This window comes from Copidosoma floridanum, unplaced genomic scaffold (assembly GCF_036245765.1).
Source record: "Copidosoma floridanum isolate Cflo_tuat_1 unplaced genomic scaffold, Cflo_Japanese_pri ptg000030l, whole genome shotgun sequence".
Taxonomy (NCBI): Eukaryota; Metazoa; Arthropoda; class Insecta; order Hymenoptera; family Encyrtidae; genus Copidosoma; species Copidosoma floridanum.
In genome coordinates this window covers 20,353,941-21,484,046 of record NW_028321907.1, presented here as the reverse complement: position 1 = coordinate 21,484,046, position 1,130,106 = coordinate 20,353,941, and the positions used below count along the sequence as shown (strand labels likewise).

The following is a 1,130,106-nucleotide window of genomic DNA, read 5'->3' as shown; positions in this document are numbered from 1 at the left end:
CATGTATTTGCTTATACACCTATGTAAGGTGGCGCCATCGAGTGAGACAAATTTCCCCTTGCTAAGATCGCCAGAGTGCACGAAGCCTTATCAAAAAATTTTCTAATAAATTAAAAAAAGGTTATTAAGCGTGAATTGACCAAATAAATCAGTGATTTAAGTGTGTATTATGTTAGTGCACAGTAATAAATTTTGTTTGGTGTTTTCATGTGTACTACAAGATTGAAAACAATAAAAGTATGGATTACGACTGTGATAACACAGCATACATGAGTGTATATACATGCTTACAATTGTGTAAAGCTTAAAGTACACAAGTAATCCCCGGAAACGTAATATAAATGCGAAAAAGTTAACCTAACCTGTCATTAGTATTCACGTTTATGAAACACTGTACTGTAAGAAATAGATAAATGTAAACAGTACTTGTGTTTCTCAAGCTCCACACAAGGGCAAGCATATATATGTATTAATATATGTTGTGCTATCACAGCCGTAATCCATGTTTTTACTTCTCCCAATCTTGTAGTACAAATGTGTTGGACTTAAGCCTTATTGCAGGTGGTGGAAGGGTGAGGGACAGGTCGCAGACAAAAATGCCCTTCTTGTAGTAAGTGAACTGAAAAACTTTATTTAATAAGAGTTGCCACGGGCGGTATGTGTTGCCGGAAGGACGATGCTCGCTGTACAAGTGCTCGGGCAGAAGTGAGTAGGCTTGAACAGCTGTGACGAGCTGTATAGTGTGTTACACACGAGAGGCGTCAGGTGGCAGCACAAAGCACCTTTTCTTAACACTCCCTCCCTTTGGGTTGATCGCTCTGAAGAATCGTCTCTGAAGTTTCACACGTCTGAAGATTACTCCGACTCTGATTTGGAGCTAGTGATCTCCATATCACTGTCTCCTTGGTTTGACGTATCTGAAATCACATTAAAATAAAATATTTTCATCTCTGAGTTCTCTGATCAAAAGTTACTGTTTAGTAATTTTCTTCTGAAGTAGATGTGTTTTTCCGAGGGCAAAGGTTTTGTCATGATATCTGCCTCATTCTCTGAAGTGGAAATCCATCTAACATTTACTTTATTCTCCAGCACACATGCTTTCACATAGTTACCATGTGTACTTGCCATGTGACACTTTTTGCCAGTAATCTCTCTCTGTTTCAATTGTTTCTGGATCGTCTGAAGGTCATCATCAAAGTTTTTGAGTCTATGACATCCATCCATCTGAATGCTCTTAACAGCTGCCAAATTATCACACCAGATAGTCACAGGATACATAGACGTTCCCGTTATACTTCTAATCGCCTTATCCAGAGATACCAGCTCTTGACAGGCATCACTCATGGCTAGATACTCTGCATGACATGTCGAGAGAGTCACATATGACTGTTTGTGACTCCTCCACATAACAGGATCACCAAACAATTTTATGACGTACCCGCCAGTCGTAGCAGAATCATCTAGATCTCTGAAGCTCGTGTCAGTCATTGCAAAAAGGTCTCCTTTTTGTCCTCTATAGGTTAAACCCAAGGCAGTTGTTCCTCTGAGATATCTGAAAATCCTTTTTACTTCTTTCCAGTCATGCATTGTTGGTTGTAGTTGTTTCCTCGACAAATAGTTGACCGAGTACGCAATATCTGGTCTTGTCGCACTAGCCAGGTAGAGAAGGCTTCCAATTGCCTCTCTGTAGGGTACATTTGTCAACTGCGCTATTTCTGCTTCATCTTCATCTTTTGAGTGCTTCTGATTTCGGCTTTTGACTTGCCTGGTCTCCATGGGAGTCTTTTAAGGTTTACTTTCTTTCATATTGAATTTTTTCAAGATTCTTTCAGTATACTCTGATTGTGAAAGAGTAAGTGTCGTCTATTCTCTGTCTCTGAATATTTCCATGCCAAGAAATTTCTGCGGTTCACCCAGATCTTTCATCTGAAACACTGAGCTAAGTTTTGTTTTGATTTCTAAGATTCTTCCAGCGTTGTTCCCTGCGAGCAGAATATCGTCCACGTACAGAACCAAGACAACCATCTGATTTTCTTTTCACCAGGTGAACAAACATGGCTCATTTATGTCCTTCTCTAGACCTAGTTTTAAAACTTTCTCAGTGAAACGTTTGTTCCATCTTTTTGGACTTACTCTGAGTTCATAAAGGGCCTTTTCTAACTTGCAAACTCTTCTTTTTCTTTTATCTGAAGTACATTGCAAACCATCTGGAATTTCTATGTAAATGTCATCCTCTAAAGTGTCATTTAAAAAGGCTGTTTTGACATCCATTTGATATACATCTAAATTGTATTTGGTTATAATAGCAAATGCAGTTCTGACAATTGACAGTCTGGAAACTGGAGCATAAGTTTCTCTGAGTTCATACTCCTTTCTATCCTTGAAACCTCTAATGACCATTCTAGCCTTGTAGACTGTTTTTCTATCTGAATTTACTTTCCTCTTAAAAAACCCATTTTGAGTCAATGGTGTGGACTTTTGCTCCACTCTCATCGTAAGCGGGCCTATCCACTATAGTCCACACTTGATTTGACTCCATTGATTTTAATTCATCTCTAATTCCTTGTAGCCATTTGTCTTTTTCATGTGAGTTCATGGCTTCTCTGAAACTTGATGGATCCTTGTTTGTCATAGCTAAGAGCGCATGACTAATCTCATTATTCTCAATTGTTGTATTCTCAGCACTGGCTTGACTCTGATTTATTTTTGGTTCTTCTGATGTTGGAACACACTCAGCCAGTCGCAAGTGCGACCACGTTGGTCTATTTACTCTTGCCTTTCTATCTGGCAATTTTCTAATTTTCGGTTCTTTGCAGTCAATCGTCTGAGTTTCTTTTCTTTTCTTTCGTCTGCCTCTGTGAGGTTTCACAGTTTCTTCTGAAATATTCTGTGTCTCTAAGTCTTTTTTTTCTGATTCAAACTCTAAATGGCTTTCAAAGTTCTTGCTGTGATTACTTTCCTGTGAAAACTTCCTAATATTCTTTATGTCTCTGTACACAATCTTTTCATTGAATTTCGCGTGCCTGGAGATAACAAACTTGCCTGTCTCATATTTCCAGAGTATGTAACCCGACTTGGTATAACCTACCAGTACAGTCTTGACTGCTCTCTCTGAAAATTTTGACTCTGGGATTGGCACTCTTGTATATGCCAAGCAACCAAAACGTCTGATTTTGTCAAAATGGGATTTAAGCCTTTGATCCATTCTCTGAAGAGGTGTCTCGAAGTTTATTCCCGAGTGTGGTGTCCTATTGTAGACATTTGTGGCAACGTCTGATGCCAACGACCACATACTTTTGGGAAGTCCCGAGTCTATCATGAGTGCTCTGATTAGCCACTGCAGAGTCTTATTAAATCTCTCTGCAGTTCCGTTTAACTCTGGAGTATGCGGGGGTGAAAACTCATTCTCTGCATTTTCACTTTTTACAACTTCTGAAAAATGTCCCCCGGTAAACTCCGTTCCATTGTCCGACCTGACGTAGCAGACCTTCTCGTTTTTGCCTAAAATGTTCCTCGTATGTTTGAGGAACTCCTCTAAGCATTCTCCAGCCTGATCCTTGGTCTTGGCGGAGTACGCCTTTGAATACTTGGTGTAATCGTCGACTATGACCACTATGAATTTGTTGACTCCTGGATACGACTCTGGCTTTATTGGTCCCATCGTATCGACGTGCAACCTCTCTAATGGTTTCGTTGCTCTAACTCTGATTTCGGGAGATGGTAATCTTTCCATCTTTGCCAGTTTGCACACCTCACAATCCAGTATATTGTCTTTAAAATGTACATCTGATAGTATTGCCTCTGATTTCTCAAGTTGTTTTAAGTACTTTAAGGATTTGTGACCCAGCTTTATATGCCACAATAGACCCTTGTCTATTTTTGCACCAACGTTTAGTTCATAACTCATAATTTCATCTAATAACCTCTGATTATCGTCTGAATTTGCATCGGTCGTTTCCTTTTCCGGATTAAGTTCATACTCTTTCTCCCTTCCAATCTCTGACTTCGTTATTTCAGAATCTCTTATCTCAATCGCGACGTCTGAATGTAATTCTTCTTGAATCTCTGAAATGTCAGTCTGAGATTGTTGTGTGAACTCTTCTAGATTGACCATGTGTGCTGTACATGAGTAAATATTTCTCTGATTTGTACAACCAGTTGTGTTTGATTGCACCTCTAAATCTGTGAGCCAGTTTGGCTTTTTATACTCGCCAATCAAAAGTTCCTCTTTTGTTTCTCTATCAAAAATCTTCAGTCTAGTGTCATCTAAATATATACCTAATCCTGCATCCGCAAAGCGTCTAAGGGATAACAGGTTGTGCGAGATATCCTTCGCAGCGATCACACCAGTCAGTTTAACTCTATCATCTGAGTTTGTTTTTAAAATCAAATCACCTTTTCCATCTATGATGATATTTGCTGATTTATTTTTATTTGCATATCTGATTTCTTCTCTGTTACTCCTTTTTAAATCTTTTAAAGTAAAACCTTTTCTGACTATGTGTTCGGTTGCTCCGAAATCTGCGATAAATGATATTTTATTATTCTCTACATTTTTACGATCATTCTTACCTTCACTTGTTAGCATAGCTTTTATCTTTTGGGCCTTCTTGCCCTTACTACCAGAGGCTTTCGACTTAGCCTGGTTTTTGCTAACTTTACTATTATCTCTGAATTTACTCTGAGATTCTTCCTTCTTAACATCCCTACATACCCGTCTTTCGAATTGTCCTTATTTGGACACTGGTCGCCCTTGTGGTTTCTAACTGCTTGGCAGTAGAAACAGTACCACAGGTTGTATTCTCTCAAGGGACAACCTGCAGCCCTGTGACCCTCCCGGTTGCATCTGAAGCACTTTTCAGCCTTGGGCTCAGTGCTCTTGGTGACCACATTTGCTCTGACCTCTGAAGTGGTTTTTCTCTGAAACTGATTAATACTCTGATTATTCTCCGCTTGCAGATTAATTAAATACGCTTTTATATCATCTAAAGACATTTCCGCTTTTGTTGTCACGCGCATGACGGAATTCGCGGTTCTTATTTCTTTGTATCTCTCTGAGACGGCGTGGTAAAAGGCAGATCGCTTTTCCTCCTCTGAGAGAGGTACCATGTCTCCGTAATTTTCATATTCCGTCACGACTGTATCGAAACGGTCTATGAACTCTGAAGCAGATTCATTGGTCTTAATTTTGAGGTTATATAACCGCGCTCTGACTGACGAGGCTGTGACGTTTGTCTCTGCTAATCGGAACTCTTTGATTTTAGATATAATATCTTTTGGCTCTGAAATGTTTATCACTTTCTTGTGATAGTGCTCATCTAAATGGCTAATTATAAGTTCTCTGACAAGCATTTTCCTTTTATTCGACTCTGAAAAACCGTAAGTTTCTTCTAAATCACGACTATTTTCTAAAACATCTATATAGTCAATCGTTCTCAATTCACTTGTCAGAGAGTCAAGCCAGAGGGTAAACAAACCTTTTTGCGTTAATTTATATTTTCTTTCGAACGAGGGCTTTACTCTGCTTCTATTTCCCGAATCTACTGAACGCGCGAGGTTCGTCACCGTGTTATTCAATCGATTTAAAATGTCGTCTGAATTATTTGAATTCTGAGGTTTTTGAAAAGTAAAGTCGGATATTATTTTTGGATCTGATTGACGTCCCTTATCCATATTTACCGCGTTAAGTGAAGGGATATTAGAAAAATTGAAATTTTTACTAAAGCCCCCAATACCATCTCTGCGTCTGAATGTCGAATGCAAGAAGGAATCACTTACATCTAAACTCTGAAGATTTCCCTTATTCTGAGGCGGGCCTTCTTGCTTCTTGCGCATCTCCTCCAACATAGTTTTGTTTGCCTTACAAACATCTTCTATGGCGTTCACCATTTTTTCGCAGACATCCACCAGAGCCTGAACATGTCTAGTGGACCTCTCGAAGTTTACTGATGCTAGCGCCAAGTTCCGTGCTATTTCTTTAATGGTATTAAGTTGTTGTTGCCTTTCCTCTTTCTCTTCTCTCTCCAGATCTAAATCCGTGTCCCTAACGGGTTCCGGATTCTCTGAATTCTCTGAAAAACAACAAAAAATACAGCCATCTAGACATCTTATTTTTGGTTTTATTTTCTTGGAGGTTATAAGCCTTGCGGTCATATAACTCCTTTTTGGCCACTCTAAGATTTGCTGTATTTATTCTACAATAAACATTGAACATCTATAAGTTACCTCTTTCTGAGGTCGCAAGCGACCGCTCAGGAGACCCGTCGTCTGTTCGAGTCTCCTCCGGATCACCACTCGACTCATCGACTGGCCTCTCTGGAGTGCGGCTCCTGCTTTCATTGTCCATCTCACCTGCATGACCAAAAAGTATTTAGAAAAATACCCTTGCAAGATTTAATTATTGTTGAAGGCACCCAAGATTCATGACGGCATGGCCTGTCAAGAACGGGTAGCCCTCTAGCTGTCAAGCCCTACCGGCCGCAGGCCTACTCCCCGCGTCCCGCCCAGCCGCTGTCACCGCACAGCTAGTGACAGCTACGCGAGCGAGAGTGCACCCGCGGTGCTGACCCACAGACCAAGCGGTATCACGACAACTTCTCCTTAGGAGATATATATACGACGTCTGCACTGCATGACTGTCGACTGCATTAAGAATGCAGATTTTAGCGCGATTTATTTGTGTGTGTGTAAAAGTACTGCACGGCTAGCACTTTCACACACTCGCGCAACGGAGAGAGAAAAATAAGCGAGGAAGCAATTTAGTTATGCCCATCTGAGTAATTTTATATACATACATACATATAGGTATATATATATATACTATACGTCTCAACAAGAAAAAACTCTGAAAAACAAAACTCTTCTACTAGCAACAGTATTTTTATGTCGCGTCAGGCTCTACTCGCGCCGCGTGTTTACTCTTTCGAGCGTCCTCCCGGAATTCGCGAATGCCGTAGCGGCAGTCCGTCCCGATCTCTCCTCTCTCCGCCCCCTCCCCCCGCATATACTGCCGTTCCTCATTCGCTTTATATAAAAAACGACTCTGAATGTAGCTGTCTCTTTTTTTCTCACTCTGAAATGTTTCTCTACTTATTCATTGCTCTTTCTCTAAAGCAATCATGGGAAAAAAAACGCTACATGGAGGAGTCGGCCTAGCTGATCAGCCAGCCGAGAGCGAGAGAGAGAGAGACAAAACACGCGGACACAGAGCACTACGCACTCGCGACGAAAAACCCGCGAAAAAGACGAGAGAGAAAGAAAACACAAGCGACCTGTCTGTTTGACACCCTGCTTCAAACGACACTTGAAGCTTCATTGGGTGTATCTCTGAAATTACCTTACTCTGAACTAAACTCCTCTTGTGCTCGCTTCCGCTCTCCTTGCCGCTTCCCACCTTCTTCACGTCGCCTGGGCCGATAACCTGTTAGACTTAAGCCTTATTGCAGGTGGTGGAAGGGTGAGGGACAGGTCGCAGACAAAAATGCCCTTCTTGTAGTAAGTGAACTGAAAAACTTTATTTAATAAGAGTTGCCACGGGCGGTATGTGTTGCCAGAAGGACGATGCTCGCTGTACAAGTGCTCGGGCAGAAGTGAGTAGGCTTGAACAGCTGTGACGAGCTGTATAGTGTGTTACACACGAGAGGCGTCAGGCGGCAGCACAAAGCACCTTTTCTTAACAAAATGACAACACCAAGAAAAGTTTATTACTGTACATTAACATAATACACACTAAAATCATTGATTCATTTGGTCAATTTACTCCTAATAATTTTTTTTTTTAATTTATTAAAAAACTTTCCTATAAGGCTCCGTGCTTTCTGGCGATCTTAGCAAGGGACAATTTCTCTCACTCACGCCACCTGACATAGGTGCATAGCGAATAGAGTAATAGGTTTTGGGTTCTCAGGCGGAAAAATAGTATACGAAACTCGTTCGAAAAGGCTTCTTTACGAAACTCGTTACGGCCCTCGCCTTCGGCTCGTGCCGTAAACCTCTTGGTTCGTAAATCGAAGCCTTTGCAAGCTCGTACATAATATACTGTATCAGTTTAGCTAAAAAATGAGAGACGATTCACCAAAGAAAATGTTGTCATGTATACATCATACTTTATTCATCTAATTACTTAAGATTTATCTTCACTACACTAGAATCTATAACATACCTTTTCGAATTACTTGGTCTACCATGGTTTACATATGCATCCATGATCTAGTCCCCTTATACTCTTGTAAAACTACATCAACTTAACAGTATAGTTTTCCTACCTCAGGCGATTTTGAGAGGCTGGTATGCCCTTGGTAGAAAAAATAGGATTCGCCACACAAGCACCATTGCCTCGCGGCTACCCTAAGTTCCTTGAGCCGGAAAATAGCCTCAGAGACGATGGCACTTTTCCGACGAAAACTACCATTATAAAGCTCTTTGACTAGCATCTTGTAAAACAGATTTACCTATGCATTACTCATACCATAATTATGATAAACTTTAAAAAAAAAAAACTTTATGCATTGTTTGGAACTGTCATTTTCGTCCCTCAGGCGTGGTGTTTTGCGCCCACTGGTAGGAATAAACATTTCAGCCTTGTCAGACCCAAATTTTAATCCCAACCCCTGGTGGAAAGTAATGAGCAGCTGGAAAGTGTGCCCATGGACTCAAAGTTGCACTTTACGCCGTTAATACAAAAAAAGTCATTCTCACTTCAGGCGTAAGCATACAACAACCACGCCTAACAAGAGAGCAAGTTGTACTTTCTACCCTTGGCCGTTTTTGATGGTTGAGTGTACCCTCGGAAGGAAAAATAAGGTTCACATCTGATGCGTATCCAACCAGGGCAAGCCCAAGAAGCTTGCTGCTAGTCCTGGCAACACGCGCCACCAGGTAAGAAAACTACCATTTTATTTTTTTCCAGAACCCTTAATTACAGTTTGAGAAATCCTCGCACACTGATAGAACAGACTTATATTACAAATGATTTATATAATTCACCTACACCTCGTTTAAGACATCTATGAAATTTAATTATTCGAAACCTACCTATACACTCCAGTATTGATTTTTTAAAGCAAATCTTCGTACACTCACACATTTGAACTAGTTCCTGTTATGCTAATCCTTATGTACACGTATAAATCTTGTTGATTAATTATAATGATAAAATATTTAGTTTATTCTATGCAATTGTTATAATTGATACTAAAGTCTATATTTTGACGACTATTTTTATCGGTAATGTGAGTGTGCGTGGTACCATATGATATTCTTACATTTTTTTTTTTTTTTAGTATGTAATTGGATCATTGGCCAGTTAATAAATGAGTAAAGAAATAAATAAATGAATTTCCGTAGTTGATATTGAAAAAAATATTTCAGTTAAAATTAACATCTAAACATGTTAAACAAAGTGTTGTAAAGCAAAAATATATGTAAAACTATCACAAGCAATAAAAATAATTTTAAAATTTTGTCAATGTCTATAAAAAAATTTTTTTTATTGAGATGCATAATAAAAGAAAACAATCTTTTTTGTTTACTCTTAACTATTTTCTATTGATAGTTTTTAGTTCCAATATATATCAGCTCTTACACAGCAGATCAATTTTTTTTTAAAAATGATTATGAACGGTAGATGAGTTAAAATTGTTGAAAATGGTGATCGTTTGTTAGTATACACATATATTGTTTAGTAAGTTGCTTGGACTGATTTTTTTGAAGATGAAAATATTGCCAAACTTATTTACTAGATCACAAGCTACTCCACATAAATACAAGAAAATAAATAAAAAATCCTAACGGTAACGTTTAGATAAGGCAGGTATATACTCAGCCTTTATTGTATGATTATAAATTATAACAATATTATTTGATATAATTATGTTAGTAAATTTTTGATTTTTTTCCTAAATTTGGGCAGTGGGGTGTTCTGTCTTCTTGCAGTTCTAGAGCTACTGGTAATGACTATCATGGTTTCAATTATTTTTTGACTTCTTGAGTTTTAATAAATATGCATGATCATATTATACGTCAAACGATTACACAGTTAACTATATACAGTTATTCATACTTCTCACGAGGTCAGAACCTTAAAAAAAAAAATGAAACTGTTTAGCTAAGGACATCAATAAATTTAAATATATAGCAGAGGGTGGGACAAGAAAAAATGCAGAAATATTTCGTTGGGTTAAAAATAACACTGAATTGTGGCACAAGGGTCTTATACCACCCTAATGACTGCGTCCAAGCGACAAAGCCATCTCATTTATTACTAAGATATTAAGTAGGGAAACCGTAAAGCAAATACAAAATACAAAATACAAAACGCGAGAAAGGTTAACACTATGATGCGGGAGCACAGAACAAACTTCTAAATGTAAGGGCAATAATTAAACAGCTAAAATACGAAACTACTTTACGGAAAATGAAAATAAACTAATTGTGAAAGCATTTACGTTAATTTACAAAGGATAGGATGGGTTGGGTTGAACTAAATTAGAAAAACATTATGTATGAGCCACTGATGAAGATATAATTTGTGGCTCAAAGGAGGAAGCTCTTGCGAGAAAACCCCCTACGAGGAAAAAAACACCCATACAAAATTGAATAGAACAACGCGGGTACGGATTTTCGCCATGGGTGCTCACAGCACGTGGTGAATGTTGACGTGGCACGCGGCTGTATTCTAGATTTAGATGAACAAAAACGAATTGATGCAAAAAAATCCGTTGATGCGTCGTGGCGTAATAGAAAAGTTCTCAAAAACTCAAACGAGCAAAAATCACCCAAGACAAGCTACGTACACGATTTCTCAGAAAAATAACTGGAGACGACTCTGTACAAAGGCAAGTATCAGACTGAACGAAGACTACCGAATTTTTCAAGTGGTGTTACCTTTTCTCTCTTCCTCAACCCCCCTTTCTTCCTGAGGATACGCGCCAATTAGCGAAGGTGTTATTCATCTCAGCAAAATGATTGACATCGTCACGGAATCGACCGGAGTTGAACATATTATACATCTATACATCTCTTATGTTTGATTATTGACTCCGACGAAGTTCGTGCCATTGTCCGAAAACACGTGACTTAAAATGTCTCGTCAGCCACAAAACCGTTTAAAAGTACCCAAAAAACCGTCAGTCGTCGAGTCGCTTACGATTTTGAGATGAACGGCCTTGGACGTCATGAACACAAACACATATCTGTAAACTTTTGCTCGATTGCAATTTCGTAATTTTTTCTCTTTAATGTATAACGATCCCAAAAAATCTACCCCTACATGAGAAAACGCAGCTACTTCGGTTATACGAGCTGACGGTAAGTCTCCCATCTTGCTGTGAATGGGTATCACTACTGGACCCAATAAACCTGGTGAATAAAAAATTTTCGCAATTTCTGAAAGTATGTGGCGTTTTGTGATCGTACTGGGAATTTTGATCTCCTTAACTGTGTACATAAATGTATCCAAGCGCGAATCCCATACTACCCCGAGTGTTTTCGAAACTGATTCCGTTTTTACCGCACAATCACTCTCAAAAATTTTCTGATCTAGAATATCAAACGCGTGTTGATGATTAGATGCCCACTGTCGAATGTTCAATTTACCATGCCCCAAGATACCGGTAATTTCATCACGTACCCTTGACAGCTCTTCGATTGAATCTGCACCCGCTAAAAGATCATCAACATATAGATCACGTTTCAAGATTTTAGCTGCTCGCGGAAAATTGGCTCCTTCGTCGTCAGTTAGTTGGTGAAGGGTGCGTTTCGCGAGGTATGGAGCGGACGCAACTCCAAACGTAACTGTGTTGAGCTCGTACACCGCGATTTCCTTCCCGTCGTACCAAAAAATTCGCTGATATTGCCGGTCATCGGGATGGACGAAGTTGCCCCGAGCATTTTGAGCTCTAATTACTGCGCTTTTCATCAATTGTGGCTGTGACGCTAGGGTACTATTCACTAGCACGCTCGCTCCTAGTCAAACGGTGGACTTCTCGACCTTATTTTTGCGATTTAGAGAAGTGTGATGTTGGTCACCGCATTTCCTATACGTCCCTAATTTACAAGTGCCGCTGTGCTTACCCAAAAAATTTTTACAGAACCCCTGAGACTGCACACATTTCCAACGATCTTCTACTCCTAACCCGCTGTACTCCAAGCACGAATAAATATGATAGGCCTCGCCACACCTTGCACATGTTAATGCCGCTGTATTAGTGACCAACATACGTGCAGACAAATTAACCCTTCTTGCGGTCTCCAATTTTCACTCTCCATGACGCTTTTTACCACCTTTCTCTACCTTTACACGCGAAATCTCCGTTTCCATAGTTGAAAGTCGGAACGTCGTCGCATTGATAAATTTACAAAATTGTGCGAGTTTCGGTAGCACGTCCAAATCCAAGGACTTTTCCCATTTCTGACGAATATTAATCGGTAAATCCTGCTCCAGCAATCGCACTACTATTGTATCATTCAACACTACGCCCAAGGAAAACAAAACATTTAGATGCTGTCACATGTCGTCCACCAATTTCGACAGTCCTTGTTACTTTGCAGTCTCTAACGGCTTAATATCTATAAGCGCGTCTAAATGCTTTGCCACCATGATTCTTTTTCGATCGTACGCATCGATGAGCAACTGCCAAGCGCTTTTACAATTAGCTGCAGTCGCGTTGAAAATAGAGATTTTATTAAGCGCTTCCTCCTGTAATGCATTCTTCAAGTGAAAAAATTTAACGAGATCATCTATGTCTGTGCGCGCATTAACCATCGTTCCGTATGCGTTTTTAAATGTTATTCACCTATCGAATTGCCCATTGAATTTGAGAAGCTCGGCGACTGGTAGCTTCAGAAGCTTTTGCTTCTCGATAAACGATGACGATGCTAAGAGATTTCCGCAGGATGTCGAGTCTGACTAAGCATCAGCTGCCACAAATATCGGCTTAAGTTTCGCTGCTATCGTGTAATATCGCTCGCTAATACTCCTCATCTCGTTTGTATGCGCATCATTGGGGTCGATCACTTCGAGCTCATGATTCAGCTTTTCGTACGCGCTAAGCAATTCTCTCGCGCGATCGAATCTCAGCCGAGCCTTCACCGTGTCGAACGATTCAGTTGCAATCAACACCTCGAGCACCGCGAGCTGCCCCTATAGCGTGGAGCATTTCTGCATAATGACCTTGGCTCGCGACATTTTCGTTTAGTCGGTGATCAATAATGTAATAATAAATCCAGGTGCTTTGATATAAGGAAAAATGAGTGAAAACTCGCAATAATTTGCACAGGAAAACCCGTAAAATAATTTAAAAAATCCAAATTACGTGACGATATTAAAAAAAGAACAAAAGGCCTCACTAAAAATAATAAAAATCCACTAGATACACATTAAACTTAAAGCTAGTGAGAAAAATGTCACTCTGATGTCGCAAAATCTAATTTACTAATACACGATAAAGAAAAAAAACGAATTTAATAATTTCCGTATTATTTGAATTCAATTAAAGACCCGGCAGTCTCGACATGGAGAATCAAAATGAGAATAAAAACTAAGTAATAAATACGTTAGCTGGCTAGCTAGCTGGTTTGAATTGGTGTGCAGATGTGGAGGTGTAAATATGTAAGAGCGTGAGTGTAAGTGCGCGTCCGCACTGTTCTCCTTCTCGTCTTCGTACCACGGTTCCGCGAGTGCGGATGCTCGCCGTGAGTGCGACATAGTTCCTCTTCTGGCACACTTCCCATTCTTTCCACCAGACGTAAACTATCGGAAGGTGGTTGGGTCTTCATCTCGCACCCCTCGCCAATTCGTTTCTCAATGCCTCTCGTATGTGTTGGAACCTGGGGCAATTAGCGATCGTCACACCCACCGTCCCACAGGAGATACAAGAACGACCAGTAGAGTTCTGTCTACTGGGGCATTCCCGTGCTATATGTGTCCTTTGACCGCAGGCAAAGCATAGTGTATCAGGACACTCGGACATCTGATGCCCTACGGTTTGGCACTTGAAGCAGGCACCTAGAAAGGTGTCCTTGGTAACTCCTCCTCCACACTTCCCTAGCTGAGTCTGGGTGTTCTCTTGGGTAGTAGAAGCTAGATTGCTTTGTCCCGGTCACTGCCTCCATGCTGGGTTACCCGTCCACTCCTTCCCCTTACCTCCTGATATCCCATTTGTCCCACCTATCCTTTGCGTAGCAACCGCAGAAGTCAGGGTTACCCCGGTCGCTTCTGTAGCCGTTTCAGAATTAGGTACCTGAGTATCTCTTCGCACCTCTCCGCTCGACTTTGTCGTATTCTGTTTCTTCTTCTTCCCTGGAGTCGCCTCCGCGTTGCCAGTGACCGTTCCCTTTACCTCATGTATCTCCGATACCCTGGTCTGCGTTCGCTCTGCTACGTACGCTGCCCCGGTTACATGCATTGCGCTGGCGGCAGGAGGGGGTATATATCTGTCGTTTAAGTTCTTCTGCCTCTCCCATCGTTGTCCATACTCTAGAATATCGTCGAGCGTGCTGATCACCTTATCTTGCATTGCTAGTCGGTATTCAGGGAGTAGATTTCGGTAGGCTCGATCTGCTTGTTCCTGAATTGACGGAGGGCGTTTGAACTTAGAGACAATGTATTGCAAGTTGGCCAAAAACACCGATACTGTCTCCCCTTTTCCTTGGGTCCGAGCATACAGGTCTTGTCTTAAATCCTCCTCCTCAAACTCTCCCCCAAACTGCAGGGCAAACGCCCTCTCGAACTCTTTCCAGGTCGTCAGGGACTCTCTCTTGACCTGAAACCAGCGCGTGGCATGGTCGGAGAAAATGCTAAGTAGTGCTCCTGAGATGTGTTCATCCATTAGATCCGAGCTACCTCTAAAGTCATTGAGGTTATCAAAAAATGTCGCAGGGTCACTACCCTTGGCTCCCGAAAATTTGAATCCCCAGTCTCTCAGATCTTTTACGGCCGAAGTCACATTAGAGCGGGGTTCAGTTCTCAGAGGTCCTGTTCTCCGAGGCGGATGTCTCGGGATACTTCGGGACCTACCCCTCGGTGTCAGATGTCTACCTACTGGTTCCCCCTCTCCCCTTCCCGCTCTGAAATCCGCGTGAATCTCATCTTCCCTTCTTCCTCTGCTTCTCTTCCTTTCTGTCACAACTCTTGGGATCCCACTTACTCGTTCGGGGTCGCTCTCACTTTCAGTAAGCAGGTATTTCCGTCACCATTCGGCTGCGCACCGGATGTCCCGTTGGTCTCCACCTTTCCCTTGGGTCTTGGGGAGAAGGCGTTTTCCATACCCCAGGGTCTCTGACGCCCGTTGTTCCCTTCGATCGGTTGCTCTATTCCGTAGGTATGAGGTTCTGGGGGGAGGCGTTTTTGGGGTCCGAAACACCGTACCCCTTTTCTCCTCTTTCACTGTCCTCAGGTCCCGCTTATACTCCTCTCTTCTTGATACCGCCGAGATCCTATCCATCCAGGGCATACCCATGTGTTGTGTCTTATCACTTGGTTGGGCTTCGCCCTCCCAGCTGTGTCCTTCAGAGCCGCGATTGAACTCGTCCCTCTGAGGTGGCCCTTCTTTGCCTTCCTGTCTTCTCATGAATCTTGCGTCATCCCTTTCACTCGTTACAGGGGGCCACTGGCCTTCCGAGAACCGATTAGCCGCGCTCAATCCCTGTCTCCCATTATCTCTGTCCCGCGTCTCTACGAACCTCTGCTTATAATCTTCCCAGCTGTTCGCAGTTTTATATTTGGTCCCACCGGTTCGGTCTCCTTCGTTATACCTTTCGTCTGATCCTTCTGTCTCACTCCGGTAGGTCTTGCCTGACTTCCAACCCGGCTCCTCGGGGCCACTAGCATCAGACTGACCACGCATATCCGCCTCTGGGCCCTCGCTATCGTCTGTCATGGGCCTTGACGGTGTCTGAGATTCCAATTCACGCCAGTATTTTTAGGATTGGTCCTTTATCCACGGAGGGGCCAGCACATTACTCAATACCTTAGGGGTGGCTGCCAGCGTGGAGTGATCTCCCTTCGCCATGATACCTTGGTACGTGAATGGCGTTGGTAACCCTGCGCGTGGTTTTGACAGATGCAGGCCCATGTTTGTCGTGGCCGTGACGGTCGTCGTCGTGGAGGCCGTAGCAACGGAGACGGGCACCGCAGCTACGTTGAGTCCACTGGCTCCCACCTGCGTCGAGGCCCTCGTGTGTCTTACCCGGGGCTTGGGGGCGGAAACATTCCAAGTCCCGATGTCCTCGTTAGTTGGGGAATATAACGTTCCCCTCCACCCACACGAAGGTTCGCCTGTGGTGCGGGCCAATCTCTCTGGTGCCCCACCCTCTTAAGTCCCTTCTCTTCCATGTCTCGTAGGGGTAGTCCCCCTAAAATCTCTCTCCATTCGTCCCTTATCACTTTCTCTATCCGAATACTGGCTCCCCTTACTTCTTCGCTCTATTAGTCGATCCTCCTCCTCGTTCAACAACTCTTCATCTGAAAGAGCAAGGCTCTCCCGTAACGCTGCTTGCAGTGTTGATTCGGCTTGGTCGTCTGCATAAACCGGAATTTCGGTGTTTTCGGGTTGCATTTCTTTCAAGCAGAAACGCAACAACCGATCCCGAATCACTTCTTCCTCCCCTCTAGTACTCAGACTTCTCGCCTGAAGTTCTTCTTCCACTTCTCTTGCCGATAATTTATTTACCGACCTCTTTACGGCTCGGTACTCTCGTTTTAATTTCCCTAAGCGCATGGCCTCCTCACTCACTTGTGGCCTCATGTTCCAAGCTGTTGTCCCAAATTGTCCCCACTCGTCTGTTACCGCCACTTAGGCACTGACGCGGTGTATTGCACTCGTCTTCACGATGTTCTAACCCACTAGACTCACACTATACAGCCGATGTCCTCACTTACGGGAATTTGTCCCACAGTATCTGACGAAGATAATTTAGCCCCCCCCCCCAAAAAAAAGATAAGTTGTAGAAAGTCCCAAAATACTTTGTAGTAAGTAAGTTCACCTTTCAAGTAAAATTACAGTGAAGCTAGTAAACGTCCCAAAATACTACAAAGCTTAAAAAAAGGTACTTCAGTTCGTCAGAAAATAATTTCTAATGTGTCGACGTACGTCTTGTTTACCAGCTACCAGACACGGGGCTGCTAGTATATATATACAGCGCCACGTCGTGTCGAGCTATAAACCGCCGTTGACCTTAGTTTGTTTGATTAACACTACTGGGGCCCCCTGGACACTTAATAACAAAGATCTTACTACCCTGCTATTCTTATCCACAGGTTCCAATAGTTGTAGCTTTTCACAAATTTCTATTAACCTCAAAACGGCTGACAACAGGGACGCAATTTGCCTATACTCGTACTCTATTTGCGCTACACTAGTTTTCACTTGCCAGACGCGCTTTCCCCACCAGGGATGCCATTTATAACGTAGATTTTACATTCCCCAAGGTGACTTACCGTTGGAGAAAAAATATCGTTATTATTCTCTCTCGTACGTCTCTGCTCGACAACTCTCTCCCTCTTCGCCCCTTCACTGGACCTGTCTCAAAAGGGGATTCGCGTTTGGGAAAATGAACACAAAGGCGATGTTGACTTAATTTTACAGCTTTATTTAAAGTAACCACAACCGCTATCTACAATCACTTCACGTACCTCCTCTTGGTCTCGATGCTATGGCGCAGGCCCTTGATCGCCACCACAACGCCAGTGGTAAGCTCGGAGAGCCACGCTAGTCCGCTTACACGCACCCACACTCACGCGCCTTTACACCCACTTCCCCTCTCACACTACTCTCGGTCTGGGATCAGGTCCCCTCGGCGTGATTGCCTGTCCGTACCTACACACCCCCACACTCACACTCGGCGTAACCTATAGGTCCCGGGCGTGGATTGCCGTCGCGACCGGAGACGGTCACAAACACGCCTTACAACTCACAGCGTCCCGACGCCGGCTCTCGATCCGTCCCGCCCTTACACCACGACTACGCAACTACTGACTCGCTCTGAGTCTCACGTGCCCTTTTCTTCCTCTCTCTCTCTCTGTCTCGTCTATCGCTATAGCCGACGATTTCACCCGCGTCCCCGCGTAACTCACACACTGTACCTTGGCGAATCCCATGCTTCCTTACAGTAAGACCAGTCCACCATGAGCGTCGAGGGTCGCAGTCCAGGAAGTCGACGCTGTGTGATACCTGGGCCTCTCTCGCCTGCTGTCCGGTACACTTCTCACCTCGGGCTTGGCTCGGGTCGTCACGGGAGGACGCTTCGTCTCAAGATGGCCGCCGTTCAGGGTCGGATGGGTCGGGATCAGGCTTATTTTTCCGGGTCCTTCTTCTCGCTCACTCTCTCACTCGCTCTCTCTCTCTCGCCTTAATACTCGCTGTACACTCGGCTCTCTTGTTCCACGTACTCTCTCCTACCTTCGCGCTCGGTGGTCTTACACCCACTGAACTCATCAGTCGCGTCCGTCCCCAACTCGTCGCTCGGTAGGTCAACTAACTATCTTTTGAATTACCTACCCAGTCCCTACCTTATCCACCGATCTCTCTCATTCGTGTCGCCGCCGCGGCACTTACAAAAATCTCCATACGCACTCTTCATACTACCTTGACCCATTGGCCCTTCGCGCCTCGTCCTTTCTTCTCCTTATGGAAAATTCGCTACAACAGAGCACACGGAAAAGGCTGTATACATCAGCATGGTTATCTAGCTTCAGAGCAGGGGCGTCAACTGTGGCGTAGCAAACAAAATTGCGAAGCAAACTTTGCCACTTTACAGACTGTTTCTTTGTCTCTTTGACATCGTGAGCGAGAGGTGTGCCAAACTTCTGCCCCGTTCTCTAAGTCTGCAGCTTGGACACCAGGTCAGAAATGAGGCAGATACACTGGGCTGGTCCGGATCCAATTTTTTCTACGGGAGATTTCCCGGGGTTTTCCTGATCCACATGACAAACGTCATGGGCAAATGTGGAGCAGTTGTTAGGGCTCTCCCTCCTTTCAATCCCATCCCAATTCCTTCCCAATCTATAGTGCTAAGTGCCCTTAGTAGTGCCTTTCTACAAGATAGCTGGACGTAAAGTACTATAATAAAAAATAAACAAACTATATACATCTACATACATGAAGTTTCTCTCTACCTCTACGTCTCTACTCTCTATCATAGACATTATACATATCTGTTCTCTCAATAGTACGTATACTCTATACCTAGTGGTGCATGGTGAAAATCAATCGTGATTTAGCTGAAATATGGGCCTCTGTTACAGCTAAGGTAGTGCCAGGTAAATAATGTCTGACAAAAAACGTCGCTTGATTTCTTCGAAGTCTTCAAAATAACATAGTAAAAATCGTTCTCCTTTTCCATTTATCCGTTTATATGCATATATCTGTATAAAAGTGTATGTGGAAAAACGTGCATAAAATAACAAATATGTATAATACGACACCTATTATTTGAAAACAAGAAAAAACACTGTTTCTCGAAAGGGAAACAAAATTGGCTAAAAATAACAATTTTTACGGGTATCTTAATAGGGAACTACATGATCAAGGCAAACAAATATAAAGGAGTTAGACTATGCACTAACATAACCTCAATTATTTCTTTTTTCTACTATATTTTAAAAAGAACGAGTCAACAAAATTTTTCTTGTGTATGCCATGTTAAAAAAAAACTAATACAGACATTTACAAAATCTTTGAAAAATTTTTATTACAATATAACCTCTTAAGATTCTAAAAGCAGTCATATCTCGAGATAGAAGCTAGATGTAGCCAAAATAACTGTTTTTACATGTTTCCTAAAAGAGGACTACATGATTGACACTCATTAATAGAGAGGGATTGGACTATGGACAAACATAACATCAATTTTTTCGTTTTTGAACTATATGTTTACAAGAACTAGTCAAATAAAACTTTTTATTTAGTATAGCATGTTTAAAAAATAATAACAGTTATTGACAAATTCTTCGAAAAGTTTTTGTTACAACACAACCTTTCAAAGTTAGAAAAATAGTCGTATCTTAAAAAGGAAGCCATATTGACCAAAAATAATCCCACGTATAAGAAATAAATATTGAGGTACGAAAATTTATGTCACACGGATTCATAGAAACAATCGTGATAATTCTAAAAATAACAAAAAATACATCTCAAAGGCATAGCTACACCATATATCCTCCCTATAAATTGATTTATCTTCTATTTTTATCATGTATTGTAAGAATAGTTGCACAGGTAAATTTTAATACTAAATTAAAAGTAATCATAGAAAATAAACTGAATGAAAAATACAACCTTACGATAGAAAATAGCTATATGTCTATTCTTTTCCTTAATCTCAATCAGATCGAGTTTATTATTTTACTTTTATGGTAACCAAAATTTAAAAAAAATCTTATTCATCAGATACAAAGATTCTCACAAGAATTAATTGCTCATATATAGCGTAATATTAAATACAAGAATATCAATTTTTAATAAAAGTACGCGTAACGAGACAAACATGCTTTTTTTTGGCAAAGTATAGTGAAAATTTTTGTTTCGTTCTGTATTACATGACAAACAGTTCGTACACGTATTATTAAATATATATTATAACAAACATAAAAGTATACTTACGCTGCGCGAATCATATAAAACATGAGTAGTATGTTAAAGTACATGTATTCTGTGCACGCGTATGCTCGAATACATAATAATATTAAAATTGTTAGTATAATGAAAAACTTATTCCATGGATCGGTAAAATGAGCAAACACATTTTGTAATAGTTAATATAATTTTATGAAGAAAGAACATAATTATGACAACAATACACAATACAGCTAACGACAAATGGCTGCTTGCATGCATGATCGCATGCTTTGACGGTCATACGAGATCTCTCTTGCACTTGCATTCGAGCGCCAAGCGTCCGCAAATATCATACAACTGCAATTTGTCAGAGATGGCACCACTAGTCCATATATCATTTATATATCTTCCTATATTATATAGTTGTATTAACGACAGTAAGCGTCAGCTCTCCCCCGCTCTCCCTCAGCTCCCTCAGCAACTTTTACATTTCAAATCTCCTTCTGGTCCATGTGTACTTTACCCAAATATAAAATTCTTGATTACCTGAGGACTTTAATTATAAAAAGACAAAATTCAGGAAAAAGTAAAATTAAATAGACAAATACAATTATGCTTTTGAAACAATAATTTATTCTGTTAGCTTAATGTTGTGACATTTCATATGTCGTTTTAACCAATCTGTTCTTTTAAAACCCTTTCCACATCTTTCACAAATTTTTTTTAAATGTTTTTTATGAATTAACATACGTCTGTTTGAATGTGACAATCTTCAAAGTTACATGTTTTTTAACTACTGAAAAATTTCTTGCTAAACAATATTTTTAATTTCTGATTTATTCTCGGATTCCATTGGAATAAAAAATTTTTTTTGATTCTTACATCTTAATAACGCAATGTATAATTGTCCGTAAGAGAAGAAAGGTTTTTTAATATACAATCCTAGAAAATCAAAATTCTGTCCTTGTGATTTGTTGATACACATAGAACATACTAATACAAAGGGAAACTGTTTTCTATAGAAGACAAAGGGTAATGATAATGCGGTGCCAGTATTCAATGTTATTCCAGGAATATAAATTTTGCTTTTTTTTTCTCCCGTTATTATTTCTGTTTCTATATAATAATTAAATAATTTTGTTATGTTTAATCTTGTGCCTCTACAGAGACCGTCAGATATACTTCAAGTTCTTATTAACACTACTATAGCATTTTTTTTAATTTTAATTCGTGTGGTGGAACACCTTCTCTGACATTATTTAAAAATTTTATTGGAAAGTTGATATTTATGTTATCATATGTTTTATTAACTTATTTTTGAGTCACGTTTTCTGCTGTTGAGAACCAATTATCAGCCTGCATTAATAAAAACACGAGTAATGTCGTTATTTTGTCTACTCGATCTGGTAGTGGGGGGTTGAAGCGCGAAGCGCGCATGGGGGCAAAGCCCCACTACACTCAGAGAGCTATTCACAACGGAGACGAGTGATGCGCAGTACGCATACAGCAGAGTACTCGAAACCACGTAAGATGGCGTGACGCCAGCTTTTGTATCGTTGCTGCCCCTCTCGTGTGCTGTGATATAGTCTCCCAACGCATAGAGTAGCTGTCCTACCGTAGAGCAGTGGAGGCATGTTTTTTCAACGGTTCTGTCACTGCTATACGCCGTGACAAGTTATTACTGTGCAGCAAGGTGCTTTGTACTAAGTACTTGAAGTATAATATTTTAACCATCTGCTCTCTCAACGTTGGCGGTCCTCTAAAATAACGTGTTCTCAAAGAAAGAAAGCATTGTTGTATTATAATTATACTTAATAGTATAAATTTAGTTATTATTAAGTAACTTTCGTCACTATTAAATCACTTTTATGGCTTACCAGACTATTTACATACATGAATATAGCAAATACAGTATTTACCTATGAGAAAATATGGCACAGTTTTTAGAAGTAAAGTAAATAAAATAAAAAATTACATTTTACTGTATTATGTAACATATTTGATTAATTTAACTGATTAATCAATAGGTAACTTCATTATTATTTGTATTTTATATAATCTTTTTCGTGTATTACTATTATGCACTGTCGCATAGAATGCTAAGTTAAAAAAAAATTGATTTTTGAATGCTGAAGAAAATACGTTTTATTGGGCTTATTTTGACAATACAATATTAAGTAGATTTTGTAGGTTAAAAAAAATTTTTCGCAGCAATAAATTGTACATTGTTTTTTATAAATGATGCGCATAACATTTTAGATGCAAGATTACCGTAACTTATAAATTTTTGCTCGTTATCCACGGATACACTGTGCGCAAAATAATGAGTATTAAATCCGATTACAGATAAAGGAATATATTTAAAAAAAATAGTTGTATCTATAACATTTATATTTGTAACTTCTCCGTACTTTGGAAAATCTGAATTTATTTCAGGAACAATAATAGAATCTTTTATGTATTGTATATCATTTATAGTAATACTGTTTAAAGACAATTTTTTCTTGTTAAATGGGAAATAATTATTAATAGAATTGTCTTGTAATTGCAATGCATACTTTATATATATTTCAGAATAGGCTGCAAAATATAAATACATTTTACTCAATTGATATCTAATACCCATAGTTTTCATAATATTAATTTTGTTATTTGACGATCCCAAACATTTTTTTATTATTTGATGGTGTGATTCAAATCTTATAGTCGATAATTTTATTAAAGGGCCATTTCTTTTCATTAATCTGGGATAATGCACTAAAATGTGAAATCTTGGTTTTAAATGACCGAAAAACTTAATGAACAATTTATGATGATCATTAATCAAAATTTCCGATTTTAATATTAAACTTTGCGTTATCATTGAAGCTGTTGATATGTAAACTATTTCACGCAATTTTTGGTAAACTTCATAAACTGGATTGCCTTCAGGTATCATATCACCAACCAAAGTACTAAAATGTCGGGTAAAAAAGATAATTTCTGAAGCTGTCATTTTTAATTTTCGATTTTTTTGTAAGTACTCCATGCTTATAGGTGGAGGACGATTTGAAGTTTCAGAGTCTAGATTCATTGTTCGTAATTGACTATTAACGTAATTGATGGAAAAATATTTATCCTCGATTACAAACTTTAACAGAAGCTCAGACATAACACAACTGCACAATCCTTCCATAAGATCATGTAAGGGATCAACATACATATTTTTAATGACGTGAAAGTCAGATAATTTATTAAAGGTGCAAATTTCTTTAATGCCATTTTCTTTAATTCTATTTGCCAAAATATTTTTGACGTCTATTTCGTATTGGTCTACGGTTCTTAATAAAGACTTGTCTTCTTTCGTTAAAGTTTTAGATTCTTTATCCCCTGCATGACACATTCTACAGAATTTAGTTAAAGAAAATGATGACGTAAATCCGAAGATGCTATTTAATCCAAGGTTGTCTCCTGCAATTAATGCAGATATGAAAAATACTTTTAATTTTCGCTTTCCTGTATCAATTTCTATACCTTGATCTCTTAAGTAATTTAACTCTTCTATCAAAGGTTTAAAGATTATCTCATTTCCATATGTTTTCCTATCCTTTGTACAAAAACCACCATATAAGATAATACTCTCCAATTTTGATGAAAAATTAGGTGGAAAACAAGGAATTGTTGCATACTCTGGTCCAACCTGATTTATACCGCTGTGGGATCCAAGAGCATTGCCTGTTTCTACATCATCATAAAAAATTACTAAGGGAAAAACTATATCTTGTGGCCTAGCATGTTTAAAATTTTTCAAAAGATCCTCCCATAATTTACCTTGTACAAAATTTAAAATTACATCTTTCTGTACTTTTAAAAAATTTAAATAGTTTACTGTCGCTTCCATTAGGCCCTTCATCTCCAATAGATTTTTTAAAGAGTTACGCAGAGGGATATTTAAAACGGACACAGCCTTTTCTTTAAGGGAAACCTTATTACCTTTTCGTTGTGGATATGGTATGTTATCAATATTTAAAATTTGTGGCTCAACGTATAATTTTAGCTTGCTATACATGCTTAGTCGTTTGTTCTCCGTTGAAAAATCATGAAATGGATCAGAAACTTGGGCGAAAACTTTTTTAATATCTGAAAGTGCTTCTGTACTGATTCCCTCATTCAAAGTATTACATAGATTTTTTAATATTACTGGGTTATGAATATTTGTAATAAAATCACTAAAAGTATTAATAATAAACTGTACATCGCTTCGTGAAAAATTTAAATTTTGGTACAACGTGCATGTTAATTTCAGGATTTCTTTTTGAATATCCATATTGTAGATATGTAAAAATAATATATGTATTAACGAAAACAATGTATGACTTTTTATCGCTTTCGGGCACTTAAATAGTCGTTAACAAAATAATAGAAATTTTTTTATGAGATAATTTCTATGTACATTATATTTATATATATGATCTTTTCTTATATTAGATATACGATTTTTCTAAGTGATACTAATATTTAAACCTCAAATTTTTTTAGTTCACTGCGCAATTTAATGATTTGTTGCTGGCCAACGAGTTTTCTACTACTTTCCATGTCGTACACATATTTTTGAATGAATGACCAAATGTGTTGGCATAATAGAGGATAATCTAACTTTAAAACGTAAAATGATTAATACATAAAATCAAGCGCCTCCATAGGTTTTTTAAAATCATACGCCTTGTCTAGGATCACGTGACAACATAATAAATTATCCAGTTTACCACAAAAAACAATAAACCCAGATGTTGACTTGAAAGTTTCACAGAATTTTTTATGTTCGTTGATTAGAGGACTCAAATCTTTATGATCCTGTGAAGATTATAAGAAAACTTATTTTATGTGCATATTATGCAAGAATAATGGAAATTTTTTTTTTGTACTAAAACTAAAAATTTTTGTATTACCGAAAAATGCCGCACAAATGAATTCAAGACATTGAGTTTCGTGGACTTCACTAGCTTTGATCTAACGGTATATTTAATAAGACTTGGTAGTAGCTGTAATGCTAAAGCTTGTTTGTGCTCTGCAATAATTGAATGAAATTGTTAGACCGTGTAAAACTACTAAAATTTTGAAATAAATTATTTCTTTATCTCATAATAAGTATAAGTGATGCGAATACTGACCATTTGTACTTATTTTTGCGTTTTGGTTTATTACATCATTGTGGTTAAAATAATCTGGAATAACATTTAACTGCCCATTACTGACAGAAGTAGTTGATAATTTTTTTTGCGATTCTGCAACTTTCGTTTCAACAAGTTTAATTAAGTTAGCACAAATGTTGTTAAACTTTTTTTCGACCTCAGAAGTATAAGTACATTCGTCTTTATCAGCAAGTATTTCAAAAATTTTGTTAAAATCAGACGATATCTAATATAATATTAACATAAAAACGATTTTTTAGGAGTTATAACTTGCTTAATAAATTACTGATGTTCAACGCATATTTAAACAATATTTGTACTTTAATTGGGAAGGGAAAAATCAGCGTATATTTTGTTGTTAAGATACAAAATTAATTTTTGATGAATATAAACGAACGCATCTTACCAGCTTTGGAGCTAGATCACTTCTCAAGATTTTAAAATGTTGAATGTATTGAACTCCGTGAACATCCTGCATAATTAAGCCTCTGTGAATAACAGATGTGTCCCATAGTGCCAAAATATTTCCTTCGCTACATGTATATTTTTCATCACATAGCAAATCCAAATTTATTTCAGATGGTATTATCGAACTAGAAGTCGCTGTATTTTTGGAATTGCGTGGCGCTCTACTCAGTTGAACGTTTTCAGCTATACATAATAATTCTCGAAATTTAATGTATTCGTTGTAAAAAAGACCGTGAGCATTCACTTTTATTTTCTGTTTATCATCTACAGGACTAGCAAATGTGACGTATGGGGTATAATATAGATGAGCTTCTTCCACTTCAAATAATTCGGTAACTGATTCCGCTAAGATTTTGAATCCAGCTGCCGTTATGCTATGAAAGATATGTGTAATTTAATTAAAAAATAATTGGAATAGAGAATGAGATTACCGTGCACAGTACTAATATATAAAGCAAAGCTTAATAAGCAACAGTGTTCAACATAACATTTAATTAAATTTAAAAAAAGTATCCGCATAAATATTTATAATATTACATGATTACGCACAAAAACAAAAATCTAGCATTTAATAGCATTAACAAGTTAATTTTAGATAGAAAGAAAAATTTGGTCTGATGTAACAATTACAATAAAAAAAAATCTTACTTAAACTGGTTATTTGATTTTTTACATTTTAGCATTTCGTTGTTAATAACTACGTAGCATAAATGCTTCCGGAAAGGTCCGATGTCTTTATTTTTTCCGTAGCTAATGAGCATCAAATTTCCTATCATGTTCTCACTGTCACTAAGTAATTGATACAGTTTTTTTTTTTTTTGTACTAAAAATATATATTATTTATCATAGAATCTAGTTATTTCAGTTACATTTTATCATAATTCTTATAACTTCTGCTAAATCAGAACTATTACAAATATTAAGTTTATGTTTGATAAAATTATTACTTGGTGTATAATATTCATCAAAATTTGTCAACTCACCCAATACAAAGCTGTCACTTTTCTCAACTGGGGTTGCAGAAGTTAACGTTTTATTAATTTTGTCAGAAATAACGCTATTTGAACAATCATCTAATGCTTGTCTTTTTCTATTTACACTAGCGATCAAAGGATTTTGAATATCTATCTCACTGGCTGCAGAATTTTCTTTATCATTCACAATGCAAAGTGAATTGTCTAAAGACCTTGTTACTACCGATTGACAGTTGGATTTAAGTCCAATTGTATCGAAGCAGGTACCATCAGAGTTATTAGGAACGCAAATAGGTACTTCTGGTGATGCTGAAAAGTATTCAGCATTATTCTGGAAGGAAGTGGTAGTAGTACCCAAAGATTTTTTAAATCAAGAGTAACAGCTCTTAAAAGTAAATTTTTCTTTGCATAAAAAAACAAACAGTTTATCAATATCTTTTTCTGGTAGCATGCAAAATTTGTCCCCATCTATATGTTTAGCTAAAATTTAAATACATTTTTTGAGATACGTCTAGCGAAAGTGAATTATTATATAAATACGTAATGAGTACTATGATTACATATTTTATTTACGTAATAGCGTTAAGTCAATTTTATGGAACTAGTCATTATTATCTAAAAACTGTGCTTTAGCAATTTCACTATGGTATTGGAAAACGTTAACGAACTGTAATAATGACGTAAAAGATACTAAGCTGTCAGTTATTCGACAACGAAATCAAGTAATAATAAATAACCTCCAAGTAACATGCAACTATGTTAACTTAAATTGTACTTACTACTTAAGTAATCAATCAGTTCTGATAAATTCCAGCTTATCAGAATGTTTTTTACAAAATCGTCCATGGCTCAGTTTTCGTTTTCTTCTTTCTTAATCTAACCTCTTAATGGGGTTCTTGTAATCATTAGCTTACGTATATATTGAAAAGCTGACTCTCAAAAACGCATCCAAAAAAACTTTTAACATCCTTACACAATAAATATCGGTTGAGAATTTTTACCACTTTAATAACACGAGAAAAGACTTACAGTGTGTCAACGTAATGTTCAGTTATATAAAAGTATATTACAATGCAACGAATACAAAAGAAATACGTGCAATATACTTTGTACAAAGCACCTTGCTGCACAGTGATAACTTGTCACGGCGTATAGCAGTGACAGAACCGTTGAAAAAACATGCCTCCACTGCTATACGGTAGGACAACTACTCTATGCGTTGGGAGACTATATCACATCACACGAGAGGGGCAGCAACGATACAAAAGCTGGCGTCACGCCATCTTACGTGGTTTCGAGTACTCTGCTGTATGCGTACTGCGCATCACTCGTCTCCGTTGTGAATAGCTCTCTGAGTGTAGTTTATACACTAGTGTATATATACTCATGGGGTTTTGCCCCCTGCGCGCTTCGCGCGCCAACCCCCCACTAACAGATTGAGTAGACAAAATAACGACATCACTCGTGTATTTATCAATTCAGGCTGATATTATAATTAGTTCACAAAAGCAGAATACGTGACTTACAAAGTAATTCATAAAACGTATAATAACATAATTATTAATTTTAAAATAGAATTCTTAAATAATATCAGAGGAGGTCTTTCACCACACTAATTAAAATTAAAACTAAATGCTATAGTAGCGTTAATAAGAACTCTAAGTGTATCAGACGGTCTCTGTAGAGGCACAAAATTAAACACAACAAAATTATTTAAGTATAATATAGAAGCAGAAATAATAACGAAATAAAAAAAAGAAAGCAAAGTTTATATTCTTAGAATAACATTGAATACTGGCACCTCATTATCGTTACCTTTTGTTTTCTAAAGCAAACAATTTCCCTTTGTATTAGCATGTTCTATGTTTATCAACAAATCACAAGAACAGAGTTTTGATTCCTTAGGGTTGTATATTAAGAAACCCTTATTCTTTTACGGACAATTATACGTTGCTTCATTAAGATGTAAGAATCTAAAAAGAATTTTCATTCAAATTGAATCCAAGAATAAATCAGAAATTAAAAATATTGTTTAGCAAGAAATTTTTCAGTAATTCAAAAATTTATAACTTTGAAGATCTTCACATTTTAACAGACGTATGTTAATTCATAAAAATCATGAAAAACAAATATGTTAAAGATGTGGAAAGGCTTTTAAAAGAACAGATGGGTTAAAACGACACATGAAATGTCACAACATTAAGCTAACAGAATAAATTGTTGTTTCAAAAGCTTAATTGTGTTTGTCTATTTAATTATACCTCCTTATGAATTCTGTCTTTTTGTTAATAAAGTCCTCAGGTAATTAAGAATTTTATATTTGGGTAAAGTAAACATGGAACAGAAAGAGATTTGAAATGTAAAAGTTTAATCAAGTTAAACAAATAATGGTACTTAAGAGACATATAGTGAGTAAGGGAAAGTGAATAGACAGAGGGAGACCTATGATCAGTGACTTAAAAAAACTTTAAAAACGAGGTATGACTTGGGTACTAAATTTCGTATATTTTTAACACTTATGATGGTAAAACATTGTATAAATAAGAATTTTTTTCCGGGGGGGGAGGCGGAAAGAATGGAAAACCTTCTACACAAAAGGAGACAACAAAGGGATAAAAGGCCCCAAACGATCCCAGAAGAGAGGTCATCTTTCGACTAGGACCCGGTCAATGGTGTCACCTAGTAAAGGGAGATACCAACTAGGACAAGCACAACTACGTCGTACCTCACCTCTTGCGTAGGACCCAGTCAACGGTAATACCTGGACAAGGGCGACTGAGCGTTAAGCAGACGAGTCACGTTATCTACTACTAGGTGGAAGCTGTAGGTATAAGGGTAAATTATCTTTACAGTTTTTACTGGGAGATAAATACTTCTGTGCATATCCCAGTAGTCGAGTTTTTGTTGTAATTTGACGACGCTTATACATAGGGTGAAAACAATCTGGGAGAGTCTTCATAAGCTGTACTTATGAACCTACAGAGACCCAAATAAGTGACAGTTACTAAGAGTTTACTCAAGTTGATCTCACCTTATGCTGCCTATCTGTTTGACCATACAAGCATTTCATTGGATAAAGAGGAAAAATTAAAATTAAAATCATAGTATGGACAATGATCATTTCGAATCAGTGCAGGAAAATTTAAATTAAAATTAAAATTTAAGTTTATGCCTGAGCGCAAAGTTTAAATCATTTATTATATTTTCCTTGATCATCAATCAAATTATTTTGAAGCTAACAGTTAGAAAAGAATCTGAATAAATGTAAATAATTAATGTTAAAATTAAAAATACGATTTCCTAATAAAAAAACCATTGAATAAATTTATAAAAGAAAAGAAATAGGTGTACTTATTTAAATAAACCTACCCCTCCACAGATGATTTCGAGTCTTCTTCTTATGATATAATAATAAAATATTAGAATTTTAGTCAATAAGACATTTTTATAGTGGTCATATATTTCAAGTTAGTACATTAAATTTATTTAAGATTTAGGTAAACAATTAATTTATATAAAGAAATTAACCTCATGTACTTTCAAAGAAATAAAGGTCAATAAAGCAATATACGAAAATAATCGCTGTATAAATTGCAGGGATTAATAGATTGTTCAACACGTAAATTGGAATTTTGATAATAGTTATTTTAAAAATATTTTTTGATACATAATTGGTAACCCGAGTGGCTTCGCTCTTTTGCATTGTGCAACGAACCCAGCCTTCAACATATAGTCAAAGGCATTGGCTGTGTGTTGGCTCCTAATCTTCGAGTTTCCCCGACACAAGTACATTAACCACTTTTGATTACCGCCAACTTAACGGGGTTATACTAAAAGAAAGAAAGGTTACAAGATAAAGAAGAAATTGACTACTTACATCTAAAAGGTAACGGCGGGAACGCCCATTGCATGCCCCTAGTACAAAATCTTAACACGGAATCGAAAAGTGATTCACACAACGAAAAGCACATAAGACACCTACCTGAACCACCACCCCCACCAGACCCTTAAAACGACTGTAATCCATTGACTGAAGAGAGTACAACAACGATAGTTATAACAATATTAATGAAGTTAATAATAATGATAGTAATATTAATAAAAATAAAAATAAAATGAAATCAAAATAAGAGAATGAAATTAGAAGACATTAAAATATAAAATGAAGGAAAAAAAAAGGAAAAGAAAATGGAATAAAAATACAGGAAATAAAATTATGAAAAATGATTTTTAAAAAATGCATTAAAAAAAATTAAAGACAAAAGAGTAATGAAATGAAATATAAAGAAAAAAATTAAATGAAATCAAAAAAGACATTAAGAAATACAATGAAATAAGAAAATAAAATAAAATAAAATGAAAAATGAATAAATAAATAAAGATTTAATAGAAAAAAAATAAAATAGAATAGAATAAAGAAAATTAAAAAAAAAAATTTTAGGAAAAAGAGTAATGAAATGAAATAAAACAAAAAAAATCAAATCAAATCATAAAAGACATGAATAAATAAAATAAAATGAAAAAAAAAATAAAATAAAAAAAGGAATAAAAAAAAAGATTAAATAGAAAAATAAAAAATTAAAAAAAAATAAAATAAAGGAAATTAAAAAAAAAAGAAACGAACCAGGGGGTATAAATAGGTCGTGGGACTCACAGTAAGAACGAAATTCTTTAAACGTGAGATGAGTATAGAGACACACAATTTCTCAAGTAAAAGGGGGTCGCAAGACCCAGAGGAAGAACAAAGCTCTATAAAAATAAGTACTGCATTCATGTCGTTCACTAAAACAAAAACTTTAAAAATAAATAAAAAAATTAGAAAATTTAGTACTATAGAAAATAGTAAATTTAGTACTGTATTTATGCATGATGTACTCACGAAGTTCAACTATCGTGAGTACTGAACTAAATTTTCTTATTTTTTTTTATTCGTTCTTAAAGTTTTGTTTTAGTGAACTACATAAATTCAGTACTTATTTTTTTAGAGCTTTGTTTAATTTCGTTTTTTTTAATTCCTTTTTTGATTTTTTTTTTTTTTTTATTTAATCTATTTTATTTTTGCATGTCTTTTATGATTTGATTTCATTTTTTCCGTCACATTTCATTTCATTACTCTTTTTTCTTTTATTTTTTTTTTTTATTGTCTTTACTTTATTCCATTTAATTTTTTTTCTATTTAATCTTTATTGATTTATTCCTTTTTTATTTTATTTTACATCTTTCTGTTCCATAGTATTTTTTTATGTCTTTTTTAATTTCATTTAATTTTTTTTTTATATTTCATTTCATTACATTTTTGTCTTTTATTTTTTTTAAATGCATTTTGTTTTTTTCATTTTTTAAAATTTTATTTTCTGTATTTTAATTTCATTTCCTTTTTTATTTTTTTTTTATTTCATGTTTTAATGTCTTTTCTAATTTAATTCCCTTTTTTTGATTTTATTTTTCAATTATTTTTCATACTATTTTCCATTTCATTTTTCTTATCATTTTATATTTATTTATTGTATTTTTTTCAATTGAATTTTTTTATTTTGATCTTATACGTTCCTTTTTATTTTTATTTTTAATTGTTTATTATTGCATTTTGTTGAATTTTTTTTTAAATTTAATTTCTGTACAAAAATTTTTTTCAAATTGTTTTTTTTCTTACTTATTTTTTTACAATTGTATAGCCAATTAATATAATTGTTCCACTACAATCATCTGTAGTAGGCCCCATAAAAAAGGGGGCGCTCGTACGTGTAGCTATGATTTCGTACGTGACACGTCCGAGGCCACGATGGAAGAATCGTCCTCGATGGCGATTTCCTTTTTAATTTGGATGTTTGTGTTAGAGTAATGTTCGTGTAATGTTGTTTGTGTTTTATGTGAGATTTCTAACATAGGAGTAAAAAGGTGGAGAGAAAAAAAATCCTGTCTTTGTTCCTTCTTTACACAAATTCGCTCAATTGTTCTTCTTTTGTGTGAACATTTATTGTTTTTGTTCACGCTCTTCTCCCTTTATAATATAGTGCATTATTGCAAAATTTTTACTTCTTAATCATTATTCGGAATGCAACACACAGCCGTAATCAATTATTTGTTTTATTTTTTCAAGCTCGTTCACTATATTGTCGTAGGTAACAAAATCTTCCAAATTTAAGAGTTAAGGGTTTTAGTGCTTATTGCAACTACTTAATTCTACTTTAAGTTATTAGTATTCCATTTTATTAAATATGGTATTACAGTATTTTATGATGTTTTGTATAATATTACTTATACTCCTACTGTTGGTTTGATTATTATTTAAATGTTTTTATTAGTGTCATTGTAACAATTGGTTGCGCTACGAGCCTATTAAATATTTTTACATAATGTATTTTTTTGGTTCGTAAATATGGTAACTAAATTGAAATAATTAAACGTTACTTAGATTTACGTATGTATACATATATTAATTAAAGTTATTTTTTCATATATATCTCCTTCTTTTATGCGCGAGGACGTTGCATATTGTTAGCTACCAGAGGTGCACCTCTGACCGCTATTCATACTTGGTTTTGCGATGCGACTGGTCTTTTTATGGTCTGTAGCATTATTGGTTGCGCTGTCACTGCACCCACTGCTGTGCCTTCACTTCCAGAACTACTTCTTCCACCTGTAAGCATTCTGGCTATATTTAATATTTAGGGGCCCCCCATTTTCCAAAATCTAAGCTATCCTGCAGCTGCTCCTAATATTTTCACCGCCATCCACGCGTAATCCTTCCAGTCTGACCGCTCTCCCTTTTATTTTCACTACCTCGTATTCGCATACTTTGTGATACACGACACCGTATTTTTTTTTGATTTCGTATACCCTTCTCTATTCCCGTGGGTATATTTTTGTTTTTTCAATCTTTCAAGAACCACAGTAGAGAGAGAGAGAGAGAGAGTGGGGCGAGAAAAGAGAGCGGTTATTTTTAGTTGCGAGTGTGGCACTCTCTTTATAGATATCTATTTTCTTACATGCTATATATACTACATACATGCTATATACACTATATATATACACTATACATACATTTATTTCTCGCTATTCTACTGCAACTATGCTTCCTTGTTGTCACATGCTTAATGTTTTCTTACTTTGTCGTTATTATATCGTCAATTTTTTTTTTTCTTAATTTTTTTTTTTCTTTCATATTTCTTATTCTCCTCGGTAATTTAATAAGTACACTTTATCAATATATTTAATTATTATTATACTCCAACAGATGTGAGTCCAGAAAGATTGTCAATCTTGTGCCAGAGGCTCAATTGGCTAATAATAGTCCGTCCGATTTTCTGTTCGTAAAATTTTCCCGCTCCCTTCTTTCCGTTCTTGTGTGTCATGCATAGAAAAAGAATGATAATGTAACCTTATTAGTTTCGATAATCCAACGGCACTAGTACCCATTCACTGCAATTATTGTTTTCCACTTTCTTTTCTCCCTTTTCGCTAGCTTGTATTGTGGCTTTTCGTAGATTCGTAAGCCTTATTTTGTGTGCAGTAGCTACTATGTTTGCGCAGGTGAGAGACTACTTCTCCACCTTTCCCATCTTTATTTTTATTTTTGCTTATTTGTTTGTTTGGGTTTTTGTTTTATTTTTTGCTGCATTATCCAGGTGGCTTGCCGCTACTGTAATATCTCTGGATCTTTGCTGTGTCCCACGCCCTGAGGTGCTGGGCGGGTTTATTTCAGCAAAAATTGTTGGTGTTGTTTTCAGCAGCATTGATGATTATTTCTGTAACGCCACCCTAGCGTCAGGGTAATCCATTACTTTGATTTTTTTTTGTGGATTTCAATGCATTGCTTTTTTCGTATTCTTCTGGATACTAGCGTCAACTGAGGAAGTTCACTGCGCAGTCTGTGGGCCTCCATCGGGTTACGAGAATTTCTTTCGATTGCTCCAGGTCCATGCTCATACTGGGGGGGGGGAAGGGTTGGAATTTTAAAACCGACAGATTGTATAAAACGGAAGTGGCTTACCGGAAGTCTCTTCCTCCTAAGTTTCCCCCTTACCCCGTCGCCCTCACCATCAGTTCCCTACATATCTCCCCTCACCTCACCATGTATCTTCCAACCGTGCCATGCTACTCTCCTACACACCTTTGCCCACCATTTTCCTTCACACTCCCAAGCAATTAATATCTAAACAAATTTAAATTTTATTTTCCCACGATGATTTTTATTTAACTTTGAGTTTTTTACTTTTACAACTCTAAAAAAAAAAAAAAACACACTTTCCAATAAAGAGATTTGAACCCTCGACCTTCCACATATGAGTCGAGCACCGTACCTACTCCGCTACGAGCTCTGCCTACTGAAGCAACTCAGTTTCTTGTACTTATCGTGTGGTTCGTAACTATAATATTTCATTTTGATATGCATTCACTGATAAAACATTCAATTAATGATACAGTATTTATTTGATTATTTATTAATAACGAGGTACATCATGTCGCGTGATTAAATGGTTGGAATTTTAAAATCGACAAATTTCCATAAAACGGAAGTCGCTTACAAGAAGTCTCTTCCTCCAAAAAAAAATTTTTTTTTGTTTAATAATAAATTTAAAAAAACAAAACATTTAATTAGAATTAATAAGGTTCTGTAGATTAAATCAAATGAGGCGCATTGTTACGCCTTGAATATAAGTATAGTATAACTGCATCAAATTGTGACGTGGCAAAATTTGCTTCGCAATTTTGTTTGCCACGCCACAGTTGACGCCCCTGCTCTGAAGCTAGATAACCATGCTGATGTATACAGCCTTTTCCGTGTGCTCTGTTGTAGCGAATTTTCCATATGGAGAAGAAAGGACGAGGCGCGAAGGGCCAATGGGTCAAGGTAGTATGAGGAGTGCGTATGGAGATTTTTGTAAGTGCCGCGGCGGTGACACAAATGAGAGAGATCGGTGGATAAGGTAGGGACTGGGTAGGTAATTCAAAAGATAGTTAGTTTACCTACCGAGCGACGAGTTGGGGACGGACGCGACTGATGAGTTCAGTGGGTGTGAGACCACCGAGCGCGAAGGTAGGAGAGAGTACGTGGAACAAGAGAGCCGAGTGTACAGCGAGTATTAAGGCGAGAGAGAGAGAGAGTGAGCGAGAAGAAGGACCCGGAAAAATAAGCCTGATCCCGACCCATCCGACCCTGAACGGCGGCCATCTTGAGACGAAGCGTCCTCCCGTGACGACCCAAGCCGAGCCCGAGGTGAGAGGTGTACCGGACAGCAGGCAAGAGAGGCCCAGATGTCACACAGCGTCGACTTCCTGGACTGCGATCCTCGACGCTCATGGTGGACTGGTCTTACTGTAAGGAAGCACGGGATTCGCCAAGGTACAGTGTGTGGGTTACGCGGGGACGCGGGTGAGATCGTCGGCCATAGCGATAGAAGAAAGAGATTTGATTTGATTTGAAAGCTAAGTTATTCATGCCAAGGGCATTACACCCGAATGGCAATTTTTGAAGTACAAAGATTTTTTGATAATGTTATTATCGACAGTATTAAACAAAAGTTACAGAATTTTTACAGATTTTGATTTAGTTTGAACGGCGACAATTTAACATAGCAATCTATACATATATATATATTCGTTAATTTACATTTGGTCGCACTTAATTTTAGTTTCATTTACAGTATACCCTAGATTTGAAAAAGACAAGTAATAATTAATCGTAACAAAATATTTCCAGTCTTGCCATAATGACTTAGTAGAGCTTACAATCTTAAACATAAGCGTGCTTAGTAGTCAGTCCCCCTGTTTTTCTAAATAAAAACGGTAAAGAGTCGTCTTGAAGACGTTCAGCGAATCAACCTGCCTAATACTTAGTGGGATAGTATGCCACAACCGCATAAGTCTCTGCGAAAAGGCTGATGCGTATGACGATAGCGATGCAGTGGGAATCATAAATGTCGGCCGATCACGACGCGCTGAACAACGGAGCCCATCCGCAAATCGAGGGAGTAAGTCGAACAAGTACGAAGGCTCACCAGAGGCCAAGAGTTTATAGGCAAACACAGCAAGAAAGTACTCCCTTCTAAAGCTTGGCCGTAACCAACCCAGCCTTTTATAGTACTGAGAGAGTGATGCATCCCTCCTCAACCGAAAGATGTACCTAACAACAGTATTAGACAGACGATCGAGCTTGGTGGCCAGGTACCCTGAAAGACCCATGTAGACTAAGCAGGCATAATCAAAGTGGGGAACAACAAGACTCACAGCAAGAGCAGCTCTAAGTCGGGATGACAGAGTGCCACCCCGATACCGGAGACGATACAACACACCATGTACCCTTGAGCATATTGCTGCAACGTGGGCATTCCATGAAAGGTCACTCGACAACGTCACCCCTAAGTCCTTAACCGAACTAACAAGTGGAATCACCTTCCCATCAGCCAGCAAAGGAGGTATGGCGTCAACGTCAATTCGCATTAAATTCTGACAAGTAGTCAGAAGCATAGCACGCAACTTTCCAAAGTGGAGCTGAAGACCAAACTCAGATGCCCAGGCTACAACCCTCCCGATATCCTCATTGAACCTGCCCACAGCTCCAGCAATCTCTGAAGGCCTGCATTGCATATACGCCTGCAAATCATCAGCAAAAAGTATGCCCGTACTATGAGACAGCACCGCCAAAATAGAATCTATAACAATTAAAAATAAAATTGGTCCCAAAGAAGAGCCCTGAGGCACACCCGACGTACATGGCAGAAAATCAGTCTGCACCCCATCCAGCCCAACAACGGCCTGCGATCGGTCAGACAAGTACGAGTGGAACCACCTAATAGCGTCCGGAGAGAAGTTCATCCTGCTCATAGCCTTTAGCAGGACCACATGGCTGATGGAATCGAATGCACGCCTGAAATCAAACAGCACCAAAATCGTGACCTTTCCGGCCTCCATCCCAACGCGAACATCCTCCGTCAACTTAAGTAGAGCTGACTGTGTGCTATGGCCCCTCCGGAAACCCGATTGCATGGGCGAAAGGAGTCTCTGACCCTCCAAGTAAGCCACCACCTGTCGCGACACAAGAACGTCCAGAACCTTCGCAAAATGCGCCATATTCGCAACAGGACGCACATCAGAAGGGCCAATGGGTTGCGCAATCTTAGAAAGCGGCACAATCACAGACCGACGCCAAGGTGCAGGATACCTGCAAGATTCAAACGAGCGATTGATAAGGCCGGTGAGGAACGGCACAATTGCGGCAAGAGAGCCACGTAAATATGAGAGGGACAGCCCATCCAAGCTTCTACCCCGTGAACGAACCATGCAATGTGCCATCGCCTGAGACACGCCCACAAACGACACCGGAGCCAATGAGAAGCCGTCAGGCCGGGCACCGGCATCACCCAAGATACCCTCCAGCTCCCACACGGTGCACGGCGAGTGAGTACAAGACATCGCCGAGAAGTGCCGGGACAGCACCACGGGTGAAATAAAATGCGAAGGCGATCGCTGCGAGCCTCCAACTATTCCAAATCTACGGAGAATACTCCATCGCTGGGATGGCTCCCGTGCACCCTCCAAGGCACGACGCAGATACTCCTCTCGCGCCTCTCTTATGTCTCGCTTCAGGGCCGATCTCAGACCCCGATACCGCAACAGACAGCCAGGATCACCTGTGCGGCGAGCAATCCTATACACACGATCACGCGCCCTACAACGCTCACGCAATTCCGCATTAAACCAGGGCGCCGGCCTACGACGCTGCCTCCTCTCCACCAACGGTGCATGAATATCCAGAGACGACCTCAATACCTCCTGGAAGTGCCAAAGTAATGTGTCCACGTCCACACCATCATCCACATCGACCCCTGCCAACCCCGACGATACCGCAGCCGAGAAATCCTCAGCCGAGAAGTGTCGAAACTCACGAATCCGTGGCAAAACCCTCACCGATGGCTCACTCAAAGCGTAATCTATGTACAAATAATCGTGACCGTTGATGTATGGAGCATCAGACGACACCACAGACCGCACCACTTCACTTGAATTTGTTACTATCACATCGATCCAAGTATCGGCCGACGGACAATGGTGCGTTGCTCCTGTAGGCGCGAGGTACATCGAATTCTCAAGAATCAACCGCCGCAGGTGGCGCGCGTAGTAATCGTCTCCCAGCATATCGGAGTTCAAGTCACCCGCTATTACAATATCTGAGAAGCGACCCGAGCTAGCCTGGATTGTGCCAAAAAGATCAGTGAGAACATCACCCTTCGGACGCCTGTACACAGACGCAAAGAGCATACGTCGCCCTCTTCCTGGCCGTAAATCCAATAACATGTACTCAGTTTCATTCAGACGCGTTATTTGCGGTGTCGCTATAATTCGAAAGGACAAATCATGTCGTATTTAACAAGCTACACCTCCACCCTGCATAAACTCACGCCTCCCATTGTTCGTTCTGAGGCTCCTGTCATTCCGCACAAGAGTGTAACCAGGCAACTCGAAAAGCGATGAACAGTGGCGCGGTGTCAGCCAGGATTCTGAGATCGACAGCACGTCTATATTTTTCTGCTCGAGAAGAAGGCGCACTTCAAGAAGATGCTCTCGCAAAGAACTGGCATTTAGTTGAGCGATACGAATAAAACCACGGACCCCCACACCATCCTGACAAACATTAGATCTTGACCGTCATTTGAGAGATCTTAAATCATCTTCCGAGGCAACACAGTGGCGCTCCGACCGATCATCTCGCTTAACATAAACATATCTTACTTTAGCCCAAACGTACTTGTAATTAAGGTTTTTTGCTGCGGCTTTAGTTTTTAATAATAACGAATAAGTAGCGAAAGACAACATTGGATAAAGCTTTATTAAATTGTTGCCAGTGAATTCCGGATAGAGGTCTGTAAACTTCAAGTCACCGAACGCTTTTTTTTTCCGCAGAATGAAGTCACGTGCCGAAGATGACTTAAGCCAAATAGCAAATGAGCCAAACCCACCCTCACCACCAAGCCCCAACCCCTCCACACGCTTACTAACCAATGGCCGAACCTCAATAATATCGGACATAAAGGCCTGCAAACTCAAAACCATCATTATTCTGTTTGCAACCTCAGACAGGTCATACCCCCTATTAAGAGGCAACCCCGTTACTCTCAACTCATCGGCGGAATTGTCAGGATATTCCCTCACACTATCAGGGCAATCAAGTCTGGTTCTCAATGCAGCATTTGACGCTTCCAACTCGTCAATTCGGCGTTCATGGTCATCTAAACGACGCTCAACACACTTGATGGACTCTTGAACCGACCGACTGGAGCTTCTAATTTCCTTAAAAAGGACAGCAAACTGTTCCGAGGGTGAGAAAGATTCCCAACCAACGGGCAGGTCATCACCAGATGCACTCAAGGCAACACCTTCATTCGCCCCCTCAGGAATATTATCCACATTCAAATCCATATCGGAGTCAAAGTTTGATATATCTGAATGATGAACAGACGGTACAACCACTCCCCTAGCAACGTCAAATTGGCGAGAGCATCGGTCAACCTGAGGCTGAGACAAGGCACGAGAGGACACAGGTCTGGTACGACGCACGGACTCCGATAGCGCACGGGCACAACAATTGTCGGTTCCCGTGTTTAGAGGTATTCTAACAAAACACGATTTATGATAAGATCGATTACACGAATCACAAGTCCTACCACTACTCGAAACCTTGCGCGAACATCCGGAACACAAGACAACCCCACCCGGCATCTATGCACAAAGTTGTCAAACTTAACAAAAACAATCTAATCACATTAAAGCGGTACGCTAGTATGGCGCTAAAAATGTATACAAATTAAACAGATAGATAAATACACAAACGATGATATAAAATATGCTACATAAAAATACCCACTTACACTAGCACACTAAGTTACTTATAGTTCTGAAGATCGTGTTAAAATAATTTTAATTTCAGAGGGTAGACTAACAGTACAGAACCGACATACCAAGCACGCAATCACTATACAACGGTAAAACAATAAAACAAATCGGTAAAACAATAGAACAAATTAACAATAAGACGGTCAAATGCCGTACAAAATATAAAGTAGTCAGCACAACTTAATAAACTAGCTTTAGAATTCACATTAGATGTGCTCATTTATTACAGATGCTTTCTCAGCCAATCTATATCGTTCGAGGCCGCTAATAGAGTCTAACTGTTCAATCCCTTATTACCATTACCCGTCGTCAATTTGCAGCACATGTAATAATGGGTTACCATTTGAGCAGCTATCAGCAACAGCAACCCAGCATCAGCCAACAGATGTCACCACTGAGCGAGCCGAGACAACCAACACTTCCTGGCCTCGGAGATGATGCACCAGCTGGACACGGCAGCAACACAAATGGCACCAACAGACAGTCCCAGGCCTCAACCGCAATACCCTGGACGTTACTCAGCCTCCGCAACAACACTACAATGTAGGGATGCAAGCGATGCCTCCCCCAACGGAGCAGCAAAAGTCAGTCGGGAAAGTCTCCTAACCTCCAAAGGCCTCCGTTGTAGATTAAAGCTCGCCGTGGCTCAGATTACTTGAAGGAGCCCGTAGCTAGTTGCTCAAAAGTTGCGCGAGCCTACCAGCGAGCGAATCTACAACAAATTGAATAAAATTCACGGCAGTAAACAAGAAAAGGCACAAATTTGGAGGAGCACGCAAGAGGCACATCCAGTCACACTCACCAGCGGCGCACAGAGAGAGAGAGAGAGAGAGAGAGAGGAAGAAAAGGGCGCGTGAGACCGAGAGCCAGTGAGTAGTCGCATAGTCGTGGTGTAAGGGCGGGACGGATCGAGAGCCGGCGTCGGGACGCTGTGAGTTGTAAGGCGTGTTTGTGACCGTCTCCGGTCGCGACGGCAATCCACGCCCGGGACCTATAGGTTACGCCGAGGGTGAGTGTGGGGGTGTGTAGGTACGGACAGGCTACCACGCCGAGGGGACCTGATTCCATATCGAGAGTAGTGTGAGAGGGGAAGTGGGTGTAAAGGCGCGTGAGTGTGTGTGCGTGTGAGCGGACTAGCGTGGCTCTCCGAGCGCACCTCTGGCGTTGTGGTGGCGATCGAGGGCCTGCGCTATAGCATCGGGACCGAGAGGAGGTACGTGAAGTGATTGTAGATAGCGGTTGTGGTTATTTTCAATAAATCTGTGAAATAAAGTCTACCTCGCCTTTGTGTTCATTTGCCCAGACGCGAATCCCCTTTTGAGACAGGTCCAGTGAAAGGGCGAAGAGGGAGAGTGTTTTCGAGCAGAGACGTACGAGAGAGAATAATAACGGTGTTTTTTCTCCAACGGTAAGTCACCTTGGGGAAGGTAAAATTCCTCGTTATAAAATGCACAAAATACCAACCAACTTTTTTGAAACCTGATGTTTTTTTGGCATTAAAATAATGCTAATAATTACTGTTATAAGTGAATTATTCGATAAATAATTGAATTATTAATATAAAAATTTACAATAGAGTTGCAGAACGTATCGTTGGTTTTGAAGGTTGCTCATTTCAAATTCGACAAACGAATGATGTTACAATGTCACATAATTATATAAATATAGTAACTTATTAAATCAATAATAAATAAATTATGTGGGATCATTATATATGTATATTTAGAGTTAGATATGATATTAATGGTTTTAAAGGGCGCTTATGTTAAATTTGATAAGCAAACAGTGGCAAATTGTTATTAAATAATTATATAAAAGTAAAACAAATAAGTTAGATTGCAAAAAAATAAGTTAGAAAAAAATAACTTGAAAAAAATGTATATACACAAATTAAATAAAAAAACTTTAAACAAAAAGCAACGATAAACAATTAAAAATAAAAATTAAAATAATAGTATAAAATCAACATACGAATATTTAATAAAAAAAATAATAATAAATGATTATGAAATGATAAGAAAAATAAAATGGAAAATAATATGAAAAATAATTAAATGATTCGAATCATAAAAAAGGAATGAAATCAAATAAAATCATGTAACAGTGAAAAATTTAATCAAACAATAAAGTGTCATTTAAAAAAGACATTAAAAAAGGAAATCAAACAAAAAAAATGGTAGAGAAAATAAAATAAAACTACAGGAAAAAAAGTTTTCAATAATGAAAAAAACGAAACGCATTAGAAAAAAAATTAAAGAAGAAAAAGTAATAAAATCAAATCAAAAAAGACATAAGAAAATACAATGGAATGAGAAACAAAAAATAAAATAAAAAAAGGAATACAAAAAAAAATACTTAATGGAAAAATAAAAATGTAATATAATAAAGGAAATTTAAAGAATGATACAATTTAAAAGAAACAAACTAGGGGGTATAGAAATGGGTCCTGGGATCCTCGGTGAGATGAGTGTAAAGAAACAAAATTTTTTAGGTAACAAGGGGGTCACCAGACCCATAAGAAGAACGAAGCTCTATAAAAATAAGTACTGCATTTATGTAGTTCACTAAAACAAAAACTTGAAAAAAGAACAATAAAAAAATAAGAAAATTCAGTTTAACCATCGTGAGTACTGAAATAATTTCTCTTATTTTTTTATCATTCGTTTTTTAAGTTTTTGTTTTAGTGAACTATATATGTATGCAGTACTTATTTTTATAGAGCCATGTTTTTTCTACGGGTCTGTTGACCCCCTTGTTACCTAAGAAATTTTGTGTCCTTATACTTATTTCATGTTTCAAGAACTTCGTTGTTACCGTCGGTTCCATGACCCATGTATATCCCCTGGTTTTTTTTTTTTTCTTATCTTATATTGCAGTAAGTCCTACTCTGGGCACTCGGCACTTTAGGACTGGGGAGAGATGTGGATGGGAAGGGTGTAAGGGAATTTCATTCCACATTCGCCTGGGGGGCTATTGAAGCACGAGGGCACGAACAAACGAATGAACGAACGTACAAACGATGCAATAATGTGCATGCGCACTGAGTTGGAACTTCGAGAGCTCTTAAAAGTGAATTCGCGGGCACTTTAAATTGACTGTATGGTGCAAGACGCAAAAATTCAGAGTACTTAACATAATTTCGTACATAATGAATTTATACATAAACCCCAAACTTTTTAACCCGATAACCTCAACTTACCGACTGACTGCTGGTCGCTTTGTAAGTAAATGACTTAAATCAAATAATAACACAAATACTCATCACCACACAATCGGGGGCACGTACTAGTGACTTTCTTTATTGATAAAATAAATATAATAACGCAAGCGCCAATCACCACACAACCCGGAGCGCTTACAGGTCGCTCTATTTATTGATGAAATAAATAAAATAAATAAATTAACGCAAGTGCCAATTACCACACAACCCGGGGTGCTTACTGGTCCCTTACTTGATTGATTAAATAAGTTAGATAATAACATCAGTAAAAATCACCACACAACTCAAAGTTCATTTATTTATGTTATTTATTTCATCAATAAATAAAGCAACCAGTAAGTGCCCCGGGTTGTGTGATGATTGGCGCTTGCATCGTTATATTTATTTTATTTATAAATAAAGTGGCCAGTAAGCGCTCTGGGTTGTACGGTAATTTGCACTACTGTTATTGTTTGATTCAAATGATTTATTTACGAAGCGACCAGCAGTCAGTCAGTCAGTTTAGATTATTGGGTTGGATAGTTTGGGGTTTGTGTCGTATTTAACGAAAAAATATACAGAGAGGTTGGTATCGATATCAAATTAGCCGATAACATTCGAAAAAGGGTGAGGAGCAGTGGATTTTTAATTATTAGTTAAACGGAAGACCGTCACCTTGACAACAAAAAAAGTTACTTTCAGTTGCGCCGTCTTCTTTATCGGTTTGCAATTTTTCTTGCTCGTTGCCGTGTAACGTTTCATTTTCAGCCCCGAATTGACGTTTTCACGTCGACGCGAAGCCGTCCCGATACAACGCACTAAAATCCCTTCGATCACGTAAAATACCTAAAACAACAAAGCTCTGCGACCCAATACTATCTCAAACGCCTTGGCTTGGCTCAGCTCTGTTTTCCCGATATAGACTTCTTATCTAGAGGAGGCCCCACCGCAGATTGTCCGTCGGGAGGCGGACAGTTCCCGAGGGAAATGATCAGGATGTGAATATCTCACTCTCGTAAAAATAAAAACACTAACATGAATTTCACCTTTAGACTACTTTTTATTTCATTTACAATAGATTAACACTTCTAAAGAATCGACGCTACCGCCGTCGCTAACTTGCAATTCGCAGTACACATACATTTTTGCTTTTATAACCCACACTCGATCACCTACCTACACCTCAACGCACACGCACACATCCAAAGTTTCCGCACCCGGAGCTTCGCACTCTTAGAGTCCAACGGAAGACCAGCGCTAAAACGACGAACATCCAGCTCGCCCGCGAGAATTCCCGATCGTACTGTAGCACCTCTACCTGCGAGTCACCCCGAGGTTATCCTGGCATCGAGAGCATCCTACACCTGTTGAATTGCGCCCTGGGGCCAGACAGGCGGCCGCACGCCAGCTGTCAAGGCCCAGGTAACGCTTCAAAAGTATGCACACGCCGCTTTACGAATTCCGCTTCTTGCACACACACGATTGGCCCACTTTACGAATTCCACTTCTTGCACACACGATTGGCCCCTCACTTCGAAGGCTGCTCTCGACTGGTCTGGGTCTCCCGGGACGACAGCGGGCGCGGCGATCATGCACGTTGAGCTCCCATTCTGGAACCAGGGTCGTCACTTCGGGTGGTCCAAATCACTGGTCTCATTCCCTCTCTCTCTCTCTCTCTCTTTCCCTCTAACGCACTCGTATCCATTCCAATGTCTTTCTCTTGAACAACTAATTTTCGTTCTCTCACTCTTTTAGCAATCTTGACCCCTCGTTTACACTTCTAACTCTTCTTCACAACCCCAGTGAAATCCCCAGTACCTTCAACCACACACACTTATCCACACGCCCGCCTTTTACCCTTATCCTCGAAACATCCTACACTCACACAACCTCACCTCAGCACCACATATTATGTCCCTCTCTCTCTTTTCCACTAGTTGCTAACCTTACCACGCACTACGCGAAATACCTCCAGGCCCCGATCTCCAGGAAGTTGTCCGCGTCGTGTCCCCGCGAGGTCGCCCACTGCCATCCTGCTTCTCGTGATTGCGTAGTCTTTAGCCAGGCTGCAGATGATGTCTCCCGTAGACCACCAAGAGTGGGAGACGGACGTAGGTTGGACGACGCCTCGGTGGTGCACACGCTCTACATCCTTCCCTCTTGAAGGCCCGTCAAGGAGTCCTCTCAGTCTCGCTGCTCGCGTCCTACTGCCTTGACTCTCTCCTATCTCTTTCTCTCCCCTACTTCTCTCATACGACCTAGCTCGCACACGTCCCATTTTCCCCTTAACTACACATATATACACAAACTCTCTATATTCCTGGCACATTACAATTTTACAAAAGACACATAAAAAAAATACCATCAATAATTATAATAATCGCTAAAATTCGTCAATCCATCTATTGTTCCACCAACCTACGGATTCACACTAAAATGTACAGTATTAACGTTAACATCACTTATAGTCCTTCAATTACACATTTCTTCTTATTATTCTCGTTTTTCCCACTCATGCTTCTCTTTGCTCGTTTCACTAGTTATTTTTCTCCGTCGTCCTCTCCTCTTTCCTCGCATGAAACATAACGAAACACAAACACATGTACACAAGGCATTAAAACGAGCCTAAAACCTCAAATTTTACATCGAGTCGAGTTTTGGTGTTTTTCGGGCTAATATGAAAAATGACCCCGTCATAGCCGTAACCTTTAATTTATTTATAACACACTTCTCTTCGACCTGCCACCAAGAAGGGTGCAGTATCATCAGCTCTCTTTCTTTGGCTTTTGAGGTTGACGTTCGCTGTTGATGCCTTTCTACTTCTGTTCTTCACGTCTTTACTAGCCTCTTCGTGGCTGTTATCTTTTTTTTACGTGCAAGCTCTTGAAGGCAAAGAGAAGATGAGACACGATAGACACGTCTATTGGCGCAGTAAAAGGGTGAGACGTGAATATTTTTTAAAATTTGATTTCACGAGTTTGAACTTTTTTGGAACATCAGTTCCCACGAGAATTTGTGCTTGCGCACTTCGTAAGGGCGACGGCCTGATTCAGAGCTTTTTGCTCAGCCGAACATCCAGGTTTGATCCACTTGGATTAGACGTCTCATTTTTTTTCTTAATCAAGCAAGAATAAGACTTTTATTTGATTTTAAAATCCACGAGTTTTATTTCGAAATCCATGAGTTTTTTACTCAAGCCTTTTACTATTAATACTCTCTCTTCTTTATAATCCTATTTCCATTTTTTCCTATTCATACGCACACGTATGCAAAAAATTTTGAGATTTTTCTTCTTTATTTGTTGTAGTGGTCTGGAATATTTTTCATTATAATATATTGTAAAACCAAATTTTCTAATTTGTCATTTAACTAAATACATTATTTTGCTAAAAAAGTAGAGACTTAAATCCTATTTCAATGCTTTAGAATTAAATAAAAATTAATTTAAAAAATTGATACTAGGAATTATACCAGGTACTCTAAGAAGACGAGAAGTTGTGACTCAATAATTACAGGGTTAATTTATCAATTTATTACACATGAAATTCTGTTAAATTATCTGGATTTTTGCGTCTTGCACCATAGAGTCAATTTAAAGTTCCCGCAAGCTTGGCTGTCACTTTTAAGAACAGTTGGTGTATTACCTAAGTTCCGAACAAACGTCTATATTATCTATGGACATTAAGCCTGAAATTCTGCACACCTCCCACTCACGTTGTCGTTACGATAAAGAGGCAGTCAATCGATCTGAAAAATCACCAGCGCAAGCAAATGGAATATTAGTTGAGTGGTCACCCATCCGACTATCAACTATGGCCAACTTTGTTTAATCTTCCAGATTGACGAGACTGCATCTCTACCGCTGCGCCACCGTCTTGGTATGACAATATAGTAATTAGTACCGTATGTTTGTATACATAGACATACAAGTTCGACCGCATACATGTGTATATATATATATATATATATATATATATATATATATATATATATATATATAGAGAGAGAGAGAGAGAGGGAGAGAGAGAGAGAGAGAGAGAGAGAGAGAGAAAACGAGACACCAGCAGTAAGGTGAACAGCAACGGAGGAGCGTACCAGACTTTTCATTGCATATTTCCCCTCACGCGGTTGTTCACAGTCCGCGATAAGATGTTTCACATTAAGAATGGAGTATATGATAGATATGAAAGGCTTCAAAAAGCCTGGTAAAGATTATGTGATGAAAAAAGCTATTTTTTGTCTAAATGCTAATGACAGTGAAGCACAAACATTTCTTTTTAAATCACCTTTTGCCTGGCGTAAGTTACCACACAAGTATAAATATGTGAATTAACATCTTGAACTTTACCTAGAATTTAGGTAATATTAAGTAAACAGGAATAGGAAACATTCTGCGTGAATACCCTAAAGACGCTACTAAGATTTTTGTAATAGGGGAGTTAAAACAAAAGTGGCTTGAACTTCCAAGTTAGGTGACCATTTGTAAACATCATAATAGATCTCACAAATCTATGTGTGCTTTTTATAATGTTGGACGCATGAAAAATTTTTACTACAACATTTATTTGGAAGATGTCACTAGCTCTGATGAAGAGAAGTTATAAATACTGTTTGTATCTTATTATCTTCTCAGTTTCATCAATGTAGCATAAGTAGTAGAAGCAACGTTACTTGTGCAATAGAGAAGACACGGAGAAAAATAATGTTGCGTCGTAAACGAGCGCAACTGGGGCATGTATGTGTGTATGGGTGAGGAGGCATGTTGACGTGCGCTAGTGTAAATGGTAGGAGAAAGAGAGCGAACAGCGAAGGGGAGAGGTGGGCGAAGTGATGGAGTTCAGGTTCGAGCGGGAAGGTGGGCAGAAAGATATACAAGGCCTGGTCAGTGACACGTTTTTTTGGAGAAATAAAAAGGTGCAGTGCAACAAGATCAGAGACAAGACCTAGCTGTGATTTTTTTCTTGCTTCTGAGTGCCGTATACTCGTTTACGCGATTGTATCAACGTTGAAGTCACAGTCAAGGTGGATAGTTGAATTGTGGTAAGGTTTTCTTTATAGTGAGATGTTGCGCTGCGTCTTGTGCAACTGTGTTCTAAAGCACAAGATTATGTAGGTTTGTACCCTGTTTTTTATTATTTATGTAGTACGAGAGTGGCTGTTTTTAACACAGTCTGTCTTTCAGCATTGAGTGATAGCGGCACACAACTGCGCAAATTTTAAAAGTCGCAAAAACACCACCAAGTGGTTCGTCGAATGTAGTAAGCGGACGAGGTTCCCTTGTCACCACGAGCGGTGAAACCGTAACACGCTTCCAAGAACCACAGTCGAACTGAGTTGACGATACCACCGAGAAGCGTCGGAGTTCAACTTTGGAGATCATCTTTGACGGGTGATGTACGTAATCGCATGCTAGTCAAAGTAGGGTGCGAGGTACGAAGCACCACATTTTATACCCTTAATACGCGTTGCCACACATATATTTGATGTTACAGGCTTGATGAGTGGCTCAATGAGGCAGTGATTTTATGCGTGCTACATGATACGCTGAAATATTGTTTTTTTTTTTTGGTAATTGATGTAAAGACGAATATAAGTAAGTGTCAACCTGTGACAATATTACATGCTAATAAACAATACATGGTTAACATCAAATTAGTATTACAAACACTAACTATATAGAATTTATATATTCGCGCGCTAGCAATTAACTTTAATATTTTGTAACCAATAGCGTGCGTACGATGGTCCTGCATGACCACCAATCATAGCACTCCACGTTTAAGTTACTTTGGCTGCTCACGACTGCTCGCCTGTGAGCATTTAGTCAGTCCGCACCGATCGCTCGTCCAGTGAACCACAGTGTAGTCACTGTGTACACCAACCAAGTAGACATTTTCTCGAGAAAATCATTTTAAATTGAAAAAGAAAATGTCTTGTTTAATTTACTCGCGTGACTCAAACAACATCATTTTTAGTTATTTATATTAGTAAAATAACTGTTCTTTAACTTCGTTCAATATCCTTAAACTAGCGCACATATAACGTAATTTTGTTATTTACCACAGTTTTTCACTTTTTTCTCATCTAGTGTTGTAATTTCTGCTGTTAATATACTTTCTTATTTTGTTATATATAAAAAGGTGTGAGTATTAATCTTTCAATAAACCCAAGCAATTGGCTCCCACTCTTTTCCCTCGCAACCGGTAAATCAAGTCATACAGTCCACAATCATTGGGTTTTCAATCCCAAATATTTGTCCTTCGAGCCGGATAAAAAGGGTGAGTGGAGAGCTTCGGCTTATTATTAGCCACGTGCGAGTTACGAAGTCAGCCATCTTAACCAACTTCTTCTTCACGAGCGACGTGCGGACGCGGTCAGCGTACCGGCGCGTTGGGTGTATCTTTCTCTCTCTCACACACACTCGCATATAACAACACTTGGTACCTGTGGTAAGTTCAGTGCTTTTTTTTCATCGTACACAAACTCAAGTACATACTCGTTGGCTTCGTTGCGTAGCTTATTGCTACACTTTTTTCGTGCGATTTGTTGCCATTTTTTTGTGCACAGGCTCTAGTACATACTCGCTGGCCATCTTGTTCTTCCTGCGTTGCGCAGACAGACTTATTTTTTTTTGTTTCATGCACTGGCTTGAGTACTATTACTTGTTTGTCACCTTTGGTAAATAGCTTTTAGCTTCATATAAAAGCTCACCTTATTTTTAACAGTACTAGCTCGAGTACTATTACTCGTTTGCTACTTTGGTAAATAGTTTTTAGCTTCATATAAAAGCTCAGCTTATTTTTAGCTGTACTAGCTCGAGTACTATTACTCGTTTGCTATTTTGGTAAATAGTTTTTAGCTTCATATAAGAGCTCAGCTTATTTTTAGCTGTACTAGCTCGAGTACTATTACTCGTTTGCTACTTTGGTAAATAGTTTTTAGCTTCATATAAAAGCTCAGCTTATTTTTAGCTGTACTAGCTCGAGTACTATTACTCGTTTGCTATTTTGGTAAATAGTTTTTAGCTTCATATAAGAGCTCAGCTTATTTTTAGCTGTACTAGCTCGAGTACTATTACTCGTTTGCTACTTTGGTAAATAGTTTTTAGCTTCATATAAAAGCTCAGCTTATTTTTATCTGTACTAGCTCAAGTACTATTACTTGTTTGCTACTTTGGTGAATAGCTTTTAGCTTCATATAAAAGCTCAGCTTATTTTTAGCTGTACTAGCTCGAGTACTATTACTCGTTTGCTATTTTGGTAAATAGTTCTTAGCTTCATATAAAAGCTTAGCTTATTTTTAGCTGTACTAGCTCGAGTACTATTACTCGTTTGCTATTTTGGTAAATAGCTCTTAGCTTCATATAAAAGCTCAGCTTATTTTTAGCTGTACTAGCTCGAGTACTATTACTCGTTTGCTACTTTGGTAAATAGCTTTTAGCTTCATATAAAAGCTCAGCTTATTTTTAGCTGTACTAGCTCGAATATTATTACTCGTTTGCTACTTTGGTAAATAGCTTTTAGCTTCATATAAAAGCTCAGCTTATTTTTAGCTGTACTAGCTCGAGTACTATTACTCGTTTGCTACTTTGGTAAATAGATTTTAGCTACATAGAAAACAATTGGCTTATATTTAGCCTTGGCCTTCATAGCCATATATACATAGTGCTCTCTTGCACTCATAAGCACATGGCTCACACATATTCGGCCATTGGTACCCTCGCTCTTTTAATTTCCTTTGTGTGCCGCACTTATAAACCTTCTTGCTCCACAGAACAACAAGGGTTGTATCGGCAGCGGGCTAACACTTACGGTGTGCTCGCCTGTCACTGCAGGGCATCATAGCACTTGAAAGTGCTTCTCATCATAGCTGCAGGCCGCCATTGCCTGCCGGTTCAACGTAAACCGTCGTTGTTATTGAGCCATTTCAATGTCTGGATACCCATTGCGTGGGCCTGAATACCTGTGCACATAATCGTCGTCTTCAAGGTCCTGCATACATTCTTTGCACTTAATTAAGCACTAGATGATCGCCTGCGTCGTCTACGGCTGCTCCTTCAACAGGTTTTAAATTGCGATTTCTAGCAAATTTAAATAACCATTAATTACACGATTCAATTTAGCAACAAAAATTAGAAAATTTTAGTTTATTTAAGCACTAGTGCAAGTATTGATTTGCGTTAATTATATAACTATTCAATTTAGAGATTTTCTACTATTTTATTATGATATTTATCTAAACAATTTGTACGGTTAAGAGAGCTAGCTGGATTGTCACTGCCAGGTGAGGTTAACCCCTTGCAATGGAGTCGTATTATTTAACTCAGCTTAGCCTTTTTACCAAGATTAAAAACGCTATTATTAATTTTAGAAAGCTTGGTACCACTAAAATGGCAAGGGGTCAAGCTGTGTCGCGACTGCAGCAAGTTAAAGATGCGTTCGAGCAGTTTAAGTTGATTAATGCTGCTATTTTGCAGTTACAACCTCTTGATAGGGACCATGATTATTTTACAAATGGGTTATATGAGACTGCTGAAGATCAATATTATTCGGTTGTTAGGGATTTTGAGGACCACCTACATTTACTTTCTGTCAACAATCCTGGTACAGCTCCACCCATTCAAAACCCCGCTCCAAATCAAAATAACTTCCAAAGTTATTCTTCTTTGCCATCAATTGATCTCCTGATCTTTGATGGTAAACTAGAGTGTTGGGAAAACTTCCGGGACATATTCAGAGCCCTGGTCCATAGGAAGCAGGATCTCCCTGGAGTAATTAAAGACCAGCATCTACGTACTCACGTTAGTGGTGATGCATCAGATCTTTTAAAGAATATTTCTCTCACAGAGGAAAATTATACACAGGCCTAGGAGACCCTCCTTGCCTTTTACGACAACCAGCGTCGATTAGTGTCCTCATATACCAGCAATATTATCAGTGCCCAAACCATGAAAAATTCTTCTAGCACTGAAATAAAGCGCATTTCTAAGGAGATGTTAGGTCCCTTTGATTCTTTGTCAGCCGTGGGAAGACACATGGGCGACAATGAAATTTTCATTGCTCTCGTGACTAGCAAATTTGATTTCCACACATATAAAGATTGGCAAAAGCATTTAGGGAGCAGTGGCAATGCGCCTACCCTTACAGAGTTAAGGGAGTTTATAACTGTTCAAATTATAACTTTAGAGGCTTCTGTTAGGAAAAATTTGAATAATCATGATCAGAAGATTAAAACTAATAAATCTGCTGCTGTGCATCAGACTGCAGCTCAACCCACTCCTGATAGTAATTCACCAAAATGCTTGTTTTGTAATCAGGCTCATAGACTGTATCAATGTGACAATTTTAAATCAAAAACTTGGAAAGAAAAAAAGAGCTTTATTGATACTAAAAAGATTTGTCTTAATTGTTTTGGGAAGCATAGCTCAAATAAGTGTCCTTCAAAATTTAATTGCACTAAATGTCAACAAAAACACCACACATTGATGCATAGAGATGACTCTGATGCTAACAAGGACACACCTTATAATAGTTAGGTCAGTGGAAAGCCTGATCCTAAAGGTAGTTCTTGCTTTAACGTAGGTATTTCTCATGGTGTGAATTTGCCTAAAGCACCCAGGGAGCTTCTTGCTACTGCAGTGGTGTATGTAGTTGATTCTAGCGGTTCGAGTATTAAGGTAAGAGCACTAATTGACCAGTGTTCACAATCTTCTCTAATCTCTAAGTCTCTTTGTACTTTATTAAATTGTAAAAGCCGCAGTACGAACATCTCGTTGTCAGGTATAGGGGATCGAGTTGTAAACGTAAAAAGGTCGGTTCAATTTAAGATTCAACTCCATTTTGGATTCAGTTTTAGTTTGGAAGTTGAAGCCTTGGTAGTGCTTTGCATTACTTCTTATAAGCCTCCTGTTTGTCAAGAGGTAGAAAATTTTGAACATATAAAGGGTCTAAAGTTGGCTGATCCGAATTTTTACGGCTTAGAAAAAATATATTTACTACTTGATGCTTCGGTTCATGCCGCTATAATTAATAATTCTGTTAAACGAGGCAGAGTGAATCAACCCGTAGCTTCATCTTCTAAACTAGGCCGGTTGCTGTCCGGCCCAGTGACTACATCTTCTTTGAATCTAAAGAACTCAGTGTCTTTGCATATCACAAATTGAATCTGGTCTTTTTGATTTTGTTCAAAAGTTTTGGTCGATTGAAGAGCCGATTTCAAAACCCGTGTTAAGTCCTGAAGATGCTGAATGTGAGCGTCATTTCGTTAATACCCACCTTAGACAACCTGATGGTCGCTATGTAGTCCGTTTACCCTTTAAAACCTCGGTAGACGATCTAGCAGCTGCGCATAAAGTTTGGTATCAAGCAGCTTTGACTATGTTCAAGCAGCTGGAACAACGTTTCCAAAAGAACCCTGAATTTTACGGTGCTTATAACAAATTCATGTCAGAATACCTAGCCTTAGGACACATGAGGGAAAGCTCTGAGTCTGATCGTGCCGTCTATTTTTTACCACATCATGGTGTTTATAAAATGAACGAAGGAACTTCAAAGTTGAGAGTAGTCTTTAATGGCTCATTTAAAAATCGTGAAGGCCTTTCATTGAACTCTGTTTTGTACTCAGGTCCAAATTTACTGAATAATTTGTATGAAATCATTTTGAAATAGCGATTTTATGAGTTTGCGTTCATCACTGATGTGGAGAAATTGTTCAGGCAAATACTTGTTCATCCTAATGATCAGTTTTTTCAGGCTATTCTTTGGCGTTCGAAGCAGTCTGACCCTTCAAAGATCTTTTTACTCACCACAGTTACTTACGACCTAGCAAGCTCGCCATTTCAAGCTACTCGTGTTCTTTGCCAGCTGGCTACTGATTATGCTGAATCCCATGCTAGAGTCGCCAAGGTTATTTTGGAGAATTTTTACGTTGACGATTGCCTTTCAGGCGCTCATTCGTTAGTTGAAGCACAACAAAAGAGTACAGAACTTTTAGAATTAGCTCATTTTGGTGGTTTCCCTCTCAGAAAGTGGTCAGCTTATGTTTCTGAAGTGCTCTCTGGCATACCTGACGAATTCAAGGTCGACAAGCCAAAGGAACTCAAGGAGTTTGAGACTACAATTTCTGTTCTGGGCTTGTCTTAGAATCTCCAAAGTGACGACTTTCACTTCCAATTAATTGTTAGCCCTAGCCCTCAAGCTTGAATGAGACGATATTTTTTAGCACAATTAGCTAAGTTTTTTGATCCGTTAGGATGGTTTTCGCCTGTTATTATTTTTGGCAAAATTCTATTTCAGTCCTTATGGCTATTAAAAATATTGTGGCGTGATCCTCTGCCACCGACAGTTGTTGCTAAATGGGTCAAGTGGTTGGATGAAGTGCCCCAATTAAACAAAATTACTATACCTCGCTGGAATTTCTTCTCATCAGGCTTTGAAAGGTTAGAAATACACGGCTTTGCTGACGCATCTAAGTTGGCTTACGCTGCTGTAATTTATATTCGTGTAGTTAAAGATGAAAAGGTCTACGTCACTCTTCAGTTGGCTAAGACCAAGGGAAGCCCTATTAAGACCTTGAGTATACCATAGCTGGAACTCTGTGCTGCTCAGCTGCTTGCTAGAATTGTCAGTCATTTTTTTCATTGTTGCCTTGTCAAAGATGCACCCGTCCACCTATGGACTGACTCATTAAACACATTGCATTGGCTTAATTCGCTGCCATCCAGATGGCCTTGTTTCGTTTCCAACAGGTGCTCAAACATATTCAAGCTGATGCCTAAGGCTGAGTAGCACCATATAAGATCTAGTCAGAACCCAGCTGACGTAGCTTCTCGAGGAATACATCCAGGTCAAATGAGAGAACAGCGTTTGTGGTTTTCTGGACCAGATATTCTCCACGAGCTCGAGCCCGAGTACCCCAAACTTAAGATTGAAATTTTAGAGGATCCACTCTATAGTGTAAACGTCTTGATTGAAACTAAAGGGTTAGATACGTTTGTCACTAAATTGTATGGTCGATATTCCAAATGGGAAAGGCTTCTTAGAGTAACTGCTTATTGTCTTAGATTTGTTTATAGGCTTTTCATTAAGGTAGTTCAAAAAAGAGTAAACATCGACCAAACTGACTCCTACCAGCCTAAGCTGGCTTTTGTTTCTGTAAATACCTATTACAATGTAGCCTTAGGCAACCTGTTGACTAAGAAAATCGATAATACTGCCTCTTTAATAGCTTATACACATCAGTAGAGATGGTTTTCTGCCGATTTAGCTGTTCTTCGTAGAAACCAAGGGCTAAGATCTGATGAATTAGAACAGCTTCCATCAAGTAGTCGTTTGCACAAACTAACGCCTGTTATCATCGATGATCTTCTTCGAATCGGTGGAAGGCTTAGTAACTCTCTATTAGATGCAAATGCTAAACATCCCTTGATTCTCTATGGCTCCGACTGTTTCACTTAATTGTTGATTGACTATTATCATCGCAAGGCATTACATGTAGGTGTTAAGATGAATCTTGTGTCTCTTAGGCAAAAATATTGGATTTTGCGAGGTCGTGAAGTAGTGCGTGCCGAACTTAGTCACTGTTTCACCTGTAAAAGGTACAAGGACCGGACTCAGACTCAATTGATGAGTGATCTTCCAAATTGTCGAGTAACTCCTAGTCCGCCCTTTCAGAAGACTGGAGTTGATTATGCCGGACCTTTTCCAATTCGGTTGTCTAAGAGTCGAGAAAAGGGTACTCTCAAGGGATACGTGGCGGTGTTTATATGTATGGCCACCAAAGTGGTACATCTGGAAGTGGCTGAGTACTACTTGACTGAGGCACTCATTGCAGCATTTCATCGCCTTGTGTCTCGTCGAGGGCAGTGTACTGATCTTTATAGTGATCAGGACATGAACTTTGTAGGTGCTGACCACGAATTAAAAAGAATGTGGACAGCTCGGTGTCATTCATCTGATTTTGCTGATAGTCTGTCGTCTTCTGGCACTGAGTGGCATTTTAAACCTCCAGCTGCCCCTCACTTCGGTGGTATTTGGGAATCTGACGTTAAATCAGTGAAGTTCCATTTGAAGCGAGTCGTTGGTGATCAGATTTTGACGTTTGTCGAGTTCTCGACCCTTCTGTGTCGTATAGAATCGTGCCTTAATTCGTGGCCACTATGCCCTCTGACCGATAATCCTGAGGACCTTTATGCTCTCACTCCTGCACACTTATTAATCCTTAAACCGTCCTATATTTTGCCCCAACCAGATTTTACCTCCGAAAAAATATCTCCATTACCCAGGTGGAAGCTTGTTACACAGACTGTCCAGGATTTTTGGAGGCGGTGGTCCTCAGAGTACCTCAGCACTCTTCAGGCACGATCTAAGTGGCTTACGACCCAAAGATCCATGCAGATAGGGGATTTAGTTCTTATTAGGAATGAGTTGACTCCCCCTGGCAAGTGGCCTCTGGGTCGTATAATTGAAATTTTTAAAGATCAGAGGTCCCTAGTCAGAGTCGTAAAGGTCAAAACGTCCAGTACTGTTCTGACTCGACCGATCCATAAAGTAATATTGTTAAGGACAAACTCTGAAATTGAAGCTATCTATTCAGATTAAACGTTTTAATGTCTTATTAGTTGCACTTGGATGATCTAGTTATAAAATTAAGAACAGTTACCATACTTTTACTTAGTTTGCTATTGTAAGTAGACAAGCGGTCTACATAAATATTTTCAAATTTCGATTTATACGTTATACTTTGTTTATTTTATTTATTGTTCTCTTTTTTTGATGTACATTCGTACTGACTGCTGTCCATCAACCTGGGTAGTATGTTCAATATCAAATTAGTATTACAAACATAAACTATATAGAATTTATGTATTCGCGCGCTAGCAATTAACTTTAATATTTTGTAACCAATAGTGTGCGTACGATGGTCCTGCGTGACCACCAATCATAGCGCTCCACGTTTAAGTTACTTTCGCTGCTCACGACTGCTCGCCTGTGAGCATTTAGTCAGTCCGCACCGATCGCTCGTCCAGTGAACCACAGTGTAGTCACTGTGTACACCAACCAAGTAGACATTTTCTCGAGAAAATCATTTTAAATTGAAAAAGAAAATGTCTTGTTTAATTAACTCGCGTGACTCAAACAACATCATTTTTAGTTATTTATATTAGTAAAATAGCTGTTCTTTAACTTCGTTCAATATCCTTAAACTAGCGCACATAAAACGTAATTTTGTTATTTACCACAGTTTTTCAATTTTTTCTCATCTAGTGTTGTAATTTCTGCTGTTAATATACTTTCTTATTTTGTTATATATAAAAAGGTGTGAGTATTAATCTTTCAATAAACCCAAGCAATTGGCTCCCACTCTTTTCCCTCGCAACCGGTAAATCAAGTCATACAGTCCACAATCATTGGGTTTTCAATCCCAAACAATACAATATAACATTTTATTCATTGCCCTATACTTTACAAGGAGAGTCAGTTAGGCAAATATGTTTTTGTGCATGCTAATTTCAATTATTATTGAGGCCCTTAACAGACGTCTGAAACCACAAAAACAATAATTTTTAACCTTAATTTTCACAATTTATAGATATTTGTCAAAATTCATCATTGATTTTATCATCAGTATCCTTAACTTTTACAATGCTGATGGATTTTTTTATTTTTTATTCATCATCACCCTTAGACTCAGACATGGCATTCTTTTACGCAAGAATAGTGTTAATTAGCCATCAGTGCAAACCTGAGTTATGACCAGATTTTTATACGCATAGACTAGTATAAACACCAGGACAAACTTAATTACACCTATAATCACATTGATAAAACATAAGAGAAACAATTAATAGATACACAAAGATCAACAGCACAGGCGAAACGGCGAGACTTGAGCGGTCACCCATCCAAATTAATAACCGCCTCAAATGCTGTTTAACCTCGGAGATTGACAGATCTGCAACTTTACCGTTACGCCACCGCAACCACTAATGCTGATAGATACTTTATACCAAAAGAATTTTTCCTGACACCTCCACCGAAAGTTCGTTCCATCTGACCCGATTTTGAGCTAGAAAAGGCCTCATATCAGTCCTGCATTATATGCGCAGAACGAAGTGCACAGATATATATAGTTATATATTCAGCACCGAGAAGCAGCAGTAGTTATACAATACATGTATATATATACGGCTAACGGAGTTATAACCTTTATAGTTTATACAACACAGAAAATCATTGGAAATTTATTTACATAAATTATTGGACGTAAACATATTTTTTTTTTTTTTGCACAATTTACATGTACATATAAATTTATTAATTTCACATGAACAAAGTACACAACACAAAATTAAAACTACCAAATTAATGTTTTTTGATCAGTTACTTTCACTTTAATGATTTATTTAGTATATAAATGTAGTATATACATGTCATATTACAAAAATAAACTATGAAATCTTTTATTTAATCGAATTATGCTTATCACAATTATAATAGTTATTGATAATAACCTGATTTATTTTGCACTTACGGATATAAACATTAGAATTTTTTAAAATGATCTTTATAGGATCCATGATTCGAATTTAAACGGATTTCTCTTCCTCTCGTTTTGCCAGCACGACCAACCTGCACAAATCCTCGGCCCAATCTGATTCTATATAATATACTACAGTCTCGGCGAGCGTATATATATAGATATACCTATACACATGTACACTCATCTACGTGCATTTAAGTGGTATTGTTCGAGCGACCGATCGATCAATAATAATGCATAATGCACTAAATCTTTGACTGGATCTTTAAACCATCATTTTTAACAAAACTAAAACCGTGGTGACGAACTTTCGGCGGAGGTGTAAGGAAAAAAAGTATACGTACCACGGCCAAAAAGTGGGGCTACATCTGACCGCGCATTACCGATAATATAGCGCGGTCAGTAATAGCCCCACTTTCTGGCCTAGGTGCGTAATATACTATTCAGTGGTTTTATTGTAAGGGAACGTTGTTAAACGTTAGATAAATAAGTCACCTTGCAGTTTCAATCATTTATTGCTGAATATGAAAAAGTATAAAAATTATCAGACACTAGAAGTATTCGGAATTAAATAATTTTAGGGTCATATTATATTAAATGACTTAAAGTAACATCTCATAACTATTGCTATGAACTTCAAAAGAATCTATACGCAAGGACTGTAGAATATGTGCATCATAAAGATGGTGTGTTGTATTCACTGCTTTCTATCTACTGCGCAGCGCTATCCTCGTTACTTTCTTATGTCAGTCGTCAGCTAATCGTATATGTATATATATATATATATATATATATGTAAGTTTGTTGTATTTAACACTTACAAACTTAGCCGCTGGTGCGACTCATGATTATCATGAGTCATTATGAAAGCACACAGCTCAACCGTCATCACCACCCTCGCCTCTCGTTGTCCACGTACTCTAGTCAGTTAGCTACAAGCGCTCAATGTGTTCGCACCAAATATAAAACTGTATTGTATAATTGTTGTGTAATGTAAAGTTGTTAATGTAAGCTTGTAACACCTAAAGCGACATAATTGTTGATTCAGGTAATCAACATTGTAACATTGTTTTAATTTTAATATTGTGTATTGTTATTTACAATTATTATTGTTATTAAAATTTCAGTTATATTTCTTTTTGCATCAACTTGTGTCTGATTTTGTGCCATTCAACACCACTCCTAACCGTCCGAAGTTTCACGTTTAAAGCAACTTGAAACTTACAAATCAACAATTATGGAAGGCAAAATCAAGGCAACATTTCTCCTATCTGCGGAAGCTCAGGATAGTAAAACCACGATTGTAAAAGTAAAGACTATCCAAATCCTGGGACAAGAAGAGAAATTTTTTTTCCCGCCCGAATTTGAGCCCATCTCTTAACATACAGAATTGATAAAATTGTCAACGATCCAGGGAGCTGTAAAGAGTCTGAATGCGAGAGGAAAATTCAGGAAATTTGGCATCACGTTGACAGAAAAATTAAAAGAAGCTTACACGGATGGGGAAGGTAATGTGGTGTTTGGCGGTTACTATTTACAGGTAGTTGATAATTTTCCCCCACCCACGGACAGCACATTGCCCACTTCTGTTAATGATAATCCGATGAAATTTGTCGCAAGCAACATGATTCTGCAAAAATTTTCGAGTAAGGATCAAAACGCAAAGTCGTGGTTAGATTTATTTATTCTTGAGTGCAAAAGATTGAATATCGCCGAATCCCAGTTTCCAGAGGTTTTAAAAACTTGTTTGGAGGGACGTGCTTTAGATTGGTTTTCGGTTCTATTAAAGTCTGGTGCTTTGATAAAGCCTTGGAATTATTGGGCACAGTCTTTTCTGGATACATTCGGGGAGATTTCTTGGTGTGAGATTGAAAAAGCTTATTCTTTCCGTTGGTTGGGTGGACCTTTCTTGGATTTTGCATTAAAAAAGAGAAATCTTTTAATAAACGTTGATCCTGATCTTAGTATAAATTCTCAAATCAATTTTATTGTGCTGGCTTTACCAAAATCCGTTAGAACACATTTAAATAAGAAAAACATAATAACAATTGAAAACTTAATGTCGGTACTGCGCACACTTGAGCAAACTGTAAACACACACACAAATACGAGGAGATCCGAGGTGGATACATATAAACAGAAACAAAAATACTTACCTTGTCGTATTTGCGAGAAAATTGGATACCCGAACAGATTCCACCCAGAAAATTTATGTAGAAACAAAACAAATTCGATTATAAAATCAGCAGAAACAAAAAACTAAATTCGATCCCGCTTATAAAATTAAGGATATTTGTTAATGATACTGAGGCCAGTGGGCTATATGATACTGGAGCCAATGTGTCACTGATGAACTACAATTTTTATAAGACACTACCATTAACTAGCGGAATAAGCGGGATCACATCGATAAAAACATTAAATGGTTCAATACAAGCTTATAGAACAGTAACGGTAGATTTAAAGATTTTTAATTTAACAAGAAAATTTTCTTTTACAATTGTTAAAAATGATTTATTCGAGGATCACTTATTGATAGGTTTGGATTGTATCAAGGAGTTTTCTCTGTGTCAGAATGAAAATTTAAAAATTTTTCAAAGTTCGAATTCTATTTCTAAAAATATAAATGCCAAAGAATGCCAAAATTTGATGCTTGAAGATAAAAATGATAATAATGATTTAAATAATCTCTTGAAAAAACATAAGGCAATATTTGCTAAGGGTAAATTCGATATTGGTACAGTAAAAAATTTCGAGGCAACGGTCAAGTTAACTGAATGTAAGTATATTTCAAAAAAACCATATAAATGCTCAATTCCGGATAAAACAGAAATAGAAACGCAAATAAACAATTTGTTAAAAGTGGGACTCGTGGAAGAGTCGTACAGTCCATATGCCGCGCCAGTCACTTTGACTTATAAAAAAGATGAAGGGAAAAAATCGCGATTGTGTATTGACTATCGTGAATTAAATAAATTAATTATTCCTGAAGGCCAGCCGTTTCCTAGAATTGATGATCTAGTGGTACGTGTAGGAAAGTGTATTTACTTTTTAAAACTAGATATCAATTCGGCCTTCTGGTCTATTCCCTTGCGAGCTAAGGATAAATACAAAACGGCCTTCGTGACTCATCATGGTCATTGGCAATGGAGATGCTTACCTTTTGGGTTGAAGTCAGCTCCGGCTATATTTCAGCGGATTCTTTCTAGTATACTAAGAAATAACTATTTGGATTCCTTTGCTATAAATTATATAGATGACATTCTGATTTTTTCTAAAAACTATTCTGATCATCTTAAACATATTCAAAGAACGTTGCAAGTTTTAGAAGAACACGGTTTTAAATTACATGAAAATAAATGCAGTTTTGCACAGAAAGAAGTAACATACTTAGGAAACATAATATCAAACAATAACATAAGGCCAATTAACGATAATGTAATAGCGATAAAAAATTTTCCCACTCCGAAAACCAGAAAACATATCAGACAATTTCTGGGCAAAGTAAATTTTTATTTAAAATATATCCCCAAATCAGCAATTGTACTAAAGCCTTTACACAATCTTCTGAGGAAAAATGTAAAGTTTGTGTGGTCAAACAAATGTGAGGAAAATTTTACAAAAATAAAAAATTATCTGTGTACTTCACCGATATTAGCAATATTTGATCCTAATAAACCTATATACATTCACACAGATGCTAGTTTAGAAGGAGTTAGCGCAATTTTGAAACAACCCCAGGAAGACGGATCTATTAAACCAGAATTTTATTTTTCACGAAAGCTCAACTCATCTTAAAAGACGAAAAGGGCAATTTATATCGAATGTTTAGCGATAAAAGAAGCCATTTTATATTGGCAGTATTATTTAATAGGCCTACATTTTAAAGTATTCACTGATCACAAGCCTTTACAAAATTTTAATATAAAAAATTGTAAAGATACAGAACTCTTACATATTTTAAATTATATATCGCAATTCGAATTTGATATTCAGTACAATCCAGGAAAAGACAATTTGGAGGCTGATTGTCTTTTAAGAAATCCCGTTTTGTCTGATGACAACAATGTTGAGGAATCAAAAATAAAGATAGTAAATTTTTTAACATTGGAAAATATCTTGAATGATCAAAAAGAGTTAGTTCGTGATAAATATTGTAAAATAAAAGATAATATTATATATAAAAACCTAAATAGGACAGAAAAAATATATTTAACAGAAAAATTTGGTTTAACGGTTCTTAAGAAACTGCACGATTCACAAGGGCATATTGGTGTCAAACAAATGTTATTAACAATTACACCAGTCATATATTTTAAGAATATGCATAAATATATTAAACTTGTTTGCAGAAGTTGTGAAATATGTATAAAAAATAAAACGAGATTTGGCAATTTTAAAGCTCCGTTGTCGCAATTAGGTCCAGCGTCAAAACCGTTAGAAATACTATCATTAAATACAATTGGAGGTTTCAGTGGAAACAGATCCCCAAAAAAATACTTACACTTGATGGTGGACCAATTAACTCGATACGCATTTATTTTGACATCAAAAACACAAATAGCACGGGATTTCATTCATTTAGTAAAAACGGTTGAAAACAAAGGAAATATTGGGATGATTTTAACAGATCAATATCCGGGGATAAATTCCACAGAATTTAAAAATTACTTAAATCAGAAAAATATTCAATTAATTTTCACAGCAGTAGATTGTGCATTTTCAAACGGACAGAATGAGAGGACTAATCAAACTTTGATAAACAGAATCCGTTGTAGAATATACGAAAATAAACATAAACCATGGTCTGTTATTGCAGAACAATGTATTCGCGAATATAATAATACGATACATAGCTCGACGGGGTTTTCACCCAATTATTTATTAACAGAAGAGGATAACTCAATAATTCCAAGAGAACTGAACACAAATATAAATAATAATTTAGACTTTAACAGATCTCTAGCACAAAAAAATGCCAACAGATCACATTTTGTAAACAAACAGTATTATGATAAACATACTAAAAATATAGAATATCAAAAAAATGATTTAGTTTATATTCAGAGTGGTAATAAGATGATTAAGAAGAAGTTAGATCCAGTCCGGATAGGTCCATTTAGAATAACAAAAAAATTATCCGAATCCATTTACGAAATAGATACCAGTAAGAAAAAAAAAAAAGCTTAAATATTTTTCATAAGAGTAAAATGATCCCTTACGATCCTGTTCCTGCCGAATCCTCTCGGGGACGGGGGATGTAAGTTTGTTGTATTTAACACTTACAAACTTAGCCGCTGGTGCGACTCATGATTCTCATGAGTCATTATGAAAGCACACAGCTCAACCGTCATCACCACCCTCGCCTCTCGTTGTCCACGTACTCTAGTCAGTTAGCTACAAGCGCTCAATGTGTTCGCACCAAATATAAAACTGTATTGTATAATTGTTGTGTAATGTAAAGTTGTTAATGTAAGCTTGTAACACCTAAAGCGACATAATTGTTGATTCAGGTAATCAACATTGTAACATTGTTTTAATTTTAATATTGTGTATTGTTATTTACAATAATTATTGTTATGAAAATTTCAGTTATATTTCTTTCTGCATCAACTTGTGTCTGATTTTGTGCCATTCAACACCACTCCTTACCGTCCGAAGTTTCACGTTTAAAGCAACTTGAAACTTACATATATATAGCTGTAGTCGACAATGTACTACACTCAGCTGACGAAAATCGAAATACTCGGATCATAACTTCCATACTTATGCCGTGCAAATATGCAGATTTCAGAGTGTAAAATTAAAGATTTTAGCTTGGGAGTAGTGTTATACTCATTAATTAAAAATAATTAAGTACCCAGTCTCTATACGTCTGAGAACTGAAAGCGATTGACATAAGCATAACATACTAATATAATTCATATAGTGCCAGTATAAAAGATATTAATATAAATTTTGTGTGTTATTGAATTGTATATGTAATTGAACGACTTCTACGAGCGTAGCTGCTGCGTACAGTACTGCAGTCACTATATATATTGTTTTCTATCTCACTCGCTTTTTGTTTCTCTAGGGTCCCTAGATCAATAAACGCATAAGCGTTCACAATGAAAGACGGAACTATTGCGTGTTGATTTAATATAAAATTGGGCTATAAATAACTTTTTTTAGGTCGCGAACTTCCGGCTGGGTACGAGGAAAAATCGTATACGTCACTCGACAGGAGAATAGCACATCACCGTCTGAGTATTTGCCACCCTCGGCTTCCCCACGAGTGGCAATGTACACGTGGACTGGAATGTACTGCTTTCCTGCCTCGTGAAGTAATATACTATTCTGAAAAAAATAATCTGGACTTGCATACGAAACAAAGTATGTGCTATCCATTCGTCAACGCAAACAGTGCGCACAGAGAGAGAGAGAGAGAGAGAAAAAGAAAGAGAAAGAAATGTTTCCATACTTTCTTTAATTTTTCTGGAAAAAAAAATTCACGTACCCGGTTTGCACACCACGTGCTTTCCCTCTCTACATTTGAGCCAGAACCAGCCTAACCTACCTACTGCCGCCGATTGCCGCCATACAAAATTTTTGACACTATTTATACGGATGAAAATTTACAGTTTACGGAGATCACGAGCCTTTGACATTGTAAAAGACCCCATGAGTAACCTAGTTTGATGGAGAGCAAAGAGCTCCTCAGGTATAACTATACCTATAAGTACAAACCTGGACGTTTGAAGTCAAATGCGGACGAATTATAGCGTAACCCCGCAGATTCTCATGAAATAACTACAGTCAAGAATTACATAGATTTTGAGGGTGAGAGGGGGGCGTAAAATGGTTTAGCGAGTCTAATAATTATAAAACATTGCATTTTTTTATGCTTACCTTAAAGCCTATTTTACAATTACAAACAAATTGCAATTCACTGCTGGCAGATCAATGCATAAACATGCTTTAAAAGGCAATTCTGATGAAAATAATGATAGAAAATATTCTTTAACTAATAGTTTGCAAAATAGAAATCTTGCTTACCCCTCCTTATATTGGAATTATTACATGCCACCAAAACTAATAAATAGAATGGGAACAACGGAAAATTGAGAACCAGAGTCAAACAAAGCAAATTTTCAGAATTTCAAAACTTTATAATATTTTAATAGACTATTTCAAAGCCTCTAAAAATTCTACAGAAGAAAAAAAAATACGATCAAAATCACTAATAAAATGCTCCAGGGCTGCATCTACGGTAATAGAAGACAATATCGATACTGTATGGAAAAAGCTTAATGTTTCTATAATTGAACAAGAAGATAGTGAAGAAGCCAGAGAGGAAGAAAAAACATATAGTAGTGTACCCAATACACCTTTTCGTTTAAGTGCTAATCAGCAAAACACATATTTAAAACAACATTACGTTCTGAACCTGAGTTACTTGACACCATAGACTCAACCCACAGCCGCATTCGAAATGTTGGAACAGCAATGGAATGTTGAACACGGTGATCTAATCATTCGGAAAGAAGGTACTATGATAAGACCTTTGATGAGAACAGAAATAGATTACCTCGAAATATTTAGAACACAAGAATGCTTTACGTACACAAATGACAACATTGTAACGTTAATTTCGGCTTACTTAACACTATATTCTACTTACAATAAATTATTATTAGATTTAAATTGTATTTAAAAATAGGAATTAAACAAATCACGATAACAAGTTAATTAGTATTCTGTTTGGTTATCAAAGTAAAAGACAGAGATGAAATATTGCTTCAAGATCTTCAGTCGTGTTTAGCAGGTACAGCCAAGGCAATAGAAAATAAGAATTTCGAAACATTAAGAATATCCAGGAAAAGAAAAATAATTGAAAATTTTTTCAGAGGAACAATGCCAAAAACAATTCGTGAAGAACTGAATCACGTAAACATGAACATGAATGTATGTTCGGGCGAATGTGATAATTTATTAAACGAAGTAAGACAACTAAGATTAATAGAATGACACAATAGCCTCTATGGTAGAAATTGAGGCATAAACAGAACTTATAGAAAAATACGAGAATTGTTCTACTGGGAAGGTATGAGAAAAGATATTAAAAACTTTGTACGGAAGTGCAAAATTTGCCAAAAACAAAACTTAACAATGGATCAAAACAAAAGAACCTATGATAATAACTTATACTTGAGCTGAAGTTTTCTTGAAAATGGCCATCGATTCTGTAGAATCAATAGCAATAACAACATCAGAAATAAACGTGTATTAACTGTATCTAATTGAAAATTAAATGCAATCTTATCACAAGTATCTTATTGATTTGATCCCTTGTTTAAGAGACAAGCATGAAAAAGCTCATAATGAGTAATGTAAACATAACAGTAAATAAAATTATGATATACACAGTACACCTTACAATAAAGAAGTCAGTATGAAAGTTTACGCAATAAAAGAACCTCGTAAAAAAGAATTGGACAAAAACTAGAGGCTCCTCTGTCTCGGCTTTACTCGAGACCCATTAAATAGAACACCTTAGTGTGTTGCAGTTTATTTGGTCAAAGAATAAGCTATAAAAAGTAAAAATCAGTGAACAGTGGGTGCTTGGGTACCCAAGTATCAAGCTATACTTCTACAGAATTATATGGCAAATAGTATAACTTTTAGTGTAAAAATATATTCTACAAAACAATATTGTGTACGAAGGTGGTGCAATTACCGTGGGGAATGAGTATAACTAATTTGATTGAGTATTATTTTAATGAATATTTAATGAGTCAACGATTATAAACAAGATATTATGATACAATACAATAAAAATATTATACAGGCTGTCCAGTCCAAGATTGTGCGCTTTCATCGAATCTTCTGGTGATTTCAGAACAATTTTTTACTGCCTACGCTGATTACATCTGTATGTCATGCTCACATCTATCACATACGATTCCATACTTACTCCTCGTCCATATTTAATACCCAAAATACAATTGTGTACAGAAAATTAAGAAAAACCATCTTGTAGTATAGCTTTCTTTAATAGGGCAGTATTACATACCAGTGAATGTTCTTCAGAACGTTCATCATACATAAGCTTTTCTGACAGATATTATTCAAACGTCAAACGTATATTGAAATAGCGTAAAAATACCAACGAACATTGCAGCTCGTTTGATTCTACCATTATTTTATACACGATACAAATAACAACATATACAAATGAATCGATATTTAACATGTTACCTTATGAAAAAAATTACGTTAAATGGTATTTATATGATTTGTAGAAATTTAGAAAGAGGGGATGAAGTGTGCGTTAAAGCATGTATATGAGTATATCTACATAAGAAAAACAATTGCTAGCTTTACTGTACACGTTAGCGTTCCTCACATTTCTCTGAACTTTTCCCCCACAAACTATGTGAAGAACGTCCTTAAGTCAAAAAATCACTTTTATCACGAATGAAAAAATTGTAAAAGAATAAAACGCAATAAAAATTAACTATTGTATTTGTACAAAACAAAAATTTTTTTTCTAATTTTTGAAAATTTTGAGAAAGTATCAAGGAATTGTATGAAAAATTATTTATTCATTGTAAAAGTAACAAAGAAAATATATAGAAATAAATATTTTGCAATACATTGGAAAGGGGCTTTTCTAAAATCTTACAATTTTTAAGTTTATTAAAAAATTATTTTAAAAAAAGCTGTTTTATTAAGTACATTCTTTATTAATTTAATTAATAATTGAACCAAATGAATTATTACACTTCAAATAAAAATTTTTTATAATAAAATACGAACTGTAAGACAAGATAAAGTAATTGATCTCCCACTGTTGGGCCAGCTCATAGCAGAGTGGGTAAAGCCCAAGGCCTGTATGTAAGAGGTCAGGGGTTCAGTACACTTTGGAAACAGGTTTTTTTTTTTTTTTTTTAGAATTGGTTGAAAGAAATAAAATTTATAAAATACAAAAAGTGTAATGTACTGGCGTGGTGATGTGATGTGATGTTATGTGGTGTAGAGGAAACCGGAAGTACGTTATGGGTCAAAATCAACTTTGGTCACACTTTTTCTCAAGGTCAGAATCTGAAATCGTTGATTTACCCTTGCGCATAACGCGCCTATAGAAGTATAACTTCAAAAAAATATAATGATGCTGGAAAGATCATGCCTTCGTTACGGCATAAAATTATTTTTAGCCCTAAAAATGCCTGTTGAAATGCACTTTTTCACTTTAGAACATGTGAAAAACACTATTTGTTAAAGTTGTAAGGATTAAAAACTGATAAAAAATAAACAGTTGGAAATTTTTTATTTCAATAACAAAATTTTACTAACAAAGCAACTAAGTCTTGGAGCTTAATCTCTCTATTTTTTATCGACACAATAAATATAAATGCATTTTATCATACCTATTTAAAAATCTGAAATATTTAAGTGATTGTTGTCATCAGGGTTATAATGAAAAGCTGATCTCTTATTTGATGGATTAATTATTTGTTGATTTTTACGCTGCTGTTTTAATCTTCATAAACGTTCTGCGTTAGTTTCATGATGCCTAAGACTGTATAAATTCAAAGCATTAGAAATTCTTCTTGTAATTCGCTCTCTTGCGACAGTTGGCACGGTTCAAACTTTCGCTTTTGGTTCAAACTTTTTCTGGCAAAGTAGGTCAACGTTCGATGACCTTGAAAAGGACCAATAATCCAAAGTCTTTCTTGATTGAAGTTTCCAGCAAATGTGACTGCCTGGATACCCCAGGGTGATTTTTTCTGGCTTCTTGTTGTAGCACCAGACTGGTCGAGAGGAAAATTATGATATCTAAAGCGTTATAGCTAGTTGTAGAGCTCTTTTTTAACGTCTCCTGGTATTATACCAACGACGTTGGTGTCTAAAGCAAGTTTTTTTTGTAGAGCTCAGTCGATTTGTTGGTCTAAGGTGGAAATATTGGTTCATGATGATTGCCTATTGGAGACTGTCCCGTTTGCTTAAGTTTATTTTTCCTTTATAGATTCAATGTTAGGTTTATCCACCACAGACTTCGGAGAGGATCGGTGATTTCTAGTCAAATGCTTAAAGGGGAAAGAGTAATTCAGAGTCGTCAGTAATCGGAGTATTCAGCCTCGCAGCGAAACACTCCGCTCGCGAATGACTGACTTGGGTTAATAGTAACCGCAAATGATCGTAAAAATATATTTGTTGGCAAGATCATTGAACGTTACATGGCCACAAAAAGAACCAACGAGATTGATGGTTAATAAGGGAACGCAAATATTGATGACTGCCTTGAAAAGGACAAATGGTAATACTTTCAGTCATTCCTTACTATTTTCGATGATGGAGAGTCGGCTGCAAGTAGCTTGAGTCTTATCCTTGGAGTCTCTGCGTAAATGATCGTGCTGAAGAGAATACCTCCTCTGTGGGTATACAGTTGGGACGAACCACTGAGGAGGATTATAATTTTCCAGCCAATGTGGCTGCTCCAACTCCTCATGGTTGTTTTCCTGGCTTAGTGTTGTCGCAAAATCTGCTCTAGTAGCACCAGGTTAGTTGGAAGAATGGCCACGAAATCCAAAAATTTAGAGTTGATTGTTCTCTAGCTAGACGTCTCCTGGTATTACGGTGGAGACGTTAGCGTTCAGGACGCTTTTTATTTGTGGCACTTGTTAATATTGGTGGATCACGATGGAACTCAACGTAAGTCGCTTGTCCATTGAAGTAGTGTCGTTGATAGCCTAGATACCCAGCTGCATGACTCACAACCCTATACTTGATACACTACCGGTAAACGGCTGCGGTATTCAGCAATTTGCTCTGGGATATTATAACTAGGCCCTCTTACTACTATTACAGGTAGCTTCGATTTTACTTCTACGCAATCTAGCGGATCATACTGAACTTATGTGAAAAGCTAGCGTATTTTAGCAAAACTTTGAGCTTATTGATTGCTATTTTTTTTTTAAATCTTTTTTTAAGAGAAAAACCATACGACAACCATCTAGGAAGTGTAAGGAATCTGTATGTAAAATTTTAACACTAGTGGTTCAGTAGTTTTCGTGGTTAGTGATTACAATGATTTTTTGGACTTTGCTTTATACATTAGTAAAATACAAAGGAATGATGCAGTGACTTCACATTACAAATAATCAACACAACCAGCGACCAATTCGTCACCAATTCGCTTAAGATAACAGATATATATTAACCATATCATTTACTCCAAGGCGCAACCGCCGTACTATTAAATGCCTTGAGATAGAAGAGAAAAAAAAAGACGACCAACATTTTCAAGTCATCTTACTACATGAATCACGATACAGTAAAGTGCGAACATTATTCATACCGAATGAAGCAAAAATCGTAACTTGCAACTTCCAAGCCATTCTTCACTTACTACTGTAGGACAACATCAGTTACAGGGAATTCAGCGTGGAAGATTTGTAACAGCAAAACCTCAAGAAATGGGACTCTATAATATTTAAATTGTATTGACTCATATGTGAATATCATTTTTGTGTCATATTTCTTAATATAATGCATTTCGTTACTATTACTATGAAAAAAAAATTAGTAAAAAAAATGAAATAAAAAAAATCAAGTACTTGACATGGGTTTAACTGTTTTTACTCTTATGATTGCCAAGGATGGAAGTCAGCTGAGGAGGGAAGGGGCGTGTGACATTTCATGTCATATACTTAATATTTATCTCTTCGAAACATAGAGTTCCGTTTTAAAATTATAAAGAGTGAATGCTTAGCGATCTTTAAACATAGAACTGTATACCTGCTTCTGCAATCACGTAACATATAATTTACTTCTTTTGAAACAAGTTACTGTCGCAAAACTTTAACTACGCGTGTAATCTCCAATAAATCTTACAAAGCGCTTATATTAGAACATAAATTTTTTCTACTACATCCAAGTGTAAAAACATTTAACAATCTTAACATTCTTTACTGCGTATATCTATAAGAAATATCGTACACAATTTCGACAGCAACTTATACTTAATGTATAATCTGACAGATCATAGTAGTTTTAATTATCTATTACGAGCATCAAGAGTATAAAAATTTCTTGTACATACCAATATCCGCCTTTTTTTTCATCAAGTCCTCTCAAGTAAGTATAAAAGTTGGAGAGTGAGTTCTGTTGCATCTTTTAAGCGAATGCAAGACTTAATTCGGTGATGAAGCTGCGTGTTCGAAGTGTGCATTTCAAGCAAATGTAAGACTTAATTCGCTGACTAAGCTGTGTGAGAAAAGCTTGAGCAAACCAAGCCACTGTAGACTCATCTAAAAAGAGAATCAAAGGGGAACAAAACAGAAAGGACCGTCGAAATGGGCTCTCACGTTGAGAGCAGTAGCCTAATTATCGTCATTGCCACGAGTATTCTCATGTAGGATTAGAATAATCGTTGCGACCAACCTTATAAGATCTTGCGACTGCGTGCTCGCAAGCAGCAGCTAACCAACGGTCATAAATGTTAGTTAAGTTAAAGAAAACTATAAATTAGATAAAACATTTCTTGGTTCTTGATAGAATTTATTTTTTTCATTCAAATATTTCAAGATCTTAATATTCTAAGTAATAGAAACATAATTTTAGCTTTGATGAATATATTAAATAGCAAGCAAAAATAAGCAGATAAAATACAGGAAAGATCCTTAAAAAGACGCGAGATAACTAGACTATTAAAATATGCTATTACTTCATTATATAAGATAGAAATTCAGCAGTAGGTATATATCAAATGATTTCTTTGGGCCGATGGCTGGTGTTTGACGAACTAAAATTTAATTTGTTTGCTTATAGAACGAACCTATGAGTTCCACCCTTCACTAAGAAGTTCGGACGTAACATGTCATCGCCTACATTATTGCGCTCATCTGTCTTAAAGGGGTATCAAGAAGTTGAAGAATTATTTTATTCATTAATCGGCAAGATTTGTTTCCAAGCTTGATATTAAACAAGAGTGTTTTAAACATTTTATAACCACTACAGAACGTTGGTTCGATAAACGTTTGATATCATGATCATCTGGGTTGACCCAAGAAGAGTGGGCTGGAGAAGGGCGTTGATGTGGCAAACGAAAATTCAAAATGCATATTATTTGAAAAAAAGTAATGAATTCAAACCAAAAAAGACGGAATGTCACTCGTCCATTAAATTTCTGTAAGCTTGCAAGACCACCAGGATGTGTGGATTCACACTGGGTAGGACAGTGCAGTCGACACCTTAATGCCTCGTGCGCATTTGCCTCGTAAGATGGCGTGTACTACACGGTATTTTTTCGTGTGGATACGTCTACCTTCTGTGTATACTACACAGTCTGTAGAGCTGCACTCACACGCTCTATTGACCTGCATGCACAGCATTTTCGGGTGTAAAGAGAAGTAGTCGTCCTTGCGTTGAGCATATATACGTATAATAAATACGATGACCTTGAAATCAGTGTATGGTAATTAAGTAATTTAGTATTGTTATTGATAATTTTTTATTAAATACAACTGAAAAGTAAAAAATATTATTGATAATAAATATACAATCAGTAAGAAAATCAAAATACGTGTCTACTTATAACATATAAACCATCATCTTAAAGACTGTTAGGATTCGAATGCAACTTAGTTTAAAGTTGCAGCCCTTTGAAAAGTATAATAAAATGCGAGTATTCGAAGGCTCAGTTGTAGCTGGTTCTAAAGTAAATATTTTGTTTCTTTTAGCGAGTAACATGACTAAATTAAGTAAAATTACTACTCATAAATTTGATCATAAGAAAATACGTTCATAGTTGTAAAAATTGTCAAAAATGATGGTATACAATACAATAAAATAATAAGTATATTTGTGGTGGACAAGAAAATTATTGTTAGGTACATTCCAATAAAATAAATTCGATTTGATTAACATTTTTCAGTAGATTCTGTTTATGTCGAAAAAAAAAGTGTGAATACATACATTACGATTCTTTAATTACTGTAACTCCATCCCTTATTTTTTCAAAAAATGATGGTTCATATATTACAAGTAGACACGTATTGTAATTTTTTTACTGATTGGATATTTATTTTCAATAATGTTTTTTACTTTTTATTTGTATTTAATAAAACAATTATTAATGACAGTACTGAATTGATTTATTATCATAGACTGATTAAAAAGTTACCATATTTATTACACGTATATATGCTTAACGTAAGGACGACTACTTTTCTTTACACCCAAAAATGCCGTGCACGCAGGTCAAAAGATCGTGTGAGTACAGCTCTACAGACTGTGTATTATACACAGAAGGTAGACGTGCCTACACGTAAAAATACCGTTGCCATCTTATGAGGCAAATGCGTGTGGACAGTAGCAGGAGGAGGTGGCTCGCCTTCTAAGCTCTCTCAAGAACAGGAAAGGGCGCGACGAATAAGGGGCACTAAGAGATGGATTTGTTCGTAATTGTCATTATATATTAACTAATAACTTACTTATAATATGTATCCGGAAATCATACGTATATTTGAATAGTTAAGATATCAATATTTCATTCCAAAATTTTGCCCTGATAAAAATGATATTTTAACTGAAAAATTGTGAATTTTGCTTACTTTTTTGTTATTAGAGGACTGCACATAACCTTTTAGACTGTCATTGCATAATATATTGCTTTTATGATGTTTAGGTAGTAAAAGTAATGAGGGATTAAACACCAAAAAAAATAAAAATCAATATTTCATGTTTAGCAGTGCATATTTTATACTTATTAAATATTTCTGTCTAAAATTATAAATTTCTGTCTTTGTAGTTATCACCAGAAAACAAATAAGTTTTTTTCTTATGCCTTCGCCAAAAAATACGACTTTATTTCCTGTTTTCAGGGAGCAATGCACAACATTTCTCCCTGGTGAAAAATTTCATGTAATGCTCATGGGAAAAGTATATTTTATTTTTTGCATGGATTCCTGTCTTTCCTTCGACTCAGATAAAAATTTTCAGGCAGAGGATGTCAAAATACTTTTTCTAATAAGCAGTAAAAGCTATACTTATCTGAGAGGTTATGTTGCATTTTTCTCTCTGAAATCACCCAAAAATGTCATTTTCTTCGTGGCAATATCGAAAAAAATTTCTTTATTATAAATCTACATTTATAATGCATCGTAATAGATTCCTAAAATATAAAACATTTATTTTCCCACCTCAGGTATTTTTGAGAGGCTAGTGTGCCCTCAGTAGGAAAAATAGGATTTGCCATATAATATGCCTTGGTTCGCAGGTCCGTCGGGTCGCACAATAGCCGCAGAGACGATGGCACTTATGCGACGAAAATACCATTTCTTACTATGGACACAAAGTTCAACTGCCGCTTTGCGCCCTTGAGCTACTCTATGCATCCTTGTAATCACTTTGGGCCCACGGGCAGTAAAGTTTTTTGCGCCCTGAAGGCCCAAAGTTGTCTTCTGCCTTAGGGGCCAAAGTGATTTACTTGGCAAAACGTGTGCCCACGGGCCCAAAATTGCACTTTGCGCCCTCAGTAAGAAAGACATTATACGTGACTCGGGCACCAACATACAACAACCGCGTTCTTCGGACACTCACGTTTGTAAAAATCAGGTTATGAAAATCACGTAATAATACGTGCACGTATGTATGTTACTAAGTAAACATTTGGATTTTGAGTGAGCCGCATCTACAATAAATTTTATGGCACGATGTTTACAAGAAAAAATTTACCATGCATAACATGAGCAACAGGGTTAGTTGGAAATCAGGAGTTGGATCCAAAACTTCAACAAGTTTTGATAATTTTTTTTAGGGTGAAATTGAAGTAATTCATAATCTGATCATTATTTAAAAAAAGTAAATTTGACTGTACATTCGCAAAAACTTCACAAATTAAAGATTAATCTTTACGATATTTGGCAAAAAATTAATTTCAAGATTAAAAATTTCTCATGTATTGTGTATTATAATACATAACTGCATGAGGGGTATTGGGACCCCTAACAGAAGCGAAGCTGCTGTATATTCGTGTCAACGAAACATTACCCGATATCAATGCTTCCAGTAATGTGAGCAGACACTCACAGGTGTTCTCCGCAATCGTCACCAGCAAGTAATTTTAGGTTACCCTCTACGTTACCGTCAGGTCGGTAAGTCAACTGCCTTGAATCAAACTGATACTCTGTTCCGTAATCTGGCCAGTTAAAACAGCAGACGATGGTCAACAGCAATAAAATCTTCACTTTTTTCTTGACTTTCATGTCGTCGGCTTTTTAACTGGCTAGATTACGGAATAGAGCACCAGTTTAATTCAAGGTAGTTGACTTACTGACCTGACAGTAACGTAGTGCGTAACCTAAAATTACTTGCTGGTGACAATAGCGGAAAACATCCCGTATACATGCCAAAGGACGTGCGGTCGTCACCTCTTGACCCTCCACTAGTAATCGCCTCGGGCACCCGTCTTTCTCCCGCTCTTCACTGACATGCCTCCTTCGAGCTGGGAGAGCCTCAGTCGGTGCATGTACGAGAGCTCGATACCCTCAGCGGCAGTTAGAGATTAGTAGGAAGATTGATGACTGCAACGCTATGGAGTGCGCCCACTTTTTTCCACTGGTTCAAGCGCCGCGTCGGTTGTGGCCAAGTGCTGAGCCAGGTGCAAATTTTTTTTTTTTTTTTATTTGAGAAGCACGCGTGGTAGGGGTATGAGCCTACGAGGAAAGGAGTAGATTTGCGTGGAAATGTCCATATAGGCGCATATTTTGGAGAAGCGTGGAAGGAGTATAGCGAATGTGCGCCTACGAGGAGAGAGAGGAGTAGAAATGTCGGCTAAATAGCTGTATACGCTAGTAAAGTACTGCTGACAGCGCCACTTTTGGTGGTTCAGTTGCGATCTTTTTTGATAAATATTAAAAAATTAAAAAAATGTTTGTAAATAATAATAATAGACGCAAGTTTGTTATGATGAAATAAAGCGAATTTAATTTTTATCTAGTTGTTATAGTGCATGTGATAGTTTCTGCACCACCACTTTTTCAAATTTTGGCCGCACAATTTTGGGCTACTTTACTAGCGTGTAGCTGAGTGCACAGCCCAAGCAAGTAACGACACGAGTTTTTCTCTTTGGACTGCAACCGAGTGTACGCTATATATATTTAACTGACTTGCTCTCGCTTTTGCTTCCATGATATCTATCAATCTTATTTAATTGAATCATGGAACTCAATGCTCATGATTATATGCACAGACTTTGATTTCAATCCACTATTGTTTAATTCTCCTGTACCTTTAAAATTCTGAAATCCATTAATATTTTTAAAAAATATATTTTTTTTTTGTAGTTATATAAGCGTAAGTAGGCGTATCATCGGTATCTTCAACTACGTGACACAGGTTGCTTTTATTAAAAAGCTCACGTAACTCTTACCACGAGTAGCTTAACTTTGAAATCTTTAAAATTTTTTTTTGGATACAATTATTAGTTTTTGAGAATCATAGCTTAGTTAATTTATTATCAAGAAGTAGGCACATAAATACAGAAAACTAGTTTGAATACTTCACAATTTTAAGAAAATCATGGAAAACTAGACTAAATAATTGGTCGATTTTTTCAGAAAACTGTAGATTTTTTTAAAGATTTTGCACTCAAAATATTGATACTATTTTTACTCTTGATGGAAGCTCTTGCGAGCAAAAATAGACCCAGGCTTGTTTATTACTAATACATGAATGTGTAGTTAAAAACTTTTCATAGTTCTCACAATTCCTGACTTTTAATAATTCGTCAGATTAGCATAATAAAGAGTCTTTTCAGTGTAATTGGCATAAAAGAGCCTTTTCAAACTGGATTTAAGAAAGAGCCTTTAATTCTTATTCCTCCAATTTTAAGTTGATATTACATTTATATATACATACATATCAATAAACGAAGCATTGAATCATAACATTATCATAAATCACTAGGTATGATGGGGCGTTTACTGAGCATGTTAATGATTAATAAAGCATAAGTTGATAACAGAAGCGCGTATGACCAAATAACATGGGGTACTTACTGGCCACCTTATTAATGTAATTATTAGTCAGTAAGCGGTCCACGGTAATTGGTAATTGGCGCTTGTGTTATTAATTATTGCTTGATTAATTCAATCAATGGGCAGTTGGTACCCCGTGATATCTAGTGATTGACGATAATGTTATAAACTATTTCTTCAGTAATTTATTTAAATGGTAGTTTTCCTATGAGTTTGAAAAGTCTCTGTTTGCGAACCGAGAGGTTTGCGGCCCGAGCCGAAGGCGAGGGACGTAACGAAGTTCGTAAAGGAGACTTTTCGAACGAGTTCCGGAAAACTGTTTTTTCGCCCGAGGAAGTACCAGCCTCCCAAAACCACCCGAGGGTGGAAAAGTATACATAATCACCTCAAAATAGATGTTAAAAAATTGGTTAAAAAGGCTTTTATATCTTCTTACGGAACTTCTCATTTCGATCTTCAGTACGGAATAAACGTGTAGATTTGTACAGAGGTACATGACCAACCGAGAGATGGGTGAGGAGCAAATAAAAACTTCAAAATGTCGGTGAATAATCTTGAGCAACAATTCGTTGGGCTTAACACCAACCTCGTCAGGCTCGGTCTTTCTTGTTGTACCAATTGACGCCCGTGGCATACCTCCCTGCAGCACGGCCTACGTACGCAGAAACTCCGAGGGAAAGAGGCAAGCTATCCACGGCCGTCTCTCCATCATCGAGAATAATAATGATAATAATAATAAGAAATGACTAGAAGTACCACTACTAACCATTTTCAGGGCCTTTGTAAGTATTAACGTTTCCTAATTCACCATCTATCTCATCGATTCTCTTGAGGGCCACCTAATATTAAACTACCTTACCAAAAAATACATTTTTGCCACTATTGTCGGCAACAATTCGTCCACTAAAAGACTATGTAAAGCCGGCCACTGTTAAAGCAAGTCAGTCGTTCTCTGGCAGACGTCACGAGCGGAGTTGTTTGTCACGAGGCTAGGAACCCTGGCGACTGACGACCATACATTATATCACTCTCCCGACTCTAAGCATTCAACCAGAAATCACTGATTCTCTTCAAGGTCTGCATTAGGTGAACCTAACACTAAAGCTATGGAACAAAATTAAACTTAAGTAAACGGGACAGTCTCCAGCAGGCAAGTATCACAAATTAATCTCCTTACCTTAGATTACCAAAACGATTAAGCTCTGCAAAAAAAAGGTGCTTTAGACACTAACGTCTCCAACATAACATCAGACGGCGTTAGGAAAGAGCTTTACAACTAGCTCTGACGTTTCAGATGTTGTAGTTTTTCTCTCTGTCAGTCTGGTGCTACAGCAAAAAATCAGAGAAGATCATCCTGAAATATCCAGGTAGTCACGTTTGCTGGAAACTTCAGCCAAGAAAGAGTTTAGCTCATCGGTCCGTTTTGGGGCCATCAGGGGTTGAACTACCTTCCTAACGAATATATTACAATTTAACCAAGTTAATAAAAAACAGCTTTTAGGGCTCATAAAAGTTTTAACTATGCCTACAGTCGCAATAAAGTGATTTAGAAGGAAATTTCCAAATGTTCACAAATGTAGGCATCAAGAAACTGACGCAAAAAATTCATCGAGATTAAAACGGCAGCATCAAAATCGACAAATAAATCGTGTAACGTAAAGTAACAGGCATGCGGGAAAGGATATTAAATAAAAGTTACACAACCTTGTTTAACTAAGCAAATATATTGCTTATAAGTACATGTGAGTTGGGCGAGAGATGGCAGAGTACTGAACCATTCAATTACATAAGACTAGAAGTCAATATACAGTTATTAGATTTGTATACATGCATATTGTATGCCCCACAATCTGTATGCCTTTTGGGTTGGAGTGTATCCTAGCATCAGACAGTCCATAGCTTTTGCATCAATCTTTCGTCGCTGGTGAGCTGAAACGTAGGCTAGAGCTTTTGAGCCAAAGACTTTTAGGTGTGACAAATTTGGTTTGTGACCAGTCCAAAGCTCTTCAGGTATTTGACCTCCTAAGGCTTTTTTAGGTGATAGATTTGTTAGGTAGGCCGCTGTTGATATAGCTTCTTCCCAAAACTTTTGTTCCATATTTGAATCAACTAGCATTGAACGTGCTTTTTCAAGCAACACATGGTTTTGACGTTCTGCCCGACCTTTTATCTGAGGGTTATAAGGGACTGTTGACTGATGTTGTATGCCCGCAGCATCAAGAATGTTTTTCATTTCCGAGTTGACATACTTGCGACCATTGTAACTTCATAGAATATTGACTCTAGTGCCACACTGGATTTCTGCATACTTTAAGAAATGCAAGAAAAATTTTGGTACTTCGTCCTTACTTGATAAAAAATATACAAAAACTTTTCGGCTAAAATCGTTTAGAAACATTAAGAAATACTTAGCCTTGCCTAAGGATGGCATATACATCTGGCACACATCTGAGTGTATGAGTTCTAACTTTTGAGACGCTCTAATACTAGTTGCCTTGAAAGGAATTTTGGTTAACTTACCCTTGATACAACTTTCAAATGGTCCAACGTTTAACATGCCTGTAATTTTTTAAGCCACTAGCAGCATGATCCCACAGTTGACGCATGTACTCTGGGTTTAGGTAAGCTAAACGACAATGCCAAATGACTGCACTGCTCAGTCAAAAATTTATAGCTATTAATATGCCTATAATTTATAGCTATAATTATAGATATAACTACCTATAAAACAGCTATAATAATGTATAAAATTCAGCTATAAATATAGCTATAAACTACAGCTGTAAACTTTTCACAAAGAATGAATAAAAATTAGTTTAAAATCAGATTTTTTCAACATATATCCATCAGTTTAGACGGTATCATCCGTCGGATAACAGTAAAACTGAGGGCCTAAAGTATTTTTAAACATTTTAAAAAAAACTTGAAATTGTATATGATTTCTTGTTTTTTTTCTACTTATTTTTATTCAAAATTTGTGACAAGATTACAGCTGTAATTTATAGCTATATTTATAGCTGAATTTCATGCATTATTATAGCTGTTTTATAGGTAGTTATAGCTATAATTATAGCTATAATTTAAATTTTTTACTGAGTGACTTCTGCTGCAAGGCTTGCATTCTCAGAAACAGAGAAAACTTTTTGTGGTTGTGCCACGCTTGCATTTTCAATCTTGTAGCTTCCATTTTCCATTAACGGTGCAGTTAAAATCAGTTGGCGATTTGGGTTGAACACTTTACATGAAATATTGTCAAAAAATACTGTGCAGCCAGATTCAGTAACGCAATTCACAGAAACCAGGTTTGCTGTCAAATCGGGAATGTATTACACATTTTTTAGGACAGCATTTGTAGTACGTTTTGTATCCAAGATTTTTAGGGATACTTTCCTTTCTCCTTGAATTATCATTTTTCCTTTGTTGGCTACTGTGATGGTTTTTGTGTTACTAGTATAGGTCTAAAGTTGCTTAAGCCATCCTTACTGTGGAACATGTGTGTAGATGCACCTGAATCGATTATGCACATATCTACATGTGGTGCTTCCGTTGCTATTAAGCTATAAAAAGCGCATACCATATCTTCGGGGTCTGATGAGTCTTCATCCTCTGAAGTTGTGATCTGTATCTGTGCATTCCAAGTTTTGCTGTTTTTTCTTTTGAGGTTAGGGAAATACTGCGCCACGTGGCCACGTCGATTGTAAAAAAAACGTCTAATTTTACTTTTTTTTTGTCTAGGAGATTTTTCTTGCCGTTTTTTTAAAACGATTATTGCGATTGCTTACAAATAATGCGTTCCATTCCTCACATAAAGTTTCTTTCTCTTACCTTAAGTCCTGCAAGATTTTTGACTTGACCAAATCGGACGAAATTTTTTGTCCAGAGCTATCTAAAGCCATTACCATTGGCTCGCATCGTGCTGGGAGTCCCGCTAACAAGATAGCCCCCAACAGTTCATCTGGTATCGTCAAGCCGATACTATGCAATTTATGTGAAGTGGTAATAATTTACTCACATACTCAGCAACTGACGCACAGTTTTCAAGTTTAGTATTAGTAATCGTACATATAAGACTTACGCTCTACGACAATCCTCTGTCGTTGAAAGCATTTTGCAAACTTTCCCATGCATCTTTTTCAGAAGTCTTCTTACTAATGTACCAGTGCATTACTGGGTCGACTACAAGTATAATCCTTACACGTGCCTTCTGAATCTTTTTGGGATCCGTCGACGGTGCTCCTCCTGCCGAAGCCTCGATGGTGTCCCACAAATCTTCACATTGCAGATAGACCTCCATCATTATTGACCATGAATGATAAAATTATCTCTGACCGATAGCCATTCTATAGACAAAAGAGGGCTGCTACAGCTCGCCATTGTATTGACTTTACTTGTAATACGTGTACTCAATTTTTAAACTGATCTTTTTGGCACTGCACTTTACGCATGTATGACGGGGTCATTTCTCTTTTTTGAGCCAAAGCACACCAAAACTTGACTCGATACAATTTTTGTACTAGAAGCCCGTCTTATTGCCCATACACGTGGGTTTTCTTTTTTTTGCGATGTTTCATGTGAGAGAGATGGAGAGGGAATAGAGGAATACCGCCGGTGAGTTGAGCCCCAAGACGAGCAATAAATACGACGAGGGGTAGAAAGAAGAAACGTGTAATAAGGACGATAAGTGACAATCATGTGTGTACCCTAATGCCCTAATGTGGATCAGCGCCTTCGACAATGTGTCAAGAATGAGTATGAGTGTATGTGTTCGGGTAGTGAGAAACGATAAGACGCAGGAGGGCTTGAGAGACGAGAGCCAATTAAAAGTGATTTCGGGCTCTTAAAAGAGTGTGTGTAAGATGGATGAAAGGTGGAAGGCGAGCGGTGAGAGCCAAGGGCCCCGCGGCGCCACTTCTTCTCTATCCTTCGAAGCCGAAGATACAGTTCGCGCGAGCATTTTTCTTGTGACCAAGAATAGTATTTTTCCAAGATCCAGAAGCCAACTGATTGACCTCCAGCAGGAATTTTCTCCATTGATTGGGTAGTGCGGACTAGTGCGCGAGGGGGTATGGGAAGGAAGACAATGGGCGGCACATAGGCGACCACGACGGTGTGAGGGCAAAGGAGTGCGGGCGGGTGTGGGAAGCGTGACTAGGAAGCTTGAAGGGATGATGCGCGGGTACAAGTATGTTAGAGAGAAAGAGAGAGAGAGAGAGAGATAATGATACCAGTGATCTGGACCTTCCGAGGCGACGACGCCGAGACGACGCCGGTTCAAGAATGGGAGCCAGACGTGCCTCATCGCCGCGCCCATGGGCGTCTCGGGGGACCCGGAACAGTTGAGAGTAGCCTTCGAGGTTAGGGGCCAATCGTACGTTTATGTGTGAAGCGGGATTCGTAAAGAGGCGTCTGAGCAACGGCCGTCGGCGAGGGGCCGACGGTCCGTTACAAGAGGACAAAGTGTGTGTGCGTTAATTTTGAAGCGTCAGCTTCATAGGCCATTTCGGAATTTCATAATAATAAAATAATTTCTTAGGATATGAGTATAATTCTTACATTTAAAACTCCCAAGAAATTATTAACACAACTTATAATATAAATTATTAACACTTATACATAATTTTCATTAATTTTTAGTTTTTTTTTTCTAAGAAATGATTAAGCTGTTCTGATTGATATTTCGATCCATCTATACAATAATCATAATCTTTAAAGGCACAAAAAAACTTACATAAAACTCCCTAAACATTTACTTTGCGTTTTTTGTTGTAAAAAAATTTTAGGTATAGCAGCTGTACTTATTATGTTGATTAAATATGTATTTCAATGTCAATTACATAATGTTGGTTCCAGACCAAACTTTTAATTAGTGTATGTAAATATCAAAACTTAATACCTTTGAAAATTATGCAACAAAAATCAGAATAGTAATGAAAAACAAATCTTATATATCAAGTTAACTATAACGTTACTTAAAATTTTTACCTGGTAGTTACAACCACTTGTCACTTACGTCATGAATTTCAAAAAAGTAAAGTTAAAAGCTTGAACATAATTTTCGATAATTTATAAGATCTGTTTTTAAATTGTTAAAATTTATAAGTGTTAATAAATTATATTATAAGTTGTGTTAATAATTTCTTGGGAGTTTTAAATACAAGAATTATACTCATATCCTAAGAAATTATTTTATTATTATTAAATTCCGAAATGGCCATGCTAACGATAAGTATCAGCTTATGAAATTATTTAATATACTTAGTATTAAAAAAATGTATTTCGATGTATAGGGAGAAATAGTAGTTTTCCTACGAGTTTGAAAAGTCTCTGTTTGCGAACTGAGAGGTTTTCAGCCCGAGCCGAAGGCGAGAGACGTAACGATGTTCGTGAAGGAGACTTTTCGAACGAGTTCCGGAAAACTGCTTTTTTGCCCGAGGAAGTACTAGCCTCCCAAAACCACCCGAGGGCGGAAAAGGGTTTTTTAATATTATTTATGAATTTCAATAAAACATAAATAAAAAGAAAATAAACTAGAATGATGAATCACGTTAAAAAAAAAATTTGCCAACAGTTGGAATCGATCCTCAGATAGCAAAACAAGAATATTAGTAGCAGAAGCCCTTACTACCTTAGCTATCGAAACTTCATATGCAGGTGATCTTAAAGTCACATTTGTTCATCGATAACCTCTGGGGCTTGTCCTACAGTTCATAACAATTATGATGAGGAAAAATAATTAACCAGTGGTTATATAGCTGAACTGCCATCCTTAAAAAAATTAGCTGAACATTTTTTCAAAATAACACTAGATTTCAAATTAAGTATTAACGTACGGAAAAAAAAAATGTTTTGATATCAAATTCTGTGCATATAATTATGAGCATTTAGTTTCACGATTTAATCGAATGTAAGGTTTATAGATAATTTCCAAGCCAGAGCGAGAGAGCAAGAGTAAGTTAAATATATACAGCATATACTCGGTTGCAGTCAAAAGAGAAAAACTCATGTCGTCGCTTGCTTTGGCTGTGCGCTCAGATATAATATAGCTATAGTCAACATTTCCACTCCTCTCCTCATAGGCACACATTCGGTATACCCCTTCTACGTGTCGCCAAAATGTGCGCCTATATGCTCATTTCCACGCGAATCCACTTCTCTTCTTGTAGGCGCACGCTCTCCGATACGAGTCTCGCACTCTCAAAAAATGTGCGCCTTGGTTCGACGGCTGGCCGCGGCGGGTCGCCCCGATCAGTGGAAAAAAGTTGTCTCACGCCGTAGCATTGGCGTTAGCAATCTCTCTACTCATCTCTGTCTGGTTGCGAGATGAAGATGTGTACATGTGGGTGGGCGTGTGCATGTGCAGGCCTGAGAATGTGGGTATGTGAATCGCTGGTTGGAAAAATGTGCGGACGAATACGTGTGCAAGCATAACTGTGAGAGGTGGCTTAGCAACTAACGTACCGACGGATCTCATTAGTTTCATCTTCTGTAAATGAAATAAATAAATCTTAAAGGTGAAATTTGTGTTGGGTAGACTCATTTGTGTAGTAACGTAATGTGTTTCCTGGTCATTTCCCTTGGGAACTGTCCGCCTCCCGACGGACAGTCCGTGGCGGGGCCCCCTCTAGGTGAAGAGTCTACATTGGGAGAGCAGAGCTGAGTCAAGCCAAGGCGTTTGAGAGAGTATTGGGTCGCAGAGTTTTGTTGTTTTAGGAGCTGTATGTGATCGGAGGTGTTTTAGTGCGTTGCATCAGGACGGCTTCGCGTCGACGTGAAAACGTCGATTCGGGGCTGAAAATGCAACGTTACACATGAGGAAGGCCCATAACCTTTGTTATCAAGTACACAGCGTGTAACGTGAAGTAACAAGTATGCGGGAAAGGATATTAAATAAAAGTACACAACAATATTTAACTGGGCATTTATATTTCTTATAAGTACATGTGAGTTGGGCGAGAGATGGCAGAGTACTGAACCATTCGACTACATGAGACTAGAAGACACTGTACAGTAACTAGATTTGTATACATGCATATTGTATTACAATTTTCTATGCCAACAGCAATGGTAATGGCAAATAAACTGCATGAATTCCGAACAAAAATATTTTTTATAAAACGTTTTTGTTCTTTAGAAGAAAATCATAGCCACTAGTCTATCATAAAAATCATACTCTTTCTTTAGTTTATACGTGTCTACCAACTACGAAGACTGTGGGAACGATATGAGTAATAACTTAAGGACGATCTCCATGTGTAGTAGTTTTCGTAAGAATTTGCTGAAATTGAAATATGTGTGAAATAGAAAAGTTATTTACACGTGTGCAAAATTTCAACAGGTGTTTCGTTACTAAATTGCGAACTATTCAGTTTTAAAGATTGTTGATTCAACAGTGCAGTATATCTGTAGACAAAAAATTTTATGTAATGAACAAATTCCTAAGGAAAAAAATGAGGACAAGTCTTATAGGCCTCTCCATATTAACTATTGAGTAACAATAATTTTAATAACACCTCATCTGGCCTCCACCGAGAGAGAAGCAGACGCCCCAAGCAACTTGGCAACACTGCATCATCCTGTTACTTACTGAGTACAGAACAGTCAGACGACGGTCACGAAAAAAAGCCCAACTCAAATTTGCCGAAGTAAACTTGCATTTATGAGTAAATAAATGAAATAATAAATACATGCTAATAAATAAATAATTATATGGCAAAAAAATCGTGTTGGTATTTTGTTTGTAAGGGTCATCAACTTCTATGATAAATCAATATGCGTGTACGATAATTTTTGCTCTATTTTTGAAAATTAAATAATTTAATAGAACAGGATGCATATGATAAAATTATCAAAATAGTTTCGGTGAAATTCTTTAACTTTTAAATATTCGAGGTAGACTACAAGTATTTTCAAATAATAAAATTAAAAACAAAAATGATAGAAAAACATTATTTTATATAATTTGTTTAAGTATTTCATTTACGCATAAATATCTAAACATTTAAAATAACTGAAATTGAATATGACATTATAAACATTTTCACAAATACAAAAAAATTTACTAGTCAACATTAATTACATATATTTTTTTTTAAATTCACAGACTGCCTTTATAATTTTTTTATCTTTAGTTATTTTAAATTTTTTATGGTCATTCATTTCAGAAAAAGTATGAATTATACCTTTATCTTATTTATCTCTATAAATTTGTAATAGAGATTGATAACTAATTTTCTGTAGCGCAAGTCTTTTGAGCATTACTGTGGAAATGACATCATTTAATTCAGATACGTACTGCAAATTGTCATTAATTGTATTCGATTCCAATAATTCGTTCTGGCACATTCCTATCGTTTTAAAATTATCAAACAACTGGTTTTTAATGTCAAGTACAATCATGAGATTTTGCAATATTGTAACATCACAAGTAACGTCGTGAAAATTGGCTACATTTTTGACTTGTAAAAAATCCTTGGCTAACTTTTCCAAAGTGAATTCGCCAGTTCCTTTCTTTCAGGAAATTTTTTTTTTAGTAACTTTAGTGTGTCAGAAAATCCTTGAATCATTTTGAAATCAGCAATCATGTTGTTGTTGTAAATAGCTCTTAGCAATCGAGGAGAATCAAAGCTCGCATTGTGGACTACTAATAAGACATTTCCATTGGGAGATTGCGAAAATAAAAAATCTCTTAATGAACTCAATGCTTCGGTTATTGTCAGAGTTTCAAGACGTTGATTTCGTAAATATAAATCATTGTTTCTGTGAATAAGGCCAGTAACTTTGGAAGCACCAACAGAAATTATTTTTTTCGATTGAACGTAGACGTTAAATAAATTATTTTTGCTTTTTGCAGCAATTTGCAAGATAAAAGCATTGCCTTGTAATCCAGTCGTTTCAAGATCGAAGTAGATAAGGTAAAACGCCCAATACTTGGACAGATTTTTCGAAACTAATTTTAACGCTCATATTCCGAAGTTAATGTGCAATACTTCCATATTTTTTAAATAATTACTTGTAATTAGGATGCCTTAGGATTATATAACACACAAAAAATGTTTTAAAATAGCTCTTAAATAATAGTTATCGTACATTTTAAAACATGTCAACTTATCGGAGTAGTTGGACAATCATTCTCGACTGTCGTAGTAGTTGGACAACCTTGAAAACCAAAAGTTGGACAATGCTGCAGTACTTGGACAAGTTGGAAAGCAGTACTTGGACAATACTAACTTAAACGATTTTACAGTTGTATAAATTACGATAAGGCACAAGTACTTATTAAAACTAAAGTATGTATTTAGATAAATACCTTATAACGAAAAAATGTTAACGAAGGGGATAAATAATAACAAATTTATTACGTAAAATTCGTAAGTAAAATTATTAATCTTTTTTCCAAAAATAATTTATTAAATGCAAGATAAATCCCTCAGGGTGCATTTTGATTTTCAACATTTTCAATTGTGAGGAATCGCACTTCTCCTTCTTGATTTGAATTTTCTTTAGAAGGAACTGCATCTCTTCAATAGCAAACGAATTATCCAACTCAATTAAGCTCTCACCTCGGTACTCAGTTTTTTCAATTATTCTATCAGTGAGATAGTGTAAAACCAATTTTACTGTTTTTTTTTTAATTTTGTTATTTAAGATTTATTTTTAATAAGACTATAATTTTTCTTACTTTTCTTTTTTGTTTTTGTTGTATGACCTCCACTTTTGTTCTTTTTCATTATTTTATATTTTTTTAAAAACATTTTTCCTCTTTTCAGAACCCATACTTCATCTGTATTTACAGTGAATTGGAGGTTAACTTTTAAAAATGTTGAAAAAACAATTTTCTTAAAGCGGTGCACCCCTTAACAACAAAACTGATTAGTAAAGTGTTTTTTTTCTACAAAGTACTTCACTTTTTATACACTTTTGTTTAAAAAATTCGCATAAAAGATTAACTACGTTAAAAGGTAAACAACTTTGATTGTATGTCCATGTACTGGCTACGACGTTTTTGTGCCTATGACCTGAAGTTGGACAAGAGCTCCACGTCTGTCCAACTACTACGAAATCGTGAGGTGTACTTGGACAGCTAATTTTACATTATAAAAATTTTTTTTGTCCACGATTACATTAGAAATATTGTTAATTAATGTAAAAGTTGTAAAATAATACCATACAGCATTTATACAAATGCATTGGATTAATTTTAACGAGCATTACCTATTATCAAAATCATAGAAAACGGAGAAAAATTATCGCAGTCTTATGGCGCCTACGGTGAAATTTAGAATCATTCGCATGTATTAAATGTTGCTGAAATTTTTTTAAAAATTCAAGTATATCATCAATAATAATCATAGCAATATTAATCTATTACGTTTTTTAAAATATCTCTTTTTTATTTGCTACAATGACTGATTTTCCACTGTCCAAGTATCGGTCTGAATTTCAGTTTTGTCCAAGTATTGGGCGTTTTACCTTAATATCACAACCGTTTCGAATTGATTTTTTGACTTTTCCGCTGACACAGATTGTTTCGATAGGAGTAGCAAAACCACATCCACTTTTGTACATAATACCCTCTGATTCCTCTTTATTTTTCCTTAAGTTTTCTCGTTTTTTTTGCAATTCTATCCTTCTCAATTTAGAATATATTTGTTTGATTTTCTGTGCGCGTTTGAATTTTCTTGAATGATCTCTTTTCACGTAATTAAGTGTTTTATCACCAATTGGCAAGCCTAACGATTTTTTATACTTAATAATACAACTTTCACCATCGCTTTTTGAGCACACGCTATCAGCAACTCTAAAGTCACAAGCTGCGCTTCTACTCAAGCATATATTTTTGTGGGCTTTGTGTGAAACTATATTGTTAAAGCTTTCATTCGCTTGTCTCGAGGCAGACACTGAGAATTTATGCAAATTGGCCGAGTATTTTGCAAAAAAATCAACTAGTGCTTTATATAAAGCTTCATCTGAAAACTGTACGGTATGCTTTTTGATTGATTTGCACCACATTCTACAATTTTCGTGTCTCGCAAATAAATGATCTGGCAATGTTTTTATCGTTTCAGCCAAGTTCTCACTTTTACCTTTGTTCTGGGATACGGCGTATTTAAAACATTTTTAATATGCGCAATTGCTCCATTTCTCTTCAATTGAATAAATGAATTGCACATTTTGTATAACTCGTTACTGAAATTTCTTGACAAATGATTTTTGTTTGCTAGTTTATAGAATATTGTGTTTGGATCATCTTTTTTTACAGCTGCGATCATCGAGCTGTTTTCATTGCCAATGATGACTCGAACTTGCAGACCAGCATCGTGTAAAATCTTACTATGGTTTATTAGTTGCACTCCAGCATCCACTTTCATGGCTTTGGCACTACCTTAAAAATTGAGGCGACAATCGTGCTTACTTTTTTGGTGGCCTTTTTCACATTTGATGCATTTCCTAGTCCTTGTAGCATAGTCAAGTATTTTTCCAGAAAGAAATCCAATTATAACGCTGTAGCCATTTAAGCTATCGTAGCTGCGGCCAGTCCCACGCTTACTCCACCTCATGTCATAAGAAACGATGATAATAATTATGCTTGATAAAGCTGAATCAAAAGGAGAACTATTCGGGCTTAGTTCACTCTTTAAAGATAAGGAGGAATCGAGAATGTTCATGTTTGGATAGATGTCAGCAGAAATTTCAGGAGGTCTGGAAAATTTGAGAAGGATTTGTTTTAGATATTGTAATAATAAGCAACATTTTTTGTATTGAAACTAGAAATATTTCAAGTATATTGTATCAGTTTCATTTTTAACTTGTAGGATTAAAATACGAATAACATGATCGTACGTATAAAATAAATTATTTTACATAATTGAATTGGAAATAAGAATCATAATTGCAGCACATCTAATATTTAATATCAATGTGACGATAAAATTCATTAGTCAATCTCACTTCTCAATGAAATACTATAAAATTAATACTGAAAAAGTCAGCACTAAAAAAAATGTATACAAAAAAAATCTTGCAATTCTTCACACAACTCCTTGATCCCAGATATGACCAATTTACGTTCTTGCATTGATGCTCTTTTACAACTATTTTGAGCTTCTTCTTCTATAGCTTTTCCAACGATACTTTCATAATGTTTTCATAACATCATTGGTCACATTTGGACATTATAAACAAGCCAAAATTTTATTCAGAGCTGTCTGATCAACGCCTGAATGAACAGCTTCTAAAACCAATATTTTGAAAATCATGAAATACGTTAATAACTGTTAACTACCAATTTGATTTTTACATTGATTTAGAACAATAATTAATTTTAAAAATTACCAAGGGCCAATGACGTATTTACGTTTGAGATACTATTATCTAATTTTGCAGTGTGCACTGTTGTGCTGTTTTCACATTTTTTACACTCGATTGATAAAACAGATTGGGCTCCGATGAAGTTTTCTCCAATGATGTTTTCTAAACCCAAAATACCTTGACACTTAAAACATTTTAGATAATTTGCTAACACGTCATACTCTATTATGCGTATGCCCTTACAAGCGAATTCAATCAACTCTAGGACTTTCTTTTTCTTCGCTTCTGTCATAGTTTGATAAGCTTTAGCGGTTTTAATTCACACTTTTTTCTTCACAAATGTACGATTTTTTAAATTTCTTACTGTATTCGGCATTCCTGTTGTCGTATACATAACCTGATTGTAAATGTTATCACAAGCAGAAAGTCTCTATACTCGCCTCGTGGTGACTTACCCTAACGGCCAGAGTACATATATATAGTAAGATCGGTGGCGATATGTTGCAGTGTCGCCAAGTTTCTTATGTGTCTGCGCATCGTCTGCTCATGCAACAAAAAAGAGATTCTCAACTAACATCAATTTTGATTGAGAACCACTGGTCCCGGAGATCGTCCTTAACACTGTTATTGTTTTGTTTAAGGACGTTCGGTAGATATGGGTACGTTAGGTAAAGAAACCACTTGCGGGGCAAGGGGAAAGTAGCGATGAGTGAAGACTTGGCACTTGGCATCGCCGCACGGGTCTCCAATGTGTGAGTGTTCATGTACACACATATGTACACACATCAGGTGGTGTGCACTCTGCAGTGTCTGCACCAGTGCTCTCGACAGTGGCACCCAAAGAAGCGCGAAGTTCAAATTAGCTATATGGAGCAAGACGTGAAAACCCAGATATCACGACAGTATTTCATACACAAAAGATTAATAAATAAACCCTAAGCTATTTAACCCAATTACCCAGTGAGCCTACTGGTCACTTTGTCATTAAATAAATTTAATAACACAAGCGCCAATCCCCACACGACCCAGGGCGCTTACTAGTCGCTTTGTTAATAAATGAATTTAATAACACAATCGCCAATCACCACACAACCCGGGGCGCTTACTGGTCGCTTTGTTATCAGAAAAATTAATTTAATAACACAAGCGCAAATCCCTAAACAAGCCGGGGCGCTTACTGGTCGCTTTGTTATCAAATAAATTAATTTAATAACACAAGCGCAAATCCCTAATCAAGCCGGGGCGGTTACTGGTCGCTTTATTAATAAATAAATTAATTTAATAACACAAGCGCCAATCCCCACACAACCCAGGGCTCGTACTGGTCGCTTTATTAATAAATAAATTAATTTAATAACACAAGCGCAAATCACCACACAACCCGGGGCGCTTACAGGTCGCTTTGTTATCAAATAAATTAATTTAATAACACAAGCGCAAATCCCTAATCAAGCCGGGGCGGTTACTGGTCGCTTTATTAATAAATAAATTAATTTAATAACACAAGCGCCAATCACCACACAACCCGGGGCGCTTACTGGTCGCTTTGTTATCAGAAAAATTAATTTAATAACACAAGCGCAAATCCCTAATCAAGCCGGGGCGGTTACTGGTCGCTTTATTAATAAATAAATTAATTTAATAACACAAGCGCAAATCCCTAAACAAGCCGGGGCGGTTACTGGTCGCTTTATTAGTAAATAAATTAATTTAATAACACAAGCGCCAATCACCACACAACCCGGGGCGCTTACTGGTCACTTTGTTATCAGAAAAATTAATTTAATAACACAAGCGCAAATCCCTAAACAAGCCGGGGCGATAACTGGTCGCTTTATTAATAAATAAATTAATTTAATAACACAAGCGCCAATTACCACACAACCCAGGGCGCTTACAGGTCGCTTTGTTATCAAATAAATTAATTTAATATTACAAGCGCAAATAACTAAACAAGCCGGGGTGCTTACTGGTCGCTTTATTAGTAAAGAAATAAATTTAATGTCAAGAGTGCCAGTCAATGATGCAAGTTCTATTACCATGTAAACATTACTGCTTTCACTGTTATTAATAGCTTTAATAATTACGATAGTGACCAGTCATCACCCTGGCCTGTTTGGGGATTTGCGCTTGTGGTATTAAATTAATTTACTTATAAATAAAGCGACCAGTCAGCTCCCCGGGACGTGTGGGAATTAGCGTTTATGTTATTAAATGAATTTATTTATTAATAAGTCAACTAGTAAGCGCCCAGAACGTGTGGGGATTGGCGCTTGTGTTATTAAATTAATTTATTTATTAATAAAGCGACCAGTACGAGCCCTGGGTTGTTTGGGGATTGGCGCTTGTGTTATTAAATTAATTTATTTATTAATAAGTCAACTAGTAAGCGCCAAGAACGTGTGGGGATTGGCGCTTGTGTTATTAAATTAATTCATTTATTAACAAAGCGACTAGTAAGCGCCCTGGGTCGTGTGGGGATTGGCGCTTGTGTTATTAAATTAATTTATTTGATAACAAAGCGACCAGTAAGCGCCCCGGGTTGTGTGGTGATTGGCGATTGTGTTATTAAATTAATTTATTTGATAACAAAGCGACCAGTAAGCGCCCCGGGTTGTGTGGTGATTGGCGCTTGTGTTATTAAATTCATTTATTAACAAAGCGACTAGTAAGCGCCCTGGGTCGTGTGGGGATTGGCGCTTGTGTTATTAAATTTATTTATGAACAAAGTGACCAGTAGGCTCACTGGGTAATTGGGTTAAATAGCTTAGGGTTTATTTATTAATTTTTTGTGTATGAAATGCTGTCGTGATATCTGGATTTTCACGTCTTGCTCCATATAGCTAATTTGAACTTCGCGCTTCTTTGGGTGCCACTGTCGAGAGCACTGGTCTGCACTGTATGCTGCGTCGGTTACGGCAGCGTATGTGTATATTTGTAATGGATTTGTGCTAAAGATGTAAGTATTTGATTTTCATACGTTATAACAATGTAATAAAAATGAGTAAATAATTAAAAAGACTTGTGACAGATATATGTACATACAATTATATTCGTAGCTAATGTAAATTCTTGAACATTTATGTGACTTGAAAAGTCTTATTAAAAGTGATATGTTAAATAATTAGGACAGACTCTAGTCTCTGCGATTACTACAAGCATGTGATTTTGTTATCTTGTGTAAAAAAATTGTATTATAAAAAAAATTACAAATTGATAATTTTATTAAGAAAAATAAATATGTGTTATTAAAATACATTGTTTTGTTATGGGTACGGGTAGAATCTATGTACATACACTTACACATACATATAAGCTTATGTTTTATACAAAAATACATAATTATCTACCATAATATTCAAATATTTACTGATTTACGTCCTGAAACATTTTGAATTTCCCGCTTCTTGCGACGTTGCTGTTGCATTTTGGTCGAACTATTATTTAATTTTTTTATTTATAAGCTAATTAGAGGATTGTCGTAAAACTTCGTGTACATATAGTTTATAACATTATCTGTGACATATAAAAAAATTGGAGACATTCATCACGCCAATTTTTTTAAAACTGAGTTTTTATAAGTTTCTCCTTAAGTGACCGTGTTAAAATGACTGAACTTTGAAATTCAGTATCTTGGGAACGAAACAGATGAACCTTTTGAAATTTTTATAGTTTCATTGTAACAACAATAAAAAGCGTCTGGTTAAAATTTCAAAAAGATTCATCACAGGGTTCTATCTTTACCGAACGTCCTTAAACTCCTAGTCAACCAAAGCGGTTTACCTGTAAATAGTTCTCATGAAATAAATACTTACTTTACATAGCTTTCCCATCTACTCTATTATTCTGTTTATAATTCAAGTAAAATATAAGCTTTGTAAACGTTGATTTTCTGAAACAAGACTAAAAGTTTTAATAAATAGTAGGTCATATAATAGCTATCAACAAACAAATACAACGTACTTAAAAGAAAAACATGTGAAAAATGGTTTATAATTGTTTGACAAATTAAAAATTCAAAGAAAAGTAAATGATGGGTACGATGCATTATTTTTAACAAAAACTATATGTAAAAATGGAGAAACAATTAACGATATATGCAAGTAAAACATGTGAACGTAATTATAATGCACTGAATTGAACAGCTGAACAATAAGTACTATAGATTTAACCTATACACGCAAAGGCCTGTATTCAGTCGCGTAGACTGGTGTCTCACTAACGACCACAAAAATGTCCCTGATAGGCTTGTTTTGAATTAAAGTGACTAATGTATCTTTGCTAAATATGTAGGCTAAATGCCTCCATTTACGATCCTGACGGGCATGATATGCAGTAAGAAAACTGCAGTCCTTTCACTAGTTATGTAGAGTGAATGCCTCAATTATGTTTAATTACAAAAAAATATATTAGTTTTATGAATAACAGCCCCCCGTCTCGGCTTCACCCGAGACTTACTGTATAAAACACCGTAGTGTGTTAACATGTAATGTGAAACGTTTTCTGTAAGAAATTTTACACATCTCAGAACAAAAATCTTATTAAAAACATATTTTTTCCGAATCCATACAGTTTATTTGGTCAAATAATAAGCTGTAAGAATTAAAAAAAATATAATTATGCTGAAAAGTACCTGCGTTCTTTATGCCATGAAATAATCGGTGGCCATAAGGAGCCGTTTATTTGCAGTTTCTCCCGTGTAATTCACAAAAAGGGCTATTTTTTACAGCTGTTAAGATTTTTAGCTCCCAAAAAATTTATATTAAAAAAAAATTTTTTTTCTCTCATCTCACAACTCTATTACCAGAGCAACAAAGTCCTGGACCTTAAGGGGGCTCCAGTGGCCTCAATGTTAAAATTATAAATAACCCAACCGAGGTTAATAAAATTGAATTATATTCTTTGAATTCCCATCTTTCTATTCGTATAAAAAAAAATTAAGGTTGACGATAAAAATTGTAAGAAATCATGCTTACAAAATCGTAGTTTTGAGACGGCTTGGATAGGAAATGCAAGCTTACGTGATATACAACCTACTGCTGCACTTATATAAATAACCCGTAAGGTGTAAAAAACATACTATCTTGTATATATTATTACGCAGTTTTCGATGACATGAGAAAAGTGTCTTGTTATCGAACAAAATCTTTAAATAATCGGAGACTAAGTATACAGTTGCAAGTGCAAGTCAGCTCTCAGCTGTCTGCATTCTGCAGAGTACATATATATAGGTATAACTACTCTTGAACTTAGGAGCGTACCGTAACAGTTCATCAATTAGGGCACCATAAGACTTTTTTGTTTTTTTATATTAACTCACTAGAGTAACAAGTAAAATGTAGAATATGGCTTACAACAGTATCTACGATAATTATATACCATATTTTAAAGAAAATAATGATTAATTTTTAGTCTCCTCATTTTGATACGGCACTAGGCGCTGGAGCCACCTTAAACCTTACATTTTTTATTGACACAAAAACACAAATACATTTTTTACTTATTTAAAAATCTGAAGTAGACTCTTTAAAGATTTCAGAGATTGCTGTGAGGGTACAATAAAAAGCTGATCTCTTTCGTAATGGATTCTTTATTTGTCAATTTTGACGCTGCTATTCCAATCTCGATAAATTTTCTACGTCAGTTTCTTAACGCCTAAGTAAAATTATATTTATTCGATACATTTAAAGTTTTTCTTCCAATTCACCCTCTTGCGACTTTTAGCATGCTTAAAATTTTTATGATCCCTAAAGGCTGTTTTCTGTCAACTTTGTTAAGTTCTAATATATTTTTTGGCAAAGTAGTTTGACGTCCAATGGCCCTAAAAAAGACCTGTGAGCTTCTTAAGTTAACTCTTTCTTGACTTCAGTTAACAGCAATTGTGACTGCCTGAATACCTCAGGGTGATCTTCTCTGGCTTGCTGTTAAAGACCCAGACTGATCGGGAGAAAAATTACAAAGTCCGAAGCTTTGGAGCTAGTTGTAGGAATCTATCTCAATGCCTCCTGGTACAACGTTGAAGACGTTGGTGTCTAAAGCACTTTTTCATTTGCAGACTTAGTTGTTTTGGTAATCTAAGATGGGAAGATTGGTTCATAATGCTTGCCCGTTGGAGACTGTCCCGTTGGATCAAGTTTTTTTCCCTTTATAGCTGTTAGGCTCGCCTAGCTCAAACCTTGAAGAGAATCGGTGATTCCTGGTTGAGTGCTTAGAGTTGAGAGGGTTATATAGGATCTTTGATCGCTGGAGTTCCCAGCCTTGCGAAAGATAACTCCGCTCTTGACGATTGCCAGTGAATGACTGACTTGGCTTAATAGTGGCCGTCTTTCGTCATAATCTTTAAATCAAAAAATCGCTTCGGAAAATTGTAGTAAAAATGTATTTGTTGACAAGGTAGTCGAAACTTAGATAGCTCTTAAAAAACCAATGAGATTGATGGTTAAGTAGGGATTGCAAATACTTATAACGGCCCTGAAAAGAGCCAGTAGCGAAACTTTCAGCTATTTATTATTATTATTCTTGACTTCAGTTAACAGCAATTGTGACTGCCTGGATACCTCAGGGTGATCTTCTCTGGCTTGCTGTTGAAGACCCAGACTAATCGGGAGAAAAATTACTAAGTCCGAAGCTTTGGGGCTAGTTGTAGTGCTCTTTCCCAACGTCTCCCGGTATAATGTCCAAGACGTTGGTGTCTAAAGCACCTTTTTTATTTGCAGATTCAGTTGTTTTGGTGATCTTAGATGGGGAGTTTGGTGAGTGATACTTGTCTAGAGGAGGCTGTCCCGTTGATTCAATTTTTTTTTTCTTCATAGCTGTTATAGGTTTGCCCAGCGCAGACCTTGGAGAGGATCAGTGATTCCTGGTTGAATGCTTAGAGTCAAGAGGGTAATATAGGGTCGTCGGTCACTGGGTTTTCCAGCCTTGCGAAAAACAACTCCACAGGTGACGTCTGTCAGTGAATGGCTGATCTGGTTTAATAGCGCCCATCTTTAGTTACTATAGTCTTTTATTCGACGAATCGCTTCCGGAAATGGTAGTAAAAATATATTTGTTGGCAAGGTAGTTTACACTTAGGTGTCCCCTAAAAAGAACCGACGAAATTAATGGTGAAGTAGGGAACGTAAATACTTATAATGGCTCTGAAAAGCGCCAGTAGTGAAACTTCCAAGCTATTCTTTATTATTATTCCTGATAATGAAGAGCTGGCTACGGATAGCTTCATTCTTACCCTGGGAGTTTCTATGTACGGAGACTGTGATGGAGGGAGATACGCCGCTGACCAAAGAATATCTCGTCTCGGGTCGTTCCCCGGATAACCAACTGCTCAATTGCTCATCTTTAGACGGGAACATGTGGGTAAGCGCGCGTTGGAGACGCGACGTCGCGACTACCAAGAATGTAGCCGTTGTGGCTGCCCGTGCCCATCAGAGCTGTTTTTCCTTGCTTACATTTGTAGCCACAAATTCTTTAACTACACCAGGTGGGATGGTGGGACTGCCACACAACTCTGAAGAGTTGGTGCAGATTGTGCTCTGGCTAGATATGTCTCCTGGTATTCTGGCAGAGACGGCATCGGTTGAAATTAATTTATTTTCCTTTGATCGCACTCGTCGAGATTCTGGGTGAAGGGACACTTGGGTTCCTTCCCCCTTAGAGAAGAGTGTCGTCCGTAACTGAGATACCCAGCTGCAGGACTATCACCAGCATTGTCTGAACAGCTTGATGAGCTGCCGAAGCTCGACTATACAGCTATCGATACGCTCCGGCCTATTATAACTACACTTATTTAATTATGTTGCAGGTAGCTTCGATTTTATGTCGACGCCACCTAGCGGATTTTACTGAACTAAAGTGAAAAGCTGGCGTATTTTTGCAAAACTTTGAGCTCATTTATTGCTATTGTTATTAAATTTTTTAAGATAAAAACTATACTAAAACCATCTAGGAAGTATCATGAATCAGTGTGCAAAATTTCAGCAAAATCGGTTCAGTAGTTTTCGCGGTTAGCGATTACAACGGTTTTAGCGACTTTGCTTTATATATTAGTAAGAAGATTGAATACTGAGCACATGTATCAATTCATGCCCAGATAAATTATCTCGTGTGTGTGTAACGAGAGTCAACGGTGGACGTCGCATGAAAACGCAAGCCGATGCACGTGCACTTGTTTCAATAAAAGCGTTCGCGGAACTGTTTGTGCTTCTGTGTCAGATAAACAAAAAGGACTCGTATGCCCTGGTCTGTTTCTGTATATATGATGTTGTTGTAACACAGAGCACGTTGCCAAGTAAAACGCGCTTCCACGAATCCAACTAGGCTCACATTATTTATTTATTAAGTGCGTCTTGATTGCGAGCTTCAAAGAAACACTGACAATCTCGTGATTAAATGCCTGCGCTTGTTTGTCTGAACGTGTCAAATCTATTTTGAAAAGCAACGCATTAGTATTCGGATACAAATGTATAACGCTCATAAAGCGAGTACTTACATAAAATTAACGAACAGATCAAAACATAAGCTGGTGAATTACTTGACAGGTAAACGAAATGTTCTCGGCACACAAAAAAAACGGAAATTGACAAAGGATCAGCTTGCTCACCAGAATGAAAAAACGCGATGTCCTGCAGCTCTTTCTCTCTTTCTCTCTCTCTCTATACAGTACCCCACCTATATGTGTGGTTGCACATGCACCGACCTGTAGAGTTGACTTTCAGTGGTTAAAACTAACAGTTAAAAAAAATTGTTTAATTTATTGCAAATAGTTTATTTATTATCAATTTTACTTAAGATACTAAATAGTATATTACGCTACGTGGGGGAGAAGTAAGCTTTCTCTTCTGAGTATGGATTGCCACCCAAGGCGAAGCCAAGGGTAGCATATACGTGGAAGAGAAAGCTTACTACTCTCCCGAGTTGAGTATAAGATTTTCTCTCATATCCAAAGGAAAAGACGCAAAACATACGTTTGAATGATATTTTTTAATTGAGAAAGTTATTCAAACAAAAAAAAATTCTGTCACTCTTTCCCTCCGTCTTCTGCTAAGAGTGTGCATGCACGTCTATCACGTATAAGTATTGGTAATAGGTACAAGGGCTATATTATCTAATATACGGTACATTCAGGGGGCATATCAATCAATTATTTTAACTTAATAATTGAACATAATTAAACTTTGTGAGTACGTCATGCGTAAATACAGCACTCACGAAGTTCAACTATCGTGAGTACTGAACTAAATTTTCTTATTTTTTTTTTTAGTTTTTCAAGTTTTTATAGAACTTCGTTCTTCCTATGGGTCTCGCAACCCCCTTGTTACCTGAGAAATTGTGTCTTAATACTCATCTCATGTGTAAAAAACTTTGTTCTTACCGTGGGTCCCATGACCCATTTATACCCCCTGGTTTTTTTTTTTTTTCTTAATTTCCTTTATTTCGTTTTTTTTTAAAATTTTTTTTTATTTTTTTTTTTTCATTCCTCTCTTAATTTTTGTTCTTTCATTCTATTGTATTTTTCAAGTCTTTTTTTATTTCATTTCATTTTTTTTTTAATCCAATTCGTTTTTTTCATTTTTTAAAATTTTATTTCCTATATTTCTATTTCATTTCTTTTTCCATTTTTTTTTTCATTTCATTTCATGTTTAATGTCTTTTCTGATTTTATTTCCTTTTTCTGATTTCATTTTTCTTATCATTTCATACTTATTTATTTCATTTTTTTTCGTTGAATTTTTTGATTTTGATTTTATACCTTTCATTTTATTTTTATTTTCAATTGTTTATCATTGCATTTTGTTAAAACTTTTTTTGTTTAATTCCTGTATATAAATTTATTTCAAATTATTTTTCTTCTTACTTATTTTTTTGCAATTGTATAGCCAATTAATATAATTTATATTTTATTTTAATACCATTATTCCATGACATTTTGCCATTATTTGTTTATCAAATTCAAAATAAGTGCTTTAAAAACCATTAGAATCGTATGTAACTCGAAATATACATACATAATGATTTTACATAATTTATTTATTATTGATTTAATAAATTACGATATTTATATAATTATGTGACATTGTAACATAATTTGTTTGTCGAATTCGAAATAAACACCCTTAAAAACCATTGATACGTTCTGCAACTCTATTGTATATTTTTATTTTAATAATTCATTTATTTATTAAATAGTTTATTTATAACAGTGATTATTAGCATTGTTTTAATGCCAAAAAAACACGTTTCAAAAAAATCGGTTGGTATTTTATGCATTGCATATAATACTAATATTTAATGCGTAATAACGCACCTTATGCGATTTAATCTACATAACCATATTAATGCTAATTAAATTTTTTGTTTTTTTAAATTTATTATTTCAAAAAAAAATTTTTTTAGGAGGAGGAGACTTCTAGTAAGCGACTTCCGTTTTATGGAAATCTGTCGTTTTTAAAATTACAGCCCCCCTAGCATGCGACATAAAGAACTTAGTTTTTATAAATAATCAAATAAATAATTTATCATTGATTGAATGTATTATCAGTGAATGCATACGAAAATAAAAAATAAGTTACGAGCCACACGATAAGTACAAGAAACCGAAATCATAAAGTCGGCAGCGCTTGTAGCAGAGTGGGTAAGGTACTTGACTCATATGCAGAAAGATCGAGGGATTAAATCTCTTTATTGAAAAGTGTTTTTTTTTTTTTTTTTTTTTTTAGAATCGTATAAGAAAAAAATTCATAGTTAAATAAAAATTATTGAGGGAAAACAAAACTAAAATTTGTTTAAAAATTAATTGCCTGGGAGTGAGCAAGGGAATGGTGGGCTGAGGTGTGCAGGAGACTAGCGCAGCACGGTTGGAAGATATAGGGGTAAACGCACCATCTACCGTACACCCGTAAATTCACTTTATTTTGTTACCATGATTGTAAGACAATTTGATACTAAATATTGACTCAGTAAATTTTCAACTGTTATTTAGGATCTCAAGAGAGCACTGAAATTTTTTTGAGGTGTAAGAGCTTGTTAAAATGATTTTATAATAAAAATATGAAATAAAAGTCGTGTTCCTATTTCCGTACTGCCGTTCTCATTACCGGACCCCATCTACCGTACGCGTTCCTATTACCGGACCCCATTCACCGTTTGACGACAGATTTGATTATAACCTCACATTTTTGTTTACAACTGCATATCGATCTCAGTGCCTGCTACATAAATCACGATGAAAATGTCAAAAGCAAAGAAAGATGGAAAATTAAAAATTAAGGAAAAAACGCCAAGTCAATTATGCAATTTAAAAAGATAGCAGACAGAAAAAGCAAAAAAGAAAAACAATTACAGAGAGAGAAACAAAGATTAGAAAAAAAAAAAAAAAAAATTACGAAAGCAAGAAGAGAAGTTAAAAGCCATTGTAAAGAGAAAAAAAGTCTGTTGAGGAAGATGGACGAGACAGAAGTTATTAATTTACAAAAGCAGATTGGAGAACTTCAAGAGAAACAATTAAAACTAAACCAAAAAAGAAACAAAGATCCATCATGAGTAATTTTTGTAGTGCAAGTTATTCTTGAATATTCATAACATCGTAAGTTGATTACTATTATAGTCTTAAGCTTCTTACTGATTTTTGTCAGTCTAATTAAAATATTTAAAAGCAATAATATCTCATGATATGAAACAGAAATCTTTTTAATAAATAAATTTTTTTTCAATAAATGCAAATAAGTTATTTCATATAAACAAGCAGTAATTAAACTTAGATTAGTTTCAGCTTAACGACAATTAAATCTATTAATACTAAATAAAACATCACTTGGCAAAAATTATTCAAGAATAACTTGCATTACAAAAATTACTCATGATGGATCTTTGTTTCTTTTTTGGTTTAGTTTTAATTGTTTCTCTTGAAGTTCTCCAATCTGCTTTTGTAAATTAATAACTTCTGTCTCGTCCATTAAATCTTCCTCAACAGACTTTTTTTCTCTTTACAATGGCTTTTAACTTCTCTTCTTGCTTTCGTAATTTTTTATTTTTTTTTTCTAATCTTAGTTTCTCTCTCTGTAATTGTTTTTCTTTTTTGATTTTTCTGTCTGCTATCTTTTTAAATTGCATAATTGACTTGGCGTTTTTTCCTTAATTTTCAATTTTCCATCTTTCTTTGCTTTTGACATTTTCATCGTGATTTATGTAGCAGGCACTGAGATCGATATGCAGTTGTAAACAAAAATGTGAGGTTATAATCAAATCTGTCGTCAAACGGTGAATGGGGTCCGGTAATAGGAACGCGTACGGTAGATGGGGTCCGGTAATGAGAACGGCAGTACGGAAATAGGAACACGACTTTTATTTCATATTTTTATTATAAAATCATTTTAACAAGCTCTTACACCTCAAAAAAATTTCAGTGCTCTCTTGAGATCCTAAATAACAGTTGAAAATTTACTGAGTCAATATTTAGTATCAAATTGTCTTACAATCATGGTAACAAAATAAAGTGAATTTACGGGTGTACGGTAGATGGTGCGTTTACCCCTAGGGTGGGGTGAGGGGAAGTGTGTAGGGGACTGATGATGAGGATGATGGGGTAAGGGGGGAAATACAATGAATTAGGAGGGAGAACGTCCGGAAATATATACCGCTGGATGAATTTTAAAAAAATAAAATGATAAACCTGGAAAGTCTTATTGGTATTTGATAACGTATAATCCAATAATCCAATTTAATGAGTACTCTGACACATTATGAAAAGCATATGTGACGCGTTTAGAGGCGGGCATACACTGAGTAGTATACGTCGTGTGTGTCCTGTCCGTTGGATGTGTCAGCTGCTTCATGCAGTGGTTGAAGCTAACCTCAAACTTAATTGGTAATAGGGTGTACGTGAGAGAGTACGACTTCGACTGTGTTATGACCTGAGAACTAGTATCAAGGAGCATCAGGATTTAATATCTCGTCTCTCAGCTTCAAGAACATGCCACACAGATGCTGGCTCGACGAGCAGCTTCGTAATGTTTGAACGTTTTGCCGATGTCAATAGTAACCATAGTTACGAGGATAGTTATCGTATTCGCTATTCACTATGCGCCTATGTCAGGTGGCGCCGTCGAGTGAGAGAAATTGTCCCGTGCTAAGTTTGCCAAAATGCATGGAGCCTTATAGAAAATTTTTTAATAAATTAAAAAAAAGGTTATTAAAAGTGAATTGACCAAATGAACCAGTGATTTGAGCGTGTATTGTCATAGTATACAGTAATAAATTTTGTTTGTGTAAAGCTCAAAGGATACAAGTAATCCATGGAAACGTTTTATTATTGTGTAAAAGTTAACCTAACCTGTCATTAGTATTTACGTTTATTGACACAGTGTTGTGAGAAACAGATAAATGTAAGCAGTACTTTTGTTTCGCAAGCTCCACACAAGTGCAAGCATGTACATGCATTCATAAATGCTGTTTTATTACGGTTGCTATCCATGTTTTTATTTTTTCTAATCTTGTAGATCACATGACCACACCAAACAAAATTTATTACTGTACACTAACATAATACACGCTAAAATCACTGATTCAGTTAGTCAATCCACTCTTACAAACCTTTCTGTAAATTTATTTAAACAATTCCTTATAAGGCTCCATGCATTCTGGCGATCTTAGCGAGAAACAATTTCTTTCACTCAACGGCGCCACCTGACATAGGCGCATAGCGAATAGCGAATACCAGGAAAGTTGGAAGAACCTTGGTTTCAGAGACAGGCAGCATAGACAAGTTTCTTCTAGTGGCTCCCTTTTTTAAATGAGCTGTCTATCCTGTATGTGTCAATAGATATTTTTAAGCTTTTATAACTATATATGCCCCCTGCGCGCTCTGCGCACCAACCCCCGTAGTTGCAAATTAGATTTACAAAGTATAGAAAAAAACCCGAATTATATTAATTGTTACTTAAAATTTATATATGTAACAAATGTATATTGATCTAAATTAATTGCATGAACTTTTAACAATCACATTTTATTTTCCCTGACTAATAACAGCTATTTCTATGGGATTAGTAGAACACGATTTTCAAAACGATATAATTTTTGAAAAAGCATGTAACGTTATGCTGCCTTTTCAACTACGAAAAATTTTTCGCATGGTTTATTATGTCTGAAAATTTTTTTGGTAATATTATTTGGAACAAATACAAAAAATTTTTCATAGAAGATTGTAAAGATAATCAAAATAAAGCTCTTTTACATTTAAACGAAATTTTTAATTCTGAAAATATGTCTGGTAAAGATTTCAGTTTACCAGAACCAACAGAAAAGATGAAAAAAAATATTGATACTGACAATGATGAAAGAATATTTTGTAAACATAAATTTTATGAAATGTTTTCACAACTCAGTCATGATCAACGTCGAATTTTTCAAGAAATAATAAAATTAAAAAAAAAAATTGTTTTCATCGATGGTCCTGGTGGATTTGGAGAAACTTTTCTATACAAAAGATTAATTTATTATTTCATATCAATTGAAAAAAAATTCTTACAATGGCTTGGACAAGTATTGCTTTTATTCTGCTTCCAAAGGGAATGACCACTTACAGGACTTTCAGACTTCCTTTGGAATTAAACACTATAGAAAGTGCATTCTTCCAGATTGAGCCAGATAAACAAAAATTACGTAATGTAAAAGTAATTATTTTGGATAAAGCTTCTATGGTACCAAAAAAAGCGTTAGAAATTGCTGATAGGACTTAAACAGATTTATCTAGTGGTAATAAACCTTTTGGAAATAAAATAATAATTTTAGGTGAAGACTTTCGTCAAGTTCTCCCAGTAGTAAAAAACGGAAGCAAAATTACTATTGTTCAAGAAACCATAAAATTTTCCAATTTTCGGCCTTTATTTAATATTTTCCATTTAAAAAGTAATATACGTTCAATTAATAAAAAATTATCTTCATTGCTACTGGATATAGGAGAAGGCAAAATTAAAACTTTTGTAATTCCTCAGACAAGAAAGACAAATGACATATGTTCTTAAATTTTTAATAATGATGATGATTCTTTTATAAGTAAAGCTATATTAACATCTCACAACGAATGCACTCACTTTTTGAACAAAAAAATTTTTAATAATATGGTAGGAACATTAGTTACGTACTATAGTATTGATAAAGCAACTCACAAGGGAGTAGATAAATTAGACGATAATATTTATACTAATTTCTCTACAGAATATTTAAATAGTAGTAAAGAAGGTCTTTTTTCACACGAATTAGATTTAAACATCAACGCTATTGTTATGTTAATACGAAACTTAAACATATCTGAAGGACTTTGCAATGGTACAAGATTACGAATTATAAAATTATTTAAATACAACATCGAAGCTTGAATAATCTCAGGTAAAAAAAAAGGAAATAAAGTCTTTAGTCTAAGAATAACACTCAATACAAAAAATTCTTCTTCACTACCATTTATATTGTACAGAAAACGATTTCCATTTATCTTAACCCTTCCTATGGCTATAAATAAATCTTAAGGTCAAAGTTTTGATGCCTTAGGGTTATACTTTGAAAAACCATTATTTTCTAATGGGCAATGATATGTTGCACTGTCTAGATGTTAAAACCAAAAAAAAATTTGTATCCCAATTGAATCAGAAAACAAATTTGAAATTAAAAATACTGTTTGGAATGATATTTTAGAGTAACAAAAAAACTATTCTATAGTTCATTACTATTTTTATACTTTCTTGCAAATTTTATCTTTCATCAAAAAAGCAAATTTCAGTACCGTCTAGTACCCAGATTTCTATGATCATAAACAATCCGTTTTTTGTAATATGTTTTCAGATACACCATCATGGATGCAAAATTTTATCAGTGGGACAAATGTAAATCAAAATTTTCAAATCAAGAGTGTCTATCATAGCACGAAGAAATTCACAAAAAAATTTTTTTGTTTGTGATCTGTGTAGCACTATAATATAAGACAAGAAAAACTATTTGCGTCACATAGAGGAATTCCAAAACGTTGAAAAAAATTTTAAGTGGATTCAATGCGATAAAAGTTTAAAAAGAAGTTATCACTTACAAAGACATTTGAAAAGTCATGAAAAAAACGTTCAAAAAAATATTTGTCAAAATTTTGGAAAAGGTTATGTAAGAGCAGAGCACCTACAAAGACATTTTAGAGTATGTAATCAAAATAAACATCGTAAGTAAGATAATTGTAACAAAATTTTATGTTATGGTCAAATAAAATTATGTGTGAAAATTAGACCACTTTTAACAGTTAATATATAAGGCTTCACGACTATATTTACATTATATATAGGGAAGCTGGGGGGGAGCTGGGGGGAGTCGGGAGGGGAGCTGGGGGGCGGGGGAAGCTAGCAAAAAAGTAGGATTACTCAAAAATGCAAGAAAATGAAAGAATAACTACCTCATTTGGGGGGGAGGTGGGGGGTGTGGGGGGAGAAAAACCTCGCTCTAACTCTTACGACTATATAATATAGGAATATATATATATATATATATATATCAGCACCTTTCACTGAGTATGCGACATCTACATATACTTAATTATAGCTTAGCTATCATTTGACCATTTTTCTAGTTTAATTCAATGCATGCTTTACCATTGCAAGATGATCAGAAGATGAGCATATTTGGTAAATTGACCAGACTTCACCATAAAATTTCTACTAGGGAAAAAGCTCGTTCAATACTGAAGGCCAAGACCATTTGTTATTTTGCACGAAACGAGTCAACCAGATACCAAAGGCTCGCTTGGTACTGAAGGCCAAGACTATTCGTCACTTTGCACGAATGCATATAAAAAAATGACAGTTGTAACATTTATGCTTAAGGTGGCTCCTCACTATAAATCCCACCAGAAGAGTAAGCATACCGCAACACAGCTTTTCAGTAGCTGTGGAGGTTCTTGACTTAAAATGGATAAGTACCTATAGTCCCTTCAAAAAAAGGTTAGTCACATCTACACCGTTGACCTATATCGTACAATACAGTGACCCGAGCAGACGTATGTATACAAAAAGTACATAAGTCAGCCCCGCATTAAATTATTTTCTTAGTTCAGCGTCTCATTTATTTTTATTATAATTACGATTCCCCACAACTCCTATTCATTTTACGTACAACTTTCTGACCAATTCAAACTACGTGGGCTACCGCTCTTCGGTGTAGCAGACGCCTCACACTTTTCATCTGTTCCGTGACTTGCACAGTTATCTACTATTTTCACAAAATATCCTATAAAACCCATGGTGATGTCCAAGTACCTGAATGTCGTTGGAGAGATTCTGATTTCTTCTATCTGCTACATAGTTTTCTATTAAGAACTACAGTATCTTTGCTGAGATATCATACAACCTGCGCCAGCAATTTGACGACCCTCCATAAGAGGCTATGTTACAGAGTCTATTTTCCAGTTAGTTTTTTTCAACAATTTTTGTGGTGACGAGGTCTAAAATTTTGGGGAAAGACTCCTTGCACCTTCAAGAATCATCCTTTGAAATATCATTCAATACTCCAGTGTTTTGATTTAGTGAGGAGCCACCTTAATGTTTTAAATAACTATATTAGCTAAGTCAATATTCATCTTTGACTAAGAATATTGTATTATACCACTACGTTAAATAATATGTATAACATGTAATAGAGTATTTTTGGAAAATTCAAACTAATCAAGAAGTCTAAATTATTGAATCTGGAAATACGCACTCGCACCGATACAAAAGTTAATAGGTTATGGCTGTATTCTATAACATTAACAACGTTTGTGGAATATATCCTGTATACAAGAGTACTTATTGCATACCTACATCAGAATGCGCAATTGTTTAGTGCGTATCCTTCAGGGGGAGAAATAGGTTTCTTTTCTCCCGAAAATAGGAAGAAAAGGCGTCTTTCACTCTAGGGTATAAGAAAAAAAACTTTACTTTGTTTACATTTTGATTTTAGAACTTTCAAGGATATATAGTTATTAGAAAGAAGACTATTTATTGCCAGTGTATAAAAGCTTAAACATTTTCTCACAAAATGTTAAATTACTAAATTAAATATACCTAACATTTTAGTTTTTTTAGAAAGTTCTCTTATAAGGATATTGTAACTTTCACAGGAAAGTATCATTTTTCAAATGTTTATTTCAAAACACTTTAATACATTAGATATCGCTCATACTAGAAAGTACTGGATAGATACGAAGTTTGCATAACGTCGATACGGTGATCTACAATGGTCTCACTTAATTTCTACTTAAAGTTTCTCATATAAAGATGTTAAGAATAAGATGAATGTGTGCACGGGATAATTTTTATAAATCTTATCAATATACCAATATATAAAGCAAAGTCACTTAAACCGTCGTAATCGCTAACCACGAAAACTACTGAACCGATTTTGCTGAAATTTTTCATGATTCTTGACACTTCCAAGATGGTTTTCGCATGGTTTTTAGCTTGAAAAATATTTAAAAATAGCAATAAATAAGCTTAAAGATTTGCAAAAATACGCCAGCTTTTCACTTTTGTTCAGTAGTATCCACTACGTGGCGTCGACATAAAATCGAGGCTCCCTCAACAGAATTAAATAAAAGTGGTTATAATAGGCCGGAGCGTCACGGAAATCATTGCATTCGTCTACTAGCAAATCATCGAGCTGCATCGAAAATGCAGACGATAGTCATGCAGCTGGGTACACACGTTACCGATGTCACTCTTCTCCAATGGGCACGTGATCTAGGTCAACTTTCACCCTGAACCTCCAGAATTAACGAGTGCCACCCATGAAAAATATATTCTAACCGATGACGTCTCCGGCAAAATACCAAGAGACGTGTCCAGCCAGGGTACATCCCTTTCCACCACTTCAGAGTTATGTGGCCGTACCAAAATCTGGCCTGGTGCCATCAGAGAACTTATTTACTGCAAATGAAAGCCAGGAGAGACAGCCCTGAAGAGAACGGGCAGCCTTAACTGCCAACTTCTTAGTGGTCGCTCCAACGGCATACCTACAGAGAAGGTATTCTGCAGGCCCACTATCCCGACTAACGATGAGCAGTTGGTTATCCGGGGAACGACCTAAAGACGAGATATATTTTTGTCAGCGGCGTATCTCCCTCATGTACGGTCTTCGTAAACAAACTTCAAGGGTAACAGTCAAGCTACCAACAGCTGGCTCTCCATCATCAAGAATAATAATAAGGAATAACTAGAAATTTCACTACTGGCCTTTTTCAGGGCCAATAAAAGTATTTACGCTCATGACTTAACCTTCAATCTCATCGGTTCTTTATATGGCCACCTAAGTTTAAACTACCTTGCCAACAAATACATTTTAACTACCATTTCCGGAGATGATTCGTGGACGAAAAGACTATGTAAAGCCGGCCATTATTAAGCCAAGTCAGTCATTTACTGGCAGATGTCACGAGCAGAGTTGTTTGTCGCAAGGTTGGGAACCTCGGTGACTGACGACCCTATATTATCCTCTCGACTCTAAGCATTCAACCAGGAATCACCGATCCTCTCCAACGTCTGCGCTGGGCAAACCTAACAGCTATGAAGGAAAAAAAAACTTGAGCCAATGGGCAAGCATCACGAACGAATCTCTACTAATCTCTCTACCTTAGATCATCAAAACAACTGAATCTGCAAAAAAAAGGTGCTTTAGACACCAGCATCTTTGACGTTATACCAGGATACGTTGGGAAAGAGCACTACAACTAGCCCCAAAGCTTCGGACCTTGTACTTTTTCTCCCACTCAGTCTGGGTCTTCAACAGCAGGCCAGAGAAGATTACCCTGAGGTATCCAGGCAGTCATAATCGCTGTAAACTTTAGTCAAGAAAGAGTTTACTTAAGAAACTCACCGGTCTTTTTTAGGGCAATCAGACGTCGAACTACCTAGCCAACGAATATATTAGAACATAACAAAATTAACAGATTACAGCCTTTAGGGGTCACAAAAGTTGTAAGAGAGTGAATTAGAAGGAAAAGTTTAAATGTATTTTATAAATACAATTTTAGGCGTCAAGAAACTGACAAAGAAAATTTATTGAGATTGGAACAGCAGTGTTAAAATCAACAAATAAAGAATCTATTACGTGAGCTATTAGCTTTTGATTGTACCCTTATAGTTATTTCCTCAATCTTTCAGATTTTCAAAGAAGTAGATAATGTGTTTGTATTTTTGTGGCAATAAAAAATGTAGAGATAATGCTCCAGGACTTTGTTGCTCTGGTAATATAGTTGTGAGATAAAAGAAAAACTTTTTTTTTAATATAAATTTTTTTGGTGTTTAAAATCTCATCAGCTTTAAAAAATAGCCCTTTTCGTAAATTATATGGAAGAAACTGCAAATCAACCGCTCCTTACGGCCAACGATTATTTTATGGCATAAGGAACGCATGGTACTTTTCAGCATAATTATATTTTTTTTTCATTTTTACAGCTTATTATTTGACCAAATAAACTGTATGGATTGCGAAAAAATATGTTACCAGTAAGAAGATTTTTGTTTTGAGAAGTGTCAGGAATACATGTAAAATTTCGAACTAAAAAACCTTTCACATTACATGTCAACACACTGCGGTGTTCCATTTAGTAAGTCTCAGATAAAGCCGAGACTGGGGGCCGCTGGTAGTTTATAAATCTATTGATTAAAATAAATTTTCCTAAAAAATACAGTTTCAGGATTTTTATCTGTAAAGCTTTTTTTCTTTCTTTTTTTTATTAAACTACTTTATTGTATAACTAGCGGCCTCCTGTCCCGGCTTCGCCCGAGACTTACTAAATGAAACACCCTTAGTTTTTGACATGTAATGTGAAACATTTTCAGTTAGAAATTTGACACCTATTCCTGACACTTCTCAGAACAAAAATCTTCCTCAAAACATATGCGTTAACAATTCATACAGTTTATTTGGTCAAGTAAAAAGCTGTAAGAATTATAAAAAATTTAATTATGCTAAAAAGTACCGTACATTCCTTATGACATAAAATACTCGTTGGCCCTTAAAAGCCGTTGATTTGCAGTTTCTCCCGTATAATTTACGGAAAGGGCTATTTTGGAATGCTGTTAAAATTTTAAGCTCCCAGTAAATATATGTTGAAAAAAACTCTTTTTTCTCTTATCCTACAACTTTATAACCAGAGAAAAAAAGTCCTAGAGTTTTATTGACACAAAAACACAAATATATTTTCTTCATACCCCGGCCGAAAGTACGTGCTTCCCTGCTCGATTTCACTCAAGGAAGTGTAGCTTTTGTGGCTGGCCAGAAAAGAGGGCGCCTCTGATTGGCTGCGTGCCTTTTGCTGCTGCTATCAGCAGCGCACGCGCAGTGGAAGCAAGAACAGCAAGAACCGAGCCAACGAGCCCGACTCGTGCACGCAATATATATAGTGTATAGACTGCTCTTGCCTCGATGCTGTGATCATCAACAGTGACCTGAGACTACGGGTAAAGCTGAGTATGTATCGTACAAAGATTGTAATTTTCATAATTGTACTTTTAATGTAAATGAGAAGAAATAGCTTCAAAAATTTTGTTTGCCTGTGAAAATATTGCTACAAATAAGAATTTCCACTGCAAAATTTTGTACTTGAAAATATTATTTTTACAAAAAAAAAAAAAATTTCAACTTACTATTTGTTACAAAATATCTATAAATATCTACTATAAAATACTATGTATAATTTGGTTTTTTATAAAAAAAATTTCATTATCTAATAAAGATCATTCGGATAGAAATAATAATTACTTCATACTCATGAAGCTTTCCTACTGCACTTATTCAATGAATCGTATTTAATTTCTGATTTCTTACAAAATGTTAGTAAAAAAAGTCGTCGATGCCCGCCCCCCCGACCAGCACAGCCTCGGCTTTGCCTCGGCCTGCAAAAATCGGGGCGGGCATTGACTACACATGAGCAACATGTGCTACAAGAGATCCCCGGTGGATGGCGCTGATGCAGACAGCAAAAAAGTAACGTATACGTATATACTCGAGCGTCAGAGCGTCAACTATCAATCAACCAGACATGCTATTTGTTAGTTATTATTAATGTATCAAACGTACTTTCGGCCGGGGTATGAAGAAAAATCGTATACGACCCACGGCCAGTAAACTAAAGACCCCGGCCTGCGTGTATGAGGGCCTCGGCTTCGCCTCGGCCATCATAACCACGCAGGCCGGGATCTTCAGTTTTCTGGCCTTGGGTCGTAATATACTATTTCTACTTACTTTAAAATCTGAATGTACATCTTTAAAGATTTAAAAGATTACTGTGAGGGTACAATGAAAAGCTGTTCTCTCACGTAATGGATTTTTTAATTGACGATTTTGACGATGCTGTTCCAATCTTGATAAATTTTCTGCGTCCGTTTCTTGACGACTGAAATTGTATTTATTAAATTCAATTTAAGTTTACCTTCTAATTCATCCTCTTGTGACTTTTGGCATACTTAAGACTTTTGTGACCCGTAAAGACTGTTTTGTCAACTTTGTTAAGTTCTAATATATTTTTTGGCAAAGTAGTTTGACGTCCAATGGCCCTAAAAAAGACCTGTGAGCTTTTTAAGTAAACTCTTTCTTGACTGAAGTTAACAGCACTTCTGACTGCCTGGATACCTCAGAGTGATCTTCTCTGGCCTGCTGTTAAAGCTCCAGACTGATGAAGAGAAAAATTACGAAGTTCGAAGCTTTGGAGCTAGTTGTAGAAATTTTTTCCAACATCTCCTGGTGTAACGTTAAAGACGTTGGTGTCCAGAGCACCTTTTTTTTGCAGACTCAGTTGTTTTGGTGATCCAAAATGGGGAGATTGGTTCGTGATGCTTGCCCGTTAGAAACTATTCCGTTGGCTCAAGTTTTTTTTTCCTTTATAGCTGTTAGGCTCGCCCAGCACAGACCTTGGAGGGGATCAGTGATTCCTGGTTGAATGTTTAGAGTCAAGAGGGTAATATAGGGTCGTCGGTCATCGGAGTTCTCAGCCTTGTGACGAATAACTCCACTCGTGACGTCCGCCAGTGAATAACTGACTTTCTTTAATAGTGGGCGTCTTTAGTAAACATAGTTTGGTAGTCGACAAATTGCTTCCGGAAATAGTAATGAAAATTTATTTGTTGGCAAGGTTATTTAAACTTAGGTGAAACCTTTAAAAGAACCGATGAGATTGATGGTTGAGTAAGAAATGTACATACTTATAATGGCCCTAAAAAGGGCCAGTGGTGAAACTTCCAGCTGTTTCTTATTATTATCCCTGATAATAAAGAGCTGGCTGTGGGTAGCTTGACTCTTACCCTCAAAGTCTCTATGTATGGAGACTGTGATGGAGGGAGGTACGCCGCTGACCAAAGAATATCTCGTCTTCGGGTCCTTCACCAGATAACTAACCGCTCATCGTTAGTTAGAAAAATGTGGGTATTCCGTTGGGAGCACGACCACTGAGAAGGTAGCGCAGTAGTGGCTGCCCGTGCTACTCAGGGCTGTCTTCCCCCGCTTACATTTGTAGCCAAGAATTATTGAATGGCACCAGGCGGGATGGTGGAATGGCCACACAACTCTGAAGTGTTGGAGCAGGTTGTGCTCTGGCTAATTTGGGAATAATTTTTATTGGTGGCACTCGTCAATCCTGGAGGTTCAGGGTGGAAGTAGACCTAGGTCACTGGCCCATTAGAGAAGAGTGTTGTTTGGAACCAGGATACCCACCTGCACGACTATCATCTACATTTATGATGCAGCTTGATGAACTACCGGTAGACAACTGCAGAAATTTATTGAGATGCTCCGGCGTATTATAACCACACTTATTTCATTTTGTTACAGGTAGCCTCGATTTTATGTCGACGATACCTAGTGGATCCTACTGAACTACTGTGAAAAGCTGGCTTATTTTTGAGAAACTTTTAGCTTATTTATTGTTATTGTTATTAATTTTTTCAAGATAAAATCTTTACTAAAACCAGGGAATATAGAATATACTTTTTTTGCATAGAAGGCCAGATCGGCCGATTTCGCATCCACAGTAATTTCTCTTTATATTTTAGTTATGCCCCCCATAAGGCAGGTGGCATTAGTGTTGGGGGGAAATTGGGTAACTTACCCATAGATGCCAATAACTATTACCTTCCGAGCAGCACGATAGAATGCCTATATATCAGTATCATATATTATAAATTACTGATTTTCGATGCGAAACTACTGGAAACACGTTTAAATTACAATAAATTAATAAAATATCGATAATGGAACCATAACAAAAAGTTTTACATTTATTTTTCTTAATATGCATATCAAAAGCTTATGCAGGGGCCCCTAAGTAAATTTTACAATATCTCCCAGCTAATCCGTATAGTCGATGGCTTTGCGTCAAAACTTTTTCTTTCGAACCCAAAGTTCTTGGGTTTAATGGACTTCTTTCAGCTTTTCTTTTTTTTAATTAACCACTTCATTTCTTATTCAAGCGTAAAAATTTTTTTTCATTATTTTTGTGCCTAACATTTCTTAAATAATCTTATTCTTGTTTTTGTTAAAAAATTTTGAAATAGTTATTACTGCATTTCTTGAAATTTCTATAATTACTAAGCTATTACGTAAATATAATAAACATAAATCTGTACAAAAAAATTTAAAGCCCACTTTATGTTACTGATTCTTTACTAAAACAATCTCTAATTTATTTCACCGTAGAATATTTATGTAGATTTCATTTATTGAACGGTTATTCCTTGATAGAGCTTTGGAGTGTTGTAATATTACTTTATTTAGTACAATTTTTATGAAAACTAATGCAGTCATCGAAGTTGGTCTTGATAATTCTTATTTGCTCAAACACATAATTAAATTCAAATTCTCGGTATAGACTTGCAACCGTGGAAATCTTTTGTGTATATATGTAAATATTTAGTGTATGTATGTAAAAACGTTCTATGCATGAGTTGCTTAACTTTTTTTGATTGTACTGTATAAATTCTGTTACTTTTAACTTATTTATAATTAGAATTTTGTAATAAATATGTAAGCTTTCTTGTATTTTTCTATGTATGTAGTGTCTTTTGTTTGAATTTTATAATATTTAAATATCGTTTTTGATTTACTTAATATACGGATTGTTTTGCTTTAATTAGTTAAGTTATTTGCATTTTGCATGGCATTTATTTCAAATGTTATCAATAGACAACTAACTGTTTTTCCATAAACACTGTACCTTCCTTCATCCCATCCCAATGGAAGAGATTGCCACCTTCTCGTTAGTTTCCACCGAACAATGTCAATACGAGGGAAAAATAATGTATTTAATAGTTTTGTCTCAAATTCTAAATGGTTGTACTGATGTATCATCTTCAGACTTATATTGACATTAACGGAGAGCAGACAGTTTTTTCACGCTTCAATAAAAAATAAAGTAGTTAATAAAAAAAAAAAAAAAAGCTGAAAGAAGTGCATTGAACGCAAGAACTTTAGGTTCAAAAGCAAAAGTTTTACCGCAGAGCCATCGACTGTACGGATTACCTGGGAGATATTGTGAAAGTTACTTAGGGGCCCCTGCATACGCTTTTGATATGCATGTTGAGAAAAATGAATGTACAACTTTTTGTTATGGTTTCACTATCAACATTTTATTAATTTATTGTAGTTTAAACGTATTTCCAGTAGTTTCGCATCAAAAATCAGTAATATATATGTTCGGGTTAGAGAAGGAAGAGCAGGCAACAAAGCGAATAGGTAGGAGGGGCTAGGTAGGACTGAAAAGAGAGAGAGAGGGAGGAGAGAGATAAGGTAGAATGCGCGGGGGACTGGTAGTAGTGAACAAAAGTTCGAGCAAGCAGGAGCTGTAGCCGTGTAACGGAGCACACCGAAGTCGACGCAAGCGAAACGTATCACGCGCGATCGAACTTTCCTGCCATTTGCGCCCTCGGAAATAAAGAGCTGAACTCTTTGCCGTTAATCGGGAGCTGTCCTCCCAAAGAGCTGCTTCCGGAGGCTGTCCCTCCTCGCAGGCCACGGGAGCTGTCCTCCCGAGTGACACTACATGTGCTGCATAGGCGACGCCTGAGACGCAGTTCTTCTTGTGCCTAAAGTTTCCAGGCCACGCGGTGGCCATCCGCCATATTACCACACTCTCGAGTCCAAGTGAATTAACGAGCAACGTCCATCTGTCTCTTGGCCAAGCAGAGCTCTCAAGCCAACGCAAGCAGCGGTCATCATCATCATCCGCTCACAAGACTTTCGTATACAAGGTACAGGCCGACGCCATATTTCCCGCTGCCTCGCCACAGTGCGTGCCCAGGTATGCGTTCCCTTGTCTCGCGCGATTCGCCGCCATTTTGCCAACGTACAAGATACGCGCAACGATAGCTACGTCCCAAGCGTTCGCGTGGTACAGACTATATATATATATAGAGATCGAAGAGGTCGTCTATAAGAGAGAAAAAGGTGTTTCGTCCCGAGAGCACGCCAGCACTCATCAGTAAAGCTGATGACGTGCTCTCTGCCTTAGACACAGAAGGGGTGTGGGCTTAGACTATCTCGATCGCGCTTATATAGTAATCATGCGGGAATTTCGCCACTTGACGGGAGCGAACTATGAGGGGCTTGGCCACCTGGCGAGTGGAGCCTGAAGTGCGAGAGATGTGAGACGCCACATATATGCATATATTGCACCTTTTAATTTATTATTGTATTTTCGCCTTGCGCTTCGTGGGTGTGCTTTGTGACTGGTGATTGAGCGTTTATTATTTTAATGTTTGATTAATTTTGTTTGTGTGCCGCTGGTATGTTGAGTTCGAATGCGCTGCGTTACTTTTTCAATTTAATTGTGCCTAATTTTGTTTGCCCGCTATATAGTTGTTAACGTCGGGGCTATTAATAACTGTTGTCACTATAAACCCGATAAGCGCGCGATCATCTCACTTTACGATAAAATATCAGTAAAATAAATGTTATGGATTTGATGTAAATTTAACTATGCTTAACTCATTCAACCTGTACGCTCTGACCAGTCCTTTCCTTCTTCCTTTCAAACGTACATTACAAACAATACATGATACTGATAAATAGGCATTTTATCGTGCTGCTCGGAAGGTAATCGTTATCGGCATCTATGGGGAAGTTAACCGGTTGCCCCCCGACACTCACGCTGCCTGCCTTATGGGGGGCATAACTAAAATATAAAGAGAAAATACTGCGGACGCAAAAACGGCTGATCTGGCTTTCTATGCAAGAAGAGTATAATCTATATTCTCTGCTAAAACCATCTAGGAAGTTTCAAGAATCAGTGTGCGAAATTTCAGCAAAATCGGTTCAGTAATTTTCGCGGTTAGCGATTACAACGGTCTTAGCGACTTTGCTTGATATATTAGTAAAATTTTCAGCAATTTTTTCGTTAAGCTAATTACATCAATTAAATTACCCTTTTCAACAAAATTTTTAGATAAAATACTAATTGTAAGTAATTATACGCATACAAAATACCAAATGTGTGTCATTTGTTCAACTAGCTTTTATCCTTATATCTTTTTTATGTATGATTGAATGAAAACATTTTAAGTTACAGTTCTCCAATACCTAAGTGATTTTCACAATACATTATTATTACTAAAATACATACGAAAAACATTAAAGCAATGTTTTAGTTACTTGAAAAGTTGTTTTTACTAAATGATTTCTCAATTAATTACTACTTAAAACATTGATTAATAATGTATGATAACTAACTTACCAAATCGCTGAGTTAAATGAGGCTTAGATTTAAAGCTTGGTGTTCAGGGCACTCCAGAAAATAATTTGAGTTTTCTGTCTTATCGATCAGATTATATTGATACTATGAGAGTTATTCCACCGTCAGATGGCGATAGTATGGCCATACAAAATTTTCTCAGAACAATATCTATTTATTTAATGCATTTATAATTACAGTTCTGAAGAAATTCTACATGGACACAGTATCGCCATCTGACGATGGAATAATCCTTATTTTAGCTGTATTACACGATTTATTGTAAGCAGCTATTTTATTAAACAATACATAAATCAGTCAATTTCTTGATTGCGTCTTTGGTTCGTGGCACACGGTCAAAAAGGATGAAAAATTTGGTTTTGTTTTAATCGTCTGTCATTTTTTTTCTTTTTTTTTCCTTAAGCTCTTAAGTATCACACCAATCGTGGACTTAATTAATTATAAGAAACGATAAAGTTAAGTGGCTTATACTTTTTTTCCAATAAAAGAGTTATGTTTATTTTTATTAAATTTGGTGAGTTAACTAGAAATTTAAAACGATCTAGTTGTTAAGGCCAAAAATTTCAATTTTCTTTTGGTTTTCTGTAATTTATTATGTATAATTTATATCTACCTTCAAAATCAACCTCTTTTATAGTTAATGCGTGTTTACCAACTACGAATACCGTAGGAAGGGTATGAATAGTAACTTGAGTTTGTTGCCAAAAAAATTATTCAATTTATTGCTAATATTTTATTTTTATTATAAATTTTACTTACGATACAGAAATATGGTGTTTACGTTTGAGGTGCACGAAATTCAGGGTCAAAATAATAGGACATTGATGTATTTAAGATATTAAAATTTTCATACATCATCTAAAATTATCCGCAAAGTAAGTATCCTACCATAGCGATGCAACAATTTGTCTACCTACAAAAAATTGATCATTCCTCTTACAAGGTATATGTCATACACAAGTTTGATTCACCACGTATATTTTATTATTAGTATTATTGACCATTTATGGGACGATTTTACGATGAGAGAATCATCCACCCGCCCCCCTCTTCTGAAACATCTTTGTTCTTTACTATTAGGGTAAGATAACATGGAGTCTGGCAGTCTCCAGACCGACAGACTTTCTTCCTACTAGAGTCAAAGAGAGGTCTGATCACGTGACCAGATACAACTCTCTGGGTAATGGAAGCAAGTCTACCGTCTGTATAGACTGCCAGACTCCATGTAATTTAACTGTTATCTGCAAATCACAGGCCACGGTAGAAAACATTATATCTGTTGGCTACTAATATAATATTCTAGTGATTATAGATCATATAAAAATACCACAGAGTTACCTGGGAGGGAATGACGGAGTGGAGTCTTGCATGTATCGTCGAGACCTTGTCAATTTGTCAAAGCCTCGTGGTTAAATATTTAAGGGTTATGCTGGATAAATAAAACGCGTGATTGTGGTAAAAAACCTTGTGGCAAAAAAAACCCAATTTATTAAAAAACAAACTACGAATACTTAACACAAGTGAATTAAATAAAAATTAGAATTGACGTTAATTAATTAAGTACAAATAATGAGAACAAAAAAGGTATGAGCCAGACAACGTGTAAATGTGTATTTGTATTGGTGGTACGACTCTGAGCCGTTGATCGACGGTGCACGGTCGACCTGGCGATGGCACCGGGTCGGTTGGTGATAGAATGGATGTAGATGACTCAGAGCCAGTGATCGTCGGCGTGGCGCCAGAACCTTGAATGTTGTCGATTGTCTACGAAGACGACGCTGTCCACAAGGACGCCGCGAGACGCGATCGCGAACGCATGATTCTAAAATAAACCCCTTGGGCGAGATTAAGCGAGAACGAGAAAATCAAGCCAGGAAAATAAGAGCAAATTAAGTATGCGTTTCAACTGGTGAAGCACTGAAATTAGCGAAATATATACTACCAATTCTCAAGAGAGTCAGAAGTATAATGACGCTACATATTAATAATTTGTGTAGCATCGGCAATACTCGGCTCACCCCCACCGTCTTCCTTGACTCGTGCTTGGTCGTTGGCTACCGAATAATGCCGAGCTTATTGATGCACATTGTCTCCTTCTCCCTATCCTTCAAGCTGCGCGCGGGTGAGACAAATGAGTTACATGACTCTACTTATGTATCTGTGTCTGTTTGCGGGTGTGACTATCTGGATGAACGCGGCTGTCTTATGTATACCTATATCGGGTGTAACTGAACATTCTCCCCGCGTTGCGAGAGAAAGCGAGCAAAGGTGTAAGTGTAATAAATGTGTGTTTGGTTTTACGAAAAATGTTTAATTATATTATTTGAAAGTAAATGTCTTGATTTAATTGACTGGCAAAGGACACAAACGAGTCACGCTGCGTTGAAAGGTGCCTTGAGCCGTTTTTACTGTAGCTACTCGAATGATTCCGTCATCTCCTGGATGCACCTCCACCACAACTCCCAGCCTCCACTGCATGCAGGGAACGTTTTTGTCGATGATGAGTACAATCGTATTTAATTTGAGGTTTTCATCCCCCTCGAGCCACTTCTGTCGTTTTTGTAACTCCGTTAGATATTCAACGTGCCATCTCTTCCAAAAATGTTGTCGAGCCTTTGAGATGAATCGCCAAATAGACAGGCGGTTATCTGGAACGGAAAGAAAATTACATTCCGGCATCATCGTCAAAGAGCGACCGACTAAAAAATGAGCAGGTGTTAATGCGTCGGGATCGTTCGGATCGGTTGAGAGCGAGCATATGGGTCGCGAATTCAAAAGTGCTACGATCTCTATTGCAAATGTGTTCAATTCTTCAAACGTAAGTAGTTGATTGCCAATGACACGCTTAAAATGGTGTTTAAAAGATTTCACCGCCGCTTCCCATATGCCGCCGAAATGAGGTGCGAGGGGTGAATTGAAGTGCCATTTAATACCCTTCGTTGACGCAAAGTGTTCTACGCCGTCTCAAAAACGCTCAGACTCTAAGAGCACGTACAGTTCTCGAAGTTCATTGTTCGCGCCGACAAAATTTGACCCGTTGTCAGAGTAAATATTCGAGGGTCTTGATCGGCGACCGATGAATCGTCGCAGAGCGCCTAAAAATCCGTCCGTTGTTAGATCGCTAACGATCTCGATATGCACAGCCTTCGTTGCCATGCATATAAAAACACAGCCGTAAGATTTAATTCGCACGCGGTTCCTATATTTCTTTTCCTTAATGTATAGGGGGCCAAAGAAATCAACTCCTACATGCTCAAATGGAAAGGCTTTACCAACGCGCGCTTTGGGAAAATTTCCCATTTTGCTCTGAACCGGGTTTGGCTTGTGCCTTATACACGTAACGCACCGACGCACGATTTTTCGCACTTGATTTTTTCCATCGATTAGCCAGTAGCGTTGTCGGATTGTACACAACGTGCTCTGAATGCCAGCGTGATAAGAATTTAAGAGCATTTCACGAATTATTAAGGCAGTAACGGGGTGGTGAGAGGGCAAGAGAATAGGAAATTTTTGGTCTGAATCTATTTCAGCATTAACTAATCGGCCTCCAACCAGAGATTAGTAGGGAGATTGCTGACTGCCATGCTACGGAGTGTGCCCACTTTTTTCCAGTGGTTCGAGCGCCCCGCCGCGGCCAAGCGGCCGAACCTGGCGCACATTTTTTTTTCATTTGAGAAGCACGGTAGGGGTATGAGAAGAGTGGATTCGCGTGGAAATGTCCATATAGGCGCACATTTTGGAGACGCGTGGAAGGGGTATACCGAATGTGCGCCTACGAGGAGAGGAGTGGAAATGTCGGCTATATAGCTGTATATATCTGAGCACACAGCCAAATTAAGCGACGACACGAGTTTTTCTCTTTTGAGAGTCTTTTGACTCTGCACTCGAGTACATGCTATGTATATATTTAACTGACTTGCTCTCGCTCTGGCTTCAATGTTATCTATAAATCTTATTCAATTAAATCGTGGAACTAAATGCTCATTAATTATATATACACAGACTTTTGATTTAAATACATTATTTTTTAACTCTCCCGTACTCTTAACATTCCTAAATCCATTTATGTTTTGAAAAAATATGTAGCTTCAACTATTTTTTTAAGGTTTTCAATACAGCTTTAACCACTAATTTATTAATTTTACACATCCTAACTGCTGTAAACTGTAGGACAAGCTCCGGAGGATATCCATGAACATATGTGACTTCGAAAGTGACATTTCTCGTTCTTCGGATAGCTAAGATGGATAAGGCTTATGCCCCTTCGTAGATTGTTTTGCACTTAAGGGTTCAAATCCACTTCATGGTAGATATTTTTTTTTCTCTTTTTATTCAATTTATTATTTTGTCTTCATTTCTTTTATTTATGTTTCGTTAAAAAAAAAATGTATATATATATATATATATATATGACGACAACATTTTTTTTCGGATACATCAAAATAAATTAATATTGTTATTTTGATACTTCTTGTTAGCAAGGCAATTACATAATTTTATAATAATAAAATAACTTTTAAGGATTTTAACATAATTTGTGTATGTATGTATATAAAAAAAGCCGAAAGTAGAAGAAAACTCATACTTTTACTACGACTATATCAAATATGATCATTACCAGTAAAGTACAACTTACATCTAATTATACGTGAATATTTATCTACGTACATATATTATATTTTTGAGCTTGTATTTACATTCCTTATCAATACCTTGTGGTTATTGCATTGACAAAATTCGTACTACATATATGTACAAACATGAAAGTAGAATCTTTAGTCTTTATAAATAGTGCGTATTTTAGATTAAAGAGTCTAACAGAAACTGAACAAAGCTTTTTTCATTCAAGACATATAAGTTACAACCACTTGTAACTCGGAGTATGGATTTTAAAAAAAAAGTTGTATTTTGTATAAACAATTAACCTTTTTAAATATTAACAAAAATTAACAAAAATTTTTTTCCTCTGTTTTAAAGGTGGCACTATATATATTTTTATAGATAAATAACTATACAAAATATTAAAATTTCACAATTTAAATTGCTCTTTTAATTATCGCAATCGATCAATTAATTTTACATTGTATGCAACACACAATGATTTGCATAAATTTATTCGATTGTTTGTAGTTGATAAGATAGATCATCAAAAAACATCTCTAGCCACACAACGCAAGGCAGCTAATTTTTTTTTTTTTTTGTAGTAACAGTCGTATTATCGGTATCTTCAACCACGCGACATAGGTTGCTTTTATTAAAAAGCTCGCTAAACTCTCACGACGAGTAGCTTAACTTTAAAATCTTTAAAATGCCTTTTTCATAGCTCCACATATTAATTTTTGAGAATCATAGCTGAATTAATTCATCATAAAGTATGCACTTAAATACAGTAAACAATAATAGTTTGAATACTTCACGATTTTATGAATAAAATGAAGAACTAGAATAAATAATTGGTCGATTTTTTCAGAAAACTGTAGATTTTTTAAAGATTTTGCACTACAAATGTGTATGTTGATACTATTTTGAGGGGGTTGTCGTGGTACAGTCAATTTCAAAATTGAATTTTCGTGTTAGAAATGTCTTTGTTATGATTATTCTTAACAAAACAAGTAAATAATTTAAAAATTAGGTGTATGAAACAGAAAAATGCCCAGGAAAGTAAACACAAACGTTAAAACAACAAATTAACCTAACTTTCGCCTCGGACTGTACCACTACATAGGTATTTTAGTAACGTTGTAACTGGACTTGAAACTGTTATATTTTGAAAACGGTGAAGCTAGGATTCTCTAATTTTATTTCAACTATAATAAACCCTAACATATTAATTTTTTAAAAGATTCTTAAAAAAATTTCAAGAGTTATGAGTAAAAACGTGCATTTTCCGACAAGTCCTTCTTAAAAGCATGTGTATAAGTGGCCAACTTCGCGATTTTATTTCTCAAAAACGGTGAATCTATGCTCTTTGAAATTTTAATATGTTATTTATGATACTGAAACATACCTATACAAATTTTTTCAGAAATTTCTTAAAACAATGAAATATCACAACATCCCCCTTAACTCTCAATCGAAGTTTTTGCTAGCAGAAATAGACCCAGACTCAGTTTTTATTAATATATAAATTTGTAGTTAAAAAATTTTTTTAGTTCTCACAATTCCTGATTCTAATTAATTTGTCACGTTAGCATAATAAAGAGTATTTCCAGAGTAATAGGCGTAAAAAAGCCTTTTCAAATTGAATTTAAGAAAGAGCCTTTAATTTTTATTTCTCCGATTTTAAGTTGGTACTACATTTATGTGTGTATATATATAATAGATCTATAAAAATATATACAATACTACCTTAAAATAGAAGTAAACAAATTGGTTAAAAAGGCATCGATGTCTTTTTGTTAAACTCCTTGTCTTGCTTTCCAGTATAGAATAAATATGTGGATTCGTACAGGGGTACGACACTTAATTTAGGGGTTTATTTACTGATTAAAATTTCAACATTAAGTAAATAGCAGCAGACGGGCGGCTTTTTTTTGTCGTGAAAAGGATGTTCATAATTTCTTAGGAGTTTTAAAATACACAAATTATGTTAAAATCCTTAAAAGTTATTTTGTTATTATAAAATTATGTAATTGCCTTGCTAACAAGAAGTATCAAAATAACAATATTAATTTATTTTGATGTATCCGAAAAAAAATGTTGTCGTCATATATATATATATATATATACATTTTTTTTTTAACGAAACATAAATAAAAGAAATGAAGACAAAATAATAAATTGAATAAAAAGAGAAAAAAAAAATATCTACCATGAAGTGGATTTGAACCCTTAAGTGCAAAACAATCTACGAAGGGGCATAAGCCTTATCCATCTTAGCTATCCGAAGAACGAGAAATGTCACTTTCGAAGTCACATATGTTCATGGATATCCTCCGGAGCTTGTCCTACAGTTTACAGCAGTTAGGATGTGTAAAATTAATAAATTAGTGGTTAAAGCTGTATTGAAAACCTTAAAAAAATAGTTGAAGCTACATATTTTTTCAAAACATAAATGGATTTAGGAATGTTAAGAGTACGGGAGAGTTAAAAAATAATGTATTTAAATCAAAAGTCTGTGTATATATAATTAATGAGCATTTAGTTCCACGATTTAATTGAATAAGATTTATAGATAACATTGAAGCCAGAGCGAGAGCAAGTCAGTTAAATATATACATAGCATGTACTCGAGTGCAGAGTCAAAAGACTCTCAAAAGAGAAAAACTCGTGTCGTCGCTTAATTTGGCTGTGTGCTCAGATATATACAGCTATATAGCCGACATTTCCACTCCTCTCCTCGTAGGCGCACATTCGGTATACCCCTTCCACGCGTCTCCAAAATGTGCGCCTATATGGACATTTCCACGCGAATCCACTCTTCTCATACCCCCACCGTGCTTCTCAAATAAAAAAAAAAATGTGCGCCTGGTTCGGCCGCTTGGCCGCGGCGGGGCGCTCGAACCACTGGAAAAAAGTGGGCACACTCCGTAGCATGGCAGTCAGCAATCTCCCTACTAATCTCTGCGTCAACGCGAAGCAACCCATCCTCATCAACAAAGGGATTAAGCGCGGCAAGTCTAGTATGCCTTATGTCTTTCTTGTCAACGATGCGTTTTATTTCGTTTTCAAATTGTTCAGACTGAATAATTCGCAAAACCCTCTTTTCCGTCGCGATCCTTTTGGCTGGACTAATGTTTATACCGTCGTGTTTGTATGAGTTAGATTTAAGTAGCCGCAAACAATACGATATTGAATTTTGCAAAGTAAGATAAGACGAGAATCGAGAAAAAATGTCCGAATTAACGCTATATGATGCGAGACACGTATTCTTTTTTACCCCTGGCAAATCCGAGACGGCAGGAACTATGCTCGCTGGCCACGAATCATCTGATAATTGAAGCCAAGGGGGCCCTTCAAACCACAGCTTGTTCCGTACAAAATCTGAAGGAAGTTGGCCACGTGACAACGCATCGGCGGGGTTGTCGGCTGTACGAACGTGTCGCCATTCTACGTTGTCTTTTAGAGCTTGTATTTCGGCTACGCGGTTAGCCTCGAATGTTTTAAGGGATTGCGGAGACCTTTGAAGCCAGTGTAGTACAATGGTAGAGTCTGACCAGAATACTACCCTGTCAACGGATCTATTCAATGAAAGACTCATTTCATTATACAGACGTGAAAGAACTTGCGCCCCGCACAACTCAAGTCTTGGTATCGTGATTTGCTTTAAGGGAGCAATTTGGGACTTCGTGCAGGCGAGGCGAACAACCACGTGACCGTTAGAATCGCTTGATTTGATGTAGATACATGCGCCGTATCCAATCATACTCGCGTCGCAGAAACCATGAATTTCTACGCGTTTTAGGTCGTTGATAAAAAGTGGGCGATCAATCTCTAGACCTGACATAATCGGAAACTGATTTGAGAATGCGGCCCACCTTGTATTTAATTCCTGTGATATTGACTCATCCCAATTTGTCTTGAGTTTCCAACACTCTTGCAATATTGCCTTGGCAAACAAAATTACCGGCCCCAAAAGACCCAGGGGATCGAAAATCGCGGCGATTTTAGAGAGAATTAGGCGTTTCGTGATTTTTTTGGCTGAGTTAATGCGGCTTACGTTATATAAAAGTTTATCGTCCTGAGAGTTCCATCCGATGCCCAATGTTTTCAAAACCGGATTTTCCTCTACGATACAATCCAAATCAACGATTTTTTCTTCGATGTTATTTAACGCGCTGTAATGAATTGAGGCCCACCGCCGAATGTCAAACCCTCCGCGTTTTAAAATTGAAATAACTTCATTTCGAATTTGGAGCACTTCTTTAATTGAGTCCGCACCCGTTAAAAGATCATCCACATATAAATCATTATTTAAAACCGTGGCGGCTCGTGGAAAATTCGCGCCTTCGTCGTCTGCGAGTTGCTGAATGGTGCGGATAGCGAGAAAGGGGGCCGAAGACACGCCGAAAGTAACTGTGTTAAGCTGAAACACTTTGACTTCGCCTTGATGATACCACAGAATTCGTTGAAATCGTCTATCTTCGGGATGAATAAGTATCTGACGATACATTTGAGCAATGTCGGCTGTAATAACGAATTTGTAGGTGCGAAAACGAAGTAAATGCGCGAAAAGTTTGGGCTGAATAGTAGGGCCAACCATTAAAGCGTCGTTGAGATACAGGCCCTTGCTGGTCCTTGCAGACGCATCAAACACTACGCGCACCTTGGTCGTGGAGCTTGACGCCTTAGTTACTGCATGATGGGGCATATAGTAACCGCTTGCAGTCTCGTCGTGCGCAAGAGACATATGGCCGCAATGAATGTACTCCTGCATCACCCTTTCATATTCACATTTGAGCTCATGATTTTGATTTAGCCTTTTTTGTAAGGAGTTGAGACGACGCAGAGCTTGGGACCGCGAGTCACCGAAAATTCTACTGTCTTGTCGGAAAGGCAGACGCACTATATAACGGCCACTTGAATTTCTAGTTGTATGAGCAACGTAATGGGCCTCGCATTGTGTCTCTTTGGCCGTTTTCAATGATTTCGAATCAATATCCTCAATCTCTCAAAACCTTTCAAGTTGCTGTGTAAGATTAATCAAGTTACAAGTTACCGACGTGGTTTCGTCCTCGCTTATGCTTCCCCCGATTATCCAACCAAGCTGTGTCTTTTGTAGAATTAGATCGTCATCACCGCATGCTAAGTTCAATTGCCCCACACTAAACAGAGACAGAGTTACGCCGGCACCGATCAAAATATCTACAGGCCTCGGTAAATGAAAAAACGGATCGGCCAATTGACAGTTAGGTGGAATTTTAATTCGATCGCGAGGGAACACTTCGTCTGGCACCAAATCGGCAATTTTGGATACCGTCAAAAAAATTAAAGTTTTGCAGAAAGCTCCGTCTGTTGAGCGAAGTTGAATGCTAATCTTGCCCTTTGACACGGTACGCATCCCGTCAATTGCCCCTACAGGTATTTGGCACGATCGCATTGGAAGTCAAAGTTGATTTGCAAAGCTTGTTGTTATGAAGTTCGCGGTCGCGCAGGTATCCAGAAGAGCACGCGCTTGCACGAATTTCCCGTCGATATTTCTCACGTGAACCATTGCGCTCATCATTAATTGAGCCCGCGAGGCTTGCGACGTTAAACTTAAATTCTCCGCGCCTAGTCATGCCGATTTTCCCTGGGATGCATTATGAGTTGATTCGGGCTTGACCCCATGTGTACCCGGATTGTTCTTGGCGTTACGCACCGTGTTTGAATGTAAAAGCGTGTTATGGAAACGCTCGCAAAGCTTGCAATGAGAAAGAGAGCAGGTCCCGCTATGGGTGCGAAGGCAGTTTCTGCATAATTTTTTAGCCTTGACTGCGTCCCACCACTGTGGCACCGATAATTTTCCGAAGGCTTCGCATTTAAAAATGGGATGATTCTCACTACAATATCCGCAACCGCCTTGCATAGCCGTGACAAGCGACCGCGCGCCTGACTTGTTTTTTCGGGCCTTTGACGCGGCTGGGTTTCGTTCTGCACGGCGCTTGCTGGGAGCATTGCCTGAATTATTGCTGGTTGTCGCGGTGTTACTCAGCGTGCCAAGCCTAAACGCAGTGTCACTCACAAACTTGCAAAACTCGTTAAAAGTTGAATAAACGTTAAAGTTAAGAGTTTCCTCCCATTTCGTCCGGATATCGTTCGGTAACTTCCTCTCCAACAATCGCACGACTAGACCGCTCTCAAGCTTCACCTTCAAAGACTGCAGCATGCTCAGGTGTTGACGAGCATCGTCTGCGATCCTTGTAAGCCCTTCGGGGGTCGCATAAGTAAGAGCCGGAATATCGATAATCCCATCGAAGTGTTTGCCCATAAGAATACGCGGCTTTTCATATTCACTTACAAGCACCTTCCACGCCGTTTGGTAATTTTCTGCGCTGGCATTATAAAGCGAAAGCTTATTAAGCGCCGGACCATCTAAGCAGTCTCTCAAGTAAAGAAACTTGTTGAGATCATCGATATCAGTACGCGTATTTATCATTGAGGTAAACGTATTTTTAAAAGAGAGCCACTTGTCACGATTACCATTAAAACGCGGGAGCTGAGCAACTGGAAGTTTTAAGAGACGCTGTTTCTCTAAAAAGGTCGAATTTCCGAGTGGGTTACCGAGATTCGTGCTATTAGCGCCGGCTGAGCTGCCCGGTGCTGGCATGCTCCTCACCCGGAGTGCGATCTCTACGTAGCTATCCTCTAAACCCGGCATATGCGTCAATTCGGCATTTTCTGAGTCGATCGCGGCGAGTTCGTCGTTGAGCGTCTCGTACTCATTAAATGCGGTAGTAAGGCGCTCAAGACGTATCATTGCATTCGCTCGTTCGAGTTTTCCATCATTTAAGGCCGTTTTCAAGTTGGTGATCTTTCCCTTCAGTATAGGACGCTTCCGCTGCAAGAGAGCAACGTGGTCGGTCATGCTGATTGAATATACACGAGCCCGCGCAAACTCAGACTATACGTGCTGACGAGCCAACCGTCGTACGAGGTCTTATCTCTCTCTCTCTTCCACTCGGGTTCGAGCGTGCTCAACCACTGTCGCACGAGCGTCTCCTAATTCCCGGAATCGCGCACAACTGGGACAAAAGTTCCGAATTCTTGTGTTTTATATAAATAAAACGGCAAGGATGAGATAGAGAAAATACTATAGTTACGCGGATGGCAGGGAATTGCGCAAATGTCTTTACTATAATTTATGCAAAATCAAATGGGATGTAAGCACTGCAATTTTGGATAACTCTTAAGTAACAAGGTACTTATCTTAGTGCGATGATAATCGATCCTGGAGGCGTGTGTGGCGGCTGGAAGTGGGTGGTATCCACGTTGATGATGACAGGTGATGTCCTTGAGAGACAACTAATGGCCTAGATCGCCCGTGCGGCGTACCAGCAAAATTGTCGGTTCTCACTTCACTTGTTAGGGTTTGTGTTGTTAAATTAATTTGAATGAATGGCTCATACCTCACAGGAGGCACCAAAATGTATCGTCGAGACCTTGTCAATTTGTCAAAGCCTCGTGGTTAAATATTTAAGGGTTATGCTGGATAAATAAAACACGTGATTGTGGGAAAAAACCTTGTGGCAAAAAAAACCCAATTTATTAAAAAACAAACTACGGATACTTAATACAAATGAATTAAATAAAAATTAGAATTGACGTTAATTAATTAAGTACAAATAATGAGAACAAAAAAGGTATGAGCCAGACAACGTGTGAATGTGTATTTGTATTGGTGGTACGACTCTGAGCCGTTGATCGACGGTGCACGGTCGACCTGGCGATGGCACCGGGTCGGTTGGTGATAGAATGGATGTAGATGACTCAGAGCCAGTGATCGTCGGCGTGGCGCCGGAACCTTGAATGTTGTCGATTGTCTACGAAGACGACGCTGTCCACGAGGACGCCGCGAGACGCGATCGCAAACGCGTGATTCTAAAATAAACCCCTTGGGCGAGATTGAGCGAGAACGAGAAAATCAAGCCAGGAAAATAAGAGCAAATTAAGTATGCGTTTTAACTGGTGAAGCACTGAAATTAGCAAAATATATACTACCAATTCTCAAGAGAGTCAGAAGTATAATGACGCTACATATTAATAATTTGTGTAGCATCTGCAAAACTCGGCTCACCCCCACCATCTCCCTTGACTCGTGCTTGGTCGTTGGCTACCGAATAATGCCGAGCTTATTGATGCACATTGTCTCCTTCTCCCTATCCTTCAAGCTGCGCGCGGGTGAGACAAATGAGTTACATGACTTTACTTATGTATCTGTGTCTGTTTGCGGGTGTGACTATCTGGATGAACGCGGCTGTCTTATGTATACCTATATCGGGTATAACTGAACATTGCATCTGAGACCTCCTGCAGGTGAGGAGCAAGCGCTTTACCACAGTTTATATATACAGTCGCGACACTCGGCCTGAAAAAGCGTACCAAGTTTTTGACTCTGTATATCTATATAGTTACATCCCACAAATAACATGGCTGCCACGCGCGCAATACAAACTTTAAAATTTTTTTAATGTTTACATTGTGGTATTGAAAAGAAAATGAGCGTTTCTTGCAAATTCTTTAAATTTTTAGTTACAAGAATAGGAAATGACTAATGAACTGTATGTAGATTTTCCGTAATAAGTATTTTAAAGCGACTCAAAAGTCTATTGTATTTTAAATGTACGCTACTTACTTTTGCATTCAGTGTTGCAACTGTATAATTTGTGGCTTTACCATATTAGCCACTGAGAACTCTCAATGTTGCGTGACATCTACTGTGACATCATAGTAAATATCTGTAGCCAATATCATATTGTTGGTAACTCTACTTAATTTTAGGAACATGCATACTCCAATTATATACAGAAAAAATTTGGCTTGTAGCTAAGTTAAGGGTAAGACCATTTTTCGTAAAGGCTGAGCCAGGAAAAATTTGTGAATTGAACTTGAGCATTTTGAGATACACATGCCTCGTTTTTGTTGTTATAATGACTTTCTGACCTATATTTTTTGATAAACCTGTGGAGTAAGATTAAGAACATTGCCCTGATTATGTAAATAATTTACGAAATTGAAACTTGGAAGTATGGTTAATTCAAGTAACCTGAACTCACAGGCGTTTTTTGGGCACGTATTATAACACTTAAAAAAGAGAAATACGAGACGAAAGAAAAGCAGTTTAACACTAGTTACATGAGACAATGATAAAAAAATTCAATGAAAAATGTTAGAAATTACACATATGGATAATTTTTTGATGGTGAACAAAAAAGTAATAATTTAGTAAACCCTTAAAGTTTGAACCAGTGTTAAAATACTTTTTAGTAAGATATAATGAAAAAAATAACAAAGTAATACTTTTGAGATTAGCTTAGCAGTGTTTAATTTAAGATTAAACAAATAAAATGGAGCGAAAAAAACGATAGCACTCATAAATTAACTTTAATGCAATGGCACTGTATGCATTTACTTTTTAAAATGCATTTAAGGGTGTTTTCCGCAATCGTCACCAGCAAGTAATTTTAGGTTGCGCTCTACGTTATCGTCAGGTTGGTAAGTCAACTACCTTAAATTCACTGGCGCTCTGTTCCGTAATCTGGCCAGTACAAACAGCAGACGACAGTCAACAGCAATAAAATCCTCATTTTTTTCTCGACTTTCACGTCGTCTGCTGTTTTTACTGGCCAGATTACGGAACAGAGCGCCAATTAATTCAAGGTAGTTGACTTACCAACCTGACGATAACGTAGAACGCAACCTAAAATTACTTGCTGGTGACGATTGCGGAAAACACCCAAAGATAAGAACAAGCTTTAGATAAACGTCGATAATGAAGGTAACTGACTCAGAGATAAAGATCCATGGCAACGTTCTTAAGGCTACCCGATTAGAAATGAATCCACGCGGCGTGTACGGTCCAACTAGCGGGCCATGCACGGCCTGTTTACCGCGTGTGATCAGGTACGTGTACGGACAGTACACGGCTGCCGTATGTTACGGCTCCCCTGGACTGCCCGTGTACTACCCGTGAGGCTGTGTACTGAAAATAACTAGCAGACAGAGTAAATTGCATGCATTATTTTTTTTCTCTTAATTTTTTAAAGTAATCTTCCAAAATAAGCTATCTTTGAATTGTCACTAGCATCACTTGGATCAAATTTTTCAACTTTATATTTTTTAATCAGATTTTCTTTGAATAATGTTTTGTGTGATAATGGTAAAGTATTGTCAATTACGTATACGTATATACGCTGCAAAAATTTACGCGATGGAACTCTGGTGTCGGTACATCAGAGCAAATCCCTTACCAACAACTATTTTTCCGCTCTGCAAGAAATTTTATGGTAACCTTCCCAGATAGCATCACCTGGAGAGCAGGTCGTGCAATAGCTGTGACCGCACCTTGTGCTGTCAGTCTACAGTCATGGTGCCGTCACAGTATACTATAGCATGCTGTGCAGCCAATCTGTAGCTGAAGCGAAGCACGTCATGTAGTAGAATGTGTACGCATGCTGGAGGTATGTTGTGCTCCAGATAAGCTGCACGCACCATGCATAAGCAAGGAAAAATTTATATATGCCAAATAAATACATATATATAGCCATCATCTAAAGTCTACTTATGTTTTTTGCTTCTGACAGTAAAGATCATATGCAGAAATTTTGTCTAAAATTTACAGTATATAGTCATTAAAATTTTTGTTAGGGTAAAATAAGTGCAACTTTCAACTTTTCAAGTCATCTGTAAGCACATACATACATACAAATAGAAGGTAAATTTTTTTTATCATTATCGCTGCTTGTCAATTTATCCTACACTTTTAGAGGTTAGGATCTCTTATAAATGTAAAATATGATTAATTTTTAACCGATGGTATATTTTATGGGTTACAAAACGTTAATAATTTTTTAGATTTACGCTATTAATGTGAACTGCGGTGTTTTTATATTATTAAGAGAGTATGTAGGAGTTAGTAATTCATCATAAAACTCATAGAGTATATGGTGTATTTTATATAATCTTATAATTAATTACAGCAGTTAAATATTGTAAGTGACAAAGAGGCTCATCAAGACCAAAGAACTTGAAGAATGGTCAGCTGCTGGCAGTGTGGAGGACTTTTTAGGCAAGCCTGAATTAAATCAAGTAAATTTCTTATAAAAAAACAAAACAACAAAAAAGAGTATGAATGATCTCTCTTGTAGTATCATTCTCACATAACACTTGTCTTCATTAATCTCACGTTTAAACCTGCACATTTAATTATTTACATAATTTACTGACACCTTATATTCATTACAGGGACAAAGTATATGGGTGTTGGATCAAGGACCAAGTCTTGCAGCTTTGCATATAGAAAAATAATCATCTAAGATAGTAATATTTTACGTACTTTATGAAAAAAAATTTATTAATACTATGTAGAATTACATTATAAATTTGAATAAAATAATTTGTTTATGATAACACTTTCTTATTATTATAAATTAAGATAATAATAAAAATATATAAAAGAGGTTAAGGGCAATGGGTACTGCACGCATACCACCTCGAGTGAGCGCATGCTGCAGCCATGGTACATGCACAGTGCATGCAGTCTGACAGCATGACGTGCTCTTTCCACACCATGCTTGCAGTGTGCGCTCAGAAATTACGACAGCTGGACGTCACGGTGCTGCCACGCGTGCTACATGCCGTGCTCCACGCTGCGGTCACAGTGCCGTCACGATGCTTTTGGGATTATGCCTCTACCACGTGACCTCAGTATATATATGACTAATATAGATGCGAAATACCACAGGTCTTATGGGAGGAATCTTGTTTTTATTTTTTTTTTCGCACTTAAAAAGATATTGAGCTTTAAAAGGTTGTTAATTCCATGTTACTGACATTATGAGAGTTACGTAGTTATTTTTTTCCTTTGGTGAATTCGTTCATGAAGGTTGAAAAAGCGTTTAGAACATATACGGAGTGCCGTTAACCCTACTTTGAGCTGTTTGTTTACCTCTGAGCATCAGCAGCAGTGGCGCAGCAGCAGCAACAGCTGAAACAAACAGCTCAAAGTAGGGTTAAACGGCACTCCGTATACGTTCAAAACGCTGTTTCAACCTTCATGAACGAATTCACCAAAGGAAAAAAATAACTACGTAACTCTCATTATGTCAGTAACATGGAATTAACAATCTTTTTAAGCTCAATATCTTTTTAAGTGCGAAAAAAAATAAAAACAAGATTCCTCCCATAAGACCTGTGTTATTTCGCATCTATATTAGTCATATATATACTGAGGTCACGTGGTAGAGGCATAATCCCAATCTGGGTTGAGGTAACTTCTGTTACGAAATTCATCACTTACTTAACCTTTTAATACTGAACTAGTGTGTTGTTAATATTTAATTTTTTATAACTATCACACAACCAGTGACTCGACTCTTTTCAATAAAGTTTCTCAGATTCTATGCATCAAAGAGTCTGTGAAAAAGTGTGAGTGCATTGGTCTCTTGTACATTTCGATTTGTTTTAGTATGCACATGTAACATCGGTGTATCCACATTAATTTTTTTTCCTCTTGCTTCAAATCTTTCCGTGCCGATTTTAAAATACAAAACGCAGGGGCCAATGTGCATCTGCAAAGAGGTGAATCACCTACAAGAATGCTCGTAGCTAAGGTACTACGACCATGCATGACTCACTTACATGCACGCTGGCCCACGCTGACCGGAAATGCAAAATAAAATATTTTTCTACAACCATCGATACAAAAGTTTAACTGGGAACAGTTAAACTGAAATATTAAGTTCAGATATATTGTTAGATAAACATAAGGTTGAACATTAGTATAGCTTAGAATTAATGCATAGAAATAAGCGAAAATATTATTACAAGCCAGAATCATCACAAACAACCAGTACGTACTACACCACTAGCAAACAACTACATTACATATTAACTATAACAAATTTGGTACACAACTTTAGTAACCTTCAAAGAACTATCCGATTTTTACCATTCAAGTTAGCAAACTCATAATTTACAGAGTAACCGTTTTTTCATTGAATTAATAATTTCATAAACATACTGCAATAGTCTAATTTGTAATCTAGTTGATTGCTAACACCTTTTCCCGAATGTAAAGGAAAAACGGAAAATAACCCTTCCCTTTTTCTTGACTTGGAGAGAGAGTCCGTATGCCTGCCTCCAATAGGGGTAACAGAGTCCTGATTCCCCAGGGTACCACGAGACGACTCCCTCTCCAACTACTAGCAGCAGAAAAACATGTTTACCAAAATTATACCAAAATTCCGCATTATTTTCGTAACATTATAAACATTCAAACTACCGGTAAAACAAATTATGTTAACTCACAACAAGCAAAGCACTAGTATTCTAACAACTGCTATTCTTATTATCATTATTATGATTATTATTATTGTTATTATTATTATTATTATTATTATTATTTTTATTGTTACTACTATTATTATAAATACTACCGCTAATTATAAGTTAGTACGGCCGCAGCCACCGTTTTGGCGCTTAAGTAGTAGTATTAACTAACAACTCACCAATCGTTTGTTCACCCTAGCATCAACCGAATTGTTAAGCGATTTTCACCGCTCTTTTTGCAATGAACTTAGCTGAACGAACAACCAATGTGTAGCATTAGTAAATATTAACAATACCTGGTCGTAATGTTAAGATTAAAATATATTGAAATTCTGTCAACTTTTGATGTAAAAGAGAAAGGAAGGGCATGAGTAAGTGAATCACCTTCCCTTCTCTTGACGCACAGAGGAGAACAAGCCGGATGTGGGATGTGCCAATTTCTGAGTGGCTAAACTAGAGCAGTTCTAGCCAATTAGATTTTCGGCTATTGTCTTTTCTTCAAAATTTTACCCCGGCAAGTTTTCCTGCGTTTTTGAGCCAGCGCGTGACCGAGGTCCGCTTCTCGCAATAAAAAGGCCCGTAGGCCCAGAGGAAAATCAGTTTGCAGTTCGTAGTTCAGAGTTTGACTCGACTCGACTCGGCTCGAAGATAGCCCTTCAAAGTGGACTGAGTAGTAAGAGTCCGCCTCTGCTACAACCCAGTCTACTGCGAAGCGAGGTAAACCAATTCAGTTCAGCACGCGAAATTCGACGATACCCTTCGAAGTAGACTGAGTAGTGAGAGCCCGACTCTGCTACAACCCAGTCTTCTGCGAAGCGAGGACACAGTCGAATTTCGCTACCACCCTCGAACGATCAACTGGTTGCCAGAGTCCGTCTCTACTGCCACTTGATCTTCTTCGAGAGCGACTTACATCCACGCTGGTTCAACGTCTGTATAGCAACTTTCACGTTTAAATAAAAGTAAGTGACCACATATCATATTCTTTCTTTTGACCAAGTGTTTCCTTTTGCGCGAATACCATTACTCGCCCTAGTATTGGTACCCGTGGATCACCGGGAAGTGTAAAGTGTTTTCGTTTGCGCAAACGCCGTATTAATAACCGCGGATCACTGGGAAGTATAAAGTGTTTTTGTTTGCGCGAACGCCATTACTCGCCATAGTATTGGCACCCGTGGATCACCGGGAAGTATAGAGTGTTTGTTTGCACGAATGCCATATTAATACCCGCGGATCACCGGGAAGTATCAAGTGTTTGTTTGCGCGAATGCCATATTAACACCCGTGGATCACCGGGAAGTATAAAGTGTTTTCCGCGAACGCCACTACTCGCCACAGTATTGGCACCCTTCGGTCACCGGTAATAACAAATTAATCTCCAGTATAAAGTGTTCTTCGCGAACGCCATTACTCGCCACAGTATTGGCATCCTTCAGTCACCGGAAATAGATAATTAGCCACGGACAATCCGTTGCCCTCCGTGGTAATAATACTATTAGAATAACAACGAACAATCGAGTTAAGGCAAATGCCTACCGTGATATTAGTGTGTCAAGGTCAAATTACATACGATATCCTTACTCGTGACGGTGTTAACTGTTTTTAGATCGTGAACGAGGTATACACCGCTCTTGACAAAAGAAAACCGCGAGCAAGTGCATCGGAATATTGCACAGCAGTCAGTCTTAGTCGCGTGAAAGCAATTGTACCCCTTTTTGAGTAACGCGTCTTTAAGCTGAATTACCCTTTTAACCCCGCGTCCCACCTACGCGCCCAGTATGAATCCCGAGCTATTGAGCGAAAGCTTAGGCTTAAATAATACGTTGCGCTGACGTAACACACAATTGCAATACCGTATTTTAGTTCATTCTAGCTTTTTCAGTTGCACAGTTGCGCGATACAGATATATAAAATATATGCAGACAATGATATTTCTGCACAAAATTCCGAAGTCAAGGGACCCCTCGTTTACATGGAGCGGAAAATTCTGCGACGGAAACTTCATCATCCAATCAGCGTGGAGCTTTAGAAGAATCCATAGAAAAAGCTGTACTCTGATGGGTGTTTGAAGTTTACGTCGCAGAATTTTCCACTCCATGTAAACAAGGGGTCCTTCACCGTGCGGAACAGAAATAATCGTTGGTAAGAGATTTTATCTGATGTACCAACGCCAGAGTTCCGTCACGTAAATTTTCGCAGCGTGTATACGCAGTCTAAGGAGACTATATTCAACTAAAATACATCAAGCAAACCGGCAAAAAGACTTATTTTTCGATGTTTGAATATTTGAGTACGCAAATCTAAAGTAAATAATAGTGTTTTATCGTGACGTTGCCTTAGGCGACACAGCCACATTTTTAACTTATAAACTTTACCACAAGATTATTTACTAGTTTTAAATTAACCAGAAAAAAAAGAACGATGCAACTTTACCCCACCATACGTTAGGTATTATTACACTAAAACAAGATATGAGATAGGCACAATTAAAACACTGATATCCAGGGAAAAAGCCATTGCGGCATAACAAACCCTTTTTATTAAAACAAGTCACAATCAAGAAATTTCACTGCAGTGAAGAAGAGTCCAATTTCAATTTGCATGTGTGAGTGTGAGTGAATTGAGGGAAAAAAACTGAACGCACAGGTTGATCCTAGTCGATGAAAAAATGGCGAAACTCGCGAGTAGCAAAATACAGTTAATGAACTGTTGGTGCTGTCAGCACGCTATTTCGAACGCAGCTCCTGACTGCTGGTGCAAGTAGCACGCTGTACAAAGGACTCGGTGCACCGGTCACCAGATCATGTAAGAAAAAAAAACTAGGCTAAGGCGAAGTAATAAAACGTATGAACGTCTCGAAATAACTTTGTCTAAGCACTGACTGACTCGTGAGCTCGCACACGCTCGCGCGCCCGTCAGTATAGGCCGAGCAGAGCTCTCGACCACCGCTCCGGCAGCCAATCAGCCGGCGCCGCAGCCAAGAGCTCCGCGATAGTGTGGCCGGGCATTCAACGCGCAAAACAAAAGATGACGGGAAAGGACCCAAAGGGGGGGAAGCCCGAGAAAAGCGTGTTCCTACGAAACAAATAGCGATTTCTACGAGGCTTCGTTTGCTTTTTTAAACATACCTCGTCGCACTCCCACGCGAATTGACGGTATGTTTCACGTTTTGTATAATGTCTATACGCATAAAAGCAAGGAAAACAAGGTTGCCAGTCTTTGCCAACGGCGTTAAGTATTGAATGCTATCCACCTTACAATTCAGGTCATAGCGTAAAATTCTTCGGAGAAAATATTTGGATTTAATTTTTTTGCATTATTTTATACAAAATTATTACCTAACTTGTGGCCTCTCGTCTCGGCTTTGCCCGAAACTTACTAAATGAAACCCCGTAATGTATTGACATGTAACGTAAAATATTTTCAGTTAGAAATTTTACATTTATTCCTGACACCCCTCAGAACAAAAATCTTTTTATTAAAAACATATTCGTTCAGAATCCATACAGATTATTTGGTCCAATAATAAATAGTAAAAATTAAAAAAAAACAACTATGCTGAAAAGAATCATGCGCTGCTCATGCCATAAAATAATCGTTGGCCATAAGGGGCCATTGATTCGTAGTTTCTTCCGTATGATTAACAAAAAGGGCTATTTCTTAAAGCTGTTGAAATTTAAAAAACCTAAAAAATATATACTAAAAAAAATTTTTTTTTCTTATCTTACAACTTCATTATCAGAGCTAAAGTGTAATCTCTACATTTTTTATCGCCACAAAAATACGAATAAATTTTCTACTTATTTAAAAACTGAAAGATTCAGGAGATCACTAAGAGATTACAATGAAAAGCTGATCTCTCACGTAAAGGATTCTTTATTTGTCGATTTTGACGCTGTTGTTCCAATCTCGATAAATTTTCTGTGTCAGTTTCTTGACGCCTGAAATTGTATTTATTAGATAAATTTGAAGGTTTCCTTCCAATTCACTCTCTTGTGACATTCAGCATGCTTAAGAAGCATGCTTAAGACTTTTGTAACCCCTAAAGACTGTTTTCTATCAACTTTGTTAAGTTCTAATATATTTTTTAGCAAGGTACGATGATACGACGTACGATGGCCCTGAATAAAATCGGTGAGCTTCTTAAGTAAACTCTTTCTTGATTGAAGTTTGCAGCAATTGTGACTGCCTGAATACCTCAGGGTGATCTTCTCTGGCTTGCTGTTAAAGACCCAGACTGATCGGGAGAAAAATTACAAAGTCCGAAGCTTTGGGGCTAGTTGTAGTGCTCTTTCCCAACGTCTCCCGGTATAACGTCCAAGACGTTGGTGTCTAAAGCACCTTTTTTATTTGCAGATTCAGTTGTTTTGGTGATCTTAGATGGGAAGATTGGTTACTGATACTTGTCCAGTGGAGGCTGTCCCATTGGCTCAAGTTTTTTTTTTCTTCATAGCTGTTAGGCTCGCCTAGCTTAAACCTTGGAGAGAATCGGTGATTTTTGGTTAAGTGCTTAGACTTGAGAGGGTTATATAGGGTTTTTGATCGCTGGAGTTTCCAGCTTTGCGAAGGATAACTCCGCTCTTGACGATTGCCAGTGAATGACTGACTTGGCTTTATAGTGGCCGTCTTTAGTCATAATCTTTTAATTAACGAATTGCTTCAGAAAATTGTAGTAAAAATGTATTTGTTGACAAGGTAGTCGAAACTTAGATGGCTCTTAAAAAAACCAATGAGATTGATGGTTAAGTAGGGATTGCAAATACTTATAACGGCCCTGAAAAGAGCCAGTAGCGAAACTTCCAGCTATTTATTATTATCATTCTTGACTTCAGTTAACAGCAATTGTGACTGCCTGGATACCTCAGGGTGATCTTCTCTGGCTTGCTGTTGAAGACCCAGACTGATCGGAAGAAAAATTACAAAGTCCGAAGCTTTGGGGCTAGTTGTAGTGCTCTTTCCCAACGTCTCCCGGTATAACGTCCAAGACGTTGGTGTCTAAAGCACCTTTTTTATTTGCAGATTCAGTTGTTTTGGTGATCTTAGATGGGAAGATTGGTTACTGATACTTGTCCAGTGGAGGCTGTCCCATTGGCTCAAGTTTTTTTTTTCTTCATAGCTGTTAGGCTCGCCTAGCTTAAACCTTGGAGAGAATCGGTGATTTTTGGTTAAGTGCTTAGACTTGAGAGGGTTATATAGGGTTTTTGATCGCTGGAGTTTCCAGCTTTGCGAAGGATAACTCCGCTCTTGACGATTGCCAGTGAATGACTGACTTGGCTTTATAGTGGCCGTCTTTAGTCATAATCTTTTAATTAACGAATTGCTTCAGAAAATTGTAGTAAAAATGTATTTGTTGACAAGGTAGTCGAAACTTAGATGGCTCTTAAAAAAACCAATGAGATTGATGGTTAAGTAGGGATTGCAAATACTTATAACGGCCCTGAAAAGAGCCAGTAGCGAAACTTCCAGCTATTTACTATTATTATTCTTGATGATGAAGAGCTGACTGTGGGTAGCTTGACTCCTACCCTCGAAGTCTCTATGTATGGAAACTATAGTGATGGAGGGAGGTACGCCACTGACCAAAGAATATCTCCTCTTCGAGTTGTTCCCCAGATAACCAACCGCTCATCGTTAGTCAGGAAAATGTGGGTATGTCGTTGGGGACATGACTACTGAGAAGGAAGCCGTTGTGGCTACCCGTACTCCTCAGGGCTGTCTTTCTTGGCTTACATTATTAGCAAAAAATTCTTTGACGGCGCCAGATGAGATGGTGGAACATCCACTTAATTGTGAAGTGTTGGAGCAGGTTGTGCTCTAGCTTGATATGTCTCCTGGTATTCTGCCGGAGTCGTTATCGGTTAGAATAATTTTTTATCGGCGGCACTGGTTTATCCTGGAGATTCAGAGTAAATGTAGACCTAAGTCACTTGCCCATGAGAGAAGAGTGTCGTTGGTAACCGGGATACCCAGCTGCACGACTATCATCTTCATTCTCGATGCAGCTTGATGAACTGCCGGTAGACGACTGCAGAAATTTATCGAGACGCTCCAACGTGTTATAATAACACTTATTTTATTCTGTTGCAGGTGGCCTCCATTTTTTGTCGACGCCACTTAGCGGATCCTATTGAACTAAAGTGAAAAGGTGGCGTATTTTTGCAAACCTTTGAGCTTATTTATTGCTATTGTTAATAAATTTTTCAAGATGAAAACTATACTTAAACCATCTAGGAAGTGTCAAGAATCGGTATGCAAAATTTCATCAAAATCGGTTTAGTAGTTTTCATGGTTAGCAATTACAACGGTTTTAGCGACTTTGTTTTATATATTAGTAAGAAAACAAATTTTCATTTTGCCTGGTCCAAAAGTTTGTCCAAAAATTGTTTATTCTTAATGTAAAAGTTTTTTTACTATTTTTGGAACTATAAACAAAACGAGTCTCTGGCAACTTTTTCATGAAGTTAACACTTTTTGAAATATTGATTATTGAATTTCAGAAAAATTTGAAAATGGCTGTTTTATCCATGAAAATTAGTATGAATAACCAGCAATTTCCATGTTGCCAAAGTTTTTTAATATTTTATAAATATTCTTGAAAATTATTTAATAATTTAAAAAAAAGTTGGTCTACTTTGCCTCCCATTTTTTGACTCAAAAGAGTAACGGCAAAAGTGGCGTGCGGTCCGTTTTAGATGCCTCGGACTTCCCAAGCAGAGAAAGTGGAAGTGCTGTTATTAATTGTTTATGTTCTTGTTATTGTTATTTTTTTTATCGGTAACTAACATAAATAACACATTAAATTTTTCGCGCACTTCAATAATTGCATCTACATTTACTGCTCATATGATTTATAAGAGACTAGAAACTTTGATACGCTTGTGCAGTAACACGTAAATATATCAGCCTCAAAGTGTATTTTTTCAATTATTGATTTGTTTCGTTTTTAAGTATTATTTACCTTGAATAGCTTTAAAAAATAGCTTAAATGAAAGGCCGACCGTTAGAAGCTGCTAAGCCGAAAGTCAACGCAGCATGTAAAATCTTGATCTTGATTACAATGAGTGCAGGAACGATAGTGTTCGGGTTTTCTTACCAACCGAGCAGGGACCCGCGCCCTGCCATGCAACGTCGGTCGCTGCGCTCTCTCCCGGCTTCCTATCTCGTGCGTCACCGTGCTCGGCTGGTGGCACTCACTCGTGTACGAGGGCTCAGCGAGAAGAGTCGCACGCCACGCGAGAGAAGGAGAGAAGAAGGGGACGACGACTACACGCCGAAGCGACTATCCCTTGTGCCTTATCCTTTATTTGAAGTGTTGAAAAGCTTTTGTAATCCCCTGCGACTAAATAAAGCAGTCAAAACTAACATTTGGTCCTTCGAGCCAGATTTCAAGGAGAAGAGCAGCCAACGCCGCAGCTAGGGTGGTCACAGTCTGCGATTCGACTTACACATTGTAATATAAGTACAGTTTAAAGAAATGTTGTGTAATGGAGGTCGTCGTGGTCGACACAGTGCCACCATTAACGCTTGCCTTGCTGGCACTCGCGTTATCAACAGCGTGCACACGGTGGCTGCCGCGGTCGCCACAGAGCCCGCGGTCCAGCAGCTGTGCTCGGCCACGGCAGAGATAAGGCCGTACGGCTGTCGATGCGACGCTTTGTTCGACGCCATTCGAACGTCCGAAAGCGAGGCTTTCGCGGCCGCCATTGTTAGCCGCGATCAAGCGCTCGCGGTGTCCTCATCGGCCGCGGCCACCATGTTGGCCTCGTGTTGCGCGCGTCCGCCTCGCGCGGCGGAGCTGTTGCGCTTCGCTGGCGCGGGGGGTCAACGCCGAGGGACAGGCTTCGAAGCTTGTGTAGCTTGCGTGTGCGTTGGCACGCGCGTGGTCTACGCACGTCCCTTCTGGCATCCTCGCCTTTTCGTGTTCTCTCTCACACTCTTTCTCTTTCACTCTCCTTCTATCTGTTTTGTCTGCCGTCGATGCGCCGCGCGTCGACAGCTGTGTCGCGTCTGGCGATGACATGGCCCCGCCGCTCGTGGCCCGGAGGCAAGACATGCTTCGTGCAAACGTCAAGCTAGTGATTGTTTTTTCAGGTCGAACGACGACTGGACGAGCCTGCTCGGCTCCCAGAGCGCCCTCGCCGGCGTCATTAGCCGGTTCGCACGGGACGTCGAGAAGATCGACCCCCCGAACTGGAGCCTAGGTCTCGTGGAAGTAAGGCTCGAGCTGCTGGACGGTTACTGGAACACGTTCCAGGCCAATCACGTGAGTCTCCTGGAGTCACCGCCGCCCGAGAAGCTGGAGTTTCTTGACCAGATGTACTCGACGGCAGAGTCGGACTATATCGCCTCTCGATCACGCCTCTACAACCCAAAAAACACCCTCACGCCTCTCCCTGGCCCGGGCGGCGCCGACCTGGACCGTCATAACTCGAGACACGGAGCCCGCTTGCCCAAGATCAGCATCCCTTCCTTCTCGGGGAAGCGAGAGGTTTGGGAAAGTTTCCGGGACCTCTTCCGCGCGCTCGTCCACGATGATAAACAGCTCACCGACGTGGAGAGGCTGTTTTATTTGAAATCCTTGGTGGACGGAGACGCCAAGGCCACTTTCGACACCGTTCAGACCATCGGTGCCAATTACCCAACGGCTTGGGCCTTACTCGAAGCGCGTTTCGAGCACCGCCGTCTTCTTATCCATGATCATATCACGGCGCTCCGTAACATCAAGTCTCTGAAGGAAGAGTCAGCTCGAGGGCTTCAGGGTCTCCTCGACACCCTGGGAAAACATCGAGATCAGCTGGAAGCTCTGGGTCGCCCTGTGTCTCAGTGGGACGACTGGATTGTCTCCTGAGGGATGACTGGCATGGATCCGACTACCCGACGCGCGTGGGAGGACGAGATCGAGCGACTGGAGAGCGCTGGCACGGACACCACGGCGAAAGTTGCCACTTTTGCTGCCTTGACGACTTTCCTTCGCCGACAGTGCCGCGCGCTCAGCTCCGTCGAGGCCTCTCGCCCTGCTCGTTCAGCCAACACGGCCAGCATGCGCTCTCCGGCCCCCCCGTTTCCTGGACGAAACTTTAGAGCCCTTGCCACCAGTGGCTCGCTGCCGCCATGCCCGTCGTGCAGAGAGTCGCACTACCTGGGTCACTGCGCGCAATTTCAAGGCCTTGACGCGCAGGCCCGGCGACGCATGGTCTATCAAGGGCAGTTATGTTTTAACTGCCTGAGATCAGGTCACGCAGGAAAGTTCTGCCCTTCACGGTCCGTCTGCCAGCAGTGCAGGGAGTTCCACCACAGTCTGCTGCACGAGAGCAACCATCGGCGCAAGCCTGAATCGGACCAGCGTCCCTCTTCGCCCAAGAAGCCAAAAGTCGACCCCGCGGGCCCGTCCGCCACCGACTCACAGCATCAGGGGCCTCCATCGTCCTGACTAGCCGTACTTCCGACCGCTCTTGTCCAGATAACCGGTCCCACCGGCCGACGAGTCGCTGGTCGAGCTCTCCTTGATGCGTGCTCTGAGGTTACACTCATCTCCATCCGGTTGGCCCAGCAGCTCGGCGCAGAGCTAGAAGTCAACGAGGCGAGCATTCATGGGGTTGGGGGAGGGTTGACCATCCCTTCGAGAACCTGAGCGCATCTACGCCTTGAAACTGGAGAGCATGCACCGCCAATCCACCTGACAGCGCTCTGCTTGCCGCGGCTCGGGCTCACCTCTCCGTCTGACCCCTTGCACCCAGCCGTGAAGAGACAGTGGCTCGATCTTGAGCCTCTGGCCGATCCAGCGTTTGGCACACCTCGCCGTGTAGACATTCTGCTCGGAGTCGACGTTTACCACCGCCTCATCGAACCAGGTTACGTCCAGCGTGACGAGCTCGTCGGACAGCGCACGGCTCTTGGCTGGACTCTCGTCGGCCGTGCCCCTAGCCTGGGTTCCAACGCCCTCATCGCAGGCACAACTCTGCACACGAACACTCAGTCGCCCTGGGATCAAGAGCTGGCTGCGCAGCTCCAGTGATTCTGGGAGATCGAGGAGGTGCCACATGTCAGCCGCCGAGTGCCTGAGGATGTGGAATGCGAGCGAATCTTCGCCGATTATCATCGCGCTGACGACGGGCGTTGCATTGTGCGACTTTCGCTGAAACATGACGCTGTGCGCCTCCTTGGTGACAGTCTGCAGGGCGCCACCGCGGGCTTGCGCTCATTGCATCGTCGGCTGCAGCGGACTCCTGAGATGGCTTCTGAGTACGCCCGGTTCATGGCAGAGTACATTGCCCTCGGTCATATGAAGCCCCTTACTGATGACCAACTCGCTGCATCGCACCGACCAGTGCACTATATCCAACATCACGGCATTTGGCAGCACGGTAACCAAAGTCGCAAACTGCGCGTTGTTTTCAACGCGTCGAGCCCGACTTCCAGTGGCTATAGCCTAAACGACGTGCTCCATGCTGGTCCTCGGCTCTAGACGGCTCTCCCCAGTGTGCTCCTGCGTTGGCGTCGTCACCAGATTGCGTTCTGTACTGACGTTCGCATGATGTTCCGCCAGATCCTGATTGACGAACGCGATGTCGACCTGCAGCGCATTCTGTGGAGCTCCGACCCAAAGCAGCCACCTACGCACTACCAACTGCTCACCGTTACCTACGGTGCCTCGTGCTCCCCGTACCTGTCACTACGGGTCGTACAGCAGCTGTGCGAGGATGACGGCCGCCGCTGGCCCGAGGCCGTCCCAGTGGTGATGAACGATCGCTACGTTGACGACATCCTCTCCGGCGCTGATGACATCGGCTCGGCCAAGCGTCTGCGCGACCAGCTGATCGGACTTCTTCAAGCGGGCGGTTTCCCTCTGCGAAAGTGGGTTGCCAGCACGCCCGAGCTTCTCGAAGACCTTCCCGAAGACGTCCGCCTCCGTCCTACTTGGGATCAGCTCAGTGTTGAAGGCCTCGTCAGCGAACTGGGCGTAGGCTGGGACCCGCCCTCGGATTTCTTCAATTTGACGCCGCCCGTTGTCGAATCTCAAACCACAAAGAGATCCATGCTCGCCGCGCTCGCAGGCTTGTTCGATCCGTGCGGTTGTCTTGCCCCGATCGTGTTGAACGCCAAGCTTTTACTGCAAGACCTGTGGTGCGCGCGCTTGGACTGGGACGAGAACGTACCGTCCTCCATGACTCGCCGCTGGACCGCTTTCACCGCCGAGCTGCAGGCCATTTCCGGGTTTTCTCTGCCTCGTTGGATTGGTATGTCTCCGTCGTCAAATGTCCAGCTGCACGTGTTTTCTGACGCCAGTCGCCGTGCTATGGCCGCTGTTGTATATTCGCGGCTGCGGTCTTCAGATGGGCCCGCTCTCTGCCACATACTTCTCGCTCGTACTAAGCTTGCGCCCATCCGCGCGCTCAAGCCGATAACCGAGCCCGCCGCTCGCATGACCATCCCACGTCTAGAATTGCGAGCAGCCCTTATCGCCGCCAAGTTTCTTCGCTCAGCAGCCAGCGAGTTGGGAGTCGCGATCGAGCACTGCCACGCTTGGTGCGACTCTCAAATTGTGCTCCACTGGATACGCTCCGATCAGCCGGCCAACAACGTGCTCGTCGACAACTACGTCGCTCAGATCCAGGAGGTCCTGCCACCCAGTGCCTGGCGATACGTGCCGTCGCAATCGAATCCGGCCGACTTAGCCACCAGAAGTGCCGACATGAGTGGCCTCCGACAGCAGCCCCTGTGGTGGAGAGGCCCCACGTGGCTGGCCCAGGACGACAAGTCTTGGCCCCAGGAGACACTGCCTCCGCCCACGCCCACGCTCTCACTCTGCTGCGCCTTCCGCGCGCCTGAATCGGACCTGCTGCAGCTCTTCTCGAGCTTGCGCGCTGTACTGGGCCTCCTCGTGCGCGTTCGTCGATGGGTGTGACACCGCTTGCAGCGCATGCCCACCCGTTTTGTGCTTTCGCCGTTGACGCCGTCTGAGATTCAGGACGCTTTTCTGGCCTGCGTTCGGTTGAGTCAATTGATGACGTTTGGGGATGAGTTGGCACTCCTGCGGAAGCGTGAACGTCTTCCGAAACGGAGCCTTTTGACCTCTCTTGCCACCTTCCTCGATGTCGACGGTGTTCTGCGTGTTGGCAGGCGGCTCGATCACTCATCGCTGTCTTACAAAGAGAAGCACCCTCCCCTCCTCAGCGGAACATCGCCGCTCGCTCGACTCGTGGTCTCTTGGGCCCACGCACGCGCCCTCCACGGTGGATATCGCGTTACCAGCGCATACGTCTCCAGGCGTGCCTGGATTCTCGACGGGCCACGCAGAATCAAAGCTCACATTAGAGGGTGCGTCATCTGTGCCCGGTAACAGGCGCACTCTTCAAGCCAGTTGATGGCTCCACTGCCCGCGTCTCGCGTCACGCCGTTTCGCGCTTTTGATCGCACCGGAGTCGATTACGCCGGGCCCTTCTCCGTGCTTACATCGAAGGGACGGGGGATCCGGACCACAAAGGGCTACATCGCTGTCTTCGTGTGCATGACCACCAAAGCCGTGCATCTGGAGCTTGTCGGCGACCTTTCCGTGGCCACCTTCTTGGGTGCTCTCACCCGTTTCACCAGTCGTCGAGGCCGACCATCCGAGCTTTGGAGTGACAACGCCACCTGCTTCCGTCAAGCTGATTTGGAGCTCCACGAGGCGTTGCAGGACGCAGAATTTAACTGGGACCTAGTCACTGGGACTCTTTCCTCCCAGGGGGTTTCCTGGCAGTTCATTCCTCCCGGTGCGCCACATTTTGGAGGACTCTGGGAGGCCGCGGTCAAGTCGACCAAGAGCCATCTACGCCGTGTGCTCGGCTCTCGTCATCTAACGTATGAAGAGTTCTCTACGGTTCTCGTTGGAATTGAGGCCGTGTTGAATAGCCGCCCGTTGACGCCCTTGTCTGGCGATCCCTCTGACCTCGAAGTGCTCACGCCTGGACATTTCCTCATCGGGGCTCCCGTCGATTCCATCATCGAAGCTACCCCCGCTGCAGAGAATTGGGACCCACTCACGCACTGGGAGCTCGTCAAGGCCGTTCGCGCCCAATTCTGGACGCGCTGGAGCCGTGAGTATCTAAATACTCTCCAACAGAGGCCGAAATGGAGCGCTGTCCGTCGGAACTTCGCGGTGGGGGACCTGGTGGTTCTTCTTGACCCTACGCTGCTACAGTCCAGCGGACGCTGGCCTCTGGGCCGTATCACCCGCATACACCCTGGATCCGATGGACTAGTCCGTGCTGCTGCCGTCAAGACGGCCACCGGCGAATACGTGCGGCCCATTGTAAAGCTTGCGCGTCTCCCTGTGGCACCTGCGGACTCTAGCCTCCCTGCGACCGACGATCGAGGGACTCCCCTCGCTTCGGCGGGCGGTGACTAGGGTTTCGCTCTTGGATCGAGGCGGGCGGGATGTTCGGGTTTTCTTACCAACCGAGCGGGGACCCGCGCTCTGCCATGCAACGTCGGTCGCTGCGCTCTCTCCCGGCTTCCTACCTCGTGCGTCACCGCGCTCGGCCGGTAGCACTCACTCGTGAACGAGGGCTCAGCGAGAAGAGTCGCACGCCACGCGAGAGAAGGAGAGAAGAAGGGGACGACGACTACACGCCGAAGCGACTATCCCTTGTGCCTTATCCTTTATTTAAAGTGTTGCAAAGCTTTTGTAATCCCCTGCGACTAAATAAAGCAGTCAAAACTAACAGATAGACTTATCAGTATTTCCCGTCACTGTTCTGACTTTCTTGCCTTTATCGATTTTATTAACAGTCTCCAAACTTATCGATTCATTAACAGTAAAAATCTTATATGGATAAGAATCCAAGTTATTCTTCAATTTATGTAACGTGCAATTCATATACAGGAAGTATACATTCTATGATGAAAAATTTTTTTAGTTGTTTAATCAAGTGGCTTATACATGTCTACACTGTTACAGTTAGTTCTTCACCAATGCCAATATTAAGAAAAAAGAAAAAGGATAAGTATAGTGTCGACGTTCCTGTTGTAGATGACGTACTTAGTATATTAGAAGATGAAGAGACAGAAAAAAATTAAAAACAACGAACATTTTTTATTAAAAAAAAAAAAAAATTAATCAATAAATCAAAATTCATGATAAAGAAGATTGTATTGTAAAAAATTCTCAGGTGCAAAAAACGTTTAATTAAGAATGTTCAGAAGTCATTATAAAATGCAAAGATTACAATGATATTGAGTTTTCTAGATAATCTAGATTACGTAGAACTTGTATGAATTTTTTTAACATTTGTTATAATAGGTCATTTTTGAGAAATTATACAAATGAAAATTATGTACTAAACATAGGCTCTTGATGGATGTAACGGTAATTTTGACATTTACAAGGAAGAACATTTTTTTAAAAATGCGAAGGTATTGAAAAAACCTACCTACGAATAAATTAGTGTTAAATAATTCAGTCAACAAAATTTTGAGGCATGTTACAGTGAATTTTAAATAATTTAAGCAAGAGGCGGTGTGTGATAAAGAAGGACTAGCTACGCAGGCAGGGTGGACCTCCCTTTCTCTCCCTTTTGTTAAAAAGTTCCTTAAGGGCATTCAGTATATCGGCCAGAGTTTCTACTTTACCAGCTTTTTTACTGTGAAAAATCATGGTTAGTATCTAATTATCTAGCTGTTTAAATCCAAAATAAGGAGCAGAGCCCCCAAGCTGGCATTTTGAGGAATCAATCAAGCCCGAATTCAATGCAATCCGTTGCAAATTGAGAGAGAAAAGTTACATTTCCTGAGCATGAAAGACTGTCAGTGTGCAAAACCGGAAATAATTTTTTCAATAAACAATGTATTGAATTACAATTGCAAATGTTACGAATCGCATAACAGAACGGTAACGATTTAATATTATTTAAAAAATCTATATATATATGTATATATAAGTCCACTATTAGTTCTTCCGATGCTATCTTTAAATTACACTTTTATTTATATTTTGAACAGTATATCAAAGTTATTGTTGACATATTTTATAAATAAATAAGTCAGCCTCTCCTTAAAACTTTTCTTTACTTATTAATACAACAATTCCGTTAAAAAATATGTAGTTTAAGGTAGCTCCCTTGTCATATAACCTCGGGCAAACATGACCGACTGCAGCAGACGACCGACGAGGCTGTAATATATCCCACAACGCTACGAAGTATACTTGGTACATAACTGTCAAACTAATTTTTACTCTTTTTCTTCGCAAATATCTCGAGAAACCGTCGGATTACCCTCATTTTTCGCAAGGGCATTGGAAAGAAGATGGATTTTTCTACAAGTATGTTATAGTGTTATTTCGGTGCAATTTTCATTCTTTGAGATAAATGCACGCGTAACTCATTGTCTAATGCTCTTCTATAAGACCCCATGTTCATTATAGAAACTTTAAGTTACAATTTCTCGAGATTTTAGCCGATTGTAAGTATAAACAAAGATATCATTGGATTCGGTGGATTAAAATCTATTTAATGGTATACGTCTTGTTTTGGTGCTTTTCGCAAGGGAGTTACCTTAAGAAACTTTTTCCATTCATCTTTTACTTACTGAAAGTAACATTCAGTTTTGACTTGATATTTTCTTGTCTGTTAAACTCAATCTAGTAATGTAACTCCTTTTTTTTTTTTTTTTTTTTTTTTGAAGAAATAAAACGAACATTCTGAAAAACATTTTTTCAATGTTTCTTTATTTATGTATAGTTATTATTCTTAAAATTTTTATATGCTCTTTTTACACAGTATAAAAAATTTTGTTTACATATTTGCAGTTATTGCCGAAAAGGTTAAAGATGTGCTCCATATATGCTTTTTTTTCAATACTACTTTATGGGTGAGTATACATCAACATATGTCTGTAATATATACACAAATTTAAAAAAAAAAAAACAACATTTTTTCGAGCGTTATTATTTCATACATACTCAAAGGTTTTACTAAATACGCATATTTTTAACTGTGTGTATACATAACATTTGACCTTATATTCGCTCTGTGCACAATCGACAAAAATTGGAACTTCAACACCCAATTCGCATTTAAAATACATGTATTAGTTAACACTAGCGCCAAACTTATGGATTTTGGTTTATGCACAGAGCGAACAACGATTGCAGTGTATACCTATTCATTATAAAATGTGAGTTGGACTCCACTAATCAGTTGTTTTTCCGCTATTCTTTCATAAATTTCATAGTAGATACGAGGAGTGAATTTATGCTCTAGGTACGTACACTCAAGGCATTGTATATCAGTTAGAACAGTTTGTCTACACACGGACAATGATGTCCTGTAACCTCTAATATTACAAAGACTTACTGTCACTTACGAGGTAATACTTTTCATCGTTCCAACAGATATAAAGTGCCTTGATTGTACCACCAACAGAGCCATCAGTTAGCAAAAGGTTTCAATAATAGTACTTACAACAGAATACCTGGATGTTCTGAATGACAAAAGCGAGAAAGGTATGTTGTAACCTTATAAAACGGACTGGTACAAGCGCCAGTGAGGTTTCCATAGCCTTTTGAAATCTATAGCTCTACCAAAGATTTTTTAATAGAGTTTTATCCTTTGAGTTCGAATTTAGATGGTGGAACCTCGAAAGACCACGCAAAAAATTACTAACAATTTTTATAAACAAATTTAAAAATTACGCTTATGATTGAAATGGTAGTTTTCGTACCTTAGGGTGAGATTACATGGAGTCTGGCAGTCTGCAGACTGGCAGAATTGCGCTAAGTTTAAATTATGTTTAAATTATAACATCCCAGAATAATTTATTAAAATAAAGAAAAAATTGTAATTATTGCCATAACGGAATAAAGGCTTCGTTAAAATCAATTTCATTTACAATAAAACGTGTCAAATATTATTTTATAACTTTTTTTATAGATTTATGTTAAAATCGCATAGTTGGTCAGTATAGGGTCACTGATGTAACCTGGTATGTATAACAATATGTAACTGTGACAAAACGTTTTTCGTCGCCTTTTTTTTCATAAATATTAGTTAATACAGAAATGCAAATGTATTACGATAATTATTTCTTTGCTTACGTAACAGGTTTTAAATATAAACATTGAAACATATTTTAAACTTAGCGCGATTCTGCCAGTCTGCAGACTGCCAGACTCTATGTAATCTCACCCTTATGGTGCATACTGCCAGGGCAAGCACCAAGCTCAAAGGACCTGCAAAGCAGGGCCCGAGGGACTCCTTGTGCTTGCCATGGTTGGATGCGCACCAAGTGCGAACTCTATTTATCCTACTTAGGACACACTAAACGTCCATGTATTAAAAGAACGCCTATAGTAGGTAAAAATTTTTTTCTTATTCTTTAGCACATTTTAAAGAAAAAATCAATTAGATTGTATATATATCTAAACCGCATAGGACTCGAGCAAGAAATTTTTAAGGTTTTAAAAAACACGTTTACTTCACATTTCAGTAGCGTGTTAAACAATTTCTATTTGTATTTTGACCCTCTTCGAGTGCTCAATATGATGGGCCTGCTCGTAGCAGAGTAGGTAAGAACTGCAGACAGAAAGTAAGTGGTCGGGTTAAATTGGTGAATTTTCAGTAGCGATTTGCGAAAAAATTAAGTCGTTGACTCCAGTATTTTCTTGTTGCAATTGAATTTGGCATACTTTATTAACGTAATTCTAGAATATCAGAGGATTTGATTAAGCCGATAAAAATCGCCAAAGCCACTTTAGTAGTTTCGATTGGAAATGTTTTATGTATTATTTAAGTACGATGTTTGACGAATATTTTGAGCTTTTGTAGAATGTCAAAAAAATAATAGTAAATGTGTGACACGCTGTTGAAATTTTAAAAAAGCGTTTTTAAAAATTTAGTGAATTTTTTACTTTAAATCTATGAGGTTTAGGTGTGTACATATTAATTGGTTTTTTGCTGAAAATGTGCCAATAAATGAGAAAAAAAATTTTTTAATTACAAAAACGTAATTTAAAAACTTTTTAATAAAAATTGTTAGTAATTTTTTTTGCGTGGTTTCTTAAGGTTCCACCTTCAAAATTTAATTCAGGCGATAAAACTCCATAAAAAAATCCTTGATAAGGATATAAACCTCAAAAGACTACGAATACCCCTCTAGTGCCTGGACTGTTATAAACGTTACACACATATAAGACATTTTGAAGCAAAAAATGTTTGGAATAGTAAAATTATGTATTTAGAAAGCAAAAACAACAGCATTTTGAAAAGAAAGTTTACTTAAGAAGCTTGAATTACACCTGTTGAAAAAAAACACATAAGAAAACTACATAAAAAATCACATGAATAAATGTGGTTTTTGTATAGTTTACGTTGTGATTTGACTCAGTTTTCATATGGATTTTTGTCTCAAATTACACCATGGTTTTAATTCCATGTGGTTACTTACAAACAATAAGTAGTTTTCTTCTTATATAGAATAGACTAGTTCAAACAGAATTAATCTGAGCCTGTGAGAGCGAAAAAAAGTCAGTTCTACTCGTCCCTCTTTCGTGTCCTCACATACTCGATCATATTATGCAATTTTAGTTTATTACGTATCATTTGAGCTTTATAGTGAAGTTTTATTCTAAATATTATCTTGTTTGAACTTCTAAAACATATATTTTCACCGTTACAAAAAGTGTTAGGTAATTTCTACAAAAGCTTTATAGTTAAGTAAAATTTGGAAGCAAAACAACATGTCATACCTTTTTCGCTTCTACCATTCAGCTATTAAAATTCTCGACCACAATACAGTATAAGCGTTCCATGTCAGAGATACTGAGTTTATGAGATTATTGACATAAGAAGTAGTACACTAATTCAAGGAAAAAAAGTAAACGGACAGTAAAAAATTTATGTATCTTTTCACACTGTTTAAACTCAGTGTTTGTAGTAAATTCTTTTTTGTCTGTTTCGTAATACGAAACAATTAACTTTGTACAACGTTAATAAACTATTTATTTGAGTTTTTGTTTCTTATAAAAGAAAATTTTTCCCTCTTCCCGTTAAAATCTTGTAAAAGCGATTTGCACACACAATTGCTTTTTTTACTACTTATGTTTTTTTTTCTTCGGCACAGAAAATCATTTACAAAGTAAAAAGTGGCCCAAGCAAGGATACATCTTTTTTTCTTTAAATTGCTTAACAAAAATATAGTTGCAATAACAAAAAATGTACATGTAGCTCAGTGATGAAAAAAGTTATTATCGTCATTGAAGCACAAAATGAGTTGTAACAATCTGAAATGTAATAATTTTATTATGAAATAATAATAACAAGAATGACAATAATAAAAGTAATAATAAAAGTATTTATAATAATAATAATAAAAATAATAGTAATAATAATAATTATTATCATAATAATTATAATAACAATGATAATAATAGTAATAATAGTAATAATAATAATAATTATTATAATAACTATAATAACAATGATAATAATAATAATAGTATTAAAATAAAAATAATGATGGAGTTGTACGAATAAATAGAGTATATTACATTAAAACTCTACTATTTGACGTCTTACTTCATTTTTTAAAACACACCTACATGATTATAACCGCAATGTAAGCTAACAAAAACGAAAAATGCTTATTTATCCTTTGTCATAGCAATTATTATGCGCATCAATAACATACAACTTACAAAAAAAAATTTACAAGTACATGATAGCATGAGTACTATAGCGCTACTATCGGTCAGAAGCGTAAACATAGGTGCCACATAAAACGTAAACGAGTATGAGGTAGGCATAGCAAAATAATGTTTTTTATAGACTCTAATAATGTAATACAATTAGTCGGAACATATGTCTGACCGTATGAAGAAGGAGTGTGCGTGTAAAAAGCAAAGCACCCACTTATGTATGGTATCATGAAGCAGAGTTTAAATATATATATAATCTAATTTTTTGCTCTGAGCTTGCAGTCCTCAGCCTTAACCAGTGTGTCACACTAAGTACGAGGAGTTATTATGAGAAATAAAAAGTTGTGTGACATAAAGTGTCACTGCTCCTGCGTTGCATTAGATACTCTTGAAATGCTAGCATTGCGTTACGGTATTATTGTACGGTAAGATGATACATTTGCAACTATTTTTGTTCTAAATATTTAAATGTTATCAACTCACGCGTTCCTGTTGTTTATTTTTAGAACCCCATCAATTGACATAGAAAAAGCATCTTGCACTGATGTCAAACAGTAGTAAATAAAATGACATTAAATAAAATGTATGAATTTTGGCCTATTTCTCAATTTTGTTAGTTTCAAAAGAAAGTTGATGATGCAGAGTACTAAAATTTTGACCAAAAAAGTAATTATTAACTGTATTAACATATGATACATACGTTTATTAAAAGTAACGTAGTGTCCATTTTTTACTTTTGACCGCTCAACATGACTGTTTTTATCCATACCTAAAAATAACAGTCTGGTTATTATTTGTATCATGATACTTATTAAATAAATGTGCCATTTATTAATAAACTTAAAAATCTAGTTCTTGGTCAAGATTTAAGTACTCCACATTATTAACTTTCTTTCGAAAGTAACAAAATTGAGAAATAGGCCAAAATTCATACATTTTATTAAATGTCATTTTATTTACTACTGTTTGAGATCAGTGCAAGATGCTTGTTCAATATCAATTAATAGGGTTCTAAAAATAAGTAACAGGAACGCGTGAGTTAATAACATTTGAATATTTATAACAAAAATAATTGCAAATGTTGTTTGATCTCAACCTTGTTATATAAAATAATACCTCAACGCACTGCTGGCACTTTCCAAGAGTATCAGATCTGATGCAACGCAGTAGCAGCGGTACTTTATGTCACACAACTTTTTATTCCTCATAATGACTACTCCCACTTAGTGTGTCATTCTGCTTCACGATACCAGACATAAGTGTGTGCTTTGCTTTTTGCACATGCTCTCCTTTTTCATAAGGTTGGACATGTTTTCCAATTAATTCTATTTTTGATTTTTGTTGATGCACAGAAAGAAAGATATAATAAAAATGACTGTACTAGAATGGCAATCTGGTAGTGTTTGGTTATTTAGAGACTTTACTATTGAAACAATAATTTTTAGTATTTAGAACAGTAATTTTTGTTGTAAGTATAGTGATTTTTACTGTTTGTACAATAAAAATTACTGTCCAGAATAGTAAAAATTAGGTTGGCCAAAGTAAAAAGTCTCTAGATGGGGGAATGACACCAGATTACCATTCCAGCACAGTAATTTTTATTATATTTTTCTCTTAGTGTGATATAAATTTACAATTATTATTTTAATTTTTAAATATGGTTCTTCATTGTTAAAATACTTTGTTTAATAAAAAGACTACATTACCAAAATGTACATAATTATGAACGTTGTACCTATTGTGTTACATTAATGACCCTATTTATAAAACTTTTTTTAAAACGTAAATTTAGTATAATATTTTAAGATAATTAAAGTTTTTTTACTTGCATAACACTATTATTTTTAACGGAAATAATTATGACATGTATTTGTTCACTAGAGTTATATAAATTACTCGTTGAAGTTAGATACCATAATATGTACAGTTCAAAAGATAGGTTATGTTTGTCTGTGTCCTTTTTTTATGGAATTATCTTTGAAATTAGTCATTTATTGTATGTAAAATGAAATTCGTTTGTGAATTCATAAGGATGAATAAAATGTGCAACAACCACAATTTTTTTTATCAAGTAAGTTGCATAATAAATACATAAATTTTTACATTCTATGAATAGGGATACATTTCTCGAATAGGGACATTTACCTTACTTTATTAAAATTTATAAAAAACATTATTTTGCTATGCCTATATCTCATACTTGTTTACGTTTTATCCTGGTACCTATGTTTACGCTTCTGACCGATAGTGGTGCTGGCGCTGATAATAGTAAGGCGAATTTACTTGCATTATTTTACATTCAATATTAAAAATATATATATATATATATATATATATATTTATTCTATTCGCTACGGGCACGATCTGAAAAAACGATCGCAGCTAATACCTGTGCTAATACGTGAAACTAAACGATATGTTTGTCTTCTGCTAGCAGACTGCTAGACATTACTAACATAAGAAAGCTGTGTTTTTATACATCTACAATATTTCTAAGGATTAAATTTTTACTAAAATTATGAGTAGGAAGTACACATTTTACTCATGTATGTTTATAGATACATCTTGATTAAAATGCAATGAAATATATCTTATACTGTGTATCTTTTAGAGCTATTAGCTGGCGTAACCTGCAAAGATGCAGAAGCTCTGACTTCGAAAACGAAACCAAAAGTTGTATATATAGCACGTATCGCGAGTGTTGCCTTCTGCTATGCGAGGTCAATAGTTCTCGTTTTACCCTGATTGGCGCTGCTTCAAAATTGTGCACGTAGCGAATACGGATTCACGAAAAGAATACAACTTTAAAAGAATATGACGTTTACTTGGCTAATCAAGTTTTAATGTAAGCAATATTCTCTTTTACACTTTTCAGTCAAAATAAATATTACATGTTTTTCATTTGCCTATTAAGGAAGACACTCATTAACTGTACCTGGATACTATGTTGTTTTTTTGTCTCTTCTTCTCCTGAGTCTTTATTAATTAACGAATCTATTCTTCCAACCTGTATCTTACAAGGGTGGTCTACCACAAAATCAGTCTTTGCTATAACCTTCCTTTGTAGATTATCGTAATATTTATATTTACACATTTACGGGATACTTTTTTGTAAGGTTTTCTTATTTTGAGTACTTGTATACATGTTTGCTTACGTACAGCATAAACCTTTTGAAAAAAAAATCGATCACAGAAATCAGAAATACTTTTCACAATATTGGGCTAGACGTATTACGTACTTGGCCATTTAAAGTTTGCAGGCGTATACGGGATTGGCTCTATACACTCTTATGGAATAAAACTGTACAGCCTTTTAATTTCCCATCTGTTACTCACGCAGTCAAAACAATGTACTAGCGGATTGCTCTTCTTTCACTTTTTCGTGCCTTAATTTTTCCATGGAAATGCATAGAGATCTTGTTTTCGATTTTGGATTGTTAGAGACTGGTTCCTGTATTCCTGGCATTTCTTATCATTTTGCTATTAGTTTTGAGACAGAAGAGATTTTTCGAAATTCTGTTAGTGCGTCAAGATTTGTGTGAAAATTCTTGATTTTTTTGTAACACAAGAAAAAAATTTAAATTATGTGGATCGAGCGATTTAAAAAAAATCAAGCTTAGTTTCGATTACGTACAAATTGTACGATTGGTAAATAGTATACTATAGCATAATAAAGTGCGATCAATGGATTATGCACATGAATAGTTGTATTTGTCGTGATACATTTTCTTGAGACAAATAACACTCTAACTCTACGTTTTATTTTATTTTTATATTTTTAAGTAAGAAAGAGCATAAATTTAATAACTGTCTAAAATATCACTTTTATGTACATTTTATATCCACAGCAAACTTGTTTTAAACTTTAAAATTAGATTTCGATAACTAGGTATCTGTTCCACTGAACAAAATATTCCATACTTTTGACTGCAACGAAACAGATAAAAATGACATTGTACTTCAGTAATCGTAGAACAGCGTATCACTTCTGGTCCTATGTTACTAATATAAGCCAGTTTATAGATATAAGATATAATAATATCATGAGAATAGTGAAAAGACGGTGTCACCACCACTGAATGGTAGTTTTAGTAAAATATTCAGAATTTAATGAAAATCGAATATTTTATAGACATCGTTAGTATGTTTTTTATTGTACGCCATGTCAGATTGTAAGATTAAAAAATGGCGGCCTATTGTAAAACTGTTAATTAAAATTTTTGATTGTGTGTAAAATATATCATGGGCATAGAATCAACAGCTAACTTTTAATTTTAATTTTTATTTAACAGTTTTACAATAGGCCACCATTATTAAATTTCACGATGAGACTTAGATTGCAAAATTTCAAATTATCGGCATATTCTAGAACTATAATTTAAAATTTTCAATTGTGTACAAAATGTGTCACGGGTATAGAATCGACAACTAACTTTTAATTTTAATTTTTAATTAACAGTTTTATAATAGACCGCCATTTTTAAATTTTACAATAAGACTCAGTGTACAATGAAAAACCTATTGTGTATGAAATGTTTGATTTTCAATTAATTTTGAATTTTTTAACATGTATTTTTTTGCATTTAAAATTTTTTTGTTTTTCGGCTTGCTCGCTTCTGTAAACAATATACATAATTTTATAATTTTTTTTTAGTACTTGATCCTCGTGTAATAGTATTAGATAAATAACTTTTGTATAAAATATTTTGTTGCGAAACCGAAACTTTCTGAGATTTTCTCCAATTCTTAAGCTGAATATCATATTGTTATGAAAAACCACCAATTTTCCTGCTTTTTTTGTCTGATGCCCTGACTTGGAGGCCACCTTAAAAATGATCTCGCTAATGTGCTGAATATTATTTTTTTGTAAGTACCTGCGGCCGTAAATTAGTGAACCACGCAAATGTAATGAACCGTTTTACGGCCACAGAAGTACGAAAAATAGTATAAGCACCACGTTCGGAGGTTAAGAAATGACCTAGATTTCACGTTAACCACCCTTGGCCTCGCCTCGGGCGTTTACTTACGTGAAATCTGCGACATTCTTAACCTCGCTCATTAGGTGCGTAATATACTAATATGTAAATGTGTTATGGGTTATTAGATGTTTGGCTGAGTTGACATTATGATTATCAGAATGCAGGTAAATAATATCATGTATGTTTTTCAGCTTTAGTACTTTAAGGTCACGTTAACATTTTTAAAGCAAGTACAACCTCAAAACATAGCCAGGCAAGGCAAGAAATCTAGTCTAAAAGCATCTGTAATCTCAATCACACTTTTCACACGAATTGAAGATGTGCTGAGAAAAAAAAACAACCGTGAGAAACAGCACAATATTTAAATGACTTCCGGGTTTTATCAATACACAAATCTCAGAGAAGCTCTCGGTTTCACCGTTAGGCTGCCTTCACATGGAGCACAATTGGGATCGGCCCTTCAGAGACTTCTCTCAAAACTTAGGAACCCCGCCACAATGTGTCAGCGTTGGCCGCGATGGTGAAAAGTTTAAGCCCAGTCACTTACTTAAAAGCACATCTCTGCCAGCCTCTGATTTCAGCGCCACCACCGACCAATCAATAAACTAAGGCCGTTGTACATAGTAACACTGCAGACGACTGATTAGTAATTATATACTCTCTTAACCATATCTGCATTAGGATTATGCCTCTACCACGTGACCTCAGTATATATATGACTAATATAGAGGAGAAATAACACAGGTCTTATGGGAGGAATCTTGTTTTTATTTTTTTTTCGCACTTAAAAAGATATTGAGCTTAAAAAGGTTGTTAATTCCATGTTACTGACATAATGAGAATTACGTAGTTATTTTTTTCGTTTGGTGAATTTGTTTATGAAGGTTGAAACAGTGTTTTGAACGTATACGGAGTGCCGTTTAACCCTACTTTGAGCTGTTTGTTTATCTCTGAGCATCAGCAGCAGTAGCGCAGCAGCAGCAACAGCTGAAATAAACAGCTCAAAGTAGGGTTAAACGGCTCTCCGTATACGTTCAAAACGCTGTTTTAACCTTCATAAACGAATTCACCAAACGAAAAAAATAACTACGTAATTCTCTTATGTCAGTAACATGGAATTAACAACCTTTTTAAGCTCAATATCTTTTTAAGTGCGAAAAAAAAAATAAAAACAAGATTCCTCCCATAAGACCTGTGTTATTTCTCCTCTATATTAGTCATATATATACTGAGGTCACGTGGTAGAGGCATAATCCCAATAGGTAGTAAGCAAAGCAACGTAACTTTGGATACTGCATATTGCTTACTGTCTGCCTTAATTAATAAAATAAAATAATAACACAAGCGTCAATCCCTACACAACCTAGGGCTTTCACTGGCTGCTTTAATTATTGATAAAATAAAATAATAATGCAAGCACCAATCCCCACACAACCCGGGGCTTTTGCTGGCTGCCATAATTAATGACAAAATAAAATAACAACACAAGCGCCGATATCTACACAACCTGGGGCTTTCACTGGCTGCTTTAATTATTGATAAAATAAAATAATAACACAAGCGCCAATCTTCACATAACCCGGGGCGCTTACTGGTCGGTTACTTAACTTACTATGAATAAAATAATAATGCAAGCGCCAATCCCCACACAACCCGGGGCGCTTTCTGGCTGCTTTAATTATTGATAAAATAAAATAATAACACAAGCACCAATCCCCACACAACCCTGGGCGCTTACTGGTTGTTTTAATTACTTATGATTAATAAAATAATAATGCAAGCACCAATCCTAACACAACCCGGGCACTTACTGGTAGTTTTAATTACTTAAGCAGCGAATGAGCTCCCCCGATTGTGTGGGAATTGGCACTTGTGTTATTATTTTATTCACAGTAAATTAAGTAAGCGAATAGTAAGCGCCCCGGGTTGTGTGGGGATTGGCGCTTGTGTTATTATTTTATTTTATCAATAATTAAAGCAGCCAGTAAAAGCACCAGGTTGTGTGGGGATTGGCACTTGTGTTGTTATTTTATTTTATAAATAATTAAAGCAGCCAGTAAAATCCCTAGGTTGTGTGGGGATTGGCGCTTGTTTTATTATTTTATTCTATCAATAATTAAAGCAGCTATAAAGTGCCCCGGGTTGTGTGGGGATTGGCGCTTGCATTATTATTTTATTCATAGTAAGTTAAGTAACCGACCAGTAAGCGCCCTGGGTTGTGTGGGGATTGTCGCTTGTGTTGTTATTTTATTTTATCATCAATTAAAGCAGCCAGTAAAAGCCACGGGTTGTGTGGGGATTGGCGCTTGCATTATTATTTTATGTTATCAATAATTAAAGCAGCCAGTGAAAGCTCTAGGTTCTGTGGGAATTGGCGCTTGTGTTATTATTTTATTTTATCATTAATTAAGGCAGACAGTAAGCAATATGCAGTATCCAAAGTTACGTTGCTTTGTTTACTACCTATACAGATATAGTTAAAAGAGTATACAATTACTAATCAGTCGTCTGCAGCGTTTACTATGTACACTCGAGGCACTTTATATCTGTCGGAACGATTGGTCTACATACGGTCAATGATAACCTGTAACCTATAATAAAACAAAGACGTATTGTCACTTAACAGGTAATTTTTCATTGTTCCGACAAATATAAAGTGCCTCGAGTGTACAACGGCCTTAGTTTATTGATTGGTCGGTGGTGGCGCTGAAATCAGAGGCTGGCAGAGATGTGCTTTGAAGTAAGCGGCTGGGCTCAAACTTTTCACCATCGCGGCCAACGCTGCAATGTGTAATGTGTTTATGTGTAAGAATAGAAAAGCTAATGGCGCTGATAGTCACGAGCCTTCTCTCTCTATTTTTGAAACTCGCCACTTTATGGAGATTAACCCAGGACAGTGGTGCTAGTGCCATGGAGTCAATCCCAATAGAGAGTGCTGGATAGAACCGTGCATAGCATGCAGCGTCTCTAGTACAGCGTCGAAAAAATAAATCTCGGGTGCCAAAATGTGCAGACGACAGACTACAGCTGAGAGGGCAAACTTTCTGGTAAGGACAGTTTAGAAATTACCTAACAAATTTATATGTATGGCGTCGTCTGCAGGCTTCGGCACTCAAGCTCCACTAAATGCTCTCAGTATGCTCTCAGTGAGCACTTAGATCGTTTCGCTTACCCCCTCCAACTGCCTGCATCCAGCGAATAGGTCTATTCAGCAGCAGGATAGACTTAACACATTAGCGCATGGATACGATTCTACCCTGCACGCTCTTTTGCGCGCCATGGGACTGCACCCTTATCATATACAAATATAAAAGATACAACTGCATGAATAAAATAGTGTGTGTTAATTCAGTAATTCGATACTGAAATCATTCAACACGATAAAACAAAAATAACTAAGTAATAAACTATCGAAATAATGATGAAAACAACACATAATTTTTACCGCTTGGCCCGGTAAGATTTAGTGTTGGCTCGGTAATAGGATTAGATGTAGTAAGCTGTCCTACGATTACTAAACTGTACGGTAATTTTTCCGTACTATGACGGTAAAAATTATAAAATTTTTCGCTCAGACAAAATTAAAAGAAATTTGTTTGTAGCGTGTAGCTTTTTTTTGTTGGTGGTATAAAAAAAGCCGTATCGACCGTTTCGTTTTTTTCTAGGCATGCGTTATTACTACTGCACATAAATCAATTTATGTATCAAACAGTAATAGTAAGAAAAAAATGATTTGGTATAAAAAAATGTAGTCTTTCATATTTTTTACAAAGTTATTAAAAAATAATAATAAATAAATAAATAAAAAATACACCATTCGGTAAAACTTTAAAAATTACTATATTACTTTTTGCTGAATTTTTTTCTGTTCCTGCGGCTGAAAAGGATACGTTGATTTCCTAGCCACTGGAACGAAAAACTTATTACTGATATATAAATCTTTCTTGCCATGCGTATTTGTCGATGAATCGACATTTTTGTCGTTATTATTTATTATTTAATGAACAGAAAAAATGAGTGGGTAGTCTACGTTTTTTTTCTCCAAAGTATTTTGAAAAAGATAGCTAATGTAACGAATCATCACGAAGAAAAAATGAAATTCAAATACATAATAGGTTATATGAAATTCAAAGTTTCTATAAAATCTAAGAATACACATATTATCGCGTAAAAATTAACGAATAATGGTATGCTATATTTTCAAAAGAACCTTACCGTTCTTTCAGTAAATTGTTATTTTTATCTACTAAACAAAACCTTCTATGATAGCAAAAAAATACGGTAACAACATATTTTCTTAAATTCTTGAAAGATGTTATTTATATATCGCAGGCACTGCCCATTGATCAGCTTTTCTAATTGTGCAGAAATAGATCATATTTTATAATCATTAAAAAACAATCTCTCAATAAAACGTTCAATTGGTATTTGAAAGTAATTTAAGATACACTTAGTAGCTTAATAATGGATATTAGTTCATTTCTATTACAAAACAAAATATAACAAAAATTATTTAAATAATGTACACAAAAACGCAGACATAATAAACACGCTTTTCATTACAGTATGGTATATTATCGAAAAAAATATCACTCACAGTCAAAACATAGAGACAATTGAAAAAATAAAATGGGCATGTACGTAGCGTATGTATTAATGTGTGTGTGTTATCTTTCTCTATGTACAGATATGATCTATTTTAACATATTTGTATAATCGTACTCTATGCGACCCATAATACTATATATGTTTACCTCGTGAAACCAGGGCCTAGAACATTAGCATTTATATTTATAAGTTAGTTATCCCTAAGTCTCTTACATACGCTTATCAGTGTTAAATTGTTAGAGGCCTTATGATCAAGTTCGTATAAAACACCATCAATAAGCCCGTATCACAACACTGTACGATGATGTGGTTTGTCTTGCAAAAACGATTATGCAACAGCAACTCGTCTTGATCGTGACGTAGCCGATTTAGCGGTTCGTTGTCTGATCCATTGTGCTTCTTTGGATGCATGTCGTCGTGGAAGCCCTGCCGACGTAGAAGAGCTGTGGAATCATCTTCAGTTCCTCACCCTGTCATTGTCGTCTTCTTATTGTTCCTTTTTAGCTTATATGGCGCCTGATATCACTACCCTCGAAGGCACTAGAGGTTCCGTAACGTTGTGGTCGTAGCAGCAGCAGCAGAACATCGCAAGCAGCGTCAGAAGCAGCTTGTTCATATTGCGGTAGCCAATCAGTCGCTTCAGCAAAAATGTTGGTTAGCATTGCTGCGCGCCGATGGCTCGTGACAATCATACCTGAAACGTGGCAGTAATAAGATTGGTATTCGATTGGATGCACAGTAATTTAGATTCAAAAAAAGTATTTTTTCTCAATCCCTACATGTTTTTATAGTAAACGTAGTTAAATATATATAGAAACGAAATGCGAGCGCGAGACATACAAAGCATTCAGTAGAGACTAAATCCGCTAAATGAAACATGCAAATTGTAAACTAGTCAAAAGACCTTCATGATAATAAAATGTGGTGTTCAGCTTGACAACTTCTTCGTAAACTTCGAGATGTATGGAAAATTTTTGCATGCAGTCTAATTTTTTTTAGATCAGATTTAAGCAAGTTAACTAATCGTGTTTAAGAAAACAGATTTTTTTTCTTGGACTTTTTAACTAAGGCTTTTTAAATACCGTTTTGTGGGGTCAGCAGTAATTTGAAATATCCACGCACATAGGAAATAGTTGAAGTATTATGATGTTAAAATCCAGTACAGATCTGTAATGCTACTCTGTTTCGTAGGATAATAATTACTGATATTGCGGCAAAGTGGTCCGCATGATTTCGTCCGTTTGCCGCAGTGGATTCAATATAATTATCTACAGTAATAACAATTGTTTATAGAATAAAAGATACTTCAGTGAGACAAAAAAGTGTTATAAGTTTGATTTTATTAAAGTAAGTACAGTAGAAAATTAAAAATAATGTCGAAAGAATAAGTAGTTCTAAAACTATTGTGAAAATACTGGAAATAAGGTTGTGCATACGAATAACGTTTCTAAAGCAGATAATAGGCTATGATATGGTTCATTTTTCTTGTTGGACCAAAAACACCAAAATTTGACTCGATACAAATTTCGATGCCTGAGACTCGTTATTGATGCCCGCGTACGTGTGTTTGTCTTTTCGTTATATTTAATGTGAGAGAGAAGAAGAGAACGGCACTGGTACAAGCAAAGAGAAGAGCGAGTGTGAAAGCGAGAATAATGAGATTACTATACAAAGCCAATACCCGGTATATTACAATTTGTAAATGACACTACAACAACACATTTAACGAATCCAATAATAACTGTTGATCGACAATATATATAATGTATATTGTCGATCAAAAGCTATTATTGGATTCGTTAAATGTGTTGTTATAGTGTCGTTTACAAATTGTAATTTACCGGGTATTGGCTATTTGTAGTCATCTAAAATAGTGCCACCTGCATGGGAAGAACGAGGCGATGCTGGATAATATGATTACATTGCTTGTTATGGGCTGCAAACTTTGTTAATTGTTTTTTGTAGTTTAAATGCATATTTGATACTTAAAGTATCGATTTTAAGTGTCAAGAATTTGTTTTAAACAGATAACAACTATTATTTTATAGTAAAAAAAAAAAGTAAATAAATAAAGTAACAAAAATTGCTTTCTGTTTAAGGTAGCTCCCTTGCAAAAACCAACGGAATGAAATATGTTTCATTCAATAGATTTTGATCCACTGAATCCAACGGTTCCCTTGTACATACCCCAAGGGTCGAACAAAATCTCGAAATATTTCAGCTCAAAGTTGAATTGTTTAACACAAGCTCAAATGGCAGAGCATCAAAATATCAGCTTTACAGGCATTTCTCAACTCACAATAAAAAACCTGAGCAGACAAATTATGATGTCCTTGTAGAAAAATCTCTGTTCTTCTCAATACTGTCATGTAAAATTCTGGTAATGAGGCATTTTCCAAAGACATTTGCCAAGAAAGACGTGAAAATCAGCTTCATGATTATAAATAACTGACGGTAGCAGAATACCAACACTGATGTAAGTATATACGTATAAATACACAAGTGAAACTCTCCTACTTGACTAGAGCAGTAAACAAGGGAGCTACCTTAATACAAATTCTTAACACTGAAAATCTACACATTAAGTACCATAATGCTTCAAAACTACGAAAAATAATTAACAAAGTTTGCAGCCCATAACAGGCTATATAATCAGAGATGAGTAGAGAGATTGCTAACGCCAATGCTACGATGCGAGACGACTTTTTTCAGATCGGAGCGCCCCGCCGCGGCCAGCCGTTCAACTGGGCGCACATCTTACTTCTCGTATCGAACAGCGTGCAACTACGAGAAGAGGAGTGGATTCGCGTGGAAATGATCATATAGGCGCACATTTTGGAGAGACGTGGAAGGGGTATACCGAATGTGTGTCTACGAGGAGAGGAGTGGAGCACAAGAAAACACCGCTCTTAACGCTTTAGTTTAAAAAATAAAATCTTTATTATTCTGCTTCACCGTGATAAGTTATAGTTTATTTTTTTATCAACAAATTAATAATATATTTTGAAAAATTCGTTATGCCTTAGAAACATGCCAAATTTTTTTTTTTTTAATATCAATTATTAACTCTTACATTAGATGTTTATAATTTTTTGTGAGTTTTAAAATGTATGAATTATACTTACATTTTCACAAATTTATTTTGTTATTATGAAATTGCAAAATGGCCTTGCCAACGAGAAGTATCAACTTACTAAATTATTGAACAGATTTAGTATAAAAAATATATTTATTTTAACGTAACAAAAAAAAAAAAAAGTTGGCAACATTATTAATAAATTTAAATAAAACATAAATAAAAGAAAGTAAACCAGTACGATGATCTGCATTAAAAAAAAATAGAAATCTGCAGAAAGTTGGAATCGATCCCGTGAAAGCAAAATATTTCGAGCGACGGCATAAGCATCGACCAACTTAGCTATCGAAACTTCGACCCTTAGAAATCTGAAAGCCACTTATATTTATTGATAACCTTCGGAGCTTGTCCTACAGTTCATAACAATTATGAGGAAAAATAATAAACTAGGGATTATAACTGTACTGCCATCCTTAAAAAAATAGCTGAAATTTTTTTTCAAAATAAAAAAAGAGAAAAATAAAGAAAAAAGAGCGGAAGCAAAAATCAGTTAAATATATATAGCATATACTCGGTTGCAGTCAAAAGAGAAAAACTCGTGTTATGGCTTGCTTCGGCTGTGCGCTGTGATATATAGCTATAGTCAACATTTCCACTCCTCTCCGCGTACACACATTCGGTATACCCCTTCTAGCCAAACGGTCTGGCTGCTTGCACCCCACATCCACACCACATCACACATTTTTAATTTTATTGAATTTCATTTATTTTTCTTTAATTAATTCTGAAAAAAAAACTCTCCAGTTTGTTTTGAACCCTTGACCTCCAGCACCCAAACCAAGTCTCTCATCTACTCTCTTATGAGCGGTCCCGGTAATGAGAAATCGATTACTTCTTGTTATGGTACGGTTTATAACTAATTTTCAATGTATTTATTCATTTACTGTTTGTTAATTAAATTTGTTTAATTATAAATTGCATTAATAAACGTATTATTCATTTAACAAACTAATTTTCTTAGTGAAATGATTTTTCTTTCAACTTAGAAATTAGTATATTATGGCAGAGCAGCTTTCCTATGTATGAATAAATATTTATTCATCATTTACTTTTTAGTTTAACAATAAATAAATATTGTTCAAACAATTTTTACAAAATTTTTAAAAATCATCAAACGTTTTTTTGTGTTCTCTATGAATGATTAAATTGACTTTTTTGCATTTCATTGTTTCACAATTTTTGCTAATAAACGTTACCAATGACTATAATTATAGGTTAACAATCTAAAAATTAATACTGGGTTTGTGCATTTGTCAGTATTGACCAAGTAACAAGACCCGATATTCGAACGACACTGTAGTCTGTATATTGGCCCGATCTTATCATTCCAGCATTGGTCTAACGTTAGAACTATGCTGGCGAGCACTACTGTCAGTAACGGCTGTGAACGTTACACCAGTGTTGGGCCAGACGAGCATTCTTTCATGGGACATACGGTCAATAATGTCCTGTAACCTGTAACATAACCAAGACTTACTGTCACTAAACAGATAATATTTTTCATCGTTCCGAAAGATATTTGAAAGAGATATTTAAAAATTTGATAAGTTGATCTAAAATTATCTTTGATACTAAAAAAAAACAGGAGATTCCTACAGATCATATAAATGAAATGTTTACGTAATTTTTTTGAAATTTTGCATGTAAAATTGAGATTTTTTTTTAATGAAACATAAAAAAAGTATATAGTTAAACGATCTGCAATTTAAAAAAAATATTTTTTATGCTATTTCGAATATACGTTTGATGTTTGAATAATATCTGTCAAAAAAACCTATGTGTGATGAACGTCCTAAAGAGATATTCATTGGCTTGTAATATTACCTTATTGAAGAAAGCGGTACTACACGATAGTTTTTTTAACCTCTTGTACACAATTAGATTTTGGGTATTAAATAATCACTAGAAATAAGTGTGTGAGCGTATGTGGCAGATGTTAGCGTAACGTTAGAGATGTAATCAGTGTAGGTAGAATGAAATTTTTTGGAATTATCAGATGATTCGATGAAAGTGCGTAGTCTTGTACTAGCCAGCTGACATATTGTTTAGGTTATACTGCGCCATAATATATTGTTTTTAGTCGTTCATTTATGAAACATTACAATAATAATAGAAACTGCACTCAATTAACATAGGTATACTCATTCCAACAATACCCATGAAAGAATTGCCAAGACTGACAATACGGCCAAATTACGGTGAAGTACTGACAAACTGATAATTGTATGCCAGGCATTGGTCAATACTCCCGCCAATGTCAAAATGATCATATTGGACCGAATTCTCCAAAACTGTATTGGTCCAGGACTGTTAGCCGGGTCTGTCAAATAATAGTAGCTACCAATTATTGGCCATATACGTTGCCGATATTCAGTCAATACTTAGAGAAAAAATAACGATTTCAACCTCAAAAGGTCCTATATGTCATTTATTTTCAACTAAGTATCTGTAGTCTAAACACACGCTCTGTGCAGGACATAAAAATTCAGTATATAGCATATATTTTTAAAGATATTTCAGTGATTTAAATAAATAATTCGATTGAATTCATTACAGTAGGTCTTCAATACGATTGTGAATTGCAATCTTCGTCTTACAACGAAAAGAAAGAAAAGTGAAAAAAATAACCTAACTTTGTTTAAGTAAAACTGGAAAAATGCATTCGTATTCAACACTTATTTACAAAAACGTCAGCACAAAAGCGATAAAAAAAATATGACAAAAATTAGAGGAAATAGTGCTATCTCTGTTATGAATACCATTTGTGGTGAAAACTTAATCCAGTAATTAATTATTTAGTTACATCGGCTGGCAATACTTAACCAGTACTGCATGAATGCATGGTAAGTTTTGGACCAATATGATCATTTCAACAACCATACAACTACGGATCAGTATTGGCGAGCAGTAATGTCATGGGTGCCAATGTTGGGTCACTGTTGGGTCGTATTGGCTTACTTTCATGCACCACTTTCGTATACAATATCGTTTTACAGAAGGTATATTAATACTCATAACTATATTTGTCTACCATATGATTTCATAGAAGTATAACGTCATACTTGGGCACCTAAGTACCCACTTTCCACAGTTTTTTTTTTCAATTTTTTTTTATTTCCATTTTTTTATCAGCACAATTTTAATAAGATAATTTATGATTATCTTGATAACTCTTAAAGACATTAACGGCCATTAAGTGAAAAATGGGCAAAATCAGGCTGCGGCGAAAATTATTCCATTTCAAGAATTCGCAGACTATAGGGAATAATATGACGATTTGCTGCGCTCCAGCAAACAGTACTTTAAGGAGGTTTGGGAGTATCATTCAGAGAGGCGAAGAACGGGAAGTTCCTCCAGCCCACGCAGATTTACCCCCTCTACCGTGCATCTTATCTCGCACTCGACAAACTTCAAACTGTACGACAGTACTTAGTCTTACTAATATATAAAGCAAAGTCGCTAAAACCGTTGTGATCGCTTACCGCAAAAACTACTGAAGCATTTTGCTGAAATTTTACATACTAATTCTCGATAATTCTAAGATGGTTTTTGCATAGTTTTTTTCTTGGAAAAGTTAATAACAATAGTGATAAATAAGTTCAAAGTTTTGCTAAAATAAGCTAGCTTTGCGCTTTAGTTCAGTAGGATCCGCTATGTCAAATCGAGGTAAAATTAAAGCCACCCACAATCAAAGATAGTGAAGAGTGAATATAAGATGCCCCATTGAGTTGTCGACTATTGTAATTGTTTATCGGCAGTATACCACGAACAGAGCTGTTAGTTGTGCAGCTGGGCATCCCGGATACCGATGACACTGCTCTTTCATACTTCTCGTACCTCCCTCATGTACGGTCTCTGTACACAGAGACTCCAAGGATAAGAGTCAAGCTACCCGTAGCTGGCTCTCAATCATCGAAAATAAAAATAAGAAGTAACTGAAAATTTGACCACTGGCCCTTTTTAGGGCCGTTATAATTATTTAAGTTCCCTACTTAACTATCAATCTCTTTGGTTGTTTTAAGGGCCATACCTAAGTTTAAACTACCTTGCCAACAAATACATTTTTACTACCATTTTCGGCAACGATTTGTCGACTAAAAGACTATGTAAAGCCGGCCACTATTAAACCAAGTCAGTCATTCAATGGCAGATGTCACAAGCGGAGTTGATCGTCGCAAGGCTGGGAATCCCAGTGACTGACGACCCTATTTTACCCTCTCGACTCTAAGCATTCAACCAGGAACCACCTATCCTCTTTAAGGTCTGCCTGGGAGAACCTAAAAGCTATGAAGGAAAAATAAACTGGAGCCAACGGGCAAGTGTAACGAACCAATCTCTTCACCTTAGATCACCAAACTAACTGAGTCTGGAAAAAAAGAAGGTGCTTTAGACACCAACGTCTTCGACGTTATACCAGGAGACGTTGTGAAAGATCTTTACAACTAGTTCCAAAGCTTCAAACGTTGTAGTTTTCCTCCCGATCAGTCTGGTACTACAATAACAGGCTACAGAAGATCACCCTGAGGTATAGAGGCAATCACGTTTGCTGGAAACTTCAGTCTAAAAAGAGTTTACTTTAGAAGCTCACCGGTATTTTTCAGGGTCATCGGACGTCGAACTACCTTGACAACAATTACATTACAACCTAATAAATTTGAAAAAAATAGTCTTTAGAGCTCACAAACGTCTTAACTATGCCAAAAGTTGCAAGAAGTCAAATACTTATATTTAAAATAATATTATTTGCCGTATAATTTTATAAAAGTATAATTTCTTACTTGAGTACCCAAACACCCACTGTCCACTGGTTTTAATAACATATTTTATGTGAGTTTTAAATCATAATAGAGTGGACGAAAAACAGCCTTTGGGGCTTACAAAAGTCTCAACCATACTAAAAGTCGTAAGAGGGTGAATAAAAAGAAAAACGTTATGTGCATCTAATGAATACAATTTTGGGCGTCAAGAAACTGACGCAGAACATGTATCGAGATTGAAACAGCAGCGTCAAAATTGACAATTAAAGAATCCATTGCGTGAGAGATCAGCTTTTTAATCAGTACCCTCACAGTAATCTCTTAAATCTTCCAGATTTTTTAATAGGTAGAATATATATTTGTATTTTTTTCGTAATAAAAAATGTAGATATGAATATCCAGGACTTTGTTGCTCTGATAATAAAGTTGTGAGATAATAGAAAAAAATTTTTTTTTTAATACATATATTTTTTGGGAGATTTAAATATTGAGAGCTTTAAAAAACAGCCCTGTTCATAGATTATACGGGAGAGACTGCAAATTAACGGCCTTTTAGGGCCAACGATTATTTTATGGCATAAGGAATGCACGGTACTTTTTAGCATAATTGTATTTTTTACACTTTTTACAGCTTTTTACTTGACCAAATAAACTGTATGGATTTCGAACAAATATGTTTTTAATAAGAAGATATTTGTTCTGAGAAGTGTCAGAAATAGATGTAAAATTTTTAACTGAAAACGTTTCACATTACATGTCAACACACTACGGTGTTTTATTTAGTGAGTCTCGGGTGAAGCTGAGATGGAGGGGGGGGCGCTAGTTGATTATATTTGAAAAATGTATGGCAAGGCTTGATTTTTTTTGTGAAGCACCTTTCTTTTGTACTCAGGTATCTATAACAAGGTTTTTTTTGTTCTCACACTTACAATGCACCTTCATTTCAATTGAAAGACAACTTAAACTTGTTCTCTCTTAAGAGACTGTATTAAACTGTCAATATTGAAAAATTATTCTCTCTAAGGTTTTCCAGCTAAAAAATCTGAAAAATTGATGTGCATTCCTTATATGATTTAATACAACACACATTTGTTCGGCACAGTTCAACATTTCAAATTTTTCTCCCAAACCTCCTTAAGCATTTACATCTAACTTATTATGATGGTGTTACACTTTTTGCATTATAAATGGTACAATTGGCTTAGTATTCATCTAAAATATTTGAATCAGCGAAATTTTTAATAGAGGTGTGAATATTTAGTAGAAAATACGAAAAAATTTACAAAAATACGGGCTCGACGTGCCGTTCCACTGAAAAAAATATTTTCTATAACGACGGCCGATAAATTATCTAATCACGTTCTGATTCACATCTTTTAAAAATGGTTTATGAGCAACACTGTTATAGAAACTAATCTGTTCCAAATCTTGAGAGCTTTTCGTATTAGTTTATTATTAATAACTTACTTCGCTGTACGTTTTTGCAACAGGAGCTATTATGACAATCTGTATTTTTTCATACATATTAAGAACAGATACGAAAAGAGAAGTAAGTTATTATTGATAAACTAATGCAAAAAGTATCCAAAATAGTGTTGTTCATCAACTATTTTTAAAAGAAGCTTATCAAAACGTATTCGATGATATATCAGCCAATTGTATAAAAAGCATTTTCATCCGTGGTAAGGCACGTCAAGCCCGTATGTTTGTAAATTTTGTATATACATATATATATATATATATATATATATATATTCTAGAGCTATTTCTAAGAATTATGCCCAATAGGTTTTGCATTGCTGTGTTACTTTGCATCTGTATGCTATCGTCATTAACATATTAAAAAACCGCCTCAAGATTTAATCGTTACATTAATCGCTTTCACAGCAATAGAGACCTTATTTTACGTGGCTTCCGAACCATCGAATCACAGTTGTAATACGCACATGAGAAAGTAAGTAAGTGAGTAAGGGCCAGGTCTTGAACTTAGAAGCCTGTGTTACCAAACTCCCGAGGTATAAGAACCACAACCTAAACCATTGTGTTATCGTGGCTGCTTCGTATACACTTGAAGTATTGTTGGCTAGAGCCCAGCGAATCATTATAGTATTTGCTATAGCGGCCTCTAAGGTAAAAAGGACCCAATACTCGACCAGTATTCAGAGCAATGACGCGTAACTTTAGTGTCGAGGAAGAAACCGGATAACGCTTGGTATTTAAGTTCTAAAGGCAGTTTGAAAACTTTTTTGTCATTGCACCCTAACCTCAAAATAGGAGGGATTGGAGATAGAGAGGGGGGGGTGTTAAAACGTGAAAAAAATCGTCAAGTAACTGAACGAAAATATGGTAGCATTTTAGTACACCTACCAACTAATGTTCCAAAAAATCGTCATCGCAAATCTACGGGTAATTAGCGTGTACCGATTTTTTTTACAATCGAAAAAAAAATTGCGACGAAACCGATCGAAACTTGATGGAAAATTCATTGCTGTTTTTGTAGATAACACAACAAATACTGTCATCGTTTCTGCTGAACAGTTTATGATAAATTTGAGCTCAAAGTTCGATTTTTCACGTCATTTTCATTACAAATCGTTAAAAAATTGTTTATATTATTAAAAACGGATGACGTTTTTTAAACATGTTTTTGGGAGGTCCAACTATAATATGTATCAATGTTAACCGTTTTTATTATGTTTAACCTCATTTTCCAACCCCTATAGGCAGTAACATTATTAAACGCCTTTGGTATCCTTTCAGAACCGCTTCTTACCTCGTTTTCACGCTTAATATCCACGAAAATAGATAAATTACAGTAAAATTGTCAGTTTTAGCAGTACCCAGCTGATATGGTTGATGAGCTTTACTCAAGAACCATTGTCAAACGCTGTAATAAAATCAACTCGTGGTTTAAAGTCGAGGTTTCCCGCACGGGGATTGTTTAGTTGAAAACGACTTAAACGTACGGGCCGCGTTTAGGCGCCAGGTAGGGTCCCGTGGCCTTTTCAATTAGAACGGACCCTCCAAAGTTTTTTCAATGTATTTTTGCCTGCTCAACACGATTATCGATGGTGGGTCGCGATCCGGATGGACAATTTTTTTTTATCGACAAATTTTATAAACAAATAAAAACTGTTCATTTTTTTGGAAAAAAATTTTTTTTTCCTATTCTTTAGCTCATTTTGAACAAAAAAGTTTGTTTACACCATATGCCTAAACCCAATACTTTTCCCGTAAAAAATTCGACAACTTTCATAAATGCGTTTTTTGCTATTTTCAATAGCTTGCTACTTAAAGCCCGATTAATGTTTTTCAACTCAACACCTCTTAAATTGTGAGCCAAACATAGTATTTGAAGAATACGTAAAGATCAATTGATTTTATTTGGTTGTTCTTATCCAGCGAGCTTGACGGTCTGTGCCTTTTTAATGTGACCGTACGGCCTCGGCGCAATACAATATATTCTGGCATTAAATGTTTGTTATCTGGACAGCCATACATAGATTGTTTTTTATGTATTTTTGCCTGCTGAACATGATTATTGATGGTGGGTCGTAATATCGAAGGTGATCAATGTTTTTTTATTAACAAATTTTATAAACAAATTGCAAAAATGTAATTTTTTCTAAAAATAAAGTTTTTTCCACTTCTCGAGCTTATTTTAAACAAAAAGTTTTGTATCATGTACATCTGTTAAGCCCATACTATTTCCGCAAAAAAACGTGAACTGTAAAAAATTCACTTTTTCTGTTTTTCACACAGCTGCAACGTTGGGCTTTTATTATAATTTTTTACTAAAAAGTTTTGAATTCTCCAGTTCATGCAGGGGTTTAAGAATGTCTTATAGTTGATTAATTTTATTCGTTTGTTATTTTTGTTCAGTGAACTTAGCAGCTTCATGCTTTTTAACTCTAAGTAGAAAAATGCAAGGCAACCCAACGTTTAATACTATCCCCTTCTTTCGTCAAACTTTTTGTCTTACAAAAATCGTTCAAAAACAATTTATTTGTGTTACGTATACAATCAATTAGTAAAGTAAATTGATCAATGTGTCCCTTGACTCGATAGCAAAGTTAAATTTTAATTGCAATGCAATTTTTGAAACATTTAAATTTTGAATTTTCGTTGTTTTCCCGCGAAACGATGGGAAGTCCCTGTAGCATTTCAGACTTGTTTAAACTTGTATTTAAACAAGTGAGCGCGAGTATTTCTGCATGCAGTTCAGAGTGCAGTTCGATGCGTTCTTGTGTGTTCTCTGATAGTGTATTTTGGGGTAGTCCTGTTATATTTTCTTAAATTTTATTTTGCACACATTAATAAGATCAAAAACTTTTGATTACTGGTTAATGCTAATTTGTTGACAACAAGAAACTGACTACATAGCTATATATATACTACCATAAGCGCCTATATAAACTGGAGAATTAAAAACTTTTTAGTAAAAAAATATAATAAAAGCAAAAAAAACATTATTTTTAGAAAAAATTACATTTTTGCAATTTGTTTATAAAATTTGTTAATAAAAAAACATTGATCACCTTCGATATTACGACCCACCATCAATAATCATGTTCAGCAGGCAAAAATACATAAAAAACAATCTATGTATGGCTGTCCAGATAACAAACATTTAATGCCAGAATATATTGTATTGCGCCGAGGCCGTGCGGTCACATTAAAAAGGCACATACCGTCAAGCTCGCTGGATAAGAACAACCAAATAAAATCAATTGATCTTTACGTATTCTTTAAATACTATGTTTGGCTCACAATTTGGGAGGTGTTGAGTTGAAAAATATTAATCGGGCTTTAAGTAGCAAGCTATTGAAAATAGCAAAAAACGCATTTTTTGAAAGTTGTCGAATTTTTTACGGGAAAGGTATTGGGTTTAGGCATATGGTGTGTACAAACTTTTTTGTTCAAAATGAGCTAAAGAATAGAAAACAAATTTTTATTTGTTTATAAAATTTGTTGATAAAAAAAAATTGTCCATCCGGATCGCGACCCATCATCGATAACTGTGTTCAGTTGGCAAAAATACATTAAAAAAACTTTGGTGGGTCCGTTCTAATCGAAAAGGCCACGGGACCCTACCTGGCGTAACGTGAGCGGCGGAGAAGGAAACCTCGCAGTACGGACACGTATCGCAGCACTCCGAGCGCCCGGTAAAGGATTCGTTCCATGCTCGTGTTTATTCGTATTCAGTTGGTATTGTTTCACATTATTGTCCTGTATCGTCACGCTAATTGGTGGACGTCATTCGAGAGACGCAAGACAAATCGAGGGGAGAGGGGTTGGTGCCGCCAATGGCCGAGACGTAAAAATTAAGAAGATACGGTGGGGGCGCGGTCATTCCGATGCTACAGTTTATATCGAACGATTAACAATTTTTTCACTACAATCTTGAGTACTTGCTGGTTTTTTCAGATTTCTTTGTTTCGTCGTGCGAAGCGAGTCTTTATATAGTTTGTATACCATGTTTACGTGTTTAATATCACGCGTTCATATCCTTTATTCAGTATCCTCAGTGTCCGTTCTTTTCTTATCGACGTGCTGCGAGCAAACATGGCGAAAATCCGCGTCAGCGGAACCGTGTTACGGTGATCGAAAGCAAGAACAGTGCGGACGCGCACTTCACTCATCCTTCACACATACCTCACACACATACACACACAGAGTCTTGTTCACACCAGGAAGTTGTTTGTATCTCAAAATTGCATATTCTTTTTGTATCGGTTTTTCGTTCGTCCAGGGGGTTTTCTCTTCAGAGTTTTCTCCTTTGGGTTACAAATATATCTTTGTTGTGGCTCATAAACAGCGTCTTTTTTATTTCACCTGATGTCATCCCTTCCTCCGTCATACGATAAAGACAGTGAATTACATGAATCTCAAGTCGAGTGAATTTGATTCTTTCTTGAAACACGCGTGAAATTTAGTGTCTAAATAGTTTATTTGTAAATTTGTGTATCAGTCCTAGTTAAAATTAACTTTTGATCTTAACGTAACTCCTTGGTTTTTATTAAATAGCTCATTCATATCGCAATTTCCCTCATATCCGTTAAAGTAAAAAATCAGTCGGCGACGTCACATAGACGCAGTCGACAGGGCAGCAGAGGGCTGTATTCTGCTAAACAGAGATCTTCCATAGCGTGTATCTTTGAAAGAAACACTGTCAAATAAGATTTTAGCAAAGCCCAGCTGATTTGGTTAACGAGCTTGACTCAAAAACCATTGTCAAAGTTTATCGGGCAAAGATCTTCGATAGCTCGTAACTTTGCGATTAACACTGTAAAATCGACTCGTGGTTTAAAGTCAAGGTTGTCGAAGATTCCTGCATGGGAAACTTTGACTGAAAAGTTTGACCACAAGTTGACTTTATTGCACCATCTCAATCACACAATTGACTCAGAGATGATTGCTGTACGATTACTTAATACAAACAGATTCACATAACCCTACTTATGAAGAAGTTGCTAATGCTTTTAAGTTTTCATTAAATTCAAGCCTTTATTGATGATAGAAGTTCAAAAGATGCATGCACACTTTCAATTTTCCTTACTGTTTTTCACATAGGTACTTATATTTTCAGACAGAAATGGATTCAAAAGATGTTATCAAAGGCTTTAGAGAAAAAATAAAAGTTATTGCAGAAAAAATAAAAAAAGAAGAAATTATTGAAACTAAAAGAGGTTTGATCGAAGAGAAAAAGAATATTGAAGATGATAAATTTAGATTTGAAATGAAACTTAAAGATATTCAAAAACAGATTTATGATTTGCAGTACGATATAAAATCTGATAGTTAATTTCCAAATGTATCACGAGAACTTCTTGTAACTGTAAACCTAAGTGTTCATTTTTTTAAATTAAATCTAGGTATATTTTGTAACATTACAATTTTACTGTGATATCATAACTTTAATGAATATTTAAAATAAAAGGCTATAATATTTTCATATACATTATATATACTGAATTGCGCTGCCTGTCACACTAACCTTTTCTAAAATCACTGACTTAAATAATTATTTTCTTAGAAACTGCCCATTTTCAGGTCTTGCGCCTATGGTAACTATTGTTCAGAAAGTAAAGAACTATAACATATTAAAGTTTCAGACCATTTCATTGGGAACCACAATCCCATTGGGTTGGTGCGGGGTCCTTTATGACCATTAAATAGAAAAAAGGCTTTAACTACTTTCCAACAAACTTTCATTTTAATCTTTTTCAAACAGACAAACAATTTTTTTTGAAATTTCCAAAGATCAAGACGTTTTGAAGAGTAATTTTGAAATATTTAACCATACTTTGATCATAAGTATTAATGAAATAATGGGATAAATGATCATATTAATTTAATGCTATACTTATAAGACAGTATGGTTTGAATTTTCTTAATCAACAACAAATATTTTGGTTTATACTTTACTGACCTGATCTTAACACATCACATGTTCATACGAAATAAGTGTTAGTAAAAATTTTGTTTTGACGATAAAGAGGTTCAATCCCTCACTATTGTCCATGCGACGCGCTCTATAGTTGGGTATGTCGTCTGTCTTTCTCACTCTCCAGTGACAACATAACTTTTTGTAATTTTTACCTTGGTTAAGAATTAATTTCTTCTCTCACTAGTACTCTCAAGATATTTAATAAAATTAAATACGATCATTCGATTTTTTTTCATCATTGATAAAATTTTCAACTAAAATTTATTGATAACAAGCGAGGTAAATACAGTAGAAGCGCTTCAAAAGACGACAGCCAACAAGCCTACATATAAAAATTAGCTTAATATAAATATTAATTACTCGGCTCCTAGAAACCCTCATGCGTTCAAATTTTGATAGTGTCATTGTTATGACTTTATTCATTTGTACAGAAACTTTTGTCCAATTCTTATTGTTAATTTTCTTACCGATATAACTAACTTAACTACCGTTAAAACATTACACATACAATATTTCATATTCAAATTGTGAGAAGTGGGTGGGGCTAAGGTTAAGAGTCTGGGTAGGGGGACTCTCCTACTACGGCTTGTTTTGTGGCGAAAGGGTGATTACGTATTGCGCATGCGGCACACTCCCCAGCAGACCCTTTGGCGTCTTGGCGAGCCTTCAAAAGGCATGAATGTTGTAGGTACGTGTGCGCCATCGAGGTATCGTCTAACCTCCTGTCCAACAGCTCATGGTGACCTTTGAAGGGCATCATCTGTGGTGCAGCTGGAGATTGCAGCTACAAGAGGTTCGAGGATACTGGGCAACACCACGAGGGCATGACAAGGGGATCTACCCTGAAAATGGTTTGTCTCGAAGTATAGTAGCGTGCTGCAAGGTGAGGTTAGTGACTAGCAGAGATAAGTAGGGAGATTGCTGACTGCTATGCTACGGAGTGTGCCCAATTTTTTCCAGTGGTTCGAGCGCCCCACCGCGGCCAAGCGGCCGGACTAGGGGCAAATTTTTTATTTTTTTTTGAGAAGCACAGTAGGGGTATGCGCCTACGAGAAGAGGAGTGGATTCGCGTGGAAATGTCCGTATAGGCGCATACTTAGAGACGCGTGGAAGGGTTATACCGAATGTGCGCCTACGACAGCGATGGGATATAGTTCCGGCCAGATTTGGGAATTCTCTAGGACCCGACCTCTCTGACGTGGGAAATCACTAGATCAAAAAAAAATTAGTACCAAAGGTGACGCGCGAGATTCAAATAAGGTCCAATAACACAAGCATCCATCACCTGATGACCCGGGGCGCTTACTGGCCACTCTTTTACATAAATAATTATTAATAAATAACACAAGCGCCTATCACCTATTAACCCGGGGCGCCTACTGGCCACTCTTTTAAATAAATAATTATTAATAACACAAGCGCCTATCACCCAATGACCCGGGGCGCTTACTGGCAACTCTGTTAAATAAATTATTATTAGTAAATAACACAAGCGCCTATCACCTGATGACCCGGGGCGCTTACTGGCCACTCTTTTAAATAAATAATTATTAGTAAATAACACAAGCGCCTATCACCCAATGATCCGGGGCGCTTACTGGCCACTCTTTTAAATAAATAATTATTAATAACACAAGTGCCTATCACCAAATAACCCGGGGCGCTTACTGGCCACTCTTTTAAATAAGAAATTATTAATAACACAAGCACCTATCACCTAATGACCCGGGGCACTTACTGGCTACTATTAAATAATAAATTATCAAGTAATTACAAGAGCGCCAATTAAAAAGATCTTTGTCGTACTAGATAGGCAATCAAAATTGTGATATGTTTAATATGTTATCGATCAACTTTTTATCATTTAATAGTGTTGCAAACAAGTGTCCTGGATCCTCAGGAAAAAGGTGCTTGACATACTTATGAATAATTATTTATTTACTAGATTTGCAATTAGCGCCCCAGGTGATACGGTGATAGGCGCTTGTGTTATTTATTAATAATTATTTATTTGACAGTGTTGCCAGTAAGCACCCCGGGTCATTGGGTGATAGGCGCTTGTGTTATTAATAATTATTTATTTAAAAGAGTGGCCAGTAAGCGCCCCGGGTCATCAGGTGATAGGCGCTTGTGTTATTTATTAATAATTGTTTATTTAAAAGAGTGGCCAGTAAGCGCCCCGGGTCATCAGGTGATAGGCGCTTGCGTTATTTATTAATAATTGTTTATTTAAAAGAGTGGCCAGTAAGCGCCCCGGGTTATTAGGTGGCAGGCGCTTGTGTTATTAATAATTATTTATTTAAAAGAGTGGCCAGTAAGTGCCCCGGGTTATTAGGTGACAGGCGCTTGTGTTATTTACTAATAATAATTTATTTAAAAGAGTGGCCAGTAAGCGCCCCGGGTCATTGGGTGATAGGCGCTTGTGTTATTTATTAATAATTATTTATTTAAAAGAGTGGCCAGTAAGCGCCCCGGGTCATCAGGTGATAGGCGCTTGTGTTATTGGACCTTATTTGAATCTCGCGCGTCACCTTTGGTACTAATTTTTTTTTGATCTAGTGATTTCCCACGTCAGAGAGGTTGGGTCCTAGAGAATTCCCAAATCTGGCCGGAACTATATCCCATCGCTGGCCTACGAGGAGAAAAGTGGAAATGTCGGCTATGTAGATATATAGCTGAGCGCCCTTCCAAAGCAAGCAACGACACGGGTCTTTCTCTTTTGAGTCGTTTGACTCTGCAACCGAGTACATGCTATGTATATTTAACTGACTTGCTCTCGCTCTGGCTTCAATGTTATGTATAAATCTTATTTAATTAAATTGTGGAACTAAATGATCATTAATTATATGCAAAGAATTTTGGTTTCAATACATTATTTTTTAATTCTACCATACTCTTAACATTCCCAAATTCATTTATGTTTTTGAAAATTATATAGCTTTAACTATTTTTTTAGGTTTTCAGTACAGCTTTAACCACTAATTTATTAATTTTACACATCCCAACTGCTGTGAACTATCAGACAAGCTCCGGAAGATATCCATGAACATATGTGAATTCGAAAGAAGTTTCATGTGTACTTCTGATAGCTCAGATAGGTAAGGCTTATGACACTTCGTGGATTGTTTTGCACTTAAGGATTCAAATCCACATTATCGTAATTTTTTTTTTTTTTTTTTTTTTTTTTTTTTTTTTTACTTTTAATTTATCATTTTGTTTTTTCAGAGTAGAAGTCAAGAAAGAGCCTTTTTAGATTTTCGGGCAGAAGAAAGTCTTCTTAAATTAAAAAAAAAGCCTTTTCATACAGAGGTACACTTGCACTGAGGTGTATTAAGCCGGCGTCGATTGGTACAATTAAGCCCAACAAAACGTCGCTCAAGATTATTCACCAACATTTTTGAGTTCTTATTTGCTCCTCGCCCAGCTCTCGGTTGGTCATGTACCTCTGTACAAATCCACACATTTATTCTGTACTGGAGAGCAAAACGAGAAGTTTATTAAAAAGACGTAAACGCCTATTTAACCAATTTTTTTACTTCTATTTTGTGGTAGAAATGTGTATATTTTTATAGATCAATTACTGAAGCATTTATTTACAACATTATCGTCAATTAGTAGATATCACAGGGTGCTCATTGGCCAATGATTGAATTAATCAAGCATTAACTAATAACACAAGTGCAAAATATCAGGTACTATAGACTGCTTACTGACTAATAAAATTGTGGTGGCCAGTAAATACCCCATATTGATTGGTGATAAGCGCTTCTGTTATCAAGTAATGCTTTATTAATCATTAAGTTGCTCAGTAAGAGCCCCATCATACTTAATGATTTACGATAATGTTATGATGCTTTATTTATACATATATATATATGTTTATCAAGAAGTTACTTATGCAGACAATCACATGAATGTTATGATGAGGACAAAAGTGAAATTATGTAGACGTTCGCATAATTCTACCATGTTACAGTATATATGTTAGAAGCACGTGAAGTCCGCATAAGTCACTATTTATAAACGCACTCACACACACCCACACACATATATGTATATATACACATAAATGTAGTACCAATGTAAAATTGGAGAAATAAAAATTAAAGGCTCTTGTCTATATTCAGTTTAAAAAGGTTTTTTCTTACCTATTACTCTTAATAAACTCTCTATTATACTAACCTGACGAATCATTTAGAGTCAGGAATTGTTAGAACCAAAAAAAATTTTTTTAACTACAAATTCATGTATTAATGGAAACCAAGCCTGAGTCTATTTCTGCTAGCAAAAACTTCGATTGAGAGTTAAGAAAGATGTCGAGATATTACATTTTCTTAAGAAATTTCTAGAAAAAGCATATTAAAATTTCAAAGAGTCTAGCCTCACCGTTTTTGATAAATAAAATCGCAAAGTTGGCCACTTATACACATGCTTTTATGAAGGACTTTTCGGAAAATGCACGGTCTTACTCATAACTCTTGAAATTTTCTTAAGAATCTTTTTAAAAATCAATATGTTAGGTTTATTATAGTTAAAATAAGTGTGCTAAAATTGGGAGGCCTAGCTTCACCGTTTTTGAAATATAACAGTTTAAAGTCCAGTTACAACGTTACTAGAATACCTATGTAGTAGTACAGTCTCAGACGAAAGTAAGGCCACTTTGTTGTTCTAACGTTCATGTTTACTTTCCTGGACATTTTTCTGTTCTATGGATCTAATTTTCAAATTATTTACCTGTTTTGTTAAGAATAATCACATCAAAGACATTTTTAATAGGAAAATTCAATTTTGAAATTTACTGTACCACGACAGCCCCCTTAAAATAGTATCAACATATACATTTGTAGTGCAAAATCTATAAGAAATCTACAGCTTTTTGAAAAAATCGACCTATTATTATATTTATCTAAGTTTTCCATTTTTTTCTTAAAACCGTAAAGTATTCAAACTATTGTTTCCTGTATGTAAGTGCATACTTCTTTATGATAAATTAATTAAGCTACACTTCCCAAAAATTAATACGTAGAACTTTAAAAAAGGCATTTTCAAAATTTTAAAGTTAAGCTACTCGTCGTGAGAGTTTCGCGAGCTTTTTAAGGACGTTCGGTAGAGATAGCGGTGGGGAACCACTTGCGGGGTAAGGGGAAAGTAGCGATGAGTGAAGACTTGGCATCGCCGCACGGATCTCCAATGTGTGAGTGTTCATGTACACACATATGTACACACATCAGGTGGTGTGCACTCTACAGTGTCTGCACTGTCTGCTGCGTCGGTAACGGCAGCGTACGTGCATATTTGTAATGTATTTGTGCTGAAGATGTAAGTATTTGATTTTTATTCGTTAAAACAATGTAATAAAAATGAGTAAATAATTAAAAAGACTTGTGACAGATACATGTACACACAATTATATTGGTAGCTGAGGTAAATAAAATTCTTGAATACTTATGTGACTTGAAAAGTCTCATTGAAAGTGATATGTTAAAGAATTAGGACAGACTCTAGCCTCTGCGATTACTACAAGCATGTGATATTGTTATCTTGTGTAAAAAAATTGTATTGTACAAAAATTACAAATTAATGATTATAATAAGAAAAATAAATATGTGTTATTATAATACATTGTTTTGTTATGGGTATGGGTGGAATCTATGTACATACACTCACACACATATGTAAGCTTATATTTTATACAGAAATACATAAATATCTACCATGATATTCAAATATTTACTAATTGACGTCCTGGAACATTTTAAATTTCCCGCTTCTTGCGACGTTGCCGTTGCGTTTTTGTCGAACTATTATGTAATTTTTTTAGTCATAAACTAATGAGACAATCGTCGTGAAACTTCGTTTACATATAATTTATAACATTATCTGTGACATATAAAAAATTGGAGACATTTATTGCGCCAATTTTTTAAAAACTTAGTTTTTATAAGTTTCCCCATAAGTGACCGTGTTAAAATGACTGAACTTTGAAATTCAGTACCTCGGGAACGAAACAGACGAACCTCTTGAAATTTTAACAGCTTCATTGTAACAACAATAAGAATGTCTGGTTGGAATTTCAAAAAGATTTATCACAGGGATTATATCCCTACCGAACGTCCTAATTAAAAGCAACCTGAATCGCGTGGTTAAAGATATCGATAATACGACTATATTACTATAACTACATAAAAAAATTAGCTGCCTTGTGTTGTATGGCTAGAGGTATTTTTTGATGGTCTATCTTATCAATAAACAATCGAACAAATTTATACAAATCATTGTGTGTCGCACAAAATGTAAAATTAATTAACCGATTGCGAGAATTCAAAGTGCACCTTAAATTGTGAAATTCTAGTATTTTTCATAGTAACTTATCTATAAAAATATATATAGTTCCACCTTAAAAACAGAGGAAAAAAAAATTTTTGTTAACTGTATATGGTTTACGTGCAGTCTAAAAATTTTGGTAACTATTTCTGTAAAATTACAATAACAATTTATTGTAGGTAAAAAGGTTAATTGTTTATATACAATACAACTTTTTTTTCAAATCTATACTTCGAGTTACAAGTGGTTGAATTTGTTACGTATTGAATGAAAAAAGCTTTATACAGTCTCTGTATGATTTTATAATCTAAAGTACGCACTATTTATAAAGACTTAAGAATCTTTTTTAATTTTTGTTCGTATATGTAGTAAGAATTTTGTCAATGTAATTACCATAAGGTACTTATAGTGAATGTAAATATTAGCCAAAAAATATAATATATGCATGTAGATAAATATTCACGTATAATTGAATGTAGGTTGTACTTTACTGGTAATAATAATATTTGATATAATCGTAATAAAATGATGAGTTTTCTTCGGCCTCCTGCTTTTTTCTGTAGTTAATAGGATGTTCATAATTTTTTAGAAGTTTTAAAATGCACAATTTATGTTCAAATCCTTTAAACTTATTTTAGTGTTATGAAATTATGGAATAATTTTGGTAACAAAAAGTATCAAAGTAACAATATTTATTTTGATGTATTAAAAAAAAAATGTTGACGACATATATATATATTTTTTAACGAAACGTAAATAAAAGAAATGAAGACAAAATGATAAATGGAATTACAAAAAAAAAAAAAAAATTTATGATGATGTGGATTTGAATTCTTAAGTGCAAAACAATCCACGCAGTATCATAAGCCTTACCCATCTCAGCTATCAGAAGGACACACGAAACTTTTTTCGAATTCACATATGTTCATGGATATCTTCCGGAGCTTGTCTGATAGTTCACAGCAGTTGGGATGTGTAAAATTAATAAATTAGAGGTTAAATATGTACTGAAAACCTTAAAAAATAGTTAATGCTTTATTTTAAAAATATAAATGGATTTGGGAATGTTAAGAGTACGGGACAATTAAAAAATAATGTATTGAAATCAATAGTCTGTGGATATAATTAATAAGTATTTAGTTCTGCGATTTAATTAAATAAGATTTATAGATAACATTGAAGCCAGAGCGACAGCAAGTCAGTTAAATATATATAGCATATACTCGGTTGCTGAGTCAAAAGACTCAAAAGAGAAAAACTCGTGTCATGGCTTGCTTTGGCTGTGCGCTCAGCTATACAGCTATACAGCCGAAATTTCTACTCCTCTCCTCGTAGGCGCACATTCGGTATACCCCTTCCACGCGTCTCCAAAATGTGCGCCTATATGGACATTTCCACGCGAATCCACTCTTCTCATACCCCTACCGTGCTTCTCAAATAAAAAAAAAAATGTGCGCCTGGTTCGGCCGCTTGGCCGCGGCGGGGCGCTCGAACCACTGGAAAAAAGTGGGCACACTCCGTAGCATGGTAGTCAGCAATCTCCCTAGTAATCTCTGGTGACTAGTAGGAAAGTGCGGAAGTGGGACTTCGTAGGAAATGCCAGAGTTGAGATTACTTGTGTATAGGTTATATGTAGAGAGTGACAGTAAAAAGCGAACGTGTACCCTATTGATTGATGAAACAAGTGCGAGATACTCATCAAAGAGTTAAGAGAAGAGTTAAGAGAAGATTCCTGCATGCTGTCTCGTACATATAAGTACACAGTTTACTACTCTAGTTCATGTAACAGATATTCGATTTAACATTACAATGTATAAAAGAGGATTTCATACGACCAATGGTATACAAGCGAATATTGAAAAATCTAAATCATTGTATCAAATCAAGAGGTGCATATGCATAGATGGCGGCACTTTCAATACAAGCACTCCACATCTTCCAGACATGCTTTTTTTTCAATATCCAATACACTTACTTTAAAACTCATAATATCAAACGACATTAATTCTTCTTCAAGAAAGCTTTTTTAAGAAATAAATAAGAATGAGAAAAATATCCTCCCCGAGTGCGGATCGGACACACAAACTCCTGTTTACTAGACAGTCGCTCTACCACTTCAGCAACTGTCTAGTTTTTTCTTTAATTTTCTTAAAGAAGAATTAATGTGGTTTGATATTATGAGTTTTAAAGTAAGTTTATTGGATATTGAAAAAAAAAGGCATGTATGAAGGATGTGGAGTGCTTGTATTGAAAGTGCCGCCATCTAGGCATATGCATCTCTTGATACAATGATTTAGATGTATCAATATTCACTTGTATACGATTGGTCGTATGAATTTCTAATTTATCGACAAGCATTAGAATCCCATTACTAATTTATCGGGCTTTGGTGAAAAGATAGCTCTGAAAATCAAGATTGAGAGACTTATCTAAACTTATGGAGCAAGTGAATGTACAGCTCCTCGGTAGCTCAAGTGGTAGAGCAACTGTCTAGTAAACAGGAGGTTGTGTGTTCGATTCGCATTCGGGGAGGATATTTTTCTCATTCTTATTTATTTCTTAAGAAAATTTTCTTGAAGAAGAATTAATGTGGTTTGATATTATGAGTTTTAAAGTAAGTATATTGGATAATGAAAAAAAAAGGCATGTATGAAGGATGTGGAGAGCTTGTATTGAAAGTGCCGCCATCTATGCATATGCACCTCTTGATATTATGAATTAGATGTATCAACATTCGCTCGTATACGATGGGTCGTATGAATTTCTAATTTACCGACAAGCATTAGAATCACATCACTAATTATAGTGTATAGTCTTTTATTTTATAGTTTAAACTTCTTATCTTTTCCTTTCAAAGTAAAAAAAATGCATCTTTACACTAAAATGAACAAAAAAAATTCCAAACAGACTTGAAGCTGCCATATATAATACTACCAGCCCCCCGTTTCGGCTTTTCCCGAAACTTACAAAAAGGAACATCGTAGTGTGTTGACGTGTAATGTGAAACGTTTTCAGTTAGAAACTTTACATCCAAGTATTTCTAACACTTTTCAGAGCAAAAATCTTTTTTTAAAATCATATTTGTTGGAAATCCATACAGTTTATTTAGTCAAATATTTAGCTGTAAAAAGTAAAAAAATTTAATTATGCTTAAAAGTACCGTGCGTTCCTTATGCCATAAAATAATCGTTGGCCCTAAAGGGCCGTTGATTGGCAGTTTCTTTCGTATAATCTACAAAAAAGGCTATTTTTTAAAGCTCCTCATATTTAGTTCTCCCAAAAAATAAATGTATTACAAAGATATTTTTTTTTTCTTTTATGTCACAACTTTATCATCAGAGCAACAAAGTCCTGGATATTCATATCTACATTTTTTATTACGAAAAAAATACAAATATATATTCTACCTATTGAAAAATCTGGAAGATTTAAGAGATTACTGTGAGGGTACTGATTAAAAAGCTGATCTTTTACGCAATGGATTCTTTATTTGTCAATTTTGATGCTGCTGTTTCAATCTTGATAAATGTTCAGCATCAGTTTCTTAACGCCCAAAATTGTATTCATTAGATGCACATAACGTTTTTCTTTCAATTCACCCTCTTGCGACTTTTAGTATGATTAAGAGTTTTGTGAGCCCTAAAGACTGTTTTCGGTCAACTTTGTTAAGTTTTAATACATTTGTTTTGCAAGGTAGTTCGACGTCCGATGCCCCTAAAAAGGACAGGTGGGCTTCTAAAGTAAACTCTTTTTTTACTCAAGTTTCTGGCAAACGTGACTGCCTGGATACCTGAGGGTGATCTTCTCTGGCCTGCTGTTAAAGCTCCAGATTGATCAGGAGAAAAATTATGAAGTTTGAAGCTTTTGAGCTAGTTGTAGAGATCTTTCCTAACGTCTCCTAGTATAACGTCGAAGAAGTTGGTGTTTTTTTTTTTTTTGCAAACTCAGTTGTTTTGGTGATTTAAGATGGGGAGATTGGTTCGTGAAGTTTGTCCGTTAGAGACTATCTCGTTGGGTCAAGTTTTTTTCCCCTTCGTAGCTATTAGGTTCTCGCGGCACAGACCTTGGAGAGGATTGGTGATTCTTGGTTGAATGCTTAGAGTCAAGAGGGTGATATAGGGCTGTTGATTACTGGGGTTCCCAGCCTTACGAAGAACAACTTCACTTGTGACGACTGCCCATGAAAAACTGATTTGGTTTAATAGTGTCCGTCTTTAGTCATAATCTTTTAGTCGACGAATTACTTCCAACAATTGGAGTAAAAATGTATTTGTTGGCAAGGTAGTTTAAATTTAGGTGGCCCTTGAAAGAACCAATGAGATTGATGGTTAAGTAGGAAACGTAAATATTTATAATGGCCCTGAAAAGGGCCAGTGGTGAAACTTCCAGCTATTCCTTATTATTATTCTTAATGATGAAGAGCTGGGTTTAGGTAGCTTGACAGTTACCCTCAAAATCTCTGTGTACGGAGACCGTGATGGAGGAAGGTACGCCGCTGACCAACGAATATCTCGTCTTCAGTTTGTTCTTCGAATAACCAACCGCTCATAGTTAGTCGGAAAAGTGGACTTGGAGAATACCTTCTCTGTGGGTATGCCGTTTGGATGCCCACTGAGAAAAAAGCCGTCGTGGCTGCCCGTGCTCCTCAGGGCTCTCTTCCCCGGCTTTTATTTGTTGTTAAAAATTCTCTGACGGCACCAGGCTGGATGGTGGAACGGCCACAATACTCTGAATATTTGGAGCAGGTTGTGCTCCGGCTAAACACGTCCCCTGGTACCACGCCGGAGACGTTATCGGTTACTAAATTTTTTGATTCGTGGCACTCATCAATCCTCAAGGCTCAGGTGGAAAGGAGACCTAGGTTACTTGCTCATTAGAGGAGAGCGTCATCGGTAACCCCGATATACCCAGCTGCACAACTAACATCTTCATTCTCGATGCAGTCTGATCAGTCTGATGTACTGCCGGTAGACAACTGCAGAATTTTTAGAGATGCTCTGGGCTATTATAACCACGTTTTATTTTATTCTGTTGCAGGTAGCTTCGATTTTATGTCGATGCCACTTAGCGGATTCTACTGAACTAACGTGAAAAACTGGGGTATTTTTTCAAAACTTTGAGCTTATTTATTGCTATTGTTATTATTTTTTTCAAAATAAAAACTATACTCTAACCATCTAGGAAGTGTCAAGAATCTGTATGAAAAATTTTAGCTAGATCGGTTGAGTAGTTTTCGTGGTTAGCGATTACAACGATTTTAGCGACTTTGCTTTATATATTAGTAACATAAGATATGTGGTGGGCGAAATATTATTCTAACAAAAAATTTAACAATAACACGCCCACTTACATTACACACATTCTGCAAAAATTTTTAAGTAATACCGTTAATTTATATATATCATTATCTCAGACTGGCCTCGTATCCATGTCGCACCAAAAAAAAAAAATGAAAAGTTGTAAACGTTTTTACCCACCTGGAGATTTGAACAGTATGGAATATGTATTTATAGAATAAGTATGCAATAAAATGTTACCAAGATACATTCAGTTAGTTGGAAAAAACCGTTTTTCAGAATTTTCAATACAGATTCAGAAATGATTGGTACAATACCATAATTCAGAAATTAAAACAGTTGTTGTTAATCTTATCATCTTATAAAATTATAGGATTTTTTTCCTGATTAGTTTTTTTAAAACATATGCATTTTACAAACATGAAAGACTAAACTTTTTTGTTCCTGATGATCTAAATAACTAACAATACATTTTGGCTGTAAAATTAAAAATAATTTCAATTTATTATTTGCAGAAACTTAACGATTGAGGAGGTCAAATTACATAAAATGTGTTTGAAAGAGGCTGTGAAAATTACTAGTTCTTAAAGTATTTTAAGAAGAAGCAATTAAAAATTAATTTTGAAAAGAAAAAGTACCTATACGCTAAGGCTGCGTATACATGGAGTCTTGAACTTCCAGGACCAGCCCATATGCCCGTATAAGTGCGAGAAAGAGAGTAATAAGTATGTTCTTGCCTCTCACTCGCACTCACACGGGCTTATAGCTGGTCCTAGAAGTTCAAGACTCCATGTATACGCAGCCTTACTCAAGCTCAAGATCAACAGCGAAGAATCGTGGATGATTGTCAGAAAGAATCAGGGATGGGGTACATTTTTTCCCATTAGAGTACGTAAAATTGACAAGTTGAAACGAAGAGCAATTCTAACTTCCAACAGTTTTGAAAAATTATAACTAAATGGTATTTAGTTAACTTTATGTTCTTAAAGGCTAACACGACCCTGCTGCAGAAGAGTTTTCACGAGACTAAAATAATGATAAAAAATAATCAAAAATAATTAAAAATGTTCATAAGACAAGTATTTTCATTATCACTACTAGAGTCATTTACAATTAAGTTTGAAATTTATGACTTCTGAAAATAAGACGTGACCATACGGACGGCCTACATATCTTACCAATACTATGATTTGTTATCGAAAAATTATCGAAATTCATTGTGATAAAATTCACTCTATAATTTTTCTAAAAACCCTTTTACTTAAAAGTATTCGGTTAAAAATGATGTGTGAAACAGTACAAAATATATAAATATTGATAGAATTAGCACAATTCAAACCTTTATTGTAAATCATACGACTGAAGACGCACTAAGGAAATCATTTCACAAGTGACTTCAGCAATTTAAATATATATAATGTGGTATCAATTATACGCATTGTAGAAGTATTTGTAAACTCATTAATTTATGTACAACAAAATAAGTTCATTATAAGTTCTTCCATTACGTTAAAAATTTCAAATTATTGATTTAATTGTTTGTAATATTTTTTCATTATTTATTTAAAATTAACTGATTCTTATAAATACACATGTAAAATACTTTTCCCCATTTTTCGACATAAAAAACCGATTAAATTATTTTTTGGGTCGTATACCAAATTATTGAGTTATCAAGGCAGGCTTATTGTGAATAAAAAAAAAATATTTAAATAACAAACAATAAAAATTATGATCTTGGTAGCTTCGTATTGTTTCACACCTTATTAGTTTTAACTGAATACATTGGAATACATTTTTGTTTTTTCATTTATTGATGTATTTGGCCTTTAGGATCATCAAAACTTTAGCCAAACTCGGGTTAAATATTTCTAAATTAAGAACTCAATGATGGGATTTTCTAACTGCCCATGATTGGCTAAAATTTGACCAAACATGAACTTTCACTAAAGTTTAGCAAAACTTGGATATTTTTTTTTAGGGTTGCGTATGAAACGATATATTTATCAGTTTCAGAAAGTTTCGCTAAGCTTACTGCAATATACTTTGTCCATGTGTATGCATAATTTTGGCTTTCGCATAAATAAAAGTGGTTATGGAGTCTTAATCAACCCCGTTAATTTTTATAACAAGTCAACGAGAAAAATAATATTGGTAATTACCAAATAGAAAGGTGGGGAAAACTAGAGGAGAACAAGTGGGGGTTGTTGAAGTAAGGAAAAATCTATACATTAAGCGTAGAAATCCATACCTCGGTACCATCTTCACCCTCGTCCTCGTAAACTGGCCCGTTGGGGTCGTTGCTGTTATTGATCTTTTTATTGGGCTTCGGTGGTGGCCTTGGCGGTACTTTTCTCATAAGTATACCACTCTGGCTGGGCGTCTGCTGCTTTTCTGTTACATCTTTTTCTTCATCCTGTGCTTGTTTATGTTGCTTCGGGGTTTTGTCGGCTACCTTGAGAAGCCATTCCGGAATGCCCTCTGGCACCAAGAGATTGACCAGTTGCTGCTTATGTGAAGCTGGAGGCGCTCGGGGCAGAGTAAGTTTAACTCTTGCTCCAGATGGTGAAGAGATACTGGAGGACGAGCTGTCCGGGGTGGCAGGCAGCGGCCGGTTACGCATCGACAGCCTGGGCTCTGGCGTCGTCCGTAGGTTTAACGAGGCAACTGAGCAGCCGTTGGCAGTTTTCCGCTCCCCGAGATTGTCGTACACTGGTTCGGCCAAGTCTGCATAAGTGGATGCACCAGCGTCAAAAAAATTTGTATCTGTTACTAATTATTTTTATTAGCAATCCTACTCACATAAATGTCGTACTATAATGTATTAATAGGTTCAAAGAAGAAGTTTTTTGGGGTCTTCAAGTCGATGAGTAACTTTATTTAAATAATTGTCTAATTAAAATGTTATTTCACATGAGAATGAAAATACAAACAATGTCGTTGTTAAAAGATTACGAAAACATTGGCAATATTGTATAGTTTGAGCGAAAAAAATTAGTTACGACTTGATCACCAAAACGAAAAACTCCATGGGTGCATTACTTAGTCAAGCTTCTTTAATAAAGTATACAAAGTGACAAGTCACTTTGTAGAGTATCTCAAGTATAAGCTGTCAAATACTAGCAACAAAATAGTCACATTTAATAAAGTTGGTGGGTGATTCAATACTAAGAAGGTTGACTACCTTAAGCAGCAACAGTTACTTTTTAACTAAAATCTGTGGAGAGCTTCAAAAATGAATAAAAAAATATGCAAAGTTTCAACAACTCTGGGTGCTTATAAAATGAGAAATTAATGAAACAAATTTTATGAACTGTATATACATTCTTATGGGAGATAGTCAAAAGGTGCATGTAAAAAAAGTTATTTATGAATAATCTGAAGGGTAAATACAACTCAATATTAAATATTAAAGTATGGGATATGCGCACTTATTTCTAATCTAAAAAGGTACAAAGTCAGACCTCCTTCTCGTACCCCCCAAAGGTAGTCAACCACCTTAAAGCTAGTAAAGTGATAATCTACTGTTTTTATAATAAGAATTTTTGGCCTCAAGCTCTGCCACCTGTAGCGCTGCTTCAGAAGAGACATCATGGTGTCTAAAAAATATATATATAGGCATAGTGTGGACCGACTGCAGACTTAACAGTGACTGTCATGTCATTTTTAACATGTGCATAAGTCGAGGCTGATCAGCATTCAGTCATAAGGTATATGACTGGATCTGTTCACATATATTTTCAATACAAGAATGGTAGATATGTATTTGTATATGTAAATATGCATTTCAGACGCAGTGGTGGCTCTTCAGCAGCATAGCTGTAGGTGGCAGAGTTTGGGGCCAAACATTCCCATACATGCACCATCAACTATGTTTTTAGATAATGGGTGGAGCCAGTTGGTATGCTCAGTTCCGATGCACTAAAGAGCCTCTGGTTTACAATAAAAAGTAGATCTGTATCATAAATGTTTTTCAAGCGCCATGCTTGAAAAACATTTATGATACAGATCTACTTTATTTTCTGAAATACTCTAGGGCCATTGGCTAGAAGCTCTTCTATTTAGCGCTCTCTTAAATAAGCTTGCCAACAATCCAGCCCCATAGGAAAAAACGACACTGCAAATCTAAGTGCATTATTTTAACGCACTGAAGTGTCTAAATCCATGCAACACTTTTAACGAAATTAAAAAGTATTGAAATAACACATTTGAGATGTGTGTATACTAATGAATTATGCACTAAAAATGTGTAAAATTATATAGGCAAAATTGCGTAAGAAATAGGTAAAACGTACGCTTAAGCGCATTGAAATAACGCACTGAGATTTGCTGTATGTAGCAAGTAACAATTTTTCGCTGGAATATTTTCGATGGTAGCAAATAAATATATTTTCGTGCAATTCATTATATCTTACTGATTTAATTTTCTTTTTCATCTTATATGTCATTATACATAAAAATAAATAAAAATGGATATACAAAATTCGAAAAAGTTAAAAGTAAAGAAAAAACCCTTAAAGCAGAAATATGATAATTTTTTTAATGTTTATACGAATAGTAAAATGGTAACCATTCTGATTCTTACAAAAAGTCATGTACAACGAACACGAAATCCCAAGAATTTATTGATTGTAAATAATAATGAAGAACTAGCAAGATGAGATATGTAGACAAAAGCAAATTTATATTGAATGTAACTTTTTTTTACAGGAAGCGGTTCTTTACCAAATTTTTGTTATGTACTTGACATTGTCAAAAATAAGGCTACAATTAGTCCAATGCAAGAAAAGACAGGCTTGACAAGCTATACTTATACATAGAACTACAAATACTATACTAAGTAATAAAGTAAAATGAATGCGCCACGTGATCACGTAAATATTGTCAAAGATGTGGAGAAAGCATTCTTAAACCCTTCAGGGTATATGTGTACTGTTTCAGACCATAAGTGGTAAACTAGTGCCTGATATTGTGAACAGTTACATACCACTTCTGAACTGAGATTAGCATAAAATAGCGTTTAAGTGATAAGACTGTAAGAATATGTGAGATAATTAGAAAACAAGCATCACGGAAAAAAAGGAAAAAAAATGTATGGCTGTCCATTTTGAATAGTGTTTAGATATGTTATTAAAAAATTTAAAAGTACAGATTTCTTTTATGCAATCAAACCAAGTATACTCAAAACATTTAACAAAACATGTATCCAAAAGAGTCAGTAATGTTAAACTCACTTTTTATAGTATTTTATGTTATTGAAAAATGCATTCTTTAATAAATATTTAAGAGAAAGAATAAGTTTAATGGTATGGTTCCACTTATGGTGTACGACGGCTTGATGCAAACACTACTTTAAAATCAGTAAAAACCGTATGAATAACAACAGTGACAGCAAGTTCACTTAAATATTTTACGATTCGGATGAATAATAAAAGTTTTTGTGCCATGAGATCAAAGTAAAAAAAATCTTGCCTAAAGTGCGGGGTTTGTGTATGTTTGGGCCCAAGGTCCGCAAAGTCGTCCTATGTACTCGTAAGCACACTTTACGTCCAGAAGACAGGAAAGTACTTTTCCGAGGGCGTAAAATGATTTAAGGACGTAAAGTGAGACTCGAGAGCGCAAAGACTTAGCACCCATGGTAAGAAAATATAACTTTTACAAATTGATCATGCACTAATCAAAATGTTTTTGTTATTCAAAAAACTATAAAAAATGATATTGATACTTTGTATAATGTTATATTGCTATACTGCATTCTCAAAAAATAGATATTAAAACAGGGTTATGATACATTATAATTAGAAAATTAACCTTAAGGATAGAGGATTTCTTTACACGCTGCTTATTTGAAATTGTTATAAAGTAGCTTATGAGCGCTGCTTTTTACAGTGCGCCCAAAACTTTCCAAAAATAAGCGTAGAGCATCAAAGCATGAGTAGAAGTAGACCATTTACGAGTAAGGCATGAAACACAAGGATTAAACAACGATTACTTTTTCAAACAATTAATATACTGAATGTCTGGATAAATGTACATCTTAACGTCTTTCCAGTTCTGAGCGAGAGTATAGCATGTTCATTTATATTAAATCAGAGTTAAGAGTATTTTAAAAATTATGCTAACCTTATGTATGGAATGAGAGATGTAATACAAAATTCAGAATTTACAAAACTATTTTAAATATATATATAAATATATATATATATATAAATTAAAAGTTAAACTATATATATACATATATAACAGTTTTGTGAATTTCGAATTTTGTATATTGTATTTGTATAATATATTTGTATATTAAAAGTTAAGTGATACGTATATATATATATATGTATGTAAAATTTAGCTTTGAATAGAGGCAAACAGTTTTGTTTGCTAGCTTATACAAAAATTTTATTAAAAATACTTACGCATAATCATTATTTATACCATAGTAGTATTAATGGTTTGAACTACTGAAATCTCATGAGAAATTGTAGAAACTTTGTTGTTTTAAAAAAAAAAGATAAATTACTTAGTTTAATTAAATTTATTAATTATGTTTTCGTTCAAAAAAAGTTTACAACTACTATTCAAGTGTAATGACTCTTTCTTCTTTTACATTAGTTTGTACCAATAAGGACCTTTCCTCCAATTATTTTATACTTTATTACATTCGATTTTTATCACATTATTTTAGTACGAAACCAGTAGTTATCGTACCTGATGGCGTATGTTGCAAAAGCAAGAACAGGCCCGAGATACCCGTATGGTATGACCCGAGAGACTCTTTTTACTTGCCCTGGTTGTATGCGGACTCTATTATTCCTGCTGAAGACGCAGTAAACGTACAAAGATATAAAAACTCTAAAGTAGGAGAAGAGAATTTACCACACTTATAATAAAAAGAATACATCAAATAGTAGTTTTTATCATTGATACACATCTCCTTCAGAGTGATTTCGTGGCCCAAGAGTGATTGTGAAGCCTTCGTGATCTTCATAGATGAATGAGTACCAGTATCAAACGCCAACTTTTTCTACTCTAAGTGTTTTCATTCAGCATTTGAATGTTTACTATCCCTTTGGTAGGAAAACAAAAGTCAAAATTTTTAGCCATACGGAAATAGAAAAAAATTATAATGATTTTAATGATAATTAAACTTTGACAAATTAAATAGTACGAATTTCGTCTGGTTTTTAAGCACAATCCTTTTTTGACATAATTGTAACAGTTCACCAGTACATAGCTGATCTCTGCTGACGATCAACTACATGGATGTGTGAGAATTATACCTGACTATAGAGTAAGAGCCCGTGATGACTCAGTCAGCTAGGTCGTGCGTTAGCACGTGGGAGACCACGGTTCGATTCCTGGCCAGTGCGACTTTTTCGAGCAAGTACTTCTGTGAATATTTACATGTAATTTTTTACTACGCAATGATGTTCGTGGAAGGGATGGGCGACCTTTACGCAGCAAAAATGCCTATTTTTCCCCTAACCTTTATCAGTAATGGGAGGCCTACCATTCCCATCCCTCTTCCCTTCCTTCTTCCAAGTGATCAGTGCCCAGACAAGTGACCTTAACAAGAGCCAGACGTATAGCACTATAATGAAAAAAAAGACAATAGAGTAAGTCGTACTTCATATTCTCATTTAAAATGTTGCTAGATCAGTATGACTTGTCTTTTATGGATGTACTAGTAGTAGGATAGAATTAGCAGAAAAGCAAGGTTAGTTTTGGGAAATTGCTATTAGCGCGAAGAAGATCATGATGGTAGTTACTCGGTTTCTGAACAAATCTAAATAGTTTTAGACTCCAAATTGTGTCAGTTAACGGCCCAAAAAATGGTAAATGTGGTCAAAAATGGTTTCTCGCGTCTAGAAAAAAACTGTAGAGTCAGACAAAAAAGGTGTATCGTTGAAAAAGATGCGCAATTTCAAGACGAAGAAAATGAGCTTTAGGGAAATAAAATTGGCCTAGCCATTTCTTGTGCCCCTTAACATCCATAGTAAATTTCGAAAAGATCAGTGTTAAACTTTTTGCAAACCACTGCAAGAAGCAAAAAAAGGTCCCTCCTTAAAAAAGTTGGACGTGGCTGATTTTTTAACATATTGCCATTTTTCAAACGGCATTGTACTCGTCGAGAGTTATTCTATAACCTACTAAGACGTTGTTCCGTTCGACATTCCGAAAGTACGCGAAAAATCGATGTCAAACAACGGCTATTTTTCGTGGATGCGGTGGCACGGGGAGCCACCGCCGTAGGCCATACCCTGTCTCCGCATCATAGCTCCAGAGTCTGTGAACGGCTCGCCGCGCCACTGCATCCACAAAAAATAGCTGCTTTGTAACATCAATTTTTTGCGTACTTCCAGAATGTCGATTGGAACGACGAGGTTATAGAATAACTCTCGTCAAGTACAATGCCATTTAAAAAATGTCAATATGTTGAAAAACCAGCCACGTCCAAATTTTTTTGCAGAGGGGACATTTTTTTACTTCTTACAGCGATTTGCAAAAAGTTTACAATGAATCTTCTTGAAATTAAGTGTGGATGTTAAGGGGTACAAGATCTACCTTATATTTAATTTTCAAGTCTTAATATTCAAACAAACGTGAGTTATAAATAAAAAAAAAAAACGGTCCAAAATAGCACTTTTTGGCAAATTGCGAAAAAACGGCTGGGCCAATTTGATTCTCCTGAAGCTCATTTTCTTCGTCTTAAAATTGCGCATCTTTTTTAACGCCACAACTTTTTTGTCTAACTCTCTAATTTTTTTCTAGACGCGATAAACCATTTTTGACTACATTTTTTACTACATTTACCATTTTTTTGGGCCGTTATCTGACATAATTTAGAGTCTAGAACTATTTAAATTTATTTGAAAACCGATTAACTACTGCCACGATTTTTTTCGCACTAATAGCAATTTAATTTTTCAAAAAGCTAATCCTATCCTACTATAGTGGCCCCCCGTCTCGGCTTCATCCAAGACTCCCTGAATAGAACACCGTAGTGTGTTGCCACGTAATGTTAAACGTTTTCAGTTAAAAATTTAACATCTATTCTTGACACTTCTCAGAAGAAGAAACGTCTTATTAAAAATATTCATGTTTAGAAACCATGCAGTTAATTGGCCATTACCATTGTCCATTACCAGAGCAACAAAATCCTGTAGCTAAACCTATACATTTTTTACCACCACAGAAAGTAAGAATACATATTATCCTACCTATTGAAAAGTACGGAAAATATAAGTGATTACTGTCATCAGGGTTTTAATGAAAAAGCTGATCTCTCGGGTAATGAATTTTTTATTTGTTGATTTTGACGCTGCTGTTTTAATCTCGATAAATGTTCTGCATCAGTTTCCTGATAGCTAAAATTGTAAGGCGATTTTTTGGTAAACTTTGTTAAGTTGTAACGTATTTATTGGCAAAGTAGTTCAACGTCCAATGGCCCCAAAAAGGACCAGTGAGCTAAACTCTTTCTTGGCTAAAGTTTTCAGTAAACGTGACTGCCTGCATATCTCAGGGTGATCTTCTCTAGCTTGCTGTTGTAACACCAGACTAATCGGGAGGAAAACTACAACTTCTGAAGCGTTAGAGATAGTTGTAGAACTCTTTCCCAACGTCTCGTGGTATTATGCCGAAGACGTTGGTGTCTAAAGCACCTTCTTTTTTTGCAGACTCAGTCGTTTTGGTGATTTAAGGTAGGGAGATCGGTTCGTGATGCTTACCCGTTGGAGACTGTTCCATTTGCTATCTTTATTGTTCCTTCATAGCTGTTAGGCTCTCCTAGCACAGACCTTGGAGAAGATCGGTGGTTTCTGGTTGAATGCTTAGATTCCAGATGATAATATAGAATCGTCAGTCACCAGGGTTCCCAGCTTTGCGACGAACAACTCTGATCGTGACGATAACTGACTTGGTTTAGTAGTGGTCAGTTTTAAATAGTCTTTTAGTCAATGAATCGTTGCCGGAAATAGTAGTAAAAATATATTTGTTGGCAAAGTAGTTTAACCTTAGATGGCCCTTAAAAGAACTGATGAGATTGATATTCAAGTAGGGAACGTAAATACTTGTAATGGCCATGAAAAGGGTCAGTGATAAAACTTTCAGCTATTTCTTATTATTATTCCTGATGATAGAGAGCTGGCTGCGGGTACCTTGACTTTTACCCTCCAAGTCTGTGTACGGAGACCGTGCTGGGTGAACATACGCCGCTGACCAAAGAGTATCTCGTCTTTGGATCATTTCCCGGGTAACTAACTGCTCATCTTTAGTCGGAAAAGTGGCCCTGGATAATACCTTCTCTGTGGGTATGCTGTTAGGACAATCACTGAGAAGGAGGCCGTTGTGGCTGCCCAAACTCATCAGAATTTTTTTCCCTGACTTGCTGTTGTAGCAAAATCTGCTTTGATAGCCCCAGGACAGTTAGAAGGATGGCCATGAAATCCAAAAATGCTAGAGCAGATAGTGCTCTGGATAGATACCTCTCCTGGTGTTACGCCAGAGACGTTAGCATTTAGAACACGTTTTTTTGGGGTACACGTCAATCTTGGTTGTTCAGGGATGAGTTTGACGTAAGTTGCTTGCCCCTTAGAGAACAGTGTTGTCGGTAGCTGGGATATCCAGTTGCACAGCTCTATGCTTTATGCGCTGCTGATGATCGACTGTGTTATTCGGTAATTTGCTCGGTGATATAATAGCCAGGCTTACTTTATTCTGTTGCAGGTAGTTTCAGCAAGATCGGTTGAGTAGTTTTTCAGGTTAGAGATAACAATGGTTTTAACGACTTTACTTAATACACTAGTAATGTGATTCTCGTATTTACATGTATTCTACAAGACTGATACGGTAGCCAAAATCGATGCGCGTCGTCTACTAAAAAAATTGGTACCCTCCTTAATTAAACTACAGTAGGCAGTCTTTTTTCCCGTTGTCAGCAGCTTACTCGCGGCTAGGGCGAATTGGCCGTGATCTTCGCTGACATATCAAAAAAGTATTAATACTTAAAGTAAGAAAGAGTTAAAACTTTAAATCATATTAAAATTAAAATATCGATGCTTTTACTAATGTATCAAATGTTATAAAAGTATCATATTATAACTATTTCCTAATTACATTAATTCTTTTTCTTTTAAGATATTTTTATAATATTAAACTAATTTTTATATATTTATGAATAATTATTTATTAGTTTGTATTTAATATAAACTTTTATGACTTAAAACTAAATTGGTGTTTGTATTAGTATTTTAATTTCTAGAACTCTTTTTCGCTTCTTGTCATATCAGGAACATTTTTGTTTTCAATTTTTTTGCTCTAACCGAACGGTGTGCGAGTCTTTCATGCGGGCCCCTTGTAAAGTTTTTCTTAGACGACTTGGTCATCCATTTTACTGGGTTCTATTTACAGGGCGCAGCAGTTGTCTCAAGCACACCCCAACTATTATCAAGTTGAATGAAAGGTATTTTCCAATAAACCATCTGAACTCGTCGTACTGACTTTTTTTACAACCGACAGTGACTTTTACCCAATAAGCTGCCCAGGCATTCGTTATTCTTTAAAAAAAAGCCCCTGAAGGTCCAGACATCACCAGAAAAATCGACTATTAGGGGTAAGTGTACCTATCACCCTGCTCTGCCGTATTACCGTGGATTTTGAAAAACTGACAATTACTTGCTCAATATGAGGAATTTTTGATGTAAAAAAATTTTTCAATTTTAATAATTAAAAAAGACAAAAATATAGATACAGTCAAACATCAACATTTGTGTATTTATTTAGGACGTAATTATTTTACACGGTATTTAGTACAATGTGCTCATTAACTGACTGAGCACGTATTTCTGCGGTGAGCGTACGTAAACATAACCCTATACTTACCGACCGCAAGACAGTTCACGCGCAAATAATTTGTACATTAACACGTAGTGTCTAGTACTAGTACCCTACGTTACAAAGATAAAGAAAAGTAAAAAGGGCAAGAAAGGTAAGAAATCGATCGAAACAAAGAAAACAAAAAGTGTTATTCTCTTGAGGCATTAAAATTAGCTTTAAAAAGCATCCATTCTTGAAAATCTATTGCTGAGTGCTCAAAAGTCTATAAGATACCCAAATCTTTTTTACGGAATAAGAAAACAAAACGATATGTAAGCGACAAGCCTGGACCTTAGACAATTTTAACTGAAGGGGAAGAAAAAGAGATTACTAAATGGATATTTAAAAGCCGTGAAAGAGGTATTTTAGTCACCAAGAACCAACTTTTTAAGAGGGTTAAAGTTAAGTATGTGTGAAGAGATGCAAAGAGAAAATCTATTTACAAAGAACAAGCCAGGACGTTACTGGTTCGAAGGTTTTATGAGAAGACATTCTGAAATCTCTCAAAAGATAATAGAAAAATTATCTCTGAATCGAGCTAAGGTTTCTGAGTTTGCTATACGTAAATGGTTTTCAGATATTTATAATGACCGAGCTTCAGAAAATTTATTGGAAATAGATGCTTCTAGGGTTTTTAATTGCGATAAAACTGGTTAACAATTTATTTAAGTCATGGTAATAGTCATTTGGTAATTTCTCTACTGTTGGAGGGCTACTCTTAAATCCTCAAACATATCATGTATTCACTCCAAAAGGATATACGAATGTATGTCGTACTGTAAATAACAATAGGAAAGAAAGCATTACTACTTTAGTGACAGCTAGTGCAGTAGGTACTCTGGCACTTTCGTTTGATATTCATATTTAAAGGATATTTAAAGGATTGTCATTGCCAGATAACGCAGCTGTTATGGCTCCGCCAAATTTTTTATTTGGATTTTCAGAGACAGGTTAAATGACGGCAAAGGTTTTTTATGAATTTATAGCTAATATATTTTAACCGAGGCTTGAGGCTAAGAAGATAAAGCAACCTGTCATTTTATTTTTGGATGGGCACGTGTCCCACATGACTCTGCATCTTAGCAAATTTTGTTTTGAGAAACAAATTATTGTGATTGCATTGCCACCCAATGCCACGCATCTGATTCAGCCGTTGGATGTTGGTTTCTTTAGACCAATAAAAGTACAGCGGCAGAAACAGTATCTTGAGTATCGTAAAAGTTCTATATCTGTTGGAATTCACAAAAATCAATTTGCCACAATTTTGGATAAAACTTTAAAATTACTCACTTACTAAATCTTAAAAAAATATTAAGTAATAGTTTCTAAAAATGTGGACTGCTTCCTTATAATTGCAATAACATAGGTTTTAGCAAAGTTTTTTTTTTTAAATACGACAACTTTCAATATCAATACTCCACAATTACATAAGACTGATGATTTAATTGTCAAATAGATACTTCTGAAACTGATGTTAACAGTGAACAGGTAAGATTGTTATTGTAATATGAGTACATATCACAGAATAATATTTTTCTTAACACTTGAACCAATTACATAGATATCTAATACTTCTACTGTACTGGAAATTCCAGATGATCAGACAATGCTGAATAAAAATTCATTAGAAACTTCAAATAAACATTTCATGAATCAAAATTTATGTTCAAACAATTGTTCGAAGGTAATGCTTACTTTGTTTTTATTTGACTCAATACAGCGATAAATATTTATCAGTATTTTACATATCCAGGTTACTCAAAATATGTGTCCTTCAAATTCAAGTAATGTAGCAGGCAATCAACATGAGGAAACAAGAGAGGAGAATATCTGTAATGATGTGAATCACTCTGATGAAACAATGTAAAATGTATGATAATGTAAATATATGTACGATTGTTTCATGATTTTTTAAATTTAAATAATAAAATATTTCAGAAAAATCCAAAAAATGTGAATAGTTCAAGTGATTCCATAACTATTGAATTTGTAGATATTGATCCAAGTGAGCTACTCCATGGACTGAGTGCTATTGTAACTGTGATACCCACAAATAGTAGTAATATTTCAGATTTTAGAATAACCAAATATACTCCAAGTGAATTAAATGAATCCCTTATGCCAAATGCCTACGAGAACATTAAAGATGACTGTGATAAAAGTGTATGTGATACCGTTAGAAACACTAAAAGTACTAGTATCAATTCCAAAAATAAGGGTGGCATAATGTTTCAAAATTCTAATTATTGTGATTTACAAAGCGGTGTACCAAAGCAAAAGCTTTTTACAGATTTAGCAGGAAAAGTTGATGTTACTGAAAATTCGCTTGATCTATCTACAAAGAAAAGAGAAGTGATCGAAGAACTTATATCTTCCCGTCAAGTGCAATGTCAAGAAAAAAAAGAAATAGAGACTCGTAAACCATTAGTAAATAAATGGCCAAATATAAGTATTAATAAAAATGCGTATGTTCCTTGTAGTACTTGTAGAACTCGAAAATTTCTGGCTTACCCAAATAGTGATATATTAACGACTAAAAAAATGGTAAAAAATCTGGAAAAATTAAAACTCTTCCAGTAATCACTAGTACTTAATGGTAAATATTGTCACAAAAAAAGAAGATGAGAAACGCTTAAAAATCGAATGGGCAACGGTAAAAAGAAAAACAAAACTTGAAAAGAATGAAATCACAAAAAAGCAAAAAGCAACCAAGAAATTGGATAAAGAACTAACAAAATTGTCCAGAGAACAGAAAAGGATTGAAATAGAAAGAGAAAAAGCTTTGAAAATACAGTAAAAAATTTCTATGTTGGAGCAAAGCAAAAGTTCTATGGAAAATTAATTACGAAAAACAAAAAACAAAATTGACATGAAAAATTTCAAGGGCAAATCAAACAAGAGAGTATTAAAGAGTTAAATAATTTTGTCCTCAATAAATAAGCGTGTACAAAAAAAGTAATATTTTTCAACAACAATAAATAAGTCATGCAAAAAATGTAGGTAAAATTTGCATTTTTTTACACTCTGCAAATACAATTTTCTTTACCCACGGTAATAAGGGCACGGTGATTGGAATTTCTGCGATAATACGTACATGATAATATTTACACAACCATGGCAATACCAGCATACCGTTTTTATTTGTTTTAAAAATATTCTATTGCAGTTTTGGAATTATAAAAATTTTTTAAATATTTTAAAAAAACTTATGTATGATTTAAAAAAATAATCTTTCAAAAACTTTTATTATTTAATTTTTTATGAAACGTTCAAGTTTAAATTTTTAGTGCGTGCCACGGTACTAGGTAAACTTACCCCTAGTTGAAAAATCGAAAGCCCGAAAAAAAAATATCTCGAAATTTTTTGACAGGATTCGAACCCACGACCCCTCAAGTATATCCGGCTAGGAGGCTAGCATGCTTATCACTAAGCCATCAAAGCTCTTAACTTAAAACTAAACAAGCAAATTAATAGTTCTTAAGTAATTTGTACGATGTGAATTCTTTCAAGATATGGAATTATCGTATATCAACTATGACTAAGTCATAATTTTTTTACTAATAATTAAGTTAAAAATGAAAATTGCCATTATTCTTTAGGCCTAATCTAAAATTTTCTTTCTAAAATATAGATATTAATTTTTGGTTTGAAAAGATGTACTAAAATACCTGAATCACTTAAATTACTTTTTAACCAAAATTCTAGAAACTTCAATTAGTTTTGCTTTTCAACATTTTTTCACAACACTTTATCGCACGTAAATTACCAGAACTCTTACGGTGTATAAACAATCTATCTTACGGTAAGAAATATCGGTATCTCATAATCCGAAAGAAGCTTTAATTACCAGTTGTATAGTTAACGAGGTTAAACTACTTTCGTGGGAGGTAGGCTGTAATCTTTTAGTTACTCTGTGTAAAAGAAAATTGTACTAACCTACCCAAAAAATCGGCTCTTTTGATTACGAAAAATGCATTTACGTTTATTACGTCAGAGTTAGACAAAACATCATTAAAATCTTTTGAAAAACATTGAACTATACACTTTAAGACATCTATTTTCCTAAAGTTAAATCCTTCTTTCGATAAAATTATGTTATGAAATTTTGAAAACATCAATTATAATGACATTACGTTAAGGTGATTCTTTCATAAAATGAATACGAACAGAATTACATAAAACCTTAAGGAATCATTAATTAAGTTAGAATACACTACCCCTTAAAATTTTAGAGTAGGCTGACGAATGTTATTGCAAGAAAATGAAACAAAAAAGTAAATTCTAAACATGTGCTTTTATGGCAACGAAGCATATCTTTACTGATAGTTGTAGCCTAGTTATTTATTTACTGAATATAATTAAGGACGTTCGGTAGTGATTGAATTTTCCAACGAATTTTTCTGAAATTTTGACCAGACGTTTTTATTGTTGTTACAATAAACTAGTCAAAATTTAAAGAGGTTCCTCTGTTTCGTTTTCGAGATATTGAATTTCAAAGTTAAGGCATTTTAACACGGTCGCTTATGGGAGAACTGACTAAATCACAGTTTTAAGCAAATTGGGCCAGTGAATTTGGCCAATTTTTTTATATGTTACAGATAATGTTATTAATTTGATGTATACCAAGTTTTGCGACGATCGTCTGATTCGTTTATAAATAAAAAATTAAATAAAAGCTCGACCGAAACGCAACGGCAACGTCGCAAGTGGCGGGAAATTCAAAATGTTCCAGGATGTTGATCAGTAAATATCTCAATATTTTTGTAGATATTTATGCATTCACGCATAAAATACAAGCTTACGTGTGTGCGTGAGTGTATGTACAGAACGCCCACCCCTTCCCATAAAAAACAATAAATGTTAATAACACGCTATTTTTTTTTTTTTTAATTTCAAATTTATTATTTCTTCTTAAGATACAATTTTTTTGCACATTACAAAATCACATGCTCATAGTTTGAATCACTCATCTTAGGCTTTGGGCATTCTTACGAATGAAATCTACAAATAGAAATACAATTGTTACAAGTCTTTCTAATTACTCATTTATTCATTTTCACTACACTTTTATAATAAATCAGTAACAAATACTTACAGCTTTATCACAAAAACATTGATACACGAACGCTGTCGTAACCGACGCAGCACGCAGCAGACGAGCAGACAGTGTAGAGTGTGCAGAGACACCTGATGCGTGTACATGAACACTCACACATTTAAGACCCGTACGACGTTGCCAAATCTTCATTCATCGCTGGTTTCCCCTCACCGCGCAAATGTTTCCCCCCGCTAACACTACCGAACGTCCTTAAGTGAAAAACTGACATAATAAAGCTTACGTCATACTAAACATACTGCCATCTCGAAGTATATATTATGTTCATGCACTAAATCAAAAGGTATTAAAAGAAACGCAGACAAAATTTTTTGTTTCCTACGTTGAAAGCATAGGTGAGCATCTACAGCTGGTATTTTGAGGTTACGCACAAATTTTTAATAATCATTTCTACGAACTTTTATATCGGACATCATGATTTCACATTTTAAATCAGTACTTAATTTGACTCAGTAAACAATATTTACGAATAATCGTTTGAAATTCAACGCATTGGGGATTTTTTGATTATGATGTTTGAAAATACTATTTTTCATTTATTTTTTTAAAGTATCATTTATATGTGGTCGGCTAGTATACTATCAGTACTCTACAGAATTTGGTTATTTTTTATAACGCCAGCAAGTGAGCGATGCTTGTAAGAGATCTACTGCTGATATTTTTCATAATTTTTTTTTCTGAAGTTAACTTCTCAAAGGGTAAATCGAAGTCTACTTTTACAAAAAATAGTCGATATATCTTCAGTCAATCAGATATAAATTTGGGACAGTCAAACTACTTTAACCTTAAGTATAAAATCTTTTAGTTTGCTGAATGTTCAGCTATAATAACTACACTTTGGATACACGAGTTACTTCCAACGCGCTTCGCGCATTCTTTGTTATTAACACTGTTTTTGTAATAACATTAATACTTTACAGTTAAATAAGTCAATGACTTTTTAGATAAAAGTGATGTTATAAACGCACATAATGAGTTAAATAATGTTTTAGTTTTACAAAAACTTATTCATAAAATTTGTGTTGACACATCTGAAATTGTGAAAAATACAAAAACTATTGAGTTTATATTAAATACAAAATTTACATAACAAAGAATCAAATACAATAAGAACTCAATGACAGATTTAATGAACATAAAACCAGCTGTGAAAACAAAAATTTTTAAGGCTGGTACTGATCAAACAATGCTCCTCAAAGCAATTGACACTGGAGGATTAGACGGTTTGACATTCCTATGAGGGAAAAGTGTGAACAATAAGCCACAAATTACCACCAACAAAAGAATTATCCAAAATATTTTTATAAAAAGCTAGATAAAAGAAGATAGTATATATATTGTTTGTTATAAATGCTGTAGAACAGTAAATAAATTCTGTAGAGCAATGAATAAATGCTTCTAAAAAAGCTAATTATATTCGATTAGTTATTATTTAATAACTACATCATTTTATTTTCAGTTTATTAAAATTATTTTTCAATTACTAGTATACAGAATGTACCATTATTCATGTTCACGTATGCTGTATATTTAAATGGCGCGCCATCTTATTGATGCACTGTTGCAACTTTTATGGCACATGCGCACTCACAATACCTGTCGTACCTGAACAAAAAAATTCTCACGTTCGACGTTTTCCTTGCTATTTTCTCAAAATTTAACGTGTTAATCCATACTTTTTTTAAAGATTCTTTAATCTCTTAATTTCAGAGCTAGTCAGCATGTTATTCGAAATCGCCCAAGCCTCCTTAAAAAACGCTTTAAAAAAATGATAATTTTGGTTTTGCTGTATTGTTGCACCTAAGTGAGTTATTATATCTGTGATGAATAGAATTAGAAGCCATCGTTAAAATCATAATTTAAGTTTAGTTTGAATAAAAAATAGTTCTTACAAACTTACGTCAATGCAAAACAAATTTAGACACTATAGAGCTCAGAATCTGGAGTTATGGAAGATTCTAAAAAAGAAGAAATTAATATTTAGCCGAATATACAGTAATATCGTAACGTAACACTTATTATCAACTTATAATATGTATCTAGATTAAATATTTTTCTTATGTGTAAATCTACGTAAAGATTGTTCATAAAATGAACTAAATATTCAATTCTGCAAAATATATAGAAACATGTGACTGTATGTATACCTGATTAGTGTTTTGGTGTGAAATTCAAATTGAATCCGATAGAAATTCTTTCAAATTAATTATATGATTGTCGAACATAATTATATATGTATATCACAAGTAAATCAACTATGTAACGGTCGCAATTTTCTGGCCGTGGATTCTATCGAAAAATAGATCTCTCGGGCTTTCACTCGGGATATTTTTAGGGGGCTAGACATATCTCTATGATACTCTGTCAAAAATATAACAACTCTGGAAGAGACTTTCTGGTAACATTACCCTGTTGACCATAGTCATTCCAAAACGACCTCTTAAATTCTGGGGGAATATACGCGAGAGACGATCGACAGAATTGGTGGTGTATCGAAACCCAGTTTATCCAAGCGAGCTAGGAGCCATTACCGCAGGTTTGGCGTTGCCCGTGGACCGTTCTGCCTTTATAATATTATATTCTACTCTTACTCGAGGTGGTGCACCGTTTGCGGTAGCGTTTAACTCAGTATTCTGCGAGGCCCGTAATACGTTGGAACTTGATTCTTACCACCCCTCGCCCATGCGCATGATAAGTTTAAACTCATCAAGAACTGCGAGAAGCTTTCAGATAAATTTTCATACCTACGTACATCTCAATAAGTTAAGGTACGCATTTGTTCGATTTGTATGCAGTTTCAATCCGGGCGTTGGGTCGAGGTTTTGTATGTAATTGTTGGGATATCAATTTGAGTACACAAAAATAAAGAAAAGAACAAGAAAAAAATTTGTGCTATCGTTATTTAATTGTCTTACCTATTGTCTAGTTACATTACACGTACGTGCAATAAAAATAATACAACTACCTATAGACATGGCTGATCTATACAGCTTTACTTTACAGACATAGGACGAAAGTTGAGGTCAAACCTCTTTAATCAATTTTTTGGTACTATCTTATAACATCAACTTTGTTTTAAAATATTATTGCATGAAAAGTGAAACTTATGAGAAATTTATTCAATAAAGCACATAAATAATGAAATACTTCTTATAATTATGAGGATGTATTTTTGAAATTTTAGATCTTTTTTTTGGAAAAATTTATTTGACAATTTGAATAATCTTTATTTCATTTAGTTATATATTATTATACAGCCTTAAACAACGGAAATTGTTATATTTTTTTTGTATGTATTAGTAAATCTGGATTTGAAACTGTCTGATTACATTAAGTTTAAAATAAACAGATTATGATTTACCAACAGTTAAAAATTAAAAAGACAGTTTCTACGCGTTATTTTGATTGAATTCCATAATTTTCTATTTGTGTGTTAATGATTCACTAATCACTGCTTGTTTAGAATTTTTGTAATTTCGGTGTACGGTAAGTATATTACGCCACAAGGGATAAAAAGAGGGTGGTAAATACGCAGATTGTGGCAAAATACTTTTTTATATGCAGAGAATGCGAGTTCTTACCTAGGAAAAATGTTGCGATTTCATCCCAGAAATCAGCAAAGAACGTTATTGGGTTATAATAACCTAAGAACCCAAGAACGTCGTCTTTCGGCGGGGGTGTGGTAATAGTTATTTACGTAACAAGTGCAGAAAAGACGATTTCCCGCACGAGTAGTGATTGACTCACACGAGTGCCGGAGTTGACGGGAACGAGTACCAGTTGAGCACACGAGTGCGTAGCACGAGTGTGATCGCAAGGTACGAGTTACCGTCACCGGTCACGAGTGCGAGTCTATCACACGAGTGCGGGAAATCGTCCCGCACGAGTTGCGTACAAGTTTTTTCGCAATGTGTGAGGAAAATAGGTAAAAAATAGGTTTGAATTTTGATTTCCAGTGTGTAGCAAAGTTTTTTCTGGTGTGTGGCAAAACCTTATCCACATACCTTTTCCGCACAGTGTGCGGCAAAAACCTTTGCCGCACACTTTTTCCACACACTGTGCGACAAAAACCTTTGCCACACACCTTTTCCGCACACTGTGCGGAAAAACCTTTGCCGCGCACCTTTGTCGCACACTATGTGGGAAAATCGATTTTCCACTCTAATACCAGTGCGGAAAAAATCAATTTTCCGCACACTATTGCGAAAAAAATTTTTCACCACACACCAGACAATAAATAACACTTGCTGCACATCAAAAATATTTTTCGTACTCTTTTCATAAAATCAGTGTGGGAAATTCAATTTTCCGCACTAAAAATAATGTGGCAATACTCATCAGCTACACACTGTTTCAAAAAAATTCATCAACATTCATTTAATTTACTTTACTTTTCTAACATCACAAAAAAAATAAGTTTCTATGCTTAGAAAAATGTATTTACTTTGCACCCGAAGGGCAGAAAAGTTCCACTTTGGGCCATGACGTTAGGACAAAAAGTACTTTAGACCCTTACTTTACGCCCAATATGGAGAAAATTGATGTTTAATTTTATTCTTTAATTACTTGATTGTAAAAAAAAATTATTTCTTTATATCGTTGGCTCGGTAAAAGACAGAGCCGTCTCAGAAAATGAGTGAAAAAGGAGACAAATCAAATTTGGATTGAAAAAGCAGCCAACTCAGATTTGGGTTTAAGAAGTAGCCAACTTGGGTGTAATTTTTTTTCATCAAGTTTTGTCGTGGCAGCACTGACATTCACAATATTGGTATACCTATCCAAACAGAGATTTTTTAATCATCTAATACCTCAGAAATGGTATATTATCTCACGAGGCAGGAAAGAAGTACATTCCCGTCCACGTGTATAATGCCACTTGAGGTGAAGCCGAGGGTGGCAAATACGCGGACAGTGATGTGCTATTATTCTGCCGAGTGGTGCATACGATTTTTCTTTATACCTGGTGGGAAGCTTACGACCCAAAAAAAGTCATTTGTTGCTCAGTTTTATATAAAATTAACACGCAATCGTTCCGTCATTCATTGTGAATGCTCATGCGTTGGTTGTTCTAAGGATTCTAGGAAAATAAAGAGCAAGAGAGATAGAAAACAAAATATAGCGACTCGGGTATTGTATGGAGTAGCCGTGGATGAAGCTGAAACTAGCAGATAAATTCTGGCAGCGATATCGTAAAATGAAAATTTTTACTTATGGTACTCTTAAAACTAGACCAGATACCTTTCTAATTTAGTAAAATAATAAGGTGCCTATTTTAGTTTTAAGGGTACCCGAAGTAAAATTTGTTGTATCGCTGCTGGAATTTGTCTGCTAGTTTCAGCTTCATACACTTGTAGAAGTCGTTTAATTACATACAAAATTCAATTATATCCAAAATATATGTTAAAATCGTTTATACCAGCACTATGGGAATCATATTTATGTTATGCTCCTGTGACAGTAGTTCACTTACGTGAAAAATTTACTTGAAAACAAAACTATAGGTATGTCACCAAGTACATAAGCTCCATTCATATACTCACGGAATCGCTTTCAGTACTCAGACGTGTAGAGACTGAGTACTTAATTATTTTTAACTATTTAGTATATCACTACTCATTGGCTACAATCATTAATGTTACACTCTGCAACCTACATATCCACACTGCATGAGTATTGAGGTTATGATCCGAGTGTTTTGGTTTTCGTCAGCTGAGTATAGTACATTGTCAACTATAGCTATATACACATGAGTAGCTGACGACTGATCTAAGAAAATAGCTAGGAGACTATTTTTCCGCTTGAGAATCCAAAATCAAGCAGCGAAGGTGTTATTTTGAGGTTAGAAGGCGGAATAATAATTTATGTTGTTGTAATGAAGCAAACTATACTTGTTAAATGGTGTATTCTGCTAGTCTGCTGTGATCATAGGAGGAAGAAAAAATTTTAGCTACGTACATGAGTATACATGCAACCATAATGTACAATAAAAATAAGTCTGATAAGTACAATCAATTACCAGGACAGAATTCTGTTTAAGTGTTAACTAAACATTTTTTAAATACTTTTATTTTATTTTCAAACGTCATGTTGGATAAAATTTTTGGAAACTACAAATAATATTTTTTTTTAAACTTCAGTATAAACAGTTATTGCAATTTTTAACTTTTTTTGTATTATCAATAAATTAAACACGCTAACATACTTTGTCTAAAATGTTTGATGGCTGAAAAATCTCTGTTCGCTTAGATAGGTATACTTATAATGTAAATGTCAGTCCTGCCACAAAAAAACTTGATAAAAAAAAAATACTCTCAAGTTGGCTGCTTCTTTAACCCAAATCTGAGTTGGCTGTTTTTTCATCCCAAATTTCAGTTGGCTCCTTTTTTACTTATTTTCTGAGTCGGCCCTGTTATTTACCGTGCCCTTTATATAAAATTATATATAAAACAAAGTAGCTGTTTCTTACAATCGCTATGAAAAAATTAATTTATCTAATTTAATGCAATAATCTCATTGATAAAAGTAGTTCTCTTTACAATTTTCAGTATGTTTAGTACTTTTAATTTTTAATAGTGTAAGCTTAAAAAAAAAAAAGCCAATTTTATAATTAGTACCAAGATCCCTTATATGAAGAAAACACTATCTAAAATCTCTGTAGTTGGTTTAAAGTATAAAAGTAGGAGCTTATACTGAGCTGTAATGAAATAGTAGTCAAGAAATATTGGACACAGCGCTATCAGATAGCAATAAAATAAGTTTTTTACAATCCTGGAAAAAGTATTATAGAAAAATGTATGCATGGAATCATAATAAAAATATAAATAAATAAACATCATGTCAGTGATTAATAAGATCCTTTTAAATGGAAACGCCAATTGTAAATATTAAGGTTATATGATTAGTTAAGCATTATATTACGGCATGCAGGACTAGGTACTTCTGACCAGGCCCTCAACTCAATAAATTACCAAATAAATTGAAAAAATATTGTAACAAACAACTGAAATATAAGAGAGACTCGAAAAAGATACCACCATGTTAGGCAAAAAAGGATGCTACTTACCGCGCTCAGTAGGTGAGGTGGGTGGACAGCTACTCCAGCTGGGGGCTCGAGGTCGCCTGGGTAGGGTTCCATAGCCACCGTGCCTGGACATGCTGGGTAGGTACGTCAACTGATGCGTTGGATGATGACCGTAGCTGTAGGGTGTCACAGAACTAGAGCGTGGTGGATGAGGTAGGGTCTTAAAGGCTGCGGTCGACGAGTACCCAAGAAGGGAAGAGGTCGGTGGTGATGAGGGTGAGCCATAAGGTGAGACAAAAGGTCGCATCAGAGTGGGAGTCTGCTCTTGCTGATAATGGTGTGTCGGCTGCTGCTGTTGACTTGGCAGCCGTGAGCTATCAGGGGCAGTAGAGGCCTGCGAGGTTGGTGAAGAGTTGCGACCACCCGAAAAGGCCAGCAGGTCAGGTGGATACTGACGATAGGATGTAGTGTTGCGTGGCAGAGTACCGATGCTGCTGATAACACTGCCCCCGTAGTGACTTGAGAGTCCTGATTGACCTGGCTGCCCGACCCCAACCATTCCACTGACATTTGTATTTGTCCTCATTCCGGAGCTCATACTATTCATAGCAATACTGGAACTGACGTTTGGATCAATTTCATCAAGTCCAGCGAAATGGTTGGTCCGTCCTGAGGTCGAATCAAGCTCTGGGCTAGCACCACGTCGATCCTCATCATTCAGTCCATTTGCCAGAACGCCCATGACACTGCCTACTCCATCAGCTGTAAGAAATACGGAATTTCACCTTTTTTTTTCTAAACAATACATTTTCATAGGCTCATCAATTTTTGCAAATCATGGTTAGTAAGGATAATTCAGACAGGGTTTGTCTATGATCATCGTTATGAAAAGATGTACCAACATATCTTAAACATATAATCTAATATGCATCTTTTACGATGAATACTTTAAGGTATAATTTGATAGTGTTTAAATAAACAATAGCAAGGTATTACGACAATACGATCTCGAATGTCACAGATGTGATAAGGGAGGGTGGGGCACAATCGTTACCCTAACTTTAAGAGGATCTTGTGATAAATACAAGTTAAAGTTACTAATAATAAAATAATTGTAAGAGAAAAGACACTTATGAAACAAACGCATAACGTAACGGGTACGCAGTTTGGTAACGGGTGAGGTACGTTTGGCGTGGGGATCTCAGATGATACTTAAATATTTTTACAGACGCGAGTGTGAACATGATTATTAACGTAGTCACTGAAAAATTATTAAGATGAAAACATTGAGAGTGTTGTTTGAAAGAGGTTTTTATTAGTGAATAATAATTTGTTTTATTCAAAATGTTTATTATACGATGCAGTAATGAATTCTAACAGTTACGCACCATTTTTTATACTTAAAGCAACAATCGTAAGAATAAACAGATAACTTAACCTATTAACCTAAAACTACGAGCTCTCATGTCAGCTGTGCCAGCTGCCTGACTAACACACTTGCGTCTCACGCGCCACCACGCCAAGCGTATCCTATCTTGGTGCCGATTTGTGCCGAAAGGTTTTTTTTTTTTTTTTTTTTTTTATTGGAGCAGGGAAAAGAAAATCTTCATAGACACCCCAGCTAATCCGGTGGTAGTGTCGGATTCACCCAGTGTGCCTATCAACTAAAAACTAACCTCCTCGCATGGGGCAGGTCCGTGAGGACCACTTCCCTAGAAGACAAAAGGGCATAGGAGAAGAAAGAAAAAGCAAAATAACAAAGAATTTTGCAGGCCAGCTCGCTCTCAGAGCAATAAGAGGAGGGGCACTTACGCATCTGGGCGAAGCTCGAATCTTAGCTTGCACCGGAATAGAGTTAAAGAAGCTTAAATTTTGTGTTATTGTATGTGTGAGTGTAGATGTGTGAGTCCACTGGGTATTGTGTATTTAGAAGCGTACTTGTGATTAGTGTAAGTGTTTTATAGGGTTACAGAATAAAAGGGTGCTCCTGAAGAGAGCGTACGGATTGAAGTCGTGTTTGTTTCGGCGAGATCATGGAGATGTATCCGATAGAAGCAGAAAGGATTAAAAACCTAGCGTAAATTGAGGGTCCTCGGAGTTCTATGCTAGAGCGCATAAACGTCATATAAGGTCGAAGCGCCCGAGTTGGAGGTTCGCCAGTGCGGCGATGGTGAGGTTTGGGTGGTTCGTAATGGAGGCGTGGATTTTAGACGCAAGGACGGGGGCTACTTGTATTAGAGGGACGATGTTGAACTCCTTGATAATCTGGAAAGTCCTCATGTACCACGGAATACCCAGAACCAACCTTAGTATCTTCATGGAAGGGCCCTGGATGCCTTGTAATTGGTTTCCCTTTGCAGCACCCCACGTTGGTATCGCGTAGGTGCTGATGCTCTTGATGATGGCATTGTAGGTGCGCAGCTTGGTTTTTTGGGAGACTGCTTTGTTGTTAAAGGAGGGCTTCAGTTGCACAAAGGCTCCATATGCCTAGCCACAAGTTCTGCTGATATACCGAACGTACGTGAGTCGACGGTCTAGCATGACGCCGAAGTACTTGGCGGAGTAGCTCCAAAGTAGGCTAAAGTCTTTGCCCCATTTCCGACCAGTTTCCAAGGACTATACCAATTATGGAAAGTGACGATGTGCTCGTTCAGAAAAATGGTGCACCGAGAGTGTTGTTTTGACGTGCAGCTGACCACAACGTCGTCTGCATAGACGTACGTGTTGATGTTTTCGCGCTGGGGCAGGTCATGGCAAAAAATGTTCAAAAGGGTAATTGAGAGTTTGGAGCCTTGGGAGAGTCCGGAGGTTATTAGGAGGGGGTCGGAGATGGAGTCGCCTACTTTAACGCGGATAGATCTGTCCGACAGGTAGGATTTGATGGTGCCGACGAGGTAGTTCGGAAAACCTAACTGAATAAGCTTGTACAGAAGGCCTTCGTGCCAAACTCTGTCGAAGGCCTGCTGTACATCTAGGAAAGCTATCGCGGTAAATTTTTGTGGATGATGCTATCGGAAAGGTCTTCGGTGACTCTCAGAAGCTGGTGTACAGCCGAATGTCTGGCTCTAAAACCGTACTGCACGTCTGGAAGGATGTTATTTTTCGTGGCGTGCTTGTTTAGGCAAGTAAGAATGATGCTTTCGGTGATTTTACAGGGTGATGAGTGTAAGCTAATGGGTCTATGGATCAAGGGATTGCTGAGGGGTTTTCCCGGCTTTGAAAGGCAGATGACCAAAGCCATCTTCCACGCAATTGGCAAATAACGAAGGCACATCGCGGCGTTGGTGATGTTGCAAATCACCGTGATAAATTTTTGAAGGAGGATTTTCTGGATGCTATTGGAGTTACCGTCACTGCAGGGGCTTCCGGAGTTTTTAGGAAGCGGATGATGTCTCTAATTTCGAAGGGTGTCCAGTGTTCGAAATCTGGATTGTCAAGGACCTGTTGCTGCACCGTGTGGTTGATTCTCGGGTGTTCCTGCAGTAGTTCTTCAGCAATGAGGTTGGGGGAACATTGATTTTGCAGCGAATCTGCAAAGATCTCTGCTTAGTCCGAATCTAGCGAGTAGAGTTTGTTTCTTTGTTAAAGGGGGGGGGGGTAAGGTCGTTTGTTACGGAGTTTTTTGACGACCTTCCGAGCAATTCTTGGGTGGGACTCTGCCTCAGCTATGAATTGGTTAAATTCCTTGTTTCGGAATTCGAAGACTTGGGATTTACTTCCTTTTTAAGAGAGTTCAGATAAACTTTTAGTTCAGGGGTTCTTCGTTGTTGCCAGAGTTTCTGGACTCTTTTCTACTCCTTGATGAAACGCAGGAGGTCGTGGGGAGTTTAAGTACGTGTTGAGGAGGTGTGGTTGTTGTGGTGGCGTCTTGTGTGCACCTGTTGCGTTCGTCTGTAAATTCGTCAACCACTATGTGGAGTTTCGTTTGGGACCTGATGGGACGACATATAAATGAGAAGGATTCGAGGTTAAATGCAAGGTGGATCCAGTCTATGCGGCTGGTGGTAACGGGTATGATAAGAAGGGATCTAGGGATCTCTAGGTAGACTGGGTTATGATTGCAAGGGAGGTCTGGGGATGTTCGTGGTTCTGTAGGGATGGTCAAGTTTTTCGTCAGGAATATGCCTAAGATGTCTGAGTCTTGGTCTGGTGAGCTAGGATAGTAAGTCGGTTCACTCGGAACCTCAATGTAGATGGTGAGGTTGCGCAAGTGTTTGAGGAGGGAACGACCCTTAGGATTTTCGTGTTTGCATCCCCACGATTTGTGCTTGGCGTTCAAATCACCAGCAACTATCGTAGGGATGTTAGAGTCAAACAGGTTATACATTGGAGGTTTGGATCATCCGTTGGAGGAGAATAGAGGTAGATAATTCTGATGGAGGCAGATAAGGTAGTGTGTACTTCAACTCCGACTGCTTCGCAGTTGGCAGCATCTGCATTTATGACTTGATGGCAGATACCCTTGCGTACAAGGATAGCCACTCTGCCATGGAATTTTTTCACGTCTGTCGCGTCTGTGTATCGTGTAATTTTGTATGTAGAGTGTGTTTGTGTTGTCTAGGTGTGTTTCTGTGATGCATGCAATGTCGATGTCTTTTGTCTGGAGTATGTGTGTAAGTTCAGTCGTTTTGTATGTGATTTTGTTCGTATTCTAGTTGAGTAGCGTGAGGTCTCTGTCTAGCGTGCTGCTGTTCTGTTGCCCTCAAGACCAGACACTCTTTGGTTGAGGCGAGTTAGCAAGGTCATTATTAAGTGGAGGGTTGTCTTGGTGGTGGGGGGTGTGTTGAGTAAACGAGTCAGGGGTTGAGCTCCTGTTCGGTGTTCTTGAGAGAATGCCACATTCACGTATGACATCTCCAGGCGAATGGTGTTCGAGCCTTGGGCTATTGTCCAAGGGGTTGCTTTCCCAAAAGGGAGAGGAGGGGCAGTACTTTTCTTGGGAGCGTGAACTCCTATTTGGGGGATTTTATGACAACCCCGGTAGAAGGTGCGTTGCTCGCCATTGCAGTTTGCACAGCGAGGGGTGACTTGGTCCTTCTCCTTTTTTGGACAGGTTGCGGTTGCGTGGTTTGAGCTACAGAAACCACGAACAAAGTTTGCATGGCAGTAGACCGCCGTGTGATTAAACTTTTGGCAGCGACGGCACTGGGGAATGTCGTTTGACTTACGCTTTTGTTCCACTCTGACAGAAGTGCCCCCGAGATACCTGATACTGTAGATGTCGTGGGATTTGATATCTGACGCATTCAGGTACAACGTGACCAATGACCAGGTTCGGTCACCTTTGCTCATGCGATAGACACGACGGGCAGAAGGTACTTTTTCCTGGATCATGTTCAGGATTTCAGCTTACGTGTAGCCAATATTGACTCAATGGATGACGACTATCATTTCATGGTCCTCGTGAAGCTGATGGGTGATGAACTCGCCACTCTACTTAAAAGAGCAAACTTTAAGCATGAATATCTCAAGATTTTTTTCAGTCAAGGGTATGAACAAGGGCACTATTAGATTTGGCATAATCTAAATTATTTAATAACACATGTCTCATTTGGTGTCACTAGAGCAACAAAGCCTCCTTTAACCTTATGCCAATCAATAAACTATATTTTTATAAGCTTTTATTTAACTTGTTTTATTCATTTATAGCCTAAGTATCCTAAATACAAAACAAAACGTACGAAAAATACTGTTAATGACATTGTTTGAGCTAAGGCACGAATAATTAGAGAAATTAATATTCCACAGCATTAAACTGTTAACAACCAACTTAAGGATGAGGTAAAACGTGAGTACCAAAAACTAAATTGATATCGGTGGGTTAAACGTTGTACCACCGAAAGATGAAAAAAAATATTATTTAAAACTAAAATTAAATGAAGTTAAAGAAAATAATCTTTGTAAAATATAAAAATCATTAAAACCAAGCTCTTTTATACTCCCGCACTATCTAATTTGCACAGACAAGTCTTTTCTCACGGAGGAACCACTATGCACCAAAATCAGCAAATTAATCTCACGTGGTTACTTTATAGCAGCTGGAATTTCTCACGACTCTGAGCTCAAAATAAAAGGAGATAAATCTGTGACGACTAAACAATGTAGACGCCCGTATGCATCAAGAGAGACAGTCACAAATAAAATAGAAAAAACCGTGTGAACAAGGCACAGTTTTACCTTCGAAATCTTCATATAACAAGAGATTAGTAGGGAGATTGCTGACTGCCATGCTACGGAGATGCCCACGTTTTTCCAGTGGTTCGAGCGCTCCACCGCGGCCAAGCGACCAAACCAAGCGCACATTTTTTTTTTTTATTCGAGAAGCACGGTAGGGGTAGAAGAGGAGTGGATTCGCGTGGAAATGTCCAGATAGGTGCATATCTTGGAGACGCGTGGAAGGGGTATACGGAATGTGTGCCGACGAGAGGAGGAGTGGAAATGTCAGCTATATAGCCGTACAGCTGGACGCACAGCCAAAGCAAGCGACGGTACGAGTTATTCTCTTTTGAGTCTTTTGACTCTGCAACCGAGTATATGCTATGTACATTTAACTGACTTGCTCTCGCTCTGGCTTCAATATTATCTGTTAATCTTATTTAATTAAATCGTGGAACTAAATGCTCATTAATTATATGCACAGACTTTTGGTTTCAATACATTATTTTTTAACTCTCCCATACTCTTAACATTCCCAAATCCATTTATTTTTTTTTTTTTTAATATATAGCTTTAACTATTTTTTAAGGTTCTTAGTACAGCTTTAACCACTAATTTATTAATTTTACACATCCCAACTGTTGTGAATTGTAGGACAAGCTCCGGAGGATATCCATAAACATATGTGACTTCAAAAGAAAACTCACGTGTTATTCGGATAGCTAAGATGGGTAATAAGGCTTATGCCATTGCGTGGATTGTTTTTCACTTAAGGATTCAAATCCACATTATCGTAATTTTTTTTTTTTTTTTTTTTTTTTTAATTTTAATTTATCATTTTGTTTTTTCAGAGTAGAAGTCAAGAAAGAGCCTTTTTAGATTTTCGGGCAGAAGAAAGTCTTCTTGAATTAAAAAAAAAGCCTTTTCATACAGAGGTACACTTGCACTGAGGTGTATTAAGCCGGCGTCGATTGGTACAATTAAGCCCAACAAAACGTCGCTCAAGATTATTCACCAACATTTTTGAGTTCTTATTTGCTCCTCGCCCAGCTCTCGGTTGGTCATGTACCTCTGTACAAATCCACACATTTATTCTGTACTGGAGAGCAAAACGAGAAGTTTATTAAAAAGACGTAAACGCCTATTTAACCAATTTTTTTACTTCTATTTTGTGGTAGAAATGTGTATATTTTTATAGATCAATTACTGAAGCATTTATTTACAACATTATCGTCAATTAGTAGATATCACAGGGTGCTCATTGGCCAATGATTGAATTAATCAAGCATTAACTAATAACACAAGTGCAAAATATCAGGTACCATAGACTGCTTACTGACTAATAAAATTGTGGTGGCCAGTAAATACCCCATATTGATTGGTGATAAGCGCTTCTGTTATCAAGTAATGCTTTATTAATCATTAAGTTGCTCAGTAAGAGCCCCATCATACTTAATGATTTACGATAATGTTATGATGCTTTATTTATACATATATATATATATGTTTTTCAAGAAGTTACTTATGCAGACAATCACATGAATGTTATGATGAGGACAAAAGTGAAATTATGTAGACGTTCGCATAATTCTACCATGTTACAGTATATTTCCGTAAAATCGCCGTGAGCCGTGAGTGAATGTGTCGTGGGTAAGATAGTCGTTTTCGTGTGTTATTAGTGTGGTCACGTATTTTATTTCATATTAAGTGGCGTCGCGTCCGTAGTGCATGCGGGGATATTTTCTGTGTTAACACCACGTTGCCACGTTAATCGGAATTTTTTTTTGGAAACTGCCAAAATTTACCGGTTTTTAGGAGTGTTTGGGTTAGGCAGCGCCGAGTACGAGCGTGAGTCGGGGGAGAGGGAAAATAGACGTTTAGTCGAAGAGTGAGAGAGAGAGACGGGGCTAAGCTTGGGGAAATTAAGCGTTTGCGTGAGTTGGACGGGCTTTTTGATAGCGCCAATTTTCAGGTGAACGAGTGAGCGGCTCTTCTTGCGCGTTTTGTTTTTCTTGCGCGTGCGACTTTCGCTTTTCAGGTACTAGTAGCGGCCATCTTGGAGACCGCTTGCGTTTTCTTTGCGTGCGTGATTTGTTTACAGGAGGAGAACAGGGCTTAACGTGCCTTGTCTTACACATATATATTTTTATTGTTTTTTTTTATTATTACCACATAAATAATATTTTATTTTTGTCTATTTTCTTTTCCTCTCTTCTTTTAGAGCGTTGCCTTTCTTCATATTCTTTCGTGTTTTTGTCCGAGTGTTAAGAAGTGCGCGCCGCGTTGTGATAGTGCCGTTGCTGTGATATATATATTTCGGGACAAGTGCCTGGTGTCGTGTAGATTTAAATTTGGGAAAGGGAATTGCGCGGATCTTTATCGTTTTTGTCGTGCGTGTAGGGGAGTTAGGAATAGATATAGACCATTTGGGGGAAATTATTATTATTTTTTTTTTGTGTTTTGTTTGTTGCGTAGGGACAAGTCGGGCGAAGTTAGCGTCGAGCTCACGCGTCATAAGTTGCGGAGATGAATCGTCCGCGTGATATGGGGCCGCTGGAACCGCAGTTACATGCCGAGATTATGCGCGACGTGGTGCACACCCGCGAGCAGAGAGCTTTCCGGCGGGAAATATTTACGCTCCCACTAGAAGTGGTGTTACCCCAGCTAGACGAGCGGGGACTGAGTTTAGAGGGGGACGAGTTTGTGCTGCGAGACAGATTGTTGCGACATCGAATGCTCGAGCTCGAATCGGAAAACGAGCTCATTCCGCGGTATGAATGTGATTTCGCGCTAGCCGGATCCGAAGATGGCGACGAGTCAATCGCGGGGGCCGAAGCTAGTGATCATCCGCGGGTGTTGGGGCCGAGCGAGGAGTTGGGAGAGAGTAGTGCCATGAGAAACCCTAGTCAATGGGGGGCACAGGTAACCGTAGCGACTAGTGGGGGCAAATTGGGCCATCTCGCCCCACCAGAAGGTGACCACCGGTGGCTGGGAACCCCGGGAGTAGATTCATCGATAGATCGTAACGAACAAACTCTTAGCGCCCGGGACCCGAGTTTTACACGCGCCGCAACGACGCAGACCTCGGAGTTCGTTCCGCCGATGTGCCCCGTGACAGTACCTGCTACCGTGACGACCACGACGGTGTACATGTCCCCAGTCATGGCGGCCTCCGTTACGCCTCAGCGACGGATTTTCGCACTTCAGGGTCAAGCGAATATGCGCTTCGTTGGGACGTTACCTCCCGGGGATACCGGGAAAATCGATTTAGGAGTTTTCGATGTGTTCGACAGGATCAGGAAGATGCAGGCCGTGGGAGTAGGGGCCCTCCGTAGAGTAAACTCGAAGGCGCCGGCGTTATCGTTCCCTCCGTTGCCTCGGACCAGCGCCCCGGAACTTAATGCTTCGCTCGACCATAAGCAAGACACGTGTGCGCCGCGTCTAGCGTCCGGCGAGGAGAGTCGTCAGTTCTATCAAACCGCGACCGAATGGGTTAACAAGTCTCCGGGTCTGGGAGACGCCGCGATGAAGGAGGATGTGCCAAGTGACCAGCGCCTTAATGAAACGTATGCGCAAGCGACGGCCGAGTTACGGGGACCTAATCCGCGTCATGAAGAATCAGTTAGCGAGACTGAGACTTTCCGGCTTCCACGGAAGCCGCTGCCATCAAGGAAGCCTCTGACACAGCCGAGGGGACTTGGGAAGAAGGTTGAGGAGGAGGTGGAGCGCGCATACGAAGAGGGCGAGTTCTCTGACCACTCGCGACGACCCGCGCCGTCAGATAGCGAAGGCTGGACCCTTGTCTCTCCTCGCCGTTTGAGGCCGAGAGGGTTTCCAGCGGAGTCAACGGGAACCCGAGTCCCAGGCCCTCGGGGCCAACGATTCACGCCAGACGTACGCCAAGCCGGCCCATCCCCGACCACCTTAAACTCTGTGGATAACTCGCGTAGGAGACCGTTGAGCCCCCAACCACGAGAGGAAGGTTTCCAACTGCCGAGCATGAGGAACACGCGTAATAGGGCACAAAATCAGCGTAGACAACAGAGGGGGCCGATCCTACCGGAGGAGCTGCGGGACGTGTGGAGCGAAGAATGGCACCCTCGAGCGGGCGAGCGAGCGTTGAGCGACCAGTTAAGCTCGGATAGCGAGAGCGAAGCGGAGTTCACTGGTCGGCGGGCCAACGGCCATAATAGACGACGTGCCAATACATCGGAACGTGGTCGAGCTGAGAGATCGGCTGAACCACGCGAGAACCGGGCCTCGAAGGCTCTCCAGAACTGGAAACTCCATTTCTCGGGAGAGGATAAGGGGGAAGATGCAGAAGATTTTCTTGAACGCTTGGAGGACTGTCACGTCAGTGTGGGAGCGAGCGAAAGCGAGTTTTATCGCGCCGTGCCAGTGATCTTGTTCAAAAGAGCGAGCCGTTGGTTTAGGGCAGTAAGGAGCGAGGTAGTGACCTGGCGGCAGTTTAAGCGAGCGTTTAAGCGACAATTTGTGGGCGAGTATGATCGTGAGGATTTATTGGACGATCTGCGGCGCCGGACTCAAGGGAAAGGGGAGAAGGTGAACGATTACGTGACTAATATCCGCTATATCGTGTCGCGTTTTGTCAGGCCGCCGTCGCAGAAGACGGTTACCGAGACCGTGTACCGGAACTTACTCCCGGAGTATCGTAATGCGATGAGTGGGCAGCTCATAATGTCGCTTGACGACATCCAAGAGTACGGGCGCTTGTGGGAAAGACAGAGAGAGCTGGACGGGAAATACGCGCCACCTTCACCACCGGAGAAGATGCACGGTCCCGGAGCCGCTTTCATTAACTCCGCGTCAAGGGCCAAGGTAGCGGGGATCACCGACGAGAACCCCGAGCAGGTCACCGCCGCTGCGGTCGAGACCCCGGGCACTAACAAGGGAGCTAAGAAGCGGGGACCAGGGAAGCCACCGGGAAATTTGGATCCGGTCATTTCTGGGTCTCCCGCGCTACAGTGGCCGGTGCCCAACCCCCCATCCCCAAGCCCAGCAATAGGGGAGCCAGGCCCGCATTCGTCGTATGCGGCCGCCGTGCAAGTGACCCAACCGAACGTCGCGAGGAACAGCGGAGCGCCGGCGTGGACTGGAGGCCAATGGGTATGGCCATCAGTACCCCGACCCACTGTAGGGGAGAACTTGGGGCCGCGACCTACCATTTTGCCTCCACCAGCTCCCGCCGCCCAGTCCAACCCGTTTCGCATGCTTGGAGAGAATCAAGCTAGCGATCGTCAGCGCCTTGGACCGTTAATGGGCGCCTGTTTTACATGTAGTGGCGTAGGCCACCGCTCGGCACAATGCCCCGAGAGCTTATGTTATGTGTGCCAGCAAAAGGGCCATATGTCGCGCGGGTGCCCTAACCGACCCCTTCGGGTCGAGGGCGCGGTCGGGGGCACAATGCCGCGGAATGTGTATTGCCAAGTATGCGGCCTTCGAGGTGTGACCTTTAAGTCGTGTAGCGTGTGCAAGAAACTTCGTGAGAGTCTAGGAAACTGGCAACTGGGGGGCCAGTAAAGAGCTTGCTCCCTGGACCCCCCAGGGCAGGATGTGAGGCGACGGAGACAGCGAGAGAAGCGTGTGAAGCGATGAAGCGAGGCGAAGCGGAAGCGAAAAATCGATTGAGTGACGAGAAGCGTAGCGACCTGGCTGATGATAGCGGTAGTATCAAGTTATTCGGAAAGTCGAAGAGAGAGCAGATCGTGAGTAGCGAGATAAGCGTGACCCCTGATTCCGAGTCAGAAGAGGTGGGTCTGCAGGATGTTTGCGGATTGTTCGAAAGAGATGATAAGGACGCAGGGGTCAATCAAGCGATAGCGCCAAGCATGCGTGTGATGTTGGGTGGCGACGTACTGAGCGAGTTTAAGGGTACACCTGTCCCTGAGGGGAATAGGGGTAGAAGAAATAATTGGTTGAGGCCTCGTGGAGGGGAGGGGGTGTCGCTCGGAGGCGAGAAGGAAGTGGAAGCGAGTGCCAGCGAGCGGGAGGACGATCGCCTGTTTGAATGGCCCAAGCCAGTGTCATGGGACGCGTTGAATAGCGAGCCGTTGAAGGTGTTTAAGACGGTGGACGAGATGTTGCAGGAGAGTGTCGAGAGAAGGGCGGCTAAGCTCCGGAATGAGGGCCCTCTTGGACTTTCCCTCGACGACGTTTTTCCTTCGGCGACCCTCGGTTTGAAGCTCCTGAGCGATGAGGAACGTGCGAAGTATGCCGGTGGGTTGCATGTGGGGCTCCACGAAGAAATTGCCGGCGTGAGCGATGATAATCGCAACTATATTTGTGTGTCGTTAGGGGGTCAGAGCTACAAGGCCTTATTAGACCCAGGAGCCACCTCCTAACTAATCGGGCCTAAAGTGGCCGATAAAATCGAGAAGCGCCTGTTGCCAAGTAACTCCGCGATGCGTAATGTTAATGGAGGTGTGACTAGAGTGTTGGGGGTGCTTAAGGCACAAATAGACCTCGGAACGAGCGAAGGCGTTTTGTATTTGAAAGCAGTGCCAAACATCGATCAGGACCTTCTTTTGGGGATGGACTTCTGTCAGAACTTTGAGATCGAGGCTAACTTCGGTAAGCGACTATGGCGAGCGAGTGAAGGACCATGGGCTTCATTCGTCGGTGGGAGCGATGAACCTGAGAGAGTGATTTACGCGGAATGCGCCGGTATCGTGGAAGTGGGTGACGATCAGCGTGGCCGAGTGAATAAACTGATCGAGCAAGTATTATCGTCGGCCACCGAAGCACCAGGAATAACTAAACTAACCGAGCATGTTATTCGCGTGACCGATCGCACACCGATTCGACATCGGTTGAGGCGTATGTCGCCGCGGATGCAGGAAATAGCGACCGAGGAAGTAGAGCGAATGTACCACGAAGGGATAATCGAAAAATCGTCGAGCGATTATAGTAGCGCCCCAGTGATGATAAAGAAACCGGATGGGACTTACCGATTTTGCATCGACTTTCGCGACTTAAATAAGGTGACGACTCGCGATGCGTACCCCTTGCCGAGTATGGATTCGATTCTGGACCGACTCCGAAGTGCGCGGTATCTATCCAAAATCGATCTGAAACAGGCCTACTTTCAGATACCTATGGAAGCCTCGAGTAAGAAGTATACCGCGTTTTCGATGCCGGGTTCAGGGCTGTGGCATTTTCGACGGATGCCGTTCGGCTTGACTAATGCGCCGATGACGTTTCAGCGGCTCATCGACGCTTTATTCGGGCCGGACTTGCAACCCAACGTTTTCGGGTATCTAGACGATATCATCGTAGCGACGGACGATTTTGATGAACACTTGCGCTATTTGGAAATAGTCATGCGTCGGGTAACGGGAGCCGGGTTAGAGATCAAATTTGAAAAGTGCGAGTTCTGCTTGTCGCAACTTACCTACCTGGGTTTCATATTAGATAAGGATGGGTTGCGCCCCGATCCCGAGAAGATTGCGCCGGTATTGAAATATCCCGCCCCTAGGCATGTTAAGCAATTACGCCGATTTTTAGGGATGGTCGGGTGGTATAGCGAATTTATTGAACGAGACTCGAAGATAAAAATTCCGTTAGTTAAATTATTGCGCAAGAAACAAATGTGGGAGTGGGAAGCGGAGCAGCAGGAAGCGTTCGACAAATTGAAGGGGGCCCTAACAGACGCACCGGTATTAGCGCGGCCGGATTTTGCCAAGCCATTCACCGTGCAGACTGACGCGAGTAACTATGCGATCGGCGCGGTGTTATCCCAAGAGCATGAGGATGGTGAGCACCCCATCGTGTATGTGAGCCGTGTGTTAACACCTGCGGAGAAGAATTACAGCGTCACGGAGAAGGAATGCCTCGCGGTAATTTGGGCACTTAAAAAACTGCGACCGTACGTGGAGGGGTATCGGTTCACTGTGATTACCGATCACAGCGCCCTGAAGTGGATTAAAGACTTGCGCGAACCAGCGGGGCGATTAGCGAGGTGGGCGTTAGAGATGTCCCAATGGATCACCAGTTTGTCGGCCCTCCCAACCTCCGAGCGTACGAACAGGAGAGAGAGCAGGAGGCCTGAGAACTGAATCGTTTGGAGCGCCGCGATTTCTTGCGCACTGTCGGGGATATGAGAACTTTCCCAGACCACCTCCGCGTTAGGGGACTTCGGTGGATGCTCGAGGAATGTGAAGAACCGGAAAGGGAGGATGGTCGACGATAAAGGGGAGAGTCAGAAGTGTTATTGTTAAAAAAAAAAAAAAAAAAAAAAAAAAAAAAAAAAAAAAAAAAAAAAAAAAAAAAAAAAGAAAGAAAAAAGGGTAGAAAGAGAGCGTAGCGCCTAGTATAGTTCATCCGTTCGTATAACTTAGAAAGGGGGGAATCTTAGCGGAATTCACGGTTGTTTTTTTTTTTTTTTTTTTTTTGTTTTTGTTTTATTTCCGTATCGTATTTGCGTTGCGACAAGGATAAGCGCCAAGATTTCCTTACCTGAGGAACGGGGGGGGGGGTATGCCTGGACCCCGCGACCCACCGAACCGTACGCCTTCCCATCCCCACCCTTTCTCTCACCAGGATAAGCCGTAGACACCTAAACATCGAAGGCCACGCAGCCGGGAGGAAGACCAAGCACCCCAAGTTCAATAGGCGGCTGGGTTAGGAGACCCGGGTAAGTACTTTGTTTGGAACTTTCTTTTACTTGGGACGTTTTTCGGAGTAGAACGAGCACTCAGGGAGATGTTCGTTCTAGGGGAGGGGAATATGACGGAGTCATTTTTCTCTGACCTATAGCATTAAGCGCCGAAACGCGTCATCAAGGTGGAATCTATTTTCACTATAAGAAGCTAATAAAGGTCCGGGTCTGTGTGTTTCATGTTCTACGTGAGAGTAATCGGATGCAAGGAGTAGCGCCAAGGAGAGAAGAGAAGACATAGCGCCGAAGAAAAGCCCAAGAATGTGTAGTTCTGCGTATTATAGAATATTTGTAATTACCGCGCCATTGTCCTAATCCAGTACTTCTTTATCGACGAAGATTGTATGCTTAACTAGGTATCTGTATTAATAGTATGTATTGTAAATTGCGTCGCATTCGAGTGCGTGTGAATAATGTCCTGGCAGTAAGAATGAGAAGTATGTATGTAGATATAGTGTGGTAATGCGCGAGGCTGCACTAATTGGTGGGCCTAAGGACACTCTTGCAGTAGCCTTCGAGCGAAACAGAGCTTTCCGAGTTTTCGCGTTTCTGGTAGCACAGATCGAGAGAGAGAGAGAATCGAGCGAGAGAGAGAAGGAGGAGAGCGGAGAATCAGTGTCCCAAGCCAGCCGGGAGCGACCTTGCGACCGACGACCGAGGAGACGAGGACCATCGCCACCCCCAGCCGTCATCTGCGAGACCAGGGCATCGACAGGCCAAGAGCTGATTTGACCCGGAGCATGGTGAACCCGGAGGTAAGGGTAAAGTAGAGTGTGTGAGCGTGCGTGTGTCCTTACGTGTGTGTCGGGGGACCGAGTAGTGCGGGACTCCCCCAGGAAGCGTGGAGTGCGAGAACGGGAGAGTCCGGGGAAAGCGTGGTTGTCGCGGATTATTACGATAGCGCCGGATTGCGCCAAGATTCGGGCCTAAAAGCCCCCGTGTAAAAGTTCGCTAAAAATAAAGTGAAGTGTTCTTAGAATCATTAACTCGTTTGTTGTAGTGCGTGTGTTTTTCCCTCCTTCATAATTTACAGGTCGCGCCTCGTTTCTCCTTGGGAGAGTAGTCCGATCCCGACGGACTACCGCCGGCAGGACCTCCTCAGAGACGAGTCTCCTGGGCCAAGCAGCGGACATCGTGGGCGTGGGGACAGGGGTTGTTTTTCGCGTTTCAGGATACGGCGGACGTTGGCGAGAGGATCGACGATAGTGTCTTTGGACGTTGTCTCGGGACCGCCCTGATTGCGACACCCTATAGTTTCTCAGGGCGCGATAGTGCAACGTCACATACTGTTGAAATTTTAATCAGTTCATAAATTTGATGAACACAAGAGAAAATAGTTTTGTGAGAATTTTAAAATTGCTTACAAATATTTAATATGGTATGCTACTTTTATTCATTTTTAGACTGCCAGAAGAATAATAATGAATGAAACAGTTCGATCAATAAGTAACAAAAATTATTGGGCAAGATTCTGGGAAAATATTTTTTGCAACACCGCAGTATTTTGTTTAAAAAAAAAATGAATGACCTTTAAGGGTGATAATTAAAATAAAGATCTTTTTAGGCAGTAGATTATTAAGAAAGTTTAATAATTTATATTAAATGCAGAAAAAGCATCGTTGTACTTTTAACAATAATACCATCGGGTGAGTGCAAAAAAGAGTCTTTTTAGAATAAAAGTCAAGAACGGGTCTTTTTCAATTTTCAGGCAAAAGAAAGTCTTTTTAAACTAAAAGAAAAAGCCTTTTTGTACAGAGGTACACTCGCATTGAGGTGTATTAAGCTGGCGTCGATTGGTATAGTGAAGCCCAACGAAACGTTGCTCAAGATTATTCTTCGACGATTTTGAGTTCTTATTCCCTCTTCACCCAGCTCTCGGTTGGTCATGTACCTCTTTACGAATCCACACATTTATTCTATACTGGAGAGCAAAACTAGGAATTTAACAAAAAGACGTAAATGCCTTTTAAACCAATTTGTTACCTTCTATTTTAAGGTAGTAATGTATATATTTTTATAGATCAATTACACATATATATACACATATAAATGTTGTACCAACTTAAAATCGGAGGTATAAAAATTAAAGGCTCTTTCTTATATTCAGTTTAAAAAGGCTCTTTTACGCCTACAACTTTTGTATAAAAAGGCTTTTTCTTTTAGTTACAGAAGTCTTTCTTCTGCCTGAAAATTTAAGAAGGCTCTTTCTTGACTTTTACTCTAAAAAAACTCTTTCTTGCACTCACCCGATGGTATCATTGTTGAAAGTATTACGATGCTTTTTCTGCATTTAATATAAATGATTAAATTGCCTTTATAATCTACATCTTAAAAATATCTTATAGATCTATATTTTTATAGATCAATTATATATATATATATATATATATATATATATATATATATATATACATATATATACACATATTTGTAGTACCAACTTAAAATCCGAGAAATAAAAATTAAAAGCTCTTTCTTATATTCGATTTGAAAAGGCTCTTTTACGCCTATTACTCTAAAAAGACTCTTCATTACGCTAATCTGACAAATTATTTAGAGTCAGAAATTGTGAAAACTGAAAAAATTTTCAACTACATATTTATATATTAATAAAAACCGAGTCTGGGTCTATTTCTGGTAGCAAAAACTTCGATTAAGAGTTAAGGAGGATGTGATATTTTATTGTTTTGAGATATTTCTGGAAAATTTTTTAAAGGTATGTTTCAGTATTATTAATAACAAATTAAAATTTCAAAGAGCCTAGCCTCACCGTTTTTGATAAATAAAATCGCAAAGTTGGCCACTTATACACATGCTTTTATGAAGGACTTTTCGGAAAATGCACGTCTCATAACTCTTGAAATTTTCTTAAGAATCTTTTTAAAAATCAATATGTTAGGTTTATTATAGTTAAAATAAATATACTCAAATTGGAGAAGCCTAGCTTCACCGTTTTTGAAATATAACAGTTTAAAGTCCAGTTACAACGTTACTAGAACACCTATGTAGTGGTACAGTCTTAGAAGAAAGTAAGGCCAATTTGTTGTTCTAACGTTTGTGTTTACTTTCCTAGACATTTTTCTGTTCTATGGATCTAATTTTCAAATTATTTACCTGTTTTGTTAAGAATAATCACATCAAAGACATCTTTAATAGGAAAATTCAATTTTGAAATTTACTGTACCACGACAGCCCCCTGAAAATAGTATCAACATATACATTTGTAGTGCAAAATCTATAAGAAATCTACAGCTTTTTGAAAAAATCGACCTATTATTATATTTATCTAAGTTTTCCATTTTTTTCTTAAAACCGTAAAGTATTCAAACTATTGTTTCCTGTATGTAAGTGCATACTTCTTTATGATAAATTAATTAAGCTACACTTCCCAAAAATTAATACGTAGAACTTTAAAAAAGGCATTTTCAAAATTTTAAAGTTAAGCAACTCGTCGTGAGAGTTTCGCGAGCTTTTTAAGGACGTTCGGTAGAGATAGCGGGGGGAAACCACTTGCGGGGTAAGGGGAAAGTAGCGATGAGTGAAGACTTGGCATCGCCGCACAGATCTCCAATGTGTGAGTGTTCATGTACACACATGTACACACATCAGGTGGTGTGCACTCTGCAGTGTCTGCACTGTCTGCTGCGTCGGTTACGGCAGCATACGTGTATATTTGTAATGTATTTGTGCTAAAGATGTAAGTATTTGATTTTTATTCGTTAAAACAATGTTATAAAAATGAGTAAATAATTGAAAAGACTTGTGACCGATACATGTACATACAATTATATTCGTAGCTAATGTAAATAAAATTCTTGAATACTTATGTGACTTGAAAAGTCTCATTGAAAGTGATATGTTAAAGATTTAGGACAGACTCTAGCCTCTGCGATTACTACAAGCATGTGATTTTGTTATCTTGTGTAAAAAAATTGTATTGTAAAAAAGTTACAAGTTAATAATTTTATTAAGAAAAATAAATATGTGTTATTATAATACATTGTTTTGTTATGGGTACGGGTGGAATCTATGTACATACACTCACACACATATATAAACTTATACTTTATACAGAAATACATAAATTTGGGAACCGCTGGGTATGCTCGTGCTTACCCGAGGATAGGAGGGTAGCACGGGGTGCAAGAAGCTCGACCACACTTGGTTTTATTAAACGTAAGGGTTTTATTCATTAAGTACAGAAGTGCGTGTGTTACTCGCGCAAGCCAAAACCGGACTGACTTGCTGGTCGAGGAGTTGCCAGCTTAACTAGCGGCATATCCCGAGCCTCGATTAGTACTGAAGATGTCGCGCGGAACGAGAGACTGCTTGCGCTTGCTCGACTGTGAAGTCGGAGCCGCCACAGCTAGCCCCCCTCCAGTGCCGTTTGCCCTAGGCAAATGGAACGAGACAAGGCGAGCTGGTCTGGCCGTCTGCTGAAGATGAAGAGCCGGCTGAGCATGTTGTTGAGCTTGCTGATTTTTGCAGGTGTCCTTCGCAGACGGTTGGCAGGCCAGAAGGGTCTGCTTGGTGTTTGAGGCCTGCGACGGGAAGCGGAAGACTGCTTGGTCCTTCAAAGCCAGTTGAATTGTCGCTGGAGGCAACGAAGGATGTTTTAAGGTCTTGTGAGTCGTCGAAGGGTGTTGTAAAGCTGGTGGGCCCTTCAAAGCCTGTTGACTTCATGCAGGGGTTAGCGCGGGATGCTGTGAAGCTGATGGGCCCTTTGAAGCCTGTTGCCTTGATCCAGGAGCCAGCGAAGGATGCTGAACAGACTTTTGAGTCTGTGAAAGCTGCTCTGGTTGACAATCCAGGTACGCTGGCTTCAGGGAGTCAGTGGAGATGCTGGTTGGGGTGCCCCTGATGTCCACAATGTAGACCTTGTCGCTCAGGCGTTGAACAACTCTGAATGGGCCTGAGTGGGGGGGGGGGTCAGAGTGCGTCTGACTGTGTCGACTCTCCTAAAGACATGGGTGCAGGTGTGGAGGTCTTTGTGGAAGAACAGCTTGACTTCTGCTGCGTGGCGAGAGGCAGACACAGGTTTGATGGCCTCGGTCAGGCTGCGTAGGCCTTGGAGGAAGGTGACGGGCCCTGCCAACGGGTTGCTGGTGGTGACGAAGAATTCACCTGGAATTCTGAGCTCTGTGCCGTACAGCATCTCAGCTGGAGACGCCTGTAGGTCCTCCTTGAAGGCTGTTCGAAGGCCCAAGAGGACGAGTGGCAGTGCTGTTGGCCAAGGGGTCTCTGGAGAACACATGAGTGCGGCTTTGAGAGCACGATGGAAGCGCTCTAGAAGGCCGTTGGACTGAGGATGGTAGGGGGCTGTCCTAGTCCTGCTGGTGCCCAGGTAGTCCGTGAGAGCTGCAAAGAGACCTGACTCAAACTGAGCCCCTTGGTCCGTTGTGATGGTCAGTGGGGCGCCGTAGTGTGCTACCCAGCCCTCGATGAAAGCTTTTGCAACAGTGGAAGCTTGTTGATCAGGAATTGGAATGGCTACGGGCCATCGGGTGAACCTGTCGATGAGAGTGAGACAGTATTGGAAGCTCAGGCTCTCCGGAAGCTTCACCAGGTCCAGGTGGACGTGGTCAAAGCGCTGCGTCGGGTGGTCGAACGCGCTTAACGCTGCTCGATTGTGTAGATGCACCTTCGCTTTTTGACAGGCGGTGCACTGTTGGGCCCAGCGAGTGGAGTCCTTTCTCATCGCAGGCCAGTAGAACTTACTGGTAATGGTTTTACTGGTGGCTCTGACGCTGGGGTGAGAGAGGTTGTGGACAACCTCGAAAGCTGCGCGACGAAGTGCCACTGGGATGTACGGCCTGAGGTGATCCAGGGAGACATCGACTTATAGGTTATGCCCCTCGATGGTCACACGTTGCAGAGCGAAGTTTGGATCCCGAAGGAGGTGAGCCAGCTCCTCGTCTGAAGCTTGGGCGGCTGAAATGGATGCTGGATCCAGGCGAGATGGCATCGAGATGGTCTCGACTCTTGAAAGGGCGTCTGCCACCACATTTTCCTCCCCCTTGATGTGCTGCAGATTGGTGCAGAACTGCAGAATATAGTCCAAGTGGCGAAGCTGTCTTGGGGAAGCTTTGTCTGAGGGCTGGAGAGCTGCGTAGGTCAGAGGCCTCTGATCGGTGAAGGTGGTGAAAGACCTGCCTTCGAGAAATCTCTGGAAGTGCTTTATAGTGCGGTAGATAGCCAGCAACTTCCTGTCGTACGTGCTATAGCGTTGTTCGGTGGGTGACAGCTTTTGTGAAAAGAAGCCCAAGGGTGACCAGACACCTTTGGGGTGCTCCTGCTCCAGAGTGGCTCCGATCGCGTAGCTGGACGCGTCAGTCTTAAGAGCCAGAGGTGCATCTGGGCGCAGGAAGGAGGTCGTCACTGCAGATGACAGCGCTAGCTTGGATTAAGCGAAAGCAGTGTCTGCTTCCAGCGACCAATTCAGTTTGGCTTTTTTTGCTCTTCTCCAGAAAGCCTTTGAGAAGCTCGTTGAGTGGTGCGAGAACGGCGGCTGCTCTAGGGAGGCATCGGCGGTAGTAGTTGAGCATGCCGAGGTACCTTCGCAGCTGTGAGGCCATCTCTGGCTTTGGAAAATCCGAAATTGCCTTGATCTTGGCCAGTGGAGGTTTGAAACAAGCCTCAGACACAAGGTAACCTAAAAAATTTACCTGTGTCTGACCTAGGACGCACTTTTCTGGGTGGATGCGAAGCTTGGCGGTGCGTAGGACGTTGAAGAGCTCCTTCAGGTGCCTGATATGCGTCTCATGGTCTGGTGAGAAGACGATGAAATCGTCTAAGTAAGCCTGGACGAAAGGCAGATCCCTTAGCAGATGGTCCACCGTGCGCTGGAGTGACTGCGCTGCGTTGCGTTGGCCTAAAGACGATCTGGTGAATTTGAAGAGACCAAAAGGAGTTGTTATAGCAGTCTTCGGAGCGTCCGCCTCTGCGATGGGGATCTGATAGAACGCTTTGCGTAGGTCTACCACGAAGAAGACTGAGCCTCTTGCCTCCTGGAGGATGTCCTCCACAATAGGCAGAGGGTAGCGGTCTGGCTGGGTGATGGCGTTGAGACGACGGTAGTCCCCTGTCACGCGCCAACCCCCGTCCGGCTTCGGCACCAAGTGCAGCGGGCTAGCCCACTGGCTGGAAGAGGGGCGGACAATCCCCTGCGCGAGGAGAAGACCAATCTCCTTCTTCGCTACTTTCAAGCGCTGACCGATGAGTCGTCTTGGACGCTCAAACACCGGAGGGCCGGTGGTCACGATGCTGTGCTTGACAGGCAGGTCTGGCAGAGAGGCAGTGGTGCTCTCCGGGGCAGCGATGTCCATGAATGTACGAAGCAAGCTATCGTATGCTTGGCTGAATGGTCCTGGTGTTGACAGACTGAGCACAGCTGAGATGCTGTGTAGGTTAGCCAGGACCAGGGTGCCAGCAGCGCTGAGCTTGGTGACTGAGTCGATGAGCTTCTTGTTCTTAATGTCTACTAAGAGCCCAGTGTCACTCAGCAGGTCTGCGCCGATGATTGGAGTGGGCACCTCCGCTATGATGAAAGGCCATTAGAAGACTCTGCGAAGGCCCAAGTCCAATGCCATGTCGTGCGTCCCATAAGTCTTCATGGGAGAGAGGTTAGCCGCATGGAGAGTGAGTCTTCCTGGAGGTCGAGGCTTCCTGAAAATTGACTTGGGGATTATCGAGACCTCAGAACCTGAGTCGATGATGAACGTAAGGCCCAGAAGCGAGGAAGTGAGCAGGGTGCTCTGCCTACCGGTTGTTGCTGTTGTTGTTGTTGTTGGGTGGCATCGTCCCCAGCCATATCGGTGTCAGCCAGTTCCTGCAGCTGATGGAGGAGAAGTTGCTGCTCTCGCGATTCTTCGCGACGACGAGCACGCTCCTCGCGGTCCTTTGCCTGTCTGTCGGCCGTGGAGGGAATATCCGGGCTGCTGCCGTCCGAAGAGTTACCCTCCAGTGTCGAAGAGATGCTGCAGGGGATACAGGCGAATGGACGCCGATTGTCGTGTTAGCGGGCTGTCTGCTAGGCAAAAAGCCAAGCCACGCGCGGCACAGTCACTTTGTTTATTTTTTTGTTAGGTCTAATGTTCACTCACTCGCGTCGTCGTGTATGGATGTAAAAGGTCTATACGCGAAGGAAGTAGAAGCTATACTGCGGCGAGGGGGAAAGAGAGAGACAGAGCGTTTGGCGGGATCAGCGCCTCGAAGTTCTCGGAAGAGAGAAGAGAAAGAAAATAAAAACGAAAACGCCCGTCTGGCTCGTCTCAGAGGTTTTTTTTCTTTTTTTGCTCGCGCGGCCGGCGCAAGAGCTACCGCCCGCACAGGTTTTGGCTGGAAGGACACTAGATGCGAGGTCCGACGCGCGCGCCGGGAGAAAAGGCAGATGCGGCGCGTGTTTCTTTGTTGAACGGCACTTCGAGTCGAGTGGAGGAAAAAACAATGGCGGTTCGCCGTTTCACTTACGACAGATCACGTCGGGGTCACCAATTTGGGAACCGCTGGGTATGCTCGTGCTTACCCGAGGATAGGAGGGTAGCACGGGGTGCAAGAAGCTCGACCACACTTGGTTTTGTTAATCGTAAGGGTTTTATTCATTAAGTACAGAAGTGCGTGTGTTACTCGCGCAAGCCAAAACCGGACTGACTTGCTGGTCGAGGAGTTGCCAGCTTAACTAGCGGCATATCCCGAGCCTCGATTACCCGTTCGGTGGCGCCATCTGATGAGTACTGAAGATGTCGCGCGGAACGAGAGACTGCTTGTGCTTGCTCGACTGTGAAGTCGGAGCCGCCACATAAATATCTACCATAATATTCAAATATTAACTGATTTACGTCCTGGAACATTTTGAATTTACCGCTTCTTGCGATATTGCCGTTGCGTTTTTGTCGAACTATTATTTAATTTTTTTATTCATAAACCAATGAGACGATCGTCGTGAAACTTTGTTGACATATAATTTATAACGTTATCTGTGACATATAAAAAAATTGCAGACATTCATTGCGCCAATTTTTTTAAAACTTAGTTTTTATAAGTTTCCCCATAAGTGACCGTGTTAAAATGACTGAACTTTGAAATTCAGTATCTCGGGAACAAAACAGACGAACCTCTTGAAATTTTAACAGCTTTATTGTAACAACAATAAGAATGTCTGGTTGAAATTTTAAAAAGATTCATCACAGGGATTATATCCCTACCAAACGTCCTAATTAAAAGCAACCTGTATCACGTGGTTGAAGATATCGATAGTACGACTATATTACTATAACTACATAAAAAAATTAGCTGCCTTGTGTTGTATGGCTAGAGGTATTTTTTGATGGTCTATCTTATCAATAAACAATTGAACAAATTTATACAAATCATTGTGTGTAGCACAAAATGTAAAATTAATTAACCGATTGCGAGAATTCAAAGTGCACCTTAAATTGTGAAATTCTAATATTTTTCATAGTAACTTATCTATAAAACATATATAGTTCCACCTTAAAAACAGAGGAAAAAAAAATTTTTGTTAACTGTATATGGTTTACGTGCTGTCTAAAAATTTTGGTAACTATTTCTGTAAAATTACAATAACTATTTATTGTAGGTAAAAAGGTTAATTTTTTTTTAAATCTATACTTCGAGTTTTAAGTGGTTGAATTTGTTACGTATTGAATGAAAAAAGCTTTATACAGTCTCTGTATGACTTTATAATCTTAAGTACGCACTATTTATGAAGACTTAAGAATCTTTTTTAATTTTTGTTCGTATATGTAGTAATAATTTTGTCAATGTAATTACCATAAGGTACGTATAGGGAATGTAAATGTAAGCCAAAAAATATAATATATGCATGTAGATAAATATTTACGTATAATATACTCGTGCTAAGCACTCGTGTGCCTAACTGGCACTCGTTCCCGTCAACTCCGGCCACTCGTGCGAGTCAATCACGACTCGTGCGGGAAATCATCTTTTCACGCACTTGTTACGTAAATAACTATCATCTCGATGAAGCCATGTACAATTGACAATGAAAAAATAAAGATTTTTTTAAGTATATTCCCACATTATTAAAACTTTGACATGGAGACTTATTTATAGTCATAGCAAATGCTACAACTAATGGAAATCGTTTTCTATATAAAATAAAAAGTAATGATGAAGTATTTCGAGTATTTAATGTAATTCTTGGAATAAAAGTTTTGTTACAAATTTTTTTTCCTGTAACTATTTCGCCTTCTACGTTATACTTCAACAATTTAGTAATTTGCAATCGTGTACCGTTACATAATTCGTCTGATTTACTAATATTTTGAATTAACATTACTACTGTACCTATTCTTAATTAAAGTTTATGAGGTGGCAAGCCTTCACGAATATGGTTTAACATTTCTATGTAAAAATTTATATAAATATTATTATCTGATGTATCATCACCTATATAGGCTGCAGTATCGATGCTGTTATAAGTTTTAGTTTCTCCATTTAATTTAATTAAAATCTTAATGTTTTAAAAAAAAGTATATTAATTATGTGAAGTTAGTATTACGTTATTACCGAATGAGTCGTTAACTACCAAATATTTTGGTATAGACATCATATATTATCCAGGATTGAGGAATGTTAAATGTTTCTTCACAATAATTTTGAAAATTTTTAATCACTAGAACGAATATTATTTCGTAATCGTAAAATTCTACATAGGTTTCGATAGCCAAATTCCAAGACAATGGTGTTAGTCTAAAATCTTTTTTTCCCAAACCATGAAGTTAAGAAATTTCAGTTACATAATTCTAATCATAAGTTATACATAGTAAAGTTTTTGTTGACAATGTTTACTTACCTTTAGTCTCAGTTAGATCTCTTTGTACCTCTCAAGTCTCATATCAATCGCAGCTTTTATGATATAAAAATATTTACATTATAATAATATTTTCGTCATCCTCGACAGTAAAGTTTGTTGTTTACGTCCGCATAGTAGGACGTAAAGCGACAAATGTACGGCCACTGGATTTCTTTACGTCCGCTGAGCGAGGTGCTTCTACGAGGTCCGTGCTCTCAAATGCACACTGATCATCTATCTATATACATGAGATCTGTAACGAATAAACGAATATTGGCATATATATGGCGGCCAAGTGTTGTGTTAATTGTATAGTTTTATTTTTTTTTGACAGCTAGACGCATGTGCGCATTGTCTTTTCACGTTTTCAATGCCTTCTGCTATCCGCCTTTATCGTTGCGTCGAGTCGGTTCACGCCTATATTAAATATAGCGTTGCCCATTTTTTTACCTTCTCTTACTTATCGTTTACCGTATGATCTGTTTCTCGTCTCTTGTGTACGTGTCATCAAAATAACCGCTACGTGTTTTTTTAATAAAATTTATTTCAAGTTTAGAGTTGCTTGTAGGTAATGGTGAATAAATTTTCATGGTTTTTGGACTGTTACCTGGAAAGGCTCGCGCTCTACATGAAAAAGCACATTTTCAATACATGGACTGGAAAATCAAGAATGAAGTATCGTTTAATGAAAGTTCTTTTTTAGTATACTTTGAAGAACTATCAAAAAAAATATGTATTCTAGCATTCACTGTTGAATTATGCGTATGTTTTTTTGTGATCGATCGGTCAGTCCAATTATTGAGCACGTTCGTTTATCCATCGTTCGTTCGTTCGCACTTCATTAGGACCTCGGTGTATAGGATCAATGCTTGTAAGGAACGCACGGTTCACTGAGTGATTCATTTTTCCCTACGTTAACCAAATCAACCTATTGAACAAACTTTCCTATACGGGATGACGAAAAATTGTATACGTCACTCGGCCGTAAGGTGGCTGATGGACGGCCGCGTGATGTCGCCCTCGGCTTCGCCTCAGGCGACACACTCCACGCGGCCGTACATCAGCCACTTTACGGCCTCGTAACGTAATATACTATTATAAGAGTATCCTGTAAACTGCAAGTTTTAGGCTACAGTTACGGTACAGCGAAAGTAGCCAGAGTCACAGCAAACAAAGATGAAAGTTTCCTCATCTCCTTCTAATAAAAATACATGTTCACGCTCCGTCCGTTACCGAGCGGAAAAGTACTGTTGAGTAGTGTTGAGGTGTAATTCACAATGATGGAGCATCAGAATCAAAAAATTAGTCACCAGAGGGTAACATGTGCTTGTGAAGTGCTATATCATACCACTGGCATACGTATATTTTATACGACGCCAAGAAACGACTTGACATTAAAATAAATCATAGCATACTGAAAAAAAAAGTACACACCCGTCGGTTGTATAAGTGATTAATGTCACAATTAAATCGGACGAAATTTTTTACTATGCCAATGACGATAGCATATACGTGAATAGTACACTTTATAACACAGTAATGCAGAGCCATTATACGCACCGTACGTCAGAATGGTTGTAAAATATAAAAAAAATTTCTTAATTTTCATTTCATTGCTACCAAGTTAATTATTTTTAGCCTTCCTTAGTCACTGTCCACTCCTCCTAAGCGCTACGATATGATTTATTTAATTGTGAAGAATTTAACCGATTCAAAAGTTCGGGGGTTGGAGCACAAAGGGTGCAGGAGGGCGGGGCCCCACTAGTATATACCTTTAGTACATACCTCTCAATTGCCTGTGCTTGTAGGAGTGTAGAGTGAGTGCAAGGTTGTATGAATGACGATACTTCATGAAAACGACTTTTCTATTGATCACTTTATGTTACAATACACAGTTTTTGCTTGTTCATAAAATGAAAGAATTGTGTAATTAGTTAGGCCATGTTTGATTCTGCAGAGAGACCATGATATGCCTTGCCCGACGCTATCTGGTCTAATAAATTTCTTCTGATCTCTCTAGCTCCCACAGCTAAAGGAGTTCTGACCCCCTTGGTTGAAGTGAGATGGAGTGTATCAACGATGCATGCGCATTCCTTGCTCAGTAAACCTCTCAAGGAATCAGCCTCTGCTTGCGCCTGTTAGATGTCGCTAAGTGGTTCGGCTGTGCAGCCACATATATGTGTGTGTATATATTTTTGACACGTTATTTAATGTGTGTTCTCGGTACCATGGACTACAATTCCTTCAAAGAGAAGAAAGAAGAACAGCAGACAATAAATAGAGTAGGATATCTATGGAGTATGGTCGAATGAGCTCACGTGAGTGTGTATGAAAGAGGAGAGGAATGAAAAAGCTCGCGATGAATCTCGACGGAAATTGAAAGTTGGGTCGTGACGTCAGCAACTTATTTTTTTGAAACCTTTCACTATTTGACGATTTTTAGGAGCATTAGTGGTTTTGGAGGCAAAGGAAGGGGTGCGTGCATCCATGCAGGTAGATTTAATAGAGTAGCAGAGACAGTAGTACCTCAGGCAGTGATGAGAATAGATTAAGGGCGTGATATAGAGCAGAATTCAAAAAGTACAGGAAAAGTGACAAGTTAGATAACTAGAGCAGACCAGAGAATAGATACAACATGAAGTTTCGACGATTGTAAACATAACTAACAGCAGTTAACAAAGAATTTTAAATAATAACAATTATTAATGAAACTTACAAAATTCTAAAACAGACATTGGATGAGACCAAAGTTGAAAGGAATTGTATAACTGCAAGTTAACCACCGTAAGGTCGCTCAATATTTGCTCTGAGGGTTAACAGATATAGTATTACGTCGAAGACGGCGTAGAAGTAAATTTTGTATTTAGGCCTAAGCTTTCGCTCAATAGACTGGGGACATGACAGCGAGGGTTGAAGACGGAGCACTGGGGTAGGAACAGGGTAGATGGTTGTAGAAAATTTAGCTAGCTACTTGGCCATCGGTATTTACACCCATGGCATGTAACTTGCCATTTATTTGGGAATGGTAACTTGGTTCTCTTTTAAGGAGTCTATAGTCGTCTGGTTGCCGGTATTTAACTAGCGACGGACGACATATAGTTTTAAAAATTGGGTTGGCTAACTAAAAACTAGCTGCTTGGCCGTCGGCTTGGTCGTCATTTACACCAACCGGCACACCACGTAGCGGTACTCGATTTTTTAAACAGAGGCTAGTTGCCTAGCCATTGAGATTCACACCAACCAGCACACAACTTAGCGTTACTTGACAAAGGCTAGTTGCCTGGCCATCGGCATTTACACCAACCGGCACACAACTTAGCGTTTTTTGATAAAGGCTAGTTGCCTGGCCATCGGCATTTACACCAACCAGCATACAACGTAGCGTTACTTGATAAAGGCTAGTTGCCTGGCCATCGGCATTTACACCAACCGGCACACAACTTAGCGTTGTTTTCTTTAAAATATTATTGTGAATTAAAATTTTTCTTTCACCACCTGCTCGGCCATTAATAACCGGATTGAACGGTACGCAATAGTGGGTTTAACGCGAAAAAAAACAACTATGTGGGATGTGTAAGAATTAACTTTAAAAGTATTATTACTTACTTCAATTATTGGAATAGAGAGAAAAAAAGGGGGTACAAAGTGGCTCTCGAGGCAAGATCCGGGTGGCCGGATATAATTTAAATCGAAATGATGGACCGGATTCTCTAGGTCACGAATAGACTCCGAACAGATTCTCCAGGTCGCGTATAATAGTCTGGCTACTGCTCTCGGTATTTTACCAAGCTGGCCTGACCATAGAATGCATCGACTGGGTTCTCCAGGTCATATGTCTATAGTCTGACTACTGCTCTAGGTATGCATCCAAGCTGGTCTGACCATTGAACGAATTTTTTGGGACGGAGCTGCTTGTGAAGAAGGCCATGGGCGTATATAGCCGAAGATCTTGCCTCCTTATCATTGCCACTATGTCCAGAGACGACGAGACGCACATAGGTTCTTAGAATTAGTCTGCATCATCTCGTGGCAGGGAGAGGGAAAGATTTTCTATATGCTTTCCGTCTTTCCTTACATGTGCTATTTGGTTTCAGGGTGATGCTTGCTCGCTAAAGAATATTGTATGGTAACGATACTGGTCCCAGTATTTGCTTATCGAAATTAGGTTGTATAACAGTTCACGTTATTTTTCAGCTTAATGTCTCTAGGTATTGCAAGTGTTAGGGGAAAGAAAGTGGTAAAAGTTTAGCATGCTGTTGTCAAGTCTCGTTGCATGAACGCTGGCCAATCTGTGAATCAACATCCTGGCTCGAGCGTCGGCTTATTTACGAATCGTTAAGACACAGAAGAGGAAAAGGAAAGAAAATAATTGTTAAGTTTTATCAGGCGATGTAAATAAGTCTATCAATGCATAAAGAGGGAAGGAGATGTAGACTAGTTCTTGGGTCTTTGTCTTACTCAGTCTCTTCTTATACGTGTGCCACGAAGCCTTAGCTCTGGTACTTGATATATGTATGAGTGAATGTCGCATATGTATAAACACACGCACACACACACACACATATACAGCATGATATGTAACGGTGGCATTTCCCGAGAACCGCGTGTAGAGCGATTTTTTCTGACGCGAACCCCGTTGGAATTAATTTTTTAGGGCAAATAGCTTTTAAATGGGAGCCGATTGAAAATACGTTCCAAACTACCCCTAAATGGGGTTGGAAAGCTATAGCGCGCCCGTATAAACTCGCGACGTTGCCACATTGTTATTGGAGCTTAGTCGGTAAGCAGTGAAAACTATATCCATGTGCGCACGCAAGAGCGTCAGCTACTGCTGGTAACTTGAAGGTTAAATGTAAAAATTTTTACCTTAAGGTAAATATTGTCTGCTCCTTATGTTGTCAGTTGTTTATCCATCACGCGCTTACTGTCTTTCTCACTCTCATGTTGGACAAAAACATCTTTAAATTTTATACTTAAGTAATGTTACCTCGAATAAAAGTAAAATACCATATCAGTAGGGATTTGTCCACTCTACACGATAGTGTTTTTGCAAAAATAGTCGAGCTCTTTGTCAAAAATATTGTTGTTAAGTATGTCTTGCTTACGTTCCCGGGTATGTCGTCTGTACACGATTTAGAACGAGTCCATTCATAAATTGCAATAATCAAGTACCCGGGAAGTATCCGCCAAGTGCCCGCCAAGTACCTGGGAAGTGCCCGCCAAGTCCCCACCAAGTGCCCGGGAAGTACCCGCCAAGTGCCCCGGAAGTCCCCGCCTAGTACAATACAGTCGGGTACTTCCCGGGTACTTGGCGGGCACTTCCTCGGGTACTTCCCGGGCACTTCCTCGGGTACTTCCCGTGTACTTGGCGGGTACTTCCCGGGCACTTGGCGGGTACTTCCCGGGCACTTCCTCGGGTACTTCCCGTGCTCTTCCCGGGTACTTGGCGGGTACTTCCCGGGCACTTGGCGGGTACTTCCCGGGCACTTGGCGGGTACTTCACGGGCACTTCCCGGGTACTTCCCGGGCACTTTCCAGGTACTTGGCGGGTACTTCCGAGGCACTTGGCGGATACTTCCTGGGTACTTCCCGGGCACTTCCTCGGGTACTTCCCGGGTACTTCACGGGCACTTTGCGGGTACTTCCCGGGCACTTCCTCGGGTACTTCCCGGGCACTTGGCGGGTACTTCCCGGGTACTTGGCGGGGACTTGGCGGGCACTTCGTCGGGAACTTGCCGGGTACTTCCTGGGTACTTGATTATTGCAATTTATGAATGGACTCGTTCTAAATCGTGTACAGACGACATACCCGGGAACGTAAGCAAGACATACCTAACAACAATATTTTTGACAAAGAGCTCGACTATTTTTGCAAAAACACTATCGTGTAGAGTGGACAAATCCCTACTGATATGGTATTTTACTTTCATTCGAGGTAACATTACTTAAGTATAAAATTTAAAGATGCTTTTGTCCAACATGAGAGTGAGAAAGACAGTAAGGTAAAAGCACCAGTACGTGAACACTTCCTAAAACTGCACCAGTAGATTGAACAGCTTGAATAAACTATTTTCAATTTAAGTGGATAAAAAAAAAAAATGTTTCTGATATCCTTTGATCGTTCTTTAGATAAAACAAAATTTATATTTCAGTAAGTCTTTATACTCAACGAGAAAAAAATTATTTATTTGTGCAACTTGTATGAGGTGGCTTGTGAGACTGTTCAGGTACTGGTACCATTATGTTTTACCTATACCCAGTACTCGAACACATAAAAATGATTGAAATCACTGTTAATCAATAATAATAGTATGTCAAGCCAGTCGTTATAGTTTTCATAATATGTCACCAACGAAATTAGAAAGAAATTTTTCGATTTGGTTACTTGCAATACATAATAAAAATAGATATCAGTAGAAGGCAGCTAACATAACCTCTCTCCCATTTAATTAACATGGGATGTTCAAGTACTCGGTCAAAAATACGTATCGGTACCAATACCTGAACACGCTGTTCATCTACTGGGTCATTGGTAAAAAAACTTTAAAATTAATTTATTAATTGTACACATGACCTAGAAAAACTTTTTTGTTTTTTTTTTAAAGGAAAAAATATAAACTTACTGGCGCAATGACTGTTTTGTTGTTATGCAAATCAGAAATTCAATAAAAATGAGAAAACAAAGACTTTCTGGAAAAAGTGTTCACGTACTGGTGCTTTTACCTTAAGCGCGTGATGGATAAACAACTGACAACATAAGGAGCAGACAATATTTACCTTAAGGTAAAAATTTTTACATTCAACCTTCAAGTTACCAGCAGTAGCTGACGCTCTTGCGTGCGCACATGGATATAGTTCTCACTGCTTACCGACTAAGCTCCAATAACAATGTGGCAACGTCGCGAGTTTATGCGGGCGCGCTATAGCTTTCCAACCCCATTTAGGGGTAGTTTGGAACGTATTTTCAATCGGCTCCCATTTAAAAGCTATTTGCCCTAAAAAATTAATTCCAACGGGGTTCGCGTCAAAAAAAATTGCTCTACACGCGGTTCTCGGGAAATTCCACCGTTACATATCATGCTGTATATATATACTAGTGGGGCTGACGCCCCCTTGCGCGCTCCGCGCGCCAATCCCCCCAACTTTTAAATCGGTTAAATACTTTCCTTTTAAAAATAAATCATATCGTGGAGCTTAGGAATAGCGAAAAGTGGCTAATATTTCGTCGAGAGACGGAAATCAAACGGAGCGTTTGTATACGGTGCAAGGGGGCACTTCTACCATCTAGAATTTATAATACGCGCTTTACATTTATACTTATATTCTTCTATTTTTTTTTCTTATAATAAAAAATCCGTCTAATAGACAATTCAAAAATACACATTTTTTTGTACATGCATATATTTCATTTTATAAAAAATTCCTATTTTCAAATTCAAATTTGAACGCCGCGCGTGGGGAATGTGCGTCTAGTACGTTAAGAAAACGCTAGAGCGCGGGAAAACCTGCTACTCAAAAGGAAATAACGTTAGCATAAAAGACACCAGTGCGCAATGCAAAATCAGTTCATCTTCCAGCGAGCCTGGGACGCGGTATATCCGTTGCTCACCCAGACCTGGAACTTTCCCGTGCACCGGTACAATACCGCGACGAGCACGAAGGGAGAGAAAGAGACGAAATACGAAGGCCGATAGCTGAAAAGTAAGTGTGTACACTACCAGCAAGGTAACACTTCCACTAACCGGTACCTACTTGGAATTTTGGTGCTCGACCGCTTTAAGCGTGGAGACGACGCATCCCCAAGTAGTCGAGGCATTAGGGTTAGCGACCACGTTCTTAGGCGAAGTTCCTGGGTTGACGACTTGAGCAGTGCTCAAGACACCCAAGGGCCCTGGGAACGACCTAACCTTACGTGACTTGGTCGGATAGGTACCTAACACTAACTTTCCGCGGTTGTAATAAAAATTCGCATTAGTCTAACCTAACGTGTTTAAGCAGAGATATTAAGGAGGGAAAATCCAAATTGTCATTTTTGTAAAATTTTCTATTAAAAAGGCGGATAAATTTTAAGTAAATTGTTGAGTATATTATATATTGTTTTTTATTATTAACGTAAAAAATTGCGATCACTCAAATACAATTAATGCATGTAAAAATTTGAGATATAATTTCCTTAGAATCATATGATTAAATAAATATAAGATAATTAAAAATAAATTGATTGTACTTATTTAAGCAAACCTTCCCCTCCACATAAGATTGCGAGTTCCTTTTTATAGTTTAAGATAAAAACTAGAAAAATAGCTGTTAAGATTTGAAATCATTTAATAAACTGAGAATATTATCTGGACCCCAAAAAGGGACAGGAATACAATAAAAAAAGATATTAGATTAGAAAAATATTGAATAAGTTGAAAAAGATATTAAATTATTAAATTAATTAAATTAAGGAAATATTTAGGAGAATTCAATAAAGTAATAATCAATAAACAATTGCTGTATATGGTGCAGGAATTAATTGATTATTCAACAGATAAATTTTGAAACTTGATAATAAATATTTTTAAGTATTGTATATAATCGGCAAGTCGAGCAATTTCGCTCTTTTACACAGGGCCACGAACCCGCCCTCCGACATATAAACACAATCATTGTTTGTATGTTGGTTCCTAATCTTAGAGTTTCCTCGGTACAGATAATATTCTTAGCCGATTGTTACCACCACAAATTAACCGGGGTTATACTCAAAGAAAGGGAAGTCGTAACGGTTCAACTCAAATACACGTTTTCTCTCATGTCTCCTCTGCGCTCGTTTAAGCTCATCGCTGGTTGGCTCACGGCTGGCCAATGTACGAGCGGCAGTGGGTGGGGCGTTGAGACTTACGCGTATGCTTGTCAGCGCTCTCTCACTCTATTGCTTTTTGCACACCTAACCGCACGCATCTCCATTGCTACCAACGCCTGCATTTTGCTGCCTTCTCGCTTCCAGGTCATCGTACACCAGGAGTCGACGGCTGTACCAGACACTTACCACCAGAGGATCACGCCAACACTAAGTCACCTCATCCTTTCATTATACTTGCTCTTATACGTTTAATCATTTAAGGACGTTCGGTAGTGATTGAATTTTCCAACGAATTTTTCTGAAATTTTCACCAGACGTTTTTATTGTTGTTACAATAAACCAGTCAAAATTTAAAGAGGTTCCTCTGTTTGGTTTTCGAGATATTGAATTTCAAAGTTAAGTCATTTTAATACTGTCGCTTATGGGAGAACTGACTAAATCACAGTTTTAAGCAAATTGGGCCAGTGAATTTGGCCAATTTTTTTATATGTTACAGATAATGTTATTAATTTGATGTATACCAAGTTTTGCGACGATCGTCTGATTCGTTTATAAATAAAAAATTAAATAAAAGCTCGACCGAAACGCAACGGCAACGACGCAAGTGGCGGGAAATTCAAAATGTTCCAGGATGTTGATCAGTAAATATCTCAATATTATTGTAGATATTTATGCATTCACGCATAAAATACAAGCTTACGTGTGTGCGTGAGTGTATGTACAGAACGCCCACCCCTTCCCATAAAAAACAATAAATGTTAATAACACGCTATTTATTTTTTTTTTTTAATTTCAAATTTATTATTTCTTCTTAAGATACAATTTTTTTGCACATTACAAAATCACATGCTCATAGTTTAAATCACTCATCTTAGAAATCATCCTACTTATCTGACATCCCATGCTGTATGAGACTTGTCAAGTCATTTAAAAATTCAAGTATTTTATTTACACTGGTAGCTCTTTTGATTAAAGGGCTTTGCCCATTTATTAGAAACGATCTTAAACCATCATTACCTTCCCTAAATTTATCAACAATAATATTAAAATCTACTTTATTTTGACTTAGATTTTTAATCACTGTTTTGGGAATGATAGACGACATGGGGGAAAAAGTTGGCGAATACATTTTTTCATCAGAAATTCTTTGAATTTTCGCAAGAACATCTTTTACGGAAAACACGTTCGTTGAAATATCATCCCATGAAAGATATGTAGTGGTTAATTTTTCTAATAAATCAATATCAACTATTGCATTATGAGCGTTTTCAACAGACAATGTCAATAAGTCTTTTCCAAGATCTGAAAGCTTATGATTTTTCCTATTCGGAAAATGTTTTCTAAAAAGAGGTAAAGTGTCTACAAATCCCAAAACACGCTGTCGTAACCGACGCAGCACGCAGCAGACGAGCAGACAGTGTAGAGTGTGCAGAGACACCTGATGCGTGTACATGAACACTCACACATTTAAGACCCGTACGACGTTGCCAAATCTTCATTCATCGCTGGTTTCCCCTCACCGCGCAAATGTTTCCCCCCGCTAACACTACCGAACCTCCTTAACCCCCCTCTGTATCTTTCCCACATTCTCTCCTAACATTCTACATATCTCCGCATACTCAACCCCTTTCCACGTCTTCCTCTACTTCTCTCTCTCTTTTTCTCTGCTGATCTATTGCTCCTATACGTCTGACATTCTCTCTCTAACCCTTTCCTATTTAATATATATCTATATCTCTCTCAACTTTATACTATCTTCACCTTTGTTCTCAAGCTATTTTCTACTTGTTGCTATCTCCCCATTTCTTTACATTCTACATACTTAGTTTCATTTCATCCATTTTCTCATTCTTTCTCGCTCGTACACGCTCCACATTTTCATTCAACCCTTTCCCAGTGGCTGTACATTCCCTCTCTCTCTCTCTCTCTCTCTCTCTCTACTTTTCTGTAGTCTGCCATTTTTTCTACTATCACCAGGGCATATTCTACATCCTCGCCAACCCAAACAACGTGCTATCGCTCTCTCCTCTCGCATAAGTTTGTTCGCATTATTAGTCCTGTACGCCTCTCGAGACGGAATAGTTAACTCCTCGCCCGATCCATCGATCGCATCGCCAACTGCGACTGAATTGTCGCAAGGGGCAATTCCGCATTTCCAGACGTCGGTCCGCTTTCACCAGCCTTGCGCTGACTCGTGCGACTGAGCAGGGCCCGCCGGTTCGCAAGGGAATCCTATTCCTGCCTTCATTAATTCCTCGCATACTCACACACCGGAAGTCGTTACCAGTAGGTCCTTCCGTACAATCATACACATCCGCATTTACGCACACAAGACCAGTCCGCATTTAAAATTCCGCATTTTCATATCTCATTAGTTATCAATTTCATCAATTTGTATTTGTCTTCGTTTCTTAATAAATCTGGGTTTTTTATGCCGCTGGCTTTTTCCCATTAAATAAGTTTTCTTTATTTATTAACCTCTGTTCAATTTCAGGTAATCAACGCATCATAACCCCCTATTATCAATATTTCAATTCTCAACTTATTTTTTTATTATTTTTTTTTTTATTTTTCTTATTTTATTTTATTTTCCTTTATTTACATTTATTCCCCCCCCCCGTTTTTTAATTTTATTTCTGTTCTTATTTTATCTATTTTTTTTATTGATTTCTTGTTACGTGAGCCCCCCCCCCCTTTTTGTTCATTCTGCCCTAATCCCTTTTTAATTTGGACCAGGCAATCCATGTTGGATCGGCTGTGCTCCCACACAACAGCTAAGGATGGCTAAAGCTAATTAACTTGGTAAAAACAAAATGAAAATAAAGAAATTTTTTTTTTATCTTACAACCATTCTGACGAACGGTACGTATAACGGCTTTGCATTGCTGTGTTACTATGCAGGTATATGCTATTGTCATTGGCATAGTAAAAAATCTCGTCAGATTTCATTGTGGCATCTATCACTTACACAACCAGTGTTGTAGATTACACCTCAACACTACTACACTACTTTTCCGCTTGGTAACGGTCGTCAGCGTGAACTTGTATTTTATTAAAATGGAGGTGAAGGGATTTTTTTCTTTTTCTTCTGTGGTTCTGGCTACTTCCAATGTATGTAACTGAAGCCTTAAATTTTCAGTTTACAGGGTACTCTTGTAAACATTATTATAATGTAAATATTTTTATATCATCAAGCTGCGATTGATATTAGACTTGAGAGGCATATAGAGATCTACCTAACACTGAAGGTAAGTAAGCATTGTCAACAAAAACTTTATTATGTATAAACTTATAATTAAAATCTGTACCTCAAAATTCCCAAAATTCCTTAACTTTAAGGTTTGGAAAAAAAGAATTTTCCACTAACAGCTTTGTCTTGAAACCCATTTATCAAAACGTTTTGAAGCAATAGATGGAAGTATTACTGTATTCAACACATCAGTCTTAGTCTTATAATATTATTTAGTTTCTTTGTAGAGTAAACATCACTGATAAAATATAATTACTATTATAGTGAGATGTTGTTATATTACAATAGTTAAGCTTATAATGTAAACGATAATAATTTAATGTTATTTTTGTATTGCACGAATATAGTTTAAAAACATAGTTGTTTTATGATACAAAGCTTAAACGAACTGTATGTATTGTAATTTTTGTATTTATAATTTTATTGTTATTTATTTTTAACTTTTTCCGTTAAACAGAAAAGTAATTGCTGGAAAATCACATCACCACGTCAAATTTTGTTTTAGCCTCAATTTGTGATTCCTGTATAGAAATATATCAAAGATACGTCAAATTGTCTTGAAAAATTTAATCTATTGTCTGAAATAAAAAAAAACGTAAACCTTTTACTAAAATCCAATATTCTATTCATGTTAATTAATGATATAAACATTTTTTTACTTACAGTTTTGTGAATGTTTCTGCAATGTCTTAACAATGAATCTTTTCTTGAAAACTTTTTGCCACATTCTGAACATACTATATTATCATCAAACTGATGAATCATTTTATGTCGATTGCGAATTACTAAATTGTTGAAGTATAACATAGAAGGCGAAATAGTTACGGGACAAAAAATTGGTAATAAGGGTTTTATTCCTAAAATTACATTAAATACTGGAAATACTTTATCATTACCCTTTATTTCATATAAAAAACAATTCCCATTAGTTGTAGCATTTGCTATGACTATAAACAAGTCTCAAGGTCAAAGTTTTGATAATTTAGGATTATACTTGAAAAAACCTATATTTTCTCATGGTCAATTATACGTGGCTTAATCGAGATGTAAAAATAAAAATGGAATTTTCATTCAAATCGATAAAGAAAACATTTTAGATATTGAAAATATCGTTTGGAAAGAAGTTTTTGATTATAAGTCATAATGTATCTAATTATAACAACATGATTGATATTCCTATATGTATGGACAAAATTTATTACTTAATAATACATCCCATATATCTTTATTATGCTGTACCAATTATACCAATTGTACCAATTTTAACATTGATTTGAAACAGAATAGAAATAGACCTTAGTCTTCGTGGTTTGATAGGGCTTTATAAGTTGACACATAAAATAAGTCATCTTAATGCGAAACTTCCACGGTTTATATTAATGATAAACTATATGTTATTTAAATTTTTGTATGTATTAGTATTATTCATTCGTATATAAAATAATATAATACGTACACATAAAAATTTTACACATAATTTATCATAAATGCTAACAAAAAAAAAGCTTAAGGCACCAAAAACTTTATACTTACAAATAAATGGAAATACAATTCGTATGTATAAAGTCCATCTATTTACCTCCTGGGTGGTGTGGAAAAATAGATGAAAAAAAAATATATTGTAAGAAACAAAACATGTTCTTATTAGTTAACATTCTTCACAAATAAACATTTTTACGGTACATAAATTGAGACGTGGTAAACCGACGTCACGGTAGGAAGGTATGTCATAGTAGCAGACAAGAGGAGAGGCGACACTATGCACACCAACACTACCTCACACACGGCCCTTGTACCGACCTATCCCTTCACTGATCCCTACCATAGGCAGCACTGCCAGCCCTTGACTGTGTGCAGCGGCGGGTGTGTGTGCGCACCGACGTATACACAGGCAGGTAGCTACAGTATCAGGGAGCACGAATCGGCAGGGCGACAAGAAAGGCACTCTCCGTCTTGTCTGCTTCCCGCCGGGACGTATAATCCGAGTGCTTCGCAGCGTTATATAGTTCTACAGGTGTGTGTGCGAGATACGACTGTGTGCTGTACCGAGCGGCCACCCGAGACGCACAACAACGGCTACCTGTTGGCTACCCGGACTGCCACTACGACCTTCACACACACGCTGTCAAGGACTGCTGGGTTCGAGTGCCAACCCCTACTCGTCGGACCTCTCTGTGCCCGAGGATAGTGCTTCAGAGAGACCCCTGCTGTAGCAAAAGAACGGTAGGCCTATTTCCTATTTATCCCGTCCCTACCGTAGACAAGCATTGTGCCGAGCAGCAACTGCCGAACCTGCACCTGCAGGGCTAAGGCTGTATAGAGTCAGGCCAAGTCGGATAGTCGTGCAGAGTAAACATTGTATAGAAATACTAATAAGTTTTGAGTTATTAATAAATGCAAATAAATGCTTAAAGGTTAACCTCGCCCATGTATGTATACTGATTGCCAGCTATCTCTCCTATCCGCTTAGCCCTATAGTAAGTCATAATAAAGAATAATTTTATATGTGCCGTGTCTTGCTGCTGACTGCAAGGTGAGCAAGGCTCGACACATCACAAAATATACATGACATATTATTTTTATGATATATTAAATTGTATTTTTTTTTAAAAGAATCTGAGTAAAATATGAATGACTAAATAATCTTAAAACTCCCAATATAAATGATTTTATATGGTGGAACGTTGCTTGCAATGCCCCACACAGTTAACTGTATAGTATAACAGTTAACTTTATAATTCAATGTATAATAATAATGCTTTGCACAATGACCCCCTATAACTCAAATATGACTTTAAATTTATCTTGACGATGAGATAAATCGTGGCAACAAGACAGTTTTGTCTTAAAGTAATTTAGCATTGAAGCAGATTAAAAATAATAGACTAGTCCATGTACGACACGTACACGTCTGTATACACATAAAGGTCCAAGAAATACGATAAATACGATGTGATTCACGGTCTTCAAAAGAAGTGTGGCAGACGGTGGGGGCGGTGGGGGGGGGTCACGAAAAAATGCGTGGGGGGGCAGTGAGGGGTTTCGGAAAAAACTGCGATATGTCAAAATAAGGGAAAAAATGACAGGTTTTTACCTTATTTTGTGGGGGGGGAAGCGGTGGGGGGCTATGGGGGGGGGTTCTGTGGAATGCTCCACCAAGATAACTAAATAATATAGGAAGATATTTATAGAATCTTTCTGGTGTTTCAAATAAATTTTCTATTAAATCACAAAAATTGACAATGAGAGAAATAACTAAAGGAACAAATGAGCAACGACAACAGCGAATGACTTGTTTTAATCTAAAAAAAAAAAATAAGCAGAGCGGTACTTCAGTAGCAGAACGTCAACACACTAAGTTTCCATTGGAAAATGCTGAAAAACTTACGTCAGAAGCAAAGAACCCTGACGGCTACATTTTTTTCGTAGAGTTGCTCAGATTTTTCCCTCTCTTTTGTTTTGTTCTGCGTTTACTTTTTTTTTTTTTAATTTACTTTTGTAGTTAACTAAGAACTTTGAACATAATGTAATAAAAACTATAAGAACACAGATTACATAAGTGTACCGAACTATTGTATGTATCATATAGGTTATTAGTATTGGTATTAATAATACTAATCCAGTTCTTGATAGACTTGTATGCTATAGAGCCCTGAAAATCACTCTATCACAAAATAAAGCCTACACAGACTTACCACAAACAGGTGTACACAAATGTAAATCTGTTGTATGTATGACAATGGAATGAATAGAGTACTATTAGAGTGATGCCTAACAACTCCATGGTAGGAAATGCATCAAAATGTGGAGTACTATCTGAGCCACCTCAGATTCCGGACGTATTCCCATAAGTTCCGTCTAACGAGTATAACTCTGAAAGACAGTGACTACAGGTTTCAATGATTTTGTGCTTCCTGCGTGGGCCTGAGTCGGCTTGAGCCAGGTGCTCAACATCCTCGTAGTTCGTTTTTCTCTAGAGGCTCTGTGCCTGACTTTTCTCCAGGTAACGACCACTTCAGACCAGACTACAACTTCAGATTACAAGTGCTTTTTCAGGCAGCACTAATCACATCAAGAACTTATCACAAAATAAAGCCTACACAGATATAGCACAAAACGCAAACCAACTCAGCAACAACCAAACACTGCCTCACAAACGAAGAACGTATGCTCAGATGGCTTCTAATGATATAAACTACCTTGGATATATGGCTGTTATTATTGATGCGATTGAGGGTATCCCTAACGTGGATTTTGTTTGTGAAATTGGAAATCATACAGATCTACTCAAAATGAAGTTCACTTCTCGCATATTTAACTAACGAATTTGTGTGTATCTTGACAGTATTAAGTCATTTCAATATCAGTGTGAAAAAGTATAGTAAGTGAAAGTAAAAAATCAAGAAATCAGTGTACAGCCTTTAAGATCAAGAAACGAAAGAGTCGTTATCTCCAACGTTAGCCCTGTTATTTCTAACGCTACTCTCATTGAAGAATTTGAAAAAAATGGGCACTACTCCAGTCTCCCACATGAATTGCCTAAGAATTAACAGTAACTTAAATTTTCTCACTTAGGAAGTTTCAGACGATAGATCTATATAAGACAGGAGGATATAGCAAAACTTACTCCTGCTATTTCAGTTAGCAATAGCAGCATTGTTTATCATGTATATTTTTTAACAAATAAACCTACTTGCTTCTTGTGCAAAAAAAACAACCATTTGGCAAAAGACTGTCAATAGCAACAGACAAATATTTTACTGAAAAATTTTTCTCCCTCACAAGATTTGGAAAATGGCTTCTTTGCAATAAACGAAACTCTTAACAGTGCTCGAAATGATGAGGCTAACATTGTTAACATACCTAACCTCTAAAATCTTAAAATCATGCCTCCTTCACCCACTTCAGCTGATGAGAAAAAAAAACATGCTGAGTCTGACTCTAGTTTACAATCACAAACGGCTATTACAAGCGTTCCCAATGTCCAGCTTCAAAAAAATATTTTCTTCTATTAAAACAATATTTTTAATTGCCAAAATATGTCAAGAGCGAAAAAAAATAAGCATCTCTAAGACAATCATATTCAATTAACAGTCAACTAAAACAACCTTACAAGGTTCCTTTACTTATTTTATGACAAATCCAATGTATCTGATTTTCTCACTCAACTGAATTGTCATCAAGAAATTATGGCCAAATTTCATTAAGAGATAAAAAAATCTAGTCAACGACAACAATTTAAAGCACCACATCTCTAGAATGAAAAAAAAATTTGTCTTAACCCATCTTCATCCCTATTCAGAATTCACTTGTGACGAATCAAGCTCGTATCAGGAGCTTGGCTAGTTCACATTATATTCTCATATTCGTTAAATCTCGACATACTGAAAGTGCCAGTATCAGCTTTCCTCGTTATTTAACCTACAGAAAAGACATGATCCTTTGTAAAGATAGTAAAATTATCATCATCATTCGTAACAATCTATGTTATGAAAAAAACTTAAACATTGCCTCTTCTGTGGATTCAACTGAAATTTGTGGTATTACTATTAATAATACTAATCCAGTTCTTCATAGACTTGTATGCTATAGAGCCCTGGAAATCACTCTAACACAAAGTCAATTAAATGTAATTTTTTCTAATATCAACCAAACTTTAAAGACTATCTCGATACGCTGTGCACGGGAAATCATTTATGAGCCATCTGTTGTGGCTCTAAAGGCCTCGATTTACACATGCAACTCACAGTTCGTGCTGCGCACTCATGCGAGTGCGTGTGCACGTCAAGGTCTTTGCAGAGCCACATTAAATGGCTCTAAATCTCGTTCTGTGCGGGGCATCTTATGTCAGAAAGTTGTATACACCACATGTGCAAGAATTTATGTGACTGACAGACGCGTGTCGTCGTACACTCACTGACACTCGTGTGCAAACTGACACGCGTGCGTCAACTGCCTTCCCTACGCAGTAGTATTCTAAAGTACTATTAATAATTAATTTTAATGTATATAAAAAAAGACTGGAATGTCGCCCGTACCGATGAAAACGGAGTTTTTTTTATCGTAATCTATCAATTTTTATAATTTACAAATCTATAATACTTCAACTTTTTCTTACGTGAATTTCCATAACAATAAAAAATCTAACGTCAATCTTATACTTACATCTCTCAATTTCTCGAATAAAATAAACTTTTCAGTAAATAGACGGGGTGAAATCAGCAATCGACCGTGAAAATTAATTCGTCGGCAATTTTTTGCACCATCTTGTTAAAAATGTGCTACTGCATGCGGAAGTACAGTTTGCCAGGCGGAATGTGGTCAGAAATTGTTCAAACAAATTTTTTTTAAACAATTTATAAAAATTAATTTTTTCAAGAAAAAAAAAATTGCTCCTTATTCTTTGGTCTATTCCTAACACAAATGAATTGGAATGCATATACCTAAACGCCATAGATTTCAAGTAAAAAATTTCTGAAGTTAAAAAAAACGCGTTTTTTGCGATATTTTATCATGTGTTACTCTGCTATTGGTGCATTATTTGTAACTTACCAGGGCTCAAATTTTACCATGAAGCGTGCACTTTTAAAATAAAAAAGACTTATAAACATTAGCTGCTTGGCAAGAACGGTATTGTTGATCTAAGCATAGTCGTTTTTGTACCTACCATCCATGAATGCGTATACCTAAAGGAGAGGAAAATCAACAGGGAAAATTAATTTGCCTGCAATTTTTTTGCACCATCTTGTTTAAGATGTGCTACTGTATGGGGAAGTACAGTTCGCTAGGTGGAAATGCGGTCAGAAATTGTTTAAACAATTATTTTTCTAACAAATATTCAACAAATCGGCCTTTAATTTTCCCTCTTAATTTTCCTCTCCTTCAGGTATACGCATTCATGGATGGTAGGTACAAAAACGACTATGCTTAGATCAACAATACCGTTCTTGCCAAGCAGCTAATATTTATAAGTCTTTTTTATTTTAAAAGTGCACGCTTCATGGTAAAATTTGAGCTCTGGTAAGTTACAAATAATGCACCAATAGCAGAGTAACACATGATAAAATATCGCAAAAAACGCGTTTTTTTTAACTTCAGAAATTTTTTACTTGAAATCTATGGCGTTTAGGTATATGCATTCCAATTCATTTGTGTTAGGAATAGACCAAAGAATAAGGAGCAATTTTTTTTTTCTTGAAAAAATTAATTTTTATAAATTGTTTAAAAAAAATTTGTTTGAACAATTTCTGACCACATTCCGCCTGGCAAACTGTACTTCCCAATGCAGTAGCACATTTTAACAAGATGGTGCAAAAAAATTGTGGGCGAATTAATTTTCGTGGTCGATTGCTGATTTCACCTCGTCTAAAATGATGAGACCTATGGTACAGGCCATTTTTTCTTTTATATAGATACAAGCGTTGGCAAAAGTAAGTGCAAACCAAGTATAAGTAGCACTCCAGGAGTGTAGGCAGAAGTGAAAACTTGAACTTATGGCGCGTTGGGCACTTTTTTAGGTGAGCATTTTTAGGTGCGCTCGCGACATGAGAAATTGTACATAAAAAATCAATGTTATCAAAGCAATGTGGGCACTTTTTGAATAGACATGAAGTATAATAATATAGAAACTATATTCGAAGGAAGTGGTTTTATTTAAATGAGTAAATATTAGTAAATAGTAAATACAAAATTTATCAATTTTTTTAACACAATACCATAACAGCAACACAAGTCAAATGAAATATTTAAATAAATAAATTTTCCGTTTAATATTCATTTTTAAAATAAATATAAAAAACTCTCAATCTCGTCTGTCGCGAGGGCACGAACGAATGCCCATGCAAAGACTACGTATCAGCGTTGGTCTGAGCATTATTCCACGCTCACAGTTCATGCTTGATCGCACATAGCGCCGCTGACTGGATCCCACCGAGAACTACTTCACGCGAGAATTCGGATTCAAAATCGTATGATTTTTTCAACAGACAGTAGGCGCGGAAATTCAAATTCGAAAGAATTCTTGGTATACTATTTATGTATGTAATCATGTGGCGTCTCACATCTCTCGCGCCTCAGGCTCTACTCGCCAGGTGGCCAAGCCCCTGATATTCGCTCCCGTCAAGCGGCGAAATTCTCGCACGATTCATATATAAGCGCGATCGAGTCACTCTAAGCCCACACCTCTTCTGTGTCTAAGGCAGGGAGCACGTCATCAGCCTTACTGATGAGTGCTGGCGTGCTCTCGGGACGAAACACTTTTTTTCTCTCTTATAGACAACCTCTTGATCTCTATAATCATACAACATTATCCAATATTTTTAGGCATTAATTAGCCAATACATATAAAGATTTCTTTCGAATTTGAATTTCTGCGCCTTACTGTCTGCTGAAAAAATCATAAGATTTTGAATTTGAATTCTCGCGCCAAGTAGTTCGCGGTGAGATCCAGGCAGCGGCGCTATGTGCGATCAAGCATGAACTGTGATATGCTCAGACCAACGCTGCTGCATATAGCAGCAGTGCTCTCGCATACCTATACACTCTGAGTATACATATAGGTATGTAATCTCGTCTGTCGCGAGAGCACGAACGAATGCCCATGCAAAGAGCGCGTACAGTATACATATATTATAAGAATACACGCGAAGTATATCTGTGTAAAATCTCGTCTGTCGCGAGAACGGCTGAAAATGCTCACCCACAAAAGTGCCCAACGCGCCATAAGAAGTTTTCACTTTAAAAATCTTTTAATTTAAAATCCAAAAAACTGACTGAAATCTTTTCATTGAGAAGGTAGAAGGTACTTAGTCATAATTTTTCACAACTCACTTCAACTGCCTTTCCCCTAATGACATATATGATCTTTTCTTTCAAAATATTGTTAACACACTTGTACCTTCTACCCCCCAATACAATCTAAATTATAAATTTAACAAAATTTTAAAAAGTGCACATAACGCGGTTGAGTGGTGGGACGGACAGTGCAATAAAGTTCTTAAGCTAAGAAAAGTGGCCTTAAAAAATGACACTACTCTGGTGAATTATTTGATCTTATTGACTATAAAAAAAACCTGTGACATGGCCAAAAAAAAACCCTTAAGCAGAAAAAAAGACTCTTTCAAACAATTTGCGTAATCTCTTAGTTTTAAGACAAATCCTACCCATGTATAAAACAAGTGTAACATTTTTAAAAATAGTCAGGTTAAAATTAAACCAAAACATGTCAAGTCTAACTTGAATCGTAATAATCTGATCAACAAAGCTCTGAACAAGCTCACTCCTCTAGTTAATGACTCCTTTACTCTCTTTTTTATACCCAAATCTAATGGAGTCAGCTTTAGACCAATAGCATTAACGTCATGTCTTTATAAACTATTTGAAACTACCTTTAAATGTAGGCTTTAATGGTGAACAGAATACAATAACTTGATGCCTCCTTTACAAAATGGCTTCCGTAAAGGAACGTCCTGTCTAGATAATGTAACCCAACTCGTTTTGAAAGTTGACGAGACCTTTGCGGGAAAAAAACAAGTTCTAGCTATTTTTTCATATATCAAAGAAGACTTTGACAAAATTATTATTGACTCGCTTTGCAGCAAACTATTAGAATTAGGCTGTCTAGCCATAATTGATGAAATAGAAAAAATTCAGTACCCAGATATTCGTATACCTCTTGACTATCGCATTACCACCCCGACTAATATTTTTCTAGTTAAATCTTCTTTCACTAGCATTAAGGATCGTTTCATCCAGTTGGGCTGTCGATTTATAACAAAATCTTGTTTTATTTACAATGTTACAGGTGCAGCCAATACGGAATTACAAAGCAGAAGCTTCGACCTCGACCAGGCTTGTGTTGCCCGGATACCCTCGGCAACACTCCCTGTAAATTTTATATACAGGTCTCGTCTTCCAAGACACCGCTGGGGCTAAATACCACGGTGACCTTGACTTTTGTCACCTCTCACGACTATCGTAAACACGGTACACAGGAAATCGGATACACTATGAAATAAATACTCACGAGTAGTATTTTCGAATGAAAGAAATATATTAAATAAAATATATCAAAATACAATAACTACTCGCGGGTGTGTGTATGTGTGTGTACGTGCACGTTGAGTGCGAATGCTCGACGAACTCGCAGCGCAAACTCGCTACCCCAGCAGGCCTACGTGGGCGCTGCCCTTTACAAAAGACTACCTACTGGCAGGTACTTACGGTTGTCGTGGGTGGCGACTTTCAACGATGCCCCTCGCAGTCAAAGTCACGCTAGAGTCGTGGAGCGGGTACGCTGAGGCCAGTAGGCGTCCCTACTGGCAGCGTTCAAAGGCCGAGGTCGTTGGTGTTGGCCTTAATGACCTCATATCTGGCGTCACCTGCTATCATAGCAGGACCAGGGGCCAACTCGCATTAAAAGGCTACGCCAGAAAATCACTCTGAGCTCCGGAACGACAAGAAGGGACACACAACCACAAACAACCACAAAAGGAGAAAACTCTGTAAAAGACGCTTCTTGCGTAAAGAACAAGAATCGCTTCACGCGCGCTCAAAACCCCAAGTTAATCTGCCTTTCTTTGCCTTTTCTCTCTGGATCTCCTCCCTTCCTGGCCTACCTATCTCCTATACCCCTCTTTTCCTTCTTTTCATACCTGCCCTAGTCTACCGATGATGGCTTGACGGTGTCACACCGTCACAATGTCAATCTTCGCTTACTCTTGCCTCAATAAAATATCACAACAAAGTCATGCAAAAAAACAACTCTTTCCCAAAGAAAGTACTCTAAATTTGTACCAACAAAATTGACAACATATCCAACAGCATTTTAAGTTGTAAAAAACCCTGCTTATGTAAAGATAATTACCTAACTCTTCTTACATTAATTGAATATAACTTAAACTTTGAAAAAATTCTGAAAAACTCTGACTCCCTTAACGACCTGTTCATAGAACTTTCGTTAAAAAACCAAACTGTTAATATTTTTACTGATAGCAGCAAGTCTAAAACAAACGTTGTTTCAGCCTGCATCTGCCTTGCCTCAACCTACAAACCAGTCTGAAACTCCATCCTTAAACCTTAATTTTCTCTGTTGAATGTATCGCTAGTAATGACGCCCTGGACATCGCTCTCAATCACTTAGATGAAAAACATTTCCATTTTTACTGACTCTCTAAGTGCACTTGAATCTCTATTCTCTTCAAAATATAGCATTAAAACTAACCTACATATTCTTGAAACTAAAAACAAAATTTTTTAATTAAATAAAAACTCAAATGGTGACAGAATCACTTTCTACTGGATTTCATCTCACATCGGTATCTATGGAAACGAACGTGCCAACTCAGCAGCCAAATTAGTTAGTCTATCTGAAATTTTAATTTATCCACAGATCCCTCCTTTAAACTTTTTCAGTAAATACGATTTTCAGTTCTTCCCTAAGTACTGGTAAATACTAATTTGAAAATTACTTCAGAGGAGGAACAAATCATGGTTTCATAATCGCAATCCAGCAGAAAAATAACAGTTAAGATAAATCGCATACGCAATTTCCCGTTATACGATAGACAAGAAAAGGAAATGATCCACAAATTCAGCAAAATAAAGCTCTTTCCACCAATAAACATTGAAAGCATTGTAGTGGAATCTAGAATAGATGCCTGTCTGTGCGTATGATATTTTCTTAATGATTTTAATGTAAATATGTAGCCAAGTTTCCTTTCAAAACAAAACAGTTTTTATTTATTAAGTTTAACAGATTTATATTAACTTAGTCATTATTGTATGTTTTATAAGTGTTGTATCTTTATGGACTATTGGACTACGATCTTAACATCTCAAGGTATAACAAAAAAAAAAAAAAAAAAAAAAAAAAACATTAAAATACGAAGCGAAGAAACGAAATTAAAACAGACAATTAAAATAAATTTTTTTCAAGATAAGAAATTTTTTACTTGTCATAAGTATGTATAAGTTAATTTAATTGTACTTAAAAAACCTTTTGGAAAATTTTACTCTTGTGATTGTGCTGTTTAACTCATGTTCAAGTGAAAATAAGTTATATCATAACTGGATGGCAACATTGTTAGAATATACCAGCATTGGGGGTTTATTTAAGCCCGTTATTTTTATTTGTTATTTATTTTATGAAGATTGATTAAATAATTATTGCGGAGTGTGATTATAAACGGCGGTGTGAGATGTTAACTGTCCAAGTGTGCTTATACGCCCAATTAAGCATCCTACTTTTTGAAAATGATTATCAATAGATAAACGTTTTTATGAACGTCTCTAACTGACGTCCAACATATTCATTTGTACCAACCTTCCTGAAGTTAGCTTTTGACACCGCGTAGATTCGTAGTTTTTTAATATAGAGGTATTTGATATAAATACATAAATACGTAAAAAAATATAAACTAGAAAAGTGTATACATCAAAAGCAATAACGTACCAAACACTGAGTCATTGTCGAGCAGTGTCCTGTTGAGCTCAGTCATGTCGGTCCCATGCGATGTGACGGATGGAGCCTCATAGCGCCTTGGCGGTTTTACTACGGGATTTATGGCCGTTATTAGGGACTTTTCCTGCTCACCAAGTCCATGGTGATCTAGACAAGCTGGCTCGACGATTTTCTCATCACGATTAGAATGCTGTTGTCGGCAGTAGCACAATAGACAGAGAGATAGCGCCATTGCAAGAATAAGAAAGGTGACTATTCCTAGGCCCACGGCGAGTGGCAGGCCAACAAAACCATCATGCCTGTTGGACCCTTCTCCTAGTACTTGAAGCACGATTCCACGCTCTACGCTACCCCCAAAGTTGCGCGCCACGCAAAAGTACTCGCCTTTGTCCGGCATCCCAATCTCGGGAATTGTTAAGTTCACCCAGTCTATTTGATGCTTCAAAATGTAACCCCGCTCGCTAGCAGGGCGCTTAGTTGCATTGCTGATGACTCGCTGTCGGTGAACCCATTCAAGCTGCGCTGGTGGACTTGCACTCGCCCGGCACCAGAGAAAAGCGCTTCCAGTGCCAGCGTCCCCATGCTGTCGCGAGCCCACGAGCTCGATCTGGGGCATGCAGGCAAATTCCTCATCACGAATCTCATCCCAGTGCTTGTTGCGCAGGGCTGGAGGCTCGGCACATGACGTTGGTTTTGTGTAAAGGTTACGTTGGAGCGCCCAGTCCCGGAAGGCCTTTATCTGGCAGTCACAGCGCCAGGAGTTGTTGCGCAGCTCGAGACTGCCAAGCTTTGGGAGGTCCTCAAAGCTGCGGTAATTCAGCCGTGTGAGGTTATTGCTGTCAAGAGCAAGGGTCGTCAAGCCTGGTAGATTCTGAAACGAGCGTTGTCCAATCTGGAAAAGGTGGTTCCCTGAGAGCTCAACCTTTTGGAGGTAAATTAGTCCACTAAAGAGCTCATCATCGAGCTTCTGGAGCCGGTTGTGGTTGAGAAGAATAACACGCAGGCGCTCGGTTTCATTGAAAGTACCTCGTCGCAGCTGGCGTATGTTGTTGTGCGAGAGATCAATTTCGATTATGATACGCAATCCACTGAACGCTGCAGGCCCGACGACCTTGACTTGACAGTCACGCATCGTGAGCTTTTGAAGGTTGACAAGACCAACAATAACAAAGGTATTATCAGGCAGGTGAGTTATGGAATTACTCGTTAAATCGAGATGCTGAGTGTCCTTGGACAGACCTTCAGGGATCTTTAGCAAGTCCTGACTTTTGCATTCAGCGGTCCGACGGCCCGACGACCAGATGCACTTGCAAAAAGGCACGCAACCCCATTCATTTTCTCCAGTGGCTCCTGTCCAGCTAACAACCAGACCAAGTAGTAGTACAAGCAGCAGTATTCGTAGCAGAAGTACCGCTATCAGATGAGATGTGCCCGAGTGTACTTGTCTCGTTCTCGTCATTTCAGTGCTGCAACAGACAGACAAGTAAATTATAAGTATTATAGGGTGATCTACTATTTAATATATATAATATTGCCACAAAAATCTCTGAAAATTAAAAAATATTGATTCATCAAATTCTATATTCACGGAAGAAAAACTCTACGAAGACTGTCTCTTTGCTTCTACGCATAAGTTTCTCGATTCGTTCGGTGTGTATTTAGTATTCTTTCACTTCGTAAATTACATGAATAATTTTTACAGGTTACCTCTGGCTCCTCTGCGCAGAGGGTGTTGATCCCAACCCTGACTCATAACCCCTATTTTAATCTTCCATGATTCAACTAAACCCATAACCCTTGCACTAAATTTTCCACCAAACACTTTTTGCACTCAGCTTTACAGCCATGCTCCTACAATCCTTACACCGACCTTCCAAACTAGCCTGGCACTTCTCGTGTGAAGTCTTTTCCGGACAAGAGTGGACAAAAGCGACCCCCAACAATATGCTAAAGTACAATATGTAAGTATGCTTTAGCATTTATATGGGTGTCACTTTTGCTAGCTCTGTTACATCCCTTTGTTTGCCCTGTGGTACAGAGCTAGCCATGGGACTTAAGAACAAGTTGGAACCATATTTATATTTTTGAAAAGTTGACATGATCGCAGTTCAAACCCTCGCCTTACTAGAGTAAACATACCCTAATTTGTCTTCTACCTAACTAAGCTACAGCCACTTCTTGTAATACTAAATATGTTTCGATCCCCTTGCACACTCTGCACACAAATCACACTCCCTCACAGTGTGAATCTATTTGAAAATTTAATAGGTTTATCTAAAAGTGATCTATTATAAAAAAAATTAAGGGATTTTTACAGCTCATATAAATACAATTTTACGTGATTTTTCCATAAAATTACATGTTAAATTGCGATTTTTGAAAACTAAACATGTAAAAAAGAGTACAGTAAACGATCTGCCATCTTTTTTTTGGAAATTTTTTATAATATTTCGAATACACGTTTTATGTCCGAATATTATTTGTCAAAGAAACCCATGTGATGACCGTCCTGAAGAAACATTCACAAGCATGTAATACTACCCTAATGAAAAAAGGGGTACTACACGATGATTTTTCTTGACCTTTTAAATACAATTATATTTTGGGTATCAAATATAAACTAAGAATAAGTTGTAAGCGTATGTGACAGATGTAAGTGTGACGTTAGAGATGTAATTAGCGTAGGCGGTAGGAAGTTGTTTTAAAATCATCAGAAGATTCGATTAAAGCGCACAGTCTTCTACTGACCAGCCTAAATATTGTTTATATTGTATCGTGCCGTAATATATTGTTTATGAACTTGATACTTGAATACCCAAGCACCCTCTGTCTACTGGTTTTCTTAATTTTTTCATCCAGAATACAACTTGCTTCAGCACTTCAGAGTTTTGTGCCCGTTCAACCATCCAGCCTGGTGCCGTCAGAGAGTTTTTTACTATAAATGCAAGCCAGGGAAGACAATCCCGAAAAATACAGGTAGCATCTTAATAGTTGTCCCAACGGCAAATTCACAGAGAAGGCATTCCCCAGGACCACTTTCCTGACTAAAGATTAGTGGTTGGTTATCCGGGAAACGATCCGAAGACAAGATACTCTTTAGTCAGTGACGTACCTCCCTCCATCACGGTCTTTGAATATAGAGACTCTGAGGTTAAGAGTCCAGCTACCCGCAGCTGGCTCTCTATCATCAAGAATAATAATAAGGAATAGCTAGAAGTTTCACCACTGGCCCTTTTAAGGGCTATTAAATTTAAGTATTAACGTTTCCTACTTGACCATTCATCTCATCGATTCTTTTAAGGGCTACCTAAGTTAAAACGACCTGTCCAATAAATACATTTTTATTACTATTTACGGCAAAGATTCGTCAAATAAAAGACTATATAAAGCCGGCCACTATTAAATCAAGTCAGTTATCCACTGGCAGACATTACAAGTAAACTTATTCGTCGCAAAGCTGGGAACCCTGGTGTCTGACGATTCTACATTACCCTCTTGAGTCCAAGCATTCAACCAGGAACCACCGATCGTCTTCAAGGTCTGCGCTGGGGAAATCTCACAGCTATGAGGAAAAAATAAAGATAGCAAATGGGACAGTCTCCAACGGGCAAGCATCACGAACCAATCTTCCCACCTTAGATCACCAAAACAACTAAGTCTGCAAAAAAAAGAAGGGGCTTTAGACACCAACGTCTATGACGTAATACCAGGAGACGTTGAAAAAGAGCTCTACAAGTAGTTCCAAAGCTTCAGACTTTGTAGTTTTACCCCTTATTACTCTGGCGCTATAACAGCAAGCCAGAAAAGATCACCCTGAGATATCCAGGCAGTTACGTTTGCTGGAAACTTCACTCAAGAAAGAGTTTACTTAAGAAGCTCACCGGTTCTTTTAGAGCCATCAGACGTCGAACTACCTGGCCAAAAAATATATTATAACTTATCAAAGTAAACAAAAACAGCCTTTAGGGCTCACTAAAGTATTAACCATGCCAAATATCGCAAAAGGGCGAATTGAAAGAAAAACCTCAAATGCATTTAATGAATACAATTTTAGGCGTCAAGAAACTGACGCAGAAAATCTATCGAGATTGAAACAGTAGCGTCAAAATCGATAAATAAGGAATCTATTGCGTGAGAAATCAGCTTTTCATTGTACCCTCTTACTCATCTCTTAAATTTTCCAGATTTTTAAGTCCGTAGAATATGTATTAGTATTTTTATGGCGGATAAGAAATGTAGAGATTAAGCTCCAGGACTTTGTTGCTCTGGTAATAAAATTGTGAGATAAAAGAAAAAAATTTTTTTTTAATTATAAATTTTTTGGAGTTTAAAATCTGAACAGCCTTAAAAAATAGCCTTTTTCGTAGATTATACACGAGAAACTGCAAATTAACGGCCCTTATGGGCCAACAATTATTTTACGGTGTAAGAAACGTACGATACTCTTTAGCCTAATTATATTTATTTCGCTTTTGACCTTATAAACTGAATGAATTCTGAACAAATATGTTTTTAAAAAAAAGATTTTTGTTCTGAAAAGTGTCAGGAATAAATGTAAAGTTTTCAACTAAAATCGGTTTACATTACATGTTCACACAACGGGGACAAGGGCCACTAGTGTGTGTCTATAAATATATATATATATATATATATATATGTTTACCAAGAGGTGACTTATGCGGACAATCTCGTGTATGTAAGGGTTATTATAAGGATAAAAGTGGTTGACCACCATGACTACCATGTTATTGATTATATGTTAGAAGCACGTGAATATATATATATAGGACATATTTGAGAAAAAAATACAGTATTTACTTTGACTCACACAATCGTTTTTTTTTTTTAGATAGAGTATGGGGGGCTTGGCTCGCAAAGCGTGCAGGAGGGCAAAGCGAATATATATTAGTGGGGCTTCGCGTGTCAAAACCCTAATACTCTATCACAAAAAAAAAAACAATTGTGGGAGTTTCAGTAAATACAGTATTTTTAGTTTTAAATTATAAGTCATATTATTTCATGCCTCAAAAGGTTACATTTATTGCATATGAATCTTTCTTATTACAACATACTATATGAAGCATTGTATTTATTGTGAAAGATAAGATGATTTTGCTTAAATATCTGTGTATTGAGATCTATGTCCGTATACTGGATCCATCTGAGATCTGATATATCAAGTATAGATACGGAGTGTATCCAATATGTAAGCATTAGAAATTTTATTTTCAGAACAGAAGTTAGATTAAAAGGTTTTGTTTTAATTTATATTATTTCAACAATTTGATATCAAAATTTTAATCTTACCCGTAGCATCAAAAATAGTTCGAGTGATTTGAATTCAAAACTTTTTTCAGGTAATGGGCCTTATGACTTATAACATTGTAATGATGTCATAATTTAAAAAAAAACTAAAAAGAATTATAAAAAAACTTATATAATTTAAAAAATAGAAGTTGCAAGATAATATAAACATTACAATCTCTAATAAAAAAACAAACCAGGGGGTATAAATGGGTCACGGGACCTACGATAAGTACGAGGTTCTTTAAACATGCGATGAGTATAAAGAAACACAATTTTTCAAGTAATAAGGGGTCACGAGGCTTCATGAGAACGTCGTGCATAAATATAGTACTCACGAAGTTTAACCATCGTGAGTACTAAAGTAGTTTTTTTTTTATTTTTTTTTTTTTATTCAATTTTCAAGTTTTTGTTTTACTGAACTACATAAATGCAGTACTTATTCTTACAGAGCTTCGTTTTTTTCTATGAATCACGCGACCCCCTTGTTACCTGAGAAATTGTGTTTCTTTATAATCATCTCATGTTTGAAGCACTTCGTTTTTACCGTGGGCCCCATGACCCATTTATACCCCTTGGATTGTTTCTTTTAATTTTTTTCTTTTTTTATTTAAATTTCCTTCATTTTACTTCTTTTTTTATTTCATATTCTTCTTTTATTTCATTTTTTTTCTTTTTTCATTCTAGTGTATTTTTTCATGCCTTTTTTTATTTCGTTTTATTACTTATTTTTCTTTAATTTTTATTTTTAATTTATTTCCTTTTTTTTATTTTAATTTCTTTTTTTCATTTTAATTCCGTTTTTTTTTTTTTTTTTTTTTCCTTTTACGCTAGTATATACTTAACAGTTTTACGACTATCTGTAATGAGCTGTGACTACCTTTTTTGTTTTTCTATCAAACTAGTTCATATGCAGTGGAAGCCTTGTCATACTTTTTTACGAGGATGCTTTGAATAATTAAAAAAAAATACAAGGAAATGATCTGTTGAAAGCTCCCAATGTTTAGTATGATATATTAGTATTTCATAAACCTATAAAATTTTGAAATTAATCCACAAGTTGTTTTTTTAATAAAATAAGAAAGAAAGGGTCAAGTATTTATAAAAGCGCACGTATAGGTATGTCCATATGAAAAAAATAATTGCCAGCGTTGCTACATATTTGCGCTTCTCCTACCTCTCTAAACTTTCCCCCCGCTAACTATGATGAACGTTTTTAACTCAAAAAAATCACGTTAGTCTCGAATACAAAAATTATGAAAGAATAAAATGCAATGAAAATTAATTACTGTATTGATAGAACCTCACATGAATAAATCATTGAAGAAAAAACGATGAAAAAAATGTAAGACTGTTGAAAAAAAAGGCGAAAAACTTTGAAAGAAGCGAAAAAGTTGTAAAAGTAATTATTTATTAATCTATGTAAAAATTAACAAATTCACGAAAACTAAATGAATATTCATAAATGAATGGAAAAGCTGCTGATAAAGTAAATTTTGTATTTAAGTTTGGAAAATAATTATTCAATTAAAAAAAAAAAAAAAATAGTCAATTGAATAAATAACTTAATAATTAATATAACACATTATTGAACCAAATCAATTAATAATCAGTAAACGAATATTTAAGTTAAAATTCAGTTACGAATCACAGTTAAAGTAGAAAAAACCGAAATCCTTATGTTGGGAGCGCTCGTAGCAGAGTGGGTATCATACTCGTCTCATATGCAGGAGATTGAGGAGTCAAATCTCTATGAATTTTTTTTTTTTTTTTTTTCAAGAATTGTAAAAGAAAAAAAATTTTAAGTTGAATAAAAACTATTGTAGGGAAAAAAAAATTATGATTGACTGAAACATTAATTGCTTGGTGTGTGTACTTTAATGATGTAGTGTGAAGGGGAAGGTGGGGCGAGGCACAACAGGAAGTGATGAGAGGAGGTGTGCATGAGACTAGCACAGTTATACGGTTGGAAGAGACAGGGTTAAAGGAAGTGTGTAGGGGACTGATGGTGAGGGTGGCGGGATAAGGGGGGAAATAAAATAAATTAGGAGGAAGAGACTTCCGGTAAGTGACTTTCAATTCATGGAAATCTGTCGTTTTTAAAATTCCTGCCCCCCCCCCCCAACACGCGACATAAAGAACTTTGTTTTAAAACCAAAAATTTGTTGTGTCACAATTAGTAAAATAAGATCTAAAAATAGTAGTTCAGGAAAAAAATAAGTTAACAAACGAATCAGATAAAAGTTAAAATGCTATACACAAAAAGTAAAAAGTAACAAAATTGAGCTATTCTGGCGAAAGGAATGTTAAATGCAAATTGTGTTTAGCAAAATCGCAAAGTTTTGGCGAAGTGACGGACAAAAAATTTAATTGTTGTTCAAAAATATTTCTGAACGTTGAAGGATAATATCAATTATATATGATATTAAGAAATAAGGCTTCCTTTTAATTGTGTGTTAAGTAGAGTGTATGTATAACATTTCTGATATTAATATTTTTTGTCTATTTGGTTCATGGTCTAGAATTTCTGTTTGAGAAAATATAGAATTTTGGTTAAATTTTTTTTTTTTTTTTGTTTTTTTATGTGTGAAGCGACAACAAGTTCATCTTACTTACATATAAAAATTTTATAAGTAATCTCTCTTAATTATAAATTGTAGATATGAACGTACGTTATCTATACTTATAAGAAGCATACATTTGTAGTTTATAATTATATACGTAAATACACACATGTTCGGCACTTATGTTATTCGTTCAAGTTTACCAACAGTATGTAACGATCATCATCACGATATAGACGTGAGTAACTATTTAATTTTCAAAAAATTATTTTTATTCCTATTTTATATTTGACTATTTACATTTAGTCATTTATTGAATTAATGTAAATATTTGTAAACAGTGGCCCTACAATGTAATTTACGAAAATTGTTGTTTTTTTGTTAATAAAGTGAGCCTGATGAGGTTGGCGTTAAGACCAACGAAGCGTTCCTCAAAACAACATCTGACAACTTTAGAGTTTTTTATTCTCACTCCTAAATTAGCTCTTACTGATTGTGTGCTTATGCACTAACCCTCAAGAAATCATGCAAACTACTGAAAGCAGAACTACATGTTCAACAAACAACGTGATAATTTTACTGTTTATTATTCGGTATTTTTATCATGCAGTCATAAATTATGGTTCATTATTTAATTGTAACAAGTACCATAAAGGTTATCAAAGGGAAAGGGGGGACTGGAGGGGGGCAACTTAAGTGTGGGGGGCCTGAGAGGGGGCAAGGAGGGTATTTCGTAGAATATCTATTATTGGGGTAATTAAATGAAGAAATTTCAAGTTTATTAGATTATTTAAAGGGGACTCAAGGAAATATTAAAAATTTTTACGGTAGCAAGGGGTGGCAAGGGGGGAGGTTGGTGACTGAATTTGGTCTAACAACTATAATATCTATAATAGTTGTTTTGTGTGGGGCAGTCACAATTCTCCCTCACGCCCCCCCCGCTCTACGAAAAAGGTTGTTACAAATAGCCCCCCTTACGAAATGAGGTAAAATTCGATCGTTTTTTAAGTCATTTCAACATAAAAAAAAAATATTTCAGACCCACATTTAGTCCCTCCCACAGCCCCCTACTGGTTTTTTTTGATCCCATTACTAAGAGACCCCCACTCCATTTTAATGTGCCAAGCATAAGAATGAAATATATGCACCTTATTGTTCTAAATGTATTTACTCTGTCCACGGTCCCAACATCTCCAAGCTAATCTCGAAACAAACCTATTTACCCATATAAAAAGCTACGGTTATATGGGAAGAAAGAAGCCATCAGAACGTCACAGCGTCAGAGAGAAAAGTTGATTATCCTACTACAGTTTCCATTTTTTATGTAACCTCAGTAAAAACGTAATTTAATTTGTATCACTTAACTAGAATTGTTTGCATCTCAATGCACTCTGCAACATTCAATTACACCTACACCTCTATTAAGAGAGGTATACAGTAACAAATGCATACACGTATAAGTTAGGTGTAGTTGTTTCATCCATATAGATACTTTTTTTTTATATTAGAGTGCTCTACGTCCGGCTCCTTTAATAAGGGCACTACTATGGGCACTTAGCACTTGAGAGAAGGAAGGGAAGAAGGATGGGAGGCCTCCCATTGCTGGGAGGGGGGTAGGGGAAAATTAGGCAATTTTGCTGCGAGAAGGTCGCCTAAACCCTCCTTGAGGAGCATTGCGTGGTGAAAAAGCACATGTGAAAAATCACAGAGGTACTTGCCCGAAAAAGTCGCACTATGGTCGGAAATCGAACCATGGTCTCCCGCGTGCCAATCCACGACCTAGCCGACTGAGCCACCACGCGCTCCCATATGTATACTTATACGTAAACTATACTTAGTATTTTTATAGGTGTCTATCCATTACTTATTAAAACCAAAAACTTATTAACAGAATACAATATTCCAAAAATTTATCATTGTCTAAATAATTTTATGATAGAATTACTGAAGAGGCTTGAGGAATAATAAATAAATGATCTGCTAAAAATGACATTCAATTAAATTATCCACCAGACTCTTGATCTAATGAATAAATGATTTAATCAGAGTCATCTATTGTTTGTTAAAAATAATCGGAAAATGCTATGTATATGTATATACTAATTGTTGTTGTACACGAACCCCCGCAGCCCTCCAAAAAAATGTATGGAAATGCCCCCCCCCTCAAAGTAAAGTAAAATTCGTTCGTTTTTTACGTGATTTCAACATAGAGAAAAAATATGGTAACTCCACATTTAGTCCCCTCACGCCTCCACACACTATTATAACGTGCCACACATCGTTATCAGTCTATTTTTTCAAGCTGCTCTTGAGGCACTTTACACTTAAAACATATTTATACAACACATTCTATCAGTTATTAACTGAACGTATGAGATGTCTTAACTTATCAAATTAAATTAATATACGTAGAATACATACAAATGTATTTATCTTTATGAACGGTAAAAGTTAATAGTTTACATTCAAAAAGTTTAAAGTGTAGGTCACGTTATACTTTTTTTGGTTTGTGTTGTTTTAGTTCTATCTAATTTTCAATGATCAAAACATACGTCATAAACATAACATTTCAGTGGACAATTAAACATTCGTACCATGTAATAAATTTGTATTAATAGAATATAAATTTTACATCAACGTTTAATGTTGCGCATCCATCTAGAGCATAAAATATACTTATGATTGCATACATAGAGGCAGTGACAGATCACATTAAATTTAAAAAATTAAAAGATGAAGGAACAGAAATGTTTGATGTAATAAGTAGTTATATTGATGCTAGATACGTGGGTCTAAAAAAGCAGCTTGCATTACAAGAATTTTCAATTTGTGCTAGAAGTCATACAGTTGTAAAGTTAGTTGTCCACTGAAGAAACAAACGAAAACTTATGTTCGATGAAAATTATTTTGTGAATAGTATATAACTACTAAACGCAATAAACAGAAACTATTTCATTAATCATCTTTCTGTTATATTGTTATTGTACATGACATAATGTATTCTTATTTTATAATAAAATCTTTTTTTTAAAAGTTTTTTTAAACCATTACAAAACATCATTAATTACTTAAATTTTTTTTACAAAATTCAGTGTTAATATATAGCTTTGTATACAAATTAAAAAAAAATCGTTTTTAATACACCAATCTCATCAAGGTATTCTATTGTACGAAGATTAATAGTATAAAATTCGAAATAGTAGGGGACTGAATTTGGTTCAACCATCAATTGTTCATACATAAGGTAAATGTTTCTATTCGTGGAGTATGTCTCTATTCATGGAATATGAAAATTTATGTATTTGCTATATGACTTACTTGATAAAAAAATTGTGGTAGTTGTATATTTTATGTATCTTTATGAATTCACAAGAAAAATTTGATTTTACATACAATAAATAACCAATTTCAAAAATAATTCCATAAATAGGAACAAAGTCATACATAACCTATCTTTTGAACTGTACGTATTATGGCACTAAACTTCAACGAGGAATTTATATACTTCTAGTAAACAAATAAACGACATAATTATTTTTATTAAATAAAATAGTGTTCTGCAAGTAAAAAAGTTTTAATTTTCTTAAAATATTATACTAAATTTACGCAAAAGTTTCATAAATAGGGACAGAATATGAAACAATAGGTACAACGTTTCATAATTATGTACATTTTGGTCTCATAATCTTTTTATAAAATAAAGCATTTTAACAATTAAGAAAAATATTTAAAAATTAGAATAATAATGGTAAATTTACAGCGCACCAGCTAATTTCTTGTATTAAAGCTCACAGTTACGAAAAAAAATTAAAGAAGCAATTATGATGAAATTTATGGTCATAATAGGGACATTTACCTTAATTGATTCATAACACTTATGCGTCAAAGGATCAGATAACATAAAAAAACATTTATTTCTGAATTTTGGAAAGAGGTATTTGATTATAGTAAGGAAAAAATAAGACTTAATAAATAACTTATGAATCTTTATAATGTATAATCAAACCTAATTAATTAATAAACAGTAAATTAATATAAAAATTAGAGAAAAGTTACGAACCACACTACAACAAGGTGAAGGAGGTTAAGGTATAATGGGGGTCACTTATAGCAGAGTGGGTACAGTACTCAGCTAGTGTGCAGAAGATAGCTGGTTCGATTTTCTATAAAAGTTTTTTATTTATTTATTTTTATTTTTTTCTTTTTAGAGAATTAAGTGTAGAATTTATGTATACCTTTTAGTGGTGTGGTGTAGTGCAGTGCGATCAGTGAGATAAAATAAATAATTCACTTAAGTTACACATTTTCTTGAAGTTATTTATCTCAAATTGTCAGTTTTAAAAAATTAAATTTCAATAGTACAAAAGTTTTTATTTTATATGTTGATTGGAAAGAATTTTCATTCTAGTTAGAGTAGCGGGAGGATGGCATGCGCAACGCGCAGGGACAGAGCCCTACAAATATCTATATATATAACCTCTCACATGTATAAATATACTACCTTTTCGACACGAATTCTCCGCCAGATTGTGCAATGATGGGCCACTTGTCTTTCTCACGCATGGTCCGTATTATTTTAGAGTTTCTTGTCTCATTTCACTTTAACATTTTTTCGCTACTTGGTAACGCCGTGGAAAAGATAGAGGGCGCGCTCCTGCTACCGTTTGTATTATACCACTTTCGAAAAAAGGGTGCGTTAAAAAGTGTGACACTCTTGCCGATTTTCGTCAAGCAAATGCTTTGCATAAGAAGTTTTACTTCACAAAGCAAGTTTGTTTAAGTTGACTAGAAAATGTTCAATATGAACAATATAACTGAGTATCCAAAAATGAAATTGTTATAGTAACATCGTTTTACTAAAAAACAAAGTGATATAATAATACATACATGTATACAACTGTTATGTATATCATCTTTGATTAAAATTTTTTTTACAGTTGAAGGGTCAGAAAAATTATTGACAGTTAAACCAACATCATGTGTGAGGTCAACTTTTTTTGAGAGTCATTAGCAGTTAAATTGGTTCTGTCGTCTGAAAATGTTTTTTAATGGTCAGTATACATATCTCTGTGAACAGTATAATACTTCACCACTGTTTTATGATTGTATTTCTACGTACTTGTGAGGTTGTATCAGGGTACCTTTTGAAAAAACGTGCAATAATATTTTTCATATTCGTTATGAATAATTTTTTATAAGAATGATTTTTTCAGTACTTCCACATAACGTTTGAAATCATATTTATTCATTTAAATGTCTATGTCTTTGTATTGTACAACATATTAACCAAGTCAGAAAAACCTCTCAATGTCAAAACTGTTGAAAATAATTTATTATATACACTGGAGGCAGTTTGATGAGTTAAGTAGAAAGTATGAGATTTATCCATTTGATATGTTAAGTTATAGAATCATCCAATAGGAACTATATGTTTGAATTTCCTGTTTATCGAACAAAACTGCTTCCAATATATAAACATATTGTTGTGTACATAAAGAATTATTTTATAAGTATAGCTATTTAAAAATCATCTATTTACTAAAAATTTTACCATACATAAGAAATTAATTTACAAAATTTGTCATAAAAAATTATCTTCACAGAAATTTTTTATCTAAAAAATTTTTTTTTTTTTAACTTCAATTCATAGATAAAAAGTAAGAAACAAATAATCCATCATCAATATAAGTATAAAAGGCTTACTAAAACGTGTTTTTAATGCAACACAATTTTGTATTGCGTATTTGAGTGAAAATTCCTACAGGAAAAATTTACTACCGCTAATTTTTTGAGAACGTATTTGTTTGGATTTAAATGTACTTTTTAATTTTGGCAAACTTTTTTACTGACACACAATAAATACCAAATATTAGAAACAACTCCATTTCTAATGGACGCTCTGATCCGGCCAGTGAGTCTATAAGAATGATTCGTCCTTACCAAACATACCTAACTTTGACAGTTCTCATAGATTTAGAAATCTCATAGATCATAGAAAAGTTTATTGCAGAAGATCAGAATACAAATTTAGAATTTAGAATACAAAACAGTTAAATTATTCTATTTCTTGTGTTATTAACCAAATGTAAATGTAAAATAATCGTTATGGTTGAAAAATTTGACGTTTACCAGATAAGAAAAATAATCATCAACTAACGCTTCTATTGATCAAGGTTTTGACCGATATACTGAAAACCATGTGATGACGGCATTAAGTATATCAACCGGAGTTTCTACTTTACCGACTACTTTATTTCAGTAAATTTCTATTATTAAATAATTAAATGGTCTGTTTAAATTAAAACAACGAGAAGACCTGACAAGAAGGGTACTTTTGTTTAAGAATCTCTCGTAGCCAAATTTTAGCCAAATTAATTGCATTCCTTAGCAAATTAAAAAAAAAAAAAAAAAAAAAAAAAAAAAAAACTATATCCCGCAACTATGAAAGAGTACTAAGATACAAACATTATAAAATGTTAGTTTTCTCAAAAAATAACGCATTGAATGACCTAAAATTTCAGCATCACTTTTAAAATAATAAAACAAACACTAGTCTGATCATCGTTCTTATCAGTATTTCTTTTGAGAACAAAAGTCTTTTCTTCACCAGTAACACATAACCTATGAATTCGTGTATGCTGAGTATGTTTATTTTTCAAATTGAATGTGTAAAAAATCATGAGAAGATCCGCGTTTTTTTAAGTATTTTATAAGTCCGGTTCAGATCATTCCATGCTTGACTTATCAAGAAAAGTTACATTTTACATAATAGACACATAAGAACTTATTTGAGATAGCAAAATATAACTTTTTTCTTTTAATTTGCAGTAGGTTGCAAAGAATTAAGGTTTAATTTATTAGTCAAAAGTACCAGCTTGGTAGGTCTTCTCATTATTTTACGTAAAAATAGCCATTCAATAACGAATTGGTAATGAATTAATCATCGAAGTAAAGTAGTCAGTAAGGCAAGAATTCTTGGATATTTACTAAATTTAAGTAGATTACTTGAATTATAGAATGTACAACCTACATTTTAAAGTTTTGACAGGAAATATACAATGACATATTACGTCACTAGGGCACAAAGTACAAACATGAGTGCCCGAAGGGCGCGATTGTTATGTGTTGGTGCCCGAGTCACGTATGATTCTTTTAACGAGGGTGCAAAGTGCAATTTTGTACCCGTGGGCACACTTTGCACCCGAAAAATCACTTTGAGCCCTAGGGAAGAAAAGTATTTTCGTAAGAAATAGTAGCTTTCGTTGGATAAGTGGCACTTATATGGCGAATCCTATTTTTTCTACCGAGAACAACACACCTGACCTTCAAAAACGCCCGAGGTCGAAAAAATTAATTTTTTCAGAAAGACGTGTACTTTTAGGGGGGGGGGGCACAGAGTAGTAGTGGCGACAAATAAATAGAGAGAGCAAGCACTGAATATGCGTATACGCGTGTACCAAGCGACCCACAAAAAAGTGTTCAAAGAGACTGAACGTGTGTAAGTGTGTTGGCACCCTCACTTTGCTGCGTGAATATTATTACGCAATGCGCATATGTTTCTGCACACTCGCTGTCAGAAGAGCAAGTACTACCAGGGGACTCATTTTGGTTAACGATAACGTAAATCGATCTCGAGTGATGAGAATTGTAACTCTGTTGAAAAAATAAAAATTAATGCTTTGTGGCTGGTGGGTTATCACGCCTTTTATACGTGATAAATGTACAGGGAAAACATACCACCGTAACCTGCAAAAAAATACATAATAAACTCACACTGATTTACGAACCTTGTATTTAATAGTATACATGTGATTTCTACATAATTAAATATGAGAGAACTTCGTTCTTACTGGGGGACTCCAAGTCCCACATGTTTTTTCTTGACTACGTTTATTTAGTTTTGTTTGTAAATAAACACACACACAAATGTCATTTCGTGTATCTATATGCATCTATGTCATTTTTTAAATTTTGATCGTGAAAACTCAATATTTAAAAAATAAAATGCTGTGCAATTTTTCAAGAAAAGACTTTTCATACTTGAACAATTGAAGCAACTTGCCCCAAAAAATGTGCATATTGAACTTTGTCTCTGATTCAGAATGTTCTCGGTAGAGCTTGTCGATAACTTAGCAGCAACCTAATTATGTTCTAATCATATACTATGATATCGTATATGCTTAGTGAGTTCTCAAAGAGTGACACTGGAAAACAATATTAACACCAACTGATTTTTTTTAACATAAGATGTATTAAAAAATAAAATCTGTTCAAATTTAATTATGAAAATCGAATTCCAGTTAGAAGCTCTGATAAGACCAGTCTTAAAAGTCTGCACATACCATTCCTTTTTTCTAAATAAACCTCACTCATACAGCTTATACTATTTGAGATTTTCGATGTTTGATTACATACATAAAAAGGATTGGCAAAAGTTACAACATAACCCTAATTTACCTTATTTTGGGTGTATCTTGATGTAGACCACTCATTGAACCTCTAAATTAAAAAGCTTATATCCAGTGATATTTTTTTGATATTTGGTAAATTAGGCTTATATGAGATGATCAAAACTATAAAAATCACGAAAAATGCATATCGTCATAATTAAAAAATATGTTTACAAACTTATTTCGCATTCATCTCGTCAACGATAACAGACACGCCAAAAATAACAATAACAACATGTAGGGCAAGAACTTTGCAATTGATTCTGCGCTTTTGCAACTGTGACATTGTTAAACTGTCAGAGAGTGATATTAATTTATTGAAACTATCTTTACAATTATGTGAAAAGCGGAATAACTTGCAAGAAACAGTTAGCCTAAGTGATAGTGTTTCACAAAATTTTCTTGTCAAACATTCAAATGAATCTGCCTTAGCATTTTACCTTGAGAACGATTACATTTGAAGAAAATATCAAAATTTACGTAAAGATACAACATTACGAAACGTTCCCATTTATCCCCCGTACGTTGAAATTTGTAAAGAGATGCTTAAATGTTTGCCTGAAGATAAGGCTGTGTCTGAGAATGAAGCTGTAGTTTATTTGCAAAGTTTGCTCAACAATACTGTTGAGCGTCTGTGTGAGGTTGTTGCACTTGATTGTGAGGAAAAGGGTCTGGACAAATTAGTGCTATTTGTAACCGGAGGATTTGACAGCTCTGCTAACCATACTAATACACATCAGAAGCGCGATAATCCTCATTATGAAATATACAACAGCGAGTTGTCATTATTTGTAACAAATATACTACTTTTAAAGCTAGAATGTGGTTCCAGTGGTAAGATTCATTTTTATTTTATAATATTTTCATTCAGTATAACTTAATATTATAAGATTAAAAAATCGTTTGTCGATCGGTTAATACTGATAGCTTCATGTAGTATACTTCATGCAGATTAATAAATTAATCAAACTCTTTGTACTTTATTTTGGGTTTTTTATTTAAATAACCAAGGGTAGATAAGATTTATAATTCTTGAGTGAACTGCTAATGCTAATCAAACTGTTAACACTGGCTTTCAAGTATTAAAAAGTTATCGTTCAATTTTATGCTTGAAAGACTATGTTGATCAATACTTTCGCAGATAGAAATTTGTGGCTGAATCCCACACTACAAAGTGTTAGATTTTGTCGGCCGCTTCGAATCGCTATAGAAAAAGAGAATGAAGAGACAATTACCAAAGAATTTCAAAGATTAAAAAAAAAAATTTTTAATTTTCAAACACACACCTTTACTCTATTGAACAAGAAGAAGGTCTTAGCAAAGTTCGACGTATTTTTGACAATGTTTAATGGAAAATGCCTCAATGCGATCGTTGGAAATCCAGCAGCAAGTAGATGTCCCATTTGTTTGTGCTGAAGCCATCAGTTTGGAGATAGAACAAATAAGTTTCTACCAAAGACCATAGCATCGGAGTACGGAATTGGCTTGCTGTATTGTAAGATCAAGTGTTTTGAACATTTAGTACATATAGCCTACAGAAGTACGATTACGCCACCTACGTGGGATGTTAGATCCTCTGTTAAAGGTTTGTACAGTATATATTGTTAGCATCAGCATTTTGTGTGCATAATACGGTTATTAAAAAAGCTAACTATTCGGTGTGAGATTAAAAAAAAAATTTTATTAAAATCCAATTTAGTACAACTACCCAAAGCATTTTCTGATAGCACACATGAAAGATTTTATAAAAAGTTTTTTTCATTAAAACACAGAATGGTTTCCAAGGTAAACCTTTAGGTACGAATGTATTATTAGATAAATAACAGAAATCATTTTTAACCTAAGTTTGTTGTGACAACGGTCATTGTTTGCTACACTAAAAGTTGCTCTTTGAATTAAAATGAGTATAAAAAAATTGTTTCATATTACAATGGCTTATGTCAAATTTACATGGAATATAAAAGAAAACATCTTTTTTAAGTCAAGTCATAATTTTTTGTCTAAAATGGAAGAACGAGATATCTTGTCATGGTATATTATATTTATTAAATATATTTTTTCTCTGTGCTGTCAGAAATGAAAAAATGAAACCTTAATCATTAAAGTGTACTATGGAAATTTGCATATAGTATTCATTTTCAATCTCGTAAATTGACTAGAAAATACATAAAACTAATTACATTCCGTACTTCTACTCAGCTGTAATCGCAATACGATATAAAAGTATGATTTCATTAAATGATTGTATGGCCGGCTTAAAATCATTTCCAGTATAACTATTAAATATTCAAGTAGCATACATAAGTGCATAGAAAAAAAATGATAGATAATTTCATTAATATTGAATTGTAGCAAGAGTGTTGCTGCCCTGTTGGCTGCGTCTATTTTGACGGAGTCAACTAATTTGTTACTTAAAATTTAGGAGGGATCGCGGCAAAAAAATACTATTCAATTTATAAATGATTAATTAAAATCCACCTAAATAAAAGACAATTTTGCTGAATTTATCGGAACGGAGGATGGGAATGAACTAGGTAAAATAAATTTAAAATCCACTGATTATGAGCCATGAATGAAGATATATTTCGTGGCTCAAGGGACAAACTCCGAAGAGAAAAACCCAAAAGAAAAATTAATGAAAATACAAACGAGTGAGGTTGAACAATAAATTTAAGATAAACTTCCTGCAATGAAGAGTGTGTACTTGTGTATTGTGTGTAGAAAACGTATACATGCGCGTCCGCACGTGTCTCGAAAAACTCACGAATCGACAAACGTCGCACGGTCCGTGAAGCGGATTTTAGCCGTGCTTTACTCGCACCACGCCGAGCTTCTCGAAGATGATGCAGATGACGATGATGATAAAAAAAAGAAAGCGTGAGAGAAATTAACCCCAAAAAGGTGACCCCCAGATACACGTGTGCGTGATGATGATGAGGAAAGATGTAGAAACCAGTAGGACGAATATAATACCCAACTATGCCAGATACTCGAGATCGCAGTTGACAACTGTAGACCGCTCTGTATAGACAGATAGTTTGGAACTGACCCGGCGCGCCCACCCAAAGTAGTCGCAAGACCCCCCTTTCCTTTTTAATTCTCCCACCCGCTGCAGTCGTCAGGACCCATAAATCCCTTACACCATATGTGAAAAGCCAGGAAAAGAGAGAGAGAGAATGATGTAAGCAACTAAGAGAGGGGGAGAGACCTATGACCCGAGGACACTTAATAAGAGCAAAGGAGATGGAGATGTAGGCGCATGATAGAGAAGGAGAGAAAATGTCTAGCTAATGAGCGTGTAGAGAGAGAGACATAATGAGAGTTGACGCGAGAGTGATTAATTGTACCGACTGAAACAAAAGGAGAAAAAGGATAAAGGCAAGAAAGAAATTGACCGGCGCTTGCATATGTGAATATGTGATGAATTTTGTGTGAAGTCAGTGTGCTGCCACCTTCGGCGTGCTGTGAGGTTGATCCTCCACCGCTCACGAGGCGGTCTACAAATTTTAGTCGTTTCGACTAAACAAATATAAATTTCTGTATCATAACAATTGCTTTTTGTAGAAGAATTTTTAAAAAGGAAGAAGGTGATTCAAGAACGAATATACAAACGCTTCGGTGTTCACGTTGATTAAGTGAAGCAAGGTTCTGGAACCACTAATACTGGGAATTCAGCACCAACATGTTTTGATGACCCAAAGAAATTCGCAAAGTCACTAGAGATAGACGAACAATTGGTTAAAAATATTACACTAATTTTATCGTTGTTTGATTCAAATAATGAAGTGGATCTAGTGAAGTTAAATAAGCTGTGCCAAGATACATACAAATTACACAACGATAAATATGAATGGGTTCGTATGAGCCCAAGTGTTCATAAATAATTAATGTACGGCTGTGGAGTTGCAAAAAAATTACCTTTGCCATTACTTTATTTTTCTGAGGATGCCCAGAAAGGATGGCACGAAATTTATCGAAAAAACTTTATATTACACGCTAGACAGAGTAGCCGAAAGGCTAAGCTGCAGGATACATTTAATAGAGCACTAAGTATGAGTGACCCCAAATTATCTTTGTACTACATAAGCGATCATATCAAGCAGCATAAAACCAAACAATTGAGCAAAGATGCTGAAAATTACTTGAAAAATAAGTAAGTACGGCTGAAAAATATCCTTTTTTATTATCATTATGACATCAACAAATTTATGTTTAATGACAGATTTTGATAAGTTGCTTTAATACTTCATTTTTCTATTAAAATTTATTAAACAATATTTAATCGCCTACAAAAGCATGGTCATTAGTATCTGGAACAGTATTCATAATTTTAATAAACTTTATTATGCTCAAATGCAACTACATCATTTTTTTATATTGCTTTACTATTAATGATTGTTGGACGTACATTGTGAAAGGATTATGAAGCAAATACTGTAAATTTTTTTACCATGCAATCTAACGTTCACATAACATATATTTCTTACTTAATGAAAAAAGTATGAAGTTTGGTGATAAGGCAGTTTTAGCCACATTCAGTTAGATAGATCTTGCAATTTGTTATGAGAGACACAATTGATTAAAGTATCAAATACAATTGAAAAAACATGCTTTAAATAGAAAAATACGAACAAAATGTGTACATTTTTGTAAATTTTTCTTGCAGATATGTAATGAATGGTAAGTTTGTGAATATTGCTGAAGAAGAAAGAAAGGGTGAGGACGTTTCTGACGAAAGCGTAGACGAAGATAGTTGGTTTCAGTCAGAAGTTGATTCTGTTAGCAATGATGAAGAATGATCCGAAAAATATGTTTTACAATTTTTTTACGAATAAATAAGGTATAATACATATAGCTGTGTACTTTAAAAACCAACTTATACAAAATGTAAGCATCTCTTTGTTAAACACGTTTCATCTTATAATTTTAAAACTTAAGAAGCAAATTCTTCATTAGTATCACTTATTTGGCTGATCTATTTATAAAAAGACGTTCATACCAAAAAAGTTTGTTTCATGAATACTTTCTAATAAAATAATTTATTTTTCTGACTTCTATCAGAGTTATAACTTTTACAACTCTTAAACTGTTTAGAAAAATGAGACCTAATTTACTTTTTGTCAAATTATTAAAAAAAACTACTTGAATCTTTAATGTCCAGACCATTTTTTAATGTAGTTGGTACGTATACAAAAATCGGAAATCAATGAATTATTAACTTTTAAGTTTTTAATATATTTAATGGCTGTTTGACGTCAATAAATTTTAGAAATTTTTTTTTTTATTATATGTGCAGTTAAAGCATTGGTAAAACAGATGGTTGTTTACAAATGTATCTTTTTATTTTTTTTACTTTTGATTTTTCCTGTATTGGTTAAATCTGCTGGGATGTACTAAATGAATATTCTGTGTACAAAAATGTGATATCTACTTTTTTCGTAGAAAATAGTAATTCCTTGAGATTAAAACAATACACTTAAATATCGATTCAAAATTCGGTCCTTTTGAAACCTTTAATAGTTATCATCTTCCCTCATGTCTTTGTTTTAAAATAAATTCTGCATATCTTACTAATACATGAAGCAAAGTCGCTAAAACCGTTGTAATGACTAACCGCGAAAACTACTAAACCGATTTTGCTAAGATTTTGCACACTGATTCATGATACTTCCTAGATGGTTTTAGTATAGTTTTTATCTTAAAAAATTTAATAACAATAGCAATAAATGAGCTCAAAGTTTTGCAAAAATACGCCAGCTTTCCACTTTAGTTCAGTAAAATCTGCTAGGTAGCGTAGACATAAAATCGAAGCTACCTGCAACATAATTAAATAAGTGTGGTTATAATAAGCCGGAGCGTCTCGATAGTGATGTAGTCGAGCTTCGGCAGTTTACCGAGCTGTATAGAGAATGCTGATGATAGTCTTGCAGCTGGGTATCCCGGTTACGGACGACACTCTTCTCTAAGGGGGAAGGGATCTAGGTGTCCATTCACCCTGAATCTCGACAAGTGCGATCAAAAAAAAAAAAAAATTAATTCCAACCGATGCCGTCCCTGCCACAACACCAGGAGACATATCTAGCCAGAGCACAATCTGCACCAACTCTCCAGAGTTGTGTGGCAGTCCCACCATCCCACCTGGTGCAGTTACAGAATTTGCGGCTACAAATGTAAGCAAGGGAAAACAGCTCTGAGGGGCACGGGCAGCCAAAAGGCTACCTTCTTGGTCGTCGCATCCCCAACGCGCTTACCCACATGTTTCCGTCTAAAGCTAAGCAGTTGGTTATCCAGGGAACGACCCGAGACGAGATATTCTTTGGTCAGCGGCGTACCTCCCTCCATCACAGTCTCCGTACATCGAGACTCCCAGGGTAAGAATCAAGCAACCGTAGCCAGCTGTTCATTATCAGGAATAAGAATAGCCTGAAAGTTTCACCACTGGCGCTTCTTAGGGCCATTATAAGTATTTACGTTCCCTAATTAACCATCAGTTCATCGGTTCTTTTTAGGATCCACCTAAGTGTAAACTACCTTGCCAATAACTACATTTTTATTACCATTTCCGAAATCGATTCGTCGACTAAAAGACTATATTAACTAAAGACGGGCACTATTAAACTAAGTCAGCCATTCACTAGCAGACGTCACCTGCGGAGTTGTTCTTCGCAAGGCTGGAAAACCCGGTGACCGACGACCCTATACTACCCTCTCGACTCTAAGCATTTAACCAGGAATCACTGATCCTCTCCAAAGTCTACGTTGGGCAAACCTATAACAGCTATGAAGGAAAAAAAACTTGAGCCAACGGGACAGCCTCCACTGGACAAGTATCACTAACCAATCTCCCCATCTAAGATCACCAAAACAACTGAATCTGCAAATAAAAAAGGTGCTTTATACACCAACATCTTCGACGTTATACTGAGAGACGTTGGGAAAGAGCACTACAACTATCCCCAAAGCTTCGGACTTTGTAATTTTTCTCCCAATCAGTCTGGTTCTTCAACAGCAGGCCAGAGAAGATCACCCTGAGGTATCTAGGCAGTCACAATTGCTGTTAACTGCAGTCAAGAAAGAGTTAACTTAAGAAGCTCACCGATCTTTTTTAGGGCCATCGGACGTCGAACTACTTTGCCAACAAATATATTAGAACTTAACAAAGTTGACAGAAAACAGCTTTTAGGGGTCACAAAAATTTTAAGCATGCCAAAAGTCGCAAGAGGGTGAATTGGAAAAAAAACTTCAAGTGTATCTAATAAATACAATTTTACTTGGCGTCAAGAAAATGGCGCAGAAAATTTATCGAGATTGAAACAACAGCGTCAAAATCGACAACTAAAGAGTCCATTACGTGAGAGATCAGCTTTTCATTGTACCCTTACAGCAATCTCTGAAACCTTTAAAGATCCTACTTCAGATTTTTTAATGAGTAGAAAATGTATTTGTGTTTTTGTGTCAATGAAAATGTAGGGTTTAAGGTCCAGGACTTTGTTGCTCTGGTAATAAAGTTGTGAGATATAAAAAAAAAAAAAAAATTTTTTTTAATATAAATTTTTTGGGGATTTAAAATCTTAACAGCTTTAAAAAAATAGCCGTTTTCGTGAATTACACGGGAGAAACTGTAAATCAACGGCTTCTTATGGCCACCGATTATTTTATGGCATAAAGAACGCACGGTACTTTTCAGCATAATTATTGTTTTGAATTTTTACACCTTATTATTTGAGCAAATAAACTATATGGGTTCTGAAAAAATATGTTTTTAATAAGAAGATTCTTGTTCTGAGATGTATCAGGAATATGTGTAAAATTTCTAACTGAAAATGTTTCACGTTTTATGTCAACACACTACGGTGTTTTATTTAGTAAGTCTCGGGCGAAGCCGAGACGGAGGGCTGCTAGTTATGTAGTATGTGGCTAACTTAGACCAACAAATAAATTTTTGCTCTCGATTTTTCAGAATCATAGAAATAATATTCAAATGAGCAAAAATAATCTCACTTTTATCAATGTAAGGGATTGTTTGTACACCGTCATTATATTTTAAATACTCTAAATGTAATCTAAAAATATTTACCTTGACTTCACATAGATAACCAAACGAAACTTTTCGAATAATATTTTTGATATTTGTCAATGAAAGCTATACTTAAAAATTGCAAATTATTATTTTAATTTCAGATTCAAATATTTTTAAAGGATTGTTTCTACCCTTTTACGTTATTTTTACTCCAAACGAGTGTACTTGTTTCAAACAAACATACGCTTAGTTCACTTAGTTGAATAACTAATTTTTCATACAATTCCCTTAATTTTAGCCCGTTCAAGGATTGTTATAACCCCTTACACCATACTTACATTATGCATTGTGTGTACCATGACGCATTTCCAGTCTTCTTATTAAATTTCAATGGATTTTTAACGATTACAGTAAAAAACGTAATTTTTTAATAAAATATTTCGAATTTTATCATTTCTAAGGGTTGTTTTACCCCTTAGAATATACCTACACTATCCATTTTGTGTACAGTAATACACTTTTTGTCACTTTAATGAACTTCTATAGATTTTAAACGATTAAAATTAAAAACGTTAATTTTAAATAAAATATTTCAAATTTTGTGAACTCTAACAGTTGTTTTAACCCCCTAAAACATACTTATGCTACCCATTGTGTGTCCCATACCACACTTTTTTCTCTTTACTAAATTTCTGGAGATTTTTGACAATTACATTAAAAAATGTCAATTTTGAATAATTTTTTTTTAATTTACTAATTTTAAGGGTTGTTTTAACAGACTACATCATACTTACACTACCCATTGTGTATCCCGTATAACATTTACTGTCTTTTTAATGAATTTCTGGCGATCTATAACAATTATAGTAAAAAATGTCAAATTTAAATAATTTTTTTGGTATTTTGTCAACTTTGAGGGTTGTTTTCTCCCTCTTGAAGAAAATGTTTGGAATCCGGAAGACTTTTCCTATATTCTGTGTTAAATAAGCTGTTAGATAAAAAAAAAGACCATCAAGATTAGTTAATTCGTCTTGGAGATATTTTATTTCTGGAAAAAAGAACCCGTTTTGTCCCACTGTGCGCTACCTAGCAGATTCTACTGAACTAAAGCGCAAAGCTAGATTGTTCTAGCAAAACTTTGAGCTCATTTAGAGCCATTGTTATTAACTTTATCAAGAAAAAAATCATGCGAAAACCATCTCGGAATCATCAAGAATCAGTATGCAAAATTTTAGCAAAATCGGTTCAGTAGTTTTAGCGGTTAGCGATCACAACGGTTTTAGCGACTTTGCTTTATATATTAGTAAGATAAGACGGTTGCGTCGTTATCATTAAAAAAAAAAAAAAAAACTATCGAGTACATACGTATGACATATGCAAATCATATTCTTGTTAATTTTTTGTTTCATATTTGATTCTACCATGGAATGATGTTTAAATGAATTAAAACTTTTTTTTTTTATAAATATCAGAATGTTGTTAAAACTTCCAAAAATATATTTTTAAAATGAAAGAAATATATTTAAAAAAAAAATGTTCAAAGTAAAATTATTTTACCTACAATCATCATTGTTCAATTTAGCTTGAAAAAAAAAAAAAAAAAAGTTCAAAATCTATACGTTTTACTGGGTCTTTTATACCAGATTAAATCGATTTTTTAATTTTTTTTCAGTTTTGCTGTGAAAAAAACCACCTAGTGCAACGTAGGGATTTTACTATCGGTTCGTGAAATGTTTTTCCCGGATAGTACAATTAAATGTCAAGATAGTAATTTTCAGCGAAACCGAAATCTTCAGAAATTTTTTGCGATCGCATAGTAATTTTACTATCCCAAGCGTAAAAATCATATTTTGGATATGAGAAGCACTATCGTACTGTTCATAGTTCCGTTTTCACTGAAAGTGTTATATTATTATTTCTTCACATTACAAATACATCTTCACACACAATTGAGAAGCGTGATGATTTGTAGAGATCCGAAATATTTAGCTATTGGTCTACTAAGGTGTATACCCACGATGTCATGAAATGATACATAACCTGAAAAGTGTTTACTTTCCAGAATGCTTTCGCTATATGTACAATACACCCAATACTTACTAATTACGAATTTGTAAGAGCACTGATGATAAATTTACTTTGAATCTTAATCACAATTATTGATTATAGTGCAAGAGCGCGAAACACGAACCGTAAATTAGGTAGAAATATACATGTACATTAATGTAGTCAATGCGAGATTCCCTTACCTTCATCAAGAGTAATAGCTGCATGTAACTTTAATACTAGATGTTACTTTTACTATCTCGTGTTATTTGGATCACTGTACTGTACTTTTACCATCGGAGCGCAATATTACTATCATCTCGTATCATCGAGGGATGTTAAACGTATTTTCACTATCGGAACATAGAATTTTCATTGTCTTGTAATTTTAATAGCCAATTGTATTTATCATGCAGCTAGTAAAATTTATATGCTGAGCATATTAATTTTAATAGCGGATAGTAATATGAATACATTACTAGTAAAATTACGATGCTCAAGACATAGTTTTCAATACCAGATATCATAATCACTGTGCTCAGGATAGTAGAAAAAGTTACTATCCACTAGTAATTTAACTACAGCATTTTTTACAGTGTAGGTCACTTTCCCATGAGAGAAGAGTGTCGTCGGTAACCAGGATACCCAGCTGCACGACTATTATCAGAGATTAGTAGAGAGATTGCTCACTGCCATGCTACGGAGTGTGCCCATCCGAAGCAGGCACACATTATTTTTTTTTTTATTTGAGAAGCACGGTAGGGGTATGAGAGGAGTGGATTCGCGTGGAAATGTCCATATCGACGGTTGGGTAAAAGACAGAGCCAACTCAGATACTTGGTGAAAAAGGAGCCAACTCGAAATAAGGGTTGAAAAAGGAGCCAACTCAGGTTCGGGTTGAAGAAGCAGCCAACTCGGGAGTAATTTTTTTTCATCAAGTTTTATCGTGGTAGCACTGAAATTCACAATATAGGTATACCTATATAAACGAACAAATATTTTCCATTAATCCAATGGTTCAGAAAAATAATTTATGTTATTGTAATAGAGTGTACTATACTTATTAAAATGTGTGCTTTTTATACGTTATTTTTTTTATCTGTTCTTATGTTTGCCTCTCAAATCTGATTTAATAATACCATGGTCATCCTTTATTTTATTTTCAAAATTGTTCAAATCATATCGTGCTAAACTCCTAAAACAAACATAAAAAATGTAAAGCAAAAGTATTGCAAGTAAGAGAAATTAAAATTACTCCAGATTCTATGATTTACTTTACATACGATTTTGATGAACGATTCCAAACTACGTCTCTGAATTCACACACACTTGTAAATCATGCACTAAACAAAGCATACAATACAAAAATTCAATTAAATAATGAAAAAAAAGATCTTAGAGATATGTGCCAGAGTGATGTCATCCCACAAGAATATCACAGTTTTTATGAAAATATTATGAAGTAGCGCGCCGCATTGACATACATTTAGTGTATTAATAGTAGAGAAAAATTAAAGATTACAATAACTGTTCATGCTACAGTTCACAAAAAAAACATTTGTATAGTTAACACGAGTTTTTTTTATTTAACACGACGTTTGAAAATAAAAAAGTATTTAAAAATTTTTGAAGAACATTTAAAATGATTTACGTCCATAGTCTGATCATAGAATTACGTCTAATCGCAGCAGACTTGTAAAGTACATAATTTAATAAGTGTAGTACACTCTATTGCAATAACATAAATTATTTTTCTGAACCATTGGATTAATGAAAAATATTTGTTCGTTTATATAGGTATACCTATATTGTGAATTTCAGTGCTACCACGACAAAACTTGATGAAAAAAAATTACTCCCGAGTTGGCTGCTTCTTCAACCCGAACATGAGTTGGCTCCTTTTTCAACCCAAATTTCGAGTTGGCTCCTTTTTCACCAAGTATCTGAGTTGGCTCTGTCTTTTACCCAACCGTCGATATAGGCAAACATCTTGGAGACGCGTGGAAGGGGTATACGGAATGTGCGCCTACAAGGAGAGGAGTGGAAATGACGGCTGTATAGCTGTATAGCTAAGCGCACAGCCAAAGCAAGCAACGACACGAGTTTTTCTCTTTTCAGTCTTTTGACTCTGCAATCGAGTATATGCTATGAAAATTTACTTGCTCTCGCTCTGGCTCCAAAGTTATCTATACATTTTATTTAATTAAATTGTGGAACTAAATGCTCATTGATTATATGCACAGACTTTTAATTTCAATACATTACTTTTTAACTATCCAGACCTTTAACACTCCTAAATTTATTTATGTTTTTAAAAAATATATAAGTTCAACTATTTTTTAAGGTTTTCAGTAAAGCTTAAACCACTAATTTATAAATTTTACACATCCTAACTGCTGTGAACTATTTTTTATAATACCGCAGTATTTTGTTTAAAAAAAAAAAAAATGAACTATCTTTAACGGTGATGATTAAAATACAGATATTTTTAAGATGTAGATTATAAAGGCAATTTTATCATTTATATTAAATGCAGAAAAAGCATCGTAATACTTTCAACAATGATACCATCAGGTGAGTGCAAGAAAGAGTTTTTTTAGAGTAAAAGTCAAGAAAGAGCCTTTTTAAATTTTCAGGCAGAAGAAAGACTTCTGTAACTAAAAGAAAAAGCCTTTTTATACAGAAGTTATAGGCGTAAAAGAGCCTTTTTAAACTGAATATAAGAAAGAGCCTTTAATTTTTATATTTCCCATTTTAAGTTGGTACAACATGTATATGTGTATATATATGTATAATTGATCTATAAAAATATATACATTACTACCTTAAAATAGAAGTAATCAAATTGGTTAAAAAGGCATTTATGTCTTTTTGTTGAATTTCTCGCTTCACTCTCCAGTATAGAATAAATGTGTGGATTCGTATAGAGGTACATGACCAACCGAGAGCTGGGTGAGGAGCAAATAAAAACTCAAAAATGTCGAAGAATAATCTTGAGCAACATTTCGTTGGGCTTAATTGTACCAATCGACGCCGGCTTATTACACCTCAGTGCGAGTGTGCCTTTGTATAAAAAGGCTTTTTCTGCATTTACTATAAACAATTAAATTGCCTCAATGATCTACATCTTAAAAATATCTTTAATTAATCGTCACCTTTCAAAATACTTCATTTTTTTTTTTTTTTTTTTTTTTTTTTTTTAAACAAAATACTGCGGTATTATAAAAAATATTTTGTCTCAGAATCTTGCCAAATAATTTTTATTACTTATTCATCGAACTGTTCCATTCATTATCATTCTTCTGGCAAACTGAAAATGAATAAAAGTAGCACACCTTATTAAAGATTTGCAAACAATTTTAAAATCTTTACAAAACTATTTTTTACTGTGTTCATCCAATTCATTTACTGATTAAAATTTTAACATTAAGTTAATAGCAGTGGACAGGCAGCTTTTTTTGTCGAAAATAAAATGTTTATAATTTCTTAGGAGTTTTAAAATACACAAATCATGTTAAAATTCTTAAAAATCATTTTAGTGTTATAAAATTATAGAATTGCCTTGGTAACTAGAAGTATTAAAGTAACAAGGTTTATTTTGATGTGTCCGAAAAAAAATGTTGACGACACATAAAGAAATTTTAACGAAACACAAATAAAAAAAAATTAAGACACAACGATAAATTGAATAAAAAAAAAAAAAAAAAAAAATCTTCCATGAAGTGGATTTAAACCCCTGAGTGAAAAACAATCCACAAAGCGGCATAAGCTATATCTACCTTAGCTATCCGAAGACAACGTGAAATACCTTTCGAAATCACATATGTTCATGGATAACCTCCGGAACTTGTCCTACAGTTCACAGCAACTAGGATGCGTAAAATTAATAAATAAGTGGTTATTATTCGAAAATATAAGTGGATTTGGGAATGTTACGAGTTCGGATGGTTAAAAAATAATGTATTAAAATCAAAAGTCTGTGCATATAATCAATAAGCATTTAGTTCCATGATTTAATTAAGTAAGATTTATATATAACCGTGGTTGCAGAATCAAGAGACAAAAGAGAAAAATCCGTGTAGTCGCTTGCTTTGGCTGTGCGCTCAGCTATACAGCTATGTAGCCGACATTTGCACTCCTCTCCTCGTAGGCACACATTCCGTATACCCCTTCCACGCATCTCCAAAATGTGCGCCTATATAGATATTTCCACGCGAATCTACTCCTGTCATACCCCTACCGTGATTCTCAAATAAAAAAAAAATGTGCGTCTGGTTCGGCCGCTTGGCCGCGGCAGGGCACTCAAACCACTGAAAAAAGTGGGCACACTCCATGGCAGTGTAAGCAAAGAGGATCTTCGCATACCCCCACCGCTATACCCCAACGGAAAGTTCCGAAGCCAATCACAGCAGAGGTCAAGTAGGAGAGTAGGGAAAGACTTATTTCTCCTGCAAATAATAATACAAGAACCCATCCCCACACAACCCAGGGCGCTTACTGGCTGGTTTGATTATTTATAATAAATAAAATAATAACACACGCACCTGTCCCCTCACAACTTGGGGCGCTTGCAGGCTACTTTAATTCTTTATAATAAATAAAATGAAAACACAAGCGCCTATCCCCACATAACCAAGGGTACTTACTGGCTGGTTTGATTATGTATAATAGATAAAATAACAACGCACGCGCTTATCCCTATACAACCCGGGGCAATGCCTAGTCGCTTTGATTATTCATGGAAAATAGAATAATAACGAAGGCGCCTACCCCCTTACTATCCAGGACGCTTGCGGGCTGCTTAAATTATTTATGATAAATAGAATAATAACACAGGCAACTATCCCCGCACAACCTGTGGCGCTTGCAGGCTGGTTTGATCATATATAATAAATAAAATAATAACGCAAGCGCTTATCCCCATACAACCCGGGGCAATGCCTAGTAGATTTGATTATTCATAAAAAATAAAATGATAACACAGGCAACTATCCCCGCAATACCTGTGGCCCTTGCAGGCTGCTTAAATCATTTGTAATAAATAAAATAATAACACAGGCACCTATCACAGCACAACCTGTGGCGCTTACTGGCTGTTTTGTTTATATACAATAAATAAAATAATAACGCAAGCGCCTATCCCCATACAACCCGGTGCAATGCCTAGTCGCTTCAATTATTCATAGAAAATAGAATAATAATGAAGGTTCCTATCCTAACACAACCCGGGATACTTGCGGGCTGCTTAAATTATTTATAATAAATAAAATAATAACACAGGCACCTATCCCCGCATAACCTGTGGCGCTTACTGGCTATTTTGTTTATGTTTAATAAATAAAATAATAACGCAAGCGCCTATCCCCACACAACCCGGGGCACTTGCAGGCTGGCTTAATTATTTATGATAAATAAAATTATATTACAGGCAATTATCCCCACATAACCTGGGGCACTTCCAGGCTGGTTTGATAATTTGTAATAAATAAAATAATACCACAGGCACCTATCTCTACACAACCAAAGGCGCTTACTGGCTGGTTCAATTATTTATACTAAATAAAATAATAATACAGGCGCCAACTTCCACACAACCTGAGGCATTTGCAGGCTGGTTTGATTATTTATAATAAACAAAATAATGATACAGGCGCCAATCCCCACTTAACTTGGGGCGCTTGCAGGCTGCTTCAATTATTTATTATAAATGAAATAATAACACAAGCACCTATCCCTACACAACCTAAGGCGCTTACTGGCTAGTTTAATTATTTATACTTAATGAAATAATAACACAGGCCCCTATCTCTACACGCTTCGGGGCGCTTGCGGGCTGCTTTAATAATGTATAGTTTATAAAATAACAACACAAGCGCCTATTCCCACATAACGTTATAATTTTATATTCTATAAGTAATCAAAGTGACTAGGCACTGCCCCGGGCTGTGTAGGGATAGGCGCTTGCGTTATTATTTTATTTATTATAAATAATTAAAGCAGCCTGCAAGCTCCCCAGGTTGTGTGGGGATAGGAGCCTTCGTTATTATCCTGGATCGAAGAACTACGTGCCACCCGCCAAACCGGGGTCGGTCGAGGAGTCTTCTGGAGGCGGCGGAGCCGCGAGAGGCGCCAACACAGGCAGCAAGACCATCTTGGTGATAGATCGCTCGTACATGCCAGTCGCCGTCTTGAGGGTAGCAGCGCGGACAAAGCCGTTGGCTCCCGGGTGGACACTGATTACACGGCCGATCGGCCATCGGCCGCTGGACTGCAGAAGTGTAGCGTCAAGGAGGACGACTACATCGCCGACGATGAAGTTCCGGCGAGGAGTAGTCCATTTTGACCGCTGTTGGAGTATGTTGAGGTATTCTCGGCTCCAGCGGGACCAAAACTGGGCGCGGACCCCCCGAACGAGCTCCCAGTGGGCGAGCGCATCCAAGCTCTCCGCAGGGGGGCCGGGCAAAACGATGGAGTTGAGAGGGCCACCAACGAGAAAATGCCCTGGGGTAAGAATATCGAGGTTTCCAGTGTCTCCAGATAGCGGTGTCAGTGGTCGGCTATTTAAGACCATCTCGATGCCAACGAGCACCGTGGAAAATTCCTCGTAGGTGAGATGGCGTGACCCCATGACGCGCCGAAGGTGACTTTTGGTTGACTTGACGGCGGCCTCCCACAAGCCACTGAAGTGAGGAGCGCCCGGTGGAATGAACTTCCAAGCAATTCCTTGATCGGCAAGAGAGCCCGCGACGAATCCCTAGTCCAGCTCGGTTATCAGCAAGGCATCGCGCAGCTCGACATCAGCGCGGCGGAAGCAAGTCGCGTTGTCGCTCCATATCTCGCCGGGCCGACCGCGGCGTCCAGCGAATCGGTGGAGGGCGCCCAAGAAGGATGCAGCTGAGAGATCGCCGACCAGCTCCAGGTGCAGGGCCTTGGTGGCGAGGCACACAAAAACGGCGATGTAGCCTTTCGTGGTCTGGACTCCTCGTCCTCTGGCGGAGAGTACATAGAAAGGGCCGGCGTAGTCCACTCCGGTGCAGGCAAAGGCACGAGAAGGGGAGACTCAGGACGACGGCAGTGGGGCCATGAGTTGAGTCGCCGGTCGCGCTCGCAGCCGGATGCAGACGACGCACCTGTGGAGGTGAGCCTTGATCTACCGGGGCCCACCGAGGAGCCAAGCGCGCTTACAGACGTAGGCACTGGTGACACGGTATCCACTATGCAGTGCCCGAGAGTGCGCCTAGGCGATGACCATGGAAACGAGGGAAGAGGAGCCGCTGAGGATCGGCAGGTGCCGCTCCTCGTAGGTCAGCGGCGAATGCTCGAGCCGCCCGCCGACGCGCAGAATCCCGTCGTCATCGAGGAAGGCTGCTAACGGTACCAAGGGGTTCGTCCTCCGCAGATGTTCGCCCCATCGAAGACACTGGAGGTCGGCCGAGAATGATCTCTCCTGGCTGTGGCGTACACACGCGAGAAAAGTGTCGTGGAGTTCAGTCGGCGTAAGAGGTGAAGCGACCGAAAGCACGGGGCCCCTGCCCAAGCGGCTCCGGACGAATCGACGAATGCGTACGAGGAAGCTTAGTGTTACGTTCAAGAAAAAAATGCTTGACGAACGCGGGGATCTTAATATCGATTGTTCGGGAATTGCTGAGGATCAATAAACTGTTGAGTGGTAGTAGTTTAAATAGCGTTTATTGAATAGCGTATGTATTTACAATAGCGGTAAGCGGAGCTCAGAGCGCAATTGATGTTGGCTCTTTGCTTGTTGAGACGTATCTGATTTATTACAATAATAGCGAAGAGAATAACTAAAGTTAATTATACAAATATACACTGTAGTCGTCATATGAGTCAGAGTAAAAAAAGAGATAAGATAAGAAAATATAAGTTCTGAAATTAAAAAATGTATAAATGTAAAGTGAAAGTTATAAAATTGATAAATGTTACTTTAGATGATAAAGCAAAGATAAAGCTATTACAATTCCAGGAAATATAACTATTGCATTTAACGTATTGTGCTAAAGAAAATGAGAAAATGAAGAGAGAAAATTAAAAGTTCACGATTGGCGTGAACACTTAGTAGCATGCGTAAGTTGGAGAATTGCTCGAGGTAGCTGGCGTCGAGCTGCTGCACTACGCAGCAGATGGATGAATGCTGGTTCAGTGCGGGGAGCGGGTCTAGGGGCCACGAGTCGACGTCCTCGGCGAGCCAAGCGGGGCCCTCCCACCAAGTGCGCTGCGAGCGAAGACCGGTCATGTCGGCACCTCTGGTCGCGAGGTCGGCTGGATTTGACTAGGTCGGCACGTATCGCCAGACGCTCGAAGGTAGGATTTCCTGGATTTGGGCGATGTAATTATCGATCAGCACGTTGTTGGTTGGCCTGTCTGAACGCAACTAGTGCAGAACGATATGTGAGTCGCACCATGCGTGACAGCGGTTGACAGGTACGCGTAGCTCGTCGGCAGCGGCCCGCAGGAGCTTGGCGGCCATCAGTGCGGCGCGGAGCTCGAGGCGCAGAATCGTCATGCGCGCAGTTGTCTCTGGCGCCGGCTTGAGCGAGCGAATCGGCGAGAGCTTCGTCCGAGCCAGAAGAATGTGGCAGAGCGCCGGCCCAGCTCCGGGCGCGAGGTGAGAGTAGATGACAGCTGCCATCGCGCGGCGACTGGCGTCCGAAAAGCCGTGCAGGTGAAGCTCGGAAGAAGGCCCGACTCTGATCCAGCGCGGCAAGGTGAAGAAGGAGATGGCCTGGAGCTCGGCGGTAAATGCCGCCCATCGGCGAGTCATTGAGATCGGCGCAGGCTCGTCCCAGCCCAGTCTGGCGCACCAGAGATCCTGGAGCAAGAGCTTGGCATTCAACACGATCGGCGCGAGCCAGCCGCATGGGTCAAACAGACCCGCGAGCGCCACGAGCATCGTCCGCTTTGTGCTCTGCGGCTGGAGTGGTGGAGGCGTCAACTGAAAGCAGTCCGACGGTGGATCCCACTTGACCCCGAGCTCGCTGATGAGGCCTTCAGCGCTGAGCTGCTCCCAGGTCGGACGTAAGCGGACGTCCTCAGGCAGATCGTTGAGCAGCTCGCGGACATTGGCCACCCATTTCCGCAGGGGAAAGCCGCCGGCCTTCATGAGCCCGCTCAACTGGTCGCGGAGGCGCCGAGCCGCGGTGACGTCGTCGGCCCCGGAGAGAAAGTCGTCGGCGTAGCGGTCACACAGGGCGGTCGACACAGCTTCGGGCCAGTTGTGGCCTTCGTCCTGGCATAGCTGTTGAAGGGTACGCAGCGACAGGTAAGGCGAGTACGACTCGCTATAAGTCACAGTGAGCAGCTGGTAGTGGGTTGGAGGCTGGCTGGGATCGGCAGCCCAGACGATCCGCTGCAGGTCGACGTCACGGTAGTCGATTCAAATCTGCCAGAACATCATGCGGATGTCACTGCAGAAGGCGATGCGGTGCCGCTGCCAGCGCATGAGCACCGATGGGAGCATGGCTTGGAGTCTGGGTCCAGCGTGAAGGACGTCGTTCAAGGTAGTGCGCTTCCACGTCAGTGTACAGCTGGACCAAACGAGACGCCTTTTCCGATGGTAGAGCTTCGATGAGCTTGAGATGGTTGGCTTAAAAATCGCCCCAATATCCACCGAGCAATTCCAACCTCGCTTCTACCATCCCCGAGCTCCAGCGGGCTGGCTCCATCTTATGAATGGTGCGGGCCAGGTGGCCAACAACCTCGGCGAGAGCCGACTGAGCACTGAACAGCGCGGTCCAGCCTTCGTCCATTCTAAAACAGTATTCGACGCTTGAGCGGAATATGCCACCGAGCCACAGCTGGCGGTGTTAGCGGGGTCGACAATTCGAGTCGAATCGGCAGGCGACGCGCTTGAGTGGACAAGATGGCCGCCACGGCCGATAAGGAGGCCGTCGGCAGATCATTGCAACAATGGCGGCTTGATGAAGCTGGGCCACGTCTATATCACATGTCAACTTTGGCCGTCAGCGACACAGCCTGTTTGCCGCCGTGGCTGGGCCAAATGACTGGACCGCGAGCTCTGTCAGCCGCGGCAGTCCCTCACAACATTTCACGCGTGCAGGGCGACACGGCTTCGACATTGCCATGGCCGAACGACTGGTGCCGGGTCGCGGGCACTATGGCGACCGTGGCGGCCATGTTCGCGCTTTGTTTGTCACTTATACTTACATTGCTTCGAATAATGTGAAACCACCGTCTATCCTCTGGGCTGCTGGTCGCTGGTTATTTCCGCGGAATCCAGCTCTCAAAGGACCAATGTTTAGTGGAACACGTCGGGTGTGAGTCAACTATTTTATTCAATGGTTTACAAGAGGGCTGATTATAGCGTGAGACGCGTCATGAGCGTGAGCGGGACAGGCGTCCGGTCGTTTCGGAGAGCGGTGCTCAAGTGCCCGAGCGCAGAGGCGGCTCCCGAAAAGGCGGAAGCCCGTGAGCGTGGCGGAAGCGCACGCAGCGCCTCACTCGGTTGTGCGCGCGCGGGAGCGATACGAAACAATTATGTCTTAGTATTGAAACGTTATACATGAGCTTACATAATTACATAAACGCGTCATGACACTTTATGTACAACGTACATTAAAAAAAAAAAAAGAAAAAAAAAACTACAAGCATTTTTTTAATAAAAAAAAATTTATTATTTTGCTTTGTTTAAATTGTCTATAGTGACGACTCGTCGCATGTACTAAGCGTACAATAGGCAGCAAACCAATAAAATATTTTTTTAATACAGAAACCTAACGTATAAAAATTGTGCGGATGGAAAAAAAAAAAAAAAAAAATCATCAGTGAGATTTAAAAGCTGGAAAGTTTGGCTGGGGCAAAAGACTTAGCCCGCGCGGCTATCATCGATTGTACTCTTACTTGACAAGATGTCATATTTAAGTTGTGAGAAGTGGGCGGGGCTTAGGTTAAAGGTCTGGGTAGGGGGGCTCTCCCGCTCCAGCTTGCTCTATGGAGAGAGGGTGATTGCGCACTGCGCATGCGTCGAACTCCCGAAAATCTGGGAGCCTTGGGCCCTAACTCTGCCTAACGTCGTTTGCCAGCAGACAACGATCGTGCACTGTTTGTCCACGCGCTCTTTGTCTCCCTTACTCTCATGGTATCTGGCAAAAATACCATTGTTAATTTTTATCTTAAAATTTTGTGCTGGTCCAAACAAAAGTAAAACACCAAATCAATAGAAAATGTTTCACTCTACACGCTAGTATTCTTATTTTTATCCTATTTTGTACAGTTTACGAGATATTTACGGAATAAACTTTAAACTTTATTTAAGGGTGTTAAATAGAGTTTTGACGAGTATGACTATTTTTTCCGTAATCTACGAGTTTGATTACGTATAATATCTAAAACATCCCTTTGAAAATCAATTTTGAGATTTAGAGGATTTTCTATCGGTCTAGCTATAGTGTGTTTTCATCTTTAGGTAGTATATACATTGTATAGGTAGAATATACCACTTCTCTTAGCTCATTGCGTTCGGGCAGTCTTCGGGCATACTTTGGCTACCAAATGTTTGGCTGCCTACTGTTGGGCCACATGTCAAATTGGCGCACAAGCCGAATCGGAACCGAATCGGCTACCACACTTGGCCCGCAGATGGCTGTGTGGCAACTGTTGACGGCCCGAACGTTTGCTGACCAATTTTTTCTGATCCGGAAGAAAAACTAATCTATATATACATTTAAATCTATAAATGTTTATCTCCTGATAAACATAGATATTCACTGGGTAATTTTGACTTTACATTCAAGTAAGAGGAGAAATATATATATATATATATATATATATATATATATATATATATATATATACACACATTTATATACATATATAGGAAATCTGAGATATACTCGCCATATTATAAAAATTACTATGCTACAAAGTAAAAGCAGATCATATTAAAATTTGCTATTTTGACATAGTAATTTTCACTTTACTCAGAAAGAATTTTTGACATTCAAGTAAAATAAGAAATACATACATACATGTATATATATATATCTTCTCTTACTTGAATGTAAAAATTCTTTCTGAGTAAAGTAAAAATTACTATGTCAAAATAGCAAATTTGAATATGATCTGCTTTTACTTTGTAGCATAGTAATTTTTATAATATGGCGAGTATATCTCAGCTTTCCTATAAAATATAGTAATTTTTATTATAGTTGTAACACTTTTTCTAACACCACTTTTCTCAGTGTAGGTATAATAAATTTAGTATGCTGTTTTTAAAAATTTATTTTATTTACTCTTATGTAAAACAATATTTTATTAGCTTTTTATTTCCGGTCAGAATAGGCTAGCGTGCATGGGAGTGAGTCATGTTTGGCTTACAGCTACGAGTGGATTTGCAGATGATTTACTTTTTTCCAGATGCACGTTGGTCCTTGCTTGAAGAAAGTTCCAGCAAGAAGAGTTAAGAGGTCGCAGGTAGTTTAATTTATAGATAAGAACCCACTGAATCCAGTGGTGTCTTTATTTATCTCTCCAACCGTGAGAAATTTCGAGATATTTGCTCTTAAAGTTCGCACATTATACACAACCTTTTATGGAGCAACATAAATACATCTTAATTTTCTAACCATAATGTAGGAGTTACATATCAGGATAGTAACTATTTTAAATAAAAAAATCGCAGCTTCCAGATGTTACCTTGCAAAATGTAGGTAACTCTGAAAAATTCGGGATATTCCGTCAATTGTACATCAAGTCCTTGTGTTCTACTTGTATTAGCATACAGTTTTTACAGTTTTACGTATACATACATGATGGTGCTCGCACATATACCTGTAGCAGTGATACCAACTGACACAATTATTTTTGGGTTGGTATCAGTGCTCATTGGAGCCCCCTTAAATGTTTTTTAAATCACCATGGGAAAGTCTGAAGGAACAGCAAAAAAATTGTTAGTAGTTGTTTCAACGACAGTCTACCAACACTATATTAGATTGAAAAATGAAGAATTATTTCTCAAACGTACTGAGCTTATTATTAATATATTTTTAAACCTTACAAATATCGAATAGCAGTATAAATTATAAGGAAATTGGGTTGTCATAAAAATTAAAACAAAATTAATCGCCACAAAAAATGACTTTTATGAACTTGACGTGATTGATAAAAAGACGTTGGACTTTGAGGAAGTCTGTAAGGATTGTGTTGCTTAAATTGTATAGGGTTTTGTATTGTATTGTAGTGGGGGGGTAGTGGTTCTAAAAATGGCGAAACACGTGAACTAAGTTATTCGGTAGAGCGAACGCAAATGTTTGCATTATATTTTTTTTACTCCATATCTTGGTTTTTGTGTAAAAAAGCGTAAGAAATCTAGTGGTTTTTAAAAATAAAATACGAATAGCAACCCCTTAGGTCGTAAAAACCACTAATATTCAACTCATTACAAAAATGTTTTTCACTTGGTTTTATTAAAAAATGTTAACTACAAGCCGAGATATGATAAAAAAAAAAAGAAAAAAAGATTTTTGAAGAAAACATTAAGGGATGGTTTTCTCCTCTTCAAAGTGGATATCAGCACGAATAAAAACATAATTTTTTTTTTTAGTACTACAGCACATCTGAAAACCATCGAAATCGGCGCGATCGGGTTTTCTTACCAGTGGCTAAAGTGGTAAGAAATCTTGAGAGCTTGAATTTAAGACCTTATCCTGCCACTTTTTTCAAGTACATTAAGAAAAGTAGTATTAAAAAAAGTATTATAACTACAATAAAAATCACTAAATTTTTGAGAGAAGCTAAGACATACTCGCCATATTATAAAAATTACTCTGCAACATAGTAAAACAAGACTATATTTAAATTTGTTATTCAACAGTAATTTTTACATTGTTCAGAAATAATTTTTATAATTAAGAAAGAGGAAAAATATATATATTCATATTATATATGCCCAGGGAATGTATATGTAATTAACAGAAGATTAAGATATACTTTTTATTACATACATATTCTTTTCCTGAAGATTGCAGATATAGATGCATTTTAATAATACTTTCAATTAAAAAAGGTCTCTGCTCTGCCTAGGAATTAAACCTTCATTCTTTGGCTTCCGAATCAAGCTTTATAAGCAGTAGACTACGGTGTGCTATGCATGTGTGTATCAGAATCGATAAAGTAGATGTGGGAACGTGTACTGTTTATCATATACGCAATAAAGTTAAAAATCAAAGAGTTTCCTCCAGACTACGGTGTTAACCATGGATAACTAGTAGATTTAAGATTATTCGTACATATGAATTCTTAACTCTTATAAATTAAAAAATGTGTTTCTCATAATAATTACGTTAGGCGTGTATACCTATAGGTGATATACCATCTCACTCAATCGACGAAAACGTCATGTAAAATTACTTTAGAACACAGTAATTTTTGATTTACTGAATAACAATGCAGTGGAATTAGCAAATTGTACTATATCACATAGTGAATTCTACCTTAGAATATTAAACATTTTAAAACAATTACAATTAAATTGACTGTGTTGTATAGCAAAAATTATGCTATCACAATTTTTACTATGTTAGTCATAGTTACTTTTCTTATGCCGTGTAAAATATGTAAAATATAATAAAAATATACTAAAAACTACTATAAACTGAATAATTTTGCGTCATTAGGTTAGTATGTCTTCGCATTCGAAAATAATATAGTAATTTTTAGTATAATTATAATACTTTTCCTAACACCACTAGTCTCAGTGAATTAACATGACTTGTATAACTTTAATGATAACTGCATAAAAATCGCAAAAAAACAGTGTCACCTCTGTTGAGACCCGTGCTCATAATTTATTCCTCATAGCACATGATATTGCAAGTAAATAAGCCCTTTCTTAAAGGTGGGTCTAAAAAAAAGTTTCATCAAAAACTGAGGATATAAAGGGTGCATTTTTGTTTATTTGGTTCACATATATATATGATAATTTAATATATTAAGTTACAAGTGCGTAAAGTGAAGGTGAAATTTATATGAGTGTGATATTCATCGTACGAACAAGTAGCATACAATGTTTGTGGATCTCATAGAACGAATGGTTCAATTTTTAGTGCCTTTTTGTTTGTCAGTGTGGAATATCCACTTAATGCTCTAGTAACTACTTCGCACACCATGCTAGAATTGCGCACTTCACACACTCTGAGAAGGGATGAGAAGATAAAAAAATTTACACACTGAGTGTAAAAAATACTTGTTATGTGCAGAACAGGTAACTTCATGCTTAGTTTTGCACAGGAAAAAAAAAGCAAGCAAAACGGCGAGAAAAAAGGCTATTCTTGCAAAAGAAAGGAGGACCATGAATTCTCGAATAACTGAATAGGTATACCATGATCCATTAATCACACTAGAAACCACATCAGTAGTAGTCACAATAGTGCAGTAGCAGAAATTCTCGGCAAAAATGGGAATGAAAAGTGACGCAGGTATAGTCTATGACTGTACTTGCTATACGCAGTCATCAGCAGTAATAGTGTTAGTAATGGCTGCTGATAGCTGTAAGCTGACACGCCGACAGCAGCGATCTCAGAAGTAATAGAATAACTTGGCAAGAAATTCAAATGGGCTGTATGAGGCATGACGCAGAAACCCAGATAACACTTTTATGCTTAATAAATTAATAAAATAAACCCAAGCTATTCAACCCAATGACCCGGGGCAAGTACTAGCAAATATCTCAAATAATAAATTGTTAAATTTAATAACAAAAGCGTTTTTCACCCAATGACCCGGGGCGCTTACTGGCAAATGTATAAAATAATTAATAGCTAAATTTAATAACAAAAGTGCCTTTCACCCAATAACCCGGGGCGCTTACTGGCAAATGTATTCAATAATTAATTGCTAAATTTAATAACAAAAGCGCCTTTCACTTAATGACCAGAGGCGATTACTGGCAAATGTATTAAATAATTAATTGCTAAATTTAATAACAAAAGCGCCTTTCACCCAATGACCCGGGGCGCTTACTGGTAAATGTATTAAATAATTAATTGCTAAATTTAATAACAAAAGCGCCTTTCACCCAATGACCCGGGGCGCTTACTGGTAAATGTATTAAATAATTAATTGCTAAATTTAATAACAAAAGCGCCTTTCACCCAATGACCCGAGGCGCTTACTGGCAAATGTATTGAATAATTAATTGTTAAATTTATTAACAAAAGCGCCTTTCACCCAATGACCCGGGGCGCTTACTGGCAAATGTATTAAATAAATAATTGCTAAATTAAATAACAAAAGCGCCTTTCACCCAAAGACCCGAGGTGCTTACTGGTAAGAGTATTAAATAATTAATTGCTCAATTCAATAATAAACAACGAAGTAACATGACTATTAGCAGAGTTGAAAGCAGTTGTATTATTTGAATGATTAGAATGATTAGATGTGCGTATTTGTTATTAAATATTAATGTTTAATATAACATACATTATTTGCTACATAATGATAAATAAGGAGCACACAGTCACATTCACAAAATATCAGAAGGTAGTAAATCATGCTAACATGGATGGAACAGTGTGTAAAAGCGAGGTGACTAGAATAGAATATAAAAACGGGATCTTCTAGTTAGCACTCTATGAATGCTTGTGAAGGGATTTTGAAAAAAGATTAAATTGGACTGTAGCAGGATTGAACAGTATAGTTAGTAAAGTTAAGTACAGTAGTAGTTAGTAAAAATAACAACAAGTTTTCGTTGTTCTACGTATAGAAAACACTTGTAATTCTGTAAGTATGTACTAATAAACACCTTGTTAGTCAGGAAAAGCAACGTACTAAGAAATTATATAATATGCAGTATTGACTTGATTCAAGTAAGAACGGAAGCAAACAATAATAAGCAAATTTCGCTTGGAGTTAGACATCGTAGTGATTTTCATTGTCGTCAGGTTGGATGACCAATTCACGTCTTAAAACTCATACTTTTTTACATAATTTTTGTTACGTTTTTTCTACCGTATTTACTATGTAAAAGTAGTTTTGCAGGGTATTCAAGGTGAGCCATGAATACTAGTGCCGAAGAGCCCGTACAAATATGAATGAAGAGACTAAAGTTGAAACTAAAACCTTGACCATTTCACGCGTTCAAATGAAAAGTGCGAAAATTTAGCGCCATTCTATCATGTAAAAAAGTATGGGGCAAAAATTGGAACTAAAACCTTAGCCACGGGGCCCACTTGAAACACAAAATTTGTCAGAAGCATTTATGGTCGAGTTTATAGAAGAAAATTTCAATGTTTACGTCTAACACTACATTATATGCATTAATATGGATTAAAATATATTTCGACCCTCAAGTAGTTTTTGTCTTGTTAAGGGCAGTCCAGAGACAATTCAAATTTCCTACCTTATCGATTAGCTTAATGTAATTTTTAGCCTTATAACATTACTAGCGGCCCCCCGTCTCAGCTTCGCCCGAGACTTACTAAATGGAACGCCGTAGGGTGTTGAAATGTAATGTTAAACGTTTTCCGTTAGAAATTTTACATATACTTCTGACACTTCTCAGAATAAAAATCTTCTTATTAAAAACTCATATTTTTCGGAATCCATACAGTTTATTTGGTCAAATAATAAGCTGTATACATTAAAAAAAAATATGATTATGCTGAAAAGTACCGTGCGTTTCTTATGCCATAAAATAATCGTTGGTCATAAGGAGCCGTTGATTAGCAGTTTCTCCCGTTACGGAATTTACGAACAGGGCTATTTTTAAAGCTATTTAGGTTTGAAACTCCCAAAAAATATATAATAAAAAAAAATTTTTTTTCTCTTATCTCACAACTTTATTACGAAAGCAACAAACTTCTGGAGCATAAGCTCGACATTTTTTATTACCACAAAAGACAAATACATATTCTCCTTGTTTAAAAATCTGAATTTAGATCTTTAAAGATTTGAGAGATTACTGTGAGGGTACAATGGAAAGCTGATCTCTCGCGTTACGGATTATTTATTTTTCGATTTTGATGCTGCTGTTCCAATCTCAATAAATTTTCTGCAGCAACTGACGTCTGAAATTGTACTTATTAGATACATTTAAAGTTTTTCTTCCAATTCACCCTCTTGCGACTTTTGGCATGCTTAAGACTTTGGTGACCCCTAAATGCTGTTTTCTGTCAATTTTGTTAAGTTCAAATATATTTATTGGCAAGGTAGTTCGACGTCCGATAGCCCTAAAAAAGACCGGTGAGCTTTTTAAGTAAACTCTTTCTTGAATGAAGTTAACAGCAATTGTGACTGCCTGGATATCTCAGAGTAATCTTCTCTGGCCTGCTGTTGAAGCCCCAGACTAATCAGGAGAAAAATTTTGAAGTCCGAAGCTTTGGAGCTAGTTGTACAGATCTTTCCCAACGTCTCCTGGTATAACATCAAAGACGTTGGTGTTTAAAGCACTTTGTTTTTGCAGACTCAGTTGTTTTGGTGATCAAAGATGGGGAAATTGGTGCGTGATGATTGTCTGTTGGAGACTGTACCGTTTGTTAAAGTTGATTCTCTCTTCATAACTGTTAGGTTCATCCATCGCAGACCTTGGAGGAGATCAGTGATTCCTGGTTGAATGCTTAGAGTCCAGAAGGTAATATAGGGTCATCGGTTACCAGGGTTCCCAGCCTTGTGAAGAACAACTTCGTTTGTGATGACTGCTAGCAAATGACTGACTTGGTTTAATAGTGGCCGTCTTTAGTTAACATAGTCTTTTAGTCAACGCATCGCTTCCAGAAATTAAGGTAAAAATGTATTTGTTAGCAAGGTGTTTTAAACTTAGGTGGCCTTTCAAAGAACCGATGAGATTGATGGTTAAGTAGGAAACGTTAATACTTGAAATGACCCTAAAAAGGGCCAGTGGTGAAACTTCCAGCTATTTCCTATTATTATTCCTGATGATGGATAGCTGGCTGCGGGTAGCTTGACTCTTACCCTTGAAGTCTCTATATACAGAGACTGTAATGGAGGGAGGTACGCCACTGACCAAAGAATATCTCGTCTTCAAGTTGTTCCCCAGATAACCAACCGCTCATCGTTAGTCGGAAAAATATGTATGCCGTTGGAGACACGACCACTGAAAAGTTAGCTGTTGTGGCTGTCCGTGCCCCTCAGGGCTGTCATCCCTGGCTTACATTTGTATCCGAAAGTTCTCTGATAGCACCAGGCGTGATGGTGAATCGGCCACATAACCCTGAAGTGTTGGAGCAGGTTGTGCTCTGGCTAGATACGTTTCCTGGTATTCCACCAGAGACATTGTCAGTTACAATAATTTTTCATTGGTAGCATTAGTCAATCCTGGAGATTCAGAGTAGATGTAGAGCTATAGGTCACATGCCCATTAGAGAAGAGTATCGTCGGTTACCGGAATACCCAGCTGCATGACTATCATCTACATTTTCGATGCAGCTCAATGAATTGCCGGTAGACGACTGCAGACATTTCCGTGACGCTCTGGCCTATTATAATAACACTTATATAATGATGTTGCAGGTAGCCTCGATTTTATGTCGACGCCACCCAGTGGATCCTACTGAACTAAAGTGAAAAGCTGGCGTATTTTTGCAAAACTTTGAGCTTATTTATGGCTATTGTTATTAAATTTTTTAAGATAAAAACTAAACTTAAACCATCTAGGAAGTGTCAAGAATTAGTGTGCAAAATTTCAGCAAAATCAGTTCTGTAGTTTTCGTGGTTAGCGATTACAACGGTTTTAGCGACTTTTTTTTATGTATTAGTAAGATTTATTAAATAACTAGCTATTTAATGAGAAAAAAGGAGTTGACGCACATTCTTAATATTTTTAAGAATAATTTTACCCTACACTCAGCGAGATCAATATAAAGCTAGCTGATGTTTATAATATCCCTACTCTTAAGTAGTTACTATGATAATGATTATCCTTTGTCTATAACTTTGTAATCTGAAATGAAAACTTTTGCAAAGAAGGATTTATTCAAATTATGAGACAGTTAATAATAAAGTAGTCGAAGCATCTACCGAAAAAATGTTGTAACACCCTAATAAAGGTTATTAGCAGTAATCATCAAAACTTTTGCGTTCACAATTTTTTAAGATTGTATTTTCAAAACTAGTTAAACATTATCTTACACAATAATTAAAATTATTGCCTGAATACGGTAGCTGTTTATCATTCGTTTTAGTTGTTTAGTGGTATTTGCGTATTTGTAATCTGGAAAAGCATGACATACTTTAACAAATTGATCATTTTTTAATCATGAGATGGCATAAGTGTTGTATAAGTAGAGTCCCTGCAGGTAATTAGGTACCTTTTGGGAGGTGAAACGAATCTGTTGATTATCGTTAAATGTAAATTATATTCAAATCATTGTCATAGATATTTAGTTATTCAAGGACATCGCCCTGTTCATGTCAATAAGAGAACTTATTAAAACTTAAAAGTATGGTCCATTAGGGTATTCTGAACTGACACACTTTTTTTGGGCATGCCTTTTAATAATAATAACAGAAAAATATGTGAACAATGATAAGCAGTTTAACACTGATCATAGGCAGCAGTAATAAAAATAATCTCATTAAACTTGTTAGAAATAGCAAAATAAGATGTTTTTGAATCGTATACAAAAAAATATTAAAAAATTCAGCCCTAAAAATTTTAACTCATGATTACTAAAATATGTATAAAAATAATGACAAAATAACATATTTGGGGTTACCTTTACAATACTGCACCTTAAAAAAAAAGCGAAGAGAGAGCTGGATAATCGGCGGCATTTTTAATGATGAGTCATCCTTTTACGCTCAGGTTATTTTGGCATTTGTTAAACAATAAAATTACTCATATATTGACAAATAGAATCATCGATAATAAAGCCAACTGCTCAATACATAAAGATCCAAAGGAACGACCTTAAAAAAACTGACTTATAACAAATTGTAAACACACTTATAACCAAATTTTTTTGCCGGCTACAACTATAGGCATTTCTTAATTAATTAAAAATAAAAATTAATTTGTATTGTCAATTATATCAATATAAATATATTGGGTGGCCAGTTTACCCAGCTGGCCAGTGGCCACGCATACCCCGCTTTTCCTTATAAAGTGTATTAGTCTCAAACCTGATCAGTAACCCTACAGACCGAAAATTTGGTTCTCCACTAGACTACTATACCCTCTAAACTCCAAAAATCATGATCATAAACCCTGCGCTTCACCTTCCTGAACCATTTCCGCTACTACCCAAGGTTATCTGAATGTCAGAGTTTTTAAGTAACAGTATTTTACTTAGTATTATAATAAAGCTATTCACAGTACCTTTTTTAACAAGCAGAACAAAAATTGTATATAAATTATGCTGTTTGCCATATGAAATTGTAAATATAGACCACAGCTCTTCTGACGTGTTAAATTAGTTTACTTGTAGATGGTATTGGTAATTTTTATGTAATTTGCATAGTAATTTGCATGAAATACATACAACATCAGAATAAAAATGTATCATACTTTGTAAAAATAAGTTTTCGTACTCACCAGATTTCATTTTTTCATTCTTCTGTACAGTTGTTGCAAGTACTTATTTCAATAAGGAAAACAAAAAAATAAGCACACGTGCACATATTTTTTATCTATACAATGTAAGATTGGAATATTACATATATAAATGTGGTATAGGAATGACATAATTGTATTCATCTGCATTGACGGAATTTTTTATTCAAAAAAATTGTAACTCTTACATTCAAAATAGCAATTTCTTTTTTTTATCCTGTTAGTGTAAAAGAACCTGTCATAATTTTTGGTAAAAGTAGTAAGTGTGGTGAACCCTGAGGACCTTCAATATATTCTAGGTCTTCAATCCCCCCTGCTTCGATCGGATGCGCGCATCATCTCCACGATCTCACCGAAACAAACGCGACTTCAATTCGTATGCTTGAATGCTTGAAGGAGCACCCTTTTATCCGCCGTATCCTTTATGGCCTCAACCCTATACAACACTTACACAAATCAAAAGTACGCTTCCAAATACACAATACCCAGCGGACTCACACATCTACACACACACATACAATAACACCAAATTTAAGCTTCTCTAACTCTATTCCAGCGCAAGCCAAGATTCGAGCTTCGCCCAGATGCGTAAGTGCCCCTTCTCTCATCCCTTTGTGAGCGAGCTGGCCTCCGAAATTCTCCGTTATTTTCCTCCTTCTTTCTCCTCTTATGCCCTTTTGTCTTCTAGGGGAGTGGTCCTCACGGACCTGTCCCATGCGGGGAAGTTAGTTTTTTTAGTCGGTAGTAAGTGTGGTATGTACAAAAGTGGTGTACAAAAAGTTTGTGTGCAATAAATGTGGTTCTGTAAATCGTTTTTTTTTTAATTGAGAACAAAAAAATCAAATGAAATTTATATATATATATTGTGTAAAAAACGATATGTGTACAATAAATTTATTAGTTTATAGTAATTGTGTACAAAAAGTTTGAATACAGTAAATGCAATGCTGTAAATTTTTTCTTTGTTGTGTGTAAAAAAAGTCATGGTATTTAAACTGAGTACAAACAGTATGTGTACAAAATACTTATTCATTAACACTAGTTGTGTACAAAAAGTTTGTGTACAACTAAAACTATTTTTTATTTTTTGTGTTAAAATGTGTACATTAAATGCGTAGACGATTCTTATTTTTAATCAAAATATCTTTGTGTGCAACAGTTTCTATCGAATTATTTGTGTTAAATTATTAAGTATACAGTTCTTATGTGTCAAATTCATACCCTGTCATACTGTTCATATTTATATGTATATAGATATATATAGGTACGGTGTTTATTTTAGAGTGTTTGCAACTCTACAGAAACGGTAACAGTAGCCATAAAATAGGAAAGAAATTTTATGATCGCTTTTTCAATGCAAAATGTATGCGTAAAGATGCACACCGTCACGTCTTTATTTTATTCTAGAAATGGTAGAGTGCAGATAGTAACCATGAATACTGAGCTCAGGATTAAGTATCACTCTCGATCAATTCTGATTATTTTTTTATTACTAGAAAATGCTTAGCACGCGTACCATGTGCCTGGACTTCTATGATTTTGATAATTAAGATTTGTGATATTTTAAATTTAAGTATAGTATATAGTTAGTAAATTGCATATGTATACGGGACGGAAATACATCGACGCCTCCTGAGAAGACCAGCACAGTTCAGATTTTCCCATTTAAAATAACATTGAAAAATCTGAACTGGGTTGGTTTTCGCCCGAGGCATCGACGTATTCTTAAACAGGTCGATTGCCGGTCCGTAGATTCAGTGACTCTGAAATAACTAATTAAACACTGAATTGTGGCACAGGGATCTTATGCCACCCTGATGACTGCGTCCAAGCGATGAAGCCATCTAATCTGTTACTAAGATATTAAATAAAGAAACCGCGAAGCAAATACAAAATACAAAATACAAAACGCGAGAAAGATAACACTATGATGCGAAAGCACAGGACAAACTTCAAAATTCAAGGGTGATAATTTAACAGCTAAAATATGAAACTACTTTACGATAAATGAAAAGAAATTAATTGTAAAAGCATTTACGTTAATTGACGAAGGATAGGATGGGTTGGGTCAAACTAAATAAAAAATACTATTTATGAGGCACTGATGAAGATATTATTTGTGGCTCAAAGGAGGAAACTCTTGCGAGAAAACCCCTAAGAGGAAAAAACAACTGATACAAAATTGAATAGAAAGAAAAATAACAACCTGATTTGAATCAGTGTGCAGATGTAGAGGTGTAAATGTGTAAGAGTGTGAGTGTAAGTACGCGTCCGCACTGTTCTCCTTCTTGTCTTAATACCACGGTTCCACGAGTGCAGATGTTCGCCGTGGGTGCTCACAGCACGTGGTGAATGTTGACGCGACACGTGGCTGCATGTATTTTAGATTTAGACGAACGAAGATGAATTGATGCAAAAAACCTGTTGATGCGTCGCGGCGCAACGAAAAACTTCTCAAAAACTCAAACGAGCAAAAATTACCCAAGGCAAGCTACGTACATGATTTCTCAGAAAAACAACTGGAGACAGCTCTGTACAAAGGCAAGTATCGGACTGAACGAGGACTATCGAATTTTTCCAGTGGTGCTACTTTTTCTCTCTCCCTGAACCCCCCTTTCTTTCTAAGGATGTGTGCCAATTAGCGGAGATGTTATTCATCTTGAATGTCAATCGGGCGTCGGGACGCGAACAATGCCGAAAATGGGCGAGAGAGACTAAGAAGTCGGTTTTGAAGGGGAAGAGAGAAAAAGGATCTAGAGAAAACTAAGAAACGAGCGTAACGCCTGTGAGCGTGAAGAAAATGAATTAAAGCGCGGTTTTATGTGTTGATGAGAACGAACGTACTGTGAGCTTCAATTCTCCTCCGCTCATGTGGCGGTACTCGATTTAGTTGCGTTCGACCAGATAGACACTGTATAGGCTTTTTCAGAAGGTTAAGTATGGAAGCGCCTATCTGCCATACGCGTGCGCATCGCACGCATGCATATATAGTCAACATGTGTTACGCAACCGCGCGCAATGCAACCTTTTTTTTTTATTTTACTACACAAGTAGGTTATGCAATGCCATATTGATTTTGTGTTTTCCTGTAGATGTTACTATTTGTTTAAACAATAGGAATAAGTGGCCATAATTGACACTTTTTTTTAAGTAAGCAGTAGGCTTTACGTAATCAACCATGTTTATTAATACGTATGGTCACTTACTAAGAAATGGTAATTTTTACATTTTAGGTTATCAAATCTTTAGATAGTCTTTTTCAAACGATTTATGTGACTAGGTATAATTAGTTAACAACAAAGTAAAGATAAATTCCTCACTTTTTTTAATAAACAAAATATCACTGATCAAGCTAATGCAAGGTTAAGTTCTAGTGTATTACATTTTTAGTGATTAATTAAATGTAATCTCCTGAAAAATGGCAAAACGTAAAATAAGCATAAAATTTAAAGATAACACTTATTGTCTTTCGTCTAAAAATGATATAATTACGAAATCGACTCTTGTTGACAATTATGAATGTCCTGGAATTCTCATTTTTGATGACAATAGACAACAGTTAATTCTAAGGACAGATAAGAAGTACGTTTACTTGGAAAAAAACGTCAAAAATTATGAATATTAAGCTTCATCAGGAATCAGCACACCTGAAAAACCAAGATTCTATGAAGAAAGGCTGGTTTAAGTGAATGAAAAGTTTTGCTGCAATGACATTGGTAAAAAGGAGGCAAGAGTAAGTACACTGTACATTCACAATCGTTAGCAACAAGATGATAATTATATTTATAAGTGATTGTAATACAAAATAAAAAGTATAAATATTTCAATTGCAGTTAAGTGATCAAAAAATTAATAACAAAAAACAAGCCAAAGACATAAAAGATAAGTCCATCTCAAAATCTTATTTAAAAATTGTGTACATACATTGGCGACACAGATCTAATGTTGAATCTCCGTATAAAGATCTTTGAAAGAAGATTGCTCCAAGATTAAAAGTGGATCTTCAAGCTAATAGTGCGTATACTCTGGATGATCTAAAAACATTGCTGGCAGAACCATACATGACAAAAAAAAATGAGGATTATTTTCGTAATTCCAATATTCGACTAGGATGTAAACAAAAAATAAGTTTTTCATGTAATTCATGCATTTAAAGATCAAAACGAGAAAATGAACGATTTTTTAAAGTACGTTGTTCACAAAAACCTCCGTCAGACCAGTAGTTGACATTTGTATATTTTGGTTTTGACAAGTAAGATGAAGGACAAGTATCTATAGCCCACTAATTTCACTAAATGATAAATAACTATCAAGGTGATGAAAAATTCACTAAAGACAAAACTGTCTTGCACGAACCCACAAGGGTGGATCCATCTGTTGAAAAAAACCATAACAACGAAAATGATTCTTATGTGCCACCAACCAATGTATTACAACTATTAAAAGAAATTATAGCAGAAAAAAAACTGGAAGGTCTGAAAGTGCACTACACAATATTTCTGAAGCTGCTGAATGTGTCCAAACAGAAGATTCAGTTTCAGAGCTACCAAAGTTTCCTGCGCGGGAAACGTCGATAAACTGCTACTTTGTGAGGGATACTGCCGAATAATATAAATTTCACCAGTGTATAGCTAATATCTGTGGTAAACTTGACTCCCGGGCCAAGATCAAAGCTTCCCGCGCAGGAAACGATGATGAACTGCTTCTTTGTGAGAGATACTGCCTAAGAATATGAGTTTCACCAGTGCATGGATAATATCTCTGGTAAGCTTGACTTGTGGGCCAAGATCAAAGTTTCCTGCAAGGGAAACGTCGATAAACTGCTCCTTTGTGAGGAATACTGCCGAATACTATGAATTTTACCAGTGTATAGCTAATATCTGTGGTAAGCTTGACTCGCGGGCCAAGATCGAAGCTTCCTGCGCGGGAAACGTTGATGAACTGCTTTTTTAAGAGGGATACTGCCGAATAATATAAATTTCACCAATGTATAGCTAATATCTGTGGTAAGCTTGACTCGCGGGCCAAGATCGAAGCTTCCCGCGCGGGAAGCGTTTGTAAACTGCTCCTTTGTCAGGGATACTGCCGAACAATACAAGTTTCACCAGTGCTTAGCTGATATCTCTCGTTAGCTCAACTTGTGGGCCAAGATCGAAGCTTCCCGCACGGGAGACGTTGATAAACTGCTCCTTTGTGACGGATACTGCCGAATAATATGAGTTTCACCAGTTCATAGCTAATATATGTGGTAAGCTTGACTCGCGGGCCGAGATCGAAGCTTCCCGCGCGGGAGACGTATATAAACTGCTCCTTTGCGAGGGATACTGCCTAATAATATGAGTTTCACTAGTGCAAAGCTGATGTCTCTGGTAAGCTTGACTCATGGGCCAAGATCGAAGTTTCCCGCACGGGAGACGTTGATAAACTGCTCTTATATGTGGGATACTGCCAAATAATATGAGTTTCACCAGCGCCCAGCTAATATCTATGGTAAGCTTGACTCGCGGGCCAAGATCGAAGTTTCCCGCGCGGGAAACGTTGATAAACTGCTCCTTTGTGAGGGATACTGTCAAATAATATGAGTTTCACCAGCACCCTGCTGATATCTGTTATAAGCTTGACTCACGGGCCAAGACCGAAGTTTCCCGCGCAGGAAACTTTGATAACTGCTTAGTCTGTGAAGACCATGGTAACGTGACTAGTTGATGTGGAAATCGATTAGAATGGCTGCTCGTATTATTAATCGTAAAAGCTTGATTTGAGGTGAAATGCCAAAATCTTTCGACCAGCAATCATTCGGTAGTGACTCTCTATGTGAGATATACTGCCAAAAAGTAGTATTAGCAGTGCCCTGCCGATATCTTCTGAATATTAACTACCGAGCCGATGTCAATGTTTCCCGTGTGGGAATTTTAGATAACTGGTTTTTTTTTGTTTATTTGTGAGAAACACTGCAAGGCGACAGTAGTTGTTGCATAAAGTTATTAAATTGGCAGGTGATACCTCGAAAAGCTTATTAAAGCTCGACTCGAGGGTTTCGCCAAAATTCGACAAACGGAAGTTGATCGATTGACCATTTTAATAGAAATAACACTGACAAAAAAGAGTTTCGCAAATGCCCTGCCGATATCTCTGGTAAGCTTTATTTGTAGGTTAAAGTTTCCCACGCAGTTATTTTTAATAACATTTTACTTTGAATCGTACACGGTAGGTGTATTTTATTTGGTGAGGTTTTCTTCAATCGTGACTTTTATAATTTACGGACGAGCAATCAATCGATTTTTATTAAGAATAACATGTTTACAATATCTAATATTTTTGAGAAATATATTTTGCATATACATTTCTTGCAATTAACCATAATTGTTTCGTTGCATATTTTAAATTTCTCTCGCTTCTGTATTGTATTGGTGTAGAATGTCATTGTGTTTTGTGGCTGTCTGTTACGTCAGTTTTTTAAAAACTAATGTACTATTGGCAGCGGGGGCAGACCGATGTTGCACCTATCTTATTTATTTATACAATGTCATGTTGTCATGTCATGTTGACCGTCGTTTGTTTAAAAAAAAAAGTTTGATCAGCAATGGGATCGGCCCAAAGTCGCATCTTTCTGTTGTCACTTCTCGAGAAGCAGTAAGGCGAAACGATCTTGACCTTGAACCCCCTTGCTTGCAATCTTTTAATACGATCTCGCGTGTTTGTAATCAGCGTGCCATCATTAAAACTTTGTTCTCTTTCCTATAAAGTCTTAATTGTTAAGTTTATACCTTCTGTTAGCATAGTTTGATTTGTCTTTCTGGAGTTATTACGCGTGTTGACGGGATATTGCAGTCTTCGTTTGATGCGCAAGCGCTTGGCATCAAAGACTATTTTTTTTTTATATAGTGCCACTTCTCGTTCCCCAACCTCACGTACCAAGCATAGAGCCTTTTATTGTGCCATTAGAGCCAAGAATTGATAGTGGTAAGTACCACAGGTCTTTAAACACTATTTACTAATATGCTTTATTATTTTTCTCGTACCTTTTCGTCATTATTCATTTTTACTTTTCTTTGTTTAATTTTATTGTTTGCTTTGTAAATTAATTTTTACATTTGTATTTTTTTATATTAGTATTAAACTGATTTTTCATTTTTATTTAATTTATCATTTTACCGGCTATGAGCCTATCGAATTCGACATCACACAAACATCATACTAATTTTGTCTTGTTAAATTGATTATCTTCTGTGCTGAGACGCTGAGGATAAGATGGAGAACGCACGGAGACTGGAACGAGAGCGAAGACGTAATCGAATGTTGGAGTGCATTTTTAAAAGCCGAGAAAACGGCGTAAACAATTATATGGCAGCCGTCAGATTGTATCAAGGAAAGTTTCCGACTCGCCAAACGTTCATGAAGTAATGTATATTAATATGTACATTTTGTAGTATACGTTATTACACTATTTTCCTACAAACTACATTCTTTTTAAATATTATTTTTCATTACAACCGATTCCTAGTAAGGGCTCTTCTCCCTCTCCAAAAAACTTCGCCAATTCGCAGGGCACTGAAAAAACTTCGCCCTCTCCAAAAATTGAAGCCACGGGATTTCGTATACTGACCCTTAACTTACTCGATGTAATTAACGTGCGCTCTCACACATGTAAAAAAAATTTACATGTTGTTTCTGTAAAAATAATAGATGTAAGAACCACTTGCTAACTAGAGTTTGTATTTGATTTTGTGGATATTTTTATAGGAATCGAAGATAATTTTAATTTATTGTTTAATCAATCAACACCTTATATTAATTATTATGCAAGTATGTTCCGGACGTACCAAGAGCATGGCGTGGTAAACAGGCCTAATGCGCCAAGGCAACGGCCTGTTAGAGATGGCCCTTTAAGAGAGGAAGTCGAGCGAAATCTCGAAGAGAACCCTGTTCAGAGTGTAAGAGCTCTTGCACGGCGATTGGGTAAATTTTTTCATTTTTAAAAATTTACTAAATTTATGTATCGATTGTTCTAAAAAAAAATCTCTATTTGCGATTATCAATGCAGCCTATAATTTAATTTCCAATACTCAGGAGGTAATCGGGAGACAGTGAGGCAGATCGCGAAAGAGACGCGGTATCCGTACAAATTTAGAAAGGTGCAAAAACTACAAGACGGCGATGCAGAACGAAGACTGCGCTACGGTAGATGGTCGAGAAGACGGCTCAGAAACGACGCAAATTTTACACGACGAATATGTTTTACTGATGAATCAACGTTCATGCAAAGAGGAATCCTCAACAGCCAGAATAAAAGAAGTTAGTCCAGGCGAGGAGAGAATTCACGTATGGTCCACGAGGTTGAAGGCCAACGTCGCTGGAAGTCGAACGTGTGGGCCGGAATAGTAGGTGACAGGATTGTTGGCCCGGTATTTTTTGAAAGGACCCTTGACGGAGCAACATATGCTGGATTTTTAAGAAGAGTTTTACCGCAATTATTACGAGATAATCCAGTACGTCTTCAAAACATGTGGTGGCAGCAAGACGGTGCACCTGCACACAAAAGCGCTGCCGCCACTGCATGTCTATGACTGTTTTTTGGCCAAAATTGGATAGGTACTCGAGGACCCAGGTTATGGCCACCACGATCACCAGATCTAACACCTCTGGATTATTGGTTATGGGGTGTGCTCAAGGAGAGGTGTTACCGAGATCCTTCCACCACGAGAGAAGATATGACGTTGAGAATCGAACGAGAATGTGCTGCCATCACTCCTCGAGAAATTAGAAACGCTCGGCGATCCATTGTATCACGGTTAGATTGTTTAATTGAAGTTGATGGCTTTAATTTCGAGCAACTTTTATGAATTTTGGCCATATTTTGTGTAAATGCGCTATAAAAAACAGTAATAAGAAAAAATTCATTGTTTGTTTGTTTCAAATGTGAAAGGATTAATTTTTTTACCTGCCTAATAAAAGAAATAAATAAATTAATAATAGAAAAAAAATTGCCCTGCATGCTATTATAGTTGGCACTTTTGTTTTAAACCAACTTACAAGGAAAAAAACCAGTACAGATCATTTGGTTATTATCACGTGTATTAAACTACTGCTGGTCGGTATTAAAGTTTTTTACATTCTTATTTTTGAATAAAAAAAGCGCCCCTTATTTTTTATTAGTTGACGCTTTTAAAATATACTTACTCGGGTCATTTTGTTATTAGTGCCTATGCCAAATCAATGCTTACATATAAAAAAAAGACCCAAACTTCATTGGTAAATGATGCATTCAAACCGAACCCACTCCCCAGGAATTATATTTACCTCTACGAGCAATTTGGTGGTTGGCCCTTATTTTAAAACTTCACTAATCTCTAGAAAAATGTAAATAAATATAAATTAACATGTTATCAATGATTCCCGTATATTTAAACATTACTCTAAATAATTTTGACGTCAAAGTTTGCTCGCCAAAAAGTGTACTCTTTCTTTAAATAAATGTAAAAAAGTTTAAATTTCGTCGTCAACAAACGTAATCTTTAAAGAAAAATTTACAAAATCCAGACAGCTAGGTCCTTAAGCGCCGGTGCTCGCTTGCCGAAGAGCGTACTCTTGTAAAATAAATAAAAATATTTTTGTAAGCTCGTTCTGTTAATGCAAGGGCTCACCGAAAGTCGACTCTTACAAATAAATTAAAAATTTAGTCAGCTGGGTCCTTTTCGACCAAAGCTTGCTTGTCTAAGAGCTGAAATTTTAAGTGTGAATTATAAAAAATATACAGAAAATTTTACTTCACTCTATTAATTCCACAATAATAAAAGCTTGAAAATAACTTTTTCTTAATTCAACAGTATCAAAATACAACAACGGGTCAATTTTTTTAACAAGTTATTTTGTAATTAGTTTTTCATGTTTTTCCAAGGCGTTACAGGCCTGCATAAACTTTTTCGTATATTTAGGCTTAACATTTTTGAAATAATCATACATGCTGCAATTGTTATAAATTTGAACGTTTTTTTGGCTTTTATCACGAATCTGGCATCGTTTTCTTTGAGAGGAAAAACTCGCACTTTGATACATTTCTTTGATACGTGGGTAATAATAGCCGGCCAAAAAGCAAATATTCTATTTGTAGCCATAACATAGGTACCCGTGCTGAATTGAAAACGCCAAGATTTAGCACGGGACATGACAGGTCGGAAAACTGATGCATGAGGCAACATGAAAGTGTATGATGGGCGTGACGGCACAGCGCGCTTTCGTAACCCCCGAGATGAGAAAGAGGAGGCGCGTGGTCGTCGAGATGGGCCAGCGGGTGAAGGTGATCCTCGGGACGAGCCAGAGGCGACGCATGATCGTCGAGACGGGCCGGTGGGTTAAGGTGATCCTTGGAACGAGCCAGAGGAGGCGCGTGGTCGTCGAGAGGGGCCAACGGGTTCTCGTAACCCTCGAGACGAGCCAGAGGCGGCACGTGATTGTCGAGACGGGCCGGCGGGTGTTGGTGTTTTCTGAGACGAGCTAGAGGAGGCGCGTGATCTACGGGACTGGCTTGCTAGTGTTGGCAACTGGCTGGTCGAATTAAAGGCACCTGGTCGTCGAAGCGGGTCAGCGTGCGTTAGTGCGATTGTCGAGAGAAGCCTGAAGTTTGCACTTTGTTATTTAAGCATTTTTTTTAATTACACGACTGGCACAATGATCCACATCTACAACATCTTGTCCGTATTTCAGCAATGCGCTTCGCTGGAATATTTTTCAGCTTTTCTAATTTTTCTTCTTCTGATAACTCTTCTTCGTCTAAACTATCGTCCGTATCAGATACTTTTATTTTTGAACTATTACGTGCACTTCCTTGAGGGCCTTCTGTCATACGTGGAGCTGGTATCTTCTCAATGTCTGCACTTTGTTCGACGTCATATCCTCTAAAATACGATAGTAAAAATATAAAAATAATTGTAATAATATAAAAAGGCAAAAAAAGCGCATGAATAACGAAAAAATATAAGGACCACTAAGGGCGTATACTTCTATGCGAAAAATCAATACACATCAAAATAATATAAAAAGATATTTTTATCAGAAGCTGCACCCTTACATTATGTTTTTAAATCGACGAGTTGCATTCTCTTTGCATTCTTTAGAAGCATCTTTATAATATTTTGTAACGTGTTTCATGACTATTTGCTTGTCTTTCTTGGCAACTGTCAGCAATCGTCTCACAGCTTTAATTTGTTCATTGCTGACAGAGCTCAGCTTTTGAATGCATTTCACCTCATTGGCGGGTATCCGGTGATCTCCAACGCCATGCAAAATGTTGAAAATTTTTGCTGACGTATGCTGGTTAGGATTTACACACGATGACAGCGGTATAGTTGGCAATACAAAACTAAAATATTTTAAAAATCACTATTTAATAAAAAGTACTTTAATATCCATTCAACGAGTAACGTTTTTGGTAGAAAAATTACTATTCGATTCATATGAGCCATCCAACCGGTTATAGCCTACAGACCCTTAAGCCGCGAAACAAAAACGGTGCGATGACACTTCTGCACTTCTTATATCTAAATTACTTTATAATGTAGTTGATACGTTACTTATACACTATACTCACGCAAAACTCTACGCTAAGGCCAGAATATTTGCATTCGAATGGTCTAATGCTACATCAATAATGTCAGCGAAATGCTGTGTGACGACAGTCTTAAAAGTAGTCAAGGCTAACGCGCCAGCGCCTTTAACCTGGGCAATTGACTTTTCGTACGCTAGCCACACGACTTGTCACCCCTTTCTGTATCACTGTTCCAAATATCAATGGATCGACCACGCTTAATTAAGTGACGTCGTAGCTTGATTAACTTTCCTGCGTTCTTTCCTGAGCAAAGCCCAAGCCAAGTCACCTCAGAATTAACCATTTCTGACCGAATAACTGACCGCCTATTAGATCAAGAGAGACAAATAAAACTTTGTTACAAAGACAAAAATGTTTTAATGACGGCACGCTGATTACAAACATGCGAGATCATATTAAAAGATTGCAAGCAAGGGGGTTAAAGCTCAAGATCGTTTCGCCTTACTGCTTCTCGAAAAGTGACAACAGAAAGATGCAACTTCGAGCCGATCCCGTTGCTGATCAAACTTTTTTTTTAAAACAAACGACGATCAACATGACATGACAACATGACATTGTATGAATACATGAGATAGGTGCAACATCGGCCTGTCCCCGCTGCCGATAGTACATTGTTCTTAAAAAAAACTGACGTAACAGACAGCTGCAAGCAACAATGACATTCTACACCAATACAATACAGAAGCGTGAGGAATTTAAAATATGCGACGAAAAAATAATGGTTGTTTGGAAAAAATTTCTATGCAAAATATATTTCTCGAAAATATTAAATATTGTAAACATGTTATTCTTAATAAATATCGATTGATTACTCGTCCGTAAATTATAAAAGTCAAGATTGAAGAAAACCAAATAAAATACACCTACCAAGTACCATTAAAAGTAAAATGTTATTAAAAATTACCGCACAGGGAACTTTGACCCACAAATTAAGCTTACCAGAGATACCGGCAGGGCACTGGCAAAACTATTTTTTGTCAGTGTTATTTCTATTAAAATAGTCAATCGATCAACTACCGTTTGTCGAATTGTGGCAAAACCCTCAAGTCGAGCTTTAATGAGCTTTTCGAGGTATCACCTGCCAATTTGATAACTTTATGACACAACTAGTGTCGCCTTGCAGTGTTTCTCGCAAATAAACAGAAAAAAAAACGAGTTTTCTAAGATTCCCGCACGAGAAACTTTGACATCGGCTCGGTAGCTGCTGGTCAGAAAATTTTGGCATTTCACCTTACATCAAGCTTTTACGATTGATAATACTAGCAGCCGTTCTAATCGATTTCCACATCAACTAGTCACGTTACCATAGTCTTCACAGACTAGGCAGTTATCAATGTTTCCTGCGCGGGAAACTTCGATCTTGGCCCACGAGTCAAGCTCACCACAGATATCAGCTATGCACTGGTGAGACTTATATTATTAGGCAGTATGACAGTATCCCTCACAAAGGAGCAGTTTATCAACGTTTCCTGCGCGGAAAACTTCGATCTGGGCCCACGAGTCAAGCTTACCACAGATATTAGCTATACACTGGTGAAATTCATATTATTCGGCAGTATCCCTCACAAAGGAGCAGTTTATCGACGTCTCCCGTGCGGGAAACTTCGATCTTGGCCCATGAGTCAAGCTTACCAGAGACATCAGCTTTGCACTAGTGAAACTCATATTATTCGGCAGTATCCCTCACAAAGGAGCAGTTTATCAACGTTTCCCGCGCAAGAAACTTCGATCTTGGCCCACGAGTCAAGCTTACCAGAGATATTATCCATGCACTGGTGAAACTCATATTATTAGGCATTATTCCTCACATAGAAGCAGTTCATCAACGTTTCCCGCGCGGGAAACTTCGATCTTGTCCCACGAGTCAAGCTTACCAGAGATATCGGCAGGGTACTGGCGAAACTCTTATTTACCAGTGTTTGTACCGAGAAAATGAGTACTAAACGATTGTCTGTTGTCAAATGTTGGAAGACGTAATTCAATAAGATATTTATGGTCGTTCTGTTGAATTTTTGCATTAGTTAGAGTCGCTTTGCCTATAGGACTTACGTGGTGCCCGAAACAAGCTTTTGGGGGCATATCGTTGGGACTGATAAAGCATTGTTTATAATAATGTTGCTTCTTTCTAATACAATAATACAGATTTTACAAATTGAATACATTTTTTACATTCTGTTTTATTATTGGCTGGCTGTTGTATTAACCTGATTTGACATATGGAGCTGTATGGATACATGGTATTCCATTTACATGACTGAAGTTAGCTTCCGTGGTCATGGAATGCCGTGTCACTGATTCGAAATGTTAATCCGATAGATTCAATAATTTACTATTTTATTCATAAGTTTATAAAAAATAATTCTCATATGACTCACCTAATATTGTGGATTAACACGTTTCAAGCATCGAGGAATTCGAATACCCAACTAATTCTAACCAACAATTTATTTTTCTTCGGTATTTGATTCTTATCTTATAAATTGTTGATTATACGTAAGTTTTGATAGTAATAAAAAATTCCCCGCTAAATTTTACCTACTAGGTACCAATTTTAGTATGATTTATGCCTCAACACAGGTTTAAAAGGGGTGTAAAATGTCAAATTGTCACTTTGTACACACAAACAAGAAAATTGATAAACTGAAATTGTCAGTCGAATTCGTTAACATGAAAAAACTCACTCTTACTTATGTTCTTTTCAAAAAAGGAGCACAGGGATGTGTTTTGAAAGGAAAAATCGCTAGATCTAATTTTGCCATAAAAGTAATTAACAAAAGTTCTCATGATCTAAACGCTTTAAAAGAGAGTTAATTGTTAAACAGTATTCGACGTAAAAATATCATTTTACTGATGGGTGTGTGTGAAACGCCCACACTATATTACTTAATAATAGAATTTTTTCTATCTTAAACTTTACATGACATTTTGTTCAAAACAGAGGTATCTGTAAAGTACGTTTTAAATTTTAATACTAAAATTTATATCTGTCATTAAATTAGCAAGGGCCTGGCGTATCTTCACCTACGAAAAGATACAATAATACATAGAGATATCAGAAGCTGGTTTATTTTTCTCAACTTCCATTATCAAGTTAAGATTTGTGATCTTGGCATTGCCAGATGTGAGTCATTGGATTCAAGTTTGGTTACTTCTTATGGTGCCATGTGTGGAACGTTTCTTTATATGCCAACAGAGCTGTTCTTATATCACCAGAAGGCGACTGTTACTTGTGACGTTTGGTCATTTGGCTGTGTCATTTTACAATTGCTTTTAAAAAAGCCAACACGGGACATGAGTGGTAATTTTAACGTCTATTCTTATATTCGAAGTAATTATGAAAAGAAAAACATTCTGCAGATGGATTATGTTCCTAACTCTTTGAGAAGTGTAGTAAAAAACTGTTTTGATTATGATCCCTGTAAGCGTCCTTCTATGCTTGATTTGCATTAACTGTTTGAAAATAATTTGGCAGTTTAAGAAGTATTTGTATAATAATTATAACTTTTATTCCATACACGTAATTGTGAAGCTAACTTATTGTAATAATTGAGAAGTTTTACTTTTTATTGACAAGATATCTGCATGTTTTCTAGTTTTGTCATTTTAATATGGCACTGTGATATTCTGGATTTAATGAAAATGAAACCATAAATTTCCAGTCTATTAAAATAGTATTTGAAAAATAACGTTGTATTTCTAATTGATATAAGATACTTAGCGATAACTTTCACAAAATTTAAGATTGTATATGAAAGTTAAACGCATATGTGTTCCAGAGCATAGAGAGCATCTGTACAAAATAATAATAAATCAGTTGACATAATATATAATAAAAAAGTTACTTTGAAAAAAAATAGTTGTATAAGTTCAATTTTTATCCTCTCGCACTGAAATCATATGTTGATGAGCTCTAAATTTAGTGGGATGCATATCAGTTAGGAGAAAAAATTTGCCACTACCTATTACTGCAGTGACAAAGCTGCAAGAGTTTTCATGTAATGTATTATACTCTACAGACAATATTATTTATTATTCTAGTACCTTCAGTTCATCGAATTAGATGTGAGACAAATTTATGTATCATTATAGTTCCTTCAGATCATCGAACTAGATTTGCCACGAATCTTAACAAATAAAAGTGTGAGTTAACTGTTTTTATATCACTTTACAAGTTTTGGATCATTTAAATAAAACCGTTTGGTGTGTACATATATTGTATGTGTATATGTGTGCGTTTCAATGAATTTGTAGAAGATTTGTTATAGAAATTCACAATAACTGGGCTAAAATACTTTTGGGGTGATACATGAGTTATTTTTCAATCATTAGGCACACTGTGATAACTTTTAGGTGTCAGTTTCACTACCCACTGCTAAATTCCAATGAATAGTAGTATGAGTAAGGTATTAAGAATCATCTTACCTATTTTGAACGATTACAATATTCAAGTATTCAAAACATTTTTATTGATCCGACTATGGTCTGAAATAGAAGTGCACTTTTACTACTGCAGTACACTGCAGTCCATGGACATGAGTGTTTTAAGCGATGGCTTCAAAATCAAAAACACATGTGTTATGTATTAAAAAATCTATTTAAATTTAAAGTCTAACTATTCAAGATCAATCGTTATTACTTTAGCCACATGTTACATGTAACTGTTCTTTGTCCTAGCTGGGTTGAATGAAACTACCCAAATAATTCAAGATGATTTGTGATCATTGAAAATTATATGATTCTAAGTACTAGAATAAAACCTATCATAATTATCTTAGCCTGGTAGTCTTAAGAGATCTAAAACGTTTGTCTAGATTAAGAAACATACATATTACCTTCAAACGTATGAGTTTATTTTAATAAAAAAAGGAAAACACATTACAGTTGCTGATATAATAGATAAATGTACCCGATTATTAATGCATGGATGATTAATAAATTTTTAAACACGTTTAAATCATTGATAACTTTGAATAATATTTTACTCATTTCTTGCCTTATAATAGTATGTATATAAATAAATAGCTTACATTTAGCTGACAATCGTTTGAATTTCAAACATTTACGGAGTTTTTAACTTGTTTTATGATGAAACTATATTTTTAATTGTTATTTATATTTTTAATCACTTGTAATCACTTAGGGCCTGTGGGCAGAGAAGTTTTTTGCGCCCTCCGGGCCCAAAGTACTTTTCTGCCCTAGGGCCTAAAGTGATTTACTGGGCGCAAAGTGTGTCCACGGGCGCAAAATTGCACTTTGCGCCCTTGGTAAGAAAAATATTATACGTGACTCGGGCACCAACATACAACAATCGCGCCCTTCAGGCGCTCATATTTGTACTTTGTGCCCTAGTGACGTAATGTACCATTTTTTTCTTTTCAGATGCCTCGTGAACATTCCAGGAGAACGGAAAGAGGTGCATGTAATGTTAAAAGGTATACAACGATATAAAGTAGGGGATTTCTGTACGAAAGCTGCAGAAATGCACCAAGTAAATCAGATGACATTATTGCGATACGCTCGTAAACGTGATGCAGCCAATGCCAACGGCAATAACGGAGGTAGCGTCAGTATAGGTTGCGTGTTTACAACAAAGTCTTTTCTAAGGAGCAGGAACAACGGTTGTCAAAATACCTACTACGTTGCGCGGATATATCCTTTGGGTATGTAATATCTATAATAGTAAATTTTACTGTTCAAAAGTAGATATAAGACATAAAGTGCTCCAAATTTGATGCCTTTAATTAAAAGTTAATGTTAAATTTTCTAAAAAAATGGTGCTGTTATGTTATGTTCAACATAAGTGTTTGTTCGGAACTTCTTCGTTGCAATGTCACTCCGTGATTCAGTATTTAAAAATTAATAGGAAAATTATAAAATTTAAAAAGAAAATAACACGAACTTGATGAGAAAAAGCCTTAGGCATAAAAAACTCACTTTTATTGTAAAAATAACGTGTTTACAAGCACCTCAATCAAGAGAGCGCCGGGGCCCCACAATAATTAACCTTTCGAGGTTACTTAGAAAGTATAATAGTCAATCGAAGCTATTAAATTATACTATTTTCAAGACGGATGCGACCGTTCTTGCAGAGAGCCAATTTTTCTTTTTTACTTTTCGTGCCGCAAGGCTAAGAATGGAAGTCAACTCCAGATGATATTTTGTTTTACGCAATAGCGATCATAAGATGTTTATACAATATACACATATATATATATATATATATATCGCTGATACATTTAGTTTCCTACGTTGTGATAACTTTACAAATAGTTCACATAAATAATAGGTTGTAACAATAAGATACAATAAAGGTGAATTAAAACGGTTTTAATGTATTTTTTTAACCTGTCAGAATCGTCACAACCCCAGGCATTGTCACAACCGCCCCTGGGATGTGATTGGTTGTGACATAAATATTTTTTTTTCTAACAACTTGTACGTGTAAACGGCTGTATCTGCAGTCATAATTTTTGTACACACATGTAGAGGAGTGTTCAATTTATTATGCCTAGCAATTCTCATTCCACTGAGCGCATACTTTCAAAGTTACGGGCTCTCAAGTCAAAATTGGCACAATCGTACCCAGTCCCCCCCTACAAAACTAGGCGGTCAAAAATCTGAAAAATTCAGTTGCACTCGGAACGTTATAGATAATTAGTTATTTAATTTTTATAATAATATGAATTATTTTTCTAACTGTAGAAGCCACTTCAATACTGCCTGCTCATCTCAAAAAATGGAATAATTTTTAAGGGCTGGATCTATTGATACAATTATATATGTGATTCCATTGAGCTTACATATCTTGCCTTACTATACCATTAAAATAAAAATTCTAAGTGTGTTTCACGGGCGATGTCTCGATTGATTTTAGCTTTTAGTTGTGTTTTGACAAAAGCTATTATTGGCTACGTAATTTAATAAAACACAGTCTGTGAAGACGTCATTTAGGACATATTTCAATACTTATTCACTTAAGACAGGATAAGATGTAACTTTAAAAATCACGAACTGTGACTTTTCAGCTTTAGCTCCCAATGGATTATTCTGATAATTTGCTACTGCAATGCTTACTTGAAAATAAGCGTTCTTTTGAAGTCAACTACTAATATTGATTTAAATCAGCGTTGATTCAATCCTAAACATAGATTCAACATGATATCAACGCAGAATCAACTATATAATTTACGACTGATTTTGGAATTGGTAGGAAAATGCATGTTACGTGTAGTGATGAATATTTTTCGTTGTAGCATTATTTGAAGTACTAAGGTTTCGTTTTCATTTTTGCATCATGAAAAATGCATGTTATTTACAGTGACTGAGATACTTTTCATTCTTGCATCATTTATAAGCTAGTTTACATTGTCCACAATGAAGCAAGCGAGTTGGTAACTAAGACAACTTATCGAACTCAATTCACAGGATGCTAAAGATAAGAGTCTATCTCTAGCTCAAACCTAATTATCCTGCAGCCTAACCTGCAGACTTTCCTGCAAATATTCTGCAGACTTTTTAGCACGAATACTGCCCAAAAATCCTGTAGACTGATCTGTGTACAAATCTAATTAATTGAAGATATATCAGCAAAACTCCCCAGTTTTGTTGTTATCACACAGATGATAACATTTAGTGTGGCTGATATACCTTCGGTAAATTAGATCTCAGCCCTTTCAAAAACCTTCCAATCATTAATATCATATGCGTCAGTGAAAAAAATCCATACCAGAAATAAAATGCACCAGTTCCATAATACAGCAAATTAAGTTAGTAATTAAATTGGTTCTTGGGCTCCCAAGAAGCAAAACTTTAAAAGGACGCACTACAAAATGGAGAGATAACAAGAGTGATGTAAAGCCAATCGCGAAAAGAGTCATAAATTCATTTAAAGTATGGAAAGATCTTCTGAGGGTGTAATTTGCACGAGTGCCATAAATCAAGGAGAAATAAGAGAAGTCTTGTATACGCACATTCCTGCATATATATGTATGGATATATATTTACTAATTACTAAGAGTTCAAAAAGTGCATACAATACATTAACTGCTTTTCAATAGAACTGCTGCAAAAATATTGCAGTTTTTATACGTATACATAAAAAATGTAGCAGAGCATATAAAGTTATAGAGGTATGACTAAAGCGTTGCCCTTTCTTATTTTATACATACTAAAATAGGCTACACTGTAAAATCAAAGCGTGTTTAAGTAGATGTTTAAAACGTGTAATCGAAATTTCCGTTTTTATAAAATGTTTCACAGTAGTCTTCATAAACGTATCAAGAATAATCAAATCGATGCTTCGTAAACTATTGCACCTATTCCATCAAACTAAAATATTTTTTTCGTTAACGATTGATATAAGACAAGTGTAGAAAGTAAAATATTTCTGTTACAGATTTTACACACTTGTGAGCGTGCAAAATCTGTGACAGAAATGTTTTTCAACTCCACAGCTTTCCTACATTGTTTTTTCTCATGCAAATGTGTAAATTTAATAGAACTGGTTAACCAGTTGGTGAACCATAGCTTTGATTGTCCTTCAAATTATTATCCACTCCACCACAATGTGTTTTTTAAAAAACAAGAATTTCAACTACACACTTTAAACGTGCACAAACACACTTGGATTTACAGTATACTTCCCCCCTTACTACTTCTTCTTAACTTCTTCTCTCCTTATTGGCATCTTCTTCACGCCCAATTTAGAGCTATTGCATGTAGCTCAAAAACTACTCTTTTTTAACTCTCAAGCCGCACACGTATAGAAGAGAAAGTGCGAAAGAAGTAAAGCAAGAGGTTTTGAGCGGTACACCTGAAATGAAAGTAAAAAAGGATAGAAAGAGAAAAAAAAATGAAAGCAAAGAAAAGAGAGATAGAGATCAAGCTAGAAGTTAATTATTTGCATTTTTATCTGACGCCTTGAAAGAGAAAGAGAAAAAAAGAAAGAAAGCCTATGACGGAGGCCTATTGTCACTAGTAGTCTTTGCGAATGATTACTAGCTTCCATACAAAGACTCTGACAGCAGCCATACATCTTTACGCGTCTATGCACTCAGAGAGCGATAAACTCTCAGTCATAAACTGCTTCAGGGATTGGAAATCTAGTGGATAGCTAGAGCAAGCGGCCTTCCTTTGTTGTTCTCAAACACAGTTATTAAATTCTCTGATTGTTTTTTTTTTAATTGTTTTTTATAATGAACAAAACCGTTTGGCATTCTGAGACACATTCATTTTTCATGTTATGTAGATTGTCTAGATTATCCAGGAGCTTCTTACATAAATTATTGCTGGAGCACTAAGTAACATCACGTACAACATTAATAAGCTTTTGCTCAATCGAGAGATTCTCTCCTGCAATTTTTTAACAAGTTTTAAGAAATTATGTTAAGGTGTCTTGGGCGATTTTTATCAGCTTCATCAAAACCTCTAAAATTCTGGCATTATGTTAATAAAATATACCAGATTCATTTGCCATAAGAAAACACTGGGGCCAACGACTGAGTTTTTTGGCAAATCACTACTGAAAATTCACCAATTTAACACCTACTTCCATGGATAGTGGTCACTAAATCGACTATATCTTCGGGAATTTTTGTAATCAAAGATTTCCGAATTAAAAAAAAAACAATCAAATTCTCTGATTGTTTTTTTTTAAATTATTTTTTATAATCGTTAATACCTCTAAAATTTTCAATAGTACTTGTATATTTTTTTACAAAGAATCTATTAAATTATCAAAAACATAGGGTCAACGACTTAGCTTGGAACAAAATAGAAAGAAAACAAAATATTAATCTGGCTTGCCTCGCAACATCTCCCAATTTTCTGGCGATTTCTTGATGCTGAACTTTCGTTTTATCGAAATAACTATATTTATTGAAAATATACCGTCAAAAAGCGTTGATTTTTTGAGGTGCCCTTAAAGCACCCTACCCTAGGTACGGTACCAACTGCCAAAGCCACCTTAACTACACCAAGTATAAGATGATGTTCTGGTAGTGGAATTATGTCTAAAATGTTGTTGTCACTGCTAAACATAATATGATCATGTTTTCCATTTTATATTTCACTAGCGGCCCCCTGTCTCGGCTTCGCTCGAGACTTACTAAATAAAAGACCGTAGTGTGTTGACATGTAACGTGAAACGTTTTCAGTTAGAAATTTTACGTTTATTCCTGACACTCCTCAGAATAAAAATCTTCTTATTAAAAACATATTTGTTCAGAATCCATACAGTTTATTTGGTCAAATAATAAGCTGTAAAAATTAAAAAAAATACAATTATGCTGAAAAGTACCGTGCGTTCCTTATACCATAAAATAATCGTTAGCCATAAGAAGCAGTTGTTTTGCAGTTTCTCCCGTATAATTTACGAAAAGGGCTATTTTTTTAAACTAATAAGATTTAAAATACCTAAAAAAAAATTTTTTCTCTTATCTTACAACTTTATTACCATAGCTGAAGCTTAATCTCTACATTTTTTATGACCACAAAAATACAAATACATGTTCTACTTATTTAAAAAACTGAGAAATTTAAGAGATTACTGTGAGGGCACAATAAAAAGCTGATCTTTAACGTTATGGATTCTTTATTTGTCAATTTTGACGCTGCTGTTCCAATCTCGATAAATTTTCTGCGTCAGTTTCTTGACGCCTGAAATTGTATTTATTAGATACATTTGAAGTTTTCCTTCCAATTTATCCTCTTGTGACTTTTGGCATGCTTAAGACTTTTGTGACCCCTCAATTTCTGTCAACTTTGTTAAGTTCTAATATATTTTTTTGGTAAGTAGTTCAACGTCCGATGGCCCTAAAAAAGACGGATGAGCTTCTTAAGTAACCTCTTTCTTGACTGAAGTTTACAGCAATTGTGACTGCTTGGATACCTCAGGGTGATCTTCTCTGGCCTGCTATTGAAGCTCCAGACTGATCGGGAGAAAAACTACCAAGTCCGAAGCTTTGGAGTTAGTTGTTAGGATCCATCCCAACGTTTCCTGGTATAACGTCGAAGACGTTGGTGTCTAAAGCACTTTTTCATTTGCAGACTCAGTTGTTTTGGTAATCTAAGATGGGGAGATTGGTTCGTAATGCTTGCCCGTTGGAGTCTGTCCCGTTGGCTCAAGTTTTTTTCCCTTCATAGCTGTTAGGCTCGCCTAGCGCAGACCTTGGAGAGGATCGGTGATTCCTGGTTGAGTGCTTAGAGTCGAGAGGGTTATATAGGGTCGTCGGTCACTGGGATTTCCAGCCTTGCGAAGGACAACTCCGCTCGTGACGATTGCCAGTGAATGACTGACTTGGTTTAATAGTGGCCGTCTTTAGTGATAATCTTTCAGTCGACGAATCGCTTCCGAAAATTGTAGTAAAAATGTATTTGTTGGCAAGGTAGTCTAAACTTAGGTGAAACCTTTAAAAGAACCGATGAGATTGATGGTTGAGTAGGGAACGTAAATACTTATAATGGCCCTGAAAAGGGCCAGTGGTTAAACTTCCAGCATTTCCTTATTATTATTCTTGATGATAAAGAGCTGGCTGCGGGTAGCTTGACTCTTATCCTCGAAGTCTCTATCTACGGAGACTATCGTGATAGAGGGAGGGACGCCGCTGATCAAAGTATGTCTAGTCTTCGGGTCGTTCCTCGGATAACCAACCGCTCATCGTTAGTCGGGAAAATGTGAGTATGCCGTTGGGGACATGACCTCTGAGAATGAAGCTGTTGGTGCTGCCCGTACCCCTCAGGGCTGTCTTTCCTGGCTTACATTTGTAGCCAAAAATTCTATGACGGCACCAGGCAGGATGGTGGAACGGCCGTTTAACTGTGAAGTGTTGGAGCAGTTTGTGCTCCTAGCTAGATACGTCTCCTGGTATTCTGGCGGAGACGTTGTCGGTTAGAATAATTTTTCATTGGTGGCACTGGTTGATCCTGGAGATTCAGGGTGGATGTGGACCTAGGTCACTTGCCCATTAGAGAAGAGTGTCGTCGGTAACCGGGATACCCAGCTGCACGCATATCATCTACACTCTCGATGCAGCTTGATGAACTGCTAATCGACAACTTCAATAATTCTGAGAAACTCCGGCTTATTATAACCACACTTATTTAATTCTGTTGCGGGTAACCTTGATTTTGTGTCAACGCCACGTAGCGGATCCTACTGAACTAAAGTAAAAAACTGGCGTATTTTTGCAAAACTTTGAGCTTATTTATTTCTATTGTTATTAAATCTTTCAAGATATAACTTATACTAAAACCATGTAGGAAGTGTCAAGAATCGGTGTGCAAAATTTCAGCAAAATCAGTTTAGTATTCTCGCGGTTAGCGATTACAACGGTTTTAGCGACTTTGCTTTATATATTAGGAAGATTAAAAATAGCATGAAAATTTTTAGACGCACATGTTTGTTAAAAAAATGAAGCTTTATTTTTTTTTGCATTTGACCTCAAGGGTAGTCGCGGGAGCCCCCTTTAATGGCTCAGAGAACTTTATGTTTTTAGAATAGTGTTGATGCGGTAAATGTTATTAATAAATGACAAAATTCTATAAAATTTATTTTTGAGGAGCTGTTACATTAATTAATAAAGACTTTATGAAGAAGAAAATAATTTGAAACTAAACAATTATCTTTGTTATGTATAACCTCATATATTTCTCAAAAGTAATTCGAATTGTACATTTTTGTGTTTAGAATATGTTACGTACGATATACTAGGCATATCATACTAACTCCCCCTGGTGACCACGAAGCTACCTTATCAAGAGGGTACCGACGGGAGGGGAACGAGGTAATATAAGGTCCGGCAAGCTTCAAAATCGAGAGACCGAAGGGAATACTCGGGCAGACAGAGAGACCGAAGGGAATACTCGGGCAGACAGGGAGAACGAAGGGAATACTCGGACAGACAGGCAGAACGAAGGGAATACTCGGACAGACAGGGAGAACGAAGAGAAGACTCGCACAGACCGAGAGACCGGAGGGAATACTCGCACAGACAGGGAGAACGAAGAGAAGACTCGCACAGACCGAGAGACCGGAGGGAATACTCGCACAGACAGGGAGAACGAAGAGAACACTTGGAGAGATCGGGCAATTAATCGGGAACACACACGCGTCTTTGCCTCACAAATAAGTATCTTAAATAAAAGCCTTTAAGGTTCCAAGGTTTTGATCGTTCTCGCGAAGCACCTCCTTACCTTTCGGTTTTCCCACGTAACAGTTTTGGTGCTAGGTGTGGGGTTTGGTAAGAGTCAAAATTTTTTTTTGCACGCCGAGAAGCACACATAGTGCAGTGCCGCGAGAATACAACGATTAAAAATCGAGGAGCCGAGAAGCCGATTAAAAAGGACAGGAGCAGTCATATTCTGCAAGCGACGGTGACATCAACCCGCAGGAAAACAGGATTAGGACACCAACTGCCGATAATCACAGGATCAAGGATCAAGGAGACAAGCGGCGAGCGCTAAAAAGAGATGATTTTCAAAATCTTATTTCTACTGGTGTGCATATCAACGAGACCGTAAGTCCATTTATAATAAAATTAATTTTATACCTTACTCCCCGGGAAAAAGAGGGAAGGCACTTATTAGGCGAAAATAAGGTCGTAGAAAATTTTTGTTTCTGGATGTATATTTATTACCACGTTTGCTCCCTATGTTTGGCGTTCTTTTTTTTCTCACTCTTAGAACCCGAAGAGAAATTGTGCGAGACAACAGACTTAAACAAACAGCAGATTAGGAAAATTTGGGCATATCAAACATAAAACAGAGGGAATTTATAAGTAGGCTTCCACAGATATAGGAAATATCTGAAAATAATAATATATTAATAATAACCGGCACCCATATACACCACTAATTTCATTATTATAATTCTTATTAACAAAACAGACCGCAGATATTCCCAAAATAATATTTCTTCCTAGTTATCACTAAACAAAGAAAGGGCCAAAATTAAAGAGAGCTAGTTAAAGACGAACGCTGCTCTTTTATTTTCTTATCTCGCCTGTCACTACTCTTTCCACCCAATTATTGTTAAGCTGTGACACAGGTAATTAAACGCAACCCTGTTGCTAGGAGAATAAATACACCTTATCAGAACCAAAAAGGAGGATACGACAAATACATATATAAAAGAGAAAAAAAAAAGAAAAAAAAAAAAAAAAAATGATTCATCTACGCGACAATATCCATGAGTCAGAGAGTGATAGCGAAGGCCCAAGTAATAATATGACAGCAGACTTGTACAGGCCAGAGCCCAATAGTAAACAAAAAAAGGAAAATATGACGGAACGAATGTTGGAATTGGAGCTAGAACCCGAGGGGTGCGAGAAACTAGACGCCCTGGACGAAGAAACAAAAGCGATAGTCATGAGTTTATTTTCAAAGATAAAAGCAAAACTAAAAAGAGCAGAGGAAGTGAACGTGCCACATGAGTCAAACACTGAGACCAGCCAAAATCTGTCACCAACGATAAGGGATCAAAGGGACATATTGTGTGACACAAACGCAAACACAGGACGTATAAATAAAGAAATGGACCCTCTTTCTGGCGAACGAGTCTTCGGGCGAGGCTTAAGAGAAACTGAAGAAATACGTGGAACTCGAAAAAATAAAACAAATATGTTATCAACACAATGGAGCATGCCAGAGAAACAAGAGCGGCCGATTCACGTTACACCCCGTTACGAATATCAAGGCACAAAAAACTCCGGGACAAGAGACTTACATGCTCAACAGCTGTGGGACAGATTAAGGGATATGAACAAAGAACCTGGAAAAATAAAGGAATTCGTGTCTATGGTAGCAGAACCACCGTTGACTAATAATTACACAAACTGGACCGATTTCAATGAACATAGGGATAGGGACAATATAGCACCAACCATGGGCCTATGTACAGAAAATATGCAAGCTACAGGTAATCATAACCATCCACGCAGACCGCAGAATTTACAACAAAACATTCTGCCCACGCTCAGCCACATGGCAAATAGCATCCCGTTCTTCGACGGCGACCCAATCAATCTGCCGCTATTCGAAAGAATGGTAAGAATGACTGCTTAAATGATCGGTCCAGAATATGAATTATTTTTCCTTGGAACCATTGCAAGCAGACTAAAGGGAAAAGCAGCTGAGCATTTCGCGCCTAGATTGGTTTTATTCGGCACGGTCTAGGAATTTCTTCGGGAACTTTCGAACAGATATGGGAGTATAAATAATTCGGACACTTTAATGGCACAATTGAAGATAATCAGACAGCAAAATCGGGAATCGATAGAAGATTACGGCGGAAGGGTACAACGATTATATAACAGGCTCACGATGCTGCACGATTCCAATCCAAGCTTACTGCCGATTCAAAAGCAGGTCCTAAAGGAAGGCGTGGAGGCAGAAGCAGTCAAACAATTCACATATGGGTTGCACCCAACATACAGGTGCAAAATCACAAGCTTAAATCCAAGGACTCTCTGTGAAGCAATCATAGAGGCATTAAAAATAGAGAGTGACCTCAGTCTACGGCACGCATTACCAGTAAGTGCACTGCCTGCATACAATAAGGCAACAACCGAGCAAGGGCCACTAGTAAACCTAGCAAGTAAAGAGGATAACACAACAGAAATCACTAACGGGGCACAAGGGACCGCAGCAAACGTAAAACGCTGTATATATTGCGACGGCCGAACTGGGCATTCAGTCAAGGAATGCCGAAAATTACTAGCAGTAATCAATGACAGAAAAACTTCGCGAGACAACGGAAGAGAGTTAAAAGGAAATTGCAGTTATTGTCAGAGACCAGGACACTACGCGAGAGACTGTCGTTTACGTATGCAAGACATAGATGAAGAGGAAAGACGGCGAAACGAGGGAAATAACCAACCCATGAATAATACCCATACCAACAGAAATGCCTATGATTATAGGGGTAAAAATGATAACTGTAATAAAAATAATTACAATAATTACAACAGGGGCTATAATAATGGCCCAGTGGAACAATATAACAGGAATAATAATTACAATTATAGGAATAATAATTACAATTATAGGAATAATAACTACAATAATAGAAATAACGATTACAATAATAGAAATAACAACTACTATGACAGGAATTATTACAGTAACAGGTATAATAACTACAACTCTACAGGGAGCAATTGTTACACCAACTGCGGCTACAGTGACCAGTATAATAACAACAACAGGGAATTATTCAACCGTTATGGGAACGACTATAAAAATCAAGACAGTAGGGACGGCTATAATAGGGACCTAATTAGGCAAGAGCCGCCACGGGATAGGGGCCCACAGCATCGAGAGAACAACGCATACGGCCATGACAATAGGAGGGACGTACCGGCAGCTTTAAACTCGCAAGATGTTCGGCGTGCTCCCCAAACGTCGGGTATCAACTAGAGAAAGAGATAGAGAAAAGTGTGTCCAGTGAGGAAGAATGTGTGAGAGAGAGGCCGCAAAAGACGGAGAAAGAGATAGTAGAGAAGAAGACGCACAACGACAGTCCAAGTACTTACACAGTGCAAGAAAAAATAGAAAGTAATACGGCACAGCAGGATACCACTCAGATAAAACGGAGCGGAAAACACACAAGAAAAGGCAGGAGAGCCCGCAAGAAAAGTAATCGGACAAAGGCGCCGGACACACATGTAGATAATGATGAACCCAAGCTTTCAGCGCGTGACGAAGAAAGAGAGCAGCTTCTGAAGATAACTATAAAACTCGCGAGAACAGGGCATATGCTTTCATCGGTCCAGTTACAGGGACCACAGTTAAAGAATGGAAAGGCGACTTTTTATGCGGATACAGGCGCAGAGATTTCGATTGTAAAGGTTAATTTTCTAAGCACAGACATGATAATAGACAGTAGGTATCGAGTAGCTATTATTGACGTGACTCACGGAGCACGCAAAACGTTGGGCACAGTACAGGCTCAGTTGCACGGATTAGAGTGCACATTACATGTAGTCCCCTATGACTTCCCAATTGACGCGGAAGGAATCATAGGGTGGGATATTTTTAAGCGATACCGGGGCCAGATAAGCGCCGCCGAGAATACGATTAAATTGGATAGCGTAGAGATACCACTGTTAAGGCCGGAAAGTTTTAAAATACCTGCGAGATCGAGGCAAATAATTTATGCGCGAATAAGAAAAAGCAAAAATAATTCAGAAAATGGCTGGATACCCCTCCAAGAAATGGAGGAAGGAATATTGTTCGGGAACTTTATAGCCAGGAATGTTAATGGTAAAATAGTCGCAGAGTGCATTAATACAAGTAACGAAATAAAATATGTGCCTGTTCCGGAAGTAGAGCTGCTAGAATATGAGGAAATTTACCGGAAGCGCGCAGAGGACGTCGAAGGGGACGACGTCGAAAGCTTGGAGGAAGCAATGATAAGATTGATTGATAAAGAAAAAAGAGATGACAAGAAAAAAATTGAAATTTTTACAAAAAACGAAGGGGAGCTAGAGAAAAAAAAACGGGTGGACAAAATAATGCAACTCGTAGCCACATCTGGTTGCAACAAGGAAGATAAAAAACATATAAGGAATCTAATTGAGTCCAATAAACAAGGAGAGCCCAACATACATGATTTATTAGAGGGAAGGTCCGATGAATTACGGGCTCTAGTAATGATTGGCATGAAAATGCAAGTTGTAAAGGGAAGGCCGGGAATGAGGATTGACCTGTGGGAGCCTAACGAAAAGCGCATAAGGCCCCCACCTGAACCACCACCCCCGCCGGATCCTTAAAGCAACGGTAAGCCATTGACTGAAGAGAATACAACGACGATAGTTATAACAATATTAATAATATTTATAATAATGATAGTAACATTAATAATAATAATGACAGAAGAAATACTGGATATAAGAAAAATAAAGCTAGTATACCGACATAGTATATTGTATAGAAAGACAGGATGAACAGAAACATACGTGTATAATACATATATATAGCGACAAGCGTTAGTTTTCATGAATTCGCGGCCCTCGGACGAACCGCGAGTGAGCAACAAATCATACGGAAAGAAAATATGAAAAAAGTGATTACTGCGCAACCAACAGATATTCTGACAATTAACCCACCCCCTTGTGGAGATAGACTATTGTAAAAATACGTACAAAAATTCAGATTTCTAAAATTTTTGCGGCCCCCGTACGCAGCGCGAAAATATGACAAAAAGAGTGGGATTAATTAGGTTTACGATAAAATTTTTTTCGCGGCCCCGGATGCCTCGCAAACTAGATATTCACATACGTTACACTTAGATTTGCAAAAAAAACCACAACTATAATGGATAGGTACGCATGAACAAAGCATTAATAATATTAATCAATTGTAATTTGATGTAATGTGAATGAAAAAAAAGCAAAGCGAATGAGGAGCGCGTGTGGCACTCTCTAGTGAGTAGACGTACTCAATAGGAGTAGAATTAACTCACAGGCCAAATGTACAAATTACGCATGGTAAAGACAAATAAAAAGGAAAAAACAGACGTATAAGCTGACATATACTTGTAAATTAAAATTATTTTATTCTTGATTACCCGATTGACTTCATTATTGTAAAAAAAAAAATATATATATAAAAAAAAAAAAAAAATTTTAGCAATCATTGTTGGGTAGAGAGGAGCATGGAGGAATGATAAAAAAAATAAATAAAACAATTTCAGAAAAAATAAAACTATTTTTTAAAAAGGCCCACGAGCCCACGTCAAATATGAGAGATTAAACCTCCTCTTCTTACTTCCTGCTATCGTTCTCCATTAGAAACAATCCCACTCCTACCATCATGATATACTGATAACCACAACACCTGAAACGCCACACATAATCGTAACGGGATATAGAATTGACTACCATGTCTAAATTAATGAATAGCCCGTTCGTCAAACTGTCCATCTCAAAGTTAGCATAATTTTGCAAAAAACTACATGGACCAGTACTTAATCGTTCATGTAAGGAAGACTAAAAATAATGCACCCAGATCACCGCTCGACGATCGAGAGGAATAATCGACCACACCCAGTGTGCGGCAGTGTTTCTGAGAACTTGGCCATCGAAGGACAACGTTACTAGGCCATCCTCATTCAAACAGGGTCGTCGATATTGGAGAGAAGGCATACGAATCTACAACCCGCATGCTTAACTGAAAAAAAATAAAAGACGCTTGCAATCACATAAGCTGTCACTTACACAACGACATTGCGCGGTAGTATACGCGAGCTGCTCCTGCTTTTGCAAGAAAGAGAAAAATTAAATTGCATCCATAAGGACCACACACGGAGATTCTACTGGCGCAAAAAGAAAAAAATCACGCTGTGACGCAAGTAGAGTTGAAGCTCAGCTTTGAAAACTCAGTCGCCACGCAAACATCTTAAAAAGCACACTTTCTCTAGACATTAGAGAGGAAAAATGGAAGCTTTGTTGTTGTAAAAAAAAAAAAAAAAAAAAAAAAAAAAAAAAAAAAGAATATCGAAAAAGCAGCAAACTAACTCAGCAAATACGTCTACGGCGTCAAGAGTGGTTGTTGACAAAAAAAATACCCTTATAAATCCTTTCCTAAATCTGACCACATAAGAAAAGAGATTAGAGGAGTATGAGGGAGACATTATATAAAAAAATGTATGGGTGAAAAGTATTAGAAATATGTACGATACGGGTCAAAACTTCACTGCCAGAAAATGATTTTTTTGTAATTCATACCTCCAAGCTTGTCTCGACCAAAAAAATATACTAGTGAAATGTAAGGCAACCAATCGTCAAACTATTTGACTCTACAGTGTTCTTGAATATGTTATATGACCCCTCAGGCAAAATGGAGTGCATTATATTATATCCGACTATTCACAAACTCAATAAGCGACTTATATGCGCACGTAGAGTCGATGCGAAATAAAAGATAACGTAATGAAACATATTTACGATGGAGAATTTTTTTAACTAGGAGAAAAATACCCACATTGACAAAGACACTAAAATAAATTTCAATAATTGTACAAAAAAAGTAAGGAAAGAGAATTAGAAGATGTACGTTTATTATTATATACTTTATATGTGAGGAGAGAGCCACACTCGCAGCTCAACGCTAACCAAATAAAGGGGAAACATAAGAGAAAAGGTAAGGTACATACGGTAATACATTTAAATAAATATCTATCGATGAAGTATAAGTAGTGTTAGGACAAGTATTTACCACAGAAATTAGGGTTGGTAACTAATAGCTAACAGCTTTATATATTACAGGATTAATGAATTCGGCATGGGGCTTCTTTTTCTTATGTATAAGTGCCTTCTCCATCGGGGGGGCCCTACTACTGATATGTTATAGAATGTTCACAGGAAAACAAAAGGTTCAAGAAGAAGCACGAGAATTGGCAGTAATTCAAACCACACCGACAGTAGAACTCAGAGCAGAAAGGTGACTGCGATCCTCTAGACGGATACTAGAATTGTCGGTGACCAAAATTAGAATTCGTGAGCCTCGGAGATGAGCGCCAGGAGTCGCTCGACTATATCGGAGGGCGCAGTCCGAAGGATGAAACTATTAAACTAGGAAATAATTTTTTTTTAAGTATGTAGTGTCGAAAAAATCACTGTAAGTCAAAAAAAAAAAAAAAAAAAAAAAACTGGTAGATGTAGCGATAATAATGACAATAATAATAATAGTAATGTTATAAGTATAATAACAACAAATACCATTTTAACAATGAAAAAATGAGAATGAGCGCCGGGAGTCGCTCGGCTATACCGAGGGGCACAGTCCGTAGGACAATAAAATTTTTTTTCTTTTGATGACAAGGTTGTACGAAATTTTTTTTCTTTTTTTTTTGATAAATAAGCGCAAGTGAAAGTATTAAAAAAAAAAAAAAAAAAACCACATTGTAAAACCACACTTAATGTAAAGTAGTCGTTAACAAAAGCCCGCTTCGCGGCAATTTCATATATAATTGTAATGTAAGGCAAAGCGCATACAAAAACAATATTGTTATACACTTAGCACACGATGAGAGGAGACTGAATGATTGTGAGAGAAAAAATATTAATATAAAGGAAACAGCGGTTCTCTAAAAGAATGGAAGAATGAGTGTAGTATACTGAACTACATTAACAACACAAACAACAGAAAACAATACAGCACACACACGCACACTCGCAACAAATCCACAGGCTCAGTACCGTCAATATCGGAAAGCCAGCGTCGTCGAGGGCGACGACGTCGCGGCCTCGGACGTGTTACGTACGATATACTAGGCATATCATACTAACTCCCCCTGGTGACCATGAAGCTACCTTATCAAGAGGGTACCGACGGGAGGGGAACGAGGTAATATAAGGCCCGGCAAGCTTCAAAATCGAGAGACCGAAGGGAATACTCGGGCAGACAGAGAGACCGAAGGGAATACTCGGGCAGACAGGGAGAACGAAGGGAATACTCGGACAGACAGGCAGAACGAAGGGAATACTCGGACAGACAGGGAGAACGAAGAGAAGACTCGCACAGACCGAGAGACCGGAGGGAATACTCGCACAGACAGGGAGAACGAAGAGAACACTTGGAGAAATCGGGCAATTAATCGGGAACACACACGCGTCTTTGCCTCACAAATAAGTATCTTAAATAAAAGTCTTTAAGGTTCCAAGGTTTTGATCGTTCTCGCGAAGCACCTCCTTACCTTTCGGTTTTCCCACGTAACAAATACATTTTTTATGAAAAATACCATAAAATGATAATTTGCATACTCAATAGTATTGAATTATAAGTAATCAATGAAGCCTTCAAAAGAAAACAGCATAAAAGCCAATGTTGAAGAGATAATTTTTTAATATTTTTTATCTTTGAACTTATAAAATGTTTGACCAACTGATTATGAGAAAGAAGTGGAAAGTGTATTGATTAAACTACGAAATAAATTTCTTTTTTGGTTAATATAATTATTTACATTGATGGTTATGTATTCTCATGGTTTGGAAGCTGTATAAAATAAGGTGTATATTTGAGGAAGTTCATCTCTAAAATAAATTAGTCAGAAAAAGTATTAGAATGTGTTCATATAGTTGTTAGAAAAACTTATGTACCATTCTAAACTGAGTTACAAAACAGTTTTTACGAAAATAAAGATCAAAGCAACTTTGTACTCTTATTCTCGTAGAGGTCGTTAAAAATTCTAAATTGTACTGAATGTATATTTTACGTAGACTATAAAAATTAAGTTAAAAACATTACAATAGAGATGAATTGCCTCTTTTGTTTTTAGAGAAGAAATAACTCTGAAAATTTTCTTTCACAAGGTATCCTTATGTATTTTGTAGTAATTTTTTTTCGTGCCCTTATCGTACTTTGGATTTTATTTTCATAAAATCTTGAGAAGCTTAATTTTTTAACAATAAATCCATAATAGTTTACATCCACATATGTAATTTTTCGAAAATCTTTTACGGATATAGTCTTCTTTTTAAAATTTTATGATTTCTCAAAATTTTTGAAATAAAGTATCCTAAAACAAAACAACTGACTTTTCCAAATCATTAAAATCGCGATAAAAAAGAATGGTTGATCAAATCAAAATTCAATGTCGAAGCAGTAACAGGCCTCCAAGAACTAAAAAATTCAAGTTTTATTCTAATCTTTTAATTCAAGTCTCAAGTGTAACTGATTGTATATTTATGATTACCTCTCCCCTTACACTCTCACACACCTGTATAACTGGTTTTTTGTGTTTATCAAAATTCAGTTTTTTGTAGAAAATGTGATGGTATTTAAGGTTTTCTGTTGTAAAATATCCTAAAACAAAAATCGAAAGCTGACTTATCGGTTTGAAAAAAAGACGATTTTTAAAAATCGGTAAAATCTAAATTTAAAGTGATACTAGTGTATGCTGTCATGTACACTAAATGTTTTAATTATACCCGCATAAGTGTTTTATATTATTATTTGAATAACGTTCGTGTACTAAATTGAACAATATTACTCTTACAGATTTCATAATATAAAATATCCTAAAATGCTAGTACACTCAGAAATTGTTATGTTTTTTTTTTTTTAATATAAATTATTTGAATTTCGTAAAACAAAAAAAAACGACTAATCAATGAAGTTTCTTGCTACCTTTGGGCATTTTTAATTTCATTTGGACGTTTACAGCACTTTCATGACGAAAACGACCGTTTTCTCAATGACGATAAATGATAATATAATTGGTTACCGGAATCCTAAGAAATAACTAAATAAGTATGCAGAAGTTGCGTTGGCAATGGTAAGCGTGCTTCTTACTGATACAACGCTGTTCTAGGGGTTCGTGGGTTCAATTTCCGGTGAATGCAAATTTTTTCAAAAACTGTTTTCATCAAGAAAAGTTCCTATGTTACCCCAGCTGTTTCGGGGCGGGTTTTTCCGTGAAATTTTCCTTCAGAGTAATCCCAGGATTTTTTTCTTGCCCCACAGGTCTTCGGGCTTGGGTGAATGCGGAATAGGGATTAGCAGGCGTCGGGCAGGGATCGCCGGCCTTACCGGCAGAGGAGTGGTCCCTGAAACATAGGGCTTTTCTGGGGATGTTAATTAGCCCGGATCCGATGCTTCGGCAGAGAGCGCCGACTTAACTGGTGAGGAGTGGACGTCCTGAAATATGGAGCTCTATGACGGAGTCATTTTTCTCTGACCTATAGCATTAAGCGCCGAAACGCGTCATCAAGGTGGAATTTATTTTTTACAAAAATAAAATGATAAGGGTATAAAAAGCTCTAAATGATTCCGAAGCAGAAGGCTATCTTTTGGCTAGGGCCCATTGATTGGCATTACCTAGTCGAAAAAGATATACGACGTCTTAGCAGTCTACCTCTTGCCTAGTATCCATTGATTGGCATTACCTGTATATAGTTCAACACTTATTTATTAATGCTTTTTTATTATAAATGCCAATTTTTCTTTGTAACTTATACGCATACATGCATATAAGTTACATAGTTAGGCATATATGACGGAGTCATTTTTCTCTGACCTAGAGCATTAAGCGCCGAAACGCGTCATCAAGGTGGGATCTATTTTTATTTGTAAGAAGCTAATGAAGGTCCGGGTCTGTGTGTTTCATGTTCTACGTGAGAGTAATCGGATACAAGGAGTAGCGCCAAGGAGAGAAGAGAAGACATAGCGCCGAAGAAAAGCCCAAGAATGCGTAGTTCTAGCACATAAGGGTCTATCTGTGGGATTGCGTATTATAGAATATTTGTAATTACCGCGCCATTGTGCTGATCCAGTACTGCTTTATCGACGAAGATTGTATGTATACCTATGTATCTGTATTAAGAGTATGTACTGTAAATTGTGTCGCGTTCGAGTGCGTGTGAATAATGTCCTGTCAGTAAGATTCAGAAGTATGTGTGTAGATATAGTGCGGTAATGCGCGAGGCTGCACTAATTGGTAGGCCTAACGCGACACTCTTGTAGTAGCATCCGAGCGAACCAGAGCTTCCAAGTTTTTTTTCGCGTTTTCGGGAGGAATCGAGAGAATCGAGAGAGATAGAGAAAGAGAAGAGCAGAATCAGCTTACCAAGCCAACCGGGAACGACCTTGCGACTGACGATCGAGGAGACGAGACCTACCGCCACCCCCAGCTGTCATCTGCGAGACCAGGTCATCGGCAGGCCCAATAGTTGATTTGACCCGGAACATGGTGAACCCGGAGGTAAGGGTAAATTAGAGTGTGCGAACGTGTGTGTATTTACGCGTGTGCCGGGGGATTGGGTAGTGCGGGACACCCCCAGGAAGCGTGGAGTGCGAAAACGGGAGAGTCCGGGGAAAAGCGTGATTGTCACAGATTGTAGCGATAGCGCCGGATTGCGCCAAGATTCGGGCCTAAAAGCCCACGTGTTAAAGTCGACGAAATAAAGTGAAGTGTCCGTAAAATCATTTACCTCGTCTATTGTCGTGCGTGTGTTTTTCCTTCCTTACGAATTTACAGGTCGCGCCTCATTTCTCCTTGGGAGAGTAGTCTGATCCCGACGGACTACCGCCAGCAGGACCTCCTCAGAGACGAGTCTCCTGGGCCAAGCAGCGGACATCGTGAGCGTGGGGACAGGGGTTTTTTTTCGCGTTTCAGAATACGGCGGACTTTGGCGAGAGGATCTGTGATAGTGTCTTTGGACGTTGTCTCGGGACCGCCCTGGCTGCGACACCCTATTGTGTCTCAGGGCGCGAAAGTGCAACGTCACAGCTCTCTCCGGGGAAAAGCTACACAGTAGCGAGTGTGACCCGATGCATCATTAGTGCCATGAGTGCCAGCTTAACTGGCACGATGTTTTACCGGAGATACTCGCACTATGCCCATGGATTAGGTATAATATCAGTACAAGCGTTGGAAATGGGTGCGGCAATACACCCCCACACATAGGTGGTGAGTGGGTGGCCCCGGCGACTTGGCCTCAAATCTGTCGTGGTAACCCAAAAAAAAAAAAAAAAAAAAAAAAAACTACATCAGTATGCCTATAATATCCCCACCCTTATAAATTTTTGTACATTATAATTTGAATAACATTATTAGCATAATAACAGTTATATCCTGATTTTTAACTGATGACACACACATTCGTATGCACATTTGCACACACAGAATTAAATTTTGATTTAAAACGCGTTTTATTAGTGCCAAGAAAATAATTATCTAAATGTCAAAGGCACATAAAACTTACATTAAAAATTTCTTACAGATTTTATCAAACATAATTGTTTAAATTTACTGTGCACGTGTAATGACATGAATAATGGTATCTTAACTTATTCTAGAGATTACCATTTTTTATGCTCATAAGCAATTACAAATGGCCTTTAGTACTATTGCACATACGATCCAGCTTAATGGTAAGGTATTCAGAGAGACCCATGGAATTCAGACATGCTTAGTCAAATACGGCCTAATAAGACATGACGCCAGTATCAGTTTAAGATTACTAGTCATAAAACCACTTTTGTACTGCAGCCTATATAGTGTACTATAGACTCGGAAACAGATGTTAATTACGTGGAAATTTCGTGATAGGATCGATAAAGATCACTACGCTAAGGTCTTTAATTTTGCTAGAAATGGGAACCGCATTTCTATCAACCAGAATATGGTACAAAAGCGCTGTACCCACGTGCATTAACTAGTGGCAGGTACCGAAAAGAGTTTCTATAGTTTTACCAAGGTGCAAGAAAGAGAAAGAGAGAAAGATGCTGTAGCACTCTAATCAGAGTACTTTATACTATATTTGGCCAAATTGAATTCTCAACTTGAAAGAAAAAATTTACAATATGTCATCTCAGTATGTGATTTTTTGTCCGATACGGAGCTTCTTCTGTAAGGAAGCAAAAGAGCTAGTCATAATATTGATTTAGAATTTTCGAACGTCATTCTATGTATTTATTATGTTATTATTTTGGTATGGTGTGAACATACCATTTTTTTTTTAATTCTTAGTTTACTAAAGTTTTATTAAGATTACAAACAAAAAATTTTTATAAGCAATGAATCGTGCGGAAAAACGTAATGAAAATATTTTGATAGTGAAAAATAATTTACAAGAGTTTTAACAAAAAAAACTCTTATGACTACATTCTTACAAGTGAACAAGTTGACATTTTTCATATCTTAGATACTAAAAAAGTGGACTTACGCTTAATTAATATATCTGAGCTCACAACCTTGAGCACTTGAAAGAAGGAAGGGAAGAGGGATGGGAATGGGAGGCCGCCCGTTTCTGTTAGAGGGATCGGAGAAAAATAGGGATTTTTGCTGTGTGAAAGTCGCCCATCCCCTCCATGAGGAGCATTGCGTGGTGGAAAAGTACATATGAAAATTCACAGAGGTACTTACTTGCTCAAAAAAGTCGCACTGGCAGGGAGTCGAATCAAGGTCTTCCGAGTGCCGATCCACAATCTAGCCGACTGAGCCACCACGCGCTCATTAGTATATTATTATAATGACAAACGCATAACAGCTGCATATGTACACGCTACACGCTGTACAGCTCCTCTATAATAGGCGTCGGATCTGACTTAACGTAAGAGATGACTAATATGTACAAGCGCTCATGTGCCACTGACAGCGACTATGACAATGACAATGGCTATGTGTTTGTTCTTCTGTATGCACGTTATCTCAATCTCCTCGAGCCTGCAATTAGTCCGGGAGCCAGGGTACTGTTCGAAGCCGATGGAAGTCTATGGCTGCACCAAAGTTTTTTTTATGTATTTTGATGTGCTAAATCCAATTCTCAAAGGTGCTTGGCTGTAAAGTTGGCCGATTAATTGTTATAAACATTTTTTATAAACAAATGAGATATTTTCATTTTTTTTAGATTCTTTGGCAAATTGTAAGACAAAAAGTTTTCTTGTCATTTTTCGTAAAATCCTTCGTTTACGAGTAAAAAATTCACGAAGTTTCGGAAAACAGGGTTTTTCACGAAATTCGACCATACATTGCACAGTCATTAATGCACATTTTTTTATCCAAAACGGCTTAAAAATTTCGTATAACACAGTACTATAATAGTATCAAACGAGCATTTAATGATTTAAATTGGATTTTTATTTAGCAATGCCTCGTCGTTAGGTCTATTTAACACATGAGAGTTTATTATGTTTATTTATAAATAGCTGCATTTGAAATTTCTTTCGATATTCTCACTCCTTATTTAAATTTCTTAAGGTTGCATGTCATAAAAATTATTAATAATTTACATAAACTTAATTTTTAATCTCAGTTTATCAATCGCATTACACATACTTGTTTCACTACTTACCCTTTTCCTTTTTACAGTAGAACGTTTGTACAGAAATAATCCGAGTGTAGATATAAAAAAAAACTATTATAATAATCTTTCATGACAATAAATCTATACAAATTTGTGAAAATAAATCGTATTTAGTGATTAATAAGAAATATTCTTTTGTTCGTAAATAAATTGTACATTAAAAAAAAGTAGTATAATAGTAATAACAATAATAATAATTTTTTTTTTATATACTGCTTTCGTTGCTAAAAATAAGCTAAAGAAATGGAAAAAAAATTTTTTCAAAAATAAAAAAAAAAATTTGTGTTTATTCATATTGTTTAAAAATGTGCTACCTAACAATTTTTATGACGTGCAACCTTTAGAAATTTAAATAAGGAGTAAAAATATCAAAAGAAAGTTCAAATGCAGCTATTTATAAATAAACATAATGAACTCTCATGTGTGGCCTCTAGTACATACTTACAGCGTAAGCGCGAAATAGTCCTAACGACGAGGCATTGCTAGATAAAAATCTAATTCATATCATTAGATGCTCGTTTCATACGATTATAGTACTGTGTTATAAGAAATTTTTAAGCCGTGTTGGATTAAAAAATGTGCATTAATGACTGTGCAATGTATGGTCGAATTTCGTAAAAAACCCTGTTTTCCGAAACTTCGTGAATTTTTTACTCGTAAACGAAGGATTTTACGAAAAATGAAAAGAATACTTTAGTCTTACAACTTTCCAAAGAATCTAAAAAAAAAGAAAATATCTTATTTGTTTATAAAAAATCTTTATAACAATTAATCGGCCAACTTTACAGCCAAGCACCTTTGATAATCGGATTCAGCACATCAAAATACATAAAAAAAACTTTGGTGCAGCCATAGACTTCCATCGGCTTCGAACAGTACCCTGGCTCCCGAACTAATTCCTCGATCATTTGCGGTCCAACGCAGGCGGAGATAGCCTTGTACAAGCAAAATTGATAACTGGCCAAGATTAACGACCGGTATGGTCGTATGAATTGTCACCTTGTTTACTTTTGAATTTTTGCCTGCCACAAAAATTAGACCATTATACATAAAATATGTACCTCTCTTTTTTTCTCTTTGTTTATACCACATGTATACTAGTTCGACTTCACCCCCTGCAAGTTCCACTCACTAACCCCCATTAGCTTAAATTTAGGTTAATACAATAAAGCCCTATTTAAAGCTGGTATTCTTTTTCTAGCTCTGTTATTTTCGCATTATTAACACATCTGCAAGATAAATTAAGTATCCGATAATAAGCATAATATTTTACAGGTAAAAAAATGAGAAATCGATTTATTTATTACAATACAGTTATTATACAGACGTAGAGGTAAATAAAGTTGATTCGCACATTATTAAGTGACTAACTTTAAAAGCATTTAATTTTTTTTTTAAAAAGAAGTCTTCTCATTAATTAAATAAGCTGTAGTAGGAGTCACAAAATTATTAATCTTGCTGCGCACTTCGAAAATAACCAATAGTACATTACATACCTAGGCTAGAAAGTGGGGCCATTACTGACCGCACCATAATAGCCCCACTTTTGGCCATGGTACGTATACTTTTTTACCTTACACCTCCACTTAAAGTTCGACACAAAAATTCATATGATTTGAACTCCTCGTTATACTCATATTAATGATTCTTTTAATAGTAGCTTTGCTAAATGTATGTTTGTCTGCATGCACATCTCCATGTCTGTTTTTCACACTCTTCATACTTTTTTAACCTCTACATCTGAACTGCATGCAGTGGCCATGCTTCTGTGACAGTCGATAATTTATTAAGAAGTCAATTTATGTTGATGATTTTTATTTACTCATGGGAACACAAGGAAAAGTAACCATAGCAGAAACTATCGATGATCTCGCGCTGTCAAAGCAATAGTGTCAGATCAGGGCATTCAATATATCACATATTTCATTAAAGCATAATGGTCATGTGACGTCATTTTTCTTTTCAATACACAAATGTTAAAAAAATAACGTTCAAGAAATGATGTAGTTTACTACTATTACATCGTGATATGAGGTGTATTATTTAAATGCGTTTTACATAAACAAAATTCAAATAATTTGTTGACAAATCTTTGTTTTGCTTATGTTACTTAAATATATCCAATGGTTTTCTGTCTTGCATTAACTGTAAAGGTTATACATCCGTTAGCCATACATATATAACGTCTGCAGCTACTGCTTCTCATTACATAATGTACTATAACTTGAGTTATGAGAATGTAAAAATGTAAAAGCTTTGTTGTTTTCTGTTTGCTTTAGGCTTTCAATTTTCAAACCCCGTATTAACGAGGCTTGGGTGTTTGGTGTCGTATCTATTGAGGGGCCCCTGTGGAGTACTTGTCATACAAATGATTCTTTGTAATATTTTTTTTATAATCATTTTGATTATACACATGTGTTAACAAAATAGCAATAATACGCGGAAAAGTCATTGGGAAAATCGATATTAAAAAATTTATTAGTTTTCCCGAGATACCTTGTGTAAAGATCACGGCCCTGCCACGATAAAGCTGGCAAAACTGTACTCTCTTGCTCTCATCTGCTATTATATACCTATACTTGTGTTAGACTTAAATTTTCATGCTTGTATGTTTATGAATGTACAGCGCATGCGCACTTACAGTACCTGAACAAAACAATTCTCATGTTCGATGTTTTCCTCGCTATTTTCTCTAAATTTAACGTGTTGATCCTATTCTTTTTTTAAATAATAGATTCTTTATACTTTCAAGTACATGTACCAATTTAATGTGTGGGCCCACAGCTTTTTATTGCGGTACGGTAGTCTATTAAATTTCGGGTTCCGTAAGGTTGCGTGTTAAAATGACGAATTTTCACAAGCGATTTTCTCGAAAAAAAATGTGTTGACCTACCTATTTTGTTTTCCTAAAAAAATCTAGCAAACTTTATCTATATAATCTCTGAATTTCAGACCTAGCCAGCATTTAATTCAAAATCGCCCAAGCCTCCTTAAACAGATAATTACAATGCTTATACAAAAAGTGTACTGTGACAAAACCAAATACAAATTGATCCTTTTTAGATTTTGATCACACAACTTTGCAAGGCTGATGGTTGAAGTAAAAGAATACAAATTATTACAACTGTATAAAAACTTTAGAATTTCTTTTAAAATGTGCCATTCATCACATGAAACTTACTTTACCTTTCACTTTTGTTAAAAGATCAATTTTATGAGAATTTATAGTTATACATCCACAAGTCAGCTGACGAAATGTAGATAGTATAATAATGTAAGTTACCTCGAAAAATTGGTTCCTTTTGTAATATTAATAAATATTAGTATTAAAATGTTAATTCAATTTCTTACTCAACAAGCTACTTTGAAAAGCACTGATACATTGTTTTAACCGTTGAAATCGGAAAGTACCATGTATTCAGTTTAAGTTAAAGATTAAGAGTAAGAATAATAAAAATTTTAAAATTAAAATTATTAATAAAAATTTAAGAACTTACTTGCTTTAAATTTCTTTCTTTGCACGTTTATTTAACGCATGAATACATCCCAGTAGAATACGTCGTCTATAATTGGTTACTGCAAAAATAAAAAGTTTGTTATAACGATTTCAAATGTTAACGTAATTGTATGAAGTTTCGATAAAAGTAAGATAATCGTATTTTTAGTTTACTGTATGTTTATTCATATTCTTAAAAAAATTTTTAATAATATTTATTAATAATAAGAAGCAATAGTACAGTGAAAAAATTTTGTGTTTTAAACTTCTGCCTACAGCGAGTGTTATTTAAGACATCTTGTAATTAAATTTAGTCACATGAAAAACTAATCTGATTTCGAGCGATCGTCGACTAACGTAAGAAAGTTGACTAACATTTTCATATCTTTATATTTGAAGCTTAACACGATGTAAGTTTAGAGTTTCTCATATAACGGAAATTTTTAAGTGCCATTGATAAAAATTCACAGAGGTACTTGCTCGGGAGAGTCGCACTGGCTGGGACCCGCAGTCTCCCGTGTGCCGTTCCACCAACCAGCCGACTAAGCCACCACGCGCTCTCATGTATATATATATATATATATATATATATATATATATATATATATATATATTGTTACGGGGTACTGCCGACGCGGAGTAGCGAGGCGGAATTGACAACCTCGACCGGGCCTGTGTTGCCCGGGTACCCCCGGCGACACCTCCGATAAACTTTATACGCGGGTCTCGCTCTCCAAGACACCGCAGGGGCCAAATATCGCGGCAACCTTGCACGTCGTCGCCTCTCACGACGACTTTAGTACGATACCAGGGAATCGGGCACACACAAAAGGAAGCACTTGCGACCAAGTTTAAAATAAGAAATATATTCAACTAAATAAAATAAAATGAAATACAAAATATTACTCGCGGGTGTGTGTGTGTGTGTGTGCGTGTGTGTGTTTGTGTGTGTGTATGTGTACGTACACTCGTTAAGCGAGAATACTCGACGAGCACGCGGCGCAAACTCGCGAACCAGGCAGACAACGTGGGCTAATTTAGGGCCGCTGCCCTTTACAATAAACTGCCTGTTGGCAGGTACTTACGGCAAAGTGGGGAGGTCGCTCCCCGACGATGCCTCTCGCAGGCCAAGTCTACACGGGAGCAGTGGAGCGGCTACGCTGAGGTCAGTAGGCGTCCCTATTGACAGCGTTCAAAGGCTGAGACCGACGGTATCGGCCTTGGTGGCCCTGAGTCCGGCGTCGCCTGCTATCCCAGCAGGATTCGGACACTCAGTACCAAGCACTGTACCAGAGACAGCTCAAGCACAGCCGCCACAACAACAATCGCAGGAACGGGAACACTCCAGAGGACGCGTCTCACGTCCTCCAAAACAGAATTCGCTTCACGCGGGGAAATCGCCTTGGGAAAATTGCTTCTCGCAACCCCCAACAAGAACTCGCTTCACGCGCGTTCGCTGGCCTAAGCTAATCTAATACCTTTTCGGTTTTTTCTTCCTTTTCCCTCTTTTCCTAACTGTCCTCTCCGTTTTTCCCTTTTCCTTCTTTCCCTATCGGTCCTAGCCTACCGATGATGGCTCGACGGTATCTCACCGTCACAATATATATATATATGACACCGTGTTAAAGTGAGTTGCACTAACTGTACATGAAAACGTCCGCCTACTGCATCACGGTTAATTTAACTGTGTTCAACTCGTCAGTGCTCAAAAGTTAAACCATTAAACGTTATGAACAAATTATGGTACATACTTTAAAGCAGCTTGTTTCTAATAGTTTAAGTAAAAAAATTTAAAAACACGCTGTTAGCATGCTAAAAAATAACCTAAAAAAAGTAAGAAGAGACTCAACTTTCGTCAACAAAAGTGTGTTGTGAATTTTCGAAAAACAAACTTTTTTTGCACAGCGTTGTAGTTTAAAGTCTTAAGAAAGGCTGGGCCAAGTTTCAGATCATGATTTCTAGTTTAACAAAGTCTAGAAGCAGTTTCGTAAAGATGTCTCGCTCCGTGTGAAAAGACTAGCTGACAGCAGACGATGCTCGGTTCTCTCCCATACACTTACCATAAGACCTGCTCACGACTTTGTTTACGTTTGCACAGATATTTATGCCAAATGCCTTATAAGGTGCACATTTTTTGATACGAGAGTCTTTCTTAGAAGTTAAGCTATCCATTTGAATTTTTTTCTTATCGTGAATAAATCTTTAACCTCGAAATTTGTGCAACAAAGGCTGAATAATCGCTTTTGCCCATGAGAGCAATGTTAAATCGTGCAATTTCAGGAATTTTTTTCTTTAAAACTCGGCTGATGAAAAATATTGAAAAAATGCATATGTACTTCCAGCATGTTAAAGTACAACATTTTTTTTTTCAGCGAGTAAATAAATCTCCTCAAAAACGACCAAACCTCCTTAAGAATGAAAACAGAAGTAGTGTAAACTTAATAAATACCATTTTATAAATTTTTAAGATAGTGTTTTCCTCGTTTGTATCACGGAAAATATCCAAGGAGATAAACTTTAAATAACATTTTTAATAATTATATTGATTATTTAGTGTTTCCGGAGAAAAAGGTCTCATAGGTTCTTTTTACATTTTTAATATGAAATTCTAATTAGGCCTAATATTAAGTACAGATAATAATATTCAAAGAAGTAATAAAAAAAAAAAAATGGTGGTTATACTCTCTGGCCGTAATGAATCTCTCTGATCGTAAATTACGATTTTCAAAATTATATGGGAACAAACAGATAAAATATTTTTTATTGATGGCCCAGAAGGTTCAGGAAAAACATTTCTAAAGAAAACGTTAATATATTATTTCATTTCTCGCGGAAAAAAAAATTTATCTATAGCATAGACTGGTATAGCATCAATATTGCTTCTACAAAGAATGACCAGTCATAGAACATTTTGTTTATCATTAGACTTAAACACTGTATTTTTACAGTGTTTTTTACAGTGTTTTACAGAACTTTTGTTCGTTCTTGGAATTTAAATCTGAAAAAAAAAATTGAATGAAGTAGATTTAATTACATGGGACGAGGCTTCTATGATTCCAAAAAAAGCCTTAAAAATAGTGGAAAGATCATTACGTGATTTATGTGATACAAATATGCATTTTGGTAATAAATTAATTTTTTTAGGAGGCGATATCAGACAGATTCTTCTAGTTTTAAAAAATAGTAATAGAAGAATGATTATACAAGATAGTATTAAATCATCATATCTTTGGTCATTGTTTCGTATTCTAAAACTTAATATCATCTATATTCGTTCGATTAACAAAATATTTTAAGAATTATTATAAGATATTGGAAAATGAAGAACTGAATAATTTTAAATTTTAGGTACCAAATGAATGAAAATAACTAATGTTTATTCCAGTATTTTTGGTAAAGATATTACCTTCAATAAATTATATTATTCAATAAATAAAGATATTTTCCAATAAATAGCGTTATACTTACTTCTTATAACAAATATATTTACATTTTGAATAATAAAATTCTAAATCATGTAAAAGGAGAAATGAAAACCTATTAAAGCATAGATCATGCTACATGCTACTTACAAGTGTTGATAAATCCGATAATGATATTCATATAAATTTTCTAATTGAATTTCTAAACAATATTCGTGAAAGCTTACCACCGCATAAGCCTAATTTAAAAACTGGAGCAATTTTTTTGTTGATACGAAATTATAGTTAATGGCTTATCTGCCGTGCCACGGAAAAAAAGCGTAAGTGCAGCCAGTGTCAAATTGAAAAAATTGACAAAAACTATTTATGTTAAAACCATGATGAAAATCGAATTTCTCAACAGCCAAAAAACTGTTTCGAGGGTAATTAGGGCATGATCTAATTACTGCACGCGAAGAAAAAACGATTTCCTGAAAGAGAAAACAGATACTACACTTACGGCTTTTCACTCAGACGCTTTCCCATATCATACCTTGTTTACCTTAAAAACACTTTTTAATAGGTGAAAAACTATGCATGCATTACTAATTTATTGAAGTTAGCTTCCTTGCGAAAACCTACGGAATGAAATATGTTTCATTCAATAGATTTTGATCTACTGAATCGAACGAAGTCTTTGTTTATACCCCAAGTGGAGAAAAATCTCGAGATATTCCAGCTCAAAGTTGTACCTTTAGCACGAGCTTATATGGCAGAACATCAAAATATCAGCTTTACAGGCATTTCCCAACTCACAATAAGAAACCTGAGCAGATAAATTATGATGAACTTGTAGAAAAATCTCTGTTCTTCTCAATCCTGTCATGTAAAATACTGGTAATGGGGCATTTTCCAAAGATATTTGCTAAAAAAGACGTGAAAATCAGCTTCATGGTTATAAATGACAGTAGCAAAACGGTAGGACATGGTTATAAATGATAGTAGCAAAACAGACGGTAGCAAAATAACAACACTAATGTACGTATATACGTATATATACTCAAGTAAAACTCTCCTACTTGACTAGAGCAGTAGACAAGGGAGCTACCTTAATGAATGGAAATTGAGTCGATTTTTTCTCTTGCTATTTTAATGTTTCATGACATTATTTCAGTAATATAAAGTATTAATTTCATTTATTTAAAGTAAAAAATACATTGGAAGTTTTCTTAATATGAAACAGTTTCACATTAAAAAAATGCTAACAATAATAAAGGTTGGACTGTTACCTAAAGAGTAAATATTCATTTGAAATACGTTTTAAAAAATTTGTTAGAAAATATACAAGTTTTCTTTTATTTTATAACTTTAATGATTATATATTATGACATTACTATCCGTCGGTCGTATTAGCTGCTGTAGAGCCAGCGTATATATATATATATATATATATATACATGAAATTTGCTGCTGCTTCGTAGTTACGCTTTTTTTTTCTTGCACGAAGAGATCTGCCTTACGCTGGCTCCAAGGAAAGAAAAGCGTAAGTGCAAGAAGTTTTTTTAGTGTGACATCAGTAGCCTTTCTCGCTGACTAATACCGAGTAAAAAAAGCGTAAGTACTGTTACGGCTTTTTTTCCCGTTAACGACATGTCGAATTCCAATATTTTTGTTACTTACGGCTTTTTTCCATGGGAAGGCAGATTTCTATGGACTTGGTTATTAGAAAATTGATTATTATTAATAAATAAAAAACATATTAAATTTTTATAAATGCCATTAAATAGGGCATTCCCTGACGAATTGATCGGTATAAATAACTCATTTTTGATAGAAAGGTCATTTATGGCTTTTTTCCGTGGCACAGCAATTATGTAACGGTACAAGATTACAAATAACAAAATTACTTAAATACAATATTGAAGCAGAAATTATAACTGGAGAAAAAAATGGTAAGAGAGTTTTCATACCAAATAACTCTTAATACCGAAAATCATCATTACCTTTTATTTCATACAGAAAACAATTTCCTTCAATCTTAGCGTATTCAATGATTATCAATAAATCTCAAGGTCAAAGTTTTAATAATATTGGATTGTATTTGAAAAAACCAATGGTTTTCGCATGGTGAATTATACGTCACGTTATTAAGATGGAAACATAAAAATTAAATTTATATTCAAATAGAACCAGACAATAATTTAAAAGTAGAAAAAAAAAAGAAAATAATATTTGGAAAAAAATTTTTGACATTAACGAACCTTAAGTAGATAACAAAAATTGTATTCCTTCACATTAGCAAAAGTATGAATTTGTCTGAAAAATTCTTGCAAAGTTTATTTAAATAAAAAATAAATGTATTGAATCAATGAAATCATAATTTAAATATTGTTTCATGACGATGCGCATTATTTGACATATTTCAATAAATATGATTTTTATCTTTTCGTGGTGAATAGGGCTACAAGCAAGGTCCACGTTTAAAAAAGTTTATTCGTTGTCATTGATTAAGTATAAGAAAATAATGTCATGTACTTATTCATACTTAATAATGCAATTAATAAGCTTTTAGAAAGGAAAAAAAACCAGCATGCTATAGCACTACCTTAACGGTGATAGAGAAATGTGTTAATGTGCCAGAAATTAGGGGCTTTCTTAAAAAGGAGAGCTGAAACAGAGAGTGCAGATAGTCATATAACTAGAAATGACATGAAAACTGAGATAATTTTACCTTATTTAGAGACGCGGCTGAAGGGTGACTGGAGGGAGTTCTTTAAAATTGTGTTAGATTATCTAGTTATTCGGTTACAAAGTTATAAGAAGGGCGGAAAGAGACTAAACAAAAACTTAACCCAATAAAAATAGGTAAAAACGGACAGTATGGAAATGTGCTCTCAAATTATACAGCTTAAATAATTGTTACATTCGAATAAGAAATAATATCGTGGAGCTAAGGAGTAGTAAAAAGTGGCTGATTAGAAGTTGTGAAAAGACTGAGAGATTTTCTTGAAAAATTTAAGGAGAGCTGAGAGGGATGCAAAAAGTAATTAAACTAAAAATAATATAATTACTGATATAATTTTACTTCATTTAGAGATACTGCTGACGAAAGACTAAAAGGAGTTCTTTTAAATTGTAAGGTAGGCTTATTGGGCTATCCTGTTATTGAATTATAAAATTATGAGTGGGGTCGAGGGGGCTCATCAAAATCGAGCAGGGGGTTTAAAGGGGAGTAGAGAAGGGGTGGAGGGGGAGCTTACCAAAAATTCTACGTAATAAAAATTAAAAAACTGTTAAAGTTTTTATTTAGTTGAAGAAGGGCTGAGAAGGGGCTGTGGAGGGGAGGAGGAAGGGTGGAGAGTGGGTTGTGTGGAATGACCCTCTGAAGTCACCATATAATATAGGAATGTATTTATATATATCATAAATACATACACAAAAAAAGTTTTGTTTTATCAAAGTTTGAGAATAAAGTAAATCAAAAATAGAATTAAACGTAGACCTAAGTATATAAAATGTATAGACATATATGTATACATTGCTTGTAGCTAGCTGAAAAGCTAAAATCGTCTGGCATTGATGGATAATAAACGTAGCATCTTACTTCTATTTTATTGATGTACTTTACAAGTGCTTTTTCGTGCTCACAAGCAAATGTATTCTAAAAACCTCAGCAACCTAGAGAAGTAATGAAAAATTTGCGTAAATGAATACTATTATCATCATAATATTGTGTTGAATATATATTGCGAGCAATTATGAAAAAAAAATTTCCTCACCAATTTCTTTACGGTTTGACAAACACTTTCATTTTTTTGCTACTTTGAATCAACTGTTTACCTTTTTACGGCTTTAGAGTTAAAAAAAATTGAGTGAGTGATATTCCTAAAGCCTGTTTTTATGATAACATCCATTATCAGATGAATAAATATACTAATTTTTTGCTAATTAATTGATTATTACTAAAAGTATGCATCGCTGTATGCTGTTGACGTATAATGTGGGTACCCGCGGTTGCATGATTCTGACACCACTCTGTACCTCACTCAATGCCACCTGTACGTGTATTGTAATTTTATTTGTATGTTGGGTAAAAAAATGTTTAGAAAAAACGATAATTAAAGTTGAAGAATCATGTTAGTCTATGTATTTAGTTTAAAATACGTATAGAAAATATTTTAGGTTTGCTCAGATGTTAAAAGTTTTATTTCACAAGATAGTTTTTGAAAGTAAATTTAAACATCTCGTAATGAAAAGTAACTTACTAAACCGTACATTTTGTGCAATAAAATATCAATAATTATCGTAAATTTAAACCCAAAAAAATTTTAATGGATACATGCATTAATTCTTCGTTCATGTGGGGTGACAAGCTTACCTGCATGACTCATCATACCCCACTCTCCCCTATGTTACAATTTCTAACGTGAAATTAATTATAAACCGATTTGTGAACTATTATTTTTATTTATTCACTTAGATTACTGAGTATAAATAATTTCTACGGCCTTCAAGTATTTTTTTACGTTTGTACAAAACGTTTATGCTTCAGGCAATGAACAGTGCATATTTTTTTTTGTACTAATGAAACTAGGTAATAATTACCTACAATTATCACTGCAGATCAGAAACAAGTTATTTCAATTTCCAATGCTTATGACTGGCTTAGAATATTAATTGAAGTTCATGTAACCATTGTAACTTTTTTACGAACCAAATAGTTTAAATGTTCCAGCTTGTACTTTGAAACAGTTTTCAAACTTTTTAAGAAAGTGAATCGAACTTTTGAAAATTTGTATGACACTTTAAAAACAGTATTAAAGCAAATTATACATAGTTAATAATTTTGTAACACAGTACAGAGCACATTATAAGTTTTATTAAATTTTATTTCTTTTTCTGTACCCATTCTAAGAAAAAAAAAAAATCCCTTTCCAAGTGATTTCGAATTCTCGACCTCCTGCAACCAAACCGAGTCCCTTACCCACTCTCCTATGAATGGTCCCGATGATGAAAATTCGATAACTTCTTATTATGGTGCAGTCCGTAACTAATTTTTAACGTAAATATTAACTAACCATTTATTAAATAATTTAGGTTGGTTAATGAACAAATTATTATTAAATAAATTATTTATTTAACCACTTAATTTTTTTAGGTCAATACTTCTTTTCAAAACTTTGAAACTAGTATATTTAAGCAAAGCAGTTTTCTTATGTATTAATTAATACTCATTTATTTTTCATCAATTTGTTAATTTTATGATAACTTAATATTTATTTGTACGATTTTTTCATTTTTATTCAAAAATTTCAAAAATTTTTTTATATTCTCTGAATAAATTAATTGCTTTCTATTGCGTTTCATACTTTTACAATTTTTTCATTAGTGCCTAAGATGATTTTTTGACTTAAGGACGTTCATCACAGTCAGCAGGGGAAAAGTTTGGAGAGGTGAGAGGAGCGCAAAAATATACAACAGCACTGGTAATTATTTTCCTCAAATGTTTGTACTTACACACACGCTTTGATGAATATGAATACTTCATCCCTTTCTTCTTGTGCTATTAAAAAAATGAGCTCGTCGAACTATCTGAAAATTTAATAGGTTGATCTAAGATTATCTTTCATATCAAAAAAATTTGGAGATTCAACAGATCATATAAATACAGTTTTGCGTGAGTTTTTCATAATGTTACATGTGAAATTGAGATTTCTTAGAGTAAACATATGAAAAAAGAGCACAGTTAACTGAGCTGCAATTTTTTGTATTATTTGTGCTACTTTAAATATACGTTGAATGTTTGAATTATATCTGTCAAAATAACCTATGTGTGATGAACGCCCTGAAGAGCCATTTCCTCGCATGTAATCTACCCTATTAAAGAAAGTGGTACTGCAGGATGGTTTTCCTTAATTTCTTCGATACAATTATATTTTAGATATTTAATATAGAATCGGAATAAGTGTGTGAGCGTATGTGATAGATGTAGCGTGACGTTAGAGATGTAATTAGCGTAGGCAGTAGGAAGCTGTTTTGAAATAATCGGAAGATTTGATGAAAGCGCACAGTCTTGTACTGGCCAGCTTATTAATTAATTATGTTACATCGTGCCCTAATCATAGAGATATTATAAAATAGAGGGGGCAAGCTATACGGTCTCCTGTAAGTTGAAGCGTCCACTCGGTAGAAAGAGAAAGAAAACTGGACGGGTCTTGCATCTCCCTCACACCTTTCCGTTGATTGGCTCTAGCAGTCTCTCTGTTTGTTTGAACTCCTAACCAATACAAAATGTGTTTACTCGTGCAATAATTGATTGTTTTTACCAAAATATTCTTATTTTATAAATGTGCAAATCAGAAAGGTTATTCATGTAACATATTAAGGTCATAAAACATCACCACGAATAGGACGTATTTTAGAATATAAATTATTCAATCGAATAAAAAACGGTCAAAAGTTGTAATAAAGTATTATATGCTGTAAGTTTCGCTTTGCATAAATAATAAAAAGTCGCTATTGCGTATTTTCGATTTGTCTTTGAATTATATTATTGTACTAAAACAGTTTTTCTGTATACTAAGAAAAAATTCCGAAACGAAGAATAAGTTACAAGATACGAACGTGCGCTTAAATAGTAATGAATTGAAACTTATTATTAATTGATCATTCCAAACATTATTTATTCACCTTTGAATATTGTCATTTTCTTATTACGCATTCGAACTCGGTACTTTAAATCACCTAACTTGTCGCTTTCGTGCTTAAGGCATTTATCTAAATAATTTTGAACAACAAGATAAATTAACTGTTGGCGATGATCGTACAAAGGTTTTTGTTCAAAGCTGTGGTCATCGTTGTTAAAAATATCAAAAGGTAAAATTTGCAATGTTTCAGACGAAATTAAAAAAAAAAAATATTTGGTGATAATAAATCATGCTTAAAACGTCGTAATATTTTTTCAGTAGCAAAACAGATTTTAAATACGTCATCGGATGCATTATGCAATCCCCCTCTATTTTTTAAGACTGTTAGGTTTGATTGTGTTGTAGCTAAGCCTTGCAACATATTTTTACATTCTGCACAATGAACTTGTCGTTTAATAGAATAGACAACAGCTCCGGCTGTATGTCGGATGATATTATCTAGGTATTCAGACTGTAGCCATTTTCCATCGGTTGAATAGTCGTGGTCTGCCAAGAAATTCTTCTGGTGTAAAAATGATGCCACGGGAAAGTCTTTGCTTTTTAACGAACGGAATGTAGTACTTTCAGTGCTCTTGTTTGTATTTTTTTCATCATTTTCAGCAGTGGAAGAGTTAATTGAAGACGTATCATTTTGTACATCGGATATCATGAGCGTTTTATCTTGCGGAGAGCAGTTGGCGGATGCCGGCACTTCCAAATTCATATTGTTCAATAACAGTTTTTTGTACGCCGATTGAAACTGGACAGTAGTCGGATTACTCGTAAACCCGTTCATACGTCTTATTAACGCAAAGAACATTTCAACATGATCCTGACTTAGTTTGTAGGACAAAAAATAATTGATTTTTTTTTTTGTAATCAATGATTCGCACAGAGCATATAAATTTCGCAAACAAATAATAAATTCGAGAAAGCCTGTTTTTACAATTTTCGATTGCAGTACACATTTTTTAACAGAATTGCTTCGTTTCCTTGAATGATTTACAGTAGTTTCACTTTCTGCTTCAGAATTATGTGCGAACGATGTACTTTGCTTCTCTAAATTAATTTCAACTGCTTTACTTTCTTTTTCCAAATTACTTGTTACAGATTTACTATTTTTTTTACTCTTACTATTTCCTGCATCTTTTGTTTGACTTTTTTGAACCGGAACAATTACTTCTAGTTGCTCAACGAATTCTTCGAAACTTTCGAGTAGATTTTTCACCCAAGGTAGTGTTTTCTCTGTAATAGCTTTCCTGCCAGGTGTTTTACAATACAAATTCTTTGCATTTAATACATCAAACACGTCATTAAAAATTTTACAAAATTGCGCAGTATGAGTGGCACCTGTGAAATCGCTATGTTTTAGAGTATTCTCGAGAAAATTCAAAGCAGTTGCGGTACTGGAGCTTAGAATTTGAGCGGCTAAGAAAACTTTCATTTTTTCGTTAAGAAAGTGTATGTGTCTGTTTTTAATCGAGCAAGCACAGTGCATTCCCTCATCATACTGCACATTGTTAAGCCTCTCAATGTATTTCCAATCAATCAAATACTTTTCTTGGTAAACAAGTGGTCCTTTCAACGCTAAATAATTCCGCACTAATTTAAGCATATGGCATGGGTCAAAAAATACGTATACATTTGCAGATGTTGCTGGATGAGAGAAATATGGCTTGAAATTAGATTTATCCGTGTAAGAGAAGTTCGCTCCCAAAAACTTACAAGTTTTTTGATTGGATTCGTCTCCATCAAAAGTAACGCTCACAATATTTATTTTATTTTTGTCCAATTCAATTAGGAGATCCTTTAAAAGAATGCTCTTTTCATCGCCAGTTAAAGAACTACCTAAATAGTAGGCCACTGGAGTTTTAAATCCCCCATTAATATTAACGAGCATAAAAACTAAGGCTTTGCTAGCTGGGAGCCTTTTACCATCTTCACCCCGTTCTTCAAGTTGACCTCCCAGGTCTGCTAATCCTTTCCACTCGTGAGAATTTTTGCAGTAGAACACCAACCTCTTGATGTGCATTTCGTCGAATGTTACATTAAACAGTAATTCTTTTCCCTTGCTCTCACTGACTCCAACCATTTTTGAAACGTGCTCGATTATCTCTTGGCAAATCCCAGGCTTATAATTTTTGGAGCAGTTCCAGCGGTTTAAAGTTTCTGGGCATGGAAGACATTTTAAGAAACTTTGCCTTACCATAGCATAACCAGCCGGTGAATGGTAGTGAAGAGTTCTTGCGAAAGTCTTCAGTTCTGACGGAAAAGGAGTGGTTGTTTGTTTTTCTTTCATTCTCTTAATCAGCTGCTTAATATGTTCAGGTAAGCCCTAAGAAATCATACAAAGGATATCGTTGTAGAAAAAAAAAGTTAAATTCACAAGTTTTAAAACAATGTTTGAATATTTACTACAACAGTCAAGTAATAAAAAAAATTGTAATCTTGATTACAGCTAGCGTTCACTTATTTCTTATAAAAACACACTATTTCAAGTCTATTCATGTAAACAATGATACCATTTTGGTAATTATATACTTGATTAGCAGAAAGAGTAATCGAATAAATACCAATTTCATCATTGTGGATAAAAACATTCAAGAAATACATCACTACAGTGATTGTAAATGTAAAGATCAATTTGTAAAAATCATTAAAAAAAAGTTAATCAGAGTAACATAAGATCACAGCTAGTGACATTAATATGTACACATGAATAATTTTGCTTCTCCATAAAAAATTACAGAACCTCTAAGTACTCTGCAGCAGATAAATTTTCTTTTTCTTTCAAGCTCTGTACTACTTCACTAATGTTTTCCAGTTTTTTACAGATACGAGAGTTCTTTTTCCTGGTTTTGTCTTGTTGCTTATCTCTATAATTCTTATAATTAAGAAAAAGCTGCCATGCTTCATCAGACACACAATGGGATCTACTGAAATACTTCGTTTCAAATCCGTTCATGAACCTCACTTTTTTGGTCTCCACTTCATCGGATTCGTCACTAGTAAAGGAACTTTTCCTGAAAGTGTGACAATAATTATAATTTCTTAAAATTTCTTTTGGATCCAATTGTATTACCTTTTTCTGTTCTTGAAAACATCACCGAAATCAGTTGACATCAGTAAATCACTGGAGGGTACAGTGCCGGTAGATAAACTTGTGTCGAAACCAGTAGGATTATCCATTTCTCTGGTAGGATCTTCGATATTGACTGTACAAATATCAGCTGGTGTCTCAGCAGTATCTCTTACAAGTTCATGTACAGGCGCCGACATTGGACCTGTCAAAGAGCTGGTGTGTACTGATGTTGGTTGATCACCTAGTCCCGTAAAATTACTACCTTCCTGTCTACTCAATAGACTGATAGGGATTGCATCAGGCAATAAACGTTTCACGGTAGTGTATCCTCCTGTTTCGTGATAGTCACTTTGATTAAAATGATCACTGCATACTGTAGCACTTTTTGCCACGGATGACAGTCCAAGTGCTGATATCCATTTATCTTTCAAGACATGATCATCAGGAAACCTGCAACATCCAATATGCTTGATAATTTTTTTTCTTACTTCATAGATTTCACAAGAAAATTGAAGGAAATAAAGTTACCTTTATATACCCTCTTATTTTTATTACACTTACTTTTATTTATTGTATACTTACTTGTGAAAGCTGCAGCTGTTGTCACCAGGAATTGAAAACTTTTTGCAGGCTACACAAGTTCTCATGGTTATAACATATAATTAAATGGTATCAACCAAATAAATAACAAAAATCAAGGAAAAAGGAACTAATTATAACACTCTTTGTTGATGCATTATTCTGCCTGCATTATCGCTTCTGCTAGCTGCCTGCACAATATATCAATAAGCTGGCTGTATGCATGTGTAGATTGCTCGAGCCAATCAACAGAGAGGTGCGAGGGAGATGCAAGACCCGTCCGGTCTTCTTTCTCTGTCTACCGAGCGGACGCTTGTCGAGCTTACTTGCCCCCTCTATTTTATAATATCTCTATGGCCCTAATACATCGCTTACAGTCGTTCGTTTATTAAATATTAAAATATTTATGGAAATCACACCCAAATAACGTAGGTATACTTATTCCGACGATAATTGCACCAGCTTCGGACACAATATCGTTTTAAAGGTATATTTATACTAATAATAATAATAATAATATTTGTCTACTATATAATTTTATAGAAGTATCACGTCATACTTTGGTACCCAAACACCTACTGTCCACAGCTTTGTTAATCTCATTTCTTTTGAAATCTTTCATTTTATTAAATAATTTTGAACAAGTGACATTACAAATATCGTACACCTTTAGAAAAGTACTTAATATTGTCATAGTTTTTGATATTAAAGTAACTGTTGTATTAGATATCACTATACAAGGTTTTTATTTTTGTGATCTTAGTCTTTTTTTGATAGTCTAAACTGTATTATTTTTTTACGTAAATGAAAATTGCTCTTCATCCAACTTTTGGAGAGAAATGGGAATTGTACTATGATGTTTGAAAGTTCCCTTCATTCTCAATGCTTTCTATAAAAGTGTAACAGTATTTTATCTTCTTTGTATGTAGTATGATTACAGTTACGATACGTTATGTTTGGCCGAGCTTCTGTCAACAGTAGAGATACATTCGTTAGTATGAAGTAGTTTATCTTGAAATCTTGAAGACTTGTGCTCTTATTTTATGATTATTTGTTGATGATTTTGAAATGGTTGTCTAAGTGAAATAATTAACTGCAAGCTTACAACATTTGTTCATGATAACTTAACTTCAAGAACTATACAGTAAAATTCCATGAATTATTTTTATTATTTGCTGCTTAATGGACGACATACTGACCAGTACAGTGAGGTTTTGCTAATAAGTGACCGTGGAAGCTTCGAGTCCACTGAATTTTTTTTCACTTGATGTATTTTGATTTCCTAAAAATGATTAACTATGGTACTCGTCTTGCATCGAAATCTCCAATTTGCAGCTGGGCTACCGCGGTATTATTCATTAACTTACGGTCGTTTTTAGATTATTTTTAGGCTCTTCTGTACTGACGATTTATAGTCAGTTAAATCTTTCTATTTCATTTCAAATGAAATTTTTTGATCTGTTTCATAATGTGTGAAGCGCACTTCAATTTATCGATGGTACAATAATTTTAAATGAAAACTAATTTTTTTCTTTTTGTTTTAGGAATGCTATAAGGAAGCCTTTCAGAGCTTGTATTTAAGTTTTAAATTTTATATTGTGTAAGTTAATCAGTGCAATATCTCGCTGTGAATTTGAAAGACATTTATGACATACAGGCTCTTTTAATGAATATCGTTAAAACGTTAGCATATATTCCCAACACCATAAGAATTTGTATAATTCTTCTAAATTTTCGTTGTATGACAAAATACTTTTGGACAAACATCATACTGAATTTTTAAAGGGATCCATTAGTTAGTTTTGCAAATTGAGAAATAAGGGGTTGACTATGCGTAAACACGCACAAGTCGGTATATCCATACGAGCAAAACAATTGCCAGCGTTGCTGCATTCTTGCACTCCCTTCACCTCTCTGAACTTTTTCCTCGTTAACTGTAATAAACATTGTTACGGCTGTGATAATTTTCACAGCTCCTTTTCCTTATCGTTATTATGATCTTATCTTCCCATTCAATCTTGTTATAAAATTTTTTCATCAGTCTAATATTATGAAGTAGAGCACACATAGATTTGTAGGACCCATTATGATATGTACAAATGGTGATCAATCTCGGAACTTTAAACGATGGATAGTATGTCAAATCAGTTACTTGAAAATTGAATCTTTCAAGTGACTTTTTTTTAACTCTTAAATTACGAAATCTTCTTAGTAACTTTAATGTATTTTCGCAGAGTTATTTCGCGTTAATATGTTTGAACTCAATATTTTCTACATCTCAGACTTATCTATAATAGTAGAGTTTGTGATACAAATTTTTATGTTTACTTTTTTGCGATAATTTACGCTAGTCAAAAAGGTGATATGAAAAGATGTATTTGTGCAGATATAGTTAGCAGACCATTATTTATACCAAAAGAGAAAATAACTACATCTATTACACGTAAATATTTCCAGACTTTTTAAAGTCTTGCATCTTCACTTCTTACTCCTTTTTATAATTTTGTTCACTTTACCTGTATAATTATCTTGAACTGTCTTTCAGTTTTTATTACCTTCACGTTAAAGAGTGGATCTTTTGTTGATTAAATACTTATCCACAAAATTTTTGAGCAGAGTATTCTCTTTTTTATTATTATTATTATTATCTTCAGTTAAAAGTTCTTGATTTTTCTTCAGAAGGTCAAAAGACAAATAATGTTGAGAGCTATGTATCAGCCAGTTAGCTTTCATCCCCCCCTTTGCATGATTTTTTTTATATTCTCACTTATAAGATTGTACTGAACAATACAATCATGTAACATTAAGCAGAAAATTAATGTATTAACTACCAAGTTATAACGTGATTAAAATTTTAGCAGCACATTCATATAAGTATTTTTTAATGATTCGTTTTGCTAAGAACTAAAGAATGATTAAACATATTAGGGTTGAAAAGTAGAATTTTTTTATGAAAATGTCAGATTTTCGCCATAATATTACGTTTAAAAATTATCATATGTATAATACAGCAATGTGTACTGCTTATGAGTTATATCTAAGAATTAAGATGTAGTGAGGGTAGTATTCTGAATTTTTGTAATTATTATGCAATAATTCACTGCATTTGATACTGTATTTAGGTCTTTATTACAGTGCCATCTAATGATGTCAGTAATATAATTTTCTTTTTTAAGTAAAGCTTCTTGCGTAGGGTCCTCACTTAATGATAGTAGGGAAAAGCGTCACACTTTTTCTTGCCCCCTCCGTTCTTGTTCATGTCCCCACCTCAACATGCCCTCTTGGCAGTAAGAGTGGTATAGCGTAATTCGGTAGCAGGCTCTCTCTCTCTCTCTCTCGGAATTTTTAGATGTGTTGCAGTATACATACTTTCTTGTCGCTCTTATATTTTATTATATTGTACCAAATTTTATACCTCCGTTGAAGTTTTTACTAATAAGAACAACCAGTCTCTGGCGCTCGGGTAGGCTCTCACCTTGTATCCTGGTGCTTTCGACTTCTTGTAGCTTGGGAATAGAGTTTTGAGTTCATCTTTACGCTGTTCCTAATCTTAAGTTGTGGTAGCCGGCGGATTATTGGTTCTCACCTCTAGTTAGATTTCATCTGCAATTTGCCCCAGATTTCGTCTGTGGACGTCATTGATTGGCTTTGACCAGGTATCGACTGGACAGTTAGTAGATACAGTTAACATAGCATAATTGATGTCCTTTGCCATTGCATGATTAGTTTTTTGTAAGTTACAAAAAACGTAGAAAAATGACTCAGTCTGAAAATTGCTTTGTAATATTGATGAGATAACGACCGATATTCCAAAGACTCAATTAATACATGTTAATTTTTTTTATAAATATACAAATATTACAAGCACAAATACTTAATAAAATCTTATAATAAACATTTTTCATACTGTTTATCATTGAACTAGCAGACCCCCCGTCTCGACTTCGCCCAAGACTCACTAAATGGGACACCATAGTGTGTTGACATGTAATGTGAAACGTTTTCAGTGAAAAATTATACATCTAGTTCTGACACTTCTCACAACAAAAAACTTTTCATTAAAAATATATCGGTTTGGAATCCATACAGTTTATTTGGCCAAATAATATGCTGTAAAAAGTAAAAAAAATATAATTATGCTGAAAAGTACCGTGCGTTCTTTATGCCATAAAATAATCATTGGCCATAAGGGGCCGTTGATTTGCAGCTTCTCCCGTATAATTTACGAAAAAGGCTATTTCTTAAAGCTGTAAAGATTCAAAGCTCACAAAAATTTTTCTTAAAAAAATTTTTTTCTCTCATCTCACACTTTTATTACCAGAGCAACAAAGTCCTAGAGCTCAATCTCTACGTTATTTATCGCAACAAAAATACAAATACATATTCTACCTATTTAAAAATCTGAAAGATTCAAGAGAGAGATTCAAGATTTAAGATTCAAGAGATACCCCAATAACCCAATCATCTAATGCTCGTCTTTTTCTATTTACAATAGCGATCAAAGGATTTTGAATGGCTGCAGAATTTTCTTTATCATTCACAATGCAAAGTGAATTGTCTAAAGACCTTGTTACTACCGATTGACAGTTGGGTTTAAGTCCAATTGTATCGAAGCAGGTACCATTAGAGTTATTAGGAACGCAAATAGGTACTTGTTGTGATGCTGAAAAGTATTCAGCATTATTCTGGAAGGGAGTGGTAGTAGTACCCAAAGATTTTTTAAATAAAGAGTAACAGCTCTTAAAAGTGAATTTTTCTTTGCATGAAAAAACAAACAGTTTATCAATATCTTCTTCTGATAGCACGCAGAATTTGTCCCCATCTATATGTTTAGCTGAAATTTAAATACATTTTTTAAGGTACGTATAGCGAAAGCGAATTATTATATAAATACGTAATGAGTACTATGATTACAGATTTTTTTTTCGTAATAGCGTTAAGTCAATTTTATGGAACTAGTCATTATTATCCAAAAACTGTGCTTTAGCAACTTCACTATGGTATCGGAAAACGTTAACGAACTGTAATAATGACGTAAAAGATACTAAGCCATCAGTTATTCGACAACGAAATCAAGTAATAATAAATAACCTCCAAGTAACATGCAACTATGTTAACTTAAATTGTACTTACTACTAAAGTAATCAATCAGTTCTGATAAATTCCAGCTTATCAGAATGTTTTTTACAAAATCGTCCATGGCTCAGTTTTCGTTTTCTTCTTTCTTAATCTAACCTCTTAATGGGGTTCTTGTAATCATTAGCTTACGTACACATTGAAAAGCTGACTCTTGAAAACGTATCTAAAAAAACTTTTAACATCCTTACACCATAAATATCGGTTGAGAATTCTCACCACTTCAATAACACGAGAAAAGACTTACAGTGTGTCAACGTAATGTTCAATTATATAAAAGTATATTACAATGTAACGAATACAAAATAAATACGTGCGATGTACTTAGTACAAAGCACCTTGCTGCCCAGTTATAACTTGTCACGGCGTATAGCAGTGACAGAACCGTTGAAAAAACATGCCTCCACTGCTATACGGTAGGACAGCTACTCTATGCGTTGGGAAACTATATCACAGCACACGAGAGGGGTAGCATCGATACAAAAGCTGGCATCATGCCATCTTAGGTGGTTTCGAGTACTCTGCTGTATGCGTACTGCGCATCACTCGTCTCCGTTGTGAATAGCTCTCTGAGTGTACACGTGCCTGGCCGTGTACTTGTACACGACTATACGGCGGGTAAACGAGCCGCGCCGTCACAAATTGTGGGAGAGAGAGAACGATAGTCGACTATATACATTTCAGTATTTTTTGTCAACACCGCTGCATCCATTCAATTCATCGTGAGTGTTTTGGCGCTGTTAAATGTTATTCTTGTAAAATAAACATTATTTCAGTTAATTTCGCTACTAATAATATTACTCTTGTAAAAAAAATTTAGTATACTCTGAGTGCATAGAAATGATTACTTACCCTGAATGCTGTTTTTACTCCTACCTTAATATACCTCAAATACTGCAGCATCAAGCACCGATTATTACACAAGAGTAATATTATTAGTAGCATAACTAACTAAAATGATGTTTATTTCACAAGAATAATATTTAAGAGCGCTAAAGCACTCACGATGGTTTGAATGAGTGCAGCGGTGTTGATAAGAAATACTGAAATGTATATAGTCGACTATCGTTCTCTCTCGCACAATATGGGACGGCGCCGCTCGTTTACACGCTGTATAGACGTGTACAAGTACACGGCCAGGCATGGTGTAGCTGTACATGCTGTAAGGCAGAGGAGGGGTACACCACTGGTAACTGTGTAGCGTTACCCCGTCTATGATGCTGAGTACACATTAGCATGGCTATAGTCCGTGGCACTGAGAACACACATTAAGTAATGTGTCAAGAATATAAATCTGCATACCAAATATATGCATTATTATAGGACTCGGTAGCAGCCGATGACTTGCCCAAAAATATAGGCATATAGTGACGTGATTAGCTATCACGTCACAGATAATTATATATGGATTTTTAAAATTAGTCAGTTAACAGTAAGGCCGCCTCTGATTATGTTTGGTAATATACTTATTTCCTTTAAATAAGGCCAGTAGGACTATCGCACACAAAAGATAAAAGCCTTTTTTTAATGAACAAGGAAATGTTTGGTCATTGATACGCAGTCGTCTAAATTTCAAATAAAAAAGATACTTTCTCGCTTTCTCTCGCTTCTTAGTTATGTTTATACCCTTTTTTCCAAGTTTCCTTAAAGATTTGAGACAAGAAACATTGTCTTCCTATTACAATTGATTGGATTGGGAACAGAGTATTACAACTAATTTATTGATTGAATCTAGACTTTTTCATTTGTTGTTAACGATCAATATAGTTTTATTTTATAAAAACATGATCTAGACGAGAAAAAAAAAGAAAAAGAAGGAAGAGAAAAGAATAACTAACAGCAGCTCTAATTAAAGAGTTAGCTTATTAAACTCTTCAAACTTTTACCGAGATTAGTAATGAAAATTCCAAAAAAAGTTGTGTTAAAAACTGCAGCTTTAGTATGATTGCATATTTTTGATAAACAGAGAGAAAGAACAAAAACAAGAACGCTTTTGTACGTATATCTGAGCAGATTAGAAGTCTGAAAGAGGTACGTTAGCAACTTAACTATTATTTAGTAAAAGTTAGTTAGTAAAATATATCCTCAGGTGAACAAGCGTTGGTGACTAAAAATCCAAGTATTATTTAGCATTATTTAGCATATAACAATTTTAATTTAAATTAAAAATACGTTTGAATTTTTAAAAACATTTTAAATTTCAAGTAACAAATAAGAAATTTATACATGTTGATATTAACTGTATATTAAATGTAGATTATAGAGAAAATTAATACAAATTATAAGTTTAGATTTATAATACATTTTATATGTGCTTTTGAAATCTGTGCATATTTGATTGTTTTGACACATTATAGTACTACTTATCATAGAAGTAAAAAATATGGTGATTTTATTTTTACTTGTCCTTGCATTAACCATAGCTGTACTTGTTTTCAGAGCAGGCGTTGGACTATTGACTAGTAAGTTTGAAATTCAATGTGCATTATGATTATTTAAATATTTTGGACCTCACAACATTTTTAAATTCTTTCAATAAATTTATAACAAAAGGGAATCACATAACTACATGCCAATGCTACATAACTTATGTGCTTTATTCTTTACGTTTCTGCCTTCTTATAGTAGTTATTTCCCTGTAACTCGTTTTCATATATATGTATCTTTCCACCAGTAAATCTCACTCCTTGCATTTAAAATCTTGTTACAAAAACAACTTTTACTCATGAGATAAAAAAATTGTTACTAAAATACTTTGTCGAAATTAAGAGGCAGTTTAGGATAAAATGTTTAAAAAAACTTACATTAGATCAACTCCCATGTATAAAGTTGGCAAGAGACATATGTATAGTCCTATACTCTTCTACATTATTATTTGTCGACCTGCCCTATCTTCGCGCAACGTGCAGAGACAACGCATAAATGGCTGTGCCTCGACAGATTCAGTTGCATTCCCTTACTTGATAACTATATGCTGTTAATTAGACCGTAAGAAACGGCTCATGCAACCAAACATCGACCGGTCTTTCGGCAGCCGTATGTAGCCACCACAAGCAAAGATTGCCAGACAAAGTAATTTATCTTTCTTTTTGGGAATAGCGTAGAGATATCAGCTCGTGGCTCACCTCTAATAATTTTTAGGGCAGCGTTGTAAGGACACCATTAACAGCATTTTAGGTATCACTTGGCATTGATTAGATAAGAAGTTACCAGCGAGATCGGCGTAGGTATTAGTTTGCAAGTTTAATTAATCGACGAACTAAGGAAAGTAAGATGTACGTTGTACGGGAAAAACATTGAGATCTTGAGAAATCGACCACTGATTGCGGTACTCCCGACCACCCGGCTGCATGGTATACAGTTCCAAGAGATCTCATTTTGCTGAGTATCTAGCACTTTACGCAGCTCAATCTTTTATTTTTGTACACTACTGATTAGATTAGATGATTTTTTGCCACTCGAAAAGTCACAGCGCTCCAAGTCCTCACCCATTTCTCAATACTCCATCCGCTCCTTTTTCTCCATTTTTATTGATAGTAATGCTACCGTGCACTGCTCCTATTTTGCAGAATTTATGATCACTCGAATCTACCTAAGCTTGTCTATACTCGCGCGAAAGGCTCACCATTTTTGTCTGTGTCCGTTTTGGTGCTTGCCTCCATTTGACGAAGAAGTTTCCTTACTTTTTCTAAAGCTGCAGGAAATAAAGGCACGAATACCGATGTTACTTTCTTACTGAATTTATATGTGGTTTTATCCAAGATTTTTTCTAAGCCAAGGTTTTTAAAAGATACAATTTTATGGATACAGATATAGATTATGGATAGAAGCGTAACTAGCCTCTCTAAGAATGCATTTTATATTCTCAATTACTTTACTGGTTGGGGTTTAAGCATTGACAGCACACTCAAGTTTCGTAGTAAAACTATGAAAGTTTTTTTTAGCAACGTTGATTTCGACGATATCTTAGTGCAGCGATAGTTCGATACAACAATCGGTACATTGATTGGACAGCAAATCACAAAGCAGTAAAAATGAAAAGTCAAAGCAAACTGTCTTATGATTGACTGTTAAAATAATAAACATTAGTTGTACTGAGCTGTCACTGCACTTAAATATCAACGAAGTCAATGTTGCTGTGATAGGCTGGATGCACACACAGTGCCTCCGTTGCACCGTTAACATCAAGGTAAAATCGAATAAGAATACTTATTAAAAGTCAGAATGGCACTATTGTCAATTTGCATCCAGCCTATAAAAATTCATAGTTTTCATTCAAAATTAAAGTGCACTCTTAATATACTGGTGTATTTAAGCTGTCTTAAGTAATACAGTAAATAAAAGAAAGAAAGATGTATAAGCCAGCTTTAGGCTATTGTTGAAACCTTAGTTTTGAGTGAAAAATAAAATATGGAGAACAAAAGAGTTCGCAAGACCGTTGTACACATAATATGTGGTAGACAGTTTGCAATTTACCTTAAAGATCGAAAGAAATAGCAAATTAAAGAATAATAATCTATACAACAATAATATTAAAAATAACTTAAAATATCAATACTAGAAAAAGTGAGTACAGATCTTGACATGTACCAACTCTACAATTTTTTCTGTAGTTTACCAAGTTCTCAACCTTTTTCTGGGGTTAGAAGATTGACAAGAACTTATATTCTTTATATTTAACTTGTATTTAACATACCAAAAGTTACCAGAGAAAAAAAAAATCCGCCTGTCTGTTTAACCTGTTATCGTAAATATCACCCTGAGGCTCAGATATAATTTTTTTTAACTCAGAAATAGTGCATTTCAGCCATCGGTGCAAACCTACGATATTTATATGTACAACTAGCAGCCCCCCGTCTCGGCTTCGCCCGAGACTTACAAAATGGAACACCGTAGTGTGTTGAAATGTAGTGTAAAATGTTTTGAGTTAAAAATTTTACATCTATTCCTGACAATTCTCTGAACAAAAACTTTCTTATTAAAAACATACGTGTTTGGAATCCATACAGTTTATTCGGCCAAATAATAAGCTGTAAAAATTAAAAAAAATACAATTATGCTAAAAAGTACCATGGGCTCCTTATACCATAAAATAATCGTTGGCTATAAGTGACCGTTGGTTTGCAGCTTTTCCCGTATAATTTACGAAAAGGGCCATTTTTTAAAGCTGTTTAGATTTTAAACTCCCAAAAAATAAATATTTAAAGCAAATTTTTTTTTCTCTTATCTCACAACTTTATTACCAGAGCAACAAAGTCCTGGAGCTCAATCTCTACGTTATTTATCGCAACAAAAACGCAAATACATTTTCTACTTATTTAAAAATCTAAAATATTTAGGAGATAACTGCGAGGAAACAATGAACAGCTGATCTCTCACGTTATGAATTCTTTACTTGTCGATTTTGACGCTGCTGTTCTAATCTCGATGAATTTTCTGCGTCAGTTTCTTGACGTCTGAAATTGTATTCATTAGATACATTTAAAGTTTTTCTTCCAATTCATCCCCTGGCGACTTTTGGCATGCTTAAAACTTTTGTGACCCCTAAAGGCTGTTTTCTGTCAACTTTGTTAAATTCTAATATATTTGTTGGCCAGTTAATTCGACGTCCGGTGGCCCTAAAAAAGACCGGTAAGCTTCTTAAGTCAACTCTTTCTTGACTGCAGTTAACAGCAATTGTAACTGACTGGATACCTCAGGGTGATCTTCTCTGGCCTGCTGTTCAAGACCCAGACTGATCGGGAGAAAAATTACAAAGTCCGAAGCTTTGGGGCTAGTTGTAGTGTTCTTTCCCAATGTCTTCCGGTATAACGTCGAACACGTTAGTGTCTAAAGCACTTTTTTTATTTGCAGATTCAGTTGTTTTGGTGATCTTAGATGGGGAGATTGGTTAGTGATACTTGTCCAGTGGAGGCTGTCCCGTTGGCTCAAGTTTTTTTTCCTTTATAGCTGTTATAGGTTTGCCCAGCGCAAACCTTGGAGAGTATCAGTGATTCCTGGTTGAATGCTTAGAGTCGAGAGGGTACTCTTTCTTGACTGAAGTTAACAGCAACTGTGACTGCCTGAATACCTAAGGATGATCTTCTCTGCTAGTTGTAGAGAACTTTTCCAACGTCTTCTGGTGTAACGTCGAAGACGTTGGTATCTAAGGCACCTTTTTTTTGCAGACTTAGTTGTTTTCGTGATCTAAGATAGAGAGATTGATTCGTGATGTTTGCCCGTTGGAGACTGTCCTGTTGGCTCAAGCTTTTTTCTCTTTATAGCTGTAAGGTTCGCCCAGCGCAAACATTGGAGAAGATCAGTAATTCCTGGTTGAATGCTTAAAGTCGAGAGGGTAATATAGGGTCATTGGTCACTGGAGTTCCCAGCCTTGCGGAGAACAACTCTACTCGTGACGACTGTCAGTGAATGACTGACTTGGTTTAATAGTGGCCGTCTTTAGTTAACATTGTCTTTTAGTCAACAAATGGCTTCTGGAAATGGTAGTAAAAATGTATTTTCCGTCTTCTAACCTCAAAATAGCACCTTCACCGCTTGATTTTGGGTTCTCAGACAGAAAAATAGTTTACGAAACTCTTTCAAAAAGGCTTCTTTACGAACCTCGTTACGGCCCTCGCCTTCGGCTCGTGCCGTAAACCTCTTGGTTCGTAAATTGAAGCCCTTGCAAACTCGTACGCAATATACTATTGTTTGTTTCAATACTTATAATGGCCCTAAAAAGGGCCAGTGGTGAAACTTCCAGCTATTCCTTATTATTATTCCTGATGATGAAGAGCTGGCTGCGGGAAGCTTGACATTTACCCTCAACATCTCTATGTATGGAGACTGTGATGGAGGAAGGTACACCACTGACCAAAGAATATCTCATCTTCAGGTCGTTCCCCGGGTAACTAACCACTCATCGTTAGTTGTAATAATGTGGGTATGTCGTTGGGGACATGACCACTGAGGAGGTAGCCGTTATGGCTTCCCGTACCCTTCAGGGCTGTCTTCCTTGGCCTACATTTGTAGCCTCAAATTCTCTGACGGCACCAGGTACGATTGTGGACCAGCCTCACAACCCTGAAGTGTTGGAGCAAGTTGTGCTCTGGCTAGGTATATCTCCTGGTATTCTGCCGGAGACGTTAACCTTTTACAATAATTTTTTTTAGTGGCATTCGTCAATCCTGGTGATTCAGGGTGGATGTAGACCTAGGTCACTTGTCCATTAGAGAAGAGTGTCGTAGGTTACCAGAATACCCAACTGCACAACTATCATCTACATTCTCGATGCAGCTCAATGAACTGCCGGTAGACGACTACAGAAATTTCCGTGACGCTCCAGCCTATTATAATCACACTTATTAAATTCTGTTGCAGGTATAGCCTCGATTTTATGTTGATACCACCCAGCGGATCCTACTGAACTAAAGTAAAAAGCTGGCGTATTTTTGCAAAACTTTGAGATTATTTATTGCTATTGTTATTAAATTTTTCAAGATAAAAACTATACTCAAACCATCAAGGAAGTGTCAAGAATCAGTGTGCAAAATTTCAGCAAAATTGGTTCGGTAGTTTTCGCGGTTGGTGATTACAACAGTTTTAGCGACATTGCATTATATATTGGTAAGATTGTATAATCATGGGGCAGTGATTTCAAAATTAAATTATGTCAATTATATTATATTGCTTCGATAGAGTACTTTCAGGACCTGACTACATTAATAAAAGACTCCACTGCTTCATATATTTTTTAATCTTAGATCCAATTAAAACTATAATAATTCACCCCATTCGCCTAGATTAATTACAATCTGTTAAAAATCAAGCATCAGGGGGATTTACTTTATTTGCTAGCAAAAATAAAAAAAGTTATTAGGGTAAATTATCCGCAAATGTGTCTAAATGTGGAGAGTAAAAAACGCCTTAACAATGCCAAAATGTAAGATTGTCTGGAGATTTCCATAAATATTTTATCTTACCAGTATATAAAGCAAAATCGCTAAAACCGTTGCCATCGCTAACCGCGAAAACTGCCAATCTTGCCGAAATTTTGCATACTGATTTTTGACACTTCCTAGATGGTCTTAGTATAGTTGTTATCTTGAAAAAATTAAAAACAACAGCAATGAATGAGCTCAAAATTTTCTAAAAATACGCTAACTTTTTACTTTAGTTTAGAAGGATCCGCTAGGTAGAGTGAAAGTAAAATCGAAGCTACCTGCATTAGAATTGAGTATTATTATATTCCCTAGCAAAGTACCGAATACCACAGTCGATCATCGGCACTGCACGAAGCGTAGAGCTGGGAGTCTTGCAGCTGGGTATCCCGGCTACCGTCGACACTGTTCTTTAATGGATAAGTGACTTACGTCAAACTTCATCCCGAACTACCAGGATTGATGAGTGTCACCAATAAAAAGGTGTTCTATATGCTAACGTCTCCGTCAAAATACCAGGAGACGTGTCTAGACAGAGCACAATCTGCTCTATCATTTAGGATTTTCGTGGCCTTGTTTTTAATTGTCCTGGGGCTCCCACAGCATATTTGGCTACAACAGTAAGTTAGGCAAAACAACCCTGAGGAGTTCAGGTAGCCACAACGGCCTCCTTCTCAGTAATCATCCTAACGGCATACCTACAAAATAGGTATTCTCCAGGCCCACTTTCCCAACCAACAATAAGCGGTTAGTTATCCGAGGAACAACCCAAAGACCAGATATTATTTCGTCAGTGGCTCAACTCCCTCCAGTACGGTCTTCGTACGCAGAGACTTCGAAGGTAAGAGTCAAGCTACCCGCAATAATAAGGGATAAACTTTTTGGTTTAACTACCTTTCTAATAAATACATTTTTACAACAATTTACGGCAACAATTTGTCAACTAAAATACTATGTTAACTAAAGACGGCCACTATTAAACCAAGTCAGTCGTTCACTGACAGTCGTCACGAGCGGAGTTGTTCTTCGCAAGGCTGGGAACTCCAGTGGCCAACGACCCTATATTACTCTTTCGACTCTAAGCATTCAACCAGTAATCTCTGACCCTCTATAAGGTCTGCGCTGGGTAAACCTAACAGTTATTAAAGGAAAAAAATTGAGCCGACGGGACAGTCTCCAAGCATAATAAACCAATTTCTCTACCTCAGATCACCAAAACGACTGAGTCTGCGAAAAAATAAGGTACTTTAGAACCAATGTCTTGAGCGTAATACCAGAAGACGTTAAAAAGGAGCTCTACAACTAACTCCAATGCTTTAGACGTTGTAGCTTTCCTTTCGATAAGTCTGGTGCTTTAATAACAGGCCAGAGAATAGTACCCTGAGGTATCCATGCAGTCACGTTTTCTGAAAACTTCAGTTAAGAAAGAGTTTACTTAAGAAGCTCATTAGTCCTTTCTAGGGCAGTTGGACGTCGAACTACCTTGCCAACAAATATATAAGAACTTAAAAAAGTTGACAAAAAACAGCCTTTAGGGCTCACAAAAATGTTAACTTTGCCAAAAGTCGCAAGAAGTCGAATTGGAAAGAGAACTTCAAATGCATCTTATGAATACAGTTTGAGGTGTCAAGAAAATAACACTGAACATTTATCAAGATTAAAGCAGCATCAAAATTGACAAATAAATAATTTATCAAGTGAGAGATCAGCTCTTTATTGTAATCCTCATAGTAATTTCTTAACTCTTTCAAACTGTTAAATAGGTTGTTTAGTGGAAACGACTAAAATTCGTAGACCGCCTCGTGAGCGGTGGAGGATCAACCTCGCAGCACGCCGAAGGTGGCAGCACACCAAGTTCACACAAAATTCATCACATATTCACATATGCAAGAGCCGGTCAATTTCTTTCTTACCTTCATCCTTTTTCTCCTTTTGTTTCAGTCAGTACAATTAATCACTCTCGCGCCAACTCTCATTATGTCTCTCTCTCTACACTCTCATTAGCTAGACATTTTCTCTCCTTCTCTATCATGCGCCTACATCTCCATCTCCTTTGCTCTTATTAAGTGTCCTCGGGTCATAGGTCTCTCCCCCTCTCTTAGTTGCTTACATCATTCTCTCTCTCTCTTTTCCTGGCTTTTCACATATGGTGTAAGGGATTTATGGGTCCTGACGACTGCAGCGGGTGGGAGAATTAAAAAGGAAAGGGGGGTCTTGCGACTACTTTGGGTGGGCGCGCCGGGTCAGTTCCAAACTATCTGTCTATACAGAGCGGTCTACAGTTGTCAACTGCGATCTCGAGTATCTGGCATAGTTGGGTATTATATTCGTCCTACTGGTTTCTACATCTTTCCTCATCATCATCACGCACACGTGTATCTGGGGGTCACCTTTTTGGGGTTAATTTCTCTCACGCTTTCTTTTTTTTATCATCATCGTCATCTGCATCATCTTCGAGAAGCTCGGCGTGGTGCGAGTAAAGCACGGCTAAAATCCGCTTCACGGACCGTGCGACGTTTGTCGATTCGTGAGTTTTTCGAGACACGTGCGGACGCGCATGTATACGTTTTCTACACACAATACACAAGTACACACTCTTCATTGCAGGAAGTTTATCTTAAATTTATTGTTCAACCTCACTCGTTTGTATTTTCATTAATTTTTCTTTTGGGTTTTTCTCTTCGGAGTTTGTCCCTTGAGCCACGAAATATATCTTCATTCATGGCTCATAATCAGTGGATTTTAAATTTATTTTACCTAGTTCATTCCCATCCTCCGTTCCGATAAATTCAGCAAAATTGTCTTTTATTTAGGTGGATTTTAATTAATTATTTGTAAATTGAGTAGTATTTTTGTGCCGCGATCTCTTCTAAATTTTAAGTAACAAATTAGTTGACTTCGTCGAAATAGACGCAGCCAACAGGGCAGCAACACTCTTGCTACATTTCATAGGTTGAATATGTATTCATATTTTTGTGGTGATAAAAAATGTAGAGATTAAGCTTTAGGACTTTGTTGCTCTGGTCTTAAAGTTGTATGATAAGAGAAAAAAACTTTTTAGTTCCATATTTTTTGTGAGTTTTAAATCTTTACAGCCTTAAAAAATAATTATTTTTATAGATTTTACGGGAGAAACTACAAATTAATGGCCCTGTAGGGTCAACGATTATTTTATGACACAAGAAACAAACGGTATTTTTTAGCATAATCACATTTTTTAAACTTTTTACAGCTTATTATTGGACCAAATAAACTGTACGAATTCCGAACAAATATGTTTTTAACAAACAGATTTTTTTTCTGAGAAGTGTCAGGAATAGATATAAAATATTTAATTAAAAACGTTTCACTTTACATGTCAACATACTACGGTGCTCCATTTAGAGAGTTTCAGGCGAAGCCGAGACAAGGAGCCAGTAGTGTACGAATAATATTCTATGGTACGGGGCGCGCACGATGCGGAATTGCAAAGCAAAGACTTCGGCCTTGACCGGGCCTGTGTTGCCCGGATATCCTCGGCAACACTTCCCGTAATATGTATACGCGGGTCTCGTCCGTCAAGACACCGCAGGGGACAAGTATCGTGGCTACAGGCAGTGTCGCACAACTCAGGCACACAATAAATAAACACTCGCAAGTCATATTTTGTGCAAAAAGGAGTATATTCAAAGGAATATAAAATGACGTACAAAAATATAAAAGATACTCGCGAGTGTAGGTGTGTGTGATCGCACGTCGAGCGCGGTTGCTCAACGTGCTCGCAGCACAAACTCGCGAACCGGGCAGCCAACACAGGTAAATCGAGGACTGCTGCCTTTTACAATCTAACTGCCTGTTGGTAGCTACTCATGGGCGCTGATAAGCTCCTAGACGATGCCTCTGCTAGGCCAGATCTCAAGCAGCGATCGAGCGAAAACGGTGAGGCTCGTAGGCGTCCCTACTGGCAGCGTTCGAAGGACGAGGTCGTCGAGGTTGGCCCTGGTGACCTTGAGTCCAGCGTCGCCTGCTATGTCAGCACGGCCAGGACACTTCGATTATGTAAAGTTATGTTAAAAGAGTTATCTTTTTTTGATAAAAAATTTCAAGCGGATATGTTGAGTCCTCAATGAGATAATTTAAAAAATATAGTCAAAATGTCACTTTCGTACCCTGTTTTCTGTTAATCTTTAAGCAAGAGTTTTAACCAAATATCAAATATCTTACGATTTAAACTGAAAGAGCGATTATAGCAAAAATTACTTTGAAAACTACACCGTTGCATTTTGTAATACTTTTAAATGGTCACTTTCTTGGTCGTACATCATAACAAGATACACGCTTAAGCCAAAGCTGTCTAAAATTCCGATCTTTTTAACTTTCAACTTCCATGTGTACGAATATTTTGGTCAATTCCGTCCCCTCTAGACCCACCACTCTGTTTTCATTTATTTTCAAGAGTCGATCTTAGTTTTTGTATTACTACAAGAACGTGTAACTTGCGCAACACAATAAGCACATTGCGTAACACATGCGGAAAGTAACTATTTCATTTGCAAATGTTATCATGTAAATATATATATAAATATATATATATATATACATCTTACTAATATATATAGCAAAGTCGCTCAAACCGTTGTAATCGCTAACCGCGAAAACTACTGAACCGACTTTGCTAAAATTTAGCACACTGATTCATGATAATTTCTAGATGGTTTTAGTATAGTTTTTATCTTAAAAAATTTACTAACAATAGCAATAAATGAGCACAAAGTTTTGCAAAAAAACGCCAGCTTTTCACTTTAGCTCAGTAAAATCCGCTAGGTGGCGTCGACATAAAATCGAAGCCACCTGCAACATAATTAAATAAGTGTGGTTATAATAGGCCGAAGCGTATCGATAGTGGTATAGTCGAGCTTCGGCAGCTCAACAAGCTGTACAGAGAATGCTGGTGATAGTCCTGCAGCTGGGTATCTCGGTTACGGACTATCCCAGTTTCGGACGACAATCTTCTCTAGAGGGGAAGGGACCTAGATGTCCCTTCACCCTGAATCTCGACGAGTGCGATCAAAAAAAAAAAAATTAATTCCAACCGATGCCGTCTCTGCCAGAATACCAGGAGACATATGGAGCCAGAGCACAATCTGCACCAACTCTTCAGAGTTGTGTGGCAGTCCCACCATATCACCTAGTGTAGTTAGAGAATTTGTGGCTACAAATAAAAGCAAAGGAAAACAGCTCTGAGTGGGACGGGAAGCCACAACGGCTACCTTCTTGGTTGTCGCGCCCCCAACGCGCTTACCCACATGTTCCCGTCTGAAGATAAGCAGTTGGTTATCCGGGGAACGACCCGAGACGAGATATTCTTTGGTCAGCGGCGTACCTCCCTCCATCACAGTCTCCGTACATCGAGACTCCCAGCGTAAGAATCAAGCAACCGTAGCCAGCTGTTCATCATCAGGAATAAGAACAGCCTGAAAGTTTCACCACTGGCGCTTTTTAGGGCCATTCTAAGTATTAACGTTCCCTACTTAACCATCAATTTCATCGGTTTTTAGGGGCCACCTAAGTGTAAACTACCTTGCCAACAAATACAATTTTATTACCATTTCCGGAATCAATTCGTCGACTAAAAGACTATATTAACTAAAGACAGGCACTATTAAACCAAGTCAGCTATTCACTGGCAGACATCACCTGCGGAGTTGTTCTTCGCAAGGCTGGAAAACCCGGTGACCGACGACTCTATATTACCCTCTCGACTCTAAGCATTCAACCAGGAATCACTAATCCTCTCCAAGGTCTGCACTGGGCAAACCTATAACAGCTATAAAGGAAAGAAAACTTGAGCCAACGGGACAGCCTCCACTGGACAAGTATCACTAACCAATCTCCCCATCTAAGATCACCAAAACAACTGAATCTGCAAATAAAAAAGGTGCTTCAGGCACCAACGTCTTCGACGTTATACCGGGAGACGTTGGGAAAGAGCACTACAACTAGCCCCAAAGCTTCAGACTTTGTAATTTTTCTCCCTATCAGTCTGGGTCTTTAACAGCAAGCCAGAGAAGATAACCCTGAGGTATCCAGGCAGTCACAATTACTGTTAACTGCAGTCAAGAAAGAGTTAACTTAAGAAGCTCATTGGTCTTTTTTAGGGCCATCGGACGTCGAACTACCTAGCCAACAAATGTATTAAAATTAACAAAGTTGACTGAAAATAGCCTTTAGGGGTCAAAAGTCGTAAGCATGCCAGTAGTCCCAAAAGGGTATATTGAAAAGAAAACTTCAAATGTATCTAATCAATACAATTTGAGGCGTCAAGAAACTGACGCAGAAAATTTGTCGAGATTAAAACAGCAGCGTCAAAATCGACAACTTAAGAGTCCATTACGTGAGAGATCAGCTTTTCATTGTACCCTCACAGCAATCTCTGAAATCTTTAAAGATCCTACTTCAAATTTTTAAATAAGTAGAAAATGTATTTCTGTTTTTGTGGCAATGAAAATGTTGGGTTTAAGGTCCAGGACTTTGTTGCTCTGGTAATAAAATTGTGAGATATGAGAAAAAAATTTTTTTTTTAATATACATTTTTTGGGGGTTTAAAATCTTAACAGTTTTAAAAAATAGGCCTTTTTGTGAATTACACAGAACAAACTATAAATCAACAACTTCTTATAGCCATCGATTATTTTATGGCATAAAGAACGCACGGTACTTTTCAGCATAATAATTTTTTTGAATTTTTACACCTTATTATTTGACCAAATAAACTATATGGATTCCGAAAAAATATATTTTTAATAAGAAGATTTTTGTTCTAAGATGTATCGGAAATATGTGTAAAATTTTCTAACTAAAAATGTTTCACATTACATGTCAACACACTACGGTGTTTTATTTAGTAAGTCTCAGGCGAAGCCAAGACGGGGGGCTGCTAGTCTTACTAATATATTAAGCAAAGTCGCTAAAACCGTTGTAATCGCTAACCGCGAAAACTACTAAACCGATTTTGCTGAAATTTTGCACACTGATTCATGATACTTCCTAGATGGTTTTAGTATAGTTTCTATCTTAAAAAATTTAATAACAATAGCATTAAATGAGCTCAAAGTTTTGCAAAAATACGCCAGCTTTTCACTTCAGTTCAGTAAAATCCGCTAGGTGGCGTCGACAAAAAATCAAAGCTACCTGCAACATAATTAAATAAGTGTGGTTATAATAGGCCGGAGCGTATCGATAATGGTATAATCGAGCTTCGGCAGCTAAACAAGCTGTATAGAGAATGCTGGTGATAGTCCTGCAGCTAGGTATCCCGGTTATGGACGACACTCTTCTCTAAAGGGGAAGGGACCTAGGTGCCCCTTCACCCTGAATCTCGACGAGTGTTTAAAAAAAAAAAAATTAATTCCAATCGATGCCGTCTCTGCCACAATACCAGGAGACATATCTAGCCAGAGCACAATCTGCACCAACTCTTCAGAGTTGTGTGGCAGTCCCACCATCCCACCTGGTGTACTTAGTAAGAGAATTTGTGGCTACAAATGTAAGCAAGGGAGAACAGCTCTAAGGGGCACGGGAAGCCACAACGGCTACCTTCTTGGTCGTCGCGTCCCCAACGCGCTTACCCACATGTTCCCGTTTAACGATGAGCGGTTGGTTGTCCGGGGAACGACCCGAGACGAGATATTCTTTGGTCAGCGGCGTACCTCCCTCCATCACAGTCTCTGTACATCGAGACTCCCAGGGTAAAAATCAAGCTACCCGTAGCCAGCTCTTCATCATCAGGAATAATAATAAAGAATAGCCTGGAAGTTTCACCACTGGCGCTTTTTAGGGCCATTATAAGTATTTACGTTCCCTACTTAACCATCAATTTCATCGGTTCTTTTTAGGGGCCACCTAAGTGTAAACTACCTTGCCAACAAATACATTTTTATTACCATTTTTGAAAGCGATTCGTCGACTAAAAGATCATATTAACTAAAGATGGCCACTATCAAACCAAGTCAGCCATTCACCAGCAGTCGTCACGAGCTGAGTTGGTCTTCACAAGGCTGGGAATCCTGGTAACCGACGACCCTATATTACCCTCTTAACTATAAGCATTCAACCAGGAATCACTGATCCTCTTCAAGGTCTGCGCTGGTCAAACCTATAACAGCTATAAAGGAAAAAAAACTTGAGCCAACGGGACAGCCTCCACTGGACAAGTATCACTAACCAATCTCCCCATCTAAGATCACCAAAACAACTGAATCTGAAAATAAAAAAGGTGCTTTAGGCACCAACGTCTTCGACGTTATACCGGGAGACGTTGGGAAAGAGCACTACAACTAGCCCCAAAGCTTTAGACTTTGTAATTTTTCTCCCGATCAGTCTGGGTCTTCAACAGCAAGCCAGAGAAGATAACCCTGAGGTATCCAGGCAGTCACAATTACTGTTAACTGCAGTCAAGAAAAAGTTAACTTAAGAAGCTCATTGGTCTTTTTTAGGGCCATCGGACGTCGAACTACCTAGCCAACAAATGTATTAAAATTAACAAAGTTGACTGAAAATAGCCTTTAGGGGTCAAAAGTCGTAAGCATGCCAATAGTCCCAAAAGGGTATATTGAAAAGAAAACTTTAAATGTATCTAATCAATACAATTTGAGGCGTCAAGAAACTGACTCAGAAAATTTATCGAGATTGAAACAGCAGCGTCAAAATCGACAACTTAAGAGTCCATTACGTGAGAGATCAGCTTTTCATTTTACCCTCACAGCAATCTCTGAAAACTTTAAAGATCCTACTTCAGATTTTTAAATAAGTAGAAAATGTATTTCTGTTTTTGTGGCAATAAAAATGTTGGGTTGAAGGTCCAGGACTCTGTTGCTCTGGTAATAAAATTGTGAGATATGAGGAAAAAAATTTTTTTTTTAATATACATTTTTTGGGGGTTTAAAATCTTAACAGCTTCAAAAAATAGCCCTTTTCGTGAATTACACAGAAGAAACTGTAAATCAACAACTTCTTATAGCCATCGATTATTTTATGGCATAAAGAAAGCACGGTACTTTTCAGCATAATTATTTTTTTGAATTTTTACACCTTATTATTTGACCAAATAAACTATATGGATTCCGAAAAAATATGTTTTTAATAAGAAGATTTTTGTTCTGAGATGTATCGGGAATATGTGTAAAATTTTCTAACTAAAAATGTTTCACATTACATGTCAACACACTACGGTGTTTTATTTAGTAAGTCTCGGGCGAAGCCGAGACGGGGGGCTGCTAGTATATGTATAAAGCTAAGTTGCTAAAACCATTGTAATCACAAACCGTGAAAACTACTGAACCAATTTTGCTAAAATTTTGCATACCGATTCTTGACACTTCCTAGATGGTTTAAGTATGGTTTTTATCTTGAAAAATATAATAAGAATAGCAATAAATAAGCTTAAAGTTTTGCCAAAATACGCCAGCTTTTCACTTTAGTATAGTAGGATCCGTTAAGTGGCGTCGACATAAAATCGAAGCTACCTGCAACAGAATTAAAGAAGTGTGGTTATAATAGGCCAGAGCGTCGCAGTTTTTTCTGCTATCGTCGACTGGCAGTTCATCGAGCTGCATTGAAAATGTAGCTGATAGTCGTGCAGCTGGGTATCCCGGTTACCGATGACTCTCTTCAGACCCACTTTCCCAACTAACGATGAGCGGTTGGTTATCCGGGAAACGACCTGAAGACGAGATAAATTTTGATCAGCGGCGTATCTCCCTTATGTACGGTCTCCATACACAGAGACTCCGAGGGTAAGAGTCAAGCTACCCACAGCTGGCTCTTCATCATCAAGAATAATAACTAAGACATAAGGAATAACTAGAAACCTCATCACTGGCTTTTTTCAGGGGCAATATTAGTATTTACGCTCATTACTTAACCTTCAATCTCATCGGTTGTTTTAAGAGCCCCCTAAATTCAAACTACCGTGCCAACAAATACATTCTTACTACCATTTCCGGAAACATTATTCGTCGACTAAAAGACTACGTAAAGCCGACCACTATTAAACCAAGACAGTCATTTACTGACAGACGTCGCGAACAAAGTTGTTCGTTCCAAGGCTGGGAACTCCGGGTGACCGACGACCCTATATTACCCCCTTGACTCTAAGCATGTAACCAGGAATCACCGGTCCTCTCCAAGGTCTGCGCTGAATGAACCTAACAGCTATAAAGGAAAAAAAAAACTTGAGCCAACGAGAGTCTCCAACGGGCAAGTATCACGAACCAATCTCTACTAATCTCTCCACCTAGGATCATCAAAACAACTGAGTCTGCAAAAAAAACATGCTTTAGACACCAATGTCTTCGACGTTATGCCAGGAGACGTTGGGAAAGAGCACTGCAACTAGCCCCAAAGCTTCGGACTTGGTAATTTTTCTCTCGATCAGTCTGGGTCTTCAACAGCAGGCCAGAGAAGATCACCCAGATGTATCCAGGCAGTCAAAATTGCTGTTAACTGCAGTCAAGAAAGAGTTAACTTAAGAAGCTCACCGATCTTTCTTAGGGCCATCGGACGTCGAACTACCTTGCCAACAAATATATTAGAACTTAACAAAATTGACAGAAAATAGCCGTTAGGGGTCACAAAAATTTTAAGCATGCCAAAAGTCGCAAGAGGGTGAATTGGAAGAAAAACTTCAAATGTATCTAATAAATACAATTTTACTTAGGCGTCAAGAAAATAACGCAGAAAATTTATCGAGATTGAAACAGCAGCGTCAAAATCGACAACTAAAGAGTCTATTACGTGAGAGATCAGCTTTTCATTGTACCCTCACAGCAATCTCTGAAATCTTTAAAGATCCTACTTCAGATTTTTTAATGAGTAGAAAATGTATTTGTGTTTTTGTGGCAATGAAAATGTAGGGTTTAAGGTCCAGGACTTTGTTGCTCTGGTAATAAAGTTGTGACATATAAGAAAAAAAAATTTTTTTCAGTATAAATTTTTTGGGGTTTAAAATCTTAACAGCTTTAAAAAATAGCCGTTTTTATAGCATAAAGAACGCACGGTACTTTTAAGCATAATTATTTTTTTTAATTTTTACAGCTTATTATTTAACCAAATAAACTGTATGGATTGCGAACAATCATGTTTTTAGTAAGAAGATTTTTTTCTGAGAAGTGTCAGGAATAAATGTAAAATTTCGAACTAAAAACGTTTCACATTACATGTCAATACACTACGGTGTTTCATTTAGTAAGTCTCGGCCGAAGCCGAGACGGGGGGCTGCTAGTATATATATTGTGATGTGTCGCGTCTTGCTCGCCTTGCAGTCAGCAGCAAGACGCTGTTCATCTTATATTTATTAATAATTATCCTTAAGGGCCAGTAGGATAGGTGGGTAGCTAGCATTCAAACACCTACAATTAAGGAAAACACATCTATTTATCTACAAAGATAATGCGTTTATTATGACAATGACTATGTATGACATACACAAGAATGTCAACGTCCAGCCATCCGACAAGACCTATCAACTAACAATTCGGCCCTGTGGGTCCGGCAGTTGCTGTTCGGCACAGTGCTCTCACGGTAGGGACAGGATTAAGGGACACAGGCCTACCGTTAACACTCCTATGGCGAGGTACACCGCAACTTGACCACGGGCACTGGGAGATCCGTCTGGCAGGTATCAGCACTCGGATGGCACGAGTCCCAGCAGAAGCCGCGTGTATACGCCTGCAACCGGTCGGGTCAACAACAGGTAGCCGTGGCTGCGTCTCCTGTTGTCACCTGATACCGAGCTCGCCTCACTAGCTTACGCAAAACTCAACCGACGTATATCAGAGTACGACTTTACGGTGAGCAGACAAGAGAGAGAGTGTCTCTCCTCCCGGCCCGCTGATCCGTGCTGCCTTGGCACCTCAGCCACTTACACAGGTGTGTGTTGCGTTGTTACACACACACACACACCAGGTATTACCCACAGTCGGGAATTGGTTGTGTTGCCCATAGTAGGGATGGATACCTATGTATGGGTTTGGGATAAGGTAGGGGTAGTGCGCACTGTACCGCCTCTCCTCCTGTCTGCTATCACAAAACCGGTATTCTGACTGTGACGGTGACTCGTCACGTCACAAATCCCCCTTCGCAAACCCTGGTTTCACCCTGATTTTTATGTCCTATAAGGTGTGCGTTCGAATCTAGCTAATTGCCCTATCCGGACGGATGTGTAGGATGACGTAGAGTATTTGTTTGCGTATAGTGTAGCAGATCGTCTACTTCTTCAGGATTCAGCAGGAAATACTGGTCGGCCTTAATTAACGGCCTTGTTGGTGTGACGAGCGGTGTACTGTCACGGTATTGTGTGTGGTGTCAGTGTAAACACTAGTTATTAGCATTCCCTACTGTCGGATGGCAGGGTGCAGGTGCACTCGCCTGTGCTTCCAATTGAACTTAAAAGTAGTTTACGACAACCAGTATCGATATATTCCTGGGTGTCGGATATAAAAACAAATAAAAGAAACTGACTGCAGCAATAGATAACAGTGCCTTAACTCAATCGAATTATAAATCAAACAACGACAAAAAAAAACTTTTTTTTTTTTTCTGAAACAGGAAATTAAGAATGCAGTGAAAATTGCGCGATATTATAATCAACAAAAAAACTACGTGCCTATCCGGTGGGGCAGGATTATCTGTTCATCTCATCATGTAGATGTGTCACAAAAATTAAATTAATAAAAACTTTACTTTTTTTATATCCACAACTCAAAAAAAAAAAAATGACTTCGTCCTTTTTGATTGGACAGAGCCGTAAGGGCTCTTTCCTGCTCCCACCGTCAGTGCTCTAGTGCTATTCGCACTTTACAATTTCACTTACCTGCCCTTCGGTACCTCCCCGTGCCCAAACTTAGCCAATACCTTGGCTGGTAACATAAAAAACGGGGAAAGAGAGGAAAACAAAAAAATTTTCAACTGGCAGTGGCAGGAAAGTAAAGAAACAGGTAGGCAAACGTAAGGGAACAGAAAGATTTCTTGCTATACTAGGTAAGGAAGCCAATGTTGTATGCCGTTGTCTGTTCCAATTAAAATAATTAGACATAAATTCGTTGCGTGATACCGTGCTACTCAGTGCGTTTAAAAAATAATATTAAAATTTACATAAAATAAAGTTTTATTGTTCGTTCATTTACTTCCGTGTGGATAAATAAATTGTGAAGCCTTTATTTTCAGGTTAAAGGACTATATTTAAAGAAAAAATACAGAATAATACTAATAATAAAAATGATAGCAATTCGTAGAAGTAATATAAAATAAATCCTCCATTTGGGATTGGAATCGAAACAAAAAAAAGAATAAGAAAGAAGAGAGAAAAAAAAAAATTCTCTGTAGGGATAATCAATGTACGCTTCTCAGCGTGGCATGTTGGTGCCTGCCTGCCTTGCCAAATAGGCTCGCCTTTCTGCTGCCCAGAGGTCACGACAATGTGGACAGTTTGTGATGCTCACCCCTTTTTTTCCACATTTGTGGCAAAACTTTTTCGCTGGGTCGCGCGTCGTACACTGTGCGTAACGATGCCCCAGATTCCCGCAATTCCAACATCCCAGATTCGGAACAGATATGGCCTCCGGAGTCGGCACCGTCTCCTCTCCCAGGAGGTCCGCTTCTGGGGTGAACGGTGGGGGTCCAGGCATTCCCCTTTGCCAAGTTACCCGCATGTCCATGAGTCGTGGAATCCTTGCCGTTTCCGGAATCACCTGCAGGGATGGTGGTACTGCTCGTCGGGGTGGGCAGGCCGGCGCCGATGCTGTCAGGGGCACGTATCCTCGTTGTGCTAGGTGGATCTGCCTGAGCACCGACTGGATCGTCTCCATGTCCTCTACTGGCCGAGGTCCCTCCGCCGGGGTGTCGGCAATCTCCAAGAGCTGCTCCAGCATCCTGGGGCTCAGTCTGCCTACCGGCTCCGGGTCGGGGCGGATCTGGCGTGCAGTGATTCTGGTGGGCGCCGGAGTCGGGATCGGTGGTGGCAAGTCATACCCTGGGGGGGGGAGGAACCACATCTACCTCCCTTGGTGTGGGTGGCCCCTCGGCTCTGGGCTGGGACCTGGTAACTGGCCGTCGGTCGGGATCGGTGCCCTGGGCTGTGGTCTCCTCTCCGTAGGTGGCCCTGATTGGATGACCAATCGTGTTTGGGGAATGACTCTGCCTGGTTGCCTCATCTTTTCTCCACTTGGCTCGCGGTACAGGTCGTCGAGCCGCGGATCCCGTCCTCGCCTCGATGTGTCTGCCCATGCCTTGCGTCCAGTTGGTTGGCGCCGGATTCGTTGTCCTCTCATGATTGGGGTCTGTAGGGATATAGCTTACTTCAGATTCATTGTCCAATGAATGGCGTGGGGGTGTGTATCGCTTGAGGTCATTAATATGAGTTTTTACTACTTTTCCTGTCGCGGTGTCCCTTACTTCCACTACTACGTCCGAGAGCAATTGAGTTACTATACAGGGACCCACAAATTTGGGTGCGAGTTTCGCGGCAAATCCCTGGGTTCCTGAGGATAGTACGTGATTTCTCCGCATCACACTGTCCCCCAATGCAAATGATTATGCCCTTCGCCCCCGATTATAATATTTCGCCTGCTTCTCTCGCGCTAACTCAAGGTGCTTCCCTACCAAATCCCTAATCATTTCTAAGTGGCTTACCCTATCGGCCCATAAGGAGGTATTTGTTAGGTCTAATGGTGCAGTTGGTGTGTCGCGTTTCGGAAGAGCTACAGGTGGAGGATTTCGGCCAAAGTTCAGGAACGCCGGGGTGAGTTTCGTGGACGATTGCTCCATCGTGTTCATTGCAAATGCAAACTCTTGTAGGTGTATATCCCACAGCCGGTGATCCTTATCCAAAAACGAGTTTATCATCGGGTTCAAGGTGCGAATGACACGCTCTGCCGGGTTGGCTTGTGCGTGGTATGGTGGGATGGTTGAGTGTTCAATGCCATAATTTTTACACATTTCTTTCAGTTCTCGGTTGACAAATTCGGTGCCGTTATCTGTTAAGATGTATTTCGGTTTTCCCCACCTGTTCAATACTAGCTCCTCTACCGCTTTCCTGATGCTTTTTCCGTCTGCCTTCCGGAGTGCTTTTAACTCTACATATTTCGTAAATAGGTCCTGGATGATCAAGATATATCGGTGCCCATTCTTCGATGGAGGTTTTGGTCCTGAAATATCCATAGCTATAGCCATCCATGGTTGCTCAGTGATTCTTTCCCCCATGAATCCGACAGGAGCTTTCTGTAGGACTTTTTGCTGTTGACACTCTTGACATTCCCGGACATACTGAACCACATCTTGGAAATAACCCGGCCAATAATAATAGTTGGCGAGACGAGCATAGGTCTTCTCCACTCCTAGGTGACCTGCCTGGGGGGCATCGTGGGCATCGTATAGTGCCTGGACGCGGTGTTCCTTTGGTAGGACGATTTTCCATTCGTCGAGGTCCTCCATCGTTGAACTAACGATAGGGTTTGGTTTGTGGAAGAATAGGGCTCTATTCTCATATTTCCAGTTTGCAAATTTCTGTGGAGCAGCCTGCACCCCCTTGACTCGCTTCAAGAACCATTCATCGCGTACTTGCTCGGCATCGGGAGTAATTACTGCGACTGAATTTTCTTGGGCACGGGATAGGGCATCTGGAACTTGATGTAGTTTACCTTTTCTATGGAAAAACTCCAAGTCGTATGCCTGCAACGCAGTGTTCCATCGAGCCAATCTCCCTACTGGGTCCTTCAATCTATTGAGCCATAACAGGCTGCTGTGGTCAGTAATTACTGTTACCCGTTCCCCTTGCAAATATCCCCTTAATCAATCTACAGCCCACAGCACAGCCAAACATTCCTTCTCAGTTACGGTGTAATTACGTTCCGGTTTGCTTAGTGTGCGGCTGACATAACATATCGGGTGTTCTTCACCTTCAAGGGTTTGGGTTAACACTGCGGCTACAGCATAGTCACTGGCGTCAGTTTGTAGGACGAACGGTTGCGTAAAGTCGGGCCTCGATAGGACAGGGGCTTCGGTTAAAGCTTGTTTGAGGCTCTCAAATGCTGACTGCTGCTCCTCAGCCCATTGCCATTTCATGTCTTTGGACATTAGCTTCGTTAAGGGCGATTTCTTTTCGGCGAGATCGGGGATAAACCTGGAATACCATCCAATCATTCCTATAAATCTCTTAAGTTGTTTGAGGTTGGTAGGTGTGGGATATTCTAAGATTGGCCGGACTTTGTCAACATCTGTCCTAAGTCCCTTCCCGTCCACCACGTATCCAAGGTACTTAACTTCTCCACACCCGAATTCTGATTTTTCTCGGTTAATCACGAGATTCGCCTCCCTTAATGCCTTTAAAACAATTCTCAGCCACTTGACGTGCTCTTTGAACGTTTCTGTGACGATGATAATGTCGTCCATGTATGTGTATACGTATGGTTCCCACTCCAGTTTAATAATTTGGTCCATGATGGTCTGGAATGTAGCTGGGGCGTTGGTCAGTCCATAGGGCATGCGCACGTATTGATATAACCCTCTACCGGGTACAGCAAAGGCTGTGTATTCCTTGCTGTTCTCATCCAAGAGGATTTGATGATAGGCCTCACTGAGGTCGATTTTTGATATATACCTCGCCCGGCGCAATTTGTCCAGAATATCATCCATAAGTCGCATGGGGTACGCGTTTTTTCGCGTAATTTCATTAAGTTTCCGGTAATCTATACAAAACCGAAACTTTCCGTTGGCTTTTGGCGCCAAAAGCGGACAGCTGCACCACGCGCTTTCCGATTCCTCGATGATATTTTCATGCAACAAACGGTCTATCTCATCGTACGCAATCTGCAGGACTTTAGGCGCATACCGTAGGGGACGTTGTTTAATTGGGGGGTGACCTTGTACGTCAATACTATGTTTAGCTACGGTAGTTATGCCAAGCTTGTCTGGTCGAGGGATTATCAATTCATCTAGGATTTTCTCTAGCTCGTGCTCCTCAGTAGAGGTCATCGTTACCAATCCCCCCGCAGCAGCAATCGCTGCTGAACGTATTTGATCACCATCCTTACCCTTAAATTCTTGCCAGGGACTTGTGGGGGTACGCCATATATCCTTACCATAATCGATGGTAACTTTGAAAGTTCGTAGGAAATCTATCCCAAAAATGGTTTCGTACTCTAATTCGTCCACTAACCCCAACGTTAACGTCTCGGTAGTTCGCCCGATGGTTAACGGAACGCTTACAGTGCCTTGAACAGCCAGTACTTTGCCGTTTGCAACAGAAATTGTTGCACGACAGGGTTGAAAATTCCTCACTCGCCTAGTGATCCCTTTTCCCAGGTAACAGTGCACTGCGCCACTATCCACGAGGGCGTGCATTTTAATACCTGCGACATCAAGCGGTAAATAGTAACGAGGGTCCTCAGCAAGTGCCAAAACTTCTATTGCCCTTTCAGTTCCATATGTCCCCCACCCAAGTCCTCGACTCGTGGCGGACACCTTATCTACGGTCGACGATAGGAAGCTCGGCCATTGCCGCTCCTTCTGTCCTTTGCTTCGGAGATGGGTGTTTTTAAACTCCCAACTTCCTAGGCCCCATTTGTACATACTGTTGGCTATGGAACTGATTCTATTCATCGCTTCGTTTGTCCAGTATATTATCGTTGTTATAACTTTGGCCCCGTAACTCATGAAACCCAACAGAGCCGTTTGGAAAAATTCTCCCAGTCGATAAACCTGCCGATTACTACACCTCTGTACATCACCTAGTTTCCCTACTAGCCATGTCATAAATGTCAGTACCGCAAGTCCTATTGCTGAAGAAATTTTCGGAGTCTCCTGTTGGTCTGTATGGTTAGCTGCCTTAATTACTACTATTTCTGGTTCATTTGGAGTCACGTATTGTTCCGGCGGGGCGGCTCCGACTCCTACTGCCCCCCTCCTCTGGCGTTTCCCGTCCTTTCCGTGTTACATTTGGGGCACTTGTAGCGCTTGTCCCCTATCTTGCCGCATTTGGTACAATATTCTCGGTAGGGGCAATCATTACGCCAGTGTCCCACATTTCGGCAAATGAAGCACGATCGGTCCCTGTTATCTGTAGTGGTATTTTCACCAGGGGTTTTCGCGTTATTGCCAGTTGACTTCTTCTCTTTAAAAGCTGAAGCCTGCGCATTCTGGCGCCGTTCAGCTACCTCTTGTCTTTCTAGCATCATACCTTTCAACGGAGCTAGCATTTCTTCAAGCTGCTGTTGCACAGTTTTATGCTGCTTCTCTGTCTTATCCTCCCCGCTCAGTGGGGTGTTGGTTGTTGGCGTCGACGTTTTTATATCCTCGACGTTAGGGGTGAGGGTACTTGATACTGCCGCTATCTTCTTTGGTGTATTCTGTTTTCGGGGAATGAAAGATGTTGCCGGGAACAAACTATCCTCGGGTAGCGGGGGTGGGCGGTATTCTCTATCCTGTTGCTGGGTTAATTCAACATTTTTGCCCAACAGCAAAAAATCGTTAAAGTTGTTTATCTGTGCCCTTGAAATTCTACCGCGATAATAAGGATGAAGATTCCTGTATGCCCGATTAATTTGTTCGTAGAGCGGCAGGGGTGGGTAAATTTTATCTAATAGGGTTCGCAGATTGGAGAGGTAACTTGCTATATCCTCATGCGGCGCCTGTGTGCGTCTTTCAGCTTCTTTATTCACCCTACCCTGTAAATCATATATCCCATATTGTAGTTGGAAAGCGGTTATGAATTCGCCTATAGAACGCCAGTTGTATTTTTCCCGTCGGAACCAGTTGTTTGTTTCTGCGTCAAACACTGCCGGTAACACCCTTAATAATTCCTCTAGTGACAAGTTGTACGTCGTCACGCATTCCCATAGTCGGGTCAAAAAGTCCTCAGGATCATCTTTAGCACGTCCGCGAAATTCAACATTCCAGCGGGTCAACAAATCTAGCGTGTACCTTTCGCACCTAATTTGTGATTCGCGCTGTTGTGCTGATATTCCCACGCCTGCCAAAGTTAAATTATGTTGATTATACCCTGCGTTAGTGCTGGGAATATCTCCATAAATGCCTCTGCTTTGTCCACCTTGGTTAGCTGAGGTCGAATTGCAGTGATCTTGAGGCCCTGTGGTAAATCGATGTTCGTGAGGAAAATTATCTGGGCTATGACTTTGTATCTCTACACGTGGATGACTGATGCTGCCAGTTGTTGGTAACTGCATACTCGCGTAATTAAGGAACGAATGTAGAGGTACATTTTGCGTTTGGGCTGTGGGTGTTCGAGTCTGCGGGGGCAGCGAGTGTACCGTTGAGTGCGCTCGGGGCACGTTTGACATATCGTGGGGTACGTGTTGTTGTGTGTGGCTATTCGTTTTACGCCTTGCTTCCGTGTACCCCATTTGTGCGCTTGTGTTGTGATCCTGAGATGCCAAGCCTTCATAGTTATGGTCGGTAGGGTGTCCGTCTGACCACTTTACCCGACGGTCGTTTGCAGCACTACCCTCTCTATCCCCCGATGCCAAAGCTGCTTGACGGTTATTATTACTGAGTGCCATAGATGTATTTTCGCCCATCCTTAGACCTGTCCTTTGTTCCTTGTTTACAGTCCCTATGTTTTCTCCGGCAGCTCTATTTGCCCCCAAGTTACGTACAGGACCTGCTGCTAATACTCGTGACGGTCTACTCGTAGGTTCCCGAAGTATCTCTTGCAGGGGCCACTCATACGACCCTCTGTAGGGTTGTGATGCTCTGTGTGTATTGGATGGTACGTTTTGTTTATCTCGTACTACCGATTCCATATTTAATTGGTCACTTTGCTCCCTCACATTATTAAGATCGCGACGTACTTGCCCGCTTACAACTTCACGGAATTGTTGATTTGCAGGTGATGATGTGGTGGCTCGATCCTCTCGGGTGACACTTGCGTCTGCCTCCGACGATTCGTCGTATCTGAATTGTGTTTCACGGCGTCCCGGCCTATACTCCATGTCTGAAAAGTCTATAGTCGAACTATTTTTCTCTACTCGAGTGACTTCATCTATTTCCTTAGTCCATGTTGCAGCTGTTGGTCCTATATATTTTCTGCTCAAAAAACGTTGTAATCTATCTCTAGCTTCCGGCGTGGTTCCATTACTTTTTAACCCTAGCAATATTAAATACTGGAATATTTCCCCGTCCGTGTATAGTTTAATTGTGTCCTCGATTACTTTATTTATTGTCTCATGGCTCAGCGCTTGGAGTTCGTCCCCCCCTGTTACGCTTGCGCTGAAGGAGAATTCCAAATCCTCTAGTGAGACTGTCATATTTTGTGTGTAGAACGCTAGGGGTCACGAAATAAACAAAGCCAAATAGTCGAGTATACACGATAAGGTCTTATTATATCGCTTGTATGGGTTGATGTTATACTGTGTATTTACAAGTAGCTTGAAATTATTAAGCTACTGTAGGGATTATCCCGAACAAATTCTTTACAACATAATATATTGGTGTTGGTACGCTGCTAACTAAATGTAAACACTACCGTCTTCAACTTTCCCTTGTTATTAAATTTTCGATTCGTATATCATATATAATCTACACTACACAGTAGTTAATCCTGTATAAGGTCGCACTTGAGAAATAAAAGAAAACACCTTGTTTTTATTTCACTACACGCTAGCAAAGGTAAACGGTAGGAAAAAATGAACGATCAACTTTTAATTTGATACATACACAACTTATTATCAAGTAATAAGTACTGTTAAAATTTAAACTTCGTTAAAGGAGTAGCACGCACCAACAGCACAAATAATGCGCCGGCAACTAAGTTACAACATAACCATTATAATGTGCAAAAAAAAACAAATTTAGCATAAAAATAATATTCAATACACAGCGTGCACACAAAACGGCCGTATGAGAGCACCGTGCCGGACAATTGCCTAAACAACTAATCGAGCGCCATGTGATGTGTCGCGTCTTGCTCGCCTTGCAGTCAGCAGCAAGACGCTGTTCATCTTATATTTATTAATAATTATCCTTAAGGGCCAGTAGGATAGGTGGGTAGCTGGCATTCAAACACCTACAATCAAGGAAAACACATCTATTTATCTACAAAGATAATGCGTTTATTATGACAATGACTATGTATGACATACACAAGAATGTCAACGTCCAGCCATCCGACAAGACCTATCAACTAACAATTCGGCCCTGTGGGTCCGGCAGTTGCTGTTCGGCACAGTGCTCTCACGGTAGGGACAGGATTAAGGGACACAGGCCTACCGTTAACACTCCTATGGCGAGGTACACCGCAACTTGACCACGGGCACTGGGAGATCCGTCTGGCAGGTATCAGCACTCGGATGGCACGAGTCCCAGCAGAAGCCGCGTGTATACGCCTGCAACCGGTCGGGTCAACAACAGGTAGCCGTGGCTGCGTCTCCTGTTGTCACCTGATACCGAGCTCGCCTCACTAGCTTACGCAAAACTCAACCGACGTATATCAGAGTACGACTTTACGGTGAGCAGACAAGAGAGAGAGTGTCTCTCCTCCCGGCCCGCTGATCCGTGCTGCCTTGGCACCTCAGCCACTTACACAGGTGTGTGTTGCATTGTTACACACACACACACACCAGGTGTTACCCACAGTCGGGAATTGGTTGTGTTGCCCATAGTAGGGATGGATACCTATGTATGGGTTTGGGATAAGGTAGGGGTAGTGCGCACTGTACCGCCTCTCCTCCTGTCTGCTATCACAAAACCGGTATTCTGACTGTGACGGTGACTCGTCACGTCACAATATATATATTTATATATATTTAGTGTGACAGTGTGACCTCCCACGCTATGCTAGTAGGACTCCGAATCCCTATTAATAAATAATAATCCTTCACATAGGATTTAAGGTAGGAGGCAAAAGGTTTAAAATGAAAAAAAAAAAAAAAAAAGAAGATATCAATTGAAAAACACTTCTCTACACTAATACTTATACGAGCTGTATAAGTTATAATAATAATTACATTAAAAAATAAAACAAATACATTTTACATAAGTTATGTATTGTTGTTAGACAAAAATCAGCTGCAGTTGGCCTGTGGTAATCAATTAAGAACGGTTCATAGTAGAAGTAGATAAAATATTATTATTTAACTTACTAAAAAAAAAAAAAAAATTCCAGCATAGCATTTGTGATATTTTTACAATAAATATTGTTATTGACCAGTTTTGTTTTTTATTTATTTTCTTTTTAGTTCAATAAATATTTTAGTATATTGATAGGTACACATTGACGTTTGAACTTTTGTTCAAAATAGTTTAATCTGTATTCTGAAAGAAGTAAAAAAATTATGTGTCAAACATTACTATAACGGTTGATAATCATTCACATGCTATTAAAGTTCTTTATTTACTCTTTTATAAACTCCATTATAACGCCTTTTTAATGCATCTTTTCTTTAAAATTTTTTTCCACAAGGTTTACAATTGTGCTTATGCTCCGGGTTATGTATATGTAAATGACACAGGAAATGTGTTGCTCTTGTAAGATTTTGGTCACAAATAGAACAGCATATAATTTTTCTATACCTATGCCCTCTAGATGCAAAAATAAAAATAGGATATTTATTCAAATAGAAAGAGAGAATAATTCAATTATAGAAAACATGGTTTGGAAAGAGATTTTTTATTAAACTAAACTTTTGTCTTTAAGAAGGTAAGATGGAAGCATAAGCAATGTACCGTGTCGCATGTTACCATACACTCGATAATTTCATTTAGTTCTTCTGGCCACAACTTTTTCAAGTTTTTCTAGTTGACAGTAAAAACTCCTCAAAAACAGCTGAAAGAGCAAGAAAAAAAGTCAAAACAGTCAAGCCAAGTTGAAAAACAATTGGTGTATAGAGACTAGTACAGAAAAAAGAAAAAAAAAGGTGAATTTGGTGATGAACTGAGAAGAAGAACCAAGGCAAAGAGAAACAAAGCAAAAAACCGGGGCAAAGGTCAAAACGTTGAACGGTTCGTAATCAGCAACCAATGAGTGGAGGACAACTAAATCGATTGTACGAACTGCATTAGAGTGCAAGAAGAGAGAAAAAAACTATACAGCCAATACACTAGTGAAAAAAAAGGATAGACAGGGGTGGTAAGGGAGTTTACGTTACAGGCAGGGTTCAATTAGACAAATGGGACTGGACAGGGCTGTTCGTCGTACTCAGCTTGGCCTCGACTACTGTCCCCCGTTATTACAGTTTCATGTTGCTACCACTATTGCTGTAGCAAGAGAATAAATTTCTTTTACTCTCTTTCTGTTTGTGAGTGTACGTGTGTACTAATACACGTTTCTTAATACAGCTAAAGATAAGTGACATCCTATAATCCCAAAATAAGTGAGTATCAATTCCGACTCTTCAGAGGTGCATTTCTGTCTCATACTGCTCATTCGGCTTCTGCCATAGAACATAAGTAAAATCATGAGCCAAGAGGACATTGTTCGCATGGGATTTGTTGTCATATGTGGATGTAACTGATGTCCTAAATAAAATGGCTTAAAAATATTTTTGTTGCATGACTTTTATAAGAAATTACAACCAGAATCATTTTACTCATAACTTTAAATGCTTTTCTTGATAACAAAGCTCGTTACAGTACGTCATAGAAAAAAGTAAAAAGCTAAAGTTATGAGGTAGCTTCATAATTATACTACACTGAGGAAAGTAGTATTAAAAAAAGTATTGTAACTGTACTAAAAATAACTATATTATTAGGAAAGCTGAGCTATACTCACCTGATGACGCAAAATTATTACGTTTAAAACAATTTTTGTAACATTTTAAGTAATTTTTATTATGCAGTAGCTCTAGAAAAACTATTTTACGACATAGTAAAAATTACTCTGTCTAACATAGTAAAAATTTTGATAGCACAATTTTTGCAATACAGCTTTGTAAATTTTATTGTAATCGTTTTAAAACGTACCACATTCTAAAGCAGAATTTGCTACGTGACATAGTAAAATTTCTCATTCCACTGCATTGCTATTTAGTATAGTAAAAACTACTATGTTCGAAAGTAATTTCGTACGATGTCTATAAGTATATACGCCTATGGAGTTTCAAATTTCAGGTTATACGAATGTAAATATTAAGAGAAACATATTATTTTATTTAAAAATTGATACGTGCCGACAATTACTTTTGAATCGACTAACTATCCGTTGTCAACACCTTGGTCTATACAGAAAACCCTTTGATTTTGAACTTTATTGTGTGTATGATAAACAGTCCACGTTCCCATATGTACTTTATTCATACTCGTGTGGACATCATGTCCCGTGGTCTTGTGGTTGCGAAGCCTGATTTGGGAGCTCAAGGATGAAGGTTCAAATTTCAGTTACTGCAGATCTTTTAAAAAATAAAAATATTTTTAAAACACGTCAAAATCTATGTACAATAAGAAAAACATATCTATATTTATTTTAATATATATGTATACAAATCTTCTGATAAATATGCTGTCACTGGGTGATATATATACATATATATATATACACACTTTTTTTTTCTTCTCTTACTTGAATATAAAAATTCTTTTTAAGTAAAGTAAAAATTACTATGTCGGAATAGCAAATTTTAATACAATCTGGTTTTACTTTGAAGCACAGTAATTTTTCATAATATGGCGAGTATATCTCAGCTTTCCTATGTAATATAGTAATTTTTACTACAATTTTAACACTTTTTCTAACACCACTTTTCTCAGTGCATGTTCAGGACAGAGCAATTTGAACATTTGATTAAAATCTTAATTTTTTTGTTATTGATACACTACACCTTGAGTATGCTACATTACGTCACTAGGGCACAAAGTATAAACATTAGCGCCCAAAGGGCGTGATTACTGTTTTTTGGTGCCCAAGTCGCGTATGTTTTTCTTACCATGGGCACAAAGTGCAATTTTGCGCCGGTGGGCACACTTCGCGCCCAGTAAATCATTTTCGTCGGAAAATGTGTCATCGGCTCCAGGGCTATTTTGCGACCCAAGGGACCTGCAAAGTAGGGCCCGAGAGACGTTAGATAGTCGCGGAGCGATGGCGCTTATGTGGCGAATCCTATTTTTCCTATCGAGGGCACACCCGTTCCTTAAAAACGCCCGAGGTCAGAAAAAGTATATTTCACGGTCGAACACGTTAAAAAGTTACTGCAATTAATTACAGTAAATAAGAGATACTTATCGTTATCAAATAATGTCTTCCTGAAATCAAAACACATGTCTTGTTTTTGAATGTATAAAGTTGAGAATGTGAGCAATGTAAGCAAATTTTAAGAATACTATTAACTTCGTAATGTGTCTAAACTGTAATACATCATACTATCATATTAATCATCATTTTTCTCACTCCCAATACTTATGTTGGAATATCCATTTTGATGTTTATAAGAGGACATCCAATCCAAATTTGCCTTTACGCGTCCCAACAAAAAATTAAATTTTTTTTCAAGGCACACCTTTTAAATAAATTTTTTCTTGTTCTATGTACCCTTAATAACAAGGGAAAAATCGTGTACATGATTTTTAGACTTTGTGACACGGTTTTTCATAGCACAGAAGATTATAATATTCTTTGGAAAATTCTGTGTAAGCAAGGACTCCTACTGCCTTATGAAACCAGCTTCTCGTTTTACTTCTGTACAGCATCAAGTGTCTTTTTTTTAAGAAGTCTGTCTTGATAATTAAACTAGACTTTATTTCACAATAGAACCCAATAATTAAGAAAGTGACGCTAATAATATAGTTTTCAACTGACAAATATGCAAATAACTTCCATTGTATTCGAGTTAAAAAAACATTACTATGAAATTTTAAACTGATAGTTTATCATTTTACATAAAATATTAAACATAACATTAAAAATTTCATAGTAAATAACTACAGATTATAAATAATTCATTAATCAGACATCACAGTCATTTTCTCGTAGTTCGATAGTTAGAAGCACGAAAAAATGGTGAATAAGAAAATTTCTGCCACCTGGAAGGAAATCGTTTTAATCGATTACAAATATAGTCTAATTATTAGAAAAAATATTTATGTCCAACAAAAGCGTCAACTTCAATTGTTATTTAACAAATGTTACAAACAAATTAGCGTATTTTGTGATTGTTCAATTATTATTGAATTTTAAGACAAAAAAATATCTTCTTTTGTTTTACAGGTGGTCTGCTGTTAGTATTAACAAATTGTTTATACACACACGGATAAATATATATTTCAATAATCAATAAGTATTTAAACTTTAACGTCTGTGCGTTGTAGGTAAGTAATGAATGACATGCATTAATGCACCAACGGTCATGCCTGCAAAGAGTACGATGAAAAAAATTGATTTCATGATATATTTAATACAATATTGATGTACAAATGATTTTTTTACAAAAATTTTTTCTAATTGATGAATTATTGAACATTCGTGAAGAATGCTAGTTTGTTTATAACATTTGCTAAGAGCATCGTATCAAAATCAATTTTTTTCTAAATACCTAAAAAATTATTTGTTTTTGTAAGAGATTAATTGTGTTTCACTATACCTGAAATTAACAAAGTTGTAAGAATTTATTCAATTGCAAAAATTATTGTTAAAAAAGGAGTTAAAATAAAAAATAAAAAAAACGTTCCTCTGTAGCATTGACGTTCTTTATATTCTGGATAAAATGCCTTAGGAATTGTGGGTCTAACTTATTTTTACGCTTCAAGCGCGCTAATGAATTTTCAAAATAACAATTTAATTGTGATGTCATTTTTTAAAATAAACAAGAAGCTTTTGCACGGTTAAATATGCTTATAATAGGTACTTAATACTAAATTTTCAATCATATTTATTAATAAATAAAAAGAATATAAATTCATAAAAATTAAATTTCAAAACAGGAAATGTCACGTTTTCTTGCAACTTAATGTTGCAAAAAAAAATTTTTTAAATGGTCAAAAAAATCTAAATCGATAGAGAATTTTATCACAAACAATTTTGCTTCAATACTTTTTTCAATCACACAAACAAAAAAAAAGTTGTAAGCCAAAATGTTAGAAAAATCCTATTAATTTTCACAATTTGTTAAATAACAATTGAAGCTGACGCTTTTGTTTGACAAAAGTATTTTTTTTTCACAATAAGACTATATTTGTAAGCGATTAAAACGATTTCCTTCCAGTTGGCAGAAATTTTCTTGTTCACCATTTTTCCGTGCTTCAACTACCGGACTATAAGGAAATGACTGTGATGTCTGATTAATGAATTATTCATAATGTATAGTGATTTATTATGATATACGTTATGTATAATATTTAATGTAAGATGACAAACTATCAACAAAAAAATTTCATAGTAATGTTGTTTTTAACTTGAATACAATGGAAGTGATTCGAATACACTCGAATATTTGCATATTTTTCAGTTGAAAACTATATTATTAGCGTCACTTTCTTAATAATTGTGTTCTGTTGTGAAAGAAAGTCTAGTTTAATTATCAAGACAGACTTCTTAAAAAAAAAAACTTGATGTTGTACAGAAGTAAAGCGAGAAGCTGGTTTAATAAGGCAGTAGGAGTCCTTGCTCACACAGAATTTTCTAAAAAATGAATATTATAATCGTCTGTGCCATGAAAAATCGTGTCACAAAGCCTAAAAATCATGTACACAATTTTTCCCTTATTATTAAGGGTACATAGAACAAGAAGAAATTAATTTCAAAGGTGTGCCTTGAAAAAAATTTTTATTTTTTGTTGGGACGCTTTAAGGCAAATTTGAATTGGATTTCCTCATATGGAAGGAAATTAAATTTATTAGCTCCAACATGCACGAAATTTAACTTTCGTTTTCACTAGAAGTTATGTAGTTTTCAAAGTAATATCGATTTCATGATTTGAAATTTTATTGAATCTTGATGCATTTTAGTCAGTTCCAAAATCCGAAGTATTAGTAAGAAACCTCTAAGAATGTGAAAACCATGGGTTGAATCTGATAAGAAAAATGTTATTTGCATATCTGTTGTCATTTTTAATCAAAGTTAATGATGTAGCATAAAAAAATTGTTAAATTTAATAAGTACAGATGGAGGTATACATAATAAACATTTTTCATGTCACTTAGAATATTTGTTATTTATGTTCTTACTTACATAAGTAAATAATTAAAAATGAAAGAGTACTCTCCTTTTCTAATCACGACCAATCGTTCTCAAAGTGCCCAGTGGAGGCTCGATTTCGGAATCACGCTCAAAGCGAATAAAAGCCTATATACAACTGTAGATCGTGAAATGCACTACTAAATCTTCTGCTTTATACTACAGTAGCACTCTTGAGGCGCTGTGTAAGTCTCGAATCTCACGTACTAAGTTAGCTCGGGACTCATACTAAATTTGTATGGCTCACGAGCAAACGTAGTATACGTCGTCTGTACTACGCCACTATACCGTTATTAGTAGGTTTGCAAGTTATTGTTATAACTTTAGGATCATTAAAACAGTGCCCATATGATGATGAGATTCATTCAATGGAACGTATCAAAAAATTTTCTTTTGTTAGCAAAATTAACCTATACTAAAAGTAATAGACTTGTACCATTCCATTTTTTTTCCTTGAGTAAACACAAATCTTATCTTGGATGAAGATATTTAGTAAGTTTGTTACAATAACGCAGCACGTCGACTTTAAAAACTGATACATATATTTATACCGATACCTATCACCACTATTCCATCGAAATGTTTATGTTAATGTGTCTTACAAAATTTTTCAGATTTAAAAGTATGCAAACAAAAAATCTTAGTTACTTTAGTTAGCGTGATTATCATTTTTATATGGGGTTTATAAGAGTTTTTTCAGATAAAAGAAATAATACTAGACAACAATTGATTTTTCAATCAGTTTTAAAATATTTTTCTAAAAAAGTAAAAATGTACGGTTTTACAATGCATTTTCTTTTGGATAATTTTAGCATACCGGAGGTCTGAATTTTTTCTTACACTTACTATTGTTCACAACAAAATATTTAGGCTTACAGATTCAACATTACAACGTCTCTTAACAAAAAATCTGATATAAAAATACAAATGAAGATCTTGAAAAAGCAGCACTTATGCAACTACGTGTTGCATTTGCAATTCGGTCTTACAGGTTATGCTGCCGAACAACGGTATAGTGGCGTAGTACAGACGACGTATACTACGTTTGCTCGTGAGCCATACCAAATTGGTATGAGTCCTGAGCTAACTTAGTACGTGAGATTCGATACTTATGCAGCACCTCAAGTGTATAATATACTACTGTAGTATAAAGCAGAAGCTTTAGTAGTGCGTTTCACGATCTACAGTTGTATATAGGTCTTTATACTACCGTAGCAGACTTTCGACTTTCGATACTACCGTTGCGTTCCACGGGCGCTACTGTAGTATGTGACGCACTGTACTCTGGTAGTATATAAATATGCATACTACCATAGCATCAGAGCTCTCTCCGTGTACGTATTCTTACATCTGTGTACAAATATTCAAGTTTGCTGCCCTGCCGTAAGTTTCGAATAGAGCTCGTTGTTCGCTCAGTTGGTTAGCGTGCTCGCCATTGATACAATTCAGCTCAAGGGGTCATGGGTTCGATTCCGGGTTGGGGCACTGAGATTTTTTCTGACGGTCTTTTCCAGAATTCAATGAACGACATCAACTTAGGATTAAAAATTAGTTTTTAAGTTCCAACCCACAGTTCTCAACCCAATGTATTTCATAAATGTAATATTATAGTAGCTTTAAAAGCCATTAAGACTTTAATAAGGCTTTCAAATAAATATACTACACAAGTAGGTATTTATTAAAAAAAAGAAAAAAAAAAAAAAAAAAAAAAAAAAAAAAGGTTCGAACATAAGGGGTTCGAAAAAAAGGGGATGACCGTAGTGCCCTCCATTCGTGGCCAAAGCTGGCATTCTGAAGGTACGGAAACTTATCTTTTGTTATGGTAGTGAACAAAAATGTAAGCTTACTGAGAAATTATACAATTTACGATAAAATTCTGAGAACAACAAATTTTGTGATTCTTAACGTTATTACAATTTTTTAATCAGTGAGTGTGCGTCCAATAACTTATAAAATCATATTTTTAGTTTCCTAGTTGGAAGTCTAAGCATAAATATTACATAACTCCGATTGACCAATAACCACTCACTCTTGTCTGCCATACAAGTACGATGTGCGCGTAGAGCAGGCAAGATCACTGCTGGTACTTTTAATGTATATTAATTGATGATTGCCGACAAAATCTCAGGATATGACCTTGTATAAATAACTTTTGACTCCTATAATAGTTATGATAACATTTTTTCCTCTATAACTCCTATTGTTCAAGATTTTTAATGAAAACCAGATATGACACTGACTGGTTCAGTAGCGTACCTATTGACCACGCAAATTTACTACCATGAGCGTTGACATAGATTCTCTTATCTCTCCCTACTTCATTCTCGAAGCGAATAGCTGCACGAAAAAAGTAAGGGGTAACACTCAAGAGTCGAGGAAACATATAAAATCAAGAAATGCCGCTAGCGATAACACATGCTTACTTTCCCTAAAGCAGTTATTTCTATGCATTCTGGAGAAAATACCCAGTTTTAAGCTAGAAAATAAATTAGCTCGGGTACCAAAAAATCTTGAGAAAAGACACGCTCTCGAGCTTTCTTGCACTTGACAGAAAAGGGAACTTTAAGTTTTCGTCAAATATGCAGAGGAGTATCATTAACTGTATACTATATAAGGTTCTGATATTTTTTCAAATCACCACTTCAACGTGCATGGGTGTTACAAAAACGTACGTTTTAAATTGGAACTCAAAGTCCTTACGTTATGTGATTAACAACAAATAAATGTAATTTTTAAGGAACTTGGAACTTCTTGATCTTTAGTAAGCAAACACAATAACCAACCAAAATTCTTAAAATACATGTTTACTTTGCTCTTATATGTAGACATCAGTAGTGCTATTTTTCTCAACTGGTTGTAAAATTTTTCAGAACGCCGTGTCCATTCGCACTTATATCGCATGCACCTCGCTCGCTTCGTTCGCTCTGAAAAGAAGATGAACTTAGACCCTATAAAAACCAACAGTAGCGCTACCAACCACGCATGCGCATATCCACGTAAATCAGCTGGTGAGGGCTTCTTATATTATGTAAGTAATAAAAAATAAAGAGTTTTAAAAGATTTCTCAAAATATAGCAAGAATGTTGCTGGCCTGTTGACAGCATCTACGTGACGAAGTTAACTAATTTTTTAATGTAATTATACAAGGGATCGCAGCACACAAAAAATATTACTAGGTATAATCAATTGACGATAAATAAATAAATATTAATGGGTCATTGGACCCACGGTAAGAACGAAGTTCTTTAAACATGAGATGGGTATAGACACAATTTCTCAGGTAACAAGGGGGTCACCAGACCCACAGGAAGAACAAAGCTCTGTAAACGTTAGTACTGCATTCATGTTGTTTACTAAAACAAAAACTTGAAAAACGAATAAAATAAAAAAAAATAAGTAGTTTAGTACTCACGATGGTTGAACTTCGTGAGAACGTCGTGCATAAATACAGTACTCACGAAGTTCAACCATCGTGAGTACTAAACTACTTATTTATTTTTTTTTTTATTCGTTTTTCAAGTTTTTGTTTTAGTAAACAACATGAATGCAGTACTAACGTTTACAGAGCTTCGTTCTTCCTGTGGGTCTGGCGACCCCCTTGTTACCTGAGAAATTGTGTCTATACCCATCTCATGTTTAAAGAACTTTGTTCTTACCGTGGGTCCCATGACCCATTAATACCCCCTGGCTTCTTTTTTTAATTTCCTTTATAATTTTTTCATTTGTTTTTTTTTTCTTTGAATTTCTTGTTTTATTTTTTTTTTAATTTCTTGTTGTATTCTTTTTTTTTGATTTCTTGTTTCATTTTTTTTCATATTCCATTTTATAACATTTTTCTCATTTTTTGTAATTCCTTTATTTAATTTCTTTTTTTATTTTCATATTTAATCTTTTTTCTTTCATTTCCTTTTTCATTTCATTTTTTTTTCATTTCATTGTATTTATTCATGTCTTTTGTAATTTTATTTTATGTTACATTTATATTTCATTTCATCAATTAAAAAAAAAAATTTTTTTTCACTAATTTTTTTGCGATTTTATAGCCCATTAATACAATTTTTGTTTTATTTTTATATAATTACTCAATGACATTGTGCCATAATCTAATTATCAAATTAAAAATAAGTTCCCATAAAAACCATTAAAACGACATGAAACTCGAAATACATTTATATAATGATCTTACATAATTCATTTATAATTGATATAATGAATTACTTTTTTTATGTAATTATGTGATAATGTAACATAATTTGTTTGTCGAATTCGAAATAAGCGCCTTCAAAAACCATTGATACGTTCTTCAACTCTATTCTACATGTTCATTTTAATTTTTTTTTTTTTTTTTTTTTTTTTGGATTATTTAGAAAACAAATACATAATTTCCAAAACAAATACGTAATTGAATGTATTATCAGTGAATACATTTAAAAATGGAATGTTATAGTTACGAACCACACCATAAGTACAAGAAACCGAGTTCCCATAGTCGGCAGCGTTCGCAGCAGAGTGGGTAAGGTAATGGACCTCACATGAAGAAGGTCGAAGGTTTAAATCTCTTTATTGGAAAATGTTTTTTTTTTTTTTTTTTTTTTTTTTTTTAAAGAATTGTAGAAAAAAAAAAATTCAAAGTGAAATAAAAATTATTGTGGGAAAATAAAATTAAAGTTTGTTTAAAAATCAATTGCTTGGGAGTGTAAGGGGAAAAGGTGGGTAAAGGTGTGTAGAAAAGTATAACACGGTTGGCAGATATACATATATAGTTGGGAGAGGGGAAGTGTATAGAGAACAGTAGGTGAGGGGGACGGGGTAAGGGGGGAAACTTAAGAGGAAGAGACTCCGGGTAAACCACTTTCGTTTCAAAAAAAAAAAATTTGTCGGTTTTAAAGTTCCAGCCCCCCGAGTAACGTGACATAAAGAACTTCGTTCTAAAAATAAAAAAGTAAAAGATGTTTAATAAACTGATCTAAACGGAGAATGGGAGTAAACAGGGTGAAGTAAATAAAAAAATTCACTAATGTGAGCCACAAATGAAGATGTATTTTGTGGCTCAAGGAAGAAACTACGAGAAGACAAATTATGACCGATACTAAACAAGTGAGGTCAAATAATATTTGATACGAAATTTCCTGGTATTAAGACTCCGTATGTGTGTGGATGAACGTATACGTGCGCGTCTGTACTTGTAACGAAAACTCCTGAATCGAGAAACGTCGCATGGTCCATGAAACGAATTTTCGCCGTGCTTTACCCACCGAACTCCTTGAAGATGAACTATGCCAAATACTCCAGATCGCAGTTAAAGTAGTAGTTGACCCAAAGTAACGCTAGTGCACTAGACCTCACATGGACAGAAAAATCTTTCATGCGTGTACGAACTTATGTTTCGTTCTGCTTCTATTGGGATCTCAAAACGTCATGTGATTCATCGCAATATATATAATTGTTGGTAATAAAAAAAGCATTGTTACTATGAGATATTGTACATTCTCCAGGAGAAATTTTAGCAAGGGAGAGAAGTTATTAAACTCAGACTATATTTTAAAGTGCGGAATAACAGAAAAAAAGCCAATGCATTCATAATTATGGCATATTGTCGTCAATACTCGGCAGTGAATAGGAAACCTTATAAAATCAGAGGTAAAATCACTAATAATGGTTCTATTCACAATTTTACTTGTTCGTGCAAAGCTGGATTAAGCGGAAAGTGTAAACATGTCTTGGCTTCTTTGCTGTTTTGCACCAGGTTACTATCTAACATTAATGAGTGCACGTAATTCGTTCAACGTTACTGAAATCTCTTCCATTGCAGGTATGATGTTGAAAAATAACCCGTGCTCTTTGCTACAGATATTTAATGTGTCTGGAGCGATAAATCAGAACAGAATTTGGAAGCACTCTAGGCTACTCCATACCGTAATAACAAGTGCTACAAGGAGTCATACAAAGGTACAGACGCATTGGTTCTGACTCACTCTCAGAAAAAAGTTTTGAGAAACAAAATTAATAATTTGTGTACAGGACAAAACGCATTGACTAAGCACATGTAAGCATACATTTACAACTTTATAATAGATCTTGTATTATTTGCTGCTCCATTTTTAATATTTGCATTCATAACCAGTGCTGGCAGGCATGCTATTCGCTATCCAGTCAATTTTATATCATGAAGAGCTCAGTGTTATGAAAATCATCTGCATGGTACCTTGATTATCCTTGTAGTATCCCTCCAAATTGGGCTATCTAGCGGTAAATCAAGACACCGCTCATGCTACTCGTCTGTGCGCAGTGCATGCTCTCACACACTTCGATGCCAGCAGCAGGACAAGCAGCATCGGTATCATCGCGCGCTCTCCGATCATTCAGTAGCTCGAAGTAAGTATCTCGTGTGTTCAGAGATATATTGCTTTCTTTAACTTCAGAGTTTTGTACGTTGTGCACAAGTCTAGTTACTTGTTAATTTCCTCTTAAATATAAGTCAATGAATCTTGCAAAGATCAAGAACTGCGTTTTCTTTCTGGAACTTATAACCCCAATCGGATCAATCCGAGCGACTCTGACAGTCAGTTTTTTTAAGATTTCTTTGTTTTTTGTCTTAATCATCAGTGTTTATGTTGCTCTTGAAATGACTTTTTCTATGACACGCGTGCTAAAAGTATGCACTTTGAAAGACAATATTTTTGCTTTAGTACACAGGGTGAACAGTACCAACGTCATCTCTTGAAGTTGTATAGAAATTTTTAACGTAGATAGTTGAGACTTGTTACTCGGAAGTTTTGCGGGTCGCTGAATACGATTGTAACAACGGTGATGATCTCTGAGGTACCTGGTGCCCAGGGTAGACAGTACCAACGTCATCTCTTGGAGTTGTATAGAAATTCGTAACGTAGATAGTTAAGATTTGTCACTCGGAGGTTTTGAGGGTCACTAAACACGATTATGACGACGGCGATGATGTCCGAGGTATCTGGTGCCTAGAGTAAACAGAACCAACGTTATCTCTAGGAGTTTTATGGAAATTCGTAACGTAGACAGTTCAGACTTGTTACTCGGGGGTTTTTTGGGTCAATGAAAACGAATATGAAATCAAAATTCTGAAGTTCCATCATGTACACTCATTGCCCTCTGAATTATTTAATGTGTTTTAAAATTTTTTATTTTTGTGTTTGTGATTTTACAAAATAAATAAATCAGACATTTTTTAAACTAATTACGTATCGTCAAGTTTCAAATTTTTAAAAGATCTGATAGATTTTAAGGGCAATAAGTTTACGTCTTTTAAAGTTTGTGAATAATACCACTTTTTATGAAAATTACACGAAAAAGTCAAGTTATAATAAGAATCATTATTCACGTTAAATTTAACTATTTTTTTAAGTACATTATGTTTTTATAAATTTTATTACTCTTGCATCAATAAAACTTGAAATGTAGCTCATAGTTTTATGCGCTTTTGTGAGTATGCGCTTGCTGCAGCTTCGAAGGCGCCAACTTTGTATTCTAACTATTTAATATAAATTATTTTAGCCAGATAATTCCGTAATTAAATAGTTATAATATATCTTAGATGTGTAAAATGTTCCAGTTTTTTAATATTTCAGAAGCTACGATTGCTGAATCAAAATTAATTTTTCTAAAACATTGGCACACAATTCAAATTTTCAGACTAAAGATAGTACATAATATTCGTCAGCAATGCTAGAACATGAATCAGACTATGATTAGTGTAAATAGGTTAATCCAGTAATAAATTGAAACACTGCAAAAATATTTTAAACAATTTTTTATTTTTTGTAGAGATTAAAAAGTTATTATTTTCCTGGACTTCTAAATTTTCATTTAAAAATTTCTTTGAAGCATTATCAATAATTTTTTGCATTAACAAATTTTTTTATTCGATCAATAAAAACTTCTTAGACACCATTTTCGCGGTAAAACATAAATTATTCGATTTTACATCGAAATATGAGAATTTTCAACAAAATATTGTTCCATATAGGTACAAGGACAAGAAAATTTTTAATTTTGACCTCATATTCGTGTTCATTGACCTAAAAAACCCCCGAGTAACAAGTCTCAACTGTCTACGTTACGAATTTCCGTAATATTCCAAGAGATGACGTTGATACTGTCCACCCTGGGCACCAGGTACCTCGAAGATTATCTCCGTCATCATAATCGTGTTTAGTGACTAAAAAAAAAACCCTCGAGAGACATTTTGGAGGCTGAATATTAATTTTATGAAATTTTTACCACGTCACTTTTTAGGGGTGCCTACAAGGGGTTGAAACTACCCTAGTGTTTTAAATTTATATTTGCCAGAATAGTTTAAGGGTGATGAATGTTCCTGAAGGTTCTGGAAACACAATTTAAAAGGTCCCATTCAAATCGGTTGTGTTTTCCCATTTTTCTACCTTTTCCGGCTTCTTTACTGGACTAAAATTTACCAGCGCTGGCAAATGTGAATTAATGTTATAACGAATTTTCTGCGAGCTCGGTGCCACCTAAAGTGTCCTAACAGGTTGATCCTTCACTGCTCACGAGGTATCCTACGAATTTTCGTTGTTTTTGACTAATCTTTTTTTTACCAACGTATTAATTTTTAATTTATTAAATATTTGACTATTCATTAAAACCACAACCAATTAACGTACATGTACTCATTCCAACGATAATTGCACACAATATCGTTTCACAAAAAATGTGTACTATGAGCCTACTTGTTGGTAATTCGCTGTTAATATCAACAGGTTGGAGATGTAAATGAGAACGAGGCAGTCGATGCAGATCAAGTTCATCAAGTACCTGTTCACCAAGATATGGCTAGGCTCGCAGACCAACCTTTCATTAGCACAGTAAGCTATCGATTAACAAATCATAACATGTATCATATCAGTATTAAGTAATTAATTCTTATCCCAGGGACTTGATGCATATTTGAAAAAAACTAGTATTGGAAAAGAAATATTAATTGCGTACAAGGATAGTCAGAAGCACAACTTACCTTTGCATAAGAGGATTCGAGCAAAATTAGTTCGCCTTGTTATAACAAGAGAAAAAGATCATGCTTTGAAAGATGTAGGAGAAGATCAGTCGCTTGATTCATTCAAGTACATTTCTAACTATTTAACCCTAAGTTAATGTCAAATTTTAATATTTTGTTTTTTAAATCGAACAATTTTTTTAGCATTACTAAAGAACGGTTTGAAATCTTAGCCAATGAAATCGCTCATTTATTCAGGAATGAAAATCCAGCTACTTACTACACTCCATTCATGAAGGAAAATGGTATATGTATCTTGGCAAGTGGAAAGTTATGGAATAACTATAATTACGTCAAAGATTGTTTGAAAGAAGCTCAATTATTGAAGCGTAAATCACACACAACTATTGAGAATATCGACGAAGCAGCTGATGTCAATGGTAGGTGTGTACATGAAAATATTTTTTCTTATTATTTACACTGTTTCTACATTGTTTATCAGATAACACAAACCTGGATTGGTTGAATTCCAATATTCAGCCATGGGAAGAGGTAGCTGTCAAATGGAAAAATACGTATGAAATACGAAGGCAACAACTATTAAAATCTAACTTAACCGTTCAAGATTACCTCGACAAGTATCCATGTCTCAAAACTCAGTGATGAACTGAATTGGTATTTTTTTTCTTTAAATCTTTACAAATTATTATTTCTAACTAAAAGACACTTTTCTTTCAGTTTTCTTTGGATTTCTCATTGTTGTATTCCCAGCGGATCATCATTACGACCGAGCAGTGGGACAAAGTAAAAACGAATAAGTTCACTGAACGAAGAAGCAAGCATCAAAAAATCTCATGACAATGTTTTTCTTCAGCTCTTAAAAACTAAGGTTTTGAGTGGTGGTAAGGAAAATTATTTCCATGAAGTCGAACATTGATCTTATGCTCTTTTTATTAATATCTGTTAAATATTATTTTTTTGATCCACAGACAAAGAAGACTTCTTAGTTTTATTTCTACTCTGTCACCTTATTACTCCAAAAAGGCCTGGTAAGAGGAAAAAAAATGAGGACGCACCTCGGAAACTTTCTTTTCAAGAAAGAAGAGAATCTTTTATTCTTCGGGTAGAGGTACGTAACACACATGATTGAAAATTTGACCAACTCTAATTTTTTTATAATTTTTTCAGTCAGACACTCATGTTCTTACAAACTTATGTGAATTCCGTAATAGGTATAAGTCATTTCAACCAGTTATAGTGGCAGTTGGGTCGGTCGTTGACGTAAACAAGTACTACGTAGCAGTAAATGAGAAGTTGTTTGAAGTTCCTACTTCGATGGAAGCAATATCATTGGCTTTGAAAATTTTTTTCACGTTAGATTGCGAGTACCCACAGGCTACAAAAATTATTTGGATTTTTCTACAAAAAATCGTACTAGGTATCGACTTACATTGTGACAGCTTACCAGTCGATGCAAACGTAATTGTTGGTCATATAAAAAATACATTACTAAATAGTGTGTGAATATGGATGAATTTAGGTGTTTCGTATGTCAGCTTATCTTTTCCAGTTTTAGTTTTTTATTCCATCATATTCTTCGCTTTCATGAAATGAGCAGTAGTTTTCCATGTTTAGTTCAATCTTGTCATAGAGTTTTTTCGGTGTGTCTATCTTTTAAAAAACATACCATTCAAAAATATGGTTTTCTCTTTGATAATAATCTCGATGCATCGATTGAAAAAATTGTTTGTACCGAAGACTTTTCTTTTTCAGAGTCAAACATAAATGACGACTCTTTTGAATCAAGTGACAGTGATTCTGATGATTCTTTTTTATATGATGAATGCGAAGAAACTAATATTAGCAAAATTGATTCTCCTTGGACTGAATCTTTAGAAAATATTTCTTTAAAATATTGCTCAGATATATGTATACTTAATATCCCAAGAAAATATAGTGATCGTGTAATTAAACTGACTAGAGATTATATATTCGAATTAAATAGTGCACTAAAAAAAGAGCTGGAAAGAAAATACGAAAAATCAAACGAAACATTAGATCACTGCTTTCAATTGGTTGATAATGTTTCTGAATGTTTATCGTTTGTTGATACTGAATTTAAACGTTTAACGGTATTAAAAAAAAAAAATATGTAAATAGAGCCAATCTCTATTCACATAGGTGAACGAGAAGAATATAAAAAAAAAAAAGGAATTCTATCTTTGGTACATATACCTGTAACAGTACAATTTATTCAGCTCGGAAAAATTAAAAAAAATTTTTTTGAATTACCAAACATTTTTAACGAGACATTAGAAAATATCAAAAAATTAAATTCGAGTTGTGGAGTTATAACTAATTTCGTGCAGGGACAGTATTAGAAAACAAAAATGCACAATACGAAAGAAAAAATTATTATACCTCTTCTTATGTATTTTGACAACTATAAAAATATTAATCCTTTAGGAACGCATAAAGGCGTATCTAAAACCGGAGCGGTGTATATTAAATGTCCAGTACTTCCGAGTGAATATGAAGCAAAGTTAGAAAATATTTTTTTATTTTTATTATTTAATTCAAATGATAGAAAAATTTTTAAAAATAATCTTGTTTTTTCTCAAGCAATTCAAGAATTGAATAATTTGATTGTTAGTGGCATAGATATTTTTATACCGCAAAAAATAAGAATATACTTTGATTTATCATTATTCGTAGCCGATAATTTGGGCTTACATGCGATCTTGGGATTTTGTGAAAGCTTTAATGCACGAAAGTTTTGCCACCATTGCTTAATTGATAATTCTAAAAAACATAATATTATGCTTGAAAACCAGTATACACTCCGTACAGATAATAATTATGCTACGCATATAAGTTTAAATAATCCACAGGAATTTGGAATAACAGAAAAATGTATTTTGCATAGGGTTCACGGTTTTTATTTTACAAAAAATATCGCCGCGGACCCTATGCATGATATTATAGAAAGTGTATGTAGGTACGACTTGGCACATATTTTAAATTATTTTATATATGAAAAAAAACTTTTTTCTTTGGAAGAGTTTAACATGAGAGTTCTTGGTTTCGATTATGGTCCTGGGGGTAATGTAAATAGGCCACCTGAATTAAAAGAAAATAATCTGAAAAATGGATACATTGTTATGTCATCGTTTGAGATGTTGTACTTAGTTAGAAACTTAAATTTAATCATAGGTCCCTTAATACCCGATACAAATGACGAGTATTGGCAACTGTACCTACTTTTGAGAGAAATCGTTCTGATTGTAATTAGTGATCAAATTCACCCCCAAACTCATAAAGCTTTTGAAATAATAATTTATGAATATTTATCTTTATTAACTTACCTTGTGCCAAATAGTTTTAAGCCAAAACACCACATTCTACTACATTATCCTCGTCTCATGGAATTGTTCGGTTTTTTGTGGAAAATAAGTTGCATGAGATTTGAAAGTAAAAATTCCGAAGGAAAAAGTGTTTCTAAACGAACGACTAGTCGCGTTAATATTAACAAAACTATCGCAATTAAACATCAGCTAGATTTAAGTTATAGATTTATGAACAAAAAAGTTAAAAATTCAGTCTTTGCATGTACTAATAGAAGAAAGAAAGTTCTTACCCCTGTAGATTATCATCCGTACAAATATTTAATCAATACTACGAAAGATATCCTCTACTGTAACTCAATACATTATTATGATAAATTAATAAATACAAATTCGGTTCTTGTTTGCTTCTCCTCTTCAGGACCTTTGTTCCAAATATTACATACAATTTTGTTTTATTCCGAAAAATACGTATACATAACTAAAAATATTAATAATTGTTTTTACGACGAAAACTTGCAAGCATACAAAATTTCAGATACAAATGATTTTATTTGGAGTAAAATCGAAGAAGAAGATTTAACTAACTGTTGTATAACGTATTCAGTATTATTGTGTAATGGTTATCAGTATGTTCCTGAAAATTGGATTTAAAGGTTGTAACGACGTAAACTGGCAATTTGAATAAAGTTTATTTTTATAAAAAAAAATGGAGTAGTTATTATACAATGTTCGCGTCCATGTCCGTAGATATTGTAATATTGATAACTTTTTATTATTGAAGAATTGTTTATATTATACGTACGTATGTGCAATACCATATCTACTCTATCGATACGAACACAGGTCAGCGTGGTCCAGTGGTTACGACACCGAATTCCGGAGCTGCAGGTTGGAGGTTCGAATCCCGGTGGGTGCAATTGTTCTAACATGAATTTCTCTTTCTTTCAAACATAAAATGAAATTACCTAATAATATTACTCTCATGACTAATATAATCGATAATCCCCACCTAATAATCTAGTTAATTTAATCATATAATTAATAGAGTGATAATGTATTATTTTCCATTTTGAAAATATAATAATTATTATCCAACACAGTAAAAATTATTTTACGTCGAAAGCAAAATTTGCTATCCAACATAGTAAAAATTATTTTACGTCGAAAGCAAAATTTGCTATCCAACATAGTAAAATTTAATATACTCAGAATTTACTATGTCAAATAGTAATTATTATAATACGGCAAGTATGTCTCAGCTTTCCTAAAAAATATAGTAATTTTTGTTATACTTATAATAATTTTTTCGATACCACTTTTCTCAGTGCAGAAACTGAGAAAATTAGATCAAACCTAATTTTAATAGATCTTTAAGAATTCGATATTGAAATTGTAAAAATTTTATTATTACGTATTCGAGCACGCGCGTGCATAAAATACATACATTCGCAAATTCTAAGTACTTCCATGTTTGCTATGATATACGTATTAATATATGTACAAATTATTGGTCGTGCAATACAGAACGAAACAAAAATTCCCCATAACGCCCAAAAAAAAGGTACTTTTGTATAGTTACGTAGGACAAAAATTTTTTTTAACATACATGTATACGTATAAAAATGGATGTAATGACCAGAACGTGCAACACGTATATTTGAGTACGAAATATATCCGTATACTTAGCCTCTAGTTATATATATTTACCTTTTAGTTCCAGTTACTGCCGCATGCTGCTTTTTTACATTGTAGAATGGCGCTAAATTTTCCCGGTTTTCTTTTGGACACGTAAAATAGTCGAGGTTTTAGTTTAAACTTCAGTCACTTCATTTACTTTTGTAAGGACTCTTACTCTGTTACTCTCGGACTATTCGCAAGATCCTGCTAATGTAAAAATCTTCCCATTTGCCTTAGTTGTCAGCAGTGTAATGAAATGCAATACGAAAGTGCAAATGAATTACTAATCCAAGACTGAAATTATAACTAAAATTTTATAGGAACTTAGTAATCTTGCTGATTTTGAAACAATAAAACAATACAACTTCGATGATTATTTTCTTGTTTACAACGAACAGCGTCGCGCACAAATTAGTCGTCTGTATCCTATAACCAGATCATTATTCCGCGCAAATGGCTTACCATAATAATTTGTTCAACACACTCGGTTCAAAGCTCAGCTGTGCGGCGTGTACAGCCGAGCGCAATTGTATTCGAACGAGCACGAATGATGTCACTGCTATTACTCGTCTCACTGTGCTTGTCATGTGCAAACATTAACACTGCAAGGACAGGGTAGTGCTGGGAGAAAGGAAGGAGAGGTTGGGGAGAAAGATAAACTCGTATTTCAGTAAGCTAGAGTTGACAATCTAAAGCTACCGGATATGAAGAGCAAGAACCAGTAGAAGAAAGGTATTAGAGTAGAAAAGAACAATATAGAGCGAGTCACTCGTCTATCTCTTGACAAGCTATCCTGCCACAGACACATTATGAATCTTGAGAAACAAAAGGGGTTGCCCACATGTTTTCTTTTTAGCTAGACTGATTTTTATGCAGTAAAAAAAAATCCTTATATCATTAAAATTGAAACAAGCTTTATTTACGCATGAGTCACACGACACAGGAATAGATGGGTGGTTGGTTGATTTGATATGAAGTCCTAATTGTTACGTAAGTACCCAGAACTTGTTATTTTACATCTTTATTACTTTAACTAAACTTGTAATATTAATTGACAAGAACAAACCATCGGTTTTATTAAAGTTTTCGTAATCAAAGTTCAATTGTAGTAGTTTCAAGATTTAAGGACTTTGTAAATGAAGACTCGTTAAATTTAAGAGAAAAATCAAACTACTTAATTACAGTAAAACCTTTTGACAAGTTTATTCTTGCCCCTTTAGAGCTGTCTCACTTATTTTATGCAATAACGTCGCTAAGCCGGCACTGTCGTTTGAATATTGAAGTACTTACACAACTAATGTTTAAACGATGATGAAATTTGCTCAGATGGTTTGCAAGAGAATTTAAGTAATAAAGGATTTCTCCCTCCAAAGACTTTGCAAGATAGAAAAGTGTTAATAAGATACAACGGAGCACAAGGTAAGTTTTCAAATTTTTTAAGAGAAACTTAGTAATGCGACAAAATCGTTGTCAAGGTGTTACTGCATTACTTAATTTCCACTAAATTTAGTTGAAACACAAAGAGTCCGAGCTGTATGAGAATCGCCAATAGTATTGAATGCAACATGTCATGTAGTAATTGTTATATGTACTGTTTGTCTGTCATGATAAGGATCAATATCAAACAGAGTAAGAGAGTGAAGAGAATTCGTAAAATCAACAGCTTCAATGTCAAAAAAATAAAACCGTAAAGATTATAAATGACCAAGTGACTTCTATTTTATGTATCTGTATGTGATGTTACCTGATTATCTATTTTATCATAATTTATTAATGTTTCACATCTATTTACACGTTTCAAAATAGAGTTTGGCTTTTACAAATCTAATGAGCGTTCTCTGTTCACGAAAAGTGAAAACTGAACTTGGTACAAAACTTCAGTCATTGAATCATTTTGAACAATTCTTCATAATTTGCTATCAACACTGTTTCAATTTTATACTTAGCTTAATCTTTACATAACCAATATGACTTTACAAGATTAATTTTATTTCTGAGCGCATAACAAGGAACAACAAGTTTATTTTTTTTACATGTCTTCTGTTAAGTTTTAATGCATTCTTCTTTACTTGCTTATATCCAAAATGTTTTCTGCTTGTCTTTTTTCTTTGTAATCTTTTTAAAAAAATATGGATTTATACTTCTCCCTTAATTAACTTAAATTCGTATATAATAATGTTGTAATAAATACTAAGAAATGATTTAGAGTCAGATAAAATAGATCCCTCACAGTATATCAGTTTAATTTAAAACCTTGATGCACATCTTCTATACTTTCATTTAAAATGAGAGGACATTTCATTAAAAATGAATCCTTTCATATAATCGGTGTAATTTATTATGCACACAATATTATCATGCAATCAAAAATCTATTTTTATTGATGCTATACTATATACAAAAGAAATGATGGTTAATGTTGGATGCAATAACGATAACCTTATACTTTCTACTTACTTTGATATTTACAAACTTACACCAATGGATAATGAGTTCTATCAGAAAAATCTTGAAAGAATGTTATTTTGAAATTAAAGGTGAAGCAGATTGAATGTTGCTAAAAATTTTGATTTCTTTTTAAAAATACACATATTCATAATTACTAATGAGAAACACATAAAAGTATATTAGGTAACAACTTTAACCCTTCATAAAAAAAGCGTGAGCATACTCTCTTGCAAGTACTGGTAGCTTTTGGTATTCTTATACTACAAATGTTGACAATAAAGATATAGTAATGTTTCTATAAATGTTTGTTCCAACAAATTGTTAGGTTGTATATTTTAGATAATCTAACCATTTTATTCATATATATCTTTATTTTAACTTGACGCACTTTTGTTTTATCTCATCCGATGAGATGCATATTGTTATTACCACTTGAAATAAGCATATTGCAGATAAATAAGTTTTAACTGTTGTAGATCACACTGTCAGTAGATAGTCTAACAAATAAATTTTTCTTAGATGATTTAAAACCAAATTTATTGGTGAGCTTAACTAAACGAAATTCATGAATATACGTAAATTATTAAAAGATGGAAGAATAATTTGATTATTGTTGTAAATAAAAGGTTTATGTTACGACCTTATTACTTAATAATTATTAAATACTTTTACGTGTCACTTTTAAATACTTTAACTGATTTCTTTTTTCTTGCTGTTTTGATATATTTTTATTCTTTATTTTAAGTGTTCTAGTAAGTTTTTTAATATTTTTTAGAAATTAATCTTTTACTGAACCGATAGCTTATTGCTTTTACCAGATAAGTTTCATTCTTAAAGTCATAAAATTATAATTCTGAAAACACGAGCTAATTATTTGGGTTAGAAAACCTAATTTTGCCGTTACAGACTTTGGACTTTTAAAAATAGATTCCCTTATAACATCGACTCAGTTTACATTTAAGATGACCACAAACTAATAACGTCGCTTGAGATACTCATGAGCAATGAATTCATTAATATGGTTATACAAAGTAATAAATTTATAGTTTCTAAACTTGGTTAGAAAAATTCTAAAATATCATTTAAAAGTTTGGAAAGATGTGTTACTGAAATAAGATACTTAATAGCAGTCACATAGAAAAAAAATAAATCAAAGTATAAAGTGTACCAGACAAGAATCTTTAAAACTACAATAAAACCTCGGAATATTAATAAGTTCCTACTGTTAATTGTCAAATTACTTCCACAAAAATTACATAATAGTTTTGACTATGAAAAGATGGCTATAATAATTAATAAATACTTAAAGGTACAAGACGTAAAAAATTTTCATCCCACAAAAAATATGAGCGCAACAACAATAACAACAACAAAAACAACAACAACAAAATAATAAAAACAACAACAGCAATCATAAAATAAGAAAAATGAATACGTGAAATAAAAAATAAAAGCATGCACATTTTATTGCAGCGTAAGACCTAAAAACGTAATGTCGCCGAGCAAAAATTATAAGCACGAGCAACCATGTACAAATGTATACTATTGCTGCCCCATCTTTACCTTCCAAGAATTATATAATACCCATAAAATACCCTATGAGACAGAGAATAGCGTTATTCTTGGTCTTCTTGCCTTGGAGTACCATTACGACTATTGGCCCACAGTTATGGCTTTTTAATCGAGGCCATTGAGTATTTTCCATTCTTGGAGCAAGGGGGAGGGGCAAGAACACAGGAAGAAGTGGGAGCATGGTTGATGTCAAGACACAAGAGCCGTAAATCATGAGAAATTAGCGGCTGATAATTAGACTCACTGCCCGGAGGTAACAAGTTGAGGCGTTGGTGTCAGTGGAAAGTGGTGCAAGTCAAGCTACGCTCGACCACGCTAGCGTCACGTATTTTTCTTTCAACGCTCTTGGGCTACTTATGTTGCTCTTCAGCTGCATGCACGGAAAATCATTATTCCACCGTCGACATTAGCATACCCGCGGCCAGTGAATTGGAGGCTCTGTGCGCATGAGAAAGGGAGTAAGGGAGTTGCTGCTGTTGCCCAACTTTACGAACTGTTTGCGTGCTACCAAGCTGCGCTTCCGCAGCGGAGAGTATAGGGCCCTGCGAAATTCGTTCGCTTGCGAAAGAGGTCATGGCGAATCGATGCCGCTGGTTGGCCGTATGATACGAATTCTAATATCGAGAGCGTGAGCTAGAAAAGAGGGGGAAATAATAACAGTGTCGTGCACGTTTGCGCGCAAGCCGTATTAAAATTGGCGACTTCAGCTGCATTTTGCACCACTTAAGTGTGCCTCCTTGCACTGCTACAGGGCTTTTTTTTATTCTTGCAGATTCTAATAGAAGCCTATATACATAAGAAGGTATGTGTACAGCCTCTAGCAGGTGCATTTATTTTTCAGTCGACGGTGCCTTTGTGTAACATCCTATTACTTTCATCGAGCATAAACAACGAATAATTTATTGGTCGAAAAAAAAGTAAAATAAAAAATAATCATAATAATAATAATAATGATAATAATAATAATAATTATAATAATAATAATTATAATAATAATAATAATAATGATAAATACATTTAAAAAAAAAAAATTACAAAAACAGGTTTAAATTTATCTAATAAGAAAATTAATAATTTTATTGGAAGCAACAGCATAAATTGTGTTAAAACTGCCTAGCTGTCAGGACCAATATTTTGGACAACATTTTTTTTAACACTATACTGTGGAATATAAAAATAGTTTTGCATCATGGGTACTTCAATGGTCAGTTTCACTACATCTTCTTGGGCATAAGACTTTAAATATTAAATAAGACCAAAATTTCTCATGGATGGTCAAATTTCCCTATGATTCATGATGGATTGTGTATATAATATATTGAAATATTACAAAATAGTCCATCACACACCTGAGCCTAAAGTGTTCCTTTTAAAATATTTTTTTTTCTGTTTTACCGCTCTAAACACACCATATAATCAGTTTTAACCAGTTTGGTAACAAATAGGTAAACAGTCTTATAAGAATCACTCATTTATGAAAGATCACGTTGGATAAATTAACTTATCATATTTATCAGATTTGATGTTATGTACACATTACACCGTGACAAAATAGTATACAATCAGAAACTCATTAAAGATTTTCACACATCATATGCATAGCGATAAGTATTTTTACTTTCATGAGTCAACGTTACCAAGCGATGCCACTTCAAGCCCCCGGGAGAGAAGACGATGTATTGAACATACGAACACCTCAGTAATCTGTCCATTCCATCAGCCCAAAAAACTGCGCTCCCTCGCCACTGACAAACGGAGGGTGGTTTGACAAAGTGACCCACGACTTGACAAAACACGTAGATGCTACTCGCTTATCTCCATCTATCCATCTGAGTACGCGTGTGCATATAGCTACAAGTGTAAGTATTGTGGAAGGTCCATTAAAAGGTTGTTGTTTTTAGCCACTGACCAATTAAACGTCGACATGATAAATGGGCACTATTCGAGACTACAGCGAGTGAAGATTAAATGTTTTTGGTGAAGATACACTGGCTTAACAGACCACATTTTAAATTAACTCCGAGTTACTGCTAACTGTGTGCACGTGTTTTCACTCACTTTTACGCTCACGCACGAATGCATCGATAGAAACACGAGACGTTCTGCAGTGCTCTCGTTATCAACGCCACCATCAACTCATGTAACGGGGACTATGGTGACACTGAAATACTTTACATCTAAAGTAACACAGCTATAATGTACCTACCGAGTAGTATACCTGGTACGCATCAAAATAAAAAATATGCCAATCTGCTAAAATCTGCCAAAACTTTTTGAAACTAAATATTAAGATGGTATACAAGAAGATTATAAATTAATCTAATTTTATAAATGGGTAAGTACTAATGCGAGTAATTAAGGAGAGGAGTCACCGAGACCTCGATGGCGAAATTGGTAACGCGCTTTCCCACCAGTGATCAAATATAGCACCGCATTATCAAGATTATTAAGACTACTTAAAAGATAAATTGAGAGACAATCCGAAATACTGCTGGCTTCATCAATAAATGTAAATAACTAATTCTAGTGTACTCAGTTTGTAAAAAAAATAAAAAAATAAAAAATATATGAAAAATTTTATTTAAGTCACAATGGGCTGCTGTAAAGTAGTAGGATAGGTTTAAGGACGCAGAATAGTGAATGTCCGTTTTTTTTTTTTTTTCTTCATTTTTGTTCTTTGCTATTTCTTAGTCTTACTAATATCTTACTAATATATAAAGCAAAATCGCTAACACCGTTGTAATCGCTAACCGCGAAAACTACTGAACCGATTTAGCTGAAATTTTGCACACTGATTTATGATACTTCCTAGATAGATTTAGTATAGTTTTTATCTTAAAAAATTAAATAACAATAGCAATAAATGAGCTCAAAGTTTTTCAAAAATACGCCAGCTTTTCACTTTAGTTCAGTAAAATCCGCTAGGTGGCGTCGACATAAAATCAAGGCTACCTGCAACAAAATTAAATAAGTGTAGTTATCATAGGCCAGAGCGTCTTAATAATTGATGCAGTCGTGCTTCGGCAGTTAAACAAGCTGCATAGACAATGGAGATTATAGTCCTGCAGCTGGATATCCCAGTTACGGACAACACTCTTCTCTAAGGGGAAAGGACCTACCTATATTTCCATTTACCCTAAATCTCGACAAGTGCGATCGAAAAAAAAGTCATTCCAACCGATGACGTCTCCGGCACAATACCAGGAGACATATCTAGCCAGAGCACAATCTGCACCAACTCTTCAAAGTTGTGTGGCAGCCCCACCATTCCACCTGGTACAGTCAGAGAATTTTTGGCTACAAATGTAAGCCAGGGAAAACAGCTCTGAGAAGCACGGGCAGCCACACCGGCTACCTTCTTAGTCGCCGCGTCCCCAACGCGCTTACCCACATGTTCCCGTCTAACGATGAGCGGTTGGTTATCCGGAGAACGACCCAAAGACGAGATATCCTTGAACAGCAGCGCTACCTCCCTCCATCACAGTCTCCGTACATAAAGACTCCCAGGGTAAGAATCAAGCTACCCGTAGCCAGCTCTTCATCATCGGGAATAACGAATAGCTGGAAGTTTCACCACTGGCGCTTTTTAGGGCCATTATAAGTATTTACATTCCCTACTTAACCATCAATTTTTTCGGTTCTTTTTAGGATCCACCTAAGTGTAAACTACCTTGCCAACAAATACAATTTTATTACCATTTCCGGAAGCGATTCGTCGACTAAAAGACATTAACTAAAGACGGGCACTATTAAACCAAGTCAGCCATTCACTAGCATGCGTCACCTGCGGAGTTGTTCTTCGCAAGGCTGAAAAACCCGGTGACCAACAACCCTATACTACCCTCTCGACTCTAAGCATTCAACCAGGAATCACTGATACTCTCCAAGGTTTGCGCTGGGCAAACCTATAACAGCTATAAAGGAAAAAAAACTTGAGCCAACAGGACAGCCTCCACTGGACAAGTATCACTAACCAATCTCCCCATCTGAGATCACCAAAACAACTGAATCTGCAAATAAAAAAAGTGCTTTAGACACCAACGTATTCGACGTTATACCAGAAGACATTGGGAAAGAGCACTACAACTAGCCCCAAAGCTTCGGACTTTGTAATTTTTCTCCCGATCAGTCTGGATCTTCAACAGCAGGCCAGAGAAGATCACCCTGAGATATCCAGTCAGCTACAATTGCTGTTAACTGCAGTCAAGAAAGAGTTGACTTAAAAAGCTCAATGGTCTTTTTTAGGGCCACCGGACGTCGAACTACCTTGCCAACAAGTATAATAGAACTTAACAAAGTTTACAGAAAACAGCCTTTAGGGGTCACAAAAATTTTGAGCATGCCAAAAGTCGCAAGAGGGTGGATTAGAAGAAAAACTTTAAATGTATCTAATAAATACAATTTTACTTAGTCATCAAGAAACTGACGCAGAAAATTTATCGAGATTGGAACAGTAGCGTCAAAATCGACAAATAAAGAATCCATTACGTGAGAGATCAGCTTTTCATTGTACCCTCACAGCAATCTCTGAAATCTTTAAAGATTCTACTTCAGATTTTTAAATAAGTAGAAAATGTATTTGTGTTTTTGTGGCAATAAAAAATGTAGGGTTTAAGGTCTAGGACTTTGTTGCTCTGGTAATAAAGTTGTGAGATAAGAGAAAAAAAATTTTTTTCAATATAAATTTTTGGGAGTTTAAAATCTTAACAGCTTTAAAAACTAGTCCTTTTCGTGAATTACACGGGAATAACTGTAAATCAACGGCTCTTTATGGCCACCGATTATTTTATGGCATAAAAAACGCACGGTACTTTTTAGCATAATTATTGTTTTGAATTTTTACACCTTATTATTTGAGCAAATAAACTATATGGATTCCGAAAAAATATGTTTTTAATAAGAAGATTTTCGTTCTGAGATGTATCGGGAATATGTGTAAAATTTTCTAACTAAAAATGTTTCACATTACATGTCAACACACTACGGTGTTTTATTTAGTAAGTCTCGGGCGAAGCCGAGACGGGGGGCTGCTATAATATATAAAGCAAAGTCACTAAAACCGTTGTAATCGCTAACTGCGAAAACTACTGAACTGATTTTGCTGAAATTTTGCATACTGATTCTTGACACTTCCTAGACGGTTTCAGTATGGTTTTTATCTTGAAAAATTAAGTAACAATAGCAATAAGTAAGCTCAAAGTTATGCAAAAATACGCTAGCTTTCCACTTTAGTTCAGTAGGATCCACTAGGTAGCGTCAACATAAAATCGAAGCTACCTGCAACATAATTATGTAAGTGTGGTTATAATAGGCTAGTGCGTCGGGGAAATCTCTGCGTTCGTCTACCACCATCATCGAACAGCACTGGGAATATAGATGATCGTCGTGCAGCTGGGTATCCCGGTTACCGACGACGCTCTTATCCAGTGGGCAAATGATCTAGGTCTACTATCACCCTGAACCTCCAGGATTGACAAACGCCACTAATAAGAAATTTATTCTAACCAATGAAATCTCCGGTGGAGTACCACGAGACGTGTCTAGTCAGAGCATATCCTGCTCCAACCCTTTAGAGCTATGTGGCCGTACCACAATCTAGCCTGGTGCCGTCAGAGAATTTTATACTACAAATGTAAGCCAGGGAAAACAGCCCTGAGGGGCATGGGCAGCCATAACGGCTTCCTTCTCAGTGGTCGTGTCCCCAACGATGAGCGGTTGGTGATCCGGGGAACAACCCAAAGACAAGATATTTTTTGATCAGTTGCATACCGTCCTCATGTACGGTCTCCGTCCACAGAGACTCCAAGGGTAAGAGTAAAGCTACCTGCAGCTGGCTCTCCATTATCAAGAATAATAATAAGAAATGACTGGAAATTTTACCACTGGCCCTTTTCAGGGCCAATGTAAGCATTTACGTTCCCTACTTAACCATTAATCTCATCGGTCCTTTCAAGGGCCACCTAAATTTAGATTACCTAGCCAACAAATACATTTTTATTTCAATTTCTGTAGACGATTCGTCAACTAAAAGACTATTTAAAGCTGGCCACTATTAAACCAAGTCAGTCATTAACTGGCAGACGTCACGAGCAGAGTTGTTTGTCGCAAGGCTGGGAATCCCGATGACTGACGACCCTATATTACCCTCTCGACTCTAAGCATTCCACCAGGAATCACCGATCCTCTCCAAGATCTGCGCTGGGCGAACCTAACAGCTATGAAGGAAAAAAAAACTTGAGCCAACGGGAGTCTCCTATGATCAAGCATCACGAACCAATCTCTACTAATCTCTCCACCTTAGATCATCAAAACAACTGAGTCTGCAAAAAAAAAGTGCTTTAGACACCAACGTCTACAACGTTTTATTAGGAGACGTCAGAAAAGAGCACTACAACTAGCCCCAAAGCTTCGGACTTTGTAATTTTTCTCCCGATCAGTATGGGGCTTCAACAGCAGGCTAGAGAAGATCACCCTAAGGTATCCAGGTAGTCACAATTGTTGTTAACTTCAGTCACGAAAGAGTATACTTAAGAAGTTCACTGGTCTTTTTTAGGGCCACCGGACGTCGAACTACCTTGCCAACAAATATATTAGAACTTAACAAAGTTGACAGAAAACAGCCTTTAGGGGTCACAAAAGTTTTAAGCATGCCCAAAGTCGCAAGAGGGTGAATTGGAAGAAAAACTTTAAATGTATCTAATAAATACAATTTCAGGCGTGAAGAAATTGATGCAAAAAATTTATCGAGATTGAAACAGCAGCATCAAAATCGACTAATAAAGAATCCATTACGTAAGAGATCAGCTTTTTATTTTACCCTCACAGTAATCTCCTGAATCTTTAAAGATCTAAATTCAAATTTTTAAATAAGTAGAAAATGTATTTGTATTTTTGTGGCTATAGAAAATGTAGAGATTAGGCTCCAGGACTTTGTGGTTGTAGTAATAAAATTGTGAGATAAGAGAAGAAAAATTTTTTTTTTCAAATACATTATTTAGGAGTTTTCAATCTTAACAGCTTTAAAAAATAGCCCTTTTCTTAAATTATATGGAAGAAACTGCAAATCAACGGCCCCTCAGGGCCAACGATTATTTAATGGCATAAGGAACGCACGATACTTTTCAGCATATTTACATTTTTTTTAATTTTTACAGCTTATTATTTGACCAAATAAACTGTATGGATTGCGAACAAATATGTTTTTAATAAGAGGATTTTTTGTTCTGAGAAGTGTCAGGAATAAATGTAAAATTTCTAACTGAAAGCGTTCCACGTTACATGTCAACACACTACGGTGTTCCATTTAGTAAGTCTCGGGCGAAGCCGAGCCGGGGGGCTGCTAGTATAATATAAGTAGGGGCGTTGAACCATACATACAATGTTAAAGTGATTTTCAGGAAGATAACATTTTTACTTTCATACTTCACTAAATGTAAGGTAAAATACCAGGATATAAAGATTATAAGTAAATAAACATCAACCACAGTAATTGTAATGAGTTAAGTGCCCAAGCGAAGCCATCTATCATTTACGCTTGTATTGTGAAGTCTATATTTGTTCGTTTATGATAGGACTATAAACAAAAATATGTACACTAACATTATTTTGAATAAACGATCTCTGAAAAAAAAAAAAAAAAGTAACGCGCTTTCCCGGGAAGAAAAGAGTTGCAGGTTCAAATCCTGGTCGAGGTGGCATTTTTTTTTAATTGCTACGTATAACAATTTTTCTACAAATCTGTAGTTTTAACTGAAAAAATTGAGTTGCCTTGGCAATCTCGGACTGGATGGGAAATGTCGATAAATTTAATCACTCGCATAAATAATAATAATTTTCTTTAAAAAAAGTTCTATAGAAATACATTAGCACTTACTGATATTACAATAGCCAAGTACTACTATTTCTCAAAAATACACAAAGAGAATGTACCACTATGACCTATCGTATCACTCATGAATGGTACAACGTATGTCTTGTAAAAAATTTTATGCAGTGAATTCCATTAACAGTTTTCATCTGGTTAAAAAAGTTGAAAAATTTTTAAGTTCCAAAAGACCAATGTTTGATTTATTTACAAATATTCTATTTAAATTTAGTAAGTGTTAAACTGCATCGATCACAGAGCTCATCACATTTGTACTCTTTAAGAAATTCCAAATTTAATTTCGACAGTTGTTTTTACCTATAAATATGTGGTACCCCCGTCTCAAATCTTACCGCTATTTCAAAGCTTGTTATAGATGATCAAGTTACTAATTGTTTTCTGCGTAGAAAGAAAAATTTAGTTGCCACCCAACTTTTAATGAAAAATATGTTGACAACATTATTTGTAGTAATGAATCGAAAATCGATAGTCATACCGTTTTTTAATAATTACGACAAACATTCGGAATTTACTTATAAATTAGACGATCATGATAAAATTAAATTATTCTGAGTTTAAAGAAACGTATTGTTTATAATTTGATAGACCACGGGATACTTTTCTTCAATAAAATTTTTCAAATTTTGCAAGGACTAAGAAACTTCATTTTGAAAATGATCACCTTAACTAATCATTTTGTTAACAAAAACACAAATCTGAGACTGCTTAAACACAAAGTCCAGTGAAATAATAAAGATTTAAAGAGAATCACATCAGCAGTAATTAATATTATATATGGTCTACATAAGAATTTCTTTACTTTGTCACCGTATGTGTACGTAAAATATTTTAATTTGGCTAAGTAATGAATTCTTAGACACTTGAAATAAATCTTTTTTTATTCTGGAGTGAAAAAAAATTCCATTAATTTTTTGCAGCTCAAAACTCTAATGTGGCTAGTCGCATCATCGTTGTGAGTACATAGCATTTGTCTAAAAAAAAATAAACGCTTATTAACGTAATGCACCAAATCTCAATGGTTTTGAAATCGTTGACTAAGTCTAGATGACAAAAGTATAGGAAAACGCCTGGTGGCCATACGTACCAAACAATCATATTTAAGCCTTTAGAATTGCAAAACAGTTCCAAAGTAATGCTTTTTTAAGATTTATAAGAATCCCATTTAAATTTCCATGGGTTGTCGAAAAATGACAGAGGCATCCGGACCAAAAGTTTCCAGCTAGTTTTGACCTTTTATAGCATAGAAAAAATAATTTAAAAGTTCTACTCACTGAATTACTAAAATTTGTGAGGATGCAATGTGTATTGTTGCTTCAATGAGGATGCAAATGTGTATTGTAGCTTATGGACATGATTGACAATGACTCAACTCACACCATTAAAGGGAAGCGTAAATTTATAGCAAACTAGTCCACAGAAGAATTGTTTTTGTCTACGTTGACAATCGAAAGATTAAGTAGGAGCGAGAGAAATAGAGAGAGCCAGTTATAAGATGGTGACAGAAGAAAAGAAAAAAATGAGAAGAAAAAATGGAAATACCCTTTTGCTGCAACTTGAAATATTTCTTACGACAATAATCATGCCTGATCACACTGCTACTTGCTCACCTCCTACTTTTCTAATATACAAGATTAAATGTTGGAGCAGCTTACCAAAATACCGTAGCAATGAGTTTCGAAAATGTGTCACAAGAGCCAGAAATTTACATTAATTAAATATTGATATGCTCGAAAAATATAAGAAATAAAGCAAACAAATTAGTCGTATCATTGTTTTCAGTGCTGTGTGTTTGGCACGACTTAGAGCAACATGTAACCTCAATGGATCGATGATACTCCTTATTATTTTACCCTCGCTGTCACTTTCTTTGTGTTCGATTTTACTTCTTTATAGGATTTCACGACTAGATACGAAGAAAAAGAAGGTGGAAAGTGAGACGAAAAAGGAGGCACAAGAAAAGGGACAAGGAAGCCCATCGACGGCTAGTTGGAATATCTAGCACGCAAGTATCCCTTGCCCCTATTTTTCCCCCCTTTTTTCCAACAACTTACGGTGTGTTGTAGTCTCTTCAGTTCAATTAATTCAGCTTAACAAATACTTATTCGATAAATGCCTTCAACTATTTGAACCACTTCTGTGCCAGTAGACTTGAAGACGTTAGTGAATCTACCTTCTGATAGAAAATTGAGAAAGGATATTGCATGTAAGGCCTCATTAGTTGGACGGTAGCTCTTTTGAACATAAACGTCTGTTAGATGTGTTTACTCACAGGTAGTACTTGGTAAATCTTGCTGGGAAATTATTTAAAGATTAGAATTTTCATCAAGATCTTTTAAGCTTTTACACTTAAAAACTAACAGTGTTAATCCTTAAAATGTCGTCTAATTTTCTATATGTCTAGTCAAATGCACGAGTTTTGTTTGAATCAAGAAAGCCTTGGAAGTTTACAAATGAGCTCTAAAATTGACCTTCCAAATTTAGATCACTGTTATATCACAGGAGCACTGAACAATAGTCTGGATAGTCTTATTATTTATGTAGTTAAAAGTTTCTTCTATTTTAAAAAAACTCTGTAATTAATTTTCTTTAACTACACTAAGTTTTAAACGTAACCTTAAAAATTATAAAGCAAGCTATTGCAATATTTTTAATAAAAACGTACCAACCTTTTTCATAAGTTGAATCTCGGAGTTTCTTTACTTGTTTTGAGGTTAGATTTAAAGACTGATGTAAAAGAGATTAACAAATTCTAGAACTTCATACAGTGATTTCTAAAACTCATAGTTATAGAGTTTTAACTCGTAGCATTATCATTCGTTGAACAACAAAATTGGTACCGTAGACGTCTACATCACAGCTGATGTGACATAAGATTTATGTAGTTTTTTCAATGCTTTACTTTTTTTAGATTTCAACATGATTCATCCAATGGTTGCTAATTCGTATTATTTCTTACGCTGAATAGACTGTATTTCATGAACTTGTGCTATCAGGGATATTTTAACGACAATCATGGAATTGGTGAGTGAATGAACAAGCCACCTTTACATCTTTCATATATTCAGCCAGCATTTCTAACATTTCTGCTAATTATTAACAGGTCGCGTTTTTTTTCTCAACTATGAAATGGTGTTCATGATGTTATTAATTTTAGTTATCGGAGTATCTGTTAATTTTTCCTAGTATATGCCGCTGGCACATTAAACAAACTTGACATAAAAACACTGAATACAATAGTTAAATACGATAGTAAAACAATCCACTGAAAAAAAATACTAGCAGTATATTACGAACAGCGTCATATTAATTTTCTACGTTACAAAATAAATAAGAACGTTTATCTTGACGGCATATAAGTTTGTTGCGTTATGTATTCAGTCGCATTAACAGATATGATAAAACTGTAGTTAATTTCACTGCATATAGAATACAACCAATTTTTTTTCCATACCACAAACGTGTGCGAGAGTGAAAATACGTTCAGTCATCGACGTAGTTGTAGTTGATAAAGTGTAATAAAGGCATAAGTATACTCGAGAAAAGAGCAAGGCCAGGCAAATCGATTGCTCTAATTTACTCCTCTTTCTCTCTCTCTCTCGTCAAGTGAGTTTACGGTTTGCAACGAAAGGAAAAAAGAGAATGAATAAAGATAACAGTAGTTCTGATAACCAAATGCACTCTTCACCATGCTTATATATGTCGTACCTAATAGCTTAGCTCACTTTTGCTCGCTTCTTCTCATCCTCCTTGCTGGAATAATGACTTACGAAACTCCTATTACCACATGTACTTAAACACTACAGCCTTTAAATAACATGTGGCTGTCAGCTTTATTTCCTTTAGATACAGGAAGTATACTACTTGCACGTACACATTCCATCGGCTGTTCTTTGTGCAGTGAATAAGTGCGGGGTTGGTGTCAAGTAATTGGTGTGAATATTTAAGATACACAAGCCATGTTCTAAATAAATATTTCAAAAATAGTGATGAAATGGACTAATTCTTCCTAATAAATAAAAAAATATGGAAACTTTTTACGAGCGTCAGCATCCAGAGAGGAGTTATCATGTATTTCACATAAGTAGAAATTATTACAGTGTACTTCATGGTTGTCAGTAAATTAACTGCTTCGTAAAATAAACTCCCTCTTATTGCTCTCAGTTATTGAGTGCCATAGATAACATAGTTTTTTTAAAATAATAATTAGTATTATTGATTTTAACGCATCCAAATACTTTATTTAAAGAGTAGCGGGGTTCCACCCCCTTTGATTCTCTGCGTGGCAACCACTTATGCAAAGTGCATAATTTTGAGTGTTCATTAGACAAAAAAACTAATGTCAAGATGTTTATGAGACTTTATGCTACAAAGAGAAGATCTTTAAAAAATTGTAGAATACCAAGAATAATAATTAGAAAGCACACGTATCGTTTCAACTAAATTTTGTGACGCCATAACCAGCATAAAAATTAGAAAAACTGCTGAAACTCAAAGAAAAAGTTATGAGTCAACAATTACAAATGTGCTTAATTTTCCAAGACTGTTTTATCATTTTCCATTTTGTATTTTATTTCACTGTACGTGCTTCAAAAACTTCGTTCTTAGCGGGGGTCCTCTTTAAATGCTTACTTTTTAGGTACAACTGATACTTAGAACTGCATTATAGTTGTGCCAGAGAAAAAAGTGTACGTACTCTTAAAATTAATTGTTTTTGTGTAAAAAAATTTTGATAAAAAAAATTTTCGATCACAGACCTGGGTATCAGGGGTGTATATATGTATGTACGTATGTCTGGGTATAATCAAGTTTTTTGACTAACTCATGCAGTTTTTGTAGGATTGGACTGAAATTTGATAGAGAGCTTCGTCTCGCATGCCTAACGTAATTGTTTGAATTTGGCAAGGTTTTCTGTTTTAGAAAAAAATGACAGTTATTTTAAGGTAGTACTTTCAGTGAGCATAAAACAGTTTTTCGGCCACAACTTTAAGGTGGTTCATCATTCTTATACTATCCATTTACGTGACATTAGACTAGCACACCTAAAACCATTGAGTAGCAGGCTCAATATGTATACCTATGGATACAAATCCGCTTGTTTATGTGCTTTGGTTAGCCTCCAGTTTCGGACTTCCAACACATCATATATTTTTTTTTCGCTCGGCAACCTTGGACTTCCGCAATTTCATTAGAAAGAAAACCATTCAAATAACCTGCTTCTAGTTTTTGTAGCATATGGCTCGACTTTTAGTCAAAAAAACTAAGACTTTTGGTAAAAAAATCAAAATGCCTCATAAGATCGATGCTGAAATTTGAGATTTTTAATGTATTTTTTTTCGATTTTAGTTGGCAACATGCTCTGAAATTTGAACCATACATCCATTGAGTTATACTTTACCATACATTTTAATTTAAGTGCAATGGCCCGGCTTTTAAAAAAGTGATAAGCCACCTTAATCAGTGATATTTTTGAGGTTTGCTGAGAAAGACAAAGTCTTTAACAAAGTCGTAAATATGATTGATGAAACGTTGGTTCTGTGTACCAAAAAGTGTTAAAAAAATCGCCAAAATATAGTTTTTCCTTATGTAACTTATTTGTTTTATACTTTTGATTATAAAATTAAACGTAAAAGCCGTAGATGTCATTAAAATACAAATTTTTTGTGCAAAAAATTTTGACTTAAGATGTAACCCACACGTCTTGTGAGCCAAAAAGTTCTCATAAAATGAATTAAAATTCGAGGCAAAGCCAAGGGCAATAATCATTGTGTTATGAGGCTCACCTATCTTTGTCCCGTGGGACACATACATTTTATTATTCACCCTGCACTGAAAAGTACCAACTTATGAGCATAACAACAAGTTACGAGCAGTAAATATAAATAAATACACTGCTGGTGCATTGCTTTGATTACCTAAAAGCACTCCGTTAAACACTTGATGTCATTATTAGTTTCGGCTAAAATATCACTATATATTGCAATTTAAAAAATAACTACCAATTTGATTTGGGACCAATGTGACCAGTATGTACTTTTTGTTTCTATCTATTAATGTTTTTATTTTGGAGGCAAAATCATTTTTCGCCATATTTTTAGGACAGATAGCTGTTTCCCGTTCTAGATCCAAAATCAAGCGGTGAAGGTGCTATTTGATGGTTAGAGGATAACGAAATATTTACTTTTATCACACTAGAGGGACTCAAGACTCAGATCGAGGGTTTAATTCCGTAAAGAATATAAGAATTTTTTATCGGGCTTTTTTCAATAGGAGTATCTACTAGGTCGAAATCCCACTTAACCGATTGTAAGACGATAAGTAGATTTTTTTGAAAATGTCTCAACCTCCATGAGATTTCGAGAAGTTTTAAAGTTTATACTGAACTTTATACATACATAACTGAAATAATTAAACGTAGGAAAAAAAGAGGAGGAGTAATTTTGTCACACATTTATTTGCATAAATTTTATATACGTAAGAACTATGATGTAATTTAAATTTTTTACGTTACCTTCTATGATGACAATGATTTGCAGTGTAGCGATGAAAATGAAGCATATACTTCTTTTTGTCAATAAAATACTGCTGAGAGAAAAACATCGTCAATGCACATGAGAATAAGGATTAAACTGATTTTCTTCATTGTCTATAAATACATTGAAGCAATAAAAAGGATGTGCTGGGGTTATATTAAAAATTTAGGTAATTGTGTTCTTCAGGTGTACGTAATTCAAGCTCCGTGTATCCTAACATGAATTAACAATTTTTAATACCTAGCATAAAAAAAAAAAATTTCAGTCATATATCATGAAAATAAATTTCGCAATGTTTTAAAATTTTTAATAAACTTGATACATATGTAACTGAAATAATTAAAAGTCTAAAAAGATTAGGGGAGTGTTACAACCGGACATTTATTTACATTAATTACAAAAAACCTATGATTTATCTTAAAATTTTCTACATTACCTCTACCATATAAAACATGTGATAGGGTAAGAATTAATATCATAAAAAAACGCATGTTACGTAAGCTTTCGGATCACTGTTTCATGGGACAAAGAGTATATAAAAATTATACGTAAGTTTTGTCCAAATGTTAGCGTTCAAACGGAACTTCCCGTCGTAGCGTGCAAACATACGGAAGTACGGATAAGTCTGAAAAGTGCGCCTATACTATCTACTTTATCGGAGACCGCCGCACGCTCTGTAGTTTTACACCTTAATGTAAATCCGTGTACTTCGTACATGAAGAGCAACTGTGGAAATATTATCAAGGGTGCATGATACACGCAAGAGAACGTTAAGGCATGCGCTTGCAGTACAAAATCCTATTTATTTTCTAAAGGATAAAAGGTATTATTTTTAAATTTTCTCCATTTGATTATAGGATAAAGTTGAGAAGTAATTCTCGGGCGCCAAATGTGCATGTTTGGAGTATCTGTAAATAATTTACTGGATGTATGTTTTCTATACTAGGATAAAATGAAAAAAACATGACGTGACTATTGAACGAACGATTCGACTTACCTATTTACTACTGGCCGTGCTGCGACTACTCTTGTTTGCATAGCGGACGTACGGTACCACTTTACGCAGACACGTACAACAAATTGTGATCCACATTGAGTTGGACGTTGTGTTATTGTAAATTAAATGCTCTATTTATTTTTTCAATAAAGCTTTTAAAAAAACATGTTGAGTCCAATGGCTCAGGCTTTGATTGAAACTTTTAAAGAACTGTTTACCAAGTCCAGTTTCGATAAATATTGGTAGTACTTGTTCATTTTGAGTATTGTAAATTACTTATTATTTTTATATGACGTTATTGGTGAAAAATACACACGACTATGGCTGCCGGAATAGTTGAAATCTATTCTCATACGTGTTGAATAAGATTTATATTCATATACATTTATTGTGCCTGTTGAGCCATATTCTGCAAAATATTGTTCTACACATAGTGCGCATTTTTCTCATCATTGTACACGACATCATCTATGTAAATTTCGTTCTACAACAGTGTATAATGCTTCTACACTTACTTTTTTCATTTACACTATGTGTAGGAAAGAACGTATTGATCAACACAGTGTGTTGATTAATTTTTTTTTATGTTGAATGGCGGCTACGTTCATCATTTTTTGGTACAATGCCTTGTGTGCACTTTTTTTGTTTGGTATAGTGTGTTGACTAGCTTTTTTTTGTGTTGAATGACGACTGTGTTCATGACTTTTGTGTACAATTCCTTGTGTGCACTCTTTTTGTTCAGAACAGTCTGTTTATTAATTATTTTGTGTGTTGAATGACGATTGTGTTCATTGTTTTTATGTATGATGCCTTGTGTAGACTTGTTTTGTATAGGACTAGACCCCTCTCACAATTTTCATGTTAATCCACTTGTTTTGCGGCAAACGATTTTAGTTACAAATAGCTAATACAATTTCTGATTTATGATAAGTAACAAACTGGTTATTTAGGTAACACGCTTTTCACAAAATATATGGAAGCAAAAGTGATTGGTTTGAGGCTTGAGACATTCACGCGCAATACGACTTGTTCCTCGTGTTAATCATTAATTAATGATTTAATACAATGTTCTTGTATTTATTTCGTGAGTGCACGAAAGCCACTATTTCCTATGCATTACAGCAAAATCTGAATTATTTCGATATGAATCGCGAGAAAAAAGTTTTCATAAGAATGTTTTAATTCCTATATTTTGTAAGCTTTTAATATCTCATAAAATTAAATTTTATTGATACTTCAATTTTATTAGTTATTTAGTTTTTTTCATAAAACTGTCTATAATGGTTATACTCGAAACCAACGTACATTTATTCAGAAGAGAACTTAGGTTATAATTGAATTTTGGTAATGCAACAATAACTCCATCAAAATATGTTTGATTTATTTTAACAGTGCATGAATACTATAAAAATAGAAACAACACTTTTTAAATGCTTGAATTTCTGGACTATGGTCACTGTTCTACCCAATATACTTTAATCATCTAATTATTAACCCGTGATTATAAAAATACGCGAAAGTAAGAGCCACGATTACCTCCACACGCATACGCGAGCACGCACGCACGCGCGCACATACACACACACACACACACAAACAAAGAAAGAGTAAAACAAAAACTTTCTTTAAGATTAATATTGTAACACTATCATTACATAACACCATCACAGAGGAGAGTAAGCCAATAGGAAGAGGGTTTGGAAAGTAGTTAAGAACTAAACTTTATCGAAAAGTTCAACGAGCATGGAAATCTCCCAATTATGCATTTACATAACGAGGTAGGAGTAGTTAGAAAGGAGGAAGGGACAGCAGTCAGATACTTTTAATGAGACTTATCAAAGAGACCGAGACGAGATAAGAAAGAGGCTCAGGCAAAGTGGCATATTGCTCACACGGAAAACTGCACATATCTGTAATTTTACCCACTGCAACCGGAAGTTACTGATACGTTCGAATTCGCGTGTGCCATTATGAATGAATTTAAATTAAACTTAATTAAAGTCTCCTTGAAGCTGTTCTCCTATGCATGCATCTTCTAACCATTGCCATTATAACGAGCTAATGCAATTTTAGATTTAGAGTAGTAAAATCGCTAAACTTTCATGCACTGTTAATATATTATTTATGAGGCAGTGAACGGGATGATATCATTTAGAAGTGAACTATACTCGTTTTTCAAGCAAAACAATTAGTTGTAAACTACGTGGTAGCCACTGAGGTAGAAAAAAAAGGAATCATTCACATCTCTCCCTACGTCATACTAATGAAATTAAATGCATCTGTACAATTAAAGGAAAGTAATTATTTGGTTGATATTGCACCGTTCTTCTTATCACACAAGTTCAACAAACTTTTTAACGTGTATTTTTAGAAACTCTAAATAGATAAGACCGAACGATATCATCATATAAGGTATGACAGAGATGAAATAAGGTTTAGAAAATATTGAAAAATTCAGTACTTTGTATTTGGGGCACTTAGTATTTAACTTATTTTTTTCTACTTCGGGCGTTTTTTCTTAATTTTCGGGAGCTTACTGTATCCTAAGTAGAAAAAATAGAGTTCGCATCTGGTGAGCATTTAACCACAAGAGTTGCCTCGTCCCCAATGCTTGTCCTGGTAATATACGTCACCAGTATTACCACGTACGAAAACTACACTTTTGTGCACTTGTTTGCACGTAATTGTTTTAATGCTTTTGTGAAAGTGATTACACTGAAAGAAATTTGGATGTAGGATATCTCCAACCTTGGAAATACCCAAGCTCAATAAATTTCTTACTTCTAAAATTTCAAAATACGACTGACATCAATCCAAACTTGGTAATATATCAAGTAGAAATTTTTTGAAGTATCTTGTTTCCAAATTGGAAGGCTCATCGTACGTGTTTGGTAGCGTCAGATGTCGACGAATCGTGGGACGCAGAGAGCACGACGCTGGAAGCGTCAAACCTCGGAGTTGGTAAGCTGAGCTTCCCAACTTGGGAGAGTAAGATGCCGACATTAGTTGAGATCGCATGGTCCCATTATCAAGCCATAATACTTCGGCATTGAGTATAAAAAGTATACATAGAGACTAAAATATCTAAAAATGAGAGGAAATTTATATACATCTATATATATATATACAAATCATCCTCATCCCAAGCAGCTGATTCTCAGTTACCCAGTGCGATTACATACTTTGATTCATTACTAGTTCAAACATAAATAAAAACTCAACAAACTAATTGCTGGAGTCCTGCCACACTTGCAGGCCGACGCTTAAAAGCTTTTCTTCAAAAATTGAGGAAAAGTAAAATATCCAAGTAGGTTTAACTTAGGGTATACAAAACTAAAATTAAAATGTAATCAACGAAAGCACACACAAGTAAAGGTTAAGCCCTGGTACATACTATGAACATATGTAAGTTTTAAGTTCAATCACCTATGTTGAGTGTTAGCTCAGTTGAGTATGCGATCTATTTTGGACCCAATGATCATAAGTTCAAGACTCGATAGAGTCACTTCTTTTTTCTTTTTATTTAATCATTCCGTATTCAAAAAATGTTAGGATATTTATTTATTTATAAATTACTAACAATAGAAAAACGTGTATGCATAAAAACTTACTCACGAAACCCAATACGCACGGTTCACTCAATTTTAAATATACTTACTAATCAAGAGTTTCTACCCAAGTAATTTCCCGCGCTCGCTTCACTGCACTTTTATTTACTGAACAAGTCTTTAAAATTCAAGAGCCTTATCCCAAGTAATTTAGAGCGCTCACTTGTGTGCGCTTTGATTTATTTCATAAATATTCAATAATTTAAGAGTGGCAAACATAAACAAACATAAAATACATCAAACACAGTTGCAATATCAAATAATAACTTTATAATAAATATTTAATCTTAATAATATAATTTATTTGGTTATAATCATATTTATAAAAAATGTATATATATAATTAATTAAAGTGCACATAAGCGAGCGCTTGAAATTACTTGAGCTGAAGCCCTCAAAGTTTAAAATACTTGTTGGATAAATAAAAGCGCACACATGCGAGCACTTAAGTCTCTCAGTGTGAGGTTCTTATACATATGCACATTTTAAGACTCATTCTCAAAACACTAAACAAGAAAATATATATACCCCCTCATTCATATTACGCCAATACACCGTAATATGCCAAGTATATATTATACAATGCTCCTCTCTCCCATCAATGTATTTGAATCGGCTTACCTACATACTTTTTACACTCAATGCCGAAGTATTATAGCTCGATAATAGGACCGAGCGACCTCAACTAATGTCGAGCTCTTACTCTCCCAAGTTGGGAAGCTTAGCTTACCAACTCCGAGGTTTGACGCTTCCAGAGTCGTGCTCTCTGCGTCCAACGATTCGTCGACATCTGACGCTACCAAATACGTACGACAAGTCTTCCAATTTGTAAACAGAACACTTCGAAATTCTCCGACCTGGTATATTCCAAATTTCGTAGTGTTAGCATTCAATGTTATCGAGATCTCTTGATACAGAAAAAATTAGTAAGATCCTACACCCAATTTTCTTTCAGTGTACTTGGCACGAGGTACGAGGATCATACTTTTACTTTATTGTATTCAGGCACGAGAATGTAAACTTTGCACACAGTAATACAATGTTTAAAAAAAAACTTTTTTACATACGTATACAGCTTGCATATTAAAGTCCACAGATTCTACAAATTTGGTATGTAATGATAATGTTGTGGCGTTAAGGGACAAAAAAAATTAATCCTGTGATCAAGCTCTGAATTACTTGATTTCAAGTTATACTTATGTTTTTGTTAGGCAAAATTATTCGTTTAAAAATAAAAAAACAGCTTTATTAAAATATGTGCAAACAAATCAAGTCACGCGGGAGCGCGACGAGGTAAGTTTGAGAAAGCAGACGAAGCCTCAGCGACCGCGCTACTATTTACTTCAGATTGGCATACTCAAACTTTCAAATACTGAAAAATAAGTATTTTTGCCGGTATGCCTGCTGTATTTTGGTTTAATTAAGTTTCTTCATTCGTAGTCCACAGCTTTACCAAAAAATATAGTTCAAAAAGTCGTTAGAACAACGAAAACGAGACATTTGTATCTCGAAATGGTCAAAACAAGATTTTTTCAGGCTCAGTGTCCGAGAAATGGTCTTATCGTTAAGTTAGCTGCAAGCCAAATTTTTCCTGTGTATAGTTGGAATAGGCGTGTTCTTAAAATCCAGCAGAGCTGCCGACAGTGTGATATTAGCTACAGGTACTTCCTAATTTTACAAATTCACAGTAGATGATAGCATGCAGTGTTGTGAGTTCTCAGTGGCTAAGGTGGTAGAGCGCTTGCTTCCCGCCTGGAGAGCTCGGGTTCGAGACTCCATTCCGTCACTTCTTTCCGGGTAACGAGGTGGTGTTTTTAATATGAACCAATCACTAGGATATCATATAAATAGGCTACTGGTATAGAGCATTTCACTGTGGCATGCAGATATGCAGTTTATAGGAAGACGCAGCGATGCCTCAGAAGAGGGAAGTGGTGGATATGACTCTCTCATAGTAAAATCACACCCTAAATGCTCAATAATACAAATAACAAGATATATGTGGCAAATCGAGGTCAAATGTATGTGTGCGCACTTGTAAGCATGTAAAATGTACCCAGCCATTCAAACAACGACTGACATGACCAGGTGTTGTTAAGGTAGGACATCTACCATGGGATAATTTGAAAGCGAATAAAAATTTAAATATCAAGAATACTTCAATATCCCATTTATCCTAACCCTGAATTTCATGTGCCTTAAATGCGAACACATTCATTTCAGTATCTCAAATAAAATTTGAAATAAATTAATTACTAGTAATAATTTTTATTATTTTATTTGTACACTTTTTTTGGCTATTTAAAATGAATCGTGTAACACAGCTGTAACAGTATCAACATAATCTGATTGATTAGATTGGAAACTCTAATAATTTTCCAGAGTGCCCTAAATAACAAGCTGTAAACCTAAACCTTATTTGAGTTAGCGATTTGGATAGTAAATAATCAAATAAGAAATGATTCAGTAAAACAATTCTTTTAGTAACTTAGATACCACTTTTACAATTTTCGTACGTATTTTCGTGATAAATAATTTTTTACTGTGAGAAAACCTTAGGTATTAAGTAACTGTAATTTAGAATATTTGGATTTTATCATTACATAAAAACAAATAATGATTAAAGGTAGTTGAATAAATGAAAAATTAAGGATTTTTGATGTTTATAATTACTGAGTATTTTATCTAAAAAATTTGTTAGAAAAAGTAATTAAATTTATGTAGTAAGCTTAAAGAAAAATTGCTAAGAACGATGTGATGAAGGAGGTTAATAAAAAAAAGAAAAAGAAAAGAGCATGCTAGATAAAAATCCTGAAACTGTATTTTTTCAACTTATTTTATTTGGTGCATCAAGAAACTGTTTGTAAAAACTAACTGCATTCAAATATACTTGAAACATCTTTAAATGAGCAAATTTTAGTAGAAATTTAGTGGGACTGTTGTAGATCACCGTAGCTATGTTTTACAGATTTCGTTTCTATCCAGTACTTTCTAACATGAGCAACATTTAATGTTATCAATTTTTTTTAAATTCAACATTCAAAAATGGTATTTTCCTGAAAAGTTATGATATCTCCTTAAAAATAGTTTTTTACAAATCTTAAATGTTAGGTAAATTTGATGTATTGAGTTCATATTTCGTAAGAAATTTCTAAGCCTTTATACACACTGGCAATTAATAGTATTCTTTCTAATGAATCTGTAGCCTTAACAAGTTCTGAAATCAGGATATAAAAACGGTCATGTTTTTTTTGCGCAGCATACATTTTGTATGACATTTGTAGTATAATACTGTTTAGTACTCGTACTTTAACAAAATCAAACTAAGTAATATTGCCTTTTGCCCTAACATTTCATATACTTTCTACATAGCAAGGCATGAATGTATTTGATGTGAGGTTTCCATGAAATACCAGTCAAAAGTCAATATTACTTAGTTTGATTTTGTTAAAGTACGAGTACTAAACAGTATTATACTACGAATGTCATACAAAATGTATGCTGCGCAAAAAAAAACTTGACCGTTTTTATATCTTGATTTCAGAACTTGTTAAGGCTACAGATTTATTAGGAAGAATACTATTCATTGCCAGTGTGTATAAAGGTTCAGAAATTCCTTACGAAATATGAACTCAATACATCAAACTTACCTACCATTTAAGGTTTGTAAAAAACTATTTTTAAGGGGATTTTATTTACAACTATATTTTAATAGGATTTTGGCGCAAACAGTGGTAGGGTGCACATGATGGCTCATGTCAATGAAGTGTTAATTGTTTATATCCCCGAACGTGCAACATTCATAAAGTTAATTTAGACAGAAAATGAGAGTAAAATAAGCTGCTAGAAAAATTTAAAGAGGAGAAAGAAGCTAAGTAGTTTAATGCCAGAGAATCGCCCAGTTTAATATTTAATGCCCATTAGAATTCTCTTTAACTTAAAAACATGGTCCTAGAAAGAGTTATATAGAGTATAGCAAATTGAAAGGTATTAGATCATGATAAAGATACTAAAAAAGGAAAAAAACAACAGAACAACGAGATGCAGTGCCGGAGCTGATCTGGAGTTTCCTTGATTTCAGAGTAGTCTAGCGAGAACGAAGTTGCGAAATAAGGGTAGAAGAAATAGACAAGTTGACAAAAAATAAGCTGACAAAGTCATGAATAAGATCAAGGAAAAGTTTGGTAATGTTGTAAAAGCTATAAAAGGAGTTAAGAAAGATATCCAAAAATAATTTAACAGATCAAGGATCTGAGGAATTAGCACATAGGAAGAATAGAGAGGATAGAAAAAGATAGGGAGGATGATGAGTGGAATGCAGAGAACAAAATTATAAGATACTATAAATACTAATTTTACCTGACAAAGAGAGTAAGACAAGAGACAAAAAGAACAGGAAGGTAAATATAGTAATAAATGGTCTGAGAACAAGGAAAGGTAATTTAGTAAAGGAGGTAGAAAACTTCCTGAGTCAAAAAAAAAGGGTTATGGCTGAGGTGTTAAAGGCCTTATTTACTGGTGATATTCGCTTCGAGGGTTGGCGTGGTGGGGATAAAGAGTTCGAGAGTGCTTTGCATGGTGGCAGACGATTTTGAAAAGTGAGGACGCTTAATGCTTGTTGGGATGGACATTTTTTTTTTAAATGCGTCATCGCGCATATTGTTGCGTTGTTACATGTAAAAATTCGGGGTGAAGTAGTGCAGTTAGGTTCTTTGATTTTCCCCATTAAAAAAAAAGTGTTTAAAGTCGGCCAAGATGTATGAACGATGTACGAAGGAACAAGTCAACCTCACTTTTGTATCTATGAAAGGAATTAGTTCTCGATATAGAGATACTCATAATATAAAAACGTCCGCAGAGTTCTTGGCCCCCGTCATATCTGAGTACGTTTATTGTAACTTTCTTCTATTTAAAGTATGATTTTTGTGATAAAAACTACTAGATATTAAGTAAAATATAGAATTACATGTTAATGTGAGACACAGTTAAGTTTTTGCCAATAAAAATAAACACACATACAATTTTTGTCATATCTTTGTATATTACAACGCTAAAGCGTCCTCATTTTTTGAAGGGGGTACCACGTGACCTGTCTATATCTGTTAACTCTCGGAGCCAATAGGTATGAACGAATAAATAAGAAGATGATACTAGCTAGGCTCTAAGACAGGGACACTAAAAAAGGGATAATGACCATGAAAAGTAGATTGCCGAGAGGTATATACATAGAAGATGCCTTGACACAAATTGAGAGAAACATCCAATTACGTACTAGAAGACTGGCCAAAGAATGAAGAGAAAGAGGTACAAGAGTAGGATTTAAAAGGACCCATGTTAACAGCATATGACGTCACTGAGTAGAAAGTAAAGGCGAGTTTAGAGTGATGGCGATACAAACGTATATTGAGTACTTAAGAATAAAGAGAAACGGAGATGGAATGCAAGGAGCTGGAGGTAGAGAGAAGTGAAAATTTTTGCTTCTGAAACATCTCAGGACTGCAAAGCAAGGATGAGGACTTTTGGAAATTCGTAAATAGCTTCGATTTTGTGAGTTTAAGGAGGCTCCTTCGTGACAGTTCCCGAACCAAGGCTAGATGAATTTAATAGTTAAAAATCTACTGAATCCAATGAGCACACACGTTTTGTAGAAAAAAAACTTGCTCTTTCAAATGACGCCTAGCAAAGTAAGTGTTACCCTGGAAAATTTCGAGATATTCTATTAAAAATGGATCAAGTCATTGTATTTTCACAGGTTAGTCTTTGTTATCCCTTGCGCCAGTGATACCAACTATACCTGAGTTTGCGAGCAAATTCGAGACCTACGACGAGGGTTGGCATTTCTGCACGAGGGAGCCTCCTTCACAGAGACCTAGATTGAAGAGAAGACCTGGGTAAAGGTAAAAGAGAATATGACCAAAGAAATTAAGTGAAAGTGCTGTGCTACCAAGAGGTAAAGCGTGGAAGGTATGTCAATGGAAGACATTGTCACAGGTCTGAGGCGAATGAAAAATGTGAAAAGTGCAACTTATGAAGTGCGGGATGAAAGTGATATAAATTAGTACAGATAAAAAAAAACAAGATAGTTTCAATTTATAATTAAAGTGAAAATTAAATCTTAGCTATTATTATTAAAAACAGGCTGGAGAAGATGGAAAACAAAAATATTTTAATAGGACGTGATTGAAATACAAGGACTGCGAATAAAGGGGGATAATTAAGAGAAAAGAAGACTATGGATGACTGCTGAAAAAAAAGATAAATTAATAATTACAAAATGTAGAATTTTAATTAATGGTCTCGAGAAGAGAGGATGGTTGATTTTAAATGGCTGATTAGGAGTAGTGGGAGCTTCACGCATGTAGATCAAAGCTGGAATCTGTTATTGACTATATCAGAACAATACAAGTGCGAGATAGCTTAAACTCTGATCATATGCGATTGGAAATAGAAATAAGGGCTGAGTCGAGAGATGGTATCCACAAGCAGAAGTAGTTGAGTAAAAAAGTAGCACAATGCAGAGTAACAAGATTTTGGGCTGAAAAAGCAAAAAAGGACTTTATAGAGAAAAGCAAGGGATGGAAATACAAGGAAAAAAACACGTACGATAGGTAAAACGGATTAAAAAAAAAAGTTTAGAAGTAGAAACTACAAATATCATGAGAAAAAGCACACATGCAAGATTAGTTTTAGACCTTAAAAGGATAAAGTGTGAGTATGCAAGGAAAAAAATCGAAGCGAATAGTCGTCGGGAGCTGAAAGAAGAAAAATATTACTAGATATGAATATAGTACAGCAAGAAATAGCTACAAAAAATGGTGCAAAACTAGAAAGAAAAAAGATATTACAGAAGAAATGAGGAGAATGCTGAATTTAAAAACAGAAACAGAGCAGATGATTAAACATAAGCTTAGGGAGGTTCAAGGGAAAGATGGTAAAGAAAATAAAGTATGGAGGTTTATGCCAATGGAGCTCGGCTTAGCGTTAGAAAACTTACTCAATTAAGTTTGAGAGGGTGAAGGCATCCTAGAGAGCTGAAATAAAGGTCTCCTAATACCAATTGTTAAAATCAGCCCGTTAAAGTGGGTAGCTTTGAACAGTGAGAGAAAGTTGGTGGTGGCGTGAATCGCCTTCAGAGATGTCGAATCGGCTGTCAAGATTGAACAATGACGAGCACCCTAGCGCTGAAGGCGCTGGGCGTTGTAAAAAAGTGCTTCTGTTGAAGTCCGAACTGCCACTGAAGCTGATGACGCTGGTGGCTGGGCAGTGGTACGTAGCAGGCAAAATAAGCCAGTAGCCAGTCTACTTGGTGTCTGATTCTCTCGGTTCCTGAATCATAGAGCCAGAGAGCGTAGATAGATAGTAGATACAATTAGATAAGTATAAGAGATAACACAGCAGAATTGTAGAGTAAATGTACAGTAATGCAGGGTTGAAACTCCAATTGTAGTACATATCAGAGACTAGTAGAGAGATGGCTGACTGCAATGCTACAGCGTGAGTTCACTTTTTGCCACTGTTTCGAGGCCCCCGTCAGGGCCAAGTGGCCGAGCCAGGCGCACATATTTTTTTTTTATTTGAAAAGCGAGAAGGGCGTGTGCCGAGTGTGTGCTTGAGTGTGTGCCTACGGATTCGCGTGGAAATGGGCATGTACGTTGAGAGAAGTGCACAGCTCATAGCAGCATGTCACGTCATCTATCTTAAGGTGATATCACGTCACAGCCATGCAAACTGCTTAGCAGATTCTATGACATGTACTCTTACAGCTAATGGGAAAAAGCAGCTTTGCGAAGAGTGACGATCATTGCTATTGTCCATTCTGTACACCCCTGGCAGAAGTTAAACTTCCAACTCAAATGTTTTGAAACTCGGTATAATAAAAACTAAGAAAATTTAAGTACACCTAATTTTAATAGATCTTTAAGAATCCCATATTAAAATGGTAAAAATTTTAATATTATGACGTATTCGAGCACGCGCAAGCATATGATACATGTAACCTTAAGGAGGTTTGGGAGAAACGTTAAAAATGGAAAAATGTGCCAAAAAAATGTATGTTATATTTAAGCATATTAAGACATATTAAGAGTGCATATAAATTTTTTCAGATTTTTCACCAGGGGAAATCTTCGAGAAAAAAAATTATGAAATATTGACAGTTTAACACGGTCTCTTGTGAGAGAGCAAGGTTAGGTTTGCCTTTTAATTGAAATTAAGGTATATTCTAAATGTGTTGGAATAAAAAAAAACGTTTTCATAGATACCTTGGTACAAAAGGAAGATGCTCGACAAAAAAAAACCAAGCCTTGCCAGGCACTTTACAAAAATATAATCAATTACAGTCCTACAGTTTCAAGTTTGTAGAGTAAAAGAGAAGGTGCGTGGTAAAGGGGGCCCAGCTGCGAAGGGCAGGGAGGACTCCCCGTTCCTCGCCTCTCTGAATGATACTCCCGAACTTCCTTAATATACTACTTATGTTATGATTCGCGCATTGTAGGTTCTTCCATGTTTTCTATGATATATGTCATACATGTACGAATTATTGGTCATGTTATGCAGAATAAAACAAAAATTTTCACTATACTGCGCCGAAAGAAGGTACTTTTGTCCCATTACGTGGAGCAAAAATTTCTTTTATTTGAAATTAATATTCGTGCATTTAGTATGCCATCACACGTGTACAATAAATTCTTGTTGAAATCTTTGTATCCAACAAATAAAAATGTTTTTTAGTTATGGCTGCCATAAAAGTAAAACAATCCACTATATCTCATTAAGATTAAGGGAAACAATAGACATATAGCTATTTTCCATTCTAAAGTTGTAATTTTTCATTTCATTCGTTTTCTGTCATAACTTACAACTTAATATTAAAATTCACTCGTACTTTACTAATTTCTACTGATCTCAAAATTGATACAAAGAATATAGGTTTTGGTCACGTGACAATTTTTCTTATAATACATAATAGAGAACAGAAAATAAATCAATTTATAGGTATAATATGAAGGTTGTAGCTTTGCCTTTGAGATATGACATTATTTTTAGAATTATTACGATTATTTTTATGAATCAATGTAACATATTTTTGCACGTCAATAACTATTTTCTATTACATGGAATTATTTTTCGCCTATCTGGCTTTCTTTTCGAGACACAACTGTTTTTCTAATTTTGGAAGGTTATGTTGTAACAAACACTTTTCGAAGATTTTTTCAACGTCCGCATTACTTTTCCAAAACACGCCATATTAAATACAAAATTTTTTTTGACTTTTTCTTTCCAAGATACAGTTAAAAAATGAAAAAAATTTATGTGATGTTTGTCCATAGTCTAATTATACACCTCGGTCATGTCGATCCCCTTTAAGAAACGAATAGAAATTGTTATTTTTAGCCAATTTTGCTTCCCTTTCGAAATACAGCATTTTTTCTAGTTTTCAGAAGTAAATTGTCGTATTATACATCTTACTAATATATAAAGCAAAGTCGCTAAAACCGTTGTAATCGCTAACCGTGAAAACTACTGAACCGATTTTGCTGAAATTTTGCACACTGATTCGTGACACTTACTAGATAATTTTAGTATAGTTTTTATCTTGAAAAATTTAATAACAATTGCAATAAATAAGCTCAAAGTTTTGCAAAAATACGCCAGCTTTTCACTTCAGTTCAGTAGGATCCGCCAGGTGGCGTCGACATAAAATCGAGGCTACCTGCAACAGAATTAAATAAATGTATTTATATACGCCGGGGAGTCTCCGAAACTTCTGCAGATGCCTACTGGCAGCTCATCAAGCTGCATCGAGAATGTAGATGATAGACGTGCAGCTGGAAAACCCGGTTACCGATGACACTCTTCTCTGAAGGGCAAGTGACCCAGGTCTACTTCCACCCTAAATCTCCAGGATTGACGAGAGTGACCAACAAAAAATTATTCTACTCAATAAAGTCTCCGGAGTAATACCAGGAGACGTATTTAGCCAGAGCACAACCTGCTCCAACACTTTAAAGTTATGTGTTCGTACCACCATCCCACCTGGTACCGTCAGAGAACTTTTGGCTACAAATGTAAACCAGGGAAGACAGCCCTGAGGAGCACGAGCAGCCACAACGACTCCCTCCTCAGTGATCGTATCCCCAACGGCATACCCACTTTTTCCCGACTAACCATGAGCGCTTGGTTATCCGGGGAATGACCCCAAGACGAGATATTCTTTGGTCAGCGGCTTACCTCCCTCCATCACAGTCTCCATACATAGAGACTTCGAGGGTAAGAGTCAAGCTACCAGCAGCCAGCTCTCTATCATCAAGAACAATAATAAGGAATAACTGGAAATTTCACCTCTGGCCCTTTTTAGGGCCATTATAAATATTCACGTTCCCTACTTAACCATCAATCTCATCGGTTCTTTTAAGGACCACCTAAGTTTAAACTTCCACAAATACAATACACATTTGCGAACAAATACACTACCATTTCCGGAAGCGATTTTTCGACTAAAAGACTATATCAACTAAAGACGGCCACTATGAAACCAAGTCAGTCATCCACTGGCAGTCATCACGAGCGGAGTTGTTCTTCGCAAAACTTTGAATCCCGCTGTCCAAAGACCCTATATTACCCTCTTGACTCTAAGTATTTAACCAATCTCCTCAAGCATCAAGAACCAATCTCCCCATCTTAGATCACCCAAAACAACTGAGTCTGCAAAAAAAAGTGCTTTAGACACCAACGTCTTCGACGTTATACTGGGAGACGTTGGGAAAGATCTCTACAACTAGCTCCAAAGCTGCGGACTTTGCAATTTTTTTTCTGATCAGTCTAGGGCTTGCCAACAAATATATTAGAACCTTACAAAGTTGACAGAAAACAGCCTTTAGGGGTCACAAGTCTTAAGCATGCCAAAAGTCACAAGAGAGTGAATTGGAAGAAAAACTTTTAATGTATCTAATAAATACAATTTCAGACGTCAAGAAACCGATGCAGAAAATTCATCGAGATTGGAACAGCAGCATCAAAATCGACAACTAAAGAATCCATTACGTGGGAGATCAGCTTTTTATCGTACCCTGACAGTCATCTCTCAAATCTTTAAAGATCTAAATTAAGTTTTTTAAATAAGTAGAAAATATATTCGTGTTTTTGAGGCAATAAAAAATGTAAAGATAAAGCTCCAGGACTTTGTTGCTCTGGTAATAAAGTTGTGAGATAAGAGAAAAAAAAGTTTTTTTAATATTTATTTTTTGGGAGTTTAAAATCTTAACCGCTTTAAAAAATAGCCCTTTTCATAAATTATACGGGAGAAACTGCAAATCAACGGTTCTCTATGGCCAACAACCATTTTATGGCATAAGGAACGCACTGTACTTTTTAGCATAATTACCTTTTTTTTAATTTTTACAGTTTACTATTTGACCAAATAAACTGTGTAGATTCCAAACAAAAATGTTTTTATTAAGAAGATTTTTGTTTTGATAAGAGTGGATGTAAAATTTTTAACTGAAAACAATTCACATAACATGACAACACACTACGGTCTTCCATTTAGTAAGTCTCGGGCGAAGCCGAGACGGGGGGCCGCTAATATTTAATATCTTACGTACGTTTTTTTACATGCATATATACATACGAAAAGATAAGTAGAAAGAAAGAACGACTTTGACAATGTTTTTCGAAAACTTCAAAGAGATCAAGCGATGTTTTCTGTCAGACATTATTTACTTGACAGTACCTTAGTTGTAATAGAGGCTCAGTTTAGCCCGTATTACAGTCAAAGTGAGGTTATATCGTGCCAAGTTAATGTTTTATTTAATAAAAGGTCAACTAAGGAAATAAAAATATACAAATATTTATTTAAACATCTCTTTCAGGACGTTCTATACAGATAGCTGTCACCGATGAATTTTTAATCGTACCTTGGTCAAAAGTACATACTTTCTGCATCGATACTAATACCAAAAGTGGAAGCACGCCCTTTATAACAGAAGGAGCAAAAAAAAAACTTAAGCATGGTCACATGTGCGTGCATACAATCATCATACCGTTAATGGTAAGCAATAAAGACATACAAGTAATTATTTTTACGTTTCAAATAATCTAAATATTCATTTGTTTTACTTCAGAATCTTTACCATAATAATAATAAAAGTTGTTTGTAATATACCTGTAAAAAATTTAGCGATAGCTCATCAAAAATTTTGAAAACTTTCTTCCTCATTTTCAGATTCATCGGAGGAAGCCGATAGCTCCAACTTAAGTTTATAGTTGATAGAACAGAAACAAATTTATTCGTTAACACTCACTTCACTGCCACCGAAAAGAGGCAATACGTAAACACGAATCAGATACTTGGTTAGAAAAAAAGTAACGAGTGGGCAAATCATGAAATCAAAGTCATGTACTTAGTAAGAACTGAATGTGTCATCGGTGAGTGAAGAAATGTGTACGTGTATGCGTGTGCATAAAACGATGATATTTATGTTTTTGATGCCTAGATGCCTACCCTTGGCTAGCAAACGCTGGGGCAGGCATTAAACCAAAAAAACAGCTGAGTGACTGTGTATAAGAGAGGGAGACAGATGTATGAGAACTTGAAGCTTCTCGAGTCTACGCCTTCTCTAAAGACGGCACTGAAGCGAAGACGAAAGTAAAATGCTGCACCCAACCCTATCAGCTAAAACGCAGTTAAATTGTTAACATTATATTGTAAAAATACGATCGACTAATTATGAAAAAAATAGTATGCATGACATAGGAAGCATATTGAAACCTCTAAGGTTAGCGAAGCCCAGGGTATTATATCTGGTGGTGCAAAAAATTTAATTGTCTGCCCTTGATGTGCAATATACTGTTTTCAAAATTTAAACCAGATGTTCATACTTTTGTTATAAAACACTGTCACAACCTATACAGTTAGGTACTTAAAAAATAAATATTTGACTCATTTTGATTGTATCGTTTAGTTATTATAGAATTATTTATAAAGTTAGTTAAATGCTGGTATTACTGCTGTCATGCATGTATTACGGCCAGTAAATCTATTACCACCACTAAATTATTGCCACTCATAAATTTGTTTACTCGCAATGCAGTTAAAGATTAACTCTTGAAATAATATACAATTCGACACATCAATAATCGTTCGACAATTAAATTATATACTAATTTCATAATTCATATCTTTTTGTGTTACATGCAAGAATTTAGTTATTTAAAAGAACTTTGGTTGCAGTTTTTTTAATTTTTATTAGTGCTTCTTCTTCAGCTTATTTAGCATGGAAACATTTTAAGCATGATTTTTTACGTAACTAATACTTTTTAATTTATTTTTTCCATATTTTCACTTTAATATCATGTCGCACGTACTTAAGCAAACAAAAAAAACCTATTATAAAAAGGAGATAGCGATTAGTATGGAATTGAAGGTTCGATTATATCAAATTGAACCTGAGATTTTATGAAATGTGGTGAAGTTAATTGTAAGATGAGATGTCAAACTAACCGACGCACGCCCTTTGAGGCTAGTCATAGACAAAAAGTAAACATAACTTCCAACTTCCATGCCACTCTACAGGACTAGGTTAACTCAACCAACGAATAGGCTGTCAATAATTGCAACACGGCCTGAAATCTATGCATCAGACACTGTAACTTAAATTAAAAATAGAAAAAAAAATTGTAAGAAAAAGTTAATGATTTACATAAAAAGAAATACTCATTAATAAACTTTTGGAATAATGCGTTTTCAGCGTTACTGATAAGCGGGAGAAATTGAATCGTATGGCCAGAAGCTTTTCACTGTCGACAAATTTTTACATTTTGTGGATTTATAATTAATTTTTATAAATATATTCAGTCGAATTCGATCTCGGAAATCTTTAATAAACAATAGTTTTTTAAGTGCTAATATTATTGGAAAAATTATCTACAACTGTGTTAACGTGAAGTTGCAGTAATTACAGTCAATTATAATAAATCAATATAAATAAATATTTAACTATTTAAGAATGATAGAAAATTTATAAACATACGATTTTTTAACATAGCTTAATTATTATTTAAATATATAACAAATATGAGGATTTTTGAATGATTATGATTTAAAAACTTTCAAAGAGATATTCTCATTAATGTATGATTAACAGTGGTTTTAAACGTTAAAAGGAGACATTTATAATTATTACAGTTCACATTAATGGTTCAAATAATTTATGAATGTGATTCGAAGTTGGCAGTATTCATACTGATTTTAATATTTTTGAATTTTTTGTATGGCCACAGCAGTAAATGAATCACACAATATCTCGTCTACTAGCACTTTTCTAGTTGTAATGGTAGAAAGTTGTTGAATTGCAGGTCTAGTACTTGTCAACTATCATTAGTTTATTTCCGCATTGATTGATTAGTTGCAAGACTTTGATTACTAGTACTTAATTTTAATAGTTTTGATAGTTTTGATGTTGAGGGTTGACATTTCTTTGCTATATTCCCAATAATTTTGTTGAAACCTTTAAGCTTATTGTTAACAGAATCTGCAATATTACCCTCAGCAACTTGTGCAGACTTTTATCTATCATTACGTTATAGTTCTGCCATACTTGCTTCAGCATCTGCCAACAAGTTTCTGATATTCTGCTATTTTTAGAGGGTAATCACCCAAAGTATTTTTCCGTATAACTTGCTTCATACATTTTCCATTTCTGTACTATACGAAAAAACTATCTTAACTTGAATGTCCTAATTGAATACGATTCCTTACAATTAAACAAAATAGTTTCATAACTGTAAAATTTGATCTAGTGTTCATTAAAAACGAACCTGTATACAAAGAAGACCTTGTCTAAAGCTTCAGCGAAAAATTTTGTTCACTTCTTTGGAAGTAAAACATCTTACCTTTTTCTTGGTGTATGCTACATTTTTCCTTTTAATAAATTCTTTTAACTTGGCACATTTTAAAATCGCCATCTTGGGTCCTTCGGGCCCTGCAGGCGATAGCACTTTTGTGACGAAAAATACCATGGTTTTTTGTAAGTATTTTGACCCGAAATAGATACCAGAATTTTACACAACCATGAGATCTTGTTGAAAGAATGTTCAAAAAAAAAAAGATGTTAGAAAGATAAGGTAAAAGCACCAGTACGTGAACACTTCCTAAAATTGCACCAGTAGATTGAACAGCTTGAATAAACTATTTTCAATTTAAGTGGATAAAAAAAAAAAATGTTTCTGATATCCTTTGATCGTTCTTTAGATAAAACAAAATTTATATTTCAGTAAGTCTTTATACTCAACGAGAAAAAAATTATTTATTTGTGCAACTTGTATGAGGTGGCTTGAGAGACTGTTCAGGTACTGGTACCATTAGGTTTTACCTATACCCAGTACTCGAACACATAAAAATGATTGAAATCACTGTTAATCAATAATAATAGTATGTCAAGCCAGTCGTTATAGTTTTCATAATATGTTACCAATGAAATTAGAAAGAAATTTTTCGATTTGGTTATTTGTAATACATAATAAAAATAGAAATCAGTAGAAGGCAGCTAACATAACCTCTCTCCCATTTAATTAACATGAGATGTTCAAGTACTCGGTCAAAAATACGTATGGGTACCAATACCTGAACACGCTGTTCATCTACTGGGTCATTGGTAAAAAAACTTTAAAGTTAATTTATTAATTGTACACATGACCTAGAAAAACTTTTTTGTTTTTTTTTTAAAGGAAAAAATATAAACTTACTGGCGCAATGACTGTTTTGTTGTTATGCAAATCAGAAATTCAATAAAAATGAGAAAACAAAGACTTTCTGGAAAAAGTGTTCACGTACTGGTGCTTTTACCTTAGTGCATAAAAAGTGTGGTGTGGAACTCTACAATGTTCGTAAATTTTTCATTGAAAGTAGTTTAAAAACTAGAGTTAAACATGTTTGTACGTCTGAAGGTTAAAACGTTAAATATATGACTCTAAAGTCTTTTTACAGTTAATAGTATATTTTGAGAACTTTTAGGGTGGTTATCACCTTCTATACTTTTATTTTCTACATAAAAAACGTACCTTTATGCGCACAAAAACAGTTTACCTATGGATTGATTATCCTTCCAACTAATTTTATCTTACGGTTGTAACTAGCGTGACAAATCTGGCTGAGGTAAATATTCTATTATTCCCCAAGGTATATATGGAAATGCATTTTTCGACTTAAAACGGTACAAATACTATACAGTGCTTGACATGGCCCTCACATCAGCATAGTAATTGTTTTTTATCATATGTGTAAGGTCTCACTTTGCAGCGAGTTGTCTCATGTAGTCTTATAATATTTCAAATTTGTAAATGATAAATTAATGAAACACATTGCCAATAAACTATTAAAGAATAAATAATGAGAAGACACTAGCTTATTAAAATTGCACAAACAAAAATTTCCAGAAACACACAGCAAACAATGTTGAATTACAACAATGGCAGTAAGAACAACAACGACAAGAAGAACAACAATACACCAGAACACTGATAAGACTACACTTATTAATATTTATTCTTTCAATAAAGAGCCAGCGTGATATAAAATGATGAGCACTCACATAAGCGTAGCAATATAGATAGATACGCAAAGGAAGCTACAAGTTGTTTGCCTAGCAAATCAATAAACGGGAGAAATAATAATAGTACAATAATAAGATAGTGAGCACTGCTCCATTTAATTCGTCCAATTCTTCGGCAGTTTAAGTCCACAGCATCTGATATACTTCTTTTTTTTATATTATAGTGCTCTACGTCCGGCTCCTTTAATAAGGGCACTACTATGGGCACTTAGCAGTTGGGAGAAGGACAAAGAAAGGGATGGGAGGCCTCCCATTAAAGGAGGGGGGTAGGGGGAAATTAGGCAATTTTTCTGCGAGTAAGTCGCCTATAAACCCTCCTCAAGGAGCATTCCGTGGTGAAAAAACACACGTAAAAAATCACTGAGGTACTTGCCCGAAAAGTCGCACTGGCCAGGAATTAAACCATGGTCTCCCGCGTGCCAATCCATGACTTAGCCGACTGAGCCACCACGCGCTCATCTGATACACTTAATGGCTGTCATTATCGTGTTACGTGGGATGCTTTGCTCACAGCTATTTCCAATTGTTGCTGAGCACATCGTTTTTACCGAGATCTTTTCGCAGGCACTTTTGCAATATCACCTAATTGTCTTGGTACCAGCTCTTCTATTTATAAGAGGAACGTTTCTTACACACACTCAATTTTACTGGTGGTTGAATACTGGGTTATTGGCTAAACATACACATTATTTGCTTGGGTATTCTTTTGTTGGATTATTTACAATCTCATTTAATGAGTTTGCTATTCTGAGACCTCTGTAACACGCAAATTGTTAAATTTTTTTAAATATTCAAGGTGATAATAGTGCAAACTACCAATGATTCTGAGGGTATATTAATTCTGAGACATTACTGCATACTTACACTCTAATCAAACGAAAAGTATCTCAAACAACAAGTTCTGAATTAAACGTGTCATCATCCATATTTTTCAAATAATCTACACATTTGGCATACACTCATTTAAATAACTAATATGAATAACTTATATAAATTTTTTCAATATTTGTTATTGGTCATTTTTAAAAGCATTATACAAATGAAAATTATGCGATAAACATAGACTCTTATGAAACGTAACCTCAATTTTGACAATTACATATACTACAACTCGAAGAAAGCTTTGCAACGTACAGTGGAGGCTGTTTGATTCATTGAGCGGGAAATTAGAAAATTTCATTTCCATTGGCTGATTCGATCAGATAACCTCTTTCATTGGTCAATTTTATACTTTCCTCTCAACGAATTAAACAGCCTCCACTGTACACACATGTAAGGTTTTTAAAGTGAAAACTTCTTTAGGCGCGTTGGACGATTTTGGATGCGGAAAAACTCTTGGTTTTGCGTCAGATCGCTCTCATATAAAAACAAGGCGATCCCTGCAGAGAGTCGCGTGTGAAAGCGAGAGAATAAAATGATGGTTGAGATAGGGCGGGAGGAGAGGGGGAGCCCACTCGCGATCTGTGTATTGGCCGGCGGTAGAGAAGGAGAGAGTAGCTTGGTGACGCGGCGGAATGCGGCGGGGTATGGCCGTATGCATACCCATACTATACCATACCCCGCCGCACTCCACTGCGCCAAAAAAAGCTAAGTACTCTCTCCTTGTCTAATAACAGGCGCTGCACAGTGCACATTTGAATTTCTTTGTAACACTCATAGTCATATAAAAAATATAGAATGCTCGTTCTTTTGGACGACGCTGAAGCACAAGTAGATGGAGACACAACATTGAACGTGGATATATGTCTCTCTCGCACATTGCTATAGGTGGGACTGTGGCCCACCCTTACCAACTGTCCCCTACACACTTCCCCTCACCCTGCATCTTCCAGCTATGCTGCGGTAGTCTCCTGCATACCTTCTCTCATCACTCCCCGTTTTACCTCATCTCGCTTTTCCCTTTCACACTTCACCATTAAAGCACACACCAAGCAATTAATATTTTATTGAATCAGAATTTTTTTCCCCACAATAATTTTTACTCAACTTTAAATTTTTTTTCTTCTACAATTCCAAAAAAAAAAAAAAAAAAAAAAAATTAGTTCAGTACTCACGATGGTTGAACTTCGTAAGTACGTCGTGCAAAAATACAGTACTCGCAAAGTTAAACCATCGTGAGTACTGAACTAATTTTTTTTTTTTTTTGTTTTTCAAGTTTTAGTTTTACTGAACTACATAAATGCAGTACTTATTCTTATGGAGCTTCGTTCTTTCTATGGGTCTCGCGACCCCACGGAAGATTGTTGTTACAAGAATAAGCTATACAAAAAGTGATGAGCATAGAAAAATAACGTACAGGTCTTGAGATTTCTGCAACCAGTCTCACATTTTGACGGATTGGTACAGGATTTTTCTGTACCATGGATAGTCTATTAAATTTGTATACTGCGCATGGCTTTCTACTGTACCGTCTACCGCGCATAGTACGTGCGCTTATAATATACAGTGGAGATATGTATGTATATATATGTGTGCATACTTGCATACATGTATGGGATTGTCATTGTTATTTTGGCTCAATATGTAAATTGTTCTTTGCGAGTGAAAACCAATTATTATACGCAACAGGAAAGTGACCACAAGTGCCTACTGCACTTATCATTACATCTTGTTAGATTCGTATCAATGTATTGAACTTTATATTGTGTTGTGGTGGATATACTGAAATCCTAACCTCTTGAACTTTTACAGCTACGTATATATATACTGACATTCTATATGCTCCCACTGGCCGACTAACTTTCTGTACTGGTACAGGAAAAACCCGTACCACGTATCGGATTTTGACGTACTAAGTATAAGGTTTATCTATACTCACTAAGGTACTTTAAAGTATACTACCGTACCAAATATACCTGTACCAGTACACATTTTTCTTGTACAGAGTATCGAAAATACTTGTACTAACATATAGTACCTGTTTTTCTGGTAACAACAATCTTCCGTGCCCCTTGTTACCTGAGAAAATATGTTTCTTTATACTCATCTCGTGTTTAAAGAGCTTCGTTCTTACCGTGGGTCTCATGACCCATTTATACTCCCTGGTTTGTTTCTTTTAATTTTTTTTTTTTTTAATTTCCTTTATTTTGTTTCTTTTCTTTATTTAATCTTTTTTTTTTACTTTTGATTAAATTTTGGTTTAGAATATCTTACATTATATTAAAATTATTTTAACTTGTAAGGGTATAATTTAACATTTGATTGCAAGTTAAATTACTTTACTGTCTTCCTTAAACAAATTTGTTAGTAGTAAATAACAATTATTCTCCAAATTATTTAATAGCCTTCTTAAAAATCTCAACCATTTATAGAAAAAAAAAAATCGAAATAACACTTTCTTTTACGTAAGTATTTAGGGTTCCTGCTGGAAAATCAATTCGATTATTTAAAAATTGCATGTCGAGAACTCGAAATAAATTTATTAAAAAATGATAATAAGCCTACGTACATAAGTTGTCTAAGTTCTTTAATGAATTTTTTCTCACTCCTCAGTTTATGTTGTCGTAAAATTTAAAACGAACATTTTCATGACAAATCGCATAATTTTCAGAATTTCCAGCTCAAGGAATACCTGTATTATCGTGTAATAAACTTTATAGTTTATTATTCAAAATAGGTGTTATGAAGAGATATGCATGTTATTATACGTATTATCACGATCCACATAATTATATAAACACCATGATTTTAGATTACTTATTTCAAAAGGATAGCTACTAATTCATTTCAGAACTTAAGTAAAAATATAATTCATAGTTTTAAGTTTTCACTTCTGTCGGCAGTCCCATGACTGCCCACAGATTTTTTTTTCAGAAAAGCAAAAACAGTCATTTTATTGACATTTTCCATCATCATGATATGCCGCCACTGTTAGTACCTTCTATGTATGAAAGAGATTGGCTGCTAAAATTTAAAGTTAGTAAGTGAAAATAGCTATCAAATCATCTTACTGTAAAAAAGCACAGACAAAAAGTATGACAACAGAAACAAGCTAGAAAGTAAGATTTTTCATTTACCAATTGACAAATCAGAAGTTGATTAGCGATAAGACTTGTAAAGTAGTCATGAACTCCATGATTTGTTGATTGCGTATGTTTTCAGTCAGCGTTTTCCTTCTACTAAGTACTAAACATATGTCAAGCTAACGCATCCAATCGCAAATACCAGAAATTTGTAGATGAATAAATAACTAAATAGGAGTCGATTAACAGTAAAATGAAACGATCCATCACCATGTGTATATAAATATGTCACTTTATATACTAAAAAGTTACCATAAACTGCAAAAACAGTCTATGTGCTACAATGTCGTGATTTGTATGGTATAACTACATATGAGCAATGAAAGATGCATGGGGTACGGCCGGGTAAAGCTCAACGGAAAAGGCGCCATAGTGCAGTTACAATGTGTTGATATGTACTGTGAGAGTGTATAGTTACATATACTATACTTCGGTAAATGCAGTTTATCGAGCTCATTAGTAGTGTGGATACTTACACAAAAGCGCTTTTTTATTCTCATGAATTTACAGATATACCCCTATAAAAAAAAAGATATTTTGACCGTGCAATTTCTTGCTATCAACTTTGAATAGTAGATCTCGCAAAAAGTAATGTACGTCTTACGCTAGAGAGCAAAAGCAGCAGGAGCTCAAGACGACTGGAAGTGACGGGTATATAGGGAGACAATATTTTTCGAATTTACTTATATACCTATATACAGCATCTCCCGTGTACGTACACCTTTCAGGCTGCCGAGCGTCATCTCCCAAGCTCTACAGCCTGAGAGACACTGGTTCCTACCCCTCCCTCTCGATCTTTTTTTCTCTCTTGCACAGCATCAAAACCGTCACTATAAAAGATTTTTCATCTCCTTGAATGCGCACTCAAGTTTCGCTAGTGATGCTAGACGTGAATGCCACCAAGCAAAAAATACATGCATCCACCCAGCGAGAGCATACGGAAAATTTGCGATTTTTTATAGTTTACTTCCAATAAGATGTGCGCAAAACGTATAACGTAGATCCCAACACTGGTTCTTATGAAAATTCTACTGTGAATTGAACTTCATCAATCATAATATAAACGATTTAATTAAGAATTCCATTATCAGTTAATATATTGTTATATATGACTAACAACGCTAAGCCGAAAAGAGACGGTCGGATTTTTATGTCCATGTCTGGTCTAAACTTTAAGGTAAAAAATCGGTGGACCGAGTTATTCAAGCGTATAAAGTGCGTCATTTACCGTACTATGACAGTTTTGTAGCTTATGCTATTATTGCTATGATTGCTGTACCTTATTATAACCAATGTTAAAATATATGTTTTTAAGCCAATATCTTAGAAACTAGTTCCAATACGTTAACTTAAAAATACTATCGATAACTAAAAAAAATGTAATGTACAACATATTTCAACTTTAAAAAACGTTTGATTTGTTAGTGGCAACGGATTTTTAACCTTGAAAAGAGTCTGTCCGATTCATTACAGATTAGATCATGGAGCTTCAATCAAAAAATCAGAATCACTTAAACAGATTTGACCATTCAAATGAAGGATCAGGAATCGATCAATAGAAAGTGGTTACAAACAGTGATGTATTAAATGAGTGATTTAAGCTAAAATACGGAGAAAAAATAAAATAAAAAAAAACTTAACAATGTCATAAGAAACTCCGTATTTTTTGGTCCTTTACCGCGTCTGAAAGATAAGTTTTACGTTATTAGTAGTTTGTATTAGTCAAAGAGTAAAAGTGTACTTTAAGATAAAAACCAATTTAGTCATGTTTGAAAAAAATCAAATGTTCTATTTATCTTAAGCATCAAAATATTCAAACCTTTTCATTACAATTTCAAAATTGCTGTAGGTAACAACAGTAATTTTGTATGAGCTGCATTAAATGACAAGCTTTACTCAGTCAGGAATCTAATTTTGAATCTTTTTAATCTTACTACTCGTCGCTTTAATATTCTCGATTGGTTTTTCAAAATTCTGTATTATTAGTGTATGAAAAAAAAACGTTAAGAAAAAAGCATTGAAGAATAAAAAGTGCAAGCAAAATTTAGATGATTATTTCCAACGCTTGTTATGCACTTCGCATGAAAATTTTTATTACATTACAGTGACTTGACATGGAAAAGTAACGTTCCTGACGCTGTACAGGGCTTTCTTAATAATGCAAGGCCATTCTCATTACAGTATGCATTTCCACAGTATGTCAAAATTTTCGAGGGACGATAGACGATCAAGCCAGATCTTGTCAAGCTTTAGTGGCAATTTGTCTTGACATACGCTGAGAAAAAAGTGTTAAAAAAAATATTATAGTTGTACTAAAAATTACTACATTTTTAGGAAAGCAGAGCACCTGGTAACGCAAACTAACATAGTAAAAATTGTGATAGTACAATTTTTGCTACACAACATAGTAAATTTTATTGTAATCGTTTTAAAACGTACCATATCCTAAAGTAGAATTTGCTATGTGACATAGTAAAATTTCTCTTTCCACTGCATTGCTATTCAGTATATTAAAAATTACTATGTTCAAAAGTAACTTCGTACGATGTCTATAGGTATATACGCCTATTGAGTTTCAAGTTGGAGGTTATACGAATGTAAATATTAAGAGAAACATATTATTTTATTTAACAGGGTTAAAAATTGATATGTGCCGACAATTAATTTTAAATCCACTAATTATCCGTTGTCAACACCTTGGTCTATACAGGAAACCCTTTGATTTTCAACTTTATTGTGTGTATGATAAGCAGTACACGTTCCTACATGTACTTTATTCATACTCGTGTTGACATCATGTCCCGTGGTCTAGTGGTTGCGGTGCCCGACTCGAAAGCTCAAGGATGAAAGTTCAAATCTCAGTTGCTGCAGATCTTTTTTAAAATAGAAATATGTTTCGAATTCATCAGTATCTATATACTAAAAGAAAAAAAAATCTTCTGTTTAATATATATATTCTGTAGGTAATATGTATGTATATATATATTTTTCTTTTCTTACTTGCTAATATAAAAATTTTTTCTGAGCAAAGTAAAAATTACTAAGTCGAATAGCAAATTTTACTATTCGCTATGCGCTGTCATTTGGCGATACTCGTCACTTTAACACATATTCTTATGGGAATGTAAAGAACTTTTGTCGACGATGGCCGCTTCAACTATTTTGCTGTATAATATTTAACATAAGGAATTAATGACAATGAGGTCAGCACCGTAGATGCGCATAGCAAATAATCTGGTTTTACTATGTAGCATAGTAATTTTCATAATATATCGAGTATGTCTCAGCTTTCCTATAAAATATAGTAATTTTTATCATAGTTGTAACACTTTTTCTAACACTTCTTTTCTCAGTGTAGTAATAGGAAATGAAGAGTCAGTTATTAAAACAAGGTCTTTTATGTAATTAATATCGAGGACTCATACTATTTGAGTCACTACCACGTACTGTTAAATTGAATTACTCATACACTTAAATAATATCTTGTGTATCAAACCAAACTGTAATCAGCTATCAGATTAGCATGCTCTATTGACTGGAAGGATAAAAATCAAACCAGTGAAACTTTTCATACAAGTGTAAATTTAGTAATTTTTTCAAAAATTCATATCAAAAAATTTTTATCACTCCAACAGTTTAAGATATCACTAGTATTCAACTTGAATTTGCGTAATCTAAAATACTCAGTGAATCTAAGGGTTTAACCCATCGACCTCTTGGCCAATTTTACTCGCGTAAGAGAAAGGAGGAGAAGCTTTTTGAGAAAGCGAACGTGTTACAGTGATCGTTGTGTTATACCAAGTATTTATATCAGCATATATAAATCTCCATAAAAATTTTCTCTTTTTCTTTTTTTTTCTTTTATCAAAACCTTACAACTTTTCAATACATTACATAAGTTACATTTGTTTCGGGTATCTTACATGCTTACTTTATTGTACTCCTTGCTCTTACATAAAATTACATTGCTTTACTTTACTCTCTCAGCGTCGCGATGCACATTTCAAAAATACTGAGCGATTTCCATTTTACAATAATAATATTTCTGTTTTTACTTTATTCTAATTTTATTTTATTTTAATATTACCTGTCATACATCCATGTTGCATACTAATTATCTCAATAAGCAGAACTATGATTTATTTCTGAGCCGTGTAATTTATCTAGTTTTTCCCCTATTTTCACATTTTTATATAAACAGTTTTTCAATGTTTTAATAACGTCTAGATTTCTATCAGAGTACTCTCGTAAAATTTTTCCTTTAACTATCACACAATAATTCAATAGGTGTTCTAGACTTTTATCCTTATCTTTACATAGTTCGTACATTCGTCAACGCTGCTTAACCAATATTTGTTTTCACTTTCCAAACTAACGCAACGCGCTCTCGTTACATGACATACATTCACCCCATTACAGTATTTTAATTGGTTGCCCTCCCTTGTGGGTGACTTGTGGTCATCAGCAGCCTCAAATGCGCTTTTCATGGTAAGAAAATGTTTAATAGAAATTTTTATTCTTTATTTGTTTTTTTCATATTTTATAAACATTTCAGATCCTCATAAAAGTTCTATGAAACTCTGCACTGCTGTGTTACTAAGTTACTGTATACGTATGTTACCGTCATTGGCATAGTACAAAAGCGCATCAGATTTATTATGAATGAATTACTTATATAGCAATGGGGACATCCTATTGGGATCCCAACACGTCACGTGACTTTCGCGATATATATAGCCGAGTCCAGGTAAATTAACACAGATCTTATGGGAACACATCTGTTTTTATTTTTTTTTAAGCATGAAACAATTATAATTCTGTAAAAGCTGGTAAATAACATGTTTTTGAGGGAATAAAGGTATTGTAACCTGTATGTACAAAAGTCATGTTTATACACCTATGTATAAGCAGCGGCGGAAGGAATTTGTATAGGTTAAATGTACATTTCTCATTTTCAAAGTATGGTTTTGAGCTTCATGTAACGATTGGGTTACGAAAAAATTAGTTACAATACCTTTATTCCCTCAAAAACATGTTATTTGCCAACTTTTACAAAATTATAATCGTTTTAGGCATACAAAAAAAAAGAACACATTTGTCCCCATAAGGCCAATGTTAATTTACCCTGACTCAGCTATATATATCGCGAAAGTCACGTGACGTGATGTGATCCCAATGGCTTTCGAAAATTATTTTCTTAGAGATGCAGGCCTTCTGAGTAAAGGCCCGGTCTCGACTCGTTAGTATGTGTTAACCAATCCTCTGAGCTACAAGAATCTCAGCCTTAACCACTCTGCTACCATGGTCATGAAAATTTTTATTTCAAATAAATAATGGTAAATCATGAAAAAAAAATTTTAAGAATTTATTTCATTCTGCAACAAGTAAACTTTATGCTCCCCGTAACATTTTTTCGTATTCATGCTACATTGCAATGATATAAGGATCATCCAGAACTGTATTTCAACAATATATAATGAAGCAAAAACTAGTTACCAGTTTCATGTTTTTTGTTCATAATATTTACAGCCAACTCGCTGTGTTGATTACGTTTGACCTTGACCTAATACACATGCACCATAACTATTTTTTTTTTTACGTGACATGCATGTGTGTAGCTCAGCTAGTCTTATCTAAGAGATTGAGTTCACTAATTGAAAGTATGTGTGTGTGTGTGTATATACTGAGCGCGTGGTGGCTCAGTCGGCTAGGTCGTGGACTGGCACACGGAAGACCGTAATTCGACTCCCAGCCAGTGCGACTTTTCGGGCAAGTACCTCTGTGATTTTTCACGTGTGCTTTTTCACCACGGAATGCTCCTTGAGAAGGGTTTATAGGCGACCTTCTCACAGCAAAATTGCCTAATTTTCCCCTACCCCCCTCCTTTAATGGGAGGCCTCCCATCCCTTTCCTTGTCCCTCTCCCAAGTGCTAAGTGCCCATAGTAGTGCCCTTATCTAAGGAGCCAGACGTAGAGCACTGTAATAATATATATATATATATATGGCATATCTACTGCGATTAAGTAACTCTTTAAATACTTGCAAACAAAGTATCGAGTAGATGCCATTAATTAACTGCCAAATTAGCTCGGACTCGCTCGTAGAAAATGTGCTCTCTTATCTAACAGATATTTTAATTGTCATAAAAGCTTGGTGATAAGAGACAGTATTACTCAAATTATACTGTTACCTTTAATAATGTTGTCAGCCGTCGCTCCTCCAAATTAGCACCTGAAACACAAAAAATGATAGAACATAAGTGCATTTTTTCAAGAAGTATTACTTTTTCTATCAATTTATAAAGAATAAGTTTTTATATAGGCTCTTTTATTATGTGATTATAGTACGTAATTTCAAAGTTAATGATGCGTTTATATTTTATATTAGGTAAAAGAGATTTCGAACCATAATGTCTTGTAAGATGGCATACAGTAGGAATCACAGTTCTTTCACGAAAATTTACTGGCTGACAGTAAAAACGACTGGATCACACTAAAAATTATTGATTAAGCTGTACTGTTTAAAAAGGCTTGATATATATCATCGACAATGGTTCAGAGCTCTAATTCAGTTGTACGCGTAAGTATCCAAGTATAAAAATAAAACAAGGCACTTAATATTTTTAAATTTCAAACTCAAGAGTTATACGAAACATACTCCTTGCTCCATTAAAAAAAAAAAAAAAAAAAAGAAAAAAAACATACTAACATGATTCCTCTCTTATTACCTGTTAATATCTTCTTTGAGTGGGTATTCAGTTGAATCTTAAGAAGTATACATTTTTTTATCATCAAATTATTGTAAAAATGTTTTTCTTGCACATTTTTTTTTCTTTTCTCTCCCTCACCCTATTTAACACACGTTTTGTCTTTTAAAATATGATTCTACGCTGACTTTCAAAAGTTCTTTTGCTCTGTGTGAAGATGACTCAAAGTCCAGAGCGATATTCTATTCTTTTGCTTTACTCAGTAGTAATGATGAGGTGTTCGTTGGCGATAACGACGGTAAAGCGAGCAATTTTCTTTCTCGCCTTATCGTTTGCTGTGCCACAGCTTTTGCTATTCAAGGAAGAGAAAGCCATTCAGGAGAAAGCGGTAGATTCCTCTTGAATTGAGAGAGGCCAATAGCAGCTTATAAATTTCATTTTGCATTTAACGATCTTCTCTAATTACCTGCACCCATCAAAGAAAATAAAGTAAAAAATGGGCAAAGATTTTCTCACTCAACAACTCTTTACTTTTGCTGCTTGCTCAGCTCAAAGTAAAACTCTAGATACTAAACTTTTAGACATTACCTCTCTCCATGCCTTTGTTATTCCTACTTTTGCGTCAAACTGTTATTGAGTAAATACTATTTTGTCATTCCAAATTGATAACTACATATAGATGTGCAGAGAAATTATACGGAGAATACATTCTGTGACAGTTTAAATTGAATTCTATCATTGAATTCAATGATAAAAGTCAAAGAGTTAATTAAGAATAATAGTTTTCCCTCTAAGTCCGTCAAAACTAGTGAGAAAAATTGTCCTATACGCAATCGTCATGTTTATAATGCCACAAAAACAGATGGCAAAAGATTTTAAGAACATAGGTATTGCTTATCGTTAATGTTTCACCATAATTTTTTATTTGTTTTTTTCGAGCGCCTCGACAATCAGGCCTTTTCCTTGCTTACTTTCCTTTTCGCTGGCTTCGTTAAGGTAACTATTACATAAATGGAGCACTATTAACTTTAATTTCTGTTTGAAAAAATAACTGTGAAGCTCGCGTTCATGATAGTTATCTTTATTACTATATCTCATTACTCAAAGTGGTTGAAAAGCTCAAAAAAGTAAAATCAATATTGCGTTGAGTTGAGTCCTCAAATTTCTGGCAAATCTGCACCTTTTTCTTACCAGGAGCTCTGATGTCGCTTTATTTTACCTCCTATAACAACTTGCATACAGCGAATAGATAGTTGTTACATTTAGGATGTCAGTATAACCTGACCCAATTTTTTTGTGAAAATGTTAAGGAAAATAAAATTTATGTAAATAGCTTAAGAGATACTCTAAATAGCTATTCTTATTTTAAGGGCACACATAATTTGAAAAACACTTCAACAAAACTCTTATCTTTTTTTCAGAATGACATTTGACAAAATGCAAAATTTATAAAGAAAATAATAATACTGGAAAGAAAGGAAAATATGTACGATACCATTAATAAAATTTTCCCATTGTGTGAATGAACACAATAGCTTTCTACCTGAAAATGGCAGTGCATCAGTTATTCAAAAAAATTAAAAAACAGGCAATAGCAGAAAGCAAGAATAAGATAAACTATTAAACTTCGCACAGAGGTAGTTTTTTCTATTCCAATTTCGTGGGTGCTATACATATGTGTGTGTTCTTGGGTGTAATGCAGTATTGTGAACTATTTTTCCAATAACTCATTTACACATGTGCATCTATTCACCGTTATATATTTACATCCCCATAAAAAAAATGAGACTTCCTTCTGATCCAGGTGGTGTTTTGAAAAAAAGGTAATTTTTATAACTTTCTTACTCTCGTTGAATTATTTCGCATCACATATCGCGTTCCAACCTCATCCATCCACTCCAACCTCCAACCCCTTCCCCACGCAAATTACTCTCTCTCTATCTCTACCTTTCTATTTCTTCTTAAAATATTTGAACTCCGTGAGCAGAGGTGAAAAATGTGCTGCACCAGCTGGAATGCAGCCAGCCATTACAGTTTCTTTTGAGACAGCAGTAGCCACACAAAGTCTTTTGCTGACATTTTCATTTTCCAAGGGATGCGATGCAACATCTTACAGAAAAATAAAAAATAATATAGCCAATATTTTTCTGCTTTATTCTTGAATCGATGATTTATCAATATTATCATATATGCCAGATATAGATCTCGGCCAGTGCGACTTTTCGGGCAAGTACCTCTGTGATTTTTCACGTGTGCTTTTTCGCCACGCAATTCTCTTCGAGGAGGGTTTAGGCGACCTTCTCGCAGCAAAAATTGCTTAATTTCCCCCTGCCCCCCTTCCAGTAATGGGAGGCCTCCCATTCCTTTCCTTGTCCTTTTCCCAAGTGCTAAGTGCCCATAGTGGTGCCCTTATTAAAAAAGGAGCCGGGCGTAGAGCACTATAATATAAATAAAATATATATATACATATATAGATATATTTTACATTCATGATTGCGAGCTCAAGCGTTTGGACTCGGATGATCCAAACAGCCCCCTTCTTCGAACTTTCACTGTTTATTGCTGCGCTGTATTTACTATGCGTACAAAATTTGAGTTAGGTGCAGGCACGCATTGCCCATACAATAGAAGTTCAGTTATGTATTGAACTTCAGCAACACAACTAGGCGTACTCCTATTGAACAAAATTTATCTTCATGTACGTGCAAGTTGACATCAGCAACGATCAGCACTACTTCGCAGCTTAATGATAAGTCATCTAGATTGAAAAATAACACAGAATTGCTCTATTTGTTATCATAGAGAATTTTTTTTTTTTAAAAGAAGACTTTAGGGCTATTTTAGTGATTTTCTGAAAAATCTTCATCTTAGCTATTTTAAGATAAAAACTTTATTATGTCCAAAGCATGCTGTAAATAGTCATAGAAAATTACTTTCTACCTTCACTACAACTTTTTTATTATTTATTTAACTGTCAGTGATCTGAATGACGGTTCAATAACTCGTCAGCTAACGAGCAACGGTTTTGTGCTTACATGTAAACATTTGTTGCGGCTGATTATAATATTCTTGTGAACTAAAAATTTTTTTATCTTATAATAGCACAGATAAGGATTCCTTAACAAATCTCTAACTTAAGAACTGATAAAGTTTTCATGTAAGAATAAAAAATTGTTTGTTATATCAAACAGAGCAATGCTCTGTCATTCTTTCATCGCGATGGCTGAATATGTAGTTGCAGGGTGTTGCTGACGTTAACTTGGATTTGGCATATATTTATTAATTTTTAATTCCTTATTCTACAACAAGTTCTTTTAAAAAAAAAAAAAAAAAAAAAAAAATTTCTCTAGGAATCGAACCAACAATCTTCATTACACTAACTAAGAACACTATCTATTTCTCATTTGTATACTGTGGTTAGTAAAAAGTATTAATTAAAAGTTGCTTTTCTGTGTACCAGTGTGACGTACAGTATCTAGAGCCTTTGTAAGTTCGCGCCCAAGACTCACCTCTCACGGCGCATGAGCAGCGGATACAGAGTATGATGATCACCTTTCGGCGGCGGGCCCGAGCGTTATCAGCTCTCCCGCTCTCCCTCTCCGATCAGCCTCTAAACCTAACACCATGCACGCGACTGCTCTCACTTTGATCCACGAATAAACGGATATATAAGTTTCTTTCACGTGTATTCTAGATAAGTGTAACTATTGCGGCCGAATTGGGCACACAGCAGAAGAGTGTCGTTCATTGTGACACGACATAGAAAAGGGGCTGCTAGTGAAGAAAGGTGGCGGCGAGGAGACCAGAGCACCGTACTATACAAAGTACCAGGATAGGGGTGAAGAAAGAAGAGGTGAAAGATCGTATAATGATAGTGGAAGACTCGGAGATTACAGATATAATAATATGGCTCAGGCGGGGAATAAATACAACTACAGCAGATATGGGAGAGATTTCGAAAAAAGGTATGCTTATCGCGAAAATAATAACAATAACAATAGTAATGATGGATATTATAAGCCGAATGGCAGAAATTACGGCCGAAGAGACAATGGTAGGGATGATAGCCGAAATAATTATGGCTAAAGAAATAACGAGCGTTATGAGCCTAGACATACTAACGGGATACAGGACGCGAGGGAGGCTGGACCCAGACAGGGTAATACCTCTAGTAAACAGAAGCCGAATTTTTAGAACGATGCTTAGAGTACTCCCCCAACATCAAGCATCGGGAAAAAGTGGCTACGTATTGTAAAGGACGAACAGTAAATGATGGAGAAATTAGAGAGAAAGAAGAAAAACCTATGCAGTTGAAGGTGTGGGGAAAGGAGATAAACAAAAACAAAGTTAATACTCGTCAATAAATCGAGCCAAATATAAGAAAAATTTTAAAGATAAAAATATATCGATGGAAAAAGAGGGAAAGAAAGAAGTCACGACAGTGCTAATTAATTATGCAGCAGTAGGACGCAGACCGCCAACAGTAATGCTAGAGAGTGAGGATTCCCGAAATAAAAGATCAGATTTCTATGCTGACATGGGTGCTGAGATCTTGATACTAAAAGAAGATTATATAAAAGAAAACTCGCCATTGACTGAGAATGTAAAAGTAAAAATAATTGGAGTAACTCATGGAGAACGTGAAACAAAAGGCACGGTGGACGCAATGATCCACGGTATGAAGTGCACTTTTCATGTAGTCCCACAGGATTTTACGATCGAAGTAGACGGAACCCTTAGATGGGATATGTTTAAAAAATACAATGGCGAGGTAAGCGCAAAAACAAATACACTTAGCCTAGGTGGTGTGGAAACCCCACTGAAGACGGCAAAATATTTTGAGATAGCAGCGAGATCCAGACAGGTTATACATGCAAAAGTCAAGGAAGAATTCGGAAAGATTCAAGTTGAATTTGTGCCACTTCAAGATGTGGGAGAACATGTGCATTTTGGAGACTTTTATGGCACTAATAATAAAAGTAAAATATATGCGGAATGCATGAATTTTTCAAACAAAAGAAGGAGAATTATAGTACCGGAAGTGGATCTAATAGAGTGCGAAGAAGTGAAGAAAAGGGAAATAACTGGCAACGTTGGGGACGGCGCCAGAGAAGAAAAAACTGCATTTTTGGGCTTATTCGAGGAAGAACATGTATGCGGAAAAAGACTGCGATATAAAAAGTGTCGAAGAAAGAATTGAAAAAATTATGACACTTATCGACACTGAGGGCTGTAATGAAGAAGAGTTACAGCACGTAAGAAAATTAATATCGATGAATTCGTTTGTGTTTGGGTTGGACGGGGAACCGTTAAAAACAACTCATTTAATTAAACACAAAATAGAGACTACAACAAATCAGCCAGTCGTGGTCAGAAGATATAGATACCCGCCCGCGGTGAAGGAAAACATCAGGAGAGAAATTCAAAAATTGATGGATTTGAATATTATAGAACCGTCAATATCCCCATATAACTCATATCTATGGATAGTGCCTAAACCGTCAGGACAAAACGGCGAGAAGAGGTGGTGACTAGTCACGGATTTCAAACAGCTGAGCGAAATAATTGTTGGAAGCTGTTACCCACTACCCTTTCTAAGTGACATATTGGAGCACTTAGCGGCCGCGTAGTACATCACAGTAGTTAATTTAAAGAGTGGATTCCACCAGATTAAAGTTCAAGAAGAGGACGCGCATAAAACTGCATTCTCGAGACCCAACGGGCATTATCAATATAAACGTATGCCAATCGGGTGCTCAGAGTCACCAAATACATTTTTGAGGGCGATAACGTTAGCTCTAGCCGACCTACGAGGGCGAGAAATTGAAGTATACACAGATGACATCATGGTGTTCGCAACAACTCTCGAAGAACACGAGAAACGCTTAAAAAAATTGATAGAGAGACTGGCAAAAGCAAACATGATCATAGAGCCAAAAAAATTTCAGTTTTTAAAGAAAGAATCAAAAGTCTTTGGCCACGTGGTTGAAAATAGTAAGATAAAGACGGACCCGAAGAAGATCGAAGCCGCAAAAGAATATCCAAGACCGACAAATACAAGGGAAATTAAGCAGTTTTTTGGATTCGCAGGATATAACAGAAAATTCACAAAAGATTATGCAAAGAAGGCACGACCACTCTCTACAATGACAAAGAAGAATACGGAGTTTAAATGGGGTGAAAAAGAGGAAGAGGCCTTTAAAAAACTAATGGATGCGCTATGTTCGGAACCTGTATTAACAGCACCGGACTTAATTAAACCGTTCATTGTAACAACAGATGCATCGGATTATGCCATCGGGGCAATCCTTAGTCAGGGAAAGATAGGTAAGGATAGACCATGTGAATATGCGTCACGGTGCCTCAAGGGTAGTGAACTTAGATATCCAACGTATGATAAGGAGTTGCTAGCAGTAGTTTTTGCAAAGGAATAGTTTAGACCTTATCTGTATGGCAGGAAGTTCACGGTGGTTACGGATCACGAGCCGTTGAAACATTTTAACACGTCAAAAAAACCTGACATTCGGTTTAACAGATTAAAGGCAGAGTTGCGTGGTTATGATTTCGACATCATTTATCGCCCAGGTATCTCAAACAACGAACCAAATGATCTTTCAAGAAATCCAGTCGTAAAAGAGGGCGAAAAGAACCCAGAACTACCGCGAGTAGAACTATATTAAATGGCAGATGAACAAGAGAAGGAAGAGGGTGTTGTGAGTGATGGCCCACCAGCGCGTATATTCAAAACTAGGGTAAAATCAAAAATACGGATCGACGGTAAGCTAAAGAAGGTAGTAGTGGAATCAGATTTAGATTCATCACATAAAAAACCCAGGAGAAAAAAGACTGAAGTAGAATTGTGTTTGGAGGAAGAAGCTGAGGAGAAACAACAAATTGAAGAAAAAATCTTATCACGGGGGCCACTAAAGAATAAATTGGGGCACATGAAGAAAGAGAAGGGCTGGATAGAAGGGGTACAAAAAACGAGCATACCTTATGTCATCAAAGACCACCAAACAAGGCAAAAGCAAAGGAAGAAAAGACAAAGGCAGCTCGACACTCTAAACAGAATTAGACAGAATTTTTATGTCACTTCTGTAAAAAACACGCAGACTGAAGAAAATATAATAGTGAATTGAGAAAAAAGACCAGAAGTTAAACGCAATAATTTGGAGGAAATTGGAATATGCTTGAACGAATCAGAGCATGGGAAAGAGAGAGACAACAGTAAGGAGAGAAGCTCAAAAATTCGTAGTACTTCAGAGGATCGAATGTCCGGCGAAGAAGCAAAATCAGAAAATCTACGACAAGAAAGGCAAAAAGAGTCTAACTATTTTGCAGAAAAAAATCCAAAAAAGCTTAACGACCTTACCAGCATGTTACAAGAAAAGACAGATAGACTCAAAAAAAAAGTTTTTGTCGACATCAGAAAAAGAGAGGTAGAGGGAAAACTAGGAGTCAGAATAGATGTATGGGAGGTAGAAGATAGCAGCAGTGATTTAAGTAAAAAAGGTGATCAAAACAAAGAATAAGAGGAAACAGTAAGTACGGAAGATAAAAGTGAGGAAGAGAAAAGTGAAGGCAAGACCAGCAGCGAAGGAGCAAATCTTTCGTGGGATAATCAGGGAGAAAGGTTATCCTTAAATCATGGCGAGATGTCTGGGGCGTTCGATAATTTGAATGATGAAGAATCAAGCAAAAAGAACCAATTGATTTCAAACGATGCACTTAATGAGCAAAAACGCGGATCAGACGGAAATTGTGCAGAGCCATGGAAAGAGTGGGATTAAGTAGATGTGAAAGGCGATGGTAATTGCTTGTTTTATAGTTTTATTGTACTGTTCGATCTAGACTTGACAGCCAAGCAGCTAAGAAAAATTTTACTGCATTCTGAACATATTAAAAACTGCGTCGACCCGGAAAACACAAAGAAAATTTTGTGGAAGGATTATGAGTTTGGGGAAGGAGAGTGCATTTTTGTCTTTTCTCAGGAGTTCAAAAATAACACACGTGTGCACTACGTAAATGGAGATGGATCTCCAATGTGTCATCACTACACAGGAATAAAAAGAGATGAATACGAGCACATGTGGTATGAGCCGGAACACTATCAGGCGCTCTGCGAAAAAGGACAAAAACGCTATAAATCGATAGATGAATTATACAAAAATTCAAGTGATGAAGACAGTAAGATAGTACGAGAGGCGAGACAAGCAACATTGAGGAAAAGGAAAGAAAATGAGTTCCCATATACGAGACAGAAAATCAAGGGTAGAGTTAATAAGAAAACAAAGGAAAACAACAAAACAGATCATGAGACGAGTGATGAGTCAGATTTTAAATCAAAAGAAAAACGAATACCAAAGAAGCGCGATATGCCACCACCTCCACCGGAACCACCGGATGAGCCAAGCCCAATAGCGGAACAAGAAACACCAAAAATATCGGATGACGACGTAAACAATGAAAGCCACGAAAAAGAAAGTAGAGATAATAAAAATGGAAAAAAGTTACTTAATGAGAACATGGGGGAAGATGGTAACGCCGAAAGCACGGATGATGGCAAAATCAATATAAGTATACCAGGTTTAGATAGGTACAGAGCTTGCAGGACACGACTACCAGTACAAAAACCATCCTGGAAGCCAGAGGAAGATAATGATATACCACCATTTCAAAAGCTTAAGAAAATAAACGAACACCTATTTAGATATATTGACAACTTAGCTTTCTGTACAATAACTGAAAACATACCGGACATATAAGCCATAGACACGCTTCACGAGAGAGGTTATATAAATCCAACAGTAATGAATAAAGAAAATAGGAGGGTTGGAGAGGTCTTTCTATCAAGAGCAAGAAAAGTATCAGTAATGCAATTATACGTGAAAGAGCACTTTGATAGTGCGGGATTAAAATCCGATATTAAGAAATGCATATCGTCTTTAAAACAGCTCATGTGTTTAACAAGTTGACGTCAGTAGGTATTATACGAGATCTAGCAATACTGAGCGTATCACAGTGGGACTATTTCGTAGAGCAGTTTGAAAACACCTTCGAAAACACAAAAATATCGGCAGTGTTGTACTTAAACAATTTAGTACAACCACCAGTGGAGCAACGATTTAATGTAATTAAAGAATACCACGAGTCATCGGTAGGAGGCCACAGAGGTATGAAGCAGACTTACAACAAAATTGTGAAAGATTATTACTGGCGAAATATGCGACCGGACGTACGTCAGTTCGTGTTAGGTTGTGAATCATGCCAATCTAAGAAACTTGTTAGAGTAAGAACAAAACAGGCTCTAGTTGTAACAGATACACCAGCTAGGCCATTTGAAAAAATATCAATTGATTTTTATGGCCCGATAAACAAACCATCGGCACATGGCAATAGTCACATATTGTCAATTCAGGACTGGCTCACGAAATATATAATTCTTTTACCAGTGAAAAGAGCGACGGCTTTAGAAACAGCAAAAGCACTTTTAAACAGAGTAATTGCGCACCCCAGAAAAAATGCTGTCAGACAGAGGTGCACATTTCCAAAACAAACTGTTGGAAGAGTTCGCAAGAGTATTTAAAATAGACAAAATGGGAACAACAGCCTTCCATCCACAGAGTAACGGCGCAATAGAACGAATGCACCATACATTAACGGAATATTTAAAGGCGTACGTAAATGAAGATGACTTTTGGGACGATCATTTGGGCATATGCATGTGCGCTTACAATTCGACAAAACACTCAGCAACAGAGATAGCGCCTCAAGAAGTACTGCTGAGCTATCCAGCCAGAATCCCATCTAGCTTCAAGAAAACAAGGAATGAACAAACGTATGATGAATATGTAGAGGACGTAATAAAAATAATGACGCGGCTAAGGACAATAGCAGCCATGAATCAAGTTCAGGCGAAGTACAGGTCCAAATTTTATTACGACAAAAAATTAAACACAAGATTTTTCATGGAAGGGGAAATGGTCTATGTTCTTAAAGAGCCGAGAAAGAAATATGAGGATCACTACGAAGGACCATACGAAATCGTAGGAATGAATTACAAGAACCACAATATAAAACTTAAACGTGGCGATGAAACAAGAATTACACACGTGGATAAAATCAAGAAAGCATGCGTTATAAAAACCCAATTGTTAGATAATAGGGAACTCAAGGAACAAAGCAGGGTAACAAAAACAAATCACATAAGAGTAAGAAGCAAATAAAAAACGAGATGTCAGAGGCAACAAGACCAAAATAGTGTACTTCTCTCGTAAGCATGGCCTTCGGACGACTTACGAGATCAGCAGCAATTCAACTGTATAAACAAAAACAAAAAAAAGAATACAAATCTTGTGTTTCAGGGCTGGAACTACGCCGGTGACACAGCAACCTGGAGAGATAGAGGAAATTAAAAGAAACCCTGGAATATTGGTGGAGAGCTTGGGCCCAGTCTAAGCAATCGCATCAACTTGGAAAATGATATGGCATGTAGATTAGAATGACGTTGTCGAGGAGGTAAATTCGTTTTCAGATGCGAAAAGGCAAGCAAAATGGAAATGCAGGGTGACGGTGAAAAAGGAATACAAATGTATAGAACAAGTAGAATTCACAACAGAAAAAGTCCTAAAAGCCTTAGTAGGCCAAAAGATCGGTGATCAAATCAAGACGGTGCAAGCGCTCCAGGGGGGTGTGACAGACGCGGAAAAAGAGAAAATACAAAAGCTAATAGAGGCGATCCCGACTAACACAATGGAAAAAACTAAGTACTTAACGGAACAAATTAGAGTCATAACATATGGAAACCATGAACGATACTTCAAGATATAAAAACGTTTAAAGATAAAGCTGGGAGAATAACGGAGGAAGATTTAAAAATGTTTGCAGAATACTTTAGCAATTATGACAGAGTTACAGAAATGGTGGGCAAATTTTAACACTTAGCCGAGAAACTTATAACAAAATTTGGAACAACGGTGGACATAATATACTTATCGAGTCGGGGAACGACACAAACACCAGATGCGTCATTGAAAGCGATTTTGGAAGCAAAAATTTTGGCAGAGCAGCTGAGACCAGATCTACAGTTCCCAGTAAGGAAAAATACAACTACAGAAGAGGAAATTGGAGAAATCTCAGAAATAGCGACCATGGCATTGAACGGTAGAATAATATATTACATACAGATACCACTGGTTACGAAGAAAAATTTGGACCTTCTTAGAATATCATCATTGCCAATGGAACAAAAAGGCTTAAATACTACGGATTTAGTGGCATACTTGCAGCCAACATACGAATACATAGCGAGCAGTGTTAGTGAAAGAAGATTTACGCCAATACCGCAAGAGGTGATAAAACTATGTAAAAGACTAGGAAGAACACGAATATGCACACAAATGGAGCCAACACAGGAGGTCGAAGAGGACCACCCCTGTGAATACGTCTCATATTGGGAATTGCAGTAAAGAAACCAGAAGAATGTCCGATAATATTGGCCAAGTTAAAGAGCACATTTTGGACACGTCTCCATGCTAAAAACCAACATGCCTTTACCACCACGAGAAAGGACTAAGTTCACATACAGTGTGAACACACCGAACACAAGACACTGAAGGTGGTGGATTCTGGGGTAGTCAGCTCAGCAAGAGACTGTATAGCTCAAGCATCGGATACAAGACTGGATCCAGAACAAGAGAAACGTGAAAATCGCATAATGAAGCTTGAAAGCGCAAATCTAAACTTAAAGGATATAATACAAAAGGTGAAAGAAACTGAAGGAGGTATGTTATTGGAATTAATAGAAGCAGTGATAAAAAGAGACGGACTACAGGAACTTGATGACCACGGACTTGACGATAGGATGAAAACAGGTACAAAGCTAGCGGATATACTCCAACGGGCACACGAGTTAGTACAAACAAAAGAGGAATTCTCAAATTGGAAGGAATACGCATTGATGGCAGCGGAAAAAGCACTAGGAGTGGCAGCTGGATCTTTTGGATTTTTAAAATGGGGGGGTCCAATAATACTTAAAGGTTTGAGAATAATTACAGGCAGACGGGAGAGGTACCGCGAAAACACCAACTCGGTACAACAAGACTTGTCAACCCAAAGGGCCATAGTTAACGAACGAGAGGTACAAGTGCTACTGGGCGAGTGGGTAGGATCAGAAGGCAGAAGACAACCGGCTGAGTTAACAACCAATCTGCGATGATCATTGAGGTCGACGATGTAATAAAAAGGAATATACATAAGATGTGTACAGATTTAGAAAAAAAGAGATAATAAAATGAAAAAATAAAAAAATAAAAATAAAAATAAAAAAAAAATTAAATGAATAATAACCATACAAAGAATATAATTATACTATAATACTGTAAAGAGAGCAGCACAAACAAAAACAATTACGTATACACAAATAACTTAGAATTCACAGACAACATAACACAAATATACTCGCACACACAAACCAATATGGCCATCGAGGACAATGACCGCATGGCCTTGGACGTGTGACGTACAGTATCGAGATCCTTTGTTAGTTCGCGCCCAAGACTCACCTCTCACGGTGCATGAGCAGCGGATACAGAGTATGATAATCACCTTTCGGCGGCGGGCCCGAGCGTTATTAGCTCTTCCACTCTCCCTCTCCGATCAGCCTCTAAACCTAAAACCACGAACGCGACTGCTCTCGCTTTGATCCACAAATAAACGGATGTTTAAGTTTCTTTTGCGTGTATTCTATCCTCTTACACCCCCAAGCTCCACAATTCCCACGTAACACCAGCGAATATTAAATTTTCATTAGTTTTTTTTAATTTTTAAACAAATACATTTTTTTATCTTTTTCATATTAATGATTTATTTATACAAGATGGTACTAATACATTAATTTATTTTCATTTTGTTTTATTCTATCATAATTTTTTCGTTTGTGACTAACGTGATTTTAAACTTAAAGACATTCATCACAGTTAGGGGGGGGGGAAAGTTCAGAGGTCAGAGGAGCGCAAATATATGCAGCAACGCTGGAATTTACTTTTTTTATGGATATATCTATATATACCCTTCTATGCATACTTGACCTCTTTTTAATATTTTATTAAAAAAACAACTAGTTCAATTGAAAAATTTCACAGGTGTATCTCATGTTATCCATTACAAAAAAATAAGTGGGGAATTTCTATAGATCGTTTCTTTATAAATGCAATTTGAGGTAATTCTTTCAACATGTTACATATAAGGTTAGTAGGGAGATTGCCAGTGCCTATGGTAGAGAGTGTGTCGCTTATTTTCCCCTGTTTTAAGCGCCCCGTCGCGGCAAATCAGCCAAACTATACGCACGTTTCAGCAGCGGAGGAGAAGACCAAATTGTGCGTACGATAGGTACCTAGTAGAAGGGAAAGGAATATGTGCGTATACACGGGTATAGCTATATATGTTTTGTATTCGAGCTGCCTCGCCTCTCGGCTCCCGGCTCTCGCACCTCACAGCTCTCGCATGCATGCGTATACCTATATCTATTCCTGATGTGATGTTCCCTCAAAAGCGGTTTTGAATGTTGGACAGTTATTATATGTCCGGTCATATATTACTCATTAAATGTGTATTAAATACTTGTACAGCTAAATACTGAGTTTTCCTCGTATAAAATAAAAAATTGAGTAATAAAAACGTAAGCCCCGATATTTAATGTAACTTCTTGAAACTTGATCTCTATAAAATAATCATTTTTACAACTTGAATAACTTATGTTTTTATAGATTTATAAGAATTTAGCACATTAAAAATATCAGAACAATGTACACACGCTTCACTTTGATTTTTAAGTTTATTCAATAGAGAATGACTTTTCTATAATTCAAATGTCATTCTTCAACACATGTAACTTTTCTAATAAGAATAAGTAATTGTAAAAATATTTAGAAAAATAATAATTCTACTTGTAGGTGAAACTTTAACACAATTATAAATACAAAGAAAAAATAAACTAATACTTAAACTTAAACCCTAGAACTTTACGATAAACATATGTCACTGTAAGTGCTTAAGGAAACAGTGTGTTGGTAGTCGAGGTAGCTAAGTACCGCATCGTGTACTTTTGCTTTGAGCATTCTGGGGTTCAAATCTCGCCCGGAGCAGAATTTTTTTTTTTTTTTTTTTTTTTTGATGGTAGTACAAAACTTTTTTTCGATAATAGTATTTAATTTTTATGTATATGTTGCGTAACGACTACGGTTTGTAAATTCATTTCTTGTAGAGTTGGGTAATTTTGTTAGATATTTAAATTTTTTAATAAAAATATAATATCAATAGTGGGGAAAATGCTAATTACCATTTCATCCTTCTTTAGATGGCTATAAAACTATTATTAGTAAAGTTAAAAATCATCCAAAAGTAATTTAATAGTACTAAGTTATTTTACACTATTCTAACAAAATGTTTATGATCTCACTTCGATGAGGATCACACCTTTTACAACCTTATTAATAATTGTGTAAAACTCATTCAAACAATTAATTGAACTATTAGAAACCAGGAAAATTTTTGAAAACACTTTTTATCAAATGATTTCTCATTGCTATTCCAAGTTAAACATGAGTTTATTGATAAAACGCTCAGTTAACTGGAGAGCAAAGTATGGCATCGCTTAACATAAAGGAAACCATGAAAACATTAGTAAAATAAAAGGCAAGGTATTAAATATTGAGGCCTTAAAATTTTTTTTCTTATTTTAGAACTAAATTTTGCCTATTATATAGATATAATTAATGTTGTACAAGTTCTTAGACTAATTTTGATGATTCAGATCAAAAAATAGTACTTAAATCCATACGGCATTTACCAAAAAAATTAGTACATACCTCTATCATTTTTTGTACCTATAATAAGGATTCTCATGATGGGTTCTAATAAACCTTAGATTATGATTTTGTTTTGGTATACGCACTAAAGCTAAAAAAAACCAACTAAAATGTGATCGGTCAATTTGTTTTTTATTAAAATATATGAACCTCTAAAAGTCAATGTTAAAATAAAAAAAGTTTTGCTTTACTAGAACCGATCATCAGAATCCTTATTATAGGTACAAAAATTATAGAGGTATGTACTCAGAGATTAAAACTTACCAACATATTTACATTGAAATTAAAAAAATGTATAAGTAAAATTCAAATTTCGTCTGTCAATGGTAGTACTAGTTTTAAGATAAAAAATTTAAAGTTTGTTAAAATTGATTCAAGAAGTTCTAAAATGTGACTTGTAACATATTGATGTGTGTACATACACATACACATACGCTTATTATATGCATCAATTGATGGGAATTTTTGTGAGATGAAGATAAATCGAGTATTAACTCAAAAAAAAGTATTATTACAGTACAAAAAAGCTTAATTTTGACGAGAAATAGAACTCTGTCTGTTAACGCCGACGCATATACATGTTATCAAGTTTTAAGATTAACTTAAGTAGTTGTGATCTAAATAGGCCACAATTTTGTTGTTAGATTTGGGCTGAGTGTCTCAGCTAAGGGCTTACAATCAGACAAGTTTGATCAAAGCGTAAAATTTTGAGAGCATTTTTAGTGCAGGGCTCATAGACAAAAAAAAACCCAGTTTTCCCGCAATACTTTTTTTTACATACATTTTATGACATGTATACACCATGAGACATACTCAGACTACCCCTTTATTAGATTCAAAATTTTTTAAACAAAATATAGACGATTAATAAGTGGTAACAATTATGGCTCTGAAAAAATTATAAGGTACTATAAATTTAATTTTTTTGGTAAATGCCGTATGGATTTAAGTACAATTTTTTGATCTGAATCATCAAAATTAGTCTAAGAACTTGTACAACATTAATTATATCTATATAATAGGCAAAATTTAGTTCTAAAATAAGAAAAAAAATTTTAAGGCCTCAATATTTAATACCTTGCCTTTTATTTTACTAATGTTTTCATGGTTTCCTTTATGTTAAGCGATGCCATACTTTGCTCTCCAGTTAACTGAGCGTTTTATCAATAAACTCATGTTTAACTTGGAATAGCAATGAGAAATCATTTGATAAAAAGTGTTTTCAAAAATTTTCCTGGTTTCTAATAGTTCAATTAATTGTTTGAATGAGTTTTACACAATTATTAATAAGGTTGTAAAAGGTGTGATCCTCATCGAAGTGAGATCATAAACATTTTGTTAGAATAGTGTAAAATAACTTAGTACTATTAAATTACTTTTGGATGATTTTTAACTTTACTAATAATAGTTTTATAGCCATCTAAAGAAGGATGAAATGGTAATTAGCATTTTCCCCACTATTGATATTGTATTTTTATTAAAAAATTTAAATATCTAACAAAATCACCCAACTCTACAAGAAATGAATTTACAAACCGTAGTCATTACGCAACATATACATAAAAATTAAATACTATTATCGAAAAAAAGTTTTGTACTACCATCAAAAAAAAAAAAAAAAAAAAAAATTCTGCTCCGGGCGAGATTTGAACCCCAGAATGCTCAAAGCAAAAGTACACGATGCGGTACTTAGCTACCTCGACTACCAACACACTGTTTCCTTAAGCACTTACAGTGACATATGTTTATCGTAAAGTTCTAGGGTTTAAGTTTAAGTATTAGTTTATTTTTTCTTTGTATTTATAATTGTGTTAAAGTTTCACCTACAAGTAGAATTATTATTTTTCTAAATATTTTTACAATTACTTATGCTTATTAGAAAAGTTACATGTGTTGAAGAATGACATTTGAATTATAGAAAAGTCATTCTCTATTGAATAAACTTAAAAATCAAAGTGAAGCGTGTGTACATTGTTCTGATATTTTTAATGTGCTAAATTCTTATAAATCTATAAAAACATAAGTTATTCAAGTTGTAAAAATGATTATTTTATAGAGATCAAGTTTCAAGAAGTTACATTAAATATCGGGGCTTACGTTTTTATTACTCAATTTTTTATTTTATACGAGGAAAACTCAGTATTTAGCTGTACAAGTATTTAATACACATTTAATGAGTAATATATGACCGGACATATAATAACTGTCCAACATTCAAAACCGCTTTTGAGGGAACATCACATCAGGAATAGATATAAGTATACGCATGCATGCGAGAGCTGTGAGCTGCGAGAGCCGGGAGCCGAGAGGCGAGGCAGCTAGAATACAAAACATATATAGCTATACCCGTGTATACGCACATATTCCTTCCCCCTCTACTAGGTACCTATCGTACGCAAAATTTGGTCTTCTCCTCCGCTGCTGAAACGTGCGTATAGTTTGGCTGATTTGCCGCGACGGGGCGCTCAAAACAGTGGAAAATAAGTGACACACTCTCTACCATAGGCACTGGCAATCTCCCTACTAATCTCTGGTACCACCCAGCTTTCTCAGTTTCTTGAAAATAGTGTTGTTGGATTGTAAAGCGTTATATATGTATGTATAGACGTTGAGTTCGTAGTGAGAGTGCGCCCTCTCCCGAGCAGTTGGGGCGTGCGGACTTAGGGAGAGGGAAGTGTGGATGGCGAGACACCGCCGCAGACAGATAGAATCGAACGCTCGTCCGTAATGGACGTCTCTGTACTTTTCTCCATCCCGATATAAAGTTCGCATTTCTCTAACCTGTATTTTCGGTTTATTTACCTACGACGTGTTTCACGATATCCCTCGATTTCATAATACGAAGTGAAAAGTGTATTAAAGTAATAAGTTGAGCTATCAAATCAAACATGGAAAGGAACAATCCACCAAGAAGTCGAAAGAGAACAAGAAATGAGGATGAATGGCAGAGACGCAAGGCTAAAAAGTGTCGAAACGGGGTAATTATTTGATTACTGAACCATGTTAATGAGAAATAAAACTCTATGATTTCTGAAAAAATTTTAACGTTCTTTGTGAAAAGTTTGTTTTTAGTTATATCGGACGAATTTTTCAACATAATTGTCACTTTAATTGAACATTGTTTCCAACCTTGACTTGAACCTCACTTTTCAATGACTTTTTTATTGTATACATAAATAATTAAATATTTTATTCCACGTATCTTTTAATACTTTCCATAGCGATTAGAATATAATATGTCAAAGACTTCTTTACCATACGCGTATTCAAATATTTATATGTCAAATGTTATACTATTCAATATACAGTTTTTAGTTGTCACAAGAACGAACACTTATGTACGAGTTATGGTACATGTTTGCAAATGATTTGGTAATGAATTACTTAACTGATAAAACTATCTTTAATCCCTAGTTTGATTTAAAATAGCTCTTTCGTCGAGATGGAAAAAATTGTTAAGGTTTTCTCACAAAATATATATACATGCATATATATATATATATATATATATATAAGTATTCAATACATTATGTCATTGAATATTATAATACGGTTTCAGCATCATAGTTATTCCCATCAGTGCATATTAGTTTATAATAATGTATACGCAATATTAGGTTAGGGTGCGTGGCAGCTGGGGCAGCGCAGCGCTGGCATTGTTTACATATTGCATCTATACTAAAATAACAGTATATCGACTCCTTCTGAACGGATTGATCTAAAAATTTGTACAAAACTTCTTTCAACCTAGAGGAACAACTTTGTCACTGAACGTCTTGCTAAGCTGAAACTTCCCCGCACACTTCTTTTCGTTGAAGTTTGCAAGTTAGGTACAAAGTGCACTGCCTTTTTTTATAAAATATTTATTTATTGTGGTTAGTTTCCCAAACTCTGATTATTTCATCAGAAGCGCTAAAGTATTCTACGTATTCATGCCAAGTTTCGGATGGTTTTGAGCATAAATAACTGAGATACGGCGATTTATGTTTTAAAAAGTTATTGAATCTAGGTGTTTGAAAAAAAGGGTTTTCATTTTTTATCTCAAAAAGAATGACTTGTTGTTAAAAGTTGTAAATACAAAAAAGATGTGGGTTGTCATTTTTCAATAGCTTGTATTTTTTTTCACCGATTCATAGACTTTGGAAAATCGTCCCCTAGGTCGTGAACTTATATTCCGTTTCGAGCGCTAAGCATGTAATTGCAAACGGCCCTTCAATTGAACTACCATATAGAATAAATATATGTTTAACGTCGCCATAATTTTTTTTCGAGGACAAACCTATTATATAGGATTCACATATTATCCGGCGTAACGAAGGGCATTAGAAAGGGTAGGAGCAGTAGCAGCCGACCAAACGTTTTCTTACCGAAAATAGGTTTAACCCCCTCCCCCCCTTGGAGCCAAACTGCTTCCTTTACCACTCTAGTGTAAGGTTCTATTACTTACTGAAGAACGAAAAGAAGGTGAATCGAAAAAGTCACTTTTTTCTCATTTTCTCTTGCTCTTTTTACCCCCCTTCATTCTGTTCATATACGCTTTCTTCGCAACTCTTGGCTCTCTCCTGCTCTCTCACACTTCTTCTTATCTTTGAAACTTTTTATTTTTCTTTGTACCCATGCATTTGCCTTTTTCTTCCTTGATCTTTATTGTTAAAAAATCTTAAGCTATCTTGAAGGGTTTCTGTACATGGTCGTTTTAAGTCTTTAGCCAAACCTATGATGGCGGGTGATTCAATTCAAACTGACGTACACCGAATACTAATATAATTTATTTTAAGCAAGATAATGGGCATCCTGTTTATAATAAAACTATGTAATGTGATTGCGTCATAACATTGAAAAGATATTCAGCCACCAAAACTAAAAAAATTTTCGTTGGAGCTTAACCCATAAAAAGAGAAGTTATGTTGCCAAAAGTATAAAAGGAACGTAAATTATAAAAAAATCTTATTTGACGCCTTCAAGAGTTTTCAATGTTATAATGCAACAACGTTACATGAATTGATTATAAATACAGCGTCAATTTGTTTATTTAAAACAAATTATATGGGTTTTCAGTTAACATAAGTTTGAATTCAATCACTAGCGAAAGACAGGCTGTTAAGACTTTGTGACATGATGCAAAAATCCAAAGGTGTGCTGAATAGCCAGCAATTAATCAGATTTTTAGCTCGATTTTTAGGCTAAACGGGAGCCATCTTGGATGATTTAGGCGCGATACTCAAACATGTACACCATTAATAAATGAATATTTCTAGAGTGAAACTGCCAAAAAATAATTAAATGAAGAAAGTTTGAATATTAAAAAGCGTTGTATTAACATATTTTATGTATAATGTGTAAAATCACCCACATAAAAGTGAGTAAAAAGTGTTACAGAATATTACACACTTATGTGGGTTGAAATTATATACACTTCGATTTGCAGTGCATATGTATAACTGTATACTAATCCACCGACTTGATCAATTCTTGACTGAATATCTCGAATTTTTCCAAGGTTACCTATGTTTTGCAAGGTGCCATCTGAAAGCTGAGAATTTTTTATACAAGTCAGTTACTGTTCTAATAAGTAAATCCTCGATTATGGTTAGAAAATTATGAGATTTTCACATTGCTCCGCAAGAGGTTAAGTATGATGCGAAAATTAGAAAAAAAAATATCTCGAAATTTTTCACGGTAAGAGGGATAACTAAAGACACCGCTGAAATCAGCGGGCTCTGATCTATCAATTAAACTACCTACGACCTCTTAACTCCCCCCGCTGAAGCTTCCTTAAGACGCCAATGCACAGGCACCTTAAGTCTCTAATTTTTAAATTTAAAATAACTGTAAGTATTATTGTATTGACCAAAAAGCATATACTTTCTAAGACGTATACAAGAGTGGAACACAATGTGGGATATATACATATACATATTACGATGGATGTTTTGTTTTAGCCTGGTATGACTGATCTTAGAAGATATCTATAAATAGGTGTTTTATTTTCCTGTTTTTTTTTTCAAAACTTTTTTTTTTTTAAATAAATAATCTTTATTAAATTTGTAAGGTTCTAACCTCACTGACTGGCTGTTTTATACAAATATACTAATTTTGAAAAAAAAGAAGACCTACGCTCTTAACCATAGAAATCTACAGATTTGTATTAAATAAGGTATCAAATTTAATAGAAATTGCTTAAAGCTAGGTTTTGTTGTAAAAAAATGACCAACAAACATACAGACCTATGAATCATTTAATTAAAAGACACTAAAACTTTATAATGGAACATATGTCAATACTGCATGAAATTCGTAAAATTAGCACAGTACAAGTATTAACGAACTCTGGAACAATTTTAACACTTAGAAATTTACACAAAGTGACATGGTTTGTATGCATATGCATGTGTAATCGAGTACGTCCTGAAATACACAGAACTTATACTACATGTACCTACCTACAATTTATCTCTACATTATTAGCGAGTATTAATGTCAGAAGTATATCTACCTTTATGATACATTCAAGTGGCTTAGGCGTTAGGTATCGTAACAAGCAAGGGCCACCTACGGAGCATTTAATTATTTTATTAAAAAATAAGATTTCTTACAAACTATTTGTGTTAGTCATATCTTTAAGTATAAGTATTGTAACTTTCAGAATCTTAGTAGTCAATATATCGTTTTCACAATACCAATAGATTCTTACAAAAAACAGATTGTATACAAATTATATTATTTAAGGTCTATCGTGTACCTACTTCCGCAGTAACAGTCAATACATAATAAAGTAGTGGTTTTTCGGTAGCAATTTTTTTAAAATTATATCGGTGACCGCAGTATTTATTGATTGCCAATGAGTTTGGCGTATAATCACAAAATTTTATAGACTTTTGACGGGTGGTTTTTGAAGGGCTGAAGCCACCTCTAATGTAGGTGACAGTGTGTTGTGCATCTTTTGGCCTTGAAATGTTTTTTTCCGCCTTCTAACCTCAAAATAGCACCTTCGCCGCTTAATTTTCGGTTCTCAGGCGGAAAAATAGTATACGAAACTCGTTCGAAAAGGCTTCTTTACGAACCTCGTTACGGCCCTCGCCTTTGGCTCGTGCCGTAAACCTCTCGGTTTGTAAATCGAAGCCTTTGCAAACTCGTACGCAATATACTATTTCATCATACCCTGACGGGAAGTTTGCATTCCCGTCCTAATTTCAGGCTGGGAAGTTATGTATTTATGACCAGGACGGGAATTTTTTGTTGCACACTAACGTACTGCGCAGCTCTCTCCTAGTGTACTTTCTCATGTCAGTCGTCAGCTGCTCATGTGTATATAGCTATAGTCGACAATGTACTATACTCAGCTGACAAAAACCAAAACACTCGGATCATAACCTCAATACTTATACCGTGCGAATATGTAGATTGCAGAGTGTAAAATTAATGGTTTTAGCCAATGAGTAGTGTTATCCTCAGCAACTGACAATAATTCAGTACTCAGTCTCTGTACGTCTGAGTACTGAAGGCGATTCTGTGACTATATGAATAAAGCTCAGTAGCTTATGTATTTGGTGGCATACCTATAGGTCTGTTTTGTTTTCAAGTACATTTATATACTAATATAATTTCCATAGTGCCGGTATAAAAGATTTTAACATAAATTTTGTGTGTAATTGAGTTTTATATATAATTGAACGACTTCTACGAGAGTGGCTGCTGCATACAGTACCGGAGTCAATATATATTGTTTTCTATCTCGCTTGCTCTTTACTTCCATAGAGCCCCTAGATCAACAAACGCATAAGCGTTCACAATGAACGACGGAATGACTGCGTGTTGATTTTATATTAAATCAAGCAACAAATAACTTTTTTTGGGTCGCGAACTTCCCGCCAGGTATAAAGAAAAATCGTATACGTCACTTGGCAGGAAAATAGCACATCACCGTCCACGTATTTGACACCCTCGGCTTCACCTTGGGTGGCAATATACACGCGGACAGGAATGTATTACTTCCCTGCCTCGTGACGTAATGTACTATTTTTCCGTTTAAAAATTTAAAATGTTCATAATTCTGCAAGCATGTATTAATTTAAATAACACTTAGATTCAAAATACGTTCAAATAGTTTCAAATAGCAACTTAGTGTGCACGTAGGCAAGCATACTGTAGATTTTTTTCCATGGCACGCCGCATCTCCTAATCTGTCTTTTTATTCCTACTTTCTCTCATCTATGCTCTCTCTCTTTTCTCTTTCACGCTCTTTTAAATGACCTTCTCAGTCTAAGCTCTTATCCTTTAATAACGTCATAACCATCACCACCAGCCAGTATTATGGTTGTATTCCATCTTAAAGAGTAGATCAAGATCTCATGATGGTACACACAAAATGGTTTAATTTTTTGTTTAACTAAAAGATGCAAGTCTAGACTTTTCTTCTGTATAAATTTCTTCACAAATTTGTATAGTGCAGTACATCTCCCCTACATTTATGGCTAGAAAAAAAAACAAACGAGCATATAAGTACACCCTTTTCACTACGTTATTTTTACGATACTATCCTTCTTTATGTTCTCATTATCATACACTATATGTAAGTATGAACATAAACTCTGCCTTTTTTCCCACGTTTTTTTCTCTCTTCCGTTTTCTTTTTTTCCTCTCATGTCCGTCTGTGTACGTCCATCAGCCTTTGTTTTGCATGACCTGCAGCCTAGCCCTTCATTTACGTGCCTATAATTAAGCCAGCCTCGTTTTGCTGGAATTCTTGCGTATGATGTGGTACACTGATAAAATGTATCAGAATAGTGAACTTAATGTAGTCCATTTATATACATACATCTATATATATATATATATATATATATATATATATCTTACTAATACACAAAGCAAAGTCGCTAAAACCGTTGTAACCGCTAACTGCAAAAACAACTGAACCGATTTTGCTGAGATTTTGCATACTGATTCTTGACACTTCCTAAATGGTTTTAGTATGGTTTTTATCTTGAAAAATTTAATAACAATAGCAATAAATAAGCTCAAAGTTAAGCAAAAATACGCTAGCTTTTCACTTTAGTTCAGTAGGATCCGCTAGGTGGCGTCGACATAAAATCGAAGCTACCTGCAACAGAATTGAATAAGTATGGTTATAATAGGCCGGAGCGTCGCAGAAATTTCTGCATTCGTATACCAGCAATTTATGGAGCTGTATCGAGAATGTAGATGATCGTCGTGAAGCTGGGTACCCCGGTTACCGACGACGCTCTTCTCCAATAGGCAAGTGATCTAGGTCTTCTATCACCTTGAACCTCCTGCATTGACGAGTGCAACCAATAAAAAATTCATTCCAACCGATGACGTCTCCGGTGAAGTACCATGAGACGTGTCTAGTTACAGCATATCCTGCTCCAACCCTTCAGAGTTATATGGCCGTACGACAATCTGGCCTGGTGCCGTCAGAGAATTTTATACTCCAAATGTAAGCCAGGGAAAATAGCCCTGAGGGGCATGCGCAGCCATAACAGCTTCCTTCTCAGTGGTCGTGTCCCCAACGGCATCCCCACATTTCCCCGACTAACGATGATCAGTTGGTGATCCGGGGAACAACCCAAAGACGAGATATTTTTTGATCAGTGGCGTACCTCCCTCATGTAAGGTCTCCGTCCACATTAGAGACTCCGAGGGTAAGAGTCAAGCTACCCGCAGCTGGCTCTCCATCATCAAAAATAATAATAAGGAATGACTGGAAATTGTACCACTGGCCCTTTTCAGGGCCAATGTAAGCATTTACGTTTCCTACTTAACCATTAATCTCATCGGTTCTTTTAAGGGCCACCTAAGTTTAGATGACCTTGCCAACAAATACATTTTTACTTCAATTTCTGGAGACGATTTGTCAACTATAAAAGACTATGTAAAGCCGGCCACTATTAAATCAAGTCAGTTATTAACTGGCAGACGTCACGAGCAGAGTTGTTCGTCGCAAGGCTAAGAGACCCGATGACCGACAACCCTATATTACCCTCTCGACTCTAAGCATTTAACCAGGAATCACTGATCCTCTCCAAGGTCTGCACTGGGCGAACCTAACAGCTATGAAGGGAAAAAAGTTTGAGCCAACGGGAGTCTCCAACGGGCAAGCATCACGAACCACTCTCTACTAATCTCTCCACCTTAGATCATGAAAGCAACTGAGTCTGCAAAAAAAAAAGTGCTTTAGAAACCAACGTCTTCGACGTTATGTCAGGAGACGTTAGGAAAGAGCACTACAACTAGCCCCAAAGCTTCGGACTTTGTAATTTTTCTCCCAATCAGTCTGGGTCTTCAACAGCAGGCCAGAGAAGGTCACCCTGAGGTACTCAGGCAGTCTCAACTGCTGTAAACTTTAGTCAAGAAAGAGTTTACCGAAGAAGCTCGCCGGTCTTTTTTAGGGTAATCGAACGTCGAACTACCTTGCCAACAAATGTATTAGAACTTAAAAAAATTGACAGAAAATAGCCTTTAAGGGTCACAAAAGTCGTAAGCATGCCAATAGTCGCAAAAGGGTATATTGGAAAGAAAACTTTGAATATATCTAATGAATACAATCTTAGGCGTCAAGAAACTGACGCAGAAAATTTATCAAGATTGGAACAGCCAAAATCGCCAAGTAAAGAATCCATTACGTGAGAGATCGGCTTTTCATTTTACCCTCACAGTAATCTCTTAAATCTTTAAAGATCTAAATTCAAGTTTTCAAATAAGTAGAAAATATATTTGTATTTTTTGTGGCAATAAAAAATGTAGAGATTAAGCTCCAGGACTTTGTTGCTCTGGTAATAAAGTTGTAAAATAAGAGAAAAAAAATTTTTTCAAATATTTATTTTTTGGGAGTTTAAAATCTCAACAGCTTTTAAAAATAGCCCTTTTTGTAAATCATACGGGAGAAACTGCAAATCAACCGCTTCTTATGGCCAACGATTATTTTATGGCATAAGGAACGCACGGTAGGGGAGACCGGGGCCGTATGGGTCTCTGGGGAATATGGGTCTTGGCTATATTTACGGAACTAGGTGACCTAAAGTTTCAATTTTTTTTTTTTGTAATACATTTGAATAAATAATAATGAATGACAATAAAAATCACATAGGTAATCAAATGAAAAAATTATTATTGACGATTGAAATTTTCATTCCGAAAAAAAAAATTTTTAACCAAATTTATTAAGCGAAAAAAGTAGTAAAAGTTATTATTTTGGGACTTATAACTACTGATATCGATAGATGAACTCGTGTACTTAAATTTGATGCCTTTAACACATTATTTTTTGCCACTACTAACTGTTAGTAACCAATTTAAATAAAAGTGGCTTATGAGGCGGTATGGGTCAGTCTCGCGGGGCTGTATGGGTCAGCATCGAAAGCCAAGCAGACGGTAAATGACAACTGTGACATGTAGTCAAGGCAGTTTAGCTCGTTAGTTTTAATTTAGATTTAAGTTTATTTTAAGTTAATTTCAAAAGGCAGCAGGACAAAGATCAATTTATATACAAACCAAGTATGCAATTTTTATATTAATGTTTTGCATTGTAATGTTTTGCACTAAAATTTTTTTCGAGGTTATACAAACAAAATTTCGTCAAATCCATCGACAAATGTTATTCAATAATCTCAGTTTTTGTCAATATTTTCAAATTAGTTGTGATACATATTGCTTTATTTGCTCTGACAATATTTCCAGAGTTTATTATAACTCGTTATTTAAGATTAAATTTATCTGTGATCAAAGTAAAAAATTTCATGTGCAGTACGATGCTTAAAATACAGATTGTTTTTAAATTTTTATAATTATTTTGGAACTAATTTGGAATAATAAAATTTTTCAAAAAATACATCCAATTGTAGTAATTAAATAAGTCTTAACGTTTTCAATAGATTAAACAAAAAAAAATTTTACTTCATAAAAAATTACCTTGTGTAAATAAATGCACATAAATTGGTAGATTCTTCATTTAAAATACACAGGCCCATTGAGCCCCGTCGTAAGACCCATACCACCCCAGCCCTGAGGCGGTATGGGTTTTTTGAGATACTAACCTTTTATGTTTTTTTGTGAATAAATCACTTAGTTAATAATTTTTTAAGTGGGTGAACTTTGTTCCTGGGATGTTAAAGAATCGATTTAGTATTTCAGTTAATTATTTACGATTATGTTTTTCATTTCCAAGTTATGTTAAACCATTCGTGGCCCATACAGCCCCGGTCTCCCCTACTTTTTAGGATAGTTACAATTTTTTAATTTTTACAGCTTATTATTTGACTAAATAAACTGTATGGATTGCGAACAACTATGCTTTTAATAAGAAGATTTTAGTTCTGAAGTGTCAGGAATAAATGTAAAATTTTTAACTGAAAAAATGTTACATTACATGTCAACACACTACGGTGTTCAATTCAGTAAGTCTCGGGCGAAGCCGAGACGGGGGGCTGCTAGTATGTATATATATATATGAACCGACACGATGGCTGAGCGGTAGACTTGCAGTCCCGTCAATCACCAAGGTTAAGCATCATTTTGCGCGATTAGTGTTTATTATACTGTTATAGCATAATGAATTGAATGAATCACATCGTTTTGGCAGTTAAAGTGTATTAGTAGTTTAATTTAACTATTTTTTTGTATAGATCAATCAAAGTTATATTTAAAGTATAAAGTAGCAAACATTTGTTTTCCTTAAAGAATTACAGTAAAAAATTGTTATAAACTTATGTTGAACTAAAAATACACACGTAATAAAGTATCCGGAAGTCCAAGTCCCGTTAGATGCCGCTGATGCTGGTCACAAAATTATACCAATTAAAGCAGACAACAGTAGTGTAACACTACTACCAGTGTACATACTACTACTACAGTGTACTGTTTTCAAAATTAACAAAACATTTATTCTATAAAAATTTGCTGTCCACGTCTGCAGTGCTAAATATTTTACACGATTGCAAACACACAGAGCAAAGTATTTATCTAATCCTGTTTCAGAGTTTTTATAACGACCATATGATAAAACATGATTCAAATTTAAAATTATGCTTTCTTCGTCAAAAGGCTTCACTCCACCAGTAACATATTTAATTTACTTAAATTTTTTTATTGTAGGACACGAAATTTTATTAACATTAACAATAATATAATATTAATCAACCAACATTGTCAACAAGCTTAGTACTTGCCACTGTGTATCACGTGGTCTTAGTATAACTTTGAGATCAGCACCATCTAACGCGGCTCATACTTCCGGATTGGGAAGAAGAGGTAATTGTAGAGGCTTCAGTTATAAAAATAAATAACGCAACGTCCCGCACAAAAGGAGGTTTCTTTTTCCCCATAGCTCTGTTACTTTTAAGTTCACAACATTTTTACTAAATGACGATTTTTCGCAATAAAAACGCACTGAAAAGATCTATGAATCAAATTACAAGATTAACACTTAAATGTTGCAGTCATTCATGAAAACTTGATTTACTTGTAAATTTAAGCATCGGGTTTGACAATCAAATAATGTTATTCGTTATCCGATCAGGCCTCTACTATTACTATGTAGGGCTTGATATCTACATGCCATACATTGAAAACTAGACGTAACATGATGGAAATTTAACCTCTTTGCCATTAACCGTGACGTGAATGACACAAAATACCTACGACTTTGCGAGGTATCTCACATTTTGATCAAGTCCCTGCCATCGAAACGCCACTTAACTGACCCTAAAATGAAATATACATTGTAATACCGTACCAATACACAGTATACAATGTAATGCTGAACGTATAGCCACCTGTTGAAACATTGAAATACATGGGCCAGTAAGTATAAGCTAGAACTTGGGCAGTGAAATGGCATTGTTGAAGTAAGTCCCGTTAGGATAATCATCGAGTAGAAATTGATGTGCAACTTTGATAAGGTATCACCATACATATCACGTAACCAACAAAGAATAATAAATACTTGTAAAATCTTTTTTATTATTATATATATAAAAAACAGTAATATTACACTGTCTTAGATGCATCAATTTTTTTTTTTTTTTTTTTTTTTTTTTTTGTTACTTTAAAGAAAAAAGCAAGAGAAATCAAACTATCTATATAGTGTGAAAGATACTCGTGATGAAAACAAATCTTTTCTTAAAAACTTTTTAGTGGCATAATGTTACAGTGTTAAAAGAATTATTATTATTCAGTACGAGAAAACACAGAATCTTTGAACTTTGTCACGGAAATGTGCCACAAAAAAAGTTCGTGTACACAAAACATCACTTTAAAGTTTAAATAAAAAAATATAATGGTACACGTTTTTAATTATGATCACCGAGTTTTATCATTATAATTGGAAAAAAGCGACGTTACGATATTGTTGATATAAGAAATTTCAGCTCAATTAAAAGATTCATACATTCGTCAAAAGATTCAATAGTTTATGAGGTTAGTATAGTCTTTTTATCCGGCGTGTACTCATCCAGCTGCTGTTAAAGTATGTGGAGCAGTTCAATACAACTTTTAAACATAGTTATGCAAAAAAATGTAAAATTACTAATTTTAACAATTAAAAGAATTTTTTTCGACCTCGGGCAATTTTGAGGGTCGGGTGTGCCCTCGGTAGAAAAATAAGATTCGCCACATAAACGCACAATAGCCCAAGATATGATGGCACTTATTCGACGAAAACTACTACTTTTAATCCATTTTTTTTTTTTTTTGCTAATTCCATACAAAAAATTGTACGTTGTATCACGACACAAATCCCACAGATTCTCTATAAAAAATTCACAACTATAATATAAACGTGATTTGTACAACTTTCATTAGACATCTTGTTTTAAATTTTTTTTTTTTTTTTTTATGCGTCAAATACCCACCTTGTGAACAATGTAGATTGAATACCAGCAGTTTTTCAGTTGCAAGTAAAAAAAAAAAAAATTGAGACGTCAGAAGTTAAAGCTAAACCAAATAAAGTCATGAATATCCGCAAATTAAGATTAAGTTCTGCAAATCTTCAGACAAAAAAAAATAAGCGTATAGTAATACTTATTTCGTTTGTTAATTATTTTATAAAACATTTAGTGTTATTAAGTAGCCATAAAACTTGGAATTGTTAGTTTTTATAGTTCTGTAAGTGAGTATACTAACATTTTGAAAGTTGTAGTAAACAAAATTTATAATTCATGGTTGTATAATAAAAAAGTATGTAGGATCTGTAAAAACTTTTTTCATGTTTATTTAATGGATGCGGTTTATAATTTTGTGTATTTTTTAATCTAAAATTGAAATAATTCATTCTAGTTAAAATTTCATAAGATCCACAAAATAAGGTATTTTTTCTAAAGTGTGCAAGAAAGAAAGAAAAAGACAAAAGGTGTATATAACTATTGGTGTATGATGTTTTTATTGAAATGTATATATACATATACTAGACAACTACTTTCTTTCAAATACGATTGTGTTAAGAATGCCATTATACGTACACTCATGTAAACATTTCTGAAAAATCACGTAATCAAAGGAACAAAAAAATTCATAAAATGTTTGTAGTAATTTACTTCATTAGAAAAACTCTTGTACATTCTATAGATGGACAGTAATATTAACTTGGTCTGGCCAATCAAGTTAGCCCCATGCATGGTACTCTCATGCCATCTTTTAAGACTTGAGTTCGCATTGGCCATTTTGATAAATAAGTAAACTTTTTCACTGATTTGATAGTGCTTATTTTACTGATTTGGTGTCAAACAATACAGTTAAATTTTTTACTGTAAAATTTTTTAATAGTCCTCAATATAAAAACATCTGCGCACGAGAGCATACTATCTAATAATCGTATAAAAATACTTTTCCACTGAAATTCAATAAATATACCTCTAAAATGATGGTAGGCGCTATCAATAATGCCATCGTAATGCAGAGAGAGGGTTGATTATACGGTATTTATGCAAATAAATTTTCACGGTACTAGAAAGGCAAAGTGTGCTTCTGCCTGGAGACCTATAGAAGATAAGAGAGAGAGAGAAAGTGGCAACATACACTCGTAGGCAAAATTTTGTTCATTACAAGTTCCCGCACGTGGCAGCGTGAAATCGCGAAATCACATGACGATAAGTAGGGACACGTTACTACGCAAGGGAGTCAGCTAACAATTGATACCCACACATGCGTATATTTATTCACATATCGTTTCATCTCTCCTTTACTACACCAACTCTCTTCCTCTCTTTGTTTCTAAAAGATAGCTACGTATAGCTTTGACTGCATTGTAACTGAGGCTTAAACGCATCGTGTGTGAGCAGAGGTGTTTTGTATTTGGTCGAATCCCCTTTGTTCGATGCTGTTATTTCTCTCGTTGTTTTGCTGTAGGTATTGTTATGTTAAACTTTAAATTGCATACGTAGCAAACGAGGTGCTCCACCAACTTTGTATGTGACAATAGGGCACTCTAATTTTTAATACCGCATTGGCACACTAATTTTTTCAATCGTTAATCAAACTACATTCAGTTTAAAAAAATGATGATTGCCATAAGATGCACGTGCTCAACTAAATCGAATGAAAAGCTGATTCGCGTGTACTTTTGCAAAACACTTATCAACGTGACTCTATTTTTTGCAAATTCAACCCAACAGAGCTCGAATACCTTTGTCTGTTGAAACGAGAAAAAATTTATTAGTGAATTTTCCGTGAAACTCGACAAGGGAAATGAAAATTAACGTGGAAGAGGAGATTCAAATTTTCTTCGTGCAAAATAAAGCAAGAAAGAGAGCGGCTCAAGCTCGCTAAACGAATTAGGAAGGAACATAATACGAAAAATTTTACCAGATCCCCACCTATTCCTCAGCCCCGTTTTTTGCTTGGAGTTTTAAAGCTGTTGCAAAGCAGCCTTCGTTGCGTTTTTATATTTTTTTGCTCTCTAGCTTCCGCCGCTCATCGCTAAGGCGAAAAATTAAAAGTCTCTAGATCAGTCTCTGTACCCCGATGCAGTATACCTATATGCATACATAACGTATCTATACACAAAGCGTTTGAGCTTCGAGGGCAACTTTGCATCCACGGTGCAGCAGCAAGAGGAACAGCTTTTTTGGCCTTTATCCTTGACTGCTTTACCTTTTTTCTCCTTCCACCCCATAACTTCCCCCATTTCATCCAATTTTCGAATCATCCATCTCTACTCTCATCAGACCTTCTACCGTGTGTAGCAACTGCTGTTTGTATTTCCCGAATCAGCTCCACGTACCTTATTTCAAGATGAAAGAAGATCCACGGCTTCTTGTGTTCGTACCTACGGTGGGGTTGTTTTATTTTTTTTTTTTGCAGACAGACCTACGTACGGTTCGCCTTTTTTTATTACATCGATTTCTGTACAATCCAAAAAAATAAGTAGGGAGAAATTTTTTGAAAAAAAATCTTGCCACAACTCTAAAATACCTAGAGAGATACACTGCTTGATTTCTTTATTTTAAACTGAAAGCATATTATCGTAGTGCCAAATCCAAAGGAAGTGGTAAAAACTACGTACCACAATGACTTATGTTGTTATAACTAAAAAATCAGAATAATACTGCAATATTTTGAAGTACTAAGCGCAGCTGTTTTGTAAGTAAATATATAATTACCATGCTGACTTCAATACGAGCACAATCATCAGATTTTTGAGACCTACCTTTGTGCAGCTCCAAGCATTTCAAGTACTCCAAAAGACGGACATGAGACTACAACCTTTAATCCCTCTGATCGCATCTGTACGGCGCATTTCACTTTTAACACATTAATAGGAATCAATCCGAGTATTATCTCTAGTTTAAATAACTCATTTTGATTTGTCATTTACTATTCATTGTATTTGTATTATACTTTTGGCAGATTTCTTTTGTATGTGCTGCATATAACATTATTGTCAGTAATCAGTACTACTAAGCTTATTGTGGTAGAAACTTTATTTTTGCAGTTTAATCTTTAATTTGACTAAGTGTTAACTAAAATCTCTGTAGTTGAAATAGTGATAACTGATAGCTGATGCTAGGTAAAATTTTTTATGTGTATAGGGTATACAGTCACGAATACAAAAAAAATACGAGCCAATCATTGCTCCACTAGACGGTTGTACAGGAGAGATCGAGAAAAGAAAGATAGAAGAAGCAAAGCCCATACAAAGTATAAAATATTTAATGAGAATTAATACGAAAAAAAAGAGAAAAAGTAAGTTCACGGACTCTTATGTAATTCTTTCACCTGCGTGTATAGAGGCCCAGAGAGAAAAAGAGAACGTAAAAGCCATAGAAAAACAGAAGGTACACCCAAAGAGCTAGACAGCATAAATTTCAAGCTGAACATAAAGTAGAGTCAGTTTTAAGGTTGACTCGAGAGGAAAAAAGAGGCAAGATGGGAAAACACGGTTTTTCTCCTTACGCATTCTGACACGTTATAACGAGTGCAAAGGGTGCATTACGTGATATCCAGTATTTTCCGGGAAAGGTAAAATGCGTGGCACAACAGGAGGATGATCCTCTATTTTGACTTTTCCGCTGGACGTGCATGTGCCCTTATCTTTTTTTTTTTTACGTTTCAGTTGAGAGTGTAGCTGTGGTGCCCAGAAAAGAAAGAATAGGACCAGGTAAAATGTTTACTGCCCACCAATCACGCAGCAAGCCAGCCTCATCATGGGGAAATAAAAAGGGGTTCTGCTGGTAAATACTATTCATCTACTATGCCTTATCCACAGCCTTAATACTTGAATTTTATTTTATTCATTTGAAGAGGTCATGTTTTATTTTATTTTTTGTACACTCATAGCATTGCACTGTCTTGTACCCATATATTTACAAAATCAAACTCAGTCACATTGACTTTTCACCAGTACTATAATATCTAACCCTCACACTAAACAGACTCACATAGTGCCCTCACGTTTTACTAGGGATAGCGACGTAGTGGCCATGGCTCAGATAGCGCCAGAGAGCCAAGATTCCAGCCAATAACATTAAAGAACGTGAATTACACATTTTGTATAATTTTATACCTGGTGTCAACCTTCTTTTTACTGTCTACTACGTGCTGAAATATTACTCAGCCCGTAAGCTTTTAATCTAAAATTAAATATTGTTACAGTTAATTTATGGTTCAGTTAAATGGTTCAACAAATTCATTATTAATCATTTTAACATTCCAAAAATATTTTTTTACCAAATATATAAGCTGAAATTGTAAACTGCCTCTCTTTTATCTCATTAGCTTGTGTCTCTTCTCCCTGCTGCCCTCTTGAGTTCAAATCATGTCAGTCACCATCCCCATATACTTATGACATAACAAGGCAACAATGTGTTTCATGTTAGGTTTAAATTTTGTGCCAGTCGAAAGTCAATGTTAGTTGGATTTCGGTAATATGTTGGTATAAGACAGTCCAATACACACAAGTATGCTTCGCCAAAAAACGAAATAAAACTTGACTCTTACAGATTTCTTATCGATCTTTTTTTCGCCAGTAGGCTCCTTTTTCATTAAAAGTTTTATCTTCCTTTTACACTCTGGTACTGTTACAAAATCGTTGTCAGACCTATAAAAAATCGAATTTAACCTTTTCTGTCTCTACAGAAAGAAACCAGAAAAACAAATTTACAACAGTAGGTACTCAAATATTATGATTTTATTTCCGGTATTTTGAATTTTAAGTAAATAAATTAGTCGTTACAACTTTATCATGCTTTAAGGCTCCTACTACTAGACCGTTTACATCATTAAAAACAATTTTTTATTTACACGTAAAATTTTTTTTCGAATTCATCTGAAGTGTTAGGGTTCTTATGATTTATGTACAAACACTTTCCATTTACTTGCCTTTACTGTGCTCGTTCATTCAGTGAAACGTTTACACACACAACTGCACTTAAAAAAATTGATCTACTACATGGCTCATAACCTTTACAAGATTTATAAGAAAAGACATAAGACGTGGTATGGTCGAACTGAAAAAAGCTAAAAGATCTCTCAAAAAGTATACTACGTATAATAAATTCAGTTTACCAAAGTGTTTCAATGATGCAATAAATAAAGTTCTTTTATACTACAATACCATTGTCATGTAAAAGTACTATATTGTGGGAATTAATACGACTGGTCTTTGAGCACTAGCAATTTTAATGTAAGTAGTTATACTTAAATAATAGTGGTGTTACTTTTAAATATTTATTAATCAAGCTTTTATTTTTTTTTTTTTTTTTGGTTTGTTTGATGAAGACGGAAGGAAAAAATGTTCATAGACACCCCAGATAATACGGTGGTAGTGTCAGAATCACCCGGTATGCCTACCGACTAAAAACTAACCTCCCCGCATAGGACAGGTCCATGAGGACCACTCCCCTAGAAAACAATAGGGCATAGAAGAAGAAAGAAGAAGGAAAATAACGGAGGATTTCAGAGGCCAGTTTGCTCTCGAAGGGATGAGAGGAGGGGCACTTACGCATCTGGGCGAAGCTCGAATGATTGCGCCGTAATAGAGCTGGAGAAGCTTAAATTTGTTGTTATTGTAAGTGTGTGTAGATGTGTGAGTCCGCTGGGTATTGTGTATTTAGAAGAGTACTTGTGATTAGTCTAAGTGTTGTATGGGGTTAAAGCCGTAAAGGATACGGTGGATAGAGGGGTGTTCCTGGAGGAAGCGTACGAATTGAAGTCACATTTGTTTCGGCGAGATTATCAAGATGCATCCAATGGAAGTAGAGGGGATTAAAGACCTAGAGTATTTTGAGAGTCCTCAGGGTTATGTGCGAGAGCGCATGTACGTCGTATAAGGTCAAAGCGCCCGGGTTGAAGGTTCGCGAGTGCGGCGATGATGGGGTTTGGGTGGTCCATAATGAAGGCGTGAATTTTAGACGCAAGGATGGGGGCTGCTTGTATTGGAGGGCAGATGTTAAACTCCTTGATAATCTGGGAAGTCCTCATGTACCACGGAATACCCAGAACCGACCTTAGTATCTTCATGAAAGGGCCCTGGATGCCCTGTAGTTGGTTACGCTTTGCAGCACCCCATGTTGGCATCGCGTAGGTGCTGATGCTCTTGATGATGGCATTGTAGGTGCGCAGCTTGGTCTTTTGGGAGACTGCTTTGTTGTTAAAGGAGGGCTTTAGTTGCACAAAGGCTCCATATGCCTTGCCACGAGTGATGTTGATATACCGAACGTACGTGAGTCGACGGTCTAGCGTGACGCCGAAGCACTTGGCGGAGTAGCTCCAGTCGATTTCTACTTCGTTTACCTTTATCATCTGCAGTTTTTTCTTGGATTTTTCCAAGAGACGAGCATGGCTGTAGTCTTTGCCTCATTAACGGCCAGTTTTCAAAGACTATACCAGTTATGGAGAGTGACGATATGCTCGTTTAGAAAGATGGTGCACCGAGACTGTTGTTTTGACGTGCAGTTGACCGCGACGTCGCGTCGACTGCATAGACGTACGTGTTGATGTTTTCGCACTGGGGCAGGTCATGACAAAATATGTTGAAAAGGGTGGGTGACAGTTTAGAGGTTTAGAGCCTTGGGAGACTCCGAAGGTAAATGGGTGGGGGTCGGAGAGGTAGTCGCCTTCTTTAACGCGGATGAATCTGCCCGATAGGTAGAATTTTATAGTGCCGATGAGCAGGGGGAAAAACCAAACTGAATAAGCTTGTACAGGAGGCTTTCGTGCCAAACTCTGTCGAAAGTCTGCTGTACATCTAGAAAAGCTATCGTGGATAAGTTTTTGTAGATGATGCTATCAGAGAGATCTTCGGTCACTCTCAGAAGCTGGTGTACGGCCAAATGTCTGGCTCTAAAACCATACTGCACGTCTGGAAGGGTGTCATTTTCCGTGGCGTGCTTGTTTAGGCTAGTAAGAATGACGCTTTCGGTGACTTTACTGGGCGATGAAAGTAAGCTAATGGATCTGTGGCTCGAGAGGTTGCTGAGAGGTTTTTGCGGCTTTGAGAGGCAGATGACCGTAGCCACCTTCCACGCAATTGGGAAATAACGAAGGCGAATCACAGCGTTGGTGATGTTGCAAATCACCGTGATGAATTTTTGAAGGAGAATTTTCTGGACGCTATTGGAGTTACCGTCACTGCAGGGGCTTTCCGAGTTTTTAGGGAGCGGATGATGCCTCTAATTTCGAAGGGTGTCCAGTGTTCGAAATCTGGATTGTCAAGGACCTGTTGCTGCAGCGTGTGGTTGATTCTCGGGTGTTCCTGCAGTAGTTCTTCAGCACTGAGGTTGGGGGAGCATTGATTTTGCAGCGAATCTGCAAAGATCTTTGCTTTGTCCGAATCTAGCAAGTAGAGTTTGTTTCTTTGTCGAAGGGGGCGGAGGGAAGGTCGTTTGTTGCGGAGTTTTTTGACGACCTTCCGGGCAATTCCTGGGTGGGACTCTGCCTCGGCTATGGATTGGTTAAATTCCTTGTTTCGGAATTCGAAGACTTGGGATTTACTTCCTTTTTAAGAGAGTTAAGATAAACTTTTAGTTCAGTGGTTCTCCGTTGTTGCCAGAGTTTCTGGACTCTTTTCTACTCCTTGATGAAACGCAGGAGGTCATGGGGAGTTTAAGTATGTGTTGAGGAGGTGTGGTTGTTGTGGTGGCGTCTTGTGTGCACCTGTTGAGTTCGTCTGTAAATTCGTGAACCACTATGTGGAGTTTCGTTTGGGACCTGATGGGACGACATTTAAATGAGAAGTATTCGAGGTTATACGCAAGGTGGATCCAGTCCATGCGGCTGGTGGTAACGGGTATGGTAAGAAGGGATCTAGGGATCTCTAGGTAGACTGGGTTATGATTGCAAGGGAGGTCTTGGGATGTTCGTGGTTCCGTAGGGATGGTCAAGTTTTTTTTAGGAATATGCCTAAGATGTCTGAGTCTTGGTCTGGTGAGCTAGGATAGTGAGTCGGTTCACTCGGAACCTCAATGTTGATGTTGAGGTTGCGCAAGTGTTTGAGGAGGGAACGACCCTTAGGATTTTCGTGTTTGCATCCCCACGATTTGTGCTTGGCGTTCAAATCACCAGCAACTATCGTAGGGATGTTGGAGTCAAACAGGTTATACATTGGAGTTTTGGATCATCCGTTGGAGGAGAATAGAGGTAGATAATTCTGATGGAGGCAGATGAGGTAGTGTGTACTCCAACTCCGACTGCTTCGCAGTTGGCAGCATCTGCATTTATGACTTGATGGCAGATACCTTTGCGTACAAGGATAGCCACTCTGCCATGGAATTTTTTCACGTCTGTCACGCCTGTGTATCGTGTAATTTGGTATGTAGAGTGTTTTTGTGTTGTCTAGGTGTGTTTCTGTGATGCATGCAATGTTGATGTCTTTAGTCTGGAGTATGTGTGTAAGTTCATTCGTTTTGTATGTGATGTTGTTCGCGTTCCAGTTGAGTAGCGTAAGGTCTCTGTCTAGCGTGCTGCTGTTCTGTTGCCCTCGAGACCAGACACTCTTTGGTTGAGGCGAGTTAGCAAGGTGTTAAGTGGAGGATTGTTTTGGTGGTGGGGGGTGTGTTGAGCAAACGAGTCAGGGGTTAAGCTCCTGTTCGGTGTTCTTGAGAGGATGCCACATTTGCGTATTACATCTCCAGGCGAATGGTGTTCAAGCCTTGGGCTATTGTCCGAGGGGTGGCTTTCCCAAAAGGGAGAGGAGGGGCAGTACTTTTTTTGGGAGCGTGAACTCCTTTTTGGGGGATTTTATGACAACCCCGGTAGAAGGCGTGGACGTTCCACTCTGACAGAAGTGCCCCCGAGAGACCTGATGTAGATGTCGTGGGATTTGACATCTAACGCATCCTGGTACACCGTGACCAATGACCAGGTTCGGTCACCCTTGGTCACGCGATAGACATGACAGGCGAAAGGTAGTTTTTCCTGGATCATTTCCAGGATTTTTGGTTCGATGTAGCTGATATTAACGCTACGGATAACGACTATCATTTCACGGTCTTCGTGAAGCTGATGGGTAGTGTGAGTTCGACCTTTTTATCCTTAAGGTCGTGGACGATTCGTCGAAAGCTGTCGACTTTGTCGGGGTACACGCGTGTACCTTCGGAGGTCGTAATGATGCGGCGGACAGGGATATTATCCGCGATGAGGGCTTTATTAATCTTGGGCCATAATTTCTGGTCTAAGATTGTGATAAGTGGGGTGCTTTTTTTTGGGAGCGCTGCTAGCTTTCTCCATGTCATGTTGAGCTCGGTTCTCAAGATGACCGTCGAAAGCGTTTTTTCCTTTCTGGAAAGAGCTAGATAGGGGTTGGAGTTCCTGCGTCTGCTCGATCTCCATGTCAGAGAGTTCGGGGCCGGAGAGTGTCGAGTCGTTCACTACTTTAGTGCGCCTTCTCTTTACGGCGGGTTTTGTGATTGGTTATTTTTTATGTGAAACATCTAAGAAAAAATGCCCAATACTTGGACACAACTGAAATTCAGACCGATATTTGGACAGTGGAAAATCAGTCATTGTAGCAAATAAAAAAAGATATTTTAAAAAATGTTATAGATTAGTATTGCTATCATTATTATTGATGATATACTTGAATTTTTTAATAAAATTCAGCAAAATTTAATACAAGCAAATGATTCTAAATTTCACCGTAGGCGCCATAAGAGTGCGATAATTTTTCTCCGTTTTCTATGATTTTGATAATAGGTAATGCTCGTTAAAATCAATCCAATGCATTTGTATGCATGCTATATGGTATTATTTCACAACTTTTAAATTAACAATATTTCTAAAGTAATCGTGGACAAAAAAAAATTTTATAATGTAAAATTAGCTGTCCAAGTACACCTCACGATTTCGTAGTAATTGGACAGACCTGGAGCTCTTGTCCAACTTCAGGTCATAGGCACAAAAACGTCGTAACCAGTACATGGACATACAATCAAAGTTGTTTACTTTTTAACGTCGTTAGTATTTTACGCGAATTTTTTAAACAAAAGTGTATAAAAAGTGAAGTACTTTGTAGAAAAAAAACACTGTACAAATCAGTTTTATTGTTAAGGGGTGCACCGCTTTAAGAAAATTGTTTTTTCAACATTTTGAAAAGTTAACCTCCAATTCTCTGTAAATACAGATAAAGCATGGGCTCTGAAAAGAGGAAAAATGTTTTTAAAAAAATATAAAAAACTGAAAAAGAACAAAAGTGGAGGTCATACAACAAAAACAAAAAAGAAAAGTAAGAAAAATTATTATCTTATTAAAAATAAATCTTAAATAACAAAACTAAAAAAATTGTAAATTTGGTTTTACACTATCTCACTGATAGAACAATTGAAAAAACTGAGTGAGAACCGAGGTGAGAACTTAATTGAGTTGGATAATTCGTTTGCAATTGAAGAAATGCAGTTCCTGCAGAAGAAAATTCAAATCAAGATGGAGAAGTGCGATTCCTCACAATTAAAAATGTAAAAATCTTGAAAATCAAAATGCACCCTGAGGGATTTATCTTGCATTTAATAAATTATTTTTGGAAAAAAGATTAAAAATTTTATTTACGAATTTCACGTAATAAATTCGTTATTATTTATCACCTTCGTTAGCCTTTTTTCGTTATAAGGTATTTATCTTAATACATACTTTAGTTTTAATAAGTACTTGCGCCTTATCATGATTTATACAACTGTAAAATCGTTTAAGTTAGTATTGTCCAAGTACTGCTTTCCAACTTGTCCAAGTACTGCAGCATTGTCCAACTTTTGGTTTTCAAGGTTGTCCATTTACTACGACAGTCGAGAATGATTGTCAAACTACTCCGATAAGTTGACATGTTTTAAAATGTACGATAACTATTATTTAAGAGCTATTTAAAACATTTTTTGTGTGTTGTAAAACCCTAAGGCATCCTAATTACAAGTTAATATTCAAAAAATATGGAAGTATTGCACATTAACTTCGGACTATGAGCGTTAAAATTAGTTTCAAAAAATCTGTATCATATATATATATATATCATAATATATAAAGATCATATATATATATATTACATATAGCATATACACACGGACACACATATATTATAAATTATATGTGTGTAAACAATTTTTAAATTCAACGGACTCCGAGAATCGAACCCACAGCCATAGATTAGTAGTCAGGGACCTTACTGATTGTGCTACGCAGCATGCTGATCTGATTGCTGTTCTTTTTACTTACGGATACCAACTGAGAAACTTCTGAATTAGAAGACTGATCTATAATAGGGCGTTTTTTAAATTATATAAATATGTTTTTCATATTATAAATATATTTATCTTACTAATATATGAAGGAAAGTCACTAAAACCGTTGTAATCGCTAACCGCGAAAACTACTGAACCGATTTTGCTGACATTTTGCTTACCGATTCTTGACACTTCCTAGATGGTTTTAGTGTAGTTTTTATCTTGAAAAATTTAATAACAATAGCAATAAATAAGCTTAAAGTTTTGAAAAAATACGCTAGCCTTTCACTTTAGTTAATTGGATCTGCTAGGTGGCGTCGACATAAAATCGAGGCTACCTGCAACAGAATTGAATAAGTGTGGTTAGAATGAGCCGGAACGTCTCAAAAATTGATGCAATCGTCTACCGGTTCTCTCTCTCTCTCTCTCTCTCTCTCTCTCTCTTTATTGTACTCATACAGGTAGGCTTTTTTAAATATTTTGTGCATGTATAAAATGATGAATTAATATTAGAATTAGCATCATTTTTTCATCATTTAAAAAAATGTTTTTCTCTGTGAACAGGATTATTTTAAAATATTAATATTTGACCATAATGCAAAGTTTTTCCGAGGTCTTCCAATTGTGTTTATTCAAACTCCATTTTAACCTGTCTTTAATAAAGAGCCAACGAAGTTCATTACGAGCACAACTACGCACAGTAAACAGGTGTCCAAAAAGAGAAAGAGAGACAGAGGAAGCAATGCACCTGATCGTTTGTTAAACTCATGTATGTACCTATGTGTAGGTAGGTAGTATATATATACTCTTTGCCATGTATTACTGTTCTTTCTTGTTCTCGTTGTTTATATGTAAATGAACAAAAAAAATATAAACATAATTTGCTTTTTCCTAATCTATAATATTCACTGATAAAAATACATATTTATAAAAAAACTGTCTTTTTAATATAGAAATATGAAATGAAGATTATTTAGAGTCAAAAAAGTAAATACTTTTCCTATCTCACGCGTTTTTGAGAGGCAGGTGTGCGCTCGGTAAAAAAAAACAGGATTCGCCACACACGCGACATTGCTCCGTGGCTGCCTTACATCTCTCGGGCCTTGTTTTGCAGATTCCTCGAGCCGCAATATAGCCCTGAAGATAACGGGACTTATCTAACGAAAATTACTATTTTTATCATAGACAATCAAATACTACCGAGTTCAATAACATATTCTTTAATGTTTCACATCTGTCATGGGTCCCGAGACCCACACCTGATTTTTTTTCGGAGACGTTCTCCACCTGTCTAGGGCTGGACTGAGAAGGAAATTGCTTTTCTTCTGAAGTGGGAGAGTTTAGAAGGTTTAGGGGGTTACGATTAGCGGGTGACAGAGTTATAATACCCAAGCATTGAGACGGGGTATTTTTTGCTTCGCTGGGGAATTCAGCATAAAATGCTGCGATGATGTTTTCCTTCTCCTCGTTGGAGTGGGCAAGTTTAGATATTTGTTAGGAGGATTGTTCTAACTGGACAGAGTACTCACTCGTAATCTTTTCCAGAAAACTTGTTCCATTGCCGGAGTTCGGCGAGTTCGGTGGCGATTTTGGCCAGTGTTTCGTCTCAAGAGCGTGGGCTGCGGTCCCGCTGGTCGTCAAGTCGAGTGATGCGTGAGTCTCGGCCATTTGGCTTGAGAGCTTGGGAATATAAGAGCCGGCTATCCAAATTGCTGGAGAAAAAGGTTTATCTATCGACATATTGAACGATTTCTTATAGTATGAATTTTTCAAATAAACATAATACATGAATTCGATTTAACACAGTGGTCGGTAAAAAACAATTATTTTCCATCAGTGTAAGCTTTTTGAGGGACACTATAGAACCCGTACTTGAATCAACAGCTTTTAACCTGTTTTAAAGAAAAGAAGTTTTAAACAAGCTTTTGCTTTCAGATTAATACAATTGTTACGATTGCTTTTTTACAAGACTCTGAAACTTTCAAGAAAATTTTAAGATGTTCTCAAACAATTATAAAACAAAAATGTCAGCTTGTTTCAAAATCTCAGTGTTTGGAAAAGTTAGAAAAAATCAGAATGCTTAGAAACTGCATCAAAACGAAAATGATGTGTTTAATATGAATTTTAAAGCACTTGAAAGTAAAGTTATATACATCTTTTATGGCGTATAAATATGCATGAATACATTTTGTATTACCTTAGCACAATGTTAAGTTTATCATAAAATACTTCAGAGAACTCTTGACTGACGTACACAAGGGAATTACAATTGTACCAGACATATTTTTAACTCATTATGTTCTACTATAACATATTTAGATGAAATTGTTGTTAGCTAAACAAACTTTGACTTATCTTAAGGTTATAACTCAGTACATGCGTTTCATTGATCAATACATTTTTATACTTGTTGCACTTGTCATAATGACATAATCAAATTCTGAGACAAATTCACTTAAGTGAATGTAACATAAACGAATTTTTGGGATTTTTGCTTGTCTGCACAATCAACAGATTGTCGATAAAATATCCATTTTGTTGTCACGCTATCAATATCCAGCACCTATGCAGTCTACTGGTACAGCTATGGGTCGCATTAGTATGGCTATCGATAATATGAGTACAACTTTCGGTAGAATCAATATTGTTATCAGTAAGAACTATACATAATATCGATATGGTTACCGATGTTATCGGCTTTAGTACCGATTCTCTCCGTGTAAATATCGACAGCATCGGTATCAAAATAACTATATTTATGCAGGCATTCTAGTCGTCTCAAAAATAAGTTTGTCAAAGGAGGTCAATGTACGACTTTGAATTCTTAATTTTTTAATTTTATCCAATTTTGATACAGATATTTACAATAAAAGATTTTATTCCGCATTGTACTATTATTCAACCAACTGCGTAGTAGAGTCATCGTGGTATATATTTCAAAAGTAAGACGTTTTTCAAGTTTAATTTCCGAAAAAGGAAATGTTAGCGGAATCTACTGAAAGAAATGAATGATGAGTCTGGGCTCACTTGAAACTAATACAACTACACTGAGCAATCCAATTCCTTGAATCAAAAGAAATTCCTTTACCATTATTTCGTCATTCAAAATTTTCTGATGAATAAAAAATGTAAGTATTAAAAAAACATATTTTATAAAATAATTTTTTTTTTTTTTTATTATAAATTTTTATTTCATTGAATAAAATACTTTTTTCGATTGACTACATGTTTTTAATTAAAAGAAAATACTACCGGAATAAGGATAAAAAAATTGTCTTTGATTCAAAGAATTGGGCTGCTCAGTGTATACATCGATAGCATTGGTGTAAGAGATACACCGACTTATAATATTCACACAGAAAGTTATAAAAGAACTTGTAATCTTATGTGAAACAGAGAAAAAAATCTGGAAAATCCTTGGCTGAAAGTCTTCACCAGTGTAACTCACACACTTCAAAGAGGAAAGTAAAAGTTTATATCTAGAAATATTGATAGGGAGTTAGAAGAAAAAAAATGAAAAATCAGACGTCAAACAAACGACACATGATCTGATTTTTCACTCTCCAAAACTATAAAAATTCGCTGTTTGTATTGACAGTGTACATAACTTTAATTTGGTCTACTTTGCAACCTTATCTATTTCTTTTATAAGTAAAATATTCTCTTCTGTCTGATTTGCAAAAAAGTCTAGGTACGAAAGTTTTGTTCTGAGGATACGTGACAATAGCCAGGATGAGCTGTAACCTTTGGTTGTGATGGTACCTCTAGCAACCATTACAGTCTGTCAAAATTAAGGAAACATTTGATGAGACGTAAGTCAGACCTTAACTCAGGTTCACCTGAGCAGCAGAATATATGCAGTCAATAAAAGAGTCTCACTTTAAAAGTAAATAGCTCAATGTAAAATACGAAGATATGTGGAAGACAGAAGTGTAGAGTCCCAGATACTTTTTAAAAGAAAAAGAAATGGACAGATGATACAAAAATTATATGGGAAATGAAAACCGAAGAAATAGCAGCAGTACTAGCAAGAAGAGTCCTTCAAGAGGTATTCATTTTCAAATTTGTGCCTTCATTTCTTCCACTCCCAGCACATACTTTACTCCTCCAACTCTCCACAAAGTTTTGAGGAATGCAAGAGCAAAGTGGTACTCAGCTAGCTACAAGATGGCCTTACATTCTTGATGATGGCTATGATAGTTAAACTATTTCTAAAGTACACTTCGTTGATATTCGCCAACGTAGCTATTACCAGCCATGTTGATGTATATCCCATGTTTAACACATATAACACACGCACAAAGATGTATACAAACACACGCTCTCTTCCTTACATACACAAGCAAACGTATGAATACATACATGTATGCATGTATTGTATGTATTTCAAGCTACCGGCCCAGCAGGTTTTAGGACTTTCTCTCGCCCCTATCATTTAATACTTCGTTTTTAGCTACCTATACATGAATTTGATAATAAGGTAAAAGTACCTATTCGTGAAACATGTCCCTATTATGAAAACTCAAGATTAAATAATCATGAAAATTCTAATAATAAAAATAAAATATACTGAAGAATCTCTATAATACTACCGTATCAAATTAACAAAAATAGTAAACAATTTCAAACATTATTATATTGAAAAATATATTATTACGAATCCGGTTTTCATAATACGGACAGTTTGAAACATAACCTGCAATATGTGATGTTCTTATTTATGAAACGCACGAGCCCATTTAATTAACATGTAAATTTCATAATTGGGACTTGTGTTTCATAAATATGGACACAACTTTTTAGCTATTCCATAGTTATGGACATTTTGATCGTGTCAATATTTGCTTATAAAATTATTTTTTTATATCTAAATTTAATTTCAAAAATGTCAATTTGTTCAGAAGAGCATAGCGCTTCTATTAAAACCAAAAATTATGGACATATGACTATTTTTTTATTTAATGTCGATGAAACGCAACAATCGAAATATGTATCCATAATACGTACTTTTACCTTATATCGACTGATTACTACAGCTTATACTTTTTAAACATAATCATACATTATGGTGATAGAAGTGGTGAACTTCTCCAACAATAATGCTCATTTTATAACGATAAATTCATTGCTGACAGAGTTTCTAGGCATTTTTGGATAGGTCAAATTATAAATTGCACTTTCTTTCATTAAACATAAGCTGCAGACAAGAAAAAAAACATCTCAATCCAAAAATTTTTTTAAGAAACAGATGGCAAATCCATACATACAAAGTATCATAATTCTGCTGTAGGGTAAAGCTTGCTGAGTATGTCGTCTGCTAAATAATCCATGTGGAATATATACAACGAATATTCGTGGCTCTATTTCAACAGTCATTGAAATTTAAAAAAATGACAAAATTCTAAAATGCCTTTTTAAAAATGTCACCTGTGGTACAAAAATTGTTGGTCATTAATGAATGATTTCCGTCACTTTGAGCGTCAAAATGGCATACTAGAAAATCTCAACAGCTCTAACATTTGTATTTATTGTTGTGTCTTAAAAAGTTTAACAAAAAATTTAAATCAAAATGATTTACATGATTTCCAACTGTAAGATGAGATTGTAAAAAAGAATTTTTAATGCGCAAAAGTGAAATTTTACAAATTTTAAACTCGTGTATCACCTCTTTTATAGTGAAATATGAATTTGTTGGAGTAATAAGAAAAAAAAAAAGAGTTTTTAACCATATTACTATTTTGTATACTTTGTACTAATCTTACATTTGTATACCTTAGAACATGAGGAAAAATACAAAAAATTCGTCAATTTTTTTAAGCCACATTCGTTGTTGTTATCACTTTTTTTTAAAACAACTCTTAAGTTACTCAGTATTAGATACAGCAAAATGCAAGTTATTATTGATAAAAACTATAATATTAAAAACCAGAACATTTTTAAATCTTAAGGAAGTCATTTTCTAATTTCGATATCAGTGGATAAAAATTACAAAAGTTTCTCTGAAAGCGTGATTACATACACACGAATGACTGTATGGCTGGATGAAGTTAGCAAACCCTCACATGAAAATTGCGAACTCCTGGTTTTAATATTTTTAGTAGACAATAACAATAAAAATATTATACCGAGTTTAAACGCACATCGGAATATGGCAAGACGGTCATCAAAAATGTCAAAAACAGGTTTTGTGATTAACGGGAGAGCTTAGCAATTGAAAAAAAAGAGTTTTCATAAAAAATGTGCAATGAAAAATTGAATAAGATTTTTTTTCCTTGGATTAATCCAGTAAATTACAAAAACCGAATTCTTTAGAATTTTTCTTCAAAAAAATATAACTTACGTTCTCTTAAATATAAAGTGACAAAATGTGTTTATATGCCGTAATATGCATACTAAATTACAAACAAGATCGATTTAAAACTTTTTGAGAAACTTTGAAAAAATTAAAAAAGGCCTTTTTGGCAAAAATGGTCATAAAAATATTTTGGACCATCGTACTCCAATTATTCAAAAGCACTTTAGTTTACTCGAGTTGCTCTTCAACATCTTAAAATGCCGTATCATTTGACTAACAGTATGTATCAAAAAATTTAATTGTAAATACACAGAGTTTCTGATGTTAGGCCTTCAAGACATAGCGTAATAAACTTAGACCACACTAGGATCTACATTACACTGTAACTGGTTTATTTATCCACCGAGTTTATTTGTACTTAAATCTACGTAATGACATGGATATTTGCTTCGAGAATAACTACAGCACCTTCTGCTCGTGGTAAAAGCTGGCATTCTCAAAGTATGGAAACGTATCTTTTAGTATGATAGTAGAAAAAAATATAAGCTTACTGAGAAATTATCATACTATCGATTATGATATTCTGAGAATAAAAAAGTTTACTGATTCTCAATATTATTACATTGTTTCAATCATTGAGTATGCGTCCAATAACTTATAAAATCATACTTTTAATTTTCATGTTAAAAGTCTGAACAGAAATATTACAGAATTTCTACTGACCGATAACCACGTACTTTTGTCTGCCATACAAGTATACAATATGCATAGAGTAGACGAGATCACTGCTCTGGTACTTTTAATGCCTATTAACTAATGAATTCCGACAAAGTCTCATGATATGACCAACTTGTACGAATAACTTTTGACTTCTATAAGAGTTACTAAAACATTTTTTCCCTCTGTAACCTCTATTTTTTAAGACATTTCATAAAAACAAGTAATGACATTGACTTTGGTTCAGTAGCCCACCTTTCGACCGCGCACATTCACCATTATAAGCGTTCAGTCTTTCAGTGTTGGCACATAAAAATTAAATATGACTGAAAAGTGAACCCCTACCAGTTTCATACCAAAATAAGAGAAGTGGTAGGTCTACTTTTTTCGAAGCTAACTTCAGAGTCTTTAGTTGCTGCCAAGAATACCGTAATACATCTTATCGTATCTTATCTTACTAATATATAAAGCGAAGTTGCGAAAACCGTTATAATCGCTAACCACAAAAACTACTCAACCGATTTTGCTGAAATTTTGCATACCGATTCTTGACACTTCCTAGATGGTTTTAGTATAGTTTTTATCTTGAAAAAATAATTAACAAAAGCAACAAATAAGCTCAAAATTTTGAAAAATACGATATCTTTGCGCGTTAGTTCAGTTAAATCCGGTAGGTGGCGTCAAAGTAAAATCGAAACAACCTGCAGTTGAATAAAATAAACAATTTTATAATAGGCCCAAGCAACGTATAACTTATACAGTCGTTCACCGACAGTGCATGAAGCCTAGAGCTGGGAGTCGTGCAGCTGTGTATCTCGGCTACCACCAACACTGTTTTCTAATGGACAATCGACTTACATTAAACTCCATCCTGATCCACCACGGTTGACAAGTACCACCAATACAAAGACATTTTGAACGCTAACGTCTCCGGTGAAATATCAGGAGACATCTAGCCAGAGCCCAATCTGCTCTAGCAATGAGGAATGTATGGTGAAAGCTGAATCTAGAAGGAGCCAGGACCAATCGGTCCTCATTTGTGGATGTATTAGTGTATTCGTGTAAATGTGTGTTAATGTGTATTATTGTGTGTCAATGAACTTGATGATCCACGTTATTGACTAATAGTACATGTAATATGAGACACTTATACTGATACACTAATACATTCATAAATCAGGACCGAGTGGCCCTGTCACCGTCTGAACTAAGCTTGCACTATACATCATTTATTTGGGGTTCCATGGTCATTCTTTCAACCAACCTGGTGCTGATACACGAGCAGATTATATTACAACAGCAAGCCAGGGGGAACAACCCTGAGTTCAGGCAGCTACAGCAGCCTTTTCAGTGGTTCGTAGCAACGGCATGTCCACAAAGAAGGTATTGGCATCTCTAGGCCCACTCTCCCGTCTACTGATGAGCGGTTGGTTATCCGGAGAACGACCCAAAGTAAAGATATTCTTTGGTCGGTGGCGTACCTCCTTCCAGTACGGTCTCCGTACACAGCGACTCCAAGGGTTAGAGCAAGGCTACCTGCACAGCTAGCTCTCCATCATCAAGAATAATAATAAGGAATGGCTAGAAGTATTACTGTTGGTCTTTTTCAGGGCCATCATAAGTATTTACGTTCCCTACTTAACTATCGATCTCATCAGTTCTTTTCAAGCCCACCGAACGATAAACTACCTTACCAACAAATACATGTTTACTACCCTTTCCGGCAACGATTTGTCGACTAAAAGAATATATAAAGCCGGACACTACTAAACCAAGTCAGTCATTCACTGGCAGACGTCGCGAGTGGAGTTGTTCGTCGCAAGGCTGGGAACCCCGGTGACTGTCGACCCTACATTACATTACTCTCTCGACTCTATAAGCATCAACCAGAAATGACCGATGCTCTTCGAGGTCTACACTGTGCGAACCTAACAGCTATGAAGGAAAAATAAACTTTAGCGAACGGGACAGTCTCCAACAGGCAAGCATCACAAACTAATCTCCCCACCTTAGATCACCAAAACGACAGAGCTCTGCAAAAAAATAAGGTGCTTTAGACACCAACGTCCCCGGCGTAACACCAGGAGACGTTGGTAAAGATCTCAAGAGCCTTACAACTAGCTCTAACACTTCAGACGTTGTAGTTTTCTCACGATTAGTCTGGTGCTACAACAGCAGGCCAGAGAAGATCACCCTGAGGAATCCAGGCAGTCACGTTTACTGGAAATTTTAGTCAAGAAAGAGTTAAGCTCACCGATCCTTTTTAGGGCCATCGGATGTCGAACTACTTTACTTACAAACACATAAAAACTTAACAAAGTTGACAAAAAACAGCCTTCAGGGCTCACAATACTTTAAATCATGCCTATAGTCACAAGAGAACGAATTGGAAGGAAAACTTCAAATACTTAAGATGTTTAAAATTTTCGGCTTAAAGAAACTGACGCAGAACATTCATTGAGTTTGAAACAGTAGCGTCAAAATCAACACATAAGGAATCCACTACGTGAGAGATCAGATTTCCGTTATAACCCTGACAGTAATCACTTGGATCTACCAGATTTTTTAATAGGTAAAATAATGTATACTTGTATTTGTTGTGAATGGAGCGATTAAGCTCTAGGACTTTGTTGCTCTGGTAACAAAGTTTTAAGATTAAAAAAAAACAACTTTTCAATTAAATTTTTTTATTAGTTTTAAATATCTATAGTTAGAACAAATAGCTCTTTTTATTTATTATAACGTGAGAAAGTGTAAATCAGCGGCCCTGTAGGGCCATAATCATCTTATGGCGTAAGGAACGCACGGTGTAGACTCTCAGTATAATTATATGTTAATTACTTTTTAGAACTTATTATTTGACTGTTACGAATTACTTTGTAAAGTCAGAAGTTCTCTTGTTTATTTTAATATTTTTTTGTTGCGAATTGTTGTTGCTAAGCTTTGATTCCGCCGTTGCGGGTAATGTGTTACCGCAACGTAGGCCGTGTGCAAGGTGACCAAAGAGGGTTTTCCAAGGCCACACTTCTCAAGTTTTAGAGATTACGTCATGAGGAATTAAAGGGATTTTCTTATGGGCGGAAGGCCACAGGTGTTCGCTTAGCAACGATGGAATTTTTTTGCGTTTAATTATTTGTTTATCGAATAGCTAATGAACGATGCTTTTTTGTTTTTGATCAAGCGTTCGTCTGAGTAAAAATCGAAAAGAGGTGAGACGTCGTCAAGTTCTCGTCTTACATGTTTTTCAGTAAATAACCTAACGTTGTGATCTCGGACGAAGCTAAGACGGAGAGCCCACAATATATTATGCACATGATGTACATCTTGTGTCAACAACCGAGTACTCGAGACTGTACGAGACGATGCATCAGAAACTGCAATTTGAAAATCACTTTCGTAGCAGACAATGATACGGCACTGTCGGTAGCAAGTAACGACTCTGAAGTTTACTTCAGAAGAAAATAGACCTCACACGTCTCTTATTCTGGTGTGAGAGTAATGAGGCATCACTTTTATGTCATCTTAAAATTTTCTGTGCCAGTACTATCTAGAGCGGCTGACCACGCATGTATATATTCACCTAATTACGAAAATATGCGCACGAATAGATAGTGCATTATTTCTTTTGTTTACACTAGTGTAATTCCAAATCAGGTGTATAGATATATGTAGATCATGCCAGATGCGTAGAAAAAAGAGTCCAGGCTTGGAGTCTGCCGATGCGTCCATGGAATCTCCATGGGCGGTATGCCAAGTAAAATTACGTAGTGAGGAAAATCGGGTGACATTGATGGCTAGCACCGGGACTGTCTTCAAAATTGAATCGTACACTACTACGATCGAGAAGATAGAGTCAAATGCAAGCTGATATCAGGATATATGAGTAAATGATGGATTGAGAAAGTAAGGGACTGCTAACTGATGGGTCCTCTGTACGTAGTAGTTAAAGACATGAGTAAGAGGCATACTTCTCGAATGCATGGTTAATAGCTAGATGTCCAAACAAAAGTATAATCAATTATTTGGTTTCATATTTTCCTTTATAAGTGCAATATTTGTAAGACGTATATTGAAATGTATGCAGAGTACGAGTAAATACAAAAGTTGTAGATCTTTCAATTATCTCCACTTTTTACAAGTAACTTTTTTTGATACGAGGTATGGATATCATTTTTCATTCAAAAAAAAATTTTTTTCTACCATTACGCGTTACATAAATTAATATTTTAATAATAACACTTGAAAAGTCTCCATATTTTAATAACATGATTTTCACGCAAAATTCGAAGCAGAATACGATAGTAATAATAAAAACTCAACTAATTTTAGGAGCAATTGTTAAAAATCAATTAAAACAATTAAATTGTTAATAACAATATTAATTTGTTGATGTTTTTTTTTTCAATTTTTTTTTTTAAAGTTCAACTCTTTAGCTACAGAAGTGCTAATGGTGGAAATTTTGTCTTATTTTATAAATTATAAAATTTAAAATAATATGTAAAATATGTAAAATTTTATCTTAAGGATTTGGAGCTATACATTGTTTAAAATGAGTCTTCAACCACTATTATGAAATTTGTTATAATTTATAAAATCAAAAATAGGCGATAAAAAAAAATTCCTCGGACACGTATCTCTTATTTTTCAATATAGGACTGACAAAAAATTTTAAGCCGAATCAGAGGGGTGAAGGTCAAAATCCGTTCGATTTGTAAAAGAATTACCCAGATGCGGGACAGACGGTGTGGGCAAGTGCCGAGAATACATTGTGGTTGGCCACCCGTGACGACAACTTGAGCACGATCTTACCGCAAGCGATATCGCACTGTCTATGACTTACTGGCTCCTGTTGCGCCTGTTTGAACAAAATAAAACAAAGAAAAGGAAACATGTGTTTTTTTTAATTATTTTCATTGCACATCACTATTCACAATACTTCGTGAAATATAAGAACTTCTACCGTTACAAGCTTTAATAAGCTTTATAAACGATTATTACTGGTATTAATTGCATTAAATCACACAAAATCAGAAACCTAAATGAAAATTTTATATTTAAAAAATATAAAAGTCAGATAACTCTCAAAACTCTGTTTTATTCACAATTATTTACTCTCCTCACTGTTTTATTTAATTTTGTTATAAAGAAAAAATAATACATAAATTAAAGGGAATTAGTTAAATCAAATGATAACACATCAATTGTTATGTGGGATTCTCGGTGCGGAAATAAATAGAAGAGTGACTTGTTGTTAACTTATGCTTTACTAGCAGCCCCCCGTCTCGGCTTCGCCCAAGACTTACTAAATAAAACACCATAGTGTGTTGACAAGTAATGTGAAACGTTTTCAGTTAGAAATTTTACATCTATTCCCTACACATCTCAGAACAAAAATCTTCTCATTAAAAACATATTTTTTCGGAATCCATATAGTTTACTTGGTCAAATAATAAGGTGTAAGAATTCAAAAAAATATTTATGCTAAAAAGTACCGTGCGTTCATTATGCCATAAAAGAATCGGTGGCCATAAGAAGCCGTTGATTTACAGTTATTCCCGTGTAATTCACGAAAAGGACTAGTTTTTAAAGCTGTTAAGATTTTAAACTCCCAAAAATTTATATTGAAAAAAATTTTTTTTCTCTTATCTCACAACTTTATTACCAGAGCAACAAAGTCCTAGACCTTAAACCCTACATTTTTATTGCCACAAAAACACAAATACATTTTCTACTTATTTAAAAATCTGAAGTAGGATCTTTCAAGATTTCAGAGATTGCTGTGAGGGTACAATGAAAAGCTGATCTCTCACGTAATGGATTCTTTATTTGTCAATTTTAAGGTTGCTGTTCTAATCTCGATAAATTGTCTGCGTCAGTTTCTTGACGCCTAAAAATGTATTTATTAGATACATTTAAAGTTTTCCTTCCAATTCACCCTCTTGCGACTTTCGTGACCCCTTAAGGCTATTTTCTGTCAATTTTTTTAAGTTCTAATATATTTGTTGGCAAGGTAGTTCGACGTCCGATTGCCCTAAAAAAGACCGGTGAGCTTCTTAAGTAAACTCTTTCTTGACTGCAGTTAACAGCAATTGTGACTGCCTGTATACCTCAGGGTGATCTTCTCTGGCCTGCTGTTGAAGACCCAGACTGATTGGGAAAAAAATTACAAAGTCCGAAGCTTTGGGGATAGTTGTAGGGCTCTTTCCCAACGTCTCCCGGTATAACGTTGAAGATGTTGGTGTATAAAGCACCTTTTTTATTTGCAGATTCAGTTGTTTTGGTGATCTTAGATGGGGAGATTGGTTAGTGATGCGCAGCAGGGTCGGGTCCCCACACTTGTCCAGTGGAGGCTGTCCCGTTGGCTCAAGTTTTTTTTCTTTCATAACTGTTATAGGCTTGCCCAACGCAGACTTTGGAGAGGATCAGAGATCCCTGGTTCAATGCTTAGAGTCGAGAGGGTAGTATAGGGTCGTCGGTCACCGGGTTTTCCAGCCTTGCGAAGAACAACTCCGCAGGTGACGTCTGACAGTGAATGGCTGACTTGGTTTAATAGTGCCCGTCTTTAGTTAATATACTCTTTTAGTCGACAAATTGCTTCCGGAAATGGTAGTAAAAATTTATTTGTTGGCAAGGTAGTTTAAACTTAGGTGGCCCATAAAAAGAACCGATGAAATTGATGGTTAAGTAGGGAACGTAAATACTTATCATGGCCCTAAAAAGCGCCAGTGGTGAAACTTCCAGGCTATTCTTTATTATTATTCCTGATGATAAAGAGCTGGCTACGGGTAACTTGATTCTTATCCTGGGAGTCTCGATGTACGGAGACTGTGATGGAGGGAGGTACGCCGCTGACCAAAGAATATCTCGTCTTCGGGTCTTTCTCTGGATAACCAACCGCTCATCGTTAGACGGGAACATGTGGGTAAGCGCGGTGGGGAGGCGACGACTAAGAAGGTAGCCGTTGTGGCTGCCCGTGCTCCTCAGAGCTGTTTTCCCTGGCTTACATTTGTAGCCAAAAATTCTCTGACTGCACCAGGCGGGATGGTGGGACTGCCACACAACTCTGAAGAGTTGGTGCAGATTGTGCTCTGGCTAGATATGTCTATTTTTTGCAGGTAGCCTCGATTTTATGTCGACGCAGCCTAGCGGATTTTACTGAACTAAAGTGAAAAGCTGGCGTATTTTTGCAAAACTTTGAGCTCATTTATTGCTACCGTTATTAAATTTTTTAAGATAAAAACTACACTAAAACGATCTAGGAATTATCATGAATCAGTGTGCAAAGTTTCAGCAAAATCGGTTCAGTAGTTTTCGCGGTTAGCGATTACAACGGTTTTAGTGACGTTGCTTTATATATAAGTAAGATTAGAATTACTTATATTTGAAGGAAGTTGTGCGTGTTTTCTCGTCTCGCGGACTTCGTCCTTACGCTCTCGCGTCTCTAGCTGATCTTCTCGTTTCTTCTCTCTCCCTTTTCTATCACCTCTTTTCTCTATTCCCCTACCTTTCAGGCCCAAGCCAGTAGAGGCGCACGCACGCATAGCTATATGCTATCGTACGTAACACAATGCAAAACAATGACATTTTTATTTATAATTTTGTAGGAAATTATTCATGTTGTTTTGCATATCTTTTTTTTCTGATTTTTTACTATTAATTGTTTGCTTGAATTTTCGAAATCCCTTAAAAATTTAGTATGTTCGGTACTAAAAAAAAAAATTTGTGTCTCACCTTTAGTCCTGCTTAAATATTCTTGAGCAAGTTTGACAGCTCTTTTAGCTGCATCATTTACTACACGTAGATTTCTTACAATCTCTAAACTGTTTAAGTGATCATTATTAGTAGACCAAGTCTTACTATTGGCGTATAAAAAGTTTTTCTGGATATCAAATCTGTCAAAAAACAAGAGTGACTAAGTGTTTATCAAATGATATAGTTTTACATTCTTTAACTTCTGCAAATCAGTGTTATTATAATAATGTATTTTTTTGAGGTACATAACCGTCACCCCTGTTGTTTTCTAACGATAAAACCATCTGACCCTTGACTGTAAGAGAAGAATTATCATCAAAGAATAACGTAGCACTTTTCTTAAACGATAAGTACTATAAATGCTTTTTCAGCTTTCCTAAGGCAACATTAGATACTAAAGCATCGACATTAGCATAATCATAAAGCTTTTTTAAGAAATTTCAAGTCGTCATTTGGAGCTTGCAGAGCGTTTGGAGCTAAAAACCAGGCTTACACATATACAAAAACAATCAATACACAAAAATCAAAAAGTATTTTCAATTCGACAGTACTGATTTGAAAAAATCCACAAAATAAAAATATTTTTATCGAGTAGATAGCTAGATAGTAGATAGCTTTAATGGGCTCCATTTGATATGCTCCAAGTTTACGGATCTTAGTATATTTCGAGGATGCTCCTAAAAAACTAAACATAATTCAAGTAGCAATCACAAGGTTACTGTTTTTTTAAATATATTTTTGAAAAATTAATGACTTCTTTTTTTCCTACAAATAACGATGGATGAAAATCTTTAAGTTCATCAAAATCATGTTTTTTAAAACTAAATTGAGCCACTCATCTCAAAATCTCTTAAATAATAGATTATCTGATACTTTAGTTCCAGAAAGTTTTAATTTAAAGGCGGATGCTAAAGTGAATTCATAAATATGGTGACGACAGGGTAAATACGATAAACTTATATCAAAGAAGTGCTCAAGAATAGCCGCAGCACCATTTGTAATTCCCAAATTCGATTTCGATGTATCACAACATAAAGCTTTCACTTTGTCTACAGCCTCGAAAATAGCATTAGCTTGCCTTGGATCTTTTCCATCAGGAGATGCCGGTATAATTAAAATTTTTTGTTATTTACCTGTGCTAACAAGAATAGGTAATCAGTCAACTTTTTTAAAAGCCCAAGCATCTAGTATGATCTTTCCATTCTCATGGATAACAACTGCTTTGAAATTTGAATCGAATACATTTTTTTAATTTGTAAGCTTTTCTTTGTCAAACTATTAAATGGGCTCGATCAAACGAACTTTTATTTAAAAATAAGATTTCCAATGCCGTGACTCAAAGTATTAGCAATGATGCCAATTAATAAAAGTTTCTGTACGATATCTTACAAGAATCTAAATCTACCACTACATCTTCTGTCATGATATTTTTGTTGCTTCAGGATCTGTTTGGTTGGTAACAACGATCTCGTAAGCTAAATTGTAAAACAGAACTTTGCTGTGAGCTTGATTCTTTCGGAGATGGTTCTAAATATGATTTTTGTTCGAAATCAATTCATCTGGTTCGAAAAAAAATACAAACAACTCATCATATTTTTTTTATTGATAGATTTAAAGTTGATATGTTATTATTTACATTTTTTAATTTATTAATTTTTTAAAGTTTGTTTTTATAAATCATTATTATTGTTGATCCTACACGTAATTATGAAAGATATTTCAACTAATACTAGGGAAAACCTTTAAATATTATTAATTGAAACAAAATTTATCTACTTATTTAAAGTAGTTATTTCATTTTTCATTGTTAAGTGACGTATGAATCTAGAACTCAATCAATATACTTTTAAGTACAGAAATGCTACAAAAATTATGGTACTGAGAAAAAATACTTTACCATTTTTAACAGCCATCTCATGAAAAATCAGCCTTTCTAGCACTACTTTAGAATTTATTATGCTTTGCTTTGAACTCAAAGGCATTCTATCTGGGTAAGTTTCAGTATTTGTGACAGCTGAACAAATATTTAATCTACAACAAAATCTTTATTGCAATTCATTATAAAATAAATTTATTTAAAAACTTGACTATACCTTGAAGAGTTGAAGAGTATGAAACGTAATTTCATTAAAAAATCTGCTACCAATAAGGTAAAAGCACCAGTACGTGAACACTTTTTCCATAAAGTTTTTGTTTTCTCATTTTTATTGAATTTCTGATTTGCATAACAACAAAACAGTCATTGCGCCAGTAAGTTTATATTTTTTCCTTTAAAAAAAAAACAAAAAAGTTTTTCTAGGTCATGTGTACAATTAATAAATTAATTTTAAAGTTTTTTTACCAATGACCCAGTAGATGAACAGCGTGTTCAGGTATTGGTACCGATACGTATTTTTGACCGAGTACTTGAACATCCCATGTTAATTAAATGGGAGAGAGGTTATGTTAGCTACCTTCTACTGATTTCTATTTTTATTATGTATTGCAAATAACCAAATCGAAAAATTTCTTTCTAATTTCATTGGTAACATATTATGAAAACTATAACGACTGGCTTGACGTACTATTATTATTGATTAACAGTGATTTCAATCATTTTTATGTGTTCGAGTACTGGGTATAGGTAAAACCTAATGGTACCAGTACCTGAACAGTCTCACAAGCCACCTCATACAAGTTGCACAAATAAATAATTTTTTTCTCGTTGAGTATAAAGACTTACTGAAATATAAATTTTGTTTTATCTAAAGAACGATCAAAGGATATCAGAAAAATTTTTTTTTTATCCACTTAAATTGAAAATAGTTTATTCAAGCTGTTCAATCTACTGGTGCAATTTTAGGAAGTGTTCACGTACTGGTGTTTTTACCTTAATTTGATTCTATTAATCCCTGGTCTACGAGGAAATGTTTTTGTTTATCAGTTATAATATTTGAAACATTACTATGTGCCACGTCAAATAACAAGCTTAATTTAGCAGTAAAATTGTAATCGTGATTCACATTACTAGGTACACCCATTCTTTTTGTATTTTTCTGTTCTTTTCTTATAATTGGGCTAACTTTTTACAACATCTATCAAACTTCTGCGTGGGTATGTCGGCTTTTACCTAGACTATACAGCAGAATAACAAGCTTCTTTAACCACTAATTCTATAATATCCTTAACAGTTAAATTTATATACCTGGTATTAAAGAAATTAACTTTCAGCATTTGTTCGTTTGTTGGTAACTTATTACCAATAATGTAAAGCATAGAATCACCATTATGTTGAAATGCATGCAGAGTACGAGTAAATATATTTGAGTTTTTTTTTTTTTTAATTTGAAGTTTTAGTATGTATGTAAAAACAAAGGATTTGAGATAATTCACGAAGTGGTTCTGTATGCTAATGATCTTTACACTTTGTGGCTTTAACACAATTGAACAGCAAGGAAAATATGAAGCTATTGTTACATCGAGGCTGCGCTCGACGTACCTTTTTTTTCCCCCTCCTCCTCTCCTTATCCTCCTCGTAAAACCGCGTTTTCGTAGCAAGCTAAATGACATACACGCACACCTACACCAAGTACCGAAACTAAGGCTTCGTGACACACATATAAAGAGAAACCGAGTAAGATAAAGAAGAAATAGCCTACATCTCCCTCCCTCCTTATACGTCAACATCGCCTGATGAAATTTAATAATTTTTTATCCTTTCCCTCTTCTGTGTCTTAACCATTCGTAAATAAGCCGACGCGCGAGCCGGGATGTTGATCTACACATCGGCCAGCGTTCATGCAACGTGACTTGACAACAGCATGCTATACTTCTACCACTTTCTTTCTCTAACACGTACATACCCAGAGACGCCAAGCCGAAAAATAACGCAAACTATAATACGACCTAATCCCGATAAGCAAGCACTGGGACCAGTATCGTTACTATACTATATTCTTTAGCAAGTAAGCGTCACCCCAAAACCAAAACAACATATGTAAAGGAAGACGGAAAGCATATAAGAAATCTTTCCCTTTCCCTGCCATGAGACGATGCAGACTAATTCTAAGAACCTATGTGCGTCTCGTCGTCTCTGGCCGTAGTGGCAGTGATAAGGAGGCAAGATCTTCGGCTATTTAAGCCCATGGCCTCCTGCACGAGCAGCTTAGTCTCAAAAAAATTCGTTCAATGGTCAGGCCAGCTTGGGTGTATACCTAGAGCAGTAGCCAGACTAAAGGCATACGACCTGGAGAACCCGGTCGAAGTCTATTCGTGACCTGGAGAATCCGGTCCACAATTTCGATTTAAATTATATCCGGCCACCCGGATCTTGCCTCGAGAGCCACTTATATTCCCCCCTTTTTTTCTTTTTAATAAAAGTAAGTAACAATACGTTTTAAACTTAATCCTTATATATCCCCTAATAGTTTTTTTTTTCTTCGTAAAACCCACTATTGCGTGCCGTTCAATCCGGATATTAATGGCCAAGCAGGTGGTGGGAAAAAAATTTTTAATTCAAAAAATAATTTAAAGGAAGCAACGCTAAGTTGTGTGCCGGTTGGTGCAAATGACGATGGCCAAACAACTAGCCTCTATTTAAAAAATCAAGCAACGCTAAGTTGTGTGCTGCCAAAATTTACTATTACGCCGTCTTCGACGTAACACTATCAATTAATTATTAATCGATAATTTAGCATTTTTAATTACACTGCATACCTATGTAGAGCTCTCTATGTGTAATGACAGACGAAATGCTGAAAGAAAAGTCAATATCCATCAGACACGCTCTGGGAAATTATCTCCAATCTTGAATTCGGTAATATAATTTTATGTTCGTAGATACATAAATAGCTCTTGATTCGGGAGTTGCACAGAATTTGTGTCAACTTTGAGTATTTTGAGAATTTAGTTACAATTGTCAATAGGGATGTTTATCTTGTTTCATCAGATAATCATTATTGTATCTTGATACACTCTTTAAAATTTTATGCATTCATTATATACTATTCAGACGCACAATCGAATCATAGAAATATTCTTACAATACGTCTAATTTATAAGTATAGTACAGTACAATCTATTTTTTACCGTAGTTTTTCAGAGCATTGTAGAAAGCTCTCATTTAAGCATACGCTGCTGACTTTGAAATGGTGATCTCCACGTTTTCTTAAAATTTCTTCTTTTATGATATATTTATGATAACTGTATGTCTTTTTTATGTCCTGTAGGTGCTTGTTCAGATGTTTAACTCCAAAATGATATTAATCGTTAAATGGTACACTTCATACAAATTTCATTACGCTGCACTCACATAAAGAAATTTGAAAAAACAAAAAAAATAAAGTAACACATGAAATCGTGATCAAACAATAGCTTCCAGCTACAATTTTGTCAATATCACACGAATTGACAACTGAAACAGTGCACTTGATATATTTTATCAGAAATTATAAGTATAAAAAAAAGAAAAAGGAGAAAAAAGAGCAAGAAAAAGAAAGAACAAAATCATGCAGCAAAATGTATAGCATAATTCGTGTAATACACGGTAGCTGTAACGACTAGTTAGCTATCACTTATACATGCTCTCGTAAGTATTGGCTGTGCATCGTAGATCGATACAAATGTATATGATATACCTATGCACTTACGTATAGCTGCAAGAGGCCAAGTTTCGCAGAAAATTACTCAAGTAGTTACGTTTCCCAGCTAAGAAACTGTACTCTCACCCACTCAGCCTCTAGTGGTTACTTGTGGAAACTGCTATTTTCGATACGTGACATTATAAGACATTATACACATGTGCTGTTTTCGTCGAGACTCTAGCTATCGATCTGTTGATTCACACCAAGTCCTCGCTTTGCTTTACAAGCTTGTATACTTATTTACGCAGTTCTTAAGAGTAAAAGCCACTGCCAATTTATTATCACAAAGCTCTACCTTAAATATATTGTTAATATCTTATGCAACGCAAATGCGATATGTGCTTCATAATTATTTTATGATATCTTAACTCCATTAATAAAAAATAATAAATAAATAAACTATCTGTAACGATGGAGGCTTTATACCAAACCCTTAAAAAAAATTACAATTCATACATTGCTAAAAAAACTCAATTTTCGTAATATTTAAAGACAAGAAACAAGTAACAGTTGAAAAAAAATAGAGAAAAAGAAAATTTAGAAAGGCCTGTTGGCGCAGTTCCGGGGTTTGTCGGTTGCAACGTCCTCTGGCTCAATCGAATCCCAGTCACATGGAAAAATGAAAAGAAGATTTTGGTTTTCTGCGGCTGAAATCGCGGGGGGGAAATGCGGAAATCAAGCCAAGGGAGTGAGAAAACTGGCCTCAAATTTTGAGTCTCTCGCATGGGTACGCGCCAATTGCCGCGCGAGGAACGATAAACGGGTCGAAAGGAACCCCTTTGTAATACTTTTTTTCTCTTCTTCCACACCTCTCTCGCTTCTGAGTGTAGAAAGACTCTCAGATGGCTTTATAGATTATTACTTGGAGTCAAAGAAAAAAATCATGCACTTTTGCTGTTTCTATGAGCCCCTCATCTGAATATTCCAAGGCAACAGCAGCCACGCAGGACTACTAAAAAATTTTCCACGTCTGAAGGGAAAAAAAGGAACACCAGATAGGATAAGGCAGACTGTGATAAAAGCTATGGTACGATGAATTTTAAATAAATAAAACGAAGTGTGTGTTAACTCATTTTTATTCCTCATTATAAGACATGGCCGAGCTGTTACTTATCTTACAATCTGAGATGTGAGCCAGCCCTTCTCGCGATGCCTTCGTGTCAGAGCCAGGCTTGCACTTGATGTTTCTTAGCTATTTACTTTTAAAGCTAACTAAATGTCTTTGGGATTTGCGTAAAAGGCGTAGGAGAGACTATTTACAAGGGTAGCTACGAAAAAAGTGGGGTAACAGTGCCACGAAGGAAATTTTTTCACAAGCAGTTAACCTACTTGCCTTTTTTTATTGCTGCGCAAAAAAAATATGGAAGGGTAATTTAACGCTGTTACGGATCTATTCGAAAATATTGCTTAGCAAAAATATTGGCGGGGAAGAGGTAACGAGATCCTGTTAAATTATTTTAGCTACTTTTGTTGTAACCTACTCTTTCAGCCAGTTAAGGATGATAGACAAACATTCAAACTTTTAAGGACTAGTTACTCAGGTGGCCCATCCCACACTGCATGCTTGGAAACTATAGCATGAATTATGTAGCTGACAAAATCAGCTTTGCGCAAAGAAAGAAACATCTTTGGGAAGTTAATGAATTTTAAGGATATTTATTTCTGCCGTACAAATTGTGACTCAGAGTCATTGAAGTTGGTGGCAAAACTGAACGTTTTTTAACCAAAATCAACTACATCTTTTTTACGTGACAACGCTCATCATTTTTATTCGAACACATTTTTTTTACTTCACTACACATACATGACAGACAAACTTTCACATATTTCACTTTAAAAATATAAGCTTGATCTATCCGGAACATCCTCCCCCCCGTACAAACATTAGGTTTGTACCATATATTAAAACTGAATAATGTGGTAGGGGTATGAGTAGTTTCATAGAGTCGAACAATTCAAACTTAAAATCATGATAAATTATAAAGAGTCTACAATTAATGTGTGGGTTCATTTAATTCGTAGAAAACAAATTGATTTTAAAAGATTAAGTCTTTCATTTAAAAACTTAAAATATGCCAAGACAAATGTAAAGTAAAAAAAATTTAATATTTTTTAAATGTAAAGTATGTAAAATACTGGTACAGTCAAACGAGCTGCAATTTTTGTAGGTATTTTTTATGTTATTCCAATATACGTTTAACGTTTGAATAATATCTGTCAAAAAAATCTATGCGTGATGAACGTCCTGAAGGGACATTGACTGGTATGTAATACTACCCTAATGGAGAAAGCTATACTAAAGGCTGGTTTATATTAATTTTTATGTAAAATTATAGTTTGGGTATTAAATATGGACTAGGAATAAGTGTGGGATCGTATGTATTAAATGTGAGCGTGACGTTAGAGATGTAATCAGCGTAGGTGGCAGGAAATTCTTTTAAAATCATCGGAAGATTCGATAAAAGCGCACACTCTTGTACTGGCCAGCCTATATATTATTTTTATTGTATTGTGCCGTAACATATTTTTTATAATCGTCAACTTATTAAATATTAATTGAAATCATACCCAATCAACGTAGGTATACTCATTCTTACAATAATTACACCATCTTCGTTCACAATGTTGTTTCATACAAGGTATTTTTATACTCGAAATTGTATTGTTTGCCATATAATTTTATAGAAGTATAACTTCATACTTGGATACCCAAGCACCCACTGTCCACTGGTTTTTTTTATAGAGGACTGCACCTAATCTTGTTGTATTATCATTGCATACTATATTGCATACTTTATTATTTTATTGATAGTAGGGTAGTTGAAGCAATGAGGGATTAGGCACAAAAAAAAGAATATTTTATGTATAGAAGTGCATGTTTATTCAATATTTCTGTGTGAATCTATAAAATTTTCCTTTTTTCATGCTTATATATATGAATAGGATAAACGTAGTTATCACCAGAATACAAATAAGTTTTTTCTTATACCTCCGCCAAAAGTACAACATTGTTTCCTGTTTTAAGGGAGCAAAGTGCAACAGTCATCGTGGGTAAAAAAATCGCATGTACTTACTGCTCCTATAAAGGAAATGCACTACTCCCCAGCCTTATGACGTAATTAATGGTTAAAAAATTATTTATCATTGAAACAAAAATTGAGACTTGAAATGCAGACTATTGTGATCCTAACAACGGCCAGGGTGGGGATAAGTCAAAACATAGACTACTCGTACCGAGGCTTAGAAAAACTGCCACCTCATATAAATTTACATAAGCTATTGGAGCTATCGTCATTTTTTTTGATCCCAATAGTTGGTGAACTGATAGTTGACGTTATACTGCTGGATAGCAGCTGCCTCGGTTTGGTACTTGTATTGCACTAGCAATCCCAATCAGAAGCTAAAACACCTATTCGACATAGCGTTGGCATGTTGGGGTTGTAGCTAATGTAGTATTAAATTCTTTTCAGTGCGAGTGACAGTAGAACCTAACCCCTAAATTATATTATGTATGTGATACCGTAAAAAAGTGAATTTGATCTATATGGCTAGTTATCAGAGAACAATCACAGATTGCATTAACTTGCTCAAGTCAGCTACAAAGGAACGTAGTGTATACGAGTGTATGTTTAAAGTATTCTTTGGTAACGAAAAATCTCTGCCATGAGATAAACTTTGAATAAGAACTTTTCTCAGTTGTAATGTAAGAAAATGGTAGTTTTCATGGAGCTGAAACTAGCCCCACGCCGGAGCAGCCTCACCAAGGACGAATCAGACCTCAGGGGCCCCGGGGCTAAAAATTTTTTTTTTTGTCCTGATCCATTCGAAAAACGCTACATATAGTTGCGATTCTCCCATTCGCAATCCCTGCAACTTATTAAAGCCGTCAAAAGTCGTCAGGCTGGGAAAATTATGAGTTTTCCGCCGATACGCAAATACGCGTATACAAAAAAATCAGAAAAAAATTTATAACTTTTTTTTCAGCTCTTGTGCCACTTCGAAAATTGATCGAATATGTTTCTATCACTTCAATACACGATCCTTATTAGTTTTCCAAGCCGTGACAGGCCGCCAGGCTTGGAAAATGATGAGTTTTCCGCCTATACTCAAATACGCGTATACAAAAAAATGAGAAAAAAATTTATAACTTATTTTTTAGCTCTTGTGCCACCTTGGAAATTGATAGAATATGTTTTTATCACTTTTATATACGATCCTAATTAGTTTTTTAAGCCGTGACAGGCCGCCAGGCTTGAAAAAATGATGAGTTTTCCGCCTCTACTCAAATACGCGTATACAAAAAAATGACAAAAAAATTTATAACTTATTTTTCGGCCCTTGTGCCACCTTAAAAATTGATAGAATATGTTTCTATCACTTCTATACACGATACCTACAAGTTTTCCAAACCGTGAAAGGCCGCCAGGCTTGGAAAACAGTGAGTTTTCCGCCTATACGCAAATATGCGTATACGAAAAAATCAGAAAAAAATTTATAACTTTTTGTTGGGCTCTTGTGCCACCTTGAAAATTAATAAAATGTGTTTCTATTAGTTTTATACACGATACCTGCAAGTTTTCCAAGCCGTGACAGGCCGCCAGGCTTGGAAAATGATGAGTTTTCCGCCGATACGCAAATACGCGTATACAAAAAAATCAGAAAAAAATTTATAACTTTTTGTTGGGCTCTTGTGCCACCTTGGAAATTAATAGAATGTGTTTCTATTAGTTTTATACACGATACCTGCAAGTTTTCCAAGTCGTGACAGGCCGCCAGGCTTGGAAAACAGTGAGTTTTCCGCCAATACGCAAATACGCGTATACGAAAAAATCAGAAAAAAATTTATAACTTTTTTTTGGGCTCTTGTGCCGCCTTGAAAATTAATAGAATGTGTTTCTATTAGTTTTATACACGATACCTACAAGTTTTCCAAGCCGTGACAGGCCGCCAGGCTTGGAAAACAGTGAGTTTTCCGCCTATACGCAAATACGCGTATACAAAAAAATCAGAAAAAAATTTATAACTTTTTCTTGGGCTTTTGTGCCACCTTGTAAACTGATCGAATATTTTTCTATTACTTCTATACACGATACCTACAAGTTTTTCAAACCGTGAAAGGCCGCCAGGCTTGGAAAACAGTGAGTTTTCCGCCCATACGCAAATACGCGTATACGAAAAAATCAGAAAAAAATTTATAACTTTTTTTTGGGCTCTTGTGCCGCCTTGGAAATTAATAGAATGTGTTTCTATTAGTTTTATACACGATACCTGCAAGTTTTCCAAGCCGTGACAGGCCGCCAGGCTTGGAAAATGATGAGTTTTCCGCCGATACGCAAATACGCGTATACAAAAAAATCAGAAAAAAATTTATAACTTTTTTTTGGGCTTTTGTGCCACCTTGAAAACTGATCGAATATTTTTCTATCACTTTTATACACGATACCTACAAGTTTTCCAAGCCGTGAAAGGCCGCCAGGCTTGGAAAACAGTGAGTTTTCCACCTATACGCAAATACGCGTATACGAAAAAATCAGAAAAAAATTTATAACTTTTTGTTGGGCTCTTGTGCCACCTTGGAAATTAATAAAATGTGTTTCTATTAGTTTTATACACGATACCTGCAAGTTTTCCAAGCCGTGACAGGCCGCCAGGCTTGGAAAATGATGAGTTTTCCGCCGATACGCAAATACGCGTATACGAAAAAATCAGAAAAAAATTCATAACTTTTTTTTTGGCTCTTGTGCCGCCTTGAAAATTAATAGAATGTGTTTCTATTAGTTTTATACACGATACCTGCAAGTTTTCCAAGCCGTGAAAGGCCGCCAGGCTTGGAAAACAGTGAGTTTTCCGCCTATACGCAAATACGCGTATACAAAAAAATCAGAAGAAAATTTATAACTTTTTAATAAAAATATATTCTATCCATTTCCAAGGTGGCACAAAAGCCCCAACAAAAGTTATGATTTTTTTCCTATTTTTTCAGTATATGCAGATACGCGTATCAGCGGAAAACTCTTAACTTTTCATGACTGGCAGCCTTCTGTGGCTTTGGAAACTCATAGAAAGTGTATACCGGAGCAATTAAAACGTATTCTATTTATTTTTATCGTGAAAAGATAGCTCTACAAAAAGAAATTAATTTTTTCCCCATTTTTTCCCTAAACGTGTACTTGCGTATTGGCGGAAAACTCTTAATTTTTCATGTTTGGCTACCTGTAAAGGCTCAGCAAACAAGTTAATATCGTGTATAGAAGAAAGAAACATATTCTATCAATTTTCAAGGTGGCACAAGGGCCGAAAAATAAGTTATAAATTTTTTTCTCATTTTTTTGTATACGCGTATTTGCGTATCGGCGGAAACCTCATCATTTTCCAAGCCTGGCAGCCTTTCACGGCTTGGAAAACTTGCAGGTATCGTGTATAAAACTAATAGAAACACATTCTATTAATTTTCAAGGCGGCACAAGAGCCCAAAAAAAAGTTATAAATTTTTTTCTGATTTTTTCGTATACGCGTATTTGCGTATAGGCGGAAAACTCACTGTTTTCCAAGCCTGGCGGCCTTTCACGGTTTGAAAAACTTGTAGGTATCGTGTATAGAAGTAATAGAAAAATATTTGATCAGTTTACAAGGTGGCACAAAAGCCCAAGAAAAAGTTATAAATTTTTTTCTGATTTTTTTGTATACGCGTATTTGCGTATAAGCGGAAAACTCACTGTTTTCCAAGCCTGGCGGCCTGTCACGGCTTGGAAATCTTGTAGGTATCGTGTATAAAACTAATAGAAACACATTCTATTAATTTTCAAGGCGGCACAAGAGCCCAAAAAAAAGTTATAAATTTTTTTCTGATTTTTTCGTATACGCGTATTTGCGTATTGGCGGAAAACTCATCATTTTCCAAGCCTGGCGGCCTGTCACGACTTGGAAAACTTGCAGGTATCGTGTATAAAACTAATAGAAACACATTTTATTAATTTCCAAGGTGGCACAAGAGCCCAACAAAAAGTTATAAATTTTTTTCTGATTTTTTCGTATACGCATATTTGCGTATAGGCGGAAAACTCACTGTTTTCCAAGCCTGGCGGCCTTTCACGGTTTGGAAAACTTGTAGGTATCGTGTATAGAAGTGATAGAAACATATTCTATCAATTTTTAAGGTGGCACAAGGGCCGAAAAATAAGTTATAAATTTTTTTGTCATTTTTTTGTATACGCGTATTTGAGTAGAGGCGGAAAACTCATCATTTTTTCAAGCCTGGCGGCCTGTCACGGCTTAAAAAACTAATTAGGATCGTATATAAAAGTGATAAAAACATATTCTATCAATTTCCAAGGTGGCACAAGAGCTAAAAAATAAGTTATAAATTTTTTTCTCATTTTTTTGTATACGCGTATTTGAGTATAGGCGGAAAACTCATCATTTTCCAAGCCTGGCGGCCTGTCACGGCTTGGAAAACTAATAAGGATCGTGTATTGAAGTGATAGAAACATATTCGATCAATTTTCGAAGTGGCACAAGAGCTGAAAAAAAAGTTATAAATTTTTTTCTGATTTTTTTGTATACGCGTATTTGCGTATCGGCGGAAAACTCATAATTTTCCCAGCCTGACGACTTTTGACGGCTTTAATAAGTTGCAGGGATTGCGAATGGGAGAATCGCAACTATATGTAGCGTTTTTCGATTGGATCAGGACAAAAAAAAAAAATTTTTAGCCCCGGGGCCCCTGAGGTCTGATTCGTCCCTGGTGAGGCTGCTCCGGCGTGGGGCTAGTTTCAGCTCCATTAGTTTTCGTCACGAAAGTACCATCGCCTCCAGGCAAATTTGGCGGCTTGAGGATCCTGCGGAGAAAACCCGAGGGACCATAGCCTAGGATGGATGACACTTATATGCCAAATAATATTTTTCCTGCCGAGGGCACACCCAACGTCGGAAAAAAAATTTTTTCCGAAAGTTAATATTTGTGGTGGGAAAAATACTTTGATGGTGAATTAAAAATAAAATTATGGTAATAAGATTCTTGAAAACGTCTCTATTGTAGAAAATTCTAGTGAAAATTACTTGTTTTCTTAGCTATTAAAAAAAAAAAAAAAATGAATTAAAAAAAAATAAGAATCGATATGCAACAGATTTTGTTCACATTAATCGATTGCAGAAGTGGGAAGTGTAAAAAGAGCCGGAAGATGCTGGCTTGTGATATTTATCAAAGCCACCTTTTGCATATCGTGTATATATATGTACTTGTTTTGTAGATTGACCTCGGGTGGGTTGACCCTTTGCGTTTTAGGGAGTACGTAAGCCACACAATATATTAACAAATGGACGAATGGGAAATAGAGTAAGTGAGCTTGAGTAACTAGCTTCCTTTTTCTCCTCCTCCTTCCTATCCTCGTTTATCAAGCACAATGAAGTGAGATGCCAGCACGGGACTAATTTCATGCTGTGAGACAAGAAACTTGGCTGTGTAGATGAAAGAGAGAGAGAGAGAGAGAGAGTTTGTCTAAATGGTTGAGCTTAAGGAAGAACAAAGCTCATTTTCTCTAAGTTTGTAAATTAATGTTTCCGAGTCTCCTTTTTTTATTCTTTTTTTAATCACCAGGCAATCTGTAATTCGAAATAATAACGTAGAAACTATTATGAGCTTTAAAACTCTAATAATAAAATAATATAGTTGTAATTAGGAGCCTCACTATATGCTAAAATAATAGAATTCAATGAAAAAACAACTTAATCATTAATTTCGATGAAAAGGAGGGAGAAGTTATTGTGAAAATTTAAAAAAATTATAATTAATCTTATTATTGATTATAAATTATCGTGAAAAACATGCCTATGCTCGAGATATTAACATTAATGTCATAGTTTTTGGCTTGAATTTCCAACGTTATCTCCAGACGTAAACAAGTCTCAACATGTTGATAGACCATTCCAGAATATTATATATCTGAGCCAGTACTGTACATATTCCCACTACCCAACGAAGTTAGACAGCCTAAATAATGAACTAAATGCTGTTAATTAAGGGGTTATCGTGGTACAATACGCGTTAAAAATTTGGGGTATCAAGATCCAAGCTGCTTGTACACCCTTCTTTTCCCGTAATGATGAATTTTTATGAGTAAATGTACTCGCGCATACGCAGTTCGAGTCTAGTCATCTGTTTGCTTCATTTTCATCAAATTTTTAGCAAAATATGCTACTTTACATTACATTATCTCATAAACCATAAAGCTAGGCCTTCTGAAATTTAGGACAATGCTTTTTAATATAGTCAGCTTCAGCATATTAGTTTTTAATGAAAATCTATAGAAAATTAAACGAGTTATATTAGAATAAGCTTCTTTGGCAGTAAGCTCGCAACGACCTCTCCATAAGAGCCCGTGTATAACAGAAAAACTTTAAGATTTTTTTTCAAAAACTACCAAGCTAGTTACTCTAAAATTTTAATATGATATGTGTACTGATAAAATAAGTGTCTCAAAATTTTTTTTTTAAATTCTATAGAAAATGAAATATCACAATAACCCCCTGAACCAAGAGACATCTATGAAGGTGAAATACTAGTCCCTTACATGTAACATAAGCTACATCCATCGCATCATCTTGTTTAGCTGTAAAAGCTGTGTTCTACTTAAAGTTGAAAGACTTAAGTTAAGAAGCATCGTACGAATGTAAGCACGTGCAAACAGTCTGACGAGCAGCAACTTATGATGATCAATCAAAGTTTTCTAGACCCATAGGGAAAATGAAAGTGCATGACACAAAGCTCGTACTGAGAGGTAGCGAAAAAAACTTGCGCACGAGAATCTCGGAAAAAAAAGGCAAATGAATGGAGCCAGTCAAATGCAAGCAAAGCTGATCGAAGAAATATTAAGGGATTCGTGGTATCTGTACTATCTGCATCTGCTAATGCTCATGCTATCGAATTTTAAGTGGTATCAGTGTATCATGAAGCTTGTCTGGATTTTAAAGCAGTGCATGACAACAGTTAGATGCTCGTCAAGCTTCATGTGAAGCTACAAACTAAATAAAAGCTTATTGTTAAATAGAAACGTTATTGACTAAAATTTTTAATTTGATTTGAATTAACTCTTTTAATAGTCTATGTTATTTTAACTAGTAAAAATTTAATGGAATCACGGTTAGCTTATGACAGTCAAATCTTGTTTTGAGAAAATTACTGGACGAAACAGCGTAAACATAGCACACCACAATACATAATGTCGACGTCCTAGGCGAAGACTATGCCCTGCTTCGGAGCCTGGACGAAAACTATGCCTTTTTCCGCAGTCCGGACGAAAACTATGCCCTTTTAGGATCCCGGACGAAGACTATGCCTTTTTCCGGAGTTCGGACGAAGACTATGCCCTTTTATCGCGCTCGGACGAAACCTATGCCCTTTTCTCGAGTCCAGATAAAAACTAAGCCCTTTTTTTCTAGTCCATGTGAAGACTATTACATTTTTTCCGAGTCCGGACGAAGATATTGACTTTTTCTGGAGCCCGGATGAAGTACAATTCATTTAAGCTCACCTTACATTTGTGTTTGTAATTAGAGATATAGTCAATCTTACTAATATAGTGGTTGTTATTTACATTTATATAAATAATTGTAAATAATAATACACCATTATAAAATAACAATACAAACTCAGGAATGTTTTTATAAGCATGGTAGTTTGTAATCAATGAATATGAGACTCTTTCATGCTTTATTTTTAAATTTATTATTTTTCTACATTTTTGTTAATTATAATAAGTAACTTATATAATTATTGTAACTTGAAGTTAAAAAATTAATAAAATTTGTACAATTTGTAATATTATAAAATATAATATTCGTAAGAAAATTGAGAAAAAAGTAAACTTTTTTTCTATTAATTAATGTTTGTAAGACATGCATATTTGGATTACAAAGTATTTTTTAACACATGAATAAATTGGCAAGTTTAAATTAATTACAGTTATTGTTATATACGATTTACGGAATCTTTTAAAAAAAGCTCAAAAACCCCTTTTTTTTAAACACTTACCAAAACTCCAAATACTTAAGCTGTTAGACCTGCTAAGAATAATGATTGCATGTTGTTTTTTTACAAAGTCGCCTGTAGATTCAGGTACATGTGAATCTCGATGTGAAGATAAAACTTATATCGATATAAATACGTACACAAGTATCGAGAAATTTGAAAATGTTAAATCGTTTTCAGAAGCTTTGTATTCGTGAGCTTCTTCCAGCGTGCTAGTAGCTAGTAGAGGGGTTAGTAAATAATATTGGGGTGTTTTTAAATTTAGTTCTCGTCTGGACGCGAAAAAAAGACATATTTTTAGCCCAGACTCAGAAAAAATGGCGTAGTGTTCGTCCGGACTAGAAAAAAGGGCATAGTCTTCGTCTGGGCGTGAAAAAATGGCATAGTCTTCATCCGGGCGTGAAAAAAGGGCATAGCCTTTGTCCGGACTCAAAAAAAGGGTGTAGTCTTCGCCCGGGACCAAAAAAGGGTATAGTTTTCGTCCAGACTAGAAAAAAGGGCATAGTTTTCGTCCGGGCTTGAAAAAAGGGCATAGTCTTCGCCTGGGACGTCGAAAGGGCAACAAAGGAAAAAAATTTTCTGTAACCTGTGTTGAAAAATTCGCTTACGCAACGAGAAGACTAAGAGCTTACATAAAAATATGCTAAACGGTAGTTTTGCTAAATTTGTTTCAACAACTAAACTTTTTTTTCATTTTATCTACTTGAATACAAAAAAAAAATTTTAATAGAGATTTAACCAAACCAACGAGAGAAAGTAACAATAATGCTATTTTTACGAATGTACACAGGTACTTTTAAATGCTTGAAATAAATATTAAATGCTTGAAAGAAGCAAGGGAATCCATGTTTTTTTGAAAGGCACTTTAAACTCGTGACTTAAAATAGCGAAGTCATTATCTCTGTAGATTTTCGGTTTTTGTTCACTTTAAAAGAAAAAGAAGCCTACAAAGGCAACTTGAATTGAATAGTGTTCATGGGCTTTTAATACTTCAGTACATATGGTCATTATAATACGTACAGTAAGACTTACATGGTAAATGTCATAGAAATTGACAGGATGGTCACGTTAATTTGAGGTACATATTCTAACGGTTTCGTTTTTTAATTTTTATCTTTGTACTTATAATTTACAGTTACATTGCAGTCACATCTTGTAGATATGTAGAACATTAGCTTTTCATAAATATGCTTAATACTTAGTTATGTTTGGCATGTTAACGCGTAGATATGTACATACACATAAACTTATTATGAAAGCATACATTTTAAAATTTGAGAGATCAATACTTAGGTTTACTGAACTTGGGTAGCATGGACGCTATGCTTGACGTAACATAAATATGCGGTTTTTAGTTAGTAGGACCTAGCTAATTTAGAAATATAATTTTATTTATTTTCCTAATATGTTAATTGTCAGTTATAGTAACCTGAGTTTTTATGTATTTGTTTCGATTTTACAGATAAATTTTGATGTAATAAATAAAGCATCCGTATCTAAGTTTGTCAAGAAAGAGTTGATAGAATATTGTCCTAATAACTGGATCATTCGGGGACTATGACTTCAAAGACAATGGCAGAAGACTTACAGTACATCAAAGTATAAGGAACGGAGAAAATGGCGCTGGACACGTACGTCTTCAGCCCAATTAATTCTACATATTAAAAAAAAGTAGGTCGAAGCAATAATAAGGTGGAGAAGTGTTATCGCATTAGAGGGAGCCAATTTCGAGAAACGCCAAATGTACAGAAAAAGTATAAGAAGGAGAATATAAAATTCACTAACTGTGTAGAGAATAGAAAATAAAAAGTGGGGGAATAGTGAAAATAACAACGAAGAAAGACAGAAAAAGTGATATAAATGAAAGTATTATCAAGTGTTAGAGTTGCAAGCACCTATCGTAGATTTTCGTCTGAGACACCTCATTTGTTTGGACAAAGGCAGCTTAAGATTTTTCTTTTTATATTGTGTGGTCCTTTTTTTAGACCTTTGTTATCTTCTGCCTTGATATCTTGCATTTTTCTTACTTACTGCTGAAAAATATGAGGAATTTCAAGGAAGATCGTCTTTATTGGCCAACGAGATGTATTTAACCTGCTACGAATTACCAACGTTAAATGTAATAAAAGAGCTTTAATAATTTCTAGTTTTAAGTATATGAGGATAAACTTTTGTTTTTGAAAGTAGACAAAAAATGAACAACTAAAACTTTTTGAGCGAATATCTGCAAAACTTTACTGATTAATTATCAATGAGTGTACCATTACTTTTGGACTCCTACTGCACTAAACTATATCATGTTAGATCTGATGGATTTTTACTACAAGAAAATCAATCAGTCCTTGGGATATGTTCTGAACAAAACGATGCTTAAATTTTTGATCACAGATAAGTGTACCATTACTTTTGGACTTTTCCTGGACATGCAATTTCGCAGAGTTTGGAGTACTCATAAGTATTCACTTTCTACCTCTTTTTATTATACTCTACTATTTTTAAGACCCACAATTAATATAGGAGATTTTGGTAAAGAGTTGACAAGAATATTTCTATTTTTATGAATAACTGCTCTCACTCGTGTTTGGAAGCAATTTAGAGCTGTATGTCTCTGTTCTAAACTGTAGGTTTTCAGCCTCAATACAACAAGCTGTAATGCAATGGATTTCTCCTTATACCTAAAGATTTTTTCATTCTTGTTCGGAATCTCTCTTCCATAAGTTTGATACTAAGAGGTGTTATCCTGGCCTCTGAATTAGTTTTTATGATCAAACTTTTTAAGGAAGTGTTTATTACTTTTTGTTTGTCTCGAAACTTATTTCACTATTTCATAACAGAAAAAAACTCCGTTTTTCTTGTGAAAAAGAATTACAAGTACTGGGATGATCTTTCATACATATCATACACAAGACTTTTGACGCCTATTTTGTTTATATTTAATTTTTTTGCGTGATAAATTTATTCAAAGAACTGTTAAGGTTCTGACATTTCATCAGAAATCTTCTGATTACGAACATCAACATCAATTAATCTGTCTATTCCAAGTAAATCAAGAATGAATGTGCTGTTACTTCACTGCTTTCTTTGACAACTTCATATTTTTTTTAAAATTTTTAATTTTATTTATTCGAAAACCAAACTACAATACGTGTTTTTTAATATTTAACAGTCAGAAAACATCCCATTAATGTAATGAAACTCTTCTATATAAGATTTTGCAGTTGTTAACATGCAACATTCATTCAATCAAATACTTTTATTAAAATAATTTCTTGTGGCACGTGAGCTAGGCCTGCCTTTTATACTTCTTTCGTACATACAAAGTTTTGCCACATAAATAAAATTTATAAGAAGTTAAAAATTCTCCATAAAAACTTAATTAACCTTGAAGACTGTATTTCTTCTTTCTGACCTGGTCTTCATCCTTCTTAATATGTAATCTATGGTCGTATGAAGCTACCTATCATTGCTTTGTTTTGGAAGCTAAAAGAAAAGTTTGCTTTAAAGGTCAATAACTTTACTCTTTTTCTACTGATGAAAAAACTGTTATCTGCTGTGACAAAACTTTTACTAAGTCGAAATATTGAGTAAAAATCGAAAAACCTCACCTGATTATTTCCTAATCTAAAAATACAATAGTACTTAGTGTAACGAGCGCGTAAAGTGAGTGACTGTGAATACTGCAAACATTGTGTTGTTCTGTATTTCTAGTTTTATATTTTTCCGAAAACTTTTCAACCCACAAATTTGACTCCTACAGTAAAGTATATGAATGTTTTACTATAGATAGCTATCTTGATGACTTACTTTGAAAAATATCAACTCCTGTATGTACAAATCACTAACTTTATGACATGTCTGAGTAGGTATAAATCACTCTTCTTATTACAAATTACAAGTAAAATTATGTTTATCTATTTGATCACTTTTTGAAATGAATGATACGTAAGCTTGTAAAAGAACATCATATTAAGTCAGAGTCATATTTACGGTGATTCTTTATTATCGGTAAATCATGTCATTATACCAAATAAGCTTAAACTGATCTCAATCTGGTTTGTCATACTGTATCTATAACCTAAATAAGTTCAACTATAATAATAAAAAAAGAAATATTTTGAACAGATCCCTCAATGATTTAAACGCTAGAGTAAAACTTATTTCAACTTAGAAATTTGATCATGAGAGAGATTTAGCAGATAAAAAAGTAACCCTAACTGCAGGAACAGCATCAGCAATAAAAAGAGCGAGAGTCTGGAGCCTTTATAATACATCACATGCGAGGAAGTACACTAATTTTTTCTTAGTTATTATAATTCTACTGCTCTCATTTGCTTTTTCCTCCACATTATTCGTCAAGAACCACAGCACCTCGTCTTCGTCGTCTTCGTCGGAGCATGGCCAAGGCATTTAATCATCGCAAATTCTCACGCAGCTATTACCAGCTTCTTCCATTTTTTCACCTAGCTTGCTGCAGCTATAAATAATTAAAAAAGTATATACAATATAAGAAAGTACTTACATGCTCCGCATTTAAAACATATTTTTTTACGTAAAAACGAAAAAGAGTTTTAAAGATAAATTTTTTCATCAGGCATTATTATGCATTGATGGATTATAAATAAATTTTTTTTTACTATTTGAGAACGTCTTCTATTCAAAAATGTTATTTATATTGGACTGTCCAACTACTAGTGCTATTTTTATTTCTGTCCAACTACTGGGTACTTTACCTTACTGAATGGCACTATTTGACGGACCAGCCTTAAACCATTATTATTTAAATGCTAATCATTTTGACTTGCTTTTTAAAATAATATATGATATTAAAATATTAAATAATTATCTTATTCTACTAATATTAAAATATACTATTGCTATTATGCAACGCATGTTAGTTTTTTAAAGAAGTTTGAACATAATTTTGTTTGTTTAAGCCACTAATGATGATACTTATCAGATTTTCATATGCTCACCTTGTGGAAGTGTTAAAATTAAATGTCTTTTATCACAAAATCATTTACAGCTTTTGTAATAAAATTGTCTTCCTGTTGAAAAGCCAGAAAATGTACTTGCTGTCTAAATTTGAACGAAGTTCGAAGTCATATATTATGTCACATTAAAAAATTAGAAAATATTTTTACTGATTACACATACAGGAGATTTAATTGAGTTCCTGTGCGCTTCGTGTATCTTTATTATTTAGCAACAGACGTAGTCCATGGTGCGAAATTCGACCTTACAAAGTCATTTATGAGTGCTGTTTCACTATTACTGATTGAAATATAATCATTAGCAAAGCTTTCAGAGAAAAACAATTATCCGAAATATTATTTATTATTAATAACTACTTGAATGACGTAACTATGTTGAACTCTATCCTAATAATCACCATTTGACGTTTTACTCGTATATCGAAAAGTGTTACATGAACGGGTGTTGCAGTACCGGATATTAGAGGGGGTAAGCTGCTCACGTGCCAGTATAATCATACAAACTTTTTGTACGTAAAATTTGATATTCTCATTGTTATAAATTAAAGGGATTGCAAACTTCCACTTGAACATTTATTGTGTCAGATGTGCGTTTAGAGAATTATTGTGTAAGAGGATAATTTTTGGCCCAAAAAGTACTATTGCATAGTATGATCCCTTAATTTGCTTGCTACTGTAAGTTTATATAAATCCGTAACTGGAACATATTACTTTTTTACGCAGTGAAATAAACTAATGATCATACTGCAAGCATATGTAAGTACGAATGCGCGAGACACAAAAAAGTATACGATATAAAAAGAGTAGAGCCATTGTATTAATTAGTCACTGAAAATTAAAAATGTAAAGTTTAATTAACTCAGTGCAAGTATATTGCAGTCACGTAAAAAAAAAAAAAAAAGAAGAAAGTAGCAGCAGTCAGTGCAAATAAATTTACACTAGTAAGACATTAATTTGTTCTGCGGAGAACTGGAAATCCACCAGTGACAGAGCTACCGTCCCAGATAAGAAAGTCGTTAAGTGATATTTTGGTCAAAAATGAGTTTTTTATATCAACTGAAAACAGGACGTAATTATGACACCGAAAAAAGGGCGTAGGTGACATGAAATTTGGAATTGGCGTCGACAAGAAGGCGTAAGAGCACTTAATGCCCTTTTAACTCTACCCCATTTACTGTAAAGTCAACGAGAAAGCGCATGGATTCCAAAATAAAAAGTCGTTATGTACTTAAGAAGGTTTTTGCTCTGGAAGTAGCATAAGCTGGGGCTTTGCTTGCAAAGAAAAGAGGCAATAAGTGCAGAGCAGATGACGACTAGGAGTGCGATTGTACTTGATGACTTTCTTGTATTGTAAAAGCATTGGTTTCCGGGGGGTCGTTGCAAACAAAAAAATCATTAAGTGCACTTAACACCTTTCTTTCGAAGGAAAATACGCCACGCAAAAGGCGTAAGTACAGTTTTTCAAATTTCCCGCTCGAAAATCGACTTTTATTGGTGATCAATGCAGAGATCGTGCCATGTTTACCCTAGAATCATCGTTTCTGCGGTTAAAATTTTCCATTTTTATCATATTTTAAAAAATATTTGTTTTTTTCGATTAATTCAGTTCTAGATGGAGTAAACTTTCTTCCCTGGGACGGCAGAGAGATGATTATGTTATGGACCAGACTAATAAAAATTAACTATTTAAATTTGCCTTAAAACGAATGTATGTCCCACGGGAGTATACGTACGCAGTCGTACGCAAGCTTTGAATCACAGATCAAAGTGACACAATACAGTATACAGTGAGTGAGAATGAGAATAAAATAAATGTTCAGTAAACTCTATGCAGACATACTCACATAGTACAAGCTGCTAGAGGTTTGCAAGTAAAGACTAATGCAAATTTTAAGTGGGGAGTTTAAGGAACTTACAACTAGGTGCGCACGTACACATACTACATATTACAGACAACCAGTGCTCCCGAAAGTGGTATCCAAAGTAGCGCGAAATTCAAATTGGCTATATGGAGCAAAACGCGAAAACCCACATAACTCAACAGAATTTCTAAAATAATAAATAAAAAAACCCCAAGCTATTAAACCCGATAACCCAACGCTATTTAACCCAGCAACGCAAAACACCTACTGTCCACTTTAAAATTTAATGCTTTAAATCATAACAAAAGCGCCAATCACCACACAACCCGGGGCGCTTACTGGCCACTTTGTTAATAGACAAAGTAAATCCAATAACACAAGCACCAATCACCACACAACTCGGGGCGCTTACTGCTCACTTGTGACTTAATATAATTAATAAAATAACACAAACGCTAATCAACTCACAACCGGGTGCCCTTACTAGTTGCTTTGTTAATTAATATAATAAATGAAATAACACATGCGCCAATGGCCACACAACTCGGGATGCTTAATGGCCGCTTTGTTAATTAACAAAGTATATTCAATGACACAAGCGCCAATCACGACACAACTTGTGGCCCTTACTGGTCACTTCATTAATTAATATAATAAATAAAATAAAATGACCACACAACCCGGGGCCCTTACTGGTCGCTTTGTTAATTTATAAAGTAAATTCAATGACACAAGCGCCAATCACCACACAACTCAGGGCGCTTACTGGCTGCTTTGTTAATTAACAAAGTAAATCCAATGACACAAGCACCAATCACCACACAACTCAGAGCACTTACTGGTTGCTTTGTTAATTAATATTTTATTTATTTATTAGTTTTCAGCCATTATTTAGGCCTAGAAAACGGACTCTCATACATATCTGTGTAATAATTACAATTACAATATTATTTTTACAAAATCATATTCAGATTACAAAAACTACATTGTTACACTTAATCCTATTCTCCATACTTTTACATTACATCTCTTTTAGTATTAATAACACTTAACTCTATAAGCTTTGGTAACTTTTACATCTCATATTGACATGCACACGCATAACCTTATGTTCTTATGCTCATAATTAGACTTATTCCTGAACCTACCCCTTATACTTATATGACATATCATACACTTTTGCTCGCCGCCTTTCGATGTTTACATACTTGATTTTATTCATCTTTTTCCCCCCCTCCTCCCTCTTTACCCCTCTTTTCTGAATCGAACGCTTTAGTTATTGCTTTTAAAATCTTAAACGCCGCATTGTTTATATTTTCATTTAATAGTCAGTAAATTTTTTCTTGCAAATTCATATCTTTAGGTACCTCTTCTACATTTAAGTTTTCGCATTTTTCCAACGTATGTTCCCAATTTCCCTCCCCTTTCTTACATAATACACAAGTTTTCTCCTCTTCTTTTAACCAATACTTATTGCCTGTTTCTAGATTGCCACATCGTGCCCTTGTAGTTACACTAATACATGTTTGTTTTTGGTATCTCTTTAAATATAACGGTAATCCCACCGGCTCAACTTTTTTATAGAACTTATTGTACTTGGAAGCATATATTTTACAGTCAATCATCTGCATTTCGATATCCTTTTGTCTTTGAAATACTATCCTATTGACATTCTCCCCTTTATCTCTTAATCTTTCTATCTCCACCCCGCTTAGTCCCAAGCTATTCAAGAACTGTTCCCTTTCCATACTCGTTTTTAATTTTATATCCTTTTTCAACCCCTCTACCAGGCACGATTTTGTAAGTCTGTCTTCACTCTGATTGAAAATCTTTTCTTCATAATTTAAAGCTCTCATGCTCCACTGCAAACCCAATGAATTCCTGTCCAGTTCCCTCATTATTATGTACCTTGGAGTGCAGAAGTCTAGTTTAAGAACCCACCTAAAATAATCCATCTGTACCTTTTCTAATTCTTTTGCCCCTTTCCATCCAAAAATTTCTGCCCCGTAACTCATAGTACTCTTTACTAAATATTCATAAAGCATTGCCCTTCTCCCAAAATCCTCCTTGCATTTTCTTTCCCCCAAACTCCATGTTCTCTTTGCAGCCACCATCCTTTTTCTTTTTAATTCATTTATATGATCTTTATAATTTCCTGCTCTATTAAAGTTAAACCCCAGGTACTTAAACTTTTTTACTTTTTCCAGTTCCCCTTTGTCCCATTTCCACACTTCTTTCTTGCCATTATTAGCTTTATTAAATACTAATATTTTTGATTTTTCCTCGCTTACGATCAGCTTCCTTTTCTTTGCGAACCTTTTCAATGTACCCATCATGTCAATCATAGCCTCTCTGTTAGTTGCAAGTAATACCTTATCATCTGCGTACGCTAATGACCATATTCTATTCCTCCCAATCGTTACACCCCCCACGTTCCTATCCCTGAAATCATCTTCCAAATCCGCAATGTATATACAAAATAAAATAGGACTCAATAAACAGCCCTGTCTTAAACCTTTTGTCACCCAGAATTCGTTAGTTCCCCTACTCTGATCCTGACCTTCGTTTCTTCATACAGGTTTTTTATTCGGCTGACTATATACTTGCTAATCCCTTTTTTTTCCATGATTTCCCACAGTTTATCCCTATGTACAGTGTCAAAAGCTGCTTTGTAATCAACGAACAGGGCGTATACTTTTCCTTTACCCTCTTTGGCTTTCTGTATCACATAATTTAAAATAAATATATTGTCAATAGTCGACCTACCTTTTCTAAATCCAGCCTGTCCATCCGGTAAAATCCCTTTTTCATTTATTTCCCTCTCCAATCTTCCCCTCAACACCTCAGTATACACCTTGTATGCAGTCGGCAAAAGCGAAATTCCTCTGTAGTTTTCCGGTTTGTCTTTGTCTCCTTTCTTAAACAGGGGTACAATAATCGCCGTCTTCCAATCTTCCGGTATTTCGTCCCCCTCCCATACCTTAAATAAAACTGCACACAAAGCGTCCCTCACCTCTTTACCCGCATGTACCCAGGCTTCATTTGGGATCTTGTCTATTCCTGCCGCCTTCTTTTTTTTCAGCTTCCCTATTGCTTTATTAATTTCCATTTCATTGATACCCACTACTTCGTTCTCATTGTCCATTAAAATATCCTTAACCCCCAAAACCCTTTTTTCTTTACCCTCTAACAGTACTCTAAAGTGACTTTTCCACCCTTCCAAGCTTATATTATTTTCTACGGCCTCTCTTTTATTCCTGAATTTATTTAAGAACTTCCATACTTCACTTACATTTTTAATGCTTCTCAGCTCCACTTCTTCCCGTTCTCTATCTTCCTTTTCTTTTCCAATACATAGATTTCTCCATTCTTTTCTTATATTTAAGTAACTGTCCTTATTGTTTTCCCCCCTCCTCCATGCAATCAAGGCTTTTTTGACCTCTCTTTTTTTCCACACTCTCTGTCCCACCAACGTTTCTCCCCTAATCTCTTATTTTTTATTCTCATTTCTTTTTTAATCATAGCTCCACACACTTTGTCTTTTATTAACTCCCAAATATCTTTAGCCTTTAAATCTATCCCAGCAGTGTTTTCGAATTTTTCTGTATTCTTTTTATATTCCAATATACTTTTATCATTCCACAAATAAATATTTTTCTTTACTTTCTCTCGTTTGCGAACCTTCTTTGTCTCTATAACATTACCCACCAAATTTAACCTGAGTGGCAAGTGATCAGAATCTATTCTACTCTCTATCCAAAACTTTTCTATTTCATCAGTCCAGACACACCCTACCAACACGTAGTCAATGACGGAGTTGCCCCTTGCTCCTATATAAGTGTATTCTCCCTCTTCGTCACCCTCCCATTTCCCGTTCAACAGATACCATCCCTTGTTGTTTATTAAATCTACTAACTTATGCCCTTCTCTGCTAATTACTTTATCTTTGCTTTTTCTACCTGTGTCGTCTCCATCATCCTCCCCCCCTGCCCCCGCATCTAAGTTGCCTATTCTAATATTAAAATCCCCTCCAATTATTAAATTTTCATCTAAAAAATCCGTGCTTTCTAGTGCCTCAATAAGCTCAGCCAAATTACCCGTATTGTAAACTGAAAGAATATTAATATTTTTTCTCCCATTTATTATTGTAGACTTCACCAGCCCCTCTTTTACAATCTCCACAATTTTGCTTCCTGCACTTAAACACCTATTCCTAACTCCAATTAAGAAACCCCCTTTAGCCCTCCCTTTTTTCTTTTCTCTGATAGCATGAACTGCTTCCCATGTAAACTCTGCAGAGAGCCTATGTTTTACAATTTCCCAGTCCTTCTTTTCCAACCAAGTTTCGGACAGACTCACAAAATCGGCCCCCTCTATAAAGTTCCAGAAGTCTTTATCTTTATTATGAAAACCGGCAATATTCCAGAACAATACTGAATTTAAATCAAGACAGCCTCTATCCCCTACACTAATCTTACATCCGCTTCCCCGCCTCTGCCCTACTCTAAAAAATTCTTATTTTTATTTTTATTTAGATTTAAAATCGTTTTATCGCTAGAAAGCTCAGAGTCTCGTTGATCAGTCAATTTATTATTCTTATTGAGATCCCGTGCCTCTCTATTGTTAACCTCCAATCCGCTACTTTCAACTATCTCAATGTTCGGCGCATTTACAGGATGATTTTTCTCTCCTGGTCTGCTGTGCGCTTTCGCTTTATCACCTCCTTCCCCCTGTGTAACACCAATATTATTGATATTTTCAGCATTTGTGGCTTCTGACTTTACAACATCCTCCCACCTGTTCCATACCCCCCCAACAAGTACCCTACCCTGCCCCACTTTTACTTCCCAGCCTTTGTCTTTTTTATCTTTTGCCCATTTTACAATCATTTCCTGTTTCTTTCTGTCGTCGTATGACATATCATTTTCTATGTATATACTAGTTCCCTTTAAGCTGGACTAATTTTTCATAACAATCATTTTCTCTTCCACACTGTCAAGCTTAACAACAATAACTGAACCACTCATACGTACACTCACAACTTTTTGTACACGTCCATTCGTTACTTTTGACAAAAAATTTTCTACCCCGCTTTTTACATCATGCCCTAACCCCGCTGCCCCTTTAACAATAATATTATTTCTTCTATCTGCCCGTTCCCTTTCGTATACAAGTTTTTTCATTTTAAATACCTCTCTGTCAGACAAGCTGACGCCACTCATACCCGTTGTTATGCTCCACGTTGAACCACCTTTGTAGCTTCCCCTGCATGACTGCAAACCCGCCGACCGCTTTATGCTCGAACCGTTCGACGTGCCATCTTCGCTGTTTGCCACTTCGATGTTCTCCCAATGTTCTATCCTCTTCTCACAGTCCTCCAGCCGCTTGTTTACCTGTATCTCCAGCTCTTTTAGATCAATTATTGCTCTCTCTATCTTTATCCTCTCTTGTCGTACTTTGTCCAGCTCCTCTCTGCATGCATCTCTTACTTTCTCGCTCTCCAATCTCACGGCGCGGCACAAACATGCCTCCTCTCTCCAATCAAACTCGAAATCCACGTTCTTTGCTCTTCTATCCGTTGTGACTTGGTTATCGAGAGTAGACTGCCTTAACACGCTTTTCCCCGCCATTTTCTCTGTACCAGACTGTCTTATCGTTACCTTTGCCTCCTTTTTTTCAGAGTTCTTCACTTCTGTTAGCCCTTTGTTTCTCGTATTGCGGGTCTCAAGAGCACTCTCTCCCTGTTTGCCGCTCATTTTTCACAGTACAATGTGTAGACTCACACCAGCGCCGCGTGCACCTTTCTAACCTCCAATTACCTATATTACTTTGAGCGACACTTTTTGCAGATCCTTGGACCCTTCTCGCCTCCTTTCTACAAATGACACTTCGCCGGTCTCCCTTTTATAGTCTCCAACTCAGTAAGTTATCTTTTAGTTTCAGCAACCACAAAAACCCCGGCCCTTAGCACGGACACTGTAGACGTGACGTCCGTACGCTAAGGCGGTCCACACGTGAGTCGCTTTGTTAATTAATATAATAAATAAAATAACACAAGCAGCATTCACCACACAACTTGGGGCACTTACTGGTTGCTTTGTTAATAAATATATTAAATAAAATAACACAAACGCTAATCAACTCACAACCGGGTGCCCTTACTAGTTGCTTTGTTAATTAATATAATAAATGAAATAACACATGCGCCAATGGCCACACAACTCGGGGTGCTTAATGGCCGCTTTGTTAATTAACAAAGTATATTCAATGACACAAGCACCAATCACGACACAACTTGTGGCCCTTACTGGTCACTTCATTAATTAAAATAATAAATAAAATAAAATGACCACACAACCCGGGGCCCTTACTGGTCGCTTTGTTAATTTATAAAGTAAATTCAATGACACAAGCGCCAATCACCACACAACTCAGGGCGCTTACTGGTCGCTTTATTAATTAATATGATAAATGAAATACCACATGCGCCAATGACCACACAACCCGAGGCGCTTACTGGCCGCTTTGTTAATTAATAAAGTAAATCCAATGACACAAGCACCAATCACTACACAACTTGAAGCACTTACTGGTTGCTTTGTTAATTATTATAATAAATAAAATAAAACATGCGCCAAACACCATTTAACCCGGGGCGCTCATTGGCCACTTTGTTTATTAATATAATAAATAACATAAAACAAGCACCAATCACCACACAATCCGGGGCGCTCACTGGCCGCTTTGTTAATTAATAAAGTAAATTTAATGACACAAGCACCAATCACCACACAACTCAGGGTGCTTACTGGTCGCATTGTTAATTAACAAAGTAAATCCAATGACACAAGCGCCAATCACCACACAACTCGGGGTGCTTACTGGTCGCTTTGTTAATAAATATAATAAATAAAATAACACATACGCCAAACACCATTTAACCCAGGACACTTACTGGTCGCTTTGTTTATTGATTAAATAAATAAAATAACACAAGCGCCAATAACCACACGACCCGAGGTGCTTACTGAACTTTTTGTTAATTAATGTAATAAATAAAATAACACAAGATTCACTACTAAAATAACACTATAAAATAACACCACACAACTCAGGGCGCTCACTGGCAACTTTGTTAATTAATAAAGTCAATTAAATGACACAAGCGCCAATCACCACACAACTCTGGGCGCTTACTGGTCGCTTTATTAATTAATATAATAAATGAAAAAACACAAGCGCCAATCACCACACAACTCGGGGCGCTTACTGCTCGCTTTGTCTTACTAATATATAAAGCAAAAGCGCTAAAACCGTTGTAATCGCTAACCGTGAAAACTACTGAACCGATTTTGTTGAAATTTTGCACACTGATTCATGATACTTCCTAGATGGTTTTAGTATAGTTTTTATCTTAAAAAATTTAATAACATTAGTAATAAATGAGCTCAAAGTTTTGCAAAAATACGCCAGCTTTTCACTTTAGCTCAGTAAAATCTGCTAGGTGGCGTCGACATAAAATCAAAGCTACCTGCAACATAATCAAATAAGTGTGGTTATAATAAGCCGGAGCGTCTCGATATCCATGCAGATGTACCCAGCGGTTCAACGAACTGTACAGGGCATACTAATAAAAGTCTTGCAGCTGGGTATCTCGGTTATGGACGACACTCTTCTGTTAAGAGAAAGGGACCTAGGTGTCCATTCACCCTAAATCTCGACGAGTGCGATTAATTAAAAAAAAATTAATTCCAACCGATGCCGTCTCTGCCTCAATACCAGGAGACATGTCTAGCCAGAGTACAATCTGCTCCAACTCTTTAGAGTTGTAAGATTGTTCCACCATCCCACCTGGTGCAGTTAGAGAATTTGTGGCTACAAATGTAAGCAAGGGAAAACAGCTCTGAGGGGCACGGGCAGCCACAACGGCTACCTTCTTGGTCATCACGTCCCCAACGCGCTTACCCACATGTTCCCGTCTAAAGCTAAGCAGTTGGTTATCCAGGGAACGACCCGAGACGAGATATTCTTTGGTCAGCGGCGTACCTCCCTCCATCACAGTCTCCGTACATCGAGACTCCCAGGGTAAGAATCAAGCAACCGTAGCCAGCTGTTCATAATCAGGAATAAGAATAGCCTGAAAGTTTCACCACTGGCGCTTCTTAGGGCCATTATAAGTATTTACGTTCCCTACTTAACCATCAATTTCATCGGTTCTTTTTAGGATCCACCTAAGTGTAAACTACCTTGCCAACAAGTACATTTTTATTACCATTTCCGGAAGCGATTCGTCGACTAAAAGAGTATATTAACTAAAGACGGGCACTATTAAACTAAGTCAGCCATTCACTAGCAGACGTCACCTGCGGAGTTGTTCTTCGCAAGGCTGGTAAACCCGGTGACCGACGACCCTATACTACCCTCTCGACTCTAAGCATTAAACCAGGAATCACTGATCCTCTCCAAAGTCTGCGTTGGGCAAACCTATAACAGCTATGAAGGAAAAAAAACTTGAGCCAACGGGACAGCCTCCACTGGACAAGTATCACTAACCAATCTCCCCATCTAAGATCACCAAAACAACTGAATCTGCAAATAAAAAAGGTGCTTTATACACCAACATCTTCGACGTTATACTGAGAGACGTTGGGAAAGAGCACTACAACTATCCCCAAAGCTTCGGACTTTGTAATTTTTCTCCCAATCAGTCTGGTTCTTCAACAGCAGGCCAGAGAAAATCACCCTGAGGTATCTAGGCAGTTACAATTGCTGTTAACTGCAGTCAAGAAAGAGTTAACTTAAGAAGCTCACCGATCTTTTTTAGGGCCATCGGACGTCGAACTACTTTGCCAACAAATATATTAGAACTTAACAAAGTTGACAGAAAACAGCTTTTAGGGGTCACAAAAATTTTAAGCATGCCAAAAGTCGCAAGAGGGTGAATTGGAAGAAAAACTTTAAGTGTATCTAATAAATACAATTTTACTAGGCGTCAAGAAAATGACGCAGAAAATTTATCGAGATTGAAACAGCAGCGTCAAAATCGACAACTAAAGAGTCCATTACGTGAGAGATCAGCTTTTCATTGTACCCTCACAGCAATCTCTGAAACCTTTAAAGATCCTACTTCAGATTTTTTAATGAGTAGAAAATGTATTTGTGTTTTTGTGGCAATGAAAATGTAGGGTTTAAGGTCCAGGACTTTGTTGCTCTGGTAATAAAGTTGTGAGATATAAAAAAAAAACAAAAATTTTTTTTAATATAAATTTTTTGGGGGTTTAAAATCTTAACAGCTTTAAAAAATAGCCGTTTTTATGGCATAAAGAACGCACGGTACTTTGCAGCATATTAATTTTTTTTAATTTTTACACATTAATTGACCAAATAAACTATATGGATTTCGAAAAAAATATGTTTTGAATAAGAAGATTTTTGTTTTGAGATGTATCAGAAATATGTGTAAAATTTCTAACTTAAAATGTTTCACGTTACATGTCAACACACTACGGTGTTTTATTTAGTAAGTCTTGGGCGAAGCCGAGACGGGGGGCGGCTAGTTAATTACTATAATAAATAAAATAACACAAGTCTTAATCACCACACAACTCAGGATGCGTACTCGTTGCTTTGGTAATTAATATAATAAATGAAATAACACAAGCGCCAATCACCACACAACTCGGGGCGCTTACTGGTCGCTTTATTAATTATTATAATTGATAGAATAACACATGCGGCAATCACCACACATCCCGAGACGCTTACTGGTCGCTTTGTTAATTAATAAAGTAAATTCAATGACGCAAGTGACAATCACCACACAATTAGGGGCGCTTCCTGATCACTTTGTTGATTAAGATGTTAAATAAAACAACACAAGCATAATCACCATTTAACCCAGAGCACTTGCTGGTCGTTTTGTTAAGTAATATAATAATGTAAATAACACAAGCGCCAATCACAACACAACTCGGGGCGCTTACTAATTGCTTTGGTAATTAATATAATGAATTGAATGACACAAGCGCCAATCACCACAAAATTTGGGGCGCTTACTGGTTGCTTTCTTAGTTAATATAACGAATTTAATGACACAAGCACCAAGTACCACACAACCCGGGGTACTTACTGGCCACTTTGATAATTATGATGATAATTAAAATATTACAAGCACCAATTACCATGTAATCTGGAGTGCTTACTGGTTTCTTTGTTAATTAATACAATAATTAAAATAACACAAGCGCCAATCACTACACAACTCGGGGCGCTTACTGGTTGCTTTGGTAATTAATATAATGAATTGAATGACACAAGCGCCAATCACCATACAACTTGAGGCACTTACTGGTCGCTCTGTTACTGAATGTATTAATAAAATAACACAAGCGCCAATCACCACACAAGCCGGTGCGCTGACTGGTCGCTTTATTAATTAACATAATTAATAAAATAACATAAGCGCCAATCACCACACAACTTGAGTTACTTACTGGTCGCTTTGTTAAATAATAAAATAAATAAAATAACACAAGCGCCAATCACTGCTCAACCCGGAGCGCTTACTAACTTTGAATTCATTATATCAATAAACAAAGCGGCCTGTAAGCGCTCCAGGTTGTGTGGTAATTGACGCTTGTGTCGTTCAATTTATTATATTAATAAACAAAGTTACCAGTAAGCACCCCGAGTTGTGTGGTGATTGACGATTGTATCATTGGATTTACTTTATTAATTAACAAAGCGGCCAGTAAGCGCCCCGGGTTGTGTGGTGATTGGCGCTTTTGTTATTATTGAAAGCATTAAATTTTTAAGTGGCTAGTAGGCGTTTTGCGTTGCTGGGTTACATAGCGTTTGGTTATTGGGTTTAATAGCTTGGGGTTTATTTATTTATTATGTTAGAAATTCTGTTGAGTTATGTGGGTTGTTGCGTTTTGCTCCATACAGCCAATTTGGATTTTGCGCTACTTTGGATGCCACTTTAGGGAACACTGCAGACCACTCTACAGATTGATCCTTTATTTTGAGCGAGCAACACTTGTGGACATGAAATCATGCTCGATCTCTGGTTTTTATTTACACGTTAATTTAAAAACTGAATTTACGAGGGAAACTCCTGTCAGTTCAAACGCACTGTCGATATTTTGGATCCCTTTTTCATTCATTAGGTTCTTATACTTTCTTTTTTTAAGTATCATAGATTGGCATCATACAAGCGTTAAACAAATTTCGAATGTAAAATGTGAAAGAACAAGGTCCATAACATTGTACATGTACGTCCACGTGTAAACTTGTGTCCAGAGACTATCTTGAAAAGTAATCAAGAAATAAGGCCTAAACTTTAGGGATAGTTTTTAATATTCATTTTGATTAGATACATTTAAATTATTATCACGAAATTCCTAACAAAAGCGATAAATAATATTTGAGTGAAAACGAACGGTTTTAAATTAAAAATTGAAAACAATGTTCGTTACAAATTTTTAAAAGATAGTTTACTTTATAGTTTATAGGATGCTTTTTTAACTATTTTTCTGGAATTCGAATCTACTAAGTGATTGGGTTAAGATTATTTACGTAAGAAGCACATAAAATTTTAAACTTCTTATATTCTGTGAAGTCTTTCGTAAAAAGTAAAACAATTTAAAATGCAACCTTTTGTCTTTGACGCAATGATTTTAAGCTAGTATGTGCGAAGTGTTTTATTTCTATGAAATTATAGTGGCTCATTAGATTTTTGCAAAATTCTCTCCAACCTGCTAGCAAATAGGATAATTAGCTAAACAAAAGAAAGAAGACTGGTCGATGGATATAGACTTTTACAACGACACGTTGACATATTCGACTTGCAATAACAGCGTTTCGTACCAACATCATTCCTTGTTACGCATCACCTACCAGGAAAATCGTAAAATATAAGATGCTCATCCCCCACTACTATCAACTTTATTCGATGCCTCGGCATTTACATCTTTTCTCACCCCCATTTTTATTCCTCTAGCAGCAGTCGTGCTTGCATTTGAATTTCATCTCGTGCTACGCGGCTACGGTTCCTTGCTCTGCACCCCTCTTTTTCTCCGCATCTTTTTGTACCACCCGAATTCACTTACAAGCAGTATCGACAGCATTTTCTTTTTCTCCTCTTCTTTCCTTTTCTCCTCCCTGTGATGTGGAATTCATTATTCGCACATTCATTCCTTGATTTTTTCTTTCATTCTTTCTACCTCATTCCCTCGATCTTTTTCTGTGACTTTATTTTTTACAAGCAACGTAATCTCTGTAACCCAGGATCCTCAACTTGAACCAGCCTCTGAGATCCCTCTGACCTCGGCTCACCTTTGCTTTTCTCTTATAAACGCGCATAGAGTATTTTTTATGCGTTCATCCTCAAGTTCTTCAAGCAGTCCTGTTCCAAATCTAGGTGAACCAGTAAGCTCTTTCATCTTTTTTTCTTCAATTCTTTCTCATTCACTCTCAATTTTTATTCTGCACATCAAAGGGTAAGAAAATCTATAAGTTACCAGTGAATTAAACTTATGAGTGACCTTAGGCAACTCCGTTAGAATCTATGATCAAGCCATTCATTTGAGTATAACTTGTACCAAAATTAGACTCTGCTAAGACCCGATACAAAAATGTTGAACATGTGATTATAGTAGTTTATAAAATTTTGATTGTTCGAACAAGCTCGTCCAAAACAGCAATTTTAAATGTGTAAACATAATTTTATTACGTTTATTTCAAAGTACCCTTCATCAAACAGTATCTAGTCTTATCTTACTAATATATAAAGCAAAATCACTAAAACAGTTGTAATCGCTAACCGCGAAAACTACTGAACCGATTTTGCTAAGATTTTGCACACTGATTCTTGATACTTCCTAGATGGTTTTAGTATAGTTTTTATCTTGAAAGATCTAATAACAATAGTAATAAATAAGCTTAAAGTTTTGTAAAAGTACGCCAGCTTTTCCCTTTAGCTCAGTAGGATCCGCTAGGTGGCGTCGACATTAAATCGAGGCAACCTGCAACAGAATTAAATAAGTGTTGACATTATAGACCGGAGCGTCACAAAAATTGATGCAGTCGTCTATCAGCAATTCATCGGGCTGTATAAAGAATGTAGATGATAGTCGTGCAGCTGGGTATTCCGATTACCGACGACACTTTTCTCTAATGGGCAAGTGACCAAGGTCTACATCCATCCTGAATCTCTAAGAATAAAAAGAGCCACCAATAAAAAATTATTCTAACTAATAACGTCTCCAGCGTAATACCAGGAGACGTACCTAGCCAGAGCACAACCTGCTCCAACTCTTCAGAGATGTGAGACCGCTCTACCATCCCGCCTGGTGCCGTCAGAAAATTTTTGGCTACTAATGTAAGCCAGGAAAGATAGCTCTGAGGGGCACGGGCAGCCACAACCGCTACCTTCTCAGAGGTCGTGTTCCCAACGGGCAAACCCATATTTTTCTGTCTAACGATGGTCAGTTGGTTATCCAGGAAACGACCCGAAGACGAGATATTCTTTGGTCAGCGACGTACCTCCAGTACGGTCTTCGTATACACAGACTTCAAGGAAATGAGTCAAGCTACCCGCAGCTGGCTCTCCATCATCAAGAACAATAATAAGAAATAATTGGAAATTTCACAACTGGCCCTTTTCAGGGTCATTGTAAGTATTTACGTTCCCTACTTAACCATCAATCTCATCGGTTCTTTTAAGATCCACCTAAGTTTAAACTACCTTGCCAACAAATACATTTTTACTACCATTTCCGGAAGCGATTCGTCGACTAAAAGACTATGTTAACTAAAGACGGCTACTATTAAACCAAGTCAGTCATTCACTGGTAGTCGTCACGAGCGGAATTGTTCTTCGCAAGGCTGGAAACCCCAGTGACCGACGACCCTATATTACCCTCTCGACTCTAAGCATTCAACTAGGAATCACCGATCCTCTCCAAGGTCTGCACTGGGCGAACCTAACAGCTATGAAGGGAAAAAAAAACTTAAGTCAACGGGCAAGCATCATGAACCAATTGCCCCATCTTAGATCACCAAAACAACTGAGTATGCCAAAAAAAAAGGTACTCTAGACACCAATGTCATTGACCTTATACCAAGAGACGTTGGGAAATATCTCTACAACTAGCTCCAAAGCTTCGGACTTTGTAATTTTTCTCCCGATCAGTCTGGGGCCTCAACAGCAGACCAGAGAAGATCACCTTTAGGTATCCAGGCAGTCACAATTGCTGTTAACTTCAGTCCAGAAAGGGTTTACTTAAGAAGCTTACCGGTATTTTTTAGGGCCATCGGACGTCGAACTACCTTGCCAACATATACATTAGAACTTAACAAAGTTGATAAAAAACAGCCTTTAGGGGTCACAAAAGTATTGAGAATGCCAATAGTTACAAGAGGGTAAATTGGAAGGAAAACTTAAAATGTATCTAATGAATACAATTTTAGGCGTCAAGAACTGACGCAGAACATTTGTTGATATTAAAACAGCAGCCTCAAAATTGACTAATAAAGAATCCGTTACGTGAGAAATCAGCTTTTTAATCAGTACCCTCACAGTAATCTCTTAAATCTTCCAGATTTTTAAATAAGTAGAGAATGTATTTGTATTTTTTTGGCTATAAAAAATGTTGGCCCATTATGGCCAACGATTATTTTATGGCATAAGGAACGCAGGGTACTTTTCTGCACAATAATATTATTTTTTTAATGTTTACAGCTTATTATTTGACCAAATAAACTGTATGGATTCCGAACAAATATGTTTTTAATAAGAAGATTTTTATTCTGAGAATTTTCAGGAATAGATGCAAAATTACTAACTGAAAACGTTTCATATTAACTGTCAACACACTACGGTGTTCCATTTAGTAAGTCTCGGGCAAAGCTGAGACGGGGGGCCACTAGTACAATATATAGCTACCTTATAATGCTTTGTGAGGTGTGCACTCAAGGATCGTTAGTTGTATTATTTCTCTGACATGATGAAAAATGGACGTCAATAATGTATAAGATTGTTTTCAATAAAAAACAGCTGATTAGAAAATGATGTCATAACTTTTATTTTCTTATAAGTTATTTGACTGTGTATGGTAATTTATTTAAAAAGTTTCTACTTTATTGGAACAGCAATGGTTGTCGTACATTCTTAATACTCATAAAAGTAAATTCTTCTTAAATTTTACAGAATAGTTGAGGACTTTAAATAGAAACTCTTACTTTTTTCCATAGTAGTAATAAAAAGTTTGTCATATTGTCAAATCATTGAACGTTAATATTTCTTGTTAGTTTATCTGGTTATACAATTTTTTAGATCTCTACCTCTAATAATAATTGATTTTTAATGTTAACAAGCCAGACAAAAGAACAAAGGTGTATGGTTTATCAAAGAATACAAAATCAAAATCTATTTTAGATCAATTAATTTAAAATTGTTAAATATATACTAAAGCTCGGATGTCCTGGTCCTTAACTTTAAGCTATATTAATAATTTATTATAGTTTAAATTTACTCATAATTAATTGGCTCAACTTAAACTTACATAATCTTCAGGTTTCTATAGTAACATATTAAACAATTAAATGAACGATTCTCTATATGAAATGTTTACCTACGAAAAAACTTTTAATGACGATATTAACTAAATCTAAAAATTGTACTGAGACTAAAAAATTTGTCGATTGCTTCATAACTATAAATACTTATGGTCATAAAAGAGACTATTTTTTACGAAGCTATTCTTCTACAGTGCAAAATGTGTCATTTTGTACAGCTGAATATGTGTACTTAATAATATAGCCTATGTTTATGTGTCAATCAACATAGCTAAAGTATTTAAGCTACTATTTATTAAACTGTAATTAATTAATCGATGCCAGGCATGTTTATCAATTACCATCAAAAATCTTAAAAATCATGTAAAAGTAATTTGTACTCTAATTTAACGATTTATTATAAGACTTAAATAGCAAGTGTCTTCTTTAATTTAGAAGCTGTAGAAACAGCAACCAGCTACAGCTAACATTACTCAGCTTAGCAGGTTTGACAGCCCTGCTTCAAGAACGTTTATCACAGTTAGTGGGAGGGGTGAGAACTAGACAGCGGTGAGGGAAGAGCGAACATGCGGCAACACCAGCCACTGTTTTTCATGGATGAGTATATCTATATAAATGCACCTAAATCTTAATTTTTATTTTATTGCAAACATAACTTGTCGATCTCTCTAAAAAATTGATAAAATATTAGTTTTATGGTATTGCGGCATGTAAAAAATGTTGGTTGAATGATACAGACCATTTTCTTATAAATATTATGTTTTGTGACCTTTCAAAGTTTGAAAAACAGTCACATCTTGAAAGGGAATCCAGATAGGCCAAAAATAATTCCACGTATAGAAAATAATTATTTAGGTGCAAAAACATATGTTACCCGGATTCACACAAATAATCGTAATAATTCTAAAAATAGTAAGTGATACCCCAAAGGCAAAGCTACATCGTACATATCCTAGATATTACATTAATTAATTTTTTATTATTTATCATATATTATAAGAATAATTGTCACATGACAAAAAACTGTGCCATTATTATTAATTTTGAGATTAGTAGAAATTAGAAGGACGTATAAATTTTAATATTACATTATGAATAGTCATAGAAAACGAATTGTATGAAAAAATACAACTTTACAATGGAAAATAGCGATATGTCTCTTGTTTTCCTTAATCTCAATAGTGAATTATTTTACTTTTATGGCTGACAAAATTAAAAAAAAATTTTATGCGTCAGATACAATGATTCTAACCAGAATTGATAGTAAATATACTTATGATATCATATCAAATGCACGAATTTCATATAAAAGTAATTTTAGTTCCACGTAACTAGACAAAAGTATCTTTTTTGGGGCACCATAGTGAAAATCTTTGTTCTGCATTACATGACCATAAATTTGTAAATATATTAATACGTTTATCATAGCAAACATAGAAATACTTAGAATGTTTGAATCACATGTTACATAAGTATATGTATTTTATGCATGCGCGTGCTCGAATACGTAATAATAATGAAATTTTCACTATTTTAATATTGGATTCTTAAGGACCTTCTAAAATTAGTTGTAATCTAATTTTTTTAGTTAGTGTTATACCGAGTTTAATAATATTTGGGCTGGAAGTTTCACTTCTGCTGGGGGTCCCGAGACCCACATCTGGTTGTTTTTTTTTTTTTTTTTTTTTTTTTTTTTTTTACCTAACACAAAAAAAAAGGGTGAGTATGCGTAAAAGCGTGTATGTAAGTTCATCCTTATGAGAAAAAGAATTTCAAGCGTTGCAGCATATATTTGCGCTCCTCCCACCTCTCTAAATTTTGTTCTCAATTGCAAAGGAAAAATTGTGAAAGAAGAAAAAGCAATAAAAATCAGTTGTATTTATACAGTACGGCAATGTTTTTTTTTTCATTTAAGAAAATTCTGAAAAAATGTGAAAAAACTATATAAACAATAATTTATTTAATTTGAAAGTAACAAATTAATGATAAATAAATGAATGTGTCAAATTGTAAAAAAAAGCATGTACAAAAAAAATTTATTTAATTAAATAAGTTGTTTAATTGATGTAAAATGAAACTAAATTAATGAATCTACAATAAATGAAAATTTACATTGAAAATAAGTTACGAACTGCACGATAAAATGAAGTAATCGATTTTTCCATATCGGACCTGCTCACAGCAAAGTGAATAAAGGGCTTGCCTCGTGTGCAAGAGGACGGGGGTAAAAATCTCTCAATTTTCTCAACTTTTTTTTAAATTTATTTTCTTTATTTTTTTTTTTATTTTTTTTTTATTTTTTTTAGAAATTAGTTCAAAGAAAAAAATGAGTAAAATTAAAAATATGTGGTGTTGTGTTGTGATGCTGTTGTAGTAGTGTGGTGCAATGATGATGTTGGATTTTGGGTGGTGTAAGGGGATCGAAAGTACGTCAAGAAAGGCAGGGTGAAGGGGGAGACTTAAGCAAAATCCACTACCGTTATACTTTTTCTCAAGGTCACTAATCTGAAATTGTTGACTATCTCCGTAGGGCAGAATGCGCCTACAAAAGTATAACTTCAAAAAAGTATTTAATTTTTAAGCAAAGAGGTTGCTCTCCTTGTTTTATTTTTATAAACCAGCTTAGACTGATTTTGTGTTCTCTCGGAGTAGTATTATTTAATTTTAGAAGTTTGATCTACTTTTTTTTTGGTCAATTGTTTTTGATCTCTTCCAATTTATGTAGTACAAAAAAGATTGTATTCTAGCAACAGTCACAGACATTGCTTCACCAGAGAATACAAATGACTAGAGTGACAATCTTTATGCAGGTAATAATTTAAACATCTGAGGATTCTGATAAAAGATGAGAAGGGTGAGCCCGAGAATTTTGATGCTGAGAATCTGTTCAATAATAAGAGCGACCTCTTTAATAAAAATTTGACATTTTTTCTTATTTTCATATCAAATTATTCTTCATAAAGACGTATTTTTTATCAAAAATCATCCCCTGTCTACTTGCTAATATTTTCTAGATTGTTTTTTTTGGAGAAGGGGGGACAGTGGATAACGAGACCTTTTGAAAGTCTATGCAGTTAGTAAGCAATCATTGAAAAGGATTTTTAACAATTATGTGTAGCATAAGGCATTATTTTAATTTCAACGGGGTTAGAGGGTGGCAAAAGTAGAGGTGAATTTAATTGAAGTCCGATGGAATTGATCCACATGATTTGTGCTAATAACAGTTTAAAATTTTAGTGCAATCCGATTTAAAAAATTTTTACTGTGATTTTTCCACGACTTTAAAGGGTTATTTCTCCAAAACTGCCCATTAGGACCAAATGATAATGTTTTTCCCAACGTTAAGTGGCGACAATAAGTATGCTTACAAATTTTAAAGCAGATTCCTCAACTTTTTTTTCCATCCCCTAAAGCAAAAACAGCCCACATGTTTCGGCTGACAAAAAAAACTTTTTGTATATAATAAGGATACATAAGAATATTAGAAATTTATCTAATTTTATCGATGAGTGAGTATTAATGCAAGTAATTGAACTTATCGACTTTCCCATCCAATTCGAGATTGCCAAGGCAACTCAATTTTTTCAGTGAAAACTACAGATTTGTAGAAAAATTATCATGGCAATCTCGAACTAGATAGGAAAGTCGATAAGTTCAATTACTCGCATTAATACTTACCCATTGATAAAATTAGATTAATTTCTAATATTCTTATGTACCATGTGAGCAGGCATTGACAGAAAAATCGCCGAAAAACTGTAAAATGTAACAATTGAGGAGAGGAGTCGCCAAGACCTCGATGGCGAAATTGGTAACGTGCTTTCCGAGTGTCGCGCGAGCTACGGGAGTTGTCGGTCAGAGCCACTGCTCCTGTTGGTCTCACCACACAGGTCTTAATGATTTGCCCAGTGAATTCTGTTCAACGGTAATTTGTTTAAGGCAATTTATAGCCTATAGTGTATAATGCAATCTACATCTCATCACACTACCTAATTTCTGAATTAAGAAATAGGGTTATAATTGCCTATTGCTGTTACATAAAAACCATGTAGCCTAGTGCTATATATATGTTGAGAGAGTGATGATGTGGTACACTCACTCAAGTGAAGAATCAAGGCCGAGCACCGATGACCCCCCCCCCCCCCAAATGCGTCGAGAACATCTAAGAGAAACAAGAGAAAAATAGATAACAGAAGCCCGCAAAAAAATGACATCGAAAAACAGGGCAAAGAGCCCAACAAGGAGACCCAATTACAGTACCAAAAACCTCCATAACGACAATAGATTAGATAAATATACAAAAGTTTCTCTAAAGTCAGAATCTAAGATTTAACCCTGCCCCAAACATTGCAACTGCGATTATAAGGAAAAACACCAGAACATCAGGGAACGCTCAAACACCCAAGCATCGTCCAGTAAAAGCAAACATCCAAAATAACGAAAAAATAAATGACCAGCAACATCTCCCTATAAGTAACGGAGAAACAGAGAAGGAAAGAAACCCCGGAGAGAGCCCTTTCCGAGAAGAAGAGTGCTGAAAATTTCCTCACAAACACGCAAAGCAGACTACAGCCACCATGTTGGACTCTAGAAAAACGCCAACAAAAATCCCGCTCAGCCCAAACAAATTCAACTCCATGCGTAACAGCGAACGATTCGAGGACATGATGGATACCAACTCGCAGTCCCACTCGGATGTCTACGAGAAGGAAATCTTCGAACAGGGTAGAAATACTGTTTAGTAAAATACTTTATTGGATATTGTTTACAAGAGGGTTAATTACAGCGTGAGAGGCGTCATGAGTGTGAGCGGGACAGGCGTCCGGTCGTCTCGGAGAGCAGTGCTCAAGTGCCCGAACGCAGAGGCGGCTCCCGGCAAGGCGGAAGCAAGTGAGCATGGCGGAAGTGCACGCAGCGCCTCGCTCGGCTGTCGCGGTCGGGCGCGAAACCAAACAATCCGTCCACCTCAATCCTGGATCGAAGAACTACGTGCCGCCTGCCAAACCAGGGTCAGTCGGGGAGTCTTCTGGAGGCGGCGGAGCCGCGGGAGGCGCCGACACAGGCAGCAAGACCATCTTGGTGATGGATCGCTCGTACACACCAGTCACCGTCTTGAGGGTAGCAGCGCGGACAAAGCCGTCGGCTCCCAGGTGGACGCTGATGACACGGCCGATCGGCCATCGGCCGCTGGACTCCAGAAGTGTAGCGTCGAGGAGGACGACCACATCGCCGACGATGAAGTTCCGGCGAGGAGTAGTCCATTTTGACCGCTGTTGGAGTGTGTTGAGGTATTCTCGGCTCCAGCGGGACCAAAATTGGGCGCGGACCCCTCGAACGAGCTCCCAGTGGGCGAGCGCATCCAAGCTCTCCGCAGGAGGGCCGGGCAGAACGATGAAGTTTAGAGGGCCACCGACGAGGAAATGCCCTGGGGTAAGAATATCGAGGTCTCCAGTGTCTTCAGATAGCGGTGTCAGTGGTCGGCTATTAAAGACCATCTCGATGCCAACAAGCACCGTGGAAAATTCCTCGTAGGTGAGATGGCGTGACCCCATGACGCGCCGGAGGTGACTTGGTTGACTTGACGGCGGCATCCCACAAGCCACCGAAGTGTGGAGCACCCGGTGGAATGGACTTCCAAGCAATTCCTTGATCGGCGAGAGAGCCCGCGACCAATCTCCAGTCCAGCTCGGCTGTCAGCAAGGCATCGCGAAGCTCGACATCAGCGCGGCGGAAGCAAGTCGCGTTGTCGCTCCATATCTCGCCGGGCCGACCGCGGCGTCCAGCGAATCGGTGGAGGGCGCCCAAGAAGGACGCAGCTAAGAAATCGCCGACCAGCTCCAGGTGCAGGGCCTTGGTGGCGAGGCACACAAAAACGGCGATGTAGCCTTTCGTGGTCCGGACTCCTCGTCCTCTGGCGGAGAGTACATGGAAAAAGCCGACGTAGTCCACTCCGGTGCAGGCAAAGGCACGAGAAGGGGAGACTCGGGACGACGGCAGTGGGGCCATGAGTTGAGTTGCCGGTCGTGCTCGCAGCCGGATGCAGACGACGCACCTGCGGAGGTGAGCCTTGATCCGCCGGGGCCCACCGAGAAGCCAAGCGCGTTTACAGACGTAGGCACTGGTGACACGGTATCCACCGTGCAGCACCCGAGAGTGCGCCCAGGCGATGACCATGAAGGCGAGGGAAGAGGCTCCGCTGAGGATCGGCGGGTGCCGCTCCTCGTAGGTCAGCGGCGAATGCTCGAGCCACCCGCCGACGCGCAGAATCCCGTCGTCATCGAGGAAGGCTGCTAACGGTACCAAGGGGTTCGTCCTCCGCAGATGTTCGCCCCATCGAAGACACTGGAGGTCGGCCGAGAATGATCTCTCCTGGCTGTGGCGTACACACGCGAGAAAAGTGTCGTGGAGTTCAGTCGGCGTAAGAGGTGAAGCGACCGAAAGCTCGGGGCCCCTGCCCAAGCGGCTCCGGACGAATCAACGAATGCGTACGAGGAAGCTTAGTAGAATGCGTAAGTTGGAGAATTGCTCGAGGAAGCTGACGTCGAGCTACTGCACTACGCAGCAAATGGATGAATGCTGGTCCGGTGCGGGGTGTGGGTCTAGGGGCCACGAGTCGACGTCCTCGGCGAGCCAAGCGGGGCCCTCCCACCAAGTACGCTGCGAGCGAAGGCCAGTCATGTCGGCACCTCTGGTCGCGAGGTCAGCTGGATTTGACTGGGTCGGCACGTATCACCAAACGCTCGAAGGCAGGATTTTCTGGATTTGGGCGACATAGTTGTCGATCAGCTCGTTGTTGGTTGGCCTGTCTGAACGCAGCCAGTGCAGAACGATCCGTGAACCGCACCATGCGTGACAGCGGTCGACAGGTACGCGTAGCTCATTGGCAGCGGCCCGCAGGAGCTTGGCGGCAATCAGTGCGGCGCGGAGCTCGAGGCGCGGAATCGTCATGCGCGCGGTTGTCTCTGGCGCCGGCTTGAGCGAGCGAATCGGCGAGAGCTTCGTCCGAGCTAGAAGAATGTGGCAGAGCGCCGGCCCAGCCCCGGGTGCGAGGCGAGAGTAGATGATGGCTGCCATCGCGTGGCGACTGGCGTCCGAAAAGCCGTGCAGGTGAAGCTCAGAAGAAGGCCCGACTCCGATCCAACGCGGCAAGGTGAAGGTGGAGATAGCCTGGAGCTCGGCGGTAAATTCCGCCCATCGGCGAGTCATTGAGATCGGCGCAGGCTCGTCCCAGCCCAGTCTGGCGCACCAGAGATCCTGGAGCAAGAGCTTGGCATTCAACATGATCGGCGCGAGCCAGCCGCATGGGTCAAACAGACCCGCGAGCGCCGCGAGCATCGTCCGCTTTGTGCTCTGCGGCTGGAGTGGTGGAGGCGTCAATTGAAAGCAGTCCGACGGTGGATCCCACTTGACCCCGAGCTCGCTGACGAGGCCTTCAGCGCTGAGCTGCTCTCAGGTCGGACGTAAGCGGACGTTGTCAGGCAGATCGTCGAGCAGCTCGCCGACATTGGCCACCCACTTTCACAGGGGAAAGCTGCCGGCCTTCATGAGCCCGCTCAGCTGGTCGCGGAGGCGCCGAGCTACGGTAACGTCGTCGGCCCCGGAGAGAAAGTCATCGGCGTAGCGGTCACACAGGGCGGCTGACACAGCTTCGGGCCAGTTGTGGCCTTCGTCCTGGCATAGCTGTTGGAGGGTACGCAGCGACAGGTAAGGCAAGCACGACTCGCCGTAAGTTACAGTGAGCAGCTGGTAGTGGGTTGGAGGCTGGCTGGGATCGGCAGCCCAGACGATCCGCTGCAGGTTGACGTCACGGTAGTCGATCCAAATCAGCCGGAACATCATGCGGATGTCGCTGCATAAGGTGATGCGGTGCCGCTGCCAGCGCGGCTTGGAGTCTGGGTCCAGCGTGAAGGACGTCGTTCAAGCTGTGGCCACTGGAAGTCGGGTTGGACGCATTGAAGACTACTCGGAGCTTGCGCCCGCGATCGTCATGATGATGGATGTAGTTGACGGGCCCAGCTGTAGCTGCAAGCTCTGCGCTGGTGAGCGGGCGCATGTGGCCCATCGCGAGATAGTCAGCCATGAATCGACTGTACTCCACAGCCATGTCGGGGCTTCGCCGAATACCCAGCCAAAGACTGTGTGCTGCCCGACGATTTCTCCTCGTTGAGTGTAGCCGGGTCGTAGCAGCAAGTGGTAGTAGTCGGCGCCGATGAGGAGGTCGACGCGTTGTGGCGTGCCAAACGAAGGATCGGCGAGGCCCTCGCAGTCAGCCCACTGCCGGATCGCCTTCGGGTGCAGCGGGGTGGAGGGGGATACCAGGCCGAGCCTGGGCAAACACAGCGCTGTCAGCGCGACCGGTGGTGCGGGCCCTGGAAGCTCGAGGCGGAGATGGGCCTGGACTCTGGACCGGACTGCGGACTCGCCGCCGATGCCAGAGATGCTGGCTTCGATGGTTTCTAGTCGTGCGCCGACCAGGCGCGTGAGAGTCGCAGAGATGACGGTGACCTCAGAGCACGCGTCGATCAGCGCTCGGGCGGAAACTCGACGACCAGGAGGACCGCTCAGATGGACAAGGGCGGTCGGAAGCACGGCTAGTCACGCTTGAGGTGACGCGTCAGTCGAGTGCTCTCCCGATGAAGAGGTGGGCAGGTCCGTGCGGGGCTGCTTCGATGATGTAGAGCCGTCAGGCTGCCCTGAGCGGCGGCGACGGGTGCCGTCGTGCAGTGAGCTATGATGCTGCTCTCGGCAATATTGGCAAGCCGACCGGGAGGGGCAGTACTTTACAGCGTGCCTGGGTCGGAGGCAATTGAAGCACAGCCGTGCCCGGTAGACGAGCTCCCTCCGTGCGCGTACATCAAGCCCCTGGAACTGCGCACAACGCCCGGGATAATGACCCTCGTGGCACGCCGGGCACGACGGCGTATCGTTGCTCGTGACGAGGGCGTGGTAATTGCGTCCTTATGTCGAGGAGTTCGAGCGTGCGGCTGTTCCGCTGAAGGGACGTGCGGGCTGCGAGGCTTCGACAGAGCTGGCGGCGCGGCAACGGCGCCGAAGAAAGTCGGTCAAGGTTGTGAATGTGGCGACGTTAACCTCGGAGCCGGAAATGGTACTCTCCAACCGTTGGAGCTCCTCCTCCCATGCACACCTCGTCGCTGGATCCATGCCCGTCATTCCACACGAGACAAACCAATCGTCCCAGCCGGCTACGGGACGACCTAAGGCGCGAAGCTGGTCGCGATGTTTCTCCAGGGTGTCCAAGAGGCTCTGCAACCCGCGGGCGGACTCGTCTCTGAGTGGCTTGATGTTCCGCAGTGCTGTGACATGGTGGTGGACGAGAAGGCGGCTGTGCTCGTAGCGCGCTTCAACCAGAGCCCATGCCGTAGAGTAATTGGCCTCGGCTACCTGGACCGTATCGAGGGCCGTCTTAGCGTCTCCCTGAGCAAGCGACTTCAAATAGAACAGGCGCTCAACGTTGGTGAGTTGGCAGTCCTCGTGGATCAGCGCTCGGAAGAGATCACGGAAGCTCTCCCAGTCTTCTCGTCTCCCTGAGAAGTTCAGAATGCTGATTCTCGGCAAGCGAGGTCCACAGCCCGAAGCCGGGTTCCCTGGGCCCGGAAATGTCCCGGGAGGAACAGGTGCTGGCGCCAGGGATTCTCTCGCGTTGTAGAGGCAAGACCGTGCGTTGAGGTAGTGCGCTTCTACGTCAGTGTACAGCTGGACCAACCGAGACGCCTTTTCCGATGGCGGAGATTCGATGAGCTTGAGATGGTTGGCTTGAAAATCGCCCCAATATCCGCCGAGCAATTCCAACCTCGCTTCTACCATGCCCGAGCTCCAGCGGGCTGGCTCCATCTCATGAATGGTGCGGGCCAGGTGGCCAACAACCTCGGCGAGACTTGAGCGGACAAGATGGCCGCCACGGCCGACAAGGAGGCCGTCGGCGGATCATTGCAACAATGGCGGCTTGATGAAGCCGGGCCACGTCTTTACCACTCGTCAACTTTGGCCATCAGCGACACAGCCTGCTTGCCGTTGTGGCTGGGCCAAATGACTGGACCGCAAGCTCTGTCAGCCACGGCAGTCCCTCACAACATTTCACGCGTGCAGGGCGACACGGCTTCGACATTGCCGTGGCCGAACGACTGGTGCCGGGCCGCGGGAGCTATGGCGACCGCGGCGGCCATGTTCGCGCTTTGTTTGTCACTTATACTTACATTGCTTCGAATAATGTGGAACCACCGGCTGTCCTCTGGGCTGCTGGTCGCTGGTTATCTCCACGGAATCCGGCTCTCAAAGTATAGTATAGTATAGTATAGTATAAGTCTTTATTCCAGCCAGGGGGTACAACCACGTATGGCTTCGAGGGATTATTACAATGTATGTTTTAAAATGAAATATAAACAATTAGTAAATACAAGTTAGTACGCAATTTAATAGGTAAAACATAAAAAATGTGGATACATTTGAGTTAAAAATTTGTGTTTAAAAGAAAGAACAAAAGAGAAAAATTGATTAAACAATTTTATTCAAAGATAAGAATTAGTAGTTTATAATCTAGGCAGAAATCCGGTATTCAGTATCCCACTCACTCTTATCTTGGTTTAAGAGAAACGCAAATAGGAAAGTTTTAAAGCTATTTATTTTAGATGCGTGAAATACAGTTTGATGAAGTTTATTTATGAAAATCGATGATTGAACAGCGAAGGATCGTCTCATAGATTCAGTTCTGGAGTAAGGTATAATGAGATAATCCATGGGAAAACGAGTAGACCGTCTAAGATCTGTAAAATTAGATGTTAATCGATAAAGGGACATACTATATGATGGACATTAATGCGCTAAAACTGAATAAGATTGGATGCCTAGGAAATAATCACGACGATGGGAAACAGAAAGCCAATTCAACTGAATGCGAAAAGAAGTCACTCTGGACTGCCAACCAATGTTGCCATATACAAATCAAACACAACCATTCAAGGCTCTGTGCAGTAAGAGATTTGAAGTTGCAGCAATGCCATGGTAGGCTACTGACATATAATCAAAGAGCGGAAAAATAAGACTCTCAATGAGCTGCTTTCTCATGGAGAAAGATAAGGCGTGCTTACAATGTTTGATCGTGTAAAGTGAGCGAAAAACACTGGCAGAAACATGACAAGCATGTCGCTCCCAACTTAATGTAGAGTTCAACCACAAGCCAAGGTCCTTTACTTCAGTCATGTAAGGCAATGGGACACCACCAACTGTTATGGGTGGTATTCCCATTAAGTCTATCCGAGAGATATTCGCCGCACTACCAAGAACCAAGGCAGACATTTTTAAGTAGTTAGCATCCAAATCATTTTCCGTCGCCCAATCGGCCAGTGCCTGAGAGTCCCCACTCACATACCCAGCCGCCCGGTGAGAGTCCTCAGGATAGCATGAGTAGTAGAGCTGGGTATCATCAGCGAACGACATGTGAGCGCAGTGCTGTAGCACCCGTGGAAAATCATTCACGTAAGTGAGAAAGAGCAATGGACCGAGCACGCTACCCTGAGGTACCCCGGTCAACGAGAGGTACCAATCAGACAGGGCCCCACCATCACCCCTGACTGCTTGTTGGCGACCATGCAAGTAACTGAAGAGCCAGTCCAGTGCAGAATCACTGCAGTTTAGGTCACGTAATTTTTCAAGTAGGCGGGCATGAGGTATCCTATCAAAAGCCTTGCTATAATCAAATAGGACAAGGATTGTCACTTTACGACTGTCAATCGCCAACCTCACGTCATCAATGACCCGAAGCAAGGCCGTCTGGGTACTGTGGCCCCTTCTAAGACCCGCCTGCCGTGGATCCAACAGTCCATTCTCTTCTAGATATGTATATAATTGAGCATGGGCAAGGCGCTCACAAATCTTTGAGAGCTCGGGGAGCTTCGAGATGGGGCGTGTATCTGAAGGTGAATTTATAGTCTTGGATTTAGCGAGCGGGGTAATTAATGAGTTTTTCCAAGATGATGGATATGTACCTGTTAAAAAAGACAAGTTCAAGAGCAATGTCAAGGGTTCAATAATGCACGAGGCAGCAAGCCTGAGCATTCTTGCACATATCTTATCAGTACCACCCGAGAGAGCAGAGCATCAAATGAGAGCACGCCTCACGTCATGTGAACCAATAGACAAGAAATTAAAGACAGGCTTAGATAAATCAAGGTGTATATTTTTAATGCGCTGTAGATCTTCAGGTAAAACAGGAGCTCCAAGAGATGTAACATCAGAGTAGAACGAGATAAGTTCATTTGGCGAAAAGCGTAGTAGGGGGGATGGTAGACGTGAGCCAGTTAGGCCTGACTTACGGATTACAGACCATTTTGCTCTAGAGTTAGCTGCAGTATCCAGTTTAGATGCAATATATTTATTTTTGGCAGAATCCAAGAAATTGCGGGCCTCTCTCCTCAAGTTACGGAAAGCAATGAGGTCATTTTCAAATCGAGTCCTCAGGGCCCGCTTATATGCAGCATTCTTACGCTTCATAAGGAGGCAAATTTTCTGTGTAACCCAGGGTTTTTCAGAGGATTTAAAACTGATCTGTCGAAGTGGGGCAAGCGAATCAAAAACAGACAGCACAGTGTTGAAAAAATTACAGATAAGAGAGTCGAGATTGATTTGCGTGCTATCTATCACGTCCAATGGCTCTATAGATGGAAAATGAAAGTTTGAGAAAGCTTTTGTAAGTTCAACTGTCAAAACATTTAGGTTTATTTTATTGAAATTACGTGCGAAATATTTTTTGATATACGTGTGTGGTTTGAACAAGGTCAAGGTGAGCTCGATAAAATCATGGCCGGCTATGAAAGGTGAATCAGATTTTGAGTAATTGAGGACGGCATCAAAACTATGGACAATAAACAGATCAAGCCAGGTGTGTGTAAAATAATCATAGCGAGGGGAATGGTGTGTGGGTTCAGATTGCACTAAAAACAGTGAATAGGAAGCTATATATGATTTAAAAGATCGAGTAAGACAGGTATCACTATTTATATCAATATTAAAATCGCCACAGATGACTATGTTTGTGTACGAAGGCAAAAATGAAGCTAGAACGAAGAAGAATACATTTGGGAAAGCTCCACTAGAACGCCTGTAAACAACTGAAAAAAGAAGTACTTGGTGCGGAAATGATATTTCTAATATTAAATATTCAGGCGTATTATCGAAGATAGGGTCTGAGCGGCTCAGTATTTTTACCGGAATATCGTCTCGGATGTAGGAGCATACTCCCCCCCCCCCCACCCTTGCCCTTTCTATCATTTCGGAAGACATTATATCCTTGTAATTGAATAATAGAATCATTATCTAGTGAGGTCAAAAAAGTTTCAGAGATAGCCAGAATATCAAATTGATCTTGGGAACATTTCAGTTCTATTTCATTGAAGTGAGTTTTTAGTCTGTTAGCATTAATATGGCCAATTTTTAATGAACTTTGTGAGTTAGAGTTAGAGGTAGCTGCTGTTTGAGGGGGTACATGGCGTCATACTATGGGCGAGTCACACGGGGGGAGAGAAAGTAAATCTGCTTCAGAGTACACGGGTATTAACTGAGATGTCAGAGTTTGGCGCATGCACACAGTAAGGTTTCTTATGAGAGGAAAGGCGTAGTTCAAGCGCTTGTGTGCTTTCACGGCAAGGCGCCAGAGTAAGTAGACCTGCTGAGGTAGAAGTGGGCGTAGGTAGAGAGTAGAATTTCCACCCTCACTAAAGATATCAGCTGACTTTTTCTTGGCTAGTTTGCCAGATCGTCCCGTAACACGGTCGCGCATCCCAGCCGAACTCATTTCAACGACAATCCCTCGGGTATTTGAAGCAGCTAGGGCACGAGACAAAGAGGATGCAGGTTTTCTTGCAGGTGCCCATTCACGAATCGAACCAACAAATCTTTCAAAATTACTACACCCGACCGCATTAAATATAGTACTAACAATCTGCTCATTTGAGTGTTGAACTGAGTTCGGTATGCCAGATATTGTAAGTTCAGCAGTATCTTGAAGCAACGAGTTGGCCGAAAGATTTGCAACCGTAGTACGGACACTGGCAATGTCGGCAGTAGTCCTTTCTTGAAAGTCTTTCAATGAGTTATCAAGCGTATCGAATCGAGTATTGAGTGTTACGGTGTTTTTATCAATTTTTGAGTCGAGCTTTTTGAGATGATCCATAATATCAGAAAGCGATGGTCCTGTATTTTTGCCTGCCATTATAGAAGAATTAACCAATAAATTTCCGACAGTATTATCCGATAAGCGCCTACTTTTGTGGTTAATAGAATGTTCCGGTGGAGAAGGTTTACGGGGTCGTTTTGCGGAGGGTTTGCTTGCATTCAGTAGAGAAATCCTACCGTTGAGTATAGTTTCCTGGAAATACAGTGAAAGAGAGCAACAAGTAAAGAGTGAGTCAGAGCTTCGAAAATACCAGCTTTGTTGTGTACATTTGAAATGGTACGGTTTTTTACAAGCAGAACAAATACAGAAGCGTCTGTTTATATCAGTGTTGGAATATTTAGCGCTACGACAAATTATGCAAGACTTTCTAGTCATAATACGGTGGCATAAAAAATAAAAACATAAGTATAACTAAGCACGAAGTCAACAATTCTATGCTTCAATCGAACAACTACTGATTTAGCATATAGGTATATATGGTATTAAAGCTAAAAGTAGGTCGATAGCGTCGTACGTATCAAATCGCGTATAAATTTTGATAAGAATAACACAGCGAGAGAGGAAAACACACTCTCAAGGGAACCAGAGAGACTGGTATAAGCTTAGTTAATCGATTAAAGTAACGTATAGAAAGCGAAAATATTCTCACTCACTACGCAAGTTAACGGCTTTGTCGGTCAAGGGCCCTGAGTAATGCAGTGTTGGGATGCTGAGAATCTGATCGAGTGGCCGGGAGAGAAGCAGCAATCACGTTGAAAAATCCGCATTCAGGTCCATCGACAAGGAAATGTGCGATCAGGAGCACCCGCCGATCTGTGGGCCAGGAAAAGACGCAGCAGTGTAGCAAGCATTCACAGACCCCCTGGCTCAAAAAAGGAGAGCGACCCTGGTTATGCTCTCAGTAAGCTAGAGCCGGTAGGAGACTGGATGCCTGCAACAGTGAGAGTGCCTCGTTGACGTACGAGAAAAACGAATGAGTGACAAAGTCAATTTTCAAAAGTAAATATAGGCACAAGGAGCTAGCGTAATAACACGACTGCTCATACTCACCGCTCGATTGATACTGACATAGGACCAATGTTTGGTAAAATACTTTATTAGATATTGTTTACAAGAGGGTTAATTACAGCGTGAGAGGCGTCGTGAGTGTGAGCGGGACAGGCATCCGGTCGTCTCGGAGAGCAGTGCTCAAGTGCCCGAACGCAGAGGTGGCTCCCGGCAAGGCGGAAGCCCGTGAGCATGGCGGAAGTGCACGCAGCGCCTCGCTCGGCTGTCACGCTCGGGCGCGAAACCAAACAAATACTAATTGCGCAAATGCGACAAATAAAAATAACACAAAGCGAGATCAAATGCCACTCATGTACGCATATGATGATAATCCTAAGAAAATAATTAACCTGTTAATCGAAAATCAAATCAAGGATTTTAGTATATCCCACTATCGAAACGGGGAGCAACTTATACGCTCTTATAATATTAATACTTTTACTACTCAGGAGTGTGGATGAGATAAAAGTGGATGACAAAAAAATAGAAAAAATATCTGAACAAGTTCAAAAGGGAGCGTTGTTAAGGGAAATGCCTAAAACAAAACTGAATGAGAGGCATAAAATGATGTTCAAAGATTATAACCTAAAAAGAAGAAATCGACCTCATTCCACCTAAGGTGGAGGCACAGCTATCCTGATTAGGAGAGTGATACCAAATGACGTAGCTCCAGTAACGCAACTTGAAAATCTTAACTCCCTATAATATTGCGTAATTAAAATAAATTTGCTCAACAACAAAAACCTTGTAATAATCAGTACTAATGCACATAGTCATAACAGAATTAATTTTATTACTGAATTAGACCACCTTTACACACAATTTAACCTATCTCATCAGAACAACTATTACATCTTGGCGGGCGATTTAAATACCAGACACAAAGACTAGGGTGATCACTATACTAACCCTAGGGGTACTTTTTTGAACAACTGGAACACGATTAATGCAGTTAATAACAAAAGTTCACTATACCCTCCTCTAGAAGCAACGTTTGATAGAGGCCAGTCCAGACCCGATTTATGCATAGCTGACTCTCGCCTCGTGATACAAGCTACACATAACAAATTACCGATAATTAAGTATAAAAGTGACCATCGGGCACTTGAAACAAATCTCGACCTAATAAGCATAAAAAACTTTACATCACATGCTAGATCTGTATATATTAAAAATTATAAATAAACTAAATGGAGCAAGTTCTGAAAAGAACTTGATAACAATAAACTAATAATTCCAAATAATAAAAATCTTACAAACAATGAGATGGAAAACTATTTGCAGAATATTAGCTTACAAATTACAAAAAAAATAGAAAAAATTGTATCTAATTTTGAACCCAGCAATAGTATGCAGAAATATAATACACACTTGATAAACAAGTTAGTGGAAAAAAATTGCTAGTATCTCATCGCAAAAAATTATACAAAAATCCTAATTCAAGTAATTATCTAATCTTCAACGAAATGAAAATAGCAAAAAAACTCATTAACTTATAAAGCTATGAAATTAAAAAAAACAATACTCTATGGTTTATAACAAATTTTGGGCTAACAAGGCCAAACTTATTAACTATAAAGACTCGGGATCGTTCTTTCCACAAATAAACAAAATGTTCAGAAATAAGAATGTTAACAAAATTGAAATCTTACATGTAAACAACGAAGAATTCCAACGTATATTTGGATCTCTCTCAAACGTAAATAACCTAGAAAAAACGAGCGATAATAAATACATATTAAAGAACGAAGCAGACATACTAAACGCTCTAGCGAGTAACTATCAACAAGTAAGCCAAAAAAATCAGAAAATTTAAATGGTAGACTTACTCAAATCGTCAATAATAAGTACACTGAAATTGAAAACACAATGGAAAAAAATACGAAAAAAATGAGGCAATAACAAAATTTAGCGATACTAACTTAGCGAATTACCCTAACAACATTAACCAGAAAATGTTTTTTAACATAACAGAAACACATTTCTTTTATAAAAAATCTGAACAACAAGACATCCTCTGGAATTGACGGAATACCAAATATAGTTCTAAAACATTTGAACAAAGAAACAATAAGAAACTATACAACTATATTCAACAACATCAGTAATAATTCGTATTATCCGAGCTCGTGGGAAACCGCAAAAATAGTGCCGATACTTGAAAAGGATAAGAACCCAAAAGAAGCAACAAGTTATAGGCCCATTTACCTTTTACCTAGCATCAGCAAAATATTCAAAGCCTTGTTAAACCAACAGATCCAAGACTATTGCAGATCAGAGCAGATAATTCCGGACGAACAATTTGGATTCAAGTATAAACACTCAACCGTGCATACTTTGCATAAAGTCCTAAAGGACACGTGTAAACACCTTAATGAGCACAAAATGGTAGCAGCTTGCTTAATAGACAAAGCGAAGGCCTTTGATTCGGTGTGGGTAAAAGGTCTAATCTTTAAACTAGCACAAAAAAAATTCCCGGATCACCTAGTAAAAATCCTGTACAGCTCCTTCCAAAAAATAAACCTTTTCACCATTAACATGAACAATAAGAAATCACAAGTATTAGAACTATTCGAGGGCCTTCAGCAAGGCACGGTCTATGCCCCAATTTTATTTTGTACATACGTTAGCGGGCTAGCTCAATTATTTGAACTGAACCAAAATCACGGCAAATATGCAACCTTTTTAGCCGACGACCTTATTTTGTATGTAAGCGCTAAAAATCCATACGCTGCAAAAAAAAAAGCTAGAGCCGCTAGTCAATAATGTTAATTACTATTATGGAAAGTGGTTTCTAGAAACAAATGCAACTAAGGAAGGAATTCAAAATACAATTAAAAGAAGATAACGGGTAAATAACAGATGTACCACATAAAAAATCGGTAAAATATTTAAGAGTCCAAATAGATTACCTCTTACGATTTCACGAACACCCACTCATGCAATTATATAAAGCAAATATAGCTTTCCAATCTGCAGGTAACCTCTTTCACAATAGATATCTGAGCAAAAAAGCTAGGGTCATATGCTACTGTTCATTAATCAGGCCAATAATTACTTATGCAGTACCAATATGGTTTAAGCAAAGTGCCTATACAATGGAAAGAATGAGGATATTCGAAAGGAAATGTTTGAGAGCTTGCTTAAATACTTACAGGAATCCATTATATAACTACCAGAAATATATCAAAAATGAAACTCTTTGCAATAAATCAGAAATCCCATGAACAGACATTCACATGTGAGAGCTATGTAGAAATTATTATGCGAATGCAAAAAAAGTTTTAAACAATAATATAATCTCGGAAATATTAGTAAATATAGATAAAGTTTATCTAAAAAAATGCAAAGATAGCGGCATAGTTACACCAGAAACTTTTTTACTGTTAGATATCCAAAGACTTATTCAAAATAATAGCAACGTTCCTTTAATTTACCATTGGTTGAGACACCAAAGGAATAAAAAAGATTCCGAGAGATACTGATAATATACCTCCAATCAAGTATAGCACTGCTCTATACAACGCGGATTGTAATGAAAAAACATACAAAAATAAAAACTATTGGTGGATACATAACCAATAACATATGAATAAATAAACGTAGGTTCGTATAGGTTGGTGTCCTCTTGATCGAGGGAAACTGTTGTAAATACATGTACATATCAATTAAAAAAAAAAAAATTGTTATCAATTTACTATTTTTATTCACCTATACTCCCTTCCAAATTTGAAAAGTATGCCTCTAGCATGTTAACGAAAAGGTATTTTTTTTTGTAAAACTGAATTTGTTTACCCATCACAAAGCTGAAAAATGTAATAAATGAACTCAAAACATGTAATAGTCTAAGATCTTATATGAACCAACATAATGAAATACTCGTAGAGCATATATTCATGCCAACTAGTATATAAGAAACAACTCTGTAAAGCGCTTTTTGTACGTATTAACAAGCTTTTAATACTCTTTAATGTATGTTTTTTGAACAAAACGTTCTTAAAAGAAAAAAAAAAAAAAAAAAAAAAAAAAAAAGTAATGCGCTTTCCCGGCAAGAAAAGAGTTACAGTTTCAAATCCTGATCGAGGTAGCACTTTTTTTCAATTGCTACGTATGACAATTTTTCTTCAAATCTGTAGTTTTAACTGAAAAAATCGAGTTGCCTTGGCAATCTCGAACTGGATGAGAAAGTCGATAAGTTCGATTACTCGCTTTAATTAGGATATTTATTACCTGTTGAGGACGTTCATGATAGTGAGAGGGGAAATGTAGAGAGTAGAGTGAGGGGGACCGAGCATGCGGCAGCACCGACAACTGTTTAGCGTGTATTTTTATACATATATATAGGCGTTTGATACCGTTTTTTTATTTAATTGCAAAAATAACTTGTTGACCCCTCTAAAAATTGTATATAATACCAGTATTATAGTGTTGCGTCGTGCAAAAAAATTAGACGAGTTCTACCGACCATTTTCTCATGAATTCAACTTTTATGTGAGTCTTCCATACGGTTACGTGTTAAATTGAAATTTTTTCAACATTCAATATCTAATAAACGGTGTTGAGCACGATCTTAAATTTTACATGTGACTTTCTAACATCATTATGAGCATTCTGTTGAAATTCGAGCAAGATCGTACAGAAAACGCTATGGAAGACTAACGTCCTGAAGCAACTAGATAATGTTTAATATATCTTTTTGTTTATAAAAAGCCAAAGCGGTTAGATTTTTGAAGCTGAAAGCTCGTGGCCCCCAAAAGACAGATTGCGTTAGCTCCGATGCGGCAGTTAACAAGTGTATTGTAGTTCCAGCAGAGATTAGTAGGGAGATTGCCGACTGCCATGCTACGGAGTGTGCCCACTTTTTTCTAGTGATTCAAGCTCCCCGCCGCGGCCAAGTGGCCGAACCAGGCGCACATTTTTTTTTTATTCGAGAAGCACGGTAGGGGTATGAGAAGAGTGGATTCGCGTGGAAATGTCCATATAGGCGCACATTTTGGAAACGCGTGGAAGGGGTATACCGAATGTGCGCCTACGAGGAGAGGAGTGGAAATGTCGGCTATACAGCTGTATAGCTGAGCGCACAGCCGAAGCAAGCGACGACACGAGTTTTTCTCTTTTGAGAGTCTTTTGACTCTGCAACTGAGTACATGCTATGTATATAATATTTAACTGACTTGCTCTCGCTCTGGCTTCAATGTTATCTATAAATCTTATTTAATTAAATCGTGGAACTGAATGCTTATTAATTATATACACAGACTTTTGATTTCAATACATTATTTTTTAACTCTCCCGTACTCCTAACATTCCCAAATCCATTTATGTTTTTAAAAAATATGTAGCTTCAACTATTTTTTAAGGTTTTTAGTACAGCTTTAACCACTAATTAATTAATTTTACACATCCTAACTGCTGTAAACTGTAGGACAAGCTCCGGAGAATATCCATGAACATATGTGACTTCGAAAGGAGTACAACATGTTCTTCGGATAGCTAAGATGGATAAGGCTTATGCCCCTACGTAGATTGTTTTGCACTTAAAGGTTCAAATCCACTTAAGGAGGCTTGGGCGTTTGGTGTCGTATCTATTGAGGGGCCCCTGTGGGGTACTTGTCATACAAATGATTCTTTGTAATATTTTTTTTATAATCATTTTGATTATACACATGTGTGAATAAAATAGCAATAATACGCGGAAAAGTCATTGGGAAAATCGATATTAAAAAATTTATTAGTTTTCCCGAGGTACCTTGTGTAAAAATGACGGCCCTGCCACGATAAAGCTGACAAGACTGTACTCTCTTGCTCTCACCTGCTATTATATACCTATACTTGTGTTTGACTTAAGTTTTCATGATTGTATGTTTATGAATGTACAGCGCATGCGCACTTATAGTACCTGATACCTAAACAATTCTCATGTTCGATGTTTTCCTCGCTATTTTCTCAAAATTTAATGTGTTGATCCTATTCTTTTTTTTAAATAATAGATTCTTCACACTTTCAAGTACATGTACCAATTTAATAAGTGGGTCCACAGCTTTTTATTGCGGTAAGGTAGTCTATTGAATTTCGGGTTCCGTAAGGTTGCGTGTTAAAATGACGAATTTTCACAAGCGATTTTCTCGAAAATAAATGTGTTGACCTACCTGTTTTGTTTTCCTAAAAAAATCTAGCAAACTTTATCTATATAATCTCTGAATTTCAGACCTAGCCAGCATTTAATTCAAAATCGCCCAAGCCTCCTTAATGGTAGATTTTTTTTTTTTATTCTAATCATCATTTTGTCTTCATTTCTTTTATTTATGTTTTGTTAAAAATATATATTTGTAGTCAACATTTTTTTTCGGATACATCAAAATAAATTAATATTATGAAGAAATAATTAATCTCTTGGTGATGCTATCAAAATCGTTAAATAAATTAATACTGTTAGTTTGATACTTCTTGTTAGCAAGGCAATTCTATAATTTTATAATACTAAAATAACTTTTAAGGATTTTAACATAATTTGTGTATTTTAAAACTCCTAAGAAATTATGAACATCCTATTTACGACGAAAAAAGCCGCCCGTCTACTGCTATTTACTTAATGTTGAAATTTTAATCAGTAAAAAAATTTGATGAACACAATAGAAAATAGTTTTGTAAATATTTTAAAATTGTTTGCAAATCTTTAATAAGGTGTGCTACTTTTATTTCTTTTTAGACAACAAGAAGAATAATAATTAATGAAACAGTTCGATAAATAAATAATAAAATTTATTCGGCAAGATTCTGAGACAAAACATTTTTTATAATACCGTAGTATTTTGTTAAAAAAAAAAAAAAAAATGAATTACCTTTAAGGGTGATGATTTTAATAAACATATTTTTAGGCTGTAGGTTATAAAGGAAGTTTAATCATTTATATTGAATGCAGGAAAAGCATCGTAATACTTTTAACAATGATACCATCGGGTGAGTGCAAGAAAGAGTCTTTTTAGAGTAAAAGTCAAGAAAGAGCCTTTTTAAATTTTCGGGCAGAAGAAAGTCTTCTTAAACTAGAAGAAAAAGCCTTTTTATACAGAGGTACAATCGCACTGAGGTGTCGGCGTCAATTGGTATAATTAAGCCCAACGAATCGTCGCTCAAGATTATTCTTCGACATTTTTGAGTTCTTATTTGCTCCTCACCCAGCTCTCGGTTGGTCTCGTACCCCTGTACGAATCCACACATTTATTCTATACTGGAGAGCAAAACGAGGAGTTTAACAAAAAGATATCAATATTTACTTCTATTTTAAGGTAGTAAAGTATGTATTTTTATAGATCAATTATATATATACAACCATAAGTGTAGTACCAACTTAAAATCGGAGAAATAAAAATTTAAAGCTCTTTCTTATGTTCAGTTTGAAAAGGCTCTTTTACGCCTATTACTCTAAAAAGACTCTTTATTATGCTAACGTAATAAATTATTTAGAATCAGGAATTGTGAGAACTAAAAAAATTTTTTAACTACAAATTTATATATTAATAAATACTGAGTCTGGGTCTATTTCTGCTAGCAAAAACTTCGATTAAGAGTTACGGGGGATGTTGTGATATTTCATTGTTTTAAGAAATTTTTGAAAAAATTTGTAAAGGTATGGTTCAGTATCATAAATAACATATAAAAATTTCAAAGAGCCCAGATTCACCGTTTTTAAGAAATAAAATCGCGAAGTTGGCCACTTAAACACATGCTTTTGAGAAGGACTTGTCCGAAAATGCACGTTTTTACTCATAACTCTTGAAATTTTTTTAAGAATCTTTTAAAAAGATATAATATGTTAGGGTTCATTATAGTTGAAATAAGTATACTGAAATTGGGGAAGCCTAGCTTCACCGTTTTTAAAATATAACAGTTTGAAGTCGAGTTACAACGTTACTAGAATACCTGTGTAGTGGTACAGTACGAGGCGAAATTTAGGTTAATTTATTATTTTAACGTTTGCGTTTACTTTCCTGGGCATTTTTCTGTTCCATACACCTAACTTTTGAATTATTTACCTGTTTTGTTGAGAATAATCACATCAAAGACATTTCTAACACGAGAATTCAATTTTGAAATTGACTGTACTACGACAACCCCCTTAAAATAGTATCAACATATACATTTGTAGTGCAAAATCTTTAAAAAATCTAGTTTTCTGAAAAAATCGACCAACTATTTATTCTAGTTTTCCATTTTATTCTTAAAATCGTGAAGTATTGAAACTATTATTGTTTACTGTATTTAAGTGCATACTTCTTTATAATAAAAAAATAATTCAGCTATGATTCTCAAAAATTAATATGTAGAGCTATAAAAAATGCATTTTAAAGATTTTGAAGTTGAGCTACTCGTCGTGAGAGTTCCGCGAGCTTTTTAATAAAAGCAACCTGTGTCACGTGGTTGAAGATACCGATAATACGACTGTTACTGTAACTACAAAAAAAAGAAATTAGCTGCCTTGCGTTGTATGTCTAGTGGTGTTTTTTAATGGTCTATCTTATCAACTACAAAAAATCGAATAAATTTACGCGAATCATTGTGTGTGACACACAATGTAAAATTAATTGATCGATTGCGATAATTAAAACAGCAATTTAAATTGTGAAATTTTAATATTTTTTACAGTTATTTATCTATAAAAATATATATAGTGCCACCTTCAAAACAGAGGAAAAAAATTTCTGTTAACTGCATATGATTTACGCACTATCAAAAAATTTTGGTAACTATTTCTGAAAAATTACAATAACAATTTATTGTAGGTAAGAAGATTAATTGTTTATACAAAATACAACTTTTTTTTTTTAAATCCATACTCTGAGTTACAAGTGGTTGAAACTAATGATCTTGAATGAAAAAAGCTTTGTTCAGTTTCTGTAAGACTCTTATTTTATTTAATCTAAAATACGCACTTTTTATAAAGACTAAAGAATCTACTTTCATGTTTGTATATGTATGTAGTACGAATTTTTTTAATGCAATAACCACAAGGTATTGATAAGGAATGTAAAAATAAGCTCAAAAATATAATATATGTACGTAGATAAATATTCACGTATAATTGGATGTAAGTTGTACTTTACTGGTAATGATCATATTTGATATGATCTTAGTAAAAGTATGAGTTTTCTTCTGCCTTCGGCTTTTTCTTGTCGTAAAAAGGATGATTATGATTTCTTAGGAGTTTTAAAATACACAACTTATGTACAAATCCTTAAAAGTTATTTTAGTATTATAAAATTATGGAATTGCCTTGCTAACAAGAAGTATCAAAATAACAATATTAATTTATTTTGATGTATTCGAAAAAAAATTTTGTCGACATATATATATATATATACATATATTTTTAACGAAACACACATAAAAGAAATAAGGACAAAATGATAAATTGAATGAAAAAAAAAAAAAAAATCTACCATGGAGTGGATTTGAACCCTTAAGTGCAAAACAATCTACGAAGGGGCATAAGCCTTATCCATCTTAGTTCTCCGAAGAACATGTTGTATTCCTTTCGAAGTCACATATGTTCATGGATATCCTCCGGAGCTTGTCCTACAGTTTACAGCAGTTAGGATGTGTAAAATTAATAAATTAGTGGTTAAAGCTTTACTGAAAACCTTAAAAAATAGTTGAAGCTACATATTTTTTAAAAACATAAATGGATTTGGGAATGTTAGGAGTACGGGAGAGTTAAAAAATAATGTATTGAAATCAAAAGTCTGTGTATATAATTAATAAGCATTTAGTTTCACGATTTAATTAAATAAGATTCATAGATAACATCGAAGCCAGAGAGAGAGCAAGTCAGTTTAATATTATATACATAGCATGTACTCAGTTGCAGAGTCAAAAGACTCTCAAAAGAGAAAAACTCGTGTCGTCGCTTGCTTTGGCTGTGCGCTCAGCTATGCAGCTATATAGCCGACATTTCCACTCCTCTCCTAGTAGGCGTAGGCGCACATTCGGTACACCCCTTCCACGCGTCTCCAAAATGTGCGCCTATATGGACATTTCCACACGAATCCACTCTTCTCATACCCCTACCGTGCTTCTCAAATAAAAAAAAATGTGCGCCTGGTTCGGCCGCTTGGCCGCGGCGGGGCGCTCGAACCACTGGAAAAAAGTGGGCACACTCCGTAGCATGGCAGTCAGCAATCTCCCTACTAATATCTGGTTCCAGTTGTAGCCGTGATATGGTAAACATGTATGTAGTTATTAAGTTCTTCTTATTGTAAACGCTAGTTTTCTACATTTATTGATTTATTAATGTTTATTTTCAATTAAGAGAAAAGGCGTATCATTATACAGCATACATAGAAAGCTAGTGTAAAGACCGCATCACGACTGATCGAATAAGGGTTGGTTGGGGGTGCTATTCCTTCCCTCAAGCAACTCAGGGAGTTGATAAGATGAGGGGAGCCACAGAGTGTACAGGCATTAAGGTTTGTGCACAGACGTTCGGTTGAGTTGCGTCTCTTCTAGGCCAAGGCAATGACGTAACGTTATTGGTTATTATCTTTTCTTTCACGGTTAAAAACAAACGTCTTTATCTTCCAGCGAGCATTCTGTCGATACACAATCAACTGAATTGGTTAATAAAGCGTCTCCTTAAAAACCGGTTTTATTTTATCACAAGGAGTTGATACCAATGTAGTTAACGATTGTTAATAAATATTTTATTTAACTTAATACTAATGTTAACATAATAATCGGTAATTATCATGCAAACTGACGTTGTCGATAATAATTATTATCGACACCGTCAGTTCTCATGGTGATAACTGATCTTTCGTGGTAATATTAGTAACTGCCACATCGGAGCTAACACCACTTGCCTCATAGGAGGCCTTTTACAGGTAGGGAACGTGAGTTTTCAGTATCAAAAAACTGGCTGCTTTGGCCATCCGTACAAAAAGATATGTATTTTACATTCTCTGAAGCAACCGAATTTTCATCTGGTTACTTAAGTTAAAGGGGGAAAGGATCCAAAATATCAACAATACGCTTTATTTTTGTAGTAAAACTGTGAATATTTATCCCAGTAACGTTTACATCGTCGAAAGCGACAGCTCAGTGCAACGACGGTTGATTATTTTGACAGCCAAGGTAGCTCACTTTGGCTTTCTGTTTATGCTGCTCTGCGATTGGCTGTCAAAATCATGAACATCCGTTGTACTGAGCTGTAGCTGTTGACAAAATAAAAATCGTAGGGATAAACATGCATAATTTTACCCTCAAATTAAAGTGGACTGCCGTTATTTCGCCCCCCTTCCCCCAATGAAACAAATGAGGTGAGGCAAATTTTTATTTTGCCTCACCTCCCTACCTGAATCTAATAGCGAATGAAACTAATTCCTGTTTGATAACCTTGTGCACAGTTTGAGTCTAGTCATCAGTTTGCAACTTTTTCATTAAATTTTTGTCAATATGTGCAACTTTACATTACAATATCTCATACACTATGAAGCTAGGTCTTCTAAACTTTAAGACAGTAATTTTTAATATAGTTAGCTTTAATATATACCTTTTTTCCGAAGATCTGTAGGAAATAAATTAAGTTGTATCAGAAAACGTTTTTTTTTGGCATTGAGCTCGGGTCTACTTCTCCTTGAGAGCCCGTATACAACAGAAAAAAAATTTGAGATTTTTGAAACGTTATGTGTAGTGATGATATAAGTGTCTTTTTAGTATTTACAGAAATTCTATAAAAAATGAAATATTACAATAACCACCTTTAAAGTCGATTTTAAATGGAACGACACGGAAACTCCGTTTAGTTTTTTCAAATAACTTCAAGACAGGTAGTGGAAGATTTTTTCATTGATACTGATAAGCAGTCATTTTATAATCAGCTCATTTGAGCCCCAGTTGGTTGAATTTCTTAAGTTATTTACTCAAATAATCGCAAAACACCATCGAAATTTTCGAAAATTTCGATAAAGTTTTACTTTTACAACATTCCGTTGATTCTACCTCGCAGGGTTTTATTATTTAACAGTAAACACGTCTTTTTGCATGCATGGTTCTCTGTTAAGAATTACTTTCACCATTACTTCTAATTCCTACGGCCTAATACATTTGAAGTGCCATTGCTTTGCATATACATTTTCTCTACACTATTCACTTCGTGCAGCAATTTGAAACAACGCCACCTGTAGGGGAAAAGATGTCGATGCTAACTAACGAGAATACACAGCATCAGTTAGACAATGATAGATTACAAGTGTTTACTTTAACAATAATAAATATTTAACAACTTAAATAAGTTTTTTTAGTCCCAAATAGCATATTAATATCAAATAATACTTTTTTTTTTAATTTTATGAAAAAAAAGTGAATTTATATTCTGAAATGGATAGTACGTATGAGTAAGCATAATAAATATTACTTTTAAATGTGCTGATTTAAAAGAACTTCATAAAATAAATTGATATTCGAGAAAAATCGCAATACTTACTAACAAAATACAACGATGAAAGGAGAAAAAAAAATTTTTTTTATTAATGTAATGCTACCGTCCAGGGTATTATTTCACTATCGGGATGGGCGAGACTCCTCTCCAAGGGTGTCGAATTGACCATATAGAGATGAATCAACGGTGAGAACACTGGATTTGAGACTCTAGACGTAGTGAGACAGTGCTTCTGCTGGATTCTATTGTCACCGCTGGAGTTCGTGTCGCTGATGAGTTGTTTGGCAGTCAGGATCGATCAGAAAAGATATGCAAAAAATTAAAAATGAACGAGTTGACTTCAATAATAAACATTTTTTAAAGCAATTATACGTTTACTTTTGCGTACCTTATGCTCAACGCAAACTTCGATACTGGAGTTAATAAAATCTTAACAGTACCGTAATAAAAAATAAATCTGCTTTGTACATAACATAAGACTTCAATTTCAGTCTGATGAAAAGCCTTCTCTTCGTAGTTCCAAGTTTGCCCGCAGATAGCGTGAGCGCTATGTAGGATACTCTAATACAATAATTAATATTTTAATATTCATCAATAGCTCAAAACATCTATGTTTATGTATAACTTTGAATAACTAACCCAACTTACTTTTACCCAGGTATCGCACTATCCACCTACCTCCTTCGTACATTTACTGTTCAACCTCCGGCTTCTTGAAGTCGTTACGGTCCTGGTGATGGCTTGGTAAAACGACCTGCCTCCGGTTACCCAGAACTTAATCCGGAAATTCTGCTTGCTTTCTTTTAATCTCCTGTATTCTCTCACTGAAAGTTAATCGAATAAATTCTATTTGCAATTTCCTTCTAATCTATCCTTTATCCTATTTAATAATTTTTACTTTACTCTCGATCACTTTTTCCTACTTTATTCTACTCAGTTCTGCTCAACCTGTCACTCTCTCTCTCGGTTTTGGTAATCTGCTTTCCTTTGACTCTTGTCTCTGCTGCATGATGCTATACTGCTGCTGCTTCTACAATATTACCTACCTATGCCTATATATCTGTACGCACGCACCTGAGCACCTCTAGTCCTCTATCACGATTCTCTTACGTAAAAAACCTCCAACGTACCTAAAATCCGGTAAGAAGTTGGAGGTTTCAAAAAATCCTGATGTGACGGCCTGACTTCGTCACTCTTAATTTTTTCGAGCCACGCCGTATACGCTAGATACCTGAATACCTATGGGGCGAAACGCCCGTGCCATCTCCCGGATGTATTTTCCAATAGAGAGGTGAGAAAAGTTAAGTAAGTATGGCATTGCCATGAAAATAGCACAATTTTGATATTAAGTTTTACGTGATTTTAAAACATTGAGCAGTGTAGAAATGTTTGAGTCAATGAAATTAGGCATCAAAAAGTTAAAAACAAGAGCATTTCAGAAAGACAGTGGTTCCTGTGAAGTAAAAATTGTATGAGCTGTAAATATCTATTGAGCACGTGAGAGCAAGAGAGAGGGACGATCAGAGTTGACTTCTCTTTCGCTCTTACATGCTTAAATCGATTCTGCACAGTCAGTTTTTTATGTGATTTCAGCTTTGAAGATGACTTGTATTATAAAAACACACTTGTATTACGTAATTAAACCATTACAAACATTCATACGTAACATTCTTTCCCACGTAACAGTACTTTCAACTTCCCATAATCACGTGAAATGTAATAACAAAAGAGCTCTTTTTTTATGGTCATCACATATCTGTTTAGCTTCTCTCACCCCCCTATTAAAGCATTTTGACTACTGATATCGCTCTCGGCGGTAGTTACCTATAGCCTATAAGATTTGTACCTATCTTTCTCTCTTTCGTACAATCAGACAACACTCAACAGCATAATAAATACTTATGCTATTCGTGTCTGCCATCATTTTCTCTCATCTTGGCTCGTAATCTACGTATAAATTTAGTAGCCACCGATGACATCTTCCCATGCCTTACTTATATGGTGTTATATAGCTTTAGCTCCCATGTCACAAACATTAAAAATGTGTAATAAAAGGATCAGTACCTAGTATTAGCGTATCCAGAGAATGTCCCATTATTTCAGAAAACAATGTCTTAATATTAAGGTAAGCGCTTTTTGACAGATTATCGGATTAATGGAACGTCTATTTAATAGCATACAAATTTCTACATCAGGTATTACACCTTATTTACCAAAAATCAAATTTTAAATTGACTTTTGAGGGTTTGAGCTTATTTACAGATTTTTAGCTGAGTACAATAATTTAATTTTAGGCCATGAAAAAAACGTTCATGGGCCTCAAAGCACAAAAAAATTTAATTTAGTAAATAACGGATACTTTAAGCTTAACATTGTAATGAATAAATAAATAAATGGGGTGTTGTGGAAATGAGCTGTTATAAAAACATCAGAGTGCTCTTTATTTTCACGTGGAAAATTGTGTTCAAGTCGAGCTCACGCATCTATAAAAAAAGCTGATAATCAATGGTCATTTTTCAAATTTTAATTTAATCAAATTCCCAAAAATGCAAAGTAGAGGGGTCGTTCTGCCGCTGTCAGGGCGTAAAAAAAGACGAAACTACCTTCAATAAATATGCGAGTGCGGCTGTTGTTGCCGCTGTCGGGGAGAATGAGCACGGAAATAATAAACAGGCATCCAATTTTAACAAAATTAAGAACGATTATGCGTCCGCGCGTTGAAGTAGGGTACATTAATTTTCCAGTGGCGGCAACAGCAGCAGCAGCAACGGAAACAATGGCTCAGACAATGGACGATTCATTATAACAGTTGCCTGCACTCGTTGTAAATAATTTAAGCGCCAGCAAAGGTGCTACGTGTCAAAAACAACACCGGATCCGGTGCCAGAGTTGTTAAAAATTATTAGCACACAGCAAAATCAAGTACATCTACTAGTAGACATACTTATACACTGAGAAAAGTGATGTTAGAAAAAGAGTCACAACTATTATAAAAACGCTCACGACAGTAAAATACAAATAACAGATTTATAGCTAAGATCACAAGCTTTTTCCTCGTACTTCAGGATGATCTCCGGGACCAGCGGTTCTCAATCAAAATTGATGTAAGTTCAGAATCTCTTTTTCTTTGCATAAGCAGACGATGCGCAGACACATAAGAAACTTGGCGACACTGCAACATATCGCCACCGTTCTTACTATATATATGTACTCCGGTCATTAGGGTTAGGTGCTGCGAGGCGAGTATAGAGCCTTTCTGCTTGTGTTACCATTTACAATCAGGTTTTGTATATGACAATAGAAATGCCGAATAAAGTAAGAAATTTAAAAAACGGTAGATACAATTAATGACAATTTGCAGTACGTATCTGAATTAAATAATGTGATTTCCACAGTAATGCTCAAAAGACTTGCGCTACACAAAATTAGTTATCAATCTCTATTACAAATTTATAGAGATAAAGGAGATAAAGGTATAATTAATCCTTTTTCTGAAATTAATAACCATGAAAAAGTTAAAATAACTAAAGATAAAAAAATTATAAAGACAGTCTGTAAATTTTAAAAAAAATCTATAAGATTAATGTTGACTAGTAAGCTTTTTTTGTATTTATGAAAATGTTTATAATGTAATATTAAATTTCAGTTATTTTAAATGTTTGGATATTTATGCGTAAATACAATACTTAAACGAATTATATAAAATAATGTTTTGCTATTAATGCTGCTACTAATGTCTTCCTTGAATATTTAAAAGTTAAAGAATTTTACCGAAATTATTTTGATAATTTTATCATAAGCATCCTGTTCTATTAAATTATTTAATTTTCAAAAATAGAGCAAAAATTATCATACATGCATATTGATTTATCATAGAAGTCGATGTCCCCTACAAACAAAATACCAACACGATTTTTTTGCAATATAGTTATTTATTTATTAGCATGTATTTATTATTTTATTTATTTACTTATAAATGCAAGTTTACTTGGGCAAATTTGAGTTAGGCTTCTTTTCGTGACCGTCGTCTGACTGTTCTGTACTCAGATAAGTAACAGGATGTTGCAGTGTTGCCAAGTTGCTTGGGGCGTCTGCTTCTCTCTCGGTGGAGGCCAGATGAGGTGTTATTAAAATTATTGTTACTCAATAATTAATATGGAGAGGCCTTTAAGACTTGTCCTCATTTTTTTCCATTTTCATTATTATTTTTTCCATGTTCATTACAGAAAATTTTTTGAGGAAAGTACTGCGAAAATTCGTTAAGTTACGCTAGAAAGTGTGCGTTTTTTTCGCCTAGATTATGTCTACAGATATACTGCACTGTTAAATCAACAATCTTTAAAACTGAATAGTTCGCAAATTAGTAAGGAAACACCTGTTAAATTTTGCACACGTGTAAATAACACTTTCTTTCACACATATTTCAATTTCAGCTAATTCTTACGAAAACTATACTATACCCGGAGATCGTCCTTAAAACGTTGGGGCTTATCGTGCATTTTATTAAAGGAGGGGGTAGGGGGAAATTAGGCAATTTTCGCTGTGAGAAGGTTGCCTAAACCCTCCTCGAGGAGCATTGCATGGTGAAAAAGCACATGTTAAAAATCACAGAGGTACTTGCCCGAAAAGTCGCACTGGCCGGGAATCGAATCACGGTCTCCCGCGTAGCAAACCACGACCTAGCCGACTGAGCCACCGCGCGCTCTACTACATAGTATGTAGATACTGATGAATTTAAAACATATTTTTATTTTAAAGAAGAGCTGCAGCGACTGGGATATGAACCTTCATTCTTGAGCTGAATCAGGCTCTGCAATCACTAGACCACGGGACATGATGTCCGCGCGAGTATGTGTAAAGTACATGTGGGAAAGTGGGAATATGGACTGTTTCTCATACACATAATAAAGTTTAAAAATTAAAGGGTTTTCTGTGGACCATGGTATTAACAACGGATAGGTAGTCGATTCAAAATTAATTGTTGGCACGTACCAATTTTTAACCCTGATACATAAAATAATATGTTTCTCTTAATATTTACAGTAGTATAACCTCAAACTTGAAATTCAATAGGCGTATATACCTATAGACATCGTACGAAATTACTTTTGAACATAGTAGTTTTTACTATACTGAATAGCAATGCAGTGGAATGAGAAATTTTACTATGTCACATAGCAAATCCTACTTTAGAATGTGGTACGTTTTAAAATGATTACAATAAAATTTATATGTTGTGTAGCAAAAATTGTACTGTCACATTTTTTACTGTTAGACATAGTAATTTTTATTATGTCGTGAAATAATTTTTGTAGAACTACTGGATAGTAAAAATTTTTTTAAATGTAATAAAAATTATTTTAAACGTAATAATTTTGTGTTATCAGGTGAGTATAGCTAAGTTTTCCTAAAAATATAGTAGTTTTTAGTACAGTTATAATACTTTTTCTATCACTAATTTTCTCAGTGTACCAGTTATACAACTACAGATTGTACGTTGACGCAAGCGTCAAATGATGCGAGTTCAGCACAAACAAAATTTTCAACAAATGCTCGGGCTTTGAATTTTGGCCCAGCATCCCCATTTGTATTGATGACAGGATTCAAGTTCGTAAATTAATAATAATAATTTCATTCACATAATCGTTGATTCGTGGAGTGAACACAATTGCCCCTTGAGTTAAAGGTAAAAATACAACAAAAACGTACTTGAAAAAGTCGTAAAATATATGTATTATGTAACCTTGAAAATTTGCCGTATAAATGTATTCAAAATTTTGGATAAGTTTTTGTTTTAGAGTTCAGGCCTTCAGGAATAATCGGATGAAACTTCAAAAATAATTATTTAAAGTAATAATTATTTAAAGTAATAAAGTAATAGAAAGTTGGATTTATGTAAGAACGCATTACAAATTTTAGCATTACGTGAAATACTTAAAATGGTTATATATCCTTAAGGAGTTTTATTAAATTCGCCTTTACTTGTCTTTAATTTCCTGTTAGCGAAAAGACATTTAAGAAAATGTGTTACGTTCATTTTTACACATAGTTTCCATTTCATACAATGATAGTGCTATTCGATCCTTTTTACACTGCTTTCCTCAATCCGGAATAATCTTTTACGATGCTTTTCCCTGAAAATCCATCTCCATAGCTATTCTAGAAAATTTTTTTATCGGTGAATCACGTACCAACACCCACTTTCTGTGAAAATGAAACTAATCGTACGTTTAGTTTTGCACAAAAAAAATTTCATTATTTGTTAAAATAAAGTATGCATCCTTGTCCAACTGTCGCTGTCTTATTAAAGTAGCTCTTAACTCGTTGCTCTGTTTTTTAGACTGCAAATAAAAAAATTACTTTTCACTAATCCTTATTTTTGAAAAATGCAAATATTTTTTGGTCGGTTATTCAAGGAAATTCAAGCAGTTTATTTCACAAGCCATTTTAGTCGTAAAATTATTAACAAACAAACATAGAGATTAAATTATATTGGTGTTGCTCATTCTTTTGGATAAAAAAATACTGATTTATCAAAAGAGCTTACTCTCATAAATTTACCGCTTTTCAAGGGCAAGTAGGTACCTCAATTGTGATACTTTAATACTATCGGGTGGAAATTGGAGCAGAGTAAACGTTAATTTTTCTAAGTGCTTTGTTAATTTGATTTTTTGTGCTCTACTTGCTTGATTTCAACATGCTACTTCTTCTTGAAATGCTCAACTTATCCCTTGGTAACATCAGTTTACTTTAAACAGCTATGCACTGCCTAAATCTCAAAATAAAAGCAAATATTATGCATTGCCTGATATACACTTTTCGGAATATAAAATTGTTATGTTTCAGTCAATTCATGACGGGGAAAGAGAAAAATTGTCCTAACTTCTACATTTGTATTCTGCTAATATAATATTCCCAGTTTTAATTCAGCAAAGCTACAATTCATTCTCCCACGTATTGATGTTCTGAGCCTCAAGATGGATCTCGGCTAAGCTTAGTACATATAACAGTGAATGATTCATGCATATTTTTTGAAATAAAATTTTTTTTATATCACTTTCTGTCAAAATTTTTTTTTTTTTTTTTTCTCTTTTAGAATTTTTTTGACAAAAAGCCAATCTCTCACCTATCTTTTTTTTTATAGTTACTTTTCCGTAACATGTTGTCTAAATTATAGACAATGTGGTTTAAAATTTTGCAAATTGTTGAAATTTGCAAAAAAATTTCCACAGTTCAATTTTTCGCAGTAGGTATATACCGCTGAAGGTAGTTCTTTCCCAATATATAGGTCAATCTTACTAATATATAACGCAAAGTCGCTAAAACCGTTTGTAATCGCAAATCACGAAAACTACTGAACCGACTTTGCTGAAATTTTGCATACCGATTCTTTACACTTCTTAGATGGTTTTAGTATAATTTTTATCTTGAAAAATTTAATAACAATAGCAACAAATAAGCTCAAAGTCTTGTAAAAATACACCAGCTTTTCACTTTAGTTCAGTAGGATCCACTAGGTGACGTCAACATAAAATCGAAGCTACCTGCAACCCTGATCCTCCACGATGGTCGAGTGCCACCAATAAAAAATTATTCAAACCGATTACGTCTCCAGCGAAATATTAGGAGACGTGTCTAGCTAGAGCACAACCTGCTTCAGCATTTGAGAGCTATGTGGTCGTTCTACCATTCGGTCTGGTACCGTCAGAGGATTTATGCAACTAATGTAAGCCAGGGAAGGCAGCCCGAAGGAGTACGGACAGCCCCGATGGCTTCCTTCTCAGTAGTCGTTCCAACGGCATACCCACAGAGAAGGTATTATTTAGGCCCACTTTCCCGACTAACGATGAGCGGTTGGTTATCCAGGAAACGACCTAAAGACGAGATATTCTTCGGTCAGCAGCGTACTTCCCTCCTGTACGGTCTCCGTACACACAGACTCTGAGGATAAGAGTCAAGTAATCCGCAGCTGGCTCTCCATCACCAAGAATAATAATAAGGAATAATTGGAAATTTCACCACTGGCCTTTTTCAGGGTCATTGTAAGTATTTACGTTCCCTACTTAACCATCAATCTCATCGGTTCTTTTAAAATCCACCTAAGTTTAAACTACCTTGCCAACAAATACATTTTTACTACCATTTCCGGAAGCGATTCGTCGACTAAAAGACTATGTTAACTAAAGACGGCTACTATAAAACCAAGTCAGTCATTCACTGGTAGTCGTCACGAGCGGAATCGTTCTTCGCAAGGCTGGAAACCCCAGTGACCGACGACCCTATATTACCCTCTCGACTCTAAGCATTCAATTAGGAATCACCGATCCTCTCCAAGGTCTGCACTGGGCGAACCTAACAGCTATGAAGGGAAAAAAAAACTTAAGTCAACGGGCAAGCATCATGAACCAATTGCCCCATCTTAGATCACCAAAACAACTGAGTATGCCAAAAAAAAAGGTACTCTAGACACCAATGTCATTGACCTTATACCAAGAGACATTGGGAAATATCTCTACAACCAGCTCCAAAGCTTCGGACTTTGTAATTTTTCTCCCGATCAGTCTGGGGCCTCAACAGTAGACCAGAGAAGATCACCTTTAGGTATCCAGGCAGTCACAATTGCTGTTAACTTCAGTCCAGAAAGGGTTTACTTAAGAAGCTTACCGGTATTTTTTAGGGCCATCGGGCGTCGAACTACCTTGCCAACATATACATTAGAACTAAACAAAGTTGATAAAAAACAGCCTTTAGGGCTCACAAAAGTCTTAAAAATGCCAATAGTTACAATAGGGTAAATTGGAAGGAAAACTTCAAATGTATCTAATGAATACAATTTTAGGCGTCAAGAACTGACGCAGAACATTTGTTGAGTTTAAAACAGCAGCCTCAAAATTGACTAATAAAGAATCCATTACGTGAGAGATCAGCTTTTTAATCAGTACCCTCACAGTAATCTCTTAAATCTTCCAGATTTTTAAATAAGTAGAGAATGTATTTGTATTTTTTTGGCTATAAAAAATGTTGAGATTAAGCTCTATAGGACTTTTTTGCTCTGGTAATAAAGTTGTGAAATAAGAGAAAAAAAATTTTTTTTTAATATCTATTTTTTGGAAGTTTTACCTTAACAGCTTTAAAAATTGCCCGTTTTGTAAATTATACGGGAGAAATTGCAAATTAACGGCCCCATTATGGCCAACGATTATTTTATGGCATAAGGAACGCAGGGTACTTTTCTGCATAATAATATTATTTTTTTTAAGTTTATAGCTTATTATTTGACCAAGTAAACTGTATGGATTCCGAACAAATGTATTTTTAATAAAAAGATTTTTATGCTGAGAAGTGTCAGGAATAGATGTAAAATTTCTAACTGAAAATGTTTTACATTACATGTCAACATACTACGGTGTTCCATTTAGTAAGTCTCGGGCGAAGCTGAGACGTAGTCTTACATATAGATAAACAATATACATATATTATCCCGTATCCAAAATATCAGAGTGAAATTTGAATGCCTTTGCGTATACTTATACATACATAAACATGTACACCTATCTACTTGTATTCATGTGACAACGCGACGTTGTCCCATACGCGATACTTACTTGGTTATCTTCCAAAATCAAACGAATAGCACTTTTTTGATTACTATTGCTTCAAACGATGTGGTAAAAAATTCTTAAAAATAATGTATGTGTTTCTTTACTGTCTAAGGTAGTTTTCAGTTGTTTTTCAATTATTTATAGATATGCGGTAAGTTACACTTTTTAAAATAATGGGGTTATGTACTATTTGCACCAATGCTCCAATGTTAAAAGAGTGATATTTTGACGAGGATATTTAAATAACGACGTAATAAATCGGTCTCAAATTTTTTATACATATTTCTCGATGCTTATATTAGTTTTGCAGACAACTTCGTACCTTTTTAGATACTTTTTATTTAGGAAACAACTACCTTAAATGGCGCAACTATCTCTCCCACAGCTCTGCTATAGTTGTACAGTCAAGCGTCTGCCTACTCCTTACTCCGTTATCAAGTAAAACGTAATTGCAGCGAAAAGGCGTCAAAGAGCAGAGATAGCAGGGAAGGGCTAGAACAGAGGGGTGCACGGCAGCAGCTTTTCGTTTCGCTCTGCACTCCTGAGCCTTGCAGCAGCTGCTGCTCGAGTTTTGCGTGTATATATGTACGCCCACGATGAGGGAGTGAGAGGCACTTCTCGTTGTTAGGACTGTACTTACTGATCCAGAGCTCCTGGAAAAGACGTGTTAAGGGCGCATTGCGTGCTTCTCTAATTTCGGTGTTTCCCGTCAGAATGGATTTTGCTGAAGTCGTTCCTGCCCGCGTGTTATACGGGCACGCTGACGCACGAGTTTTCAGTAGCTAACGAGCAATTATAGGGGAGCCTTGGCACGATGCAGCGCGGCTTGGTGTCACTAAAATCGTGGCCTAAGCTACCGTCTCTATGACTATGATCATGAGCTCGAGGTGTGTACAAACGGAGGGTTGCTATCTTCAGCCTCCTTCTCCGCTAGACTGTATTTTTATACAACACGCTCAGTGAAGTGCATGTGCGTGCACACAACTCTGTATTCGTTTTCCCTTTTTTTTACCTTTTTCTTAACTTGACAGTCTGATGACGAGTTTTTTAATCCTCTATTGCATGTCTACGTATACGAAGGCTTAATTCATTTACAAGACAAAGCTATGGATAAAATTTATTTGCGCGATTTATGATCACTCACCAGTGCAGATGAAACAAGTGCTCAGAGAACTAGTGAGTAGAAGATGTAATAATAATCAAGTTATTTTTATTCTCTTTCACCCCTGAACGAATGATCTGCTATTATCGAACCCTTACTTGTCATACTTGCGCAATGTTACTTGCTCCAATATAAATCTGTCGTCTGATCGACATTTTCTAAACTGTAGACTATATTCTGACAAATTTTCCAAGAATTGATTTTCCTTAGTATGAAGCCAGTGCGTCTGGCATCTATGTAAACAGGAACGCTACATTTTTTGATACAGCACAAGATCTGGATATTATTGTACAAGTAAGTTGTAAGTCAAATTTTAGATGTACACTACCTGAACACCATTTTTACTGACTGAAAAAATTTTATCTAGGTTGAAAGGAATAAAAAAGTAGGGTTCAGTTGAGTTCACAAGAAATTGGATGAAACACGGGCCAAATTTAAAACTTTTTTTTATGTATGCCTTCCGAATTCGAATAATAACAAATGTAAGTTTAAAAGAGTCTGTTACAGTCTAGAAACTATTTGTATCAAATTTCAAAATCATCACTTTTTAAACAAAGATATCTACAGTTCGGGATTACCTGATTCTGTATGAGTTGAAAAAAAAAATTTTTTAACAGAAACGTTTATTATAAATGATAGTACAATATTGTGTATAAAAACGTTTGTATAAAATAAAAATTACCAGTTTTAAGAACAAGTCAGATTATTTCACATCAATCTTTTCACGTCCCCGCCAACGGATCGTCTTACCTTACACGTCAGTCTCTACTTAATTTTGTTGACGAAGAACTCTTGGCTTAGAACTTATACAGGTGTAAGTACGGGCTAGAACTCAAATATCTTATGGACCGTTTAATTCGGTCCCAAATTGAAATTCTAACTAACAAGTAAAAATAATTAGTAATTGAATTTAAAAAATGCGTGATTATTTATGAACTAAGAAGTATAAAGAGATTTTGTAATTCACGAGTGCTTGTAGCATATTATGAATAAAATTTTAATTCATGAAATAAAAAGTAAATATAAGTTTTAAAAATGTTTGAATTGAACGTCAAAGAAAGCTTGTCGACTAAAAAAAAAATTCACATAATGCTTGACATGACCATATCATCGTTACTACTATTGCCATTGTCACTATAGTAATAACAGCATATGAGGAAATCTAATCCAAATTTGCCCTTACTCCTCCCAAAAAAAAATTAAGGGGGCTCCAGTGCCTAGTGCCGTATCAAAATGGGGAGACTAAAAATTAATCATTATTTTCTTTAAAATATGGTATAAAATTATCGTAGAGACTGTTGTGAGCCATATTCTACATTTTATCTGTTACTTTAGTGAGTAAATATAAAAAAACAAAAAAGTTTTATGCTGCCCTAATTGATGAACTGTTACGGTACGCTCCTAAGTTCAAGAATGTGGCACATTGCTCAGCTGTAGTCATACCTATATATACGTACTCTGCAGAATGCAGACAGCTAAGAGCTGACTTGCACTCGCAACTGTATACTTAGTCTCCGATTATTTAAAGATTTTCTTCGATAACAAGACACTTTTCTCATGTCATCGAAAACTACGTAATAATATATACAAGACAGTATATTTTTTACACCTTACGGGTTATTTATATAAGTGCAGCAGTAGGTTGTATATCGCGTAAGCTTGCATTTTCTATCCAACCCGTCTTAAAACTACGATTTTGTAAGCATGATTTCTTACAATTTTCATCGTCAACCTTAATTTTTTGTATACGAATAGAAAGATGGGAATTCAAAGAATATAATTCAATTTTATTAACCTCGGTTGGATTATTTATGATTTTAACATTGAGGCCACTGGAGCCACCTTAAATTCTTTTTCAAGGCATACCATTGGAATAAATTTTTTCTTGTTTTATGTACCCTCAATAACAAGGGAAAAATCGTGTCCATGAACTTTAGGCTTTGTGACACGATTTTTCATGGCACAGACGATTATAATATTTATTTTTTAGAAAATTCTGTGTGAGCAAGGACTCCTACTGCCTTATTAAACCAGCTTCTCGTTTTACTTCTGTACAACATCAAGTTTTTTTTTTTAAGAAGTCTGTCTTGATAATTAAACTAGACTTTCTTCCACAACAGAACCCAATTATTAAGATAGTGACGCTAATAATATAGTTTTCAACTGAAAAATATGCAAATATTCGAGTGTATTCGAATCACTTCCATTGTATTCGAGTTAAAAACAACATTACTATAAAATTTTATGTTGATAGTTTGTCATCTTACATTAAATATTATACATAACGTATATCATAATAAATCACTATACATTATGAATAATTCATTAATCAGACATCACAGTCATTTCCTTATAGTCCGGTAGTTGAAGCACGGAAAAATGGTGAACAAGAAAATTTCTGCCACCTGGAAGGAAATCGTTTTAATCGCTTACAAATATAGTATTATTATAAAAAAATACTTTTGTCAAACAAAAGCGTCGGCTTCAATTGTTATTTAACAAATTGTGAAAATTAATCGAATTTTTTTAACATTTTAGCTCATAACTTCTTTTTTGTTGGTCTGATTGAAAAAAATTCTAAAGCAAAATTGTTCGTGATAAAATTTTCTATCAATTAAGGTTTTTTACATTATTTAAAAATTTGTTTTCTGCAATGTTAAGTTGCAAAAAAGCGTTGTTTCCTGTTTTGAAAATTAATTTCTGTGAATTTGTAGTCTTTTTATTTATTGATAAAAATGATTGAAAATTTAGTACTAAGTACTTATTATACAAATATTTGACCGTGCACAAGCTTTTTATTTATTTAAAAAAATGACATCACAATTAAATTGTTATTTTGAAAATTCATTAGCATGCTTAAAGCGTAAAAATTAGTTAGACCCAAAATTCCTAAGGCATTTTATCAAGAATATAAATAACGTCAATGTAACGGAGAAAATTTTTTTTTATTTTTAATTTTAACTCCTGTTTTAACAATAATTTTTGCAATTGAATAAATGCTTACAACTTTGTTAATTTTAGGTATAGTAAAACGCAATTCATTTCTTACAAAAACAAATAATTTTTTAGGTATTTAAAAAAAAAATTGATTTTGATACGATGCTCTCAGCAAATGTTATAAACAAACTAGCATTCTTCACGACTGTTCAATAATTCATCAATTAGAAAAAATTTTTGAAAAAAAATCATTTGTACATCAATATTGTATTAAATATATCATGAAATCAATTTTTTTCATCGTACTCTTTGCAGGCATGACCGTTGGTGCATTAATGCATGTCATTCATTACTTACCTACCACGCACAGACGTGAAAGTTTAAATACTTATTGATTATTAAAATATATATTCATCCGTGTATGTATAAACAATTTGTTAATACTAACAGCAGACCACCTAAAAGAAGATATTTTTTTGTCTTAAAATTCAATAATAATTGAACAATCGCAAAATACGCTAATTTGTTTGTAACATTTGTTAAATAACAATTGAAGCTGACGCTTTTGTTGGACAAAAATATTTTTTCTAATAATTAGACTATATTTGTAATCGATTAAAACGATTTCCTTCCAGGTGGCAGAAATTTTCTTATTCACCATTTTTTCGTACTTTAACTATCGGACTACGAGAAAATGACTGTGATGTCTGATTAATGAATTATTTATAATCTGTAGTTATTTACTATAAAATTTTTAATGTTATGTTAAATATTTAATGTAAAATGATAAACTATCAACATAAAATTTCATAGTAATGTTTTTTTAACTGGAATACAATGGAAGTTATTTGCATATTTGTCAGTTGAAAACTATATTATTAGCGTCACTTTCTTAATTATTGGGTTCTGTTGCGGAATAAAGTCTAGTTTCATTATCAAGACAGATTTCTTTAAAAAAAGACACTTGATATTGTATAGAATTTAAACGAGAAGCTGGTTTAATAAGGCAGTAGGAGTCCTTGCTCACAAAGAATTTTCTAAAAAATGAATATTATAATTGTCTGTGCCATGAAAAATCGTGTCACAAAGCCTAAAAATCGTGTACACGATTTTTTCCTTGTTATTGAGGATACATAGAACAAGAAAAAATTTATTCCAAAGGTGTGCTTTGGAGAAAAATTTAATTTTTTTTTGGGACGCGTAAAGGTAAATTTGTATTGGATTTCCTCTTATATGCCCGTCTTCATATTAGCCATTGTCATTAATTGCTCTATCTTACTTTTCCCAGTAAATTTTTAAATTGCCAATGAGCTACAAAAAAAAGACTATTAGCCAATACTGTAGCTCAACATCAGAATGGCACACAACCCTTATCACAGCTACATCATCATGTAGCTACAACGCTAAGGTCCCTGTAACAATAAAATAATCTTGGCTAATAGCATATAGCGCTGAGTATAGTGGTAGACATCCGCAATCACGGTAGAGGAAGTGCGCTGAATGTACTATCGATTTTGTAACATGACAGGGGCTTCAAACACTGCCTCTTTAGTATGGTTTATTACGTTCGGCATGATACCATCATGGTAAACTGGAGAAAATAAGTAAGTAATAAAAAAGAAGTCTAAAAATAAAAAAATAAAGATGAGGACTGCTATACAGATAGTTCCTTCTGATTTTTTGATCTTAGAGTAATTCTGGGACAATGTTTCATAAATATTAAAATCACTCCAAAAAAGATGTTAGTTGAATATTGATGGAGTAGAGAAAGTGAATCAGATCGAGAGTAGTGATTAAGCAAAACTTGAGAGTTAATTTGTACTCAAAAGCTAGTTTTATTATATAATTTATTGCATTTTTTAACATAATTCACTACCTCTTAAAATTTCAGAATAGGCTGACGAATATAAACGCAAGAAAATGATAAATGAAAACTAAATTCTAAACATGCGCTCTAATGGCAACTAAACATTTTTTTACTGAAAGTTGTAACCTAGTTATTTATTTACTGAACGTAATTAAGTAAAAAACTGACACAGTAAAGCTTATGCAATTCCAAATATATTGCTGTCTCAAAATATATGTGTTTACAGACTTAATCAAAAGATATTAAAAGAAACACAGGAATACATTTTCGTTCCCTATGTTGAAAGCATAGGCAAGCATCCACTGCTGGTATTTTGAGGTTAAGCGCGAATTTTCGATAATCATTCCTACGAACTTTAACATCGTATATTATGATCTAAATTTTGAATCAGTACTTAATTTGCCACAATAAACAATATTAACAGATAATCGTTTAAAACTTAAGCAGCATTAATAAATATCAACTTTACAGTTTCACCTGTGACTCAGGAGTCATGAAAGAACCACCTTAATTAAGCTTACCGAGAATAATTTTTTGTTTTTAATGCTAAAATTTTTTTTTTTTGTTTTTTTGGGGGCAGGGGGGGCTTTTCTTCATTTTCTGAGTTCTTGTTAGAGACAATTAATATCAGCGATTCTTAAGAAAACCGTCAGTCACGCAATTCAAAACGAATGTAACACTTTTTTTTTGCATCGTTTTATAATTTATGTACCAAATTTTTTGAACAATGTTATAATACGAACTTTTACGGCTCCATTCTTTTTTAAGAAGAGTTAATCAAAATTCAACACATTTTAAATTCAAAATAAAAACTTAAGGGTGACAAAACGAAGTGAACATCCTACACACTTCAAAAAATTAAGTCATAAAAACTTTTTGAGATCTTTTTATACTTCATCATATTTGTTGTACTTTCAAAAAATAAGATCAAAGGATTTACAACAATTTTTCCATGCAATCACTTAACAACAGCTTACTCGTGCTGACGACCCGAGAGTTTGAGTATGGGTACTCTTGTCTGGGGCAAGTCTCACGCTCGCGTGCAGCAAAGTGTCGCATAAATATCTTCATCTCTTTCTCCAACCTTCTCTCGGTCTTTATCTCTCTATCCGACCACAAATGAACGAGGCATTGTCAAACAAACACTCTCGCTTTCCGGCTTTAGAAGCTGTGAATTACAGTTGTTGTACGAGCACTGAATATACTGCGTACCCATCAAAGCTCTCTCTCTCTCTCTCTCTGCCTTGTTGCTTCTTCTACCTCTTCTTTTTGCCCAAGCTTACTGACCACTCCTTTTGCTGAATTATTTTCTCTCCCTCGTTACGTTATTACCTAGATACACTATTATTTTTTAAATACCTCGTTTTCAACATCATCGTTATCTTCGCCCCATATAAAAAGACTTAGAAGAATTTGATGTGTTTTAAGGATATCTTTTTCTACATTTGTTGGAAACCTCGATAATTATTGTTGAAACGTTAGACTTATGAATACTAACATTTGACAGTAAAAACACGTTATTACCAGATAATTATGTCCGATAACATATATTTTAATGAAAATTTAAAATTACTTCATATGAATAGCTTTTGTTACGGAACAAGCTTTGGGGATTCTCGTGCAGATAGGAAGCAGGTAATTCCGATTTATTAAGGGGGTTAGAGCAAAAAACAAATTTTTTACGACAGTCTCAAAAAAATTATGTGTTTGCTGAAATTATAATAATTTCATTACATATTAAACTTATTAAAATTTTAAGAATCATAGCGTCACAGTTTTTGAGAAAAAAAAAAGCAAACTTAGGATCTTATACACGGGCTCTTATGCAAACGTCGTTGGGAAACTTACGTTTTCATCAATAACTGGGGAAATATTTTTTCCGCCTTCTAACCTTAAAATAGCACCTTTACCGCTTGTTTTGGGTTCTCAGGCGGAAAAATAGTATACGAAGCTCGTTCGAAAAGGCTTCTTTACGAACCTCGTTACGGCCCTCGCCTTCGGCTCATGCCGTAAACCTCTCGGTTCGTAAATCGAAGCCTTTGCAAACTCGTACGCAATGTACCATTACAAATATTAAAAAAAACTAGTATGTTATTGTCAATAATAATTAGAATAACATATACAAATTCCAAGAAGCCTGTCGTCATGGCTTCAAAAATACTTTAACTAAGAGTTTGAACAAAATGCTATTGGTATATCTGTATACAGCAGGCAAGAAATAAAACATTACGCATACTATTTCTGTTATTTACAAAAACTATTATTTAATTTTCAAAACTCGTTTTTGACTTTGCAACTATCTTATTTTAAATCTTATAACTACATTTATTAATTTCTAAAGTTGTTTTCGAAGAAATTGAAATTAGTTTTTTTAATTTTACAGCTAACATAAGTAATTCATGGGACTTTTCCAGCAGTAAATTGCTAACTTATTTATTAATTTAAAAAAAAAATGTAAAAAAATAACATATAAATTATTATTTTACTTTCAATTATGTCTATGAAATTTGCTTCCAATACATTTTTATTAAATTTCATAAATATTTTTCTAACAGTGCATACATTCAACTTTGAAGTAATAATTTTTTATTTTCCCACTTATTAGTAATTTTCTACTGTACGATATCAAATAGCTCGTACGATTCTTTAAGAATAATGTTAAAATTCACTTATTTTCAATCCAAACTAACTTTTGAGATTGACTATACGGCTCTAACCCTCAATAAATGGATTAAAGAGTCCAAAATATAATAGTGAGTAGCTCTGCCAAAAAGAAGCGGAGCTGGCGCTTGAACTGATCAACTAAGGATTCGCGAGACTTTACGCTAACTGCTAAGCCATGACTGCCACCGAGAGTGGCTGTATCAATTGCACTCTTAGATGCACTATTGTATCGTCAGTTATACGCCAGTATGCCAACACACAGGCACTGGCTTAACTTTACCAAGCCACGTCCGTGACACTTCATAATTAAGCTTAATCTCTTACTCTCTTCTTTTCAAATTATCGTTTGATAATCTATGCTTTTAACTTCCAAGGGTGGGAAACTAACCATTTTCAACGGCAAAAGAATCCTAGACACTAACTATATCGGGGTTGTTTTTGTCTTGGAATGTTTATTCAGTTCCCACAGAAAAAAAGAATTGCAGGAATGTTTACCGTAAAAGCAACGGTAATCCTGTGATATTTTGTCATGACGTTTAGTGGTACGTGAATTTTCACCGTGGTATACAGTAATGTTTATGCTAACTGTAAAATTTATCATAAATTCACTATAAATTTTACTGTACGGTAACGATAAAACTTTCTCTGAAAGAGTATATATAACTATAGGCTGCAGGGTCACGTGGGTCGGAGGGGAAGGCCACGCACCCAACCAGTTGTCTGCTGCAGCGTGGACTAACTTACAAATGTTAAATCTGACCAGGTATTTGTATTAATACAATTCATACTCAACGTAAGTATTATTGGAAACATTATGCACTCCTCCTTCACTTAAAGCTAATTATAAAAGATACCCTTACTTTCATCTATACGTGTACTGATTTCTATAATACAGATGTTACGTCTATCTCGTTCTCTCAGCCAAAATCTGGTCGACCCTTCCCTCCAGCATACGTGACCCTGCAGGCTACAGCTACATGCTTTTTCAGGGGAAATTTTACCGTTACGGTACAGTAAAAATCATAGTGAATTTTGGATTAATTTTGGAGTTCGCATAAAAATTACTGTAATCTACAGTAAAAATTCATGTACCACTGCGGTAAGAATTTACGTAATAACAAAATATCACAGAATTACCGTTGCTTTCACGGTGAAAATTTCTGCAATTCTTTTCTGCGTGTGTGGTCCCGGGTTTTTCTAGTCGCATAGATGTAAATCTAAGAGGAACTAAAAAAAAGTACTAGGTAAGGTTAGAACTATGGTGGGAATTTTCATACAGTCAAATATATTTCAGTCAATCCAATGTTTTGTCAGAAAGTTACAGCTTTACCATAAATAATAAGCTGGTCTATGAAATAATACATGTCAATGCTGGGGATGTCAATACTACGTATTAATCCGATACGTTTTAGCGGATAGAATAGTGTTGGCTTGATCGATCAGGAGTGTGTCTGAAAGACCGTCACTGGACGCATTACAATGAAAGATCATAAAGTGACAGAAATAGTGAATAACTGGTGTCAAATCAGGCAGTACCTTTACACAGAGTTGGTGGAAAGCATTCACTTGCTAAGTCGATGAGGATTTCGTGATAATGAGTAAAATAATGTATTTCTGCAACATAGTTTTCAAGGCTCTAGACTTCAAGACTCTAATATACCAACACACCCTCACTCTCACGCAGTTTAAGCAGTCAAAGATGATAAGAAACTGAAGCAAGGATGAGAAAGAGATAGAAAACCAATATTGCCACGTGTCAAAATACTGTTGCTGAGAAATCGAAGAAGGACAGTCAATTATTCATTATTGACGCAGTAAGTAGCACTGTAGGTTCAAGGTGGACGAGGCTGGAAATAGGGAGCTAGTGAAAGCAGGATGGACAGGAATAGCAGTAGTTGGATCAAATGGAATTTAAGATGTAAAATCCATCCCGTGACAGAGCCATGCTTTCAGTCACCAAATCAATAAAAAACAATGTGCGTGTGTGAGGAAGAGAGAGAGAGAGAGAGAAAGAGAGCGGATGAGTCAATCGAAAGCCATGAGTGGTTTTTATATGAAGTAGCAGATACACCTTACAGAGAGACAGATAGGGTCAACGTACGTGTTACACATGACCAAAGGGTAAGGGAATAAATGATCTTGGGAACGAGAAAGTTCAGTCTGTAGAGTAGTTTTATTTGTGCCGATTGTCTTTGGGTAAATATTGGAGCATGGTTTATGTTTGCAAGTGCCAATTATCGCGCCGTGACAGTAGACAAATTATTATGAGTTATTCATTCGGTACCGATCATTCAAACCAGGATCAGTTAAGGAGCCGTTTGTGATCATTTACTTCTTTCCAGCTTATTTTCTTGCTTTTTTACCTATAAAGTTTTTTCGGTTCTCGATTTTTGTTAATGATCTTTTTGTATAAAAGGAATTTAGACTCATTTTCCGCTAAGAATCGTAGTGCATGCAGTGTGCGAAACAAATAGAATTAACAATACCCGCGTAGTGTTTTTTTTCTTTTTTTTTTTTTTTCTAAACACAAATATTAAAAATAATTATTGAATTATTGAATAACGAGATAAAAAAATTTTTTTTGAATCAGAACTGAATAATGAGAGGAATACTTTTAATGGATGGTTATGGCAGTTACTTATTTTTTGACACAATTTGATAATGTTTAAAAACATTCAACTGAATATTATCCCTTAGGTTGTGAAAAATAGAAAATCTTGTAAATATTTTTTAGTATTCATGTGATTTTAATATGATATAAACTGTAACATTGTACATCTTTCATACCATAGACCAAAAAGACTATTGATAAAATGTTATTTAACAAAAAATACAGCATTTTTAAAATGTGATGATTTGAACAATAAATTTTCACATTCTGAGATTTTCTAACAGAAAATATTGTTGAAGATTTAAAGACAACGTATATTAGTCCCTATAATTTCAGACGTGATGCTGCAACTCTCTAAGAATGAAAGATTTACGCCCCGTCAACAAGAAGAATAACTACTAATGCTGAATATTATTGTTTGGATGAAAAAAGGCTCAACAAATAATAGTAATTTGTTTTATACTAAAATAAGCAAAAGGATTATCTATGCCATCTAATTAAATTATTTATATTATTATTAAGTTGATCTCTATTTAGATTCTGCAATTTTAAATCTTCTTGAACAATATGTGTAGCAAAGAGCATAATATTTCTTCCAGTAAAAATAAGAGTAAATAAAACTACGCTTACTCATAAATTTAAAGAGCTGTAGGTATGTTAATGGAAAAAATCCACGTCGTAATAAGTTTACTGGCTCCCACTTTATTTGACGTCCAATAAAGTTACACACGGCTGCATAATAGATACTAATATCTTTTCTTATAAGCCATAAAGAGAACCAAAATTTGAGCTAAGACTCCTTTTATTTTATACATTAATCTTTGTAGTAAGTCTCATTACATTGTCAAAGTTCATTCCAAGGTTTGTTCGCTGAGTCAGTAAACCCCCTAATATCCATGTATTTAAGTTTTTTTTTTTTAACATTGTACTTTTTTGCAAAAAAAATATACAGGAAAAAGCAAAATGTAAGTAAGAAACGAGTAAAAATTATTACTCAAGATTTTACTTATGGAATGAAAGTGATTAAGCGTGAAAAGCTCTTTGAAAGTGCTTTCGTGCACTTTGGTATTATAGCACATGTTTATTCGTAGGTCATATACTTACAGATTAATACAATGCGTTGAAATGTATGTATATTATGTACAAAGACTTGGCTTACATTTAATGTAGGTGATTTCTTCATCAAGTAATGAAAAAATATTTAAAAATTTTATGCTCACCCTTATATTGACAAGTTGTTAAGAAAACATTTAAATCTATATTATTCAATATAAAACTAGTAAAAAATTTGGACACCCCAACATAGATAAGTCATTTAACGAAATCAGACATACTACGAAAGCTAAAGTAGATAAAGAAAAAAGGGTTTTTCAATTGCAAAAATTTTTTTTTCTTCTGTTCCTGACGAAAACAAGTTAAAATTTTTTTGAAGCCTAATAAGACTGCTTTAAAAGTAATTTTTTAGTTGTAACATCGTCATATACTTGCTATAAAATCAAAATTGATTTGAAAAACTTGGATGCATGATAATAGAGAAGCTTACTCCTAACGAGTATACTGTTTTCTGACCCTAATTACGTGATGAAAATCAAGCTCCAATTAAACAGGATATTTTTTTTTTACTTAAAAAAACTAATAATAGCACTCGATTACTCTTGCCTATAGATATCAGTCTGCGAAGATTTTCATCATTATCGCAATACAATAAATGATAAATCATTAGACATTATGAATCCATATAAGAGAAGATCATTGAACAATAAAACATAATTGAATGAGTAATACATTGCTTTTGTAATTCTGGGTACACTAGATTAGGGTAGTTACAAAAATTATTTGAATACCTGCAATTTACAAAGAATATGACAAGTGATATACAGCACTTTTAAAACTACATATATTATGTTACAGTGGACAAAGTTACATCATTACCGTCAATTTACATCATGTATGGGATAGAATATTTTTTTTAACCTTTTGGCAACATCGGCATCAGGAGTCGATTTCAGCCAAAATGGGATAGAATTAACGACGATTGGGTATTTGTATTATAAGAGGGTGAATTTCTACCTGCCTGTTCGTACTAAACAAATAAATCAAGTGTATAAGGCTCGTATAAAATTGTGGTAATAGCCAAGCTCTTGAATATAAGTAGACACATGTTTATCACAACCCTACCCTCAACCTTATTTATGACATTAGCGTGTCTATAGTTTGAGTCCAACTTTTGTTTTGGGGTTAAGTGCTTCGTCTATTTTCTCGTTTTCTTTAGCGTGTTACATAGCCGATATGTCACCTGATATTTGATTTTTTTTCAAGATGCTCGGTTAGGTATTGTTACAGGTGTTCTATTTATTATTGCATGTTTGTGTCAATAAAATTCTTCATTACTTTCAGCAAAGATATGTTTGTTGGGCATAGTAACAATGCTAAACTCTGCTCTGCTTTGTCCTTTTGTCACTGAACTCACACCCTTATGAGATTTTACTGCAGGCTGCTGCAGAATGATTACTCTTAATGTCATACCTTACGGACACAAAGATGTTATCTGGCATTGACCCAGCTACTTGATCGTCACCATACAAATACACGCACACACAAACACACTTTTATCACTCTTACGATTCTCCTCAATTCCATCACACACACTCTCTCTCTCTCTCTCTCTCTTTCCACAACTTCTGACCTGAATTCGCACTAACTTCGTAGGCCACACCCTCGTGACTCTATCTTTCTCTTTCTGCGACTTCGATTTTCCGATTTTCTCTCTTTCCTCGCTACTATATCGACACCTTTCTCACTTATTACGTGAATTTTTCATAGGCACTCTTTTTCTCTCGTGCACTTGTTTCTACACCATTTCTCTTTTTCGTACCTCCCAAACATCCGTATGCAACTATATTTTGTCATTACGCTTAACATGCTCGAAGGGTGTATTGATGATGTACATTCGTGCTTGAGTTGCAAATGACATTTTTCTTACCAGGTGGAAAAGTACTGCTTTACGCATAAGGCATGCCTCTTATTCAAAACCATCTAAGTCTGTACTTTAACTTCACGAATCATTTCTAGTCTTCTACTTTTTTTCTCTTCTCTCGACTTCTAGCACACACCTAGTACTAAGACTACTCTCTCTTTCATATTAAATAATTTCAAGCACATAGGCACTCGCAAAAGTACAGGTAGGATAATCTTATTTAAATTTCAGCCTTCTATGTTTGTTCGTGTTAGTATCGTTATCCGAGATGAATCGAGTGGTTTCGGCGCGCTACGGTAGTGGGGACTCGCTTGCTCTCAGCGTAAGTGCTCCATGTGCGCTCTATGAATTTGTGTGAGTCACCCCCGCCCTCGACCTCGTCAGAATCACTTTGATTCTTTCCAATTGTTAGTTCGAGTTTTGGGAATCGTACGATTCCTCGCAGGTACGTCGCCGGAGACAGTCGCTGACTCGCAGCACTGCCTCTCAACAATCGTCCAGACTTTGGTTCTTTGGCCGTCTAGGCTCAATTCGAATACCTCGTCAGCAAGGTAGTCATACGCTGTCTAGGGGTAAGCAGTTTCGCCCCAGAGGCTTCTATTGTTGTGAATATTTTCGAGACCGCCGTTCTTCGGTCAATAAGCACAAATTGTTTGTTAACATTTTCGCGTCACTTCTCAATTTTATTGAAGCTGCATTATCGTCGCAGTAATTGTTGTAAAATTAGGACAAATATATACATTAATATTTAATAAAAAATACCAGCATATTTTTTTTATTCGTCCCCAAACATTACCTTAATTTTGGCTACTGTCGATGTCGCGATTTAGGTATTTTGGTCAACTCAATAATTAATTGATTGTTTTTATTTTGTATTGTTTAAGAAAAACGAATCGAGAAGCTCTAGGGGAACAGTTCCCTGTTCGTGGACGTTCGAGCGAGCTTAAACTCTAACATTTTGGTAGCAGAGCGTGGTTGGCCATTACCACGAATTTACCATCGGCAGCTCGGCCATTTTCAAGGCCTGTGTGACGTCATCGTCAACATCGTTGCGGCCGTTCGGCCGTCGAAGCCTTCATCGAGCAGCATAGAGAAGAGGAGAGAGGAGAAAAGCGACATACGTAGTCTGCGAGGACATTCGGACAATTCTTCGTGCCAAATTAAGGTAGTAATTCTTTTACCACGCTTCTTCTTCATCGCCCTGACGAACTCGATTCGGCAAGCTATTTCTTCAGCGTTCGACCGATTGCGAGCAAGCGGGGGAAGAGGCAGGTACTGTACGTATCGTTAAAATGTTTCTCCATCTCTCTCTATCTTGTGCTTGGCTTGAAATTATCGAAAACAGCATATCTTCTAGCTCCGATACGCATTGTTTTGATTTTACTTAGCTGTTCGTAGTCATCAAGGCCACTGTTGTTATCAAATTAGCCTCTCGTATATTCATTTTATAATTCGAACTTTGTATTGTCGAATTTTCGGTGGCTGTTATCTAGCTTACGCGTCATATTTTCGACGAGTATTTAATTCTTTTGAGAAATCGTAACCGTTTCGTTTGTATTATTTCGTTCTTAAAATGGACAAAATTTTTAAGGCTCAACTTAAAACTTATAGTAATATACTTAATTTTTACGAAAATTCCACAACAAAAGTAGGCCCCGAAAGACAAACGCTTTCGCATTTTGAAGCTCGTCTAGAGTTGCTCGAAAATTATTAGAAAATTTTCGTGGATCGTCATAATGACTTATATGAGTATGAAGACGATCTCAAAAATGAAAATTATTACAAGCAGAATTTTTTCTCTTCAATCGAGGATGCATACATCGGTGCAAAAAGTCGATTAGGAGACCATACAAAAACTTTAAAGCCGAATCCTGTTCCCGGTGGTCAGCCGCCGCTAAATCAAACAGTTGCGATCGAAAAGTTCTCGTTACCCTCGCTTTGTTTACCAACATTCCCTGGTATTCATGACGAATGGGAATCGTTCAAACAACGATTCTCGTCGATGATTTTTAATAAACAATCGATTTCAAACGTCGAAAAATTACAGCACTTGCTTAATGCTGTTAAAGGTCAGGCCGCGCAGCCCCTTAAAGGCCTCGATATCACAGACGCGAATTTCAATGTCGCTTGGGATAAATTAGTTCGTCGTTACGATAACACGCGAATTCGATTATTTAACAATCTTGAAAAATTAATTCAACTTCCGTCGGTACGACCTCGAAATGTACAGGATTTGAATATTATTATCGATAGTAGTGAAGAAGCTCTACGAGCCTTGCGGGACCTAAAGTGCCCTGTAAATTATTATGATAATTGGCTCGTTCATTGTATCGTTCGAAAACTCGATCAGCATTCTCGCGAGAGCTGGGAAGTTTCTCAGGAAGCTCGCGAAGGATTTTCCACGTATGACGACATTAGCCATTTTCTCGAGCGTAGAATTCAGTCTCTCGAGCAATCTCGCGTTCCTTTAGAATCCCAAGAAAAGCGAACGTCTCAAAACGCTTATCGTCATTCGTCAAACACACAACGCGTATCGGCTAATTCAACGCAAGCTGTCGACTCGTCTTCGAGTAAAGCAGCTCAATCCTGTATCGTGTGCAGCAAGGAATATCCAATTTACGGATGCAAAAAGTTTGGGGCCATGTCTCAACCCGAACGACTTAGTTTTGTAAAAAATGAAAAATTGTGTTTAAATTGTTTACAACAAAATCGTTTTCTAAATGATTGCCCATCGAAAAAACGCTGTTTTGTATGTCAAGGGAAACATCACTCCAAACTTCACATCGATAACCAATCTCAAAATCCGCGAGGTAACAAACCTCCTACAAGGGGTTCTCCTTCGGAAAACTCCGACCTGACGTCTCATGACTTGGCAACGTCGGTTGCAGCCCATGCGGCATCAGTAGGTGGTACTGTACTCATGGCCACTGCTCAAATCATAATTTCCGACTCGCATGGAAATTCAAGCACGTTTCGTGCTCTTATCGATCCAGCAGCTGAACGTTCGTTCATCGCTCAACGAGCGGTCTCTCAGCTTAGTTTGGCTGCTAGAAAGGTCAACCTTTCTGTCGTTGGCGTAGGTGATGAGGGGACCTCTCACGCTCGCTCTGAAGTGCAAGTCACTCTATCGTCTAACAAAGACAAGCATTTTCGCATCAGCTCGTCAGCATTAGTGCTCAACGAACTTACTCGCTACTTGCCGAGGCAAAATGTCAATTTCTCTAATTGGCCTCACATTCGGGGGCTCGATCTAGCAGATCCACATTTCTGTGAGCCAAGAAAAGTGGATTTTATCGTTGGCGCGGATATCTATCCGTCTATTATAGTAGAAGGTCTCAAACTCGGCCCAATCAGGACTCCCGCTGCTCAAAAGTCAGTATTCGGCTGGCTTTTAACAGGCCCTACTACTGCAGTACCCAATAATAAAGAGGGTCAAATTCGTTGCTTTCACTCGTTCACCGAGACTTCGCTCTCTGAACAACTCTTCAAATTTTGGGAAATCGAAGAAATCCCTCGTAGAAAAATCTTGACTGCTGATGAGCTTTTCTATGAAGAACAGTTCACGAAAACTCATTCACGCAATAGAGAGGGCAGATTTGTTGTCCGTCTCCCATTTTCCAAATCTCCTTCGCTTATTGGCTCCAGAGACATTGCTGTAGCATGTCCTATTCGTTCGGAAAGGCGTTTACACAGAAACGCACAACTTGCTGGCTTGTACAAAGCTTTCATGCGTGAGTACAGCGAGCTACAATACATGCAAATCGTGCCAAACGATCAACTCAATCGCTCTAATTTTTATCTGCTTCATCACGCAGTTTTTCGTCCTGACAATCCGAAGAAAATACGTGTAGTATTCAACGCTTCGCAAAAAACTCCAAGCGGCTTATCGCTCAATGACATGTTGCTTTCAGGTCCCAAACTCCAAACAGACTTATCAGTAGTTTTGTCTCATTGGCGATTTTTCAAATTCACTTTCACTACAGGCGTAGAGAAAATGTTTCGGCAAATTTTAGTTCATCCAGACGACGCTGACTGGCAACGCATCGTGTGGCGTGACGATGTCACTAAACCCATCCAGGACTACAGAGCCATGACTGTTACCTACGGCACGGCTTCAGCACCATTTCTCGCGCTGCGAGTAATGAGGCAACTTGCAGAAGATGGCAAAGAGTCGCATCCAGAGGCGGCTGCCGTCCTAGAACACCAGTTATACGTCGACGATATCTTCTCAGGCGCAGGCCAAATCGAGGAGGCTTTACGTCGTCGGGATCAACTGGTCGAACTCTTGGCTTCAGCTGGCATGACGCTAAGCAAATGGGCTTTCAACGAGCCTCGTCTACTACAAGGACTGTTGTCGCAGTCAACGAATGAAATAGATGTCAAACTTGACGAGGTGATATCAACTCTCGGCCTAAAATGGCTTCCTAATATTGATTGTTTTGTATTTAAAGTTTCATTAATTTATCATGACGTTGAAATCACTAAACGTTCGATCTTGTCGGAAATAGCAAGACTTTTCGATCCATTAGGTTGGCTAGCTCTGACTCTTGTTACTGCCAAGATTATTTTACAGGATCTTTGGCTTCATAATCTTGAATGGGACACACCACTTCAAGGTCAACTCAATCAGCGTTGGTCACAATTTCGCGACGAGCTTGAAGACATCTCGTCGATAAGAATTCCAAGGTGGATAGGCGCAGCTGAAAAGGACGGGTGGCATCTTCACGGCTTCGCATATGCGTCAAAAAGAGCCTATGCCGCTGTCATCTATGCTGTCATTCCAGGCCACACTGCAAGCCTACTCATGGCTAAAACTAAGGTTGCACCGACTAGGTGCAGACACTCCCTCGATTGGAACTGTGCGGGAGCACTCTCCTCACACGTCTAGCAAATCATTTGCTAACACACTTTCGTTACCCACCGCAAAGTGTCAACTTTTGGAGCGATTCAAAAGTCGTTTTGGAATGGCTCAAAGGTCATCCTTCAAAATGGCCTAATTTGTTTCAAACAGGACGAGTGAAATTGTCACTACGTTCCCTGCAGCCTCATGGCGTCACGTCAAATCGGCGGACAACCCAGCTGATTGCGCCACAAGGGGGCTCAGTCCAAACCAGCTGTCAGTTCATAGGCTTTGGTGGCACGGACCTACCTGGCTGACAGCTCATGAAACTGATTGGCCGAACTCGTACTCCATGGGAGCATCGCTCGGTCCAGACGTGCTGGCATGTCTTGCTCAAGAGGAGTGGAAGCAGCAAGATCCGGTCGCTGCAACAGCCCATTCTACTTGTTTGCCGTCTCTTCAAAAGATCTCTAGTTTCTCAAAAATAATACGTATTCTGGGGTACTGCCCTCGCTGGCGCTTAAACGCTTTAAAGTTACAAACTGAGCGTCAAACTGGTTTTCTAACTAGCCATGAATTGAGTATGGGTAGACTTTTTTGTTTCAGATCAATTCAAATATGTCATTTTGCTGACGAGATGCATCGTCTATGTGCTGAGAAACCACTTGGTTTGCAAAGCCATCTACTCAAATTCAAGCCGTTTGTCTGCAAAACCGGCTTGATTCGTGTCGGAGGTAGACTTCAGCATGCTGTTCTGCCTTTCAATGAGAAGCATCCAATTATACTTCCCGGAAATTCTATATTCGTCAAGCGTCTAGTCGAAGAGACGCATTTACTTACACTGCACGGTGGAGTGCAGCTCATGCTTTCACAGCTATATCGATCCTTCTGGATCACAAGAGGCTCACGATTGATGGCTGGTGTGTATCATCGATGTGTAAAATGCGCCAGATTCGATGCCCGTAGCCCACGTCAGCTAATGGGACAGCTACCAGCAGCTTGATTGACTCCAACACGCCCTTTTGCACATACAGGTCTCGATTACGCAGGACCAATACCTGTACTGTTCTCCAAGGGTCGTGGAGCAAAAACTACTAAAGGGTATGTAGCCATATTTATTTGCATGGTTGTTCAAGCCATTCATATTGAAATTGTTTCAGATTTGACTGTCGAACCTTTCCTCGCAACTTACTCTCGTTTCTGTGCACGTCGAGGAGTATGCTCCGTACTCTACTCGGACAATGCAACCACGTTCAAGGGCGCAGCAACCGAGCTGGGCAAGCTGTTCGCTCAATCATCGTCCTTTTCTCAGGCTCTGTCAAGAGACATGGCTACTCAAGGCACAGAGTGGACTTTCATTCCGCCTCGTGCTCCTCATTTCGGTGGACTATGGGAAGCTGCGGTGCGTAGCTTCAAGCACCACTTTCGACGAGTCATCGGCGAATCGACTCTGACGTTTGAAGAGTTGATAACTCTCGCCACCAAAATTGGGGCCTGCCTCAATTCGAGACCTCTTTGCCTTTTGAGCACTGAGGCCACTGATGCTGCTGCGCTGACTCCTGCGCATTTCCTGATCGGCTCGTCATTACTGACTCATCCAGAGCCTTACGACGCATCAGCCCAGCCTCCAAGGCTTACCAACCGCTGGAGGCTCTTAAACAGCCTTCGAGACTCCTTCTGGTTACGGTGGAGAAAGGAAGTTCTCCACCATCTTCAACAGCGAAGCAAGTGGCAAATGCCACAGTCAAATTTGAAGATAGGTGATGTCGTCATCATGAAGGACGACCTCACTCCCCCAACCAGGTGGCCTCTGGGCCTGGTGACCGAAACGCACCCAGGGTCTGATGGCTTAGTTCGAGTCGTTACGCTCAAAACAGCATCATCCACGTTCAAACGACTAGTCATCAAGCTAATCAAGCTGCTTACTGAGCCCGAGCTTGAAAACTGGCAACAACAAATTCATCATCAAGACTTCGCGCCTAAGCCTGCTGAGGCGGGCGGACTACGAAATTAATTTAATATTACAAATGAATCTTTGTATTTTTTTAGCTTTCGCGAGTAGAATAGAAAATTAGACTGTTTTTAATTTAATATTATTTGTAAACCTTCCATTTATAATGATTTTTTGTTTTCTTTTTCAATTCTGCTCATTTGTGCCATCGGAGTGATTTATTGTAAAGGGTAAGCTACCCTCGTTATACTAACTTTTTGTAATACTGCCTTATCCCAAGAGCAGTCTAGGGATAGCTCTACGTGTAATCAGGCTTATCTATCTCATTCTATTAATTCTTATTAACGGTTTGTTTTTCTTGACGCTTCACTGCGTCAAGGCGGGCGGTATGTTTGCGTTAGTATCGTTATCCGAGATGAATCGAGTGGTTTCGGCGCGCTACGGTAGTGGGGACTCGCTTGCTCTCAGCGTAAGTGCTCTATGTGCGCTCTATGAATTTGTGTGAGTCACCCCCGCCCTCGACCTCGTCAGAATCACTTTGATTCTTTCCAATTGTTAGTTCGAGTTTTGGGAATCGTACGATTCCTCGCAGGTACGTCGCCGGAGACAGTCGCTGACTCGCAGCACTGCCTCTCAACAATCGTCCAGACTTTGGTTCTTTGGCCGTCTAGGCTCAATTCGAATACCTCGTCAGCAAGGTAGTCATACGCCGTCTAGGGGTAAGCAGTTTCGCCCCAGAGGCTTCTATTGTTGTGAACATTTTCAAGACCGCCGTTCTTCGGTCAATAAGCACAAATTGTTTGTTAACGTTTTTCGCGTCACTTCTCAATTTTATTGAAGCCGCATTATCGTCGCAGTAATTGTTGTAAAATTAGGACAAATACATACATTAATATTTAATAAAAAATACCAGCATATTTTTTATCCGTCCTCAAACATTACCTTAATTTTGGCTACTGTCGATTTCGCGATTTAGGTATTTTGGTCAACTCAATAATTAATTGATTGTTTTTAGAACGAAGTTCTTTATGTCGCGTTACTCGGGGGGCTGGAATTTTAAAACCGACAGATTTTTTTTTTTGAATCAGAAATCTCTTCCTCTCAAATTTTTCCCCTCACCCCGTCCCCCCTCACCAAGTGTTCTCTACACACTTCCCCTCTCCTCACTATATATGTATATCTGTCAACCGTGCCGTGTTACTCTTCAGCACCACACCTTTACCTACCATTCCCCCTCACACTCCCAAGCAATTAATTTTTTAACAAATTTTAATTTTATTTCCCCACAGTAATTTTTCTTTGACTTTGAATTTTTTTTCTTTTACAATTCTAAAAAAAAAAAAAAAAAAAAAAAAAAAAAAAAAAAAAACATTTTCCAATAAAGAGATATGAACCCTCGACCTTCTGCATGTAAGTCCTGTACCTTACCCACTCTGCTACGAGCGCTGCCGATTATAGAAGTCGGTTTCTTGTACTTATCGTGTGATTCGTAACTATAACATTCCATTTTTCAATGTATTCACTGATAATACATTCAATTATGAATTTGTTTTATAAATTGTGTATTTGTTTTTTAAATAATACATCTAAAAAAAAAAAAAAAAAAAAAAAAAAAAAAAATTTAATTAGCATAAATATGGTTATGTAGATTAAATATAATAAGGCGCGTTATTACGCATTAAATATTTGTATTTTCATTAAACCTGAGGTTTTTTTGGCATTACAGTAATGCTAATAATTAGTGTTATAAATGAAAAAAAGTAATGAAATTAAATATGAAAAAAAAAGAAACGAAATATGAAAAAAAATAATAATTAAATTAAATGAAATTTGAACAAATAAAATAATATATTATAAAATAATGAAATGAAATATGAAAAAAGAAATGAAATAAAGGAAATACAAAAGAATGAAAAAATAGTAATGAAAATAATTATGAAAAAAAAAGAATGGTATATGAAAAAAAGGGGGATGAAAACAAAAAAATTAAATATGATAATAAGAAAGAAATTAAATGAAGGAAATACAAGAAAATGAAAAAAATGTAACAAAATGAAATATGAAAAAAAATAAAACAAGAAATAAAAAAAAAAAATAAATAAAACAAGAAATAAAGAAAAAAAAAAACAAAAAATAAAAAAAACAACAACAAACCAGGGGGGATAAATGGGTCATGGGACCCACGGTAAGAACGAAGTTCTTTGAACATGACGAGTATAAAAACACAATTTCTCAGGTAACAAGGGGGTCGCCAGACCCATTGAAAGAACGAAGCTTTATAAACGTTAATACTGCATTCATGTAGTTCACTAAACAAAAACTTGAAAAACGAATAAAAAAAAAAAATAAAAAAAATAGTTCAGTACTCACGATGGTTAAACTTCGTGAGTACTGTATTTATGCACGACGTTCTCACGAAGTTCAACCATCGTGAGTACTGAACTATTTTTTTTATTTTTTTTTTTTATTCGTTTTTCAAGTTTTTGTTTAGTGAACTACATGAATGCAGTATTAACGTTTATAAAGCTTCGTTCTTTCAATGGGTCTGGCGACCCCCTTGTTACCTGAGAAATTGTGTTTTTATACTCGTCATGTTCAAAGAACTTCGTTCTTACCGTGGGTCCCATGACCCATTTATCCCCCCTGGTTTGTTGTTGTTTTTTTTATTTTTTGTTTTTTTTTTTCTTTATTTCTTGTTTTATTTATTTTTTTTTTTATTTCTTGTTTCATTTTTTTTCATATTTCATTTTATTACATTTTTTTCATTTTCTTTTTTTGTATTTTTTAAGAAAAACGAGTCGAGAAGCTCTAGGCTCGAACAGTTCCCTGTTCGTGGTTGTTCGAGCGAGCTTAAACTCTAACAATGTTGTAAAATTAATCGATAAGAGTTTCTTTAACTAGTAAGATCCGTTCAGTTCTATGAGTACGATAAATTTTTCTTTTAAATTAAGATTAAAATGAAGTCTCATTAATAGAAAAAGTTTGGATGCAGTAAAAATTGTAAAAATAAAGCCAAAAAAATAAGCCCTGTTTTCCAATCGTAAAACGTGCGAAGCGCGTCTAACATAACAATCTGCTGTCCAACGGAAAAAAAGGTGTACCACCTTGGATTCCAAACTAGAAAAAAGGTAAGCCTCATGGAATCAACTGTATTTTTGCATTTACCCTTTTTTACGAGGAAATTGCGCCGAGTTACAAGGGTAAGTACAGATATCATACTTCCCATCGAAAAATAGTTTTTCTCTTTAAAAAATAGAATAATTATATCATGTTTCTATAAAAAACAGTTTTTCTACGGTCCAATACTCAAATTATCATTGATTTTTTAAGACACATAGTTTTCATTGATTTTCTCAGTTCATCTCTCATGTCACTTATACTTTTTTTTTCTGTTGGACGGTAGACAAATGTCATAGATTTTGTTTGAATTTAAAAATTGAATTCCTGTGGATTAAATTTAATCCTCCAAGAATAAAATAAGCCTAAGCACATTTGACTAAGACTTTTTAAAACTGAAAAACAATTTTAAGAACTTACCATGTTAATGAATAATTTTTTTTGCAAAACAATCACAACTCGAGAATGAGAAAAAAATTACTTACCTTATACTGTAAAATCTGTAACTTGACATAGTTAGATGCCCCCAAATAGTGTTTCTCAAACTGTTTGTTTGGATAAATATAGTAATGTCAAGTTGTATTTTGTATTGTTGAAGCGTGCTGAATAACAATATTAATATTTTAAGATTATTTCATTAAAAAAGTTATTGATCGTAGAAAACACAATTTTTTTAAAAGTCATATAAAAGTTGTTAGTCCTAAAAATTTTTTTTAGCTCCATAAAGTATTTTTTGTATGTGAGTTTAGAAATTTGTTGTATTGAACATACACATTTTATCAATACTAGGTACGTTAGACGCGTTTCAAGCGACCTAAACTATTTTGACTGTTCTTATTATTATTTACAGATATTTTGATATTTTTATATTCCATAACTTTCGAGAAAATAAAACTTTTTGTCTACTTGTCTAGTTTCAAAGGACAAACAAGTAAAATATTATTTAAAATTATTGTCACAGCGTGAGCTTATTTTATTTTATATGTAATGACGATTTCAACTTAAACAGTTCAATTTTTTTTTAAATCCCACAAAAGAAGTTACGTGATGAGCCTCAACCAATCATACAACGAATAAAAAAGCTTCAATCACATGACAATCAATACTTGAAATAGGATTTTTGCATATCAGTATTAAATATAGAGAATATTTCATAAGATATTTATTTCTAATGAAATTTCCTGCCTCAATGGTTTTCATTATTTATTAGATTTTCTCGAGTGGTGTTATTAGTGGGATTTACACATTTATCATTATATATGAGTACTTGTTGGTACTGATGTTTCAGATGTACCTCGTGTTGATAATTCTGCACTGTGCTGATGGTAAATTATAAAACATCATACTCTATGAGCTATCACATAAAACAACTTTAAAAATTATTGCTACAATTATAAATGGCTTAAAATATGAGTTTTTTTAAATAATTTATCTCAGAATAGAGAAAGTTATCAACATTATATAAGTTTCTTGATTAGGGTTTCGAGAAATTAGGTCACCATTATAAATTTTTTTTATTAAATAGCAAAAGTTTTAGGACTTTACTGATTGTCGATTTTTGAAGTTTAGGGGATAAAATTCCAAACAAGGCCGATAAGTAACCAATAGTAAAAAATCAGGTAATTCATATTTAACTTACGTTTATGATGTTATGATGTATGAAGGAAAAATTTCACAATTCATGACTCACCTGGAACATAAAAAATTGATTTTCTTATTCAGAGTTCGTAGAAAAAGCTTATATCATACAATGAATATTGGATAATGTCGTCACGTAAATTTTAATACTGCCAAGATTCACAGCCCTTATTATTGTATTTTTATAATATGACAAGGTGCACAATTTTATACATATGCTGCACTAGGATTTTGACCGACTTACCAAGGAAAATTTTTTTCAAAGTGTTACATACGATATCCTAGCTACATAAATCCATGCATCTCCTCTACTCTAGATCTACTATCAAAGGTTATTAAGAAAAGAGGGATTACAGTTACCAGGTTAAGTGATTCATCGCTAAAATGGCGATTTGTAACTTTTGCTGGTGATTTAATTTTCAGTCAAAGCGAAGGATGGTTTTTTGAAGATTTTTTAATATTTTATTCGCCATTTTCTGGATATCTTACGTGGCATTAATGTGTTGAATAAACTGCCTCATAAAAATTTTCCAGACTTCCCCATAAGACTAAAAAAGTATTTCCATAAGATTAAGTAAGTAAGACAGCGCAACACTCTTTCCAGGGGAAAACTTGCATTCTCTACTTATAGAATAGTATATTACCACAATCTGTTATTTGTCAACTTTGCCTACGGCTCAGGAAAAAATTTCCTCGCAGATGACATCAAAATACTTTTCTGATAGGCAGAGAACGAGAGTTTTACCGGATGGGAGATTATGTTGCGTTCTCCTCCTGAAATCGTGGGAAAAATAGACGGAATAAGGTGAAGCGCTTTTAGAAGGTTACTGAAAATTTCTGTATGAATTAACCGACTTTTTTTTCTTCAAAGTGAAGATTATATAATCAGGTACTTAAAAAAAAATATTTGACGTATTTTAATTACATCGTTAAATTATTACAGAATTATTTATGAAGTTAGATAAATGCTGGTATTACTATCATTATGCTTGTATTACTGCCTCCTGATTACTGCCAGTGAATCTATTACTGCCTATGTATTACTGCCTATTTATAAATATATTTACTTCCAAAGTAATTAAAGGTTAACTCTTGTAATGACATACAGTTCAGCACATGAATAAGGTTACAATAATTAAATTAAATACTGTTAAGATTGTGAAGGAATTTTGGTTTTCAATACAGTTAGAGTCGTACTCCGCGGTCTTTCATTTTTAATCGCTTGAGTTGTAGCTGTCACTTAATATATCTCAATTTTTACAATTTTATACACTCGCTGAACATAAAATTTGATATTAAAATAAGGGTCATTATATTTTTTTTAGTATGATTACAGATCTAATGCTTAATGAAGCGATGATTGTAATCATTATATGCTTTTTGTACCTACTACCTAGTAGTTGCTAATCAGTTTGAAAATTTTTGGCGATATTTTTGGCAATTTTTTCATTGAAACATTTATTTGATGAGTACACGGGAATATATTTTCCTCTGAAAGCTGACGTACTAGATGCGCTCACTCATAGATGGCATGACGTACTAGAATAATAGAGGGAACGGTACCTCAAGTAAATATTTGTTTCTGTACCTCATATAGTCTGACTCAGTCGTCAATTTATTTGCATAACGTGCGCGTGCAATCCAAGTTCGGTACCTCAAATTCGAGGGTAACGCCTACCGTTCCCTCTAATAACCATAATATCATGCCATCTATGAGTGAGCACATATCGTACACAAGCTTTTAGGAGACATCACATTTCTTTTAGGTTCGGTACCTCAGATTCTAAGGGACAGTCTATTGTTCCTTCTAATAACCGAGTACGTCATACCATATATGGGTGAGCACATCTCGTACGCAAGATTTCAGAGAAAAACGTATTTTCGTGTATGAAACTTCTTAGAGAGAAAAAATTATAAATGTATGCTTTTATTACGTTATCATTATGCTTCATTTATTTATGTACCATGTATTATTTTGCAGTAACAATGCCTCAGAGCAGATGCTCCATATTTTTTCAGTTAACTAATTCAGTAGTAAATTTAAGTGAACACAGTGTTAGTCAATAACAGATGGAAACATTGAGGTGGCTTGGGCGGTTGGTACCGTACCTAGGGTGGGTGCTGTAAGGGCCCCTACAAAATCAACGCTTTTTTACAGTAAATTTTTCAATAAACATAGTTATTCCGACAAAACAAAAGTACAAGATCAGTAAATTGCCAGAAAAGTACCATGAAATTATAATTGTGAAAATTAGGTGATGTTGCGAGACAAGCCAGATTATTATTTCATACTTTTCTTCACATTTTCTCTTAAGTTAAGTCATTGACCCTATATTTTAAAGATATTAATAGATTCTTTGTAAAAAAATACACAAGAACTATTTGAAATTTTTTAGGTTAATCAAAGATTTACGAAGATATAGTCGATTTTGTGACCACTATCCATAAGAGTAGGTGTTAAATTGGTGAATTTTTGGTAGTGATTTGCGAAAAAATTAAGTCGTTTAATCCAGTATTTCCTTGTCGCAAATGAATTTGGCATACTTTATTTACATAATTCCAGAATTTCAGAGATTTTGATCAAGTCGATAAAAATCGCCCAAGCCACCTTAAAGAGAAAACGACGTGTTGGAAAATCGTCGAATCCTCATTCAAAAAGTAATTGACGATTTTGGCACCACGTTTTGTTTACGCCAAGCAATTTTAACGGATATTTTAAACATCAGACGTGTGTCAGAGAAGTTTGTTCCAATAATTCTGAATCGTCGTGTCCTACATTGTTGCTTGTTAGTAAGTTTTTGTCAAACAAAAAAAAAAATTTTACTTAGGGTTTACATCCACAATAAAATATCACTTGGTTTTCTTGAACAAAAATTTCTTATTTATGTACTAGTCAATATTTCAACTCGTCATTGAGACCTTTTCAGCAAAGTACAGCAGCCACTGTAGCTAAACGATACCCTCAAAATCTATAGAAGCCGGGACGCCCACTTGTGTAAAAATTCTTATAAATAATCTATTAACCCGTCCACCACGGCAGGACTGCATAGCCGTGCGAGTAGGGTTGCAAGCATGCAAACACGCATAGCGAGCGCTCTTCTTAATGTCATCGGAGCTAAAAAGGTAGAAGGTAGAAAAAACGCTTCTTTAGTTACAAATTCAGAACCCTGTCTCATCCGTGTGAGTGTGTGCTCTCGTCGCATACATTCCACGGGACAATGTATCCTACCTCCTGGCTCTCCTTCTCCGGACTCTGCTATTACTTTAGTACACACGAAGAGCATCCCCTGCACTCATGTTTCAGTTTTAGTATAGATAGAGCATAGAGATACTCCACTAGCCACGTAGTAGTAAGAGTAGTGCACGTGTATCTTGGGTGCTGAGTAGTACAGCTATATGCACAATCTAGAAACGCCCATTCTCTCAGCCCTGGCATCCTAAAGCTTTTATGAGGGAGAGGAAAAGAGGGCAAGGAAAAGAAGTGGAGGATAAGAAAAAATTTTGCTACTGTGCTGAACGTCATGCATTGAAACACCTAAAGGTCGTTCCACATGTTTTTTTGTTCCCGTTGAATTAGAATGGCCGTAGCTAACGTTACGTAGAGAAGCGTTTGACTCTTTTACATATATACTCGCTTTTTCCTCGTTTTTTTACGCTTGGTCGATATCTTCGATCACGACGTTGTAAAATTTCTGATACTCCGACGCTTTTACAAGGATAGCTACGGAAAAACTGTATTGGCGGGGTTATCGCTACTACTCTTTTCCATTCAAAGTTCCTCCGTAATTGTTATTAGCAGCTGCAGTGCGACAGAAAAGCGGAAAAGCTTTTACAGATTAGCGTGTTATACGATTAAGGCTTTGTGCGTTCACATGCTCATTTTGATGGTGAATTTGGTTTTAATTTACAAATGTTGTAGTTTTAGGAATGCTAGTGCGTTGGGTCACTGTTTTCGATACAAAAGAAAATATTATTCGTGATCTTTACGTAGAGAGACAGGTGAACAGGTCATTGTCAAATTACGGAACGGTTCCCGGGTAAGTATGATCAAATTGGTTCCTGGGTATTGAATTGTATAAACCGTTAAAGGAAAATAAGATCATTAAAGAAACAGACATCGATCTCATTATTAAATGTTTCAAATTTGATTCGAAAGAAAGCAGGGTAGAGGATAGGATGATATTTAGAAGATAGGATTGATGAATAGATGGAATATAGTTCTATCTTTATCATTTGTACAAGAAGTCGATTACATGTATAGGTATCACAGTATTTTGATAATATAAATCGTAAGTAGGCTTAGGAATAATTATGAAACGAAGTTAATTAATATGAAGCATAATTATAAGTTACGTATTCTATTGACTTGTAAGTATATTATTGACTCAGCAGAGTATCACGCATAACATATCTTCAACTTAAATACTTAGTAAAGTCTGATATCTATTAGTCATTTGCATAAAAACTTATTATCTGTGAACTCGTCTTTCAAAAACTTTTTATTTAAACATTTATTTAATAAGTAAATACATTCACTCATCAAAATAATTGTAAAGGTGAAGAAATAATACACTATTGCTCAACTCGTGCATAATGATTAAAATAATCGATACACTATAAAAGAATGACAATCATGTTTAGGCCAAAGTAAACATTTGCTAAATGGTGCCGTGAAGTTATTTTTTTTAGTGCTATGGGAAATTGCTATAATACCTAAATGGCAATTACTTATTTGAATTCTGCTTTCTGAACTTTATTGCATTACTTGGCTTGGGCTTATCTGCGATATGAATCCGCCTGTTGCGCCGCCCTCTTGGCAAGCAATGAAACTGATAAGAGGCAGGTAAACAAACCGAAATAACATGTCTAAGATAGGTGCCGTTGGCGAAAAACTTGAATCTCTAATGAAAAAACAGCCGAGAATAGCCTGCGCATTTGTGCAGTGTTTCCATATGTAAATTTAAAAAAGAATCCTACGTACATCGATTTCCAAAGAATAAAAAACAATGCCAGAAGTGGATAGTTGCTTGTAAAATGGGCAAACGCATAACCTGGAATATGATAGTGTATGGCTGACTCAGCCAATAAGAAGAAAAATAATAAGAATAACAATAATAATAATAAAAATAATAATAAAATTATCTTTTAATACAGATTAGCCATCGAGATATTTCAGTATGAACGTAAAAAAAGGCTATTATTAACCATACTTTGATAAAGTAGGTATTAATATTAAATTTTTGTTCACAATAGTATAGCCAGAAAATTTTTTTTAAACATTTTATCGTAGGCTAGGACCAAGAAATTTTATCTCACTGTTAATGCATATTTATGTTATTCTGTAAAATAGACTTCTGATCTCAACTAGATACGATCTCAAGCACATCCCCTTTAAACTTTGTATTTGGGATTTTATGTTGTTCTGCCACTGCCACAATATGATTCATTCATTCATGTGTACATGATTCAAAGTCCCATTACCTATATTATACTCCTACTACGTACATATTCCTGTAAGCGTCTCTTTTATCATTGGGCATGCGTTTTCGTTGATTATTCGTAAGAGATTATGATGAAATTAAAAATTTCTTTTCATTATTTTTCATCTTCAAAGCACCCTAAGGTCTTCAAAACTTTATACCAAATAGGTATTTGTATACTTGAATCAACCTGAGGTAAAATATTTGTAACAATCTCGTAGGTCAATCTATGTACGGCAGTATTACCTCAATTTTTTCAGACTTTGAGAAACAATAAGAAGAAACAAGAGCTACGCCTACCGTGAATAGAAGGAGCTCTTTTGGCATGCCTACCCTTATACATAGGAGGTCAAAAAGTGTAAGATGGATGGAAGGTAGATGAGATGTCACGTTTGGAGGAGTTGGCAAACACACACCAATGTTGCACGTCACCCATCTTTTGTGTATATACATTGTAACGTTCGCATCGTAAACGAGCCCGTATGCACTTGCTCGTTTAAATTGCTTTTTTCGCACCGCTTCTACTCTTTCTTTGCTTCCCTATTTTCCCCTTTGCCCCCTGTCAAACCAACTGAGGTGACTATGAATCCACGATTTTTTGCTTAGTGTTGACTTTTGAATTCATGAATCATAAAATCAGAAGATTTTTGCTGTTTTGTAACAAGTAACAACCATAACCTTAATAAACAAGAAATTGTTACTTTGCTTCCGCAGTTAAATTTCATAACAAATGCTTTCTTTCCAGTTCCAGAAATTTTTAAAGTGAATCTTCTTGTGTAGGGCCGTAAACAGCCACGTGAGAGAAAATGCGTTACGAAAAAACGTAGTCACCCCCCCTGCAGCCCAATCCCTCTCCTCAATCTCCTCTCTTATACACTTCCTCCCGCTCCGTCTCTCTCTTTCGCAGCGGGCGCCACTCTATACAAAGTACGCGTATGCATTTCGTATACATATAAACGTGTCGTACGTCCCGGTCATTAAATACATGTTTATACGTATGAATGTATGTAAAAAAAAAGTGCATACAGTATTAAATATGTATAATACGATAATCTTACCGTTGAAAACAAGAAAATAGCTATATTTACATTGTTTTTCTTAATTTCTATCAGATAGAGTGGATTATTTTACTTTTATGGTAGCCAAAATTCAAAAAAAAAATTTATTTGTCGGATACATTGAATTAAACAAGAATATATTGTACATATATGTTGTCATATCAAATGCACGAATAGTAATATTAAATAAAAGGAACTGTCTCGCATAACTGGACAAAATTTATTTTTTGTCGGGGCATTATGGAGAAAATTTTCGTTTCGTTCTGCATTACATGACTAACAATTTGTACATTTGTTAATACATACATCATAGCAAACATGAAAGTACTAAGAATTCGCGAATCACATATAACATAAGTATATGTATTTTATGCACGTACGTGCTCGAATAAGTAATAATAAAATTTTTACTATTTCAATATCGGATTCTTTAAGACCTATTGAAATTAGTTGTGATCTAATTTTCTCAGTTTTTGTTATACCAAGCTTAATAATATTTAAGTTAGAAGTTTCACTTCTGCCAGGGGTCCCGAGACCAAGACCTGGTTTTTTAACGCAAAAACTAACAATTATGCAATACATAACGAGTATTATAGTGTTTCGAGGATAAGAGAGAAAGAAAGTGAGAAGGAGAGGGAGGTAGAAGAAAAATCATCATTGGGCACAGTATTAAACCATTTTGTCAATGACTACTTGTGGACTAAGTAAATTGGGAAATACTGATTTTCGTTGAAAAATTGTCAATCAAACATTAAAAGGGATAGGAGAAAAGAGGAGCTGCTTGGGCAGTGAATGAAATCCGGATCCCCATGTTGCTGCAAAGGTAGGTTAACTGACTTAGCAATTTTTTTCTTCATTTTTTTTAAATGTTCGTTTGGCAATTTTTCAATGAAAACTATTGTTTTTGCAATCATAAACTAGCTAAAAAGGTCAGTAATAAATTGAATGACGAGCGTATCGTTCACTTAATCCTTAAGTTATCGTTGACTAGCAGCCCCCCGTCTCGGCTTCGCCTGAAACTTACAAAATGGAGGACGGTAGTGTGTGGACTTTCAATGTAAAACGTTTTCAGTTAAAAATTTTACATCAATTCCTGACACTTCCCAGAACAAAAATATTCTTATTAAGAACATATTTTTTTCGGAATCCATACAGTTTATTTGGTCAAATCATAAGCTGTAAGAACTAAAAAAACTATAATAATGCTGGAAAGTACCGTGCGTTTCTTATGCCATAAAATAATCGTTGGCCCTAAAAGGCTGTTGATTTGCAGTCTCTCCCATGTAATCTATGAACAAGGCTATTTTTTAAAGCTGTAAAGATTTCAAACTCACAAAAAATATGTAACTTAAAATAATTTTTTCTTTTATCTCACAACTTTATTACCAGAGCAACAAAGTCCTGAAGCTTAATCTCTACATTTTTTATCGCCAAAAAAATACAAGAACGTATTCTACCTATTTAAAAATCTAGAAGTCTCAAGAGATAACTATAAGGGTTATAGTGAAAAGCTGTCCTTTCACTTAATACATTTTTTTTTATCGATTTTGATGCTGTTTTAATCTCGATAAATGTTCAGCGTCATTTTCTTAACGCCTAAAATTGTATTTATTAAATGCATATAAAGTTTTCCTTCCAATTCGACTTCTTGCGACTTTTGGCATAGTTAAGACTTTTATAAGCCCTGAAGGCTACTTTTTTCGACTTTATTCGGTTGAAATATATTTTTTGGTAGGTAGTTCGACGTTAAATGACCATTAAAACAACCAGTGAGCTTCTAAAGTAAACTCTTTCTTGACTGAAGTTTCTAGAAAACGTGATTGCCTCTATACCTCAGGATGATCTTCTCTGGCCTGTTATTGTAGCACCACACTGATCGGGAGGAAAACTACAACGTTTGAAGCTTTAGAGCTAATTAAAAAGCTCTTTCCCAACTTCTCCTGATATAACGTCGAAGAAGTTGGTGTCTAAAGCACCTTTTTTTTGCAGACTCAGTTGTTTTCGTGATCTAAGGTGGAAAGATTGGTTCGTGATGCTTACCCGTTGGAGACTGTCCTGTTGGCTCAAGTTTATTTTTCCTTTGTATAACTGTTAGGATCTCCTAGCGCAGACCTTGGAGAGGGTCAGTGATTCCTGGTTGAATGCTTTGAGTCAAGAGGGTAATATAGGGTCGATGGTCACTGGGGTATCCAGCCTTGCGACGAACAACTCCGCTCGCGACGTCTGCCAGTAAATGACTGACTTGGTTTAAGGGCATTTAGTATATCGGCCAGAGTTTCTACTTTACCAACTTCTCTACTGTTAAAAATTATGGTGACTAACTAATTATCTAGCTGTTTGAACCTGAAATAAGGCGCAGAGCCCCGAAGCTGGCACTTTGAGGAATCAGTTGAGCCCAAATTAAATGCAGTCTGTTGCGAATTGAGAGAGAAAAGTTACATTTCCTGAGCATGAAAGACTGTGTCAGTGTGCATTACCAGAAATGTAACTTTTTTCAATAAATAATGTATTGAATTATCTGAAACTTGAACTGGGCTTCTAAAATAAAAAGGTAAACGCGGCTCTTCCCATAGTTTTGCAATTATTGGGCTTTAAGAATCGATTTTCAAAGCCCAATAATATAATCGTAAACGGCATTGCATAACCTGTCAATCTGCATGTGTTGAGTATTTTATTGTAAGTTCACATTTTGGACTGTATGTTTTCAAAAACTATGAGAGGACCGGTGTTTGTGTTTTTATTTTGGAGGCTCTGTCAAAATGTCAGATAATTCAATGCATTACTTATTGAAAAAAAGTTACAATTCAGCTTATGCATACTGACACAGTCTTTTATGTTCAGAAAATGTAACTTTTCTCTCTCAATTTGCAGCAGATTGCATTAAATTTGGGCTCAACCAATTCCTCCAAGTGCCAGCTTGGGGGCCCTTCTTCTTATTTCGGGTTTTAACAGCTAGGTAATTAGTTATTGACCACAGTTTCTCAACATAGAGAAGTTGATAAAGAAGAAACTCCACTCGATATACTGAATGTCCTTAATAGTGGCCAGCTGTACATAATCTTTTAGTAGACCAATCGCTTACTGAAATGGTGGTAAAAATGTATTTGTTGGCAAGGTAGTTGAAACTTAGATGGCCCTTAAAAGAACCGATAGCATTGATGGTGAAGTGGGGACCGTAAATACTGATAGTGGTCCTGAAAAGGGCCAGTAGTGAAACTTTTTTTTTTTTTTTTTTTTTTTTTTTGATGAAGCAGGGAGGGAAAAAACTTTATAGACACCTCAGCTAATCCGGTGGTAGTGTCGGATTCACCCAGTGTGCCTACCGATTAAAAACTAACCTCCCCGCTTGGGACAGGTCCATGAGGACCACTTCCCTAGAAGACAAAAGGGCATAAGAGGAGAAAGAAGAAGGAAAATAACGAAGAATTTTGGAGGCCAGCTCGCTCTCGAAGGGATGAAAGGAGGGGCACTTACGCATCTGGGCGGAGCTCGAATCTTGGATTGCGCCGGAAAAGAGTTAGAGAAGCTTAAATTTGGTGTTATTGTATGTGTGTGTGTAGATATGTGAGTCCACTAGGTATTGCGTATTTGAAAGCGTACTTGTGATTTGTGTAAGTGTTGTATAGTGTTGAGGCCGTAAAGGATATGGTGGATAGAAGGGTGCTCCTGAAGGGAGCGTACGAATTAAAGTCGCGTTTGTTTCGGCAAGATCATGGAGATGATGCATCCAATGGAAGTAGGGCAGATTAAAGACCTAGAGTACACTAAGGGTCCTCGGGGATCTGTGCTAGAGCGCATGGACGTCGTATAAGGTCAAAGCGCCCGGGTTGGAGATTCGTGAGTGCGGCGATGGTTGGGTTTGGGTGATCCGTAATGGAGGCGCAGATTTTAGACACAAGGATGGGGGCTGCTTGTATTGGAGGGACGATGTTAAACTCCTTGATAATCTGAATATTCCTGATGTACCACGGAATACCCAGGACCAACCTTAGTATCTTCATGAAAGGGCCCTGGATGCCCTGTAGTCGGTTTCCCTTTGCAACGCCCCACGTTGGTATCACGTAGGTGCTAATGCTCTTGATGATGGCGTTGAAGGTGAGCACCTTGGTCTTCTGGGAGACTGCTTTGTTGTTGAAGAAGGGCTTTAGTTTTACGAAGGCTCCGTATGCCTTACCGCGGGTGCTGTTGATATGCCGAACGTACGTGAGTCAACGGTCTATCGTTACGCCGAGGTACTAGGCGGAGTAGCTCCAGTTGATTTCTACTCCATTGACCTTTATTTTCTGCAGTTTCTTCCTTGGATTTTTCCAAGAGACAACCATGGCTATAGTCTTTGCCTCATTTACGATCAGTTTTCAAAGACTATACCAGTTATGGAGAGTGACGATATGCTCGTTTAGAAAGGTGGTGCACCGAGAGTGTGGTTTTGACGTGCAGCTGACCACGAAGTTGTCTGCATAGACGTACGTGTTGATATTTTCGCGCTGGAGCAGGTCGTGGCAAAATATGTTGAAAAGGGTGGTTGAAAGTTTGGAGCCTTGGGGGACTCCGGAGGTTATTGAACGGGGGTTGGAGAGGGAGTCGCCTACTTAAACGCGGATGAATCTGTCCGATAGGTATGATTTTATGATGCCGATGAGGTAGTGCAGAAAACCTAACTGAATAAGCTTGTATAGGAGGCCTTCGTGCCAAACTCTGTTGAAGGCCTGCTGTACATCTAGGAAAGCTGTCGTGGTGAAGTTTTTGTGGATGATGCTATCGGAGAGGTCTTCGGTGACTCTCAGAAGCTGGTGTACGGCCGAATGTCTGGCTCTAAAACCGTACTGCACGTCTGGAAGGATGTTATTTTCTGTGGCGTGCTTGTTTAGGCGGGTAAGAAAGACGCTTTCGGTAATTTTACTGGGCGATGAGAGTAAGCTAATGGTTCTGTGGCTCGAGGGGTTTTCCCGGCTTCGGGAGGCAGATGACCGTAGCCACCTTCCACGGAATTGGAAAATAACCAAGGCGCATCACGGCGTTGGTGATGTTGCAAATCGCCGTGATGATTTTTTGAGGGAGGATTTTTAGGACGCTATTGGAGATACTGTCACTGCTAGGGGCTTTCCAAGTTCTTAGGAAGCGGATGATGCCTTTGATTTCGAAGGGTGTGCAGTGTTCAAAATCTGGATTGTCAAGGACCTGCTGCTGTACCGTGTGGTTAATTCTCGCGTGTTCTTCAGTGTGCCGAGATCATGCTGAGAACTCGCGCACACTTGTGCACAGCCAGGTTCTGATTGGCCAAGCGTTTGCGCGTCGTTCGAACGTCCAAAACTCGAAGACACAACGCGCAAAGACCGAAAACATAAAATCCAAATACCTTATCTCCCATAACCCACTGCGTTAAAAGTTTTTTATGCTTTTTAGTGTAAAATATAAGTTTTATCTAATCTCAAGTAAACAATCTTAATGAACCAAATAAAATTACTGGTATTTAAATAACATTCTACCTATAATAGCATGAATCTCAAGCAGCGTAATCCCAGTATTCACTGCGCTCGCTTTTCTGCAGTTTTATCTGCTTGAAAAACCAACAAACTTCCAAGCCAGTATTCCTGAACAACCCAACGCGCTCGCTTATCAGTGCTTTTGTTTATTACCAAATTAAACAAAATCCTAAGCAGCTCACCCTTAGTCATCCAATGCAATCGTATACCTGCATTCATTATGAATTTAACCATAAGCGAAAACTCAACAAGCTAATTTCTAAAGTCCTGCCACGCTTGCAGGCCCACGCTAAAAAGCTTTTCTTCAAAAATTAAGGAAAACTGAAATATCGTAGTACAATTAATATAAAACTATAACTTAAATGGAATCAACAAAAGCTTAAACAAGTAAAAGTTAAGCTCTGGTACCTACTAGAAACATATGTAAGTTTTAAGCAGTACTGGTCATATTGAGTGTTAGCTCAGTTGCATGCGTGTTATGTTTTAGACCCGAAGATTATGGGTTCGAGAGTAAGTGTAAAATTTTTAGAACGAAGTTCTTTATGTCGCGTTACTCGGGAGGCGGGAATTTTAAAACCGACAGACTTTTTTTTTAGAACGAAGGTCCTTATGTCGCATTACTCGGGGGGCTGGAATTTTAAAACCGACAGATTTTTTTATTTTTTGGAAACGAAAGTGGTTTCACCCAAAGTCTCTGCCTTTTAAGTTTCCCCCCTTACCCCGTTCCCCTCACTTACTGTTCTCTACACACTTCCCCTCTCCCCACTATGTATGTATATCTGCCAACCGTGCCGTGTTACTCTTCTGCACACCTTTGCCCACCATTCCCCCTCACACTCCCAAGCAATTAATTTTTAAACAAATTTTAATTTTATTTTCTCACAATAATTTTTATTCCCCTTTGAACTTTTTTCTTTTACAATTTAAAAAAAAAAAAAAAAAAAAACATTTTCCAATCAAGGGATTTGAACCCTCGACTTCCTGCAAATCAGTCCATTACCTTACCCACTCTGCTACGAGCGCTGCCGGCTGTGGCAATTCGATTTTTTGTACTTATCGTGCGGTTTGTAACTATAATATTCCATTTTTATATGGATTCACTGATACTACATTTAATTCATGATAAATTGTGTATTTGTGTGCAAAAAAAAAAAAATGCATTTGATGCATAAAATACCGACCGATTTTTATTAAACCTGAGGTTTTTTTGGCATGACAGTAATACTAATAATTACCGTTATAAATAAATTATTTTATGAATAAATTATTATAATAAACATATATGATAGAGTTGCACAACGTATCAATGGTTTTTAGGATTTTGAATTCGACTAACTAATTATGTTACAATGTCACATAATTATATAAATTTAAAAAAAAGAACGGGAATGAAAAAAAAAAGATTAAATATAAAAATAAAAAAGAAATTAAATAAAGGAAATACAAAAAAATGGAAAAAAATGTAATAAAATAAAATAGGAAGAAAAATAAAACAAAAAATGGAAAAAAAAAATCAAACAAGAAATAAAGAAAAAAATGAAAAAAAAATGTAATGAAATATAATATGGAAAAAAACAAAAAATAAAAAAAAAATGAAACAAGAAAAAAAGAAAAAAAAATATATATAATAAAAAAAAAACAACAAACCAGGGGGGATAAATGGGTCATGGGACCCAAGGTAAGAACGAAGTTCTTTAAACATGAGATGAGTAAAGACACAATTTCTCAGGTAACAAGGGGGTCGCCAGACCCACAGGAAGAACGAAGCTCTGTAAACGTTAGTACTGCATTCATGTTGTTTACTAAAACAAAAACTTGAAAAACGAATTAAAAAAAAAAAAAAAACAATAAGTAGTTTAGTACTCACGATGGTTGAACTTCGCGAGAACGTCGTGCATAAATACAGTACTCACGAAGTTCAACCATCGTGAGTACTAAACTATTGTTTTTATTTTTTTTTATTCGTTTTTCAAGTTTTTGTTTCAGTAAACAACATGAATGCAGTACTAACGCTAACAGAGCTTCGTTCTTCCTGTGGGTCTGGCGACCCTCTTGTTACCTGAGAAATCGTGTCTATACTCATCTCATGTTTAAAGAACTTCGTTTTTACCGTAGGTCCCATGACCCATTTATCCCCCCTGGTTTGTTGTTTTTTTTTTCTTATATTTTTTTTTAAACGAAAGTGGTTTATCCGGACTCTCTTTCTCTCAAGTTTCCTCCCTTACCCCGTCCCCCTTACCTACTGTTCTTTATACACTTCCCCTCTCCCCACTATATATGTATATCTGCCGACCGTGCTATACTTTTCTACACACCTTTACCCACCTTTCCCCCTTACACTCCCAAGCAATTGATTTTTAAACAAACTTTAATTTTATTTTTACACAATAATTTTTATTTCACTTTTAATTTTTTCTTTTACAATTCTTGAAAAAAAAAAAAAAAAAAAAACATTTTCCACTTCAGAGAATTGAACCCTCGACCTTCTGCATATAAGTCCATTACCTTACCCACTCTGCTACGAGCGCTGCCGACTGTGGGAACTCGGTTTTTTGTACTTATGGTGTGGTTCGTAACTATAACATTTCATTTTTAAATGTATTCACTGATAATACATTCAATTACGTATTTGTTTTGGAAATTATGTATTTGTTTTTTAAATAATCCAAAAAAAAAGAACAAAAAAATAAATAAATAAATAAATAATTAAGTAAAATAAAATTAACATGTAGAATAGAGTTAAAGAACGTAATAATGGTTTTTGAAGGCGCTTATTTCGAATTCGACAAACAAATTATGTTACATTATCACATAATTACATAAATAAAGTAATTCATTAAATCAATTATAAATGAATTATGTAAGATCATTATATAAATGTATTTCGAGTTTCAAATCGTTTTAGTGGTTTTTATGGGCACTTATTTCTAATTTGATAATTAGATTATGGCACAATGTCATTGAGTAACTATATAAAAATAAAACAAAAATTGTATTAATGGGCTATAAAATCGCAAAAAAATTAGTGAAAAAAAAATTTTTTTTTTAATTGATGAAATGAAATATAAATATAACATAAAATAAAATTACCAAAGACATGAATAAATACAATGGAATGAAAAAAAAATGAAATGAAAAAGGGAATGAAAAAAAAATGAAATGAAAAAGGGAATGAAAAAAAAAAAAATAAATATGAAAATAAAAAAAGAAATTAAATAAAGGAAATACAAAAAAATGAAAAAAATGTAATAAAATGAAATATGAAAAAAAAATAAAACAAAAAATGAAAAAAAAAGAATACAACAAGAAATAAGGAAAAAAATAAAACAAGAAATTAAAAGAAAAAAAAACAAATGAAAAAATTATAAAGGAAATTAAAACAACAAACCAGGGGGTATTAATGGGTCATGGGACCCACGGTAAGAAGGAAGTTCTTTAAACATGAGATGGGTATAGACACAATTTCTCAGGTAACAAGGGGGTCGCCAGATCCACAAGAAGAACGAAGCTCTGTAAACGTTAGTACTGCATTCATGTTGTTTACTAAAACAAAAACTTGAAAAACGAATAAAAAAAAATAAAAACAATAGTTTAGTACTCACGATGGTTTAACTTCGTGAGTACTGTATTTATGCACGACGTTCTCACGAATTTCAACCATCGTGAGTACTAAACTGTTGTTTTTATTTTTTTTATTCGTTTTTCAAGTTTTTGTTTTAGTAAAGAACATGAATGCAGTACTAACGTTTACAGAGCTTCGTTCTTCCTGTGGGTCTGGCGACCCCCTTGTTACCTGAGAAATTGTGTCTATACCCATCTCATGTTTAAAGAACTTTGTTCTTACCGTGGGTCCCATGACCCATTAATACCCCCTGGTTTGTTGTTTTTTTTTTTTTTTTGTTATTTCATATTTTAAAGTACCTGATATTTATTCATTGATACATATTTATTAATTTATAAATCATTAAGCGCAGTAAAGCATGCATGAATAAAAAACTTACTTCCTTAAGCAAATACGCAAGGTTCAGTTATTTTTAAATACGCTCATCAATCTACGTTTAAAGTAATTTATTGCTAGCTACTCAATACACGCCACTGCCTAAAATTTTGTCTATTTAATTAATAAACCACATTTCAAGCTTAGCCACGTTTTTTTATGAGTATTTTAAGAATTAAGAGTTTCATCCTAAGTAATTTTAAGCGCTTGCTTAACTGCGCTTTATTTTTACTTAATAAGTACTTAACAATTTTGGAGCCTCATCCCAACTAATTTCGAGCGCTCGATTGTGCGCCTTCACGTATCCAATAAGTATTTAAAAATTCAGTAGCTTCATCTTCAGTAATATCGAGCGCTCGCTTGTGTGCGCTGCGGTTTTTGAAATCAAATCTTTAAATATTGAGAGCCGCACACCGAGATACTGTAAGCGCTCGCTTGTGTGCACTTTTATTAATTCTAAGCATACATTTATGATTAATGTGATTATAACTAAATTATGTATTAAAATGAAAAATTTTTTACAAAGTTATCATTCAATATGACAAATATGTCAATATTATTTTATGTTTGTTGACGTTTGTCACGTTTTTGTATGGTCATTAGGTCTTATGGTATTAACCTGGTATTAATCATTATTGATTAGACAGGTTTCCACACCACCCGAGAGGTACTGTCTATGGCGCGTTGGATTTTTATTGAAACTATTGTGTTTGTTGATGAAGTATTGCAGTAAAAAAAGTAGAGTTCTGATAGTTGAAAGATTTTAAATTAACTTAAATGGTTTGTTTATAAAAAAATCTAATTTTGTTGATCTACACATTAGTTTTAATAGTGGTATTCCCTCGCCAAGAGACCTTTTTTTATATTTTTCTTATTTTTAATTCTTTGGTTACTTTACAATAATACTGTTATTTTTAGTCAGTAATTTTTTAATATCTAGGAATTATTTTCTAACTAAAAAGATTTCGAAGCCATAAAATCACTGAAACTTACTGCAAAAATACTGTCTCCCTTATCAAATAAGAACTTAATTTAAAACATAAGTATAATAAAAACAATAAAATACAATTAAGTGGGTAGAAAATTCACTTTGAGTATATATTAGCACTATTAATCTTATCAAAATAGTTTTTCGTTATCACCAAGTTTTCGCAATCAATAATATACGCCTTTCCATATGACTTTAAGAAGCATCGAGCCTTGGGCTGTTGTCCGAGGGGTGGCTTTTCTAAAAAGGGGAGGAGGGGCAGTACTTTTTTTGGGAGCGTGAACTCTTTTTTGGGGGATTTTATGACAACCCCGGTAGAAGGCGTAATGCTCGCCATTGCAGTTTGCACAGCGAGGGGTGACTTGGTCCTTGTCTTTTTTTGGACAGGTTGCGGTAGCGTGGTTTGAGCTACAGAAACCACAAACACAGGACGCATGGCAGTAAGCTGCCATGTGATTAAATTTTTGGCAGCGACGGCATTGGGGTATGTCGTTCGACTTGCACTTCTGTTCCACCCTGACAGAAGTTCCCCCGAGAGACCTGATATTGTAGATGTCGTGGGATCTGACATCTGACGCATCCAGGTACACCATGACCAATGACCAGGTTCGGTCACTTTTGGTCATATGACAGACACGACGAGCAGAAGGTACTTTTTCCTGAACCATGTCCAGGATTTCAGCTTCCGTGTAGCCAATATTGACTCCACGGATGACGACTATCATTTCACGGTCCTCGTGAAGTTGATGGGTGGTGAACTCGACCTTTTTCTCGTCAAGGTCGTGGACGATTCGTCGACAGCCGTCAACATTGTCGGGGTACACGCGTGTACCGTCGGAGGTCGTAATGACGCGGCGGACGGGGATATTCTCCGCGATAAGGGCTTTGTTTATCTTGGGCCATAATTTTCGATCCAAGATAGTAATTGGTGGAGGCGCTTTCTTTTTGGGGGCGCTGTTGACTTCTTCCGTGTCAAGTTGGGCTTGGTCCTCAAGATGACCGTCGAAAGCGTTTTTCCCTGTTTGGGGAGAGCTGAGTGGTGACACTTTGGAGATTTTTCAATCTCCATGTTGGAGAAGTTGGCTGAGGAGTTTTTCGCGTCAGGATCACGTGTGCGCCGTTTTTTCTGGGGTGGCTTTACACTTGGGAAATTTACAGGGATGTTTACCGTTTTTGGTAGGGCGGGGAATTGCTCATCTTTCTCAGTGGAGAAATTTTTGAGGTTTAGGGGGTCACAATTTCCTGGTGATGGATTAATAAAGCCCAGGCCTTTTATAAGCGGAGATTTTACTGTAAGGGGGGACTTTGCAAGGAGTGCTGCGATGGTCGCATCTTTCTCCTCGTTGTAGCGATTAAGCACGTTAAGATGCTGGATGGAATTTTTCAGCTAAATAGAGTACTCACTCACTATTTTCTCCAAGTACTCAATCCGTTGTTTCTGGTTGTCAAGTTCCTTGACGATTTCAGGGGGCACAGCCGTGTCCCGGGAAAGCAGGCTGCGTTCCTGATAAGAGTTGCGTTGCGGATGCGGGGGTCTCGGCTCTTTAGCTCGAAGGATTGATGGTCCATTGGCTGGCTGTCTGTCTTGTTAGATATTGCGGGGAACTGTGCACTATTGTCACCTGCACTAGCACTGTCACTTGCACTATTTAGCGCGAACATCTCGGAAGATGAGGAGTCTGTTTCTTCCAACAGCGCGTCGAAAGAGTTAGTCACACTGACATTTAATTGTGGATTATCCACAGTGTTTATTATTTGGCTGTGCCCCAGTGGAAGGGCAAGCCAACTGGGCCACCCCTGAGGGCGGCGTGTACGCGGGTGTAGGATTTAGCGGAAACACAGTTGCGTGGCGCGACTAAGTCGCAGTTACGAAGAGAGAAATAGAGGTAGCCCTAAAAAGGGCCATGTAGAGAGAACTCAAGTCTGAATAAGAGCAATTTGAAACGGGCGTGCGCAGAAAGCGTGCGTTCAGTACGAGCACTCGAGCGAGACTGGTTGTTTGACACTTATCCTTGGAGTATCTGTGTATGGAGACTGTACTGTCGGGAGGTACACCACTGACCAAAGAGTATCTCGTCTTCAGGTCGTTCCACGGATAACCAACCGCTCATCGTTAGTTGGGAAAGTGGGCCTGGAGAATACCTTCTCTGTTGGTATGCCGTTGGGACAACCACTAAGAAGGAGGCCGTTGTGGCTGCCTGTACTCTTCAGGGCTGTCTTTCCTGGCTCGCATTTGAAGTAGAAAATATCTGACGGCACCAGTCCGGATGGTTAAACGGCCACAAAACTTTTAAGTGTTGGAGCAGGTTGTGCTCTGGCTAGACACTTCTTCTGGTATTTCACCGGTGACGATGATGTTCATGCCTATTTTTCCTTAGCACTCGGTTATCTTGGCGATCCGTGGCAAAACCAGATTTATATAGCTTGTCCATGAAAGAAGAGCCATCGGTATCCGGGATGCCCAGCTGCACGACTAACAAATTTGTTCTTTGTGTACTGCCGATGTGCCGATGAACGACTACGACAATCAACAGCTCGATGGGGCATGTTATAACCATTCCTCACTATCTTTGATTCTGGGTGGCTTCAATTTTACCTCGACGCCACTTAGCGGATCCTACTGAACTAAAGTGCAAAGCTAGCTTATTTTAGCGAAACTTTAAGTTTATTCATCGCTATGTTATTAAATTTTTCAAGAACAAAGTTGTGCGAAAACCATCTAGGAATCATCAATAATCAGTATGCAAAATTTCAGCAAAATCGGTTCAGCAGTTCTCGCGTTTCGCGATTACAACGGTTTTAGTGACTTTGCTTTATTACTAGTAATAAGATAAAATGGTATTACACTGGAAATGACAAGAAACGGTTATAATTATATCGAAATAGAGCGCGCGGTGACTCAGTCGGCTAGGTCGTGGATTGGCACGCGGGGGAGACCGTGGTTCGATTTCCGGCTAGTGCGACTTTTTCGGGCAAGTACCTCTGTGACTTTCACATGTGCTTTTTCACCACGCAATGCTCCTCGAGGAGGGTTTTAGGCAACCTCCTCGCAGCATAATTGCCTAATTTCCCCCTACCCCCCTCCCAGTAATGGGAAGCCTCCCACCCCTCTTCCCTTCCTTCTCCCAAGTGCTAAGTGCCCTCAGTAGTGCCCTTTATAGGAGCCGGACGTAAAGCACTATAATATAAAAAAAAAAAAATTATATCGAATCAATTGCTCAGTGAAGTTACAATTTGCAAAAAAAAATATTCATGTATTACGATTCAGGGTTCACACGTGTTAACAGAGTTTGGCGTAAGTTGTCGAGATGTTTTGGCTGGACGAAAAACATATTAAGATATTTTTTGATTCCAAGAACAGCTAATAATACAATAAATAATGACAAGTACTAAGGGCTATGCTGTTCAAATTGACTTTTTTTGAAAAACGACGTTTCGACTACTCCAAGGCAGTCCTTATCAAGTCACTAAAAATTAATATAAAGCAATGGTAATATAAATATGTATATAAAGATGTACACAACAGAAAACGCACTAACAATGTATATAAGTTTTATCTTTACTTACAATAGTAAACAATAATCGCAGAGTGTCGTCAATGTAAAATGTTTATTCTACTCAACTGCGATATAGTACTATATATGGGAATTCTTTTTAAAGCTAAGTGAGAACATGTGTGTGTAGTACTACAACAGTGGTGAACCTGGTGTAGTACAAAATCAGCGGTAATTTATGAAACTGAGTTTATTTTTACTTTAAAGAATCAAACTCAATCATTATTAAATGTAAAAATTGTGATAAATGTTATGTTGGTCAATCTAGTCGAGTCGTATCAAAAAGAATAAATGAACATAAGAGAGATGTGAAAAGTAAAAAGAACGAATCAGCTATTTTTAATCATGTACAGGACAGTGGCCACTCATTTGATTTTGATGATTTTAAAGTTATAGATAATGAACCAAATTTTTATAAGCGTTTAATATCAGAAATGGTTTTTATAAAAAAATATAATACAGTTAACAAAGTTACAGATACACAAAGTTTAAGCTCAGTTTTTGAATTTAATATAAACAAATACTTATAACAATTCTCATAATTTGATAATTCATAACAATTTATATCTATCAATCTCTATTTATCGGTTAGTGGCCACTTTCCTTGATATTGAGTTTGATTCTTTAAAGTAAAAATAAACTCAGTTTCATAAATTACCGCTGATTTTGTACTACACCAGGTTCACCACTGTTGTAGTACTACACACACATGTTCTCACTTAGCTTTAAAAAGAATTCCCATATATAGTACTATATCGCAGTTGAGTAGAATAAACATTTTACATTGACGACACTCTGCGATTATTGTTTACTATTGTAAGTAAAGATAAAACTTATATACATTGTTAGTGCGTTTTCTGTTGTGTACATCTTTATATACATATTTATATTACCATTGCTGTATATTAATTTTTAGTGACTTGATAAGGACTGCCTTGGAGTAGTCGAAACGTCGTTTTTCAAATAAAATCAATTTGAACAGCATAGCCCTTAGTACTTGTCATTATTTATTGAAAAACATATTATCATCCCAAAAGGCTTCTCAATTATCGTTACATCTATGCAAACTTGAACTTTCTTCCGTCAAAAAGAAGGTAGGAGTTGAGGGGCTCAGGAGTCTTTCTAGTGATAGGCTTAACGTGTACTCCACTAAAAACATTGCACCTATGGAAGTATAACTTTAAAAATACTTTTAAGTTCTCACATCCAACAAGATTCTAATCTTAGTAGTTGAGGTAACTGAGCTGACAAAGTCTTGCACACCATTAATACGACTTAATTTAAATGTGTTAGTGACTTCAACTAGATTTAGAGACAATTCGTAAAAGAAAAATGAGGATGAATAACAAAGATTCAAGTGTCAGAAAAAAATGTTAACAGCTTAACTTATATTTACTCAGAGAAAATGTAAAACTCTGTTTAAATAACACTGAGGGCATGCAGTTCATGGTGTCAATTAGCGTAGCAAAGTATTTTGTCTGCGTTAGCTTTCCAGACACGAATTGTGTTAATTTCGCAGTGTTGGGCAAAAGCCAAACTATAAATCGTCTGGGTCAGTTTTAAGAGACACACGCAATAAGAGCAATGGACTCCATTTAGGGCAAAGAAGGCAAAGCTCACAACTTGGGAACGCAATGATTAATGGAGTATATTATATGAAATACATTCCTATAGCTGCAAAGCTCATGTTCTTTTTAGTTCATGCTTTTCAATACGCCCATAAAGCTTTGAACTTGTTCAAATTCGTCATTTCTGACCAAAGCTACAAAATTTATAATTTTCCAAGAGTACTTGCGGTATGAAACAGAGATTATAAATTCAGATTAAACATATTTAATCCTTAGAGAATCTAACTTTTCAATTTTTCTTTACTTAACGCTTTGAAGATATGGTTCACGTTAAGTAACAATAATAACTTCTAAGACAAGTTGGCCATCATTTCATGTTATAAAGAATTTTTGACAGTATCCCTCTTTGTTTAAAGAAATTAGCAAAAAAATTTACAAACATTTTTGTGCAGCACATAGAAAGTGAAAATATTATCGGCTTAATGTTCAAAGGGAGCCAAAATGGAGTACGAGGAGGGAGGTCAGAGAGAAAGTCAATGGAGTTTGTGTTTCCAACGCACATTAAGCTTTATTAAGCTTGGAAAACTACTGCATTCAACATTAAATCCGCATTAAGCCGTAGAACAGAGAAAAAGAGAGGAATTACGGAAAAAAGAGACTTTTTCCGTATGCCAGAATAACCATACTTTGGTGCGCAGAGTATAGAAAATATGATGGTGTTCAACAAGCCAAAAAGCCCGTATATCAGCATAGCTCGACATTAAACGGTAGTAAGTACTGCGTAAGGAAAAAATGCATGTATGTACTGCTACAGCTCAGATCACATGTAGTGCAAAGGTGAAAATGACTTTTTGGGGGTAATAATGCTGTTCATGTGTAATTGAAGAGTTTCACGTAAAAATTACTAGAGAGCTCGTATGGATGATGAATTACATGATAATAACACTCTGCAAAGGTTGTTAAATATAACGTTAAAATACTTCTTTGCGAAACCTTGTCGCTCTACAAAAAATATTATGTCTTTATTATTAAACCTTATAGTTAAGTACACTATTTACAGAAATATTTTTGAATTTTTTTGATATGACATTGGACATGACAAATTGTCAGTACTTCTGATCAAAAGCCTCCCAATTTTATCAAAGCTTTCAAGCTACATTGACACATTGTTAGATTTATTTACTGAAAATTGTATTTAAAAATATCATTTTTTTCATCTCATTCTATAGAGTGACACTTATACATGCTTATATTATGTATGTCTTTTGTATGTAGGGGCAAGTGAGGGTATTGTTGCGGTTGCTTCAATTATTGCGGAATTCTCGAGTAATGCGTATATTTTAATTGAACTGATGAGTTATTGTGAGTAACACTTGAAATCATTAAATCACGTTATAAAGTATCTAATTATTCAGACTTCGATTCCAAAAATGCGTTCAACATTTTACATTCGCATAACAAATTATAATGTCCACAGTAACTGGTGCATACACACAATCTCTTTTACTATGATGGGATTATTGCGGATACCATGTTGATTAAGCATTTAAATTGACCGTAATCTGAAAACTGAACTTTCAAACGTCTTTTTGAATCAATATTCATGAGTTTATACATTCATAAAAGTGGAATTCATTAGTTTTTGAGTCCAATATTAATAAAAAGAAAAAAATTAAATTTAAACGATTTGACGAATTAAATTTCTTTGATAAACGTTTAAAGCTAACCACTAAAAAAAAACTGCAATAACACCCTCATTTACCCCTTATCTATAATATGAACGTATTCAGTATATTATACTAGAACGTGTAAGCCCAACTATACAATAATAAATTCATACAATAACAGTAACAAATTTCTTAGCGTATTTGAACTTCTCAAAAATGTGTCTACCATTATGTAGTAGAGTGCTATTCGTGTAATGCTACAGTCAGCACCACCTTCAAAAACTTCTAAAATAGGCTAACTGTACCTAAACAATGACTTAAAGCATTGCTGTTGATGAGATAAGTTCCTTAAATTATATATTTTAGTCATACTTCTTAACTCTTGGTAGTACAACTTCATCATAAAGTTTTTTTTTTTTTTTACTAGTTAAAGTACCTTTGATGGTTTAAGTAAAGTAAATGTATGTGACATATGGTTCACCATACTTAACACTTAGACGTAAACCTATACGTATATCTGACGGCACAAAAGTTCTCAGTCATATCGATAAACAAATCTAACATTACTTTCTCTATCACTCTTGAACAAAACATCGCCTCTTTCATTCCTTAGTAAAAAAAGATGTACACAGTGTAAGTCAGGCTAGACGGTCCCCCACGGTGAAGTCAATCTAACCAAAACCAACACAAGACGATAAAGAAAAGGCTAGGTATTTGATTTTACTTCAGAAGGTACAAAAAAGCTCTTATACAAAATTGTAACAAGCATTAGAAGTTATTATGTGACGAGCGTGTTCCAGACGATCAGGCACTTGATTCACTTTAAACCTAAAACTTATAGCCTTATTTTGAAAAAAACGTTTTAGTTGGTTGATATTCCAGTAGTATTTGGAAAAAAACAACTGCTTCACAATGATGAGAATACTTATAAAAGAGTGCTTTCTGAGTTGAGTAATAAAAAATTACAAGATTGATGTTTCATTACCTATAACAATCGTTAGGCCTGTCAATTCCTAATACAAAGACTCCATATAGTTTTGCCATTTATTTATTCATCAACTATTCATACTTTTACAATCAGTTACTGAGAAAATCATTGGATTCTGTCATCATCGACACCATCAATATTTCTAAAAGTAGTTGATTAATATTTGAGTTATTGAGATTTTTGAAAGTTAAGGTATTGAATTGAATCATGTTGAAATCTGTTAATTTTTGTTTAGAAGTTGCTTTATGTTAAAGAAAGCAAATTTTTAAATTATTATTTTTTTAGTCTATTCGTATTTACTATTATTTTGTTTTAAACAAAAATTTAATGAAAATTAAAGAAAAATCTAATATGGAAAAACATAGATATTGTATGTTTGATTGAATACGAACAACATTCAATAAACAATTTCAAAATAACATATAATTTTAAGACTTGTCAATCTAATGTAAAGACTCATTCTGCTGGTGTTCATTCTGAAAGTATTAAGTGTGTAAACAAAGCTTGTACATACATACTAATAATGGTTTTTATCAGAACAAATTTAATTTGGAAGCGGATAACGTCATCGAGGTTCCGTAGTAAAATAAGTAATCAAGAAAAAATTAAGCTGACATAATAACGAGCGATACTTGTACTCAATAATTAAAATCTAAAAAAAAATGAAAAGCAAAAAAAAAACAGCTAGAGAAGATTTGTTAAAAAAAAATCCAAGTCAGATGTGTCAGTGCTATCAAATTAACGACGTAAAGAGTTGAATCGTTCTTGAAGTTATGAAAATCTTCAGTGTTAATTTAGTTGTGTTGTAGAAGTCATGGTTTCGCTGTAAGAGAATTAAAGCACTTAAAAACTATTCAACTATTCTTCAATGTTAAGACTCATTAGCATTACTACCGAGAGTGCTCTGAATATTTAACATACCGAAATTTCTAATGTATATTTAAACCTGTAACAAAGTTTCCATTTGTGAAATATAACAAGAGTATTGCTGCCCTATTGGCTGCGTCTATTTTGACGAAGTCAACTAATTTATTAATTATAAGTTTACGAGGGATCGTGGCACAACAAAAAACTACTCAATTGACGAATAATAAACTAAAACCTCGAAATTAACCTCGAAAAGGTGACATCCAGATGCCCGTGTGCGTGATGATGATGAGAAAAAATGTAGAAGCCAATAGGACGAATATAATACCCAACTTTGCCAGATACTCGAGATCGCAGTTGACAACTGTAGACCGCTCTGTATAGACAGATAGTTCGGAACTGACCCGGCGCCCCCACCCAAAGTAGTAGCAAGACCCCCTCCCCCTTTTGATTCTTTCACCCGCTGCAGTCGTCAGAACCCGTAAATCCCTTAACACCTTACGCGAAAAGCCATGAGAGAGAGAGAGAGAGAGAGAGAGAGAGAGAGAGAGAGAGAATGATGTAAGTAATTAAGAGAGGGGGAGAGACCTATGACCCGAGGACACTTAATAAGAGTAAAAGGGATTGAGGTGTAGGTGCATGATAGAGAAGGAGAGAAATGTCTAGCTAATGAGAGCATAAAAGAGAGACATAATGAGAGTTGGTGCGAAAGCGATTAAATATACCGACTGAAACAAAAGGAGAAAAAAGATGAAGGTAAGAAAGAAATTGACAGGTGCTTACATGTGTAAATGTGATGAATTTTCTGTGAAATCGATGTGCTGCCACTTTTGGTGTGCTGCAAGGTTGATGCTCCACCGCTCACGAGGCAGCCTACGAATTTTAGTCGTTTCGACTAAACAATTTGTATACTTGTATGTAGGATACTAATGTGATATTTATGTTCTGTGGTTTTACCGTTAAGTGTATTATTTATAACTTACTTCTCAAAATAAGATAGTAAAAGAAATGATATTTAAAAGTTAGCTGTTTGTCTTATGATATTCAATATTGATAGGTTGAGTGAAAGTCTTCATTTCAAGTTAATGAGATCACAATGCGTTCAAGCACATACAAGCGTATAAGTGATCAGGTCGGAGAGACACGAATTTGCGCGCCCAAGTAGCAGAAGACAGCCCTCCGCTCCTTCCGTGTCCTTCTCGTCCAAGCCCTGGTTTTACACTCACGAGAACGCCTCCCGCTTGATGCAGCCCGCCTCGCCGTTCCAGCGTTCCCGGCTGTTCCTGCCCGGAATACGGAGCAAGGCGAGGCGGGCGCCGTCCGCGAGCCCGGGCCAAAGCAACATTCCACCCGCCTTGTTCCTACAACGAGATTTATATATTGCCCGCTGAACTGGAATCCGGGCCGCGTCCTGATGGCTCAGCGGCGGTTGGGCCGGGAGCAGCAGAAAGCGCGACCGGCAGGAGAGCCAACTTTGCGATGGGACGAACGTACTCGCCAGTGGCAGTCTTGATCGTTGCTGTGCGGACCAGTCCATTAGCTCCTAGATGGACTCGGGTGATGTGGCTGAAAGGCCAACGCCCAGCCATTTAAATCAGCGTGGTGTCCAGGAGAACGACGACGTCTTCAACGGCGAAGTTCCGCTGCGGCGTCGTCCACTTAGAGCGCTGCTGCAGTGTATTTAAGTACTCTCGGCTCCAACGTCGCCAGAAAAGGTTGCGCATTCCTCGCACAAGAGACCAATGGCTCCGCTTGTCGAGGTTCTCGTCTGGTCGAGCGGCTGACTCCTTGATCGGCGAGAGTTCCGGCGACTAGGTCCCACTGGAATTCGGCTTCTCGCAACGCCTCTTGCAGCTCGGCATCCGCTCCACGGAAGCAAATGGCGTTGTCGCTCCAAAGTTGGGCTGGTCTGCCGCGCCAACCGCAGAACCGGGATAGTGCGCCGAGGAAGGACACGGTGGTCAGGTCCCCAACGAGCTCAAGGTGCAAGGCTTTCGTGCACATGCACACGAAGACGGCGATGTACGCTTTCGTGGTGTGGATGCCACGGCCCCTTGAGGCGAGTACCTTGAAGGGCCCGGCGTAGTCGATGCCCGTTCGACTGAAAGCGCGAGCTGGTGTGACGCGGGACGAGGGGAGCGGAGCCATCAGCTGCACGGCGGGCTGGGCATATAGCCGCACACAGGTGGTGCATTGTCGCAAGTAGGTCTTGATCATCCGAGCGCCTCCAACGATCCACACTCATCGCGCAGCGTAGGCGGTCGTTAGGCGGAAGCAACCGTGTAGAGCGTGAAGATGCACCCAAGTGACGACAAGCCGGGCGAGAGGGCAGGCTGCGTGCAGGATCGGTGGATGCTTTATCGTCGTTCGTCAGCATAGAGTGCTGGAGCCGCCCGCCGACACGCAGGACTTGAGTGTACTCGTATAGAAAGGCAGCCAGGCGGGTGAGCGGGTGTTTCTTGCCCAAACTCTCGCCGTCTCAAAGATAGTTAATCTCCTCTTTAAATGTCTGCAGCTGACTTAAGCGAACACAGGCGAGGAAGGCATCTCGAAGTTCGCTGGAGGTCGGTGCCAAGAGCATCGGCTTGGTGGGGATCCGCGACGTTCAGAGGTGCACCCATCTCCGCAGTCACACGAGGAATCGCAACAGCACGCTGAGGTCGGAGAACTTCGCGAGCACGTTGAGGTCGACGCTCTGTACGGTGTGGCATGCAACCTCCAGGCGTGACTCTGACAATGGCACGGGGCTCGAAGACGCCGCTGGATGCGTGGGGTCATGGTTGGAGTCCGGTGGGGCGAAGGGCTCTGTCGCCCAGGAGTCTGCAGACTCGGCAAGCCAAGCGGGCCCCTCCTACCATAAGGCATGGTGACTGAGCGAGTCGGTGTCGGTTCCTCGAGAGGCTACGTCAGCCAGGTTTGAGCTCGTTGGGGCATAGCACCAGATGTGGGATGGCAGGAGATCCTGAATGTGCGCGACGTAGTTGTTGACAAGTGCGTTGTTGGTTGGCTCAGGCAAGTGCAACCAGCGTAACACAATCTGCGAGTCGTTCCACCCGTGACAGCAGTCTACAGGCACTTCAAGGTCCTCGGCAACGGCCTTGAGCAGCTTTGCGGCGAGCAAGGCTGCCCGCAGTTCTAACCTCGGTATCGTCATTCGTGAGATCACTGTTGGAGAGGGGCGGAGACTCCGTATAGGGAAGAGCTTCGTCCTTGCGGCGAGCAGACTGATCCGTGTGCGCCCATCGGAATCGGAGTGCCGCGCGTACACGACCGCCGCCATCGCTCGATGGCTGGCGTCTGAGAATGCGTGAAGCTCGAAAGGCGCCGAGCCGCAGCATCCAATCCAACGGGGCAACGAGAGATCGACGATGCCCTTAATGTCCTCTGCGAAGCTAAACCACCGACGGCGCATCGATTTCGGGACGGCCTCGTCCCAATCCAGATGAGCGCGCCAGATGTCTTGCAGAAGTAGTTTAGCGTTCAAGACCACTGGAGCTAGCCAGCCGCATGGGTCGAACAGCCGCGCGATGGAGGACAGGATGAATCGCTTCGTTGGCGTCGCTTCTGACGTGATCGTTGGTGGCCTAAGCTCAAACCGGTCCGAGGGTTTCCTCGTAGACACACATTCGGTATACCCCTTCCACGTCCCTCCAAAATGTGCGCCTATTTGACCATTTCCACGCGAATCCACTACTCTTCTCGTAGGCGCACGCTGTCCGATACGAGTACTGAGATGTGCGCCCGGTTCGACGGCTGGCAGCGGCGGGGCGCTCCAATCAGTGCCAAAAAGTCGTCTCGCATCGTAGCATTGGCGTTAGCAATCTCTCTACTCATCTCTGCAGGCACTGGCAATCTCCCTACTTATCTCTGGTTCAAGCCCTGGTTTTACACTCACGAGAGCGTCTTCCACTTGATGCAGCCCGCCTCGCCATCCCGGCGTTCCCGGCTGTTCCTGCCCAGAATACGGAGCAAGGCGAGGCGGGCGTCGTCCACGAGCCTGGGCCAAAGCAACAAATATATTATTTCCTAACAAAAAAAAAAAACAATATTTACTTATTGGTAAGGGAATTATACCATAATAAGTACTTGATTTCTAATAAAAATGTACCATCTACTACTGTAATGCTTACAGCATCATAAGGTATGATCAAAAAATTAAAATATTGTTCAACTAAAAATAATATTACACTTATTAAAAAATCTTTTCTTGTTAGAATTTTGTATTTATTCTCGCACTGAACCTTTTTTTCGATAACCACATTCTCCATCATCTCTCATGCCTAATGCACCCTACTCAATCATTCTCTGGGCATGTGTAGCGTTTTTGAGAACTTTCACTTTTAATAATTTAAAAACTACAAAAATTGGAGCAAATTTCTGTACTCTTTTGGAATGTATTGGTAAGAACTTAATGTTGGTAATCACATAACAAAAAAATTTTGTTTAGTATCGTCACATTTAGTCAAAAAAGTCGATCACTCCATCTTTTCTCACGTCAGAGTCACTTTTTCTTTCTTGTCTGTTCGTGAAATTTTGTGTCACTAGATTATCTTCTTTGCTCCCTTATGTGATATTCCATGTATATATACTATCTTTTAGAATTGTATTAGTAAATGACAAGCTATAGATAAAAAGGCATCCTTAACAGTTTCTTTTAAATGTTAACTTTGAAGCTAGTACATATTCATTTTTTTTAATAGAAACAGTGTTCTATTTTCTATTTTAAGGGGAATTGCTTCAATCGGTATGGCCATCCGTTTATACTGTAAATTGTCATAATGGATCAGAATCATTGATCTCCCTCCCTTAAACTTTAATCCAGATATTTAAAGTATTTTAAGAGAAGATGAAATTACATGGGAGTTGAGGGAGAGAAGTATATGAAGTGTCGATTTCCGAGCGATACAAAGCCACAGCACATTAAAGCTGGGCAGATTAACTGTATCTTTGGAAAGGGTGGACGGTACCTTGGACGGTATGATACACACCTAACAAATCATGTTTAATAGTAGAGGCTCGTTGCTTAGCTTGTTTTCTATCTCTCTCCAAAGTAAACGAAGATGGATGTATATATAATACAAGAAGTCAGTGGAAACAATAGCTCTGGATTCAATTGGCATATAAACTTTACTGTCTAGTAAATAGAATGTACTCAAAAGAGGGAGATAGTGAATGGAATAGAACGAACTTATCTTACTGCTCCGGTAGTCGGCAAAGCCTATTGCCAATTTAGATCGCATGGGATATTCTCGCCGTTCTGATGGCAGTCCTTATTATTGGAGTATTTATTGCTACCACTGTCTGAGGCTGATTATTCCGGAACTTTTTACTCTTCTCTAGAGTAGAGTGACTGCAGTGTGACTATTCGGACCGAGAATAACACGTGGCACCCCAGCCTGTAGCAAAAGTTGAAAACGTGGGGGGATGCCAGTGGCATCAAATCAAATGTGAATAAAATCAGGCATTTTCATATTAGAGCCATTAAAAGTATGAAGAGCCTGCAAAAGTATGATGTATACATAGTATATATAGTGCATTGAAATGATGCGTCTACTCGATGTTTTGCTCCCAGAGTTGCTATATATATGCTTAAGGAGGTTTAGGAGTATCATTCAAAGGGTCGAGGAAGAGGAAGTCCCCCCCATCCGTACAACTTGGTCCCCTTTATCACGTACCCCTTCTTGCACCCAACAAACTCGATATTTGACTTACGTTCGACGTTAGCATTGTTTAAAGTGCACTATAATACTCCTTAAAATTTTTCTCACTGAATAATTAAGCAATAATTAGCTTATAGGTAGATTTTTTGAATATCTTTGCATATTCCAAAAACTTTTGTCCATGTAAATGTCAAAATTGAGGTTACGTTCCATAAGAGCCTATGTTTATCACATGATTTTTATTTGTTTAATTCTTTTAAAAATGACGAATAAAAAATATTGAAAAAATTCATATCAGTTCTACATATTCGATGCTATCTAAAAAAACTGAATATCATTGTGATCCCTGCATTTTATTATTACTCCCAAATCTCCTTAAGCAGACGCAACAAGCAGCTCTTGCTTGAATTTGCCAAACTTGTAACGGCAGTAATGACATTAAGCCAGCACTGATTTACACGGGATGAAAAGGTATTTACTAAAAGTTAAATCCACTAAATGTTTTACGCATTCTGTATTAACACAAAATACTTATATGATACATCGTGTGTGAAAACTGATGTTCTTTAGTGTTACATATTTTTTGCATTTTATAACCTATATACCTTGACAAATGTGTTAAAACACCAACAATATGCTTATAGCTTCCTCGAGAGCCAGTTGGGCAAGAACAGATACAACAATATAGTTATTTTCTCTTAGAGCTTATAGGGCTTATTTTAATTTTTAGCATATGAGATTTTCCCAACAAATTATTTGATTTCGAAAATAAACAGATCACATCTGTTGATGTGACGTTTTCGATTTCTTGGCTCAATAAAAGATATGCTTTGCATTTACTACATTTCGTCCTTCAAAGTATTTATGGGATCCTTTACCCACATAATTATAAATAAATCTAATAAACTTATTGATGAAATATATAACTCATGTTTTGACTGTATTCGCACGTCTACCGTTTGAAGTGTTTGAACAACATACGTAGTAGTAGAATTGGTTCAGCTTCCAGCCACCAGGGTGGTGCTACTTGTCACATAACACCACGAATAAAGGTCACACCATCAGGGACCGCTTTAGTCGGATGCAAATGAGTGACGAACACTTTTTTCCTTCTGAGGGCACAGCAGCCACTCAGAAATGCCCAAAATAAGAAAAGGTACGTTATTCTATGAGTAGCGTTTACTACTAGTATAACATATGAATAAAAATAGTATGGTAGAATTAGCTTAAAGTCTTATCGATATTTACAAAATTCTGACTAACTCGAAAAAAAATATGGTAATAGTTTTAATACATAGTAACAAATTGACATAGAATTTAACAAGTAGAGATGTCAGCAAAAGACCCCAAAAAAATGGCAAAAATGGCCAAAACATGTTCTCCGCGTCTAGAAGACAACCGAAGAATCGTACAAAAAAAAGTGTGTTGTAAAAAAGATGCGCAATTTCAATACAAACAAAATGAGCCACGTTGAGTTTTGATCAGTTGAGCCGTTTTTTTCGCAAATCGCAAAAGATACTGCCATTTTAAGTCATTTTTGAAATACTTAATAACTCACGTTCTATATAAATTTAAGAGCTGAAATTTTAACAAAGGTAGATATGATAACTCTTAACATATACATCAAGTTTCAGCAAGATCGGTTGCAAACTTTTCGCGAACCGCAGCAAAAATCAAACATATTTCTCTTTGTCTGTTTACTCTACAAGTACCTAAAACGCCGTTTATTTTTATCGATTACAAGTATCTTAAATATCGATCGCAAAAAACGATTTTTTTTCTCCCCAGCTAGTAGAATCGGCGGCTCGGCAAACCACCGCTGGAGGCCCCACCCACTTTCCCCGATGCATGCTCCGGAAGTTTTGAGTGAGCAAGTTCAAAACGAAAAGGTGCATAAAAAGTAACGATATCTCCAAAACGAAATGAGATAAATAGATGATTTTTCTTTTACTTAAAGTAGCTCGTAATAATATTACGATTGCGCATATTGATAACTTCCTGCAAAAAAAAGAGGACCTATTAAATTGAAATTAAAAAATTTTTATTACCTACTGTTTCTATTTTTCCATTTTTTAACGTGCCAATGTTAATGAATATTGTTCAGAACAAGCAAATATCATCTAAGTAACAAATCAAATTATTAAAAATAATTAGTAAATTAACGATTGTTGCAAAACAAAATTTTTTTTTTTTTTAATTTTTTGATCAGTGAAAATATGTATTATTAGTTTTTTTTTGTTATCGTATTTTTTATTAGTGCAATTTTAAAATAAATAAAATATATAACTACATCGTTAAATAATAACATTATTTTTATTGTTATCGTATTTTTTATTAGTGAAATTTTAAAATAAATAAAACATATAACTACATCGTTAAATAATAATAAATAAAACGATAACAATAAAAAAAATAATACACATTTTTACTGATCAAAAAATTTTTTCAAAAAAAATAAATTTTTTTTTTAACAATAGTTGATTTACCAATCATTTATCAATTTCTCAAGTAACAAGACGGTCTTTTATTGAGCTACATGAGTGCAGTACTTATTTTTATAAAGCTTCGTTCTTCTTATGGGTCTTGCGACCCCCTTGTTACCTAAGAAATTGTGTTTCTTTATACTTATCTCATGTTTAAAGAACTTCGTTCTTACCGTGGGTCCCATGACCCATTTATACCTCCTGGTTTGTTTCTTTTAATTTTTTTCATTTAAAAAAATGTTTTTTTTAATTCCTTTTTTATTTTTTTTATTTAATCTTTTCATTTATTTTTTTTTTTTTCATTACATTGTATTTTTATGTCTTTTTTAATTTTATTTCGTTTTATTTATTTATTCGTTTGTTTATTTTTTTTATTTTTTAATTCATTATCTTTTTTTTTTCTTAAATTTTTTTTAATTTATTTATTTTCTTTTTTTTTCTTTTTTTTTTTTTTTTTTTCTTACGCTAAGTGTACAGTTAACAGTTTTACGACTATCTGTGATGAGCTGTGACTCCTTTTTTTGTTTTTCTGTTAAATTAGTTTATAGGCAGTGAAAGACTTGTCATACTTTTTTACGAGGATGCATTGAATAATTAAAAAAAATATAAGGAAATGATTTGTTGAAAGCTCTCGATGCTTAGTATGGTAGATAACTATTATATAAACCTATAAAATTTTGAAATTAATTCACAAGTTGTTTTTTTAATAAAATAAGGAAGAAAGGGTAAAGTATACGTAAAAGCGCATGTATAGGTATATCCATATGAAAACGAGTAAACAGTGGGTGCTTGGGTCCCCGAGTATGAAGTTATACTTCTATAAAATTATATGGCAAACAATGTAATTTTGAGTATAAAAAAACCTTCTATGAAACTATATTGTGTACGGAGATAGTGCAATTATCGCAGAAATAAGTATACCTATGTTAATTGGGTGTGATATTATTCAATATTCAATGAGTTAACGATTATAAACAATATATTACGGCACAATACAATTAAAAATATAACGTATGGGCTTGCCAGTACAAGACTGTGCACTTCCATCGAATCTTCCGGTGATTTCAGAACAACATTCTACTGCTTACGCTGATTACGTCCCTAACGTCACGCTCTTATTTATCACATACGATTCCACACTTATTTCTTGTCCATTTTTAAAACTCAAAATATAATTGTATACAAAAAAATAAGAAAAATCATCCTATAATACAGTTTTCTTCAATAGGGTAGTATTACATGCCAGTGACTGTCCCTTTAGGACGTTCATTACACATAGGTTTTTTTGACAGATATTTAAACGTCTAACATATATTGTAATAGCATCTTACTAATATATACAGCAAAGTCACTAAAACCGTTATAATCGCTAACCACAAAAACCACTGAACCGATTTTGCTGAGATTTTGCTTACCGATTCTTAAAACTTCCTAGATGATTCTAGAATAGTTTTTGTCTTAAAAAAATTAATAACAATAGCAATAAATAAGCTTAAAAATTTGCAAAAATACACCAGCTTTTAACGTTGGTTCGATAGAATCCACTAGGTGGTGTCGACATAAAATCGAAGCTACCTGCAACAGAATTAAATAATTGTGGTGGTAATATGCCGGAGTGTGCCGGAAACTTTCACAGTTGACTACCAGCAGTATGTCGCGCTGCATCGAGAAGGTTGATGTAAGTCATGTAGCTGGATATCCCGGTTACCGACAACACACTTCTCTAATGAGCAAGTTACCTAGGTCTAATTCCATCCTGAACCTCCAGGATTGATGAGTCCCACTAATAAAAAAAACAGTCTAACTGATACGGTCTCCGGTGAAATACCAGGAGACGTATCTAGCCAGAGCACAACCTGCTTCAACACTTCAGAATTATGTGGCCGTTCCATCATCCAGCCTGGTGCCGTCAGAGAATTTTATACTACAAATGTAAGCCAGGGAAGACAGCTCTGAGGAGCACGGGCAGCCACAACGGCTTCTTTCTCAGTGGTCGTCCCAACGGCATACCTACAGAGAAGCTATTATCCAGGCCCACTTTCCCAACTAACGATGAGCGATTGGTTATCCGGGAAACGACCTGAAGACAAGATATTCTTTGGTCAGCAATGCACCTTCCTCCATCATGGTCTCCATACACAGAGACTTCGAGGGTAAGAGTCCAAGCTACCTGCAGCCAGCTCTTCATGATCAAGAATAATAATAAGGAGTAGCTGGAAGTTTCACCACTGACCCTTTTCAGGTCCATTATAAGCACTTACGTTCCTTACTTAACCATCAATCTCATTGATTTTTTTAAGGGCCACCTAAGTTTAAACTACCTTGCCAACAAATACATTTGTACTAACCTTTCCGAAAACGATTCGTCAACCAACAGACTATGTTAACTAAAGGCGGCCACTATTAAACCAAGTCAGTCATTCACTGACAGTCGTCACGAGCGCAGTTGTTCGTCGAAAAGCTGGGAACCCCGGTGACCGACGACCCTATATTACTCTTTTGACTCTAAGCATTCAACCAGAAATCACCTATCCTCTCCAAGATCGGCGCTGGGAGAATCTAACAGCTATAAGGGAAAAAAAAAATTGAGCCAACGAGACAGTCTCCAACGAGTAAGCATCACGAACCAATCTCCCTAACTTAGTCACCAAAACAACTGAGTCTGCAAAAAAAGAAGGTGTTTTCGATACCAATGTCTTCAACGTTATACCAAGAGCCATTGGGGAAGATCTCTACAACTAGCTCCAAGGCTTCAAACGTTTTAGTTTTCCTCCCGATCAGTCTGGAGCTTCAACAGCAGACTAGAGAAGATCATCCTGAGGTATCCAGGCAGTCAACATTGATGTTAACTTCAGTCAAGAAAGGAGTTACTTAAGAAGCTTACCGGTCTTTTGTAGGGCCATCGGACGTCGAACTAACTTGCCAACAAATATATTAGAACTTAACAATGTTGACAAAAAACAGCCTTTATAGGGTTACAATAGTCTTAACCATACCATAAGTCGCAAGAGGGCGAATTGAAAGAAAAACGTTTTATGCATCTAATGAATACAATTTTAGGCGTCAAGAAGCTAACGCCGAAAGTTTGTCGAGATTGAAACAGCAGCGTCAAAATTGACTAAAAAAAAATTCATTGCGTGAGAGATCACCTTTTTAATCAGTACCCTCACAGCAATCTCTTAAATTTTCCAGGTTTTGAAATAGGTAGAATATGTATTTGTATTTTTGTGGCGATAAAAAATATAGAGATAAAGCTCCAGGACTTTGTTGCTCTGGCAATAAAGTTGTGAGATAAAAGAAAAAAAAATTTTTTTTAATGCATATTTTTTGGGTGTTTAAAATCTCACCAGCTTTAAAAAATAGCCTTTTTCGTAGATTATACGGAAAAAACTGCAAATCAACGGTCCTGTAGAGCCAACGATTATTTTATGGCATAAGGAATGAGCAGTACTTTTCAGCATAGTTATATTTTTTTTTATTTTTTACAGCTTATTATTTGACAAAAAAAATTGTATGTATTTTGAACAAATATGTTTTGAATAAGAAGATTTTTGTTCTGGGAAGTGTCAGGAATAGATGTAAAATTTTTAACTGAAAACGTTTTACATCACATGTTAACACACGACGGTGTTCCATTTAGTAAGTCTCGGGCAAAGCCGCGACGGGGGGCCGCTAGTAAAAAATACCCACGAACATTGCAGCTCGTTCGACTGTACCATTATTTCATGCATAATACATTGAAAAAAATGGATATTTAATATGTAACCATCTGAAAAAATAACATCAAATTGCATCTATACGATTTGTAGGAATCTTCTAATATTTTGGGTACAAAAGATTCCTTTGAGAAAAACTTATCGAATTTTTAAATAGACCCACAAATTAAATTTTAAATAAACTTAAAAAGAGGAGATAAGGTGTATGTGAAAGCATGTATATGAGTACATACATAAGAAAAATGGACATACATACATACATCCATCTACATGAGAAAAAAAAATTGCTAGCTTTTCTGTTTACATTAGCGTTCCTATCATTTCTCTGAACTTTCCCCCACAAACTATGTGAAGAACGTCCTTAAGTGAAAAAATCACTTCAATCACGATTGAAAAAATTTCAAAAGAATGAAAGTACAATAAATATTAATTTTTGTCTTTGCACAGTACAAAAATTTTTTTTGTAATTTTTGAAAAATTTGAAAAAATAAGAAGAAGTTATTGATTCTCTTAAGTTGAGCCAGCTCATAGCAGAGTAGCTAAGGGCTATGGCCAGAAAGTAAGTGGTTGGCGGTTGGAAACTGTTTGGAAACTGTTTTTTTTTTTTTTTTTTTTTTTGTAGCACTGTAGAAGAAAAAATTTTAAGTTGAATAAAAATTATTGGAGAGAAAAAAACTATGATTGAATGAAACATTAATTTCTTGGTATGCGTGCTTTGATGGGGTAGTGTGAAAGGGAATGGCAGGGCGAGGCAAAACATCCCGATTAGAAATTGAAAATAGGCGATAGCTTGGCCCAAGTCAAGATGCCCAGTTAGCCAAGGTGGGGCCAAATGTATCTTTGTGATAGGGCGCAGACTTGGGCCCAAGCTTCTGCCCAACCGCCACCTGATTGCGTCTGCTTAAAGTATATATATAGTTATACTCGCGATGAACCTTGTGCACGCACGTATACACTTGTAAATATCAGGTGAATCTTAATGAGAATTGTATAAACATATATTTTAACCAACTTCTTTATTCATTTACTAAGCCTTAAGAATATCTATGGAAAAAATTAAAGCACATGTCCTGCAGGAAAAGTCTTTTTTTCGGTATTTTTAGTAGAATCTTGACAGGAAGGATGTTATTAGACTAATAAAAAAATTGTTAATCATAATCTTGTAGCACTCTAAGAAATTCGTCTCGTATTCATGCATAGGAATCTGATTTGACAAGTCCCCGAATTTTCCCTATTATAATTTTATACATAGCATGAAAAATTTGATGGTGTGCGTGCTCACACCAATTAATTACACAAACACGCACACAACGCTCGTGCAAGTCACACATATATGTATACCATCGTACATAGCTCTGCAGACGAAATCAAGCGGTGGCTGGGGAAAAGCATGTGCCCAAGTCTGCGCCCCATTACAAGCCAACCTGTGGCCAAGCTGAGCTGTCTGTGTTGGTCCACACGTCTAACTTGGGCAGCCCAATAAAATTTCCAATTGGGCTAGCGCAGCACGGTTGGAAGAGACAGGGTGAGGGGAAGTATGTAGGGGACTAATGGTGAAGGTGACGGGATAAGGGGGGAAATAAAATAAATTAGGAGGAAGAGACCTCGAAAGAGACTTCCGGTAAGCGACTTCCGTTTCATGAAAATCTGTCGTTTTTAAAATTCCAGCCCCCCAAGCACGCGACATAAAGAACTTCGTTCTTAAACAAAGCAGACACATATTTATTGAACATTTTGTAGTAAAGGGTAACCCCCTCCACCAAAGAAAAAAAAATGCATCCATGCACAGAGTGGGAGCTAAAACTGAAAGACGCAAAGCAGTGAGAATCTAGTAAAATTTTACTGATAGCTAAAGTAGTTGCATGGACTACATTCAAAGAGAACCTCAACTCTTGAATATTTTTGTAACTTGAAGCACAAACGCATGGTATACTTACACAATTATCCCTGTCTCTCTCTCTCTTTCTTGTACGTGTGAGTGCATAGGGGCACATACAAACGCATTCGAGTGATAAGAGCAGAGCTCATAGCGAGCAATATTTCCAGCTTTGAAACAAAAGGTGATACACAAAGATTTAAGGTACGAAGTATCTCGGGATTTTACTGTACGAATGTAGGGAGTCAAGTAAATATACTATACAGAACCTATGACAAAATGTCTGCATGATTCGAGTATGGATTAGAGCCATAAATATACGACTCGAATAAATAAACCAGGGACGAAACACAGGAGGAGCGATATAGGACACGGGAAGTCGAGTGAGGTATCAAATGCTAATAGTTGCTCGTGCCACCAACAGCTTCAAAATAATCTCCCCTGAGGGTACCTATAACAGTAACACTGCAGGCGCGTGTGGAAGCCTGCAACAATATATGAGTGGGTTCCTGTTTGCCCGCTGTCGCCTCAGCACGGCGTGTATGGATATAGTAACCCATGTTTGCACACCCCGCCTCCCATACGGGCTCCTCTGCCCTTCTCATTCGACTACATCTTGTGGTCACAAGTATCACTCGATACGTCCAAAAGCAGGTGAAGATACTCCCATGAGGTTTTTGAGAATACCGGCATGTATCGACATTACAGGATGTTTTCATTCCCTGTATGCTGTTACATATAATTACGCACCACTTGATTTTTAATAATTGTATGTGTATAGTACATAAATAAATTTGATAGGTAATGCTTGTGTATAATTTGTTTTTTTCTTCTTATAACTTGTATAATTAAATAGCCAACATAATTTACATTGTCGAAAATAGTGTAAGAATACTTAGAACATAAAAAATGGATATGTGTTGATAATATAAGAGTAATAGTAGAGCCTACGCAAATTTTTTTTTTCAATTTATCGGTAATAATCGTTCATATTTCAATACAGAAAAAATTTACACCTTGATATAGTACATTATAAGTTAATGGTAAGAATAGACTCAAATTATGATGAAGTAATGCAATAATGCAGAACAGACATGAAAATTTTTTGAACACCCTCTATGATACGGCCATGTAGTACGCTTACGCATCTACTATACGCGGTGTATTTACACACACACACATTCTCTCTATTTCTCTCTTTCTCTCTCGCTCTACCTTCAACATAACTTGACCCATCTTCACAGCCGCAACTGTACTGCCAAGACTCATATTTCGACTATTGAGCACGAGCGTCTCCTCTCCTATCTCTTTGGAAGTTTGGAGGCCACTGACTCCAACGCAATTTGTACTTTTTTTTATCTTTACCCTTCTTACTTTCTCTTAGACCTTACAGAGTAATGGCATTACGATCAGATTTTTTAATTAACCCCGTTTGGTGAATTTGGCATTGCTTTTATTCTTCTACAAGAAACTGAAATTGAATATTTAAATTGCCTGAAGTTATGTTATAAGTGTTAAACTTTCTTGGAAAGAATTTCAAGCTGATATGATATATTCACTCCTTAATGAGAAAATTTTTAAAATGCAGCCAAAATGGCTTCCATACCCTGTCCCAATTCGGGTATATTCCCGACTGTTTGGAAGAAAGCACTTGTGACCCCTCTGCCTAAGGTGAAACAACCCTCTGAGTTGAATCATTTTCGGCCCATTAGCGTGACATGCGCGCCATCGAAGCTTCTCGAGGCGGTGGCACTCAGGCAGATGTCAGCTTTCGTGGAGTCTAACAGACTGCTGTGCCCCCAGCAGTCGGGTTTCCGTAAGCACCACAGTATTCATACTGCACTGATCAATCTTGTTGATGAAATTAGGGCGTCCATGGATGTAGGTCACGTCACGTTACTAGTGTCCGTGGACTTTCGGCGCGCTTTCGATGAGCTCAACATTGATGTGCTAGTAATAAAGCTCCTTTCTCTTGGTTTTTCCGATTCTGCTTGCGGCTGGATCAAGTCTTTTCTTTCTGGGCGTTCACAGGCGGTTAAGATGCGGGGCGGTTTGACCTCTGGTTGGCTTGATCGTTGTTCGGGTGTTCCTCAGGGTACTCTATGTGGACCGCTATTATTTTCTTTATATATCAATGATTTGCCCTCAGCTCTTACATCTTGCTCGTGCCACCTCTACGCTGACGACTTTGTGCTAAAATTCTCTGGCCCAGTTAGCCAGATCCGTCGTATTGTTGCGGTCGTGAACGATGATCTGGATCATGTTTTGGGTTGGGGTCATGACAATTGTCTTTATCCTAACTGGCGCAAATCTTTTGCCGCATGGTTTGCCTCTAGAAGAAATTTGTCCACCATTCTCAGTGAGGCTGACCATGCCCCTACCCTTGATGGCCAACTGCTCCAGATCAGCGATACAGTTAAGCTGCTTGGTGTCACTCTTGACTCTACCCTTTCTTGGGGCCCTTTTGCAGCGGAAACCTCTCGAAAGAGTTATGCTGCCCTCGCTCGTCTTCGGAGATGCCGCGACGCCTTGCCCCGTTCAATTCGCCTGAATATAGTGAATGCCCTCGTGTTCCCCTATTTTGATTTCTGTTCCGGCATTGCATTGGACCTATCAGGTGTTTTGGTTACTAAGTTGTCTCGTTGCAGAAATGCTGCTTTAAGATTTGTCACCGATGTTGGTCGTTCCGAACACATCACCCCTGTATACAGAGCACTTCGTATACTGCCTTTTACTGAGCGACGAGTGTACCTCTCGTTGTGCCTCTTGGTCTCGATCTTGCGGAATGGTCTACCTGAGTACATTGCTAATCAACTCCAGTTTAAGCCTCTTGGAGATTGTGGCTCCCTTCATCGCTCCCAATTTGATTTGGTGATCCCATATGCTAGCACCTCTTACTACCAAAATTCGTTCCGCGTAGCTGGTCCGCGACTATGGAATACTCTTCCGCATGATCTACGCCGACGCTATGATCGGCCCTGTTTCAGGGTGCTCCTTTACAGTTACTTTGTTGATAAGACGTTTGGTCGCCATTAGTTTGCAAGTGTTCTGCTCATAGCACATTACTATTTACTAAATTGTTATGTTTTTATATTTGATTTTTTTTTTTTGTTTTTGTTTTCTTCTCTCATATATATATATATATGTATATATTTTCTTTTTGAATATATGTGTGTATGCATGCGTATGCATGGTTATGTGCGTATGTATGTGTATATATTTATATTTTCTTTCCTTATAGTTTATTTCTTTATTTTTGTTATATCTTTTCTTTTTTTATTATGATTTATTAATGCGAATTTTGTTAGGCTGATGCCATTGTATTAGCTCAGTCATTTTGTTTCTTTTTATTATATATACACTATGCCTCGGCGTTGTAGGACCTTGAGTCCATTGTCGATGAAATAAATTCAACTCAACTCAACTCAACTCCCAATCTCAATTTGCACCTCTCCTACTAGGAAAAAAAATCAGCTATACGCTGCTATATCCTCGCACATACATTGTCAAGTATAGATGTCGCGTATTACATTCACGCCATAGTAACATTAATTTTTAATCTACAAGCAAAACTTTTCATCAAAAATTAAATATCTTACGATTTGAACTGAAATGCTGATGATAGTGGAATTTGCTTTTAAAACCACACTGTTGTAAGGGTAAATGACCCAATTACTGCCCACTGAAATTTTCACCTGTGCTAAATTTTTCATTTCTTGATGTTTTTTTATGTAAATAGAAGCAGTTTTATTTCATCTTTATCTGCAGCATCTTGTACGATTAAAACGACAAAAATTTTTCTGTTATGTTACATATTTTTTTCTAAAGTAATGTTTTAATGCTGATATCACTTGTTTGTATTATTGCGCACAGTTATAAAATTAGCACCAATTACTGCACACGCAATTACTGCGCAGGTATCTCTCGTAAGGTTTGCCTGTTGAAGTCCAAACACAATTACTGCGAACGACTACGAAGTTTTATAGGTTAGATTCGTTGGAAGTAATTTAGTCGAACAGTTATGAATATCATGATTTAAAGTAAGATTCTGGATTAAACGTTATTACTGTTCGAACGTGTTACAACGTCTAGAGCACACTTATTTTTGAGCATGTTTCTATTTTTTATTACCGTCGAGTGCGCAGTAAATAAAACGCAGTAACAAATGCGTACCTAAAAAATAACATTTAAAAAATGGTGATTTTTAACACGCTTCAAGTTATAAAATAATATGTATATATTAATTTATATAAGAATGAAAATAGTTCCGTCGATGACTCGCAGCTCGCAGTGTGTACAGACCGGAAACTCTTGTTGTCTGCTGAACTGCTGATGTGTGTATATGTATATAGTGCGACGTACTGTAACTCTAACCTAATCACCTGTGTATATATACAGCTGCCTCGATTGTAATATGCAGAGATTTACATGTTTTTATTAATTTATTCGACTGTAGAGGAGCAATAATCTATTACTTTAAATTATTACATGGAGTAACTTATAGTTATAAAATTGCATATATTGACAAGAGAGAAATGTACCGAAGAATTGTATTGGGAATTTTCAATAAAAAGGTACATCACATGATTGTTCACGTGTTTGAATTTCGTGCCATATCTGTAAATTTGGACGAACATCCATAACCTGTACTGAATAAATTTTGTGATTAAATATCTTTTTATTTTGTCCTATGAGGTACAATTATTAACGCACCGTTACGAAGAGGACGACTTCTAGTTTCTTACTCTAGTTTTTGGTCAGTCTGGCCCAGTTTTACGAAGAAGAATTGTATGACTTCCGGTGTCAGAATTGTGTACGTCAATAAGAGCCCATGATAAATGAGTGCTCAACAACGATTTTCAAACGTCTCGTTCTCATTATTTGATCCTATAAGCGTATCTGAAATTTTGCATAGAGGTGTATAAAAGCTTCATAAAACACCTCTCCAAGTTTTACTTTGATAGCCCAGTAATAAATTTTCGCATGAACCACCTCTATTGATACACGTTTTAACTTTCAACTTTCGTGTGAACAAGAATTTTGGTCATTTCCGTCCCCCCTAGGCCCTACACTCGGTTACTCATACAGGTAAGGAAAGTTTTTTTTTCTCATTTTATTCATCGACAACAGATGTTTTATGAATGAAAAATCGTTTATATCAAGTCTACGAGCTACAACAGTATTCTAAACCTCGAAATGTCACTTCCGTACCTGTCACTTTCGTACCTCTCCATGGTACAAATGTCTCTTTTACTAGCTTTTGTGCATCGAAACTCAACGAAACTTTTTTTCTAGTAATGTTTGGCTGAAACATAAGGCTGATAAGACACGTGTCTCAGCATTTTGGTCTAACTCGCCTTTTCGTGAAATACATCGATGACTATCGATTCCACTTCCAACACTAATAGCGAAGGAGCACACTATTTTAGGTGGTCCAAAATAGGCTCAAACGACTACTGAAACGAAGCTCTATTGATTTTAAAAAAATTTGTTGAATTTTGCGCCACGAACCAAACAAATCAAAAGTTATACGGATTTTAAAAAAATTAGGAATTTCTGGTAAAAATCTACGAGAGCCCAGTTTTGACGATTTTTATCGCTTTTTTTCAAACAGCTATAACTTTTGAGTGGAGGCACTTAATGGAACGATTTTTTTCAATCAATAGGATTTAATTTTAGCTTGTATTCCATTTGGGTTACAAAAAACTTTAACTATACAAGGAGCTTAGCTACTCGCATCAGAAGCAGACGTATTTTTAAAAAAAGTTGACTTAAATTGACTTATATAAAATGACACATATATTTTGTCCCAAAAACTTTTTCGTGAAATCGCTTCAGATACTTGTTGTGGATGGTATTTGAGGTAAAACTACTATATAAAATAATTTTTTCAACCAACTTTTTTTAAAACGATTTTTTAAGGAATTTTGAGCTGATTTGGGCAAAATTGTACCCATATAAACATAAAAATTATGTATTTATATATCTTACTAATATATGAAGCAAAGTCGCTAAAACCGTTGTAATCGCTAACCACGAAAACTACTGAACCGATTTTGCTGAAATTTTGCACACTGATTCATGATACTTCTTAGATGGTTTTAGTATAGTTTTTATCTTAAAAAATTTAATAACAATAGCAATAAATGAGCTCAATGTTTTGCAAAAATACGCCAGCTTTTCACTTTAGTTCAGTAAAATCCGCTAGGTGGCGTCGACATAAAATCGAAGCTACCTGCAACACAATTAAATAAGTGTGGTTATAATAGGCCGGAGCGTATCGTTAGCTGTATAGTCGAGCTTCGGCAGCTCATCAAGCTGTTCAGAGAATGCTGGTGATAGTCCTGCAGCTGGGTATCCCGGTTACGGACGACACTCTTCTCTAAGGGGGAAGGAACCCAAGTGTCCCTTCACCCTGAATCTCGACGAGTGCGATCAAAGAAAAATAAATTAATTCCAACCGATGCCATCTCTGCCAGAATACCAGGAGACATATCTAGCCAGAGCACAATCTGCACCAACTCTTCAGAGTTGTGTGGCAGTCCCAACATCCCACCTGGTGTAATTAAAGAATTTGGGGCTACAAATGTAAGCAAGGAAAAACAGCTCTGATGGGCACGGGAAGCCACAACGGCTACCTTCTTGGTAGTCGCGTCCCCAACGCGCTTACCCACATGTTCCCGTCTAAAGATGAGCAATTGAGCAGTTGGTTATCCGGGGAACGACCCGAGACGAGATATTCTTTGGTCAGCGGCGTACCTCCCTCCATCACAGTCTCCGTACATCGAGACTCCCAGGGTAAGAATCAAGCAACCCGTAGCCAGCTCTTCATCATCAGGAATAATAATAAAGAATAGCCTGGAAGTTTGACCACTGGCGCTTTTTAGGGCCATTGTAAGTATTTACGTTCCCTACTTAACCATCAATTTCATCGGTTCTTTTTAGGGGCCACCTTAGTGTAAACTACCTTGCCAACAAATACATTTTTATTACCATTTCCGGAAGTGATTCGTCAACTAAAAGACTATATTAACTAAAGACGGGCACTATTAAACCAAGTCAGCTATTCACTGGCAGACGTCACCTGCGGAGTTGTTCTTCGCAAGGCTGGAAAACCCGGTGACCGACGACTCTATATTACCCTCTCGACTCTAAGCATTCAACCAGGAATCACTAATCCTCTCCAAGGTCTGCGCTGGGCAAACCTATAACAGCTATAAAGGAAAAAAAACTTGAGCCAACGGGACAGCCTCCACTGGACAAGTATCACTAACCAATCTCCCCATCTAAGATCATTAAAACAACTAAATCTGCAAATAAAAAAGGTGCTTTAGACACCAACGTCTTCGACGTTATACCGGGATACGTTGGAAAAGAGCACTACAACTAGCCCCAAAGCTTCGGACTTTGTAATTTTTCTCCCAATCAGTCTGGGTCTTCAACAGCAGGCCAGAGAAGATCACCCTGAGGTATACAGGCAGTCACAATTGCTGTTAACTGCAGTCAAAAAAGAGTTAACTTAAGAAGCTCACCGGTCTTTTTTAGGGCCATCGGACGTCGAACTACCTTGCCAACAAATGTATTAAAATTAACAAAATTGACTGAAAATAGCCTTTAGGGGTCATAAAAGTCGTAAGCATACCAATAGTCGCAAAAGGGTATATTGGAAAGAAAACCTCAAATGTATCTAATGAATACAATTTGAGGCGTCAAGAAACTGACGCAGAAAATTTATCGAGATTGAAACAGCAGTGTCAAAATCGTCAACTTCAGAGTCCATTACGTGAGAGATCAGCTTTTCATTGTACCCTCACAGCAATCTCTGAAATCTTTAAAGATCCTACTTCAGATTTTTTAATGAGTAGAAAATGTATTTGTGTTTTTGTGGCAATAAAGATGTTGGGTTTAAGGTCCAGGACTTTGTTGCTCTGGTAATAAAATTGTGAGATATGAGAAAAAATAATTTTTTTTTAATATAAATTTTTTGGGGGTTTTAAATCTTAACAGCTTTAAAAAATAGCCCTTTTCGTGAATTACACAGAAGAAACCAAATCAACAACTTCTTATAGCCATCGATTATTTTATGGCATAAAGAACGCACGGTACTTTTCAGCATAATTATTTTTTTGAATTTGTACACCTTATTATTTGACCAAATAAACTATATGGAGTCCGAAAAAATATGTTTTTAATAAGAAGATTTTTGTTCTGAGATGTATCGGGAATATGTGTAAAATTTTCTAACTAAAAATGTTTCACATTACGTGTCAACACACTACGGTGTTTTATTTAGTAAGTCTCGGGCGAAGCCGAGACGGGGGGCTGCTAGTCCTATCATATTCTACAAAAATTTTCTTGAAAACTTCACAGTAAAAGCAAAATTCCACTTGTTATTGGAAACCAAGTTATTTCCGATGTTAATTTAGGGGGAGATATGAAATGGATTTGCACAGTTACTAGCATTGATTTTTAGTTGAAATTTATTAGCCACTGATACAATATGAAGTGGGCAGTGCAGCTCCAGCATTTTTGTTTTAATAAGAAACAAAATTTTTAGTCAATAAACACAAAGGGTAGGTACGCTAGAGCGCACTGTAATTAAAATACCGTTGATAGTAAATTTAATTATTATTACACAGGAGCTTGTGTCAAGTAGAACTGGTGTTTTATATTGAATACCGTTGCTTACCCTCACAATACTGTTGTTAATTGTTAAAGGGAAATTGAAAATGAGCTACATTTTTCAATTAGCATTCACAACATAAATAGAACGAAAAAAAAGCACAAAAAATATGAGAAAGAAAACAAGAACGAAAAAAGGCACAAAAAATACGAGAAAGAAAACAATCAACAAAAATAAAAAAGAAAATTTAAAGGTAAAGTTTTGCCGTTGGATTGATTTAACATTTAACCACGACTGTGAACACATGGATCAGCTTGGACCACGATAGCGTGTATGCAACCACGAACGCATACGTATGGCACGGCAGAAACCAACCATGTCGGGTGGCAAAAGAAGGGGATGTAAAGGCTTAAAATTGCTTAATCTCTTGTCAGCGGTGCTGTAGTCCTTATTGTAACGTAGGATTATGTTTTCGGCTGCAATTGCGAAAGAAGAATTACCACGGCTGAAATTACTGAAGTACGTTTTTTCGGCAAATTTTTTAAATTGTCTTTTGTTTTCGCAGAAAATATCAGTTCTTGAGATCATAAGTTTCGTGCTCATGCTCGAAGTTAACTAATGAGAACTTTAAATAAACTTACGGAATTAAGTTGTATTCTAAAATGGCTTATTTTTCTTGGATGTCAACAAAAACTGTAAGATCCAAGAGATACGTTACCAGGTTTTAAATGTTTGTACTGGTACGTTTTTTAAGTATTATATGACATCGCTATTTATTTTTGATAGTAGCAATTTAAATATCTGTAGCGAGGTCACCATATCCAAAAATTGTGACCCACAGCATAGGAAAGTACTTGTAAAAACAAAAATTTTAAATACCTCATTTTTTTTTTTATATCACTAAAAAATGTCTGAAGCAGCGTTTTAGCTAATGTGAAACGTTGGATATACAACACATATTTATATACAACATAAGGTCAATGACTAATAGTCCATAGACTACGGGCGTATACAATCATCGGTATAGTAACTCTTATGAAAACACGTACGTCGAAAAAGAATCATAAAGAAGTTATACTTTTACGTAAGTAAACAAAAATACTATTCTAAGAGTAAAACATTCATGAATGTTTTTTAGTAACAGTTTGCAAAATTTTTCAAAGAGTTAGATAAGCGCTTTGATATTCCATTACAGGTATAAAAAAAAAATCAAAACAAATTTTAGTTTTTCTTTACTTATTATTTTTTCTTTACTTATTATTTTTTCTTTATTGCTATTTTTACTTGAATAGTAACTAATAACTTCAAAAGAAGACGTAATGTCTCATCACTTGGCAGGAATGTACAAGAGTGTAACTTATTTTTAACGGTTACAACATCCAGCCCTGTAAACAAGTCGTTCGCAAGAAAAAGAAGTACGTGAACTCTCTCTAACTCGTCCCAAGCGTTTTGAAAGCAACCAAAGTTGGAGCACTGCTTGCGTAACTTCTTCTTCTTCACGAGTTTTACAATAAAGATTGACGTATAGTTACTCACCTCAGCGCGCGTCCAGGGGCTGGTCAACAGCTTTGAGATTGCCCAGATTTGGCACGACCGTCCAATATCTGCGAACAAAAATTTAAATTGAATAAAGTTTAAATCACATTAGGCAGCTGTATTGAAAGTACAAGAAAAGAAAAAGAAGAGAGAGTCAAGTTAACCCAAGTTAAAACATGATTGGCTGAAATTTAATTTGGTGTTTTCTCTCTTAGTGCACTTTCCTACTAATCGGCCATCATCTTATCCTCTTTTAACCCTGTTCCTATAGATGCCCTATTTTGTAAGTTGTTCAATCGTTTTCTCACTCTCGCATCAGTTACAGTACATACACATACTCGATACATTTTCTTCTCTGTCCGAGTTGCCTAGTCACTCACCTGCTTTTATTTCCATTCTTGTTTTCAGCTCACCTCTCTCGTGAAGCTTAGAACTTGAAGAATCGCTTTTATTTTCAACTCTTAACTACTGGATTCATTTTATTTAAAAAGTCAGTACATTAAAAGGGAAGGGGCTATTAAATGGAGATAAAATGGTTAATACGCAATATGTTTCGGCGTATATTATAAACGACCTACTCTAGAAATATCGTATTCTTGTAATTTAAACAAATTGTATAAGATAAGGAAGAAAACGATTGACAATACCAAATGATTGTGCTGATAACTAAGGTGTAGTCTTTCCTTCACCAAATCGAAAATTGTACGAGACATTGCGAAATAATTAAAATTTACATCAAAAATAAGAAATAGTATTACTTTTAGAATAACTTCAAGGTCTTCAGGACTAAAGAAATTTTGATAATTGTAGTCATTTACGTAATGAAATTTCTTATACATATATAAATATTGTATTGCTTGAAATAAGTACTCGCATATTAGTAGTGAATTTTGCTGTTGTAGCATCCGTAAGCTAAAACAAAACTATTCTACATTTTCTTAATAGGGTTGCAAAAAATAAAAAAAAACAAAAAAAAAAACTGAAGCGTAAGGTACAGAAGAATTTTTTTAATAGCTCTGATCTATAATTTCAACAGTGACTTATAATGTTATTAATATGACTACAAAATAAATCATGATTGCTTTTGTGAAAGATTAATAGAGTATGGACTTTCATTCATAACTTAACTTTTCATTTTACTTTAATAGTTTGATCCAACAGATGTCGTATTTTGGATGAATGTCATACTTTCACACCGTATTTACAAATTTTATACTTTACAACAGTGTGTTCCTAAGCGCGTACGTTGGATGTAGTGTTCAAAGTTTGAAATATTTAGAAGAATGCTCATAAAGTATTAAAAATTGGCATTTAAGTACTGTGTACACAAATACCTCTGCCTCGAACCCACTACAGAACGAGCAAACGTTTAGCAAATACTCTTTAAAATACTAGATTCCTAAAAACCGAGAAACTCCTTATGCAGTATTATGCTTCCATCTTCTAGGCATATAGTAATTATGTGTTCGAGCATAAATTGTTTGTAAGCTCCATCGCTATTTCAGAAGCTGTATTTTTTCCCACTGCTTGTCCAATTCTTGTATATTATATTATCTATAGCATTAAAGAGAAATGAAAAGTCATACTAAATAGGAGAGCCACGCAGTTATGAAAAAGCGCAATCAACTCTAGTTGATTGATGTGTGTTCAGACATGGGTTTGTATTGACTACGAGCACATCTCAGGTGGCACTGCCAATGCATACAAGTCTACGTACTCCAGGCCTTGTGTTGACCATTGAGCAAAGTAAATTTAGAGGGACACGTCCTAGAGCTAAAGTCTTTTTCTTTTTTCTTAAAATAATGATGCTGACAAAATGCGAAGGTATAAGTACAGTAAAGGCCCAGCAAGGACTGTGTCGCATTGCACAATAGAAATACTCGACATAGTATTATTGATACTCGGCTCTTGAGTTTTCAAAGAAAATCACCTCAAAGTCCTCTTGTACTTCTTTCCTTGCGTTTATTCTTTGTGGTAATTTTTCTTTTTTTGGTAAACACTTTGAGTTCAAATAACGTTTTAATACACTTTATTCTTGAATTATAATAGTCTGAAGAATCACTTTGATGTTTATAACATAGTAAAGTCATATAAAAATTTAGATTTTAAACTTGAGAATTTCAAGTAATAGAATATTGCATATGATCGGTACGTAAGCGCCTTCTGTGACCAAAACTACTAGTTCAATTTGATAAACTTTATCATCAGTTGGTATTTCAACTGTACTGAGAAACAAATGTTTGAACAATGTAAAGCACTTTCATGGTTTTATTACTAATTTTTTTCTTTATTACAACCTTTAACTTTCATATAGGCCATTTTACATAAACTAGGTACTGAGCTCTTCAAACGTATACCTTGATCAGGATTATTCCTGCTGTCATTCGCTGCGGTGTGTAGTTCAGGGTTTTTTTTTTGGAAGCGCGTTGGTCTTCCGCTCAAAAATATAGCTGGATATTTTGCTTAAAACTAACTGACCCAGAGAACGGAGAGAAAAAACGGCGCACTGGTCTTGACAATAGTTTTTATGATATTTTACATCAAATATCAGATATGCGTATACTTTTAATACTCAATTCAATCAGAGTGGTACAGAGCCTAATGAATTTTTGAGAATCCGGCACTGTAGCTATAAAGCTTAAGGCTTACAGTCTTTGTGGAGATTTGCTGCAAACTTTGAATTTTGCTTCAACCATTAGCCTTTTTTACTATTTTTTTCTTGAATTACTTTACAAAATTAAGCTTGGTAGCTATCAAAAGGATTTCAAACAAAATGAATTTTACGGATTACCATTAATCTATCTTTTTCGAGAGGATTGCAGTGCACGCGCAAATATTGGTAATTATTTTATTGTACGTATTGAATTACTCATTTTTTTGTGATTCAAGAATTATTATTAGAAACTTTTATTATTTTATGGAATATATATGTATGATACTTGAAACGTCAAGTAAAAATTCAAACAATTTTTCAACAGGACCTAGTCCATAAAATTTTCAAAAATAAAGGTTTAACAACACGCGCGCGAGTAACTAACTTTAGCAAAAATTCTTTTTTCACGTAAAATAAATTTAATGTTTAATTTAAAATAAATTACTATCCCTAATAAAATGATAACGCGCTGTATTACCTCAGCAAGAAATTCAATAATGACTAACCAGATATCTCACCCTCGGGAACCCTTTGCCCCTATTGCACACAAATCTCCCAACAGTATTCAATTTCAATACTCGGGGTAAAGCGAGGGGTAAAGGAAACTTGGATCGATCTAACCACACGCAGATAGACTCTGAAGTATACCGATTACTGAACAGCAATGGGAAAAAATGCTGCATCTCGACTACTGGAAAAAAGGACACGGAAAAATCTAAATCACATTTAGTTCCTGCCTATACCTTCTTCTTTTCGAAAACTTAGTTACTGCATAGAATCTTTACGGTCTCATTGTTTGGTATATCCAATCTAGGCTGGGAGCCTTAAGACAGATGCTCCCAGTCATTATTTTCCGACCAATCCGATCGTATCCGATACATGTGCTTATTCAAAGCTTTAGCCGCTACCATATGGTGTAACTAGTGGTCTCAAGAGATAGACAGATCGGTTTTCAAGCATTTGTGGGTCGGCTTTCCACGGATATTCTTATTGAGCTTGAGGCTTGCGTGTTATACAAGAAGCTTACATTAATATAAATCCCTAGCTGCAGCTACGGAGAGAGCTTGCACGGTTAAACTCAAATATATTCCCTAGTATGGTATGGATCAAAATCAATGATATCTGCAGAATTAGGTACGCGACTGGGCTTAAACTTTTCACCATCGGTGGCAACGCTATCGATTGTTCACGCTGACATCACGGGCAAGCTTAATGTGATTCGGTATAAATAAAGACAGTATAGTTTTTGCCTTATACACAAACAAGTATTTTTAAGAATTATTTTTATTTAATGAATGTGTAAAGTTTCAACGCGTTTGTTTCATAGTTACAAAAACTTTCTTTGTTTTGTAATCTCACCCCTCGTGTATACTTGGGCCGAATCTCCAGTCACTGGCTCTGCTCAATCTTCCATATCCATGAGAAATGGGGGTGGAAAGAGATCCATCGAGAGTTGCTGAGCCACACAACGTACGGGTATAATAAGGAATACATAGAAAAAAAGGCATAAAAGCAAGACAAGCTGAATTCTTCGATAATTCACGGATTTTGGCTACTGTTACGGACACTTTTACTTCCCTTCTCCCCTATTCTTACCCCAACTGTTTTCGGACCTTGTCGCTCACGCTCTTTCAAAAACATATATACGTATCATGTGGGAGTTACTGTGGTGTTATATATCTCTTGTCCCACCCTTGACCTGACTCCAGGCCTCTTTCAACTTCCTTCCAGTAGTTTTTCTCTCTACAGGCGTCTCCTAGTTTATCTTTCGAGTTTTCCCGCGTCAACATACTTTACACATGACGACGATTACCAAAGGAAAAGAATCAGTATCCTCACTGTCTTAGCTACCTACTTGCTGGCCTCACCCCTGCCTGTACCGATCTATCTCTAGTTTTGGCTCTTTTATATTTTTTGTTAGCCATGTGACTTGATAAGTTTATCATGTTGTCCAACTCATATCCCTCAGTTCAACACATGCATGTGAGTCTAAAAAGTGATAACTCGTTATACATAATATGCGTGACTTGAATTATGAAAATGCATATCTTATGGGATAAAATATTGCAGAGACTAGGACTTGAAGTAGACGTGCTCGAACATGCGACATCGCACCACTTTGCATATTATAGAACATTGTATAACAACAACACGTGGTTTTCATCTCGGAGACATCATAGCTTGGTCCTGCCGAAATATCATCTTCTCCGCCAAAAACCTCCATACATTTCTGACAGCTTTGCTGATATGCAGTAAATGCGAGTACCTCGCGATCGATGTGTGTATATAAGTGAGCGCACACGTGCGTTTATAAGATCGCTTCGTTCAAAATTTCGAACTACTTGCTTCATAGAACTTTTCTGAACAACGTTCTTTTCTGTAAACTGGGTCAGTGATGAATTAACAGGTGCGTAGGGAATTCAAGTGTGACCATTTCAGACAATTTACAGTCTATCATAAAATTGAAGGTTTTTATAGGTAATGAATCCTGTTTTTTGGTGAATTACTAGGAATAAGCATTTTTTACGGAAGGGCCAAGTCACCATCTGCATATATATATGTATAGCATCGTTGGAAAAAAATGTAAATGTAACCTTCAAATTTTTGGATTTGGAATTTTATTGCTGCTGTATTAATTGATGACTAACTGATAAATTTATATCAGTAGCTTATCCTGAATCATGATGAATGTGATTAAAGACCTCCGAAATAAAACATGATTCCATAAGAAATTCATTTTTTAGGCTGGGAAACTAATCCACTCGAATTTTTACAGTATTATCTTTGCTGTTCTATTTATTTATATATCATACTTTCATCAAACTCTTATATTTCATCTTCTGACATAACTTCTTGTAAGTAAATACAAAACAGAAATGGTAGTAATAATTGTAAAAGCCACATACTTATGTTTTGTAAAATTTTGTTAAACAATCAACATCATTTTGGTTTTGTAGGTACTGAAGGTTACTGGTTTTATTTTTTTTCAATTTCTTTACTTACTTATTTGCAACCAAACATAAAAAATCATTCAGTTTCAGTTTATCACCAAACGTATCAATTAACACAGCAGCAATAAAATTCCAAATTCAAAAGTTTAGAGGTTACATTTACATTTTTTTTTCAACAATGCTGTGCATGTACATATATATATATATATATATATATATATATATATATATATATATGCAGTCCTTTGCTGCACTGCACAACCGTGCCTCGCTTTGCTCCAAAAAAGATACATGCTCTCGAACTCGCACACAGATGGCGACTAGGCGCTTCCATAATATTTTATTAAATGAACAGTCCGCAAGCATCGAGAAAGAAGTGTACTGTTTCAGCCGGTCGTAGTGATTATTTGTCCTGAGCAGGTGATGCCAATAAAACCGATGCGAAGACAGCAAATTAGCCACACCGAAGCAAGGTTGGATGAGTGGAAGAGAGATCTAGGGTACGGTTGCTAACGATATCAAATTCGTAAACAGAATACCTATACGCGCACGGATCATAAAACGGAGATCAGTGCATATAAATCTGGTAGAGCCTGGAGTAGCACTAACAGTCTCTTGATACCCAAGCGTGTACTGTACATCCGATCTATTTTTTTTCCTGCCCGTGCAATAGATCAGATACAGATAAGCGAGCTCAAATCGAAGGAAATGGTGCTTGCTTACTGGAGTAGGCGAGGAAGCTTACACGTCTCGTACTATGCGTTCAGCTAGCTTTTCATGACTCTATGACCATGAAAATGTAAGCAACAACTCCGACAGCCCTCTATGAAAGCGTATGTATAGAAAACTAGTGCACTGGCTGGCTAGCTGTAAAGCTGCTCTTGGCTGTCCAGCCGTTTACTTTAATTCACGATAGTTTTTTTGTTCCATGGCGGTGAATTATAAGCAACGGTTTCTCATTGGCTATTTGAAGAATCTATAACTTCTTTCAGTAGAATATTCAGTATTTTACGAATCATAGACTTATTTAATGATATCAGATCAGCAATCAGGCTTTTTTTTTAATTTAACCGTATTTTGACGTTTTTACAACATTACTCTCAGTTTCAATTAGTTTTTACGAGAAAAATTAATCCAGCCAACTCAAAGATAACATTACTAAATTTACAAACTGTACTAATTCGTGATTGTTATTTTAGATTACGTTTGGCCCAAAAGAAGAATGTTTGACAATTACCCCTTCAGCTATCCTCGAAAATGGTAGGGAGAGATAATGAAAAATACTTTCGGTTTGGCAATATCAAACTTATCAAGTATTTCGTATTAACCCCCATGTGTAAGAGCTTGCGATAACTTATATTACCTATGGCATAACATGACATCAATTTAATATGAGTAATTTTCATTTAGTCGTACTAACGATGTGCAAGTTGTTTACAATTTCATTCAACGCTTTATAAATAATTTAGCTGACTTATCCAACTGCTAGCTGAGTAGTATTGGCAAAGCTGACTGATAATTTTGCTCATAGCTCGCTTTATGGTATAAATATTCCGAGATTTGTGGAAATTGACGCTGAAAACGTATTGATTAAAGTATTTGGAGCTTTACATCTGTGGTTATTACAGAACAACAGGGTTCTTCGAAACATTTTTTAATGAAGTTACAGACGAGGATCATCCATACTGAATATAATTTAAATCACTAATGTCACCGCGACGTCATCTGCTTTTTAAACTTACTTTGTGATATTCCATCACTACTAAATAACACGATAGGTCGTAGTCCATACGAGTTACTAATCTCAATGCCAATCATATGAAAATGTACGGTTGCACCTCTGAATTGCAGCTTTGCATAATTGCACGAAAGTGAGCGTCGTTCCCACTGGCTCTTGCTATTTCTTGCGGATCAGCAAACCTCTGGAGCATTAGTGAAATCTGGCTTAAAAAAGAAGCCAAGCTGCATTACTCCGTACGAGGCAGAAGAATAGAAATTAGTAAAGAATGTTTCCCAGAAATTAGGTCAGAAGGTAAAAGTAAAGTTGGAGAAAATGAAATAGAAATGCGAAGGAGGATAATCCAGGTTGTAAGCAGTGGTCAGGAGGCACACAATAGCGGGAGGAAAAACTTTTGCAATATTATACCACCACTTTTCACGAGGCTTACCATCTGATTTTAAACTGCCTTTAAGCTGGAAAATTATCCACCAGCAGTAGCGGTAAAAATGCAGTCTGCCTCTAATATGCGTGATGTGGCTAGGTTTTATATCACTTGGTTGTTCAAGCGACTCTTCTAATATCTCATTGGTAGGAAGGTAATTTATACAGTACATGCTTGAAAATTTTATACCTACAATAGCGTAACAGTCATGAATTTTCTTCACAAAGCCATTTTTAATGCATTTAATGGTGCTCGTGTTTACTTGCTTAAGATTCGTTTTCTTTTCAATGCTTTTATGTTGTCTCACTTTGGGGTACTTATGTCTTTTGTCCAGTCAAATCGGACCACTTATTTTGTACATTAACTACTTACATTTTTTAATCCAACTACTTAAAATAATATTATTCTATACGGCATGAACTTACACTACTGAGGATCAGTAAAATAAAAACCTTTTTTACACGTGTATGCAAAAAAACAAATGAAAAAATTATAAAGGAAATTAAAACAACAAACCAGGGGGTATTATTGGGTCATGGGACTCATGGTAAGAACGAAGTTCTTTAAATATGAGATGAGTATAGACACAATTTCTCAGGTAACAAGGGGGTCGCCAGACCCACAGGAAGAACGAAGCTCTGTAAACGTTAGTACTGCATTCATGTTGTTTACTAAAACAAAAAGTTGAAAAACGAATAATAAAAAATAAAAACAATAGTTTAGTACTCACGATGGTTTAACTTCGTGAGTACTGTATTTATGCACGACGTTCTCACGAATTTCAACCATCGTGAGTACTAAACTGTTGTTTTTATTTTTTTTATTCGTTTTTCAAGTTTTTGTTTTAGTAAAGAACATGAATGCAGTACTAACGTTTACAGAGCTTCGTTCTTCCTGTGGGTCTGGCGACTTCCTTGTTACTTGAGAAATTGTGTCTATTCTCATCTCATATTTAAAGAACTTCGTTCTTACCGTGGGTCTCATGACCCATTAATACCCCCTGGTTTGTTGTTTTAATTTCCTTTATAATTTTTTCATTTATTTATTTATTTTTTTTTTTTTTTAATTTCTTGTTTTAATTTTTTTTTAATTTCTTGTTTTATTTTTTTTTTTCATTTCTTGTTTAATTTTTGTTCATATTAAATTTTATCACATTATTTTCATTGTTTTGTATTTCCTTTATTTAATTTTTTTTTTTATTTTCGTATTTTTTTTTTTTTTTTTTTTCATTCCCTTTTTTATTTCATTTTTTTTTTCATTTCATTGTATTTATTCATATCTTTTGTAATTTTATTTCATTTCATTTTTATATTTCATTTTATTAATTTAAAAAAAAATTTTTGTTTTCACTTATTTTTTTGCGATTTTATAGCCCATTAAAACAATTTATGTTTTATTTTTATATAATTACTCAATCACATTGTGCCATTATTTGTTCATCAAATTCAAAATAAGTGCCCTTAAAAACCATTAAAATGATATGAAACTCGAAATATATTTATATCATGATCTTACATAATTCATTTATGATTGAATGATGATAATGACTCCAATAGCAGCGGGTAGGACAAAATGCAATAAATACTAACACCAATGGCTGTTGAAGTTAGTATTTATTGCATTTCATTTATGATTGATTTAATGAATTACTTTATTTATGAAATTATGTGATATTGTAACATAATTTGTTTGTTGAATTCGAAATAAGCGCCTTTAAAAACCATTGATACATTCTTCAACTCTATTCCACATGTTTTTTTTTTTTTTTTTTTTTTTTTTTTTGTATTAAGTATTTAGAAAACAAATACAAATATAACTTATCATGAATCGAATGTATTATCAGTAAATGCATGTAAAAATGGAATAATTCAGTTACGAACCACACCGTAAGTACAAGAAATCGAATTCCCACAGCCGGCAGCGCTCGTAGCAGAGTGGGTAAGGTAAAGGACTGATTTGCAGGAGGTCGAGAGTTCAATTCTCTTAAGTGGAAAATGTTTTTTTTTTTTTTTTTTTTTTTTAAAGAATTGTAAAAGAAAAAAAATTCAAAGTGAAACAAAAATTATTGTGGGAAAATAAAATTAAAGTTTGTTTAAAAATCAATTGCTTGGGAGTGTAAGGGGGAAAGGTGGGTAAAGGTGTGCAGAAGAGTAACACGGCACGGTTGGCAGATATACATATATAGTGGGGAGAGGGGAAGTGTATAGAGAACAGTCCGTGAGGGGTACGGGGTAAGGGGGGAAACTTGAGAGAAAGAGTAAACCACTTTCGTTTCAAAAAAAAAAAAAAAATCTGCCGGTTTTAAAATTTCGGCCCCCCAAGTAACGCAATATAAAGAACTTCGTTCTAAAAAGATTAACGCACCTTGGCCAAAAAGTAAACTAATCACTTGCAAGTCGTATACCTTCTTCTTCCATATCAAGAGCTAGTGTTGTGCAGCAGCTTATTTATCTTACTCTTTTTTGAATGATAGAGAAAAACATATGAGCTCAACAATAACAAGCAAAAAAAGCAAACAAACTAGTAAGTCTCCGAATGCAAAGATGTTTGGAAGCGAATAAAATGACATTGTGTAAAAAAATTTCACAAAAACTATACTACTTTTTTAAAGTTGTGAAGTTTTGCAAATTAATTTTGAAATAACTTCTGAATCACACGAACGTTGCAGGAATATAATCCACATATTCTTTTATAAGAATAGCGAAAAAGCTCTTTCAACTGAATCTTATGTAGCTTCATACCGCAAAAACGTCCGGAAATTTTAGCAAAATATATATTAGATGTGACACTACTACCGCAATAGTTTCGTAAAAGTATGCATCGCAATATGTTTCTTTTTTTCTCTTTTTTTTTACCACTTCAGCATTTAACGGCCAATGTTTTACTGCTGTCAGAGGTGGGATATAAAAACAAAGATAACTTGTAAACGCTGAGAAAATAAAAAAACAAACCAAAACGTCAGTGGCCAGCCCGGCCATGCATGCGCTCACATACGCACACACACACACACACACACACACACACACAATAAGCCGCGATCGCATGAAAAGCACCACCGAAAAAGGTTCTGCCACTGGTCGTCATACCCATTTTTTTCATCGCTACTATTATTTTGTGTAGTTTAACCTATGAGAAGAAAATATTGTGGTACTCAAGCAGCAGCGGCGGGAACTCTCGATTGTGCTCGAAGCTTTTCAGTAGCCCCACCGCCACCAGCTCAGCTACCTCCTGCGCGCTCTCCCCCCGTTCTATTCTCTATGTAGACAAGCTGACTCGTAAAAAATTTCAGCCTTGGCGAGTTCCAGATTAATTGCGGTCCATGATGGAGAAAATTGCCGTGAATAACGTCAGGCGGGCAGCCAGCAGGTTCAGGTCAGACATCTGACACGAGCCCAAACAATTAACGCTTTTTAGTTTATCGTGCAAGCGAGCCCTGACGTGTCATGCACTGATAATATCAGCATTTTTCGCTCGCTTGTTATCAAATATGATATCTAGACGTACCTATTTGAATATGTGCGCGCGCACACACACACACGAATGGACGAGTGTGTGTGTCAGCAAATATTCGTGCATACAGTGCGCCCCAGTTGTAAATCAGCCGAATAAGGACACTGCCACGGCTACTTTCTTTTTTCTCTCTCGCTCTCTGAATATGCCATTGTTTATGCATGCAGTATATTGGTCTTGCATTCTGTGTTTATAAAATGTGTTATCCCCGTGGCAGCAACAGCCAAGATTTTCTGAAAACTATGGACACATGCGCGATAGCAGATGCCACTGACACACGACGACGGACATGTACAGCGTTTTAATTTCAATGTTCACATGATATATATCATGTTACCTACGGAGCAAAACAAAGGGCTATTTTTAAGGATGTGTCTTTTTTCTGTTTAAAAGTAATTTTGACGCTGTTGTTTGACGAATCAAGTTCCTTATCCGTAAAACTTGTACTCTTGGTTAATATTTAAACATTTTTTCACCTAAATAATCTTCGGATGCAATCTGTCATGGATCTACGGTTTGGATAAAAGCCCTGGTAATACACTCATGAATGGTGGTAGTCTTGATCAATTTTTAATATGGTTCAGACTCTTTATTGTATTTATAAAATTGCATGTTTGCAAAGCCAAGCATTAGATACAGTGTTTATTGGGATTTTTTCATTTTCCATCAACCAGAAATTTTATGTAGTTCTGTGATGAAAAATAACATGTAAATTGACTAACTTACATAACTACTTTGTCTTTCTTTCTTTCCATAATATAATAAAAACTGTATTAAATTCGCACGTACATATTTTTATTCTGTGATATTTTATTTTAAATCTTATAGTGTTAGGTAATAAGTGATAATAGTATATTATGCATCTAGTAAGCGAGGTTAAGAATATCGCAGATTTCATGTAAATAAACGCACCAGGCGAAGCCGAGGGCGGTTAACGTAAAATCTAGGACATTTCTTAACCTCCGAACGTAGTGTGTATAATATTTTTTGTATCTCTGTGGCTATAAAACGGTTAATCACGTTTACGCTCAAATAAGAAGAAAAAATTAAAACGCATAATAAAAAGTTTGTAATAGTTAATTTAAAGTTAAGTTAATTTTAACTTTTTCTTCCAATCATATCTCATATTTCACTCACACTAACAAAATCAAATCTTTAAACTCTAGGAATCATTATCTTACTAATATATAAAGCAAAGTCGCTAAAACCGTTGTAATCGCTAACCGCGAAAACTACTGAACCGATTTTGCTGAAATTTTACATACCGATTCTTGACACTTCCTGGATGGTTTAAGTATGGTTTTTATCTTGAAAAATATAATACTAGCAATGAATAGGCTCAAAGTTTTTCAAAAGTACGCCAGCTTTTCACTTTAGTTCAGTAGGATCCGCTAGATGGCGTCGACATAAAATCGAAGCTACCAGCAACAGAATTAAATAAGTGTGGTTATAGTAGGCCGGAGCGTCACGGGAATTTCTGCAATCGTCTACTGGCAGTTCATCGAGCTGCATCGAGAATGTAGATGATAGTCGTGCAGCAGGGTATCCCGGTTACCGATAACGCTCTTCTCCAATGGGCAAGTGACCTCGGTCTAGTTTCACCCTAAACCTCCAGGATTGACGAGTGCCACCAATAAAAAATTTATTTTAACCAATGTCGTCTCCGGCGGAATACCAGGAGACGTGTCTAGCCAGAGCACATCCTGCTTCGACACTTCAGAGTTATGTGGCCGTACCACAATCTGGCCTGGTGCCGTCAGATAATTTTTTTACTACAAATGTACGCCAGGGAAGACAGCCCTGAAGAGTACGGGCAGCCACAACGGCCAACTTCTTAGTGGTCGTTTCAACGGCATACCTACAGAAAAGGTATTCTCCAGGCCTACTTTCCCGACTAACAATGAGCTGTTGGTTATCCGGGGAACGACCTGAAGACGAGATTTATTTTGATCAGCGGCGTATCTCCTTCATTTACGGTCTCCGTACACAGACTTCGAAGGTCAAGCTACCAACAGCTGGCTCTCTATCATCAAGAATAATAATAAGGAATAACTAGAAATTTGACCACTGGCCTTTTTCAGGGCCAATATGAGTATTTACGTTCATTACTTAACCTTCAATCTCATCGGTTCTTTTAAGGGCCACCTAAGTTTAAACTACCTTACCAACAAATACATTTTTATCACCATATTTGTTGTGGCACCAATTTTTTATACTTATGACACGGACTTAACAGCTCAAGAGCTTGTCCACGTCCTCTTCACAAGTCCATTTAAATAACCTTTCGTTTTATCGGAAATCACTGAAACTACCCTTGGCACACCCTTATATTTTTTATTTACAGTTAATATTCTCCTGATTTTTTCATCCTGAAAACTTTAATTACATTAAATGAAATAGTGAAAATCTCTCAGCTTGTATTCACATTTTATAAGCTATCGTACCTCATAATTTTTTATAGCTCTAAATCTTTCTTGTCACGAAAATGCTTCGGCCTTTCCTTACCTGATCGATCTTTTTGCCAATGCCAACCTTGTTTTTTAGAACGAAGTTCTTTATGTCGCGTTACTCGGGGGGCTGGAATTTTAAAACCGACAGATTTTTTTTTTTGGAAACGAAAGTGGTTTCACCCGAAGTCTCTTCCTTTCGAGTTTCCCCCCTTACTCCGTCCCCCTCACCAACTGTTCTCTATACACTTCCCCTCTCCCCACTATATATGTATATCTGCCAACCGTGCCGTGTTACTCTTCTCCACACCTTTATCCACCATTCCCCCTCACACTCCCAAGCAATTATTATTTTTTCACAATAATTTTTATTTGACTTTTAATTTTTTTTTTTTACAATTCTAAAAAAAAAAAAAAAAAAAAAAACATTTTCCAATAAAGAGATTTGAACCTCTCGACCTTCTTCATGTGAGTCCTGTACCTTACCCACTCTGCTACGAGCGCTGCCGACTATGGGAACTCGGTTTCTTGTACTTATCGTGTGGTTCGTAACTATAACATTCCATTTTTAAATGCATTCACTGATAAGACATTCAATTATGAATTTGTTTTATAAATTGTGTATTTGTTTTCTAAATAATACATTAAAAAAAAAAAAAAAAAAAATTTTAATTAGCATAAATATGGTTATGTAGATTAAATATAATAAGGCGCGTTATTACGCATTAAATATTTGTATTTTATGCATTTGATGCATAAAATACCGACCGATTTTCATTAAACCTGAGGTTTTTTTGGCATTACAGTAATGCTAATAATTACTGTTATAAATGAAAAAAAGTAATGAAATTAAATATGAAAAAAAAAGAAACGAAATATGAAAAAATGAAATATGAAAAAAAATAATAATGAAATTAAATGAAATTTGAACAAATAAAATAATATATTAAAAAATAATGAAATGAAATATGAAAAAAGAAATGAAATAAAGGAAATACAAAAATATGAATATAAATAGAAAAATATAAAAAAAAGAAATAAAGGAAATACAAAAGAATGAATATAAATAGAAAAATATAAAAAAAAGAAATAAAGGAAATACAAAAGAATGAAAAAAAAGTAATGAAATTAAATATGAAAAAAAAAGAATGATATATGAAAAAAAAGGGAACGAAAAAAAAAAGATTAAATATGAAAATAAGAAAGAAATTAAATAAAGGAAATACAAAAAAATAAAAAAAATGTAATAAAATGAAATATGAAAAAAAATAAAACAAGAAATGAAAAAAAAATAAATAAAACAAGAAATAAAGAAAAAAAAAAAAAAAACAACAAACCAGGGGGGATGAATGGGTCATGGGACCCACGGTAAGAACGAAGTTCTTTAAACATGACATGAGTGTACATGAATGCAGTACTAACGTTTATAGAGCTTCGTTCTTTCTACGGGTCTGGCGACCCCCTTGTTACCTGAGAAATTGTGCTTTACACTCATGTCATGTTTAAAGAACTTCGTTCTTACCGTGGGTCCCATGACCCATTCATCCCCCCTGGTTTGTTGTTTTTTTTTTTTTATAAATGAATTTGTCCTATAGCATAGATTCCAAAAACAGATAATTATCATTGACTACTATATAGTACTACCTTAGTTAAAGCCATTTTAGCCGGATAAATCTACATCGTCCCATACCTTATCACTAGCCTTTTTGAAGATAAACTTTTCAACCGTTTTTGTGGTCCAACTCCTCTTTACGTATGTCTATAGTCACAAATCTCTCTTTCCAATCAACTTCAGCGCCTCTGTATCGATCCTATATTGGTAAAAAACTGCTTTTTTCTGTCTTATTTCCATGCGTTCCATATTAAAATCCAAATTAACTTATCGCTTATCTTTTTCACACGAGTTTTTACGCATTGACTTTTTCTTCTCCCAACCTCAAATTTTAAGTACTCTAAGCTTCATACTCGCAACCTAAACACTCAAATAAAATGTACTCGTATCAAAAGCTATCCCTTTTTTAAAGTGTTTTACATTTTCCGTCTTGCCTCGTTCTGAACTCTCGCTGATACCTTGCTTACATCAATCCCACTAACCGAACTCTTACTTCTCGCAAGCTTCTCAAGCTTTGAATTTTTGTTCGCTACAGTTGTGTCCTATCGATCAACTAGTTCTATATTAGTTTTTTAGTCATGTTTTTAAATAAACTCAAAATATAAAAACGTGACTAAATCTAGAAGTAGAGCTACCCCCCTATTTGCAAAATACACTCTTGAGGCAGCCATCTTAACCTACAAACGGTGCTAAATCTACACTCAGAGAAATTTTTTATAAATTTTATTGTAAATGCCTATAAAAATTACCGTGCGTAATGGTAAACGTGGGACTAGGTCGTCACTCCAGACTTTCTACCTAACCTTAACAATTTTTACCGTTACGCCAAGTAAAAATCATCGGACGCCTAAGAAAAATTCCCCTTACTACTCATGAGCCAAAGTTTACGGTAGGTAAAACAGAGATCATAGTTAACGTATTTGTTGTCAGTACAAGACGCGACAAAAAATGTTTTTTTTTTTTTTTTAACTACTTGATTGTAGTATGCTTTCGCTGTACTCATTTTTGAATTTTTTAAATTTTATTATTATTGTAACCGGTTGGACATTGTACCATTTAAAATAAATATTCCTGTACGATATTTGAAATGTATGAATTAAATTTATTCAAACACTTGTAACCTTAGCTGATTTGACATTGCAAGCGGACTGTCCGATATACATAAGATTTATAAAGAATGTATATACTATAATAAAGAATGTATAATACTATAATAATTTTATGGCTTCAAATAAAACGCAATTAAACTACGGTCTCTGTTTTACCCTCGGTTTTACCTACAGTGAACTTTGGCTCGTGAGTCATGAGGGGAATTTTTGTTAGGCGCCCGATGATTTTTACTGGACGTGACGGTAAAAATTGTTAAGGTTAGGTAAAACGTCTGGAGTGACGACCTACTCCCACGTTTACCTGAACGGTAATTTTTATGGGCATTTGCCATAAAATTTATAAAAAATATCTCTCAGTGTACTAATTTACGATGTTTAATGAGGTTCAAAGCGACCAAAGGCAAACAACTGATGATAATTAATTAAAGTTAGCTGCTATGTTCAAAGTTTATTTCAGTACCAAATACAAGGTCGGTATGTTGTGAGTTCGGAGCTGTTATACTTAGGCTCATCGGTTGTGGTGTACACGTTGATCCACCAATAAGCTTTGAAGCGCTACCTCTTACACGGTATTGTCTGCAAATACTCTGTCCGCTAGAATAAAAGCAGTACGTACATTTTCTAACGTGGCTTTGGTGATTTTTACTGGAATGACAAGAAACTCTGAAATTTTGAAATCATTCAAATAAAGTGTGCATACTTCATTTACAATAAAAAATACTAGGGTCAACCACTTTATTTGTCCGAAAATTGCTACTTTAAACTCACTAATTTAACACGCAGATTTATGGGATTCATTACTAAAGCGACTATAGCTGTAAAAGTTAATTACAAACCTTTACAAATATAAATTGTATTTATACCTTTATTCATGATAAATCTTTAAGAATTTTTAACATTTTATTTAAACCACATAGATTTTAAGAAAATTAAAAGAAAAGTGATTTGCTATTTTTTTTGCGCATGTGCAGAGTAAAATGATGAGTTTTTATAATTTTTTTTATTGATGTTTTATAATTTTCAAGGTCAATAAAACTCTTGAATTTAAATATGAGATTTGGATATTTAATTATCATCACAATGTACAAAGAATATTTTTCATAGTCCATAGAACCTTAAAGGGCCCCTTGCTTGGTACGGTACCAAATGCCCACGCTACCTCAACGACGCTTTGTTTGGCGACCCGCACGCAATATTCGGCTTCTAATTACTTGGTGATATTAACGTTATATATTGCTTGAATATATTGCTTTCATGACTTTACATCATATCAATCGGCCTTACTCCAAGCATGGTCTTAAATTCTTCACCTTCAAGTTTAGTATGAACTTGTATCCTTTGGACTATGTATCAGTACTTTGCATTTTTATATACATTTCTGTTTAGACTTATTGAAAAGCTTCTACAAATGTCAACGTATTTGGGTCTGATAAGTACAACTCACAAGTTATTTGCAATTGGACAGAGTCACAGTTATTCGTTGAGTGACAGAGTATTTGAAGATAACAATCGATTGTCAAAAGATGCAGTGATTTTTTAAAGATATAATTGTATACAATTAGATCAAAAAATCTTCCAATACCGAATTTCTCAATGATACTCATTAATTCATGCGTAAAATAATTTTCAATTTTATTTGGATCTAAAAATGGCAGCCCAAAGAAGCATTGAAGAAACTTTTACATTTTGGTATATTATGTTTTGCATGCCTTGCTTAGTCCAAATCTTTGTAATGTATGCCACTAGCCCTGGCCCTCATTAAATGTACGACCCTAGATGTTTTTCTCAGGCAAAATTTTTAGTACAGGAGTGTGGATAACTAAACTGCCTCACTGTATAAAGAATATGAGGAAATCCACAAAAAATATCCCGTTTTGTTTCTCATATTAATTAAAAATTTTTTTTTGAGGCACACCCTTTAAACGGGGATCATACTTAAAATATTGAACACGGGTTTCAGTGAGAGGGACACCCTTCTCCCGTGATTTACATATTAATATATATACATATATAATAGTATATAAATTGCGGAAAAAGGGTATCACATCTTTTAAGACCCGTGTTCATAATTTTTTCGACACACCATGCGCGAGACCTCGATTATGAGCCATCTATTGTGGCTCTACAGACCTCGATTTACGCACGCACTCGCACGAGTACGTCGCGATCTTTGCAGAGCCACATTAAATGGCTCATAATCTTGTTCCCCACGCACGATGGGTCGAAAAGTTGTATAGACGATCCACCACACTTGAGAGAGGTTAGGTGATTGACACGCGTGCGTCAATCGCCTTCCTCGCGCACAAGTATCGTAGTATACTATTTCCTCATAGTACATGAGATAGAGAGTCAAATAAGTTCGGTTTTAAGGGTATGCCTCGAAAATAATTTATTTCAAAATCAGAGACGAAGACGAGGTATTTTTTGTGGGTTTCTTTATATAACGCAAAAACAATGAATACCACGAGATCTGCAGCTCATCAAAATTTCTGCAGGAACTGCTAAAAATTGGAATAGAAAAGGATTCCTAATGTTAGTTAAATACCTTTGCAATGTGGTATACGCTAGTAAAGTAACGCCGACAGCGCCATCACCTGGCAGGCTGCGCTTAGATATAGGTGTGCATTGCAGGCTTAGGGTGGTGATGATCCCTTGCACATGAAATTGTCCTGATACATCCTTAATACCAAGAGCTGGAACTTGCTGGTACCTCTCGATACGTATAAGTTACTGACTCCCTACAGTTAAGCACAACATGAGTGAAACTATTGAAGATGTCGAGCCTAGCGTCCATGCTGCACATTTTCGAAGCCGAGAGACGAGATATGCTTGTGGACCTCGATACTTTTCCTCGTACCCAAAAATAGGTCGTACTATCATACACCATTTACACCTAAGATTTAGGTTAGGTTCGACTTCTAGAGCAGTCGACGCATAACAGCACAACGTATGGGTGTACGACTCGATACATGACCATCTTCAAACACGTCACATGCTCTCCAGAATACATCAGTTAATCTCAACAAATGCGATTATATTTTATTAAATAACAAACGCTTTTGAGGCTTATCATTTTGTGTTTGAAAAAAGTCACCTCATGGTATGTATTTTCTATATCAGTCCGTCATGTAGCGTTTCTTTATATACATTTAAGTAAGGGTTCGTGACACTCACTATTTTGTCCAACCATCTTGCGATTAAAACCTAATGATTGTGTAGACATGCTTCTTTGCTAAGATGCTGGTAAGTTGATGATCAGAACGATGGCTATTCACCAACAGTTTCACCAGAATCCGGTGTGTTTATAGTCAAAATTTCTGGCAGGGCGACAATAAAGTATAATACGTTGTATGCCACTACATACGTAATGAATGATGAAAATAAGATTCAATTTTGTCAGTAGTTTATAACTACGTGACTTACATTTAGACGGTAATGCATTTATAGTATTGCATGTAGTCTAAAGTAAAATTAGAGTTTGGTGAAAGATTATCTTTTATACTATTTTCACTTATTTACGCCTTAGAACAGTGAAAAAAAGCTACTCACGTAATATTATACGTCATGACTGTAAGTACCAGCTTCACCAGCTACCAATTAAATATTGAACACGATACGAAACGCTGAAGTCACCTTAAGCTTAGTACACGGGCTATTATAGACCTCTCACAACCTTTGTTTCGAAGTGTTAATTGTTACACTAACCAAGTAACCCATTCATTACCAAATTGTGTTCATTGACAATATGCTAACCCGTAGTAGTGGGTGCACACTTTTTGTGGAGTTAACATAAAAACTTTGAAATTATCCCACAGTATTATTTAAAACTACTTATTCCGTACTGGTGACTATAATAAAGAAATACTTGGATCATCAATATAACTTTTGAGAAAATTGCCTTCGAAAAACAAACTTAACACGGTGTCTTACATGAATCGTAAATACATTGACTACAACTTTATAACCACGTTATAAACCTCGAACAATCAAGTGTATACACACAACGTTTTGTCCAAGAAACTCCGTATTTATAGGTACAGTGAAATACGTTGAATCTACTTTAAAACAAAATTCACGCACAATCTTTATAGCCTTCTTGGCTCAAAAAGTGTGGATATAATTAGAATATTTCGTCTGCACAGTGAGTTACAATTTCTTTTAAATGAAGTAGATTTTTCAAATAGCGAATGGTTTTTTAATAAGTTATATCTGAAACTATTAAAGTGACAGTTGAAAATTTACTTCGCGACGGCGCAGTGATTCCGTAACAGCCTGTAATAAGCATGTACTTGATTTCACAATCTAATTTTTCGAATACTAAGTATAAGGTTGACCTCTTTGGAATTTAATATAGTGGTCAGGACAATGAAATTATGAAATAATTTTTTTTTAACATCTGTCAAAACTTATTTTTCGTTTTAACCTCTTTCGGAACGTACTCCGTATTTATTAACGCGAAAGTTTTGCTTTTTCACCGCGTAAGTATCCTGAGCATTTTACAGTTTGCGTCTCTCAAACTAAGAGTATTTGCTAATTCTGCTTTGCACTAATTCTTTCATAAATCCCAAAAGTAGAAAGACTGTTAGTTCGATAAGTTTTAATAAATATGCTTCAGTCTCGTTAAAATGTTGTACAGCTAAGGAAAGCCTTTGTAAATAAATATATTTGTAGTTTTTAGTTGCAGTGCAACAGTTGTATCAAAATTGAAAATTCGCTTTGTCATTGAAAACTAATTAGTCCATAAAACAACTACAATAGATGGAGAATAATTGCACGTTGCATATTACACGCACTAAAAAATTGTGTTTCATTATCAAGAAAACAACAAAAATTATTACAAAATTATTAATAATGGTAAATAACGTTCAAATTTGACAATATGAAACATGTTTGAACACGGCTCATTACTGACGCATTATGTTTCCAAAACTTAAGCCAATCCAAATAACAGGTGATGGAGCATCAAATCGAGAGAAATAATCTGCTGAGAGTTTTACCATTTCTACAATTGAATTGCACATAAATTACATTTCAATGACTCTACGCAAACCACTACTAGTGGAAGAAAAAAAAAATAAAAAAAAATAAAAAAATAACATGCAAACGCCCTCTTCATCATTGACGTCGACGAATACATGTATAAGGTAAAGGTGGCGTCGGCGTCGCGGGTATTATAAGCTCTCGTAAATATTCATTCGATCACGGCAATCTACGTACGAGGGCTCGCTCACTCCCAAGCCAGCCAAATTACAAATCGATATCGTCGCCGACGACGCCAAGCAGACGCCGAGAGAGAGAGAGGGAAAGAGCAAGTTCTCACACATGCAGGCTAGCAAAGAACAGTGCTATACTGCTGTGGCAGGGAGTTGTACTGATTGCAAAAGTGCTCAAAAGTGCACGACAAACATCATCGTCATCATCTTCGTCATATTCTTTTATTATCTTCACCCTATGACATAAACAGGCTGTGATTCGCTGCTGCTACTGCTTCTTCTTCCAACTTTTCGGTGGTGATGGTGGTGCTTTCATTTTTGTCCTCTCAGAACTCGTCATCCCCTTACATTACGCTCGTCAAGGCAGTTGAATATTCGTATATATATATATATATATATATATATATATATATATATATATATATATATATATATATATTCAAAAGTTCATGTAGGCTCTTGACTAAGGTAGCTTTGTGTTGTTATGATGGTCTGATTTTTTTCGTAATAGTTCAACTGCATTGGCTGACTTATTGCACTTGGAACCTCAGTATTAAGATTTCAATAAAATTGCATGCATGGTACAATAAAAATGGACGATAATGGGCATCAAAAGCGTAGCAATTAGAGGAGTATCAAGACGGCCATGCTTCTTGAAATAAGCTCCACTAAGGACGTATTTCAGTACAAAACAGTTATCGTGCGGCAACGTAGTTTTTACATTATTCCAACTAACTGATACAATATCGATTATACCACTGCAGCACTAAATTGATGTTCCATCCGATTACGTTGTAAGAAGAGGAAGTTGTATCGATTTTCAAGCAATCCGATTATTACTCGACTTCTACAAGATTCATAATTTACCCCATTTGGATTTGACAATCCAGCCATCGAAAAAGCTTTTTATACCAAATGGAATGTCAGTTGAAAGCTAACTGTTTGAACCAGAATAAACTTGCCATAACAATTGTTAGAAATTTTGCTCACACCTAGAGATTACAGTAAACGTTTGGCAATTATTTCATTGCTAATGTCAATGTGAGGGCTTTCACGAATGCACGAATGCCCGAAAGTGATGCGATTAATCCTTAAAAGGTATACTTTTTTCGGTTGTTGTGTAAGGCATATGAAAACACGCAAAGCTTGTCCGTGATAACTAACAGTGCGAAATAAAAAAATGCACTAAATAAAGTTTATACATACAAATGATGAATAAAGGTGTGTTTTGAATTCAAATTTTTCGAAACGAAATATCCAGTAAACAGTTATACTGTATACATGCAGATGTAAATTCATATAAAAGTATGATTTACTTATTATGTGGTGAAAATAATGGCAATCTAAGTGAGATGCTGACTGAGCACAAATACAGGCACAAATTTTCATCAGATCTCACGTGCGAGCTTTGCAAAACAAGCTTGGTAAGTGCTATGTGAACTGTGACGTGTAAAGCTTTTAACTTGGTGATAACAAACATTTACGGCAACAGCGGCAGCCGTGTCACATAACGAAATAAACGAGGCGTTTGTAAAACGCTCCCGGATAAATTGAGTCTGAGCCGAGCAGGCCAAAAATTTATTGCCGCTCAGTTTTGTCATTTCAACTGCTTCTACAAATGAATTTTTGGACGCATGTTACATGGGACACGTAGCGAAATAAGCATTCCTTTCCAGGCGAAGTGGCACGGATTGCAACGCGTATTATTTACTGGCCGTAATTAAATTGCATTCGTATCGTCACAAAAAACAAAAAGATTTAAAAAAAACTTTTTTTTTAATGCGCCACAGCGTGCTGAATACGATTACGTCAAAAAATTTTTCAAACAATTTTTCAAAAACATGAAGTATTTTCGTAACAAGAAAAGAGTGATATTTTCATGGACGTTCCTATTCATATTTTGGACTATTAACTATTGACATTTTTTACTATTAATAAAAAAAGTAATATTTATGAAATGCAAGTTCTTAGCAGGAGTAAAGTAAATTAAAAACGTTTTTGTTGTATCATGAATCTTTATTTAATACTCCATTTACTCTTTAGGACTTCATTATATTGTTAAATCATCTAAGATGTGATTTTCCTACCCTAAAAGATTAATTTTTACCCAACTGAAGACTTTCCATTCGTTATAGGTTAGTTATAGGAAAAAAGGCAGATTCGTGTAATTTTTGCAGTCTGATATTGAACTGATGTACAGTAACTGCATTTGTTTACAGTTAGTTATCCTTTGTCAAGAAATTGCTAAAAAAAAAGTATTTGTTTCAGTTTATTATGCCAATACGTCATATCATAAAGCTGTCATTTCATAGTGTTCTGAATATTCATAAAGCATGCATTTTTATTGAAACTTTTTTTGATTACATTTTATTTACTTACATGGAAAGTTATGGAAAAATCATATGATTGATAGTAACTTAGAATTTTTATAGATTAAATGTAATACGGTCGTTAGAAAAAATAAAAATAAAAAGAGAAAAAGGAAAAGAAAATTTTTTCTCCTTAGATAGTATGGAATGTGATCACTCAAGCGTGAAATAAGCAATTACTTTTATGGGATTATGAAGAAAGTGTCAATAATGTTGATCGCCCGAGGAGTGATTATTATAACAAGAAGTTGAAAATTAGTTATTTTCTGACTACGAGATAGTACTGTAAAAATTAGTATGAATTTTACATGAACGTATTTTCTTTTACAGAACAATGAATAAAATTTAATAAACATTTATTTTTTGTTTTGTTGTAATATACAAAAGTCACGATTAAGTAATAAACGTAAACGAGCATTAAGAGCATTAAAAATTTTCTAGCAACAGGGCAATCAAGCCGATTTAATTTCATCAAGCGGGCGTTTCTCCACCACGACCAATAAGAGATATGGCACATGTTTATGTGAAATAAAGGAAGTGCAATAACCCATTCATATTATTAATAATATTATATAATGTACGGTAATGAATACGGAGATGTAATGTCGATGTGTGCCATTGTTAATAACTTTTTAAGTTTGAAATATTCTCAGTGATAATTCGCACATAGATCAACATGTAATTTGAATAATTATTGTAATTTTTTTCAACTTCAGGCATCAACGAGCTCAATAATATTATACGATTTGGAAATACGTTACTAAATATTACACTATCATTTGTTGAAGCGAAAAGCTCGTGAGGGCAAAGGAAGAGCTGTAACGTGGTGTGCGAGGGGTACGACTGGCTGCGTACGCACGATATCCACACAACATCGAAAGAGCGCGTGATATGTGTGCACAAAGAGCTGATCAAAGAAAGGGAAGCAAAAGGTAGAAAAAGTGCCATTTTTGACAGATTTTAATGTGAACGATGTGTAAACAGCACCACGCATGGCACGAAGTTGAGTAAAATGCGCGCCGAAAAATATAATACGACCAAGGAATGAAAATAAAGAGGAGGGGATCGAAACGTGAGCACTCTCGTTAAATTTTATGAGCTCAATTGTCCATGTCGAGCATAGCATGTGGAAGAGTCAGGAGAGGGAAGTGTTAAAGTAACAACAACAGCGGTGGAGAAGATACTGTCACGTCGTCTTCAAGAATAATTAATTGTCAACTCTACGGTATAAATAAGTGTATATACTTGTACATTCCTTTTGAGGTTAGTACACTATAATACCAAAAAAAAAGTATGCATACTTTTACCTCGCACAAGTGATTGGATCCTTACCTGGTTGGGCTTTCGTACCTTCTCTTTCCTTCCCACTTTTTCTTTCTCTCTCTCACACACTAAATGTACAATATTTTTTAAAAAGGCACTCAGTGCTTCAACAGAAAGTTTTTCATGACTCGAGCAAAAGTTTATCAGTATTTATTAAAAATTAAGACATAAAGTTTCAATGCGTGATCATAAAAAAGTACTGAGGTACTTATTCGCCAGGTTATAGTCGAGCCTATCAAAGCACCTGCATGGTGAGGAAACTTGGCGACTTGATCTTTCTAGCAGTTTAAGATGCATTAATAAACATACAAAATAAGAAGCTTATATTGTCTCACTGAAATGATTCCAACCACTAACATTTTTCAAATATTTTCCGAGAACAAGTATTTTTAGAACAAAGTTCTTTACGCCGAGTACGGAGAGAGGGAGGGGGAGGTGGAATTTTAAAAACGACAGATATGTATGAAACGGAAGTGGCTTACTGGAAGTCTCTTCCTCCTAATTCATTGTATTTCCCCCCTTACCTCGTCACCCTCACCATCAATTCCCTACACATTTCCCCTCACCCCACAATATATCTACCAACCGTGCTGCGCTACTCTCCTGCACACCTTTGCCTACCATTTAGTCCGGGCGCCACGGGGGTTCCCAAAGCCTTTTGAGGTCTAGGGTTCCACTAAGGTTTTTTTATGTAGTTTTATCTCCTGAATTAAAATTTCGAGGGTGGAACTTCGAAAAACCACGCAAAAAAAAGTTATCAACAATTTTTAGAAACAATTTTTAAGTTTACGTTTTTTCAATTAAAAAAATTTTTTTCTTATTCTTTGACACATTTTAAACAAAAAACAAATTGAGATGTATATACCCAAACCCCATAGAATTCGAGTAAAAAATTTCTAAAGTTTAAAAAAACGCGTTTTTTCATATTTGAACAGCGTGTTAAACAATAACTATTTATTTTTTTGACTCTCTACAAGAGCTCAAAATATTCGTCAAACATCGTACTTTAACAATACATAAAAAAATTTCCAATCAAAACTTTCCGTTTTTCCCCAGAGAGCTTTAAATGTCAGGTGTTTTGACACGTATACAACATTCCTATACGGAGGATCGATTGTATAATATATATCTGTATTGATACATTGTATCTCTGAACCTTCTAGGATTCCACCAAGGTTTTTTTTATGTAGTTTTATCTCCTGAATTAGAATTTCGAGCGTGAAACCTCGAAAAACCACGCAAAAAATAGTAGTTTTCCTACGAGTTTGAAAAGTCTCTGTTTGCGAACCGAGAGGTTTGCGGCCCGAGCCGAAGGCGAGGGACGTAACGAGGTTCGTAAAGGAGACTTTTCGAACGAGTTCCGGAAAACTGCTTTTTTGCCCGAGGAAGTACCAGCCTCCCAAAACCACCCGAGGGCGGAAAAAGTTATTAACAATTTTTATAAACAATTTTTAAAATTACGTTTTTTCAGAAAAAAAAATTCTTTTGCACATCATCTCTTTTATTTAAAACAAAAAGGTCTCTGGCAAAATTCGCTAAAACTTCAGATGACGTATAAAAAATTTACAATGTTTTAAAATTTTTTTTTTTTTTTTTTAATTACTCACTTGCTAGCCTACTTTGATGTGACTAAAAATATCTGAATTAAACAATAAAAAGCTACTGGATATCATAGTAAAAAAAAGTATTAAACAAACATGGAATGACTAATTCTTAAAAAAATTTCGTACAGTAAGAATTATGATATAGCATTGTACTAATGCAAATTCAAAATTTTTCGCGCCATTTTTCTGCAGACTATTTTTTTAAAGTACATAGCACTATATATTAGCGAGTTGCAAGTTTGTGCTCGTTTAAATTGTACACATTCTTCACTGTACAATCAATCACCTGTACCAGAAGTGATTGTTAGTACATACACGTGTTCTTTTAGAATGTTAAGAGTAACAGACAATCATCATGAATGATTTACTTAATAGTAGTATACTGAATGTTGAGTTATGTATAATATGTCAAAGTGAAAATAGTGTCAAGTTGACCTCGACCGAAAACGGACGGAATCGCATAAAAATTTTTGCCGATAAGCGCCGAGATGCAGTGTACCATAGTTTGAATTTGTTATCCGAGTCAGGTAATCTTTAGTAATTTAACTTTAAAACTATATTTTTGTTCATTTCATGATATTTCGTGAATTGAATTTTTTTTTTGGAAAGAGATTTTTTTTTTTTTTTAAAAAGTCCAAATAATTTTTGTAACAAAATTAAAGAATAATTAAAACTTACAAATGTGTACCATAATTTTTAGATGTGTTTAAGTATTATGTCAGTAATACGTGCTATAAGAAATATACTCATGCTTATGTATTGAAAAAATTAACCCTTTAAAAAGATACAAATAATACAGAAGATCATTATGAAGAAAATATTGTTAAGAGCCTAAGAACGAGTCGAATGTCCGATTGATTCACAGGACCACAAAAAAAATAAGTGGAAGGGTCCCTTTCAGCAACAATGCATTTCTTATGTATTTTGAGGCGCTGACTTCATTCCCATTGTCTAAATTGCTCTTTTACATCACAATTCTTTTTTATTAACGAAAAACGTGTCCATAAGCGGCAAAGCTTTTATTTCAGTTATTAAAGTAGTCCCCATGTTAACAACTGTAAAAAATTGTGATGTGATAGAGCAATTTAGACAATAGGAATGAAGTCAGCACCTCAAAATACACAAGAAATGCATTGTTGCTGAAAGGGACCCTTCCACTTATTTTTTTTTTGTGGTCCTATATACATCACATAGATCGGAAGTTTTTTCTCAACCTGTATTATTTGTGGATCCGAAAGAATCAAACAAAATATTCGGCAGTTACGGAAAGAATCTAGCAAAGAAAAAACCCAATTACTTTTTAAAGTCAGCCGATATTTTCAAGATGATGTTTTTAATAAAACTTCTACGTCAGGCTCTGCAGAATCTTTATTAGCTTTGAAATTACGGTATCATGATGATTGTATACGTTCTTACGAAAAAAAGTATGAAAGAGAAGTTAAAAAATCATCAGAAGAGTTATCAAACACGCATTCAAATTTAGATTCAATTATTACAGAAACTATTTGAAAAATAGAAGCAAGATTAAGATTGGGAGAAATTTTTACATTAATACAAGTATCAAACATAATTCGAGATGAAAATGGCTTAGACATACAAGTAAGAAATCAAAAAATAAAATTACATTTGATTGAGTATTTTGACGAAGATATATCTTTTATTTATTCAAAAAAAAAACAACGAACCTCAGCCCTTTCATTTGTTACACACTGACTCAGCTTTATTAGATGATGAGAAAAATATTAACATTATAAATAGTTGTGCAGATTTATTAAAATCGTCTTTAAAAAACGTTGATTTCGATTTAGATGATAGATTTTGCGATGAGAGCGATCTACGATATTCATGGGAAATGCAAAAATTCCAAAGGAGTTTCTCCTCGCCTTGTCTAAACTATTTGATTGCAAAGACTTAACTAATGAATCATTAAACAATGACAATAATTCAAAAAGCAAATCACGGTCCATAAAAATATTAAAAATAAAAATGATTTATCAAATGATCTTTTTTGTTATGACTAAGGGGTACAAAAAAACTCCTTTACACACTTTAATTGGTATTTTTATATACAATGCCACTAAAAGTAAAAATTCAATTACCGTTTTAAACAGACTTGGAGTATCGATATCATACGACAAGATATTGAGAATTCGCACACGGCTGGCTGCCTACGCTACTAAAAATTGTCAAAGTTACGTCCCTTTACCTACACATATTTATACAAATAAATGTGTGACAGCGGCATTCGATAATTTTGATTACAATAAAGCAACGATCTCATGATTAAACTCAACACATGATACAGTAGCGGTGATTTTTCAAGATTTTGACGAAGAAAATCAAAGAAGAAAAAAACAATTTCCGAAACTTCAATTGATTGTCGTGCCAGATCATTTTTAAATATATTGCCATGTCAAGGATTAAAAAAATTGTAAAAAATTATCTAAAACAACAAATATTCCAGGAGATCATTACATAAACAATCAAAATTTATGTTTGACCATGGAATCTTATGATAACGTATTAAAAATGAATGATTTTATTTTGTTCCTGGCAAGATTGGATCTATCTGATAACGACATAAACATTGAACCTACAAATCAATTTGTACCGACTTGGAGTGCTTATAACTCACTGGTATTTGAGGATAATCGCAAAAAACAGATTCCTGGTTATTTACCCGTCCTATCACATCCTGTAACAGATATTTCTGCAGTATACATGAGACTATGTAATTTTAAAAATTTGTTAAAACAATTAGATCAAAAAAGTTTACCCGTTTTCTGCGACGAGGGTGTTTACGCAATCGCAAGGCATATTACACTGGAAAATCCAAAAGAATTCGAAAACATAGTTGTACGTCTCAGAGGTTTTCATATAATCAAAGTTGCTCTTAGATGCGTAGGTAAATATGTGGAAAACAGTGGAGCGAAAGATATTTTCGTTGAAACTGGTTTATTTGGCGTTAGTGTTACCAATCAAGTTTTGAAAGGAACACATTACTCACGCTCTTTAAAAGGTTTTAATTTTTTATACGAAGCTTTAAGGAGACTATAGATTAAAGATTTTCTTAGAAATGATGTTTGTAAGAAGTACGAAAATGATTTAATATCTATTTTATTACTTAGAGAAAATTTTGAAACAAAAAACTTTGATGAGAATAATAGTTTAATCCATGAATTGCAAAAATCTGAAATTATATCTGAATTTAATAACCATGTTCAAATATAAAGTAACAATTCAGAGCTATACGGCGACACCTCCAATAAAGGAGTACTCGCGGGTGTAGGTGTGTTATGTGTTCACTCGCGAGTAAGTTTAAAACGAGAAATATATTCAATTAAATATATAAGAGATTACAAATCGTACTCGCGGGTGTAGGTGTGTTATGTGTTCTCGCACGTCGAGCGCGATTGCTCGACGTGCTCGTGGCGCGAAAACGCAAACCGGGCAGACCTACGCGGGCTAATCTAGGGCCGCTGCCCTTTACAATAAACTGCCTGTTGGCAGGTAGTTACAGCGATGCGGGGGGTCGCTCCTCGTCGGTGCCTTGAATAGGCGGAACTGGACGCTGTTGGAGTGAGTACGCAGAGGCCAGTAGGCGTCCCTACTGGCTGCGTTCGAAGGTCAAGGTCGTCGGGGCTGGCCTTGGCTCAACCTTGTCCGCTGGTTCAGGAGCCGGGTCACGGCACCAACACTTTACCGCGACGTCGAATTATCTCCCTCCAAGGGTCGCCGATATCCACGTTATCGGTGGATCACCCAATCACTAATGTGGCCTAACGGTGGGGCACCGTTACAGTACAGAAGAGTTTGTACATAGTGATGTTAAAATGATATCCTAAATATATTTAATAATGCAATTGAATAAAAAAAAAATTTAGGGAAGAGAGATTTATTAAAAAAACAATACCTTTATCATCTGTCATTAAGAGACAAAACTTTCCTAATTTTAAAACTGTCCCTGTTTCTGATGCATCAGCATCAAAGAAAAAAAAAATAGTTAGTCATAGTAATACACAGCGTATTTTTGCACTAGCAAACTAACGTAATTTTTCTCTAGAAGAATTGTTAAAATACGAATTGGTAGAGGAAAATAAGCTGTTCAATTCAAGTGGATTAATAAAAAAGGAGACTAATATAAGTTCGCTCACTAGAGAATTGGAAAAAGTTCTAGTCAATGCTAATCCCGGCTTACCTGACAGACAAATAGAAACATGCTTGTTGATTGATTGTATGCTAGTTTTAAGATAGATTTCTTGGAAAAATAAAAGTTATTTCGGAGATGTTGCCGATAACTTTTGCAAAATCATCCTTGGTAAAGTTAGCCAATGCAACATCGAAAGAATAGACTTTATTTTTTATTCATATTTTGACTTTTCTCTGAAATCATCTGAGCGTTTCAGGTGGTGTGAGACGAATTCCATACAGTATAGTGATATCAATGAAACTACGAGTTTACCAAAACAAGAAGAAATTTATGGTCGATTACATAAAAAAGCAAAAAGAATTGAAAGACTTAGAATTAGTTTTCAGTAGAATTAATGAAATAGAATGTATGACAAATAAATTTCAAGGTGATGAATCCTACTTAAAAGTTTTGCAAAAGGACGATGTAGAAGAACCTGATTTGAAAATTATTCTTCATATGAATCATGTTATCAATCAAGGATTCAATAGTATTTACATTATATCATCAGATACGGATGTTATTGTATTATTCTTACATTTTATGAGGAAATTTTTCGAAAAGGGTTCACGAGTACGTAAGTTTTATTCATTTATTAATATCACTGTTGAAAATTGTTATTAATCACTATGTTATTATTAAAAATGTTTTTAGTACATGTGGATTCGAGCAGGCGCGTCTGACAGTATTAGAGACATACCGTTGCATTTATTGGTGGAAAAGCTTGGAGAAAAATTATGCTCAGTATTGTTGGCAATTCACCATCTCACAGGATCTGATTATACAAGTAAAGTCGGTACAAAATTATCGGCTCTACAAGGGAATCCGCAAAAATATTAAGCAGAATTTGGGAAAGGTAAAAAAAGTTTATACAAAAGTTGTATTATTAATTGAATAATGTATTAAAAATGATCATTATATATTTATTATTTTTTACAGATTAATTAGAATATAAGATCGAACATCAAATTAAAATGGCAGAAGAATTTTTGTGCCTAGTTTATAAGAGAAATACGAATTGACGTATTTATGCATGACGTACTCACGAAGTTCAACTATCTTGAGCTGTGAACTAAATTTTCTTATTTTTTTATTATTCATTTTTCAAGTTTTTGTTTTAGTGAACTACATGAATGCAGTACTTATTTTTATAGAGCTTCGTTCTTTCTATGGGTCTGGCAACCCCCTTGTTACCTAAAAAATTTTGTGTCTTTATACTCATCTCATGTTTAAAGAACTTCGTTCTTACCGTGGGTCCCATATCTAATTTATATTGTTGACATACTCAAGTTTCCTGTTATGCATGAAGTAACTAATAATCACAACTTTGCTCATAATCTTTCGTTGCCAGTAGCATCGATCACTGTATTAATCTACGAAAACATACGCCTTGCATACTCTAAAGAGCATTTGTATTGTGATCAAAGACTTTTTAACAGTCATTTAGATATGGAGATTTTTCACTGACATAATAGAATACTAAATGATTTAGTTGTAAATACTATTTAGCTTGACCATGACTTTCATTATTGATATAGCTTCTATGTGCATTAAAAAGTTAGAGAGGGGGGAGAAGAAGGTTATCGTTTTTAACCTGCAAAGTACAATATTCAACTAGTAGATTCGACTTGGTATTTTGCGTTTGTATGGTTACTTGTAATACACATCATTGCATGATGTTTACTTAAAGAATTTACTCCACGTAGAAAAGTTATTGTAATAATCATTTACACATATGAAAAAAACGGATTAATTATTACATTTTTTTAGATAGTACACGTACACATTTATCTCGGTAAAAAAGTATTACTCGAATGTAAAAAATTACCTTTTGAAAAAATGTGAAAATATGGATTTTGCATGAAATAATTCGTCTCTGGTGAGGCTACTTTGGCGTAAGGATAGTTTTAGCTCCATCCTTTTACTGCTGCAAACACTAAGTTAAACCTAATTTAGTTGTACGATACTATAATTTTTATTCTTTACTCGTTACCGGTTTCATCCAAGTTCGGGTTCTCACAAAGACTTCCGTCCTTTAAAATTTACATTTATTCAAACAGACATGTACACAAAAAGATGCTTACAACGGTCGCTTTTTTTTAGTTTGAAAGTTCACCGAGCCTTCAGAAGATAAAACAACGTTTACCTTTGACGTGGATCCAGCCAAGGCAATCGAAAGTGCCCTCACAACTGTCAATCACACTGGCATACGCACCAGTGACGAGAATTATTATTAAGCCCTGAAACTGGCATTACATTTAAAAATCTTGTTTAAAGGTTGACTTTACTGATAGCACAAACCATACATACATTTATTCATTATTTAAATTTTTTTTCCTGTCTGTCCTCTTCTCGCCTTTTTTCATAAAATTATTTTTTTTCATGAGCATGCTACTTTCCAAATTTTTGGTACTTAGATAATGTGATTTTTACTGATATAATCTTTTAACACTTGGAATTGTTACTTTTCATTTGTTTTGGCGGACTATCTTATCAACTACTCCTATAACTTACATAATCCGCACTCTTAAACAACTAGTTTACTAAACTACCGTATACTTAGATTAAGGATAGGTCAACACACTTGTGTAATGTACGAGTATCAGTTGTACAGTGTGTTATATTGAAGTATATGCATACACATGCATACATGCTCATGTTGGACTAACTTCATGGACTGAAACTTTTGGTCAGTCGGGAAGAAACTTTGGGGAATCTTCATATGAAAATTTCCTATTAATATTATAACATCAATCTACACAGCAACTCTCACCAACTTGTGTTTTACTTGGATAAAACAAACCAGGGATGATAAATGGGTCATGGGACCCACGGTAAGAACGAAGTTCTTTAAACATGACATGAGTATAAAAACACAAATTCTCAGATAACAAGGGGGTCACCAGACCCGTAGGAAGAACGAAGCTCTGTAAACCTTAGTACTGCATGCATGTAGTTCACTAAAACTTGAAAAACGAATAAAATAAAAAAAATTTTTAAAAATAGTTCAGTACTCACGATGGTTTAACTTCGTGAGAACGTCGTGCATAAATACAGTACTCACGAAGTTGAACCATCGTGAGTACTGAACTGTTTTGTTTTTTTTTGTTTAGTGAACTACATGAAAGCAGTACTAACGTTTATAGAGCTTCGTTTCATTAATGTTTCGCTTCTTTTTCGTATTTTAGAAAAGCTATTGAACCTTTCTGAGTTTTGTGATACTAAAAGTATAATTAAAATTTTTTTGAATTATATTTTAGCCAATACATGTACTTTGGATTGTTAGTTTCCAGGAAAATAGAAAAAATATTTGAACATTTAATCCCTAAAATACCTTCATAATTCTGCAGGCTTTTGCTCGGGTTTTTGCTTGATTCCGCTTTCCAAATGATAAAATTATTGATTTTCAATAATTTGAAACTTTTAGTAAATGTTTTTTTTATTTTCGTTGTAACGATCTAAAAAATTACAAATACAAACATACATTCACTACACTTTATATACACAATCAAGAAAATCCAGTACAATTTCATAACACTTACAATCCTACTTCAGACAAACTAATAAACGAAATTAAAATATGGCGATTTGAATACAGCTATCAAATGGATAGTACGAAGCTTCAACAACGATTTGATTCAGAATTAATTACATAAAAAGTGTTACAAATACAAATAAATTCATGAAAAATCCCTTGAGCATTCAACATGAGAATTTAGAAAACTGTACAATATTACAACGATAAGTGATTTCATGGTGATGCCCTTGACATAATAACATATTTAATAAGTCAATGAAATTTCGAGTTTCTGTAACCTACTTTTCAAAAAGAAACTTTTTTGTAACCGCATGATTTGAACTACATTTCAATCAATATCAAGTATCACAATGTAGTATGATAACACTTGGTTAAGCCAACTCTTGTTAAAAAATTATTTATACAGGCGAACCAGTATGTGCGAGCGTATGTGTTTTTTGAGAGTATACCACGTTATGCAAGCTTTCCCACATTTAGGTTGATATGGGTTGATAGCATTAGTAGGGTCGTCTACTAGTATGAACACGAATATGAATAACAAGATTGTCTTTACGAGCAAAATCTTATAAGGTAAAAGCACCAGTACGTGAACACTTTTTCCATAAAGTCTTTGTTTTCTCATTTTTATTGAATTTCTGATTTGCATAACAACAAAAAAGTCATTGCGCCAGTAAGTTTATATTTTTTCCTTTAAAAAAAAAACAAAAAAGTTTTTCTAGGTCATGTGTACAATTAATAAATTAATTTTAAAGTTTTTTTACCAATGACCCAGTAGATGAACAGCGTGTTCAGGTATTGGTACCGATACGTATTTTTGACCGAGTACTTGAACATCCCATGTTAATTAAATGGGAGAGAGGTTATGTTAGCTGCCTTCTACTGATTTCTATTTTTATTATGTATTGCAAATAACCAAATCGAAAAATTTCTTTCTAATTTCATTGGTAACATATTATGAAAACTATAACTACTGGCTTGGCATACTATTATTATTGATTAACAGTGATTTCAATCATTTTTATGTGTTCGAGTACTGGGTATAGGTAAAACCTAATGGTACCAGTACCTGAACAGTCTCACAAGCCACCTCATACAAGTTGCACGAATAAATAATTTTTTTCTCGTTGAGTATAAAGACTTACTGAAATTTAAATTTTGTTTTATCTAAAGAACGATCAAAGGATATCAGAAACATTTTTTTTTTTATCCACTTAAATTGAAAATAGTTTATTCAAGCTGTTCAATCTACTGGTGCAATTTTAGGAAGTGTTCACGTACTGGTGCTTTTACCTTACACATTCATCACATTTACATGGAAACACGGCAGCGTGAGAAATTATATGCTTTTCCAGATGACTTTTGCAAGTAAACTTTTTTCCACAACCACTTTTATCGCACTCATATGGACGCTTACCTCTTGCCAGTGTGTGAAGAATCAGGTAAGACAGCTCTTATAAGAAAATGATGTGTGGAAATTCCCCAATTTTTTTGTATAATAGATTACATTTTCAAATGGATCCACGAGTTGTTTTTTTAAAAAGATAAGAAAGGAGGGATTAAGTACATATAAAAACGTATGTACAGGTAAATTCATAGAAGCAAAATAACTGTCAGTACTGCTACATATTGGCGCTCCTCTCATCTCTCTGAATAAAATTTCTACAGCTCATTAAAACAAGACTTTTTTGTGCAGTAAGTTTTATATTTTATTCTATAGTACCGTCTTAATGCTAAAAATGATAAAATCCCTTCAAAACGGCTAAAAACTCGTTTTACAGCATCTAACTTTCCATCCTACACTTGTACGTAAAATTTAAAATGAAAAAGTTGTGGATCTTATAACAATTTATTTTTTGTATTGATCATTCTTGTTATTGTTATCATCCCAACACTTTAAACACAGAAATCGTTGTTAAATACCCTAAACTATGTAGTACTGTTTTATTACTTGACATTTGAAGAAAAAATATAAAAGCCACTCGGACATAGTATTAACTTATAAAAATGATCTCTAACTACAACCTCATAGTTAAAATTACACTTTCTTTTTTGGTAATCCGTGGATTCGTCGTGCCTGAAAAGCAAGACCTAATGTTTTTCATAAATTTAGGAGCTTGCTCATTACGAATACAGCAAGGTTTTTTTTCTATTTCATGCTTATAACGTTTAATTGAGCCAACAATTGTAAAACGTTACACATTGATGGCACGCATGGCTAAGCATTGCATAACAATGTGAACAAGTTGCGCCAACACCAAGATTAAATACTGTGAGGGAAAACCTTACAAATTAGAGCAATAGGTCCCTCGAGAACAGCACGACAGCAGTATTGATCGCCAATGTCTCCAAGACTGACGGTCCGACTAGTATTTATTGTCAACACAAATACATTTGTCAGATGTGTAATGGGCCGTATCTGGTGAAACCGCCAAAACTCATAATCGTATATCTTCACTGATGTGTACATTATATCTCTTCAAAATACTTTAAGGAGGTTCTTTCATTACTTCTGGGTCAAAGGTGTGACTATTAAGGGGGCTCCTTCGCGAAAGTCCCCAAACAGAGATATATTATTTCTTGTAAATAAAAGTCTACTGAATTTAATGGTGGTCTAAATTATATTTCGAATGGGTCAAAATTTTGAGAAATCCGAGCTCAAAGTTGTAACTATTAGCACGTGTTCCTATGGGGCAGCGTGAAAAACAATTTGTTTTCGTTTATAATAAACCTAAATTGAAAGTCCCAGCAGACTGAATATATACGTTTTGTAGATAAAGTCTTCCTCTGTAATATGCTGTATTAAAAATTGTGGATAAAGGACCATTTTAGCAAGATATATGTGATGGAAATAAATAAATAGTTTCCGGGAGGTCAGGAGGTCACGTGGGTAGCAGACGTACTTGTTCACGACATATATATATACCATATACCTATATATTACATTGCTATACTACACCAACACAGGTGGTCTGGTCTGGTCGTCTGGTGGTGTACCCTCGCATGCACTAGACTGGTCAAAACAATAATTAATTTTTCGTACAAAGTTAAACTGCACACATAAATATCATTTTTCCCACTTCATACGTTATTAAAAATATCATAATGATTTTCAGACACATTTGTTTATTGAAAAACTAAACTTTATTTTTTGTTTGTCTTTGACCTCAGCAGTAGTCGTAGGAGCCCCCTTAAGTTGAAATTTACGAACGCTGCTTAAATTTTTAACGAATTTTGGTAAATATCGTTTATTGAGTTAAATTAAGTAATGATGCAACATTTTAAAACATGATGATATCCAATGTGAAAGTTTGTAGGAATGATTATGTAAAATTTGGACGTAACCTCAAAATACAAGCAGTTGATGCTTGCCTATGCTTTCAACAGAGGAAACGAAAATGTATGGCTGTGTTTATTTGAATATCTTTTCATTAAGTCCATGAACATATATATTTCGAGATGGCAGTGTGTTTAGTATTGTGTCAACTTCTTACTTAATTATGTTCAGTAAATAAATAACTAGGCTACAACTTTCAGATAACTAATGCTTAGTTGCCATAAGAGCACATGTTTAGAATTTAGTTTTTATTTATCATTTTGTTGCGTTTATACTCGTCAGCCAATTCTAAAATTTGGAGGAGTGTATTGTAACTTAATAAATGATTCCTTAAGATTCCATGTTATTTTGTTAATTATCATTTCATGAAAAAACCATCTTAATGGACGATAACAGGTATATTTACTTGACACTTTGTTGTGTCTTAATACAGACACATTTAGCAAATGTTTGATAGGATATGGGCTATTAAACTCTGTCAATCACTAATATAACATGTCATATTGTATGAGAAATGAATTTCTGAACATATATTCTACCACATGAGTCTTTTTTCAAAACCGTCAATAAATGTATAATTCAAGTTGTCAATCACAAGTTATACTCGTTATAAAAATCACTAAGGTTGAAATGCAGCAATTGAATCCAATAATAACGTACGAAGCAATCTATGGGGACGATTGTCCATAGCTTCTCGTACCCTGTCGTAGGTATAAGCTCTAATCAAATTTCATCCCATGAAGGTATAGGTGCAAGGATAGATTCTGACGATTCAGCAGCGAGCTAGCTATTCATTGATGCTTACGTTGCACATGATGCAAGTGAAGTGGAAATATGATTTGTCAGTCTCACTATTACATACTGCAAAGTATACTTATTACTTACTTACGCATGCGGGCATAAAAATATGAAGACAAGCATGAGTGACTAAGGAGAGATAAAATACAGCCGTATCTTATGCCCTTATGAGAGTATCTATGTATGATACTCTTTTTCTGTAAAATTGAAGTTTGTTTTGCTTATTTTTAAGCCATGGCAGATCATAATCTGTGTATACTTATATTTTTGAACTCTTGTTTTTTCATATATTACTACTGGTACCATTTGTACCTCTTTTGATTGACAAATAATATTTAAATACATTCGAAAGTCTGTTAAATAATACAGGTGAAAGCGTCATACCAGTAAGAAGTGGCTTTCTGAGCAAGTTTTGAAGGGGAAAACACTGTCAGCGTTAACGTATCTATCTTTTTCTTATTTTAAGTGTGGTGAGCCATGGAGTTCATTCTTTTCCTACACTTCAATACCCGGGTCCATCATCTAATTAATTATATACTACCACGAAAATTTCACGCCAAGTTGAGCACGAACGTGAAAGAGATTGTGCTTGGCGATTTCAAGGGATATTTTCGAAACACCAACAAACGGAACAAGGCAACGCAAACTCCTAAAAAGGGACCCGCCATTATAAAGCCAGCGGAAAACACCTTATAGAAAAAAAAAATACGAAAACAAGAATCTCAAAGTGATTTAACGGTTTTTACCATCGAAAAAAAAAATTACATTACCAGATGCAGAAATACGTTACGCAAATTTACCACCTGGTATGCGCTTACAAAAATGAAGTGCTGTGCCTTCAACTAGTGTGGGTGATGCAGAAAATGATAAGTTACTCAAAGCGAAACGTTCTCTTGTATCGACGGAATGTTTATTCAGTGCCTCTCCATCGGATTGGATCTCTAAGGTCCTTTACTCGTCTTCTTTAGATGACGAATTATTTGAGGAGTTTGGTTTGCAATATAGTACTGGAGGTGTGTCTACCAACCAGGACGATGTGTTCATGAGTATGGAGAAGTATCAAGCCTTTTTTGATAGCATTGAGATACCAGGTATTTGCATTATTCGTTAGCCCTCGGTTAAAAGGGAGCACGAGATAGCAGTTGTGAAATCACTTTTCTTTTGATCGTAGCATATACATAAACTGTACTGTACCGAAAGCTAAAAGGGGCATTATTTGTAAATTGGTAGTGTGGAAGGATAAATCCTTCATTAATTAGTGAGCCATTAAGTGAATGTTAAATAAATACTAAAAGGGGCATAAATAAAGCCAGCCTAAGTTATAAAATATTAAATTTTTATATTATTTTTCTGCTCATTCGTCCACAAAACGATTGAATTAATTGTACGAGGCACAAATTCTTAAACGAATTGTACATTACTTTTTCTTCTATTTGTTTTTTTAGATTATTTTGTTTCAAAATTACTTTATTATTTTGCCACAAAATAAAAAGGGGCTATGTGACCATCGGTCACTCCTACCAAAAAATTGTAAAATTTTTTTTTATCAATTTCGACTATTAAAAACATAAAATTATTATTTAGTGTTTAAAGCTGCCACCGATAAGTAGGATATGCAAATATAGCGATAGTGTGCGTCGTGAAGTGCAGGAGTAGAGGGAAAGAGACAACAACATTCTACCAATGATGAGAGTCCGCAAATTTCCCCCTCACGAAGCAATTGCCGAGCCACCGAAAAACCGAGGTTTGCTGTACGATCAAGACACAGCAGCCACATCAGATTCTAGCTCTAGATTCTCTGCCTAGCAGGTCAAAGTACCTTGCTTCTCGGGCTTCTAGACTGATCTCACAATACTGGACTATAGCGACGTGCTTGGTGAGGCATTGTGTCCGAGCTTTTCGCGTACACATTACGCCAGCTATTTTTTATATTCTTGTTATTCATTAATTATTGAATCATTCTTTTGATTATTCTTTTCTAACGGTTTTCAATTAATTTATTTGTTTCAAGAATAGCGTATTGAACTTTACGATTGTTCAAACACTTTAATAAGTTTTCATGCGAACGAGCGTCTTATGCCGTTTATGTAATTCGAGCCACGCGCTACTGTGTATAAAACTTGATTGAATACATGATATTTTCGATTTACACGTTATTTCGCATATTAATTGCGTTGAAAAACTATTTATATGAACTATGACACCTTTCACAAAGTTGTAACGTTAGCCACCATAAGATAATTTATAGGTTTGCGGGTAAGGGATCCTATTACCTTTCCTTTGGATGTTTGATATACTCGTAATATATTGAGTATTGACAAACATCTAAATTTTCCATAGTTCCTCTCTTTTCATCTCTACATGGGGCATTAGAAGGGCGGGAGATAATTCTTAGTTTTATTTCATGCATTAGATAGAATGTTATAGTCTAGGTAAGTACCGTGAACCCACGACTCCTTTATAGTCAACAACGTGATTTTCTCCTCGGTAATTAGCCGTAAATAATAACGAGAATGTCACATACTAAATTAAACGTCACATACATTGAATTTGTATTTAAAGAAAGAAACAGCATGTTTTGTGATGTAAGTTATATATAAAGTGTTATTAAAAGATAACATTCAATTTGCACCATAAAAAAAAACTTGAAGTAAGTTATTTATTGTACTCGAAAAGCATGTTAAAACTTCTATGGAGTTGATGAAAATATTTTCAATATATAATATATCAAACCGGTATGTATGTACATTATTAAATCTTAGGTTTTATCTAAAATTTGAATATCTAATTAAGTAGGCTTGATATTTTTTTTACACAAAAACATATTATTTTGCATGAAGGGTGGTGTTTGTCGACGATGAAAAATTTCCGATATTTCTACGGCACAGGTCCAATAAGACATTTCTGTTATTTATCTGTAAGTTTTTTAAACAAATACTTGACACAAGTATGTCCAAAAAAGAAGTAGTACATCTGTATAAAATAGGATATTATAGTAACATAGGCTTTCTTTTATAATGTTGTTATGTACGATAGCATATAGCTATGCATCTGTGAACCCTTCCTAGTTTGGGCCCTAAAGAATAGAAGAGCAGGGTAGATAAGGAGATATAGAAGCTTGGAGTGAGGGGGTAAGAGCTATCTGCAATTAAACACTACAGATAAAAAAGATACTTGGAAATTCTGAAAATTTGTTTTCAGACTAACGAAAATGGATTATGAATTTAATCTAACATACTTAAAAGTCAAAGTTAAGGGTTCTTTATGCTCTACTGTATGACGTTACCAAAAGCCCTGTATGATGTAAATAAGAAAAAATATAAGACAGCTAGAAAATGTGTTATGACTAAATTTTAAAAAATTTTGTTTTTTTCTTTTAACTCCAAAGTTCACCTTTTTATGTTAGAAGCTTTTCTTATGGTGTTATTCGTATGATCTACACGAAAAAATTTAATTTCAATTGGCGGAAGAGTAGTACAACCTTATGTCTAACTTTTTGTCGAGATTATAGGACGTAGAACTAACACTGAGTTAGTAGATTTTAAAAATATACAATATTTTAGTAAATATAGAATACGATGAACATTATCATTAAAATTTATGTGTCCGTTGTATACGATATATTTTAGTTAACCAAGGCTCTCCCAGGCTAGCAAGCCATGGAAAAACTGTCATACACATCTAACATAATACTCAACTATTTATTTTCTAAATTTTACGACTGTATCTTGACTTTTCTGTACTTCAGTCAATTTTTTAGTTGAAAAAATAACTATTGAATAAATTAATTGTGTCAAAAAACTAACACTTACGTACTTATATTTTTAAGAAGCCTTTTATCGTCCAGTAGTTGTATGATGGTGCACCTTTTGAAACGAGTGAAAAAAAAAAATTTATTAAAACAAGTCATCATTTATAAGCATCAAAATAAAACCAACTTAGATCAAACTAAATCAACTATATTACGTAACAAAAGGCCGAAATATGGTATTTTTGCATAGGATGCAGACATTTTATTTCGAAGTCACGTATATTTTTTTCCCTTTTTTAATCGAAATGTGACATTCCTTCGTGGGCTTCAGGGTTGAAAGTGTAACAGAATCTATTAAGTAACAAATGTATTTACTACTATCCCAAAAATAATGTTAACGTCTTTTATGTGAAAATTTTTTCCCGAGTCGAATGTTAGAGTGGCAAACACATAAAAAATAGTAATTAAAAATATTCCTGTAAGCAATGAATGTGATTTTTTACCTGGGAGCAAATAAGGCACTTTCGTCCTAAAAATCAGGAAAAAAAAAACGATACTTTCGGTGAAAATATGGATAAAATTAGTTTTTTCAATGAAATGTACGCGTAAAAGAGAGAAACGATAGTACAGTTAAATCATAGATTAATTTTGACGCTACGTAAGTTTATTTACTTATGCAAACAGTTGATGACTTCGATTTCCTACTAACTACCAGGCTGGCATATCTATGATATAACTTGCATACAATGCAAAATTCACTGTACAGTTTAAATTTTTATTTCAATCCAAAAAAAAGTAAATATTAATTAATACGTTTGAATAAACTGAGATAGTTAAAGGTTTATGAATGACTCTGGAGTCAATATAGTTGACAAAAAAAAAAAAAATAAGTGAAAAAAAGGAAGGGGTATACTACAAGTGTAGATGTATTTTATAAACCACTATCAGCCCCCCGTCTCGGCTTCGCCCGAGACTTACTAAATAGAACACCGTAGTGTGTTGATATGTAATGTGAAACGTTTTCAGTTCGAAATTTTACATTTATTCCTGACACTTCTCAGAACAAAAATCTTTTTACTAAAAACGTATTTGTTCGCAATCCACACAGTTTATTTGGTCAAATAATAAGCTGTAAAAATTAAAAAAAATATAATTATGCTGAAAAGTACCGTGCGTTTCTTATGCCATAAAATAATCGATGGTCATAAGGAGCCGTTGATTAGCAGTTTCTCCCGTTACGGAATTTACGAACAGGGCTGTTTTTAAAGCTATTTAGGTTTGAAACTCCCAAAAAATATGTATTGAAAAAAAATTTTTTTTCTCTTATCTCACAACTTTATTACGAAAGCAACAAACTTCTGGAGCATAAGCTCTACATTTTTTATTGCCACAAAAATACAAATATATTTTCTTCTTATTTAAAAACCTGGATTTAGATCTTTAAAGATTCAAGAGATTACTGTGAGGATAAAATGAAAAGCTGATCTCTCACGTAATGGATTCTTTGTTTGTCGATTTTGAGGCTGCTGTTCCAATCTCGGTAAATTTTCTGCGTCAGTTTCTTGATGCCTAAAATTGTATTCATTAGATACATTTGAAGTTTTCCTTCCAATTCACCCTCTTGCGACTTTTGTGACCTTTAAAGGCTACTTTCTGTCACTTTTGTTAAGTTCTAATATATTTGTTGGCAAAGTAGTTCGACGTCCGATTGCCCTAAAAAAGACCGGTGAGTTTCTTAAGCTAACTCTTGCTTTACTAAAGTTTACAGCAATTGTGACTGCCTGAGTACCTCAGGGTGATCTTCTCTGGCCTGCTGTTGAAGACCCAGACTGATCGAGAGAAAAATTACCAAGTCCGAAGCTTTGGGGCTAGTTGCAGTGCTCTTTCCCAACGTCTCCTGGCATAACGTCAGTTGTTTTGATGATCTAAGGTGGAGAAATTAGTAGAGATTAGTTCATGATGCTTGCCCGTTGGAGACTCTCGTTGGCTCAAGTTTTTTTTTCCTTCATAGCTGTTAGGTTCACCCAGCGCAGACCTTGGAGAGGATCGGTGATTCCTGGTTACATGCTTAGAGTCGAGGGGGGTAATATAGGGTCGTCGGTCACCCGGGGTTCCCAGCCTTGCGACGAACAACTCTGTTCGTGACGTCTGCCAGTAAATGACTATCTTGGTTTAATAGTGGTCGGCTTTACGTAGCTTGACTCTTACCTTCGAAGTCTGTGTACGGAGACCGTAAATAAGGGAGATACGCCGCTGACCAAAATATATATCGTCTTCAGGTCGTTCCCCAGATAACCAACCGCTCATCGATAGTTGGGAAAGTGGGTCTGAAGAATACTTTCTCTGTAGGTATGCCGTTGGAACGATCACTAAGAAGTTGGCAGTTATGGCTGCCCGTACTCTTTAGGGCTGTCTTCCCTGGATTATATTTGTAGTAAAAAATTCTCTGACGGCACCAGGCCAGATTGTGGTACGGCCACATAACTCTGAAGTGTTGGAGCAGGATGTGATCTGGCTAGACACGTCGCCTGGTATTCCGCCGAAGACGTTATCGGTTAGAAAAAATTTTTCATTAGTGGCACTCATAAATCCTGAAGGTTCCAGGTGAAAGTGAAGAGTTAAGGTAAAGTACCCTCTATTCGGATACATAATTTTAGGTAATCCACTATTTCTAAATTCACAAAGAAATTAGCTGTTTTTGCGAAAAAGATGGTTGACGTGTAGATAATAAAGTAATTTTTCTGTCACTTGAAAAAAAAAAGTTCTTTGTGACCACGTGATCATTGTTTAAAATAATTATAAAGATTCAGTCTCAAAACCCCTATATTCGGACAATGCATTTCTAAATAGTCCAAATATAGATCCCGCTACGACGTAGGGACCATAATCCGGACAGTGGTGAACATTGAGAAAATGAGGTTATGGCAGATCTTTATATACAGTTATATTTTACTTTAATGGCTTTAATTTGTTAAACAAATGCAAAAAAACAAATTATTATTGTATTTTACTACATTGTATACTATTTCTTTGCACTTGTAAGCTAGTGAATTGCTGGATTATGTGTGTCCGAATATAAGGTACAGTTTGAACCGTAGTATCTAATTTCCGGACAGCAGCCAAACACAAAAGACCTCGATTTGCAAGAAAAAACATTTCTTTTAATGAATTATCAAATTAATTCGACATATGTTGTAACTATCTTAAATTAATTCGATACTGTAGATCACAAATAAATTTTTTCATTCAGAAATTGTAAAAAAATTATGTAATTATCGCTGCTGTCTGGATATAGGTCCGAAAAACACTTTTGTCTGAATATAAGGTACTTAACCTTACATTATTCGTTAAAATTTTGAAAATACTTTCCGTGACGTTTTTGAGATACAAAGCTTCAAAGTTGGACTCTTTACAATTGGAAGTATAGATTAACCCCGTGAAGAACAGACATTATAATCAAATGTAAAAAAACCGCTCAACAGATTTTGTCAAAAAAACGAATGTGCTACTACGGATACTTTAAGTTGTAACATATTAAAATTTTAGATTATTTGGCCGTGCCGTCTTTTAAATATTTGAATTTTTGTGTGTCTTTTAATGCTTTCAGTACATCCATGTAGTGTTGAAAATTTCCTAACCTTTTTGAACTCTATCAAAATTTCAAAATATTTCTCGAGATCTATGTGATTTATAAGTTTTTTATGCTGTTTCGATGAGAAATTATGTAATTCATAAATAATTTATGTAGCAAATTACTCAATAACCGTGAAGTTGAACAGGTATACATATATACATTCGCACCAACTACTTAAAAAATTTTTACCGCAAAACACTGTATTATAGGGTACACACGACAGGAAAAGTTTATCTCAAACAAAAATAGTATATTACGACCTTAAGCCGAAAAAGTCAAGAAAGTCTCTAATCGGACAAACAGACAATCCAAGGCTTCTTCACTTCCAGCTATGGGTTGTACATGATTTTGCATGACCCAGCGGCTGAGAAGTGAATATAGCCGTTTGTGCAGCGAATGGGAAAGTTCATTTTCCAAACCTCTGGCATGAATTAATAATTTTAACATCACTAAACAAAACCATTCAGCTTTTGATCTGTTTTGTAGAAAGGTTATAACTTGTAAATGTAAAAATTTGAAAACCATCTTATCACGGTCCGTGAAAATGAAACTATTGAACATGGTGGTCTGAAGTATCAATTACTGATTCTAGTGTTTTATTTGCACTGAAGTTTTTATCAAAAAGAGTTGAGCATTCTTAGAATTTTTGCATCTACATTTCTAAATATAACACTAACACTCGCAGTTGTATTAATGACAAACTGTAAAATGAAGTTTCGTATAGCGATTTCACGTAGAAATAAAAAAATTTATGACATGAATTTTGTCACTTGCTAGTTGTTAGAGTAATACGTTACCAAAAAGGATTAACAGCCAGAGTAGTCTCACTCTTTCTGCCCTTTTAAAACCATGACAGGCTATAAGACGCTACTGCTCATATTGTTTTGTTTTGCAACCACATCTATGTATCTTCTCTGATGGTATTACAGTTTTCTAGCTAAGCTCAACTCAATGCTTTGCAGGAAAACGACGAACAGTTAAAATACCCCTTTACAACTTACTTTGACGGTGTACCTTGTTACCTATCTCTCATGATCCCTTTGTCATCGACTCATCGAGGCCATCATTGAAAATGAAAATTCGAGTGAGTGGAAGTAATAAAATACCCTGCAGCTCCATTGTTGAAGTTTAATAAACGCGCATTGACCAATACCGAAATTCCTGACAAAATGACACATAAATTTTTAATTCGATTTCGACTAGTTCCCGTTCTCTCTCTTTCTCTCATGCTATTTCTATGCACGCTCCAACTTTTTGTACACCCCATCTTTTAATTGTGCGTTTACATCTAGGTCCAGCACAGACTATTCTCTACTACCACAGCTCACCACTACCTCCAATAGCATTATCTCTCCCTACTTTGTATGCCGAGATTTCGTTTCCAATAAGGCTCCAGAACCATTGTTAAGTTGACCGATACTTCAATGATTGTTACCCGATAAATACATTCTTGGTTTTCTTCGTGCCCATTGAGTGCTCCATCGATTGAATTTGATACGCACCGCTATAAAATTTTACCACGCACTCGAGGATCTTGTATCAAAATACTTCCACGTGGTCCCTTGGTGAGCTCTCAGAGTCTTTTGCATACATGTGTTATAAAGTTGGTATGTCCTTTTTGGTTCGGACAGGTCGTCTCGATGGCGATGAAGCAAAAGTTGTGCTCGTGGAGCGAAAAGAAATCGATTATAAATGCTTGAAAGAGTGGCTCTCGTCAAAGAAGATTAGTAGCAAAGACCAGCAGCACATCGTCTCGACACACGTTTACGATTCGCTCAAAAACTTGTAACTCTGGTAACCGAGGGCAGACGGGTCTAAACTAAATTGCTAGGAACTAAAACTTGAAGAAATATCAGGAGTAAGCTGGAACTCTTTTCACGTTTGTCCAAGTAAAAAGTAATGCTCTGTAAGTAAAAGTATGAGAACATGGAGGAAAAGGAGGACCCCAAAGTGATTAGTGCTGAAGCTCCTTGGCTTACAAACATACGTATTCACAGCTTGAGTCTCGCAGAAATTTGGTCACGTTATGCTAGCTTATATACCTAAAGCGTGCATTATGAACGATCGAGACTCTCGGTAGGGGATCGAGAAATATTCGTGAGGGCGAGTAAAGTTTAAAGCTGCTTGGAGTAGCGTAGGAAAGGGACAAAAAGGATGGTGGCAGCTACTACAACGACCTACATTGGCAATGTATCGAGTGCGAAATAAGTGTGCTGAGCTGTACAGTTTTTCACGAAAATTTATTTGCCAGCGGCGAACAGATGCAGAAGAACCGACGCCCACGATAATAACTGAGTATACCTATAAATCTGTCTGCTCAACCGTGATAGGAATACAAATATAGACGTCTTCTTCCGATGCCTTGTACAAGTTATTCCATGCTTGAAGAGACGAGACGATGGCGATGGTGGTCCTTCCATTTGCAAAGTTTTCTTCTTTTTCTCCTCTCCTTCTTCCGCAGGCGAGGATGTTACGTATAATTCGCTTGGTCCCCCAGCCTCAAAAAGTAGGACTTGTCGGGAATCCAATCGCGACTTTGATACATTTCTACCTCTCCTGCCCTTCCCAGACTTTTTTCTCAATCTCATTGAATAAAAATTTTTTATCCTCCTTCTCTACCTACTGTGTTCTAAAAAGTTTGAAGCTAGTGAATGTGTCAACTTTTGGGCTAAGTATAATGAGGTTCGAATTTTCCAGTCGAATTAATTATTAATTATAAACGTTGAATTTGCCAGTAAAGTTACCGTTTTTTGGTAAAATGAGAAAATGAATTACAAATTTTTTCACCTCACGATGGCGTCTTCTACTTGCGAACCATTTTTTCATCTGAACATGATGACTGATCCAACTATTCTTTTTTGACTGTACTACTTTTCTCTAGAATATGATTTTTAGCATTCAATAGTGAATATAACAACCTTAACAGCAACTTTATTTTATGGACCCTTGATCCTAAAACAACGTCTTTATACTTTTACTTATGGGTTATAGAAAAATGTTTATTTTCCTTCCTTGGGCGTCTTTGAAAGGCTGGTGTGCCCACTTATCCAACGAAAACTTCTATTTACGAGTTTCCGATGAAAAAACCAGTTTTACGACGATTCTTTACATCAATCTATGATAAAAATATACATTAAAAGCCAAGAAAAATTTACATATAAACATACAGGAATCTTTTTCCATAGATATACGTGAAGGTGTTTTCAATATACTTAATATCAAACTGCGTCACAATTTTTACAAAATCAATTTATCTAAAGAATGACAAAAAGATAGTCCTATAGTTATAAGTTCATCGATAAAATATTTAAATCCCTTTGAATATATTACTCTAACAAAAAGTTTAAGAAGCATCGGTTTTTAGTTTATATTCTTGATTGGAACTACTACTATTACATACAGGTAGAATAAACCCAATTATTTAACCCATCATGTTCCAGAAGTTGGCCAATACCACTACCAATGTGAAATTGATCAGAGTCCACTACTCTTTCAACGTTGACTTATTTTAAAAAATCCAGGAAAATGTCTTTAAAGCTAGCACTTACAATCAGACAAGCAATATATAGCATTGGAATGATAGAAAAAAGAATTCTCATCGTTACTACCGATGCAATCATCAAGATAGTCATCATCAAATTCTAAGAAAAATGTATCTCGTAGCAATACAGCTGTTAATGTATCTGATAAACTTCAGCTGCATACACTGGGAGATGCTGATTCTGAATTTAGGGAGAGAAATGTTATAGTACTTTTCGAGCGAAAAGCTTTGTTTACAGCTCATACGAAAACGTTTTTTCGTCTTCCCCGTAACTGCCACTCTCATCTTCGGCTTGGAAATAAATTCTTATACTTTAAGGAAGTTACAATATTTTCCTAGTTAGCAGAGTAAGCAGTTTTTACCTAATGAAAGCTCACGTTGCACGCTCAACCTTCATTACGAAAAAAAACTGTATTTTCATTGGAGGAAAGTAAACAAGTGGCATATTTTATGCTAAATACTACGATTTTGCAATTGAGTCACGATCAATCAACCAGATGCAAGTACAGGAAGTGTAGTTTAAATTATAAAATTCTATTCTAGTATGATTACTTTTATATCAGACATAAAACGATTTCTCGACCATTTAAAACACGTTCTTTATTATTTGAAGTATTAGGATAACAGTGTAAACAAAAAGATACGATCCAAGAAATATTATTTCAGAAAAATCCAAAAGTTTTGTTTGTAACATTACCTCCATGAATGTCAAATAAAAATATTGGATCGAGGGTAAAGAGATTGGAAGATCAATTTAATGTAAGGCTACAATGATTACTACAATTAAAAAAAAAAAATTATATAATTGTTTGATAAAAAAAAAATTTTTTTTCTCAATTGAATGATATTTTTAAAATCTTTAAAAAATGAATAAGTACAGTATAGAAAATAAAATGGTCAAAAGGATAAAAAAAAGTAGTATAATTATGTGCACTATTAGAAAACTAAATAATAATCTTAGATGAATTAGAAAGTCTTGCAAACAGAAAGAAAAAGTTAAGAAAGTCATACCAAACCAGTAAATATTGATTCATCTACTCCTGGAAGCTGCCCTGAGCTAACACTAAATTTTATAGAGCCTGCGATTTGGCTTCATCCATTATTTATTTTTCGATTTCGTGTTCATATTCCCGTTTTGGCCTCATTTTAGTAATAATTGAAACTGAAGCGAACGATATTTGATTTTATATTACACCGCTAGTGTAAGATTGACTCATAATAAAAGCTCCATAAAAACGTCGTTGGGGTGAAACTTACATTCGGGATCAGTGAGGACGGGAAACTAACACACTGAATCCTATTACGTAAAGGTAAAATACTTTTTTAATAGAAAATCGAGAGGAAAAAAAGGAATTTAGCATAGAGAGTCGGTGGACTTGATGATAGTGAGACTCTTTTTCTTCCTATGATGCTTTTGCCAGCAAATACGTTAAGGATATAATTGAATAATGGTTGCCCAGATCAGGCAGGAGAAAAATGTTTTCATAAATTCCATCATTATCGACGAGTTTGTCAACATTTACTTCGGAAAGCTATGTATGCCTCACAATGGTTTTGTTTACGTAAATAACTTTTAAAAGTAGAAACGAAAAATTAGTAAAAAATGGTGTATTTCTATTCACACACTCTCTTTTGTCTTCTCTCAAAATTTTTTCTATTTTCTATTAACTATTATCTTGACGGGTAAAAATATGTTCAAATGAATGATCAGTGTATTTATTTTCCCTCTTTCACTAGTTGTGTTATTTGTGAAAGGAAGTTGTCGTTTTTGAGGTTAGAATCACGTTTCAATGTCTAAGTCAACTTTCCGAACCAAAAGCCAGCTTCCAGCTGGAAAATAACTTTGCTAATTTGAAGATCAGATCAACATTTATTATTTATGACTTTATGCAAGGTAATAATATCAAACTTAGGCTTCCTACTGCTCAACAAAACAAATGTATATACGGATATTCATTAGGTACAGTAGAATTTTCTTTAAATCATTCTGCTTGGCACATCCAAAAAAAAATTTTTTCTATTAATTGAAAAAAAATTTACGTTTGGATTATCTGTGAAGGAAACTAACATTGTTTGAAATCCAGTGACCACGTATACTAATTTCTGAACTGGTGCAAGCAATAGCTGACATACGATATAGGTACAGTTATCGATATACCAGTACTTATACATATTAGAATAGATCAAACAAATTTCAAATCCATAACTATACATGTATTATAATTTTTTTAACCAGGATTAAAGTAACATATGGAGTTATACTCGATCATCATCATTGATAGTACACTTTCAGTTATTACTCACACTGGCATCGTGCGTCGCTTCATCAATCTCTAAAATTTAGCTGCACCTAATGATCAATCGTACGTGTACTAAATTTGGAAATAATTATGATTATGGCTGGTGTCATCAAAAATAGAATCTCCTTCATGATACCGTTTCATTTCAAAGATTTGTCTTTCCAAACTTTTTGTTGCTCGTATGCTCCGTAGAGACGGCAAGAGTCCCGTAGCTGACGGCAAGGGAAGCTATCACGTCTGACGTACATCCACATGGATGATTAGATCGGCATAACTCAAAGGCGAGGTTAGTCAGTTTAGCAACGACGGTCTGAACAGCAATTCAGTAAACGTTTTAATCTCTCGATATTGGGAGAAACTAATAATCCATCGCTACATCAACGCTTCAAATCATGTTTGCGCCGTTCGTTAGGCTCGAGTCTACCCTCCCTCTTCCTTTCCTCTCTCAACCGCTCTTTTTTCACTTCTATACTATACGATGTCTGGTTGGCATGACAATTACTCAAAAGGGGACGGTAATCCTCATGAGAACGAAGAAGAATCGGTGAGCTAAACCAGCTCGCGAGTACTTATTTTACGGTAAGTAAAAAACTGGAGAGAAGTGTGGTAAAGTTTATTGTGAGAATCGCACTTTTCTGTGGACAATTGCTTCTATCTTCTTTCATTTTTATTTTAGACTGCCTCTTGCATTTCGTGCACTAATCATTTCCATGGAGAATATAATACGTAGGGGCGCAACCCGTTCACATATGTATCTTCTTATCTTATCTTACCATTGTATAACAAAAAAAGCTTTGTTTGTATGTTCTCCAAAAATATCAAGAACTTGTAAACCTCTCCAATTTGGATGGAAGTTTAATGACAAGTTTTAACGTGTCATGTGCTACACTAATTAACACTAACTTTAGTATAAACTTTTTTATACTACTTACAAAAAAATATATATGCAAAATAGCCCTACAAAGAACTAAAAGGCGAGTGATTGGGTTTCTCATACCTTTATATACACTTTACATGTATTTAGGGAAAATTATCGAGGTATGAAACAAATTACGCACTGAAACGAATTAGCAAAGGTCGATTCGTCCACTAATCGCTATTTCTATTCCTCACTAACTAACTATTATTTCAAGGTCCGAAGCTAATGATTAATGGTGGCAGGGTGAAAACTTGTTGGGCCGATAATCCCTCGAATCACGAGCGCTAATTAAGAAAATGTATGTGAGATTTTTGTAATAAGGGCATTTAAGTAAATGTGGTTAAAAAAGTTGTTAGTTTATATAAAAATAATCCATGTGAATAATCATCAACTACGAATTATCACTGATGTTATAAAATAAGTTGTCCTTCGATCGGGTTACGTTAGGTTATTGGCCAATGCAAAACAAAAAACTGGAAACGTAGTTTAAAACTTTTCACGTACATAGTTCTCCTGCACAATGGAGTCTTATAGGTGAATTAATGTATTTGTGTTTATTGTAATATACTTAATATTCGATGGTAGTGATTTACTCGAAAGATAAACAAAATCAGAGCAGATAATACCATTAAAAAATTAACCATTTCATGACACCCGAAAATTTTGTAAAATATATCAAAATGAATACACCTGCGCACGTGAGGAATGAATCAAACTCAGTGACACTACTTACGGTTAGATTACCATGATATTTTGATTGAATACCAGTATTTTGAGATGAAAAACACCTTTTGAAGTATAAATTAGTCAGCAAAGTAAGTAAAGCTTATACCAGTATTTAAATGTTAAAAATACCATGAAACTCAACAAAAGTTTATAAAAAAAACATGAAATTTGTGTCTGAAAACAAGAGATGATGGCACTCCATCAATGTTGTGCGTCAGGGTTGGATCTCAAATTGCGCAGAGCCATGTGTAACTTCAGCATAGCACAGTCAATTACTCTAGCAATAAGTCAATCAGGCCTATTAAGTTGATCACTAAAGAAATGCCCTCCTCTCTCAAGTGGTGCGCTGCCGCTTCATGAAACCCCAGCATAGCCGCCTGCAGCGTCGATTCTTGACGGCAAACAGTAGCATAAGCATCAACAGCAGCTTTCAGGGGTCAATGCCTTACATAGTGTCAGCACAACATCAACAGTATCATCTGAAATGCAAGAACCCTTGTTCGGACTCTTGAGCTCACTACGATTCTGGAAGCTCGAATGATATGAAGGACATGTCTACACGTCAACCAAAAATAGATGAGAAAAAAGTGTAGTTAGTGGAAGTATATTTATGCGCAAAGAGATTTCGTGTCCCAGCTCTCGTTTTTTTTGTGTGGGGTGAAGTTTCAGAGCAAGCAGTAGGTGTAGAGGATAACAGGTGGTAATGGGACTATGTACGTGGAAGCCTCAACTTTCCGCGCAGCGTTAAAACTTACCAGATACAAGCTTTTCAAGTTTCTCTCTCTCTCTTTTTCTCGCTTCCAAGCTATGCACACATTTTTTGAAGATAATCTTCAGGGAGTTACGTTAGTGACAGATTTATAGTAAGAATAAGATAAAAATGTATTTACAAGCAAACAAAACCTTCAAGATGTCACTGACAAATTTTGAAAACGTGATGTTGACCGAGAGCTCTGACAGAGGTATTACTAAGCATTGACTACAATGAGGTATTTCTATTCTCCACTGTAGAACCTCTACTAAACACCAGCATCTTTTTTTTACATGTGAAGGCACGGGAAGTTTTGTCAGAATGTACAACTATACCAGCTTTTCACTTTCCGTTACTCAGCCCGCAAATATAGACGTACCGCATTATAAGCTCTCGACGGCACTTCCATCTTTCAACTCAAGACAACTTGTTTAGTACAATGTTGTGTTTCCTTTTTCTTCTTCTTCCAATAACCAAAGTTAGCCGATTTTTTTCACATAATAACACGATTATGACTTTTCATGAAATTGCGTCGCTATTTAACTTCATTTACCTTACTGTTTATGGCACAAAACCTGATGATTACATTGGCTAGTTTACAGTTGTTTAAGCTTTTGTTTTATTGGGAGGTGTGAAGTTAACACTTTCTTTTATCACGCTTTGATTTTTCATACAATGTGTATCCTTGTCATCCATGAATGAATAGTCCTGTAGATTTCAGTAAAACCAACTCTATACTTTGAAATAATCATACGTAGGAATTTTTCTTTAAAAAGATTATTTCATGTTATTAAGTATTCCCTCGTAGACAGTATAGTATTTATTTGAATAAGTCTTGTCCTGAAACAAATTTTTTTTCTCGCACCTGCATACCTACCTACTTCATGATTTGAGTAATTGTAAATCTTGACGAAATATTCTCAACACCTTTTATACAAATATTTAATGTAGTACTGAGCCGTGAGCCGTATATTTAAATTATATATACATCCCAAAACAAATATATTGTTTGATAAATACCAACAAACAGTAGTTTACATTAAATAAATACATCTTCTGTTAAGAAGAAAAGCATTACTAGTTGTCTATTCAGTACAAAGTAGGGCTAATGTACAAATCTCTTTGGCTCCAAAACTAAAAACTTGCTTCTAATCATCAACCTGTTATTTTCGTTGTAATATAGTGCGTAATAGTTCTGCTACTTACCTCAGTAGACGCATGGATAAAATGGTTAGTAAGCAATAATTAATTACTAACATACTTTACCTACTTTAGTAATTAAGTACTATAATTATACGTACTGTAATTGTGTACGGTACCAAAAAAGTCATTATCTGTCATGCATTCGTTGTAAAGGTTACATATCAGTACATATTACGAATTCAATTTTTTCAACAAAATAAAAGTGTGTATTTTTGTGCATGGTTTGATCAAGAAATACATAGATATTATATTCAGCTTGCGTTTCTACTTGTCCACGCGTATTTTATGAACAACAAAGTTCCATTCAATGTTGTGAATGTAAAATGTATTAATTATAAAAAATATTTTCATAGCTTATACTATTATTACGTGTTGTGATTTTCAAAAGATAGAGCGACAGTAAGTAATGAGCATGCCAATGCTAATAATCAGCAGAAATTATTTCTATAAAATATTGCTGATTTTGGTAATTTAAAAGGGCTGCTCTTTAGAATTTTTCATTATTAATACAAGATCAAGGCCCCCCATTATAGACCCTTGCTATGTCTAAAAGTTTTTTCGTTGATATTACAATTTTAGATCGAGTCAGTGTGTTTAGAAGCAAAAAAGAAACTCAAATATTAAGGAGACACTTATAACACAGCTGTAAAAGAAAAGAAAGAACCAATCAGCTTAGGTGTTAGCAAGAGTATCCCAAAATGGAAATATTTAAATATGTTTAGATTTAGAAAATATGTGTCTCTGAAGAAAAGGTATAACTATCTCCATTACTTATAAGTAAATGAGGAAAGATTCCTGTTTACGACACATTTTCCGTCGACAATATTGTTGTGACAACACGTTATATTTACAATCTGTCCGAAAAAACCGTCTTAAAATTTACTGTATCAGCGTATTCCACAAAAAGAAAAAAATTTGTAAACATCTGCTGCTGTGGCCTTGAAAAAACTTATATATAAGCTATCTAAAAACGATATTCCGATTATCGTAGGATGAAATCCAGAGTTGGATGAAGTAAATGTTCTTCCAATGAATTCGAATTCCAATGAAATTGCTCCACGATACCTTGAAAATTATTCTGAAGAGTAAAGACACGCACAAAGAAATATGTGCCATAAAGTTTTGAAGTACACTCAAACGGGTTCATCGACTGAAGAAAATCTTGTTTGTGTCGCGCATGCCCGAACGTGTGTGTGTGTAAAAAATATAAGCCTTCTTCCGGTACACGGTACACTTGTGTAAAAAAAGACGGAATCTTTAAATCAAAACCAAAATCTAGATTTACATGAAAATAGGATTCAGATTCTTTAAAATCTTTGAAAATTTAGAATTAGTCACCTTTTTTTCTTTCTCATAACTCTATTTGAGACCAGACAGTAAAATAGCAGCACTGACTTTACAGTTTGCATAATTTTCGCGTCACTTTGAATTCAGCAGCCTTTTTATGGCAGATTCATCTCCTCTTTCACTTTTTTTTTTTTCTTTCACCTTGATCGAACCTTTTTCCTCAGCTCTTATGCAGCCTTTGAACGATAATATATACGTAGTACCAGATCAAATTGCCCTTCGCTACCTTTTCTTCTTCTGGGCTCCGTGATTCTCTGATGCACAATGTCAACAGTTTTTTTGCAAATTTTCCCTTACTCTTCCATTTACATATCCACACACATATCCTTTTTTACAGGAAGATTCTTTATCAAAATAAACGTATACCACTCAAATAAAAGTGTTGGACTATGTAGTTATTTTGGCACACTCTACGAAGTGCACTTAATTTATTGTGAAGATTTTCTTAAAACTGCTATTACCTTACATGACTGTTCTTTTTATCCTGTGATTAGTTGAGTCAGTACAAGGCTAAAAGGCTACGAAGGATTGGTCGATCTAATCTTTGGTTGAGCAAGTTACCAAGCCACCTACCAACGGGCTGACCCTTTTATAAAACCATTATTTTTTTTTTCCTTTTTTTCTTTTCTGTCGCTTTAAGACGTGTTTAATTATTAATGATATTACATTACGTTTATTAAACTCGAATAAGAACTGTTTTATCGAGGAGTGTTGGTAGGTACTCAAATTATATTAATTCCGTTAGTTCTAACCCTTTAAAAGTATAAAATAGTTGTTTGCTTATTATAAAACAGAAGAAGAAATTTTTTAATGTGGTCTCTCTACGTTTAGATGCTCTTAAATTCGATGGCCATAATCAACGAGTCCTATTTTACTTTGTTTGTTTTGATGTAAGGTGAACTGAAAGTACTCAAATACGCTAAGCTACGATTTACCATCACTTTTTAAGCACGTAAAATGTACTAATAATTTTTTCGGGGTAAAAAGTGTAACCACTTATAATTCGTTTATTTTTTATGTAAAACAATTTTTGGTTTGTACTTCACTTTAAGAATTGGTGACAAAAAATAATTTTAACTCTAACTTTAAATGATTTCATTGAAAGGTTACGATTTTTTAAATGATTTACTACAACTATGTACCAAAAACAAAAAGTACTAAAAAACAGTAATTATAATATACATAGTAGTTTATACTTTTTAACACATAATTTTTTCTGCAAAATTTTTTCTAAATACTTTATGAACAATTTTTCAGCGTAAGCGATTTGAGCACAACCAAATTCTCCATGATAAAGTAGCAGTACGTTTTTAAAAATAAAACTACAACTAGCTTTTTCACGGTGTCCAAAAGTCTATTTACTCGCTTGTGACAAGCAACAACAAATCGGTGGTCAATCTATTAGCTTTTTTTTTAAATGTATCATAGTGTCATACGCCCGTTCTTTCGCAGCACTCAATACTTGGGAGAGTGACAACTTAGCATTGATCTTATGAGTCATTTTGATTTTTTCACCAAAAGTTTTAGCTTTTTTAAGCTATCAGTCGAGCCACATATAACAAAAACTAAGAATAGGTTGTTAAAATAATCTTCTTTCTAATAAAATCGCAAAAGTCCAAGGTTGCCGAGTGATAGAAAAATGTATGACATATTGAAAGTCCCAAACCGAAGGCTAACCTCAGCACGTAAACAAGCGGATTCGTATCTATAGGTATATATACTGAACCTGCTACTCAATGTATTCAGGTGTGATAGTCTAATGTCACACAAACGGGTAGTACAAGGATGACAAGCCATCTTAACAGCGCTGCTCCACTATGCCGGTTGTCAATAAACCTTGAATTTTCCCCCACTTCCCAATCCATATAGCGTTATGAACCACCAATTTTATCGCTCGTTGCAAGCAGTAGCAGGAAAATAGACCCTTGTTCTCCCTCTTCCCCCCCCCCCTCGTTAGAACTACCAAGCCTCCTTAGAAGGATCGCGGTTGTAATGAAGGATGCATATACTTAGTACCGTCTCCGTTGTCGTCTTATATACAGTTTGTCGCATGATTCTTCTTTGTTGTTACAGCAGAAAGGTTACACATCACCTCCTCTATACCGTTTGATGATTAGTGGTATCAACCTGACTATTTTGATATCTTATTTTTTATTTTTCGTGCTAAGTGTTTTAATTCATACCATTCGCAAGTTTATAACGTGTAAGGAATCGTATAATTATTTACTAGAACTCCTACTGAGTTTCACGTTAATTTTTTTTATAATAATCGATAAAATTAGTGGTGATTTAAAATAAGTTTAAGTAAGGTATTGAAAAAATCAAAACTTGAACAGAATGGTTAAATAGAAAGTCACCCTTTTAAAAGTGCCACAAATTTTGAAAATGAAGATGTGCCAACAGATGATTTGTGTGATGATGAACCAACAAAAAAAAGAAGTTACCAAACATACTTTCGTTACACGACTAACGAAGCAAATGAGAAAGTTGGCGTGTGTTTATTGTGTACAGATAAAATTATTAAAATGAAAAACAGCAATACGTCGGGATTAAATTTCCATTTAAAAAAAGATCACTCAAGAGAATTCCAGGATTTATTTGGAGAGAAGACAAACAAATTTCCATCAAACCAAAGTACGTTGAATACTTATGTGAACGTAAGTAATAAAATTAGTTGAATTATTTAATATAAAGATGCACCATTGCAGTATGTAACATGCGCATAACATACACGTGTTGTGAGAGGTAAAACGTTCTCATAAACGTCACGTCACGTCACGTCGCAAACTTCTTTCACACCCGAACAATTCAGATGTATAGGAGTGGGGAGTATAGCAAATCTATAGATACCGTATACCAAAGATCTCCTGATCTCCTACGTTGTCTATAATGTTGGCTTCGTATTGTCAGCTGATTCTATTTCTTCTGTAATCCAACGCACACATTTGCCGATGGATTTTTGACTGTCGCTGCATGCATGTGATTTGCCATTCACTGTGCACTGTAGTTCTTTTTCGTTATAATTTTCCAAAACTTAAGTTTGTTAGTGTGTATCCATGAACTTGTTAGTGTTACTGCTGTTTTTTTTTGTTTTCACTGCTGTTAGTAAATTTTCGAAATACTTGCCAACATTTTAAAAATCCGAGTGTGAAACGGTTATTTTGTTGAAAAAAGCGCGAATTACAAACATCATATTTAAAAATTTATTTTTTGTTTCAAAGTTCATGTCTTAAGATATTCTGTTTTATATACTTTCTTATTGTGTACAAGTATAAACATTGAATATGCAAATTAAATGTGTGAAATAAGAATACTAATAATTTTATTAAATATTTTACTTCTTACGATTCTAATTTTTAGCCGAGTTATTCCATTAGTAATCATCGGTTGAATAATTTAGTTTTCATGCTTGATTTATTCAAATTAATATTGCAATGGTAGATAACATAAAAACAAATAAAATTCCATTATACTTGACGATTCTTGTAGATCATTTGAAAAAATTTTATATTTCAGTTGATTAGAAAAATCGGGTAAGTGTCTCATTACTCCCTCCCATGGAGGAAAACATTCTGACTAGAATCTTAAAACTTGTAATTATTGCCTACAAGCTATGTTTTTTTATACTTATGTATTATATGCATACAACAACGAAAATATCCATAGAAATTAACTTTTATTTGGCAGAAAAAATATCACCAAGACAATACTACGATTGATTGGGATAGAGCAATTTGCACATGGCTAGCTATAAAAAATCCACCGTTAAGCTTTTTTGATGATGAACCTACACAGAAATTTTTCAAATTACTGAATCCCGATGTAAAGATTCCTAAGAGAAATAGTATGATGGATAAGATAAAAACTGAATTCCTAAAAATTCAACTTAATTTAAAATTCCTCTTACAAGAAAATACGTCTAAATTTTGATTTACCATTGATGCCTGGACAGCTAAGAGTAATGAATCGTACTATGGCATAACCATTCATTTCATCGACAAAAATTGGAATAATCATTCATTAGCTCTTGATTTAGTTCCATGTAAAGAAAAACACACAGGAAAGGATATTGCTAATATTTTTATGAAGGTCTTGAAATCTTATAAAATAGAACATAAAGTGCAAAGTACAACTATTAATTTTTCCTAATTCTTTGAAATATTGAGATTAATTTATAAGCATTCTGTTTACAGAGTGCTTGGTTTTCATTTAAAAACGGGTGACATAGTAGTTTTCGTAGCTGGTGAAGCACGTCGTTAGGGCTAGCACCATGCCCGAGGGACTCCTTGTGCTTGCCCTGGTTGGATGCGCACCAGGTGCGAACCGTATTTTTCCTACCGAGGGCACACCTAGCCCTAAAGAAATTTTCGTACCTCAGGCGTATTTCCAGAGATTCGATTGTTGAATGCACCCTCGGTAGGAAAAATAGCATTCGTTACATGAGTTCCATCCAACCATGGCTAGCCAACAATCGCTCAAGCTCTACTTTGCAGAACCCTCAGGCTCAGGAAAGCTGTGGCACTGATGGGACTCACTTGGCGAAATCTACTATATTCATCGACACCTTAGATGAAAGACATCCTCGGTACAAAATTTTTAGACAAAAACGTCACTTTTGTACTTTAAAAAAAAAAACAGCTTCCTTTTTTAAAATTGTAAACACTATTGAATGAATATCAAATTCAAAAACCGAATCGTGTCTTTGCCTGCAAATAAGAGAAGAGATCTTTCACTCGCAAATTGGGACATTAATGTTCTCTGTGTGAGATATAAGTACAAAAGATATATTTCTCTTTAATCTAAAAAAAGGATGGTGTTCACTTGAGGCATTGATATGACTCCGTTAAATATTTTACAATATTGTTTAAATGAACAACCTTAAAACTTTTTTTTTCTGTGCAAAAGACCTTTTTTCTAATTTTTAGGAATAACGATAGATAATGCGTCAACAAATTTGATGGATGAAAAAAAATTGAATTTAATTTAGATGATTAACATTACCGATGCCTTGCATATGTGATAAATTTAGCTGTCCAAGATATTTTGAAATTGGTCAATGTTAAAGTAACTAAAGTAACTTTAAGTATCTGATATTTTGATTGATTGCGCATACGATTCTGATGATGATCTCAGTAAAGGTGACGATGAAGATGATTGTGTCGATGAAGAGCAGGACGAGAAAGCAACTTTTGCACAACTAATCGTTAAAGTACGGAATTTATGTAAAAAAGTCATGTATTCTGAACCGTTAAGAATTAAATTAAAATTGATGTATACTGCGAATAGTATTAAGTTTATCAAATTAGGTTTGGATGTTAAAACTCGGTAGGACAGTACTTTTGACATGTTAAATAGTATTTCAAAACTAAAATTACCTTTAAAAATGTTATTTGATACGTATACTGAAGTCAAGAGTTACAAAATCACTGAAAATGAATGATGCATTATAGAAAAGTTCCAAAACGTTCTCAAGTATTTTAAAAAAGTAGGAAAGCTTGTATCAGATCAAACATACGAAACTTTTTCAAGCGCTGTAGTGGCATTTAATGTGCTAGTTGATAAAATTGAATTCATTGCACTTGATTTAGATACCAAAGCACAAAGAACTGATGACGATGTAGTTCTTCTTCTAACTATCCAAAGTGGACGTGATAAGCTGTTGAAGCACTATCGTAAGTGGATTGCTAGGCAATTGGATTTATAGCATCTCATTTTAGATCCTCGACATAAAGTTAAAGGATTCAACACTACAGCTTGGGGCAAGGAAATGAAAGATGCTGGTGTTCATAAGTTCGAAAAATTATTTCAAGAGAAATATTTTTCTGCCCCTAATATAGAATGCGCGAGTACGTCAAAATTTGAAGAAAAGATTAACGAGGATTCTATGTGTTTTGACTTGATATATGTAAATGGTCCTGAAAAACTAAATTCTTGGAAAACTGAAGTTAACAACTACTATTAAGCTCCAAGAGCAAGTAGAGATATTGATATTTTGGAATGGTGGAAAAATCACGCCAATATATATCCGAATATTTTTTGTATGGCAAGAGACATTCTTGGTATACTTGCGTCTTCTGCTGAGCGTATATTTTCAGAAAGCTCATTAGCAATGACTAATTTGAGAACTTCTTTAAAAAGTGATAAAATGAAGTCACTAGTTTGTTTAAATTCGTGGGCTAAAAGTTCTTTAAAGTTTGAAATTTGTCAAGTTGATTTATAAAATGGTAAATTTTTTGTCTAATTTTTAGTTATTTCATTTATTTGATTTTAAGGTTCATTGATCTCATCATATGACAGTATTTCAGAATTGATTTAGGAACTAATATTGTCAAAGCATAATGTAACTAAATTATTATTAATAAATAAGAAAAAAATTCTGAAAACGTATTCCTTGTAGGTACTTATTTGTCCCAAAAATTTTATTTATTAATTAAATGTATTCGTTTCAAATAATTTGCTATTCATTACATTCCCTTACTGTACACAAAAATGCACAAGAATTTTGTCAAAACCAAGATTCTTGAGAACTTTATCTTGTTATTGTCTAGAATTTTTGAATCATGTCTTGTCTCGACTATTGTCTTGAAAAACAAGGCAAGATTTCGAACTATAGCGTGTTGAATGCTGACTCACGGAGGTGAAAATTTTTTGTGAACGTATTTTTATAAGGTCTACAGTACAACGTATATATAATCCATCGATAAATATAGAATTCCATCGTTTACTGTATGTATTTATATAATAATACATTTCATAATTTGTTATTATTTATTATTATAAGGTTACACACGAGACTGTATTGGAATACTTTTGTTTACAGTTGTGTTTTCAAAACTCAAAATTCTGATAGCCCGAAGTTTCGCCTCTCAGGTGCCAAACTCTGAGCTGTGGCGTCCCCACTCTCGACGCTCTACAGTCCATCTAGCGCCGAGCTGTAGTATATCCAATTTCGAGGTGAGCGCTGCAAATATTTGACCGCTTGCGTGCTGTTCTTAAGGACGTTCGGTAGTGATTGAATTTTCCAACGAATTTTTCTGAAATTTTGACCAGACGTTTTTATTGTTGTTACAATAAACCAGTCAAAATTTAAAGAGGTTCCTCTGTTTCGTTTTCGAGATATTGAATTTCAAAGTTAAGTCATTTTAACACTGTCGCTTATGGGAGAACTGACTAAATCACAGTTTTAAGCAAATTGGGCCAGTGAATTTGGCCAATTTTTTTATATGTTACAGATAATGTTATTAATTTGATGTATACCAAGTTTTGCGACGATCGTCTGATTCGTTTATAAATAAAAAATTAAATAAAAGCTCGACCGAAACGCAACGGCAACGTCGCAAGTGGCGGGAAATTCAAAATGTTCCAGGATGTTGATCAGTAAATATCTCAATATTATTGTAGATATTTATGCATTCACGCATAAAATACAAGCTTACGTGTGTGCGTGAGTGTATGTACAGAACGCCCACCCCTTCCCATAAAAAACAATAAATGTTAATAACACGCTATTTATTTTTTTTTTTAATTTCAAATTTATTATTTCTTCTTAAGATACAATTTTTTTGCACATTACAAAATCACATGCTCATAGTTTGAATCACTCATCTTAGAAATCATCCTACTTATCTGACATCCCATGCTGTATGAGACTTGTCAAGTCATTTAAAAATTCAAGTATTTTATTTACACTGGTAGCTCTTTTGATTAAAGGGCTTTGCCCATTTATTAGAAACGATCTTAAACCATCGTTACCTTCCATAAATTTATCAACAATAATATTAAAATCTACTTTATTTTGACTTAGATTTTTAATCACTGTTTTGGGAATGATAGACGACATGGGGGAAAAAGTTGGCGAATACATTTTTTCATCAGAAATTCTTTGAATTTTCGCAAGAACATCTTTTACGGAAAACACGTTCGTTGAAATATCATCCCATGAAAGATATGTAGCGGTTAATTACTTACAGCTTTATCACAAAAACATTGATACACGAACGCTGTCGTAACCGACGCAGCACGCAGCAGACGAGCAGACAGTGTAGAGTGTGCAGAGACACCTGATGCGTGTACATGAACACTCACACATTTAAGACCCGTACGACGTTGCCAAATCTTCATTCATCGCTGGTTTCCCCTCACCGCGCAAATGTTTCCCCCCGCTAACACTACCGAACGTCCTTAAGGTGGCTCCTCACTATAAATCCCTCAAGAAGAGTAAGCATACTGCAACACAGCTTTTTATTGGCTGTGAAGGTTCTTGACTAAAAATTGATAGGTACCTATAGTCCCTTCAAAAAAAGTTTAGTCACATCTACACCGTTGACCTATATCGTACAATACAGTAACCCGGGCAGACGTATGTATACAAAAAGTACATAAGTCAGCCCCGCATTAAATTATTTTCGTAGTTCAGCGTCTCATTTATTTTTATTATAATTACGATTCCCCACAACTCCTATTCATTTTACGTACAACTTTCTGACCAATTCAAACTACGCGGGCTACCGCTCTTCGGTACAGCAGACGCCCCACACTTTTCATCTGTTCCGTGACTTGCACAGTTATCTACTATTTTCACAAAATATCCTATAAAACCCTTGGTAATGTCCAAGTACCTGAATGTCGTTGGAAAGATTCTGATTTCTTCTATCTGCTACATAGTTTTCTATTAAGAACTACAGTATCTTTGCTAAGATATTATACAACCTGCGCCACCAATTTGACGACCCTCCATAAGACGCTATGTTACAGAGTCTATTTTCCAGTTAGTTTTTATCAACAATTTTGGTAGTGACGAGGTCTAAAATTTTGGGAAAAGACTCCTTGCACCTTCAAGAATCATCCTTTAAAATATCATTTAATACTCCAGTGTTTTGATTTAGTGAGGAGCCACTTTAATCTTGCCTGTTACAGTTAAGCATTCGAAGCAAGACAAGTCAGAGTTACTCATTCACAAGCTTGAAGGCTTCTGACCTCTAGTAGTCGCAATATTTCTGAGCTTTAAGACGTCAAAAATGCTTTCCATGTAATAACCGTGCAAGGCCATGCCATGGCCAGTCAAATAAGGGCTGGTTGAAGGCTTCTATCAGCTTCTATTTTCCTTCACCGAACATTCCGATAGTTCGATAAAAGAAGGAAACTACTGAGCAGGAGTGTGAAGGGGCGCTCTTGCAGATGAAAGGGAGCTGGTTTTTTAAGGCGGAAAAAACTTTTTCATATAAGTAAGGAACAGTGATTTTCTTTTTATTATTATCATCGTCATTAGGATAATTCAATTGTTTTTCGTTTTAAAAAGTTTAACAAGCGAACGTACATGATCGAGCGCTTAAGGGAGTTCTATCGGTAAACGAATTAACAATGAGAATAGGATGAAAATTTTTTTACAAATGAATAAAGTCATAACGATGACACTGTCAAAATTTAAAGGCACGAGGGTTCCTAGGAGCCGAGTAATTAATATTCATATTTAGATAATTTTAACATGTAGGCTTATGGGCTGTCGCCTTTTTAAGCGCTTCTATCGCATTTGCCTCACTTACTAAGGATGTTCGGTCATTTTTGAGGAGATTTATTCACTCGCTGAAAAAAAGAAATGTTGTACTTTAACATGCTGGAAGTATATATGCATTTTTTCAATATTTTTCTTCAGCCGTGTTTTCAAGAAAAAAATCCTCGAAATTGTATGATTTAACATTGCTCTTAAGGGCAAGAGCGATTATTCAGCCTTTGCTGCACAAATTTCGAGGCTAGAGATTTATTCTTGATAAGGAAAAAGTTCAAATGGATAGCTTAACTTCTAAGGAAGATACTCGTATAAAAAAATGTGCATCTTATCAGGCATTTGGAAGAAATATCTGTACAAACGTAAAGAAAGTCGCGAGCAGGTATTATGCTAAGTGTATGGGAGAGAACCGAGCATCGTCTGTTGTCAGCTGATCTTTTCACATAGAGCGAGACATCTTTACGAAACTACTTCTAGAATGTGTTAAACTAGAAATCATAATCTGAAACTTGGCCCAGTCTTTCTTAAGACTTGAAACTATATAATGCTGTGCAAAAAAAAGTTTATTTTTTGAAAATTCATAACACACTTTTGTTGACAAAAGTTGAGTCTCCTCTTACTTTTTTTAGGGTATTTTTAATCATGCAAATAACATATTTTCAAGTTATGCACAGTTAGTACAACTCACTTTAACACGGTGTCTTATGGGAGCCCTCGCACACCCGCTCACCTCCCGGGAAAAACAACCGAACCTCCTTAACAATGAACTTTAGATGAAAATCTTATCAATGATAAAAAAATATCTAATGGTCGTTTTTAATTTTATTGACCATCTCGAGGGTACTCGTAAGAGAAGAAATTAATTAATGACCGAGGTAAAACTACAAAAGGTTGTGTTGTCACAAGAGAGCGGAAAAATCAGATGACATACCAAACTATAGAGAGCGTCGCATGGAATATAGAAAGGGATTGAACCTCTTTGCAAAACTTGACTTTTTAACATGACAAGTATGGAAAAATATTCCAATAACATATTTTTGAAAAAGGTAGTAAAAAGAAACACTACCTTCTTTACAGAACCTAAAAATTCTTCGAATATACAGAGAGAAAAAGTTTATTAATAAATAGTCAATTTTTTTAACCTTTGGACGTTTACTGCACCCTCAGTAGAAAAAATCTAAAATACTAGCTGTTTAGTATTGTACTTTTAGCTGCACGTAACTGAGTAACGTCAGATGATCTGTTTGAAGGGTAACGCATCTCAACGTCGATGAAGCTTGGCTCGTGCGTCCCTACTAGCCTTGACATACACGACGTGGTCTCCTTGAATTCCAGTGGTTCACGTTAAAATTTTATAAAAAACCACAAAATTTTTCTATATTCTTAGTCGATACATAAAGAAAAAGAGACATAAGAAATGAAAAAAAGTCTCGTTCTACAGCATCAATATACCAACCTTTCGTACCATAGGCCTACCGTGTACACACAGTACTGCACCAAATATTAGACAAGTAAATATGGGCATGTACGTATATGGGTGAAAATTGGGGAGGTAGTGTAGTCGGTATAAGTAATACTGCTCCGAGGAGTACAGGCTCACCGAGTTAATTCAATTACGCGCAATCACCACACGTCCACAGAGAATCTCGTTTCCACGCGAGAGGCGGTAAATTAATTTCCTTCGGTCCCTTCCCTTCCCATTTCTCAGCTCATTTTCTTGGCCTATCTAGTAGAGAGGAGGAATCACTTTCTTGTTTCAAAGGTCGTCGTGTCTAGACAAGTCTGACCCCGACACAGGTGGGAATCGTACGAATCGTTTTCAGTAGGTAAATTAAATAAGAAAAATTCTGACAGGTTCGACAAACTCGAACCTTGAACCCTAGGTACGAAATATCCTTTTTTATAGTTTCCAAGCTTTGTGAATTGTTTTGAAATTAAAATTAAAAATCTTTCAAAATGTAGTATCACGATCACTAAACGCGTTTACATGTATTTGTGTTAACTTTTCTGGTACTCGGTAGGTAATTGATTTTCTCTTATTCATAATTTTTAGACATGTATACAACTAATGCACTCACATGCCGTAACTGTCAAACCCTTATTTTACCTTGCCTCTTCTGAATTAACTCTAAGTTTTTTTGGTTTTCACGTTTCTTATCTATTTTATCTGTACCTACAACTCCGTCCACTGGTTTTGCTGATGTAAACTCATTTAGCCTATAGGTTCTATTTCCAACAATACTTATTCATGAGGACCCTTTTGCATCCAATTTTTGAGCATGTCATTTTTTATGGGTTATCTTTGTCTAGTGAATTGCATTTTTTTTTTAATTTCTATTTTCTAATAAGTTATACTGTATACAATAAATCCTCCTCTTAAAAGGATCTTATTCTTTATTACCGTTACGTTGCCTGTATATTGCCTCTTATTTTATGTTTTTCATTGCTTCTACCATTTTTTTATCAAATTGAAGATTCTTTTTGAAAAACCTTCTACTTTGTCTCTTATAGTTTTTTTTACTTAACTGCTTTCCTTTAATTGACAAATTTCTATGAATAAATTGTTCGAGTTTCATAGCGTCCTCCTTTAAAAATTTTTTCACTCGTGAATAAGGTGATTTTTTGGGTTATTTTCCCTGGTATTTAATACCATCCCATTTAAGATAAAGTTATACAATAGAATGTTGAATCTAAGTTTTAAATATACACGCAACTATAAAAAAGTATATGTGAGCGTATGTAACAGGTGTGTAAGCACGAGGTTAGAGATTTTATAACTATAAGAAATGGTTTGAAAATAATTGGAAGATTCAATGAAAGCGGAGAGCCTGGTACTGGCCAGCCTGACAGCAACCAGTGAAAAATGATTCGTAAATTTATTACCAGCGTTAGAAAAATCCCACATTTAGCATTGACTAGTATGTATAAACTCAACTTTTTTATATTGTACTCTTAAAAACGACATCCTGAAAATTCTGAATTTTAAAGAATTAAATGCTGAATTTTCATTATAATTAAAAGTTTATCTTCCATGTGTATATGTGTTTAATTACCTAAAAAACCTAATATTTTTTATAAAATAAGCAAATCATCTTTATTCTTATTTGAACCATATTGAAATCAAATAAATGAGATAATAACAGTCCTATTAATACAAATAATTTTGAGAACAAATATTGACTCTTACATAAAATTCCTATACTTATAAAATGATTTATCCGCATTATCTTTTAAAGGTAGAACAGATATAGTTAAAATTTCATACCTTATCGATGAGGTCCATTTGATTTTCCAGGTTTATAACATTATTGACTAAATGACTAGTTATTTGATAGGAAAAAAGGAGTTGACGCTCATTCTTGACATTCCTAAGAATAATTATAGCCCAAATTCAGCAAGATTGATGGAAAATTGGATGAGAAATCCGATGTGAAACGAATGGCGCATGATCTGATTTTTTGTCTTTTGTTTTTAAATCATAAATTATGTTACTAAGATTAAGCTTTAAGCATTCATAAGAAAATCAAGAATGTGCGACAACCTTTCTATCGTTAATAAATTGTATTAAAAACCAGTGGACAGTAGGTGCTTGGATACCCAAGTAAGAAGTTATACTTCTATAGAACTATATGGCAGATAATATAATTATTAATATAAATATATATTCCATAAAACGATATTGAATACAAAGGTGGTGCAATTATCAATGGAAAAACTATACCTACGTTAGTTGGATGTGGTTTCAATAAGTACTCTAATATTTAATCACTAAAACATTATGAGAAATATATTATGGCACAATTCAATATAAACAATATCCCTTTAGGAAGTTCATCACACATAGGTTTCTTTGACAGATATTATTCAAGCATCAAAAGTATACTAAGAATACCATAAGAAATACCGAAAAAAAATTTCAGATTATTTAACTGTACCCTCTTTTGCATGTTTAATTTTAAAAATTTGCAATTTAACATGTAACACTATAAAAAAATCACTTAAATTTACATTTATAATATCTGTATAAACCTCCTAGTTTTTGATTGTATGAAAGATTACTTTTAGATAAACCTGTTTCATTTTCAAATGGATCTATATACATATATATTTTTTTTTGTTTAATAACACAAGAAAGAAGGGGTCAAGTATACGTAAAAGCGTGTGTGTAAGCTGATCCATACTGGAAAATTAATTTCCAGCGTTGTTGCATATGTTTGTGCTTTTCCCACGTTTCTAAATTTTGTTCTCAATCATGAAGGAAATTTTGTGAAAGAAGAAAACGCATTAAAAATCAATTATTGTATTTATACAGTACCGAAAATTTTTTTTTTTTTTTTATGAAAATTATGAAAAAATATGAAAAATTGTACAAACAATTTTACTTATTTTAAAAGAAACAAATTGATGATAAATGAATAAATGTTTATTAATATATATGAAAGCTGCTCTGCTAATATATACTGATTTCCAAATTTTTGAAAAAAAAATGGGTACCAAAATATACATTTCATTAAATAAATTATTTATTTATTTAATGTATAATTAAACGAAAAGTAAATAAAAATTTATATTAGAAATATGATACAAAGTGTAAGATAAAGTGAAGTAATCAGTATTCTACTGTCTGGCCTACTCATAGCCAAAGTGTACAAGGCGCTTGTCCAGTATTCCAAGAGGACGAGGGTTAAATTCTCTTTAAATTCTTTTTTTTTTTTTTTTTTTTTTTTTTTTAAATTGGTTAGAAGAAAAAATAAGAAAAATTCAAAATGTGTGGTCTCGTAGAGTGGGATAGTGTTGCGTGGTGTGGTGCTATGACGTTGTGTGGTGTAGTACTGGGGACCGGAAGTACGTCAAGAGGGGCGGGGCGAAGGGGGAGAATCAAAGCAAAATTTACTTTCATTACACCTTTTCTCAAAGTCACCAATCTGAAATCATTGATTTACTCCGTAGGGCAGAGGACGCCTATAGAAGTATAACTTCAAAAGTTTATTATAAGTGTAACACCACTTTCTGGGGGTACACTCATTATACCTTGATTCGCAAACCACGAAGTTTCAATTCTTGAAGTAATTTATCGTATTAAAAAATTATACTAGAAGTTAGATAAACTACTATCATATTAATAACTATTGAACAATGCTAAAATCGTATTTTATGTTTATTTGTCATCAATAAATTTAAGACTTCAAACTTCGCGGTTTGCGAATCCAGGTACGGTAAGTGTACCTCTAATTAGTTTACATTAAATGTACTAGTTTTCTACCTTACCAATCTTCAGATAATTAATTTCACTCACAGTTATTATGATTAGAACTATTCAAAATTACCGTTAGTACAATCAACTACAGTTTAAGGAAGAAAGACAAAAAATCAGGATATACGTTGTTCGCTGTTGGTTCGACATCTTATTTTATATCTTTCTCATCTAGTTTTCAACTAATCTCTCAGGATCTTGATTCCAATTATTCTAAGGAATATAAGGAATTTGTGCCAACTTCTTGTTTTCTTATAAAATAGTGAATAATTAAAAAAATAATGTGATAAGGCTAAAACATCAAATTGACCATATCGATAAAGTAGGAAACTTTAATTTTTTTCAAACTGCTTTTCATGCGAGAATTCTTTACAATTCGTTTTTAAACAAGGACTGTGACGAGATTAATTGATTTTGGCTTGTTTAAAATGATTTTTTAGTAGCGCAAGTTTCCACCCACTGCAGTTAGGTATGAGGAAGCGACTGCATAGAAAATAAATTATTATTGGTGAGTCGCCCAATAGTGCAGCTCGAAAGACCAAGCCATAACGCACTGTTATCGTTGCAAATTGAGCAGTCACTGATATGTACTACTACCACAGCATCTGGGACTTTTGTAATGCAAGACATTGAGTATGTTCCCAAATAAAATCTTTTATCATTAAGCAAGCATGTTAATGTTCACTTTATGTTGAATAATTGTCAATCACCACAAGTCAACGTCACAAGACATTCAGCTTTTATGATTAAGCAGTCATAGCAACTAAGGGTTTTCATAAACACTCACTACAAGACAATTTAATGAAACCTAAGAACGATTATTTTCTAGTAATAAAATTATGGTTGTGCATACCAAAAACTTTTAAACGCATCAAGCTATATATACCAGTAAGTAGCCGATACTTAACGTAAGGGTTATTGGCGCGAAAATTAATCAAAAATAACAGTACTACAACATCATAATAGGTGGGTCCTTCGCAAGTATTTGGCTGGTATTCAATGGGCACTTAGTTTGTGTTTAGTAGGTACTTGGTTGGCACTTGGCGTGAACTTGGCTGATCTTACTTGGTGGATACTTGACAGGAACTAAGCATGCACTATATAGGTACTTGTGCTGGTCAAGCATCCGCCTTAAGGACTTATTAAGTACCCGCCAAATACCAGCAAAGTGTCTATTTAGTACCTGCACGCCAAGCACTTATCAAGTACCCACCAGGTTCTCGTCAAGTATCCACCGAATACATGTCAAGTACCCACCCATTATGCTTCAAGTACCCGCCAAGAACCTACTAATAAACAGCAAAGTAGATACTTACTATGTGATGGTTTAGTCCTATGTTGTTTCTGTTCAATTGTCGCCCAAATTACAATCAAACAAATTTTTGACATAATACCGATTATTCATACCCTTACGCTGCCGTACCATTAGGCTACATACCATTACCGTAATAAGCTCGTTGATGTATAGTTGATTGTTCTCACCAAACCACAGTTTGTGGCAGTCCACGCTACTCAAAAATCGTTCCAAACGGGTTGACATAGAGCAATCGTGTAACGGGCTTCAATTGTGAGCAGTTTGTAAAAAAATTTCCTACAGCTGATTTTGATTCGAAATATGCTGCTCTACACGCCTATTAGCACTGTTGATGAACTTTTGAACAATCATGTACAGTACAAGTATTTATTTCTGGAATAACAGTATAATTCAAACAGGTGATTTTTGTCAAACTTTATCAATTAAAAAAAATTCTCAAAAAGTATTATTAAAGCAAAATGTATTACATGATTCTTTCTTTGGAAATCTTTGGCTAGTGGACCTCAGGGCCAGATTATCCAGAACTCCATTAAAGTTTTTTCTTTGGATTTTTATCTGTTAATTGAAATTTTAAGAGGAATAAAGTCAAAATACTAGGGAATAAAAAAGTAATAAAAATTTTTGTAAACAACATATTAAATAAAATAAAACGAACGATAAAAATAGACTGTAACGTTTTCACGTAAGTTTTAAACAGAAAACGTTTTTTTTCTTTTTTTTTACATATCAAAGAAGTTTTCACACTAAATTCTTTTTAAGAATTTGGCTTATATTTTTTGTGAAATATTAATGGACTAACTTATTAAAAGTATCATCTTACATAATGAAAACATTTTAGTTTTGTTACCAAAAACAATTATTTGATTTCTCTTTCAGGCTTTTAACTTTCCAACGTAAGAATTTGTGATCAAGGAATAACAGTACATAAAAAAACCTACATTGAACTATGTACTTGATCGAAAAAAAAAATCCTTTCAGTCCTTGAGTGAAACATGATATTATTTAATTTTTGCAAATTAATTGATAATAACAACAGTATGGTGTGATCATAATTTGAATGGATTTCAAATAAATGATTTCTAATTTATCATTTTATTATAGAGCACAGTAAGCGGGAAAACCCTGCTATTGAGTGTGACCCCTTATGAATGATCAAGCTATCATCAGAGTAGAGTAATGCGTAGCTACTTTGTTCGTACATGGTTTTATCGTTCTTCGTAACCATCAATTATTCTTAAAGTAGAAGCTCACAAGAACACTACTGCTCAGGTATAAAACATTTGTCAACGAAAGAGACACCTGTGTATGGTTCTGCAAATCCTGCAATAAATTCAACAATAATGTGTGAGCATTAGCGTGCAAACTGAAGCGTGGGCAGGGAACTGCAAGTATCCGAAGATTTATTTGAAAACCGCACGAGCGTGTTGTACAACATCAAGATACCAAGAAGAAGTAGTGGTCACTTCGTCTACTGAAAGTCAGTCCGATACTACTGTACGTAGAAAGTGACATAACCAAGAATAACATCCTCCCTTTTTCTTAACAAAAGCAGCGAAAACCTACTTGTGCGCTAACAGTGGGCATGGGCAGTTGTAACGTTAGCAATTAAAAAAAAAAAAAAAAAAAGCAGCAATAAGAAAGAATAACACATTTTGTAATTAACATTTTTTTTTGCTGTTTTTACTAAATTTCTAATGATGTTTTTGATTTCCATGCACCAAAGATCCTTCTTCAATAACAGAATATTCGGAGACAACACTATTCCAGCCAATATCGATGTAAGTATTGGAATACGGCAGAACAAAAATTCAGATTTGTTCTTTTGTCGACGAGTGAAAAAAAAATCAATATTGACAAGTGTCATTAATATTTCAACCGAATACAGTAAAGTATATGTGCAGGAAGCACACCAACCGGAATTACGCCTGTAAATTCACAGCGATTTTTCGATGGTAAGGAATTCATTGGTCTTGAAATTTTATTTTCCAAAAATTTTATTACAACATTCAAAAATATTATGTTACAATACCTAAAAAATCATAAAATTTTCCATCAAAATGTATTTTGTATAAAAATAATTTTATAATCATTAAAAATTATTGGCACAAAGCTTTCTTCTAATTATTTTTTAGTTATTATTTTCCAAGGCTATGTCGATTTAATATGTACTGAACTAATATAGTATAATATCCAAACTATATTGTTTCGTTTGACTCCATAAAATACATAGATTTATTGTAACATTATTCAATTATTTTTTTTGTTTGACAACCATATTAAAAAAAAAAAATTAATCGAGATGAAATCGTTGTGGACAGGCTGCTATATTCAAAAGCATCTATAAACACAGATAAGCGTTTAGACATATCCTAACACAAATCGTTTTATTTCCATGCAAATAAATTTTTTTATGAAAAATATTAGTATCCCATAGAAGTAAGGACAAATAATATCTTAGAACGAGTAGGAGCTAAAAAAAATAGTGTATCCAAAAATGCATATTAAAGAAAATTGATACAATGGAAAAAGAAGTTCTAAAAAACTTATTCATATTAAAAGAATTTTTATTTTTGTACTTTTAACATTACCTATAAAAACTCATCCTCACCAAAAAAAAAAACTTCATACTTTTAGACTTTTGGAAGACTTGAATAATCTTAATTCCAACGGAACATAATCAAACGCAATAAAAAAAAAAAAATAATAATGATTGAAGAGAATTTTTACTTCAAAATATCTACGTATTCAGGTATTCCTCTTATTCTCAATCATCTCCTTCTGAAACTTTAAATAGCCTTTCTTCTCCTACATTGTTCGCAAAATAATGAGAAAGACGCCCTGAGTCTCCATAAAAGTTTTTTAGCCCACCCCCAACGGCCACAAAATTTTACGTCCCGTGCTGCACGCTCCTGGTGCGTATACATATATACGTGCACTGGGTTAACCACGAAACTCTACATTGGAAAAGATAGAGGGGAAAGTAAGAAAAGAAGAAGAACTGTTGGTGGACTGAGTTTTGTTGTAAGCCGTCGGCCTTACTTTCGTATTCGACCGAAATCTTCGCTAAGCTCGAAGCGGGGCCTGCAGCTCCTTTGCCCAGTCTCTACTCCACCTTTCTCTATACGTGCATATATATTCTTTCTCCAAGCAGTGAGTGAAATGAAGTCAGAAATCAGCAATTCAAGTAGAAGCGAATGGCAGGTATGACAGAACAGCGGCTCTTTCGAATCTAGAAGATATGTAATTTGGTCGAAACCACTACCATCGAGTCCCAGTTGTGACTGTGTTTACTTTGCTTCGAATGAGCTCGCCTTAATTCGTACTAATTTGCTTTGCCTGACACAAGAAGAGAGCGGCTTTGCTTAGATCAAAGTAAACTTTGGTCCCTGCTTAGTTAATAATTTTGAAGTTAAAAATTTACTTTCGAGCTGATTCAAGAATAATTTTCATTTCTTTAATAGTAGACTGCAAACTTTCATGAAAAAAATAAGGCAATAAAACAACGGTATGGCAAGTAGTGCTTGATTTTCCATATGAACTAATCAATTTTTTTTTTTAAACAAAGTGCAGAGCGACCGTAGAAGTTAATAATATAAATTAATTATTTATATGAATGTTTTAACGTATGAGTAATACACAATTGAGTAACTGTGAACAAATTAAAATAAATAGTAACCTTACTTTTACAAAATACTAGCGGCCCCTCCGTCTCGGCTTCGCCGTCTTCAAGTCGTTCCCCGGATAACCAAGCATTCATCGGTAGTCAGGAAAGTGGGCCTGGAGAATACCTTCTCTTTAGATATGCCATTGGGACGACCAGTAAGGAGGCCGGGCTGCCCGTACTCTTCAGGGCTGTCTTCCTTGGCTCGCATTCGAGATAGAAATTTTCTGACGGCACCAGGTCGGATGGTTGAACGGCCACAAAGCTCTGAAGTGCTGGGGCAGGGGCTCTATCACGACTTTCGATATCTCGCAAAAGTCAGTATTTTTTTCGATGATTCTTATACTGCGCGTGCGCACAGCCATAATTTTATGTAAATTATCGAATAAAATACTGACTTTCGCGAGATATCGAAAGTCGTGATAGAGCCCCAGGTTGTGCTCTAGCTAGAAACGTTTCCTAGTATTCCACCGGAGACGTTGACGTTCCGAATGCCTGTTTTTTCATGGCATTCGTTTATTTTGGGGATCCAGGGTAAAAACTGATTTATTTCGCTTGCCTATGAAAGAAGAGTGTCATCGGTAGCCAGGATGCCCAGATGCACGATGGACTCTTCTGTTCTTGTTGTAGTGCCGATGATCGACTGCGATGATCAATTACTCAATGGAACATATTATAACCACTCTTCACTATCTTTGGTTGCGGGTGGCTTCAATTTTACCTCGACGCCACCTATCGGATCCTACTGAACTAAAGCGCAAAACTAGCTTATTTTAGAAAAACTTTAAGCTTATTTATCGCTATTGTTATCAACTTTTTCAAGAAAAAAAACTATGCGAAAACCATCTTGGAATCATGAAGAATCAGTATGCAAAATTTCAGCAAAATCGGTTCAGTAGTTTTCGTGCTTAACGATTACAACGGTTTTAGTAACTTTGCTTTATATATTAGTAAGATAAGTAAAAATATTTACTGATCAAGTTCAAAGTAATAATCATGTTTTTTATTCAATCTTAAAGAGACATGGACATAGCATTTTCTCATTACACACATACGCTAACACACACCCTCAAAAATTTTTTTGTATCAAAATATTTATTTTTCAGAAAAAATTTTTTAACATTGTATGGTTTCCTAATGTGAAATGATGAAAACACTTATAACTATACAAAAAATATTTTAAACAAATTTATAAGTTGCAAACATCGAAATAAAAAAATAAGTCAGCGAGAAACCAAACTTTTTGTTATAATGCTAAATAAAAAAATTACATCAAAAAATGAGCTTTATTGGATAAAAACCAGTCATCGGAATCCTAAAAGATAACTTATCACACAAAGACAGAGTTCGAAGTCTTCGCTAAAGTAGTTTACAATAAAGTACACAAACATATTTTTTGTATGTTTTCTCAAAAACTACGTGATTTTTCGCCTATGGTAACGCTTCTTCGATGAGAAAACCAAACATAATGCTTTTCAGTAAATTTTTTTCAATGATTTTTTTTAACGTTATGGCAGTTTTAGATGTATCCACCCCACTACGTCACACCCACACATACATTAACAAAACACTTCCTTTCATGAGAAATTTTACAATGTTTTAGAGTATCTGAAATTAAGTATTGAGTATGTTAGAATTATGATAAATTATACTAAAGAGGTTGCTTTTCCAAAAAAATCAATAATTTAAAAAATGTGAAATTAAAACCCTCACACAAATTTTTTCATTTCTGTTCAAACACGTTTTATGGTAAGATATTTTATATTATTACAGATTTTTCTACATAAAATACCTCCAAACGGTGATGAAAGATTTCAAATAAACTAAAAAAAAAATTAATTTGGAAAATCGTTAAAATAAAAAAAAATGAAGCTGAAACTTCGTAATATAATGATAGTGAAAATTTTTATAAAATAACAATAATAAGACACAGTTGAACACAAATTAGTTCAAGAAATCTTGAAATTTCTTTTAAATAATCATCTTTATTGATTTTCTCGTTTTTTCCAAATTGTTTATAATAATGATATTTTTGAATATTTTGGTAACATAATTCTACAAAGATATTTTTGCTTGGTCTTAAAAGCTATCTTGATAGTTTGCTTAACATTTTTTTTTTAACAAAATAAACGAGTGAATAATGAGTTACTCTAGAGAATTATATATTTGTGTTTAAGCCCTTTCCTTCTTTATTCTCTTCACAAAGTAAAAAAATCCTTGTTAAAAAAAAAATGTGAGCAGCCAGGGAACAGTATTAGGATCAATACAATTGGCCCAAAAGTAAAAAAAACGAGATTCCAACGTCATGGTAAATTTGAAACTATCGAACAGGTTAGCCAAGCTTGAAAAAAAAGTAAAGGATGTATACAGTAAGAGAATATTTGGAATAGGGAAGGGGCTATAACGTTTCACTTGCCTCTGTATTTATTTTGGCGTTTGCCGTACTAACTTATCTACTGTCACACACCAGTGTGGACAAAGTTGAAAACAGAGGGCCAGAGTTTAGTGAAGGAGGTCATCGGCAGATCTGTTATTAGGTGATCGAGTGTCGTTTGGCGACGAGCACGTGCACACGCGTACGGTTTGTTACACGTAAACGCGACACACGAAGTTAATGGGAATCTGGAAGCATGGCAGGTTAGCCCGACAAGTGAAAAAAAAAACAGAGTGAAGTGCACAGTACATATGCAGGCACTGGAGGATGTGTTCATACGTCCGTGTGATAGTAAGCGTACGTGCTACACGAGCACGTGCATGCTGGGCTCGACGAATTGCTCTGGATTATTGTTCAGAATTAGGATTGCACGTGATGCTACCATGCTGCGGGCTAGCCGAGACAGCAAACCAGAGAGCCTGAAACTAATAGCAAGAATGGTATTGGATGCGTGTTAAAAGCCAAGGCTGATCGATGGCTGTGCTCGTTTTACTGTATTTATTTTGTTTTGTTTTTTCGCCTTCCTACTTTTCTTTATCCTCTTCATTTAGTTTATGCAATGAGGCCTCAATCATTCATTATGAATACCATAAGTTATAAAAATCCAAATTCAACGTTCTGTATATTGCAAGCGAGATTACAAGTATTAATACAAGTAAAATCTACCGTGTGCAAGAGTGAGTCAACAATATTGTTTAAACTACTGCCTTCAATCAAATTAAAAGACTAGTAATACTAATAAACTAAAGTAATTACATGCCAAAATTTAATTATCTTTAATGTGTTTTTTCACAAAAAATATTTACATTATCTATAAGAAATTTGCATTTCAAAAAAGTGTACATAGCACTAAATAACACGAAACAAACGTATTCAAATATAAAATAGGTGTTAAAATGTAAATCGCACAAAACCAGCATGCTTTGCTTGATACGAAACGGCACTTTTTGTGTTTAAATTTAACCTGATTTCAAACAGAAAAAAGAATATTCAACAATAAAGATATTTTCATAAATGTATACATCTAAAAAGTATGTGAAGTGAGTATGCCAAATTATCTTTGATAAAATTAAAAAAAAAAAAAAAAAAAAAAAAACACATTAAAATTGTATTTAAGGTAGCTTGGGGGATTTTTATTGGATTGATTAAAACCTCTGAAATTCTGGATTTATGTAAATAAAGTATGCCAAATTCATTTGCGACAAGGAAATACTGGATTAAACGACTTAATTTTTTCGCAAATCACTACCAAAAATTCACCGATTTAACACCTACTCTTATGGATAGTGGTCACAAAATCGACTATATCTTCGTAAATCTTTGATTAACCTAAAAAATTTCAAATAGTTCTTGTGTATTTTTTTACAAAGAATCTATTAATATCTTTAAAATATAGGGTCAATGACTTAACTTAAGAGAAAATGTGAAGAAAAGTATGAAATAATAATCTGGCTTGTCTCGCAACATCACCTAATTTTCACGATTATAATTTCACGATACTTTTCTGGCAATTTATTGATCTTGTACTTTGGTTTTGTCGGAATAACTATGTTCATTGAAAAATTTACTGTCAAAAAGCATTGATTTTTTAGGGACCCTTACAGCACCCTACCCTAGGTACGGTACCAACCGCCCAAGCCACCCTAATACATTTATTAGTATGTTAGAACCCCCGTAAAATTCCCCTCTTAGCAAAAATACAAAGTCAGGTAAGTTTGATAAGAAATTGAAACGTTTCCAAAAATGTCTGAAACCTATCTAGAATTTTTCGCTAATGTGCTATCTTGACTCTCTGAACGGTGAAAATCATTTTTAAAAATTCTGAATACTCGTTTTATAACATCTAAATTTTTTACATTAAAATGTTATCGTTATCAAAATGTTAAACAAAATAGTCGTCTCTTTTTAAAATACAAATTTTTTAAATCATTTTTAAAAGACTGAAAAAAATTGTTTACATTGTGTAATTTTTTCACTTTACATTTACTGGCAGAACTTAAACATAAACTTTATTTGGATATCATGTTAAAGAATAAGAATGATCTTTAACTTAAATCCTATAGCTACAATTAAAATTTTTGCTGTGGAGATCAATAGATTGGTCGTACCTTATACAAGATCAACTTGTATTTCTATACCTTATTGTCATATAAACAGTGCAAAAAGCATGCAGTTTTTGTGTAAGTGCAAGTATCGTCACCCGAAAAGAAATGCGAGAATAATAATTATATTAAAAGGTCAAAAGAACTATCCCACTCAAAGACGTTTTAGATTGAGTTTTGACATTCAGAATATGCAGATTTGATGTATAGAAGGTTTGTTCAAGCACAAAAAAATCGTTTTTGGCACAGAGGACGCAGTGTAACCCAGGGTTGGGCACTTTCTATCCAATATTCAGGTACCAGAAGTGGAACTTCACACATTGACTACAATAAAATGTTTGTTGATACTTACACGGTCATGAGGAGGCTTTTTACAATTAACATGCTGACTAGAGGATTTATTCAAAAACAATTTCTAGTACCACAACATGCGGTAAAAATGTAGAATCTGATACTTTTTTTCAGGTGAAGATTTTTTAAACAAATAATCCGAATATAAGAGAGACATATTTAGCCCAAAATTACAGAAGATGAATTGATTCATCAAAAAAAGAAGTTTATGAAAAAATATGCAGTTATAATCGACCTGTACCAGCGGACATTTTTGGTAGACTAATGAACTTCCATTAATTCCAATTAATGTAACATTATCATAAATTTTTTTGTTTGTTTATTGCGCAACATAAGTTTCACCCTTCTAAGTTAATAATGACTTGATCAAACTGTTCAATATGTAATATTGGTGGTTACCTTATTTTTCCATAAATTTTTCGTAAGCAGAACAAAGAAATGATTAATAATCCTAACACCAAAAACCGTATGAGATTTACCAATGAATAATGGGAATGTAAATAAATTAAGTATTTAAAAGAAATTATGAAACATAATTTGTAATTATATTGACTTAATACTTTAATCAAAAATTTTGCCGTCCAAACAATAGCGGTTATAGTCACATTGGCTTTGTCCCCTCGTGAAGCACAGAGAATCAAACTTTGTCATTCAAAAGCGAGGGGGGAGCTTTTATCATCCTCTCTGCATGCTCATTCCCTACCTAAGACGTTAGAATCGTCCCGATGACAAATTTTCTCCCCTTATACAGCCTTTATACCGTCGTTTTTCTTCTGCCTCGTTTATTCCGCGAGCTTACAAGAAAAAGAGGAGAGAAAAGAACCCTAGCCTGGAAGCCAAAGCGCGCCAGCGAGGCGCCAGCTGTTGTGACTGTGAAATACCCGCCTAAAAACTTTACGATCTAAAGTTTTGCACAGTTTTGCTTGGTGTTACTATTATGCTGTGGTGGGCGAGAGCGAAAAGACCACAACGACGACGACAAAGACGGTGCCCATCCGCTACGAAAACTTTGAGCAACAATCATTTCATTAGTGTTACTTGGTTTCGCGAGGCTCATCATAAATACTGTACCATTTTTTAATTCACTCTCGTATATTTTAAAGTAAATGGGGCTATAATGGCTTCGATTCTCAGCGATTCATAATCCTAATATATTTTCTGAAACCATAGATATTTTACAATGCGTTAGCCTTTCACAGTGAATAACGTGTCGTTAGGTCTTGACGAGATGTTAAATGTTTTTTTTTTCGATCATTTGATTTAAGGAAATCATTCATATCTCAATTCATGAGTTTCTAAATTAATGTTAACCTTATTATTCAATTAGTTATAGGAGGTAGAGGAACTTACTTTGTAGATGTTTAATCGTGTGGGTGTACATACTGTTCAAACGCAATGTACTGTATCATCAGTAGTTGTTAAGGAGGTTTGGTCGTTTTTTAGTAGATTTATTCACTCGCTGGAAAAAATAAATGTTGTACTTCAACATACTGGAAGTACATATGCATTTTTTCAATATTTTCAATATTTTTATCAGCCGTGTTTTCAAGAAAAAAATTCTCGAAATTGTATGATTTAACATTGCTCTTAAGGGCAAGAGCGATTATTCAGCCTTTGCTGCACAAATTTCGAGGCTAGAGATTTATTCTTGATAAGGAAAAAGTTCAAATGGATAGCTTAACTTCTAAGGAAGATACTCGTATAAAAAAATGTGCATCTTATCAGGCATTTGGAAGAAATATCTGTACAAACGTAAAGAAAGTCGCGAGCAGGTATTATGCTAAGTGTATGGGAGAGAACCGAGCATCGTCTGTTGTCAGCTGCTCTTTTCACATAGAGCGAAACATCTTTACGAAACTGCTTCTAGAATGTGTTAAACTAGAAATCATAATCTGAAACTTGGCCCAGTCTTTCTTAAGACTTGAAACTATAATGCTATGCAAAAAAAGCTTATTTTTTGAAAATTCATAACACACTTTTGTTGACGAAAGTTGAGTCTCCTCTTACTTTTTTTAGGTTATTTTTTATCGTGCAAATAACATGTTTTTAAGTTTTTTTACTCGAACTATCGGACACAAGCTGCGTTAAAGTATGTACCGTAATTTGTTCATAACATTTAATGGTTTAACTTTTGAACACTGACGAGTTGAACACAATTAAATTAACCGTAATGCGATCGGCGGACGTTTTCATGTACGGTTAGTACAACTCACTTTAACAAGGTGTCTTATGGGAGCCCTCGCACAACCGCTCACCTCCTAGGAAAAACGACCGAACCTCTTTAAAATTTGATTTTAGACACTAATTAGTCAGCTTACTTTCTCGTAACTTAATTCTATTTTTTTTTTGTAATTTAGGAGAAAAATGCCCTTGTTTCATTTTTCGTGATAAAATTAAAAGTACCACTCATAGAACAGCATTTCTACGTTTTTGACGCAATGTTCTAGCAGCAGTTTGAAAAAATACATTTTTTTTTTTTTGTATTACTTTTTGTATAGACAAAAATCAAGTTATCGTTATTTTTTAAAATGAAATGGTACTAACTACTTATACGTATCATAAACTTATTTGGATCCAACTTACATTCAAAACTGCACAGTGCAATAGCTATGCGATGTCTACCGAATCTACTACTGATTTTTGGAAATATATTTTAAAGGTCCTTGTGATCTTCTTATCTGAAACCAAAAACCAAAAAAAAAGTTAGTTTTGTATTTATTACATTTAAATATTTTTAGAGTAAAAAGTTCCAAAAACTTTTCTAAATTACCTTGTTACAAATTTTTATTTATCAATATTTTTAAGAAACTTAACCATATAAGTCGCTTCGAATTATTTTTGAAATTTTTGAAATTTTTACTTAATGGAACCCCATGTGTCGTAACTATCAGATTCAGGCCTCACCGGATGATAACTAAGTAAATAAATCATTAAAATGTTAATGAGGTTGATAAACATATTCACAGCATGCATGTTTTTTTTTTTTTTTTTTTTTTTTTTTTTTTTTTTTTTTTTGTAATTTAAGTATATTTTTCCTTATCAAAATGATTCTGAAAGTCTTCTATTATTTTTTAAGTCAAAAAATGTAATTAATTTTAAGTATATCAGATGATTTGTATAATGGTACACGATTGTGAATAACTGAATTATTTAAACATAACATAGAAGGTGAAAGAATAGTTAGAAAAATTGAAAAGAAAAGAAAACATTGCTTGGATAGAGGTTTTTGATTAAATACTTTTAAACCAAAATTTTTATTCAATTTATTAAATTTTCTGTTCTAAAGATATTAAAATAATTATTTTATGACTATTTAGATAATACATAGATGGGTACGGTGGAGGTTAGAAAAATAAAATTTATTGACTTATTTTAGTAATTAAAAGGAGACTGATCGAAAAATAATTCTTTGTTGTTTATTAGGGCTTTACAAGATGACTTGTAAAAGTAAATCACATTTCTGCGGTTTCTATTGCTTTATAGCTATTATAAACTAAGGTAGATGTTTATATGATGTCATTTACAATAAAAAAAAATCAACGCCTGAACTTCACACTAACGAGTGAAAATTTTTATTGTCTTATAAAACTCACTTTATGGTAATAAAAATTAGAGATTAATTATCATGTACCTTCATGTTATTATTAGTATACATATGGTCGATCTATTTACTTCTTTAGCAGTCTTAAAACAGCTTAATTCTAAAAATAAATTTTTTTTAATTTGATAAGAATTTTTTTTGTTGATAACAAAATTTTTTTGATGAACTATGTAAAAGTGTTTCCTGAAAGAAGATGTAGGGTTAGGGATCGTATTTTATAGTTAATTTTTAAACAAAACCTCATCTAGACAGAGAAAATACAGTAAAGGGTAAGACAAATTGTGTGGGGGGGCAGAGGGGGGCTTGACTCATTTTAATTAGGGTTAAGATAATGGAGAAATGAGACAAATATTCCAGTTGGATATAAGGATGGATGACCGAGTAGTCTAAGGGGAACTTTGCAAGGGGCCCGCACGAAAAACTGACACCTTTGGGGAAATAGGATGGAAATTACGAAAAAAGAACAAGAAAGGGTAGAGATTTAGGGACATAGGATACGTTAAAACCCTGCAATAGGTGTACGTTGGAAATATTAGTACAATATGCATGTCATGTCATGTAGATGACAAAGTAAAAAGCCTGCAATTTCATGCGTATTTTAGCATCATTTTGCAGCTTCTACAAAATGAACGCACAAAAATCCAGCTTTTGCGTGTTACACGACCACAGTAGCATTAGCTCGTCAATTCGGAGCGTAACAGAAGTTTCGTGCCACAAAAACTTGCAAAAACATTTTAAAGGAAAGGGAAATTTCTCTATGTGTGTATATATATATAATTGCTAGAGAAGTTCTGGAGAGAACGTGAGAGAGAGTAAAAAAAGGAACATCTAGTCTGCCCACATCGAGGTATCGAGGTATTACAGAAATATGTGGTCCACGGAAGGATGATCCTCTCAAAAATTTTACAGACATGACTAAAGAGAAAGAAAGAGAGAGGGGAGGGGGCTTAGTTGTATCAGGGTATGGGCATAAAAAATTTGAACATGGTAGCCTTGAAGGTTTTTCAGGTAAACTACGTAAAACGCGAAAGTTAGCTCCACGAAACAGAAGCTTTGTAAAACAATATTTATGTTTGCGTGTCTCCCTCAAATAGGTGCAAATCAATAGAATAATTATTAAGTCTTCCGTCATGTGTCATTAAAGTTTCAAGAGAGCAAGTTTTTTGGGACACACTATTAGGATCCAACTTACCAAGTATCAAAGTATTATGGTGAACATGAAAAAAAAAAAAAAAAAAAAAAAACGAAAGCAAAGTCTTTTCTGAGATACTTTGAATAAGCTAGAAAACTATTTAAATATTTAAAAACTTTAAGTTCTTAAAAGTAAGCTGTAATGAAATTTATGGAGCATTCCAAAAATGAGTGTTATCAAAAGTCATGCATATATTCGTAGAGCTTGTTTGTAACTTCTCCATAAAATCAAACAAAAAAATCGCAAACTTTGGTCATCAGTGACTTCTGGCTCAGACATTTTTCATAACTGAGCAAGTATCTGTAAGCGAAAGTTTTTTCATGAATTGTCCTGTACCTATGTGTACACTTCCTTTTGTCGATAAAACTTTTTTCTGAGGATACCTTTGTGCCTTAAGTTTTCCACGTATATCTCCCTCATGTTAATATTTATGTATACAAGAAATAGTAGAGCGATTCAAAATGCACCATCGATACAGTATTGTATGATTTTTATAATATTAGTTAGCGTGTATGAAATAGGCTTGAAAAACAAGCGATAATGGCAGTAAAATTGTAAGTGCAGCTACATCCACTAAACTATAGGCTGAAAGTTTTAATAGCGTAAGCGTTAGTCAGATGATTTGTGGTGACAAAAAAAATATTTCTTAAACTTGCTTAGAAATTACGAGGGAGTAAAGAAATCTTTTAGTTTCAAGTTGAAATGTGCTGACAATCTACTTTTGGAAATACAGCGAAAATCAGCTGACGGTTCTTCTGTATCTAAAAAATTAATATTAATAAGGAATTTTAGCTACGAGTTTATTACCTGAAAATAAGTTTTATCTCAAATAAATTTAGAGATATTTGAGCTTCAGGGTTTTTCTTTCCTCAAAGAAATTTTCCTCGTATCCACTTTACTTATTTCCTTTGCTTCCTGAATCCATACTGCCAATGCTGTAATGCTCATTTTGTATACATTACATCAACTTTGATCTATGAAATTCCTTCCTTACAGGAGAAGTTAAGATACCTGTATTTTCTTGGAAACACTTTTAGCAACGTAATAAGATAACCTCGCAAATCTGAAAGAATTTTACGAAGTAGAGTAAAAAGGTGCCAACTTATCCATTCTTTCCTATATTTTTTAAAATCTTTTGGTTCTTACATCTTGTTATTTTAATGATAGATAATGAACAGTAACAGAAGGCGTAATAATAAAAAATTTAATTCCTTATCTTGTGAGTTATGCATTACTGAGAAACTTAAAGGATCATCTTCTTTATTTTTGTGTCAAACGCATTTAACTAACAATCACTCCAAAAATATGTAAATAATTTCTTGATTTTTTAAAAAGTTCTTATCGATTTGTGAGATAATGATCATAAAGCATATGATGATTGCATGGCTCGAGCTAACAATGGACGTAGGAACAGCAGTGAAATTAAATAGTACGGATAACCTTTTTTGGAGACCATGCTTACATATATTTCAAAATTTTCTATCGAAAGAGTCCTGAAATTGAATTATTTTGGAATGTTCCCACGAAAAAAAAAATAAAAAACCAAAAAAATTTTCTACTTTCCAAATTAAAGAAAGTTATGAATGTACAACAAATGATCGGTCTGTTATCTTACTAATATATAAAGCAAAGTCGCTAAAACCGTTGTAATCGCTAACAGCAAAAACTACTGAACCGATTTTGTTGAAATTTTGCACACTGATTCATGATACTTCCTAGATGGTTTTAGTATAGTTTTTATCTTAAAAAATTTAATAACAATAGCAATAAATGAGCTTAAAGTTTTGCTAAAATACGCCAGCTTTTCACTTTAGTTCAGTAAAATCCGCAAGGTGGTGTCGACATAAAATCGAGGCTACCTGCAACAGAATTAAATAAGTGTGGTTATAATAAGCCGGAGCGTCATCGATAACTGATGCATTCGTGCTTCGGCAGTTCAACGAGTTGCATGGAGAATGTTGTTGATAGTTTTGAAGCTGGATATCCTGGTTACGAATGACACTCTTCCGAAAGGGGAAGGGACCTAGGTTTCCATTCGCCCTGAATCTCGACGAGTGCGATAAAAAAAAAAATTCATTTCAACCGATGACGTCTCTGGCATAATACCAGGAGACATATCTAGCCAGAGCACAATCTGCACCAACTCTTCAGAGTTGTGTGGCAGTCCTACCATCCCGCCTGGTGCAGTCAGAGAATTTTTGGCTACGAATATAAGCCAGAAAAAATAGCTCTGAGGGGCACGGGCAGCCACAACGGCTACCTTCTTAGTCGTCGCGTCCCCAACGCGCTTACCCACATGTTCCCGTCTAACGATGAGCGGTTGGTTATCCGGGGAACGACCCGAGACGAGATATTCTTTGGTCAGCGGTGTACCTCCCTCCATTACAGTCTCCATACATCAAAACTCCCAGGGTAAGAATCAAGCAACCCGTAGCCAGCTCTTCATTATCAGGAATAATAATAAAGAATAGCCTGGAAGTTTCACCACTGGCGCTTTTTAGGGCCATTATAAGTATTTACGTTCCCTACTTAACCATCAATTTCATCGGTTCTTTTAAGGATCCACCTAAGTGTAAACTACCTTGCCAACAAGTACATTTTTACTACCATTTCCGGAAGCGATTCGTCGACTAAAAGACTATATTAACTAAAGACAGGCACTATTAAACCAAGTCAGCCATTCACTAGCAGACGTCACCTGCGGAGTTGTTCTTCGCAAGGCTGGAAAACCCGGTGACCGACGACCCTATATTACCCTCTCGACTCTAAGCATTCAACCAGGAATCACTGATCCTCTCCAAGGTCTGCGCTGGGCAAACCTATAACAGCTGTGAAGGAAAAAAAATTTGAGCCAACGGGACAGCCTCCACTGGACAAGTATCACTAACCAATCTCCCCATCTAAGATCAACAAAACAACTGAATCTGCAAATAAAAAAGGTGCTTTAGACACCAATGTCTTCGACGTTATACCGGGAGACGTTGGGAAAGAGCACTACAACTAGCCTCAAAGCTTCGGACTTTGTAATTTTTCTCCCGATCAGTCTGGGTTTTCAACAGCAGGCTAAAGAAGATCACCCTGAGGTATCCAGGCAGTCACAATTGCTGTAAACTTTAGTCAAAAAAGAGTTAACTTAAGAAGCTCAATGGCCTTTTTTAGGGCCATTGGACGTCGAACTATCTTGCCAACAAATATATTAGAACTTAACAAAGTTGACAGAAAATAGCCTTTAGGGGTCACAAAAGTCGCAAGAGGGTGAATTAGAAGAAAAACTTAAAATGTATCTAATAAATACAATTTTACTTAGGCGTCAAGAAACTGACGCAGAAAATTTATCGAGATTGGAACTGCAGCGTCAAAATCGACAAATAAAGAATCCATTACGTGAGAGATCAGCTTTTCATTGTACCCTCACAGCAATCTCTGAAATCTTTAAAGATCCTACTTCAGATTTTTAAATAAGAAGAAAATATATTTGTATTTTTGTGACAATAAAAAATGTAGGGTTTAAGGTCCAAGACTTTGTTGCTCTGGTAATAAAGTTGTGAGATATGAGAAAAAAAATTTTTTTTTTAATATAAATTTTTTGGGAGTTTAAAATCTTAACAGCTTTAAAAATAGCCCTTTTCGTGAATTACACGGACAAAACTGTAAATCAACGGCTTCTTATGGCCGTCGATTATTTTATGGCATAAAGAACGCACGGTACTTTTCAGCATAATTATTTTTTTGAATTCTTACATTTTATTATTTGACCAAATAAACCATATGGATTCCGAAAAAATATGTTTTTAATAAGAAGATTTTTGTTCTGATGTGTGTCAGGAATATGTGTAAAATTTTTAACTGAAAACGTTTCACATTACATGTCAACACACTACGGTGTTTTATTTAGTAAGTCTCGGGCGAAGCCGAGACGGGGGGCTGCTAGTGTATAATAATTACTGTTTAATAGTTTTTGCTTGCTGGCTACTGATCTTTGTTGGACGTTCTTATTTTAGTAAAAAAGGACGATGTAATACATTTCGTGGTTAAAATATTCTAAATAATAGTGACTTTGATGGTACCAGCAGTTATTAAGATTTATACATAAAATCATTTTAATAATGTTGCCAGATAATTCACATTATAGTCATTCAATAAAAATGTGTCATTTATCCAGTGGTTACTTCTGAAAACGTTTCCATTTGAATTCTACGGTACTCCAATCCCATGTAATTTCGAGACAGTAATCACGATTTTCAATGAACGTACATGTATTATACAAAGGCAGAATCATATTTCTCTTTGATGGTAGTTCGAATAACTCCTCAGTTTTGTAAGGATGACCTCTACAAGTAAGATCATTTATAACAATAATTTAACACATTTAAAATCATAATTGACTTATTTCCAAGCGTGTATAAACCCTATTAAGTATATCCTTCTTAAATAAAACCATCGGTAAAAATGGATCTTAAAGATATTTTTTTTCCGCGAGGCTTCACACTTATGCAAGTTATAAAAAAAAATTCAGAATTTTTTTCTGAAGATTCAAGACTTTAGCATATGTTTGTAATCAGTTTCAAATCCACTCTCAAGTTTCAAGTTGATTTTGACAGTTAAAGTAAGGAACTGTTTGAAACCACAAAACGTGGTGAAGCGAATATTCTCGTTTAAAACGAACCTTTGAAAACAGCAACAGATGAGGAACGGGTGAAAAAAAGTTCTACAGCAAAATTTATTTCTTTCCATTTTATTTTAAGCCACTCGCTACTTCCAAAAAAAGAAGATGAGATTTTCTGAAATAAAACCTAATCGCGTATATTCTCAGTAAACATATAAACTTCTACTATTGCAGGATACGGGCCCTGAAAAAGATGTACCTGGAATGTTATTTTCTTTTACTACGTGCGTAACGCATTCGAATCTTATTTGAAATTTTGCCCCACAATGATAAATCACAGAGGTCTGGTAGATTTTCCGCCATGAGAACTCGTGGATTTCTCCTTTTTTCCGTAAAACAGATTCTTAGAGAATTGTATTTGAAGAAATGCGCACTCCACATATATAAATGTGAGTGAGGACATGTACACATCCATAGATCTACACAAGTACGCTTGCTTTCTTTCTTCCCTTCTTTCTCTCTCTCTCTCTCTCTCTCTCTCTCTCTCTCTCTCTTTCTCTTCTCCCGGGGCCGTTCTCTCTTCTTCTCCTACATTAAATTTGGCCAATGGAATTTCACAGAAATAAAAGAGAAGGAGAAACCGAGCGATCGGGAAAATTTATCTCTCTTGGTTTTTGTCATCACTGCCAAGCCTTTTGCTACCTCTCTCGTCTTCTCCCTAGAAACATACCCCTAAAGCAGCACCCATGCTATCGATTTTGGATTTTTAGCGGAATTGGTGGTAGAAGCGCAATGTAATATTCACTTTTCAGGACTTCAGTAACACATGGTATTCGCAATAACTGTGTGAAATAAGAGGAAATGCAAAGAAGCGCTTTGTAACCAGTTTTTATTCTTAGGAAGTTTGTTAAAAATTGGAGTTTCATGAAAGTCTAAATAAACCAATATTTAAACAATAAGTATTTAATTATTTTCAAAAAATCTTATTACAGTTAACTTTATTCATGTCTTGACAGTTGAACATTTTCAAAACAAATTTAGGCATAATTTTCAATTTCTCGCAGTAAGAAACAATTGTGAGACTGAGCCCTTTACGATGCAAGTCAGATCATGAATGAAAGTTGTGATTAAACTGTTGTACTATCAGAAAATCGTTTGTTAGTTTATCACAAGGAATAAATATTTATTATTCTCCCGTTTAAGAAGGTTATAGCGTGGTTTTTTTCATTTTTAAAATAAGGATCGACATTCACTGCATATTTTGTAATTTTATCATAATAACATAATTTGATTATGTTTAAGCCATTTATTTTGTTTGACTTATGCAGCATATATACTTAATTTACAAATGTTGGAGATCCTATGACATTTTTTAGCTTGTCGATTTTATTAACGCAGTCAGCTCGGCTTTATTCTTTTAGGATTTTTTTTCATAGCTATCCAACTTTTATAAATCTAAGGTATAACTCTAACTCATTGTCACCTATAATAATAGTCAAAGAAATTTGATGACTTTATTAAATCTATCTCTTTGTATGCAAAGAGAATTTGTACAATAGCTTAAAGTACATGGAGCTTTGATAAAAATTCAAATAAAATTCGAGAAAGAATATAATAGGCTGAAAAATTAACAATAATTTAATGTACTTACACTAATGTTACAAAAATTTGGTGGTTAAAAAATTGAATGAGGAATGAATTCAGACTTTACTAAGCATTCTCAATGTTTTATGAATTATTATTGAATTTATGTGACCGTTGAACGGAATCAACAAGTTTGTAAACATTTCTTATTTTCGACCAATTTGCTTCGAACCGTAAGATGGAATTCATACAAATTGTATATTTGTTTTACATAATTATTAACGTACCGACAATCATGCAATAAGACTGTGCCAGATCTATTTGGTTTTAAAGTGTTTGGTCAAACTTCATACTTCCAGTTGCTATGGCTTTAACGGCAACTGAAGCTAGTAAAGTCTCGTAACAATATTCGACAAAAAAATTATTTAAAACAAAAAACGAAAGTATGAATTCCATCTTACGGTTCGAAGCAAATTGTTCGAAAATAAGAAATGTTTACAAATTTGTTGATTCCGTTCAATGGTTACATAAATTTAATAATAATTCATAAGACATTAAGACTTCATAGATATAGTTGATGTATCTTCTCAGTCTAGATCATTTTAATGTTTTTTTGTACTTTATGCATGCTCCTAGTCTCAAAATCAATCGTATCCTGATAATTGCTCACACATAACCACTAAAAGTAAAAAAAGCTGTCGAAAAAACTGGGAATTTCAAAGTACACCCCAAGGATCTATGTGTACGCAGCAGGAATGCCATCCTCTGCGGGAATTTAATTTGCTAAATCGCTTTCAAGACAAGAGTAGTGCCTGCTGCTTGAACTTCCAGGCATATTTGAGCTTTGCTTGAGAGCATATCTTTGAACTTCTCAGAGCTACTACAATCTCGAAGACGGTCAGATTTTATACGTGTTACAGGATAACTTTACATCCACTACCACATAGTAAAAGACCTTTTAAAGATTGAGCCAAGAAATTCCTAATTGATTCGATTAGTTTATGTGATTAAAGTGAAATTTCACTCTGTAGCAGCTGCTTACGAGCTTATTTTATTAACATTGAAGTAACACCAGCAATAGGAAAGATCTGGAGAAAAACACATTCACATGTATTCAGTCCCAAAGTGGCTTCACAGTGTTGTGAGGAATAAATTTCCTGATTATCTCTGTTCCAGCGAAATAAACGTAACAGCCCCAAATGAGAAAGATACAGAGTGAGAACATCTTTATGATTGAGAGCACAAGCGTAATATCAGGAGCACTAGGCAGGCATATGTGTATATATGTATGTGCTTATATACGTACGTCATTTACCCCCTGATGTAGCCCTAAGACTCCTCCATGCTGCCATTACAGATCTGGTGGTGCTTTCCTCTATCACCTCCAGGGAGAGAAAGCGACAGAGATAACAGATGTGTTCTTAAGAATGAGTTTCGAGGGCGGTCTATCTCCAGACAGCTTCCTGCTTCATCAGATTCACGCGCGGGATTTTCCCGTAAATAGAGAGAGAGAGAGATCCTACTGGGGGAGGAAGCAGAGGATGAGGAAAGGATGTTGTTAAAAGAGATGGGAAATACTCAACCAGCTGTAGTTTCTCGTCAAAATGTTTTAGATGGTGCGACGAGCGAAAGTACTATTTGTGTGCACAGATGTCGAGTATGGAGCAATAGAGAGAGAGTGCAGTCGACGTACAAATTGCATCATGTACTCCCTCCCATCTATTGGTGATGAATTAGTTGATCAGAATCAGATCCCTGTGGTCAGCCCCGAATGACGTCTTAAAACTATATGTCTGTGCAAGATATTGCATATTATGACAGAGTCCCTGACAATAAGGTCTGATCCATATCCCGCGATACCTCGCAAATTACTGCAAGTTGGTGGATAAGACGTCTTTTATAGACGATATAATCAACAAACTCACAGCAATGTGTGAACTATCGAAGAGTACAGATTGGGCTTCAGGACCATGAGGCACAAATGTCAATGAGTAACTTCTTTGTTTGGTGGAGATATTTTTTTATCGTATCTGTATCTACATTGTCATAAATGCACTATCGAGTCTATTAGGTGAGGGACCCTTATATTCACACTTGTATGCATACAGTGTTTATATAGATCGCTGTCGACTCTCCAGACAACAAGTGTCATGTCCAAAGAATGAATAAGCTTGAGATGCTGACTCAACTGTGTTTCTCTGTAGACCCTATCAACACTTGACTTTTCACTTGAAATTTTCTTTGTAAGCAAAACGATACTAATACTCTGAGGCTCTTAAAATTTTAGTAAGTTAAGGAGCTCTCCAGATTCTTTTAATCCACAACTTTTTTTCTTTATAGTATGAGCAACGTTATTATGTATATCTAAAACTAAGAACAAAAACTTGGGATAGTCTGTCCTGATATCTTTTTTTTAACATTAGCTTTTGAAAATACCTTGAGCTAAGTACACCTTAAAGTTACGTAAAAAATTAATCTACATTTTGTGGGACAGAAAAAATATCGATTTTTATGAACATTACTGTACGATCGACGCATAACTAAGTGTTAACAACTTATTGATATAAATAAAAGCTTAAAAATTAATGTGATCGTTTAACCAGATTAATTGATCTATACTGAGATTGACAGCAAGATCATTAAACAATGATAAAGTCGTGTTCACGAGACATAAATAACTTATTTGATTTCCACTCATGCAAATAAAATGTGTTTACTCGTTCAATTTTCGAGAGCGCTTACAGTGTAATGGAAGGATAATTGCAATCGAAGCTGTATAGAGCTGTATATTGTGTAAAACGACTGTAGTAAACATACAAACAGTATATTTGGACTGTTTGAGCAAGAGAGTCAAAAGCAAACAGTTTAGCATTGATTACGACTGATATTGGTTTCTCCAATCACGTACATTTAATCATCAATGCGATATTGATTATTTTCTATTGTTAAGAGATTTTAACGTTTAATTATTTTTGATAGGTGCAACATTTAGAGTTTTGCAGTACTCAATTAATGGCTTTAGCAAAACAATTCACATTAACTTTATTTAACACTCTGTGTAAAACATTCAAGCGTCAGCACTATACTTAAATATTTTAAATAATTGTAATTATAGCTTATTCCAATTTCACATAATTACTTTGAGCCTGTGCCAAAGTGTAGAATGTTACGACGCACTTAGCCGTCAGTTAGGTAAGTGCAACTACAGACAGGTACATACTTAACAGGTAGTAAAATAAATACAATAACTTTTGTTTTTATTTTATTAACTATTTTTCATTTGAAAATAAACCAAAAACGTTGAACAATGTCCAAAAGACAATTTTTTCTAGGACTTTTATAAATGTGAATAATTGAAAAAAATTAAAATACATAAAAAAATACATTCCATCGTACGAAAAAAGGGCAAATTTTATTGATGTTTTAACTTTCTATTTCCAAGCACTTTTGTACAAAATGTGATGCTGAAGGTTGAGTTCACAAAAAGACTTACAAAACAATAAGAAACTGAATTTTTTCGTACTTAGACCGATAAAAATTCATATTTTCATTAAAATTGTCGATTCATTGGTCACGTATGTCTAAAAAATGTATCATTTTTGATGAAAGAAATGTAGTTTAAGTTTTATCCCAATATAAAAAAAAATTAAATACACGCAATAAAATAAAACGATGACGTATAGGGTAATGACAATTGTCTTGTCAGCATGATTTTATTCTTGAAATAATCAAATCGTTCAAAAACCCATTTTTTTCGAGCTGTTTCCATCGCAAAAAAACATAAAATGACCGTAACGGAGACGTGCACAAGTGCTAGGAGTATGAGGAATACGTAATTTACTCCACCAAAAAGCGTTCACAATGCAAAAGCAGCCCACATGTACAAAAATATAAAGGGACTTTGTTCAAACAGTAAGGCATGTGTAGTTGTAGAGGTGACTTGTTTACAAGACGATAAAGCTTCCGGTTGTCGAACCAGGCGTGTTGCTTTGCCAACGTAAAAGGCGCTAGTGGACGGAATACCCAGGGGAACGAGTGATCCGTGATAAAAAAGGACCACCAAAAAGGCAAATGAATGCTTGCCTGCTTGGCAAACTAGAAAAAGCTTGGGGTGATTCATAGGATGAAAACTGAGGAGGAGAAGAAATGCGGCCGATAGAAAAAGCGAGAGAGGTGAGGTGGAGCTAAAAAATTTATGCATGCCGAGAGAGAGAGAGACGTGTGTGCATGTATGTATGTATGTATAGGATAATGTCAAAAGAGCAATGACAGAGGGAGGGTACAAGAGATTGCTGCTGAAGAACGGTGAAAGGACAATCTGCATTACGTGTATATTGTGGTTGCTGGCGTGGTGTGCTGTTGGGTAAAAAAAGAAGTGGAAGAAGAACGGAGATTGGGGAATGAGGAAAAGAAAGATAGTTTGTAAGGAAGAAAATGGAGCGTGGGTTGAGAAGGCAAAGGAATGGGCTCAGTATACTCGCTGTACTTACTTTGTGTCCCAAGGGCCGCCTAAAGACTAGAGTGGATCTGTGGACAAACAGTGGACTGGTGATCTCATTTCAAAGAGTCTTGCATGAGCTCTTATACTAGTAATTTTTTTATGTAAGTCCACCAGTTTTACATGTATGTAGGTAAACGTTGTTCAGTTGTGGTAACTTTGTTCTAAGTCTATAATGTGGTTTGAGAATTTTTAATCAATAATCTTCTCTTTGTCCTCAAATGACTAGTATGATATGCAAAAGGGCAACGATTACAACCTATGTTTTGAATAATACTACCATGGATCAACAATAGTGGTAATTGATTCATCTTATATGGTTTAGGTTTTTATCTTTGACTAGGAACAACTTATACATCTTGATTAAAGTGAAAGTTTAAGAATTTTTTACTAAAAAACCTATATGAAGTGTGCTGCTGGGGACAAGTCACAGTTTATGACATACTTGATGTTGATTGGGGCCATTCTGAATAGAAGATGATATTGAAATAATAATTACAATAAAACTAAATGATAAGAGAAAGTTATTTACAGTCGCAACAACTACCAATCAAGCAAATACAACAGAATATTAAAAGATTGCTTTTATTATCAGTTATTATAGCTGATGAGAACAAATCTTTAATGTGTATATAAAATTATAAGTGAGAAAAAAACATACTTAACATTTAGTTTTGCCTTAAATTTCAATTTGAATATAATTGAGCCGTTATGTTTGAATCATCTATAATCAAACGAATTGACTTCTTGTCAAAAGACAATTAATCGTTTATCACTCACTACATTTTATAAGACACTTAAACGCCATTCCAGAAACAGCAACTCGAGCAATCAAATTCATTACGAAATCAAGTGATAGAAGTGGAGCAATGTAGGTTCGTTGGACCTTGAAAGTATGTCAACTAATCTAAACTGGCCGGAGGCCAAGAGTAATTAGGCTTTCGTGGGTTATTGGGTTATTGGATATATAGCATGTATCAACTGACTTACAGCTGTGGCTAACGTTTTCCTCTCATTACGCTTTTGTTTATCACTTTCATTCCTACCATCAACATCACTATCAACACTACCCTGTGTTGTCTTACTTGACTAAATTCGAAAGTCCAACTAATCTGACTAGCTTTGGTTGCTGATTGTACTCTGTTTGTGCAATGAATATATTGTACAGATGTTAGTTTTACAATGTGTTCTCTGTTATTTTAGTTAGTAATAATTTATTTGATAAAGTATACATCATTATCTTTTAAATTAGCCAAATTATTTAATATAGTGATTTCAAAGTATTTAATATGAGCAATAACTTTTACTATTTTGTTTTTTTATAGAATAATGAACACAAAATTGCGGTGACACAATAATTAAAACCAAACAATTACAAATAATGGTAGCAGACATCATCTCTACGTTTCAATAAAGTTAATAGAAAATAAAAAACTAAAAACAGTCGATAGATTCGAAAAGAAATTGGTACAAGTAAGAGACGTTTTGTGGGTGTAAAAAATAGAGAACTTATTGAACGGGTGTCTTGAAGACAATCCAATTTGAAACCGATATAATACGCAACAATTTTATTGGCATGAAGTATGAAAAAATTAAGTTACCACTGCGATAAGCACTAACGAAACAGAAAGCCATAATAGAAAGAGAAAAAATGTTAACTAAAAAAGGAAGCTAGCACTTGATCAGCTTATACGTAAAGCTACAATGAGTTTTAAAGGTTGGCACGACACATTAAAATAAAAGATAATATTTCATTTGAGGTATTTCCTACAAGCATCGCCAGTAGGTACGTTTTGTGACATTCGCTACATTGCATTATCGAAGGTGAAACTCTATTGTATCGATAAGTCGATGTAATAGAAATCCAATGGTTTGTTCGTCATAAACATCGTCTGCTTGTTTACTACTGCTTGAAAGAATAGTGTGTGCTTTTTATGACTCTGACATAACTAATTACAACGAACTGTCAAAACTAATTATACCATAGCTATAAAAATCACACCCTAACTATTCGAACAAACGTAAACAATCACACGATTTGGATGGTGAATAAATGCAAATACCTATATACACTTAGAAACATTAGCACTTTTAGAATTAAGTTTTTACTGCTTCTGATGGCGAGGTTGGCGTAACACAGCACCAATAACCTGTAGCAAGCCTATTATATCTACTTATTGATACGATGGAGTTCCACTATTATTTCCGATGTTCCTGCCAAGTAGTTATTATTTTGTACGTCCATTTTCTCTTTGTTTGTTTCTTGTTGTTTGTTGCTTGATGCTTCTTCTTCTGCAAAAAAGTATCAAGTAGGGTAGATAACCAAGTTATTTGAGGAGAACTTTACATTGGAGATCCGTATAATAGACTCACATGCTTAGAAAAGAGAAGGAAAATTAGAGAAAAAAGGGAAAAGGTTGTAGAGATTAGAGATTAAGGAGGTTTTAAGCGCCTCAGTATCGCCGTATAAGACACTAGCGTCCCCCCATCTCTGCTTCTCCCCCGCAACTTACTAAATAGAATACCGTCGCGTGTTGACATGTAATGTGAATCGTTTTCAGTTAAAAATTTTACATCTATTCCTGACGCTTCTTAGAACAAAAATCTTCTTATTAAAAACATATTTGTTCGGAATCCATACAGTTTATTTGGTCAAATAATAAGCTGTAAAAATGAAAAAAAATATAACTATGCTAAATAGTATCCGTTGCTTATGCCATAAAATAATCGTTGGCCATAAGGGGCTGTTGATTTGCAGTTTTTCCCGTATAATTTACGAAAAGGGCAATTTTTAAAGCAGTTAAGATTTAAAACTTCTAAAAAATAGATGTTGAAAAAAAAATTTTTTTTCCTACCTCAAGCGTTTTTGAGAGGCTGGTGTGCCCTCGGTAGGAAAAATAGCATTCGCCACATAAGCGCCATCGCTCCGTAGCTACCTTACGTCCCTACGGTCCTGCTTCGCAGAACTCTTGGGCCTCAAAATAGCCCCGGAGACGATGGCAGTTATCCGACGAAAACTACTATTCTCTCATTTCACAACTTTGTTACCAGAGCAAAAATCAGGGGGTATTAATGGGTCATGGGACCCACGTTAAGAACGAAGTTCTTTAAACATGAGATGGGTATGGACACAATTTCTCAGGTAACAAGGGGGTCGCCAGACCCACAGGAAGAACGAAGTTCTGTAAACGTTAGTACTGCATTCATGTTGTTTACTTAAAAAAAATCTTCAAAAACAAATAAAAAAAAAAAAAAACAATAAGTAGTTTAGTACTCACGATGGTTAAGTACTGTATTTATGCACGACGTTCTTACGAAGTTCAACCATCGTGAGTACTGAACTACTTATTGTTTTTTTTTTTTTTTTTTTCATTCGTTTTTCAAGTTTTTGTTTTAGTAAACAACATGGATGCAGTACTAACGTTTACAGAGCTTCGTTCTTCCTGTGGGTCTGGTGACCCCCTTGTTACCTGAGAAATTGTGTCTATATCCATCTCATGTTTAAAGAACTTCGTTCTTACCGTGGGTCCCATGACCCATTAATACCCCCTGGTTTGTTGTTTTAATTTCCTTTATAATTTTTTCATTTGTTTTTTTTTTCTTTTAATTTCTTGTTTTATTTTTTTCTTAATTACTTGTTGTATTCTTTTTTTTTTATTTCTTGCTTTATTTTTTTTCACACTTCATTTTATTACATTTCTTTCATTTTTTTGTATTTCCTTTATTTAATTTCTTTTTTTATTTTCATATTTAATCTTTTTTTTTCATTCCCTTCTTTATTTCATTTATTTTTCATTCCATTGTATTTATTCATGTCTTTTGTAATTTTATTTAATGTTATATTTATACTTCATTTCATCAATTTAAAAAAAAAATTTTTTTCACTTATTTTTTTGCGATTTTATAGCCCATTAATACAATTTTTGTTTTATTTTTATATAATTACTCAATGACATTGTGCCATTATTTAATTATCAAATTAAAAATAAGTGCCCATAAAAACCATTAAAATGATATGAAATTCGAAATATATTTATATAATGATCTTACATAATTCATTTATAATTGATTTAATGAATTACTTTATTTATGTAATTATGTGTTAATGTAACATAATTTGTTTGTCGAATTTGAAATAAGCGCCTTAAAAAACCATTGATACGTTCTTCAATTGATACGTTCTTCAACTCTATTCTACATGTTTATTTAAATTTTAATTTTATTATTTTTTTTTTTTTTAGATGTATTACTTAGAAAACAAATATATAATTTACAAAAAAAAAACATAATTGAATGTATTATCAGTGAATACATTTAAAAATGGAATGTTATAGTTTCGAACCACACGATAAGTACAAGAAACCGATTTCCCATAGTCGGCAGCGCTCATAGCAGAGTAGTTAAGGTACTGGACTCATATGCAGGAGGTCCAGGGTTTAAATCTTCTAAGTGGAAAATGGGTTTTTTTTTTTTTTTTTTTCTAAGTTTTATTAAAGAAAAAAATTGAAAGTTAAACAAAAATTATTGTGGGAAAATAAAATTAAAATTTGTTTGAAAATCAATTGCTTGGGAGTGTGAGGGGGAATGGTGGGTAAAGGTGTGCAGAAGAGTAACACGGCACGGTTGGCAGATATACATATGAGGCTCTTTTACCGTCAAGCTTGAATCAGATGGCGCCAGGGCACGTCGCGACTGTCATGGCCGTCGCACTTACACACCGTCAAATTTACAGTTGTGTATTGTGTCCGTGAGCCTATCTGTGTGATGAGCAAAGCATAAGACATAACCTTTGTAAATGATTGCTGTTGTTTGCAGAAAATTTTCGTTTGCATTTACGTTTAAAGATAGTAGGAAAAATGAAGTGCAGTGTAATATCCTGCGATAAGAAAGTGAAATTTAAATTTCCTTCTGATAGTGTGATAAAAAAAAGTGGCTCGAAGCAATTAGGAGACCAATCATTAGTAAACAAATACATAAATAGCCTTGTAAATATAAACTAAAATCTACACTTACCTGTCCACGAGTTCTGCTTTTCTTCCACTGACTCTTGCTCCTTTTCCTTTTGAAAGCTTCTTCAATTCTGAAACTTTTAAGCTCCCATAATATTCTTTCTTGTCTTTCTTATTCATTTCAAAATTTCAAATATTGCGCTTTACCACTACACTTTAATTTCCTGTATACATACAATACTGAAAAGTAATGTTGTGTGAGTGAGACGGCCATGACAGCCGCGACGTACCCTGGCGCCATCTGATTCAAGCTTGACGGTAAAAGAGCCTCATAGAGTGGGGAGAGGGGAAGTGTATAAAGAACAGTAGGTGAGAGGGACCGGGTAAGTGAGGAAACTTGAGAGGAAGAGACTCTGGGTAAACCACTTTCGTTTCAAAAAAAAAAATCTGTCGGTTTTAAAATTCCAGCCCCCTGAGTAACGCGACATGAAGAACTTCGTTTTAGAAAGTCCTATGGAGCTTAATCTCAACATTTTTTATAGCCAAAAAAATACAAATACATTTTCTACTTACTAAAAATCTGGAAGATTTAAGAGATTACTGTGAGGGTACTGATTAAAAAGCTGATCTCTCACGCAATGGATTCTTTATTAGTCAATTTTGACGTTGCTGTTTCAATTTCGACAAATGTTCTGCGTCAGTTTCTTGACACCTAAAATTGTATTTATAAGATGTAGAAAACATTTTTTTTCAATTCACCTTCTTGCGACTTTTGGTATGGTTAAGACTTTTGTGAGCCCTAAAGGTTGTTCAACTCTGTTGAGTTCTACTATATTTGTTGGCAAGATAGTTCAACGTCCGATGGCCTTAAAAAAGACCGGTGAGCTTCCTAAGTAAACTCTTTTTTGACTGAAGTTTACAGCAATTGCAACTGCCTGGATAACTTAGGGTGATCTTCTCTGGCCTGCCGTTGAAGCCCCAGACTGATCAGGAGAAAAATTAAAAAGTCCGAAGCTTTGGAGCTAGTTGTAGTGCTCTTTCCCAACGTCTCCTGGTATAACGTCGAAGACGTTGGTGTCTAAAGCACTTTTTTTTTTTTTTGCAGACTCAGTTGTTTTGGTGATCTAAGGTGCGGAGATTGGTTCGTGATGCTTACCCGTTGGAGACTGTCCCGGTGGCTCAATTTTTTTTTCCTTGATAGCTGTTAGGTTCACCCAGTGCAGACTTTGGAGAAGATCGGTGATTCCTGGTTGAATGCTTATAGTCAAGAGTAATATGGGGTCGTCAGTCACCGGGGTTTCCAGCTTTTCGACGAACAACTGCCCTCGTGATGACTGCCAGTGAATGACTGACTTGGCTTAATAGTGGCCGTCTTTAGATAACATAGTCTTTTAGTCGACGAATCTTTTTCGGAAATGGTAGTAAAAATGTATTTGTTGGCAAGGTAGTTTAAACTTAGGTGGCCCTTAAAAGAGCCGATGAGATTGAAGGTTAAGCAGTGAACGTAAATACTTATAATGGCCCTGAAACTTTTAGCCATTCCTTATTATTATTCTTGATGATGAAGAGCTGGCTGCAGGTAGCTTTTCTCTTACTCTCGAAGTCTCTGTGTACGGAGACCGTGATGGAGGGAGGTTCGCCACTGACCAAAGAATATTTCGTCTTCGAGTCGTTCCCCGGATAACCAACCGCTTATCGTTAGTTGGGAAAGTGGGTCTGGTGAATACCTTGTCTGTGGGTATGCCGTTGGGACGACCACTGAGAAGGACGCTATTGTGGCTGTCCGTTCTCCTCAGGGCTGACTTCCGTGGCTTACATTTGTATTAAAAACTATCTGACGGCACCAGGCCGGAAGGTGGAGCGGCCACATAACTCTGAAGTGTTAAAGCAAGTTGTGCTCTGACTAGACACGTCTCCTGGTATCCTGGAGACGTTATCGGTTAGATTAATTTTTTATTGGTGGCACTTATCAATCCTGAAGATTCAGGATGGAAGTAGACCTAGGTCAATTTCCCGTTGTAGAAGAGTGTCGTCGGTAACCGGGATACCCAGCTGCACGACTCTCATCTATATTCTCGATGCAGCTCAGTGAACTGCTGGTAGACGACTGTATAAGCTTCCGAGATGCTCCAGCGTATAATAATCACACTTATTTAATTCTGTTGCAGGTAGCTTCGATTTTATGTCGATGCCACCTAGCGGATGCTACTGAACTAACGTGAAAAGCTGGCATAGTTTCGCAGAACTTTGAGCTTATTTATTGCTATTGTTATTAAATTTTTTAATATAAAAACTATACTCAAACCATCTAGGAAGTGTCAGGAATCGATATGCAAAATTTCAGCAAAATTGGTTCAGTAGTTATCGCGGTTAGCGATTACAACGGTTTTTGCGACTTTGCTTTATATATTAGTATGATATGCCTGAGAGATTCGTGCTCGAAGCTTGTTCTTTCAACAAGAGCGCTTATGGTAGATATAGACTAAGACTAATGATTTATAACTGTAATCGAAAATATCGGGTATTATCAGTACATGCGTATTGTAGGTTATAACTTCATATTTTAAATGCCGTCGTGAAAAATATAGAAAACCGGAAAAAATTTTGAGGGCATTCTATTTATAATTAATCGAGTCATAGTATTTCCGTAGGTTAGTCTATTTTTTTCTTGTGGCAGTGGTACGAACTATCAAAGATTTTTGAGCAAATTAGGGAGGGCTTCAAGATGTGGGTTGGTATCCCTACTCACAGGAACCTCTCCTTAAGTATACACGAAAATTCTGCTATGAGATGTATGCGTGGACAGTCTAATACAGTTAACGATGTAAAATGTATTTTGATTAACTTAACACATAGTAAAAAACAATGTACAATACAGATGTAACAATCAGTAAAAAAGATTGTGATACAATAGAGCTAACAAAGCTTTGTACCAATGAAGTATGCAGCAGTTTTATGTATTTTTCAAAAAACAATTTTTTGTAACAGCATACGTATGTAAAACCTGTTAAAAACTAATTTTGACACATCGGCGCTTGCATGCATGTTTTTTATCTACATTCTTTAAAAACTATTATATGTCCAAAGCATGCTAATGCAATTTCTGGAACTTTGTTAGTCAACAAAAATGCCTACTTCGTGTATTTATAAAAGTAAAGTACTTACTTCACTCAGACTAAAAGCACAATCATATATGTCCACGGTGCTCTGATAATAGTGTAGTGGCATCGCGTATATTGTTTCCGAAAAGTATACTCATTGCAAATGAAGTCTCACAATGTAGCACTGATAAATGCATTACGTTACGGTTGATAAAAATAATGCAAAATCATACTGAAAAAGTGAGAAAGAAAGAGAATTACGAGCAAAATAAAAATAAAAACAAAAGAGTCCAAACACTCAAAAATGTGTACACTTAGAGCACGCTCATGCCCAAAAAAATAGCTAGTCCTCACCTTCTCTTCCCCATCGTTCGCAACTGCTCCACTTTTTCATTCAGCAAAAACATTTTATCGCTTGAAAAAGTAACATACGACGCACTACAAAAAGCGTCACGTCGACTATTTACGCTTGGGAGTCGTTTTGAATTGTAAAGTTGCTGGAAGTAGCAGTGGGACGAGATACAGAGGAAGAAGCACGAAACAGAGTTATGTAAAAGAAATAAAAATAGTACCCAGTCTCAAAGAGGAAAAAAATTTTAGTTTGTTTTTTCTCTCTCTCTCTCTCTCTCTCTCTCACTCTTACCCCCTTTTTCATATATTATAGTTATTATCATTAAAATTATTATTTTTGGTTCGTATACGTATTGGCCCTTAAATTAAAAATATTGAAATTCTAATGACTCACTCCCTTTTTTCTTTTTCTTGACTAGAATAAGCCACAAAAATTTGGCAAGTGTTTAGAAAGACACACGTAGAAATCTTTTAAAAATTTGCAACAGCTCTATTGTATGTTACTATTTATTAATCTTCTGCTGATTTCGCCCGCGCCTCTAGAAAACTACTAAGTACTTATCATGTGGGGTCCTATGGTTCGGAATTCATGTAAAATGAGATGTCCCGATTGTTGTGTAAGTGATTGATTCACAATTAATTGGAGGCGTTTTTGAAATATCTGAATAATGATAGAATATATATGCAGAGTAACACAGCATTTATGAACATTATTCGCACAGTTCGTTAGAATAGCTGTAAAATAAAAAAATTAAAATAGTAAGTCTCAGTTTTTGAGACTAGACAAAATCAAGGTGGAGATGTACCGTGTAAGTTTAATAGATTGAATTTGAACCAGTTATGTTATTTTATCTTTATGAAAGCGAAAGATCTGTGATGGAGAACAAAAATTTTAGTTGGAAAAAATGAATGCTTTGAGATAGTGAATACTTTTTTATGCTTGGACATAACATACGACATCTGAAGAGTTAAAATAGTATCTAACACGGGATCTCACAACGCAGCACTACGGTCTTTATAAACGAAAAATAAATAACTTAAAAATTTTAGTTCGGGTAACCAACGAAAATGCAAAGTCTTCTGAATAAAAGTCTTCCAAGTGAAAGTCTTTTTGTGTTATAAAAAAGGCACTCGAAGCGGCGGAAGAAATGGTGCTCTGCAGTTAGCCACACACAACAAGTACCATCTTCTTACGTACGTAGAATGTGACAAGTAGGTAGTGCCCGTAAAACACACGCACGCGAGCAGTGTCCGAAGCCATTTTTTTTTCTTTGCCCAGTCCTCGTGAAATTTGAATGTGCCATGAAAAACCCACGCACGTGCGCGCAGCTGTCTGGGTTATTTTTCCCTTCCGCGACGTGTTAAGCTATGCTGTGTTTGCATATTTTAGATACTTGTAGGGAAAAGAAAAACGGGGTTTATTTGTACACCAGACTACCAGAGTAAGTAACGTTAACGTTGACTTGCAGACCAGCTGTTAGTAGATAAAAAGAAAAGTGCTTATGTGTACTAGACGGCGTTAACTAGTCTTAAACATTTTTCAAACCACTGTCACAACTACTTTTACTAGACATTGCATTCGGTGGTAATACACAAAAAGACCATTTATTAACGTTTTATAAGAACTTGTCTCCGTTTAATTTGCAGGGTTGATGAAATTAAATGCCACCTGATGAAACGACCATATAATGAAGTTGACTCGAGTGCTTGTCCTTATGACATTTACCACTTTAAGTTAGGTGATAGATTAAACTATTTGAAATCGTAATGCTTATAATTTATTAAATAAATAAATTAAAAGCAGCACAGATGCATGGAAAATCCTTTAATTTGAGGTAGAACATGGTATCACCCTTCGTGTCAACAACACAAGTACGTTTTGAAAAAAAAGAAACCCAACGAAAACCTAAAGAGTGATAAAGTATGGCAAAAGAGATAATAGATGCGGAAAGCGAAAAATAAAACGAGGCGGTAGAGACGTACCTGGCGACAGCAATGTACAAAAATCTCTGGAGCTCTTAAATTCTCCGCCAAGGGATTAAGGACGAGAGGGGACGAGCGAGCGAGCGAGACAAAGGGTTCTTCTTTGTTTTCTCCGGTGTTACCTTTCGTCGACTCTATAGTACATCTACCACCCACTACTTTATCTCTTTCCACTCGTCGTTCTCCTTGGTCTCGATGAACCGAGACAGAGCGGATGCTCCGTAGAGTCAGCTTAGCTCGGGTTCTGGCCGTCCTCTTTTCGTTTAACTCTCCAGCTGCACCAAGGACTCATGGTATAGAGAGCCATTGTTTTCCCAGCTTCTTTCGTACTCGATCTTTAAAATCTTAAACGCTTCTCTGCTCATCATAAAGCTAAAGCATTGTTTGAGTCTTTGAGCTATTAGAATGATCAGAGTCTTTGTGCAAGGAGATAATAACATGTTTCTCTCTTGTATCTGACACACAACGCCCCACAACCGATGCGTGTTAGTTAGGATGTAATGACAGGCTACGTCCGCTCGTTTCATTAGCACTTGCATACTTATATGCATCGTGTACATTATGGTAGGGGAGTTGGTACAATGGCTCCGTAGTTTTTCTTCAGTCCACGAATCATCTTGATCTAGGTCAGTCATTCTGCTGAGATAGAAAATTTATAATCAGCAAATTTTGCCTTAAATGTCTAAAATTGAGTCAATTTTAAAATGTAAAATTTCTACTGAAACGTTTTCAAATCAGTTCATGCGAAAACGATAGTGTCAAAAGATACCCAAGATTTGTAGTACTGAATCCTTTATTTCTATTGTTTCATAATAATTAAATTGGTTTAATCCAACTGGAAAAAAGTGTTTTACCCAGTGGGAAAAGGTTTAACACTCGGTAGAAGCATTACTTAACACACGACCCTGTACCGTATTGTTTTTACTAAATAAGACCAGAATTTTTAATAGACTATGCTTTCTCAGAGCACAGAATGTATGTTTTTCAGGTTTTATATTCAATGCATCCTGTTTCCTAAACATTGGAAATCAATCGGAGAATTGTTTTACACATAATAAATAGTATCTTTGTAGTTCGATAACAGAATATCAAGCTACACCACTGTTGATGTTGTGCGAGCAGTTGTAAGAGTTACTAACTTTTGCAGAAAAAAAAATCTGTTTTATTAACAAAAAATATTTTTTTGTTAACCGTGACGTTAAAAAAGAGTTCACGCTCATTTACTACAATTTATTAATAAATCAAACCTAAGTTCGCTAAATTGAAAGAAAATTTAAGGAGGTAAATGAGAATTGTAATCGTAGACAAATAATACGAGATACGGAATAAGATTTTCTACTAAACTCAAGGTTGGATTGATTCTTTAAAATGAACAGATTTCAAGTCAATTTTTTTGGTTGTATAGCTATTTATGAAGTAATAAGAATGATTAGCTGATAATGTAATAAACTTGAATAATTGTTTCAAGTCCCGACTGTTAATCGAGAATCACATGAAATTTTGAATTGAAAAACTTTGTCACACTTTTGCTAATACAACAACTGTTGAAATGCTCAATTTTTTAATATTATTCATCAGTTCAGTCACGTGTGCCAACGACTTCGTACTATATTATATGAAGGGTAATGCTGTTTGAAAAGAATGATAAAAAATTCAAATTGCTCAATGGGATTCGGATTAATTAAATTTTACCTACTTAATATTTCCGCGCTCCCACATTGTTAAAGTGCCATGAAATTCTTATTGAAAAATAGCTTCAAAAATTGAAGTATTTTAAAGGTAAGGTATTTATTGATAATTATTCTGTTTTGCGCAATGTACTTATTTCAATATGCGATAATCCCAATACCATATTTATAAGCTTACGTGCGAGTTTTGGCATATTTTAACAAAATATAAATTATTGACCTTTAAAGTATATGCAATCAATAGATAATCGTTTTTTTATTGCTCTTAAAGATCATTATTTTGATTCATATTAATCATATCTAAATATAAAATGTAAACTGAAGTGTATACTTAATATAAGATGGAGCAATTGTAATGAATTTTTGAATTTGTAGGTTCCAAGCAGTTTGTCAGTAAATTAGAAGCATTAAAAAGTTTTGATCTCAAAAAAATCTTAAGAGACAAATTTGGGAAAATAGAAGCAATTATAAAATTCAGGACAAAGTATTATTGAACTGCAAGCCCATCTCTAGATTATGTGAATCATATGGACAAATTTGTTACAATGATTCAAGGAAACAAGTGATACTTAGACCAGAGTAGTTAACTTTTACTATAAATAAGGTGAAAATATTATTCTATGTATGAGTTTTAGGACAATTACCGTCGACACCAATCATATAAACTCTAATTATTATTGAGTGGCCTAACAGTTTCTTAGTCTTCAACACTGAGCAACCCAATTCTTCGAATCAAAGAAAATTTCTTTACCCTCATTCCGTTAAATATTTTATTATGAGTAAAAAAATATAAGCTAATTGAAAATAATATTTTATTAAATTAAAATTTTCTTTTTTTAATTACGAATTTTTCATATAGTAGTACGAAATGTTTTTTTTGGATCGACTAAATTTGTTTCAATTAAAAGAAAATATTTAACGGAATGAGGGTAAAGAAATTTTCTTTGATTCAAAGAATTGGGTTGCTCAGTGAATTTTTTTTGCATGTCGTTTCAATGTTTAATGATATTTAATCAAGGAAGTTTATTATGACATGGATGTACACAGTGTATTAATAACAACAATAGTATGCTGTGTCAGATGTAACATTACGTTCCAAATCTAGAATAATTTGGGCACCACAGGACATAATTGTATCTTTGGCGCGAAAATGAATTCTTACTAATATATAATTCATCATTTATTTATTTAAATAAACTTATAAACTAATCAATTCTTTCCTTTAATGGTTCCATTAGACATCACAAAATCTGGTTGGTTTGGTTGACTTTTAACTTTGGTAGGGCTTAATCTCCGAATGCAAGCTACAATAGTTTTAAGCTTGTGACCTAACTTTGTTCTTTAAATGAACTAATTTTTTGCGGATTCTCTCATATACATACGTATCATTATGAGTCGCGTGCTATTTTGCCATTTTACAGTCTCTTCGCTCAATGCATGCCTGAATTATTCCTTTTCTTTTTTAGAGATCTACACTTGCATATCGATTAAATAAAATTTTCAGCTAAACGTGACGATTGTTGAGTTATCGAAACAGTTTTTTCTTGTATGAGTACTCAACGGGGCTTGTATTGAAATTTTATGAGGTTGAAAAATTCGGAAAATTTTTTTACAGATTTTTCTTGGTTTGATGTAAGTTTAAAGGTTACTCAGGATATCTTATTTATTGTACCTTAGCAAGAGTTTATAGACTTTTGTCTCATAAACAGAGTAAGTATTATGCTAGGTAGCGCTCGAGAGCCGATCAATAAAAAGAGTACACCTTAAGCCTGATAAGGAAATAAACAAGTGACTACACACGTGCTACTAATTTAGTTATTATTTTTTAAACTGAATTTGGCCATAAGTGCACTTACACATAATATGTAATATTACATAACATATATAAAAAAATCTTTGCCAATAAATGAGAATAAAGCTTTCTCAAGCAATGTTTTAGCAATTATTATTTTTTAAAATTTTATTTGATATTTTGGTCATGTTTCTCCAATTATTATAATATTTTATATCTAAATTTATGTTCATAGGTTTTTTATACTTGAATTTAAAGAAATCAATTGATAACAGAAGATTTTTTTGTTAAAATCTAAATAATAGATTTCATTATTAATATACATCTCTTCTCAAACAAAGTAAAGCGTATCCAAAGAGGCAATTTTGACTGGACTGTCCTAGCCAGAAGTGCATTGGTGGCTATTTTTCTTGACGTTTCTAGTCTTTCTACTAGTAGAGAGATGAACGTAAAAATGTTTTAAAAACGATCAATATATCAAAAATAGATTAAAAAATATTAATTATGAGCAAATCTTATTTTATTTCAAGTGGCATTAAGTATAGTTAATAAATTTAGCAAAACGAGTTGGAACTTTTTTACCTCGTTTTTTACTTTAAAAATAACCAAAAAACATGATTGCGCCATACTGCGCCGAAAGAAGGAACTGGATTTAGTGAAAAATCCAAAATACTGGATTTGAAAAAAAAAATTCAAAATACTGAATCATTAAAAGTGATTTCAACCCACCCATACACACACATTTGCACAAATACGAGACATTAAAAAAAAATGACATATGTTGATTTCTTACATCTTTAAAAAACATTATTAATAAGTTTTTGAGAAAATTTTTTTTTTTACGATACAAAGCTTCCTCTATGCTATAATGGAGCAAAAAGGTTATGCAGTAATCGCAAACAAGATCGCGAATGTAACAAAACTAATTTTTTCGTCGTGAAAAGTATTTATTTGTATTTTGTACATGTATGTAATTGAATAATTTTTTCTAAAAAACATTTTAATAACATTTACTAGGATACTCTGCTCAAGGCAGCTCAGACTTAACATTCTGTAAAAAAATATTAATGTAGGTACTGTATAAATTTATTCATTTTAATCATATTAAGGTACATAACAATATTCTTTATCATTACATCAGAAAGATTTTAAAGATGCATTATCTCCAACAGATTTTCAAAAGCTTCCATCGAATAATCACTTACGGCATTCAATATCTTTTTTATGTCTGATTCTATGCAAAAATTTTACTAAATCGTTATTATATTTGGGTTTTTTCCTATGTACGGTAGTGACAGCAAGATTGTGCAAGTATGATATAGTTATTTTTTTTATTTAATGATTTTGTTTGTAAATTTAATGGAATAACCTTTAAAATAGTGTCAGTTCTATTGCGATTTACAATATTTCACATAAAAAATTGACTTCAGTGTAAACATTTTAGATACTGTACATCACTGGTTCAGACAACAACTACTAGTTCATTTAAAATTACAGTGAAAAAACACCTCATTTAGATTTTTTTCTTAAAAAACAGTTAATGAAGTAAAGATAAAATACACATATTAACACAAAACTATATAATTTATTAGACTAACACAACCATACATGAATTATTAATCACCAAGTTAATGATTTTAAAGTTAAAAAGCCTCTTAACTTTGTTTTGTTTACAAATAAAATAGATGTACTGTAACTATGAAATTAAAAAAAAAAATTTATCGAATCAACTACGTTTTACTTCAGTTATGAGTTAGTTGCTTATTTCCAACAACTTCAGAAAAGTTTACTTTACTTCGATTTACGATTGACTGTCATTTAATTCAGGTTTAAAAACGGTATTACCTCATATTTATTTTAGTTTACGGTTAGTACATAAGTTTCAACCACGCACCTTTGCATGTCATTTTAGTTATGATGGTGCTTGATTTTAATTATGATTCAAATATCAATGAAACGTTACTCACTTTTAAATTTAGGAATAAAAAAAGCTTAGTTTTTTGTGAAGCTACAGTATCTGAAAAAAAAGTTATGGAAAATTTTGTTTTATAGCTTGAACGAAACAGTGCTTACAAAAAATTAGATATTTTTCTAGTTTTCACATAGATTCAATGAAAACTACTATTCAAGTCCGGAAAATAGTAATAAGAGAGAAAAATGTATAAGTACAGAACAGTTTAAGTTCTTTAGTATACTGGTTGGGTATTTGTAAAAGAAGAAAAGTGGAAAAAAAAAACTCAACTACATCGTCCTGCAGCTTGACGTTTCTTCACTCAATTGTATCTCAAACTTTTGCTGTGTAATATTAAGATTTAAAACTTTGTAAAAATCTTTGGTTTTCGAAGCTTATCCACATACTATTTTCAATGAAAAGTTTATTGATACGATTAAATTTGTTTGAACTAAATAAAGAAGGTTTTTGACCTTTGATGTATATTATTAGAGCGCGCAGTGGCTCAGTCGGCTAGGTCGTGGATTGGCACGCGGGAGACCGTGGTTCGATTTCCGGCCAGTGCGACTTATCGGGCAAGTACCTCTGTGATTTTTCACATGTGCTTTTTCACCACGCAATGCTCCTCAAAGAGGGTTTAGGCGACCTTCTCGCAGCAAAAATTGCCTAATTTCCCCCTACCCCCCTCCCAGTAATGGGAGGTCTCCCATCCCTCTTCCCTTCCTTCTTCAAAGTGCGAAGTGCCCATAGTAGTGCCCTTATTAAAGGAGCCGGACGTAGAGCACTATAATAAAAAAATAAGATTTATATATATATATATATATATATATATATATATATATATATATATATGGGGCATTCTTAGTGGACGTGAGACCCCCATCTCGCCAAAAATTGGTGAGTTGTCTGGAAACGTATGATGGGTCAAAATTTAGCTTGTGACCTCTAGTTTCAAATGCAGAGTGGCGATCCCGAAAAATCCAAAATGGCTGACCAATATGGCAACCAGAAGCAGGAGAAAGGACCCAAAAAATCAAATTTTTTTAATTATTTAGCCCCGAAAAGCTATTAAAAGGCGAATTTAGAAGTTTTATTTATAGAGACAGTATAAGTTCACATAGTCATGGCATGTGCTATGATTAAAAACACATTTAACCATCCCTAACCTAAAAAAAAAAACAATAAGTAAAAAAAACGTGTTTTTGGCAACTGCAATGACTTCTGAGTTACGGTAATGAGTTAATTTCGTGCTAATATCATATATTAACTTTATAACTATTTAATGTACGACTACAAATGCCATTGAGCAACCCTAACCTCGAATACGTGACAAACAAAGCTGCTCTACGCTGCAAAACGGTTCCTAGCACGTTTTGGAGATCGGGAAGAGAGTTTTTATTGTGCGTTTGTTATTTCTGATCACTAAGTATACAGCGGCTTGGGTTAAAAACTAAAGGCATCGTCCTTAACTTCAAAACACTGACTACCAAAGTTGTTTTCCGCTGTTAAGTATCTTCTTGTACGTGTTGGAGGTAATGAAACATACTAATCTCGCTTATTTGGTGTGGATGAATGTAAACATATTTAAACACGGTTTCGAACATGATAAACGAACCCTAACGTCAACAAAGTGTTTAAATTTAATAGTAAAAGAGCATAGTAGTTTATGCTAAATTTTGAAGAAAAAGGTAAAAATAAGAAACAAACCAACATCAAGCACGCCTTTATATTCAAAAACACTACATATAATACGTTTATTATTATTATTATTATTATTATTATTATTATTATTATTATTATTATTACACTTCAAACATTCTAGAAATAATGTAACAATGTCAAATTTATTTACCTCTATTACTATCATCCCAAAAATCTATGCAGATGACTGATGATTTTTCTTTTCCCCATTAAATTAGTAAGCAAAAAATGAGATACACGCTTTTAGAGCTTACGGAACTACCATTTTTTGTGTACTGCCTTCAAACATCATAAAACAACGGTATAAAGCGAAAAATTAAATTTTAAAAAAAATGAGATTCTTGTACACTACTAAAGTTGAATCATTAAAAACGGTATTGATAGAAATAAAATTTTTTTATTTGGGATGGTTATTTAAATGAAACAAAATTTTTAAAATGAAAATCTCTTTGGGAAACCCTAAGATATGATTCATTATACAGCGTGTTAAAAAATGAGCCCATTGTACGCATACCCCATATAGAGCGCGAAATTCTAAGAATAAAATCATCAATACAATTATCCGCTTTATTGCTGAGACATCAAAATAATGAGCATTAAAGACTGATATTAATAACTAAGCATTCCAGACTATTTATTAATAACTAAGTTAGAAATCACTTTTGTAAAAAATTGTTAATATACCGAGTATATGTTTCTGTAACTGTAAAACTGCGTAAGGAGTCTACAATAACATTGATAAAAAAGGTAAGATGTACAATTAAAACTAACAGAAAAACTTTCACCTGTCCAGATCATTATAGTTTATTTGCGATTGAAATGAACATTGTTTGAAAAAATAAAATAGCAACTAAACTATTACGAGATTTGATCGTAAAACATCAAATTATAGCAAGAATTTTCGAAAATGATATTTATTACGCTATTTAATGATTCAACTTTAGTAGTGTACAAGAACCTCATTTTTTTAAAAATTTAATTTTTCGCTTTATACCGTTGTTTTATGATGTTTGAAGGCAGTACACAAAAAATGGTAGTTCCGTAAGCTCTATAAGCGTGTATCTCATTTTTTGCTTACTAATTTAATGGGGAAAAGAAAAATCATCAGTCATCTACATAGATTTTTGGGATGATAGTAATAGAGGTAAATAAATTTGACATTGTTACATTATTTCTAGAATGTTTGAACTGTAATAATAATAATAATAATAATAATAATAATAATAATAATAATAACAATAATAATAATAAACGTATTATATATAGTGTTTTTGAATACAAAGGCGTGCTTGATGTTGATTTGTTTCTTATTTTTCCCTTTTTCTTCAAAATTTAGCATAAACTACTATGCTCTTTTACTATTAAATTTAAACACTTTGTTGACGTTAGGGTTCGTTTATCATGTTCGAAACCGTGTTTGAATATGTTTACGTTCATCCACACCTAATAGGCGAGATTAGTATGTTTCATTACCTCCAACACGTACAAGAAGATACTTAACAGCGGAAAACAACTTTGGTAGTCAGTGTTTTGAAGTTAAGGACGATGCCTTTAGTTTTTAACCCAAGCCGCTGTATACGTAGTGATCAGAAATAACAAACGCACAATAAAAACTCTCTTCTCGATCTCCAAAACGTGCTAGGAACCGTTTTGCAGCGTAGAGCAGCTTTGTTTGTCACGTATTCGAGGTTAGGATTGCTCAATGGCATTTGTAGTCGTACATTAAATAGTTATAAAGTTAATATATGATATTAGCACGAAATTAACTCATTACCGTAACTCAGAAGTCATTGCAGTTGCCAAAAACACGTTTTTTTCACTTATTGATCTTTTTTTTTAGGTTAGGAATGGTTAAATGTGTTTTTAATCATAGCACATGCCATGACTATGTGAACTAATACTGTCTCTATAAATAAAACTTCTAAACCCGCCTTCTAATAGCTTTTCGAGGCTAAATAATTTAAAAAATTTGATTTTTTGGGTCCTTTCCCTGCTTCTGGTTGCCATATTGGTCAGCCATTTTGGATTTTTCGGGATCGCCACTCTGCATTTGAAACTAGAGGTCACAAGCTAAATTTGGACCCATCATACGTTTCTAGACAACTCACCAATTTTCGGCGAGATGGGGATCTCACGTCCACTAAGAATGCCCTATATATATATATATATATATATATATATATATATATATATATTGTTAGAAACTGAACTGAACAAGGATTAATCATGGATTTTTTTCATAACTTTTCATGAATAACTAATTAAATACTGGAAATTTTAGTGTACGAACACTGATTTTTTAATTGAATTATGCACTCGACTAGCGAGAAAACAACTATCAATAATCATAACTATCTTGAAAAGTGGTATTTATATTTATGAAAACTTCTGAGCTAGCCTAACTAAGACAGAATGACTGTTTAAGTAATTACAGCAGCAATTAAGCTTATTTAGATGCTTTTGGTAAAGGACTACATAAACATTAGGTTTTTTTTTTTTTCATCTTAAAACTATAAGTTCTAATGATTTTTAGAATTTTCAATTCAAGGAAAAAATTGAAAAAAGTACGATCAAACAACGGTGATTAGCACTCGTACTAGAGTATATTGATTATGGGTCAAAGTGTGACTTGAGAATTTATCAAGACACGTGTTCATTACATCAAACAAGAATACCTCGTATCAAAAAATCTTTCTCTTCACATTATTGAAGTTCAGAATATGAGAAATGAAGAGGAAGAGAATTAACAATAGAAAATTTTAGAAAAGAGCATGCGAGAAACATATTGAAAACAAAAACGAAAGTGACAAAAAAAACAAATCAAAATGAATCAAATGAAAGAGAAATAATAAGATTAAGGAGGTTAGATACAATCTTTCAGAGGGGTGGTGAAGCGGGGTCTAGGGTGTGGAAAGCTCACAGCATTACCGACAAAACGTAATACAGCATATTCTTATGGAATACATGCATCCATCTTATAAACCTAACCAAAGTTTTTATTTTTATTTCAAAAAATCGTGATTTTTTCTTCAATTAGTATCTATACTGACAAAAATCAGAGGATCGTATGAATCTGCAATGTTTGAAGTATCAAAATATATTTTTTGTCGATTTTTTAACTATTACTAAGGAATTTCATTTTTAGGTCACAACATTGTTTCCATAACAGCCCGTGTTAAGTTGTTCATTTTTTATTTTGAAATATCTTAATAACTACATGGCTAAAATCGCTCAAACAAAGTACGTTTGTTTTTTATAACACATAGAATGAATCAAAAACTAAATTAGAGCCCCCAACTATTGTCGATGACATGTACCCAACCTCATTCAACGAGGGCTGTGTTTAGATACATTCTCCGTAAACAAAAAGTACAATAAATTAAGTTAAGTAAAAACAATCAGCATATTGGGAAATAGGAGATAACGTGGAGGAGGTGAATTTGTGACAACGCGCGATCAAGCGTTTTCAAGAATGGTATACTATGTTGACGTTATGCATAAGAAACATATTGACGTTTTAGGCAAATATGTCGTACGTGAGCAAGCGATAAAAGAGAGGAAAAGAGAAAGAGAAATGTTCTCAAGTGTGAATTTGACTGTAAACATGGAATTGTAGATTATCAAAATGTAGGAAGTCGACGAGTGAAGGAAAATAGACGAATAAAAAAAAAGAAGAAAAAAATAGTCAGATTAACCAAGGACATCCAATCAGAGTTTAGAGGAAAATAGTTACAATTTATCAAAGTATGGAATAAACAAAATGTTTGATTAAAAGTAGATAATTATAGGGAAACATTGGCAATAAAAAAAGAGTGTGGAGCTGTAATGAATCAAACTGTGAGAATAAGCGAGAAAGGAAGAATAGTGAGATAACAAAGCATTGGTACCAGATAGGTGATTAACATTGGTTGGAACTTGGAACCCATACAAATAAGTTACAAAATGAAGGAAAAGAAAAAAGGAACCCTCTCTTTATCGTGAAGTTAAACATCGACTAATTGTAAGTAACTGTTTCTGTACAAAATATCATTGTGACTGTTATGGTATAAATTCATTAATATTGTTAAAAAAAATTTTTCTTGAGAATTACCGTTAATGTAAATAAAAAACTTTATGATGTCTGAAATTTAAAGGTATCAGATTTGCTCTACTTCTCATGGACTAAAAAACTGCTTATGATAAATTGTCTGTGTATGTGAATAAAATCATGTAATACATTTTGTAAAATTTTTTCGGATACTTCTAATATTCAGTTGTTTACCAAAATAGAATAAGAAGCATTTTTATTGAAATTTTTTAAATAAAATTATTACGATTAAAAAATTTTTTTTTAGTTTTTTGCGATTAGTTTGAGTACTCTACAAGACATTGAATTAAAAATTTGACACATAATTAATAGATTTAAGTTTAAGTAGTAAGTAATTATGTTTAAATACTCCATACATCATGTAAGATAAAAATCTTTCAAATAAAAGAAATTATTAAGTACTTGACAATTTGTAAGACATCACAATGCGACTTAAGTTGTTTAAAAATAATTGTTGAAGATAATTGTCTAATTGGAAAGATATTGTATTGATTAAAAGTTACAGCACTGCACATTATGTAGCGATGTATGTCAAAATCAATAATATTATAATAAACTCTTACCCATAGCGATAATGCCATATCAACTAATATGATTCATAAGTTTTCAATGATAGTATACCTGGATATTTAATTAACAATCATTTAACTGTCTTTTCATTGGTTCCTGTAAAAAGACAAAGACGCAACTGGTATGAAAAACTTGGCTAAAACGAAACCTGTGGTACCTTTCGGTTGCTCTAGTTTCCCATAAATTTTATTTTTAGTTTGATTTATTCGGTCGTAAAAATTGCAACTAAAAATTAAACATCTAATGTTTATAGATCACAAAACTATGTTGGGAATTTTCTGAGTCAGTTGTTTGTGCAAACGTCGTTCCTTCATACATTAAAAATGCGTGTGTCAAGTTTTAATTCTTTATTTGCAATAGAAAAAATGAGAAGTTATTTGGTAGAATGACTTTTCGTCTCATGTCGACGACGAAAGATGCCCACAAGAAATAGCATAGTATGAGGTCCCTACGATCAGCAAACTCAGCATAGATGGCGTGCTGTAGCTAAGAGAAAAATGCCGTCACTGACACACTACGGCTATAAGTGACGACGGTATACGGTAATGTGGACTTACTTTTGTGACAACATATCTGTCACGCTGACGTCAGGAGATCATGAATACTACATTTGTGCCAATGTGACGCCATTTTTCTCTTAGCTACAGTACGCCATCTATGCTGAGTTTGCGGACCGTAGGGACCTCATATCGAAGGGTTGTGTACGTATTGTGGGAAGATTTCCTATAAATATGGTGAATCAATTTTTGAAGATATTTCACAGTGTATGCTCTTTTTTAAGCCACGTCCCATCTTTTCCATGTTAGTCTCTTTGACTTTCAACTACTATGTCTTATAAATTATGTGGTCAAAGATCTGATAAAATGCGGATGTACTTAAAGTATTAATGTAAGAAATGACTTTCAATTTTTATATTACTGATGAATCAGATACTTATCAATAGGAATCCCTTTAAACAAATTTCTCTCGTACTCTTCGACCTATTTTCTCATGTGCAGTATAGTTTTTCTCTACAATAACACATAATTTATTACGAAATCAGTTTGTTTCCCCATTACAATCGATCTCTTTGGAAAAGAGGAAAAAAGTAAGCAGAAAATAAGGATGAAGTGAAGAGAAATATATCTGCGCATAGTTGTGGAGGCTGGATTTTTGGTAGAATTTTATTGCGAAGGTCCGTCGTCTTTCCTGAATAAAGTTTAGTCGAATGGTCGATAGCTTTTCAGCTAAAATAAGTCCACGCCAGACATTGGGCGAGGAGACTAGCTGCAGCTTTCCCAGCGTCGTACCTATTCACGAGCGAGTAGACAAAGTTTTCATAAAGCGCCCACGGTCGTCGTCGTCATCGTCTGCATGGTCTCGCCTCCCTCTACCCTTCATATATATGGATTCGTACTTGAGTGGGAAGAAGAAGAGGACGAAAGAAATGAGAAGATTAAGTCGTGCGAGCTTTGATGCGTAATCGAGTGTGCCTTGACGGGCTTCAGAAGCACCTAAATTTCAGCAAAGTAAGGTGAGGGTGTAGGTAGAGCTATTTGACTGTACAATAGTGAAGCTTTTCCATTATTTGTGAAAAATTTCAATGCATGTGGAGCGTATAATGTCCTTATGCAAGAGTGTGATCTTAGTGCAATCCTCTTACCACCTTTTCAGACTGACTCTCGTTGCTGTTAATTTAATAAGGTGCTACCAGTTAAGAGCTTACGGGGGTTTGGGATTATATGCAAAATGTTTCATCGCACAAAAAAACAGGTTTTTCCCTCAAAATTACCTCAAAAAAAAGATGATTGTAATTTAAATATTTACTTCTAAGCGTTTTTTACAAAAAAAAACTATTGAAATGTATACAAAAATTATTCAATCGTTAGCAAAAATCTTGTCTCCAATTTTAATATTTACTTATTATCTCTCTGAAATAATTAGAATTTAAATAAGGTGTCTTGAGACAACTAAACATCTTAGAAAAACATTAATATGAAGTTCATCATATCTTTCTAAGCAGTTATAAAAAATATCAACATTAATGTTAATACAATAACGAATTTGTTGCAAACGCGGGCTCATGCTTTCAAACAATGTCAGACTTTTTCACAAGATTACCCCTAGAACTCGCGTGTAATTCAGTGTGTAATATACTAAAATATAAAAATGTAAAAACAGGCAATCTGCTTATCGGAGACTAAAATGATCGAATTATACCCTTTCTAAGGAACAGTTCTTAGTGATAATGATATACAAGTTTCATCAGCCTACAGTTACATACTAATCACAAATATACACGTTCCAAAGCATTTACAACAAAAAACTTGGGAACTGATAATTAAAAAAAAACTTTAAAATAATAAAAAATATATAAATTATTTCTCTAAGAAAATGTTAACATATTCATTAATGTGAACAGTTGCTATCTATGAAGACGTGAAGGACCACAAGCACTAAGGAGATGTTAATACATTTAATCATGTGAACAACTGCTATCTATGAAAACGTGCAGGACATAAGCACTAAAGATATGTTAATACATTAGGTAATTATTTAACTTAACAAGAAATTAGGAAATATTAATACATTTACTGATGTGCATAATTGTTATCCAGTAAAACTTGAGTTTTCTGGATGTCAAAAAATGTGATTTGTTAAGAGTATAGACAATTCCTTTCCCTTAGCTACTGTACTTGTTGATATATACTTTGTCAACTTTTATGCCTATCATATTAGAGAAAAGGCGTTTAGTATAAAAAGTCTTCCTATCGACAATTTTAGCATTATACTGATCAAACTTATATTAACACTTCGTTTGATCGACATCAACAACAAAGTCAACGCAGCAATTGTGCCAATGTTAGTCGACTCTGTTTTGAAGAGCTTCCTTTGCTTAGCCTCTATGCAATACAGGAATATTCTCACATATAATTCAATGTTTACCATTTTAATTGATTCCAGTTAACTACCTTATCCTTTTCTTAGCGTACTATTATATTAGGTCGTACCAAGGTAGATGGATGGATTATTACGAAAACTCAAACCATAAGACGAGGCACACTGTTGTAAACAAGTTTCTTTAAAATTTGTGTGAAACATGCACTTCTTTGGTGGATCATTATACCTTGATATCATATATTTTAATGTTTTCTCCAATAAACTATAATTTTTATTATAAAACTAGATACTGAATAAAAAAAGTTATGAGCTTTTCAATAGTATAAAGGAAATGGGTTCGCACTAAGCAAATTTACAAAATATCATGTCAAAATTATTAAGTGTTAGCGGCAATCAAAAGAACTTTATTAAATTGTACAATTTTTTACCTTATAAGTAATGCGTAATGTTATGCATGACATATTGCTAAACACTTTCATCTACTCAATAACTGAATCTAACCGGAATCAGAGCATCTTAAGCGTAATTTCTTATGAACCAACAATAAAAACTAAATCCTATATACTCAATTAAATATTATATACTTTGACACACTATCTAGTTAACAGGTACGAACATATTCAAACGTGCACAAGATATATTAGAGGTAAAAACATAATAAAAAATGTACTAACACATCATGACGATGGAAATAGAATGGAATGGGATTGTCGCGAAGTAGCATTAATACTGACTTAGGATAACGTGCTACCATTTTCCGCGAGAGCTCGTACGCCCAGACCGAGTAAATTTTCAATCAAAGACATGCGTACTTAGAGCTCGTATAGCTGAAGATGCGACTTCACGGTACGTGGATGTGTGTACTCATAAATTTAGCAGCTAAAGGAACAGGAGGAGACAGAGAAAAGAGAAATAAGGAAGCTTGAGATAGAACGATGGAAAGAAAGCGCAACGCTGCATAAAGTGCAGCATCTCCTGAGTTTACATATAGGTAGAGATCTAAAGAGGGTCTGGAGGAAAAAGACATAGGAAATAAAGTGAGAGAGAGAAAATTAGTGTCAAGTAAAGAGTAGAAATAGTGAAGACCAACAACAAAAATTTTAATTTGCTTTATTTGTATGAGCACAAACTAATTGAACCGTCAAAGATATTTATTAAGTGAGCATAATCGAATAGAAAAAAAGTCAACGAACAAAAATGATTGGGCATAAAATTTAGCATTAAGATCAAGAGTGTCAAATCTAACCAGAAGATACAAACGGAGAGAAAGAGAGTACGTAAGTTATTGCAGGCTGCCTAGCGACGTGCACGAGGCGCACTCGCTCACTCCATCAAGGTAGTTGGAAAGGGTGCTTGCGGTTGGTCCGTCAATACAAAAGGCTTGGTTAGGCCATACGTATTCTAGATACTCGAAAACAGACTTTGATAGATCATACGTGCACCCACGACTAATATTTAGGATAGATCGATGGTTTAATGGTTAGTATATGAGGTATGCAAGCTTTATCTCTCGAACAATATTGAAATAGCGTAGATTGTTCGTACGAGTTTATCCTTGAAGTAATTATCAAGTTATGATAATCAAAAGTTTTAATACGTTATCTGATAAATTAGGACTGATTCTAAATTATTATACTAAAAATGACTAGATAGCATAATATACAAAGAAAAAAAAGTTTATAGAAATAATTATGTTTGTAGGTTAGGACTTAAGTACTAATAACATAAAGAATCTATCATTTATTTTAAATCTTAAAGTAGAGATAGCAGATTATTCTTTATTGGGTAGAAGTTAAATAAATCCTTGTTCCTGTACTGAAAATATGATTCAAATAAATTTAATGTTGATTAATCTTTAGCCGATTAGTTGAGAGCTATGCATGCATAATTGTAATACACACCCGCCGTACATAGACTTACACAACAAATAATAAAATCAACGTTTCCTCCAAATAAGAGGTGGTTTAAAATATTAATAAAAAAAAGCATCCACATGAGCGTGTTTGTGTGAATAAATTTTAAATGATTGGCTGAGAATTGAACAGCATCTACTTTATTTACATTATACTTTGAGAGTATGATTCGTCCAACAACTACTTATTTAAAGAAGACCCTAGATTGGAAATATAGAAGCCGATGAACATAGTTACATCGATCCGGCTCGTACTTCGAACTTGTAAAAATGTGTCAATGCAATAACTACTATTTAATATTTTTTGATGTAGAAGAAAGCGAAAAATAAGAACAGAGGATCAAGTAGAAAACCATCTACCTACTTCAATCTCAATATTTGAATACCTCCAAAGGGCATCACAAACGCTGGCATGTATGCTATAAAAAAAGTAGTACAAGAAATCATGAAAGTACGACATAAGGAAGAAAAAAAATAGGAGACGGATAGAAGGAGTTCAGTGACTTCCAGTTCGTAAACTTCAAAATCAAGACGGCAAAAAAGTACAGAAAAAAAAAGGAAATTAACGAGCAGGGTGAAAAGAAAGATCAGCAACAATAAACTACCCACTGGAGAAAAATTTCAGTAGCACCTCGAGCTCGCTCTTCCACGTTCTCAGTTCGTTTGAATTTCCTTTTCAAGCTAGGTTTTGAAATGCCAATCTCAAGGTGAGCTGAAATCCGCTCGAGTATGAGCGTGTAAAAGCCAGCCACTTGCATACCCACACAAACTCATATTATGTGCTCTGTGCTCCGAAAACTCGGTTGCTTGGTCACGGGGGAGTACACAACGACCGTCAGAACGACCATGAGGAAGGCTAGTAAAGCAAAAGTAGAAATAACAGCAAAAGCATTAGTGGAAGCAGTAAAAATAGTGGCAGTAGTCAGGATAGTCAAGCTCAGATGGTGGCTATTTATCTCGCTTACAAACAAATTTCTTCAGATTCAAGTCCTAGTTAGAATCCTCAAGCATGGCTCTGAAAAAGTGGATTGATTCATAATCACAATTACTTAATCTTTTCATGAATAATGGAAAGAGTATGATAGAATAGAAGAGTATGGTCACATTTATAGCTACATTTTTAGCCCTATTGTTTGCGTTATATACATCTTAAAGTATAGTGCTCGTTAACGTTGAATTTTCCGAATTCTTCATCAAGAAAACTTAGAAATATATGATTCTTCCGTAACTCGTTTCTATTATACACGCGTACACAAATATTCCGATTAGTTCTAATCTATCCTGGAGCTACTTCTCGATGTACTTGTACAGCTACATGTACTTGAACAGAGAGATCGAAAGTGAGATCAATCTGTTGCTTGATTGGCAGTAATACTCACCAAGGAGTCTCTGGTTTACGATAGACTGTAGTTTGAAACACATTTTATTTGAAAGAATTGATGACTGTTGACATCTGAATTAAGAATGAGAAATTTTGTATTATTTAAAAAATTGAAGTGTTGCAAAGATAGTCGTTTCAACACTCACGATTAAAAGGTGTCGTTTGTGTGAGCTGTAGTGTTACGAAGACTCTGAGAGTTATCGGGAGCATATCCCCTGTAGATCCTAGGGGCACGGGGTAACAAGCGTAGAGGCTCGTTGCGGACAGTTAGCTGTGAGACGATTGTCTTGGCCTATTTAAAGTTGTTGAATGAAAGACTTCATCTTTTGAAATCAATTTGTTTTCTACGAATTAAATGAGCCCAACCATCAATTGTAGACTATTTATAATTTATCATGAGTTGGAATTGTTCGACTCTATGAAACTACTCATACCCCTACCACATTATTCAGTTTTAATATATGGTACAAACCTAATGTTTGTACGGGGGGAGGATGTTCCGGATAGATCAAGCTTATATTTTTAAAGTGAAATATGTAAAAGTTTGTCTGTCATGTATGTGTAGAAAAGTAAGAAAAATGTGTTCGAATGAAAATGACGAGCGTTGTCATGTAAAAAAGATGTTGTTGAGTTTTGTTGAAAAACGTTCAGTTTTGCCACCAACTTCAATGACTCTGAGTCACAATTTGTACGGCAGAAATAAATATCCTTAAAATTCATTAACTTCCCAAAGATGTTTCTTTCTTTGCGCAAAGCTGATTTTGTCAGTTACAATACCCTTTCTAAAAAACAGTTTTTAGTGATAATAAAACATAAGCTTTATTAGCCAACAATTATATACAAATCATAAAAATACGCGTTTCCAGGTACTTACAACGGAAAACTCAAAAAACTAATGATAAAAAGAAAAACAAGCTCGAAGAAGATGTTAATACATTTATTAATGTAAACAATTGCTATCTATGAAAACGTGCAGGACAACAAGCACTAAGAAGATGTTAATGCATTTATTGATGTGCATAATTGTTATCTATTAAAACTTGAGTTTTCTGAGTGTCAAAAAATGTGATTTGTAAAGAGTATAGACAATTCCTTTTTCTTAGCTACTGTACTTGTTGATATGTACTTTGTCAACTTTTATGCCCACCATATTAGAGAAAAGGCGTTTAGTATAAAAAGTCTTCCTATCGACAATTTTAGCATTATACTGATCAAACTTATATTAACACTTCGTTTGATAGACATCAACAACAAAGTCAACGCAGCAATTGTGCCAATGATAGTCGACTCCGTTTTGAAGAGCTTCCTTTGCTTAGCCTCTATGCAATACAGGAATATTCTCACATATAATTCAATGTATACCATTTTCATTGATTCCAGTTAACTATCTTATCCTTTACTTAGCGTTGTATTGTATTAGGTCGTACCAAGGTAGTTAGATGGCTTACTTTTATACGAGGACGAGGCACACTTTTATAAACGAGTCTTAAAAATTTATGTGAAACATGGGCTTCTGTGGTGGATCGTTTTACCTTCATACGATGTTATTTGATATTTTCTTCAGTATACTATGATTATAATTATAAAACTAGATACTGAGTATAAAAAATATGAGTTATTCAAGAATATAAAGGAAATAGGTGCGCACTAAGCAAATTTACAGAATATCATGTCAAAATTATTATGTGTCAGCGGCAATCAAAACAGCTTTTTTAAATTGTACAATTTTTGACCTCATAGGTGATGCGTTCTATTGTATATGACAGATTGCTAAACACTTTTATCTATTTAATAACTGAATCAATTGAGAATCAAAATAATTTGATTTTATAATATTTACATGTACACGAAAATCTTGATCCATGTATTTTAATGGTATCTCATGATAATAGATGTATTGTAAAAGAAAAAGTCTTAATGTTTTATTTACGAATTGTACGACCCATTAAAAGCTCATTATGTCAGTTTCAAAATAACGGGAATTATATTTAGTTTTTTTGCTCTCTTTCATGCAACAGATTGTCACCAAACTTTTTTCTAGCCCTGCTGGGCTAAATTACGAAGGATGTGACTCGGCATTTGGGGTTTTTATCACAAGATATGGGTTTACAATCAAATAAATTTGTAACGAAAGCAATAAAGTAATTAACTTTTGAAAACGACCATGAAAAGCTGCAATGAAGCCCTTTCGAAATTTAAAAAAATGTCCTTCAACGTAGTGACACCGAAACAAAATTATGGCGTTGAATAGAAAAAAAATTTCTGGAAAATTCCCACAAAAGTTTTAACTGAACAAACTTTTTTTTTAAATTATTAGGACTTGACTCCAGCTTTTATTTAAACTGGGTTAGAATATTTTAGCTAAACATGCAGCTCACCCTCATGCACCAGATACAAACGTATTTTTTAAAAAATTGATCAAAATTCAGTATTACAATGATTCTTACATCTTTGTATAAAAATCCTGGTAGTAAAATTACCTTAAGTATTTCTCGTAGATGATACTAACAATAAAAATGCTGCAAGAAAACTTTTGTTTAACCAAATTTTTTTTTAACAGATTATAAAATTAGTCTGAGTCAGTTATGGGGGGATTACCCATACGTATACACGAAGATAAAAATAACCGTAATTTTTGCCAAACTGAAAGCAACTGTAATTTTTACTAACTAATATGGTAAAGCTATTAGGGTCAGTTGGTACAGAGGAGAAGAACATAGCAGACGTCTGCTGCAGCTGCTTCACCTGAAAATTGCCACGTCTCATATTGGTGTATTTGCAAGCAGTGTTAATAATTAACAACCAATGAGAAAATCATTACTACACATTCGTAACATTGACCTACGTGTTTTGCTTTATCACTGCGATGTATATTTGATTTGAAATAAACGCCAATTAAAGTATTTTGTTTAATATACATTAGCGTTGACGATGTCTGATTTTTATTTAGTAAGTTACAAATGACGCTTGTATTATGAGAATACTAAATAGCTTCCTTTTTTTGATTAGTGATAATAAATGTTCACAGTATAATAATTTACAGTTATTCACACTGCTTGTATAAACATAAAACGGGGAAATTTACAGGTTAAGGAGGTTATCGTGGTACTTACCATACGCGTTAAAAGTTTAGTGCGTCGCGATCTGAGCTGACTAGACACCACACTCTTCCCGTAAAGATGAATTTTTATTAGTGAATGTACTCGCGCATACGCAGTTCGAGTCTAGTCATCTGTTTGCTTCGTTTTCATTAAATTTTTGGCAAAAAGTGCTACTTTACACTTCAGCATCTCATAAACTATAAAGCTAGGCCTCCTGAAATTTGTACTATATAGTCAGCTTCAACATATTAGTTTTTACGAAAATCTATAGAAAACTAGACGTGTTTCATGAGAATACGTATCTTTTGCAGCAAGCTCGCCTTGAAGCTCGCGACGTCTTTTCCATAAGAGCCCGTGCATAACACAAAAACTTTAAGATTTTTTTTCTCAAAAACTACGAAGCTAGTTCCTCTGAAGTTTCAATATGTTATGTGTAGGGGTCTCATCATTTTCTTTTTTAATTCCATAGAAAATGAAATATTACGATGATCACCTTAAGGATGTTCATTACAGTTAGAGGGGAAATGTAGAGAGTGCAGTGAGGGGGGAGCGAGCATGCGGCAGCGCCGGCAACTGTTTTGCATGCATTTGTATACGTAAATATAGGCGTTTGACACTGTTTTTTTTATTTAATTGCAAAAATAATTTGTCAATTTCTGTGAAAATTGATTATAATACAAGTTTTATTGTATTGCGTCATGCGAAAAAAATTGGAAAAATTCTACATACCATTTTCTTATAAATTCCATTTTTATGCGACTCCTTCATAAGGTTACGTGTTAAATTACAGTTTTTTTAACATTCAATATTTAAAAAACGGTGTTGTGAAACGGTCTCAAATTTTACATGTGACTTTCTAACATCATTACGAGCATCCTGTTAAAATTTCAGGTAGATTGTACTTACCCAAAACGCTATGTGTGATGAACGTTCTTAAACAGCGGCAGCAGACGTCTGCTCTGGGCTTATATTCTGTACCACGTGACTCTAGCTTTACCTTATCAGCTGAGTAAAAATTTGAGTTGCTTCACTGTAAAATTTATAGTCATTTCAGGACAAATTTTACTGGGATAAAAATTATCCCTAAACTACGGTAAAAAATATAGTGGCTGTCAAGTGTCACACTTTTACAGTTGCTTTTACCGTAAAAATTACAGTTAATTTTTTTCTCCAACTACTTACACTTGAACTTTCTTACATGATGAGTAATAAAAATTATCAGTGTGACAATCTGTATTTTAGATTTAGTCCCAAAAGGACTAAGTAGGATAAATTAAAATCATAAAATTATTCATAATGTTAAGAAGTTTATTCAAATACTTAAATTCTTTCAACTAAGCCCTGCAAAGTCTAAAAAGTCGGCTTTAAATGAACGTAAGAAAATTAAGAAGCTTAGTAGAAAGTTACATAGATTGTCAAAAAAAGAGAGCCGTTTCAATACAAAAGAGCAAAGGGATGCGAACTGCGAAAGAGAGAATTTTTCAGGATTAAAGATCGGAGCGGGACGCGTACTATCGGAAGCGCCAGCAGAGAAGTGGCAGAGAGAAATAAGAGAAAGATAACGCCTTTGAATACAAGGTGATTTGGTAGGAACAATGCGCTCCTAACAATGAAGCTTCGCCTCACTAAGGATAGGGCAGTGAAACGGTAAAAGGGTGAGGAAAAGAAAGAGACAATCCCTTTTGACTCTGTAGCCGCATTTTTTCTGTCAGAGAGTACTACTCCGAAGTTTCAGCTGCATCTTCTTGAGTCTTGAATTTTAAGTAGATTTTTTTTTCTCTCAGGCCTTCGTGATACTAACCCCTCTTTACCTTACTTTTAATATATTTCATCGTTAAATCACACGGAATTGTGAAAATATCATGCAGTTACATCATATGCAGTCCCTCACAATATTCATGGTTGAATTGAAAAGATTAGCTAACCAATCACGAATACAAACAGTTGTTAATGATGAAATTTAATCAGCAACCTGGTTTTATTGTAATGCAACGCTTTAAAAGTGTTTGAACCGTAAAAAAAAAAGATTTAATAAGTAAATAAAACCTGTTGTATCAATTATTTGATAAAAAAAGAGGCCATAACATTACAAGAAAACTAAATAAATTAATAAAATACATCTTCAGATATCATATTCCAAATAAAACTGCCCATTGTATAATCAACAAAATACGTACGTGTAATCTCTCCATGGGTGTGTTCCAGTAACGCTCTCCGATAACTTACCGACAACTTAATTATGTCTTACGATATCTTGCGTCATGTTTAAGTTGTCGGTAAGTTGTTGGAGAGTTCTACTGGAACAAACGGCATGGTACACATTATGAAACGGTAATACTGAGAGCTCCATTTTTCTCTGGGATCAAATGTTTTGAACCTAAAAAATTTAAGAATTCAGGTTCATAAGGTTATGAGATTAGTAGTAGTTGTCAACTAGAGTTTTTTTGATTTTAGGTAATTAGGTTACAGGGTTGTAAAAGATTGACTGGTTAAATTACAGGAGTATTTTTGTTTTTTCAAGAGCCAGTTCTTAGGTTTTTTGATGTTTTGTAAAATATATGAATAGAGAGACTCTAACGGGTTAAGAAGGTTTGATGATTTTTTTTGAAAATGCAGAGAAAGCAGTGAAATTTTTAATAATAACTGTTTAGAGTGTCAAAAAACTATGTGAACTGTTTCAATATCTTATACCACAAACTTTTTCATTGGTAGAAAATTGTGAGGTAGAAAATAATGAAAAAAGTTTCCTGACACTTAAAGTAGTTTTTGTTGTAAGTTTCGTTACTTTATATGCATTTTGAAAAAATCATCGATGCTCTTAAGAATTATGAATTAGGCTAGACCAGTTAAAAAGATATATTGAAAATCTTCCAACTCACAATCTGAAAAGATTTTTAACATCAAAAAATTGTTTGCCGAATCCTAAATTATCCAGGTTTTTTGTCAAAACGTCGAAATTTGATGCTGTGACGTACGATAGCATACAGCTATTGCACCGAGAAACAAACGTAACAATGCATAAAAATACGAAATTAGTTTGAAAAAAAAAAAAAAAAAAAAAACAATGGGTCGCAAGACCCATGGAAGAAGTGAAGCTACATTGAGGTTTTTTATACTGAAACTTGTTCTTTTAATTATGAAATTTTTTGGTACTTGCTTATTGACATCATTTTACTTTGAAATACAAAATTTATGAATGCTCATTTATCATTACATTCTGCAGTGCTATTGACACTGAAAATTTATTTTAGCTTTTAACAGTAGCATTTATGGGCTAGTGGTACGAAAAATACGAAATATAAATCAATGATTCGACTTCACTTAAATAACAAGCAGAGACGGCATCGATGATTGTTTCATATTTAGTGGTCGATTGCAGTGGGTTATTAATCATATCAAAGTTGAATTTTTCGTCTAAAAACTAAATTAATGGTACAGCAACTTTAGAAGAAAAATCAACATTAAAATCTTTGCTTACCCATATAGGAATCTTATCATAATCTTTTTTAAGCATTGCGGAACTCTCGTCTGTATACATTGATAGTTATTCTACAATAATTATCTCTCTGTCTCTTATGGGTTGTCCATAAAAGACGTTCACTGTTTTTCAACATTTTCATACCCCTCCCTCCCCTGGGGTCACGCAAAGTCACATTTTGAAGACTCCTTTATCATGAAGACGTCACAAATTCCACCTCCCCCTAAATTTCGAGAAAAAAATTTATTAAAGAAAATAAAATCATCCAACAAATGGGTAATTAAAAATAACTTTATTTTATATTTAATTCTTTAAACCATACATATTAAAATATGTACTTATTTTAACAATCAACATATATGAAAATTAAATAAAAACATTTATTTTTTTATTTATTAATCAATATGTTTTGAACTCTATATTTAGTTTAAATACATTTTATTACTAATCATTTGCAGTCCAAGGATTGGCCAACCAATTATCAATGTTTTCTATTACTGGCAAATTATTTATAATATCAAAAATAATTTCGTCGTCAACAGTAGGTAAATTTTCACGTGACACATCCTCTGCTTCGGCCCATTCGAGAGTTTCGGTCCCCGACTTCTCATCTTTTATTACACATAGTAATTCTTTTTTCCTAATACTAATAATCTTTTTTAGTTTAATTTTTTTATTCTCCGTTTCTTTTTTATGTATTTTGTTGTGAGCATTTAGAGACTTTATGGAAGCATGATTGCAGCAATTGTCGCGTGGCAAAAATATTCATAGTTTAGAATGTTGGTCAGCTTCTGGGCGACAAAGTTTTACGGGCACCGTTTTTACGTGTCTCTTACCTTCTTGTGTAGTACAACGTCTAGGGATAAGTCGAAGATACACACCACTTCTCGAAATTTCGAATCCATCATCTTCGAGAGCTTTTGACAGCTCATTCAGTGTCTTACATCCTCGTATTACTGAAATAATTATAATTTATTTTCATTTTCAATTGCAGTCAAAATCTCTGGTTGATCTACTTCCAATGGTGGTCTCCCAATGATCAACTCTTTGTATTTCAATTCTTTTTTTACATCGGAATATTTTTCGCAAATTTTTTTCTAATTTTAAACTTTGTTGTCGGTGGCTTTTCTTTTTTCTTATCGCATCGCCGATTTTTCTTTTCATATCCTTTTCTTCTTTGATCAGTTCTTTTTTTAACTAACAATTTTTTCGTCTGTTTCTTTGCTGCTAAAACCGATATCTTTAACACCAACAAGTGACGAAATTTGAGCTTGTAATTTCGAGATGCGCGTTTTTGATTTGTCTTGGGAAGGTGTAGCTAGCGATTTTTTTTTTTCAGCAATTTTTTTTCTTTTCAACAATTTTTTTTTCATCCAACTCGGCTGTATCATCCGGTTTACTTGTTTTCTCGCGGTTCTCTTCAACACATACTTCAGGAGAAACGACAGATTCACTATTTATTCAAGGAATACACTCCGTTGTATAACACTCCGTGTGTTTCGGTGCGCTTTTAAAAAAATTCAAGAGATTGGATGACTTATCTATCATTGATTTTTGTTGTACACTACGAATTTTGTTTAACACTTCGTTTTGTAAAGTAGTATCATCTGAGCTATTTGCTTTCAATTCGGCCCACTTTGAATTACATTCGGATTGGAGAGCAATTTTTGGTTTATTTGGAAATGCCGATTTCGAGGCCGATTTGTACACTTCCCATAACTTACGGTATAGATCTCCGCGATCCAAAGTTTTTACGTGTTGTTTCGTATTTTTCATTTTCAACTTATTAAATACCACATGAATATACACGTTACACTTCAACACTTAAAAAACAAAATAAATCATAGCTTTTTATTTACCATTTCTTGATTTAAACGGGATGATAGCGACAGGTATGAAAGGTGCTATATTATGCTCGAAACAAATGACTGATAAAGCGGGCCACGACACGTTCCAGTTGTTAGGCTGCAAATACATGGGCGGGCAAAGAGCGATGAAATACGAAAACGACGTCGCACAAGCATTTTGTCACGCGTTGCCAACCTGAGTGAACATGTTAACGTAGCCTAGCCTACATTCTACACCTATATACAACTATTCTTCTGATTTTCACTCTTGCTGATGTTTACGTATAGCGAGAGAGCGCGTGCCATATAGATGCAACGTTGCTTCTGATTCGCGCTTTTTCGCTGATGTTCGCTTTGAGCGCAATTCCGAAATCACGCCTCTACTGAACACTTTGAGAACGATTGGTCGTGATTAGAAAAGGTAATTATTATGAAATCGAGCTTCCGGCTCCATTCACCAGGTGGCCAATCTTTAAATGTCGCTTCTCTACAAGCATATGGAAATCAATTCATAGTACTGTCCTTTTCTAATCACGACCAATCGTTTTCAAAGTGCCCAGTGGGAACGCGATTTCAGAATTGCGCTCAAAGCGAATGCAACTTGCAGCGCACACGTCTCGGTTTTTTTTCCATAGTAAATAAATGACATGGAACCTATACATTTATGCGCGGAATATTTAAAATTTGATATGTTTTTATAATATAATATAATATAGCGGTATCTGTTGATGAATTTTTTTTATAGTTTATTATCTGAGGACGCCACTAAAGTCGTGACTCCCTCTCCCGTCATTGTCCAACACTGTCATAACTAGATAAACTCCCTCCCCTGATACAACTGGACGTCCTTTATAGACGACCCCTTAACACAAGGCATTTGCATTGATAAATTTCTCCTATTGAACTCTCATCAATATAAGCACTTGTTATATTTGGAATACATAAATTTTTCAACTGCTTAAATTTTTGTGCTGTTTGGTAACGCGTCACACAATTACATATATTTTTTCAAGTTGTATATATATTGTTAGCAGTATGGGTTTGGGCAGGTTACTTGGCGAATAAAAATACAACACTCGAAATATAGAATTAAACTTGGACACGTTTATTTACACTATCTTTAGGTTTAACTATCTTAACACTTTACTATCTTAATTACAACAGCTAAACGAACAGAAAAGGTAGGATAAACTGTAAGTAAGATGTGAAGACAGAGTATGCGTGTGTTAACAGACTGGCTGACTGCGCGAGAGTGAGCAAAACCGTCGTCACTTGACGCTAAAGTGCAGCGTCACTGCGTCTCGTCTTCTTGCTTTTGCGCATGCGTAATAATTCAGTTACGACCGCCAACAATACATCTAACATATGCATATAGATTTTAGAGTTTCTTTAGTCTAATTTCACTCTCAAGTTTTCGAGCCCGTTCAGTGACGTCACTCGATTTACAATAAGTTTTTTTATGTTTTATAATATAAATCACGTATTATCATCTACTAATAGTTAAGAAACGATGATATTGGTTACCCTCAAAATGAAGTTTTAGTACATCGTCCGAGATTTGAATCTGGAACCTTGCCTCCACGTGTCAATTAGACCATCATTCATCAGTCCACTACGCCACAGCGCTACTCTATTCTCACTGCATAAATACAGTACATACAGCAACTGTCCCTTTACATATGTATAGTTGACAGAAAGAGAAAGAGAGAAAGAGAAAGAAAAAAAGAGAAAAGAAAAAGAGACTGAATTGTGTTCTTACAATTAGTACCACCGTACTACTATAATTCCATCTACCTGGATGTGCTCAACGTAGTACTTTCAGAAAGTACACATACACACATTATGGCTCGCCCCTAAAAGTGTTAGTTGAACAAACTGTTTTTATACAATATTTGAATTGATTTGAATGTTTAACATTGATTGGAATGTGGCTCAAATTTTGCAACTACAAATAAGTTTATTTGAATAAAATAGGTCAAAAAAACTTTGAATGTCGTTGGGTTTTTAATTATTTAAAGGACATCATCATGAAATTACCTATCGTTGTAATGTTCTACAACTACAGCATTCCAAAAATCCCATGTTAAATGCTCAAGTGATGTGTTATCAATTGATTTTCGTTTGTAACAACTTTTTTTATATTAGTAATTTAAATAAAATAGTTATTCATTTCTTTTTGATACCTACATACAGGCGACATTTTCATGTAATTTATTAGTTTGTCTCAAGTGAGATAATTTATCTAAGGTAACTAGTGACTAAGTTAATTTTTTTTTTTTTTTTTTTTTTAATGGTAAAGTACTTATTTTTATTAATACTACATAATTATTAATAAAGTATATTCGTAGATTACAAAATTTTTGAAGTTAAAGTTTTATCCAGTATATAACTCTACATCCCACCACGCCTAAGCTCTCGGCTCTCTTCACCCCCTTTTTATATTTTTCGACTAACTACCAACTAACTGTTACTTTTTATTTCAACACATTTACAATATACCCTAATTTCAATTAAAACGCAACCTAACCTTTAAAACATCGTGTTAAACTGTCAATATTAATTAACTTTTTTTTCTGATAGAACATCTGAAAAAATTCATGTGCACTCTTTACATGCGTAAACATAGTATTTATTTTTTTTGGCACGATTCTACATTTTAAACCTTTCTCCCAAACCTGCCAAATTATTTTTAAGAATCAATTTATTAATTTGTACACTTAACATACATGTTTCTTAATCGTTGAGTTAAAAACAACTATCTAGCTCCATATAATCCTATGACAAAGAATTTGCTATTTTAACATGAACAAAATTTTTTTTTTCAATTTGTCATTACAAAATACCCTGCCAATGTCAAACATTATTTACAGTAGTTTAAGCACATTGATTTAATTTGAATGTGTGGTAGTTGGTCAATGGTTAAGGTGTGTACCAAGTTTGAAAATAAATATAGCCTATAACTTTAAGACTCATGATATTGATTTCACGCATTGCACGATTCCTCTTTTTTTTGAAAATGAAGAAACAATGCTGTTTTTCTTTGTTAAATAATGTTTGGCACTTATAACAGATAATTGATGCCAATTTCGTGTTTCAATTTCATAGAAAACTTACTCCTATATGCATGCCTGATTATACACGGGTCTGATCGCAATACTTCGATACGGCACGATACCGTTTGATTTAGCTTTCTCATAGATCAGATAGTTTTAAACAAACTAGAGGATCACTGGACAAACCAATCAGAGCACAAGTTAAGCAGTGTATCAAACAGTATTGGGCTATATCAAAGGGTCACGATCAGACATCCGATCAGATCCCTGCATCGTCTAAGACCAAGAGCTGAGGCCCTAAGGTGGTAAAAAATTATTACCTAAGTGTCATTTGGACAAATATAAAACAAAAATACACACTGTACTGTACTATCGTACAAGACGGATATTTGTAAATGTTTGGTTGATACTTGAAAGATACTCGGTTGATTCTTTGTAGACACTCGGGAAGTACTTAATATGACTGGTATTTATTTAATGGGTACTCAATTGAGATCTAGTAGGTATTTGGTTAGTACTTTTCAGTTACTTTACCAGTACTTGATTGGTACTTATGGGGACATTGTCTGGTATTTGTTGGGTACTTGACAAGCACTCGGCATTTACTCTATAGATGCTTGTGCTGGTCAAGCTTTTTACTAAACACCTGCTAAGTACTTATTAAGTATCTGTCAAGTACTAACAAAGTTCGCACTAAGTATCATTTAAGTGCCAACTAAATACACATCAAGAACTAACTTAATCCCTACGTAGTGGCGTCCAAGTAACTGCTAAGAACCAACCAAGTACCTGTCATGTACTCTCTCTAATGAACTGCTTACCAAGTACTATACACAAATATTTCAATTACCCTTTAAGCGCACATTTAATATCCGTTAAGGCTCCACCAAGTACCCGTCTAATACTTACCAAATATCTTCCAAGTGCTAGCTAAGTACTCGGCAAGTCCCTGTCAAGTATTGGCTAATAGCCTGTCTAGCACCTGCTAAGTACCTACTAAGTACCTGCTAAGTTTAAGCTAAGTCCCAGTCAAGTATCCTCGGTGTTAACTCGTATAGTTTACTTGAGGGTATTCAGTATATCGACTGAAGATTCTACTACACGTCATTATTTTAGTAAATTTGTAGTATTAACTAACTAAGCACTTGTTTTCAAACAAAACAACAAAAAAGACCTACCATGCTTACGATCTACTTATTAATAGGGCCAAAATTTATTGTTACCCCTTGAAATTTAGTAGAGAAAAGTTACATCTTGCAGTCCTAAAAGAGTAGTGACTAAAAGATAACTTTTCTCAAAAAAGTAATACTTTAAATGATCTGAAATAAGAACAGAATTTTTTAAATTATAACACGAACGCGAATCTTCTAATGTTTTCTTGTAAATATTCAGTTTGTAAACTAAAGTTTTATCATCACGAGTAAACACAAGCTTCAAATTCGTACAAATTAAGAAAATTCATTTGTGAAATTGAATATTGACAAAATTTATAAAAAGACTTACGTTAATTTTTTTTTGTTTTAGAAGTCCTGTTCAAATTTCAAATCATTTATGCATTTTTTGCGGAAAGTAACATTCCATACATACGGTACATCGATGATTTTTATGATTGCAAGATGTAAGCGTATCTGTACGTGTATCCTTTTAGATGTAACATATAAAAAGCATTATCAAATCCTTGTGGCTTGAGCTACTGTTGTAGGGAGGCCACAATCATTTAGAAACTCAGAAAAAAACTATGCCCCTTTAAAAAAAATAAATATTTAGTAAGTTTTATCCTCAAAGGTTTAATTTTTGATTGTGGATTATGGCATGAAGTTGGTTAGGGCTTTTTTGGAATGAACTCTATAGTAATAATGGTCAAATAAATGTTGCTAGAATTAATCGATTCATTATAATAGAATTTCGTCGAAACAACAATCAAAGCTTTATTATATTAGATAAATCAGACAGATAAATCTAAAATCAAATAAGTAGCAACGAATGTACACAATAATTTCAACTAAAAGGCACGATCCGTAAAAACTGAGAAAAGTATTTCGTGATAAAAGTGGTACGAAGCTGAAGAAACGAATGAGTTGTACAGCCCAAGAGAAAAAAAACGATAATTCTTTATCCACACGACTAGCCACGTACAATATTTGGAATTCTCATCTTTTCTAGATAAATTTTCTCAATCCAGAAGAACAACAATTTATTTATCAAGTAAAAAGCTGTAATACACTTACGAGATACAAAATTCTAGAGTAAAGTCTTAATATTGGAAGAAGAATCTCAAGATATAAGTAGGCCAGCAAATTTGAGAAAGAAAAAATGGAGTCAGACTGTTGTGTAGGAGAGCAAAAACAAGCCTACGTCATCAGCATGTGATTGATAATAGATATTAGATTGTAACTGAACAAATCCGTAGAAAAGGCTGTAGTATATTTACTGTTATGTCTTCTAAGGTTCAGGTCTTAACTTTTTGCCCGTATGTGTACACTTCTGATCTACCTAACGTGCCTCTAGTGCATTCAACGTTGTCTAAGTCTATTAACTGGCTAATGAGACATTTGAGTGTTTCAACCGAGGTTTCAACTATACAATTTAACAACTAAACAGCTAATTAACTCGCTTCGACAATGTGACTGTTATAGATTCGTTAGAATCTTGGCAAGATATCTAAAAAAAAATTTTTCGTGAGGTTATAGCAGGTAAATCTAATAGTGACTTTTATACCGTTAAAAAAGTTGATTTATAAACCTTCGTTTTACTGGAAGAATTCCTTTTAGAATTATTTACGAGGTCGACTGGCCAAGTTCGTTCGAGCATCTATATCGTGAGAGTGGTAGCTGGAGCTGGAGCGTTGCGAAGAAATTCGAATGAATCTAAGTTTTTGACCTAGCAGCCATTAACAATTCATTTTGGCCAAAAGTGCAGCGTTTTTACTTAACGTTTGACGCATCTCTCCGATTACATTTCCTTCAGCGCTCTGTACGTGTGATATTATACTATACATGTGTTAATACATGTGTATACTTAGAATTTTCCAGGAACTCAAGTATTATACAAATGCTACGGGCAGATAAGTCTTGCTCCAAAGGGTAAGGTGGGGGTCCTTACCCAAATTGTAGAAAGTACGCGAAAAAAAGAGTTGAGATTTACCAATCGCAAGCATTTGTTATGCTCCTACCTAAATTTTACGTGGACTACGTATAGCTGGGCCAAAAAAACTGTAGTGTCTTAATATCAGTTTTTGAAAAAAATTATGATGAATTTGTTATATACAGATAAATATTCGCCAAAAAGTGCGAAAGAAAGATGTATAGATGGGCCAATGACCCTTGAGCTATGGAGACTACGTCGTCTAGACGTAGGGTTGCTGGTCTGTCAGGTAATCGATAAGAAGAAAAGAAAAGGGGAGTCAGTTCCGTCGCCTCACGCAAAGTTGAAGATAAATAATTAATCAGGCCAAGCAGCTGACAAGCGATTCCTATTAATATTGCTTACGATCACGCTTTGCCGCTGAAATAAGAGCAGCTTTACTGCTACTATCCTTTCCTCGTTCTACTTTACCTTTTTCTCAGCCAATAATGTAGCACATACACATGTAATGACATGTACACAAAATGTGACTTTTTTAGTGTGTCAAACGAACTTTTGACCTACAGTGAGTTTGATTCAGGTACTTTAAACTATGAATCTCTTCCATTCTGGATGCAATTAATAATAAAGCTTCGAGAGACTAGGAATCTGACCTTGTACAAAGAAATATTGTCCTAATATCAGGATAAGTTCGTTGCAATGATAAGAATAACCTGCATTACAGAAAAAATGTACCTTTCAAAAAATACCCTGAGCTTTCTGTTCCTGAAGACATGATTTAAAAATAAAAAGTTACTTAAAAGTCAATTTGTATAAGACATTTTAATCTCGTTTAAAGATCCAATCATCAAATTTCAATCTGACCATTGTTATTTCCAAGAAATTTAATAATTTCAGAAAAGAAAAATTACAACATAGGTTAGATAACCCTAGTTGGATGCTCATAAGTGACAAACACTTCTTTTTCTACTAAGGGTATATCAGCCACTCAAAAATGGCAGAAGTAAAAAATTAATTTTTTTGAGTTGGGTTATTAGGTTTACGTTTTTAAAAAAGAATTACAATTAACATTATTAGGAGAAAAATTTTGTAACATTTTATTTCAAGACTTCTACGAAGGTGTTCATTAATCTGAAGACGACATTTATATTTGCTATGAAATTTGTAAAACTATTTAAGTATAACGTATAGGAAGTCTACGATAGCAGGCATGTAACCGTGGCACCTCAATGGTATATATGATAATCTTTTTCAAAATCTTATTTAAGTACAAACTAAGTAAAAAATGTTTGTTTCATCATCTTATCTTACTAATATCTTATCTTACTAATATATAAAACAAAGTCACTAAAACCGTTGTAATCGCTAACCGCAAAAACTACTGAACCAATTTTGCTGAAATTTTGCACACTGATTCTTGACACTTCCTAGATAGTTTTAGTTTAGTTTTTATCTTAGAAAATTTAATAAAAATAGCAATAAATGAGCTCAAAGTTTTGCAAAAATACGCCAGCTTTTCACTTCAATTCAGTAGGATCCTCTAAGTGGCGTCGACATAAAATCAAGGCTACCTGCAACAGAATAAAATAAGTGTGGTTATAATACGCCGGAGCATCTCAGAGATTTTCATAGTCGCCTACACGCAATACTTCAAGTCTACAATTGTAAGTCGTGCAGCTGGGTATCCTGACTACCAACGACACTCTTCCCTAATGGGCAAGTGACCTAGGTCTACATTCACTCTATATCCAGGATTGACGAGTGCTATAAATAAAAAATTATTGTAACCAATAACGTCTCCAGTGGAATACCATGAGACATATCTAGCCAGAGCACAACCTGCTCCAACACTTCAGGATTGTGTGGCCGTTTCACCATCCCACCCGGTGCCGTCAGAGAATTTTGGGTACAAATGTAAGCCAGGGAAGCCAACCCTGAGGGGCACGGGCAGCCAAAACGACTACCTTCTCAGTGGTCGTGTCCCCAACGGCATACCCGTATTTTTCCAACTAACGATGAGAAGTTGGTTATCCGGGAAACGATCCGAAGATGAGATATTCTTTGGTCAGCGGCGTACCTCCCTCCATCACAGTCTCCGTACATAGAGACTTCGAGGGCAAAAGTTAAGCTACCCGCAGCCAACTCTTCATCATCAGGAATAATAATAAGGAATAACTTGAAGTTTCACTACTGGCCCTTTTGAGGGCCATGATATGTATTTACGTTCCCTACTTAACCATCAATCTCCTCGGTTCTTTTAAGGGCCACTTAAATTTAAACTACCTTGCCAATAAAAACATTTTTACTACCATTTCCGGAAGCGATTCGTCAACTAAAAGACTATGTTAACTAAAGACGATCACTATTAAACCAAGTTAGTCATTCACTGGCAGTCGTCACGAGTGGAGTTGTTCTTCACAAGGCTGAGAACCCCAGTGACTGACGACCCTATATTACCCTCTCAACTCTAAGCTTTTAACCAGGAATCACCGATCCTCTCCAAGGTATGCGACGAGGTATGCGATGGATGAACGTAACAGATATGAAGGAAAAATAAACTTTAACAAACGGAAGTCTCCAACGGGCAAGCATCACGAACCAATCTCCTCATTTTTAACCACCAAAACAACTGAGTCTGCGAAATAAAGTGCTTTAGACACCAACGTCTGTGACGTTATACCAGAAGACGTTGGGAAAAAGCACTATAACTAGCTCCAAAGCTTTGAACTTTATAATTTTTCTCCTGATCAATCTGGGGCTTCAACGGCAGGCCAGAGAAGGTCACCCTGAGCTGTTCGTCACAATTGCTGTAAACTTTAGTCAAGAAACAGTTTACTTAAGAAGCTCACCGGTCTTTTTTAGGGCCATCAGACGTCGAACTACTTTACTTACAAACACATAACAACTTAACAAAGTTGACAAAAAACAACCTTTAGGGCTCACAAAAGTCTTAACCATAACAAAAGTCTCAAGAGGGCAAATTAAAAGAAAAACGTTCTATGCATCTAATGAATACAATTTGAGGCGTCAAGAAACTGACGCAGAAAATTCATCGAGATTGGAACAGCAGCCTCAAAATCGACAAATAAAGAATGCATTACGGGAGAGATCAGCTTTTCATTTTACCCTCACAGTAATCTCTTAAATCTTTAAAGATCTAAATTCAGATTTTTAAATAAGAAGAAAATATATTTGTATTTTTGTGACAATAAAAAATGTAGGGTTTAAGGTCCAGGACTTTGTTGCTCTGGTGATAAAGTTGTGAGATAAGAGAAAAAAAGTTTTTTTTAATATATATTTTTTGGGAGTTTAAAATTTTAACAGCTTTAAAAAATAGCCCTTTTCGTTAATTATATGGGAGAAACTGCAAATCAACGGCCCTTTAGGGCCAACGATTATTTTATGACACGAGGAATGCACAGTACTTTTCAGCATAGTTATATTTTTTCTTATTTTTTACGCTTATTATTAAACCAAATAAACTGTATAGATTCCGAACAAAAATGTTTTTAATAAGATTTTTGTTCTGATAAGGGTCAGGAATAGATGTAAAATTTCTAACTGAAAACGTTTAACATTACATGTTAACACACTATGGTGTTCCATTTAGTAAGTCTCGGGCGAAGCCGAGACGGGGGGCCGCTAGTGTATATATGTTGGTTCTGAGCATATATATTGCTGGGCTCCTATAAGGTTTTTTCCAACTGGGAATCAGGTCAAAAGAAACAAATTTTTGGTGGAGTTGTAAGAAAAAATTAATGATACTATCTTATTGAAAGTGTTAAAAGTATACGTTATTACGTGCAGAATACATACACACCCTAATTTATTAGTTGATTACAAATATTACAGCTAGTCACCATGTTCTAAATTTTAGTTTTCCCAAAAATAAAACATAAGATAAAGTACTGCATGCGTGTTATAATTTAAAATAACAATTATGAAAGAATTGAACCGATGACTAAACTGTCTCTCATAAGTATATACTGATAAATCAATTATTGGTTCCACTATCAGTTATGTATCATAGCGCTGCTTAAGTGCTTCAAAAAGCAATTATAAAGAAATTGTAGGGATAACTTAACTGTCTCTTATTGTTAGAATAATTGAAGGATTCATTATCAGTTGTATATCAGAGTACTTCGATGTCTTACAGTGGTTATAACTATTGTGAGTTTTAAGTGTTGCTTCTGTTATTAAAGCCAATCTTTTTCATTTACAATTCAGTCTTCACCTAAGCCTGAAAATCTTATAGTTTTAAGTTAGCGTGACAGCAATAGTTTTTCGTTAACTCTACATCGAAATCAGTGAAGACAATTTTTTCAATGAAGACAAAAAAACACCCTGCCAAAGGGCATGTTCACATGTGTCGTTTTTGCCAAAAAGTTGTGAAATCTAAAAGTAAGCTTGCTGAGCATGTGCGCACACATACTGGTGAACGTTGCTTTAAGTGCAATGAACCTGGATGTGGAAAAGCTTTTGCTCTAAATAATACATTGGCAGCCCACACACGCACACGCACCAGCGAGCGTCCTTATAAGTACGAAAAACCTATATGTAAAAGAGCTTTTGTCGTAAAAAAAAATTTGACATCCCATACACGCACCCACACTGGCGCACGTCCATACAAGTGCAAAGAAAGTGGTTGTGGAAAGAAGTTTGCTCTAAAAGGTACTTTCAATACGCTTATGATTTCTCATGCTGATGCGTTCTCTTATAAATGTGATAACTGTGGACAAGATTTTGCTCGTAAAGACTGTCTTATTGTTCATTTTTGTGTACACTCTGGTAAACGACCGTATAAATGCCATCAACATGCATGTCAAAAAGCTTTTGCTCAATTTACTACTTATAACAGGCACAAACGCACTCATACTGCCTGAATAATGTTAACTGAGAAAAATGTTCTTATGTAACATCTTTATATTCAAAATATATATATATATATATATATATATATATATATATATATATATATAAATGAGGCTTAAAGTTCAAAGCTAAATAAAAGTTCATTAATGAAAGTCCATATAGTTTATTTGGTTAAACAATAAGGTGTAAAAATTCAAAAAAATAATTATGCTGAAAAGTACCGTGCGTTCTTTATGCCATAAAATAATCGGTGGCCATAAGAAGCCGTTGATTTACAGTTTCTCCCGTGTAATTCACGAAAAGGGCTATTTTTTACAACTGTTATGATTTTAAACCCCCAAAAAATTTATATTTAAAAAAAAAATTTTTTTCTCATATCTCACAACTTTATTACCAGAGCAACAAAGTCCTGGACCTTAAACCCTACATTATTATTGCCACAAAAACACAAATACATTTTCTACTTATTTAAAAATCTGAAGTAGGATCTTTAAAGATTTCAGAGATTGCTGTGAGGATACAACGGAAAGCTGATCTCTCACGTAATGGACTCTTAAATTGTCGATTTTTACGCTGCTGTTCCAATCTCGATAAATTTTCTGCGTCAGTTTCTTGACGCCTAAGTAAAATTGTATCTATTAGATACATTTTAAGTTTTTCTTCTAATTCACCCTCTTGCGACTTTTGGCATGCTTAAAATTTTTGTGACCCCTAAAGGCTGTTTTCTGTCAACTTTGTTGAGTTCTAATATATTTGTTGGCAAGGTAGTTCAACGTCCGATGGCCCTAAAAAAGACTGGTGAGCTTCTTAAGTTAACTCTTACTTCGGGAGAAAAATTAGAAAGTCCGAAGCTTTGGGGCTACTTGTAGTGCTCTTTCCCAACGTCTCCCGGTATAACGTCTAAAGCACCTTTTTTATTTGCAGATTCAGTTGTTTTGGTGATCTTAGACGGGGAGATTGGTTAGTGATACTTGTCTAGTGGAGGCTGTCCCGCTGGCTCAAGTTTTTTTTCCTTGATAGCTGTTGTAGGTTTTCCCAGCGCAGACCTTGGAGAGGATCAGTGATTCCTGGTTGAATGCTTAGAGTCGAGAGGGTAATATAGGGTCGACGGTCACTGGGGTTCCCAGCCTTGCGGCGAACAACTCCGCTTGTGACGTCTGACAGTGAATAGCTGACTTTGTTCAATAGTGCCCGTCTTTAGTTAATATAGTCTTTTAGTCGACGAATCGCTTCCGGAAATGGTAATAAAAATGTATTTGTTGGCAAGGTAGTTTACACTTAGGTGGATCCTAAAAAGAACCGATGAAATTGATGGTTAAGTAGGGAATGCCAATACTTATAATGGCCCTAAAAAGCGCCAGTGGCAAAACTTCCAGGCTATTCTTTATTATTATTCCTGATGATGAAGAGCTGGCTACGGGTTGCTTGATTCTTACCCAGGGAGTCTCGATGTACGGAGACTGTGATAGAGGGAGGTACGCCGCTGACCAAAGAATATCTCGTCTTCAGGTCGTTCCCCGGATAACCAACCGCTCATCGTTAGACGGGAACATGTGGGTAAGCGCGTTGGGGACGCGACGACCAAGAAGGTAGCCGTTGTGGCTGCCGGCTGCCCATGCCCCTTAGAGCTGTTTTTCCCTGGCTTACATTTGTAGTCAAAATTGCTCTTACTGCATCAGGTGGGATGGTGGGACTGCCACACAACTCTGAAGAGTTGGTGCTTGGTACAGATCGTGCTCTGGCTAGATATGTCTCCTGGTATTATGCCAGAGACGTCATCGGTTGGAATTAATTTTTTTTGATCGCACTCGTCAAGATTCAGGGTGAATGGACACCCAGGTCCCGTCCCCCTTACAGAAGAGTGTCGTCCGTAACCGGGATACCCAGCTGCAAGACTTTCATCAGCATGCCCTGTATAGTTCGTTGAACTGCCTGAGTACAACTGCATGGATATCGAGAAGCTCCGGCTTATTATAACCACACTTTTTTAATTCTGTTGCAGGTAGCCTCGATTTTATGTCGACGCCACCTAGCGGATTTCACTGAACTAAAGTGAAAAGCTGGCGTATTTTTGCAAAACTTTGAGCTCATTTATTGCTATTGTTATTAAATTTTTTATGATAAAAACTTTACTAAAACCATCTAGGGAGTATCATGAATCAGTGTGCAAAATTTCAGCAAAATCGGTTCAGTAGTTTTCGCGGTTAGCAATTACAACGGTTTTAGCGACTTTGCTTTATATATTAGTAAGATATATATATATATGTATATATATATATATATATATATATATATATATATATATATATATATATATATGAGGCTTAAAGTTCAAAGCTAAATAAAAGTTCATTAATGAAAAATAGTATTCAAAAACCTTTAATAACCTTTAACCTTTTTGATTAATTGAATAACCTTGATATTAAATCACCCATTCCTCTAATGTTGTGTAGTATTCAGAAATTCTCAATAAATTGTTCAAGTTTTTTTTTCATACATTTCGGAACAACATTGAAATGGCGGAATTTTTATGTAATGTACTAGTTTGTCTAAAGTGAGTTTTATGAGAGATTTTACGTTTTATTCTTCATTTAATCGATACCGTCTATAAAGTATTGTAAAAGTATGGCTGCATTTAGAAAATTTTTAAAGTGTAAGTTCACTGTTAATTAACAATTGTAATTTATGTCATAACTCAATAATCAAGATTATATTGTATATAGTCAGAAAATTAATTCAATTAAATAAAAATAATTCTGACAGTTTGCAACAGACAGTTTTTTTTCTCACCCAAATCTATTGATTTTTTTTTTTATTTTATTTCATTTTATTTTTATTGTAAGAACCTTAAGACGATTTTTTATATCAAGGTTGTTTTTCTTTTTTTTAAATTAGTTTCATTCAGTACAATCGATGTTAATTTGAAAAACTAATAACTTAGTTGAGTACAAGTTCAGCCAAGGTCAACGCTGGATCTGATTCAACAAGCAACACGGAAAAACACTCTGGTAAGACCAGTGGCTGCTCGAAGATCGCTTGGCGTTATTGTAATTTTGTTTACTATAAGTTATGTTCATGTCTCTCAAAAATTCCAGCATCGTTGTTGTCATGGCCTCTCCTATATCCTCTCCACGCTTCGACTTTCATCTCTCTTCTTTCCGAATAATAAGCGATTATTATTAATTAAAACGTAGTGTCTATTCACACCAAACCGCACTGTATATCCACGTAATTACGAGGATATAGTGGATACGCATGCGCAGTGCGTAACTCTACTGTCCGGTACTTATAGTATAGGGTCCAAGTTTGTTTTTTTTTTCCGAGCGAGCGAAGCGAGCTAGGCGCATGCGTGTATGTGAATATAAGGTGCGAATCAGCGATGGGATATAGTGCCGGCCAGATTTGGGAATTCTCTAGGACCCAACCTCTCTGACGTGGGAAATTACTAGACCAAAAAAAAAAAACAAATAGTACCGAAGGTGACGCACGAGATTCGAATAAGGTCCAATAACACAAGCATCCATCACCTGATGACCAGATGTGCTTACTGGCCACTCTTTTAAACAAATAATTATTAATAAATAACAAAAGCGCCTATCACCTGATGACCCAGGGCGCTTACTAGCCACTCTTTTAAATAAATAATTATTAATAAATAACACAAGCGCCTATCACCTAATGACCCAGGGCGCTTACTGGCCACTTTGTTAAATAAATAATTATTAATAACACAAGCGCCTATCACCCAATGATCCAGGGCGCTTACTGGCAACTCTGTTAAATAAATAATTATTAATAAATAACACAAGCGCCTATCACTCAGATATTTGGGGCACTTACTGGCCACTCTTTTAAATAAATAATTATTCATAATACAAGCGCCTATCACCCAATGACCCAGGGTACTTACTGGCTTCTATTGAATAATAAATTATCAAGTAATTACAAGAGTGCTAATTAAAAAGATCTTTGTCGTACTAAATAGGCAATAAAAATTGTGATATGTTTACATATGTTATCGATCAACTTTTTATTATTAAATAGTGTTGCAAATAAGTGTCCTGGATCATCAGGAAAAAGGTGCTTGATATATTTATTAATAATTATTTATTTACTAGATTTGCAATTAGCGCCCCAGGTTATACGGTGATAGGTGTTTATGTTATTAATAATTATTTATTTAACAGAGTGGCCAGTAAGCACTCCAGGTCATCAGGTGATAGGCGATTGAGTAATATACTAATAATTATTTATTTAAAAAAGTGGCCAGTAAGCACCCCAAGTCACTGAGTGATAGGCGCTTGTGTTATTTCATAATAATTATTTATTTAATAGAGTTGCCAATAAGCGCCCCGGGTCATTAGGTGATAGGCGCTTGTGTTATTAAAAATTATTTATGTAAAAGAATGGCCAGTAATTACCCCAAGTCACTGAGTGATAGGCACTTGTGATATTTATTAATAATTATTTATTTAACAGAGTGGCCAGTAAGCGCCCCAAGTCACTGAGTAAAAGGCGCTTGTGTTATTTATTAATAATTATTTATTTAAAAGAGTAACCAGTAAGCACCCCAAGTCACTGAGTGATAGGCGATTGTGTTATTTATTAATAATTATTTATTTAAAAGAGTGGCCAGTCACCACCCCAAGTAACTGAGTGATAGGCGCTTGTGTTATTTATTAATAATTATTCATTTAACAGAGTGGCCAGTAAGCGCCCCAAGTCACTAAGTGATAGGCGCTTGTGTTATTTTAATAAGTATTTATTTAACAGAGTGGCCAGTAAGCGCCTTGGGTAATTGAGTGATAGGCGCTTGTGTTATTATTAATTATTTATTTAACAGAGTTGCCAGTAAGCACCCCGGGTCATTGGGTGATAGGCGCTTGTTTTATTAAAAATTATTTATTTAATAGAGTGGCCAGTAAGCGCCCTGGGTCATCAGGTGATAGGCGCTTGTGTTATTTTTTAATAATTGTTTATTTAAAAGAGTGGCCAGTAAGCACCCCAAGTCACTGAGTGATAGGCACTTGTGTTATATTTAAATAATTATTTATTTAACAGAGTTGCCAGTAAATGCCCCGGGTAATGAGGTGATAGGCGCTTGTTTTATTAAAAATTATTTATTTAATAGAGTGGCCAGTAAGCGCCCTGGGTCATCAGGTGATAGGCACTTGTGTTATTTTTTAATAATTGTTTATTTAACAAAGTGGCCAGTAAGCGCCCTGGGTCATTAGGTGATAGGCGCTTGTGTTATTTATTAATAATTATTTATTTAAAAGAGTGGCTAGTAAGCGCCCTGGGTCATCAGGTGATAGGCGCTTGTGTTATTTTAATAATTATTTATTTACCAGAGTTGCCAGTAAGCGCCCCGGATCATTGGGTGATAGGCGCTTGTGTTATTAAAAATTATTTATGTAAAAGAATGGCCAGTAATTACCCCAAGTCACTGAGTGATAGGCGCTTGTGATATTTATTAATAATTATTTATTTAAAAGAGTGGCCAGTAAGCGCCCCGGGTCATTAGGTGATAGGCGCTTGTTTTATTAAAAATTATTTATTTACCAGAGTGGCCAGTAAGCGCCCCGGGTCATCAGGTGATTGGCGCTTGTCTTATTTATTAGTAATTATTTATTTAAAAGAGTGGCCAGTAAGCTCCCCGGGTCATTAGGTGATAGGCGCTTGTATCATTAATAATTATTTATTTAACAGAGTGGCCAGTAAGTGTACCAAGTCACTGAGTGATAGGCGCTTGTCTTATTTATTAATAATTATTTTTTTAAAAGAGTGGCCAGTAAGCGCCCCGGGTCATTAGGTGATAGGCGCTTGTGTTATTAATAATTATTTATTTAACAGAGTGGCCAGTTAGCGCCCTAAGTCACTGAGTGATAGGCGCTTGTGTTATTTATTAATAATTATTTATTTAACAGAGTTTTTTATTTGTGGAGGGAGGGGAAATGCATTGAGGCACACCGCAGGGACAGCGGTAGTGTGGGACTCGGTGGATTTTTTTTATTAGACTACCCATACCTACTATAACCCCCCCCCCCCATGCTGCGTGGCTTTTGATCCTCCCTGGAACCGCGTTAGCATTATTTCGGGGTGGAGCCACCTGGGAGACCATCGTGTCTCACAGCATTAGCGAGCAAGCTTGCCACCAGTTGCTAGAGGTGCCAATCCTCTCGAGTCCTGAAATGGACTCGGGGTCCCTGAAGACCGGCACCCGTATTCTAGCGCTTACTTAATGCTTTCCCTCGCTGATCAGTATAAATACTTAGCTTGGGTCCGCATTTACCTACTCAGGGGCCCCCGTTACCTGCACGGCGGCTCTCTCCTCTTCTTTTTTCTGCTGGAGGACAGACCCGACGAAGCCATCCACCGCCGACCACCCCTCTTCGCTGCTGAGCATCTTAGAGATGATGTTTTCAGGGGTGGGCGCCACGCCGACCCTGTTCACCATCCGCTGGCGCATACGGTGCCATCTCTCACACACAAAAAACGTATGTTCGACGGTATCATCCAACGCAGAGCAGTAAGCACACCCAGGTGATGCCTTCACCGCCATGCGATGAAGATAGGCATTAAACTGGCCATGCCCGGAGAGAAACTGGGTGAGGTGGTAGTTTATTTCCCCGTGCCCTCTCTCCACCCATGGTCGTAGGTGTGGAATCAGGCGGTGCGTCCATCTACCCACTACAGCCCGACCCCACTCCTGTTGCCACGTCGTCCAACGTTTCCTCCCGTCTGTCGCTATCACTTTCGTCGCCAGAGCCCAGGAATTTCCTTCGCCGCTCTTGCGCAAGCAACACGACGGGAATCGTTCGTGCTATCACCATAGCAGCCGCGTAGGAGACCGAACGGTAGGCACTCGCGATTCGTAGAGATCCAATGCGCTGCACCGAAATTAAGCGCTCTCGGACATCCTTCCTCGCGAGTGCGTTTGCCCACACCTTCGCTCCGTTCAACAGGATCGAGTTGGAGACCGACGCAAGGAGCCGTCTTTTGGCTTCCCGCGGGCCCCCAACGTTAAGCATTAACCGTGAAAGCGCCCCAGAGACCCCAGCGGCTTTATCGGCTGCTCTTCTAATGTGCTCCCCGAAGGTGAGTCGAGAGTTGATCCACACTCCGAGGTAGCGCACCACCGGACTCGCGCAGATTACCTCACCCGCAACGCTCAGGCAAAAGTCATCCCTGAACCACCTCTGCCTGGTGAGGACGACTATTTTCGTTTAACAGAGATCTATTTAACATCTATTTAACAGAGTCGCCAGTAATTCAAATAGATAAACTGACTCTACTATACAACCACATGTTGATTATTTAACAACATTATTATTTTCGGAATCTATGCTATTATAAATAAGATAATTCATTTGCTAATAAACAATGTATTCAACATTTAAACTCCTCTAACTATTTTATTTCCGCTATTGATTACAGGTACAGTGATCTTGGATCTCGACTCCACCGCCACTTCCTTGTCCAGATCCAAAAACCTACTTTTTGCTAATCCTGCGTTATCATGAACCTTTTCCTGTGGCAATGCTGATTCCGAGACATAAGACCTTACGGGAATCTTTGACAACGTATAACTTTGCCGTAATCACTGTCGGATAAAACTTGTTGGTGCAGATTTTTAGCTTTGTCTGGATAGTATCTTTAAGGTAGTTCACTCAGCCCAGTGGTACTCCACTCAACGAAATGGTATAAAGATTATGCTGTCAGCATAACGCTCTATAGCAGCTGTAGCCTCTCTCTCGCGTGGCTCATATGACGAAGCAAAAAACTACGTGATTTGGATTTAAATATCTCCTAATCTAGTGCCGATTGCTGTATTTAACAAAATCACATCTTTATTTTTGTTTTCTAAAATGTTACATACTAGTTTTTTAAATTTCTAGAAGAGATACTTTTTAGATAGTTAGATGAAATATCAGTTCTTAAGGTAGGACCTCCGAGTACCGTACTAGTCAAATGACTTTTGCGCGAGTTCGAGTTTGACTTCGGCAGCAGTGTCGATAATGCAGACGACGTGTGTACCCGCATCAGTGCGTAAACACGTACGTCTGCCAATGTGATAGAGTAGTTATTTTTTAGTAGTAATTTTACTGTTTGTTATTTTTGTCAGTAAAGTATTTTTGAAATAATGAATGAACATCAAAAAGATTCTGCAAACAAACTATCCAGGCACTCGTTACGTCAAATTCTCATCGATGCCTATAATAAGGATATACAATGTGGAATCAAAATTTTACTATCAACGAGCATTAATCGTAAAGTACGAGTAACATCTTCTCTTGATGTTGTTAATATTATAAATAATACAATAAAAAATGTAATTACTAGTTTGTAACATTTACTCATTCATTATAATTTAACAAACATTAATGTGATTAAAAGCTGTGTTCATGAGATTGTACAAAAAAAATTTTTTTAAGTAACATTTAATTACAGTACTAATTTATTACTGATATTCATTATTTATTATCAATTTTGTACTAATATTCATTCATATTTATTATTCATTACCCGATATTTTGTGTTTCACGCACAAAAAACAAAAAAAAAATTGACACCACAAGCATTTTCGTTACTACTCGCTTTTAAAAAACCGCACGCTAACATATACCAATATGGCGGCTTCCCCGACTTCCTCTCGTAATCACAAAACCAGTATTTACGTTCGTTTTTGTTAAATATCTCGAGAAATTGGCCGTCAACCCATATTGTGCTCAATACGATCCGAAAGAAGAGGATTTTCTCTACAAGTTCCATATACTCACTTTACTCAGATTTTTGTTTTTTATTCGTAATATGTGATTACGTCACTTTTTTCTCGTTTATTTGTATGCGCCTGTATAAAACATTCGAACTTTGAGCTTTAATATCTCGAGATTTTGTCCGTCATCGGGCGTAACTGAAGGTACGATTGGATTCAGCGGGTCTTCATCTATTTAATTACATAAGTCTTGTACCCCAGATTTAGGCGGGGGTCCTACCTTAATAGGTACATAGTGCGTATTTTTAACACTTTTCGGAATAAAAAAATTCGAATTAAAAAAATGTTTTTTTTGGAATCCATACAGTTTTAGTCGAATAATACGCCATAAAATAGTTGTTGGTCCTCAAAGGGCTGTTATAACTGAACTTTCTAACGTTATAATACAAACATTATTTGTTAAACCTTTAAAAGTTCAAAATTTATACAAAATATGTTAAGTAAGATTTTTTTGTTTCAACCCAGAGAAACACATTTCATACCAGCGAAACTAAGTCCTGATGGAGCTTCATCTCTCCGTTTTTTAGCCCCACAATGAATACAAATTCATAATGTGAATAATTTAATAATCTAACGTAAGTAAAAAATGTAATACTTACTAAGCTTTGTTTTACATGGTAATACAAAGCCAACTAAGATTTTTTACGAGATTATCACTAAATTAATATGCTTACTGTGCATATCATACTACGACACAAGTATAATTTTACTACAAGCGTTAAATTTATATGGTTTGTTAGTATATATCAGTGCCCTCCGGTGAATTTGGAAATTCAAAGTGATCAGTGATCCGTTGGGGGCGAAATGTGAGAAAATAAATAAATACACTTTACTTGTATTTATATATTTTCTCACATTTCGCCCCCAACGGATCACTGATCACTTTGAATTTCGTTAAATTTATACTTGGGACTAATTCATAGAGGTAAAGAAAGAGGAGGAATCATAGAAAAAAAGGAGTGGAAACAAACTCGTTTCGTTTTCGACCACTAGCAGAACTCTCCAACGGCGCACTAGTGATTTTATTACTGGTGATATTATACCATGCATATAAAACAAAGCTTAGTAAGTATTACATTTTCCACCTATATTACATTTTAATAGATTATCATCAAGAAGTAGACATCAAAATTATTAAGTTTGATTAAATTTAATAATAAATTAATTTAACTATTTAACAGGTATAATGTCGCTAAGAGTTATACACAAAATTCATACCCTGATTTACAGCTAGAAGATTTTTATTACTTGAAAATCGAAAAAAATATCGTCTCTGTGACTACGGAAAAAACTCCGTATTTCCTCGCCTCTCGGTTCCTTGTTTTGAGGAAAAACGCGGCCTCAGCTACCTTTTACAGTGGCTGCGTATGCGAAGTGTTCTGTGGCTTGTTATTTACAGTACCTGATCGATACCCAGTTAAACCTTTTAATAATTGAAACTGTATAATCATTAAAAACAATACACGATGAAGGTGTCGAATGAATTTGGCAACGCTACAAGGGATCCCACTATTGATTCGGTCCAATGCTCTTGATCCCGTACAATATTTACTTTAAATGCTCACTCTTTGATTATCGACCATGTGGCTATACTACATTTACTAATGAATCAAGCTAAACTTGTTTCGACTAACTTGTCTAAGATCCCTTGAACCCATAGATAATCACGCAAATGCATATCATGCTCGCCATTTTCGTGGCTAAAGTGAAACGTGTACTTTAAAATCAACAAGTTTTAATTCTGCGGGTGACTCTTTTGTCGAGATTTAATTTCATTAAAAATGAAACGTAAGAAAATACGCGCTTATTATGATAGCAATTTGTATTAATGCTATCGCGATAATGCGTATACCATTGTGACAGAGATAGTGAGGTAAAATGGAAGAATTGTAAATAGGTGCTTAAAGGACGCATGGGTATTAATTTGCGATGGTTCACGGACACAAGTGCGACATCATGAAATTTCGAGCATCGGTCAGGTGCGGTTGTACGTTTTTTTTATATTTCCATGACAGCAAAATCAACCAGCCAGCGGCGTATGTGAGTCGATTAAAGCAGACAAAGATCAGTTAGTTTTAGAGAGGATTTTCCGGCAAGTAGCGTTGAGAGGAGGGTGAGAGGCGAAATGAAAAAGGATTTTCATTTCTGCTGCAACTAGCATCCAGTATAGCTGTGTGTGTACGGGGTGGAGGGTTGAAGGTTGGGCTCAGCTAGCTCGTCAACGCTTTTTAATCGTTCTGCTTTGTGAGCTCGAAAAAGCCTTTTGTGAATGGTTAAAAGAGACTATTGTTTCGGAAATCGATGTTTTTGTGCTTATCGCGCAAGTGACAGCTCATGTCTGCTATTCTCTTCTGTAGCAGTTGCAGCAGTTAACGCTGCTGTGAGTGTTTATTTTTTTCCTCCTTTTGTGTATGTGTGCAAATATTACCGCGCGTACACAGTATTTTCGACAATCCTTGAAACAATGAAAAGAGTTGTTTTCTATGTTTTATTGCGAGCCTTTTGTTGTCTAGCTTGAAAAAATTTTCAGGTTGGTTGTTTCGTTTTAAAAACATCCGAGCAAGCAATGACATAGTCACTTTGCTTTGACTAGGAACGCGTATTTGCGAGCATATTTGCTCAGTAGTACTTTTACACTATCTTTGTTTTTAGACCACTTATTTTTTGACGTAATTTTTTTTTTATTGTCATCTAATGCAGTATTCAAAATTTTTTGTCAACAGTTTCATTTTTTGTAAAAAATTTGTTCGAATGTTTGTTCCATGTCAGCAAAGCGAAAGTACTTTGTTTTGTCTCAAGAGCGATTGCAGCACAGTAAGTCCATCTCGGAAAGATGTTTTGAGTAAATAGAACCAAAAACATGGAATCCACTGAATTATAAATTAAGAGGAGAAGCTGGTGCTGATAATTTTTAGAATAAATCCAATATCTGCAAAAAATAGATTTTTTCCGGTGCATTCGCGATCAATATAAAAACACCGAAGATGTAAAGCCTTTTGTACTGTGGCTTCAGTTTCATGCTTATTGACAGGAAGTTGAAAAATTCTCAATTAAATTTTTTGTAAGTAATCGATCAATACCCCAATATGGCAGTTGCAGAAACCCGTCATCAGCGTGGTACGGCTACAAGTACGGAATACTAAAGCGATTGTATTAGCCTCATAGAAGGATGAGGAGTAGGAGGCTTCTGTGCTACGGATTAGATCAACGTGCATTAATTTACACATACACAAAATTAGTAGTGGTATAAGCAGCACTGTCAGCACCAAACCTCTTCGGTGATCCTGTATACTGTACGATATGGTTAAGCAGACTAAGGGAGAGGACGGGAGCATCGCTCATGAGCACTGCGAGATATGTGCTGCAGCTGACGAATATAGCTTAATCAAGTCCAGCCAGTCAAGTCCAGCCAGCACTGAGGTTCAACCGTTTTTAATAATGGGCATCGTATCTTATTTGATTAATGTACTAGCGAACCGTTTGTCATCTTTCTTTATAATTGTTGGTACTCCAAGACTAATCACCTAGAAATAGTGTAAGAGGTCTAACAACTTTAGAGTCACTCGGCGTGAATGTAGTTACGCGATAGTTGAATGGTAATAAAAAAATTTCATCTACTTCATGATTTATTCTTTAATTTATGAGTGTTTGACTGTAAAATATTATCATCAATAATATAACTCGATAGCATCTGAGCTTTTGTATTATCAAGCTTATACACTTTGAAAAATTTATCATAAAAGATTAACACTGTGTTTTCTGGTACTTCATAAATAAATTTTGAATAAACATTGAAGCATAATACTGCCAAATTTCTTTTCATGCATGATACGGTATACTCGTATGTATACATTGTACAGAGTGAAACAATGATTGTGTGTGCATACACTTCCAAAAGGCGTCCACTGCCCAAAGCCATATGTGTCCCGTACGTCAAAGGTAAGCCAACATTATTGTGCTACCTTCGAAATTATCACAGTAGAGCTTTGGCAACAATACAATACCACGAAAAGAGTTTTTTTATATAATTCATTGTCAGAATCATTTTTGAGTCACAACTGCTAATGTGTTTTTGACGTTTTAAATATATTATTCAACTTATTGTCTTGAAAAAATATGAAAGCTAGAATTATTTTAGTAGATATCCAAAAAACTATATTTTGTATAGGCAATTCGTATTGTCTTGATTGTTAGTTAATATAAACATTTGCTAATGGCTCTTATATAAAGTGCAGTATTTTAGGTACAATAAACTGCTCGATAAACTGATATCCAGTAACGATCAATTTTGGCTCGCGGCTCGTGGCTATTCGCGTGAACTTTCAAGGCTAAAAAAACAAACCAAATAAGACTTCAGACATGTGAAAAAATGAAAAGTAAGTTTAAAGAGGGTAAATAAGACATCTAGTGGTTACTAAAGAGAAAAAAAGACTCGAAAACTGCAAAAAGTGAAGGTAAACTTTTTGACATCCACCTATTGCTTCACTGTACTGCCAGTAGGATAAACCATATGCAGATCTTCTCAGCTAGACATCTTTGACATTCTTATGGGATGCAAGCCTTGATTTGTGTAGAGGATAATAATATTACAAAAGTGACAGCGTGTTCTCGGTACTGTTTTTTTTTTTAACCGCACTGACACTAATAGATACTATAATGACTATAATATGATGTTCGACAGCCAATCCGTGAAAATTAAGCATGCCATCAAAATAATTTTAGCTCAGGTAATGATTTATATGATTGCATCTTCCGAAAGAAAATGTCTAAAGTAGTGTTTTATTTTGGTAATGCGTTTCGAGTTAAAAAGGACATGTATGGCATGGTATAAAAATGATCAAGGATTAGAGCTTCAGTCGAATTTCGTATATTTCACTATGATTTCACAAAATAGATACCAGTTAACAGTGTAATATTTAAATAAGTACCCAAACTAAACATACCAAAGTCTTTTTGCAGGTACTTGTAATACTATATTGTTTTACTCGTACATTACAATTAACTTTTTCGTATCCACAGAGATCCGATGCAAGCTCAACACTTATTTTTATTAATAATAACACAGTATAAAAAATTGGTTATTGGAGCATGACTTTATTTACACAACTAACATAAAAGCCAATATTTCGACGTCATGCTGACGTCATCCTCAGGGCAACAATGTAAGTGTTAGGATAACACGTGGCATTGCAAACGGAGCAAAATTTATTAGAACATAATGATCAATGTGAAGAAATTACATTTAGTAAAAAGATTTTTGCTTTCACGAGGAACATAGTCAGAAACATTAAAATGCCATTTTATGCCATTTAGCATTTTAATGTTTCTGACTATGTTCCTCGTGAAAGCAAAAATCTTTTTATTAAATGTAATTTCTTCACACTGATCATTATGTTCTAATAAATTTTGCTCCGTTTGCAATGCCACGTGTTATCCTAACACTTACATTGTTGCCCTGAGGATGACGTCAGCATGACGTCGAAATATTGGCTTTTATGTTAGTTGTGTAAATAAAGTCATGCTCCAATAACCAATTTTTTATACTGTGTTATTATTGATTTTTGACTGTGGAGCAAGTGTTTAGAAGTTTCACCTTTGATATTTATTTTTATTGTTACCAGTTTTAGGAGATTGAGAATTGTCCCTGCTGCTTATTTATTAAGTTTTAAAATATTAACAAAGTCTCGAAGAACGTTTTTCCTCTAAATTCGTACTTAAGACCCAGCCAAAAAAAAGAGTCAGAAAAGCAAAATAATGTGGGAAACATAAGAGATAAGAGAGGCTCATTTTCAATCAGGCAATACATTTTTTAACGTGTTTTAACATTTTTAAGTTAGATTCTTATTCAAAAATTGTAATTTTAAAAATATAAGAGAAACCTTAACTAACAAAAACTATTAAAAATGTTGGTAAAAACGTGCATTTCGTAAATGTCTGAACAGACTTGAGACATTTGCCCGTGGTCAATTTATATTGAAAATTAAATAATAATAAACTCTAGACACGTAGTTTCTTGAATTGCAAAACTCAAACGAAATTTGCAATCGTCCTATCCCGAAACTGTTTTGACTTCCACAAATAATGATCAAAATGCAAATTAAACACTGAATGCATTGATTCATGGCCCGAAGGATTGTTCAATCTTATGTAATCCAGCAGAGAAATAATTGGTCATTCCCCTACAGAATTTTTCCAGCAATACGAAAAAAATAGCTTTGTCCAAATCAAAAGTCAGCTTCATTTATTAATTTTCACAATTTAGGAAAAAATGCCAATTTTTCATTTAGTTTTTGCCTATATCTACGCTTCTATCTTTTCCCCATTTAAATTCATATAAAATAGACACTTTTGAAAATTCATGACGTATTGTTAATAACATGTTAACGACAAGAAAGTGCCAAAAAAATATGTTATACCAAACAACTTTCGAACAACGTAAAAAAAATTATGTTAATTGGGAAAAATATGAAAATATATAGATATAAAGTTGCATAAGAAATAGCTATTTGAAAAATTGCAGAAAAATGTTAGTTTGTTGTTAATTCATTTTTTAAAGTGAAACTTTGAAGTATTGTAACAGACCTAATGGTTGGTTTATCGACATTTCGCATAAAACATTCCACTTCACGTAAGTAATAATAACAACTAAAAAAAAATTGATTTTTGTAAATTTTGACGTTTTGCTTTCAAGAATTGTATTTTGCAACTTAACCAGTTGCAAACATCTCCTCGAATATCTCAGTTAATTTTGCATACTTTCTTTCCAAACGAACGTCATTGGATTTTTCATAAAGAAACACAAAATTTTTTTTTAATATTGCTCTAGCTCACTCTAGAGCTGAGATACAAAAATTGGCTATTTTCGGCCATAACGAACTGGTAATTAAATTTTTTATTGCGAAAAAGCGTATGTATTATCTTCATGTATTTCTGCATTACACTACCAGAGCATTTTATTAATTTTATCACAAGGGAAGCTGAGAAAAAATTGAGAAAGTCACATATTTATATCGTACTAAAGATAGTGTTAAGCATTGAACATACTTCATTAACTAATTCAATCAAAAAAGTGTTGCGATAAGAAATATTTATTTATTGAAATTTTTGTGTACAATAAATTTTAGCTTTTGTTGCAATTAAACTGTACCAATACTTTGCCAAAATTTAACTTGAATTTCATTCGGGCCAAAATAAAACAAAAATTACACAGTACTATACCATCGAACTAGGTGTGTACCTGGAAAGAATTCGACGGGTGCTAGGCAGATACTCGTTTGGTTTTTTGCAAGCTCTTGACGATTACTTAAAAAACCTTTGGTATGTGTTTGATGGGCCCTTCGTTGGTGTTTGGTAAGTACTTTGTTAGTACTTTTTGATTACTTTGCCAGTATTTACTTGCAGAAGTTTAGAACTTAGCCAGTATTTAAAAGACAGTTAACGGGTACTAAACATGCACCTCACTGTAACATTGGAGCTAATCAGGTAATCGCTTATGCCAACTAGGTTCTTATACCGTACCTGCCAAGTTTCAGCAAAATTCACATTGCATTCTTGTTAAGCCCCCACTACTAAAAATACGTAAGAATATATGCTTTCAGATTGAGTAATAACTATATAATTATAGATGACTAGCAGCCCCCCGTCTCGGCTTCGCCCGAGACTTACTAAATAAAATACCGTAGTGTGTTGACATGTAATGTGTAACGTTTTCAGTTAGAAATTTTACACATATTCCTGACACATTTTAGAACAAAAATCTTCGTATTAAAAACAAATTTTTTCGGAATCCATATAGTTGATTTGGTCAAATAATAAGGTGTAAAAATTCAAAAAAATAATTATGCTGAAAAGTACCGTGCGTGCTTTATGCCCTAAAATAATCGGAGGCCATAAGAAGCCGTTGATTTACAGTTTCTGCCGTGTAATTCACGAAAAGGGCTATTTTTGAGAGCTGTTAAGATTTTAAACTCCCAAAAAATTTATATTTAAAAAAAAAATTTTTTTCTCATATCTCACAACTTTATTACCAGAGCAACAAAGTCCTGGACCTTAAACCCTACATTTTTATTGCCACAAAAACACTAATACATTTTCTACTTATTTAAAAATCTGAAGTAGGATCTTTAAAGATTTCAGAGATTGCTGTGAGGGTACAACGGAAAGCTGATCTCTCACGTAATGGACTCTTAAATTGTCGATTTTTACGCTGCTGTTCCAATCTCGATAAATTTTCTGCGTCAGTTTCTTGACGCCTAAGTAAAATTGTATCTATTAGATACATTTTAAGTTTTTCTTCCAATTCACCCTCTTGCGACTTTTGGCATGCTTAAAATTTTTGTGACCCCTAAAGGCTGTTTTCTGTCAACTTTGTTAAGTTCTAATATATTTGTTGGCAAGGTAGTTCAACGTCCGATGGCCCTAAAAAAGACTGGTGAGCTTCTTAAGTTAACTCTTTCTTCGGGAGAAAAATTACAAAGTCCGAAGCTTTGGGGCTAGTTGTAGTGCTCTTTCCCAACGTCTCCCGGTATAACGTCGAAGACGTTGGTGTCTAAAGCACCTTTTTTATTTGCAGATTCAGTTGTTTTGGTGATCTTAGATGGGGAAATTGGTTAGTGATACTTGTCCAGTGGAGGCTGTCCCGTTGGCTCAAGTTTTTTTTCCTTCACAGCTGTTATAGGTTTGCCCAGCGCAGACCTTGGAGAGGATCAGTGATTCCTGGTTGAATGCTTAAAGTCGAGAGGGTAATATAGGGTCGTCGGTCACCGGGTTTTCAAGCCTTGCGAAGAACAACTCCACAGGTGACGTTTGCTAGTGAATGGCTGACTTAGTTTAATAGTGCCCGTCTTTAGTTAATATAGTCTTTTAGTCGACGAATCGCTTCCGGAAATAATAGTAAAAATTTATTTGCTGGCAAGGTAGTTTACACTTAAGTGGCCCCTAAAAAGAATCGATGAAATTGATGGTTAAGTGGGGAACGTAAATACTTATAATGGCCCTAAAAAGCGCTAGTGGTGAGACTTCTGGGCTATTCTTTATTATTATTCCTGATGATGAAGAGCTGGCTACGGGTAGCTTGATTCTTACCCTGGGAGTCTCTATGTACGGAGACTGTGATGGAGGGAGGTACACCGCTGAACAAAGAATATCTCGTCTTCAGGTCATTCCCCGGATAACCAACCGCTCATCGTTAGACGGGAACATGTGGGTAAGCGCGTTGGGGACGCGACAACTAAGAAGGTAGCCGTTGTGGCTGCCCGTGCCCCTCAGAGCTGTTTTCTCTGGCTAATATTTGTAGCCAAACATTCTCTGACTGCACCAGGCGGGATGGTGGGACTGCCACACAACTCTGAAGAGTTGGTGCAGATTGTGCTCTGGCTAGATGTGTCTCCTGGTATTATGCCAGAGACGTCATCGGTTGGAATGAATTTTTTTTTTGATAGCACTCGTCGAGATTTAGGGTGAATGGAAACTTAGGTCCCTTCCCCCTTATAGAAGAGTGGCGTCCGTAACCAGGATATCCAGCTGCAAGACTATCATCATCATTCTCTATGCAACTCGTTGATCTGCCGAAACACGAATGCATCAGTTATCGATGACGCTCCGGCTTATTATAACCACACTTATTTAATTCTGTTGCAGGTAGCCTCGATTTTATGTCGACGCTACCTAGCGGATTTTACTGAAACTAAGTGAAAAGCTGGCGTATTTTTGCAAAACTTTGAGCTCATTTGTTGCTATTGATATTAAATTTTTTATGATAAAAACTATACTAAAACCATTTAGAAAGTATCATGAATCAGTGTGCAAAATCTTAGCAAAATCGGTTTAGTAGTTTTCGCGGTTAGCGATTACAACGGTTTTAGCGACTTTGCTTTGTATATTAGTACGACTAGCGTACCCCGACGTGGCTTCACCCGCATTGTATAAAATTTTTAAATATTCTTATTGTAGTATATCTTCCTACAACATTTCCGTATATCCCAAATGCTTATAGAATGCACAACCAGAGATGTGTAAAGAGATTGCTTAGGCCAATGCTACGATGCGAGACGATTTTTTGTCACTGATTGGAGCGCCCCGCCGCGGCCAGCCGTCGAACCGAGCGCACATCTGTCTACTCGGATCAAACAGCATTCAACTACGAGAAAAGAAGTGGATTCGCGTGGAAATGATCATATAAGCGCACATTTTGGAGAGACGTGGAAGGGGTATACCGAATGTGTGTCTACGAGGAGAGGAGTGGAAACGTTGACTATAGCTATATATCACAGCGCACAGCCGAAGCAAGCCACGACACGAGTTTTTCTCTTTTGACTGCAACCGAGTATATGCTATATATGTTTAACTGATTTTTGCTCCCGCTCTTTTTTCTTTATTTTTCTCTTTTTTTTTTTGAATAAAAATTTCAGCTATTTTTTTAAGGATGGCAGTTCAGTTATAATCCCTAGTTTATTATTTTTCCTTATAATTTTTATGAACTGTAGGACAAGCTCCGGAGGTTATTAATAAACATAAGTGGCTTTCAGATTTCTAAGGATCGAAGTTTCGGTAGCTAAGTTGGTTGATACTTATGCCGTCGCTCGAAATGTATTGCTTTCACGGGATCGATTCCAACTTTCTGCAGATTTCTATTTTTTTTAAATGCAGATCAGTGTTCTGGCTAACTTTCTTTTATTTATGTTTTATTTTAATTTATAAATAATGTTGCCAACTTTTTTTTTTGTTTGTTACGTTAAAATAAATATATTTCTTATAAACTAAGTCTGTTCAATAATTTAGTAAGTTGATACTTCTTGTTGGCAAGGCCATTTTGCAATTTTATAATAATAAAATTAATTTTTTTAAATGTAAGTATAATTCATACATTTTAAAACTCACAAGAAATTATAAACATCTAATGTAAGAGTTATTAATCAATAATTTAAAAAAAAAAATCTGGCATGTTTCTAAGGCATAACGAATTTTTTTAAATACATTATTAATTTGTTAATAAAAAAAAGAAGCTATAACTTATCAGGGTGAAGCAGGATAATTAAGATCTTATTTTTTAAATTAAAGCGTTAAGAGCGGTGTTTTCTTGTTATTACGTATTTTAAACAATTTTCATGGGTAATTAATTATCGTATAAAATATTATTGATCGAAACAGCTTAATCATTTTCTTAAAAAAAACACACATACACACTCACTATAAATCAATTAATTAAATAACAAGGAGTTGTTGCCACAAGGTATAAATTGTGAAGAACGTAAAAATTTTGCTGGTAATAATCATATTTGATGCTATTGTAATAAAAATGAGGTTTCCTTGTGCCCTTGGATTTGTTCTCTTATTTGTTAATTGCATGTTTTTACTTATTAAAAATTCAACCTGCAGCAATTGCAGTAGATGGGCGCTGATGTGATTTTTTACATTTTACAACAAAAGACGTAAGTCAAAATGTTTAGGCAGTTTAAAATATGTAATTACAAAAAAACACCGCTCTTAACGCTTTAAATTAAAAAATAAAATCTTTTTTATTTTGCTTTACCCTGATAAGTTATAGTTTTTTTTTTTTTATCAAGAAATCAATAATATATTTAAAAAAATTCGTTATGCCTTAGAAACATGCCAGATTTTTTTTTTTAATTATTGATTATTAACTCTTACATTAGATGTTTATAATTTCTTGTGAGCTTTAAAATGTATGAATTATACTTACATTTAAAAAAATTAATTTTATTATTATAAAATTGCAAAATGGCCTTGCCAGCAAGAAGTATCAACTTACTAAATTATTGAATAGATTTAGTTCATAAAAAATATATTTATTTTAACGTAACAAAAAAAAAAAAAGTTGGCAACATTATTTATAAATTAAAATAAAACATAAATAAAAGAAAGTTAGCCAGAACACTGATCTGCATTTAAAAAAAATAGAAATCTGCAGAAAGTTGGAATCGATCCCGTGAAAGCAATACATTTTGAGCGACGGCATAAGCATCGACCAACTTAGCTACCGAAACTTCGATCCTTAGAAATCTGAAAGCCACTTATGTTTAATAATAACCTCCGGAGCTTGTCCTACAGTTCATAACAATTATAAGGAAAAATAATAAACTAGGGATTATAACTGAACTGCTATCCTTAAAAAAATAGCTGAAATTTTTATTCAAAATAAAAAAAGGGAAAAATAAAGAAAAAAGAGCGGGAGCAAAAAATAAGTTAAATATATATAGCATATACTCGGTTGCAGTCAAAAGAGAAAAACTCGTGTCGTCGCTTGCTTCAGCTGTGCGCGGTGATATATAGCTATAGTCAACATTTTCACTCCTCTCCTCGTAGACACACATTCGGTATACCCCTTCCACGTCTCTCCAAAATGTGCGCTTATATGATCATTTCCACGCGAATCCACTCCTTTTCTCGTAGTTGAATGCTATTTGATCCGAGTAGTCAGATGTGCGCTCGGTTCGACGGCTGGCCGCGGCGGGGCGCTCCAATCAGTGACAAAAAATCGTCTCGCATCGTAGCATTGGCCTTAGCAATCTTTTTACTCATCTCTGGCACAATATAGCACATTTCATCGCGGCTTTGCCCGCTTCTCATCCACAAATTTTTAAAATATTTGATTTTGTTCGTGTCAATTTACATATTGAATTCAAATATTTTTTATACATTTTGAAAAATTTCAGAATACACTACATGTGTGGTTTTTTCTTTACTATGTGGCATTGACATAAATTCGTTATCAGATGTACCTGATCTCGAAATACCAATATAATATTGTCCATGTGAGAAACAATTGGAGCGTTTACGAATTTCACACCAAATACGCTAAGGAACGATCAAAATTTTATGATATGTATTCTCACTCAAAATTGAATATTGACTATGACACAATTGACTATGTGCTGATGTGCGGATCATACGTTACTGATGATTACTACGAACTTTTACTTATTAAGGTAGCTCCCTTGTGAAAACCTACGGATTGAAATATGTTTCATTCAATAAATTTTTATCTCTTGAATCCAATGGTTTCCATATTTATAAGGTAAAATGGGGTATAGTGGGACAACGCAGAAATTACAGAGTATAGTGGGACAGGAGGAGAAAATTATAACTGGTAAATTCATTTGTCAAAAAATATCCTTAAAAAAATTTCCTAATATTCCTTTATCTTTTAGCTAGATAAGAATCCCAAAATTGATTGTGGTAAACGTTTAAGGGAGAATGAAAAAAATATTTTATCAAGCTGTCTAAGTACTCGTTTGATGCATACGTCTTAAACGAGGCATTTCGCCCATTTTAGATGTGACACTAAAGTTGACTATCAAGATGATATACCAAAAACAAAATTTTTTTCGTACGTTCAAACTATTTGTACGTAATAATATGACAGTAAAGAACGAGTTTTATTAATTAGATCTTAAAAATAATTACTTCGTCATAAAAGATAGCCTGTCCTAGTATACCCTTATTTTCTGCAAACACTATGTAGAAGTGGGATGAGGCTTATCATTGCTGTCCCACTACTGCATCCTTTTTTTTTTTAAACTAAGTAGTAATGGGACAAGTACTTGACAAGACCAAATTCTAGTTTTAACGACTGTGATTTCATGCTTTTTACTATCGTAATCGTGCGAGTATCATCAGTTTAATCTTTAATAGTAAAATTAAACTCAAATATATTTGTAGAATTAGTAGTTAAGTGAATGAAAGTATTATTACCTGGTAAATAGACATAATCTAAAACCTAACCTCAATGCAATCTATAATAAACCATCCTGCCCAATGTAAAAAAATCAACTTTGCAGAAACTGATATATATTTTTAGTAATTAATTCTTAGCATATTAATATTGAAAAAAAAACTAAGCAAAATCAATACCTCTGAAAATTTTCAACAGGAAAATACAGGTATTAGTTTACTCACGTTATATTCTCATTTGGTATTTCAGCCTTTAAAACTTGCTCCTTATCTCTACAGAAGAATGAAATAATTCTCCTTTAAAAAATATATTTTCTGTAACCAATCTCAATTTTAAGATCAAGAAGAAATTAGCTAAGGAAAACCGACCCGTGGCGGTTGTTAATAATTTGATACATAACTACAAAAAAAAAAAAAAAGAGAAAACATTCAAAAAGCAGCAGATTTTATTAAATTATATAAGAAAAATAAGAAAACAAAAACGCTTAAGAGTACGAAAAAAATTTAAACAAGAAGTTTCGAGAGGGAAAATAGACTGTTAAGAACAAAAAAAGAAATTAACTTGAAAATTAAAAATTAAAAATAAAATATTAAATAAGAAAACCGGAATACGAATAATGACTAAATAGTACAGGAAATAAAAAAATGTTTATCTAAACTAGAAAACAATGAAAAAGCATTCAGTGTGTGTGAAGTTCATTAAATGTAGAGCAAAATAAAAAGAAAAATTTTAAGACCTTAGAAATTTATATTTATTTCAAACTTACGTTCACTATCATTTTCGTAGTTTTTATTATTAATAATTATATTATTTAGTTTATGTTGTATTAGACAATGTTTTTTTTTCTTTATTATTAACGGACATAGTAAGTAGGGATTTTGTGATATCGTTGAAAAAAATATATATGAAAGAGAAATCCCTATTAATCTATTATTTTTAATATTTGTATACTCTCAAAAGTGATAATTAACCTCTTATAAATAAAAAATTGTGTTCTTACATGTGCAAATAACATTGTCATATACTGTCCCACTACTACCACATACAGTGTCCTACTACTGCCATAATCCTCAAAGACTATGTCCCACTACTGGAGATTTCACGACTTATTTGAAAAATTATTTAATTAAACGGATAATGATAAGCCCAGTCAATACATATTGTTTCCTTAAGTAAAGACCTATATTTTCAATTTAAAAAAAATTTAGGTGAATTAGCATTGATGGAACTTCAAAAATAAAAAATAAATATTTTTTGCTTAAAAAAGTGTCTATACCCCATTTTACCTTATCCCAAGTGGAGCAAAATCTCGAGATATTTCAGCTCAAAGTTGAACTGTTTAACACGAGCTCAAATGGCAGAGCACCAAAAAATCAGCTTTACAGGCATTTCCCAACTCACAATAAAAAATCTGAGCAGATAAATTATGATGTACTTGTAGAAAAATCTCTGTTCTTCTCAATACTATCATGTAAAAAACTGATAATGGGGCATTTCCCAAAGATATTTGCCGAGAAAGAAGTAAAAATCGAGGTGAAAATCAGCTTAATGGTTATAAATGACAAACGTTAGCAGAATACCAACGCTGATGTACGTATATACGTATACATACAAAAATGAAACTCTCCTACACGGAGAGAACCAGCAAGGTACTATTCTATGGTCCTCAAACCTAATAATTGCTCGATTACTTTTTCATGTTATATTTCCTCAAACAAAAGCCAAAATAGTCTGAAATTCACACGAAAATCAGTAAAGTCAGTAACTTGGCAATAATACGACCAACATGCACCGTTTACCTAGTACTCTACAGCACAATCTCTGTTACACCATCTGTTTATTGGTATAGTGTTCCTACAATTCGCTCCGTGCATGACACGCAGCGCCGCCCTCGGTGTCAGAATCACGCAATACCGTACCCCCGTATGATTAAATCGTAACACTGTCGCTTATAGGAGAAAGTATTATTTATTGAATAAGACGTACATACTGCTATCGCGTAAACATCAGCACCCTAAAAAATGGATATGATTATCCAAACAGGCTTTAAAAGTATTAGTTGCAACATAGTTTTTAGTAATGAAACGCTGAAAAAAGCTAAAAAATTAGTAGAGAGTGGGCACGTTGCCTACGTACAGGAATATGTAAATAAAGGAGTCGGTCATCTGATCAATTGCTATGTTGTGAGACAAACATCTGTCAGCTTAAATCCATACAAAGTAGAATTATATGTAAGTACATTGTTGCCTATGCTTGACAAATGTAGGTTATGGTAACATATACATAAATGTGTAATTTATTTGTCAGATTAACGAAGACCGCTGTATCTCCGACGTGAGCTGCGAATGTGTAGCTAATCAGAGCCAAAAGTGTAAGCACATCGCAGCACTGATCCATTTTATCAATACAAGTGATAACCTGAGTAAAACTGATTTTGAGCAAAATTGGGGAAAACCCACTCCAAAGAATTTTGGGAGTGAAAAATACTCCAAGGGATGTTTTTTTAAGGAAATGTTCCCCCCTCCCCAGCAAACACCTGATGTTGATAAAGTCTGTTTTACTCTTGAAGATTTAAAAGATAATTCTATCATGAAATTAAGCTTGCTTGAAATGAAAAAAGACAAAACTAAACATTTTATGATGTCTATTATTAATTTTGTGATAAAAATAGTATTTACTTCAATAGAAAATAATATTATAGATGTTTGTCTGGATAATTTTTTTATATTTCAAAAAGAGCAACAAGTACATACAAATGGAAATTGTAATATTTCAAAAGATTTATTTACGTTTTATGAAAATAACATTGTTATGTCAAAAGATGAAATTAAATTGTTGTGTAGAGAAACTGTAGCTCAATCGCAATGCCCAAGTTGGTTCGAGGCAAGGAAAATTAGAATAACCGCTAGTGCTGATGTCCACAAAATAAAATCTTTGAAAAAAAAAAACACAAGAGTCTCTTGTACAAGACATGATAACAATATCACGTGGATCTTTGACGACACCTGCCATAAAATATGTCAAGGCTAATGAAAAAGCTGCAATAACTGAACACGAAAGATCCTTCCAAGTTGATATAAAACATCTGGGATTGCTGGTTTGTGAGAGCCAACCATGGTTGTGTGCCAGTGTTGATGGTGTAGTAACTAAGGACGGTTGAATTTCAAAAATTGTGGAAGTCAAGTGTCCTTTTTCTTGTGAAAAAAAGTGCATAGTTGATGTAACTAGTCAATCATGTAATGTGAGTTATTAAGTATTTTACAAAGGAAATATAGAAGTGAATAGAAATTCCATTTACTATACTCAGTGCCAAATTCAGCTTTATGTAACAGGGCTTTGTTCATGTGATCTGTATGTATTCTCACCGATGGGCTCCAGTTTTTGTGAATATTACCAGAGATGAAAAATTTTTAAGCGAAGTATTTCCTGTTTGTGAAGGATTTTACTTTAAACATTATTTACCAGCTGTTTATAAGTACTTAAGTCAAAAACAATTTGGAGTATGCAAAAAAATTAAGGCCTTTTAATGGAGTAAACATGAAAAATTTCAAAAATTGTTGATTAGAAAAAAATGTTACCAATAACTTATTTAACATATGAGTTGTGTACTATATTCTGATACTTACAGGTAAGGACTCAGTTTAGCTGGGTCACAGTTAAAACTAGAGAAAATTAATTTAAAGACTGTGCTAGAAAATAACGTGTACCTGATGCAAGCTAAAGCTAAAAGTATGACAAAAATGTAAAGATTACTTATTCTTTGTGTGACAATGTACGTGATTTATGTGTAGCATAGATATTGTGTAGGTATAATTGTGTCAAATAAATAATTTGGTCATTTTTATGAAAGTCGTTTTATTAAAATGTTTGATGGATCATTAAAATCCTTCATGGGTTAGTAAATTATTAACAATTCATAAAATAACTTTAATCTATATGAGATGCTATTATAGGAGGCTGCAGATTAACAAGTATACAGCAAACATGAATGATGTTATCAACATACTTAAATAAATTTGTAGGTATTTTATTTAGTATGTTAAACACCTTTATCCACTGCATGATTCTCTCTATGTGAATCCGTACGTTTGCTATGCTGCGAGTTTCTTCTGTTTCTTTTTGGATAAATTCATGGCTGGATAAAAAAGGTGGCATCACAACAAGAACACTTTTTCCACTCTCTGCAATTCTTGTCCTTATTTCGGGAAAGCCCTTGTCTGCGAGAACTTCATCTCCATCCTCCAGAAGATTTAATAATCCACTTTCCAAAGTGTTTTGGGAATCACTCTTTCTCCCTTCAGCACATGGGGATACAAATGTGATGAGACCACTTGGTGAGCACTCAATGAGAACTTTTGCAGTAAAGCCCTTTTTATAATGAGAGTAAGTGAAAACACGATGATCGACTCTCGATGGAACTTCAATTGGAAATTCAGTGCAATCGATGATGACCCTCACGTTTTCATATTTTGGCTTAAAATAGTCTGGAGTCATACCGAACACAGTGTCCTTGTCTAGCCACTTGATAGAATTCCGAATGGCTGAGGATACATGTAATAGTGTTTCTCTAAAAATTTTTGAGATGGTAGTTCGATGAACTTGAAATATTACAGCTAATGCTGAGTACGACGCGACAGGCCAGTTTTTAATTTAGTGAAAAAAATGAGCATTCTGTTTTGTTTCGACACCTTGCAATGCTCCACCGTAGGAGATAGTTCGTCAACAAATAGGTTAAAAGTATTTAACGACACACCTGCAAAATCAATCATTTTTTGATTGCTTTTAATTGTTTCTACTCCCACAAATCCAGTTTTAGTGTCGCCATCGAAATTATAACTTACACTGTTATCGATAAACTCTTTTACTGGTGTGTTGGTCTTATTATTACACTTTTTCTTTTCACTAAAATAAATTTTCGGCTTAAGGACACATAACTATGTCTAAGTTTCAGCGTGACATATATTATCGTGCACTAGTCTATTACAAACAAATGTGTTTTCTGTAATACTGATGTCTGGTAGGAAGTCCACTTGACAATATTGGGAATCAAAACTGATTGGTACTACAGTATCCACGCCTAAATGACTACTTTCATTAGGCTCATCAATATCAATAGTATCAAGACCTCGATCAAGACTTACATTCCGTCCACCGCTACCTTTAGTATTTACTATACTTGTGCGTCGCCGTTTCATAAATCTTTGGAATCTAAGTATTAATCTAAGTATTAAATTATTAGTTAGTATATAAGACAGATACAGTCTAATTAAATAAAAAGTAATATTACCGCTCAACGGCTGCATCACTATCTATTTTCCTTTTTCCGTAAATATCGGTAAAAATAGTTGGAACATAACTGGGACTTTTTTCAATGTTTGATTTTGCATTGCCAATAAAGTGAGAGCTACAAATTGCATCCTTTGATAAAGGCTGCCACAAACTGCCATCAGGACTATAAAATTTTCATGATAATTTTACTTATTAACAATAATAATAATAAAAAAAATTCCGTAGGTTAGGTACGAACTTTTGTCTCCTAACTGCCCTAATCCACAGCTCCTTCTGTTTTGTTTCATGGGGTCTACTTGGGAATTTTTACAGCACCACCCCCTGCTTTTCTTTCTTATTGCAATTAACAACGCAGCACTGTCTCGTACGCATTTCTTTACTTTGTAAACGTAAACACTGATTCAGATTATACAGCTAGCGGCAGCCTATGTCGACTGCTTGGAGTTCTTGCTCTCACGTATACAACATAACAGATAAGTATGTGTGTTGTGTACTATATGACAGATGATATTTAATAACCCATTATTTAAAATTTCGGACGATTTGAAGTGCCTAGCAAAATTATTTATCCGTATTATAGACCCAGTTTGGCTAAATAACATTTTTTTCCGCCTTCGATTTCTCAACTAATTACTTTAAATGAAATAATATCTTTTCTCATATAAGACAATGCTTACTGTACGATTCATGGGGGTACGGGTTCGCCAACTTTGCTCACCTACAGCGCTGCAGTCGTTTTTTTATCCCCTCCAACCTGATGCACGGAGCGAATATTTGCGTGATTCTCTTTCGTCTGATCATCCCGTGCTCATCACGGAATTATTCTGGTAGCGTACAGGCGGTATAATCGTGTATATGTACTTAATAAAGCAGCAGTAGTATATCTATATATGGGCAGTTGGGCACACGCACATATATATAAACACACACGCGTATATACACTCAAATGCAACAAAGGTATCGTACTAAATGGCATGCATGCTGTTCTCATGTGTACATACCTTGTATACCTATAGCTAAACCAGAATTGTTCGTCAAGTAAACCAGAATTATTCCGTGACACACCTCGGAGTATCAGGCGAAAGGGTCCCTTGCTTATTTGGATGTCTCACAAGCAAATTGTGGCCAAAACATCTGCATAAATACTGTAAGAAATGTGGACTTTTTGTAGTGCTGTTAGGTCAGCAAATATACTATGAAAAAATCCGGTATTAGCTTGAAAATTTTGTAGTATTATTGCGTGTACAAGTCAACCTAGTATAATAATTTGTTTATTCTCTCCGTGTACTTGACTAGAGCAGTTGACAAGGGAGCTACCTTAAAGTAACTCCACAAAATTGATTGCGGGAGCGGCTCAGTCCATGTAAAGTAATATTGAAAACATAACTACTCGCCATCTAGCGATCAAAAGATAAAACTCCCTTTCGCAGCTGTTTTGCTGTTAGTTTTTATAAGTAGCATAAATAAATTTCTCTTAAAGTTATCGTTAATTTTAGTAGCCCATGACACATAAGAAGCTGTAATTGAACTTCTGTCAAGAGTTAGGATATATTGATTCTGTATTTTGAAATTTTTGCGAATATACAAACAAGCGCGGTCTCTTAGTATAATAGTAAGATTTTTGCATATCACTAATGCATGAACAGTAAATCAGCTTAAAAAATTATAGATGTTAAATAGTGTAAAATAGTACATTGACGCTACACTACAAATTTTTTGAGTAAAAAAATTAATCACAAATTTGCCATTAAAATACGTATAATTTTTTATTATTCCTAGTCAATGCAACAATTTTAAATAAAATTCGATTTTCGTGGAGTAACCAAAGTAAAAATATCTTGTTATTTGAGCCTTTGTTAAACGAATAGACGATTTGTTGGCTGTAGGATAAAAGGGAAAAAGAATACGGTCCATCTATTCTGCAGTAGTCCCGCAGGCGCATTGCGGTAAGTTTTGGGATCTGAAAATCCCATCCATTCACAATCGACTATTCGAGCACTGTGATCCACCTCCTCTCTCTCCTCCTCTCCACTCCTTGCACCTTCTACAGTATAGATATAGCGTGTTTTTTTTAAGAGGCATAAGATACAGTTTGCGAAGAGAACTTTGTTTCTAAAGACGGAGCATTAAACATCGCAACTACTATACTCAATCTTATTGTCTACTCGTTATAGTTCTAATTCTTCAAGCAGTTCTCGGTTCTTAATCGCAATTTCAATTGCGCGATTGAGATAGTTTTCTTGTTTTATACTTCATTTGATGGAGAAATTAACAATTCAATGATATTATTGCAATACACAGTAATAAAAACTCACTCTTATATTCAAGCCAAGCTTTTGAGAGGGCTGGTACAAACTCACCTGAAATGAAAAAAAGAATTGTTGAAATTAGATATTCAGAATCTAACAATTTTAATGTATGTAAATGAGAAGCTTCTTGTTAAAAAAAAGTTCAAATATAGTAGACAGGGTGAAAAGATTACAATTTACGATAACTTTGTGCCGTCTACTTTTTAGGAAACATAAAATACACGTTTTCATTTAATAAACCCTACATTATGGAGACGTTTTGGTCAGCCACACTATATCATGTCATTTTGAAGTTTAAGAAAAATTGTCAAACATACTATCCTTGGTATCCTCTACTTTTGCCCCTAAAGTATGTAATGAACTAATCTTCATAAGTTTTGTAGATGCAATTTAAAGCTTTTATTCGTACTTAATAAAAATTGCAAAATTGATATTTCTTAAAAGTAATAGGCCTAAAATAAAAGTTTTCACACTCATGGCGAACATGCATCATAGCAATACGAAGGCTCCAGGGATCTGTCAAACCAGAATCCTCTTTATAAGTTATCTCAGATTCGTAATATTAAAGCACCCAAGTATATTGTTACATCGAAGACGGCGTAGGAGTAAATTTTGTACTTAGGCCTAAGCTTTCGCTCAATAGCCTGGGGATACGACAGCAAGGGTTGAGGACGGAGCACTAGGGTAGGAACAGGGTAGGTGATTATAGAAGGGTTAGCTAGCTACTTAGCCATCGGTATTTATACCCACGGCACGTAACTGGCCATTTATTTGGAATTGGTAAGTTGGTTTCTTTCTAGGGGTCTATAGTCGTTGGTTGCCGGTATTTTACTAGCGACGCACGACGTATAGTTTTAAAAATTGGGTTGGCTAACAAAGAGCTGGCTGTTTGGCCATCAGCATTTACACCAACCGGCACACAACTTAATTTTTACTTAGGGGCTAGTTGCTTGGCCATCGGCATTTGCACCAACCGGCACACAACTTAGCGTTGCTTGATTTTTTTTAATTAGAGGCTAGTTGTTTGGCCATCGGCATTTGGTACCAACCGACACAAAACTTAGCGTTTTTTCCTTTAAAATATTTTTTGAATTAAATTTTTTTTTTCCACCACCTGCTAGGCCATTCATATCTGGATTGAACGGCACGCAATAGTGGGTTTTACGCGAAAAGAAAAACAACTATTGGGGGATGTATAAGAATTAAGTTTAAAAATATTGTTATTACTAACTTTTATTAAAAAGAAGAAGAAAAAAAAAGGGCTGGTACAAGTGGCTCTCGAGGCAAGATCCGGGTGACCGGATATAATTTAAATCGAAATTGCGGACCGGATTCTCCAGGTCACGAATAGACTTCGACCAGATTCTCTAGGTCGTATATCCTAGGCAAGATCCGGGTGGCTGGATATAATTTAAATCGAAATTGCGGACCGGATTCTCCAGGTCACGAATAAACTTTGACCAGATTCTCCAGGTCGTGTATTCTAGTCTGGCTACTGCTCTAGGTATACACCCAAGCTGGCCTGACCATTGAACGAATTTTTTTGAGACTGAGCTGCTCGTGAAGGAGGCCATGGGCTTATATAGCCGAAGATCTTGCCTCCTTATCATTGCAACTATGGCCAGAGATGACGAGACGCACATAGGTTCTTAGAATTAGTCTTCATCATCTCGTGGTAGGGAGAGGGAGAGATTTCCTATACGCTTTCCGTCTTCCTTTACATATGCTGTTTTGGTTTTGGGGTGTTGCTTACTTGCTAAAGAATATAGTAAAGTGACGATACTGGTCCCAGTGCTTGCTTATCGAAATTACGTACTATTACAGTTCACATTATTTTTCGGCTTGTCGTCTCTGGGTATTGTAAGTGTTAGAGAAAGAAAGTGGTAGAAGTGTAGCATGCTGTTGTCAAGTCTCGTTGCATGAACGCTGGCCGATGTGTGGATCAACATCCTGGCTCGAGCTTTGGCTTATTTACGAATGGTTAAGACGCTGAAGAGGAAAAGGATAGAAAATAATTATTAAGTTTCATCAAGCGATGTCGACGCATAAGGAGGGAGGGAGATGTAGACTAGTTCTTCTTTGTCTTACTCGGTGTCTCCTTATGTGTGTGTCACGAAGCCTTAGCTTCGGTACTTGGTGTATGTGAGAGTGTATGTCATTTAGCTTGATACGAAAACGCGGCTTTACGAGGAGGATAAGAAGAGGAGAAGAGGGAAAAAAAGGTACGTCGAGCGCAGCCTCGATGTAACAATGTTTAAAGACTGTTAGTTTTAGAAAAAAATTTTTAAGGATACATGAACTTAATTATATAAAATTAGCACTCTTATTATATTATCATTTAAATTATAAAAAAAAGCAGCTGGTGATTTTATTATTATGAAAATACCACAGATAAGTAAATCAAACACCAAGAAAAGAAAGAAGGACAATATCTTCTGGGTGTGAATTGCTAAAGCAAAGAAATCTCTTTTAAACTCGCCTGCTATCGATCACCTATACAGCTTCTCTTTACGCTCTACACGAAGATTCTTTGCCCGACAATCCAGAATAGCCGAAGCTGCAAAAGAATTCATTTTTCATGTACGCAACTTAGATTCGAGGTAAACTAGAAAGCATTTAATAGCCAGCAATCAAAGGAGAAGCACTTTACACCGTTCTGGAATATTAACGTTTGCTTCTTGGATACAAATGTTCGAACATCGCAGACTTTAGATACTAAAGTTGCGTTCATATCCTAGTGACGAAAACAACTACTTATTAATGTTTTCGCGTGGAAATCGACTCCTAACTCTAGTGATGATGGTTAATTTATAGTAAAGTAAAACTTTTGATTTTGAAGCTCTGCAAGCTGTCATGATTCTTGAAAGGTATACTTTCCTATAGGTATTTAGGAGTGCTATTTACAAATGTGGTAATAAAAATTGTAGCAAATACTAACGTTTATTAAATTTCTACTGTAATCGTCGAGTGCGTATTATGCATGTAAAAAACGAATGTATACTCTTTGTATTAAAAGTACCTATCACTTCTCTTGAACTGAAGGCAGCTATTTAAAAAATCCTGTGGTTTAAAAAGATAAGTATGACCGTTAGAGGTTTTTAAAACCTAAGATTGTCACAGAGCTATCGGACTTTACAAAGTCACATGGAATGTACTTTCGTTTTTTGTCATTAATCTAGCTGTACGTAGCTCTTAGTGATAAACAAAATGCATCGATGATAAATAAAGACAATGCTCTTAAAGATGATCTGAGATGGCTAAATTAGGGCAGATCTATATGACCGCATTTCCTCATTCAATGTAATAATTTTACAGACTTTTTAAGGTTTCACACTCAAAATTTTAGTGCAAAAAATACTAAGACTGATTATAACCTAGGTAACTATTACAATCATGCATACTAAGCTAGCTTATACAAATTATGATGTCATGTATTAAAAAGCATGATAACTTTGTGCTAATTAGATATTAACTTGGAGGACCAAAATACAACTTTGATTATATTCAGTTTATATAACTGTTCTGAAAATTTAAATTTATTCTCTATATGGGATACAAAGTTCTGTCAGAAAGTTTCCAAGACACAGAGATACATGCTGCTTCACAAAGTTACTCTGCTGTCGTTTGCGTATCTGTACATTTATCCGACACGTGAGTCGTCTCCCATTTTCATACACCCAGTATTAGCGAATATTAGTATAGAGTCATTAACATGCACGTACATGGATCGGAAGTGAAGTGATAAAAATGAAAAAACCAGTAGGATTGAAAAAAGTGGTTCTTGAATTAAAACAAATGATTAAAAAAAACAAAATATAATAAATAAATAAATCAGACACACAGAAGGTGACATTATAGGCGCAACCGAACACGCGTAATAAAATAGCTGAAAGGGAAATCTCTTTTGATCTCTGTTCTACGCCATGTCCACACTACTCGCTTGATCTAGTTTCAAATTCTGCTGCCACATCGAGGCAGAATCTGGACCACTTTCTCGCCAACGCATCCTGCACACACTCATACGCATACACATGAACACGCACGTACACACGTATACACGCATAGGTCGCATAGTTACCCGAGCGCCCGATATTATTAATACGCCCACACGAGGAGAAATGGGAGCGAAATGAGTTGCCGGCACGGTGCCTCGTGTCCCAGGAATTGGCAATTATTTATCCGGTAGTAACGCCAGTCGGCTAGCCCACTTTCCAGGATATCGTGTCTCATCCCCGTGACCAGAAAGAAACCTTTATCTCTCTCTCTCTCTCTCTCTTGCGTGCTTTCCAGCGCCAGACACATAGCGTTGTCTACTCGTGAAAATAGAAGAAGCGCAAAGTTCCGGGGTGTTGTCCTTTACGAAAACTAATTGCCAATTTAGCGTGGAGCTCGCAAAATAATGGAAACACACACAAAAAAAAAAGAGAAAAACTATGCGCGCATTTGCTGTATCCGTACATTAATGCAAAATTCAGTGTGCTAGGAGATGCCCCATTTCGTTGACAATAAATGGCTACTTACGTGCTTGGAAAATGACCTTAGATTTCGTCTGGAATTTTTAGCTGGTAGCCATAGTGTGACTCGCAATCGCAACTAGCTCCTGTGCTGTATTTCTATTATTCATACCTTTCAATCGCTTATAAAATAGATTAAGGGCAATTCTAAACGGGTAATCTGTCGATGAAAAATTCAGTTTTTTTACTTTAAACTTTTTGATACAATTTAGCCATTACCTTCAAGAGTATAGAGTATGTTTTAACTAACCTTTTTACTTCCAAACTTCTCATAATATTTGACTATTTACAGTTGCTGCTCTGATTTACATCTTTTTATAAATGATGTTAGCAGGTAATTTTTTTCAAGGGCAGATTAAAGCATATTTGAAGCCAAGTACGAGACTAGGATAACTTAATTTTTCTCATTGGAAATAACTGAAAATTTTCAGCTTTGCTAGGCTTTGTAAGACACATCATTATTATGTTGTGCTTAGGGTATTTGATAGTTCTTGAATTTTATCATTCCTATGAGTCGAATGTGTCGGTACTTAATACAAAAACCAGCGTTGACACGGATTTTTTTGAACATTCTTGTAGTGAAAAAATTCACTCTTGCGAATCAATGAAAATATAAATAAATCTTTCCGTTCAAAATAATCTTATAATCTTATGATGGTAGTATACTTCTTTTAAATGCAAAAATTCTCAATCAGCGCAGAGAGATGAAAAAAATTACGTACAATGTACCGAGTCACATTTCCTCACTGCCTTTAAAATCCAAGCACACATACATTATAATAAATAGGCATATCAATTCAAAGACGAACCTTCACCTCAATCTACAAGCGCTCCACTGTTACACTTTTACATAAACAGTGTGATTATCGACAAATCATATAATGTATATGTAATCTATACTAACGCTTGAACGTATAGTTTTTTTTTTATTACAGTGTACTGACCTTAACAGGTATGTACATGAACGCATACATACTGTTATATGCGCAATTGTCAGCGATCATCAGCGTGGCTCCAGTACTGCCGTCCAACAGAAAAATAGGTATAAGTGACATTTTTGTCGAAAATGAGATATTAATATCAATCGATTCGTCAGAAAATTCTGCGTCTAATAGCATGTCTACAAATTAAATATGTTATAACTTAATTTAGTAATAATTGATGGAAAATTGAAAAAATTGCTAATAATTTTTGTAAGCAATCAAATAAAAAAAAAGGGGCAAGTGACACAAAACGTGGAAATCGCGCCAGGCAGACAGCGTAAGTGCACTTACCCTTTTTTTACGTTGAAAAGTCGATGATCACCACCTTGGATTCCAAACTAGAAAAAGGGTAAGCCCCATGGAATGAGCTGTATTCTTGCACTTACCCTTTTTTACGAGGAAATTGCGCCGAGTTACAAGGGTAAGTACAGATTTTCATAGTTCCAATCGAAAAATGGTTTTTCTCTTGTGGAAAATAGAAAGATCATACCATATTTATATGTTCCGCGGTCCAATACTCAAATTATCATTGATTTTTGAAGACACTTAATTTTCCTTGATTTTCTCAGTTTGTCTTTCATGTCACTTATACCTTTTTTTCAGTTGGACGACAGAGTATCGCCACACCTAAAAGTTCATCAATAAAAGACTTGACTCAACCGCCCCTCCCCTTCCCAACTTTTTCCGTGGAAAGGTATACCCAAGGAAGAAAGAAAGAAAGAGAGCTATGTAATTTTAGTCTTTACGACTCTTTCTCCCCTTTCGTGTATCGTCAGCGTCATCGAGCGATAGGTATACGTGTGAGCAGCACATAAAGTCATGCAGAGCGTGCACACTTCTGGTACTGAAATTCCATACTTGGCTGCTAATTAAGCTGCTCACACAAGCGTGATGGGGGAAGGAGGTGGGAGAGGGGTAGTAGCCTACGAGTGTGCGAGTGCAGCAAAAGCGTGCGGGCACTTTGGCCTTTAATCGTATCAAAAGATTATTGTCATTTTATATAGTTACGTACTCCTGGCCCGCTGCTTCATTTTCATCTTCTATTTTTACTCTCTTTCCCTCACCGGCAACCATATACGTACGTGTACACGCTAAAGCACGTGAGGTCAGATTACACACATAACTTTTTAAAGTACTTGCAGCACGTGTACCTGCCACCATATTCAAGTACACGTGTATACGTGTAGATGCTTGTGAGCTTCCCCCCCCCCCCAAAGCCAGCCGAATAGTCGTTGATTGCCGAGTCAAGAGTATGGAATTATTAGGTAAAAAATGACGGCTAATTTTAGCTTTAGCTAGCTGGTGAGATATAGAATCATTAAAAAGACTTAAGAGGGAAGTGCAGCATACATCAGAATTGCGACCCTATACAATAACGGTGATGAGGAAAGGGGAGAGAGAGAGTGATTCTCTCGGATCCTCCCATCCCCTCGGAGGCTCCCAAGCAACTTCAGAGGCTTTCGTTTGAGGAATTAAAGTCAAAATTGAATTCCAAGCAGCACCCCGAGAGTTTCGAAATTTTTAGCGCCCCGGTAGCCGCCTGTACCGTGGACACGTGTACAAGCGCAGCAGCGGCAACGCGAGCACGCCCACGTGCCACGTCCGCCAGCCGCGTTTTCAAACTATTTCGTTCGGCAATCTCTTTCTGTTGGGGAAAGTGAACTTAATTACCGCTGCGCCAGTCAAAGTTGGCGGCTAGCTGAATTTAACTCTGTTAAAATGATGTATTGTTTAAAGTTTACCTTCGATCGGACTGCGCGCGTGTGCGAAGGTTAATGAGTCAGTACAACGAGCGTCAACTTTCCATTGATCAAAGTGACGCTCTACTTCTACTTCGAGGAGAGATAGCTATGTTGTGCCGTTGGTTGGCACGAAGACTCATGCTATTTGCTAAGCAAAATTCTTTTTTCAGCATTAGGATGAATTTGGAAAAATTGAGAGGCAGAGACGCGAAAAGTTCCCGAGGGCTTTACACATTCAGTCTCATGAAGTTTATAGAAAATACAAATGGGCAATGGGTGTGGCTCTAGAATTAAGAACCTTTCATCGCAAAATTTGACTTGGCTCTTATTTTATTTCTCGTTACTCACTTGGAGTTTGCATGGACATGTGTATGTTAGTTGAATCGCTGCACGTGATGAATTTTGTAAATGTTAGATTTACGTATCGGATGAAAGTATTTAGTGATTGCCGTTAGTAACTTGAGTTTCCGTTTAATTTCTAAAGTTTAAGAACATTTATTACACGTAAATTTCTCGATTATTTTCACAGCATGTTCAAAATGGCAGTTGCAATTTCAAATTATTTTAGTAAACCATTTTTGAGATATTTGCTGGTGAAAAAACGCAACTTAACACAAGAAAGTACTAAGATTAGGTATACATTTAAAGGAAATTGAACCGTCGAATTTCGATTGTTTTTGTTTATTTACTATAAATACTATTACACAAATCATATAGAATAAAGGTACATAAGCAAAGAGGAATAGAGCTAAAAATTAAAAGACAAAGATTAACTCACTGGCCGTATAGCAGCTCATGACTGTGAAATCAACTCTCCCACTAGCCTTACAGTCGAAGAGTGCAGAGTAAACTGCGAAATCATTGGCGCATTTTCGAGTGTTTCCGTGAGCACGCTTTGATGCCTATTCGCTCCGAGCTAATACAGAGGTAGCACCCTCTGCAGCAGAAAGTAGTCAAAAGTTCTTGCATGTAAACAAACATTAGTTAAGTGTATCAAGCGTATTCCATAGCCTGATTATTAGTATAGTAACGTCACGTGGGAGTGTAAGAGAGACAGCGACATCACTATAACGTGTTACACATGTGCAAAATGCATGTGATATATATATATACACATATATATATATATGTATATACTAATGGGGCTTACGCCCCCTGCGCGCACTGCGCACCAACCCCCCAACTTCCGAATGTTTTATAAGAAATACATTTTTACAATTTGTGAGTATTTATTCTTATTTATTCTTAACTTTTTCAGTTACACAGTAAAGTATTTGTTGGAAAATGATATATGTTGGAATACGATAAATTTGAAGTCACCACGTCAAATTTTTAGTGGGAATTTGTGATTCCTGATACCTCAAGTTATCTTGAAACATTTAAGTTATTATCTGAAACAAAAAAACACGTTAATTTTTAATGAAATCCAATATTCTAGTCATGTTAATTAATGATATTAAACATACATTAAAATAGGAAAATCAAACGAATTAAATAAAGAAATAGTAGATGAAAATAGTAGTTATGTAGATGCTAGATATGTAAGTCCAATGGAAGCAGCTGGGAGACTTCAAGAATATCTAATTTGTGGTAGAAGTCGTACAGTTGTAAATCTAGCTGTTCATCTTGAAAATAAACAAAAACTCATATTTGAAGAAAATAATATCAAAAATGTAATAAAAAATTATCAAACACCCCTTACAGCTTAAATTAAATTAAATAAAGTAGATGATTTTGCAAAATCACTAAAATATGTTAACATTCCAGAACATTACATTTTTGACAATAAACTTAAAATTTGGAAAAAAAGGAAAGTTACACTGAAAAATATTGCTATAGGTAGATTAAACATAGTATCTCCAAAAGATCATGGAGGCTTTTTTTTAAAACTCATTTTAAATAAATAACATGGGGCTACATCGTTTGAAGACGTTAAAAAACATAATGGAATAACATATAAGACTTTCAGGAATACTGCAATTGCAATGGGTTTAATAGAACATGATTCTAAAATCAACAATAGTTTTAAAGAAGCCATTACAATTATGTTTCCATACCAGTTAAGACAATTTTTTGCTTGGTTTTTGATTTCAGAAAACATTCAAGGAGATAAAATAAGGAATACATATAAAAAATATTTTACGGAAGACTTCGATAATGATAATAATAATTGTGCTCTTCTACATATTAATCAAATTTTGGTATCGGGAGGTAAATCATGTGAGTCTTTTAGTTTACCGACACCAACCATTAGCAACTATATAAATGATTGCAATATTGAGGAAATATCTTTCAGTAAAAAAATGTTCGATGTAATGTACACAAATTTAAATGAAGATCAAAGAAAAATTTTTAAAATTATTTGTGAACAAGATGAAAGAGTATATTTCATAGATGGTCCTGGTGGATCCGGAGAAACTACTTATATAAGACACTCATTTATTACTTTATTTCTAGAGGTAAAAATATTTTGTCAATGGCTTGGACAGGAATCGCATCTGCATTACTACCAAAAGATATGACCAGTCATAGAACTTTTCGTTTACCTCTAGACTTAGATAATATTGAAAGTGTATTTTTAGAATTTGAAACTGAAAAAAAAAATTTAAGGGAAGTTGATTTAATAGTATGGGACGAGGCTTCTGTGATTTCAAAAAAAGCTCTAGAAATCGTTGATAAAACGTTGAGAGACTTGTGTAATACAAAACTTTGCTTTCGTGATAAATTAATAGTATTACGAGGAGATTTTCGACAACTCCTTACAGTTATAAAAATCGGTAATAGAACTATAATAATAAAAGAAACTATTAAATCATCATTTTTATGGAACTTCTTCAAAATTTTAAGATTTTAAAATAATATCCGTTCTAGTAATAACGAATTTTCAAAATTATTGTTAAGAATTGGAGAAGGGGACATAGAAACATTTAACATTCCTAAATCCTGGATAACAGATGATGTCTGTACCAAAATATTTGGTAATTACAGCAACTGTTTTGACAATAACGTGATACTTACTTCACATAATAAATATACTTTTTTTTTAAACAATAAGATTTTAAGTAAATTACATGGGGAAACTAAAACTTATTACAGCATCGATACTGCAACATATAAAGGTGTTGATAAATCAGATGATAATATTTATATAAATTTTTCCGTAGAAATGTTAAACAACATTCGTGAAGGCTTGCCACCTCATAAACTTAAATTAAAAATAGGTACAAGAGTAATGTTAATTCGAAATTTGAGTATATCAGACGGATTATGTAACGGTACACGATTGCGAATTACTAAATTACTGAAGTATAACGTAGAAGGCGAAATAGTAACGGGAGAAAAAATTGGTAATAAAGTTTTCATTCCAAGAATTACATTAAATACTGGAAATACTTTATCATTACCTTTTATTTTATATAGAAAAAGATTCCCATTAGTTGTAGCATTTGCTATGACTATAAATAAGTCTCAAGGTCAAAGTTTCGATAATATGGGATTATACTTAAAAAAACCTCTATTTTCTCATGGTCAATTATACGTGGCTTTATCAAGATGCAAAATTAAAAATGGAATTTTTTTTCAAGTCGATAGAGAAAACAGTTTAGAGATTGAAAATATAGTTTGGAAAGAAATTTTTGAATATAATAATGTATCTAATATTCATAACATGATTTAATTATTATTTTTTTATGTATAGATAAAATTTATTAATTAATAATACATATCATGAATGTATATCGTGTTCATCTATTGTACCAATTTCAGCATTAATTTAAAACCAAATAGAAATGGACGTTAGTCTTCGTGGTTTCATCAGGCTTTATAAAATGACTCATAAAGTGATGCGAAACTTTTATTGTTTATATTAATGATAGTCTTAATTTAACTCAAGTTTATGTACGTACAAAGAAGAATTGTGTAATAAAGGACTGTATAAGTGATGATGATAAAGTAATTATGCGCACCAATATATGTGTATACATGATTTGGTTTCAAAATATTGTGAACTCCATATAAATTGGTTTTTAAACGTACTTAGTTGTATAAATAATGATGTTTTGCGCAACAACCTCCTATGAATCAATTTATGACTTTTAATTTCTTCTTGATGATGAAATAAATCATGGCAATAAGACAGTTTTGTCCAAAGATAGGTAAAGACGGTATGATCACGGTCAGGTTCCAAAAAAGTGGTGTGGGGAGGCGGTAGGGGCCATGAAAAAATTCGTGGGGGTCAGTGGGAGGGCCATATGGGGTAGGTGGGGGAACGTGGGATGTTTTGAGAAAAAATACTATACAATATTTCTATGTGATTTGGTAGGAATGTGGTAATAGACTTTAACACATTGAAAGGACTGGCAAAATGCAACGTTACAAAATGCTAACAAAAAAAGTCAGCCCACCAAAAACTTTATGCTTACAAAGAAACCAAGGGATCCAGTAAATCGAAATACAATATGCTAACAAAAAAAGTCAGCCCACCAAAAACTTTATGCTTACAAAGAAACCAAGGGATCCAGTAAATCGAAATACAATTGATTGTATTTTAGTTTAGCTGATCATAGTGCAGTAATCTGTAACTATTTGATTAAATATTCAAACATACATTGTTATTATCCCGTCAAGCCATACGTGGTTGAGCCCCCTGGCTTGAATAAAGACTTATACCATACTTCTATACTATTCATATAATATTTTGTGGGGGGTCGGTGGGGGGGGGGCGGTGGGGGCCATGAAAAATTGTGCGGGGGGTCGGTGGGGGGCTGTGGGGGGTTTTGAGAAAAACTACGATATGTCAAAATAAGCAAGAAAATAACGGATTTTTACCTTATTTTGAGAGGGGTTGGTGGGGGGGGCAAATGGGGGGCAGTGGGGTGTTTGTGTGGAATGCCCCACTGAGTTAACTATATAATATAGGAATATATATATATATATAACCATCTAGCTGTAACAATTTGACAGTCATACTTTTGTCATACGTGTGTATTTATATATATATATATATATATATATATATATATATATATATATATATATATATCATCCATTTAGAAAGTTCAAGTTTTTTGCCTCCAAATTAAATACGTAAAGATGTTCATGGACACTAGATATACACCTTCACCTTATTAACCTACAATCACCTATTCCTTCAACTCATCTGACTCTCTGAACATGAGCAAGAGATAACTTTTCACTCTTTACAAGTTTTATGAGACTTAAAATTTATTACGCAAGTAACAGGAGCAAAGCTAGTTCGATAAACACCATCAACTATTATTAAGTATATATTATATTTCAAAACAGATAAAGACATTTATTTGATATAAACATAGAAATATTAAAATAGATGGGGGCAAGTTAGTTCGAACAGCGTCCGTCCGGTAGAAAGGGAAAGAAGACCAGACGGGTTTAGCATCTCTTTCGCACCTCTCGGTTTATTGGCTCTCACAGTTCACACTCATAGCTTATTATACGATAAGCACAGAGATAAAAATATTTTACCACTAGGTATGACTATAGGCAGCTACCAGAAGTAAGTAAAAAAGCAAGTATCCAAAATTTAGAGGGACGGTCAAAGCCAATCATAGGGAAGGAGGCAAGATCTGTCTAATTTTCTTTTTCTTTCTACCGAGCAGATACTTTAACTTACAGGCGACCGTGTATAGCTTGCCCCTTCTATTTATAGCATCTCTTTGGATACGTATCACTACGACACTACTGTTTGTTTATTTGCAAGAATCTTTGTCACTTTCTATTACGCTACCTTTGCATTGGCTCGGAACAAATACATAAGACAAAGCTCTTCGTTGAAATGAGCACCATTCTCCTTTCTCTCACTCTTTGTTAGCAAGTTTGTACATACTTATTGAGACCCAATGAAAAATACAATATTTACACCCTTTTTACCTCTCTTGCCTTAAAACAGTTGAACTTGTTCAGGAAGAGGGGGAAGTTTAATTGAAAGGGAGCTTCTCTGTATGTGTAAGGGGCTGAAGATAGATTATGAGGATCGCTCTGGCAGATAGCTTGCAGGTAATAGTGTAAAGTATACAACGCATCGGTGCCCCACGGATATTGAAAGGGTTGAGGAAGATCTTTCGAACTTGATAACGCAAAATAAAATCAACATTGATGAACTACCTATGATTACCTACCTCTATATCTAGTTTACCTGTTTTCACGTGCTGACCCATCCATGGGGGGTACACGTCATAACATCTTGACATCACTATGGAGTTTTTTAATGAGACTTATTTAAAACCTATTTTGAGAGAGAAAATATTACAGGGGATTGAGAAGTAGAATTTATTAAGATATTTATGAAAATTGGCTACTTAATACAGTAACTTTTTGCAGCAATAACGAGTCCAAAATCAAAAATGTACCGAATAGTTAATACAAACACAACTTTAAAACAAGACTTAGTGACTTGTAAATTATTGTTTTGGAAATTAATGAAAAAAAAGGCAAGTAATCCGTAAGTTACTGCTTTTATGCAGTCACTGTTGCAAAAAGTTACTCTATAAAGCTGCCAAATTTATCAAATTTAAAAAAATTCAGAAGCGATTACAACAAAAGCACCCGATTCATACTTTGTTTACTGCATTACTGCACTAATCGCAATTACTCGTACCTTACACTCGTTAATAACAAATGAGAATATCGCACGATATTTCAAAAAGGTGCTTTGGTCATATTTTATGACCAATACAATACAAGTAGTTATACAATGATTATACCAACTTAACGCCTTTGAAATAGTGTGCATTGATTTATTCACAACTAAAAAATGAGTTGACATTATGTGCCCATACGAGTAGAAGTAACAGACGTTTCTGTATATCCGCATAGAAACCGTAAAAGGGTATCGATGTACCATAGCAGTCACCAAGTTTTGTTATTTGCCTCAGTAAATCTGTTCGTATTTCAGAAGATTTCAGGTGTTCAACAATACAATCTACTTTTGTGGAAAAATTACAATTGTCAGATTTTTGTTGCAGTCTTTCGACATTCTGCATTATATTTTTTATAAATTCACTGTGTGCATCAGATAAAGAATTTGATTACGATTTTTATGCTTTTAACTGATAAATCACCAAAGAACGTTAAGAACCTATGAAAATATTTTTCAAGACTTCTACACTAAGTGTCCAGTCTTTTACAACTTAACGTGTGGTTGTTTTGTTTTGCAGGCTTTGATACGGCAATAGCTTGGTACAATTTTGCCAAAATGTTTTTTATTTGTTCATGAGTGTACATATATATATATATATATATATATATACATAGAAGGTATCTAGCTTGCAAGGGTTTACTTTCTATCAATAGTAGAGATTTTAGTATACGCGCTCTGTAAATTCGAATAATCATTTGATACCCAATGAACTGTGCAGAGATACCTAATTTCACTGACCAATGTGAAACAAATCTCATGTCGTGGTAAATCTTTTTCGATCTTATTGCCGGAACACATGAGTACCACACATATATATCCTTATAATTAGTAGATGTAATTTCTGTTATGTACATTACGTGATGGCATAAGGCATCTGAAAAAAATAACGTCATCAGCGCTAGAAGCAACATTAATCTGTGTATAGAAAACTGCGAGACATTATCAACATGAAGCAACAACGATATCAACTTCTCATTGTAATTTTGCAAAAACCAAAGGTACCAGCGCGTGCACGTAATATGTCTATGATTATATCACTTCTAATTCCTATCGTGGTGGTGCACAAATAATATGCTTTCCTAGCCCTCGCGCCTGATGGAATAGCCATGGCAATCGTGGTCACCGTTTCGCTCCCCTACTATGATTGATACCTTAGTCATATCCTTTCACCCTAGCAATGCTTTGCCCATCTGTACCTGCACCGTCATCGTCATCACTCTTGGAATGGTACAGCCACAGATCTTCTCTTTCGCTTGCCCGTAACGAGTATGATCGTAACGAGCGGTCAGAATGACCAGAGACCAAAGTAGAGCAAAGGTGCAGTGCTGTTATATCAATACCACGTTACTCGAGTGCTCTGCCTGTCGAATCCACCATTACACGTCCGTTTCACCTTTTGTGCGTGATCAGTTCAAAATTGAATATGCAATAGCTTTCATTAATCAAATGAGGTTGAGTCCAAGCCGACAATTTCGTTCCCACTATGTCCGTACACTGCAAGAAAAATGTAATAAAAATTACTGTGCTGGAATGGTAATCTGGTTTCATTCCACCGTATATAGGGACTTTTTACTTTGGCCAACCTAATTTTTACCATTCCGGACAGTAATTTCTATTGTACAAACAGTAAAAATCACTATAGTTACAACAAAAATTACTGTTCTAAACACTAAAAATTATTGTTCACATAGTAAGAAGTTTCTAGACGACCGAACACTAACAGATTACCATTCTAGCACAGTAATTTTTATTATATTTTTCTCTCAGTGTAGCTAAGGTTTGGGTGATTTTATCATTATCAAGATTAATTATAGTTAGGGATGCGTACTAGTGTGAGAAAAGTTCTTCTTGAAGTTTATCATATATTTACTGCACATGGAACTTCGGTAAGTCTAACTTAAAAAAAACAGTCATTCAGCGGTAAGATCGAGTAAATTATGTCCATCTCTGACGTTAAATCTTTTTTTTTTTTTTTTTTTATTCTTTCACTAAAAGTTTGTTTTTTCTGTAATTCAATGACATAACCTAAAACTTCTAAATTTTAGTAAACCACAATTTTTTCAGCAAATAGTACATATGCAAAAAAAATATGCGGAACCTAACAGACAAGAAAGTAAAATATCTCTGCTCGTATACTTTTATTACTTTTATTGTTCTGGTCTTCAGTTTTCCAGCAGTCAGTAATCGCACAAGTGGTTTACTGTTTGTTCTAGGTCTTAAACAAGAAGATAAATTTACTAAGGGTAATAGCTCTGTGACATTTTTTTCTACATTCAACGCACACATCTTAAATGTACCACTAGTTATCTTACAATTCACACATTATCCTAAGGTTTTGGGTACAATGGCTGTTTTTCTTTGAAGGCTGTAAATCAAACTCGGCCGAAATTAGTAAATAATTAACCATGAACTTATCTTTCCGTCATAGTACAATATCTGCTAAACAAAATCTTCATTGCGAACATTAATTACTTCAACTAGAACTTCATCTTGATTATTACCACCACTATTATCGTCATTCTCTAAAGTAGAATGAGGGTCAAACAAAGTTGGAGTTTTTACTGCATCATCATGAAACTCTATCCTTTTTTTTATCATCTTTCTCCAACAATCTGTTGAATACTTTCCCTACAAATATGATCTTGTATGAAACTGAATGTTAAGAGTATATGGATGATCATTACCTCGAGGCAAAGGAAAGAACAAGTACCACGATTGTTCGAGCCAAGCCCACCTACTTATACGAAAATTGTTTAATAATCGAAGATGTAATTAATAAATAATATTCCAACTGGCTCATAAATTAATCAAGAAAGTATGCAGTGAAAAGGACACGCACATACTGATTGAATGTAATGGCAAAGTCGCAGCATTGGGTGACAGTGGCGAGCTCCAATGGTCGAGCCAATGGTAATGCTGCACAAAATGGATTACGCAGCGCACAAATAGCGTCAGTAGTTGAAATATTATGAAAAAGAGGATGACGAGTCGAGCAGAGGGAAAGAAGCGAAGGAGGGTGAAAAGCAAAAAATCGTCGCAATCTATTCGTCAGGGTGCACGGGGCGATAGGCGTCAAAGCTGAACAGGCGCGTATAACAGTATATTGGTACATAACGTCATTTCCCGATGCCCGGCGCTTTATGCAGGTGGAGTACGGATGCACACGTATATATATTGTACGTGCGTGCGCGGTCGCTTTGATGTTAACGGCTTGCAGATATGACATTTTCGATTCCATGCGACGGGGCGAGCCATCCCAGCCGAGTCATAATATACGGCCTGCTTTGACGACGACCCCATGGTTGCATTCTTTTTTTTCTACCTCTATCTCCATCATTGATCTTTTTTTTTTACATTAACGCGATCACGCGTTCTATAGCTTCCTGGTCAGCATCGATGCTTTCCATTTAAAAATCGAATACAGCTCGACGTGATGCATTTCTCATTTCAATTATTTGATCAGCGTTATGCGCTATTTTTTGCGTGAGAGCACATTCCCTTTTTTCCCTTTTTGGGCTGTGGAAGTGTAGCATTCAATTTTATCGGGTGTGAACAATTTGCTTTTATCCCTACAACTATCCGAATGCATATGATGACAGGTGCCTTTTCCCTAACAATAAATGGGCTCCACGTCAAATTCGTACAATGCTGGTTTTCGATCAAGTCGACGAAGCACAAAATTTAAAAACGAATGGTCTTAGACGAAAAGATATTAACTATAGATTATCTGCTTTAGTGCCTAAATAATACTTCTTTAAGCGCCTAACTATGTCAGGGTTCGAGTTCTACCTGGAACAAAAACTTTCTTCCAGGTTTTTACGTGAGCTGTTGAGCTGCAGTACATATTTTTGTAGATATCTGTCATACTACGGTAGGTTTTCCACTTATTAAGTTCTTGAGAGCGTATTGTATGTAAACGGACAATGGACGCGCTAGAGCCTGCAGCAAAGAACCTTTTTGATAAGTGCTATTCTCAGAGGTTAGAAAAAGTGAGGGTACACCGTAAAATCCAAGTGTGTTGAAGTACACGTTTAAGGCGTGTAATCGAAATTCTTGTTTTCACAAAATGCACTATATTAGTTTTGACAAACATTTTAAGAACAACCAAATTATGTGTGATGCTTCGTAAACTATTGCACCTCTTCTATTTAACTAAACTACTTTTTTAAACGATTGACATAAGAAGGCTATGTCAAAACTGTTGACAGCCAAGTTTTTTACTCTACTGCTTTCCTGCATTTATTTTTCCCATTTTAATGTGTTCAGTTTAATAAAACTGGTTAACCATATGATGGATTATAGATTTAGTTGTTCTCCTAATTCTTATCTACGTCACCAAGATGTATTATACAAAAACCGAAAATTTTAACTACACACTTTAAATGTGTAATTTAACACGCTGTGTGCAAGTGTATTGGCGCCAGATGATGCTAGAAAATGAGTGAATTTGTCAGGCTCTGAATGAGTTACTTGCCCAGTAGCAAATAATACAAGCTTACTGACCTTTCATCTCCTTCATGTTTCGAAAAAATCTCATCTGAGTTATCGTCAGGCTCACAGTTCTGAACGTCTTGTAGTGGACGTTTTTCTGATGAAATTTTTGATACGGAAATTCCTTCTAAATTATGTTGTTTCTTAACAACTGAACTTTTGATGTATTGTTGGTACAAATCATCAGATCTCCACCCATCAAGATTTACATTCTTTGTAGAACTGCATCCGAAATCATTCTGTATATGTGGGGATAAAGAATAACGACAGCAGAGTCGATAGTAAAAAAAGAATGCAAACTTGTAGAACTTTTGAGGGCTCAGTACATTGTTGACAGCACAAAAATCAGTTTTCAATTACTTTGCGTTATCAGCTGCAAGGATAACTAGAGTAATAATAATTGTATGCCTTATTGCCACGATGTTCACAGTTATTGCGAATCACATAGTTTTCTCTCTTAGCATCGTAGACAAAAAATTTGTCCATTCAGGAATCAACACAAAAAATGAGAATAACCAGTATGGCTCTTTCAACCTTAATAACTGATAGCATTTCACTATCAATATGAATAGTTATTCATGTGGACACAATTGTGATAAGAAATCTTTACGTAAAATAATTTTTCAGATTTATTATTAATATAAGGTGGAAAATTTTTGCAGTTCAAAAGCTGTGTAAGAAATTTTATAACTGTAGACACTTTTTGCCGCTTTTTGTTTCGAAAATTCTGATTTTCTTCTACGTTAGAGTAATTTTTAATAAAAAATTATTTATTTTTAATACAAATACGGCGTTAAAAATAATATTTTATTAATATTGCATTGTTATATAAATTGGTTTCCATCAGCTACACAATATCATCGGTTATATCTATATGTATAAATTAGTACCAGATGTTAGAAAATAACCAGAAGAGAGCTTTGCAGTACGTAAATGCGCATTAAAAAGATTCCCGTCCTGATCAGGAATGTAAAACTTTCCTGACAAAAATCAGGACGGAAACGCAAACTTGCGGTTAAGGTATGATGAAAAATTTCTTTTCAAATTATTAATTCTTCAGATAAACCAATTCCCTAGTATTTATGCTTATGTGTATAAAAAAATCTTCAACGCATCAGCGAGGAGAATAAAGTTGTTCTCCATGTGGATGCTATGAACTATGTTGTTCAAGTGTACCGCAAGTATTGCAGTACAAGTAATTTTATTATTACACGATACTCACTAAGTATAAGTATGAGATCTGAAAACTCGTTCAATGGTTAACATGTGATCATACAGTATGTAGTGTTGAAATTGCCGAAAATATGTACAAAGCGTTTGTAGTTCATACGATCAGTCGTAAGTGGCCAATCTGAGTTATAACAGTCAATTAGTCATAGTCGTCGATACATGGAATTTGAAGCCAGTAAAATAATTCAAAAACAACCAGTATTGACAGGTATTACAAAATTATTCTAAGGATCCAATACACAGAGTAAAAAAAACCATATATTTGTCCAACCGTACTGCTCTTATTTTCTGTACAGTGTCGCAAGAGCCATGAACAAAATATTTCCGGTGTTAAAAGAAGTAAAATTCTTTGTATTAGAATGCACTTTTATAATTTGATTTACTTGATACTTAAAATCATTAGAAGAGATGTTCAAGTACTCTTGGGCGGTATTATCAGCTACAGAAGCTGCTGAAGCTGCTTGTGACATCACGTCTGTAAATGCATGTACAAACAACACTACAGAAAGTCGTCAAAACATGGCTAATATAAAAATTTATTAAAATTTGAACGAGGAAACAGAGTCAGAAGGACTATTGCATTAAGAAGAAGAGAGCAACGCTATACGTGCAAATAATCACCTTCTTTCAAACTCATATACGATTGGTATATTTATTCAAGCTATACCTGAAAATTAGAAAACCAGTGGACAGTGGGTGCTTGGGTACCTAAGTAAGAAGTTATACTTCTATAAAATTATATGGCAAATAATATATCTAGATAATAATTATAAATATAAATGTATCGATCATGAAACAATACTGTGTACGAGGGTGGTGCAATTATCAATGGAAAAAGTATACCTACGTTAGTTGGGTGTGGTTTCAATAAATATTTTAATATTTCATAACTAAAGAATTATAAACAATATACATAATGGCACAATACAATACAAACAATATGGTGGCTGGTCAATACAAGACTGTGCACTTTCATCGAATGTTCCAATGGTTTCAAAACAAGTGCCTACTGCCTACGCTGATTACATCTGTAACGTCACGCTCACATTTATCACATACGTTCACACACTTATTTCTAGTCCATATTTAATATCCAAAATATAGTTGCATCTTACAAATTAAGACAAACTATCCTTTAGTACCGCTTTCTTTGATAGCACAGTAAGTAGTACATGCTAGCGAATGTCCCTTCAGAACGTTCATCACACGTAGGTTTTTTTGACAGATATTATTATAGCATCAAAAGTATGCTAAAAATACCATAAGAAATATCCAAAAAAATTTTGGATCGTTTAACTGTACTCTCTTTCACACGTTTAATTTTAGAAATTTGTAATTTAACGTGTAACCTTATGAAAATTGCATTTATAAGATCTGTATGAGCCCCCCAATTTTTGTTTGTATGAAAGATTACTTTTAGATAAACCTATATAATTTTCAAATCGATCTATAATTTTTTTTTTAGAACCCTAAAAAAGAAGAGGTCAAGTATACGTAAAAGCGTGTATGTAAGTTCATCCATATGAGAAAATTAATTTCCAGCATTGCTGCATATATTTGCGCTCCTCCCACCTCTCTGAATTTTGTTCTCAATCACAAAGAAAAAATTATGAAAGAAAAAACGGAATAAAAATTAATTGCTGCATTTATACAGTACGAAAATTTTTTTTTTTAATTATGAAATTCTTAAAAAAGTGTAAAAATGTATAAACAATAATTTATTTATTTTAAAAGTAACAAATTAATAATGAATGAATGAATGTTTAATAATACATATGAAAGCTGCTCTGCTAATATTTTTGCTTATTTCCAAATTTTTGAAAAAAACATGTACCAAAAAAAATGAGGACGGCAGTTCAAATTTCTTAAGGGACTTTTTTTTTTTTTTTTTAGAATTGGTTAAAAGAAAAAAAAAGTAAAATTTAAAATGTGTGGTGTAGTGTGGTGGGATTGATGTTGTGTGGTGTGGTCACGTTGTGTGGTGTATGGGGACCGGAAGTACGCCAAGAGGGGCGGGGCGAAGGGGGAGAATGAAGCAAAATCCACTTCTATTACACTTTTTCTCAAGGTCACCAATCTAAAATCGTTGATTTACTTCGTAGGGCAGAACGCGCCTATATAAGTATAACTTCAAAAAAACCAAATTAAACTAATCCTAAACCAATCAAAAAAATTCCACTTACAAACTCTACTCGGCAGATTTTTCGACAATTTATTGACGTTTTGGATGCTACATGTATCTTTGTGAAGTGGTTTGGGTTCAGATTTAATTATTTCAAATATTAGCAGAATAAGCAAAGCATTTGTGGAAGCTAAACATAGAGTAAACAAATATCAAGTCTCCTTTACTGCCTGAAATAATCCAGTAACCGTACAGTGATCGAACGGAAACCATTTCAAAATAAGAATTAAAATTTTGTAGGATCACGATAATAGTTTTACGTGTGGCGAGGAGAAAACACATCTAACAAGCAAAAAAATGTATAAGACTGTAGATAAATAGTATATTGCACTACAAGGATAGAAAGTTAAAATTTTCTTAACCACGAGCACATACCACGCAGTGCAGAATAACTTTTAACTTTCAGTACCTAATCCTAAAGTAACTTGCTTTTACTTACATATTATATAGCAGCTAGATTTTTATTGGACTATGATACATATGTAAAATATGTTGCAGCTTTAAGAAGGAAATATAAAAATAGTAATGGAGGTGGGATAGTTATCGGCTGAATGTGGGGTTGGTCGTTGGCACGTGCATCTACTCCTGCGAGCGTTGAACAGAAACGCTATGTAAGAAGTTATAGGAGTATGAAAGAGATTTCTTGAAGGTTAGATTGTTAATTAAAAGGTTAGTGAAGACAAAAATATTAGTATTTAATAAATGTATAGGGAAACTAGTTTTAAAGATTTCTTTAAAAAAACTTAGGAATTAGGGAATTATTCATATAGTTGTACATAAAGAAAAATTATTAGGTGGGGTACCACTTATTTCAACGAATTTTGTTGGAAATTTACTAACAAACACTGACAAACATTCGTTATTAATGATGTTTTGATACCACTGCTAGGATGAATATTTGATAGGTGTTGGCGAGGGTGTTGGTGTATAAATGGTTGTATTTTAAAAAATTACAGCACTGGAAAATTTTTGATGCTTTATTATTATTTTTACTAGCCTATCATTATTTGTGATTTTTTAAAGAATTGTTAAGTGGTTATACATGACTTGAACTTTTTATTCCAGGTAATTAGCTGTTTTTCAACTTTTCAAAGATGATCTTAGCGTGCGCTCAAAATTTAAGACTTAACAATGAGTATTCCGGTCAACAATGAAAAAAAAACACCTCTATTATTTTTTGACGGTAAAAAAGTTATTTAAATACTTATCGACGATCGACAAATACTTGGGACCATTATTAAAGCAGCAAAAAAATCCTTATAATATGACTGGGCATTCTAAAAGTACATCAAGCGCTGTTTGACGAGCGTAAAATACTTCTTTGATTTTACTCTCTTAATATTTCTTGAACGAATTTTTGTTACTTTTTTTCAACACACCCACCAGCTTTAAAAAAACAAATCTTCTATTGGCAGTGTCAGCCTTGCATAACTTTATATTTTGCAAAAAAAAATTTGTTTAGTTAGTAAAAATTCAATGTATTGTTTACACAGTACATAATAAATTGTAGCATACAAAATAGTACAAGAAAATTTTTTATTCAAATTCAAATACATTTCTATGTAGGTATAACATGTATTTATTACAAATGTATTTCGAAAATGTAGAGAGTAAAAATCTAACCACCACGTACGCTCGTATTTACCAATCTGGATTTTTATTGTGGACTACGTTTTATAAAAATATCCTTTCAGAAACAGAAATCACCTTTGTCGGCGATAGAGTGATTTTGCTTGCTAAACATTTGAAGTTTCTAATACAGTTATTAAATACACCGGGAAAAAAGACTCCTCGAATGAGCAACTCCAAGCGCACGACAATTACATTCAACTAACAAGGAGAATGACTCCAATAATAAAGTAATGAAAAGGGAGAGAGAGAGAGAGAGAGGAGTATAGCATTGCGTGAGCCCACTTTGTCTCTTTTCTCGAGTGGCAAAAAAGAGGTAGCGGAGAGGCAGAGCGCCCGACGAGTGGCCGTAATTTAACACACGGAGTAATTGGTAAAAGTTTTTACCCTCCTTCGTCTCGGCATGCAGATCCACGCAATTTTATTCGCACAGAGAGAAAAGGGGCCGACAACAAGCGTGTGTACCTACAACACAACATGTATAAGAGAGCACGTGCAGCGATGCCTTTTTCTCGGTGCTAGCTCGCCTTCTAAATCGCTTTCACGTAAATCCCCTGAAACGCGTCCCTCTCTCCCAGCAGCCTTCGTTTTCTAGGTACTCTGACGCGCGGGCTTATACGTTTTGTGTGATGCTAACGCCATCTCCGAATGAATTATTCCGGATCCCCCTGTATGTACATGCAGTTGCGAAGAGTAGTTGGCTACTAGTGGGTATACTGGGTATACGTAATGTATTACAATACCTACCCCTTTTCCGCAAGCGCCTGGGCTTCCTGTACATGTTCTGCTGAGTCTGTATATCAGACACATGCACCCAACACACGTTTGTACGAGATACCAAGAGTACGATAAAGCTCATCACCTTCTGTCAGAGTCCGAAATACTCGCTTGGTTAGTCCTTTTGTTTCTTTTTTCCTTTCTCTTTTTTGCTCTTTCTTTCCTTCTTTCCTTTTTTTCGTAGCGAGCGCTAGAAAAATTGTTGTCTTATTAAATTGCCTAGATATTTCTTTCTCTACCTTCTTTTTTTCACCTTCTTCATTTTATCCATCTCTATTAGTTTACCGAGTCTACACTGAAAAAAAAAAAAAAAAAAAAAAAATATTATAGGGAAATTCCAGCAAAAATTACCATTCCGCACAGTAAATCGAATTCAAGCTGGCAAAAAAGAAAAAAATTATTATTTTTAATAGTAAAGATTGTTGTTTCGACAGTTGAAATTATAGTTTAAATAGTTAAAGTTATGGTTACAATAGTAAAAATTACTGAGCTGAAACTGAAAATCGTCGAAGGATCGGTTAATAAATTTTTCTTTCCAGCATAGAAGTTTTTACTGTTCTGTATAATCGTAATTTTTACCGTAATTTTTACTTTTCAAATCATAATTTTAATCGTTGAAACAATAATTTCTACTATTGAAAATAATAATTTTCTCTTTTTTTGTCAACTTGCATCCGATTTACTGTGCGAAATCGTAATTTTCGCTGGAATTCCCCTATAATTTTTATTATTTTTTTTTTCTCAGGGCAAACACACTATCGTACTCAGTAATACTTAAATAATAATAATTAAATAATAAGAAAATAATGCATTTACATTGAAAAAAAAGCTTAGAAAAGACAAGCGTCAGGGTATTACGGATTAAAGAAACTTTAGTACTTAAAATGTGTTGTACTTATCTGGCGAAAAAAAAAATTTTTTTCGTAGTATTATAATATTGTGCTGATGATTCTGGCTATGCCATTTTTTTTCGGCAAGAGTGCGTAAGAGTGCATGAGCTGCCGAGATTTTGGAAGCGTCCGTGGTGAAAAAAAGAGTCCACACGGGACCCTAATAATGTGTAAACTGGATAATATCGCCTTAATCCGTACGCACATTGTATTGGCAGTTGAGTCAAAAAGTGCAGTGCTATCGTCTTATACTGATGGAAGTGCACAGTGCACACTTTGGATGTTATCTATATTGTAATCGATAAAGCCTCGAATAAAGCAGTCACAGGTTCTCAACACCCATCAGACTTGGAGTTTATTCATGAGTATTGTGTTAAGCGATGAGGTTATACGATTATGCTTTATATTGATGTTGTCTTTAAATTTTGTGCAAAGTCTTCATGCACCGCAAACAACCACGTACAGGCAGGCACTGCATGCTACGCACTTGGCGTGTAAGTACACAAGTTTCAAAGACACCGGATAACACTCGGGTTTAAGAATTCAAGGAAATAAAGTTGACACTCCCCGTAAGTTTGAGTTTGCGAGGCAGGGAGGGATCCTGTTATTTTATTTGATGTAATACCACACAACTGTGGTACATAACCCTGCTGCTAGCGAGAATTTTCTCGTTGCGAAAAAAAAAAAATCATGAAAATTACTCTGCTTACAGTGTATACTAATGGTACTATTCCTTTATCCTGAAATTTACTAGTGTTAGAAATCCGACTCTTACTGCACTAAGCAGCAAACAGTACCGTACGAGTGAAAAAAAAATTATATTTATTGACGAAAACTACGGCTGAGCAAAGAAAACATGAGATGACCAAAGCCAAAGAGTCTCCAGACGACGGAGTGACATAAGTTTGTATTCATAGCGCAATAATTGTAAGTGAATTTTCAGTGAATCTAATTAACCCTGATATTTTTTTAGATGCACTTTAGTTGGTTGACAAATGTCTCTGTGTACAATGGTGTGAAAGGCGGTGAAAGGCATACTTTTTTGAACTGTTTTATGTAAATTAACTGTGTGTACTGAAAATAATTGTGAAGCACCCAGGCCATAACAAATGGAAAAAACCTTTTGTTCCGGATCAATCGAAAATACAGTAGTTTGAAGTGAAATATGTCGAAGTTTTTTTTTGTCTAGTATGTGTAGAAAAATATGAAAAATGCATTCGAATGTAAAATAACAAGCGTTGTCATATTAAAACAGTTCTTTTGTTTTTTAAAAATAAGTGTGCGTCCTCCTTGGTTCAGAAAAAATACTGAAACTGTAAGGATCAAATTAGTTGTTTCAATAAAATAAAGTTTTCGTTTTCGAAAAGAAACATTTTGTGCCTTCATCTCTCGTCTTTTGGTGCACGGTAGTTTTGTTAGCTACACCTTTGTCATTTCAAAAGTAAGAGATCCAAAGTGACGATAAGAAAAATTTTAAGTATTCTAAATATACGTATATTATCTAAGGTACTAGAGGTCCAGTTTAATACGAAAAAAGTAACTGCTTGAAAATAAGCACAAAATCAATGACGAAGACAAACATAGATCTCAAATTGCAACTGTCAAGCGTGTCTGAGAAAATGGTTCGCTTTAGGCTTAGGTATGAGTCACGCATCTCGGCAAAGTGGTATCGTATCGTTGCCATGACTTATGCGCACGTAATCGTGCCTGCCTGCCATACATACACAGAGAGTTAATTTTATGACCTCAGGCATTAATGACTGACAATCAAATAACGTTTTGCCTTGTTAGACACGCCTAAAACAGAGGAGTGTTTAGCTCTTCGATGTCTTTGATTCATGCAAACTCAATCGCTCCGCCGAACCATGTGCTCGTAAAATATGTTTTTCCACGGAGAAAAAATAATTATTAAAAATCGTGTGTTAACACTGTCAACTGGTAGGACTATACATTTTAAAGACTATTTGCTTTATGCAAACTTATCTTCCTGTATTAGACTGTGATTTCCACAGTACAGACAGAAACGGTGTGAAAACTCTGATTTTTTTATATGCGTTAAAAATTACGAAAAATTTATAGCCATACAAAAATATCCGTCAAAAAACGAACGAACCGATTTGTTTGATTTTCCATCTGTTCTCCGTTAAGAAGTCGGATCAATCTTATTTTTGTCAACCAAAAGTCGAGTTATTAAAAATAAAATTGTACCTCCTGTTCCCAACATTTAACGTAAAAATGAAGAAAAACTCCGACGCACCGATCGATCGGTATCTTATCGGTCATCGCCGAAGTATACACAAACACACGGACTCCCACTCAAGGGGGTTATCCGACAGATAAGCGCGCCGCGCGCGGACCAGTCCCACCATGCACGTACGACGTATTGTATGATATACCGGCAGCGCGCGAGCGTTTATGAAGAGATTACCACAGAGGCGGGAGGCTAACTCTCGCACGGGCGACTCATCGATTGGCACTCGCACACACACGTGCACGTATGGTTGGGGACGAGGGAAAAAAAAAAATGGAAAAGGAAAAAAACCCAGCCAACGACACCATTCGCGTACGTGTGTTTTTTTTCTCTCCCCCCTTGTCCACGACACAAGCGCCCGCGTGAATCCTTTACGCCGACGTGCCTTATCTCGAGATTACTTTCTTTGCTGAACAAACTGTCGCATCCGGCCCTCTTCTCTTTTCTTCTATTTTTACGAGTACCTTATTGAGAAATTCGAGCGGCTATATGCGATGGTGTACAGTCCACCTCGGAAGACATGTTCTCGTTATAGTGGCCTTTTTCTTTTTTTTCTTTTTTTTTTTTTTTTTTCTTTTAAAGCCAATCGAGGGAGCGACTCGCACTTATGTTTCCAAAGGGAAATTCTTTTTCCACGCGATTCAGCGGTATCTGATCCGTCGTTGATGAAAAAAACGGCAATTAGAATCACTACAAAATTTGAAATTCACGTGGCTGATATTACGAATCGTGGAAATTTACAAACTTTTTATTTCTCGCTTTACTTTTTCCAGGCCAAACAAAGCGTTGGCGTAATGATAGAGATCCAATCAAGCAACCTTACTGTTCCACAAACTCTTAGCGGGTTTCATTAGTGTTCTGTCTTATTTATGCACAATTTGAATCGAATGACTGGCATTGCAAACGCAACGTTCGACTCGCGTTTGAAAATCAATACTTCCCCATTTAGCGCGCACGAGCCGGTTCGAGGAGCAAACAGAGCGTATTTATGCAGCAGACTTGCGTTATATCGCGGGAAACGTCGGTATTCGCGTGCACGCGCAAAAGAAAAGAAAAATCCAACAGTACCGAGCCAACAAACGTTAATAAAGTGTTTAACGGGCCTTATAAAAGTAAGGTTAATTACGCTGACTCGCAGATTGCGCACGAGTGAAACGGCTTTGCGCGTATTTTTACAGTCCCTGGTGGGAGGGAGAGCCGGAGCGAAATTGGCAGGAGCATAAAGATCTCCCCCCCCCCTTCAACCCTACGCCTGTGCCCGAGTTTTGATTATAAAACGAACGAAAAAGGAGCACGGGAAAAAAGTACAGTTTTACAAACTGGTAATGAAATTGGCGCAATATCTCAATCCGGGAAAGTGGAAGGCTGGGGTGCCAAGAAAGGGTTGCAAAGAAAAGTTTCTCCGGAGAACCTTCCGTGCAGACATGCATATATATATACATATACTCGCGTAATATGCACGCGCGCGTGCGCTTCTGTGCGCATATACGATGAAAATTGGAAATGGTTTCGTTCCTGATGACGTATGCAAAGCTCGACGAGCCCTCGTGGGTAATTGAATAAGAGTTTGACTTAATATTCTTGCGACGCTTGCAGTAGTCGTGTATATAGGTATACACGTGCGTATTGTAATCGTAATGACACGAGCCAGGTGCGTACGAACTGCGCGACTCCTGTCGCCGCTTCATGAATAATTTTCTCGCCCACCTGACAATGAAGGCGATTGCAATTTATCTTTTTGTTAAAATAATTCAAGCTGTGACGCAGAGCTGAACGAGAGCAGCAAATTTTGGGTGAGCCGACTTGCGAGTCAGGACCTATTTCTGATAATACGAGAGTCATGCTCGTGCGTTGCTGAACGCAGGGCGTTTAATTTTAATCAGGGTGTTAGTCCCAAAACTTTTCCCCGAAAGATGCTGGCACGCTAGAAGAGATAGTTATGTACTTATTAGCATATCAACTATACACGTAATTCTGTATTTGTGATGCACATGTACATCTCCACTCATCCATATATATATACTAGCAGCCCCCCGTCTCGGCTTCGCCCGAGACTTACTAAATAAAACACCGTAGTGTGTTGACATGTAATGTGATACATTTTCAGTTAGAAATTTTACACAATATTCCTAATACATCTCAGAACAAAAATCTTCCTATTAAAAACATATTTTTTCGGAATCCATATAGTTTATTTCGTTAAATGATGAGGTGTAAAAATTAAAAAAAATAATGATGCTGAAAAGTACCGTGCGTTCTTTATGCCATAAAATAATCAGTGGCCATAAGAAGCCGTTGATTTACAGTTTCTCCCGTGTAATTCACGAAAACGGCTATTTTTTAAAGCTGTTAAGATTTTAAACCCCCAAAAAATTTATGTTAAAAAAAAATTTTTTTTCTCATATCTCACAACTTTATTACCAGAGCAACAAAGTCCTGGACCTTAAACCCTACATTTTTATTGCCACAAAAACACAAATACATTTTCTACTCATTGAAAAATCTGAAGTAGGATCTTTAAAGATTTCAGAGATTGCTGTGAGGGTACAATGAAAAGCTGATCTCTCACGTAATGGACTCTTTATTTTTCGATTTTGACGCTGCTGTTTTAATCTCGATAAATTTTCTGCGTCAGTTTCTTGACGCCTAAATAAAATTGTATTTATTAGATACACTTAAAGTTTTTCTTCCAATTCACCCTCTTGCGACTTTTGGCATGCTTAAAATTTTTGTAACCACTAAAAGCTGTTTTCTGTCAACTTTGTTAAGTTCTAATATATTTGTTGGCAAGGTAGTTCGACGTCCGATGGCTCTAAAAAAGACCGGTGAGCTACTTAAATTAACTCTTTCTTGACTGTAGTTAACAGCAATTGTGACTGCCTGGATACCTCAGGGTGATCTTCTCTGACTTGCTGTTGAAGACCCAGACTGATCGAGAGAAAAATTACAAAGTCCGAAGCTTTGGGGCTAGTTGTAGTGCTCTTTCCCAACGTCTCCCGGTATAACGTCAAAGACGTTGGTGTCTAAAGCACCTTTTTTATTTGCAGATTCAGTTGTTTTGGTGATCTTACACAGGGAGATTGGTTAGTAATACTCGTCCAGTGGAGGCTGTCTCGCTGGCTCAAGTTTTTTTTCCTTGATAGCTATTATAGGTTTTCCCAGCGCAGACCTTGGAGGGGATCAATAATTCCTGGTTGAATGCTTAGAGTCAAAAAGGTAGTATAGGGTCGTCGGTCACCGGGTTTTCCAGCCTTGCGAAGAACAACTCCGCAGGTGACGTCTGCTAGTGAATGGCTGACTTGGTTTAATAGTGCCCGTCTTTAGTTAATATAGTCTTTTAGTCGACGAATCGCTTCCAGAAATGGTAGTAAAAATGTATTTGTTGGCAAGGTAGTTTACACTTAGGTGGATCCTAAAAAGAACCGATGAAATTGATGGTTAAGTAGGGAACGTAAATACTTATAATGGCCCTAAAAAGCGCCAGTGGTGAAACTTCCAGGCTATTCTTTATTATTATTCCTGATGATGAAGAGCTGGCTACGGGTTGCTTGATTCTTTCCCTGGAAGTCTCGATGTATGGAGACTGTGATGGAGGGAGGTACGCCGCTGACCAAAGAATATCTTGTCTTCGGGTCGTTCCCCGGATAACCAACCACTCATCGTTAGACGGGAACATGTGGGTAAGCGCGTTAGGGACGCGACGACCAAGAAGGTAGCCGTTGTTGCTGCCCGTGCCCCTCAGAGCTGTTTTCCTTGGCTTACATTTGTAACCGAAAATTCTCTAACTGCACCAGGCAGAATGGTGGGACTGCCACACAACTCTGAAGAGTTGGTGCAGATTGTGCTCTGGCTATAGATATGTCTCCTGGTAAGTATTGTGGCAGCGACGGCATCGGTTGGAATCATTTTTTTTTTTGATCGCACTCGTCGAGATTCAGGGTGAAAGGACACCTAGGTCCCTTCCCCCTTAGATAAGAGTGTCGTCCGTAACCGGGATATCTAGTTGCAAGACTATCATCAACATTCTCTATACAGCTCGTTGAACTGCCAGAGTACAACTGCATGGATATCGAGACGCTCCGGCTTATTATAACCACACTTATTTAATTCTGTTGCAGGTAGCCTCGATTTTATGTCAACGCCACCTAGCGGATTTTACTGAACTACAGTGAAAAGCTGGCGTATTTTTGCAAAACTTTGAGCTCATTTGTTGCTATTGTTATTAAATTTTTAATGATAAAAACTATACTTAAACCATCTAGGAAGTATCATGAGTTAGTATGCAAAATTTTAGCAAAATCGGTTCAGTAGTTTTCGCGGTTAGCGATTACAACGGTTTTAGCGACTTTGCTTTATATATTAGTAAGATAAAATTGCCATGTTATAACCAGTAACTGCCATAGCCGAGGCGATAGCAGTATAATTCAAGATTTTTTAGTAAAGATGATCAACTTTATTAGTACACATCAGCATTACATTCGTGTGAATGCTGTGACGATTAGACTTTATGCCAGGTCCAAAATCATAAATCGCGCCATTGTAAAGGCAGCGTTGTCCGTCGATCACATGATTGGCAACGGTGCTTGTTTGGGTTGCGAGGGTCTGTGCCCCGATGAATGGTGGGACGGCTCTCTCGATCCGGAGCCGGCATAGCGAACACATCGCGCTTACGATAAGTTACGAATTGTACTGAAAGGGTGATGAGGCGAAACTACATCCAGCGCTTTCTGCGTCCGGCTCTGGAAGACTCGCTCATACACGGAAGATTGTTGTTACCAGAATAAGCTATACCAAAAAAGATGAGCATAGAAAAATAACGTACAGGTCTTGAGATTTCTACAACCAGTCTCACATTTTGACATACTTATCTGGATCACCGAAAAACCTGTGACTAGTCGGTTTTATAACTATACAAGTACAAGTTTTCAATAGCTTTGGTACAGGATTTTTCTGTACCATGGATAGTCTATTAAATTTGTATACTGCGCATGGCTTTCTACTGTACCGTCCACCGCGCATAGTACGTGCGCTTATTATATACAGTGGAGATATGTATGTATATATATATGCATACTTGCATACATGTATGGGATTGTCATTGTTATTTTGGCTCAATATGTTAATTGTTCTTTGCGAGTGAAAACCAATTATTATACGCAACAGGAAAGTGACTACAAGTGCCTACTGCACTTATTATTACATCTTGTTAGATTCGTATCAATGTATTGAACTTTATTTGTGTTGTGGTGGATATACTGAAATCCTAACCTCTTGAACTTTTACAGCTACGTATGTTTATATATGTATATATATATATATATATATATATATATATATATATATATATATATATATATATATATATCAAGTGGCGCGGTAGCGAAACATGCAAGTTTGAGTAGCAGACGGTGCATGGCTACCGCGACACTATATACGCTCAAATTCGTATTTTGAATTTTCGAAATGGTAAAAAAATTATTTAACATCATCATATATGTAGTAGTGTGATGTTATTCGGCTTTTCTGATGCTAAACTATGACTTGAAAAAAAAATCCCGACCAGAAAAGCTTTTTTAATTGTTTTATCACATATACGTTCTTGAAAAGTGCTGATTTCATTGCAAGAATTTTTACGTTCAGACCAAAAAGTTCCGACTCTTAAGTTAGCCGCGGACGAGCTTTAGTAGTATATATCGAGCTAGTGTTCAGTTCGATGTGCAGTTAGTCGCGCTGAGAGTATTTACTTTATTTATATCATTATATATATATATATATATATATATATATATATATATGTGGGTGTGTATATTATGATAATAATAAATTCAAGGTACTGAAACAATCAATATATCAGATCTCATCTCATCTCATCTCATCTCAGAAAAATATACAATAATTTCAATGATAAGCGTCACATCGATAAATTTTCTTGATTCCCTGGTCATTGTTAAACACACACAGTGACGCTGTAGTAGCATTTCTTGATGCCCTAGTCACAGTAGGCTGTGGACGCGCAGTACGTTGCGAAGTTCATGTGGTCGTTACGACCGAGTCGTATCGACACCGGTGTCAAAATCAACACAATCATGTAATTCGTTGCCAAGACTGTGATAGGCGAATAACTACGGAACACCCTGATTATATTGTCAGGTTACAATTACTTGAATCAACAACAAAATCTTATACACTACAAAAAATTGTAGATGACAATATAGAAGATTGGATCACTTCTACAATTGATTGCGGTAATGGCTGTAAACGGAAAATAATAGAAAAGACTGATATAACTGTGAGCAATAGTATAATTCTAGTACAATTAGAACTATTTTCTGTGACCGAATATGGTACCCATGAAGTCAATACTGTCAATGTTCAACCCAATAATGCTATTAATAAAATAGTTGGTCTTAAGATTAATGAAATACCACAATCAAAAATAAAAATAGGGAAAAGAATGTATAAGGCTATTAGTGGTATATTTTATCATGGCACAACAACTTCTAGCGGGCATTATACTAATACGCTCCGTCAAGGAAATCAATGGATAAAAGTGGATAATGAAAACGTTCAGAAAAGACCTTGGCCAAGATGTGCTAAAGATTTTTACATTTTGATCTTAGAACAAATCCCTTAAGAAATCGTAAGGAAAGAATTTTATATCAGAAAAGTTATGAAATCTATAAAAAAAATACCTTTAAAAATAAGTATAAAGTTATGCAAGTTTAAGGTTATTGTCTCTGAAGGTATACTTAATCAAATATATTAATTAATTTTTGAAAAAAATAATTAATTTTAATTCTTCAACAAATCCGTTAAGAAATTCTAAAGAATGAATTTTTTATCAGAAAAATTATGAAATCTATAAAGAAAACTACCTTTAAAAAAAAAGTATAAAGTTATGCAAGTTTGAGGTTATTGTCTCTGAAGGTAATCATATTTATTTATAATAAGTAATTTTTGGGAAAGAAGAATTTTGATCATACAACCAATCCCCTGAGAAATTCTAAGAAATAAATTTTTATCAGAAAAGTTATGAAATCTGTAAAAAAAACTACCTTTAAAAAAAAGTATAAAGTTATGCAAGTTTGAGGTTATTGTCTCTGAAGGTATTTATAATCAATTATAAAAAATTAATTGCAAATATAAAACGTAATTAATTATAATATTAATTAAAAAAAAATATAACACCTATAAGGCAAGAACGAATTCTGTTTTTTCAATTTAAATAAAGAAATTTTTAATATCATCTTAGGCATGAGAAAGCAGTGAAATCTAAAATTAATGGACAAATTTTAAGATAAATCAAATTAAAATATTTCAGTATATAACAAAATAACTATCACATAATTAATTTTTTATTAAAAAAACTTTCTTCACGAAAAAAACTAAAAAGATTAAAGACAGCAAAAAAATTTTTTTAGTAAATTGTACTTTTCGTTTTTAAACAAAATGATGAAATGCAAGAAATATTTTTTGCACGTATATTTTACGAAAACATATTTTTTTCTATCCCAATTTAAATATCTGGGACACACGGATACACGCATTGTAAAGCTTGTGAGGTGATTAACGTACTTGGATAACAATTAAAGAGAAAACACCGGAATCTGCGAGTTGATTTGTAAGGCCTTGATTCAAGGCGTTTATTATAAATAAGTTTACAGTATTGCATCGTATGTTATATTGTTCTAGGCAATTAATTGCATGCATGCTACCGAATGATTTTAATTAAATTAAGAGGCCAACATGCCATATACTTATCTTTGGTAATCGAGCGCTGCTCTTACTCAGGCATCCGCTGATGCAGGACGACACACAGATTGAGTATATTTAAAGAGAGGACAGTATCTACACGGAAGATTGTTGTTACCAGAAAAACAGGTACTATATGTTAGTACAAGTATTTTCGGTACTCTGTACAAGAAAAATGTGTACTGGTACAGGTATATTTGGTACGGTAGTATACTTTAAAGTACCTTAGTGAGTATAGATAAACCTTATACTTAGTACGTCAAAATCCGATACGTGGTACGGGTTTTTCCTGTACCAGTACAGAAAGTTAGTCGGCCAGTGGGAGCATTCAGAATGTCAGTATATATATACATATATATATATATATATATATACACACTATAACAAAAACTACCTTTAAAAAAAAGTATAAAGTTATGCAAGTTTGAGGTTATTGTCTCTGAAGGTATTTATAATCAATTATAAAAAATTAATTGCAAATATAAAACATAATAATAAACATAACATAAGGCAAGAACGAATTCTGTTTTTTCAATTTAAATAAAGAAATTTTTAATATCATCTTAGGCATGAGAAAGCAGTGAAATCTAAAATTAATAGACAAATTTTAAGATAAATCAAATTAAAATATTTCAGTATATAACAAAATAACTATCACATAATTGATTTTTTATTAAAAAAACTTTCTTCACGAAAAAAACTAAAAAGATTAAAGACAGCAAAAAAATTTTTTAAGTAAATTGTATTTTTCGTTTTTAAACAAAATGATGAAATGCGAAAAATGTTTTTTGCACGTATATTTTATAACTTTCTAAGACCGAAAACCATATTATTTGTATACATTCTGTATGCTAATAATACAGTTTTTGGTCTTAGGAAGTAATGAAATCAACAAAAAAATTCAAGTTTTTCTTTTGTAATTAGTAGTAATTTAATTGAATATAATACAATCATAAAAAATTTATTTCCGAGATAAAAAATGATTGATTATAATATATATTTAAAAAATTATAAATCCCATAAATCGAGAATGAATTCAGTTTTTTCAATTGCAATACAGATATTTTTAATAGCATCTTTGGCATTAGAAAGCAGTGAAATCCAAAATTAATAGACAAATTTGAAGATAAATCAAATTCAAATATTTCAGAATACAACAAAATAATGTATTTTTTAACAAAAAAAATTTCTTTACGAATAACTGAACAGATTAAAGAAAGCAAAACATTTTTTACGTACATTGTATTTCCGTTTTTAAATGAAATGATGAAATGCGAAAAATTTTTTTGCATACATACATTCCGTATACTAATAATACAGTTTTTTGTTCTGAAAAGTAACGAAATCAACAAAAAATTCAAGTTTTTCTTTTGTAACTAGTAGTAATTTAATTGAATATAATTAACCACTGGAATAACACGGTTATATCTAACATTACTCGTGAAGGATAATGAAAACATTATATAAATTTTGAAAAAATGGTCGATTTTAACCAGGGTACGGACTTTTTTTTTGTCCATTTATTTTCCGAATCATTGATTGACTTATGAGCACCATTGAAATGTTATTTAAAACTTCTTTTAAAATTATTATGATTGAGCATAAAAATTATTAATAAACGAATTTATACTAAATGCACACTTAAAGGTACTTTATAAAATTAATAAACTAATTAATGATTAATTGTTATACAAAAAATTATCTATTACTGTTAATATGTAACATCTAGAACTCGAAAATCAGTCCCGGCAAGTTATGTAATACGTACTATATTATTCAATATAATATCCTTCACAAGTAATGTTAGATATAACCGTGCTATTCCAGTGGTTGATTATATTCAATTAAATTACTACTAGTTACAAAAGAAAAACTTGAATTTTTTTGTTGATTTCATTACTTCCTAGAACAAAAAACTGTATTGTTAGTATACGGAATGTATGTATGCAAAAAAATTTTTCGCATTTCATCATTTCATTTAAAAACGGAAATACAATGTACGTAAAAAATGTTTTGCTTTCTTTAATCTGTTCAGTTATTCGTAAAGAAATTTTTTTTGTTAAAAAATACATTATTTTGTTGTATTCTGAAATATTTGAATTTGATTTATCTTCAAATTTGTCTATTAATTTTGGATTTCACTGCTTTCTAACGCCAAAGATGCTATTAAAAATATCTGTATTGCCATTGAAAAAACTGAATTCATTCTCGATTTATGGGATTTATAATTTTTTAAATATATATTATAATCAATCATTTTTTATCTCGGAAATAAATTTTTTATGATTGTATTATATTCAATTAAATTACTACTAATTACAAAAGAAAAACTTGAACTTTTTGTTGATTTCATTACTTCCTAAGACCAAAAACTGTATTATTAGTATACAGAATGTATACAAATAATATGGTTTTCGGTCTTAGAAAGTTATAAAATATACGTGCAAAAAACATTTCTCGCATTTCATCATTTTGTTTAAAAACGAAAAATACAATTTACTTAAAAAATTTTTTTGCTGTCTTTAATCTTTTTAGTTTTTTTCGTGAAGAAAGTTTTTTTAATAAAAAATCAATTATGTGATAGTTATTTTGTTATATACTGAAATATTTTAATTTGATTTATCTTAAAATTTGTCTATTAATTTTAGATTTCACTGCTTTCTCATGCCTAAGATGATATTAAAAATTTCTTTATTTAAATTGAAAAAACAGAATTCGTTCTTGCCTTATGTTATGTTTATTATTATGTTTTATATTTGCAATTAATTTTTTATAATTGATTATAAATACCTTCAGAGACAATAACCTCAAACTTGCATAACTTTATACTTTTTTTTAAAGGTAGTTTTTTTTATAGATTTCATAACTTTTCTGATAAAAACTCATTTCTTAGAATTTCTCAGGGGATTGGTTGTATGATCAAAATTCTTCTCTTCCAAAAATTACTTATTATAATTGAATATGATTACCTTCAGAGACAATAACCTCAAACTTGCATAACTTTATACTTTTTTTTAAAGGTAGTTTTTTTTGTATGTATATATATATATATATATATGTATATATACTGACATTCTGAATGCTCCCACTGGCCGACTAACTTTCTGTACTGGTACAGGAAAAACCCGTACCACGTATCGGATTTTGACGTACTAAGTATAAGGTTTATCTATACTCACTAAGGTACTTTAAAGTATACTACCGTACCAAATATACCTGTACCAGTACACATTTTTCTTGTACAGAGTACCGAAAATACTTGTACTAACATATAGTACCTGTTTTTCTGGTAACAACAATCTTCCGTGTAGATACTGTCCTCTCTTTAAATATACTCAATCTGTGTGTCGTCCTGCATCAGCGGATGCCTGAGTAAGAGCAGCGCTCGATTACCAAAGATAAGTATATGGCATATTGGCCTCTTAATTTAATTAAAATCATTCGGTAGCATGCATGCAATTAATTGCCTAGAACAATATAACATACGATGTAATACTGTAAACTTATTTATAATAAACGCCTTGAATCAAGGCCTTACAAATCAACTTGCAGATTCCGGTGTTTTCTCTTTAATTGTTATCCAAGTACGTTAATCACCTCACAAGCTTTACAATGCGTGTATCCGTGTGTCCCAGATATTTAAATTGGGATAGAAAAAAATATGTTTTCGTCAACGTACAACGAATGCTATTTTTATGAATTTTTACTAATTTTTCAAGTTATCATAATCGAACATTCGTAGTGTTTTGTTTTCTGATATTAAAATCAGTATGTACTCTTATGAATCCAAGTTACCAAGCATACTCACTGATTCATTCTGAGATGGCCGGACACAATGATTTTTTCACGTCATATTGCAAGGACTTGTAAGTGTATTGGGAATTTTATAAGACACAGTATTTTTAATGTGCATAATGCAAATTTTTAGAAGTGGTAGATCCAATTTTTAAAAATGAACGGCAGGAAACTTTCTGGTGACATGAGAAAAAGAGGCATCTCATTTTTAGAACATTACTGCTATATTTACTACCGGAGCAAAAAGCCTTGAAAGTTTTTTTAATTTTACTTTCCAAAAAATCAAAGTATAAAATCAGATACTATGTTCTTAAACATCAACTCAACACGTTACCTACCATTAAACATTTTTTTCATTTATTTAAAAAATCTATTTCCATTGTTTGGAGCGATAAAGTGGCATTATGAGGAAAAATATACTATGCAGTGAAGTTAAATACTTCTTAGTTTTACAAATTTTCTGTTTCTCGTTTGGTATTTTCCGCTGAATGCAAGCAATTTTCACGCATCAAAGCATAAACATGAAGCTGTAAAAAACGAAGTATCGCTTCAGGATCTACAACTTTTGTATTCATCATTTGTCGCCAAATATTGATTTTTTTTTTTTTTTTTTTTTTTTTTGAGAAAGGTAAAACAACATTTTTTGCTTTTATTGTACCGTTTTTCCGTTGAATATCATTTGCAGCGAGCTTTGCAGTCTCATAAAACTCTGACCTTTTTTCAATGCACATCGGAAATAGAATACTGTGATTGAATTATTTACAATAATTAAATAGATATAACCACGAAACCCTTGACTTATTTCTTCACATTCCAAAACAATATCTTGACTTCTATCAGATATCTCTGTTATGTTCAACTATAACTAAAATAAAAAGTTTAAAAAAAAAAAAGAAAATAGTTTTCACAATTTGTTTTCAAAAGCTTACACGTAAGCACTTACAAAACAAGGAGCGCAACGAAACTTTATTGACCGTGACAAATATGTTTTCACAGCTTCATCTCTGTTGTAACTACTAGAAAACATACTCATGACAAGTTTGATACTAAAAAGTCTTTTATTATTTGTAAATAAAAAGATGACAACACAAAGACCCTGAACGGTATGGTCCTGCGAGCAACAACTACTTCAATGGTAACGACGAAACTTTGGCCACTAACTGCACGTAGGCGTACGCATACAATGCCATGGTTTAATGAAACCTTTGCTATTCAAAATAACATCCCTACAATAACTTGCTCGGGCTGCACGAACAGAAACACCTTGAAATGCCATCAAGTAGAAGGAAAAAAGGGGCTAAAACTAGTTTTGCATTGCGCGCAGGGGAACAAAAGTTGTCGCGTAAGATGATAGAGCACGAAAATATTTCGCGTCATCCTGTGCCGGTATTGCTGTTACTATGGAGTAGCGTCATATGTACGAGCGCGACGGCAAGAGATTTGATAAGGAATAAGCAGCTCTGCCGAGATTTCCCTGAGCGCACCCAAACAAAAGTTCGGCCGGGTAAAGGAGGAAAGTAGCACGCGCAAAAGTGGCGTCGGCGGTGCAGCGGGAGAGAAACTACTTTGCGGAATTCAATTTAAATTTGTTGGGGACGACGGAGAACACGACTATCTGCGAGAAAAACGTGCGAGGAATCGTGGGGGCAGGGAAGGGGTCGAGTGCGACATGAAAAGACGCTCGCATGCTTGCAAGCTTGCACTAAGTTAATTGGGACTTCGATGGATTTGACTTTTTTGAGCTGGTTAAGAAACTTTGCTCACGTTATAGTGATGATGTTATTTAAATGGCGTGAATCAACTGGTTATTGGTTATTAGCTAATTACATTACTATGGGATACAGAACATTTTTTTTGCACTTTTTTTGGACGGCGGTTATCACGTGTTGGGTTTTTTGCCGTGGGCACCAAATACAGAAATTTTTCATGATGTCATACTTAATAATTAATAGTACAGTATAAACTACATTATATGCATATTCATCAACTAAATTTAAATTATTTGTAATTTTTACTTATCACGCTAACATTCTCAACAATTGAAGTAGTAAAATAAAAGCTTATTTCATTAAAAAAGAGTGATGGTTACAATTGAAAAAAATTGATAAGATATTTTTATTCAGAAAAATGCAAAAAAAAAAAAAAGAACGAAACATTATTTTCTCGTTTGGATGGTCAAACGTAACGATCTATATTTAGAGCAACAATACTGTATATTATTTTAGTTTTATTTTTTCTGTACCACAGTTTCGAGCTTTTTTTACTTCATGGATGCGTGTAACAAAAACTTTAATCAAGTTTTGAACTAAACTGAGTATTTTTTTTCTAAAAAAGTGCTGATTTTTTTACAAAAGAGTACACACGTGATTGCAGTTTTGTTTTACTACTTGCAGGCCGTCAAGCCCATCGATTTTACCATACGCATGAAGGATTACAAAAAAAAGAAAAAAAAAGTGGGTTTCGAGAAAGATTTTTCTCAAGTTTTTCTATAAACTAAGCATTAACTTGATAAAGCTATTTTTATTTTTGTTCTATTTAAGTACAAGGTACCAACGTTCATCCTAATTTCTGATCCATGATTATTTTTTTATCTTATGGTTTTTATTTTTCAAACTTTATAGCCAAAAGGTTTACAAAAAAAGTAAAAGACGTCTCAAAAAAGTACGTAGGAAATCTTGAGAATTTCTTTATTGTTGACAAAAAATTAATTTGACATAAAATAAGACTTTTTTGCGAAATCCCTTGTACATACAGGTATGAAATAAAAACCGAGATAAAAAAAACAGCAGGAATAAAAAAAGCCTTTTTTTCAATTGATTCTCCAGTGCACGCCGTGCCTGTGTTACCCGTTTTGAATAATGAAGAAAAATAGCTGCATATAATATTGTAAAATATAAGAATACTCCCGAGAAACTTGGCAAAAAAAAAATTGGAAAGACGAATAATGCAGTAGCTGCAATCGCAGATCCCCAACGATAGTGCACGCAAAGACAGGCATGGACACGAAAGCTACCTGAATAGCCTCTTATTTACATAGCGCTAAGAACTCGAAGGAAAAGAGCGAGAGAGTCATACTTGTGCGCACGAAAAGTACGGCACTCTGCTCCCAACAGACCCGAGCTAAGCATAGAGGTAGCGGCAACGCAACCATTAAATGTACGTACAAGTATGTCTGTGTGTGTGTGTGTTTGTGTGTGAGAGAGAATATATATATATATATGTGTGTGTGGGGGGGGGGGTGTATATCCACTCATATCGTCTTATGCTGGTAGACTGATGTTGGAACAGAATTGAAATTATTTGCATACTCTTATACACCACACTCCTCGCACGCATCGAATAGAGTGGCCGTGGGTTAGCGCCAATGTAGGGAGGAGGTGCTCGGGGAAGGACATCGCACACTGTGCATAACGTATAGACTCGATTATCTAGCCTCGGACGTTTGTTCTATTGTCGCTGTGGCGGCTCACTTTCGCGGTCTTATCTTTTATTTGTTCACCAAGAGCACCGAGGACTGTCATTGTGAATGACGACGAATCGATAAACACAGTGCAAAATGTAGCTTAATAATTTTAAGGATTAAATGCAATCGCGGCCTGTACGTTTTGAAAGCTTTCTCGTACGAAAAAAAATAGTAGTTGTACGTTGGTAAGACAGTGTAAATTAAAGATAACGGTTAAGGAAGTTCACTCGTACCCAACCTTTTTGACGCATATCAGCTGTCTATGTAACCTGTATGACTACATATACAGATATAACATGACGTATTAACAGTAACTGTCAAAGGAAAATTATTTTATTTACTAATTTATTGCTCATTCTATAAGCCATGAATGAAGATGAAACTATAGCTACGTAATTAGCAAGTTTTTAGCTATTTTCAAAAAAATTTCCAATCAAATCTCGACGTCGATTATCCAGATATTGCAGCTTATGTATCAGAACAGTACTGATTTTCCGTGATTTTCATAAGACTGCACGTTAAAAGTACAAAAATAAAATTATAAGTATCTCACTTTATAAGCTATAAAGGGACTTGAAATTTGAATCAAAGGTTTTTCATACACTAATTCACCTCCGTTTAAAGTGTTATCAATATATTGACATTAATTTTCTTAGCGAGTGAACTTCCTTAAGGAATATTTTATTTATATTATATTTATTTTATTTTTTATGTGACATTGACAAAAAAATTTCACGTCTAATAACAACATTTAATCAAAAATTTCTAACGTAATCAAAACATCTACGTTGACTTGCTTCAGTTATCAGAAATGTATACATTTATAATATTATTTGTTAAAAAAAAGAATCAATCTTCATGAGACAAGGGAGACCGTAATTTATTTTCTACATCATTAAATCATACATTGGCAAACAAACGAATCACTACGTGACCTAAAACGTCTTTGTTTATTTTCTGGATGAGTCAACTAAATAAATAAACAAGCCAGTTTAGCATTCCGTGATGCAAGGCGTCCTCATCCATTCGAAAATTTATATTGAACGTGACTAGATAAAACATCCGATAGGAATCATCCTAAAACTCTTTTAAAACACTTATCCAAATTAGCAGTCCAAAAAGAAGAGCTAAAAAAATTTGTTGCTGATATCAACGAAGAATAGCATGAGTTTTTCTTCGTAATGTCAGTACCAGATGGCTGTAATCGCTACCTTGTACTGTTAAATTGGAAACTTCTTTATTAGTGATTTAGGAAACAACTGTCCCACTCATATCCTTAATACGTTGATAAATAAAACCACGGATACATTTAAAATCTATTTAAATTTGTCAGCCATTTTCTGTGTACCTATAACACCAAAAAATACAAGTCATAATAAATATTGTGTGTTGCAACATCTTTGAGCGATAATGCATATCAGTACTTGTTAGAATGCATTAATGTCATTTTATTTCATTGTATAAAAAATATAAGCGTAAAGGCATGTGAATTGTAGTAATAGATAACGATGTGCCGGACAAAACGGAAATATCTTTATCAGGATCAAAATATCAAAAGACCGCTGAAAGCACTCTTCCGGGATGAAAATGCAACAGATACTAGCGCAACTTGACAAAGATAGTCAGTTCTCTGAAATACGCCGTGCTGTGCCGAGCACCCTTATTACAAACAAATGGTTCATTGAGCATTAATGTTTTTCGTAAATTTTTAGCACTTCTAGTTTGTTGTATTGTTTTAACTAAAATGGATACGGACGAGCGTTGGGATAACGTAAATGTTTTAACCAATAGTGGTGAGTTTTTTTTTATAAACAGTGCTACGAGCCTTCAAAACTTCACTTAATTACAACTTATCCATGGGAATAATTTTAAAATACTTGAATACTCGTAGATGGTGATTTGGAAATAAATAATAGTATACACGATGCTGATGGGAGTAAGGCGTTTGGCATAAAAAGCTATATACCGAAAAGGCCGAGTCAAAAATATCTGAGACCCATCTACATCGCCAGTGGCATAGCTGCCTTTATTATAATAGTCATCATCATCATCATAACTGTCAGCGTGACAGGTTCCAGTAAGTTTTTTTTTTTTAACATTAGTGGAAAAGTAATAGTTTGAACTTTTTTATGGACAATTGGGAATTAAGACAATGTGACGTAGAAGCATGACTTTTCTACGAATAATAATAAGTCACCTGCATGCTCGGCCTTAGCATTTTAAGCTTATATATGCATCAAGTAAGAAAATTCTGTTGTTCAACAAAAATATTGTTAACTTTGTTAACCAATAAGTGTTCTTACAACACAGTGACTCTTTCTCTTTGTTTTTACTTTGGACGCAAAAAAGAAAGTTGATCATTATTTTCATTGAATAATTTTTTTCTTCAGGGTACGCTCAAGTATACTTGTTCCTGGTGTTCATGCTTTACGCATCCTAAGTATGGTTTTCATTGACACTATGTATTATCCGCGGTACGATACTATGGTTAATTAATAAGCAGTGTTGCTTCATAAGTTCGTTTTAGGTTAATTTACAACTCAGAGCCGCGAAGGGCACGACTGTATTTTTTATTGTATGAAACACAACGCCACTGACTTAAAACTATTTTGAACTTGCAAGTTATAGATGATAACAAAAATAATCTTAAAAGTATTTTAAGTAGATAATTATACAAATTTTTATTTCAGACAGAGGTAAAGGCACTGATTCATCTGGCCTTTTACCCCATGGCCTTATATTGCACAATAACGACAGCTTTTGGTCATACGATATAAAAAATGACAAGGCAGCTTTTTTATTCAATGTGGCTTCTATAAACTACTTTGATGTTTTCTCAAGAAAAATGATTATTTTAAGCGCAACTGATGCATCAAAAATCATTTCTCTTTCCCATAAAAACTCAAACCCAATACAAAAAAATACAAGTTTTATTTTTGAAGAAAGGAGAATTAAGCCACAAGGCATAGCGATAGATTTTATAACTGGAAATATTTATGTGGTTGATGAAATCTCAGAGCTCGTAGTCGTTATAAATCCACAATCTAAAAATTACAATATTCTCTTATCTGATCTCAAGAAACCTCGTGAAATCGTATTGGATCCAGTTCAAGGTCTCATGTTCATCTGTCAAGTTTCCGACTCAGTAACTGTCAAACTGTTTATCTCATTAGTTGATACTTTTTTTTCTATTCTTACTTGTGTAATTTATTTTCAGATACTCAAAGGTAATATGGATGGTACCTCGCTGAAGAAGATTGTTCAGAATAGCGAGATCTCGGCTATTACCTTAGACCGCAAAACCAGACGTGTATACTGGGTTCAAGACTTTATCAGCATTGAAAGCTCAGATTACGAAGGTAACGATCGCAAGCTCTTCTTCGCTGACTCAGTGGTGATAGTTAGTCTTGCTATCCTTGACAACCAGTTCTTTTGGCTGTGGCCAAATTACGGGCATATCAACGCTACTTTGTGGTCGTGCCAACTTCACAACGACACTTGTGAGGAGCACGTCATGCACAAGCTTGATTCTTTTCATAACGCTAAGCACATAAAACCAAGCATGGACCAGAATGAGGATTCTCCAAATCTTTGCAAAGTGAATAATGGGGGTTGCGAGCATCTTTGCTTGACCACCAGAGATGGTGGTCGAAGTTGTGCCTGCAAGCTCGGCTGGCAGCTAAATCCTGACCGTAAAACTTGTCGTCTAGTCACTGATTTTATTATCTATGTGGTAGACGATTTGATCAGAGGACGAATTGTGGACAATACAAAAACAGCCCTTGTTGATGTCTTCTGGCCTACGCTATACAGCGTAGAAAGTGTAAAAACCAAAGGAACCATAGACTTTGATTACGATCTGACCAACGACAATTTTTATTTCAGTGACGACATGCAGATCTGTCAAATCAAACTAAGAAGTCAAAGTAACCAGACAGTTTTGATGCAGAACGAGTTGTTTTACACAATTGAGGATCTTGCTTATGATTGGCTCACGGGAAATATGTATTACTCTCTCCGCTCAAAGCTGCACAGCAGACGCCACTATTTAATGATGTTTAACGTTGATCGTGGGAGTGAGCACAAAAAGGTTATAGCAAACTTTCTATACGATAGCGTATTTGGACTACAAGCTTGTCCTTATGCTCTTGCTCTTTATCCAACCAAGGGATTCCTTTTCTATACAGCGGGAGAAGACACTCAGAGATCTATACAACGGATGACTATGAATGGCACGAAGTTAACACAGATATTCCAAATACCTTACGTCCATGAGCATAGACTAATCACATTAGACTACGAGAAGGACAAGGTGTACTGGATTTACAGCACTGAGGATTCTTTCACGAAAGTCAAATATGCAGATTTCGATGGTAACAATGAGAAAATTATTGTTATTGATTCAATGAGAATGGCGAGGACTATTTCTGTGCACCACCAGTGGCTTTACGTAACCAACGACTCGAGCATATGGAGAGTCCATAAAGAAACTGGTCTAGGTCTTGTTAGGATTATACCCACGTACGAAGATGATAGAGGGAAAATTGTTGGCGCAAGAATAATTAGTTCATCCGTTCAGGCTACTGGTCTCGAGAATAATCCTTGCGCCATTAATAACGGAGGCTGCGAAAGATTCTGTTTTGCTGCTCCGAAAAAGACTTGTGATTAGTGAACAAAGGACATTAGGGATTGTTATGATGTCTACAGATCATCATTCTTTATATTTAGCAGTGATTTTTCATAATATTGTTGTGCACTGTACATAATAATAATATCATATATAGTACTGAAAACAGTTAAAACTTTTTAAATAAGAAACGCGCTACAAAATTTAATAACTTTAAAACTGGTTTTCCGTACATATAACGCATAAATTGTTTGAGAGACTTAAATTTTTGTAATACTTTATTTTTTAGAAACATATTATGTACGCACATTCCAATCAACTTTTTGTATCTACCCATTTGTGTAAGCTCACGTACCGAAAACGTAGAATCCATATCGATTTCTGTAAAAAAAGTGAGAAACTATTGTACGCACGATCAACTAATAATAAAATATCCACGTGACAAATGGATACTTTTCTTTTTATCGACAGTAACGATCGATTGATTGATTTTTTTTTATGATTTCAATTTCATTATTTACTGATCAGAATAAATGGAATTGTTCATTATCTACGAGCATATCTGAAGTGATTCCACTCGTACTACAGTCATAAAATTTAATTTACTAAAAAAAAGCATTGTATCTTCTAGAAAAAATTACATTTGGAATTACTGTATTGTAAGTCTTTTCTGTATTTTGAATAAGATCCATCGTCATTTACAGTACAGTGGATCTGTTAATAGTAGGTGCTTGGACACGCTGGAATAACATATTTTGATATTATAATTAACAAAAATAAAGAATTATAAAGAATATAAGATGTAGGTAAGAAAAGTACAGAGTATAGCCATGGCATGACGTGCTGCCAGGCTGGCCAGTACGAGAGTACTCACTTTCATCGAATCTTAAGATATTTCAAAACAACTACGTACTCTGATGCGATCCTCAAATACGCCCGAGATGACAAATGGTTATTTTCATACCTTGTGGCACACGTCTCCTGCAGAGCAAGCCCCTTTCTCGAGGGACGAAGTTAATGAACGAGTATTTGTTTGTATTTAAATCAACATTAAAATCACTAACAAGAATTAAACAGACTATAATTTAATGTATTATTTCTATTAGTTTATATTTGTAATTTTCTAGAATTTGATAGTATTGATCATCCCTGAATGAAGATCTATATCAACTCAATTAAATAGATAAATGACTTTTACTCGATGATTGATCTTCACTTTGTTCGTTGTAAAACATTATAGCTGTTTTAATAATACAGTACCTTCTTGAGACATGTGTGTGAAACAATCCGAAATGGTACTAACGTTTTATAACGAATGAAGTGAAGATCGACTATTGGCCAAGTTATTTATTCATTAATTAGCTATAGCTAAAAAAAATACCTCTATTATATTTATTATGCATGCAAAATTTACTTCTTTCATCAATGTTATGTAAGACAATGCCAAATTTGGTTCACGATTATCCGCTCGCAAAAAATCTTGTAAATGCATGATCTAAGTTTAAAAGAAGTATTTCAAAGAACACCGCAGGTGGCAACTGACAGTTGCGCATCTGGATGCTTGCGAATCCAAATGCATCAAACGTAATAAGAACGAACGATACCTCACGTTAAAACGTCATTTCCTACTTCCCACTTCAACACGACGGATTTGAGAAAAATCGAAAAAAATGTTTATTGCAGAGCATAGAATGTCGAGCGCTGAATCTGTCATTTCCATCAAGGGTATAAAAAAGAGGGGAAAAAAGAGAGAATAGCGCAAATCGATCAAAGCAAAAAATTCATGATCAACTCGTGTACATTCAAGTGTCGCAAGACCACGCGGGATTCGTGTTTTGTGGAAAGTCAAGCGGTAGGAGTGCTTACATACATCCGGTCGTAGATTGCAACCGCATGTAGCACACAAATATTCAAGAGCCAATCTGAAAGAGCCATCGGAAGTTTTGCAGGCGCCGGGAAATGAAAATCCAATCCACCATGCGTTTATCCAGATAGATAAACTCGATATTCCATCATCGAGCGATAAAAGCTCACCGGCCGCGCCACCGGCGACACCATACATTGTAGGTGTGGGGCAGTATTTCAGTCCACCCTCGTGGCCATAATCGTGACCTCTGCCGACTCTGTGATTTGCAACTCATGACAAATGAATCTTTGCGTTGCGTATACATTATACGTACCCCTGCCTTCACTGGCAAGCGCACCAAATACGGGTAATAAAGTTTCCGTAACCCCTCCACCTGATTTCAACACGTGAAACTTTACGTTCGAATCGTTTCCCTTCGAAGCACAAACCTGCATGATTTTGGCATAACAGTATGCAGGTAAACGAGACCGTCGTCTGAGCCAACCATGCATTTAAGGCTGCAGGGTTGAAAATTATACCTATATCTATTGAGACGAGCAACGAATAAATATAATAATTCACGTATCGTCAGGCTCTCCTCTCTCTCTTTTGTTATACGTGAAATTATAGCAGATGTAAAGTTTAGTCGCGAACAGTAATGCTAATTCTATGTAATTTATTTTATCATGTCATTGATACCATAAATTTAACGTCCACACACAGAAATATACACACACGCACACACAGAGAAAGAGAGAGAGAGAGAGAGGGTCATCTGAAACATTTGATAGTTTGTGCTGCTTTCAACAAGTGCTGTAGGTTCTCATACATGGGTAATAAAAAAAAACTTAAATTCAACTATTGGTAAAAAGTGGAATTAGAAGAACAATATAATAAAAAATAAATAATAACAGAGAAACATCGACAACGTTCTTGCTTTTTTTGGAAGGGACAAATTTTTGATTTTAACGTATTATTCAGTTATATTCATTAACTGTCTAGACAAGTTTGCCAATAATAGCGTTATAGATCACTGCACTGCAACTCCAGCTTACTATATTTGGAACATTAAGAATTGATTGAAAATTATTCCTGTTATTTCAGTTCAAGTAGCCCAATTTTGTAACCGTTACAGAATCAATGGTTGTGACTTATTAACAATACACCATAAAAATAGAGGCAGTTTCTGTACTATCGGAGGTGGCCCTGGTTGAGTACGCCCTAGTTGCGAAGAAAATTTTTTCTACAACACAGTAAACGTCCAAAGATACGCCAAAACAACTAAAGACTTAATTCCCAATAGTTATGTTCTGGGTGTAGAATTACAGGCTCTGAGAAAAAAATAGATTTACTCGCTCTTGTAAAATTAAAATTCTGACGAATTAAATGAAAATCAAAGTTTGGCCTTTCTTTATAATATATATTATATACGTCACATCAGCTATACTCTAACCTATTACCGCCCGAGTAAATTACTAAACATTGAGGAAAGATACGCGGAATTGTAATTCGTTACGAATTTTGAGTATTTATTTTGAGAAACTGACTTAAACAATTCATTAGCCTGTCGCAGGGGTGAGACATGGAAAAATTTCTGCAATATACTCAACCTCCACAGAATAGAAAAAAAGGTAAAATGCCGCACTTTTCTTGGTAAGTGAAAATTTTGGAGTGGGACGTGAGCCCATACCAGCAATGAGCCAATTCTTTTCGTTCTAAATGAAAGCAATACCTTTTTATGATTTAAATTCTATTGTGACTTTGGCGAAAATAACTCTTTAATATATTAAAAAGATTTTATTATCAAATTTCTACAAACAATGTTTGGCTATACAGTAATTTCCATTTTTGGTGAAATGACCAACATTTAAAAAAATTTTTTTCTTTGCTTCAATTTTTATATTTTTCAGGACTTATGTTGGCTTCAAAAAAGCGACATGAAATACATTTTTTTTTCTTTTTTTTTGTAAAAATATACAAATATTCCAACAAATAAATAAAAAGAAAAAGCAATTTTTATTTCGCTTAGCATTGTTGAAGCCAACGTAAGTTCTGAAAAACATGAAAAATACGGGAGCAAAAAAAGAAAAAGAAAAAAACAGCTCCAGTACATCGGATTCCACGTCAATGTTTATCTCGTTGGATCAAAAATAAAAAGCATTCGTGCAGTAGCGTTATGGAGAAAAAAAATTATGGGAGTGAAAAAAGAAGGAGAAGGAAACATGAAAGAGAATATGAGAGCAGAGATAGGAATCATGCAAGAACGGTGTAGAGACGGAAAAATCGAACTCCACTTATCTAGTACGAAGGCACGCTGCAATATTGAGGAGAGAGCTAGCGCTTTTTTCCGCTTCCGTCTGGGATCTACTAAATTCGGATCTTCAAGGGCCACTAAATTCACATGCGCCTTTACAATGCACCTACATGTATTATACCGTCAGCCAAGCAATGCGCGCGTGAAAATAAACCGAATGTGCAGCGTGTATTTCGTTAGGTTGTGCAGCTCGCCCGCAAGCGTGCCTGCGTATATAGGTATTAGGTAATCCGTAGCCCACGAGACCATCTAGACAACTCTGCCAGTAAACAATATTAGCGAGATGAGAAGAGAGAGCCTAACAGTTAGGTATAGGAATTAAGGTACAATGCGAGCTCACGAGAAAAACTTCAAAGGAACATGAGGGCCATACCGAGGGCCATACTGCATACGGATACACGATGCAGAGGCGAAAGTTACTTTATATATGTGTAAGGTAAAAGTTGTAGTTATTGAAAGTACTTTGAACTAGCACAGTTTTGAGGGTTTTATTATAAAAAAGAATCATTTTGATGATCTTAAAAATAGTAATAATAATAATAATAATAATAATAATAATAATAATAATAATAATAATAATGATAATAATAATAATCATAACAATAATCATAATAATAAATCTTAAATTCTTTATACCAAGTCAATGCACCACATGTATAACTAGAAACGTACTTGACGTCGAGGTGTTGCCAGACACAGACTCCACTTAATCATATTAATTTGTTCCATAATTGGGGACATTACGTTTCGCTGGTAGGATGTGCTTTTTAGTGGTATTGCATCTGATATACGCAAATATACGGTAAATTTTTACGAATTTGAAGTTATTAGAAGTGGTTCTAAACATTCCAAAAAGTTTGACATCAATCGGAGAGACTAGACACAAATCAGAGATGAGTAGAGTCTACTCATCTCTGCACAAATTTTCAGAGTTCTTGTTGCAAGTAATTTTATACAAATTTATTTAAAAAGCTTAACTAAAAGTTGTTCCATGGCTAATACTTTTACCTTAGTATGTGGGATCGGTTACTCGCGAAATTCGGGTGGGGTCCGAAATATCGACAGTTCACTTCAATTTTGCAGTAAAACTATGAATGTTCATTTTAGCGACGTGTACTCCGACGACAACGATAGCTCAGTGCAGCGACTATTCAGTATTTCGACAACCAATCACGAAGCAGTATAAGAAGAAAGTCAAAGTAAACTGCCTTATGATTGGCCTTATGAAAACAATATCACGTAGGTATTAAATTAATGTTATTTTTATCAGTAGCATAATGTTCTAATCTTAGCTTTTTAAAGTCTTTATTAATTAAGAAACAAAAGTTTGTATTAACCAAGAAACAAGAAACTAATATTCATCATACTGCGCTGAAAGTAGGAACTTTCGTCCTGCTTCACGGAACGAAAATCCCTTCTCTCGGCGCAGGATTGATGAAAAATCGTACACAAACCACGGGAGGAAACAAAGAATCCCTCAGATCGCATGCTTATCGCCCTCAGCTTCGCCTCGGGCGTCAATTGCTTACGATCTAAGACATTCTTTATTTTTCCTCCCTAGATGAGTAATATACTATTACTCAAAGTTTCTCGTAAACTAAAATACTTATGATTGATCATACACCAAAGAGCGGTATTTTTATTTTTATTTTATTCTTTTTTTTTTCGTAGTAAAAACTTGACATTCGATATTCTCTTGTATACAACACTACGTGACTTTATAATATAATATATTTTAAGCCAATCGAAAACTCGGAAATTACATTTCATCCGCACTTAATGAATTTTTTCAAGACGGTTCCATTTTGTTACAGCAATGCGTTTAAAAGTAAGCATCACAAACTCGCCATTATTTTAACGTCTTCTATTGTCTTTCAATACGCAGCACCGAATAGCAGGGGTGAGCCACAAAGATAGTGGTTCGAAACAATAATCGTGACCCACGTACAAGTATGCCATAAATTGCGTTATCGTGACGCGGTAATTTCAGACTCGCTATTGAATTTCGTTAATTAACTTTGTGAAAAGGAAAAGGACGACTCGTAGCGTATGCTGGCACCACGGCTGGCTTACGTTTAAATGCATCCGTGTTCGTTTCCATTGGTTAGGTAAATCGTATTAACTATCGCATGAAATTATTCAAGTTTGATTAAGAGTCCACTCATGTCCGGGTAGGCAAATAGTGGAAGTGGGTCAACCAGGAAATTCACCTTTATTTTTTTTATTTCTGCCGAACGACAGAAACAAGTACCATAACGACAATAAACATATCAAGGCATCGCGTCGTTGTGAATAATTTTCTTTTTTTTCCATCTTATCAACTGATCACTGGAAGATGCAAACGACATATGAAATTATGGTCTAATTAACTTTAGAACTCTTTGAAACTTACTTCGTTACAATTCTTCTAACGGAAATAAATCATTTCGATGACAAGTTTGTTGACTGAACTACCATAAGCAACTTTAAAATGTGCTCATTAAGATAAGTTCAAGTCAGCCAATGGTTTCTAATCTATCACCCGCACAAGATGGAAGCCAGACGAGACATTAGGTTGTTCCTGTTAGAGTACTTAATACAAAAATATAGGTACAATAAAAGTTGAAAACACAAAAGACGATGATTAATTTTTATCGTAATGAGTTGGAGTATACGTTTATATGCTCTTTTGATTCCATCGAACTATTCAAAACATTAGATATGTAAGCATTTTTTGGTTTAACACGACAAAAAGCAACCAGCACTCATTTAATGGCGAGATTCCACTAGTCTGATTAAACGATTATGGGTGCAGATTTTCGTCTGTACCATGTGTAAGTCATATAACTAAAATATAATAACATTTCAAGCCCCTCTGATTTTCTTATTATAATTATATTATGTTAAACTATGTGAGTGTGGATATGTATAATCACATGTATGCATGAATAAGCCATTACATTGGAGTAGCTGAGATTTGCTCTTGGGACCCCCCTTACGCGAAAATGTAAATAAACCCCCCCCCCACTCCATTCAATTTATCAATGTAGTTCATGACGAACGATAATGAAACTGTGGCATAGGGCGTTGTTAAATTGCATTATTCATACACCATTGATATTGAAATAATTTGCTTTAACCTAATTAGTCAAAACGCTACAACACTAAGGGTCAACGTTGACTCACGAGGGTACAAGTAAAAAAATATTTTTGAGCAAACTAATGTAACGATAAGATTAATGTGTGAAATTTGATGCAGCTAAAAATAAACAAGAGAAAAATATTTTAATGGATAAATTAACTAAAGATGCCAATTGGCCTTTAGTCCTTGTGCTGCAAAAATAGTTTATTTCACACGCACAAATGCACGTAAGTATGAAAACTAAAAGTACTAAGATTAAAGTACTATTTTGAACCATTTTAGTTACGGTTTTCTTTTTCAAGAAAAAAAAAAAAAAATCCATGTAAACATTCTAAAATTAAAGCGTCTAAACTCGTTTTGGAGATTAAAAAATCCTATTTGCCAAGCGCACACTTTCAAGAATCAAAATATCGTTAAATCAAAAAATTAAATAGTAACACAATACTTATTAAAAATAATTATAATTAGGAGCATGTAACTTTTTCATGATAAAACTCTTCGCAAATATTTGCTAATAACGTAACACTGTAAGGAACTTTGAGTTTCCGATTAGGTTTTCATATACATATATTCTTTATAGTCTTAAGAAGTCCTGATATGATAACATTTTTGGTAACTAAACATTTCCCAATTTTTACATTGTTATAAAACCATAAATTTTTTATTTGAAAATTGATAACTGCCCATCTCATCCTAGCAATTTTAATTATCAAAAGAGAGCTACAGTGCTCTGGTACAACTAAAGCACCATTCCCACCACTTTTGATTTATAGTATGCTAAAAATACGGCTCTGCGTAATAAACCTTTACTGATAAGTTATTAAGAAAAAAAAAAACCTCCTACAGAAAAAAAAACAAGTTGATACATTAACTCGGCAAGAGTACCGTATCAGTTTAGCAAATTCTACGGTCAATTTCAGAACAACAAAAACAACCACAACAGAAGACCGTCCCGAACATGTAAGCCAACACCCTGAAGGCTTGAAATTTTAAGCCCTAGCCGACGAAAAAAAAAGGAAGAGAGAAAAGAAGAAAATAAAAACTAAGCTCCGAGATTACGTTCACGACCATGCGCGCCGCTATGTACTGCCAAGCATGTGTCGTATTACAATTGATCCACGTACCTATATGTATACATATCAGAATATTATACGGACGCTACGGCAGCGGACGGCAGCGGCTTCGCATGAAAGCCAAATCTTGATCGAGCGCGGGACATGTACGTGTAAACACGTTTTGTACAATAAGCAGATCAGCGAGTAGACGATAAGAGCAAATACGAGTCTATTCGAAAGTACACGCATTTGTTCACGAGTACCAATACGTAAGACGACGACAGCGACTTACGCGATAGCACTTTATCGAGTCGACGGTCGGGCGAGCGGTCGTGTGCAGTATTTTGACTTTGGTATCGTCGGCGCAACCATTCCGCTTCTATTTACTGAAAAGCGCGTTTAAATTGGATTGTCACAGCTCAACAGATCCTTAATTTTTTACATTTACTTTCTCTTTTTTTTTTTTCTTGCATTTCTTGCAGCGTAAGATTGAAAACTTTAAATTAATTAAATAATCAGCGTTTTTCTCTTGACACCCAAGTAAAAGTTCAGTACAAGTTGAGTACAAGTTCAGATTTTACTTTTTTAATTAAAATAGGACAAATACATCAGAAAGTTTGTTTCCTTCTTTAAGTTTTGTAGTGTCATCAGCACTGCTGTACAAATCGTGTGGATGTTAATGGGTTCTGTTTGGAAGGAGCTACGAATAGCCACGAATTCTATGTTAACAAAGCTGTGCATGAGATTATATTTTATAGCCAATTTTTTAATTTTTAAGACGAGCGAACCGTATGATTATAGTAGATCGATTCCTTAAAATGTGTTCAGAAGTATAGACCCAATAAGAAATGTTGATTTTTCGCCTGCAATTTCACAGTTTTTGTGCATTGAATATTGTTTTGTTTCACATACTGATCGTAGAGGATTTCAATAATTCTTTCTCTTAAAAAGATTGTGTTTTTTTCTTACCAGTTTATGACAAAAAATTACAGTTTATTATGTTGTGACATAATGTTTATTATGTGTTTATTGTGTTGTTGAGACTGCGTATACTTATTTAAGCAACGAGTACGGAAGAAACGATTTTTTGCACGAGTGGTAAAGCAACCCATGTACCAACGATTTATATATAGCATACCACCCTATTTTTGTTTTATCAACTATTGAAATCCGAGTATTTAAATCTTTTAATTTTCAATAAGTTGGAGATTTTCCACGTGCAAATTCGCAATGTATACATGCAAACACAGAAGCACGAGTAAGTATTTCGGTTGATGGGTGAAGGCAAATACGAGGCATTGGGAATCAGCCAAGGAGTCGGAAGCCACGTCCCGTGGGCCTGTTGTTGTTCTCCATTTGGTCATAGCAAATGACGATCGGTGTGTACAGGTACACAGGATTGCGAGTAGTCGCCACGAACAATCTTGTCGTGAATCCGCTGGAGAATAACCGACACTGAGTCAAGAGCTCTGCAGATTATGGTGAGAGCGTGTATAGGTGTAGCTCGACTTCTCTCTTGGTATTCTCGAGGCCAAGTTCGTTGGCGAGAACAGTCGATCGTGGAACTCTAATGGGTACAAGGTTTTCGTTAATCCCATTATAAAATATAATGACTCTGCGGGATACGCGTGACTATGAAAGATGTGAGAGTTGAAAAACTTTTTTCAAAAAGAAAGCTTCTGTTCAAAAGGACTACTTAGACCTTATCGGAATGAAACTTGCTTGGTTTTTTTATACTTTCGTATTAACAGAAATGTGTTATTTAAAGAAGGCGAAAAACTTATTTTCATATCGTATTGTAAATATAACTTCTTGTAACTTGATTATTAATAATAAACGAAATCTTGCAATCTTACTTTTAAGGTTGAAACGCAGCTGACATCATCTATATTCCAAGCTCCGGTTTACCTTCGGAAGTAGCGACAGCTCTTTGCCTGTAAGGTAATGAAGACTGTTAATTGCATTATATGATTGTGAGCAAACAATTTTATGTATTTATAGTTGCAGTTCGCAATTTTTATGAATATTTGTCAATATAGATGTATATGTTTTAACACTTCAGACAGGAAAGTGAATTGACTGAGATTCTATTATAAACATCAAAATTTAGTTAGTTAGTAAAGTGCAAACTACTTTGTCACGGAAATTGTTTAAAGAATTTGCAAGTCAGTAGTATATAGGTAAACGTTCATCCAAAAATAAATCTGTTAAAGTTTTTTGAACTATGGGTACATGTAAAAAAAAGTTATTGCATGTAATTATGTAGTTTCAGGTAGTTGCTCGAGCTTCGCCCAGATGCGTAAGTGCCCCTCCTCTCATTTCTTCGAGAGCGAGTCGGCCTCCGAAATTCTCCGTTATTTTCCTTTTCTCTCTCCTCTTGTGCCCTTTTGTCTTCTAGGGGAGTAGTCCTAACGGACCTGTCCCGTGCGGGGAGGTTAGTTTTTAGTCGGTAGGCACACCGGGTGAATCCGACACTACCGCCGGAATAGCCGGGGTGTCTATGAAGATTTTCTCCTCTTCGCTCCTTCCACCAGAAAAAAAAAAAAAGTTTTAGGTAATTAGCACGAGTTAGCATGCACTCTCATGGGGTATTATCTGCTATGTACATAATTCAAATAAGTAGTGCACACGAACTACCTGCAGGATCATGATGAAAATCGAAAATCGATAGAGCGCAAATTGGACTCATTAGAAATATTTTGCATCTCTAAAAATATTGATTGGGTAGCTGTGAGGGCTAAATGGTTTGAAATTGATGCTTTTTCGGCTATTATGTGTAATACAAAGATACACATACTCGGCTGGCGATAAGTGGTTAGGTGAATCCGCACTCATTTGATTTCCACTGTTTCGACAACACTAATTTAATGTTGTAACGGATGGAATGTATACTTAAACTTTTTTTCCACTCCTCGTCAGTTAACCCAGCGCTCTCTGCCGAAGCATCGGTTCCAGGCTAATTAGCGTCCCTGGAGAAGCCCCATGTTTCCCCTTGTGGGGCAAAGAAAAAACCTTGAAATCACTCTCATGGAAAATTCCACGGAAAAATCCGTCCCGAAACAAATATTTCCGAAAAATCTTCACCCAACGGGGCTCGAACTCATGACCCCTAGAACGGTGCTGTATCAGTACCAAGCACCTTTACGGCTGAGACAGCACTGCTCCTCTACAATTTTAAAAGTATGACATTACCTATATTCGTATTTCGCTGAAAAATTGTCATGGACACTAAAATTTATGACAGTTATCTGGCACTGTATTGACTCACAGGTAAGGGGAGATAGCCGAAAATAATAACGATTCCCCAGGGAAAAATGATCCCTCTCGATTTCAGTAGATAAACCATCGTTAGTTATGTAGTTAAAATTCCATGCAATAAGTCAAAATCACTGGAGGTTTGTGCTGGCAATAAAATTGAACCGTTCACTATCATTCTCGCAGAAATATTTTAGCAGAAATAAAAATAATCAATGTTGCTTCATCTGAGTACTATTTTGAGTATCCTAGATGTGTAGATTTTTTTTTTTTTAATAAATACTTACTAACGTAGTATATTTATTTTTAGGCTTTTATTGTTAGCGAGTACATTCACCTTGTTATTATTGGTTTACATAATACAGTATTGGTTACATGTTACATTATTGGTTTCATATATTTAAAAATATTGGATAAAGTTTTTTCAATTGGTTGGTGCGGTGATGATGTCACAAAGCCCACTTTAGCGAAGAATCTAGGTGATAGGCAGTGTTGCTGCGAGAAGGTCACCCATTCCTTCACGAGAAGCATTGCGTGGTGAAAAAGCACATGTGAAAATTCACAGAGGTACTTGCTCAAAAGAAGCGTACTGGCCGGGAATTGAACCCGCGGTCTCCCCACAAACCGACCCACAAACTGTCCGACCGAGCCATCGTGCTCTTAGAGATGAGTATTTAATTAAAAAGTAACCAATTAGTTGGCCACGTGTTGTTTGAAATTGTATTCTACAGTCACGATTCAGAGGTGCTATTCGGACAAATGACGTCCAGCGATTTGTACAACACTTAGTCATTTCACCACGTTATGTATCTTTTAGTATTGTGTTACAGATATAGTTCACAAGTACAAATGAATAACAGGACACCAGAGTTGGCGAGAAGAGTCCCTGGCCGCGGTCTGAAGGACTTTGGAGGAAGGTAGGATCAATAAAACTGTTGAGAAAAGTGGAATTATCTTACCCATACCCAAGGGATTATTTAATCCAAACCTAAGTATAAAACTACCCTTTTGTAGGGTTCACTAAAAATAATTATAATTAAATTAACAGTGAAAATATTACAACATACCGTTCTTACAATTGTAGTTGTGAAAGCTCAGCTTTAACTACACATCATCAGAAAAATATATGTAACTTCGACTCGTATTAAAATAGCAGTTTTCGTATACTTGGTAGCGCATGTCGCCAGTGCAAGCACACATTATAAGTGTGCCTTTTCATAAAATTGTTCAATATCTAAGCGTTTTAAAATTCAATCGGACCAAAGTATTTAGCAGTATCAACGCGATTCTCCAACCACTTGTATTTCCAACCATCTGTCATCGTCACCACCCGCATTATTTCGTTATCACCTAACCATTGGTGTGCCAACCGTGAGATCTTCATCGTGATTTTCCAATGAACTAAAAATGCCATTAAAACTTGAGAAAAGATGATTAATGCCCTCTCAATATAATTAGGGACCAAAGGAAAAAGTTGAGAAAAAAAGTGCTGAAGAAGTTAAAAAAGTTTATGTTTTCGTGTCATCTTAGCAGAACAAGCTCTCCATCGTCCCTCCCTCTCCTCTCTCGAGATCCTCGCAAACAAGTTCCTCCCTCGGACTGCGCCCGAAAAACATCAGCGAACTTTTCATATCAGCGGCAGCGCGTCTTCCTCGCTCCCTCCTTCTCGTCGTCCATACATCCTCGCGAGCGCGACCCACCCATCAACTCTCACATTCGTGCGGATCATGTTTTTCGTGCTTTTCTCACTTGCACCTATACGCAGCCCCTAACACGGGTTGTTCGGTCTTGCAGATTATCTTTGTGCAAAATAAACGCCCTGCAGTTTCCAAGTGACTGTGCGATAAGGTGGTGATCGCTCCAGACCGTACGGAAGGAAGGGAGGGGGGAGAAAAGGACCAAGAAAAGGACACAGTGATGTGTCTGCAGCGGACGCATACGGGCGCCGTAGGGTATGGGTATAGGTGGTGCAACATCGCGCAGGAGAGTAATTGCACCAGTGCTGGAAAGGAAGCTCCATCTCGTTCCGGTCCTACACGAGGTGCTACACTCACGGAAACACGGAAGCGATGGCGTAACGCAGGGAATTTTCGTCGAAAATACATCCTCCTGCCCTCCCTCCAGTGGATGCTAAAAGCAAGGACATGGCTATTGGTCAGGTGCATCTCATGCAGCGCCACCCTTGGTGTCAAAATCGTGCAACCGCGGGTACCCACATATCCACATTATACGTCAACAGCATACACCGATGCACACTTTTCGAAAAATTAGCTCGAGTTACAGATCCAGTTTGGCTCAGCTATATGTATACCGCACTCGATTATCTTTACTTCATTTGGCAGACTATGGTCTCTCGGATTAAAAATCAAATATGTCGTATAGACAGCTTTGTTCAAATATTAACTGTCAGGTGTACGAATAATACAAGCTGATATCTTTAATAGCATATTTTTTTCTGAACAAATAATTGTTAGGGGACTTTATGTTTTACTTATTGTACGAATATACAATGAAAAATGTACTTTCTAGTTTTAACTTTATTAGTAAAAATAAAAATTTTGTAAACTTCTGATACGATTTTCAAGATTTTTTTACTGATTTGAAATGTAAGTGCTGTGAGCAACTTTCACGTGCGTCTCTCTATTTTTGTGGAAAAAATTTGCAGAGTCAGATTTTTTAACAAGTAACTAGTTATAGTTTCAGAAAAATACTTTAAAAACGTTTCCTCTTTCCTGGAGCCACGATATCATATAAATACTTAAATTTTGTGCATCACGAGATAATTTAACTTTTTTTGTAAAATTAGCATGATATTTTTTCTCTTGTGCCATGTCCCAAAAGTGAGTAAATCTTTTTTTTTATTTAAAGAATTTTTAACTTTGATTGATTGGTTGGATAGCCTATACATGCCAAATTAAAAAAAAAAAAAAAAATACATTTGAGAAACTACGTGTGTTGGTGGTACATGAATAATAGATGAATAAATGAGCTAGTACTGACTGTAAGCATATCACTTATTTGTACGTAATTTTATATTTACTGTTGACGTAATTGTATATTTAGATAAACAACAAATGCCCATGTTACATGCGATCATGAATTGAGTTTTCGACATTCTATAATCAGTTTCACAATACCACACATATTACATTTCCAGGAGAACAAAACTTAGACGATACGATTGGGACGTGCTTCGGTTGCTGTGCTTTGAATCGTCGGATATTCGCAAAGCATGACTATCAGGAATGCCTAGCGCACAACCCTATTATGAAAACAATTTCATTTTAGCCAAACTTTGAACGAAAGCTGAGCTCACAAAGTACAAAACACGAACCTATACAATCCATACAAATGAGGAAGATGCATTAGCGGAAAGCACTGGCAGCTGTCTGTGTGTGTATGCTAACTAATTCATGGAGAGGCCCGTGCAATAATTGATGACCATCGCGGATTGATACTTGATACGCGTACATAATGGAGGAGAAAAATATTTCAAAGATCCAATACTTCCACGATTCTCCTCCCCAGATGAGATTGACGAAACATTTTTTTACAGCTGAGGGAAAAAAAGTGTGAGCGAATAAGGTGTACTCTCTTCTTGTCAAAACAAGGTGATGAAATTATACGGTCTCGACGACGCGACTGTAGCGGGGTGAAATCACTATTCCTCCCCTTGTTCTTCTTCTATGTAGTAGTTTCCATTCGTTTTTTCGTCGAGCAAGGTTAGCAGTCGGGTGACCCTTCCTCCCCATACTCCACGAATATCCCCGCGCTACAACACACACATGTATGCACCCGTGGCACAACGCTGAGGTTGCAGCTGGCCGTGGATGATTTACGCGTGGGGGCGATGAATCATAATTGGCGCGCGTGAAAGCTTAGCTGATTTTAATTTACGGCAGCGCCGACACCATGAAGGGTACAGGGGTGAACGAGATAAGGGCTCGAATACACCTGGTATGTCTCCGCGCGAAAGCGTACGGTATCGGGTATATCATGTGATACGTGCCTCTGGTCGCGGTAAATTTGGGCGTTGGAGCGGGATTTGGAGATTTTTGGTTGTCCCTCGGCGAATAAGGATACAATTCGCAGTTTCGTGCGAATTACGCAGCGATTTATGGCTTCGTTCGAAGAAAATACATGAAAAAGCCACCGTTCTTCGTACCGTTTTTTTATGAATTTCATGATGACACGTTAAGATGAGTATTTCCATTAGCCATGTATTGGATTTTTCATTATTATACATCATCTATATAAATATAATTTTAACATGTAAATCAGGGAAAAAGGGTGTAACCCTCACTGAAACCTGTGTTCAAAATTTTTTTCTCGTAGGTACATAGCATTACAAGTAAAATGAGCCCTATCTCGAAGGTGTGGCTCAAAATAATTTTTTCTATTAAAATGGCAGACATAAACGGGATATTTTTTGTGGATTTCCTCATATAACACACACTACCGTACCCCGACGCGACTTCATCCGCATTGTATAAAATGTTTGAAATATATCTTCCTACAATACTTCTGTACATCCCAAATGTTTAAGGAATGCACAACATAGTAAATTTTATCGCAGCTTTGCCCGCTTCTTATCCATAAATGTTTAAAATATTTGATTTTGTTTGTATTGATTTACATATTCAATTCAAGTATTTTATATAGGGGTAAAGCTACGATATAAAACAACACAATTGTTTTAGCAGCATTAATCTCAATGTTGAAGAAGTTGTTAACATTGGGAAGCAGCTGTTTAGAAGTAATTACTTTATAATGCTTGTTTTGCAGTACTTGTGGTTGGCAATCGTTTATAAGATTCTATTTTTTTTAGGGATAAAAGGTGAAAAACGAGTTTTAACAACTTTACCCCCTACAACGTCAGAGCAATGAACAGAAGAGAGCAGTGATTCTGGAGTCACAGGCAGCTCTTCTCAAAGTTATCCTAGCCCAGAAAATGTTGAAGAGCAAAATTGTGAAGGAACTTCCGATAAAGTGACATTCCATTAATTCTATCAGTTAAACAAAAACCTCATTTGCGGGATCCAAGTACTAATGTTAAAAAAAGAGTCCCTTACAACAAACAAGAATTGTGGAAACAAATTCAACGTGAAGTAGAAGGTATGTACTTAAAAATCATAAGTAAAGTAAATCAGCGGTTAATAAATAATTTTTCTTATAGGTGGATTTTCTGTTGGCGACTTAAAAAAACGGTGGAAGTACCTCAGGGATTGTTTCACCAGAGAAAATAAAAAGCTGAAAAAGTACATCCCAAGTGGATCTGCTGCCTCTACCTCTTCCAAAAAAAGGGCTTTCGACACTTCGAGTTGATGCAGTTTCTGGATGAATGTTTGGAACATAGACGGTCGGTAATGATTATTCATTCAAGTTTACCTGTTCTGCAACAGCATTAATAACATTTTTTTTATAGGACTATAAGTAACATGAACGATGGAGAAGGCAGTGAGTACAACAACGACGGAGACAACAGTCAGACGGCTGATGACAGCAACTTCAGCCTTGATGATGATGAGTCGAGTGTCTCCACAGCAGAATCTTTTGCTCGTCGTGACAGTTCCATCATTACGGATACATCATCACCAACAAGCTCAGTGCTACAAACTCGAAAAAACAAAAGTTATTAAATTTTGTAGCTTATACATCTGTACAGTTATCATTGTGCTAAATAATTACTGAGTTTCATTTTGCATTGCAGGGCTGAAAAGGGACTCCAGTGGCAGTGTTTTTCAATCCGAATTTTTGAAGTCTATAAGTGACGCTGTCAAACCTCCCGATGAGGTAGAGAGAACTCTAATTCAGCTAAGAGCAGTTCTACGACAAATGCCATATGCGCACAGACGAATGCTTCAATTGCATCTACTTCAAATGGCTTATGAAAAGGAAAAGGAATTGGGACTAGTTGAGTAAATTATTTGTAATTATTAAAAGTTGCAAAATTTGTTTTACTGAAAAAATATTTGTATAAATAAAACGACACAAGAAAGATTACTGAATAGTTAAAAATTTTTTCTAATTAAAATTCATTATCATTTGCTTTATCCCATTGCCACCCAACAGAACCCTCAGTCAAGAAATACTGAGCAAAAGTTTATCTCACAGCAGTCGCTTGATCAGCTTTTTGTTTCTGAGTTTTCTTGGAAATAGGTTTGACACGAAGGAACCTATTAGGTGACAAAGCACTATCACTTTGATCTGTATTTCTTCCATATGATCTTTTGCTAGCAGGTTTATCTAGCTCTTTAGTTATTACAAAATTATGTAGGCATACTGCAGCTAAAATGATTTTTTCCGCTTTCCGAACTGGAGCAAAAAGAGGTCTTCGAAATAATCTCCAACGAGCAACTAGTATACCAAAAGCACATTCAATCATACGTCTGGCACGACTCAGTCTATAATTAAAAATTTTTTGTTTCACAGTTAATGTGTCCCTACGAGAAAACGGTTTCATAGTATGCTCTGTAAGAGGGTATGCGTCGTCACAGACATATACAAATGGCAATGTAGAACTTCCAACTTGAGTAGGTAGTGGGATGGACAACGTATTATTCTGAATGTTTTTACAGATTAAGCTGTCTTCAAACACACCACCGTCACTTCTTCGGCCTTCGGTTCCAAGATCAATTAAGGTGAAGCGATAGTTTGCATCTGCAGATGCAGTTAAGTTAATGCTGTGGAATCCTTTATAGTTGTAAAAGGTTGATCCACTGTGAGATGGAGCCTGAAATCATAAATTTTTTTTGTCACCTATAGTGGGATGTTAAAATATGTTGTTATGAAAATGAATGTTTACTTACTTGAACTGCAAAATGTCTACCGTCTATGGCACCAATATATGTAGGAAAATTGCATTTGTTCCCGTACTCTTCTGCTATTATATTCCACCCAGTTGTGCTTGGAACTGCTAAAAATTCTCTTTTCAATTTCAGCCACAGAACGGTGCAAACTTCTTGAACAATTGCACATACAGTGTTCGGTGCAACTCGAAAAGCGTACCCTATGTATTTCATGCTATCTCCAGATGCAAGATATTGATAGACAAATTTGAAGTCTTGTTCGAGCTGAAATGGGTCTTCTCACAACAAAAGCTTTAGTTAGAACAGGGCCTACTATTATCAACAACTCTTCAAAAATGTCATGAGTCATTCTAAAGTAATTGAAGTACACTAAAGGATCTGATTCTAATTTTTTCACCAGATTGTCGCTGTCACCTTGAAGTTGTCTTTCTTGCACTGAGAAAATGGGGCGCACCCACATACTTCTTTTTTTTCTTTTTATTTGAGAGCCGTAAATACATTTCATACAGCTTAATCATTACACTTCTCACTTTTTCTTTGCGGTATTGGGTCATTGCATAGGTCGTGTAGACTTTCCACAATTTGCCCAAAGTTCTTACAATTTGTTTTTCATCCATGTCAGAAATTCGATTAATTATACGATTGATACTTTAACAGTTGTTGTTGACATTAGCTGCTGACTATATTTACAGGTTGCATACTGTATTTACGCTTTACGCAAAAAAATTTGTCATCGCACACATGGGTACAAAAATACAGGCGTAACTTTATTTTTGCCATGAGTGCGAGCGAGACAGCATGTGCAAAGCCAACAAAACACTCGCTGTGATTGGTTTGAAAACACTTACGCGTGTATTTTTTACTCCCATGTGCGCGATGACAAATTTTTTCGCGTAAGCGTACCTTACCTAACTTTTCCTGATCCTATAATTTTAAGCAATACTCGATACGCTTTGCGCTTAACGTGGTTCCATGTGCCCGAGCCTTAAGAAATGAAGTGCGTCACATCGTTGTGATTTTTTTTTTTTTATTAATGTTGGACTCAAAAACTATTGAATTCCATTTTTATAAATGTATAAACTCATGAATGTCGATTTAAAAAGATGTTTTAAAGTTCAGTTGCCAATGCTGGTATTATTGCAGGCCTGTCTGTAATATTGTGCACGTATAATTATGATCAATTTCAATGCTAAATCAACTGGGTATCCGAAATAATACCATCATAGTGGAAGAGGTTATGAGTTCTCCAGTTATTGCGGACGTGATTTTTTGTTATACAAATGTAAAGTTTTTAAGGCTATTTTGGAACTGAAGTTTATGAACTAGGAACTCTATAACTTGATTTAATGATTTCAAGTGTTTACTAGCCATAACTCATCAGTTCAATTAAAATATACGCATTATTCGAGAGTACCGCAATAATTGGAGCAACCGCAATTCGCTCCGAGGGTTAGCGTGGTGGGAATAAAGAGTTCGACAGTGGTTCGCAAGGTGGCAGACGATTTGAAAAGTGAGGACGCTTAATGCTTATTGGGATAGATATTTTTTTTTTTAATGCCTCATCACGGATATTGTTGCGTTGTTACATGTTATTATTCGGAGTGAAGTAGCGTAGTTAGGTTCTTTGATTTTCCCCGTTAAAAAAAAGTGTTTAAAGTCGGCCAAGATGTACAAATGATGTACAAAGAAACAAGTTAACCTCACTTTTGTTTCAATGAAAGGAATTAGTTTTTGGTATCGATATACTAATAACATGAAAACGTCCGCAGATTTCTCGATCCCCGTCATACCCGAGTATATCTATTGTAACTTTCTTGTATTTAAAATATGAGTTTAGAGATAAAAACTACTAGTAAAACATATAATTACATATTAATTTAAAAACACTTAAGTTTTTGCCAATAAAAATATACATACATACAATTTCTATCATATCTCTGTACATTACGATGATAAAGCGTCCTCATTTTTTGAAGGGGGGTACCACGTGACCTATCTATATCTGTTAACCCTCAGAGCGAATAATACCCTCGTTTAAATATACCCTACTTTGAAAAATTTCAGATTACCCTACATGTTTGGTTTTTTCTGTACTATGTGGCATTAGTATAAATTAGTCTTTAGATTACCTGATTTTGAAAGTCCAACATACAATTGTCCATTTGAAAAACAATCAGAGCGTAAGAATCTATATAATTTTATGAGATGTATTATCACCCTACATCGACAATGTGCTGATGTGCGTGTCACACGTTACTGAAGCCTGCTACGAACTTTTACTTATTGAAGTAACTCAATAAAATTGATTGTGGGAGCGGCTCAGTCAATGTAAAGTAACATTAAAAACATAATCACTCTTCCTCTAGTGGTCAAAAGTAAGAGCTTCCTTTCAGAGCTGTTTGGCAATTAGTTTTTATGAGTAATATAAAAACAAATCTATAAAAGGATCGTTAATTTTAATAGCCGATTAAAAGTTGTAATTAAACTTCTGTCAAAATTTAAGATCCATTGGTTCAGTAGGTTTTGAGATTTTTACGAACATACGAACAAACGCTGTCCCTTTAAATAATAACTAGCGGCCCCCCGTCTCGGCTTCGCCCAAGACTTACTCAATGGAACACCGTAGTGTGTTGACATGTAAAGTGAAAAGTTCTCATAATATAATTATGCTGAAAAGTACCGTGCTTTCCTTATGCCATTAAATGATCGTTGGCCATAAGGGGCCGTTGATTTGCAGTTTCTCCCGTATAATTTACGAAAAGGGCTATTTTTTGAATCTGTTAAGATTTAAAACTCTCAACAAATATATTTAAAAAAAAATTTTTTTCACTTATCCCACAACTTTATTACCAGAGCAACAAAGACCTGAAGCTGAATCTTTACATTTTTTATTGCCACGAAAATACAAATACATTTTCTACTTATTTAAAAAACTTAAATATTTAAGAGATTACTGTGAGGCTATAATGAAAAGCTGATCTCTCAAGTAATGGATTCTTTATTTGTTGATTTTGACGCTGCTGTTCCAATCTCGATAAATTTTCTGCATCAGTTTTTTGACACCTGAAATTGTATTTATTAGATACATTTAAAGTTTTTCTTCCAATTCACCCTCTTGCGACTTTTGGCATGCTTAAGACTTCTGTGACCCCTCAAGGCTGTTTTCTGTCAACTTTGTTAAGTTCTAATATATTTGTTGGCAAGTTAATTCGACGTCCGATGGCCTTAAAAAAGACCGATGAGCTTTTTAAGTAAACTCTTTCTTGACTGAAGTTAGTAGCAATTGTGACTGTCTGGATACCTCAGGGTGATCTTCTCTGGCCTGATGTTGAAGCCCTATACTGATCGGGAGAAAAATGACAAAGTCCGAAGCTTTGGAGCTAGTTGTAGAGATCTTTCCCAACGTCTCCTAGTATAACATCAAAGACGTTGGTGTCTACAGCACCTCTTTTTTTGGCTGACTCCGTTGTTTTGGTGATGTGAGATGGGAAGATTGGTTTGTCATGCTTGCTCGTTGGAGACTGTCCCATTGGCTCAAGTTTTTTTTTCTCCATAGCTGTTAGGTTCGCCCAGCGCAGACCTTGAAGAGGTTCGGTGATTGCTGGTTGAATGCTTAGAGTCAAGAGGGCAATTTAGGGTCTTCGGTCACCGGGGTTCCCAGCCTTGCAACGAACAACTCTGCTCGTGAAGTCTGCGAGTGAATGACTGACTTGGATTAATAGTGGCCAGCTTTACATAGTCTTTCAATCGACGAATAATGTTCCCGGAAATGGTAGTGAAAATGGATTTGTTGGTAAGGTGGTTTAAACTTAGGTGGCCCTTCAAAGAACTGAGAACGGATACAATCCCTGAGATTGAAGGTTAAGTAGTGAACGTAAATACTTATATTGGCCCTAAAAAAGGTCAGTGGTGAAATTTCTATTCATTCCTTATTATTATTCTTTATGATAGAGGGCCAGCTGTGGGTAGCTTGACTCTTACCCTCAAAGTCTCTATGTGCGGTGGCTGTCTTTCCTGGCTTATATTTGTAGCCAAATACTCTCAGACGGCACCCGGCGGGATAGTGGAACGGCCACAAAACTGTGAAGTGTTGAAGCAGGTTGTGCTCTGGCTAAATACGTCTCCTGGTTTTCCAATGGAGACGTTATTGGTTAGAATAATTTTTTATTGGTGGCACTCGTCAATCCTGGGAATTCAGGGTGGATGTAGACCTAGGTCACTTGTCTATTCGAAAAGAGTGTCAAAGGTAACCGGGATACCCAGCTGCACGAATACTATCCACATTTTCGATGCAGTTCGATGAACTGCCGGTAGACGACTGCAGGAATTTCCGAGACGCTGCGGTCTATTACAACCACACTTATCTAATTCTGGTGCAGGTAGCCTTGATTTTGTGTCGACAACACCTAGTGGATCCTGTTAAACTAAAATAAAAAACTAGCTTATTTTTGCATAACTTTAAGCTTATTTATTGCTATTGTTATTAAATTTTTCAAGATTAAAACTATACTAAAATAATCTAAAAAGTGTCAAGAATCGGTATGCAAAATTTCAGCACAATCGGTTCAGTGGTTTTAGCGGTTAGCGATGACAACGGTTTTAGCGACTTTGCTTAATATATTACTAGCAGCCCTCGGTCTCGGCTTCACCCGAGACTTACTAAATAAAACACCGTAGTGTGTTGACATGTAATGTGTAACGTTTTCAGTTAGAAATTTTACACATATTCCTGACACAGATCAGAACAAAAATCTTCTTATTAAAAACATATTTTTTCGGAATCCATATGGATTATTTGGTCAAATAATGAGGTGTAAGAATTCAAAAAAATAATTATGCTGAAAAGTACCGTGCGTTTTTTATGCCATAAAGTAATCGTTGGCCATAAGGAGCCGCTGATTTGCAGTTTCTTCCGTATAATTCACCAAAAGGGCTATTTTTTAAAGCTGTCAAGATTATAAACTCTCAACAAATATATATTGAAAAAAAATTTTTTCATTCTTATCTCACAACTTCATTACCAGAGCAACAAAGTTCTGGACCTTAAACCCTACATTTTGTACAGCCACAAAAACACAAATACATTTTCTACTTATTTAAAAATCGAAATTAGGATCTTTAAAGATTTCAGGGATTGCTGAGAGGGTACAATGAAAAGCTGATCTCTCAAGTAATGGATTCTTTGTTTGTTGATTTTGATGCTGCTGTTTCAATCTCGATAAATTTTCTGCGTCAGTTTCTTGACGCCTAAAATTGTATTTATTAGATTCATTTAAAGTTTTTCTTCTAATTCACCCTCTTGCGACTTTTGGCATGCTTAAGACTTCTGTGACCCCTCAAGGCTGTTTTCTGTTAACTTTGTTAAGTTCTAATATATTTTTTGGCAAAGTAGTTTGACGTCCGATGGCCCTAAAAAAGACCGATGAGCTTCTTAAGTAAACTCTTTCTCGACTGAAGTTAGCAGCAACTGTGACTGCCTGGATACCTCAGAGTGATCTGTGAACACGAGTTGTGATTGACTCGCACAAGTGGCTGGAGTTGATGGGAATGAGTGCCAATTGAGCACACAAGTGTGATAGCAAGGCATGAGTTACTGTCAGTAGCTACGAGTGTCAGTCTATCACACGAGTGTGTGGAACCGTCTTTTCCGCACTTGTTACGTAAATAACTATTTATCCTAATGTCACAAGCGGATAGGTAGATGTGTTTGAAAATTCCTACTTTTATCCCCAATTCTACGAGTTATCCTACTTTTTTATTATTATATAAAGAGATTGTGCGGGGTTCAGTTATGGCAACCTAGGCTTCGCCTCCCCCCCCCCGCCACCCCCTAGCCCGGACATCAAAAGTAACAAATGATCGTTAAAAAAAAAAAATTATTTTCATGCCTCAAATATAGAAGCACATGTTTTTTTTCACCACACCTCGAGGAGGGTTTTAGGCGCCCTTCTCGCAGCATAATTACATAATTTTCCCCTATTCCCTTCCAGAAATGGGAGGCCTTCCAATGTCTCTTCCCTTCCTTCTCGCAAGTGCTAAGTGCCCAGAGTAGTGCCTTTTATAGGAGCCGGAAGTTAACCACTACAATATAAAAAAAAAAAAAAATGCATAGAAGCAACAATTGGATTGAATTAAATTTTATTTTAAAAAATGATCTTTGAATTACTTAAACAAAAATATTTTTAAAGAATTTTACAACTGTTACAAACGTTGTTAAAGGACCCCACACCAACACAATGGGATTGTGGTTCGCAGTGAAATTTTCTGAAATTATAATATGAAGTAGTTTAATGGAATTAACAAAAAAATTTGAAATTTTAGTTGAGAGTTGAAACTTACACCAGGTAGGGTTATGATAGTTGTACACACACGGTATCTTAATTCGTACCCCGCGAGATTTTTAGTATGTAAAAAATTTTTTTCCGATGTGTGGAAAAACCTTTGCCACACCTTTTCCGTACACTGTGCGGAAAATCTTTGCCACACACTTTTTCCGCACACGATGCGGAAAAATCGATTTTCCATACTAAAAATAGTGCGAAAAAAACCCATTTTCCGCACACTATTGCGAAACAGTAGTTTTCCTACGAGTTTGAAAAGTCTTTGTTTGCGAACCGAGAGGTTTGCGGCCCGAGCCGAAGGCGAGGTCCGTAACGAGGTTTGTAAAGGAGACTTTTCGAACGAGTATCGGAAAACTGCTTTTTTGCTCGAGGAAGTACCAGCCTCTCAAAACCATCCGAGGGCGGAAATAGTAGTTTTTTTACGAGTTTGAAAAGTCTTTGTTTGCGAACCGAGAGGTTTGCGGCCCGAGCCGAAGACGAGGTCCGTAACGAGGTTCGTAAAGGAGACTTTTCAAACGAGTATTGGAAAACTGCTTTTTTGCCCGAGGAAGTACCAGGCTCCGAAAACTAACCGAGGGCGGAAAAATATTTTAATAATCAACAGTATACTCTGGTACACTTATATATTAAGTATAAGCACTTGCAAACATAACCTTAATTAGCTACCGAATGCATAGCTATCGAAAAACTAATGAAACTTGAGCAACAGTTTTTATTTAAACAATGGATGTCAAATGGATGAGTATAGAATAATGTCATAGCGAATGGACGCACAAGATAAAATACCTACAATAAGAGTTTTTTTTAACCCAATCAAGTATTTTTTTTTTTAAAAATAGTACAACTTTAACAATGTGTGTCTAAAATAAGGACAATCTTTCAGTTAATATCCAACTGCAGGAAGTGAGGAATATTGATATGAAGTATTTCTTGACTCATACAGTTCGTAACTGGTATTATCGATTTATCAACTTATTATTTATGGTTAGAGCAAATGTTTTATGAATAAAGGAAAATGAGTCTCATATAAGTGAATTAAGTAATTTTTTACTGACAAACCTTTTTTGCTTTTCTAATCAACAATAAAAATAAATAGTTATCAGTGTCCCACTACTTACAGGCCCAGTACGTCTTTGCTTTACTTCGCTATTAGACACTCTACCTACCGAGACGGTGCTCTCCCCACCCAGTCAAGTGTTTTTCATTTCCCGATACAAGATTTTTTATTTTTATGGCGAAAAAAATCGCCCTCCAGTAAAAAAAAACACCGCGGCCAAGCTCGATTAAAAAATTTAACTCGGCCAAAGTTTTTTTTCCTCCTGCGTTTCCGTACATTATAAATAAGGAGCAACTACAAGGGCGCTGTGGGTGCGGGGAGCCCGTCGCGCGCACAAAGGGGTCGGTTTCGCGGTTTTGCGGTGAAACGTCGTCGCGGGCTGGCTTCGGAGCTTGATCCCGGGCACACGTGCCGGTTGTGGCGGTGGTGTGTCGGCGCGCGCGCAATCGATCGAATCTCCGGAGCCCTTTTGTGGAACTTTAAACTAAATCCCGCGGCTTCTGAGGTATATGTTCTCGAAGCTGCACGAATTTCCCGAGCCATCGAAAAACCCGGAGCCAGGCTGTTGCTATACCACTCTCGGGAGGATCACGTCGGGATTAGCGTAAGATACTCTTTTGCTCGGCCCTTTTCGCCCCCTCCTTTTGTCCCTAATGCGATTTGAATGAGGTACCAGCAGCTGTGTATGTAACGTTGCATCGTGGTTATATAGGACTTCGTGGCATCCACGGCGATTCATTATTAACGATTTGTGCTCAGTAATCGTTTTACACGGTTACTTACTTTGTAAGACTAATGTTTCAGATTCTTGTGTATCATCAACTCTTTGAGCTGAAAGACTGCAACTTCTGTGTTATACTCTAAATGTGAAATGAGACAGGAAAGAGGAGGCGGAATTTTGTACACTTTTTATTTTTAAACATGAGTGTATCGAGAATGCCTTACATTTTTGTCCAAGTAAGTAGCATTACTCTCACTACAACACTGTTTATGGGTGGTAGAAATAATTTTTACCATTTGTGACCAATTCAGACAACTTTAGAATTGGTATCAAACTTGACAGTTCTCATTTTTGGAAATGCTTTGAAAGGAAAAATTCGCCAAAATGTTTACTATTGCACTCCAAAGAAAAAAATCCAGATTTTGAACCACGGATTTCCAACACGCTCCAATTTTTTACATCGTTTCGTGGAGGTCTTTAATGCTAGCTAGACACAACTCAAATCCTCACAAGGATCGGGATTATAAGCGGATAAGCTCAAATGTACAAGCTATTTTGAAAAGTTCCGTTTAAAGTAGTAACATTTGATTAAAAAAAAGTATATTTGGTCTCAACTGATAAAAACCATTAAAAAGATTATGAACGTATGAATGTCTTTAAGGTAAAAATGTCAGTGTCTAGAGTATTATTTTAATCCGAGTATAAGCCGATTGCTTGTAAGAAAATGTAAATTCAAGCAAAATATAATTATATTAAAGTTCAGCATGTAAAATTGAAATAAGTAACTGTCCTGTACGTATTACAGAAATTTCGCAAAGCACCGAGAAAAATGATGATTTTACTGCACAAAGCAAAAGTTTACTTCAAACTGAACATACATTTTGATGAAATATAACTTTTTTGCAAGTGTCTGATACACGTTAATACTATGTGTTGCCATTCCAGGAGCTTTTTGGATTTTTCTCAACGGCGGCGGCGGCCCAGAAAATATCTAACGTTGAAAAAAAACGAAAAAATAAAAAAGAAGACAAGATAGGAACAATTTTTTGTTGTCCACGAAAGAAGAAAAATAAGTTGGTACAACAAGTTTTAAAACTCAATTCCACATTTCTATTGATCCGGACAAGTCTATTCACACTACTTCTGACGTATCTGATGTTCTACATAACATATGAATCGAATGACAAGTATATACTTTGTAAACCCGATAATGCGGTTCGATATTGATTCTGTAGTGGACTGTACGGCGGTTAGCGAGGCGGTTAGCCTATGGTTGAGCTTGTGAAGCCAGTGTCCGTGATCCAGGAAACGGCAACTTCAATGAATCGTCTCTACAGCAAACTAAAGTAAATTAATGACTCTGAGCACAGAAATTAAACAATGTTAGGTAATCAAATGCTGCGTAGTGGTTCATTTAACAGCGGTTTAAACAATGAGTCGCGGTGGGTATGATCAGACCACGCGAGGGTGCGTGCTGTATAATATATATATATATATATATATATATATATATATATATATATATATATATAAATCATTGGGTACACATTGCATGACAGCAATAGAAGTTGCCTGTCTGCTTAACAAAATTTACTATGCGCAACTAATACTAGACAGACAAAAACTGAATTTAAGAAAGATCAACATTATCAAAGAATAAAGGAAAGAGTTTTTGTTTACGGATTGTGGAATTTTGTTTATGAAGCAGTTACAGAAAAATTGGTATCGTACAGGAAGCATTAAAGTGCAATTCTAGAAAGTTAGGCTAAACAAAGGTAACAAATTTTGTCTATGTAAATGTATAAACAAAGAAATTTAGTAATTATGGTACATAGCTGAACCTATTTCTGAGTTGATTAAGATACATTAGAAAATATCTTTAAAGACAACTTATAGTTAGGTCAACGCTGAGTCAATGAGACTAATGTGCGGTTTTACCCTTGTATAATACGCCTCGCTCTCCTTTATATCTACATGACTGTGTTTAAATTGGAAGGATCGATAAGTTGATGTAAATGTAATTCGAGATGTAATTGTCTCTAAAAATGAAGTTGTGAGATAATGAAACATACATCAAGTTCATTCAATTGTTTTTCTAAACATTAATTTTTATCGAGTAGAGACCTTAAATCGACGCCTCGTAGAAAACCAGCCCAGTTCAGAGTTTTTAATGTTATTCTAAACAGGAAACTCTGAACTGGACTGGTTTTCGTCCGAGGCGTCGAAATATTCGTCATTTGTGAATGCAACTGTTTTTTTTTTTTTCTTTAAAGTAGACCTTATAAAAACCATAAAAAAATGAATGTATCACTAACTGTACAAAAATGCGAATGAGTGACTTGTCATTAGTTACAAGCCTTTCGTATTAAATTGAAACGTCTGATCATAAACAACATTGGTATTAATAACTACTAAGGTGAGTGAGATAAAAAAGAAAAATTCATCTCCCATCCATCAAGGAATTTCGGAATGTCCTGGTAAGTATCGAGAACGTGCAAACAAACCAATATCAAAGGTATGAAGCTGAACTTGCGAATTTGATCGATGAAATGACGACAACGAGCGGAAAATGTAAATAAAGCCCTCTTTTCCTCCGTTGGTTGAGCAAGAGCATCCGGTTTGTTAAAAGTATCAGTGTGGGTAGCCAAAACAGGAGGGGGGGGGGAAGAATCAAAATCAGCATATGCACGTGATGGTTAAGAGTGGAGTGCACGGAGGTGAAAAAACAAAAGACAAAGTGGTGGTAGTGTACAGATGCCACTAGAGAACGGAATGGGGGTTTGCTTGCTCGGTGCGGTCAAGTAAGGGAGCGGAGAAGAAGAGCGGAAAGAGAAGGAAACGAGATGTTAGTGGAAATTACGCAAAAGGAAGGAGGAGTCATGAATACAGGGACGAGGAGAAAATACGTGTAGCAGTAGGGGAGGAGAGCCATCAGCAATAATACCACAAGCGAGCTTTTCTCTCGTGCATATATGCATCGCTTGGATGCATTAACGGGCTCTTGGCAGCAACAGTGGCACACAACAGCAGCGACCCCCGGACCCTTTACGTGTTGCTTCTGCTCGCGATCTGCTGGGGCACAATGAAAGAACCTGCGTAGAGAAAACAAGGAGATCGAGGCTGGAGAGGTCAGAGAAGAGATTGGTACTGGAAGTATGTCTGGAAATAAGAGAAAAGCACCGCTCGTCCTGCCGCTGCAAAGCTCTCCTAAGCACCGAGAGTCGTAAGCTCTGCCCGTGTGTGCTCTCCTTCTTAAAGTGCCAGTATGTAGACGTGGATGGATAATTTCGTGAAACTTTTGACTTGGAGGAAAAAAAGTCATTTGCCAATTTTCCTGCCTTATTTGAAATTTAAAAATTATCATTATTAGAGGGTTAAAAAGACATTCATGGGGTATGCCAAATCAACACAGGCTTGCATGACAATTGTACAGGATAAGTTTTTTTTTTTTTTTTTTTAATGCACGCTTAATGTTATTTTTATTTTACTTATTTTTTAAATAAATTACTGCAATTCGACGATAAACTGACTTAATTAATCAATACATTTTTATTGTTCCACCAAGACGTGAGACAATTGAAAAAAAAAAAATGATAATAATAAATAAAATAAAAGTATCTGATTTTTTCCGTTGCAGGAGTAGGTATTTGAAATATTTTTTTATAAAAAAAGTCTTGTTCGATAATCCTAAATTTGATGAAATTTTTTTCATGATGAAATTAAAAAATTGAATTGTTGAGAAAAATTAGTTTCCTCAGCATGTAGAAGAGTGATTTTGTACTTTTTGAAATTTAAGTGAATTGTATCCCCAAGTAACGCAACAACGAAGAACTGAGCCCTGAGCTTAGAAATCTTTATATCTGTAATTAGAAAAAGTTTTTTCATGAATGTAAACCTGCGCCTGCAATGACGGCTCCAAATAAAGTTTGTATACACCTATACACGACAAAACTCAAACGCTGGCTTTTGTCTTGAACTTGACACAATTTGTCCTCATGATCAGATTCATGATAGTTAAAGTCATAACAAAGCTATATTTACAGTTTCCAAATACTAAGATCATACCTTTCGATATCACTGGAGGTGAAAAAAGCTATTGTGGGCTGTGAGGGCTGAGGTAAGAATAAACAGATTTGGTTACACGTGCAGTGCTTCTCCTCAAGGGCGATTACCGAGACTGGGAGTAGCTGAGAAACAACGTCCGAAAAATCGTCGTGACAGTCTTAGATGGATGCACATCACTAGGTGAAAACTTTATTTCTCCTAACGAAGGCGCAACAAATGTAAAAGAAAATCCGGAGTTAGATAAAGTTATATACATGTGGCTTCCCGGACAAACCGATTAACTTGATTTTTGTGATTTTCAAGAAAAATGGCTTCAAAGGTTGAAAAGCTACTTTCTGCCAGCACAGAAACTGCGCGTTTCCTGCTGTGCCTAACGTTAGGTGCTAAGACAAGACTTTATCATTTCATGTAGGTGATCAAAAATTGCAATGAACTTCATTGCTACGAGTCGATGCTGGAGTTACTCGGTTAAGCCGGAAACGTACAACTTATTCGATTATTCAATGAATATTTAACAAAATAATGTATATAACCACGAAGTTATGTGCCTTGCCTGCTTACTGATTACTTGTTATCGAGTAGTGGATTTTTATTACTCAAACATAGCAGTGTAGTGCTTCGTACAGTTCGGCCGACAAAACGATAATCTTAACGAAAAGTAACACGATTCGTTTTTCCTCGTTTAAAATGACACTGAAAATTTGGAATCTGGTTAATGTCGTCGGAAACAAGTCTTGAAATGCAATTGCTGGAATTTCCACTTCGCTAGAGTACCAATCTTTAAAATAGATTCTCTTTCAGTGATGAATTTTTACCCTTGCGAGAGGAGTAAGCTTTTTTACGGCTTTACTCCGATATTAGCTCCTATATTTTATACCTCTGTACTAAAATTTTATAAAATTATGGCTATTGGAGTCCAATAAGACATAATCCTTAAATATTGCGGTAAAAATTTGACGTCTCGCTACTAGTTTCTTTTTTTTTTTTATAACACCCCAAATGTGACGCGAGTGGCATATACCATACCGTATGCATACTGTATAAGAACTTTGATTAATTATTTGTCAAAACCACACATTTACATCATGTTTTCTTCTGGTTGGATAAAAATGGCTAAATGCAACATTCTTTCATGATTTTGGCACCTTAAAATCATCATTTTTTGCTGCAGCAACGATTTTTTTCCATCACTTATTCGATTGGCCCGAGACAGAAATCAGGTAATCGGTTTGGCCGGGAAAATGGCAGTTAACTATTTAGGTTTTGGGCCGAACACTGGAAATCGGTGACTCGAATTATTTCAAAAGTTTGTTTGGAAAAGTACACGAGAAAAAAAGTATGCTTTCCGGCCCTAATTCAGTTTTGAAAAAAATGCTTTTAATTGGTTTGTCCAAGAAGCCAGTAATACCGGCTTCTTTAGCTCGTAATATCATATTATTTTGAAGTAGGATTTCTCAAAACATAGACCGTATAAATTCAGCTACGTGCAACTAGGAAATAAAAAGCTATATTCCTAACATCAATTAGAGCGCCTGGAATACCCGTACTTCATGCAACAAAAACTGCAAGCATCCGATACGATGCATCAAATTTTATGAGCGAAAATATTTCACGCACAGGAAAGCAATTTGTTACTGCGCACGATGCGATTGTTGTTTCCACTTTTCCGCTTCCCATATATCATTTTATCTCTGCATATGCTTTTACCTTCTGTCCCTATGGGTTAATGTTACATGACCAAACACAATCGTACGACGTGAATCTTCACAATAAAAAAAAGTCGAAAGCCGTACCAAGTCCATCGATATTTGGATCTCAGGGTAAACTTCAACAGCAAAGTAAAGACGATGAGTGAGATTTTGATCTTTGAAAAAATCTTTTTTGTGATTACTGATTATTCCTAAACGATTAACTAGTAATTAACAGCTAAGATGATAGCTGTTCAAGCCAGCAACTTGATTGTATGATATATTCAAGTTACAAAAACATACGTCATATTGACAAGTAGTCTTTCATTTTCCAAATATATTTTACCTACTAATGTACGTGTATTATAGTCTAGCAATTTTTTTTCTTAACAGCTGTGCAGTCAAAACAAAAATAGTTGAAACAGAAAACAGAGTTTGCAGGTAAATAACTTTAAATTATTTCATTACATGGATTTAACAGGACAGGAAATTAAAAAATATTGCTGAAGAAGCCAGACTTCAACACTTATTAAGTGGACAATCTAGTGTAGATTTGAAGCGTCAAATGTGTAACAACATATTTGTATTTCGCATGGATATACTCATATCTTATACATTTAAACATTTATGATGATAGTAACAAGATATGTATCTATGAAGTTTCATCTTGTCTTCAAACCAGCAGATATTACGGCGACAGTCGATACTTCTTACGTTTCTAATCGGACGAAGTAAAGGACCAACATAGTGAAATTCCTTGGTTTTGCCCAGACACGTATATTTTTCCAAACTTTAAGAAGAAATAATGGGGATGTAGGTCGCAGTGTCTCGCGGAATACCTAATCAACACAACAGCTAGAGCTTTTCGTACACGCGTTCCAGAACTGTCATACCGCACACGAGAGCCGAGGAGCTTTGCCGAAGCCCCGTCTCGTCCCATGGGAAATTCGTCGGATTGGTATTCCATAAGCAGGCAAAGGAACGACTCCCTGGGCATGCATGGACTTCCGCATGGTTTCGCAGACAAGAGAGTCACGGCGCGCCAACTAATCGGCTGGAGCTGATGCGCGACTGTACACACGCACGACAAATCCACACGTGTAGGTACACATTCCTACTGAGGAAAAACTTAAACGGGAAAAACTTATCCGATAAGTCGCGGCTTATTTTTCATTTCTAAAAGCACAACGCTGCGTACCTATACCTGCTCGCGCGAATCTTTATGCAGCTGTGATACAAGTCGGACGAACCGGAGTTTTTCTACTCCCTTGGAGGTCCGCAGGCGCACGTGCGCGAGAACTTACGGGCAGAGTTTTTCCCTACGTGTCGAATATGCTTGTGTTTCCGTCAAACTAGTCTGGTGGTTTTCACAATCCTGTTTCCCTTCTCTCATAATGTTTCTTGCGGGAATCTTGTTTATTTCTTCACATTATGGCTTGCAGTTTATATGCGGCATAAGCATCTTTACATTTTCTTCTTTTCACAGTCATAAGAAGCTTCTGATGTATAACACGCGTAGGAAGGACTCTAAATTACCAACTATTGTATGTACTAAATATATTTTTATCGATGTTTGGTGCTTTAGATGTATGATTATTAAATACATGTAGACTGTTCACGTCACTGATTGGTTGACATTTTTTGGCACTTTTGAGTTAATTTCCATTCTTTCGTTCAACTGTTAAGTTTATCAAGGGCATACGAGAGGGAGCTCATACTGTACTAACTTAATGCTCTTTGTTTTAATAATTACAAATAGTTATTATACACTAGTATTATAATAATATAAAGTACAAAACAGATACTATATCACACCTTTTATTTTAGAAAAACATCGGCACCTTTTATGATTAGATATTAAAAACTTCTAGCCAATAATGTACATATTCCTACAGGTATATTGAATGATTTGTATTATGATACCCCACATAGGGTGACGGCAGCTTTTGGAGTTCAACAAAAGACCGTATTCATTTAAAAAGGGATCGTAGAATTTTATGCATTTAATGAAAAAGTTTTCTTTTATCGTGTCAAATATTTCAAATTTTTTTTTTTTTTTAATTTCCTTTACAAAATGATAATTGGTTATTTAACATAAGCATCATAAGTAATTGATTAATTCAATTATTGAATTGATTTCGTTCAGCCCAGTAATCCACCTCACAGGTGCCACGGTGCGAATATGGCACACCTCACTATTACGTTGATAATTGCCACACTCTAGTAAAAATGCGAGCAAGGGCCACTGATCAAAGACAATGGTAAGTCAAAACCATTCAAGGCAAGACATTGAAATGTAAGATGATGATATATGCTTTTGCAGCTGCAACAAAACCCTTCAGCTAAAAAATGTTATCATTTAATTCAAATTAGAGCATTAATTATTACCAGAGAAGTAAAAAAAAAAAAAAGAAAAAAAGTATGAGACGGAGGCAGCAAAGGTCAGAAGAGCAGGAGCTGTTTGCTCGTCAGAAGTTGAGAGAGACACAAACACGCGTATAAGTATAACTTACGTGAAAGAAAAAAAAAAAAGAAATCATGCAATGTGTTCCGTCTCCTTGCCGTCCCTCTAATTATTTACTCCACGTCCGGCGACTTTGCCACGTTTACGCGAGAGCACACGAAGCAGTTTCAGACTCGTGTCGAAATAGACGAGAGCGAGATTGAGAGGCTGAAGAAAGAAGGGAACTGAGTCAAGAGAAGAAGCAGGTAGGCTGAAAAGTTGACTAATTTTCCTCCTTATCTCCCCTTTCTCGCTTTTCCGTAGCTTTTTAGCTTCTTCTCGTCTCCGTAGGCTGGTTTAGTGTGCATACACGTACAATGTGCATCGTGGGCAATGTGCATCGTTTTCTAGATCTTTTGACAGTTGGTACGGAGTGGAATTCAGTAAGCAAAGTATCAAAAAAATATATTTAACGTGATATAAAATTACAATACTCTTGCCAAAATGTACTTCAACTCAATAAGGACAATGATACTCGCAATGATATAGGTTGACCTCGTGTGTTGTGCTCAATACCATATAAGTCCTACAACACACTGAAAATCTTATACAGTAAATTGTTTCAGTGTATATATATATATATATATATATATATATATATATATAATAGTTTTCAACCAATTAGGTCCAGAAAACGGACTCAGTACAGTGATCAATGCAAACAAAAATTGTAACATTTCCTTAATCCTAAGGTCTTCTACCCTTACATAATTTACACAATTTACATAATTTCCATACTTTACATAAATTAATTTAAATCACAGTCCCAACTTTTATTTACTAATTCTACAATCTTTTCACTTTTTACACAATAACTTTCAATACTCCATCTATCTTACTTGCTACTACATACATATGAATATTCATATTCATTCAGCTTATTACAGTTTTCGGCCCTTTTTTTCTCATACAAATTACTTAATCTACCCCATATTTTTGCAATTTTACACGAGCTAACCTCCTTTAACATTTTTTGTACATCTAGCTCTCCGTCCATTAGGTTACATACCTTATTTTCCTTTACAATTCTACATTCCTTTATTAAATGTTCCAAACTTCCTTCTTTACAATTACACAATTCGCATAGCCTTTTATCCTTTTATAACCAATACCTATTTCTCCATCCAGATTCCGACATCTGACTTATACAAATTCCTTTGATTTGCTTGCTTAAATACTCCTCCCTTCCAATCCCCATAATATCCTTATACCTAGGGTTGTACTATAAGTTTTTAATTTTAGCTTCCGTTACCTGATTGCTTATATCACTCATACGTTCTCTTATCCTATCCCATCCTATCCTCTACTAATATACCTTGACTTTTCCATATCTCTAATAATTTTTCACTAAACCCTAGATTGTTTAGAAATATATTCCTTTCCTTTTTTAACATCCCTCCTGTCTCGTTTTCATACGCTTCCTTATAGCACAGTTTCGTGAGCCTGTCCTCCCCCTGCTTGTACATTTTTTCATTAAATCTTGTTGCTACTTTTCCAAAATGTACGCATAGCTTTTCTACATCAGTCTCTTTCAATACGATGTATCTAGGCGGTGAATTGATTCAGTAATTTTGGTGGAAAATCTCAGTATTGAATCAACTTTACCACAAGAGAAAATGCTATACTAATCGTAACTATGTCTACTGGTCAGAGTTCGGTCGGAACAGCTATACCTGATGGTAGATTACATCGTACAACTGTCTCAGTATGTGCATTCATATTTGTGGCTTGCTTTGAAAATTCACTTTTCTCGATGCATTGAAAAGACGTGAAAAATATGTCGGATAAACAAGGGTCACAAAAGAGTGGACCATGAGTTTTGGATTTTAGCTATTATTATTTAGACAACGTGCGTGTAACAAAGCCTTGGCAAACATTATGTGAAGGTGGATGATTTTCCTGCAAAAAGTTTGAAGGAACGTAGGGTATAGAGTTCCCTTTGTGAGCGGCTCTCGGACCGTGGTTGGTCGAAAAATGAAAGAGTAGGAAAAACCACAGTAAACCGAGCAGTAAACAGCATACGCTGACTACACTGGCGCGGCACACGTGCGCACTCGCGTTCGAGCCAAGCGCCGCGGTAACGCGAGTCGATGGTGGAAAAGGAGGCGATGTCAGCAGCGACTCAATTTTCAAAAGAAAATTGCCCTCGTTACGAGAGAGTCGGGGAGGTTGGGGAGCTACAGTGGCAGGCGCCTCGCACTGCACTTATGCGGGGTGAATATTTCAGAGCGTCTGCGAAAACAGCGCCAGTTACGAGGCTCGTCTGGATCGTGCGTATGTGTACTTTCCTTTTTTCCTTCACCAACTGCTGAGTGGACCCACGCCCCTCCCCTCGTCCGGTTCTCAGTTTTTTTCTCATTGCTGTAACGTCGGAATTTCCCAACAAAATCTTCCTTTTTTCGCTCTCTCCTTTCCTCTTTCCATTTCAACCTCTGACCTATTCCACAGCTTTTCCGAGCTCATGCTTGTCCTTCTTTTTTCGCTAAGTACTTTAGCCGACTACTTTGCACTCGTTTTGCTCAGCTGCCGGCACGCGGAGACGCGAGACGTGATTTCGACGAACAGTCCTCTTGTTTTTTCATCCCTTTGAGTACCGCTGGGTTGGGAGCGTGTATTTACACACATGTACAGATACTCGCACGTAAAAGTTCGCGATGAACCTAGCTTGATCTTTCACACAAATTCACTGAACGGCTCAAATAGGTCGACATAAAATTACATCTAACTGTCCAATCTACCATTGGGAAAATTCAATGTGGATTTTTCAAAGGTTTTGCACGTAGAAAAAAAAATATTATTGAAACCTCAATCTTGCAGGTGTTTAGTTGGTGGGCTACAAATCAATTAATAAATGTTTTTTAACTTTAATCATGTGGTTATAGTATAACTACTCAATGTGCTACACATGAATCACGAATAACTTTATGTATGTGTACATTAAACTTTATTATTACTATAGTCAGGAAGTAATATTAATTACATTTAGCTGCGGTATTTCCATCGACATTGAGTTTTTATTAAAAGTAGTTTCACGGTTTATTTCAAGCGTTTAGCTGTTTCCAATTAGTCGAGGTAAATTTACAATTTACATTCGGTTGTGGAAAAAGCCCTTGAAGTTGAAGGCATTTGTTGACTCTCAAGGGTAATTGGAACTCTTAAATGAACCCATGTAGGAACTTGGCAAACTCTTTTGAATGTAGCACAATATGTCCATTATCTCTTTTCTTCCGAGGAGTAATGTTTGGTTCAATCGCTTTTTCCTCTCCACCCCACTCTTAACAAATCAGAGTACAAAGTAGAAAATGTAGCAAAAATAATAAAATTACTAACCAATATTGGGGTTGTCTCACTTTGAAAGCATGTACCATGTTCTGGACGAACTACGTTGTAATAAACCACTTATTAGTCGTAAACTATAGAATCGCAGAGATGGATATCACTAGATACTGAGTTTTAATTAAAAATAGGGTTTTCTGACAACCAAACGTCCAAGCTAAGATTAAACAGTTCGAGAAAACTCAACCGCGTAACTGCTTGGAATTGAATATAATCATAGAAAATTTGTCTATTATGTGAAATACTTATTACTACTTCACAGTAGTTCACTAAGAATCTAGGGAGGAGGTAGTGCATTTTATCTAGGGAGTGACTCTGTACAGATACACATCATAGCACTAGGGTGCTCGATTACAAAATTTCTGTGCAAAAAAATTCTGATGATAATAAAGTATTTCGCTCAGCGGACTGTGGGACACAAACCGCAGGAAAGAGTCATGACGCAAGCTGCTCAGCTTAACAAATTCTCGAAACTGTTAAAGCTAACTTGAGTGAGAAAAACAATCTGAACCCAGCAGCCTGATGATTTAACAAAGTTAAAACGTTAACAAAAATAAGAAAGCCAAAGGCAACACAGATGCGACTATCATGCATTATTTGGTCTGCATAATTTGCTAGCGGAGAAAACCAGTTTCATTGTGTTGAAAAAAGAAAAAACAATTTGCTGTGGAAAAAAGGTCATAAAAAGAGCGTCTCCTCCTCGTTCTAAAGATAGTAAATTCTGTCAAATAGTAATGGGCTCAAGTCTGGAAAAGTCACAATGAGATGTTTGCACTAACATGTACCACTTTAATAGTAAATATCCTATCTTTATTTAAACAACAAGAAATAAATAAAAAAATAAAACAAGAAATTAAAAGAAAAAAAAACAAATGAAAAAATTATAAAAGAAATTAAAACAACAAACCAGGGGGTATGAGGCTCTTTTACAGTCAAGTTTGAATCAGATGGCGCCAGGGCACGTCGCGGCTGTCATGGCCGTCGCACTTACACACTGTCAAATTTACAGTTGTGTATTGTGTCCGTGAGCCTATCTGTGTGATGAGCAAAGCAGAAGACATAACCTTTGTAAATGATTGCTGTTGTTTGCAGACAATTTTTGTTTGCATTTACGTTTAAAGATAGTAGGAAAAATAAAGTGCAGTGCAATATCCTGCGATAAGAAAGTAAAATTTAAATTTCCTTCTGATAGTGTGATAAAAAAAAGTGGCTCGAAGCAATTGGGAGACCAACATTTTTGCCGCTCCCAAGTCATGGCTTACCTGTCCACGAGTTCTGCTTTTCTTCCACTGACTCTTGCTCCTTTCCCTTTTAAAAGCTTTTTTAATTCTGAAACTTTTAAGCTCCCATAATATTCTTTCTAGTCTTCCTTATTCATTTCAAAATTTCAAATATTGCGCTTTACCACTACACTTTAATTTCCTATATACATACAATACTGAAAAGTAATGTTGTGTGAGTGAGACGGACATGACAGCCGCGAAGTGCCCTGGCGCCATCTGATTCAAGCTTGACTGTAAAAGAGCCTCATTAATGGGTCGTGGGACCCACGGTAAGAACGAAGTTCTTTAAACATGAGATGGGTATAGACACAATTTCTCAGGTAACAAGGGGGTCGCCAGATCCACAGGAAGAACGAAGCTCTGTAAACGTTAGTACTGCATTCATGTTGTTTACTAAAACAAAATTTTAAAAAACGAATGAAAAAAAAAAAAAAAAACGATAAGTAGTTTAGTACTCACGATGGTTGAACTTCGTGAGAACGTCGTGCATAAATACAGTACTCACGAAGTTCAACCATCGTGAGTACTAAACTACTTATCGTTTTTTTTTTTTTTTTCATTCGTTTTTCAAGTTTTTGTTTTAGTAAACAACATGAATGCAGTACTAACGTTTACAGAGCTTCGTTCTTCCTGTGAGTCTAGCGACCCCCTTGTTACCTGAGAAATTGTGTCTATACCCATCTCATGTTTAAAGAACTTCGTTCTTACCGTGGGTCCCATGACCCATTAATACCCCCTGGTTTGTTGTTTTAATTTCCTTTATAATTTTTTCGTTTGTTTTTTTTTCTTTTAATTTCTTGTTTTATTTTTTTCTTTATTTCTTGTTGTATTTTTTTCTTTTCATTTCTTGTTTTATTTTTTTTCATATTTCATTTGATAACATTTTTTTCATTTTTTGTATTTCCTTTATTTAATTTCTTTTTTTTTTCATTCTATTGTATTTATTCATGTCTTTTGTAATTTTATTTTATGTTATATTTATATTTTATTTCATCAAAAAAAAAATTTTTTTTCCATTTTTTTTTTTTGCGATTTTATAGCCCATTAATACAATTTTTGTTCTATTTTTATATGATTACTTAATGACATTGTGCCACTAAATAATCATCAAACTAATAAAAAGTGCGCATAAAAACCATTAAAATGATATGAAACTCGAAATATATTTATATAATGATCTTACATAATTCATTTATAATTTTTAATGAATTACTTTATTTATGTAATTATGTGATAACGTAACATAATTTATTTGTCGAATTCGAAATAAGCGCCTTTAAACCCCATCGATACGTTCTTCAACTCTATTCTACATGTTTATTTTAATTTTTTTTTTTTTAGATGTATTATTTCGAAAACGAATACATAATTTATAAAACAAATACATAATTGAATGTATTATCAGTGAATACATTTAAAAATGGAATGTGATAGTTACGAACCACACCACAAGTACAAGAAACCGAGTTCCTTAAGTCAGCAGCGCTTGCAGCAGAGTGGGTAAGGTAATGGACTCACATGCAGAAGATCGAAGGTTCATATCTCTTTATTGGAAAATGTTTTTTTTTTTTTTTTTTTTTTCGAGAATTGTAAAAGAAAAAATTAAAAGTGAAATAAAAATTATTGTTTAAAAATAAAATTAAAGGTATGCAAAAGAGTAGAAGACGGTTGGCAGATATAGGTACACTAGCAGCCCCCCGTCTCGGCTTCGCTCGAGAATTACTAAATAAAACACCGTAGTGTGTTGACATGTAACGTGAAACGTTTTCAGTTAGAAATTTTACACATATTCCTGACACATCTTAGAACAAAAATCTTCTTATTAAAAACATATTCTTTCAGAATCCATATAGTTTATTTGGTCAAATAATAAGGTGTGAGAATTCAAAAAAAAAAAATTATGCTAAAAAGTACCGTGCATTCTTTATGCCATAAAATAATCGGTGGCCATAAGAAGCCGTTGATTTACAGTTTATTCCGTATAATTCACGAAAAGGGCTATTTTTTAAAGCTGTTAAGATTTTAAACCCCCAAAAAATTTATATTAAAAAAATTTTTTTTTCTCATATCTCACAACTTTATTACCAGAGCAACAAAGTCCTGGACCTTAAACCCTACATTTTTATTGTCACAAAAACACAAAAACATTTTCTACTTATTTAAAAATCTGAAGTAGGATCTTTAAAGATTTCAGAGATTGCTGTGAGGGTACAATGAAAAGCTTATCTCTCACGTAATGGACTCTTTATTTGTCGATTTTGACGCTGCTGTTTCAATCTCGATAAATTTTCTGCGTCAGTTTCTTGACGCCTAAGCAAAATTGTATTTATTAGATACATTTGAAGTTTTTCTTCCAATTTACCCTCTTGCGACTTTGGGCATGCTTAAAATTTTTGTGACCCCTAAAAGCTGTTTTCTGTCAACTTTGATAAGTTCTAATATATTTGTTGGCAAGGTAGTTCGACGTCCGATGGCCCTAAGAAAGACCGGTGAGCTTATTAAGTAAACTCTTTCAGTCTTCAGTTAACAGCAATTGTGACTGCCTGGATACCTCAAGGTGATCTTCTCTGGCCTGATGTTGAAAACCCAGACTACTCGGGAAAAAAATTACAAAGTCCGAAGCTTTGGGGCTAGTTGTAGTGCTCTTTCCCAACGTCTCCCGGTATAACATCGAAGACGTTGGTGTCTAAAGCACCTTTTTCATTTTGCAGATTCAGTTTTTTGGTGATCTTAGATGGGGAGATTGGTTAGTGATACTTGTGCACCTTTTTTATTTTGCAAATTCAGTTGTTTTGGTGATCTTAGATGGGAAGATTGGTTAGTTATACATGTCCAGTGGAGGCTGTCCCGTTGGCTCAAGTTTTTTTTTCCTTTATAGCTGTTATAGGTTTGCCCAGCGCAGACCTTGGAGAGGATCAGTGATTTCTGGTTAAATGCTTAGAGTCGAGAGGGTCATATAGGGTCGTCGGTCACCGGGTTTTCCAGCGTTGCGAAGAACAACTCTGCAGGTGACGTCTGCCAGTGAATAGCTAACTTGGTTTAAAAGTGCCCGTCTTTAGTTAATATAGTCTTTTAGTCGACGAATCGCTTCCGGAAATGGTAATAAATATGTATTTGTTGGCAAGGTAGTTTACACTTAGGTGGATCCTAAAAAGAACGGATGAAATTGATGGTTAAGTAGGAAACGCCAATACTTATAATGGCCCTAAAAAGCGCCAGTGGTGAAACTTCCAGGTTATTCTTTATTATTATTCCTGATGATAAAGAGCTGGCTACGGGTTGCTTGATTCTTACCCTGGGAGTCTCGATTTACGGAGACTGTGATGGAAGGAGGTACGCCACTGACCAAATAATACCTCGTCTCGGGTCGTTCCCCGGATAACCAACCGCTCATAGTTAGACGGGAATATGTGGGTAGGCGCGTTGGGGACGCGAAGACTAAGAAGGTAGCAGTTGTGGCTGCCCGTGCCCCTCAGAGCTGTTTTCCCTGGCTTACGCATTGGTGGCCAAAAATTCTCTGACTGTACCAGGCGGGATGGTGGGACTGCCACACAACTCTGAAGAGTTGGTGCAGATTGTGCTCTGGCTAGATATGTCTCCTGGTATTGTGGCAGAAACGGCATCGGTTGGAGTAATTTTTTTTTTTTGATCGCACTCGTCGAGATTCATGGTGAATAGACACCTAGGTCCCTTCCCCCTTGGATAAGAGTGTCGTCCGTAACCGGGATACCCAGCTGCAAGACTGTCATCAGCATTCTCTGTAAAGCTCGTTGAACTTCCGAAGCTCAACTACATCTCTTTCGAGACGCTCCGGCCTATTATAACCACACTTATTTAATTCTGTTGCAGGTAGCCTCGATTTTATGTCGACGCCACCTAGCGGATTTTACTGAACTAAAGTGAGAAGCTGGCGTATTTTTGCAAAACTTTGAGCTCATTTATTGCTATTGTTGTTCAATTTTTTACGATAAAAACTATACTAAAACCATCTAGGAAGTATCGTGAATCAGTGTGCAAAATTTCAACAAAATCGGTTCCGTAGTTTTCGCGGTTAGCGATTACAACGGTTTTAGCGTTCTTGCTTTATATATTAGTAAGATAAGATATATAGTGGGGAGAGGGGAAGTGCATAGAGAACAGTCGGTGAGGGGGACGAGGTAAGGGGGGAAACTGGAGAGGAAGAGACTCCGGGTAAACCACTTTCGTTTAAAAAAAAAAAAATCTGCCGGTTTTAAAATTCCAGCCCCCCGAGTAACGCGACATAAAGAACTTCGTTCTAAAAGTCCAGACATTTAACGAGTAATTAATATTGATGGGTAAATGTAATTTTTATAAAACGAGAAAGCTTAGAATGGAATGTAAGGTACATCCACACAAACAAATATTTTATACCAATGTTACATCAAGGCTAAGCTTGACATATCTTTTTTCCCCTCTCCTCCTCTTCTTTTCCTCCTCGCAAAGCCACGTTTTCATGTCAACCTAAACCTAATCACACTTATACCAAGTACCGGAGCTAATGCTTCGTGACACACGTATAAAGAGAGACCAAGTAAGATAAAGACCCAAGAACTAGTCTATATCTCCTTCCCTCTTTATGCGTCGATAGACTTATTTACATCACCTGATAACACTTAATAATTATTTTCTATCCTTTTCCTCTTCTATGTCTTAGCCATTCGTAAATAAGCCGATACTCGAGCCAGGATGTTGATCCACACATCGGCCAGCGTTCATGCAACGAGACTTGACAACAGCATGCTACAATTCTACCACTTTCTTTCCCCTAACACTTACAATAGCCAAAGCCATTAAGCCAAAAAATAACGTGAACTGTAATCTTACTAATATATAAAGCAAAGTCGCTAAAACCGTTGTAATCGCTAACCGCGAAAACTACTGAACCGATTTTGCTGAAATTTTGCACACTGATTCATGATACTTCCTAGATGGTTTTAGTATAGTTTTTATCTCAAAAAATTTAATAACAATAGCAATAAATGAGCTCAAAGTTTTGCAAAAATACGCCAGCTTTTCACTTTAGTTCAGTAAAATCCGCTAGGTGGCGTCGACATAAAATCGAAGCTACCTGCAACATAATTAAATAAGTGTGGTTATAATAAGCCGGAGCGTATCAATAGTGGAATAGTCGAGCTTCGGCAGCTCAACAAGCTGTGTAACGATTGCAAGTGATAGCCCTGCAGCTGGGTATCCCGGTTACGGACGACACTCTTCTCTAAAGGGGAAGGGACTTAAGTGTCCCTTCACCCTGAATCTCGGCGAGTGCGATCAAAAAAAAAAAAAAATTAATTCCAACCGATGCCGTCCATGCCACAATACCAGGAGACAAATCTAGCCAGAGCACAATCTGCACCAACTCTTCAGAGTTGTGTGGCAGTCCCACCATCCCACCTGGTGTAGTTAGAAAATTTGTGGCTACAAATGTAAGCAAGGGAAAACAGCTCTGAGGGGCACGGGAAGCCACAACGGCTACCTTCTTGGTCGTCGCGTCCCCAACGCGCTTACCCACATGTTCCCGTCTAAAGATGAGCAGTTGGTTATCCGGGGAACGACCCGAGACGAGATATTCTTTGGTCAGCGGCGTACCTCCCTCCATCACAGTCTCCGTACATCGAGACTCCCAGGATAAAAATCAAGCAACCCGTAGCCAGCTCTTCATCATCAGGAACAATAATAAAGAATAGCCTGGAAGTTTCACCACTGGCGCTTTTTAGGGCCATTATAAGTATTTACGTTCCCTACTTAACCATCAATTTCATCGGTTCTTTTTAGGGGCCACTTAAGTGTAAGCTACCTTGCCAACAAATACATTTTTATTACTATTTCCGGAAGCGATTCGGCGACTAAAAGACTATATTAACTAAAAACGGGCACTATTAAACCAAGTCAGCCATTCACTAGCAGACGCACAACGTCACCTGCGAAGTTGTTCTTCGCAAGGCTGGAAAACCCGGTGACCAACGACTCTATATTACCCTCTCGACTCTAAGCATTCAACCAGGAATCACTGATCCTCTCCAAGGTCTTCGCTGGGCAAACCTATAACAGCTATAAAAGAAAAAAAACTTGAGCCAACGGGACAGCCTCCACTGGGCAAGTATCACTAACCAATATCCCCATCTAAGATCACCAAAACAACTGAATCTGCAAATAAAAAAGGTGCTTTCGACACCAACGTCTTCGACGTTATACCGAAAGAAGTTGGGAAAGATCCCAACAACTAGCTCCAAAGCTTCGGACTTTGTAATTTTTCTCCCGATCAGTCTGCATCTTCAACAGCAGGCCAGAGAAGATCACCCTGAGGTATCCAGGCAGTCACAATTGCTGTTAACTGCAGTCAAGAAAGAGTTAAATTAAGAAGCTCACCGGTCTTTTTTAGGGCCATTGGACGTCGAACTTCCTTGCCAACAAATGTATTAAAATTAACAAAGTTGACTGAAAATAGCCTTTAGGGGTCATAAAAGTCGTAAGCATGCCAATAGTCGCAAAAGGGTATATTGGAAAGAAAACTTCAAATGTATCTAATGAATGCAATTTGAGGCGTCAAGAAACTGACGCAGAAAATTTATCGAGATTAAAACAGCAGCGTCAAAATCGACAACTTAAGAGTCCATTACGTGAGAGATCAGCTTTTAATTGTACCCTCACAGCAATCTCTGAAATCTTTAAAGATCCTACTTCAGATTTTTAAATTAGTAGAAAATGTATTTCTGTTTTTGTGGCAATAAAAATGTACGGTTTAAGGTCCAGGACTTTGTTGCTCTGGTAATAAAATTGTGAGATATGAGAAAAAAAATTTTTTTTTTAATATACATTTTTTGGGGGTTTAAAATCTTAACAGCTTTAAAAAATAGCCGTTTTCGTGAATTACACGGGAGAAACTGTAGATCAACGGCTTCTTATGGACACCGATTATTTTATGGCTTAAAGAACGCACGGTACTTTTCAGCATAATTATTTTTTTGAATTTTTATACCTTATTATTTGACCAAATAAAACTATATGGATTCCGAAAAAAATCTTTTTAATAAGAAGATTTTTGTTCTGAGATGTATCGGGAATATGTGTAAAATTTTCTAACTAAAAATGTTTCACATTACATGTCAACACACTACGGTGTTTTATTTAGTAAGTCTCGGGCGAAGCCGAGACGGGGGGCTGCTAGTAGTACCTATTTTCGATAAGCAAATACTGAGTAAGCATCACCCCGAAACCAAAACAGCATATGTTAAGAAAGACGGAAAGCATATAGAAAATCTTTCCCTCTCCCTGACACGAGATGATGCAGACTAATTCTAAGAACCTATGTGCGTCTCGTCGTCTCTGGCCATAGTGGCAATGATAAGGAGGCAAGATCTTTGGGTATATAAGCGCATGGCCTCCTTCACGAGCAGCTCAGTCCCAAAAAATTTGCTCTTGTTGTTAAAATTTAAAACGTACAAATCAAATGTTGCAAATAAATTAATTTTATTCTCCGTTTATAATCTCATGGAATGAAGTTATTCTGGAAAATGGCTGGATTTACTTAAAAATAAAATTATAATTATGGTACAACTTAAATAATTCCGCAAATCATTTTTCGGTTTCGAAGCTTAGATTTTTATTCCGTCAAATAAAAATTTGTTGTAGTAATAATGTCTTTTGGTGCGGCCAACCAATAAATTTGATCGAAACATTCAATTGCGCAAAGGCTAACTGAAATTTTTTCCACGTGCGCGTACAAAATGTCTAAGATGGCAGATTTTTCTTATTTCTTTGTCTTGAAAAAGATAACAATTTCAACTAAAATCTTTTATTCGGAATATGATTGGTTCAATTTAAGATCACGTGGTTATGATTCAAAAAACATTCGTGTAAAATTAACACGTAAAATTTACGTGACGGTACAACTATAATGTCTCTAATTACGATAATCTGTAGGTTAAGTACGTAACACAGTATTTTTTTTGGCAAGATTGTGCCTGCCATGAATTTTTAATCAATCAGTGCAGGAATAAACACAATTTCAATTTCGATTCGATCGTTAAAACTACAATTCGATGCCAATATCCATTTTGTTATAGAAGGAAAATTTACGTACTACGAAGTGGAAAAAATTTAATGTACAGTCCATGTACATTTAATGAATTAAAAAACTACTCATCAAAATATATATCATTAGAAAATCTCATTAATGAGTGCGCAAAGCACACCTATTTCGTCTAGTCATGCATACTGCGTATAAAACAAGTAACTTGTTTTTCTTTATTTAGACTTCTTAGAGTTTTCAAAAGTGGTACGTAATTAATTAGTAAGTGCAACACTGTACTGAGACTATTTATCGAGACATTAATATCACAAATGACGGGATAGAGAAAGGGACGCGAGGGTGAAGTAATCATGAGAATTTGGTTTGTCTTGTATTATTTTAATATGTTACCAGCACAAAATGTATACACGTCGAGAGTCGCGCGATACAGACTCAGGATGAACAGCATCCGATTCTGCAATGCCACGTCTTCACGCTCGCGTCAAGCTCTCCTCTGGAAATCACATTCTCGCGTCCGCACTGAATGCTGTTAAACACGTCACACTAGTTGTCCAACAGTTTAGTTACGCTCGGCTTGCCGAGAAAGAAAGACAGAAGGAGGAGTGATCATCGCTCTTCATCTCTGTCGTTTGAGCCGAAAGTAAGACAATTTGAGCTCTGCCTGCAATTAAAAATATTTTACTTGATTGCCACAATACTTGAAGCTCCATTCTCCGATGTGCAGCCTTCTCTCACTTCACTCCGTCCTCTCAACTTCCCTTTCAACCCTTATACGCCTGGAGGTCCAATGTACAACAGCCTCTTTTTCGTCATCTCTCCTCCTCTTACTTCTGCTTCTTCGCCCATTGCTCCCTCGGGCTCCCTAATGGCATTCGAAGGAGCGCATTTCCGCGGTTAAACTTCCGCGAAAAGTGGGCCAACGAGAGGTTATTGTTCCTGCACTCGGTGGCATTGGCTGTAGCGCCCCGTATCCCCAGCACGATCGCGCGGTTGCAGCGCCGAGGGCGTGGATACATATGCATACCCATTTATATATGTATATACGCGTGTGTGTGTGTGCGAGTGAGCTTTCTCCCTCCTTCGAAGCGTGCATAACGAAGACCGAGAAATGACTTTTAAAATCCGAGAGAACTGAGAGAAAAACAAGAGAAAAAGGGCGCAATGGGGCGCCTACGTGCGCGCACCCAGTTGTTGAGCAGATGCAAAAAATAGAAAACGAGATATTTTTACGATAATCAACCCACGAACTGGGAGTTTTTTTTTTTTACGGAAAATATTTTAAATAATTGGAGCCTCGTTAGGTTACAACAGTAACAAAAACATGTACCTACTGATCATAAAAAAACTACTGCACAAGGACAGTCAAATGTAGATACAGAGCGGTCTTAAAACTCATTTACTACTTTTTTTTTCATTTTTTAGATTTGATATTGGATTGGGTGCTCATTTAGCCACTGCTTGACAGAGAGACAATTCAGATGAGCACAATTAAAAGTAATAGTCTGGGAAAAATACCATATCTTAATTGATATGTATTGCTGAAAATATTATCATAAAATTTTATGGACCCATACATCTTGAGATTCTGTTCGAACTGTGACCATTTGTAAAGCTTAGTAGAATTGGTACTTCTTATTTATGGTAACTGATAATATGTAAAGTTATATTTCATCGATCCAAAACTTTTTTAAATTCATTGAACATTACAATTCACTGAAAAGTACACTAATTATAGTTGTAAGTTTTTCGAGCAGTCGTTAATTCTTAGGTCATCGGAAAAAAGTCTCACATTTAACAAATGTGTATATTTTTATTTATGCTTATTACAATCCTTTAACATGTTCTACACAAAGAAAATTATCTCCACACCTGAACATTTAACCAATCCCTTATGATCGAATCGAAGCACGACCCTCACAACTGAAAGTGCGATACGTGGAAACGTTCATCTTTCAATACAACATAATTTCTGTAGACTAAAGGTTTAGTCTTTTTATGATTTGCTTTTTGGCTATTAACATTTTTGGGGATAAATATTTTACGTATATGTACATTGGCGGTCATGGCAGTTAAGCTGGTTAGGGCGCGGTCACTGCAGCTCAGCGGGATTGGTAAGATAGCCTCGCAAGATCAAACCCCGGCCTCTACTCACTCGCTCTGTACGAGTAAGTCATTAACAATAAATATAAGGCAGTTTTTGATTACTGGCATACTGTTGTACATAATAGCCCATACCAGGACTGTAGTAAGGACCTCACACGATAGTGAAATAAAAATAATATATATGTATGTGCTAACTGGAAGTAACTCAGGTAGTAAGGACCCATAGGCCAGTCAACTTCTAAAAGTGAAAAAATATAAATTGTATGATGAACTTTCATAATTTGCATGTTGTACATATGAAATGAATTTTAAGCTTTTAAGACATCACTTGAGTGATATTTTTTATATCTCAAAAACTAGATCACGAAAAAAATGTAATTGTAGCAAATAAAAATTTTTCCATGGATCCATGATATACATCATATTGTCTTATCACACTCATATTAACGAGCTCCTCGTGTCTGCTCATCAGCTAGACAACTGTCTGCTCTTTCCCCCTATATCCGTCTCTTTTTACAAATGCATAATATACGTAATCGAGAAGCTCAAGCTTCATACATTGACAGTGATATGAAAGAACGAATACATACAGTTTCAGTCACTCCATCCAATAGGCTCTTGAGTCAGCAGTGTCAGTCATGTGAATAATTGAGTTCTCGTGGCAGTGGCGACAGTATTCCGATATGTATGTTATAACTTTGTAAACTCACTCGATGGAATGATGTTTCAAATAGTGTGTGAGAATTGCTACGTATGACACACTTGCGAAATAATTATATTATTTGTGGTGCCAGAGAGACACATGTACTTGGCAAATAATATATATCATTAGGTAAATGGTTATAAGATCTTGAACAAATAGTTGCGGCTAGTGGCTACAATACTTTTTGTAGGCGTCTTGGACTCCAACGTTACATAGTACTCAAGTTGCAAGTCATATGTGTTATGGACTAAGTACAACCAATAAAAATATATAAAACATTAAAAATAAGTTTATTATAAATAGCAGGTTGTCGCTAATCAATTTTCAAGTTGAAATACATTTTTCATCGCACGCATGATTGATGGATCATTGTTATGAATACACAGTTATATTTCTGACACTTTTATCAATCGTATACACATAATAAATTATTGTTTCATACTTTCTGGTTCATGGATATTAATTTATATACATAAAGTTTTCTTTTCGTATACATTTTTTTCTTCGCTTATATTCGTACATTTTTGTAGAAACATTTAAATACAGGTGCCATCTCGTAAACTCGAATGGTTAACCTACCATATTTTTGTACGATAATCCAGGTTTGAAACTGAATTATAAAAATTGTATTATGCAAGCGCTGTCTATAAAGCATTTTTGCATGTAAGCTCTGACCTGAACTTAATTGGTTCTATTGAGTTTGTTTTTTCTTCATGAAACTTTTGAAACTTGATTTTACACGATTTTATATCGAAAAACGAGTAAAGTGGGTCAATTGTTTCAATAAAATTATAGCGCTTCGATGGATTAGTAGCATGCTAGCCTTTTACTCGCTGGATCGTGCTCAAATCCTGGTGAATATTTTCGAGATTTTTTCTCGGGCTTTTTCGATGGGATGAGTACCCAGGATGCCAAAAAATCACTGCTCCGATTTTTTTTTCTAAAAGTCGAGTTTTTTTGATGATGTCTGGGCCTCCAGGGGCTTCCTTTTTATAGGAAAACCAACACCTGGCCAATAAGGTAAAGTCACCGTTGGTTATAAAAAGGTGACGGTACAGCAATCTAGATGGTTTATTGGAAAATATCTTTCCGTTAAACTTGATAATAACTGGGGTGTGCTTGAGACAATCGTTGCATTCTGTAAATAGTACCCAGTAGAATGGATGACCGAGTCGTCTGAGGGGCCCGCACGAAAGACTTGCACACCGTACGGTTAGGGCAAAAGTTGAAAGCAAAAAAAAAAGGTCTCTGATATGGCAAAAGCAGAAAAGAGTCCTAGACATCAAAATACCCGAAAATACCAATACCAATACCAATATTGGAATAAAATTCAATCGCTTACTTAAAAAAAAAAAAAAGGAAAAAAAAACTTTTAAATTAAACATATGAATTTGATGCTACGGTTCTCATGCAATTTATTTTCATGAATCCCATTTAATTGAGTGGAGGAAATTAAACACGCAACTGCTCGTTTTACGTAAAAATGACGTGCAGAGAAAATTTCGAGAAAAATTTTAATTAAATTACTTTTTTGACAGACGGAACGATGTAGATTCCATGCTTACATGGAAAGTTTTAATCTCACACGAACCCTTGATTACATTTTCGAATAAATACGGGTTTGAATGAAAATCAAAATTACCCAACGAAGGGCTTCGTGAAAGTGAAAACAAACCTCGAAAGAATTTGTGTATTCAAATTGGAAAATGACTGAAATCTGGAGAAAAAAGCGCGTGTGTGTTTATTTGCAACTTTATTTATTTTTTGATGCTCCAATTTTTTACTCACACAGATGCCGTGTACATATTTATTTTCGATACGCGGGCGGGGATTTCGCCGAGATTTCTCAGCTTTGCTGGCTCGTCATGCGGGGAAAAATAACATTCTGAATTCCGACGAAGTTGAGGTGAAGGAAAAGTCGAGGTGATACGAGACCTTGGAAAAACATTGGAAAAAAACAAATACAGGGAGTATCTGAGCTGCGGCAGGCTGTCAGGGAAATGAAAAAGGACGGCATTAAGTATCACCTGCCTGGAAATTCGACGTGACGTCGATGCGGCAACAACACAGCTCGGGAGAACAGAGGGCGAGAGGAAGAGGAATTGCTCAGGTGCATCGAGGCTGGTAAATATTTCGTGCGACTAGAGAAGGCTTTTTTCCATTATATTTTCGAGGCACGATTCGAATTGATTGCATTTGAAAGATTAAATTTGCGCTCGCTCTCACGCTTGCTGAATATTACTCGGGTAATCTATAATGCAGTTTGCTTCAAATGAAAATCGATACTTTGGGCTTTCTTTCGGCGGCTGAAAGTTTGTAGCTACAACCAAAGTGTATAAATCAAGAACGACACAAATAGTGATTGATTTCGTGGGAAAAATATGTGGCACACCTTCGTTTACTTTCATTACAAAACATAGGTTTTCTTTCTATTGTACTTGAATATATAAAACAAGGTTTGTCAAGTTAAAACACTTGCCATGTTTATAATGATGCAGTCAGTGATGGGCACTTATGAATTATTGAATTGTTATATTAATAACTAACACGGAATTCTGTCACAGTATACTTTTTAAACATATAAATTACACCAGTTCAACTTGTTCTCAAGAAATTGCGAAAACTCTTAAATTTTTAAGATTAGGTCATTTTTTTATTGATTTTCTATATTTGCTATTGGATCACAAAAAAACTTTTTAAGCATTGACGTCTCTATCATTTTTTTCAGATATTTAATTTACGACGAAGTGACTTTCGTTTCCAGTGGTTTGAAACATAGTGCGGCCCTTTCGAGGATTTCAGGCGTCTCATGTACCCAGCAAGCAATAATCCCACGAAAAATGACGTACAATGTATAATACAGAGAAAGACAAACCGATGAAGGGGGTGGAGTCCGAAACGGGAAATCGCAAAGAGTTAATCAGTTCTGAAATTTCCCAAGAGTCAATTGAAGAAAAGGAGTGGGTGATACGCTCTCAAACCGCGGGCTGCACGTCTCGCGCGAAGAAGGGAGCAATGGTCCATTGGTTCGGTAATTGGCTCCGGCCTTGATTAGATCATACGCTTAGGAGGAGGGAAGAGAAAAAGCATCAGGAATAGCGCCACGCGCTAAACGTAAATACGGGGCACGGACCCACTGCGTTATAAAAGTGAGATAAAAGAGTAACGCGGCGTTCGGCACGGAGGGGAAAAAGAGAGAGAGAGAGAGGAAGCGACCGATCTCGAAGCGGAGAAGCGCCTCCCCATGTGTACATGTACGCGCAATCGGTCGGATCCCTTTACGAGCAGTCGTAAACTACAGCCAAGCTCCGCGCGTTGGAGCGGGAGCAATTGCTCGGAGCAGCAGCAACACCAGACCTCCCGTCAATTTTCAGAAGCTGCACACTCGCGCCGTACTCTTTATGTACCAACGTCTAAATTAGATGCTTGAATGAGTTATCGGCCAAACTCGCCTTTCCTCCGGATATGGATTCCGTGTACTTAGGTACATGATAATAACATCGAGCTTACAAGGGCGACTCAGCGTTGGTTTTTGCTTGGCGCTCGAGACTCGGGTGCTGCATAGACGAGCGCACCGTTGCCCTTCGAATCGTGCATGAGCTCTACGTTTTCCACGCTCCGTAAACGCCCCGGAGCTGCGCACGTATACCCTCACCCACAAGTAACTTCCACGTAATGCGTGTGCATCATACGTACGTGCACGTGGTGTGCACAAACGCAAATCTTTGGTGATTCTATGTGAAGTCTATATATGTAGCTAGGCCATGTCCTCCCCTGGTAAATAATCCTGGGCCAATAAATTGCTCTAAATGCAAATAATCTCTCTGCCTCTGCCCCTTTAGTGCTCGCGCGCTGGAACCACTTGTATGTTACAAGGTTGGGAGGGACAGGGAGGGACAGCACGTGAAGAGACAATCACGTTGGTATGTACTCACTCATTAGCAAAATTTCGTTGATGTTCCGGGTTCAATCAAGTTGTTAGTGAAATTTTTGTATTGCAGTCCAATCGATTGCAAAAAGTTTGACAACATTTTCTTGAATCCTGATGCGTTACAGTGAGTCATAAGGCCTCGAGAACTAGCTACTGTCTTTGAAATTGAAATCTCATTGCTGTGCAGCTGATTTTAAACAAGTTAAATATGATTTTATAAAGAAAAGGGTCCAGTGAATAAGAGTGTACGGATTTTTAAGGAAATTAAATTCCAACCACAAAGTAGCCGTTTGTCCCGTAGTTATCAAGTAATCGCCATGTAGGTTGTAAAAATTGTACAGTTTTCGCATAGTTATCTACGAGTGATATTTACCAATTTTTCGTCTGCAATCGTTGTTGTAGTGAAAAAAAGTAGGGGAATTTCAATTTCATGCTTACCTGGAACAGAAAAAAAAAAAATTATTAGTAAGGAAACATAACGAACAATTCTAGAGTTGTAAATTGCTCATCAAATAACTGCAACATATTAGAAGCATCTTACATAAAAATTAGTGACATTTGTGTGGTTTCGTAAAAAAAAAAAAAAAACTTCGAAATAAAACTGGGGGGTCATTCTCCTCGAGCATGACATTCTAGCTCTGAGGCAGGAGTCCTCATTATCTCTGGTAAAGAGGGACTTTAGTGTCGAGTCACTCGACGTCAGTTCGATTAATCTCCAACATCTGACTAAAGTAATTAATTAAGCTCTGAAGATGAATCACCATAGATAACAGTATAATCACCACATGTTTAACACGTCAAGAATATTACAATGTCATGTTGAAGCGACCAACTCGCTTTTTCGGGAATTGTCGAAGCAACAACTACTTAGTACCAGTTAATACGTAATCCTCGGTACAAGTGAATAAAGAAATAAGCTCGTCCTAGATGTCGATCTTGCTTGTTTCACGATAAATTCTCCATTACCATGCAAACGGCTGGCAACTTTCAACTACGTGTAGAATACAGCACTCGGCGTACACCATACGCTATATCCTGCGGCGGTACGTGGTTCCCCGCCCAATTGAGTCTTTCGGCCTTATCGTGACAGCAGAAGTTTGCTCGTCGTGGCGTGACACCTACACGTAGAATGGCTTTGTCGGGGGGCCTGATTCAATTCCGCAAAGGGGCAAAATACACTCACGCGTGCAGTTTATCAATGAATTCTATATTTCATCCGGGCGTCGTTGACATTGATGTTTAAAGATACATTACTATTGTATCAAGCAATACCCTAACATACAGAGATGGTCTAAAAATATAAATAGTACGCATACAATTTTTCGTCGGCTAGACATACAAGGGCAAAGATCTATAGATGGACTACACAAAATACGAAGGGTGAGATAATTATGCTATAAGAAAATTACAAGGGTCTCTTGTGAAACTTTGGAGCAACAAGGAACTTGAGGTGAATCACTGTTTTTCAAATAAAAACCATCGAGCTTGGAGTTTAAATTAATTTCACTGTTTGTCGAGCGAACTTTCCATTTGGATAGATAACTCCGTCCCAGAGCCCAAAAGTTTCAGATTGTTTGGAGTACTTAAAATTAAATGGTACATAAAATCCGTTAGAAACAAAACGATTCACTTAGACATGCACTTATGCTTCGAAAATTTTTGTAAACTACTTCTTAAGTCGATATACTATAGAGCAATAATTAAGCAGTAGTTCATCTGAACATAAAAGGAGGAGATTTGAAGAAAAATAATTAGGTATTCACTTTGTAACGCTGTTAAATATAAACCTAAATAAAAAGTGATGGTGATTGTTTTTCCTCGAAGCTGTTGTTTGATAATTTTATCGGGTTGTTTGAATTTTATTTGGATGAAGTGTTTGTAAACAAATGCAAAGAATCGGTAAGAAATCGTGTGCCTATCTTTATTCTAGTTTAGATAAAGGTGAAATATGTATGCCCACAACGATCAAATTATTTGGAGCAATATTCTAAACGAAATAGCATATTTAACATCAAAATTTTCTAAAAAAAAGGTTCTCTCAATTTAAGATTCAAAATTTTTTTTCTCGTTTCTGCGTTTTCTCGTGTGGTACATGACATGTAAACATGTAAGCATTGTATACATGTAAACATGTGAATGACATGTATATCACTTAACAGATTTTTTAACAATTTATTACTTATGGCTGATGGATCACACAAATCAATCGGTTTAAACTAAGGAGATAATCTTGATTGAATCGGATACCTCACAAAAGCTCACACATCCAACTCAAAATAAGTAATACTTGTAATAGGTAACAATTCTTTAACTAACATGCTCTATCTTATAAACGTATTAAATAGGTATCGTACACAGCACTATACGTCATTTTTCACTTGACTATGTTTTCCTTACATTTATAAGTGAAGTAAGTCCACGGAGTAGAAGAAAAGTTGGTTGCGCCGTGCCCTGGAGCTAGCCATGTGCTGAAAAAACTCGTGAAAAAGCTAACAAAACCCTAAAGTAGTAAAATTATGTCACGTAATATCAATGTACTGTCAATTTAAAAAGTTCAACTATGAAATGTTTGAGAGGTCGTACACTCAACTTTCAGCTCAGCCGAGCAAACAATATTTTCCTGGACCCCTGACACGGTCTAAATTATTCACGCTTGTGTTGACAAAGTTAACATAAAAAATGAAAAAAAAAAAAAAAAAAAAAAAAAAATCAAATCTCGCGCTCACCATAGTACAAACTTTCCGAAAGCGACGAGCTCCAGCAGCGGTAGCATCAGCACCAAAAACGTAGGAAAAAACGTGCGTGAAAAATATGCATTTATCACGTACCACCATCCATCAAAAAACTTCTCCGTTCGACCTTTCGTCGTAACAATCTCCTAACTCCCTCATGCTCGCCAGACACCTACTACTACACTTGATGTAGCAGCTATGAGAGTAAAATATTTAGTGCAAGGGAGCCTCGAGAAATGATAAACACGTAGCCTTCCTCTATTTCTTCTAACCGAAATCTTGCTTTGCATGTGACATGATATGACGTATAGATGTTGGATCAAAAAATTTATAAAGCGCTGTCGTCACGCACGCATCGAAGAATGTATCTACATGTTTGTACACAAAAAAACTCTAGTTTTAAAAACTCTCTACGTCTGCATCATGATACATTACATTTATTATTGCACTCATTACAGTGTGCACATGTGTTTTTTTTACATAAATTAATAATCCATCTACTCCCACACATTCCACTCTATCTTATAAAGTTACTCTCATAAAATCCAATATTGTCATACCAACATACATGACATACCTGGCCTAGACAGCTATTTACCATCTATAATATTGCAAGCAAAGTCGTTCCGTCACTGTCGGTTCTTTACACATTTCTTATAATACATTTTCAACAGTCCAATTACTTAAATTATTTCAAGCTCCCTAGTTATAAATTTGTCAACAATACTTTTTACTTCACAAGTCTTTTCATGCAGATTCACACATACCTTGCACTTTTTCATCATATGTTGTTGTCTCACTTGTTGTAATGCTTTTGATTCTCTTTTTCAAAAGATACAAAGTATATACTCCACATTTAGAAAATATTTTTTTGGGCGCTTCAAAATTACCACACCTTATCTTTCTGATAGTACTAATATTACTGTATTTTCATCTAGTCCATTACTTCAGTCCTTCTTTTCTCATGGTATTAACGTATTGAGCATTGTATCTAGAATTTCTACTTGGCAATCTCATACTTGACTCGCTGGATCTTTTATCCTTTGAATAACGTCCGAGAGAATATTATTAGCAGGGTTTGAATCTAGATTAACAACCACCGTAGTTACTGTCATGGACGTAGCTTGACTCGGCCACCCAAGCTAGTGCCCGCGTGTTAGCACACCAACTGACGATACAATAGTGCATCTGAGAGTGCAATTAATACAGCCGCTCTCAGCGGCAGTCATGGCTTAGCAGTTAGCATCAAGTCTCGAGAATCCTTAGTTGATCAGTTCAAGCACCAGGTCCACGTCTTTTTAGCAGAGCTTCTCATTACAATGATTCGGACACTTTAATCTATTTACTTAATATACTGGAATTACCTGCTCCTCATCTACACAAGAATCCCCGAAGCTTCTACCGTAACAATACTCGCGAAGTGACAAAAAAATTTTTTTTTCGTATTATTCAAATCACGCTCGCCTCGCCTCTCTTTCTCTCACTAAAAAACCTTAAGTAGTCTATTGTCGTTTAAATTTTGCATCTTTTGCTCATCATGTCTCAACGCTCTTATACTCCGCAGTACTACGCACAAAAATTTTTCCATGCTGGACTCCCTATCACCTATATATCTAGGTGTATAAAAGCTCACCGACAATGTACATCCAAAAGAATGTAATTGTACCTTTCCCAATTCCTTCCTTTTGAGAAAACTCTAAGCTTCCCACCGTAAACTAAACAACACTTCGAACCAGACAATTAAGCATGTTACGGTTCAAACAAGTATTCATTCAACCAATTGTATTTTATTAATTTCTTAGACTTGTGTTTCATCGCAGCTGGTTGAACAGTTGCCAGTTGCGCGAGTCGTGCTACGATGACAATTAAAGGTCATTGGGAGCACAGTTTTCCTGTGACTGTCCAGGAATATGTAGCGAGAGAGCGCCCTGTGTATATACCCAGGGGCTTCTGCAGACGGTGGCTCTGAAGCGCTCGTCAATTTTATTAGTTCGTGTTTCTTTTCATTTGCAGCTGCTATGATTACACCTTATTTTTTCAACGACAAGCTTGTTTAACCGATCAGATGCTGTAAAAACCGTGAACGTAACAGTAAGCTTTGCAAGCTCTCTTGTTCAAGAAACCGATTTATTATTTATCAGTTTGTATTTCCTCAAATAAATAATAACAAAAAGTAAACCTTCTTGTTGTCAATTATTGGTGCAAAAACAAAGCATATCCTTCTTTAAAAACATTTAGTCCCCAAATCTCTTTTTTCCAACAATAATCTCCTCTTCCTCAAGTTTCCCTAGGTTATCTTATACATCTATACTTTTCTTGGCTATTTTTGTAAAACCATATAAAAACGGCTTAGGTCGACATCTAAGGCCTGGAAAAGGCTTACAAGATAGAAAAAAAAAAGTTAGAAGATCCTTACCTCGACCCTTACACCACTAACAACTACCGTATCAACATTTCTACTTTATATTCTCTTCTTGAAGCTACTACATAAATACAAAACAGGGTTAAACTTAGATCACACCAGATCATACCCCTGCCTCAAGCCCTTCGACCTCTATCCTCTTCTTTGCTGAACCCTACAACTAACACGCTTCCACTTTTTTTACATGACCTTCATTTACATCAATAATCAGATTTTTTTATTAGTTTCCATCGTTAGATACCGACCCCACCAAGCCCTCTAAATTAACACTGTCGACCGCCTTATTACTTTTCCTCTCCTCCATTTTCCCTACCTCTGAACAACTAGGTACTACCGACATTATCAACAAACGCCTTGAAATCGTCTAGCTTTGACTTGCACTCTGAAATTATGACACTTTTTTTCCAACTTTTTCATTCATTCAATTAAATCAACTTCAATCGTTTTTATATTGATCTTTTTTTCTCACATGCAACATTTTCATGTTGTATCTTTGAAGCTCTACCTCCATCTTTTCTCTCTCTCTCTCTCTCTCTCTCTCTCTTTACTGAACACCATTCGTTCTTTGTTATCGAAACATGCTTCCAACTCAAACACGAATCCTCTCTACATTATGTAGCCCACGTATTTTAATACTTTTTCTCCATTATCAAAAAGATTTTAAAATATCTTGCTAAAAGGAGTATGGGAAAATATGATAGAGGAGCAAAAGGATATTCATCATGCGAAAGAATCACTCGGACGTGTACTTGTAATGGCATCAGCCAACGAGTACGACACCACGAAACTGACAATAAATATGGTGGTAGGTATTGAAGGCGAAAATAAGAGACAAAGATGGAACAATTCATGGCTGTTAGAAACACTTGAGAAAATGAAAGCGTGGTGCACAAGAGTAAATTATAAAAAAAAAGGAGAGGACGAAGGAGAAACAGTGAACAAGCTGAAGGACTTAGAGAACGAGCTGAAAAAATGAAGCTGGCCCTGGAGGAGTCCATCGAAAAACCCCTGCAGGTACAAGCAGCTCTTCAGAGAATGGAGTGGAGGAGGATGGCTCTGAAGAATGAAAGCGTAAGGAGGACAAGCTGGAAATAGAGGCCGAGAAGAGCAAAGATAGGACAGAAATCCCAGGTTCACGGGAGGATCCAAAATAAGTGTGCAAGGCAAAAAGAAAAAGTGGAGTACTTAAAAAAGTGTTAGAAGTAAAAAACGGCTTAGAAATATTTTTAATACTTTAAATATTTTTGATACAATCCAAATGTAAAGTAAAATAATTTTGTGGCAGTTTAACTTGAATATTTGCGTATAAAATAAAGAAGAATATTTTACATTCTATGTTTATCAAAACAAAAATAACAAATACTGTGTTTCATTCTACTTTAACATTTAATAACAAATATTACGTGATATCTCAAGCATTTAATAGTTCCTTGCCTTTCGTAAAATTTAGTAAAATAAAATTAAAGATTTTGACTGATTAGTATTGATTAATTCAGTTTAATCTGATTTAATTTGAGTCGATCAAATTTAATTAACCTTTAATTATTCTAGTGTCTTCAAACGCTTCGAACGTTAACAAGTCAAAATCAAAAGTATGAATATTTTTACAATTACAATTTAGTGAAGAAGAAGACGAGAAGAGCATAGATGTATAAAAATAGAAAAAGTTAAAGAAGTTAGATATGCTACATTCAGTGTATGATAAAATGAAATAGGTTAAGTAGAAAAGGAAACAATGATAAAATATGAGTATGAATAAATATTTTCATGAACAATGTTGTTGTAAAATGTTTACAAATCCAAGCAAAAGAGAAACAATTGAACCCCACTTGCAGCTGACATTGTGGACGGAAGTTTTTTAAAATAAATAATGTATACTAAAAATACCATTATCAGAAACAAAAAAAAATATTTTCATTAATACAACGTTAATTGAAGAAGTACAAAGAGGCTAAGAAAGTATTTTTCATTTTTCTAATACGTTTTTTTTCACTATTTGTGATCAAAATAAGAATCTCTGATTCTCACCGAAAAAAAGTTTTTCGGTAGTAATGGAAATCCAAGTGTGTATAAATAACATATTTGAAGCTTGTAATTAAAAGTTCTGCTTGTAAAAAAATGCCTTACATTAAAACAAGAAAGTAGAAGCTTTTTGAAAACAGTCAAATCAATAACTCGTAAAATTTTTCACTAGTTTAACATAGTATTTCTAAAGCCGCTATCACATGAAGTCAGTGAAGAGACAAACATGTCAGTCATAAATTGTTCCCTCTCACAAAGCATGTTTTATCTCAGTTTAATCAATGACAAGAGATTTTGTACCCTGTAGTCATCAAATATTTCTATATCAAATCTTTCGCGTCAATAGACTTGGTAAAACAATAAATTTTAAATCAACTTGGTTTTTTCACAATTGCTGCTCATGAATATTGTTGCAACGTATTTTTAACGCGTAAAATAGTAATTAACACATTGGATACAAACAGTGCAGTTTAAAATTGTTAAGTGACTTCAGCTTTGATCTTATAATTATGTCAAATTAGCATTATTTCACAGTACTTGGCATAAAAACATACATGCACAGTCCTATGGAGAGAAATCAGTTCGTTAAGTGGATTACAAGGTGGATCACTCGAGAAGTAAGGTAAGCTAAGAAACATTTTTTCGTTTATTAGGTTTGAAATTCGCGTGCAGCTCAAATAATCAGTGCTTTTGAGATTTGGAGCCATTATCCATCATGGACAAGGCTTTGCCTGGTACATTAACTTCATCATGCTGTCAGTCATTGTCGACCTTATAACTTGTCATGTTGCTGTCCCTAGCTTTCACCAGAGTTTCTGCCCATTAGCTTCCAGCCATATAATATGAACGCTTTAAGTTTTTTATCGATTATGCTAAACTTTTGCTAACTGCCTTCATCAACACTTGGTAAGTCAATACTCCTCTTTTAGCAACTAGTCTGTAAGAAACTGTACAGGAACAAGAATAATCTTTATAGTATATATACAAAAAGGCTAGTGTCTAATCCACTTTTTTTCTGAGTGATAGTTATAGTTTTTACGATTCTGTTATGTGTGATTAGACATTTCTACTGCTCATCGAAGCTATCGCATGCAAAAAAAATGTTGTTTTACATAGTAAACTTTAAAACTTTATTTCTATTTAGAAACTTGGACTACAATCTACTAAATTAATCAGAGACTAGAGACTAAATGTTTGGCCTCATTTTTTAATTTAAAAATTCACAAAACAATTATTTTCCTTGTCAATGCCTGTTTGTTATTTTTACTGGCGTATAAGTTGTCATGGACTATTTTTCTTCTAGTACATCTTTCTTAAAAGGCTAAAAATGTGGACACTTTAGTTTCACCAGTTCGTCCACATGAGTGCGAGAAAGCGTACGAGGTTCGATTTGCGAGTGCGATTCCCACGACGATAGTCCCGAGAATAGTCCTATATGATTTGATTTGCACGTGAACAGCTGAAAGCGTTATAGATAATAATAGTAATATACAGTTGCCACAGTTGTGTGTCAGCATGCGTGCGTATTGTACACACATACTTCAATGATATGTGCGCCGCGGAGCATCAAATTTGCACGGACAAATGGAGTGTGACGACGACAACGAGGGGCCTCGTTAGCTTGTAAAATTAAATTTCACTAGCTCGACGCATCGTTTAATTCGTGTAGTGCCAAACCACCGCGAGAACACCAACTGCACTGGCTGATGCGCACGTGATAGCGCGTTCTATATCCTCCTCTTTTGCTGCGCCCGTATTTCGTTCAACGCTATTAATTTATGCCTCGGGATACGTGTGAGCGGTTGTGCCGCCGTTTTGCTATTAATACTCCCATCGACACACGACAATGAAGCACTAAACGTATAGGTACGTTTGACTAAACTTTTTTTGCGATTCTCTTTTTGGACTGGGATGACATTCAGAGCTGATGTACTAATGATGAGTAACTCCCCACTGTAGCAATGCAGAAACGAGCCAGTTAGCAAATGGGTGAGGAAAAATGTTGGAACATCCACGCCTCACCTGGCCATATTTTCTTTTGTTTTCTTCGAAACGTAACCTGACGTTTTTAATTTGGTAAAAAGAACCCGGCGAGATCAAAGAGTGACAGCACGCTCTCCGAAGAACTGACGTATTAACGAGCAGTGGGGAAACACAATAGGAACTTCGGTAGGGTGGTGGTGAAAGAGGGCAGCACTGGTTCTCGATCGTATGCAATAAAAAACCCTTGACCACAACACGTCTCGATTGACGAGCGCGAGATCGGACGTCCTCCGCATTGTACCCCACGCACGATGACACGAGTCACCAGTACAGGCAATCGCAACGCACTCGTTCTCGTGCTCTTCCGCACTTCATCTTGACGTTTTGATGAAGGCAAAAAACCGTAGGTATTTTTTTTACTCCTCTTTGCCACCCACCGCCTCCTTACACGCATACGCACTCGAACGGGGGGCAGCTACGGAGGGTAGCACCAACAAATCCATCCTTTCCCAGCTCTCTCTCTCTCTCTCTCTCTCTCCTGTCGCGTAACGAATAGCTGTCAAGCGCAGCGCGCCGCAGGTGAAAGATAACGCAATATCGGAAGACAATGCACGCGTGATGTGTGACGATCCGCGTGTGGGTGTATATGTATCAAGGTGGAGAGCTTGGCGCATACACGTCCACACTCTGACAGGCATGTTTCCCGAACATGCGAACTCTATATAGAGGTATGGTACATAACGCAAGAAATCCTATTGTTATTCTCTCTGATGCTGAAGCAAAGAAGGTCACGGACGAATTTCTTCCATCGCCAGCGTTCCCTCTTATCTCTTTCTCGCACTCGCACACTTATGTTACTATCTTTGTGATGGACTGCAGAGGTAACGTGGCTTCAGTCTCACGTTTGCTATTAAAACGATGTACCTATTGGCATGGAGCAAGTTCCAAAAAGCTTCAAAGTTGTTATGACCCAAGTGCCAAGTACGGATTTATACAAAGCATTTTTTCCTAGTGCTGAGTATGAATATTAGTAACCAAATACCAAAACTACATGGTAAATTCAATACCCTGTCTCGAAATTCTTTCCGGTTGGCGATGCCAAGTTCGCAAGAAACCATCCAAAATGATAACCTTAGTTGGAAACGTAAATGTAAACGTGTATCACGCATCGCAGTACAACGCGATTTATAGATGCTTGGGGGCTTAGTAACTTGGAATTTCCTGTACATTGGTATGGCTAGGAGGTTTTTCCCAGGAATCTGATATTTGGAATTTTTTTTCATCGTACAATTTGATTTACGTCCAACAAAATAAACTTAATTGGTATTCATGCTACTATATGGATATAAAATTTGGGTATAATAAAGAGATGTCAATCAAAACAGTAAATACTTTTGGGTAATTTCACCCAGGAGAGAGATAAAATATTTTTATACGTCAAGTGGATGTCCAAAATCTAGTGTTTAGAATTTTTATACTATTTTTCTGACTTGTGGTCAGTTTAACTTTTAGGTCCATGTTAATAAATTCAAATGTATTTTTTAAAAGCTCAAAAAAACGGTCGATTATTTTATTGAGGCAAAGCCAGTAAATTCAGGACGAAAATTCTATAACTGGCTACATTCGATAATTAAATGTCGTAAGACAGTTTTTTGTCGTACGCAAACACTTTAGAAAAAAAACAGTAGAATTCAAGTGGTTCAACAGCGATAAGAAACTTATAGTGTCAAGTTTGGTCTATATAGAGATATACAATAGCAACGAGCGAGGCAACGAGTCCCAATGTGTATGTACCTATTGGGGTTTCCATGTATGCCTCCTTGCCGCAAGCAGTTTAAAAGTGAATAACGTCCTCATAAGTATTTTATAGGCTGAAATGGTTGGTCACTATTGCATTTTTCTTACCGTATGCATCTGCCTCATTTTATGCTCTAGTTTGTTTGAAGAAAATGAACTGTGGAAGCTCACCTGCCTTTTTAAATATTTAACTTTTACAATGGACCACCTTAAAGATGAAAACTCACTTAGAAGTATTTTATAGATCGAGTTCCTAAAAGTCGTGAAATTAAACATATATCTCATGTAGCATAGGGGCTTTGATTGTTTACCTTTTTTTTCCAATGACTCCAACAATAAAAATACTGTCAGCATGAATAAAATCTGTGAACCAGAACAGCAATGTAAGGGCATTTGGTTCAGATCTAGTCACATGTATCTAGTCTGCTAAATGGTATTAAATCTACTACTGTTTTAAATATTTTTAATTGTTTTTTAAAAGTTGTCTTTTCTTTGTAAGTGTACAAACAGAGAATGATGGCGTGATACTAAATGACTCCAAGTTCCAAGAACTTTTAGAACTTTTCAGGCCATCTAAAAGTTCTTTTGTTTCTATCAATAACACCTTAAATAAAAGAAGATTATCATGAAAGTGACTGATCTCAAAGATTTAAACGCTAAGGAGAAAATGTTGAAGACGATCAACAGGATGATCCAATGATGTACGATGCATTTGGACCGTAAACAAAAAAACACGGCCAAGCACAGCTACTTTGTTAGAGACAGTATCCAAGACAAAACTCAAACATGCTGGATGTTTGGTAAAAAATTTTGTTGTTACGTTTTTATAATTTTTTGGTTCATAATTCATTCATATTCTAAATACTACGTTAAAGAATTGTGTACTCAATGCTTGATACTATTGTTATCTTTTTTATTAAAATACGTAATAAAAGTAGACGGAAATACGTTTCTGCAAAAAAATACGCTGTCTGACTGCTGACCACCATAACTGTTGTCTATTAACTGTAGAGTAACGCGTACTAAAGATAACAATATTCATTTCCAGTTAACTGTGCCTCCCAATCTGTTGTATACAGATGTGGTTGATTGACTAGAACGTAAAGTTACGCAGTTTGGGTGGAATGACCTTAGTAAGCTTCCAGACAATGATGTTGATTACACTGCTAATATTGTCTAGTACTTACAATTATTTTAACCAAAATAAAGAATCTGAATTCTAACAAATCGTATTATATCAATTAACAGAAATAATTTAATCAACTCCATCTCACGTTGATTGACAGTAATCATCATACAACGCCAGTTCCGTGTCATCGGCAAAAGGATTTAGTAGAATCCAAAAGCACTTAGGGGCGAAGCACACGTGCTGTCATTAACCGAGTAAATATACAGTATTGTAAGCATCAGGGCTGGATGCACTGTCAGCATAATGTAAGCTTCGAAGTAAGTTGGACCATGAACCATTTCCCTCCTCTCTCGTTCTCCCTCTTCATTTCGCTGCTATTACTGCATCCACCTCCACTTCACGTAATTAAACCCTAGTAAGTGCATAATGTTTTTTGCTCTTCAACTTTTAATTCATTTGTGATTTGTTTACCAAAGTCGCAACTGACCAATTTAAATCTTCATACCCTTGAGCCCAAGTACATGTGGGTACGGGTGATGGGGTAAAAAATAAAAACGTATTACACTATGAAGGACAACCGCTTTTCAATGAATATCGGTATCTGTGATGATTTTTTGACATTTTTGCTCTTCAACTTCCCAATTTCAGGGGATTGAATATCGAAACAGGAATTAATTTTATAAGCTTTTAAAGTTACTATCATTATAAATATGCACTCATTTACGATTATTGGAAATAATTGAAAATAAATGCTTATATTAATCACAGTGTTAGCTATAATTGTTTCTTTTTTAAAGTATAACATTATACTCTGAAAAGTTTCAGTCAATACAGATTCGAGGAAAATTTCGAAAAAATGTGGTTCAACGCAACTGGATGGCAAAAAAATTCGCAAGTGTCGGTCATAGTTACAACGAGCGAATTTTTATTCACAGAGCACCACCGTGAACGCACTGTATACATAGACGGTGAGCGCCCTACTTTCATGGAGGAGAGGGTGACGAAAAAGTGTAATAATCGACCAAAATCGATGGGCGTCCCGAGTGTTTCGCGCTCGAGAGGGCTCGGTGAAATCGGTGCAGGACTCTCGATGTCGGGAATCCGAAGAATACGAAGTAATTTATCGGTCGAGTTAATCCTGAGTGACGCATTAGCGTTAAAGTTTGGTATCGGAGTACGTACCGGGAATAAGAGGGAAAAGGGGTGAGAGAAGGGGGAGATATAGCACTAGCAGCTGGAGGCGTCAGGATTATTAAACTGATTTATGTAGATTACAGAAGGATTACGCGATCGTAGCCAGTAGTAGCGCATTATATATCGAGAGGTCACGAGTCACGTCTCCTCTACACTATATGGCTGTAGGTGCAGAGAGCATTTATTGGTACCCGAGGAGGTATAGGGGGATGGAGGGGGTCTGGAATTCAATTCTCAAGCGGGTACGCTCGAGCACTGCAACGATCATCGTCATTATTATTATTATTATCATCATCATCACCATCATTATCGTTTCCGCTGTATAATGCCGTTTGTCGAGTTTTAGCCGCTTGTTCCCTCTCGTGGGATATAAGTAGAGTAAGTACTTGTGAATTTCGTCTCCCACTCGTTCTCGCTGCCTCATGGTGTGCACAAACTAAATGTAAAGCATATCCAACGTTGACGCCAAGCTTCGTCTCGTTTAGATGGCAATGCACCCACGACCCACAGCGCTGGTTCGCATGCAATGTGAACTTGTATGCCAACGACAATTTTGCCGTGATAACTCTCGAAAATGTGCGTACTGTTTTGTTGGATGAAACAGCGTAACAACCTCGTTCGTTGGCGTGTGAAAATTAAGAAAACATGGGAGTAATTGTGCTCACCGTTAATTCCACGGTGTTGACACTGCAGTCGTCGCTGACTGAGGTTCCAACGCATTTTTCGTCAACGTAATGGTAATATGGGCACCGTTACAATGTCATGGTTTTTTTCCTCTCGTACTTTGTTTTTTAGCGTAGTTTACCACTATTTATTACGTGTAGACGTTATTTGTATCATCCATTGTCTTTATCCGATAGCAACAACAATTACTGTAGTTAAAACTTTTTACAGATAATGTTAAGCGTGGAAATAAATTTTTGGTTATCAGAGAGCACATTGTTTAATAAAATAATAAATTTTTCAAATAAAGTAAATAAAATCACATTACACCAGAGTTACTTGATTTTTTTGGTCCTACAAGCATAACCACGAGTTCCTGGCATAGTTGCTTTACAACGTTGCCAGATAAACATGATAGAAAAAGTGGACAAAACAATTGTAAAGATTTACAGGGATACATGACTTGAAAACAAGAGTAAAAAAAGATTCTAATTTCGATGTAATCTTATCAAGTCGGAGTTAAGTAAATTTTTGTTCAATGAATTTGAGACTTGCGTATGAAAAAACTAATAAAATTTCACTCCTTTCAAAAAGAGTGAAATTCAAAAGAATTAGTTAAACAAGGATTACAAGTTTTCTGACACTGAAGATATTACTGGTGAACTGTTTTTATTTTTATTTTAAAGCACTCTTAACACAAATTTTTTTTTCGAGCAGCTGCGTACCTCGATAAATATTCCGAAGCAATTTCGATACTTTACTAGAGTTTTTGACTCGGTTTTTGATACCTATAAAATTTTCGAGGGGCTTCAAAGGAACTTAAATATTTCTCAATGACTTGAAGTGACCTTAAATTGACTACAACTTATCGTACTAGCTTTTTATAGATTTTTAAAATTTTTTGAGTGGCTTTAAATAATTATAGTCATTAGACTTCACGTGACTTCATGGTTATCGTATGACCTTAAAATACTTGCATGACTCTTAAATAACTTTCGATGAACTTATATGAAATCAAATAATTTATGACAATATTACATGACTTTAAAAAATGATTTGCAATAAATTGAAAAAACCTATGAAATCCTTTCTTACCTAATTGGAGTACACAGATCCTTAGAATTTATGGAAATTCCAAATAATGGTCAATAAAAAATAACAGTCAAAAGGATGACACTTAGAATTCGTTGTAGAGAAGCTTGTATTTAAACATGTCTTGGTTATTTTATTTAATAAAGGCTCTCTGGGGTATATAAGACCAATATGCGATCAGTAGTATGTTATTGAACGCAAAAGTTATGGATAATATTTTTGCATGATATTAGAATTTCGGACTGAAATAAAGTACCCTATACTCGGACACATGATTTTAGGTAATCCCAGATTTATAAATTTACAAAGAAAACAGCTGTTTTTGCAAAAAAAGACTGAGGTATAGATAACAAAGTTATTTTTTCATCACTTAAAACCAAAAAAGTTCTTTGTGATCGTATAATTATTGTTTAAAATAATTATATAAGGATTTGGTCTTAAAACCCCTATATCTGGAAAATGCATTTCTAAACGTTTCTAAATGGTCTTAATACAGATCCCGTAGACAGCAGCAAAATACAAAAAAATCTTGAATTACAAGAAAAAATATTTTTTTTAACGACTTTATTACATTAATTTGATATTCACTCTGAAATTATGAAAAATTTATTTAATCACCGCTGCTGTCTGGATGTAGGTCCGAAAAATACTTTTGTCCTCGCTTTTGTCCGGATACAGGGTACTTACCTTTTCAGAACAATGCAACTCCAAACAGTATAATTATCTCCTAAGAAGCGAAATTAAAGAATGTCGTAAATTTGATACTCTTTGTCTCCAGAGTCAAAGCCAGAATTTGAGTCATTTACTTACTCTCTGATGTTTATATTATTTTATATGCTGCTGCGGGAAAAAAGTGGCAACCATTTCAACCGAAGCAAAGTTTCTCATGTGTTTATCTACTTCGACGCATACAGCGATTTGCGTGTTTACTATGCTGTGCAGCGATCTCAAAGGCAGCAACCAACCGTATGCCGTAGTGTAATGTATAGGTTTACTTTAGTACATGCAGCTGGTCGCTTTACTGTGTTTATGATGTATATAACGTGTTGGTATCGCCTTGCACAGCGAAGCAAACACTTGTAACCTGATAGCACTTTGGATCTTCCTTTGCGTTTCGCATCTGTTTGTTGTACAGTACATTTGCGAATGATAAAGTCTAACGATCGAGAAAAAATGTAATCTCCAACACAACTTAATATTTGCACTTTTGGATTCTAAAAAAATGAAAGTAATAGCGTTATCTTAATTTGACTGTGTGTATCGAAGCATTCAAATCAATGCAGGTTGAATGTATATACACATCATTATTGAATACCATTGTAGGACCAATTGAAAGTGGAAGGAAAGCGAGAAATTACGTATGGATAGGATTAACAGGATGTACTCGAGAGTACACCTAGTTATTAGAAACGAAAAGGGATAGGAACATTTAACTTTCTCTAAATCTTATATGCATAACGCTTTATTCGTTGACTTTGGATGTATACTCACGCAAAATCATCTATGTAGGGCAGAAGCAGAATTATAATTCGTAAAAAAAATTATCATGGCCTTCATAACAGTCCGATGACACTACCAAGTATTGCACACTTACTCCTAGTGGGCTGGAAGTGAATACTTTTGACTTTCTTTTCCTATGGTGGAGCCTCGAGATGGAAAGCAATTCGATCTCTCGACTCTGGCTCTTTGATATAAAAGTTTTTAATTATACCGGGGCAATCAAAAGCCCCTCCCAGCATCTCCGAGATTCTCCAGCACGGCTCTTACGTACCTGCGTACTTTTTCTCCCCCACAATTTTTTTCTCTTCGCCCCGATTTTTTTCGTTTCGAAGAACTTAATGAAAACGAAACACTTCTTGATCGTTTTTCTTAATCTCGTTTCCTTGAATATGCAAAAGGGAGAAGCACTTTCTCGATCGTTACATGAGCTTTTGTAATTTTTTATATCATTACTGCAATCCCCAATGCAGTGGAATGTACTATACTGACGTATACCTGATTGGGTTTGAACTTCCTCCAGTAATAGACTGCAGCTCATAAAATTTTCAAACATCAATTAACGTTGCTATTAGATAGTCAGATTTATTTTGCAAGTGTAAAAAGAGTTTCAAGAAATACTCATTAAAGCTGTTCTTTGTTGGACAGGTTCTTTTGATCTGGTACCCGAAAGTTGTTTGATCCAAGCTACAAGCCGATACGTTTAAATGAGTAGTGTTCATACAAAACGTCATTAGAATCCGCTGAGTTGCGATTTAAATTAATAAATTAATGCATTAATGGATAATTGAAAATTTGACTATTCACGTTTAATCACGGTAAAATAAATAGATGGATCACAACGTACAAATATAAGGAAAATAGGCAGAATCGTAGATTCATAGAGAATTTAAAGAAGAAAGGAAAAAAAAATTCGTTTAAAAGATAGTTTGGAGAAACTATCTCTGACGATGAGGCAAATATTTAAGGGAACCTTGGCACAGGGTGTAATTAAGTAATTATGATGAAGTAGTAGAAAAAATTCAGTGAAGTTAAGAGCAGAGAAATACAGTCTACAAATAGAGAACGTGATATTCGGCCAAAACTGAACCTATGAAGAAAGAAATAAACATCTATATAGTCAAAAATCATTTATTACAGAAATTGTAAAACATACAATCAAAATTTAGAATCAGCTCTCAAACGATTAGATGGGAACCAAATTAAGAAATATCTCGAAGGTAGTATTATAATCTTGTGTTAAATTTTTCAAAAACATTGTGTCACTGAGAACTACCTGCAAAAAATTTGACTGTAATGGTGCAGATTGCACTTAATGTCGAGCTTAATGTAGTACAGCCGATTCGGGTCAAATGAGTGCAGATTATCTGCACTGTTAAAAAAAAATTCTTAAATTACAGAAATATTAGATTAATATTAGAGGTGCGTCGCGAGAATGATCAGTATATATATTTTCTTAAACACTTTTATTCGAAATACCACATTTATGAGGCAAAGTCGCGCATATGGTTCCGTTCTAGGCTCGTTGTGTCCTTCCGTGGTTATTGCTCAGCGTCTTGATTCGGTAACGCTCGAGTCCCTTAGTAACGCCCGACCCTCTTGATAGTGATCGACTACCGATGGCCGAGAGCGCGAATCAATTCCCGAATGCGCGAATGCCCGACTGTCTCGATTTGAGGCTCACTGGGTCTTATATTGTCTTGTTCCCCACCTGTCGATGCCTTCTTGATAAAGTAGCCTCGCTGTTACTAGGGAGAGTCAGTATGATATGCCTTGCATATCGTACGTTACAAGTGACACTTGTACCTTGAGTTTCATGATTTAGTTATTTAAAATAATTTATTATAGAATATTATACATTTTTGAGAGAAGCTTATAAAATTTTATGAAATCATCTATTAAAATCAATGTACCTCAACTGAAGATGAAATTTTGCTAACAATTGTTTATTTACGTAGATAAAAAAATTTAAGTGTTAAAAAAGTTCCTAAATTTAAAAGATATTTTCTAACAAAATTCTGAATTTTAACAACATTTGTTATAATAATTAAAATAAAATTTCATAATTTTGTAACTCAAATTTTAATAAGAAACAAAAAATATTAAATTCACATCAATGTAGTAAACCTCAGCAATTATATTAAGATTAAAATAACTCAGTTCATTAAGGAGGCTTGGGCGTTTGGTGTCGTATCTATTGGGGGGCCCCTGTAGGGTACTTATCATACAAATGATTTTTTGTAATATTTTTTTTATAATCATTTTGATTACACACATGTGTGAACAAAATAGCAATTATACGCGGAAAAGTCATTGGAAAAATCGATATTAAAAAATTTATTAGTTTTCCCGAGGTACCTTGTGTAAAGATGACGGCTCTGACACGATAAAGCTGACAACACTGTACTCTCTTGCTCTCATCTGCTATTATATACCTATACTTGTGTTAGACTTAAATTTTCATGCTTGTATGTTTATGAATGTACAGCGCATGCGCACTTACAGTACCTGAACAAAACAATTCTCATGTTCGATGTTTTCCTCGCTATTTTCTCAAAATTTAACGTGTTGATCCTATTCTTTTTTTTAAATAATAGATTCTTTATACTTTCAAGTACATGTACCAATTTAATGTGTGGGCCCACAGCTTTTTATTGCGGTACGGTAGTCTATTGAATTTCGGGTTCCGTAAGGTTGCGTGTTAAAATGACGAATTTTCACAAACGATTTTCTCGAAAATAAATGTGTTGACCTACCTATTTTGTTTTCCTAAAAAAATCTAGCAAACTTTATCTATATAATTTCTGAATTTCAGACCTAGCCAGCATTTAATTCAAAATCGCTCAAGCCTCCTTAAATTCAATAAGTACTGTTTAAAGAAACATTTTAAGCAGAAATATCTATTCATATATCTTTTTTATACGATTTATAATCTTTGTATTAATGTTAAAATGCAAACTTTCAATTACTAAACCGTAAAAATGTGAATAATTTTTTATCAGTATAAAACATTTTTTAAAGTTATAATTACTTTTACACGTCTCAGTATACCTGTACTTACAACACAGGAGCTGCGAAGCATCAATTTCAAATCAATATCGATTACTATCAGCCCTTACAGGTGACCAATCGATTTTAGAGCTGTAAAATATTTCTAATGTTTCCAATTTACGCTCTATCGATTTTCATCATGATCTTACAGGTAACTTTTAGTACTTGACTTGTTTGAATAATATATGAAACAGACGAAATCCCATAAGACAGCGTTCTGATTCCTCAAAATTTAAAACATCAACAATTTTGTTCACACACGCATCCTGGATCAACAAAATTTTAACAGATACATTCTGAAGAAACAATAACCTATATTTAAAATTTGAGATATCTTGTGGATGAATTGATTTACAAAAATACTACCCTAAGCTAAGATAAAGACGCGAATCATGTAAAACTCTAACTACAGCTGATATATTTTTACTCTTTTTCTAGATAGGTAATGAGAATTAACCACTTCCCTCAGTCCATTAAGTTAAGTATAATTTTTGAGGTATAATCGGAGCCACCGCAGTCGATTTCACTAGATTATAGAAATAGTTGAAATATAATGAGTTTCCAACATGAAAATAATTTGGAGTGCTACTGTATGATTTGCTTGTCATATTAAAAGAAATAGTCCAGTAAAAAGCTGGTTTTTTGATTAAAGTGTATTTAAAATGAAACCATACATGATGTATAGTTTTACTCAAGTCTCATTTGTTCTCACTAAAGCAATTTTTTTTTTTAGGTGTGTGAAAAACATGTATTTATACAGTTGGAAGAGAAATCGTAAACGCAACTTGTGAGAGATGATTTCAACACTCTCGTGCGATCCAAGTACTGACACTTCTTACAAACAACTTTGGACTTGGACACTCGAGCTATAGTCTGTCGCTGCTCGTGCGCGAAACCATCTTTTCCGCACTTGTTACGCAAATGATTATTGTACTATCATTATTTATTTATTGATCCATATTATAGCATCTTGATGAAGAATGAACAGAATTGGTAAAGAGTGCAAAAATTTTACTCATTCATGAAGATCAAAAGGGCGAAATAATTTAAGAAACATGTTTATGTCCTCGGATTGCTTTGGACAGTGTGGTGTGCTAGTTGGATAATAAAGCATTACAGTCACAATAATAACAAGATGACGTGGCGTGTCAAATATGACTGGTATTGTACAACAAACAGTGTTTTTGTAACCTTCGAAATCTTGTATACACGCGTTTACGAAGATAGTTTAAATGAAATTATTATTTTTTATACAAATACTCAGAGGCCTTTTTGATTTGTTAGTAAGACTAAATGACGGAGGATTTCTTATGCTTCCCTAAATAAACTACAGCCCCACAAGTAATGTAGCAGGGGTAGGCGTTTTGAAATGTTTACCAAATAATAATAGTAACCTTATGAAAACCATGTACCCGAAGTTTCAACAAAGTCGTAAGGACATTCTTTTTCTATTCTTACGCTTAACTTTTTGAACTACTTACTAAACTTTTTGAAGTTCGAGAAAGGTCTCTTAAATCACTAACTTTGGGACGCTAAAGCATAAAAAGTGAGAAACCAGTATTCTAAAATGATTCTAGGCAACGATACAAGTGAGATAAAATACGGTAAATGACCTTCGTGTCAGACATTTTTGAATTTCGTACATCCGCAAATATTGGGAAAATATTTTCCTACAGCAACAAAAAACTTTTTAATCAAATAATATGCCACGTATTACATCAACAACTAAAGTCCAAACTATTTGACAATCGCTCACTTGATTACTTCAACATTTACAGGTCCGATTTTACTTTTTTAAATCATCGTATTTCTCTATTATACTTCGTTACATTTCAACTTCTTACAGACTTTTCTTTGCTTACATACGAGATTCGATCGATGAGTACCTATTTCTGATAAAAAGAACAATAAAAAAAGATGTAAATGATTGTTCATGAAACCAACAACAGTCACACACACTAAGTATTTATTTATACTATTTCTGAAAATTTTGTTAAGAAAACAATTTTGAGAAAAAAATCATCCTTTATTCCGTGTTCAGTTAAATAAAGAAAACGAGGGAAATGGCAAATACACATTGAATTAGAATGACAAACTGAATTTTGAGAAATCATAAGACAAAATACCCATTCGCTAAATCATAGCTTACAAAAAAACACACCGAGTATTAATCCGACGAACCGGCATTTCACATCACTACCCGTAAAAAGTTTATTTGAAAAAAGAAAAAAAAAAACGTCCAGCCGCAGTTGTTCCCGTTTCGAGGGAGATATTTTTTAAAAACCAAACTCACTGAGCACGCGAACGCGCGCAGTTTTTCGAGTGTCACTTTTACAGCCCTACCACGTCCCTCTATCTCTGTCCCTATACGATATCGTATACAGCCCTCCCCCCTCTTAGCCATCCTCCACGTGGTCTCACATTGGGGATTTATTTGCGCGCACTTCGACGCATTATACATTAGCACGTGGCAGTTTGGCAGTTCGCAGGCCACGTGTGTTTCGAGGCGATATTCGCGACACGCACGCGTCCCTTTTTTCACTCTCCAATGCAGCACAGGCATCCCCGGCGAGACACAGTATTCCTTTGGAATCACGTATACGTGTACGTATCTGCACGTGGACAAGGTTAAAGGGGTCTTTGCTTGGGTCTTTTCACGTGCCATTCGATGCTTCTGGGCAAAGTCACGCATGCACTCCGTGAATTGTATTAGATATCACATTACACGATCGGATGTTTTCGTGAGAGTCATAACAAGCAGATCAAAGGCATTAGAACGAGGTTACGTGGGAGTGAGAAGTGGAGGTGATCGTCGTTTTTTTCTCATGCCATTGCAGAGAGTAGGACGAAGAAAGAATGTGTCCGATTACACCTCCGGTCTTGCTGTACAAAAGTAGATTACATGACGAGGAATGAGAAGAAAAAAATGCAACATTTAATACGACGGATCATTTGACACTTTGATACTCAGCATTTTTGTTCGTGTGTTTCGTTGCTCCATGTAATATATTCATTTCTTGATCGAATTGATACTCTTCCAGCTCGTAAGATAGATCTCAAAATATAACTTCTGAATTTGTCTCTTAATTCGTAGAATATAGAAATAATTTGTCTGTGCAAGTTTTTACACAATCAAATGGGCTAGAAAAAACACCCATTACAAAAAATTTTTTTTGCACAGCAGATGTATTATAATATAAAAATCATGCTAGATACGTATTGTATACAAAACAGTATTTAAAAGGTATCCGTTCCACCATGTATAGTTGGCTTCTCCGCGAACATAATGTAAATACCTTCGGTCACAACTGAAAATTACTGTCGACAGAGCTCTCGTTGCTATGACGTAATCATATAGTTACATTCCAAGTAAGATTGTATCTCGAGCACAATGCAAGGCCGCAAACTCGCGCAAACTGATGTTTACTGGGTCAAATTTAAATGACAAGAGCGAGAACGTGGTGCTCTCTTTTTATCCATTTATTTTCTTGGCGTGGAATTCTTTTTGTCTTTTGGAAATAAAATGAGTTTCTGCATCGTTTGCTATTTTTATGTTTTTGACTTTCGAGATAAAGTAAGTAAGCGCAGATATAAACTAGAAATGTAACAAGTAAATTAAAATGTCAAGATAAATAAGTGATTTATTTTTCATCATGCAATTGCTTGTGTTCCATTTAAATTACCATTCAAAAGAAAAAATTCTACATAACAATAATAACTTTTTTATCACTGCATTTAGAAGTATGACATTACATAACATTGTATAAGTTACATGTTAATAATGAACGTATTGGTTTTCGTAATAGTGGAGGAGCAACATTTTTGCGAAATTTACAGGTCAGTATATGAAAAGGTACTTTCATTAGAACTTCTGTAACTCAGAGATAAAAAAATCAGTGAGAGACGCGAAAAGATTTTGAGTTACGGCGTAAAACACACGTAAAAATGTTGAGGTGAAGATCAATCAAAATCCTTATAGACTAATTATGACGGCGGATTCGGTTTCAGCGCACCAAATTAATTCAGATACAGGTATATTCTTATGAAATGAAAACATCAAAACCTTGCTGGTATGTGTTATTATATTTAATCTGTTTTTCCAAAATTAAGCGAAAATATAAGCTTATTAGAGCCAAACTGTTTCTCATAATACTTAACTTTGTTTTCTTACATGATTTAATCATAAATAATACAGAAAAATTATAGAAAAAATAACTATTTTTTACTGAGGAAAAGTCGGATTCCTAATAATATTTTGGTCACAAAGAAAAACGAAAGTGTTGTAAATTCCTGTACATTTTTGAATATAGAAAATTAATTGAACTGGATGAGAAATATCACATACCCAGATAATACGCTACAAATGTGTTTGCTAAATTTTTTAGTCAAAGTACATTACTCTAGTAAGAACTTCTATGCATATGCGTACGTGTGTATGGACGTGTGACCTAATGCGTGTATACGTAATCAGTCATTTTTTAGCATTTCATTGGCTACAGATTACGATGTAACGTAATTTAATTTTTTTTTTTTTCATGATTTTACTATTAACGAAAAAGAAACTTTGAGATCACTGCTTTTTTATTTCGATTTTATTAATTTTTTAGAAACTTATTTTTTTAAAAGCTAATTTCTTTCCTTTTAACAGTTGACATAGCATACTAAAAAAAAAAAAAATTTGAAAGGTTGTGAAATTTCCTATGTAAAAAAACTTACTTTGACAGAAATAAGAGAATTCGCGTGTGGTTATTGTATTTTTTCGTAGATTTGTGTTTGTAGATGATCCATCATATCTCACGAAGCAATAAAGCCAATTTTTTTAAATTATTTTATTGTCAAACAAGAGATATTGGGTACCGGTTTCTCCCGAGGTTTTTTCCATCCACGTAAGTCAAACATTGACATGCAGCATCAAGTATAGCGTTAGCGTAAGTCAAGTACCGATACTAAATTTCTTCCTAATGTATATTTTTATGTAGTTATTAAAGAATAAGAAAAACAATAACAGTTTCTTCTTTATGTTATAAATTAATTTAAAAAATCGAGTCTCATTTTTAAAGAAAAAATGAAATAAAACTATCCACAACGTCATTTTTTTCGAAATATTCGAAATTCAACGTTTATTTTATTTATTATTTTTTAATGAGAAAAAATTAATTATTATAGCTGCGTTGTTTAAAAAATAAAATCAGAAAAAACAATTTGTTTTGAATCCATGTCATGTTCCATTATGTTTTGGAAAAACAAAAATATAAAAATGAAACGTAAGAAAACGTGAGTTTCGTAAGAGTTCCTGATTTCGACTTCATTAATTTGTACTTCATTTAAGAAAGAGGGACAGAGTAAAGGAGAGAACTTCGCTACCAGCCTAAGTTTACAAGCACATTTTTTTTAATCAAAGAAGAAGAGCTCTGGACTAAAGTTCTTCCACGCGCACCTTTACGCACACTATAGGTGGTCGAGGTAAATCGTAAGGGATAAAAAGTTTGCCAAGACAAAAGCAAAACCTTATTTGAGAAAAAATGCATACATGCATGATGCTCTAGTAGTTCTTGAGTAAGTAATTTAGAAACACAGGTCGATGAGCTCGTTGTACAGTACAGTGAACCGAGCAGTGAACCGACTGCGGACTCAGCTCAGTGATTATATGATTACTCGTATATAGTTTTATATAAATCATACACTGCGTCCCAACATTAAAAAGGAATTTGATGACAAGCTTGGTAGGGGGGAGGGGGACAAGTTAAAAGACTTTCTGGCAGTTTAGGTGTGCCCACAGTAGGAACAGCTACGTATGGAGCTGTTGTCAAAGGCCTGGATGGATCATCTCCTCGTCATCGAAGGGGGAGATATGGGTGGAATCTTCCCTTTCATTCGCTCGTTGCTCATCGTCGCTAAACAATAGGATGGTGGGAGGGGAGGCCTGAAACATTGACACCCTATTCGCCTACGCTCGTGTAAGAGGGTAAAGGGGAAAGAATGCGGAAACAAGTTGGCGTGCGTGCAATTCCTTCATTCATGTAGGCGATTCAGCTTATATATGAATAAGGGAAGAATGAAAAGAAAAGGGGAGAACGGGAGAGGATGGGAGGATGGCAGTGGCAGCAGTGACTGCAGTGGTATAGGAGGGGAGCCGCCTCGTGGAATTGAATATAAGAAGGGCTCGTTGCTTGCACTGAGATGACGCTTTTTCACTCGGTGGCTGCATGAATACGATATTTCTTCGTGTGTCCTCTTTTACATCTTTTTTTTAATTTTTTTTTTAAATTATTTTATTTCTTTTTTTTCTTTTTTTTTTTTCATGTATCTCCATAGAGTAAGGGAAGAGAGAAAACTTAACTACTTCTTGATGATGTTTATGAATGTTTCGTGAATGAAAGTCCCCAGATGAATATTTCTTTTCATTTCTCGACAAGATATAAGTAGATTTCAAGAAACCACGATGTGCTTACACGAGAAACATGCAAGAACATGCAAAAGTGCTGCTGGAGTAGTGCAAATGGACGACCGAGTGCAAGACCGTATTTGTCCCAACTCTTGCGGGCCAGCCGACGTCATCATCGTCGTCGTCGTCGTCGTCGCCGCCGTTGCATTAAAAGTTTTCGCAGTTCATTTAGCACAAATGAGGCTTCTTCACTGCACAGTAAGTGTGATGTTGCGAGTGTTGCAGGACGCTAAGAGGTTCGTGCAATTAAAAATTCGTAGTCTCGGGCGAGTTCACTGTTTTTCATTCGTTTTCTCGTGTTGCTTCTTACAAATATAATGACATGATGATCATGGGAACAAAGATGGTGATAGTAATTTTGAAAGTACCGTAGAAAATACAAACTCATCAAGATATCAATTTTTATTTGGCAAACAAAACTCTTGACTTATCAATATAATAGATACTTTTTCACGAGTTACAAAAAAAAAAAAAAAAAAAAAAAAAAAGAGGAAGTATGTTACGTCTACAATGGCTGTTATTTGCCAATTGCATTTTCAGAAATTTTCATCAATAATCACTTTCCAAATGTTTTTTAAGCTCGGATAATCCATCTGATCGTGGCCACCATTGATAACCAATGTATTTCTCCATCAAAATAGAAACAACGTTTTTAGTCCAAAAATATCCAGATTTTATGCAGCATATGTTGAAATTACTTATTCATTACCGGGATGCTCGTATACGACCAGATTTCCAGTAACGTAAAGCCTCGACCATTATGCAGATCCAAAGGAAACTCTGCCACCTCCCTGCGTCCATACCTGTTTCCTTCGACCCGTTTCTCCATCTCTACATAAGCGATCCAGGTGAGGGGATGTCTTACAGTATTGTCATAGCGAAGGGCACAGCCTGCAGCTCCGGGAGGGATCCTTTCACCTCGACTATCCAGCTATTGGATGTTTGATGGATTGGCATCCTTTGCTTTACATCTTGATCAGGATAACCAGCATAACGCTGATGAAACTATGTACTAATGCATGTGTGCGAGCCTTAATTCGATTATACATTGTGCACGTGGGCATTATTACGAGGACGGACGAAGTCTCTCTGGTGCAGGTAGTTACCCACACACATGCGGACGAAAATGACAACGGAAGCGATAGGCTCGACACCGATGCTCAAACGTCAACGTCCAAGCATCCTACGCGTACGTCATCCCCATAACTATTGGGATTAGCCTATTGGGGCATTACACGTGGCATTAAGCATATCTGGCTAATGCACGCCAGCTAACTCGATTGTTGCGATGCCAGAACAGCGAGCTTGCGAGCGGATGTGAGCACTCGAGCAACAGAGCTGGAATCTCGAGGTATTGACGTACATGATATCCCCAATACCCCGGCTATAAGGAAAAAATGTAGTCCGTTGTTTGTGCAACTGCATTATCGGTGCATGTGTAGGAACGTTATGTGTATCTATGCATAAAAGCCTACCAGAGGTATGTGTCCTTTTCGATAGCTACTTATATATTTTGTGCTTTTTGTAAGAAACTCTTGCTTGTAATATGTGACTGATAATTTTAGAATTTTTTCGGAGTGAGATGGAAAATTTGGAATAATTTAGGTTACTTCACATTGATGTTATTTCTTACTTTTATCTGAAGAAATGAAGTTGGGAACGTTCTAGTATCAATACGTCAAGTTACAGCAATGATAGATGTAGAAAAAAGTAAGAATGAATATCATTTACTTTAAAAATATAGCAACACACGAGAAATTTTCAGTTTGTTGGAATACATCGCTCATTCAGGTGAAAAAATGTATCATAATTTTTGTAGAGCGTTGAACACTAAATTTTGAAAAAGGAAAATTTTTTCGTCCATCACCGTATTTTTTGTCCTTAAGTTATACACTGAAGTCTCTTAATTTTTACGACGTAAAATCGTAACATTTTTAATAGTAAAGCATCCCTTAGGCGAGTATCCTCAGGTTCACTTCGTTCACTTGCATTCTTCATAACTCACGATGTATTTATTACACAACAATGGACAGGCACCGGTTACTCAAAGTTTCATCGTAAAAATTTTATTTTCGTCAAGATCGATTGTTTCTGTTATAGCACGTTCGTGTGACCTGGAAAGTACTATTTACACTTTTGGTTCATGATGAAACACAAGTAAACATTTCCTCGACTAAACATTGAAATGTATTATCTGATGTTGAAAATATTTGCTGGTTTACATAGAACAATTCAATCGTCCTATTATTTATAACCAAAGACTCAGGACCTTCAGGATAATAAAAAATGAACACTTACTGGGTGAAAAAAGAAACGTACACTGTTAATAGAAAAAAAAAAAAAAAAAAATCAAAATCCGCTCGTATTTTTTACTGCAAAATCAACTGGAAGGCAGATTCTTTATGCACAGGGAAGTGAAGTGATGGAGCTCTACTAACATCAAAATTCTCTTACCGTAATCGTAATCAGTAGCAAAGTTACACGTGCATCATTAGACATATATATTTACACACACACGGGCACGCGTGCACATATATCGCACACATATATTTGTGGCTATTGGGATGTAATATGGGCCACTAGAGGGGGCAATAAATTCAACATGGCACGGAAGAGTCAACGCATATACACGTGCAGCATAGGACTCGGAGGCTATTTTTCCTCCGTGTTTGAATGTTTGATGACAATGAGGCCTGTGCATTTTTCTGAACCATATTTACATCAGGGAGAAGCTTCCGGTGCACTTTTTTTATACTCTATATAGAGCTATGTAACTCACGAAAATCTGAAATAAAATACGCAGCTGCTGATAGCTTTCCCGCATATACATATATCTACAGCAGTGCTTGTATACATATAGGTACAGCACTCTATCAGCAGCTGCGTATTTTATTTCAGATTTTCGTGAGTTACATAGCTCTATATAGAGTATAAAAAAAGTGCACCGGGAGCTTCTCCCGGCAATATGGCAAAAGTCGAGGATGCGCAGAAAAACAGAAACTGGGTTATCAAGTGAGCTGACCTTATACTTCTTACATCATGGATCAATTAGTGTCGAGATCGGAAGAGATGAAGAAAAATAATGTGACGCTAGCAAAAATGAATAATGCCATTATGGTACCAATATTGTATATTTGTGGCTAAAATAACTATTTTTTGTATGTTTTGGCATTAAAAAAATTTTTTTTTTATTTTCTCTATTATTGGTATTTATTTTCTCTGCAATCAACCTTGTTACCGATGATCAAGTTTTAAAATTGTATAAGAGAGTGTCTCGTCATAGTGAGAAATAGATGTAGTCACTGAGAGGCTAGCGTCTAGAGTAAGGAGGTTCGGTATTGTCCGAGGCCGCAAGCTATTAAAAAGATACAATACGAAGCGGGAAAGAAATACTTTTCCCGCCTCCAGTATGCCACGGTATGACACTCGCGTGACAAAAAACCCTCGAAAAAACCAGCGTTGTCATGGCGATAGCAAAAACAAAATTATGGTAATCTGAAAAAGAAAACGCGGTCGCTTGTTCAAATCGAATCTATTCGTTGTCAACACAACACGTGTTAATTTCCTGATTGAAAATAAAAACTCTAAAAAGTCGTACCTTTCTGTTTTACTTTTGCTTGCGCTCAGAACAAACACTTGCTCATTTACAAACACTGTAAGTCGTAACTACAGAGTTGTGGCTTCACTCCGGAAGGTAATACCAGTGCAGGGGCTACCACCATGTAGTTTTACATAATTGGTAATAATGTTACAATTTTAGTAGCAGAATTATGTCAACCGATTTATAGATTTAATTGCTTGGAGATTAAATTCTGATTTTCCCCTTTATTTATCTTTTTAATGAAGACGAAGGAAGGGTGAAAATAAGTCTGACAACTTTATGCCATTCTTAAGGCTCATGGGATACTGGTCACTGCGAAAGCCATAAATATTTGAAACGCTAACAAAGACCGAGAAAGACGAGGAATTTCGTGAGCTTATTCTCCCAAAATAATAAAGAAAGGGTGAAAGAAAAGTGAAAAAAGCTCCACATTTCTTTAAAGCACTGCTGATCACGCTCATTTGAAAAAAACACACGTATTGTGTACATGTGTAATCGAGGTATTGTAAGGCTCGTTGTAAGGTTACCGTGGGTTACCGTGCAGCTGCATACATGCTGTTTGTGGATCAAGAGCCAGTCACATGCAGGCCAAATAAAAGGAGCGACGGCATTGAGAATTCATACGGGTTTGCATTCGTGTGGATATGTATACGTACACGCGTTGCACTACTTACAGACCCTACGAAGGAGAAACAAAGGTGCCCCATGGTCTAAGCCTCGGTAAGCTCGAATAGCGGATGAAACTTGCAGCAGAGGATGTGTGTAGAAAAATCCGGAAAGTGGAGACTTACGTATATAAGGTTAAAAGCATAAGAGAGCAGGACAGATAGAGGAAGACCGACGAGTCAGTCAAGCGGCGTAACATCCTGTTAACGACGACCAGTTGAGAGAGCACTTACATGGTATATAGGTATTTTAATTACGTATATCGACCAAGCGGATGAGCCACGACGGCGACGAAGAACAATAAGCCTTGGTAATAAGAACAATAACGAAAGTAGGGGAAAGAATAATAGAGCCTGGGCATGCGTTCGAGATTGAAGGGAAAAAGAAAGTGCTGACACGCCCTACGGTAGTGCGTACAGCGGCGCGCGAAACGAAACAAAGATGAGGTCTCCGGACAATTACTGGGCCGTGATGACCTGTCGAACCTGCATTAAAACTCTATTGCTGCTGCTGTTGCTATTTTTGTTATTGCCACTACATCTGTTCGTTTTTGTCTTCCGTTGGCACACCGGTGCTGTATAGCTGAGGAACTTATGGTATTCCCTGAAGTGCTCGAAATTTTTTTTGTACAGGACACATACGTATGCGTATACTGCAAGAAATCGATGCAGGGTAATATATAATTCATTATACATTGACAGTTTTAGTTATTCAATATCCACTCTTTGTTTATCATTTAACATTTAACTCTATTTTGACATTTTCACGATGTATTCACAACAGTTTCTTGAGAATTATTGATAGAAAACAGTCCTTGTATTTAAGCCACGATCGTTAACTGTGAATATAGTACTCAATCGTCAACAGTTGATGAATCAAGTGTTAGTGATGTCGGTTACAAAAAAATGTGGTTGTGACATCAAATGTACGTTTATTAAAAATAATTGACGATGATTTAACTGTCAACGAATCCTTTTTTGTTGTTCATCCAATGTTTCAAGTTATAAGTCATAATTTCTAGTGGTGATGTTTCTTGAGATCCCTATAAGAAACTGTCACACTAAGTCTCATAGTAGTAGAGGTCCCTAAAATTTCCAAGGAAAGTTTTTGAAAAACTTTTCAAGTCATGCATCTTATCACATTCTACGGGTACTATTTTTTCGATATGCATATCGAAAAGGTTGTGAAAAAAATAAAAAATAAAATATAAAAAATAATAACAGTAATAATAATAATAACAATAATAATAATAATAATAATAATAAAAATACCAATAAATACAACAAGAATCATGTAGAGAAAACGGATAATCCACTAACTTGATACGTACATCCGAGTACATCCACCATACTAGTGTTGGAATGACGTCATTTTCTCACATTTTCAATCCAACACCTTGAAATTTTTTTTTGAAAAGTTTGAAAAAAATAGTAACCTAAAGTATTTAAACCGACGCCATACTGAGTGTTATCTAAAGTCACCAAGCTAGTCGTATTTTACTTGAAATAACTGTTATTCATCATTTATTTATGGAAGGTTGTACAAAAAATGCCATTTCATGTCTTGGAAAAGGTCATATTTAAAATATACTGCAGTATTCAAAACGCTCTAGTGTATCGTCGCTGAGACAAAAGCTTTGTATAAAACTTTAGTGCAATCGAGAATTGAAAAGTGTTTACTAGACGGCCAGATATTTGCGAGCCCCTCCGACGAGTTGAGTGACACTGAAGTCATGTACATCAGTGCCTTTGTACAGAGCTGTCTCCAGTTGTTTTTCTGAGAAATCGTGTACGTAGCTTGCCTTGGATAATGCTGCTTATTCGAGTTTTTAAGAAGTTTTTTCGTTGTGCCGCGACGCATCAACGGGTTTTTGCATCAATTCGTCTTTGTTCGTCTAAATCTAGAGAATCCACGGCGAAAATCCGCACTTGCGGAACCGTGGTACTAAGACAAGAAGGGGAACAGTGTGACGCGCAGTTACACTCACACTCTTACACCTTTACACCTCCACATCTGCATACCACTTCAAACTAGGTTGTTATTTCTCTTTCTATTCAATTTCGTATCGGTCGTTCCTCTTAGGGGGTTTTCTCGCAAGAGTCTCCTCTTTTAAGCCACAAATTATATCTTCATCAGTGGCTCATAAATAGTGTTTCTTTATTTAGTTCGACCTAACCCATCCTATACTTCATCAATTAACGCAAATGCTTTCACAATTAATTTACTTTTATTCATCGTAAAGTAGTTTCATATTTTAGCTGTTAAATTATTGCCCTTAAATTTAGAAGTTTGTCCTGTGCTTTCGCATCATAGTGTTATCTTTCTCGCGTTTTGTATTTTGTATTTTGTATTTGCTTCGTGATTTCCCTATTTAATATCTTATTATTATTATTAATATTAGACGCAGTCATTAAGGTGGCAATAAGACCCCTCTGCCACAATTCAAAAAAAGCAGCATGTAGGTCATTTGCATTAACCTTATAATACACACGCTCTACCTCTCTTCTTCTCATGAACAATTGTTTATTACTTTTTTACACAGGTTTTTTTGCTACTCATATATAATTATTTGATAATTTTTATTAGATCTTTTGGGACAAACTTCAAATTAAAAAACACAACACGTTTTTTGTACAGCAAAGTTTCATCGCTGGAGCGTTGATCTCTTCAGGCTTTATTAACAAATTTATTCATGAATTAACCCAAAAACCAAGAACACAAATTTTTTGGGTTAACTTACTAATGAATGTTAATGAAGCTCGAAGAGATCAGTCGACGAAACGTCTCAATATATAAAAAACGTGTTGTGTTTTTTATCTGGAAGTTCAACCCCCCAAAATATCAACCAAAAATTATGAAATAATACTTACATGGAGGGAACGAAACACCATTACTCTTGTAAATATTTACATTCTTATGCAGTATATCTAATATTTTTGGACCCGTCCGTCATTTTATCACGTAGCTGGATAAAACGCGATCCTAAATTAAAATTACTTTCAAAAAACTTTTTTTTTCTAATTTTCGTTTAAAAATCGATTAAGATCCTTTGCCAAGCTTAAATGTGCTATAATTATTATTACAGCTTATAAAGAATATTATTCTGTTACAGTGTATAATTTTGCAACATTAATTTGAGAATATTCAAGTTCGGCAAAGTTTTTTTAGAAAAAAATTAGAGCAAAATAATTTCACCACTTCAACTGATAAACAATTCTTGAAACATATTCAGAAGGTTATTTGAATTTACGATTTTATCGTTTTTCTCGTAATATTTTAAATTTAAATATACATAGAGCCAGTCGTAGCTCAGTTGGCTCGTCAGTTGGTGTTAAGGTGCCGGTCTTAGTCACCTTACGGCTTGCGGCTGTTTCTGGTGAAGGTTTTCCCTCATGGGCAAGATTTTCCTACACCACACGGTCACCCGTGAGTCATCTCCGGGTCACCCTAAGCAAATGTGCAGGGATTTGTGTGAGGGTAGGGAGTTATTGGGTTAAAATAACTGCTTAATTATAACCACCATAGAATGTATGATTGGTCTCTAAATGGCTCACTGGGACCGAAATAGTCTTGGTACGATAACAAAAAAAAATAATGATCATTTACCGCTATTTTTCTCTGAGCAAAAACCATTCAAAAATTGCATTGTTTACTGAGATTTTATAGTGTTATATATGCCTCTTTTTCTTGCCTTGTCTCACTGAAATAATCCTCGTAACGTGCATTTCTATTTTAGAGTTTTTGAGCAGTCAGATAATTTTGACATCGATGTTGTGGTAATTATTTTTCTTTATTTAATTTTTCTCTTAATACTTGCACATGTGTTTTTTTTTGTTTTTATTCATAAATTTAGACTATACGACTGAATAATAGGTAATTTACATCCCCTTTATGCCTTATGTTTAGTTTTTTTCTAAAGTTTCACGAATTTTTTACTAAGAAAACTATGGTATTAACAATATAGTGACATTGACCCTTCTTTGTTGACAATGCGCCAAAGAATATGAATACATATTTTGTTTGTTGACAAATTAATAATAATTTCTTTATGTTTACAAAATTTATCGAAAGAAATTAAAGTTTTACTGTTATGATAATATGGCCACGAATAAAATTGTGCTCTGCGAGCAAAAATACATTTGAAAAACAAATTGTTTCACGAGTTTTTTTCACATAACGATAGTACCTTGAACTCCCTAGAAAAGTTTGCAACACAATCATCTAAATAAATTATAAAATTCTTGTTATTGCGTGAGGAAACTTTTTCACCAAGCTAAGCTTGTTTCGAGCAAAATATTCTTGTTATCTTCAATCTCTTGTTCTTACAGTACATCGATGCAACTATAAGTTTCTACAGAAAGTGGATAACCAGCGGTAAATTTGCATGCTATAGAACTTACGTAAGAAGAGCGTTTTGAAATATGTTTGAGCTGCTTAAGCCTTTGTTTTCATTCAACTCACCTGCAACAGAGAAAAAAAAAATATTAGTCACAGACAATTATACGTGATACGAGGTGCGCATGGAAAATGAGAATGTAATTTTGTTCGATAAAGTCAAGACACGGATTGGATAACATGGGTGCGAACCATAAACTCGCATCAATTAAGATTCTTATGACCATCATCATCATCTATTACCCTTTTTTAAACTTATCTTTTCGTTTTGGGATGTAGTAAGATATGCAATAGCGATGACACGATCATCAATGAGCAGAACGTGACTCGCATAAAAATAAAAGCTCGCTTAGCATAAAATTAAGACCAGCATTAGTATTCCCGCGGCATAGCCCTCGGGGTTCAAATTGCAATGCAACGGCAATACAGGCGGAGCATATTAAAAACGAAAGACTTATTCTTTTCGAGCGAAAAGTTGGAAGCGCGTGCGTGCACTTCGACTTTGACGAACAATTACAGTGAGAACAAAAAATTATTCTGATTGTCATATGGACAAATAAAAAGGTAGGATGGTCATGGAAAGGGCGTATGAATGTAAAAGAAAAATTCTAACATAAAATTGGCATCAGTAGCAAGTGGGATGAGAGCAAGATCACAACAAGTGTTATCATCAATTTTAATAATCACATAACCATAGTGACTATTAAATTGTTACATGGAATTTACTTTACTATTCACGCACATTATTTATTAAAAAATATAAACTATTGAAAAAATTTCCGGTTGATTTTATAAAAATGGTGACTTGTCCTTGCAAAATTACGCTGTACGATTATGATTTTATTTCAGTACAGGATTATTCTGCAGAGCGCACTTGGTACAGCAATCGGTAGTATGAAGACATCACTCATGACTCGACTCATAAAATAGTACCTAAATGTCTAGAATAATATTAAGGCCATACAATTCTGTCTCTCTTGGCAAAAATAAAAGAGAAAAAGATACGAATGTATTTCAATACTGTTTCGTTTCCAGTACTTGATCCCTCTTTCATATTATTGCATGAGAAGAACAACCTTTGGGAGAAGAATGTTTGGGACAGACAGATACTGCAAGCGGTAATCTATTATATTCGTTTCGGGCAGTGATATGAACACTGTCACCTGTACGGGAAAAAGCGAGGGAAAAAGTAACACTAGTGTACAACACAAACATTAATTTCTCATAGAAATTGTTATTTTTACTTTAAAATGTAAATAGTTAGTTTATGTTTCACATGAATTTGGAATATTGAAAAACGTATGTGTTACACACTCTATCTTAAACGTTTAGGACGTATCAATATTCAACAAATTAAACCTTTTCCAAGTCCGTAAGGTTGCGTTAGTCCACTTGTTATCGAGTGCCTTTGTTTTTTGTTTATGCAGGTGGTGCTACTTGAAATGACGGACAAAGAAAGTAACAATGTGCTGAGATAAAAAAAAGTATATGCATTGATGTCAACTGTTGACTCATGGTTAAGTGAGTAAAATTTTGCTGCACTTTATGGCACATTTCAAAGACAATGAAAATAAAACGCTAACAAAGTACTCGCTTTTTACTGACTTCTTCTCCTAACCTCTCTGATGTCTGGTGATTATCGACTATACTTAAGGTAGTGCTTTCGACTCTCCCATTAGGGTCCAGATCGAGGTCCAGATTTTGATGAAATGCGTAAAAGCAAAGTTGTGAAGTTTATATTTTCAGTTGTTTAACGTGAGCGCTGACGGAAAACTGCAGTAAAATACAAGTTTCAATAAAACTACGGATTACATTTTAATAAGGATTGGTGGAGTGGCAACTGAAGACGTAAAGTATGATTTGTTCGCTTTTTTAAACAAAATTTTTTTTATAAAAGTTTCTGTTATACACCAAAAGATTAAAATAAGATAGTAAAATAAACTTATTATTATCATTATTATTCGTCACAAACTTCCAGTTTAAGATTATCGTTGTTGTATTTAAAATGATAAGAATTGCTGCAAAATTTTTTTCCACTTAATGATTCTCATTATCAACAGCGGCAACTACTGAGGCAGTAACTGTTAAGGGGAACGAACTAATTAATATTATCTTGAAGTATTTCCTCCAGCAGTGGTCTCATTGATTTTGATTGAAAGCCATAGTGAGCCGCATCAATGGCTAAGGAACGCCATCAGAGACGCATGTTACTGATAATATTCTCTCTGAGGATTCAGGGAATGAGGGGTAACAAAAGCTCGAAGGCTCATTACAGACGAAAGCTCGAAGACGTCTGTTTCTTTTTAGCTGTCGATTAGCTTGGAAAGTTTTTTTTTCATTGCGATGATTTTGTTTTTTTATTACTCGTTAGGTTCGCTTTTGCGTGAGAGGCGAGACGACATTTTTTGCCTCAGGCTCTCTGTTAAGCATGGCCATGAAGAAAAAAAAACAAAAAAAAATGCTATTTGGTGAATAAATCTCAAACCACAAAATAAAGATTCATGCTAATAAATATTACAAAATTTCACCATAAGTTTTTCCAACCAATAAAAATGATTGGATTAAGTAAAAATCACTAATAACTTTATTATCTGTTATATTAGCATATGTAGCGTAGACAAGGACTTGTGGTCCTGGGTCCCAACTTATTACATGAGTAGACTGTCAGAAAACTTTTAATGCAAGCCATAAGTAGATAAATTAAATGGCATCATTTTTAGACACTTATACCCTGATGAGTGAAAAAAGTTTCCATGACAGAAATTTCGGTAACAAACAATATTTTATCCCTTATCGTGTATCAAACTGGTTATTTATAGTCTGAGCTGTCACTTGTACAATAAAACTTGATTTCATGTGTGCAACGATTGTCGTCAGAACTAAATGAAATTTTAATGATTCGCTGTTTGAGCTACAAAATATCTTTTACACCAAAATTTCAGATTGGATCATCTATCAAAAACGTCAGATAAAGTTTGCTAAAAATTTCGGGTTCGGCATAGGTTGTTGTAAAGAGTAGTATATTTTTTGACAATCCTGATAAGCAAGCAAAAATTTTACCGGTGAAAGTAAGGTACTTCGTGGAATATTAAAGAGATGGACATTTTGAAAACATCAGCTGACTCGCCCTAATGAAAAAAAATTGATTTAAACTCAGACATACCCTGCACTGCCTGTGTTAAAAGCAAAATAATCACCACTATGATGCACAATACTCTCCAAACGTTGGTGTCATTCTGTCTTTTCGTACAACCCCACATTCTTCAGCTGAACATAGCGAATAAACAGACCAACACTGACTTTTCGAGTTCCTATGTATGTATATGGATATGATTCAACCCTTCTCTTTCACAATTGTGCTGTACATCTACACGCAGACACCTTGCTCGCAGCAGTCATCCCGAGACTACGCATCTCTTTGGTATATAAGATGTCTAAGACATCGGAGAGGGGGAGGTAACAAGTCGTTTTTCCCCCACCCCATTTGCATACAAGCGTGCATACACGACAGCTCGCGCGAATCCACGCATACCAGCCGGAAGTTTGGTGGCTGGGTCGAATTATCGTTGTTATCGTTGTTCCTTCCTACTCCCGCTCATGTAGTTCCGCTTTAGGACACGCGTCTACGTATCCCGCGCCCGCCACATACATTACATAACTTATGCATACACGTACACCGAGCCACACTCAGGCGCGCCGGCAATGTCGCTTGACCAAGAGAGCCCCGCACGAACAATTAGTAGGATGGATTTCGCGTGGAAGCTCTTCTCTTTCTCTCTCCCTATATGTGCATCCCCTCGCCCAGTCGCACCCTCTCGGTGTGATGTATAACTTTCAAATCGCACTGGAAGTCTTCCTTTGTCCCTCAATTTGCATGCGAGTTCATAGAACATATACATAGAGGTATATAATAGCGGGTACGCGGGTCTGCCTCACCCACCCTGTGGGCTTAAACGCGGCCATAACAGCCGAGCCGGAAAAGTGACGGCTTTTGTGTGGGAGAGCCACGCGTGTTTAAATACCATACCCTATACCACGGTACATGCGTTTCTTTTTTCAACGAGGGAGAGTGCAATTTAAAACCTTGTAAATGAGCTTCAGGGGAAAAAAAACTCGGGGAAGAAGAAAAAAAGCTCCCCCCCCAAGCTTTCTCTCTCTCTCTCTCTCTCTCTCTCTCTCTCTCTCTCTCTCTCTGGCAGAGATTAATTTTAATAATCTGGTTTTGAGAGAAATAGCGGCGAAAAATTCGCTGGAGAGCGCGCAAAATTGTTGGAGTTTTTGGTTTCTTGATTCCATCAGTGATAATGAGCTTATCCAAGCATGTGTTATACATATTTCTCTGTTGTCGAAAGACGTACGTTATTTCTAAAATAGCAGACAAGCGTACGTATTTTTTGGATTATTTTGTAATAAAACTGACTCTGTTCACTAGGCTTTGGATTTTTGTTCTGCAGTTTCGGTAACACTCGATTACATTTTCCTTACACGTCGAAACTGTCACTGTCGGCTCCATGGCTTCGAAAAAAAAAAAAACAACGAAACGGTTTTAAAAAATTTTAATACCAGCCCATAAAATGGTGTTGAAGTGATGATCTGAGACGAGTCATTGTCTATTTTGTAAGAGAAAAAAATTAATTCATCGTAAGCCGCATGATTTGTTTTCATTTGTTGATAAGGTAGTTGTCATTTCTTGGATATTCATTTTACTCTTATACTCAAAACCTCGCTCAAAACTATGACGTCAAATATGGATTTTTTACTGTTACAGGTGTACAAATAAATTGCTTTGCTTTTTCCACTTTATTACTCTGGATTAGACCATCATGATCATATTACACATGAGACTGTGTAACGCAAGAAAACTCTGCATTTTTTTGAGATCAGCAACTGCTTCCTTATACCAAGTATGAAAAATTTAAATTTTTAAAAAATATACCCAAAGATTTTATTTGAAAAAAAAATTTGACATCTAATACGGTTACGGTGAAATGCTCTAAAATTACCAGATTATAGAGTTCAATGTTCTGGGATTTCCAGGTGGAACACTTTTACTTGGTCATTCGGCTATATAGCGTAACTCTTATAAGGGGGAGCAGAAAGAAATACATATACATTGTAAAACATGATTGTATTATTTGACAACCGAGATGACAACGTTACCCTGCACGTGGAATTCAAACGGCACTACGATAGCATTTAATTAATACAATTTTCTCTAGCAGCAGCACCAACAACAACATAGCAATAGCAGAGCAGCAGTCAAAGTTGTAAAGTAGCAAAAGTAGTTAATCAGTGTCGTGCATCGCCGCATTCATTATCCGGCAGGGGCGTTCTGTCACACGGCTAGTGGTAGTAGCTGCATTAGTATAGTACGGGATAAAAAAAAGAAGTCAGAGTCACGCGGAAAACCAATAAAGCACACCAGGACTGGAAATGAAAATTTTTTTCTATAAAAAGTGATCAGATAGTTCGCACTAAAGGCAGGGGGCTAAATTTGTGCAAAACTAAAAAATTCTTACTCTATTCTTTTGAAAATATTATCATTTGTTATTAATGCGCATTCGTTCAAAGCAAGCACATAATTACCCAGTTATGTTATTATGTCACAAACATTCGATAATAAATATATAAGCCATAAAATAGAAGAACTAGGTTACAGTTGTTACATGTATAAAAGCTTGATGATCTATATTTTAAGCTTAATTAAATTTTAAAATCATGCTACGTGAGCTCATAACATTAAAATATTTTACAAGACAACGCAACAACAATATGTTTATTTATTTTTAATTAGTGATAAAAAAAAAAAAAAATTGACTATGTAAAATTTAGGACGTCACGTAAATAACACACATTACGTAAAAAATCTTAATTTTGTATACAAATTCATGCCGTACTAAGTCTTAGTAGTTTTCTATAAAAAAAATCTCGTTTAGCAACATTATTTTATAACATTTATGTTGAGTATTTAATCTATGTTACGGGGTTGGTTGTAATTATTTCTTGAAGCAAGTTTTATATCTCAAAACCTACTTTTTCTTGATGGTATAATGCAGGAATAGTTAGGCTAACAACAGGTAAGTACTTTTTCAATATTTAAATAACGAACAAATGATGAGTTACACTGTTTTTTTTCTTTCTTTTTTTTCAGTTATAACTATCTCCTAGCTCCTATACAAGTAGTACGAATTTAGGGCCCAATGGTTGTGCCCCTGCGGCAGACATAACTTTTTTCACTAAAAGCAAAAAGTGCTGTTTTTGCCCAGACATACATGGCGTTGTGGGGTAGATATGAATAAACTTCGGGTCCTGAGGAAGGAAAAGTCCACTTTGTTACTAGAGCACAAAATACGACTAAGTGATCTAAAACAACTCCTTTTTCATGATAACCTATAAGAAACCTTAAATGAAATTATAATAGAAATGCTTTTTTTGTACTTTTTATATACCCATATATATCAATTGTGTGATTTATATGGGGACTCTTTACACTACCTCTGTGTGAAGGGTGTTGACCTGACCGGGACTTGAATCCTCGACCCACTAGAGCAGCCGTGTCTCAGATTAGCTCTTTACTGAGATACAACTCTTACGGAACACCCCATACAAATTTGTATACATTTTCTGTTTTATTATTGTTCCTGCGAAGTGTACACGATTTTTCACTATACTCGGCTGAGAGTTCATTCGATATTTTACAACAAACGAACTCTGCCAGATACAAAAGGTTCATTCTTTACAAAAAGCTCCTTCAGTACTAAAGGCCAAGACCATTCGTCATTTTGCACAAATGCAAGTAAAAGAAAATGACAGAATATATATAGGTGTACCCGAAATCGTCCAAGATGCACAATATAGGCGCTTGTTCTCTTAAGAATTCCAAATAAAAAGAGCACGTTCTCTTAAAGCCTTCAAGAATGCTCGTAGAAATTTGGTGAAATGGGCCCGTAAAGACTTAACCTATACACTGAAACCCACTGTATACAAAGCGTCAACTTAATTTACTGAGATTTGCAATCTGCTGAATTTTGAAGGAAAGTAACAGTAGTTGTTACATTTGCCAGTGTAAAGTGTTCCTGTTTAGCAAGATGTAACTCCGAGAAGTAACTGGTAGCATCCCGTATCTCATTTACCTACTCCGTATCATTTGCCATAGGATATTATACATAGACATACGATACTATAGATACAAATGTATGGTTTCAAGTGCTTTTATACACTGTCTCTTTTAAATGCTGCTTAGATTTCTCATCCTTAATATTTATTTCTTATAGAAATAGAGTCTGAACAGTTAAATGTAGCAGAAGGAGCTTAACGAGCTGCAGAGCCAGATCAGTAGTTTTCTTCGCGATACCCAAATTTGTTTGCACCCATGACAGTCTTGAAAGGTATAAGCACTGACATGTATTAAAATAAGAAGTGCTGGTACAAAATTTTAGGTGACACTGTGGCAAGACAGAGAGATTTTCTTAGAAGATCAAATAATTTATTATCAACAGGGAAAGACTACTTGCTTAGATGTATTAAATATGTTGCTTAAAATTTCAATAATATTTGATACTTGAAATAAAAATAATATTTTATATTTGGTATAAATATGAAACAAGTGCGCACATTAATTATGTAATTTTTATGGATCTACTTATTTCGTACGAGAAAAATGTCGGTATACTTTTTTTTTTTAATACTTCAATCGTTTCAGTGAAACTGACAGTCCGTGGCCCGAGTAAATCGCGACCGAAAAAAAATGCAATTTCGAGCTCAGTAGAAATTCGGCATTAATTAAAAAAGCCGCGCTAATGACCTACCCCGAATGCGACACTATTTAAAAACGGGGCTTATCACTTAACACTAATTCCATGGTATTTTTATTTTCATCCTTTGACTAGGACGAATTTCATACCGCCCTTTTTATTTCGTTAATTTAAAGTTTTGCTTATACGGCACAGAAGTTTTTTTTCAAAAAAGTATTCTTTTATTATTTACTTACTCACGTAATCTTTTGTTTTGTAAATAATAAATAAAAAAATTAATTTAAAAGTAAAATGCTATAATTAAAGTAATGAGATGTAGTCATACAGCTGAGGTGTACGTATATTTATATCATGGAATTTTGCAAAAGATAAATTAGCAAAAAAGTGTACGAAAAGGTTTATTTTTTTCGAGAAGTGCCATGTGTAAAAATCCAAGTTAAATAGCAGAACAAAAATGCTTATAAGTGATTATAAAAATAGCCAAACGAAGAATAAGATGACACGACGTATGTCGAACATAACTATAGTAATATAAAATATTGCAAGTCCCAAAAATTTGCCAAACCATTTTCATCATTTAAAAAACATTGCTACTGTGTAGCAACTTAAGAACGATTGGTTTTGAATAGAGGACAGTACTATGTGTCATATACATGTAAACATATACGAGTATAGTAACCTGCTCGGTAACCTGTTTATATGCATCTAGTCATGATTTAGGTTTGCATCGATGGCTGAAAAGCATTAGGCTTCTGTAAAAAAGCCATGTTTCAGTCTAAGGGTGATGATGAATAATAATTTCAAAAGATACATGTAGTAAATATCAACGCATAACAGAAAGAAAAAAATATTCTGTAACCATGTGTGTAAGTAGTACAAGCAAGCAATGGTTTTCCTCTAATAAAATAAAAGTAGTTTCAACAACTGTGATTCTTTACTTGCTTTAAGATGAACATTGATTTGAATTCTAATGAATGAAAATGACTCTAATTCTTACATACACGCGTCAGAGATCAGAGTAAAATTCTTACTCACCAAACATTTCGTAGGAATTAATAACAATTACTAGTTTTATTTACAATTGAATGCCGATGCAAAATTAAAACATAAGGATCTATAACTAAATGTATGGGTTTAATTGGTTGTGTTGACATTTACTGTATGTATAAACGTATGTACACATTGTACATACATGACACTACATAGCTTTCATATTCAAAACCAATCTTTCTTAAGCTTCTCGATGGCGTTTCGGAATTGGGCTAAAAGCCAATAGAATAAAATCGTATTTCTGAATTTATTTTCAAACTCGTAATTAAATGTTAAAACAAACTTTTTACCTACAGAAATTTGACAACTAGAAATTTTTTACGCAGTTAGTGATAAACTTGAAGCTTTTTTCAAGTGCTCTTTTTACTACAGCCAAAGCAAATATTCTCCACCAAAAAAAAAAAACCGTCAATTTTACAAAATTCGTTGTTTTACTGTCCAACCAATATTTTTACCGTATTTTATGAACGTTTCCGATTTCTAAAATAACTTTTTATCAGGAAAAAACGAGTCAGTGCGATTTCAGCAATTTGGAACAAAAAACTGTCCGGAAACAATAAGTTTTCTCTAACTCATGATTTCTCAATGTAATGTCCTCCCCTCAACACACAATAGCTCATAAACTCCGGCTACTGTGTGTACATAAGGCTATTTACAAGAAAACACATCTCTGAAAAAAGTCTCCTTCTCATGGATATATTTACATAAGCACCAAAAAAATCTTGATGCAACCAGTGCAGCCTCGTCCCTGCAGTTCCCTTCAATGGGTACTACTACTTTATAATATTATGCCAGCAGCTATATTTATAATATTATGCCAGGGTGTATCTCGGAACTGTAAATGCATGAATCTTTGTAGGTATACAAATGAAATATTGTATAGCCACGTCGTAATACGCCCAAGGTTTCCCTCGATTTCTTGTTTAAAGAACAATCGTGTGTTATGCAAAAATAAAAAGAACGAAAGAAGAAAGAGCAAAGAGTGAACATTAGCAGCAGAATCAAAAGGGCTTGAACGTCAAGTCAAGTATGCACACACGAGGGATGGTATGAGAAATGAAAATGATGTAAAAAAAGTATATGCCAGTAAATAAGAGTACGTGTGTAACCCTATTGTATGCAAGGGTACGCGAGCTAAGCGAGCAAACAAACGAGCCGCGTCCCAACGCAAAGCGAAGCCAAGAGGAGGAATGGAAATCTCGTTTGGCAGCCATACTGTGCGCGCAGCTGTGTGTATATTGCCGGTGTACGTTATATATCTATACGTATGTGAATGACCCCAACGATTGGATAGGAGCAAACACGATTTTATTTGGGCTCGCTTACCGATGTGCTGAAGAAGAAAAAGCAGAACGAGCGAATGGATGGCCGAAGGAGGGTGTGCGCGAGATATTAAAAGGAAAAGCCAGTAACAAATAGGTGTAGGCTCGGGTGTAGGTATCTTCGTAGGGGTATACATATTGCGCCTGGGACTCTTTGGTATTCGTAATAGCGCGCCTCCAAGTGGAGTGAATAAGCAACGAGCGGCTACCGCCGCAAATATACATTGGAGAAAAAAAAAACTCTTTATCATAATATACACCCCGTTATCTGATAGAGCACGTTGCCCAAAGCGCTGTGGAGGAATAAAATAATTTCTTTCAATACATCATCTAATCCGCATACGTTATCTTTTTCTTCTTCTTTATTTTCACGGTCAAAATGTAAAAAGAGCAAATTTTTTTTTTTGTAAAATGTAATCTCTTTATGTTCTTACCATGAACATACTTGTTAAAATATTTAACTAAAGAGTAGATTTGAATTATAACATTCATATTTCTGCTATATACGAGATTAATTATTTGCGTTATCGATTGTTTCACAGAGCCATATAACATGTAGTAGAGGTAGAAACCTAATTGAGTCGCTTCTGTATCTGTATTTTTTGTTTAAGCTTGTACAATTTGTATATCTAGCATATGGCAATATTTTCAGTTTTTAATAAAGCACTGGCAAAAAAAATAATTTTTTTATATTGGTGTATAATTTTATTGGCCCAATTACACAATAAGGTTCAGAGAATTTAATATTTCAAGAAGGATAATGAGGATTTGAAGCAAAAAGTTAAAACTCTAAGATTGGTGAAAGTTGATCAGATGATCTCGCGAACATCGAAACAGGTTGTACATCTTCCGAGAAGGTGAAAGTTGAAATAATTTGCGACTTAATACGTTGAATTTAACTCTGATCCGTCAAAATAACGGAGTGCTACGAAACAATAGGCATTCTGGAAGCCAACGTCTCCTGCATAATACTAGGAGACGTCCAGCCAGAGCATAACCTGCTCAAACACTTCAGGACATTCTTCTTACCAACCTGATGCGACCAGAGCACTTTTTCGATAACGCGAGCGAGTTCGATTTTTGTCTGTCACACTTCTTTATATGTTACGAAAACGTGGCGAAAATGTTACGTACCCCCCCCCCCCCTGCAAGTAAAGTGACAGTCAAAGCTTGAACCCTATCACGATATCGAAGGACTCGATCGAACCCCTAAAAAAGACAGCCACATCGGCTAGAAATTTCATCAGCCTCCTTCTTAATGGTTCGTTCCAACCGTATACCCACAGGAGAGGTATTCTTCAGGCCCACTTCCCAGACCAACAGAGAGCGGTTGGTTATTCGGGAAACGATCCAAAGACAAGATATTCTCTGGTTACGCATAGACTCTGAGGGTAAAAGTCAAACTACCCACATCCGGCTTTCCGTCATCGAAAATAATAATAATAATAATAATAATAATAATAATAATAATAATAATAATAATAATAAGAATAAGAATAATAATAATAAAATAAGAAATGACTAGAAGTACAACTACTGGCCCTTTTCAGGGCCATTACAAGTATTTATGCTCCCTACTTAACCATTAATCTCATTGGTTCTTTTAAGGGCCACTCAAGTTTAAACTACCTTGCCAATAAATACATTTTTACTACCATTTCCGGAAACGTTCTTCGTCAACTAAAAGACTATGTAAAGCCAGCCAATATTAAACCAAGTCAGTCATTCACTGGCAGACGTTACGAGCGGAGTTGTTCGTCACAAGGCTGGGAACTCCAGATACAACTATGCTGTATTACCCTATTAATTCTAAGCATTCAACCAGGAATCGCCGATCCTCTCCTAGGTTTCCGCTGGGCGAATTTATGAGTGAAGCTATAAAAGAGAAATTAACTTCAGCAAATAAGACAGTCTTCAACAAGCAAGTGTCACGAAGTAATTTCCCTGCCTTGGATGATCAAAACAACGTAACACCAGAAGTTATGGGAAAAGAGCACTACACTATAGCTCCAATGCTTTAGAATTTTGAGGTTTTTCTCGCAAACAGTTTGGTGTTTTAACAGCATGCCAGAGACACCATGAGGTATCCAGACAGTCACATTTGCTAGAAACTTAAGTCAAAAAAGAGTTGAGCTCACTAGTCCTTTTTTAAGGGCCATCGAACGTCAAACTACCACGCCAACAAATATATTACAACTTAACAAAATTGACAAGAAACAACCTTCAAGGCCCAAAAAAGTTTTAACAATGCCTACAGTCGCATAAGGGCGAATTGAAAGGGAAACTTCAAATGCTTTAAATGTACACAATATTAGGCATCAAGAAACTGACGCAGAATATTCATCGAGATTACAATAGCAGCTTCAAAATCAGCAAATAAGGAATGTATCAAGTAAAAGATCAGCTTTACATTATAACCCTGATAGTAATTACTTAAATCTTCTTGTTTTTTTCATAGTTATAATAATGTGTATTAGTATTCATTGCGGCGATAAAAAATAGAGAGATAAAGTTCCAGGACTTTGTTGCTTTGGTAATAAAAATGTGAGATTAGAAAAAACAAGTTTTTAATTTTTTTTTTTTTTTGTTAGTTTTAAATCTCTACAGTTTTGAAAAATAGCCCTTTTCAATTGTTATAACGTGCGGGAAAGTGCAAATCAACGACCCTTTAGGGTCAACAACTATTTTGTGGCGTAAGAAACGCATGGTACTTTTCAGCATCATTTATTTTTTTTAAACTTCCTTACAGCTTTGTATTTAACCAAAACTACATGGATTCCAAACAAAAAAATTTCAATTAGAATTACGTCTAATGCACTACGGTGCTCTACACAGCGAATCTTGGGATAGAAAGCCAAGCACTCTAGAAATATTTTGAAAAAAATTGGCCACATTCCTATTGCAGTTTTAAAACGATCTCTTGACGATACATTAACTAGCTATTAAGAAAATGACTATAAGCATGTTAGAGAAAGACGGATAGATTATAACTTATATTCGACTAGAACTAATGCAGAGCTTGAATCCTGATGAAATAGTTCGATGCAATGGAAAAGAATACTGTGATAATCCAGCTGCTAATAAATTTGAAGATGGTGAGCTAGACGCGCTTGAACTCGCCATTGAGCGCCCTTAATCTATTCAAGAAATGTGTAACGATAAAATTTTTTTTTCGTAATATTGTGTAATTATTAATAATATATCTAAGAAAGCGCTGAAGTCAAATGAATTACAAAATCACCGAAATAAAAGAAAAACCGTTGATACCAATGAAAATACTAACAAAAACAAGGATCTTGGGGAAACATCGAATCGGACAATCCGCAACAAGATTCAGGAAAATTTCAATAAAGTCAGGAAAAAGTTAAAGAACGCCATCATGAAAATTAAATAACCATCCGATGCAGTCAAGCTTACAATGGATTTTCATGTCAAGAGTGTAAATTGTCAAGCAAATTTATTTTGACCCACCTACTACAAAGAACTAATGGTTACCAAAAGTCCAGCAGGAGCTAGGGGATGTTGAAGAATGTCACCCAACATTTTTACAGCGATTTTTGAGAATTTAATGATACTAAGAAGAGTACTTAAAAAGTTGACAGCAAAAAGTAAGGTAACAAGAAGAAAAATCAAAATAAACTAAAGAGTTCAGAAAATGACCGCTTAAAAAATCGAAGCTTCTCTGTCGAGTCAGACCTCGAGTTAGACTCAGCTGACAGTCAAATAAAAAAAAAAGCTCATACATCAGACATACCAAATAAAGAGGATAACCCACTCTCTAATAATTTAACAACAGTGAACAACCGTGAATGTACTTCACTGACGGGTTTCACAGATTTGGACTCAGTGAACCTGAATTAAGGTATGTATTGTTTTAAATAGCTTCAGAAAATGTTAAAAGTACACTTACGGTTTTTATAATCTGCGAAGTAAACGTTATTCTTTTTATTCTAGACTAAAATGACGTCAGTACCACAGATTTTTATGTTCCCAACATGCGCTGGGTACGATTAATTTTTTTTTTCTTTCGTTTTTTTTTCTTTAGTTATTACTAAGCTCCAGCCCTCGCTTTTTCAAAACAAAGAAAAACGTCAGTGTCAAAGGGTTCTTTTTGTCATTATAATTCAAGGGCTCTCTCGTTGACGTAAGTTGGCCAAGTAGAAGTAGAGGCACTTATGGATACCGCTAGAAAAGATTATTCGTTACAAATGAATGATTCACTTGCGAATATTAATGATGAATGACATGAAATTAATAAATATTCATTAAAATTCATGACTCATGAATTCTCAGTAAATGAATTTTTCCCTTTAATAATAGGGATAAAGATTTTCTAAAAACTTGTATAGGTTTTGCTGAGCAATGACAAGTTAATAAGGTTTTACAAGTGAAACTTCAAAGTTGGGTATCGAAGATAATTTTTATTTGAAATACAAATTAATATGTAAGCAAGATAAAAACTTCGCGACTCAAGAAATTATTTAAAAAATTTATTCATTCTAACAAAATGTATACTCATGGTGAAAAAAACGAAACAAATTTTAGAGGAAAAGCAGTTAATTAGAAGTAAATTAGTAGTACAGGACGACAGTATTGATAACTAGCCAGATCGCATGTGTGCAGTCCGTTGTCACCTTAGGTGAATGCGAGGGTGAATGTATCCATTTTTTGCTTCCTTCCTCGTATTGCCATTACATGCACAATCTTACGTTACGTCCGGGCTGGGAGTGGCAAATTACTCACGGAACACAGTGAGTGTAGTAGGTAGGCATTTTTGGATCAGGTGTGACATGAAGATTTTAGATACAAATAACAGAGAAAGATGAAAAAGGCTCTAGTCGGAGAAAAATTTTACAATAATAATAACAGACATGTTTTGGAATTGATGTTTGTGAAATTTTATATTTACTGCTAAGCAAGAAAAAAAAACATGTACTTCTCACTTGCTGTTTTTGTAGACATACAAAAAAATAATACATGTTGTGTAACCGTGTAGAACGGTTACACGCGCCCAAACTTCAATACGAATCCGAAAGATAGAGGAGCAGGCGAATAAGAATAAGAGCGAGAGAGAGAACAAGAGAGAGAGAGAACTATGATAATATTACACGGAAGATTGTTGTTACCAGAAAAACAGGTTCTATATGTTAGTACAAGTATTTTCGATACTCTGTACAAGAAAAATGTGTACTGGTACAGGTATATTTGGTACGGTAGTATACTTTAAAGTACCTTATTAAGTGTAGCTAAACCTTATGCTTAGTACGTCAAAATCCGATACGTGGTACGGGCTTTTCCTGTACCAGTACAGAAAGTTATAGTCGGCCAGTGGGAGCATTCAGAATGTCAGTATATATATACATACGTCTTCATACATACATTCTTTTCCAAAAAGACTTAAGAGAAAAATATGCATTTTACATATTCATAATTCTTATTAATAAGCTTGTTATGTTATTTACAAAAAATTTCCAATTAATGAAATAAACAAGTACAAAAGTTGATTAATTCTTAGACAATTGATTAAATACAGTGCTTTTGGATGGAAAAAAAATAAGTTTATAAAAAATGCTTGTATAGAAAATTACAGTTTTTACTTTTTAAACCTTAAGTACATGATTATGAATGAATATTATCGTCAGTCATGAACAAAAACCAATTAAAACTTTATTTAAAAAAGTTTCATGCATACACGTACTCAAAAACTTAAAAATTGAGAATTCAATGTTGTCGAAGCCTAGCGTTGAAATCAAACTTTTTTTAAATTAACTTTTAGCTGTCAAAACCACTTTTTTTTGTAAGAAAATACAATTTCAGATAACTTTGTACTCTTGTGTTTTTTTTCTACAAGGCTTCAAAAAAAAGTTACAGTTCATTTTAGATTGTTTCTTTTTGCTTTTTCTTCCAATTCAAGTTATCATGGATAAAATTAATAGTAACTTTGTTTCTGAGTCATCTAGTAGAAAAACACAAGAACATAAATTTGTTTATAATTTTATTTTATAATAAGTAATTTTTAAGAAAAACCGACTACTAGCAAAACTTGATTTTAAGTTTGACAGAAGCTTAGGGGGTTAGGATTTCTCCACTACCACTACTTATATATAAGCGCACGTACTATGCGCGGTACAGTAGAAAGCCATGCGCAGTATACAAATTTAATAGACTATCCATGATACAGAAAAATCCTGTACCAAAGCTATTGAAAAACTTGTACTAGTATAGTTATAAAACCGACTAGTCACAGGTTTTTCGGTGATCTAGATGAGTATGTAAAAATGTGAGACTGGTTGTAGAAATCTCAAGACCTGTACGTTATTTTTCTATGCTCATCACTTTTGGTATAGCTTATTCTGGTAACAACAATCTTCTGTGTAGGTGAAGAAGGAGAGTATCAGGAGATAGAATATATGGTCGCCGCGGGTAACAAAAGAAAAGGAGAACAATAAATGGAAAGGGATACTTGATTACGAGAAAGGTAGAGGGGAGATGAGTCATTTTTTTGGAGATACGCTCCACAGGACAAGCAGGAGTTAGTGAGTCTTCAACGAATTAAAGGCCAAGAATTCTGGGAGATCAGCGAGGCAGCTTACGATGATTCTGGCTTCGCCAAGGCCGCGAGATAGTGCAGCAAACCAGAGCAACGTTAGCATAGCTCGTCCTCGCCTCGACGTAGTGACGACTACGGACCCTTGGATGCTGTCGGCTATCACGAAGCTCCAAGGCAAATTATCCCAAGGATGATATATATATCCACCGGCCCCATGAAATTCCAAAAATTCAAACTAAAACGACAGTGCAGTTAGCGGTGATTGAGATCATCGTCGGAAGAGAAGAAGCCTCAACATCAAGCAATAATAATTCGAGGTATGCTGCAGATTAGCGCTAGCAAAGTTCTCTCTCTCAAGCTTCGATAAATAAAATACACGCGATTATAAGCTAATTTCTTTGTATCACGAAATTATTTTTGTTTTGTTACGTTTAATAATAAATGCAGACCAGTGGGTGAAATTAGCCTACAATGTTGTCATTAATAATCGATCGGTCTATAATTAGATTTATTCCCTCAACATAATTTACACGTAAGTTTAAATTTATATAAATTGCTTTGCTCACCTAGATGTTGGAGGTAAGATTGTTATATCGTGATTAAATCTTTATTTACAAAAATAATGATAAATTCATTTAAGAAATTAGTTGGATGTGATCTAAGCTGTCGGTTACATCTGACAATTTGCAAAGTCTTTTGATGGCCACCGCAGAAGCCAAGCATTCACGGGAGCCACGAAGGACAGTTGCACATGTTCTATTAGAACTTAATGGTATGTCTGAGATTTTTATATTTCCAGAAAAATAATTTGCACGCCACCAATAATTTAAAACTTAATGCTTTACACCAGTTCCCAAAGAATTATCTTCGGAATCCTACTAAAACTGTGACATTTATCAATTGTTGATGTACTTACAACCTTATAGTAGTTCTCCTACTTGGTGGTGCATGTCGCGGGGCAAAAACCAAGCAAGTAAACGTCCAAAGGAAGAAAAAAAAACACTCTAAAAATAAAATAACTTTTCCTACCATGGGCATTTTGTTTTAAAAATTTGGACGTTTACTGCACCTTCAGTAGGAAAAATAGGAAAAATCACACTTGGTGCGCATCAAACCAGCGCAAGCACAAAGATTCCCCTCAGTCCCTACTTCGCAGGACCCTCTTGTCTTACAAGTACGAAAACTGCTATATTTGTACCAAAAAAAAAGTAAAATGACAATATCATTTGAAGTATTCTTATACCTGTGGGCACTATTCTACACTATTCAGTAAGGAATTAAGTGCTCTTTACATCTTACATACTGCAGTTAAAACATTTGAAAGTCATCCTTTTAATTATTTCATAATAAAATATTATCCTATTATCTTTATATCCACATAATTTAAAATTTTTTTTTTTTTTACTCTGCCGTTCGGATAACCAACGATATTTAGAAAGCCTGATATAGCATGCCTACCATTACTTAATACTTCATGTAATGATAAATTCATGAGATCTAGCATAAAAAAATGATGAAGAAAAAAATTAACATTAATTTAAAACCAATAGTTTTATGAACATTTCTGGGAATGATCTCTTTGAAAATGAATATGTAGAGATTGAAAAGAAAAATATGCAAATATTTAAGTTGTTATATAAGTTAAATGGAGATGGTTTTTTTCCTAACGAAAATATATCCGCAAATCTTCGGCAAATTTGACGCAAAAAATGCGTGTCTCGAGAGCTTCCACTAGGGTTTGACTGTTCAATGTTAAATGTATAATTGAACTCTTTTCATGGTAAGGAGCGCATACAACTGAAAATGCAAACATTCCAAATAATTTGGAGAGCACAGAGAGAGAGAGAGAGAGAGAGAGAGAGAGATTCATAGGTATATACACGTACATGCTTTGAGGACTGGAGGAGTATACGATTTCTGCTGTTTCTGAGGACGAACATAAATCTCAAAGCACATGTATATATATATATATATATATATATATATATATATATATATATATATATATATATATATATATATATATGCGTACGGTCACGGTCTAACTTTTGTTGCGCAAGAGTTGAGTATGGGAGTAATGTGTGCCACTGGCGTAAACACACCCATGGAAAACGGAAAGCCTTGTCCTTTGTAATTTGATAATGGATTCGAATTAATTAGAGGGTGGGTGTATATTATCTACGAGTGAAAAGGAAATGTCACCCTCCTTTTCTGTTGCTGCCGTACCAGGGCTCGTTACTTCTTCGTCTGCGAATGTATCACGTGTGTGTACTTCCTCGCGATGTCAAAAATCGATATTTAATTATGCTCGGGTTTTTTTCACGAGCACAGCACGCGTCTCATTCTCGAGTGGTCTCATACATTATTCATGGCTCGACAATAACCACAATAGCGATTCAGCGATAATACTATTTTCATTTTTCTCCTATCGGATCAATCAATTATATAATAAGAGGAATATTTACCGTAGCCTGCCTGGGCAGGTATATGGGATGTAAAAATGAGAGACGCGATTCATAGACTCTTAAAATTTTTTATCGGCCATTTGTTTGTTAACTTTATACCTTAAGAGAACTCTAGGTCAACTATTTTATGCTTCGCAAGGCCTCTGCTGTACGAGTTTATGTCACGCTTACGCAAGAGCCACATGCACACCTGTACACAAGAAAATGTGGGCGCAATTATTATATGGATTTTCCGGAGTAAAATTTTACTGATGAAATTTTTATTCGTTGCTATTGTTTTTTTTTTATTCTTTAGAGAAGTGGAAAATTTTGAAACTTGCTATTTTTTCAACAGAGAATTGATGTAACGAAAGAATGCAAATGTCTTGGCAAATATGGTTTCGTATAAACAATATAATTTTACGCTGCCTGACTCGAATTTTTTGATAGTGGTATATTTTTTAATATTATCAACTAGTTTTTCGATTTAAAAATAAGTAACCAATAAATTGAAAAAAATTTATTAATGCTATGCGTTGTTTCACACGAGGTTTCACACGTCAAACGAAACAAAAGGGCACACTGAGAGAAATTTTTTATAAATTTTATTGTAAATGCCCCTAAAAATTTATGTGAGGAATGGTAAACGTGGGACTAGGCGAGGGACTAGGTCGTCACTCCGGACTTTTGACCTAACCTTAACAATTTTTACCGTCACGTCCAGTAAAAATCATCGGGCGCCTAACAAAAATTCCCCTCATGTCTCACGAGCCAAAGTTCACTGTAGGTAAAACCGAGGGTAAAACAGAGACCGTAGTTTAATTGCATTTTTCAAAACAGTGTGAGGAAAATAGGTGTTTTCCGCACACTTATTGCGAAAAAACTTGTACGCAACTCGTGCGGGACGATTCCCCGCACATGTTACGTAAACAACTATTATTTAAAGCAATAAAATTATTACAGTATTATACATTCTTTATTATAGTATATACATTCTTAAAAAATCTTATGTACATCGGACAACAATTTTTTCCGCTATACGTAAGATTTTTAAAGAATGTATATACTATATACAAAAGTAAATTTAATTGACACGTTTCAATTATTGTACAGAAATATTAATTTAAAATGGTACAATGTCAACCGGTTATAAAATTTTGTTCCGCACATAAATTTTTAGAGGCACTTAAGTACAACAAAATTTATAAAAAAAATTTCTCTGAGTGCAATCCGGCAAAGACACAATTAATGTGTTTTCTCCAGACGCAAATCGTTGTGTAAGGCTAGAATCCTTTCGGTGCGGTCACTCTCGCAGCGCTACGAAAAAACTGCCGGATTAAAAAGCTTTTTATAATACTTACAGAATTAACCTAACAATTGACAACCAGCTAATATTATCGAAATTTATTTGGACATGACTATCAAACTGTAAGGAGAAGCTCAAAATAAAATCTTGTGGTTCAAATTGTATTTTTTGCTCCCTCTGGCAATTCGTTGATAATTGGTCATGCTTTACATGCAAGACGTAATTTTTTGCATGGATTTCATTGCTCATAAATTATTTCATTTGTAAACTATGAGGTTTATTCATACGAAACGTTTAGGACCGTCGTATCTTTAGTATTCCTAAGAGAATCATTTTTTTTTTTTTTTAAGATTGATAGGTCACGTGATTGAGCCGATTGAGCCTAATTATTTAAGATTTAATTACTATCGACTGATTACGGACATTTCGTATCCAATGAAGATTTATGTACTTACTTTACTTTACTTTTTTTTCTTTTTTTCATTAGTACATGTAACCATTAACTAAAAACCACGATTTATTTTCTTCCTTGTAAAATATTAGAAAAATCTTACACCCACCGCAAGAGAGTTGTTATTCTTGCCTACACAACATAATGTACAATTAGTGTTGCACCAACAGCCTCTGAGCTGGAAAAACCGCCTTTTGCAAGTCAAAACAAAGTGTACATAAAGGCATAGATACGCAGATAAACGTGTAATCCGGAAGACGGAGATTTTCTCAAGGTTAACAGTTGAAAAAGACTTTGATTGCTGAAATGTATCGCATCGAGAACAAGCCGTATCGCGAATGAAAAATCGAAGCCAAGCCGTTTACCAATTAACTCCTGTGACTAGCAGGAAAAAACTCGTTGACGTTGATGAAAAAGTTGAAGAAAAAAAAATCGCATGCAGTACGGAGCAAGGCCTAGAACCGGCTATTTCGAGTGCACGCAAGCACGTGAGTCAGAAGGCCTCTATTCTCCAAGTATCCGATGTATCAACATGCAGAGAGAGAGAGAGAGAGAGAGAGAGACAAGGCTTTGCGAGAAAGCACTTGGGTCAAAGGCGGGCACCTGGATTATACCCGTGAAAACTGCAGGGGATACGCGTATATTGTACTCATATACAGCAAACCGAGGGCAGAGTGGCCGACTGGTCTGCAACCGACTAGCTCCCCCGTTCAAAACAAAAAGAAAATGAAGCAAGTCAAGAGATTTCTCGCTTCGTATTCCTTCCCCCCAGCCGTACGACCACTACGAAGACTCAAGTATACGTATATACACTGCACACTCGCACTGCACCACTGCTAAGCATGAAAGGACTTCTCCTCCGCCTTTACCAGCTCATCGGGCGATCGCGTGTAGCGGAAACCTGCCGGGCAGTACTTAACGCACCCACACGAACTTCCCTTCGCACGCAATCACGCGCAGCAGTGATGCTGAAGTCGCCGATGTGGCTTTCGCGAGAGTAAGTCTCCAGAGGATGATAATATATGTGCCCACATCTGACTAATACTTGGAAATTTATTTGTTGCCGCTGCTGATGCTCGTGCTAAGTACCGCCTTCTCGGCTTGCAGAGAAAAACAGTTTCCGAATCGTTCCGAATGATACTTAAGTATTTGCGTGGCGCGTGAGTAACGAGTCGCCTGAGCGAGCGAGTTTTACCTTGTGTTCGCCTGTGACACGCTGCCCGCGCGAGATAACAGGAAATCTCGGGAAATCTCAGCTGTTTACAGGGCCTTTTTGTAGAAGAAGAACGTTTACGTCAATGCGACGAATGATTTCCGCACTGAGGCTTACGTGGAACAATTGGGAAGTGCATCAAGAGTAACAAAATAATTAAGAGACTCGTTTGGCCGCGTTTGGCTGGATAGTTTGGTTTGTGAATGCATCAATGGTACGCTGTCAGAGGAATTTAAGGGGGCTCCTACGACTACTGCTGAGGTCAAAGACAAACAAAAAATAAAGTTTTGTTTTTCAATAAACAAATGTGTCTGAAAATCATTATGATATTTTTAATAACATACGAAGTGGGAAAAATGATATTTATGTGTGTAGTTTAACTTTGTACGAAAAATTAATTATTGTTTTGACCAGTCTAGTGCATACGAGGGTACACCACCTGTGTTGGTGTAGTATAGCGATGTAATGTATAGGTATATGGTATATACATATGTCGTGTTTGCATGCCTTTCTGCTATTACTCTACCTCTATAGTGTTTAGTATCTGTAAGTCATTAACATCATTTAATTGATAAACAATGGATGACGGTCCTTCTAATCCACCTAAAAAAAAAAGAATACCACGCACATAGAGTCTCAAGAGGATGGAGGAAAGGCAAGTTCATGAAAAAAAAGTATGTAACAAAATATAAGAAAAAAAAGGCACTCAAGAGGTTATACCAGGTAGTGATTGCAAATATATATTTTCCAGGATTGTTAAAATAATATATAAAAATATTTAGAAGCGTTAAAATGTACAAAAAGTTTATATTTATTTAATTCCATACTCCTTATTCGATAAAAATAATGCTAGGTATACATACAAACTTCAAGCTATACGAATCTCAACTTTTTGAAAACTCGCGCGATTACGTGAACAAGTACGTCTGCTACCCACGTGACCTCCTGACCTCCCGGACACTATTTATTTATTTCCATCACAAATATCTCGCTAAAATGGTCCTTTATCCACAATTTTTAATACAGCATATTACAGAGGAAGACTTCATCTACAAAACGTATATATTCAGTCTGCTGGGACTTTTAATTTAGGTTTATTATAAACGAAAACAAATTGTTTTTCACGCTGCCCCATAGGAACACGTGCTAATAGTTACAACTTTGAGCTCGGATTTCTCAAAATTTTGACCCATTCGAAATATAATTTAGACCACCATTAAATTCAGTAGACTTTTATTTACAAGAAATAATTTATCTCTGTTTGGGGACTTTCGTGAAGAAGCCCCCTTAACGTAGCGTTATGCTTTTGTATTGATAATGTCTCGGATAATGTTACCTTTTACTTCATGTACTGACAAGGCTCTCTAATTTTTATGAATTAGCGAGTTAGTGCGTCTATTTTCAAACAATCTTAATACATAATTTGGATAAAGGAAAATTTTATGACACAGATGCAATTCATGTGCAGATTAAAAAGAGTAGAGAATAATTTATTTCTGTATGTTGTAGGTACAAAATTATATTAAATAAAAGCTTGGGATGGACAATGTATTGATGTTTTTAATAATATATTTATAGGGAGGAGTTCCCAACAAATGTAATCGGGTCGATCAGATGGATTATCAAAACAAATACTGGTTTTGCACTGTTCAAGTTAAAAAAAAATACATTTCTCGTGTTTTTATATGATTTATTTGACTGACTAACTCGGACTAATTCAACAGTTTCCTTCTTATTTTGCTCCTGTGCTTTGTACGCTGATCCCCAAAATTTGATCAAACTATTCTTCAATTCTTTAAATACGATTTCGATGATTTTGTTTTTTTCATTACTCTAACTCCTCGTCTAACTCGATAAAAAAACCATATGATCGGCGTAAAACAATTAAGTCTTGCATAAATCCGTAATTAGAGAATTATTGGCAGGTGGCACAAAAGTAAGTTATTTTTTACTTTGTTGTAGTTGAATACACAGTTTTATTTTAAAACATCTTTTTTTTCTTCAAGTCAATGATAAGTCAATTTTTCGAAATATTCAGAGCACTATTGAAAAAATGTTTTACGATTATTATGACGTTCAAATGTCCTAATTACCAAACTGACAATATATTTTCTGAAGTGAACTTGGTACTTTCTTTACGAGATGCTCATGTTCCACAAGAATGCCATCTTTTAGGATGCGGCTTTTCGCCATGGTGAAGTATAAGTTTTAACAACTTCTAGAATTAATGTTAAGTGTTGATTGGCATTAAAAAATAAGTAAGGCAATATTCAAAATTCCGATGGACCAAAGAAGGCGTAATCTCCAACTCGCCAATGTGGCGCTGATGAAAAGAGAACTAAGACCTCTCCTAACTTGGGTGCTCACAATAAAGACGAAAAATGCAATCAAAATAATGGCAAAAATCGAATTAGGTGTATTATTAGAATGTCCCCTGTAGTAAAAAAGAACTGTGTGTTATTTTATTTCTTGATTAGCTGCTGAAATTGTAGAATGACGTCCACCGCGACTCTCAACAATTGATGAATTAGTCGTCAGTATATGACCTAACGAAACCTGTGTCAGTGGAAACCTTTACATATGAGATTTTATTTCGATGTTATAAAATATATCATAAGCACTATAGCTACAATCGACTACAATCGCAGACTAGGCCGACTAGGCTACAATCGTGTTTGTCCAGTTTAAAGTGAACATTTGTTACATGGTGCAGTGAAATTATCATTTTTCTCGGTGTTACGCGACATTTCTGTAATATACGTAAAGGACAGTTACTTATTTGAATTTTACATGTTGAACTTTAATACAACACTTTGGTGATTAATACAAAAAATGGTGATTTATATTTTGAGGATCAGTAACGCTTCGATTTCCAAGGTTTGAGTGCTCACATTGGGAAAGGTTTAAATTCTCTTTTCAGATACTATGTTTCGCCAGTAGTCATGACCTGCCCCAAATGTGCAAAATTACACCATTATCGGATAACCGGAGGAGTGTATAAAAAATCCATTGCCAGATTTACCCTGGACAAATAAACAAACAAACTAAAAATTGGGTTGAATGAAAGCTGATAGAAGCATACGGAGTACGTATAAATAGTTTTCTCTGCTTTGAGTAATTGGTAATGCTGACTGGTTTCCAACTGGTATGATTTGATAGTTTATCAAAAATTTTTCATTAATTAGTATCGTAGTAATCAGTATAACTATTGCAGCATATCATAACCCTCGAGAAAATTAGTAAACTAGTTTTCACTCATTCAGTTCTCGAGTGTAGGTGGAGATAAGTTTTTGTTTTCATCTTTCTTTTTGCATCATTAAGAGGATTATTAACAGATAAACCATCAGATTTACAAAAAGTAGGCTTTCATCAGCCTTTCCAGATCCGTATAAATGGCACGCAATGGAGCACGACCTAAAACTACGAATAACATACCTAGCAAGAAGTAGTTCCACTTGGATTTCTTTTCAAACTTGCTGGCAAAAGATTTTTCATAAATCAAAAAAATTGTTTATACCCGCGGTACACGCAAATACTCCACCCGAGCACTCGTAACACACTCTATCCCCCTCACACACACACCATGGGGTGCAAAAAATCGGACCACGGCCGATGTCGCGCCGTCCTTTTTTTAAAATAGTCGGCTCGTGCTGCTCGGAATCCCAAACACTTTGCACCCCTCTCCCACTTGGCGCAGCGCTCGGTCCGCTCCCGCATTGTGCCGCTGCAAGCTCGTTCATGCGTTCGGTAACGAATTTGTTCTCTTTCAGATTGCCGCACGCCCCGCTCCGGTCACGCTCCGGAATTATTGCTCACTCGCTCCTAAGAATGACTAATTCGCGCTGAATTATCGCTGCTTGTATTTCCAACGACCCTCAAGCCGCACCGGGTTATTTTTGCCTCCTAGGATCAACACCAGCTAGCGAGCACATTGTCAATGCTTCGATATTTTGTGGCTATACAATCGCATTTTCATTCCATACTATTGTACTGTGCACGGACACCAACGCGCTCGTTATACAAATGTGCCCGATGCGTGAAAACAAAATAGCGATCGGGTCAGTGGTTTTTCACGGCTTGCCTCTGCTTTCATCTCCAGCCGTTGGATCTTATCGCAAAGGCCCAATAATAAATTGCGAGTCACGTGACTACAGCCCCACCCAGGGCGCCGGAAGCTCTTTCGGAATGCTCCACGCACGTTGTCGACTAGGAGGGACGGGGATGCCTATGTATTTTTTTCCCTCCCGCGTGGCTTGTATTCATCAAATTTTATATTCATGAGACAGCCGCGGAGGCGGGGCTCAATCACCGAGGGCGCGGGTGGCGGTGATCGATACCATCTACTCCCATCACCAAATAATAATTCATTGGTAATTTAACGCCGGGCGAAATTTATTTCATTCAAAGTTGATTTATTCGTACGGTATAATGATATAATTATTCGCGCCACTATTTGTTGCAAAAGCGCGGATAACGAGTTTATTTGACGTCGGGGCGAGCGAGGGTAAACATCGCGGTGATTTAAATATTATTCCTGACGGAGGTGCCCCGTACATCAATGTGGATCCCCTCGTCGATTTATATATTAAATGCCCATGTAAAATAGCCGGGTTTCGGCCACGAGAGCCCAAAGGAGCATTTGCATTTTCCAAACCCGAGCGACGGTAAGTGGCTCGCCGTCGCGGAATTATTCCACATCGATCGAATCGAATTACGTGGCTCGTTGATCGAGCACGAATCGGGCAAATTTGGTTAAAATACAGAAGGGCGAGAAGAAATTATGCGATTTCGATTGTTAGCATACATTCGCGGGTGATCAGAGTATGAAAATACTCATTAATTTGATTAACTCGGCTCCTCGATCGAATTATCTGATATTTTTAAACGAATCGGGGTTATTAAAAAGTCTATAGTGATTTTATTCTCCGTTATGAAAGAAATATTAGCCAATTGATCAAAAATTTGCCTGCTTGAATTGAAATGATATACCTATCTGCTGATCTTACGTTACTTTTATTAACTGTTGAAGTTTTGGAAAATAATCCTTGGTTGAGAACAAGTGGCTAAATTTATGCAAAACATGAAATTTTCGCATCCAATGCACGACTGCCATATTTCTTACCTGAGTTCAAAGTATAACCATATTAGTATGAGTATAATCGCTTTTGAGAAACAACTGTATTCGAAAACGTAGAACATAGCATAGCGGGCGGTTTCACTTACGGAGCGCCAGTGACGTAAAATTAAAAAAAAAAAATTGCAAAAGCGATGCTGTGGAAGATTTAAAAAAATGGGTTACACAAAAATTAAAATTTTTTCTTTCCGAGAATATGTATTACTATAATTTAGAAAAACATCTTTCTAGCCTCCCTCCTCTTCTCCTTAAGAAAATAAACAAATATTTTTTCATTTTTTTTTTTTTTTGTTCAATTCTACCTGCCCTTCCCCCTAAACACTTTCTACACACGTTTATAATATTCATGTGTTTCAAAATTACAAGAAAAATTTGTACACCTCCAAATGATTTCTCGAAAAAACCTTAAATAATAATAGATTCGCAGGTACCACTTTACTTATGTCACCCATACACATTTACAATTTAATTTATAGTATACAATAGATTTGTTTGGAAGCCAAAATTGAGCGACCGTGGGCTGCCATTCATTGGATATTTTTTGTGTACAATGTTTGGTTGGCTGTGGTGGTTACGCTAAATTAAAAGTTGATGAAAACGGACACTGAAATGAAAAATGACTATATTCCTAGTTTTTCGTCTTTATCATCTTCATCATCTTTATAAGTTCATCGTCAGACATAGAAAACAGCTCGGCATCGTGACTTGATTTGGATAAGTACTGTGATTTTTTTGATTCAGAGTTATTCTATGACGATTGCTGCAAATCGTTTATGACAAACTTTGAAGAAACTGTATACAATTACACCGATATAGAGTTAGTAAGTCACCCTCGATTCTCTGGAGATGTTGATTACCTAGAACTCCATGACGATTCCGACTACTGCCAGCCACTTCCGTAAAGGTAATACTGATACACTGATACGAAACATTTGTTCACAGTTTCAAAGTGTCAGAAAAAGTTAGGAAGAAGATAGAAACCAAGGCCCAAGGTATCTTCAAGCTTACGCAGCCTTGTATTGCAATATTTGTTCAACGATTGGCGTGGCTATTTGTTCATCCAAATTTAAATGGCTCAGATGCTTTGAAGACTAAAAACGCTGTAAATTCATAAATGAAGAGGATTTTGAGATTTTATCCATACTATCATACAAAATAGCTCGCAAAATAGTTATCAAGGTATGGGTGCATTAAAGTCCTTATTCAAGACACACTTTTTCTTGGCTCCAGTGTCCATCCGTGGCTCCAGAAATACATCTGGCTACATATTTATAAGATCATCGTCATTTATTTATACTGTAATTGAGTTTCTCAATCAACTCTCGAGTGCCTGCAGCTTGACAAACATAGTGGTTTTCCCGAGGTGTTCTTTTTTAAGGATAAAAAGGAACGACCGAAAAAAAGAGGTAGAATTAGATTGGTTGAGGGAGAAAAGTAGTCGTCGGAATCAACATCGGTAGGTACATGCTTGGCGCATTTGCGTTGAAAAATAGTCCATGCTACGAGTGCATTCGGGTAATTTGTTACTTGCATGATTGTCACCTTGATTGTCACCCCACCACTCTTGACCGCTATTGACCCTACCTTCACTCAAGCACGGCATCCACGTGCTGAATTTAATACAAGTTAAAACGACTCCTCGAAGCTTGGTAGGGACTCGACTTTTTTCCCCGTCCAATGTCCAATGCACTCTTCCCCTCGCTCTTCCCTAAGCTCTTTGCAACGCCAAAGAACGCCCTGCTGATCGGATTCCGCGACCTATACGAGATAAGAGTACATTTGCGCGCTCTAACCTTCCAGTCGTCGTTCCTGTCGATAGGACTTTCTCGATTTTTTCCGAGCCGCGTCAGTTGAATGCGATTCGCTTGTATCGGATCGCAGGATCGGGGAAAACAAGAGGAAAAAAAAGAGCTTGAGAAAGAGTATGAGACGGAGCGATAAAGTAGGCAACCGCGTGCATTATTAGAAATGCCGTGACTGTCTCGCGGCCTCGAGAGTCGACGTAGCGCGTCAAGTGTCGGGTAAAATAAGAAGTGAGGCAGACCAATGGAGATTCAGGAGAATGGAAAATAAAAGGAGCGTGTATTACAGGCACTCTTGGTTTGTGTGCGGGTAAGAAAAAAACCAGCCGTCTAGAGCCGTGTCAAGCCACTCTTTGTGCCACCGCGAGCGAGTCGATAAATGATTTCGCGAAAAGGAAAAAGAAGGAGACTTTTTAACGAGTTTTAAATCGCTGCACTTGGGGTGGATGAAAATCAAGATAAGGGAGAAAGAGCGGAAGAGAGGAAGGAGTGATTCACGCGATACGGTCGGGAGAAAACGAAGCAGCGTGGGCGCAATAAAATGAAAATAAAACAAAAAATAAACAGCCGAGTGACAGAGTAGCAAATAAAATCCGGTCAGGGAGTTATAGGGGAAGGAGGGGGGAGATACGGATGGGAAAGAGAAATCACAGGGGTGGGCGGGAGAGAGGCAAACTTTTTCAATTTAGCGGAAAATATGATTAAACGGACCATTTCAAGGTGACTCTCTCGTGTGTGAGAGAGAGAGAGAGGAGGATGCAGCAGTCAGGCCGCAAAATTCCCCTCGACGCTAAACGAAAATGAAAAAGTACAGAACAAATGGATAATATGGGCGAGCGGGCCCGAAGCCGCCGCCGGTAGCTATTTCTGTCCACGACGACCGACTGCCACTTTTTTTTTTACTTTTTTGCCATCTGTTACACGTCTTTCGGATGATACACTCGTAAATCTATTTTTTTCTCTCCCTTTTACCGCAATCAAAGACGGGATGTTTGAAACTTGGCTCCTCGTTTCATTTGTACAATCAATTTATGAAGGATATCTACAAGCGTTGGATAAACAACGTGTTTTCCCGTTTGTAAGTCATGCATTCATTAAATTTATTGATCAAGGGTGATTACTACAGAATTTGATATATTTTTTACATCAAATACGTTATTGTATATTTGCAGACAAAAAACTCTACGATATACGATTTTTTATTTTTTTTTATTTAAATGTTAAGACCTTTTTTTTGTTCAGCTTCATCAACTTGCAAACGCAAAAAAAAAGACAAAAGACTTTGAACTTACAACAGGAAATTACTCTTGTTTTTTACCAAAGATTTTTGTTGGTGACCAATTTGATTGATTTTTGAGGTTAAGTGTACTTTCATATATTACATACATCAGGTATATTAAAAAAAAGACCAACAATGATAAATAAAATGCTAACACTACTTACTTGGCTACACTTATCCCTACCTTATCGTTAATTTTTTTTTGACAGTTGCGTTATAATTATTCTCATGTGATCACCTTCGATTAATGCAAAGGCGAATAAACAGTTTTGTTCAAATGTATTCTCATTTTACAACATAAAAAATAATTTTAATGGTGATAAAATTTTGTGTGAGGTTCATTTCAAAAGCCATAAACTACAACGAAAATTGTTTGAAAAAAAAAATTTATTATTTCCTATTACTGATTTCTCACATCTCTCTCATAAGCGAATTTAATGATGCATTCGCATTTTTGGCGAAACTGGCGACCTAATCGTAGCAACAGTACCGAAAAATGTACAGAATTCTACTTTAGATATCTACCCTGCCCCAGTTTCACGGGTACCAATATATTAGTTATACAAGGAAATTGAAGACAAACATCTACACGCATAACATACTAATATGAGGTAGTAAGTACTGCAAACAGTAATAACTTTTTAAATGGTCGCACTTTACCGGTGGAGGAGCATATACATAGAGAGTATGAAACATAAAATTTATAGCTTAAAAAAAAGACTTTATTTTCTTTTCAATTAGAGTAACTGATACTGTTATGATTTAATTTACAACAAAAACATCCACTAAAATGTGTACACAATCAATGACAGAGCGCTAAAAAAACAAATGGGCTTTAGCTGATTCTCACACGGAGAAATAAATAACTGTAATTTTTACCGTGAAAGCAACTGTAAAAGTGTGACACTGCGACAGTCACTATACTTTTTACCGTAGTTTAGGGGTAATTTTTATCCCAGTAAAATTTCTCTTGAAAAGACCATAATTTGTACCGTGAAGCAACTGACGTGAAGACGTGTCAATTTGCAGGTTAAGCAGGTGCAACAGACGTCTGCTCTGTCCTGTAGCTTCTCCTCTGTACCACGTGACCCTAGCTTTACCTTAACAGCTGAGTAAAAATTACAGTTGCTTCACTGTAAAATTTATAGTCATTTCAGGACAAATTTTACTGGGATAAAAATTACCCCTAAACTACGGTAAAAAGTATATTGACTGTCGCAGTGTCACACTTTTACAGTTGCTTTCACGGTAAAAATTACAGTTATTTATTTCTCCGTGCACTATATACTCACCGCATTATAATGTAAAAGCTGGCACATACGAGGGCACATATAAATATTATATTTTTGGTAATCAAACATACATTCAAATAATGTCGATGACTACGGTTAAGTGCACGTGAAGCATCAAAAAGTTGGGGGTAAATGTACCCAAAAATACTTAAAGTAAAGTACCCTTCCTTTCTCATCACCATCTACACGTGCTTTTTTTGTACCTACACGCATTGTTCATGGTACCTCGTAGTCTTTCTTCCTCCGAGATTACACCTGCAAGTTTCGAGCTCGTTTTATTACAAGCTTGCGGGCATCACGTAGCAAAGAAAAAAATATAATAATAATGATGGCAATAACGATGCAACAAGCAGAAAGTCATGTCTGCAGCAGCTAACTTACAACCAGCCGTGCAGCAGATGAGCTAGCCGCGCGGAAAAGTTCGGGATGCAGGGAACGCGGATGAATTAAGAGCGATGTAAAGAGCGCCCGCGTGTGGAGAGGTGCACAAAAGTATGAAAAAAAAGGGGAGTGAAAAAACTGCCACAACGAAGGGAGGGACGTGCTAGCACGCGTGAGCCAGATGGAGGGGGGGGGGAGAGGAAAAAAGAAGCGATGTAGCAGCCGCGCCAAGACTTGGGGAAAGAGAAAAAGATTTTCCGAGGCGCGCCACTGCCTCTGCTCTCGCTGTTTGGCTGCAATAAAGAGTCGCCGGTGCGTGGCAAATGGGAATTAGCACCCGCTCACTGCCGACGCTTTTCCATCCTCTCTTCACTTTCTTTTACCCTCTTTCTTACCTTTTTTTTCACTTTCAGCGTGCCTCGTTCCATATACGCGCGAGTCCGCGGGATATGCACTCTACAAATTTTCCTTGAAAACAACGCCCGTCCATGTCGTATCTCTGGAATGGATTCTAAAAGTTTAAAATTTCCACAAAGATTTTTATCGGAAGCCTTCGTTGTGATACTATACTGTTGTTGATACTCGCAAGGAAATAACAAATGTTGTTGAATTAAAAAATTGACGGACGGTGGGGTACCAAAAGTCCACGATAAAAAAACCCAGTGACGGATGACCTAATTCCAGTTTATTCCATCTATCAAATTATGCATTAAGGAATGTTGGACACGCGTGTTCTTTCCCCACGTGGATGAAAACTAACGAAGATAGATAACATCAGAGCTTGAGAGGTCGATGGGGCAGTGACGCCATTACCTTTGTAACATGTTTACTGTGTGACGTCGCGTTAAAATTTTAATGTTCATTATTCCCTTGGAGCTCTTGTTGATGTAAGACAAAACAAAATAAAAGAAATTACGTGTTGCTTTCTTTTTAATAATCTGTCTGACAGGCTTAAACAGTTTGACGGGGGTTTTTGTGCTTAAAATCTATAGTTAATAAATATTCATCAAGTACATAGAAAGACACTAAAAATCTACAACTTTTGTTATTAAATTAATAACATGTTTTCTTATTTCTGTACAAATCGATCTAGCAAATTATTGGTATCTGTTGTTTTTTCAATACAACCACCAGCAATGTAAGTCACACCAGTTAATTTTGAAACTCATCATCATTCTGCAACTTAACGAACCTCTATCATCTGAAACATTTAAGATGGTCGTTACGCCTCGGCTTCTACTTTCCCGAAATGTATGGACAATAACCAACAGAACCTAGAATTCATATTTTCCAATCGAGACAACAGATATGAATTTTTCACTATTTTATTGAACCGGGCAATACTAGTATGTGTACACAAGGCTGGAAGAGGAAGAGCGATAAAGGATCACAAAAGAGGGACTGGCCGACGAAGCAGTTGGCTGTTTTCGCAAAGAATTGATGCTTCAATGGAATTTTTAGTGGTTCAAGAGTACGAGGTCGACCATTAGCTTTACGGAGAGCAGAGAATACCTTTCACCGGGTTACTGTGCCACCAGCCGTAAATATTCATCAACAAGGCATTTTTAACTGATTCGAACAGACAAGACTTGCGTGAAGACTGTCTTGGAAGTTGCTTTTTGCCAATATGCGGAATAAGAATAAAAAGGTAGAACTTGATGGTATGTGTTATGTAAGTTATTAGAATAAATCGAAAATGTATTTTTCTCTGAGCTGGTCGTAAATTTTTAAAAATAGGCCCACGTGTAAGAACACGGAGACAAGAATGGGTAAAAGACCGGAATTTCATCGACAATGATCTAGTCATATTTGCAAATCCTCTGAGAGAGAAAGATTTGTTTCGTAATTAACTTTATATATTAACTATTGACTTACATACAATATGTATCTTGAAACTATACGTATTTAAATGGTTAAATTATCAATATTTTGTTCCAATATTTTGCCATAATTATATACCTAAAATAGATGACTTAATTGTCGTATTGTCGTTACGTAATATATTGTTTCAGTTATATAAGAGTAGTAAAAGTATTAAGGGATCAAACACAAAGAAATAAGAAATAAAATTTTATGCATAGCAGTGTTCAACATACATATGCCATGTTACCTTATTAAGATGCCATCTATGTGAAATTAAAATTTAAAAAGTCATAAAAAACATGTAAACTAATTTTCTGGTAATATACTTTTTCTCTCAGTATGCTCATATAGATTCACACCATAAACGCATCGATGACAAAAATTAAAATTTCACACGGGAAATATAAATTTCACAAAAATCTGTTTTCATTATTTTTTAACAAATCTTTCAAGTTATCGCTTGATTTTGAAGATTTTTAAAAAATTAACCAAGATATTCATACGAATTTTAAAATGAATAGCGAAATGTAAGTAATATTTACAACAAAATACTACCAAAGCGTCCAGAATCCCTAAATGAAAATTATAACCGATGTCGTCGAATTTGCAGCGAACACTCGCGATTTATATATATAGATCTACTCTCACACACATACACTTTAGCCGCCGAGTCGATAGTTGGGACACGAAAAAAAGGTCCAGGCTTTGTGAGAGTTGAAAACTAAAGCCTGAACGCTGGCATGTTTTAAGCTTTTGAGCTCTCGAACTTTTCCAGCTGTACCTAACCCAAGACTTAAGTTCTTGAATACTAACGAGAAGAGTATACCGTTTGGATTTTGGGTCATTGATTCTAATTGAAACTCGAGGGATATTTTTTGTCTCCAGCGTGAGCGTATTAGTGCCTTGCTACGTGGACCTTTTTTAAAATGTTGATATACATGACGGGTGATGAAGCGTCCCATTAAATATTCATTTTCTAAGATTAATCACATGATATTTGTAGAGCAGATGATTTGAAAATGTTTCCATATCAATTGTTTTTTAGTGAGGTTGCAGTAATACTCATTTTTAATTGAGCCATGCCATCACAACAAAACTACGAATTACGTACAGTGAGAGAAAAAAATAATAAAAAGCGATAAAAAGTATAGGGAAATTCCAGCAAAAATTACCATTCCCCTTTTTTGCTAACTTGCATTCGATTTACTGTGCGGAATGGTAGTTTTTGCCAGAATCCCCCTATAATTTTTATAATTATTTTTTCTCAAGAGTAAATATACTGAGGGTTTTTTCTTAATTCGAACAAATAGAAAGTTTAAAACTTGGTTCGCACAAGATTGAGCTAATCTCGATGTAATTAGTAGATGCGGTTGAAATTAAAATCTGAAAGTTTTAAAAGGCTCAAGTGACCAATAGTCGAACAATTCAAGTGAAATGAGTACGTATATATATATATATATATATATATATATATATATATATATATGTGTGTGTGTGTGTGTGTGTGTGTGTGTGTGTGTATGTCTCGCACGGGCGCGCTCGAAAAATATGCAGGGAAGTTTTTTCATCTTGCACGCTCCCAAACAGAGCACCACACTGTACCGGCTCTTTTTGTATTTTTCCCCTTCAAAAAGGAGACAGAGGATAAAAATACCTTCGGCGTGTGGCCCATCAACTTCCCTGCCCGTACAGAGTAGAAATGCTTCCGCTATCCCTCCCCTACCCTTGCGAGATAAAAGATATAACCTTCACTTGGGACATACTTACACTGAAGGTTCATTTGAAATAGTAGAGTTTGCGGTAGAAATTGATATGTGTGCGACATACTGCATGATAAAATACTCTATGACTCGACTTCTGATTGTATAGTACCTTTTGGAAAATGCACCAATTTGCCAATATTGAAATAAATAATACATTAATAGAGAAAATTCTAATTTCAGAAAAATATAACAGAGAATCGATGATAAAAAAAAAAAAAAAATTACAAAATGATTAAATAAAGACAAAAACTATTTTTCGATCGAAAACTGAAGGGACTTGTGAATATTCCAAATCTGGTTTAAAGTTTGTTCGCATAATTATTATATCATTTCTAAGGTTTTGAAATAAAATATTGCTGCAAAGCTGGCCATCTACGAAATACACGGAAATACATTTACAAGAATGGCTTTTACAAACGTGCTCCACTTCTGTAATATACCAATAAAGTTTCAATCACAAATCCATTCCTAAAGATTATCTTGGAACACATAATGGTTCAGTCGAAATTACTTATAAAATACAAGTTTATACGAGTTTATATCAATACTTATTCGACGATCCGAATTTTTCCACTAGAATTTTTAGTTGAAAAACTTTCAATTTGTGAGAGTGTGTGCTTTGAGGTTATCCCTATCAGAATCTACTTTGTGGCTATAAAAATTTAAAAACAACGATACATAAAATGTTAACTGAGATCCCTGCATATCTAGAGTTTTGTCAGTAGCAGCACGTTACTTTAAATCAGAACAATTACGATACTTAGTCTCGTCTCCTTTGTATTAATTTGGTGAAAAAATTCATGTAAAGTCCGCAATATCTGTTGAGTCACCCCTTATATTCATTTCAATGCAGGATCTATGGCCCTGCGTTGGCAGGGCAGCGCTTCTGCCTCCTGCTAGTACACCCAAGGGACGTGAATTCTTTCTCTGTCATAATGCTCATAGACACCAATGGTGTAACATTACTCATAATAAATAAAACTCGTATCAAAAATGTTTTTATAACTCCTATTGTGATACAACATTTGAGAAAATAATCAAGTACCCTTGGGTGTGCCTAATTTTATTGTCGATGACAAACATATTTTTATAATTTCCATATTCAAAAAATCGAGACGAAAATCCCCACGTATTAAATCAAAACTGTTTAGAAATTGTTTGCAATTGCACCCATCGTTTTTATTTAAAACAGTTTTTTTTTTAAAAACAATTCAAAAGTAAATTAAGGTTTGGTTTGTTAGTCGAATAATTGTGTAATTTTCCAAGGTTGCTTCCGAGGCATGCATTTTTGTAAGAAATACATCTAAATTATCAAAGGAATGAAAAATAAAAAAAAATATAAAAGTGGGTACTTTTCATGATGAGTGTGTGTATGCATGCATACACAACAAAAGAATTAAAAAATCTAGGGAAATGAGAGAAAACTATGAAGAGAGGAAGAGAAACCAGTCGACCTTGAGATGAGCTGCTACCGAACTTGTATACATAAAGTCTCCTTGATTCTCTCTCACAGGATATATCTATATCAAAAACACGCAAAAACATTCAAGTAGGAACAAACAATTAACTGCATTGGTCCCTGTGAACGGTACTTTATAAATAACCAAATAACAAAGATTTTTTCGAGGATTTTTTTATTGAAACTGTCAGAAAAGAAATTAAAAAAGGCTTAGAATAGAGCAGTTATTGTCTTTTTAAAAGTAAAAGGAAGTTTTTACAAGTTCTAGGGGGTTGAAAAGTGTAATAATAACGAGTTTAACTGTCAATAAGTACATACAACCTGTTACAAGTAATGAGCATGTATTTTTCATAACGTATGTGTGGAATCAAGTGCGTATACGTTAAAAAAATTTTCGGATTAACTTGGTCAGTAACTTTGTCTGAATAATAGAAGAACGTCATTGTTTTATAGATCATCATAGATAACTTCAGTAGGGAATTTATGTTTATGTACATGGGGGCTAAAAAAAATTAAGTTAAATTTATATTTAAAATTTACTCAATCAACTGAGTTTTTTTGTAGGCCACAGCCAGTCTTATATACGTGTGTAATCCTCGAGTTGGATGGGTCACCGGGAAATACATTTTTTTGCTTTATTTCATAAATAATACTACATCCAGAGTTATATTTTTTTCTTGATATCATATTAACATAAAACATTCAGTAATAATGATTGCATAAGCAAAATTACAATTTCTGCATACTAGTAATATGTACCACCCAACAAAGCATTTCCAAACTAGAATGAAAAAGTTATTGAGTCATCATATTTCTTGCGAAATTCGGAGGTTGACGTTTTTTATTTACTGTTTTGTATACAAAGGTTTCCCTCATTTATTGTTAACTGGTCAGTTTTCAATTAAAAGATTTTTCAAGGTATCGAATCCCACTAAATCAATAACATTCCCAAAAAAACAATTAAAATAAAAACACCAATTTTATCTCGTTCTAAAGTATGTTACGCTCGGACTTTCATGCATTTACGATCTATCTCATGATTCTAAGAACAGATAACGGAGGCGAGCTTGTGTACTGAAGATACGCCTAAAATAATATTGTTTTTAAGTGCTAAAGATTTTCCTAAATAGATATTTTTTGAAATAGTCCATGTATATATATATAATCGTTGATCTGGAAAAAGCTATTTCTATCCTATTATGTTTCGTTTATATATTTATATTGTACATGTGATTTGGAGATAGCAAAGAAGAAGATAAAAAAGAGATAGTGAGTAAGACAGCGTCGTGTAAATATACTTATATCACGGAATTCGAGACGGAATTGTATCACGATTTCCTACAGCAATAATTTTTAGCCACCTGGTGGTGTATAAATGGCTTCGTGAACGTGACCTGTCTCTGTGAACATGTATATGCTAACACGTTTGGCTTTCAACCTTTCCAACTTCCTCGAACTGTTTGTTTTTTCGCTGGTCCCTTGCAATAGCCGTTCGTCACCTTGAGAATAAAGCGTATGGATGGTTTCGTCAGTTCTCTACCGTTTTAACCTTTGAAACCGTTTGAAACTGTATGTTAACGTCTTCTTGTTGTTTTTATTTTTATGAAGTTTAACTCGGTTTGACTAGTAATGAATCAAAAAACCGAGCTAAAAACTATTGAAATCGTATGATATGTGCGTGTGTGTGCGTGTGTGTGTGTGTGTGTGTGTGTGTGTGTGTGTGTGTGTGTGTGTGTGTGTGTGTATGAATAGCTCAAACCGTGTGGTCTCACATTTTATTTTATTTAAGTATCAAAAAAATACTTTTAAAAAGTTTAAAGAGTACAGCATTTTTATTTTATATTGATTCATTCAATAAAAGGGTTATTTTAAGCCTTAAAAAAAGTGGACCTTTTTAAAAAGCACTGCTACTGTAACATTTTGCATGTAAATGCTAGTTAAAACCCTGCTAAACGCATCAACCTATTATTATAGATGTATGACTTAGCTCATTATTTATGAGTTTATAACTATTAATTTTTTGACTTCAGAAATTAATATTTTTTTCTTTCTATTAAATGCGATTAAATGCGATAGAAAAGGTATTTGGGTTCAACTATCTTACATTGTAACCATCAGAGCAAGAAGTGTAACTACACATGAATCATTTACTTTTGGTTCACACATTTCGAACCTATAATATGGGAGGACCACGTATTTTACATTACATGTGGAATCAACTATATGTACGTAATCAAACTTATTGGACACTAAATGTATACTTGAATCCCACTATTTTGTAAAATATATATTCTAGTGGTTGTTATACTTGTGTACCTAAACAAAAACGACGATAGTTTGGTTTTAAACATTTTAAATCTCAGATTTCTATTCAACTCATGAAAACTATGAATACTTTAAACTCTTAAGATATTTCACAAAGTTATTTTAATTCTAAAATAATTTTAAGTCAAATTCTAATAATTTAAGAAAACCAGCACCTACGAACAACAGATTACTAAATTTTCATTAAAACCATTTTAAGTCTTTTAAAACTAATACTGTTTTTAACACTGTTTCAACAAATCATCATCCTATACTGGCGAATAAGAAGTCACATCGAAATTCGTTAAAAAAATTGTACTTCAAAACAAATGATCAGAAAAAGTTTTAAAGGTAACAACTGCAAATGTTCGTGGGTGGCACAAAAAAAACAGAATGTAAATAAATCAATGAAAATAAAAACAGTAAAAATCTTTTTATATTTTTGGTGCCTTAAAGTGAACATCTTCTTTGAAGTATCGTTTTCCCACCCCAAAACTTAACTCTTAACAAAATGTACAAGCTGCAAAAAATATTTATACAGCACATGCCATGGATGAAGAGTATCAACGACGTTTCAAAATTTTGAAAATTTTACGTACGAAAATTTTAATTACGTGTCCGTAAGTATTATATATTTAAATCTATGGTTTGACGTAAGTTTTGAAATATTTGTTTACCAAGTTTATCGCGCAAATACACAGCCACGCGCGAGTCGACGGGCACAAAATTTAACCGTCTACTCTTCCCTCTCAGCGCAAACACGCAAAGCGATTGTTATCTCGGCGAGAGCGATCGCACGAAGATGTATACTCCACTCCCACGCGCGGCATAAAGCAAGACGATGGAACGAGAAAAGGCCGAGAAAAATAAGCAGAGATGGAACCTCTGAGAGCCACGCGGACCGTGACTCCACGCGGAGACGATGACGATGACGTCGAGGATACGGGGGACACCGCGGGTGGAGAGCAGACCTCTGTATCTCGTACGACGACCACGCAGATCTGCAGAATAAAATTTAAGACGTTTAAGGCGGGCAGGACGGCAGAGAGAGAGAGAGAGAGAGAAAAAGGTCGGCGACAGCAGGAGAGTGTACAACCTCGAGTGACAGGGGTTGGGAAAAAAGAGAGTCGAATGAATTATGTATACGCGAAGGAGATGAGGATATGGCAAGCAAAGCAAAACTGAGCGAACGAGAGAGAAAGCGGGCTCGTATGTGTGTATACGCGTATAGAGAGGACTGCATGCACGTAGCTAAGCGTGCGAGAGGGAGTTACAGTTACAAGAAAGCATTCTCGTGTATAAGTATACGAGGGGTAAGCAAAAAAAAACTCCCCATTTCTTGTAAGACTAGGCTCGCTCTACCGCGATACTTTCGCTGCTTGTCCCTCTCGTCCGTCGTTGTCTGCTGCACTTTTCGTAAGAGCAGGGCTCGTTTTACGTTTTTCCCGTTTCAGGAAAATAATGAGAATACCGTTTTGGGCGAGGTTTTGGAGTACACATTCATCAGGTTGTGTAAACTGACGAGCTAACGCTGAGCACCCACAAAGCATCGATTCACGAGCTTTTTTCGGAGGTTTTCAGAGCTGCCTCATCTATAAGATACCAAGATGTAGTAATCGTTACTTGAATAGAAACGAACACACTGTATAGTTTACATTGCCAAAACATTTTAGTCCGACTCAGTTGTGTTTGCCGAATGAAAGACAGTTCGAACTGAATGCCTCACGGAAGATTACATTATTCTCCAAAAGTTTTCGAGAAAGTCTTCCAGGATTGGCAAGTTGGCATTGTCCGTTTTGTCGGCTCGACTTTTCGCTCACGGGCACGAGTCAACTTGTCACAAAATCACCACCACAAAATCACTCGCAGGGAGGCGCGTCTCGCTCAAACTTACAATCTGGAATTTTGAGTGGCTTTTCGGTGGGCGTTGTTCTCTACGCCATAAAAATTCATACTTTCAGGAATCCATAAAACAATTCTTTGGGAAAAATTTCGCTCCGCACTTTTACCTTCAATGTTTGATTATGCGACATAGTGTTATTATCTCGGTTATTATCATCATCTTGAGGGGTATTCTGTAATTCGTCAAAGCAAATTGTTGTTATTTCATGGCCACTATGGGCACCCCAACTTTTTCTCGACTACATAATCTAATGGAACACCCCCTCTTAGCCAATAAAAGCATCGCGCTAACGAGGGGGGGGGGGTGGAACAGACGTCCGAAAAATGTGAAAAAAATAATAAGCCGGGGTATAATCTCCCCTGCGACCGAGACCCAAAAGTAGGAAACGAGGGCTGGCGATGAAGAGAGAGAGAGAGAGAGAGAGAGAGAGAAGGGAGGGAAGAGGCTGGAAGATCGCCACTAGTCCCACTGCCGTAGTTTCTCTTGTTGCTTTACACTCTTCCAAGGCCTATCGGTATGCATCTGTACGGCTCTCGAGGGAGAGCAAGCGAACCTTTATAGAGAGAGACAGAAGCAGCCTCCGTTCCAAGCTGGCCGGTAAACTGTACGATATACGGAAAAATCCACTAAAGATTTTCTCAAAAAAAAAAAAAAAAAAAAAAAAAAAAAAAAAAAAAAAAAAAAAAAAAAAAAAAAAAACATTGTGCACGCAAGGAAAATCTCATCTCAGAAAAGCTTGAATTGGGTGTCAAAAAAAACACACGCACAACCTGGCAGAGTTTGTTAGTTCAGAAAGTTTTACTCACAAGTTTGGAGCAAGTTATTTTTGTTGGCAACCCAAACTTTCTGTAGGTCACGGGACTCGACGGGACACACATGCTGATTAGGTCGAGACGGGTTCAGAAAGCAGTGCACCTTGGAAGGTAATTTTGTTGAGCATCGATCCACCCGAGAAGGTATTTACGATGTGGATTTGCCCGTATAGCCGGGACTGTGTACATGTGTGCAGGTTATCCAAGGAGAGAGAGGGGCTCGAGGCTTTTCTCCTCGCCTCGTACACGGGAGATGAATGCCGGGCCCGTATACCCATGCAGTTGTGTGGATGTATACAAACGGGCGCGCGAAAGAAGAAAGAAGCACGAAGAAAGAATGAAAATGGCCGCGCGGTGGTGTTACAATAAGCAAAGAAAGAGGGAACGCAAGAAATCTGGAGGCCATCGCGGAGCAAGAGGGAGGAGATGGTAAGTTACGTCAAAAGGGAAGACTAATGGAATACCCAAGGGGGTCGCAGCGATACCAGCAGCCCACATATTTCGATGAGGTACTTGGGTGACCTGTTTTTTCTTTTTTTTCTTTTCAGACTGAATTGAGACTCAACTGGGCTTGCCTTTGAATTTGATTCTGTAAGAATCGTCCTAACTTCTCGATTGGTATTAACGACGAGCGACGACGAGTATCTATACGGGTCTTGGTGATGTATACGTATACGCTATTACCGTCCGTCAGCTGTACCGATCGAATTTCTACTGATTTCGTCCGAGCATGCACTCACTAAAAAATGAGCCGTTTAGTCTTACTTTTTTTCGATTAGCATGGAGAAAATATTTTTTTAAACTACAGTCGGTAATGCGTACACGCCTTAAAAGTCATCGTAAAAGTCAAATAATATACAATTCCAGTGCTGTATACGTATCCAAACGAGAAATACGGAACATTTCGAAAAAAATTGCTTCTTACCCTCGAATATTTTGAAATAATTTTTGTTTTCGTTCATATTTATGTTTGTATTTCTGTCTGCAGATCTCGCCTTTGTGTATTAATTCAGCGGGCCTTGACGTAATTCTCTGCTCAAGACGGCTGGGGCGATGACAACATGGATGGGTTTCAAATATCCGTACCTCTCGCCTCTCGATAACAACAACAGCTGACTCAGACACCAATTGTATATATAATGCCATAAGTAAATGTATACGGAGTCGCTGAAACTCGATTAGCATTTTATCCAAGCGTTATTTGCGCTGACGTCTTTTTTTTTTTTTTTTTTTTTTTTTTGCATTGTGCGCCGCGGTCTCTACTTGTCTCGTTTCTATCGAGGTTTCTATACTATAATATTATGTAATCAGAGTTTTTCTTCATCCTTCAAGCAATCCTTTGCGTAGTGCTTCATTTAAATACCTACATTGCAGGGATATTGACTACATTTTTAGTCCACCTGAACTTCATGGATTATGAATTAATTTTTTTTTTTAATGTGTTGCTCCAAAAGTTACTGACCACACTCACGATTTAAAGTTTTAAAGCCCACCCGTCTCGCCGCCCGTGTATCATAGATGGCCTTAGTTTCATGGTAGCTAATAACCATTATATCACGTTTAAACTGTTTTTCACTCGGTTTTTCACTAGGAAAACATATGAGAAGTGTTGCCACGTACGACAATGTGTTATCCTTTTTGTTGGCTTGTTATTGTTTTGTACCAGACTCGACATAAACCAAATGTGTATATATTAGGCAGCGTATTCAATAATTTTTGGTCTCTCCCCGATCGCCACAAAATCACTTTGTTAGAATTACACTCATAAAGTTGGTTGTTCATTCGAGCGAATGTTAAGTATGGGATGATAAGAGAAATAGGAGTATCACTTGTATACATTACATCTTCTTGCTGATGTGATCGAAACGTCGATTTCAATACATGTATAAGATAGAGCGCACGCTCCAAATAGCACGAGCGGTGGGTCCACATACAAGATCTTATCGTTAATGGATATCAACAAATATGACGTGGCTTCTGCAAGAAACGCCTTGGTTTGCCATGTAGTTCCAATGCGGACTGCACATTAGAGTGAGAGCTGCTGTGTTTACGATTACGCCCCAAGTTGGAGAGATGGGGAGGAGTAACTCATTTGGGGTATATATATATATATGCACGTGCCAAGGACGACAACAAAAACAAGTATTGTACCCGTCGAATAATAATGGATATGGTCGGATATGGTGTGTAATGTGAGACCCATGAGTGTGGGCGCGAGGAAAATCAGAGCATGAAACGGAGTTGACCGCGTCGCGTAGCATAGAAATGGGCTTTCCTGGTTCATTATATCGGCCTCTTGTACGCGCCTAACCAAGCATGGAACAGGAGAGAAAGCAATCGAGGAGGAGAGAGGGAGAGAGAGAGAGAGAGAGAGAGAGAAAAGGAAAAAGGAGAGAAATAGAAGGGGGGAGAGGAAGCTGGCACGGCCAGCGAGCCGGTCGGTCAAAGTCGTCATGCTGCAAACGTGAGGCGAGTCTCTATACCTATACATGCACCAACAGCCATGGGGGAGGAAGAGGAGTACGAGGAGAGAAAAGCGGGGCCAGGTAGTTGAACTTGAAACATCGGCCTGCTCGTGCGTATATACGTGTACAACATATAAGATATCCGTACGGCGAATGTATGGCAAGCGACGTGCAGCCGTGCATTACAGAGCTGGACTCGAGCTGTTTTGCTGCTTCACTTCTTCTCGCTTTTTCTACTACTGCCAAGCATTTGTCAACCCGTGCGCACGAACACGTTTTCATGTGTATTTTCAGACATTATGAGAGTTTGACATGGTTTTATGATTTTTCGTTTCACTTTCTCTCTTTTTGAATAATTTGGAAGCGCACGGCTTTCGGATACAAGAGCTGCGTGTCAAATTTGTAAACACGAATTTTTCTATCATTTCAATTTGATGTATCCTGTAGCGAAGTTGCTATTTTTTTCTCTATAGAAAGTTGCTGGAGCTTTCTAACTTTCATTAACACAAAGAAACTTTTAACATTGCAATAACGAAAAATTATTCAGTCAATTTAAAAGAATTTTTCATTACATTCTACGAAAAAATTTGCATTTTAAAAAAAATTGTTAAATTTAATTAAATAAAACAATTGAAGGAATTAGGTTAAAGAAAATATTAGGTCACTCAGTGATAAGTACAGCAACAAAAATAAATTTACGTTTTAGCCAAGGTTTTAGCAACTCACTTTGATAATGTTTAATTTTAAATTATAATTTCGAGTAAGCTACGGCCCTTTACGATAATACGTGCTTTAATTGTGTGCATTGAAAATTCGTATTTCCAAGTATGCATAATTATTTCTGAGCAAGTAAATTCAACAACTCGTGAACTATTAGTCAAGCTAAACACTCAATTCACACCATAAATGTGTTTTCCGTCATCTGGAAGGTAAATGTAGTTGTATAAAAGTTTTTCCTACATGAAGTTTCATGGAGAGATTCTGCTCACTAGCTCCGCAAGTGCGCTCTATAAACTTTAATGTGATCCCTCGATTAGTTTCTCAAGTAAGTGCAGGGCACTTGGGTAATTTAGCTCAGTAGAAAATTTAGTCGTATAAAAAATGTATCCAATAAAAATTTACTGTTCCAACTAATCGAGCAGAATCGCCAACAAATATTGCCAAACCAAATCATGCCTAAGACCTTAGCTAACATAAATATACTGTCAAGTCAAAATGAAGAAAAAATATAAACGTACTGAGAAACTTTTCTTTCCATTTTTCCGCATTTTTCTTCATGGGTTTGTTAAAAAAGACTAATAGTCAGGATTTCTTTTCTTGTTTGCAGTCAAGGGATGTTTTTTGCAAGCACAGATAAAGGGAGAACAAAGAAAAAAACATTTGTCTCTTACTGTCACGACAACAACATGATCAAACTTAACACCCACACGCTGTTACGTTTAAAAAACTGTCTTTTGGCAAGACGTATACGGTAAAGCCCTTTTGCTTTTCCGTGTCGTATCTCTTCTTTTCTACTTGAACACGAAAGTACTTGATGACAGGAAAACAAGTGCCCTCGATCCTTATTTGATTGATCGTGATGCGGCCGGAACTCAGCCTGAACACGGAAAATTTATTCGGTGAAGGTGATTTCTCGACAATAACAGAAGAATAAATATTGAACCAATAACATTATTCTGCATTATTCTCGATTATTCTTATTTGTTTTGAGAAAAAAAAAATGGATTGAAATAATTCTAAGTAAATTGGATTTTTCTGCGATTTCGGTGGTACCAAAATAAAATTAACAGATGCCGCAAGTTGCCGATTGACACCTTGCAGCCACCCACCCCACAAAATTAAGTGGATATTATTTCTCTGAAATCTAAATCACTTGAAAGTTAATTTTTCATAAATTGTTGTAGATTTTTTGATATAATATTGTTACAGGCTTATTATTAAAATGATGAAATATTTCTTTTGACAAGATAAGACAGAAAAATAGTATTACGTAGAATTCAATGAGTAAAGAAAATTTTTGACTCGATTTTTGATACCATTTTTCGGAACATCCTATTAAATCTTTATGAAATAATTTAATCCTATAGTTGATTATTATATTCGTTACATTATACAATAAATTTTGTTTATTAAGCTTATTTGAAATTTTTTTTTTTACATTTTTGAAATATTTTTAGTATTAGTTACACCGTTCCATATCATATACAACTTTGAAATAGAAGTTTCTTAAAATTTTGAAGGATGCAATTTATGGAGCAATTCATCATTAAATTTTCACTCTATCCATTAGGCCTATTAGCGTGGATTTTTTTAACGAATCTTTTTCAAAAGAATACAAATACTGAAAACCTCATTGTTTGTAGTTGCTTACAAAAACATGAAATTTCATACGCTTGCTATTAAGACATATAGAAATGCGATGTTTTGTTCTTGTTCAAATAAAATTTTATCTACTAACTTCGTCAGGTTTCTTACTGATCGATAAGGTCGGTTGTTATTTGATAGCGAGCTTGATAGGTATTGCATCATCGTTAAAAGATCTCTCAAAAACGTCTTGTAAATGTTTCATCAAGATAATTGAGTATTAAATTTCACTAGTGTGATAACATCTCCTTCCTCACTGAGAAAATTGACGAAGTCAGATGATTTTAGGCTCTAATTGATGATTAGTGTAATTGGTCGTCGTCTATTATTATCTGGATATTATTTCATATAAAATCTTTTAGCCCCACTCTTTATTCCTGCCGGAGCAAGTAAATTATGTCATTGTAATGTTAAATCTATGAAAAACGAAGTTATGAGTCTTTGGATTTATTATTTTTAGCATCAAGTGTCATAAACATTGTGAGATATTTTTTTGTCTATTAATTAATTGAAATATTCATTTTTTTGGAGGTTGATGGGTATAGCGTGTATGATGGGTATGCGAGTATGTATGTATAGATGCAAGGATGAAAAGTGAAAACGGAATTAATTGATTTACATTTTTCTGTAATCCTGACGTTTTTGGATAAGTCCCACTAATAATATTTAAAAAAAATGTAAGACACTAATTTTTTGTGTGTTGATTTTCGACGGCAACTCTAAAATCGATTTTGTAGAAAAAAAGAGAAGAGGAGAAGATCAAAAGAGTTCGTCAATGATCAACTTGGTCATCAAGGACGAAACAAGTAAAATTTGCTTTATTTATCCTTTAAACTCTGTGCTTCTAGGGTGAAGTGCATTACGTATAGTTTTTAACAGAGTATTGAACTATCTTAAAACGATTCATCTCCAATGTTTATAGAAACTAAAATTTAGAGGTACTTTGGTTTTGGCTTTCACGTGTACAGATAAGCAGATATTTTATTTTTAACAATACGCAGAACAATAAATGTTTTTTTTTTTTATCTTCCAATGTACCTGGGTAAAAGTATTATATATATGATCATTATTGCATATTATTGCATAGATTAAAGTACTTAAGTCACAGTGCACCGAGGTAAGCAATCGTACTCGCAATCGTATTTATATAGTCAAGAGCGACTCTGCAAAGTCATAAAAATTTACTTACGTAATAGTATCGTGAGATGTGATTAATTGTTTTATTGTAACACTGCCAAAGGAAAACAACGAATAGCTACGAGAGATAATTAAAGTAAACTTCGGGAATACATATTTTTATGCAAAAAAAATTTACGACTACAATTTCTCTGTACAAAGAGAGATAAGTACGTGCTTCAAGCTTTGAAAGAAGCCATATTTAAACAGCAATACGCAGGCTTTTTACGTATCGTCTTATGTACTGTTCTGCTCGTAGGTTTGCTGTTGCTTCAAGTGCTCTTTATCAATGAAACATGATTTCCTAAAAGTTTACTTTAATATACAGATAGATTGTTTGACTGTAGAAAGGAGTGTTAAGCTCTTGATCGATATTCATGAGACAGGGGAAATGGGAGAAAATACGAAGATATACAAATAATGAAAATAATGAGAAATTGGTAATAAAGTGATCCTTAGTGGACACGTTTTAGAGTATCAGTTAAAAGTGATGCAGCACAATACATACGACTTTAATTTTCAGCAGGAAATGTACATTGCTATTGAATTCGGAGTACTTGCCCGGAACTCCAGGTACGGGGGTCCGTTTAATTGGAAGACTTTAGATGTACATACCTATACACGAAACTGTAAACTATTTCGAGAACTTTGCATCATATAGATCCAGACGAGGATCCAGAGGTATAGAGTCTTACCGAATCTTACACTCGGAGTATTGAATTATCGTGGTGTAGTTTGCGTCGTTCTTTGACTCGCAGCGGAGTAAAGACAGAATCTCGTGTGGATCGCAACTGGGAATACCTGTGGCTTCGGCAGTTTACCAAATGAAGCTTTGATTAATTCAAATCATTGTCAAGAAGCATCGGTATTCACAACCTTTAGAAAAGTTTTTCTAAAATACAACTATTAGCTGAAACCTTATGGTATTATGGAAATAAATGTTTTTTCAGCCTCATGAAAATTTTAGATACAAAATAAATAATGTCGTTCAAAGTGCTAAAAATTTTTTCTTTGATACTAATTTTAATAAAACAGTGAAATAGGTATTCCAAAAGATATTTTGTGATGCGTAGGTATACTATATTTCACCAATCCTGCGCGGGGACAAGGAAGCGGGACGAAAGTTCCTCTCGCCAGTTATCGGACCATCATTAAGTATATAAATAAGCAAACAAGCGAGGCAAGAAACAACAGTCATTACTGCCGGTACCCTGTAAGTACTCGAGCCTGTACTCGAATATACAGCACAGCAACGATGCGTGTAAATTATCACAGGAGACACGGGAAAGTAGTTAAGGTGACTGCAGTATTTGAGACGAAAGTACTAAGTATAGGCGTGCATATACTTGAGAGCTTGGATACGAGACGGTTCGAGGCGGTAACCCGGTGCTAGAAACAGAGAGAGAGTTACGGAGAGTTAGAAGCAAGAGTGAAGAAAAAGTACGTCAAAAAAGAGAGCAATACATTACAGCTGTATGGTAACCTCGTTTCGCTCTTTCTCAAGGCCGCGTGTACTAAAAGCGATATAAGTAAGTACGCTACGATGAATGAGACCCACAGAGAGAGTAACAGACGAAAGAAAAAAAGAGAGAGAGAGAGACATACAAAAAGAGAAAAAACATCACCCCGCGTACTGTGCACGTGTGCGCACTGGAAACCTCGCTGCAAACCACACATACGCCGTATGTGAACTCAATTACTCACGTGCAATTCGTGGAATCGCCGACAATCGCGCGATGACGCCAATGTGCGTATGTACCGTATATAAATAAAGAAACACAGCCATGGCCCGCACGTGGTGCTGTGGGAAAGTCGAGAGGTATTATTTGCACTCGGTGTTCATGTGTACCGTAAGTCGACGATGTACATCTTACGACTTACGACGCCCGTCGGTATGTTGTACACAGGCGAATGGACGAAGGGTCTTCGGCCGGGAAAATTGAAGAGTTATGAAACCTTATACGTGTATGAAATAAATGATCGAGAAAGGCTATTGGTAATTTTATGAGAAGAGAAAATGTAGAGGGGAGAGCTGGGCGGTACCAGCATCCTAACTTTATTATGAGCTCTCACTGTTTCCACTTTTATTTTCTTAAACCAATTTAATAGTATGGATAAAAACACAGGCACCCAATCGATATTTTTAGAAATCCAAAGTATTCCTGAATTTTTTTCAACTTGTACGCTATACCGATTTTCATCGAAGTTTTGTTGGTAGTTCTGGTACACTGTGGACTTTAACTCACAAAATATCTCGCAAAATACATGATACCCCATGACATTGCGTGCTATAATCGCCCACAATTTAAATTGTCATTTTTCACTTGAACTCCAGGTTCACAAAACTCGAGAAAAAACTTTTGCATATATATTTTTGGATAAACATTGAACCTATACTTACAATTTCACGGATATGCATGGATGCACTGATGCTTTGAATACCACGTAAACTCAAAAAATTAGATATTCTATACTGTATCAAAATAAAGTCTGCAACCTACCGACACCTTCGACCTTCTGAGTTTTTAATCAAAACTTTATTATAATTTATACAAATGTACTGTTAATCATTACAAGGAGAAATTTTATCAAAATGTCCACTCTAAAATAAGATAAATTCTCATTGTACTGTGTAATAAATTTTGTAACACAACTATAATGGTTATTGAAAAAAATATGCTTATAGCTTCGCCAAGATACATGATAATCTTTATTATACTTGTAGTTACTATTTCCTACAACGTTTTGTCAGAGTAGCGTATAATTTTAAAGTTAACGTGAAAGCGCCAGAGATTAAATCAATTAACTTCATTGTGTTTTGGTGGTTAATCACAACAATTCGGTTATAATAACAAAATAAATGAAGAATTTTATCTAGACGATAAATTCAAATTTGCAACAAGTTTTTTTTGACAAAAGAGTATTTATGTGACTATCATATACATTTTTTATCATACATTAGTTGATAAGAATTTTTTTTGTTATGTTGACTTTTTTTTTCACCCAATTTTACTATCACATGTAACATCATTGATAGGCAGGAGAAAAACAAACTTATGTAAGTAAGGTAATGTAAGTGCCATTATACATTAGAGGATTAGCTGTATAACGAGTGTAAAAACCTCATGAGAGGTGAAACACACTATAATATAAAAAAAGCTGTACAACGTTGATAGCCAAGTGCACATCATTTTTTTTGCTCTTAATATAATTAGGTATAAATCAAATATAAATATTGACAAACGTAATACTGGCGATTTTGTGAACGTCAGACTAGGTTAAACTACTCGAGGTTAAACTTACCGAAACTTTCAATTACTGCATCCTAAATTTATTACGTAGCAATTCTCAATAATAATTCAACTTGATGACATTTATGTCGAGTGATAATATAGAATCAAGTTATGTAGCAGATAATTAAGGGGAAGAAATCGCAATAAAGTGTTGACGAGTTACTAATGTGCAAATACTTATCGATCTTTAATAATTTCAAGGGTCAAACAAGGCATTAAGAAATTCTCTGAAACTTAAAGCTGATGAGATCTGATCGAACATTAGGTGGTCCATGCTACACATTTACCATTTAGTTACGATATTGTTTGTTGATGTTTAATTTATCATCAAGCGTATATTATTTGTTATATTAGTTCCAATAAATGGTCTGAACTTATAAAAAAAACGTCGGTCTTCTCGATTTCTATTTGTGCTCAACTTCTATGACTATTCAATGAAAATGTCAACATGTATTGAAAAAATTACAAAACATTTTCTGCGACGCCTTTTTACTTCGCTGTGTTGTAGAAGTATATTTTAATGGCTTAGTACTAAAGTACAAAGAAAATTAAGAAAAAATCATCATATCGCTGTACCACGTGAAAAAACACGAACAAACAGCACACATGATTCTTACTTACACGATTCTCCTTTTTTTTAATGTGTTTGTAATATAAGAATTATTGTTACGTTTAGATATTCTAAGCGTCAGCTACTTTTCAGAACTTTATTTTCACATCTTTAATATTATTGGCAAGTGCTCATCACTTTCATCAAAAACGTTATAAAAATTTCACTACGAGGGCTTCTGCTGAATAGGGCTTTTACCGATCATTTTTATAATTTTGAAATAAAAAAGACTGTTATTACACGTGTTTATTAGGTTCTTGTAAGGTTTTTATCGAGGTTTTGATTTACTATACAATTATTTACACTGTTTCAGGGAGAGAAAACATTTTTCATGATTATGGAATTTCTGAAACATTGTATACGTTGGAAATGTTAGCAACTTGCAGTCAAGCATACATTAAATATTTTTTAAATTTTCCAATCAACAAACAAAAATAAATAAAACTTTCAAACAAAACTTGATCAGCTCGTTGATCAGTTTTTTGTTTTGTTTTTTTTTTGTTTTTTTTTTTTAATAAAATGAAGGATAATACGCATTAAATTTTAATAATTTAAATTCACATGGATTTATTATTGCGTACGAAAATTCGAAAAACTATGGGTACTATGTATTTAGGATTTGTGGGATCACTGGAACTTCATTGACTGTGATGGAAATGCAATCATTTTATGGTGAACTTTTGCTTCATCAAGCAAATTTTGTCTTCAGGCAGTGAAGCGAAACTCAATGAATAATGAATTTCCAATCAAATCATAATTCTTCTCGCTGTATAGAATTTTCATCAAATTAGTTTTTAACGTGCCCATTTGAGAGTTCAATAACGACGTGAATTTTTTTTCATGACATATTACCTTCAACAGTTTCACAATAAACTAGAAACGAAAAACATCTGGCACTGAAAACCTTAAAACTGTTAGGCGTACAGTTCTTATACTATCTGTCATTATATAATACATTGAAAGGGTTATCGTTGCACAGTTAAACGTAATCTACTATGTGCGTCATTAGGCATGTACAATTAGCCCTAGTTGTAGACATACGAGTAAAGGCGTCACGTGCATACAATTTTTATTACAATCTCCTCTTTACTCGCCGTGCCGCCGCTGCTACTACTGCCGTTCCAGCATACTTATTTTTCCGTATTTTTCTCAATGAACGTCATGCAACTTGTGCAGCAATTTTTAAATTAATGAAGAGAAATAGTAATCACGCGGGCAAGCGCACACATAATGCTCGGCTCGTCAGCCCGTGCAGCGGCGGCGAAATATCAACGATTTGTCATCCTTGAGAACGTGTTGTTCAGAGATGCCTCTGTATGTATCAGCGACCAATCAACCCCTCTACGACTGTTACAGCAATAATCGATAAAGTCAGGTCATTCATGAGTCATTAGTAAAACGATTAAGAACAATTCCACGATGAATAATGGTGAAAGCTACTTTTTTCCATGAAACACTGCTTGATTAGAAATTCATAACAAACAGTAGGAGCTGAAAAAAAACTCACGATAATCTCCCCGTGTAACGATTAACGAGCGCTCGAGGGAAAAAGGTCAGGGGAGAGACGACAGAAGAGCGGGCAGGTATAGAGAGTTTCAATTGGGAGGGCTCGATATTTATTTGCGCAGGGGTGGTGAATTCGTCCTTGACAATTACGCGACCGTCGGATCGAGGGCCCATTAAGGGATTAAGTGACGAAAAAAAAATAAAAATAAAAATAAAGTGCCTAGCACTGGTAACGATTGGAAGGGGTCGAGGTTTGTGGCTCCGAATTAGCCGAGCGCCACACGTGTTTCCCGAAACGATAAAGCCGAATGAAATGATGCGAATGGAAAAATCCGAAAATCCATGGGCGCGAGGGAGAAAAGGACCCAAAAGTAAAAAGAAAACAATGTAAGTATATACCCAACCGCGTGTGAGAGAGAAACAAACGAGCGACCGAGAGAGTAATGTAAGTATACGAGGGCTGAAGAGGATAAAGAAAAAATATGGACAGCACAAAAGTCGCTTACCACCATAAAAGGTCCTTGTCCAGCTCTTCCCCGATCCCCGACGCGGCGGATCGTCGGCGTCGGCGATCCCCTTGCTCTGACTGTTGTAGGCAATCTCTCTCGCTCCCTCCTCCTCCGGCCCTCTAGCTTCTCAACGAAAATCAGCACCGAGGAGCTTCACACAGACGCTCGGCACAGGAGTGCTACACTTTTTACTCAAAAAGAGTAAAAACAAAAAACAAAAACACAACTGGCCAACCATCAAACCACTTTGATCACTGCAAACTGCAAAAAAACTTCACCAGCACACAAAAAACAAAAAGACTGGCACACACTGGACGATAGGCACGCGTTGAAAAAACTTGCACGCCGAAAAAGCAGACGAGAACTATTATTTTCAGAGCAAAAAAGAAAAACCAGCGAGGAGGTGCCGGCTAAGCAACTGTAAACACAGCGTATGGAGAGCAGGGAAGCGGCAGCCTCGTCTTCTCTACACTCTCTCTTTCTCTCCTGCAGCTGTCACACTCGGCGGCACACTACCTATAATACTCGCTGCACATGTGGTCGCACAACACGACTCGCCCGAGTCATCACGCTCGACGCTTTGAGCTGTTTAACAAGCGATGGGCTGCTCTTCTGCTTATTTCTTTTTTATTGCTCGGTTAAAAAGACTTTGAGAGCGACTTCAGCAGACTCGTCAAAAGCATCTTCTCTTCGGCAAGTTGTATACTTATTGCCCCGAAAATCAGTGTTTCGAGAAACACGCACCGACGGACAAAAAAAAAAAAACAACTCAAACGACCTGTTGCTTACGCACTGAACTGCTTAAACACGGTACACCTACACGATCTCACCTCGCGAAATGACATTAGAGCGGAGATAAAGGATGCGGAGATTCATGCGGAATGAAGGATGTGTAGGTATGTACATAGGAACCAGAGAAAAGTCGGAAGAGAGGTATAAGGAGTACGAGTTGGCGAACTTTTCCTAGCGATGTATCGATACACTTATACATTAGGCGCACTCTTTTCGCATCACAAGTGGCACGCGGAACCGACTCCAGCAGACTGAGGCGCGCCGCGCCGGTTCATGGAGACCCGCGCCGAAAGACCGATGCGCGCTCTGACGGCGGCTCACGGCGGCGACGGCGGCGTGCTGCTCAGATGCTCTATATTGCAGAAGCAGAGTAGCAGACGAGTGAACTCTCATATATGCATTTGTACGGCATCTCCATTTAAATATTTTCCTGTATGTAAGTACATGTACGTCTCTCGTTACTGTGCAGCTACAGTTACGTGGGTCATTCTACCCAAAAGTTGAAGCAAGAATGAATATGGATTTATTTGTTTTGTTTTTTTTTTAAGCTTATTTTTTAAAACTTTTTTAGCAACTATTGCTTCAATAATTAGTAAAGTTGTACAGAAAAAAGCTGACCGATGAGGTCAGAATATTTTCTTTTGGATCACAAACATCATTTTAAAACTCTCTGGACCAAAATAATAATCATCATCTCGAGAAGACAACTTGCAAAAATATGCATTTATTTAAAGTTCTGAAGCTTTTACAATTTTTCATGCGAATCAGTCAAAGAATTTTACATTTATATTTCTCTGAAATTTGCTCTACTTAATAATCCGATGTTTCTCAAACTAAAAACAGTTTGTGAAGTATCAATTTCTTAAGCTCTACTTTTTTTTTAAATCTTGTGCGCAGCTCGTGTGGAAAATTCTTGCACTGTTCGCAATACGTTAATAACTACTTCTTGTACTTGAGAGTAATACTTGTGATTTTTATGATTTCCATGGAATAAATCTCCTAAAATGTTTCTAGTTCGAAACAAATATTTTTTTAACTATTAAATTAAAAGAATTCCTTTTTTCCAGCGTCAAAAGTTATTAGTATTCGAATTTCCGAAAAGGAACTACACTACCAAGAATTCTATGAAATTTTTCATTTTTTGAGTTAATTTCAACTACAATTTTTGATGTTTGCCACACTTATCTACTTTCCATTGTGTATGACATTTTAGGATTTAGTAACTGTAAAAAAATTCTTTTGACGAACTGTTTACAAGATTTTTGAAAATTTTGCAAGCAAAATTTTTTTTAAAGGCATTAGAGTATAGTCTAATGGAGTAAAATAAAGTTAACAATGAAGTTTCAATTTTTTTTACAAAGTTGAAACCCTCATAAAGTTTGATGCTGAGCGTTATTTACAATGTTTTAAAATAAAATGAAAGCTTTTGAAATCTAATTTAAGTGTGTTCATTCCATGAGAAACATTCGATAACTATTAGAGACATTTTTCATGTGAAAAATTTAAAAAATGTAAAAAAACAAAAAAAAAAAAAAAAAAAAAAAAACATGATTTGTCTTGAAATCATCACTTTAAAAAATTCTCAAAAAACTGCAAACAATGCGTGCCAAATTCAGAATTATTTATGTCACAATTTTTATTTATTTTGAAAAATATTTTAATGAAGAAATCTTTGTACACATAATTATGCGTATTTGCGACCCTTTCTCCCTTTTGACTTGAGGGTCAGTGTGCCCAAGCACACGATCAGTAAGAGCTAGTTTTGGGAGTACGAATGAAAACTCCAAAAAAATCAGGTCTTAGTTTGAGCAACGTTTCGTTGGTCTTAACGCCAACCTCATCAGGCTTACTTTATTAACAAAGGAAACAAAAACAAAAAAAACACAACAATTTTTGTAAATTACATTGTAGGGCCACTGTTTATAAATATTAATAATAGATATTCACGTCTATATCGTTAAGATGATCGTTACAGACTGTTGGTCCCCTTAAACGAATAACGTAAGTGTCGAAAATGTATGTATTTCTATATATACATATAAACGATAAATGTACTTTTCTTACGAATATAGATAACGTGTGTACGTATGTAAAAGAGATTGCTTATAAAAACTTTATATATTTTATTGAGAATAAGGTATCCTTTTTTTTATTTATTCTTTGTTTAGTCAAGTGTACGTGTAGCATTTCTGATGTTAATCTTTTTTGTCTATTTGGTTTATGATCTAGAATTTTGGTTTGAGAAAAATTAAAGTTGTGGTTAAATTCTTCCATGTGTAAAACGGCAACAAGTTCATCTTTCTTTGTACTTTTGTGTTTGTTCAGGCGTTTTTTTGGAGTTTTCATTCGTACTCCCAAAATTAGCTCTTACTGATCGTGTGCTTATATAGGCATCATGGAAACAACTGAGAGCAGAACGACATGTTCAACAAACGACATAATGACTTTCTCCTTTTTGTTGAAAAACAACTGTGCTTCAGCTTACGGTGGAAAAGATACAAAGCGTGCTACTGGGAGATCCCTCATGATGAGCAGAAACGATGGGCATCTATTCACAATATTGTGATGAGAGTAAAATAATAATACTTAATAGTTTAGAAAAATTATCGTACAAAAATCAAAAATTTTTACGCAAATAGTGCAAGCTTCACTCGAATGACTCTTTAACAAGATGGGCTTGTTTCTGCCGTCTGATGGCGGTAGTGTGTCCATAAACTGAATGCATACATAGTTATAATTGTGTGAAAATCTTACCTAGACATACTACCGCCATCTGACGGCAGAAACAAGCCCATAAGCCCATTACGAAAAATGGCAGTAAACTGCGTTTTTTGGGAAATCGCTCAAGAAACTTGACATTAATCTTAATTATTAACCCTCCGATTAAACTGTTATTAAAATTACCATAAAAAAAAATTTACAAAATCCTTTTTCTAATGCTCATACAAAAATAATAAGAATTTAATCATCGAAAGACATATTTAAGTTAGTAGGGACCTGTCATTTGTCATACAGAACTCTCTAAAATTATATAATCTTGATTTTAAGCTTACATCATTTAACTCCCGGAAAGTTTAGCCGAGAAAAAGCCGAGAAGGAATTTTGAGCTACCTTTTGTAAGTAAATGCTTACGATTTTTGATAATTATCAAGCTGAAGTAGAGTGACTTTACAGTCTTCAACAACACGTATTGCTCATATTTATTTATATTTAATAACATAACATGTATTTTAACGTAACATAGAATAAGTACAGAAATATATTAAAATATCTCTTTTTTGACATACAGTGAAAAGAGTAGGTATGTCACGCACCTGTAGTAAAAAGAAATGTACGTACGAAAAGTAAGTACAAAGAGGATCAAATAGTCTGTGTATGGTCGTCCTGAGTGAGGCCTTGTATTTTCATGCTTTTAAAAAGTATTTTCATGTCAGCAGCCAGGAAGATAAATGCTTACTTCTCAGCTGCTGAGGCATGAAAAATTTGATGTACCTATACGTAAGTACCACGACAAGAACTAAAGAAGCCTCACATGGTCCAGAGATATTTGCACTTTTTTCGAGATATTCTGAAAAGTGATGTTTGAGGGTTATTTGACAACACGTCGTAAGGTCTGCTACTGTCTTTACTTTTCCGGTCTTGGTGATGCGCAATTTAACTGTACATTTTCGTATAGTTCTAGAATCGAACATTACAGAACGAAAATTTTGTCACGAAAATTTTACTATTACTTTCCTCTTTTGTTATTACTGGGAGGGGGGCTCTACCTTTTGCGTGATTTTCTCGTCTACCTTTACACTTCGATCAAACCGTTATTTTTATTTCACCTACAAATTTCAACTACTACAATCATCATCTAAAGTCATACTTTTAAATGTTGCTACAATGAACAAATAGAGTAATTAGCCTAAACTAACAGACCAATGAAATTTTGAATAAACAAGCTTCATTACGGAAGCCATCGATCTTTTGAAAACGACAATTTTTTTCTTGACAATGGCCCTTAGAGTATAGAGTATAGCGAACAAAATGAAAGCAAGTGATAAATTTAATAAATTGGGTAAAATATAAAGTATATACGTTACATCCAAAACTTTTACCTTGTATGTTTTTTACATTTTTTATTCACGATTTCAATAACATGGCGCTTTTTCAGCTCGCAAAAATCATCTACTAGTGAAATTGCAAGATGACCATATGAAGATAACAATGTACGAGGAAATCTCCTTTTTATTATTTAATTTCCAGGGTGCCAAAAAGTGAAAATTGTAATTTTCAAAGCACACCTGTCAAATAAATTTTTTTGTTTATTGTAGATACCCTATAACTAATAAGGAATATACCAAGAACACGCGAGTTAGGACTTTTTTTAACGTTAAAGGCAAAACAAGTCTTTGATAAGTAAATTCATATCCTCAAAACATTTTTCGTACCCTCAGAAAAAAGCGCTGGTCAGAAAGTTTCCCCACAATGTTTACGAATTGACTTTGTTGGACGAGCGATTACAATTAGAGAATAAGTAGCATTGTGAGTAACTCAATAACATTTCCATCCAAGCGGTGGTTGCCTCTGGTATTTTCTGTAACAAAATGCCAACGATTCGTCGAGGGTCTAGAGTGGCTCGTTGCGCGATGCCAGGCGCTGGTAATACACGCGTACAAAGTAAGCACCGACAGCTTAAAGCAAAGAGATCAGGCACGACATGTGTAAATCTGTATGTATAGGTGATGGCACTCTATAGTACAATGAGAATTTCATTCGAATGTGGATTAAACGGGGCTATTTTTTCTAAGACCCAATAAGTATTTCAAGAAGGAAAACAAATAATTGATAAATTTGTTATGAAGCTTTGAGTTAAAATTAAGGAGAATAGAGGAATAGTATAAAAGATGTTAGATCGTTAAATTCTAACCCTTAATTTTATGAAAAAACTAACGGAAATGAATCATTTCAAATGAATGATTCATGATAAAAATCAAATAGTCCCAGAAACTTTGTAGTTTTATACAACAAAGTTATTTTACGAAATTTCTATTGTTAATTATTCAAATAGTTTAAAAGCGATTGTTTTGAAATTTGATTCACTCATGATTCTCATGAACATCAGTAACAGCAATATTTTCTGTAAGTTTTAAACTTATACATGTTTTTATTTTTGAGTTATTGAATGACAAAAAATACGGTTTTTTTTAACTTTAAATGCTGTTTGCAGTGAGTGTATCGCAACTGATCTCATTTTTTAGATTACAAGTTAGTCTACAAAATTCATAAGATATATATCATTTATGTTTTTTCCCATTTTTTTTGTGATATCTTTTGGGTGCATTTATCGATATATATAAATTTATATATATACATATACATATATATGTATAATTTTGTAATTATGTAACGTATATATATTTATATGCATATATAAATTATATAAATATATAAATTTATATGGGTGATTCTGCCGTAACTTGCTCAGATCGACATTAAAAACTTTTTAAAAAGAAATTGTTTAAAAGAATTTTTTTTATGGTATTTCTATTGTACGCAACATCAGTAACAAACATCGAAAGCGATGCAACTATAAAATTTGCTGGTCAAAAGTCATATATCAAAAGTTTTTATAAAAGTTTGTTTCCATCGATTTTCGAAAAATTGTATCACTTTCTAGTACGTGTCGTTAAACTCCTTCAACAGTTCGAGTGTTCTTACTAGGCCGAAACAAAAGACCTATTGATTACAAAAAATATAAAAAGAAATGAAATGAAGGAAATACAAAAAAATGAAAAAAAGTAGTGAAATGAAATATGAAAAAATAATGATATGAAATATGAAATAAAATGAAACAAGAAATGAAAAAAAAAAAAAAAATTAAAAATTAAAAGAAACAATCCAGGGGGTATAAATGGGTCATGGGTCACGAGACCCATAGGAAGAAAGAAGCTCTATAAAAATAAGTACTTGATTCATGTAGTTCACTGAAACAAAAACTTGAAAAACGAATTTAAAAAAAAAAATAAGAAAATTTAGTTCAGTACTCACGATAGTTGAGCTTCGTGATGACGTTTATGTATGCAGTGAAAACTCACTCGTCTTTGTCGATTTTTGGTGAGACTAAGGTACAAATCTAATCACCAATACCTAGAGTATATAATGCTTACACGCCCAAGTAGTAGATAAGTCTTATTTTTTACCGGTGAAAGTTTTTACGAGTGAAATTGAGTTGTGGACATGGGTCAGAATGGAAAATTTGACTCTAAATGATCGATTATCTCAGTGAAGGGATTAATATATTGGTACAAGATAATATGTCAAGTAAAGTCGACAACATTTAACACAATTTGACGTTTTTAAAGTTTCGGATTTCAGTACAGCATGTGAGTATGAGTACCGGACACGATCTGAGCAAGTTAGAGCAGAATCACCCATATATATCGAGATATATCACAAAAAAAAAAAAAAACTGGGAAAAAACATTTCTTTTTGTTATTCTTAATTTAAAAAATGAAGCGCATGGAGTTGACTTGTGCAAATTTGGGATATTATAGAGAAATGGGATGGAGGTGTGATAAGCTACTTTTCATACTTTTTCTACCCTGACGTCTAGGCTATTTGAATGTTCGAGACATAAAAGCGATTTTGACGTAAGATACGATTTCAACTTTTTTTTTGCGACGTGATTTTTTTCTTCTGACAAGTAGTAAAATTTTCCAACAGATTCTTGGATTTTCAAGCTCCCAATATTAAATTTAATTTTTTTTCAAGTAAGAAATTTGAGTGTATAGTAGTGAGAAATCATGGCTTCATTAAATCGATTATCAATACAAATTCGAATACAAACGAATAGAAGATATACGAAAGAAATATTAGTTTGTTTGTAATCAAATAAACGCTCATTTGGATTGACGAAATTTATTTTATAGTGCACGGAGTAAGATATCAGCCACTTTGAATCGATGTAACTACATGTTTTTATCTATTATACACCTGTTCGAACGCAATACGTCATATATTTAACCTGCATTCATAACACATCAACAATTACTGCTTTTCTATGACTATAAAGTAAATAATAAATCTTGACTTATTTTATTACTTAGCAATGTCATGGTGATATATATGCGCACATGTATGCCCAACAGTATATAATTATGTTTGATCTGCGCGTATTTCGCACAAATCATGATCATGTAATCACAGCCTAAATTAAAATAACATTTGGAATGGATCATCTTTGTTCCAAATTATCCTCCCTTTTGAGCAGCTCATGTGATAGAGCCTAAATCAAGCATATAATAAAGAAGTTTACTTACGTAATCCCTAAATTTTTGGCTTTTGTAGATGTATTAATTTTTCTTTAAAGAAATAATTTTTTTTCGAAACTATCTTTTAATATAGATATACACTGAAAAAAAAATTTCGTTCTAACAAAAAAACTTTTTTTGAATCGAATAAATTATTTTGAAGAATACAAACAAAAAAATATTTTTTTTGGAATTAATAAACAGATTTATCTGAATCATATAAATTTATATTTTGCCCTAATAAATATTTAATTGCAGAGACTATCTCTCATTTTTGAAAGTACTAAATATTTAATTGATACCATAATGTATTATTTGCTTTAACTAAATCTGATACTGATTTGAGTAAGAATGTATTAAAATTTAAAAAATATTTATTTTTTTTGAAAACACATCAAATATTGTTACATAAATATTTATTTATTATAAAAAAAAGAGTTATTCAATACTAATACATATTTATCAATTCTGCATTAATATTTTTTAAATTAATATGTCAATTTACTTGGAATTAAAAAAAGATTTATTTTAATCAATAAACATATATTTAAGTCGAAAACGCTTGTACTTAAAATTAACAAATATTTGTTATCACAGAATAAAAATTTCTTCAACTACAGTGAATATTTATTTGTTTCAAATAAACATACCATATAAGTAAATACACATTTATAAAGTGTGAAGAAATAGTTATTAAGCATTAATAACTATTTATCAACTTCGCGTGAGTACTTATTACATTGACAAGTGCATTTATTTGAATTGAAAAAAAAATTGCTTGTGACAAATGAATAAATACTCAAATCTAAAAAATGTTTATTTGGTTATAACGATATTTTATTTGTATCAAATATATAAGTAATTAAATTTAAAACTTTTATTTACAAAAGCTTACAGCATACTAAATATTTTTTTCTTTGTACTAAATATTAATCAGTGTGTAATAGATATTTCTTAATGTTAACAAAATATTTATTTGATCCAAAAACCATTATTGTAGAAAAAATAGAAAATTATACCTGGAAACATACGTTATTTATTTGATATTATTTAATCATCTTATATGTATATAGACATTCATTTATTAGGGATTTACTTATATATTCGATTAGCGTATTCATATTTAATATAGGCAGATATATGTATTATATTTTATATATATTGTAAGTTAATGTATTATTATCATCATTATTATTATCATTATCATTCTTATTATTATGATTATTATTATTTATAAGTGGATGAAGAAATTATATTATTAAAGAGCTGAAATATTTGTGAAAAAATCCTAAGTTGACTGGAATCGAACCCGGATATTCCGCGTGGAACGCTGACACGTAGACCGCTGACCTAAAACCTGTTGTACCTCTAGAAAAAAAAAAACTTATACAATAGCCTTAAGGTATTCGAGTTTGACACCAGAAAATATTTATGAAGAATAAAGCATTAGTTTATTCGAATGAAATAAATATCTATTTATACACAGCATCGCATATTTTTTTGGTACTTAATAAACATTTTTTTACTTCAACTAAGTGTGTATTTAAACTGATAAAATGTTTATTTGTATGAATCCAAAAAAAATTGTTTTGAGGAATACAAACAAAGAAGTTATTTAGTTCGATCGTATGAGTATCGATATTAAGAAGATCCGCATATTTAGTTTACTACTTTAGTTTAGTTTTACTACTTTACTCCTTGAAATCAGGGAGCAAAGTAGTACTTTTCCTGGAGGTATGAGAGTCAGTTAATTGAGTCCCCAAAGTCGAATAGCGAAGAAAACGTGGGGTACCCACCAAAAAAATAATTAATCAAATCAAGTAATAAGTTTTTTAGTGTTTAGTCAAAATAAATGAATATTTATTTTGACCAACTAAATATGCGGATCTTTTCAATACCAGTACTTATTTGATCGAACTAAAAAATTTCTTTGTTTGTATTCTTTAAAACGATGTGTTTGAATCAAATAATTATTTATTTGGATCTATACAAATAAATATTTCATCAGTTTGAATACACCCTTAGTTGACTAAAAAAATTGTATATTAAGGATAACAACAAACGGGGGGAATACTTACAAAAAAAATACTTAATCAAATCAAGTAATAAGTTTTTTAGAGTTTAGTCGAAATAAACAAATATTTATTTTGATCAACTAAATATGCGAATCTTTTCAATACCAGTACTTATTTGATCGAACTAAAAAATTTCTTTGTTTGTATTCTTCAAAATGATGTGTTTGAATCAAATAATTATTTATTTGGATCTATAGAAATAAATATTTCATCAGTTCGAATACACCCTTAGTTGACTAAATAAATTGTTTATTAAGGATGCAAACAATCAAGATGAATACTTACAAAAAAAATATTCAATCAAATCAAGTAATAAGTTTTTTAGTGTTTAGTCAAAGTAAATAAATATTTATTTTGACCAACTAAATATGCGGATCTTTTCAATACCAGTACTTATTTGATCGAACTAAAAAATTTCTTTGTTTGTATTCTTCAAAATGATGTGTTTGAATCAAATAATTATTTATTTGGATCTATACAAATAAATATTTCATCAGTTCGAATACACCCTTAGTTGACTAAATAAATTGTTTATTAAGGATGCAAACAATCAAGATGAATACTTACAAAAAAAATATTTAATCAAATCAAGTAATAAGTTTTTTAGTGTTTAGTCAAAGTAAATAAATATTTTCTTATTTTAAATATGAAATTATTTCACTTAAAAATTTGACTATGTAATAAATCGTATTGTCTCACCAATTATTTATTTAATTAATGCTAATAAATAAAATGTAATTTAAATAAACATTTATTCGATTCAAATAATTTGAATTCGAATAAATACATTTATTTCAATTGACGAAATTTTTTTTTCAGTGTAGATAGTTTGACATAAGACTATGCAGCGAAATCTTTTGTACGACTTTTTTTATAATCTTTTTCTTTTGTCATTTTGCCGGACAAGCGAACAAAAAAAATATCGTACTGCTTTGCAGTGAGCTTTTGTTCCGTGTCCTCATGATGTAGCAAAACTTACAGAGAGATTACCGTTTTCTTCAAAAGAAAGTATTTGCAAGCGCATTCCAGAAAATACGTCTAGGAATCTTCTACGCTACTCTGGTAGAAAAAAGTCAATACACCGGGTAAGTACATGCAGAGAAGAATAATGGAAGATGAAAAGAATTTTAAACAAGCAAGGCAAACGAAAAAAAAAAAAAAAAAAAAATACAGTAAGATTCCACTGGGCGTCAAAGAGAGCTTAAAAAAAAAAGCAGTACATCTGCATGCCGATAAAAATGAAGGTAATTAAAAAAATACAAACACTTATTAATGAAAGTGTTGATCAATTTTAACTTTATTTGAAAAATTAAAGAAAAAGAAAGAAAAGGTGATCAGGAAATGGAGTGTGAGGAAAATCGAAATAAAATCTTCAAAATACACGAGCGCATGTATTATTTCAAGCCTGAATTTTCGCTCAATGACATGGAAATCACGATAGAAAGGGAAGAGTATAGAAGCGTTGTTGCTTAATAATTTTTAAGTGGTACAATATTTTTGAGTCGTACATAACTACGGGATTGATATTAAAATATTACCTTTTACATTGATATTTTTCTTTTAAACACTTACTTTTATTGTTACTGGCACGGAGTTTATGCTCTAGTAATATTTTTAACATTGACATTGAAAATGGTATCCTACAGAAAGTAAATTTTCATTAAAAATATTACACTGACACAAAGAATTTTCTCATTATTTAAAACAAATTTTTTTAAGTACGGAATTTGCAACAAAAATTTAATTTTTCTACTTTTGGCGCTTTTAAAAAAATACTTTTGGACGATTACTGCGTCTTTATGAAGGCCTGGCACTTGGCCTTGGTATGGCGATATGCGCCACCAGGTACGAATACTGCTATTCTGTATAATACTATTATCAAGAAAAAAATCAGTGATTACAAAATAATGAGAGCAAATTTTGAGTGTTGGAAAAGTAACACCCACTCAGCTGAAATGAACTCGCCAAAAACAACTGACAAAGAATCTACATGGTCATTGGTCATTTCCCTTCAAGCATTCAATTAAACGGTTTTAATAGGATATTGTGACATTAAGATTCCTCATTGGAACCGCTTGAAGATTGAAATTGTTTGAATCGACTTGAATCGACCTTTTCTAGCAGGATGTGCTATTAAAATTTTAAAGCATCTGTACCCAGCAAAATCAAACGTCGAGGGAGTCAATGGATGGTTTTTTAAATAACGAGGTCTCTGCTTAATGAATTTCGCACCTATACGAGGTAAAAAAAAGAAGAAAAGAGAAAAAGAAAAGATGGAGATTATAGGTCGAGGCGCATGTATAACATTACGGTGCTATTGTACAGGTGACAACGTCGAGACTCAATGAGGGGCCGATAGTCCTCCTTGAAAGACGTTCTCTCTTTCTCTGTCTCTTCCCTTCTTTCGAATAATGCAGGCATGGTACAGAAGTATTATAGCAGTGACTATCTGCCGCCCTTGTCACTCATGTTCTTCTCCTGATGGTTGTAACTGCCGGCCCGTACCGATAAATTCCTATTTATTATTACCAATCAAGTCAAATGACGTTTTATTGTTCGCCATCCTATATCGATCTCCCTCTGTAACGTACAGATTCTCTCTTTGCTTTGCATTTTCTTTTTCCTTTGTTTTCCTCGCCGCGCCATGTACTTACTTTTTAAATTGAGCACGAGATGCTGTACGTGCACAAGTGTCCATCCCTCGTTCTCTACTTTTTTTTTTTTTTTTTTTTTTTTTTTTTCTCCTTTTATTCCTAAGTTTAGGTATGTATATACGTATAGGCATTGCTCTCTGTTTTCATGCTCCTATATCAAGCTAGCCCCGTTTCATGATGGCCGCAAATAAAAAGCTGCCGAAGAAAGAGAGAAGGGCATTAAGCTCGTACTTTATTATATACACGAACACACAAAGGGCCGCCCTGGTTTTATAACGGCCGTTAACTAACTTCCGGTTAATAAATGATCAAACAAAGGTGTGGTTTAACACATATGCGCGCACACATACTCACATGCTAAAAATTAGGTGTAAGTCAAGTAATAAACTTTTACTTACTTTTGCAATATTTTTTGTAATTATGTTGTTTTCAATTTACTTACGAGGATGGATAAACAAATTTAAAAACTATATTATCACTGAGATAATCATTATATGACTTACAAATGCAGTACACTAGCAAGTGACTTATTATATAAGATGCTCCTAAAAGATTGAGCAGATCACATTCTCAAAGAGTTTTATAAAATTAATATTATCAAAATAATATTTTAATGCAAAGTAAGCATTTGAGATACAGTCGTATTTTAACTAAATATATAATTATGTTGGTAACTTAAAGATTAAATTTTTTTATTGCTTATTCGTTCAATAAAGCTCGTATTTCTGTGGTTTTTTAAAACTTTTTATTGCATCTCAAGCGGGTATAGTTAAGGCTGTGATTGTTTTTCAAATCCTCTTAGTATATTTTAAAAAACGGTATTCTTTTGTCCTCAATTTTGGTCTTGTTCTATACTTGTTGGTCCCTTTTATATCATACTCATATTGGAAAATTCGTAAAAAAGTAGGCCATCCACCACTTTGTATTGCTTCTTCTTCGTTGGATAAGAATATAGTATGACACAGGAAATATAATTAAAATATTTGTATTTTTTAATGATATCCATATAAAGGTAGTTGTGAAGAAATGTTAATTTACCATTTTTTTTTGTTAACACCACGTTGGATGTTTGATCCTGACTCTTGAACATCTCGCAAGTCGTTGCAAGTTAGTGAAATAAATGTCATGTACAACACTAAACCCCCTATATAAGGAAGGAATATCGATTTTGTCGTACTATTGTAGAAAGAGAAATAAATGTTTTCGTACATCGGTACTTATATCGAATAAGCAATCTTCATAATAAATTTTATCAAGTAAGGTTTATAAGGAAAGTTAAAATTAATTGCTAGTCGAAGCTACCAAAGCCACGCTCTTCAGCAGCTGGTTATAATGTAAGTATATTGAAATACATATACCACTGCTGAATAAAATCAGCTGATTTCCCATGCCAAACTGTCAGCTAGTTATCTAAAATTCATTTTTTTGTATGTTTCCGAATTTAAATAATTAAATTTATCATTAAGGCAAATTGGACACAGATCGTGTCCGTGGCTTAGTCATTCAATAATTTTGTAAAATGCATAAAATTTGTGATTAAAACTGGTATTTTTTTGTATGTGGGACTTGTACTTTTTCGCTATTTTGAAGCAAATGTTCATTGTATGCAGTTTTTTTAGCAATTTATTTTTATTTGATGAAAACCATGTAAGTATAATATCTGTTGACAATAAAGTTGATTATTTAATGTTAGAAATAAATAAGACGTAGCGGCTTTGTATTGTTTTTCACATATGCCAGGACTTCTATTCGCTGTGTGCAAGTGTATTGGCGCCATCTGATGGTGAAACGGTGCGTAATTTCAGGACTTTAGAGGCTGTTAGAGGATCCAATACACAACATTATAAATAGCAAATGTTACAAGCTTACAGATTTATGACTACAGCAAACGTGAAAGTAACTATAACTTCAACAATTCTGAATATACTAGTTGTCTGTTATGTACAATGTTAAAGCAAAAAGTTACTCTGATATTCGAATTATTAAATCAAAAATTCCACCTAAGCTAGTAACATAACCTCAAATTGTAGTATCGAAGCAGAACAGACTCATATCGACCGTAAAGTTACGCGGATATGGCGTAAGTGACAGTAAGTGACATCTCCACTAGCTTTATTTTATTAATTACCATTCGTATAATTGAAGGTTATATTCAATATCTTTTCAATAAAAAAGCTGAGAACCATGAGTTTATCATGACAATAATTATATTTACCTTCGGTGATTCGAAATAGTGAAAAACTCAACAACACGCAATCACTAATGTTATGAATCCTTAAGAGTCCCTAAATTTTGCACATTTCTCTCACCATGGGCTCTTAGTTCGCTTTTTTTTACCCCCTCCAAGGACTTCCACACAGCGAACAGATGTATGTCTAATATTGATACATAGTTAATACAGTTATCTTTGTCTTTCTGCGAACAAAAAGCCAATAACGCACGTGCTTTAAGTCAACTGTTTTCGTTTCGGTAAGCCGGCTTGTGGCATCAGTGCGAGTTTATGTAATTTTTATTGATTTCATTAGTGCATGGTTGAAAATCTTAAACCAACCGCGACTCTCATCAGGATTGAGAAATCTTATGTCTCTCAGAGATCCGAAATATTTTTGTCATATTTCATTCTGGTGAAGAGTTATATGTGGTAATTATAGTAGTGTCATGTAGTCGATTTTATAAACCAGCCGAAAGCCGAAACCTATAGACCAATAGATAGAAAAAACAAAAATTTCATGACGAAAGGCGCCATTTGCGGCAAGATGAAAATTCATCTTTTGCACGAAAATCAACCTTCAAAAAAATGGACCTCCACACAAAAGCTAAACCAACCGCAACTTTGCCAGTTGATTTATCTTTACGATATTTTACGTTTCCAATCAGAGTTGTGGCAATTTTCCAATTTTACTAACGGGGGGGAGGAACTACCTTTCCGCTCCCCTCATTAAACGCTAATCTTATCAATAATAATCATCTAAGATACTAGATAAGTCGTTGTAGACAATATTATAGATAAAGTGAGAGTTTCTATACATTTAGAAGTCAATTTTCGGGTAGTATATACATTTTAATCTTGCCAAGAATGGTACTTATATAACGTCAAAAACTTTTTGCATCCATTAGTCTATAAAATCGACATTAGTCTGGTCTATAAAATCGACTATATGGCACTACTACAATTACTACATTAATGCTTACCAAAAAACAAAATAAAAAAAATATTTTGGATCTCTATGAATCGTGAGGTTTTCTCATCTTGATGGTTGTCGCGGCTGGTTTAGATTTTTGACTACTTACTCTTTGGCCCTCAGCTCTAGACTCTGGGTCGACTGGGTCTCTTATAGTGGTTTATATTTTTTATTCTGGGTGCTATCGATTTAGACTAAGACCTGAGACCAGAAAATGGTTAAAATTTTAACCAGCCGCCACTTTCACCAGAATTGAGAAACCTCATGATTCGTAGAGATCCGAAATGTTTTTGTCATTTTTTATTCCGGTGAAGAGTTTTGTTGGTATTCAAGAAGTGGTCATGTGCTTTTCATATAAACCAGCCACAACTTAGATTAACTGATAGAATATCAAAAGTTGTCAGTGACAGTTTCATTTGGAGCAAGATAGGTATGCATCTTGTACCCGAAAATCGAACTTCAAAAAAATAGACCCCCTACTTGATCGTATCTATAATACTCATCTAAGATAATAGATGAGTTATTGTAGATAACATTATAGATAAGAATACAATATCTAAATTTATGGAGGTCGATTTTCGGGTATAAGATGCATTCCAATCTTGCTGCAAATAGAACTCCGATTGTCAACTTTTTATTTTCTATCTATTACTTTAAGTTGCGGCTGGTTTATATAAAAACCAAACGGCACTTCTTGAATACCAACAAAACTCTTCACCAGAATAAAATATGACAAAAATATTTTGGATCTCTAAAAATCATGAGGTTTCTCAATTCTGGTGAAAGTGGCGGCTGGTTAAAATTTTAACCATATTCTGGTCTCAGGTCTTGGTTTATACTTTAGTCCTTATTCGATCACTCGATAGACCCATAACCTTCAACAAAAACGTATTTGTAAATTTGGACAGAATGGCGCTTAAAAGAAAACAAACAAACTGATGACGTTAGTAATGTTCTTGACGTCTATCAATTGCTAGCCTAGAGTATAACATTAAAAGTTGGAAAATCCTACTGACAAATAAATTTTTTGTTAACTTTAGAGCATTTTTATTTTTTAAAGATACTTTCATCTTTGAATTATTTAGTCAGTTAAATGTCTTAACTTTTGTTTTTCTGGACAATGAGTGAGTTCAAACTTCATCATTTAGTGGTAGAGTTGATTGAATTACTGGGGTGAGTAAAACTGTGAGTAATCATGGTTTAAAAAATATGACTGCAGTTTGTAACAATATAAAAATTCTAGATCTACGTCATCTCCTGAAAAACATGTAGAAAAATTGCTAAAGGAAGGAGCAAAGTCCAGTCCAGTGGGCTTGAGTACAGATGCCACTCAAAGTTGTGTTCGGCAACTTGCAAAAAACTCGCCAAATCCAGAGCTGTTCCTAAAAAAGTATGAAGAGCTCAAGTCAAAGAAGTCAGTATACTCGCAGTGGGTTTGTGTGGACAATATAATGTGATATTTTGTCACCTAATCGTTACTTTTTTCTTCTAGAATGGACATGCTAGGTCCGTTTATGCAGTTGTTGGAGTTTATATCTGTTGATAGAGAACTGAAAAGTTTTCTGGCCAAAAATGCACCTCCAATAGTAACAGCTTCCTCTGTAAATACAACCATTACTAATGAAGATGTGCCAAAAGTGTGTAAATACATATTCATTTTTTTAAATAAGATATTATTAAGTGTTTTGGTATTCAACAAAGTTTTCTCATTGTGAGTAGATCTTCAAAAATGTCATCAAAGCAGCCAACGAAGGAGAAAAGAAATTAAATAAACAAGTATGTCCTGTAAATAAACCGACCGAAGCAGTGACTACAAAGCACTCGTGGTATTCAGAGAGGCCACTTTTATCATGGGACTTCCAATCAGATCCGGCAATGACACCACAGAGTATTATTTATTTAAAGGTCATTCGTTTCCTCTTTATTTTTTACCTCTAGTAACAATATTTTGAAATACATTGTAGAAGTAGTTCCATCCATCTCCCAAGAATCAATTCTCATTTGGGACATATTACACTGTCTGAAAGGAATAGATGGATCCTACATAGTATCAGAACCATTGGCCAGTTCCTACAGTCCTGTAACATTCAGAATATCACAAGATGTTGGTATGTATAATCAAATTCATCCAAATTATTAAGTCACATGCTGTTTATTTTTTTATAAAAAAGCTAAACTTCGACAGGTGTATCGCTCAAGCAACTGACGGAACGAATATTGCCGCTGGCTTCGTATTACTCGATGACTGTTCGCTTCGTAGAAGACAAAGTTCTTCCAGAACATGGACAAGTGAACCATGCTTTGAGAGGAGCTCTGCATAGCTTACTCAGAGACTATTTGGTTTGTGTTACTTGTAATCAATCATTTAATCGTTTAATACATTTTGATGAAACTCTTTCTTAGCTGTTTGTTGTACAAATGGAAAATGAACACATTCGGAGAAAGTTGAACTTACAAAAGCTTTTGTTTTACGTTCAACCAATAATGACCACCATGTCCATATTAAATCATGTAGCTTCCACTATTTTTAAGGTAACGTTTCAAAAATACTCTGTACAGTAATAAAAAATGAGGTAAAATAAAAAATTAATTCATCAATGATGTTATGTATTTGAAGGCAAATGCTCGTGGTGGTAAGGTTTTAAGTCTTCTTCATGAACAAATAAATGATATGAGTGGAGAGGCAAAAAGCAAGGAATTATGCTTATTTTTGATGAAATCGGCAAGCATCCCATATATGCAGACATTGGAAAAATGGGTGTATAAAGGTGTGATATGTGACCCTCATCACGAAGTAAGTTTTGTATTTAATAAACCTGAAACGAAATGTCAAGAAGTATAATAATGTTATCGATGTGGTAGTTTTTTGTGGAAGACAATGCACTGATACAGAAAGAGGAGTTACCTATGGATTACTCTGCAGATTATTGGGAAAAAAGGTACTCAATGAAACCAGAAAGAATTCCCATCTTTCTGAATGAAAATGCACAAACTATATTGAGGACTGGGAAATATTTTAATGTTATTAGACAGTGTGGTATGTTGGAAAAGTTGATGATTTTGAATTATTTAAAAACTTCACGAATCACTTCATTTCACAAGTTTCTAATGCACATTAGGAAAAACTGTTCAATGGGGTAAACAAGAACCATTGGTCTATCAACATAGGGATCAAAAATTCATTGCAGCTATCGACAGAGCATATTTGGAAGCTGCCAGAACTCTACTTGAAGTGCTTATTCAAGAAAATGATTTAATGGGTCGCTTACGTAGCGTTAAAAATTATTTCTTGCTTGCACAAGGAGACTTTGTGGTATATTAATACATAATTAAATATAATAAGTTTAGTTGATGCAAATCGTCAATACTTTTTTTCTTGGGTAGGTCCAATTTATGAATTTGTGCGAAGCTGAGTTAAGTAAGAACATGTACGATATTGTCACACACCGGCTATCATCACTTCTGGAAGTAGCATTGAGAATGTCTACCGCAGATACAGACCCTTACAAAGATGACCTCAAACCGGAGTTGCTGCCTTATGATCTACAGTATCAAATGTTTAGAATTTTGTCCATTCAAACGACGGAAGAAAAAGGTACTCAAGTAGCTAAAATGTTTTGTTGTCCATAAGGCCTAACAGTAGGAGATTTTCACGTTCAAATAATCATTTTTTAGAGTATTGTTCACATGCAGATAAAGTCTTGACGGGCTTGGAGGCCTTCGTTTTCAACTATGATGTTAAATGGCCGGTATCATTAGTCATCAATAGAAAAGCAATGGCTTGTTATCAAATGTTGTTTAGACACTTGTTCTTCTGTAAGCACGTTGAAAGATTGTTGTGCAGGGTGTGGATCAGCAACAAGATTGCCAAAACGTTTACTCATGAGGCTGCAATGGCTTATCGTCAGGCATTCTCATTGAGGCAGCGCATGTTGGATTGCATCCAGCATCTTGAGTACTACATGATGGTGGAGGTCATAGAACCAAATTGGTTGACTTTCTTGAATAAAATGAGCAAGGTATTCATTTTTAATTATTCTCACTTCGCTTTATTTTTTTCTTTAATTTATTCACTTTAATATGGCATTGAAAAATAATGTAGGTCAGCAACGTCGACGAAGTGCTAAATGTTCATCAGGATCTGCAAGATAGCTATTTAAAGGAATGCATGCTAACCGACCCAGAGCTATTGTCATGCATAACCGGCATTTGTGCAGTGTGCATTGAATTTTGCAAATTCATGCAGGTAATATAACATAGTACTACTTACTATTATAATTATTATTACTATTACTATTTGTTCTAATTTTGAAAAAAGTTTTGAGAAGCAAGGGTGTGTACTTGCTGTTTTGTGGCTTTCAAATGAAAACGTTTCCTCAAATTTAATTGACATTTTACTCACGCAAAGCGTATGAGCCGCTACTTCATTGATGCCGAATTGACCTCTATGATTGGCGCCTGCCAAGACGACATCTTTGAACCAGAGGTATTTTCACAAGGGTCCCACTGCATTAATTAATTTTTTTCACAGTGCATCGACCATTAATATAGTGTTTAGTAAAACATCAGCTTGCTTTTTATCTCATCAAGAGACGTTTTCCATTCTTGCATTTTGCTGTTTTAGACCCCATTTCAGTACTCGTAGTGCCCAAGAAGTATTTTATGTTTCAGCATGTTTTTCTCTATTATGAATGAAATATTACTTAAAATTTGAGCTTCTACCGAATATTTGATAATTTTTTTGAAATGAAAAATTTTATTCGGTTAACATGTGTCTCACATGATTATTCAAAGTATCAAGGAGATGGACTCTAATAACTAAATAATGAAATCTTTTTACTATTAAAAAAGTTGTTTTTTCATTTTGTTTAAAAACATAGAATGCAGCTACATGAAAAAAGATATTTACTTCGTTCTGGTACATATCTTTTATCAACTCAAAATACATTCGTAGCTACAATGGTAAAAACGGCGTTTTAAAAATAAAACAGCTATTATGGCTGTATGACTATAATTTTTTCAAGCAAGATTTGTCTTGTTTTGTTAATTGTTATAATATTATTAATAAATAAGCGCATCTCTTACTATATATTTTGCCGACAAGATTACTGACATTTTAGAGTTTCAAGTGCCCTCAATTTTTTAAGTATTTTCCTAAATTTGTCTTACATTCAATTATTTAATTTTGGTTAAATATCTCTTTACAGGTAGTAATGTTTTAATTTCAGAGGTTTTTTTATTTGTAAATGTAATTCAACTGTATAATGAGTCACTGTAGTTTAGAATAATTCTTATTGATTTTGTAGAAATGGTGCATGAGATGTAATTAATAGGGCCGAAAATTCATAAGTCTAATAGTCAGTATTAAAAAAATAATGGCCCACATCAATCACATTTTCGAAGCTACGCAATAATGCATCCATTCAACGTTATTAATAAATTTTATAAAAGTATTATTTTGTGTTAAAAATGCCAGACTTTACCTACCTATTACTTTTTAAACAATTTTTTGTCTGCAGTCTGAGTGCAGTGGAAATTCAAGCGAAGGAACCAGTTTTGAAGAAAAAATCGTTCTGCTGGACGACCAATTTACCAACGTACTTATTCGGTTTTTAAATAGAATTTGCGATTTAGGCTGTGATAATAGTAATGAAAAACTGCTGAACGTTGTATGTCGGTAAGTAGGAATACAGTTTCAATAATTATGTTAAATGTAAAATAATCTTTATTTTAACAAACTGTCATTCTTGACAGGTTGGATTTTAATCTTTTTTACACTCGGATCCTTGCTCAAAAGGAGTCAGAAAAAAAGTTGCAAAATGTTTCTGGATGATACGTCTATCATAGATACTATAAATGTCGCATCAGAAATTTGGCTTGTTATATTTTTAACGCAATATAAATTTAAAAAATTACTACGACCAATAATTAAAAAATTTATTATTGTTACAAGCCAAAGAATCTCGTTTATTTATAATCAAGTGCTTGAGAGAAGTATTATTTTTTATAATTGATTGCGGTTACTGTGCCATTAATTGTAAGCTATATTATGTATGTTGAAATGTCAACTAAAGTAGTTGAAGAATGTAATGTATATTTTTATGTATACCTTCAAAAATACAATTCGTTTTAGTTGATCAACTTTACTGAAAGCGTTTAGAAATTGATAAATTTCGTTACAATGATATCTGGTCGACAAAAATACTCCTGGATAGAAAAACCCATGTAAGAAACAGAATATCATTACAATCATCCTCTACCACGTCACCATTAATTAAAACTGTCTTGTGTTCTACTCTATGATTTGCTTCTATTGCGTCCTCAACCTTATTTTCACTCACAAATATCGTTGTTTTTGAAGGCACATATAATTTGTAGGAGTGCCTTATTATTTTACAGAGCAAAAAGTGTAACCACTAATAAATGGTCTATTTATAATATAAAACAAATTCGAACCTAGTATGAGGATGATGTGAGTTGGCCTACTAACTCACGTAATTATTATCCATATAGGCTTAAATGTTGTTCGTATCTTCAAGTTGGATGTCTAAGCTAATAGTTTACATTTTGATAAATTTTTTAAAAGGAAAAATTTTTACAGCATTTTTTGTGCAGTGCTCTTAGACGAAATAAAATAGTTTTTCAACGATAAATTTTTCTCGTACATTTTACACGTTCGTATTCAAAGACAGAGTTGTAGATTCCGTTGAAATAAAATACTTTTTTGTTACATATTTTACTCTAGATAGCAATGCAGATGCTTTACAATGAAATGTAGATATAGAAACAGTGAAAAACATATTTTTCCGCCCTCGGGTGGTTTTGGGAGGCTGGTACTTCCTCGGGCGAAAAAGCAGTTTTCCGGAACTCGTTCCAAAAATCTCCTTTACGAACCTCGTTACGTTCCTCGCCTTCGGCTCGGGCCGCAAACCTCTCGGTTCGCAAACAGAGACTTTTCAAACTCGTAGGAAAACTACTATTTTGTCTGTTACAGAGTTAAATTCTAATTCTACAACAAAGTGTTGGTTGCAAAAATGGTAGAGCCTATTTAAATAAAATTTTTTCATCTTACAAGTTATTTTCTAAAGTCCTTTCTCAACGATTGAATCAGCAAAAATTGTTTCGAAAGGACAGAAAAAATTCGTTTTACACCATTTAATTTTTATACATCACATTCATAGACAAAGTGTTCAATACAAAAATTATACATATCGTAAAAATACTTTTTTTTTACTGACCGATTTCGTCAACAGTAATGTTATATAGTGCAGTTAATAACGAAAACTATTTTCAAAGCGTTAAAAGTCTAAAAAAGCGCTTTGCAGCATGTCAGTTTGTTATTTTTAATTCAAAGTTAGCATTTTGATATGAAAACTCAATTTGATATAATAACGGAATAATACCATATACTAAATTAAATCCTGTTATTTTAATAAAACTTTTTGCTCTATCTGGTACCTCGTACATGGCTCGTGCCTCACTTGCAAAACGAAGAGTTTTGAATAAATTTATTTAATTGTTTATACTTGCATAATTCTTGCATTGACAATTTTTACAGACAATTGAATAATTGATTCTATTTTTTTTGCAACTTCCTTTTTTCTCTGTACCCTTTCTTGCAATAACAAGCAATTTGTTTTGAAATTGTATTATGAATGAGCGGCTGTAGTGTGGTGACAGACAGTGTAGTCCCATTTATAACGATGCACTTATAGAGAGAGCACCTTGAATATAGGTTCTCTATTAATTAGTACGAAGTGCCGAGTGATTAAGTAGTAGCGACTCTCAAATTTTCGTAGGGGTTTCGATTCAAAACATTTTTAACATGTTTTGCATAATTTAATTTTCAAGACTCCAAAAATCTTACTTTTTCACCACTTTAAATATCTATTTCTGAAGAATGACTATACATAAACATATGGTAATTTTTTAGCGTAATCAGGAGATGCTAGTTCCTTCAAATCTCAAGCGGTTCACAGCTGGTACGATTTTTGTTTTTGATTTTTAATTTATTAATCAAAATCTGTGAAGACGTTTCAAATTTTTATGTACAAATCGTGCATGAACTATTAGTAAACGGCTGTTTCATTTGGTTTACAAGTTGTTCAAAAAGTCGTCTCCATCACCACTCCATTCTCGGTTCACGCCCATTTGGGGGCATAATAAGTATGGGCTTAGTGGGCAAGTGGGAGACCGCGGTTCGATTCCCGGCCAGTGCGACTTTTTCGAGCAAGTAAAGGCTCGGGCATATGGAACCGCGTACTTAAAGCGTAAAGCGTATCGCGTAAAAGTAAGGAAGGTTAGGTATACGCCACTTTGCGGTCACATAGAATAGAAAAGGCGAAAAGCCTCGCGTATTGCGTAAGTGTTAAGTAGAGGGGAGTTGACCAATCTGCTGTCTTGTCAACAAAAGAAGCTTTCGAAGTTCTCAACGCAAGTGAATTCTAACCTGCGTACATGTAAAAAAAAAAGTTTTCAAGTATATACTTCTTTTTTTCTTTTTATTTGAGAGCCGTTAATACATTTCATACAGCTTAATCATTACACTTTTCACTTTTTCTTTGCGATATTGGGTCATTGCGTAGGTCGTATAGACTTTCCACAATTTGCCCAAAATTCTTACGATTTGTTTTTCATCCATGTCAGAAATTCGATTAATTATACGATTGATATTGTAATTGTTGTTGTTGACATTAGCTGCTGACTGTATTTACAGTTTGCATACTTAATTTATGCTATACGCGAAAAAATTTGTCATCGCGCAGATGGGTACAAAAATACGGGCGTAACTTTATTTTTGCCATGAGTGCGAGCGAGACAGCATGTGCAAAGCCAACGAAATACTCGTTGTGATTAAAAACACTTACGCGCGTATTTTTTACTCCCATGTGCGAGATGACAAATTTTTTCGCGTAAAGCGTATCTTACCTAACTTTCCCTGATCCTATAATTTTACGTGATACGTGATACGCTTTATGCTTTACGCGGTTCCATGTGCCCGAGCCCTAAGTATATACTTCTGCGAATTTTTACCTGTGCTTTTTATCCCCCACGCAATGCTCCTCGTGTAGCGGATGGGCGATCTTCTCACAGCAAAAGTGCCTATTTTTCTCTCTACCTCTTCCCAGTATAATATATCCCAGTATAATAGGTGGCCTACCATTTCCATCCCTCTTCCCTTCCTTCTCTCAAGTGCTCTGCAGTGCCTAGAGTAGTGCTCTTTATAGGAACCAGACGTATAGCACTATAATATAAAAAAAAAAAACCACATGTAAGAGAAAATCTATTATTCACATGCATCGGTGCCTTAAGGTAGTAGTCGATCAAAAACACTTTTCTTACGATTTTTCTAAAATTTTGTGTGTGCCTTAAGATTGCTATTATTTATCATGAGCCAAAATTTGAAGAGGCTTAGCGGTATAGTTTTGGAGATATTAAAGTTTTAATGTTGAACTTTTAACACAGGAGGTATTCGCTCCGAGCATGACACGCAGCGCCGCCATCGGTGTCAGAATCGCGCAATACCGTACCCCCGTATGATTAAATTGTAACACTGTCGCTTATAGGAGAAAGTATTATTTATTGAATAAGACGTACATACTGCTATCGCGTAAACATCAGCATCCTAAAAAATGGATATGATTATCCAAACAGGCTTTAGAAGTATAAGTTGCAACATAGTTTTTAATAATGAAACGCTGAAAAAAGCTAAAAAATTAGTAGAGAGTGGGCACGTTGCCTACGTACAGGAATATGTAAATAAAGGAGTCGGTCATCTGATCAATTGCTATGTTGTGAGACAAACATCTGTCAGCTTAAATCCATACAAAGTAGAATTATCTGTAAGTACATTATTGCCTATGCTTGACAAATGTAGGTTATGGTAACATATGCACAAACTGCCATCAGGACTGTAAAATTTTCATGATAATTTTACTTATAATCAATAATAATAATAAAAAAAATTCCGTAGGTTAGGTACGAACTTTTGTCTCCTAACTGCCCTAATCCATAGCTCCTTCTGTTTTGTTTCATGGGGTCTACTTGGGAATTTATACAGCACCACCCCCTGCTTTTCTTTCTTGTTGCAATTAACAACGCAACACTGTCTCGTACGCATTTCGTTACTTTGTAAACGTAAACACTGATTCAGATTAAACAGCTAGCGGCAGCCTAAGTCGACTGCTTGGAGTTTTTGCTCTCACGTATACAACATTACAGATAAGTATGTGTGTTGTGTACTATATGACAGATGATATTTAATAACCCATTATTTAAAATTTCGGGCGATTTGAAGTGCCTAGCAAAATTATTTATCCGTATTATAGACCCGGTTTGGCTAAATAACATTTTTTTTCCGCCTTCGATTTCTCAACTAATTACTTTAATTGAAATAATATCTTTTCTCATATAAGACAACGCTTACTGTACGATTCATGGGGGTACGGGTTCGCCAACTTTGCTCACCTACAGCGCTGCAGTCGTTTTTTTTATCCCCTCCAACCTGATGCACGGAGCGAATAGGAAAGCGCCGGATTGGGGGTCGATTTATAAACGAAATTGCTTATATCTCTAAAACGCTTCTTACAATGTGTCGTAAAAAATAGTGTGATATAATTTATATTATAAAGCAACTGTGGTTCCAATTTAAAAGGGCTCAGCGGTATAGTTTTGTTGATACAGTGCGGCGAATATAAACACAACTGATAGGATTCGTCTGCAACGCTCCTACAACGTTGTCATTTTTCGAGATAGTTGTCGAAGCGATATATATAGTATACGCATACGCTACAGCGCATTATGGCACGCACTGTAGAGTGCTCGACTACTACCTTAATACATGCAATCCGCCGTTCGGCGAACGATATATATCACGTCAAAGTGTTTAAGATTAATATTTTTTTTATTGTTAATATATGTAAAAATTTTGAATTTACGTATAAAATTTTCAGAGAAATGGGAGTCAAAATATAAAAAAAAAATTGTTTTTGTTTATATTAAAGTTCTTAATATTCTTAAAGAATTATATTCGAAAATTTGATCTAGTCACCCGTCTAGCCATACTGTTAGGAATTGAACAAATTTGAATTGTGCATCGTGTTTTATTTTATCTCGTTTTAATTTTTGAAGTTACATCCAAAGCTTTAGCTAGCGAATCAGTAGTATTTATAACTCATAAAAATACCTTTTAACAAAACCGAGTGAAGGCCATGTTGCAATGTTTTTGTAAATGACTTGTGAATATTTTGCGTAAAATTTGATATGGTGAGATATCGACGGCTTGTGGGGAAAATAAGCGAAATTGGGCTATGCGAGAATTATTCCATTTCGAGGTCTCTAACGAAAACTATGACAATTCATTAAGCTCCGGCAAACAGTTCTTTAAGTATATATATTTAATTAATTATAATTATATTAAGTTTTTTTACATTACAAAAGCTAAAATCAGTACTGTACAATATTTGACGAGACAAAACTTTCATTCGAGGTGTCGATATTAACTAGGAAATGTACAAAAACTACAAAAATACGGGCTTGACATCCCTCACCACTGTAGACAATGTTTTTTTGGAGTTATACTTCTATAGGCACGTTCTGTCCTACAGAGTAAATCAACGATTTCAGATTGGTGACCTTAAGAAAAAGTGTAACGGAAGTGGATTTTGCTTGATTCTCCCCCTTTGCCCCACCCCTCTTGAAGTACTTCCGGTCCCCATACACTACATGACGCGACCACACCACAACATCATACTAACATACTACACCACACATTTTCCCAGTCTACCTAGAGATCCCAAGATCCCTTCTCACCATACCCGTCACCACCAGCCGCATAGACTGGGTCCACCTTGCGTATAACCTCGAATCCTCCCCATTTAAATGTCGTTCCATCAGGTCCCAAACGGAACTCGATATAGCAGTAGACGAATTCACTGACGAACTCAACAAATGCACACACGAAGCCACCACAATAACCACAGCTCCCCAACACACACTTAAACTCCCTCGCGACCTCCTGCGTCTCATCAAGGAGAAGAAAAGAGTCCAGAAACTCTGGCAAAAAAGGAGAACCCCCGAACTTAAAGTTCATCTTAACTCCCTTGAAAGGGAAGTCAAATCCAAAGTCTTCGAATTCCGAAACAAGAAATTTAACAAATTCATAACCGAGGCAGAGTCCCACCCAAGAAATGCTTGGAAGGTCGTTAAAAAACTCCGTAACAAACGGCCTTCCCTCCCCCCCCTTCAACAAGGGAACAAACTCTACTCGCTAGATTCGGACAAAGCAGAGATCTTTGCAGATTCGCTGCAAAATCAATGCTCCCCCAACCTTAGCGCTGAAGAACTAGCGCAGGAAGACGCGAGGATCACCCACACGGTGCAGCAACAGGTTCTTGACAATCCAGATTTCAAACACTGCACACCCTTCGAAATCAGAGGCATCATCCGATCCCTAAAAACTCGAAAAGCCCCTGGCAGTGACGGTATCTCCAATAGCGTCCTGAAAATCCTCCCTCAAAAATTCATCACGGCGATTTGCAACATCACCAACGCCGTGATGCTCCTTCGTTATTTCCCAATTGCGTGGAAGGTAGCTACAGTCATCTGCCTCCCGAAGCCGGGAAAACCCCTCAGCAATCCCTTGATCCATAGACCCATTAGCCTACTCTCATCGCCCAGTAAAATCACTGAAAGCATCATTCTCACCCGCCTAAACAAGCTCGCAATGGAAAATAACATCCTTCCAGACGTGCAGTACGGTTTTAGAGCCAGACATTCGGCAGTTCACCAGCTTCTGAGAGTCACCAAAGACCTCTCCGATAGCCTCATCCACAAAAACTTCACCGCGATAGCTTTTCTAGATGTACAGCAGGCCTTCGACAAAGTTTGGCACGAGGGCCTCCTGTACAAGCTTATACAGTTAGGTTTTCCACACTACCTCATAGGCAACGTCAAATCTTACCTCTCGGACAGATTTATCCGCGTTAAAGTAGGCGACTCCCTCTCCGACCCCCGTCCAATAACCTCCGGAGTCCCGCAAGGCTCCAAACTTTCACCCACCCTTTTCAACATATTTTGCCACGACCTGCTCCAGCGCGAAAACATCAACACGTACGTCTATGCAGACGACGTCGCGGTCAGCTGCACGTCAAAACAACACTCTCGGTGCACCACCTTTCTAAACGAGCACATCGTCACTCTCCATAACTGGTAAAGTCTTTGGAAACTGGTCGTAAACGAGGCAAATACTATAGCCATGCTCGTCTTCTGGAAATATCCACGGAAGAAACTGCAGAAGATAAAGGTCAACGGAGTAGAAATCAACTGGAGCTACTCCGCCAAGTACCTTGGCGTAACGCTAGACCGTTGACTCACGTACGTTCGGCACATCAACAGCACCCGCGGAAAGGCATATGGAGCCTTCGTGCAACTGAAGCCCTTCTTCAACAACAAAGCCGTCTCCCAGAAGACCAAGCTGCGCACCTTCAACGCCACTATCAAGAACATTAGCACCTACGCGATACCAACGTGGGGCGCTGCAAAGGGAAACCGACTACAGGGCATCCAGGGCCCTTTCATGAAGATTCTGAGATCGGTCCTGGGCATTCCATGGTACATTAGGAATACCCAGATTGTCAAGGAGTTTAACATCGTCCCTCCAATACAAGCAGCCCCCGTCCTTGCGTCTAAAATCCGCGCCTCCATTACGGACCACCCAAACCCCACCATCGCCGCACTTGCGAACCTCCAACCCGGTCGCTTCGACCTTATAAGATGTCCCTGCGCTCTAGCACAGAACCCCGAGGACCCTCAATATACTCTAGGTCTTCAATCTCCCCTGCTCCCATCGGATGCATTATCTCCATCTCCATGATCTCGACGAAACGAACGTGACTTCAATTCGTGCGCTCCCTTCAGGAGCACCCTTCTATCCACCGTATCCTCTACGGCCTCAACCCTATACAACACTTACACTAATCACAAGTACGCTTCCAATTACACAATACCCAGTGGACTCACACATCTGCACACACACATACAATAACACAAAATTTAAGCTTCTCTAACTCTATTCCGGCGCAAGCCAAGATTCGAGCTTCACCCAGATGCGTAAGTGCCCCCTCCTCTCATCTCTTCGAGAGCGAGTTGGCCTCCGAAATTATCCGTTATTTTCCTTCTTCTTTCTCCTCTTGTGCCCTTTTGTTTTCTAGGGGAGTGGTCCTCACGGACCTGTCCCATGCGGGGAGGTTAGTTTTTAGTCGGTAGGCACACCGGGTGAATCCGACACTACCGTCGGATTAGCTGGGGCGTCTATAAAGATTTCCCCTCCACGCTCCATCAAACAAAAAAAAAAAAAAAAAAAAAAACCACACATTTTAAATTCCACTTCTTTTAACCAATTAAAAAAAATACAGTTCCCAAAGAGATTGAAATAAACCCAAATGAACCTCCGTTCTCTTGCACACTAGGTGAGCCCCTTACCCATTCTGTTATTAACAGGCCCGGAAATATATGTGTGATTACTACATGTTACCTTACAGTTCGTTACTTATTTTCAATGTAAATTTTTCATTTATTGTGTATACATTAAATAAATAAGTTATTTAATAAAATATATTTTTTTTTGGTACATGTTTTTTTCAAAAATTTGGAAATAAGTATGTATATTAGCAGAGCAGCTTTCATTTGTATTAATAAACGTTTATTTATTTGTCTTTAATTTGTTACTATTAAAATAAATAAATTATTGTTTATACATTTTCACATTCTTTCAGAGTTTTCATAATTTAAAAAAAAAAAAAAATTCCAATACTGTATAAATGTAATAGTTAATTTTTATTCCGTTTTTTTCTTTCATAATTTTTCCTTTGTAATTTGAGAACAACATTCAGAGAGGTGGGAGGAGCGCAAATATATATGCAGCAACGCTGGAAATTATTTTTCTCATATGGATGAACTTACACGCTTACGTATACTTGACCCCTTTTTTTTGTGTCAAGCATTAAAAAAAAAAAAAAAAAAAAAATTATAGATCCATTTAAAAATGAAACAGGTTTATCTAAAAGTAATTTTTCATACAAACAAAAATTGGCGGACTCATACAGATCTTATAAATACAATTTTGAGTGATTTTCCATAAGGTAATATGTTAAATTGCGAATTTTTAAAATTAAACATGTGAAAAAGGGTACAATTGAACGATTTGAAATTTTTTTGAGTATTTCTTATGGTATTTTTAGTATACTCTTGATGCTTCAATAATATCAATTAATAAAGCCTACGTGTCATGAACGTTCTGAAGGGACATTCACACTGGCATGTACTACTATGCTATCGAAGGAAGCAGTACTACAGGTCGGTTTGTCTTAATTTTTGAGATACAATTATATTTTGGATATTAAACATGGACTAGAAATAAGTGTGTGAGCCTACGTGAGAAACGTGAGCGTGACGTTACAGATGTAATCAGCGTAATCAGTAGAATGTTGTTCTAAAATCACCGGAAGATTTGATGAAAGTGTTAAGTCTTTTTATTATTTTATTAGTAATAAATAAACCTTTAGTAGTAATAAACCTATCTAGTAGTAATAAACCTTTTGGAAATAAAATAATAATTTTAGGTGGAGACTTTCGTCGAATTCTTCTAGAAGTAAAAAACGGAAGTAAAATTACTATTGTTCAATAAACCATAAAATTTTCCAATTTTTGGCCTTTGTTTAATATTTTTTATTTAAAAAATAACATACGTTCGATTGATAAAAAATTTTCTTCATTGCTACTGGATATAGGAGAAGGCAAAATTAAAACTTTTAGAATTTCTCAGACATGGAAAACACATAATATATGTTCTAACATTTTTAATATAGATGATGATTCTTTTATGAGTAAAGGTATGTTAACATCTCACAATGAATACATTGTACATACATTTTTTGAACAAAAAAATTTTAAATAATATGGTAGGAACATGAGTAACGTATTATGATAAAGCAACTCACAAAGGAGTGGATAAATCAGACGATAATATTTATATTAATTTTCCTACAGAATATTTCAATAGTATTAAAGAAGGTCTTCCTCCACACGAATTGAATTTGAAAATTAACGCTATTGTTATGTTAATATGAAACTTATCTGAAACATATCTGAAGGACTTTGCAATGGAACAAGATTACGAATTACAAAATTATTCAAATACAACATTGAAGCTGAAATAATCACAGGTGAAAAAAAGGAAATAAAGTCTTTATTCCAAAAATAATACTAAATACGAACAATTCTTCTTTGCTACCATTTATATTGTACAGAAAATAATTTTCATTAACCATAGTATCACGTACAGTATGAAACATACTACGTGGGATGGGCCTCAGCTATGAGTATTAGGAAGGAGCACAAGTGGGGGAGGAAAGAGCATTAAAAAGCCCGCAGCAGTGGCCACAGGGCTCTAGAACGTCGGGACTAGAAGGAGGATAGTCGCAAGAAGTAACTCATGACCGCAAAGCGCCTTCCCTCAAGGAATATAGCAATAAAGTGATTGATTGAGTTTAACTGCCGCGTTGTTATTAAGCACCCCGAACCTTTAGAATCTCGCGTAACAGTTTTGGTGCTAGGTGTGAGGTAGGTTTTGTCACGAAATAAAAATTTTTTTTTACACGTGATATTTCGGAATTTTTGGGCGACAATCGCGAAGCACACATAGTGCAGTGCAACAACAGGTGCAGAAAATTCAAGGCAGTCACCTGCAGCTGCTATCGAGTAAGGAAGGACAAGAGTCAACATCCAGTTTCAAAAGGACCCATCGTAAAGAGGATGACTTGGAGTATATTGGCGCTCATCGTTTCGTGCCTTCTGTCAGAGTAAGTAATAATTCTTTTTATCCTCCCAAATATGTATACTTATTGTCCCTCGGGGTTGTTTAGCTAAGGAAATGACGTACAAAAAAATAATACTTAACCCGAATACGGCTAGTTCCGCTCGTTTTAGAAGCCAGTAAAATAGAAATACAGAATCGGAAATAAAATAGGAATCCTTTTTTCTCTATTGTTTCTTCGTGCGTGGACTGAAATCAACTAATATAATTAAGCTCACATCACTCTAATATAAAAAAAAAAGGGAAAGAAATAATGATGTCCGACTACGGGGAAGAGACTGATTACGGTAGGGATGATTTAAACCAAACTTTTTCCATTACACAGGAAGATTCAGATACAATAACGGTTATGCTTGAACACGACCCCGAATCGTATGGACTCTATGAGAAGATGGATAAGAAAAATCAAGTTCTTATGTTAAAGATATTTAAAAATATAGAACAAAAAATTTCATTTAAGAAAAATCCTAATACAAATTGAGCAGAGCCAACGAATGAAACAGCAGAAATAGAGATGTTAAAAATTGCACCAGAAAAATCAAAATTAAAAGAGAATGCGATTAAGGAGAACATAGGGGTGGACAGGAAACGTGATCAATTAGGCGTGGAAGGCTAGGCAAAACGAGTTGGCAGGAAAAGTATACCAAACGGCGAGAACAAGGAAATACAAACAGTGAACAACCTTTTATACCATTCTGCGATTGGCCACCTCTGCATTCAAATGACAAAAATTATAACTACTGTACATCAAATAATAGGACAGATAGGCTGAGGTTTGGATACGAAGAAAATCATAATGACGTGTATACAAATACAGAATACCTTTTCCCTGCATTTGACCGACCAACCGAGCTGCCGATAAGTAATCAGTCAGAATTTTTTCAAAGGACACAAAGTAACATACGGGATAACCCTCAGCATTAAACCATGCAATTTTCTCCTAGTAATAGGCAACAAACAGGGGTACCGTTAGCCTTAGGCTCGAATCTTAATATATTAGGCTACCTAAACAACGCAGTAAATGGTATACCACTGTATAATGGAGACCCCGTGCAGTTTCCCTTATTTGAGCAAATGGTTAGGATGATAAAGGGAACAATACCTGCCCAGTATGAAAAATATTTTATAAGACTTTTGAGAAATAAATTGCGGGGCATAGCGGATGATCAGTTCTGCACGCGATTATCATTATTTAATTCAATTGACGAGTTTATGTCGGCTCTATCACGAAGATTCAATAAAATGGGAGGAGTAGAGACACTTGCAGTGAAGCTTAAAACTGTTACGCAATGGAATAACGAATTAATTATGGAATATTGCGGGCGAGTCCAGCGATTACATAATGGGATTATGATGGCACATGAGGCGAACCCATACTTGACGCGGGCCGAGAAAGACGCGTCGAAAAAGAGATCAGACGGTGAAGCAGTGAGGCAGTTTCTGTACGGATTAAAGGCACCGTATAACTGGAACGTCGCAGGGTTCCAACCAAAAATGCTAGAGGAGGCTATTGAAGCCGCCATTACTGTAGATAATGAATTAAGTCTCCACCGCTTAATGATAGTGCAAAAGGGCAGATTTAGAGCAAATAACGCCGAGAGACGGTATGACACCATGGTGGGCCTTATCGGTAGCGACGCACCCGTGGGGAAGTCAGATACGGACGAGTGGGACGGTGTGGCTGATGTAAAGTACTGTTCGTATTGTCGAGAGCACGGCGCCCATTCTACTAATGGATGTGAAAAGTTGTGGCAAGATGCAAAAAAAGGAATAATAAAAAATCCTAACGTTGATGAAGAACCAAAAAAGAAACAATAGAAGAAGAAGGATGGTATAATAGGAAAGTGGCGTATAATGATTATCACCGTTGGTATGGAAACGATAGAAATTTTGATCGACAACAAGGGAATAATGGTAAAAGGCCTTACAACCAAGGTAATCGCTACCAGGGAAGAAAGTATAACTACGATAGTAATAATTACTATAACAATAATAATAACAGTAATAATTATGGTGGAAATAGTAACAATGACAGAAAAGTAGGTCATCATTATAATAGATATGACCACAGGAAGGACGATTATCGGGACAGGCGAAATAACCAATACTCCAATCAGGATAATCGCAGGGATGATTATAGGAGAGATAATCTTAATAGACAAAGTGCGAGGGTAAACAGCTCGAAAACCGGGCATTTAAACTCGCAGGATGCTCGACGCGATCCCCAATCGTCGGGCATAACAAAGCAATAAATGAAGAAATTTATGAGAGGAAGTTAGGAGTGTTAGAGGAGGGTATTGATAATGACAAGCGTAAGGTATCGGAGACTTATACCACGACGCGTAAAAATTCTAAGGCTGAAGAAAAAGATGAGCAGCAGCTATCTCGCACAGTGAAAATAAATTTATCGAAAATAGGACACACCACCCACAGTAATTCTAAAAAGCCCTTATATAAATGAAGGTGCGACATTTTATGTCGATACGGGCGCGGAAATTTCAATAATTAAAGACAATTGTCTCGATATTGGAGTAGCGGTAAATGATAGGGAAAAATTAAAAATAAAAGGCGTAACGCACGGAGCTCGCCAAACTTTGGGATCTATAAGATTACCCCTAGAAAACTTTATGTGTACCCTACACGTAATCCTCCATGACTTTCCCATGGAGGTAGAAGGAATCATAGAATGGGATATTTTTAAGTTGTATAACGGTCAGATAAATGCTGAAGACAACACACTTAAGTTGAATGGAAGGAGAATTCCGCTACGAAAATCAGAAAGTTTTGAAATTGTGCCGAAAACGAGGCAAGTTATATATGCGTATATAAAAGAGTTGCACAGGAAAATTAAAGTGGGCTGGGTCCCACTACAAAAGCTTACAGAGGGTATTTTGTTCGGTAATTTTTTAGCAACGAACAATAATGGTAGGGTGTATGCTGAATATCTAAATATATCAAATGAAATAATGAATGTACCAGTCCCAGTGGGGGACCTTTTAGAGTGCGAGAGGACGAAGAAAGCTGACTCATCGGACGTCAATGGGGATGACGTAGAAGCATTAGAAAGAGCCTTTGTACGGATGTTTAGAGAAACTGAAAATCCTGAAGAGAATGAAAAACTAGGCAATGAGATAAGAAACGACGCCAGCTGCACATGTACGAAGAAAAATATCGTGGGAAACGAGGGTTGTGACAAGGACGGCCGTGACAACGAGAATACTCAAATACTTGAGGAAAACATAAAAACAGACGTCCTAAGTTGCAGGAAAGCGTGAGTCGACAAAATAATGGAGTTAGTCGACATATCGGGGTGCAACGAAGAAGAGAAAAAACATGTGCGAGGGCTGATAGAGGTTGACCCCTACGTTTTTGGACTCGATGGGGAACAACTGAAAGCGACAAATCTTTTAAAACATAAAATAAACACGACTACGGATAGACCGATAGTAACGAAGCGGTATAGATATCCGCAAGCTGTGAGAGAGCAAATGAAAGTTAAAATTAAGAAATTACTCGAACAAGGCATAATAGAGCCTTCAGAGTCGCCGTACAGCTCAAACATGTGGATCGTACCAAAAAACGCAGGACCAGATGGCAAAAAGCGCTGGTGGGTAGTAACGGATTTCAGGCAACTCAACGAGATAACAGTGGGCAGTTGTCACCCACTTCCCTTTCAGAGTGATATACTGGAACATCTGGCGACGGTACGCTATATTACAGTGGTAGACTTGAAGCAGGGATTTTTTCAAGTCGAAATACATGAAGACGATGCTCATAAAACAGCTTTTTCAGGGCCGGATGGGCATAACCAGTACAAAATAATGCCAATGGGTTGCACGGACTCTCCGAACACGTTTTTAAGAGCAATAACGCTTGCACTGGCAGGGTTGCAGGGCCATGAGGTAGAGGTATATTTAGGCGATATAATGGTGTTCGCGTCGAATCTTAAAGAACATCGCAAACGCTTTATAAGATTGTTAGAGCGATTGTTGAGGGAAAATCTTACAATTGAGCCAAAGAAGTGCCAATTCCTAAAACGTGAAGCAAAAGTGTTAGTTCATATTGTAGGAAATGGTGAAATAAAAACGGATCCAAAGAAAATCGAGGCTGCAAGAAAATATCCAAGGCCTACAAATGCAAAGAAAATCAAACAATTTCTTGGATTTGTTGGATATTATAGGAGATTTATTAAAGGATACGCTAAAATTGCTCAACCGCTGTCGAAGTTTTTGAAGAAAGGTACAGAGTTTAAATGGGAAGATCAGCATGAACAAGCATTCAAAACGCTCGTAGATGCACTTTGCAGCGAGCCTGTACTTAAAGCACCCGATCTAGAAAAACCATTTGTGGTGTCAACGGATGCATTTGACTATGTCATTGGGGCAATATTGAGTCAGGGAGAAATAGGAAAAGACAATCCGTGCGAGTATGCCTCTAGATGCCTAAAGGGCAGCGAAATTCGATACCCTACGTACGATAAAGAATTGCTCGCAATAGTATATGCAAAAGAGCAGTTTCGACCCTATCTATTTGGCAGAAAGTTTACAGTGGTTACGGACCATGAGCCTCTTAAACATTTTTACTTATCAAAGAAGCCAGATGTAAGATTTAATATGCTTAAAGCTGAATTAAGGGGCTATGAATTTAACGTTGTTTACAGACCAGGAATAGCCAATAAGGCACCGGAAGCACTGTTCCGAAATCCGATTATAGAGGATGGCGAGAAAAATCCTGAACTACCGCGACGAGAGTTATATGAACTTGCTGAAGAGCAGGAGAGGGATGGTCATAGTGACATAAATGCGCCACCCGCACGAATATTCAAAATGCGGACAAGAAGAGAGAAAAACATAATAAGAAAGGATAAGAAATGGCAGATAGAAATATCCGATTCAGACGAGTCGAACAAAAAGGTAGAAAGGAAAAAGCCTCGCAAGATGAATAACTCAGATAAGTTGACGGTCAATGAACACAGCGACGCAGATTCAGAATCAGAGTGGCCGGTGGTGAGTGAAAATATAGAGAGTAAAGGAGCAGAACCACATAAGAAACAAGGGAAAAGAGGTAGGCCACGTAAACATATAGTACAGATCGCAGAAGACAATAAGGGGAAAAATATTCAAATAGGATCCTTAAACAATGGTGACGAACAAATTCTATCACAGGGTCCGACTGAGGATAAATTAGCTTACATGTGCAAAGAAGCAAATTTGAAAAAAGGGGTGGGAATAACAAGCACACCGTTTTTAGAACTAGAAATACAACCGAAGATGCAACGAAAAAATCGCATAAGACAACTGGATACGCTGCATAGGCACCCGTCAAATTTTTCAGTAACACCGCAAATAGAAACTGTGTCGAAGAAGATTATCATAGCGGACTGTGACTCACCGGTGGCTTTAAAAGAAAAATCCGAGCCAGTAAAACATTGGGGATTCCAACTAGCCGCAGCTAGCCTAGTGGATGAGGAAGGTAAAGAGGAAGAAAAAACTGTAAGTACAGAGATCATAGACATAAATGCGACTAATGATAAGCACGGGGGACACCAGCAGGCATAGGCAGGCCTGGTTACGGAGTTGATCGGAAAGAGAGAAAGAATGCTTGACCCTATAGATACCATAGATATGATGAGTTCGGACGCAGGTATGTCAAGCAGAAATGCGAATAAAGGAGAGAAGGAGAATGACCGATGGGCCCAAGCTCACGCACAAAGTGTGCTCCAAAAGAGTAACAAGCAGCAACAGAAAATACCGAATACGGTCGAAGGGGACCAACCGACGCCGAAGGAAGGGGCACAAAGCAGACCGTCTAGTGAGAGTGTAAGCGAGAAGCAAATAAATGAATCACGACGAGGTACACAGACGAATGAAAGTCCAGAAAAAGGGATGAAAGTAAACAAAAAATACTTAATAACTCAATAGATAACTTCCAAGCGAAAGTTATACTAGATGTTAAGCGCCGAGACTTTAAAGGCAAACCGGGAATCAGAATGGATGCTTGGGAATCCGATACTATCACCGATCGACTGCTGAGCGATCCGACGGAAAGTACAGATAATGATACAAACATATCTCAACAGCCCTTGAAGGAGAGAATGGGCTCAGGGGGTAGAGAGAAATTCTTTAGCGAGGAAGATACCCTGCGTGGATCACCACAGGTAAATGAAAACCCATCGGGGAATGAAAGAATAAGAGGGGTAACGGACGATTGTACCGATGAAGGTAATAAGCTTGAAAGTAAAACAGGAGGTGGAAATGTAGCCAAACGGAATTTAGAACAAAACTGCATGGAGTCGAATAAAAATTTAAAACTTATCGAAGAACTTCCGGTAGAAATACCAGGTAATTGCTTATTCGACTCTCTTATTTTTTCCTGTGACTTGCAATTGATGGCACGAGAACTCCCGGATGTACTACAATGTTCGAAGTGGAAAAATATATGTGTTGACCCGGAGGAGGTAGAAAAAATCCTGCAGTCTAATACAGAATATGGTAATGATGATTGCATATTTTTGTTCGCACAAGAGTTCAGGAAGACTATTTGTATACATCTACAGGGCACTAAGAGGGGAAAAAAGTGTGAAATTTTCGATTGTTTCACGATTAATGCCAATGAGGGATATGTACACTTGCATCTCTTCAACAATCACTTCAGGCCACTCGTTGCCACAACCAGGCATAGTGACGAGGAAGAAAGCCCGGTGGAAAGGGAATCGTGGGTTAGTGACGAATCGGGCGCCAATATAAATTGAAAAAGTGAAGTAAACGAATTATGGAAAGGAAAAGAGGAAGGAGTTAAAGAAATAGAATGAGGACGTTTATTAAGATAGGGACACGCCCCCACCTGATCCACTACCACCCCCCGACTCTTCAAGTAGCTCAGACTTACTAAACAATGAGAGTGAAGAGAAGGCTGGCTTAAACAAGGCCAGACTGGAGTCGGAAAGCGAACCAGAGGAAGCAGGCCTTCAAAAAAAAGTATTATCAAACCTCCCACAGCTAAAAAAGTACAAAGTATGCAGGACATGGTTACCACATGAAAAACTACCGTGGCTACCAGGAAAAGAAACAGACATACAGCCATTCCAAAGAATGCATCGGGCAAAGGATCACCTATTTCATTATCTAGATAACCTAGTATTCGCGACGGTAACAGAAAGCGTGCCTGATACGGAAACAATAGACGCCCTATATGAGCGTGGATACATTGATCCAATAGCCCTAAATAATGAAAAAAAGATGGTTGGTGACGTCATGAGAGCAAATGTGAGAAAGGTCGTGGTAATGCGAATGTATATTAAATCGCATTTTGAAGATACGGCGCTAAAATCGGATATCAAGAAATGCATTACGTCACTCAAGGCACTAGTAATGATAAATAAAGTAAAGTCTATAGGCGTGATACCTGACTTGGCAAAACTCAGCATGAGCCAATGGATCTACTTCGTGGAACAATTTGAGGAAACTTTCAAGAACCTCAAGGTCACAGCAACCTTTTACATGAACACCTTAGTTATATCACCAGTGGATCAAAGATATAAGGTTATTAAGGAGTATCACGAATCAACAATCGGGGGTCATAAACGAATGAATAAAACCTACAATAAGATAGCAAGGGACTATTATTGGAGGAACATGAGGGCCGATGTAAGGCAATTTATACTTGGATGCAGGTCATGTCAGACTAAGAAACTAGTGCGCGTAAAAACGAAGCAAGCTATGCTCGTTACAGATACGCCCAGCAGACCGTTTGAAAAAATCTTGATTGACTATTACGGACCAATTAATAAGCCTTCAACAAACGGCTATACACATATCCTGTCAATACAGGATTGGCTAACCAAGTTTATTGTATTAATACTGGTACAAAGAGCAACAGCTGAAGAAACTGTAAGAGCCTCAACGAATAAATTTTTGGCATACTTTGGAGCGCCAGAAAAATTATTATCAGACCGAGGAACGCATTTTATGAACAAAACGATGGACGAGTTTACGCGATTATTCAAAATTGAAAAACTTGGGAGCACGGCATTTCATCCTCAGAGCTATGGGGCAATTGAACGCATGCACCACGTTCTAACAGAATACTTAAAAGCCTACATTAGCGAGACCGAAAAATGGGACGAACTATTGCCGTTGTGCATTCTCGCTTACAATACGTCGGAACACGAGAGTATAGGCTACACACCCTACGAGCTTATATTTGGTCAACAGGCAAAACTTCCGTCAAGCTTTAAGAAGCCAGAGGTGGGTCAAACATATACAGAGTTACTGCTGCAAATAACGGGGACACTCGCGCAATTACGATCATTGTCAGCAATCACCCAAACACAGAACAAATACAGATCAAAGTACTATTATGATAGGGCGCTGAACACGAATTTTTTTATGGAAGGTGAGATGGTGTATGTACTAAAAGAGCCATCTAAAGGGAAATTTGATGACCAATATGAGGGACCTTACGAAATAGTCGGCATAGATTACACGAACCATAATGTGAAGTTACAGAGAAATGAAGAAATAATGGGTCTCAGATGTGGACAAAATAAAAAAAGCTTGTGTATTAAAATCCTCGAGTCCGAGGGATGAGATTATAAGAAGAGGAGAAGAAGAAAAGTGGGGTCGGCGACAACTTGCCCAAAACTAGACTGGTAATTTTTTGCCATGAGGTTGCCACTCACTGGTTTCTATAGATTGGAACGGTCAAAATACAAAGAGGGACACTCTACCTCTAAAACATAATTGCATGAGAATCTTGCGTGTGCCAATAGCTGGCGCTACGTGTAAGACATTGAAAATAGCTACAATATTGGCTGTATATCCTATTTTCTGTCAATAAAAACCATCAAATAAATAGCTACAACAAAGTTTGCATACGCAGTGACGCATAAAAAAATTTTATATTTTATCAAGATCAAGGGTATGTCTCGCTTATTCAACTATAACTGCGCACGCAGTGGCACATTGTATAGGTATATATATATATTTTTCGAAACTTGCATTGCATACGCATTCTCACAACTACATGTTTGTACGATGATGGAGCTTGCGTTCGCAGTGTACGATCGTACATACACCACTGATGGAGCTTGCGTTCGCAGTGTACGAGTGTACATACACCACTGATGGAGCTTGCGTTCGCAGTGTATGTATGTGAAAGAAATTTTTTTGGCGTAGTTTCGATGTCCCATGAATACCAAGTGAGGGAAGTTGTTTCACTTATGACAGGTCATCAGAGAGCAAACTTAAAAAAAAGCATGAAGTTTTGGACCAGTGGCGTTGTCTGTGATGGAACCATAAATTGCTAGAATAATAAGAATAACGAAAGTTATAGTAACGTAGTTTTCTTGGCACTTCGGTAAATATATTGTTGAGTCAAGATTCTATTAGATGTATACAGTCAGAAGTCTAAATAATGGACCACTTCCGTCTTTATGAAATCAATCGTACGAATTAGATACATTATTTGTTTCATGAAGAAGATTTATTTTTTAGGCATGGTGGAAGTTCGTTTAGTAAAAATGTAACTATGTTTTTAGAAAAATACAGTTATTTAGCAATTACATACCACGCATAAAATTTTTGTATCTAATTATGGAACAATTTAGCCATTTATGTACTTTATCTATTTTAAAGTGGAATTTAAATCATTAAATTATTTATTTTAAAAATCATTTTCACGCTATTACAAATAAAAAACTCAAAAAAACATTTTTCAAGAGACAGCCGTCCAGTGTTTCAAAATACGTTAGAACCATGAGATTGAGTCGTTCATGAGTTGGCTTTAGTACCAGGAGCCGTATACTGTATACTTTCTTTTTTTTTTTTTTTTTTTTAGAAATGAGACTATGCCCAAGCGGGAACTTTTTTGTGACGAAGTAAAAAAAAAAAAAATTAATAATATTTCATACAGTCCAAATTAGAGACTATAATAAAGTTTAATGAGTGTTATTATTAGTAATTATTTTTTATTATTTTTTATCATTTCTTTTTCTTTCCTCATAAATGTTAATACAGAAACACCGAAAAAAATTGTAACTAGAAACAATTGTTATGATTAATGATCACTATTTAATACTTGATTGCGAAGATTTATTAAAAACTAATAAATATTACAATAATTTGCAAGAGTTACAGAACCAAACATTGCTTCTAATTTTTTTTGAATTCAATTTTACGTTTGCACATTTTGCATGATGCCAAATTTGGCAACAGTCGCACTGAATTCCCTGTTTCAGAGGTTTGAAGCATTGTCCACAATGGAATTGACTCTTTTCTTTTTCTTGTAGTAACTTCTTTAAACGGGCCAGAGCATCGTCATCTACAAAATTGGCTAACGTGTTCATCGCATCCACGGATTCTTCTAAAAACGTATCGTTTAACTCTGTAGTGTTCAGAACGTCATTTATCGATATACGTTGTCCCATTATAGTATTTATGATTTTTTAATTTTGTAAACCCAATGCTTTCAAAAGTATACAACATTTTTCATAGTCAGATGCATCTATGAATTTAATAGGTAAGTGTATATCTCGTAGTTTCGTTGACACATCAGTAGCAATTTTTGTGACAGTTGTTGGAACACATTCCATCTCATTATTTAGATTCTTACCAAAACGCCTTTTTGGATTCTAAATTGAGAAGAAAAAAGTTTTATCGTTGAATATATTGCATTTAAATAAAACTATTTAAGTGCATCTCAAAAATTTTCAAGGTAAGTTCCTAACAAAATAAGGTATTAAACAGCATTTTTTTTTGCTTAAAACCGGTTACTGTCCTACGTCAATAGTTATTCATAAAAAAATAACCATGAATAATGTTCAATGTAAAATTGATGAGACTGTACTAAGCTAAATTTTTTGAAGGTGCTTCACAATTACCCACAAAAAATATGAAAATCTAGTAAATTCATATATTACCTGTCCTTCTGCAAAGTGAGTCGTATCTTGATGCGTGAGAGGTCTCTTTTGGCCCTGCTTGGTCACGTTTTGTTCCGAAATTTTGCTGTACAATTCCTCTACCACTTCATTTTCATCTATATTTTAAGTATGAACAGAAAATAGTTTATATTTACTCATTTCTATACATTTTAGACATCATTTCACTAACTAGTACTACGAAAATATGATTCAAACAAAAACTTTGTTAAGAACTAATATGATGGTAGAGAAATAAAGATTTGTGAGAAGAACATGCAGAGATAGGGAGCATAGGAGCAAATTAATTTATTTCCGTGTTTAACGTAGAAATGACAAATCAACGATAACGACCAAATTAACACTAACTCTGCAAAAGGCTTACCATTAGTTTCTCCACTTAACATCATTTCATAGAATTCATCTTCGACGTTTTCAGTGACATCTTTAAGGACATTTTTTAGTAAGGCTGAAAGAGGAACAGCCTTCTGTTTCAAGAATTCGCAATATACAGGATAAGAAACCTGGAAACTGGACGACGGGATTGTATTTTCTAAAAAAAAAACCATACATATTCATACACAAAAATACAATTTGATAAAAAATAAACAATCAGTAGCAACATAATTTGGCTCACCCTCTTTCGATATTTTGTCAGCTTCACCTAAATCTTGACGTTTCTCCTGGGTGCTAGAGCCCGCTTTTTCAATCTTATTACCCGCACTGTCACCTTCATCGTTCCCCCCAAAAACATGAAGGTTTTGTGGGGATCCTGGACCCTGTTCGCCGGCACCGATCTCGTTCTTCTCATCTTCTCTAATCTCTTCACCTTCTTTTCCCACGATAAAAAGACCAGCTTGTAAATGTTTGCAAGTTTGGTTGTGAACCCAAATACTTTTTTCATTAAACACAAGTTTATCATTTGCGGAATTTGGTGTTACAATTAATCGAAATGTGCATCCACATTTTCCGGTTCTTGTTTTTCTTATCTTGCCTTGAGGTACGTAATTACTAAATCTTTTGCATATTAATTCTAGATGAGAATAAACCAAAATTACGTTTTTGGATCGATATACATGCTGTTTTTTTAACTCAACAATGTTTCGGTCTTTCATCATCGTTATCCACTCGTCGAGCTCTTGCTTTGACGCAAATTTTCGTTTCGGATCTAATGGATTCATTATAGAAGGACACTAAATAAAGTACCTAATACTTTTTTTTATCAAAAGTCTGTTATTACAAAAAGCGATTCAGACGCAGGTCGAGTGTTTACTGCGCACACGTGTAACCGCAGCCGCCACACTCACCGCACCGCTTGTCTGCAATTGTCGAACTGTATACAATGCAAATATATATATATGTATACGCAGATACAGAGCCGGTTAAATTTTTTTCACGCTAGCAAAACTGGAGACTTGACTATACAGTCATTCTTTCCACTCAAACTATTAGTCTAACGATTATAGTTTAGTAATAAACGAGCAACAAATGATGTAAATAATGTGTACACGCGTGTGTTCGTGCGTTATGAATCCATGTTCGATGAGTGTACACCAGTGTTCTCGACTGCGGCAGAAAACCGAAGACGTGACCGTCATAGTACCGCCGCCCGAACTGACGCTTTGCGGCGAGAGTCAACAAGCGCTAAGCGGCAAATTCAAATGTGCTAAAACCAACTAACTAAATCCCAAGCTAATTAACCTAATAACTCAGTACCCAAAACCTCTTAAACCAAATAACCCTATACTTCAAATAAATAAAACCTAACAGTATTTTGAATATACGCTCAACTTATAACTGTATAAATAAATCATACTCATCAGATTGCAAAACCTTTAAAGTAAAGATCCAAACGACTTGCAACACATAAATATAATAAGAAAAAACTACCAAATAACCCAGGAAGCTTAATATCCAATTTATTTATTGATGAAAAAATAACATATAACTACAGCGCATATCCCTATATGACCCAAGGCGCTTCATGGTAAGTTTATTACCTAATCAAATATAAATTAAAAGCTCAAGCGCCTGCTGGCCACTTTTTTTAAAATTTTACTGAGCGCCTATCACCAGATGACTCAGGGCGCTTACTAGCCAGTTTATTAACTAATTAAATATAAATTCACAGCCCAAGCGCCTATCACCAGGTGACCTGGGGCGCTTACTGGCCACTTTTTTTTAAATTAAACTGAGCTGCTATTACCAGGTGACTCAGGGCACTGACTGGCCAGTTTATTAACTAATCAAATATAAATTTAAATCCTAAGCGTCTATCACTACATTACCCAGGGCGCTTACTGTCCACTGGTTAATGAAATGAAAAATGCTACTATAGTACGGCATTCAATGTGTAGCAAAGTAAGGCACTTAATAGGTTCTTAATTGTATGATACAAAAAAAACCAACAAATAACTTGTGCTGTATGTATAAGTAACCTAACGTACTAATTGGCCAACTACTGCAATAATAATAATTATAAAATATTATAAAGGCATACTCCGATGTTACTTAGAACATTTGAGAGCATTTTTGAGTTAACAAAAAATAGAACGGAACTTATATCAAGTAACTGAGGATGTTATACAGCTTGTTGTTAATTTCTTAGCCATTTATTAATAACATCAGGGCCAAAAATTTGATTCTTTTCGTTTCTTAGCAAGCACTTGTGTCGATAATTATTAATCCGACGGTTTGAAAACTGGGAAGCAAGTATTTGAGGGCATCTGGTGATAGGCGCTCAGTTTAATTTAAAAAAAGTGGCCAATAAGTGCCCCGGGTCATCTGGTGATAGGCGCTTGAACTGTGAATTTATATTTAATAAGTTAATAAACTTACTATGAAGCGCCCTGAGTCACCTGGTAATAGCAGCTCAGTTTAATTTAAAAAAAAGTGGCCAGTAAGCGCCCCAGGTCACCTGGTGATAGGCGCTTGAGCTTTTAATTTATATTTGATTAGGTAATAAACTTACCATGAAGCGCCTTGGGTCATATAGGGATATGCGCTGTAGTTATATGTTATTTTTTCATCAATAAATAAATTGGATATTAAGCTTCCTGGGTTATTTGGTAGTTTTTTCTTATTATATTTATGTGTTGCAAGTCGTTTGGATCTTTACTTTAAAGGTTTTGCAATCTGATGAGTATGATTTATTTATACAGTTATAAGTTGAGCGTATATTCAAAATACTGTTAGGTTTTATTTATTCGAAGTATAGGGTTATTTGGTTTAAGAGGTTTTGGGTACTGCGTTATTAGGTTAATTAGCTTGGGATTTAGTTAGTTGGTTTTAGCACATTTGAATTTGCCGCTTAGCGCTTGTTGACTCTCGCCGCAAAGCGTCAGTTCGGGTGGCGGTACTATGACGGTCACGTCTTCGGTTTTCTGCCGCAGTCGAGAACACTGGTGTACACACATACGTATGTATGTATACGTATAAGTATAGCCAAATTGTTACTGCGAGCGCAAGCTTGAGCTGTGCTGTTTGAGAAGTATAGAATAGGAAGTACTTTGCTCAATTACTACTAAAATAAACTCAGAGAGCAATGCCTATTTATCGCATGTATACGTATATTTTTTCAATGATTTCAATACATGCATAGCTAGCAGTCCCCTGTAATTGGATTCTTTACTCTTAGGCGAAGAAAGGAAGATTATTACTCTGGGATGCGAATTTAAATGTTTTAAAAATTTCTCGTGCTAATAGGGGTACTAATTAATTGCTTGCATACCCATTACATTCATGCACTCACATTGGATTTTTCGCCAAGCTTTCATTTATTTACATTAAAAATTTTATTATTACTTTAATCGTAAAAAAACCAAAGAATTTATTCTGTTAGCAATACATCAAAGAGTATATAAGTTACGTACTTCTTTTTACTATAAAATATATACATAATTATAGAAATATATGTTATGTATAAATACATACTCGTGAATTTGAAACAATAAGTATACAAACTAACTTTTTATGTAATCATCCAATGCCTCATCAAGTCTCCAAGCCTTCATCAATTCGAAATCCACAACTTCTTTCAAAGTTTTCCACGTCCAGCTAATACATGAACTCGTTGCCACATTTACCCAAAATCTTTCAACTTCCATCGTGCTCAATAACTGTAAAGGCGTTTTTTGTCTTTCCTCTTGAATTAAAGCCAGGAATGGGATCATAAGCCCATCAATTGGATTGACACGATGGAGACATGCAATTCTGTACAGAGCTGGATACTTCAAGAACAGATTATCTATCACTGTGTTGCGAGTTGTGTCATCATCATCCTCAAGTACAGTAATGCATGACTTTACAGGGGTTGTACACATTGTGACAAGAATTTTTCGGCCGGAAAAACCGCCGTCCCAAATTCTCTCACAAAACTTGCTTACTTACTCCTTCTCGTCCCTCTCCACTGGATTCCTCTCCTCCGGAAGGTCTGCCGCCGGTGCTTGGCTCGAGAACGCCGAACACTCCTGAAAAGGAAACTAGAAGGGGACTTTGGGGCACCAAATACACAATAAAACAATAACTCCCTGGTTTCACTTTCACAGCGCATGCGCTATTTATTCTCCCTTCTCTACTCTGTACAAGTCCCACCTCTCACTCTCTCTCTCTCTCTCTCTGCATAAAAATATATATATATAGTTCCAATGTCCTCGAGGTAAATTTCCTGGGTTGAGCGACTCCTGGTCGTCTTCCGCCGACCTTAACCTTTGTCTGGTTGGCGGTGACCCGTACCTAAATCTCTCCCTCACACGCACACGCTCGCACACAATCCCACTCACACCTCTTATCTCTCGACCTTTCTCTAGTGCCCTACACCCTGACACCACCACTACCCACGACTACACCCCCTTTTTACGTCTACACACACTCACCCGCGCCCGCTCGGATCGTCCCAACACTATCCCGTATACCACCCGGTGCACTATTTACAGCACACTTACCGCCTGGTTATCCTTGCAAGGTACGACTACCTGGAACTCGTCTCACTCGTCGTGACGGCTCGGCCGTGCTCTCGGCCTCGGGAGACCTTCGTTGTTCTTGCCCGATGGTCTCTCGCAAATTCTCCTTTTCCCTAGCCTCAGCTGCTCTCTCGTTACACCCGATCTTGACCCCGCTCTCGTCGATCTCTTCCTCTGCCCTATCACTTCCCTATCTCTCACCAATACTTCTGTTTTGTCTACTCTGCTCTAAAGATTCTTGCGTTGTTGTCTCGCGGATACTCGTCACTATTCTATTTTCTCTCTCTCTCGTGGCTGCTTGACTCTGCTCTCTCTGATGGCTCTCGCGGTACTGCTGCGTTATGGCAGTGCACTTTGACAGATGCGCGCGCCCCTCCCGTGTATACGAAAAATTTCCAACACGCCTAAAAACCGGTAAATTTTTTGGAGGTTTCCAAAACTAGGGAATTGACGTGGCCGCTCGGTGCTCACACCTCTCTGACGTGTCGCGAGCCCTCGCCTCTCTCTCCTTCTCTACCTTGCACACATGCTCACCCAATCATACCACACACACTTTCAATCCCTTCTCTGGTCTTCGGTCCTTCTCTCTCCTCTGGCTCGTAGTCCGCGGCACCGAGAACACACATTAAGAATGTGTTGTAAAACGATACATATGTAAAATATATAATGTATCATAGGACTCGGTAGCCGCCAATGACTCGCCCAAAAATATAGGTATATAGTGACGTTATAGCTTCAGCTACCACGTCACAAACCCCCCTCCTAGGCTAGACATTCCTCCGAATGTCTAAAGCCGTCTACTATTGGCGACTACCTATATAATTAATGAAAGACGCTTACCTGGGATCTCTCCCCCGATGACTCCTCGTTCCTCATCTCCGGGATCCCCTGGTTACGTGAAATAAGTAACTATTAGTCTGGCCTGGGGTTTTCCCCTATCCAAGGTCTCTCTCCTCTCTACCTTCACTATTTCTCTTTTCTTTTCCCTTTGCCCTTCCTCTCTCGTCTTCCTCTGGTGATCCATCTGTCTTCTCTCTTGATCTTCTCTTTCTTTCTTCCCTCTTCTTTCTTGATCTTCTTTTTCTTTCTTCTCTCTTCCTTCTTGATCTTCTCTTTCTCTCTTGATCTTCGCTTTTTCTCTGGATCTTCTCTTTCTCTCTTAATCTTATCTTTCTTTCTTGATCTTCTCTTTCTTTCTTGATCTTCTCTTTCTCTCTTGATTTTCTCTTTCTCTCTCTCTTTCTTCGGTGTCTCCGCCCTCTCTCTGCTCCTTAACTCTCCCCCCTTTCACAGGTTCACCATCTCTTAGTATTCCATTTCTCTCAACTCTCTCTCCCTCCCTCCGTTCTCCTTCTCTCTCTCTCTATCTCTTGGTTTATCAAACCGTAGAACAATTGAATTCGTTTTGCCCTCATCTCCTTGTATATATTTATATCCGCCTCCAAACCCCTCGGGTATATTCCTTCTCCTCCTCTTCTCTGTTCTAGTCAACTTTGTCTTTCCTGATTTTCTCTTCCCTTCTCTCTTCAATCTTTACTCCTCCTTGGACTTGGGTTAACTTCACCTTATCTGCAAAAAAAAAACGAACGAAACCGGCAGAATCTTGCCAGAATATTCTAAATCCCCCCTACATCCCAGGATTCGGTTATCCTAAGCTAATCATCCCGTTTGTTTGTTGGCCTCTCTTGGGCACGTATCTTTTGAGTTCTGATACGTGAGCCTTGTTGAGACGGCGACTTTTTCCCTCCCCCTCTCCTAACACATAGACCGTCGGCGACTTAACCTCGATTATCTCATAGGGCCCTTCGAATTTAGGTGCGAGTTTCGCCGCGAACTTCTTTGACGCGTCAGACAAAGGGTGGGTTCTACGCAGTACTAAAGTTCCTACCGAAAATTTAACATCTTTCTTGTTCCTATTAAATCGTTTCGCTTGGGTCTCCCTTGCCGTATCTATGTGCTTCGCTACCAGATCCCGCAACGCATCTAACCTCTTGATCCTATCTACCCATGTCTCTAGTCCTATCCTTTCAATCGTCTCGGTGGCCTCTATGTCTTTCCGTAAACTCTTCACTGGTCGAGGGTGTCGGCCATAATTTAGATACGCAGGTGATACTTTTGTAGTGGCCTGTGTTGCTGTATTTATAGCGTGCCTAATCTCATGAAGGTATTGATCCCAATTCCTATGATCCTGTCCCACAAATATGGCAATGATAGTTTTTATCGTCCTATTGCTGCGCTCAACCGGATCCGCCTGTGGATGGTACGGTGGCGTAAACACGTGTTTAACCCCATATTCCTCTAGCGTTTTCCGCATCAACTGATTGTCGAACTCCTTTCCATTGTCGGTGAGGAAGAAATCCGGAGTCTCCCATCTAAATAACACAAGTTCTTCGAATGCTCTCGCTACTGACTTCCCGTCGGCCCTCCTAAGAGGTTTCACCTCAATCCAACGAGTAAAGAGGTCTTGGAAGACTACCAAATATTTGTGCCCGTTCTTGCTAGGTGGAAACTCCATAAGGTCGGCCGCCACCACGGCCCAAGGCCTTTCCACTATTCGCTTCCCCATTAGTCCTTGAGCGCTGGTTTGCGGTACCTTATACATCTGACACTCGGGACACGCTCTAATAAAACTCCTCACGTCGTAATACATCCCTCTCCAATAATACTCTCGGGCTATACGGTCGTACGTTTTCTCTATTCCCAGATGTCCGCTGGAGGGAAGGCAATGTGCGTCGTGAATCACCTTCTCCCGGGACTCGGCTGGTACTACTGGTCTCCAGTTTTCCTCTGGAAACGCTATAGGATCCAGTAAGGGATCGTTACGATGCCTATAAAGTTTATTATCTTCGACTCGCCACCCTTAAAACTTGTAAGGGGCCTCGCCTATTTCCCTAATCAACCTCAAATACTCGGGGTCCGTTGTCTCTTCAAATGCCCCTATCGCCATCTCCTCCTCTTCGTATAGTCTGGATAGAGCGTCTGGTACATGATTAAGCGCCCCCTTCCGATGAATTATTTCGAAACTCCACTGCTGCATCTCAATCGCCTATCTAGCTAGTCTTCCTGTGGGTTCTCGCAAGTTTCTCAACCACTTGAGCGCTGCATGATCGGTGATAACGGTGAATTCGTATCCCTCCAAGTAGGGACGTAGCTTCTTAATGGCCCAAATCACTGCCAAGCACTCCTTTTCTGTGGTACTATAGTTTCTCTCTGCGGGTGAAAAGACCCGACTCACATATATAATGGGATGTTCTCCGTCCTCGTTCGATTGAGTGAGTACGGCCCCTAGAGCATATCCGCTTGCGTCCGTTTGTAGGATGAATGGCTTTGAAAAATCGGGCCTCGCCAGCACCGGAGCGGTAGTGAGTGCTCTTTTTAGACCCTCAAAGGCTTCCTGCTGGTCTTGTTGCCAGATCCACGACTGTTTTTTCCTAAGTAACTTGACCAAGGGTACCTTGAGCTCTGAATCACCCTCTATGAACCTCGAATACCACCCTACCATTCCCAAAAACCGCCGCAATTGCTTAAAATTCTTCGGCTCTGGATAGTTAAGGATAGGCTCTACCTTTTTCTGATTCGGCCTCAACCCCTCATTATCCAAAATAAATCCTAAATACGTTAACCACGGCATGCAGAACTCACACTTCTCTCTTTTTACCTGTAACTCCGCTCCCACTTATCTCTCTAAAACTAATCTCAGATAATATTTGTGTTTCTCGTAGGTATCGGTGGCCACAATTATGTCATCCAGATATCCAAACACCTGGGGTCGCAACTCCTCTCCAAATAATATGTCTATCAGACGTTGGAATGTCATCGGTGCGTTGCTTAACCCGAATGGCATTCTTTTGTATTGCCAGAGTCCTGACCCTTGCACGGCGAAAGCCATAAACTTTCGACTATTCCTGGCCATTGGTACCTGATGATACGCCTGCTTCAGGTCCACTTTAGACAAATACCTGACGTCGCGCAGCCTGTCCAAAATAGTATCCATGCTAGGCATAGGATATGCGTCCCGCTTGGTTACCTTATTCAAATCCCTAAAATCTATACAAAACCGATATGTTCCATCCGGCTTTTTGTGTAAGACGGGTGCTTGGCAATAATCACTAGCGGATCGCTCTATTATTCCCTCTTGGAATAACCGTTCGACCTCCTCGACGGCCACCTCATGCATCTTCGGAGACATCCTTCGGTATGCATGACGTATGGGTTTGTCGACCGTCACTGCGATCACGTGTTCCGTGAGAGGAGTCTTCCCTAAAGGTTTCTCAGCTGATCCTAAAATATCGTCTACCATTCGCTCAATTTCTTCCCGCTCCTCTGTCGAGATTTCACTTATTCCAGCGCATTCAGCATGGAGGGTGCCCTTGGGTGCATTCCCCATACTCTTGAACGAATGCCAATAACCCTCGAACACTCGAAACATTCCTCGGCCCAATCGAAGATCCATATCGAACATGTCCTGGAAATCCCGTCCCAGGATTATGTCCTGGTTGATATCAGTGACTGCCCGAACCTGTACCTCTCTCACGTGACCATCAATCTCGCAGCTTATTTTTAAAGTTCCTAAGACCCGCGACAACGTGGCGTTCACGCTGACGATAGTCGCATTGATAGGTTCCAACCTATTTCGGAAACGTTCGGCCAGTCTGGGTCCTACCAGCGACGATTGTGCTCCCGTGTCCAGGAGAGCGCTGTATTCCTGGCCCCCTAACACCACTGACAGATAAAGTCGATTCTCGTTATTTGTACCCGCCACATCCTCTCGCTGGATCTCTTGGCCGTTATTCCCTCCATCCTGATCCTCTTTCTGCCCACCACTGACGTTGGGAGGTGTAGTCGGATAACGGCCCAACGTTCCGTACTTTTCCTGAAGAACTGCGTCTGAGCTTGATTCTCGAAACTGTTGGTCCTCCGACTCATCTCCAAAAGCCCTATTGAAGAAGTCCTGAAGATCTTTGACATCGATCTGCTGTGGCTCACCTTCCTCTCGGGCCGACCCAATCCGCTCTCCCTTTTCTTGTCGCTTGATTTCCTAATCTGTCGTCGTCCTGACGTTTTCTGAGTTCGGCTCGATGACTTCCTCCCTATAACGAATTTTCTCCGTTCTCCAGACTCGTTCCCTCTCGAAACTGTCCACCTGAACGTCAAAGTCTTCGTCTGGACCTGACACCTCTTTGGTGAACCAAATTGTCTCATTTTTCTCATTCACTGTTCGCTTCCACTCTCTTTCCCGTGACTGCCCTATAGGATCGTCATTCTTCCATGTGACCAATGTTCTCTCTTTTTCCCCCACATCACCATTTTTATCCGGAGACCATACCTCTAACTTCTCACTCATCCTCACATATTTCCCGGTCGGGTTCCTCTTTCTCTTACTTGGTAGCTCTTGGAGAGTCTTCCCAGGGACCAAAACCAATTGGCCATCTGCTCCCAAAATCCACGTTTTTTCGCTATCGATCTTCTGCCCTTCGCTCCCCTCAAATATTCCTGAATTCCTTACTTCATTCTCAACCTCTCCCTTATATCTCGTCTCGGTCCTATTCTCCTCTAAATCTCGCCTCGGACGGAGCGCGGGGGTTGCAGAAGTTAACTCGTTTAATTCTGGCCCCCGCACGCCCCGTTTCCCATTGTTTTTCGCCAAAACACACACTTGGGACAGGACGAGAAGACTACTTCTGGAGTACCACAAACCTGACAATCGACTGTTCACTTAGGCTCGGGATTCCCAGGGGGTCTCTTCGACGGGCAATTTCGTGCCAGGTGTCCTTTATTCCCACACGTGTAGCACAGCACCTCCGGGCATTGTGCGGAACGATGACCCACGGCCCGGCAGGTATAGCACGTGGTATAGAACCCACTTCCTCTCGTAGCTTCGTCTCGGCTGGACGTCTGCTTAGGGACGGCTCCCTGTTGAGCTCCGTGGGCCGTTGGTCCCGTCAGCTGGCCCCCCTCCTTGACGTTAGTCGGGGACTTCGCGGTCGCCTGATTGTTCCAGGGTATCGGCTTCCAATACTGGGCCCATGGCGGACGGTTCTGGGCTTGCGCGAAACTCGCGATTAACTCTGGAGGTAGATCAAAGAACGGAGATACGTTTCCCTCTGGGCTCGTTGTCTCCTTCCTAACCTCACCATCTCCACTCACTTGTTTATTTCCTACCTTGCCGTTCTTCCTCCCCTTGTTTCCCGTCTTCTTAGTTGACGCATTCTCCCCCTTTGACTCTTCCCCTTCACTGGCGTCAGCCACGCACGCGATCTTAGTCTTGACAACTGGAGCTCCAGAGAACCCTGCACCGGGTACGTGCATTTTGTCCGCTGGTGGGGGCGGGACATAGCGGCTGTCCAGCTCCTTCTGTCTCTCCCACCACAAACCATAAGTCTCGATATCATCTAGACTCATGACCAGTCTGTCAGACATCGCCCGGCGATACTCCGGCAACAAGTTCCGTCGCGCCAGTTCTACTACCGATCTCGTAGAGGGTGGCACCGTAAATCGTGAGACGATGTATTTGAATTTCGATAAAAACACCGCAATCCTCTCGGTCTTGGCTTGGGTGTGGCGGCGCAAATCATCCCACAAATCCTCTTCGTCATATTCTCCAATGAACTGTCTCTTGAAAGACACCTTGAACTCCTCCCAGTCTCGCAGCTCTCCTTTAACCGTACGGAACCAGCGGCTCGCCCCCTTTGATAACACGCAAGGCAATGCGTTCAGGAGTTCTCGGTCGCTGAATTCCGCGCTTCCTCGACAGTCCTCTAATTGTTCCAAAAACTCTTCAGCATCCTCACCTCTATCCTCACCCGAAAACTTCACTCCCCAACCCTTGAGAAGTTTGACCGCCTGAGATCGGGGACCGTTTGTCCTATAACCTTCCGTGGGGCTACTTCGCTCGCTTGGAGTCTCCTCGGCCCTGAGGCTTGGCCTGCGCTGTCCCCGATCTTCAGTACACCGCTCATTTCCTCTGGATTCGCGTCGATCATCACGCCACCCATCTGGGGAGCTTGCTCGTCTCCTCTGGCCGGGCTGTAGTTCCGGCCAGGATCTCGTCCCTCGGTGGTCTGCGTGCCTGTGGTTCTCCGGGGGGAGGTCGTTGTCGGGGGTCATTCCTAAACGCCTGCTCTGCAGGCTTGGCTTTTGGTGATTCTTCAGCTGCACCCTCCTATCCTGGAATAGAGGAGGTGGCTTCCTTAAGCTACGCTGACCCCCTCCCAAGCCACCCTGATCCATGTCCTCGGTCACTCTCCTTACCCCACTGGTATTGCTGACTCCCCTCGTTGACTTTCTATACCCCGGCCTCCTTTGGGGAAGCGAAAATCTTCTGAACTGAGTTTCCTCAGTATCCGACTCTTCGCTCGTCGGTTCCTCCCCCTGACCCTCATTCGTCCTAATATACTCCGGCTTATTCGAAAAACCTTTTCTCCCATCTTCTGCTCTGCGTCTCTCCGCCAACTCTCTTTTGATCCTCGTGCACTCGATCCTATATTCTTCCTCGGCACCGTGACTCTGATCGCTAGCCCTCCCCTCGCTATCATAGCCGTCCTCCTCCGAATTTAAATCAATCCCTTTTTCTACCTGTTCGGGGGTAAAATATTCGCTCCGTTCAGTTCGGTTGGGTAAAGTGAAGTCCCGTGCGGATTTCTTCAACATTGACTGTTGAGTGATTGATTTAATATTCGGGGTTCCCCTATTCCCCTTAGGTGGTACCCGATTATCTTTTGAGGTTGCCAGATTTGTTTCTCCGGTATCCCTATCGCCCCCTATAAGACCCTGACTATCCCCTGACGCTGCCTGATTGGCCCTCTGGTGTCCCTGTGGAGTTCCCAAAAGCCTCACTTGAGCTCGCGTACACTAATAGACAATGATATTCATTCTATTGTATTTAATGTGTGTTGTGCCGAAATGTACTTAAAAGATGTGTGTCAAAGTATATAGAAGAATATAATTTGATAATTAGTATTATCTAATAACCCAAACACAATTAGCTGTGTTTTCGTTCATAATCAAAACTAGTTCGTTAGTCTCATCACCGATATGTACCTGGTACTAAGCGCATCAGCGAGGAACGCTATGTTCTTCCCCGAAAGATCAGTAAACGTTCAATTATTAAAAATTCACACAAAGTAAAAAAACAGCTGGTTCAAAGTTGATGGTTTCAACAATCCTGTCTGCCATCAATGAATTATTTATTTTCTTTAGAAAAATTTTAGCCGTAATTGTTTTTCCTAGAAACACATAGAAGACCTGTAATTATTGAATGTATTTATCACTACTTATGCCTTCTTTACCTTTCTTTGTTAAATAAAGACATGTATCATTTTTTAACTTTAGTTATCTTCGATGCGTGAAAAAAGGTTGTGAAGCACATGGAAAAAACCATAAAGAAAAAAAAGTATACATACCTTCAAAAAGCATTCACAATCACCCTGCTGATACCTCGATGAAAGAAAAGGGAGATTTTTTAAAAGAAATCCGATCAAATTCTGGAGTCTATCATGCAAAGCCAAAACACCTTTACTTTACGTCATTGTTAAAGTAGGACTCTAAACACCACAAACAAATATGGAAAATTTTACATATATATATATATATATAAATAAAGAAAAATATTCTTAAAATTACTTATTGCCTTATTGCTTAATATTTATTCCCCCAATCCGAGCAACATTCTTAATTCGTCAACACTTTCACCCACACATTAAAATTTCACCCCAACTTTAAGCCCTGGAAGTCCCTTCCAAATCCTGCAGCATACTTCCTCACAAGGGATGACATTTGTGACAAGAATTTTTCGGCCGGAAAAACCGCCGTCCCGAATTCCCTCACAAAACTCGCTTACTTACTCCTCGTCCCTCTCCACTGGATTCCTCTCCTCCGGGAGGTCTGCCGCCGGTGCTCGGCTCGGGAACGCCGAACACTCCTGAAAAGGAAACTAGAAGGGGACTTTGGGGCACCAAATACACAATAAAACAATAACTCCCTGGTTTCACTTTCACAGCGCATGCGCTATTTATTTTCCCTTCTCTACTCTGTACAAGTCCCACCTCTCACTCTCTCTCTCTATAAAAATATATATATATGTATAGTTCCAATGTCCTCGAGGTAAATGTCCTGGGTTGAGCGACTCCTGGTCGTCTTCCGCCGACCTTAACCTTTGTCCGGTTGGCGGTGACCCGTACCTAAATCTCTCCCTCACACGCACACGCTCGCACACAATCCCACTCACACCTCTTATCTCTCGACCTTTCTCTAGTGCCCTACACCCTGACACCACCACTACCCACGACTACACCCCCTTTTTACGTCTACACACACTCACCCGCGCCCGCTCGGATCGTCCCAACACTATCCCGTATACCACCCGGTGCACTATTTACAGCACACTTACCGCCTGGTTATCCTTGCAGGGTACGAGTACCTGGAACTCGTCTCACTCGTCGTGACGGCTCGGCCGTGCTCTCGGCCTCGGGCGACCTCCGTTGTTCTTGCCCGATGGTCTCTCGCAAATTCTTCTTTTCCCTAGCCTCAGCTGCTCTCTCGTTACACCCGATCTTGACCCCGCTCTCGTCGATCTCTTCCTCTGCCCTATCACTTCCCTATCTCTCACCAATACTTCTGTTTTGTCTACTCTGCTCTAAAGATTCTTGCGTTGTTGTCTCGCGGATACTCGTCACTATTCTATTTTCTCTCTCTCTCGTGGCTGCTTGACTCTGCTCTCTCTGATGGCTCTCGCGGTACTGCTGCGTTATGGCAGTGCACTTTGACAGATGCGCGCGCCCCTCCCGTGTATACGAAAAATCTCCAACACGCCTAAAAACCGGTAAATTTTTGGAGGTTTCCAAAACTAGGGAATTGACGTGGCCGCTTGGTGCTCACACCTCTCTGACGTGTCGCGAGCCCTCGCCTCTCTTTCCTTCTCTACCTTGCACACATGCTCACCCAATCATACCACACACACTTTCAATCCCTTCTCTGGTCTTCGGTCCTTCTCTCTTCTCTGGCTCGTAGTCCGTGGCACCGAGAACACACATTAAGAATGTGTTGTAAAACGATACATATGTAAAATATATAATGTATCATAGGACTTGGTAGCCGCCAATGACTCGCTCAAAAATATAGGTATATAGTGACGTGATAGCTTCAGCTACCACGTAACAATATAGAGTTGATGATGGACACAGTTTCTTCGTGATCCTCAAAGTTTCACAGACGGATGGATCTATGACCTCCTTGGTCCGTAATATAGAATAAATAGTACATCACATATCCATCTCATACTGAGAAATAATATGCGATATGCTAGACCAAAGCTGAGCTTGCTGAACAAGAAATGCTTGAAAGCTATGGCAGCTTTAATTGCAAGCTCGTCACATTATCACTTTCGGTGATTATTCTGTTCACCATATTCTGGGTGAGAAGAACTCGCTTCATCAAGTTGTCGACTTCACTGTTAAGGAAAACACACCTCATTTATACAAGCACACATTTTTGAAAATTTTCTATCACTTATAGAACCCTTACCTTATTTTATCGACAAAGCTCATCTTAAAATTATTCCTGAAGGATTAATAAGAATTTCACCGACTCGTACTCGTCACTGTTGCCTGAACCGGAGAAACCTTATCGTAAGGCTCAAAACATGTGTACTCTACAACTATGTACAAATATTCTAACAGGGAGAGCAGCGTGAGGAAGAAGACTGTTGATTTGTATATTGCGTACGCAAATTTTTTTTTTTTATGTACACGAGCAATGCATGGGTCAATTGCCTGTGCCATTCTCTCGTGGTACGAAGACATTTGTTTCTTGTCTCTGTTACTATTATCTGCTATTATTATTACCAAGGGCACACACTGTTGCACTCTTCTGTATATTTGTTGCTTGTTTAATATAGTTTTTTTAACAAAATAGTTATTCTGTGCCGAAAAATGTCACGTAAAAAAGGTGATTCGCCATGGATATTCAATGGGTTTTCCTACCATGTCAATAACTCATACAAGACGACAATGTAAGTGTATTAAAATAATTTTTTTTAAATTTCGTTTTTACTTTATTTATAAGCGAGCAATGGATGTTGTAATGGCAACATAATACAAAATAGAAAGCGAATACAATATTAAAATATTGTTTGGTTAAATACGTGGGGATTTTCGAACGCAAATAAAACTTTTATAATTTTCTCTATTTGCATGTTCGTATGTATACGTTTGTTTACAAACAACGTATAAATTACGTACTCATCTTCGTATCGTTAGATTGAACCAGTAGGCAAGAAATTAAAGACAGGCTTAGATAAATCAAGGGGTATATTTTTAATGCGCTGTAGATCTTCAGGTAAAACAGGAGCTCCAAGAGATATAACATCAGAGTAGAATGAGATAAGTTCATTTGGCGAAAAGCGTAATAGGGGGGATGGTAGACGTGAGCCAGTTAGGCCCGACTTACGGATTACAGACCATTTTGCTCTGAAGTTAGCCGCAGTATCCAGTTTAGATGCAATATATTTATTTTTGGCAGAATCCAAGAAATTGCGGGCTTCTTTCCTCAAGTTACGGAAAGCAATGAGGTCATTTTCAGATCGAGTCCTCAGGGCCCGCTTATATGCAGCATTCCTACGCTTCATAAGGAGGCGAGTTTTCTGTGTAACCCAGGGTTTTTCAGAGGATTTAAAACTGATCTGTCGAAGTGGGGCAGGCGAATCAAAGACAGACAGCACAGTGTTGGAGAAATTACAGATAAGAGAGTCGAGATTGATTTGCGTCCTATCTGTCACGTCCAATGGCTCTAGAAATGGAAAATAAAAGTTTGAGAAAGCTTTTGTAAGTTCAGTTGTTAAAACATTTAGGTTTATTTTATTGAAATTACGTGCGAAAAATTTTTTGATATACGGGTGTGGTTTGAACAAGGTCAAGGTGAGCTCAATAAAATCATGGCCGGCTATGAAAGGTGAATCAGATTTTGAGTAATTGAGGACGGCATCAGAGCTATGGACAATAAACAGATCAAGCCAGGTGTGTGTAAAATAATCATAGCGAGGGGAATGGTGTGTGGGTTCAGATTGCACTAAAAACAGTGAATAGGAAGCTATGTATGATTTAAAAGATCGAGTAAGGCAGGTATCACTATTTATATCAATATTAAAATCGCCACAGATGACTATGTTTGTGTATGAAGGCAAAAATAAAGCTAGAACGGTTGAAGAATAGATTTGGGAAAGCTCCACTAGGACGCCTGTAAACAACTGAAAAAAGAAGTACTAAGTGCGGAAATGATATTTCTAATATTAAATATTCAGGCGTATTATCAAAGATAGGGTCTGAGCGGCTCGGTATTTTGACCGGAATATCGTCTCGGATGTAGGAGCATACCCCCCCTTCCACCCTTCCCCTCTCTATCATTTCGGAAGACATTATATCCTTGTAATTAAATAACAGAATTATTATCTAGTGAAGTCAAAAAAGTTTCAGAGATAGCCAGAATATCAAATTGATCTTGGGAGCATTTCAGTTCTATTTCATTGAAGTGAGTTTTTAGTCTGTTAGCGTTAATATGGCCAATTCTTAATGAACTTTGTGAGTTAGAGTTAGAGGGAGCTGCTGTTTGAGGGGGTACATGGCGTCATACTATGGGCGAGTCACACGGGGGGAGAGAAAGTAAATCTGCTTCAGAGTACACCGGTATTAACTGAGATGTCAGAGTTTGGCGCATGCACACAGTAAGGTTTCTCATAAGAGGAAAGGCGTAGTTCATGCGCTTGTGTGCTTTCACAGCTAGGCGCCAGAGCAAGTAGACCTGCTGAGGTAGAAGTGGGCGTAGGTAGAGAGTAGAATTTTCACCCTCACCAAAGATATCAGCCGACTTTTTTTTGGCTAGTTTGCCAGATCGTCCCGTAACACGGTCGCGCATCTCAGCCGAACTCATTTCAACGACAATCCCTCGGGTATTTGAAGCAGCTGGGGCATGAGACAAGGAGGATGCAGGTTTTCTTGCAGGTGCCCATTCACGAATCGAAGCAACAAATCTTTCAAAATTACTACACCCGACCGCATTAAATATAGTACTAACAATCTGCTCGTTTGAGTGTTAAACTGTGTTTGGTATGCCAGATATTATGAGTTCAGCAGTATCTTGAACCAACGAGTTTGCCGAAAGGTTTGCAAACGTAGTACGGACACTGGCAATGTCGGCAGTAGTCCTTTCTTGAAAGTCTTTCAATGAGTTATCAAGCGTATCGAATCGAGTATTGAGTGTTGCGGTGTTATTATCAATTTTCGAGTCGAGCTTTTTGAGATGATCCATAATATCAGAAAGCGATGGTCCTGTATTTTTGCCTGCCATTATAGAAGAATTAACCAATAAATTTCCGACAGTATTATCCGATAAGCGCCTACTTTTGCGGTTAATAGAGTGTTCTGGTGGAGAAGGTCCACGGGGTCGTTTTGCGGAGGGTTTGCTTGCATTCAGTAGAGAAATCCTACCGTTGAGTATAGTTTCCCGGGAATACAGTGAAAGAGAGCAACAAGTAAAGAGTGAGTCAGAGCTTTGAGAATACCAGCTTTGTTGTGTACATTTAAAATGGTACGGTTTTTTACAAGCAGAACAAATACATAAGCGTCTGTTTATATCAGTGTTGGAATATTTAGCGCTACGACAAATTATGCAAGACTTTCTAGTCATAATACGGTGGCATAAAAAATAAAAACATAAGTATAACTAAGCACGAAGTCAACAATTCTATGCTTCAATCGAACAACTACTGATTTAGCATGTAGGTATATATGGTATTAAAGCTAAAAGTAGGTCGATAGCGTCGTACGTATCAAATCGCGTATAAATTTTGATAACAATAACACAGCGAGAGAGGAAAACATGCTCTCAAGGGAACCAAAGAGACTGGTATAAGCTTAGTTAATCGATTAAAGTAACGTACAGAAAGCGAAAATATTCTCACTCATTACGCAAGTTAACGGCTTTGTCGGTCAAGGGCCCTGAATAATTCAGTGTTGGGATTCTGAGAAGCAGGATCTGATCAAGTGGCCGGAAGAGAAGCAGCAATTACATTGAAAAAGCCGCATTCAGGTCCTTCAACAAGGATATGTGCGAACAGGAGCACCCGCCGATCTGTAGGCCAGGAAAAGACGCAGCAGTGTAGCAAGAATTCACAGACCCCCTGGCTCAAAAAAGGAGAGCGACTCTAGTTATGCTCTCAGTAAGCTAGAGCCGGTAGGAGACTGGATGCCTGCAACAGTGAGAGTGCCTCGTTGACGTACAAGAAAAACGAATGAGTGACAAAGTCGATTTTCAAAAGTAAATATTGTAACGAGGCAAATTGAGCCTCCCGGCTCATGTCGCTCTCGCTGCCGCAACGCGTATGACATCACCGGCAAAGACTTACCTTTCCGGAATTCTTCTTTTGTTTTGGCTCCCGGAAAAGAAGAAGAAGAGGACGATTCGACGACGGGACACAGTAGCAACAGCGGCGAGAAGAATACACGTGAGCGCGCGCACGACTGTTCGGGTCGCGGCAGCGGCCCTCGGGTATGAGAGAGAGAAAGAAGAAAGGAAAAAGGTCGAGAGGTACGGGCTGTAGTTGCAAGGGAACGGAGAGTTAGTCTCGAGTCGAGAGCCTTCGCGCGCGTGTATTAGCCAGATTTGTGAGCGAGAGAGAGAGAGAGAGAGAAAGTGCGAGAGAAAGTTGTGGCAGATCAAGAGATAGAGAGAGAGAAGAGGAAGCTGCTGTGTCCCCGTCGTCGGAGATCATCACCGCGAGGAGAAGACCCAGGACAAGAAGCAGAGCGACTGCAGGACGAGAGAGAGAGAGAGAGAGAGAGAGAGAGAAGACGAGAAGCAGAGCGGCTACAGGACGAGATAAAGGGAGTAGGACCGCCACCGTCAGCTTCACAGACTCACCAGCAGCCCGAGGCCCAGCCGGACGCCATACGCCGTTGTCGCGAGTCAGAGAGCCGAAAGGTAGCGTGTTTTTCCTCCGTTCTTTTTGTGCGTCGTGCTAGGGCTCGCGAGCGCCGGTAGACCTCCGGGACTAAGTCCCGGAGTATACAGAGGACTGAGAGAGAGAGAGAGAGAGATAGAGAGAGAGAGAGCCAGGTTACGGGAAGTTGCGGGTGCATGCTCGGGAGTGCCGAATCTTGGGGGTGTTTGAACGTTTTCCGCTCTAGGTGTGCAGAAAGGACGAGAGAGAGAGAGAGAGAGAGAGAGAGAGAGGACCGGGACTAGGGACTGAGAGGGATAAGGAGCAGGTTAACGAGGGACAGTGATAGTGTGAGAGAGAGAGAGAAAGACAGGGTGAGAAAGGTTGCCAAGGAACGAGAAGAAACGGGCGCGATAGTAGAGAGCAGGTGTGTAGTGGGCGGGGAAAAGGACAGGGACGATAGGTTACGTGTGAGGGTGCGCGTGTGTAGGCGTGCGTGACGTGGCTGGGAGCGTTAGGGCAGCGGCCCCTCCTGGTCTCAGGACCCCGAACGTGCGCTCGCGGTTCGCGCGGCGAGGCGGAACCGCTGTAGCGCCGTCGAGGAGTTGTGTAGAGCCGTGTGGAGAGTGCAATAAACAATTTCCTTACTTGACACGGTAGCATTTCCCAAAATTATTTCCTCTTGGTAGAAAGAGAGGAGAAATCCCGTACAAACTCCCCTTTTCAGGAGCAGAATCCAAGAAGACGAGGGACCCGGAGGACGTACGAGACGAGGCAATCCACTTCCTGCGTACCCCCCCCTTTTTTATTTCCAGGTACAAAGGCAGTGTGACAATATACGACGTGACATACTGCTTATTACGGAAAGGCGCGATCATAGAATCATCTACTCCTCTAAGCTCATTCCAGCCAAAATAGGGACAAACTGTAATACAACGCGGTATCATCCAAAAGTACAATAAACGAATACGTACACAAATGTCGCGAGAATCGGCGAAAACGACGCTGTAAACATACAGACGCGCATGTACCTAACACGCGACGTGGGAAAGAAAACAGAATTTTGAGCGAAAAAAAGAAACTCCTAAGGAATAAGACTATTATGTACCTTATGTTTATAGCATACACATACATGGTGTAACAAATATTGATGTACATAAGTATAACATTAATATTATATGCAACGATACACCTTGAATGTAAAGACGGAGTCACACTCACTACTTACCGTAATAACCAGTCAAGCCCTAATACTAGATTGCATTTAATGATTATTAGGAAAATATGTGTAATGAATTGTATGGCATGGGCATTTGTATTTTCACAGAACGTTAAAAAAAAATGAAAATAAAGAAATAAAAATAAAACAAGAAGGAAGGTAGAATTTTTTCTCTTTCTCGCTTAGTTGTTCTCTCTCTTCTTAATCAAGGGTAACCTAGGGACCTAGGAGCTTACGATAAATGGGAGTGAGAACGGAAAAAAAGGATAACTGTTTTATGTTTTAGGGGTAAAAGTAGATGAGATATTTGAATAAATAAAGATGGTAGTAGAAAGGGATGGGTTACAGGAGCTTGGTAAGCAAAAACATGGACCAGAGGATAGGTTGACGACAGGTACTAAACTGACAGACACAGTACACGTATACATGAATTAGTACAGACAAAAGAGGAATTTTTTGACTGGAAGGAATATGCATGGTTAGCAGCTGAAATAGCGTTGGGGGCGGCTGCAGGATCGGTCGGGATTTCAAAATGGGGGGCCCCACTTATACTAAACTTACCTAGAATGTTTGCAGGAAGAAGAACCAGAAACAATGTCGCAAGAAATGAGAATCCGGGGAATTCTATGGCACTACAGTCAATACTTATCCAAGTACAGGGTGAGCGGCGACAAAGAGATCAACCGACGGGCAGTAACAAACAGTTACTATAAGAAACAAACAAAATTTAGCTAAGTTAAAGGTAGAGCTTTAATACCTAAGCATTGACGATGTCTAGTGAAAAAAAAAAAAAGAATCTATAGGTAAAAAAAAATATAAAAAATATAGGTAAATAAATAGACAAAGAAAGTAGTAAGTAGATACGTAAATAAGAATGGTTGATATACCTTTTGGTTCAATGATGCGTTAAATAGATGAATACTAAAAAAAAAAAAAAAGAATACGTACGTAATGATGATAATAATGAAATAAAATAAAAAGATTTTTGTTATGTTGTGTGGAAGACGCTGCATGAAATGTAATGAATATAGTATAAAACAAAAAAAAAGGGAAAAAAAAGAAAATGAATATACAAAACAAAAGTTGTAAGTAAAATAAAACCGAAAGAAGAAAAATAATCATCATAATGATGAAAATGAGTATGTATGAGTCAATTAAAAAAAAAAATGTAAGTAAATAAGTAATATACTAAATTAGATAATAAGCAATAAATGGTAATTGAATAATCATAAATGAAAGTAAGACCCACAAGGGCATATTTATCAATTTATTATGTAAGAGGGAAGAGCACAAACACGAACAATATGTGTAATAACACAATTATGAACTTGCGGAAAACTAATCAAAGCCTGTAAAAGAAAAAGAAACGAGGATGTTCATAGGAACACCTTATTAATTTTTCTTATATGATTAGTATACATTACAACACGAACAACATGATACAGACACTAATTAAACAATCATTCCCGAGGTGGTAAAGAAAAGAACGTTGTCAAGGGCGACGACGAAGCGGCCTCGGACGTGTCACGTACAGTATGGAACATACTACGTGGGATGGGCCTCAGCTATTAGTATTAGGAAGGAGCACAAGTGGGGGAGGAAAGAGCATAAAAAGGCCCGAAGCAGTGGCCACAGGGCTCTAGAACATCGGGACTAGAAGGAGGATAGTCGCAATAAGTAACTTGGGACCGCAAAGCGCCTTCCCTCAAGGAATATAGCAATAAAGTGATTGATTGAGTTTAACTGCCGCGTTGTAATTAAGCACCCCGAACCTTTAAAATCCCACGTAACAGTAGCTTTTTCTATGTCTATAAATAAATCTCAAGGTCGAAGTTTTGATGCCTTAGGATAACACCTTAGAAAACCATTATTTTTTCATGGGCAATTATATGTTACATTGTCTAGATGTAGAAGCCAAAAAAAAATTTTTATCCAAATTGAATTAGAAAACGAGTTTGAAATTGAAAAGATTGGAATGAAATTTTACAGTAACGAAAAAACTATTCCATAGTTTATTACTACTTTTATATTTTCTTTCAAATTTTTCTTTCATCAACAAAGCAAATTTCAGTACTGTCTAGTACCCAGATTTATGAAATTATAAACAATCCGTTTTATGTAATATTTTTTCAGATACACCATCATGGACACAAAATTTTATCAGTGTGACATATGTAACTCAAAATTTTCAAATCAAGAGTGTTCATCACCGCACGAAGAAATTCACAAAAAAAATCTTTTTTGTATGATCTATGTAGCATTATAATATTAGAGAAAAAAAAACTATTTGCGTCACACAAAGGAATGTCAAAACATTGAGAAAAATTTCAAGTGTATTGAATGCGGGAAACGTTGAAAAAGATATTATCGCTTACAGAGACATTTGAAAAGTCATGAAAAAAACGTTCAAAAAAATATTTGTCAAAATTGTGGGAAAGGTTATGTAAGAGCAGAGCACCTAAAAAGACGTTTTCGAGTATGTTATTAAAATAAACATCGTAAGTAAGTTAATTGTAACAAAATTTTTTGTAATGGTCAAATAAAATTATATGTGAAAATTATATCATTTGTAACAGTCAATATATAAGGCTTTACAAATTTATTCACATAATATACGGGGGAGCTGAAAGTAGTATGGTGGGAGCTGGAGGGGAGCGGGGGGATCTAGCAAAAAAGTAGGATTACTCGAAAAATGCAAGAAAATGAAAGAAAAACTACCTTATTTGGGGGAGAGTTGCAGTCTTGTGGATCTGAAAGGTTAAGCAGAGTTGGCCGCGGTTGGTAGTTGGATGGGTGACCACTCGACTATTATTCCGTTCACTTGCGCCGGTGATTTTTTTAGATCGATTCACTGTCTCTTTATCGTTACGACAACGTGAGCGGGAGGTATGCAGAAGTTCAGGCCTAATGTCTATATACCAATATAGACATTTGGTTGGAACTTATAAGGGAATACACCGGCCGTTCCGAGATGGGTTTTTCCTGAGTGGTTTTCCCACCCACAGGACTGCTTATCCTGGTGAATGCAGAACGGAATCTCCTACACCCTTACCATCTCCATCCCTCCCCAGTCCTGAAAGTTCTGAGTGCCTAGAAAAGGACGTAGTACGCTATAATATAAAAAAAAAAAATTATATTTATATAAACTACATCCTCAAAGTGAGGGACGAGAAAAATAAAACAAAAATAAAAATGAAAGGAAGATAAAAAAAAAAATCAAGAGATGTTAAAGGGGGTTGGTCTTAAGGTTACCGTTCCCACCCTCCGTACGCCCTCTTCCAAAGGTGGTGTTCCTGGTGACAGGGGAATCTTCTGACGTCTTTGATGCCATCTAATCTGCATCATCACCAGCAATGGGGACGTGACCACATGGAGTGAAAATCTAGTCCGGCTTCGTGAAGAGTGTTGCGAGCCTCTTTTCATTCATGCTCGGCAGCGGTCCTCAGTTTCTCCGCTCATTGTCAAACTCTCTTCTGAGCTCTCCCCATCTCCCCAAGGTGGCGTTCCTCTGCCTTTCGAGCCCTCCGGGCCTGTGCGATGGTGGTGGCAGCTCCATCCCGGAATGACTGAGCCCCGAACTTCGGTACGGTGCGTTAATTTGCTGGATCTGTATGCGGAGACATACTGAGCTACTCGATCGAATAGGGCTCGAGCCCACTGATAGCCCCGGAGAACGTCCCGGCGGCTCTCCTTCACTTCACGCAGGATGATGTCCCACTCCGTTTCTTGATTATAGGGCTCGTTCCAATTGGGATCGGTGGCCAATTTTCCCTTTACCTGCGGTTCCACGTCGGGGTGGGACCTCTGGATCAGCGGTTTCATCCCTTGTATCTCTAGCGACACTGTAGATGCCTAGTTAGTCGGTCTCGTCGATCTCCTCCAAGGTAGTGGTTGAGGCAGGCTCCGGTATTGGGCTCCGTTCCTCAGCGTGCTTAGAGAAGGCGTCCAGGAATTGGAGAATGAGCTGCCTTGCCGATCGTTCCAGCCCCATGTACATCAGGTAGCTACACGTCTCCTCTATATGTTATCTGCCCACAAAACAATGATCATGACTGACATCGTATAGATGCCAAATTCCATCACTAAGACGTCTTTTAGTTATTAGTTGTCTGAAGATAGCATTTTGACAACTGATAACTAAAAGACATCATAGTGATGGAATTTGGCGTCAATTTGACATCTAGACGATGTGGGTATCATCAATGTTTTGTGGGTGAGCCATGGCATGATGATCTAGGGAAATAGAAAAGGGATGGGGTTAGTTTCAGATGCCCACCAAAGAGCGAATGCTTACATACTAAATCGATCGTTTTCGGGGTCTTCCGGGACCTCATTGCGGATAATTGGTCGCGTCAGTAGGTCTGGCCCGTGGTTCCGATATAAGGGGCGTTTTCAGTGGTCGCCCTCACTTACGTTTAATTGGTCCGCTGGCTTTTGTTGCTATACACTCGTCGATTCTTAAGGATTCGCATATCGTCGGACCGTAGAAATTGGAACAAGTTAAACCAGGGCTCCCCACAAAGATGAAAACCTAGGCCACCGGGAAAATTAAATGTGACGTGAAAAGAACCAAAAGATGAAGGAATGCGAGTTTGGGGAAACGATCTGCCTCCAAGTTATGACAACCCACAGAACGAAGACTTCTAGAAGGAAAGCAGCGATTCCAGTCGTGTAAAGTTACTGCCAGTGGATCGCTCGAGAGTCAACCAGACAAGTCAGAATCCTCACCTGGAGTGGGTGGACAATCCTATGAGCATAAAAGCTGCAAAGGAGGATTGAAACCCTGAGTCTCTTTGGTCAACCCGCGATGGAGGACGCTAGAATCAGTCCCCTCCATGACAACCCCAATACCAGAGATCGAGATATTTCATATGTCAGCAACATTCCGAAAAATTCAGTAGACAATCTCATGGATAGACGAGGACCTCTGGCACATATAGACAACCATGAGGATAGAAGACCGCAGGGCGACCTTAGAGAGGAGGCCACCACAAGACATGCTTGGGAAGACGAGCTGGAGAAGCTGAAGATTTCCAGTGACGTGCTCGGTAATTCCTGAGCTACCTTTACCATGCTGGCTGCGTTTCTGCGGCGCAGTTGCCGCACTCTCAGCTCCGTAGAGGCTTCTCATCTAGCGCGCTCAGCTGGTTCCGCCGGCTCACGAGGGCCCTCCTCGACGCACGCAGGGCGCAATTTGCGCACCCTCACGACCCAGGTGGCCCCAGCGAACTGCCCGGCTTGTCACGAACCCCACTATTTCGGGCATTGCGGTCAGTTCCGGGATCTGAATCCAGCCGCCAAGATGCACATCGTATTCCAGGAGGAGTTATGCTTCAACTGCCTGAAGCCAGAGCACTCCCTGCATGACTGCCCCTCCAAGACGGTCTGCCAGCGCTGCCGGACGGTGCACCACAGTCTGCTGCACAACAGCCTCAAGCGCCGGTCAGAAGCTCCAGGATCTTCGGACCCACCGAAGCATGCGAAGCCGACCAGCTCCGATCTCCTCAAGACTCCTGATGAGTCCCGGCAATGACTTGCGGTGCTTCCGACCGCGCTCGTCCAACTCAGCGGCGGCCGGAGGCCCATCGTCACCGTAAGAGCCCTCCTCGACTCGTGCTCTGAGATCTCGGCCATCTCTCTTAATCTCGCTCGCCGCCTGAAGGCCCCTTTGGAGGATTCTAGAACCAGCGTATCAGGCATCGGCGGCGAACACGCCGTAAGGTCGACACTTTGCGCCAGCCTGCGCCTGATGCCAGGGGATGGCACCCTCAGTTTGTATCTGAAGGCGCTGTGCATACCCCACCTCGGTCTGTCAACTCCTGCGGCCCCGCTCGACCCCAGCATCCTGCGAGTCTGGGCCAGCCTGCAGGACCTCGCTAACCTCGACCTTGCCCTTCCTCGTGCGGTCGATATTCTCATCGGCGCCGAGGTCTACAGCCGTCTGCTGCGCCCTGGGTACCGTCAGCGTAGAGAGATCGTCGGTCAGCATACAGCACTCGGCTGGACTCTAGTCGGGTGTGCTCCTGGGCGCCCCTTGGACAGCGCCGTCGCGTGTCCAACATTGCACGATGAGCTGGCTCCACCCTGGCATCGCGAGCTCGTCATGCTACTCCAGCGCTTTTGGGAACTAGAAGAGGTGCCCTCCGTCTGCCGCCGCGTGCCCGATGACATCGACTGCGAGCGGATTTTCGCCAACTACCGGCGCGACGCGGACGGCCGTTATATTGTGCGTTTGCCTATGAAGCCCAATGCTGCACCGCTCCTCGGCGATAGCCTGGCTAGCACCCTGGCCTCACTGCGATCCCTACACCGTCGCCTCCAGCGGGACTCAAAGATGGCGACCGAGTATAACTGCTTCATGAGCGAGTACCTCGCCCTCGGTCATATGAAGCGGCTCTCCAGCCGAGAGCTCTCCGAACCGAGCAGCACGGTCTGCTACGTCCCGCACCACGGCATCTGGCAACACGGGGACCTTGGACCAAAGTTGCGCGCCGTGTTTAACGCCTCGCACCCAACCACGAGCGGCTACAGCCTAAACGACATCCTGCACTCCGGGCCGAGACTCCAGGCCGCACTACCGACAGTCCTGCTGCAATGGCGAAGACATCGCGTCGCCTTTTGCAGCGATGTCCAGATGATGTTCCACCAAATCTGGGTCGACCCACGAGACGCAGACCTTCAGCGCATCGTCTGGAGCCCCGATTCGAGTCAGACGCCTGTTCACTATCAACTGCGCACCGTCACTTATGGCGCGACTTGCTCGCCCTACTTGTCACTGCGTGTGATTCAACAACTCTGTCATGACGAAGGACACTTGTGGCCGGATGCCGTAGTGCCGTACTTGTCGTCATGAATGATCGGAACGCGCATGACATCCTCTCGGGTGCCGATGACCTCGAAACGGCCCGCCAGCTTCGAGATCAAGTAATCGGCCTGCTACGCTCAGGCGGATTTCCACTCCGGAAATGGGTCGCCAATGATGCCGAACTTGTGGCTGACCTTACCCAGGAAGCTCGCCTGCGCCCTACGTGGCGTGAACTCAGCGACGCCGGCCTCGTCAGCGAACTTGGCGTCAGCTGGGACCCAGCCTCGGATACTTTCCGGCTAACACCGCCGGCAGCCCGAGAACAGGACACCAAGTGGAGCATCCTTGCTGGTATTGCGAGCCTCTTCGATCCTTGCGGTTGGCTCGCGCCGACCATACTCCAAGCCAAGCTCCTTGTGCATGATCTCTGGCGCGCCCGGTTAGATTGGGATGAGGTCGTACCTGCATCAATGGCTCGTCGGTGGTCAGCTTTCACCACTGAGCTGAAATCAATCCAAGGCTTCTCCATTCCACGTTGGATTGGATCTTCGGCTCCGTCGAAGATTCACCTCCACGCCTTTTCAGACGCCAGCCGCCGCGCGATGGGCGCGGTGGTGTACTCCCAGCTGCAGGACTCCTCAGGGCAAGTCCGCTGCCACATTCTGCTGGCCAAGACGAAACTTGCGCCCATCCGAAGCCTCAAGCCGTCAGCCATGCCCCAGGCCCGCATGACGATCCCTCGCCTTGAGCTGCGTGCCGCGCTGCTTGCTGCGAAACTGCTGCGCTTGGTCGTCAGCGAGTGGAACATCCCTATTGAGCACTGCTACGCTTGGTGCGACTCCCAAGTCGTTCTACGCTGGCTCCGCTCCGCCGAGTTTACCAACCACGCTCTCGTCGACAACTACGTCGCCCACATCCAGGTGGTACTGCCACCACACATCTGGCGCTATGTGCCTACTCATGACAATCCTGCCGATGTGGCGTCTCGAGGCACCGATGCCCAGACTCTACACCGCCAGCAGACATGGTGGACTGGCCCTTCCTGGCTGTCCGAAGGCCCTAATCGTTGGCCCCAGGAGCCCTCCGAGCCGCCACAGCCCTCACCTCCTCGTCTCTGCAGCGTCACGCAAAAGGTCGAGTTCGACCTTCTCCGACTGTTCTCCGATCTGGGCGTCCTCCTGCGCACCCTCACCCACCTGCGTCGGTGGGCGAGACTCCATCTCGGCCGAGCCCCTACACGACCGATGCTCTCAGCACCGACGGCTACCGAGTTGACCGATGCCTACCTCGCTTGCGTGCGCTTGAGCCAGCAGCGTGCCTTCTCTGATGAACTTGCACTGCTTCGCACAGGCCGCGCCCTTCTCAAGCGGCACCCACTGACATCGCTCGCAGCCTTCGTCCATACAGACGCCGTTCTGCGTGTGGGCGGTCGCCTCCAGCACGCCGAAATGACCTTCGCGGAGCGACACCCACCCATCCTTGACGGTGCTTGCCCTCTTGCCACGCTTACGATCGCGTGGGCCCATCACCGAGCGCTCCACGGGGGCTTTCGCACCACCAGCCCGTACACCGTCAAGCGTGCTTGGATCATCGGTGGCTCCCGGAAAGTCAAGGCTTTCCTACGCAGTTGCGTTACTTCTGCTCGCCTCCAAGCCCGATCAGCTGTCCAGTTGATGGCTCCTCTCCCGCGGTCACGAGTTACTCCCTTCCGCGCTTTCGGTCGCACTGGGATCGACTACGCCGGGCCGTTCCACGTCCTCGCAGCTAAGGGCCGAGGCGTTCGCACCACGAAGGGTTACATCGCCATATTTGTCTGTCTCACCACAAAGGCACTACATCTAGAGCTCGTAGGCAATCTATCAACCGTCTCCTTTCTTGCGGCTCTCACCCGCTTCTCTGGTTGTCGGGGAAAACCGTCTAAACTCTGGAGTGACAACGCGACGTGCTTCCATTGAGCTGACACCGAGTGGTGCGACGCGCTCCGTCTTGCTAAGCACCGGTGGGACCTCGTCGCGGGTGCCCTAGCGGATCAAGGTATCAAGTGGCATTTTATCCCACCCAGGGCCCCTCACTTTGGAGGTCTCTGGGAGGCCGCGGTCAAGTCCGTCAAAGGTCATCTCCGACGAGTCATGGGCTCGGGGCACCTGACGTACGAGGAGTTCTCAACCGTCTTGGTCGGGATCGAAGCTGTCCTCAACAACCAACCTCTCACTCCACTGTCGGGCGACATGGACAACCTGGGCGTGCTGACCCCCGGTCACTTCCTCATCGGAGCACCCCTCAATTCAATCATTGAGGCCGCGCCACCCGATCAGGATCTCGACCATCTGGCTCACTGGGAGCTTGTCCGGGGCATCAGAGCACAATTCTGGGCCCGATGGAGTCGGGAGTATCTTAATACTCTTCAACAGCGATCGAAGTGGATAACCCCTCATCGGAACCTGACCTTGGGTGATATCGTCGCCGTCCTTGACTCATCTCTGCTCTCGACCGACGGCCGCTGGCCTGTTGGCCGCATAACTGAAATTCACCCTGGCCCGGACGGCCTCGTACGCGCTGTGACCGTCCGAACGGTGACGGGAGAATACACCAGGCCAATCACGAAAGTCACGCTGCTTCCGGTGATAACCCGGACCGCCTCTCAGCCTGCATCGCCCGGAGGCGAAACCGCTCTGGATACAGCGGGCGGGACTTGAAGTTTCGTTCCTGGAACGAGGCGGGCGGGATGTTTCGTTCGACGATATACTGTCGGTTGGGCCCCCCTCCTGATCGTCTCGGCGCTTCGTTACGCCACTGCCGCTGGCATCGACGGCCTGTGCCGGGACCAGTTCAGTTCGTCTCCTGATACACAGGTTCACGCATCAGCTGGCCAGCTACACGCCTCTGCCAGCCAAGCCACACCAGCAGCAGCCAGCAAGCCGCCCGAGACAGCTAGTCCACCAACAATATCAGCAGAGCGTAGTACGCAGAAAGCACGCTATTCATTGTCGCCGGGTCCGCTTCCCTTTTACTCAACAAATAAAGAGTTCCTCAAACATAAATGTTATAATATTTTTTTTTTCGGTAAAGGGAATTGTTCATCTTAGTAATTTTATAACTAATTTCATAGTTTTCGATAAGAAATTGTGGTTATACAATTCAAATATAGATTTAATACATAATTTTTCAAATAATTTGGTATTCATACTGTTAATCTTTACTCGTTGATCATGACTGATTTAAATAAGGCATCAATAAAAATTTTTTAGTATGGTTCGCTGTTCTCAGTCCTCTTTTTAATTTACTAGAAAATCAAGTATAATTAAGTGCAGAAAAGTTAAAAATATAATCGAGGATGAGTAAGTAAATATATAAATAAAATTATCACACGTATGAATCAAAACAAAATGTAGTTGAACTCTATTTTCTAAGACAGAGATTTAATAATTTGAACATATTATTTGCATTTTTAACAGAATATAACTTTTTTCAGATTTGCTCATCTGTTACAATGTTTGTAAAGTATATCATAGTCCAAACGAAAGTAGCGTACGAAATGAAAATAGAAAAGAGAAATTACCTTTAAAAAAACAAATTTTAAATAAGGGTTGGCTTGGGGAGCGAAGCCCTGCTATTATATGTATATATAATTAGGTTACACGACAAAGAAAGGGATAAACGTTTAAACGTTTAACTTCGAAAATTAAAAGCTGAACTATTCTACTGACAGCGCTTACTGTTTTTTCAAGTGCTTACTGTACTGCGCTCACTCTACTAGAATAAGCGCTAATCTACCTCACTAATATATTTTGTTATCATTTGGCATATTCATGTGATGAATACACTAAACGCTAGACGCTGAAAACTATCATCTATTACATTAAACAAAATAAGTGATTCAAGACCAATACATACCATGTAAACCAAGATTTACTAAATAATGAAATCATAGAAAACAGAATAGAGCTTACTGTCCCACATAGCCATAAATCCTTATGTTGCCATAGGTGCAAAAGAAACCGCTGCTGGAAGGCCAAATGTTATACATATTAATAGAGGAACTCTCCTGCAAATTTCTCGTTCATACCAGACATCACGATGAGTACAGGGTTATGTGGGAATAGCGTACTCTATTATTCTCAAGTATATCTCATGGGACAATAGTAAGGTCAAGGAACACATGTACCGCCTTCGTGCAAATGAACTGATTACAGCATAGGAGGAAAAAAATTTCTTAATTGGTATGAAAAATAGTATTGAAAATTATGTTTCAACATATAGAATCACAATATAATAATCAAAATTGTCATTCATGTGTAGTATAGGTAACCCGGTTACACTTTTTCACCAGTACTTTTGACTCCTATATGACTCCTATACATCACGATAAAAAGAAGTAATCAAATTCCTTGTATCGAGACCGCTCATAGCAGAGTGGGTAAGAGCCTTGGCTAGTGTAAAAGAGGTCAGAAGTTTATATCCACTTGGAAACTTTTTTTTTAGAATTGGTTAAGGAAAAAGAAATAAAATAATAATTCAATAAAATTCCAAATGTGTGCCGTGGCGTCCTGGGGTGTGGTGTGGTGTGGAGAGAAAAAGACGAGGGGTGGTACGGCGAGAATGATGGGGCAAAGGAAAAGTAACATGCAAAATCCACTTCCGTTACATGTTTTCTCAAGCTCGACAATCTGAAATCGTTAATTAACTATCGCGCATAACGTGCTTATCGTATCTTATCTTATTAATATATAAAGCAAAGTCGCAAAACCGTTGGAATCGCTAACAACAAAAACTACTTAACCGATCTTTCTAAAATTTTGTATACTGATTCTTGACTTTTCCTAAATAGTTTTTACGTAGTTTTTATCTCTAAAAAATTAATAAGAATAGCAATACCATCCGCTATGTGGCGTAAAAGTAAAGTTAAAGCTACGTAAAATAGAAGTAAGTGGGTCTGGTTATAATACCCCCGAGCAAATTAACGAATTGCATAGTCATCTACTAACAGTGCATCAAAAACAGAGTTGAGAGCCGTACAAAATATACACAATTTTAAGGAGGCTTGAGCATTTGGTGTCGTGATTACTGAGGGGCTCCTGTGGGGTACTTACCATGCAAATGATTATTCGTATTTCTTTTATCACAACTATGTTTATCATATAAGTAGGTCAACGAAATATCAATAATACGCCGAAAAGCCACAGGGAAATAGATATTTAAACAATTGTTAATTTTACCGAGAGACCTTGTGCAAAGATGACGGTTCTGCTACGATAAAACTGACAACATCGTACTCTCTTGCTATCTTTTGCTATTATACACCTATACTTGTATTGGACTTGAATCTTTATGCTTGTATGTTTATGTATGTACAACGCATGCGCACTTACAATACCTGAACAAAGCAATTCTCACGTTTTCCTCACTGTTTTCTCAAAATGTAAGGTGTTGATCCTATTTTTTTTTAAAGTAATAGATTCTTTACAACTAAAAGTAAATGTCCCAATTCAACTTCTGACCCACAGTCTTTAATTGCCATATAATAGTCAATTTAATTTCGGGTTCCGTAAGGTTACGTGTTAAAATGACGAATTTTTACAAGCGATTTCATCGAAAATGAGTGTGTTGACCTATCTATTTCTTTTCCAACAGAAAATCTGGCGTACTTTATTTGCATAATCTCTGAATTTCAGAGCTAGGCATCATTTAATTTAAAATCCCCTAGGCCCCTTAAGTGTCAAGAAACTGACGCAGAAAATTTATCAAGATTGAAACAGCAGCACCAAAATCAACAAATACAGAATCAATTAAGTGAGAGATCAGCTTTTCTTTATAACCCTTACAGTAACTTTCTAAATCTTCCAGATTTTAAAATAGGTAAAATAGTATATATTGATATTTTTGTGGCGATAAAAAATGAAGAGATGAAGCTTCAGGACCTTATTGCTCTTGTAATAAAGTTGTGAGACTGGAAAATGATTCCGTCTCATAAGTGCCATTGTCTCCGGTGCTATTTAACGGCCCGAGGAACCTACGGAGCAGGGGTTCTATCAAGGTGCATGAAAGTTTGCACTTTTCAACGTATTTTTGTCACCTGCACATGTGCAGAAGTCAAATTTTGTCATCTGCGCATGTGCAAGTGTAAACTTTTGTGAACCTTGATAGAACTCCAGGGCCTGAGGTACATTTGGTACGTAAGGTAGCCACAGTGCGATGGCGCTGATGTGGTGAGTCATATTTTTCCTACCAAAGGCATACCAGCATCTTAAGAACGCTCGAGACAGGAAAAACAATTTTTCGATTATATATTTTTTATCAGTTTTTAATCTTGACAGTTTTATGTGTACAATACTTGTTAACACAATACGGTGTTTTATTTAGTGAGTCTCAAGAGAAGCCGAGCCAAGGAGGGCCGCTAGTAGAAGTATAACTTCAAAAAACTGGTGCTTTTGTTTACTATTCTTTGCAACTAATATCGTTTAAAGGACATACTTAGTAGTAGAATGGGCTTGTTTCTAGCATCAGGTGGCGCTAGTATGCCCATGTAAGATTTCCATCGGAGTATACCTTTATATTGAATAAAGTCCAATTGAAATTCATTCAGTATATAGATATACTCCTGTGAAAATCTTACATGGGTACACTACCGTCACCTGATGCTAGAAACAAGCCCATTGGTTCAGCGTCTCACCATCAGGGTGATACTACTTGTCACTTAATGCCGCAAATTACATTCACCTCCGTATGTACATTCTGAATAAAGGGCACAATGATCACCGTTATTCTCCGTCTTTCTATTATCGTGCCAATCGAGGTGCTGATCATCGTTCCTTTATCAATTTTTGCTCCTTAAAAAGTCAGTTGGCATATTTACAATATTATTAAAAAAATATTATAATACGTTTTAAAATGGCTGTTATCAATGTATATATTACCGATGTCTCACGACACATACCTTGATTCATATTTTTTTACTGGTGTCCATTGGATGCTTTTCATTTTAACTTTTGATTTCAGGGTTGGATTCGATATTATTCGGCTTCCTCAATTTTCTATTTTTGTCTTTCGTTTCAAAGTCTTCTGAAGAGCATATTAGAGTTCTTTCTTTTAATTTTTAATTTTTTTCGTCTTGTCAGCTTCGATACTTTTTTTTGTGACCGTTTACATCTCTTTCTTTAGAAAAATATAAAGTTAAGTGCCGGGAAAAGTTTCAAATCATCCAATACCCTTTATTAGTATGTGTCACTGTGATGTTTTTTTAGCAAATTGGGAAACATCACTATTTTGTTTTTTCCACTGTCCTCAGAAGTTTGGTTCATTAGAAAACCATCATCGTGCTTTGTGCCTTACGATATTTGAAATCGACCTTAAACATTTTTTAATTTGACGAGATTTTTTAGCAACTTCATCTAACATGTGACCAAGATCCGAAAAAAATTTGGATTTTTGACAATTTCTTTAATGGCAAATTCTACAGAGTCAAGTTCTCAATTTGAAAATTCAAATTTTACTGGGTGCTTACAATATTTGTCAGTATAATAAAATTGTTTTTCATACTCGGTCAGTTTCACGTGCAGCTCATTTCCGATGTAACTAAGTATTTCTTCACCTTCCTGTAGCATGTCCTTAGTTAAATTTTTTGTCCTTAATTGATTGTCTCTACATGTGTTACGCAATCTCTTTTTAACTGAGTATGT

The 1,130,106-nt window shown here is 36.2% G+C and overlaps 16 protein-coding genes across 21 annotated transcripts; 10 read left to right on the top strand and 6 right to left on the bottom strand.

Annotated features, from left to right (window-relative positions):
- Positions 1 to 56,763: 56,763 nt before the first annotated feature.
- Positions 56,764 to 57,858, top strand: LOC149373548 (uncharacterized). Its single transcript, XM_089596888.1, has one exon. The coding sequence runs from the start codon at positions 56,764 to 56,766 to the stop codon at positions 57,856 to 57,858; it is 1,095 nt and encodes a 364-aa protein (XP_089453014.1).
- Positions 57,859 to 122,221: 64,363 nt separating this feature from the next.
- On the bottom strand, positions 122,222 to 129,878 carry LOC149373547 (uncharacterized). Its single transcript, XM_089596887.1, has 3 exons — positions 129,537 to 129,878; positions 127,758 to 129,485; positions 122,222 to 122,812 (listed from the first exon to the last, which is right to left on the bottom strand). Exons 1-3 carry the CDS (start codon positions 129,876 to 129,878, stop codon positions 122,222 to 122,224), a joined length of 2,661 nt encoding a protein of 886 aa, XP_089453013.1.
- Positions 129,879 to 148,379: 18,501 nt separating this feature from the next.
- On the top strand, positions 148,380 to 149,750 carry LOC149373546 (uncharacterized). The gene has a single exon (XM_089596886.1). The coding sequence runs from the start codon at positions 148,380 to 148,382 to the stop codon at positions 149,748 to 149,750; it is 1,371 nt and encodes a 456-aa protein (XP_089453012.1).
- Positions 149,751 to 150,209: 459 nt separating this feature from the next.
- LOC149373545 (uncharacterized) lies at positions 150,210 to 151,232 on the top strand. The gene has a single exon (XM_089596885.1). It carries the CDS (start codon positions 150,210 to 150,212, stop codon positions 151,230 to 151,232), a length of 1,023 nt encoding a protein of 340 aa, XP_089453011.1.
- A 15,560-nt stretch (positions 151,233 to 166,792) lies between these two features.
- Positions 166,793 to 1,051,759, bottom strand: kek5 (leucine-rich repeat, immunoglobulin-like domain-containing kekkon 5 protein). 4 transcript variants are annotated; one of them, XM_089596542.1, is made up of 11 exons: positions 1,050,728 to 1,051,759; positions 918,048 to 918,125; positions 860,860 to 860,904; positions 770,108 to 770,202; positions 685,919 to 685,986; positions 477,957 to 477,997; positions 359,135 to 359,213; positions 268,290 to 269,764; positions 218,116 to 218,835; positions 196,320 to 196,795; positions 167,711 to 167,798 (listed from the first exon to the last, which is right to left on the bottom strand). In XM_089596542.1, exons 8-11 carry the CDS (start codon positions 269,755 to 269,757, stop codon positions 167,793 to 167,795), a joined length of 2,670 nt encoding a protein of 889 aa, XP_089452668.1. In that variant the 5' UTR covers positions 269,758 to 269,764; positions 359,135 to 359,213; positions 477,957 to 477,997; positions 685,919 to 685,986; positions 770,108 to 770,202; positions 860,860 to 860,904; positions 918,048 to 918,125; positions 1,050,728 to 1,051,759; the 3' UTR covers positions 167,711 to 167,792. The 4 variants fall into 4 exon arrangements, with proteins under 4 accessions (XP_089452670.1, XP_089452668.1, XP_089452667.1 ...); XM_089596541.1 differs by lacking the exon at positions 860,860 to 860,904; XM_089596544.1 differs by lacking the exons at positions 196,320 to 196,795; positions 860,860 to 860,904 and having other exon boundaries at positions 166,793 to 167,798.
- LOC149373544 (uncharacterized) lies at positions 302,933 to 304,449 on the bottom strand. Its single transcript, XM_089596884.1, has 3 exons — positions 304,336 to 304,449; positions 303,103 to 304,049; positions 302,933 to 303,014 (listed from the first exon to the last, which is right to left on the bottom strand). Exons 1-3 carry the CDS (start codon positions 304,447 to 304,449, stop codon positions 302,933 to 302,935), a joined length of 1,143 nt encoding a protein of 380 aa, XP_089453010.1.
- On the top strand, positions 425,460 to 427,342 carry LOC149373543 (uncharacterized). Its single transcript, XM_089596883.1, has 4 exons — positions 425,460 to 425,902; positions 425,996 to 426,171; positions 426,556 to 426,678; positions 427,260 to 427,342. Exons 1-4 carry the CDS (start codon positions 425,460 to 425,462, stop codon positions 427,340 to 427,342), a joined length of 825 nt encoding a protein of 274 aa, XP_089453009.1.
- On the bottom strand, positions 578,326 to 580,018 carry LOC149373542 (uncharacterized). Its single transcript, XM_089596882.1, has 3 exons — positions 579,891 to 580,018; positions 578,854 to 579,803; positions 578,326 to 578,765 (listed from the first exon to the last, which is right to left on the bottom strand). The coding sequence occupies exons 1-3, from the start codon at positions 580,016 to 580,018 to the stop codon at positions 578,326 to 578,328; spliced, it is 1,518 nt and encodes a 505-aa protein (XP_089453008.1).
- Positions 580,070 to 581,176, bottom strand: LOC149373541 (uncharacterized). The gene is made up of 2 exons (XM_089596881.1): positions 580,880 to 581,176; positions 580,070 to 580,783 (listed from the first exon to the last, which is right to left on the bottom strand). Exons 1-2 carry the CDS (start codon positions 581,174 to 581,176, stop codon positions 580,070 to 580,072), a joined length of 1,011 nt encoding a protein of 336 aa, XP_089453007.1.
- On the top strand, positions 625,097 to 630,671 carry LOC149373540 (uncharacterized). The gene is made up of 4 exons (XM_089596880.1): positions 625,097 to 625,150; positions 626,618 to 629,661; positions 629,840 to 630,169; positions 630,275 to 630,671. The coding sequence occupies exons 1-4, from the start codon at positions 625,097 to 625,099 to the stop codon at positions 630,669 to 630,671; spliced, it is 3,825 nt and encodes a 1,274-aa protein (XP_089453006.1).
- On the top strand, positions 630,572 to 631,682 carry LOC149373539 (uncharacterized). Its single transcript, XM_089596879.1, has 2 exons — positions 630,572 to 630,769; positions 630,829 to 631,682. Exon 2 carries the CDS (start codon positions 630,996 to 630,998, stop codon positions 631,680 to 631,682), a length of 687 nt encoding a protein of 228 aa, XP_089453005.1. The 5' UTR covers positions 630,572 to 630,769; positions 630,829 to 630,995.
- On the bottom strand, positions 664,876 to 677,028 carry LOC149373538 (uncharacterized). The gene is made up of 3 exons (XM_089596878.1): positions 676,975 to 677,028; positions 665,920 to 666,050; positions 664,876 to 665,608 (listed from the first exon to the last, which is right to left on the bottom strand). Exons 1-3 carry the CDS (start codon positions 677,026 to 677,028, stop codon positions 664,876 to 664,878), a joined length of 918 nt encoding a protein of 305 aa, XP_089453004.1.
- LOC106642028 (vitellogenin receptor Yl-like) lies at positions 904,879 to 908,312 on the top strand. The gene is made up of 4 exons (XM_014356661.2): positions 904,879 to 905,021; positions 905,120 to 905,305; positions 905,919 to 906,373; positions 906,446 to 908,312. The coding sequence occupies exons 1-4, from the start codon at positions 904,973 to 904,975 to the stop codon at positions 907,895 to 907,897; spliced, it is 2,142 nt and encodes a 713-aa protein (XP_014212147.2). The 5' UTR covers positions 904,879 to 904,972; the 3' UTR covers positions 907,898 to 908,312.
- A 15,862-nt stretch (positions 1,051,760 to 1,067,621) lies between the features above and the next one.
- On the top strand, positions 1,067,622 to 1,072,966 carry LOC106646151 (gamma-tubulin complex component 2). 3 transcript variants are annotated; one of them, XM_014362192.2, is made up of 16 exons: positions 1,067,622 to 1,067,901; positions 1,067,972 to 1,068,142; positions 1,068,221 to 1,068,365; positions 1,068,448 to 1,068,616; positions 1,068,693 to 1,068,836; positions 1,068,914 to 1,069,068; positions 1,069,132 to 1,069,260; positions 1,069,346 to 1,069,522; positions 1,069,591 to 1,069,765; positions 1,069,848 to 1,070,041; positions 1,070,113 to 1,070,323; positions 1,070,404 to 1,070,747; positions 1,070,831 to 1,070,974; positions 1,071,137 to 1,071,214; positions 1,072,248 to 1,072,405; positions 1,072,483 to 1,072,966. In XM_014362192.2, the coding sequence occupies exons 1-16, from the start codon at positions 1,067,849 to 1,067,851 to the stop codon at positions 1,072,559 to 1,072,561; spliced, it is 2,526 nt and encodes an 841-aa protein (XP_014217678.2). In that variant the 5' UTR covers positions 1,067,622 to 1,067,848; the 3' UTR covers positions 1,072,562 to 1,072,966. The 3 variants fall into 3 exon arrangements, with proteins under 3 accessions (XP_014217678.2, XP_089452914.1, XP_014217679.2); XM_089596788.1 differs by having other exon boundaries at positions 1,071,137 to 1,071,228; positions 1,072,259 to 1,072,405; XM_014362193.2 differs by lacking the exon at positions 1,071,137 to 1,071,214.
- A 47,730-nt stretch (positions 1,072,967 to 1,120,696) lies between these two features.
- On the top strand, positions 1,120,697 to 1,122,478 carry LOC149373537 (uncharacterized). The gene is made up of 2 exons (XM_089596877.1): positions 1,120,697 to 1,121,151; positions 1,121,194 to 1,122,478. The coding sequence occupies exons 1-2, from the start codon at positions 1,120,697 to 1,120,699 to the stop codon at positions 1,122,476 to 1,122,478; spliced, it is 1,740 nt and encodes a 579-aa protein (XP_089453003.1).
- Positions 1,122,475 to 1,125,126, top strand: LOC149373536 (uncharacterized). The gene is made up of 2 exons (XM_089596876.1): positions 1,122,475 to 1,124,281; positions 1,124,387 to 1,125,126. Exons 1-2 carry the CDS (start codon positions 1,122,475 to 1,122,477, stop codon positions 1,125,124 to 1,125,126), a joined length of 2,547 nt encoding a protein of 848 aa, XP_089453002.1.
- Positions 1,125,127 to 1,130,106: the final 4,980 nt, after the last annotated feature.

Bases quoted from the DNA above. Each gene is read 5' to 3' on its own strand.
- LOC149373548 (XM_089596888.1), top strand. From the start codon at position 56,764: ATGAATCTTGTGTCTCTTAGGCAAAAATATTGGATTTTGCGAGGTCGT.
- LOC149373547 (XM_089596887.1), bottom strand. From the start codon at position 129,878: ATGCGTACCGTGTCAAAGGGCAAGATTAGCATTCAACTTCGCTCAACA. The intron at 129,486-129,536 runs GTAACTTGTAAC...AGGTTTTGAGAG, and splicing joins GCGAGGACGAAACCACGTCG to ATTGAGGATATTGATTCGAA. The intron at 122,813-127,757 runs GTAAAAAAGAAT...GCGTCAACGAAG, and splicing joins CCGTCTCGGATTTGCCAGGG to GGTATTAAATGGCACTTCAA.
- LOC149373546 (XM_089596886.1), top strand. From the start codon at position 148,380: ATGTTCCGCCAGATCCTGATTGACGAACGCGATGTCGACCTGCAGCGC.
- LOC149373545 (XM_089596885.1), top strand. From the start codon at position 150,210: ATGGCTCCACTGCCCGCGTCTCGCGTCACGCCGTTTCGCGCTTTTGAT.
- kek5 (XM_089596542.1), bottom strand. From the start codon at position 269,757: ATGACGAGAACGAGACAAGTACACTCGGGCACATCTCATCTGATAGCG. The intron at 218,836-268,289 runs GTACGTTATTGC...TATTTCTTACAG, and splicing joins CGACAATGACTCAGTGTTTG to CTGATGGAGTAGGCAGTGTC. The intron at 196,796-218,115 runs GTAAGTAGCATC...CCACTTATGCAG, and splicing joins CACCTCACCTACTGAGCGCG to ACTTGGCCGAACCAGTGTAC.
- LOC149373544 (XM_089596884.1), bottom strand. From the start codon at position 304,449: ATGGACGAAGGCTGGACCGCGCTGTTCAGTGCTCAGTCGGCTCTCGCC. The intron at 304,050-304,335 runs GTAGAAGCGAGG...GTCGACCTGCAG, and splicing joins CCCGCTGGAGCTCGGGGATG to CGGATCGTCTGGGCTGCCGA. The intron at 303,015-303,102 runs GTGCGACTCACA...GCCCAAATCCAG, and splicing joins GTCAACCGCTGTCACGCATG to GAAATCCTACCTTCGAGCGT.
- LOC149373543 (XM_089596883.1), top strand. From the start codon at position 425,460: ATGCACAATACGAAAGAAAAAATTATTATACCTCTTCTTATGTATTTT. The intron at 425,903-425,995 runs GTATACACTCCG...TATTTTGCATAG, and splicing joins AATATTATGCTTGAAAACCA to GGTTCACGGTTTTTATTTTA. The intron at 426,172-426,555 runs GTAATGTAAATA...AAAATTCCGAAG, and splicing joins TTTCGATTATGGTCCTGGGG to GAAAAAGTGTTTCTAAACGA.
- LOC149373542 (XM_089596882.1), bottom strand. From the start codon at position 580,018: ATGACTGGCCTTCGCTCGCAGCGTACTTGGTGGGAGGGCCCCGCTTGG. The intron at 579,804-579,890 runs GTAGCTCGACGT...ATTCGTCCGGAG, and splicing joins TCCATTTGCTGCGTAGTGCA to CCGCTTGGGCAGGGGCCCCG. The intron at 578,766-578,853 runs GTGCTTGTTGGC...TTCTTACCCCAG, and splicing joins CCTACGAGGAATTTTCCACG to GGCATTTCCTCGTCGGTGGC.
- LOC149373541 (XM_089596881.1), bottom strand. From the start codon at position 581,176: ATGTTCCGGCTGATTTGGATCGACTACCGTGACGTCAACCTGCAGCGG. The intron at 580,784-580,879 runs GCCGGCAGCTTT...ACCTGAGAGCAG, and splicing joins AGCTGAGCGGGCTCATGAAG to CTCAGCGCTGAAGGCCTCGT.
- LOC149373540 (XM_089596880.1), top strand. From the start codon at position 625,097: ATGAATCGAGTGGTTTCGGCGCGCTACGGTAGTGGGGACTCGCTTGCT. The intron at 625,151-626,617 runs GTAAGTGCTCCA...TATTACAAGCAG, and splicing joins GGGACTCGCTTGCTCTCAGC to AATTTTTTCTCTTCAATCGA. The intron at 630,170-630,274 runs GTACTGCCCTCG...TTTTTGTTTCAG, and splicing joins AAAATAATACGTATTCTGGG to ATCAATTCAAATATGTCATT.
- LOC149373539 (XM_089596879.1), top strand. From the start codon at position 630,996: ATGGCTACTCAAGGCACAGAGTGGACTTTCATTCCGCCTCGTGCTCCT.
- LOC149373538 (XM_089596878.1), bottom strand. From the start codon at position 677,028: ATGAGTCTTGGCAGTACAGTTGCGGCTGTGAAGATGGGTCAAGTTATG. The intron at 666,051-676,974 runs GTAGAGCGAGAG...TTTTTTTGTTAG, and splicing joins TGGGTCAAGTTATGTTGAAG to GAAATAATATATTTGTTGCT. The intron at 665,609-665,919 runs GTGAGTGTAAAA...GTTTGAGCTTAG, and splicing joins ATCAAGTGGAAGACGCTCTC to GCCACCAACGATCACGTCAG.
- LOC106642028 (XM_014356661.2), top strand. From the start codon at position 904,973: ATGGATACGGACGAGCGTTGGGATAACGTAAATGTTTTAACCAATAGT. The intron at 905,022-905,119 runs GTGAGTTTTTTT...GAATACTCGTAG, and splicing joins AAATGTTTTAACCAATAGTG to ATGGTGATTTGGAAATAAAT. The intron at 905,306-905,918 runs GTAAGTTTTTTT...TTTTTATTTCAG, and splicing joins TGTCAGCGTGACAGGTTCCA to ACAGAGGTAAAGGCACTGAT.
- LOC106646151 (XM_089596788.1), top strand. From the start codon at position 1,067,849: ATGAGTGAGTTCAAACTTCATCATTTAGTGGTAGAGTTGATTGAATTA. The intron at 1,068,617-1,068,692 runs GTATTATTTATT...AATACATTGTAG, and splicing joins TCCGGCAATGACACCACAGA to AAGTAGTTCCATCCATCTCC. The intron at 1,070,324-1,070,403 runs GTACTCAAGTAG...ATCATTTTTTAG, and splicing joins TCAAACGACGGAAGAAAAAG to AGTATTGTTCACATGCAGAT.
- LOC149373537 (XM_089596877.1), top strand. From the start codon at position 1,120,697: ATGCTGGCTGCGTTTCTGCGGCGCAGTTGCCGCACTCTCAGCTCCGTA. The intron at 1,121,152-1,121,193 runs GCAATGACTTGC...CGTCCAACTCAG, and splicing joins AAGACTCCTGATGAGTCCCG to CGGCGGCCGGAGGCCCATCG.
- LOC149373536 (XM_089596876.1), top strand. From the start codon at position 1,122,475: ATGAATGATCGGAACGCGCATGACATCCTCTCGGGTGCCGATGACCTC. The intron at 1,124,282-1,124,386 runs GCAATCTATCAA...GCTTCCATTGAG, and splicing joins ACTACATCTAGAGCTCGTAG to CTGACACCGAGTGGTGCGAC.